The 1,153,433-nt window shown below is 31.0% G+C and overlaps 32 protein-coding genes, 2 long non-coding RNA genes and 1 pseudogene across 54 annotated transcripts; 22 read left to right on the plus strand and 13 right to left on the minus strand.

The window, feature by feature from the left end:
• Positions 1–6,033: 6,033 nt before the first annotated feature.
• LOC113396408 (uncharacterized) lies at positions 6,034–30,419 on the minus strand. Of its 3 annotated transcripts, none has more exons than XR_010309169.1 (4): positions 30,117–30,419; positions 15,791–15,968; positions 12,204–15,422; positions 6,034–12,042 (listed from the first exon to the last, which is right to left on the minus strand). It is a non-coding gene; the product is annotated as an uncharacterized LOC113396408 (long non-coding RNA). The 3 variants fall into 3 exon arrangements; XR_010309168.1 differs by having other exon boundaries at positions 6,034–6,506; positions 6,540–15,422; XR_003368745.2 differs by having other exon boundaries at positions 6,034–15,422.
• A 2,507-nt stretch (positions 30,420–32,926) lies between these two features.
• On the plus strand, positions 32,927–33,727 carry LOC113396405 (heat shock protein 68-like; annotated as a pseudogene).
• Positions 33,728–34,563: 836 nt separating this feature from the next.
• Positions 34,564–55,697, plus strand: LOC113396402 (ATP-binding cassette sub-family D member 3). 2 transcript variants are annotated; one of them, XR_010309155.1, is made up of 16 exons: positions 34,564–34,925; positions 35,304–35,555; positions 42,569–42,638; positions 43,241–43,338; positions 44,478–44,658; positions 45,016–45,085; positions 45,563–45,657; positions 46,340–46,457; positions 47,203–47,300; positions 47,929–48,118; positions 49,247–49,376; positions 49,578–49,752; positions 53,568–53,741; positions 53,923–54,027; positions 54,426–54,850; positions 54,886–55,697. XR_010309155.1 is itself a non-coding variant. In XM_026634324.2 (15 exons), exons 1-15 carry the CDS (start codon positions 34,819–34,821, stop codon positions 54,558–54,560), a joined length of 1,998 nt encoding a protein of 665 aa, XP_026490109.1. In that variant the 5' UTR covers positions 34,564–34,818; the 3' UTR covers positions 54,561–54,857. The 2 variants fall into 2 exon arrangements, 1 of the variants encoding a protein (XP_026490109.1); XM_026634324.2 differs by lacking the exon at positions 54,886–55,697 and having other exon boundaries at positions 54,426–54,857.
• Positions 55,698–57,684: 1,987 nt separating this feature from the next.
• LOC113396401 (midnolin homolog) lies at positions 57,685–63,538 on the plus strand. Its single transcript, XM_026634323.2, has 5 exons — positions 57,685–58,054; positions 58,185–58,272; positions 58,410–59,890; positions 60,454–60,541; positions 61,156–63,538. The coding sequence occupies exons 1-5, from the start codon at positions 57,855–57,857 to the stop codon at positions 61,579–61,581; spliced, it is 2,283 nt and encodes a 760-aa protein (XP_026490108.2). The 5' UTR covers positions 57,685–57,854; the 3' UTR covers positions 61,582–63,538.
• A 608-nt stretch (positions 63,539–64,146) lies between these two features.
• On the minus strand, positions 64,147–68,360 carry Sec61alpha (Sec61 alpha subunit). Its single transcript, XM_026634325.2, has 10 exons — positions 68,169–68,360; positions 67,960–68,027; positions 67,692–67,757; positions 67,014–67,224; positions 66,459–66,620; positions 66,253–66,348; positions 65,958–66,124; positions 65,328–65,468; positions 64,767–65,015; positions 64,147–64,606 (listed from the first exon to the last, which is right to left on the minus strand). The coding sequence occupies exons 1-10, from the start codon at positions 68,173–68,175 to the stop codon at positions 64,343–64,345; spliced, it is 1,431 nt and encodes a 476-aa protein (XP_026490110.1). The 5' UTR covers positions 68,176–68,360; the 3' UTR covers positions 64,147–64,342.
• A 350-nt stretch (positions 68,361–68,710) lies between these two features.
• Positions 68,711–72,926, plus strand: LOC113396400 (pre-rRNA-processing protein TSR1 homolog). The gene is made up of 8 exons (XM_026634322.2): positions 68,711–68,899; positions 68,977–69,247; positions 69,358–70,603; positions 70,688–70,954; positions 71,165–71,254; positions 71,327–71,434; positions 72,193–72,313; positions 72,732–72,926. Exons 1-8 carry the CDS (start codon positions 68,803–68,805, stop codon positions 72,887–72,889), a joined length of 2,358 nt encoding a protein of 785 aa, XP_026490107.2. The 5' UTR covers positions 68,711–68,802; the 3' UTR covers positions 72,890–72,926.
• A 1,073-nt stretch (positions 72,927–73,999) lies between these two features.
• LOC113396399 (dnaJ homolog dnj-5) lies at positions 74,000–80,339 on the minus strand. 2 transcript variants are annotated; one of them, XM_026634321.2, is made up of 9 exons: positions 78,609–80,339; positions 78,365–78,531; positions 78,052–78,169; positions 77,369–77,522; positions 76,820–76,944; positions 76,021–76,123; positions 75,494–75,595; positions 75,086–75,192; positions 74,000–74,755 (listed from the first exon to the last, which is right to left on the minus strand). In XM_026634321.2, the coding sequence occupies exons 1-9, from the start codon at positions 80,168–80,170 to the stop codon at positions 74,617–74,619; spliced, it is 2,577 nt and encodes an 858-aa protein (XP_026490106.2). In that variant the 5' UTR covers positions 80,171–80,339; the 3' UTR covers positions 74,000–74,616. The 2 variants fall into 2 exon arrangements, with proteins under 2 accessions (XP_026490106.2, XP_026490104.2); XM_026634319.2 differs by having other exon boundaries at positions 75,086–75,195.
• A 2,442-nt stretch (positions 80,340–82,781) lies between these two features.
• On the plus strand, positions 82,782–84,827 carry LOC113396391 (catalase-like). The gene is made up of 2 exons (XM_026634310.2): positions 82,782–82,856; positions 83,373–84,827. Exons 1-2 carry the CDS (start codon positions 82,782–82,784, stop codon positions 84,825–84,827), a joined length of 1,530 nt encoding a protein of 509 aa, XP_026490095.2.
• A 49,665-nt stretch (positions 84,828–134,492) lies between these two features.
• On the plus strand, positions 134,493–287,835 carry LOC113396341 (serine/threonine-protein kinase DDB_G0283821). Its single transcript, XM_026634240.2, has 9 exons — positions 134,493–134,891; positions 179,486–179,641; positions 223,698–223,893; positions 254,498–254,595; positions 259,997–260,157; positions 264,886–265,076; positions 284,109–284,336; positions 284,699–284,853; positions 285,086–287,835. The coding sequence occupies exons 2-9, from the start codon at positions 179,510–179,512 to the stop codon at positions 286,946–286,948; spliced, it is 3,024 nt and encodes a 1,007-aa protein (XP_026490025.2). The 5' UTR covers positions 134,493–134,891; positions 179,486–179,509; the 3' UTR covers positions 286,949–287,835.
• Positions 287,836–287,911: 76 nt separating this feature from the next.
• LOC113396342 (uncharacterized) lies at positions 287,912–288,815 on the minus strand. Its single transcript, XM_026634241.2, has 2 exons — positions 288,729–288,815; positions 287,912–288,650 (listed from the first exon to the last, which is right to left on the minus strand). Exons 1-2 carry the CDS (start codon positions 288,768–288,770, stop codon positions 287,979–287,981), a joined length of 714 nt encoding a protein of 237 aa, XP_026490026.2. The 5' UTR covers positions 288,771–288,815; the 3' UTR covers positions 287,912–287,978.
• Positions 288,816–289,198: 383 nt separating this feature from the next.
• On the plus strand, positions 289,199–308,930 carry LOC113396416 (phosphatidate cytidylyltransferase, photoreceptor-specific). 2 transcript variants are annotated; one of them, XR_010309152.1, is made up of 11 exons: positions 289,199–289,395; positions 289,477–289,601; positions 290,004–290,100; positions 291,608–291,784; positions 294,506–294,698; positions 302,475–302,641; positions 303,140–303,292; positions 304,240–304,368; positions 304,481–304,615; positions 305,276–308,008; positions 308,043–308,930. XR_010309152.1 is itself a non-coding variant. In XM_026634336.2 (10 exons), exons 1-10 carry the CDS (start codon positions 289,321–289,323, stop codon positions 305,366–305,368), a joined length of 1,344 nt encoding a protein of 447 aa, XP_026490121.1. In that variant the 5' UTR covers positions 289,199–289,320; the 3' UTR covers positions 305,369–308,930. The 2 variants fall into 2 exon arrangements, 1 of the variants encoding a protein (XP_026490121.1); XM_026634336.2 differs by having other exon boundaries at positions 305,276–308,930.
• A 7,474-nt stretch (positions 308,931–316,404) lies between these two features.
• Positions 316,405–350,163, plus strand: LOC113396368 (protein spaetzle 5). Of its 2 annotated transcripts, none has more exons than XM_026634283.2 (8): positions 316,405–316,660; positions 319,878–319,950; positions 344,827–344,969; positions 345,411–345,625; positions 347,495–347,810; positions 348,626–348,805; positions 348,942–349,002; positions 349,306–350,163. In XM_026634283.2, exons 2-8 carry the CDS (start codon positions 319,900–319,902, stop codon positions 349,396–349,398), a joined length of 1,059 nt encoding a protein of 352 aa, XP_026490068.2. In that variant the 5' UTR covers positions 316,405–316,660; positions 319,878–319,899; the 3' UTR covers positions 349,399–350,163. The 2 variants fall into 2 exon arrangements, with proteins under 2 accessions (XP_026490068.2, XP_026490067.2); XM_026634282.2 differs by having other exon boundaries at positions 316,583–316,660; positions 348,942–349,115; positions 349,306–350,159.
• A 5,640-nt stretch (positions 350,164–355,803) lies between these two features.
• Positions 355,804–451,118, plus strand: Tet (Ten-Eleven Translocation (TET) family protein). Of its 3 annotated transcripts, none has more exons than XM_026634254.2 (13): positions 355,804–355,986; positions 363,194–365,071; positions 369,063–369,218; positions 398,403–398,489; positions 428,283–428,300; positions 439,761–439,925; positions 441,894–441,963; positions 442,222–444,924; positions 445,018–445,157; positions 445,279–445,507; positions 445,601–445,879; positions 445,964–446,192; positions 446,318–451,118. In XM_026634254.2, exons 2-13 carry the CDS (start codon positions 363,929–363,931, stop codon positions 448,569–448,571), a joined length of 7,473 nt encoding a protein of 2,490 aa, XP_026490039.2. In that variant the 5' UTR covers positions 355,804–355,986; positions 363,194–363,928; the 3' UTR covers positions 448,572–451,118. The 3 variants fall into 3 exon arrangements, with proteins under 3 accessions (XP_026490039.2, XP_026490041.2, XP_026490042.2); XM_026634256.2 differs by having other exon boundaries at positions 369,078–369,218; XM_026634257.2 differs by lacking the exon at positions 398,403–398,489.
• A 1,543-nt stretch (positions 451,119–452,661) lies between these two features.
• On the minus strand, positions 452,662–474,130 carry LOC113396366 (all trans-polyprenyl-diphosphate synthase PDSS2). The gene is made up of 7 exons (XM_026634280.2): positions 473,585–474,130; positions 468,980–469,111; positions 468,383–468,571; positions 458,189–458,325; positions 453,778–453,938; positions 453,349–453,540; positions 452,662–452,836 (listed from the first exon to the last, which is right to left on the minus strand). The coding sequence occupies exons 1-7, from the start codon at positions 473,890–473,892 to the stop codon at positions 452,684–452,686; spliced, it is 1,272 nt and encodes a 423-aa protein (XP_026490065.2). The 5' UTR covers positions 473,893–474,130; the 3' UTR covers positions 452,662–452,683.
• A 946-nt stretch (positions 474,131–475,076) lies between these two features.
• Positions 475,077–518,797, plus strand: LOC113396355 (uncharacterized). Its single transcript, XM_026634258.2, has 43 exons — positions 475,077–475,311; positions 476,326–476,435; positions 477,631–477,761; positions 497,067–497,236; positions 498,489–498,574; positions 498,891–499,013; positions 499,102–499,211; positions 499,296–499,393; positions 499,860–500,111; positions 500,250–500,371; positions 500,834–500,956; positions 501,595–501,758; positions 501,957–502,085; positions 502,214–502,370; positions 502,862–503,039; positions 503,204–503,308; positions 503,605–503,868; positions 503,999–504,086; positions 504,450–504,569; positions 504,924–505,051; positions 505,846–505,970; positions 506,056–506,200; positions 506,408–506,616; positions 506,836–506,981; positions 507,339–507,448; positions 507,613–507,746; positions 507,862–508,047; positions 508,176–508,324; positions 508,570–508,706; positions 508,973–509,099; positions 509,272–509,420; positions 509,882–510,023; positions 510,135–510,368; positions 510,674–510,939; positions 511,282–511,418; positions 511,882–511,965; positions 512,073–512,263; positions 512,473–512,685; positions 512,995–513,120; positions 513,405–513,493; positions 513,586–513,756; positions 513,869–513,955; positions 515,946–518,797. The coding sequence occupies exons 2-43, from the start codon at positions 476,328–476,330 to the stop codon at positions 516,074–516,076; spliced, it is 6,144 nt and encodes a 2,047-aa protein (XP_026490043.2). The 5' UTR covers positions 475,077–475,311; positions 476,326–476,327; the 3' UTR covers positions 516,077–518,797.
• Positions 518,798–521,759: 2,962 nt separating this feature from the next.
• On the plus strand, positions 521,760–530,891 carry LOC113396358 (vitamin K-dependent gamma-carboxylase). The gene is made up of 9 exons (XM_026634264.2): positions 521,760–521,801; positions 521,878–522,042; positions 523,898–524,053; positions 524,461–524,626; positions 525,692–525,877; positions 527,606–527,769; positions 528,702–529,159; positions 529,886–530,384; positions 530,519–530,891. Exons 1-9 carry the CDS (start codon positions 521,777–521,779, stop codon positions 530,881–530,883), a joined length of 2,184 nt encoding a protein of 727 aa, XP_026490049.2. The 5' UTR covers positions 521,760–521,776; the 3' UTR covers positions 530,884–530,891.
• Positions 530,892–532,818: 1,927 nt separating this feature from the next.
• Baldspot (baldspot) lies at positions 532,819–572,332 on the plus strand. The gene is made up of 4 exons (XM_026634287.2): positions 532,819–533,431; positions 550,696–550,833; positions 566,198–566,419; positions 568,383–572,332. Exons 1-4 carry the CDS (start codon positions 533,241–533,243, stop codon positions 568,741–568,743), a joined length of 912 nt encoding a protein of 303 aa, XP_026490072.2. The 5' UTR covers positions 532,819–533,240; the 3' UTR covers positions 568,744–572,332.
• An 846-nt stretch (positions 572,333–573,178) lies between these two features.
• LOC113396375 (uracil phosphoribosyltransferase homolog) lies at positions 573,179–575,745 on the plus strand. The gene is made up of 4 exons (XM_026634292.2): positions 573,179–573,403; positions 573,681–573,873; positions 574,421–574,588; positions 575,159–575,745. Exons 1-4 carry the CDS (start codon positions 573,276–573,278, stop codon positions 575,339–575,341), a joined length of 672 nt encoding a protein of 223 aa, XP_026490077.1. The 5' UTR covers positions 573,179–573,275; the 3' UTR covers positions 575,342–575,745.
• An 820-nt stretch (positions 575,746–576,565) lies between these two features.
• Positions 576,566–727,735, minus strand: Lmpt (Limpet). 11 transcript variants are annotated; one of them, XM_026634272.2, is made up of 11 exons: positions 727,393–727,735; positions 665,406–665,491; positions 623,280–623,427; positions 622,460–622,676; positions 622,282–622,385; positions 621,952–622,095; positions 599,445–599,645; positions 597,171–597,345; positions 578,929–579,098; positions 578,396–578,582; positions 576,566–578,080 (listed from the first exon to the last, which is right to left on the minus strand). In XM_026634272.2, the coding sequence occupies exons 1-11, from the start codon at positions 727,438–727,440 to the stop codon at positions 577,923–577,925; spliced, it is 1,638 nt and encodes a 545-aa protein (XP_026490057.1). In that variant the 5' UTR covers positions 727,441–727,735; the 3' UTR covers positions 576,566–577,922. The 11 variants fall into 11 exon arrangements, with proteins under 11 accessions (XP_026490057.1, XP_064071143.1, XP_064071145.1 ...); XM_064215073.1 differs by lacking the exon at positions 727,393–727,735 and adding an exon at positions 665,566–666,174; XM_064215075.1 differs by lacking the exons at positions 665,406–665,491; positions 727,393–727,735 and adding exons at positions 642,605–642,851; positions 655,237–655,485.
• A 38,080-nt stretch (positions 727,736–765,815) lies between these two features.
• Positions 765,816–890,564, plus strand: LOC113396369 (uncharacterized). Its single transcript, XM_026634284.2, has 7 exons — positions 765,816–766,024; positions 838,964–839,230; positions 840,655–840,788; positions 882,845–882,923; positions 883,321–883,489; positions 888,263–888,613; positions 888,896–890,564. Exons 2-7 carry the CDS (start codon positions 839,158–839,160, stop codon positions 889,233–889,235), a joined length of 1,146 nt encoding a protein of 381 aa, XP_026490069.1. The 5' UTR covers positions 765,816–766,024; positions 838,964–839,157; the 3' UTR covers positions 889,236–890,564.
• An 8,904-nt stretch (positions 890,565–899,468) lies between these two features.
• Positions 899,469–907,166, plus strand: LOC113396381 (X-linked retinitis pigmentosa GTPase regulator-like). Of its 2 annotated transcripts, none has more exons than XM_064215245.1 (8): positions 899,469–899,709; positions 903,397–903,522; positions 903,921–904,076; positions 904,225–904,380; positions 904,582–904,734; positions 905,155–905,478; positions 905,600–906,723; positions 906,982–907,108. In XM_064215245.1, the coding sequence occupies exons 1-8, from the start codon at positions 899,691–899,693 to the stop codon at positions 907,000–907,002; spliced, it is 2,079 nt and encodes a 692-aa protein (XP_064071315.1). In that variant the 5' UTR covers positions 899,469–899,690; the 3' UTR covers positions 907,003–907,108. The 2 variants fall into 2 exon arrangements, with proteins under 2 accessions (XP_064071315.1, XP_026490083.2); XM_026634298.2 differs by having other exon boundaries at positions 899,478–899,709; positions 905,600–906,727; positions 906,982–907,166.
• Positions 907,167–907,924: 758 nt separating this feature from the next.
• Positions 907,925–909,888, minus strand: LOC113396393 (eukaryotic translation initiation factor 4E1-like). The gene is made up of 4 exons (XM_026634312.2): positions 909,737–909,888; positions 909,178–909,352; positions 908,538–908,622; positions 907,925–908,074 (listed from the first exon to the last, which is right to left on the minus strand). Exons 1-4 carry the CDS (start codon positions 909,814–909,816, stop codon positions 907,941–907,943), a joined length of 474 nt encoding a protein of 157 aa, XP_026490097.2. The 5' UTR covers positions 909,817–909,888; the 3' UTR covers positions 907,925–907,940.
• Positions 909,889–915,480: 5,592 nt separating this feature from the next.
• Positions 915,481–918,570, minus strand: LOC113396377 (eukaryotic translation initiation factor 4E1-like). The gene is made up of 5 exons (XM_026634293.2): positions 918,439–918,570; positions 917,969–918,147; positions 917,414–917,591; positions 916,698–916,785; positions 915,481–916,154 (listed from the first exon to the last, which is right to left on the minus strand). The coding sequence occupies exons 1-5, from the start codon at positions 918,466–918,468 to the stop codon at positions 915,997–915,999; spliced, it is 633 nt and encodes a 210-aa protein (XP_026490078.1). The 5' UTR covers positions 918,469–918,570; the 3' UTR covers positions 915,481–915,996.
• Positions 918,571–918,738: 168 nt separating this feature from the next.
• LOC113396370 (spermine synthase) lies at positions 918,739–925,182 on the plus strand. 2 transcript variants are annotated; one of them, XM_064215107.1, is made up of 7 exons: positions 918,739–919,148; positions 919,417–919,528; positions 920,403–920,525; positions 921,406–921,492; positions 922,556–922,713; positions 922,858–923,049; positions 923,285–925,182. In XM_064215107.1, exons 1-7 carry the CDS (start codon positions 918,867–918,869, stop codon positions 923,447–923,449), a joined length of 1,119 nt encoding a protein of 372 aa, XP_064071177.1. In that variant the 5' UTR covers positions 918,739–918,866; the 3' UTR covers positions 923,450–925,182. The 2 variants fall into 2 exon arrangements, with proteins under 2 accessions (XP_064071177.1, XP_026490071.1); XM_026634286.2 differs by lacking the exon at positions 919,417–919,528 and adding an exon at positions 920,063–920,171 and having other exon boundaries at positions 918,743–919,148.
• A 355-nt stretch (positions 925,183–925,537) lies between these two features.
• LOC113396378 (charged multivesicular body protein 1b) lies at positions 925,538–927,732 on the minus strand. The gene is made up of 4 exons (XM_026634294.2): positions 927,552–927,732; positions 927,074–927,318; positions 926,707–926,927; positions 925,538–926,350 (listed from the first exon to the last, which is right to left on the minus strand). The coding sequence occupies exons 1-4, from the start codon at positions 927,571–927,573 to the stop codon at positions 926,230–926,232; spliced, it is 609 nt and encodes a 202-aa protein (XP_026490079.1). The 5' UTR covers positions 927,574–927,732; the 3' UTR covers positions 925,538–926,229.
• Positions 927,733–928,001: 269 nt separating this feature from the next.
• On the plus strand, positions 928,002–933,296 carry LOC113396379 (akirin-like). Its single transcript, XM_026634295.2, has 5 exons — positions 928,002–928,429; positions 929,604–929,794; positions 931,136–931,261; positions 931,661–931,742; positions 932,126–933,296. Exons 1-5 carry the CDS (start codon positions 928,249–928,251, stop codon positions 932,134–932,136), a joined length of 591 nt encoding a protein of 196 aa, XP_026490080.1. The 5' UTR covers positions 928,002–928,248; the 3' UTR covers positions 932,137–933,296.
• A 912-nt stretch (positions 933,297–934,208) lies between these two features.
• Positions 934,209–936,596, plus strand: LOC113396374 (glucose-induced degradation protein 8 homolog). The gene is made up of 4 exons (XM_026634291.2): positions 934,209–934,470; positions 934,697–934,893; positions 935,704–935,901; positions 936,115–936,596. The coding sequence occupies exons 1-4, from the start codon at positions 934,338–934,340 to the stop codon at positions 936,289–936,291; spliced, it is 705 nt and encodes a 234-aa protein (XP_026490076.1). The 5' UTR covers positions 934,209–934,337; the 3' UTR covers positions 936,292–936,596.
• Positions 936,597–936,746: 150 nt separating this feature from the next.
• Positions 936,747–938,289, plus strand: LOC135193320 (uncharacterized). The gene is made up of 2 exons (XR_010309159.1): positions 936,747–937,332; positions 937,423–938,289. It is a non-coding gene; the product is annotated as an uncharacterized LOC135193320 (long non-coding RNA).
• On the minus strand, positions 938,279–939,977 carry LOC113396372 (nucleoporin Nup35). The gene is made up of 4 exons (XM_026634289.2): positions 939,615–939,977; positions 939,111–939,545; positions 938,839–939,016; positions 938,279–938,548 (listed from the first exon to the last, which is right to left on the minus strand). The coding sequence occupies exons 1-4, from the start codon at positions 939,778–939,780 to the stop codon at positions 938,440–938,442; spliced, it is 888 nt and encodes a 295-aa protein (XP_026490074.2). The 5' UTR covers positions 939,781–939,977; the 3' UTR covers positions 938,279–938,439.
• Positions 939,978–940,159: 182 nt separating this feature from the next.
• On the plus strand, positions 940,160–947,565 carry LOC113396357 (uncharacterized). The gene is made up of 10 exons (XM_026634263.2): positions 940,160–940,326; positions 940,539–940,753; positions 941,745–941,894; positions 942,463–942,551; positions 943,131–944,231; positions 944,620–944,891; positions 945,058–945,168; positions 945,599–945,686; positions 945,770–945,862; positions 945,942–947,565. The coding sequence occupies exons 1-10, from the start codon at positions 940,189–940,191 to the stop codon at positions 946,055–946,057; spliced, it is 2,373 nt and encodes a 790-aa protein (XP_026490048.1). The 5' UTR covers positions 940,160–940,188; the 3' UTR covers positions 946,058–947,565.
• A 2,121-nt stretch (positions 947,566–949,686) lies between these two features.
• Positions 949,687–950,635, minus strand: LOC113396380 (ubiquitin-like protein 4A). The gene is made up of 2 exons (XM_026634297.2): positions 950,448–950,635; positions 949,687–950,378 (listed from the first exon to the last, which is right to left on the minus strand). Exons 1-2 carry the CDS (start codon positions 950,493–950,495, stop codon positions 949,968–949,970), a joined length of 459 nt encoding a protein of 152 aa, XP_026490082.1. The 5' UTR covers positions 950,496–950,635; the 3' UTR covers positions 949,687–949,967.
• Positions 950,636–952,122: 1,487 nt separating this feature from the next.
• LOC113396360 (transcription factor RFX3) lies at positions 952,123–964,357 on the plus strand (the record flags this gene model as incomplete). The annotated part of the gene is made up of 15 exons (XM_064215140.1): positions 952,123–952,210; positions 953,975–954,063; positions 955,510–955,608; positions 955,980–956,067; positions 956,406–956,478; positions 959,684–959,758; positions 960,199–960,715; positions 961,048–961,217; positions 961,469–961,694; positions 961,768–961,959; positions 962,107–962,217; positions 962,293–962,465; positions 962,862–962,991; positions 963,237–963,370; positions 963,662–964,357. Coding segments are annotated over 14 exons (2,160 nt in total), but the record flags the coding sequence as incomplete, so codon positions are not given.
• A 5,732-nt stretch (positions 964,358–970,089) lies between these two features.
• On the minus strand, positions 970,090–980,510 carry LOC113396364 (interferon-related developmental regulator 1). Its single transcript, XM_026634278.2, has 9 exons — positions 980,220–980,510; positions 979,409–979,528; positions 977,346–977,593; positions 977,107–977,205; positions 976,884–976,991; positions 972,672–972,854; positions 972,287–972,484; positions 971,839–972,057; positions 970,090–971,365 (listed from the first exon to the last, which is right to left on the minus strand). Exons 1-9 carry the CDS (start codon positions 980,248–980,250, stop codon positions 971,279–971,281), a joined length of 1,293 nt encoding a protein of 430 aa, XP_026490063.1. The 5' UTR covers positions 980,251–980,510; the 3' UTR covers positions 970,090–971,278.
• Positions 980,511–983,041: 2,531 nt separating this feature from the next.
• Positions 983,042–983,931, minus strand: LOC113396373 (uncharacterized). Its single transcript, XM_026634290.2, has one exon. The coding sequence runs from the start codon at positions 983,879–983,881 to the stop codon at positions 983,102–983,104; it is 780 nt and encodes a 259-aa protein (XP_026490075.2). The 5' UTR covers positions 983,882–983,931; the 3' UTR covers positions 983,042–983,101.
• A 53,948-nt stretch (positions 983,932–1,037,879) lies between these two features.
• On the plus strand, positions 1,037,880–1,039,258 carry LOC113396365 (protein amnionless). The gene has a single exon (XM_026634279.2). It carries the CDS (start codon positions 1,037,956–1,037,958, stop codon positions 1,039,231–1,039,233), a length of 1,278 nt encoding a protein of 425 aa, XP_026490064.2. The 5' UTR covers positions 1,037,880–1,037,955; the 3' UTR covers positions 1,039,234–1,039,258.
• The last annotated feature ends 114,175 nt before the right edge of the window (positions 1,039,259–1,153,433 follow it).

Consider the following 1,153,433-nt stretch of genomic DNA (forward strand, 5'->3'; position numbering starts at 1 on the left):
ATATCATTTCTTCTTATAACTTAGGATAATATATTGTTGCCTAAGATCTGACTTGGCTTCTTATCACGAATGTCAAGTTTTGGATTTCTATCCATCCTCGAAGGTATGAAATTAAACTCAGGAAATATTCGTCTCTGATTTATTCCAAACTGAGGAGGTCCGATCGCTCCGACGGCTCGAATAAGCCTGTCGATACCAGTTTTTTTTTCCTGATTGATGTAGTGCTGTTGACCCTACTGGCCTTTACAGCGTCACCGGGCGTTCGGGCGAGTGCTAGACTCAGCCCTAAAGTTGAGCGCTGGGCTCGAGATTGACGTTTGTACTGAGGGTGTCTCCTATGAGATCGCACCTTGGCTCAGAACGTAGTCGGTGGGGCCGATACAGGCGAGCGTTCGGCCTTTTATAACAAAAATGGGTGGGGCACTATTCACTCAATGTAATAACTATTTATGGACAGTGAAATATTTCAAACTAATTTCACATCTCAAAATTCACTAAATATTATTAATTTAATATTCAAACAGTTTTAAATTATTAAAAATAATTAAAACAATAATTTTCGGGCACGGTGTTTTTCTTAAATAGTTTTCGTGATTTTCCTCCGACATATATATTAGTAGAGAAAACACATGAAACGAGATATGTTCAAACAAAAATGTACGAACAATCAATTTTCGTGACCCTTGTTAAGGTCAGTCGCGTAGGGTACACCCTACTATGTGTAGGTTTTGAGACATGTTTTAGGATGTCAATATAAGTTTATACAAAATTATATGCGTGAATAAGAGTGAGTGTACAAAGTTTCAGATCAGCTTTAAAATATTGCCAGCATTAAATATCTACATATTTAGTACCATTTGGGACCTTTGTTTAAATATTGAAAACAAAAAAAAAATATTTTAAAATGCCTAATCCTTATTATCAATATTATGTAATCAGTATCTTTTAATATCACCTTTCGTGTCAAATCAGAAATAGATATTTTTTTATCTGATCTCGATTGATTCAAAGCAATTAGGTCTTTTAAATTAAAACTAACGGTTTTTATGCATTTGGAACCAATCTTTCTGCAAGTGTGTAATATGTTGTGTTCATCCAATAATGTCGAATTTGCAGATTCACTTTTTGTTTCTTTATTAAAATCGAGATACAAGAATGCATATTTCCTTCTTACTTTATTTGTAAAGAAGTTCATATCTGCACATGATTCTTATATGTCAGCGCTATGTAACTTATCGATTTTTTTTCTAGTTCAAATATATACATATAACATTACAGACACGTTCATTTTGTTGTTATCATCAATATTTTTTTTAATTTCTTACCTTTTCAATATCTCCTCACGTTGCTTGTCCCCACTCTATTGTTTTACCATTGGCAGCTATCATCATTATAAATTTAAAATACTCATCATCAGAACTGCGTACATTTCTACTAAATACATAACCACGAACTACACCAAGCGCTTGTATGTAGAATGCACATGTATTCGAAATAATATTTGTATGTGTATTTTTGTATTTGAATGAAAATCTTCTTATAGAGCCATTTTCATAATCAATAAAGATATTTTCTGAATAAGTTTTATTTATTTTGTAAGCTTTTACTCCTATTATTATTAACTAATCCTTTCCTGTTTTCTATCAACGATTCTTAGTAAATATGAAGTCGTCGTTAATTGCTTCCGTAGGCTTTCTTTTTTTTAGTCTGATGAAATTTCTTTATCTTTAGCGTTATTATCTTGTCATTCAGATTTAATTTACTGTGAGCAGCTTTTAATTATTATCCTGAAAGAAATTCCAAACGTGTCGCAATGTATTCTATAGCGCGATATCTATGGTACAATTTTGCATAAATTAATTTTTAAATTTTGAAATAAATTTGTTTGATGATGTGGGATTTAGTATTTTCGAATCATATATACATATTCTCCATAATGTTCGACCATAGCGGAAGCTGCGAAGTCGAATAAAAGTTGTAATTTTACAGAATCAAATTCAGTAGTTTTAGAACAGCAATTTCAATTTCATACTTTTTTGTATGTTGAAAAGAAGCCAATATTTTTATAACTTCTTTACATCTCGTTTTTTTTACTTTGATTATCAAGTCCATCTTATTTATTTAACATATTGTTAGCATATCACATATATGCTAACAATATTTCCATTACTTCAGTTTGTTCTAATCGTCACAGCATTTTACTTTTGTTAATTTATTTATATATATGTATTTAACATAAAAAATTTTTTTTTTTCAATCACGTTATTGCGAGCGATAGTGAAATATATAATTGTTGGAGAATTATAATCAAACTTAAATTTATTTTGTCATCCTGATCTACTTAAATTATATAACCTTTACGAAATTCGTACTTTATTTGCCTTCTCATTCTTTTTTCATGTTTTGTCACATAGGTACAGTATAGTGAAGTTAGATCATTTTATAAGCAAAAGCATTGGAATTTATTAAAAACTTCCTTTTGTTCATCTAGAGCAGTAGTCCCCAAACTGATTTTTCTCGTGGACCACTTTCAAAATTTTACTGGTTTCGGTGGACCCCCTGCTGCTACATTTCTACCACATTCTTAAGAATAAAGTCGCCAAAAAATAAAAATAGTGTCGCTTCTGAGTTCTGTCCCTATATTCCGATAGGTAAAATAAAAACGAAAAATGGAACATTTTATAACACTTTATTTATTAAAAGAATAGAATTACAAGAAAAAATTAATAAGGTAATATAGATTCAGGTCATAATTTTAATTAATGGAAAGGATGTATTTGATGACGTGTCAGCAAACGATCAATGTTTGGCTTTATTTTTGTGAGCAATAACCGCAAATCCCTCTCTGTGATGTTTAATTTTCTCCTTTTTTTGTTAAGAGGTTTGTAACGGCACTAAAACTCCTTTCGACGAGGTATGACGAGAGAAAAGCTATTAAAAATTTCCTTGCGATTTCCCACAGTCCAGGAAATGTTTCGGGTATTTCTGCTTGCAGCCAAAATGTTTGGTAGCCTTTTCTAAATTTCACCTTCAGCTCCACATTATGGCTTAGCTCAAGCAGCAATTACAAGAGGTGTAATACAACATTGGCCACTTCCGTTTTATCAAATGGATTTATAATCCATGGTGGTATATCCATCGTCTGCATATCTTCAAACCTGGTTTTGAAGTCATCATGCAGGGCACTTAAATGTTGACTGTAGGTATGGATATCTGGATCTGGATATGAATGTTTTGCTTCATAAATTTCAATTTCCTTGTAACTGCAAGTTAATATCATTAAATTTTTTAAACAAATCTGTCAAATACGCAATGTCTGCTTTGAATTTGATCAAGTTTTCTTTTAAATCTGGATCTCTACTTTCTAGGAACTCTAATACGGAATCGAAAACAGAGTAAAATCTCGTTAAGCATCCACCTTTCGACAACGAGCGTACTTCAGTATGTAAGAGCAGTCATTGGAAGTCTTCATCATTTTCTTCGCACAATTGAGCAAATAAACGCGTATTCAATGCATTGCTTCTGATTTTGTTGAAAGCTTTTATTACAAAATGAAGAGATTGATTCAACCTGTCACTTAAATGTTTTGCCACAAGATAATGTGGATTACGCAATGAATAGCTATAAGTCCTGGTATAATTCTTTTGAGATGATTTATAAACCCACGATATCGCCCGACCATTGCAGGAGCTCCGTCTGTTGTCACTGAAATAATGTTTATAAATGAAATCGATTTTTCCGTAAAAAAAATTACTCAGGACATTAAATATTGATTCGCCCTTAGTGTCAGTCTCCAAAGTTCTGGCAAATAGCAATTCTTCGTGAATTTCTACCTCCATAATAAATCGGACATATGCCAATAATAATGCTTCATTACCGGGTAACGTTGACTCTTCCAGTTGTATAGAAAAATGAGTTTTTTGCAGATGATTGCACAAAAAACTTTCGATATCAGAGCTCATTTCATCAATGCGTCTTTGTACAGTATTGTTACTTAATGGAATTCTTTTTAGTACGTCAAATGGAGATTTGTGCAAAACAGTTTTTAAAACCTCTTCAACAGCGGGTAAAATTAATTTTTCTCCGATAGTGTTTGTTTTCCAAATTTTGCTATAAGTAATGAGATATTGTAAGATGCCCGCAAGCCATCATCGTTACTTTGAGATGTTGAAGCGAACATACTGTGCATGGTGCGTCTCTTTTCATATTTTTCCTTCAATGTTTGAAAATATTTTAAATCTTTACCTATTTTATCAGTATGACACCTTTTTAGATGATCTTCGAGCTTTAATGGTTTCATAGAGTCATTACTCAAAACTTTGTTGCATAATAGGCACATGGGCAATTGTTTGTCTGTCTCTGATGGAACAAAACCATATTTCAAATAATCGACGCTATATTGTCGACATTTTTTCTTTGCTGTAGCCATGTTTCGTGTCAGTTACCTTACCTGTAAAAAGTTTTAGTAACCAAGTTTTTTTCTGAATATAGGTATCACACCGCAGCCTTTGTCAGCACGCGGAAATAGAATTACGGCTTGTAAAGGTACCAACTAATAAACCGTGTATTTGCGTATTTTTTGTTTGCGGCTTCATTGTTTAAACGTGACAAACTGGCATCGAAGCTCAACCCCGCCCTTTTCCCGTCGCCCGCGCACCGCTCACTCTTTCCGAAAAGGAATAGTTTTGATAAAATAATTACTTCAAAATCAATTTAAAATGATTGTGAAATTACTGTTTTATAAAATTAGTAGTTATTTGCAAGAAAAATTAATTGCTCTGCAATATTGCTTATTCGGCCTATTTAGAGGTAGTGTTTCTCTCGTGAAAAAACAATTGAATATAACGTGCTGTTTGTCTTCAAATCGAAAGAGGACAATTAAAATATCTGTAAGTTACTAAGTTACCTATCTATACAAGCAGTTGTGATCAACCGACTAGTACACGTAAACAAAATACTTAAGTACTATAACAAAAAAAGTAGATACTTACTTTTCTCCGGCACTAGCAAACACTGATATAAATTTTCTCACACCTTTTTTTCGAAAAACCGGAAACAAATGAGTTTGCCTTTGGCATCAAGTATTTATAGTGGTGATCAAGTTCATGTCTGAACAAGCATTAAGCATTATCGGGCGGATAGCGCTTTGCAAGTCTGTACACGAAATTGTACGTAATATCGAATACGCAAGTTTGGACAAATAGTCGTTTGCCTTATTAAAATATTATCTGCTTAGTTAGGTACTTAAAACAAGGTAGGTAAGCCCTTACAAAAACTATGCTTACATTTTTGCTCTTTATTATCAAAAGCAGATAAATTTTCGTGGACACCATTAACATCTTATGGACCCCCATTTTTTATTCACGCCCCCAGCAAGTCTCCCGTGGAACCCTGGGGGTCCACCTGGACCACTTTGGGGAACACTGATCTAGAGGAACTAATCTTTGTACTTTTTCGATAGCAACAAAATAAACAGTAGGTAGATATAGCAGTACCATTTGCTATTACCATATTACTTTAAAACAATTTCAGTACGGAACATCAAATAGCTTCAATATAAATAGTTGTAAAAATAAATTGTTACAATTAATTAAAATATACATACGATTATTATTTTTTGCCGATAAAATATTTCTTTGCCATAATCTAGTAAAAATATCAGTTGAAGTGCCAAATGATTTTTGTAAAGATAATTCTGTAATAAGAGCTCTAATAAGAAAATTAAATACATGACCAGTCTTGTATTCAGAATGACTGGCCATTTCAAAATTTTTAATGTAGGTGCCTATTACTCAAAGGTACAAAATATAAACATTAAATTAAAATTGACAAAATACTTTTTAGTCATTCTAATGCACACGTTTATGGCTGGGTATTTCGAATTCAGAGGTGAAGAAACTACTTCAGTAAGATGCTGGCCAATTCGTTTTACAAGTTATAAAAAAAAATCAGGGTAAGGACAAGGGTAATAAAACAACAAGCAATCTTGAATTATATTTGTATCATACTTGGAAGTGAAATAAAACGACGAAATAGTTATATCTTTGAATTTATTTTCATTGTTTTATTCTTAATTTACATTTTTTAAATTTTGAAAATATCTACTACCGCTTCGGAAGGTGTTCTTCTGTGGAGAAGAAGCGGCGCAAGAAACTCCACAGGCATCACCATTTTTTTTAAATTGAATTTTAGCCAATTTTTGTATTGAATTATATATATTAATTTTGATGTTGATTTGGTAATATATAATTTTTAAAATACATATATATCTGCCTAGTTCGATAGTTGTGAAACATAACTTGATACTTAAAGACTAAAACCCCCTATATGTCATCGCCCGGTTTTTACGAATTAGTAAATTAACCTGAAAATTATTTGAAAAAATTAAGTTAATAGTTTAAGTAAGTACCTACTAACCTACCTATGTAGGTACTGCCTTAAATACATTTATCCTAAGTGGCAAGTTTTTTATGTCTACATTTCAATGGTAATTTTTGCTTGTATATCTGAAAAAATAGAACATAAATATTGCGAAAAACCATGTTATCAAACAATTACTATAAATTGTATTTTCGTTATAATAAATCTTAAGCTTATTTTTCGGTGACATGATACTTATATTTATATATTTATAATCTAAAGATTAAAGTAAATTATGTTTAATACTATTCATGTATATTATATTAATTTAAATATTAAGACCTAACACATATTAGGAACTTCTTGTTAATTATATTGAGGTAATAAGTAAATCTTAAATTATTGTATAAATTTATTGTGTTCATGATTTTTCAAAGCTGTAAAATAATATTAAAACTTACGATAGCCTGCGTTCACTGATACGAACTATTCAATCCACAGTACTTATTACTCAAGCATTCGAAAGAAAACAACCACCAATATGCTTCTAAATATCTACATACTTTGTATATAAACCCGCTACCAGCCAAATACTTTCATCGTTGTTTCATCAAATACCAAACTTACGTACCAATTAGGACGACACGAATATATTTCTCGCAGGCAAACATTTACTTCAAATGTTTTTCATTCGACTTTCTATCGCTAGATATTAATACCTGTTAAAAGATTAAGAAATCGTATTTTCATACCTAGTTAGTTTGAGATGATCATGGACCCTTGCGTACCAGAGTTAAGCAGAACCTAACGTTAATACTATCTCTTACGCTAAAACTAACAACACATACACACAGAACTTGCTACACAAAAATGATGTAGTGATGTTATTTACGCGTAGAAATGCAAAAATAAATTAAATACCTATTTAGATCGAAGTTGTCTAATTGAAAGCATCAGCGACGTTACGTCTATAATATGCGGCATGGCCAATACATACGATATTCCGAGACAGAATCTTACTGTCGGTCCATGAAACTGCGTCGATACATCGTTCTTATTACAGTAACTATTATAGCTAAGATAATAGACTAATTATTTAGGGTATAAGGCGTAAAATACAACTCACAGCCAATGCAAGTGAACCAACACACCGTCGACGTTTACTATCGTAGAATCGTTTTCTTTCTCCGTAGAATATCTATCTGCACGAATCTCTGAACTGCAAAAATTTCGAGGCACACGAAAAAAACATACTCAAATCTTTTTATATAGGTTGATGTGTAGTGTAGTTGAAAATAAACATGCGAGTGTCACAATAACTTCTACTATTGAGTCGTACAGTACAGTGGCTCCTACGGATTTTGCTTACGAGTGCAATCAGATTTTGGTTAGGCTAACAGGCTCGAATTTGTTGTCCTTCGTAGTGTATGCCGCTATCTGCCAGCGTGATAACTGCAAACAATAATTAAGGGACACAAGAAAACGACGTTAGAGGTAAAGGGTTAGAGATTTTAAGACTAGTTTAACTTTAGTCATGCTTCTAACACGTCATTGGCATCAACATATTCTACTTGGTGTCAGCAAACAATGTATTCATACCAATTTATAACCATTGAATTTAATTCGATGTCAGGAAATGATGTTTAGACTGGTGCGGAAATCTTCAACTGTAAAAAGATCAAAGAGCACGCAGAAAAGCAAACAAAAAGGCTTAGTGTTTAAAAGATTACAGTTATTAATGTAAATAATTTAAATACCTGATTTATAAGTTTTTTACTATGTCATATGACATTATTTTAAACATAACCGTATGTTTGTTCCGCCCGTTCTCTATATATATATATATATATAAACGACCTCGTATCTGGTAACTGTGAACATAAATATAAAAACACGAACTAAAGGTAAAATTTTACCTGCTACTTTGAAGTCAAAGTCCGTGCATGACTGCAGATTCAGGCCTCAATATTTTTCCTTTATATTGTACTATTATTAGCTTAAATTATGCCTTGTTAATTCTTTAAATTTAATTTAATCTCCTTCGGGAGTTACGTGGAACGTGACAAGGCGTCAGGAAAGAATCCGGAACTGCAAAAATGTACCGACACGAAAAAAAGCATAAGCATTTCTGCTTTGTTAGATAATGACAAATGAAAATCTTGGTTTGCTACCTATTCCGCTGCATGCGCCGTAAAGCTCAAATTGAAATAAAATACATATAAATAGGGCAAAAAATTTTTGGAGTAGGCTATATTCTATCATACCGTTTTCATTTGTTGCCTTTGTGCAAAATTAAATTTCGTAGCCCGCATTCCACTCGATCAGATTAATACGTTTAGGTTTTGTCGAGACCCTCAACTGTAAAAAGATACACGAAAAACGCAAAAACAAAGTTTATAATTTCCTAAGTAAATAATAGGAAGCATTTTATATATACAATCGACATAAAAATTATCGAAGTACAACCAAATAAGTCAAATGTGTTGTTATAAATCTGTTGAATTGAACTGATCACTAGCATTCCGAATGGATGTGTCTAAATAATGGTAAAAAAATATATGTAAAAACGTTATATTGTAAGCAGTGACCGCGTCGGCGTGAAGTGACGTCATCTAGCTTCTTTAAAATTAAAAATAATTATAAAAAATATAAATTTAGATGCTTATATGCAAAAAAAAGTTTCAAGAATCTTTAGTGATAGGAGAATAAAAAAAACTTTGAAATGTACATCATTATTTATGGATTATATGAATATTTCCTATTTGTTTAAATTTAAGTTAAATATGTATTCATATTGATTGCATCTATCGTTATGTATTGTCTCTGCAAGAAAGGACATTTGTTGTTAATCTTAAACAATTTTGTTCAGATTTACCTTTTAATGTTATAATAAAATATCCACCGATTAAACGCAAGCGAAGAATGTCTACTACCTGCAAAATAAGTTTGAGAAAAATATAATTATACGCAGACGCCGCTGGTTGGATCACCGAAACCACGACAGACGCCATAAAATCACGAACTGTAATAATATAAAAAAAGGCACAAGGGGAAAGTACATGTCCTTACTAACGCTAGCATAGTTTTTAATTTATTATAACAATATTCTTATTATATTAGTTACCTATATTTTTCTCGTTCGGTGTCGTATGTGTAGAGCTACATTATATTCGTATTATGTTACTCTGCCGATATCGAGCCTACGGAATCTTAGAAATTTAACTGAAATTAAAACGTTAAAACAAAACTCTCGGCATGTTAATTTCTCTCATTTTTATACATGTTTTGCTATTGTACGCATTTATACGTTTTTCATTTATATAACGTAAACCGTTATTTAATTAAACGCCGTCAAAAACAGGCAACTGCAAAAAAAGTTAAGAAAAAAAGTTTTTTACGTTCCTGGAATTATTATAAAAATAATTTCATTAATCTGTAAATAATAGTGGTTATAGTTTTCTAATATATTTTATTGCATCGAGTTTTAATGACGTTTTAACATTTATTATACTTAATTTATATGACTATATATAATTATCTGTAAGAAAAAATATTAATAACAGAAAAAGCATTCAAACTGAGAACTATTTAGATCTCACTAACACCAACTTTCCACATGAACTCAACTTTTCTCATTTCTCTATACTATAATTATTTTATGAATATAATTAACTTTTTGCAATATATTTATTTTAAACTTCCCAATTCAACTCACAACACATCACCACTGACACTTAGAACTAAAATTTATCTCATGATTACAAGTCTGCTTTAGTTACTTTTGTTAAATATTAACTGTAAATAGATTGCTAAAACCATTTCAAATAAACGTAACTTTTGTATTCATGCTTTCATTTTCACTATTCACAATTTTTTCACTAAAAAACAGAACTAATTTTACTAACAAACGGCAAACGAACACTTAACCACAACAAACGAAATAAGACAAACTTAATTTGGTTTTTCTTTTTTGCAGAGATTAATTACTTCTTGGGTCGTTAAGGCATTAATCCTACAAAAGCGTTTAAGCATAATATAATAAATTGAAGTGAATTCATTTTCAAGCGACAGCTCGTTCTCGCACTCGTGATCCTACTGTTCATTCTCCCAAAGCATATCCTGTGATACAGAGTAACATACTCGCTACACTGGAGTGTTAACTATTATATAACATATACAAAACATATCGACAACATATGCCAGGACTGAAAAAAGTGTTAATGGGTATAAACACTAATTTTGGACCTTACATCTTTACTATAAAGGGACGAATCACCACAGCAATAGTATTAAAAGAGTATCATAGTGACATTCCACAAATTATTAAAGCTCTATTAAAAATAAAAAGCATTTAATACAATGAGGGATAAAAGATCTTTAATATATTACATAAACACCGATGAGTAGCATTAAGATGAACAATAACTTAAGCACATATTTTCGCATTGTACTCATGAAAATCTTGCATTGCCTCTAGTAAACCCAACATCGATGTATGTGCCATATTATAAGAATAATAAAGTGACAACAAATTTTTAACTATCACACACCATCTAAACCTGCAAGAAATCGCGATTTCATATGACATATTCCATCTAGCTCCATGCTCATTCACATGTTAAAGTTAGCCACAAAGAATTGTTGGTGCATTTTATAAAGATCACAGAAAATTTTGTAATCAAAATGAACTGTGTCTACAAACATAAAAATCATTGAAATGCAAATAAAAGCATATCTATTTTTAAGAAGACTTGGACGATGCATGGAAGCAGCAACGGTTACTTTAGTTACATAGTAGAACCACTTTGGATAGTTAGCATATTGCGTTTTATCAAAATATCGTTTTATAATTGTTACACGGAACCACAAACAAACCACGTGACTCAAGCTTGGTGGGTATTTCCTGAGCTTACAGACGACTATAATGCGAAGAAACAAACTGGCATAATGATAAAATCGTGGATTCAAAAGCAATATGGTGCAGGAACAATCTTCTCCGTGTATAAATCCATTTATTCTAGTGTGTATTAATGTAATTTTTATTGCAATGTAGAAAATTTGCTCTTTCTAAATTTTCTATCGATTAGATTAGCTGAAAACAAAATATTAATGACCTAGTCGTGCTGTATTATGAAATTAAAATTTAAGAAATGTTAAAGAAAATTCTGTTTTGTAACGAGTAAAACAAGTACAATACCAAAAGAACCGTGTAACCGATACACAAACTGAAATAAAATTTATGATAATTGCATCAAAAAAAAAAATTTTTTTAATCACAACGTAATATATTATATAAAACCATTTCACATAAGTAAAGCGAGTATGTAAATTGTTATTAATACTGTGAGAGAAATAACGTTACATAAAAACATTGAAATAGGGCGCTAGTAGTGTATCGTTATTAATTTGTGACTTAATAAAAATTACATACCCGTATGGACACCGGTGACAATCATGATCCTAACTCTCAAAGGCGTGAAAAGCGTCGAATGTATATCTGCAGAAATGCACTAGTAATATCCAAGCCTTTCACACTCTTATAGCAACAATTTAACAAACAACTCGCGAATTGACTAGTCCAATCCCTCCTATAATATAAATCTCATGCTCAAATCCAAAGAAAATTGTTAATCACCACAAGTAATCCCAATTAAGCCTAGAACATTAAATATTATCCTTTCTCTGAAATAAATTACTTGAACAATGTATGTGGCGCTGATAAGCATAGTAAGGTGTGTACTACGTTTTCGATGTATCCACATGGATCGAAACGCAGGGAAGACGAATCACGTGATATATCGAACAAATAAAAATATATTTACAAGCAGATGCTAAAAACAAACCTTACTCATCAACCAAAGGTCATCCAAGTGCTATTCAGTGCAGTCAGCTGTGAATTGTGACTATCCCTAGTGTTAAACAATCTAGACCATGCTGTACCAATTTTAGTTTAAATAGTTAAATATAAAAAAGGTCAAGCCAATATCGCACTATATTATGCATTATTTTTAAATGTAATACGGTTTCAAGCCAAATAATATTCATTGTAATCTTGTAATGTTAAAATTATAATTTTGTGTTAACATTTGATTTTGTATAACATTCTTGTTACCAATATTGTTATTTATCTGGAATTAAAAAAGCTAAACGAAAAAAGGAAAGATAGTTGAGGAAGATAAAAAAAATATTAGTATATAATATATTACATAATACAAATATTTAATTTATGCAAGAAATATTCTTGTCATTCTCTTTCTCTTGGACTCACCTAAGGCGAAGTCATCATAAGTTCGATTTCTCATGTGGCCAATTCAATAAAATATCATGAGTATTTGTGTACTTGTAATTATAAAATTTGTAGTGATTATATCTGTTAGATTAAATAGTTTCTTCGGTTATTAAATATAAATATAGGCTTCGTTTATTAGGTATACGTTTCTTTTTAATTTGTTTTGATTTTTCTGATTTCTTTCCGTAGTAGAAATTGTTCTTAGTGTTTTAGTTTCCGTCATTTTCTTTTAAAACATCCGTTATTACGTTTTTGGTAAGTTTAACCTCTATTGCTATTTTAAGATCCTAAAATACTTCAACCAATTGCATAAGGTAAGTAAAATTGAGGGCCTCTAATGCTTCCTATTTTAAGGCTAATTGAAGATGTTAAGATACTTAAAGCATTCATTTAATGTAATCATGAAATCTATTCCAAAGTGGCATTAATACATGTCTTACAAAATGCTGTAAAAATGGAACGGTTGAGCTGTTCATTATATCTGATTTTTAATGTACATATATGTTATCTAATATCTCTCGATGTTAACGTCAGTATTACCCTTTCCATGATTATAGGGAAATTTCCTTATTTTCCTTTCTAATAGCGAATTACTTTTCTGCTGAGTAGAAATTAGTTGTTCAAAAATGTATATCTTAATGTAATTTTCCATGAACGAAATCCTACAAATATTCGTAGTTTAAAATCAGTGCATTATTTTTTCTGGATATTTTTATTGTAATCATTACCGATTTTATCAAGTCTCTTTCACTCATTGCGGTATTTTCTATACCTTTTCAAATTATTACTTTTATATAGATTTTAACTTGTATAACTTTTCTTCCGTATAAATATTTAAATAAAAACTCATTATCACTAATTAAACATTCCACTATGACACTAACTGCACACTTAAACGAGAATATCTTGCGATTTTTTCATCCTTTTGTTTTGAAGCTATTTTCAACGTAAATGTGACGTATGTTGAGTATTTATTTGAGTATTAAAAAACATTTTTGAATTTTTGAATCAACTCTGCTCTCTATTTCAATTACTTTTATCAATTAATTCAACCTTTTCAATATGGTCATGTCGCAGAATATTGATTATTTCTCTCTATTTTCTAAATCTTAGTAATCTTATCGAACATTATTCTTTTTAATTAAATAACAGTGAATAATTATCATTACATCTACCATCAACTCGTTTATCAAAATATCACTAAACTTAAAACTTTCACGTGGTACATATAATACTTTTCTTAAAAAAAACGTTATCACTATTACAACTGCACACAAAACTTCTCCCCACAATCCAAACTAATGAACACGCTACGAGTATCATCCGATTGTATAGCCTAATTCTTCTAGTAACTGTAAAGCTGATTATTATTGATATATTCTTCTCTAGTTTTTTATGTTTTTATTCTCTTATTCTGTTTTTGTTCAAGTATTCCCGTATCTTTCAAATTATTAATTATTGTTTTATATATATATATATATACATATGTATATGTGTTGAAATTCCTGATTTAATGTTACTTTGAATAGCACTTAACTCAATATATTTTAAGGTAGGAAAAGGGCTAAAAAGAAAAAAAGATTAGTTGCAAAAATAAAAAGAACTGTGTGACTGGTTTTGCTTTTATTAAATTTTTAACAATATTAGTTTAGTTTTTTAAATAGTTTGAAAATTAAGGTGTAATTTTTTTTATTCATATTATCTGATCTGACAAATTACATTTTTCGTATATTTTAACATCTTCACGTACATAAATCACCGATTACGAGTTTTAATGTTTTTTATCCCGTATTTTTTTATAAATATGACTTGATGTTATTTAAGATACTGAGCAATGACGATATTACATCACGTTAATCAAAGTGTACCTAAAATGTTTATTTCTTGTACGTAAAATTTACTAGATATCTTGTTGCACCTAGGTTTTTACATCTAAACACTACTATTAAACGAAATGATGAATACCGTTCAACGTGCCCACTTTGGTATAATAGACTCAACTAAAAATAATCTTATTTTGTTTTAACCTACCATCGTGTATTACACTATTTCAGGTATAATTCATCCTAAACGATGCCTAATAGGTGTTAGGTCACTGCGCATGAGTGCTTTAATTCTACGCTTTTTAAACTTGTTATGCGTTAGATATATACATATATACATACATAAGTATAAAAGGATGTGTCAATAACGAATGATTCATACTTAGTTTAGCATTAATAATTATCTTATATTGAAAAAATAATACATTTATTTATTGATTACTAAAATTTACCATTATTCTATCATATTATATATCATAAAACTAAGATAAAAGTAAGCTACATCTAGACAAAATCAACTGCTTAATGTGATGTTATAACGAACCTAAAAGTAATCTAAATACTAAATTAATAGTACGTCATCGCCCGATTTTATTTTAACGTTCGTATCTTAGTCTACTATATTTCGTGATAACTAACTTTAAACTCGTATCTAATAATTCATGTACGATTTTAATATTCTAAATATATTGAATTACGACCTAAAGATAAGATTTCTTATCTTCAGTTACAATAACAATATTAAATATAATATGTAAAAATACAAGCTTACTTTGTAATGTATAAATGTAATTGAATCTGTATGTATCCGAAACTTACAAATGTAACTATTTCAGCCAGTAACATCTAAACTCAAGTTGGAGTATAATGATCGTAACTAAGAGCTTTAGCTATCTCGTGGCTACCGTGATACATAGCGAACAAGCCTGCCTGTAGCTCCAACTAAACATCTGAAAATCAATTGACGACAACCATTACTGAAATCAGTCCTTATAACTATTTTATGTCAAGTGCTAGATGACTAAGATGTATGTGTTAGGACCGGCGGATCTGATCTAAACGGACTATACTTATTGTAAGAATAGTAGAACGTCTATTATTTCCAATTTTAGATTTCCGGTTACATTTAGTTTATCGTTACTCTTTTGTAATAATTCTTCAACTATAGTCATTTATTTTAGAATTGTTTGTAAAATCAGCAAATATATTATTTCGGAGAACATAGCTTAAAGACGTTTTCAGTTCCATTAATATAAAGGAGAATATCTAATGAGTAGTTATTTTTGAAAATGTTATCAAAGTCAAAATTTGTCAATACCTGCGTAACCAACTAGAAAGATCCCTAAACGGGGACGTTTCTACACCGATGACCGGACGTATTCCTTAGCGTTCGTACCGACGCGAGCCATATAAATACTTTTTGAATCTGCTAAAGTACTGGCCTAATGTAAGGGATGTAATCGACCTGCCATGATGTTCGACGAGTTAAACCGAGTCTGCAGAAGAAGCGTGGATAACGGTTAATAAATATCACAATAATCCTGAAATATAATAAAATCATAAAACATTAACTAAGTTTAAAATAATTCGTTATTCATATACAAACATATTTTAGTTGAATTTATAAGGTATTTTTAAAGTAACATACGAGTAAAAGCTTTAACGTACAGCAATTTTAGATAACATATATACTGCGTTGCCAAAATGAACTATTGATTTTATAATTGATTTTTTTTCAATTTTTGTATCGTGCTGCATGTACATTTTAAAATTTGAATGATAGTAAAATGACTAATTTTGTGTATGTTTGCTCTATTACAATTATTTGTTTATTAATTATACATCACTCAGTTATTATTGCTTCAAAAATTTACTAGCGCTTGTTATTGTTCTATTTAATTTGGATATTTTCGATGAATTTTGTTATGCATATATTTTATAAATTATTTGTTCTAGGAACCGCCACAATAGCCACGTTTAATATATGTTGTATTTTTAAACTCCCAATCTGTATATGTTAATTTTGATGCTTAATTTACCAAATGATTACGCATTTTACTTTATATAAAAAGCGATTTTTTTGTTAATGTAGATTGTATAAATAACACAGTTTCAGTTTAAGACTTTGGAGTTTTGATATATTATTTAAAGATAATTATTTATAAATATTCCAAATTGCTTCTACAAATGAACCTTATTTATTGTAGTAGGTAATTGTTTAGCGAAACAAATAATTATTTTATAAATATTTTAATTTTTCTTTTAAGATACCGATTATATTCTTATCCTGTAAGATTGAGATCCAATGATATTCATTATTTTATAAATTAAATATAATAGAACCTTTGCTTAACTTACATCTATATATTCCTTTATTAATATGACCCCGTCGAAAACTACTTTCCTTATGCCTGTATTTAATTACTTTTTTATAGATACATATTTTGATAAAACATTAAAACTTGTCATTTAATTTAATTTATGATATTTTCCATTGATTAATTGTAGTACGAAATTTGTATTTAAAATTATCAGAGCAACGCGTATCGATAAAATCATTATTCTTTTATATTGCACAAATAACATCTTGTCTTTTGAAGGTTAATGTAATATAAATAAACAGTAAGTCGTCATCCGCTTATTCAGCGCAAACATAACGTCATCAACAGCTTGCATACGATTGTGAAATACTGAAATTATTAGGTACCTACTTTAACGTTCGTGATAATGTATAAAAAAACATATGTTTCGACATACTATCCAAATTTCTTAGAGAAAGTATTTTTAAAATATGGTTTTGTAATTTATTTAATTCCCTTTCTTAATTTGATTCTTTAAATAAATGCGTTTCCAAATAAAATGTTACCATAATATGAAATAAAAACCATTTTAAATTATAATATAAATGCACTATAAAGATGCCACATAGCGTTCGAGGCGTGCACAAAGGTTTTATTAAACTATGTATTTGGATACGATAACATGCCAAATAATGATAATGTAACCTTATTATTGTCTTAAATCCCAATATTAATATTAAATCATCAATGACTTGTCTTATTGTTATAACTTGTTTTATAAATGTTATCACAATAATCATATTGATAATAACGATATACAAAATTGTCACAAATTACTATGTATTTTTTGCGTTTGCATTACTAATTTATGTTTTACAGAATTACCTTAATTTCCTATTTTGCGATTAACTGCAATTTGTTCTAGTGATATTTGTGTCATTATTATGCAAGTTCAAATATGTAGTACACTAGACTAACATTACTAAACTATATAAATAATACTATCGTTATTTATAAATTATATTTATATTCGAATACAATAAAAACTAAGTTTCGATTTCCTTATATTTTATAAAATATACAATTTCCTTTTATTTTTATACCTATAACATGAAAATATTGCAAGACCAGCTTTCTGTTGCAACTTATTTAGTCTAAATTTTCAGCATTTTGAACTCTGTTAACGTAATATCGCTTAATTAAAAATTTTGACTTCATATAATAAGCAATCGCTTAAAAAATATATGTACATATTTATACCATTATATTCATAGTGATTTTCTTGTAAAATTACGGTTTTTCTGTGTACTTATTGAACATATTTAAAATTTTATTATTTGTGTTCTGAGAACATATATTAGCAAACAAAATATTTTATTATCCGTCTAAAGTTAGACCTGTTCACCTCTTTTTATAAATATCATTAAAATTACTCTGAGTGTACCTACTTGGTTTCTATTAGTTGCAAATGTATATTTTAGGATACAATTTTAATGTGCAAAAGATGGACAATAGCCAATTTCAATCTCTATTTTAGTAATAAGTCTAGGTATTTTGATCACTTCATTTTGCCAGCGGCTCCTAATAATAAACGAAATACTAAAGAAGACCTAAGGTTCAATGAAAACTACCTTGTTTAGGGACGTGTGTATTTTATACCCTATATAAATTTGCGCATAAAATTTCAATAAAAAAAAAGTACTTGAAATTAGTTTTATATTATTATAAATTAAATTATATTAATAATATTTTATACTATTTTCTTAGGAATATACACACTATTTCACGCTCTAAGCAGATTTAGGACGGATTAAAAAAATAACATCACTTTAAATGTAGGTTATTTAATATTCAATGTTTTTAATCTAATGCTACTTAATATACTTAAAATACCTATACCCTATATATTTATATATATATAGAATAACTTTTATAAAAGTATTGCACATTCAAAATTAAGTCCTGCTTTCATTGAAAACGAGTCATATTTCCTATCCTGTAAGATATGCTTGTTTTTACCATTCAGATTCAATATTATTTTTCTTCTTTTATTCTAAACGACTATTATATTATTATGCTTTAAGATATTGTCTGTTACTGAGATTTGTTATGACACTCGTCTATACCTTTGAGATTTGTAAGACTTTATAAAAGTATTGGACATTCAAAATTAAGTCCTGCTTTCATTGAAAACGAGTCTTATTTCCCATCCTGTAAGATATGCTTGTTTTTACCATTCAGATTCAATATTATTTTTCTTCTTTTATTCTAAACGACTATTATATTATTATGCTTTAAGACATTGTCTGTTACTGAGATTTGTTAAGACACTTGTCTATACCTTTGAGATTTGTAAGACTTTATAAAAGTATTGGACATTCAAAATCAAGTCCTGCTTTCATTGAAAACGAGTCATATTCTTATCCTGTAAGATATGCTTGTTTTTACCATTCAGATTCAATATTATTTTTCTTATTTTATTCTAAACGACTATTATATTATTATGCTTTAAGATATTGTCTGTTACTGAGATTTGTCAAGACACTTGTCTATACCTTTGAGATTTGTAAGACTTTATAAAAGTATTGGACATTCAAAATTAAGTCCTGCTTTCATTCAAAACGAGTCATTCTTATCCTGTAAGATATGCTTGTTTTTACCACTCAGATTCAATATTATTTTTCTTCTTTTATTCTAAACGACTATTATATTATTATGCTTTAAGATATTGTCTGTTACTGAGATTTGTTAAGACACTTGTCTATACCTTTGAGATTTGTAAGACTTTATAAAAGTATTGGACATTCAAAATTAAGTCCTGCTTTCATTGAAAACGAGTCTTATTTCCCATCCTGTAAGATATGCTTGTTTTTACCATTCAGATTCAATATTATTTTTCTTATTTTATTCTAAACGACTATTATATTATTATGCTCTAAGATATTGTCTGTTACTGAGATTTGTTATGACACTCGTCTATACCTTTGAGATTTGTAAGACTTTATAAAAGTATTGGACATTCAAAATTAAGTCCTGCTTTCATTGAAAACGAGTCTTATTTCCTATCCTGTAAGATATGCTTGTTTTTACCATTCAGATTCAATATTATTTTTCTTCTTTTATTCTAAACGACTATTATATTATTATGCTTTAAGATATTGTCTGTTACTGAGATTTGTTATGACACTCGTCTATACCTTTGAGATTTGTAAGACTTTATAAAAGTATTGGACATTCAAAATTAAGTCCTGCTTTCATTGAAAACGAGTCTTATTTCCTATCCTGTAAGATATGCTTGTTTTTACCATTCAGATTCAATATTATTTTTCTTCTTTTATTCTAAACGACTATTATATTATTATGCTTTAAGATATTGTCTGTTACTGAGATTTGTTATGACACTCGTCTATACCTTTGAGATTTGTAAGACTTTATAAAAGTATTGGACATTCAAAATTAAGTCCTGCTTTCATTGAAAACGAGCCTTATTTCCTATCCTGTAAGATATGCTTGTTTTTACCATTCAGATTCAATATTATTTTTCTTCTTTTATTCTAAACGACTATTATATTATTATGCTTTAAGATATTGTCTGTTACTGAGATTTGTTATGACACTCGTCTATACCTTTGAGATTTGTAAGACTTTATAAAAGTATTGGACATTCAAAATCAAGTCCTGCTTTCATTGAAAACGAGTCATATTCTTATCCTGTAAGATATGCTTGTTTTTACCATTCAGATTCAATATTATTTTTCTTATTTTATTCTAAACGACTATTATATTATTATGCTTTAAGATATTGTCTGTTACTGAGATTTGTCAAGACACTTGTCTATACCTTTGAGATTTGTAAGACTTTATAAAAGTATTGGACATTCAAAATTAAGTCCTGCTTTCATTCAAAACGAGTCATTCTTATCCTGTAAGATATGCTTGTTTTTACCACTCAGATTCAATATTATTTTTCTTCTTTTATTCTAAACGACTATTATATTATTATGCTTTAAGATATTGTCTGTTACTGAGATTTGTTAAGACACTTGTCTATACCTTTGAGATTTGTAAGACTTTATAAAAGTATTGGACATTCAAAATTAAGTCCTGCTTTCATTGAAAACGAGTCTTATTTCCCATCCTGTAAGATATGCTTGTTTTTACCATTCAGATTCAATATTATTTTTCTTATTTTATTCTAAACGACTATTATATTATTATGCTCTAAGATATTGTCTGTTACTGAGATTTGTTATGACACTCGTCTATACCTTTGAGATTTGTAAGACTTTATAAAAGTATTGGACATTCAAAATTAAGTCCTGCTTTCATTGAAAACGAGTCTTATTTCCTATCCTGTAAGATATGCTTGTTTTTACCATTCAGATTCAATATTATTTTTCTTCTTTTATTCTAAACGACTATTATATTATTATGCTTTAAGATATTGTCTGTTACTGAGATTTGTTATGACACTCGTCTATACCTTTGAGATTTGTAAGACTTTATAAAAGTATTGGACATTCAAAATTAAGTCCTGCTTTCATTGAAAACGAGTCTTATTTCCTATCCTGTAAGATATGCTTGTTTTTACCATTCAGATTCAATATTATTTTTCTTCTTTTATTCTAAACGACTATTATATTATTATGCTTTAAGATATTGTCTGTTACTGAGATTTGTTATGACACTCGTCTATACCTTTGAGATTTGTAAGACTTTATAAAAGTATTGGACATTCAAAATTAAGTCCTGCTTTCATTGAAAACGAGCCTTATTTCCTATCCTGTAAGATATGCTTGTTTTTACCATTCAGATTCAATATTATTTTTCTTCTTTTATTCTAAACGACTATTATATTATTATGCTTTAAGATATTGTCTGTTACTGAGATTTGTTATGACACTCGTCTATACCTTTGAGATTTGTAAGACTTTATAAAAGTATTGGACATTCAAAATCAAGTCCTGCTTTCATTGAAAACGAGTCATATTCTTATCCTGTAAGATATGCTTGTTTTTACCATTCAGATTCAATATTATTTTTCTTATTTTATTCTAAACGACTATTATATTATTATGCTTTAAGATATTGTCTGTTACTGAGATTTGTTAAGACACTTGTCTATACCTTTGAGATTTGTAAGACTTTATAAAAGTATTGGACATTCAAAATTAAGTCCTGCTTTCATTGAAAACGAGTCTTATTTCCCATCCTGTAAGATATGCTTGTTTTTACCATTCAGATTCAATATTATTTTTCTTATTTTATTCTAAACGACTATTATATTATTATGCTCTAAGATATTGTCTGTTACTGAGATTTGTTATGACACTCGTCTATACCTTTGAGATTTGTAAGACTTTATAAAAGTATTGGACATTCAAAATTAAGTCCTGCTTTCATTGAAAACGAGTCTTATTTCCTATCCTGTAAGATATGCTTGTTTTTACCATTCAGATTCAATATTATTTTTCTTCTTTTATTCTAAACGACTATTATATTATTATGCTTTAAGATATTGTCTGTTACTGAGATTTGTTATGACACTCGTCTATACCTTTGAGATTTGTAAGACTTTATAAAAGTATTGGACATTCAAAATTAAGTCCTGCTTTCATTGAAAACGAGTCTTATTTCCTATCCTGTAAGATATGCTTGTTTTTACCATTCAGATTCAATATTATTTTTCTTCTTTTATTCTAAACGACTATTATATTATTATGCTTTAAGATATTGTCTGTTACTGAGATTTGTTATGCCACTCGTCTATACCTTTGAGATTTGTAAGACTTTATAAAAGTATTGGACATTCAAAATTAAGTCCTGCTTTCATTGAAAACGAGTCATTCTTATCCTGTAAGATATGCTTGTTTTTACCATTCAGATTCAATATTATTTTTCTTATTTTATTCTAAACGACTATTATATTATTATGCTTTAAGATATTGTCTGTTACTGAGATTTGTTAAGACACTTACTTGTCTATACCTTTGAGATTTGTAAGACTTTATAAAAGTATTGGACATTCAAAATTAAGTCCTGCTTTCATTGAAAACGAGTCTTATTTCCTATCCTGTAAGATATGCTTGTTTTTACCATTCAGATTCAATATTATTTTTCTTCTTTTATTCTAAACGACTATTATATTATTATGCTTTAAGATATTGTCTGTTACTGAGATTTGTCAAGACACTTGTCTATACCTTTGAGATTTGTAAGACTTTATAAAAGTATTGGACATTCAAAATTAAGTCCTGCTTTCATTGAAAACGAGTCTTATTTCCTATCCTGTAAGATATGCTTGTTTTTACCATTCAGATTCAATATTATTTTTCTTCTTTTATTCTAAACGACTATTATATTATTATGCTTTAAGATATTGTCTGTTACTGAGATTTGTTATGACACTCGTCTATACCTTTGAGATTTGTAAGACTTTATAAAAGTATTGGACATTCAAAATTAAGTCCTGCTTTCATTGAAAACGAGTCTTATTTCCTATCCTGTAAGATATGCTTGTTTTTACCATTCAGATTCAATATTATTTTTCTTCTTTTATTCTAAACGACTATTATATTATTATGCTTTAAGATATTGTCTGTTACTGAGATTTGTTATGACACTCGTCTATACCTTTGAGATTTGTAAGACTTTATAAAAGTATTGGACATTCAAAATTAAGTCCTGCTTTCATTGAAAACGAGTCATATTCTTATCCTGTAAGATATGCTTGTTTTTACCATTCAGATTCAATATTATTTTTCTTATTTTATTCTAAACGACTATTATATTATTATGCTTTAAGACATTGTCTGTTACTGAGATTTGTTAAGACACTTGTCTATATCTTTGAGATTTGTAAGACTTTATAAAAGTATTGGACATTCAAAATTAAGTCCTGCTTTCATTGAAAACGAGTCATATTCTTATCCTGTAAGATATGCTTGTTTTTACCACTCAGATTCAATATTATTTTTCTTCTTTTATTCTAAACGACTATTATATTATTATGCTTTAAGATATTCTGTTACTGAGATTTGTTAAGACACTTACTTGTCTATACCTTTGAGATTTGTAAGACTTTATAAAAGTATTGGACATTCAAAATTAAGTCCTGCTTTCATTGAAAACGAGTCTTATTTCCTATCCTGTAAGATATGCTTGTTTTTACCATTCAGATTCAATATTATTTTTCTTCTTTTATTCTAAACGACTATTATATTATTATGCTTTAAGATATTGTCTGTTACTGAGATTTGTTATGACACTCGTCTATACCTTTGAGATTTGTAAGACTTTATAAAAGTATTGGACATTCCAAATCAAGTCCTGCTTTCATTGAAAACGAGTCATATTCTTATCCTGTAAGATATGCTTGTTTTTACCATTCAGATTCAATATTATTTTTCTTATTTTATTCTAAACGACTATTATATTATTATGCTTTAAGATATTGTCTGTTACTGAGATTTGTCAAGACACTTGTCTATACCTTTGAGATTTGTAAGACTTTATAAAAGTATTGGACATTCAAAATTAAGTCCTGCTTTCATTGAAAACGAGTCTTATTTCCTATCCTGTAAGATATGCTTGTTTTTACCATTCAGATTCAATATTATTTTTCTTCTTTTATTCTAAACGACTATTATATTATTATGCTTTAAGATATTGTCTGTTACTGAGATTTGTTATGACACTCGTCTATACCTTTGAGATTTGTAAGACTTTATAAAAGTATTGGACATTCAAAATTAAGTCCTGCTTTCTTTGAAAACGAGTCTTATTTCCTATCCTGTAAGATATGCTTGTTTTTACCATTCAGATTCAATATTATTTTTCTTCTTTTATTCTAAACGACTATTATATTATTATGCTTTAAGATATTGTCTGTTACTGAGATTTGTTATGACACTCGTCTATACCTTTGAGATTTGTAAGACTTTATAAAAGTATTGGACATTCAAAATTAAGTCCTGCTTTCATTGAAAACGAGTCATATTCTTATCCTGTAAGATATGCTTGTTTTTACCACTCAGATTCAATATTATTTTTCTTCTTTTATTCTAAACGACTATTATATTATTATGCTTTAAGATATTCTGTTACTGAGATTTGTTAAGACACTTGTCTATACCTTTGAGATTTGTAAGACTTTATAAAAGTATTGGACATTCAAAATTAAGTCCTGCTTTCATTGAAAACGAGTCATATTCTTATCCTGTAAGATATGCTTGTTTTTACCATTCAGATTCAATATTATTTTTCTTATTTTATTCTAAACGACTATTATATTATTATGCTTTAAGATATTGTCTGTTACTGAGATTTGTTAAGACACTTGTCTATACCTTTGAGATTTGTAAGACTTTATAAAAGTGTTGGACATTCAAAATTAAGTCCTGCTTTCATTGAAAACGAGTCATATTTCCTATCCTGTAAGATATGCTTGTTTTTACCATTGAGATTCAATATTATTTTTCTTCTTTTATTCTAAACGACTATTATATTATTATGCTTTAAGATATTGTCTGTTACTGAGATTTGTTATGACACTCGTCTATACCTTTGAGATTTGTAAGACTTTATAAAAGTATTGGACATTCAAAATAAGTCCTGCTTTCATTGAAAACGAGTCATATTCTTATCCTGTAAGATATGCTTGTTTTCACCATTCAGATTCAATATTATTTTTCTTATTTTATTCTAAACGACTATTATATTATTATGCTTTAAGACATTGTCTGTTACTGAGATTTGTTAAGACACTTGTCTATACCTTTGAGATTTGTAAGACTTTATAAAAGTATTGGACATTCAAAATTAAGTCCTGCTTTCATTCAAAACGAGTCATATTCTTATCCTGTAAGATATGCTTGTTTTTACCACTCTGATTCAATATTATTTTTCTTCTTTTATTCTAAACGACTATTAAATTATTATGCTTTAAGATATTCTGTTACTGAGATTTGTTAAGACACTTGTCTATACCTTTGAGATTTGTAAGACTTTATAAAAGTATTGGACATTCAAAATTAAGTCCTGCTTTCATTGAAAACGAGTCATATTTCCTATCCTGTAAGATATGCTTGTTTTTACCATTGAGATTCAATATTATTTTTCTTCTTTTATTCTAAACGACTATTATATTATTATGCTTTAAGATATTGTCTGTTACTGAGATTTGTTATGACACTCGTCTATACCTTTGAGATTTGTAAGACTTTATAAAAGTATTGGACATTCAAAATTAAGTCCTGCTTTCATTGAAAACGAGTCATATTCTTATCCTGTAAGATATGCTTGTTTTTACCATTCAGATTCAATATTATTTTTCTTATTTTATTCTAAACGACTATTATATTATTATGCTTTAAGACATTGTCTGTTACTGAGATTTGTTAAGACACTTGTCTATACCTTTGAGATTTGTAAGACTTTATAAAAGTATTGGACATTCAAAATTAAGTCCTGCTTTCATTCAAAACGAGTCATATTCTTATCCTGTAAGATATGCTTGTTTTTACCACTCTGATTCAATATTATTTTTCTTCTTTTATTCTAAACGACTATTATATTATTATGCTTTAAGATATTCTGTTACTGAGATTTGTTAAGACACTTGTCTATACCTTTGAGATTTGTAAGACTTTATAAAAGTATTGGACATTCAAAATTAAGTCCTGCTTTCATTGAAAACGAGTCTTATTTCCTATCCTGTAAGATATGCTTGTTTTTACCATTCAGATTCAATATTATTTTTCTTATTTTATTCTAAACGACTATTATATTATTATGCTTTAAGACATTGTCTGTTACTGAGATTTGTTAAGACACTTGTCTATACCTTTGAGATTTGTAAGACTTTATAAAAGTATTGGACATTCAAAATTAAGTCCTGCTTTCATTCAAAACGAGTCATATTCTTATCCTGTAAGATATGCTTGTTTTTACCACTCTGATTCAATATTATTTTTCTTCTTTTATTCTAAACGACTATTATATTATTATGCTTTAAGATATTCTGTTACTGAGATTTGTTAAGACACTTGTCTATACCTTTGAGATTTGTAAGACTTTATAAAAGTATTGGACATTCAAAATTAAGTCCTGCTTTCATTGAAAACGAGTCATATTCTTATCTTGTAAGATATGGCTTGTTTATATCATTGTGATTTAATATTATTTTCTACTTTCATTGAAAAAGACAATTTATGTTACTATGCTGCAAGATATCGTAAGACACTTGTCTATAACTTTGAGATTTCTAAGACTGTCTATACCATTGCTATATAAAAAAATAAAAGATGACACGTGTCTTTAATACCATTGACATACTATTTTATTTAATACTTTCTTTGGAAAAGACTTAGGTATGTTATAATGCTGTAAGATATCGTCTATTACTTTGAGATTTGTAAGACACTGTCCATACCATTTAGATCCAATTTATTTGCTTACTTCACTGAAAACATCTATTATATTCTTAAAATATTAAACATATATTAGATTGAAGATATTTACTGATCAATACTTTACATTATTTTTTTTACTATTTTTCTAATATGATATACCACATTCGTTTTAATGAATAAATTTTGTTGAAAATCCATAGGTGTTTACCCTTGACTAGTAAAAATTTAATTAACTTTTTCCACTCAATAATTGTGTCGTATGGTATGATGTATTTTATCAATGTATATAAAATACCTAAATATATGTAATATAAAACTGAATGTGTTTGTTAGTTTAGTATTTAATCAAGTAATCATTAATCAATTCAATTCATGAAATCAAAAAAACCTTTGGATGTGCCAAAATGACAAATTATTTATCTTTTTTAATTCTTCCTAGTTTTTAGTTATTGTTATATTTAATGTTTGGTCATAATTATCAAAAACTGTATGCAGTAAAACCGTTTAAATCGTGAAAAGTTATGCACGGTCCTTCGAATAATAAATTATGTTTCCAAAAGGAATAAGTATTTTTTTATTTCACTTTAGTGACAATTGTTAATGAATAAGATCTATCTATTTAATTCTATCAGTAACAATTTTTAATCTACTTATCATATTCATATTGTGTAACCCGTTATTAGAATAATGCTACCTAATAGTTTGGATGCAGTCTAAATTTAAATTTATTTTAGTGTAGTCTTAACCTAACTGATTATTGAACTCTTTTGGGTACTTTTTTTACGTACTAAATATGAGCATTCTTCTTAGCATATCATCATTCCACATTAATTACCCCTTTTTTAATTTAATCATAAATAATCCAGTCGATATATGAACTATTAAACATTTTTTTTTTGTAAAAAAAAAAAGGTTGAATTGCCAACTTGCACTACTACAATTTCGTATTTTATAGTTTAAAGAAAAAATGTTGCTTTAATCGAGTGAATAAATTGAGTTAATTCATTTTCAATATTTTACCATTACATATTTTAGCAATTTATTTAATTTATGTGTTTTTAATATAAGTTAATTTTAATTCATTTACTCAAACACGCAGTGACTGATAAAAGATCTATTAATCTACAGTCGTGTCTTGAAAACATGATACATATTTTCTAAATTTAAAAATTTTCATTTTGACTATACAGAGAACAGAGTACTTCTGGAAGTGGGACCTTTGCATTATTAGCTATTTTTTATTATTATTTGTATATAGCCCTTAATGTTAAATAATTCTCATGTAAATAAATATAGTTACATTTTATAAATTGAGTAACGTATGTATGGTATACTTTTTATTACAAATTTTCCTCATTAATTTACGTTTTAAATTAACTTTAAAATTTCGAAATAAATATTTGAAGCCTATGTGGACAAACAAGTACATCAATCTATCAGACGTTATTTGTGGCTTCTTATCCTCTAATTTTTTCGACTACTTGTTTATATATTATTTTTCCTACATTTAAATTAAAAAAGCACCATAACCTAATTCGATGATAATTAAATGTAGTTTTCACTTATGATTAGTAGTTTTTATTAGAAAACAGTACCAATATTTCTGCTATATAAAATTATTAATCAAGATACTCGATACTATGCTTTTCAATTCCAGTTATTTGATCCTATTTTTATAAATTATTCGAAATTATCGTTTAAATATTCTAAGGTATCTTAACACAACCTACTGAAACTTTTTTAGCATTATTGTCAGATTTATAAATTTATTGTTGACCTGTTACTAAATTTACAACTTTTTTTTCTGATGGATGAGTTAATCTTATTGAATAGCGTCACTAAAATTATAGTGCAATTACTTCACATTAGTGTTACATATCGATAATCCACTATCGATAGACAATCGATAGTTAAGGTGTTAGCGATAGTCTATCGATAGTATTGACACGTGACAAGTATCGATAGCTTCCCATGAGCAATACTATCGATAGTATTGCAAAAACCATTACTTTTAATCTAAACCATCAATAGTCCAAAACTATCGATACTATCGATAGTATTGCCAAAATCTTATCGTATTGCTCACGGACAGCTATCAATACTATCGATAGTATTGATCAAAACGATACTATCGATATCCTGAATAATTTTCGAGATTCACTATCGATAACCAAACTATCGATAGTTCTGCAACGCTGCTTCACATGTGGCGAGGCGTATATGAACTACCAATGGCTTATTACTCGTAGTCGTTACTGAAAACCGATCGTTTATACTGGTGTACCTACAATTATTCGTTAAATATATGATACCGGCATTAAGTTATCGGTATGGGCTGTTTATGACGTTATATCTATATATTATATTACGTATAAGTAGGCAATTAGGTACATTTTTATTAAATTTCAAATATTTTTGTAAGCATTTTCTTACGATAGTAATAGATAAAATATTAATGATACTTGGTAAATACAATTCCTTACAATACAATACTTTTTTTTTTGTTGGCAGTCATCTAAAAGCCCGGTACCGTAGTACCGACTACCAACGCAGCTGTCGCGTAACACTACAGTATGTACGCAGTACAGCTGCTGTCTGAACCAATTATGATTTGAATCGTTAAAAAAAATATATGAACCAAGTTTCTAAATTATTACCAAATCTATATTTTTTTTACATTATTTACTTAAATGTGATTTCGTTAAGTCATATTTATTTTATATTAAAGAAATATTAAATATCAAAAATTTAGTAGTGATAAATTTTGTTGAGTGTTTACCCACATTGATGACATCATCAGAAATTAAATTTTCAAATACCGACTTTGTACAACGCGTTAAGGTCAAATTACGGCGCAATCACGTGTATTAAAAAATATATTTAGGTACTTCTAACTATAAACGTTCAAATAAAATAATAAAATCGGACCCACCTTACATCTTTATCCTTGTAACTTCCCTTGGATAGATAAGGACAATCAAGGATACGCAATCAACCGGGCGATGACTCGGCCATCTTAAGGACTCCTAACGAAACTTGCCACCTCTCATAGAAACTTCATATTCCAGAACATTTTATGGTAAATATAATAATCTTAGTGCTACATTTTACTTTAAGAATATCTTTAACCTAATACTAAATTATCCTAAAATTCATTACGATACAACAGAACCTCGCCACTACACTAATGGTAAAGGTATGGTGGGGCAATCTCGGATAAATCGCTTTTATACCAGACACTTGACACCCCACAGATATTATAAGGCGTACAAATGAAAGAGATATGTTGGAAGCTACGCTGTAACGTATAGGAAGTATACTCTTAAATTGGTAGCACTACCCTTCTAGAATTTTCTTTGTCCGAGCGAAAGAGATGCATATATAAGTATGAGTGACATAGACTGAGATTCTAGAATATTCCACTGCACCATATAGTCTAGGATATGACTTTATTTTGTTATTGTTATGCTTAAATACGATAACCAATATTGATACAAAGCATTCGCAATAAAATGTATTAAATTAAATCATATAGATATATGCTCTAAATGTATATTTCACAAATATTAATAGTATATAAAGGCCTCATATAATGTTATGATATAATAAGTAAATCTTTTTAGATTGTTGATAATTTGATATATATGTTTTTGTCGAACTATTTCTTAGTATATGTCTTTGTCTAATGTAATTTATTAAAATAAGAATTGATAACATAAAGTGCTTAAATATATACAAAAATAAATTAAAAATAGTTACTGTATAAATCTTGGCTGCGTGGATAGGTGGCAAGAATGCTAGCAGCATTTCGACGTTGAATCGCTATTCCGATCCTCTGGGCTAAAAACGAACCAGCCCTCCTGTCACCAGTGGAGGCAATAAGGCGAGGTGTTATGCTTTTAATGAAGCTTTTTGCACCATTACTCCAAGGGCCAAGTGTTTCGACAGTAAATGGGACAAAAAAGTAATTTGACATAAGACACGAATAGTGGTGGTATAATGTAATGTAATATTATTAACTTATAAGTAACTAAATTATAAATTTTTAAACGCTACTATCTCTGTACTTTTTTCAAATAGACAACTTTCTATCAATCACTTGTTCAATTTAATGATTTACTTAACTAAAAACGGTATCATTTAATTAGTATTGCCATTACAGTTGTTTGCATCTGTTAATTTTAATTGATTTGCCAACTGAAAATTACAAACATTTTTTATGAGATTTAAAAGATGATTATGGATTTCAGATATTTTTTTTACAATATTAAAAACAAAATATAAACAAAATTAATTTGATAAATTGTTAAAATATTCTCTATAGACTCTTAGACTATACACAACGGAAAAAAGAGACAAAAATATTTAGCTTGCGACGATCAATACCGACTCGGTTATTTGCGAGAAAGGTGGTGATAATAATGGCGCATATATTGTGTTACCAGCTTAATTAAAAAATATATTTTATACTAATTTAATATGTTTAATAATTTAATCATTTATGTATTACATTTATTACATTTTTCGATTGACGGTTTGATAACTTCGTAAAATAATGTTACCCAACTTTTTTTTTTAAGTTAGGCTAAATATTTGTACTTTATTTACATAAGAATTAATAACATCAAGGCATACAATTAAAAATTAAAAATAGTTACCGTACAAAATTCAAATCATGACCGCAAACGCAAATAATGGTTACAAGAATGCTAGCAGTATTTCCCTGTTGAATAGAATGTTGAAATTCAAAAGAATGAAAGAAGAGTCGTTCTTATTAATCTTATTGTAAAATATGTTATTATTGTTGTACTAAATAATATTTAAAATTACAAAATTGATATAATATTGAAAAGGTAACAAATTATTAGATTATATAATAGGTTAAGAATCATTTATTTATGTTTTCAATATTGTTACAATTTCCTAATATTATAAATATTAATTAATTGTTAAATATAAGTTATTTTGAATGAAGTTAATTTCTGCACATAGTAGTTCAGGGAAAAAATATTATATTTCTAACGAAGAAGGAAGGAAAGAGATACATTTTTAATGGCCTAATTAAATTAAGAATAATAATATCTTTAAAAAAATATATTATCTTTAAATATTTCACCAATAACTCCTTAAAACACACACTGGCATCATGTCATCAGGGAAACAATTTTAAAGATCTAAGCCGCAGCCGATAAAGCTGATGCAAACAAATGATGTATTCGTCTCTTATTTCAAATTATATCTTTCTTCGGTTTACAGATTAAACAATTTGATCTTGGAGTGATAAATTTGTATAGAAGTCATTTTTATTGACAATGCCTTAATGTAAAAAACTCTTACCTAATAACTTGTAATATTATTATTACTGGCAACACTTTACCCCTCCTATACCGTGTTGATCGATAGCGTTATTTCATTGCGGTAAATGTAGAATTATATATCCCTCTCATTCTTTCACATAGCCAGCACTTTATGATAAAAATATTTCTACACTGTTCTATTTAGTATTCGTGACATAATTGGTTAGCTGGTATTATGTTTCCAGAATGTTCTACTTTTACTTATCTGTCATTGGTTGAAATGGAATTTATGGAATCTGATTCGCTAGCTCGCCGGGCAAAAACAGCGCGGCAAATCATTGAATATTTGAAAGAAATAAAGAAAAGTGAAGAAGTGAACTCGGTGGTTTGTTCAAATATCTTAGTTATTTATTCAACTGCCTTTTATAAGTATAGTGATAACGAGATAATTAAACTAAACTACAAATGCCAGCCATTGGAAGTGATTTGGGAACAACATACTCTTGTGTTGCAGTTTGGCAACGTTGTAATAATCGCAAACGACCAAGGAAATCGAACTACTCCATCATATATTGCATTTACGGACACTGAACGGCTCATATGTGATGCAGCGAAGAGTCAAGTAGCGCTTAATCCCAATAACACAGTGTTTGTTGCAAAGAGTTTGATTGGACTCGAATATGAAGATCCAAAAATACAGCAGGATATGCAGGACTGGCCTTTCAAAGTTGTTGATGGCGATGGCAGTAAACCGAAAATTCAAATAGAATTCAAAGGAAAAATAATTAGCTCCAGAATAAATTGCCGCATAGTACTAAATAAAATAAAGGAAACAGCAGAGGCTCACTTAGGCTCGCCTGTTCGCGATGCTGTAGTCACCGTTCCGGCGTACTTCAATGACTCCTAACGCAAGGCAACAAAGAACACGGGCGCGATAGCTGGTCTGAACGTTTTGCGAATTAACCATGAGCCTACTGAGTTTAGATAAAAACCTCAAAGGTGAGCGAAATTTCTTGATATTCGATCTCGGCGGTGGTACATTCGACGTCTCCATTTTGACATTACATTGGAGGTGAAGATTTTGATAACCGGGTCGTAATTCATTGGGCAGATGAATTTAAACGAAAATAAAAAAAAGACATCCGTGGCAATTCACGAGCTCTTCGTCGGTTACGAGCTGTGGCTGAACGGGCGAAGTAGACATTGTCTTCGAGTACGGAAGCAATAATTGTAATCGATGCTCTTTGCGAAGGAATTGGTTTCTATACTAGAGTATCAAGATATATCTATTTCGCGGTACCAGTCGAAAAAGCACTAACAAATGCAAAAATGGACAAAAGTTCTATCCACCATGTTGTATTACTGAGAGGTTCTACTCGTATACCAAAAATACAAAGCATGTTTTAAAACATCTTCTGCGGCAAGAAACTAAACCTTTCCATTAATCTAGTTGAAGCTGTCGCTTACTACGCCGCAGTACAAGCTACTATTTTAAGCGGAGAACAATACAGTAAAATTCAAAAGGTCTTTTTGGTAGATATTGATCAAAATAAATGAATTTATTAAATATTTATACATTTATATTTATTTCTCAATATTTATATATTTTAATATCGTAAATGTATCCGTGTTTTTTAAATAAGATTACTAATAGTCATGCGTATTTAAGTAAAATAAGCCTAATTTATTATTTCAAAATTAATTAAAATCTACAAGAAAGAGATTTGACACCATAAACAACATTTCGATATTATAAAATTGCCTTGCCTTGCGGCTTGTTACATTATTTTTAAATTTAATAATAATAAACACAATTCATAGAACCGACAAAACAGGTAATTTTTAATCAACGGCTAAAATCGTTTATTTATAATATCAATTAGTGTCGCAAGTCTTTTAACGCCATCTTTCTATATACAGTATCGTAAATCTCAGATTAGAAGTTTATTTAGTATATTTGTCTAACTTTCAGAAGTTTACAAGAAATCATGTTTTTAATGTGGAATAAGCTTAATGAGAATCGGGTTACTAATTTTTAAACGTTACTGGTTGTGTCAGCTGTCAGTTCAATTGTCAGGTATCATAGCAATTTTTACTTTTGTAATTTGTATTTGTAATACCTATATTTTTTTCCAGTAGGTAACCATAAACCAGTTACATTTACAAGTTTATCGCGCACACTTGTCTAAAATCGTTTGGAAGAATGCAAGTCACATAATAACAGATAGAGCAACATTTTCATTCAATCACATATAAACGTATAATGTGTTATGAAGTGATGATATAATGTGCATAGTATAAAACTTTTAATATTGTTTTAATGCTAAGTTTTAAAAAATGGCCCCGAATTTAAGCAAATTTACCTCCAGAACTGATGTAAAAATTGGTATAGCCGCTTCTGCGGCATTAAGTGCATGGTTATTGAGAAATTTCTTAAAACCAAGGTAATTATAAATCGATAGTACTTTTCCATTCCATTATTAAATGTATATTATTATAATTCCTATTAGTAGATAATTACCATTTAATCAGTAAAAAAAGTATATAATTAATTTTTGTGATAGTTTTGAAGATGTATCTTTTGTAATGCAATTTAGTACTATATTTAGACTTAGATATAAAATTTTATTATTGCTGTGTTTGAGTAGCATAATTGAGAATGTAGTTAATATTGCTACGATTGCTTTGATTTTTAAATGTAATTGTACTTGAGATATATATTTTTTAAATATATAAAGAATATAAATATCTTAGAAATACCTATGATAATACTTTAGATATATTTCACATATTACTAAATCTATATACTTTATTTTTTACAGTGCTTCCAAAAATCTCAAACCTGGGCTCTCACCTGAAGAAAGAGTGCAATATATGATTAAAGATAAAGACAAAAAGGAGCCAAAAGCACAAGTAGATGCCAGATTTTTTGCTGAACTCAAAGTACTATGGGGTATAATGGTGCCAGGACTATGGACCAAGGAAAGTGGCTTCATGGTGTTAATAGCTCTTTCATTAATATCTAGAACACTCTGTGACCTGTGGCTTATTCAGCATACAACACTTGTAGAAGGGTAAGTATTATTTATCAAATTAATAATACCTTATATGTTATATGTGTTATGGGTACTGGTAATGATTTTTAGAAAATAAAATTTTATTTTTAACAAACTTATAAGAAAATATTTAATTATATTTCAATTTAAAGTATTAAAATATTAACAAAATATAATATAAAGTTTTATATTATAGTTTGCCTTTTATGTATCATAATGTAAAGGTTAAGTAAGTTAAATTTATTGCTCTATAATCTATGTTTTCACTGTAACAACAACATTTTAAATTGCTAATTTAAGTTCATATTGGTTCACAAATATTTCTATTGTATTCAAATTTATTAATTTATTTCGGGGTGGTGGGGTAACATTTTTGTGTAAAATTTTAATTTAAATTCTACATTACAAAAAAATTACTTATTAATAATTTAATTTGAGTTTGAGTAATGAAACATTGAGCAAGATGCCTTTGCACATTACTATTTGATAAATGAAACAACATGGATACCCAAAGAAGATATGTTACTTCTGATCTATGCTAATACAGTCAATCAAGTATGTTTTTTTTTATCAGATAATTTATATTAACAACCTCCTTTTTTTAAATAATTTGTCAAGTTTGTCAAGTTATGGTACCTCTTACTAAATTAAATATATTTAGTTGCAAAAGACATTATAAAGTTGCTCTGTCACAAAAAGTGAATAAATTTTGAATGTAATTATAACACTATATTGCTACCACAATCAAGAATTTTTGGACAGGAAATTGTTGGGCTTTTCATCATAATGAGCTACTCACGAAAAATTAGCTTGATAGTAATCAAGTGCAAAAATGGACCATGGATCCTGTACTAGAAGTGCAATGACATTACATTTAAAATTCTGCATTAAAATTAAAAACCCTGTGACTTGTGACTGAGATTGTGACTTGTTACTGCTTCTAACAACATACATATTTTAATTTGTGCCTAATTTTATGAGAAAAAAAAGGTTTTACCAAGAATCGAACCAAAAAAATCTTCAGCATTCAAATTAAATTGTGCAAATGATGGCGTAGTGGGAAAAATTGTCCTTTAATTTTCAGTCCAGCAATTGGAAAAGTCATAAAGTCCCTCGATAAAGTGTCAGTTCAATTTGGCATACAGCACTGGACAGGTACTTTAATTTATTTTTGGCCCTTTGTAGCTCTTTTCTGAATGCTCAATCGCTTGCAAAATAAAGGCAAGACTGCTTGACAGTAGTATAGATCCATTGACTCACGAAGGGGTGGGTAAAGATTTAGTTTCAATATAAATTAGTTATATGTTACTAAACTTCATACAAATAAAGTATATAGTATACATATGTGTATATATTTATGTAATTTTTTAAAGCTAAAGTAATGAATGTCTATAAATTGTAATCATGCTTTTATATTGGTATGTCTAACTATACTTGACTTAAATAAAATCATAGACTGTTTTTCATGTGCTGTATTCCATTCTATAAAACAGAGTGACATGGCTTTAGAAGAATTGAAATTCGAGAAAAAGAATTGTCTAAATGTAATTGTTGTCTTAATTTTTGAACATAAAAAAGAACACTATCAAATAGTATCAATAAGACTGATGTTACGTAGTTATATAGTCTGGGTATATATTAAACTTCATATATATTTACTGAGGTCTTGTTAAAAACTCAATAGGTATGTCCACAGTCTAATAAATTTGTAGACATGTACTTGTACGGGATAAGTACAAGATAACATTGCTTGTTAAGGTTAAAGCATAGATAATAAGTGAGTAGTACAAACTAGGTATGCCCAATTTAAAATTCTTTTTTATTTATATAAGTTTTTTTTTTTTTTTTCAAAATCTATTAATGAGTAAAACGTATTTTTTGTAATGCTTACCTGAAAAATAAAAATCAATATACATAAAACGTATACCAGTCAAGCTGCAGAGCTTTCGGAGGTTTAGTATAAAATATTATAATCTTTGACTATGACCTTAATGAAAGTGAATTTCAGGTTCTTGGCAATATATATATATATATATATATATACATACATATTCTACGAATTTATCGTCTTACAACACAATATATACAAGTAAATCTAATTTTTACTTGAACAAATTATTTTACAAAAATGTTGATGAAAGATTCCTAGTTGCCTACAGAATTTAATTTCGTACTGTAATACAAACTGTGTAAGGAAAATTACGACTAAATATCAATAACGTTTTTCCTTTACTTGTATCGATTTTATTTGTATTTAAAGGTCATATTAAATGGCGTGATTAATCAACTCACTACACATACACATTTTCTGCTATTTCACTTAAAAGTTAGTGATTTTGCCGATGCACATATCGATCTAAAAATGAATATCAATTACCCCTTTAGAGTTACGAAGGGTAATCCAGAAGGACTTACTCTATAAAATGATAAAGTTAATGATAGAGGGCTTGAAACTAAAAATAACTTTAAAAATAGATTTAAACGAATGTTTTCACTTTAAATAATTGACGTGAGCAAACAGGTTCTTCAAGTGTGCTAAATGTCATTGAATTTAAATATTATAGAAAGAACAATTCAAGCATTATCCCCTGTACAAGTTAGCTGGATCTTTTTGACAGATGTAAATTTTTCTGATCGACATAACTTTGCAATGACGACATATTATTTTATTAATTTAATGATTTTAAAAATTATAAAAAATATTAAAAAAATACATATAACACAAAAGTCCCTAAAGATTCAAGCGTTATCAGAAAAATTTAAGACATTTTATTGCTTCAAAGTAAAATTTAAATAGGAACACTGAAAATAATAGAAGCTTGTACAATGTTACATCGGTCGGACGGATGGGACACGAATAACAGGCAGTAACTGTTACAAATATCAAGTTATTGTTACGAACAGGGTCTTTTTGGTTGGGGTCTCATTAGCTGGTATAACTTTTTTTAGAAAAATTAGGTAAAAAAATAATATTGAAATCTAATTTGAATTACGCATTCCATCGTTCCAACGACTGGCCATATAAGCCGAACGTCGGGAACACTTGGGGTCAGTAGTGTGGAGCAAAGTCAAGAGGAAAGAAGAGGTTAAAAGAAGAAGTTAAGAGAAAGCAAGACTACCCATTCGTAACATTATTATTGTTGAATTTAAGTTTTTGTTTTTTTCGTCCAAAAATTCAATTGGGTAAAATAGACTTTCTGAATGAACAGATTGCTTGCTGGAGTGATTGAGTATTGTTTAGCAATCATACTTAAAATCGAGAATGAGTTACCAGCATATACAAAGTTTTATACTTAATAACATGAGAATGATTTATTTAATTCATTAATTCTCTTACAATAATCATAATCAATCAACAAATTTATTCTCTTCCCATAATCATAGAAAATAATAATAATAACAGTAATATATAAATGCTTGGTAAGTTTGAGACTACTATTATTATTTGATAACAAGTAAAATATTCTTTATATTCCTTTTTTTATGTAATAATAATAGCTATTCGTCGATTCGCTATAACAACTATTCACATCATCTCCAATTTTTACTTTATAACATTTAACTATAACAGTATCTAACGCATAATATTTTTTGAAGTCGAATTTGCAGTTTCTCAGTTCTTAGTTTTAATAAAATGAACTGCAAGATCTTTAGCTTTTCAATATAGATAATAATACATATGAATAAACTGCTTAGCTTAATTAAAATATTTTAATTTCTTGGGTGAATTAGATGAGTGGGACCAGGTGCATTTTATAAGATTGCGTCACAAAAACATTCGGTAAATCAGGTTTCCTCGAGCGAGAAATAATATATGGTCAGAAAAAATTAAACGTGTACTAAAATAATAATATAAAAGTTGGCGCTCAACTTATATTGAATATTGTTAGAATTATTTTACAAAATTATAAATTGCTTGCGTATGAAACATTTATAGCTTGCATTATAAAGTATTTAATGGAGCCTTTATTGTTGTTACTAAACATAAAAATAAGTTTTAACTATTTTAAATCTTAATCGAGCACATCGAATATCCATCCGAGTTTCCTGCTGCTTCCATTCATATCTGTTCTGCGCATGTCTCGACCAAAGTATCCCTCAAATTTTCGTTAAAATTAATAAAAGTCAAATGAACTTTGTATAAAATTACACATTCATTGCAGACACTAAGCGACCTACCAACACATTCGTTTCTATTACCATTTATATGTATTATTAGTTATTGCATTATAGTGTATTTGTAGAATAATATATCCTTGGGTATTGTGTTACTAATTGAATAATGTATATAATTTTATTCATCTATGTTATGTAATGCTATTAACGCATTGAGTTATTATTTTGTGATTAATAAGTTCCTCTACTAAGTCCACGGATTATTAATCTATATCTACTTTTATTCATAAAAAGCTGAAGACTATATAACTGTTTTTTTTTAATTTCCCTCGACGTTTAACGGTGTTATCGCAAGCATATTATATAAGGATACAATATGTGATGAATCACAATACAATGTCTAGATGTGTTACACGTCGTATTAGTCTCAGTAACATATTATGATGTCCTAAAACATAAAAACCTTTTATGGGTTAGTCCCACAAATTTCAAACCGGGACATCGATATCTGCAGCGGTATAAGCTAGCAACTACCACCAGACAATAAAATAGTCTGAGTATGAAAGTCTCTTTTATAGTTATACGAATTTCAATCGATCTCGCTTAACTAACTTTTATATACACTAACTAATATAGTATATTAAACTATCTACGTAAATTGCTTAACTTTAAATAGGTAGGATACTACTGTATCAAACAGTACATATTTGCGTATAAATTATAATTAAAAATGTAAATAACGTTCATAAATAAGACTGGACGCTCTTCCGATCTGATAATCATCATCGCCAGTGATCCAATATTTTAAATCAAGCTCAGGTCCGTTCATGTATGGAGCATTGTAGTCACCTATAGGAGGAGGAGGAGACTGAAGGCGCTAGGAGACTATCGGTGATGCGTCGCGGATACAATCCAAATTCCAGAGTTTGCAACATAAAGTAGCTTGCCTATCGGTCTTCTACAGGTTATTTTACGGAGAGTGTGTTCAGGCTCCTTCTAATACCTCCTTCACCTTTCTACCATAGGACAACCAAAAGCGGTGCGATCCTACTCTCCTACGTCATCGAGATTCCACCCATATGTACGAAGAGTTATGCTTATCTTTTATTATATTTGAAAATTTGGAATGTTCTTTCGGCGTCTGTGTTTCCTGAGACTTATAATCCGCATATATTCAAGGAAAAAGTGAATGGGCTTCTTCTATGCAAACGCGTTCCATACTTACTATCAGATATGACTGTAGTCAAGTGTAAGCCTGTCAAAACATACACGTATATAAACAACAAAAGATAGAAAAAACAAAGTCTTTGTTTTAATAATTTGTAACTCAAAGATACAAATAAAATAAATAGTTTAGTTTTGAACGATGATAATACAGTTTTTAGACATTAATGTAGATCCAAAGCTTTGAAATTCCACTACAGCTGTAGTGGAATTCTCATTCAACAAATGCGGTTAGGAAAGTTAGACTGACTGACATTGATACTACTCGAATACTATACTAGATAGTTTTCCCTTCGAGAGGATTATAATAATATGGACATTCTTATGGCATATACGTAAAATAACTATACGTATACTATATCCATGAAAATATTGATTAATTATATAAAATGATAAACAATGTATATACACGAGAGTATAGAAAAACTTGTAACGTCAAGTTTCCGTCTCCACCGAGTCATTTAATCGTTAATCGGGCAGTGTTCGCTATTATAATATATATTCTTTACTTGACCTTTGCCAATTAATAAATTTAAATCTAACGTTATTAAAAAAAGTGAACTGTAAGGCGCAATACTCGATAATATATCGATAATTGTTGGTTCAGAATTAAATAATAATTGAATTGTATTGCCCAAATAATTGAGTTATCGGAAAATAGTACCTACTGAGTTTTGCTGGTTCTACTAAAGTACATTCCGAACCGGTGGTAACTTTAAATACCAAATGATCTTGTAAAAGGACAATGCAAAAGCGTACAATCTCATTAAATAAAATAATTTCAATTTTGTTCTTTTTTCTTTGTAATGTTTTATTTATTTTATCTTTGAAGATATTTGATAAACTGTATAGATATTATTTATTTACTAAAAATGTTTACATAATAATCGGATTAGCTCATGATTGTATCTCCATTCAAATCGCAAAGTCCATTTGCAAAGATAAACATTAAACATATGTAAACCATAATGGACTTTGCTTTTCACGATACATAATGGACATGCACAACGCACATATTTAGAAACATATATAAGTAGTAAAAAAAATAAAAAATAACAGCCTGTTATGTCCAAAAAAGCCAAAAGCCTCGTCCACCTTTTTAAGAAGTTTTGGAGCTTATGCCAGCAGAGTGCTTCAATGTGTGTGTAGCAAGAGTAACAGATCTTGCGAGTTACAGTAATAATACTAGCGATTTTAGAAACGTATGTAGGAATAAGGAATGTAGCGTAGTATAGTTATATAATATAGTTAAATTTATTTGAGTAAAATCAATATATTTTTTTAATAAGTAAATCAATATGACGCAAGGCATAGAATACTCTTTGAAAAGAGTAATTGTTAAACAAAATAATAGACTGTAGAGTAAAAATCCAATAATAGTAGTCATAATTATAAAATAGCCTATATTTTGTATTATATCGATGTTTGTACGTTTGGTATAATTGTCTGTGAATGTTCGTCTTGTACATAGTTTGTCGGCGCTCCTCGATTAAATTTTAATTTCGAACCGTACACTAAGGAATATATTGACATCAAATGTCGTTTCCAAATTTAATGAATAAAGAACATTTTAATTTTGCTGTTGGTAACAATGATGTTTCATTTTAATAAATACAAATACTATTTTTACACAGCTATGTATAATTTGTGCGAATACTAAATAAAAAGTTTTAATTAATTAATTGTTTCAGGTCAATCATTACAATGAATCACAAGGAGTTCAGGCGATTGTTATTGATGTTCTTCACGGCGATGCCTTTGGTATGTTTTCAGTTCTATACTATAACGCAATATAGATTTGCGTTTCAAATAGACACGATTGCCTAATAGTTCAAATATTATATTGAATAAATTTTTCAATTCGACTGGGCCGTAACTGATAATTTTATATATGAGCTACAAATCTGTCTTGGTTATGCAAAAGTATAATAACAATAACAACAGTAAAGTAATAGATATTATTTTATTTCAAATAATAATACATAGGATAGTTTTGTATGTTTGGTTTTTTATTCCTGATTCAGGCAAATGTTTTTGTTATTAAACCAATTGAAATCTATTTCGCGATCACTTATTGGTTTATATCCATGGGCAGGGCTGTATAGTAATTAAATAAAAGTTTTATATTTTGTGAGGTATAGCTTATTATTTAAATATTGCAGATATACAAAACAAAGATATCATTGATATCTCAAAAGTAAAAAATATCTGATAAAATAGGTTGTTAATTGTATAACTAATTAAGCTACAAATAAAAAAAATACAGCGTACCTGGATAAAGTAATTTATTTACGAGTACTCATTCAACAAACAAGATCTCTAATCACATCTCACCTCGATGCTATATAAACTTTTTTTTTCAGATATCTTTAGTAAACAATGTCTTAAAGTGGAGCATAGGAGAAGTTAAATTAAGATTAAGAACTAATCTTTCCTTACATTTATATCAACAATATTTAAAGTAAGTATATTTATCATATTTCCTCCCGCCATGAGTAACCAACCAAGCACCAACCAATCGTGGTATCCAAGCTATTAAATCTATAGATTTTTTAGACATCTTCTATCTCTCTCTCTCTAGTGTGTTTTATTGTATTAGTGCATTTACTGCAGCTAAATCATGAGCGAGGGAAACATTATCATGGTCGATTTTCTTGTTTAACATCTCTGCCATGTTTTAGTTTTGCATTTTGTTAATGCATTTTGATAACATCGGTCTAGTTATTTGACATCGATTTTTCTTTATAAAAATATTTTTGATAATCATAATTCAGAAATTATTTGGCATAAATTCTAATAAATTTAAGTCGAATTCTAATTTTAACAAGTTTATTAATTAATACGCACAATAAATAAATGCCTTTTGCCCTGATGTATATACGTCGATTCAATGTTTATATATTATAGAGTAATCCTAGGTAATGAATAAAATAAAAAATAAAATTGTACATATTATTCACAACTGCGCCGTAATCGGGACGAATCTTTGTGCTCACATTTGGAAGCTGTAATAACTGGGCTTGCAGAGCTACAGTTATTCAATTGACCGAGTTGCAAAGATCGTTAAGTCATTAACTGACTCTTCATCATCTTAATTAAATATAATATTCATATTCATACATCATTTTACTACGTATAAAGTATTTTTTATATTTATGTACTCATTTACCACTAATATTCTGTTTCCGAAACCGGGAAGTAGTATCATCCAAAATTCTTGGTAAAATCTTTGCAAATAGCGGTTACTAAATTGAGCTCATGCCTTTTTTAAAATAATAATGATATTTGTGTAATTATAAAACTGTGTACAGACCTGACACTTAACTGATACACAGTATTCTTATACATATTACTGTGTAGTATTTCGATATACATATAGCCAATATAGACAACAGACGAAACAACTTAGATCCTTCAATTGATAGATAATTGATTGTGAATGACTCGCACAATGACAACGGCCACAGGCGAAGACAACTACCACCATAATATTACTCTTTTACCGAATGTAAATATGGAAGTAAATACACTGACAAAAATAAACTAATTAAATCTCCGGTTTAAAAATAATCACTGATTTGCTTATATTATTAATTTTAGAGGTTTCACATATTACCAAGTGACGAATCTAGACAACAGAATATCGAACGCAGACCAGTTGCTGACCACAGATATAGACAAATTCTGCGATACCGTTATAGATTTATATAGCAATATCAGCAAACCTCTACTAGACATCTCTATATATTTGTACAGATTGACTGTTAATTTGGGACCCTCGGTGAGTAAATATTGTAGATTTTGACTTATATTCGCTGAGTATTTTTTTCAATATTTATATTATGTTTATAGTTCATTTTAAGTTAAGGAAACCAGCATGTGTCAACGTTTTCCGGCAATTTTTTATGACTTCGGTCCATATAAATACATATATATTTAATTTATATATTTTTAATCTCGTAGACAAATTGAAGTTTCAGTAAATATTATAAAATATATGTCTAAGGCAGAATTGAAAATATCAAACCGATAAAGAAAAACATTAACGTCATATCAAAATAACGTACTTAACTTAACTTCATGATGTTAGTGGTGATACGTCAACAAAAACTCAAAAAAAAAAACATGTTTATTTCAGACACCAGGCATTATGATGATTTACCTGTTCTTCTCTGGTATATTTTTAACGTACCTCCGAAAACCCACAGGTGAATATTTTATAATAAATTACAAACAGCAGTCAGGATTTAATTTAATGCGATATTGATATTTCCATATTTTTTCCTTTTATTAAACAACAAGCAACAATTAATACACTATTGAAGCGCAATGGTTAGATAATAATTTATTAACATACAAACTACAACTGGCTGCTTTATATGATAGTGAAGATAATTAATTTGTATAAAGTGTATTTATTTTAAACATATTCATTAAGTAGATGCTGGAAAATATTTTATTTTTTATGAAACGTTTTTTATTAAAAGTTGATGTTATCGCGATTAAAAACTGACGACTTGAAACTAGATATATATTGCAACCTAGATATATATATATATATATATATATATACCTAAATTGGTATATATACTTGACCCATATGCCAGTATTATGGTATATGTGTACATGTGATCTAGTTTTAGTTCGTTCCCATCATAATTTTATATTTAATGTTAATTTTTCAGCTCGAATGACAGTTCAAGAACAAAAATTAGAAGGTGAATTCAGATATGTTAATTCAAGACTTATTACAAACTCTGAAGAAATTGCATTCTATCAAGTAAGTAGTTCTTAAACATCTTTGTGATTCACAGAGATGTTTTAGAACGCTGAATTAATTTTATTTTACATTATATCAGAAGATATTACTCTTTATCAACCAAAGGCTGCTAATACACATTTCTTAATTACGTATTATTAATCTTAATGAATAAAAATCACAATTACGAAATGTTTATTTTGAACATAGAATATAATAGCCGTTTTTGTATTCATATGACGCTTTTAGAAATAAAATACCATTTAAAATACATTAACGATGTTATGGTTTGTAATAAAATGTATATTTAATTTAATTCAAAAAACGACTGCCTCTTTGGTTTCGTTGGTATCGGTTACCGCGGATACCAACGAAACCAAAGAAGGTAGGAAAAAGGATAACAGGTAATTGAGTTTTTCCGTCGAATAATTCTCAGGAACGACTATTAATATTATTATTCCGGAATTTGGTACAATTTACACTTGTATAGTAAAGTCGTTGGTTCTGCGCCTGAACTCTTCCCGGTCGTGTCGTGGCATTACGAGGTCATGGCATTACGAGAGTGTGGGAATAAAGATTCCTACACTATAATATTTCCTGCTCTATTCGCTACTCGTATGAAACACTTTTATCATACAAACCTTTCGATAAGTCAAAGTCGATACCGAAGTTCGTATGTAACCTGTACATATTTTGTTCTCAGGGTAATCATCGCGAACAGCTAACGATACTCGCCAGCTTCTACAAGCTGACGAGGCATCTTCGCAACTTCCTTAACTTCAGAGTCGGAATGGGATTCGTTGACAATATTATTGCGAAGTGTGAGTAAAATTTTTCATTAGGTACTTGTAGTAACGTAACTTTCCACTGCTGGTCAAGGGCATCTTTTCTTGAAGATACGTCGTGGAGCTTATTCTTCCACACTGGTCGAATCCTGATCGGTGGACACAAATGCGGCACATTTCCATTATTCCATCACATGCAAGTTATGATTTAATAAAGTTACATGTTGCGCTGTTAGCAATGCCTTATCATTCCTTGTGAACATTGTGAAACAATTATTGTTGGAACATTAAATATGAATACGTACATACAACGACTGCCTTTCAGCTTTCCTAATTCAAACACGGATTTCCTCATTATATTTTCCTTCACCGCCGATCACGAGATCAAAACTCGTTGATAGTTGCCCGGATGAATAATTAAGATATTTACATACAGAGAAGCATTGTTTACTAGATCAATATTAGAGCTTCCTGGAATTCGGAACATAATGTGTTTTGTGCTCGGCTTTGAAGATTAACATTATGAGGAAAGCTGTACTTATGTGTCCGTATAATTGGTCCAATAGTGGGGCTGCTTTGGAATAAAACTCTGCTGTATAATATATAGTTATATTCTTAAAAATTTGAATGAATGTGTAATAACTTTAGTTATAATGTAACAATTCCGTTGGATTAATGTTATTTTTTAAAAACGCGTACGCCTTGGTAACCTTGAATAATTATTACCGTAATTAAATTTGGAATGAGTATTGTATATTATGATTTTTTTACTTGTTTACAGATATCGCCATCACAGTCGGTTTCTACGCAGTATCACGCCCGTTCTTCGTAGAAGACCACAATCTGTTAACGGCTGGCACTGAACAGGACCGATTCAGGGTATTTCATGAGACATAAATATACCGTACACTATATTATGCATTACGAGAAATCTTAGTTGACATATCTCTATTAAGAATACAACTATTCCATTCAACTACATATTCACTTGGATAATAACTCCGCGCTCAATCAAAAGACACTTTTTTTAAAGGTCCCCTTATAATGAATTTAAAACCAAATTTGTTTATTTTTCTTTTCGTCTTTTGTCTTACGTTTAATACATTAAAGTCCTCTAGTCGACTCTAACGACAACCATAAGCTGGCATTCTGTAGTAGGGAGGCCCTATTCTACAAAAATGAAACCTAATTTTATATAATTCGGCTGAGATGGCCCAGTGGTTAGAACACGTGCATCTCAATCGATAATTGTGGTTCGAATCCAAGCAAGCACCACTGAATTTCTACGTGCTCAATCTGGTGCTCGGCAATGAAGGAAAACATCGTGCGAAAACCTGCATCTAACTAATTTCAATGAAATTCTGCCACGTGTGTATCCATTGACCCGCATATGTGCAGCGTGGTAGAATCAGCTCCAAACCTTCGGCCCGAAGAGAGAAAAGGTCACAGCCCAGCAGAGGGATAGCAAGGGGTCGGTCCTTCAAGTTTGCGTTTCGATATCTCGCAGCACTACTACACATACGGGCGTATGCTGGTGAAGATGGCGGAGGGCATCGGGCGGCTGGTGCTGTCGGGCCGCGAGCTCAGCAAGCTGGCGGGGCTGACGGCGCGCGTGACGCAGCTGCGCCGCGTGCTGGCCGACATCAACCGCGGGAACTACACGCGCACCATGCTCGAGCGGCCGCCCGGGCACGACGGTGGGTACGGGCTCGATAGGGCTCCCCGAGCACGGCTCCCGGGCTCCTGGTCAGGGCGATAGACAGTTATTTGGTTTTTCTGTCGAAAAATTCTCTGTAGCAGCCAGCCTGGAAGTTGGAAGTGTGTACAGTCCCGTGCCTCGGATAGCACGTGTAGCCGTCGGTCCCGCGCCTGTACTCTTTCTGATCGTGTCGGATTTGCTGTCTCAGCGTATTATCAGAGTGACCTTGTGTTTGCTCACACTTGTTACCTATAATATGCCCTGCGTAGTTGGTTGCTCTCATGACATCGAGCGCCGTGACCGAAAATCGGCCTTACGACATTGCAATTGTGTCAACACAAACTCCTACTACTGGTCTGTACTGTTCCTCTGGGACCAACTTCAAATTCTTCTAAATAAGGCTGAAAATTTAAAAGTTTTTATTGCGTTCCTGTTTAAGAGGAAATTTAAAATAAAGGTATAAACAATTTAAAATTAATTAGTTTTCTTCAAATTTAGTTTTCTTAACTTTTATTTGCATATATTTTTTCTTCTTTCTCATATTATTTTTATACAATATTCTTAGTTGTTTTTATAAGTTCCTATTTGTAATTGTGAATAAATTGACTAGACGAGTCACATTCCCATATGAATGTAATCATAGTGGCAATAAAAGCATACATTTTGAAAAAAACAATCTTGAGGAAAATATTATATCTTCTTGCTTATGGCATATTGTTTCTTGACTTTCCTTGAATGTTTCTATTTTATTTTAAGAGACTGTATATATATGTAGATATAAAACATTGCGCCAAATAAATTTAATTCGCTAAAAGACATGAGTAAAAGCGAGGCACTTAAAATTTTAATAATACAATTTCAACATTATAAGGCGTTGCAAAATAAAATATAGTAATTGCTTCACCTTATAAATGTTGTTCAAACGAAATCCCCCTCGACAATGGTATGTCATCTTCTTTCAAATGTCCAACCACTGATGAGATAAAGAGAAATCGATGTTTAACAAAATTAAACTTTTACTATAAAAGTCCTTAAGGGCCTTACTTAGTGAGTATAAAACCTTCAAAGGTTTGAAAGAAGTCGCATTTACAACACGAACAGCTTGTTCATAAATGCCTTCGTGCAGGCGGCCCGCCGGCGCTGGCCCCCGGCGCCGGCCGCATCGTGTACCAGGACAAGATCATCCGCTTCGACCGAGTGCCGCTCGTGACGCCAAACGGGGACGTGCTCATCAAGGAGCTTAGCTTCGAAGTCAAGTGAGTCGAGCGGCCGACAATTAATTGTGCCGATTTTGTGCAAATGCCGATTTCATTTATAATAAGTGTATACATAGAAGAAACATTTTCAATCTAAAGAAATAACATTAACACACACATGTGTGAACAATTCATTTATGTAAATATGATTGACATCCTAAATATAAAAATAATATTCTTTAAAATAATACTATGTTGCAGATCTGGTATCAACGTGCTCGTATGTGGTCCGAACGGTTGTGGAAAATCTTCAATGTTCCGTATGTTAGGCGAGCTGTGGCCAATATTCGGAGGAACACTCACAAAGCCCCCGAAAGGGAAGCTGTTTTATGTCCCACAACGACCTTATATGACCCTCGGCACTTTTAGGGATCAAGTAAGTGAAGATTAATTTACCATACAGTGCATCCGAACCTTGTTTGTGTTAACTGTTAACCGAGAGTTAGTTTTCATGGTTTTCAAATTTTTGATCCTGTAACGTGATTTTTCTAATACAATATCTTTGCGCCGTATGCTCACTGCACTAGTCGCCAAACTACAACAAATATATATATATATCGGCGAGCCGGCAATATTGTTTGGTTTATCGGCGAGCCGGCAATATTGTTTGGTTCGGGGTCATCATCTTCATCATACATATTCACAAATAATACAACAAATCGATAGCTGGATTATCGTATATTGATTTTTACAATATTTCATTGGCCGCGACCACATCTGTCTTATCCTTCTTGACAACTGACATTTTATGTTTTTCTAACGTTCCAAAGAGTTATTGACTTCACTGGCCATCCAGAATCAAATCTCAAAACTTAGAGATTACAATCAAAGTATTTAATTATCTGACGCTGCGACACGGCCGTCCTGCGCCTCACACGTCCTCGTGTGGTATATCTGAAATAGAAATAATTTGAGGTACATATCCACTATCTCGGCCATACCTGACCAATGGGGTCAGTTACAATCATCGCTTAACCAGCGGCTTCGCTTAACCAGCGGCATCGCTTAACCAGCGGCTTCGCTTAACCAGCGGCATCGCTTAACCAGCGGCTTCGCTTAACCAGCGGCATCGCTTAACCAGCGGCATCGCTTAACCAGCGGCATCGCTTAACCAGCGGCATCGCTTAACCAGCGGCATCGCTTAACCAGCGGCATCGCTTAACCAGCGGCATCGCTTAACCAGCGGCATCGCTTAACCAGCGGCATCGCTTAACCAGCGGCATCGCTTAACCAGCGGCATCGCTTAACCAGCGGCATCGCTTAACCAGCGGCATCGCTTAACCAGCGGCATATGTACAGTCAGAGTAAGAAAACCTTCGTCAGTTTTCAAATTCATTCCTTTATCAAGTCATAAACTCTTATTACCTTTTGAATCTAAACAGACAACTGCATATAAAATTAAACTAACATAGTATGATAACTTGGTTCAAAATAGTGTTACATCTTTGGACTACGTCTAATGTCATATCAACATAAAAACTTTTTTTTATGTCCTAATTAGTCATTACAAGATTTAAATTAGATATGATATCTTCTACTGAATTGTCAAAGTCTGTCATTGTCATAAATTTCTTGCAATACTTGCAATCTTAGAAATAAAACTCTTGTAATATTATTCGGCCGCTATTTTAAGTGACGGTTAATGTAGTGACTTGACGTGTGATAAGTGGTTTCATCGGCACCGGGAAGTGATGGTGATTCCTTGGCCTGCAAAAGCAGCGGATATACCCTATCAAAAATCTATGGGGTTTGATGGTGCAGCGGTGGATAAATAATAACGATAGAACCAAAGCAGCTGTCGTAGAACATTGCCGAAGTGTCTGGGAGGACTTCAGAAGAACTGACATATGCTCTCGCCTTTTTGGATCAATGCGACAGCGACTACAAGCTGTGATTGATACGGATGGCGGATATACTCGATTTTTTAATAAAATAAATAAAATTGTTTAAATTAATAAATTTTACCATAATTACTATCTATTTTTACTATTTTATTTACTACTTCCGTCCTGCGGTTTCACCAGCGTTGCCAAAGATTTTATGTTTTCCCGGCATTAAAAGTATCCAATATGTTATTCCAGTACATATTCTATCTGTGTGCAAAATTTTGTCCAAATTCGTTTAGTAAATTTTACGTGAAATAATAACAAGCTCTCTCTTTTATAAGAGACAAGACAATGTCCTAATCTCTGATGTTACACGAGCATTCACGAAGGACTATGAGGTTTCGTGAAAAGTAAGTTTCGCGTAAATCTCTACGGGTTCAGTATTAGCACAACCAGACGGGGTGCCACAAACAAAGTAATCTTTAAATTGAGTTAAAATATGAATCAACTTAGATTTAAACTGCAAGGGAATGTCTGTAACGATATTCTTAAAATTAATATTACTAGATAATGCAATACATGCGTTAATAACTGAAGTTTTACACAATGTCACTATATCGAGAGTGACATGAATTTCTAATTCTTGAACTAACACTTCTTGTCCAATCATAATATCATGTAACAAAAACTGATCTGGTAAGACATGAAACAGAATATTAATAACGTTGTTATCAATATTAACTACGGTATTAATTTGCGAGGTACTATAAAAGCTAGCTTGCCCAATTACCGGTCATTCTACCCAAACTAGAAATTCATTCACCACAAAAATTCAATCATATTGTTTCCTTAATAAGTGAGCACTCTGTCCCTGAGTCAAAACAAAATGAATAGAGCTCACCGGAGTGTTCCAGGGTTCTGATGACGCAGACATCTACACGCCGATCTACCAGCTTGATAGTTGAGGAAGAGGCAGTTGAACCTGCATCCGTGTTGGTAGCTTGAGGATATCTCGATGCATAGTTTCCCGTGCCCCGGCAGTTGTAGCAAATTATGTCCGAAGCAGTCGTTTTCTAAGATGTTGTGGCCTTTTTTTATTTCTCCGTGAAGTGTCCCGGTAGGACGGTTACACTTCCTTCTTTTAGCAAGCTGTTGTAAAGATGGATGAGCGTTAAGGCAGCCGTCTCTGATGTATTATAGCGAGCGGTGAAAACCTCTGGGAAATCCTTCCATGTCATAACGGGGAAAGATACCCGGGGCAGCCAAGCCGATGCCTGTCCTTTCAAAACATTGCTGAGACCTATCATTAATGATGCTCCAGATAGCGGTTGATCAGCCATACATGTGTCTGCGGTTGATAACCAAGCACGTGCGTCTACACTTGTCTTCTCGGGATCAAACATAGGGAGATGCACACGACCGCTTGACTTCGATGCTTTCATAGCTTGAATTAGAGCAATAGAGTTTCGATTTTGCTGTTCCAATAACGATTTCCGTCTGTCTTCGTTACCATTCGTGGTAGGCTGCAGCTGGTGAGGTGGCTTACATCCCACTTCTGATATCGGCGAGCCGGCAATATTGTTTGGTTTATCGGCGAGCCGGCAATATTGTTTGGTTCGGGGTCATCATCTTCATCATACATATTCACAAATAATACAACAAATCGATAGCTGGATTATCGTATATTGATTTTTACAATATTTCATTGGCCGCGACCACATCTGTCTTATCCTTCTTGACAACTGACATTTTATGTTTTTCTAACGTTCCAAAGAGTTATTGACTTCACTGGCCATCCAGAATCAAATCTCAAAACTTAGAGATTACAATCAAAGTATTTAATTATCTGACGCTGCGACATATATATATTTTTAAGATATATCTTTTATAAATAGAAAGAGAAGTGTGTGAAATATATTATAATATACACAATATACTACTACTAAAACGCAATTTCTCAGTATTCATTTGTTCTGTTTACAACGCTAGAAAATTTGAGAAGCTAAGTTTAAAAAATGAGTAATTTTCTATCATATCGTGACTCCGATGAACACAATACTTATTTAAAAATAAATGCACGTTCCAGTCGATCATTTTAGCGCTCAGATTACATTAGTAATTTACCAAGTCTATACAGTTGACCTAACCTCACTAGTAACCTCAATGGGTAGTACCCACATGTATAATAAAGTAAATCAAAATCTAAATATTGTTTATTGAAGAATATAAGTGTATTATACAATTCATTATGCAAAAGTAAATTTAAAGCTACCACAGACTCGGAACGTAAATTATATGGAAAAAGATGCCCCGCCGCGAGCGTCGCTAAGCAGGCAGGTGCTGACTGGAAGCTCTCCGCCCGCAGGTGACCTACCCGCAGACGCGCGAGGAGATGTCGCGGCGCGGCCGCACGGACGCCGAGCTGCTGCGGTTCCTGGACATCGTGCAGCTCTCCTACCTCGTGCAGCGCGAAGGCGGCTGGGACGCCGTCGAGGACTGGATGGACGTGCTGTCGGGCGGGGAGAAGCAGCGGATAGCCGTGAGTGACCGGCTCCGGGGGCCCGGACCATAGCTACATATTATGTTATACGTACCTTAAAATATTTCTGGTACTTCATTATTAACTCCAGACTCCTTCACATTAAATTTTATTGGCAAAAAGTAGTTTGCCAATGTGGTCTCAATGGTATCTTTGGCAATGATATACTTTGCTAACGCAGATGGCGCGGCTGTTCTACCACGCGCCGCAGTTCGCGATCCTGGACGAGTGCACGAGCGCCGTGTCCGTCGACGTCGAGGGACAGATGTACCAGTACTGCAGAGAGGTAATGCGATGCTGCCCCCTTGATTTTTCTCTATCTATCTACTGGGTTTCTTTCTCTATCTATCTAAACTTATCTAATTATTTTAGTATAGTCTAGTAGCTCTTGTATCAGTTTTGTTTAAAAAATATACGTATCATTTTAAAATTAAGTTTGAGTAGATCAGTCGTGGGTTCAAATGTAAGCAAACTCTACTTTTATTTGTCGCTGGGCTCAATGGTATAGAAAACAATCATACGGAAACTGTATGTAATTAAAAGAGTTCTGTTACAACATTGTTTTGCCTGCAAATCGGTATACTTTAGATTAACTGAAATATTTTTTCTTGGCTGGAAGGAAGAATCCTAGTCTCTCGGCAAGGCGTCAACTAACATTACTACTATCAAATAAAATGTTTTCAGATGGGTATATCACTCTTTACCGTTTCACATCGGAAATCTTTATGGAAACATCATGACCACTACTTACAAATGGACGGACGTGGAGGTTACGTCTTCGAAGAGATCGACAATGAAACGACGGAATTCGGCTCTTGATCCGCCTTTTTGGATAAATAGAAACTTCTAGAAAAACCAGTAAAAGCTATATACCTATAATTTTACGGACAATATAATATAACAAGTTTAAGATCTAATACAATATTGTTAGTATTCAGATGTCTCCGATAGCTATTATTGATGTGGTTTGTATATTCCGATAACTTCATTGAATCACAATAATAGTAATTGTAATATTTTATACGCATCTAATGTGATCCTATATTCAAGCAAATATTATTATTATATTTAAGTATTTCATATACGTAATAGAAATACTAAAGTACCGTGTACTCTATACTTATGTATTGAATACATACATAAGTGTATTACTTATTGAACAAATACATATGTGTATTACTTAAGTAATAATACCTATATCTACAATTTATACAAAATGCCTTAAAATATAATTTATATTTTTTTGATATATAATTCAAAATATGTATAAATAAATACGTAATTTATCATATATCTAAAAGAGAAATATATTTATAAAACTTTCGTAACAAGTCCTACAGACGCGAAAATCTTTTAGGTTAAATAATTAAATGTAATATATTTAATTGCAATGTAATGTATTCATAACAAGTCCTTTGAAACATATTTTTTTAAATACCTTGAAATTCTAATTAAACTATTATTAGGAAGAATATTTTATTACGTATTATATTGTAATAGATTTTTTTTAATATTTTTAATTTGTGTTTATAATTGTCTGTATTAACTTAAGTATCATGTAGATTTTTTATACACTGTAACGACGTCATAATTAAGCGTTAATACTCGCCACAATATTTGCTCATTTTCTAAGAGTATATCGCGATAAAACTAATTTAATTTGAAACGGGACCAGATTCATTTGTTAGATTTTTATTAATATTTATTCATGCATAGAATCGAAATATTAACAAATAATAACATACTAAAAAAATATGTATGTTTCTAATTATTTTTTAAAATCCTAATAAAATAATTAGCATCTTGATAGTTCAAGCACTTTTCTTGTTCATATGGTATATATTCATTCCGATTCATAATAAGAAGTAATTTCAGATATTGCACAAAGTACAAATAAAAGCCTTTAAAGTAATATTACTATTACGAGCTAAAAATTTAATATCAGCAAAGTGTAATGTAAATCATCAATCATTTACCACCAAAAAGATCAATAAATAGATTCAAATAGTTAAATTTTTAACGATTTTATAGATATGTTTTTTCATTTCTCTATCAGAAAAAACTTTTAAATGTAGGTAGTATGCATATATATTGAAAATTTAATAAAAATTTACAATATTTATTATGATAATTATGTGACATAAATGATATGCTCTGGACCTTATTAATTTAAATTTAATAATTAAAATCTATGATTAGTAAATCACAAATATTTATATACAGTGGAATCCGTTTATAATGACATCGAATGGAATTGACAAATACGTCATAATAACCGGGCGTCATACAAAGCGTTTTGTAAAAATAAATATATATATAGTATATATATATACATATATATTTTGCACGTAATAAGTACATACGAAACATGTTTGTACTATATTGTTCATATTTTAATGTAAGTAATCTTTAATTTTTGTCTGCTTTTGATTTTTTATTTTTTTTTAATAACAGTTTCTAATACTATTGTGTATAGAAGACATAGCCATGGTCAAATTATCATTTTCAATATTGCTATGAACAAATTTGCAGACGACCTTTGAGTGACAATTACTTACTCAGATTAAAAACAATGAGCCAGGTGCCGAACGTCGCCGGGAACATTACCGAAGGTGTAAAGAATCATGTCGGTGACTATAACCGGACACAATTTATTAAAAATGGGTCATAATAAGCGAACTGTCACTATAAAGGAAGTCATTATATCCGACTTTTTTTACAAAGAATTTTATATGAGAACCAAATTTCATGGTGTACATACGTCACAATAAACGGTTGGTCAATATAGGCGGAGTCATTATAAGCGGATTCTACTGTAATTAATTAAAAATGTATATATTTTATATTAAAGTCGTTATAAGTAAATAATTCTTGTCTTTTAAATGTTTATAAAAAAAAGTGAAAATAATTTATAACCAATGTTGAATATAATTAATATTCATAATAAAAAAATGCTATTTATTATGAAATATATGTAATGTAACAAGTGAAAATATTATTCAATTGCACAGTACAAGCTATGATTTATTGAAATACTTTTATATGTACCTTCTAATTTAATTCCACAAGTTACCAGTAATTGAATGGTCATAAAATCTTGGTATAATTATATTGTATGTATATTTAATGTAATGTAATTCGTGGTATACACATCTTACATTTTATTATTATGGGTTATAAAAGTATATTTAAGAAGATTGCTGTGATAGATGTTTTTGTTTTTCTTATAAAACTGTCGGTGCTGGGTCAATAAAGAAGGTTGAGGATATATTATTGTTATTATTTTATTTTTTATCCCCAAAGAAATTTTATTATGTATTATGAAATGGTTTGCTTGATGTCAAATTCCTTAACAAAAGTGTGACTGCACAGCATTATTAACAATATAATATCTCACTGTATGGTGCATCATTTAGTATGTAAAAATATTGATTAAATTGCTTTTAAGTGTTTCTGACAAAATCCAATGGTTTTTTTTTGAATATTAATTTAGTTTAACAATTAAACATATCTTATGTAAATTTATTTTTTAATATTAAAATTATAATTATAAAAAAATAAGAGCAGTCGAACATATAATAAGGTCATGCTAAAAAGATCTAAAGTTAAATTATACTAGAAAACGCATATAGATAACTTATTTAATATTTTAAATTTCCCGCATAAAGCTTACTGACATTATCATTACCCTAAAGCAAAAAAATCTGACAGTTACGTTTCATTTAAGGTAATAACATCATGAAATGAAAAAAAAATTGTAGAAGATTTTTAGCTTTCGGCAATCGTTATTAGAATTTCGTGATTTAGTTATTAGATACGTGATACCGGAAATATTTAGTGAACGGTAAAGAGCTAAGAGGCAATTTAAAACAAATTAATTTACTAAAAAGGAACGTAAAGTGAACATCGCTTCGCATCAGCTGTTGAATAAAAAAAAATAACGGGAAATCGACGATGGAGATTGGTCACACCGACGGCCACATCAAATCTGGGGGTCTAGCGTGTGACCCTGTTATTTCTATCCTACAATAAAATAGCTGTGTAATCCTAGATAAGTTGTGCATTATTAAAAAAATAAAACAAATAAATTGCAGTGTAATTTATGTGTAAAATATGGAACGTGCAACAGGAACAGAAGTTTACGGGTGTGGCTCGCCCCATTCTACGGACATAACGCTAAATATACAAACGACAACGGGTGGTAGTTTCTCTATCAGTCTGAACGGTAAAAACACAGTGGAGCATCTGAAAAAGGTCGTTTCAAAGAAACTTAAAGTGTCAAAGGATAGAATATGTCTTCTGCATCGCGAAAGGTAAGTGCAGAGGCGTCAGACGCCAAACTTCTATTGTTAAACATAGGTATCACGGAAATAAGTTGCGTCGATATGATGACGCATCCGCGTCCTTTGACATGATTATTGATAAATGGTTTTGTCTTTACAGACAACTGAGAGATGGTACTCTACAAGAAAATGGTGTGCTTGATGGATCGCGAATAATTTTACTACCGAGTGTCGAGACGGGCCTTCTGGTGAGTACGTCACGCAATTTCGAAACTCCATTCAATGCCCCATGATAATCACGTGTTTCACAATAATGTAAAGCTAATCAATAACAGTTTATCATTTGTTAACATTGCGTTTATACTGTGTATCATTCGTTTTACAGAGTCAAAGACCTGAAAACTCGGTGATGCAAGCTTTGGAGTCCCTAAATGACGCACAAGTCAATGATTTTTTGAGTGGTAAATCTCCTCTTAATTTGACAATGAGATTGGGTGATCATATGATGTTAATCCAGTTACAGTTATCAACTTTAAACTCAAGTTCATCAAGTGGCTCTCGGACTTTAAGGACATCCACTCCAACAAAAAGTTCAACTATACGAACAAAGTGTGACTCTAGGGATACACCAAGCTCACATATTACACATCATAAATCCTCACATTGTGAAGAAACGGTACTTCACAGTGATAAGACTAAACAAGAAAATCAAATGACTATTTTACAAAAGCAAGATCTAGATATGTTACAAAATGCTTTTGACTTATACCGCACAATGGCTGAAGAAAAATATGCAGAGAAATCTACATTAAGTAAAGATAAAGACGATCAGATGGATACTTCAAATTGTACACTTTCAGATTTATCAGACACATCATTAGAAAATGAACAGTCTCCCATAAAATCTCTATCTAATTTGGTGTCTAGTCCAATTGATGCAACTACCTCTGAAAACAAAGATATGACTGTAGTAAATGCTGTAAAGAGTAGTTTAATAGACTTGTTATCAAGTAATAAACTACCTACAGATTCTGTTCCTTCTACGAGTGCCATGAGTGATAAAGTCTGTCCCACAGCTTCTCATACTTCAGATAGTTCCATCAGTGATGACAGCGACAACTTCACTGACCAAAGCTCATTCCTTGCTGAGAGCACAATCGATGAGTACCCAATGGAAAATTTGTTTAACAGTGCTGTAGACAAAGGATTGTTTGATGAACAGGATGAATCTATGATGGATAGAGAGATCTCTAATTTGGCAACCACAAGTCATGGATCACAGGAAACTTCAGGAACTTTGCCTTCATTTCAGAGTTTGAATGAACCATTAAAAAACAAACGCTTCCAATATTTACTTCATAAAACCTCAAAATTCAAACATCCCATCGGTCATAATAAACAGAAAGCTTTTATGCAGTCTGTTGTTAATAAACACAAGAAGAAGATTACACCAATGAGTAGTCAGTCTGATACAAGTTTTCCTCAGCCGTCAACTTCTAGAAATGAATCATATGTGACAAATACAAAAAAACCACTTCAATCTGGTGGTCAGATTGATGAGGTAACACCATCAACTTCTAAGCAAATATCCTTTAGGGCTCCAGATGCACCTAGAAAACCTCAGAGGGCATCTCCTACCCCACCTGTAGATACAAAAGCTCTTATAGAAGCATCAAAAAATTTGACTCAGAAATTGAAGAAGTTATCAAAGGAGGTATTGACCAATAAGGTTGATCTCAGAACAGCAGAAGAGTCAGTGCGCTCAAAGATAGGCCCTGGGGCTGTAATAGAATCCATGAAGCACCATGGGAAAGGAATATATTCAGGAACATTTTCGGGCACGCTGAATCCAGCTCTTCAAGATAGGTAAATATTTATTTTTTATTACTTATAGGTCATTTAAAAATAATCTTTTTTAAATATTACAATACTTTTAACCTCAACTTGAATATGAAAAAAAATTTATCTTAGGCATTATTCACATTAAAAAAAAATTACATCAAGTGATTTGTGAATAAAAGAAAACTTATAAGTGTGTCAGCAACAATATTATTTATATTGTCAATAGTTTTTTCTGCTGTGATAACAATATTAACTTTTACTATGTAAGTGTTTTTTGTATTTTATTTAAATTATGACAAGAATAAACATTTTTTACAAGTTACATTTTCTTAAATGATGTGCACATGTAATAAATTATGACTCTAGTCTCACAAGTTCTTATGTACATATCATCAAGTTATAAAATAGTGTTTTGTAAATAAATTACAATGCATTCTGAAAATATCCTAGTTATATTTGACTTTGAATATATTTACATTCACTATTAGAAATTTGCATTTGAATTTAAAAAAAAAATCTTTTAATCTATGCAATATATTAGTTTGCAATAATACTTGAATGTTACAATTGTTAATTGTTCTTTACAGATATGGACGACCGAAGAGGGACATCTCGACGATTATTCACATATTAAATGACTTATTATGTGCTGCACCACCCATTGCTTTATCACAGGTATGTTTTTGACAAATATAACATAAAAATTTTTTGTGCACACATTGTACAGATGTTGAAAATGGTTTGCTTGTTTGTAGTCACTGACCTAGTAAAATTTGGATACATATTGTATATGTACAGTTATTGAAAAGAGCCTATTGACTCAGACATGTGAATTGTGAATCTTAACCGAAGATTGCAGTTTTAAAAAGACAAGCACTAATTTAAAAAAAAAAACAGTTTTATATGCCCTTTTTGCTTATAGTTAAATTCTTTCTAACAAGGAAACTGTATATCAGATGAAATTCTGCCACATGTGGACTCATCGACTAGTTTTTTTTTAATTTATAATTTATGAACAGCAAATGGGCCACCCAATTTAATGTGACAACCCATATATATAAATTAAGAAATATTAATTATTCTTTATATCGACATTACGCCAAGACGTTGCCTATAATTAAACTGGCTCACTCACCCTTCAAACATTTATTATTTATTTTATTTATTTTTACCAACAGAATAGGTTACCAGCATGTGGTTGGTATCTATCCCTCTGTTAGCAGAAAGACTGGTGACTGTTACTTTACTATAAAATTAATTACCATGTTTTTTTTCTTTTTCGTTTTCAGAAAGAATCTAAACACTCCTGCTCGACTATAAATCTTGACGAAGCTAGAAAATGTCTTGGTTGCAGTCAACCTTCATGTTCTTACGGTCAGTGTGACGGCCACCTCCCTTCTACTTCAAGCAAAGGCTGTATATGTGACCACAAAACCTGTCAGTGCAATCGATTGGATCCCAATGTATGTATCTCTTGTGAAGGAAAATCGATACCAGGGGAAACATGCAAGAAATGCGACATGGCGAAAACATTAGCAATGGAAAATTCAAAAACTAAATGTAAGCTTGAACAACTTAGGCTGGTCATGCAACAAAAGAAGCAAAGACGCGAAGCGCGCAAGTTAAAAACCCTCCCTTACACCACTCCGTCTAAAGCTATAGCAGCAGCCGAAAAACAGGCTGTAATGCAGGAAGAAATAGAGACTGTTGCTTAACACCAAATAATATTATAATTGCAACTTGCTGTGGCTAGTGCGCTCTGGAACAGTAATTGTTATATTAAGTTACAGTTTTATTGTTATTTTAATTGCGGTAAATAAATTAGTTTTCAAATAAATCACCGAACGAGCCTGTTATAAATGGGTGACCTCAATATTGACAATGCTTTCATTGAGAGCTTGCAAAGAAAGTGTTTGTTCTATTGTTACCTATGCACTTTTAAAATTGTCAAATATTTTTTGTAGTACACATTGATCCCATCTATATAACAATAAAAAATATATTATAATAACTTGAAGATATTGCGCATTAGCAAGGTTGTTTAGCTTTATTGCGTGTTGCATTTGAAGGAGGGAAACCCTCGGATATATTCTAAAATACCATATTTAATAGTTGGATGAGTAGACATAAATTTTAAGCGCTATTACGCATGTACAAATGATTAAAAGAAAAATTAGCGAAATCCTAGTTGATAGTTAAATAATCGCGTAGGGTACTTGATTGATGTTGCCTGGTGCGGCTGAAATGGATTTTTGTTGTTATATTTTAGATTATATTTTATTATTTTATTGGGACAGTCAACTTTTAGACACTCTTGTACCTAGTTAATTTCTTTTCGAGATCGCTGTTGATTGATGTACCTTTTGGAATTTACTTTTTGATATTAAGAAGTTACTTTTCACTGTTGAAATGTGGGGTTTAAACTACACTCACGGAACATTACATTTTTTTTTTTAAACATTACACAAGTTTGACTCCATGTTTTATTAGAAAATAATTGGCACTGTTATCTTTAGTTATTTCTTTGTTTTTTTTTTCATTACTTTTCAAAATGTTGTTTTAATAAATGTTTTTTTTTCTCATTATAGCCATTTTTTTTTAGTTTCTTTTTGTTTTTACTAACTTGTAATTTACCTTCCAAATGATTAAGAACTAAAACACCAATCAATATTTATCGCAATAAAAACATATTCTTACAAGCCTATAAAATGATATATTAGTGTATACAAGCTTTGTACATAGATTTATTAATAGATAAAAAAATAGAAATGCTTACTGTTTTATTTCTGGTTTGTAAAAAGTACTTGAAAATTGTTTTCGCTAATGATAAAAATATAATTTTCCAAACATGTTGTTTACAGTTTCCTTGGTTTTGAATATTCTTTGGATGTCGGATATTTTACTGAAATAAAAGTTTGGGTGGAATTCGATCGAATAAATTGTAAAATATATTTTATAAATTGAAATGTTAATCTGATATTTCGTCAGTAACGGTATATTAAAATCGAGATGTGGTTTATTTACCGCTATATTTATCGGGTATTTTGTTAAGAGATCTATTTTAGTAAAACAGGGATATGAAACTATTCTTTAGGAATAGTTTGGAGATTGTTATATTTCAATATGATAAAATATGATGTGAGGTTACGTCTTAGTCTTCCGTGACAAATCTTATGTTGCAGTTGTACCTTGGCGAGGGACCAAGAGACAAGCTATATTGTTGTTCGATTCCAGGATTGTTAACAAAGCAATAAAAAGTTTCCTTACATTGCCGTTGAGTAACGCAAAGTGCCTATTGATGTGTAGTAAAATATACTTACCTATAAGTGTTGTGCCATATGGAGATTTAGGTTCATATTTAACAATTTTTACATGTGGCACTTACATTGTTCTTATTCCTTTGATTTGGTTCCAACTTTTTTGTAGTCTGGAACGCTAAGATCTCATGAAATATTTGTATATACATTTTATTTTTTTAAATGAAAGAAACCCTTTTAAAGTTGTAATACTTTCGTTACCATATTCCCATAATCTTTTTGAGTTATAATTAACGTTTTCCAACCTTGACATACATAACAGCTATAATTTAACAGGGTTAAAGTAAAAAAATCGTGAATTGTTTTGTCTTTGTATTTTGCATGTCTAGTAAAGAGAATAAAGTTAAATACTAAATTTAAATTGTTTTATTTTAAACCTTTTGAAAATAATATATTCATTTATGTTGCAAATCTCAAAGAAACAAATGACAAATGGCACTTACTGTATCGAGGAATTTGGCTTGTAAATAAAAACATTATATTACACAATTCGTTTAATTTTCTGACATGAAGTTTGGTAAACTGTATAATATAATACATCATACATAAATCAACAGGTATTGTAAACAATAATGATGAGTGGTCTCACTTATTATAATAATGATATGAATCATAGTCTTTAAAATATTCATAATTAACATATAATGGGAAACGTAACATATAGTAGAGCTTATTAAATTGTCTTAAAATGTAATCCAATACAAACATGTAAAGAAATTAAACTTTGTGAGATAGAACACATTACAATGTGGATTGATTGAAAAGTAGACTTTGCTTAAGTTAAACTGTAGATTATATAATAGTGGTACAATATTTGACATTCACTTGTAAGGAAATACAGTAACTACTATTACTAATTTTATGTATAATTTTTATGGATTATTGCACATCCTAGCACAAGAATTACAATAAAATATCGGCGTGAATTTCGATCTGTCTTAGGAAAAAAGAAAAGTCTGTAAATATCGTAAATTATTTTATTATATAAAGTTCATCTCATATAAATAGCACATAACCCACACACTCGCACGCACAAACGCAACGGCTAGAACATCGCGATAATATAAAAAAAAATACGAAAAACAAATTCGACGACACAATCACTCGTGGAGACCTAACAGTTACATTCTAGCCGCTTCGCCTGACATCAGACTGAGGCTTAGAATAGAAGTGTGCTCATGCCGCCCATTTCGGCTTGTTCTTTAACGAATATTTCGAAGTACTGGTAGATGATGGTGACGGCGAGTAAGATACCCGTGCCCGAGCCGATGGCTCCGAGGAAGTCTGCGAGGACTGAGAGAGCGCCGATGCAGAGACCTCCGAAGGCGGCCGCGGTGGGGATGTATCTGTTCAGTTCGTGGATCATCGAGTTGTCACGATGGCCGCGCATCACCATCTGTTGCTCTTTCAGTTGTTTTGCCACCTGATTAAAATAATAGGTTTTATAAATGTATTCCGATAAAATGTAAATACATTTCATTAATATACAAGGCAAAAAAATTACAGTTTTTAAAAACATGATCACGCTATGTAATTAATTATTTCGTACTCCATGAACTAAAAATTTTAAAAAATTTACTTACGTCCTTAGCCGAAGATCCAGACACATCAATCCACGTCTTGGAGAAGAAGGCACACGAGCCCAACATGAAGATAATGTAGAGGACGGCATGTAAGGGATCGTGGGCGATGTGTGCGAGAGACTCCGGCGGACTAAAGTAATAGCAAAGACCGCCGACAGGATAGGCCCGGGCAGGGCCGCCGCCACTGACATCAGCCCACACACCCAGGAGATTGACAAGGAAGTTACCACTAAATTTGACAGCCAACATCTGTAAAATAACAAAGATATTTATATGCTGATACACAAACTAGTCATTAAATATATATTATTCATTTTCAGATATATAATATAGAAATTAATATTGATAATGATAATTTATAAATTCGTAGTTTATGCAAATTAAATTAAAAAATAATAAAGTGGTCAAACCAAATTATTATTTTCTGAACAATTTTGAAATATTTATTCAAAGAAAAATAATGGTCAATGCAATTAATTACACTGATACAACTAATCTTAAAATTCAAATTTGTGATTAAGGCTGAGTATGATACACAAAAATAATTCAAACCAAAGTTACCTGAGATATAACATAAAGATTGGAGACCAATGCGGATTGCAGAATGATGGGAATGTTGGAGGTATAGAACAGTTTGATTGGGTAAGACGAGTACTGTCCGCGGTAGCGCGCCGACTTGATAGGTAGATCCACTCTGAAGCCCTGCAATAAATATAGGAATTAGTTAATGATTAATATTTACGATCATAAAGATAATATAAAAAAATAAGTAATATTTACATAACTAAACATTTGTGACTATACATATGTATGGATGTATATATAACATTTCAAACATAAGCATCTGCTATGCACATTTTAATTATAAATGTTTAATTTGATGCCTTTCACTTTTTTCTTTATACATTCTTCAAAAAAAAAACATGCACTAACATGTGTTCTAGATGTATATTAGTCAATTAATTTCCTATTTGAATAAGATGTTTTTTACATTTCATGTAAATATAAAATTGTCTATGGAAATTACCAAGAGATTATTTAATGTATATTACACAAATAAAATCAGTATGTTGAATATCAATTTAAAGAAACTCATTTTTTTTTGGTCACTTAATTTTCTGACAATGACTTTCTTTTTCACCTGATAGCACAATTTTTATTATTATATGTAAAAAAAGAACCAAAACATACCTGGAAGTATATAACTATAGCAAAGACCAGTACAGTAGCAAGCAAGTTCATGAGGTTGGGCAGATTTTGGCGGTAGAAGGCCTCGCGAAGAGCGCGCACTTTGTCTGGTCTTGTGGCGAGAAGATGGAAAAGCGCTATCACTGCACCTTCAAATTCTGTGCCGCGACCTATTTAGAAGAAATAGTAATGTACTTTATTGTTTTACTTCTGAATTGAATACTAATATTGTATACCACATTTCAAAAGAAACTAATAAAAAAATAGAATGAAGAAGACAGAAGGTTTATTTCCTCACCAGTATTGACGGTAGCAGGAGAGAAGGCTTTCCATACTATTGTTTCACAAATATTTGTGGCAATAAATAGAGAGATACCAGAACCTAAGCCATATCCTGAAACAATTATTATTATAAATTAACCCTTTGTTCTAACAATTATGTTCTCGTGACTAGTGACTCGAGTGTCCCATCTCAGAACAAAAAAGTGTTGCAAATATACAAACCTTTTTGCAACAGTTCATCAAGCAGTAAAACAATCAATCCAGCAACAAACAGCTGTATGATGATAAGGAGACACACTCCAGCCCCAATTTCACTGGGCTCTCCATACATGCCAGTCATTACATATACAATGGCTTGACCAACTGTTATCACCATTCCAAACACTGTAGGCAAGAAATGAAAACATATAATCAGAAATTATATTTTAAGCATTTTATTTATTCTAAGGATTATAAAAGAACTTTAGAAGCTTCTTTCATTAATTTTCTTTTACATTGCATGGTATATAGTAATTTATAAAAAAATCAAAAAGAGTTTGAAATATAAGACAAGTGAAATTTATATATATTTTTGGCATTTTGCCTGAATTATAAGTGTTAGAGGATATTGGCAAATTGCCTTTGAAATATATTGTATAGTATTATATCTCTATCAATACCATCTGTAACTTTCTCCATGAAAATATTTAAAACAAGTTATTATTTTTATATTATTACAACAAGAATTTTGTTCCATATGAACTGAAATTATGCAAATTTACTACTAATATATCTCACATTTTTGAGCTCCATTGAACAATGCTCTGTCTTTTGGAGTATCACCAACTTCAATGATTTTTGCTCCCGCTAGAAGTTGCATGATAAGACCTGATGTGACAATAGGAGAGATACCAAGTTCCATAAGTGTTCCTCTGTTAGAAGCAAGGATCACACGGATCCAGTAGAACGGGTCTGCACTGTCCGATGACATTATACCAAATAATGGGATCTAGAAAGAATTTTAATATTAGTAAATATGAAAAGAGTATAAAATTCTAATTGAGTGATTGTATACTGTTTAATAATTAATTGTGTGATTTTACGGTAAAATATAATTATACTTTCTATTAAGGATTATTGAAATGTTTGTGCCTTATTTTCATAATATAAATAACCATAGACTTGTTTATTAAAAGTTTCCAAGGGATGCATTCAGCCATTTTCTTAGGATTATATATGCATTATCTTTGATGCTTTCTTATTATTAATGTAAAACACATATTGATATTTACTTTCACTTTTTAAATGTGCTACAATTTTTGTTCATAATAATAATAATAATATATATATATAAGTTTTTTTACACATTGTTAATTGTCTGTAGTCTTTTAATGTCTATATATTGAATTGCCTATCCTCAATATAACATATGGAGAGCACTGTGCAGTAATATTGGCATAAACAGTATTTCCTTACCTGGCAGCATACTAAGAAAATAAATAGCGTAATAGCTGTCCATAATACTTTTTCCCTGAATTGAATCTGAAAAATATAATTCAGTAAATTGGTATATATATCTACAGTTATCTGATGACAATATAGGTTAGAATAATGTACTTTCACTTTAAGAATGGGAGCTTGTTTTACAATATGCTTAATTAGATTAGAAACAACATGATTAAAGCCTATATAGCAGATATAACTTAAAAATGAATGAAAAATATTAAAAAGTCGCCAAACTTACCTTTCTCTCCGGTTTTGCTATTTCAGGTAATATACTGCAAAACGGTTTAATTACTTCGAGGAATTTTACTGGAATATAAGAAATCTTAATTACTTTACGAGTTTATCACATTAATATTGAATTTAAAACACAATCTTCGGTCAAACTATGTGATACGTGTCTATAATATATATTCACTTATTTCAAGGATTAATATAAAGGATACTCACTCGCCATTATGATTTACTGTGATTTAACTATCCTAACTAAAATATCAACTGATCAATTCGAATGAAACCATTCAACTTTTGTTCAATAATAAGACTCCAACTAGACTTTTACAAAAATGAACCTGCGCAACGCCACCAACGAGCTATCCACAAATGACACGTCCACAACGTCATGTCACGTGACCTGTGATGTTGGCGTGTAAAATGTTGCCTTAGCATGTTTTTAACTACTTTACCAAAAATGCATAAATATCAATACCTAATTATAAAATTACTATTAAAATAGTATTTATTCTCATTGGTTCAATAAAATATTGTTAAAATAATTGTATTTATTAAGACCTTAAGTGTTACACTTATAAAGTATTTAATACTTTGATATTATATATTGCAAGAAATTTTGTACTGATAACCTATATATATTATAATCGTATATGTGTTTATCAGTTTTATAACTTTTTTAGTTTTAAAACAAAGTGTACAAAAACATCAAATAATAATTTGAGTCGGTTTATTGTTATGGTTGTCATTTGTCAGTAGTCACTGTCAATTTTTGAATCTTAAGGACCATGTGAGTTCTGAATTGTCACTGAATTAAATGTTTATCTTTTAGTTTTCAATTATACGATTAAAAATGCAACAAGCTCATCGTTCTGGAAACTTGAAACAGAGCAATAAAGTTCATAAATCTCGTCATAGATCAAAGCGGGGTATTTCAGCAGCAGTAAAAGGTCAGGTTAATAAAAAAAGGAAGCGCTTGCCTTTATGGTTTAATTAATATGATTTTTTATATTAAACAATATTACAGGTAAAGTGAATGTTAAAGAAATTGTCCGTCGAAATCGTCATATACTAAAAAAAGATGAAAGACGTCATCAAGCATTACAAATTCGTAAAAATAAACGCGAAGAAGTACTGTCAAAAAAACGTGCGCTTGGTGGAAATAGGAACCCTCCGTTCCTTGTGTGTGTCGTGCCGCTTAATGCGCAACTGGATGTGCAATCAGCATTAGTTATATTAAAGACATGTTCTGAAGGAGCTGTTGTTAGCCAGTCCTCAAATGGTATATTGCACATTGGGTAAGAATGAACAGATACCCTATTTTCACATGTTTTTATTGTGACAATTCTATATTATATTCATTCAAGTTTCCTTAAATTTATGCAAGTAATTCAATCATTCTTTTCAGTTTACCTAATTTCAAGCAACGCTTTTCATTTCTTTGTCCTGAGATAGATAATGAATTCAGTCTTCTTGATGCTTTAAAAATTGCCGACACAGTCTTGTTTGTTAGCTCTGCTCTCGATGAACCAGTTGATGACTGGGGAGAAAAAGCTTTAGCATTAGCTATGGCTCAAGGCATGCCCACTCCCATAGTAGTGGCTATGGATATTGAAGGAGTTCATCCTAAGAAAAGAACAAGTGAAAAGCAAAATGTACAGAAACTTGTATCAAAATGGTTACCAGAAGAAAAAATTATGCAGTTAGATAAGAATTCTGATGGTTTGAATGTACTACGTAGAATTGGTAACCAAAAAAGAAATATTATACATCATAGAGAAAAGAGACCTTACATGTTGGCTGAGGAAGTTGAGTATGCACCAGATGCAGAAGGTGATAGTGGAACATTAAAAATAAGTGGCTACTTACGTGGCATGCCTTTAAATGTAAATAGTTTGATTCATGTAACTGGTTTGGGGGATTTCCAAATGTCTCAAATTGATGGACTTGAGGACCCACATCCTTTAAATCTGAACAAGGAGAATACTAAATCAGATACAATGGATGCTGAAGTTACTAAGGTATCTGTATTACAAGTAGCCGATCCAAATAAGCAAGAGTCTTTAGTGTCAGAAAATATTCCAAATCTAATGGAAGCAGAGCAAACATGGCCAACTGATGAAGAAATCAAACAAGCTAATATTGATACTAAGAAAAAAGTAAAGAAAGTGCCGAAGGGTTGGTCAGACTATCAGGCAGCTTGGATTGTTGAGTCTGATGTCGAAGGTGATGGTTCTGAAGGAGACAGTGAAAACGAAGATGACGATGATGAGTTTATGTCATGTGAAGAAGATAATTCCGACCAAGAGGCAAATGAAGCTGATAATGATTTTGAATCTGTTACTGAATCTGAGGTTGGTCTGACTGATGAAAAATATGATGCTACAATCGACAGTTTTGAAGAACATGAAATGCTAAAAAAATTAGCTGCTGCTAGAGAAGACCAACAGTTTCCAGATGAAGTTGATACACCACAAGATGTACCAGCAAGAGAGAGATTTATGAGATACAGAGGTTTAGAATCATTTAGAACCTCAGCCTGGGATCCTAAAGAAAATCTTCCAGAGGATTATGCTAAAATATTTCAATTTGAAAATTATGATAGAACAAGGAGACGAGTTTTCAAAGAGCTTGAAGAAAGTCTTGTTAACATGGTAATAAAAAAAATCTTAAATTAAATAAATACTTATTATTATTCATTTAATTTAAACTAGTAATAAAAAAAACCTTGATTTCAGTATGGTTTCTACATAACAATTCATGTAAAAGGTGTGCGACAAGATTTGTGGAAAGCATTTACTGCTGCCAATCCTAATGCACCAATATCAGTGTTTGGTCTTCTGCCTCATGAACATAAAATGTCATTAATGAATGTAGTTTTAAAACGCACTGGAGTTAGTGATGAGCCAATAAAAAGTAAAGAGAGACTTATATTTCAAGTGGGATATAGAAGATTTATTGTCAATCCAATCTTCAGTCAACACACAAATGGAAGTAAACATAAGGTTTGACTAAACACATAATTTATATCAATTAAGTATTTTTAATAATTTGCTAAAAAATTTACAAATAATTACTTATTTTTATTAAGGTTATAGTTGTGATCGTGCCAAATATGAGGTCTCAAATCATTTAAACAATGCAAATTACAAAATTGTGTTGCCTTTTCTTTCCTTTTGATAAAATTACAAATATATAATCATTTTTGTTTTCAGTATGAGCGATTCTTCCAGCCCGGATCTACGTGTGTGGCAACATTTTATGCACCTATTCAATTTAGTCCATCAACAGTTTTATGTTTCAAAGTAATTATCACATTTAATACAATTTAATATCCTTGAATGAAATTTTAATAAAAAGCCAATTTTATTTAACAGGAAAAGAAAAATACAAAACTACAACTAGTTGCATCAGGTGTTCTATTATCATGTAATCCTGATAGACTTGTAATAAAGAGGATTGTTCTGTCTGGTCATCCATATAAGGTATGCTTTGTTAAGATCATTATAGCATTTAATAAATGTGACTGTGAGGCCATTCCATTTGTTGAATATATTTAATATACTGAGGCAGCCTTCATTATTATTGAGGCTTATATAATTAAAATTTTTAGCAGAATAATACCTAAATAAGTAAGGTACACTTATTTTTTATTTTTTTGGTCATGATCATTATGTAATTTGGTCATGTCAATGTCACGAAATTCTTATTACCTTTTATTGACCCAACCTACTATTTGAAACTCAGACCTTGTAATCTGCTGCATTATAAACCATATATGTATATCTTGGTTAAAGAGTATAACAAAATTCGACAGCTCATATTGCATCAATTAAATAAACTATATAAGCAAAACATCACATGAGTGGGATACTCATTGTCTTACTTTTTCATTTTCTAATACTAACCAGCAGTCACTATGTAACCGCTGAGAACTACTCTAAGCACTTATTAAAATAAATTAACTATTAGTAAATTATGAAACCTTGAAAAGGCAATTCAGTTTAAAACAAAACGCATGTGTAGAATTATTAAGGGTTTACATAAAATGTTTATATATCTCTTAACTGTACAAATAAACTGGTTGGCATAATTTTTTCCGACAACTTCAACAATCATTTCAGTTTTGTACTTTTTGATTTTTTTGGGTACACACGCGGTGGGAGGACTATTTTCTTATATCTAGTAATAAGCATTGGTCGTCAAAACTATACAACATTTTAAAATTGTATTTTAATAACAGGTTCACAAGAAATCAGCAGTTATAAGATTTATGTTCTTTAATAGAGATGATGTGGTTTACTTCAAACCTTGCAAGTTAAGAACTAAATATGGACGCACTGGTCACATTAAGGAACCTCTAGGTACGTTTTACATCACATTCAGTTACCAATTTAACAATAAGTTACCACTGGTTCGACTTGTTTTTAAGATATACATGACATGACCTGCTAAACTGTATGCATGATATGTATGTGTATAAAATATCTATGTGTATTTCGAGCAGATGTCACATGTAGCATATAAATGATATATGTCGACGAAATGAGTATGCTTGTCAAATAGGCAAGCTTTGAAGTTTTCGTTGTAACTAGAACAAGGAGTGAGGAGCATAGGATCATATGCTCAAAAACAAGTTTCAAAGTGTTATAAATTCCGCCAACAGAATTGTACATGTTATATTTAAGACAATATTCTTAACAACTTGTTGTTTTTGAATAAACAAAAATTTAACTCGACATATAATTTATATCATATAATAGGGTATATTAAATGTTTCAGGAACACATGGTCACATGAAATGTGTATTTGATGGTCAGCTGAAATCTCAAGATACAGTACTTCTAAACATGTACAAGCGCATGTTCCCTAAATGGAATTATGAAGACTGTATTGTCACTGACAGGGATTGGAAAGGAAGTGATGTTCTAATGGAATAACTTTCTGTATATAAATAAAGATGTATTATTATATAAATCTTGGACTTTGTTTTCACACTTAATTATTAAAATCACAATTTTAAAAACCTAAAACAAAATTACAATAATAAAGCATTATCACGACGCCTGGCGTTCGATGAGAGGAATTTATAATTTATTTCGAAATTGAAAGAATTTTTTTAATGTAGAAAACTTGAGACCACTACTTTAGTTACAATCGTATTCATATACTGAAATGTAACTGTTTACAATCAATACAAGGTTTGTATAAAAGGTATGTATTAAGAAAGAACAGATTTAGTTTCCACATCTTTACTGACACATGAAGCGCGAATGCCTACGCACAGTGAACAATAGGACAGCGATTCTCCTAGCTTAATTAACAATAATCTCTGGTAGGCAGTGGGGTGTAACCCTGCTTAACATCTACGTGTTATGTTACGTCGATATTTAATTGGCAAAAAATTAAGAATTAATCTTAATTATTTATCACACTGGAAAATATGAATCGATTTTCTAATAATTATATAATATTTTAAAACATCGGGGTTAAATTGATAAAATTTCAATTATATTGAAAATTCGAAAGGATACATTAATTATTTATTATAGGTATTTGGACTTATACAGATTTCTTAAAGTTTTGTGCCAACAAAATGATCGACTTTAATAATAGCATCATAAAAATCAATTCATATACAATAAACACTACAACACGTTATTTCAAAATTAATCATATTATTGATAATATTCGTTTTAATGACTTAGTATTTTAAAGAAAATATTAAAATAGCTTATAAAATTATTACAATATAATCTGTAGGATTTTCTGGAAATATTATTTAAAATAAGAATAATGTATCTTTTTATTATATGAATGCAAACATGATTGTACTACAAGTTTATTTTTTATCAGTGGAGAGATTGTCGTGTTAAATTTTACATACATTACTTCGGAATAATATTCGATGACTATTATTTAATATAAAAAAACAAACAAGAAATTCGAAACAAAACATTTTAATTTTTGTTGTTTTATTTGTTCATAACAACAATTCAATTTAAATTATTACAGTTTATTTATTATAATGTCAATTCCATACATTACTCCACATTAGTATCCTAAAATATGTAATTATATTAATAGCAATTGCCAAATGAATTGAAAATGTTTCGTTTAAAAGTATCGATAGAAGTGAATGCTATTTAATGTGCTATGAGAAAGTTAATTGGTGTTAATTTGCAAAATATTTAATAAATTGAAAATAAAAAAGTATTTAACTTTTTTGAGATATATTAATTTGTAAGCAAACTGCGATGACACGCTTTAAATTTTACTCACTAAGATCACCCAAAATTTAGAGACCTATATACATCGACTGCACACCAGGAAAAATAAATATGTACTTTATTTCTTTTAGATAAGTTTGAATATCGTTTAACAGTAATGCTTGTAAGTCTCTTAACTTCTGAGGTACGCATATCGTTTATCCATCTTCAAAGTGCCATTTATTTATATTAATGTAATCTGCTCTGTTTTATATGGTAGAATTTTACAGAATAATAATTATGTTTCATTTATTAAATATAATATATATTTATATCAAAGGCAAATTTTCACAGATAATATTACGACGGAGAGACAGACATGAAATGGCGCGAAATCATGCCCGTCGGTATGTTGGTTGGGTTTATTTTAAGTTCTTTAGAGGCAATTACAGATTATCTTAAACTTTAGGTTTTTTATTGCGTCGTTTTTTCGCATCCGCAGTTTCGGCGGGCGGCTGCTTGGAGCTCGCCGTGTTTGTTGAAACCCCAGACTTACTATACAGGTTGTTGAGAAATTCTTCCAGGTTAGGATCGTGACTGCAACAAGAATCATTAATTATAAATTGTGCCTATTTCTCATACGAAATTCTTTATAAAGTAGATTGAACCTATATCTATAAAAAGATCGCTGAGTATTTTTTATACATCAAATTTATTTAGTTATAGTCAGCGTGTTTTAGAGTTTTTGGCTAAACCTTATAGAGTATAATTTAACGTATAGCGTAGCCACAGCAACGTGGTCGGGTCGGTTGTAGTAGTAGTAGTAGTCGGAATAGTAGTAGCTTGCTGTTGAAATTCCCCTGTTGTAATAATTACTTAAAAAATAATGAAATAAGTAATATTTTTATATAAACATTATTTCTTTACCCGGTGGATGGTCGTTGGTTGATATCAGATGCGGCGGCTGCCTTGTTCCCGAGGACGATCCTGTACTGCACCACGTGGCAGTCTGGCCTCAGTTGTTTGAGGTTTTTCTTCTATTCACAGACAAATATATAAGGAGATGCAAAAACATAAGCGATTGTTTTTAATTTGATGCTTTAACACAAATTATAATTAGTATTGTTGATTATTATAAAGAAATGTTGGTAAAATTAAATAGACATTTTTTGATGTTAGAAGTTTTGAAAAGATAAATCATAAGGCTATGTTAATAGTTATTTTCCTTTTCTACTTTATTACACACATTATATTAAGTTAAGTATTAAAAACGAAAACTAAGAAATTAAAAAAAAAAGCTTAAAAACATAATAATGAGGGTAAGGTGTCCCAAACCTGACAACTGGCCCACTGTGTTATCTGATAGACTGCGCCGTCCATACAGGCGTAGTACATGACCAGGAGGCCCATCATACTCGATTCAGCCCAAATGTCGCCCTTAATACAGCAAAGTTAGAATCATTACCAATAAAAGTTACTTACTTAGTTTTTCGCATACCTTCTAGTGAAATTGCATTTGATTTAGGTATTTTATTACACTATGTACCTTTTAGTTTATTCATAATATCACAGATCCAACAATATAAAATAGGTTGGTAACAATATAATCTACTGGTTATACCTTAGTTTTCGCTTGAGTCATCATCAGTCAGCATAAACTTCATTAAGGAATGCATATAGTATAAGTACTTTTAATAATATTTCCTAAACGAAAAACGACTAATTTGGACATGTCCCTATTTACAGAGTTCTAGAATAATGTGTTATTTTTTTTTAAATATTTTAACATGTCCAGTGATGCGTGAAGCATAAAAGGCTATGAATTGTATGTAGGGGAGTGTGGTAGTATGCAAAACGCGCACCTCCTTGGCGGAGTGCCGGATCTTGCACTGCGCGCAGTACCGCGCGGCGTAGCACGGCCGCTCCGTCAGCACGCGCTTGTGGCGGCGCCCGCAGTTCGTGCATCTGTCGGAGTCGTGGGTTATTTTTATTTTTTTATAATAGACGGACGGACGGGCGAATGGGAAACCTGATGGTAAGTGGCCACCACCGCCCATAGACAGAGACAGATGCAGGCGCTGTAAGAAATGTTAACCATTCCTCAAATTGCCGCTGTGCTACCGATTTAGGGAGCTAAGAGGTTATGCCGTTTGTGCCTGGAGCAACTCTGGCTCACTCACACTTTAAGCATACTAATTATTAATATTGGTGAGAGAATATCTGAATATCTGGAGGCACCGAGATGGGCTTGCAAAAAGGCCTGCCACCAAGTAAATTAAGGGCTTAAATCTGAGTCAGCTATACTTGTACGGACATCTTTCGTTTTGAAAGGCGACCCAGTCAGACCCAGACACGAGGGACATAACATCTTAGAGCCCACAGGTGCGTTACATTGATACAGGTGCTATTTCTTAGTGTCTGTGGTTGGTGGTGATCACTCACCATCAGCTGGCCTATTGCTCGTCTGCCTTTCCATACTTCTACCTATTTATAATCAATTTAATATTCAAATTAAGGTCATCGTACACTAAAAATTACACCCACCCATCTCATATTATACAACTCACAGTTAACATAGTAAAAAGTATAAAGTCTTTTACAACATGAATAACGCCATATGATTCGACTAGTGAAAATGTATGACAATAAAGGCGGCGCTACCGGATGGTGTTGGCGGCGAACTCCATCTTGTCGTGCAGCTGCGCGAGCAGCACGCTGAACTCGCCCCACGCCGCCTCCGCGTGGCGCGACTCCTGCGCGCGCCGCTCGTACGCGTCGCGCCGCTCCTGCGCACACGCACCGCATGATGGTGCCGACTTATTGGGGTACACCTCCGGACTACTACGACGCATAAATGTAAGTACTAGCCCGGAGGCAGAACTTTGAAAGTATTTTTATTCCATTTTTTCGGTAGTGCCACATAGCAAATAGAGCGTTTGTAAGAATCAGGGAAAGTTCCTACACGCATGCACATGCTCACGTCTGCCCTTTGACATTTAATCACACACATTTAGATGAGATAAGTCACTTTCATAATTTTATATTCGATCACAATATCCATTATATAAAGTGAGACAAAAAACAAGTTACAATAGCAATTGTATAATATATAAAAACAATTGTTATATTTAACTATTTTCAGATATTATATAGTAAGTAGTAATTAATAACTCTTGTTTTCAAATTTTTAACTGATTAAGTTTATTATACCGGCTCTCCAATAAGATCGAAAGCATGTTGCAGTATTTTGAAGGCTTCTTCGGCACCTGGCTGCTGGTTCTTGTCTGGGTGGACGAGGAAAGCTTGTCTTCGGTAATAACGCTTTATCTCCTCATCTGTGCATGTCACACTTACTCCTAAGATGCTGAAAAGACAGAAAAATAATCAAGATATAAAATACTATATTTAAATATAACACCAATACTAAACAAAGTTCTATCATTTAAAAAATGTACAAAAAATGTTGCTATTTTTTTATTATTTGTTTGCGAAATATTGCTATTAATATTGCAAAATGTCTACATAGAACTAGATATTAATTTAAGTTTGATCTTTCTATTTTTTTCTCTACTATTAATTTGGCAGCTAATGAATATGATTGATTTTTAAAATTTTATAATGATAAATAATAACATGTTAACATTATTACATAGTAGCATACAACTATTACAATTTCTGTTTTAAATTGGAACTTAATTTTCACATATTATGACTTATAGCACATTTTGCACTAACAGTACAATATCCCAAATAGATGTAATATTTTAATGAGTTAAAGAAAAATTGTTTATATATGCAATTAGAACTCTGGTGATTATGATAAATGGATTGTTATTTTTGTCAAATATGTATAAAATAAGAAGGATCTGAAGCTTGTTTTTGATTAATCTTACCTGTATGGGTCCTTGCCTTTACAAGCCAACAAACGTTTCATTGCTTCCTCACCAGTTGCCGGCAGTGGTATGTTTGAATTCAATTTTGTTGCATCATTGCTGTTGTCCATTTCAGTTTCTATTCAAATATAATAACACCTAATATAAGATGTTTTACAAATATTTTAAGTTGATTTAATTGTTTTAATATAATTACACATAAGTCATACATATGTGTTAAATTACACAAAATTGTAATACTAAAAATAACAGTCTGTTACAGTTATGTGAGTAAAAGTAATTATAGAAAAAAAATAAAAAATAAGCATCATACCTTTTTTAAACCATTTCAGTTTTCTCCAGAAACCAAACTTGGTATGTCCAAATTTTCTGTCAATATACATTAAATATTTATTTTCCCCGAGTTTGGAGAGCCAATCTTTTCCACTACGCCACACTGCTTGAGAGCTCACATAAGTCTGAGTAAATACTGATGTACATCTGAAATATGGTATGTTAGTTTTAAATCAAATCAAATTTATTAATAATAATAGATCTTGTAATGGTTAACAACTCACAAGTCAAACGACAGATGGAGACTCATACGGCAGATATCCGAGAGCAAGTAGAAGAACCAAATAAGAGCCTTGCATGATGCTTCTCCCCAATGTTCCAGATAGTTCTGAACCAATCCCATATAACCAGGCTTGTTTCTCCTCAGTTTCGTCTGATTTCCTTTCTTTTTCTCCTGGACAGATTTCGAAATTTTATGGTGGCGAGGCTCTTTTTTCTTTTTTGTCTTGCCAGCTTCATTTTGTACATCTTGAAGTATGAACTGTGATTTTTCTTCATCTTCATCATCAAGGGCATAATCCTCTTCTTCAAAACTCTTTTCCATATTTTTAGGCTTGTCTTGCTTTCTTTCCTTCTTTGTTATCTTTTCTGTATCATTCTTTACAAACACAAAGTTACTTTCACTTTCCTGGTCAAAGCTTCCATTTTCTTCACCAGTTATGTCATCCAGTGATGACCACTTACGAGACATATTATTTCTCTTGTTCTTTGATTTTTTGTTGCTCTTTTGATGTTTTTCAATTTCATCAGTATTTATATCACCAGATTCACTACCAGAAGATATAGTACTTGTATGAGGTTTCTTCTCAGTTTTAAGTTTGCTCTCCTCATTAACATGTTTTATGTTTGTTGAATTTTTTTCAGATTTAAGATTTGGTTTATTTGGAGTTTTATTTTCTGTATTGCTCTGAGATTGAACCTTCTTTGTTGCATCTGGTTGAGTATTTTTTGTGTTTTTGGCTAACACATCCGAATAGCTTGGGCGCATTGGTTTTACTTCAGCGACTATACGTTTTTTATTACTTGTGTCAGCTAAAGGACCATTTTCATTTCTCTTAGGAGAATTATCCGGTTTTATCTGAGTCATTGACGGTTCCATGGTTGGATTGGTGTTTACAATTGTAGGTGCATCAGGGTGATTAAGAGGGTAATTTTGACCAAAGGGTGAATAAGTACCAGATGAGTTGGGTTCCCAATTTCCCAATACTTCTTTTAAAAAATTGGATGTGGGTATATTAGATGTCTGATTTACGTTTTCTTGGTTATATGAGCTAGGTTGTATAGTAGCTGTTGATGGCTGCATGTGAACATTGTTATTCACATGAAACTCTTGGTTCAGTGTAAAAAGATGTGAGGGTTGTGTTTGCAGAGGAACATCACAAAGGCTTTGGTTATGGTTGAACAATTCATATTGCCCCGACATCGGGAATATAAGTTGCTGGTTGTTTTCATCATAAAAGACTCTGACAACCTGTCCATTACCTAAATTTAACATAGCATTGCCATAATTTTGTCGATTTACGTTCGGCATAGTATTGTATGACATTTTATCGTCTTTATTTGAAGCGTTATCGCCTGTCTGCATGTTATAAGGTTTGTTAATATAAACATCATTAGCAAACTTCGATCTTCCGTACATGTTTTCGGGTATTACAGTAGCATTCGGTGGTAACTGTGCTTTCTTTAATTCATTTATACCACCAGGTGTACAATTCTCGCCGGTTTCCGCGTGATAGTTCCATGTATTGTCATTAAATCTTGGATCATCCTTTGGCGACCTTGCCATTATGAAGAAGATATAGCCAAGGAATGTTAATATATAGACACTGTGTTGATTGTTGTACTAAGGATTTAGCATTGTTCTATTTCATAAATAGATTTCAAAAAATAAAATACTTAAATAATTATGTGTATTTTATAGACTTTTGACACTGCTATTTACGGTGACACTTCGATTGGCTACGATACAGATTATGTAGGGAATATAGTATGAATTTAATAGAAGATAATAAAAGATAAATATTATTCATACTATATTATATCACAAACTATGGACTATAAAAACTAAATATCTATTCGTAGAAATTCAATAGAGTTTTCCTTTAATTTCATATAACGACGAGTCCACACTGGGGTCAAGCTGCTGGTCCGTGAATCACAAGCATTAGCGCTGAGCTTCGTGAGTATGAATTGCGAAATAATTAGAATGTTCACTGTTGTATCTACATACGGCGCGCCTGGCATGTATACATAGTTACTTTATGAGCATAATGTCTTACGGGATTTTACTTTTAGGTTAATGCAGCCATTATAAATATAATTTTAGCCCTGCAGAAGGAGGCTATTCACTATTGCGCTTATAGAGCAGAATCCTAAAAATCGTTCAATAGGCTGTTTCAAAAATAAATAATTTCTTATTGTAAACATACAATTCTGATAAAAAAAAATTTCCTCGTCGGTTATTCTCAGGTGTTGTTTTTCGAACCGGTAAAAAAATTTGAAAATAAATAAAATAGTGTAATGTTTCTAAGTATGTTGAATAAATATATTTGAATATTAATAAACGTAAAAATAATTCTAGTAATATTCTCTATGGAATTCTCATAGAGATGAATGGTGGGCCACCAGATTCGACGGACTTTTATTTTGAAAAATCGCCATCTTACTCAAAGGGATTTGGTTGGAAGACTCCGATCTCGATAGAGCCCAATCAGAACACATAGTAGCCACCACCATAACAGAGGCGAAGAAAGACTTGAGAGATAAGATCACCAGTCGGGCGGGAGCGGACACAGCGAAGATGATATAGCACCGGCTAAGGATCCAGAATCCCACAAAGACAAATAATAGTCCTTCAGGGACGCATTCTAAAACAATGAAGATTTCATCTACGACTTCTAATGCAGACAGATACTTATGTTACATAACTACTTGTATATTTAAGACGGTATATTTACCATGATTTTTATTTTTATTTGGTGGAGCTCGATATTTCGACATTATCTACGAATCTCTTGTTCAAGAGATAAAAAACATGGTAAATATCCCGTTTTAAACTACTTGTACTTGTAGTAATAAAAATATAAATAGTTAATTTAAAATCTTATATAGATACTTATATTGACAGATATTTAAGTATTGCATATGAATAGGTACTATATTATATATCCTAAAACTTAATTTTTTATGTTGCCTGGTCATAAAAACACACGCTATAAATAAAAAGCTATATATATATATATATATAAAATTAAAAAATAAAAAACCCAAGACGGGGACTACGTGTCTGTGGAGCTACAAATATAGCTATAGAAAAAAGACTCACAGTCAAACTACTACAAATAAACTAAACTTAACATTCAACAATTTTTGAAATAGAAAATAAAATATATTTGTCAAATCAAAATCTATATTTAACGTATATTTGTATAATGTATCCATATCTCCATATTTGTCTCTTAGTAAATGATGACTATTAATCATTGTTAATTGATGCTGTATATTAGACGTATTCAAATGGAGATATTTAAAAAAATCAACCAAAGCAAAATTGTATCACTTTATTTCATTCGCGAAAAAATAGATTTACTATTTATTTGTGTTTGGCAATCAACAATGTTTGCAATGAGGTAGTACCTACCTATTATCAAAAATTTTCGCTTCAATTGCCACAATAGATATTCAGTGTTGATAGATATTGTAACTCTTATATTTTGCGATCCCTAATTATTAACTAAGTGATTTCATTGTGTGCAATTTATATCAAGGTATCATAAAATATTTATAAAACATTCACTGATTTACAGATAAACTATACAAATTGAAAGTATGTAGCTTCAATATAAATTTTTTTGTTGACTATAATTCCTATGTTTTTTTGTTAACCTTGAGATTAAATATTAGTATTTGTTTCCCGATGTGATACAGATTTAAACCTTAGAAAAGCTTAAACTACTCTACCTATATCTCTAATAATATAAATTAATATTAAACGAACTGCAAACTCGTCTCTTTAGAATAACAGTATGGCAATTAGGTATTTGATTATATGAAAATTATAGGCATTTTATTGAGAATTAAGTAAAACCATATCGTGTACCAATATAATTACGAATGCGTTTAGAATATATATATTAATTGCTATGATATTATTTTAAATACTTTCAGATCAATGAAATCAATTGTGCCGCTATAAAAAAGTTTATTCTTACGTGTAAAACATTGACCAATTTTATTAAAGTTGACTAATGATTGCGGTGTCTGTGCAGTGCTAAACAAGGTCGCAATACTCAAAGCATTATAAAGACAGTGCTCTGCAGTAAAGTTGTTGTTGAAACACTTCTACATGATTGGTATATTGTGGGTCTTTGAAAATGTTAGTGTTTTTGTTATCTATTATGGTGGCAGCGGTCGCTGCAGATTTGAGAGATCCGGCAGCGCAACAAATTATTACATTTAAACAGAGAAACAAGGTAAGTTAAATAATCTTTACAGTTACTTCATGATCTGATAATGTTATTTAATAATAATTTTCATTTAAACAAAATATTATTAAGGATAATTATCAGTAGTGATTGAGGAAACACAGCAGAATATTAATTTCTATTTATAAATAAATCTAGCCTTTATATAATATTATACTTAAAATAATATTTGAAATAATCAATAGATTATATTTTGCCAATAAAATCTAAATTTGTCAGCTACATATAAAGTCTTAATAATGTAAAATATACGTTCATATCACTGAAATAAGATGAAATGGCGTTATAGTGAGGCTAAAGCAAAAACAATCATCAATATCATCGTTTCACTTACAAAAACATTTCTATCGTATGTATAATGTTAGGTATATATTCACATTTATAAATATATATGATATTCTTAAAGATAGATGATTCAATAAGTTCCTTAATTCCAAATTCGTTTATTATTATTTTTGAATAGATTATTTCTTAAATTTTTTCATATAGTTATTTTTCTTTCAGAGTCCTATTGGTATAATAACAACAAGTGCAGGAGCACCCGTTGAACACAGTGAGGCATTAAACACTTTAAATACAAGACTTATATTCAATGAATACTTCATGGACACTATGACTCATCTTGTTCGTGAAAGAATACCGGAACGATTAGTTCATGCAAAGGCCGGTGGGGCTTTTGGTTATTTCGAAGTAACACATGACATAACACATATCTGCAAAGCTAAATTATTTAGTAAAATAGGCAAGAAAACACCCGCAGCTGCAAGATTTTCACCTGTAGTTGTCGAAAGAGGCGGTAGTGATACATCACGCGATGCTAGAGGTTTTGCTGTGAAGTTTTATACGGAAGATGGAAACTTCGATATAGTCGGTTTCAACACACCTATGTATGTATACAACGACCCTCGTTTATTTTCTACATTCGTTCGCGCACAAAAGAAAAATCCAGCGACCAATCTTTTTGATGCCAACACCTTGTGGGACTTCCTTACTTTGCAACCCGAAAGCCTACACATGTTTTTGTTAGTTTTCGGAGATCGTGGTATACCCGATGGTTATCGTCATATGCCTGGTTTTGGAATTCATACTTATCAAGTTGAAAATGAACATGGTGACATCCATTTCGTAAGATTTCACTTTGTGCCTGATGCTGGTATCAAAAATTTAAGAGCCGTAGATGCTCAGAAAATAGGAGCAGAAGACCCTGATTATAATACGAGAGATTTGTATAAAGCTATAGGCAATGGTGATTTTCCAAGTTGGACAGTAAGTGTTCAAGTGCTAACTATCGAAGATATTAAAAAATCTGACTTTAACGTATTTGATGTCACAAACGTAATTCCTTTAGATGAATATCCTTTACACCCCGTTGGTAAATTTGTCCTGAATAAAAATGCGGTGAATTACTTCGCAGAAATAGAGCAATTAGCGTTTAGTCCAGCAAATCTAGTTCCTGGTATACTTGGAGGACCAGACAAAGTTTTTGAAGCAAGACGTTTAGCGTATCGGGATGCCCAGTATTACCGATTAGGTGCCAATTTCAACAGGATACCCGTAAACTGTCCTTTCAGAACAAAAACTTTTGTATACAATAGAGATGGTCGCCCTCCAGTTAAAGATAACGAGAAAGATATTCCCAACTATTTTCCTAACTCATTTAATGGTCCTGTTCCTTATATTGATAAGAAAAGAACAGAATTGATTGAAATTACAGAAAATGAACCAGATAATTTTAAACAAGCAACTGAATTGTATGTTAATGAGATGACGAGTGAGGAACGAACTAGGTTGGTTGAAAATGTTTTGTACAGTCTGGCACCAGCGACGGCACGTCTTAAAGAAAGAGCAGTAAAATTATTCTCAATAATTCATCCAGATTTGGGTTTCCGAATAGAGCAGGGACTACAAGCGAATACAACAAAAAGTGATGTATACAATGAATGGAATAATTGGAGTTAGATTTTTTTATAGCTTTATTTATTGTTATATTTTAATGAGACGACAAAGTAAATATTTAATTTAAAAGTTGTGAAAAAACATAGCATTTCGAGGCTGAGTAGTTGAGATGGATGAATAGAATAGAAAATGTTGATAAAGCATGTATATAATATAGTAATAAAGTTAAATTGAAGACTACAAATGTTTTCTCAAAAGTCAAAGTATTATATAGTCAATTATTCTAAACGCTTCACATAAAATAATAATGTTTTTTTTATTGTAATTAATTTTAAATCAGCGTAGAAATACTGAGAGTCAATTACATTTTCATACAGTTGTAATTTTTATTTAGCGTGGCGATAGCCTTGCTCTAGACCTATTAGATTTCGTAACAGAAATGCTGTAAAAAGTAAGTAGAGTAAGTCGGGTCAAACATAAATATTTTTTCGAAAACAAGTTATAAAAAAAATATGAAGTTTCCTTTTTGTTTATTATTCAACAAAGACATACATTTTATATTTATAGAATAAAGGCACTATCATACAAACACATAGATATGCAGATGTTTTTACTGTGTGAGTGGTGTTACGCTGAAAACAAAATTACATCTTGTATGAGATAACGTTACTATGAAATTGCTCTCTATAAAATGATTGGTATAATTTATATATATTCTTTGTTTTTGCGTCATAGTGTTGTTGTTGTTTAGAGGTATAGGATAAGAAATGTATTTGTCTCGCCCGCAGTTGAGCCTGTATTATATGCTGGTTACGTTTGGTATTATCGCACCAGCCAATAGTAGAAATGTTCGTCGTTAAAGTTGGGAAGCGATCCTTATTCGATAATATTTGATTCTTATTCGACATTAAGGGTTAATTTTTGGTACAGCCTGAATGTGGAATTATCACCTTTAACCTCGATATCGCCAACCTCGACCGTAACAGTTAGGTTAGTTAGCACAGATCTCTATGAGTTGGCAGTAACGTCCTTCAAGTCACGAATTGGCGGTTGCGAATAAAATACATTCAATTTTGATATGAGATTCTTATTGGTAATTTACGAGCTATTTAAAAAAAGTCAAAATAACTAAATGTGATTCTAGTTTATAATGTATTTTCTCAGAATGAAGGGAATCGAAGTCCGACACAATGTATTGTAGCGCAAGTTTACCGTAGTTTCTATAGAGGCCTCAACATCAATAGAATCTATCAACATCGTTATTCGATACTACGCTTCCGACACTAACTTTCACGCCCTGGACCATCGTAATTGATGGAAAAAGTCATTTTATTTGCTTGGTTTATAAGCATTGCATGAACTAAAACCACAACAACAAACATGTTGTGTGTTAATACTGCTATATTGGTTCGATCGGCATAATAATTAGCTGCCATTTTGAAAAAGAAACATGATGATAATACAATAATTGACCAGTAACAGTTATTATACGGAACATAAAATATGTACACATTTTGCAAATACTCTTAGAAAGTCAGGTTAGCGGTATATGGACTTTTTCGTTGTTGAAATATCCAAATTATGCAAGTACTGTTACAATTTACGCTATTTGATAATTTAATGTAACTGGTGGTATATTAGCCGCCAAATATCAAGTTTTTTTGCTATGTTTCGGTTTGAAAGGTGAGTTAGTATAAGTAGAGTTACTAGGTTATAACAATTTAGTTCTAACGGTTGGCGATGAATTTTAAGTATAATATGGTTTATTTTTCTATATAAGGTCAAATGGGATACCTGATTGTAAGCGGTCATCACCGTCCATGTACTGGCGCCGTATGAAAATTAAATTTGATCATTCCTTACATCTCCAATGCACCATCGACCTTGATAACTAAGTTATTATGCCCCTTGTGCCTGTTACGCTGGCTCATTCAGTCTTCAAACCGGAACACAACAATACAAAGTATTGTTGCTTGGCGGTAGAATATATGGTGAGACTGGTAGCCCGTCTGGGTAGGTACCACTCACTCATCAGATATTCTATCGCCAAACAGCAGTACTCAGTTTTGTTGTGTTCCGGTTTGAAGGGTGAGTGAGCCAGTGTAACTACAGGCACAAGGGACATAACATCTTAGCGCCATTGTCTATGGGCGGTAGTGACCACTTACCAATAAATACGTTGATGAAACTGCTCACCGTTGTACAATCCAATATTTTATTTTGCCACATAGAAAATTTACTGTATATTGTATTATAACAACTAAAATATTTTATAAAACTTTAGTCAAATTTATTATTTTTACGTGAAACCCCAAAAGATAACCTTTAGCCCGCAGCTGGGATTTAGCATCTTACTTACGCAAGATTTTAAAAATGATTATGGACGTTTTTCAGAGTTTCAATATTTTATAAGCATTTTTAAACTAGAATGGCGGAAGTCTACGCGATTGAACAGATCTACGAAAGATGACATAAGGCTTTAGAGTCTCTCTATAACTATTAATTGCGGTCTGATTAAGCCATTGATCATATTGACACCCATTCTAATTAGCTATCCAGGCGGATGTATCATGTTATCGAGGCTAAGAAGATTTTTATATAACTATTAGCGAAATACGCAACTAATTGAAGATACGCCCTGAGGTATCGTATATCAAATAGCGGTTCAACAGAACTACAATACACAATTTTAGAATGTTAAGATTTATAGCAAACGAAACATTAAATTCATCTATTTTATGTTATTTTTCTATTTTAATAATGAACAAGTAATTTTGTGAGTAAAGTCATTACAAAAAAATATATTATTCTCATTGCCTATACATTTTACACGATAAAGTTCTATATAAGTGACTTTGCCGTTAAAATACGTAAGGCGTAATGAAAGGTCTAAGATTATAGACTAATATAATATATATATATTTCCTTTTTTTCTCTTTTAATTTAACAAGATATGTAAACTTAACCATGAGTTCTTTTGAGCGATTTCGGCCACAGAGGCTTATTTTAAAGATGACTGGCCAAATATAAAATACATTTTAAAGTACACAGTTGCACTCTCTATTCCCTTACTCTCATGACTAATGGGATGGCAAATCCGACACGAGTGGTAAGAACTCAAGGGCAGGTCGCGGCTTTGGCGGTGTTTTCTGAGGAAAAGGAGGGTAGAACTTCCAGACTCGGAGTTACTACTGAGAATTTTGGGACAGAAAATTCCAATAACATTATATAAGCCTGATCTGTGATTTGAACCCAGGAGATTTGCGGCCTAACCACTAGTGACTAGACGAACGAGGTAATTATATTAGCAAAAATACACATTCACGTTATGTTAGGGAACATTTTTGTGTTGAATAATATATCACGAAAAGCTAAAATAATGTTATCATTCTAAAAGACACACATAAGCGTGCTTAGGTTACTATGCTCATATCAAAAAGGCCACTAGAGGACTATATTTTCGAGGTGTTTACGATATTTATAAATAGAGCTATTACTCAAAACGATATATTTTGATAATTGGATTATTTCTGTACTATAAATAAATATTCATATTAAACATATTATGTATTTGAAATAAACTACTTGATTTTCATAATGGCTACTATGAAAAAAGCTTCAAAAGAAAATGAACTAATAACAAGTAGGCAAGTAAACGGGCCACAGTCCGTAAAGTATCACTTTCGTATACTAGTAAAAAGGAATATTGCGACAATTTCCCATCGGCTTCTAGTGTTACACATATCGAATCCAGCTTTCTAGTGAAAACGGAGCGTTTGTGGTGGGTTGTGCAACGTACCGGAAGAGTAGGAGTACGGATAGACAAAAAACCTAATGGAGTAGAAAAAACATATGTTAGCCTGAGAATTTCAATATATCGAATTTATACAACATAATTTACATACCTATTTTATTTATACATATTTTTAGTTCGTTTTTTTTTCAATATTTATTTTCCAGTTGTAATAATACATAGACTAATAAAAAAAATGGTACACCTATAATATTCTTTGTTTGTTCATTTGACGAAAGTTTAAATTAGATATGTTTAATGTATAACCATAATACAACGAATATAACACGATACATAAATAAATACATATTTCTGTTTATTTTTCTGTCGGTACTAAATCTGTCTCGATATGAAGGGATCCGCAACAATTGTAACACATTGGGTACAACAATTTATGTGAAAATACGACGCCCTCCCATTAACAGTGGAGATGATATCTCATCTCATTGTTATATATTCGTAACTAATTGCCTTAACAAAGTGATTAAAAAGCTCGTTGTTATCAAATAGAATCGCGAAAACCTTAGAAACGTAAATTAATTTAATATGAAATATCTTCGTTCACCATATTACTCGAGTACATAATTCATATACATTTTTTAGTGGTTTCTCTCTGTCTCTCTTATGTAAAGATGCTTTTTCGCGAGTGAGACTTTTGTAATTTGTTTACGATGTATACCAATTTATTTAGAATAATTATAGTAATACTTTAACGAATACTTTGTATACAAACAAGTTTTAAATCAATGCGGAAAATTTAAAGGTATACCTATATAGCCATAGTTATTATATTTTTTAATACTCTTTTTTATTTAATTTATGTGAGGAAGCTCGATGTACAAATAGGCCACATGTCGGACAGCGATCACTTTTGCCCACACACGCTAACACTGATATAAATATAAATTAGTTCAAAGACAATCAGTGATGCTAAATAATTGCTAATAAAAAGTTGGTACTCATAGAATGTAGGAATTTTTTTATGATCCTTGACCCTAGCCGTGGAAAAAAATAATCACTACATTAGTACAATTCAATTACGTTACAAACTATAATTGATAACAATAATCTACAACCAAATTATTAATAAAAGAAACAGCTCTACAGAACGATGTATTAATTTAATATTTACCATCTGTACCAATATCATAAATGTAAATATGTGTATCTGTCTGTCTGTTGCTCTTTCTCGATCAAACCACTGAACCGAATTTAATTTAATTTAGTATGAAGCAAACTTGAACTCCAAAGAAGGATATAGGCTACTTTTTATGTTTAGCACCGAACGAAAAACCCCTAAAACGTGAGTGCAGCCGCGGGCAACCACTACTTTTCAATATACATCAATAACTAAGCAAAAATTTTGTACATTCTTTTGTTTTTATTTTTTATGGTTTGTATTATTTATTTTCTTATAGCGATTTCTTGCTATGCAATGGGCGGGCGGTGCTTTGTTTTGATTAATGTCAATTTGATGTGACGCGATTTGTTAATGGCTTTAAATAGCTACAGGGTGTTTATGGACGTGGTGATTAGATACATTCGTTTATGTTTTTAACTACTGACTGTGAGGTCTTTGTCGTAACAAGATAACATAGAGATTAGATACTTAAGAAATGAAATATGTAACGTTTAATACAAAGCTTTTTACGCTTCGAGGCATAAAAGGATAATTATAAAGTAATTCTAATAAATAGTAAGCTTTATTTATGGTACATGCATTACCATTATAGCACTTTCTTGTATATTAATCATGTTTACAAGCTACAGCCACTTACTCCTAAAATTGATAGCGCAAAAAACATGAAGAAGTCATATATAGTCACGAAACACCAAACTATTTCAGATAAATTAATGTCATGTATAAATATGAAAAATAATGTATATTTTTTTAGTTTTTTTAATGTTGTTAGGCCTCTAAAGTTTTTAAATGACATATTGTTGCGGCCAGCAATGCAGCTTCAGTGAGTCAAACAATCCCAGCCAATAGGACTACGTATGGTCAATCTTATCAGATTAATTATCATACGACGTTAGATGGCTCCTGTATAAAGCCTTGGCTTCGTCCCTTATATTCGGGGCCTATCGTCATCATTTAGCATAAACTATGTGAATGTGAAAATACCACAAAGTTTGTATAAAATGCTCATTAAATTTAGTAATACAGAGCTATGTTTAATTTTTTCATGTTATCAATAATGAGTTATTAATATCTAAAAAATATGTTTAAAAAAAGTTATCATACGTACATCAAAAGTTTACAAAAAAACACGAAGCAGTCACTTAAGATCGAACTAAAAGTAAAAAGGAAGAAGTAAGGAAGAACTAACGATATCCTATGTATATAGGATCAGGCTCCCTGATCTGTTGAGGCGTTTAAAAGTTATCGTCGAATAAAATAACTCACGATACATGAACCCTGAAAACATTCGAATCCCTTTTTCAGCAGCCGTTTAATGAGGTAACTATGATATTGATTAAAAAGTCTGAGTCTCTGAGTAGGCGGTGGTGACCACTAAACATTAGGTGGCCCATTTACCGGTCCGCCTACTTATAACTTAATTATAAAAAAATGATATTGTATTGTGCAATATCTTTGAGTTTGAGTTTTTTGTATAAGTCAAAGAAATGACTTATAAAAAAAATAGCATGAGTTTCATACTTAGTCTAAGCTTTATAGCTCATTTACACATGAACGATAGTGACGAGGCGAAGCGATGCGAACAGCGACACGAATGTGTAAATGGTAAACTCGTCAATCGCCATAGCTTGTTTTGTATACGTTGGGTGGTCTTTAGGTGCCGGTCAAAAGGGCGAGTGGCTGGGCCAATGTTATCAGTGATGCTCGTCTAATAGTACGTATATTTGAGAAAAGTGGGACGGAACTTTTTTTTAAAGAATTTTGTCCAAGAGTCTTAGATTTTTAAAGTACTTAATTTTAAATTATTTCGTAATATGCATTAAACTAATTATATAAAAGAACTTATCAATAAGTCATTAGTATCGGATAATTTTAATAACTCGAAAAGAAACGTGGTTGCTGCAAGTAGTCATCGTTCCTTATTGGTGGAGTATTTGATTTAGTCCCAATTAACAGATCGAGAATGAGTAAATTTATGTATGTCTACCCGAATGTTCGTCGCACTTTCATCGATTGGCGACGCAATAGCGTGCTCGCCTGTGTAAATGCGGTAATACATTGTAAACAAATGTTATTTTAATAAAATGATAGCGGCAACTGACAAGTCAGTGCTAGAGGTGAACAGTGAAAGGGCTATGGCACTCACGGTTATTCTACAACATAATACCTTTTATTTATTGTTTGCGAATAATTTGAAAGTGTTGCGATAACTTATGTTTAGTTAGATAAAGATAACGATGTTTGCATTTCTGCGACAAAATATATTTATTACTCACTTGAATTTTATGTGTCCGTACCTCGTTGTTTGCAAATTGTATTAATCTCATACATTAAATATATAGTTTGTTTCATAGTTGATGAAATTACGAAAAATAAATGATTAAACAACTACACCCAAAACATTATAACAAAGTTTGATGTTAATTTCATTTATCAGCTTACCCTATTGTCTCGAAGCCTTGTTAGACTTACAATTAAGAATATAATTCAATCGACTCTACAGAAAGCTTCGGTAATTGCCTTTTGAGGCATAGGAAAGTATACTTAAAACTCTGGGTTAGATATTTACATAGTTTTATTTAATAATAATAAAACATCATGTTTTATTCTTAGACTTCGTAGATACCTTATTCAATAATTTAATTCATCGTTTATTAATAGAATAAGATAGTACGATAATATATTAAAATATATTTAAATTATTTCAATATATTTAGTCATAGAAAAATATAATTTAGTATTAATTTGACAGCCTGTCAGTGTTGCTCCCGATATATAATACTCCTTCATAACCGAGCACGAGATTATAGATCTATACACACACGAAGGCGAGCCCTCTATATTAAAATTTACCTCATTACAAACGTCATTAGTACATAACAGTTCAGTCAGATATTTTTAAGCACTATCTTAGGGAGCTTTTAATCAATATTAAGTCTACTAGATAAATCTTTGATATTTAAAGACTCACACACATCTGTTACAATATATTTCAAATATTTTCCAACCCACATCAGCTTGGATTGTTTTAATGAACCATTTATATACAACGAGATCAGTTCGTGAATCTGTTGTTTAGCCACTAGTGCGCTTCCACGTGCCCCCCATGATGTGAGATAATGTAGTAAATGACATTGTTTATGGTTTTGTTACACTTATAACTGACCGTACGTAACGTATTTATAAATTTCGTAACAAACTTGCAGTCAGTAAGGACAAAACAGTTCACTACCTTTTTCTTTCTCTTTGTCTACCCTTTCTTTGCCTGGCAGCTATCAACGAGCTTAAGTCATTTAAGTCTTAATAATAAAAAAATGGAAACCTAACGCTATTTATGGTAGCATTTACAATAGTTTATAAAAGTTATTACGTTCGAATTACGACAAAATCACCTTCGCCCCTTAGAAGAGTTCAGATGATTTACAACCGGAGCACAGCTTGGCCACGGATACGTTATATCGACATGATTCAGCAGCTACTCCGATCCGTGCTGAAGACGGCCATCACAGTGGTTTTAGTGCGTTTCCACTGAGTCGATAAGAAAGAATGATACCTATATTTTATCTACCATATAACTATTCTCCAAACAAGTACATATTTATTCTTTTCTATATGCAAATTATTATATTATTACTTGTACTACTCTACCGGAATTTAATTAGTAAAAAATCTAATACAAATATAAAATATAGAGAAAATTGGTATAGAAAATTGGCGGCAACAATTTCTGTGATACATTTTAGATTATATTCACCTGTTTAAGCCCAACGTGCAATCGACTCATCACGAGGGCCGTTAAACCATTAATAGGTTAACGGTCGCCACGACCGCTGAAAGGACATGCTATTAAATCGGCTGTAAAACACAGCCTACGCACCAGTGATACGACAGTGTTGCAAACATTACGCAACAATCATATAATTCGTTGTTATTGCCAACGGACTTCAAGGATATTGACATTTCTAGATATTTTATCGAATACAGAAATAACTTAAGTTACCAATAAATGAATTTACATATTAAGATAATGTATATAATATTAAACATTAATTTAATGTATATTTCAATAAATTTATTTGAATTTATTTATTACTATACTAAATTATCTTACATTACATACAAGTACTTTTTAATTTTTAAAAAGCAAATTATAATTTACGAAAGTAAATGTTAATATGTTAACTGTTAAATTATCTTCACTTAACAAACTTTAACTCTAAGTTAACCATAATACATAAATTCTTATATCTCAACACATGTTCGCTTGTAACACGCTGATTGTTATCATAATCGCTAATTGTTTACATGAATTTAGTGCCCAATTCTAATTTTCTATTACCTTTTGCAACTAGTAATAAGTAACGCTAATTAAGCCAAACAATAACGTTTTCCAAAACAAAACAAAGGAGTTCGAAACGGTTTCACAGCCTTCCTGTTTAAATTCCGCAAGTCGCCTATCGCGTGAAAACAGACTCATTGAAAATTTAGTATTGTCATCCACTTAATGTTTTGCGCATTGGAAATATACATTATATATACGAGTATCTCTTATATAGGGATAATGTTTGCGCCGCACTTATTTACAATGCGCTTATTGACTAAGCTAATATTATGGTTATTATTCATTTTATAAACATTTTTATTTCAGCTCTTTCATTACCGCAGTGATCGCACGCTTCTTAAGTTTTTTCGCATTACGAGTTATAAAGTTTTTTAAGTTTACCCTCATTTTATAATGTGTTTTGAAAATGGAAGATTTAAATTCACCAATATTGTGTTCAAGTGGTATAGATGAAGAAGCGGTAGTAAATAGTTTTTGTGAACAACAAATGATTGTCAATATGGAAGTAAATGGGATAAATTCCAATGTATCAAGAATAGCGGAGAAGAGGCAGAGAGAAGATAGTGATGAAAATAGAAATGGAGATGGTGACTTTACAACAGTGCAAAGAAGACCAAAACGAGCTCATAGAAGACTATCTGACGCAGAAGATTCTTATGAAGTTTGTCTATCATCTAATCAAATCCTGCCTAAACAAATTGGAACGACCAAGTTATTAAGATCTTTAGAGTTTAAAAATATTATAAGAATTAAATATAAGGGCCCTTACAAAATTTTAATTACATTTAGTAATAAAAGTGATGCAGAGAAGATGTTAAATTGTCCTAAATTTACTAAACTGGAATATAAATGTTATTTAACAAATCAAGTGAACATTACATATGGCGTTGTCAAAAATGTAGATCTAGATATAGAAGAAAAAGAAATTCTAGAAATATTTGAGTGTGACGTAGAAATTCTTTCAATGATTAGACTAAGACGCTTAAATGAAAAAAATGAATGGGTTAATACCATACCAATAATACCGAGCTCTACAGTGCGTTTGACTTTTAAAAGTTCAACCTTGCCCTCGTATATACTAGGATACGGATGTAGGTTCAAGATTCATGATGAAAAAGGTTAACTCATCTAATTGTGACATTTGTGGTAAAGAAGAAGATATCCAACATTTTTTTGGTGGAATGTGTTCGGAATAGGGAAAAAAGACAAGAACTAGTGAGAAAGTTTAATTTAAGTTTAAGTGCTGTTGGAATTTTTCAAAGCATACTGGCTTCTCCTACGTCTGAAGCAGCCAGGATACTTTATAGTTTTAAATTTAAACAAGATGCAGTAATTTTATTAATATGTTACTCAACTCAGATTAGGGCACGATGGGACTGACATTTTCACCTGTGGAAAAAGTCCCTAAATAAAATTAGAAAAAAAAAAAAAAAAAATTCGTTTTTGATGGAATCAATATATTCATACTATATATATACACTATTACTTAAAGAATAGTTTTTATAGTATATATGTAGAACATGTTTGTTTTACATAAAAAATAAGAATGCACCAGTACAAGGCATAAGGATGGCAAGTGGTCTCCACCGCCCATAGAATTTACGCTGTAAGAAATAATAAACAATTGTTACGTAAGGTTTCCTGCCTACCACTAAATTGAAAGAGCATTATGAAAAGATATGAATTTTATCTTTTAAGTCGCACTTGAGAGGAAATGAGCTATTTTAATTATAGAAATAATGATTATCTGCTTGAAACGTTTTGCTAAGCCTTGCTCGACGCAGCTATATCCAGTAGTCAGGGTCTTATTAGCTTTTGTCAGGTTTGTTTAAAGAAATTCTTATCATAAAATGACCTTTATCCATATAGCTATAAAGGCGATTCGTTCTTATGAGCACGTGTTCATCCACTTTTACTCTCAAGGTAGTTTACACCACGAACGTGACAATAGGCCATTTGACCACATGTAGGGCTAAATAAGGCTACACACTTAAATATAAGGTCTGTTCTAGGAGAAAGTTGCGAGGCAATTTTGGTTAAATATGTTCTAGAATATAATTTATGTAGATTGTACATACAAACGAGGTATGCATATATATATATATATATATAATTAAAAAACATATACCATTTCATTTTTCTGAACCATACAAGGTGTATTAAATTGTTGCAAATTTCAAGAAACAACCGAACCTGAGGGCTGGTATAAGTTTGTATGTTAAAATATTATTTTATGTATTTGAGAGAAGGCGTTTGTATCTCCTGGAAATTCAAGAAGTTGGTTAATATTCAAAGGTTATTGTTTACGTGATGCGCGCCATCATCTGTAAACATACAGATGTATATTTTTATAGCAGTTAAATATTTTGATCATATGTGCAAATAATAATAATATATATAGTTTATTTCAGATCATAGAAATCTATAATTGGGTACATTGATAGTCATTTGTGAGTCTGATAGTCATATAATTATGGATTTCTGATAAAATATAGGCTACGTTACTTATGATAATTATATTTCTTCTTTAATAATAAATAACAAGTATTACTTAATTGCATACGAAACTTGAAAATAATATTATGTATTTCGAATAGCACTAATGCAACCCTTACTATCAAATCGCTTTTTGACGGGATAGAGTAGATTTCTCTACTCTATCCCGTCAAAAAGCGATTTGCAAAAGAATAGCTATAGTTCATCTCGTTATGAGCGCATCGTTTAGTTTAGTTACATTTTCAATTGTTATTTGATGTTTTGTCTTATTGTTATACACTGATAGTACTATTAGAATTAAACAACACAACATTAATGAGTGTGACGGTGTCGTGACTGGCTTTAGCGTGCCAAGTCTCTCTATAAGTGTCACATGTTACAGGTTAATGCAGCTAATTTAATGCATTGATTAAATACAGTGTTTATACAATAAAATCAAGGATAGGTCGTGTATATAAAGATTTCTATCTTTATAGACAGCTGTGAGTCGATTTGCACAAATTTGCTAATAAGTTATCGATTTAAATAAAACGTTTTATTGTCTATACAAATTTTAGTAATCTGTATATAAATTAAATAAATGTTACGTATTTACTTGAATCTATAAATCTGCATTGTATAACTAAAGATTTTATAAAGTTAAACAAGCTAATCATAGAAACTATAAGACTGATTTCATGTTTCTTTAATAAAATAGACCATTGGAGACATAAACTTTAAGCTATAAGAGTGATATATTTTACCCTTAAATTCGAAAGTAAGCTACTTCCTTTCCTATCCTTTCGTTTTTTTATTCGCTTCCCTTGACTTAAAATTAAATACCACATACATTTGTTTAAGATGAAACTGTTTGCTTTCTTTTCACCCGAGGATTTATTGTTGCAAAATAAGTTATTTTATTTTATGTTATACGTTCGTGCGCAAATAATACGAATGAAGTCTTGGAAAATATATATCAGTCAGAGAAGTCTCGCTAATATATATTTCAATTAGTGGCATAAGGAAGTAATTGAGTTCAAAACGCCAGACCGTGCCATGCCCAGGCGTGAATTGCCTATAAAATTATGCAAATATAGCAATTTTGCTATTGACGCGTTTAATATAGTGTAAATTTTAAGTGTGCGTTGGTCTTCCGCGTTATTAGCAGCGATGTCCGCAATCAACGATTGTTCATGATTTAATAGCCTTTTCTATGAACTTTAGATTGCTTCGATTAAAATATAAGAATGTATAATATAATATATAAAGATTATTTAAATATTTTATGTACCCATCATACGACTCGTCTGTAGTCCGGGTAATTCAGCAGCAGCATGGTTCTCAGCAAAAACAAATCTTAGTATTGCAAATTCATTATTTGCATTTTTTTTAAATATCGCTAACGCCTTTTTTTCATCTATAAATCGATTTTTATAGATTTTATAAATCACCGATTGATTTTGATGGTAATAGAATAAATAAATAGTTGTGTTTACACAACTTTTTTCCTTTATATATTGTAGTGCGAATACAAAATATTCTTATAATAAGTCTAATTGCTCCGCGTACACACGCACTCACGTCTGATCTGGATCTTAGATTAATTACAAGATAGCGAGGCGTTGTCGCTGACACAATACAACTTGGTTAGGTAACATATTGTAAGGCTCGTTATGTGTTGAGACTGTATGACCGGAAATAGTGACCAACTTATGTGTTTAAGCGATTTATTAATTTAAAAAAAAATCATATATGTACCAATTATCGAACCGTTGCTTAGGTTATCGATCTAAGCATTGATTTATCGCATTCGTTTTTTATCGTTGTTTGAGTTTTGAGGATTTTATATACCTTATACATCATGACAGTAAACAACGATTATATTTGTTCTTTAGTTTAATTGGCAGATTATTATTTCCCGTAGCTAACTTTCATTTTTATAATTCAGACCTTATTCTAGGTGAACCTCAAACCTTATCATTATAAATTGATTTCACGACTGCTTAACATCCTATGGCTGTTATGAACCTCATCAATACACTTCAGAGTACGTTTGTGTAGATAAGTGTATGAAGGTTAATGACAATAACATTTGTTTGCTCAATTTGCGAATGAATGATTTATCTGTGGGAACAATTTTCGAGAGACCACTCGACTTTATGATTTGTAATTATGTGTAGATGGTTATTATTATTTTGTAATTATCGAACTATAATAATTAAAAAAGCGTTCTTCATTTTCTATTATCGTGTATATATGAATCGGTGTAGTTCACGGAGAGTGTGTTACAGTCAGTTGCATGCCTGACGCCATCCCTTCTAATTTGATATGCTTTTGCTAGTGGACTGGTTCCGAACCACCGCGTGAGTGGTTAAGCTTACGCGGACGGACGGACTTTTTGTCTAATTTATTTTTTCCTTCTTAGATTTGCTTGAAGAAATCCATAGATTTCTTCACCTTAATAAGGCTGACTTTTATACTTGTACTATATGTTTTATTTTTGGTATATATAATAAAGTTAGTGTTATATATTATAATAACTATAGCATTGTCCCATAAATACATATACTTGTGATTTGAATTTTATCATAAATTGAGTGTCTATGGCGTTACTAAGACAGCGGGGCAGCAAATAAATTCATCATTTACAACCCAATTTGTGTTTGATTTTTCAGAGTAAAATTATGATTTTTGGAATCGAATTTTGAAAAAAATCCTTATAACTCGTTATCGACCGGTCATGTTCGTAAATACGATTGTAACCGATGCATTATATTTATTTTAAAATACTACTTCGTGTTCCATGATATTGTTTGATTCCTACATTGAAAAAAAAACGCTTTTCATAGTATTCTATTATATATAGTCTCCTTCCGACACTGACATTGTAACGAGGTGTGTAAAAGTTAATGACGTGTGTTCCACGTCATGTAACCTGAGTTGAACTTTTTCTAGGACCGCCTGATCTACCTTACCAAAACAAAAAGAAAATAAACTTAAAAAACAATTTTTCGACAGTTTTTGAAAGAAAATCTACCTCCATAAATAATCGGCTGTAATAGATTTTATTTTACTTTTAATTTATTCTATACACTTAGTAAGTAAACATTTATAAATAATATTTTCATATAGATATTTTTAGTCTTTTTTTTTGCAGTATAATAAATTTCGAGTCGAGGGTAAAATAAATATTAGTATCTATAAAATGCTTTCTTTAGTAACGTTCTTAATTTAAAAAAAAAAGGAATATCCAATGACAAGGAAATCTATTTCAATAATTATCATAAAATAGTTGAGTAATTATTTATTAATCAAATTAGTCAGTATTATATATTGATAATACAACAAATATGACCTACTTAACATTTAGGTTTGATAATTTGCGGTTTTAAGAAGCCAGATGTCATTGCAAATGTTTTTATATCATTCATCATGCAATACGTCACTTCATTCACTATCGCTCACCAAATCTTACCGTTCAAATCAATACTCATTGGTCAATACGGTCAGTGATGCCAACCGCTAAATTAGTAATGCGTCGTACCGAATTTCAGTGACATAACATTACTAAACGAGAGTGTAGATTGTAAAGTCGTTTTGTAGTCGGAGAGTTAGCAGGTAGTAGATGTTTAGTAAAATTTAGAATGACGTAAATATTAATATAATCTAAAACCATGTATCCAACATGAAAAAATATGAAATATTTTTATTATTACTACCAAGGTACACCAATCCTCCATAAAAATAGATCATACAAAATATAATAAATAAAAGGCTAACCAATTTGAAAATCTTTCTAAAAGGGTAAGTAAGGACTTCAATGATAAGATAAGCATCTACAAACTCATAAAAAACTTTTTTTTCATATTGATATTATTGTGTGCGTTACGTATAAAAATAATTCTATTTACGGTGCACAGCTATGTTACATATTACATGAAATACACTGACTCTTAGACTATTAAGTTAAATATCATTCGCACTTCCTCTAGTTCACGTAATGTAGTTCCCATACATGATACGATTGCTTTAGTTACGTTCAGGTAAATTGTTTTACTCAAGACAGTTAAGATCCGCTCCCATTAAATAATATTATATATAATTTCACAAGCCGAGTATTGGCAAATATTTGGTTAAAGTTTGATTATACAGGTTACCTAGATTTTTAATCAGGACCGGTTTGATAAAAAATAACAGATTTTAATTATTATGCTTTTGAATATAAAACCTTTATGCAATTAAAACAAAATTGATCCATACTAGTTTTGGAGGGTTTTAAGGAATAGCTATGTCCAATCGCAGGAACCTTATAAGTTATATATGTAACCGACATCAGCGAAGGCGTTTCGGCTTCACATGGGTACAATAGGGGTCTATATAGTTTTAGATAAAAAACATAATTATATGAATTATGTTTTTTTCGTCAGGTAATTTTTAAATTGATATACCAATTCATAAGAATTTTTTGATTTAAAAAAATAATATGTAATACATATTATGTGCCCACATTCATAAGTGCCAGGTGCTTTTTATTATAGTAACTTTTACATTTTACCTTTTTAGATGCAGATAGAAAGCATTTAAGTCTTTTTTGAGGTCGAAGGAGTCAATCGGATAGAGAACATAAGATCTTAAGTTTTCACTTCGTTAATTCAATGGTGAAGGTATAATTCTACTATTTTTATAGTTATAATTTTATTTTTAAATAAATTTTATGGAGTCTTTAGTATCACAATAAGAGTTAAAGGATAAATAACAAATTAATTCGTGTAATGATAGGTACGACGTTTATAATAGTAGAATTGCAACGCCTCAACATTATAATGTGGGGTTTGCACAAATATATGCAATCAAATATCTCTTAGAACAGGTAATCTATTTGCCCATTTATTAATTAATAATTATGATATCCTCTTGACCGATTTCAGTTTGGGCGACCATTTACAAGTACGACTAGACAACAACTACATAGGATATATTATAGTGCGTAAATGCGTGCGCAAACACAAGTCTTTATTCCTTCCTTCCTTCGTTCATTCATTCATTCATTCATTCATTTATTCTTGTATATTCAATACAGTACAATTTTATCTTTACTCTAAGAAATAATCTATGATTTTCTAGCTCAGTATGTAGTACTCCAAATATCAAACAATTTTCTAATAATAAAAGAAAATCAAACCAATCTCGCTTTCATTACTCTATAAATCTTAATTGACTTGCCTATAAATATATCTAATGCTCCTTATCTTATTGAAAGAAAACCATAATAAATTAACCAATAACAACCTTCTTCCGTCGGATGTTAAGCAGCCGGTAATCAAAGAATCTATTAGATGGCAGAGATGTAAAGTATAACACACACAGTTGTGTATAATTAATTTTATTTAGTATTTTATTTTAGTGTATAATATTAAACTTAATGGACTTTGGTTTTTATAAAAGTATTCGTTGATTATTGTATGAATACACGATTCAATGTACCTAAACGTTCCATTACCCATGTTATGTTTAAAAAAACCTTGCTTATAATAGCAAGGTTTTTTTAACTCTTAAATAATTATTGATTATAGTAACAATAAAACGTTAAATTAATTTGTATGAAAATATAAGTTTTTACATATATGTTTTTAGTTTTTTGTCTCGTGAACAAGACATTCGTAGATAATGACGTAATATCGAGCTCCACCAAATCAAAATAAAAAACATGGTAAATTTCCTGTTTCAAATAATTATTGTATGAAAATAATTAATTGAAATATAAAATCAATAAAAACATATCAAGTGTGTACTAGCCGTATATATTATTAAAAAAGTAAAAGTGAAACAATTATGTGCCTATCATTGAAATTGGTTCCCGAATCAACCAATTGACCTATCGCTTGTCCATAAATAATTATGGTGCATTAGATTAGATGTTCGTGTTACGATAACGGTCAATTGCCAAAGCTCTTTAAGTTATAAATACACTATACGATTAATATCGATCACTCATAGACAAAGCGTGTCGTTTATATTGACTGCTTATTAGGCAATATGTACGTGTGTTTAATGATTATCTGATTTAATAAAACTAGCTTACTAATTATAAACTTATCTAGATTTATTTAGTTTTCTGGTCGCAAAAATGGTTGTCAAACATAGTATCTCCTTATTACATTCCTTAAGGGCTGGCAACGCATCTGCAAGCTCAGCGATGTTTCAGATGTCCATGGGCGGTGGTAATCATCTTCAATTCAGACTCCTGCACGCTTGTCACATATTCCATAAAAAAAATGTTATGGAACACAACCAATTAAGAGTTTCATGCGACGTAAATGTACCAACGATCATGGGAACTAACTTGTAATTAAATTGGCTCACTCACCTTTCAACTAATCACAGCAATACATCGTATTTAGTTCTATAGGTAAAATAATTGATAAATGAGTTTTACCTATAAGCTTACCGGCGTGTAAAATATTATTGGTTTTGAATATCAGACAAAACTAACAATATAATATTATCTCTCTAACTGAGCTAAATTCACTTAAACAATAGCTTCCTCACGTTTAAAACGTTCGCGTGTTTCCGTACATTTAGCTGCATGTATTCGAGAAATCTGCTTTGGCTTATCGTCAGTATTCGGGTTAACAGCTATACGAAATTGTCGAAGGTGAAATTGAAACGAATTGCAACTATCTATTGGTTTGTATAATAGGATGAGAAGGTAACAATGTGGGTTAATTATATTGAATTTTGAATACTATTCAATATTTTGCTCTTTTTTATTGATAACCAGAAAGTTGTTTCATAAACATTTTTAGACTAAAAAAACTATAGTTATAAACAGTATTTAGGTTAAAAGACAATTTTATTAAAAAATATTCATTTTCAACAAAATAAACGTCGAATAGTATAATATAGTATTTGAATAGTTTTTGTTTTCGCTACGAATACACATCTTAATTATGAATAGTTTTGTTGAAAATTATGTTTAACGTATCAAAACTATTTAGAGAACATTTCCATCTGATTACAAAAATATGTATATAGTTGTATAACGTATTTGTTGTAATAAATTCGTCCATTAAGCAAAGCTTGATTTTACGGAAAAGAAATTTTAATATGCATATTTAATGGGACTTTCTTTAGAGGGAAAATTATATATTCAAAGGTGTGGTTTTCACACCATCAATAGAATAAACAAATAACAATTTCCCACAGTTAATATAATTTAGATTTTATAAATAACGTTTTCTGTTATTATATATCATAAAATTAGAAAATAGATCCCATTTCACTATAAATATGAATATTATTACTCAACAAATATATTTAGTTTTCTTGTTATGATTTTAAATTAATTATTATTATATAATGAATCATGTATTGTAATTTTGAAATAGTCCTACTTTGTAAGTCTACCGTTCATGTACTCGTTAACATTCCAATTATTTCTAATTGAATATTTTAATTTTAATGTTGATTTAAGAATGCAGGATAAATATTCGCCACATTTATAGAGTAAAAACACCTCATATGAGTTGAGCTGTCAAAATATAATTAAATAAGTTTAAAAAGATAAAATCCTGTATCACATATTACGTCTTCTAGATGTTCTTTTCCTGATTATTTTTTTAAAGTTTTGTCTATCCTGCATTTTTTCTAATTTCTACTTTTTGTCTGCCTGATATAATTACAGAATTTCAAACGTGAAAACATATCATTAATTAAAATAAGCCCATTATTTATTTGTATGAATAAAAAAAAAAAATTAACAATAAAAATCATCAATTAACAAAAAAAATTAACAATAATTAACAAAAAAAACAATGTTTTTTTAGTATAAACTGTTATAACGTTTTTGTACTAAATAATTGACTTATGATTATTATATATGTGCGAATGCAATTTTTGCAATACGGTGCTTGTATATAAATATATACCTACTTTTTGTATTTATATTATAGTTGTCTCGGTCGATGTTGCCTAACCTAAATCTATAATTATAAATATTATGCTGTAATGTTTAATATTGTAATTTAAAACACAAGTTCAGTAGTGAGATAGATAATAAATTAAGTTTTTATTTTTTACAGATTTTGTACCAACAAATATTTATAGAATTTAGATAGATTAGGAAGAATGAGGAAATTTTCGCTCAAGTAGTCGAGATGGCTTATAATTATTTAGTTATATTTCTCACCACGAAGTGACGTTACCAGTATATGTACATACATATAAGTAACTAATTCAGTTAGCCATTCAAATAACAGTTTAGCCTTTTTACTAAGCGTCGTCCTTTAATCAGTTGGATTTCCGACCATAAAATAATTTATACTCTTATCGTAGGAAGTTTAGGAAGCGCACGTAAAATAAGTATAGTATCCAATTATTGATTGAAGACAATGGTCTTATTAAAAGAGGAACTGATTTGCATTTTTTTTAAATGCATAAAAACGACAGTAATGTGCTAGATGCTTGTGTAACACAATATTAACATTTAACAAATTACTTAAACACTGCATTGATCTAAGATATGAGACATTCGTTTTAAAAATAATATGTAAACCGCGTTTGAATGATTTTATAGTGAATATTTGTATACAGTATGCAAATATTATGCATTATCAGTAGAATAGCCAGCTTATTTAATAATAAAAATCAGTCAGTTGGATTAATTATCTTGGATAAGCTGTAATTTTTTTTTTTTTTTATATTTGCGAATATTATATTATGAAATAAAACTGTTACAAAGGCTTTCATATATATATTTATTAAAAGGGTGCGACAGATCTACTTATATAAAGATGTGAGATTATTCATCGTTTACGAAAGCTAAGTCTCAGTAGCTATGCGTCGGTGTAAATTCTCGAAATACTGCAATTATGCATCTATTTGGATTGAAGCAACCATCTGCAAACAAGTCATCTGTACTGGAATCTACAGAATTTCCAATTTCTCAAACACTTATTGTACATTTCATTCTTGAACGAGAGACTTAAACTATGATTCATACGATGATCGTTAATGTAGGTTTATTTGTAACTATTGTAATCTTGTGAGCGCTAATTTAAAATGGATAAAATATTTAAAAAAAATAGAGTAATAGAATTATTCCTTGTTATGAGTTCGACACTGCGACACTACATGTTTTTCGATTTAATGCTACCCGGAACCGGGGCAGGTCGTTAGTTCAAAATAAATATTTCTTACCAAAATTAATAATATCAAAAATTTGTGTACAGATAGATTTTTAATACTGGCAAGTAATGGTTTGATTAAATCTAATGTAAGATTTGTGGAATTTGATGTAAAATCTAGAATTTTTAAGTATTATGTTTTTTTTTATGAGTATACTGTTTAATAAGATTACCGATACCTTGATTGTATTACTAAATAAATAGACAAATTATCTGGTAATATATATTAATCTTGTGTTCTACATAGTATGTTGATGGAAGTAATTACATTCGAAATTCGAATCCTACAAATATTATCACATCCCGATTTTCGTTTTTAACATAATTTAAGGATATTTATTATTTTGAATAATATGCTATAAATATGAGAATTAATGTTTTTTATTAATTTAAATTAAAATGTTGTTTTTTACTTCTTCTGTTGCAACTGTATTCATTTATAAGTACTAATTTATCTATTGTAAGTTGTAACTCTAAATGTTACATAACAATTTGTCGCACTGTCTGTTTACACAATAGTCGGTCGGTACATACTTTAAATAATTAAAACATGTATTGTTAGAAGTTAATTACGTCTCTAGTTACTGCCTTATAACGTAACTCGAAGTATTTGATGTATAAGATAATGGTTTTGACATGTCGCAGTTTTCTCGGAAGTTTAAATTAATTAAATCCGGATATAATTGGAGCGTATTAAAATTATTACTTAATTTAAATTAATGATTACTGGCATATCTATAATCGTGGTATCCCGATGTGATCAAATTGAAAATGAGAAGATCCGTCTAGAATTAAGATCTCACTCTCATATTGCCTGAATGGATCGATGGTGGTAATGGAAATTGAGTTTTAAGATGTGGAATGGAGATCCCGCACCAAAAAACCAAAATGGGGTAGTCGCTGGAGTACTATATTTTATATAAATCTCTTATACTTTTGCTATGTCCGATATACCATGGCGATAAATAAAATCTTTTTTGTCGTATATTTTTATTATTTAATAATATTTTTATCTATAAAATCAATATTCTGTTACAAAACGAACTTCAACTATAACTTCAAATCTGATATAAATGTATACATTAACAAACACTTTTTATATAAAATAGACATAAAATACTTATAAAATAAGAAAGTGTTGTTAGTAGAAAAACATGAATACAGTTTTCTCAATATAGCATTTTAAATGCAACAGAGTTACACTTGCACTAGCTTAGGTATAGAATATTATTGTGTTATTTTGATAGCATCGAGTGTCAATGTGAAAACAAAGTAATATAGCTAAAATACACGATAAATAATGTACTATACATATATATAAATATATATCCTTTCTTAATCGTTCAGTGAATTGAATAATGCTTCTGAAAGTCAGTCTTGACTTTTAATGTATATACTTAGTTGTTTGAAATGCTCATATTTGTGTGTACATTTTTCTAGGAAAAAGAAACACACTCCGGCTCATAATCTATCTTTGCAAAATTTTGAGTCGATTGTTTTCGAAGAAAGCAAACACCTGTAAACATCTTTTTTTTTTAATATGTTATAGGGATGTAGATTTGACTTTGAATTTGATATTTTTTTTCTCTCCGACTCTCTTAATTTTTTATTGACAACAAGGATTTTCGTAATTGGTATCGTTAAAGTAAACGCTATCTTTAAATCTCTCTGCATGTCTGACACCCCCTTACGTTTCCTGAAATGTAAAATTGTAATTAAAGGAACTATTTTTTATAATAATAGAAAATAATATTTCTTCTTAATTCGCTTCCCATCTATTCAAGGTATGATTTAAAATTAAGAATAAAACATTAATATCATTTTCAAATTTGCGATTTTATAAAAGTTATGTTACATACTTTTTTTACAAAATATAATAGTTTGCAGCGTCATTATATTTATCTATATTTGATTGCTATCAATAAACTAAACGAAATTGACATTTTAGTCTGAATTCAATTGTCGTTAAAACAAATTGTCGAGAAAGTGTTGCAATCTCGCCGACATGTTACGCGGAATGTTTATAATGGTCATAATAATTGCAAGCATACACATATTTATGTGTATGCTTGCAAAAATCACCCTTATATGCCATTGTTTTATATATCATTGTTGTGTGAATATATAAAACACTGAGACACAAACAATTACGTTGTTTGTAAAGGTTAGATATAAGCGATTAGTGTTCATACATTCGTCCATAATAACATTATCCGCATATTTGACGTTGAATTCGATTGCACCTATTTATAATTAAGGGTTAGTTATTTAATTAGAAAAAAACAAACAAATGAACATATTTGAAAGCAATTTTCAGATTTTAAACGAATAAATTTATTTCTTTGAAACAATTTTCTTATATGATATTTTTAATTTTTTGAATTAGCAATATTAGTGATATATCATAAAATATAAGGTTAAGATGATAAAAAATTAAAATTCTTAACTCTATATTCTTAATTCTATGATGCAAAATTATAATAATAAGAACATACGACAACGTAAAATATTACTTAGTAAGAGCTTTTACTTAACATGCAATGTTTGTTTGTAGTAAAATCCGGAAAATTTAATTGAACCACTAATCCTTATACTTCTCTTATATTCTCTTCAAGAGTAATTTTTTTTTTGTGTTGGTTCCTTTCTGAAACCAATGGGTTTTTACAGTACGCATGACCCGATTCTATTTCAAGGATTAGCTCCAGAAGAAGGACCTCCTCGACGGACAAACAGTATCAATCAATCAAGCATCAACCAATCGTAATTCACAGCTGGAGCCGAAAAGGAATATTTCTATATAAAAGCTTGTTTTAATAATATAATTTAATTTCGAGCTTGAAATCCCGATACTTTCGAGATAATCTCCCCCTTAACAATTTAGACAATCCAACACGTGCGTAGATTATAATAGTTATCCAAGCTTGTCATTAACAGAAAATGCTTTCTATGTCCATTCAATATGCTATATATTATCTCACATGTAGTCTTTATCGGTCGATTAAAACGAACGTTCATTAAAATTATATAACTCAAAGGTCCGACGTTGTTGTTTTAAATGGACAACGGTGATGAAACACTGTAACAATTTTTGAATTCGTTTCTATGTAATATATGCACATAGAGTAACAAAATAAATAAAATAAAAATATACATTTATTATATTTTATAATAAGCGAATTATAACAAAAAGTGTCTAAATATTTATGAGATAATCTCTCATTAAAAATTTTCAAAATTAAATTTACAATAAAATTAAAAAGTAACATGTAATATATTATTAAACTAGTTGCCGCCCGCGTCCTCGCTAACGTTTTAAGGCTTAAATAATTAAAGGGGGTTAGGCATAAAAAAGTAGTCATTTTGTTTTGTTCCTTAGTGTTCAAGTTTGCTTCATAACAAATTATATCAAATTCGGTTCAGTAGTTTAGCTATATAAGAGCAACATACAGACATACAGATTAAGTTTCGCTTTAATAATATTAGTAATATAATTTAATAAGTATAATAAAAATGTGTTTAAGTTATATTAATAATAAAATAAAGAAAGGTTTGTTAGACGTCGCATTAAAAATAATTGAAATTTTAATTGGTTGTGATTTGTAACAGTTACATGATACATTAATTGCTTTATCGAATTATATGTAATTTATTTAATATTCATTAGTGAATTGCGAATTAATTATTGAATACATTAGTATAAATATTCAATCGATATTAAAGGTATGCAATTTATATCAAAACAATAGTTTATATTTTGAGTATGTTTTCAATCATATTATTTGCAATAATACTAAGAAAACTCATTTTTTGTTGTCTAAAGTGGTTTCATACGTCTAGTGTGGTTTTCTTAGATTTATCTATTTTGGATGTTTTATGCCTATTTTTCGATTAAATTCTTAAGTTCCTATGGATGATGGATATTAAGAAAAACAAAAATGAACATTTTGGAAATTTCATATTGTTTATTTAAAGTAATTTGCCTGAGACAGAATCAATTTGCTAAATAAGTTTAATGATGATGATATCGTCCTGACAGATTCCGGCCACGACGGCCAGTCTTAAGGGTGACCATCCAACTACGCAGGACGTATTATAGTGTACAAGCGTGTGCGCAAAAACAGATGCCCTCTCTATTTTCTCACTCTTAAATTCGATGGGACGGCAAATACGACACGATTGGAAAGAGCTAAGGCGCAGGAACAACGGCATTGCGTGCTTTCTGAGGCACGGAAATTCCTATTTTTAACTTTCGGGCTCCCGTCTCCTACTGAGTTTTTTTTCGACCAAAAAATTCAATAACTTTTTATCGGCTCGACCTAGAATTTGAAATTCAAAAATCAGGCCCTGTGCCCTGGCAGTGTAAACGAGTTAATAGTGCTACTAACAAAATAAACTAATGAAATCATATATTTAATGTCAGCGTCAGCTCCTCGTTTCTTCAGATATCTTAAACTTTGACACTAAGGTCGTAAGCGAAAGGCGTCATCGCAACTGTCAATACTTGTCTCGAGGGGCTTTGCTCAACGGTGAACACTCAACACTTTGCTTTGAAGATACATTTGAGCGTGAGACTTAATTTCTGTATTTTTTTAAGCCTACCCATAGAAATTATATGACGTTTGTTGAGACTTATAAAATGTGGTCTTTTTGATTGATTACGCTATTATTTCTAAACCTATATTTCATCTAAATATATTGTGGTAGTTAAAACACTACTGTTATACAAATGAACGTTACTCATTTAATAGTCACTTTACTTTCAAAACACTGATGACACTATGATTTATATTTGTTAAATAGAATTATTAATTATTTTAATGTTTTTTAAATATCAATTTTACAACGTTACCTCGTGTACTTTGTTACGTAATATTTTAAAATGACTTTTCATATATCATGTTGAGTTGCATCGTTGCGACATTATGTTTGTTTAACCTGTCAGTAATGGTATTCTATTTAATTAAAGTTAAGTAAAGATTATTGCATAATACTAGTAGTTAAAACATTATCCAATATACATTGCTTGCATATTTTTAAATTGATAGCTCGCGGGTAAAAATAAAGAGTTGTATTATGTCATTGCAAATTGGTCTGCAATCAAGTAATTTATTTAGCACATTTCTATTCGACTCGCTTGTTATACTTCACTGTTGTAACATATCCAGTAAAAAATTCTCACCGAATTTATGCCAAGCAATTAGTACATCTCACTTATCAAAATATATTTAATTTGATTTTAATTTACATTTATTTATGTAATTTAAATAAGCGTAATAAAACAAATAACTATTCAAGATAATACGGTCACGCGTGTTTATGTAGTTGTTTTTATTCGATTTGTGGTATATTATGAAATTATAATTACGTTAATTAAGATTTTATGATGTATGTAGGTTCTGTACAGTACGACGCGCGACGCGGAATGTTCCGTAAATACGACCCTCTTACTTAATTAAACTAATTTTTAGTGTTGTGTGACCATATAGTTGCATCGTCCTTTTCTTGAGTTCCTCCTGTTGGCATCAAACACAAGAAAACAAAAAAACACCTGGAGGTTGCGTTTCCTTGCTTTTATCAGATTTGACACCTAATATAATAAAAGTAATCAAAACAAAATATTGTTTTAAGCCCATGCTTACATGTAAAAATAAAATTAACAGTAGAAAATCTAATCGGGTCAGTGAATCTAAGATATTATTTTAAACTTTCTTTTATGTAAATCGTTAATTTAGTAAATAAAATCATTCGCGATAAATTTGCAAGTGAAGTCGTGATCAAGTGCTTGTTATTGTAATAGAAATGTATCTTGAGTTAAGTGTTGCGTTAAATTGTTTTGCTGGAATATATCTTGTTATAACATTACACTATGTTAAATACCAACGATAGTGAGTGATTGTGATATATTGTAGAAATAGTGGGGTTTATAGGAGACAGACCGTTAGCCAACATGATTTAGTGCCTCTTAAACTAAATCGATTTAAACGTTATCGATGTTATCTATTCAATTTATTATGGATTTAATTTGTGACGACAAAACTACAAAGCATGTTTCGTTTAAAGCTATTAAAAAATGCATTATATCCGTAAGAGTAAGTATTTTCTTTTTTTTTTGTATATTATCTATTGCAACTTGCTGATTTATGCTAAATTAATAAAACTATTGCCATTTTGCTAGGTTTGAAGTCTTAATAGCAATAATATTTACTTTTTATTGTAGTTTAGTATTTCATTAATAATTTTATGTCAAAAACTTCCAATTAGCTATATTTATTTATATTTTAATGAAGTCTTCCAGTACATCTGAATTCTGAACACACTCAAATATAAAATTTAATTCCGGAATTGAACCGAATTACCAACGGAAAAATAATACAATTGATATATAGTTTCAACATAATTTCCTGATGAAATTAATCTATTAATTGCAATGGATTTTATTATGTGCAACGTTTTTCTTAGTTCTCATTGAAGTAATTAATAATTTATAAAACGCTTCTGATGTCTAGAAGAGAAACTAAGAGGAAGCGAAAATATATGCATTTATAATACTACATGTATGAGAAGAAACTTCATAATACCTTTTATAATGACACAATTTACTTTAAGGAGGTTAATGTTTTTTTCCGGTTTTATGATACTGTTCTGAAGTGATCTATATTTTTAACCGAGGTTACTTTTTGTCCGACTTACTTTCTACACATTTTAAAGTATTTCGACTATTTTGAATTTCAAATATTGTCAGCCGCTTTTGTGGACCTAACTTTAAAAATATAATTGCTGCAACTGATTTTAGAAAATTATGTTTCTGTCTGTACGTTAAGAAGAAGTAGAAAAACTAAACAGAGGATCAATCCGTAAAATAAAAAATAAAAAAATAGTAAGCTAAGAGCTCGTTAACAGCTTACTACTGGACTAAGGTTTCAGCTCCTTCTTGAGGTGAATTTTTTTAGGCTGCTTTAGTGCGGCTTGACACACATAAACACATGAACACGGGCACAAAATGAAATTACAAACAAATGCATTTGAAAACTCATATATCATATACTTGCTTAGGTATAAACTTGCATTTTCGGTTCATATTCACGTATTCTAACTAGTGGACAATCTCGTCTCATATGCGATTATTATGAATCAAAACAAAAAAAAACCCAAAAATACGATTCACTTTTTATTTAAAAAAGGTTTAAAGAAGAAGTGTTTATGAAATATATGCAAAGCTAGCAATAGTTCGTTGTCAGTTTTATAGTTTTATGTCTTTGAATCATCAGGAAAAAATGAAATAAAAGTGTATGTACGATTCAAGGAAACAAATTTCATCGCTGGAAATATTGAGTTTTGTTGATTATCCTGCAAATCAAAAATGTATCTCAAAGCTCAACGAAAGCTTCAAATTCAGATAGAATATACAATAAGTCATACCATCTGAGTCATAACAAGTTGTACCTAAGCGAAACGTAAATCCCAAAAGCAATTACTAATTTTTCTACTTGGAAAAACATTGAAATCGAACAAAAAAAGGCAATCTAACTTTTCGTACTTGTGCTATGACATACGAGTAAAGTCTATGACAGTGTAGGTTGTTATAAACAAAATTACATATAGAAGTGGGTATTCGTTTTATTCTCTCAGCTTTCACTTCATTTCTACGAATGAGTTATTTGTTATGAATCGATTAAACTAAATTTGAAGTTAAGAAGGCGTTACAAATATAATTATCAATTATTTATCACAAGTATTATAGAACGCCATGTCCAAGAATTAAATCGACGATATTACTAGAATTATTTTTCAGCAGTCTAACATCAATTTCAAGGTAATATTGTCAGTTTTTAAAATAGTTGCAGTTCTAGGGTCACGAGAGTAGTTTACTTGTTGCTGAAAACTGTGTTGTGTTGTGACGCGTGTATATTATTAGACAATAAAATCTTTACATCATTATTATTAGTGAGATCTTTCTCAACAGTATTTATAGTACAAAAGACGAGGGAAATGAAGCCCTACACATAAGTAAATGAGTTCTAATATCAGCTATATCTTTTGTGTCTTTGATACTCATAGGACGAGAGGCACGATTGCGTTCGCTATTCAACATTATCAAAGTAAAAATGAGATTTCCAATTGAATTTGACATCATACGTTAAGAATACGCAGGCATAATTGAATAAGCAATCAGATCGAATTCCGTGCATCACAAGAACATGAAATTAACAAATGCCACATAAATAGATTCGGTCCAGAGGTTTGGCAGTGTAACTATAACAAACAGAGTTACTTCCACATTTATATCAGTATAGATATTACATACTCAAACCTCCTCCAGAACTCACAGCATATTTTAACATAAATCTTATGTATAATGGTTTGTACTTTTTGTAGTGATACATAATAAACAAAACATTTCTTTATTCATTCAAGAGAATGTATGTGTATGTATGTATGTATAAAATAAAAGATAAACAAATTTAAGCCATTAATACTTTTTAATAAATTTAGGCATAACTATTAGTTCAAATTAAAGTTAAATTTTAGGCAAGTTTGAAGAATAATTGTGGCCGTATATAATGGTATACTCTGGCTTTTAGTGGTTATAAAATAATCTCGACAAAGATTTCTCGATTTTCTCCACTACAAATCTTTATACCGTAACTTTAAAGGCATTTTGCGAATATATAATTAATCAACTGACTTCGTAACTTCTAAGGCCTACGTAATTCACATATTAATGTGCATATGAAAACTGTGTCACACTGTAGTGTAACAATAGTGTGATGTATATACTATTTTTTTTGTTCCTTTTAACCAAAACGATTGATTTAGACTAAGTGCATTTTAATTATGCATTCGAATTCGTTTTAATGGTCCTTCGTAGAATGTAAGACATATCATATCTTGTGTACAAAAACCCGGCGAAAAATATTATATACATAGCTCATGATGATTATGATAATGAATATCATACTAATTGAAAAATTGTTATGACATAAATATAATTTAAATATTAAATGTTGTATCAACATAAAAGTAATATAAACTAACCCAAAGCTGATGAGTTACGATTGAGGGTAGAGGCCTTCTATTTCCTCTTTCCTCCTCCTATTAATTTATTAATAAATGAATTAATTTTAAAACGTATGCGCTTAAATCATGCAGTATAGAAAATATTTTTTAAGCTTTACGCTATCTAGTAGCAACGGTGTAAGCGAGAGTCCCAAAGAGTTATAGACTACAAACTAATGATCAGCCGATAGTTTGGTTTATACCCACTTGAGCAATTGGCGGAAGAAGCGGCATCAGATGAGGCCAATTTCTTAACTATTTTATTACTCTTGCGTTACAATTTGTTATTACTTTGAAACAATTTTAATACTTTATTAGTAAATTGTAAGACAGACAGTGCAAACACCTTCTGTTTCATATACAGAACGTCAAGCTAAATTTAAAGTACAAATGTGTTGCTTGGATCTTCAATAGCTTTAATCTGATTATTTATATTTGGTAACTTTATATTATACCATTTATCGTTAAGATAAGTTCAAATGTCTGTCTAACTATAATATAAAGTATAAATAAAATCGGCCAAATGCAAGTCGGGCTTCCGTACGAAGGGTTCCTTACCATTGACTAGGTACACACATTTATTGATATCGAGCAAAAAAGCAAAAAATGGCGTTTTTTGTTTGGGAGCCCCTCTTCCATGTTTATTTTATTTAGTTTTGTTCTTATAGCGGTAATAGAAAAACATAATTTGTGAAAATTTCATATGTTTAGCTATCGCGGTTCTAGAGATACAGCCTGGTGACGGACGGACAGCGAAGTCTTAGTAATAGGGTCCCGTTTTTACTCTTTGGGTACGGAACCCTAAAAATGGACAACATTACAATAAAACAAATTTTAGTACTATATTATGTTTGAGATTTCGAGGAAGAAGGTATATGAGGAGGTATGGAATATAAAGTATTTTAATAAGCACACGAAAAAATATACAGACAGTAACATATATAATGTACATCAATTTGAATAGACTTTTTTTATTATATTGAACAGGATGTTCTAGTAGAAAGTGATAGGCCGATTAGCAACATAAAATATCATAGGTTATATGAGCTCTACGTTAGAATACCTACCATCAGGTATAATAAAAAAAAACTTATTGTCTATTCTACTTTATTATCAACTATATATGTACTTGATTATTATACTATAAGTATTTAAAACGGGATATTTAGCATGTTTTTTTATTTTTATTTGGTGGAGCTCTATACTTCGACATTGACGAGACTCGTCTCGTGAACAAGACATTCGTAGATACTTATAGTAATAAATATAGCCATGTTCATTTAAAATTGATTATTATAATTCTGAATATAATAATTCTAAATATTCAAATAATATTTTATCATCTAAATTATTATTATTAATAATGTATTAATGTGACGGTAAAATACCGTTGCTTTTAAACAATGGCTACTTCTTAGGCCTCCAATGCGAAACTAATAGGAAAAAAAATGTTATTTCTTTCAAATAATGATTAATCGAATTGTCGCTCCCAGTTTTTTTCGGCTAGGTATATCATAATGAAAGGGGTCTTTGCCAATATATGTAAAGCCGCGGGCCTTAGTCAAATTATATAATGAGTTATTACTTTTAATACTCTGCTTTCATTTGACCCAGTGACTTTACATATGATTAATGCTATCACATTATATTCTGTACGTAACATCTCAATCTCATTAATATAACAGATATCACACGCACTCGTCATAATTCATAAAATATCTTGCTGTTTGTAATTCGCCTTTTACAATTTCAATTTATATTTTACACGTTACGTTACTTCGCTCAGGTATTATTTTATTTGCATAAATTAACAAACAACAAATGAGTAAATAGAAAAGTACATAAACATAAATATGTAACAAAAATTATAAACAATTCTTGTTATAACTTAAAAAAAAAACAATTGAATAGATTAAGCTCACGCTTAATTGGTTTTTCAGAAAATATGTCACAATAAAAACTACCAATCCGCCAACAAAAGCATTATAAAAAGCTTTAAAATTCGATCTAATCATTTTCACAATGCATAAACTCCAAATAATAATTATTAACAAAAACGAGTGATGATAGAAGAATCGAAGTAAAGGATCAAATAGCTTAGATATATATACATGACATAGACGGAACATAGTACTTAACAACATTTTTGTATAGAAAGGATAACTTTCTCTCCATTTCATTTTAATGCATACTATAAAATATTATTATTAATACATTTTATATATATACTTATAATATTTATTTTATATATACCAAATTAACTACGCATAAGTTTGTTTATTAGTTTCATGATCAATACGTGAAAGCAGTTAAATGTTTTACTACCTTATTTGTTTAGTCTATTTACGTAATAAGCTTAAGTTATAAAATGCTACTTCTTACTAAATTAAGGTTCTTAGTTAATAATTCATTATAAAATCACATCGAATTACATTTAGTAAACCGAATATTTATGATTGGCGTTAATACAACTGATGAGTGGCTCATAACGATTTAAGCTTGTGACGTTGTATTTTATAATTATTAATTAATAACGTCTCAATTTATTTGGTATCAAATTAGTTTTTAGTTTAATATTTCATAGACATGTTGATTTGTTATTTAGCCTTCAGCTCTCTCTATATTGCATCTCCATATAATTGCCTTCCCTTAAGCTTTTGCTTGCCTTCAAAAAACTCTTGATACATTATTTTTATATCACATTTTAACATAACAACACATTTTTTATTTTACAATTATTTAAACAATATTAAGTAATCAATAATTAATTTGTAAGTGTATTTATGTCACCGTCAAATCTTAGATTAATACTGTTAGATTGTAATCTATCGAAGTACGTTAAGTTAAATTTACTATAAAAAAAAACTAGTTTACATAAACTATCGAAATTTGAAACTATTTATTGTAAATTGAATGACCGTTATAAATATTATTATAATCTAACGTTATTTACAATTTTACTGTTATATATTTATGATATACATATATTGAATCGATATTAAGGGTCAATAAAGAATCGATTCTAGATTTTTATCCACAGATCTACATGTCTATGACTTTTTGGGCAGTTGTGTTTTAGGTTTATCTGTAATACATTTTGTAAAATCCCCAATTAATTAATTGTTTGTGAATAATATATAATATACAAAACAAAGTGACATCTAAAAGAGATTGTAATAAAATTATACATATCATACATACTACTACGATGTTCTCGGATCTAATTATCTCGATTCTTCCTCATCAATAATATTTAATGGCTATGAAGTGTCGAGCTTTTGAAAAACGCCTTACGATTAAATAGTACGTTTCCTTACGCCCTCGGCGTATTTAGCTGCTTATTTGAACCCAGCACTTCTATCATTTATTGATGTAATTGGTTTGTTGCTCTATACTTATAACAACTTTGTTCATAAAATGTTGTCTGTATGTGAGAATATAAAAACATCGTGAGGAATCCTGCATAAGTTGGGTGAGAATCTGTCATTCGTTTATCTTCCGCAATGGATCAGCGTGGTGGATAAAATCTGCCAGTGGAACATTTACACGCTTTTTTCAATTTTTCATTATTTTTACAGTGGATGCAGAGCATTCACTGGACTATTAACTCTCACTGAAATACCATCAGATATTTATAATTAATCTTATTTCATAAAAAAGTAAATTTTAAAATGTAAGCTCTTTTTACTTAAAAGAAACTCTAAGCGATTTCGCCTTTATTGCTGATTCTAATTTTAATTCATTAATAAAAACTGTTTGATCTATGAAACAAGAACACGAAAAAGACTATCGCTTATAAGAAGGAGCATTTATCACATATATTTATTACAATATTAAAATATGGTTAGTAAAAGAGTAATGAAGCTTAATATATGAATTATTTAAAGAAAAGAACAATGCCACAGGCTACTTCTAGTATTTAAATTGCCGCTAGGATTGGATTAGAAATCTGTAGAAAATTACTAAGAATCTACGATTTATGATAAATTACATTTGTGTATGTTTACGTAAAACTTTTAAGGTCCCACCTCACTGTCATGTGTGGACTAAATACCTATGTAAAGTATTGCTTCGTATTAAAAACGCGCACCTATTCGCATACAGCCAAAAATTATAATTCTTTGTCTAGCGTGTCAAACATAATTTACTTTTATAGGTATCCGTATGCTTTACGATCCTTTAAATAGGTTTCATTCCCATTTGACTTAATAATAATAATATAATGTCTGAATTAATTTTAAGAAAACTGTTATAATTATAACATGATCAGAGTCAGCTTGCGAATACATAGAACCTGTGCATCTTTAGTGGACTTACTTGATATATGCTGAAATGACTCTCGTATATGTTGTATTAAAGTAAACTCTAAATAATGATATATTTCAAAGAAATTGATTTTACGAGTATTTTGTTGAAAACCAAAAGCACTTCAATTCAGTTGTTTATTTTGTACAGAATTTGCTGTTAATTAATTATCCTACTTAATATAGAACGAATCTGAAGCCTCGGGATTGATATACGTCGGTTTTACATTTCCTTTTCCTTACACAATAATCACTCAACCGTGACATGTCCAATATTACCTTCCAACTTATTTTTGCTGCTAAAAATGAGTATCCCTTGCTTTGTCAACCTTAGTCAAGCGTAATAAAGTTTAAAATATAATGACAAAAAAATGTTTAATACCAAATACAGTCTTGTAGGGTCTAAAATAAAACGATATATTAGATTTGCGCGTGCGCATGCATCCAGTCTCATTCATCATCGTAATGTTGGTCATTAATGATTAAAAGTTATGTCATTGTCGGTGTTCTGGTGATAATAATAAGTATGGGATTCCTACGGTTAAATTTCACGCTGATCGCCTTAGGTATTTTTTTAAATAACGGGTATATTATGAATAAAAAAAAACGCAAAGAGTATTTTATCATGTCTAAATCATACGATTAAATTGCAATTCAAATAAAAAGTATTGTTCACTTTTTAATGATTACAATTATGTAATTGATATATTCTAAATTAAAAACAAATTAGTTGCCCTATCATGTATTTAAAAAGGTAAAATAAATCACACCATACATTTTAATACTAATTAAGAAACGTAAAGACATATTAATTTCATTTAACCATTATGTAATTATGTTTTCACTTAATTTGTTACAAGTAGGTTACGTTCATTTTTTGGTTTATAGATATTTACTAAATATGGTAAGTACTTATTTTGTTCATATATTGGAAAGACTAAATAAATAGCAATAGAATCAATGACATGAACATTAAAATACCACGATACTGCATATTTGAAAGTGCAGTAAAGCAATATTACGTTAATTATCTCAATCTCTTTCCTTCACAGTAGTCGACTAAAAATTATTGTAGACTTTAACTTAAGCAAACAAGCATAGCTTCCATTCAACCAGTTTATCCGTATCATTCAAACTTCTCACCTCGAAGTCCCATTCCAAAACCATTGATGCATGCTGCTAGAAAGAGATGGGTGTTGGAAAGAGATGGATTTATTTGCTCCGTTTTATAAGTTGAATGGATATGATTCTGAGAATAACCTGTTTAGTAGGAGACGACTCTAAAAAAAGTTTAGAAAATTTTTGTACTCGTCCTTTTACTTTTAAGGATCCCTTGTTCGCCTCTAAAATCTTGATTTTTGTACGATTATAGTGCACATTTCAAAGGTATTCATGAAAGACAAAAGAAATCTGAATAAATATGTAATACTAACCTAACATCAGTCTTTGAGAATAAATACGAATCAATACACACATATAATTAATAGACGTCAAAAAAACGTGCCATTATAATTTGTTGTTTCTCAAGTAGGGAAATTAATCATCTTTTTGTATAATTTTGAAATGTTAATAATATTATTTGATTTTAAAAGAACACGATATTGTGCTAGATTGTGTTCAGCATTACTAAAGGTTTGCGCAAAACTTCGGATCAACAATGGTCGAGTGATGTTGAATCGAAGCTCGGAAAGAGACTAACTAATAAATTGCGACAGAAAATAACTTAGTTACTGAAATATATTAGTAAAATCTAGTACGTTTTAATTTAGATTATTATTAGGAATAACCTTTTTACTTTAGTTTCGGCGGTATTTCCATCAAAATCAAATTTTCTTATTTAAATTGTTCAATTATTTAAACGCTTTAAATGTTATCAACAAAACATCAATTTTATTAAAAATATTTTTTATTTCTATAATAATATAAAAGTAAGGATGAAGAACAAAATATGAAGCTATTAATCTGTTTAATACGACAGTAATGTCGACGGCAGTGACTTTTTAATTTAGCTTACGTGTAATAATAGTATTAGTCTAGACGACAGCAGGGAATAAAGCAGAACTTCTTTCAGTGGCTATCTTGACTTAACTGGAAAATGATTTAAAATTAAAAGTAGTTCAATGAATGGAATGCTATGCGAAAGATCTGTACAAAATCTTATATTAAAGTGAGAAAACTTTTCTTATTCATAATTTTCAAATAAGTAATGTTGTCATTTAAATTTGGTACCATTTATCATTTATTCAAAGCTCGTATCGGTTTAATGAGGATATATATGAATTTTTTAAATTCAGAGGTATATTAACTTATAAATTAATTTTAACAATATTACAAGCTGAACGAGATCTATTTAATTAATCGTCCAAATAATTGAGAGTTTTAGTGTAATTGTTTCGTTAACTTTACCTTTAGTGATTAATTAATTTATTACGGAACCATGGCGCTATGCAAAGCCGTTTGGGTCGACACCACCCATGGGTCAGTTTTTCTATCGTTTAAAAAAACTATTTTGTATATTTGTGTTCCAGTTGGAAGGTGTGTTGGTTAATTTCTGCTCTCGGTATTTCTATGCAACGGGTATTAGATTTTTCAAAGTCAATATTTTAATCTTATATATGTATATATATATATATATATTCTGTATTCTGTGATCGTATTGAGTATGTGGCGGATGTCACTGTACTGCTCCTAAACTGCTATTTCGATGACTTATGTGTCCCTTGGTGGTTTTGATTGGACTGTTTTCACTGGTACGATTTTTCAATAAGTATAATTTAGAGGCATTCTGAATTAAGTATTTTAAATCTCATGGTTGGCGTGCATTGAAAGTGTTTTGTTCACAAAGATTGGTATTATATATTTTTATCTCAATAAGTATATATAAACAGAGGCGATTATTACCATCAGGTGGACTGTGGAGTTCTCAAGTTATAAAAGATAAATACCTTTTTTATTTTATATACGGTGCAAATGTCTATGGGCCACCTGATGGTAAGTGGTCTGACCACTGGGTGACAACTTACCATCAGGTGGCCCATTTGCCCATCCGGTTTTTTTATTAAAATGAATACGAAGATATTACCGATGTAAAACGCAGGGACATAGCGGCTTGTATTGTCTAATGACTGAAAACCTGTGAACGTTGTAAGGCATTCTGTAGTATCAGCATTACACCCGTGCGAAGTTGGAGCAGGTCGCTAGTTATATATATATAATAAAAAGGTAAGGGATAAATTATGAATTTTAAAATATTGGTTTAATAGTGTATAAAATCCCTTCTTCAGAAGTACTTCAGAAGGATATTTAAAAAACTGTATTTATAGTATTTATATGTACAAAACTAACTTGTACAGCGCGTGCGTAGAATATTTGACGAGACTCTAGTAAGTGTGATATTGTAATTAGATACTATTTTCACCTTTACTTTCCAGACACAAGATATCAGTAATTGATCCTATCATACAAATGAGTCTCAGATATCTGTTCGTTAAGTGAGAAATTGTAATAAATCAATCGAGTGTCATTTGACAGTACTCTAATTATTATTGCTCCAGTTCAACTCCTGCGCAATTAACGAGTTTTGTTTCTATATCTGTCATGGAAAGTGTTTCCAACTAAACAATTTTCTTACTTAATATTCATGCAATTATCTTTCTTAACTTTAAAGTAATATGACATATTTCACTGCACACCTTTTATAGCGTTACGGTACTATTTGTAAATTATTGTAGCTGTGATGATGATTCTTAACTCAGTTAGCTAAGGGTTATTTCGGCGTGTACAGTTGTTGTACTGTGTGGGTTCATTAATAGCAAAACGTAGGGCACATATGAAGGCAGGTTGTGTGAGCGATACCTGTTCGTTGTCAACATACACCCGACCTACTAAACCTGTTGGGTGGCATGAGTCATAGGGCGACCACGTATTTCTATTATTATTTATGTAATATTAAAAATTTATTACGATAATCTTTTGTTTTTGACTTTTGATCGATATTATTTTTAAATTAATATATGTAGTAATAGAGTAGCATAGAGATATACATATTAATAACAGTTATATTGTATATTTCTTAATCGTTATTATAGCATAGCATAGTCTTCATTAGCATATGTAAAAATAAAAAAAAGTATTTTTATTTTTAAAGGACCATGCATTAATAATGGCTCGTATAACACGACAAATGATAAAATTTGAAGTCATATTGAAACACGAGGTAATGTTCAAACGAGCTCTCTGCACGGTCCGTAATCAAATCGGGTACAGATTGATTAAGCCCTACGTTCGTTCATTCTGCCTGTTACCGTTAAATTGGACGAATGTTTTCGTAGCTCTGTAATATTTTACATTGAAATAGGATGTAATATTTAAAAATTTCCAAGTATCAATTATTATCAAAATTCGATAGAACTTTAAATCTAAAAGTAGTTTGATTTAATTCTTTAAACAATTGTAATTTGTATTATATCTGTTTTAAAGATTATTTTTTTTATTAACATGATCGAAAATAAAATCTTTTAATTAAATCATTGATTCTTTTTTCTAAACTATCGAGCGCAAAGAATTGTTTATTCCTTAATATTTTCAGAATTAACAATGTTATCTTTCGTAACATTTAATCTTTCATCCAGTATTCACGTGGACACCCTTACACGAATCAAGTGCAGGCGGTTCGCCTTGCCCGGACGTTTCGCTGCGCGTGCGCAAGTCAACACCAGACACTCCTTACCGTGCGTGTTGATTTGCTGCTGAATCGATCAATCGTCCAATGCTCTTAATTTCTAGACTCTCTCCGTTCAAGGCTGAATATCTTTTTAACTATTAGAACTAGTTAATTGAGGTGAATGCCGTTTTTCACTGTCAGTCGCTATTTTTTTATTTCCATAATCATTCTAATGCAATTGAAGATATACAAATACGCATTTTAAATGTTCTCATGTACAAAAATATAATTAAAAAACAAGCTTTTATTTTAATACTAAAACGAATAACACTTAGCATACTAAATTGTATATTATACCAACAACGATTTATATAAAATTTCAGCTCAATCGGATAGATGGGATTGGCTTTAAATTATGTTTCAAGATTTAACAGACTCTTACTAACGGGTAAAGTAACATAAAAATGTAATAGAATTTAAATTTTGCAAGCTAGTTAGTTCAACTTGGTTTATATTTAAAATAAAATATATATGATATTAGTATTTTTCTTAAATAATAATAATATGTCTTAAATGATTTTTATTGTTTTTTGGTTAACCGCGCAGGAACTGTTCTAGTGATGAACTCTTCATGTGTCTTACGCAAGCTCGGGTATATTTTCTGTTCCCTCAATCTCATCATCCGACGGAAGCACTACACGACTGGAGAGAGATCAGGCACATGATCAAGTGCTTCGTACTTATGTGTTTTCTGAGGCAAAAGAGTGTAACCTTGCCAATTTTCTAAATCTAGACTGCAAGTAACCGCATTAAATTGTTCTGTCAAAAAAACGTTTTGAAAGAACAATTTAATGCGGTTTATTTACCCAATCCAGGATTTACGGCCTTATAAGCTGCTAGACTAACGGCGCAGTCGGCGATTTATCCTAAAGAGTATAATAACATATAAGTAATTTGTATTTTTTTATCAAACTAGTTACTAACTTACTTAACTTTCAGGTAGTAGGGATTGCATAACTTTCGTTGCGAATTAATAGTCTGTTATGGTGACGGTCCTTTTTATATGTAGTTGCATTATTCCTTATACAGAGATCGAAATTTCTTCGATTTCTTAGTTTATTCCAATCAAGTCGAGATCACAGTTCCATAATAAAGTATAGGAACATATCAAATATTAATCTCGTTGAATTTTACTACTTCGATACAGAATATTATAATGATCTCCGGGCTATAATTTTCTAGGGAAGGAATCAATAGTGACATGGCTATCTACAGCGATGAATAACGGAGGGAAATTTATGTGACCCAAATGGGAATCGAAAGCGTTATATATGGTCGTTACAGTGACCTCGTGGAAATGTCTGTACACTGTTTCTATAATAAGAAAGTCCTATTCTGAAGAGGTTATCATCTCGTTGACGAGATTTTTCCAATTTCCTTTTATAGATCATTATTATTATTTGAACAATTTGCGTATTCGTGACTTATTTTGGTCCACGAACATATTTAAGAATAGGTTGTTGTCATGAAAAAAAAAATCGTAGTAGAATAAAATACTATGTTTCCTCTCAGAATATTTATCTTTGTACTTTATAAATGTACTGTTAATCTATAATTACACCAAATATTTGTCATAAAATTTATAACAGAGGGAAACATCTATAAGTTTTAATTTTAAAGTTTTTGTACAATTTCTTCGAAAATTAACGATCAAAATGAAACTTGTCATGTTAATGACCTCGGTTAATTTATATTAGGCAGTAGTTAACTTACATGAGGAGATTGCTGATTTGAAAAGGGGTTTTAAATTTTTGTGCAAAGACTTCGAGGTACACTTCCGTCGTTTTGTTAATAGTTTATTGTTCCTGAATTTTATTGGATTAGTAGTTTTTGGTTGAATTTTATTGCAATATATTGATTATAGCTTAATATATAATATTACTCAGAATATGATTTGCAGTCATCAAGTTAAGCTATTATGTTGCGTTTACATGTAAGTGCTAGTAAATAGCTTTTAACCTTTTATAAGTTATTTACGCTGTAATAAGACCTATTATATACATTAATATATGAATATGTATTTAGTAGCGCTGATAAAAGTCTATGGAATTTACTAAAATAATAAAACTTTTTTAATAATAAAAAAAAAGCAACAATTACGTAAAGAAAGTTCTGCGTACCTAAGCTTTTTTTTAATTGCGACATTTAATCAAATAAATAACTAGAATGCTAAATCTAAAATTCCAGAGGTATTTTAGTATAATTCAATGCACGGACAATGTAAATGATCGGAGCGCTCGATGCTACGACTAAGCTTAGCTAAGCTTTTGCTATTCATTACGGAACTCTGCTTTATATATTTTTTTATATTAAATTATTTAAAACTAATACTTAAGAAGGAGCTTGTTATTAAATTATTACTTACTACACAATGTACATTAATTTGTTTTTATTCACATATTCATCGTGTGGAACATACCTGCTTATGTAAGAAATTATGACGATGAGGATGAAATATATTTATATCGATATACGTATATTGCTAGAGTTAAATTAAATTACACTTATTTAAGATTAGTCACACAATATTTTTTATAAATTAGCATGACATCATCAAATCAATCATATAGATCATCATCATCACTTGATAGAATAATTACGTCACTATGGCCTAAAATAATTCGGAACTGTGATGCTAGGAATGTTAATGAGCTGTGCAGTTCTGGCCCACATCCGCCAGCGCAGCGTGGTATCAGTTTGGTGCGCTATGTCAGTTGACAAAGGTCAGGCTTCGGTCACGAGTTGAACCCGCGACCGATACTCATGGGAACAGTCTAGCCGTACCATCGGTCGCTTTTGGATTCATTGCGATTGTGTACTAATTCTTGAAGGAATTTTATATTTTCATTTATCATAGATTTTCATTGTTGCAATAAATAAAAATGCCTTTTAAAATAAGTAAATATAAACAAAGCATGGCGAAGCGACTATTCTCATGTTATCTAACGAGTGCGATTTGATTTTTATTTTCATACAAAGTATTTCAGTTGTTTATTCAGTCTTAATATCAGCAGTCAGATCATTTAATAAATTAAAATAAAATATTATTTTTGCAATTTAACCATTTTAGGTTACATTTACAGTTACAATCTTGGGTTGGTTCAATAACCAAATATTGTGTGAGCTTGCACAGTTCATAAGGAAGAAAATAATTCAGAGGAAATTATTTTATATAATTAACTTTGTCCAACCCAGATACGTTTATATATATAATATTTTTAAAAGATAACCAGTGGTTCTCGTTAAACGTTTTTCAATAATTTAATACAGTTTTAATATATTTAAAATAAATACGGACAAGTAGTAAGGGCAAGCAAGGTTGTACATTCAGACCAAAGGCGCCTCGCCCTTACTAATGTACTAGATTGTACCTGAATTATGACGTCTCTTGATATCGCTGTGAGGCGAAACTCGGATATTAAGCGAAAGTACCAACCATTGTTTTTGTGTCGGCGTAAATTCGTATCTAAATGGAGCATCGTATGTTGTATTCGAACCGGTTGCGAAGTGTGTATGAATAATGTCGTGCTGAAGGAAATGATGGCAAAATAGTCCTATTTTGCATATTGCTTTTGGTACTGTTCGATTCTAATCTCTGTCAGTGAATTTATGTAAATTTATTGGAACTTTGAGGGAATTTTGCAGTCAAGTGGTTTCGATTGGATACTTTCGACATAGTATATCCGCTGTCTTATTGGAAAACTATGGAACTGTCAAACTGCGATGATAATAACTTTGATACAGCATTGTTTCAAAAAATCAGTGATCTATCTAATACAGTTATGACAAAGTTTTAAAATGTTTTTTGTCCCCTATTTTTGAATTCCACCGAATGTCTCAAAATTTTCCCCGTGATCATGTAACATACACATTTACAAAGGAATGCGGAACTCTTCAGTATTTTCTCTTCAACCTTGCATGACCAAATTTGATCTTAATGAACGAAAATAATATACTGTAGGTGATTATAAGAAAAATAATTTACCGTATCATTTCGTTTTTCAACACTGTGTCAATAAGTGCTTTCAACAATTAACACACAAAGTTGAGTCTGGGAACCCGGTCCATTGTTTAGTAATCACAATTTCGTTTTTACTGGACAAGTTTTCGACACGCTGTCCGTTCCTCGTAACAGTGTGTCGCAAGCTAATTAGAGAAGTGATGTATATATTTTTTGCATATTGTTGTTGATAAAGATAATTTATTTAAATATGTCATCTATCTTGTGCTGTCAAAATTATGAGTCCTATTTATATCTACATAGGGACAGTACTGTATCTTTTTAAATAAATATTCTGTACGTGTGTAACTACTCATCCTAATCGTTTGGACCGTTTTCGATTTTTTTTTGGTTATGGATTTGGATAAAATACGGTGGCGCTGCGATCGAGAAAAAAATCTTATTTCAACCGGAAAAAATTGGGACGGACAGCTAGTATTATAGCTTAAAAGTTGGGGTTTGGGGGTAAATGGGTACAGTTGTTTTATTATTATCCATTCCTTATTTTATAAGCTGGGACACGAGGATGAATGAAAAAAACAATATGTCGCGCAAAACTTAATAGTTGTTACTCAATAGTGTTGTTATATTTTAATGTTTTTTGTTTTAAAACTGGCTTTCTTATTTTATCATGCGCACGGGCAAATGAGCCACGTGATGGTACGTGGTCATCACTACCCATAATCATTAGCGGTGGGTGGTATTTTACATAACCAATGCGCCACCGACCATGGGACCTAAGATGTTACGTTCCTTGTGCCTGTAGTTACACGGGTGAAGATGCCTCAAGGTCATGTCAAAGTATTTATGAAACATATAATTAATCAACAGATTTAAATGTAGGCGATATATTCCATTTATTTAAGTAAATGTAATAAAAACTCTTATTTCTGCTTTAAGTGTTCAACTTTCCTTGCTATAAGTTTTAACAGCAAGAGTTTTTCAAGCGTATATAATGTGGTCGGTAAATAAATTTATATTTAATAAACAAAACGTTATTACGTTATGATTGATTGATTATAATAATTATATCTTCAATGCAAAAAAAAATCGAGGTCACTTACCAAATTTATTACATAGCACTTCAGCTTTTAGCGTTAATTCATATTTTTTATTACTTTCAGGGTTATTCTTCAAAGCATGACGAAATTATGTATTAACTAGAGAGAGCCTGTGACTTCGTGGCCACATTAACATGTCGATAACTAACTGTCGTGTTGGTCATTAGCTAGCTTATACGACTGCAGATGTCATTGTCTAGAGTCAAGCCCCGTGTCTCAGTAGCAATTCAGTAGTAGGAATCCGGCAGGGATATACTCCTGTGCTTTGGAAGACAAGTAAAGCCTAGGTATCTAGCTAGTATCTCTTCATATGTATCAGATTGTCTTTGCCTCGAATAAAATAAGCGATGCAATAATTTTTGTGCACACACATGAGCACAGCACATCATTGAAGCTGCTGCTGCTGCAATTTATATTTGAGATTTGCCAGAGTGGTAGCCGAAATTAAGTCAGATGGATATTACAAAGATTTTTTTTAAATATGAATAAACATTAGATACTTGGAACTATATGATTTTAGTTTCGCTTTACACATACATACTTATTACAATTTTCACGTTTTCCAATATTTTAGTGTATGCCACAACTTTTTGAATATACTTTTATTTATCAATGAGATGCAAAGTATTTTATATGGTAAGTCGTAAGTATGTCTATCATTAGCAGTTTCTTTAAAATACATTCGATTCTTTCTCGTAATACGTATATAGACAGAGATACCAAAATGAAATATTTCGAATACTTCATTGCGATACTTAAAATATACCTACTTTTTAATTTAGTTGTTTGTAACGTACAGACAAATTATACTAACCATAATAATATATAGATATTGATTACTTTGAAGATAATTAAGATCGGAGGTAGTCATTGGTTTCGCATTAGGTTTGAATTAGCATTATGGCTTGCACTGAATATAAATGATGTTCGTTAGTATATACATTAATTTATAAAAATTGTGGTTTGTTTTTTTTTTCAAATTACGTAACCAACTTAATTAGAAATTTAATTTATATAAAAGAGGAGACTATAGTCCGTATGTTAAAATACACCACGGCAATAATACTTTGGACAATCGAATTCGCCGATACATAATATTTATTCTAAAGTATTCATTTAATATTTCATTAATTTGAATTTTTTTGGATGGCAACACTTTTTTTAGGTGTTGTCGAGATTACTTTTGGCTGTCCTAAATTTTTTTCTCTAGTAAAATACCGTCTCCGAAAATGCCGTGGACAATTCTTGAAAATGTCTGAAAATGACAAATGTCAGATCTGAAGCACACGTGAGATTTTTATTTATATATAAGTAAGGCGAGGAACAGCGTGTGAAAATAAACATTTAGTTTCAATATTTTTAACTCAAGCAGTAGTGTCCCACTTTTAATCATGGTTTTTTATTGTTTTTATTTATCCAATTATAATTGGATAAATATTGGAAGACTATATATGCGTGTGTCACGTATTTATATAATAACACAAATATTATATTGGAATATTAAGCTGTTTTTTTTTTTGGGAAAACATGTTTCATTTTAAGACATATCATGGATCTTAACCGATAAATAATAATTAATTATTACTCAATATTTTTATTTTTAATCTGTTGTAAACCTAAAGTTCGGCGATACCGCAATGACGTAGAATGTGTTAGCATAATCGTTCGGCGCATGTTCAGATAGAAGAAGACTGGGTGAAGGAATATCCTGACGATAATATTGGACACAGCGTTTGTATCCAAATATTTTATTGTGCTACACACACAGACGTATATTTAGTCTGTGATGCATGCATCATGCATGCATGATGAAGCACTGTAGAGCAAACAGAAATGTTTTATCCCCGTTTTAATCGTAAAAAGTTTACAAGCTACAAGGCTACAGGCGTTTAGTATGTAACATAATAGTTTTTATAATTCTTCATTTCACCAATAAAATTATATGGACATTTTAATTATATACGATTAATTTGAAATATAACACCGCTTAGTACGGCTTTGTACAGTGTCTATAAGCGATGGTAACCACTTACCATCAGGTGGAATATTTGCCTGTCCGTCGCTTTATAATAGATATGGAAAACAAGAAAATAAACGAATATTAACTTCAAGCTTTTTTGTCTATAATGTATATGATATGTATCTTTAATAAGTATGAAAATGCAATTTAACGCGGAATTCAGACACTTAGTCACGAATCCATTCTATCAAATGGAAATTGTGAAATGCCTACATAATTCATTTTAACTGTTATGGAATTGTTGCCATGTAAGTACTTTTCTCGGTACAAAGGTCTGGCTAATAAATGTGAGCCTCAGATCTGGATATAATAACCGCGTGATAAACATTCTGAGCAGCGAGCAGGACATTTAACGTCATTATTTATGTCAGTATTTTGTTATTTACACGAATTACTTTCAGGGATACCATCGGTTTATATTAAAACACGAAATTAGTTCGAGTGACTTTTTATTTTGGTGTTTATGTAGTATATTCAACAACATTTAAAATATTCTGCTTTATGTTCGCATGCTCCAAAACCTCTCCTCAAAAGGAGAGGAGGCCTTAGCCCAGCAGTGGGAAATTTACAGGCTGTTAATGTTGTTGTTTGTTGTTGTAACAACAACATTAACAGCCTGTAAATTTATGCCGATTTATTTATAAAAACAAATAATACAAGAGCCCGGATTTTGTTATTCGATGACGGAAGTTGGTGATCATAACATCATTTGTTTTAAGTGATTTCTTAAATAAGGAACGTATTGAGTGATTTATTTTATTGGAATTGTAAGCAATATGTTACAAAAAGTATCTAAAATAGCATGTTCCTTGAGCCTGTTATTATTGGCTCACTGCAAAACGAAATACAGTGGTACAAAGTGTCGCTGGTGGGCGTTACAATAATTGGTGAATGGATGGTCTGTCCCATCCAGATAACTTATCAGTGGGACGATATAATATAATTCTTCTTTCATTCTGCCTCTGGTTGTACTAAACAGATAAATATAACTAAAATATATATTTTTGATATATCTCCAAAATCGTTGTTCCAAAAGATATTTATATAGGAATAAATTATACACATTAAAAAAAAACATCTTTGACTTTTCAATCAAAGAAAACAATATATGATGTATACATAAAGAGTTTTATGGGAGCTAAGATCCTCAAAACTTTACAACGCCGGCACGATATCAAAGGCGACTTTTTATTTGTTCATAAAAACATTAAAACTAAGGTGATGGCAAAAAGACGTCATACATAGGTTAATCATACCGCAAAAACATCTAAATTTGTGTAATTTAACATTTGAGTGTATCAAAAAATGTAATCTTGTTAAAAATAAACACAAATAAATCGTTTAAATCTTTAAAAAGTTTTTGTTCATTTTACTTTAATTTAGAAAACTAAAAGTAATAAAAAAAGTAACCAGTATTTTTCTACGAAATTTAAATCTTGGTTAATTATTATGAAAATAGTGGGTCAAGTTTCATATAAAAACGATCGGAATATATATTGTTAATTTTTCTCTACTTTTTTGAGGCCACAAAACCTTAACAAAATATATCTATTTTAAAATGAGATCCAGAATGCAGTAATTAATTATTTGCAGATTTGTTTATAAAAATATTTATCATATCTGATATTTAAAAAAAATACCTCTACCAGCTTTCATAATAACATCCTTACCATTAACCTTTCTTTAAATAAGATTTCTGGATAAGTACGATTTAATTTCAAAGCATCAAGAAAATTGTGTAGGAACTATCCAAGATTCAGTTGTTTTACCTGTCGACAAGAGCTTTACATTACTGTGATCTGCAGTATTATTCTGTAAGAACTCGCTCGTGAAATATTGACAACAGACGTTTGGTGATACGCCAATTTGATCCTATGAATTTTATAATTGTTATAGTCAGTGGCATTCTGACAAATTACACTCGTGTTCGGCAGTGATTTTCTAGTTTCTTTTTATAGAATAGCTGTACTGGTATAAATGTTAAGTGAGGGAATCAGATTATTAGTAGGTGAAACTTGACTACTTAGATCTCACGGTTGGTAGAGCAAGGATAATGTAATATTTAGAGATGATGTTTAGGGAGGTCTTACAATGCGTGTCTATCATTATGTGACCATTGGGACGAGTGACCAGTAGGTCTATTTGTTCAATTTTCCTATCTATATACATAAAAAATAATGTTTGTATGTTTGTCCTCTACGCGTTCCTAAATTATTGATCCGTTACTTCCGTGTTACATCTAAAGCCCGTGAGCACTTCTCCACTCAAAAACAAGATTTTGTTTTGTATTTTTGTTCTTCAATAAAATAAATGTTTTAAGTAGTTCTATTCTATCCGTATGAGGCCGGGACAGTTAGGTAGTTATAAATAAAATTGCATTTTTAGGAAACCATTGCCAGCTCATTTAACTTTAATTGCATTTAATGCTATTTTATATTGATGATTTCAGTAGTAGCCTCTTACAATGCGGGTTATCAGCGGCTAAATGTTAATCGTGCGAACTACAGAGAAGGGACCGTGCGAATACTGGAACATTTCGTCAGACCTGTGTTCCGTACAATCAGACTCGCCGACGTTGTTCACTCATTCAATTCATTCTAAATATAGATGAAGTAGCCTTTTAGTGTGCAAGATAATAGCTTTAAATAGTTCAAGCTGATGTATTGGTGTAGATTTCTATAAGTAATGTCATTACTTTGAAGTATTTAGATACTTTCCTACAAATAAATTAATATTAAATACGAATAAGATTTACTATTCACATGAATAATTATTTTATACACCCGCGCTAAATATAATTTAGATTCATATTTCCAAAGTTACCAATAAAATTTCGAGTCAACTTAAGGTTTAATTGTATCAATACGTTGCGTTGGAATTTATACAAAATATTTTATTATTTTTATCAATATACTGTAACTATTAGAATCTACTCTACTGCATAAAGCCTTTAATTTTTTATAATTTGTTTGATAATACACCTCCTAGATTGTATTATTAAAACTTTTTTGATTGTATTCTGGGATTTCTGAAATATTACCAAGATTATTGTTATCCATTATTTCTGTAAGTTTCACGGTATTTCATCGCGTGCAACGAAAATTGCATTTTCAAAACAAATCAAAAAGTTTATGGAACGGCACTACGACGTAGAATAGTACGGACGCATTTATAGCAATAACATTATTACGGAAATTGTTCCTTTACTTTCAAAAATGTTTGAAAACAAAACAGTAACATGGTGCAATAACTATAAAAGTTCAGCGGCCCCATAAAGCGACTCGAAAGCCTTCCTAAGGGAATTGCCAGACGGCGCGAATAAAAAACCAATTTCATAAAACTATGCACCCAACTGCATGCAGGGTCCACAACAATAAATGAGCAAAAGCCAGAACCTGATGCTTAGTGCTAATGTTCCATCTCAATGACGTTCTACCACATTACAAAACTTTTCACGCTACATAGACTTGTTAATATAACGCATGAAAATACAATGATATAAAAAAGAGCAATGAATATCGTGTGATAACTTATATCGTACTACTTCTTGTCGTTGTAGTGGAATCTGCAAGTTCGTCACTCACACAGAAGCGTGTGTGACGTCGGAAGGCTTCGACTGCACACTCGTTAAAATTAACATCGCGTCAGTCTGCACCGAGCCGCCGTTCGTGTCGCACATGCCGCTCGACGCCGCGACGACGATCCTCCGATCGCGAAAAAAGTTTAACACACGAAACTTTCTTGAGACTTTCCTTTCAACCCGAACACTGTTGAAGTGGAACTGTCTGCTTTTGATGCAAACGTTGAGAGTGACCTTAGCTAAAAACCGGAATTCGGTATCCCCAAGAACGGGTTTAGAGCCCGGGCCCGTGGCAGGACATTCGTGAAGTGATAACTTGATTTTCAGTGCTGTGTTCAGTGTGGGTTACTGGATTTTTCTTTGCCGTTATACAGATCGATAAAGGAGGAGGACTGGTCTCTGCCTCTTAAGGTCGGCTACACATAACAGTGCTGTCAAACTTTTCCGTAAGTATGACGAAGTGTATAACATAGTTATGTTATTATTTTGTAACTGGTATTATTTTGTCGTTTTTTAAATACAGCATAAGTTATAAATAAAGAGATTTAATAAGAACATAAATATATATATAGCAATTAAACTCGCAATATTTAAAATTCGAATTTATTATATCCTAGTTTACTTCTTTTTTGACTTAATAGAATAACAATCCGTTATTTGATAAGTTATCAAAAAATACAGCTCTTATTTCAAGTTATATTAAACGTGCAGTCACCGATCATAAGTTATCAATCAATTTTAAAGAGAAAAATAACTTCAAGTTATAAATATATATTTGTTAAATAGAAGTCTACTTAAAAATATGTATTTATAAATGTAGTAAAAAACTGTATGATTACATAAATGTTAACAGTTTTAAAATTAAAATAAAAACCAAATGAATTTTTATCAATATCGTATACGAATTTTAACTGTTTATTGAAATCCACTATTTATTTTATATCCGGATAGACAGGTTCTTCATTAATTGTATGATTTTATGAATTGTTAAAGAGACTCAAATGAGGTTACATTTATTCGGACGTTTACGTAAAAACATTACAAGAAAACGTGAATATATTAAGTAGGATTAAACGTATAAAATCATCTAGAGTAAACGTATGAATTCATATTAATATTCGTATTGAACATTCACTAAAACTTCTTCGAAAATAATTGGTGTCTGAGATAAAAGTGGCGCAGTACTCAATTTACATATTTGGGAGATGGCCTCGACCGTGTCGCATTTCAATCGAAAGTGCCATGTGTCTATTGCAAATCTATTTGGAACCGGACAGATGTGCAAAAAGCGATCCATAAAATGACTTTTTAACGTTTTGTAACAATAAAAAAAGATCGCGCCGCTAACTTTATTCTTTTTTACTGTAAAGCAAAATTCGCTCTCGACACCAAGCGTAAGTAATGTGGTTTTAGTTTTTTTCGCTTAGAGAAATTATTTTTAACACTCACCAGTCGTCGTGAACTTTGCTTCATCCAATGGACCTCGGAGGTTTTTTTGTTAAATTTTGGTTTGGCCTCGATCACTACCTACGTATTTAATATCGGATTTGAGATTTCATTTCATAACTGTTCTGCCAAGTTGTCAGAGTTTTTTGTAATGTTGAGGGCACAGTTACAATTATCTCGGAGATATTTTTTTAATCGATTTTTATACTCTACATATACGTTTTTCCCTCAATCGATTTAACGGTATTATACTATAAACTACGGCAAAATCAATTTTTGTTCGACGAATTCTTATCTGATCCCTTATCAGATGTAAGGCTGAATTTACAACGAAAGCTTTATAAAGTAACAAAATAAGAATTCAACTAAAATTCTAAACCTAAACAAAATACTAATTGTATTGTCATATTATTTACTATATTGCAAATTATATAATTCAGCTTTGTGATATAAATGTCTCAAACTCATTAATTTTGATTAAATTTTGTACCTTCTTTAGTCGTGACATTGATAAAAAAAAGCCAGCCGTGCGTATTTTGCCAGGCTCATTGAATTACAAGACAAAAAACTATCCGTTACAATATCAAGGCATCTCCACGTGAATGAAGATTAAACTTCGCTTTATGAAGAATCAATAGAACCATCATTATTTTCATAAGATTATTGAAACTAATTGCTATTATTTATAATTACTAGATTAACCTCTCAATTGTTTTTCTCGACGTTTGTATAATATCACTTGATCTGATAAGTTACAACTATTAATGAAATTTAACGCAATTAGTAATTTATTTTATCGTACATAAAGCTTATTTACAAATGGATGTTGTATGCCGATCAACTCATTAAAAAGTTTTGTAAATACAGTTCTACTGCAACAGCTCATAAATGGTCCACTGTTGGACTTCAGTCGGGTTGGTGTGTCACAGAATTGTTACAAGTGGCTAAATTTCTTCCGTTACATGCTGGCTTCTCAGCGGTGCTAGCTTATAATTGAATCCGCGATCATCAGTTAAAATCTACATGTTCTACCCACTGGGTCAACTTGGGTCGATGTAAAGTATTTATATTTTTAATATTATTTTCTTTCTCCAAAACTAAGCAATTGGTGTAATTGTGATGCATCACGTTGCATAATGTGTTGTTTGGGTAAATGATCGTCTAAATGTGGGGCACACAAATGGCGTATCGACGAAATAGTGTAATGAAAAATAATTAAAGAAATGGAACTATATCATCCATTAAAAGTTAATAATAACTTCATTAATCTATGAAGCATTGCTCTATCATTTGTCGAAAATAAGTAACTGAGATTGATTGTTATTTACTTTAGCAGGTATCAAATATTAACGGTCACACGAGTAATTAGAAAGACATCAGACGAGAGACATCTATTGGACAAAGAAAAATAGGTTCTTTATATAGTTTATCAGAATTATAATTAGTAATACAACTTATTAAAGTTTTATATGTAGAATCTTTTGTTGATATTTAAATTTATTTTTATTTTTATTTGAAAGGAATTTTTTTTTGCTGTCCTCTTTACTCTCACACTAGAGAGTGCGATAGCAGTTCGAGAAATATATTTCATTTTAAATATAATTCGGGTGTCTTCGAGGCAAGCTAATTAGTAAGGAATTTCTAGGCAAGGAAAAGAAAAGAAATTATAGCATATCATATTAAGTTCCCTTTTGTTACTGTTACTTGGGTATTTTTATTATTAAATTATTGTGTAAATAAAAGAGTTAAGATCACAAATATTAGATGACACAAAAATGTATGCGTGAATTTGGCAATATCTGTCATTCTTAACATGTTACTGTTAAATCTTGTAACATTTAGATAACGATTGCAAATATTAATTTTGAGTGTGTATGTTATTAAAACTTGAATATTGCTTAATTCGTATAGCATGTAATTTTTGCATCCTTACTGGAACAGAAAAGCAGAAACCATTTGAAAATTATTGATAATAGTAGTCGACTTGCTTATTTTAAAATAATACCTCATGCATATATCTTAGGATTCCATAGTAACTACCTACTAGTAACTGTCTACTTAGTATTTACGTAGTACTCATCTAGTAACTACCGAGTACCTACCTTGTACCTACCTAGTGACTGCCTAGTGACTTTCTAGTACCTACTTAATGATTATCTAGCGACTACCCAGTACCCTATCTAGTGAACCTTGTGACTACCTCTCACCTGCTAATTAACTAGTGCCTTTACAGTTTTTTCAATATTTTATATAGATTTATTTTATATAAACACATATTTATGTAAACATATGTATATAAAAACATATTTATATAAACATAGAAAACTTATTGACTTAGAAAATAGTATTTAAAACACATTTTTTTCATAGGTCCACTTATTCATGAAAATAATTTATTTATGAGCTCTACTGTTTGATATTAATTTTCCTAAATATCGTTTAATAGAGAATGTAGGATTTAATGCTTAATACAAAACGCTTCATTTAATAATTTTAAACCACTAAACTCATTCCATTTAAAATATCTCTAAATTTCAATAAAGTATCTTGAGAAAAAATATCATTGTTTAATCATTATTTTTTAATGTATTCGTAACGGAAAATCTTTGCATAATTCGTAAATGTATTTCTTTTTTAATTTATAAAATAGGTACTTAATTTTTATATTGTGCTACATGTTATATGTAAAGACGTTACTTACCTACTTTTAATTAAATACCTAAACGATTGCATAATAGTTAATAAGAAAAACACTTCAAAATTAGGGCAATCGTTACGAAAACCAGACTAGATAACAAACAACAACATTGCAAGTGCACTTAACAGTACCTAATTGATAAGGTCATGAGCAAGAACAATGAAAGTACAGACCGAACACCGTTATTAAGACTAACGAAGTTTTGGTTTAATATCAAACATGCCTTTACCGAAAAATATGCAATAAATTTGTTACGCTATGAATTAAATTGTATTATACAATCGTAAAGGTAGGCGTATGCATAATGCATATCAAGGAGTTATGATATTTTACGTTTATTATTATAATTTGCATATAATATTTGTATTTAATTTTAATATTCAGAACAACCTTTTTAAATCAGTATTATTAAAACAAAACATCTTTGTGAATTCTTTTTTTTATAAAACAAAGATAAATATATTAGTCTTTCTGCTTTATACCTAAACCCAATTATCTCACTAGGTACAAGTACTTAAATAAAAAATAATTAGAATTTCATGCAATAATAAAACGACGATATCTGTCTATTTGCGCTGTCTAACAAGCGTAGTAATGTGATGCAATTGACAAATCACTAAAGCTTAGCATAATATTATGAGTTATACATGATCAGATCAAATAATGTTGGCCTTGTGCTTATTATTTACCTGCACTCATTGAGAAACGCCTGTCAACTTGACAGATCGCTACGTCATCGCCTTGACACATGTAAGTGCGAAAATTAACGTTTTTGTTTAATAATTTCGTGTTACTACTGGTTTGGTTACTTCATTTTTACCCTCTAAATAAAGTTCTAAAAGATAAACAATAAGATTCTTAAAATAGATTGAAGTATAGTCGTATGTTTTGTTTTATTATGACACATTACAAATTAACAATTTTATGTGTTTTGTTAGATGTTGATTTAAGTATCAGTAATGTTATTACATTTTAAATATACATATATCTATATATATTTTTATACTTAGAAGATTTTTTCGTTTTTTTTTTTTAATTTATTTGAAGTTTATCTAAGTATTTTATGGTTTTACAATTTTGAATAAATAACAGATTAAGAATAACTTCAATGTCATAGCATTAGGTAGGTATGGACATTAAAGCTGAATAAGAGGAAAATTGTTACAAAACCTGTTACATTATACTATATATACTTATACTGTTGCATTATGATCCTTCCATTAGTTGCATCATTTCATAAGGTTTTTGAAATATATTATTATAAATTTTAACGCAAAAATGATGTATAACTGAATCAAGATGTAACGTGACCTTTATCTTTATCGGATCTAGATTCGTAAATCGAACTAATCGAGTTTTTACTTAAAAACAAATCGCTACTAAACAAAAATATTATTAATACAACAAGTTTATTTATGTTAATATTGAGATAGAACATAATATTGAAGTATTCGTCTTATTTTCATCACTGGATGACTAATTCAACGCCTTAGTATGGCCGTGAATATATCGATGATAATGCTAATTATGAAGATGTTATTGCATAATAAAATATTTAACATTTGGCAAAAAATCTCATTAGCTGCCTGTATGCACACAAAGCTCTGAACTAATGAGATTTTTATTTAATTAGATAAGTATAATGTCAGGCGCTAATATTTTGTAAACTTTTTCGCCGACTTTAGAGACGAAGTTCAATTTGACTTTTTAAGTATTTATATTTGGGTTTGTTGCTCAATATCTTTGACACAGAACAGATTTCTTACCGCACTAAGAGGGCAAGTATAAAAGTAGTCACGTAGAGCATTTGTCACTAGTTGTGTGTATACCTAGAATGTGAGTGTCATAATAACTTTGGTAAAATATTTACCTTTTTACATAAAAGAAGCAATTTTGATAAACGTATAAATATATTCAGTGACATTTACTTAATAAGTTTTTATTAAATAGGTGGATAGAACACGTGTTCTAACCGAATGTCCGGGCAAGCTCCACAGAGTTTTTATATGTGAAGTATAATTTGTATTTGTAATTAATATTGTGTTCGTCTTTGAAGAAAAATATAGTGGAGAAACCTTCATTTATCGGTTGAAACTCCTCCATACTTGTATCCACGAATTATTACAAAAATAATTTGTTGTAATAACCGGGTAGAAAAGTTAACACTTTCACCAATTAAATAAAAATTTAGTAGATAAATATCTAGATTTCATATAATGGCCAATTCTTTAAAATAATGTTAGATATAGTATGAATATACATAATATGAAATGCACAATGAAAAGTAATCCCCGAAAAGAATAGTTTGTGAATAATTTGATTGAATTGATTGTACATATTACTACTTTAATATTTTAATTATGTAAAAAGTCATTTTGAGTAATCAGTGGTTTAATTGTTACAAAATTAAATACAGGTTGACATTTATTTCAGGAGATTTGGTTTAATTGATTTTGTAAAGCATGTAATTATCGATTACATATTATTTTGGCATTCATGTTATTTCTTAATATATATATATATATATAAATAGCAATGAAATCGAATGTGATTACTATATTATTTATGTGAAAATCGTGGCAACAGAATGTCGTAAACAAATGAGTTTTCTTAGATGCACTCGACGAGACTAAGATTTATAAAGAGCTTCATATGAAGTAGTGAAGCCTCCTTAGCACACAAGGAGGCTTCACTTTATATTAGCATTCGTGTTCATTTCAAATCTGTAATAATAATGACCTTTAAAAAGTTTCTTAAATATAGAAATGCAACTTGTGTATAATAAATAAACAATCTGTGATCAAGGTAATGATGTATATGCATTACCTTGATCACAGATAAATAACAATGTTTGGTTTTTACTTGTACGTATGTATATATCAAACTGTTGAAGTATATCTCGAATCGGTAAAGGCCACACAAGTTTGAATACGTCTTAATGCGGTACCAAAACTCAAACTCAAACTCAAAATTCCTTTATTCAACATAGAAGCATCACACTTACTTATTGATGGTCAAATTAAACACTACCACCGGTTCGGAAAAAGGAACACCCTGACCTGAAAAGAACCGACGTAAGAAACTCAGCGGGTCTTTAGCGAGTAACAGGAGTAACAAGTGTAATTTCAGTAGTTCGGGATGGCAAAATAAAATTATGTTTTACAATGGTGCTCCAATCTCTCTATATTTCTTTACAATCCCTCACAATCATCCAATTGTTTTCCTTATGACAGCTCAATCATTTTTAAAATAAGAAATAGTGTTACATGCCAGTATTCAATGTTATTCCATATAAAATAATATGAATTAAAGTTGTACAAATTATTGATCAATTAATTATAATAATAATTGTATATATTTATAATATGTAATAATAATGTGATATAATTAATGATATAATTAATTATGACATCCTATGACGTAGCACCGTATTGGAGGCTAGGGCTAGTCTCTAACACAAGATTGTATTTGTTCTTTGTACCAATGTTATGAGAATCACATTTTCCCATAAAAACATTAATATTTTTCCGTACATACAAAACATTACAGAATATATATTGAGAAGCAACAGTCAATATCTTAATTTCTTTAAATTTATACCTTAATGATTCCTTGGCTCCTAGGTTATAGATTGCGCGAATAGCCCTCTTCTGCAGCACAAATATAGTATGGTTAGCGGCTGCCTTACCCCAAAGCATAATACCGTAGGACATTATACTGTGAAAGTAACTGAAATATACTAGGCGAGCAGTATCAACATCGGTAAATAATCTAATTTTTTTGACCGCAAATGCCGCAGAACTCAGTCTACCCGCCAATCCGTTTATATGGGGGAGCCACTGTAACTTGGCATCAAGAGTAAGGCCCAGAAATTCAGTTGTTTCAATTGGATCCATCGATTCCCCATTTATAAGTACATCGGGTTTTACATTTTGTACGTTTGGTGTGCTAAATTTTACAATTTTAGTATTTTTATTATTCAGCCTAAGATTATTTACGCTAAACCAGTGTACTATATCAGCCATAGCATTGTTTACATCGTCATACTGTACCTGTTTCCTATTAATTTTAAAAACCAAAGAGGTATCATCAGCAAACAATACTATATCATGTTTGTTCCCAACAAGAAAGGGCAAGTCATTTATGTATATGAGGAATAGAAAAGGTCCAAGAATTGATCCTTGTGGGACCCCCATACCAACTAAGACCCCAGGAGACCTTGTCCCTTTGACATCAACCCTCTGAAATCTATTGTTAAGATAAGAAGTCAGAAGGTCGAGTGCACATTCTCTAATTCCATAGTGATATAGTTTCCTGATCAGAGTTTCATGTTGAACAGAATCAAGGGCTTTGGATAAGAAAATCCCTAAGGCATCCTGCGACTTCTCCTAGGCTTTTTATAAGTTCGATACCTGCGTCGGTAGTCGAGCGACCCCTCGTAAATCCAAATTGTTTTCTATGAAGCAGATTGTATCTATTGAAATATGCTAATAATTGATTTAGAATATTTTTTTTAAATATTTTGCTGAGGGTTGGTAGTATTGAGATTGGCCTATAGTTGTTAGGATCTGAAGAGCTACCAGATTTAAATATTGGAATGATTTTGCTATGTTTCATCAGGTCAGGAAATACACCATGTTGAACACAATCATTGAATATTATTGCAAGATAAGGTGCAATCACATCAATAATTGAATTAATCACCTTTACAGAAATACCCCATAGATCAGCAGTTTTCTTAATGTCTAATGACTTAAATGTACAAATTATGTCATTGGTGATTACAGGGGTAAAATTAAATTTTGATTTGCATTCTCGTACATTTTCTTTCATCAATGATTCGGCAACTGCTGGAGAAGAAATAAGTAACTTAGTTGTAGAAACTGGTATGTCAGCAAAAAATTGTTCAAAAACTGAAGCAACTTCCTGTTCACTATTTATGACTTTATTATTATAATTTAAGTTCAATTCGGAGCTGCGACTGCCACCTCTACCAGTTTCACGATTAATAATTTTCCAAGTCATTATTATTTTGTCATGTGCATTCTTAATTCTATTTTTATAGTTAAAGACTGCCAAAAAGCACACATTTCTAAATAATTTTGAATAGTTACTTACATAGTTTGCAAAAGTGGCACTGTGATTCTACGTCCTTTCATTATAAAGCTCGTACATTCGTTGCCTACTTTTATGAATTCCAATAGTAGCCCAATCATTGAATTTTAAGTTTTTTGTATTAACTGTTTTAGAAGTGAATATTGCATTAAACTTGTTTCTTATTAATTTAAATAGATTATTATACAAAACATTGGGATTATCACTAAAAGATAGGTGTGGGAGATTGGCCATAATATTACTTCTAAACTTCTCAATACGACTTGTGGTCAAAGGAACAAACATATTTTTTTCGGAATTGCTTATTTTTTTAACATGGAAATTAAATAAAGCTTGTTGTCCACAATGATCTGAATTTAGTTTATTAATAATAATTTTATTTTGTGGAATATGGGTAGCAAATATGTTATCTATGCAAGTTGCTGTGGAATCTGTTATTCTAGTTGGTTCTAAGAACAGATTTACCAGATTATATGAACTTAACAATGATCTGAATCTAATACTTGTGGTTGTATTATGCAGTAAATTTATATTAAAATTTCCACCAACAATAATTTTATAAGATAACTTTATTAGATACCAATTCTCATGGCCGCGGTACCATGAAATTTTTTGTACTACTTCCATCTTTCGCTACACCGCATCTTGTAATGTTTTAGTGAAACCGGTCTTTATCGTTTGGGAACGCAAAAATTACGAGTACAACTCTTGACAGTTTCACCCACTTTAAATTTTGCCACATAATTAATAAAAATTCAATTAATAATACTTGATAATTTGATTATTGAATCGGTAAATATATGTATAAAACTACTACTTTCTATAATCAATAACTATGAACGAAAGCTAAGCATGGGTTTTTATATTTTAAAGACCTTTATTTTATACTTTGCTATTTACCAATTTTGATTTCGAGCGGAACCCCTGTCAATTCTTATTACACAGTCTATTGAAATCGTATTAGTATGTGTAGTGGTTTGAAGATTTAAAAAAGTCAATTTTCATCACCATCTGTTTTAGTCGTTTGAGTGAGCGACAAGGCCGTCTAAACAATATCTACAGCTCAGCCCAGCCTAATCGTAACTTTGATTAGTAATTACAATCACTCGGCCTTTAGGGTGTAAATCGATAAACGATTCTTACCTAGAATCGGGCTCAGGGTGAAAAGAATATGGCCTTAATTTTCTTTTAATTACGAGCCGTAATGCCGCCGATTGTGAATGCATTTCCATTGTTTCATTGAAGTCTCACTGTGGGTCCAATTTTGTTCTGGTTTTGGACGGTAACTCAATTAGTACTTTCCTGGCCGACTTACTTGGGAATAAGGTCGTTTGAAACATATTATTTTCTGCAAACAATCTCTTGTACAGGTAAAAAACCTTTAAGGAAAAGGAAATGTTAACTTAAGTAATTTTACGACATTTATGGTAAATATATTCAAAGCATTTGTGATGTAGCGGCGTACGTTTTTGGTTATTTGATAAATGAGATAAGAGATAACGTAGGTATTTAAAGCATATGCCGCATGGACTTGTTGATCAAAGTATCCGAGCGCTGACTCATTTGTTAAGTTTATATTGTTGACCTTAAAGTAATGTAAAGTAAATTGAATAAAATTGTTATACTGAAATTTATATTAATATAAACAAATATAATAAGGAATTAAATTTAAGACGGTTAATGTAAAAACATCCAGGAATGGTCTTTGTTTATTTATATGAAATAAATTTAAGTTTACTGAAAATAACTTATGGTGAGATGAGTTTGCCCGAGGCTTTATTTGATTTCGACATTTAAACATGAGAATTGAGTGCTCCTGCGAATCTTTTGAATTACGAAGAATAGTTTCATTAAAATAAAATTAAATTTTATGTAATATTTCGATAAAAATTCAAACAAGATTTTTTATTTTTTTTTAAATATTTTCACACGTTTTAATTATTGTTAAAGAAATATACTCAGTGGTACAGCCATGGTCCTATGGAGCACAATATTTTTATAAATTTTCTTCGTTATTAATATTATGTGACGTATCTCACTGTGTCAATTACGAAATCGGCTAATTGCAGCTACGGTTACGTCACGTAATTTCAAAAATTGACCCAATAATGTTGTAAAGACATGAGCAAGGTCATTCATTGAAATCAAACTAATACAATACTTATTGTTTTCACTCAGTCTAGAACAGGCAACAATGGAGTGATCTTGATGTTAGGCAAAATTAATACGGCTATCAACGAGTAGGTATATAATACATTGATTTGCACCTACTACTAGTATTAAACTTCCTTATTGCATTAAATATAAGGATTAAAATTTTGTAAATACATATTTATCAAATGTTTGTTAGAACTTTTCACTTCATTTAAGTGTCGTGTCTTTTAAAAAAATTGAATATTACATATAATTATTTTTTTTTAATTGAGAACGTTTTGAACTTTGACTTATTCAAATTTCTATTAATTCATATCAATCTTATTTAATTTACCTATGACGAAAATAAATGGTTGTGATTTTGAATATTACAAAATATTACAATATTACTGTGTATGTTATGCGTATACTCTTTAAATTGATAAATTTTATTTTACTTATAATAAACATTTGTTATAAAACATGGCAACGGTTTAATTTTATAGATCCTAAACATAAAATGAAAACCAAAATAAAATATAAATTATTTATCTATAATTAAAAGGAAGCAAAAAACATTCTGTACGGAATGCTTAATAACTTCCCCTTTTTATTTATTTTATCCGGGCAGCGCCGCTAAGTTCTAGCATTAGTTAAGTCATCAGCAGACGTAACAGTTAAAAGAGAAAACAAATTTGTTTCACTTTCATTTCTCACTTGACGCGTTTTCAATATCAAGGTCATAAAGGAGGGTGACATTTAAGATAAGCAAATACTAATTGTTGCACATGAGTTCGTCTGAATTAATTTATTGAAGTAGGTTTAAAGGTAACATGGAATCGTTATTATGGAAAGGTTATATACATATTGACAAGTTTTTTTTGCGTTAGTTAAAAAAATGTTTTAACATAAAAAATTGCGAAATAAATAGCATTTGAAAGAGCACATAAGAATCGGCTATTACTTCGACGTCTTCGCATTACTTACTAACATTATAAACTTGCGTTTGTTTGTGTGTTTAATCTCTAAGACGATTACACCGTGGAATGAGCGAAAGAATAAATAATTTTAAAAAATACGCCATGTGAAGCAGGTGGATAATATCTAGTACACGTTATTATAATGCACAAAGTATAAGTCGCAGTCGTATTGAGTTTAATAATTGAAGTTACTTTCAATACATTGTCTTAAATATAATGAAACTATAATTTCATAATTAGACTGTAATATATTTTCTAATAATTAAAAGTACGATTCTTAATTATAAATTATGAACGATATATTGCATTTAGTATTCAAAAACATTCATATTCAATGGTAAATCTAATTAAATCTAGCATCCAGTCAAATGGCTAGATTACGTTGCTCGGAAAGCAATAACGACGCATTGTATCGAAATACACCATTAGTTCCGCTCGGCTTTGCTTTAACCAACTTTACAGCGGCCCTTTCAAATAAATAGCTTTCGCTGGAAAGATCGAATTGCAAACAATCCATTACGTTCTACTTTTATCTCTAATTTTATTATCTCATACAAATTATGCAATGTAAATTGAACCACTGTGGGAGACTAGTTTCGACCATTCATCAAATATATGACTTTGATATGAGGATACTACGGAATAAACTGATTCAGCGTGTCATTACCTTCTAAGCTGTTATTACGAGGCTGTGCTGTTTGTATTGATAATTGAATAGTAGGAGATACAGCGTGTACTAAAAGCTTTATAGAATTACTATTCAAGGAATATTTATCTTTAACGGAGTGATTTTATCGTCGAAATTTGTATGAATAATTCGATTTTTATAATTGTACTTATGACTTGATAATTCGTTGTAGAGCTGTTAATTTTCGATTATTCATTGCCCTGTATTGTGGTTGTTCATTTGCTTTCTTGTTCAATCGTAGTCCGGATTTATCTGTTTATGGAGAGAGATTTTGCTTAATGCGGTAGGTAAACTGAGATTAATATAAGTTATAGTTGTTATTGCAATTCGCAATGAATTAAAGTAACTTGTAAGTGGTGATAAATTATGTGTTTACTTTAAGATATTTAACCTCAAGTAATGTTTATAATCATTATTTACTTTACTTTATATATGCAAAACTTTGATAAATTAAATTTGATTTTTATTATAGATAAAATAGATAATAATAACAAAGTTGTTATGTAATGTTAGTTTAAAATGTTGTAGGATTAAAATAGAGATTATTTTATTTTAAAATTGAATATTATTACTTTTCTTTTTATATTTAAATTTCGAACGAATTCATTATTCATGAATATATTCACCATTCATTTTGACTAGGTCTACATTGTAGAGAGCGTTCTATGGTCCCTGAATTACGTATAGGTACTTATTTTATTATAACTTGTAATATAGTATATTATATATGCAAAAAAAAGATGATTAATAAATTCACTCTATTTATCTGCATAATACAGGTTCTATAGTGCGCCGCGTGGTTTTGATCATTTGTGAAACTGTTACTATAAGTAATGCTACCGGATAGATACACATAACTTTGCACGTTTCCATAAGAGTAAGAAAAGAGTTTAATAAGTATACTATTAATATTAGTACAACATACAAACAGTAACTGTTATTATTTTTTCATAAAGCATTTAAATATAACAATATTGATTATAAACTTTTTTGAACTGCACTGTAAGGGGTGAGTAGAAATTACCTGTGGTTACACTCCCTACTCCCCTTGAGAGCTAAGGCGTCTTTGGAACTACTTACAGCCTGCTTATTACCTTTGTAACTGACAGCTGTCAAGAGGAACCCAATACCTCTGTGGTCTGTGTATCCCAAACGGCAACACATTAGGGGAGTATTGCAATGAATAAACTATGTTTTGGCATAAAGATTTAAAATGATAATACCTTTTTAGAGGCTTTGTTTTCGTATTTACGAGTAAATGTATATGCATCTTATTTTAATCAGTACTAATAGACTATTTTACTGTAGTTAATTAAATGTCAAATGTTAGATAAAAATATAAATGCATTTAAGGAAAACAAACTGTTTTATCAAATATTTACATAGCTCTACGGTTAGCACATTTGGTCTGATTTATGATTTTATTTATGATGAGTAAGACATATTACTCCTATACCTGACCAATGATTACAGTAGAAACTCGTCAAATATAAGACTGTTTAAAATAAATATAAATCATAAAGTCGTTGAAAAATATTTAGCATACTTTGAGATGAAATACGCAAATGATTTGTGTAAAATTAATACTCAAAAATTATGAGCAAGAACGTTTAAAGTATCGGTAAGTTAACTAAGTAAGGCTTTACAGCTAACAGCTTAGATGTTGCAGGTACGATCCCCTTAGGCCTATTGTTTTACTCCGTCATATTACAACCGTAACGTTTAGTTTTGAGACGTCATAGATATATTGGTAACTTGTTCCCAAACCGAACAATTATTATGTTAATATAAATCAAAAGTACAAAATCTAAATATACTTTATTCATGTAGTCTCCTACAAGAATTTGAATTACTATTTTATTTAATAAAAAAAACATCGTACATAGGAATTGGTATGTTTAAAACATAATAAGAAAATCATTCCATAGAACAACCACACAAAGCTAGTTACTACTTACTACTAAAAATAATTCATAGTACGACTATAAAATAGTTTTAAACATTAGCCTTATATAAAACTAAAATAGTTAAACTAAGATTATCGTACAAAAATTTTATACTAAATAATATTTAATATTTAAAAAACTAGATATATTATAAATGAAAAATAATCGTTCGTTTTATGTAATACAGGCCTTCATAAGACTTTATTCACTCAAATATGTAATCTATTTAATTTTCTAATCTAACCTATAAACTACACCATATCTAATGAAGTATATAGATATAATAAATATCCAGAGATTTCAATAAACAAAGCTGACAGATAATAATCGTAAAATATTACGCAACGTCTTTCTGTATCATATCATCAATGTAACAATTTTTTATATAAACGTGGTTGTACCTGGTGTAATTGAGTAACAGTCGCAATAATATGTAATGGTCATAAAGAACGCACTCATGCTATTATACTAACAACGCGCCTCATCTCGTCTTCGAGGAGAACTCATTTTTTTTATGATGCAATTTGGTATGCAAATTGGTCACCTGATAGTAAGTGGTCACCGACGATTGGTATTGGTGTTGTAAGAAATATTACCATTCCTCACATAGGGAACTAAGAGGTCTGGTCCCTTATGCCTGTACATGCACTGGCTCACTCACCTTTCAAACTGGAACATAACAATACAAAGTAATGTTGTATGTACTATATGATCTAATTTGATATTCCAACGTCTTGCACAAAGCCATATCGCCAAGTATATTTTTAAGAATAATAATAATTTATTGTTTTTTAAAGTTATAAGCATTAAGTTCAATAAAGTTGTGTAAGACTTTTGGTATAGTTGGTTATAGTTAAGAAAAATTTTAATTTTTACAAAATAATTAAATACAATAAAACACTTGACTGAAACTTGTATAATATGAAAATTGGCTGACCAATGACTGTACAATTCTTACAAGCTAGAACTTATTTCTTTTCATTAATACCTGATACCTGCGGCCTTTTTTATATACATATTTAATTTAAAGTATAATTGAGTCATCAACATATTTTATTTAAATTTTTAATAAAAATGTTAATATGTTATTTAAAGTTATTTTACTTATGAGTCACCAGGATTTTGTTTATTTTTTCGATTATATCATATTAATTACTATTTCATATTATTGCTTTCCTCGAAATAAATTATTTACATATTGTCACGTACATTGTTGTTCTCAGAAGTAACTGTAAGGACTACTAAGAATATGTCTTAGAAAGCAATTTATGAATTTACTGAGAAACGATACTGAGATGCTGCATTTCAAATATTTTATTTAGGTGCTAGGTATAATTATGCATAATCATAATATTTATTTTTTAAGTGTGTTTTGTTTGAAAGGTAGGAAATTATACTAAAAGCGATAGATTTTTTAGATCCACTTATAATTTAATTAGTGTAGGATATGATGTATCATTTTAAGAGATTTTTATGAGCTATGAGGGAGTTCATTTAATTTTTATGAGACATTAGAATAGCTTAATCTTAATCTTGAATATTGTACGTTGTTATATTGAGATAACTGGATTTCAGGAGGGCAAAGCCGAAAAAATATAATGTTATTAATTTGTACATTTATTTTAAATCTTTATTATATAATCCGTACTGCGAAACTTATTCTACAACTTTTACTAATCTGATTAGAATGGTGACTTTTTCTATATTAACAAAATAACGTCTTTTATTAAGTAAATAAGTCTATATTTATCTATATTTTTGTAATAATCTTACACTACTGAAGTACTGAATATATTGATAAGTTAACTTATCATATCTTATCTCGGACTTTCTTTTTGATATAAATATTAAATTGAATGTTCATACATCGAACATTAATAAATTATCAATAATACTGTATTGAAATAGTTTAAAGTTTACAGTTGAAAGTTAAAAATTACTGCGACGATACTAGGAGCACTAAGTTATAATGAATTTACTTCTAGAAGCATTTCTTCGGACAGTAAGCTGTAGCTGTCCCGTTAATTTATATAATTATGTGTCGCTGTCGGTTGTCTACGTTACGAAACCCTTGATGTAATTTTCAGACTTAGGTGTGACTTGTGATTTGCAATAGGAAATTACGATATGCTTAAAATTTTACATATGCAGCAATTGCAACAAAAATATAATGAAATATTAATTTTTCATACGATATCTAGAAGTAATTAACGTAGTTAAATAATATTTTAATATAAAGTTATTTTGACATAATTTGTTTTAGATTATGTTATTGATACAGTATTTTACACCAAATTAAAACAGAATATAAGAACTCACATCGTATCTCTCTCATGAATTGTTGAAGGTAAACGGAGATTTAATGCGTGTTTCTTGTACATTTTTTATAATTACTATATACTATATGATCGTATTCTGAAAATGATATGAGAGATTGATTTTTATTGTATTATGAGATGATATTTAGTTTATGATAACATTTAGCATCTACAGTTTAACGCTGTACTAACTTTACAATCTCAAGTTTGGAGACTATCAAAGCTGAAGTATCGAAATCCTAAACTAAAAAAGTTACTGTCATCATTTACAAAACGTGGATTACCTTTTCTTTGGCAAATTAAGTTAATACGTTTAGGTTCTTCAATCAAGAATTTTGTAATTCGAACAATTTAGAAGCGCTTTTAATATTGAAATAAACCGCATTACATAAATTACAGCAGACTGCTAGAAGCGCGGTAGGCGTCCAAAGAGTAATATTTAAATTGTCAACACTGAAAGGACTAGCGAGTATTACGTTAAGTTATATTGAAAAACAATTGCTAACAAAATAACAAGCGTAACCTAGTATTAACGACTATCAGAATTTACAAGGTAACCATATTTTATGCAAACCAGTTTAGAGCTTGAAGCGAAATCAGTAAAGGGTTGTTTATATTGTTGACATAGAAATTAAGTACATTAAAAACATACTGGTATTAGAAGAGCTTCTGACGTCACATCTATTTTAAAATAATAGAATACACTTATGACGGTATAAAATCATTGGAAGCAAAATTTAATTCACCTTGTCATTTGTTAAAAATGATAAAAACTAATCTAACTTTCTGGTCCTTCTCGGTAGAATCTATAATCTATGGTGTTCATGGCAAAATTAGATAATATTTTTAAAATGACCTTTTTTGGAGAAAGATTTTTTTTTGACTTCTTTTGTGAAGTCGCCGTTAATTTAGACCGAGGCATATATCATCTTATTAAAAATGTCGCTTCTTTCACTGAGTGATTTTAAGTATAAATACAAATACAATGATAAAAACTAAAAAAATATGCAATCTACGAATTCACCAACGAACCTAGTTAACTTCAATAAACATTCGAGTTAGCTCATATTTCATACAAGCCAGCTCAAACAGCTGGAGGCGCGGTAAGCCTTAATAAAGCGCTGTCCAAACTGTCAACTGTAAAAACGAAATGCATCGCGAAACCACCGCATGCACAATGTCTAACGAGAAGGGCTTCGCGGCTTTCTGCGATATGCAAAGTCTAAAGGAAACGCTAATCTAGCCTGTGGCCTGAGTTAAAGGCATAATGTTCATAAGTTTGTTATACTGTGATCTGTAATGTTTATTATTAACTGACTTCAGACGGAGTTATTCAGGTCCGCATTTTTTTAACTTTTTTAGCTTGCGTTTCTATGACCTTTGTGAACTGTAGTTTTTTATTTAAGTGTTGAATTTTAAAACTATTTATTGTTCTTTCATTTGTTTATAAATGCGTTATAATATAATCTTATATTAATTATATGATTAGATAAAATTTTGCAGTGATGTCGGAAATAGAATTTATTTATAGATTCGTAATACATTATATTTATAGTAGCATTAAATTTAAACAATCTAAACACGATTTCACATTCAAATAATGGAAATAATAAATTTTCAACTGAACAAAACAATACCTTTGGCAAATTAATCGAACATACATATTAGAACAGTTAATTAAGATATGCACAAGATAGATAATTAATGTATCGATATTCACAAACATCCTTCTCAAATGCTTTATAACTTTCCAAATGACTACATTGTATACGACATTTGTTTTGCTTTTTGGACCACACGCCACTTACAGTGCTCTAGGCTTTGTTGATGTACTGTCCTCTTACTTTCACTGCAGTATCACTCAAATCTCCCTATCTCATTAGAATAGCGCTCCCGGCTATGAGTTTTAATCTCTGCTATCTGTTTTACACGAAATATTTATATTAATTAGTTAATAAATGCAGTCAAGGGCTTTCTCGAGTCGTTCTCGTAAGTAACGCACATAACTCGCTAAGCGACCAGCTCGAACTTGTACCGGCTTCGTTTATAGCATTAGATAGAAACTGAGTTAGTAGTCTTTATGTAAATTATGTGCCCGGTGCTTTATTTAAATATCTTTGTTAGCAGCCGCCTATCCTGTTTTTATGTAATAGATGTATTGAAAGCGAAATTTAATGAAAATGTATCTAAAAGATTAATTAATAGTAGTTTTCTCTTTAGCCTCAAACATAGTCGTAACAAGGCCTAGATTTGCAGGTTTCTTAAAAGGAGTGTGATTATGGCAACATTTTTTAACGTCAACACAAGATTTTTCTTATCTTGACATCAAATATTCGAGAATAAGTAGGTATCGCTTACGGATCAGGTTATGAAGATTTCTTTATTTAATGATTTAATACGAATTATAAAAACAAACAACTTACTTAAGAATTTCAGAATAAATAAATGTTTTTAATATTCATTGTCTACACAATAATTATTCTAATCGAAATCATATAGTCGCGTCTAATAATCTTTTAAATGTGTTAAAGTCACCACACACACACACCTTGAAAAAATGTTTGAACTGGTCACGAGGGTCACTTTTGTCATTACTTCCATGCGTGGTTAAGATCCTGTCATAATCACCATAAAAACACAAAAACATCACTCGTATTATTACGTCAACTCTTGACATTGCGACGAGAAATACCTTGAGATTTATACACGGAACTATATAAATATATGAATTATGAAGGTAATCACAAAATAATATTATAGATAAATAGTTCGTATTGGTGAAGGAATAAGGTTTATAATAATATAAATTTCCACGTAGATGTGTATTGGAAATATAAATATTGCAACATTTAAGTAAATATATAACTCTAAATCAATTTAGTCGAGGTCACAGCGATATGTGACTTGTCAATTCTATAATGAGGGTTTAACTAAGTAACGTACTGTAACGAGTCGGTTAACCTTGATTAAATGTGATTGAAACGCTTACAATTGTTTATTTTATCAAGATTTCGATGTTTTCTAACAACTGTTTCAGGCTCCTCATGTAAAGTACATATATATGTTGTTTTTGTATATTTAATATAAACCTGAAAAAATATTTTATTTGGTCAAATCAAAGACAACATTGGAATAACGATTAGATAAGTTAACAATTTGAACTTGCGACGTACTTCTTAGCTACTTAGCGTCAATAATTATCATTTACAATATAAAACTACATCAACGCATTTGCGACCCATTGCTGCAAGTCACTGATTAATTTATTGTAATTCTCTCATATCATTTGTATAGTTCCGGACCCTTGGACAAAGCAATAACTACAAAGAAAAATGTATTTAATTGTAAAGTTTTCAATCCGAAAATAAAATTTTACGTTCATTCATAAAATAGACAGTGAATGCCAATTCTGTTCCACTATGGCCGAAGTTTTGTTTTTACTTTGAATGTATAACCAAACATTTTCAAGGTTCTGAAATGGCCGTATTTAAGTTGTTGAAAGCTGACTTATTTGGTGATACCGTTGTTTTGCGACTATTATACATTTTTAACGTGCTGTTTTTGTTAATGTACTTGTTCTATAATGAATAAACCACGATCGCTTTGTTCGTTAATAAAAATGTTAAAATGAAGCACAATATTTATTTTAGTATTGTATTTCTTGCAATAAAAAAATGAAAATATAAAATAAAATCCCGTTAAAATTTGTAGAACGTTTGAAATAAAGGAACCATTAAGAATTTATAATATAAATAAGAGGCTTTAACAATTGAAATTACTTGTATCCATTTTTTATTTAAAATCTGAAAAATTCAATGACCAAGTTAGCAATGACACGTCTTAAAAAAATATACCTTATATGGCAGACACATTTTTTAATTAAATAATATTATTACACGATTACTTTAATTGTTTCCGCACGTAACGCTTGCTTTTAAGGGACGGCAAGGCTAAGGAGTGACGCCGTAATGCCATTTGACAATTATATTGTCCTGTCTGTTACGCTTGATTATCTGCGTAAGGTCTTGAAATAAACAGTTGGTATTCGTAATAATGTTTTTTTTGTATAAAATTAGTTTTGTTCAGTACATATTTTATTAATGTATTTTTTATTTTCAACTAAGAAATTCATATTACAAAATATAATTGCCAATCGTAAACTTTCAGAGCAGTCAGAAATGTTATTTCCCATTGAAATGAACAATGGTTGGTAATTGGCATATTCACATCTACGCCGGACCCCGTATTTGGTAAAGTCAAACATGGTTCGCTTGACCCTAGCATCGAACCCGGTACTTTACGACATGACCAATTTGGCATCTTTATTACGTATTTAGTTAGATGCATTATCTAATCCTTTGATTGTATAATTTAGACATTTTGACATGGAATGTAAAGCTGTACAATACTATAATTATTATAATTGATACTCGATTCTCTATGAGGATTATACCATTAGTATTTTTTTTATATAAAAATAAAACAATTAAGGTGGAATTCAATATATGGCTATACTTAACCCTCGAATAATATTTAAAAAAAATTTAGGAAATCCATTATCACATATATACGTTCATTATTTATGAAAATTGTTTTTCCAATTTTAAATCTTCATTCTACAAGTCTATCGTGTCAGAGCAACTTGAAAAATGTAATTTTCTATACATATTCAAAAAGGATTAAGCTGCGTGCAAGTATCTTTAATGTCGTAATACTGTCACAATCCACTTATTTACATAAAAAAAATATTTAGATAGATAACCTTAACAAATGTATTTAAAGCTAAATTAAAAATATCTGTATAAATTATAAATGAGTGGAATGGAAGAATAATACTTAATTCATAATACTTGTCATGATTCATCTATTGGTCCTTTATCGACCTTGCGGATATTGCACAACTTGTATTGACAATTTTATATTTGAACAGTATGTTTTTGTAAACCTAAATAAGTAAGTATCACAGTAATAATAATACTACAAAATCAAATGATAACTATTTAAAAATTCTTAATGCGACGATCGCTTACGCTTACGGATAAAGTATGAATGAACGAAAGATAAAATGGCAATTTATATCCTACAGTTGGCAGTTTATTGGCAGAGTTGATAAATCTACTATCCGTTGGTACACCTGCTCCTCTGGTTCTGTAACTATAAAAATGTAGTAGTAAAGTAACTTTTAGCTATTATTTGGTAAACTCGTTGCCTTGTGGCTAGTGATTTTTTGTTGGAAAATCATTAGGAACAGCTGAGTCTATTTGGCAGAGTTATGCTTAAGTTCCCGTTAGTCCAGAGCCTGGACTTATTCTCATCGAATTATGAGAGTGAGAGAATTGAGAGTGATTTTGTGATTGCGTATATACTTATGTCCTATTTTATCTTCTGCGCAGGTGGTAAGTCTCGCTTGCGAAATCATTGTAACGGAAGTCGGTCAGAAGGACATTATTATCAATATTATTAACCATTCGAGTTGCACCCGTAATTTATTAAGAAATTCCTATCGCCATGAGACGAACGCGACAAAATAACGACCGTGGTCCTTTTTAATCATATCTGACATTCTTGGAGAAACAGAAATTCCTTTTGGTACTTTATAAAATTATGAATATTTAATCTAAATTCAGTAGTAAGATTGCATATATAGATTAATTCACTCACGAAGCCGCGCCCCACCACCTTAAATTATCGACGTATTAATAAAATAAACTTGAACAAATATAACCTAATTTATATTTACTCTGAGTCGTCTCACGCACACTACGACGTCTTGTATACCACACTAATGCACGCAGATAATACATTTAACATGGAGGGGCGCGCCGTCGCGAGTGAATAGATCTATATCTAGTATAAACAAACGAAAGTAGGCAACACTTAGTGTGATAGATAAGTAATGTAGAGTCCGTGTGTAGGCATCCACGTTTTATCTTGATTAAAATCTGTAAAACTTGGCACCGATACAGAATAAGTTATGTATGTATTAATGTAGTTTAACAGGATTCTAAAACAAGTTTTAAAAATATCAATCGCGTATATGTGAATCTAATCCATGTAAATACGACACAGTAGAATAGAGCCAACCGATTTCAACTCATATGTTTTGTAAAATTCGACTAAAGGATTTTTTTAATAATTAAGTATTAATGTGTCTTATCCACTCGTATAGTGTTGGACAACCATGTACGGTAAACCAACCGCCAGCACAAGCGTTTTCAAAGCGTATTGGCCGTAGGCAGGTGGACTAAATTTACTGTTAAATGCTATTTTACATGCAGTGCTAGAAACGCAATGCGCCGACCCTAAGTTATTGGGATAGGGGGAAACTTATATAAAAACGTATGTATTAATGCAGATAAAATAACCTTAGTATAGGTAGATACTAATAGTAGTAATTATTATGTATTACTATAAAAAATATTAATATTGTAATTATTATTAAAAATCATAATTTAACGTTAAGTATGAATTAAGCAATAATAGTAAAAATAAATCATTTTATTAGTATAGAATAGTCAAAAATAGAACAAAAACAATACGGTAACAGGCAATATTGAAATTGTCTTTGGTTGTTTTATCAATAATGTCTCCCACGCTAGAAGCTTTCAATATAATAATTGGACTACATTATTTCAAAATAAATTATAATACAAACAGTAAACCACTTGCACATTTTATCAATATAAATAGGGGATTATAAGTATTTATTTAACTTATCTTTTATAATATAAAACAACGATCTTTATTAAGAAAAAAAAAACACATATAAACAAAATGACATTATTATGTGAGTCGGTATGTACAAGCACGGCTTCATTTGGTTATATTATATTGCTACTAAAAGATTATCCTCAAATGAAAATACATTATCGGGATAGACAATAGGCATAAACGCAGCCGCCGACCTTGACAGCAAACACCCATTTCTCATTTACGCTGTACACCCCGAAGCGATTGGTACAGGGATTATAATACCTTTATGCTAGAGGGTTACGATACGATCATCGTTTGGCTTTTATTATATTATATTATTAGCAACCAAAGAGGTTGTAAGGTGTAGTTTTATTTTTTCTGGTATACATTTCTGCCTTATGTTTTCATACTTATACATAATAAGAACATGTTTGCCAGTTACATGGTACATTTTGCTAGATTTGTTGAAGTTTATGTTGCGTAGTATACAGTATAGCCTATAATCTCCCTAAATAAAGGGACTATTTCATTATCGTCCTATTATTATCGCGTATAACCATTTAAACTTTTCAGCTTTATTGAATAAGTGTCGTTTTCGATTATATATACTATCAAACAACGACAACAACAACCTTTGTAATAGGAGTCTTTGATGCAAGTCGCCTATAAATCGTCATAAATTATACTTTGATAATATTTAGAATAAGTAGTGCAATAAGTTTCAAACCTTTTCATAACAAGATATAAAGCAATAGCTCAGCATTGAGACATTTGCTGTCTGCATTGTATTTTAAATATCAAGTACGCCTAGTTGGGGCCTATATAGTGGCTACGTTAGTTGAACATTGTTTTATAAATAAAGGATTAATGTGTTATCATGTCAAATTAAATATACGGCATTCTAACAGCCTGATGTATCGGAAGACAATAGTGATACAATGGAAGCCAATGTCATGCGCAAAGCAATTTGCATTATATTTTGTACGTCAAATTGTATCCGAAGTCATAACATTTGTTGCTTAATCCATCAAGACTCTTAGCCCGTATGAATAATTCAGACAATCCTAATATGTACGTCAATAAATATTTATCTCAAATTGTTTTGAATAAAGTTATATATTAAGTTCCGGTACGTTGAATGTTGTGTCAAGTGACGAGTAAATTCATTAATTATTTAGCATATTAATATCGCACGTTATTTCATAAACGAAAGATAAAAATGGGAACGAGTAGACTAAACTACACTCTTAACACAGTGATTATTAGTTAACGCTGATTTCACACGCTAAATCTTATTTTTAAGAAGATGTTTTAGATTAAAAAACTAAATCTAAAATCTGTAAACGCATATTTGACTAGTAATTGCAATAAATTACGATTTATGAAATTAAAGTATTACGCGATAAAAATTTGTAAAACATATATATTTTAAGTTTTTTTTATTATATACGTTGGCGGACGAGCATATGGAACGCCTAATGGTAAGTGGTCACGACCGCACATAGACAATAGCGCAGTAAGAAATATTAACCATTGCTTACATCACTAACCTAAGGAACTAAGATGTTATGTTCCTTGTGCCTGTAGTTACACTGGATCACTTCCCTTCAAACCGGAACACAACAATAGTGAGTATTGCTGTTTGGCGGTAGAAAATCTGATGAGTGGGTGGTAACTACTCAGACGGTCTTGCACAAAGCCCTACCACCGAGTAAAGTAAAGTAATAACGATGTCTCGTTATTACTCTACTTTTTATGTTTTAATATTGTGACTATCGTTTAAATTAAAAAGATAGATAACTCTTATAAGGAATTTTATTTACGGCTCCCGATGTCATATCACAAAGGAAATGTTCTTTAAATTGTTGTCATATAAGTAAAAAGTACGGCACGTATTATGATTCATGCTTTAACTGATCACACTACATCTAATTTAAAAAAAACATTAAATTAAAAATACTTGAATAAGTATATTTTTCTCTAAAATTTATTAAAAAAAAGACGAAGTTGAAAAAATATCAGACAGAATCAGACGAATAAAAAGCTAATAAATATGGTATTATGTACTTGAAAATATGATTAAACTTCTCTGGTAATATATACTCAACTTATATGCATAAAGGTCCAGACTTGTCCAGGTTGGGGTAAAAATTCCCATAAGCACCAAATTTAGGTGTCTGCTTGTTTAAAATTCAATACATATACCGGTAGTTTAAAGAGCAGTCGGGACCCTTAATGCTGGGGCTTTAAAGGGGCAATATCGCACCATCCGTGCGGTATAAAGACGCCGTCCGATTAGGGTTGCCAACTGTACATTTTCTTTTAGAGTTTCCTTTATTGAAAATTAAAAGTAAACAAAAAAATACAAATGAGAATATTTCACCGAATAAGGTTTTAATATTAGTGTTTTAAAACAAAAGAAACGTGATAGGGTAATATGTTTATAGTTGCTAGTTTTTGTTGTAACTAGCTACAGAATATAAGTATATATTTGCAGAGGAAATCAAACTCGCCAAACCTAATCACATCGGAATTCTAAATTCAAATTCCGTCTACATTCTTAACAGCCCTAATGCGGGTTGTGTGTGCGTTGCAGACGCGTTCGGATGCGATCGATACCCCCGTCTGCTCGAGTCTGCACTGCGGGCTGACCTTGTACACGCCGCATATAGAAGCAATAGAGACCCATTTTTTTAATCACTACAATTTTAATGGGACCCGTGCCTTTTAAATATGGTCAGACCATATGATACGATTAAAAAAAAAACCTGAGCATAAATTAACTTGTAGTTTACAAATTAAATCAAGATAATAAATAATTAAAATTATTTTAAAATTACTAGAATAACTAGGATGTATTCTCACGGACCCTGGCCTATAACGAACTGATTAAATGAAACGACGACAAGTGACAGGGGCGATTTTTATTTCATACGTCATTCTCAATAAAATATATCTAAATGAACATCACAAGTATTTGTATGTAACTTTTAAGCCGATAATAAAATTGTTTTTTTTGAAGTAGGTTCTTAAAGTATTTATTAATGTAAGTTTCATAAATATATACAGTTGAATTCACGCGGCCAATGCTGAAATGCACTGTGATATAACAACATTATTTTGGCACGCCGCCAAAGTAAAACAGGTAATATAGATTTTATTTCAATACTAAATAAAAAACACCATTGACAAAGTAAATTAAATGGATATTACGGAAAAAAAGGCAAGCAGCAATAGTCCAGTTACACGTAGTAGAGCTTCGCCGGAAGTCACTGCTTCAAATTCAGTAAATAATTAATGAGTTTTTTCTATTACTTTTTTATTATTCTTCTCGTGCGCTGAAATATAATATATTTTTGGTGTGAAATATTTACGAGTTTGATTTACTTGAAATATTTTTGGTAATAATAAGTGCACTTAGGAATCTGCTATTACATTTGAACTATTATAAAACTTTTGTTATGAATGAAACAGTAATTAGATGGAAAACGCTTACGATGTATAATGTTAAGCCCTCTTGAAATACAGGTCGTAAAGCTTGTTCTACATGGTAGAATTTTATTTATGCGTCTAGCCAGGTGCTCGGTGTTGCTACATTCCGATTGTACAAAATTAAACCCTAATTATTATTATCCGAGTCTATATTTAACCATGCTTTATCAATTATTTAAATAAATATTGTCCAGTGACATTTTAATCATAATTAGTATAAAGTTTAAAATGTTTGTATGGTTAGAGGAACAAAATATTTTATTGTATAAAAAAAATTTAGTACTTTGAAATTTACTTTCGAAATTTTGTCACAGAATTGAAAAAAATATATACCTAATTCTCTCTATTTTTTTTTAAATTAATCTTTATGATTATCTTTCTTTATCCCACTATTGGGCATACCAAGTATGATATGTTAACAAGTCATCTGTTACGGTCCTGCGTCAATCTGGTCCAGATTTGACCCACAACTTTGACAATGCCCAATCGCTAATGTCTCACGTTTATAATGTACATGTAGTTTATCATTTGTAGATTACTTTCAGATTTAATCATTTAAATACAATTTCATGAACAAGGTTAAACTTCTACAAGTGTATTAAATAAACAATTAAAAATATCTTATTATGTTTGTATGACCTAATAAAACAAAGCAATTAACTAAAGGTCAACCCAGACTTCTTCTAATTTTCATAAGTTTTATATTCAAATAAATTCGTAGTTTATGAAAAGGCAATAAATTGTGGGAAATGCATGCATGAGTTGTAAATCTTTTCAGATTATTAAATAAAATAACAGCAGTGGAGTATTTTATAGAATAATCTCGAAAAAACCGTAATATTCTCCCAAATGCTAAATAAAATAGTATTTGTTTAGCAGTTTTCATTGACGGCTTGTATATAAATATATAAAGGATTAGTGAATTTGCATGTAAGAGGCACTTATTAATTCTACTAAAAAAACCGTTATGGTGAGAGGGGTTAAATGGACCGTTATCGTGCCACCATCTTAAATTCCAATAAATACATAAAATACCTTCGAATGATGTCTTTAGATTTTAAAATAAAGATAACGTAGTTTATTGTAAAATTCTTTATACTGTCTCTGGTTTACGAGGAGTTCCGCAGTCCATATAGGTTAAGTACGACATAGCGAGATATGCAGAACAGATAACCATTACCTAGACTAGTTCTAGAACGGAGGTCACGTACAGGAAGCAGTAGATATACACTTGTCCAAATAAAGTGCATAGTAAAACCAGTGCGACGATAGAATGTATTCTTTTAATTATAAGAATGTTAAAAAAATATAATATCATCTACATTCAAAGAACTAATTTATTTCGACTTATGTAATATTAAATAATATATGTATATTATTGACAAAAGTACTAAAAGATGTTTAAAAATGCATTTTTTTGCCATAACCTTAAGATTATTCTTCAACTCAACATATACTTAGTTATAATTTAGTAACATACTTTACTTATTAATTAAAATAGTATGTTCTGTTATCTCTCCCGATAATATTATTATGAGTTTTTTGCACGTACATGTATAAATAGATTTGGGTTATATTAACAGAAAAACCAGGTAGCTAAATACTTACTAAAAAATATTTTTTATAGTTATCGAAAAAAATAACGCTGTAAGTACCTATCACGTAATCAGTCACGTAGAGAATCATTGTCTTAAATAGGTAAGCCTAGTAAAAAACAACTGTGACAAGTGTTTATGTAAAACAATAGAAGACGCGCGTCGCCGGCTCCGACGCGACCTTGGCGCGATTCTTTCGCGTGACTTATTTGACGCGACTAATCGTGCGCACGTCTGTATTAAGACTTACATATTATACACATTTGATAAAAAAAGTAAGATGCAAATCTTTACCAATGTTCGATAATAGATTGGTAGGAAAACTGTTTAAGTGTTGAGAAATCGTAAATTTTTAACTGTTTTGAAATATCAATTAGTCACGAGCGTTTATGTTTCATAAAAGCTTTATAGATTCTGATAGTTAAATTATAGGAAGGGAGAATTCCAGAATCCTTTCTAAACGCATATAAGAGTTTTTATATACTACAGACTTGGTATAATTTAATTATGTTTATGTAACATTTGTCATGGTTATAAATAATAATTCATCATCATTATATGCTTGTCCTTCTCCCATTTATTTAAAGTGCTTAAATTGCATGGAAAGACACAACGTGCGTCCGTGCAAGTAGCCAAAGAAATCGGAAATCTTAATCACGAGTCGGCTCCTGTACAAAAAAATACTGTTATGCAATATTATTACCAAATATTTTTACTACATAAATTCAGACGTTCCGCCGCTTCTCTGTAATCTACATATAATTTTAGTAATTACATTGTAAAAACGAAATTTTTCAGTGTTATATAAAATTCACGGTATGATATATAAGTTTTGATCGATAAATACTAATTTTATGATGAATTATAGTAGAAAAATAAGTTCTTGAATCTAGTTGACGGTGGGTGCTTACTATTGCTTAATCTCGTTAGCGTTGAACGAGCCATTGACGGTTTTTTAGTTTGCCAATACACTGCCAAATCTATATGATACCTTAACTTAATGATTTGATATTTTTATTATTATTTGGGTAAAATCACTTCAAGTATCTCTCCGAACACTCTTTTGAATCTCAACGCCGTTAATATAGTTATGTTTTTATTAATAAAGTACTTATTGATTAATTATATTATCACCTTTCCGCTCGTAAATAGTTTTATATAATATATTTCACAGTGATCAGCGGCGTTATACGTTATACGTTTGTATTCCCACGGCTCACATACATTCACTTTAAATAAAACGATGGATGTAATAAAATCTATTATATATTCAAAAATTCACAAGATAACGGTCACTACCGCTGCGGCGAGACAGTACGAATTTTAATTACCTGAGCGTTGCAAGCGGTGGTGCATTGAGTTTGGTATAATCTAAAACAAAATTGTTTATGTTGCTTTTAAATATATTTTTTTTATCGTAAGCTGAAGCGCTGGTCTTGAAGGTGTCATCGACTGTATAGTATACATGCATGTAAAAGATATGACTATCTTTACGTCAATCTTCTGTACTAATATGTGTATAGCTTCCCCTCTTAAACGACTGGACCGATTTTGATGAAGTTCTTCGAGTTTGTTTGAGTGGATCCTTGACTGGTTTAGATTGATCCTGGTAGCGCTCAGAACGTTTTCCACGTATTTAAAAAAAAAACATCCAGACGAAATATGTATGGCTATCTGGTAATAAGTACATATTTGCCATACTGTTCGTCGTCCTCAGTGATGCCATTTCTCATAAATATTAATAATAATTGATTCTTATTACTCGGAGAGTCGGATTCAAGCACAGTGAGGATTACAAAATAGCATCATTATACTCGAATTATTTATCGATATTTATTTTTATATGAATGTCTACTTTACGGCTTTAATAAAATAAAAGAAATCAAGCGGTAGATATTTAAATATTTTGTTACTTTAATTTACCTAAACTAGATTAAAAAAATACTTTGTCCGTTATTGCAAAATTTTTCTCAGAGCAGATGTTATCTCGTTTAATTTTTTGCTGTTAATTTTATTTTTTGCACTCTTAGTGTTAAAATATTTTTAAACTACTTCCAATAAATACTATACCAATCAACATAGGTAATTAAGATGAGTATAAATATAAACTAAGCAGTATTTATCAAGATTAATCGAGATAAGATCTCGCTTTCTTCTTTATGATCTACGTTTTTTTATCTACTCACCTTAGCTTAATAATAATATTTGATTATTATTAAAAAATACTCGAAATTGTGAACAGTTCCGCAAATATAACCGGTAGCAATAGGTATTAACGATAAGAAGTAAAGGTTCTGTCATCTCGCATTAATTAATCATTTCCTGTTCATGTTTTACAGATTTATAAACACATAACATTAATGTAATTGTTTTGTTTTAGTATTATAAGCGATACTTAAATGATAATTAAAATTGATTCATTTATTATATCCTTCGAACTACTGATTGATTTCATCGGCATGGCATAATATTTATATATTTACCACCATGTAATTTTCATTTCACTATTTTATTAAGAATATAATCGTAGTGCTTTAACTTTTAAAGTTAAACAGATTGCTTGAACGCCACTAAAATTTGAGAGACATTATATGATACATACTGATAGAACTTTTAACACATCTTTTATTATTGAATTTTAAACAACTTTACTATTATTTTAATACTATTAATAATAAAATTAATACAGAATTAATTTTCGGTGGTCTATATCTATATTATGAAGCGGTATTTGTTTTATGAAAGCGGTGGTTCTTGGAAAAGTCTCTTGTAATTAAACTAACTTTGATTATAATTAAACACTTGTAATGTTGTTTTACATGTTATGGATGTTTTATATTTTTTATTACTTATTTAGTATTTAAGCTTCAAAGAATTGGCTTTGAACCATTTAAAGTAATGTATAAAATAATCGTCTTTTTCAAATGTAAGCATGATCTTTAACACTGAATAAATGAATTTGTAAACATCTTAAGCTATTTAAATACGAAGACGTTTTAGTAATAATAACATTTTAATAGCCTCCATAAAATATATCGTAAAAACACTTTCTTACTAATTATAACGGTATTGTAATTCATACGAAAAATCTTATTTATGACAACGCGTTTAGCGTACGCATAAAAATTACCCAAGTTTTAGTAAGCGTGAAGCTGTTGTGTAAAATACCTACCAAAACTGCCACGGTCATTATACTCCTCAAAACTATTCTCAACTTTATGTTAGTCGTATTATGGCTAAATTTATCTTGTCCCTAAATTTAGTTTTCATTGGCAACAATCTGTATGCTAAACTAATAAAACGCGATAGTACGCAACGGTTGAACGCTAAATGTTGCTATTATTTTGTCATTTATTGTCCTTTTTATGACAAACAGTTATTGCTTTAGTGTTGTCAGCTTCAATACAGCGAATTTAGGGATAGAAAATGTATCTACTATAGAGATTTTAAATATTTTCACCTCTAACATTGCTTAGACTTTCAACAGATTAATACATGTAATATTATAACTTAGGTACTCGATATGCTTTGACCTACGGTTAAGTATTAAGTTATTCTTACTTCAAACAAAACCCAATTCTAGTATTTGTGAGTAAGCCAGAATTACAGACACATCATGTCATCTCATTTTTTTTTATCACTGGCGCTGTAAGCATGTGTTAATAATATTCTATCGGTGCCAAAGTTTATCGGCAGGGATTTCAGCCTGCCCTTCTTGTATTAAATGAAAATAAATATTTATTATATTTTTTATAACGAATGTATCACGATTTCATATAATGTTAACTATGATGTTGATTTATTATAACTTTTACCATAAAAATATATATGTTCTATGTCAAACTACTACTACACAAGTTTTTATCGATCAATAAAATCTTTACCGTGTTAAGTGTCTATAAAGCAATCGTGACTTGTTTATTTTCATAGGAAACCCGACTTCATCATTGCCTTCATAAACTATAATTCTATTGAAAAATATTCGTGTAAATAATATATCTTTATAATAATTAGTGCCAGTTTGCCAATAAGTTAAACTCTTAACTAACTAGCCTCCCTTAGGTACATATTTATATACTGTTTTTTTTACTGAACGTATCGGTATGAGAATATGACCAATCGACCCGGAATTGACCGGAGATGTTTACAGGCAATTTTTTTTGGATTCCATTTATCTTCCCCACTTTTTTCAAGGTAACGGCTAGTATTCCATATAAAATTGCATCATCGAATAGATTGAAATATTCGAAGAAATAAAACAGGTATGCCTACGGTTTTCGATCTGGATAGATCAGATGTTTGTCACAACAGCTATATTCATAACGTTACTCGCCCACGTTAATGTTTTGGAATTGGATCAATGGAGGCAATTTGAAACGGTTTAAATTATAATTTACATTAAAGCGAGTAATATTTGAGTTGGGATGAAATTAAATTTTAAATGATAAATGTTTTTTTAACCTCTTACATGGCGATTCTATAATCGATTGATAGACAAGAATTGAGATCAGGTATCACGTCTAGGAACATTTCCTTAAATAAAGAGACTAAAGGGAAAAACAAAGAGAGCCATATATTTAAGGAGTTTCACTTCCACCACGCGTAAAGCATTCTATTAATTTATTGTATATTTTTTCTCGGTTATGCTGAAATAGGACGATTTTGCATGACATGACATGTGTACTGAGGAAAATTACCTTATCTACATACATACATCTATACAAAATAATATATCTAAAATATTAATAGGGCCGATATAAATAAATTGAATAATAGCGAAATTGAAAATGTCTAATTATAAATTAACTTAGATTATTTACAATAATGGCCGGAGTAGGTAATAATAGTGATACGGGTTAGCATTACAATGTTCTAAGGCTTGCGAATTAATTTGTCTAGAGTAAAGTATTTTACCTGCATATATTTTATTCCTATAGAACGGGGTCTGTTCGTAATTTGATATATGATGATTTAAATGAAGCTCAGCATGACATGATAGTACATAGTGCGATATATTATTTATGTTAAGAACACATCTCTGTTCTAGCTGCAGCTTACTCGTGAATCTGAACCGAATATTTTCCGAATATCTTCAAATCATCCAAGTAGGAAAACATGTTGATGTTGATTTGTTATATATTTGTCATAGTTTCACCACAGGTTACCTCTTGAGGTAACTAGGTTAACTATGCCAGACATTTGTCTAAGAACCCGCAGTGGAACAACATAGTGAAATAAGCTCCAAATCTTTTCTTTACCAAGAAAAAGAAATAGAAGAAGTCTGATATTTACCTGTTGTGATTGTCAGTGTGTGTGTATGTTCTTATTTTAAAAATGCATTTATATATCAAAAGTCAACGGAAATGTAGTTAAAAATACGATAGTTCATGTTTGAATAACATCTACGGCCTTCGTGTTTTATAGATATTATAAAGATGATGCTTACGCAGCATTTGTGGGGCTTCTTATATAACAATATTTACTTTCATTACTTCAAACACACATCAATAAACCTAAATTCAGTGCCCATCGTCAATTATCTTTTTATCAATTTCATTTTTATTTATTTTGGTATCGAAAGTATGAATGTGGGAATGTGTGCCGAATAAGTTATTATTTACTAGAGATTTTGAGTGTTTCTTACGAAAATAAACTTCCATCAAGTATTCTTTTCCTTTAATACGGAATTTAAATTAAAGTAATTTCTTCTGTTTTGCAATAAGAACAAACCATTAATCATTTTTGTTATATGTAAAAAAAAAAAACCGCAAGTCTTGTACTATCGTTGTCAGCTAAATGACCTTTCTATGCCGTGGAATCCAAGTTAAATTGCAATCGTATAAATTTAGTGTGAAATTATGCTATTGTAATAATACCTATTATTTTGGCAGCGATTGTAATGTGATCAATTTAAATTAAACAATCAAACGATAAAAAGACAACGCCATTTCGTTGCTTAATTTCGATTTGTGTATTTATTACAATTTGCATTTGCAAGTAACTGAAATGGCATTTTAATATTCATTCAGTCTATACTGAATTATCACATTAAGAAATTTATTTTAATCTTTATGATTGAAATAAAAAAAAAACATAAAAAATAACCCAACATTTTCTATAGATACAAAAACATGGTCTCAAAAGATTAAATTTCCCAGTCATTGGATATGTTTATGTTTCATTTTTGGGCATAACGTGACATATAATGTTGCCGGTCCCGATTTCGTCGTTCTTGGTCAAGTAAAATAAAAATTTTAATATGATTCTCGATCGCTGCGCCAACAACGTGCCCAAAATAAACCAACCAGGTCCTTACTCAAGCCACATACATATTTTTTTTTTTAATTCGATCCGTCCAATTATGAGGAGTTCAATGACATGCACACCTACTACAGAAGTATATATATAAAGATATACGTTATCTGTGAGGCAACAATTCTGAACAACATTTGAGTTTGAATTTTACAACATTCCAGGTTAATATTGTCCTTTGCCTCAGGCATAAGTCACGGTTTACCGTTAAATCCGTAAAGAAATACATGGTGACGTTATCGAAAATAAAAAAATAAAAAGATTTTTCACTTATATCGCTAATCGCTTGTCGTTAGGCCTGTGTTGTAATATATACAGAAGTAACGATAATCGATTAGGTTTATAAAAAAGTTGTCGCTATGATCTCAATAAAGCAGTGCCGTTATATTTTTTAAAATATTAACGCTTAATAGGAAGGACCTGGAGTTCATTCGTATTTACGTATAAGTATATAATATCACATTTGCATTCACTGATGCAGCACACCGTTATGACTGAGTCTTTATTTGGCTGTAGGCTTTATAATATAATCCCTAAAGCCCGCGTAACTGACACTTCCGCTGCGCTTTATGTCAAGTTCAAAGGATTTACGCACGGTCAGTGTGATTCGTTCTTTTGTTGTATTACGATTTTTGTTTGAGTTAATTGTAGTTTAATGCTTGATATCATGGATATGTGAATACCTTGAGTATACTAAGATTACACAAATCTATTTTATTTATCTGTTATGCCTTGATAGGCATTATCGAGCTAAATATAATAGGTATATCGAAACCTCGCAAAGTAAATAAAATCAACGCATAGGAAATTGCAGCTTGAATGAAATTCGAATTACTTAATTTATTTGTTTTGTTACTTTATAGTTGCGTAATTATAATTTTATCTGCAGTTAGTAGGTGTTACCGTTGATAGCTAGGAACTATTTCGAGGAATCAATCTTAGAACTAACGGTGTGATTTTTGCTCGTATCGGCTTTTAGACCGCGTCAATTGATATTTAGAAATAACCCTTGAATGCTTTGGTTATATTGCTTTACTATTTTACTTCAAATAAAACGGATAAGACTTATATAAAAATAGACTTATAATATGAAGATTTTAGCCTTATGCGGTCTATATTTAATCGACAAAAATAACAAGTTTTATTACATTTGTTGGAGAGAACTAAGTTACTTGATAGTCCAATTCATTTATCATTGTCATAATTATTAGATTTATGATAGAGGCTTAAATAGGTCTGATAAATGCATTGATTGTGTTAACGGGTGGCCATCGCTCCCATGTATCATCCAATTTCTGTTATCATGACTAAGGTTAAGGTTATACGATTGTACGAGTGACCACGATACGATTTATGCTAGTCGTATTATTTGTGGTCAAATAAATTACGTACGCAATACAAACCTGCGCGCGCAAAAATAGCTCAGTGGCTTATTGTCATTGTGCCGCTGTCACGCTCGATCTCAACTTATCTCTGAATTCAGCAGCTTATCTCGCAAACCACTCGACACTTACTAAACGGTAAAGTGAAATATTTCACCTGGAAACGAATTGGTGCTTCCTGCTTCTGTTCGTGTCACAACTGTGCAAATCAGATACAGACACGACTAATGATTATTTTAAACGTTTAAGCGAGTTAACGAGTGTCAACATGGAATGGAATTTTTTAATTGGATTATCTTAATATTAGATACAATTGTGACAAAGGTCGTTTGTCTGATTGTTAATTCTCGATTAAACATTTATTTAATGATGTGTATAGATATAACAAAATTATCATTTAATAGTAACAGATCATTTTTAATAAATAGGTATTAAGGATCACTTAAGAAAAGCAAAATATTATTTTGAAATACTATATTATAAAATTATTATATTTTTTTGTTTCATTTTTTAGCACAATTGCAGCAAAAATATAACAGCAACCTACAAATTATTCAGTAGCTAATTTATCATAATAGGTGTTTCTGTAGGTAACAGTGCAATATAACCATTGATTAGTTAATCATTATTACAGGAAACATTAATTAGTTGTAAGATAAAGCTTAGAGACACATAGTCGGCTACGAAAACGATATTAGAAAAAGATGATAAACGCCACAATTTTAAGTTAAAATGAAACATCAGCGAAGGCTAGTATATTAATAGCAGTGGGTTATGGCTCACCTGATAAAATATAAATCGTAAATCTTTTAAGGCTTTAGTAATCAGACTTTCCCGTTCATTACTTTCTCTGTGCATCTTTATGGTATAGGCAATGCAAAAAGTGATGAAAGTTCTACCGTGTCTAGAAACTAGGCAACTGGGCACATTAACTTTATTGTATATTTATAATGTGGAAAACGAAAATAAATTAATGATTTATGGCGACCGGGCATAAGCGGGAAATCGATAAGTATATCACCTTTCTTGTCTATATTTGTAGAATATAAAAAGTCTTTAAAGGTAATTGGATCGTCTCGGTGAGAATTTTAAGTAAATATTTTTTTCTTGAGTGTGACCTAGAATATATCTACTACTCAAAAAAACACTAGAACGAAAAAGTGTTCGGAAGTTTTATGCTTATGAATATTAATAATATTAAATAACCTTAATAAATGAAATTGTTGTCAAAACCTACTTTAGGTATCGAGGTGTAGCTTTATGTTGCAGATGTCAATCTCTATTTGATGTATATGACATTTTAGTAACAGTCTGTAAATGTCCTACTGGTGGGCCTCCTCTTCCTTTGTGGAGAAGGTTTGGAGTTTATTCCATTATGCTGTATTAGTCACAAGCGGGTTTCCTCACGATATTTTTTAAATCACGTCAATATACCATAAAGGATAAACATATTTGATGTATATTGGGAAATAACACAGGTAGTAGCGGTAATCTATTACTTTACACATTAGTACAGATAACCGTACACGAGGTCTCGTAGATTTTTGACTGATTTTAAAAAATATATATATGAATATTCCTTTTTACTGCCGTTAGGGGTCGATTTGACGATCGTCCGAGGGGTAAGATTAAACCAGCGACTTTCACATCGCTAGGCGACACGTTAACGTTGAACTATTAAGCATTATATTATCTCGTATCTTAGTTGTTTAATCATTTAAGATAGGTTTAAAGTCTTGATTAGGAATTAGGGTCAGTGTTAATTGTATCATAAAGCTTACCAACTTCCTGAACGTCGACAATTTTCTAACACCTAATAAGCTATCGTTTCCTGAACGAAACGAGGGGACGATACAATCGGTGATGTAAAAACACTTCATTCGCAATGGTTACACAACACCAGAATCGGCGGTGATGCCGTTATAATGACCGACAATAGACAGCTCTGGTGTGGCACGGCCTTAATTCTCAAAATGGAGTACCGCAATTTACTATCGTAACGTACACGCGATGCCGAAAAATGATTCGCATTTGCATGTACTAGGATAATGGTGTAGCGCAAATTTAAATGAGCTGAGAAAGCCCAGTAGACAACATGTATCTTTTAAACGTGCAAGCACCGCTGAGTATTCGAGCATTTGATTCGAAGTTAAAAATCTCATGTGTCAGGCAGTGAAAGAAAACGTAGTGAGGAAACTTGCCTACGTCTTTACATATTCGGTCACTAGTCAGCTATGGAGGAACTGTTCAAAAACCCTTGATGAAGAGAAGAGGCTTTGCCCAGCAGTGGTAAATTTTGCGTGTCGAGTCTGTACACATTAAAATAGTATAATATGTGTCAAAAATAATAGTAGTATTAATATTAGGCAAATGAGAACCGCCTTTTGCAGAAGTCTTGACAACTTCTACTAGATTTAAGACATACATATACGCTGTGGTCGATTGAGTGTTACGCTTAAACGGCGGAAACCTTACACCCTCTGCGCCTTGTAATGTTAACGTTTCTTCCCGCAGTGATATAATAGGCGATAGTTGGGTGCGATGCAACCCATGATCACCAAAAAAAATGGTTATTATATTTAAAAAATATGTTCAAAAATAAGCTGACGTTTCCCGTAATATTAAGTAATACTACCCTACTAAATAAAAGGAAAGTAATTATGGAATAACTGTGTTTAGTATATAGTATTTGAAATCTGCTTCAAACACTTTACCCGATGATTTTCAGTTATATTAAATAAGGAGTTAAAATTATCAAAGCAATATAAAAAGTAACTATTTATTATTTCCTTGGTGGTATGGCTTTGTGCAAGTCCGTCGGGGTAGGTACCACCCTTTCATATTATATTTTACCGCCAAGCGATATTTAGTATTGTTGTATTGCGGTTTGAAGTGTGAGTTAGCCAGTATAACTACGGCACAAGCGCATTGGTTATGTAAGAAAATTTCCTACGGCAGCAGTGACCACTTACCATAAGGTAGCCCATTGGCCCGTTCGCCTACCGATGCCATAAAAATATATACGTTTGTGAATGGATGTCAGTAGGTATAATGTAACACTCGTGAGTAATTTGATTTCATGTTGCGGTAGAATATGATAGTAATACTTTTTATACGCGAAAGATTTACTGTTATATTAAATTAGGCTTTGCTTATATGTGTATACAGTTATGTATAATTTTTCGTTTTGGCCTACATAGTATATATACAGTTCTTTTATATTTGTATAGGCACAATACTTTAATGTATCGTTATCGCAATGAAATTATGGTTCTTAAAACATTTTGTGTTTATACGGCTTTTTTAGCATTTTGTTTTCTGATCTATATCATAATCTAGAAGAAACAAGAGCTTATACTACGCATCAATAATTTCCTGAATCCCAATAATAACCTGTTTCTTACGGATTGATTTTGTACGAATAATTATAAGTTTTTTTTCGATTTTTAAGTGAGAATAATTTCTATAATTACTAATGATATTGACAATATTTATGAAATATTGAATAGTATTGCATGTTAAATTTCAATTATTTTTGATGAATCTCATAAAATACTTAATATCGGAATATTGGTTAAAATTATAGTCATGAAGGTACTTTTTTTGTTCAAGTTATTAACTTGAAACTATCATAATATAATGTCTTCAATATTTCTAAGGTCATTAAGAGTAGTTAGAAACGTAGACGTGCCATTATCGAGTGAATGATTAGACTTGTAACTCAAAACAATTTCTACTAAAATAAGTGTTTTGAAGTCGGTTAAATAACCGATTACAAGAACCGAAGGTTCTATTTAATCTCAAATGTATGTGCGTTTTCTTTCAAAACTACTCGATTTATTCGTTCACTTATTAGAAGTTTTTGAACACAAATATTTATATCAATTTTTTATGAACATACTAATAGTAAACTTAATTAATTGATGAAGTCAATTCTTCTACAAAAAACTTAATAAAACGTCTTTTCATTTATAATTGAAATAAGTATTCATTATTTTTATTGATTTCTCGAGGAAAATTTCTTCTTTGGACTCATTGAAGTGTCATCTTACCCTTAAGCCCAAGTATCTATTAATAAAAACGTCATTATGTCTCCTATTGTTTTCAAGATCTATAATCCTAGGAATAATCCGAATGGGGAAGTATTAAGCGGTAACCATTTAAGATAAAGTCAACATTCCAATAAACCGCACTTACAAATAAATTCATTTGCGATTGTTTATTTTATAATTGGATCGTATCGGACCGTTCTATTCCGCGTTTAAGGAACCTTGAATCAGTATTTATAAGATTCATGTATTTTAGGAATGCTGCATATGGTTTATTGTTAGAAACTGGATTTCTTTAATGTTAAAAGTATTTTGTAGTGTTTATATTTGATATCGTAGAGCTACAAAATGTTGTAGGTGTCTACTAATTGGAAACTGTTATGTTAGTATAAAAATATCGTTTCTATTTTCGCTCACAAAAAATGTTGGACAAAAATTTTAATGTTTTACATAGGTTTTAAGGTGCACCTTGCTCTCTGGTTAAGAATTTCAAAATAAATTTCGAAAAAAAACAAATCAATTCTAATTATTGTCAAACCTCAAATTTATATTAAAAATATAGATATTACAATTTGGGTTTCCATTAATTATAATTAAACGAAAATGGATAAAATTGCACTTCACAGAATTGTGATCATCTTTGATTGACGGAAAAAGTTTTAGGACTATTTTGATGGTTAATTACGTTTAATAAAAATAACAAATTTTAGAATGTACAGAATTGTTCTCCGTTAATAATTTAATTTTGTAATAGTAAAGATAATTCTTTACAGCGGTATGCAAACTATCTTGATTCTGTTGACTAATAATGGTATGATAATAAAAATAGTTGCCGAAATGAGGTGCATTGTTTTTGTATCGAAATATGAATGTTATTGCGATAATCTAGAAATTGCATAAATGACTACAAAATTTACTCTCGAGTCTTAGCTCATTATGTGTCCTTAGGGCGGTGAAATTTAGCAACGAAATATTTAATTTGAATAATTTGATAATAAACGTGCATTTCTCCTTCAAGTAAAATCTCTTCCCTGCAAAGTAAATCAACAAAAGTTATGTAATACGATTCAGACAGCATTGTAATGGCGCGCTGTTAAGTTGTAGTGTCCACGGCATGAGCGTTTACCTTTTAACTTGTTTAAAAAAATCGAAGGAATGTCAATCTTATGGACCACATAAAAGGTCTATTTTTAACTGTAATAAAGTTCCAAAGGGATGAAAAGTGAGGTAAAGTTTCCGATTATGGAAATGCGTTCTCTAAGAGCTGTTAGTTGAGACACTGAAATTATGTCGCTTTATATAATTATTCGCCTTCCGCTATGATGTTTAATATGCAATTTAAAGTCCGTATTTGGCGTTATTAGGATAAGTTAACGTTTTCAATTATTTCCTTGTTTTCGAAATATGTAATTTGTTTAAATTAAAAATAATGAATTCAATCAATTTGAAATATCATGTATATCATTCATACTTTCCTTGTATTAAAATCGTTTGAAATTAATTAAAACAATAATATGTAATATATGATAATTTATCCATGAGATGTTGACGGAAATATTAAAGCAATTACTTCGTATTACTTAACATTGATATAGGTTTGTCAATCGCTAATTATGCGTTAGTACGCAACTATCATTTAGTGGAAGTGTAATTTTATGCAAACAAATGCGTGAAAGGACGCGGTATGGCTATTAGCTTGTGTCGCCTTGCTCTCAAACCGTCATGTCAAGGACTTCTGACAATTGTTTCGGGTTGTTCAGCATGTAAAAGATTTTATGGTTAGTAAACTTTTCACAGTTGCTTAAGGTTGTTTAAAATTTTATATTTGAAGGCGAGTAATTTATTATTGTAGTGTCGAACATGCGCTAGCTCTTAGCTTTTTAGTGTTTTACCTTACTTCAATGCAATCGATATCACTGTCACTATAGACAAATGGACTCTATTGTACGCACAATGGATTTTTGATACTTATCTTAAACTCTTGGCTTGAATAATATGTAATAGATTTGACATTTCAAATATTGTACAATGCTAAGATAAACATTATAAATACACAATGATATCATACAAGCTGACCGACTAGCTAAAACTGTAGTGCTCGTTTATTTTATTATTTTTTTCTTAAATTAGAAAATAGTCTTCAGTTTGATTGATCCGCAATTTTAATTTATATCTATAATTATATTTACGTTTATTAGTAGTTCGTTGTATATTGGGACGTAATTAACATCGAATGACGTAGAATTTATGTCATAAAGCAATAATAATGAAAAAGTCAATTTGTAAAATTTATGTCGTACCTCGATGATATATCGTAGTGATTACAATTACTGGGCAGTGCGTAAATAAACGCAGATTGCATACCAGAGGGTCTGTGCAAACTCATATATAATTGACGAATTCCCTTGTTGAAAAGACTAAAATGTAATCAGATGACATGATCAAATGATCAAAGATCGCCAATTTCCTTGGTTTGATTTTAAATCTCTAACATTTAATGCTTAAAAAGAGAATTCAAAAAAACTTATTGGACAACAACAGTTGCAGTTGAATTGAGTTTAGTTGTGTCTATTTTATTGAAATTCAAAGTTCGGAATGTGCAAAAAGTTTCGAGCGAAATAAATTGACGATTGATTTATCTGTTCCTATATGAATTATCTATGTGAAACGACACCGAAATCTTATTTAATTTGATGTCGATTGACAATATTAAAAATAATATAATTCGAATTTGCTTTAACCTCACTTAAGTGAGAATATTTCAGATCATTAGCTTCGGTAACTGCAGCCGTATAAGCTTGACTAGACCAACAAGACATATTGTTAATATATCATTTAAATGTGTCACAGAATATGTCTCATGTTGCTTAAACGTTACATAATCGTTGAGATGGAGAACAAATCGTGCCATATAGTTTATTGATTCAGGTGTTCCCGTAAACGAATGACAAATGAAATAATTTCTGCGTGTCCACCTCCGCCATTACGTAACCGGTCACACGACACGTCTTGTTTAGGAAATGTTGATATATAGCTGGAATTTATTTGTTAAATCTCCTTCGTCGTTATCTACCCCTGTTTAAATGAGATAACTGTAACAAATTGTTTTAATACATTAATATTTTTAGAGTACATAAAACTAGCACTAAGATTATATTAGTCCTATTTGGTAGACATATCTTATTAAATTTTAAAATGAAGACCTAAACTCTAATAGAATAGAAAAGCTAAACGTACCGCCGATTAATTGCATCTCTGTATTAAAGCAATTTAGTTTTGTCCATGCCTTGTTTAATGTTGCGTTAGCCGTTAAAGGTAAGAAAGTGCTTAGTTTCATCCAGTGTCCAGCGAAATCAATCAATCAATGCCTGTGTTCAACGCTGTATTACACAGCGAGCGTAAAGTTTGTATTGGGCTTGACAATAGTGGGAACAGTCATGTATCCGTACACCTCTGAGCTATCGGGTCTCCTATGCGATAAGAAGTAACAGACAAACAAATGTTTACTTGTTTATGTAATAGCGCAGATTCAACCGTTTCTATTACGTTATTGGGTAAGAAGGCTTAGCTAATTCAAACGGAGCAAGGGCTACAAACTAGTTGTGGATAAATAGCGGGAATTTATTGACTAAATGTATTTCGTCATTACGGTTTATCTTCTAAAATATAACTGGTATTGAACAGTGAAATTGAAATATAGACTAGGCTTTGATACAACTAGCTATAACTTATCAGATTAAGCTTAAATGTGATCGAAATCTGGAGGTGTTTTCATATAAATAGGCCAATTATATTGAAATATTACATCACTTTATTTACATATAAAGTACGTGTTAATAAAAAACTATTTTATGGTAGAGGTTTTGAGAAATTCAGTTAAGAAGTTGTCCCGTCGATTTATAATAAAATAACTTGGAAGAATAATAAGCGTTGTTCGTACTTCGTACTTTATAAATGTGAGGTGGTAGGTTTTTATTAAAATTGTATAAAAAATCATTACCTATAATTTTTTGTTTATTATTTTATAACTATGTTTTTGACTTTTCCATTTACAATAATCAGGTTGACTTTTCTTTTGAGATGGTGTCTTATTACTTACGAATGTAATCTTCTTCGGTGTCTGGTTAGGATTAATAACAAATGATAAACAGTTTGGAAATAACGTGATAATTAATTCTTTCTTTTTTTCACAGAGCATGCCGCCGCCCGCCTAAGGCATGAGTGTGCGCGGAGCGGGGGGGCAGCGCTGCCAACTTATCTTGCAGCGTTGCCTCGCGATCCACCTCACGAAGCCGGGCAACGCGCCAGATGACTTCTGGATGTACGATTCTGGTTATCTGCTGTTCCAGGTGAGCAATATTTTCATATACTTCTATCTGTGTTATATATAACTAAAAAATAACACCAAGTAATTTTAACGGCTTTATTAATATTAATCAATTTTATTAATTACATAATACTATTGAAATAATTCAATAGTCTCGTCATAGATGAGCTTTTGTTTTTCGAGGCGATTTTATATGTTTTTCGTGCTTTTTTGTGTAACTTTACGATAATTTGGATTACTTTGATTTAACAAAAAGTTTTATATCCATACAGCATCACAATCATACTTTTAGGGTTTTTGATTATTTGAAAGTTTTTGTATTGAAATTATTCAACTATAAATATGGCTAAATATAATATCTCAAATATAGATATGATAAAAATAGTGCGTGAGAATCTAGTTTATAATTTAATAATTGATAATTATCAATGTTTAATTTGAGAGTGTGTGAATTTGGTATAGGTTTGAATGAGATAGGATAACTATTTTTACAATAAAATGTAATTGCGTCCGGAGCACTTGCAAATTAATTATTATTTATTATAGATGAAATTGACGGTGATCTGATGAAAGTATAATTTCCTTTATACGATACATTATGTATTCGACGACGTCACAATAAAATATATATTACAATTATTTTTTATACATATATAAACACTTACAAAAAGTTAACAAGAATTCGACATGTTTGTTAAAAATATAAGCGAAAGGGAAAATAAAGTATTAATTTTATGACCGCTTTAAGCTATAAAAAGTACTTATGAACTGTTCGCTTCTATAATGTTTTATTACACTTTCGTTTTTCGATGCGTGAGAAATGACTGCGTTAACATTAATGTTTATTTGTGAGTAGCTTTAGATAATGCGATACATGAGTGAATAAACATTTCATATTTAGCACCTTGAACAAGTCACTTTTACATTCAACTTAAGCTTGAAAGTTATGGTTTTGAGTTATTTTTGTTTATAGGTTATTATATAAATAATAATAACAATGTACCAAAACAATATTATTTCTAAGATTAACATCAACGCATAAGATGTTATAATGTTGAAGTCAACAGACACTTTCCATAACCTTACCTTTAACTTTACGCTCTTTCCGAGGCACTAAACTCCATTGCCAATTCTGCTTCCTGCGCTGCGCACCTACTGAGAATTCCTTGACGGAAAAAACGAATAACTTTTTAACATCCGATCCGGCTTTCGAACCTCACAGCTAAGCATCTCCAGCTTTTTTAATTAGCCACTAAACCTATGACGCGTAGGTTCATAGTAATTAAATGATAAATAGTATTTGCATCTTCTATTTTTTTTCTTTATTTATGTTTTGTGGCTGAATTACAAGTTATGTATTGTTACCTGTAATAATGTGTCACTAATTATAGAATAAACGAAAATATTTTCTTTAATATATTTATGTATAAATAATTTTAGAATGTTTAATTTCAAACATCAATATGATATAAATATTCAAATATTTAAAATTTGAGTTAAAAGAAACATACAAAATTTAAAGATCATCAGTTGTTTATTTTATCGTTTGGTTTTAAATATTTAAATTTTGGCTACATTTTGTTACCTAAATGGAATGTTTTTTGCCATTTCCAGTGAAGTCATTGTTTTGGGGTCACAGCTGCCTCCAATTTCGTTCAACTAGACATTCATTGCAGCTGCATTTCCATGGATTCTGATTAGAACTAGATCTGCGTTCGTCAGTCTAATGAATGATTACATTCACAGATGCTATGTCTAGACATCTTAAATACAAATGTAAGGTGATTATATAGATTGATATTTCACTCAAAACTATCAGCGATTTCAAACTTTTATCTACCAACCGATTGCCTATGATAAAGCCTTTTTTTATACTTGTTTGAATAGATTTTTTGTCAATAACACTCGGTACATTTCGAACCGGTGTTCGCTTAAGGATTTATTAGTATTTGTATATACCATTAGACCAACGAGGCAAGTACTAACCGCGTATGTGAGGAATAAGACCAGTTCTTACATAAGAATCAGTTTTTTACCGTCTGATGAGGCTCATCTTTACTGAATATAATTTGTTCTTCAATTAAAATTCTTAATTCTATAATGTACATAATTATCTAACATAGACCAGATGTTTCCGTTTTAAATAATTATAATTAAAATGCTTTCAGTCAGTTAATGAGTGTAATGCAAACCATTAGACTAATCCAGACTAGTAACCGGTACATATGACTTAAATATATCACAAGTGCATCGGACTTGCATTATATATTGTGCTATTAATTTAAATCGAGCGAACTACATCGCTAATTTAGCTGTTAGTTTCATTTATGGACTTAGTATAAAGATGTAGCGGTTTGAAAATATTTTGTTTATGTTCTTAGTACCTAAAGAAGTAATATTAAATGGATATCCTTAAATACCGTGCAATTAATTGCCTGAATTCGTAAAAAAATTACATAATTACATAATGTGAAATTATGCGATTTATGTAACGTAGTCACTCAACACTTATTTATTTATACTTTATTGCAGAACAATTAAAAAAATATTTACACAATCAATTGTTAAATATACAAAGAGGCAGAGGATTAATGATATTATATTTTTAAAAAAATGTAAAAAGTATATATATTGGAAAGGGCACAATAAAAAAAATAAAAAACAATCAATACAAAAACGTCATTAAAAAAGTGGAAAAGGATAGTTTTATATCTTTGTAACTTTTAATAATTAATTAAAATATTTTAATAGTATTGTTATGCTTATGTATGTTATGTATGCTTACTGCAAGATAAAAAAAGGGTTTTCATATTACCTCGCTCGTTACTTAACTCAGATTTGAAGCCACAGAAGTATGTGTTGGAAATCTGAAACCGATTGGTCAGCGACAAAGTTCATGCATAATTATTAAATAAATATCAACCTTGTATCTGGTGCTGTAGAGTTCAATTTATTTAATTTATTCGAGTACGTTTGAGCAATGTGCGTGATTCGTTCGGAATTGAGAGCATTATAGATAATTCATGAATGATTTATCTGATAATGGATATTTGAGTCCGTTTATTGATTTTTATGTAAATTATGAGTTACATTCTAAAACCGTTTATGACAAACACATTTCCAAGAATGTGAATTCATACACGTATCCAATTAAGCTTTCCCGGATAATACATTTCCTTATTATTGCTGCCACAAATAAATGTTCATAATTATGTTATACTAGCTACCCAACCACACTTCGCACGAATAAGATTAGAGATTTATCACAATTATTGCACGAATGATAAAGAAACCAATGAAAGGAAATCAAAATATTCTTTACTCGAGTAGTCTCATAAAAGCACTAATGACGCAGCACACTACAATATTGATTCCAATTTGAAGCTGCTGACTATTTCGCAGTGTAGATTCTACCAAGAAAGACCAGTTAGAATGACTACGTTGGTATTATGAACTTAATTTAAAAAAAAACAAACGTAAATTATAGCTCTGTAATATTTGTATGACGATGGTGATTATTGTGAAAGATCATTATCAATTTTATAATAAGTCATAAGGAAATCGAAATAAACAGACATCTTCATCACTATTATTTTGATATCCGTTGGAGGTATAATAAGCATATACGCGATAGATCAGAGAAGAGAGAAGTTATCGATAACGTTAGGAATATAAGATACTTAATCTCCATATATCGCTTGAACATATAATAAAATATTTATTATATTTGCAGAAGCGTAATAAAATTAACCGAAGTTACGTGAGGCTACCATAGGAACTGAGAACGAGAAAGTACAACGCAGGTCACTTGCGGGCCCTTTATAAATCTTATACGTGCGTTGTAGCGCGTCATTGTTTCATTTTAGTATGGAGATATGTCAGCTAGATAAAATGAATGGCCGCTATCTTTGAGATTATGCGAGAATATTTTGTTAACTTTCATATTATTATGGAGAATATTGTATACGACAATGTTTCGCGCGAATAGAATCACTTTTATACTAAATATAATAATAAATTCATATAATTTTTCGGACGATTTACCTGAAATATATTTATTAATTCTTATTAAAGATTTTTTTTCTTCTTTTTATGCAGGTACGTTCACGGCAAGAATTAATAGTCGTATTATAAATAATTGCGTTTCGTCCTAAGCTGTATCACTCTATATCAAGTTTGATCGAATTTTAGCTGCTACAGTTTAATAAAAAATACGACTGTGTCTATCTACACAGTGTTGCGAACACAGGCATTACACGAACACCATCCTATATATGCCACAACAATAAATATAATGGAATATTTGGAAGGAAGATATTAAAAGTACGTCTACTTTTAGAACAATTTAAAGGAAAATATCTACCTTCATCGAAATTAGGCCCAGGGAATAAGGCTTTCTATAATTTTATTTTATCTTCTTATTCTGTTTTTATTTGCATATTATATATGTATAACTGTACGAGTGATTTATGATTGTCACTAAAAATTACATTAATTTCAAGTACTTACAAGTTAAAAATACGAATGTTCAAACATTACACGTACATTACATGTATTACATGTACAAAACATCCGTATCATATACTTCGATTTATTATCTGCAAATTGTAAAACAAATTTGAAAAGGCATTAATGTAAAAGTGATATCTACAAATAGAACAAAAATATAACAAAACGAAGCTGAATGGATCGTTATTTTCAATTCGCTTCAAACAATGGATCGCTCGGTCGCTTTTGTTTGTTCTGAGATTTCATCTGTCCAGCGTAGAGTCGCCAGATTCGACGTCAGCCTTTCGGACATTATCGCTATAAAATTAAATTTTTCGAATGTAATTATTAAAACGTGCTGTCGATGATTTACTTTTTGTTGTTATATTTTATATAGATTTAACTATTTATGAAATTACTAGGGGTTGGTCAACGGGTTGAGGAAGGACGGGATAGAGGTTCAGCCGTAAGGTGTAGGTATAAAAAGTAGCCTATGAAGTTCAAGCTACAATAAACCAAATTTCATCATATCCGTACAGCTTAGCCGTACCAGACAGACAGATAGAAGATTTACTTTCGCATTTAAAATATTGGTATCAAACACATTACTATTTGTGTTAATTATTAATATTTTGACGACATTTATGCTTATATTTCTAACACATTTTGTGTTAATGGATACAATTCACCATAAAGATTATATAATATATTTGTCTTATAATTTAGCCAAAAATGCATTATTATACTATTATATTAAAAGTAGCTTAATATTTAAAATAATATATTTATTTCAAAAATAATTTATTGTACTGAATATTTATTTATTTAGAAATAAATAAACTGGAATATTAGATTATTGAAACTAAATTGTAATACAAATATCGATGAATTTTCAACTTATAAGTACAGTTCGCACAATCTAAGTTTGCCGGCCTATATTTAAGCTCATGGAGACGTATTTCTGTGAAGCTATACGTCAGTAGGAAATAAACGAAAATCGACTATTTATATAATTGTAACCGAACAGCATGCGTATTTTCTGGTCAGGTATAAGTTATTTTGTTTCCAAAATTATGTTTATACATATAAATAATTTATTTATATATAATAATTTCTTTTAGATAAATAAGAATGCGCTTATTGTAAAATTAGCACAGAGCAGTGCCATAGTAACAATTAAATGTTACTTTTTTAGTTTTCGGTTCACAACTCACAGTATTAAATAATCGGGAAAGTCTTGTTTTCTCTCATTTTTATGCCGAGTCTAGTCTGACGCCTCGTAATTTCCTCTGCAGACGAATCCGGGACACTTATGAACGAAAATAGTATTATTGTAGAGGATTAAATTTCTATTGTGATATGAGATTGCGTTACGATGAAAACATTTAATAAAACTATTTATAATATTATCTGTTCGTGCCACGAAGCCATATAGCAATTTAACATATATATTTATTTATATTTCGTTTTTTTTTCATATAACAATCTAACAAAGTATCGGTACTTTAAACATTGGCGACGTATGGTATCCATTTCATATATTATTTTATTACGTTATTGTTAACGATTGCGTGATTATGAATTTGTAGATGTATAAGAGTTTCAAACCATGAAGGTTTAATATTACCATAATAGGGAAATATAAGATTGTTTGAGGTTGTCACGTTATGCTTAGATGTCTACACTTCTAACAACTGGAACACCGCGGAGGCCTCGACCACTTCCTCGAAGGTATCTTTATTACGTTACCGTTCTACATTCACTTGTTACAAAAATAATGTCATCTTTTTTATAAAAATTAAGTAATTGAATGTAAAATTACATTCAATTACTTAATTTTTTAGGCTATTATCAATGATAGCCACGATCTGGTCATGATTTATTCTAATTTTATTAGTATACTTTGTGATTAAATGCTCAGGATGCTTAAGTTTAAGTGATTATGTTAAGATAATGTTTTATTTTAAAAAAAAATATTTCGATTCGACACTAACGACTATTGGATATTTTGATTAAATATTTCTTAGTGCTCAAACTTGTAACTATTGAAGGTTTAAAGGCTTATGTTACGAATAAAACCTTAGTCGTCGTTGATTTTGAAGAAACGCTGCGTAAAGGCTATGAACAATCTGAGACATGTTTTATTTAGATTTTAGCTAAGTGCAACTGAATAGTTGCTGGTTTTTTAGTTTTTATGTATTTATCCCGAAAGTACAATGTGATAACTTTTTACATAAATTATATTTATTTTCTATATGAAAAATAAATGCTATACTTAAGTATTAATAATATTATATTAATATCACAAAATACATCAAGTCTAATTCTATTTATTAAAAAATCTTTTAATCCATAATATGTGATCAAAAAAAGCATTTAGTGGCGAGAAAGAAAAGTCATTTCCGCTATGTCCCACTTAAATTGAACTCTTAAAAGGGTTCCCAAAACATCACCTAGTTAATGGTTTATTTTTAAAGCATCCACAAAGTGGTGTTTATATTCATTTGTACCAGAAGTTACACAAATGTTTACTTTTCACTCGTAATAACTTAGCTTTGTTCTTTGACCGACAGTGTCATAAAAAACGATTGAAATTTTGAAATTTTCATGTCACAAATGTAATCTCGTTCACGGTTTTCGTTATAAAATAATTGCACCTTTATGTCAAGCTATTGTTGTTTATTTAAAAAAATATGTGATAATAATTAATATGATGTAAATGCGAATTTATTTTTGCAATGAAAATTGGATTTACAAAATTAGATTGTATATTATTTAAAAAGACATGCTGTAATATTGAAATTGTATTAGGTGGGCGTGGTTTAACGGAGCAGTGTGGATAATTGCTAAAGATTGTTCCATTGTAGAGGTAAAAACTATTTTAACAGTCCGTAAATGTCTCAAAATGTCCACCGCAAAGGCTTCCTAGGGATAAGATTTTCCTTATAAATACAAATTAATATTCAAATCGTTCAATCGATTTTAATTCAATTTTGTTTCACCATCTCAGCTCTATATAGATATATTTAATTAAAATGTCGTTTATCTTGAATCTTTTCACACGTATCCGGTAAAATGCCTTTCGTTTTCTAAGTAAAGTTTTTGTTCAATACAAAAAGCTTATATATACTGATCGTAATCTCCGTTTTCGATTCAAACTATTGTTAGTTAGAGTTTAATTTGTCATAGTTTAAAGTAACTCAGCCGTAGTTTATGTGTTATTGTGTATGAATTTAATTTTATGTTCTATACACTTTCATCGCATTTTTATAGATTCCAATAAAGAGCCGTGAGAAACTATCGCGTAAAAAATTCTATTACCATTTACTTTTAAACCTATGTACCTTTAGCCAAGGTTTTATGTACGAAATTATTAGTTTAATATTAAAATTAATCTTGTAAAATAAGAATTCAAAAGTGCTTGTAAGAGGTTAATTGAATAAAGTATATTTTGATGTTAAAAATATAATAAATTTATTAATATTATAATATTACAAGTTTTTAGTAGTAATGGAATAAATGGGTCAAACTATAAAGGGTCTTTACTATCCACTAAACCTTCATAATATTATGACACATACAACGCGCGTCGTACACATTTTTTTAATGAATTATTGCAGACAAAGAAAAGTCAATAAATTTAAAAGAAATTGGTTTTACATAAAGTTTTTTGTAAATGTCTTAAGAAAACTTTTTATTTATTGGCATTATCGTAGAACAATATTCTAGATTGGAACACAATTCTTGATAATTTGTTTCTGTACTTTGCGAATATATAAATATAAATGGTTTGATTCCAGGAAAAATTAATTGCTATGGGATATAGATTTTGTGTCATATAGGTTGAGAGACTGTCGAATGGGTTATCGAATAGTAAGTGGCCACCGCTGCCTAAAGACATTGTTAATTTAAGAAATATTAATACACCACCAATCATGGAAACGAAGATGTTATGTGCCTTATTAAGAATCACTGTTGAGAGGGTGGTACTAATCCCGACGGGCTTACACATAGCCCTACCAACACTTTATAAATTTATAATTACTTTGTAAACAATTTATAATTTACATCAAAATCCTGACCCCGGTATATGTTCTTCTATAAATTAAACATAATTGATGAATAAATTATCTTATTTCTAACAGCCGTTATAAATGATATGCAACATAAATAAAACACTATAATAAAGTGAAATACTTGTCAATTATATCGTATAATCACTTTCTCGTGGTCATTTTGCACATACGATGGATTATCTATAAATCTTGATCGTTAAATGATTGGCTTATGTAAGTGATGATATCTTGTAAGTGGGATGGTCATTACCGTACAGCCTGCAGCGGAATGACGTTTTAAGGGCTTTTGATTAACCGTATAAATCGTGGTCTTCAATTACTTGATGATATGTGGCGTATATAAAAGTGAGAAGTGCTTTTGAGTTCCGCGAAAATTATATACCTACATAGTAAAAAAGATAAATTTTACGATACATTCATAATATACGAAAGTGAATTTTTTAAGTATCTTTTAAGTCCTAATTGCAAATTGTAAGTCCTGCTACATTTCCTTGATAATAACACGTACTATATAACTATTCCTAACATAAGCAACCGATACAACTACGATGTTCTGTTCTGGTGCCCAAAGTTACATTGACTACATCGTCCTGATGTTTAGCGATAGAATAACTGCTTATTGGGTATTTATCAGAAGGTGATTGCACAAAGCGCTAATGCTGGTTGTAAATGTGTTTGTTTATTTATTTCGTCTCTTCAGATCTCCTGTCTTTAAATATTTCTAACAACAAAAAAAATAATACAAAAGTTGAAGCATATTATTTTATAGTCGATTTTGTTCGTTTAGAAACTACATTTTTTTATTATAAACACACTTGCATACTAAAGCTTTTATTGATTGCATAATTCGTTAATATCTTTAATTGTTTACATCGTAAAACTAATGTTAGGGCATTCAATACGTCTCACATAAATGTCTTTAGAATGCCATTTATCTTGATTCAATTAATTTAAAATAGAACTGCTCTATTCTACTGACGGATAGTTCATGTTTTGACCCGTGAGTTAATCTTTTAAACGCTCGGTTTATATTAATGTTCTTTTAATGTTATGTGTCTTAATTTTGTGCTTTTATGAACACAATTTTTTATAGTTCTCGGGTGATTAGTTCCATTTAATTGTATACCGTATGACTTTGAAATAAGAGCTATACATTTTTAACGATTTTGTAAACATTCTCTACCCTACAGTACACGTGTGTCAATTACATGGCTCGTTATCGTTTTAACTTCATTTAATTCTATTGATACGATAATAGAAATCGTAATATACGTTACGTAATAAGCCCTTTCTATTGGAGAATAGGTTAAGAAAACCAGTAGTTGTTTATATTGAAACTTTCCTTGGATCAATGCAATTTTATAAATGTATCAACGGAAGATACAATTGCAATTATTTCACAATGTCTGTTAAAGGATATCCTTCGCTATTCATAAACTATTTTTATTTTGCCTGACACAACTGGCTAAAGTATTTACGTGCTTCGTGAAAGCGATAGATCCTCCCACTCATTAGCTATTCTATCATCATCATCATCATCATCATTTAATCAATCGTTGTCCACTGGACATAGGAATTGGGAGAGCCTAAGGCAGTTTTGCTCGCTTCATAGCACTCTAAGCTGATTTAAAATTTGTGGAATCGTTCCATTGTTAGTGGCAAATTTGGGCATCGTATGTATGTAGTCACTGGTAAAATGCTTTGGTTAAATACTATTACCATACAGGAACCGAAATACAATGTGTATTCCTTTTCCTATTTGAAAGACATCTTAGTTCAAGATATATGTATGTAGTGTCAGATATAGTTAATACCAGCTAATTCTGCGGCTTTACCGGAGCGAAATTTATAAAACTTTACCTATAGGACACAAACCGTCTCCCCTAATTTCGACCTCTCAAAGGGTGAATTAAAAATATAGGAATCGAACTATATCTATATCAAAGTTAAAGCGTGAAGAGGTAACATAGTTAGTACGCATTTATATTAGTATAGATTTTATTTACTTTTTATGTATTTTAATGTTTACGGCTAATGGAGACTTCTGACTATCAAGTAGACCAATTGCTCATGTGTTAAAAAATCAGTAATCTAAAAGTAAGTTACACTTTTAGATAATTTTAAACGCAAATTTTTTTAAAGTGAAACCAAAATTATTGAAATATATAATAAATCTTGTAAATTTACATATATTTTTAAATAAATTGCATGTTCATTTCAAGCCAAATGAAAGTCCGGGAACTCGACAAAATATCTGATTATAAGATTTCAAGTTCATTGCCGCTATTACACTTTTCTCGGTAGTAATTACTGTCATTAGTCGTAATAATTGCGGCTCCACGGCTATTTGACAAAGAGCTTTCCTATAGTGAAGATTTAGTTAACAAAATAATACAAAACATAGATTTACTTAACAAAACAATAATAACATAGCGCCCAATAACACTTTGAAGACTTTTGAGTTTGACCTACTAAAAATATTGTTATATTATAGAAATAAAATGTACAATATTTATTAATGACCATGTATGTATATCCCCGGATATCGGTTGAAGTAACGGATAGCAACATTAAAAAGTTATTGGTAATAAATAAGCCAGCTGGAACCGAATTTTGATTAAGTGGGATTTATTATATTCAATATATTTTTTTATTAGAATAATGGTCTACGCAGTTTCCCCGCGATCTAGCGGCTCGTCAGGTGTTAACAATATAAATTTTTACTGTGGCTAATGGATAGCCAGTGTAAGCAGTCAAACAGCAGTACTCAGTATTGTTGTGTTCCGGTTTGAAGGCTAAGTGAGCCAGAGTAACTACAGGCAGAAGGGACGTAACAGGAATGGTTAATATTTCTTACAACGCCATTGTCTATGGTGACCACATACCATCAGGTGGCCCATTTGCTCGTCCGCCTACCGATATCATAATATATATATATATATATTACATACTATACATTTATTTATGCAGCAATCGTCAGACTGGTAATAAATATATCTTAATATAAGCTAAATTATTTCAAACAATCATTTATTATTTAGCTTTATGTGATATTATAATTTATAACACCATTTAAACAATTACGCAAACGTCGTTAGAATTATATGTATAAGTTTAATATGCCATATATTTCTTTGAAGGTGTATATATTCTAACTTTAATGTTAACTAATTAAAGTAACTTTGTTTATCTGTCTGTCTATAACTATTTTACTACCAAACCACTGAATCGAATTTGATGAGATTTGACATAAAGCAAGCTTTTTTATACATAAAATCTGACGATCAAAATCCTAAACTGCGAACGAAGCCGCTAGGGACGACTAGTATTTTCAAATCAAAAATCAAAATCAAAATACTCTTTATTGTACACCAGTAAACATATAGTTTAGACACGTTTAAGAAAGATGCACTAGAGGCGGCCTTATTGCTAAAACAGCGATCTCTTCTAGGCAACCTTAAGATCGAGGAAAGAAACAGAGATAAAAAGAAAAGAGAGAGAAAGAGGTAGGGGTGTACAAAGCAGCGGTGTCTTTTATATGTATTATTTTATTAATTATACTTTATTAAATAAACTTCCCATATAGTAAACGATATTGAAATTTTATTCTTATAACCAACACATTTTTAACAGAGTCTCTTAAACTACATGTCTACGAGAACTGAGAAATCTCATATGGACATTTAAAAACACCATTTAAATTATCTCGTGTAACACAAACATTGACTTGTGGTCGCGCAGGGAAATTATTTAATGGCATATTTCCGTATGTTCCATAATACCTATCGCATATCATAGTACTAAGAACGTCTAACACATGCCTTTCTAATAAGCATTTAATATTTCTTATTAATATGTTGATCTTAATAAGTAAGTCTCAAATACTATCATGTTTTATAAGCATTTTCGATAGAAACTCTATAAAAAGGAGTAACTGTGTAAGAATAATTTTAAGACGAAAACTATCAACAAATTTTGCAGTAAAATTGGCGTAACACTTGTACTCCGCGAAGTTAAATCGAGCGAAGGAAATTTGTGGAGCAAGTTTCTGGAGCCTACGCGCTTTCGATTCGACATTTGCTACCAATTTCACGTTGACTTTATTTTTCAATTTAAATGTTTAAAACATGTTAGCTTAGCTTTTATTATTCCAACATTTGATTTATTTTTTTTTAACTTCATACATACGAATATTTTAAAATATACAAAATGAAGCAATTCATGCCGTAAAGTATAGTGTATGAATAATAAAAAAAATAGTTGTATACTGCATATCGACGTCAAAATTATTTTTCGCATATTTTCCTGTAAATTCAGTGGTTACAATAACCCGAGATCGGGTTATTACTATGTTAAAAATCAACGCAATCGCTCTAGTGGAACAAACAGAGTTACTTTCGTACGTATAATGTATTCGTCAGACAAGCAGTGCTTACGCGCACATGTCGAAGGCACGTTACTTTTTCTCAGCCTCAAATTATTGAGGAGTTCAAATCCAAACAAGCATCAATGTGTGTTCAGTTAAATGGGCGTTATTCATTTATTGATTCATGCTTAGCGGTGAAGACACAAATTGCGAAACGTGCATGTATCGGATGAAATTCGGCCTCATGTACAACCGCCAACACAGTAGATCAGCAGCATATTGCAATAGGCTCCAAACAAACACTCAAAAAAAAAACAGGAAGTATTAACGCAACGGTGGGACAAATGCTAGTAATATACTGCTGCTTATTGAGTTTCTTATTTTTTCATTTCTAATACAGTAAATCTATATTATTAAATTATATTAAAGTAAGCTTCCAGTACGTTCACGTTTGCGTTATTATTCCTTACGATGCTTTATTCCTTTGACCAAAGATGAATGTGTATGAATTATAAATTACAGTAACACAATCGCTTCCGTAGGTTCATCACATACGATGTTTGACCTCTGAACCATTAGATCTTTAACCTGATACTACGACTAGTTATTACATGCATATCATGGGATCTATCATAAATTACAATTTGACAAACAAGAGAATTCTCTTTTATAAGTTTTTATTAAATAAACAAATTCAATTATTAAATATCATTGTTTTTTACGTATGATGGATGATGTTATAGTTTAAATATAATTTATACTTTATCTGATATATATTATTAAGCGTAAGGCAATTTGGTGTAAAATTAGTTTGGGATTTGGATCTGGATATGTATATAAATTATGAGATCTATAAGATAGTAAAAAAATATTAATTCCCCCTTAATGACTGGAGAGGATCAAGCGAAAAAGGTTTTATGTGTTTAATGAGTCACGAGAGTGTAGCACCTACTTCCTAATTCGGCGCTTTGTCGCCGATATGAAACGAGCCAGTCGACCAAACATATTTAACAAATAAGTAATAAGTAAAAGTTATTTAAAGGGACTTTAGTAACAATGAATCAATCGTGTAGATGCGGAAAAGAATGTAATAGTACAGTCATGCATAATTAATTATGTTAAATTCTTATCAATAACGTGAATAACACCGATAAATCTACTTTTGAAATATGAATGACAATCTAGATTTGACTGTATTGGTCCGCTTTACCTTATAAGGTCATCGTTATAATTTATTAACAGTTCCGGACTAAGGCGATAAAATCGTCTACTCTTATAATAAGTAATCACATTTCCGTACTGTAATAAAGACATAACTCTTACACTCAATTTTGAGTAAAAGGAAAAGTATTTAGAAAAAGTTATTGAGTCATTTTTAAATAAAAGTATGAGATTTATTTCCATAGAAAGGAACGCGACCGAATGGATCACCGGATGTGTTTTAGTCACCTTCGCCCGTAAAACTGGCATAAAAATATAAAGCACTCGTTTTTCAGTCAGTGTGCTGCCAACCTCTAAATTCTAACTATATCCTTAGTACTTCTAACCGGCTCTTTTATCCTTTAAATCAGAACACAGTGGTACTGAGAAATTATGTTTGATCATTGAATAATAATGGATCAGTGAGTTTTATCATCCCATACGAGCCTGCACAATAACATATATAATATCTTTAGTATATTTTAAAAATTCACTCGTCCTTAGACATTACTCGTCTCCTGTCTGTGCACGCATCAAGCGGAAACCACGGGATATTTCGAAACTCAATATGAAGGGAAGCTATTCCGGGAAATGAAAAAGTTCCCATAGAGTATTTAAAACACTTTATCCGTCCGTGGTCCGTATCGGTTGTATACTTATTTTATCGTGTATACTTGCATAACGTTACAAATTTGTTTGGAAAAATAAAAAAATGATTTGAAAACAAAACTTATTATTTTAAATTTATATTTGGTAAGCGTTAACCTGCGTTTATTGTCTGCGTTTTTAAAGAAATAATTAATATTTCTTATTCAGGTTTTACACTTGTATACCTTTGTATAATTCTCCTTTTTTGTCATGATGTTATTCATATAGACCAATGACCATTATTTATGTAATATGCATTTCATACAAGTATTATAAAATAACAAAAAACTGTTATTAGTATATAATATTATCATTGGCTGCTATGAATTGTATTTAAAACAACTGAAATTATTCTATTAAAAAATTCAAATGCTCAGTATTGTTTTTTAGTTCATCATAAATCTTAAACGTTGTAAAATATCCTCATAAACGAGTAATTAACATACGAAATAACAATAAACTTAGAATAACGGTACAGTGAAGCGATATTAGCAAAAATAGCAAAAAACATGTTCCATTGTTCAAGTACTGTTACACACGTTTGATGTAACAACTAACATGTTGTTCGTATTACGTGTACATAATAACTGCTGGAGGAGAGCTTTATTATGAAAAAGGTCAATTTTAATAATGCCTTTTTCGTTTGTCGAAAGTTCAATACACCCTGATTGCCATTATATGAATACTCCTTGAAATTATACTTCCGTTTATCAATAGTATAAATGTAAACAGTGTATTTGTTTGTCTTTCGTCCGTATTTATACTTAAACTGGTATCAACATTATTTTTTGTATAGTTGTAGTTAGTTTATGTAAAATTATCGAGCGAAGACGCAAGTAATTTTTCTGTGAAAGGATTGTCACAAATCGCGGAAATGTTGGCAGTGTTGCACTGCCCGTGGTTCAGAAAGCATGAGAAGCTATTTGTTGCATCTAATATACTGCCAAGTTCGGATTTCCGTTGATTCCGTCGTTGAGATTGTCCCAGCTGCCGAAATCAGTTTGGAGATAAATATTTTAACTTAATTATAAATAATTTATGTTTTATTCAAACATTATTATCATTCCAAAAGTTTTTGTTGAGAAACAATTTAAAATATCAATTTAAATAAATTATGACACTTAATATAGTCTTATAACCACTAAGTAACCAATAAACACCAAATTCGTAACAACATTTTTAACGTTGTTGCATTAAAATGATCATAAAATGCTTACCAAGCCTGACTCAGTTTTTTTAATTTTTCCTTAAAGATATGGCGCGCATTCTCTCAGATATTGTGTAACATGTAATAATAATCCTTCGAACCTTGCCACGATCTTCTTATCAACGCAATCGTTATTGTTATTATTTCCTCATTTGATATTGATGAATTCAACCAAATAAATAATTCATTATTTGGAGTAGACATATCGTAAGCTGACTACCTGGTCATAGTAAAAAATGTCATATTTAATTTGAATATTTCAAAGCATGATTCGAATAGCGAAAAATGTTTTTATTTCGTGTAACTTTAGTTTCAAGCTTGATCCTCACTATCGATATTTGCCTAAATCAGTATAATGGTCGCAAATAATCAAAAAATATCAGTAAATTGTAGCCATGAAATTTAATTCTACCGTTTTTATTTTGTATTTCAGCGTTGTAGTTTGATAATATCTCGTAGAAAGCATTACAGGTGGTCATTATTAAAAATGGCTTATGTTTGCAACAGATTCGCCATTTGTATATCTGTCTTTTTATTCTGGTAATACTCTATCTTGTATTCATAGTACAAATGTTTGTATTCCGCCTATTAACCTTATATTAATCATCAAAATGAAATGTAGCTACACAGAGCCTAAGAGTTTGGTCGTAGAATAGCTGCCAAGTTGGTTCTCTCCCAGACATGTTCACTGGGACATTACACCGAGTCACAGTGACTGAGACTTAGTAAATGAATTTATGCTATTTTAATAAGTAAACTTTGGATATTTGTAGCTTTTAAACTTTGAATATAGTGAATAGTAATCTGTTATTTTTATATGACGAGGAAAAGGTATAAGTGTGGTGTAATAAAATATTTTGCCTGTCATGAAAACTAAGTAGACAGTACCGAGATATATATATGTTTCATGTTGATACATAACGTTTGATTGGCTGCCTTATTGGTCTAGTGGCTAGTATGAAAATCCGATCCTGCAGATCCCGAGGTCCTGAGTTCGACCCCTTATTCGGGCCGATAAAATGTGATTGGATTACATATTTATTGTCAGATTACCAAGATCATTTACAAACAGTTACCAACCTTACGCTCTCCACTTTCGACACAATTTCTCTAAATCTTATTAAACAATAAGTCACAAATCATCATCATGTCATACGAAAGCGACTCTTATCATATAGGAGATAGAGAAGTAAATAGCATAAAGGAAACAACATATTAGAGTTTTTATTCTGAATTTCGTGGTTAAAACCAGCACGCAAATTCCGAAAGGTTGATTGATGATGATCATATTTGGCTTAAAACTGTAATTTACGAAGGATAAAACAAGTAGATATACCTTTATACTACAAAAAATATTAAGCTTGCCTTAAAACGACAAGTCAAACATAAGCTATATTAATATTATATATGTTAAAGTATATATTTATATGTCTGTATGTCTATCGGTCTGTCTGTAACGCTTTCACACCGAATCCACGAAACCTAACTTGATAAAAGTTGGTATGAACCAAGTTCGAAGCCTAAGGGAAGACATATTCTATATTTTTATACCAAAAACCTACGATAAATACTTAGATTGATTATTTTCGCACACTTGGTTACTTATTTCGTCGTGATAATTAAAGATTTAATATATTTAACTAAATAAACTAAGTTATACACGAGTGTTTATGAAGTAGGTGGACTATAAAAATATGCTTTGAAAGAGGTCTTTTTATTAAATTACTCTGTACATATGCGAACTATATTGAAATGAAAGAAACATATATGGTTAATTTAAGACTACACTGTGAAACATAAAATACGGTCTGTTGCCGACGGTTTCGCTCGCATGGAATTAATTATCCTTCCCGTGGGAACTGCTACGTTGAGTTTCATTCCACGTCTTATACCATTTATAATAGACAATTTTTATCCTACAATGCAGACACTTTTATGCGTATTATATTTTTTTATATTAGTGTTTGTAGAATATTTTTTCAATTAATATATTATATTTATACAAGTATATTAAGTTTATACTCGATTATGATATCAAGGACAGGGTTTTCATGTTTCGGTGGTGTTCTTATAATTTTATGTAGTGTTTATAGTATTGGCTTATGTAGACTCAAAATAAAAATAATAGATTTTCAAGATATTTTATATGTGTTTAAATGTTATGGATAACATTATTATATTATAAATGTATACGTATGTTATCAAAGTAAATGATGATGGCCTTCTTACCGATTTCGGGGACGGCGGCCAATCTCAAGGGAGACCAGCCAACTAAACAGGACATATTGTAGTGCAAAAGTGTGCACAAACACATGTGCACTCATAATCCGATGGGACCGCAAATTTGACACGAGTGGAATTAGTTTAAACGGGGGACCAACGGCGTTACATGCTTTACACACAGCACAGGAGTTTACACAGTTTCAATTTCTAGACTCCGGGTTATTACCGCGAATTTTTCGTTAGAAAAACCCAATCACATTTTATCGGCCCGAATAAGGATTCGAACTCAGGACCTCGGGATCTGCAGGATCGGATTTTCATACTAGCCACTAGACCAATAAGGCAGCCAATCAAACGATATGTATCAACATGAAACATACATATGTATATCTCGGTACTGTCTATCAATGCATGAAATATTTGCATAATGTAATCGATTCATTCATTTTGTTCTTAAATATCGTTGTTTCGTTCACAATCGTTCATTCATTTGAAAAAAATAGGTGCGAACAATCCAAATACTATAATTACTTAAAGATTTGATTGACGTGAGAATAGAATGCTATGAGTTATTCGGTCATTGAACTTTTCTTCATTTTATTGAAATTGATAACTGTAATTATGTATAGAATTGTAAAAGATCATCAAACATAAACTACTCATTTTTAATTCAATAAATAATTAATTTTAATATATTACGAGTATATCGGTTGAAAATGTGTAACAGTGACTGTGTGAAGTTTATAATCGAGGAGTTACTTAAATGTCTCTTGTTAAATATGTACGAGTATTACACAAAATAAAAATCGTAGTTAGTATTTATTTCTAAACAGAAATTGCTATTATTCTTATTACAGAAATATTGTTAATGTCCTTTTGTTTTATTGTAACTAGCATATAGATTTCGCACGAGAATTTTTTTAGTTTATTACGGAATTCTCATTTGGTATCGCTTAGCTGTAGCATAAGTTTTATAAGCGGTTTATTGTTATACGTCTACTTCCATAATGTTAATGAGATATAAAATATATCGGTTAATTATTATAATCAAAATAAAATGTTTTGTAAGGACTTGTATAAGCCAACAATTTCGAGTTTTATATCTATATTTGTGTATTTTATTATAAGGGTGCGTGTTTTACTATTAAAACCCAACATTAACCGTATAGCAAAAATGGTCATTAGATTCATTAAGATGTGTTGAAAGAACACGTTACTTCCAAATACAATTTTACATGTTACATAACCATCATTTTCCATAAGACGGACGGTGTCCGTAATGTGTTCATTTATAGCATAGTTGACTTTTTATAGTGGATGAATAAGCATTTACACAATTAAATGCAACCGAATGAAAAAAAGAATGCAATATGTATTAATAGAAGCTGAGATTCATAGAACAATACTGAATACTATTCGCACGCGGTTACTCACTTCATGAGAAATATCAACAATAAACGGCGTTCGTATTGTTTTTGTAACATTTAAGATTATCTTTTGATTACTAAATGCTCACAAAACATATGTGTATGTATAACTGTATATATGTATATAATATATACACTTGGTGGTAGGGGCTTTGTGCAAGGGCTTTCTGGACAAGTATCATCTGCTCATCATATATTCTACTTAGTGTTATTGTGTTCCGGTTTGAAGGTTCACAGAGTCAGTGTACACACATACACAAGGAACAAAATCTCCATCTAACATTGTTACCATGGTAGGTAACGTATTGTCGATATAAGGAATGGTTAAAATTGTTATGGGTAGTATTGTCGACATTTGACCGTCCGCCAACCGAATTCACTATATACTTCTAAACTTTAGATCCTTTAGCTTGTCAGTGTTGTTGGAATTTTCATATTAATTCTTAATTAAATTTTTGTATAAAATATATTCTGATAGTGGTTGTACATAGTCATATTACTCTTTATGCCGATGATCCTCGCCTATTTAACTCCGGGCTTTTGTATACATATGTATAACCTGAGATATGTCACAAAAAGTATCTAGAATTATATTTAACATATCACATTTTAAGCACCTGTCATCACTTAAAAGTTAAACTTAAAATAGTTTTACAATAAAGAGTCGTAAAATTTAGTTTTGACAATGGAATATTGCCTAACTTGAAGTACGCATTAATAGTTTAGTTAATATAAAATGTTAGCAAAAAAATAACTGAATCCAAATATTTAATAAAATACTCCAAATTGGATATTGTAATTGACGGAATTCTGAGGTAACAAATACTTTTAAAAAGTACAGTCGAATTGAAAACTCCTTCTATTGAAGTTATTTAAAATTTCATGATTAAAAACATAAATACCAATATTTTTTTCACAAAAGTTAGCAGATAAGATATTCTACCAAATAGTAGGACAAGTTACTCTTTTAAGGAGAAAAGCTTTTTCCCTAATAACCATTTAAAATTTCAACTAGATTCGGAATTTTAAATAAAACCCCATGTATGTATGTGTATGTACTTCCAAGAAATAATATTAGTATTATAACAAAATGTCTAACAATATTTATGTTTTTTGTTTACAGGTAATTTAATATTATATTGCGGCATTGTAAGCGTGAGTTTTTTATATTATACTATGAATAATTTATAAAACTATCGTAAAGTAATCTTATATTTAAACATTAAAATAAGTATTCAACTTTTATAGTAAACGTGTAAAAACCACGTACATGATTGGATAAAAATTAAATTGTAATTAAATTTCAAAATTATAATTTCCCTCTACGACCGGACACAGCGGCTCATATCAAAGATCGCAGAATACATTATAGTGCGCAAGTGTGTGTGTGTGCACTATCTATATACATTACGTTAGAACATGTCTCTCTTGTCAACACTCCTTGGTAATGGAATTAATATTTTAGAACGTATACTATCAAAATGTTTCTACTGCATAGATAAGGTTGTATACTAGTAAAAAGACTTTTTAATTAATTTAATTAGTTTACAACAATTATTATATTTAAAAGCGTTTAAGTAATTGAAAGAAATGTGAATCATTGCTATTCACCTTGTACTCCTTACAAAAAGTATCTTTTGTCAAAAATTATATAAAAAGTATCTCTATCGTTTATACCATTATTGCTTCACAATCATTGCAAGATATCGTAAGCTAATTGATGAATTGACATTGAATCTATACCATGTAGTAAAATACAATATTTTGTTAAAGCAATAAGGTACTATAACGTGATAACGTTCTCCAGACCGAGTTCGGTTATGGCGGCAATTCTCAAGGGAGTCTAGACAACTGCGCTGGACATATTATAGAGTATGAATGTTTGCGTAAACACAAGTGCAATATCTATTCCCTCAAGCTCTTAATTCGATGTGTTGGCGAATTCGAAACCACCGAAAAGAGTTCAGGTGAAGGATTAGTGGCTTTATTAGCTTTTCGAGGCGCGGAAATGAAACCACTGCCCACTTGCGTTGCTATTGACGATTTGTCGAAGGAAAAATCTACTACCTTTTTACTTATTGGTCTCAAAATGTTTGCCCATATTGAATTAGTGTATTAGACTGATTATATTTAATCGTATGATTAAAAAAGAACATTTTATTTGCTTTTCCTGAGGCGTATTTGGAAGTTAAATGTCTAAATTAAATATTTATCGCTAGCACGGTCAGCGACCTTTCGCCGTTGCATATTATCTGATCAAGGACAAACAACTTACACTACCTTTCTGTATATGGTTACCAAACGGCACACAGGCAGAAAATATCATCTCAGTCTTACCAAAATGTTACTGGATATTAATGCGTATCATAAGCAATTTAAGAATCAAAATAGAATCACAGAAATCTAATTTTATATCGAGTAACAAGACAACCTGTCGTATGTTTCGATACGGTATCAAAAATGTGATCGACATTTTAGTTCAAGACGAATTCATGACGTAAATATTTTTGTGTACGATAAAAAATGAATGGTTTTGATAATAATACGGGTAGCGTTAAATGTTATTTAGTGGTTACACTTTTTTATTGTAATTATTACGCAAATTATGTTTTTCACAGAAATTGTTTCGCTACTATTTTATTTAAAATTGTGTTATGTTACTTTTTTCTTTATTTATAACTGGTAATTTTATTACTATATTTAAAATAAGATTTCTAACAACATTTTATTAAAAAAAAATACTGTTTAACAATTGACAAGTATGACTGACAGACAGATAGAAGATCAGACGATTGACTGTGCCTTATCTCATTGTATTTTTTATTAAATGATAGTTCGGTCAGCTGATTAAATGTGTTCTAGACTTGAATGTTTCCTTGTAACGTTTAACCATTCCCTTAAGGATATTATTAGTTTCATATTCTATATCATTAAATCTAATACGTCATAATGCACCGAGGACAGGCCCGTGATAGAAAGCGCAGGGCGAGTCACGACACGCCGCGGGAAAATCGCGCTACAAATTGCAGAAGATAATTGCGTACTGTCGAGCGAACTGTGACATCATTAACTGTCTTTGTAATTTTAGAAGCGGAGCGTGGAAGCCTAATCATGTGTTCTGGACTTAGATGTAGACTGAATAACTTCTTGTTCCCATTTCACTTTTGGTCGTTAAAATCGCAGATTGAAAGTTTCAAAGAGCAGGCGGCAACTGTACCTAACGGTTTTGTGTATATTTAGATAATAAATGAATATATGTATTATTTTACATTGAGCAATTATTGTAAAACTATAATTAATCATATGGCACGATGTTGATTTAATCGCATTATTTGTTTCAAGCAATATATTCGCTTACAACGATCTCGCTATCGATTAAACATTCAACCTTGCCTCCTTTCTCAGACTAAAATAAAATACTAAGAACCGTGAAGTAACTTTTACAAGGCTCGCATTATGCATTAAAAAATCGATTCACTTGCATTCGGCAGATCGGTATCGATAAACAACTCGATATTGTGACTCGAGTGCTCAATGTTTCATTGTAGTTAAATCGTTTTATTTTTACTGCAACCTGTATGTAGAATACTAAAACTGATTCCTAAAATATTCTTGAATTAGTAGTTCTTAGATTTAATTCCTTGTTTATTTTAATAGCTTAAAATCTGTACAAAATAATACAGTTGTATAAAATTATTGAGTATACTATATTCTGCGAAAGTTTTAAAGTGCAAATTATTTCACAAGTTCGTTTTAAGTCAGAGGTTTTTATTATGTAAAACAGGTGCTAACTTACGTTACTCAAACTAAATATTAATAAACAAAAGCGGTTTCTCAATAGTGTTATAAAATATACATCACGCAGTTTTCTATATTAAATAATAAAACAATTTAAATAAAATTAAAAGCAATCCACGCCACATCCTCATTGCATGAATCTCATAATAAGTGCGCCTCGAGGTACATAAAAGGTTAATTTTGAAAGTGTACTGTTTGTTCTATGCGATATTATTACGTAAACGTAATTTTAAAGGTATTTTTAATCAGCGCTACCATCGTCCTAGCTTTCATTAAAGTTTGTCTTTTATGAGTTTGCCGTTAAGTTTTATATCCTGTTATAAAAGCATTAAATATTTGCGGTGCCTGGCTAAACCAATAATATATAAATAATGTTATCCTTCTGTTATAATTATATTTATAAATTATAAATTAGTATAGATAAACATACGCATAATGTATTGCGGTTGTTTTAGGTATAATGTGTTTTTTTTTAATGTATATATTCATATTGCCAGGGCTCACAACGTTTGAAACCGGCGATTTTATTTTTGACTGCATCGAACATATATGTATAATAGTCGTCGAGTACTATAATTACCTTTTTACAATAGCTTACGGTTTTTAATTATCTCCATCATATGACAATGAGATTATTCTACAATAAGAATTTAGCTTCTTTTTGTAACACTTAAGAACTTTTCTGGAGACATAGTTCACGCCTAACATGGTAATAACTATCTCCTAAATTCCATACATTTCATTGTAAATACTGCAGCGAATAAACGAACATACGGTGTGCGCGTTAGGAGTAAAAAGTAGCGTCTGTAAAAAGAGAGTTTTGAAAGGAGTAAGAGGATCTGTAAATGGCATAAAATATAACATATTTTTGGTTCAATTTTCCTGCGTTGCTCATGATTGATCGGTACTCGCATTTGAAGTACATTCAGATAGTCTGATCAGTCACAGTAGCATATTCTGTTTCACAGAATGTGGCCGTAGCTTAACAGCGTTTAACAGCTTAGTAGATAGGCCTCTCATATTGGGTCGAGGATATTGAGCGAGACATCCTCGATAAACATTAGTTCTGCTTGATTTACAGTTGGCAATAAAAGTTTGGGCATTTTTTCCTTGGAACGCTTCCAACTGTGCATAAACGGCTCGGTAGTTGGTTCCGTTGTTTATGTTATACATTAAAAACGAACTGCTATACTTTTAATATTACGTGTTGGTATTTGTATAAGTTATACCTATTAGGTTCTGAAAGTCTGTTGATATTATTAAACGTTGGCTAGCTTTGAAAAAAGTGTACAGCTCATAAACTAAAGCCACGCAAATATCACGTAGATCGGTGGTTCCATTGCTGCTTAGAAAGAAGGATAAATAATGCAAACAATCAATATACTTTCACAATTATTATACTCAGTCCAATGTAATACGAGGTTTATTCGTTAAGCATATTTTATAAAGAAACTAATCGTAAATTTAATTTCGTGAATAACAGACCCTTCCTATATTCGAATCCCTCCATTCACCTGTTTTGTTCAATTAAAAGTTTGAAGACGCACAACGACGGCACGTGCCGCCGCGCACCGCCGCGTGCTAGACGTTAACACGCTTCATTGTATTCGAGTTTAGCCTGTCCATGCGCCAGCCACTGATTTATGGAAATAATGAAGTTATTTTTTAAGCATATTTTTAATTAAAAGCTAAGTATAAAATGACATTAGAAACGTATAGGTTTAAATTTCAACCGTTATTCTATTTGGCATACTTACTTCTGTTATAGGCTGTACAACAATAATGGGGACTATTACGTTATTTAAATCAATATCGAATATACTAAATTTAGAATATAAGAAATTGTTAAAAATATTAAAGATACATAAAAGTTAATATAAATAGAAGTAATAATTTGATAATCCAATGTTTTAAATTCAGCTGCAATATTTTACCCCTCTAACTTGACTAAGAAAAATAAATAAAAGCTTCTAAAAAAGAGACATTCAATTTGCTTACTTATTCGCCCAAAATTTGTAACTCATTCAATTCACCGTGATAAGTATAGGGGCCAGTTCACAGAGCGTCTCGAGCCTCCCCTGTAAATAACTGATGCCTGACTTGTTAAATTCTAAAATAATCGCAAGGGAAGCGGCTTCTAATACCTTTTTCTCCTGCCAAAAAGGGTCAGGATCTTGATGGATTTATTCAAAATCAGTCATTTAAAAACTGTGATAAAATTGAAAATGACAAGATTTAATTGTTGGGGGAACCACTTCCAGTGTAGTTTTAATTATGTATATTCTTTATATATTTCTATGCATAGTAAGAATTTTACTTTTAATAACTGCGTTTGATTTCATTTTTAAAAGAGCTTATAAAGCTAAGAGTTAGCACATTTTTATTTATATTTGTGGTTTAAGTTATGTAGATACCAATTAATTATTAGTAGTAGATATTTTAGAAAATATACAATACATTTATATTTACTTCTGCGTTACAATATGTTGACAATAAAAAATTTTTGATAGTGAAGATAATCAGCGACGATGTAAATCACGAGAAGTAAGCCGATAATTCCTTGTTACCGACTCGCAGTGCTAATAATTTTTTTCGTTTTTTTCGTTTCTATCATAAAATTCCGTTTTTATTTTTTATATTTCCTATAAAAAAAAAAATATTTTAATCTTATGTTAAAAGAACATTACTAAATAAGGCTTATAAAGTTGACTTTGCAAGTATAACAACGGTGTTTTTTCAGTTGTTCTCGGTAGAATCTACATTCCTAGCCGACGAGAGCTTTAATTTCATCTCAATATTGTTATAAGATGATTCAACATTTTCTTTTATAATTGATGTTACTGGAACTATTACTGCATTGATTTTAGAAACAAGTTTCTTCGTGGGGAAACCGCCTTATTCATCGCCCTCTTAACGTGCGGGCCGCGTGCCTTACACGCCCTGCACGTCCCCTTGCAGTGGGTCCGATATCTCATGTAGGTCCACTAAATAACATTACCTTCCCTACCTGCTACTCTGGTTTATTCTCCATTTTAAAAAATGTTACAAATGATGGACTATTTAGCCATAAATGCAAGAAAATATCGAGCTGTAGATTGGATCTGTTAATGATTCCGAATTTTACTGTTTAATTATTTTATGGATAATTGTTGCGTGAGTTTAAGTATTGATGTATATACATATGTCATATTGTCTTTGATCTACAAAGTGAAAATATTGGACATTTATTTGTGGGAACGTTTAGTATATGTAACTTAAGGGTGTACTGGAATCTTGCCAAAATTGAGATCTACGCTCGTATGCCTCTTCTCTATAATTAGATAGGCTCCTCAAGTCAATTATTAGGCAGATCCTTACTGAAGGGTTATCTGACAAGTTAATCGAACTAAGCTCTGCCAATAAGCCAACCAACTAGTAGGTATCCTTAATTTGGAAGTTCTGTAAAATAAGAAATAAGTATGTAGTTAAATAATCGCCATAAACATTAGGATCGGTAAAAAATATGCGCACTTATATCATATTACGGATAAACTATAATTTTATAAATAGTAAAAAAAAATAAGCACAATATTTTGTTCCCAATACTTTGTATTGCTGGGTTTCGGTATGAACAGAGTGTGTAGCAGATACAGGCACAGTGATATATCACCTTAAAACCCATAGTCTATATATCCATTGATATTAAATGAGTTGCCATTTCCTCGTATGCCAAAAATAGCTGTAAAGAAAAATATTTTAATAAGTATCACACTAGAAGTCTAGAGCGACTAATACACGTACTCACGTGAAGGCTGGTTGCTTGATAATAATTAAACAATTCATATGATCTAAAACGCATTAGTAAAAGTTGATAAGTGAACCGGTTTCAATTCAATGGCAACATGACGTTTTTTGCTATATTTCTAATCGACAATATCAGTAAGTTTTTAACCACACGTGCAACTTTCTCGATTGATATAAATTAAAGTATAATTTTTCTTCAATCATTTTATCTAATAGGAAAAATAAATAAAATTATTTTAATTGCCGTTTCGTCAAACTTCCGTTTTTGCGTGTTTTTATTTTGTAAAGTTTATTAAATATTTAGTCATTTACTAGTAAAAGTTTTACGGTGATAAAATATTTTATTCACTTTTAATATTTCATTCGTATCATACGCCTTATTAAAAATGTAAATAAATACGATAAATGCATATTTTAAAATCAATACAGCCATTAAGTGTAAATATAGTTTCTAAATATAATTTATTTTCTTTACTTTTATAATAATCTAGAATATAATCCAAGTGTTATGATAGCATTTGGTATTTTTTTATACTGTAAAATTATTCTGTACAAAAGTGAATTTTATCAAGCGTTTATTTTGATGCCAACTTAATTTCATTAACCAATCACTAATTTAGTTGAAATTATAAGACACGTGTTCAGTAATTCGTAGTAAAAGTAGTCAAGAGGTTGTTTTCCTCGCTATCTTCAGATCGTTTATTATAAGATAAAATATTCTATAGAACCTGATTTATTTCCTCTATTAGATGCGAATATATAATATTGATTCCTTCAAACGAGCTGTCCGGTTGCGTCTTATATTAATTAGATTTTAATGCTAACAACATTATTATTTATATTAGTTATAAATTAATGTCATCCCTTCTGGTTATGATGTAAGAACGGATCTTTTAAACATTTTGTTTTTAAATAAAGTAATAACGTTTATAGTTCTTGTGACCTTTCATCCTACCTATGTAATAACATTTACTTAATATTATGAATACAAAATGTAAAGAAATAATAGTCATCTTTTAAAGACATAACTATTTTGTTTAATCATATGTATGTATATAAAAGCAAATTAGGGATCTCGTTCTGGCTGCAAAGCTGGCTTATTTCAAAAACACCTGAGGTTTTTGTAATTGAATTATTAACACAAACTATACACACGAAAATTCAGTGAAGCTTGCCTGGGCTTGAGCTCGCAATCATCGGTTAAGATACACGCATTATAACCACTGGACCATCTCGGCACACTGGACGTGCAAATTCATATTAATGTTTTGCTCAGATTTTCAATATTGGTTATGGCCGAATACTCTATATACTAAAGTACTTGTAATTTATGTATATTGACCGCAAGCTAACATCACACAATTTCACGTCGAAGACTTACAATGTTCTCTTATGACTGCTTTCTTAATATTTAAATAGCTACTGGCGTTCGAAGAAAACTAGTTTGATTTTATCCATACAGTTGTATGGTTTGAAAGAAAGTAAATCTGGTAACATTTGCATATATCAACTGACGTGTTGCTGACATTGAACCTACATACTATCTTATTCAATCGCAAGTGAGTTTACTTTACATTATATTGTGACTTGTTTGAATGTATATTTACTTATCTTAAAAGCAGAAGCATTGGGAAAGTCACTCTCGATAATTCTGAAAGATTTTTAAAGTTGTTTGCTATTTCTTTTAGATTTGGTGCATTATTGGTCATATATAAATTACATTGCGAAATTGTTTTTAAAATATGGATAGGATGCATGTGAGAATAGTTATTAAGGATACAAGTGACGTATGTATTTACGTGTTACGTTTTATAATCAAAAGAGAACCATCCGTCCGTTTATTTTGTATTTTTAACGGTAATACCTATTGAAAGTATTTCACTTTACAATTTTTTTATATTAGATTTCTATATAACGCTGTCGGTTTTTCGGAAACACGTTTGGTGCCTTATTTACATTACTAGATACTAACTAAATAAAATGGTGGATAACAATGTCTACTGAATTTCTTGCCGGTTCTTCTCGGTAGAATCTACTTTACGAACCGGTGATAAATTTACATTTAATTCAACTTTAATATGACGATTCCAAAGTGCTTACGTGAATTGCCTTATTGAATAAAGAATATTTTAAATTTTTTTATTCATTTAGTTTTTTTTATTTTAATAAATAAACCTGTGTTTTTGAAGTCAAAAGGAAGAGAAGACATATATTGAGTAAGACGTATCTACTTATAAAATTGGGAAGGGTACGGTGCATTAGTCTCGGTGTGTGTTTGACGTATAGTAGATCCCCCTCACGAATGACCAGCATATACTGAGCTCCGATTTCTTTCGGTAGCCTGATAGTGATAGGTCGGCGATTTATCATAGGTTCGTGAAATATAATATTAGTAAGCTTGTAAATCTAACAAATAATGATATTTTAGATTATTTACGACGCTATAAATTGCAGAAACATAGCATACTGAAATATTGTTAAATAAGTACAGCATTTCAATTGTAATTTTATTAGTTTACAATAATTATCGAAAATTTATATATTTACAATAATTGACCTTATAACTAATTTTTAAAATAATCGAATAGTTATTTACGATGAAATATTATGTTAGCTTATACGAAACTATCATAGTATTAATACCAAAGTAACTATATTACTATAAAAATGTATACAAATAATATAAAAGTAACTATGTCTGTATAAGTATGGAGGAAGCTTGATCTCCAAGGATGGACAAAGGCTTTTTTATGTTTAATACCTGATTACTACTTTTTTATGATATTCGTAGGCGGACGAGCAAATGGGCCTCCTGATGGTTAGTGGTCACCACCGCCGACAAAAGCCGCGGGCGACAACTCTGACACCATGTTTCTCTTACTTCTTTGTCATTTATGCCTTCATATGAATTAAATTTAGGCCCGAATATTTATTAAATATGATCATTAAAACGTCTATTGAATGTTGAACAAGCATTGAGAGCTCATTATATATTGGACCGTCAAGAAATGTGTACCAGCGACTCAAGTATGGCGATAGCATTAATCTGGCTATGACATTTGAATGTTTTTTCAAAAGATTAAGCTAAATAGGAGTTTATATACAATTTGATGTATGTGGTCACACATATATTTGTATAGGGCCCTATTGGGCTTAGAATAATGTATTCCGCGTATGAAGCGAGTGTATGAAGTGACTCGATATGTGATTATTTTTTACCACCACCACCACAATAAGTGCATACATTTTTGAGATAACTGACAATCTGTCAATGACTTCACTAAACAAATGTGTCATGCACTCTGTCAAAAAAGTATTTTGGAACTCATTTCGGTCCTTTAGTACGAGTTGGTGGATACTCATGAGCCAGAATTCCATTCCGGAAAATGCAAGTTTTCTAATCTTCTAACTACATGGGCAATTGAGCCATCTCCTAGAGACAATATTCAACTGTTGTAATCGAAATCAATGAACTATGAAGAATCAAGTTCGTTATGCAAATATGCGTTCGATGTAATAAATTTGGAATCGATATCATAATTTCCAATCAAGATCTTTACGATATCGTATATTTGCGAAGAGAACGAAGCACTCGAGAAATAGAAACATTCTTCTATACACATATAAGCTCACTACCTGTAACACAAATTATAACTATTTATAATTTATTTTTATTATTAATCTGGACTGCACAATAATAATGTCACCTTATAATAATTTATTGTCGCAGAAATAATTTGAATATCCAGCTCGAAGTATAATATTAAGTCATCATAAATTCCATACTGCAAATTATACGAACCAAGTCACGCGGCAAGCTACTTCTTAAATACTATTTCCGAAGGCAAAGATATTTTATTTCCTAGCCGGTCAAGATAGACGTGAAACTAAATTAATACGACTCGCGAGCTATTTAGAGAAATACCGCAAAATAAAAATATGTCGTATAGAAATAGATGCGTTGAGTAATTTTTCATGTTAGGAAGTGATTAATGATTTTGAGGTGCCGAAAAGTCTTTGGAATGATTTTTTTAGTCAATATTAAGACAGCATTAGCATTCAGTTTTTACATTCAAAAACTGGTTTAACTGCGATATCAATTTAAAGCTTACAAATATTTAAGAATCAGCCGTTACTACATACCTGTCCGTTGCTATAACTAAAATTAATATATTATATTGTCAAACTTACCAATTATTTTGAATAAATTTTTTGGCTTGTCCATATAAATCCAAAGTTCATGTAAGAAACCGCTTTAGGGGCAGATAATGTTGTTAGCTCCTCCTTGGACTGCCCTTAGCCCTGACTTATGTCGTTAGTTGCTGGCTACTAATCAATACTCCGAAATTCGTTAAGCCGCCCTGACGAATTTAATCTTTACTGCCTACAAAATAAGAAATAAAATTGCAAGCGTTTTTTTTTTTTTTACTTTTTCGTTTTAAAACGTCGAAAAGTTTTAGACATTGTGCTTTTTCACGAATACGTAGTCATACATCAAAATTTAGAGAAACTAAAACTAAGCTAAAGAGCTATAATTGGCTATCGATCGCATCTATTCGTTATCATCAATTTTTTACCAAATAACATGAATTAACTTTTTTCAGTGAATTATATTATTAAATAATAAGCTTTGAAGTTAAAGTCGTTTCTCATAAGAACGAAATTTTAACACACTATTGCGATCAGTTTGTGTCTACGTTTACTTTAGGTTTATAAGTTATATTCTTTGTCCACAACGCAATTATAAACATGTATACATTTATATGAGTTTCTAATCCGTTCTTAATTTTAATTTAATCATGTAAAATTACCTAAGAATAACCGTCTTAAATAAAATGTAATTTAGTTTGACTTTATTCAATCCCTTAGTTTATTATTTTAATCGTAATGACGCTATGAATTGATAATCGGCTTGTAGGTTTCGGTACGGATCAAAGTAGGTATAAAGCATACACCAGCACTTTCTAAGTAATCAGGAAACTCCAAATAAGGAATGGAAATGTATTGGCAATTGACAGAACTTACTGATAGTCGTTTTCAATTATTTTTAATGTGGTATTTTGTACTTTGTTTCCTGCATATTTATGTAATATCTTCGACTTGTCTTCTTTCAACATTAAGTATATTTAATTATCAAATAAATTTCGAACTTTATTTTCGAACTTAATACCAAAAGTTGAGATTGCTTTGAACCTTAATGTTTCCATTCATTCCATTCATCAAACCTTTTTTGCAATATTACGTCTTTCGATGTTTTGATTTATTGATATATATATTGATTGATATGTTTTTGATTGCATTAGATATTTATACTACCTTTAATATCACTTATTTAGCAACTTATTATGCAAATGTTCCGAATGCACCAGTGTCTTACTTTACACCGTAAAATTTTAAATATATAATATTGATTGCCAATAATTGTTCTTTTTACAACAATATTTGGGCATATTTTGAAGCTATTCATATTTCATGTTAAACAATAATGCAAAATTGTAATAAAACAGTTCTGTGACTTCCAAACTCGTTAATTACCTTCTCCGACATCGATATTTTAGTCAAAGGAAATAGATGTTCCTTAGGCTTAAAATAAACACTTACCTAATGACAACGAGTAAAAAGGAGGGATTTTGTCAAAGTACGTAACTGCTATAAGTTGATCGAAATAAATTACTAAGCGACGAATTGTTTCCCATTGCGGCACATACGTAATGTATGAAAAGTATTTAACGTGAGATTTTAAGCAAAGTGATTGATGAAATAACTCGAAGACGTAACAATCACGATCATAGCAAACGGTTCTGTTGCAAGGCAAATAATACTGAATAAAATAATATAATTATACAGAAATAATATTAACTGTTTAGATCGCATCAAAGTATATTATTTTTTATAAATAGAATAAATTTGTTTATCTTTTGTTTACAGCATGGCGTAGAACGTTATCACTATAAACATTATTATAAACGCATAATTAATAATTATAATTAGATATTACTAATTACTAATTAGAAAATTAGAATACGATAGTAATAATTTCCGTCTTAACTTTTATTACATACATCAGTATTTATAAATATTAATTTGAGAGATAAGATAATAAGTAGAACGTAAGTAGAAAATATAATTAAATAATTGTTCTTCAATACAAAAGAAACCAACATTGCCTACATAAAATAATCATCTAAGTGTTGTTATTTCAGGTTGACTTACTGCAGCAACTTCAAACTAGCTGTTATGATTATTGCAATAAACACAATTGAAGCAATCTCGTCCATAACGAGAGAGAACGCTTTGTATTCTGTAAGAATTACATTGAATAGTAATGTAATATGTGTTTAAATATTTTTGATATTTGATGAAGCTGTTCTTTGAAAGAAAAAATTATAATTTGTTTAATTTAAATGGAAGTTATAAGCTGCCTTCGAAATTTTGTAAGATTGTAATACGTGATTGTCTTTGTCTTGTGATATATAATAAATTGAGCTCTTATTTTGAATAGGGTTCTATTAATAAAAACGTTAGTTATTTATTGGTCTCGATACATCTAATTGCTTATAATTTTTGACTGACAGCTGGCCTTTTCTTCGTTAATTTATTTAAACATATTAATGATGGTAATGTCATAATAACCTTTGTTTTGTACAGCTATGACGAAAAAATAATTTAGCATGGTGATGAAATGAGCATAACGTAATAATTAATTACCTGTAAACCAAAATTCTGTCAAGCAATAAAATGAAATTGGCTGCCACTTTAATTTCCAACTCCATTGCACACGACATTTTAGTGTCTCGTGAACTTAAAACCAATAAAACTTGTCAATTCCATAGACAATCTTGGTCTATTCGAAGCAATAGATTACTGGAGTAATTCAGCGAGTCGGCGCCTTTCGACTGTTACTGTGACACATAGTCCTATTGGGGTGAATTGGAAAATTTATCTTTACGCCTCATTCGATTAAGCGATGCTCTTTGGATGAATGTTACAAATTAAACTGCATTTCACTTCCCATTTGTCTTAATAATTAGTAAATTACTCTGATAATATATACTCTTAGTTACTTGTGTATTTTAAGATATTTCTGAGGAATTATCAATTTTTGTACGAAATTACCTAGTTAGTCATTTGGCTATCGGAGATATAGGTGCGAGGATACGGTTTTTATTTATTTAAAACTTCGGAAAAATCTAAACTCTATAAATGTTAGCACTACAGATTATATTGTGTATTTCCTTGTAATGATCTTGGAAATTACAGATTGTACACAGACTACATAATAGTTACCTTGTAAGACAAGCGGATAGACATATAAAATATAATCTGTACCAAACGTGGGAGCTATTCCAAAGTAGTTCATACAATCAGACGGAAACATGAAAAATGTTATTGTGATATATGTAGAGAACCGTTTAAGAAACCATTATCGATGATACAATAGCTATGTAACGCCATATTCCGGTTAATGACCCACTTGTGGAAGCGGCTTTATTGCAAACGCATGCAAATGGATACTTAAATTTATTTTCTTATGTCAATTACCACAGATTAAATAACTACTTCTGTACAATTTTACTTTAAAAAAAGGCCACGTACAAAAGCGTTTGCTTTTGAGATAGTTTTATTTTGCCTCGTACAATTGTTATGTTGGGTTTTATTGAAATAACTTTACGTGTTTACATTTTCATAAAAAAATAATCTTATACCACGCAATTCACTTAACCCTTTTTTTAATTAATATATTTGTTTAATTACAGCTTAAAAAAGCATTCGTTTCGTTATTTACTGAATATCTTGTCGTCTCTTCTCGGTAGTATCTAAATTCCAAAATGATTATAGCTTTTTTAGGTGATTCAAAGGTGCTTGTTAAAACCTACTTGAATAACAACATATAGTACAATATATAATAATGTACATCGTCACAAACATTAAATTATTAAATTCTTTTCTTAGTTCTTAAAATGATAGTTTTATTTTTTAATAAAATTTTACAATAATAAATTGATGAGGTCCATAATATATTGCTGTGATTACGTAATACATTGTTTAAGTAACATTAAATGTCTGTAAGGGATTAAATTATCGTTGTTACGTGTTAAAAAATATGGTATGTCAATAGTTAATATAATAACGGGATGTTGTTTTTCTCATATTTTCCAGTATCAAGTATCTATATCGGTATACGTAACTACATTCTTATAATGTCGCCTTGTCCATACATGAGAAGAAAATTTATTATTTAATGATAGCAATATAAAATATCCTTCACAGTTTTTTGTTGAGATTGCATTTCTTCGAATGTCAAACATAGATTCTGCCAATCATTAGGAATTCCAGAAGATACGAATGGAATTTCAATATTGTAAAATTAAATACAATGTAAATTATGTTATAAGTAATATATTATGCAAATAGTTTTCATCGATAGGGTTTGTAGCTTATGTCATGGATACTTAAATTTATTTAGCAGCTTATGTCACCACGCTTCCTAAATATAATTAAAAGCTTAGAATAATATAAAACGATACTAAATTAATGATTATAGGTTTATTTTAACTACTTATACTACTACTACTGATACTAATTTATTTTAAGCATTGGTATTGACAAAATGTATTGTTACGTAGTTATAATATCAAACTCACATCACAAAATAATTTTCTTTAGAATATATAACTAATAATGTGTCACTTGACAATAATGATTCTTTTGTTCCAAATATTTATGAAACTATTACAAATTCATTTCAATATATTTCTGACCAAATTAAATCTTAATATAAGAAATTAAACAATTTAATTTTTACTAGCTGTTATTTATTTTCACCTGTCCCGTTGCCTCCAATCAAATCTTGCATGGTAAATTTGACTTGTCAGTGGCTGATTGAGCGCAAATTTGGCACATTCCTTTGGATCTCATGACAATGTACGATTACTTAATTGCCGCCATTTTAATCCAATATAGCGGCCACCGCAGAATGGTGTATTAGCGATAAAAAAGTATTTTATTAAACTAGCTTTCATTGTTGTTGTTGTTATTTAAAAAAAAAACAAAAAAATAATGCTCTTCCGATTGGAATTAAAAGCGATTTTTTTTTGTTTCGTTGATCTTTATAGTGTAAGATCATAAGCTTGTGTCTATACAAACAAATAAACATAGGACATTACACAGTTTTATGGTTAAGATATTTTGACAAGTTCTACACCCATTCATATAATTTCAATGAATCTACTTTCTCTCCATTCATGGTATTACTCCATTTTGTAATAGTTAATGTTTCGTATTGGTTCTCATTTTCACCGGATGCGTATGAGTTGCTACATATTATTTTATAGAGACGTACAACCTTGCATTGTGTAACTTATTTCTTTTTAATTTTCATTGCATTATTAAATGTTATTCCAAATTTTCAAAATTTTCAAACTTTAAAATGGAAACTCTTTCGATTTGTTGTTGAAATGTTAACTGTATGAATAAAAAAGTATTTTTTTTAAATATTTTTAATATGTGTTATAGTTTTAAGTTTTAATTTCGTTCCGTTTTTTCGAAGCAATAATATTTAATAACCTGTCACTACACACATCGTGTGGGTATAGCAGTAATGATTTTGTTTTCTTCGTGAGGCTGAGCCGAGCTGAATCTGAAACCAATTGAACGGCTTAAAATAACAATCACCTAAAACTTTAAGTTCAAAATTTATCGTAACTCATTGGTTCCCATAGCATACAATATCCTATTTCTTGCCTAAACAATGTTGTAATTGTATGCAAAACGCGCATGTATTGTTCAAATTTTCGCACGACGCAAAATATATTCCTGTTCACTTGCCCTTCAGACAGTCGGTTTATTTTATACAGGACTAAATTATTTTTACAATATTGATATTGTATATACATATCTCCTAAGATAGAAAGAAACAATCAATACTTGGAAATTATTTTTTATCATATGTATTTTAAACGGTAACTATAATATGCTACCGTTATAACTTATTAAATAAAACGCGCTATTTAGATTGACCGGTCAGAAATTAGCTACGATTGGCTGTGCAGATACAATACTTAGAAAAAAAAACGGGATTGCTGGCGTTAACATAGGCTATACGTAAATTTATTCTTCCTTAAATCCAAACAAATACTTTCTTAACTGTAAAACAAAACAAAAATGTTTAAATAACTTTAATCAAAATATAAATAAGGAAATTAAATAACGCCCACTAAATAGTTACTCTAAACCGATAAATCTTTATTAACGCAATGGTCAAAATTGAAGCAATAAAATGAAATCTCTGTGAGAGTACGCAATGATCAAGACTCATAAATCTCAATCATACTTCTAACCGCGACCAAGTATTCTAAATGTTAGTCATTTAGCTAACGCATCTCAATACTGGTGTTACATCTAACAAGGAGTAATCAATTGTTAGATTGCTATGTATTATAAAGAATATATATATTACTATCGCATCTATCTCGTTGACCGAGTAGCTTATAGGGTTGTAGATATCGAGGTTCTAAGTTAAAAGGAGCAGATAAACTATATTAAGTGATTCTGTCAAGGACTTAACCGTCGGGTATTTAAAAATTGGTATTGTCTATATTATTAATTACCGATAAAATTATGTGGGTCCGTTGAAACAGAAGCCGAACCCAATATCATTGATTTTTTTGCCATATTAGTGTATACTTATTACACAAATACTTATAATAATGTTAATGCTAAGAAGTGAAATAAATTTAAAAACAGGGATTAATCAAAATACTGCAAAGACACTATCAGCAAGCTGCTTCTAGTTACATACAAATTCAATTTACATATTCTTTGTTTCTTACATTTTATTATTAAATTGTATTTGTCTGAATTATTTTCAGAAAAATGAAATTATTCCATAAGATCTATACCTATATGATTTTATAACATCATCATGATGTTGATGAAATTTACTAATCGTAAATTTAAATCTATTCCGAAATCAAATAAAGACTAAAAAACAACACCAGTAGTCGTAATAGTTTTACTCGGTTTAAGTATTTTTATGTTTTCAAACATTTCACAACAGTTCTAAAAGGGCTGTAAATCTAACCTAGTGCCATTAAAAGTTCGGATAACTTCATCTCTGACTTTTTAAATGATGCGGATGTAATGCGACACTGAATTCCTTTTTGTCGACACGTGACTTCTATTTATACGGTTATATTCTGAAAATGACATGTACATATATACTAGCTGTCCCGCCCCGTTCTGGCTCCGCTTGGGTTAAGTATCAAGCTCCCAGTCAGCATGATTTCCTTGGACGTCTTCAATAATAATCATCATATTTCAGTCAATTTACACATTTTAATGAATATAATCATTTCTCATGAATAAATCCGTCCATCGGTGAACACCATATCAGTATGGGAATCCATTCGATAGTTTTTGGATTTATCGGTGTGGGGACTATGTTTTAGAATTATGTAGTGACAAAACTGGTATTTAAATTTATGTTGTTAGATTATAAATACTATACTAGTAATATTTAATATTATTGTTACAGTCAATGGACTATTTCATTTATTAAAAATAATAAATGTTATTACATCATAGTTTAGGAATACAATTTATCTTATAATATCTACTTTATATATTATATTCGAGACTTACTCTAGTAAGCTCGTCGCCGTCGTCGCTGATATGTCAAACACTGTCGAAACGTCGGGAAGAATAATAAAAAAAGCACGATCGTGGTCGAAACCCGACAATAAAATACATAAAAACAACGATGTGGTTCATTTACACCTGTTACATAATACGTATAGTTACGGCGTTTGATTACAATACAATTCGTCTAATTAAGCGTGTAACTCGGAAACGTAGATAAGTCGTTATCGTGTCTATCTTGGGAGTTTTTGAATTTTCACTACAGAAATAAACACAGCATTGTGTGCGTCACGCTCGGCAGCGATTCCCGTGTGAGTGGAATCCATCCCGGGTTTACTGTCATTAGTGTGTTATTGTTGCGAATTATAACCGCATACTTATTGTCACAAAGATAATACACCCGTTTTAAAAGGATGGGATACAATTTAAGTGTTTTTTTTCTATATGCTGCCTTACTATTGTTCAGTCAAGAATGAAATATATATATTTTGTTCTTATTGTTTTATCAGCCATTACTTTGCAATTATTCTTGTAAAATGTAAAAAAAAAAGCAATAATTTACCTCTTGTATAGACTTTATAATACATTATAACAAAAACTTATTATGTATGTATATTTGAACATTATAAATTACCTTATTATTGTGACTGTTTTTAGTAAACTCATTGAGCAAACCAAGTACCAATTCAAATGGGCTTTGTCTAACTTTTCCACATTTCGTTGCATATAGACTACGATAACGATTACGTGGCTTTAAAATTAAAATATATATTACATGAATATATATCTACCCTTGTAGACAATATCACCTCCCCTTGTAGACGTTATACTTTTTCATATGTCTATAACATATGTACGTTTATATGGCAAACTGACTCTATTACGAGCAGAGCAGAGCAATATCCACGCAAACGAAGCTTGAAACTGTTTATTTCCAAGATAGAAAAGCTAAATTATTCATTCTCGCTCTACACATAAACCAATCTTTGTTAAGTTATTGAGTTGTTCCTTGATTTAATATATCCGAAGTGCCAAGGAATGTCTATCGTATATTAAATTAGCTTGTTTGGCAGACACTGACTAATAAAATCTTGCGCATATCGTACCTGTATCTAGGGTGTGGTCTCGTAAAATCTCCTTTCCTGCCTAAACAAAATAATGTACTTGATTTGGTGGCTATAAAAGCATTCGTATAAGTAATTACGTCCCTAACTTTATGAGATCAGCGGTTTGATAAAAACATTATGTAACTAAAGTATTCCAAGTACTTCATATAAATCTTATGAATTGGTTAGTTTAGTAAAATGTTTTTTAGATTTTATTTATTTTTACTAAATATACGTTGACTTCCGAGAGATATTAATCGTTCCTTACATATCTGATACGCGTTTACCTTTGTGCTGATACCTTTTTGATCTAAAGAGTTATGTCACTAGTTACTGTGATCATACTTGCTTACTCTTACTTAAAGCCGGAATACAAGTATACTAAGTAGTGCTGGCTAGCGGTAGTATAAGTGTTAAGAGCTTGCACAAAGCCAACATACCAATAACCTAGTATAAGATCCAATTTTACAAAATTTCACAATTTAAAATTTTACATAACTATGTAGTATATAAATATACTATATATTTTATTAGCATAAGATAATGGCTTTGCAGTATGTTTAAATCTATTTACTTGTAATAATTGCAATTACTATAATTAAATGTTTTAATAAACGCTCGAATACTCCTCGAAAACTTAGTCGAACTTGAAGTAAGGAAAATTTTGCGGTACATTACGATCGTTATGTGAATGACCTTATGACCACACGTACCAACGTGAAATATCTTTATATGACATCATCTAAATTCGCGGTACTTGATCGCTAGATGACATCAAAAGTAACACACACCTACATGTAAAATAAAGCCTATAACATTTTACTTAAAACTATAAAGGATTTTCGCCTCTCTGTAATTTATTTTATAAACTATAATACCGTGAAAACTTAAATTCAAATGTATGAGCATACACGAGTTGCTCAAAAAACCCAAAACTTGTATCGTAACGTTTTATTAGCCTTGCAAGTTCTGGCTCCGCTTGAACGGATTTGTGTTAAAAATAACTTCAAAACTTTTTGCCTTGATTGATTAATTTGACAACAAGAGCTGTTTAGGGTTGTATTTGAAATTAATAATAAGATTTGTCAGTTTAATTTAACGCAATTTGATTTAATTACTTACGCATGAATTGTATTACCATTTAAATCGAGAACTTGACATTGATACTTCGAATTTCATATTTTGGTTGACTTGTTTGGTTTGAAAAAAGTATATTCTATCTGTGAACATATGGCGTCGACTATACTTGACTTTATAATAAAATTTGGTACTTAACACTGTATTTGTTATTAATTACGCCCCGTTAAAGTCCTACAGCTCAGCAAAGGCCTATCCTCTTGAGAACGCTTGGGGAGTTTATTACACCAAGACGATGTTGTGCAGGAGTCCAATTATTGACAATATTTACTACATAGGCTTTTATATAAACACAGGTGTTTTGTTTATTCTCACGTCTACGTAAATTTGCAAATCCAGTCTACAGCTTTAATATTTTACAGTTCGAAATGTATTCATATTAACTTTCCAATGAATATAAGAAAGAAGTTAATTGTTATTTCCGTTACATTCAAATATATTTTCCATAACCATTAATCTGCATGTTATGGTTGTTGAATCGATTTGCAACGTTAAACCATTGTAGTTTGAAACTGTGAAAATGATGTGCAATTTTATATCTTTACTTACTTACTTTAAATTTTATAGGAAAACGTTGAAGACACATCTTTTTGACCATGAAAAATGTTAAATTGTACTACTAAATGATCATATAATAAGGTAAAAACAATTACTATTCATATAATAATAAACGATGAGTGAAGAATTTCAAAGTCTGTGAGGGCAACATTTGTATTTTAAAAACTAAACATTTATGAAACAAAAAAATTATAATAATTTTGTCAAATGTTAAGTTGCACATGCTAATTTTATATACGTAGATACGCAAAATGCAAGTACCGTTGGTATACTTTGTCTGCCTTGTATTATATATATACAAAAACTTCTCCAATATCCGTTGCATTTTCTGGTTTAAGATTTATGTACCCCATGTACAGAATTTTTTCAGTTAGAAAACTTAAAAAAAACTACCTCATTTATTAATTTAAATTTATCATTTATTTTGCAAAGAGAAGAATTATAAATAAATTACTAAGAGAAGAATCATTCGCACAATGATGTTGTATCTTCTGAACTAATGACAATTGATATGAACGTCCATTGTCTCGTCAAATGGAAAATAGGGTACTCTATAAATTAAAGACAAACAATTACATTTTAAATTACAGTCTAAATTAAATTATTTAAGAACATTTGTACGAAGTAACATTTTTTAAATCGAATAAAAGTATAAATAACGGAGGAGATATAGTGGCTGACTACTGTGTAATTGAGTTGTTCAGCGGAGGTTCAGAATGAGCAATGTTTGTTGGGCAGTAACTGCCATTTGCTAAGTGCAGGGCGAAGTGCAAGTTACGAAACACGAAATGCCAAATGAATGGGTCAAGGCAAATCGCAAATATCGTGCACCGTTCCGACAGACAAGAGAAATGAACGGTCTCTTTCTTATGATCAGTTTTAGAATAAAGATTTAAATAATTCTTATATATTATATTTATTCTTATATCTTATATTCTTATATATATATAATATTTAAATAATAATTGATTTAAAAATTATTTAGCCGTTATTAAATTTTTGTTCTTATAATTCTTTTAAACCTTTTATTATTAAAATCTACGGTATATTGTATTTAATAACGATTTTTGCAAATAATTTTCAAGTTCTTACCTGCTAAGATTTTGTCCAAGATATGTTTTTAAATATAAACAAATATAATTTAGTAGTAGGTATAGTTTCAAGTAATCGTCCAATTTTCGAATATATCGGTATTAAATTGCGAAGCTTGCATCGGTATTTTCTTATTTAGGATAAATATGTATTGCAAAACTTTTAAATTCAAATGAAATAAATAAATCTTACGTCTTCATAGTATTAGTTACCATCTTTACAATATATAATCTATGATCCGTCACGGTTATTCGGCAGCATTTACCTTTTTATATCTTGATAACTTTGAAAAATCATAAGTTTTGTTTTCTTTTATTTATTATTGCAAATGTTGGCGATATTTTTATTTTATGTATCATGTTACATATAGCTATCAAAATACTTTAATTATACATATAAAATGTATAGCCATAAAGTTAATTAAAACTAAACAATATATGTACTGAACTTTAAAGGTATCCTTTGGAATATTAAAAAATATATATGTTATTGCTTTGTATTGAATATTATTAAATATTTCATATGTATCCGAATATTAATCATACTTTTGCAAGACATAATTAAACAAAATTTAGGAGACGTCAACTTAAAATTTAAATGGATATCATACTGTAAAAAAATTGCAAAGAAACTTGAACATTACAATCCCTAACTCGTATTGAAAGTTTGCTGAATTAGTTTCGTATTCGCTTTAACATGAGGAGACAACTCAACCTAGCTGTGTTACGTGCACTGTCTGTTGCTTGCTTATATGAAGTAACACATGTTCAAGTAACTGCTACACGTGTTAGTTTGTACCATGTGAATGGGTTACGCATCAATGAATACACTTCACACGTGACATTATGTCAGATAATACGCTATGCAAGCGTCTCCTACATTACGTATTGAACCAAAGCTCCTACATTACGTATTGAACCAAAGTAAATGTAAAAGGTTCCCAACGGTCCCAACGTCAAATTAGGTGCAAACATAACACAAAAATTATATGTGCATTATCTAAGAGTCAAGCTAGCTAGCTAGCTAGCTGAGTATAGCTAGGTAATCTAGATATTAAACAAAAAAAATCTTCCTTCTGCTGGCATTGGCCTCTTGGCTTGGTTTTCATTTCTCTATTGCTAATCACGATTATTTGTATAAACTCAGAATAAGAAGGTTTTTTTAATAAATAATTTATTCCAATATGATAATGATACAAGAACTTGAGTCTAAACTCGACGATTGTACACTTTAAGAGCATGCCATTTATTCATGCCATTATTCTTAAAGGTCTTAACAAATTTTCTTCATCTTATGTTTAAGTTACTTACATTATTATCTTCTTTTCAGAGTTTCCTGGCAGCTAACGCAAAATGTTGGTGGGCGGGAGCCCTCGCTGCAGCAACAGCAGAGCTGCGTTACGCCGGCTATGTGTCGCCAGGAGTGCTTCTAGTAGCGGGGGCTCCGCGCGCATTAGAGACCGTGAGAGGGGCCTACTCACGATCAGTATTGAAACCACCACCTACTTATCTTATTTGCGGACTTGGTAAGTCTTATTTAAAACTCATTATTGGTCATTTAATTAAATACTTTAGTTTCATCTACTCCAATTCACCAATATAAAGCATAAATATGCTTGATTCCTTCTACATACAGTGAACAATATATTATATATGTATGAAACTGTGTAAATGATCGATTAAACCGCGTTTGTCGTTATGTAGCTAGGGTTTGCCAAGGAGCAATGGATTTAATCCCCGTCGAACACTTGTTAAAAATTTGAAGAGGCTTTACATATTGTCGTGACAGTGATTTAGGGTTAAAATAGTGGTTTTGTAGAAAAAAAGAAAGTCAATTGTTTTTAACCCCTAAAACCTTTTCAAAATGGTAATGATGGCTTTAAATCTTGAATTTGTCTGAATGAGTTATGTATATCATTTAGCTTGGTCCATATAAATTGCATTTTTTGACTTGTGATATTATGGAAAACAGTATCCAATCAAACATTTATCTAATATTAAAACCTTATAAATTATTGCGATGAATAGATACAATTGCTTTAGCGAAAAAAAAAATTTACTCATTTTATACATTCTATATAAGTGTTACCGAATTTCTTAAAATTAAAGTGCCTAAAACAAATTTCTCACGGTTTCATTGTATTTGTGTGGTGTGTTCGCAATATTACAGTAGATATAAAGACAATAATAGTGTAATGGAGGCAGGCGAAGAAAACTCGTGCAATTGACGTTGGAGGCCGCGCAGAGCTCCCAAGTCAGCTCGTGACCACAATGGGTGCTCGCTCTGTCGCAACGGCGGGCTATTTAATAAAAAAATTAAAAATATAGTCGCAATTAAAACCCTATTAATATATATTACGAAAAATATATATGTAAGAATGTACTGTAAACTAGTTGAGGTCAAGTTCGACTACTCATATCTCCCAATATTCCCACGGCTCACAAACAAAGATAATAATTTACACATCGTGTTTTATCCTACGCGCAGGTCGGCCCATGGCCTTGCAAGGACAATCTTGAATCAAAACAATCTTGTTTTATTGATACAACAGTTTAGCATAACATAATGTTGTTGCTTAAAATTTGCATCCGACCAAAATATATCAACACTTGAGAAATTAAACGAACTGTTGCTTGCCGTAGCAAATCTTACCCTTATATTATGATTTATTTATTTGTATCGAAATAGATGGCCTATATTGATGCAGATTTGCATGTATACCATTTTTTGCACAAAGAATACAAATACCTAATACTTATTTGATACACTCTTTTAATTCAATATATTATGATAAACAAAAGTTTATCAAGTTTTATGAAACTCTTTTGAGTTAAGAAATTATCATAATAAGAAGTTTTGACTTCATTTCCTTGCCAACTTTAGTCGAACTCTTCAGCAGTTTTGGCAGAACTTGGGACTTAATATCGGGGCAATGGCCGACTACTAGTACGTTATAGTGTACATTGTGTTTAAGGCTGAAAGTTAACCTAAATTCAAAGTTGTTATTGCAAATTGAAAATCGTAAATCACCAACATTGACACGAGACGTACTCTGTAAACCACTTTGAGGTATTTGTTCAGCAAACAAAATTCTGAACATGGAAAAGAACAGTAAGGCTGCGTTTCCAGGTGTGAAACTTACGGTTAAGATATTCCTTTTTTCTTAAAGTCTGGCCTCATAATGAATGCTATATTTGATTATAATGCACAATATTAAAAAAAATATTTCAGAAGATATAAAAATCATAATATTCGTCTCAGTCTTGTAGTTCGCATAATTGTTAAAACTTCGCCAGTCATAATTGTTAAATCTTTATGAACAACTATTTATATTCAGGGCATTCTATTTTCTTTTCATGAGCAATAAATGCATATGAGTATCTGTTGCAAACATACATTATAAAAATCCGTGACAATTATTGTTTGTATTATCAAAATAAAGAGTGGAGTTATATTTTAAAATGTACAATGAAAACGTAGCTTAAAAGTTATATGAATGCTATGTAAAGGTTTTAACAAATGGTCTGGGGGAAACGACTCGTAACCGCGATGTTGTATTGTGTACTGGTACGAGTTTCCAAATAAATCTTGCTTCTAAGTTCATAACCTCGATGTCAGGTTAAGACTTCTATTACGATTGTAGACATTTTTCAAACCGTACTGAATTTTAAAATAGTTCTAAGTTTGCTAGCTGGTTCAGTATCCCGACTATTGAAATCAATCTTTAGCGATTGTTGCAACTCAAACACATTGCTTCGAATAAGCAATCGCACCAAGATTCTCTCCACTAAAGGCAATCTTGCTCGTTTCCGATCAGCTAATTTTTGATATTTAAATGATCTACTTGTATTATAAATTCTTAATGTGGAACGGAACTGCATAACTTTGAACTGGTTTTAAATATTTTTAAATTTACTTTCTTCGATGTTTAAGGGCCGGTTCGTGATGTTCTACATGAGCCCACAATGCGTATAATTAAGATATTTCAGTATTGGTGAAAGAAATCTTTATTTTTTCTTAAATTCAATGAAATGGAAAGGTTTTAAATTACACTCGATTTCATTCGTAGAAATTTTGCCAAGTGCACCTTGTGCCAGTATTTTATTTATTGGTACATCTTTATTGAATATTTTGGAGAATCATCTATCAAGTTGTCGTGAAGTTGAAAAGTTTAAAATATGAAGCGAGCAGTAATAAACTAAAGCAAAAAAAATGACATGAAGTTATTGTTGTGATTCACTACAACAAAGGACAGAATACTTAAAGCTAGCAGAGGATTTGATCACACTAAACTACTTAAAAATATATGCAATTAAAATAACATCACGCTGCTTCGCTTTTAAATGTGCAATTACCATCAGTTTCATATATTAAGGGATATAAATAATGAGGTCAGCCCCAAAAAATAATCGTTCCGTCCCTTCCATCTCAGCTCTAGCTAGCCGAGGTAGCAGCATATATTAATAAATAATATAATTCACAGTTATCTCTAATGTGTCAACTTAAACGTGGGCATGAATGAAATATATCATAATCAAAGCATTATTTCTTACTTTAGGCGACGGTATGTGCTATTCATGAGACTGTTACATCTCAGTTCGCTAACGTGATCGCCCACAATCGATTTATACTAGATACAATATTGGATTCAATTTATCTCGCGACAGATTAGAACGGTGAAGAACAGGTTCCATTCCAACCATCAGTATGCATAGTAGCTCAGCGGGAGCTACGAGCTATCCAAGGTCCAAAACATGACAAATATATTTATCCGATTACGGCATCTATACCTTAGATAATAAGGATTACTATACGTAATTCTCGGCCTTGTATTCAGCTTCCAGTATCGCGTGCGATGTGAACCTAAATAATTTTCATTTCATAACACTGTAGCACCTTTCTTCGGTTTCTATTTGAGATTTATGTTATGATTTTCGCTTGCAGCGAGTAAACAGAATGTGGCAAAATTTCTGCTTAATCTTTATTGAGTACTGAGATGGCTCTTGTAATGTAAATTATTATGAAATTTGGACTCAAAGTAATCAAATTTGAATTCCTCAGTCTGTTATAAGAAATTATATGTAAATTTATGTCTGATGAGTTATGGCGGCGCTCATTCATAATATGCCGTAAAACATAAACGTGGAACGCTTGTTTTTTATTAATTTATTTGTATAAATCGACATTGCGAATCAGTATTGAGTAATATGTATTTTTAAATACATATCATAGTCGAGCTTTTTAATATAGTATATTTAATTTTTTATATATTTTTATACAAGTAATAAATTCCAAACGTTCAACGTGTGTCGTAAGTGTCTTCAGTTATTTTATATATCAATTAATTATTAATCAATCAAAAATGATACCGATTTTGATATTATATTCCCTATGTCCGTGTCACTGATTTCAGTTGAGATAAATATAATCAATCCTCAAGCGATAACCTATGATAACATATGTCATATCGGAAATTGATCACTATTGTATTCACAATATCGTTTCAATGAGACATTAAAACAATACATAAGAAACACTCGCGCCTAATTGACTAGAACATGAAGTAAACGTAACTTATAAAGGAAAGTTTGTATAGCCTTTAATAGACTAAATAATAGACATCCTATTTAGTCTATTTACTGACAAACGCAACCTTTACTTTCAAGTAGTTTTAAAATAAAAACCGAATCAAATTTTAATAACAGTTTAGTCTGTCGTTCATTATGCAATAGCGAGATGGATAAAATTATTTTTGACTGAAATTATTTACACCCAAGATGAATAAGTTTCGTAAACGCATTCAGGAATACACATACAAACATAATATTCTCATAATAATCACAATTAGATCACCAAACCTCGTCAATTATTCAAAAAGCTATCTTTACCAATTTCTCAGCAGAGACATAAAATTTATGTTCTAGTAAAGAAGTTGTACTCCTTTGATGTTGCCGCTATTTTATATACTTAAATACCGTGCGCCCAAGATTCATTGCAGTTTGATACTTCACATTACAGTGCGTTGTTTGTCAAACCGACACTGCGTCCTCGAATAAAAGGGTTGTCGCTAAAGGCTAAAAATTAATGACAAACATTTTTATTATGTTTTAGATTTAAATATAATGCCTGGTGGTCTTTTTCTCTGAAAAATTGGTTTAAAATTTAATATTAATAAAATTAATTTAAATATATAACAGACAAATAGTAAAAGTATGAAACAAAACAAAATTATTGACTTTATAAAAAAATTTTTACCCTACTATTACTAGCCCTACTTATTTCATACCGACGCGGTACTTGGAGGTATAGGTATTATTCTCACGATTACACATAAAGTAACGTATGTTTGGTAGAGGAATGAGGCGAAGGCGTAAGACCATATGTGCTTATAATTCACTCTGAAGCTATGCATCGTGAGGTATCCTGCATGAGGTGAATGAAATTCTCCCATGAGTATCTGCCAACCCACATTGATGAATCGTGATGGAATAGCTTCAAGTCTTTGAGTCTTTAGCCCAGCACTCGGACGTTTACCGGCTGTTACTTAAGTGAGAACATGTTTAATTTTTCTTGCTATTAAAGAATTAACTTTTCAAAAAATAAGACCCCATTACAGAAATGTTATTATAAATTTAGATAACTGCATTATCGGCTTGTATTGTCAATTATGTAACTGTCAGATAGACTCCACAAAACTTTCACAAATAGGAAATTAAATACGCTCATTATAACTGTGACAATTTCTAGTCACAAGTAATTTGATACCTGGTAAATTTACCTGAATTATTTAACTAGTCTAGAGAATAGAGATTGTAAATAAAATAGTTTTCTTTGTAATATTGAAGCAAAAAAATATTAAAAAAGATATTTGTATATTTTTTTGTAGATTCTACTAAATAACCGTAAAACAAAAACAAAGGATTATAATTAAAAAACAGAAGATAATTAAGCTTATGATTTATACAAAATTCTCAATTTCATGCAATATTTAAACAATTATATTCTATAACACTTTATTAATACGTTTATGAAGACGCAGATCGTGTAGTTTTAGATCAAGTTACCATATTTTATTAAAAAATACAGTAATTTTACTCTAAATATATTAATAACCTTATGAAGACGAAAGCTAGGAATCCATATTGGAGCACATACAAAGCGGCTCAAACACATTACATAACACATCAACCATACAATAAATAGTCTTTGAGATGTTATCGTTATAATTAAAAATGTCTCTTAATATTTATGACAGTGCATTTATACCTTAAAAATAAATCCATTTCGTCGCCTAACGGTAAATCCATGAGGAGTGTAAGAAATAGCTGCTATTTGCATTGAGATTCCTGAACTGGAAACGGCTAAGGATGTACGAGTATCTGGCTTCTGGGAAATCTAAGCTTGTTTTAAAAATGTAAATTAGTTTTTATTTAAAATACATTCTTTGGCATATTTTTTATTATCATTGAATATGAATAATTGCTGCTGTTGCATCGTCATTATAATTAGAAGTTTTATATGAGAAACTCGAACAGAATTATTTATATGTCTCGAATAGACACAGACTGGAAATAGCAATAGTCAAGACTAAATTATATTTCAAGAAGTAAGAAAGACTTATTTCGAGACAGGCAGAATTCCATAAAGTACAAGTTTAAATAGGTTTAGATTAATTGTAATAATATATATAGTGGTTGTAAATAGTAGATTTAAGACATGCAAACAATGTTCCTAAAACCTTTTGTTTGTTTTTAATTGTGCTCAAACAACTACATATTGTTCAAAAGACGTCGTTAACACATCTTTAACTATGATTCTATTTATAAAAATAAGACTAAGTATTCAACAATCAATCATAGTTTCCTGTATAAGTCATAGATAACGACAAGACGATATCACTATAAAATATACGGTATAATTGACACTTTTATTGCTAGGTTTATCGATGGAAGCAATTACGGAAAATCATTTTGCTCCACTTGTATTGTATCACTTCTAAGATGCGGACATGACGTATGACTGTCTCCTTAACTTGGCAGAATTATTATTCAGCTCATAAAGATATATAACCTCTTGTATTTTCATTTGATTTTCAATATGAACATTAAAATAATTTTGGTGATGTTTCGCAAATAATATGGACTTAACATTTGATATTTTATAAAATTAACAGTTTAATTAATCGTCCTAAAATTTGTTATAAGATTAAACGAATACAGAGTTATTTATCTAATAAATGTAAAAAAAAAACATAATTACACAGTTTTAAGCGTTGATTACGAACGCTGGTATAAAATGAATAGGAAATGATACTGACATGGTATTAAAGTGGTGTAAAAAAGACAGTACATATAATATGACTACTCATCGGTGTCCCAAGTTAAAATTAGTTTTTGCTAATATCTTGAAATATTTTATTTTTGAACTACATAGATAAATATTTATCCACTTTACAGATTAATAAAATATAAATGAAATTAATCCTTTGTGTGAAAGAAAGCCATGAGAAATACTCCAATAATATAGCATATCCGTGTGATATAAAGATCTATCAGATTGAGAGACGTTCTAGAAACAATGACGTAGATTGCTATCTGTCGTGATAAACTGTGAATGGAAAATGTAGTTATGTTATCGAAAAGTAGTCTCGATTTATAAATCTTGGCGTGAGAATTGAATGAGGATAACCCTGGTTCCAGGCATTCGAATACGGAAGATCGGCCAACAGTATCCTGTTTATTTTCGAACGTGTCGGAAGGATTTCGATATAACTTATTATAGGTTTATATAGAGTTCTTTAACATATATAAGATGAAACCGGTATTGATATTTTAAATTATGTTGGAAGAACGACATCACAAAAAATCTTTATAGTTATAAATATTATAAATGCGAGCTTGTGTTTGTTGATCTGTCCTTCTTTCATACAAAGCAATAGCTTTAATACAACACTATTGTAATTAATTCCATATACATATATACCCAATTTATTTTATTATGTCAGTTCAAAGTAAATGTTGTTTATTTGTTTTCAAATAGGAATAGGTCTTATTAAGATTTTTTATATTTTTAGTAAAAGTGTGAATCATATTTCTCGCTGATAATCACGTAGCAAGGACTGATTTAAGATATGTTCAAATATTTTGCACGTTTGTTTGCGTAAATGTGTGACGCCGACATAACGGTTGAGTATGTGAAGTAGGAACTAGTTACTGGCAGATATCCTCATACGGCGGAAGCGTAAATCAAGTTAGGATGGCGTATAGCGTTTTATAAGCTACATAAGAAACTTGTACGTCAACAGTAAATACGTTATATATTAACTGTTGACGTATCCTTTTGCTTTTTTAAACTTCATTATAGGTTTATGTGTTAGAGTGTCAAGCCATTATAAGTTGAACGAAAGTTATATTTATTTACATCGTATTATTTATGAACTGTTTTATGTCATAGTCGCGTTTAATTAATACAAATTGTTGAATATTTGTTAACAGTATAAATAGTTAAAACAGGCCAAAGAACAATATCGATAACTCCGTGCTTGTCGATTGTTTAACTGAGAACAGTAAATGCGTTCCTATTACAGTAATAACTTAATAATAAGCATACTCGTAGTTAGCCTTGGTGGTGATATACGATGACATCGTGTGGGAAATTTATTAACTAAGGATTTATTACTATGAAACTGCACTATCAATATAATTAGTTGATTTGGTATTGTGAAGATAGTAAGGGTAATTTTGATGCGAATAGCAACTAAGAGTTGTAGAACCAATTCTGGACAAGCCTGTTTAACTTATTATAAAATTATAAAGCTATAAGCATGTTCTACAAAGAGTGTATAATACACTAAGATTAACGAACAGTAAATTTGAGAATTTCAATTAATTAAAAGTCCTTCAAAAATTCCACCTAGTACATATGTTGTTCAATGAAGTCATTTAGTTTAAAAAAAATAACATAAACAGATTTAGTAGCTATACAGACACCAAAACGTAAGGAAAAATATTGGGAACAAAAGAAATATGGCACTAAAAACTAAAATATATAAACAATATACGATGTGAAGCTTAACAGTAGATATCTTAGTTTCTGAGTCATTTCTACTGCTAATTTGTCTCATAGTCATGAATCTTGCTTCATTATGAAGCAAGATAAGTTTTTGATCAACTGTGTATGATACACAGTTGATCAAAAGAGCTTATAGTTTTATTATTTGTAGCATTCGATGCCCGATTAATTAGATCTGAATTTATATAAATGTCAAGAAAACGTGGCCTTTACGCGCGACTAATTTTTTGTGACAGTAGATGCACTTTTATTGTATTTGTGTGTACTCGGTGTGTTTTGATACTTGGCTTAGATTAACGTCTAGAAGCACAGCCATACACAACAACACAACATTACATTAAATTATGCACAGGGTATTCGTATGTATATATTAATTGTATTGTAACATAAAATTAAAAATTTAAGTAATTTTATTCAATTTATCGATTCAATTACAAAATATTTAATTTTATAAATAACGATTAACCCACAATTTAACATATAAAATGAAATTAGATCAAGTGTTTTGTTTATTTATATCATAAAAATCATATTAACATACGAACATAAAAAATATACTTAAAGTCGCTACATGCTTATTACTTTCACCGAGTAGTGACCTTCATGGACCTTGCGCGTTACTTGAGCGTGCGCCGAATCTTGCTCTACGAAATGGCACGGATTCACTATTTAATTGACCGCAACTTATATAATTTTTCTTGCAATAATATTATACAAATGATAACGGTATTATATAATGCTTATGCGCGGTTGATAGTCGCAATTATTAAATTATTATTTTAATTTAATTAAAAAAACTCAATCTTAGATAGATTTAGGTGCCGTTGTCCGACTTGTTATGTATCGTAACTAATTGAAGATTTACGAAAATAAATTACATTTTAATTTTTATTATAAGTGATATTTAATGTTGTTTACACCTTTAATGACGTATCATTTTGTATGTTACCCAACAGATATTAATTTTAAGTGCTTAGTGATATGTTGATGGTGTAACTTTTCCAATAAATAAATAAATAAATAAAAATCAGTTATATATATAATTTGGATAAAAGCTTTTTAAAGTAAGAAACTAGCAACCGTATGTCCCACTGTTGTTGATGTTGTTAGATACAGTCTCCTTTCCTTTTGAGAAAAAGTTATGTTCCGTAATGGATACACATGGCATAGAATTTCACAGGATGTTTTATTTTAACGCCAAGCGCGAAATGATTTATAAATACAAATTAAGCACATGAAAATTCTGAGGTGTTGCCTGGCTTTGAACCCACATTCCTATTTTGAGGCTATGATTCACGTGTTAAAACTTGTCGGCCTCTCGGTTCAGAACGCTTATTATTATAAGCCAATAAACTGTAATACTAGTGTAACAATTAACAAAAATATAAACGTATATATACAGATCCGAAGTAAAAACTTTTTTCGTCAAAAACGTTTCAGTGGTCAGAATAGTTATCTTCATGATTAAGTATTCTTTGACTTGTTATTAGATATTTTCACACAGTTCTGTAATGAATCGTGACAGCGCTTGACCCTGACGTGGTTTGATATGTTTTATGTCAAACCAGAATGACTGTATAAAACCAGTATATTATTAAGGTGTGCCAGGATCTCACGCTGTATAATGTCAAATCATTAGAATTCAACAATGGAATATAATAAATGCTATAAATAAAACGGGCGTTTTGTATTTAAACGTTCATCATATATTTTTTCCATTTAGCTACATGATTATTATCCGCTTGATGCGTCCAAACAGACATACAATAAGACAAGATAAAATATTCAAAAAAATGTATATAATATAAGTTTTTTGCGGTACTATTTTATATATGAGATTGACCATATTAATTTCATATACTTCCACGATGGCCTAAGTCATGAAATAAAAGTAACAGCCTTTATATGTTTGTACTATATTGTCTTCTGAGTCTTTGATATTAAGTAAAAATATTGTCAGTTAATAATCCACTCTCAATGATTAGGTGACTTCTAAAGAATTATAATCGATGAATCCGATTTTAAATCCGGCAAGCACATCTGAATTTTTATTCGATTAATTTGTGTTTATAATTCGTCTCGGGCTTGTTGGTGAAGGAAACTTCGTTAGAAAAATCTACTATGCATATCCTCCAAAACGCATTGGAGCAGCTTAGTGGAGTAAGCTAAACCAACCTTGTCCTTAAAAAGGAGAGTAGGTTTTAGCCCACCAGTACAGGCTGTTATTTTACTTTTACTCAAATGTTGATGTCATTCTCAAATAACATTCTTTTATATCATTAACGTTATCTATAACGCCGCTCAATCAATATCCGGTAAGGATTTCATAACGTATAAATTGATTATGCCCGTCATATGCCAACAAACCACCGTGTTAACAATAAATGACAGATTATATCAAACAAATATTATAAATCAATCATGCAGTAATTATTACTTAAGACATTCTTCACAAAACTGCATTTGACAAGGCTTAAAATATCATAACTATCAATACTATCGCCAGTTTGTAAATAACCAATCAGATGTTGTCATTTGTATTGTAAACTCATCAATCAAATCGATTCAAATAATATATATACAAAATAAAATTTTAAGGCTAAGCTATAAAGTATATTATTGTAAATCAAATTGGTTTGTTGAAAAAATCAGACATCCGCCGAAGTAGATGAGCGCCAGTCATTTTTATTATAACCACGATATCATCGGATCGTGACTTCTGGTCACAAACGCCTCCTTTGATCTTTGATGAGACTGTCGATCACTTTTTTGGAATTATATAGCGTGTATCGAAGTCATCAGCAAATATCAAAATATGTAATAAATTGAATCTTCAAAAGATACAGGCTGATTGTAATTTGAAGGTTACTCTTTTAAAAGTATTTAAATGTGACAAACGTCTTTTAATAATAAGAATATAAATCTTTAACAGCGGCAGCTTTGTGTACGTTCCATTCTCGAATACTTCGCTTGAGACGAACATAAACAAAAACATCCACAACGATGCCAAACCAAGGAGAAAAGAAATATAACATTGATTTGAGACAGGTTTTTGAAATCCTTATCTATTAAAACGAATATTATTTTTAAATTACAATAACGAAGAGAAAGCTCTCTCTTCCCAAAGCCATTTTCATATATGTTTAAGAAGAACTTTATATAAATTTAAAATAGGAAATGTAGCTTTGATTAATTTACATATTTTGAAACTATTAGATGTATTATTAGATGTATATATAACGATAGCCGAGATGGCCCAGTGGTTAGAACGCGTGCATCTTAACCGATGATTTCGGGTTCAAACCCAGGCAAGCACCACTGAATTTTCATGTGCTTAATTTGTGTTTATAATTCATCTCGTGCTCGGCGGTGAAGGAAAAAACCGTGAGGAAACCTGCATGTGACTAATTTCAACGAAATTCTGCCACATGTGTATTCCACCAACCCGCAATGGAGCAGCGTGGTGGAATATGCTCCAAGACCGTCTCCTCAAAGGGAGAGGGGGCGCTTAGCCTAGCAGTGGGAAATTTACAGGCTGTTAATGTAATGTAATGTAAAAATATGTATTATATATCTAGACTATTTCCACACAGGGAAAACTTATAAAATTGTTGTATTTATTGAGCGCAAGGAAATTACCTTTAAGGATAATAATCAAGAAACTATCGACATATTCAAAGTGCGAGCAAATTATCTGGCATAGTAACTCGTGCATCATACGACCTATTACATTATAACTGGGAACGAAATGTCATCCGGCATCACTCATCCGATTAGTATGATAATTTAAAATCACAACGACGTTGTCTAAAATTTCCTTCAAAGTTAGAGCCGATAGACATTAACGATAAAAGAACAAGTGACGCACGTCTCGAATGTATATAGCGAAAGTATTCATAATGAGTTGCACCTCCGGCTATAGACGCCATACGCCAACATCAGAACTCCAAATTGGCCCTAATTTGACACTCTTCCGTCTTAAATAAGAGCCATATAATTGTAAAGTCTCACTTATTCCTCTACTAACAAAGCAGAGTGTTGATCGAGGCGAGACCACACTATCAGAATTTGTACAACCGGTGCGCTAGAGTTCATTATCGTTTGTCTTAGGAAACAATTGTGCGTATGCAAGCGACTCCAGATCGATGTTGATTATTTCGTACTGACAAGCAAATTAGCCGATTCTTTTGTCCCGTTTGGACGTATTAGCTGTGATAGGTGATTGAAAGAGTCCAGATAAGGGGACCAGACGTGGTGTTCAATTAAACAGTTCATTTGATCTTATATGAATGGAATTACAAAGCGATATGGCCAGATTGTTATTCAATGTTAGTTAACTAGTGAAACTTTCTTTAATCGACAACACATTGTTGTAATAATTATTTTTGTTGACGATTACTTTCACATTAGAAATTATACTTTTTTTGTTAAATATTTATAATTTATGATGATTATATTCGTAATATAAATATATATTAAATTAGAGTCTCATTAAATAGTCTGCCAATACAGATGTAATTTCATATGCTTACAAACTGGTAATAATAGTAGTAACTTTAAATGTTGGTAAAGGTTTACTCGAAAACATTAGCCTGGTTTCACACAGCAACCATAATTAATAACTAGTGGTTTCCATAAAAGTCATATAAAGTGGGATGTCGTTACGACAGAATCACATACATATGACCTCAGATTTACACCCATTGAAAGTGATCACTGGCGAGAAAGTTACTATAATTGTACGAAATTCATTTGTACCTATATTAAGATACTCGGAATCTGATAATAATATGAAGCCCTTAACAGCTTTTTGGATATGGTTTTAATGGTAATTATGATATGATTAACAAAAATAATGACCCATTATAAAGCGCATAATGTACGAATTCAGAATACTTTTTAAAACATAAATTAATTTTAAATATTTTAGTACAATTACTTTTACAATAAGGATTAAGTAAAATGTTTTAGATCTATGTATAACATTTTTACATTATTATCATGAGTACTAATGGTTCCCTATGTTTAATTACAAATGTTTAATATATTTTGAACCGCAACCGAATATACAAGAATCTGTCAGGTGTGACAGGAAAAATATATAAAGTCCATGAAAGTTCTGAATATCTTCATATACAAAAGGAATGATCTTAAGTAATGAAACAAATTTATATTTTTAATCACAACTTTAATCGTTACTCAGCAAATGGTGCTGTAATTGATTTGAGACATTAAACGATTGTGATAGAAAGGAAAGACGAAACTAGAGCGATCAAAAGTAAGAATAGACCAAAAAGACGATACTGCACTTCCTTGAAAGATCAATATACTTTTAAGAAAGAGTGGTCATTGATCAAAGTTTCAAAACATATTTCTTAAAATTTAGTTTAGACTAAAATATATGTCATCAATATATCTGCTTTATTAAAATGTAAAGACACTAAAATTAATAGTATATAAGCTATTGTTATGTTATGTGTATTCGTGCAAAACTGTAACCTGTTATGACTTCATGTAGATAAATACAAAATTTATTTTTTACTTAAGCAGCGCAGCCGGAAAGACATCTTATTAACAACTGCGTATAATAGATTAAATAACTTCGTAACTTTATCGTTCGCTTTCCCTGTATTGCCTAGGCTTTTCCTGTCGCACAACTGGTAAGTATTTAAATGTTGTGGATGCAAATCGAGGAAATACGTTCTCATAGATTTTCACCAGTCAACGATTGTCACGACATTGGACAGTGATGTGACAGAATGGACATAACCGAGACATAACCAAACACGTATGCCGACAAAACTAACAAAGTTATATTTACGATTTCCTTTTAGTTGTGCCGTGCTAATTGCGACCTTATGTCAAACACTTTAAAAGTATTATTAATTAGATCAGATGCAAATTATATAAAGCAATCGTTAGAACAGTAGTTGACGAGCGTCGAATCGATCTTGATAGTTATCGATCTGACGTAGAGCCAGTCGTAATCGATATTTACGAAAGTGAATGTGAAATTCGATAGACTAAGAAAGCAAAGGTTAACCATTATGACGATGAAGATGCACGTGAGCTCCAACCTGCTATTAAATTACCCGATTTATTCGACTGTATCGATCATTAGGATGTAGAAACACTGCCAAATCTCACTAAAGCTTTCTCATGTAAACAAACGTCAAATAATCATATAGTAATATCACTTGGAAACTGTGTTTTATTCGTTAAAACTAGATTATTTTAGTGTTGTCAGTTCATTGAGATATTTTATGAGTGGTACAGTAGTTTGTCAGGTTCAAACAGGTTTACTTGAGGTTGACATCCGGACACCGTTAGCCGCTGTATCATTGACCTGTGCCTTTCTTTGTCTGGTCACATACGTAGCACAATTAACAGTTAACAATTGTATCCAATTTTCTATCTTTCGTATGAACTTACTCTTATGCTTTCTCTTAATTTTGCAGTAAAATTATCTTGCGGTACTTTTTTAGCCAAACCATACCAGTTAAACATGGTTAGTATTTGTTTATATTATAATTTATTGAGCATCTAAGAATGTTAAATTTATTTCACCTTTAACAAGATGATATACTTAGAAAAACTTGATTGTGAAATTGCAGTTGTTACTGTGAGCGTTGCTTGCAACGATTTCCTCACATTATGGGAACAGACAAGAGCTTCCAACCTGTCATTCCTTTGTTGGAAGTCAATTGAAGTATTTAGGTCTCGTAGTCTTTCACTGTTCAGTAAGCATAGAATCAAGCACCGTGGTCTTGTATTGTGTTACAACCGCAAACTGATATCTTTATCTGTTGTTAGTCCTCGATTGATACAAAGTTTCAGACATATGATATATAGGTCATTCGTGAGGGTCAAGGTTTTCTTTACAACTTCATTCAATATTTTGGTCAAGAGGTCGTGTTGCGTTGTAATGACCTGAAATATGTTTGATTAATTAAAAAAAAAATGAATACATACCGCTATTTAGATTATTTATCAATATTTTTCATTTATCAACGTCGATAACCTCATCAATAGCTAACAATAGATTGCCGATGTTTTAATTTTTCTCGTACGTTACATCTCCAATTTTACATGTGTTTGTATGTAAAACGATATTAGAAAGTATTTGGTGATTTCATTTTATTTAATATACTTTTGAATTTTATATTATATAAAAATCACTAATATTTATTGAACATTATTCAATATGATCTAGAATTATTTTCGTTTATAATGCCTTTACAGTGTTTTAGAGCTACAATAAAACGTACATTGACTTTGAATACTAATTATACATAGATAATGATGTAATGAGTCTCAAGCTTGGCATTGACTTTCATCAACCTGATTCCCAAAAAACTAGTCATATGCTCATTATTTGATCATAATTTGCGTTTAAATTGTCGCCGTTTCCGTTCGATGCTTACTTATATCATATGGTAAAATGATCGAGCGACTGTCAGAGATCTAACTGGTGGTCCGATTATAAATATAATTTATTATAATTGACAGCTGTATAACAAGTAGCCCTTTAATCTTGTCATAACAAATTAATTTCTCTTTAATTAAAAATTACTTCTCACGTTATAAATATATTATATACGTATACGATGTATTACGTATTATTTCCTAAACTATTTATTCGAATGAGTAGAAATTTTAGATAGTTGATGTTGAGTAAAGGTTTCTGGTATAGTACCATCAACGTACAATAATTGGCGTGTTTATGCGAGGAATGGATGCTTGAAAAGAATAACTTACATCTATTTTATTCATATCGATGTTGATATATTTGTATAAACACGTTGCAAAATACAGCCTGTTTGCTTTAACCAGAGAGCGTTAAAAAGTCTAATCCCACGTTGTTTTACCATAAGGAGTTTAAAATTAGCACGTTATTTCGCAATCTGCAACGAACTTTTTCATAGAATCGATATAAGTAAAACTTGCACACACTAATAAACCCACACATATAATAAACAGACCCCACGCACCTACATCCATATACTAAATTTTATCGAGTTTCCCAAAGTCGTTGAAGTAAAAATATAAAAAACAAATTTATCCTAACCGGTAATAAAATTTTGCACGGTATAATAAGCTTTTATCTAGTGTTAAGTAAATTAGTATCCCAATAATAATTTAATTAGTAACATTTGACGGTGTAATGAGTTTCATAAGAAATACGTTTAAATTATTTGCACTATAATATAATCATAGTCTTTTCAAAAGATTGATTGAATACAAGTTTGAAAAACAAACAATCAACATCTGAATTATACAGACCATATAATAGTTCAGCTTAATCAATAATACAAAAAGATGACCCAAAACACGTGATAGATGTCGATAACGCTATGTAGAAAGTAAGAGCGATAAAAAATAGGAAGAAATTTCTATTAAGTTAAAAGAAATGATAACGAATACATCGCTAACAATAGAATCAACCATCTCGCTCCAATTCCCATTGACAGTGATAGTTTCTAATCCTAAATCATAATGAGCATATCATATTCACACACTCGCGAAAACATTCCCCTTATTCCGTCCGCAATTACATTGTCTCATCGCTAATTAAGGGAAATATGCTATTAATACAGATGGAAGTGCTTGCTCTTACTCTTATTCGTTGTTATTTTTCTTATCAGTTCAACTACTATTTAAGACAATGATGCCTTTTCAATGTTACTGGTAAAGCTTTGGTTGTCAAAATAGATAATGTTCTATAATAATCCATCAGTATTTACTATCTCATTATTAACTCTGATTTTTTATCTTCGCTTTAATTGCGTATAATGGTTACTAAGTTAAATCTATCAATCACTTCACTGAGTTAAATAATAACGTTCAAGTTGACACGCGGAAAGAAACGTATTAATAGAATGTGGGAGTACGTACAGGAAATAAATAGAGATTTTGATAACTTGATTATGGATTGTACTTTCTACTATATCACGCTCATTGAACAGAAGATTTAATGAACAAAATAACACGTCAATTACGGCATAAAATTGCAATGTTTTAAAATTAATTTAATAACGTCAATACTTTATTTCGTTACGTTCTAGAGAGTTTAAGTTTAATTCAAAAAAGACGGAACCTATTGACTGTTCGGATTTGTTTTCTTCTGAACAATAAAAGGTATTTAGACGAATTTAATTTCATATTACAATACTTTTGTGATATCCATGATATTCATAATATTATTTATATTCAGGTGAAGTTTGAGTTTGACAACGAATCTCGAACATTAACCTTGTTGATAGAAGAAACGAAAGTAATCTCATTGTTGTTTCCGCGACCTGAGGTCAAAGATCTGTCACCGGCCATCTGTAAGGTCTCTTCACATTGGATCACGAATCGACATCACGATATAATTTCACGAAGCTCGTGTCACGGCGCGATCTCAAAACGATAGCGGCGGATCGCATTCAAATTGCCGTGAATAATTTGGAATTGGAACTAAAGGTTATCTATATTCAAGGACCGGCATCTTATGGTACGCATTTCAATGTTGTAAGTAATTACATCCTACGTTTTAAAATTAACTTTAGTGCAACGTTGAACCAATGATTTTATAATATATTTACTGCCCAATCGAGGCTATTTAAATGTCCAGTTTTGCAGCATTATGAAGTCAGTGAGACTAGAAATTCTTCAATTAATGGCAGCGTGAAGTAGAACACACCCACGGTCGCAATTAAACTACTATATTAGTATCTAAAAGTAAAAGTTTCTTGTGAACTTCCGTACATTAAAAGATTCTCAAGTAAAAAGTTGGTAACATGAACTTTTTTAATTCTTTTGCACGGTACTGTTTTTTTTTTGGTTCACACTCAAATCTAAGTTTGGGTCATTAATAAGTGGATTAACTTTCTTAAAAGACTTACATATGCAATCTTGTTTGTATAACCTCAATTAATGCTCTCATTGATTCGAAATGCAATACGCACTTGTATTTATATTTTTGCAATATTTTATTAAACTATAGCACTTATGTGTGGGTCAAATTTTGTAATTAATTTTAACCTAGTTCCACCCAACAGGTTAAACAAACACATTCGGTCTTAGTGACACTATAATCTTGTACAAATAGAAAATTGTATTAATTTCAGTACTTTTATTTAATAAATAATAATTTTCAAAAAATTATTTAAAATTTATTTCCGTATATTCAAACCAAATATATTTATGAGTAAATGCTAATGTAATTCAAAAGATTTATTTTTGTTATCAAATAGCAATGACTTAATTGGAACAAAGATCATCATATCTTTTAAATAGATTAATTTATATACTCTTTTGCTTTTTTCGTATTGTTTGTATTAAATTAAAGTTTTATATCAGACTCAAATTCAAATATCTTCATTCAAAATAGAACCTTACTTTCCTTACTGATTGTCAAAATCCTACAATCGGTTCGAAAAGAAACACATCAGACTAGAGAAGAGCCGGAAGAAGAAATTTAGCAGGATTTGTTATTGTCAAGAAGTGGGTTTACAATAATTATTTATTTATTTTTTAATCGGCTTGGAAGCGATTGTCTCATTCCCGAGGCGTGCTATCATCTATGAAGTCGATAATGTTATAATAACCTATAGAAATAAACAATCTGAGCAACGAAATAGTCTTATATCTATTTACATTGTTAGTGAATAAGCAACATCCGTGTTGTTAAAGATTGTGCGATGTTGGCGATAGGAATAATAATTTCCCAGTTAATCGATATTTGTTTAAAAACCACAATAGGAAAGTGTCGACAGCCATCTGCCGCGGGTAGAGAAACTTATTCTCATCTCATTAAACGCCTCCTGACCTTTGTCTAATTGCGAATTGTTTGTGAGGTGAAACTGAAGGTCGGTTTATGTAACAGGTTAATACTATTGAACTTTGTATTCTGTAACAATGTTTGTTAATGTGTTTTTGATGTAAGTTGTTTTCGATGTGGTATTACAGTTTTGTTGTCGATTCTTCAGTTGAAGCAATTCATTGCTAAAAAAATGAGAGAAAGCCTATACACATCAAAAACTGTACTTATTGGATCGTGTGTTATGCTAAAACATTTTATAATTAAACTTAAATTAAATTTTGTGTAATTTGTTAAATTAAAGTCTTTACTGCTTATGTCATGATAATTAATTATTAAACATTTGTTTCCTACCGCAATTATTCTCAACCTCTTTGGCCTCAGAGGAGACATAATGGCAGGATGAAATTAATTCCAATCTTTACTTAGTCATGATTTTTGCTACCGGAGAAGCATTGTTTGAGTAATCACAGCTAGATAAATGTGTATCATTAAAAGGCTTATCATCTAGTCGCTTAATGACGAAGTAAAATGACTCAAGAAATTAATAGTCAACGTTAAACAGACTTCACAGAATTATCTCTATACGAATAGCAGTCGTGTCGCAGCCTCTTCTTGCCTATATTGTTGACTTTACATACAAACTTTTGACGACTTAACACTCATAAAGGTAGTAAAAAACAGAACATTACTTACTTAACAATCAAAATAGAATTTATCGTTAAATAAGTCGTTTTAGTTTAAGTTTTTCTCGAGCATTTTGCTATCCCCAATAAGCATAAATTAAGTTTTAAAGGTTGATTTTAAGAAAATGGTTCTTTACAAACTGTGGAATTATATAAAAGTAGCGTAGCGTGTAACATTTTAAAGGTTCAAAGACATCACTTTTGTCCATTGTGTACCTATACGATAGCTGTAAGACTGAGAAAAGGAGTCATGAGGGGTTTTTCTTTGTGATTTATGAGTTAAATATTTTTAATTTTTTGATTATCTTGTAAAGAAGGTTTTATCATTATAAAAAATACACCTTAAAAAGTAAACAATTTAAACGCAATCTACATTAAAAGATGCATACGTTTAAGAGTTTTAAGAATGGAAATGTAGTGACTGACTTCCTTGTGTTTTGCACGCAGAGACGCCTAAAAGTGTTTCTTGAAAACTTGTCTGTCTCAAGCATGTGTTGTAAACTTGGTTTCTAAGTTGACATAAAAATGCGTTCCGTTTTTGTCACATGTCTCCGTTTAGTGAGAATAACATCGAATAAATTTTACATTACCGGTGTTTGTGACGATGTTTATTACCGATAATTGTATTTGATAGGTTTTAAATTCGCTTAAGAAGAATTTCGAATAAATAACATTTCATTTTAACATGCAGATACATATTGGCCTTTACATTTTGCAAGTCAAATCGGTTTTTTTAGAAATCATAACATGATATATACAATTATACATAAACGCATAAAAAAATAAAAGGGATGAATATGTTGGCGAATTTTAACATCTCATTGGTAAAAAACAAACTGGAAATCGAATCCTTATTATATACAATACACGTAAACATTTAGTACGGAAAACTAGGGACATATATATGCATGCATAAAAGCTTTTAATTAAATATACGTCTGGTTTAGTTAAAATAGAAAGTTGTAAAACATGCTATTAAGCCATTACTTTAATAAATATAAAACATATTTTAAAATAAAACATACACATAGTAATTCATGCATATTTATAATAAAATATTTGTTATTAATAACAAAAACATGTGGTTTCGAGTATAGAAATATTGACATCCCATCTCATAATCATCAGAACGCGGATGTCCTAAGACTTATGAGTGCCTTCAATATGAAAAATATAACGCACGTATTACTATTTGATACTGAACTAATTAATAAATATTATTTTTTCGTCACTAAATTCTATCCCAACTGCACTTCTATATTAGAAATGCTGCAATCGATATTTTAATAGATAAATTTTAAATTGATCGAAATCGTTTAAACATTTTCGAATTATTCATGCCCACTGGAGGGTAATAGAATCGTTTATCAGATGAAAGCGATTTACGTGATTATATTGAACCCGTTTCAATCGTTTTTTATAATTCTTTAAATGATACAAATCTATTATATCTAATTTCGACTCTATGCCTGTAACTATTAGAAAATTTTACGTAAAATGCGTTTATATTTAGTTGATAACAATTTAGAGCAAGCTTTATACGGCAATAGTTGGTGGTAGCGGTTTGTGCAAGCTCGTCTGGGTGGGTACCATTTACTCATCAGATATTCTACCACCTAACAACAATACTCAGTAGTGTTGTTCCTCTTATGGTATTAAAGGTGAGTGAGATAGTGTAACTACAGACTAATGCACATCGTTTCCAAGGTTGGTGGCGCATTGGTGTTTTAAGGAATAGGTAATATTTATTAATTATATACGGCGCTAATGTCTATAGGCGATTGTGACCCGTTACCTTCAGGCGGCTCCATATACCAGTCCGTTAATCTATTTGATAAAAAAAAAAGATACAGAGCAATTCTTGTGTACAAACATTGACGATGTAAATAGAGAATGTTTGTGGTATCGATTTTGAAAATATACTGTGTATCAATGTCAATGTCAATGCAGCGTAATTACGAGTATATGTCTACAAAATATTCATCATTAATTAATATAACTAATAGTTACGCCACAGCAAACAAAACGATTGATTCATTCAATTCACAATCACGAATCTAGTTAATTCGCGTAACTTTCAAGTGGGAATTCATATTAAAGGTTATGTAGTACGTTTGAATAAAAAAATATATTTATCGATATCGATAAAGTGTAGAAAAATATATAGTATATTTTTTTTTTCGTTCAAAATTTGATCGTCAGTCGTTACAATAATTTGTATTTGATAATTTTCAAGATACATTACGATACGATACGATATTTAATATATCTCCTAAATATTTAATTTTTACCTTTTTTCGGGTTAGTTGTCAAATATACTTGCAATAAAAATAATATTCAAATTGAAAACAAAACACTAAAATTCTGAAACTATATGAGTTATCCCATCACCATCAGAGTTAACGCTATTGAGGTTTGACGACAAAGACGTTCAAGCCGATATTGGCTACAACTGCACTCTCCATTCACTCACCTTCATAGCTCGACAGGATTGGAAAATTATGAGGAACAGAATCCCGACGAATTGGGAAAGGAAACCCGACGTTCGATTCAATAAAATTTGTACTCAGGACTTTATGACCTGTAACCGTACCTGTAATCTAAAATTCAATGTGGCAGTTATATAGTGATTGATTAATTTCTTAGGCTACAGGTCTCATCATTTGCAAGTATACGATATTAAGCACCCATTGAAACACAAATAGCATGGAATCAGCTCGAACGTCCATTACGAATTGCTAATAATTAACTTAGGTGTCAGCCGGCGCCTGGCGGAGTGCTAATGATTCAGTAGACAGGATAATGACATGTGCGGATTCAATTCGCCCACGATACAATGAAATATTTCTTTGTATATTCAATTAGGGTTTAACATTCTCCGTTTGAAATATTTTTGACAGTGGGATGATTCAGTTACCATCTTAAATGTTTTTTTTTTTAACTCTACTAACACTCGCGCAGAGTGAAAAATATAATGAACAAAATATTTTGTTATATAATGATTTTACAATGCTTAAAACGAATAATTTAAAAGCATTACTCCTGACATTTTCGTTTACAAATACTTCAACTTGTGGTTTTAATCCAATAAAAGTTGGTTCTATCAAGAATTTGTCGACTTAATGCACGCTAAAAGCTTTACCAGACAAAAATATCATTATATTATTATTGTACTACCCTTAATGTATTTTGAATAAAAGGCAAGTGCTTTTAAAATTAACAAATATGAATATGAAAGACCATAATTTTGTTTAGGCGGCTAGACATATCACGCAAACACATTTGTGAATTATTATTTAAAGGACCATTTACACCACGATATTGTTTAATGCGTACAAATATTATATTTACTGTAGAAATGTATATCTGATTATAAACTAAGGAGTTGAAAATATGACTAGAAGAGAAAAACAAGATTCGATCAAATGTGTGTGCAAAATAATTTATTAACTACCTAATAAACAATAACGTTTTAATCTTAGTAATAGAGAAAAATAATAAGATACGTTTATAGATTTTCAATAATGGATTTATTTTTTATTTACTTACATATTGTTCGAAATACAAAAAAAGGGATCATAAATAATATAAGGTTTTCTTATATTGAAAATGTGGAATATTGGACTGAGAAAGTAGTTTTTATTATTTATTATTACTTATTTTTTAAATTGGCATTCGAAACATATTATTTTACTCATATAAAAAATATATATATCGGAAAGAAACGCTCTCCAAGATCTCCTTTTGTATATAGAATACACTATATTTGAAAATGAGTCATGCTAAGTAACAAACGTCAACAATGTTAAGTTTGCAAAGTTCCCCGTTGAAAGACGTAAATTAAACGTTCAGTTATCGAGTGAAGTGTTGCGTGCACGCCAATACCTGAAGACGGATAATAGATTAAAGTTAAATTTTTATCAAACCAAGGAGTTAAGGATATGCATATTTTACTTTAAACACATATTACGATAAAGTTCTTCGGACTTTATGTTCTACTACAAATGATAGGATGATATATGCTAAAGCTTTTTGGCTTAGTGATCGTTCCCTGACATTAATCTTTAGCTTGTAAAAGAAAATCATTTATATATATTATGTAGTTTTAAGTGTGCTTTATACAAGGAATTAATATCTGTGATTCTATTTGTGATTTATATAACAGATAATTAAAAATAAAGATATAATGATCATAGATATTATAATACATAACACATTTAAACATTGTATATACTCTACATATCGTAAATTTATGTTTGATGGCTAAATATTAAAAAAAACAAAAACTTTTACGTATCTCTTAAATAATAAATATATAATAATTGAATAATAGAATTTCAAACATTATACAATCCTACATCTTTACACTTAAATAACTCTCTGTTTCAAGTCAAATTATAACCATAATTTTCCATAATATATTGCGACCCAAATACTGTAATAAATCAAGTTATTAAATCCGTTAATAAATAATGATTAAAAACTGATGTAGGTGTGTTATTAATTTTTCGTATTATCATCAAAATGACCAGCTTCGTGGACCTTGGCTTAAATCATGAATCTGGCACATCGCGAACTTGTAAATTTATCGTTAAATAAGTATGAAATTATTCTTGAGTTATTGAATTGATGCGTGAGAAGAATGGCCTTGAATAGTCAATAATTTATTCGAATTAAGCGAGATATTATGAAGAACTAGCAACAATTATTACAATAAAATGAACCTGTAAAAATTCTATAAAATAATCATTAATAACATTATTAATGCAATTTTTCGGCTTCATTTAAATGATAAATACTATTAATTATTACAAATGTATGCTAAAATATTAAAAATAGTAAAAATTAAGAAAGAGTTTATTTTCCAACATTTATTGTCTGGGTAGGTACTACCCACTCATCGTATATTCAACCACCAAGGAGCAATATTTAGTATTGTATATTCCGGTTTGAAGGTTGAGTAAGACAGTCTAACTACAGGCACAAGGGAAAACAAGGACAAGGGAGGCCCATTTGCAAGTTCGGAAAATTATAAACATAAATGAAAAAACCGTAATGGTTGTCTGTGGTTGAACTCGCTATTTTTAATTAATATTTCCGTATTCTAATCAGTGTGCTATCTCTGCTCACTTTTTACAGAAACACTATTAATTCATTACACATCGCTTGTAATGACGTAATTAACGTAGCAAATGTTACTGCAGATTGTCTCATCTTTCTACATGCACTTAACCGTAATAATGGACCGCAAACGGCATATGATTCTGTCTTTAAAACTACAAAATGAAAAAGAGTGGGTACGCATAAAATCTTATTTTTATCTTTTTTTGCCATCAGCTTGATCGTAAAGTTTGCTATTTACGATGCACACGGGACACCCACGTGTTGATGTAGAGAATTAAGAAATATGCGCATAAGGTGCAATTTAAAGTCATATTTAATGTAAGATATTATTTCTTTTCTTAGCTGCCATTTACGATATGAGTATAGCCCATGTTGCTAATTATTACATATCCATATGGCTATTGATCGACGTGATTTTTTAATGACCCAGTGTATTTATAATTTAAAAGGATAACAATCAAGTGTCTCTCTTAGAGAGAATATTAATCAATAAGTACCTCATATAATAGCCGTATAAAAACAAAGATATCTCTAGGTATTCTTAAATTATACAGAAACCGACAAAATAAAAATATATAAACAATTAAACATTCTCAAGTCTATTGATTCGTTAATTTATCTAGAACCTTTGAGTATTTGTCATAAGCAAAGATCGAAGCTCGTCATTATTAAAAATAATCGCAGAGGTAACTGCAACATTTTCTCGTAAAAACGTTGTTTTTTACGATTAATTTTTAATATATATATTTTTTTTTTATAAAATATGTCGAAAATGACAGCGCTTTTACCATAATTATTTTTACATTGATTTATTATAGACTCGAACAAGAATTTAAACGCTGTGATCATGAAATATTCGCAAAAGCGCAGGTATAATTTATCAACATTGTGTGGTGTTTGCCGCAACCTTCGATAATCCCACACATTCCATGTCCATAAACGAATATATTCGTTGAGCATTCGGCGTCTTTACACCCACATTGCTGTTAACTGCTTTTATTGAACTATCTCGAACAATTTGTTGCGTGGCTCCGAATTGTCGGAATTGTAATTATTATGATTATTTAAATTAAAACTTAGTATTTTTGGCATTTATGTTTACTTACTGTGTGTGTGGTTTCGGAATATACATACATACTAATATACATTAATTCCGGTAATATGAGTCATTTCTTTTATACCAGATTATATAGAACGCAATTAGGAAAAATAACATCACATCGAGATTATCATTGTTATACATCACCATCAGTAATCAAGTTAAAGATTTAGACATTTGTCACGATAGGCGCCCTCAGTTCAATCGAAAAATAAAGAATTTTATTTGTGCTTCTTTCTAATGTTATGGGATGTCATATTTTTAATACATATTGTGCAATATGATAGTGCATGGTGAGACTACCTGTAAGTAGTAGAACTTTTGCCTAGATTATTTTGATGTAATATTGTATCTACTGTTGATTGTCCTAATGAACATAAATAAATAAAAACTATAAACTAAATATCACGGATAGTTGTAAATAGTTTTAAAGTACATAACATAATTAATTGATTTTGGCATCGTCTTACTTAAACACTTTCCGACGCCGGCGACACTTGGCTCGGATCTAGTGCTCTTATAAGCCAGATTTAGGTTACCTGAGTACTGTTATGCAGTTCGTTATCAACCGGTTCAGAGGACCTTCAATTTTTGTTTTTATCTCTACGTAAGTATTTCTGATGGATATTCTTTTTTCTTATATGATTATATTTTATTATTTTTTGTGACTTTTAATACGGTTTACAAAACCTGTGTTTTCTTTTAAGGAAAGTTCATTTAACATGAATTTCCAAACAAATTTTAAATCATTACTTATTTGTATAATTTCATTAAATTCCATATATAGCACATAACAGACGAGTGGATGTTTTGACGACCTCCGTGGTCGAATAATGCGTACACCGGTTTTAATGGGTACGCCATTCCGAGGTCCCGGGTTCGATTTCCGGCCGAGTCGATGCAGAAAAAGTTCAATAGTTTTCTATGTTGTCTTGGGTCTGGGTATTTGTGGTACCGTCGTTACTTCTGATTTTTCATAACACAAGTGCTTTAGCTACATTGGGATCAGAGTGATATATGTGATGTTGTCCAATTTTAATTATATTATTTATTAACGATTTATACAAATGAATGTAGGAGTGTAGTGTTTAGTATTGTTGTTATAAATGTACCTTTTATGTAAACGCTTGTAGTAGTGTATCACACAAGACAAGAATTCGTTTCCTACTTTTACTCAAATCATTTTTTAATATGCCGATGCTGTCTTGAAAATCTATAATTTAATAAATTAGCTTAGACATAGTTGTCATATATGTAATATGTGTCCTATTTCCAAAAGAAGTCTACTCAGTTATTTCATATTTACTTTTCATGGCTTATATTTCGCAAACATAGCAGTATGGGATTGTTGTTTAGAAGTTAAACATAACGTTTATTTGCTTATTGCTATAGACTTTAAGTTTTAAAATATTGTACATAGTAATTGTTGATTTTTTTTAATTTAATTTACACATACACATAGGCACCTAATGGAAATTTACACAAATAACTGTTATTAATTAGGCCCTTTAAATACATCACTACTAAGCAAAGATCTCAGCGTAGTCGCTCAGATATAGAAGAAAACATGAAGCTGTGTCTATGACAATAATATTAAATAACCTTTAAAAAATTCAAATTAATATTTAAGCAAATTTGGTCCATGCTCTTTTGAACGTTATAAAAATATATAAACTATATTAGACCTTTATTTTGTAATACATATAGCTAACCTCATAACATAATGAGAACAGATGAAACCGCAGGCAAATACTAGTTTGAACAAGGAAATACAGTAATAATATGCCGTGAAACGCTAAGCAAAACATGTCGCTACGGACAATTTAAATACGCACAATGCCCAAAGCCTACGGTGAATGCGCTAATACTCGATAACTGATCCGTCTGACCGATTCGCCGCTTAATTTGCACAAGAAATGCTTGCACGTGTGTGCATACGATTTGAAATAAAGAGACCAGGAAGTACAAGATGATAATTATTTACTAGCTTGTATTTACATTTTTGTTTGCGGAAAATTTAATTTTTCTAGTTTTTTTTTATGATTAGGCGAACAGGAAAATGGGCCACCTGATGGTAAGTGATCACCACTGCCCATAGATATTAGGGCTGTAAAAATATTCTAAGATGTTATATACCTTGTCCCTGTAGTTACACTGGCTCACTCACCCTGCGAACCGGAACACAGTATTACTAAGTATTGCTGCTTGGCGGTGGAATATATGATGAGGTGGCCTATCCAAACCCTACCACCAAGTAAACGTCATTCAGTACTGTTCTTAAAACGGTCACTCTTTGAAAATTGTGAATTTCAATCGGTCAAAAAAATACAAATATTCTGTATTAATATTATTATAAACGCTTTTAATAGTCTCACTTATTTGCTCTGTAAATTTACATAATGGATATATAAATTATTCATAAGAGAATCAAAAGCAGGATTCGCCGAAATAAAGCGTCCAAACTGGTGTTATTATGACAATTATAAATATATTTCTTTAAATTTTAGCCGCTAGCATAATATTCTGATTATCAAACACAAAATTTATATTATTTAATTTTTTTGTGCAGCGTTTAATTAATGTGAAAAAAAAAGTATTCGTAAATTTAAAATCCTTTGTATAGCGTTAACTATCAAAAGCCGATTAATCTTTCCATGAAAAATATACGCATAAAATAAATGCAAATTACACATACGTGTGAGATGTGAACTACAAGCGAAAGTAATTAAATTAATAATTAAAATGTATGTATTTAATAAAGTCCTTTAAATTCTAATATGCAAAACATAAGTTATATGTTCTTAATGACGGATAATAAAGTAAAGGATTAACTGTTAAGTTTCTTACCAATTCAACTGGGGTGAATTTATATCTGAAGCGATGGTAATTATTTGTTTATTTTCTTGTAATATGGTGACTTAAATATGCTTGTAGTTCATTCGTAGAATATAGAAGTTTATAATATATAAATTTACGTATTTCCTAATCACAAAACATATTAATAGAAAAACCAGTCAACAATTATTAGGTTTCTACAAATTGAACATTCTGTAGGAAGGTAATATTTATGTTCTGAGTCACATGTGCTTAACCACGTAGTGAATTATTAAATAAACACATCTCTTAACAACATTATATTTATTTTATTACAAAAGTGAAGTCGCTACCGAGCTTATCTTGCGCCACCTTAACTTGGCAAGAGTCCAAAGCGGACTGGGAGTCCGCAGTGGCATTGTGAGCGCAATTTATGGACGCCCGCACTCCCGATCCCACAGAATATGAGCTGGTGGCGTTTGAACATGAATAGCTTAATGAAATCCATCCAATGTTTACAACCGTGCTATTCGATTTTATGATATGAAGAGGTTATGTCAATATGCTTGACATACCTATTTAGATTATTCACCGAAATTATATTTTAAACAAAGTTAAAAAGTATAGTCTAGACTATAAATTCAAAGTCGTTCTTGTGTTTCGTAAATATATTCAAAAATGTCCTTGAATAAAGTTTTATAAGCAACATTATGTTTCGCAAGATTAGCATATCCATAAAAGTGCTTTTCAAGCTCTTTTTTAATTATTGTCTAATGTTGACGGCTCTATAGTCATTATAAAACATTGTTATTAATAAAACACTTTTCTTAACTGTCGCTTATCTCTGTTTATTTAGAATTAAATTTATGAATTATACTTCAATATTAAATTTGCGTAAAAATATGAAATTTACTTCGAAATAGATCAGCTTCGATCTGTCTTCGAAATTTCAAGGAGATATATATTAACAATTTCGCCGCTTGAAATTACAATGTATGAGATACTTCGAGCAAAGAGATGATTAAGTGTTAACATCACTTAAATTTTGAATTAGTTTCAAGTATTCCAATATTTGAGTTTGGCTCCCGTTTAAAGCCCTTGAACATTCTAACTTCATTTGCAGATTAAATACTACGATAATACGTTTAATAAACTGAAATTCATAAACCAATATTAAGTATTTAAATGCTATCAATCTCGTCTTAGTTATCACTTATCAGTTTTCTGTTTTTTTCGATAAGTTAATACGATTATAAATGAGTTTAACAAATATAATCTAACTTGTATTTTATTATACTCTTAGTTGTCTCGCGCACTAAGAAATCTCGTAAGCACGATCGTCACTCACCCATACTAATGCATGCTTATATTCGTACATCGAGCGATTTTTCACTATATATATATATATATATATTTCTTTTTAACATACGATTGTTATTTTTTTGTGTCTCTTATCTTCAAAGACGTATTAACTAAAACTGCGGTTTTTATAATATAAACGAACAATTTGCATATCTTTGTTTTGTTGCAGGTGACATTGAGGACTGTATCGTGACGCCGGCGTACCAGGGGCAGTTCACGCCCTTACCGGAGGCGCTATGCGATTGCATTATGGACCTTACTTCGCAGGTAATTAAGGCTATACTAATAAGAAGCTAATTTTGTTCCGTATTAACAAAGCTTCAACTATTATTATATTGTTTAATTTATTTTAATGTTTATGACACAGTAGATTTTAATGCTTCGTAAAAAATTGCATACAATTATTTTGATGGTTTAATCATCATTGAAATAAATACAGAAGTTATTATAAATTTCGTATTTTAAAGCTGCTAACCTCTTTAATATATATAATTATGATATATCAAGGATAAGCCGATTACTAGTATATTTATAAATATGTAAAAATAATTAACCTGCATTAGAGAAGCATGAACCCGCTCCTCCCCGTAGTGGGACATTGTCAACTGTTACTTTTTTCTTCTTCATTAAAGGAGAAAAAAAGGATACCTTATATTTTTTTAAATTATTACAACTAACGTTTTTTTAATAAATCTCACTCACTGGTATTATGCCCCAGTGAACTTGTCTGGGAAAGATCCAACTTGGCAGCTATTCTGCAACTCAAACTCGCCCGGTAGTAGGACATTTTTGTGTTACTTTACTTTATTTAATATTAACCTCTGGTCGTGATTACAGAACACAGGACTCATATTCTCTCCGCATTCCAATAACTAAAGTGACCGTTTGCATATTAAGGACATTGATTTTAAATTCAACCATAACAGGATTTTTGAATTCCGATTCCGTTGAGCCACCTAATACCGGAATGACTCTTGGCCATGAAATGTGGAAAATAAAAATAACATTCCGGTTTCGAGTGTGCCAACCTGCCTCGCCGCATAACTTATGTTATGGTTCAAGTTATAAGTAAATTGCTCTTATTTATTTAATTATTTATATAATTTCATTCATACAAAATACATAGCCTTAAAATTAAACAATATAAGGGTTACTACAAGTTGTGTGCTCCTTCAATTATAGAAGACCACAGCATGCACTATTAAGCAAAAAATATTTAAATTCAATTAAGATAAAAGGTGAAAAAATTATACATAACAGTAAAAATCAAATATAAATTAGAAACTTAAAATTATGTTGTTTAATAACATAATATCGCATCAGCGATCGTGTCTGTATATAAAAAAATGGCATTTCGTGATACCAATGACTATATAAACAATAGAAAAGTCCAACTTTGTCTATTGTTCTGTGAATTATTCATTTTTATTAACTTAATTCAAAAATATATGTACCTTTTAATTGCTATCAATTTAATGTACATGGAATCGAAGTCGTCAGCAAATCAACACTTTCAATAAAAAATAAATATCTAGTCTTAGATCTTGTGATTTAGACCACACCATTTCAATCGTAGTCTTTTTCACGAAGCATCCCTAAATAACGATGCTGTGAGGTCAGCTTTTGTGCACGCCGTGTTTTATGGCCAGACGCAATTATAAACTGTACACATATCTGTACATATCCTATTATTAAAGATACATTCACATGTTTAAGAAAATCAATATAATCAATTTATATTGCATTAGTGAAGTAGTACATAACTATCTATACTTGATCTCACTTACATTTTATTTTACATTTCTCTGTGTTTTCACGTAAGCATTGTTTGCTGTGTAAATGAATAATACTCGACAATTCATAAACCATAATAATAAAAGATATTATTTATCTAAAAAACAACATTAACTTAAAAATATTTTTGTATAAAATTTATAAACAAGATAGCCCAATGGGTAGAACACATAGATCCTTCCACAAGATTTAAAATCCGTCCTAGGGCTATTGGTCTTTTATTGGTCACACGTGTTCATAACCACACACTTTGGTGGAATAAGCTCCAAGCATTCTCCTTAAAAGGAGTCCTTTCTCAGCTTTCGTACATTCCTTATTAGTTTCTTTATAGTAGAAGCTAATTTATGTGTGATAATAATACTAATCATACCAAATAGCCTACCTGTCCTACAAGCTAGCCACTTATCATATGTCATTTTTAATGAAAGTAATAAGTATTTTGACACTTATCACTTTCTCCGAATTGAGAGAAATAATTTTTAAACCGATAAATGTAAATATGCGATATTTTCGTTTCAAATATTTATTCATAAATAAGCTTATCATCGAAGTATTCTATTAGCCTTAATTTTATTTAACAAATGCCTGTACTAAAAATGCTTGTTAAATCCTTGAAAATTGTCGCTTACAATATTCAACCTCTGAAAGTCGGAAATAACTATTCGAATGCGGTTAACGATAACGGATTAATAAATAATTTATTTTGATCAAGCATACCGAGGCATAATTTTGTAAATTTGTCGAACCCTTTCGTAATCGAATACAATCATCGTCACAATAGAATGTCGTTAGCCGTCCGCAGGTCTCACTCTAAATACCAAATGTGGGCAGGAATTTTAAGCGAATTATACAACGTTTAGATTTTGCGATATCTGTTTTGATCGTTAGGAAATATGTGTCAATTAAAAACCTAGTTTTGTTCATATAGCGGATCAACAGTTTCTTTATTTTTTATGGAAATACTAATTGTTCTGCCTGGTTTTACCCACATTAAACACCAATACTTTGCCTGAGCGGGTCAAAGATTGATTTGATTTTGGATTAATTCTGCATAATTTTTCAGTAAATGCATAATGTGAAGGAAAAAGGTTTTTTAAATCAAACTAGATCGAGAGTAGAGTAGATCTTGTAAGTATCGCGTTCAGACAAACAAATTCCTTACCTATGTTCTCATAGATACGTTAAAAAATATATTTGCATGTTCATAGGATTTGTTATACTTATAAAATACATTCGTAAGAAATATCTTAATTGTAGACGCAGATTCATTTGTGATAAGGCATTGCGATTTATATTAGAAATAATAGATAATGTAAGTACATTTACAAATCTATTTTAGGATTTACAACACACGATTCCGATACGATGTTTCTTCACGCATAACCGCATAATGTAAAAGCCACTAATAAATTAACGTTTACATGGGCGGCTTACCAGGGCGAAGTAAATCACAGCCGGTTTGTCACTAACTAAGGCGGACAATTTAGGTGTTTTATTCAAATTAAATATGCAATCTATATGCAATCTTTGTCCACGCACCTTTCTCTGGAATTCGCCATGTCCTTATCGTGAGAATTGATTGTAACCTTTAGATTTATCAGTACTAATTACGTTAATTAATTCGTATGTGCTGTCGCTAGATATTATCCACTAGGAAATAATTGTAAAATATATACTAGGAAATAATTCTTCCTTATATTCTAAAAGTCTATACCTATATTAATAGAGAAAATAATTTTCAAACCAAATATAACAAATCTAGGTTTGCGTTATACTAATAAAGTAGCTAGGAGGAGGAAAACGAATTTTATATGAAACCGAAAAATACTTAATAAAAACCTTTATGAATGTGACTCATAATTACACACTCATCTTTAATTAAATTATATAATCGCAATTAAAATAATATAAATATAATAGTGTACTGTGTTGTTAATAATATTAAAATAATGAATTTCAAAAAATTAGCAAGTTAGGTATAAACGATTATATTTGCCATTGCAACGGAATATGATGATATCGAATATACTAATTCACAGTGTTAACGGGAACATCATTATATTATTGATCTATTAAGGCTTTCTTCGTAAATAGACGATTTGCTCTGTTCAAAGTCAACCAGCTGTTAACTATGTCGAGAATACAACCCAATTACTAGTAAGCTTAAGTTAAATGAAAATCGTAATGATTTTAAAATTAAATTTCTTATAACTGTGTTAAGCTGATAATTTAAGTATTAAATTATATGATCATGCGATATTACCAAAATTAATCATTTGCTATACTTACTTGCTTAGCGTTAATATAACACGTATCTTTTATCCCGTATGTTGCATTCTCAATAAACCTAGGTATTATGATAGAGATCAAGAAAAAATATAATATTAATAATGACTTAAAAATAAATTTATATTTAGAAATACAAAAAATATCTAATTGTTCAATTCAGCTTGCAACTGAACCAGTTTAATTGCTCAATGAACACTTACAATGACATGCACAAATACACATCTAACGCAATATCGTGAATTAATATCTGTCACAACTCGCATTCTTCTTGCAAAAGGTCGAAGCAACAATGACATAAAGAGATCAGTTTTAAGTGTATGCTAATATATGACTGTCATGTTAGTCTAATGATTCCACGGTCCTGGGTTCGAATACCGGGTCGGTATAGTAAAAAGTTATTGAATTTTCTGTTTCGATTCCTCCAATTCTCAGTAGCAGCCCGAAGTATCACATCATCCGCTATAAATAATATTCAATTTTATTCCTATTCAGTAAATAGTTTCTTTACTATGTAAAGGATAACATACTCATAAACATCGCTGGGCATTTAGCTATCATAGAAAGTAAAGAAAACGCATTCAATAGTCTTCCGTTTTCACTGACGTTAATTTTTGTATAAATAATCTTTTAATCCAAAATATAAGATTTGTCTATTGATGAATTGTTTTTTTTTTGACAGGATTATTATAGCAAACAAGTATGACCAAATTATATTTATATGTAATCATAACGAACTATTGAACACATCAAAGTTATCGTAATATAGTATATCCGGAATCGAATTTACATATAGATTATATCAAAGACTTTATCTTAAGTAATGTGTCAGTACGCATTTCTTAAATACTCTGAAGATCAATTCCTTTATCGTAGCGTCCAAGGTGATCCAGATAAGATTTCATTGATCGATGAAGACATTACAATAAAATCTTCTCAAGTGTTTTCTTAAAATAAATATTGGATTACGACGTCTGAACGTCAAATTTTATAAAGTGCGTAAATTCAAAATTACACTTTTTTTTTCAAAAAAACAAAGAGAATCTATTAATTTCAAAAGCTATCAGCATTGATGCACTAAGGTGAAAAGTGTAAAGTGAGGGTTGACATCCGTAAAAGTCTGAAAATTTTACGAATTTATTTTTATAATACACGGCGTCGACCCGAATGAAGTTTGCTTGTTAATTCCTTGCTCTACAAGATTATTTTTAAAAGGATAACTGATATCTTCTAATATGGCATTTCTCTTATACTATTAATATATATATATCAATACATATAAAATTTAAAGAAATCTAAAATGAAACTTTTATTTAAATATCACTTTTTTTTCGTTGACACTAAAATCTCAAAAAATCATGTGGGTGCAATTTATGTATCTATAATATTTACTTTCCATTTGACACTAATTTATATGCGATGGAGGATTTCTAGTTAAAAAAAAATCAAACGTTCTAGTGAGCACTGTTGTGAAACATTGATATAATTATTCTTTTATGTATTATTCTTCAAGAACTTCAAATACGTGACCGCTTTAAATAACGAAAAAAGAAATGTTTAGTTACTATTGTATGTTTTATTTTTGCAGGGGCAATCCGCTACATTAGAAAGTATAAGAACCTCGCTATCAGCAAAGTTTCCGTCTATGCAGACCCCATCACAAGAAGTGGTGTACGACACGCTAGCCCAGTTAATGCAAGAAAGAAAAATATACCAAACCTCGCGAGGATTCTTCATAGTAACACCAGAGTAAGTAAAAACATACGTAAATTTTTATGTCAATATGAATACCTATTATAAAGTGTTAACAGATAAATATTTCTGAAAACACTATTAATTTGCCGATTTGTAACGATCATATATACATATATAATATGATAAACGCACGGCTACTGAAAAAAGAAACAGTGGTAGAATTTATACGAACGACTTTAACGCAACGTTACTTGTAATTCAATTATCGGTTACGTACGTACTGAGTGTACTCTCTTTTACATCTATCACATCGCTATATCGATAAATAAAACCACCTTAAAAAGATAGCGAGTACCAAGATAAAAAGGGAAAAAGTAGAACAGTACTTAAGTAATAACAAAAAAAAGAGGGCGTCGTAGTAATATCTAACTTACATAAAAAACATATCTAACTTACCTTTACAGATTTGTTTTTGTTTTCTCATTCGTAAAAATAATGAATTCTCACAAACAGACGTTCTTTACGACCCAAAGAATCAGTATAAATAAAATGCATGAACTGAATGTAAAATCGATTTCTCACCAAACTAAGATATTTCTTTTCTCATGGACAACTAACGTTTAGTAATCCGATGATTCACCGTACCATTTTAGGATTTCGTCTGTATTTGCGCAAAACTGAACGCACGTTGCGTATGAATGAGCCGCAAGTTCGGCGCCAATCTGGACATGGCCATTCCAACATAGCTAAAATATTATATTCTAAGTATTAGAAATAAATACATTTTAAAATACAGACATTAACAGCCTATAAATTTTCCAATGCTGGGCTAAGGTCTCCTCTCCCTTTGAGAAGGTTTTGGACCATATTCCACCACGCTGCTCCAATGCTGCTTGGTGGATACACATGTGGCAGAATTTCGGTGAAATTAGGCATATGCAGGTTTCTTAATGTTTTCATTCACCGCCGAACACGAGATGAATAATTATAAAGACAAATTAAACAAATGAAAATTTAGTGGTGGGTTTGAACCCGCAATCATATGTTAAGATGTACGCATTCTAACCAATGGGCTGTCTCGGCTCTCAGTGCATACATAATGTAAGTTATTATAATACTAAAAGCTTAAAACATTCTTACATATAAAATGGAGATTAAGCAGTTAAAATATGTATATTTATTTTGTAAAGTAGTAGTAACAATAAACATCATATTAAAATGTCTCGTATAGTCTTGATCATATAACTAGAAAAACGACTTGTAATTTCAAATCATTATTTGAAAGCGATATTATCATATCTCATTTACACCTTGAATAACTTAGGTGCTTAGCTATTAAACGGTACAAAATCAAGATCCAAACTCGATAATCGTCAACATCAGTGTTAACACGATGGAACTGTACAGTAATTGGCGAGTGGGCGTATGCAAATGGATTCCAATACACGATTTGACTGTTTAATTGTTTATTAGGGAATTATTCAACACTTTCACGAAACGACGATTGATGTTTGACTATTATTTTAACAAAAGATCTTATTCTTTTATTTTAAAATGAATATATAATATACCTCATTCAAATAGGTTCCTAAAGAAATTTAAGGGGTTAAATTTATAAGATTAAATGTAAATCTACGTTTCTTAATAATATCTTATAAATTTAATTAGATGGAATAAAAAAATATTAACCAATGACATAACATCTGTGTATGAAATTCATATCATGCTCTGCAATTGGAAAGGGTGAGGTAAACTACACATGTCTGAAGAATTTTCAGCACGTCGTGGTGTATTAAATTTAAAATTCTTATTTGTCCAGCTGTGAAAGATATCTTCTACCAAGTGTACTTGTTATTACTTTTTTATAAGGATCAATTCATTTATAGTCGGTCAGTTACTTAAAACGAGCTCTATTTTAAATTAACAAGATTGTTTAAAATTCACAGTCTTATAATAACATCTATATTAATTTTTTTATTACTTTGAAGGGCAATTATTATACTTCAAAGTTAGAAATACTATTAGATAATTGTCACGGGGACAAAAAAAAATTGTTGGTTGAACAAGTATTTATTAAAAAAAATATTTTCTTGAAATAATTCCATTAAAAAAAATATTATAAATTACACAAAGAAAATCAGGGGTGTGGGCCGTTGACGGTATCTGGTCATGAAAGGTAAGGTACTAACTAAGTAAAGCATCAATACACAATGTAATGTATATCAACCATAATTGCTTAGCAGAATGTACTATTTTAATTGAGCATTTAAATAATTAGCTTTAATTATGAGTTGGCGTTCGTTTTGTTTCGAATTTAAAAAAAAATAAGCAGGATAGTGCAAACCCTGAACGCAGCGTCCAGAAATGAAATGAAACTGTTGTTTCAATGCAAGAACAAAAGCAGTGCAAAGCGGCAATCAACGACAGCAGCAGCAGCAGAAGCAGCAGACGCGGCGGAAGCAATACTGGATAAGCAGCAACACTGGATAAGCAGCAATTCCTCCACAAAACAGCAGCTCCAACTCAGCAAATCTCTTCATTCGAGTCCACCAAGCAATATTATTATACTTTATTATATATATATATATATATATACTTTGAAAATTATATTCCAATTATATATATATATATATATATAAACCACTCCCTGTGAACAAAACAACTTATTACCTATCTTGCGTAAGCACTAAGAAGGTCCTAAGAATGCCCCAGACACAGATACGAGCAAGAATAAATTATTTAAATTGAATAATAACTCAGAAGATTGAGGTTATTAAATTGGATATTTTGATAAGTGCCAAAATATGGGAAATTATTGCGTAATTTGCAATAATACGATATAGAAAAGCAAGAACTATATTTATATTAACGCAATCATGTCTTTAAACGATTTAAATCACCATAGGATTCGACTTAGGTCACCCAGTACATGGACAAGGTCTATGTTCAGTTTTTGAGTAAAATATGAGAAAATGAATAGAAATTATTACTGAGCCATGTAGGATATTGATTATCAAAGGTAATTAATGCATAAACTCACCTCAGGAGTGTTTAAATAAATGAAAATTCGGCAATACTTGTCAGATATTGCACGTGGCCGGTTTTTGTACAAAGACTGGAATTGAACGAAAAATTGATTAAATATCACTATAACCACAATTAATCTGCCTCGATTAAACGAATATAAATTGTTTTACTTACGGTTTAGTAACCTGAACCTGTCAAAAATGGAAACATATGATGATGACGTAGGTAACCCTCCGTTTATATATAATTCGTGTATAATCTGAAACGAATGTAAAAACCAATATACGAAATGTAGAAATAATATATTATGTATGGCATATAATAATATATGCCAATATTCTGGAATATTGCCAGATATATCGTGAGTATATTCACTGAATATACTCACGAAGAATAAATGATTTTATCGTTTTAAACTGACAAGCGTCGGTAGGTGACCGGTGCCTGCACTACGATAAAATGAACGACGTAGACAACGCAGTGCTGCCATCTCACAAAACGAACAGATAATAAATATAAAGACGATTACGATTCAAAAATCGAAGGTTTGTTTAATAACCGATAAATGATCATTACGATAAATACAATATTTTTATAAAATTAAAATATTGAAAAAAATAAATTTATAGGGTTACATAATATAGAAAGACAGAAATCCATTTAATAATCTTATAGTAAGTGTTCAATAATTTAGTATATTAAGTAAGATATTTTTTTCGGTTATTAGACACAAAGTTGAATAAAAATATGTATATCTTAATTATTTTAAGCATAGAATAAAACAGAGTAAGTACTTTAAATGTCAAGAAATAAGAATTAATCATTACCACACAATGTATTTACTATTTACATCTCTGCAAAATAAAAAATATCGTTAAAATTCATGTCATCTTTAACTAATATCAAGGGGATATAAGGTATTTTAAAAATTAACCAATTAAAATTGTTCAGTATAATTATTCAATACGATTTTACCCAACAGGATTGCAAAGATTAATTAAGTTCGCTTGAATGGATTAAAAAACCTTTACAATATTTACATCGTATTAGCCTACAATATTGTTAGAGCCAATGATGGATGACACGTGAAATAAGTTGGAGATAATTCAAAGAGTAAGGTCAAAACAATTTATAATCGGCATCAATATTATAACGTTACGTTTGATTCATTTATTATGATGTAAGAGAGATAAGAGAGCTTGTAAAGATTGGTCAATCCTTGTTTATTTTGTAAGAACAGGCGTATGTTTTATAAGAGTACGAAATTTCGCAATAAATTTTAAAATGATAAATGATAAATTTTAAAATGATAAATAAATGTATGTTGATAAATTATTTAATATTAATTAAGCGATTTTTTCGTACCATACTTATGTTTTGAAATATCATAGATCATTTTGTTTAAGTTTATATTGCATATATAATTAAAAAGACTTCAGTTTTTATTTTTATACTAGTAATATACTACTTAGGTACGTTCTCTGGGTAGGTACCACCCACTCAACATATTTTCTATCCCCATGCAGCAATTCGTAGCTTAATTTAAAAGAAGCTTGAATGATAAGTGAGCCAGAGTGACTGCAGGCATACTACAAAGGACGAAATCAGTTGTTATATCTGATTTCCTTTATTTGTTACATCTTCTTTACTTATAAAAATAATCAATTAAATAATTGAACCGTGAACAAAATCAACTTAATATTCATAATTAATGCTAAGATAAAAAATATAAAACTTTCACGTAACCATTGACAGGCGTCGTCGCTCCCGTTCGCGCTCCTCCTCCCGTCATCACTCAACCGAAGATGAATGCAGCTCTCCCCGTACAATCCTCATGTCAGATCAAGAAGCTCTTCACCAGCTGTACGGAGAAATAACCACCGTGCGAGATGGGGCAGTAACGCACCAATGTGTGCAGACCAACTTGGCTGATGTTATATGTGGAGGTAACGTATAAAAACCTAAATTAACTGTCAGAAATATATAGTATTTTATTTTAATCTTTCTTATAATATTAAGGACAAGCATATTAAATTAAATTTATAAGTGTTACGATTTTATGTCTTACTTAGGTTTATCTTAATCAAAACATATGTCAGGGTGCAACAGTATATAAAATATGAGCAAAGTGTCTAAAAAATGTTGTATGAGAAATGATAACTGCCAAAATTCATTTGTATAATATTGCCAAAAAACTTCACATGAACAGGCAATTCGAAATTAAATAGTTATTATAGGTCAAGGAAATTCAAGAGAGAAGTCAATAGTTAAGTCCACGAAATTGTGCCTGGCTGATCCACAAATCTCATAACTGCAAGGTACAGTATCCTGAAAAGCCTTCAGTGTTCTTGTCGATAAGACCTAAAATCCTCTACATCTGCTGAAACAAAACAAAATGTAGGACGGCCTGCAGTGCCCTGATTCACTGTCGCATTGCTTTGGGCTTCCACAATTTCCATTCGTAATTTATACTGCAAGGAAGTTTTAGATTGATCGCTGAAACAATCTTTATCGTGGACGGTCGCCATGCGAAACTAATAATCTCCAAAAAACTAAATTATTTCTATAATTTTTATGTAATATTTTAATTATTTTTGGGAGAATTAGAATTTATCGACTAATCTTATAAAGCTCTGAGCTAACTAATAAAAACAAATGAATTAATGGATACTATTTATAAAGATTGATGAAAAGGTCTGTTGACCTGTTAGTATTTATTTAGAAATTCTATCGCTCATTCTAACATATAAGAGTATATACAAAGATTACCGTAACATTGGCTATATTAAACGATAAACATTACTCCTAACCAGCGTAGATATACTACAGATATCGTATTAGGCAAGTCCTCTTCGATGTAAGATGAGCTTGTTCAAGCCAATTTAGCCATAACAGCATTGAACTTGAAGATGGTAATCGTATGCACGTATTTCTCTAGTTTTATAACAAGTTGCCTATTAGGGAATGTGGACCAGTATTCACCCGTTACTCTATCCTTATACGGAGGAAGGCACTGACATTGTATCTTTTTATGCTTATCAGTAAATAAGATAAAATTAGATTTTGCAATTCCATTTCAGTTGACTTTTGTATTTTAAATAATTGGATAGATACAAGGTTGTTGGACAGTTCTGTTTTTTTCTTTAATGGTTGGTATAATTGTCTAAGATCCTGTTTAGATCTAAGATTGTTCGTGTCTGTGGTACAGTACACAGTAATGGATTCATTACTGTTTATATTTCGAATATGTTTATATATTTTGTCTTTGACATCAAATATCAAATATCACATACACTTGTCTTTATGTAATAAAATTGGATAATATTTATGTATAATAATAATAATATTCATATATAAAAGTGCTTGTAACGTCCGTTCTGTGCATCTTTCTTTTAAACCATTCAAGTCACCTTATCTGCAAAACGATGTGTAAAACCCTATGTTTTTCTACATGCTCCTCAGAACAACTATTTGAGAGCCGTGCATTACTATTTTTTAGTTCTTATTGCTTTCTGTTAAAGGTGATAATTGCTTGTAACTATATATCTAGCCGTGTAAGATTGATTACAGTCGTTTCCTGTCCCATACGAACTGGCTTTCCACTGATCTCTTTACTTACATACTGGTTTTAAACGACAATTTAATCTTGCACTTGTATTAAGTCTTATTGCTGGAATATAAGGTTGTATTTTGTATATCTACGATTTAAGGAGAGTCCTTGTGTTAGATGTGTGTGGCCTTGGTAGGTACTAGCTATTAGTTCAGACGGATGAACTATTGTAGTGTAAGATTACATTCAATTGTTGTTATTAAAATTAAATAAGACATTACTAAATGCAGGTAACTGTGAGAGAGTGGTATGTGTTAGCATTAATATATATGTTGACAATATATTATGAAATACTATTATTATTTATAAATATTAGCTATACATACTATAAGTACATTAACACTTACACAGTAACTACTTTATACAATTAAACAAGGCAGCTTGTTCATTCAAAATATAATTCGATATTAGGGTACAAACGAAATATTTAATCTAATAGTGAAAAGATATCTCGATCAATTAATTAAAATCAAAGTTTCCGAAATAAATGTGAAGGTTTCTCTATTATGATACAAATAAAACATTTCAAAACAAAATTCTCACTTCAAAGCTTTTACCATTACAGCCGGCGCGTGAGTATGTCACCAGGGAACCGCTACTGTTATTCAGCGTGCCTTTGAAGATGGCTATCGCAGTTTATGCTTATCAATCATTTTCGGTCAACAATCAAAACTAATCGGACAATCTAACGGAGTAAATAATCGGATTTATTTTATTGTGATAGTTCCGTTGTATACATATTTCACAATTTACCGCTAAGTTTCCTAAACAAATTGGCGAAGTCACGAACTCGTGTGACCGCCACGACCTTTGACGTTCCGATACGGATATAGAACAATGTCACTAGGCAAATATATAGCTCATTAATGAACTAAAATGGTTAAATACTTTATAGCATTTAACTAAAGATAGAGTACAAAGGGCAGTTTGATTTGTACTAAATAGCTTATATGGCCATTAAACGGTTCTGACTAAGTTGGTTTTAGTGATTACCTATTTTTCATTAGGGTAGGTACAGACTTATTATCTATTATCTTACGATTGGGGATTTGAGGCTTTCTTTATCGTTTCATGTAATATTTTTTAATTTTCATTTTATACTAAATTTAATTGCCTTTTTCGACTTTTTTCATAACCTGACTGCTCCACGTGGATTTACTACTACTTGTACAATAGCGTAATGTTACATAAATTTTTAATTCGGTTTGTTCTGTGATTATCGTGTTCAATTATTATACATTATGAATAGTGATACTAGATAAAAAAAAGATTAACATGACAGTTTAGTTTATAATCCATAGCGCAATTCATTATTTGTTTTTGTTCGACGATTAGTAATCACAATCTCATCACGGTCCTGGAATTAATTTCTTAGTAGAAAAATTGTTTTCCCTTTAAATTGATTGAATATCATGAGCAGGGAAATCACCTGCAAGTGATCATCTCTAATGACATGTCATTACTGTCAAATTAAAGGTAACAGTGACAGCTATATGGAAAGTGAAGCTTCTTTCCTCACGTTAGTAGGTACTTTCCATACGAACGAGAAAACTTGAACGTGGCTTTTCGAGGGATTAAACCTTTAGTAGTTAGTACACATTAACAGAGGCTATTTTTATTTAAACTTAGAATATGATATTCATTAATTCACAGAGAAAGTTACGCCATCAAGTTAATGACAAACATTAAAGGAACTTAAAAACCTTTATTATATTTTATTCGTGCTTTACGAAAATAGCTGTTGTCTGGAATGTTTTTGTTATGAGTTATGCCATAATTTTTAAATAAAATATAACATAAATATTTTTTATTCAATGAGATTTGCGATTATGTATGCGTAATATTTTACTTGGTGGTAGGGCTTTGTGAGTGTCGTGAGTGAACCAGTAACCAGTAACTACAGGCACAAGGGACATAACATCTTAGTTCCCAAGGTTGGTGGCGCATTGGCGATGGTAACAGCGCCATTGTCTATGGGCGTTGGTAACCACTTACATCATCAGGTGGCCCATTTGCTCGTTCGCCAACCTATATCATTAAAAAAAAATGTATATTTAACGCATAATTATTATGTTTCAAAAAACAAACAAGCGAACAATAAGTTCTATTATATTATGTGTTAAGGTAACAAATAATAGCAATCGATAAGTGGGTCATAGAACGTGTAGCCTAAGTACTAGAAAGCAAGTGCTACTGTATATTTAATTTTGTTGTCAAGCTTTCACACAACCCGGATCATTGTTAGAAAAACACATGTTCATTACCAATTGTGTTTAGTTAATTTAAATAGTATCACCTTCGTGATTTCACTGTCATTTCATTGGTATTCTGATGGCGAGTACGTTTCTCGACTACTCTTAAAGATACAATTCATATATGTATATTCTTCAAATAAATTGTTCTCCCTATTGTTCCTCCTATCAATCGACCGAATGTCGTAGGTTTGATCTTCACTCTCTGGATTATCGTTGAATTGCTCAACTTCTTGCAAACTTGAATTTTATTTGGGGGAGAAATAGGAAAATATAGTCATTGTTAGTATTGTTCCTTTAAAAACATCCAAACAAAAAACTACATCCTTTTCTTCTAATAAATACGTCCTAATCAATAAAATTTTATATTTCCAATACAGTCAACGTTAAGACTTGTATAACGCGATGTCTGCAGATCTACACATTTCTGCCTCACGCGACCACTTTCTGGAACTAACTTTCGTCGACGGTTTTTCCGAACCGATACAACTTAGTAACCTTCAAGAAAAAGAGCGTACTCATATCTTAAAGGCTGACAACGCACCTGCAAGCCTTCGGATGTTGCAGATGTCCATGGCGGTTGTGGTCACTTTGCATCGTGTGAACCACCTGTGCCAAAAAAGTATATACATGCGTATGTACTACGAGTATGTTCATGTAAGTTATTCCACATACTTAGTTACCTTTATTTAATCTTTGTTTTGCGGTTTTTTTATGAGTAAACATAACGATCCATAATAAAAATTAAAAACATCCCTACTGGTAATTTTCTAATGCCTCAATATCCGTGGTAAACCACAAGTTTTCCTAAGTATTTTTAACGAATATATAATGTAAATGTCCGAGCGGTTTACGAAAGGATCTTATTTATAGATCGACATCGCATTGCTACGATATATATATTCAAAAGGTAGTGGATAAAAAAAAATATGATTGATAGAAATATCACGTAAATCAAACTCATAAATCTTTTAACGCCCTCTAAAATACACGATAAAAATCATTAACAATTAATATTCTTAGATATCGTCCGTAAAGTCTAGATTTTATCAATTTAATCCAGACTAATGGTATTCAGCTATTGGTGCAGTGATTACGTAACCACATGCAAGGCTTAGACGCAAAGGGTGATTTAAAAGGGGATTTATTACACTGGAGTACAGCAAACTTGAATAGTTTAATGTCATTATGTGAAGAATTGACTTGTTCCATAATTTTCGATTTTCATAGAGCTGTTTATTTCATACAATAACTTTATTATACAGTACTTTAAAATTACTTGTAAGTAATACAATAACAAAACTACTATTAGTTTAGTTAATAAGAATACGATATGTATATCTAAATAAATAATAGATTTGGTAATTATCATTTACCCGTCTCGAATTTTTGAAGAAGTTAGTATCGTTTATGAAAAAGCGACTTCATGTGTTTTTCAATGCACAAGATAAATTATTTGACTTCAAGAATATTACGTTTGTGATTTCCGGTGATTATATTTTCCTTTAATTACGTCATAAACATAAATTATTATTATTTTAGCTAATTTATTGAATAGAATCATCAAAAATACCAAAGCATAACATAATGCGTCTTTACTTAATATAATGTATATTTTATTAACAATATTATACAATTTTATGATTTTCATATTTGATTGCTATCTATTGACTTTTAAAATAAATAAAACTAAAAACATAATAATATAAATATAACATGTTAATAAATACAATAATGACTACTGAGTTATTGAGGCTAATAATAATTTATAATCGGCTTCATAATAAAATACAAATCAAACCCGCCCATTATGATACCATAAAACAAAAATGCCATCAAATTAGTCCAAAATTAAGGAACCGTAGAAAGTTATCGAAAGCAGAAGAAATAATTTGTAGCGATGACTAGGTGTTAAAAAATGTAGGACGTCTCTTTAATGTTGAATTTGATACACAATTTTCGATTCTATGTGAAAATATATCGCACTATAACCGCGTCACGATTTAATATTGTATACATACATGGCGAAAACAACAATATAAGTATCTCATCATTAAAATAATATGTTTTCTTTTTAATAATTACTTCTAATTATAATGACTTCATATCAATTGATGATCTTTAACACCTAAATCTATCGATGTAATGGAATCATTCAGCGTGAGTTTCACCATCTTTAAGATGTGTGATGAACTGGAAAATTAGTACACGAATACAGTAATTTTGTCCTATTTGGCTAGTATAACCAGGGTATCAAAATAAAAAAAGTCTGTCTTTTTACTAGAGTGTAAATATTATTTCTTCTCGTGTTTTTTAGTTTTATTTAAGCTATTATATTAATGATATGTCTCACTTTATATCAACATCTATTTGATATTCGACATTTAAAATTACATCAAAATAAACGGTCGAATTTAATATTAAATGTTTCTTGTTTAATAAATCAAAACAACTTTAATGATTACTAATATTTATGTTAATTTCTTTATTTTAGCTTGCAACGCGTTGCAATTAAGGTTTATGGTTCATTTCTCACGCCAGCAGTTTCAAATGTTAGTTGAATGATAACAACAATATAAAGAAGAATATTCTTCTACAAAAAGAATGTAATTGTTTTTATTACAATTGAAACAAAAAACTTTATTCGTTCTTCGGTCCCTCGATATTTTTTTAAGTTTTTATAACGTTCGAGATCGTAGATTCATTTTTTTTAAATAAAATTGATAAAAAATAAGTTTTTATGTCATCATTAACCTTAAGTTTATTAAATACTCCAATATTTTCCACTAACATCGTTTTTTTATCTGTAATTTTTAATTATGTTTACATATTTTTATCCAATCAAATAAGCATCATTAATGCATTTAATTTTTATTCGTAGAATTCAACCTCAATAGATTAAAGAAATTGAAATAGTTTATTCGACCTCAGATTATAAATCAAAATATTTTATTCGATTTAAGTTCTCGATTCGAGAAACATATATCCTTAGTAGTAAGTTGCGATTATCTATGCTTGGCGCCGAACCATATGTAGTAAAGAAATCTGACCTGAAATTCGAAGTCAGGACCCAGTGAACTAAACCAGTGACATGGTATTTGTGGGCATGTTGTATTAAAACAAGACTAGACCTAGTAGGGACTCTATGTTTTGTTTATGGTATAGTATCGCTCGTCTTTACTTCACGGTACACTAGTTTTATACAATGTTAGCTACTATCATTCATAGTTACAAATCTAAATAAATCATTTATAAATACATATTTAGTGATTACATTAAATATTTACAGAGGTTGTATATACATACCAATTCTAAATTTTAAATATGATTGTGAATAAAATATAAATCAAATGGCAGTCGGTACGAACAATATCACCTAATAATGGAAATAAATAATTATATTGTCAAAGTATTGTATATATATAATAAATAATTATACTGTTATATATTTGCAAGTTTAGAATTTCTACAACATTAAACAATGAACATATTAATAATAAAATGCAAAGTATTCCAGGATTTGCTCAATATATTAGTAGATTAAGGCAATACTTACACTCCACATTTTTTTTGTAACACTTTCTTTAAATATGCAGTGTGCTTATTAGATTTCGAATATATTTAATGTTATATGTAATTTGTTCAAAATATTATTACAATCATTGTCCACCTTTTCCTTAATATCAATGCTGATTTTCGAACGCAACCGCGAAGTACTTAATAATCTTAAATTGAAAATTTAGAAGTAACCTTGACAGTCAGAGGTTTTATAAACTCATTTTTGTTTAAATTGCATATATTTCGGTATTATTACCAACTTTATAAGATTCCAAAATTAATTCAGTCCAAAAATTAAATAACATATTTGTTTGTTAGACTAACAAAACAATTAAAACATACAAATTTATATGTTTCGAAATTATAGTGCTTTTACACCCAATGCTGAATTTAATAAGGCAGATTTTTGTTGAAAAAGATAAACAAAAAAACAATAATTTTATATAATAATAGGTACAGCATACTATTGTTTTTTACTATTATAATGAAAACCATCAACTGCCGTTTATATTAAACTAGCTTTTACCCGCGGCTTTGCCCGCGTAGAATATGAATATATTTACAAATTAACTTAAAATGTTACGTTAATGTAATACCTCTTTGAATACCACATTGGTGTGAATTTCAACCCTTAGGGTAGAATATCCAGAAACGCTTAAATGCGAATCAACTCATATTTAATCGGTAGCCCAAAAATAAAATTTCGACCTTCTAACTTCAAAATGATATACTAACTAACCTAACCTGAATACGAAATGTTAACAACTATTTTGCCCTTTAGGTCTAAAATATCAAGAAACGCTTAAATACGTATCTGTTCATTTTTAATCAGTAGCTCAAAAATAAAGTTTTATGCTTCTAACTTCAAAAATGACGGTCTTCCAAACTATCCTATATACGAAATGTCACACTCTATTTCTCCACTTTGGCGTAAAATATCCAGAAACGCTTAAATACGTATCAACTCATTTTAGTCGGTAGCCCGAAAATAAAATTTCATGCTTCTAATTTAAAAATGACGGACTTCCAGACTAACACCTGTATACGAAATGTGAACCCCTACATTTTCCCTTTAGGCGTAAAATATTAAGAAACGCTTAAATACGTATCTACTCATTTTTAACCAGTAACCCATAAATAAAGTTTCATGCTTCTAACTTAAAAAATGACGGATTTCCAGACTAACCTATATAAAAAATGTCCTACCCCTATTAAACCCCTTAGAGGTAGAATATCTAGAAACACTTAAATACGTATATAATCATTTTTAATCAGTATTCCAAAAATAAAGTTTCATATGTTTAGCTTAAAAAATGACGACTTCCATAAAAACTTACAACCCTCATTTCATCTCCTTATTGGTAGAATATCAAAAAACACTTAAATACGTATTTACTCATTTTTAATCAGTATCCCAAAAATAAAGTTTCATGTTTGTTACTTAAAAAATGGCTGACTCCCATAAAAACTTTCAACCCTTATTTTACCCCCTTAATGTTAGATTATCTAGAAACACTTAAATACGTATCTACTCATTTTTATTCAGTATCTCAAAAATAAAGTTTCATGTTTCTATCTTAAAAATGACGGACTTCTATACAAACTTTCAACCCTTATATCACCACCGTAGGGGTAGAATATGCAGAAACACTTAAATAAGTATCTACTCCTTTTTAATCAGTATCCCAAAAATAAAGTTTCATGTTTCTAACTTAAAGAAATCCATACGAACGTTCAACCCCTATTTCACCCATTTAGGGGTAGAATATCCAAAATTCCCTCCCGAGTGGGTGTCATGATATTATGTTATTTTATAAGTGTACAGCCTAAAATATAAGTTTTATGCTTCTAGTTCTATAAATTCTAAACATGACAATACTTTCAACAACTTACAACCTTTCATCCCCCTTTTCAACCCTTCACAGCACTTTTTCCAAATAAAAAGCCTATGTCCTTTCTCAGGCTCTAGACTATTTGTGTACCAAACTTCATTTAAATCGGTCCAGTAGTTTTGGCGTGAAAGCGAGACAGACAGTCAGACAGACAAAATTACTTTCGCATTTATAATATTAGTATGGAAGTATGGATTGTTATTTCAATCGCTAGAGAGCTCCGATAATAACCGCGTCCGATCGCTGCTAAATTCAAAATGCTACAGGGAGAACCGTGGCCTCCGACGCGCCTATAGCACGCTCCCGCCGCCCCGGCCGGCCGGTACCACCGCAAACGCTACGTTCCGCAATTTTTAAAACTGTAATATCTTCGAAAATATTCATTTAAATTACATGCTGTAAAGGGCCATATTGATCTATATTGAATGCACAATTTATTTAAGGTACCTAATTGGATAAGGATTATTGCTGTATAGGTTAAAATCGCTTCGAAAATTGTCCAATATTTGTGGTAAAAAATAATTGACAAAAAAATGTTATTGTGGGCTATCTTTAAGAGATAGACATATACCATCGCGGACTTTTTTGTAGACATTTTTGAGGTGTACAATTCTGTAGTACATTATTTTGATCTATCTAGTAGGGTTCAGCCAGCGTTTACAATGTAAGCGCAAAAAAATGTATAAATTTACGACATCACATTAGAAACTTTTAAAATTATCAGTGTTACTTAACTATATTGTCTATGTATTATATACAAAAACCTTCCTCTCGTATCACTCTATCTATTAAAAAAAACCGCATCAAAATCCGTTGCATAGTTTTAAAGATTTAAGCATAGACAGGAAAAGACAGTCAGCGGGAACAATTTTGTTTTATACTATATAGTGGATAACAAATAGGTACAACGCACACAGTTTTCACTCATTAGGAAATACAAACCGCTATGTCCCTGCGTTTTAAAACTGTAATATCTTCGAAAATATTCATTTAAATTATATGCTGTAAAGGGCCATATTGATCTATATTGAATGCACAATTTATTTAAGGTACCTAATTGGATAAGGATTAATGCTGTATAGGTTAAAATCGCTTCGAAAATTGGCCAATATTTGTGGTAAAAAATAAATGACAAAAAAATGTTATTGTGGGCTATCTTTAAGAGATAGACATATACTATCGCGGACTTTTTTGTAGACATTTTTGAGGTGTACAATTCTGTAGTACATTATTTTGATCTATCTAGTAGGGTTCAGCCAGCGTTTCCAATGTAAGCGCAAAAAAATGTATAAATTTACGACATCACATTAGAAACTTTTAAAATTATCAGTGTTACTTAAATATATTGTCTATGTATTATATACAAAAACCTTCCTCTCGAATCACTCTATCTATTAAAAACCGCATCAAAATCCATTGCGTAGTTTTAAAGATTTAAGCGTACAAAGGGACATAGGGACAGAGAAAGCGACTTTGTTTTATACTATGTAAAGATGCACAATTACATACCAACTAATGTAATTAGTGTAGATTTCACGTTCAAATTAAGACTACTGGTGCGGTCTTCCTCAATGAATCTACGTCAAACACATTCTTCTAAAAGAATGAAATATTTAACCAAATTGGAAACCGTCAACTAATTTTATAGTCCAGTGTAAGATGGCAGATCAAAGAGCAGGATGGGCATAATCCAATTTCCTGCTACTAGAGTTCACGTCATTATAACGAGATAGCTAAGATTAACCTAATATGTATGTTTTTAACCACTATGAGATTTTTCTTTCACAATACGATCAAACGGTCTCGTGATGTATGTTTATTGTTTATAGAAATTTATTATTTTCGTCATTAATTCTAATTATACAAAAATATTTAGTTTTTATTAAATGAAGAAAATCAGTACCATTTTGATAATTAATTATATTTTTACAATAAAAAACAAATGTTCAACTTGTTATTACCTTTTCAGAAACTTAATTACTTTTTAATATGTACAAGTGAGTTGAATGCTACTAGTTTATAAATGACTTACGAAATATATGTATTTTTAAGGTAAACTGTGATAAGTATTGTATAAAAAAATACTTATATTACTAAAATATAAGATTAATACTTTGAACAGGACATTTGTTTCCAATGATTAAGAACCTCATTAGTATAATCTAATGATATCACATGTTGGTCTTACTCAAATATTTATAATGCATTGATTAGCTTAGAAAATATTAGTTTCACAAAATATGTTCGTAGGTTTTTCTGAAGACGTAATGTTAATATATTTATACTTATGATTGGTTTTAACATTTTGTCGAAGTCCTGAGAAACTTTCAAAAATAAGGACGCATTTACTGTCTTGTAATATTCGTTTTGTTTAACGGAACATACTACGATAAATTCATTTCAAATATGTTAAAGTAAAAAACAATTATATTGTAGAAGATCATTCCTTGGCATTCGTTTAAGTAATTTCTAAGAATTTCGTTTTTCGTTGATTGTGTTCTATTGCAAGAAACGTGTAGAAAATATGAATGACGTATTACGCGTGTTGCACGCCTCAACAGTAACATGCATTCTATTAGAGTTAAAAATAATTGATACAGTATGATAGTTATGATTTAGTTTGTGTAGGTTAGTTTTAGATACGTCTTTTCAACTTACTTAAAATAAGAACGTCGTATGTGATCAGTTTATTTTGCTGTAGTTTATTAAAGAGTAATTTATAATTTAAACGGAAATTCTCAAGCGGTAAGTCTCTTAACGATACCTTCCTCTTACATAAAAAATTACGTAAATTATTTAAAAATGTTTTCATAGACAAGACAACATTTATGCATTCGTTAATGAGTACGTTATTTTAAATTGAACGGATGCGGCTCGAGAGCTCGTTAAGATGTGGGTCAGCTACTGCGGCGGCGAACTGCACTTATTTAAATGAAAACACGTGCGAATATCATATGGGTGTACACATATCGATTAATTCCTGAATATTTTTTTATAAATTTGTGGAAAGTAATAGTTTTATTAAGTGCGTTCGTGTGTAAGATTAACGGATGCAGAGTTAATAGTTAGTACTGATTTTTATTCACAAATATTAATTTTGAAATCGAATATGTTTCAAATTAAAATGATCATGCTCTTCTTAATAAATAAAGATTAACGTACGCTCTGCGTTCTTACACCATACATCCGATTATAATAAAAAACTGTAGGGAGTTGTCGTACGTTTGCGAAAATTCCTGGCCCAAAAATAGGTATTTTTTTGTATGTTGGTCCTTAAATATAAATGCCTTATACCATTCTAACCTTCCCAAGTCGGATTGTTTTATTTTATTCTACTTATTCATTAGCTTCTATGAAATAAAACATATAAAACAGTATTGCATGCATTAAAAATATTAGCATGTAGAGAAAGTACAAAAAAAACGAAAATAAAATTTCAAAATAGAACAAAAATTAACAGCAGATGTTAACTTGAAATTGATTCATATTTAAACAATTAAGACCTGTATTACTTGAATATAGAAATCATCATTGCATAAACCTTAACCACTTAAAATTGACAGATCCATTATATTAGAAAAGCAATGAGATACTAACAATATGTTAATGTGTTTGTTTGTAATGTTAACAGGCACTTAGCGATGTTGTGATTACAAGCAATCAGGCTCTAAGATATTTAAATATCTTATCAGACAGATCTAGTAAAATCAATAATCTATAAACTTACTATAGAAAATCAGAGGTATTACACCTTGCAGTCTTTACATCATATAAAAATGTATATGACGATAATAATTGACATTATATACCTTGACCTACCCGTCCCGGCTTCGCACGGATACAATAATGATCTATATAATAATTTTAGACTGAAGAACAATCTTTAAAAAAAAACTAATTTCTAGGCTACAAGTTTAAATTATCGACTTTTCTCTACTATCATATGTATGTATTCCGATTCACTTCCTCTTTTATCGATCTGTCTATTTATGAAAACCGCATTAAAATCCGTTTCGTAGTTAAAATATTTTTATAGGTTGTCAATCTCTCAATGCTAGTTGAATTATAGTCGAAAGATCATTTATTCAGCTTAAAAATCGGTTCAATTAAATTTACCATATGACACCTTCTATTAGTTAGTCAGATTTAAAAATTAAAAAAAAAAAAACATACTTAATGAATGCTGATTACGGGACTGCTATTAATCAGATAACGTTTTAATCATCCTTGCCGTAGTTAAGGATTTTGATATATAAAGAATAGTTTTCCAAAATTATGTTTTTATTATGTATATTATATTGTGTCGCAGACATATGCTATACCTACTGTGAATGACGCGTATTGGAAATGATTATTAAATGATGAAAAAATATTATGTTATGCGACAATACACATAAGAAAGATAACTTAATTTTAATCTTGTCAAATTACAAAACCACTTTTTAAAAAAATCGACGTCTTTATTGAAACTCATCATCCGTAATTCGAAATTAAATACACCATGACGCGAATCCATGCGAATATACTACTATACTATACTATACATTTTATTAATATAAGTGTGAGCCAGTGTAATCACAGGCACAAGGGACATAACATCTTAGTTCCCAAGGTTGGTGGCGCATTGTTGATGTAAGGAATGGTTAATATTTCTTACAACGCTTTTGTCTATGGGCGGTGGTGACCACTTACTATCAGGTGGCCCATAAGCTCGTCCGCCAACCAATGCCATAAAAAAAAAAAAATAATACCAATATTCAGATTAAGTAAACCCGTAATTCATATGCCTCTTCGTATATCATTCTACCTATGTTAAAATACATTAAAATTTAAATTTTAATGTATTATTAAATTATAATGTTGTTTAAACAACAAAACATAAATATAGTAAAAGATCAAATATGAACTCCGGTGGTGGCACGAGATTCAATAATAACTCTTACATTGGATTTATTTTCGAACATCCCGATATGCAACGAATCGGCAGCAGTGATTTTATGGTCTAATGTTTATTTTGAGTTCGATTTATCCAAGTGCATTCCGTTTAAATCCGAGATCGCGGAATGTGGATGGAAATGGCGTGACACCTACGCACTGGGTACATAATATTTTACTTTTCAATTATATCGAGGTGTTGCAACTTTCAATTACTCGAAATTTTTTTTAACTATTCCGTCATTAAAAAAAACAATATATGGAAGTTAATATATTGTTCAAGATTTCACTTTTAACGGTAGACACATTAATGTTTAAGTTATTTGTATCTGTATTAGTAATACTTATACGTTTACTGTACAATACTTGCTTATTAAATGTGCGTAGCGCCATTTCTAGTGTACTATCTGTTCTTATAAATGCAAGTACCTCCATACATATATTCTCTAGGTTATTCACCTTTCGATTCTTCCTCATACCATATTGAACGAAGGTCATGGCTTTCATACATTTATTTGCTTTTATAGTCATCTTAATAATTACTTGACATCCAAATAAAAATATCTTTGACTGTATTCGTTTTCTTAATGGGACCAATAAATGTATGTCCTTATATTTCACTTCATACTACTTATTTTTAAAATGTGCTTTGTTTAAAAAGAAAAAGTAACACCTAGGTTTCCATTAACTTTAATTCATGTAAAAGTCTATGCTCTAAGTTTCTTTTTCTGTTTTCTCTTCAATCCCACACACTGGGTATATATGTATCTCAAAGCACCTAATCACTCGTTGCTTTATGAAACGCAAAGGTGAGCTGTATGTTCCCATCGTCATTAAGCGAGCAAGTATTTACCTCTTATACACATAAAGTTTGTTTGGAAACAAAATTTAACTAGATAAAAGTCGAAAAGGTAGAAAAACGTTATGACGTACAATTATTTAAATAAATATTTAGTGCACAAAAAGAGTTAAACGAATCTAAGTTATATCCTGTATATATTATATATATATATTACGTATTGTTTATTAATTTTTCGTACTATCTTTGAAAACATCTTATAACACTTCAAATGAGACAAGAAGGTTAGATCTAGACTTTTCCTTTGTTTGTATTATCAAGGAGCACTAATGCAAATGTTATCTTTGAATGAAAATTTATGCATATAATATATTTATTTCAATTGCATACATTATGTATTTAATAAACAAAACTTTTATAAAACGACCAATTGACCATACTAAAATAACTTTTTCAATCATTTTAAATGTGTTATTTAAAAAAGAAGCTAAAGAACTTTTATGGACAAATATACATTCTACAATATGTTTCAGAACAATAAATAAAATCTAAGAAATAAATATTGAGTAAATAGCTATTCGTTTCACTTTATACATTATTATATATTTGTTAGGAGATAATCTTATACATGTCAATATTTATATTATATTATTATATACTTATAGATTATAAGAGCACTTAGCAGATAAGCAAGAGTTGCAACTTGTGCATTTAAGTTATTGAACACAACAATAAATAGGAACTCATGCAACACGTTCCTAAGTAATTGTCTTGATAAGATGTCTGTTAATATTAACATCTAGATGTAATTACTTTTAACTCTCCAATGTCTAGGGTTGCGTAATTATTTTAAATTTCATTATGAAGAAATATCGGTATTTTTTTTAAATAATGGAAATCGTGATATTTTTTAAATTTGAAATAATCTAAATTTAAACGTAAAAAAATAACTAATTTTACCTTCATCCAATCAGACTGATTATTCGACATATGTTTTAAATAACGAAAGTATATCTGTCTGTAGATGTTTATGGACTTTAACAACAAAACTATTGAACTGATTGTAATGCTATTTGAAAAAGATCTAACTTTGATCCTGAACAAAGCCTATGACTTACGGGATCTAAAGTAAAAATAAATTTAATACAGACATCGCCGGGAGCAAAATAAAAAGTATGATTGGACATGAATTAGTTAATCCAAACTTTAATTATGAACCAATATTATTCTTGGTAAGTTAGTATTTTAAACTAAGGTTAAAAACAAAACATAAAATAAAACTGAAGTTGAAATGGACTATTTCGTCTGGAATGCCAAACGCAACGTCAACAATGTCGAGACTCCCATTCGATAAAAACACTTCAAAACATTGTCGAGCGCTCTTATAAAGCCCTGAAATGGCGACTCGACAGACTGGAGTGCACACGACAACTTATTGATGGCGAAATAAACACCTCTATGTAAATATAGTATAGACTAAGCGTTTCTTCTAGTTTATTTAGTATAGCAACAATGTTTGCGTTTACGTACGTTCTTATTGTTGATACAGAAACATACGTATTTTCAGGCAAATCGCAAGAATTTAAAGTAGAGATTGAATTGCCTCTGAAATATTTGTTTATGTTTAAGCTTTAGCTAATACTATATCTTCATTATTTAAAAAAATATATTTCATAGGTACCATTTACTTGGTGGTAGGGCTTTGTGCAAGCCCATCTGGGTAGGTACCACCCACTCATCAGATATTCTACCGCCAAACAGCATTACTCAGTATTGCCGTGTTCCGGTTTGAAGGGTGAGTGAGCCAGTGTAACTACAGGCACAAGGGACGTAACATCTTAGTTCCCAAGGTTGGTGGCGCATTGGTGATGTAAGGAATGGTTAATATTTCTTACAACGCCATTGTCTATGGGCGGTGGTGACCACTTACCATCAGGTGGCCCATTTGCTCGTCCGCCTACCGATATATATTCTGGGCAACCTTTTGCAGACTCGATAAAATAATATTTAAAGAAGTTACAAAATCAATCACTCTGAGCTACAAACGAATGATTAATATACTAGATACGTATTGTGTTTATCTTTGGTTTTATTAAAGGCGTCATTTCTCAGTTAATCGAAACAATATAAAGCATTCAACTTACTTTTTATTTTCTTTGGAAGTGAGCAAGAATAGAGCTTGATGTTATTTTCTTCTTCAGCGGTAGGTTAAAATGGCGCGTGTGACATACCCGTCTATTTCTGTAAAGTGTAACGGAACGCAGGACGGTATTTTAATGGAGAGGGATTCCACTCAAGTGACGAGTCCCAGAGATGTTTACAGAGTTTGCAAATGAGCGTTAAATTAGCGAATGTTTGTATAGGACAAATGTTTGGTAAAGACTTGAGGACGAATTTTGAAAATACGCTATTTGATTTTATCGTGACTCAGGGAATATTAAGTAGGCATTCAGAGTACGTTGTGGACAAATTATAAGATTCAATATGATTACATAATACACACGCACAATGCGCTAAATTGTATAAGATATTTTATGATTATATAATATAAATAAATTAACACTACAGTCTCCACCCTTTCATTTTTTTTTTAGCAAAATATCAATGGTTCTTCTCTTCACGTGTTATTCTGTTGATACTAAAAAATAGAGTGCGAACACAGTGAAAACAGGTGCATTTTCAAAATGTGGTGGGATAGTGATCCAACCTGACCGGAAAGAGTACAGGCGCAGCGGCTTACGTGGGTTCCGGGAGACGAGAGTGTTAACAGTTCAAATATTTGGTTCTTTTCAGTACCAGTTTCTTGATAAAAAATCTAATTTAAGCTTTTTATTGACCTGACCTAGGCCTTCCACCTTAGACTTCGAACTTGTTATTTGTAACCTTAATATCTAGACAAACTAGACAAACGATACAGACAATAAACATTAACTACTGAATTAAAAATATTACCCACTAACTTGTAACAAAATCAATGTAACTTAATTTAGACATCAACATATTATAGATCGTTGAATACATGTGCGTCATTAATAAACTTAACAGTATATTTACACTTGCTTAAATTATGCGTCTACTAAATCCGTCGAAAGCATAAATAAAACATTTAGTATACAATACGTCGAATCGACTGTCAAGTTCAAGGGTGATTTATATGCACATCTGCGCCGATGTTCTTTGTGCGTCACATGCGCTCGCGCACCCGTTCATGCATCAGTGCACTTATTTAGGCATCTTTTGACAATTTTCGTGGATTTAATATATAAATTTGGACGTGGACTGAAACTGTAGGAAAAATAGTTAGATATACACTACATAGCGGGTATTGAAAACGCTTTCTTGACCACTTAATTTATATATGTGAATATATCTATGTACTATAAGTTTACATTACTTACCAATTATTGTTTAAGCATTATGACATATGTACAGTATATTTTAGTATTCATTGCAGGTACTTCGATATAACGGTTTTGTTGTGAGACGTGTTAATGTTCCAACTTTAATCAATAACCATATATATTGTTTCATACAAGTTTCCGTTTAACATGTTATGTTCATGTTATGAAATCCAATAAGTCTCAGCCTGACCATAAACCGCTTCACTTTATGGGAGATTTCCCCACCATGTAGCAGAACATAATGTTAAATATATCAACAAAGAAATTGTTTTATATAAATTACTACGAACCCAACACTGTTTGCGTAATATTTTTTTTTCCGATCGAATAAATATATCAGCTAAGTTTCAGAGTCAAACTTAGCATATTCAAATCCTTTGTTTGATTCTGAAACGTTGAAATAGGTTCCAGTGGAAAGTTATTGGATAACCTGGCATAATGTAAATAAAAAATATTGAAAGTTTACAGATACTCACTCGTTTAAAAAAAGAGTGGTTGCATTTATTTATTTTATATATTTTTCATTTTCAGGAAACCCCAACGACAAAATTATGTATGGTAGACCAAACAAAAGACGTAGCGCATCGTTCCCTGCACCACGCTCCCTTGATCGCCGCCACTCCCTGAGGATCTTCGGCTCCTCGAGCAAGTACTTGCAGCGATGCGCTTCCACACGCAGCTTGCACCATAAGCACGCTAACACGACAGATAGCTCGTCTTCTACCGACTACCCTCCAAGCGTAGAATCTGCGTCGCCTAGTAAGTAGAGTTTTCGTTGTTTTATGTTTTACACGACGTACTTCTATGGTGTGCAGCGCCTTCCGAAGCATCCAACTTAAACAAAAAGGTCATTGACAACACGACCTATAGATTAACTAATAGCTAGTCAACCATTATTATCCTTTTTGTCAGATATTACATTGATTTAGCTTGATTAGAACATTGCTACATAATTTATGATTAAGTAGTAGACCGCCAATTATTATTATTCCTATATCGAATTATTTAGCTTACCTATATATTGCAAAAAATATTATTGTTAGTTGAACTGTTTCTATTTATCTAATGTGCCTACACTTCGAATAAAAATCTATAACCGTCAATATTTATCGCATTCGCAGAAAAAGTGTCGTTGCTCTCCCGCTTATTCAGACGAAGCGGCCGCAGCAAGCAGACCCGCGCGATGAGCACCTTCTCTGCACAGTTCCCGCCCACTGAGTGGTTCAACTCCAAAGCGGTTCATCTACACTGTGTTGCTACGCAAACCGACTCTAAGGTAAATATCCATTTATTAAAATGTCAAAAACTTGCAATCCACTTAATTATTCGTTTAATATTTAATTTTACCGATTAAATAAACATTACCTAAACGTAAATAACTCAGCAAGTCGCCAAATAATATTTAAGTAGTTGTAAGTTTACGTACAAAAGAATACAACAAAAATTAACTTGATAAATTATAAAAATTTAATTCAATAAAATTTCATTGTATCATTATTTCATTTCAGGAGTCACTGCAGAGTCAAACATCTTTCGTATCATCGTACTATGACGGTTCGGAGATTAGCAATCGGTCGTCGACATTACCTAGAAGGCATAAAAGACATCTTTCCACTGAGTCCGGTCTAGCGACTTCCACACAATACGACCATTCACCTGTAAGACAGTCCAGTCCTAGTTCTGGGAGTCTACCAAGATCAACTTTAAGTAGAAGTTCAACCAATAAAACTATCTTAGATCATTTTGGATCACCTCAAAGAAACAGCGAACCGAAATTAAGAGATAGCCCCAATGGAAGTTTACGTCGTATGGATTACTCTGATAATGTTATGTCCACAAGTGGCCCTTCAAGTTTGGAGAGCACGATTAATCACCGAACGCCCAGAAAAGATTGTAAAAACGGACAAATAGACCTGAATTCATCCATGAAAAGAACCTACCAAACTAGTAGCAGCGGTCATTCCAGTTTAGAATCGCACATATCAGACCGCACACTGAAGCCTTCGCCTAGTCATAGTAATGGAGCGTCGGGTCTAAGTAGAGCGCAGTCACTCGTTAAAGTTCAAAGTCTGCAAAGTTCACCCAAAAGTTTACATAAGTATAGGACGAAACCTCCAATTGTCGGCGGTGAAACAATAAAAAACGGTAAAAGCGCCTCACCAAGGACTTCACCAAAAAACTGCCCAAGTACACCCAAAAAAACCGCAACCCCTCTGCATAACAAAACACTTGGAACAAAAGTTGAAAATCCAGCCACTGCAATGCTGGCTAGTTCGAATTCAAACAATTCTATAACACTTAAAGTCACAACCAATACAATGTCACAGAACGGTGGCACAAACACTAAAGTCTACGTCCAAAATTCACCTGTTCGATCTGTCATCACTTTTGAAAATGGAAAAGTTACCGAATCCAGTAGCGGAAGTAATATCTATATTATTAATGATGACAGACAGGTGGTATCGGTTTCGCAAAACGGTACAAATCAAACAGCAAATAATCCGAAGGAAACATCCTTTGACGTTTGCGTGGAAAAGAATAAACAAATTTACCAAGAATCGGAGCCTGTGAAAGTACAAGAAAATAAGTTTAATAAAAATTCGATTAATGACACGGGTATGAATAATAATCGAAAACTATCATTACAAATAGGCGGCGCGGCAAACAACAATAGTTTTATATACAAAAATCAATTAAATAATACGAACGAAGTAGTTTCTAATCCATCATCTCCGGCCATTCATAATAACATAAACAGCATGGAAACAAGCGCTAATAGTAACCCTTCGACGCCAACGAAAAGTTATGATAATGTACTTGGATCTTTAGGAAATCTGAGATATCAAAAAAACTCTTTGTCATCGACAAATACTGGAATTCATGCGAATATAAATTCGAATAGCGAACTAAAAAGCGTTGACCTGTTAAAAAAAGCTGCCGCTTTGCAAATGTTGAATGGTCTTCCAAATGTACATAACAGGATGAGCTCAGAGTCGATAGCGAATTTGTTAACGAAAGGTATCGATCAAAAACCGACGGTACTTGGCTCGGAACCGAACCTTGCACTGAAGAATTCAGAATTGATAAAAGATATTAATACTTCGACCGAGAAAATCAACTGTTTAGAGAACAAACAGAAACGATACAGCCTCAGCCAGGATGGGAAGAAAGATCATCAGGACTTTTATAATTTCCCTAGCCTAAGCGACTTGAGCTTTAATTTCACTAGTTTAGCTGCACAAAAGATTCTGAAAGGAGTCAGTATAAATAGCGTTGACACGTTGGTAGAATTAAACATGGCTGCCAACGGTTCGGAGAAGCAAAACAATCGTGATGTCGCTGCGGTATGCACAGACTTCGGACTTGTATAGTATATAGGCTTTGTTTATTTTGTTTAAATGTACAATAGTAGTTGTAATCAGTACACATTGTAAGCTAGTTAAAACTTATTTGTAACGACTTCATAACATACCTTAGGTACATGCTATATTTAGTTCAAACTTTGTACTCATTTGGGATTTTGTACTCGCAAATTATAAAATTGTCCTTTAGAAATCTCTTATGTATCCTTTTAACGATTTTTAGACTTAACTAACCTATCATCTACAAACATTAACTTAGAAATTTAATTCATTCAGTATTCATGAGATTATATTAACAATCAGTAAATTATTAGTTTGTAGTTCACTGAAATTAATATGACAATAAAAATTACTTCAAGAAAACAAATGTGGCCTAAAAATACCCATCCATAAGGAATTTAGTGCCTATATCAAGTATTATATTATAACCTATCACTTTTAAGAAGTAATGGTATTCTAAACTTTACTAGCCTTTAGCACCTATAATTGTTTACACTTCATTAATACTTATTGCATTTTCCACAAATCAGCACTTCTGTTTGTGCCATTGCATATTTTCCAGTGAAATAGTTGAGTACAAACTAGATTACCTACATCTCCATTTAAAACAGATTCCATCCAAAGGTGGGAATTTATAGGGATGTTATGTAAAGTGTATGTCATGTATAAGTGCCATAAATAAAACCATATTGTAATGAAATGAGAATCAGGCAATTAGTATGATTTTTGTGGATTGGTGACCATTATTTTTATTTGTCTACTGCACTGTAAGTGCAGTCGAAATAAAGGGTAATATTTATTCATTAGAGAATATAATCGGAGTCAATGCATATTAGTGTAAGTGTTCAGTAACGCCATTTGTAAAAAATGTATTAACAATATAAGTTGATGCTTTACTTTAATTGTTTCATTTAACCCTGTCCCATATTTAAATTAATGATATATATTATTCAGTTGTATTTTTAAACAAAATTTAGATAAAATAGAAAATTTTATTAAATGCATTTTAAGTAACAGATAAAAATAAAAATATCATATGCTAAGAACAAGTTATAGTACTATGCTCCATTACATCAGTGACTTGTGACGGTTCAGTCTCAGTTTGATTTTTAATAGAATTGAGCCAGTCATCTGTAGGATTAATTTTTTTTACTTCTATATCTGAACATTCACTTTTTTCTTCTAGGCTATTATCTAATGATTCAACTTGATAACTTTCTTTAAGATCTTCATCATTATTTTGAGTTACATTAACAGTGTTTATATTAGTATCTAAATCCCGAAATTTTCGTGAAACTTCCTCGGTTTGCACATTCACATAACACACACAATCTTCCGTTTCAGTTATTTGTTTTATAGCTGCCTCTTCAATAGCTTCTAATTCTTCCACATCCTCTTTCTCAGTTATTTCTTCAATTGTTTTATATGAATACATGTGATCGTCATTTGGACTGATATAATCTTCTAATATAAATGTACTATTATCAAAATGAAGTTTCTCGAAATCAATTACACCATACTTAGATATATAATCTAATAAAGTGGATTCATCGCTGTAGCATATTTTAATATTCTGAACACAATTCTTTTCTAAGTCTTTATTATCTTCGCATTGTTTTCGAATAACATCGAGTTGCCTTAATGTTTTTAGTTCTCTCGCTTTTAAGGTCGCGTATATATGGGCAAAAGATTTTCGCACTGTAGTCTTCAACTGAAAAACCAGTATACTTAAATTATGTTTTTAAAGAAAATCAAGGAACATTAAGCTGTTCATAGTTTATTTACTTACGTTTTCAATACTTTGTTCCAAATCATCGGAATCACTCGCCATATTTGTTGTTGTTATGATATTTTTTAGTCGCGATGGTGATGTCAAATTGACACAACGTAGATACGAGGCATTTAGCATGAAGCATAAAGTTTTTGGTAACTAATTTATTTTTATTAGCCTTGGGTTTGGGAAGTTTTAATGTTTAGTCATAAAAAATACCGTCGAGTTTTTTTTTCTTTTGAAATACGCATGAAAAATCAATGCAATATTTATTACACTGCTGGGGATTTTTTTACAATTCTTTTAAGATTAAAATTACTATGGCATGGTGAAAAACTAAACTAGGAACTACATTTTAATTTATTAAAATTTATTATTTTATGGTAGAATTATTATTTTAGATAAAAAAAAATCATAATAATATTTATTAATATTTTGTTTATATGACATTTGTTAAATAGCAACACTCAAATAAAAAAAAAACGATATATTGATTTTTCGTTTGACAACGGCTTCAAATGAAAAACATCGAACATAGTTTTTGTCCTAAAAGCTAAAATATTTATTTCTATTACCTGTAAAAGGTGTGTTGAAGTGTTTGTGCTTAACTATGAGTGAAATAAGGCATCGACGGGGTGATGGCGACGGCAACGAAAAAGTGGAAACGGCTGGAGAATCCGATCATGTATTAATAAAATTATTAGTTAAATTTTTATAAACCAGTTCCTTAACGTACTGTCAAATAATATTGGTGTTGGTTTCGTAGGTGGATTCCGAAGAGGAAAAGGTTTTAGAGGAGAAATACGTCGACGAATTGGCGAAATCATTACCTCAGGGTACTGATAAAACTCCAGAGATCCTCGACTCTGCTCTTTCTGGTCTTTCCTCGCGGTAAGGAAAAAAGTGATTTAATTTTATAGTAAAAAAAATAATATTTATATCATTCCGTTTTTTTAATTATCTACTTTATATAAAACTAGACTTAATAACATTATAATCACTTTAAATATAAAATTAATAATTCTTGAAACTATAAAATTATAGTTATTAGATGAATTGGATCAATTATTTAAAATTGAATTATAACTTATATATTTTTTTAGAACATTTCAATAACAAAACAGTTTAAAAACTAAACAATAAGTAAGCATAAAATAATTAACAAAAGTAATAAAATTACTGAACCATCAATATTTTTATACCTTTGATAACCTGCTGTTATAAACAAAATGAGAAATTTTTGAATTGTAGTTATTTTGCACAGTTTGCCTATAATACTAAAGTTTTATTTAGATGGAGAAACTGGGTGATTCGAGGTATCTTCACCTGGTTGATGATTGGTGGGTTTTGCTTGCTCATCTATGGAGGTCCGCTGGCTCTCATGATAACGGTAGGTTTCCTTTCATGTTGTAATGCTTAGTAGTATAAAATTCTCAATATATGAAAATTAAATATTCAATATAATTAAACTGTTTTTTTTTATTGATTGATGATATTAAAATAATTAAGAGTAAATAATTAAATATAAAAATAACATGCAGTTGTAAAATAAATTTAAATTATTATTTTATATGATATTGATTTTGTAATTTGTTTGTAGTGCAAGCAATATATAATACTAGAATTTGTTACAATTTGCTACTTTTATACAACCTTATAGAGTTTTGAATGATAATCCACTATGTGATTTACTGATGTGTTGAATATCTATTATATTCAAATAGATATAACCATTTTAATCATTTATAATGATTACGATAATAGTTTCCTGTCTCTTTAAATATTACTTTCATGATAAAAGAAGTTGTGAGTTCATTCTATATATATATGTTAGACAAGTGAAAAAAATAAAAATACCCAAACAATAAACAATTTTTTTATGAAAAACTAAAATGTTTATATGCAATGATGCAACTTATTATCGGACTCAATAAATTTTATCAAAGAATTGTTTGAATTCTGTCATACATTACAAAAATCTCTATATAAAACAATTGAAATTACATAGTGGTCATCGACTACATAATTTAAACAATGCCTTATAACAATGCATGAAAATCAAGTCAAGCACTTGATTAAATTAGTTAAAATTCCTGTAAATATACCTAAAAAAATAACAAGTTTTATTGTAATGGAACACATTTGATATATCAAAACTATATAAGTACAAAAAATATGTAAATAATACACCATACTTAAGTAGTATTGATCATACTTAGCATTAAATTTTTTTTTTGAATTTACAAACCCTTCAGTTTTCATGACAATGAAACTGCAGCAAATAAATGATTTGCAGCATAATAGAATATTATTATTTTAATATTGCATAAGTAACAATGTAATATTAATTGTGGTCATTATTTCTTTCATAACAGATGCTCCCAGGGAATGGATTTAAGTTGCAATATCCCTTGCTATAAATTGCACGATAATTAAATATAGTTGTATGCAATCATTTCTAGTGACGTCACTTATAGCAGCACTTCACGTAGCGTATCGTGGTTGCATCCATTTTCTGAATGTGCAGATGAACTATATAATTATATTTGTATTATTTGCGTGAATATGTTAAATAAGACAACTAGCAAACACTTTGGTTAGACATCAAAGGAAGCTTATATTTCCGTCGACTATCGAAATTCGGCTCCCTCGATAGCGTTGCGCTACAGTTGCGGTATATTGGAATACAGAGTAAATTGCGGGTTCCATGGTTGTATGTGTTTGCAATAGTTGCGAATACTCTGAATATTTTAACAAAGCGATATCGCTACGTATGCCCACTAAGCGAAGTCAAGTGCGGCTTTTTCTTATTAATTGGATAAAAAAGCCGAATGATTTAATTGAGTCTGTTTTTTTCTATTTTACTTTGATAATGACCTTATATGTACTCTCCAAAGGTACTCTGCGTGCAAGTGAAGTGTTTTGAAGAGATTATCAACATAGGCTACGCTGTTTACCGAGTTCACGGCCTGCCATGGTTCCGTTCCCTGTCGTGGTACTTTTTGTTGACGTCTAACTACTTCTTCTATGGGGAGAATCTCATCGATTACTTCGGCGTAGTGATCAATAGAACTGTAAGTAAATACAATTTTTCATTTCATTTAATCTAAACTAATCATATTTGTGTTAAGATTATATTTGGTCTTATTAGTTTATTTATAACGATCCTGACCCTGTACCTACTGTATATAAAAAAAGGATATTTATTAGGTTGAAGTAAATAATCACCATATATAACTTTGCTATAATAGTTAGTAACGAAATCATAAAGCGCAGATCGAAATGTTACTAACTAGATATTTAATCGATCACTTAGGTATAAATTATTACTATTAATTGTAAAGAAAATAATGTAATAAATAGGATTTCGAAACCTTGAAGATAAAGCCAACTAAAGCTGGGAATTTAATTAACACTTCGCACTATTATTGGATTTACACCTGCAGGTCAAAGGTCAAACACAATAATCTTGAAAATGGGGTTGCTTTCAATTTAAATACGATTGTGTTTGTGGGTCTGTAAGAAAGATATGTCAAGATAGTTTTTTTTTTAATTGTAAATAAGTAACCTAAATAATATTGTTACAGGATATTAAATTTTTTTTAGATATGTTACTTTTTAAAGGTACTCGCCAATAACACATGCGTACGACATCTTATGATATATTTCGCAATTTGAATTTTGACTGCTTGGTACTTTAAATTTACAACATAAGTTTTGGATATAGGTATGGGTTATTTAGACACGTGCCTCAAAAAGTATGCGAAATCATTTATTTGCGCCTCATTCTTCTGCGATTGTGTCGGAGTGTCATCTCGAGAATTTGAGATTGACCGCCGTTGATTCCCCTAAATTCGTTAACTCCATCTAAATAATAATCAATATTATAAAAGTTCCATTGAAATTTTACATTACTATATTGTCTTTTAATAATAATATACAGCTATTCAGTGTAAATTGAGTATTACAAAGTTGCTTGTTTTAACAGTAAAACTAACAGTAGTTTAATGGCGAATATCTTTTTTATGACCACTTCATTTATTACCATGACAAAGTTTCATGGTTATAGTTTATACTAACATTTTGTTTAAAGAGTTCCTATATTGCCTTTTTTTTTAAAGCTAAGTTATAACCCTTTATTGTATGGACATTAAATCTAGAATCTATTAATATATTTATTTAATGATTGGTTCGAATGTATTGTTTTTCTTTATTACGATGTACAAAGTCAATATAATACATGAAACAGGCCACAAACAATATCGATTATTTTTAAATGTATAATTATAATCTTTTTGTTAAAACATCTATATTTAGAACATTTAATATCTGATAGGTACATACACTACGATTTCAGGTCAATAAAATATGTTTTAATAAAATAAATATTTGATAACTTAAACAAATTAGCATGAAAAGTTATTGATTTTTCCTATACGCTGTTCAATCAAAAATTAATTATATCAAATAAAATTTAGGTTAAATATTCAATTATTCGTATAAAAACTACACTCGATAACCTTAACATAGGTAACGCGATAATGTTAATATATAACATTTCACCAGAGTTATTCAATATTATTTAATTCGGTAATGGATAATAAATGCTCTCAGGGGAAATCAAAGTTTTTTATCATCATGTAGTAAAGACTTGCTTATTTAACAAAAACACAAAATAATCTACATGCAAAGATTCAGTCGTTAATAAATTGTAGAATGCGATCTAGGTATTCTTTTGTTTATTAAAGATTATTTTGTACTTTTTGTGTGCTCGGGCAATAGATTTGAGCGATGCAGATATAACTTTTTTGGTCGACAAATATGATTGATTTTGTATTTAAAAATTGCAAATTCGAAATCATTCATATTTTTATCGTTTTATAATGAAAAGAACAAAACCATACGCATTTATTTGAAGTGCATTTTAAGTACCATACTTGATTGATGCATAGAAGTTTTGAATGTACGTTTTTTTAAATGTGTTAGTATACCTACATTAATACGAAATAATATTTTTTTTAATAATGGTTCAAAATTGCATCGTATTGCGTAGTCTCGGTAAGATAACGTCGTAACGTCGAATGTGTACTTCCTGACTTGCAATTTTGCAAGACCAATGGTTTGATATTTCTAATAAAAAAAAAAATAAAGTCATCATCTACCTGTAATATATGGCCTATTTATTTACTGTATCGGTTGTAGTATTGCTCGACTAAATACTATGAAAGAAAGCGTTTCGGCTACTTCTCTTATCTTATCTTTTAAAATAATCAGGTCGTAACAAATATCTCTTTGGTAGTAAGTGCAAGTAAAATGAGAGATTAACGCGACAATCGATTTATGGTTATTCTAGTAGACATTTAATACCATTGTGATTTCAATTATAAGATCATCAATTTACCAATAAACAATAATTAACGCATTTGTATTGATTAAATATTACGATTTGAGTCAACTATTTCGTGTATTTTTAAATTTCCATCTATAATATATCTATTTCCTATTTCGTGTAATTATGTAAGGTTCCACGACGATATTACAATTTGACAATCCAGTATAACTAATAAAATGTAATTTTATTTCAATGAATCCAATGATTTAGGATTAAATAGAGACATACACAATGTATTCGTAGATTGCGATTCAAATTTTTGTTATGAGCGATGCGGTGCCCTACGGTTATTTTAGTTCAAATACGTACAGTACAATAATATTTAGATTACTACATTTATATATAAACACTACTGTTTATGTAACCCACAATATGTGGTCTTGACGCAGAATATTTTTTCCAGGACTATCTCCATTTCTTGGTCACGTACCACCGATTCATCTCGTTTAGTCTCTACTGCGTCGGCTTCGTTTGGTTCGTGCTGTCTCTGGTCAAGCGTTATTACATGCGACAGTTCAGCCTCTTCGCTTGGACTCATGTGGCTCTGCTGATCGTCGTCACCCAGAGCTATTTGATTATACAGAATATCTTTGAAGGTAAGTGATATTAAGTGTTAAATTTATTTTGTTATATTATGATATTGTATAGATATAGTATGTATACTATACTTTTATATGTTATTCATTTACACATATTCAACTTTAGTATAAATTGTATAAGCTAAAAGCCGTAAAAAGTTACTCCTCCCTTGTGAGGCGTAGGGTGTTGATATAAGTTAAATAACATTTCTCTCTTGGACTTCTAAACGTGGATTGTTCTTTTTTTCAGATTAGAATGTTTGATCCAAAGATGAACGGGTTAACTTTTCAGTGTTATATGCTAGACTAGATAGATTAGCAATTTAAATATGATAGATACTGTTTTACAGGGTTAAATAATTTATTTTTAATTAAAAAAAACATTCAATTGTTATTTGTACTAAGCCCCCCTCAACTGCGGCGTCTAAAATATATTTATTGATGATAGGGTATCGCAGAGTGCTGCTAGTGTATACCTGCTAATATAATATGTATCTTGTGTACTGATGTGAAAATATTTTCATAAGTTCCATTGTAAAATTAAATACAATTGCTACAAATCGTTCGCCTGACCGTTTCGCTGTCGTATTGCGGCGTTTTAATTTCTAATTGTAAAACAAAAATGCACTGATTTCGCGACCTTAATTGGCTGAACTAAATCAATTCGTATGTATTTAAACTTTGATCTCTTTTGAAACTCGAACGAATAATAAATCGATATTCACTTCGTATCTCACTCGTGAAATATTGACAACGGACTTACTCGGTGAAATGACATTTCGATACGTGAATCCTAATGATTATTATAGTCAATGTCGCATATCACAGTTTGAAATTTTACGCTCGTGTTCTGCGGTGAGTTTCATAGGTCGCTCTACGAGTCGCATAGGTCGTAGACGACGTTTAATTTAAATCCTTATAATTATATACGTAAGATAATTAGACCGGCGGACGGCTCAGCGTAGGTTATAAGTCGATTTAAATGGAAGTTAATATTATCTTTCTTGGACATAGTATTTTTTGATATGATAACTTATATTGGGATACTTTTGTGTGATTAGAATTTGTTATACAATATTTTTAATAAATCTTATCTTATTGTTTTAGAATCCAAACTAATATTGTAAATGCGAAAGTATGTTTGTTTATGCGTTGATTTGTTAGGCTTTCACATCTTAATTACTCAACCGATTATCGTGATATGTTGCATTATTTTTGTCAAAAGTGTAGAGAAGAACATAGAACGTCTAATACCTGATCCAACGGGTAAAGCCGCTGTTGGAAACGAGTTAGTTTGCTGTCATTCGAGTTACGACGCGTGACAGTTAGCTTACATTGAGTATTCAAAAATACCTTTTTGTATACCAACTCAATTTAAGCTAAATCAAACATATACGATTATATACCTATAATCTATGTATATTACGTTTTATCTCAATATTGATGCAGAAAAATCGTTGTTGCTTTAAATATTACTGCAAAAGATAATGCTCGTGTTTTTTGGATAACCCCACTGGAAGCCGATTATATTAAATATGACCCAACAAAACGATACAGAATTTGTTATCAGTAAAGACGCTAAATAATCATCAAAAAGTCCCACCTCCCTCACAAACACACAAGTATCCGACACTATCTATAGATAATATTCAGACACATAGTCGCCGCGTGGACACTCTCAGGGACGGGAAACCGTTCAAACGCCGACAACTAGGTCAGATTGATATTGGCATTATAAGGTGAGGTGCACACTGTACACGTGAAGCTTCCTATATTAAACCTCATTTGTGCCATTTAAGACCTATAGCATCTCTTTAGTCATTATATGATTTAATCTATATAAAAACTAAACAACGAGAACGGAGAACTGCACAGCTGTGGGATATTTATGGGCTAAAACAAGATTATATTATCGTTTATCAGATGCTTATCGTTATGTTTACATATAAATCTCCTATGTATATGTAACTGAACAAGTCTTAACGGTTGGACCGATTTTGATAAAAAAAATGAGTGTATTTTAGTGTAGACATGGATAGCTTAGGCCATAGGTTGGTCGAATTGGCTCTGAAAGGTGGCGCTGCGATCGGAAAATAAATAAAACTATTATTTCGCACGGACTAAGACGGGATGGTTTTTATAAGTTTAATGATATGGCAAAACGATAATATAACACAGATTTGAGATTTTCATATATAAGTATCTGTTATTGCCAAGCAAACCATTTTCTTCTCTTTGTGATGACGTGTCGCAAATTTCTTTCGGTAAAAATAATATCAACACATAAACTAAATTGATATTATCGACAATCTTCCGATGCATTTAATGTGTTAAATCCAATTTATATTACACTAACATCCATTCCAAATTCCAAGTAATATAATTGGGTGATATTTGAACTGCCTTTAAAAGTAGCGTCCGAGCGAGTTCGTTTGTAGGTACGTTCGATGATTCGATCGATCTGAATCTAGATTTAGACTGGCTAGGTGTTTTTAAACTATCTTACTCTTGTCAAATTACTTTTTTGTCCCATTTGCTGTCGAAACACTTGGCCCTTGGAGTAATGGTGCAAAAAGCTTCATCAAAAGTATAACACCTCGCCTTATTGCCTCCACTGGTGACAGGATGGCTGGTTAGTTTTTAGCCCAGAGGATCGGAATTGCGATTCAACGGAGAAATGCTGCTAGCATTTTTGCTACCATTCCACGCGGCGGGTTATTATATTTAAGCACTTAATGTTATCAATTCTTATGTTAATAAATATATTAATCTCTAAAGTACAAAAAAAAAGAAAGAATAAAATCTTGAGCAAATACTATATATGAAGCACTATATTTTTTATTTGTCTTTTAATTTCAAAAATATTTTACTCGAGGAGGCCTATAAGATCTATAATTATCATTGAATCGTTATTATGTTCTTATTTTAAATTTAAAGCTACCATCGACTCTGGAGGATAGTCTATCAGGTCTAGATTCGACAGCCAGCTCAGTGATACGTTTTAGTTTTTCGCTTGTTAATTCGCTAATTAACTTACATCTGAATATTCATTAAAACATTGAAATTATTCCTTGTACATCAACGAATACATTGCTACGGTTTTTTATTATCTACTAACTTTTGCCCGACACTTCGTTTGAATATAAATTCTACTTAAACAAACGTCAGCGACGTTAATGTACTGCAATAATCGATGTAGAATTATATATACATACATGATACGTATATCGATTAGTGTTGTCTACTATCTGAATATGTTGATGTCATTGGTTTTCTATGGATATTAGAAAATAGAAATACTTTAATATATAGCATTAGTAGCTCCCTAAAACTATTAAATAGTGCTATAAATATATAAATATAAGAGCCGAGATGGCCCAGTGGTTAGAACGCGTGCATCTTAACCGATGATTTCGGGTTCAAACCCAGGCAGGCACCACTGAATTTTCATGTGCTTAATTTGTGTTTATAATTCATCTCGTGCTCGGCGGTGAAGGGAAAACATCGTGAGGAAACCTGCATGTGTCTAATTTCAACGAAATTCTGCCACATGTGTATTCCACTAACCCGCATTGGAGCAGCGTGGTGGAATATGCTCCATACCTTCTCCTCAAAGGGACAGGAGGCCTTAGCCCAGCAGTGGGAAATTTACAGGCTGATTATGTTATGTTTATGTTATAAATATATGTCTGAAATGCGTGGATTAAATAATATAAATATATATATTTTTATATTGTCGCTTGTTCGTTTTAATCGATGTAAGTAATTATTTAATGCAAACTTCACATAATATATATAAATCATGGTTTGTCAGTTAGTAATTAGATATTAATACGGATAAATAATTGAATTGGCGATTACATTGAATTGATTGAGTATTTATAATGATTTATAAGTAAAAATTGTATCAGTATTAGTTTTGTAAATCGTAATTTTAATTTCATTGTATGATCGTGAAACCAATGCTGGTTTTCAATATACGAATGATAAAATTACACTTAAATATCGTTTTTTTCGACTTCTATTCCAATAATAAAAAGCCATGAGGACTATACCAAAGAGGTTAAAATCGTATTTGTTTCTTTGACGATGTGAAGCAGGAAAATATTGGCGTATGTATATTAAATTACTTGTTTTTAATAAATGTTTATATGACTTAAACACTTTTATTTATATAAATACATATAGTATTTATATTATGTAAATGACTCATTGTATTACCTAAAAGGTTAAAACGCAAAATTTTTTTCTTATAATTTGCGGAACTCAACATTTAAATCTTTAATGACGGTGCAAAAGTCAATAAAGTATACAATGTATTTAAATAGCGTGTATAAGATTCAAATAAAGTACTAATAAGATAGAACGATGCTTATCAACTGATAAAATACACGTGTCGTAAGATTCTTAAGAATTAATTGTATATTTATTTGTAATTTTGTACTCATTGATTGATTGATTGATTGTTTGGGAATTCGAATGTGTTTGAAGACATCTAAACATATGTTTGGTATATCGTAATTTGTGGGAATAGGATTTTGTCTAGTGATTAATATAAATATGCAAGATTATAATTCTTTATTAGAGTACGGATAAAAAAAAACGTACGGCGTAAACTTCGCATATGGCAAGTGTTGAAATGCCTGACTCGGCATGTAGAAAGATATCAAAAATCTGTTAATTTTGACAGGACTTTAATAAGGATGGCTAGAGATCATACTTGTCTTGAAAACTAGCGTAATAATAAAGTAGATATTTGCCATAGTGATAAAAATATTTAATACTAATGAGTAAGGTCAAAACTGAGAAATTTTTAAATGATATATTGCGAATATGTACTACCAATAGATGCTTCCCAATCAAAACTTGGTATACACAATAATGGAATTAAGGTTCTAGTGATACCTTTTAAATAAACTTAGAAAATAAGCCAACCGTTATTTCCCATTTTTCTTACTATGGGAATTAATCTCACCGCACTCATGATTAACTCTCAGCATTGCGATGCGTATTTTCAAATATTCCATTACCTTAACAGCATTATTGACAGAAAACGCTTAAAAGGATGAAATGTGTAACGAACAAATTGAACTAACTGTAACGTTAATTTGTTACTGAGGATCATCCATAAAATATAGACTAACATTCAAAGTTATGGTATAGTTTAGGTAGAGTTACCGAACACAAGAAGCTAAGACTGGCTGCTAGCTGATAATGTATGATCGTCCGATACATACTATTATTCATATGAAAGATCCATATTACATGAATTAGTTGTTTTTGCGTCAATCCGGAAACATTATATAAACAAAAGTGTCTACTTTAAACGACATATCTATTGTTAAGCAGATAGTGTCGCGATATATTCTCACGCTGATAACATTCAATAAACAAGTCTCGATTACTGCTTAAGATATCTGTTATTAAACTAGATTGTAATAGATATTTCATAATAGAAACCGGCTTAATTTTAACGTATGTTGTTTGAAACACTGAAAATAATTTAGTGTTTGACATTGTAATATAGGAAGACTTTTAGGACTTGAATTGTAAAAAGGAAATTCTTTGATACTAATGAATTTTTAAATATTGAATAGAATATTAAATCTGCTTTTTTATTACTTATCTTAAAGTTGTATTTCAACAGTTTTGAAGACAGTCGTTATAATGGAACTTGAACCAAAAGAAATAAAATATTTACAGTACAGTCCGAATAGCTAAGCAGATCTTAATATTCCTAAAAGTAAAAAACAAAATATTCAATATATAATAAAAATTCATAATACGAAATTTAAAGATATAAATAACTACAATAATAAGTTCGATTCCAATTTTTATTATGTATTCTTAAAACCGGTTCCAAAATAGTTTTACACTAAAAAATTAATAAAGATAACATTTGTAGCAATATAAATTAATGTAATTGCCTAAACTTAAAAATAAATAAAATTTATCGTAACGTATCAAAAATGCTGTATCATTAAAATCTTGAAATATTACGTATTTCTTGTAAGTATCTAGCGCATGTCTAAGTGATGATGTAGCGATTTAAATTCGAACGTTCGGTGTGTATTATATTTCATACAAGACCGTTTCTCCGTAAACAATGGGTTATTCTTAGACGCCGTAGGATTTTATCCTCTCTGAAATAGTGTACGCACATTGCAGATATAATTGTTTCAGAAATCACTTTTTCGACTATCGCTATGACAAGTCTTTATTAAGCGTGTAAGCGATTTTTATCAAATAAAAACGAATGATGCAATTCATAATTGTGATTTTTAGATCGATTAATTATTAATATATAATCGATTTGTTTTTCTGAAAGAATATTCTAGTGTCGTTATAATCATTATAACAGTTAAAACTAAAAAATAAAAACGAAAACGTAATAAAACATTTTGTTTCCTTTTAATTGAATGAGCGATAAGATTGGAGTTGATTTTATTTCCCATTAGCTTTTAAATGTATTGTTTTTATGATTTTCCAACTTATATGAAGAACGTACGTTTGCACACGATCACTTTTGTTTCCTGTCGTGTTATTGAATTGAATGCCGACCTCATTCATGTGACAGTATCATTCATGGCTGTCATTGGCAAGTTGTAGCAGTTACCTACATGGAGCTCCGTAAGAACAGTTGCTTATTGAAAAGATGAATTACAATGTTTACACTGAATTATAATTAATCTAAACCATAAAAGAATAAAAATATGTACTGATGGACTCCCTAATTCTATTTAAGTCAGATGGTAGGCTTATTAAATAAGATTATAAGCTACGTAACTTCATTCATCGATTATAAAAAGCGCAGTAGTCTAGCAAACTATGGACAGATATTTATTTAGAGTAAAGCAGGGATATGCTTGTAGAAAACTACCTATGTTTGTATAAATATGTACGCACAGTTTGTCATTCATCATCAACAATTGATCGTAACGATGGTATTTAGTTTTAATGGTTAAACAAAATTATTTAAAAAAAATATTTCGCATATAGAATTTGTAGAAGAAATAAAATGACGTCCACTTACTTATATTATTGATTTATATTTCCATGGCTAGTGGCGAATCGACGGTGTAAAAAGAGGCTTAAATACTGTGTCTATTTATTTGGCCGAAGGTGACTGCCTGCCATCCTATGGCATAACACCATTAAAATTTTCTCGACTGTTTATCTTTGACCTCCCAACCGGTGACGTAAGCAAAACAGCAAAAGAACAATCACAAAAAAATCGGGTTAAGCTTCTGGTTGCCTGCTTACCTAATATATTTATAAAAAAAAAATTGATTTTATCATATGTATTTGTTTGGAGTAAATTGAAAAAGATATAATCACAATGAAAACCCAAGTTTTTATGATTTTGTTATTTATTACAAGTCATTATTAACTTAGTTTTTAAAAGACTACATAAATATCGTACTATAAGGTTATTAGCGACTTAATGTTGCGATGGAGTTATGCTTCATGAAATTTCATTAGGCAAGTAGGTATATTTGTAATTTAAAATTATTTAAATGACTATTGGTCAACACGAAACTGCATTGTATGCTAATCGTTTTATTATTTTTACCAATGTTATAAAATAAAGAATTTATTTGCATAGTGTATCTTTAAAATTTCATTCGAAAAATAAACCAGTAGGCTTGTAATTATTACTTTTGTCTGGAATATTCGGCTAATGTCCGGATTAAAACTTGCAATATTCGGTTAACTTGTTGTAACGACTAGGCCATCTCGGTTTAATTTAAGCCCAATGGTGTTTATTTTAATAACATACTTAAATTGTTTCAGGCTTAATCTGGTTCATAGTACCGGTTTCTATGATCATTTGCAACGATGTGATGGCCTACGTCTTCGGCTTCTTCTTCGGAAAAACGCCACTGATCAAACTTAGTCCGAAGAAGACATGGGAAGGCTTCATTGGCGGCGGCTTTTCAACCGTTTTATTTGGACTCGTGGTAAGTTGTTTGATTTTAGACTTAGCTGCCTTGTACAAACAGAAAGTATTTGTTATATGGGTCATTGTTGTAGCGAAGAAGCCATGCGTTACAAATTAGACCCGCAATAATTTTATAGGTAGGTCTATTTTTAGTAGCTCCACACATTTCGTACAGAGACAAGGTTATTTTATTCACTCGAATTTTATTTAGCAGCTAGTTAAATAAAGGATTATTACTTAAAATTTTATTATAAATTTATTTATAAGTATAAAATCGTTTGCTCTTTCGACACATAGCCTATACTGAGTCTAAAAAGCTAAAATTTGGAAAATGTTATACAGCAAGCATGCGCTAAAAAAGAAATGGAACATATAAAGTATTTTACCTGCGCGAAGTCGGTGCCGTCAGCTAGTATATATCTAAAAATACAAACATATACACACAAAGAATTTTTATGAATATGTTGTCACGGAGAAAATCTTGATACACTAAAATATAATTAAACATATTTTTCAGCTATCCTACATGATGTCCCAGTACCCGTACTTGGTGTGCCCGATTGAGTACTCCGAATCCTTGGGACGTATGACCATGGACTGCGAACCGTCTTCGCTCTTCCGCCTGCAGGACTACACTCCGCCACAGTTCTTGCAACCGGTCATGAAAGTAGTAAGTAATTAACACTAATGAGTTCGTGGTACTATTTACTCTTTACACATAATACAGATTTACTATAGAGTCGCCGCCATAGATCCCACTCTAACGGAGCTAACGTTTTGACGTACTGTCATTAATCATAGACAATTTTTCAAATGTTTACTAATTGTTATATTCCTAACAATATAAAACCGACTCGATTTCGGTACGATTATCTGTAGTCATCTTTAGTTAATCTTCCGCGAAACATGGAAACATCAAACATATTGCTTGTACCATAGGAGTAACGACCTCCGTGGTCGAGTAGTGTGTACACCGGTTTTTATGGGTACGCCACTCCCAGGTCCCGGGTTCGATTCCCGGCCGAGTCGATGTAGAAAAAGTTAATTAGTTTTCTATATTGTCTTGGGTCTGGATGTTTGTGGTACCGTCGCTACTTCTCATTTTCCATAACACAAGTGCTTTAGCTACTTACATTGGGATCAGAGTGATGTATGTGATGTTGTGCAATATTTATTTATTTATTTACTATTATTTAATCACTGCTGTTGGCTGAAAATGTGGTCTAATGATGCGAAGTCTAAGGCATTGACCGCTTCCCTTAAGGTGGACGATTTTGCACAATAATCTTCAAATCAAAATAAATGTTATTTGATGATAGGATTTTGTGTGTCGGGGTAGGTATCATTCACTCATTACTTTTTCTACCGCATAACAGCAATAATTAGTATCGTCTTGTACCGGTTTGAAGGGTAAGTGACCTAGTGTAACTACAGACACAAGGGACACAATATCGGAGTTCCTAACGACGTAAGGATGATTAATATTTCTTGCAGTGCGAATATCTATGGGTTGTGATGCCCATTAATTCACTCTTTTGCCAGTCTGCCAAACTATATAAATGTGTATGTTAAGTATAAGACAATTATTATTAATTCAATCTTAAACGCTATTTACAGTTGGGTCGCGAGAAATTCAACATGTACCCGTTCATGATTCACTCGCTGGCGCTCAGCATCTTCAGTTCGGTCATCGGGCCCTTCGGCGGATTCTTTGCTTCTGGATTCAAACGAGCTTTCAAGATCAAGGTCTAAATCAAAATTTGATATAATTGAATAATATACGATATCAATTTAATTATTAGTTCGAATAATGTATTTCTCGATACCATTGCATTTAAATTAATCTTAATTTTTCCAGGACTTTGGAGACGTGATCCCGGGCCACGGAGGCATCATGGATCGCTTCGACTGCCAGTTCCTAATGGCTACCTTCGTCAATGTGTACATCACTAGCTTCATCCGCACCGCTACGCCTCAGAAATTACTGCAACAGGTAACTATTACCAATAACTAGTTATATACACACCGCTCTAACCTAGCCTTTGACAATGCTTTATACAAGCTTGTCTGATGGCCACTACCCACTCTTCGCCTATTATATCGTCCAAGACCAATACTTTGTATTGCCGTGCTTTGGCTTGAAGGAGGAGTCAGCCAGTGTACAAGCGATCTGACATCTTGATATCGGACCGCTGAGATAATTTTTTCCTGATAGGTCAGCAATCCAAGTCAAGATGGAACTTTGAAGTAGTGAGGGATTATTTACTAACGAATAATAATGTTTAAGACTATAGTTATCGTATAGTATTAAATTAGATTTTAAATAAATATTAAAACAATATACTCCTTACCCTGCATTGGTGCAAGGCTATACAAACTGTACATTTTTGTACCCAACTGGCAGACGTTAGAAACGTATTCTCTCAGCGGCCGAACTGGCATATAACGACGGACAGACGGATTGAGGAGTGTTTAATATTTATTTCTGTGCCAATGCCTCTGGATGAAGCTAAGCTCTGACCACCAGTTCAATTTCCAATTCCAACTAGCTATATATTGTTATAAATTAGCTATAATTAATATATTTATATAATTATATATTTAAATAAATGTTAAAAACTTCTACTGACTGAAACGTTGCTTCTATTAAAAGGTTTACAATCTGAAGCCAGAACAACAATTGCAACTGTTCTATGCGCTGAAGGAGTCGCTGGAAAACAGGAATATACTGAACATGATACCCTAGAGCATTCTAGAGAAATTACGGTATATTAATTTCTATAATATTTTTTTTGACCGAAATTGTAAGTGCAGTTTCACACTTGACGGATATACGCGACTACTGTATGTAGTTAAATGAAACTACAGCAATTTTTAACTGCTTTTTTTTTATTTGTATACGCGATACATAGCACATTCACATGAGTTATTTTAGTACATATTTATATACAGCATTTTATAAAAGAAGTATAAGAAATATTTTTTTATAACTCGCAGCATTTTTGTGAAGTGTGATACTGCACTAAGGTATGACATATCCCCAACTGTTTGTTGAAACAGCATACATCTTATTCTAGTCTTTTTAATTTTGTACTCATTTACCTTTCATGCACTAATGACCACCAGAATTTATAACTACAAAGAAGATAATTTTTTTTCAACACTTAAAATGAAATATTTAATAATATGTACTTGACGTTTATAGGAAATCTTGAACTAACTTATATAGGGGCCATTCAAATTATCCCCAATTTCTATGGAAAAACTTTTCATTATATGATTTTCTCGTGTAATCATTAATTACCTTGTGGTTGTTATATATCACTTGTCTGGTACTTGCACTTTGTCCGTTGTTATCCAAACATAATAGTTAAATTAGTAGAAATATTTCATTCTATTAATCATCAATAAAATCTATAAAATTATTAATTATTGAAGTGATACATATTCCTCCCTTTTTCTTTGGTATTTAACTTTTTTTTTATTTTATTAGGCGAATCTTAATATTTTGTAAACGTCTTAAAGTATTACTTTCTGCTTTATACTTGAATGGTACCATATGTTAAAGATATAATTATAAATGATAAATGGTTGTATATATATATCCTGTTAAATCAATTTAATTACAAATTGTCCTTGTCAAAAATATTTTTTATCTGTGATGAAAACTAAATAAATTTCAAAAATAAAATAATTTTGCAACATTATATTCCTAATGCAAATATTAGAAAAACAATTGCATGTTGAATTATTCTGTCATGTAGTTATGCTGTTAGATTATATTATATTGGTTTATTATGAATATTTTTCAATTAAAATGAAATCCCTCATTCAGTTGGAACATTTCATCAACCGAACAGGGAACTTGCATTTCTTTCATTTAGACTGAATAACGACTGTTTTATCGTGTGCTAAATATTTTGTGACTTTATCCTTTTATTTCGAACTTTATAAAATCTATTTTTCTATAAATTTTACTTAAAATTGTCATTCGTAAAATTCATTCATTGATTTATTTGTAAGTTGTAACTCATATTCTGTGGTTATTTTTAATATAAAAAAAAATATTTACGGGTTCATATGGAGTATTTAATTATAGCATTATCTACCTTGTTGGTAAATATTTAAGACTTATATTCATCTGTTTTAACGTATGGATTTTATCAAGCGTGAACAGGACAGATTGCTGGGTGAATAGATGTCTTAAATGTTTTATTAATGAGGCATCTAAACGTATAAATTAATTATAGTAAATATTATAAATAATACAAAAAAACTTTCATAGGAATATTCTGTCGTTCAAGTTAAGATACATTCTGTATGACTATTCAAATATATTTAAAGGAAATATGTTCTCAATCGATTTCACTTATATACTAAAATTACAATTTTTAAACGTTTAAAATACGAAATGATTAGACCAGGGAACTAAATTATAATTTAGTGATGTGTTAGAAAATTTGTTTTATCGATATACATATATCGATAATTGATAAGCCATCATTTGATGAAATGCTCCTCTAGGCTGCATTTAATTGTGTAACGACAGTGGCCTGGTCTGATAGTGACGTTGATTTTTTTTTTTTTAATATTTAGAAATCGTTAAGTTTTTTGTGATTAATTTATGTGATTTTATGTTATGTTATGGTTACGTTGAATTTCTTGGTATTTGATTAAATAAATTCATTATAATTAGCTTTTAGCTTAGTTCAAATGTGAAAAAGAAATTATACTCATGCTTAGTTTAGAAATCACTGAGGGGGCTCACTTGAAATACAACGTCGTATTATTGATGTTTAAATATTAAACTTTATTTCAAAATCTTATTATACAATTGTTCAAAATAAAAATCAAAATAATTTAATTTACATTTATTTGTATATCGATTCTTAAATGTCGGTTTTATGCATTTCATATACAGTCTCTTAAAATTATCATATTTTACTGCAAACTAAATGCCACAGAATGTTTCTACGCAATAGCTGAACTATTGTTAATGTTCAGACGAGCGTGTAAGTTTTGAAAATAAACTTAAATTAAATATAATAAAAAAATCTTTATGATTTTTGTCGTGTACCTAAAGATTACTTTAAAGTATTCGAACTACCAAAAACATATTAATGTCGTATCCGTATATTGTTATACATTTATAAATGCCTTCAAATTTATTTGCCATAGGACAAACCATTGCAAATGTTTATGCAAAAGATTTATTTGATGTTAATATTAAATTATGTCGATTTGTTAGGGACAGCTCTAGGTAAAAGTTACAAATGAGAATTTTAAATTAAATTTACAAGCGATTCGGTTTTTAAAATATCTCAAATAACTACACTAAAACACTTTACCTTAAACATAAAATAACTATTATACGTAAAATTTTGCAGTGTCAGATACTCCTTACAAACAAAAAATATTAGGTATCAATATAAATTTAATATTTGGGTCTTATGACACTTAATAACCAATTATTTTGAGATTCGAAATTTGAAAAATTTACATTAGTCAAATGTAATATTTTTATTGATAAATATTTGCCTTTTGAATGAGTAGGCGTAGAATTATTGCATGATAATTTTAAATTAGTTTCGTTTTAAAAACATTCGTTTCTCATTTGTTACGTTTTACTAAAGCTTTTAAAATATATGTCATGTTAGTATTAAACTATTGATGTTCGTATTATAGTATCGTAACTGTCGTCCCAGATTAAGTAAATGTTAGAGATAATACTAAACCTCCACACTATAATTCGATGTTGATTGAAAATAATATTACATTTAAAAAAAAATAATAGAATGTAATAAGCTTCTGCTTGCTGTAATCGTTTATTCTATTTTGTTTTCCATTTTCAAAAATTATCGGTCGTATCATATTAGGTTAATTCATAAACATTATGTCTTCTATTTAGGGCTACTTAGAAGTTTAATTACGCTATTCAAATAAATTTCAAACTTGTCGTCTCAAAATCTACAATATTTCAATAATAGTTTAAAGATCTGATGCCTTAAACATTTTTCGATTTAGCAATTTTATTAATTGGTCAATTTTCTTTAAAGTATACTAATGTATAGAAAAGTTTTACGTAAATTTAAACGTATAATAATATTTCTGTGAATTGTATGTAATTTTTATTGAATTTAATATTGGTGTGAAAAAATGTTTAAAGTTAATAATATTTGCTCCAATCGAAAAATGTTTTCGTTCGTAAATATATACCTTAGAATTAGATATGTGTCTAATTATAGAGTTTATTTATTAATTGTGACTTATTTTATTAAAATAAATAAATAAATAAACATGATTCCTGATTTTCTTAGTTTTATTTTGTATATGTAAGGAATGGTTAAAATTTCTTACTGTTCCAATGTCTGTGGATGGTGGTAACCACTTAACATCAGGTGGTCAAATTGCACGTCCGCCTACCTATATAATATAATTTATTTTTTTTAAATATTTCAGGAATTTTCAATGAATCGCAACGTAATCCGTTAAGTTATTCTGAAGTCACTCTTAATTAACTTTATTTCTTAGCAAATTAAAATGTGAATATAAAACTACTAAGCAATTCCACCAATGCCAACAGAATACGGATCTACGGACATCAACCACATCTGATACAACAAAGAATATTTTGAACTATTCGCTATTTTAACGTCATTTCCGTAAGTAAATTACAAGTAGAGGTCACAACACAACAGAAAGTAATTGTGACCAAGGTCATCTAAAAGATTTTGGAACGATAAAGACGTTTGCGTCCAGATGTACATAGCTTATGTTATTGAAATGTATAACACTAGTTCCCTCAATGTTTAAATACTGTGGATATTATTTTGAAAACTTACTTAAATATATAATATTGTGTATAGCGATCAAACATTAAAATAATTATTATCATAGAACTCAAGACATAATGGTAAACAAGACTGTTATCCTGTACTTGCTATGGTTTACTCGATTATCGCTCGGTGATCCGTTGCTATATTGATAGCTAGATCAATAAACAGGCTACCTAACGCAATATTTTTCAAAACGGGTTTTAAGATGAGCACATTCAACTAAATCTACATTTTTTTGAATGAGTTCTCCAGTATTATAAATTAGAATAACATAATATTCAGGTCCTAATTAGCCTATCCGGGGCCGCAGGGTGCACAACAATGGATGTTTGAAAATAGAAATTAGAAAAAAAAAAAAAAAACTAAGTATGAGTCGAAAAAATTGAAAATAGAAAAACTGACTTCAACTCGCTAGACGGATAAAGGTAAATAATCAACAGTATATGTATACATCATCTGTGACAATATAAGATTATGCGTGACCTATTTTTTTTTAATTTCTCAATTACTCTACATTTTTGTTCTGTACATATTCTAAAATAGAGTCTTATTGTAAATACGGTACTGATACTATTACAAACTCAGTCAAGCACAAAATGCTTTTTGAAATATTAAAATAAAAATAGTCACGTTTCTAAAAGATAACTCTCCTAAAAAGCCTCCTATGCTCAAAATATAACTTCCTATACAAAATATAAAACCAAGTATCAAAAACCTAAAACCATTTAAAATCTGAAATTTCTCCCAAATAAACTCATAAAAATATTCTATGTATATACTTGATAATCACAACATTGCATAATATTTTATTTGTTGAGTTAGTTTGAAATGAATTGAAAAAATACAAAAATAATTATGTATTTATAACTTATTTAACGTATTCAGTGCATTTAATCAACATTTTTGTTACTCATGTTTAGTCGTGGTATGTAGTATGTGTCTATAATTAGGAGGTATTTCATTATCAAAGAATTCACTATGTAATATACTATAAAAACGCTGGCTAAATATAATGTAGATTCTAGACTGCGATTGCGATGTTAGCTAGTAATAAAATGCAGAAAATTAAACGACAATACTTAACTCAATCAAAATAATAAAAAGATACACCAAAGTATTATGAATATTAATTAAATTAAAAAATAATCATAGTATCAACTACACATAACAATCAAGTCGGAAGCGAGATCCGGCGGTCTAGTTTTTGTAGACCTAGTAACCAATCGCTTGCACGTTCCCACGCACCTTGCGTAACTCAATCTTATTCATGCGTCGAGGCGAACCTTTGCATACGAGACACGACACGACTTCATTATACCGACTCCATATAATAGAGTAACTATTTGTGCAAATGTTTTATTGAATTTCGTTGAATCTTAGCTTTCATATTTGCAAGTGTTTGGAAATACATATTAATTTTATTTATTATTATAATTAAAATATTTCAGCAGGACATTACGAATATGTGACCGACGTAACTAAGTCCTGACCAGGACCTAAATTGCGATTCCAATCTCACATCTGCTCATCACACATTCTACCGCCAAACAGCAACACTTTGTATTGTTGTATTCCAGTTTTAAGGGTGAGTGAAAAAGAGTAACTTCAGGCACAAGGGACAATACATCTTAGTTTTCAAGGTTGACGACGAATTCTTGATGTAAGGTTAATATGTATTTCTTACAGTGCCAATGATTATGGGGTATATTGCGACTTGTATGGTTTATTAAAAAATATGTTTACTGCCTCTTCAAATAAGTCAATATATAAATTAAATAATCATTGCCCACAGTTTTTTTTATTATAAAAGCAATGACAGGAAATGACAATCTTAAAGTCCCATTTATTGGCACATGTATGTGGCATTGGTAAGTGTTAAATCAAATGTTAAGCGATTGTAGCGTTAGGTTACCGTTTTAGTGTGCGAATTACGAGACATTTGAATCTTGTTTAGTTAAATTCTTGCGTATAGATCAGCTTTTACAAGAAGTTTTGAATGGTCATTTTATGTCCATTCCTTGTAAAATTACTGCTTACATAAAATATGTATTTCATAATATTGAACTAGGTTTTCATGATTACGACATTGTAAATAAGTCTAATTTATGGAGATTTTAATTGTATAAATGTTATATTTTTAACTTTTAGATGATTCAAATATTTTTCAGATCGTTATCTTGACCTAAGGCCATAGTAGTTTTTATTGACCATTAAAAATATGTTTTAAAAACGTTATATTTCAAACTTGTGTATTATTTCGCTTAATATTCTTTTTTCAATTATCAAAATAGACTAGTCTAACAATATATAATAGTAAAATTAATTTTTAATGTTTTATGGAATTCAATATTATTTTTTACTTAGAAAAATAATAATTTATGTTTTGAAGCTTTTTATGTTATGCCTTTTTGAATATTTACAATGTACATATTTAATGAACTTATCGTTATCTGTGTTCATAAAGATATATTTTATTGATATAATAAAATCATCAACAATATCAATGATATATATTTAATCCAAAACATATAGTACATGTTAAATTTTAGCAAAATTGAGAAATTTTGCATGTACAGCATATAACCACAGAGACAAATAATTATTTAAAAAAAATAGCCTGATTTTATTACAATAATAACTTCTACGACATAAATATACATTTAACTTAATTTGTAAGCTTTTTAAAAGACAAAATCAAAGGTGGCATGGAAACGCACACTACGGTGAGTTTTGTGCAGATGATACATTTATTATTCGCTTCACGTCGAAAACGATTGCAATTTGAATAAAAAGGGAAAGTAATTTAACTCCTTTTATAGAGACTCTTATTAGAACATGTAAAGAAATCAAATAACGCTTGAAGGAATAATAAGTAGCGGTAATATAAGCTTTGATCGTAAAAGTGATTTCCACTTTATATTATCACTGTTTTTGTTTATGACTAACCTTAAAAGAATATCTAATTTTTATTTAAATATCAGCAATTTTAGGCTGGGTTTGGAATCACCCCAAAAATTAAAACCTAGGATTCCACGCTTATACAGATGCTGAATATAAATAAACAAATAAAATTATCCCAATTGAATTTCATAAAAAAGTTAATTATTTGTATTACATAAATGTTGTTATTTGTTTTCAATTGGTAAACCGTTGATTCCGGTCCGTCAATCGACTTAATACGAACATTACATTACAAATTATTGGAGTATATTTATATTAATAAAGAGATTAAGTATATATATTTTACCAATAGTCATATAAAACGAGTAGACTAACTAGGTGCGAGATTAAAATATAATAACTAACAATAATAAAACAAAATTCTATAATTTTCGTCCGAGCCAGGATGAGTTTGACACGTCAGATAAAATCCACTGGGTCAGCTAAGTTCTATGAACATAATATGTACGTGCACAATAACATCGAGTAAGTAAAGAAAATTACTGTGTCAAGTTTCTGTAAGGCTGGTGCTTAAATGATGATGCAAAGTCTGCAAAGATTTGCCTAACATGTTAACAGATCGAAACAAATTAGGATAATGCCTTTGTTTAACGGTTTCACAATTCTCCTTGTTTTCCCAGTATTGCGACTGCGGATGTAACGTTGAATGGAATGTATTACTCAGCAGTTATCTCTAGATAAGAAAATTTGAGTTGTTTTTTATCTTTTACTATATGTAATGTTCATTTTAAATCGAACTATACGTGTTATATTTTATGATTTTTTTTTCAATTTTCAAGTTACAATTAATTTTTTAATTTACTTATAACAAAAAGAGCTATATAAAAGCCGAGCTTACCGTATTATAAATCTTTGTTCCAGTCATTATGAACACTTGTTGCAATAAAAACTATATAATAATAATTTTAATTACTTATAGTAAATATCAATAAATATTATGCCTATAGTGTCATAAAAATTGACTATAAAATATTTTTAGTGTATAAGCACAAACACTTATTCTTTATACATCACTAAAGATCTTGAGGTGCTGGGATTAAAATTAGTGGCATTTATTAAATTTATTAAGAGATTCTACCGCCATACAGCAATACTTTTATTACCCATACAGCAATACTTGGGTGTGAAGGGTGATTGAGTCAGTAGACTGACAGGCACAAGGGACATAACATCTTCGCTCCCAAGGTGGTGGTGGTGCATTGGCAATGTAAGGAATGTGTGCTATTAATACAAGAAATTAGAATAAACTTGTAACCTCTACTTTCCGTTTGCATACGGTACAGAGAACGTTTTTGGGCAATGGTATACGCATATATAATATACCAGGAATTGTAACCAATTTACCATTTAAAAATTTAAAAAGTTTGTTAAGGCTAAATTAATAAATAAATCTTAATATTCATTAAAAGAGTACTTTTTAGAAAAAAAACGCCTGGATTTAAGCTCGGTTTCCATCACAGGACACTAATTATTGTAAAAAAACAGCATTGTAAATCTGTTTATTTGAAAAGTGCAACTATGCGAGTTTCTTGCCATTTCTTCTCGCTGGAGACTGCTTTCCGAACGAAAATAAAAATAGTCGAATCAGTTGCGTTAGGAAGTTGGCTGTGTAACACTTCCGTGCCATTTCCTAGGCACGGGACTGTTACACCGCTCGTTCTTCTTCCACACAATCCACTATTTTGTGTAAATTAAATTAGCGTTATAAATATTTTTAACGCTATTAATTTTGTTTTATGATTTATTTTTAAATTATTCTCAATCTAAAGTGTTTATGCCGTCATTATCGGAGTTAGAGCAGACACAATCCGCATGTTTGGAAAAAAAATTTGAAAATTGAATTTTTTAAAAAATATTTATGTTTTATAAGTAAAATAAATACTGTTTGATAAGTTGAATAAAACGTTAACAATAAGGGGTTTTCGATACAATTTTACAAATCTAATATTTCTATAAAGACTAATTTATTAAAAAAAATGGGTAACCTAATATTAAACCTATTATTAAATCAATTGTTTATCAAATACTTATAAAAATTTCTTAATTGAAAAGTTGTCCGTTAAAATTATTTGTCAAACGATTATTATTTATAGAACCAGTAATTTGACTAAAGGTTATAAATATTATTCTTAATTTTTGCCAGAAGTTGCTTGTAATAGGCAAATTTGTCATTTGTTTTTTACGAAAGGTTACTTTGTCTACGAACATGATTTATAGGTAGAATAGATTTGTATATTAATGTTATTTGCTATTGGTTTTAACAATCCAAATCTTGCAGTACGTGAATTTCACTCTATCGTTCCATAGCGATAATGTTACAGAAAAATGTTCTTTAATTATCATCGTGATCAGTTCCTTTTCATTTTTCATAATAAATGCTAATAATGTGATTTCATTACATAATATGAATACATGCGCTTGTGTCTGTCATTTTCGTAGACATCCGACTGTTGACAACACGTCACGACCTTGCGAGTTTACGTAATGTAGCTTTTGCTTTGATGACCAAATAATGTGATAACTGATCGATAAAACCTGATTTGATGGCTCATTGACTTACTTCTTGATTTCTTGTTATGAAGTTTTTTTTTTCCTTTTTTAAGTATATATTGTATTTGTTTCCGTTATCTCACCACTTTGTGTTTTTTATTAATGTTCTCTGATAAAATGGAATGAAGGTAAAACCATTAATAATATTTTAATACAAACTAGTTTTTTAAGAATTATTAAAAAAATAATACAAATTTTTATCAAGGCCAAAATTATCCTGTATTAAGAAAACTATAAATATGTTAGAATACGATTCATAATACGCGTAATTTTTGCTATGATTCATCTCATGCTCGACGATGAAAGGAAACATCGTGAGGAAACCTGCACGTGTCGGGTAAAAGTCTGCCACATGAAAATGTGCCTCATGAAGCTGTGTGGAGGTGGTGTATGCTGGTGTTTAGTATAGTAAAATGCTATTTACTATATATATATATATGTATGTATATAGTATGCGAGTAGCATTCACTCGCGTACCCAATTTCAACGTAAATTAGCCAACTGCATAGGATATACATAGAAATATCGCATACATTTTTGGGCTAGCAAATTTACTTTTCTTTCTGTCATAATAAATCCGATGACACGATAATCCAGCAAGGCCAGGGAGCGATGAGGTGCAATCAAAGGTTTTACGAACTATCGTGGCATGGAACGTTAAACAACCTTCCATAAACTGGCTACTATTTTAAGAAAAATGCCTATCAACATATTATTTACCAAGGCTTTAAATCCATAAAGCTAGCTTACTGAAGCCTTTTATAAGCTAACCGCAATATCAAACATGCAACTTGTAAAAATCGAGATTATTTTTTTAACCAACACAAATTATTTTAAATATTAAAGGACAAGATTCGAGGACAATGAGACTAGTAGAGCTTTGTTCGTTAAGTAGGTTGATCCGCTCATGTCAGGTGTAGGCGCATGACGAGCTCTTCAAGTATGACAACTTAAATCTTAGTGTGACGTACGGACTACTGTCACACAAGTAAGTCTTACTTAATTATTTTTATAACATAAGCATGTTATAAAATTAATTTATTATAAAATTGGTTATCATGTACACGAAGTATTTTATAATATATTGATACAGATTATTATCTTGCTAATTTAAAGATACAAATAAAATTACAACCGCAAATCGAAAAAACAAAGTAACGGCATACTTAACGATACTAAGTATAATACAAAGAAGTATTTTTTTAAGTAGATTTTCTCGCAAACTAATAAATAAACTTAAAACATTTAAAAATTGCAGAAATCGCTATGAAAAGCAAATTATAGTTTAACAGAATTTCTGTATGAAAAATTTACGATAGCCTTGCTTTGGCAATAGATCATTCATACTTAATATATTAACATACAGCTCCATATACTTTCTCTCATGATTATGCGAGTCGGCGATTAGACGGCCGATCGGGCATCTAACTGCCAGATTGTCACTTGTCAGACGTCAGTACCGCACCAGCACGCGATCTGGTTGTACGTGTGCTTTGTGACTCGCTGTTAAAGAATTTACCCGCGAATGTAGATATGCACGATCGTAAACTCGCTGTGGGTAAATTTGACTTTGTACGATCGGTTTTGGACGTTTTCGATAATTGAAATATACTCATTTTTGCTTCTGTGTTAGTGCTGTGTTCAGACTCAGGGTTGGTGTTCACGCGTAGGCCAACGATATCCTTAAATAGGTAGGTTCTATATAGTTTTACCGTTATAAGTTTAATAACCAATTTATTTTGTTTAGAAAAAATCTTAACCACGATAGTTCAATTCATCAAAAGTTATACTTACTTTATGTGCGACGAAGTGTAATCTTTTATTTGTATAATCTCATTTCTTATAAAAAAAACGATTACACTCCATATTATACAAATAAACGTCAAAACATGTGTCAATATTTTTTATAATACAATATTTATCATAAATATATTAATATTTTATTAATTATATACTAATAAAATAGTGAATCAAAGATTGTTCCAAAGATCCGGCATAGATATGATTAATTTATATTTTCGTATGTTTTTATGACCCCGATAGAGAATCACACGGTAATTAACTGAATAGAGAATTCGCATCCGCGTGTATATAACTAAATGTAATGTGTAATTATATACTTGGCGAGAGCTGATGTAGTTTTAAGCCAAAATATAACTTGACTACTTGAAATATACTAACAACCTGTGCTACCGATTTTGTTATGACTAAGAGTTGAGCCAGTTGATTTATACCATTATATATGATATACGATTATCCCGATCTCTCAATCAAATCATGTGTTTATTAGGTGATTTCATATACATTTTGTACAATTTTACTTAATATTTTATTTGATAAAAATGTTGTTATATTTCTCTGGCATGATATTTCATAAGTAAATAAAATAAAAAAATATGAGAAATAATATGTATATTCATTTATACATTTAATTTAATTACACAAGTAAAGATCATAGAACATAATGCGCGTTGATGTCTTTTATAGGAGAAGTATCTCCAACTTAATAATATTCATTAAGATCTTTGAAACGTAGCTATTTTACCTGTCATGTGACTTTTTATTTCAAAATTATAGTACTTTAAAAAAATCTGTCTTTTAAAAGAATTTAATGGTTAATAGCTTAAGTAGAAAATGTATACGACATCATAAGCTTTTAAATTATCACCACTTATTCGCTTAGTAGCTGCTCAGAGAATTGTCTCTTGTTTTCGAAGATACCTTTAGCCATAACGTATTGCAATTGCAATCATTGCATGACCTATTGGTATTTGCTATTTACAATTATATAGAAGTCGACATTTGTTTAATTTATTGCCAACGTAATAATTTCGTCTTTCTCGTAACATTGTATTGTAAGTCTAATAAATAGAAACTGTAAAACTACGGCAACAAAAATTGACATTTAAATGGCAACATTTAAAGATTTAATCTATACTAAATAAGATTCGACTATTTTTCAAATATCACGTTGGATTGAGAAGATATGAATGAGGTAAATCGGAAAAGGTAGACGTGATTATTCTCATATTCGTTTAAATTTCTATAATCAGTGTAACTTGTTTATTATATTTTATTCTTAAGAATCTGTTCAGTTTTTTGCATAATAACTAAGTTACGTTAAAAAGCTTTAGTCTATCTATCGTGCCTAGATTCAACAATGAAGTTTTGTGGAATTGTTTTTGAATTGTAAAATTTGTACAGGAGTTTGTTGTGTGTTTTAGTCAAAAGTCAAAAACTTTTCTTGTAAATTAAATATTATAAATTATATAAATATTGTTTTTAATATTTTAAATAATTTTGTAGAATAACATCGTGGGAAATATAAGTATTGTTTGTTTAAATAGTTTATGGACTAGCGCCTTGCGAACTAAACCTATTGTTCGGACTTTATGATCCGAAATTATATTCGTTGAATTGTTTTAAACTTTTAATATTCACTAATTATGAGATTATATTTATTAAATTTATTTAATTATTAAATATTCATTAACTTGCATTTAATTATTCTGAAATAACTTCTGAATAAAACTACAAACGCCTAATTATAAAATATACATATAATATTCCTGTAAAAAAAATCATAATTGGGGCGGCAAGGATGTTACATAATTTATTAGATAATGATCGTTTTTTATAACGAGTCTTATGTGTAGCTTCTAAATGATAAGTATTATTAAATTGCTCGACCAAAATGGTTCGTTCACAGATCTAAATAGTAAACCCCCGTACCAAGCGAATACACACATATCTGTGTCATTAGTGAAAACTTTAAATAATTGTAACGTTTCCTTGTTAATTTAATTTATAAAGATTATTATTTGATATCGTTGAAGTTTCATTCAAATTATTTTTATACTAATTTTTTTTCACAATACGACACTTTTTCAATTTTATCATGTAAATATTTATAAAAGTATATGAATATATTTTTAGTATCACATAATGTATATTACGTTAGAAGTTAAATGGAATATAATAGGATTTCAAAACTGTCAATATTTGAAAAAACTTCGTGCTTATTTATACCTTTAGAAAATTGCTGGGCAGAGGTCGACTGGCCAGTTGAAGAATAGGCTTATTCTTCCATCTTCCTATATGGATAGAATTTGATTGACGACCTCCGTGGTCGAGTAGTGTGTACACCGGTTTTTATGGGTACGCCACTCCGAGGTTTCGGGTTCGACTCCTGGCCGAGTCAAAGTAGAAAAATTTCACTAGTTTTCTATGTTGCCTTGGGTCTGAGTGCTTGTGGTACCGTCGTTACTTCTGATTTTCCGTAATACAAGTGCTTTAGCTTTGGATCAGAGTAATGTATGTGATGTTGTCCAGTATATATTTATTATTATTAATTTTAATTTTAATTTCACGACTAATACAGAATGATGTATTCAGTTAAGATTTACTTGTTCTATTAACGGAATGATTACGTTTATTTAAAAATAATATATTTATGATCTTAGATGAGCAGATCATCTTATTATTAAACAGTGATAATTTTACGTTGGTCATGTAATAATTTGAAATATACCATGTTTGTAACCTTGACTTACATTACTATTACGATATATTATGCTTTAATAAAATAATACAGTAGCCTTAAAATAGCATGCTATAAAGGATTACAAATGTAGAGGTGATGTCGAAATACGTTTAATAGTGTAGGGCTCAGTGGAAGTTACGTCGTTAGATAACTTACAACTAGCTTTACTTCACTTATGTTTAGTATATCTCAAAGAAACAATGTCTAGACACAGACATAAGTAGTAATTACTAAGAAAAATCTTTGTAGAAGAACTTATAAATTTAATTTAATTGTACAACTTCTTTAATTCATAATTGAACCCTATATTTTTTCGTAAAAATCCTCCATTACACTGTGTTGTAAAAATTTAATTTTGATTTCAGATCAACTTTACGAGGCTGCGATATGGCGGTGAAGTTCAAAAGATTCACTCTTCATTTGAGAACATATTTAATGGTGAGTAAAATGGTATACGTTACGCAATCATGCAATTAATAAAAGGAGATAAGGTTTAATAAAAATAAAGTAAAATGGAAACCGTTTATAAGAACATTATTTAATCTTAAAAACGAAATTACGCAGTACCTACTAAAAAAACGGCAATATTAATGCTGCTATGTTGACGCCATAATATTTCTCGCGAACACATCGACGAAAACCGGAACAAACTTGTGTCTAAAATCAAGTCTTTATTAAACAAAGTTTTAACCTTAAAAAACATTTTGAACGTTAACCGTAAAAGGGTCCCCATTTGTCGTATCTACACGATTTAAGAACATTCCAATTCCAGCCACAGCTAGAATCGGAATATTTGGCGTGGATGTTTCGAACCTCGTTCGGATCCGCGGTAAATTGTAAGTTAAAGCCAAATTGGCGTTTATCATCGTGGGCTTATCGCCTAAAATTATACCTCTCACCTTTGGGTGGGAATTCCCAGTAACAGCTTCATACATTTGTCTCAGATGTCCATGGGCGGTGGTAGTCGCTTTCCATCAAGTCATCCTCCTTGTCGTTGCCACCTACAGCATAAAAAAAGCTTTTATCCAAAGCGAATATTTTTTCAATATATGAGAATGCGGTCACTTTAATTATAATTCTATTACGTATTACGTATATATCTATAAGATTTTTTGTTGTATGTCTGTACATTATGTTTTGTACGCAATTAAAAAAATTAAATCTACGTATTCAAGAAGGGTCTTACAAACACTTTTGAATATCAAAGTATAGGATTGTACACAATTTAATATTAGATACATTGTTTGTTTAATACATGATGTACCCCTCACCGATTTTAGTAACACCGGACATTCTCAATGGAGACTAGTCTAACAAAGATGATAATGAGATGGCCTTGTGGTTAGAACGCGTGCATCTTAACCGATGATATCGGGTTCAAACCCAGGCAAGCACCACTGAATTTTCATGTTCTTAATTTGTGTTTATAATTCATCTCGTGCTCGGCTGTGAAGGAAAACATCGTGAGGAAACCTGCATGTGTCTAATTTCAACGAAATTCTGCCACATGTGTATTCCACCAACCCGCATTGAAGCAGCGTGGTGGAATATGCTCCAAACCTTCTCCACAAAGGGAGAGGAAGCCTTAGCCCAGCAGTGGGAAATTTACCGGCTGCTAATGTAAAAAAAAAAAATGTAACAAACTGCGCAGGACACAGTACACAAGTGTGGGTACGAACCACAACACTCAATTCCCTTACTCTCATACTCCGATAGAACGGCAACCTTTAAACTTTATTATTTTATACAGGTTATATATTACATGACCGAAAGAACGCCTATTTGTATAAACTTCAGACAACATGATGACCGATTACTGTTTTAAAATACATATTATTATTTCGCGTCAATAAGTCCACTAATTCATTACTCATCGTTACATTACTTGCGTTGCGTCACACGACGCGCACTTGACACGAGACGCAATGGTTTATGGGTCAAAATTAACCGTTAGAAAGAGGTTGGTAGTTGAATACGTGAACATGTCTTGAGGCAATGTTGTTTGTTGATTTATTAGTGTATACTTCGCTTATTAAAATTAATTTCAAATATGCCGAAATATTATTACATTAATAAACTTTAATATTATATTAATATCAATATAAAAATATGCTTTTTTAAATAAGTAATAGTTTACTATCAAATATTATGTATCTTTAAAATAGTACGTAAAAAATATACGTTTCGGAAATAATTCGGACTAAGGCATTTTTAACGATGGAAAAAAAAATGTACTGTATGACTATAGCTTGTAAATTTGGTTAATTGTGAGCTAGACCTTGCATTCACTGACCACATACTAATATGATAAAGGTGACTGTTTGTATATTGCATAGGAATACATAAAACTTCACTTAGTATAAATGACATTTACATTTAAAATACTCAATCTAAAATTCATTATTGTTTCCTTTTTGCCAAATAGAGTTTTACAAATTCCTCAGGTTGATGATTTCGGGTTCAAACCCAGGCAGGCACCACTGAATTTCATGTGCTTAATTTGTGTTTATAATTCATCTCGTGCTCAACGGTGAAGTAAAACATCGTGAGGAAACCTGCATGTGTTTAATTTCAACGAAATTCTGCCACATGTGTATTCCACCAACCCGCATTGGAGCAGCGTGGTGGAATGCTCCAAACCTTCTCCTCAAAGGGAGAGGAGGCCTTAGCCCAGAAGTGGGAAAGTTACAGGCTGATAATGCTATAACAAATAAAACGTTAAATGGTCAATTACTATATAATTCATCTCACTTAGATTGTTCGAGTACGCCACTAATGATCACAAATTATCAAACGGTGATTCAATTTAATTCTTTGCTAATGGATTTAGATTTCGTCACTCGCACTTCGCTATACTCGTTGTGTTGTTCAATCAATTAATTAATTAGAAAGAGACATTTAAACGATTTGTTCAAAGTGTCTTTTTTATTATCAGAGATTAAAAAGAACGTTCTCTGTTTGTCGTATATGTTTGTATGTAATAACATTTTTATTCTAAATGACAGTATTTGACATAACATTTTACAGCCACAAGGGCATAACTTCGTAACTCCCAAGGTTGGTGACGGATTGGCGATCTAGGATATTTGCTTTATATTTCTTACAGCGTCAATGTCTATGGGCGATATGTATGGTGACCACTTCCCATCAGGTGATTAATCCACAATACGTTAATCTGACAAATAAATAAGAATTCCATTCCATATAATTTTGTTGTATAAGTATAGGTACCGGCTTTTAATTTGACAACCGTGTCATGTTTTTGTTCTGATTAATTTCATAGCCTTTTACTTCAAAAACCTTCAGATCATATTACAATTTGTTGCACCGAGTTAAAGTTTAAAGTGTGATACGTTACAGCGTGGCAAGTGAGTTTAATATAGGTGCGTAAATAATTGGTATTTACCTTTCAATTCTCGTGGACTATTAAAGTTTATCATAAATTATATTAATTAAAATGTCCCATTTAGGCCTAACAAAATATAAAGCACAACTTGTATGTTGTTCTTAAATGTATATTTGACTCTATATACAAATAAAAAAGAGAAAAATATATAGTCTAAACAAATAACATTACAAATGGTTTTCTAAAGATCTTTCATTCTTTCGTGTCCACCAAATAGACTCAGTGTGAGTTACTTTGTACGTAATCGTGTCCACTGACGCATTTAATTTTAAACAATTATGTTATAATCGAAATTCGGCATACCTCATCTCATGAAACAACGAAACTCGATTAAGCTCGTATTTACTTGTCCATTTGTCAAAGTCTAAATTTTGTGAATCTGGTGTACATTAAAATAATTGGAATTGTAATTGTAATACATAGTGCGATAACCCGAGTACACACAACAATTAATTAAAAAAATGTGTTCATTGCGAAAAGGTTCTATAATTACTTCTGTCTATAAAATTATTTAAATGCATATATATTATTTTCGGTCAAATTTGTTTAATTAGGCCTCGAGTCTTAAATTTCCTTTTCATGCAATCATAAGTATAATGATATAATATGTGCACATTCGCGTTAGGTTTTGCTGTGTAATAATTTAATTAATGTCCTTTATTGCGTTCAACGAATTCGAAGTTGATACGATTTTAAGATATTGATGGTAGTTATGGCTGTTTGCCTTAGATTTTTTTAGGTATGTAAATTAAAATGTATTTACCTATAAACAGGTAAAGGGTTTTTCTACTATTCATGAGAAGGTTTCGAACTTAAACTCGACCTTATATCATATTTAAAAATAATAAATATAAATATATTTTTTAATAACTCGTATTGAGAAAAATTAGGTATATATCAATCAATATATTATAGCAACAACATATATTTCTTTGAACCTTTCTTAATGACAGTTTCAGGGCCAAAAGTTAAACAATCTATATTTTGCATAGACGCAAACACGTTACATTAACTCATAAAGACTTATACACCAATTTAACATTTTAAATACAGTTTCCTATTAAGTATATATGTAATTTAGATAAACAAATTTAGTATTAACATATTATACATTCTTGTTAGTCGATATGAAGTCGTTTTGATAAACGGGTCTAATTAAAATGACACGTAAAGATTCCTGAGTAATTTTATATATTGTTTTTTACAATATTTAATTAAATTAAGTAAACTCACGTCATCATCAATTCAACTTCAAAATATTGTCTATACTTTATCAAATGTGATAATGTTGGAATAATTAGCACAGAAAAAAAACACGCTGAGAGAAAACATAATACTGTTTAATGTTGAAGATGTCGTCATAAATATGTTAATTATAGAACACTGGTGAAATATAATGGTTATAGTTTTGGCCATGATCTTGACACTGGTTCGCGAACAGGTTAAATTAGCACTGGTTTATATTAACGTCATATTAATTCAATTATCGTATCACATATCACATAATTATGTATACATATATACATATATTATACTAGTAATTGCTGCAGGCGTTTTGCTTGGAATTTAGATATAAACATTAAATGTTTGACTGTCCTTTGATAATGCAATTTTTTGTAAAGATAACGTTTATTATGTAATATACTTTTATGTAATACCTATGTTTTCTTTCTAAAGTCAGTAGTTCTTAAGGTTTTTAGTATTTTTATATTTACTAAAAATATCACGTTGAGGCTAATTATAGTTATTTGTCGGGCCGGGCCACGTCAGATCCTTGATAGAAGTGGTGTGTTGGTGGTGGTGCTCCTTTTTTGTTGTTCTAATATCTAAACCGCATCAGGCAGACAGCAGATAAAATAAAATGTAATTTTATATTATAATATTGTTGCGCAAGAGCAAATGAGTAACCTGCTGGCAAGTGGTCACCACCGCCCATAGACGCCCATATATTGCGCTTGTAAGATATATTGGACATTCCTTAGATCGCCAATGCGCCACCAACTTTAGGAAGTAAGATGTATGTCCCTCGTGCCTGTAGTTAAGCTGACACATAAAAATGTTGTATATTACTGATATTCAACCACCAAGATGGAATATCTGATGAGTGGGTGTAGTACCCAGACGAGCTTGCACAAAGCCCAACCACCAAGTAAATTTAATTAACTTAGATAAATTATTATATACAGGATTTAAACGGACTAAAAGTTAAATTATTTTGTAACAAGAATTTGGATAGAATATATATTACAATATACCAAATTCCGTTTTAGAGAGCAGTTAGCGTTCTTGACCGTGTTAGCAGTCGTGACCGAAGAGCGACACTGCACCCGCCCTTGTGCCGAGGCGCGCGACCTATTGTCTCCTAAAGGTCTAGCTTCTGAGAATGTCTACAGATTTCTATAGATTCTGCCAATGGAATGTCGGCAAGATTATCCTCATACCTTGTTCTTTGTCTAAAACTACAGGTCAAGCTAATATTAGTGAGTCCATAATACATATACAAAAATATACAACATTCATCCATCTATTGAAAAACAGAAATGTTATATTTTTATGTGTTTAGACAGTGTTATGAACAGCGCTTCGTTGTATCAATAATAATGTATTCATAACGTACAGAATGAGTTATGACTCTTATTATGCAAACTATGAGATTACCTTACTTTCAATTATATACACTTGTGACACGCACGCAAACACATAAAATATCAATACCAATAGTATTTCTCTCTGAACTTTCAATACCCTGGATTATAAAACGGCTTAATTTTTCATCAATAAAAACAATTTATTACGTCTTTGATATCGAAAATCCGATACCAAGGTGAATAATTTTAATGACAAATTCGGAAAGCAAACGTAAAGTTTTTGAATGTATATTGAACACATCAAACTCATTGTATATAAATCAATCAAGATATACTTTATTCAAGTAGGCTTTTACAAGTACTTTTGAATCATCATTTAACAAACTATTTTAAGTAAAGCTACCACCGGTTCGGAAAGTAAATTCTATCGAGAAGAACCGGCAAAAAACTCAGTACTACAGTACAGTTACTCTTTTTCAACATGTAAAAATACAGTAATGTTAGTTAAATTATATAATATGTATGTTATGTCTCCTGCCTGGAAGTCGACAAGCATTAACTCCACGCTTTATAAAATGTGTTTCAGGATGAGTTGAGTTCTAAACACAAATTAAGCACATGGAGATTCCATGGTAACACTGGGCTATCTCGGCATTCTGTGCAATAGAATTTATTAAAATATAATATTTTAACACAGTAGTCAATAGATATTTTTTTTATTTACATAATAATGTGTTGTAGTTTTGTTAAAATATTTTATTTGAGAGCTAAATTACGTATACGATTAAATGATTATTCTGATTTAAATATATATATATACACATATCTTCGTGTATAAAACGCGTAATAAATTGTGTTAGATAAACGAGTGTAATTTGAGACGGGTTTTATTTAATCGTAAAAATTATAAGATATCTTTTTATTCGTTTTTTTATAGTTAGAGAAAATTACCCATTTAATTGTAGTAAAAGCAATAGTGAAGTCAACAATACTAAAAATATATAAATATATATATAATTACTATATCTATAAAATGTTTAAAAGATATAACGTCATTAATTCCCTACGTGATTATGTTATAAAAAGTAAAAATTTTATTTTGTATTCTACTGATCACTAAAAAGAAACCTCGGCTTCTGTCGCAATAAATCTCTTCTAATTTATGTTTTGGAATTTCCGAAGATTTATGGTTTTATTTTCAACATGATTATGTATATTTTCCGTTTGGTAAAACATAGAAATTTTTATTTATAGCTATTTTGTGTTTGATTGATCATAGACACTTAGTAACTTATATTCGTATAAGTAACCTCAGAATAATCCAAACTATATTTATAATATAAAATATTCTTTACTGATAGTGAAGTTCGCGAGTGAAATAAAAGTTCAATATTACGAGTGCAACCTTGATTCATTTGCATAAATATTGTGTTGATTTGTAATAAATAACACATATTCAGCTGAATACAGTGATCAATAGATTTTGACCCAAAAATATCCAACCACAAGCTAAATCGTAAAACAGATACATCGTTTATTTGAACTGTTCATTATGTATATATGTATTTAATTACATATATACTATAATATTACATAAAGAATCTATCGATTTACAGTGTAAAGAAATAAGGTTAACTTTTAAAATAAATGTCTCGTAACCAAATATTGCGGGTATAAGTTATAGCAGGGAACATCTCGAGAATAGTTTTAAATTTGTGTTTATTATTCATTTCACCGGATGAAACAGAAAAAATTGTACCCAACAATCCGTATTGAAGCAGTGTGGCGTAACAAACGCCAAAGTTTCTCCTAAAAAGAATAGGAAGACTTTAAAGTATCGATATATGCAGATGAAAAGCAATGACGTATTCCAATCACAAATTTTTAGGGTAATAATGAGTATTTTATCCAAATCAAGGCATTATCCTTTTAATTAAAACAGTATATGAAATAATGTCTGGATGTGCTCACTATATCTATGAATTGTCTCTATCTAGCAATGTATTTAAATGAACATAAACAAATACCCGCTTACCATAAACTTAGTCATATAATATTCATATGTTCAAGAGTTCATATGTTTCTAACTGCATACCTAACTGCATGTTATCTTAACGAGATCTAGAAATCATTTAATATTAATAAGTACCTATTTAACCTAAGTTCATTGAAAATACCACTAAGAATTAAAAATCATAAATCATTTTTATTTAATTCATTTTATAGTTTCGTAGTTTTGTCGGATCATATTTCCCCAATGTCACGTAAGACGAAGAAGCCGCGACGTGATTGATCGGTGCGATCGAGTCCAATTAAATTTTAAAGATAAACAAATGAGGAAGTTTGTTTATTTTATTACGCAAATAAAAATGTTTGTAATGATATTTTGTCTACCTTCAAACATATATTTTTTGTTTTTTATGGCATAGCAAGGAGGACGAGCACATGGTCCACCTGATGATAAGTAGTCACCACGGCCCATGGACAATGACGCTGTAAGAAATATTAACCATTCCTTACATCGCCAGTGCGCCATCAACCTTGGGAACTAAGATGTTATGTCCCTTGTGCTTGTAGTGAGACTGGCTGACTCACCCTTCAAACCGGAACACAACAATACTGAGATTTTGTGTGTCATACCGTTGATTAAACAAATATTGCTGTTCATTTTTTTGATAAACGTACGTCTCTAATTTATCTATTCTAATCTTTGTCGCTTGGAATTGGAGTAATACTGTATATAATATTGTAAACATATTTTACAACCAAACGTACCTACTGCAGGAGGGTTGGTTCATTTTTCGCTCCGAGAAGAAACACGATTCAACTAAGATATTTTCGAGCTTACTTTCCACCTCTCACGCACTTAACACTGGTATTTCTTAATAAATATACTGATAAATTAATTTAATGTCGTCATCTATGTAAATATTATAAATTCTATTAAATCTTAAAAATATACATATAGTCAATAAAATAGATTTAACGATTATATCTAACTAGCTGTTACCCGCGGCTTCGCTCGCGTAGAATATTAATATATTAACAAATTAACTTAAAATATTACGTTAATGTAAAACCTCTTTGTGTATCACATTGGTGTGTATTACAGCCCTTAGGGTAGAATATCCAGAAACGCTTAAATGCGAATCAACTCATTTTTAATCGGTAGCACAAAAATAAAGATTCGTGTTTTTAACTTAAAAAATGACGGACTTCCATAAAATTTTTAAACCCTTATTTCACCCCCTTAGTGGTAGAATATCAAAAAACACTAAAATTCGTATCTACAAGATTTTAATCTTAAAAATCTACAAGATTTTAATTTTATCTTAAAAAATGACGGACTTCTATACAAACTTTTAACCCTTATTTCACCCCCTGAGGGGTAGAATATGCAGAATCACTTAAATAATGATCTACTCCTTTTTAATCAGTATCCCAAAAATAAAGTTTCATGTTTCTATCTTAAAAAATAACAGACTTCCATACAAACGTTCAACCCCTATTTCACCCCTTTAGGGATAGAATTTCCAAAATTCGTTCCTTAGTGGGTGTCATGATATGTTAGTTTTTAAGTGTACATATAAGTTTTATGCTTCTAGTTCTAAAAATAACAATACTTTCAACAACTTATAACCTTTCATCCCTCTTTTCAACCCTTTACAGTCCTTTTTTCCAAATAAAAAGTCTATGTCCTTTCTCAGGCTCTAGACTATTTGTGTACCAAATTTCATTTAAATCGGTCCTGTAGTTTTGGCGTGAAAGCGAGACAGACAGACAGAGTTACTTTCGCATTTATAATATTAGTATGGATTAATAAATTAAGTATTAATTTCTAGGAATACCTCAGAAATCTATCATATTACGTAAGCGTGAATTTAAATTAAAGAATATAAAAAACATTTGACTTAAGTAAAAAAATGTCAGTTATTCCCAATTTTTCAGTAATCATTTATATGTGATTTTGTCACCTGAGACCAAGGGATCAGCCATATAAGCTTCGAAGACCCGCGTTGTTCTATTACCTAAATAGTTTCTATTATAGGCCTCGTTTGGTCTGACCCCGCAATTTTAAGTCTGAGTCAGACATTGACACGAATAAGTCAAGCGGCGGTTGCAAGTCGATTTGTTGCTCATCGCCACCCGACCACAGGGCGCCGTCTTAGGCGCCACTAGTGTTGACACTAACGATATTCTATCTAAACTTACATATATTTGATTATATTAACTTTTAAACTTTAGTCTTTAGGTTACATAATTAATCTTAGACTTATATGTTAAAGTCTATCTCATGTTTTTGCACATCATGTAACTTTTATTGTGAACTTTGAATACTTATTGCATTGCATTTCACATCATTTTTCTATGTAATAATAAATGTTTCTGTAATACAATATAGCAATCCACCGATAAAAAAAAACTTCTAGGAGAAGATTATTAATACACAATTCCAATAAAACTTTTTGTAGAGATTATAGTAACAACAATTGGATTGAATGTGATGTCAGCTATACAGATATTCAATCCTAATTCGAGAAGTGGTAAATATTTCATAAATAGAATGCGTCTTGTACTTACAGCATAAACAAATCAAACGAAACTATGGTTTGTTTCGTTATTTAGAAAAAGTAAACTTTAAATGTTTATAAAAAAATGATACTTGGTGAAAGGGTTTAATGGAAGCCCGCCTGGGTATATATTCTTTACGATGTATAAATATATAACAAGTACTGTTTTGTTCCGGTTTGAAGAATTAGTGATTTAGTGTAACTTTCGGCACAAGGGACACATCTTAGTACACAAAGTTGATGGCGTATTTTCGTAGGGAATGGCAGAAGTGACCACTTACCATCAAGTGAGCCTTTTGTCTCTCCGCCTTAACATTGTGTTATATTATAAAAATATATAAGTACTAATGTATTTAAAATAATCCTTAAATAATTTTATGACAATTATCTGACAGTTTTGTTTCAAACATTGAGATATTTAAGAGTGGGGAGTTTTAATTGCGAATCTTAAATGATCTAAAACTGTTAAATACGGTTTAATGGCATAAAAATACGAATAGCTGATTGTGACATGTCAAGTGACTTGATATTAAAAAATCTTTATAAGAACAATATTTTATTGAGTCCTTGTACTTAAGCGTATTAAATTTAGTATTCTACTTTGTACTGTCACTAATACCGAACAATTTTAGCTTAATCATGAATAAGGAAATGGTTTTAAATTCAGCCGCAAATAAACACTCGTATTAAAAATATTTGTTAATTGATTCGACTTTAAAATGTGTATTAATTTAATGGTATTTTCCGTACTACTTGTATTCATTTGATATGTGTCATATTTATTATTTGTCGGATAAGCCGTTCACTGAATCCGTATTACCAATAGTCTAAAATGAGAAAAAAAATTATGCGTGCGGGCATGTCAATTGTATTATTGACATTTATATTTATATCTTTTTTTTTTTCATTTGAACACAATATATTAAACCTTTTTGTGTATTCAATTCACAACCTTTTAATATACAAAATTAATCACTGAGAAATGATTTACAAAATATGTTTTGTCAATTATTATTACTATAACAAATCTGGAATGATGATAGATAAAAACACGATTACAGGGTAAAATTTATAAGTAAAACGAAAAGAAAAAAAAAAAATTCAAGTCCGTAGTTTTTGTGTTAAGCAAATTACTTACTCCTTATCATAAAAACGTTTGTGTCTAAACTATCACTAAATACAATAATATTTTTTTATAGTATTGCATTTGGTCAGTGAGCTGCTGAATCAGGTGCGAATAATGACAGTGTGGTGTTAATGAACTCTGGAGTTTAGATACGGTTGTCTAAATGTGATACAAATAGAAATAAATATCTAAATCTTGCAACATATAGATCTTTTTTTATTCGTTTAAATAATAATTATGTATACTTTGATACGAGTCAAATATAAAAGTTTTCGTTAAACGTTTTAGCAGGCAGACATATACAGTCTTAAATGTTTAATCGTTTGCAAATAATTATTCACATTTAAGTTCATTATTAATGTTTTATCTATAACAAAAATGAGATCAAATTGAATCTACGAAATTTGCTGAGTAAGAAAAATTCGTTCGTTCGTAGATTCGTCAAATTTATTAAATTTTTCTTCAACTAAATTAGAAATTTGCCCTTAGTGCATCGACAGTGAACAACACCATAGTTTTTAAAACATACATGAGTCGTATGAAGTCGTACCTACTGCGCAACAGCCGAGTTAGTTTTTTTATTTTGTCGGTATGCGGACGGGCAAATGGGTCATCTGATGGTTAGTGGTCACCACTGCTCATGTTAGCATCTTGGGAACTGAGGTCACGTCCCTTGTGTTATTGGAAAACAACAATACTAAGTATTACTGCTTGGTGGTAGAATACTGAAGAATGAAACGTAAGTACTAAGATGGACTTGCAAAACGAACCCTTCTTCTTAACGGGAAAGGACTCCTTTTCCTAGAATATTTTCACGGTAATTGTAACGTATTATGTTTAGTTAAAATCATATAATCTTGTTACTAATCATATTTGTAGCTATATATTTTTAATGTTTTTTAGAACATTTTGTAATATATATGTATGTACATATATAAGGCAATATTCTAACTGATATTATTAGCACAGTCTTCCTCGAATATAATATCTTTCGTAATGTAAAAATTTGTAGAAATTTGGTTTTAAGTACGGCGCTATAACTATTAAATCTTAAACTACTTCCAATTGAATCGTTAAAATTACCTAACACTAGCACACTTAGTACAAATAAATTTACGGTGTATTTTGTAAAGAAGCATTGCGGCGCGTTGAAAACGCATTAACAGCCTGGCCACGGGACGTTCTCCGACGCGAAAATTCGCGCGGTGCGAACGGCGAAGCGTCTAACGACTAAAATAAACGTATGTATGTACTAATCATGCCACGCGCAACGGCGACCGGCGAAGCGAACGGCGAATTGTACCGAGCTAATCGCGCGGGCGACTTGCGGCGCGACGGGCAAGCAAAACAAAGCTATGAAGTACGGCGCAAGCCACGGATTCGGCGGTAGTCGCGGCGAATAGGTGCTGTGATGAAACGAATTTAGTTTGTTTCGCGGCGAAAAATGAATACTTAAACTTTTATTGCTGAAATACTAGCTAGACCACCTATTATAATACTCATTCTAGTATACTCGAAAAAAAATTCTGGATATATTCTGAAACTCTCGTATTTCTTGTGGAATTCCCCATCTATACCCCGATTCTTATTCAAATCATGTACTCCACAATCTCTTCCAAATATTAGGTCGTGAACCAAAAAAAGATTACTGTCTAAACAATATCGAGATAATTTCGATAAAGACATTTTGCCATCGGACATCCTTACTGGTCGCGGCGGCGAACGTCACTGTCCGTGGCCTGCAAACGGTGCCGCGCGAATTGTCGATTCGCCGTTCGCTTCGCCGTTCGCACCGCCGATCTCCGTGGCCAGGCCGTAATATATGTTTTAAGGCTACGATTGGTACTGCTAATGCTCTTTATTCTTGAGGATAAAAAAATATTTAAAAAAAAACGTGTTGTGCGTTATCTACAGTCTACATAAGAAAAACAAGATAAAGATCTTATTACAACTGTCATAGTTGTCATTGACATGATTATTATTATAATTAGCAAATGTAGTTATTTTAATTAGTCGTTATAAGCAATGTCTTGTCCAGTCACAAGGATTTCCTACTGGCCATTGTTATTGTAATCAGATGGACATGCAATCTGATATTGAACAAATCAAGCATCGTGATTAAACAGATATATATCTGTACGCACGATTTTGAAAGTAATTTCATGCTAATTAAAGCCAAAATGTCCACACCTTATTTATTGATTGTTCTGTTATGGAATTAAAAAAGGAATAGTGATTTTAACAAAATATAATAATATTACAAAGCTGAACAGTTTGTTTGTCTGAATGCGCTAATTTCAGGAGCTCAAACGTAGGTACGTTAACGGCATGTGGAGTTATTAGTATTACAACGCTGAGTGAGCTGAAGTCAATAGAATATATATTGCTACATATTATAAAAAATAAAAGATTAACGTTAAACATCTTTACTATTCGAAACTGTGTGACTCATCATATTAGCAGTATCAAATATTTGCAAATAATGAATATGCAGTTAACTACTGTGGTCTAATATTATGCATATGGAGCGAGGCTGTACCGCCGTGCGCGCAAGCGTTATGTTTCCTAATCTTCATAATATAAAATGAACCTCTAGTTTTTGAACGTTATTTAAGTTCCTAGGGTAAAAGGCTAAAATGCTTGTATAGAGACGGATTGAAGTAATTATAAATTGTGGATATAAAATATTTAAATTATTCGGAAGCAGATGTTCAATGCCATTTGATATACGTCTTTACAACGGAAAACGACCTGGGGAAAACTTGCATATCTGAGAGTTTACGAAGATTTGAAGCTAGAAGTTTGCAGAAGAAACTTCTAGCACCTTCGAACTGCACTATTTTATAAAAAAAAAATTGAAAGTACTTACGCAATCACCTCTTTACAATTCGGCGCGCCGCAACGCTTCTGTACAAAATACACCGTAAATTTATTTGTACTAAGTGTGCAAATTCTATTTAATTTTAACGAGTCAATTGGATGTAGTTTAAGATTGAATAGTTCTAGCGCCGTACTTATATATATATATATAAATTTTACAATATATAGTATAATATATTATTTGACAAAATAAAGTTTTCATTGCGATTGTACTTTATTTAATAAATCAACTCATAAATTTAAATTCTTAGAAAATATATTTCCTAAGAAAACTATATATATAAAGTTATTTTACCTTGTCATTACATACAGCTTTTATTATAAATATTTATTTTTATCTATTAAAATTCAACATATTCTACAATTAAAGGAATTATTAATATATATATATATATTCAATAATTAGTTTTCTTATTAATTACTTACTATATACAAACATATCCGCATTTTTTATGTTAAACCATATTTAATGTTTTTTATGTGTTCGAGAATTAATATAACATATTTAACAGCTTACAAAAGAAATCCAACTAGAATTATAAATATTACTATATTATGTTTTAGTAATAATATCGAATGTCCGTAGATAAACTGAACGGTGAAAAAGGTTATAGTTGCCTAACCTCTTTATAACATACGTACTAATACTAATATTGTTTGATTTTTTTCCGAATTCATATAGAAACTCCTCACGCGATTTATATAGAACATTCATAAAAAAATATAGTTTCGGAACGGATATAAGCTAAATACTATCTTCAATTGGGAAATATTTGTCGATACAACATATTTTGTCATGAAAGTCAAATTGTCGTTTAGCAGGGCGCTTTCCAAGCAAAACATTACGCTGCCAAAACGAAACGGATACTCGAAGTAAAACTCTTTACAAAAGTTTTATAAATATCAAAAATAGGATATTCTTATTCTGAACAGTGCTAATAATCTGTGTATATGTATTTGGGTTTCTTGGATATTATTAAACAAATGAAAATAATTGTATAGGAAAAGTATAACCAGCAATTGGACAATTAGTGAAAAGGCTCTATATTATTCTGTAGTGTATAAACAATTAATAGGATTTTTATATTTATTAATTAATTATTGATCATATTCTTATCATGGTCACCGTCACGCCTTGTTACTGACAAGGCTATATGACAGGGCAATGAATTCGCGGTACTGCTACGGAAGTTAACTTTTTGTAACATTAGAACTTACTTGTACAGTCATTTAGTAGCAATTAGCGATAAATATATAGTATATACAATAGAGTATCAACAATTGTAAGATCAAAGTTGTATTTTGACATAATAATAATATTAATTTAAATTTCGAATTATTCTAATTCGACATGTTCATATTTATTAACATACTTATTATAATATACTCAATACAATATTCAAGTGATTAAATGGCGTTTTATTATCTGCAACAAAACATAAAGTCAATTCCAAATGAGTGTAATAGTTTATGTCTTTAAACACTTCATGTTAGGCACGTGCTAGGAACGCAGGAGTCGATCACGATTATCCTTGTATTTCGATCACCGGCACCGCTGCTGTCACGAATTCATGTGGGTGTGGCTGCATAAATATTGGCCATTCTAACACGATTATAATACTACGCATAAATAAATTGACAGATCAAAGTTAAGGAATATCTGTATATCTAAGCCCCATTAAATGGGGCATAATACGTTCTATAGGTACATTTACTTCAACTTCAATTGATAATGAGAATTGATTGAAATGATTTATTTATTGTTGTTTGTATAGTTGAACGTGCTAATTCTCTGGAACCATCAGTCAGATTATAACAATTATTGTTGCATAAAATAGATCGTATATTATAATGTCTTAAAGGACATATATATTTACACTATTAATCTAAGGAATAGGTCAGTTATATGCAAACACTCGTTACCTATTATAAATATAAATATATATAAACGCTACGGGAAACCGTCATTTAAATAATAAATTAGATTACCAAACAATAGTCGTTGTATTCGCAAATGTAATTATTGAACATGTCTGTTGAAGTACTTGCTTTGATTTTACTAGACATTAAAAAAAAGTTTCGAAATTTTAGTGTACAAAGATGAAGTAAACAGTTCCCTAAATAAGTGATGATGGTGAGAAAGTGGTTTTAAATTTATTTGTCCTGGTAACCATTAACCCAGTTTACATACGGATGAACGTTTTGCACGGACTTTATTTTAATTTTTACAAACAAAGGCAAAATTACATTGTTTTTTTTCTAGAAGCTTATTTGACGTGGCTTAATGATTATAACACGTGAATTTTAGACTATATAGTTATATATATAATAAATAAAACATAAACATAATCAGCCTGTAAATTTCCCACTGCTGGGCTAAGGCCTCCTCTCCCGTTGAGGAGAAGGTATGGAGCATATTCCACCACGCTGCTCCAATGCGGGTTGGTGGAATACACATGTGGCAGAATTTCGTTGAGATTAGACACACGCAGGTTTCCTCACGATGTTTTCCTTCACCGCCGAGCACGAGATGAATTATAAACAAATTAAGCACATGTAAATTCAGTGGTGCCTGCCTGGGTTTGAACCCGAAATCATCGGTTAAGATGCACGCGTTCTAACCACTGGGCCATCTCGGCTCATATAGTATAGTAATAGGTTAGGCACGCACAACTGAATTTTCATATCCTTATTTATTTATATATATATATGGTTACAATAATTATGTTACAAATATTATTATATAAATAACGTTACAATATTCAAATGTCATGCTGTCTATACTTCTAAACTGTAATCTCTACGTATATGTATGTATAGGCGTGTATTGAATTTGTTACTTTCATTGTTTATTTAAACAACTGTATGTTTTCATATTGTCGACATTTAGCATTCAACTCGGACTTAGATCTTATCTTCAGTTGCGCAGTATTTGAGTTATCGTCGAGTTTAGTCTACTTTCCAAACAATGTACCAAAAAACTTTATGTAAATGCATAAAAATGTGACTGGTGACAAAAACAGAAGAAAATTTAAATCGATCTCTTAAGAGTATCACAAATTATACTGTATTTAAAAAAATAACACTATTTCTGGACACAATTGTAATGACTCGGTAGGCTAATTATTATAATTATAGTCAGAATTTTGGTTAGATCATCTTTTTGCTCCACGTCATTGTCGTTATAATTTCGTAAGGATTTAATCTCATTTTTGTGTGTGTACAAAAAGTTAAACTTAGATTTTTGACGTCAACAAAAGAAATATTTGTGTAAGATTAATATTTTTTGTTATTTAAACTGCGTAAAAAGGGAAATTACTTAATGTAATGTAGTGGACATTCATTATTCAATTGACCAACAAATACAACATATTTATCCTACCAAAAGACAAAGAGATTTCACATCAAACCTCCATAAAACATCAGCATGTACATCTATCTGTAAAAACCAAACCACCTGACACCCAGAATAAAATTCCATAATTAAAACCAATGATCTATAGAGAATCTAAGTCAGTTCATTATTCATTGCCTATTATAGTACTTGTATAATCTTTCTATAACAAAGGGGTCTGTGCGAACTTCTTACGTCATAATACATAACCAAACTTACATAACGACACCTTGCTACCGATTATTTCTTGTAATTAATAACGTGGTATTTTGTAATATAATGGTTTCCGACTGCAACGTAACTAGCGTATTTTCTTCGAAACAAATCTATTTTTATCTTTCTGTGGAAATTAATGTAATAAGGTTATAAGGAAGTTCAAACTATAACAAGTATTTAAGTATATACGGCGTATTGTTAGTTTCATTCAATGTATTTTAGGAGGATATATCTTTTTGATAATTTTTATATTAAACGTCATATCTATGTTATACCGGTGTTTGTTATTATTAATGTATTTGTATGTGTGTATGTTCGTTAATGTTATAATTAAAAATATTACAAAAACACATATAAAATGAGTTATATTATATTCTCTATACAGTAAACAATATGTCTTTATGAGTCTAACATATTAAATGGCAAACACCTTGACAGTGATAGCCAATGGTGAAGGTAAAATTATATTATATGCAAATTAGTGATATATTTTAAATGCCATTAAAATTAACATTAACATATAAATTATTTTTATATGGTTAACATTTTATATACTTTTTAGTTTTACTTTTACGCTAATTTTGTCATAAACAATATTATATTACTTTTGTTTAGATAGCAAACTAAAAGTTGTGAGTATTTATTAATCAATTAAAATATAAATATAATAAACTATTTCTTGCATTTTAAAACTTTGTAATAAATCATAAAATATAAAAAAAAAATTAAGTGTCATTATGACACACCACAGACAATATCGACAAATTTGATTTAAATAAAAGATAATATACGCTATTGTTGTCTGTACTTACGCGATTTGGCGAGGAAAACATGCATATGATATAAATTAGTACTTTTTATAGACTAAACAATGGAACTAGTGTTTTAATTTACTGGTTAGTTACTTAGGAGTTGAACTCCGCCTATGGAATTATTATACAGTTCATTCTGTTCATTGCGTCAAGGATAACTTTAACTTCCACTACTATCATAGGTACGCACAGATAATAAAAGTACTAAATATATTTTCGTTGAAATAAAATTAAGATGAGTATACAACATTCAGACAAAATTTGATTGTAACGTTTTTGGGATACGATTCCAACACAGTACGCAGTATAAACACACACATTGACATGCCTTAGGATTTTTCATAAACAATATGTTAATTTTATGTGAAGTTTGCAACGTAAAAATTCCACATACAACGAACTGAACAATATTTTAATATTGACCAAATTTATGTTTTAAAACGACTTAATACAAGCAAATATAGTATAGAGAAGATGGATTTAATATATGTATATCAGTTTTTGACTTTTGACGACTTGACGTAACTACCGTATTGGTCTATTGGTCTACTTAAAAGGTTCATAATTCCTTGCTAAGTCAAGGTAAGGTACAATAAAATATACTGTATTTTCTTTCAGGACTATATCAATAGAGCGTAGAATTCTGAAATAGGCAATTTTATATTCCCGCGCCTCGGAAGGCTAAAAGCTCCTTGATCCTCAACTTATCTCTTTGGTCAAATCGGATATCTGACCCATCATATTTTGGGACTTTGGTAATAAAGTACATAATAATATCTCCTACATTTTTGTTATGGACCGAAATTAGGCAACATTGACTGATATTCTTAAATCCTACGTATACAACAAAATGCATTTAATTCGTACCCACTATTTAACTAACGTATAAAATAAATAAAATAGAGTAATATCGCTCTTCAGAGTAGGATGTTAAGAGTCTTGTACGGGAAAGATAGCATTACATAATTTCGTTGCTCACTTGACAACTATACATAAATATGGCATTTTCGGACGCATGGTCTACAAACAAATTCGTCGAACTGTTTCTTACTTTGATAGATCCTCCAATAATTATCGTACAGAACATCTTAAAAATAATTTACACTTTTTTGTCTATCAAAGAACTAGTTGAAAACATATTGTGATAAATTTGTAGTCGATAATTATGAAATTTTTTGAGTACATGGTTTGTTATTTGGTAATGCGAAGAGCGTTTCAAGGCTTAAGGAGGAAAAACTATTCAAAATTCTCCATTTCATAACATTCATACGACTCGCCTGTGCTGTCCTACTTTGGTTCGGCAATTGCTTTGTTTTAAACGATATCGCATGCTTTGCGCTTACAAAACATATCCGAGTCTTAGTAGCGTTTTAGGATTATGGGTCACAATGAAATTTAGTTTATAAATATGATATATATTTTACAAAATATTTTATGTTTAATTCATATTTTCAATAATTACATTGTGGAATATGATAATGCATGGTGAGACTACCTGTAAGTAGTAGAACTTTTGCCTTGATAATTTTGAAATGTAATTTTTAATTCTTTATTTTGGATGTGATATTGTATCTACTGTTGGTTGTCCTAATGAAAATAAAATAATATGAATAACAAAATAAAGTAAAATATTCTTTAAGCTTTACGTGTTGAAATATGGATGAATTGTAAATAAATTACTTAAACTATAAGAGATTTAAATAACAAGCAACTACTAACAACCAGTGGTAGGGCTTTGTACAAGCACATCTGGGTAGGTAGTAAACATCTTAGTTCCCAAGGTTGGTGGCGCATAGGTGATGTAAGCAATGGTTAATATTTCTTACGTCAGGTGGCCCATATGCTCGTCCGCCAACCAATGCCATAAAAACAAAAAAAATTAGTAAATACCACATAATCTTATATTTTATCACTAAGAGCAATACTTAGGATTGTTGAGTTCTGGTTTGAGGAATGAGTGAGCCATAACCACTGGGAACTCACATCTCATTTCCCAAGATTGGCGATGTAAGGAATCGTTAAAATTTCTAAAGACCATCGTAGGCCATTTATCATTCCTACCTTTGCTATAAAATAAACTTTATTCTTAATTTAGTGACCTTATACGAAAGTAACTAGCTTGAAACTCCTATCCGTCCACATACTAACCTTCATGAGGTCTTGACATCAAATGCTTTGATGTGTCAATTTACTTTGACACTCCATTGTACTTTGGTTCAATAGTTAATGATATCACATGTGTCAACTATTGTTGTTGATTGATGTAATTATCTTCTATTGCATTAGCCTTGCCCGTATATTTATGACATGTCGACGTAATTTCAAAACCTTACAGTTCTCTCCTTTCATTTCTATTGTAGAACCGAGCGCAAATTATCTGGATAGATAAGATCAACAACACTAATTACGCTGACATACAACAATGATACGATTCTGTACGATCATATAATCTTGATATATTCACAGCTAAGTTATTAGCTCCGATGTTATCGGAATGGTAACTTGAAACAAATGCAAAAACCTAGAAGGCTCACTGCGAGGTCGTCTGAGTAAATATCGCCGAACGTCAACAATTTTGTATTACTGTATTTTGTTTTCCGGTTGTATGAACCAAAACGATTACAAGCCCAAAGTATGTAATAATTTATATTCATACATCGACATATCCTTTGGTGTGAAGGGAAGATTGTATTGTTTTATTCAGAGTGACTTGTAGTTTTTAAACTACTAAATGTTATTGTAGAGATCACCATCACACGAGATCATATGATTCGCGCGGGTGAAAAATAACTGTCAAGTAAAATGATATGACTGAAATATAATTTCTACTCTACAGCAATCAGAAACAATGCAGTCTTATTTTCTTATCATTTAAATGAATAATTTCTATCCGATAACCCAGTAAAAAAAATGGTTTCGGAGATTACTACATACAAACAAAAACATTTTACCTCTTTATAATATAATATTATAAAGATGTAAATATACAAAAAATACAAAAACAAAAGATTTATTATGTAACGAAATCCAATATTATTGATATTTTAAGCTGAGACACCTGTGTATATTTATATATGTAAATTAGCTTCGTTTTCAATACCTCACGTGACCTATTACTTCGGCCGGCTATACTTATTACACTGGTAATACAGTCGTTTACTTAGATTATTTTTATTCACTAAAACGGTACAATGATTCCGCATAATGTTCAATTATTTATTCGTTTCACACAAATGAAAGCGACGCTTACTAATCCGACTCGCCTCTTGAATGTTATATCGTTTCATACGTATTTCCCTGTTTACGAATGTAAGCAAAAACATCTCTTACACAAATCTATTACTCGCTTAGGAAATAAAATGTTAACTTTCTCTTAAAATTAGTTTTTTAGATTCGACGGTGTTGCCGTTGCAACAGGTTATGTATAATCAAGAATATGTTAAAAAATTTTTTAAATGAACATCTAAACTTGCCGTTATAATATTATTCTGATGTTGATTTGATAATCACAATCAGAATATGTAATAAACCGCGAAAGTAACTCTGTCTGCTCTTTCACGGCCAAGCCACGGAGTCGATTTGATGAAATTTGGTATGAAGGGGACTTGAACCTCAGGAAAGAACATAGGCAACTTTTTATGGCTAATCTCTAAAACGTAGGCGAAGCGGAGGGTAACAACTAGTGTTATATAATACGATAATCAAGTCGCTTGGTGGATAACTTAATTATAGTAAGTATGATGCTATACTTGGTTAACATAACCTTGTTTAAGTAATTGCATTGACATTAACCTAAAAATGCATTGCCAATCATTTATATACAATAATATCAATAAAAAAACAATAACACTAACAACGGAGTAAAATACTATAAATATATTTCTGAGACTAACGACCCGCCCCGGCTTCCCACAAGTGCAATTTATTATTAAAGAAAATATATACATATATAATATAATATTTAAATACATATATATATATATATATATAATATACAGAAAATATAATATGCTACAAATATAATAAAGGAATGCAAAAAAATAGAATTGGATCACTATTTCTAAAAAAACCATTAAATTATTACGACATTATAAGTAATTTAAATAAAGAAAAATATTTATGGAAATCTTTAACATAAGCTCACAATTTCCCACGACAAAGCAAATGTATCGAGAATTTAAACCGAACTTCAATACTAACGATGCATAAATGACAAAACTTAAACAATAACGAATTAGGTACGATGAATTCACTAAATATATTTTTTAAAGACTCTGTGTCAGATGAACTAGTCACTCAGCTTACGGTAGACAGCAAGTGGACCGCCGGCGCGTCTTTCTTACGTATATAAATTAAAAAAAAGTTTTTATATATTTTTTAAAGACCCTGTGTCAGATGAACTAGTCACTTAGCTTACGGTAGACACCAGGTGGACCGTCGGCGCGTCTTTCTTACGTATATAAATTAAAAAAAAAAAATTATGAACTAAAGATAATTGGAGCATGCCAAAAACATCTAGTCTGCCCTATCGTTCGAGTCCCACCCACGGGTTCGACACAAATGTCAATGTCGTCGTTACTCATCGTTGGAATCCGCAAAGAAATATTTGAGTAAGGTCTACTTAATAATTGTATAACATTTAAAGATCATTTGATATTGTTCACAATAATGGCTTGAACGCTTGATTTAAAAATATTAGCATTAGCATTAGCAGCCTGTAAATTTCCCACTGCTGGGCTAAAGGCCTCCTCTCCCTTTGAGGAGAAGGTTTGGAGCATATTCCACCACGCTGCTCCAATGCGGGTTGGCGGAATACACATATGGCAGAATTTCGTTGAAATTAGACACATGCAGGTTTCCTCACGATGTTTTCCTTCACCGCCGAACACGAGATGAATTATAAACACAAATTAAGCACATGAAAGTTCAGTGGTGCCTGCCTGGGTTTGAACCCGAAATCATCGGTTAAGATGCACGCGTTCTAACCACTGGGCCATCTCGGCTCTAATATAATATCTCGGATTTAATAATATATTTATTATAAATAAAACCTCTTTGGGTAGATAAGTTTAAATACGTAACATTTAAGTAAAACATTTCGCTCAATGGATTTGCACCATTTCTTATTTTATTTCACTTAAAATTGTATTCGTTGGTTTCCAAGCAGGATAAATGTATTTTTAATTTTATTTGGTAAAAAGATTGACTACTGAGTCTTATGTTGTTTTTTCTAGGTAGAATTTAAAAAATCGAAATCAAAATATACTTTATCCAAGAAGGCTTTAATAATATGCATTTTTACATCGTCATTATTCAGAATTGTCTTACGCGTTAAGCTACCGCTGAGGAATGTAGATTATACTATTTAATTAGTTATATTCAGGTGTCAGTAAAAACGAATTCCGATTTTAAAAAGTCTTTATCGTTTTAGTATCAAACTACTAGTTATCTCCTACATACCGACAGTATTCTAAATATGTAGTTACTATCAATCATACCCCAGACCTGTAAAAAGCTATTTGCATCGTTTGCATGGTTAGTATGGTTTTTGAGCTCTCCATTTCGTCATTCATATGTCTTGGAAAATTGACAATTACAAGAACGGTAAATGCATTTTGCCAAAACTAAAGTTTTCACGTAGCGTACTGTACTTGATTTCGTAGCCATCGAGATTGACCATTTCATCTGTAGTTTCTAGCTGAAACTTTTGAAGGATTAATTATTATTAATTTGTTTAGAATTTAATTCGTAATAATGATCTTCTAATTGCGGAACTATATTACTAAAATAAACAAAACGTTTGTCATAATATTAATAATAATTTATGTAAGAATTTATTGTATACGCAATTATTATATATACGCAATTATTACTATATACGCATATGTCTTATTAATGGGCAACACCTGGCTGACAGCCCATTTCGTATGTACATAATATCTATTTGTTAAGTTACTGGCACAGAGATCGTTAGCAGAACTTAATAAATAAATTACTGCGCTAACGGTAGTAATTGCTGTAATACCGTAATACGGTCAGTAAACAAAATAATTCTTGATATTTTTTTGTTGAAGTTTTTAAATTATACCTATGTTTTATATACGAGAATGTGTTCTCTGTAAAAATTGTTTTATATATTATAGCACATAAATATATCAACATTAAGTTATGTAAGCTTATCTTTTATATTATCAGATCATATTCACTGTAATCGAGTCATGATTTGAATACTGCTATATCACAAATGTACATGAAACGTATGATGACATTAACAAAAAAAAATAACATGAAAAGTTGATTTTGTATTTTAATTATTTACAGATAGTTTGGGCGGTAAGCGGTGGAGCGGGATACAATTGCCCGTATGGTCAGAACTGTGCGTTCGAGCCCGCTCCGCCAGGTCGTGCACCTGCATGCGCACAGCCGGGCCTGACGTACTGCTTACATCCAGATCCATACCCCGAGTGAGCACGATATTATTTATTTATTAATATTATCCTTATTATGCCCCTTGAGTACATTTTCGATCGGCAATGAGAAAACATAGAAATAATTTAACAAAAATTGCAGTCGACATCAAGTCTAGTTAGAATTATTATAAGGGTTAGTTTACCGTCATCATATAGGAGGTTAAACCACTTACTCGATCCACTGATGGATACTCGTAACGAAAAATCTTTCAGGCGGTTCTTACGAAACTCAAGAAGGCTCAACATATCATTATTATAATTATGTAATAAGGAAATACATTAAGAAAACAACCCTCGCTTTAAATTAAATTAGTGTTTGATGTCTGGACCAATGGGACGAATCCCATGCTGTTTTAGATACCCACAAAAATATTAGTTTTTTTTTTTACGTAAAATTGATAACTTTTTATGTATACGTCAATATTTATATTTCAGTAAAGTTATAAGAAAATTGGTCGAAGCTGGCCAATATGACATCCGAACTCTATTGTCCGACGAAAGTCGCGACGACTTTGAATCGAATAAAAAGACGAACTACCCGTACGGATATGGACCGAACTCGCTTCCACACGTGGACCAAATCTCGCTCGTTGATGATGACGTCTTTCACAAAGACTACAATACAAAGTTCCACTCGAAATTTAATCATGGTAAGGATACAAATTATTTTTATTTTTTTTATGTATTAGCTAGGCGGACGGACAAATGGACCACCTGGTGGTAAGTGGATACCACCGCCCCGACATTGACGCTGTAAGAAATAATAACTATTCCCTACCTAACACCAATGCGCCACCAACCTTGGGAACTAAGATGTTATGTCCCTTGTGCCTGTAGTTACACTGGCTTTCAAACTGAAACACAACAATACAAAGTATTGCTATTTGGCGGTAGAATATCTGATGAGAGGGTGGTACCTACCCAGACTAACTTACACAAAGCCCTGCCACTTAGTATTTAAATCAAAGGCTTCATTATATTTGAAAGACTATTTTATATTTTCTTGACGGATGGGATACCAGATGACCTTTATGATGGTTACCAAATTCGACTCCAAAAAAGTATCAAGTATTAATTCAATGTTTATATTATTTATATTATTATTCTAGGCATGACATTTTAATATACGTGTCAGTCCGTAAGGCGTACGTATATAAAATATTTATAATTACACTTTGCTCACTCACGTATTACACCAGGAATATTATTACCATATGTCAAAGAATTACTGCTTTAAGATACTAAGATGCATGACTTATATTTTAGGAATTATCGTTAAATGAAAACGACACGAAATGACACGAAAATCTGTGTCAAATGAAATTAAAATGATAATTTTTGGACAAAACATCGCTTAGCATATTCAATGATAAACATACTTTGTCTTTCTGTATTTCAGTTTAAAGTTTTCAGTTTAAGTGTGATAAATGATTAAGACGGTGTTATATTAGGCACAGATATAACGTTTTAGATACTATGATTGGTGGCAAATCAAAGTAGTAAGGGGTGGCTTATATATACTTCTTGCAGAGCCATTCATTATATGAGCACAAAAGTCAGAAGTTAATAAATTATTTATAACTAAAACAGTCAAATATTGAAATAAGTCGACAAATATATAATCATAAAATACATCTTTTGTGTGCACACTTATAAGTTAATACGAAGCACGCCATCCGTCACTGACACACGCTATTCTTAGAACTTTGTCGAGATTTTATATTTTAACGTGTATTAATGTGTATTTTCAATCATTTAAATTAAATTATAAACAATATACATAAAATTCCCTGGTCTCGGGGCACGAAAGTGTTTTTTTTTTTAATTTTATTTTTCTATTATCAATTTATTTATAACTTCACATTTCATTGTTTTTACAAATGTATCCTCTAAATGGTTGTAATGAAACAAAACAATTGAATATATTATTATTTAATTTTAAAACAGATTACGTTGACCGTACGAAAGTTAACTGTGTCATAGTCGACAGCGACGTCCGCCCAGATTTATAAAAGCATAATTCACTGTTTTAAGCACATTTTAACTATAAATTATTTATATTTATTTTAGTAAATATATTTTAGTGACATATATATATATACTTAATTATATATGTATGTTTACAGAGAATCGCACCCCTGTACTTTACAGTGATGCAAAAGTAACCCGTGTTAAAACTCCATTACAAAAAACACATCTAATCGTCGATGTTTCATGAAAGAACGACAAACTAACAAACACACTGTCGTATTGATGTTAGTGTATGTTTTTGATTAAGGCTAATAAGTTGATCGTAACTAATGACGCTATTAATTTCCGCCTGAAACCATTCGGTTTAGCATTGATTAGATATTTTTTAGTGACAAATTATTTATAACCAATCGACTTCAAAGACACTTAATTAGGCCTCTTTCGCTCTCCATATAAATTGAATAGTTTATAATGATGTATCTTACACCTTGATATATCAAACATTTTATATTACATTAAAATTATATATTTAAATTTCAATTTTTCAGATGTATATTCCGACAAAGCACCTTTACAACCTCCTTCATCAAACGACCCAACGCCATACAATATAAAAGCATACCAAGCTTCCAATTATTCCAAATTCGGATTCCAAGGGTACCACACGTCGCCGCCATCGTACTGGAACCCTACCATTAACCAGTATGATTATGATAATAGACGTCTACGACAGAACAGTGACGTACCTAACTTGAATGCGTACAATCCGAACTATTTCAACTCGCCTTTGTATCAAAACTATGAGGCAGATTGGCTCAAAGCGTCGAGTGGAGTGTCGCAGTATAATCCAAATGAATGGTGGAAGTAAGTAGCAAGGAGTTTATACATATATTGAGGTTGAGAAAAATATAATAAGTATTGATCAGGCTTACTAGAAATATATTCTCCTTTAATTGTTTGTTATTCTCTTCTAATGGTATTAAAACGAAAGTAACTCTGCCTGTCTTTCTCTCTGTTGTTCTTTCACCGTCAAACCTGAACCGAATAAAATGAAATTTAATATGAGGCAAGCTTGAACCCCAAGAAATGCCTTAGGTTACTTTTTTATCTCTAACGCCCGACGACCAAACATTTTAATAATATTGTATTATTGACATGATAATAATTAAACGAATCGGAGATGCAAATCTTCTTAATATATGTTTATTTGTGCGAATAAATAACTAAGAAATATTTCATTTAAAATTTGATATTAAAACATGTAAGAGAACTATTTTATAATGGTGTAAAATAATTTAAATGTATCTTATTAAAATTTTGCTCGATCTAAAGTTTGATATTTGGAGAGTAGAGTGTAATTTTTACGTTTTAAACGTTCTCGTATGTAACAACGAATAGCACTTACTCACGGCTTGATCACAATATTCTTATAACAAGTAATTTAAATATCGAATTTAGTGTTTTAAATTAACAAATTACAATCATTTCACAAGAGGAGATGCACACAGCCACGGATTTCGTTCTAAGATATTATAAATACTATTTTAAACTCGCTTTTTTAGGTTTAAAAAAAATATTCCTTACAGAGAAATAAATCTCAATAGAGTAGTTGTTATCGTGTTACAGTAACCATGATTAAATAATAAAATCATACACTTCTATTATGTTCCTATTATTAGATATATAGCACCGTCTCGTTCTGACTCTGACGTGACAATACAAAGATCCATCACATTTCCGACACGCACAACGACTCTCCGACACACGAGACGGAGACGCAATGCTGAATTGGTGGAGGCTGCAGCCAAGCGGACCCTAACAGGCGCTGAGGCTTTGAGGATAGCTCTAGGATTGGCGAAGTTAGTATTGTCAAATTGGATTTTTTTTTTATGTGTTTATTCTTAATGGATGTAAGAAAATCTAATCAGCGCACCTCGTATAATCTACAGAATTATTTAAACGCTGATATACTTATTATATTTTTATATTTTACAGCGAAGACGAATCAGCCGAGAGGCCAAGGCGTCAAGCAGCAAATACTGAGGAATTGTGCCGCGTACGTACACAATTTATCAATCCCCGCGCAGCCCTCAACAACAAAGGCAATTGGCGGTATGTCGTCAATATGCCAGACAATATGACACAACTTGTACGAGCTGAAATTTGCACGTAAGTTTAATCTTCTAAACAATTTACTCAAGACAAATATTAAAAGAAAAAGTGCTATCTATATCTTTTTCAAGGTACTAACAAGAGAGATGTAATGTACAGCGACATCTATTGTTTAATAGCAAATTTAATAAAACTGTTATTTATTTTTAAAAACTTCATGAAACTAATTAAACCTATTTTTCAAAAGATCAACAGAATGCAGTGGATTGTGTACGATACCTATTGGATACAGTTCCCGATGCGAGCAAAAGTATATTCAGAAGCGCTTGGTGGCTCTTGAATCGAGTGGACAGAATTTGTATACTGACGTTTTCTGGATACCAAGTTGTTGCCAATGTACAATAATAAATAATAATTAACATTATAATAATTTTAATAGACCGTTTGTGATTTAATTTTAAGAAATAAAACTTGTTCATTTACTTTTAGTTCTGCTATTCAAAAACAGATGGCGCTTTAAGCTTTTTAAAATAGACATGTATATTATGAGAATAATAATATTTTTGTTACAATACATTTTAAATAAAACTTATTAAGAATATTTTTGTCATAAATCTCTTATCGTTTTTACAATTAAATTTTATCCACTTTGACTTACGCAATGTCATGACATTATTGTAATATTTTTCAATTGCGTAAAAAGCATTCTGTAATGGGGTCGTGTGTTTCTATTAGGTGAGATTGAATTAGATTATCTTAGCATCCTAAAGGCAGAGTATTATGATTATGTATAAAAATAATAGATAAATAGAAATATTTAATCAAGTATTATGTGATTATGCGACTTGTAAATAGTAAGAATGGAAGTTACACGATGTTACCATTTTAATGATTTATAAATGTAAAACGATTTAAATTTAAGGTTTGTTTCAATCACTGCACAATGTTTTGTCAAGTAAAGTATAATGATAATTTAAAATATATAAATATGCTTACTGTATTGATCTCTGCGATGGATTCCGGGGCTTGCTTTTTTAATTAATAATAGGCATGTAATAAATTCATATAACAATGTTTGATTTTGTACTTTCGATACTTTTAGAGTACATTTATTTTGACATAGTATATATAGGCTAGTGGTGGCATATTGACATAGGCTTCTAATAAATAAAGTTAAAGGCATTACTTTATAATTGTCTATAAATTAAAGTATTATAGTAGCCTTTACCTATGTTATAACAATTTATATGTATTATCTATATGTAATGTTCATTTCATAACACAAATTAGAAACATAAAAATTAAATTTAAAACAGTTTAATAGCAACTCATAAATTTCTGAGCAAAATCTCTCCCGTTGAGGCAAACGAATTCGAAGCGAAATCTACCAAGCGACTCTACAACGAGTACAAATCTCTACGTAAGTCAGATATGTTCCGAATATTTATGCAGGTTTGCTCACAATGTTTTCCCTCAATTCTAAGCACAAAATGAATATTAACATTAGTGTATGAATAATATATAAATTAATGCATACATGGCTTTAATTCCACAACATGAGTAAAGCTCGATTTGGAGAGAAATTCCCTTTTGCCAAAATATTATAGTAATAAATTTTGTCCTTGTATTTATTATAAAACTTTTGATATATATAATAACTACCTAAAAATACATACTACCCAACTTTTTCCCGCGTTACATAAATATATATACAATATATTATCATATGTATGTCTTTTATTTGGACTAACAAATTATGTTGCGATTAACGGAATTAAGATCATTTTGCAATTTAAATAAATGTATTTCGCATTTTATTTATATGCTTCATATATTTCTAATTAAATTATTTCAAAATGAAAATAAATTGTGAATTTGTACTACATAAATAAAGCAAAGATTTTTATTAATTATTGAAGTTTTATTCTTGAAACCGATCATACTATGATAAAATGCATCTGTTACTAAAAGTTATATTCACGTAATAAAATTAAAAAGCTTTTAGAGATCTAGAATATGGGTGAGCGCAGTCAAGTATACGGTTTTCAAAATAAGATAGACTAAATTTGTAATAGATTTTTTATTTTATTTTAATAATTTAGTAAACTGGCTTTGAGGCCTAACAAAACTAGGCAAGTTGAATTTCGAAGAATATAAAAGATTTCAAAGCCCTTAATAATATAATAATGAAATGTGGAAAAAGTATAAAAGTGATAAAAATGTTAGTTCGATATTATTTCTCTTGACAGATGTCGAGTTAGTCAGCAGCTCGTGTACGCTTTTCGTATGAAGTTTAATATATATTTTCTATTCTAAGTGGAAAGTATACTCGACCCGAAAACGAATTATACATAATTAACGACACAATTTCTAAAATGTTTTATTAAGAACTGTAACTCGAAATCAGTGTCTGTTTAGGTCACAAGATTTACATAAGTATATTTTTCAATGCATAAATTAAAGTTAATTATTATTTAAACTCTTTTGACATAGATATCTAAATACTAGATACGACAAATATTTTTGTAATAAAATAGTCATTGAAATTTTCGTTCAGTCTGTATACGAACTCTAAAGACAGCACATTTTCCTTAGATTAAGTTAACAACAGTTATGGGGTGAAAATCCGCAGAGGGACAGCTCGCTTGGTCCCGAACCCCGGGGTTATCGGTCCTACCTTAACAAATTTTGTCTTGAACAAATTGTTTATTTAACAACAAAACGTTAACTAAATATTATGTATTTAATGCTATTTTGTGAAGTATGTTGTTAGCAATCACCTACGTAACAAGAAACTTTGAGGCGAACCATTTGATTGGTGTGTTGATAGTTCGTAAAGTTTTTACTCCTCGATTTGATAAAATGTTTTCACATTTTTATCGAGGAGTATTCAGTCCATATAATCATAATTAAAATCCATTTTAATTTTCTTAAAGTCTACTGATACGTCATCTGTGTATACGTCAAACCAAAAGTAATATTGAGCAATTCATGTCCAACAATTGTTACATAAATCCCGTTCAAATAAGACTGAGAGCACTCACAACGAGCGCCAAAACTCGCGCTTTTAAAATAAAAATCCAAGCAAAAAGTCGCTCGACACGCGTAAAAGTAAAAGAGGAAGCGGGGAAAAAATCAATGCTTGCGTTTTATGTTCTGTGCGTGTGACAGATCGGTTGTCATGGCGACTACGGCGGGGGAAATTGTTGGCGGGAAAAAAGGGCTTATGACTCGCTATAAAAACAAAATGGCGCCTGTGCATGCCGCGGAAAGTTGACGATCGCGATGCGTTCCATTATAAGCTTTTATTGTTTCGGTGGGTTTAGTGTGCGTCGTGCGAGCGGGAGAGAAGATAGGGTAAGGGAGCCGGTAATCGATATTACGCACTTTTGTAGCAATGAAATTGGCGCGGCACGATGCAAGAACGCGGCTTGCACGCATTGCAACCTTTTAATTTTTGATTTCGTTCCATTTTATTCGAGCACTTTCGTGTGAAATTTTTGATGGCATTTAGATACGATACTTTTGATAGTTTAAACATAATAATTATTTTAGAGTGCATTTAACAAATAAATATATGATAATTAAATATGTACTATCAAAGTTCATAATATTAATATTAAAATTTTTAAGTCGTAGCTTCATCGCTATCCATAAAAATGATTAATTTTTATCTGCTATAAAATATAAAATCGAAAAATATAAAATGATATAAAATCTGTATCTGCCATCGAAGTAGTTTTTTTTATGGAATGATAGATCGATTTGATTGTTTGATTTTGAAATGATTTATTTCAAGGAAACATGATTAAAATTCATACATATGTAAAGAAAACCTAAAAAATGTATTCATTAGCGCACATGACAAATTTATAAAATGATTTTTTTATAAAATAATGAAGGCAACCAATAGAAAATTACAAGATTCTATAATTTGTTTAAAGTAAATATTTAATTTCGTAAATATTACGCAGCAAGAAAAATGTAATCAATAATATTATTACACAGATGGCATAAACCCAGGAGGATGTAGAGTAATGATGTTAGGACAGTAAGTTATTATTGTGAAAATTCGATGAGTCACAAACGGGCGCGGTACAAACATAACAATAATTGCAAGCGAACTATATGAAAACTTTCTTGCACATTCATTTATATATATTATTTAAAATAGGTATATAGATTGGCAAATGTTAAGAGATTGCTACATTGACAGCAATTATCTATCGCCAAACAATATGTGAGTGGTACCTATCCCGACGAGCTTGCATCAAGCACTGCCAAGTAAATATATCTTTATGATACCTGGCTGCAATGCTTACTGCTAGCTTTCTTGTCGTGAACTTTAGCTTATGACAAAATATTAAATAAACCATTTGTTGCTGTCCGGGTGTTTTCAATGTAGTATTTCTAGAAACGGTGTGTAGCACACTAGCTTTTGATAAATGACTTTTTTAAAGGAAGCGTTCGTGTGTGTTGTCTTGAACTTTGCATCAAAGGTGAGCGAATATTTCAACTGCGTAACAGGGCATCGTCAGTCGTTGAAAAAGTGTAAAATTATAGAAGTCAAATCCATCATAGGATTACAAACATTGTCGTTACCATTTTATCGCCGTTGTTACCATTTGAATTATAAACTGTTGTACTTGAGTCTATTTAATAATCTGTTAAATTGATTTTATTGAACAAAGCTTTAGCCTAATACGTTAGTCAATTTGTGTGTCAAACGTTGTGCAGACTTTATGCTTAAGATTGTGCCAGTAGGGATTTTTCTATTACTTGTAATCAAGAATCATATGTATTTTATATAATTATAAATATATAAACCGAGCAAATATATAATATATAGCAAATGTATATTGATACCCAAAGTTTGTAATGTATTAATTTAACAAAATAGCGATTTAATTTTTATACTATCCTCAATGAACTGTGTAAATGTTATGTTGATCTAACATAAGCTATCACGATGCCGAATTTCGAAACATTATATCTATTTAATACAGAACAATAAATACACAAACTTTCAAATCAATTAGAAAAGTATATATTAGTAATAATAAAAGTATACTTTATACAAACGAGGTCTCGTTATAGCTTATATTGATTTAACATTAACAACCAAATTACAATATTAAGTTGGTGAATTATAAATGATTCTATAAAGTACCAGAAGCGGTCCCTGCGCATATCGAACGCACGACGAACCGTGCTTAGTATGACTTAAACTATAGCTTTAATTTTGTATATAAATATAGACCCTATTCTTATTTTATTAAGGTAATATTTCTATTGGAGGTGTCCTTCCATTGTGGGTCGCACATTTACGTCGCAATTTTAACGACAATGTTAGTAGTATTAAGTTACTATTTCAGAAGTAATGCGTTGTTATGCCAAACAAGATGTTTTGCATGGCTTTTAATATATTTTATATATTATAAATATAATTCCTATGTTCTTGTATATTATATAGAAAGTGTTATTAAATAAAATATTTTGCCTAAAATAATTTAAATTAGATTTTTTTATTCAAATGGTAATAATATTAATTTATTTAGTTTTGTCAAGTTACTTATTTTAGCACAGACTTAATAAGTTCACGTTCCTCTAAGTTATTTGTTTAGAAAATCGTAATATTGTTCTATACGAATATACGACATGTACTTCTAAATTATAATTACTGATAATTATCGGTCTGACAATAATGTTTCAGTTACTATATATGAAGTATGAATAAATAAGACAATTAATCATCCTTTACTTTATAACTTCCAAAATTATAAATCAAAAAGTGTGGACGTAAAGATAAATAACATAAGTATAAATAACGTAAATCAAATCAAAGATATTTATTTAATTATTACCTAACTCTCTAATTATCTCTGCAGCTGTGAAAAACTATCTTTAAGGTTTTTGATTTAGTTTAGAAACTTTCCATTTATATAAAATTGTGACTTACAAACACAATTGGGTTAAATGAACTGGACACTTTCAGTATTAATCTTCAAGACTTAAATATTAAGTAAAAACTTTAAAAAGTGACCCAGATTTAGTAAGTGTGTTTATTTGGGGATTTACGAAGTTTAGCAAGGTAAGCGAGGAGATAACGAGGGTGTATTAACTGGGTGAAGGGTTTCAGTTCGGAGCCTGTCAAGTGTCTCGCTAACAGGCCACGGGGCACCACGGATGATCGCGAGGGGACCAGCTTATAATATAGGTGAACACCATGCACTGGGGTTCAAACCCTATTTGCACCTTACGTCCTGAACGCAAAACAATCGGAAACAGCAACCTGTCGCGACATGGGGATTGTGGCACCCTCTTCGCGAAAATGACGATATAATTCCATTATGGAACATAAACATACTGAACAGGAAACGATATGGAAATGAGTGCTCGCATTGCGAAAACCCAATTTCTTATGAACGAAAAATGCGTGAACGCGAAACGCGCAAAAGCGATCGATAGTCGACGCGAAAGCTTGTAAGTAAACAGATCGAAGCGCAAACGTTCGGCTCCGAATCGAATCCCGCCAAATGCAGCGACAGCTGTGCGTAGCTCGTAGCGCGCGTAGCCGGCCGCTCCGCCGCGGCTGTAGAGGCGCCACCGGCCCTATTATTATTATTTGTAAACAAGCGTGTGCGGGCGCGCGCGGGGGAGCAGGGTGAAGGGTAGTCACGTGACCCGCCGCCATTGGTCACCGTCGCCGGCAGCTGCGTCGCCGCGCGCCAGTCCTCCGCTGACAGTCGACGCGAATGTACGCGCGTTATCCGCTCTCGCGCCCGCGACACGCGTACCTCTGACGCGATCGCGATCTGCATCCCTTTTTGTTTATTTTTCGCGAGCGTCCTTCGGGCCGTTTTGTGTTTCGGAGGCAGCGAGACGAAGAAAAAAAAGGAGGCGCGGATGGATCAAGCGACTGGAGAAGGTACCGCGGGTTACATACAAAAGTTTTGTGCGGGCTTTGGAGTTGTGGAAGTGTAGTTTGTAAAGTTGTTGTGGAAGCTTCTGGTTGTTTTTGTGGATATTTAGTTAGACTTAGAGGTACCGCGACGGCAGTGGAGCGTGAAGCGAGCTCCGGTGCCGGCTCGCGTGCTTCCGCCAAAGCTTTCGTTGTGCAACTTTTGTGAATCAATCCTCGTTTTCCTGCTACTGGTGTTTGACAGAGTGCTATTAGTATGTTAAAAATTTTAAAATAATAACGTTCACATTACAACATTTTACCTTTTAATTTTTTAAAGTTTGAAAGTGGAACTTTGTAATGAGCATGTGAAGTTTGTCTAAACTTTGTTGACACTGTCTGCTGCCAGGATCACGAGCAAATTGATGCGATGACGCATCAACATGTCATTGTTACTGCGCATCATTCGTAATTTAACCTTTAATTGTACAAAATAATGCAACAATTAAGTTATTCGAGACTCTACATTAAACTTTGAATTTTATATTGTGGTTTATATGCATTCTATTGAGGTAACATATATGATATTGCTTATGACGTAAACTCATCTAATATAATTATACATAAATATATTAAACTCAGTTAATAATGTTGTATTGCTTAAAGTAAATTATGCAAAAATTAAATGATACGAAGCAAATAAAATATTAATATATTTCTTACTAATATAATCATTTTATAAATTTCGTATACAACAATATTTTTTTACAAATTCAACAGATACCTTACAAGCCACAACTAATACTCGTTTGGTAGGATACTCTTTGTCACGAACTTTGACCATCTCCGCGACCGTTACTTTTCCAATAGACTGCAAATATTAAATAGATGGTATTATAAACCTACTGATCATTACTCCAATAGGAAAACTTAAACACTATCATCAATAGTTTATGTTTTTTTTTAAATTAACTTCAGTAAGTTTTAAAATCATTAAAATGATATAATACAATAAACATAAAATATATATTATGTCAGTTCATATTTTAATGAGTAACATTAGAATATATATTTTATATTATCAGTTATGAGAATGTATTATGAATATATTTCTTTTTATAGACATTTTTTAAAGTGAAGCTGTATAATAAAATGATGTAACCGCTCAATACATTAATTAAACCGCGAGTAAAATTTTAATTATTTTGTCATAATTTATATTAACGATAACAAACAAAGAGACAAGTATTCCCTCTTAATATTAATCCATTTATATCCATTCATATATAAGACATAATTATACTTATTATAGCTTAATAATTACTTTGTTCAGACGACTTTATTTCTTGTTACATAATGCATTTTTTGTATTCCGATAAAATGTAACTAATATTTAAATATTTGGTTACCACTTTTAACGAAACTTATTCTTGTATATTATAGTCAATAACACACGACACACCTTCTAAATGAAAAAAAAAACATTCAAGTGGGAATGATTAATACATAAATTAAATTACTACAAAATTTCGTCCTTAAAAATATTAGAAATTTCATTACCAACATCTCTATTTTTCATTGTTTTACATTATAAAAATAACAAATAATAACAAGATACCTTTAAGCCAATCTGGTTCCAATAAAAACGTAGATATAAACTATATATAATTCTGTTAGCTTTCCGCAGAAAGAATTTCGCTAAGCGTTCTGTGCAAATAATGGTTTTTATTTTTGATACTTAAATTTAACAAAAACTATTTAATTCCTTGGGCATTCTATTTATAACCATGATAATATTATATTTAATATTCTGAATAGCATTGTAATATTGAATATATATTTAGTAAAAATCCATACCAATCCAATATTTGCAGTAAATAAAAACAGAGTTTAGCCCATTTTATCAATCAATTTATGAGAAGGATATTATCGATTGCTAGTAATCAAGTAATACGGATATAGATATATTGTATAGATAATTTATAATAAGCATCAATCATTTCCTTCATTCTTATTTCATAAATAGTAATGTATACTGAATTTTACATATTAATATTTCATGTTTCTGGATTACTTTTAAACAATACACACAATACGATTTCGATATACTAAAACAATAAAGCTATTTTACATCATTTTAATAGGTACATTAACATTTTTAACGTTTTAAGTGCGTTTGACAAGTGAAATTAAATAAATTTTAATTTACCAATGTACGAATATACATATTTATCGTTTTTTACGTAGCACTAAATATACTCTAATCTAAACATGTTCGTGTGTATATGTAATCTTATCTATACTTCTGTTCTATTGAACCCGTTAACAGCTAACACGAAGATGGTCCCGGACGGTCACACGGAATAATCGAATAAATAATACGCCTTCCTCCCGTGAATGCGATAATGGCGAGTCAAGTTCAGTGCGACCAATGAAAACAAATAAACAAATTGGCCAATTTCGCCCGCTAACTGCCGATGCTGAGCGGTGCCTGGTTGTGCAACGCGAGCTTCCTTTCGATGTTAGCTGTGTTTACGTTTTCTATTTTCGAATTTCGAAAATATATTTTAAATTTAACATTCCGTAGAATGTATTGTCAATTGCTTATTACATTTTTATATATAAACCGACATTTTGTAATATGGTTCAGTGTTTACGTGCCATGGTAGATTAATGATTCAATTTCGACGAAAATTTATTTGTTTTAGTCATCCCAAATTTAAACTTGAAAGTAAAATCTAAATATTAAGATAGGAAAGATTATTAGCAAGCGATAGGATAAGATATTAAAAAGTTGACCGTTGAGGCGATTCTGACAGTCATATATCTTATTATAATTACTTTGACTTTTAAATACTAAAAAACTGCGAACATTAACAATAATATTTGTTTTTTTGTTATTCTAGTAATAGCTGTAATAATGCTAGATTAAGGCTTCTTCTCCTTTTGAGAAGAACATAAGTTCATTCCAACACTTTGCTAAAATTCCTTTATTCAAGAAACTGACAATAATTAATTGTTGAAGTAGCTTATCAATTATTTTTTAAATGCTTTCAAGTAAATATATATATAAAGTAAGTTATGAATTATATTAGAAAATGTATTATAGTACTATTATAAATATATATGTATTTTTATACTTGTTAAAAACGTAATATTGTCTTTGAAACAGCTATTCCACGAATATATGCATGTACCGATTGCTAAAGTATTGATAAATCGATTCATATTTTCTTAAGGATAATCCGTTTCTTATTGCTTCTAAGCAAACTAAGGGATTTCGGTTTTCATAAGACGAATAAAGCTATACCCGTTCAAACATCGGTATAGCCGGACAAAGTTTTGTGAGTAATTGTGAGGATATTTTATTTACAGACTTGAGTCTCGCCGGTGAATGCTCGGTCGCGTTGTATCACAAATCGCAGACCGATTTCTATTTTAGTGTTCATTCAATATTATTTAATAAAAATTGCATTAAATACTTGTCGCTTTGAGAATTTATCGTTTATAATTAATAAATAGCACACCTTGAAGGTTCGAATATATAAATTATTTCAAAATATGTTTATAATAGATACGGTCAGTCTGTGTCACAGTCGCTGGTTTCTTTTTAACTTTAACTTCAATTTCACTTATGGCAGGTGTAGACTTTTCTTAGATTGTATAACATTAAAAAAGTAAACAATTTCGAAAGGAAACAATACTAAATCATACATCCACAGTCATACATGTGTGACTTCCTTCAAACAATTTTGTCTCATAGGTGTAAGTACAAAAAATACTCAATTTCCGATGTCGCATCCGATAGTGGAGAAAGACGCATGCACAAAAAATCTTTACAAAACTATATCGACCAAATTTACATTACTTTTCAAATTCTGATTACGTCATTTAAAATACTTTAAGCCGCATAAAATAAGGTTCAAAGTTGTGCAATCAAAGCCGTGCGTATTATAATTTAAAGTTGTGAGGTATTAAGGCATAAGAAAAAGTGGTAGTGTGGGAAAGATTGTTGTAAAAAACGCCACATCTGCGTCTCTATTCAACTGGATTCGAGTGCCTCAATGGGATGGGACGGTAACTCTATATCGGGAGATTCTTCTTATCATTGTACTGTCTTTTAATCACGCACATCTTTTGTTTCGTGTTAAAATTAAACGTTTACGTCACGAGGTTTAGGTATTGAGATCGATGTATGCGGATCTGGACTTTGCGACATGTGTTTTCAATTTATACGCTTGCGACAAATTCCTTTTTTTTAAAAGATGTACTTTTAATTTTTAGGTAACGATTTGAAGTGTTCATTTTTTATTTAAATTACCCATATTAAAAACTAAATACATTTTAAAGTAGATAATAATATTCTGACCGTAACAAAATAGCAGAAAATAGGATACACAACAATAATCAGTATGATGTACGTATCCTGTGTATGTGGTTATTACACTTGATGATGGCGTGCGCAGGAGTGGTGTGAGAAACTGACTCGACGTAGATTATATATTGATATACAGGTCATAGACTCACAAGTATTATAACTTACTAAATATGTGATATTATTTTTGAAATTGCTGTACATTGATCACGAAGTGTTTGTTCAATGTTTTTAAATATAATTCTACATTATATTTTATGTGTATATTTAAATTAGGTTATTTTCCTTTGTTAAATGGAACTAGTAGTAAGTTCGCATTATCCATTGATATATCATATAGTTATCGATAGCTTTATCAGCAAAATGATCACTGTAACGGAGATATCAGTTTCCGGTGCAGGTATTATGCGCAGGCGCCGGATGTGATACTTTGTACGACACAGCCGGTAGTGTTATAAAAAATTGATCAAATAACAATCATTGAAACGAAATTATTTATAACTTTGTACTATCTTTGTACTATCTTATAAATTTAATGGCGTAAGTTACAAAATGTAGGATAAAAAAACTAAAAGTTGAGTACGCGTACATTAAACCATCTGAAAAACAATGGGTATTGCATTAACGCCTGTACATTTTCAACGGCGTCACAAACATGAAAATAGCGAGCGAACTTCAAGTTCAGCTTTCAAGATTCAAGGATTTCCGATCGTCATCTAAACATGCATCGCTCGTTGCGCCAGAACGCGTCAGGACAAAAAAGCGACAACATCCGACACTAAAAATAAGCCGTATAATTACAGCGCAAAGCTGAAAGCGCAATGCTTTCGCTGCAGCGGTTGTACGGTTGCCCTTGACAACCGAGACCCAGATACTATCGCGTTCCACGCACACACCCGCCCCACTCACTCGCACAAGGAAACTACAGACGAATCCTTGCACACACCGGTACATGTATCGCCGAATAACAACGCACTCACACTCGAGCAAGTTGCGTTCCGTTCCGACTGAGCTTTTTAATCTTTTTTTTCGACGAACGCTCTTTGTGCGCATCTACAAAGAGTTTCGCCTTGTGATTACTAGTCGGGACATTTTTATCGCACTTTTAAGGCTTGATGACGCAATGGTGTAGTAATTTTCTTTTGATTTTTTAAGAATTAATTGAATGCTAGTTTAGGCAAAAGAAAATTAATAGATTATTATTATTTATCATTAAGATAATGTTTATTGTATTGTTACTAATACATTATTCGATAACTGATTAATAGAAAAATAGTATGTAAAAAAACAAAATTCTTGATATAAAGTAATTTTAATGACCCCTTCGCGAATTCTCTGTTAGTTCCGAAAATGCTCAAGTGGCGTAAGTTGTCGCCGTAAAAAACTTTTCCATCCCCCAGGAAAATCAGTCGAGACTCGAGGGGCGAAGAAAAATTCGAAACAAGCATGTTGCAATTTAGCTTCTTTTTTGTAGGGTAAACAAAAGACTCCTTTGAAGTTCAATTAAGGAACTAAATAAAATACAAGAAATGTTAAATAACTATTTCTGTCGAATATTTTATTATATTTTGATGACCTGTTTGTAGCCTTTTATTGGTAATAAGATATCTTACTATTTTTTTATATAGAACATTGCAAATAATTTTACATTTCTGTGTGATTGAAAGGATTAAGTAATTAATCATTTAATTTTCGACCATTACATTTTATTTTATTAGTATTTTTTTTATTCATTTCTTATTTCAGTACATACTCATAACGAGTAAACCTTTAATAGATTATAGTATACCCAGTTAATTAAAATTATACGAATATTGTATCAGAGAGTATCGAATCAAAAACAATACATTTAAAAATAAAAACGTTCCGTATCGGCGAAAAGTCAGTTTTAAATTGAAACTTACGAAAATAGTTAGCTCAAAATAGTGGATCCGAAATAGAGTGTGGCACTACCATACCCTTCTATTAATAGTTTGTTTACAACCGCATCACGTGACGACACATCCCAATAGTTTGTGAAACCTTGAACGTACCAAATCTTTAGTAGGACCTATAATCGCAGCTGGACCAAGTATCCTAATAATAAATGATTCACTACAATCTTATATGAGAGAATGTACACTCATGACTTATTTAGTGCCAGCTGTTTTTTTTTTCAATTTAAAACGTCAAATTTACATAATAGTAACGTTTATAACATTTTATCTCAAGTCTGCGTTCATATATTTTTATATGGTTTTTTTAGGGAGCCAAAATGAACACATTCTATTCTAATTATATAAAATAACTTGAATATTTATATATATATGTCTTCTAAAATGGAAAAAAAATGAATAAAAATTAAACAAATTTTATAATATAAAAAAGCAGTTAACTATTATAATATAAAAATATTGCTAATGTACATATATAAGGTGATTTTTATTCTAAAAAGAAATCGTTACTGTTTCTTAGGAATTCATTTATTGAAAGAGATACACGTGATCAAGAAGATCTCCAAAAATGTACAATGCATTACAAAAAAATTAACTCTTTAAGACTGAGATGAAGACGGTAAATCCAAAAAATAGTAATTAACAAGCAGTCTATACACATCCACTCAGTATATACACCCGTTTGAAGACTGTTCATTGTGCTTATTATGTGAAATACAAATATAAAATTTAAGCCGTTATAAAAACTACAAGCCCCATGATTCGCGCCATCGATTTAGGCACGCTTCAAAACACCGCATGCGCATGCGCTCTCTCGTCAACGTAATAAATATATTATAAAAGTGTGTCGTATTTTTAAAGTAGTATAAATTATTTCTATTCCAAAAAGTATAAATATTAATATTTAGTTTTCTTTTATTAACAGATCAGCGCAGGCCGCACGGATAACAGCGGCCAGCCTCCGCCACATGAAGAAACAACAACAGAACTGAAGAACAAAATAAACCAAAAGCCACAAAAGCCTCAAAACCAAAGCCTCCAGTCATATCTTTCGTTTCAAAAAATAATATAAGCACTATTTTTTAAACCTTTTAACGATTAACTTTACGCAAATAGTATACGCTAACTCCCAAACAGTACAAATTAATTTAAGTCTGAAGTGATCGGTATTTACAATAAAAAGCCTTCAAGAAAAGTAAAAAGATATTCTATCAACGACCAGTATTTTAACGTTCCAAAATAAAATAGATCGTTAAACGAGTGCACAAAATATTTTATTAATAGTTAAAAATTAAAGAAATCAAAACAATTCCTTGAGCATTTTCTAAAAAATCAGCCAAAGATTTTATAAGCCGTAGATATAAGACTCAAATAAGCTAACTGCCTGTTGTTAAGGATTTTTTATATAATTTATTTCATAGTGAGAAAACGAAGATATTGTGATTAGTGTAGTGTCAACCGGTGTGCCGTATAATCGTAACGTAAGTGCTATTTAGTATAAAGAGGACATAACGAATCCACTTCAAAGAGTACAAATTATCAAGTTCCAGTTCAGTTCCGAGTGTTCAGTACAACGTATATAGACTTAGTAGAGGTTATTTTTTCTAACGATAGGAGTGTATAAGTGTGACGCGATGAGGTTGCGTCGAGTTAACACGTCATGAGCGAAACGCTCAGGAGCGAGGCGGGCGCGGATAGCGCGCACTTACCGCCCTTCTCAACCTTTGGCGACATGGCGGAGAACGAGCAAAGGATCCTCACCGCTGACACCCGGCTACTCGACCCGGGTTGGGAATACTACGAGAGGACTGGCGACACAGTCTCCGTGATCTCAAGCCAGCCACAATACCGCCCCTGGGAATCTATGCCTATCAGCGTGAACGCCAAGGACGCAATCCTACGGGCCGGTTTTGCGTCTCCTCTCGAATACCAATCGGTCACCCTTCAGCCAATAGCTAATAAGCTACCGTCCTTCCAAAGCCAATTTCAAACATTTCCAGAAACAACAGTGATACCAGAAACGGGGCTCCCAAGTGTGACACCAGTGCCAGTCACAACAAGCCCGACCCCAAGCGCGAGCCCTAGTCATTTAACCCAGCTCACGCAACTCACCACTCCGTCGTCACCTGCTCATTTAACTACATTAGCACAGGTGACTCCCCTATCCACAACTTTGACGACACTGTCACCAGTAAATGCCACAACATTCCATACTCTAACAGCCGTAAATGCACGGAGTTATCCCATCGTTCCAGCACCACTGCAGGCACGTGAATTGGGACCCGCCGGTCAAGCTTATATTGACGATCGGCATATACAATTATATCAGCCAAATATTGCAACAATAAATGCGTTTCCCACACAAAATGGCATTCTACATCAAAATGGAACGCTTCTTCACCAAAATGGAAGTTTAATTCAAAATATCCAAAGTCCTACAGTTGTACATGTCCTGAAAAATGAACCGTTCGACGTTAAAGCGCTTCAAGATAAGTACACACCTAATGGCTTACATCACAGTAACTTTCAAAATCCAATGTTATTAGACAATGGGTACGATAAGAAAACAAATGGCTTTGTAAGCGGCTCATCGCCAACACGATCAGATTTTCGGAAGAAAGAGCGACGGAAAATGAGAGCAAACAGCTCAGAGTCTGATGGATCAAACATGGAGGTAGGGTCAGAAAGTAGTGGACAAGTCGCTGCAGTGTCTTCTACCGCCGGCTTTAAGTCTCCCATGCACGGAGCCCCACCTATGAACACTGGACCAATGGAACTCGATGACATATCCAGTGAAAAGCAGGTGAGTGTCATAGTATTTTTAAATAATTGTGTATTATTATACATTTAGACAAACTTTTTAACTATTCTGGGTTTAGTTATACAAGATTAAAGTATTTATACCATACCAAAATGAGCTATATTCGTATTAATAGGGCAAATTTAAACACACGCCATAAAATCAGACAAGACAGCAAATCTCTCTTTTCGCGAATTGTAGAATTGCGTAAACAAGACGCCTGGGAATTGCGAAAAGCGAATATTCGACGAAAGATATGAGAATTCTCCGAATCTCATCCGACTACACGGCGGCATTGAAGAAACATATTCGAGAGACTTTGAAAAAGAGAAACTTTTCCAGTAATTCCACCTTTTATTATTCGAGGAACACTTTTTATTCTCAGTCCCGAGTTTCGGAATGGCCGAACTCTCTGTCTTCGCGGCTATAAATTTAATAGTTAGCCGATTCGCTTGCTCCTCCAATAAATTAACTTCCTCTCTCGTTTAAAACACAAATTAAAGCCTAGCGATTTACGCGTGTCCTGCTTGGAAAATTTTATGTTTTTATTGTATTTTATTGTAGAGATATATCTACACTTATAATAAAAATAGTATTTTTTTAATAATACTACATCTTTAGAATATATTATACCTATGTACTAACTAATATTACTATTAATGCGCGCAAAAACAATTCATCTTTTTTGCAACGATAACGTGCTGGCGAAATGTAGGTATTATATAAGTTAGAATACTAAGACTCACTAATTACCATCCGTTTTGTTATTGCAGTAGTAAACAAATCATAATAAAAAATAAACTAACCATCTAAGTTCAAGAAAAGGTCTAGACTAAGGCGACATTCCACCACAAATGTCAGCATTTCCTACTCTAACAGCGAACACCTTTGGTCGCGCGCAGCTGCTGCTCGCATCTATACTAAATTACGATGTTTTGCATCTTATTGGCCCTTCTAATTTAGTTTTTAAAACTTTTTTCTATTAACATAAATCTACAATTAGTTTCTATACGACGACGAAATTTTGTATTTTTTCAATTTTTTCATTAAATTGTTTGAAGTTAAAATAGTAATACGTTATTTAATTAGCGTACTTATTCGACACAGTTTTTTTAATAAAACAAGTTACTATTTTTATACTTTTCTATTCACGGAATGCGTTCCCTAGATGTCTTAAAACCAATTATTTCTTGTAAATAAAATCAAATTATTTAATAATCGAATTCAAAAACTGTACATTCCGATATTTACAAAACACTCGGAATAAACTTAATTCTTAATTTCAAAAAATTAAGTGTTCATTATAAATGTATAGGTATTAATTGTATTCGTAAATTGTACCAAATTATACTAAATTTAACACCAATTTACATAATATCTCAAATTAAATTCAAACATTATTCTGTGTTCTTGGTATTAAGATTTTTATCAAATAACTCATTTGTGTCACGCAAATATTGATAATAATAATAATTAATTATAACAGCATGATGAATGAAAGACCGTTAGCATTTGAGTATTAGTAAAATAAAATACTTATTATGGAGATGTATATTCAACTGGTTAAATAACAAAATCGAATATATTAAATAATGTTCTAAACGTTTTCAAAAGTAAAATAAAGTTGGTTCTTCCATTGTCTTATAATTAAAACATACCGCGTTATTAATTAAAGAAATCTGTAAGTGTGTTTTAAAATATTTCCATAATATAACAACCTCACAAATTACAAAATCAAAAATGGATTAATTCATTTCAAAACATCTGTATAAACAGTTCGCAAGGCTGGATACTTGTGTTACTGGGTGCTCCGAAAACTATAACACATATAAGGACTGGTATTATGATGCTGTATTTGATATTGGTATGCTAGTTAGAATTTCACCTTCCTCATCTTAGTAATTAAAATAAAATTATTGTTTATTTGAAACCTTTGAAACCACTAACTTATACAACCTTAGCGTTCAATAAAATAAAAGAAAATCAATACGTAATAGGCCCGTCAGACAGTTGGAGAATCAGCTGGATAAATTAAATCAGAGAAAAAATATATATCAATAAAAATAACCAGTGTTTCATAACTGCTAAACCCAAAATGTTATTAAATACTGCATTTATACGTATGTATAGATATACATATGTAACGATTGTTAGTTGAAAAAATCAATTAACAAAAATATTTAATACTAAGAACAAACATAAACGTAATTGAATAATATATTACAAACGAATATGAGAAATATAAGATCCACTAATGAAGTAAGGTCCCCAATAAATCTATATATTACGGATATATTATCATATTATATCGATTGTCTGATAAATAGACAACACATAGGACTAATAACCCTCTTTTCTGCCAAATATTGCGAAAGAGCTAGTCTTTATACTTCAGTAATAAAAACTATATTCCAATAGCAAATATTGTGGTGTAATTCATTAGACAAGTGAGTCAGGCCGGGAAAATCCAAAGTAAAGTTTCCTAGAAACAAACGAAACGGGGAAAGCTAAGGACGACGTAATAAGTTTAATTTATTTATTACCAGTGTAAACGTATAACCAATATTCTATTTATAATACACTTATAGTAAATTAAGGGATTTAATTAATAATATTTTTTCTTGAAAATACATTAATTTTATATTTCACTGAGTTTAATTCTTACATTATCCGTTGAGCTGATACATTAAAGTAATATTTTATACGTTAATTTTCTCATATACGGTCAAAATGATAATAAATTATGGTTTTATTGAGTTCAGAAATGCACATGGTAGCCTGCTAGGTGTTAACCATATTTAATTACACAGTCTATGTTTGATAAAAGGACATCTGTCGAACCGGAAAGCCATTAGAAAAATGTCAAGTATGAATAGTTTGCATTTTAAAGATTCCACGTATGTATTCTTAAGGTAAAATAAAAAATAAAAAAACTAATATTGCATGTACTAATATAAATCTGAAATTTATTTAAAAACAATATTTTAATCAAATTAAAACATATTCTGCGGTTCTGCGCTACTAACGCTGGGAATTAATGTGGTAAGCTCAGATACCGTTGGAAAAAAATATACATATATAGGGAACTTTGAATATTTAATTATTATTATTGTTGTTAGTTAATGTATAACAAAACGTCAGCTGTTTGTCCGTAACAATCGAAAGATACCGATCTCGATAGTGTTACACGAATAAAATGGCAGAGTTCGCATCACAGCTGTTATATTTATGGTTATAAGTTAATTCCGTCTTGTAACAGTGTTACTACATACATGATAAACGTTAAAATAAGATACTTAAATTATTTGTTTAACCGTTGCTCAAGGCACTAGTAGAATTACATGTATTTTATTGTATTGTTACAATATTTTATTTCGCTCGAGTACCTTTGCTTTAGAATAATAACAAAAATAAAATACGTAAAATAAATAAATAATTTACTTAATTGTCGGAATATTATATTATTATTTCAAAACAATACAGACATAATTGAATGTAAATATTTACAAAGATCGATATCAAAGTCGTTACGATTGAACGCAGGCGCATGACCCAGACCGTGAGACGAATCATTAAAGAGTTCAGTGTGCGCCGAAATTGTTGTCTGAACTATAATTGCAATGTTTTTGTTAATATGGGGGCAAACACGCAATAATTATTTGGAGTAACTTTTTTGTCTGATTTTATTCGTTGAAAATATAGGCTTTTATACTCCGTTTCTTTGTTACCATATTAGTATTTTAGGATATAGTCTCAACTCTTAATAATTACTAGCTCAAAAAATAACATATCTATTCAGTTAGCTGAAAGAGTAATATTATCCAGACCTTTTTCATGAAAAACAACCGTATTTAGGTTGTAAATTCAGATATTATTATTGAGTTACAACTTGGGAGTGGTGTTCCCAGAATTTGGTTATATTTGAAATTATCAAAAATAATATTTTTAATATGAATTTATCTCCACATAGACATACAAATTGACTCAATTCTAGTACTTTCCGTCACAGACTAAGAAGAAGAGGAAGCGTTGCGGCGAGTGTATCGGCTGTCAACGTAAGGACAACTGTGGCGACTGCGCACCATGTCGTAACGACAAGTCGCATCAGATATGTAAGCAGAGGAGGTGTGAGAAGTTGACGGAGAAGAAGGTAGGCATTATTCAATAAGTTCATAATATTCAATAAATACACGAGTCAAACGTGAAATACTTCTTTACTGCGTCAGAAACGTTTAATTTCGCAACGATATGTTATAGACATTTGATTCATTAAAAACTTATCTAAGACATTTGCTTAGTAAATTAAATAAATATTTCATTGTTCCGTAATCAATTACTCAACTACAATATAAAATTGAATAAATAAGGAATTCACTGACGTACTTTAATTCATTTATTATAATTGTTATAAGACATCGAAACTTGATTATTTTAAATGCCAAATATATAGGTATTTACAACAAAATCAATGACTAAAAAAATATTAGAATCGATTTGTGAATGACGCAAATACTTTGTATGACTTATTTACGAGGCGCCATTTGCATTAATTTATTCGTCTGCATAGATTATCGCCATCTTGTTTTGAATTGTCGGTTTCGCGGGCTTTGTAAAATGGCGGAAGCAATGTGTCTCAGTTTAAACCCTGAATATAACTTAGTTTTTGAGCGATGTACTTTAAATATTTATTTGAACAATATAATTTATCATTAATTTCACTGAAACTTGATTACTTAATGATTTAAATTTCTTTTATGTTTCCTTTCTGTGTCGTATTTTTATACCGTAGATGATTGTTGAGGAGAATATTTTGTAAATCGAAATTCAAAACAAAGACCAACGATTACCATAAAACTGTAATAAAAACAACTGCAAAGTTAATAACCCATGAAAAATCGTAGGCAATCTCATTTCGCATTATTTTTTTCTGAAATTGATACAGTGATAATAACAGAGTATGTAATACATATTTATGTTAGACATTTATTTTTCTTTTTTAAATATAGATTTTCATATATTATAAAACAAATAAATGAAAGAATACATCTTCTAATAAAACTTTAAATAAGGATAAAGCAATTGATTCGAATGACATTTTTTTAAAAAATTAATAGCATGTTATATGAAATCAAATATAATTGCCGCCGAATGTTACATTTTTAAATTATGGTACATTTTCTTATAACGTCTTACAAAATATCCTTTAGAAGAAATTGATTTCTGAATAAACTCTGATATTGTATCATTTTACTGACGAAAGTGGTTCGTAAATAAGATTGATGATATAATATTACGTCACAATTTTTATTATGACGTTCACGTAGAATGTAGTAGACAATATAGCTATCTAAATTTTTCTTAAGATCATAAAATACTTAAATGCTTAAAATACAATCAAGTAGTTAACCAAGTCGTATGTTTTATATTATAATTATTATATGTGTTACTATTCTATATGTTTGCCTTTAAGTACGTACAACCAAACGTATAATAAATGAACTTCAAGTCATTACAATTATAAACTTATACAGATCCAATAAAATTAAATTAAACAAGTTTTGTTTTATCCTATCATGGTCGTAAACCGATAGCACGGCAAGCCATCGACCAGTGATCAGGCACAATCTTTATGTGCTCTCCGAAGCACGGGGATTAAACACGGGCAAAATTATATCTCCGTACCGCCTCTGTAAATTCATTTTTAAACAACCCAATTAGTGTTTGACGCCTTGTTCCAAACTAAGTCGCAGTCGTTTAAGAATAATAATTCATTTTATTTAAAAAAAAGTACTATATAAACAAAAACTCTAATAGAAACGAAAATATTTTTAATAATTTTCTTAATTTTAATAATGTAGTTTTGTACAGCACATAAGTACTTATTATTCAGGTATCTCGTTATATTTCATGTAGAAACTAAAGCCTTAGAAGGAAACCAAGCCAACCGACATTGATTAAAATGAAGATACTTAGATTCGATTTTATGAAATCAATAAGATTTCCTTATACCTCTTTCGAACAAGAAACTATTTTAATAAAAAAATCTCAAAACGAATATAATAATTATTATGGACCAAATTCCGGGGATGAAGTTTCGGTGAAAACTTGAGAGAAGAAACCTACTTGACTTAATTTACGATTATAAGTTAAGGGCTGCAAAGTAAGTTAAACTTAGCAAATTAGTTTTATAACAACCGCCGTAAAGCTTAGCCAGGGAGGAAAGGGAGACATTCCCTTGTTCTCTATTGAATCACCTTTATTTAAAGCCTACTTTTAAAGTCATTATGGTAGAGTGCTTGACGTTTTTACTAGTGTTCTCATTAGACTGGAAGAATAGTATAAAATAGATCTAATATTTTTTTGTAATAAATTTCATTCAAATTCAGTCTGAAATCGGAAGTATTTTGTTGGATTTACGTGGACTTAAGGAAGAGCGGAGTACCTCAGTAGTGACAAACGATGGAAGTTGAGTTTTAGTTTGTAAAATTAACAAAACCAATGTATTCATTAATTAATGAAATAGCGCTAAATATTGAGCTGATATTTTTATTCTTATAAGTACTATAACTATTATTATTTGAACTCAACGCTTTAATGTTCATCCGCTGTGGTACATAAATTAAATTAAGTAAATTATTAATATCTAAGACCATGTTAATCCATCGGCGGCTACTAAATCAAACTTATCAAAATATGGTAGCGTAACATTTAAGAAACGTTGAAATAAATCTTATTTATACAACTCGTGACGTCCGTTACCGTTTTTTTAAGCAAACTCAGTAAAACCTTATGGTATTATTTATATTATGGTTCATATGTCGCCCATATTATCTGTGCGCACGAGCCGCGCGCAATGTGCGCGACAGCTGCGCGCGCGCTCCAATCAAAATCGTCTGCAAATGGAAACACCTCTAGGATCTTTATCATAGGCCGATCCTACCCATTGTCGGGCAAAGGTGCTTTTTGTTGGTGTTTTTGTATAAGGCAGCTGGTTACATTTGATTGTATTCGATTTAAATATAAAATTACCTTTTTATCAATAAGATTGTGATCAAAAATCTTAAGCGTAATAGTCTTAAAACTTACGTAAACATTATATAGTATTGACCTCTTTGTAATAAAAACGTTTTCATTTTATATATATACTTCAGTTGAAGTGCTATTTAGACGTAATTTAATAATTGTATTTCTTCGGTTTATGTTTTTAACTATATTTCAGATTTTATTTGCTACTATCCTTTGATTATAATTACTCTTTAATCTATGAAAATAGTTGAGTTCTAAGAAAATCGAAACAGACTAACTACGATCCATAATCGTATAGTTCTTCTTATAGAACGGAAATCAATAATAAAAATAGTAAAGTGCACTAAAATGTAGCAATGATAATTATACTTATTTACTCTTTTCCCCACGATACTTCACAAACAATACAGCAATAAACATTACTGAGAAACTTTGTTATAAATCCATTACTTTTATCGCGGATTTTAATAGCTTTTTTTTTGTTTTTGCGGATTATTCATACATTTAGTTTAATCGACGATTTTTTTTTATGTTTCAACCGAATTAATGGGACAGAATATCGTCGCGACATCTTGAAATTAAAACAAATTTATTACTTACTAAATGTATTTTTTCATGGTATATTTGAATTGCTTTACGTTAATAAGATAATGTCTAGTTATTTGTTATTTATGGCCATAATATTGCTAGAACAATAGTAATATACTCATGTTTTACGACTCTTTCGACTGGTATAATCAAAAACTACTAAACATAACCATAATTTATACTGTTAATATTGTTTTATTGTAATAATATCATAGTGAACGTAGGCGTTATTATTTCTTTACAATATCGTGTTGAATATTTTAAAATATAACAATTTCCCAGTAATAAACTTATTTAGCCTTATCCATAATATCTAACAACCTACGCACGTTTTCAGACGTGTAGTTTGAACTTCTTTAATTATTTCTTTCAACAGAATTGCAAATATGCATGCAATTTGCTTCATTTACGTATGAAATAACAATCAGACGTGTTTTAAAATTTATTATAAAAAGCCATAAATAATAGCTTCGAAAGCATTTCACAAGATAACACATCCATCTTTTTCTGGAGAAAGATTAATAAATATTTACATATACATATCAAATGAACTAATGAAAACATATACAAATATAGTGTGTTTTTTTTTCGGTTTGTGAGAGAATCACAAACAAACAATAAATTTATCTTTAATATTTAAAATATTAGAATAGATAAATTATATTATTATATTATAACATCATCTACTTGACAAACGTTAAATTATGTTGTCGACTTCGTTATAATTTATCGGCCATTTCACGAAAATTATCCAAACTTAAAATAATATGAAGCCTTTTTATTACTAAATAATAATAATATATTTTAGCAACATATGAATCCAAATTTAGTAATAAACAAACACAAAAATTACTATTACATATATTTTCCTATAAAATAAGAGATTTAATTTAAAAAAAAAAGCCATCTATACTAATAAGTCAGCGCTCGCAATTAAACCACGACGTTTTTCCCTCCAATTCGTATATCGGTAGCACAGATAACAAAATAATCTTCGAAAAAAAAAAATGCAATGTCGTCGAATCACATAAAAATCGATTATTAAACAGGGGTCTTGCCACGTGGGTGGACCCACGATATAACGGTTGTAGGTTACATCGTTTTTTTTTGGCACGCGCCAAGGGCCGGTGATTCATGGGCCGGCAGATGGTAGGGTTTTTATGCTATCAGCTGATGTAACGGGCAGATCGACGCGTTAATGATGCATCTTGCTTCGTGCATTGACGGATGGACTTGTAATCGATGTTACGTAATGTTAATTTTTTTTTAAATTTTTACTTATATATTTTTAGGCTACGACAAATTATTCGGTTTAATGTTAAGATATGTAGAAGTAATTTAAACAGTACCTATTTAATTTTATCATATTTTTAATTGAATTAATTGTGAATTCAAAAAAACTTTCTTATACCTTAACATTTAATAACTAAGGTATCGAACTTTAAAAACAAACCTTAAGAATATGTAGTATGTTTTTTTTTTATATGAACTGAATGTGTTTAATATGAATAATCTCACTCTCCTTGTATTGAAATCAAAGCAAGATGGAGACTTCATAAACTTGAACTAAATAGAAAGTACCATTGTCATTTTGTCATACAAACATAAAAAATATAATAGCCAAAGAAAAGTTGTACTCTTTCAAGCTGTCATGAAAGAAAGTTGTTACCGATGGGGATCCAAAATGGTCTGTTCTTTTTAAACCGGTTCCCCATATTAATAAATATTAAATACACAACATATTGTGAAGAATCCTAATAATCTCGGTAATTTTGAAAGAATAAAATTCTTCATCATTCTTAAAATTGCAAAAGGCTCACAAAACTCGGGTACGAAGCAACAAATCAATACTTTTTCCTAGCGAAGACTACCCCAATGCACGCAACTAATTCATATAGCCTAGACATAAATAACTCTATCTATACGACCTCTTTTCTACAACCAAACAGGTACGCACACAGGCATATATCTCGACCAATAGCGTTCCAGTTTCATAATATAGTTGCACTGAATGTACAAGTGTGCGTAAGTGCGTGAGGGGTGCGTTGATGCACCCCTACTACGCATACAACACTACACAAATGCCGCGTTTTTATTTATCATATTACAATTTTAAATCTTGTTTTATAATAAAAATTGATTAATATTACCAAGAGCTGACCAAATAGATTATTACATAGGTAGTAGCAGTAGTATTAGTTAGTTTAATTTATAACTGCATTTTTTAAATTATATGAGTAGAAAATGTTGTTTTATCTTAAGCTAGCATTTAATCTACTGGTATCGATATATTTTTTTTTAAATAATTTATTATTTTTAGTGCTACGTATGGATGAACACGACCTCTTGCCATTAGGTAAAGCGCTGAGAGTAAGCGGTGCGTTCAGACGCAATGCGGTGGTAAAATCGCGCGTGGCCACGCATACGCAGTTCCGCGCCCCGGGCTCTAACTATTCTAATGCCTGCCTCAAGTGCTTTTAACACATATTTAAAAAATATATATTTTCCCTTTTAAAGCAGGCGTGCTTGATTACTACGTTTGAACGTCGACGATATATGTTATGTTAACGATAAAGTTGAAAGTAATCCCCCTTGCTATTTATTATAGTAATATAGTAACTGCGCATAATATATTAAAATATTTAAACGTTGTCAACATTGCCTAGAATCTAGGCCCTAGATGAAAAGAATAAATAATTCACACTTCTCAATTTTTATTCCTAGATAAAGTGAAAAGAAAAAGTATTCTATTTTGCATATGAAAGCGTTAAATATAATTTAATAAGTCCATTCTAAACATCCCTTGGATCATGTCTGTAATTTCAATTCAACTATGTTCCCCTTTAAACGTATCTAAGACGTGACTCTCCAAAATTTCGGATAAAAACTTATCACCATACAAATCGGTACCCCACTTCGATACACTTAATTCGATAGAAATTGTCGCTGTTTATATAATTATTGGCATCGAAATTAATGGTATTTCCAATATAACGAGAACATTAAATATAGAACGTGTTCATTGCTGACGTTAACATTATTATAGCCTTTCTACGTCACCGTATTTCATGATTTAAAATATAATTACCATTTGAAATATTTATTTATATAAACGTATAAATAATTATAATTAAAAAATCCTAGGCTATTTTTTTATTCACTCAAAATATGTTGCAATTAAATATCACTAAACCAATCGATACAATAATGAACGAATTTATCTAATAGTATAATAAAGTAACAAATCGCCAAACTCTATCATTAAAAAGAATTACACTCATGACATCGTGGCAACATATGCAGCAGTCTATTTATAGAAAAACGTTTTGTTGTTTTAAATTAATATTTTTTACTTATGTGGAGTTCACCTTTCAATTATTGTTATACGATATTTGACATTATGAATTCGAATTAAGTCAATTATTCGGTGTAAATAGTTGTTGGTCAACCTAAATCAATCAAAATGTTGGTCAAGACAAAAACACAGATGCCTGTTATTTGTACAGTGTTTAATGATAAAGTGAAATCGCCTAAAAGCAATTATTAATGGCGATCTAGGCATAGCTCTACGCAAACTCTAATTCATCCAGTTCATTAGATTTCCCCACTGACACGCGTCGGGGGCATGCAGCGTGAACGCCTCACCCTACGATATCTAATTCTGTCCTTAGAATACCTACAATCTGTGGTGATAGCTGCTGTGGATTCTGATATTTATTTTAATATTAATATGTTTAAATATTTATAAAATGTTTATTTTCAATTATATGTACCCAATATATACCCAAAAAACTTTTTAGAAAAAGGGTCCTTTATTTCAGCCCTAGACATTATTCAATAAAACAATGGAATTAATAAAAAATAACATAAATAATTTATCTATCACCGTAAAAATCAATCATAAGATTAAAATAGGTCTCCTTCCATTGGTAAATGTAATGTAGTACAAAAAACCATAGTAGCAATAATACGATAATAAATAAATCATAAACAAATACATATAAATATAATATCGTACATAAATCAATCAACATGTCAAGCATTTTTATATGAAATTATTTATATACCTACGAGAATAAAAAAAACTGGGAACTAATATTATTGAAAGGCGAGTTCTGCTGCTCGACAAGCGGTACGGTAAGACATAAACACATTTCCCTTCAGGAAGTTAGTTGAGTATTTCTTTTCAGTGCTTATATACGGTTATGTACTAGTCGCCCCGCCCCATAGGGCGCTTGGAACGCCTAACCCACATCTGCTGACCTACGCCTCGATTTGTGTCATATGCGTTGATACAATACTGGATCAGCCTTGTTTATGAATGGCTAAAGATAATAACAGTAATCGAAATTTAACGAATAACAAATCGATTTATTTATTAAGTGTTCTATCAAATCTATGAGTAACGAACAGTCGACGTCATTAACATTTCACTGATAAGTAATAAATAAGCGGTAAACTTATTTTTAGAAATCATAAAGTATTTAATTATTTTTTCTTTTAAAATATTAGATACATAAAACATACATTATTTATAATTTCGATTTATATTCAGTTCAATGGATATGATTTGTTTTATAAAACGGATGCATTATTATTTATAGGGAAAAATCTGTTTAATATACTTATTAGTTGAACTGAGCTTCGCCCGTTGGGAATTTAGTTTGCGACGAAAATGCTTGAAGAACTTGTTTACAACCGTCTTTCCCAATATGACCCCAAGGTGAAAAAGTAGCCTATGTCCGTTTTTAGATTCAAGCTTGCTTCGTACCAAACATCAAAATAGATTTAGTGGTTTTTCCGTGACCTACAGACACGTGAACAGACAGACAGTTACTTTGACATTTTTAATGATTAAGCCATTGCTAGTTTTTATTTACTTTATTCATAATATATGATTTAACAAAAGTGGTGCTATATGATTATAAGGGCTGCCATATCCAGTGCGTCCGTGTGTTATTGCGTACGAGTATATTGATAAGGCAGTAAGAAGTAGTATAAACGATATTGCCTTAGGCGATCCAGGTAATGAGAGCAAAGGGGTTAAAGATAGTTTATTTACTATGTATAACTAAGCAATGCTTATATGCTGCCTGGAAGGCGTAGAGGGGGAACGCATAACCTAGTGAACGTACTGCCTACTTTACAAGAGCACATAGCAGAGGGGCGAACGGGGAAACGCAGAATTACATACAATTCTTACGTGAACAGCCTTTCATGTTTCAGCTCGTACACGCATTTCAAAGAATATACTATTTCCTCTAAATAAAAAGTCCCTACCGATGCTTGTTGACAGACACGCGTTTAATTAAAATATATATGAACAAGTATACAATTAATCGAATATAGTATTTTATATTTCTTCTATTAGAGGTCATTAACATTTATAAATTAAATGTAGAAACAAACTAAATCTAAATATTGGTTTTGTGGATAGAAAAATAGTTTATTTTGCTACATGATGTCCTTTGAATGAAAGTGTTCAAACACGTCTGTAGTAGCTATAATTTTTTCCCGTTTATTTACGTACGCTAGTGACTCATTGCTGTACTCATCGAACAATCAAAGCTAGGCTAACGACCTCCCGGCTTCAAGCCTTCCTACCCTTTCAGCATTCACCATTGACACTTGAACTCTCTATCCTCATAGCGATCCCTCTCGTTTATCCAATCTTCCAAGTCAAGGAAGGGCGCGGAGGGCCAGATAAGGCTGGTTAGGGTCTGCCAACTTGGTTATTGTGAGGCAACTGATAGGTGATTGCAGTTTTTATGCAGCGATGTAGGGTAAGGGAGAGGAGTACGCAATTGAGGTAAATAAAATACTCTAATGAAACCTGACGATGAAGTGCTAATTACTAAACGAGAGCCAATAATTTCGTATAATCGGATTAAATCTCGAGCATTTAAATTTTTTATTTCATAAAACGCACTTAATTTTACTGCAGTATATTTTCACCTGTTTTTAAAGATGGCTGTTATTTTGTCTGTAACATATTATAGATTTTCCCACAATTTTTTTAGGGACTCAATAATGGTCTACTATATAAAAAGAAAATATTCCGATAATTCTGTAAAGTTTTTAGGCGGAATTCGTTGCTAACTTGCAATCTAGAGTCAATTTGAATACGGAGACCATTACAAAGAAAGCATTAAACGGTCATTATGAAGACAAAAACTTGGATAAACCATTTGTATAATCCTGTGTTACTTGACTAATTCTTTATTATATATTTTTACATTTTCGGCGTCGCAAAGCCAGAATCACAGAACCGGAGCGTACTTCGCACCGATTAATGACAATTGAGAAGTGATAATCGTAATAACCTAACTACGTACCGTAACTGGATCCCGGCGGGAACAGTAAAGTATAATTTATGATTGAGCTCCGGTTCCGAGCGCTGCTTGCTTCCGCCGCACCTCGCTCAAACATTGTAACGCTATACGGAGACACCTTTATTTGATTTATACCATAGTTTTTACTTTTTTTCATTCATAAAAAGTCATGGGAATACGCGGCGACAACTTCCAAATATAAGTTATTTTAATATTAGGATTCCGTTGTATTTTCTTAAAACGATGAACCCAAAATATCTTCTATATTTTTTTCCTCCAATTGTAATATTAACAAGATAATTCTCACTTTTTTATAATTTAAATTATCTGTTATTGCAAAATAATCCCCTCAAAATTAGTCATGCGAGACTACAGACAATAAATTACTATGTTATAATATTAGACACAGTACAATATTACATTCGTTTTTCTCATCGGAACTTAAATAGCTAATTAAAAGCGGCATACAATAGTTACTTCAGACACGCATATCATTTGTGTGGCACCATATGTTGCACTTATTACAAAGTTATGACAACTATGTCATCAGGTAGTAATAAAATATAAAATTACTATGTAACAAGCGTTATTATCCTGTCCGGTTATTAGGGCTTACAACAGTTTTTGCGCAAGCAGTAAAAAAATATTTCAGAATAATATCTCTAGTCAATTAATAAATAATATATTTAAAAATAATTATACCTAATTATGTCCCATTATAGTAACAGGTAATTTGTATTTATATTAAAAAGCTCTCAATTCGTTGTATAAGCTATAAATAGCCGAGAAATAATGTTGTGCTGTATTATGTCTAACTATATTTTTATGAGTAAAAGCATATAATAAATGCCCATAAAATATTTTTCCGTTGCGCATCCTGGAAGCATTTTTTTCCCTAAAATCCTTTGATATCCGTTAACACATTCAAATCCGACGATGGAAAAAAGAATGAATGTAATGAAATAATATACATAATTATTCTATAAAAGTAAATGACATCAATGTAAAGTTTACATTTTTGGCGGTAAAATATTAAAAAATGAACATTCATATTTCATGGTACCTTCAACGAACGTTATAAAAAAATCTTTATTCAATTCTAACAAACGGGCTTGCATTTATTAATTTTTGACATAATGCCGCCATTTTGAATTGGAGCAGCTGTTGCATCGAGTTCGATGACCCGTTTTTTATGGTATATCCAGGTAGACACTTCTATGGTCGACCATAGAATTTTCAAACCTTATGTTGTTTTACATCAGCTTGACATTACAAAAATTAAAAAAAAATATATTTTTTTATAAGAATTAAAGACTTATTTAAAGGCGTTGTGATATAAAGATTTATTTTATTTTACATACATAATATTTACCCACTCACAGTACATAGATCAGTGTAAAGTTTATGCTTAAAAAATATAACAAGGAAATTAAAGACGAACAAATCAACGAATCGTTTATTTAAATGTTTTGAATACGTAAAATAAGAGGTACGGAACTTTAGTTTTTAAATTAATGAAGCTAAACATTTTTCATTTCATCAAAGAAAAAATAATTTTAGTTATCTATTAGTAATATTAATATAAGTTCAACATCATTAAATAAATCTTACGTTAAAGTCACTTCGAAAATAATATACTTCAACCTAATGGGGAAATTTAGTTATATATTTAGTAGAACAATATTAAGAAATCAAAGCAAATATACGAATTACTAGATTAAATAAAAAATAGGTTACTAGAACCATCGATTCGGAAAGCTAATAATATTGCGAAGAGTCGGCAATATACTTAGTAGCTACTCTTCTTCTCGCATGAAATAAATGATTTTTTATACTCTGAATAAATAACATTAATTAAAATATAGTGTATACTCACGACAGTTATATTCCTCTATCAGAAACATCCTAAAGGCAGTCAATCAAGCTCCGTGATTATATAAATAAATCGTATAGCTTGTGCTGCAGAAGAGAGCTATTCGCGCAATCTAAACCTAGGAGCCAAGGAATCATTAAGGTATAAATTTAAAGAAATTAAGATATTGACTGTTGCTTCTCAATATATATTCTGTAATGTTTTGTATGTACGGAAAAATATTAATGTTTTTATGAGAAAATGTGATTCTCATACCATTGGTACATGGAACAAACACAATCTTGTTACTCCTGTTACTCGACTGCATAGAGTCAGTAACTCTTTTGTGGGGCAATGTATACGCTTCTACAACAGGATCCCAGAAAGCGTTCAAAATGTTTCTGTTGCCAAATTTAAAAAAAATGTTAAGGAACGCTTGTGTGCTAAAGGTTACTATACAATTAGTGAGTTTATGTTTGATAGCACACCTTGGGAATGAAACGATCGCCTCCTGGCTGTTTCTATTCATATACAATTATGTATGTAATTAATTTGACAAAAAAAAAAAAAGACCCGCTGAGTTTCTTTCGCCGGCTCTTCTCAGGTCAGGGTGTTCCTTTTTCCGAACCGGTGGTAGTGTTTAATTTGACCATCAATAAGAAAGTGTAATGCTTCTATGTTGAATAAAGGAATTTGTGTTTGAGTTTGAGGATTCCACTAAAACTTTGCACATCCATAGATAATCAGTTCTTAAAAATAAACGATTTCTAAATACTTTTATAATATCTACTCCATTTAGTTGTTAAAATAAAAAAATCTATGAAACGTGTGGTAACAATATTTGTCAATAACTTAGTGTCTAATGTCGTCCACGTTACATAATTTCCAATAGCATTTGCCGGCTACATCTTTATAAGTTTATAATCATGAATTTACGTATCTGTTTACCTAAGTTTAATTCTATGGGCGACATTTGCTTTTGAGGTGTGCAGAAAATACTATTAATAATACCGATGAAGATAACGAATTACTATCCCAGAAATGTAAATAAGGAATAAATTTAATGATTCTATAAAAAGTATCACACATAAGTACATTCAAAACCAATAATTGCTTTACGTTTTATTTTATATTGGAGAAATTTTATTCACTATCTTAAGCCAAGAACCTCCTTACAATATCATATCACGTGAAGCATATTTCCCTTTCTTCTCATTTAAATATCGTCATTATTAAAGTTGCAGTAAAATTATTTGACAAATATAACTGTATATATAAGAAAACCTGTGTAAACAATACAAAATGTTAGAATAAAATGAAGGCCATGATTTATTTAAGACAAAAAAGATCTGACTGATTTAAAAATTATTGTTCATGCGATAAGTAACATTTTACACAGATAAGACAATCCTGTTAATTAACACAATCTATTGCCACTGTCCATCCATGTTACTGAAATCACTAAGACAGGGCACATCACAAATAATTATATAAGTTTCAGGTTGTAAGCAAATATTCATTTGTTTATCCGTAAAATGTAGTCAAAGTGTAGACGCAGCTTTATATATTAATTATTTAATCAATAAATGTTAAAATGATAGTGCTGTCACATATTCACACAGTGAGCACACTGCAGTCTTATCTATATCAAGCGTGCTGAAATGACGTTAAATTAATAGAAGTAATATTTCGTAACGTAAAAGTATATATATTAATGCTTTCTCTATGTTAATACAGTGACCATCAAAACAACGACACTAATGAATCTAATGCTATATTCTCATATAAAGTAGAAAATAGAAACATGTTTTCTAAATGAAATAACCTTTAGAAAACTAAATTACGCAAAGATATAACAGCATACATTATATAAATATTACATCTTACAATATAATTAGTGCTTAAAAAAATTGATTGCTAACTAAGAAAATCGATCAGGTGACCTTTCTGGTTGTCAGTCATCATAACCTTTCGTCGTGCGCACGCGCAGCTGCCCGTAGGAAGTAGGCACCATATGTCCGCCATGTCAGCTGCCTCCGCCGATGGATTTATCGTATTGTTCCATTTATCCGCGATAACATGCTTATACCGCCTTAAAAAATGTTAAATCAGTTGCTACGAGCTTTTTACGTACAATGTGCTCGCATAATTTATCAAAAAGGATTTTTTAGCATAAATATTTTAATAATTTTAGCATTATTAACACATTAACTTGTATACAATTTAAAAATCGAATATTTAATATAAATTTCAATGTTTGAGTTAGTGTTATTGATAGCTCATAACTATAATGCCTTTAAAGCTTAAGCAACTATATAAAATAACTCATATTTTAGCCATTAATGTTGATATTTCACAGTACTATAGAAATGCCAACAAATGCGCTCTTGTGACTAAAAACTCATAAATGTCAAGAAAACATAATTTAAGACCTAACTATCTAAACATTCATGGAACTCTCTCAATTAATTTTTTTTGTTCTATTTGTTTCAGGTAAGATTTTAATACATTTTCAGAATCAACATTGCGGGATGGCGTTCAACAATAAGGTAACGTTATATTAATTACAAAATAGTGGGTGACAGTCGACAGATTGATTTATTACGAATTATATAATACACTGTAAACATTTATCTTCTAATTTCAAAATATGTTATGATATACTTAAAAAAAAATACTTTTTTTATCTCACTCATCCCGACATTAATTTTTTTACTCGTTTAATTTTAAAAAAAATTGAAATCTGTATACCCGCATCGCCTCCATTGAAATCATTTGATTTCTATAGAACAAGAGGATAAGCCTGATAAAAATATGAATTTTAAATCTTTACTTTATTATGTAAAACCTCTATCATATGAACACAACTTATGCATTGATTATATAAAATTGTGGTTTGAACTTAATAGCATTTACGTCATTCATTCGCTCATCAATTAACAGTAAATATATATTCAATACATGATTAAATAAATAACTTTAAAAAACTTGATTAAAAGAAAAACACAATAATTACTATGATTCACGCTTCTGTGAAAAATAGAATCGACGTCAATTCTATAATCGAGTGAGTTACAAACAAATGGTAGGAATTCGGAAAGGTTGAATGAGTCATCGTGGGTAATGGGGGAGGAAAAGCGACGTTGCATTTATCCAATGTTAGCGCTACGCAAATTTTCCTTTTTTGATTTTAAACTATAGTATTTATACTCATGTTAATAGTTCGATATTTACAATTTCGACGTCGGTTATTGTATGCATTTAAGCATTGATGTTCTACCTATAGATATCAGTCGTTTTCAAATTTTACATATTTATTTAAAGACTACGATTGTAATACTATTTAAAAGAGATTTCATAGAAAAGTTATTGATTAAATAGAACATGTCTACTCTATTGAATAAAGCAATAAAAGTATTTTTTTAACTTTACCGATGTATAAATTTATTGTTTGATCCTACTATTAAAGTCGTAAGTAATACTCGTAGCCTTTAAGACAGCAGCCGAATACATTTTTTCTCAGGTTAGATAACAATACAAAAAAAAACATGCTCATATTGTTTCTTAAATTAAGTATTTAAACGTTTTAAATTTGAATTTTAATATGAGATATAACTATTTACGTTCTTAAAAAATCTCAGTGAAGTTATGATGCCAGCTGCAGCTATTAAATTAGCGAACAATTTATCAAGCATTGTATTCTTCACGATCGCGAATCGCAGCTTTCGTTGCGTAAGAATCGTCGAACAAAAGACAACTACCTGGTTCTTTATTTTTTCAAGCAACAAAGCAACTTTATGTGCTTAACTGTCAAATGTCAACATCGCTATACGTCTACATAATCTTTATTTATATCGCTATAAGACTTACTATCGCAAATCAACGTAGAACAGATGCAAGTATTAGCCGCAATGTCGTATTTAATAGATTATTATTATTCGGAAGAAAAGGAGAATCAATTCACAGATAACAATACATTCAGTCTTACTTTCTGTCATTGTCTTGGTTTTAGAATACAAAATAGTCATGAGAAAATTTGCGCTCAATATTTTACATTAAATCCTTACTAAAAAGATTCTACAAAACTTTAGTAGCATTCTATGTAAAAAATATTGCTTTATTAGTACCCTTTAAGATCTATAGAAAATAAATATATTTTCCTATTGGTAGCTCATAATAAGGCTCGTGCACACAAAAACAAAGCTCAAGTACTAAAACGCAAGATGGTGCGCGTCCGGCCTCTGCGCCACTTCCGCGGCCGCATCCGCTCGTAACTCGACTCCTGCGCAGCCTGCGACAACCTTAACCAATCGATTGAGCCGTGAAATGCAGACTTTCATTTGTTATGAAAAAAATATTTCAATTAAATATAAAAGAGAGGAAGTGGACACACCTAAAATGGATGTTCAGGTATTGTATATTAAGTACAAGTAATTAGACGGTGTACGAATTGTTTAAAATATTAAACACGTTATCTTGCATATAATATAATTTCAGTTAATTATATTCATTTTACATAATACCTCTATTAATAATAGTAACGGAAAGTAACCTTGTCTGTTACCTCTTCACGCTTAAGTCGCTGAACCGATTTAGATGATCGCTTCGTGTCGACTACTTTAAAAGAATAGATTATATAATGCATTACACAATGTTGAATTTATACTTTTCAATATTCATATCAGCCTTATAATTGTTAAAACGACTTAATTAATAAACACGACTAATATAAGTAAGTTATATAAAAAGAGGTTATCTTAATTATAAATCTTAAAAACTTTTCATAAGTGTTTAAATTATTTGAATGAAATAATAAAATAAAGAGCACCTAAAGTCTCAAAAATTAAATACAAACACACGGGGAAAACAGTGAACCCTTCTTTAAAATCAATTAAAATATTCTAAATTTGAATGCTGTCTAGTCGACACTTGATTTTGTAATACAACTTGCTTTACCGTTTTCGTTTAGATACTAGACGAATATTTTAGTATATTTGAATATAATACAGTATCAAAACTCTGGCGATCGGTTTTGTAAAATAGCAATATAAAAATGAATATAGTTTAAAAGTATATAAATTGATCGACCTTGTTACATAAAACAATCGTTGAATTCCGATCGACTCTATCCAAAACTCATTGTTATGGTGAATCCATTAAGATAAAACCAAGGCCTCTTACGAGCACAAAAAGTTAACACGTATTATAAATTGTTTGAATGTCATGTTCTGGGAAATTGTTTATTAAAAATGTAATTACTCATTGCTTTAATTATGTACGACATCACTAATACATTCTATTTTTTTTTTTTTGTAGACAAAGGGCAAGGTAAAATTGTATTATTCTGGCAAATAACACAAATTAATTAGGCTTATTTTAGATTATTATGGTGAAGATTTTTTTTTAATTAAATTCGCAAAAATCTTGTTATTTTTATACACAATTATTAACTTCGTAGACTCCTATTTAAAATAAAAAACGAAAAGTCATCGTAAACGTGAGACAAAAAAAAGGTTTTATTGAAAATAAATGATTGTTATACATATTATTTTTAATAATAAAAGTGTTCAGGAAATGTTTGTTCATTTTAGTAATGAATAATTTGTTTTGCCCTTTGCCTTCGAATTGTTCACCCAATCATAATAACGTTATGCAAATAATAACAAATTATTGTAATGTTATTTGTTTCTTTAATTATGGAAATTACTATTTTTATTTTAAAGTTTTCATATAAACTAATCTCATTTTAATTTTCATATAAATATATTAATATTTATATATAATTAAATCAGATCATCGCTTACTTAAACCTTTCATTAAGAGATTTAAGTTTTTGATAAAATATTACTTTCAATTTTAAATTTCGCGTACGGAATTATAAAACTTCGGAACGAACGAAAAGTATTCAACTCGCGTCCCTTTACAAGTCGATAGTCGTGAAAATGAGATAGCACTATCTGCTGCCTCTTTCTTACATTCAAGGATGACACTTCCGAGAATCGTCTGAGCTTTGAAGTGGGTGCGTATTCGAAACGCCTCACACACTATACCGTTAGTTTACTATATCTATTGTAATAATTTATTCGTATTTATATTTTTTCTGTGGAAATATTATTTATCAGAAGAAAAACATTAACAATACTTATAATTTTATTTAAATTTTCAGACATAGAATGAGATAGAGATTTGGCTTCAGTCACGATTAAAGGTAAAGCAATATCTTTGTCCATATTAGTGATAATATGGGTACATATAATTTTTGATATTTTATAATATTTACAACTCAGATGACTACATTAAAAATGAAAATGTCGGTTTCGGAACGAACTAGCCGTACCCACCCCCTTTCAAATGTCGATGAACGGGGAGGTGCGCCACGCGACGTTGCCAAAACGGAAAGTGAAATTTCGTCACACTCTCTCTCTCATTCACACACACAAGCACTCTGTCCGAAGTGGCGTTCGAATGTGTGCGTGTATGAGCATTTCGGCAAACGCGTGACTTCTGTGTGCGTTTTGTTTTGATGAATACTTGCGTTTGTGTGCATCAAATTCGTAAGAGCATTGCAATATACCTAGGACCCGACGCTTCCGTGTTCGATCGACTTCGTAGACGTCGACTTTGCGTAGGACAATTAAAGACATCGGAGCAAAATGAACTAAACCTTTCTTAATTATTTTATTTTTATTTTCTGCTTCTTCTAACGAGGATAGTTTTAATGATCAAACATTTGTTTTAACAAGATACACTGTCCAAGCTGTACAATCACAGCACAAAATGTTGAAAAACATTAATCGTAATACCCATTTACGTAAACAGCAAACAAAGCAATAATAATAAATTATCAAGAGTACAAAAATACGATACTAAATAAAATTAAGCTTTCAAGTCCAATCTGGGAGTCTAAAAATATTGCTCCAATTTCATTTAAACTTTATTTATCTTCTCACCTAAAGAATTTTCACCCGAATTCGGAAAAGAAACGATGTTATCCTGTTTCTACGAATAGAAATTTTTAAATCTGAAATAATATATAAAATATTGTTAGAGTAATATCCTTATACATTTAAATCGTATACAACAACAAATTCGTTCAAAAAGTAAAATTTAGCGTCAATCATAAACACCAAAACAATTTATTATCTGTGACATTTGACTGCGGCCATATTGTTGTCTTGACAGATAATTATTCCAGCGATAGTGAAATAAAGCTGTTAACCTTCGTACTGATTGCGTCGAGCTCACGGCTGGAGGCGCGAAAATCCGATAACTTTCGTGACCCCCCATCACCCCATACCCCTCCTCTTTAATGGCATAAAAAATCAATTTCCCGCCCAAATTACGCCGAGTCGACAAATTGCGCGTCTAGTCTATAATCAAGTATTTCGGTAACGTCTACGCTTATTCACGAAAACTATTTGTAAACGTTCGATTATTTGAAATAATATACTAAAAAAGATGTATTCACTCCATGTTTAAGTATATTTCTCACTAAGTAATCAATAGCCGCTGAACGCGATCCTAGTATAGTAGAAACAAAAATCTTTGGCATAAAGTTATGGATGCATTATAGTAAATCATCTATTGCTTAGGATCTATTTATTTTTAAATACTAAACGTAGTATAGTAGATTCACTTTCAATTCGACGTAAACAGCCAAATTCGTAAAACCGAATAAACACAATGCACCCACACCAACCCGCTCGTCCGTGTGACCTTGGTACGAGGGTGAAAGTCTCCCCTGCACGTGTCTTCCGCGTCTATTTCCAGCCTACATTGTAATGGCTACCTTAAATATTATTTTTGTTTTATCTATCTCTTCGGTTAAAATGTTTGCTTACAATTATTTATATAAATTAAACATATATATTTGATAGCTAAATAAAAAAAAACAATAAAGATAAATATTACAACCACAATTCAAAACCACAGATATATAGGTATATTTAGCTTTTTAATTTAGAACGGTCTTTATTAAATTATAAACTTAAAAATATATCTTTATTTAATTATATTCTTAATATGAAAATGAAAAAGGAATTAAAAATATTTTTACAATAATACTCTTGACAATGTCGCGAAACTCTGGTCCATTAATCATGAGGTTTAGGGTAAAAAATTTACAAATATCTCTAGTTTTTAGGAATATCGCGGCAAGCGAAGCATCAGATACATTTCACGTAAAATTCTATTTTCAAATTATATAAAGATTGTTTTTATTATACATTCATTTTTTTATTGTATATAAGACATGTAATAAGATTGTAATGGCACTAACTTATTTGGTTCTTCCGCATACATTTATTTTGTTTTTTTTTTATCTGTTGTACTGTACTGTTTCTGTGATGTTAATATCTGATCAGACTATTTTCGTTCCATCTACGTTTAAATTATTTACAATAAATATCTAATAAAATCGAAATTTTGAAAATAAGTTGAATGGAAAATTAAAAAAGCAACACAAATATAATCGTTGAGCTAAAATATATAATTACAAAAAATAAATAAGTCGACCGTAGCTCGTTGTTATATATTTTTTTTATTTTTTAAATTACTTATGTCTAATATATAGAACTTTTCTCAATAAATGGACTATTCTCAATCCAGAGTTTAGTGTTCCAAACAAACAAATTCAAAAACTTTAGAATATTTGTAAAGATAAAACTCTAGAAGAGAAAGTGCGTTTGTTGGTTTATTCTGATCGTCTTGATATTTTGCATAGAGTAAGAATAAATATAAAATAAAGTAATGGAAACCATTTCATTTTATTTCAAATTCTTTAAACTTATCTAAGCACATTTTCAAATAGAGATAGAAATTCTGAATTCAAATTACGTTGTAAAATTTACACAATGACATTAACTGCATTAAAAAAATCGAATCCAAATGCACGCTCGGATAAACGCACCTGCACTCCTGACCTTGAGTCCCAATAGATAACACAACATTAATCTCGATAACGTATCCAGACGCGCGCCAGACAGTCCGAAGGGACCGCAGATATCCGTCCGGAAATTCATAAGCCCAAGGGGATGGTAATGTCGTAAAGGAAAACATCGTAACGTAAACCTTTTTCTTCGTCGTGGTGACGTCATACGCCTTTTGGATTTAGCACTTGAACTATGAAAAAATCGAAAGAATCGGGGTATTTTCGAGACGACTTCTTGACAAAGGCAGTTATGAATTTTATGAACGACTAAATATTGCCAAATGAAATTGTCTTAAATAAATTCAACAGTTTTTACAATACTCTAGTCAAGTCAAGTTATTAAGCCAATATAATTTCTGTTTTACACTCATTTTAGTATTATAATTTGTCATTTCATTGTCAAATAATTCAATTTCATATTATGACCACCAAACAGCTTTATCTATCTAATAATTCAAAAACAGAAATGTGCTAATACTGTTATGTCTAAGATTTTCTAATGGTAAGAAGAAACTATTTGTAAGCCACAAATCGACTGTAACGTTGTAGGCGTGTCTGAACGTCTACGAAGCTGTCTACTTGACCGGGATTAAGGCCGTAACGTCCGGGATCGCTCGCGTAATCCCGGGACACCGTTCAGAGGTCAGGTTCAAGACCACATAACTTTATCCTTTCACTCGCGCATGTTATAAGATTTACTTTTGATTTGAATACAATTTTAAGACAACATTTTCAATAGTCTGACGTATATTAATTTTCTTAAGTTATTTTAAAAATAACTTCTTCTTGTAAAAGAAGAAAAGTAACCAAATAGTTTTTACTATTCGGCGAACTATATAAGTTGACTAATGATGACGAACTATATGAAAGATCTCGGAGACAGTAATCGTTGTTTTGCTATAAATTCAAATTATCTCGTAAAATGACGTCTTTAGAGTGCTTGTAAAGAAAAAAATTTAAATTTATTCATTTATTTTATGTAATTATTATTTTTAAAGTGGCAAACATTTATTCTCCTTTTAAGAACAAGGGGCAGGCTTTGAATCCACGTTGTGTGAAAGTTATTAAAATTTACAATAAGAAATAAAATTATTTCTTTGAATATAAGGGATCGTTTTAATGATAAATATTTCGTCAATACGTTTATCGGATTATATAAATAATATTTCAATTTTCAAGAGGAGAAGAAATTGTAAAAAAACGTCAGATTCAAAACAAATTTAAATTAAATATATCAAGTATAGGAAACTATACATTGATGATGATGAAATATAACAATTTGACCTATTCTTATTTCTTACAACCCAGTTTATTTATAATATAGGTTTTTTAGGTAGGCGGGCTTTTGGCCATCTGATGAATCTTGGGAACTAGAGGCTATAGTTGCCCTTGTGGCTATAGTTGCACTGGCTCACTCAGCTCTCCAACCTGAACACAACAATACATTGCTGATTGTAGAATATCGATCAGTGGATGTTACCTACCCAGAATTGCACAAACCTACCACCAAGCAGCTTCATTGTGTTGCTTTAGAGGTGCTAGAGAGAACTTTTATAATCAACTAAAGAATATTTTGTATTATACGATGAGTGACAGTGTGATTTAAAACTTGTGTATAATTAGAAATAATATCTAACTCATTAATCAAAATATAAATGAAGCAGAGTAAAATAGGGCTGTTGGAGGATTGGGAGGCGATTTTATCTAACAAAAGATTGTCTATCTGATAGAGGGTTCTTCTGATAAATTGTTTCTTTTGGAGGTAATATGATTTGAATCCTCTGGGAATGTGAATACATAAATAAATATGGTAAGTAAAATCCGTCAATTTTGTAATAATAATTATAAATTTTAACATATGATTAGTGTTTTTTGAATAAATTAGTTTTTAAAACCTTAAATTTTATATACGTTTTTAGACGAACGTAGCAATTTTAAGAAGATTAAATGTTTAGTTGTATTCTACCCTTTAAGTGTGTATTACGTATATTTTCAAATAAAATATAGTATTCACTGTGAATTATGTATTTTCTCGCTTCTCTTTTTGGCAAATGATATTTTATAATAAGATAGAGCAGGCCCAACGGATATAATATGTGGATCTTATAACCGTAGGTCGAGTTCAAATCTGGACAAATACCATTGACATTCCTTGAGTTTAATGTATATACTTTGTTTATAATTTTAACATCTCGTGCTCGAAAACCTCGCAAGGAAACTTATACGTATCAGATCCAGGCCCCACTTAAGCAGATCGGTGAAATAAGCTCAATTTACATACGATTATAAAATAGAAAATTGTACTGAAAACTCGAACAATACGAAATTTTTCAAAAGACACTTGAAATCTTGAAATGAAGATATAAATTCAAAACATTTATTTTCGTTCACATAAAGAGCTTTTTGCTATTATTCACGCTTAGCACTTCTTGTTTTGTGTGAAATCAGATATTATAAATAATAGTTGTTTTGTATGAAAGAATCCTTACATATTTTTATTAGTGTTTAGTCAAAATCAAAAAAGTACTTTGACAAAGAACCAGTAGTGCTAACACTAAAAAATATATTGTTTATTTTTATTATGAAAAATATTTCCAGGCTTTGCAGAGCAAGGAATTACTTTTTTTAACCCAATTACGCGTAAAACTTATGTTAGGAGCAACACTACCACAGGTTGGTTACCACAATAGCAATAGGGGTCAGGATCAAACATGCGATTTTCACATCACTAGGCGACCGTTAGGCTTAAAATATATTATATACATGCGGTAATATACTTAAAGTTAAAAATATACTATGCTTAGTTCTATGAAAAAGATAAATGGGTTTATTCGCTTTTAATAAATATACGAATATTAACTACAAGTTGTTTGCAGTAAGGACAATGTATCGATAGAACTTTTGAGACTCACTTAAACTAAAGTTAGCTTAAGCTTAGTCATTTAAGTCTGATTAACTATCAATAAACCTACTGTAAAAGGAGTTATAATTAATTTGTAGATTATATTAAAGATAATGGAAAAATAATATGAAGAGCGTTCTATTTATGAAATGAAGCCGTTTCATTTAAACGTTACATTTTGCGTTGCATAAAAATTCGACCTCAATGTAAAATCATGACACACAAAGATGTTTGATTTAAAAATAAATTAGAATATGAACCTATATTTTAAAAAAAAATAAGCTTCTTTATACAAAGTTCGTGTCTGTGCTGTCGACCGTAGAAGTATTATTTCGTCTGAAGCCAAAATTGGGTTCTACGGGCAGGTTATCCTTACCATAAATAAGCATTGCTATCAGAACTGAACCAACTTGTGAAACTTCAACTCCGTAGGACAAGAGAAGAGGCTCATATTCAGATTTTGCAATCTTAATATGAGCCTCTTAAATCTTGCGAATTCACCTAAACAAACTAACAAACAAAAATTGCATTCGATGAAAACATGTAGAAAAACTATCATTCTAATCATTAGATTTATATCTTTGACACGAGTTTTTCTATATACCTAGTCATTAGAAGAGCCCAATCCTGTTAAGAACTTAAGAATTGTAAAATTTGTCAAAGAATAAAAATAAAAATTCGTTTCTTTTTCATATATAATGTTTTATGTAAAACGGATCGTATTTGGATCGCTAGTATATGAACGAACACAAAATTACAAGTGTACTGTTAAATTTTTTCACAAAATTATTAGTGTGAACTAAATCATACTGTCATAATACCACTGACCTACAACGATCCTAGATAGGGACTCAGCTTTACCTATTGAGTCTAGATAGGTAATACTGTCGGTTTTAATTAAGAAAATTTACAGATATAACGATCATAACTTTTATAATATAATATAAATATACTTAATTGAAAGAATTATATTTACTAAACGCTCATATTACTGCGCCTGAATTTAAATTTAGTAACTCTAAAAAAGGTTTAAGGCATCCAATTCCGACATTATCCTTATCTAACATTTATATAAACTTTTACTTACATCCAGTTTTGGGAACTTTGATTAAAGGCAGATTAACAAATTTGTCTCAAATTGTATTATTGTAAAATAGTCATTGGTCGATGGCAGCCGATGACGTAATATGCGACCAATAGGCGTTCAGTATTTAATATGAATCGTAAATATGTCTATTCTTGTCACTTCAGCTAGCTTCGTAATTTTTTTGTGTAAGTTGAGTTAATAAATAGATTTTCCTTAAGGATAATCTATTTATTAACTAAAAGATTATTAATAATCCTTATATAACCTAAATTCTAGAATAATAAAATAAATCAAAAAAATATATAATAATTTATTCCACATAAAGGTTTATAAATTTCTAGACAAGACGAGTAATATTTTTGCTTTTTGTAGTAAATGCATTTGTTTTTACATCTATAATTAATGAACTCCTGAAACATTACAAAAAGATACTAAATTAATTCACGAACTTTTCATTCTGGAAAATCTTCGAAGTCCTTACAAGATCTTAAGGCCCGAAAATATTTTCTTTCAAATACAAAGAGGTCGAAGAAGGAAAACCGTTGGGTCTGACCCGAAATAAACCGGTCACAAATGTATCCACACGTGACCGAGGTCGGGGATGTCCTTGAACTTGGTAACATGTTCCAAAACAGCAATACTTGCACAAATTGAATAATTCTTAAAAAAATATTAAGAATCTTATGTCAATTGATTTGTCAAATTTAGGAATAGGTGTTATCTCCTGTAAATATTAGCTAAAAGCGAGCATTGCTATTTTATTTTTACTTTTCGGGATAGAAGTATCAATTGAAAATTTCAATATATTATTTCTATTTGGACTCTCAATGTTTATTACGGTTGGCTATAATTGCTTTGAAAAGTATTATTAAGCATATAATATATTTAAATTTTAAATCATATAATATTTCAATAAGAAAATTAGTTTATTATTTTACAGAAATATTATTGTAAAACGATTTGCATTGAATTATCTTAATGGACCTAATAACTATGTACGGCCTTATTTTGGTCCCAATTCACAAATATATTTAAGCCCTTCATTGTCTCTGCGAACTTTGCATAATAATCTTAATTTTATGTTTCATTCCGGTCCTAAAACGAAGTAAACACAACTTTGAGCTGCGGATGTTGCATGAGTCAGTCATTGGACACAATGTAACTGAATCACCAATGGCGGCGCTTTTCGCGCGAATTCCAAATATAAATAATCCTAACTCGTGATTGACATTCAAAAATATTTTCATTTTTTTTTAAACAGATGTTGCCAGGTTCAAAAAATGTTTTGTTTCTGCCTAATGGCTGTGTGTACGTAATGTGCGTCACAGCGCGGCATCATAACGTATCCGCCACTTGGCTCGGCGGAAGGCGGTTCAATTTGTTAAATTAAGCGCATTTGCTCGTTGCACAGATTCACTCGTGAGTGGATTATGAAGGATGTCAATGATTTTCGCGTATTGTTCCTTGTGAAGTATATGTTATGCCCGGGATGGACTAATCGCTGTCAATGCTAACGCGTGTACAAGCGAGTTAAATTGATATAGTATCTATGGAGCGTAATTTTACCAACGAACAGCTCAAATTAACATTCATACGTTTTCGATTCGCTAATTGTAATCCATAAATCTACAACTCTACGTTCACCATCGGAATTAACATTTATTTGTAATAATTATATAAATATAAAAATATTATGTCTATATGATATATTGATAGTTCTATGTCAAAATGTATTTACAAAATGAATTCATTTTACTTTATCTTTGAATATTTTTAAAAAAAGAATATTCCTCGCATCACTGCTGACGACGATGTCTACGTGACGCGCAACTACAGTGCGTACGCGACGATGATTGCGCTGAATTGAGCTTCCGTCGACAGGATAAAAAGTCCGGCCTCGCTAAACAATGGCCAATCTGACCGACTACTCCACTCCGTGTAATTGAACTGATTCAATCGTAATTTTTTTGATATTTGACCGGAAAAATTCTAAAATTGATCATAATGTCTACAAGCTATATTATTTTATAATTCCTAACATATATAATAATAATTTGTATTTCGTGATAAAAATATACGAACCAAAAAGTGTGATTTTAATATCAATATGTTTAATCGAATACTTAAACTTATTATTAAGAAAGAAATATGTTTTTTAAATGTCTAGAATATTTCGATAAATGAAACGATGCAATTTTAGGCTTGGATGAGTTTTAGCGGTAACATTGATACGACAAATCGCATTTGATATTGAAAATTTGCTGACTCTATACTTATTGCCTGAGGCAACCCTTCACACGTTGTAACTGATAACACGCTATGATTTTCTCTTTTGGAAATAATTTTATATAGCGACATTAGGCAATATATTATTTTTGTAAAACTGATATATTTTCTTTTAATGCCCAAAAAACTTGACTAATTTTATAAGTACGACTGTAATTAATAACAATTTTCTATAAACAACATAAAATATATTTTAATAATAAATAATATTCTAAAAATTTTATATCATTATAAATAAAATGCAAATATGAAATTTATAAACGTAAAAATATGCTAATAAAAACAGTTTTTGTAATAATACTTGATAACGGAGCATAATTTCTTAAAGTCGTATCGCCATCTGTCGGTGAGTAGCGGAACTAAGCATAACAAAATAATTTACCAACGGTTCGCAAAATGACGCATGGTCAAATAAAACAAAACACATTCCAATTAACCTCATTATTTTTACTGTACAGATTAACTTTAGAGATTATCTTGTCCTTTTATCTTTGGCGATACACAACACCTGCCGTTTTAACCGATTTTAAATAACTGCCTTTTCCATCCATCATGCTACAACAATAAAGCGAATCATTACTAAGAACGGCTTATAATTACACTTAAGTGACAGTAAAGACAAGAACTTTTATAATTATGAATGTATAAATAATTCTAACAAAAAATAATATAATTTTACCAATTATTTTTATTTTAAATCTTCTGTTTGCCATGTAATGTCTACCCTCTGACGTGTGAGTGATACTCATTGGTTAAATTGATGACACCTCAAAGTCCCGTTCCTTAAGTGTTCAGATCAATGGGGCAATCAGGGTTTGCGTGTCACGACCTGCCCCAACGAGCGGGCCCACGCATTACGCACATTCTCATTACTACGGTCACGTAAAATGTACGTATGTAGTAAAACGAGCTTTTAAGCTTCGATATCAACCATGATTTAAAAACACACATTAAAATAAATTATAATTATTTTACATACGTCTTTTGTAAAAATTCAATCAAGCTTTTAACAAAATCACAAAGATGTGATAAGTATTTTCCAAATTATTTTTTATTTCATTTTAGTAACATCAAAAGATCATTTTTGTACGATTTTATAATGAATTCAAACGTAATCAATAACTCGGTAGAAATTAGGTGCCTACATTTTATCAATTCTAATTAAGTTAACGATAACCGGTTATCTATGTGACGCAGCTGCGAACGTAACCGTCATACTTAAGGCGCGTGTTTATTCATTAAATCACATGTACAACGGATCATTCAATCATTCGGTCTGACCTGCTCACGATCATAATTACAAAACCTGCGATTTGAATGAGAATAGATAAAGCGAGAAGGAGAAATAAAAAGTGCGAGCGAGAAAGAAGTAGAACAAATGTCGTTCGCGTTCTAACACAAAATCAGGAGTAACGAACTAAAACGCCAGGTGTGAACCGATGCCATGTGCTCGGCAACAGAAACTATGTATATTTCTTTATACGTGTATTCGAGTATTTATTTTATCTAGCGATAAAGTTTTTAATAACTGACATTTGTTCAGTATTTTGTCTTCATAAGTTTCAAATACGATATAGGTTTGCGAGGTAATTTGGATGGTATTTTATTTATTTGCTTCTTTATGTTATCTTATAACGTTATTGTATTTTTTTTTCGTTTTTTCTTTTTAATACAGAGTTATTTGAGCAGACTATGTGAAAAATAATAACATTTCTAAAATAACATGGCTTTCTTACAATTACAGACCATGTAACTAATAATTTTACCCCATATTGCATACTTTGTTAGAACTTGTCAGAACAATAGCATTACTTAAAAATATATACTAAAAATAAATATTTTAGTTGAATGATATTTCTATTCTAAAGAAGAATAAGAATAAGAATAATATGAAAAAATATGTATGCAATATGTTCGTAATAAATATTATCTTGATGTGGCTAAGAACTATTGTAAATGAAAACTGTATCAACGCCATCTATCAAATATACCAGAAAACAACTTAAGTGATTCAAGAGCACTCAGCTTCAAACCGCCATCTAGTGTCTAATAGCGTTACTGGTACGAAAGCGTTGCCTACAGTTCTGGAAATAATAATACAGATGGCGCTGTTCAGTAAACTTAAACAGTTTTAGTTACGTTTAAATCATACTTATTTATGATTTTTACAAGACAATAATTATCTTCACTTACTAAAATCACTAATCTGTCGCCATCTAACCCATCCATTGCATGATTGTCTATTAATTTTCCCTTTATTTTGTGTTAACGTTCTATTATTTTAATTTTATTTGCTTTATGTTAAGTCTGTGGTGTGTCTGTGTTGTTGTAGCTTGTTTTGGCGCCGGACGGGACGTTGCAGACAGTGAAGAGCGAGTCGCGCCGAGGTCGCGGCAGAGGGCGCGCTTCAACAACACCCGTGAGTATTTTCTATTACTTTCATACCTTTTTTTCTTTTATTTTTTATTCCCTTCCTCACCATTAAACATAGAACTTTGTCACTAATTGTTATTATTAACACTTAAACATTCTAATACCAAGAAAATAACGCGTTTTTTTTTTTAATTTAATCTGCCTATATTTTAGTGTACGAATATATACGTCCTTAGTGTAAAATACTACCTATACGCTAGCTACGGTAAGCTACTTAATGAAACTTCATTAATTATTTACGTAATATCATTTTTTTTATTTTCTAATAATATATGCAAACATAAAATGCAATCTAGCCGTTAAACACGTAAAATTTTATAGCTAGAAAGTATTTTCTACGATGATTATAAAATTAGGTCTCAGCTGGATGCAAATCATCGAGGTCGTCGTTAAAGTCGGACAGTGATAAATCAGACAAAAACCGGGTCACTTTCGCTTTCAAACCCCGAATATAGGAATAAAGTGTAACCCGCGTGTCCGCAGAGGGAAACAAACGCCATTCACTAATATCAACATTTGCTATTTGACATTGGACAACTCTAAACGTTTATACGGAATACATTACTGCTTTTGTTTTATCTATCGGGATCCTCTCTATATTTTCCACGCAATGGATACATTTTCATGGAAGACATTGTTTGAATGGTCGGATTTTTCACAGCCTCTGGCCTGCCACCTGTAGTTCATTCAGAAAGCGGATTTTGAATTGCAAATTGTATTTCAATGAGTGAAATTTTTCTCATTGTCGAGCTTTGTCCTTGCGGTTTTCATGTCGGTCTTTCATTTTTACGGTTTTCTTTACGTCTAAAAATTTATTTGAATAATTTCGCTTTTGAACGGTAATTATGCACATAAAAGGATCGTTTTTTTTTCTAGTCAAACTTTTGACTATTTCGTTGACTTAAGTTTAAAAAATAAAATTATTTTGTATGGATCGCTATATAATTGAACTTTAAAACATTCAAAGATAATGAAATGTACCAGGGTAAGGTAGAAGATTAATCATGATTTAGAAACTGTCTCATTTGACTTATATAAAGTCTACTGACTGATTTCACGACCGCTGTTCTCAAAGGGGAATAGCTAACTGTGCATTTATTATAGTGACTAAGTATGAACGCGAATAAAGATGCACACGAGAGTTGTAATCTGGACGGACGGCAATACGTCAAAACTGAACGGACTTCAGACGGAATGGAGGTTCATCGAATTTTTAAAGACGTGTGCTCCGGATTGATTCTAAGAAATTATTGACTGATAAACCGATTATGTTTTTGATTGGTTCGACCCCTGGTAGGAAATCCTGTGTTTTTCTGGTAGGAAATTTCCAGTAGCCGCAATTGACTAGTCCCTATTGACAATACCACTGTGACCAAAATCATTCAGGAGCTCATCATCAACATGATTGTTTTACCTTCTCCAAATGTAACTTTATTATGAATTGTATATTTTAAAACACAATATATTATTATATACCCAAATGATTTAATTCTGAAAGTATAAATTTTACAAAGTAAATCATATTATTATATTATATCATTTTTTTAAAGTAATAAAAAACGTAACAAGATATAAATATAGTTGATTTTCAATGTGTCAAAGTCGTCACCTTTATCGTTCGTATTAAAACGAATATAAATCTCGACTTCTTTCCTAAAAGTTATCTTCAAACCGATATTTAAATATATAAAAACCCTAAGCTTTTATTGTCTCACTTAATTTTCTATTATTATAGATTATTACATATAGTTTGTATTATTAAGTTCAATTAAGTATTTAAACGCGAAACACGTATGCCTTATGTTATTCAAATCCATAGGGCGTGTTAATTTATTCATTAAGGCACAGCGAATAAGGTAGATCAGATTATATGCTATTTTGTGATTGTACATATATATTGGCTTATGTTATTTACGATCTGGTAGTCGATTGGCTACTATAGTAGAGCTACTACAAAATACCAATTAGCTAATGATACTCCTAATAAGTATCTTAAAATTTAAGTCCATTAGATAATACACAAAATAAAAGTATAAAAGTCCAGGGCAGACTATCAGTTAATGCACTTTTAATCAAATAATTTGTAAAAGGACGTCCGATACAAACGCGCCGATCTCTCTCAAGCCTTACTCAAAGCTTCGTATAGACGCTATCATGTGTCTCGTTTTGTATCCAGTATTGTATAACTGCAAGCCGCAGATTTGTGTAGAATTAGGATATTTAGTTTATACATTATTTTCTAGTAAAATAATTTCAGATTTGTATAATGTTAAATTATTTAATTTGTATACTATTTTTACATATTTAGGGCATTCATTATCTACTTGTGAACCTAAATTCAATACTAATTGTAGGTTAAATAATACCCGGTTGTTCAATTCACGTCTGAAGGTGTGTCGAACGTGTAGTAATTTTATAATTCAAATCCAAACGTCCTTAGAACTCTTGAGGACGGTTTTATAACAACTACAAGTAATACCTACTCCTGTATAGTAGATCAAATATCAATTTGAAATGTGTAGAGATACATATGAAATTGCTATTTTATACATAAAACACATCGTCTAGGTTGCAAAGAAAAATCATAGAAATCATATGTTGACTGAAAATATCGATCTTTACACGCACTAAAATTCGTCAATTTTAGTAAACTAATAACATAAAAAAGTACATTATTAGTTTTTCATGTTAAGCTGAAAAAAAACCTGGAAAACTTTGTTGATTTTCATGTAATAACAGCGCTTAGCGTATTATGCAAGGAGACTCGTAAACCCGAACCGAAGTTTCAACTGAAGAACAGAAAGCTTACAGCGTCCGCTTGACAAAAGTTCGCAAAGGCGTCAACGCTGAATGAGTTTGATGCAAAGAAAAAAATAAGTAGGTATAATAGGCATTGTCTGGTGTTAAAACAATTTTAAAGTGTTTAAACTTTTCTTTAAAAACCAAGATGTCGGCATTGAAAACTTTTTTTTAGTTTCTGATTCAAATCCAAGGAAGCACGTTCGAGATTTCATACTATTTTTATTTTCTGATCATTTTCCCACCATGTTAATGGAAGATATTTTAAATTACTCGAATAAAGTTTATATGTAGGAATATTATCAGTCAGCAATCGATAGTACTTAGCACAATTTTATCAGCAATAGAGAGTTCTATAAAAATGCTGATAAAATTTAAAATTTTTGTTAAATTACTCCTACTCAATAAAAGTGCGCAAACGTATGTTCATCTGGTATATATGTTGATGGATTAGCTAAATATATTTTTAAAGCAATTTTAATATATTCAAAACTCAAAAAAAAGTAAATCATCATCATATATAAAACCCGAGAAAGTTCCGTCGTAACTCATAAAGCCGTATTGTTTGTGTAAATACAAGAAAGCGATACGAGTTGCGTTTAGAATTCATTTGAAACGCCATGAGAACTAATTTATGTAAACCTAAGTAATTGTTGATATTGCAAAACTAAAGAGGTTAATTTTCATTTTTAAAGTAAATCAGCTTAAAAAAAAAGTTAACCTATTACTCTGCCTATTACCTTGATAGCGACAAGCTCGTCTCAGTATTTTATCCGCCACATGCTAGATTCTTGACGACATCCTCGACCACAGAGCGAAAGATAAATTTCAAACAGAAATGCACTCAAATTAATTCAGCGCTTACAGAGATTCGTAGATTAGTACTGGCATGTGCGAATCGAGCAAACCACAAATGGATTACAGTTTGCATATTCTATATATTTCAATCTTCAATCGTTATTTCAATATTGATAGTTAAAATTACAAATTAAAAGGATATAATTTTTTTTTACCTATATTATAGATAAATTTTACATGTAAGCTTATTAAATTGATTGATTTTTCGTGATGATATAACTTCGTTGAAGAAAACTTTTTTTTTTAATTCTCTAAAAAATATATTGTTGTACATTTATGTATTTTTCATAAATCGACTGGTCTAGAAAATCCAGTATATATCATATATATATAGAAAATTTATATTCATTATAATAAATTCAATTAGCTCAAATCAATTTATGCTTAGTAGGTACATACACTCTTTAAGTACAAGCGATTTTATTTCAGACGTCATAATCTGAGCACAATTGCTTTTAATATTAAACTTATAATAGGACCAACATTACATAACATTGCAAAGCTCACAAGGAAGTACAGAAATTGCATAATTAAGTTTATTTATCAAAACCAAATCCTTCAAACTACATATGCGATGCGAAACTAATACAAATTGTAATCCGAAGTTCAATTCGGAAATAAATTGAAATCCGACATAATGAAGACGGTGCGCATAAAGCCTGCAGACGTAGGTACTAATTTCGCGGAGGCCATCTTGCGGTTGCCATGGCAACCAGACTGCGCCCTCCCTACCCCCTCCCCCCAACGGTGCACTCTAAAAGCTAGACCGTGCTATGTCTAGGTACATGGAGATGGTGCCCGCCTGATTAGCCAATTCGGACGGCAACCGTCGATGCATTTTTAATGACATTTTCACTTTCCGTTAACACTGATTCTATTTTAAATTCTTATAAAAAAATACTAACTCACTGATAATTTAAATTGCACTACTTTAAGTTATAGTAGTAAAAGTTAATTTTTTTTAAAATTTATTATTTATATTTCGAACGTAATTAATATTATTATCAACTCTGTATAACGTCTATTATGCTTTCATTTCGGTAGTTGTTTTTCTTAATTAAGGAACTTCATTTTATATATACTTTAGTTAAGTAGGTCAGGCAATATGTAAATTAATTTATAAAACAACATTTACTTGAAACTTAATGGATCTCCAATTTTCATTATAGTTTTTGCTGCTAAAATACAATATAGTCATAATATATAAATATACACATTTTACAAAAAAAACAACATCAATTTAACGGGCACGTCAAATGATTCTATGTATAAATTTTAAAATAAATTATATTGTTACGCGAAGGGCAACATTGTTTTGCTGTATAATGTTGGATAATGTTTTTCAATTAATAATTTTCCTACCAAGGAATGCGTGGAAAATTTGAAAGTATCGCATCAAACTGAAATTTATATCCGAACCATTCTATCTCCTTCCTTCCCTACTTGTGACGCGAAAATCGCCGCTAGAGGCCGCCTTCGAATTATAAACTCGGACGAAATTTGCACAGAGCACTTTGTAATTGCAAATTTCGTTGTTTTACGCATGCGCTGCACCACGATCAATACGCGAAGACTTTTTTTTTTATATAGAAAACACAATTTACGCGCCAAAACATTTACTTTTTAAGTAAGGTTATTCTGTCTATGGAATTTCATGAAACGAGATTAGATATTTTTATTAAGGAAGAGACCTTTAAAATTTTCATTTTAATCATGAATGCGGGCCGAAGGAGGCGGCGGTGTGGGGTAAGGTGGCTCGCCCTCTGCTATAGGATAGTTACTCTAAACTATTGCCTGAAAGTTTCATTAATGCATTCTATTGCCTCGTTATGCATTTTCGGTGTCCCTTTGCCGTTTCAATAGTGTTCTAACTTTGATATAGTGATATTGTTTCGCTGATAAATTAATTTATAGATAAATGATTCATTGCTATATAAATATACAGAATGTTTAATTAGAACAAGAAAATGAAATGCTTATTATTCAATTAGTGTTTTACTAATAGTATTATATTTTTTTTAGTAGTATATTATAATTATAATTTCATTTTCTTTGTCATAGAAAACTTAGTAAAAAATATATGACAAATATGGCGAGTATTACGTATAATATACAAGATTATAAAACTAAAATTTAGAGTCGTTCATATAACGCAGGCATTCCTCGTATACATACCAAAGCTTAATTTCCGGATATTTGAAAATTTCATAACTTTTCAAACGGCCGATGTTATGAAGAGACGTTAAATATTTTATTTCATTCGCTGTCGAAATTGCTCTTTTGATTACAAAACAGAAACAAATGGTTAGGGAAAATCTCTCAATTGATTTCGTAAATATGTAATACGCTTGTTACCAGCGTTACCTCTTAACTTACTTGGTTTAATATAAAGTTTTCCCGCAAATTTCTCTTGCAATATACGAATTAATTTGTAACATATGATGGAGATTAAATTTGTTTTACAACAATTTGAACTACTTTTTTCCTAATCACTTGATTAAAAAAAAAATCAATTATACGTAGACTGAATTCACGGCAATTTTGAATACACAATATTATGCAACAGTTATTTCTTGTGAGGAATAAATCCTAATTCAAAGGCATACATAATTGACAACCAAAAAAAATTTAATTACAAAAAAAAGAAATACTAAAATCTCTTCCGTGCTGAGTTCCCTGTCAATTAAGTCAAGGCTGGCAACATTCGGAACTCAAAAAAAGTACTTTAAACAATGCCCTATTGTAACCCGTCTGGCACGCACACATACAAGTAGAAACAAAACACACATTGCATATGTTTTCGCCTGCATTCTCCTTTCGTATACCGTTATAGTTAAATAGACTCTATTTTAATGACAGCAAGTATTAAAATACTGTGAGGCTGTTACGCGTAGCCTTCCTAACGAGCCAATATGCTGATGCGACCGTCTGCCCGCTAAGAATGTTCCTTGTTCCTTACCCTATGAGTATACGAAAACCTTTGAATCCGAAAAATCCGATAGAACACGCTATTACTCTTGTGTGTCGACACGATATTCAAACGCCGGAATAAGCTTAATGTCCTGAATGAAGAACGGATATTTTTGTTATACTTATTACTTGATAAGAAAAGTGACTAGATTTTATTTAGACTTGCAAATGGGCTTCTCGTTGATCTCTCTTCTCTCGCCGTCAACTATATTATGGCCTGACCTTTCAGCTTGTAATCACACTGGTTCTCATGTCCCCTTTAAATCGGAACACAACAATCGGTAGAAACCCCCATAGGTTTTTATTCTATATTTGACCACTTTGCATTCGATGTGTCTTTTCTATAATTGGATTTACGTTATGTTAATGTGTTTACAATTCTGTTTTTATTACCAGACAACCTCTCAATCTAAATTTTAGCAAACACAGGACCTAAAAGTAGATTTGCGTGTCTATCAGCATACAGCGTGCTCTATAATTTGTATTATGTGTTCTATATTTTTTTTTATTTCTCATAAATTCTTGAACAATGGAATGCAATTTTTAATCTCAAAGGAGTTTTTACGCAAGGAGTTTGTTTAGCGATGAAAATTATGTTCTTATTACAAATCATAATTGATCAATTATAAGAAATTTTAAAATGTAATAAAATGAATAATTATGTTGTATAAATAAAGTTGATATATAACATGTTACGGGTTTATATAATGTGTTGAATTATAATTTTCGTTTAATGGTTATAGTACTACCGATATTTGCTACATACTGGGATCAGAACCTTATCCTCTTTTTTTATATTAGCAGCCTGTAAATTTCCCACTGCTGGGCTAAGGCCTCATCTCCCTCTGAGGAGAAGGTTTGGAACATATTCCACCACGCTGCTCCAGTGCGGGTTGGTGGAATACACATGTGGCAGAATTTCCTTGAAATTAGACACATGCAGGTTTCCTCACGATGTTTTCCTTCACCGCCGAGCACGAGATGAATTATAAACACAAATTAAGCACATGAAAAGTCAGTGGTGCCTGCCTGGGTTTGAACCCGAAATCATCGGTTAAGATGCACGCGTTCTAACAACTGGGCCATCTCGGCTCATCCTCTTTTACTTGAAGCAATTTAATTTAACTTATAAAATGTATAACGAATATATATTTTATACTTACATTATAGTCAAAGCAAATTAGCTTTGTATTAAACTTTATACATAATTAAATTAGTAAATTAAGTTTGATTAAAATAAACTCATATGTTACTAAACTTTGCGTACTTATAAAACTGTTCTTTCTGTATAAAACATACATGAATGTGTATTAATTACAAAATCTTACATACTACGTACAAAAAACTTATCAGTCCTAAACAATATTGTTTTAAAATATTCCAGTCATTAATAATATCTATGTAATGTACTTGCTTAGATCGAATTCGTAGTATTTTTTTGATAAACCAAGTTAAATAATTATAGTACAATATTTTTATTTCCAAATAGAATAGTCCTTCAAATAAATACAAACAAAAGTAACCCTAAATCCCGCAGCGGGATTTGCGGCGTCCCGCTAAACGGGACGCAGGAGGATACCATCAACAAGTGAAAATGAAAAAGTCTATTAACTGAATGAAATAAACTACGGTAAACGAATTAAATTACAATTAATTGCATATATTTAATATTACAGTTTAATTAACTCTACAACTTAATGTACAGTTATTTGTTATCAGAACCAAATTATTTATAACTAGAAAAATCTTGCAGACGTGGTCTCGTCTGTATAATATATCAATTATTTGTGGTAGATATTTGCAAGCCCGGTTAAGTACCACCCTCAAATCTACCGCTAAACAGCAACGTAGTATAATTGTGTTCCGGTTTGAAGGGTGAGTGATTTAGTAACTACACGCAATAGGACATAATATTATCTTAGTTTCAAAGGTTGCTCGGGTATTGGTGATTTGAGAAATTATTATTGTTTCTTACAGTACCAACGTCTATGGGCAGTGGTAACCACTTATCATCAGGTGGCCTATTTGCCAGCCCACCTACTTATTTGACATAAAAAAATACCATGCACTTTGTCACATATATAATAATCTGATACGGAGAAATAGACTTTACTATAATGAATTTCTCAGAGTATCAAATTGTAATTAGTTCAAGTTACTTAACTAAGAGGGAGTCCTTGAATACACTTTTGAATCATTAATAGGACGTATTTATTTTGCTAATAAATTTACAATACTACAAATTTTGCTAATAGTTTTATTGGTAATTATGTTTTAAAATAAATGAAATATACTAACTAATGTAATGAATGACAATAAATCATCAGTATTGAAGGTATGCGCAGGCGTTCAACTAAATAAAATGAGTGGAACTGGCTCAAAATTCAGTTACCAGATTTGACCGATACATATTGAAAAGTGAAATAAATAAAAGCTCGTCAAAAAACCATACGTCTATCTCATTTTGTTCATCAGAACTTTGTTTTATAAAATTCGATTTGAAAGAGGATCATTGATATCGCGACTGTTAAGGTTGAAGTGAGAAAGCATGAAACTCGGATAAACTTACATCGTATTCTAGAAACAAGAAAACCAAAACTTATTTACATATTAATATAAAACGGGATCGGTGAGAAAAAATATTCCAATTCAATCCGTAAAACTACACCCAAAACATCTGTCAAATAAACCCGCAAACAAACTCACAATCTATCTGGATATCAAGCCGCGGGATTTGCGGCGTCCCGCGAAAGGGGTCCGGGATAGCAACAAGTGAATCAACTTGAACCCGACACTAATAAGACACTAGTGACAAGCGCCAGAAGACCGTTTAGCCGTCGTCTCACCCTGCGGGATTATGACAAACGGAGTTGATTTATTATCTCTGGATAATACCGGGAGTGGTGTTCGAGGTTTTTAATAATTGATTCCGGTAGTACTTAACTACTGCTACTGCTAATGCAGCTAATAAAACTAATAAATATAGTAGGTATGTACATATGAAACAGGAACTAGGCAAAAATGTAGCATCTGTTAATCTTTTATTTAGGTTATACCTTTGGTAATGTAAACTATATTTAAAAAAGATGCAATATATGCAATGGTCCAAGTGCAAGGCGACACGTGGGACAATGTACTGGACGCAGCGTGGAAGAATCCGCGCAACAAGTGCCATAAATCGTGGTTCCGATAACAGTTGGTGTTCTGCGAACATTTTCAACGTGCGTGATCGAAATAAAAATACGTTTCTAGTGCAACTTCCCCTAGTGTTTCAAAAACATTGAATAACTATGAGATGAATTAAGTTGTTATTTTTAAACCGACATAGAAAGAAGGCTCTCTGTTGCTGTATGTTTGAACGCAGATCTTTTCAAGAAATACACGAACGATATGATTTTGCTTTCCCTATTAAAAATCGGTTTGATATATATTTTGTAATTTATCACGAAGAAAGGTTTTAGTACAAAATAAATTTGTTCTACATTGGATAATTAAAAATTATATATATATTCAAAAGTGTAACCGTAACCGGCTTTCAAATAGACAGCTTTTTATGTCTAATTATTTTCGTCAATACATAGTCATAATATTTAAATTATCTTTAGTTTGAAAACGTCATCAAAAACAAGTACTTACAGTTAAAAGGCATAATTAAACTTCGTAACTTATTTAAAACAGTTGGCATTGTAGTTTTATTACTCTCGTACTCAATGAAAATGGAATAAATATTTTAATTATTCGTATAATAAATAAGCCGATAAATTTTTCAGAGAGCTTTAAGGATTTCATAAATTAAATAAGCGAATAAATTATTATAAGCAACATTTTGATATTGTAATCGAATCTGAACTAAAATATAAATAAATACTTTTTTAAAATTAACTAAAACTAACTAGCACAGAATTTTCCCCAACTAAACAAAGATAAAACCAATTCTGAAAAGAATATGTTACCTAATCCAAGACTGGAGACAAATTTCATAACATAGAACTTAAATAATGATCAAGAGCAACTACTGAATTCCATACCGGGTCTCGGAACAATCCGCAGTAGTAGTTTTACTTACAATTTAATCTTGTAAAGTGACTATTTATAAATGCTTGAGTACTTTAAAAATATATATATTTATTGAAATTGGGGGCTCGACGTGATACTTTTTATTTATCAACCGACTTTAGTGTCAGTGATATTTTTTCAAAAGTTTGTTTTTTATTTGTGTCGTCACCTTATGTATCTAAATGCACTTGTTATGTAATTACATCTAATATTATTATTTATATAAGAAGTGTTACAATTACTTTTGTTGCCTCTCGAATTTGAAATCTGGAAGGGATGGGACAGTTTTTATAAAACATATACATCTATCAAATTTATACACTTCAGTTCGGGGAAGTAAAAAAGTCTTTAGTATTATTTCTTCGCCGAAGTGAAGCTTAAAATTAATTGTTACCAGCCCAAACGTGAACTTCGCTCGTACGTTCTTATAAGATTCTCGTATCACCCTCCACTGGGATACTATCAGAGTAAAAAAAAGTATACTATCTGGAAAACTATTGAAACCCAATCGCACACAAACTATCTATCTTAAAATTTCTCGTCTGTCTACTCAGATATTTAAATCGAAATTGTTTACTGCATATTTCTAATACACAAACAGTTTTATACAGATAGTGTTCCATCTAGTGTTCTATTTTACATATTCTATACAAGTAAAACGTTTTTATTTGATTTTTCTCTATATTATATAAATCGAAATTCAGTGTTATGCCCGATGAGATTTTTTTAAACGAAACCTGAGACTATACGTACCATGTACACAAAAATAACTTACCAGTTGTTGTAGATAATAAAATATACATTATGTATCACCACATGTATTATTCATGGGCGATGTCAATTTCCAGAAAGTTCCTCGTCGACATTTACATATTATCTAGTTCAAGAAAAAACTTATGTTTAATTTAAATACAGTATGTGAACTTTTTAAAACTCTATTTAAATAATAACACTAAGATCATATAGTTCACATTCTCACTCACTGTACTTGGAAAGTATATTTTTTATACGTATATTATTTTTTTCTAAACTTTATATAAAATTGCGTATACAGGGTCACATAGTTTTTCAATACAATATAATCCATATGCTTAGTGCGGCAAGGACGTGTCGTTGCACGGTATACTTTAAGAGGCTTAGCAGACGACTTTTAATATATCGTGGATTACTCGAGAACGCTCTAAAATCTGCTTTATAGCCAGATTATACTTCCACGCAGCCTATTTATACGTTTATAGCCATTTCGATATTTATTGTAAGTAAATTGCGTAACCGTTTATCACTTTAATTAAATTCAAGTTAAAAAGGTTATAATATTATTTTATAGCAATGATTCAGATATTTTATGAAACATTTTGCAGTGTATATAATGTATGATTTGAAGTAATGCTTAGGTCTCAAAATAAATGTGATATATAATGATCATATTTTATTTGTTATTACAATACATTGATTTAAAAATATACTAATGAATTGGTTACATAATTGAAAAAACATATTTAATTCAACCCAAAACAGCCGGTTCGAATTCGGGCATGTTCATTAAGTTTTCAAGTTAAATTGAAAGTGTTCAAGGCATGAAGAAAAACACGTGAAAAAACGTGTATAAGTATACAAAAACTCTTATATATTTATGTTAAGGCCTTTGCTTAACTGTAGGACTACAAAAGACTGTTATATATTTTTATAGTCATGTCCAAAGTGAGCCACACGATGACATGATACAGTGTCTACATCACAGTTAGCGTACATCAGACAAGCTTGTATAGCCTCCAACCGTTGACTTCTTCTTTAATAATAACAGGAAACAAAAGTAAACATGCTTACTCTACAATAAAAAATATTATAGCTATAAAAATCATTGCATTTGATAATGTGTACACCGATTCAAACATAATATTTTAAAAATGTTTCCGGTATGATAACAATAGTAAATTCGCAAGATAAAAAGGGGTTACGAAGTATATATTAGATTACTCTGAAATGCCTGTTATTATGAAAAATACTTCAACATAAATTCCTTAGACATTTGCCTTATTTTAGGCGTATAGCTTTTTCCGTGAGCGTTGAATTTAATTTACTGTTGAAATTGCTATCCCGAGGTATAGCGGCGCTGCAGTAAATTGAATTTAGCCGATAAAACTTCCATAAATACAAATTATTAGGCGCTTAGAATTATAAAAAGAATCTTAAAACTCTATATTAATATTTCTTCGAAATTTTGTTTTTCAAAGATCAGTCATTAGAAATACTAAATCACATACGACTGAAAAATAAAGAATAGTTAATCAGTTAAGTCGTTTTGAAAACGTTTTGAAAAAAAGCTTTGAATATTTCTAATCTGTGGCATCATTTTGAATATAGTTTTATTTTACGGTTAGTAGAAACACTGCCGTGTTTTTATATAATAATACCAGTTATAAAAAGTAATAGTTCAATAATAGTGACCACAGAGAATATAATGGACATTAATAAGGTATAGTGAATCACAAAATATCAATCCAGCAGCACCACCACGACCGATAAATCAACCTTGAACCGAGTTTGAACCGCGCTTGAACCAACAATTATCGACACTCGTAAATCACTAAAAGATATTTTAATTAAACATCCTCAATATATCAGATAGCGGGGAGAGGGCGGGGTGAGGGAGGAGAGGGGGAATTAATTTAATTTTAACTTGATAATATATCACCCGGCGTCTTCGCTAATAATGGAATTATGTTTGTACTTCCAGAATCCATTTGCATTCTTAATAGATTCGTTATGAGGAGAATGTTGGAATTTTGTTTTAAATATATAATTTTTTTATTATGCTATTATTAAATGTATTTTTTTAATATACATCTTGCCTCTTTGTTACTTCTTTGGTTAAATCAACAAATATTACAGCTTATTCCCATTTGCTTAATATAAAAATCATACATCGTGGTGACTAATATGTTGAAAAAAATTAAATCGCGAGCACTAAAATATAACCTACGGCGAAATATAAATGCTAAGGGTGTTTATATCATTTACGCATAAAAAAATAGTGTAAGGTTACGTAGTTGTTTCATTAAGAAGGTATGCGAGGTACCTCAGAGCCTAATTTAAGCGTAATGTATTTTCGTACTGTTGGTGGGCAGTCAGCAACGCCAGGTATTCCATTCAACCGACCAGACAATCCAAACTCCCTAGATTGCTATTCTAGACCCCACACACCCCACACCCTTGTGGGGGGAGTCTGCCCCCCTACGCTCGTATAGCGCTTAATTTCCGTATCGCATGGTCATTAATTTGTAAAATGATATGAAGGTATAAGATGACTAAATTTATTCATTTAGATTTTACGCATTTAGCTTATCTAACAAAATGTGTGAAGGAAAGGTAATTAAATTATAAACAAAATCATTTGTTCATTTTCAAATTCGTACATTAATAGAAGTAAAATTATGTATATATAAATATATAAAAGTAATTGTAGGGCGTTTACTATTCAGATAATAAGAGCATATCGGTATTTTGTTAACATTTGCGTTAAAGTCACGGCCATCAATTCTGAAGTCTATTAAAACTAAGCGTCGTATTAGATCTTCCAAGTATCAACAAAAAGGCGAGAAGTTGTTTATCTGTGCAAGTTTGGCGCCCTTTTTACCCGCGCACGAGACATGGCGAGACATGGCGGGTTGCTGTCACCCGCGCAGTGCTGCCAACTTTTAATTACGACCATTGTGAGCAAAAGTTTAACTCGACGACAAAAGAACTTTTTCTAATGAAACTTGGAACTCGTTATTTCCTAAGCGCTTGCCCGGTCTACCTATATTTATAAACGAAATTTAAATAAGGTTTGTTATAGTTTCTTTTTAATTTCTCAAGTGGTTATTTAAGTGCATATTCCCGAACGCAAATTGAGCTCGTTCTTGCTGTTTACACAGAAAACTGAGACACGGCCCTGCATAAATTGCAGAGCTCCACATAATTAAAAATCAACATTTACGTTCAATTCAATCTCTGCTATCTATAGCGCGTCTTTTTAGCCGTTATGTTATTTATATTTTTAAGAATGGCAATACTAAAGTACAATTACAAGCTCTCTTATTTATAAAGTAAGCCGTGGGATATATTAATCACGTGTCCAATAATTATATACAATAATGTATGAGTCATACAAATAAAGCATAAATTACGCACTGTAAGACTATCGATGATGGTATACAATTTGCGTAATATCTGTAATCGTTAGTAATCATCTGTAATCATAGTCGACCATGTTTGTTCGCAGCTATATTGCAGGTCGCATAATCAACTTATGTGCTCGATCATATTTAATATACTTGCATTCAGTTTTAATAATCAAAAGACATTACATAAAATTGTATTTAAACATTTGGTAGATATACTTTGAAAGTGGATAAAAATCACTTAAATAATTTGTTTTATAAATTATTCGACTCAGTTATATAATTTCAGAAAGGATAAGTGTACGAGAAAATGGGACAAATATAGGCATTGTTTTATGGCATTTCTTCTATAAGGAACTGTGTTGCTTAACACTTTCGAAGAACAAACATTATTTCCGAGCGATAAAGTGGAAACTTCTAACTTTAACAAATCTATTTGAAGCAGAAGAAACTGGCAAAGCAATAAAAGCGAAATAATAGTTATGGAAATAGTCTTTCATTTTCCACGAAAGAAAACTCCGCGAAACTACCGACAATATGAATGAAACTATAATATTAGAAAAGTTTCGTCCCGGGAAATGAGAAAACGTTGTACGAACTCGTTCGTCTAATACACGTAGTTATAAACTTGTTCAATATAATATCGAGTGGTATAGCGCCGTCTCACTCACACCCGCGCTCCTCAAACTGCCCTCATTTAATTGCATATTCAGCTGAATAATGCAACCACCACTGTCTATAGCCACACTACCCTAAACTCCAAGCACTGACATACGCTTCAAACGTGAATACATACAGCATATTAAACAATGTCACATTCCGCCTGGCCTTGAAATAAAAATAACTCGGTGAATGTTACTGAACGCACCCGTTTGACGAATGGCCAACAAAAGAGTAAATTTTAAAGTTATTGTATATGGCAACATCGCTTCATTGTAAATACATTTTATCTTGCGAATGCATTCCTCCGCCGCTATACGAGCAGATAATGTCGTATGAGATCGATTATTATAAATCGATTCATATTTCGTCCTGACAAATTATATTAAATATTGATTTCAAAGCCAATGTACTACATGATAAAGTAACGCAATAGTAAGAATGTATATATTTATATGTATGGACAGTATGCTTAGTTGGTATAGTCTGCGATTGTTATGATAATGCGAGCTGCAATAGACGGAGGAGCGATGAAATATCGGCCTCTTTTGCATAAGTACCGCGTAGACCGACCGGAACGCTTCTACGACCGCTACGGGCTACAACCGGAACTCGTAGCTCGTTAATTGTTCATTAAAACTGATTTCACCTACGAAACAAAATAATCTGTGAAATAATAATATGTAACGGAACAATATGATATAATTTTAGATATTCGTTTCGTCACGTACACATAATGAAATAATTTCTGTATTACCTTGATCAAAATTTAATTACCAACTAGGAGAGCTGAATCAATTAAATATATATTTTTACCAATAATAAAAACCTTCATATTAATGTTAAAATATACTTTTATACCAATTATTGGATAATACGATTTAACAGCAATTAATATTTTAATTAAATATACAATTTTCGTCAAAACGAATACAGATAACATTTTAAATTAATAAAATAATTTAAAAGAAACTTGTACGTAACATACGCTCTACTATAAGTCATGAGAATAACATAAGAACTAACATCTTACTAAAGTGTATATATAAAATACAAATCAAATCAAAATGCATTTATAGCTCTTACAAATTTGTTCAAATACATACACATATCATAATACTTAAGATTTTAGCTACATAATTATCCCTTGAGTATTTTCTTATTAAATATTAATAACTCAGATTAAGAATCTTGACTACAGCATTTACATGGTTTGATACTCTAACGATTCTCAAAGAATACTAGCAAACAGCCCAGGAAATATTACACGAAAAATGTGTTTGTATAAATTTAGATGCATTTCCTGTTCTCTTATACTCATAATCCGATAGAACAACTATCCGACGCAACCAGAAAGAGTTTCGATACAAGACAATGGCGTAACGTGCTTTTCGAGGCACGGAAGAGATTATCAACTTCTAGACTCCGGGATTCCAATATCTATTCACTCGCCCTGTCTAATGTTTAGAACTACAAATAAAATTATTAACTGAGTTAAACCAGTCTATATTAAATCACGAGTACCAAGTACTATAGACTGTATCTACTAAACCTAGTATTTTTTGATACACATAGACAATGATTGATTATCATAACATACAAAGTTTCGTCTTTATTATATTATTGTGATAAATATATAGGAAAACCTTATCAAAAGTAATTTTGTTTGTCGGGCTTATCACGGAGGAACTGGGAGAAGAAAACACATTCATTATACATATCAGATATTCGATAATTAACATGTTCGGGCGCTCGCCTCCCGATACATTTATTTATTAAAATATTTATATATTGGAAAATATAATTAAATAATAAGATATTTCTTCAGTATATTTAATAAAAAAAACAATATCGTTCCCAATATATGTGAAATAATTCTACAACTATTATCGTTGAAATTGTTGGTCTGTATATACTCGTATATTATATTGTTGTTACACAGTTATTGAGGTCTTCGAATATACAGAACCAGATGCTTTATCAATATAATTTAGGAAATTCTAAATTTAAATTTTAACTTCTGAATAATTTTGAAATATTATAATTACTTTTTACGGTTATATTTACGTTATTTCTGAATAATTGACAATATATAGATACATAATTAATAGAATAATTATGTCTTTGTGATTTTGACTTTTTGAAGAACCCTTAGTCGTCCTTTTATTTCTATATAAATAAGGAAACTCGTTAGCAAAAATCTAAATAGTTCAAAATCTATATACATATAAATCGAAATACCACTCACTGATTAATTACGAAATCTCAAAAACTATAACACCTTAAAACTTGAAATTTGGCAAGTATATACAAACTTATAGATGTAGTATATATGTAACTTATAGTTATAGATGTAGTATATATATATAAACTTATAGATGTAGACATCCGCTAAGAACGGATTTTATAAAACTCCACCCCTAAGCGGGTAAAACGGTGGTTGGAAGTTTGTGTTTTATAAATATCGTGCTGGTAAAGCCGCAGGTTCAGCTTGTAGTCAAATAGTAGATACTAAGTTAAATAAAAGTAAGAAATAAAAAAAAAATGAGAGTAAAGCCGTGTCCGTTAACTCGTCTAACTACGAGTATGTTCAAATTTACTTATATGTAATTAATTTTATTTAATTACAAACTATGCAAAAACTCATAATTTTTTTATAAATATTTGCTTACAATTCCTTAATGACTTTAACTTCTGACATATGGTATATAGTATGGTATGGTATGCTACATATTATACAATATATCGAACGCTATTGTAATATAGAGAATGTTCTAAGAAAATTATGGTCAAAGTATCTTCATTAATATTTGCTCAGTCCTGCTCAGCGGCGGCATCAATTAAAAACTTTTTAATTAAAAATCATACGTATGTTGTTTAACATTAATCTTCTTTTCAACTTTTATATTCAACGTTGTCGAGACTTTAATTTTGAGTAAAATTAATTAAACTTTATACTTCATAGTGGATATTAAGTACAAAATTGAGAACTTCGAATATGTTCGTTTAATGCTGTAATTGATGTAAGTGAATTATATTTATTTTGTTCATTAATAATATCTAAAAAAAATATTTATTTACTAATTCTAATATAAATCTATGTTTTATTTATTCATCAATGTAATATTTTTTATATTATTTTGTTTATAGTGCAAATAAATATAAAACATTGTGTTGTATTTGGTTGAAGGGAAGATTTCCTTATTCTTTCGAGTGATAAATAATAACGATCTCTAACAGCCCTCTTACGTCGATACAAATTTATATATTTCTTCTTAATGTTTTGTTCACGTAGCCTTGAGATAATCATTGGGCACAACTAATCCCATACTAGGTTACGACGCTTGTCTCACCTTGAATAAAAATATAATATAATGTTAATTATCTCATCGTAAACATAACCGAATAGAAAAATATACCTATATTTTTATATTCCAATGAATAAGCCACGATACAGAGATAGAAACTTTTATATATTCTTCCAACGTTTGAGAAAAAGAGATAAAATTATTGATACAGTGAGCGATACGTTTATATTATGAATACATTAGAAATATTCAATTGAAATTATTATGATTCAACTCCGTCGATTTGCTTTTCATTTTGTTGAGACCTTTAACATAACAATGGCCTATTGTAAATGATTTATGAGCTTAATTTTAGATGCCTTATAAGTAAAGTATTACATGTAAGATCATTCATGTTAAGATAAACTTAAAATAAAAAAATAAAGTAAACTTAAGGTCAAAAGGTAATTAACGATTAGAGTTCCTAAAATTGACACAAACTCTTTCAAATTCGAGAAGATTAAGAGTATTTTAATATAGACTATACAAAAAGCATTCTCTCTAAAAATTTTACAAAATAACATAACAAAATTATATTATAGCCGCCAATATATTTCAAAATACAGACTCATATTAAAAAATAAACAAGGTACAGACGGACATCAAAGCTCAACGTATCAAAAAAATCGTAATTTGTTTATCTGTGCGCGGCGGGGCGGGGGCGGCGCGCTCGCTCGTCACCGGCACAGTCACGTGCGACGCCGCCGGCCCACCACGCGCCTTACGTAACACCGACATCGATACCGTGTTGCACATCACTACTTCCCGCGCGAATTACATTTTGAATTTTCGAACGCGTGTGCTGTGTTTTTTTTTTATTTTGTGTCTGGATTTTCCGGCTGGTGACTCAAACCTGAGGTGCGTTGTTTTTTATTTATAGACGATTAAAATATTTGATAAAATGCAAAATATATACCTATTATTGTATTACTTAATTTATTTTATTTCAATTATTATTATAATAGAAAGGTCATTCAACCTCGCAACAAGTGACGGTGAATGTAGAGCGTTACCGTCTAGAGCCAATCTAAGATGGATAGTTAATGCTTGACCGCTTATCATTGTACAAATAAATGATTAATTTACTTAATTGACTAAAATATATAAAATTTTAAGTTCTATATAACTATCAATTTAATATGACCTCGGAATATGAATTATATTTTTAATAATTAAATTTTTCTTAAACTTTTTGTTCCCAATTCTCTAATACGTTTGCATATCACACATTTGTATTGACCTTCTAAATTGAGTTTTTCTGTATAAATTAAATACTATCCGTTAGTAAATATTCATTACTATTTAGATTTTTTTTACTTTATTTATGAATTGAACATACATATATATAATATATATGTATGTATGAGTGTTTAAATATACGTAGAAAATAAATCAACTGTTTAACTGTATTTGAAAAATTTAATAAAAGGAAAGCCTTCGTTGTGATTTCTTGTATCAAACGCGTATGTAGGTATAATCTAATTATTGTGTTCAATCTGCGTACAATGCTGCTTAATTTTTTTTTATATTCTTACATTATTTTTAAAATACTACGATCCAAACTATTACAATAATACAACATATTATTCTTTTATAATTGAGATATAATTACGGCAAACGTGTCGGTTTTTTGTATGTAGCTCAATATTTTGGAATAAAATTTATTCATCATCGTCATCATACATGGACACAGCTAAAACAAAAACCTAACGAGTGGAATTGATATATTTTAAGAAATGCGTTCCGTAGTTGTTGAACATTTTTCGAGTTAAATAAGTATATATTTTTTCTGATTCATTATTATCGGCTATCGTGATGGAAGTTGATATATATCTGTAAATAAAGATAGGACGACAACTGATAGCTTATCTAGCGACCCTGTTTCGTGGACCCGCCATATATTTGTTGAAAAAAAAATGTTTACCTCTTGAAAATATACGTATCTACTCGATGGAGACAAGCATCAACATTAAAAGTGATTATTCATATAGTTCTAGCCGCTGGCATTTATGAATTAAAAATAATACATAATGTTATAATCTGTAAACATATTCAAATCTCGATCAATCTGCTTCATAAGATTCAAAGATTCTATTTTTAAAATTAAACGCGTCACGTGTGGCACACACTAAGATGTCGGCGACTACATGAACGAAATATGTGGCATTAATTGTGCAATATTATAAAAACCAAGTGAAACATGTATTTTTGGTATAATATAAACAAGTGTCTTTCTTAAAAAAGGACGTATCTGTTTTATATGTCTAAAAAAAATATAAATAAATATAAATGTTACAGGAAATTATTTCGAATTAATTTCTGCCCATGTTGAAATGAAGATGTCGCTGGTCATGATGACGTTTTTATATTCGAAAAATCTCATCAACATGAAAGCTTTAAGCAAGTCTAGGCACACTGACAGACTTCCGTGTTTTTATTGATAGTGTAGATCGATTGCGTGTGAACTTACTCGTTTGTGCAGCACGCTGGTGACGTAGCCATGCTGTATCCACAAACACCCACATGCGTAGCGTGGCGAATAAAAATTTAGGTCACACTATGGCCTCGATTCATTGAGAGCCGATCGTTCGCGTGGTGTTTGATAGTGGTGTAAATAAAAACACGTGGCCACGCTTTGCACGCACGCGGAAAACCGTAGTAAGCATTTTACGTGTGAAATCTAAAACGCATACGACAAAAATTTATAATATTTCATTCCACTACCATCATGCAAATGATCGATTAACTTTTACCAAATTGCTAAAAGTAGTGTTTTTATCCCTAAAAGAAAAGTGAATTTACAAAATATATATAAAAAAAATCTTTTGTAAGTGCCATTTTTGCCTACCAAAGTAATTGAGCACTATGAGATCACAATTCCTTTAATATTTGCTATTGGTAATGAAATATATAGTTCATTATATTTTTGAAATTGTAATATCACTTCATCGCGATATTATAATTACCTAAAACATTAGCAAATAGTCAGTTTTATGAAAATAAATAAAATGTACCTTCTAGTTGAAACAAAATGAAAATAATACAATGTACTAAGCAATAAACAATTTTTAAATGTAACGTCCGAAACAACACTAGCAATCAAATTTCGTAGTAAAGCCGCTTCATGCATTTGAACTTGGCATAAAGAACTGGCCTGACCGTGACATAACACTAAAAGATCAAGAAGAATCCATTAAACTCGCGTTTGTAGAGCACATGAAATTTTTAATATTATAAAACAAAACAGACGGGCCAATGAGAGCGAGCAAAAAAGTGAAAATCAATAGCAGTGGACAGCGCTGACGGCAGACAGGATAATTGGAATACTCGGCGCGTGCTGAAAGCCGTAAATTTTCACTTTTGTATGCTTTTGTACACGTGAAACGGCACCCTGTTTGTTTACAACTTTAGAAACCTTATTGCCAGCTGTGATGTTTATGTTAGTTTGATGAAAATGCTCAATTATTTGTTTTTTTTTTTTGTACTGACACAGACAAAAACTGCAGTTTACCAAAAACAACAATAACATAAGGAAATAATAACTTAAACATGAATTATTTTATATTGACGACCCGCTTTTTGTATAGTCTCTACATTATAATTAATATTATAAATATATGGTAAAAACATCTGAACATAGCATATATAAGATTACTTATAATTAATTACTAGGCTTGGAAACCTTTGAGAATGCTATATATACCTTTATAATAAATACCTATGCTGTTGCAAAGTTTCTAGACAGCTAATTAGAAGTATTAACGTCTAGACGCATGATGCCTAAAAGATTGAGTCTGTTGCAATATACTAGTTGATTTATGAATTAACCAATAACTTACTAACTTTAGTGATAACCTCTAGTGACTTGTAAATATGCAGATTCCGAGGTGCTTGTTTTAAATCGTCGGTCTAGTCGATAAATAGTAATTGAAATTTTATCCAATTAACATAATTATCCACAGTAAAAACTGCACAAGTACGGACACTTAGGCAGTTGGCTATATTACAATGGCAAACAAGGGTGTAAGAGCTTTCCTTCTGCATCTGATCTCTCCGCCTTCGTATCGGTTTCTCCACGGTCATATCGAATTTGGACAATGAGCATATAGAGTATATCTGCGCACTATTATATCACCTGCGCAAGAATCTTCGAGATTGACAGCATACTTCATTCTTGCTTATAATATTATTTTAGTCCAGCTGTATAGTATTCACCTAAATGATCCCTTTTTTTACGTTAAATAAGTCTGTGAGGCGCGTCCAAGTATATGGCGTTTTCATTCAATTCAAGTCTTAAAACTTTATTTCTCTGCTAACACTTCAGAATGGAATTTTTCATACCCATATTACAACATTTATTTTCTATTAAATAATGAACACGACATATCCATAAAGCACCGTAATTTCATAGTCATCCATTACACGTATAGAGCTTTTACGACGAGCGTAAATTTTAATTCCGCGCGTTAACACGAGGGACGTAATTGACTTTACGAGTCATACCATCTAAAATTAGCTGGTCTCAGTATATTTAAGGTTATATCAAAAACCGTGGTTTTAAAATTCAATGCATAATTAATAAATTTATAATAAAGTCAAAAATATATTTAATATATATAATATTTTGTTTAATAAAAAAACAATGTGTATAGAGCCGAATTTTATAAACTTATTCATAACCAGCTAATAAGGGCGAAGTAATTTTTAAAAAGATTTTGATTGAGGTGAAAACGGAGCAATTTCTTACTTCTCCAAAAAAATTAAATATTTAATTTAACTATTAGGAATAAAATAAATATAATAAAATTTCTTTACTACAACCACCGATTTGTCATTACCCACAATGATTAAATACTACGTACAAACATTTTGGAGCGATTTCGTATTTTGTTAAAGTCCTTTAGACTTTAGACTTACTTACAATATTTTTTACGCATTTTCAATTTTACTTTCCGAGAATATTTATGCAATTTCTCCTTTTATGTAACAGTATTTCTCTTTCCGTCGTCAAAATTTCAGGTTTAACGGACTCTGGTTTATTGATCTCGGACTTGTTTTATACTTATTAGTGTTTGTATTATAAGTTGACATTCGCACGAGAGAAAATAAATAGAGCAATGATGAGTCTAAAGCAGTTTTTCAATTCTAGTGAAAAATCAGCACTTAGATACTCTCGCAGCTACTGCAAGCTTCTGACAATATTACAAATTCGGTTCACGTTGATATAACTTGGGCTGTCATCATAAATCTAAACATGAACCAATTGACAGATCACCATTAAAGTTGCCAGATAAATGTATGTTTTCAAGGGAAAGGTTTTTATACAATCCACTTCGTTGTAGCTCCCCGCTAGATGACGCTGTTCGACATCACCATACCACTCACATGATCGCCAAAACATTGGAATATATACAATGGCAATACAACAGCGTTTAATTACTTATCTCTATATTATATATTGTCGTATAAATAGTCTATTGTTTATTTAAATATTGATAACTTTGGCAGTTTTTGTATTGTTTATTATGCAATGAAATTAGTTTTGATAACTAAGTGTATCAACAAAACCTATTGTAGAACATTAAAAAATTGCGTCTGGATTCGGTTATTATGTGGGTCTTTTGCTTTCTCTCAAACTTTCTACTCAATAATGAAACAGCATTAGCATTATTGCGAAACAATGAGACAAAGACACTTTCTTTATATGAACAACAGTTCTTATTTAAAACATGACTGCATAATTTTATTATAATTTTTGGCATTAATGTATGTACACATAATTATGTAATCGACTTTAATATAAGTCTGTCGTTACCTCGTTTTGTAACTGCAAAGGCGTTTATATTAAATACGATAAATATAATTACCTAATAATGTAAAACCTATTATAAAAAAATTACTTTAGATCGTTTCCAAAAACAGACTTACAGATTTAATTACATTGAATAATATAATGTTATTTTCCTGTATTGAATATATTAAATGACATATTATTGACTTATATGTATAATTCTTAAGAATTAAAATGTTTAAAGGCGTTTTAAAACGAAATCATATCTGTAAGCGCGTTGCTCAGTGAGGCTAGACAGTGCGCCGCCGCGCTGTCACCCGCGGCTCATTTCATTCAAGCACGATAACGATTCGCGTTTGTTTACGTGTGGATTGCGATACGAGATAAACAAATACACGAGAATACACACGAAATTCTCATATTATTGAAATTTTGAACGTTTATTTTTTAAAGAAAGAATACTGAAAATTATTACCGAAGAGTATTTAATGCAATGTTGATTTAATTGCATGTGCACTCCCGTTTTTATATTACACTTACCTTATAATACCATGGACAACTAGTAACAAATATAAGAAAGAATGAGTTGTAACTGTTGATAAAAAAGAATAGTACTAGTTGTATACTAGTAAGTTTCGATAATAATTAAATGATAAAAACATATATGATGTAAAAGAAATTCGAAATTGTATAGGAAAAACTAAAACGTTAAACTACATAATGAATGACTACTGATATTTTGTCAAAATTTAAATTAGAATAGTAATCCACTAGAATCCACTCGAATAGTGGTGATAGACCCGCCCACCTAGACCGTGACGTACGTCGTACGTTGCGGTAGGTTAGAACATCGTGAATATTTTGAGGGGAGAATACACTTATAGATAAATGTGAACCAAACACAATATGATACATGTTCATAATATACTATTAAGAAGTCTCCATTATTACTTCGAAGACACATTTTTTTTTTAACAGTATCTGTATTCAAATTATAATTGTTTACCATATTTGAAGATGCCTTAGAATCTAAAATCCCTTAAGAAAAAATATTGGTAAAGTTCAAAGTCAAAGAGTTGTAAGCGAAGCTAAAAGTTTATTAACTCTTAACGCAAGCGTCAATAGAACCCTTAGAGAGCAGCAACTTCAAATAGCCAGAACGTTGAACTCGGCTAATTCAGGTGACGGGAAGGGTATTGAACTTCTAATAAAATGTAAAGTTTGTTTACAAACAAACCTAAATGCTTCCATTCAGTGGGCTGATCGTGAGCCCTCGGGATTGCATGGAGTCGGATCCCAGCGAATCCCGGCCTTGAACTTGTGCGTGACGATCCCGGGACGTTTACCTCCGCGTTTTGCGAAGAATCACCGACACCCGCATGGGACTGTGACTAATGCATGGACATAAATAATAGTTGAAGTCTTTTCACTGGAGACTATGAATTTATTTGAGTTCAAAAATAATTAAATATATATTACTTTCCTTACTGTGTGGTACTTTTTATAAATAAATACAACTAAATAACATATCATCTTTATCTAGCTGTAATCTATCTAATAACTATGCATTAAAATGTTATTAAAATTTAATGCAAATAAATCAATTCAATTTAATCGACTTTAATAATAAAGTATAATACGTAGACAACATTTTAACCTTATTACAATATTTCTTAAATGTTTTCAACTTTAGTTTTAATTTAACTGACTAAATACTAATTAACTTTCCAATGAAATTGTGCAACGCATTTAAAATCATTATAGTCTGGAATTAGAAATATGCGGATGTGTATATGTACAAGAGACGCGTAGACGTGCCGCAGACGCGACCATCATGAATATAGAGCGACTATATTCGTCTTTACTACAAGCTCTAAATATTCTACAAGTAATTACTACACTGGTAGAATGGATTCTATAATCTAAAATGCTTTTTACTTATTTATAAGCTCAATGTAAATATTTATTCTTACAATCGTATATAGAACGATCTTAAAATACTCCCTGTAAGTATTATGCATCTATTATACATTACTATTTTAATCAATCAATAAATATTTTGTAGGTAGTGCCGAAAACAGGCAGGAAGTCAGTAGTAACTCTTTCAAAATTAAAATACATGTCGTGTAAATTACACCCATCTTGTTATGTTCTACGCGAAATCCAGTGATAATTCATCTATATATTTTTACAGACATATAATCTGTCACAGATTTTCTTATGAGATTGTTTTTAGTAACAAATTAAAGCCTGCGTAGCGGCATCTCAAGTACATTGCAGTAATTTACTGAAAATAATTATTATAAAGATTCGCACTTAGTGTACCTTCGACTTCAAGATCCAGCAGGATAAGATTATATTTAATAAACAAAATAAAATTAACAATCCATAAGTGAACATTATATTCGTGATATATGTATAATACCGTTATTCAGTCGGTACGGGCCAGTCAATTATACATCTTTAACACCTCAAGATGCGCAGGTGTCAAAATACATTATAGTAGTAAATATAGTATATATATATATATATATATATATATATATATATATATATATATATATATATATATATATACATATATATAAATCGATTGAATTTAAACAAATCACACTAAAAAATAAATTATTATCCTATTCAAATATTAAAGTTTTTTCGTTAGTGCGTTATTATGCAATTTATAATTGGATTTTAGTAAATTAATGTAAATCACACAAATCCGGATCGCCAGTTAGAACCGGTTATCCGGATCAGTTGTAACACGTGTTTTATCGATATGCGACGTCACACCTGTTCGCGTCGTTAACACCAGTTCTACACTTGTTTGAATAATAGTTTATACGGTACGTGATGATAAATGAAACCGGACTATTATCCGGATATACAACGTAGACCGGGTCGCGGTAACTTTTCCAGTAGACGTTTTATCGATATTCATGTGCTTGCTATCTTGTTAGCTAAAAATATATTATATAATCTACGACTTAGATGTTATCGTTAATCACTGTGAGATATTATTCCGTCAGTTTAAATTTGAATTAATATTTGAGTTTTTTTAACAGCGACTGATAGAAGAGAATCATAATTCATTTCCATGTTTTGCTGCAAATTCAACCACCACTTATACTACTTAGCTAGCAAAGCTAAGAAATTAATATAAATATATAAAATGATTACTTTGTTTATAAATTATTCTATAGGTTTTTAATTTTCAATAGTTTATTGATATCACAATTATACGCATATCGTATACGTAAGTAAATCGTAATTTTATTTGGAATATCAGAAGATCGAACGCGATTATTTACAGGTTTTGATATCAACTTCCACTGTATTAATATTATAAAATGTTATATTACTTATTCTTAGCTACTATATATGTATAAAACATTGAATAAACGCATATTTACCCTTCAATTACACGGTACAGTCGACGAAGTTTATATGTATTATCACAATCAAATATAAAATAGTTTGATAGTGTAAATAGAACTGACCTACCTCGAGCGAAGTGGTTGATTATCAGGGCCGGGTCACTCCGCAGGGCGCTGACCTTTGCTTTCTTTAAACACTCTACAATTTTTATTTCTTTTATGCAATATATATTTAAGCTTGCAAGATTTTACCTCATATTATGATATACAAGTATTCCTCTATAAATTTGGAGAAAAACAAGGACATTTTACTCATTTTATTTCAACTTTAGTAAAATCATAATATGAAAATTTATGAACACTCAAAACAAAGGGTTAGAAAGTACTCTGAAAAATATTGTTATTAAGTTAAATATACTTACTATGTAAAGTCAATAACTAAAATTAATAAAATAGGTTATTCAAAAGTGGTCGTATATATTATTATTATATAATGTGTTTGAAAATTTGAAAATAAACTAATAAAGTTTTCTTGGCACTAACTCAAAAGGAACTAACCGCGTATAATTTATCTAGTTTCCGTCATCCACTCAGCCTGATCGTCAACTTATTCTGAACTTTTACTAAAATATATTAAATCAATTATTTAAATGAATATTCAACTTGTTATTTCTCAATATTTGTATATAAAACCTATTTAAATGGTTCGTATGAATTATTCTATCCAATACCCAATATTTATAACGTGTGACAATTAATGTTACACTTATGTTACACTTATAATTGATTTACAGTGAATAAATGTTAAAAATTATATTTATGTCAAGTATATTTATTTACTCAAGCTGTTTGATGTGTAAGGATCATTCAAAAAAACATACATAAACGGATATCCGTCACAGATAACAAAATCCCATCAATATAAAAAAAAAATCACTAGGAACTCTTTTTAAATGCGTGAATGTTACTTTTTTTTACACTCAGCAGTGATTTATGTGAATCAGTATACGAACTTGTATCAGTTCGACAACACTATATTTGAATATAGAATGTGAATGGTTACATTTTAAGACGCTAGTTATCTGAGGTCGATCGTTCACGGGTCGAGCGACGTCCCGCATTACCCGCATCTCGATCAATGCTTATCTTCGTTTTGATATCTACAGTATCGCCACACTATTCTAAATTCTGAAACTGTATAAAATAGTTAATGACAGAATATGTATCTGAAACAATCTATTCTATTAAAACATTGATTCTTTACAGCTAATTTCAAAACCTTACAAATGAATTAAACGTTTGCCTTGTTGGCTTCTGGGAAGGTTGTGTAGCTTAATTTTACTGGACAAATTAAGGTTAATTCTATATGCAAATATTTAAAACAAATTAGTATGTAACGAGAAATATTTTACCGTGTTATTAACTTGCTTTGGCCAATGTCTTTGAAGATGAAATTTTGAATATAGCCCAGGATTGGACGACAAAGATATAAAAAAATAATTTGAAAACGTGGTATAATCCTTTACGAACAATTATTTACTTAAGACAGTTAAGTTTAAGAATACCTTTGACAGTTTTTAATACTAAACAACTTTTAAATTATAAAATACTTTTATGTACTGGTGTGTGTGGAGTACTTACACGTGTTTGTAATATATTAATATAATATTCAAATTAATGTTTATGCTATTTATTATAAATTATTATTGTATGTATAAATTTATATGTGTACATAACTAATATAAATCTAATTGTTTGCAGGTCTTACAAGACATCAAGGTAAATATTGTAGATTTGCTGTTATCTTCTTTCTCGTTCTTTCTAATTCGTTTTAGCACAGCTTTATGTTTTTCCGTTGCATATTTCTTTGAAATTACTGCACGTCGCTCGAAAGTCATTTTGTAACTCTTATGACATATAGATATGAATTTTTTTTTTTAAAATCGCCTTAAAAAGCACTGAATGTCTTCATGTTATTGATATCTTAAAAACATTTCTATAACGCATGTACTGCACTGAACTAGATATAGCTGATTTTTAATATTTTTCTATGAAAACGGAGGTTTCGCTTGTAAAGTCTAAATATTTAGTTTTATATACTCGAGCGAGTTGCCTCAACTTTAAAAGTTGATGAATTCCTTGATTAACTTCTGTAAGAAAAAGTAAGAAAACTTTTTCACGAATCGACCTGTTAATGACTGGAAACTGAAGCAAAAACCATTCAGTAGTTTTAAGATTAGAACGAACAAATTAAAGATATTGTTTTGAAATATTAATTATCATTTAATATATCGTTTCGTTTGACCATGAGACGTCACAGTCAGTCTCATGCTTAAAATGACTATATAAAATAACTAAGACATATCACATCCGCGAAGGTTCGATACGACTGGGGGAAGGCAGTGGGGGGGCGGTCGATGGGTCGACGACCCCGGCCGTTTCCACCAACCCCCACCCACCACTTATTTATTTATTATTTCGTACCATATATATTGATGGAGGAGAGATAAAATTAAGAACAAATATTTTTGGTTCAAGTCTTAGTGTTGTTATAATATTATATAAGTCTGAAAATTTATTCAACTCATATCTAAATGCAAATATATATCTGCTATAATATATTTTGCAATTATTAGAAATAATAAAGAAATTGTAAGTACACTTAAATTCAAAAATATTATACACAAATAACAGAAAGCAGGCAGACATTGGGACGAATGCTCTTCGTTTTTTAATATATCGCCATGAATCTCTGTCTCGTCTGATAAATTATATTTTATCTTTAACAAGAGATATAATTATTGTTATTATTTACGCGTCGAATAGCTTACGTCGCCTTTTATTTTGATTGGTAGAGTAAAATATGATTGAAATTACATTCTGTAGGAAAACACTAATTAATATCGAAAAATTTAAATTAAAAATACAAGTAAAGCGTACACAAAATAAAATATTGAGATATTATTAAGCTCAAACCGTTTCCTCGACGTTTTTCATTATTAAGTATAAATCAATAAAAAAAATTAATTAACTTTGTCGATGGAAGAAAATTTCACGGATGCGTTAATCTATTAATTAATCAGGCCATTGCAACCGAACGTAACAAACGAAAGAGTTGCTGATAAAGAAGTATTATTTGTAGCTTTAAACGCGTTGAGGCACACGGGATATCGTACGAACTCATAACTGTACATAAAAACCTTAAAACGTATTCTGAATTCCATAATTCTTGGCCGTAGAGTCCAATTTTGTTGTTTTTTGACATATTTCCCATCTCTCTTAATCACATACGCCCGTCCCACTCATACGACAATCGTTCTATTTACAAAACATTCAAAGCGAGGTTGCCATTCTTGCGCTGCGCTTGGGCCGCTGACGTCACATTTTCCGTCCTTCTCTTCGAGAATCTCGTTGCTTCCCGGTTACACACTACTACGTGATTTAGTGATGGCCGACGGGAAAAAACCTAAAACAATGGATTTACATATAATATACCTAGAAAAAGACCCAGTCATCTTATGCTTTTTTTAAGCAAACATATAATGAACGTTACACTGAAACTAAATACTTATTTAAATGATTTACTTTATATTTATCCTTAACACTTGGAAATTATAAACAGCGTACCTATATTTTTAAACATTCAAACTTTCCTTAAATTATATCTTTCGCGAAACAATAGCCTCCAACGACTACAAATCTGTTACTATACTACGTTGTATATACACGTTGTATAAAATATTAAAAAATACAATGTTCATCCATTAATCGAAGAATATATTCCAGTGTTTCCTAGACTTTCATATAACTCTTGTACTCTATTGTTCAATAACTGGTGATTGTCGCTCAGGGCGCTCGAAGCGAAGCGAAATTTATACCCCTAAATACAAACTATACCTACGTACAAAATTTGCATCTTGTATGACACTTGTGTAACATATTCTCATACGATTACGAATTTTGTAGTGGCTTGATTTTATTTATGAACATGTAATTATTTCGTTATTATAACAAACGGTTTTGTAGCTTGAGTAATAATAATTTACTTCTTAACTGATTGCAGGTCTTGTTGTAATTATATGCATTTTTGAAAAGTTTTAAAGTAGGTATATTCCATCCATTTCTCCAGAGAGATAAGTGAATAAACATACATATAAAAGAATATCATAATATGCAGTTTTCCTCGCGATGTATTCTGTCGACGCCGACCAAAATATGAATTAATTATTATACATACTATACCTAATGTCAAATAAATGAAATTTGACATTGAAATTTTGGGCATGCAGACTACTATTTAAATACAATTCTAGAATAAGACTAGCTGACTCTTTAAATCTGATTACATTTTAGTTTTTAAATAATTTTTGTTTATATTTAATTTTAAATATACTTATTATTTTATTTTATTTCATTAACTACAAAATAATTATGACTTATGTACTTCCTAGTACCGATATAAATCACACAATGTGTTAATTGAGGTGAATACTTAGGGAACTAATTCCACCGGAAAGCTCTATATCAAATTTACTGATATAGAAGTCTTTGATATTGTTCCAATACAAGTCGTTTTCCTCATAAATATATTTACACTCAAAATAAATCGTAAACAAAATAAATAACACTTCTAAAATTAGAGGTGTTTCCCTTTAATTCATTCTACCCTTGTTTTCGATTAAACAATTTATAAAAATATACTTATTCAAGCACCGAGGCTTAATAAGATTAATTTCAACCTAATACTACTACCGACAAGAGACTCTCAAGTTACTGTTTTATCACCCATCGAATCTCTCCCAGGTCATAATTAAAAGTATTAGATTAATTATATTATAATTACAAGCAAATAAGGTCGTATATTTCAAACTCCAAATAAATATTGTATCTGTGGAATGGTACAGATATTTAAACATTGATCGATGAGTCAATATCCATATCAAAGTGACGCAGATGTTTGGATATGAGCAACGGATGTTTTAGTAATAACCAGCGAATTATTAACACTCGCTGCTGTAATCAAATATTATTTATTAAACATTATCACTATTGTTATTAAACTATAATGTCTTGAATGTCAGTTATTAAATAATGATATCGTTTAATAACACAAAATATCAATTGAATCCTTGTCATGGGAAATGTAGAGTCATATTAAAGTCTAGCATACAAAACTATAACTAAATAAAATGCAAATCATGATATTTCATCGTCACTTGTATTGCGAGAATTATATTGGTTACATAGTTAGCTTAAATAATCAAATACAGGATTTTTTTTCTTGTGAATGTTTACCATAACACCGACTTGCTCGTATTTCAAACAGAAAAAAGTAGAACCAAGTATTATCACGGCATATATTAACAAATCAGTGTGTGGTTGTCTCACCACATGAACTTGTACAAGGTCTTTCAAACCTGTGTACTGTTTTTAATAAGCTATACTCCACTGCACACCGTAGGTTAACTGTTGAAATAATTAAAGCAAAAAAATTAATTTTCTCCATTAAATTTGATGAATTATCTTATTTAAATTAATTGTTAATTAGATAGGAAGAGGGAGAAAGATAATAACAAGTGTAATGAAAATACGGTATGAAACACCTGCGCACCCAAGTGCAGCGAAAGCAATCACGACGCTGTATCCAATATAAAGCTACGGCTGCATCGGTGCAACCACCGAAACAACTACGATACTTAGAATTCCTTATATCGCATAGGTGTGGCCGTAGTATTACAGAAAATACCGCATCGTTCCGTTCCCCTTACTCGATCAGGTGTGTTCATACCTTTTTAATCCAGTTACATATATTACTAAAATTTACTAATAAATATGCCGACGTCCGATTAATCAATAATGGCTGATTTAGAAGACAAGAGACAAAACCTAAACAAACTAGTTTACTTTTTATAGAACATCATGAACAATGATATATGTATACGTCAAAATTGAATTGACTAGACTAAGAAAAGACGTTGAATACATTAAAAAAAAATCCTGATGAGTTATTACGAAGTGAACTATAATTATAAACTTAAATAAAATACGAACTCAAACTTTTTGCATGATATATTTATGTAAGGTTAATCGTGGGAACGGAATTATTAAACAGAAATCTAGAATTCAATACATGTCAAAATATTAAATAAATATGGTAGAAAATGATCTGGATCAACATTTTGACTATTCACCCTAACTGACAGAATAAGAGTATGTTAGAAATAAATATTTGTATAATTTTAACGTATATAATATTGATAGATAATATTACCATATTGTATTTTACATTTTTTCCAAAAAGAAACGCGTAAACCTACCAAACTATTAAAACTACGTAAACTAGTGAAATAGATTTTTCATTCGAAGAATATGATATTTTTTTAAACGGTAAAGTATTTATAAATTATGAAACTATCGGTATATTTATTCGATTAATATAAAAAAAAAATACTTTTCCACGTTGCGTGTCTCGGCCTATCTTAAAACTTAAAAGAGTGTAGACAGATATTAGTCATAATTGGATTAAAATTGACTCTGAGACCTATAACTATGTAACGTGCGGAAGCAATCAATTCAAGATCATAATAGACTCAACTAGGAAGGTTAAGGAGCCAATCGTAGCACAATACAAATAGCCTTCAAGTTATTTAAATGGTATCAATGAATGACGTAATTAAATATAAACGTTTCAATTTTATTTCATTAACTAGTAACTTTATTAGTTGTTTGTATGTATTTATATTGTATGTCTCTTTGAAATATAAAATTCTCATTTTTGACCACGTAGCTATAAAAGTGTTCACTGGAGTTAAAGTATGATAAAATACTTAGTTATGTATAAGACATAATATACTTTTATTTAATATTTCGCTTACAGTTTTCTAATTTGATAAATATATGATAATGAGAAACCAAGCAAGTGCTTGGATTTGGTACTCACTTGAGAAGCTTTAAAAATCCTAGTGAATCGTAATGTTTTTACTACCAAATTGGTTTTTTCTACATCGAATATTTAAACGAAATCACCTTGAACTATTTTCCTGGTATTAATATATATATATATACAAAAATCAAATTCTTCAAATAATTTTATTTCCTAATTGATTATTAAAATAAACGTTATTTATATTTACATATGTTAATGTCAGGTCTAATATTCCATTTCTATATATAATATATGAATATTTACCAAAATAAATATACCCGCGTCACTACGGCGATAACGAACATTATCTTTGTATAATACGCTTTAGATTTAAATTACTTACATGTTATAATTTAACATCAGATTTTTTGAAGTTTATTGTTTTGCGAATATAAATCAATATCTCATGACTGAATGAACACGTATGAGGTGCACTTACGCGAGTCTCCTAACTGACAAGAAATAAGAAAAAACCACGACAAAAGCAATTACTGAAACCGAATTTGCGTAAACAATTCCTAAGGGGGTTGAAAAAGGTGGCTTAAAAAGGTAAGTAATCCTTATGCTTAGCCCGGATTTCAAGGAAACCAACCATCATCATAAGCGAACGTGGTTCTGGGAGGTAGGAGTGGCCATGGAATTTCTTACTATAAGTCAATATAATAACATAAATAATTTGTAAGATTTGTTTATTAAATCGTTGAGAAAAAAAATTGTTTGAAATTTCAATCAACGCAATCCAACTACGGGTTCTAGATTGGTCTTATATACCTTCATCCATAAATGAGTTTATACTTCTATGTTTATCAATACCATTTGTAACGCTGTAAAATGATGATAATCTTCTATTATTATGCAGATCCACTCGAAATCATACACAAAGACTTGACCTCTTTTCTGTGTCTCTCTTCCCATAAACAATCTTCCATACAACTAACACAGTGTACGATTGTTAGAAAACCTACATACACACGGTATATCTTATGTAGTTATCTCTCTTATTCATTATACATGAGATAGAGATAGCATTACTTTAAAGATGGACTGTTTTCCATAACAATGGGCATTCAATTTTTCGTATGAAAACATTTTTTCTCTTAACATTTTCATACAATTAATAGGGAAACTTTGTTTTGTTTCTGAGTAATATCATTACACTTCAGAATCGAACACATGTTTTTTATGTACATTGTTAATCAACCATATAAAAGACGTAAGCTGGGTATGTATACCTTACTCAATAATATTTACAATTGAGTACAGGTAATAATAGTCTTTTTGAGATATGATATTAGTTATAAATCAGAATGCAGCTATATCACAATGTGGCGTTTTGTACAAGCACTCCCGCCTTGGGCAGGAATAAATATCGGCCAACGTGGTTACACACGTGTTCTGACCACGTACTCCCGAGTCACGTACGTAACGGCTGACTCATTTTGAACTTTATTTCAAAGGTATAACGTTCAAATCAGACTACAACTGTCACTATAGGTACATTATGTAGGTTACATTGCTTTATCATAGTTATTGGTGATAAGTCACTTTCATGGTTTATAAGAATAACGCCTTACTTTGTATGTAAATACGATAATTTTTTTCTTATCTTTATGCTTAGCTTTAAATCAGAATATGGTACGAATAGTAAACTGACAATATTTTCATTACTGTTAATTAGAACCAATCTGCAATCTCAGTTTGTATGAGACATGTACATATATTACAGAATTGATGCTCGTAACATATATAATTCGATTAAAATCACGCGAATATGTCATCACCATTATTACTGTAAGTGAAAGCGAAGAATCCTCTACCAATTTATAAACACATTAATTACAGAAGTAATTTAATTATATTCAATAATAGATTGTATAGGGAAAATGTAAATCAAAACGTATTTCGAAACATAAAACAAAGAAATCTACGCTCTGGTTCCTCGCCGCGCCAAACAAAACATGTAAATTTGCAAATGTCACATATAATATACGATTACGAGTAAAATAATAAATGTTTTGTTAACGTAACATGTGCTGTTACGTTATTAAATTGTATTTTCTTAGACGTAAAATGATTTTTGATTCTTTTTATGAGCTTTTACTTTAACTAAACTTTTAATATGCGTGGGTCAAATCTTGCAACTGATTTTAAATAAGTTTTACCTAATCGAACACACATAAATTTTGTACACACGTTGATCATTATTTTTTAACTAATGTACCTTTGATTATTGATGTTCTTTCACAATACTATATAGGTATTGTATAAATAGACTAGGCTAATGGCTAATTTTCTATTCCTTGATTTTGTCTTTACTACTAACGAATTTGTCAATCGATTTAAAGATTTTTAGGTTTTGAAGCTGTCCAACCATTTTACGTATATAAACATTTATTAAACTATGACGCTTTGTCCTTGAGTTTCGTTTCTTTTATTCATATTATTTCTTCTTTATTTTCTTTTTTTGAATCATTGCGTTTTCTCATTTAAATTTTATATCAAAACACGAAAAGCATCCGAACTACACATTAAACACACAAAGCGACGAATTCCACGCTAAAATCAACGTTTTCCATTTAAAACATTTGCGGAATAGCTGAATAATATTTTTGTAATGAGACCCGTTTATTGCCCGCGGCGCACTTTGCCTAAAATATGACCTTTCTCTGCCGCTATATTTACATATATTCGCAATTTCGAGCTTTTTACTATCCTGTTTTATCAAAGATCGTGGTGCGAGATTAGCATTTCCTCCAAACGCACCCATTTTAAATTTTTATCTGTTTAAAACGTGGTAGATGGTTCCAAAAAATTTATTTTTGGTTCATAAACTATATTAAATAATATCAGAACCTTCGAAGCGACACTTTTTATAAAGCTGTTTGAGTTCATCGTACAACAATAAAGATTTTATTAAATCCAGGTGTTCTATAATTACATTCGTTAAATAAAATATCTGTGCAATTCTCATAATAGGATATTAAAAAATGAACGTGCTCATGAGGCTTAATTGTGACTTTGTGTATCACTTTATAAGTTTATAGCACAATTTTCACTAAATAGAATCTGTGTAATATTTATACTGTAGAATTTATATGACTTTAATAAATAATGCACCAATTATCAAGTAAAAAATATATTTTTTCCTTGGGTTTAGATTTATCGCGTCCTATTTTCACTATGCTACGGTGCTTGTGATTAATTAGTTATTTTAGACGGAAACCATCGCTTCTGCTGATAACACTATCTAACGAGGCCGCAAGTGTACCTTCGCATGTTTGTTAAAAAATAGAAAATATGTTTAAATACATGTTTACAATATTATTTTATATGTCTCTTGACCGGTTTGTTTTCATTGTGTACTGTTGAGTAATTAGTTTGCCAACTAGCATAGGCTAATAATAACCAATCATACATCATTATAATGTATATGGACCGCAAATCGTGTTTTAAAAGCAAACAATACCTCGAAATTAATTCTTAAGTCACACAAAATTGTTTATTTACGCGTTTTGATACCATGCCAAAAAGATCAAAGTTACTGTGACCTTCGGCAGACCGGACCGCGATTTTCAATACACCTGCAGCTATATACAAGTCCATTTTATTTACAAAAATAGTATTTTGTGTTAAATAATATGTAAATAATATGTGGTTAAATATAAAGCGCTTTCGAAGTTGAGTTGTTATTATAATCTTATTTCAATTAAATTTACATTTCTATATTTTATTGAAAAAAAAACCCAACATAATGTTTCTAAAACAATGACAATTTTCATAATATTCTATAAATTTATCATAAAGGCAATTAAAATTAAAGCTAAAGGCGCTTACACAAAGTTACACAAAAGCAGAGTTTGCAGGGCAAGTTGTGGCTCAACAATGAGCTTTTGTTTGTTGTTAATGGACGGCCTTTGTCGCACAGGCCTAAATTTTGACTTATTGTTCGCGATGTGCATACACCTTTAGAGAAATATAATTTAAATTATAGTTTCGTATTAACAGTCCACGAAACGAATCTAAAGAGGCTCATGGCACTGTCAAACTACTTTTATAGCCAAAGTTAAAAACCTTTAACTAGTCAAATTAAAAATATATATATTAAAACTCACAAAAATGCAAAAATACTTCAAGTGAAATAAAAAAAAACCTCTCTCTGTAACACATGGTTTGTATTTTTTTTAATACAAATTATGATGATTTGTACGACGAAACATTCAAAAAGAAATTTGATATACAACATTTTATTACCAAATTATAATAAACGAAACTAAGATTTTCCGCTTTAATTGAATAATCTCGTCGAGCCCGATTATTAAGTATAATCCAATACTTACTCAAGAATAAAGTCAGTATTGTTGGAAATATGATAGCACAATGTAATGGAGCAATAATAATTTATAAACTAACATCTTCAACCATCAGCTGGTCTCGATCGCAATCGCTTTTAATGAACCGAAATAGACTTCTTTTTACGCTTCATGAATCTTTTATTCTCATTCTTCAGGTAAAATTTTATACTTGTCCTTTGTAATACTTTTATAGATCTTACCACCCAGAATATTTTTTTTACAAATTTGTATGAACAACATTGGGGCAAAAAACAGCGCTTAATCCTATGATTTATAATTATCGATATGAAATATGAAACTATATTAGACGAATGCATATGATATGAATGGTTTAAGTGGTCGTTTTACGGCAAATTAACAAAATATCACCTGAAATAATTATATATAAACAGTATCATCGAGGCCATAGAACAGTCAAATAAATTAATCATTCAACTGATACTATTAATTATTACCAAAAGCAACAGTTTATGGCGTAATATGGATAGTTCCAGAATTAATTCTTCGACGTTTAATAAATATCTGAACACATGCTAACAAAGCATGTTATAACTGCAACGATCCGAAACAGACTCTTAATCGTGTCACGGTGAATGAACACAATAACTGAAATAACCTAATATTATTCCAATCGCACTATTGTTTGAACACCATGTATATAATCAACACTCATTTCATCCTTATTCTATCATTACGTTACGGCTTTTCAAATTAAATTACTGTGTAACTATATTTTGGTTATAAGAAGTTGTCTTCTTTATTAATGGAATTTTGAACCTTAACTTTGTTGTGGAAATATATAATATGTATACCACATAACATTCAATATTTCCTACTTACTTAATTAATGACACTAAAATGTTTTTAACGTTCACGAATCGCAAGTACAAGCGCACAAAACGCAAGCATCATTTTCACAACTGCGTTACAAAGACACTAATATGAAACACATCTTGCTTGTTAATGCAGTCAAATGCAATCATGTAGTTACATAAATACACATATCGTAAACAATTCATAATAAGAATATATTGGAACAATAAAAAACAAATCGTACGAGTACCTATAACAGAAAATAGAGTCTCAAAAAGGCAATCGACACAAACATCTGTGGAAAGAGAAAAAAAATACATAATCTGTTTATGTCTTGAAAACACATGAAACTATTATGATCTTTTAACATCATAATAGTTTTAACAAAGTAAAGACATTTGATTGTTACTGGAAGAGAAAAAAAATAGAGATTAATTGTAGCATTTCCTTCACGCGTGTCTACATACTTTAAAGGATCGAAATAATGTAATAATCACCGCAAATTAGGGTCATTACATCTAGTAATATAAAATAATGACACACGACTTGTAATCTTCAATTTTCTATTTCCAATTTGATGTTACGAACGGGCGTGTATGGATCTCGGGTTGCTGGTCGGTCGGATGCACCAATCAGAGACCTGCTTTCAAAGAGAATAATCTCTAAAGAACGACATTGTTCAGTCTTTTATAACCTTTTTGAAGACGTAATTTAATAAATTTTTATTGGATTAGAATATAAATATGAATATGTATTATCATTTTTATTTTTAAAAATATCAATTTACTGCTGTTGAACATCAATCCGCATTATTGTTTTTTATTTTTATTATTAAATTAATAATCACACATGTATATAAATATTTGTAACCATTTCGTCGTGGGAAATAAAATTAGAACATTTTTTTCTAGTTACCGCTACCTTTAGTTCATTACTTTTCGTTTATAAAAGTATTATGTGCATAGCTTTCCTTTAAATGTAATTGTAGTTGCAAAGTTCAATGTTGACTCTTAAATGTATGTTTTAATTTGAATAAAGTTTTATTCTTAATGATGCTACTAACTATTACAAAAGTATTTTTATAACAGATATAGCAAACATATATTTACCTGTTTCCGCTGTTCTAACGTTAGCGCCTAATAATTGCAGAGCTACCGCGGTCGTAAGCCTTTGGGCGGAGGAGTATCATCAGCGGTCGGGTTGAGCCCTGGACTGCCAGCCGCCGCATCTCCGGGCCCTGCTGCGCCCGCTGCACCTAGCCCTGCACCAGCCACCACACCGGCCATGAAACAGGAACATCCAAGCCAACCCATGGTATGTTTGAAAATATAGCCAAATCAATATTAGCAAAGACAGTTTTTGTAATCGCCGAAAAATAAACCCTTTTCTGTTAAACAGACATGGTCCTTGCAAATAAATACTTAATATTTTATTTATTAATTAGAATTAGCTTAAAAGTTCCATCAAAATAACCAGAGTTTTGAACTTAAAATCTAATAAGCATTAATTCAAACATCTTAAAAGCAGCCGAAACAATATAATACATAAATTATCTATTCTTGGTGACGTTAAATCAAATTTCTTGTAGATGAAATATGCGAGGTCCCGTCAAAGAAGTTGTTTAATTTGTTTATCTTTACCCTATTACATTTTTCGACAATACAAAAACAACGTCAACCGCTTTTCATAATTATAATTCAGTTTAAGCAGTTTGTTTGTCCGCGAAATTCATTTTTACATGATTAAATTATTTCGAATTATTCTCCTAAATAATACTGACTATATGATATTTATATCCGATTATATATTTATATAATCTTGCGGATATAAATAAATATCGTAAAATTATTATGGTAATGTTTTTTCGCATATGCTATTATGCATTATGAAAAATTTAATCCATTCTCAATCCGATTGGAATTTAAAAGGGTAGATCCTATTTTTACAGAACGTTAAAAAAGCAACGAAAAATGTTCATTACCAAATCTCGTTTAAAAAAAAATAGAAATAAACATTGCTTCCATACATAATTAACATGACAAAAAAGTTTCAACAGTTGATTTGCACCGACGCTCAAACTTGAGCAATTCCGGGCACAGTCGCGCCCAATTTATCGTCCCCAATCGAAACTCGACGCATTTTATATCGTTTGCAAGTAGTTTTACAAGCGAACATATTTCCTGCACTTGTGAATATCGTTTATGCTCGATGCATGTTATTTAAAATATTGAAAATTCGACAATCTCAAACTAAGTCAACAACTAGATATCGCCTACGAGTGAAATAAAATTCTTTTAAATTGTGAATTTACATTATATAATAATATATTTAAATTGGTCATGTGATTATAAAAACAATAAAAACCACATTCATTAACGAAGCAAACAATTAAGTTCGTGTCGTGGCGGAACGTTCGTTAATGAAATTTCAACTTCGCAAAGCTCCTGTTTTGTAAAGAAATTAAAATCTTCAAAGTTCAACTGTTATAAAACCGACTAATGCTGTAACATGTTTGCTCGGCGCCTTTCCTTAATTTTGGAACTTAAGTTTTATATTTAATAGTATCTCTGAAGCATCTTTCTTTTTCATAAAATTCTATTTTGAGTAGCAACTTTTGGTTATGCAAAAGTAAAAATAACATACAATTTACTACCTTTACGACAAAGACTAAACGTCGTAGCATTAAATATACGAATTATGTTTTATAAGAATATTAAATACCCGTTCATATCAAAAGTTACCTTCAAAATGAGAATAAATTTTTCCTAAGAAAATTAAACTCCACTTATAAAAACTTATGTTAAGTTCTTTTCCTTCGCGAAAAACATCTCGCAATAGGTCACCGGTAGAATAAAAATTCAAATGGCTCGCTGTATGCTTTGCTTTTTTAATTTTATCGCTATTGACAAAACGAAGATATATTAACGATCTACCATAGCAAAATAAAATCAAAACAAAAAACATAGAGTTTGCTTAAAGTCCGATCGACACCTATCGATAAAAACACCATCTTATAATAAATAAAACTATTTTTATATAGCAATCGTTGTATTTGCCATTGGGCATAAATACATAGTTTGTCGACCTCGATGCGTGATTACGTTAGGGCAGTTCACAGGTAATTAGGTAAACAATGTCCGAGGTCCTCGCACGGCCTTGACCCACTACTAGCATATAGCGCCTCCAAGCCGATTGTTATGAGTTCGAATATAGATAAGTTTTTTTATAATAACACAATAATTCACACAACAGTATGAAACTTTAACATGATTTTTTTTGCAGGCTCCAATGCCATTTTATGCGGGGGACCCAAACAGATTCCCTACAGCCTGGCAAACAGATCCTTCACAAGGTACGTGTTAGTGTTTACTATTCATTAAAATTTTATTCGGGCAAATTAAACGTCGCTGCCTAAAGCCGTCTAAACTTAAAAATATTTTAACAAGGACGTATACTATACATAAACAATATAATTAACGCTGACAGCGGATTAGCTGACCGACATCGCTCTAATGAAGAGTGTTTTAATGACAAGATCTGTATTTGCAATTTTATTACTTACAACGTTCGTCAAATGTGAATTAAAATATGTTAAAATAAATTTTTGCAGGTTGGCAGAATCAATTTATACAGCAGCTTCCTACCCAGACTGGCCAAACGACCTTAGACTATCAAGGAAATCATACCCCTTACGCAACATCTCCTCATTACCAAGCCAACACCACGTACACCGTCCAAAACGTCGCTACTACGTTTGATGTCACAAACAATGCTTATTATCCAGCTGGAGTTCAAACTATTCCAGCACAAAGACCACCATCGAACCGTGGAGCATATACTCCCGTACCATCACCGCGAGCTCCACTTTATACGACAGAGTATCAACAACAATATGCACAACAGGCTTCTACTCCTGGAGTTACTACTGGCAATGATTCCAGGCCTGCTTCAGCTGCCTCTTATCAAAGTTCAGTGGCCACATCTGGTACCCCTGTCTATACGGTTAGTCAACAAAACTACGATCGAACCGAGTATACGGCAGATCATGCGGAAGAGTACAATAATGGAGAAAATGGCTCAGGTGATACGAATAATGAAGGAGAGAGACAAGAACAAAATGCCTCGAATGGACAGCATTCGGGAAACGCCGAGCCTGGATACCTGCAGGGGAGCAACGGTCCGCGAGCTTCACTCGATTGTAACGGGTATCCGGGCAACTATACTAGCGGGCAGTATACGGAAAATGGACAAGCGCAGAACCAAAACGATTGGCAGCAACGTCAATGGCAGCATAACCAAAGAATACAAAATCAACAACAATTGCAAAACCAACAACAATTACAAAATCAACAACAGTTACAAAATCAACAACAGATGCAAAATCAACAACAGCTGCAAAATCAACAATTGCAAAATCAACAGCAGATACAAAATCAACAACAAATACAAAGCCAACAACAAATACAAAGTCAACAACAAATACAAAGCCAACAACAAATACAAAGTCAACAACAGCTACAAAATCAACAACAGCTACAAAATCAACAACAGATACAAAACCAACAACAGATGCAAAATCAACAACATCAACAACAATTACAGAATCAACAACAGCTCCAAAGCCATCAACAAATGCAAAATCAACAACAAATTAATCAGATGCAAAGTCAACAGCAACAGATACAAAATCAAATTCAAAACCATCAAAACCAGCAAATTCAAAACCAACAAATGCAGCAACACAGACAAGAAGAAGCCGAACAGCAGATGTTCTCTCAATCAGACAGGGTCAACTTAAATTCTAGATTAAAAACAATGATATTAAATAAACAGAACCATATAAGGGATGGCACAAATACACCACCAGATAAAGGCGACCCCGGAGAGGGACCCCCTCGCGTTATCGATGATAGAAAAAGTGGGGTTACTGAAGATAGAAATAACACCGGTCATTTTTTATCGTATAGCCACCATCTCCGAGATAATTACCGTATAGGTGAACAGGGTATATCTGTCGCTGGTAATTATTCACAAAACACCCACGCTTATGGTTTGGGTGACTTCGGAGGTGGTGGCCACCACGTATGGGAGGGGGGGACAGAAGTCTCGAAAAGTTATGAAAAAAACAATTTGTCTAAGACTGTATCTAAAACATCTCAAAAATTACCGTCTTATACTGATATGAGACCACAGTATGGAGCATATACCAATATACCATATGACGCGCAAAAATATGCAGAAATGTACGGTAGTGATAGTAATGTAAGTTATAATCAACAAGATAGCAAAGATTTTCAATCAAAGATGCTTATTGGACCAGTATCCGACATTAATCAACAAAATTGCGCATCCTCGCGTGATGTAAACGCACAAAAGAGAGCTTATGATAGAGAGCCTTATGATCCTAAATTTAGACATCCAGTAGCACCTCTAATACCTAAATTAGAAATACCAGATAACTTCCAGTATTTCAAAGATCCAATAAAAATAGAACCTCAGAGACATTTGAATCAAAACGTATATTCAAAACCAAACGAAACGCTTGCGAATATTTCTTATAAAGAATATTCAAACAACATTTCTTCCAGACAAGGCCAAGTCACGGCTTTACCGCCAATATCAACAATAAAACATGAGAACTTTAACCAGAAACCTCAGATCTATCAGAACTTTCAGAATGGTCCTTATGAAAGAAAAAATAATAAAAATGACGTTTACGCACAAATCCCAAGAATACAAGAGAGTTTAGGTTTTCAGAAATATAATAGAAATTATGAAGCTAGACATGAAAAAGAATCGGATAATTCTGAACGGAGCACCCCTATTGATCCCAAACCACCTTATTATATAGAACAAATTAAATCAGAACATTCCCCACCTGGACACAAGATATATAAAAATTTAAACTACGGTCCACCTAGAAATGAACCATACATGTTTACAGGGGAAGGGGGACCAGTGTCTATTAGAAATGAAATAGGCTATGCTTGTTGTAGACAGGGATCTACCAAAAATCCTCCACCAGAACATTTAAGAGATGGAGCTTGTCCCGGCCTTCAAACTAAAGATGAAATTCTTGAAGACGATCCTGAAAATACTGATAAAACGGATTCTAAAAACCAATCTAAACCCGGCACTCCAGTGCCTGAATCAAATATCAAAAATACGAAGGAAAATCAATTCAATTATTCTAAGGAATATTTGGATAATTTGGAAAGGTTAAAAAATAATTCAAGGACGGAAGTACCAGATTGCAATTGCTTCCCAGCAGACAAAAATCCTCCAGAACCAGGCAGCTACTACACTCATTTAGGTAAACAGAATGTTGTAAATATTTTAAGGAATATATATAATAAATCTTTATTAATTGATTGCAAATGTTTTAACAGAAATGTTTACTTTACAGGAGCATCAGCATCTTTGTCCGAACTGAGAAAAGACCTTGAAGCACGTACAGGGCTATCTGGCAAAGAACTACGAATTGAAAAAATCTGCTATACTGGAAAAGAGGGCAAAACTGCCCAAGGTTGCCCTATGGCTAAGTGGGTGAGTGTATGGATCAAAACACACTTTTTATTATATTAATAATTGATTAGTATATAGTTCAAATTTTACCAAAATCAAACAATTTAACGGAATATAAATTATTTAAGTCTTTCAATTTCAGGTCATACGGCGCTCTAACTATACAGAAAAAGTATTAGTCGTCGTCAAATTTCGTAATGGCCACAAATGTGCTACATCATGGATAGTAGTGTGTTTAGTAGCCTGGGAAGGAATTCCACAATCCGAAGCTGACTTAGATTACACATTGTTATCTCATAAACTGAATAGATATGGTTTGCCAACAACACGTCGATGTGCGACAAACGAAAACAGAACATGTGCATGTCAAGGTAAGTATCTGATCAATAAGGATTTTTATAGCCTTATTTCAGAAAAGAAAAGATAAAAACAGTCGAAAAAATCATTTAATTTTTTTTTTTCAGGTCTTGATCCAGAAACATGCGGCGCATCCTATAGTTTCGGTTGCTCCTGGTCCATGTATTACAATGGATGCAAATACGCCCGTTCAAAAACTGTCCGCAAGTTCCGACTTTCGGTCAAAACTGAGGAGAGCGAGATTGAGGAGCGTATGCACGTTTTGGCAACACTTTTGAGCCCATTGTATATGAACCTTGCACCTAAATCATTTGATAATCAATGTCAGTTCGAGAAAGAAGCTTCAGATTGCCGATTAGGTTTCAAGCCTGGACGACCGTTTTCAGGTAGATTTCAATGTCCATATATGACCCATATTAGAGGACACAAATAAAAAGAAATTACAATAATATAACTTAATTCCATTTTAGGGGTAACAGCTTGCATAGATTTTTGTGCTCATGCGCATAGAGATCTACACAACATGAACAACGGTTGTACTGCCGTCGTGACCCTTGCCAAACATCGTGCACTTTCAAAACCTAACGACGAACAATTACATGTCCTTCCGCTATACGTTCTAGACACTACTGACGAGTTTGGTTCAAAGGATGCTCAGGAAGAAAAGATGAAAAGTGGGGCTCTAGAAGTCTTGGACAAGTGAGTGGTGATGTACACTTTTTTATTTTAATAATTGCATGATATACAACAAATATGTAATGAGGTATATATTTAAACCACCAAATTATAATACATAAAGCTTATGGATGAATTTTATGTTTTAGATATCCTATGGAAGTGCGGGTTCGATCGGTTCCTCTACAACCCTGTAGACGCCATGGTAAAAAAAGAAAAGATGATGAAAATTCAGATTCGAATAATTCGTCTACAAACACGCCTCAACAGAGTCCGGGTAATCAGAAAAAACCTCAATGTACAACACCTGCACCTAAGACTCCACAACCAAATGATGTCAGAAATAACGCCAGTCCGAGAAGCCAAAGCAGTGCTTCACCTAGAGCTAATACACCTGCCTTAAGTCAATCGAATAATTCGGCTTTTTCCAATAATTCTCATTATAATTCTGCCTTTGTTAATCCAAATATGCACGGTCTTAATCCCGGACTAATGAATGCAAGCTTAGGGAATCCTGCTTTACTTGATATGGCTACTATGATAGACAATTTCACTGATGCACAATTACAGAGCAACCAAATTTCTAGTACTGTGTTAGATTCACCATACAATCCTTACGATCAAAGTTACAATCTTCATAACCAGAGTACTATCTATAATCCGAATCATGTCCCTGCTTTAATGGAGAACAACAGTCAAAATTCAAATCCCAATCAATTACCGAGTTTTTCGCCTGCATTACAAAAACGAGATCAACAATTTAATACTCATAATTCAGGCCCAATGAATGCACCTCAACAGCAATGGCCTGATTTTGATAATACTGAAATATTTAACAATGTCGTTAAGGAAGACCCAGATTCGACCACAGCTCATTTGAATATGCCACCTAATAACTATAGTCCAGATTCAAATCGTAGTGATACAAACTCAGATCAAATCTACAAAAATAACACAGAGTCTGAAAAGCAACACATGATAAATGACATATCACAAAAAATACCTGAATTTGATATGCCTAACTCCCCAAGATTAACGGAGATTTCCCAAAAAACACATAGAACACCAGAATCGCCGGCATCTTCTCAAGAACTTAAATCGCCAAATAATGATACAATTACTAACCCCGAAATTCGAAAAAGTGTGTGGAAATCTCCTGATTCTAAAAACTGGGAAGCTAAATCTAAGGAACAAGTTAATGAAAATGAAAGTGCATTATTTCGAGTACCGAAAGCTAGGCCACCATCCCGGTCTCAATATCTTAACCCAAATGAAGGTATGGAAAATTCAACTTTTTTAAAACCATATCCACCATCTGATAGGCACCATGCAAACCAAGGATATGAACATAGAAGTATGCATGATATCAGAATGAATAATGTTGTTCCCCCAACGTCAGCAGTTCAATCTAATTATACTATTAGCCATGATGAAACGCAAAATACATCCTCAAATAAACCCGTGGCTGAATTCACGGGCAACAATTTCCATCCGATTAGTCAAAATTCTTATAGTAATCAAACTTCAATGCAAGGTTACGGCAATTATCCTCAAATGACAAACGCTTACCCATTTTCAACAAACCCATATGGACATTATAATCCGTATGAAAATTCCTACAACGATTATAACAGTCTAGCATATTACAATGCCGAAAAGTATAAAAGAGAAGAATTAATAAGAAATTCACATTGCTACAATTCTTATGGATACCAATATAATCCAAACTTCGCCGCCAACTTCTATCAAAATCCGAGTCCTAATTGGTGCCAATCTTCACCTAACTGGTGTTTATATCCTCCGCCCTTTTCTATTCCGTATCCGCCGGAACCACCTAAAGCGGAACCAATAGGAGAAGTTACAGGCTTATCAGATAATCTTGAATGTTTCAAAGACAGTCAAATGGGAGGTGTCGCTATAGCGTTAGGTCACGGAAGTGTATTATTCGAATGTGCAAAACACGAGATGCATTCCACCACGGCTGTCAAAAGTCCAAACCGAGTAAACCCGACACGTATATCATTAGTTTTCTATCAACACCGAAATTTAAATCGCCCTAAACATGGTCTCGAAGAATGGGAGGAAAAAATGAGGTTAAAAAAATTGGGATTGAATCCATCGACACCAAGTACACCCGGTCCCAATTCAAATTCAGCGTCACCTGCGACGACCCCTGGGCCCGATCAACGACAGATTACCACAGCAGAAAAATGGAAAAATAATGAGAACCTAATTCCAGGTGGATACAGTTCACTATCAGCATTAGTGGAAGCAACAAATGCTGCTAAGAAAAGTGGTCAGATTAGACTGAGGACGGACACACAAACAACAATGTCCTGGACCACTCTATTCCCTATGCACCCCTGCACTGTCACAGGTCCATACCAAGAGTCTGGTACTTGACGCAAGCCAGGCCCTTTAGGGCAGTGTTCTTCCAAAAGACGGAGTGAAATCCCTTCCGTAGCGATGTAAGGTTTAATATGCCTTTTGATCTAAGTCTTCTAGAGGAAAGTGCTTTCCACAATTGTTTTGTAGTTCCTGGATTTATAGAACTTAAGCTTTCAAACTTTCGATAAACTGGTCCACTGTTCCCATGAAATTCCTTTATTGCATTTACATTGGAATTGACTACCGTTATAACTTGTATTTTTCAATGTAAACCGAGTGAGTTTTTAATCAAAGATGTAATTTAAGTTTATATTTTAATAGTGTTTATCGCATTTCAGCTAGTCTTACGTTACTACGTTAGTATCTATGGTATTTCTTAGGCCGTAACTGTAGAATTATTTGTATATTAACGTATTTAGTTTTACCGGCGAATCGAAATTTTCGAATAAGTTTATATTTTTACATGCTATATGTAAAATAATGACATTAGCGTACGGTTTGTCTGCATATTTTGTCATTTTTAGTTAAACGCATAAGCAATTTGTTATGCGATGCAATGATCTCATGAAATACTAACCCTACAATTTATTCATTATAATCATTATTCAGAGCGAAAGTACAAAACAACACAATGAGGCTAACGCATAGCCCGCTGAGAAGGACGGACGCGTTTGACGATCGTTTTTATTTATATTTTTGTACCTTTATCTGTCTATTAGTTACTTTATTTAAATAATTTAATTATCATTCCTCTGCCTACCCGATTGTTTTGTTTTGGCATTTTGTTTTACGAATAAAATTATAAGATCATGGCAGCATGTGTTATAATAATACAAACGTAACGAGTGCTTTTATATTAGGTTAAGAGGTGTGTATTTTTAACTTTTAGAATATTTAACTTATTTATATTGTATTACGTGAATCATTATGAAATCATTTGCTTTGTATCAATTTAGTGTTATAGTAGGTATTAATATTTAATATATTTGCTTTACGATTTGACATTAAATTATGGGCAGTTGTTTTATGCATGTTTCAAGAGCCTTCTTTACTTTTTTTACTTGAGTGCCTGTGCGTCTGGCAAGCACCAGAAAAGAGAAATTCTTATATTTAAAACACATTTTCGAACCATTGAATGTGACCTTATTTGTGAATCGAGTGCGTATAGTAATGTTCTGCTAATTTAGCTATTATAAAAAAGTTATAATTACGTTCATACGTTAAAAAAGAAAGATTAATAAATTACATACATTTATAAGATAGAGTATTTGCGAAAAAAATCAGGCGCTTGGAAAGATTATAAAGTAGGCATATTATTGAAAATGAATAAAAACATACTGATGAATAGTTATTAATATATAATTAGATTAAGAAAAAGTTTGTTTTAAAGATTAAACTATTGATATAGTTTATATTTTTTACGTGTACGTATTTATTGAATGGTAAATTTATTGGAACGTGAAATTATTTATAGGTAAAGAAGTTTTGAGAACAAAACTTATAAAAACTAAGCAATAATAGGCATTGAAGTCTATGTACATTGTAATGTAGGAGTGATGAATATTAAATTAAATAACGAATGGTGCGATTTGTCGTCAGTCTTATGGAAATGCTTAAAGTTTTAGCTCTCACCAGAAATTGCCTAAATTTATTCTGATATTATTTTATCATTGGTTATAATGCCTGTAACTTGCCATTATTAATTTTATGTCAATGTTAACGTCCGTACGGTCACTTTAGATGCATTGTGTGACGAGACATATCAGAAGCAATCACATGAACTTATCACAAACTGTAACTTAAATTATTGTATCTGATGAAAGTGTAAAGGATGTAACTCAAACATTTTTGGTGCTGAGACCGTGTATAAAATCAAAATTAAAATTTTTGAAGTTGGAAATAAGTTTGAGTTAGATTTTGATATTAAATGCATTCGGATTATTGACATGACTTTGTTTACATGTAATTATAAAATAATAATTAAGCAAGTCGGATGTTTTATGATATTATGTCGTTTTATTTTTTATATCAGCAGTAGGTATCTGTATGAATGCATTGTTGGAAGGTTGTATAACTGTTTTCGTAGATATTAATCCTTGTGGACATTAATTTTTATAAGGTAAATCATTTAGGCCACACTAGAAACCTGTGATATACCATTAATTCACGAGTGCTTGACTGCTTGTTTGGTATGTGTCTTTCTTCAGTGTGTGAGTCGCCGACACGACGTTAAACTAAAAGTGAACGCAACAATGATTTTTTAGAATAGTAATAACGTGTGTCGTCGATTTTTTTAAAAGTAATAGATATGCAAAAACCAAAAACGACCAGTATTTTTAAATGTTGTAACCAAAAAGTTTTTTTTAAGATTGTACGATGCATAATGAGTTTACCGATGCGGATAGTTCTAAAGTGTATCCTAAACGCGAATTCTATGTTCGTTGCGTTTCAGTTACGACGAACTTATTTGTGTAATAATATTTTTTCTTCTGCCAAAACAAAAGAATGTGTCATGTAAATAGAACTACCATTATTTATTAATATAATAATTTAAAAAAGACACTCTGTTGTTTTATTTATTATACTTTAATTATTATAAAGTGCAATCCGATAAATATAATTGGCTTCTTATCAAACAGATTTGCATTTTATATCAAATGGATCGAGATATATCATACTCAATAAAATGAAATTTTGGCAACAAAACGAAGGGGCGTTAAGTTGATCCTTGAATGAATCTTTCAATTTTGTATTATTAGTAAATTATTGTAATCAATAAGAATCTCATACTTATAAAATAATATGTGGATAATATGCCTAAAATCTAAATCACTATAGTTATACTGTGTAACGAATAAAATAAAACCTTTTTTTTATGACGTATAAGTATTTGTGTGATTTCCGATTCCATATTTAGATTCCAATTTCAGTAGAAAAAATTTAATATATATCCATTTAAATCAATTTATATTTCCGTTTTATGGAGAGCGTCTGAAACAAATGAAATTACTTCCATTTCAAGTTTAGAGTGCTAAGCTGAAATTATCTAAGCTGTTATTTATTTCTTCCTTCTAAATTGTTCGCATGTATTGTATAATAAAGTAAAAACAAAGGTAGGTAATTTCGTTCGAATCGAGATATAAAACGGACAAAACGATCGACTTCTAGAGCTGTCTTTTTTTATCGCGTATCACACAAACACCTCTGAATATTTTGATATAATTTTATATCAATATTTAGTGTAGGTTTTAGCAAAGAAACGCGTGGAGAGGTCTGCTAGTTAAGTATATAAGAAATACGAGAGAAAAGGCATGTAATTTGAAAATATGTCTTAGATTTTTAAACATTCAATACAGTTGTGCAAAATGACTTCAAACGAGCTATTAGCCTACTTAAATAAAGTTTATTTTGAATTCGAAAAAAATTAAAATTTGATTTAAAATATAGTATTGTTAGGGATCGAGAAAAGGAATATTGAAAGATTAGTGTTGTTATATAGTTGTATTTTTGAGCAAAAGCTCCGAAATATAATAAAAACATACAAAATGTAAAAACTAAGTCAAATTTGGAATAATTTCTTAAATAATCTACATAACTAGCCATTTATAAAAACAATATTGAAATACATTTATCAAGAATATTTCATTTTATATAAAACTAAAAACATGTTAATAAATATTTAATATTCATTATTATCTTTTATGAAGTTCACTTGTAAAATACGCAAACTACTTGAATTTGTCTCTAAAATTTTTTTTTATATAAATAGATCATTTCTTGGTAACTTTGTTACAATACACAAGACATTAAAGCACATCAAATACATTTGAAATTACTTATAAATTCGATACCAAAATAAAACATAAATAAATACGAATACTGGGTTACTTTTTTTTGTACACCAAGAGTAGTTTAAAGAGGAATTATTTCTCTATTTACATTCAGCTGCGCTACAAACAAAGTTTGTTTAAAATATTAATTTAAGTACAAAAATGTTACTCATAAGTATGACTTAATTTTATACTTTATTCACTAAGCTACTTGCTTCTGTAATACTCTCAGAATGTTTTAAACAAAATAATAGTCCCCGGCGCATCCGGAGCAGGTGTCCGAGCACCGGCCCCGCGCTAGGCGTTCATGGCGACGATGATGTTGGCGAGCGCGGTGCGCGCGTCGCCGTACGGGAAGCAGTCGAGCACCTCGCGCGCGCGGCCGCTGTGCTCGCGCTGCAGCTGCCGCGTGCGCTGGATGCCGCCGCCCGACAGCACCGCCTCGTACAGCTGCGGCCGATGTGGGTCTTAGTAGAGGGCAAACCGGTGCGCCGAAAACATCGCAGGACAGATATGCAATGATCACCGAACATTTGACTCGGCCATAAGTACCAAACACAGGCGCAGGGCTCCGATAACTTTCTATAGGCCCGACCCAGGTTGGAATCTGTAGTCTTATATCTGGCCACTAGATTAACAAGACAATCAAAACATCTATCACGATGCATTTTGTTCCTACGAGTCGGATCCATCTTATCCTACTGTCATAGTAAATGGAACCTAGCAGGCTGATTTATCTTCGGCCTGTTAACAGGTGCAGAACAACGGCTTTTCATACTGCCCAAGGCGTGTAAATGTACCACTGCTAACCGCTAATTTCTTAATAAAATATAAGTTTTAATTTGTACGGGCTACCGGCCCGCGAGTTAAGGTTTAATTTGGTCTATAATGATATGAATATTGTAAATTAGTATACAATCATTTCATTTAGATAACTAATATTCTTAGGTCTCAAATCTTACCGCGTGATAATCGACATCATGTACGCTCTTCTTGCCGGCCTCTATGTACGAGTACAACTCGGGCCGAGCCTCCAAAGTGAAAGCTAGGGGAGCGCCAACTAACGAGAAGCTAGCTGGCTCGGGTCCTGTGAACGCTTCGAGATCCAAGAACGCCTGCCAAGCTAAAGCTAAATGACACCCGAAGAGATAGCCCTGAAAATTGGTAAACCATGTTTTTAATAATATTACTTTTAAGTGCGTTTTATTTATCTAAGTCTCTACTACTATTTTTTAAACAATACATAAATTACATTTGATTATTCGAGACGTATTATAGTATTTTTATTTCGCATATCTTAAAACGGGAAGAAATATAACACTCGAAATATTATAAATCAAAATTTAGTGCAATAAGTCACTTATTATTTGATTATAGGTTATTATCGATACCTGCGTCTGCAGCGCGGGCTTGTGTCCGGCGAGCTTGAGCGCCGCGGAGCAGCTCTTGCCGAGCAGGGCGCCGGCCGCCAGCACGTGCCGCGCGGCCCACTCGCGCCGCGCGCAGCCCTCCACGCCCGCCATGGGCAGCGGCGACAGGATGCAATCCCATTCTACAATTACCAATCGCTGGCCTTAGTAATACATATCCTGTATTTTTATCAATATTCAATCAATTTTTTGTTGTAGATTATTTCAAAGGTTACCTACTCTTGACTCTTTCCTACCTACTGGCCTACCGCGTTAGGCACGAGAAAGTAAATTCGCACGGACAGAAAATAAATATGTTAACTATTTATGATTTTTTTTTAAATTACAATTATACAATCTCAACTAGAAAATCAATATTATAATATTTTGCAGACGAGTTGACATATATTTCTATATGTATGTAAATTTTAGTTTAACAAAACTATAATAGCCAAATCCAATTCGGTGGGATATACTGCTTTTTTATATCACTAATTATTGTATGTAATCTGAAAATAAGTTCTCGATATCAATCACATTCTAATAATAATGTCATAATTAATAATCCATACCTCTTTATCTTGCTACCGACGTTATCGTGATATTAATGTTCAATTTTTTTTTAATATTAGGAGAGCATTCTATATCTAATAAATATTTAAATTTTCTATTTATTTATATGGGACAGCAATTCAACATGACATTCAAAGAGATCAGGTAGGACTAGGTGTTCTTCTACGCACTAAATAAAACACTGTCAAACTTCGATGTCTGGGCTACTTGTGAGTTTAATGACAAATAATTGTTCAGAATTTAGGTTCAGCATTTGAGTCTACAAACACCAAGCTTTATATAGCTTTTTTAAAATTGTAGATCCCAAATATAGTTGATGACAAATTATGAGGCCTAAATTGTTTCAAATATATCAGAGTGCGATTATTTCCGTAATCGGGTTTTAGTATTTTAAAAGTATCTTAGCCAGTATTTGCAAATGACGCTAAGCATCCAGAGTTCGAGACGATGTCATTATTATTACATTATAACGTCGCTTATTCGAGTAAATGCGTTTGTGATTTTCATCAATGTCTGCATTATGATTCGAAATGGTGAATTTATTTACTATTAAGGAGAAAATAAGTAGGTATGTAGGCTATAAGTATCGCCTCAAACCATAGAAACAAGGTAGATCACGTTTCATTGAAAATTGGTAGTTAAAATACCTCACCTTTGAATTACTTGATAATTTAAAAACTAATTTATTTATTAAGAAACAAATGAATCAGCAATACCAATTTATTTATATTTAGATACGTATTTCAATTACAGTATATTCAATTATTGCCGAGCCATAACAACAGTTTTAAGTACCTATTTGTAATCTTTAAACTACTAGTATCCATCATCACAAGACCATATAATATGATGCACTGCACTGATAATAATCTTACCATAAACTTATATTATAATTGCAAAAGTAACTATGTCTGTTACGCTTTCTTGGCTAAGCCACTGAACTGATTTTGACGAAATTTAGCACCGAGTAAACTAGACCCTAAGAAAAAATACCCTTTTTAATTCACTCGAAGTAGTAAAATTATGGATAAAGGTTTGAGTGTAATCATATTAGTTTGATCGTTTCACTGTACAACTTCACCAATTTACTTCAACAATTGTATGTTCACAATAACCGTTCCTTTACTTCCTAAAATACAAAAACTTTTTGATTTTGCAATTTCCTGTTATTTGAGTTTCAGTTTGGGGTCGAGTTAATAATAAAAATTAAAAGAAAATCTGTCAAGTTATATGTTTGTCATATGGTTTGTGGAAAAGTCTGTACGTGTCGCTGAAAAACAAAGTATCATTTAAATTGAACATATTGAGGTCATTGTAACAGTTTTAGAGGTCCGTTGCACTTAACAGATACCGGTTTGTACGCAAGCGAAAGGAGAGTCCTTTTAGGTCTTCATTTAAAAAAAAGTCACATTCGTTCGCCTTACACTCTTAAATAATGTTTATGTATGTATGCTACATCTAGAGATTGAAAATTTGTATCAAATGTATTGATTTATATTGTGAAATTTATTTCTGTTACTTTAACGTAACATGCTTAACTATTATTTTAATATTAATTTTTGCTTTATTATAAGACTTTAACGAAAAATATAATTGTTGGCAATAGGGTTGATAAAACTTTTTAATTTTAACTTTTTAATCCATCACAAATCATTACAATAATATTGTATCTTGCTATGGCTCTAAATTCAGACAGTACAGCTTTATGAAGGTTAAAAACTCGGGTCTGATTGATATTCAACTGAGCTATTAAAGATTCAATACAATTCAATACAATACCGCACTATGTAGTAGGATTCGATGATTATAATCTTTTGCATGTCCATAAATATTATAAGAAATTGTATACTAACATAAAATAAAAATATACACGCTTAATAGCCTTGTCAAAAGATCTAGCTTACCCGAACGATTATACTAATCCATACAATTACATAGATTTTAGTTGCTTAGTACAAGTATGACCGATGTGGGTACGTGCGTCGTGAACGCTTCACTTTGCCTGATGAATTCGATACCTTAACGTTATTTTAGGCGTTGAATTAATAGATTGGTTTATTTTAATTTTTTACTAAATGTTCAAAACATGAAGAATAAATAGGTACTTAAAACTGAACCAAAAATGTAAAGGATATATCTTCAAATTCAGTGTTTACTAAAATAATTATTGCGACCTCTTAAATTTATAGGTATCTAAAAAATTTTCTAATAATTACTTTACTATTTGACTATACGACTGTGTGCATCATACCTTAGATTAATCATCATTGTCTTTACGCCTAGCATATATCACAAATGACAAAGACTACAAATTCGTTCATACAGCAACGTAAGGAAACAGGTTCAATATGTTGTACTAGTAGCGTCACCGATACATTATGTATATCAACAGTGACCACTTCTATCTGATAGCATTATGAATTCAAATCACATGCGAATCGCCTGCGACTGGCACAATTCCTGACACACAATACAATTTCAACAAAATTAAGGTTATCGAAATTTGTTCCTTCGCTTAATTGCGTTCATTGTTTGGTACGTTGAACTATTTTGCAATAAATAGATGCTGGCTATAAGAAATATTTTACGGTTAGTAGTAGTATATTTACAGGACAATCAAGACAGACATTTGTAATACATAGTTACATAATTACTTGTCATATTGTTATACAAAAACTAAATAATTGAAACATTAAATGCAAAGTTTTTAATCGTTTTTTTATTAAAACAACGCATAGTAATATTGGGTTAAAATTTGATATTTATAAAATATATATTCATATGTATATTTTAATTCGCTTCAACTATCTTTTCTCAAACCCATCACAGTTATGTATATCTTTCATATTCAAAGACATTATAAATTAACGGTCCTACAAATCTCCTTTAGGTACTCCGTAATCGAACCCGTAATTGTACACGGTAATACGAGTAAGTATATCATATTAATAGAGAAAACTAGAGGATTACTTAAAGCGAGGTTACACAAAGAATTTGAAATCTATAGTAAAAACTAATATCATAAAAAATCATGTAATATATAACACACTTCCTTATGTTTCAATATATTTAATGAGATGGAATTAAGTAAGACACAAATAAGTATTGGTAACAAATTTTCTAGCAGCATTTCCTCGTTGCAACACAAAATAATATATGTAAGAAAATTTAATATTAATTTTCAAAAAAAAATTAACTTTAAAAAAAAACAATTAACTTTAATGATAAATGATTATCTGAAGAAATATAGAACGACGTCAATATTTATTAAAATCTATCAAAAAACCATACACGATATAATCAAGCTAGTATATCAAAAGAACATCACGTTCGCGTCTTTGACGGATGTGAGCAAAGTTCACTCATTAATTGTTATGCAAATACGATTAAAGTTAACCTATGTGCTCGCGAATGCAAACACACGAGACGTTGGCGTAGTTCACATTAATTTAGTACGCTGAAGATAACGAATACAAAGTTTTCTCATTAAGTTACTAAATTATTGTAAATCAATACATGACGCTACCTTTTCAACTACAAAGTTATTTGAATATCGCCTCAAAACTCTGTCTTTTCATGCCAAAATACTTTATTTTAGAAGCTGTCATCACGACTTTTTTTTAGGTTCCCTTTGGATTATACATCAGTCCGAGATTTTAACAAAAAAAACCAAACAAAACAAATTAAAAACCTGTTATAATAAAATACACTGCATAGTCTTTTATACTCATGTAATGATGGGTCATACTACTTGTACTGTATAAAATTAATTTAACGAAATTAAATCCGACAGACAACTGAAAGACATCATAAAACTTACCCGAAGCTGTTGTCCTCTGATCCTCAGGCAGAGGTCGTGAGGGCAGAGGATTATTTTGTTGATCCCGATCTCCAAGGAACTCTGCTTCCACTAGATCTCGCACTGCAGATGACATCAGCTCTACGAGCTCTTGATTCCTATTGGCCAACAAATAATCTTTACAATTTTCATATGATACCAGACCATCTACAGCATCGTCATGTTATATAAACGTGATGTCAAAATCAAAAATCTTCGAATAATTGTTACGAACACATTAAATAAACTACGATATTTTACCATGCATAAATGTGGTCATTATAAAGCTACAGGTCAGCATATTAATTCTGCATTTAATGGGTTCCAGCTCATTATATAGACATCATAATATTAGAATGAATAAATATATTGGAATAAGAAATCCGGTAGTGGAATGTAAAAGTGGGTTGTACGAAGATTGATCAACCGAGCCCTAACATTAAAGATTTCACAATGACTTAAAAAAACATTTCACATTCATTAGTGTCTTATATTTCAAGATAACCGAGGCATGGTTCTACTTTATGTTTTGTAGGTATGTAGTACTGTATAATCATATGTGATAAATAAAATTAATTGTCGATATTGGGCGATTGATTATAATGTAAATTTATAATTCTCTGAGATAGAAACAATTAATATGATCAAAGCTAACAAAAGACAACGTTTTAAAATATTTATAAAATATAAGTTATCCAAGCTATTTCATATATGGAATGATTATGATATAAGATATAATCGAGATCATTATAAAACTTATATAAGAAGAAAATCAAACCAGTTATTTGATACTATAAAAACAAATCAGAAAATGTATCAGATTAAAACAAGTTGCTACAAACGAAACATCAACACCACGTGACACACATATCCCATTTAATTCAAAAACGTGTTCACTCTTTATTTTTCCTATAAAATTTTAATATTACTAACCAATAAAAATTTAGTTTTATTAGAATTAAACGTTAAGTTATGTTGATTGTTATTTAGTTAAAATTAAATATATAATATATACTAGTATAGTATAATAATTAGAAATCATTTTATCATTTATAAGACTAAAATTATATATTCAGCCATAATATTTCTTCATTCATTGTGATTCGAAACAAATTAAACTACTAAATACTGGCGCAATCGTACAATAAGTGTAAAGTTTATTAAAAAAATCTCCTTTTTATTTAATAAAAAAATATCCACTAGTATTTTATAATTATACAATGGATTACATTTTAAAAGGAAAGAATTCGATACAGGAAGAATCAGCTTATATTTATGAAGTTTATGTCAGACTAGCGACCCGCTTCGGTAATTTATTAATAAAGAAATGATATGATATAAATACGATAAAAAAAATCAGGAAGAATCTAGTTTTATACCAATGAAAAAAAAAATATTGTCATCAGTTCCGGCGATAAGCCCCCATATTTTCCACCTTATACTTGTGTGTACAAACTAATTTTACCGCTTTATTATATCAGTACAGAACTCATCATCATCTACAATAATCGTTCTACCATAACGTAAATATATGTTATGTTGTGTTATGGTGTGTTTTCACTGAAACAGTCGGTAATATTATGTTGCAATTTGCACCAATGCAAATACTTCAGAAGAACATTCAACAATTATCTTTGGTAAAATAACAATACCAATGAATTGTACAGTATATTTGTTATCCGTTATCATAAATTAGCGCTACCTACCCACAGCTGCGTACGGTTACTGGAACCATTAAAAAAATCTTTCGGTTAAGTAAATTTAACTTAGCCGGCGTGGATGCGAAAGTAACTGGTTTGTGGACCGGTCTCGGGCCATACCAAACTTGTGATATGTGAAAAAGGTCGATTTTCCTTTTACAATAACAGTGCATGTCCGGTATGAAATGAGTTAAACGTAGAAGTTTTCCTAATTAATAAGAATAATTGCTCTAATTCTCCTATTAAAATGTATGGATCAATTCTTCAATTTGGATTTTAAAAACAATTTTAGACCATGTTCCATCCGATTGATTTTCTTCAAAATACCGCCAATTAAGAGTTTCTTTTTTTTAAATAAATTTATTTTCTGGTTTAATTAAGCATTTTTGTGATTTTTTTTTTGTTATTGCACATAGGGAATGGAAATTACAAGATATAAAAATACTCTCTAAGTCTTAATTTATTTAGTCAGCCATTCGAAATGCTCAACTGTATTGCTATACTTCGTTTAGCAACCGATTTCCTAACTTCATAGTAAATGTCGCCGCTGATGTCGTAAAATGAAGCTCTCATGGCCGTATTTCACTACGAACCATATGAATGAGCTATTATTCATTTGTATGGATAGAGATGGATTTTCAACATTATTATTAGTGTTAGATCGGCTATCAAACGGGTACTAGCACCGCAAGAAGTACAAAGATTGACTTTGACTATTTTTGTATTTTTGCGCCGCCAATAATGAGATTCAAGATGTAAGACTATTGTATAACTTGCTCACTCTATCTTTAAGGTGGATGCATCAACGCAATTTAGAAATATTTGCCATTAAAATAATACTTGAGCATAATTGATGATACGCGTGTAGGCGGGAATGCACAACATATTATATAATTTTTAAACATTCTTAATTTAACTTTGTTTACAAATGTAAGTTTTCTATATATGATACAAGAACTACAACATGCCCCGTTTAATAAAAATCGAACAGAGAAACAAAAAGTATATTTATTATTAAACTGTAAATTTAGTCTGTGTATCGAAATGAATGAGAATCAATCGAGTAAAAATTTATGAGGCCACACATAATGTTCAGTTTACAAATTATTTTGAAAACATTCTAAGAGTTATATCGAAATTAAACGGCCCCTAACGTATTGTGTCCACAAAACATTGACCTCTAGACCTACTCGTACTGCGCGTAAATGCCGTTACAGCAATACTCATAGTGCACCGTATATGCCTAGGACTTATTGAGATTACAGAAGGAAAACATCACGAGAAAATTTGCATGGGTTGGATTAATTTTGTTATAACACACATTTGCAAACGGACCCAAGTAAACCAAATAATAAGGCCGCATTTACATACTTTATAATTTACTTCATTTCTACAGTTCGTCTTTTGTATATTCTGTAAATAGTAAGCAATAACAAGGTGATAGATAAATAATACTCCTTAAATAAAAGAGAGACCATTGCTAGACAGGGAGGATATATAGCTTAAGTAGAGGGGAATATTGTTGACACGACTAATGTGTGTAACGAAAATGTGAGTCATCACCGTCTAAGATAAAAGATAATGGCGATTGTAGAATTTTCCTAGAATGGACGCACCACGATCAGGCCATAATATCGCTCATATAAAATGTTAACAGGAAAAACGCCATGTTCTAATTTGAAATGAGCAAGTCATGATGAAGTTATGTTTTTTAGTCGACGAATAAAATATATATATAATGATAATGATAAGTTCCTGTTTTTTATAACAATCCGTTAATGGAGTATGTATAAAAGCAAATATATCACTGACTCAACACTAGTTCTTTGGAACGATGAAACTTACTATGGTCCATAATTTTCTTCTATTTGAATAGTTACCCATTCATATCCCTGTGTATTTTGAACATCAAATCCAAATTAAAAAAATAATCTTAAATAAATTGGTATGTTTAAAAAATTTAAAAAAGAACACTTGTAAGTTGTAAGTAGTATATGTATATACTTTGAGCCAAATGTATAATTTTACAAACAACCTGCAATGAACTCAGTTACAGAATGGATTACCTGGACAAGACATTCCTTACAAACAATGTCGCATTTATCTTTGTAACTTGCATAGAAACGCGCTTTCAGGTAACAGTTAAAGTTTGTTTTCAATTCGAAAACTACATTGTTTGTAAAGTAATGCAGGCTTAGAATATAAAATTTGTATACTATTTAATTTAAAATCCGATATAGCCCAGTGAACACACGGATTATAAAAAAAATCGTTTTTTATGATCACAATACGACAATAAACCAGTGGGTTTTTATGTGCATATCTTGTGCTTATAAATCAAATCATACTAGGGATTGAGGTACCATATCGCGAAAAAACTTGTGGCAAATGTAGTCAGAATGATCTCCATAAAATGAAAGGAAAGGTTACTTCACTTTATACTCATATGGAATATGGCAAACGAAAGGCTCTTTTCGAATGTAAAAAAATCATAATTTCAAGGACGCATCAATTATCTCAAGCAATTTGATCATCCTATCGCGAACTCGTTACCTATTGACCTCACACCTCAAGCCGGTACACACCACAGACTCCGTTACATTCGCGTGTTAAGTACCTTACTGTCATTGACACATCACAATAATTGATAGTTCGGTATTCATGAAACAATTATGATTCATAAACGTAATTACGTCTATAAAATTATAAGAAAATCTCTGGTATTATCTCGAAGCGTGTACAATTATTTCGATAGGGAATTACAAATTAAGAAACCGGTAAGACGTTTCAAAACAATATTTATATTTAGAGGTAAATCTGATTCTTATTTTTTATCATAATTTTCGAGTTTTTTATCTTTGAAATTTCTAAAACTGTTTCAAATATTAAGCAGGTACTCGATATATTATATATCTGTGCATCCGTCGTAAGGATATCATATCCATGCGACGGATGCACAGATGCATAAAACTTGGAAAAACTAAACCTCAATTAAATGAAAACCAATTAGAAAAAGACTCAGCAAACTGAGATTAAGTAAATACAATAAATAATAATGCGTATTTTAGCCTAACGAAAATAATACAACAAAATCATTTTGTAAGACTGACCACCGCCCATCTTCAAGATATATTGAATATAGACTCTGTCTTTGACGTTTGTTCTCTACGTTGGCTACGTTAAGTCCATGTCAATAAAATATCAACGGAATACCCCAATCGGTATAACACGGGTTATAAATATTGAACATGTAACCGTGACTACACTGCTAAATTGAACAGCACACGGATGTTACATGATGTGTATGAGGAGGTAGTCATGCAGATAGCTTTCACTTGTTGTTACGTTTTGTACGCTTAAAGCGATAGGACAAGTGTAATGAACAGAAAGTAATTCATGCAAATTAAAATTTAATATTAATATGTGAACACAATTAAAAAGTTAAATCGTTCACAAAATAAATATTTCTGAGATACGCAAGTACCTTTACAATAATAATAATAATAAAGCCTTTATTTCTATAACCTTAATTTTCCATTATAATGCTAGTATTTGCTAGTAGTTTGTTAAATTTTAGTGTTTTCCTTATGTCTAAATGTTAGTAAAAGTTAGTTTTTGTTATTGATTATGGACCCCTCCTCGGGTGAAAGCTTCCTCCAGTCCTTTCCACTCATCTCTGTCTTTGCCGATATTTTTCCAGTCCTTTCCTATTAATTCCGTTAAGTCGTCTGCCCATCGTCTACTCGGTCTCCCTACCCTTATTTTGCCGATAGGTCCTTTCCACATTGTAGCATTTATTGTCCACCTGTTGTCTTTGTATCTCGATATGTGACCTGCCCACTGCCATTTCAATTTTAGAGCTTGTATGAGGGCGTCTGTTACCTTTGTTTTTTGTCTGATTGCTTTGCTCCGGATTTTTTGTATTTTCCTTATGTTTAGGATACTTCTCTCCATAGCTCTTTGTGTTTTTGTTATCATTTGTTTTGCTGTTGTTGTGAATATCCATGTTTGGCAGCCATAGAGTAGAGAAGGCAGTATACAGGTGTCTAATACCGTTTTCTTAAGGTTTATCGAGTAGTCTCCTTTTAGAATTTCTTTGAGTGACCAAAATTTCTTCCAGGCTATACTTGTTCTTCTTTCGATTTCATACTCATTGTGCGTTTTCGAAAATGACATTTGTATACCTAGGTAGATGTAGCTGTTGACATATTCTATATATTTTTCTTTTTCACTGATAGGCCTTTCTATGCTATTTGTCATAATTTTAGTTTTTGTAGCACTCATCTCTAAGCCAACTTTTGAGCTTGCTTGATGCAGAGAGCTGAGCATATCTTGTAATTCATTTGCTGTGTCAGACAATATAACTATGTCGTCCGCAAATCTGAGATGACTTAGATAGCTGTTGTTTATTTTTATGCCTCTAGTTTTCCAGTCTATATTTCGAAAGATCTCTTCGAGAACCGCAATAAACAATTTAGGTGACAGGGGGTCCCCCTGTCTGACTCCTCTTTTGATACTAATTGTATCCCCTCTCGATTCTAGTTTGACATTGCTTATGCTGTTGTTGTAAATGTATTTTATGATATTTATATATTTCTGATTTATGTTTAAATTTTTTAGTGCCTTCCATATAGAAATGTGGCTTATAGTGTCAAGTGCTTTGCTATAATCGATAAAACCTAAATAGAGTGGCTTTTTAAATTCTTCATATTTTTCCATAACTTGTTCCAGTGTCGGTATATGGTCTAGTGTACTAAACCCCGAGCGAAAGCCAGCTTGTTCGATTGGTTGGGCATTTTCAATCTCTTGTGTTATGCGTTGAAGAATTATAGATGAGAATATTTTATATATGTTTGCCAGTAAACTAATTGGTCTATAGTTGTTGATATCAAGAGGGTTTCCTTTTTTATATATTAGTATGATGTCTGACATACACCATTGGATTGGTACTCTTTCAGCTTTTAGTATGAGGTTGAATAATTCTGTGAGAGGTCTAAGTAAAACTAGTGCGCCAAGTCTCAAAGCTTCATTGGTTATCCCATCAGGACCCGGGCTTTTATCTGCGGTCCAATGGACTCTGTATTACGACAATAATTTGATTTGTTGTCTTCCTCTATGGTTTTATCTATGTTTTTGTAAAGTTCTTGGTAGAAAGTAGTTGCCTGTTGTATAATTTCTTGTCTTGTTTTAGTTTCTTTATGTTGGCTTTCTAGTTTTTGTATCCAATTTTTCCTTGAATTTAATTCTTTAAATGCTTTTTTTTTGTACTTCTGAATTTATTCAGATTTTCTGTTATTATCCTTTTCCTGCACATACTATAGTCTCTTTTGATCGCTTTGCTAGTTTTCTTATATAATTTTCTTAGTTCTTTCTTTATATTAACCTCTTTTTTCTTTATTACAGCTAGTTCACTGCGTTTGTTAATTAATGCTATTGTTTCTTCGCTGAAAATTTTGTGTCGTTTTTCTTTTTTAGGGTTGTTTTGGCTAGTTAGACTTTTTTTTTATAATTACTTCTAACGCATCATAGTAGGATTGTACATTTCTGATATCTACTGTTTCATTTTCTAAATTTAGTTTGAGATTTTCTGTATATTGTCTTATTTCTTCTTATGTTTTCGGGATGTTTGGTTGTGGTTTAAAATTTTTCCTACTTTTTATCAATTGACTCAATAGAATTGTCACTCTAAGTAGTCTATGGTCTGTTCGAAACTTTACATTATTTAGAACTTCATAATTTTGAACTATTTTTGGGGCGTTTGTCATAATGTAGTCAATTTCGTTTTTGACACTCTCGTCTGGTGATTTCAAAGTCCATCTTCTGCTTAGCCTTCTTTTGAAATAAGTGTTGATTATTGCTAATCTGTATTCAAATGCATATTATAATTTCCAATTTTTATACAATTTTTAGAATCTTTGTCTAGTTTTTGTGGTTTGCCTGGAGGGTTTTGGTTGTACTCTTCCACGGGGACCAGCCGGCTTGGAAAATGGGTTTTATTTGTTGATGTATATTTTTTAGTTTCTTGGATGTTTTCTAGGAGGGACTGGCCGGTTCGTTGTTATATATTTGTGCTGCTGGCTTGTGGGTTTGTTTCATTTTTATTATTATTGTTTGTTAGGTAGTTAGCTCGGTTTAACTACGCCTTCGGAAAAACTTGAAGACCTGTGTACTGATCAGCATGAATGTTTGAGTTCAATTCTGGAGAGTACCTTTGAAGGTATCTAAAATACGTATTTGAGAAAGTGAAAGGTTTTATTGATACTTGAAAGGTAGGTGGTTAAATCGGTCATCCGATGTTGGTCCGAGATTATTTCTGCCCATATATTTGAATGGTAAGCGGTATTGGCTGTTCCCAAAATTTAAAATTCACTGCACTACATACATACTAGAAAGCCGTTTTAACACTAAATCACTACTAATTGGCGCCACTGCCACCAGTCCTATGCTCTCTAATGACATTTTCAGATCGTCTGATAAGCCATATAGACTAAATTAAATTACAATTCGTTTATAATAATGATTTTATTGGATCATCCCAAACTTGCAGCTCGATAGTGAATTATTTCATTAATTTTGTTGCAAATTAACCACAAAATTTTGTGGATTTTTTTTTGTCATACGATCTGTCCATATACTATAGTTAGTGTAATATTTTCAACTTTTAAAACGAATGTAAAAAAAATGAAGGTAGGGAAGATGTCCGATTATTACCTGGTCCAGGTTTTGCTGCCAAAAACTACGAATTTGTATTACTACATTCTGGTTTCAGGGTAAGGGGGCCAAAGTCATTTAATTTATTACTAGCTGTTACCCGCGGCTTCGCTCGCGTAGAATATGAATATATTTACAAATTAACTTATAATATTAAGTTAATGTAAGACCTCTTTGTATACCACATTGGTAGAATATCCAAAAACACTTAAATACGTATTTAATCATTTTTAATCAGTATCCTAAAAATAATGTTTCATATTTTTAGCTTAAAAAATGACGACTTCCATAAAAACTTTTAACCCCTATTTCAGCCTATTAGTGGTAGAATATCAAAAAACATTTAAATACGTATCTACTGATTTTTAATCAGTATCCCAAAAATAAAGTTTCATGTTTCTATCTTAAAAAATGACGGACTTCTATACAAACTTTCAACCCTTATTTCACCCCCGTAGGGGTTGAATATATAACATATAATAAATACTTAAATACTCCTTTTTAATCAGTATCCCAAATGTAAAGTTTCACGTTTCTAATTTAAAAAATTACGGAGTTCCATACAAACGTTCAACCCCTATTTCACCCCTTTAGGGGTAGTTTTCCAAAATTCGCTCCTTAGTGGGTGTCATTATATGTTAGTTTATAAGTGTACAGCCTAAAATATAAGTTTTATGCTTCTAGTTCTAAAAATGACAATACTTTCAACAAATTATAACCTTTCATCCCCCTCTTCATCCCTTTACAGCACTTTTTTCCAAATAAAAAGTAGCCTATGTCCTTTCTCGGGCTTTAGACTATTTGTGTACTAAATTTCATTTAAATCGGTCCAGTAGTTTTAGCGTGAAAGCGAGACAGACAGACAGACAGAGTTACTTTCGCATTTATAATATTAGTATGGATAGTATAATATAGTATAATATAGTATATAGTATGGAAGTATGGATTAACACAAGGGCCAGCTTTCTATCTTCCTATTTGAATGAAATTTCTTAGATAGCCAATCATTATTGGCCGTGGTGACCTCTTGCCATCAGATGACTCAATTGTCCGTCTGTTTTCCTATGTTAAATTTAAACAAAAATACTTCATTAATTCCCACGGCACGAAGGGCTATCGAATGATCCGAAGATTGCGGAACGAAATAACCCATACTATCTTAATTTACTCACGATACATGTAGTTAATTATGTATGTATTCAAGAAATATTGTAAAAGTAACTCCATATACTGGACATGGACTTCCCACGTAAAGACGTTCACGCCGGGCTTACCCATTGCTCAAGGTGCGAAAATGTTTTTACCAAAACAATGGTCGAGTTTGCAAATTGGTTAAATTATATTAAGCTTTGTATAATTTGTCTTTCAATATTCAGAAGCGTCTTCTCGAAACTAAATCGTTATTTACTTTTTAACTAACTAAAACACAGTCGGTATATTCATAACAATATTTATGATTACCTAATCGTAATATTTTGTTCTCTAAGGAAATCTTTATTTAGGTATATACCATTTTTTGATTTATTACTTATGTTTTGTCATATTTTGTATATTAATAATCAATAGCAATAATTAAATATTTATATGGTGTCATCCTAATGCTCGGAAAATATTCATAATATAATATGAATAAGGCGCACGTTTAATTCTGACCTCTTGGTCTACTTTCGTAACCACATTTACGCAAGCCTTATTCTGAGATTAAAATAAAATAGGATTATAAATAATGAACTGAAAAATATATTAGTAAAAGGTTTATAGGTACCTCAGGTTCGCTAGCTCCGTACAGGAGTTGGCAAGTAGGTAGTCCCCGCTGAGCAAGGCGATCTTGTTCCCAAATAACATGTCGTCCGGCTCACCCGCCAACACCTGCCTCACGTTCATATTGACCAGACCCTTATGCACGAGATGAGACGTGCGGATCATTTCAGCCACTTCAGCCAGCGCCCGTTGACTGCACAGAAATACTTTTTTATAAAAAACGTAAGGACAACAATGTTATTTTTTAATCCATTAATTATATTATTTGCTTCCTTTATGTTATTTGCAGCTCAAAAACCTTGAACCTTTCTTAAACATACAAGACCCCGTCTTTGATGCTAGTATTCTTGGCACAATAAAACGCAAACATAATTTGTATATTAACTTGCAAAACGCACGTTCGAATGTTAGAAATATGATTTTCACAAACTGCGAGACTACGTAATCTATATATACATATATACTTACCATTAAATGAAAATCAATTTTAACAGCGACATAATGCACTCAACGTTCATTTCTTAATATTTATTTATAAAATAATATAACGTAACTGCACTCTCCAATATAAGAGTATTGGTAAATAAAAGTAAAAAAAAACCTATGTAGAACCCCAGCCGCTTTGTCTTGTTCCATATCCGGTATTTCAGGGCTGTGGCCTGCTGCCTTCGACACGAGTAACACAATGAGTCCCCAAGCTTGCATGTTGTTCTTTCCATTGTAAAGAAGATTCCTATAAACAAATGATTCAATCTCAATTATAAGAATATTCGTTTAAGAATGAATGTAATGGTATATTTTGTTGGGTGTACAACGAAAGAAAAAAATTACTTTTTCGTGGCTAACACGCGATGGTAACAAAAGTTTCTGCGATTTGTTATATAGCGAATTTCTTAACATTTGAAACAAATAGAAACACCAGCTATTCCGTACCAGCAAATTGAAACTATAGTAAGTATATTATAACGATCGGACAACAAAGGCATATCAGTTTCAATAATTATTAATAATTCAAAAACTATACGAATCTTCCTCATAATTGTAAGGAAGGTAAAACCCATATGTTATTATGTAGTAAAATGCTTCTTTAAATAAAAATACATCCAACAACATTATCGATTTATTCAAATATAGACACATTTCTTGTTTTGTCTGAATATAAACATAAAGTAGTCGATTAAATGTTTGTTGCAGCACGCAATGACGCTAAAAGAATAATAAAGTACTATGTTGGATTACGTTCTGTATACAACACTTTGCATAATACCTGGAATCGTATACTAAAATATTTATAAAAAAATATTAAAATATGTAAATTTAAATTAGTGCACTTATTGGCGTTCTGGTGTCAATATTATATTTGAATCAATAAATTGCAACGTATATTTGGTTACTGCTTGGTATGGTCGGCTTGGGCGTATTCGGTCAATTTTTGATCTTCAGGCAGAAATTCACATATTAACAGAAAATTTATAGTGTAATTATTACTAATGCTGAGCATATTATATTGCTAGTTAGAGAAAAAAAAATTTCGCTTTATATATTTAAAGAAATATAACAAAATATTCAAGGAAAGTAACATATGTAATACGTTCTAAGAAATCAATAACTGGCAACTTATTAAATTAAAATTAACAACTAGCTAAAACTACTAAATAACCGGTAACATAATCAACAATGACATAGTAAACAAATATTTGCAAACCAAAAATACTACTTTTGAAAATAGAATGACTTTTTGCTATTTTGCGATTTAGGCGCCAATTTTTGAACTTGCATTAATCTGGCTGAATATACAATTTGTTGCAATACTAATAAAAACAAATTTGACCTAAGACAAAGTTACACGTATTCATATTTTTCCAAGTAACTTCTTGGTATACAAATCTTATTTATTAAATAAAAATTAAAATTATGGTACAAGCCAGTAGTTCCCACTTATTTTTCTCGTGGACCACTTTCAAAATTTTATTGGTTTCGGTGGACACCCTGCTGCTACATTTCTACCACATTCTTAGTCGCCAAAAAATAAAAATTGTGTCGCTTCTGAGTTCTGTCCCTATATTCCGATAGGTAAAATAAAAACGAAAAATGGTACATTTTATAGCACTTTATTTATTAAAAGAATAGAATTACAAAAAAAAATTAATAAGATAATATAGGTTCAGGTCATAATTTTAATTAATGGGAAGGATGTATTTGATGGAGTGTCAGCAAACGATCAATGTTTGGCTTTATTTTTGTCAGCAATAACCGCAAATCCCCCCGCTCTATGATATTTAATTTGCTCCTTTTTCTTGTTAAGAGGTTTGTAACGACACTAAAACTCCTTTCGACAAGCTATGACGAGGGAAAAGCTATTAAAAATTTCCTTGCGATTTCCCACAGTCCAGGATAATTTTCGGGTATTTCTGCTTGCAGCCAAAATGTTTGGTAGCCTTTTCTAAATTTCACCTTCAGCTCCTCATTGGTGCTTAGCTTTAGCGTTTCATCAAATGGATTTATGATCCGTGATGGTATATCCATCGTCAGCATATCTTCAAACCTGATTTCGAAGTCATCATGCAGGGCACTTAAATGTTGACTGTAGGTATGGATATCCTCATCAATACATTCTACCTGCGACAAGTTTGGAAATTGAGAGAATTCGCGCCGACTAATGTTTTGCTTCATAAATTTCAATTTCCCAAGAAAAGCCGAAATTATCCCCTTTGTTTTTATTAAATTGAGGCTGTCACCTTGTAACTGCAAGTTAATATCATTAATTTTTTTAAACAAATCTGTCAAATACGCAATGTCTGCTTTGAATTTGATCAAGTTTTCTTTTAAATCTAGATCTCTACTTTCTAGGAACTCTAATACGGAATCGAAAACAGAGTAAAATCTCGTTAAGCATGCACCTTTCGACAACCAGCATACTTCAGTATGTAAGAGCAGACGTTGGAAGTCTTCATCATTTTCGTCGCACAATTGAGCAAATAAACGGGTATTCAATGCATTGCTTCTGATTTTGTTGACAGCTTTTATTACAAAAAGAAGAGATTGGTTCAACCTGTCACTTAAATGTTTTGCCACAAGATGTCGCTGGATTACGCAATTAATAGCTGTAAGTCCTGGTATAATTCTTTTGAGATGACTTATAAACCCACGATACCGCCCGACCATTGCAGGACCTCCGTCTGTTGCCACTGAAATAATGTTTGTAAGTGAAATCGATTTTTCCGTAAAAAAAATACTCAGGACATTAAATATTGATTCGCCTTTAGTGTGTCTCCAAAGTTCTGGCAAATAGCAATTCTTCGTGAATTTCTTCCTCCATAATAAATCGGACTATGCCAATAATGCTTCATTACCGGGTAACGTTGACTCGTCCAGTTGTATAGAAATGAGAGATGAGTTTTTTGCAGAAGATTGCACAAAAAACTTTCGATATCAGAGCTCATTTCATCAATGCGTCTTTGTACAGTATTGTTACTTAATGGAATTCTTTTTAGTACGTTAAATGGAGATTTGTGCAAAACAGTTTTTAAAACCTATTCAACAGCGGGTAAAATTATTTTTTCTTCTATAGTGTGCGGTTTACCAAATTTTGCTATAGGTAATGAAATATTGTAAGATGCCCGCAAGCCATCATCGTTACTTTGAGATGTTGAAGCGAACATACTGTGCATGGTGGGTCTCTCTTCATATTTTTCCTTCAATGTTTGAAAATATTTTAAATCTTTACCTATTTTATCAGTATGACACCTTTTTAGATGATCTTCGAGCTTTAATGGTTTCATAGAGTCATTACTCAAAACTTTGTTGCATAATAGGCACATGGGCAATTGTTTGTCTGCCTCTGATGGAACAAAACCATATTTCAAATGTTATTGGAATAGTTTTGATAAAATAATTACTTCAAAATCAATTTAAAATGATTGTGAAATTACTGTTTTATAAAATTAGTAGTTATTTGCAAGAAAAATTAATTGCTCTGCAATATTGCTTATTCGGCCTTTTTAGAGAGGTAGTGCTTCTCTCGTGAAAAAACAATTGAATATAACGTGCTGTGTTTGTCTTCAAATCTAAAGAGCACAATTAAAATATCTGTAAGTTACTAAGTTACCTATCTATACAAGCAGTTGTGATCAACCGACTAGTACACGTAAACCAAATACTTATGTACTATAACAAAAAAAAGGTAGGTACTTACTTTTCTCCGGCACTAGCAAACATTGATATAAATTTTCTCACACCTTTTTTTCGAAATTCCGGAAACAAATAAATGAGTTTACCTTTGGCATCAAGTATTTATAGTGGTGTTCAAGTTCATTTCTGAACAAGCATTAAGCATTGTCGGGCCGATAGCGCTTTGCAAGTCAGTACCCGAAATTGTACGTATTATCGAATACGCAAGTTTGGACAAGTAACAGTCGCTTGCCTTATTAAAATATTATCTTCTTAGTTAGGTACTTAAAACAATGTAGGTAGGCCCTTATAAAAACTATGCTTACATTTTTGCTCTTTTCTATCAAAAGCAGATAAATTTTCGTACACCCCCATTTTTTATTCACGCCTACGTAGACCCCCAGCAAGTCTCCCGTGGATCCCTGTGGGTCCACCTGGACCACTTTGGGAATCACTGGTACAAGCCAAAAAACGCGCGCAAAACTGTCATTGAAATATGATGCGACAAATCACGGCTAGCTAGTTTAGTATTTTTTTTGCTTTGAAATAATACTTTATAATCATAAACATTGTTAAAAAAAAAATTCTTAGAATTGTATTATGTGCATCATATTATATACCTGTATATTTATAAAGAAATTTACAGGTATACAATATAATGCATATATAAAAATAATTACTTTCAAATACAAATGAATAAGGTAAAAAATAATGTAACTTTTAAGATATATAACAGAGTTAAAGATGAGGGAAAACCAAACACAGTAAATTATTAATATCAGTAGGAAAATGTAAAATTATAATCCTATTTGAAACGAGTACCTAGTTTGAGGTACGATAGAAAGTCTGGTCGTGATGTACTGGCAAGTGAGACGTATTTTTCTAGGAGCATAAAACTTTATAGGACTATAACTGACTTTCAAAAGCATCGCTATTAAGCTTAATGGGTTGAATAAAAAATAGTTGTAATAAAAAAACATTTAACTATTGTCTATCATATTATGCATTTCTTAATGAAATCTTAACGTCTACTAACTTGGCTGTTTTCAATAGTGGATGATTACTTCCAACGAGTTTTCGTAAGTGTAAGGCAACGTTTGCTATTTCATCGCTAAGTACCCAGCGGAGGCTGAGGAAGGAGGTTGGGTAACCGACAATCTTCTCGGCCTCACTAACTGCTCTGTTCCAATCTGGTTTTGTATTCTGTTGTGCAACAGCACATCGCGTGCTGCTTGTGCTCACTTCCCGCCCTGCACAAGGTGCCAATTTCGAAAGCAGTGCACTTGAAGGGCGAACTTTCACGAAATCGCATTTGACCACACTCCTTAATCGGCTCAAACTCATTTTTCAGACACAAAACAAACCCAAAAAACACAAACGATTTCGCAAAATCAAATAATTACTTGAGTAAGTATTTTAAATTATTTATTTTATTGAAAATGATCAAAATACTTTATCATAATAGAATTACTTTTTTGGTATATTCAATACCAAAGTTAAATATTTATACAACTTTACTTTAACAGTTTCGACAATATTTCTAAGCGCGCTACTTTACAAACGTGTAAAACCTTTGCCGCTAAAATGTTTAACTGATAGGCAGTGATGAGGATTGGTCCATTGGCTGTTGAAGTGAATGAAATTTACACAATTTTATTTTGGTTGTTGCCATAATACAAATTATAACTTACAATAAAGACTGACATTCACGATATTATTATTTGTTATATCTAGATATCTTTAGACATTTTTGTCTACATAATAAAAAATAAACATATTGAAATCATTAATGCAATTTACATACATAACAATCTCGTGAATAATTTCAAAGGATATCAAAGCGCTTCTACTTCCTTATAAAAATAAGGTACTGGGTTATATCATAATATAATTTATATATTACGATTTTTAAAGACAAATTAAACTATATTGATATATTTAAATATTTAATCAACAACATTAACAGAAATGGAACAATTTCTTGTGCTAATGATAAAAGTCTAAACCTTAAGAAAATTACATAAATGTAGTGTATGAGTAGATAACTTATTGGAACGAAACTACTTTTGTAAAATATGTACTTTTGACGTTGCTAAAACTAAGAAGAATAGAAGAATTCAGCAAAAAAACATTTATTATTATTTCTGCAAATAAGTTTCATATTTCTATGTGGCAATCAATGTTTTTTGTTTTACAATACATATGTTCTTGTCTTGGTATTTAACATACATATTGAAAACAAAAAATAATAAATTAAATAATATTGCTTAGCCTTAAAATGCATGTTTTGTTCTTTTTTACTATTTTGTATTTCGACATTTTTGTAATTATTTGTTATATAAATATAAATAAAAAATATATATTTTTTTCGTATATAATTTTTAGTTATTAAAAGCCTTGAAGTACCAGCTGTAACTGTAAACATTATAACGTCGGTGTTTTTATTGTAAAAAATATTGTAATGGTAAAATAATTTTATATTATAGCAACACACACGTCTTTTTTGCTCATTCCATTTTGTTCTCATAGAACATTCACTCAGTGACTCATTCAATTTAGTCTATCGCGTACCACCGGCTGTTGTAGTCGACTGCAAAGGGTCACTACGAATCGCCGGCTTTTTAGTACCTCGGTTAAATTGACTGAATTGAACTATCGTGTTCCTGACTATAATACAGATATTTCCCGTGAAAGTACAATCTTTGCGTAGTGGTGGTACACACGATCATCACAGTTTCATATTTCAATAGAAATCACTTTGAGGTACAGTATACGCAGTACGGTGCAGTTTGCAATAATTTCTTTCTCCTTGATCAGGCAAATGAACAATCCACGTGTAGTGTATACGTGGTAACTTCATCTTTAACTACCAATAATTTAAAATTACGAAAAATGTATAATTAGACATTCCTTTACAAATAGCTAGTTGATCTCGTACCCTCTTGAAAGAGCATTTCTCAGGCGACTGTTACGTATTATTTTACAATAACAACTGCGTAGTTTTTTAATTATTAATTTATTAGAAAAATAACAAAATCAACATACATTCATATTAATAATAAATACCGTGCCTTGTAAAACAAAAAGCCCTTATGGTGTCTGAGAGCTTTGTTTTTCCTCAATTTTCAATTTCGGAATTTTAAGGTAAAATCCGTTTGTTTTTGTTTAATCTCTTAGATTTGTTAAACAAATAAGAGATCTCTAATAATAATAAAGCTATTGTATATACATTCTATTAATCATAAAAATTTAATGTTGTATGGAGTTTAAGAACAGTTTTAAGGAAATTATATTTAAAATAAGAAAATAATTGCCAATGAAAATAATAACCTCTTAGTTTCTACCTTTATGAGTATACTAGTGAGGAATTTAAGGAGATGTTCAATAAGTATTTTGGTTTGTAAAAAACAAACAACATGTTTTTACAAACCAAAATTACCTCAGCTTTATTTAACTGAAAACAATGTCTACCTAAAACAAATCATTATAAAAGTTGTAGAGTTGATCCCATATTCTAATAAACAAACAGTCTTGAACTGTGATATCAATGGTTTGTAGGCCAAGGTAACAATGTTTATATGTAGTGTTAACTTATCACTTCATAATACAAAAATAGATATCTTCATAACTGTGTTATATAGTTTTAAACTTAGACTTGGACCTCCATAAACTACCAACTTCTACAGCATATTTTTATACTACAGTTACCATTATTTGGCAAGGTTTTGCTCATTGATAATAGTAGCAAAGTTTATTCTAATAAACTATATGCATCAGGTATGGAGTGGGAAGGGCCGCCCAAGCAAGGCTTGTACGACCCCCAGAACGAGCACGAGGCATGCGGTGTTGGCTTTGTGGTTGCTATTGACGGCAAACGTTCTCATAAAGTAAGTAACTTGATTTGTTACATAATGCTAAGTTGACGGTGAAGTATGCAAAGATTTCCATAAAAAAGAACTTAACAAGTCACACCCTTTGAAATGAATATAATCTGTTCTCATGTGCCTAGTAATGGTTAATTAACAAGCTTTATTCTAATTTATTGAAGGTTGAAGTCAAATTCTTTAAATACTCCAAGATTTAAAGAATACTTTAATTAGTAATTAAATTATTATATTAGGTGATAATTTCATACTATAATGATTAATGAGCTGTTGTAAGAAATGTTAAATTTTTTAAAATTTTGTATTACCAAGCCTAAAATTAATCAGTTATTTTTTTCTGATTACGTGATCATTCTATAATAAAATCTATTCTACAACTATTATTTTCTTATTTCAATGACTTATCTATTAATTTATCTCATCATATATCTCTGTTGACTTGTAAAGAATTTAGGATAAATTAATTACCATTTTCTGATTAATGTTACATAGATTTAGGTATGTTCTTTGGGTTATTAACTTAGTTGAATAATATATGAGATTAATTATTTATTTTTTAGAGCATTGCTAATAAACATTTGCCAAATACTATAGACCATTAGATATGTGACCTAATAGTTCCTACATACATCATATTATTCCAACTGGTAATAAATTCAAAGGCAATATATTTTGCGTATAAAGATTTAGTTTCATGTACGATCTTCTAATTAGAGTCTAGTTCTAACGTTATGTTATTATCATGTGTATTTGACATTGAAATAACAACATTGGTGGCGTAGTGGCGACGACATACTGATAATGAAATATTAATACAAGTGGTCATAACGTCTCATATTTGTTATATTTAACCTGGATGACGTGTAACATGAACACAGTGCTTCTCACGTCCAAGGATACATATGTCATCTGGATTGGAATAGTTGTAAAATCCCAAATAACGTTCGTGTGATCATTTGGTCTATTTGCAAACTATTTATTATCATAGTTAAGAAAAAGTAATAAACAGTTAGCATTATGAAATAGTTACAGTTTATTTTTCATGAATCGTATTTATTGTCAAATATCTTTTATATATATATATTCTCCAAACAATGACCAAAATGTTTTATTTCCAATGTTTATATATTTTTATTACGAAGCATACAAGCGTACTCAGCTATGTAAAGAAACACCTTCAAACGTATTTTGTCTCCAGATCGTCCGCGATGCTGAAACTCTTGCAAAACGTATGGAGCATCGAGGCGCGTGCGCATGCGACAACGATACCGGAGACGGCGCTGGAGTTCTGACTGCCATCCCGCATCAATACTATTGCGCTCAGCTTAGGTAAGTACGATAAAATAATTATTCAATTGATATAAAACTATGATAAATTATATAAAGACGATTTAAAGCTATACTTTTACAAATATGTTTTAACGATCTTGAATTTCTTATAAAACTGAAATGAACACTCAAACGCGTAACGATTATATTAGCAAAAACTAATCGATTATTGATGGGGTAGAAAAACAAACATTTTGAATATAAGACCTTGAGATTTTTCATTTCACGCGATAATTCGTTCGTTGATTCGCATGAAAATCAAAAGCTAATCAAAAGTAAATTGTACTAATGGACGGATGTAGTTGATGTAAAACTCAAAACTCAGTGCACCAATCATATTGTGGTGTAAAAATTATATCTCATCTAAAAAACACTGGCCCATTGCCAAATAAAGGCAACAATGGGATCACTTTACTTGGCATTCTGCCATCGCTTGACGGAAATCGATTCGTCAGCTGCAATCTGAAGAAGGCATTGAATTGGATTAAAAGTCATGTCTTCTAACCATAGTGCCTTATAAGGTTTAAATAAATAGTGTTTTTTTATTAGTGATTTTTAATGGCATTTGATAGACTTCTTCTTACGTATTGAATGTGTAGTTGAATACGTCTATACTAATATTGTAAGTGCTAAAGTAACTGTCTGTTACCTCTTAAACCGCAGAACCGATTTAGATTAAATTTGGTATGGAGATAGTTTGAGTTTGGAAAGGACGTAGGCTACTTTTATTAATTCACCACTCGAGAGGGTAAAATCGTGGGAGACGGTGTGTGTGCAATATGGCAAAGTTTCATAAATATTACGCATGTTCAGCAAGAAACTTAATATAATTAATCCTTTAATTCGCCGTTGAAAAAAATACAAAATTACGTGTCATATAATCTTAATTGGCTATCTTTTTTAATTAACGGCTACAATCGTCAGCTCCTTATAAAATACATAATTATACGTTATGTATTTAGCCAGACCGGAGATTTGGGACGTCAAAATGGAGATCAGATCATATTTAACCTTTTTTTTTTAAAGAATCTTATATATTGTTTTATTTATTTAATTCGTTCATATTTGTTTTGATTTAATGAATTACATTAATACGAATGCTTATTATCATTGATTACAAAGTCTTAGAAATAAAACGACCGCACTTTGTAATACAATGCAAATAGTTCTTTGAGTATTATGAGATTTATAATATTTAATTTAATCAGTTGGTAATAAAACACGTTCAATATAATAAAACAATAATTTAATATTCCTACGATTCATGTATACGGTATTAGTGTCAGCTTCGCTGTTCTGTAATCAGATGATGTAGTTGTTACCCGTGGCTTGCGGTTTACCAAATGTATATTATATATGTAATTATCACGTGTATAAGCATTATGTTTTTTATATAAGTAAATAAATACTGAACCTATTTGTTTACAACATCTTTGTTATTCATTCAAATATCTTAATTCAATATAGAGAGGTATTATACTTTCTTATTTATATTAAAATTATAGACGCATTTGTATGGAAACGGGATAACTTTGTTTATTTAAAAAAAAATAGATCAACGAAGCGCAAGAGCTACATCTAGTTACATAACATAACATTATTTTTATTTGCGTTATGTTTTTGCCAACCGAATTATTTATAAAGTCACTATAAAATACCGTATTTGTGCAATGATTTTATACTTTTAGATAGTAATCATGACTTAGGGAAGCCTATCCAAAACTTGAACATTGACATACACTTTTTATATATTTTTAAAGCAACGTTAAAATAACAAAACACCATCATAACCTCAGTCTAGTTGACAGTAATTATAATCGGATGCTTGTAACGTTTAATAGATCCGCTCAGTTTTATCCGGTTCCCGTCGGAAAGAGTAGTTTTAAGAAGCGTTATCTGATAAACTAACAAACAAAACATTAATAATCAAGAACTTTTTGTACGTACGTACGTAATCATGTGGTGATTAACTACTGACAGTATATAACTGAAAATAGTTTAAAATAATCGAGTATATAAAGATGTTATGTAACGTAGCATTAAATGAATTTGGCTCAAAGGATTCCCTTGTTGTATTAATGTTAAAATGGATATTTTATGTAAAAGCAAATGAAACACTAATTATTTTATAATTACGAGTATAAAGTCAACTTTTTTATTCGTTAATCAAATATATTGTTTTACAATTTATAAAATTAAATCTACAGTCAAAGTGGACAGTATATGGTAAATAAATAAATGTAACTAAAATTTTAACCTACTATTTTTTAATTGAACACACTCTATGTGCTCAATATTCTATGTTAAGATCATCGATAGCCCACACACTGCTATCTTATCGTAATTACCTTTTAAGCACTAATAATAGCCTTTTAAGGGGGTAAAATTAATGCAAACAAATTAATCATGAGACTTAGGATTCCTGTAAACAAGTCGTGGTCCTTGAAAACAAGTATAGCTGATAATATTATATTTTAGACGGCTTATTAAGTACTGAGAAGGAAGTTTGATTTTATACGTAACGTAAAGTATTTTTTGCTAAAAATTGTCATTCTTTATTTTTGCGAAAACGTTTATTTTTAGTTGTGTAATCTATATCTCGTACTCTGTGTACGAATGTTTTGCATGTTAAATGACGCCTTGCTACACTTATTGTAAAAAGAGTGGTGTATTTGCATAGGAAATCACTTAATATATCACTTTTAAAATTTTGAAAACCGACTGAAGTGATTTGTGTTTCTTTAATGTATGTAATTATTATGTCAATAACACAAATAACCTTCTGAAATTACACAATCGTGTTTTGTATTGAGTTTCGGTTTGTTCTTACAGAATAGCTAGTGGTTATCTTGCAAATTCAGTACACTAAGTATTCTTTTATATATTACATAAGAATTGCTTTAAATATATTAATAGCCTGTTTGTTTCTTTACTGCAAATACGAATACAAAGTTGTATACGAATAAAATGGTCGCAAGAATAGGCTCGTAATGTTTGATCAAAGTTCAGTTCATGAAACTCGAATCGGAACACTCGCCCCTGCTCAATCAAAACGATTGTCGTCTGACCCGCTGTGTACCACTGTAAGTAGATAATAGCAATGGTAATAACGTATTGCGACTCGTAACTACGCAGTTGACTGATTAACCGACCGCTCTTCGTTTTGACTATGCAGTTGTATAAAAATATATGTTATATCTGTTTGATATTAAAAGACTTCGACGCCATTTAGTCATCCCTATTAAAAGTAAATATTTATTTTGAATGGAGGATGTTTTTATGTCATTCACTTATTATAATTAGCGACTAGGTGACGCTGCATCACATCAACTTCAATTCTGCTCAACTGATCGCTATGACAATTGATCTATGAGTACATACGATATTAAATTTACAAGTATTAGAAGTATTTTTTTGAGAATTCATTGGTAATAGCTAGTATCTAGTAGATAAGATAGATATGTGTCTAAACACGCGACAGCTTAGATATATATTTATTTTAAGCCGACACTTATTATTTTGGACGTAAGTATCTCAGACACGTGCAAGAAAATATGTTTTTGTATGAAAATTAATCAACCAATATGTGGATTGATTTTTATTATCACATTACGCAAACCGTGACTACATTCGTTATTTTAATGTTTAAGTAACTAATACCTTGGAAGTTTTCAAATCGAAATAATTTCCTCCCCATCTTTAATCAAAAAAAAAATTGATTTACCAGGTATGGCAAAAAATTGGTTTATAGTTGAAATGTTTACGTTTACTATATAACATTGAGAATATTTATTAGTAGTAGTAGTAGTAGTAAATAATTGTAAAATATGCTTTAGTATAAAATACATTTCCTGCCGAGTATTTCTAATATTGCTTGCTTATAATTCATTTGTAATCCCGTCCATATCGTGCTCGTTTAATTACCTGTTTCTCAGCCATTAATTGAGTTTGCATTTGCAATCTATACATTAATTGAAGGACGCATATTACGTATTTTAATAGTATTTATAAGTCCTTAGGGTATTCAATATAGTAAAAAAAACGTTTATTTAGCCGGTACCCGGTCCGCCTTCGCACGGGTGAAATTCTCATACTAAATAGACTACAAAATGTCTTTATATACAAAGTTCATAGCTTTTTGTTATTATACAATACAAACCGCTATGTCCCTGCGTTTTAAGTCTGTAATATCTTAGAGAATATTAATTTAAATTACATGCTGTAGAGGAACATATTGATTAATATTAAAAGCACAATGTATTTAAGGTACTTAATTGGATAAGGATTAATACTGTATTGCTTAAAATGTCTTCGAAAATAAGCCATTATTTCTCGTAAAAAGTAAAAGATAACAAATGGTTATTATGGGTTATCTCTGAGCGAGACATAAACCATCGCGGACTTTTTTGGAGACCTTTTTATGGTGTGCAATACTGTAGTACATGATTTTGTTTTTTCTCTTTTTCTTTGATTTATCTCGTAGGGTTAAGCCAGCGTTTGCAATGTAAGCTAAAAAAATGTGTTTATTTATGACATCACATTAGAAACATTTAAAATTATCAGTATTTCTCTACAATATCGTGCATGTATTATAAATATAAACCTTCCTCTTGAATCACTTTATCTATGTAAAAAAAAACAGACACGGATGTCTGTTTTTTTTTGCGTAATTTTAATGAGCTAAGCATACACAGGGACAGACAGACAGACAGCGGTAAGCGACATTGTTTCATACTATGTTATAAAACTATTTATGAATTTAAAAAAAACACTACTTTGATATTTAATTTAGATTAGTTGATGTTGAGTCGTTGTTTATTTAAGTTTCATCATAAACATAAAACATAAACATAATCAGCCTGTAAATTTCCCACTGCTGGGCTAAGGCCTCCTCTCCCGTTGAGGAGAAGGTATGGAGCATATTCCACCACGCTGCTCCAATGCGGGTTGGTGGAAGCAATGCGGGTTGGTGGAAAGTTTCATCGTCAACTGAAAACTCATGATATTCATATTCTAAATTCAGCTCACGAATGCTTATTCACGTATAATTGGATGATTGTACTTTCAACTAATATATCTTCACACTTACCCATTTCGTCCTTAAAAATGAAAACTCCATAGTATATTTTTATTAAGAATCAAACATTTTCATTCATTAAAAGTTACAAGTAAGAAGTAAGATATAAGTTATTCTATTGTGGATAGAGGAAAGGGACGAGCAAAGAAACGATGGATGGATTGTCTGAAAGACGTCTGAAATATTTGGCTGGAAAGAATGTTACTTGTGAGATGATGCCAAACAGAGAAGTATGGAAGAAGACATGCTGCGCCGACCCCAAATAAAATTGGGATACGGACAGGAGGATGATGATGAGGCATTCATTAAAAACGAATAACCTGATAAGTTAAATGTGTAGTCAAAATTGGCAAACATTTCATTATTTTATTATTGTTTTTATAAAATCTATTCTCATAATAGTATTTTTCAAAACATTTAAATGCTATAGTTCTATCGTATGTATTAACGTCTTGCTGCTACGGTTGCTATCAGCGACACCCGTAACAATATCATTCAAGGTCTGTTTCTCTAGATTTACAATACATATTACATACATATACAACTACATAGTATGTATGAAAATCTATTTGAATAGTTAATATACATATTTAACAACAATACGTATGATAATCTGGTTATTGCATAACGCGAAGGCGAAGAGTCATAGTAGTTCTTTCTTATCACCAGATATATTTTTTCAAACAAATGCAGGGTTCTTTTATATTTAACGAACAACGTTAAATGTAAAAGAGTTGTAATCAACGACAATGTTTCATTAATATAGACTACTTTGTACCCGTCTGGGTTGGTACCACCCACTCATCAGATACTCTACCGCCAAGTAACAGTACTCTGTATTGTTGTGTTCCGGTTAGAAGGGCGAGTGAGCTAGTGTACTCACAGGCCCAAGAGACATAACATCTTAGTTCCCAAGGTTGGTGGCGCATAGGTAATGTAAGGAATGGTTAATATTTCTTACAGCGCCTTTGTCTATGGGCAGTGGTGACCACTTACCAACAGGTGGCCAACCAATGCCATAAAAAAAACAAGCTATTAATGATAACGAGAGTACAAAAATAGTGTCTAAGATTTGTTCCATTTTAAGACGAACATCAGTTTTCAACATCAGAATGAACACTTCTTATATAATGAAATAAATACATTTAGGCATCTAAGAGCAGTGAAAATACACTTAATCTAAACAACTAAACGTTGTATAAAAAGACATCGATATGAATTAAATACAATAAAGACTAAATTGTCAGTATGTGAAGTAGATCGATAAATATTTGTTTAAACTTGTAATCTAAAAGATAAGTAAATTAACTTAAGATACTCCTAATCGTACTTATTATCACTAAGAGCAGTATTCACAGATAGTGTGAAGTGGGGGACGAGATGAAACGTAATCGACTACTCTAGATATTAACAGCTATACAATAGCCGGAACAAAATAATGTTCAATTGCCTATTTACAGTCGAAGATATGTATATTAACAAGTCAATACCATGCATTGTTAATACGAATGTCATTTATATAGTTGCACGTAGGACGTAGTCCCTGCGGAATCTTTCAGTAAATGTATTAGAATAGTAATTGTTTTGAATTATAAATTGTTATCTGGTAAGCATCGAGAATCTAATTTCAATACTATTTATTTATTATGATTTAATTATTCTTATATAAATACATCCATGAAATAGTTCAGAAAGGATGATTCGGTTCGTGATAGGATTATTTAAGAATATACATTACATATAACACAAAATCCAGAGACACGCGGCAAGTAAATTATTTGCCAAAGAATACAAATATCGTAAAAAGATAAGTCAAGCAGTTTCCATCATTCTCATTAATGGACATGTGTGCTTTATCGCCTTGTATATGTTATATGAAGAATAAAAGATAAGTTAACTAAAAAAAAATCGAAATCTTTATTCAAGTAGGTACATAAAGAAACTTTTGGATCGTCATGTTAAAATGTTCAATTAAATTCAAAGCTACTTTTATTAGATATTTTCCAAAAAATGTTGAAAACTTTTTATTAAGTACGTACGCTTACAAAGCATAAAACAATCCGATAAAATACAATGATCCCGAATCCGATAAAATAGAACATACAAGAGAGATTGTTGACAAGGCAACATCGATACAATACGAAAGCTGAGCCACGGATACACACACACCAAGCTTCTATTGATATTAGCATACACAATGGATTTGAAATATTGTAATGATGGATTCCTTATTTCTATGTTTGTTTTTGTATTCGTACATAACACTCCAATATTCAGGTTCAAACCGACTCGTGCCTACGATACGAGTGTGCAAACAATGTGATTTGTTGCTTCTCACATACTTTTGCGTTAGTGTTGTGTAAACTGGTTATGAACAGATTAATACTCGGTTGTATTATTTATTTACTGAACGTCAAGAACGTGTAATGCACGCATGTCACGTCAATAGTCTAATTTTAAAGCGGGTGGAACTGGAGCGCAGGCCGTAATATAAAATAATTTTAGAACGCAGTTCTTTTACGCGGGTTACAATAGCGTGAACTCGCAGAAATCGTCACGTAAGGATACCTTTCCTCCTCATACTAATTCTCGCTGTCTCTTTCTTAACGGTTTTATATATTATTATTTAACAATTTGTTTTTTTCTTTTAATTCACGCAGGATTTTTAATAATATTTTTGTTTTCTTTTCATTTAATTATTCTCAAAGATTACTTTAACATTTATATAATAAGTATAGTTAAGATATTTTATTTTGGAAATTAAATTCTACATTGTTAAATGAATTATTAATAGTCTTATCAAGTTTAGCTTAGAGCGTAAGAGCTTTAGTAAGGACCCGTTTAAAAAGGCACCTTATTCGATTCTTCGGTAATCGATCGTCAAACACAACGTAATACGCAAGGGATACAATATACTCCTTGGTTTAGCTCTATGAGTTCGTTCAGGAATTCATATACACACTTTGTTCTGGTGTAACTCGATTATACCGTCTTTGATCACAGATGAGAAATGTTTAGTTTCAAAACACAACAGAACGTGTACGTGTGTTTGTTTTGTTGAAACAATTTAAAGAGTTAGCGGAACTAGTCTAATTTCAATAACAAGGGACATATAATTAATAATAATTACTAGTATTCCTGTGTCATTTTAGTGTATCTATAAGATTAATTTGATCCTGAAATATATCAAGTCTGTATTACATGCTACATAATTATGAAATTGTTCATTTTTTAAAGTTAACTTTGATGTCGAATAAATCAAATTTTGCCAGTGTCCACGTTCATGAGCTTCTCAAAGATAAAAAAACGTACAAGTCCGAGTCGGTACTCGCCCAACGACGGTTCCGTACAAATTTAAAGGTGCATATTATAAAAAATGTGTCAGTTCATATTATCAAAAATCGTTTTTTATTTACTTTAATATCCTACACTATACATCATAAAATAATTAAAAACTTGTTTAAGCTTGTGTCAATGAACGCCCTTTCATACGATACGCTTACTTCGATTCTCAATTTGGACCGCCGCCTTTCCTGGCATAAAGACCCTATTTTTTAATGATTTCATTACAAATGTATAGTTTTCAAATTCTCCCCTATACCTACTTGTAGACGGTATTACTTGAAAAATTTCATAGTTGTATAATAGGATAACGGAAAATACCATATAAATTTTTTTTCTCTTCATTTTTTTGCGGCATAATCGGCCGTATTTTTTTTACGTTAATTTAGGAGTTAGATTTTTTTACAGCTTCAAGCGACTGTAGACATTAGTATTGTTTGTAGTAATGTTTTAATTGAAACTATCCCTCGTGCGCTCTCATCCCCACGCGTTTTCGAGATAAAACGTCTTGACAGACGGACGGAATAAAAGGTAATCGTATAAGGGTTCCGGTTCATTTCCTCTTGAGGTACGGAAACCTAAAAGGTAGACTTTGGTCAAATTACAATATTATTAGTCTGAAAAAAACTTTGTAGCTTATGAACTTATAAAAAGGTACCAAATGAAAGTGCATATTACTAGCATATGAATAGACAATAAAATGTATTCGGGTTTTAATTTAACCGACCTCCGACCTGTTTAGTTTTAAAACTAATTGTAAAAACACCGATATTAAAGCCTAATTTTATGGATTTTTCGGTCATGCGTAACGAAAACGACCCTGAACTATAATTTATTTATCATTATTTTAATAAACTCCATCTAACGTTTACGAAGATCGTTAAAGTAGATGCAATGACTTGTTCATATTATTGATCGTTTCATTACATTGTCACGGTCGGAAAACACAAATAGGTACTTTAGTTGTGCGATCTTTACCAGATTACATACAATTTCTTGTATACTAACATCGATAACGCATCGTTTTGAATACCACATTTATATGTTAGAGACTATAAAGCAGGATTTTCTTGTTATACTTTGTAGTAAGTTTTTATAATTATTACTAATTCGAAATGGTCGAAATGATCAAATAATAATTAGTAATTTACTAGTGACTATTTAATCAGTTACTATGTCCACAATCACAATTCTTATTATTCTATTGTTTCTTGGTTTGAACATCGTGCGACAATGGCAAATGTTGTCTACTCGTGCTCATGTACCAAATTGTAAAAGTGTAAGATAAGCTTCATTATCAAATATATATTATAAACATATTTTAACGGATGGTTAATTTTTATAGATTAATAAAAGAAGCTCTAATATAGAGCAATTTCATTTCTTTTATCTTGAACCATTTTTTAGATGAAAGCAAAGAGAAGCTAAGCTGGTACAAAATAACGAGTATAAACTCGCTAATCCTGAATTGATTCATATTAAGGCGTGGATACGTGTGAAGTGTCATATGAGTTATACAAAGCATTACATAATTTTTTCGAAAAAAAATTTAAAACAATTCGAAGTAGATACTTAATAGAAATAATGTCTGTTTTTGTAATTATTCCTTATTTCCTTTTTATTGACATAGTATAGTTAATAGTACAACACCAAGGGAACCGTTAGCTTTAAGAAATATGATGATTCAATTTCATTGCAAAATAGCTCTCATAATATTTTTACGTTATCGATACGCATAAACCGCGACGCAACCCCTCTGTCGCCAAATCCATCTGTGTGGAACGAGACGTTGTGCTCGACATTCATGTGCCCCTTCTTTCGCGAATAGCACATAGTGCACATGGTCATGGTAACAAGCAATCGAACAACGTCAAAGACCTTGCAAATATTAATACGTGTAATATACATAGTTTCAATGCAAAATATCTTAGGAATTTTGGGAGATTCATTACAAAACATTCCAAAATGTAGCGTCGTGCATGCACAGACTGCCTATCTGAAACTATAATATTTTATAAATGTAATGATTATGTAAAATATTTTATTATACAATTCTGATACAAATTCGTTCTTAATTTTAGATTATTACCGTCAATAAAATAAGTAACTTTGTGCATATAAATTACTCCTATCTACAGGAAAATATATAATTCCATAATCACGTTAACAGAAAATCATTTTTCCCGTTGTAATTTAGCATAATCGTCATCTATTAGCTTATATAGTACTAACATAATATGCATTTTATATACAAATGAGATCAGAGAAACAGCTGCGTTTTGTAATTTATGATTATTAGTGTAGGGAGCCGAGTAAAGATAATATATATAGATTAGAGATATTGCATGATAAGGACCAAGCTTACACGCGGGCGATTCGTGGGAGATCAGAGATAACCTTTTTTGGCCAATACACCTACTGTAGGTTAGGTAGGTAGGTACGGTCACGTTTATAGAGCCTGCTATGATTGTAAAAGAACACATTAATAATTATCATAATTTTACATGAATTGTTTAAATCTGTATAGTATGTCTATACAAATAATAATTACGTAGTTTTGAATATTGTAAACCCATCACTACAGTTTTTAAAGTCGATAATAGCGATGAACATTTTAATATATTTTAACTAGCCCGCTTCCATAATATTTATTTTTACTAAACAAATTAAAAACCGAGATGGCCCAGTGGTTAGAACGCGTGCAATTTAACCGATGATTTCGGGTTCAAACCCAGGCAGGCACCACTGAATTTGCATGTGCTTAATTTGTGTTTATAATTCATCTCGTGCTCGGCGGTGAAGGAAAACATCGTGAGGAAACCTGCATGTGTCTAATTTCAACGAAATTCTGCCACATGTGTATTCCACCAACCCGCATTGGAGCAGCGTGGTGGAATATGCTCCATACCTTCTCCTCAACGGGAGAGGAGGCCTTAGCCCAGCAGTGGGAAATTTACAGGCTGATTATGTTTATTTTTATGTAAATTATATTTATTCCATGACATGAGTGTAAATTACACTCGAATGTATGTGCCATTTATTTGCTAAGACACATCCAAACATTCTAATTTATCATAGTCTTAAGATATTATATGATTATTCACTAAGCTGCCGTAAACAGAATTACAATTAATAAATTTCAATCAATCAGCAATCATTCAATCAATACATTCTCGTATCTTATATCTTATCGCGCGTCGTCAATGTATTGATGGAATTACAACCTTTATTGCAAATAAATTATTACTTATCTCGTCTTGCGGTTATCGACAAACGTTATCCGCAGATGATGATTAAGATAACGTCAATAAACAAAAGATTTTCACATTGAACTTTGATGTGAAGATTATCACTATAATATGAAGAAATTAATTGTATTTAATAATTTACTGTTAATTTCGATTCATTCAACTGGTTTGTAGATTATTGTATATTTAAAGTCGTATGGATGGTACGTTGTTACTAACGTTACTCACGTTCATGTTTCCTAAATAAAGCCACTCTATATTTTATATTAACCGTACATAAGCCATAAAAATAAATAAACATATTTATATCTAATATATGTTATATATATTTTAAATAAATTATTATGTCTATATGTGTAAACACAATGTCATGTTTACATTGAATAAAATATACTGAGTACGGACAAGATAAGTCAGTTGTAACGTATATAATAAAACAAGGGTGCAATAAAGATAAATTTGTTACAAACACGAGGCATGCACGTGATTTCGATTCGTTATATAGACTAATGCAATCAAAGCCTAGGAGGTATCGCTCTTCATTAGGTTTTATGTGCGACGTTGTAAATTGGCTAATATTCAATTTAGTGTACATAGAATAAAAGTCATATGTAATATACAATTCGGAACACTGACAATTACGTCAATAAATAATTAGCACCCTAACAGCGTTGACGTTAAAAAGTAGGCATAATGATCTGTCATATCATCTAGCATTTGACGCTTTCATGACACAATGGATAGTATATTGTCTTTAATTTTTTTACGGTTCTCAGAATGCTAAAAATGTTATCAAGTACTCAGCCATTACATAAGGTACGAATAGAAGACTTATAATAATATAATATACAAGAAGACTATGAAATTGCATAAATGCATTGATTTAATTGAGTTTTAGATTGGTACACTTTCTTCGTTGGTATTTGCGACCCATACTGAAGTGTACCTACATGAATCATTGCACGTTATGCATCAGAGCCAAATCTTATCATGCTTACACTATGAAATATTACCGGCAAATGCCCGTGTGAGGAATTCATTCGTCCGCCAATGTGATGCCTACTTGTTATATGTGCACAAATTTTCGTCGTGTGTATCAAAATACATTTTTCATAATTTCAAAATACGTGTATAATTTTTACACTCATACATATATGGAATTTGGAAATCAAAATGTTGACTATGGACTTCAAAACGTACGACGTTTCGATGGATATTCAAGTTAAGGGTTTTATTTTAATACGATTTTAAAATGAGTCAAAAAACCAAACCACATAATTGATTTTATTAAAGCCCGTAAAAAATATGGAGACGAAATATAATATCATATTTTACTTTTTATCAATGGGTTCCTATGGGTTATTGAACTAACCTCGTATCAAATATGACATTCCCATACTTCATTATCAAACGAACGGGTGATATTCAATTTGAAAGAAAATTAGAAGTAGAGACGCATGGCTATAACATATGAAATAAGTACATTGTTTTTTAATATTTATATAAGTAGGTAAGTCATAAATGAGAAATACGAATAATATCAAAATTGGTTTGAGTCGAAATTTTATTATGAAATATATATCAAAATATGTCCACAGCTAATAGATTCAAATTTGAGTAAGTAATTGGAATTGCAAAGGTCAAAATTTTATTGTGACAATTATCCGACCATCCGTTTCGCAGTGAACGATTTTTTTTCGCTATACAAAAGTATTCAATAGAATGTTATATTGTCAAAGACGATTTAAATCTATATTAAATGGATTATTGAATAAGAATGAATAAATTATAGGACAAAATGTCTTCGCAGAGTTTTTTATTAATTTGTAATAGATAAAAAATATTATTATGTAATAGTTACCTTAGAAATCGGACACATACTATCGCGGAATTTTCTGGAGCTTGTTTAAGACCAACGATAGCCTTAAGTTTAACATCTTAAGATTTAACAATCGTTGGCTAGCACTTGTTAAACCTGGTGTCACCGTACATAATCAGTTTTTCTGACAAAACACTGCCATAGTTAGCCATTTTGTACAAATTATAAATACAAACCATCCACGTTTGTAGCTCTTTCTATTAGTGAAAACCGTATCATAATCCATTGAGTGGTTTAGAAGGAAAAAGCGGTGATACAGACAGAAACAGAGAGTGATTTTGTTGTATACTATTTAGTATTATCTAAATAATAAGCTTAAAAATAAGCTTATTGTATTCCTTTTTCATTAAATATACAATTCGCTTATGACTAATAGCAAGGGATTCTATTTTTTTTAACTTAAAATGACGGACGTGTTACTGGTCTATCTGATAAGTGGACACCATTGACATTATGAATTTTAACCATTCCTTGCATCGCTGATTCGCAACTACCCTTAGGAACTAAGATTCTATATATGTTAGATCTGTAGTAATACTAGCTTACTCACCCATCAAATCAGAACACAACTTTAACTTTAACAAAATTCTCTTTCCTCTTTTAAAACCTCATAGAAGTTGAATTTTGTTAGACGTCTTGTTTAAGCTACACGTATGTCATTCAGTCATTTTAAAATGTTCTTAAGTAGGTATTGGTATTGCTTTATTCAAAATTAAGGAGTTTTAAGCAAAGGACGCAGCTATTTAGCCTTTTATATTTTTCTGTAATTAGTTTTTTGTTACCGTCATTGTTTTGTATAATTATTATTAAATCGCTAATCATGTTTTTTATTATAAGTCAACTGCAGGCATTTTAACAGTTTATCGTTGAGGTCTTTGAACTATATAAATCACGTGAACGTAAAATGGAGAAATATTTATGTTAATTAAAACAAACCGTGTCTATTTGTGTGAATTGCTTTACTCAACTCTGACCTTTGGCTAAGATCGTCAGCTATTTCAGTACTTTATATCTGTCCACGACTCAACGGTATGTGGGTGTATGAAAACTGAATGGTGCTATAAATATTATACAACCTTAAAATAATATTCGTAAAAAAATACTTTCAATCTACTGTAATAGTAAGTGCAAGTATATAATATATAAAATTAGTTTTATATACTCTTCCTATTGACTTTTTATGTTTTTTTTTGTGTGTTTATATTTAGCTATACAATAGAGTGTCAATGAACTTAAAATATCGATTACCTTTTATATATTTTTTATTATATTTAACGTTTATCAATGTGCAATTAATAAACTACTTCAATATGTGATTATATAGTCATAATTCAACATCTAATGTTTTTAAATAAAATAGTATCTTATCAGTCTAAACAAGTTTTCATAAGTTATTAATTCGTTTACCGTCCACTAAGTTCAGCGGCCGCCGCGTACGGTAGCTGTAAATGTCCCGATTCGTCCGCCATATTGGCACCTCTCCAGCGCAGCATTCCTCGTGTCATAGTAAACGTAGATAGCACCATGTGCTCTACCATGTGATGATGGTCAGACTTAAAGACGAATGCTCTTGTCATAGTCAGTTGTCACGCTCTTGCTTTCCATTTAAAATAATTCTTAAAGCTTTGATTCTTGTATAATAATTACTATTAGAAATATAAGAAATTATGTTTGTAATGCTTACTTGGTCTGTTTAAAATTTAATTATAAGTAGAAATTATATTTCATATAACAGTAACCATTTGGAATTTAAACATTTTGATATATCAAAAGTTCCCATGGATAGGAAATTAAAGTAAATTTTTATTTTAATAATTATATGTATTGTATAAATATTTAAATGTTTGTTCGTTTGATAACGTTTTCAATACCATATCAATAGGGTAGAAATTGCTGTATTTTACTTACGATAATGTGAAATTACTACAGTATATAGCAATCTTATTTATATTTACTTATTTGTACATTTGATATTTACCGAATTCATTATCCGGTATGCGGGTTAGGGAATAGAGAATCAATTATCAGATCCGCCCAATATTGTGGGAGTAATCGGTCAATAACGTATATTAATTTTATGAAGGAAGTTGACGATACAGACGAAAATAATACTTTGATAGATAATTTGTTAAGGCCTTTAGCATCTCATTAGCTCGTACTACTTACACTTGTTAATATATTATATAAATATCTCTTTGACTTTACTCATGGACTTATCATGAATTTTATTTATATCATAAAAATTAAAGTAAGCAATCAGGTGATTATTTAAATCATGATATTATATGGAATATGGCAACACTAAATGCATAAACTAATATTGTATATACAGACATACTCATAAAACGATTTGAAAACCTCTAAAGAGTAACAAACTGAACCGAATCAAAGACCCAGGATTTTTGTAAGTGAAATTTGGAACTCGGAAAACCAAAAATCACAAAAAACTTAGTAGTCACTTTTTTATTCCAATTGAAGTACATTGATATTATAAACAATTAAATATTTAAGCCCTTCATGTAAAATAAAGAATGCCAACTTGACGCTTCTTATATCATCTAATTGTCAGTGGGAGAAAAATGAATGTGTACTTCGCCCATAGAAAGAAGACTAGACTCGTGAAGTCGGCTTTAGATATTTAACGTATTATATCTACCAGCATGGGAACCGCATTGACAAAGCACTCCTAAACGGGAAATAGTATTACATAATGTTTAACAATAATAAAGTGTAGGCCTGGAATTACAATCGTCTTTAAAATAAAAGCTTATCTGACGGATGAGTATGCAAAAAGTTGATCTTTTTTGGAAATTTCCTTCACAATCACTACAATTGACAAGACTAAAAGATTCGCTGCCTTTTTTATCCCACACATATTGATACACACACTGATAGCAATATACTTAATTTAGTTTTTTAAATATGCTATTGCTGTGTGGTTACTTAGTGGTAGGGCTTCGTGCAAGCCCGTTTGGGTACCATCTACTCATAATATTCTAACATAAATTCTACCGCTAAGCACCAACGCTTTGTATTGTTGTGTTTGGGTTAGAATGTTGAGTGAGCCAGTGTAACTAAATTGACAAGGGACATAATCACTTAGTTCTCAAGGTTGTTGTCGCATTGGAGATGTAAGGAATAATAAAAATTTCTCACTTAGAACCTGATTCGTGCTTGTACCTGTACCTGTTCTATCCCTCTTCGTGATTGGGCTTTGTATAAGTTCCAAATTGCCTGCACTATTTTAAATAGGCCGAAACAATAAAAGGTTTATTTGTAAATTTTATGTCAATTTTTTAACAAAGTCTGTAAAGTTTATAGGTTGTAAAGATCATTGTCTAAATCTTTTGTTGAAAGATCACCGAGTGGTTGTTGTACTTCAAATTATTTTACATTATACATTACGTAGGCAGCGTTTTGAACCATTTTATGAATAATAATATAAGACTAAAAATAATATAGTTATAAAATTATGTTCATGAATCATAATATTACACTACGGATACTGCATCTTAAGAAATTAGTCAATTTGTATTTACGACTGCAGACTGCGCAGTATTCTCTGAGATAAGACGCTAATAATTTCCGTGCAAATATTCGCATTCATAAGAATCTGATAACAATAGCCGTTCGTAGTTTGTCCGTCTTGTCAACTTAGAATTTATATTCTAAACAATCTATTCTAATACAAATATATTTATTAAGATTGCTTTTTTGTTACATCCTATCATTTCAAATCTAAAAGTCTTGATAGAAACTCAAAAAGGGAACCAAAATATTTAATGCATTGATTTTCAATTACGCTACAATCTTTCCTTCAATTTTAAAAGCGGGTAATATATGTAATTCGAATTTATATAATGCGGGTAGGCAAATATAATATAAGAGTTAATATTTATTTAATGTGGGTTTACGTTTTAACAGCTAGGAAAAGTCGGATTGTAACAAAAATGAAGTAATCGAAAAAGTCAGTATTACTTTTTGTGGTTTTGTGATCCTGCAATTTTGAAAGACGTCTATTGAAATTATGTAATATTTGTAAGCTTGTGCTTTAAAAAAAGGTGTCTTAAAATTAATTTATTGTCACAAATGTTTATTGAAGGCGTACATATTAAATAAGACATCTAAAAATACTGATCAAAATTGCAATCTGAAAAGCTACTTTTTTTCTATATTTTTACCTTTATTCATTTGATGTAAATGTAAGACTTATTCGGTCATTGTATGCCCCGCATAAGTATATGTCACTTGCAAGAACAGTGATAATGAGACAGTAAAATATCTTAACTATTATTAAATACTAATGTTTTATCACTATGAAGAAGCAGAAGAGGCGTACGTAAATTATTATAGTAAGACCTGCATTAAAATCCATCAACGGACGTGAAAAATGACAATTTAGGTAAATATTAATAAATATATTATAAAGGTCGCACCGTCTCGGCGAGGTTAATAACCGAAATTATCTTATATCACCTTAATATATTAAATAATGAGTTAATGCAGAGGTTACAGAACAATCCTACTCCTCGAAATTAGAGGCCGTTGTTCAGCAGTAATATCCCATTGCTGGACTGATGAATTATATGATTGATGTAATCCCATTACTTGATGTAAATTCAAAAATGAAGATTGATCAACTTCGCTCGGCAAAACAACAAATAACCTTTCATTATCTCCGTTGACGTCATAACTTCTGCGATGTTTTTTTCCATTGCGAGCAACTGCTGAGTTAATTTCTTTTTTCTTTATTGAATTTTAAAATAATTCCCTTTCCTAATAATGCCACTTGAGAATTTCTGCTAATTGATGAAAAATGCATTCGTTTCTTAACAAGCAAGATATATATTATATCAAATTACAAGTAACTAAAGGAGGTTAGATATGTATATATAAAAGTTCTTGATATTATGAATAATGCTTATATGTATAATTGCTATATATAAACTTTAATAGATAGAGATTGCAAATAATTCTTGATAATATTATATTTTGCCATCATATAATGCCGCGTAGCTAATACGGTAAACTATTGCGTAAATTTGTGATGTAATTTTAAAAGGCTATATTTTTATATCAAAATATAATTCTTAGTCTAGACTTTGTAATCATTTTTCTATTACGAGCTGTGTCACCTTGAAGACGAACCTGTGCGTGACATAGCAACTTATAAGTAGTTGGTGTCAATTGACGGCGTTCATGTAACACTGTGTAAATTTGTGTCTGATGTAGAAGATTGATGCGACATTGGTGCTTTTTGCTCGCTCGTATTGGTCAATAGCGCGCTGGTGTCAGCCGTGACGTCGGCCTGCGCGCGCATCTTCCATCTCACTAATGTTACTTTGACCTTTATCCGTATGGAAGACCTGCGCTGCTTTAAGACCTTAATACGTAATATTTCAGCTGAAAAAAGTTTAATATGTGGGATTAAAGGGTATAAAATGCATTACTTAAATATATGCATAGCGCTAAATCATTTTCGTAGGTTTTTCTTACATAGTAATTGCGAAATCATAATATTTCAGTATTGAAATATACCTTCATAAACTTGTTTTTTGTTTATCGGAATATGAAATTAATCTAATTAGAAATGTTATTTCACCAAATGCAAATGCAAAATAATAAACTTATTTATTTTTTAATTTAACAATATAAACAGCAATATTACGAAACACATTTTCAATTTGAGTGCTAACAATCTGCATATATGGTACATTTTAGTATTTGGTACTACATACACTTATGTACTTTTATTTCAGGAGCAGTCATCAAATCGACTTGCCACCGTTTGGTCATTATGCCACTGGCATTTTCTTCCTGGACAAATTACATCATCAAGACATTGAGAAGAAGTTCACCGAGCTCGCTGAGAGCCTTGGTTTGAGTGTGATTTGTTGGAGGACGGTACCAACTAACAACAACACCATTGGTAAGTCATACCTTGTTAAAAATATTTGTATTTTAAATGTTTAAAAAATAAAATAAAAAGGAGATTAATGTCTTCTAGATATTATTATTATTACAAATATCAATTTGTTCATTTTGCATTGAAATATTTTTACTGCAATAGATTCTAATCTTTTTTTTGTAGAAACGTCATATTTTGTTTGTGTTACTTAAATTAATTTGGAAAAAAATATGCTAAGGGCTACTTTCAGATATATATAATGTACTTAATTATCGAACACTTAAAACCTAGAGTGATTGAAAAAGATTAATATTCTGAACTGAAAGCAGCTCTTATAGACTTACTAAACAAATATCACTTTATATATCAATCAAACGTTTCGATCATCTTCATCGAACATTTGTCCAGCTTGTGCTGTGTTTGTACGGCAGTTTGCGATTTGCGACTATCATTCCAGGTCGTACACGTAGTACCTAAGTCGGTTGGGTCGTTAACGCGGCCGAGCGGTCTTGCGATGCTTGACCATACGGTTTGTTTAATTTAAAAATTTAAAGATTTTTGCTTGAGAAACTCACATGAGATCTATAACTCACTACCAATTACTGTTTATTTTAGATTTTGTTGTATGATATTGTGAGTTTATCTAGCATGATATCTTTATTTGGTAGATAAATGATTCATATGTACTTATGTACATAAGGTTGTATGTAAGTGCAAATGAATTGAATTATAGTTTATTTCTTATTGAGCTGACTTGTTCGGAATTTCATGGCTCGGAACGTACACATGTTTAATATTTATTTTATTAAATGAAAGTTATATTTTTGTTTTTGTTAAGTGTAGTCCGTACTGTGAAATAATGATTTTTGAACAACTTGAGATTATGTACTTCGTGTGATTTGTTAAAAACTACAAATAAACTTTATTTTAAAATCTCAAGTTTAATTTTGTTTTACGCTTCGATGGTAAAGTTCGTAAACTATCAATAAACCGTGTTCATAAATGCTGTTTCATAAAAGTAGATTAGTATCTTTGAGTTGAAATTAAAATGATGCATTTTATTTTACGAATACTTACGAAGCATTTATGAAATTTATTGTGTATTATATTTCAAAGTAACACCTACAATTGCCCATTTTCATTATTACCATCAGAGCGCAATGTATAATAAAACCTTTCATACTGTCATTTTAGTATACCCTTTTAGATTAAGGTTTATATTAGGGAAGACAAATGGATCAGTCAGTAATGGCCTTATTTGGCTCGCTTTCAGGTCAAGTGGCTCGTAACTCGGAGCCATATATGCGTCAAGTGTTTGTTACCGGAGATATCAGCGACGAAAACCAACTTGCACGCCAGGTAAGATTGAACATGGAAGCGAGACCTGTTTATCCGGATTATACGATTAGACATTACTACAATGTGTAGAAATGATTCGAGTATGAACTCGCAATCGTGAAGTGATATTGCGATTTCAAACTCCTTCATATGTTTTCACTAGGACCCAAAGCACTCTTGAAGCATTTTTTTCAGATCGTTGTGACGCGGACGGGCTCGGCGGATCGACGCTCGGCGTTGCAAACGTAAATTAAAACATACCCTATATACATTGCCCTTTCCTTTCGCGTATCGCGCTTTGGATAGTGTGTGGAATGGTATTTTATGGTGTTCGCAGATATTCGTGCTGCGTAAACGCGCGTCCCACGAGCTAGTGGTGCCAGGGGCTCGCTTCTACATCTGCAGTTTGTCTCTGAAGACTATTGTTTATAAAGGACTTCTCACTTCAAACCAATTATGGGTATGTAAATCAAGTAAAATAAGACCTATGAAAATATTTATGGAATATCCAGGAAAATATACAAATTTATTTTTATTTTTTATCACAGGAATACTTCAAGGATCTGACAAACCCTGCCTTCACTACATACCTAGCGTTAGTACATACGCGCTTTTCTACCAACACCTTCCCAAGCTGGGAACGTGCGCATCCTTTGAGGTAGACTATATAAATATTTTAATAATCGTTTATTAATATCGTTATATTGTCAATAATACCTACATACATGTGTTTTTTTTTCAGAGTGCTTGCCCACAATGGCGAAATAAATACATTACGAGGTAACGTGAACCTGATGAAAGCTCGCGAAGGTGTCATGAAGAGCGAGTTATTTGGTGATGGTATGTTTGTCTTCTATTTACTGTCATAACTATTCAATCTTACTATTAAATCACCTATTACATATAATAAAATTGGAGTGTCTGTTTGTAATATTAAAATAACCGCGTTTTACTAAATGCATATGTATACACGGTACATATACCTAAACAACATTTTTTACAATTTTTGTCTGTCTGTCTGTTTGTTCCGGCTAATCTCTGGAACGGCTGGACCGATTTTGACGGGACTTTAACTGGCAGATAGCTGACGTAATAAGGAGTAACTTAGGCTTAACTTACTTTTATTTTAGAACTATATGTAAAATAATAATAAAGTCACGCTTTTTTATTAAATTCAAACGCGCACGAAGTCGCAGGCACAGCTAGTTTAGTTTAGTTAGTAAAATAAATAGTAACAATAATATACGTATGTATGGTAAACAACAAATTAAAAATGTTGTATTAAATGATTAACATTTTATTTCAGATCTGAAGAAGCTATACCCAGTTGTGGAACCGAATCTATCCGATTCCGGCTCAGCAGATTGTGTTCTCGAATTCTTGCTACATTGCGGAAATAGGACGCTGCCGGAAGCGGTGATGACGATGGTACCTGAAGCTTGGCACAATGATCCTACTATGCCAAAAGAAAAGAGAGACTATTATCAGTGGGCGTCGTGTGCTATGGAACCCTGGGACGGACCTGCTCTAGTTTCATTTACTGATGGAAGATATATCGGTAAGCATAACACCAGCCACCCCTATCTGATTTTTATAGATTACAATAAGCGGTTTGTAAAAGCAGCCTTCTGTATTCCTTGCTAAATTTACGAAATAGCCATGAGAATATAAAATTCATTATTAAATTTTCTTACAGGTGCCATATTAGATAGAAATGGTTTGAGACCATCTCGTTTCTACGTAACAAATGAAAATATACTTGTGATGGCGTCCGAAGTTGGGGTTTATGATGTCGACCCAGAAAAAGTTATATTAAAGGTCAGCAAAGATATTATATATTATTAGATACTATTTTGGTGCTATTTAAAATTAAGTATTAACTACAGAATATCATATCATAAATTTGGTGTACATCAAATATTTTACATATCAATGGGTTATTAGTAGAAAAGCAACTGCTCCTTAATGTCAACACGCTCCCCCAGAGCGGGTTGGGTACTTATGTGGCAGAATTTCATTCAACACATGCAGTTTTACTCACGGCCGAGAACTAGATGAATTATATACGTAAATTAAGAACTCGAAAAGTGATGTGGTCCTTGCCTAGATTTCATCGTGAGTTCTTTGGTTTCACAGGGACATCGTGGCTTTTTATTCATGACTAAGTACTATTAAGCAATTTAATCAATCTCTAAAAATATAACATATATTCCTTTCCGTTCCTTTTACGGATACAATGTCTACGTTTCCTTCTTACCATAACTTTGCCTCCTTTTACAGAGTCGTCTAAAGCCCGGACGAATGTTACTAGTCGATACGCAAGAGAAGAAGATCATCGAAGACGTGGAGCTTAAGTTAAAGATCGCGCAAAGCCGCCCGCACTCGCAGTGGCTGCAGGAACAGGTGCCTTATGTTTATACAATTTACAGAAAACCAACCTGTATATACATAGTTTTATGGTAAATACTCAACACCTGTCAGAGTAGGGATTCTTGAACATATAATTAATTATAACGAACTGAGTATTTAACTAGAACTCAGTGACAATAAGCATAAAAAATTACATATGTTCATCAAAATTAAAGAAGAAATATCTATATTCATAATTCCTTCCTGTAGAGTGATAAGCTAAATATTATCATCTCTTTTCCATGCTGCATTATATGTTGGAATATATATCTATATTTGTAGATGGTGAGTTATATATGTATGAATTATATATTAAGTATATATACATTTTAAATAGACGTTAACTTTACCGGGACATAAATTTTACAGCTGGAATCGTGTCATTTCCCGCTTTTGAACATACTCAATTAAACCAAGCAGATACCGTCGCATTTTTGTGAAAGTACTATTCATGTTACAAGTTTTTCTATGTCGGTAACAAAAATAATGATGTTGACAATATTTCCTGTTAAATTTTTTTTTGTTTCTGTTATTAATACAAAATAAAAAGCCAAAACAACTTGTTTCAACTTTGTATCATCACACACAAACAATACAGAGAAATTAAAGTAAAAATACGTTATTATTTGCAGATAACGATGGAGGACATCCACAAGTCAATCTCCCCTCAAGTGGACGTCCAAAGCAACGGATACGATCACAGTGCCATCTCCGGGCTCGGCGACAAGCGGCTGGGCCTGTTCGGATACACCATTGAATCCATCAACATGTTATTGCTACCTATGATACAGAACAAGTAAGTGCACCGCGAAACTAATGTTCTTAATGAGAATAAGAAACCCTTAATATTTACCTTTTTCTCCATTAAATGGTGTCGGTTGGTATCACTCATTAATTTCTGACAACTATTTTTAATTTCTATAATTTTAGTAACAACAAAAAGTGTAAGTGTGCTATCAGTGCTACTGTGCTGACGTAAAACGTGCGTGTGCAGGAAGGAGGCCCTGGGCAGCATGGGCAACGACGCGCCGCTGGCGTGTCTGTCGCGCTTCCAGCCGCTCCCCTACGAATACTTCAAGCAGCTGTTCGCGCAAGTGACCAACCCGCCTATCGATCCTTTTCGGTAACTATTAATTACTCTTATCTACAATATTTTTTTATACAGCACACAAATGGTATCAGTAAATCTTATAATCACGCACAAAAGGACTAATCTGTGGCAGTAGGTTAACGTGTCTGTTCCTTTTCCAGCGAGAAGATCGTGATGTCCCTGCTGTGCCCGATCGGCCCCACCGCCAACATCCTGCAGCCGAGCGCTGATTTCGTACATCGCATATTTCTACCCCAGCCCATCCTCTCCCTACCTGATCTCGAGGCTCTAAAGCGGACTTCTCATCGAGGATGGAAGGTAGTATAATTAAAATATACGATTTTATAGAAACGTTTTTATAAGCTAAGACGTCTAATTTTACGTAGATAATAATGGTTTTTTAAATTTAGATTATAATTCTTATTATCGTCTCTCGTTGATAAAGTACTTAATAATTTTGAGACAAATTGTTAGCCGTAGTATACATTTAAAAAAATCTAAAAGTTTGTTTCCTGGAAGAAACTAGTTCTCTCGTTTAATGAAGAAATGTATTATATTCAAGTAAACTTAATTATAAAACATTTATGAATCGTCAATATTTCACCACCAATATTCTACCACCGTTTCGGAAAACAGCGGCAAGATACTCGCATAATTGCTCTTTTAAATTGAATCAGTCCTGCGTTGGAACCCGAACATAAATCCAGGCGTCTCCGTACAAAAATTGTTTATATTTTCCGATGGCAAATCGATTACATCTCCCGGTGCGTTATCATATACGCTAAAGGCTCGTGGCCTGGGTTCGGCAGACGCGGGTGCTGGACTGCACGTTCGCCATCGGCGCCGGGCCGCACGGGCTGGAGCCGGCGCTGACGCACATCGCGCACGCGGCGCTGGCGGCGGCGGCGGCGGGCTGCCAGCTGCTCGTGCTGTCCGACCGCGCCGCCGGGCCCGCGCGCGTGCCCGTCAGCTCGCTGCTGGCGCTCGGTATTGGCTCCTTTTTATCCAACCTGCAGTGTCGGCAGGCCGCTGCCTATAAACACTGGCTGTAACACTGACTGATAAGTCTGTAGTTCGTATTGAGATCGTAGTTACGTATATGAGTAACATATATATATTACTCTTTTCTTACCGTACCATATTATGTACAGGCGCCGTCCACCATCATTTGATCGAAACGCGTCAACGCATGAAAGTGGGAATCATAGTGGAAACTGCGGAAGCTCGAGAGGTACACCACATGTGCGTTTTACTTGGTAAGTACTTATACCTATTGTTTCAATTTCATATACGTTCTCCTAAAACAATTATGAATGTAATATTTTTTTACAAAATAATTGATGATTTTATTTAAAATAATAATGTAACGACAATGTAATGTCATGCAAAAGTGTATGAATTGATTATATGCTAATGGTGGAATTATATGATAATGTCTTATCCATATGTGTATGTGATCAACGGCTTTATTTAAACATACAAAATATAAAAATAAAAATAAAAAACCAAACAATGATGTGCATTTTCATGTCATAATATTTCCTTGTATCAGGCTACGGGGCTGACGCCATCTGTCCCTACCTGGCTTTCGAGCTAGCTTTTTCTCTGCGCAACGACAACCTGATCGACCAGAACCTAACCGACAATGACATATACTTGGCATACCAAAAAGCCATCGAGACCGGCCTCGCCAAGGTAATGGCCAAGATGGGGATCAGCATGCTGCAATCCTACAAGAGCGCACAGATTTTCGAGGCAGTCGGACTCAGTGAAGAGGTCATCGACAAGTGCTTTCGCGGCACGCAATCGAGGATCGGTAAGGGGAAACACAGATCGTAATCCATAATGCAATAAAAATAAAAATCGTACTGTATTTTAAAATTTTTGAGAAATGTGGTGTTTTTTTCTACACTTGATGGACAGTTTCAAATTGTCTTTATTTACAGGTGGCGTTAATTTTGAGATTATGTCTCAGGAAACGTTTGACAGGCATGCATTGACTTACGGTGACTGTCGCGATATGCTGGTCTTGAGGTATGAGCATGATGTATATAAATATGTAAATGAATACGATTATAGCCCTTTTAAATCAGCCGTTAAATGCGATTATGATTCCCAGATTTTTATTTCTATGCATGTATTTTTTTTTATATTAAATTATTTTTCCGTAACGTTGTCAATCAGGCCAGATAATGTGGCCAAATGAGTGGCCACCACTCCTCATAGACATTTGTTTTCAGAAATATGGGAGTTAAGGTGGTATGACCCTTGTGTCTAACAATACAATCCTACTATTACTGTTTGGTTTTGCTGTTTATAAAAAATAGTTTTTTTATCACAAGAATGTAATTGGTCGTCGTGTCGACGATCGAGGTAGTGATCGCTAGGGGTGTGCAGGAACCCGGGCAACTACCACTGGCGCGCGGGCGGCGAGAAGCACATCAACGACCCGCTGTCCATCGCCAACCTGCAGGAGGCCGCCGTCGGCAACAGCGCCTCCGCCTACGACCGCTTCAGGTGACTCCTCGCACGCCGCGCTTACGTCTACAGTAACACTCGCCGTTTCAGATTTATTCCTGATTTTATCCTTGTCCTTCCCTACCCCATTTATTTTGAACCTCTCCAAAAAAATTTTTATTCATCTGGCTAGTCATATCTTCGATTACTCAGTTTTCCTCTTATTATCATTCACCTTACATATCGTTCTTTTTTACACCTGTTTTTTGATGACTGTGCTGGTAAGACGTCATATATAGTTTGACATTTCATCCGTATCATGGGAGGAGTTAGCTTCAAAGTTATATATGTATTTATAATTAAAGAATGTTGAAGAGAATATACGTCCAAAGCAATGACGCTCCGTGTGCGCAGGGAGAGCGCGCTGGAGTCGGTGCGCGCGTGCACGCTGCGCGGGCAGCTGGAGCTCGTGAAGCTGGACGAGCCGCTGCCGCTGGCCGAGGTCGAGCCCGCCGCGGAGATCGTCAAGCGGTTTGCCACCGGTTCGCACGCCTTGTCATATGGGTTTCCGCTGTCACCGGCTAAATTTAATTAGGCTGATATTTGTTCACTCGATTAGTAGCTGAACTGAGACTGTATTTTATCTAAAAATATTTTTCTAGTCTATATTTAAGGTACACTCGTAATAACAATTTTTACCTATTATAGATTAGTAAAAAAAGGATAGGTTATTTGCGAAGCCGTATTCTTCGATTAATTGTTTATCCTTATTCGGATAATATTTTAGTTTTATTGGGTCTTTAATATAATGATTTCTATTGTCTTTTACGCGATGTTGAATGAAAATTTGAAAAGATATAACCTGATTCCAAATTAGGTGCATAAAAAAAAATCGTTCATTGCGAAGCGGATAGTCAGATAAATGTCTTTAACTATAAATTTTTGATATTGGCTGTTCAAACTATCTAAATCTATAGACCATGGGCAAACTTTTATCTGTGTTTCACTACAAAATTACAATTCAAACCGACATATATATATATAGCAAACTTATATATATTATTTAAATACAAATTAAATTATAATAACTCATAAAATAAATTCATATACTAATACTAACAACGGTCTATTAAACCGACATGCGAATTTAGCTTTCTCCAGATATAAAAATATTTTTTAATTTATATGCAATAATTAAACCTTTGAGCCACACATTTACTAGCAACCTATCATGCTAAATGTATTAAATTAATTGGATTTTCGACATTAACTTAACACTTTATGGGCATTTTGATATTGTACCATAAATTCCATTGAAAATTGTTTGATAATTCAGGTGCTATGTCTTTCGGCTCAATATCTCTGGAGGCGCACACAACGCTCGCGGTCGCCATGAATCGTGTGGGAGGAAAATCTAATACCGGAGAGGGCGGAGAAAACGCTGATCGGTATCTCAATCAGGTTCGTCAATATGTTTTTATTAAAAAAGAATGACCTTAACTGTCTGAAAAAAAGTTTCATTTATGATATCAATTTAACTCAACAGGATCCTGAATTCAACAAGCGTTCGGCCATAAAGCAAGTGGCATCCGGACGGTTCGGAGTGACCGCGTCCTATTTAGCGCACGCTGATGACTTACAAATCAAGATGGCGCAGGGAGCCAAACCCGGGGAGGGCGGAGAATTACCCGGTCAGTTATTATACTATTATTTGATATTCTGTTATTCATTGAAGAAAAAATATATTTATAAAATTTAAGGTAAATTGTAGTCACCCTGACCGTGTGTATGAGCTTATTTAATAATTTTAAAACATGTTTTTAATATTTCAACTCATTTATGAGAAATGACAATATCATTTGAGGATTTGATGGTCCTATATAACGTTATATACACAGGCTACAAGGTGACGGAGGAAATAGCGAAGACGCGGTGCTCCGTGGCGGGCGTGGGGCTGATCTCCCCGCCGCCGCACCACGACATCTACTCCATCGAGGACCTGGCCGAGCTCATCTACGACCTGAAGTGCGCCAACCCGCGCGCGCGCATCTCCGTCAAGCTCGTCTCCGAGGTCGGCGTGGGCGTCGTCGCCTCGGGCGTCGCCAAGGTACGCCTGCATATAGAAGGCGTAATATTTTCATTGGCCGAGCGTTTATTTTTTTACAAATGTCATCTTTACTACTCACTTCACTTTGTAATAATAGGTATATAATTTAATGTAATATACACGTATATATTTCAAATGTACGTACAGTTTAGTTTGTTATGAGTGAAGTCGTGGATCAGTTCGTATTAGCACGTTAGTATTATAGTATTATAACTCCAGGGCAAGGCGGAGCACATCGTGATCTCGGGGCACGACGGCGGCACGGGCGCCAGCTCGTGGACCGGCATCAAGAGCGCGGGGCTGCCGTGGGAGCTGGGCGTGGCCGAGACGCACCAGGTGCTCGTGCTCAACGACCTGCGGTCACGGTGAGCTACATCTGTATATGTCATATTATTGAAATATGTTAATTCAAATTGATCTATTATCAAAGATTCAAAGGGCTTTAGAAAACCTTATTGAATAAATTATAATTTAAGTTGTTGACACCTTAGCAGTATTTTATTTATTAAAAAACGGAGCAAATACACAAATTTATTACTGACAGTACTTTAAACAAATCATAAAGATTTAAATTTTTAAACTCAAGATAGCTTTTTAAGGACAGAACAGTAAAATCTTTGAGTGAGCAGTAAAGTTTGATTAAGAAACCGGCAAGTGTTGTTTCGCCACTTTAAAGGTTTTAAAGTCCAAGATTATTGAAAAATATATCTCCTTGTCTACAGAGTCGTGGTTCAAGCGGATGGACAGATTCGAACTGGTTTCGATGTGATGGTGGCGGCGCTGCTCGGTGCGGACGAGTTCGGCTTTAGTACTGCGCCCCTCATTGCATTAGGTATGTCTTATATTGTTTTTAATCAGCCAATAAAATTACTTGATAAAATGAGATATGGATTTTCATTTTCTATCTGGTTATTTGATTAACGTTTTATTTAATTTTAATCTGTAAATTGTTCTAATATTAATACCTTTTATTATAAATATTTAACGTTTTTTTAGGTTGTACAATGATGAGAAAATGTCACCTGAACACGTGTCCTGTGGGCATTGCGACGCAAGATCCCGTTCTTCGCAAGAAATTCGCCGGCAAGCCGGAACACGTCATCAACTATCTGTTCATGTTAGCGGAAGAGGTCGGTACATTTAAAACTGATTTTAATTTAAAAGGACATCGATGATAATGTTACCAAACCATGTTATACAATAAAATCAACTAATTAAATAAAAAATGTATACCGCTCGGTGCAGGTGCGCGTGCACATGTCGGAGGTGGGCGTGCGGCGCTTCGGGGAGCTGGTGGGCCGCACCGACCTGCTCAAAGTGCGCGAGCGCAACGACAACCCCAAGGCGCGCCTGCTCAACCTCGGGCTCATACTCAAAAACGCGCTGCACATGCGGCCCGGCGTCAACATCGTCGGGGGCTCCAAGCCGCAGGTACGGCCTATGCCATGCTGTGTGCTAACAATAGGTGGACTCGTTACTGTGATGTAATCATTAAACCTATGTTAATATATAATTATCGTTATCGAGACGCTGATTCTTTGATCATTTGCTATTCGCAGGACTTCCAATTAGAGAAACGTCTAGATAACCAGATAATCCAGCAGTGCAGCGGTATACTGGATGGCACTCAGCAGAAAATTGACATTGCCATGAAAATCACGAACGAAGACCGCGCCTTCACATCCACGCTTTCTTACCACATTGCCATGTAAGATTTAAATATATATCCATCTTCATTCATTTTAGTGTAAATAAAATTATTATTGAAAACGTATTGATATTATATTAAAAAGATTTAATATGTTAGTAAAATGTATCTGGTTCCGATCTCTCTATGGTCAAGACCAATAGACCAACATGTTTAAATTGTTTTCTAGTTTATATATGACGACAAACTTAATCAAAGGCTGAAAAGGTTATTTACCTTTTGCAAATTATTTATCTATGTTACAGGAAATTTGGCGAGGGTGGCTTGCCTGACGGTACATCAATAAATATTTCACTGACTGGTTCTGCGGGTCAGAGCTTTTGCGCTTTCCTCTCAAAGGGAATCACAGTTACACTCGAAGGCGACGCCAATGATTATGTCGGTGAGTTAACTGTTTTTAATGAAATTACGCTATTAATAACTGTTTCCTAACTATGAGAGAAGAATTTAACATTAAAAAGACTATTGAGTATTGAGAAATTCTCGACTCAATATCTGAGATTTGAACCTAGGTTATTTGTGTCCGCAGTCTTATTAGCTACGAAAACAGTGAGGCTATTGATAGTTGCTTTCAATATAATGTTATCTGAATGGGAGTAAGTTTATAAAAAAAAAAATATAGCAATTAAAGTACACGTCTTATTTCAGGAAAGGGTCTCTCCGGGGGCAAGGTCATAATTTATCCACCTAAGAATTCACCATTTGAGTCACATTTAAATGTGATCGTGGGCAATGTATGTCTCTACGGGGCTACCTCTGGAAGAGCTTACTTCAGGTATGTTTTTGCAAACGAAAAAATACATACACTTTACTCTGCTACTAATTTAAATAATTATTTGTAGTATTTTTGTTTTATTAAAGGTAATATTATATCATCATATTCCATTATCTATGGCTGTGACGTTGTTATGAGGGAGTGTCTAATACGGGAGCCCATTCGGGTGCAGGGGCATCGCGTCGGAGCGGTTCTGCGTGCGCAACTCGGGCTGCGTGGCGGTGGCGGAGGGCGCGGGCGACCACGCGTGCGAGTACATGACGGCCGGCGTCGTGCTCGTGCTCGGCCTCGTCGGCAGGAACTTCGCCGCCGGCATGAGCGGTGAGTGTCCGCCTCGGCGGCTTCTATCAATAAATATTCATCGAACCTGCGATCTCAACTCTTCATCATTACTCATTAGCAGCCTATAAATGTCCCACTGCTGGACTAAGGCCTCCTCTCCCTTTGAGGAGAAGGTTTGGAGCATATTCCACCACGCTGCTCCAATGCGGGTGAGTGGAATACACATGTGGCAGAATTTCGTTAAAATTAGACACATGCAGGTTTCCTCACGATGTTTTCTTTCACCGCCGAGCACGAAATAAATTATAAACACAAATTAAGCACATGAAAATTCAGTGGTGCCAGCCTGGGTTTGAACCCGAAATCATCGGTTAAGAAGCACGCGTTGTATCCACTGGGCCATCTCGGATCTCAACTCTTAGCAAGCTTTTATTCTCAAAAATATTTATTATTATTTTCACGATTCAACTTATCAATCTTTATTCGCCTCGTTTCTCCAGGTGGTGTCGCTTACGTGTACGATATCGACGGCTCATTCAAGAGTAAGTGCAACCCTGAAATGGTAGAGCTGTTGCCGTTAGAGAAAAAGGAGGATTTGGACGAAGTGCAAAAACTGTTGGAAGAATTTGTAGAATATACTGGGTAAGAATAGAATATTAAAATAATGTTTTTAATTTATATTGGTCGCTATCCATAAATATTATAAATTATATTAGTTAAAAATACATATATAAATGTATAATTCTTTTTTAGCTCGATAATTGCGAAGAATCTTCTCGAAACCTGGCCAGAACCAGCCAAAATGTTCGTCAAGGTATTCCCTTACGAGTACCAGCGAGCTCTGAAACAGATAGCTCTTAAGCAAGCCACGCCGAAACTCGAGAGTAATGGCAAGCCCGATGAGAATGGCGTCGTAGACATCGAGGAAGCAGTTCGGAATGTAGAGTTGGATAAGAAAAACCTCGAAAAGATTTTGGATAAGACCAGGTTAGACAGGTTTTCAGTTCTTTGTTGTTCAATTACCCAAATTATAGACCGAAGTGAGACCAACTGCCACATTCTGCTCCGTTGTACGTGCGTGGCGCCTAATCTAAGTACTTCGTTGCTACACCATTATTTTAAAAGTAAAACAATATTTCTATTTTACTCACAACTTTTATTTCTTGTTTTTTTTTAATAATAAATTCTTTCAACAACCATCAAGCACGATGTTACAATACGCAAGGCGTCACCTACAGGCCCGTTTTTAAGTTTTTAAAAGTAGTTGTAACGCGTTTACCGTCGGCGCGCAGGGGCTTCATCAAGTACCCGCGCGAGACGTCGCTGTACCGGCCGGCGGAGAAGCGGCTGAACGACTGGGACGAGATCTACAACCTGTCGGGCGTGCGGCGCGGGCTGCGCGTGCAGGCGGCGCGCTGCATGGAGTGCGGGGTGCCCTTCTGCCAGGGCGCGCACGGCTGCCCGCTCGGCAACATCATCCCCAAGTGGAACGACCTGGTGTACCGCGCCGACTGGCGGCAGGCGCTCGCCATGCTGCTGCAGACCAACAACTTCCCCGGTTCGTTTCACGTCCTCGTGCCCTCTGAGGGCCACTCACGAAAGAGATTATAAATAGCTTTTGCCTGAAAATTTTAGGTTTCGATACCACAAAAACATCAAATAAAATTATATACATTTGCTTAGTCGTATGCATAAACGAACTTTTTTAGTGGTTTTTTTAAAGAGCTCATTACTTACACCTGTTATTTTCTGAAAACTCCAATAGTGTAAGTGGACGGTTCCTACGAGGAGGCCGTCAAATTTATAATCACTAATACAAAAAGTACTATTTATGTCTACCTCCCATAGGCAACGATGTGTAAATAGAAGTTTCTCACAAAACTAATGACTTAATCCCCAGAGTTCACGGGGCGCGTGTGCCCGGCGCCGTGCGAGGGCGCGTGCGTGCTCGGCATCTCCGAGCCGCCCGTCACCATCAAGAACATCGAGTGCGCTATCATCGACCACGCCTTCGAGAGTGGCTGGATCAGCCCCGAGGTACGCCCACACTCTAACCTGGGGCCTGGCTAGCCAAATGTATCTAAACTGCGACTGTAAATACTTTCTGTCACCATTATGTATTCCTTATATATATTGACCTTGTAAATTTCCCACTGCTGGACTAAAGGCCTCCTCTTCCTTTGTGGAGAAGGTTTGGAGCATATTCCACCACGCTGCTCCAATGCGGGTTGGTGGAATAAACATGTGGCAGAATTTCGTTGAAATTAGACACATGCAGTTTTCCTTCAACGCCGAGCACGAGATGAATTATAAACACAAATTAAGCATATGAAAATTCAGTGGTGCCTGCCTGGGTTTGAACCCGCAATCATCGGTTAAGATGCACGCGTTCTAACCACTGGGCCATCTCGGCTCGTTTGATTATATAAAAGTATTTAAATGTGATTGTAAAATTATAATTGTATGAATAAAGGATTTGATGAATATTTATTTTTAACAGATTCCAGAGCATCGCAATGGAAAAACTGTCGCTATCGTCGGTTCGGGCCCGGCCGGGTTGGCTTGCGCTCATCAATTAAACAAGGTATAAACATAAACTAGAGACTAGTCTTTTCGGATAGCAAATTCTAAACGTGGACGGACACCGATATATTTTTAACAAATAAACACTAACTTTATTTTTGTTTATAGGCTGGATACGCGGTGACAGTATTCGAACGTAACGATCGTCCCGGTGGTTTGCTGCAATATGGAATTCCGAGTATGAAGCTGAGCAAGGAAGTCGTGGGTCGAAGGATCAAGCTGATGACTGCTGAGGGCATTTCGTTCAAATGTAACATCGATGTTGGAAAAGATATTTCTGCAGCCGAGCTGGCTAACGAGTGAGATACATTAATATTATGCATGTTCCATTTAAGAATTTTATTTTATTGGTGCCTAATTAGCGGTATACTAAGATTATTTAACCAGCAACATTTTTTTAAGTGACGACAATGTGAAATTAAACTGTTGTGTTCTGTTCCATGTTTTTTTTTTTTTTTCAAATATATTTTTATTTGGTACTCTACTAAAGACCCGATTCCGTGTCCAGATACGACGCTCTAGTCCTCTGCATGGGTGCAACGTGGCCGCGCGACCTGCCGCTGAAGGGTCGGCAGCTGGGCGGCATCCACTTCGCCATGGAGTTCCTCGAGGGCTGGCAGAAGCGCCAGGCCGGCCCCGCGCCCGGACACGCCGCCAAGGACGCGCCCGTGCTGTCCGCCAAGGACAAGGACGTGCTCATCATCGGCGGCGGCGACACCGGGTGCGTACGGCGCGCGCGGCCGACACGAGCACTAGTCTGCTAAGATATTTTATATTAGGCGAAATTATTGGAATTATAGCACACAAAAGTATACAGTTTTAATATTCTGCTATTCCTAATAAGATTTTTTGTTTTTGTATTTGGTTATTATATGATTTAAGTATAAGTTATGAAAGAGTTTTTGTTGTATGATGTCTATATTTTGTGATGATATTTACTTCTTAGTATTAACATAATCGACTCCAGTTTTATTACAATGTTTGACAAATGGCAATACTATTAATCAGGAAATATATTTTTTACTAATAGGTGTGACTGTATAGCGACAGCGCTTCGGCAAGGTGCCAAGTCCATCACGACATTCGAGATCCTCCCCGAGCCTAAGAAAACCAGAGGACAAGACAATCCGTGGCCACAGTGGCCCAGAGTGTTCAGGTATTTGCTTTATTTGTTATATAGAAAAGAAAAAAACATTTAAACAGAGTGTAACATACAATTGGCATGTAATTTAATGATTTTATAACTAAAGTAAAATTATTCGATTACTTTGAGAGGGAAAAGTTTAATATCAGATATATTAATTACTTAGTTTAAACGCAAACTTGTTACGTACGTGTTCGTTCCCAACACTGAATGTCTAATGATTATGATTTATGACCCGTGTCTGATAACAATATATTATTAAATGAGATATTTCATAATTTATTTCGGTGTAACAGGGTCGACTACGGTCACGAAGAAGTGAAGGTCAAGTTCGGCAATGACCCAAGGAAATTCTCCACGCTGACTAAGGAATTCCTCGATGACGGTATATATATATATATTACTAAAATGAATCGGTCACCTATATTCTGTAATCGTCGCCTGGAGGCGCTAACCATATCCGTTTCCTTTCGCGAGGCGCGGGCAACGTGTGCGGCGTGTCGGCGGCGCAGGTGGAGTGGGCGCGCGGCGCGGGCGGGCGCTGGGACATGCGCGAGCTGCCCGCCGAGCGCCGCGTGTTCGCCGCCGACCTCGTGCTGCTCGCCATGGGCTTCCTCGGCCCGGAGCGCTACGTCGCCTCGCAGCTCGGTACGCCCGGCCCGTCCCGCTTACAGATTATTTAAGCGCTTGACCAGTGAAATGGTTCCATTTTGATGTCAAATTATAACTCAATAACTATTTAAGTAACATATGTTCGCAGATCTCCCACTTGACGCGCGAAGCAACTTCGAAACATCGAAGGACAACATCTACAAGACTCCCATGAGCAACGTATTTGCTGCAGGAGGTATGGCAATACATAGTTAATGACATAAAATATTACTAACTTTTCCACTTAATATGTGCATTTAATGTTTGCACTTTTCAATTACATATAGAAAATTATTTAATAAATCCTTTATGAAGGAATTATTAAATAACTAGCTGTTACCCGCGGCTTTGCCCGCATAGAATATAAATATATTTACAAATTAACTAAAAATATTACGTTAATGTAATACCTCTTTGTATACCACATTGGTCTGAATTTCAGCCCTTAGGGTAGAATATCCAGAAACGCTTAAATGCGAATCAACTCATTTTTAATCGGTAGCCCAGAAATAAAATTTTATGCTTCTAACTTCAATATGACGGACTTCCAGACTAACCTGTATACGAAATGTCAAACTCTATTTCTCCCCTTAGGCGTAAAATATCCAGAAACACTTAAATACGTATGAACTCATTTTTAATCAGAGGCACAAAAATAAAATTTCATGTTTCTAACTTCAAAATGACGGACTTCCAGACTAACCTGTGTACGAAATGTCAACCCCTACTTTTTTCCTTTAGGCGTAAAATATTCAGAAACGCTTAAATATCGTATCTACTCATTTTTAATCAGTAGAAAAAAAAGTTTCATGCTTCTTACTTCAAAAATGACAGTCTTCCACACTATCCTATATACGAAATGTCACCCTATTTCCCTCCTTAGGCGTAAAATATTCAAAATCGTTTAAATACGTATCAACACATTTTTTAAATGGCATCCCATAAATAAAATTTCTAACTTCAAAAATGACGGACATCCAGACTAACCTGTATACGAAATGTCAACCCCTATTTCTCCCTTTAGGCGTAAAATATCCAGAAACGCTTAAATACGTATCTACTTCCATAAAAACTTTCATCCCTTATTTCACCCCCTCAGAGGTGGAATATCAAGAAAAGCTTAAATACGTATCTACTCATTTTTAATCAGTAGCCCATAATTAAAGTTTCATGCTACTAACACAAAAAAATGACGGACTTCCAGACTAATCTATATAAAAAATGTCAACCCCTATTAAACCCCTTAGAGGTAGAATATCTAGAAACACTTAAATACGTATTTAATCACTTTTAATCAGTACCCCACAAATAAAGTTTCATATTTTTAGCTTATAAAATGACGACTTCCATAAAAACTTTCAACCCTTATTTCAACCCTTAATAGTAAAATATTAAAAAAACACTTAAATACGTATTTACTCATTTTTAATCATTACCTAAAAATGAAGTTTCGTGTTTGCAACTTAAAAAATGACTGACTCCCATAAAAACTTTTAACCCTTATTTCACCCCCTTGGTAGTAGATTATCTAGAAACGCTTAAATACGTATCTACTAATTTTAGATCAGTATCCCAAAAATGAAGTTTCATGTTTCTATCTTAAAAATGATGGACTTCGATACAAACTTTCAACCTTCATTTCACCCCCGTAGGGGTAGAATATGCAGAAACACTTAAATAAGTATCTACTCCTTTTTAATCAGTATGCTAAAAATAAAGTTTCATGTTTCTAACTTAAAAAATTACGGACTTCCATACAAACGTTCATCTCCTATTTCACCCCTTTAGGGATAGAATTTCGTGGGTGTCATGATATGTTAGTTTATAAGTGTAGCCTAAGATATAAGTTTCGTGCTTCTAGTTCTAAAAACGACAATATTTTCAACAACTTACAACCTTTCATCCCCCTTTTCAACCCTTTACAGCACATAGCCTTTCCTTTCCCAGGCTCTAGACTATTTGTGTACCAAATTTCATTTAAATCGGTCCAGTAGTTTTGGCGTGAAAGCGAGACAGACAGACAGAGTTACTTTCGCATTTATAATATTAAATATGGATTTGAATCACTTCGTTCGGAATTTGTATAAATTGCATAAATGTTTAATGTATTTTTTAATCATGACTTAATGACCACATTTTGTATGACACAAGTGATGTTATAGTTATATAAACACAAACGTTTTCAGATTGTCGTCGTGGTCAGTCTTTAGTCGTATGGGCCATATCAGAAGGCCGACAGGCTGCCAGAGCCGTGGATATATATCTGTCAGGCAAGTCCTACCTTCCAGGTCCCGGCGGAGTTATTTCCAACAATTAAATAATCATCAGCCGACCAGGGATTTGACATATACATATATGTATAAATATAAGTTCAAAATCCTTTTTAAACTAAATTAAAATAGTTTAAAATTTAAATCAATGTTATTATGTTAACGATATAACTTTATTTGTTTGATTTAAAATTTATATTCATCCACATACAATAATAACATTGCCTATAAAGATATTTTGAAATAATCTTTTATAATATGTACAATTTCATTTGAAATACTATATTTATAATAGAAGTAATATTAGTACAGTAATAGTTCTAATCTTGTTCAAGTCCTTGTCAAGAGTAGCAATAATTAGAAAAAAAATATCTAAATATCAGTTTTAAATATTTGTTTACATTCTAATAATAACATTATATGTGAACTAGGTTTTCAAAAATATTTTTATTTAATAAATGAACTTTTTATGTCGTCGATCTAATCAAAAAATTGTATTTCTATTCTGGTACCTATATAAGCTTATCAGGATAGGTTAACCTTTATTTTCATTTTAAATACACCTAATTTTATTGTAATGAAATATTTTCAGTTATTTGTTACCAGTTACAAAAATATTTAGTTTGAAATATCTTGTTAAATTTACCGAAATTGAAAAAAATTTTATGATTAGTACGACGACTTTTATTCTATCCTCGATATTAAGTGAAACATGCTACAAATATAAAACCTCAATATTATTAAGATGAACGTTTACAAATTTTCTCATACATATTTCAAATATAAAACTGTTAAAAATGTTAATAATTTCAAAATTAAAAAAAGTTACGTCAGTGTTGTTATATACGTATAAATATTATTCACCACCATATATTAGTAACTAATTATGGAATTTTCTTACCGATTAATTTTATTCATAAATATATTATTAAAATATAATTAATAGTAGAATTTATTTGATTATTATTCTTATATTTATAATAAAAACATTCCGTTTTAGGACATTTTGATTTTAGATAAGATATCATATATCCGAAATGTCTTTGAAGGAATGATTGAAATGTTATCAATTAAACAAATTATATTAACAGTAATTCATAAAATATACTTTCATATAAAAATGAGTGATTGTAACTTGGTATAATTATTTTCTGCTTTATGAATTGTGTTACAATTATAAAATCAACCCTTTTTAATTTGTTACGCTTGAGTCGTCGTTGTGGATCTTGAGAGTGCGTGGCGTCATGTCACTACCAAATATACCTGTTTTTGCACATACACACATCCAGTTTCAGAAACGCTGATAAAAATTAGATTAACAAATTTTTGCTTTAATCGGAATGGTCATTGGTCGAACGAAGTCGACAAAGACGGACGTCCAATGAACGTTCGGTATTTCGTCAGAATCAATGTTTTCAATTATTTATGTTATAAAGTAAGCTAATTTATTTAGAATATGTGTCAAAACGAAACATGGGTTAAGATGCCAAGGACATAAATTAAATTAATTTTTAACAGTTGATCAGAACAATAACAATGTCCAAACTGTACAATTATTCTTTATATAGACTTTATTGAAAAGAATAAACTTTGTAACTTTTTTATGTTATGAACAAATTAAAATATAATGAATCGAAGTTGAATTAATTATTATGTAACTGTGATTTATATTTTGTTTTTTTTTTTAAGCTGATTTGTAACTTGTAACGTGTATCGTTACACTTGAAAAGTTCCTACGTGATCTATTTATTTAAACCTTCAAGTGTTATTTAAAATAAGAATCTTAGTACTATTGACTTTTTTAATAATAAAATAATCATTAACATATTTTTTCGAGTTTAATAGCAAGGTTATATACGGTTTGTCGTATCGAATTCTATTTTTGATTTTATTGTATTGAAATTGGCACTTGAAGAGTTCTTGTAACCTATTAATGAATAATTACTAAGTTAATTTATAATTTTATAAATAAACGTACAATGAATCCTAAGTTTGCTTTTAGTTTAGTATTAAAATTATTCATATTATTTTATCAAAAGGTATAGTAAAAATATTTTATGTCAAAACGATAATTAATACTATATCTACATATATATTATCATCATAGAAAAATATATTAGATATAATATGTTTTCCTCAAACTAATTTATAAAGCTATCTCAGTTTTACGGTGCATATAAAACCTAAAATAAGTGCAAATTATTAGATTGAATATTACAGCAGAACTTAATATAAATTATTTGCTTATTTTTATAGAATATTTTCATGTTCAAATTTCAACATACATTAACAGTATTCAAATATATGTGCTTTTATAAATCAATCTTTAATTTATTAAAACTAACATCAATTGTTTCTAAAATATTGTATTTCGTTACATTGTTATTTTATTAATAATAAAATTTAATAATTTATTTTATTTTTTTTCTTTTACCTATTTTTAATCATAGCTAATATATTACATAATGCATTGAAATGTTTAAAAATATTGAAGCTACGCAGCGCAATGCGACGAAAAGTGAAACCTTTTTGAGTCAGAAATGTTTTACCAAAACGTTACATAGAAACGTTTCATTTCAATTTAATCTTGCAATTCCACTTGCATCGTCCAAAAAAGTTTCACTTTCAAAAGTTAGATGTATGAGATTTGTTTATGTATGTAGTTCAAATTCGTTGAATATTATAATATCAATGACAATAATAAGTGTCTGTTGTAGGTAAATACTGTACTGTGTTGTAATGAAAGAATAGAGATTATTGCAGCAAAACATTTGAGTATTATTTACAAAGCATTGTTATTATTTATAATGTATAACTAATTGTAAGTGATAACCCTCGTCAAATGGGTATCAATACATATAATACTATACAGGCATTAAATATATATGCCGCTAAAAAGAAACTTAATGATAAATCTAAATTAATAAATGAGACAACTTTTTGTGTTTCTTAACCGACAACCGAACTAAACTACTAAACCAATAGGCATAATACTTATAATAGAAGACGCTGCGCGATATATTCGTTGATATTAAACCTTCAGTTAACCTAATCACGCATAGTTCTTACTACAGAAACCTTAAAAAACATACAAAGTTAATATCTATCCATACATACAAATACATTAGCAGCCTGTAAATTTCCCACTGCTGGGCTAAGGCCTTCTCTCCCTTTGAGGAGAAGGTTTGGAGCATATTCCACTACGCTGCTCCAATGCGGGTTGGTGGAATGCACATGTGGCAGAATTTCGATGAAATTAGACACATGCAGTTTTCCTTCAACGCCGAGCACGAGACGAATTATAAACACAAATTAAGCACATGAAAATTCACTGTTGCCTGCCTGTGTTTGAACCCGAAATCATTTTTAAAATTTAGTAAAGTTTTACCACTTTTTAAGATTGAAACAAAAGCGATCCCAGCAACTAAAGATCTATTTCTATACTTCCATCTTTAAGCAAGATATTGAAAAAATATATTTTAATGAATCTTCTAGTCTGGTATGGCTATTTTTCATAGCAATTGGGTTTTACGAGGGGTAGTTTTATAACAGATGCGGAATATCAATCAATACTGAAAAATATTTACAATGCATGTGAAAAATCACAGAAAGGTCAGGAAATCACAGTAATAAATATACAGGGTTATTGGTAATTCGACGTATACCCGTTAGGAGGTGATAGGGGTGACTATTTGCGATAATTTTAACCCCCATATGCATCACGCAAAAGTGAACCATTTTTGAGTTATCGCGTTTTTTAGATTTCGCCTGTCATCCGCAGAAGAATTCAAAATAAGAATTATGAACGCTTCAAATACAATGCGGAATAATTTGACTAGTTCGGTAGTTAAGTCACAATTTGAAAAAGAATGCGACTTTGCGTTCGCAATAGGGGAAGCACTTCGAGCAACAAAATATCTTGATTGTAACTTAGCTACTGAACTGTTTATGTATCTAAATTTTGTTTTAAATTTGTATTAAGTATGTAAATTAAGTAAATAAGTAAGTTTTTTACATTGGATATTATTTTAAATCAATTTTATGGGAATTTTAAAGAGCGACCTTTAGTACGAATTCGGTCATGTTCGAATACGAATTTCCACCAGCGTCCTTTCTGATCATTTTATTTCGGTTGCTTTGAAATAAATTCCTAGTTTTTATACATTTTCGGAAAGCTAAGTAAACGATTATGTTTTTAAAATAATCTGCAGAACAAATTTCATAATGTTTTTTATTTTTTTTTCAGGCATATTTGAGGAAAAAAAAAACAAATTGAAATAATATCGTTTTCCGTCTCGCATTTTTAAATTTGGACCAATAATTATTGTTTAAATATTGGAAAATATCCAGTGTTTAATCGTTTTTATAAATCAGAAGAAAAAAATAGATTTTAAATGATACTTTTTTTTAATACATTTTTGAAGTTGCATTTTTGACTTATTTTGAAAAAATCTAAAAAATTCGACAACTCAAAAATGGTTCACTTTTGCATTATGCATATGAGGGTTAAAATTATCGCAAATAGTTACCCCTATCACCTCCTAACGGGAAAACGTCGAATTACCAATAACCCTGTATAATAAATATATATGCTCAAAAAACAAAATATGTAGTTTTTACCCTACCCAATGTTAGAAAGCAAAATTAGAATATATCTTTAAACAGTGGCCGACTTGATGTAGCCGTGTTTTAGGAATAGGATTGGATTCGAAAATTCAGTGGAGTCCTCATTTATCGTCACTGACAGGAAGACTCAGCTCTGCAGCATATTCGGTTAGAAAAGTTAGACAGCTAACTGATATTTATACCGCTCGTCTAGAATATTTTGTTTTTTGTTCACAGTATTATGTCATATGGCATATTAATTTGTGGTAATGCTGCAGATATTGAATCTATAATTATTTAATAATGCATTTTATTCAACGCAAAATTATATAGACGATAAAAAAACGTAGAGATAATATATGTTGACATTCAGGCAGGATATATATATAGGTATATAATTGTATTGAACTAACATAATGTGTTTCAAATGTTAGAAAAGACCAACTATGAAGTTTACTATTCCTTGCATCGATTCTCTATCGATCTATATCATATTGAAATATGATCTTCATTTATAATAATAAAATAGTCTAAGCATGTCTGTGACTTTAAGTCGATAGCATAGAAATACGAGGGCCATGCCGTTTGCCATCACGGCATATGAGTCGGTCTTAATCCCAAGGCGCCCAATGAATGTTTTTCACCAAAAAAAAATATTTAGAAGAAAAAATGTTCATTAGCTTATTTTCGTTGTCATATTCGACCTACAGTTTATTGATATGCTTATAATTAAACTTTCATATAAAACGTATCCTTTGTCTATACGAAAATAAAATAATAAGTATTTTAGGAAAGCTATAAAGATAAAATATATTGCGTAAAAAATTATATTAAGTAAAATCCATATTCGACCGATTATAAGTAGAAGTGCAATTTTTCAATATTCTTGTTTTTCAATAATATTGAAATAAATTCATGAATAAGTAGTTATGGCAGTATTTTATATTGTCACACAAAACACAAATTTACTTTGACGGCAATAAGCAATCAATGAAATGGAAAACTCTCATTTCCATAGTCACCTATGTGTTCATACATAATTGCTATGACAAATTATTTTTGAGTTTAATATTCGAAATAAATATCTTAGTATATCCCTATTTTATCATCAGTCTTCGTTTTGTCTTCAGTGCAGACGAACCATGTGCAAAAACTTGTTCGTCCCGTGTAAGTAGAAATTTATGTGCAAACTTTTCTGACTTTTATAAGTATTTATTCTCTTATTAATTTTGGTAACATGCAGGTATAAAAATTAGGACATGGGCCGTATCCTTATACACAAGTTTAGATGGAAAATTTCAAGAACAATTCGATTTTCGTTTGAAAGAAGTGACTTTTAAAAAACTTACCGATTACTTACACAAGCCAGTGGACTCATCAAGTTTAGCAGTTACAAGGATTTTATTTGGTAAATTAAATAATATGTACTAGAATCATTCAACATTTCTGCTTATTAATGTTTTTAATATAATCTTGTACATTTTACTGGGACAGGACGTCACAATATGCATTAAGCTAATTTGAAGTAGGTATGTTAAATGTACATATATACATATGTATGTAAGTGGGTACCTATAATGTAAGTATGAATATAGTTTTGAAATTAAATCTATTTCAATTGGTCAGTCTACCTTTGTTACTTACCTTCAAAGCCGAGTATGTAAGGTGGGTGGACCATGGCAGGACACGCTCCTTCGAAGGCCAACTATTGAAAATTCGTAGTTATTGACATGTAAAGACATATTCCTTCTGCTATACACTAAGATGCATCAAAATCAAGGCCACAGGTGCAGCGGCAAGTCGCATGTGCTGCTATTGTGGCTGTGCGATCTCATGCTTCGTAGACTTTGTCGTCGACGTTACAATTGTTAATCGCGCGCACAGAAAAACAAAGGTTTTTAGTTTAATAACGTATTATTATCTCATATTTGTTACTGTAAATTATCGTATAAGGATATGTTTATGGTATTTCAGAAAAATAAAATAGTTTTGCCTTGATATAAGTTAAAATATTGGTAGTATTCTTCGAACAGTCGTTGGTTCCTTATAAGGCCAATCAAAAATTTGACGGTTGGCCTTGCTAGGGTACATGGGCCTTACAAGGAACTTCTACAAACCATATAACATATGAACAGTTACTTTTTATTTATAAATATGTACCGTTACAGTTAAAACAAAGTTTTATATTTAAAAGGTTTATTTTTTTTTAAGTCATATTGAATACTCTTTTTCAAAATTATTTTGACAAAACAATTAGAATAGGATTTATCACAGCGAATCAAACGTTTTGCAAAACTGGGTGTACCGCTTACGCCTAATACTTACCATAATTTATCAGGAAACAAGCTTTTTTATTTTGTAAGGGGTTTAAAATCAAGAACACTTTCAATATGTATGCACAAGAATGGCAGAATACAAATGGCTCAATATGTTTTTGGCTCGAAAGCCATCTATTTCAAAAAGAAAACCCCAGCTAATGAACCCAGCTAGAGCTCAAAAAATGAATAAGCCCATTGTAAAACAACATTTTGAAGAATCTCACTTCTTAAAAAAGTAATTGATAATAATTGTTAGTTTGGCCTTCTTAGGAACATATTGGCCTTACAAAGAACGGACCCATAAGACGGCCATTTTTGGTAAAAAAAAAAGTTTTAAATTTTATTATAAAACGCGTTAGCAAGTTATTTGATGTCAATATAATACTCATTACTACTATTTTTAAATAATTCCCATTAATATATTCTTAGTTATAGGATGATGTTTAACTAATGTTCGTTAAGTTTTTTATAGATGATAAAAACATATTGAGCATTTAATGTTTCGTTTAAGTGAAAGAGCTTATTGTGTAATTTTAGTAAAAGCAGATATATCAATTGTTACAATTATATTTTTAAGTCAAACGACTGATGTATAATATTGGCCTTGTTTGGAGCCGTGTTCCTTGCAAGGCCATTTGGAAGAGCTTAATAAAACTTAATTTTAATAAAAAGTGATTAAAGCTAGGGTAAAAAAAAGTGATTTATATTGTACACAATAACACAAAGTTTACTTAAAAATTGGATTCCTTCATTTATCCAGTCAATTAACGAATAAAAAGTGTTTACTCGTTAAGGTGGCCTTCCATGGTCCACCCACCTTATGTATATATATTTACTGTAACACCCAATGTAAATACTAATCTATCTTTAAAAAAAAATATTTTTATCTGCAACAACTCTATTAATCCAATTTTAAATGTTTATGATGAATTTATAACCTTGCAGGACTTGCAATGTTATTCGATATCCCAGATGAACGTGGAGGTGCAGTAATGGAAAAACGTTGGGGTGATCCGACGATGTGTCATTTTCCGCTCATTCATATCGTGAAAGCTATTCCGATGCCATTTATGGCAATAGTGTACGCTGCACTTTGGCTCGGTATGTAATTGAAATTATTTTATGAATTTTAACTCTCTGCTATGGTTTCGATTAGGCTAAGGCAGAATTTGTTTTTAAAGAAATAAACCGACTATTATTCATACATAAAACGCATCTTCTCAAATGACTATCAGATTATAGTAGATTGAAAAGTCGACCGCGTTACCAAAGATCAGATAGAATCTGTATACGGAGATTCCACATGTTGATTTCGGCTATAATTTAATCAACTCGTGTTCCGTAGAAAGTTTACCTATCTATTAGTAGCTCTATGGAATAAATTCCATACCTTCCATAACAGGAAAAGGTCATTTAGGTTCTATTTACAGTCTACTATGATATTTTTCTTTAGATTATTTTTGGTGAAAAGTACTACATATTAACACATTTAAGGAAAATCTTTTCAGGAGCTTTAGGCATAACATTAGGATACAAGTATCGCTTGAGTGCGACAATTTTCACATTTTGCTACTGGTACTTGTTTCTGATCGAAAAGAGCTACTGGAATAATCACAGCTACTTATTCGGCGTGGTCGCCTTACTGCTCGCCACGACTGAGGCCAACTGCTATTGGTATCGTAATTATGTGTTTATTTATTTGCCGTGAATCGCAATTACCTCTATGCGAATATAAATTGCAAATAAATCCTGTGTTGGTTTTTTTATTAATTTCACATGTTATTGTGAATTGCATTAAACGAATATTGTTTATATTACCAGTGACAATTTGAATAACATTTTATGCTTATTTAGTTTTAGCATCTATTTTAATTATTCATATCACTGCTATCAGGGTTCTGGCTAGTGAAAATGTTAACAATTCGTTCTCATTTTCAAATTATTCGGGGACAATTGATAATGTGCATTAATGACGACATTAAAGTTTTGCGGCCGGTCGGTCGTCTGAACAGCCCTTAGACCGATAACGTATTAATTCAGACCTCTATTTAATAAAATAAACACATAAAAACACACACACACACTTTAGCTTATGTTCACAATAATTATATATCGCAAGTTTAATATTTTCTTGTTTTTTTTAGTTTGAGAATTTACACTTTTTAGTGAACATTTATAGTATACGTAATATAATTCTTACATATTATAAATGTAAGGTTTTGTAACTACGAGGCGAGCGTAAAGGACACTCGACGTTATGTACCTATTGTCACTTATTTTTTGTTCAATATCATAATGACGTATTTAAGTTCGTTCACTGAATCATTCATCATTATTAAATATAACGATGAAATATTGCGAGTGTTTTGTATTTTAACAAAAACACGCTACTTATATGATTAAATAATAATTTATGATATTTTCTTGTCAACAACTGTAATAGCGTTGACATAGAATATTATTGACGTATTTGCACTACGTTTGTCTTAGGAAATGTATATAGAACGTATTTTAAATTAAATAAAAAATACGTAATACTAACATTTATGTTGTAACTAAAAACAATTAGGTTTCAAAAATTTTAAATTAATACATTCTTGATATAGGTACTTGAAATTATAAAATAACAATATGATGGTTTTTTATTAATAATTAACAGACGATTCTCTGAATGGTCAGCCTTGTAAATATATCGCTATACCAAAGTAATAAAACTAGTAAATACTTATTACATTTTAGGTCTTTAGATTCACACATGGGTATCTCTCGGAGGAAAGAAACAGTACCATATTGGAATTATTTTATTCTGAAATACCAGTTTTTCATTCTATACTTCATGGCGGGTTTGAAGAAAGGAACAGCAGAATGGTTGACTGGATATTCTGTGCAGAATCTTAGTGAGCATTGGGTTTTTAGCCCTTTCAAGTAAGTAAACTGTTTAAAATTAACTGTCTAATAAAAAAACACCAAGTTCGGATTTGTTGTAAATTAAACATAAATTAAAACACGAAAACATAAATTAATACGTAATAGAATGGAATAAAAAAACAACAATTTATATTTAATCAGAAATAAGTATCTACTTAACAGTAATCAATCAAGAAGACTTCAAAAATTTTAGTCGGTCTGGTTCCTCTTCTCTTTGCTTCTCTTGCTATCTGAAAAGTGTTAAATGTATAATCTCCTTTATATAATGTAGATCAAAGTAAATATATTTAAAATTGGTATCATTAACTTATTATACACAGGCTGTTATTTAACTGTACTTAATTATTTTTATTTACTACTTATTTTTACTGTTACTGTATTAAATTAATGAGTCGCTAATATAATTAGGCTTTATTACGTCTCACGGTTCAACCAAAAACATACAAAAGTATACGAATATATTTGAGAATATAACTAATTAAAAATGCATTAAATAATAAAGTAAAACCTTGAATACTTGAATACAACTTTAGACTTTTAAATTGTTTTAATTTCGGTGTTTTTTGTACTTTTTTAGATACAAAAAATACCAATTATTATTTATTCGATAGAAGTACCTAAACATTTTTTTAAACCAAATTCCTTAATAATTAACATTGAAATTCCGAAATGGCCTCTAGAATAAATGGTATTAATTATTATTGTTGTTTGTTTAGTTTCATATTTGCAGTATTATTTACACGAAACTTTAAAGCGAAGATTAAAAAATGATGAAAATTAAAAATAGCTATACGATCTACGACGATAGCGACCTCTGTTTAAATTTTCTTGCTTATTTTTTAGTATTAATATAATTTTTATTTATTCAACTTAATAACTCAAATAATTATTACCTAATTTAAATACCTAGATGAACAGTTGTTCGCAATACATGTAAGTAAGTTTTTTTTTTAATGCGTAGGTAGTCTTAAAATTATATATTAACTCAATAAAAAAACAAAAGGGAAACGTAGAAGTTGATCTTCCAAACCCCTAAAAGTTAATTATGTTTTCTAATAAATTCGTATACGAAAATACAAATACTTTGCGATATTATTCAGAAATAATGCGCCAAAATAAACTAGGCTCTTACTCTTTCGAATCGTAATTTTAGAAGATTATAGTAAATATGAGAGTAATGTAAATGCTGCTGAGAAAAACCGTTATAAAACTCAGATTTTTCCACCAATTAAAGAACATGGGTACGGTATAGCATTTAAATGACCTTAAATTTAAATATCCTGTTTGATTTTTTTTAATCTTCGTCAAGATTTAGTGACACAAAAAAAAGTAAAATTTAGTCCAAAAAAGTAAAATTTTATGTTGACCACTTAGCCCGCTTAGCAGTCAGCATTCCTACTAAGTTTTTTGAGAATAAAGTCCACATGTATGATGACGTACTTGTCCTATTTGCTTTGACTTGACATCATACTGGAATATTTTCATATTAAATAAACAAATATGTTAAGTTCATGTCATCTGCTGTAGTTATGTGTAGATGGCATGTTTATTACATTACATTTTCGAATATTAAAAATATTGTTAAACAATGCGTTGTCGTTTCACAAAAACACTTAACGAAGTGATTTGCTACGTTATAGGATAGCGACAATGAACGTTTATATTACGCATCCGAAATTTTTCACATGGTTTTAAGGAAATTGATAAAATTGTTTTATATTTCAGATTATTTCTTACAGTGGCTCAAACCGACTTCCTAATAGTACATTGGTTCGTTTTCGCATTCGACATAAGCGTGGCAATCTGGATGATGTGGTCTCGAACACGAAACGTGGCTATGATATTTTGCGCTCTCTTCCACCTCATGAACAGCAGACTGTTTAGAATAGGTTTGTGTCCTTGAACGTTCGTTTTTTACAGATAATGAGTTAGCTGTTCCGACTTCGTGCGGGTGAAATAAAAAAAATATTTCTATCTAAACCATTTAAGGAGCTTCTGAATATACACCAAAATTTCATCAAAATTGGTCCAACCATTTATGTGCGGAGTTCAGTTACATACACACGTACAAAAGATTTATAAAGATGTAAAGCTAATATATTTTTTTCATTTACGTACGTATTATATGTACCGTTAGTTTAAACCTAAAGGCCCCAAAATAAAAAGATATATGCTTTTTTATTCTATTGTTAACTACCTGTCATCATTACCTTGATAAGGATATGGGAAAGGATATCGTTTATGTATGTTAGTCATGGTGAAAAGGATTTCACTTTTACATTCTGCGTTCAGTCTGACTCCAACGTTGCCGATATGTATTTATCCGTAGGTATAACAAAATTTTGGACCCATTTTATATCAAATACACGAAAAGATTTTTTTAATGATTGTAGTATCCATATTTATTACTAACAAAATTGAAAAAATAATATAACATCAATTCAATTTATTTTTCACACGGTAATAATTCTTAATAATAACACATTGTTTTTGAGCGATCAGCACGCATCGCCTCAACGACCTCCTTTTTTATCTCGCTGGCAAATCGCTTTACGCGTTTCCCACGCGTGGAAGTGAGGTACCCAGGACGCCCAGTGCGCCCCAGACCACCGGAGAAACTTGGATTGGAGAGTTGGAGATTTAATGCTTATTTTAAAATTATTTCACATTTCATATTATATTATTAAAAAGAATCATCAATACTATCCACAAATACTGTACATTTACCTTACCTTGCAGTTTAAATTAATATTCCAATCTCTTAAGTTTAATAACAATAATGTTGAAGTTGTTTTACTATGACACAAAAATATTTTTTTAGGTATGTTTCCGTGGGTCTGCTTGGCAACGATGCCGTTGTTTTATTCGTTTGACTGGCCGAAAATTATAATGTGCTATGCGGAAAAACCTGTATCGAAAGTAAAAGGAGGAATTTGTAAATATCTAAACAAGTTTAAACGTCATACAACATCCGGCAGTAAGAGCAATGCTACAGTGATAACTAAAGTTTATGATAATAAACCTAAGGAACTTTTTGATAATGATAAAATTAACGAACGGAATGCCGAGGATTTGGAAGAAAAAATAGATAATCAAGAAGTAGGAGCTGAAGAAGAAAACACTTTCGAAACAAAAGACAATGAAATATTCGACGTTAAGAACAACTCGGCTAAATCATCTGAAGACGATGGTGATCGCCGGAAATATATTACATTTACATTTGTAGTATTTCACGTACTTTCCCAAGCATTTTTGCCATATTCCCATTTTATCACAAAGGTTAATATTTTTAATGTATTAGTATCACTGTTGAGTTATTGTCTTACTTAACTATTGATTATAAATACAAAGTCCTCGGCATAAACCTTACTTATAAATGGCCTTCTGATATAGTGTCAAATATAATGGAGTATACTTACAATCAAAGAGAATGAGTTTTAGAAATAGATAATTTTTACTACTTTTTACTAATTTGATATATTCCTAACAATTAATTGTACGTAAGGTGTAAAAACATATTTTACTTTTAAAAGTATGATCATATACTATGATGGCTTATAAAAATTAATAGGTACTTAAAGTTAAAAAATATTTAAACGATACACTTAGAACATGTTGTACAAAATTAAGTAAGTAATCAATAAATTAACTTACAATGACAAATGATTTATAAAATAAGGTAAGTATAAATACAGATAGCATGATGATGACGCGATGCAATTATTAATGACATTTACATTGCACGAGACCTTTACAAGTTGGGTCAATATATTCTTAAAACAAAGAGCAAATAAATATTTATATCGTAATTAATAGAAATACAAAAGTAAAAGTTCAAACTGTACAAAATTTAATATACGTCGACAGTTCTTGTCAAATATTCTCTACCCTAAGGTTTTTATCACAATCGTAAAACTGCACATCTATTACTTCGTATGTAATAAAGACTAAAATAATATTCATACGTTGTAATTTTTTACTTCATACAAATTTTACGCTTTTCAGGGTTATAACAATTGGACGAATGGGCTGTATGGTTATTCTTGGGATATGATGGTGCATACATGGGAAATTGAATCGGTTATTGTCAAAGTCGTTGATAATGAAAACAAGGAAGAGTTTTACGTTGACCCGTACATTTATTCCCCTAACGACAGATGGACAAGACATGGCGATATGGTACACCAATATGCCAGATGTTTAAAAGACAATTTATTAAAGAAATTTGTCCCAAACAAACGTTCAAGTCGTGGAAAGGTTATATCTAAAAATATTTCGATTTATGTTGATGTTTGGTGTTCCATGAATGGTAGATTTACGCAACGCATGTTTGATCCTAAAACGGATTTGTTGAATACATTTTGGTCTCCGTTTGAGCCGATATCCTATCTTATGCCTCTGCTCGATGAAGCGTTGCCTTGGAGAAGTCTATTACATGAAATTAAGGAAGACGTCCATTCTTGGAACAATTATAGTGATGTGACGTTTATCGCCGATTTCCCGGGTAATCTTTTTCAATCTTTTTTTTATAACATTTATAGTAACTTTACTATAACAATAATTAATCACAAATGTACAGTACATGGTTGTTTTTTTAATGGACTTAATAATTAATTACTTGAGTCGTTATATTTACAGATTATTACCAAGAAAAATTTATTCCAATGGAGTTAACGAATGTGACGATGACTATCTTAGAAGGAGTGGTGGCCTTTGAACCCGAGGTCAAAAAGTTTTTGCAAGGACAATCTTATAAACTCAACAAAGGTAACCGAGTCAAATTGGATTCTGGAACATTCCATAGAGTTCTTACTATAGAGACCAAACCAGCATTTTATATGTATACGTTTACTAATAGCTCGGAACCAAACATTGAAGATTCAAAGTTTAATCCAAAACTACCTGTCGGAGAAGAACTAACAAGACGCTTTAACAATATGATTAAATTTGCAAAAATAGTCGTATCAAACATAATCAGTATGTTTTTTCAACGTTGCCAATAAATGTTATATAATGTAATTAATTTCATCTATTTAAAGTATAATTATCTAACAACCCTCATTGGAGCAGCGTGGTGGAATATGTTCCTCAAAGGGAGAGGAGGCCTTAGCCCAGCAGTGGGAAATTTACAGGCTGTTAATGTAAATGTAAAAAAAGTATCAATTATAATTTTATTTATGGAAGTCTAATAAATTTTTAATAATTTTATTATCACATGACATGCTTACATGTATACTATACTTAATGTATACGAAAAAGCTATTCTGATAAATATGATTATAAACACCATTTATTATGGTTCTTAATTAATCACAAAGGTAAACTTACTTATTACCTTAAATACTCTAGATAAACCAATATAAGAGATCTTTATACATAAATTGGGTATATTAGCTATAAATTACGTGAACAAAAAAAAAACATTAAACGAAATGAAATATTTATTGCTAATAAATATTTATATATATAGGTGGTAATAGTTTTACACCTTGTTTATAGATATATAAAAACAACACCCAATAAGAACGCCTTCATTAAAAGTAAAACAATTCTGATACGCTCATGAAATTATATATTTTCACTCTCGCACTTTCTTCTTGCTCTATTTTTGTCGTCAGTATCAATTCCAACCGTTGTATTGTACACATTCAAGTGAGAGAGAAGTATAAATGGTGAAAATTATTAAATTGATAGCCAGGAAGAATAATAAGCGTGCTATCTTTGACAACACTATCAACAACTACTAAGTATTTGGAATGTGTCGACGTTTATACGGGAACCTGCTGTACTGAAACAACTTTTAATTTCCATTTAAAACAAACAAAAAATATTAGAGGCTTATCTACATTTTTCGTTACATTTTGCAAGTAAAAATGCATGGAGTACATGGTACCTATTTAGTAAAAGTTATCGGAACAATTTATTTAAACAAACTTCATCAACACACTTAAATTTAATGGAAACCTCGTAAACCTTCGTCTTTTACAAAATATATTGAGATTAGAGTGCAATAAAAGGTTTTTCATAAAAAAATATATATCAGTGTAAATAAATAAAAACAATAAATTACCTTTTGTATATAGATACGGCGAATCACAACCAACTTCATGTTATATACCCATTACCATTACCAACCAACCCATCCAAGGTATTCACTTTTTAATTCGTTATCAGACATATTTATTTCCAAAAATATAAGTATCGTCGTTTTTGTTCGTATCTTTTTTTTTAATGATCATCAATTCTCACACTTTTCGATTCTTTTCTTTTTAACGTCATACTGACGTTGCCAGCAGTACGATAAAAATAAATAAATCTTAATTAAACTTTTTGATGCATCGATATATATATCAGTAAAAAAAAACTTTAAAATGTATGATAAAAAAACTAAAATTGACTAATCTTATTTAATTGTCTTATAATTATAACTTCTTAAATTTTATAACCATAAATGTATTCGGTTTTTTTAACACGATTATTGTCATTCGTCAATGCTTCAAAATGTAAAATCATAATAGAAAAGTCTCTACATCTACTCAAATATTAATAAAATATATGAATACCGAAAAGTAGCTAGTGTATTCAAATTAAGAGAAAATATTCTATACCCAAAAATGTATACAATTCTTAATATTTGTGTGTTTCATATTGTATTAAACTAATGTTATCGAGATTTCTATAAAAGAAGGTATTAAAATATATTAAAAGTTAATAAAAAAATATATATTTGACTTTTTTTTATTAATAAAAATAAATAAGTTATTGTGAAGATAAATAATTTTAAGTAAATACTAAAAATTTAATAAAGAAAGTTCCTTAATACTTTAGTCCTTTAATTGATGTATCCTGTTTCGAAACGTGCTATGAAGCTGTCAAAAAGATAGAATTTACTTCTTGACAGTTGGTACATGTTACTTTGAAATTGGTAGTGTGACCGGTGGCGCGTTTGGTTGGCAGACATTCACGACAGACTAGATCACTGACTGATCAGTGTAATAAAATAGTGTCATGTGTGGCGTGACTATGGCAAGAAGTAAATGCTGACTTCATTCATCGTTTCGTCTTGGCGCTGTGACGAGTGAACTAAGTTCGGGCTGGGGCCGACGCCTCGTCACTGCGAATATATAATCAACGTTTTAACATTCCGGTACCATAACTAGAGTTAGTGTCTCGATGGCGATACGCCTTACCGCCCCCCAGGAAATATTGACATTTTAGCTATCTGTGATATAACAACACCTAAGTATCTTGTTAAAAGTTTTGAGGTTAATCCTTTACCGGTGATATCAGTGGAGGATTTTAAAAAATCTAGACGGTATTTTTTAACTCGGGTGATTTAGTTACGGACAATAACACAAACATGGAATCGTCTATGAGTTATAATTTGGATATCACGCCAAATTATTCATACATTTTCGAATTTGAGAACGAGTTTATTCACCAAAATTCCAGGAAATGGATGACTGAGAATTGGACCGTGGCTTTCTATTATGTTGGGATCTACATGGCGTTTATTTTCGGTGGTCAATATTACATGCAAAATCGTCCTAGGTATGTATTTTTTTAAATGTATGCATAAAATGATAATTAATTTGTTTAATTATGACTAACCTCTTTCGGCTCGAAATGAATCAATTTACTAAAAAAAATAGCATATTATGTATATTTAAAAATGCTTAATAAGACCTATACTTATTAGAAGTATTTATTAAAAATATATGTATATCGAATGTAATAGACATTCTAATAATTTCATATGAATATTTTCCATAAATGTGATATAATACTTTATATTATTTACATAAATATGTACATAATATAAAATATATGTATAAATACGATGTTTTTTTATATAACTGTTAATTCCTCATTCAATTTTTAAATAATTCGTATAAGATACTTTTACTGTTTATTGCGGTGCTAACTTTACTTTTACTTTGGAAAGTTATGTAGCTTACACCTTTGAAAAACCTTACTAATAAGATGTGGTATTATCACCTACTAAATGGTGAAAATAATGGTACAGAAACTATTTCAAACTCAATAAAATTATTTTCAACAACATTTTTCAATAAATTAATGTAATTGTTGAAACCTCTTATAGCCATAACTATGTCAACAGTTTCTACAGTTTGTAGTTTTCATGGGGTAAAAAAATATAGTTAAATTTATTTTTGATACCACAATAATTTATTATTAACATGGAATCTTAATAAAAAATTAATAATATTTTGTTTTTAAAAATATTGTAGATATTAAGCTTAAAAATTCAAAACAAGCATATATTGCAAAAAATAATTAATTTCTATTTAATAAATAAAAAATATTTGCAAAATCTCATGTTTTGAAACCATACATTATTATGTATGGTTTCTATTTGGTATATTTTATTAGGTGAATTAAGTATTCAAATTGTATCTTCTTTAGTTCACGATCATATTTTTATCTAGATATTATTATACAAGATCTATACCACAATAAATATAATGCATCACTGATAAAAAAAAATTAAATAAATGTCTTTAGACTTCCCTGAAAGGACTATATCAAATTATCCAGTCTTGTATATAATTATATCTTGCTAGTAAAAACTATTTATTAAAATATTATTTCGTCAACTTATTTTTCCTGATGATAAAATCTAACATGTATGCTATTAGCAGGGTTGGATAAAAAAAATCATGATAAAAAATATATAAATATAGGATTTGCTTTTAATCAAATTCTTAAACACTTAAGTCCTTTATTGTTAAGGAAATACAATATACTAAATTTTTACTTATTTTGATAATAAATTAAATTAATAATGATAATAGTTATTAATAAATAAAATTAATATTAAAATCAAAATATCTATCCTATAAAGAATTTATTTTAAACACAAGCTATTTATTTTTCATTTCTTAATGACATCATTTCTACTATAACTCAGAGCACAAAATTTAAGTTACATTTAATTGTGCGGAGAGGTTATACAGATTGCAATTATACATTTTGCACTATCAATAAATAATTCTTTTTTTTTTTTAAGTTAGCAGAGATTTCCTTTAATAATATACAATAATTACAGAATGGCTTAATAAAACGAAAATAAAATCTTAAAATTTTAATTCTATTAGAAAAAAAGGGCTTTTTTTTATAGTTTTTATTATACTATGACTAAAAACACACATTTGAATCATTTTTAACACTATATTTTATACTTGTTTTAAATTTCGAATTTTGGACAAGTGATTTAAATCATGTCACTCTGATACAATTATATAAATTTAATCTTATAATGTATATAAAAACTATATGAGTAAATTTACCAAAATCTTAATTTACATATTTTTTAATAATGTTAATAATGTGAAACAATCATTTTTCATTTTTTAAATGTCAGATGACAAAGGACACATGTTTCAGTTTTAATTTAAAAAAAAAAACAGATAAAAAATATTATTTTGGTCTGTTAAATTGATTGTAATTTCAATATGATTTTTGTTTTATAAATTAATATATATATTATATAAAAAGGTATATTGTAAACAAACATTACTCCCAACAGTTTTGCTTCAAAGTTATGTGACATATAAATTAACACTGTTAGTATTGATTTAAATCAATACAAGTATGTGTTGTAAGTGCGATGTTAGGAGATACTTAACAAAAAGAAAAATGATAAAAAAAAAACTAAAATTATCAAATTATATCTAAAATTTTTTTTTAAACATACCTCTTATTATATCAATATTATTATAAAAATAATCCTCCACAATTTATATTTAATATCAATTTTTTTATTAAGATTTCAAGATTACAAGCATTCTGAAATATATTTTTTTAATATTTATTTTATAAGTGAAACATTTGTCGTATAATTTTGTTGTTCACAAAAATTGTTATTGTAAGTAATTTATTAGCCATCGTGCGTAATACATTTTAAAAATAATGGTTTATTTTAGTAATTAATAGTCGCGTAACAACGTCATAAAATTTTTTCACATAACACTTTAAGTAAACGTAAAAAAACAATATTAGATTAGTAGTATTAGACTGGTAGAACAAAAAAAAATAATAATTGAAAAACTACACAATATACGTATTATTAGTTGTGATGAAGAATGTATAGGGCCAGAGTGATCTGCAGCAGATCTGCATTGTTATATAACCTTGCTCGGATGCAATCTTTCTCGTCTGTTTTTAAATATCAGTACGAGTCTCTTCGTAACCTTGTATCTGCTCATGATTCGAATTATACAATCTGTCTTCAGTTTTTAAACGTAATATTTTAGTTATCTTTCGCATCGGACGTATGTAATTCTTTTATTAATAATGCACTCATTATTTATGTTTAAAAATGTTCTTATCATACAAAAATGCGTATACATTAGTATTTATATAAAGATGATCTCTCCAGTTCCTTGTTCGTACCCTATCCGTCTAACAAGTGGTAATTACTAATTACGAGAGCCAAGCTAGCCCGGTAGATAGAAAAGTGGAAGAAATTCAGCCAAGTACCGCTGAGATTTCATGCGCTAATTTGTTTTCATGAATTATCTCGTGCTCGACGGAAGGTTAAGAAGTTAGTTTAGTGATGATTTTTTTAAACAAAAAATCTGCTTCGACATATTTATCCAGAGTAGAAAAGCATGGTGGCATAATCTCCAAACTTTCTCCTTAAGAGGAAAGGATCCCTCTATTCAGCTGTGTGAAACGGCCCGGACGTTTCTTTCTTGTGACTGTTTCTTTGACGTTTTCGAGCTTACAATCGATCATTTTTATAAACGACAAAATACTATAGGCTCATTTCTTTTAAATTATGTGAAGACAAATTTGGCATTGATTAGAAATACTTTTTTAATCATAAAACTTACGATTATGTATCTACAAAAGGATACATAATGTGCTATTGAAAGTTTCCGTAGGTGTTAGTAACATAAGATATATATTTTTTTAACAAACCGTGTAGTGTTTTAATTTATATTGTATTAGTCATGGTTGAGCCAACATTCGCCAAATTAACCTCCAAGTCGACCACCATACCCTTCAGACTACATTGACGTAATAAGATAAATATATATATAAAATATATAAGACACAATAAATACATTTAAATATACAAATAAAATAATTGTGTATATAATAAAACTGTAGTTTATAATTATGTTGAAGTTACTTGTTAAGTAAGACATATTATCTTTTATTAATAAATTGAAGCAAGTAAATTAACTATTAATAAATTCAATTTCCTTTACCAATAAAAATATAACATTATAAATTTGTGAAAGGTAAAATAATCTTTGTTAAACCGGACCATCGAGAATTAGACTAAGACGGACCGCAAAGGTAAACCTACTTTTTCACTAGAGCTTTAGTTTTGTTGACGGAGGTAGGTTTACTTTTACAGGTTTAAATAAATATTACCTCTGCTGTACAGTAGCGACAAAACTAATAATGTAATATAAATAATATAAATAAAACTAACATTATGCAAACTTTTATTATAATTACGTAAAATGGACAAAAAAACTTTTGTATTACAATCTAACTTAATAATTTGCTAACGATACCGCCATCAGCTTCATCGCTAAATCTTGACCCGAACTCACAAATACAGCCCGGCATGGACTGAATTCCGTCCTTGACTGCTTTTACTCCCACTAATTTACAATTGACGGCACTAGAACTATTATTATTGAATTAGGCTAGCTAGGGTACTCAGTACCTGATCTGTATGTTGTTGGATGACTATATCATTACACACTCTATAGTCCTATGTCAACCATATTATTTTCAATTTGTTTGTGTGTTATAACATTTTAAAATAACTGACTGACATAAATCGCACAGCTTAAGCCAGTATTGATAACACGATGAAATTAAGCACAGGAATTCCTTGTGAGAATTGTCAAAAATTATCTTCTAACGGGGATGAAAATTTGTATGGATGTTATAATTTTTTTTTAAATCTAGTTGTGAGACCATGATAAGTAAATAAACGACGTATTAGTGTTTTCCGATGAGATAGGTCATCGAGTACACAATTAGTTACATGCGGACTGTACTGACCGCGGAATTAACTTAAAGTTAACGTACTATATTAGAAAAAATATATCATAAAAATATGTGCTTCTCTTAAGAATTGCTTGCGAATAAACGTATAAAGTGAATCGTGTTATTTAAATTAGATTTTCTCACGGCTGCTTTAAAATGGACACAGCGATGCATGTATTCACACATTTTTTTAAAAGTAGTTTTGTTTTGAATTCTCCTTTGTTACCAATTTACCATTATCAACGTTGTTTTTATTTTATTTATTTAAATTACTTTAGACTTAACATAATAAATTATTCAGTATTATTTATGTAAAAAGAAATGACGTATTTGTGTTAGCGAAAATTAAGTTTCATCATTATACAGGTACATATATGTTATAATAAAAACGAAAATACAATAAATATAAGTTGACTAATTAAAAATTGTATGTATGTACTTTTAAAGTATATTTCTTTTATATATTACTTACATCTTTCCATAATAGTTAATTGTTATAACTTATATACTTATATTTATTAATATTTTTAAAATAATGTTATGCTCGTTATATAGTTTTATAACGTCGACGTCTCAAGTTCGGATTCACACGATTGTAACGATTTTTAGTATAATTATTATGTTTGTTCGTTATACGACGTAATATGATGTTGCGGTCAACCGTAATTTTAACAAAACAATTGGTAATTTTTTTTTTACGTCATACGTAAAATTTTCGTTCTTTAATATAACTTTAACTTCCTGACCTTTTCATATTACGTAAGTATAGAGCATTTAATTATCAGTTTTTTTTGCGAAATCAGTAACCAAAATGTTTTACATGTCGATTTATACACAATTATATCGATATTATATGGTAAATAAACAAATTTTATGTAAAACCAATTGCAATATTTTTATTAAAAGTTTCGTAAGCAGTCTTCTTGTTACGCTATCAATACGAATGACAATGATGTGTGCAAGCGATAAGATTTGATAACCACGTTTGATAAGCAGACAACCTCTTCACCTAGTTCATGGTAGATATTAAAAAAATGTTGTTTTTATTTTTGTATTGTAAGGATATTAGGTCTCTTGTATGTTTCCTAAGGTTAGATGACTAATGATGTTCAGTTTTAAACGTCTATTAAATTATTTAAATATGCCATTAAATACCAATTCAATACAGTTAGTTTGGACTTTGGGCAGATCCATTTATGTACAAACCCGTAACTATTTAATTATTTAACATTTATTTTTGCTAAATATATATTTTTTTGTATTGCCGTACTTGATAAGTTGATCCTATGTTTATAGGTAAGAATTCCACATATCCCAGTTCACGAAAACTGGCCCGGGTTAAGTTTCTAAAGGTTTCCATTGCGTGGCAAAAAAATGTCCAATGTTTGACGGTACAATGGCAGAGATGTGAGTGGTTTCTAATTCTTGCAGTATCAGATGATATTGGCGAATGTTAGTAAGGTCACCAACTGATGGCTAACATGGTAACACGTAGACTATATCACATTATGACTTAGTAATTTTCAGACATAATTGATCATGAATAACTGACATTGTCCATCACTATCTTGATTATCTTGTCGTTCGTTCGATAAGTAATAATGTTATAGATTATTATAAAAAATGCTAAAGATTGCGATCATTGTGACTCTTGTTTTATTGGACAACATATTATTGTACGAACGCGGAAATTACTGATTAGATTTTAAATCAGATGAATGATTAAAAAGTTGATTATCAAATATGACGTCGATTTAAGTTAAATATGATTAGAATACTTTGTAGAGATTTATTTTAATGTATATATTTCTAAGAGCCTGTTTCTGAACTGAATACTTAAATCCATGCTAACAATAGAGCTCAAAAGTCTAGATATAGCTTGCTCTACAAAACAACCTTCTATGTTTTTTTTTACCATTTTTATTCTTTTCTCCATCAGGACGAACACAACGAAAGTATATTTTTTAATCTTATTTGACGAAACGAACGAAACGAAGACTCGCAGAGAATATAATTTATACTTCTCTAATTTAGATAAATTAATCGTAGTAAACCCAAATTAAGAGGTATTATTCAAACCAGATGCCACTTTTGTTAATTAAGATTCTTTTTTTTTAGAAATAATTGAAGTATATTGAAATGATTCGCAGTACTGTCTGCATGAGCTAAATTTAATTCTATTGTGCTGTGTACAATAAGACTGTAATTGGACATAATCAGACAGATATCGTTTTACACTAACCTACGTATGTGGATGGAATACTATGTTTAGGACATATATAATCTACCTCCGGCTTGCCTTAAAACTAAATTACGAAAATAAAATTATAATACTAGACTGAGTTCAAAATTTTGTTTGAAATTCAGACTTATTTTAGTGAGGCTCAGGTGGTACTTTTATTAGTAATCATGTATTTGTGTTGGACTGTATGTAAATCCTACATATTATTAGAAATTCGAGAGTGAATTTGAATGTTACGTTTTTACGTCTTAATTACTCGAATGATCATCATATAATTTTGCATACACGTTGTCAGGGATACAGAGATAGACGTAAGGTACCTAACACTTTCCTCCTCCAACGCGACCTAATCGGAAACTGGCCAAAGTGATATAAAATCAGTTAAAAAAAAATTGCTTTATTTTAAATGATACAAAAATCTACTAGCATTGATATAATTATGGAGGAGAAGATCGCAAATTTTTACCCACATCTTTGATTATTTATTTCTCTAGATAGACTGAAAAAATAATAGCCAACAATTGACCACTACGTACACGCACACTAGTAAAGTAGTATCACTTTTGGCGAATGGCAAGCGTAGTTGTTACGCACACAAATTTAATAAAGTTGAACCATTTCTTTTAGTTCTTTTGTAGTGCGACACTCTTTAGATGTACAAACTATCTAAGACTCACGTATTAAAACAAAACGGACATCTGTTCCGGAAACGTGTTTATATTGATTATATTTAATGATTTAAATCAATATAATGTATTTTATTCTTGTTATCGTGTTACGTAAGGATGCGTGCTGTGCGAGAGATCAATTACATAAAATAGAGTAGTCATAATGCAATTAAGATCAGTTTACGCATTAATCGATTACGAACTGATATAGATAAGTGGGACAAATTTGCGCTAGCTTTGTGTTTCATTTTAATCGGTTTTGCATTTATACTGTAGATAACAATATTTATATGGAAATTGTTAAAACTTGACGTAGAAACCTATCGAAAAATGTTATATACGATATCTATAAGGATCCCAGTCCAAAAATCAAGATGATCAACATTTTTTGTTCTTTTTCAATTTCTTATACGAGTGTTGGAAAATGATAGTAAAATTAAATAAGGATGAATTAAGTTTAAATCAAGATTTGTCATGCGGATGATTCATTCAGATAACATTGTACTGATAAATAGTAATTAGGCGATATCCTCACATACCAATACATGAGGATTAGCGATTGTTGACAGTTTGATATCACGGTGATTCAAGACGATTGATTAATTGAAGTCATCCTGACCGATTTTGGTCGCGGCGCTTATTCTCAAACGAATTAACCAACTGCGCAGATTATATGATAGCGCACAGGCGTCTGTGTGTACTGACACAGATACACTACGTCGCTTCACTCTCATAGTCCTAACTCTTATGGAACGGCAATCTGACATGAACAGATATTAGCGGCATTTCAAACTGTACTTGCTTTTTAATGCATATTTTAATTTCCCAACTTTAGGCTGCTACTGATATTGTTTCAACAGAAATGTCCAATAATTTTAATTGATCCGACCTGGATTTGAACCCGGGAACACATGTTACGTATCCGCTCAAGCTAGCTACTAGAACAACGAGGCAGTTACCGAGATGCCGATAGACCTGTGATAAATAGCTCATGATAAGAGTTAAAAAGCGTGTTAAGTAATTGATATATTATTTTATCGCATGCCAGAGTTGAACGGCCGACCGTCACGGCTAGTGTCCAGGCGACCTTAGTGCTTTCTCAATGCTACAGTTCATATAATGTATAGAATTATTATAATGAACTTTTTGTTGACACTTAGTTTGAATATCAACTATCGATATAACTGTGTTATGGTAAATAAAAATACCTTTAATTTATAGCGGTATGTGATGATGAATTACACTAAATAATCTGTTAATAATTTAAACAGTATTTTGTATTATTTCTTGAGCTCGAAAAAAAATCTTCTCATTTTATTGTCCGTAATTAATTGTTTATTAACGTGATATTTATGAATCAGAAATGACCTTAAAGAGAACCATGAGACCGTAGACCTAAGAAAACTTCGACCGGTATGTATCGGTCGAAATCGGGAGTTACGGTCGTCGACATACTATCGTTACTTTTTCTTTTAAAGTCACTAGGAAAATTAATGTTGATTTTACTCAAAATAACATAATTATGTAAGAAATAAAGTAGAATCTTAATCATTATTATATAATAAGTTTATTACGTCATATAAATAAGAAAATTCCATTATAAAATTTCCATCGCCTGTTATTTGAGTAATTTAAAAGAATTATTTTTTAAGGCTCATTGTTATCTTAAAATAGATATATTACCAATATAACACAATTATTGGAAAGTTTCATATAAAATATATATTTAATTACTATTTAATTTATTTTGTTTTTTTTTAACCTTCAGCTGTAAGTAATGCTTAATTTATTCACTTCATGGTAATTCAATAAATATGCATTGAACTTAAACTGCCTCGTAGTGGCTAGCTTATTATATATACATATTTAATAATAGATATTTTAATATTTCATAGTTATGTATCTATATCCCCTTACTTACCCTTCAAACTGGACGGTATACATTTGTGTTTAAATTCTTTGAAAAAAAAAAGAGACAGCATTGTTCCGTTTTTGTATGAAAGATTGATTCATTCCTCGAACGGCAAGAATATTATACGACGTTTCCGCAGCTGTATGGAATTTTTTTAAATTGTTCTCTGCATGTAATTATTGCTTATGGAAACTCTAGCTTTGCTATATTTATTATTCGATAAATGTTATTTGATTGATGTAAGAATAAAAAATAAGTAAAGATTAAAAATTAAAAACAACGTTAGCACTTATAATATAAACTCGCACAAATATTATTATATTTGACTTGTTAGAATAACTTAATTAAGTTGAGACTGTCTTGATCGACACGTGTTTGGAAAATTGAAATATCTTAAACGAACTGGTTACTACTAGTTTTATAATTTTTTCTGAGAATTTCCGTAAATTTAGTCGATCGCAGTAATACGCTAATGTGGCAGTTATTATATCTTTGTAGTAGTACTTTTTGTATTCAATCTTTGATTTTTGTTTCTTTAATTTAATTAATTATTAATTTTATGGTTTGGCTTAGAATGAAAAATAAGTTGTCTTATTTTCATAAAGCACAATATTAAGTAATGGGTAACCTGCACAGGAACCAAACTTGTAAGCGTGCATGGGATACGGATTCAGCGAATCTTCCATTTCGTCCCACTTTCATTGCTCGTCATGTCTCAGTGTGTATGGCCCCAACGTTCCTGTTTTGCAGTATCGTAAGCAGTTAGTATTATACATACATTATACTTCGCTACCTACTCCTCAGTTTTTATTCAAGTGAGTCAATGTGCTGATGTAAACGTGATATTACGGAACTAAATGATCAAGCGATGCGGTGCGGTCTCTGGGAGTGCATTACTGACGATAAAAACAATTCGCAATAGAAAAAAGAAACTATTAAAAATCGTCAAGAAAAACTGTAGCAAAAGCGTACAGATAGGCGGACATTTTTAAATATAGAGTATATGCGAAACAGTACACAATTTAATTGCTAGAAAGTACAGAAGAAAAGACTATTTTATGTTCGCAATTAGTTTGTGATTGCCATTTTATTTATTATAACCGGTGGACGTAGGCTTGGTAGTTCGAACATTAAAACTTATAGTAATTTAAAATTTAATCAGCAAAGGTATTGGAATTTACAACAAGTAAATTATTGTGGAAAAGAATTAAGAAATTTGGAGTTACCTATCGCTAACAGTGCACGGTAATTGCAATATGACATTGATCACGTCCATCGATAGTATCGACCGTGAAACCGTTGAAAAGTAATTATCAGATAGTCTCGTTAAGTGTTTCGGCTTGTAGATCATCGTTAAATATGCTCCAATTTATTTGGTCGTCGATTGAACAAAATATGAAAACAAGACTGTAAGAACGGTTTGGTAGACAAGTGCGGCCTTGCCATCGTTATTTGAAATCATAAAATTGTTAACACACTAAGCGCTGATGATGGATTCTCTTATCAAAATAAATTTCCCTCAATCGTTTCGATACACACGGTTTGCTCTTTTCTCTTTCTCTCTTCCGGAAACTACATTGATATATGGGAACTTTTTCACCTAGGATAACAAAATTTAACTACTAACTGGTGATAAGTGTGCGAAAAGATATTTCGACCTGATATAGATATCAAACCGTGTAGGTAATCATTTTGATAACATCTCGAAGTACAATAGCAATCGGAATAGGTTTTCATCTTGCAGATAATCCACAATCCAGTGGCTTCTGGTTTATTGTACCTTGAATCAGTGCCAAGTTTGCTTTAACAATATATTTTTTGCTTCATTTTTATTAAGGCTATCCGATATTAATTTTAATATGAAAATACCCCGTATGTTGAAATAAATATATTATTATTTCTTTTTTTATTTTTGTTTATTATTATTTACTGTTATATTTAAGGGTGATATTAATAAATATAATTAATAGCTTATATGTATAAGACTGTAAGATAAAGGTATGCTAATGTTTTTTGTTCATTTGAAATTGAATAATAAAGATGTCATTGAACCACCGCATACCACGAGTCTCGAAAATACGCTCATAAAGTAACGCCCTAATAAGTTGATACAGAAATTATTAGTTTATATGTTCTAAATTACACGTATTTTATTTAATGTACTTTAGAAAAATCGTTCAAATATTGTTATTTCATTTAGTTTAGTTTATGTACTATTTGACAAATGTATTAAACAATGGAACAATTACAGTTTATGATTAGATTTCGGGTACGGCGAATATGCTCAAAGAGACTCCCCACTTGCGCAGGACATATTACTGTACACGTGTACGCAAACACACGTGGACTTTCATATGACTGCACATCTGACACAATCGGCATGACTTAAGGCGTAGGACAAACAGTTTCACGTGCCTTCCAAGGCACTAGAGCGTAAACACTGCAAACTTTCACACTCCGGGATGCTTCCGTGTATTTGTAGACAGAATAGCCCAATAACGTTTTATTGGCCGATCTGAGGATTGTCTGAGGACAATTACCAGCCTTAAATGCTAGCTACTAGATCAACGACGTACTAAAGTAAAGAATCGTGAAATTACACTGAAAGCACACAGATAAATGCTAAATCAAATCGCAAATTACCCTTAAAATATTTTTAAAAATCTAAAATGTGTTTAATGTTACTTTACTTGTCTTATTATTAATTAAATACATATTTTGTTTTATAAGTTTTTTAACTTCGATGTAAATTCATGAATAATACACCGATTCCATAAATTCCGTTACATTTATGTAAACAATTTAACGTTTGCACTCAAAATAAATTCAGTAACACTTGTGTTTATAGGTAATGCATAATGCATACCACTGAACATTACTATCTCGTGCCAATCCGACTCCTACAATATGACGTATCGAACTGAACTATTCTAAAATTAGTTTTGTATACAAACGTATGTGACAGAACAAACGTTTAATATACATGCGGCCTTACTTATGAACATTTTCAGCGGCTGTGTAGTTAATCAATGATTCTCTCTTTCTATCATAACTGTTTTCTCCTATGAATGAAGAAGAAACAGCATTGTTTAACTTATCATCCCCTACAACATGTGTATGTAAAGCGCTGATGATTCCAAATGTATGTATAATACTACTCTTTACCGCGCAATGAGTGACTGACCTTCGCAGCCATTTTAACTACTTTGGTTAAAAATTACCTTTAAAAGGAAAAGCTAATTCAACTAATTCAATTCAATTTGTTTATTGCTTTGAGGTTTAAATTATTTGTATGTACATAATGTTTAGCACATCAATCAACAGTCACATTTATATTTATTTTTTTTATAAATAATAATAAAAATATCATGACAAGAAGCTCAGCATAGTCACATAATTCATAAAAAATGCGTGCTCAATACTGAGGACATTGACATTTGACTTACTCGTTGGTCTAATGGATATATAAGGCCACAGATCCAGGGTTCAAATCCCTCGTCAGGGTGTTAAAAATACATTGTTTTTTTGTCAAAGAATTCAGAATGTAGAGTCTAGATACCTGAGAGTAGAGTCTGGGAGCACGTAAAATCATTGGTCTTACGCCTGATTACGGATTTGCTGTCCAATAGGATTATAAAAGTGAAGAAATAGAGAGTGCATCGCTGCTTGCGCCCAAACTTGTGCACTTTACTATGTCCTGCCAATGCAGTAATAGCCAATGGCTATAACTATTAATTAATTCGTTTCATGAAATGAACGAACAAATACGAATGTTCCCGATTATATTTTTGCTAAAAACATTCTGTAGATACATTATTAGAATGTATTCAAAACCAATATTTATTTATAACGATAGCTTGTAGTAAATGATTTGGTTTCTGTAAACTATTTATGTAAACATATATTTAAGTTATATGTATGTAACTACACCTTCGTTGATTATAAATTCGACTTTAAGAAATCTATTAGTAAAAACAAAGTCTATATTAAATTCGCAATATACGCCCAAACAATTTCTCGCAAAAAAGAATGTTATCATACAACGTAATATTGCTTAGTAAATAGGTTACTAGAAAAGAAACGAGAAAACAAATAAATCACTCAGATCAGCCGAGTCTTAAGTAATATAACAACGTCAGCTGTTTCGTAGGACAGAGGAGTCGACTGGGTCAATTGAATGGCTGGTATGTGACGAGTCGAGTTTCTCATAAAAACAAATCTTATATAACACTCATGCTGATTTCTATTAAGCATCAATTATTTTCGTTATTGATAAGGGTTTTTTACTTGAATATTAATTGAATAATTCTTTTTTCCATGGCTTATTGGCCGATCATACTATTATTTGTACTGCTATTGAAGTTACTGAGACTTGTAACGTTTTTAGGGCTACTCTAGTCAATCACGGATATATTTTAATAAAATATTATTTATGTACACTTTTCGCCTTTCTTGTTCATTCTTGGAAATCGTTACACATTTAATCAAAAATGCGGGATGAAAATGATATAGGCGATTGAATATGTCGTCATTAAATAATCAGCTTGTCTTGACAGGAACCTGTCTGAATTATTTATTTATAATCTTTTTTTTGTTACAATAGACAAGGTATTCTGTTAAACACTAGAATTCAAGTTTATTAGGTCCACAGCTTCCACTGTGTCGCATCTGGTTTTTCCACTTTCAACTGATTCATCGCGCCATTACGTAACACGTGTACGTTGCAAGTTATCTCAAGTAAGGTCAATGTTGACCTCGTTCCGTAATAATCTTGTATCCATTTAACATCACTTGTGTAACTTGATTTTTGATTGTTTCCAATTATTATTAAGTACAGGTGTACTTTATAAGTAAAAACTCCTTATTATTTATATCCATATTTATTTCCTTTTAAACTTAAAATACTCAATGTTTGTTTCAAATATATTTATTTAGTATATTCGGTTATTTTATACCATGACACGATACGTATTAATAATATTTTTTCAATCAATTTCATTTAAAATACTTTAGTTTTAGCATTCTTTGATTGAACCCTTGTAATTTATTATTACGATTTCATACATATTGTTGAATAAAAAATCATACATGCCATTAATTTTAATTTTCATGTTATTGTAAAACAATATGAATTCGATCTTCGGTTATGATACGTGTAGTTTGCAACAGGACAATTTCGGTTCACGTTTTTAAATTTGTCTTTCTTCCGTCCGTTCTCACACATATATTCTCCAAAATGATCTGCGTAAGTCGGAAGGTGACTCTTCGCTTTCATCTTATCCAGCATTCGAAGGCCGGAAGAATCGCTCCGACGACACCGTTGCACGTGTATCATTCCACACGAAGACGATCGCGCCTTCGCCCTATAATGTTCCTGCCCGACAGTTTTAGTGACCAAACGGGCGCACAGTAGACATCGCCATAGAGTCGCTATATAATAGTATATAATCGTCCTATGTCAACAAAACAGTATTGAGATATAACGTAGAATTATAATTATCAACTTATTAGTTTTAATCACGCTATTAATTATATCTAAGTCGTTAATTCCTTTTCACGACAAAGTAGGTGTCACAATTAAAAACTAATATGTAAGCAGGCATTACATAATATGTTAGTGTTAAATTGTTGATCAGACCTGTTAAGGTCAGGTTAAGTGTAGAAGATGAAAATAAATGATTAACTTAATGAATACTAACTACACGCCCAGAGTGAGTGAGTCGGGAGTTATCGAGCCAAGAGATCTATTCATACGTTTATATAATGCTAATAAACCTTACAGGTGATTTTCTTTCATGATTTTAATAAAATATCTGATAGTGCCATACTTGTCAAAATTGCAAAGTTTTATTGGCAATTGTTAAAAAAAGACAAGGCCTTATTCTTATGTTTTTTTTTTATTATTAAATCAATTGAACTATACTTGGTGTCAATTTGCAGAATTTTTAAACATACAAATTATTACTGGGACTAATTTATTAAAGTTCGAATTTATTCATGTTTATATATATGTATATATATATACATATATATATATATATGTATATATATATACATATATATATATATATATATATATATATATATATATATGTGTGTAATTACATATGTATCGTTATGCATAAGTAACATACAACACACACTATATACTGTCGCAGACTCTTCAGTCGGAATATAAGTTCTACAAATCTTTTATACAAAGTTTTCTTGTATAGGTTATAGTTTTGGCAGCGTTCGCGTGCAAAACGCTTCGACCGACAAATTTCTTTTCAACTCTGTTGATATAAAGCTGATTTATAAATATACAAAAATACATAATCATATGTCAATCGTAAGAGTATCAAAAAGTGAAAGTTTCACACCAATGGCTTAGTAATTTTAAATATTTACAACAAATTAATAAAAATACATACTTATTGCGACTTTTTAATAAAATAAACCTATTTTTATGAGCAAACCATGAGGTGAAATTTTCAAAAATGAATGTAAGTTTACTTAAATAGATATTTTGATTTTCGACATAATTATATTAAATAAATATTATATTTTATAGTAAATATAAGATAATAAGAAACCAAAAAAAATATTATGTAGTAATATCTCTCTTCCTTATTTCTCTTTCGTAACCGGTATGACGACGGTTAACTGCTACCTTAGTTATTAAGCTGAATATGTGTTGGCCTTCGTTACTTGTTTGTGTTCCGGTAAGATTACTTTTTATGATATAATTTATCAAGCAACTCAGTGTTGCTGACCAAGAAGCCTCCATCAGAGTCTTCAGGAGTATAATCGCTAATCGAACGACGACAAAGATTAATTTACTCATTTATATACAATTTTCTCAACAGAATAAAAATAATTTACGATCTTGTTTAATAAAATTTTGCAAAAACAAAAATTAACTGAAAATATTATATACCTGACAATCTGATGTATCTCAGTAGAGCTGTTAGGAGTATGTGTTTAATATTTAGTAACAAACTTTCAAAGGTTACTTTTAAACTATTTAAAACGTAGACTAATTTTTACCCCTAGAAGAGATGTAAGTATCTACGATAAATTTGATATGTTAGTGATAGTAACATTAAAAAATGCTTAATCAAGACTAGCAAATAATCATTTAAAACGCTATTGAAGTTTAACTTGCTACTTTTTCATTTATTATCTCACAAACTCCTTAACTGCAATAGTTTCAAGAAATCAAAAAATAACTAATTTATCTGTAAAATTTTTTGTTCTTTCATAGCTCCTTTTGTAGCTCTATCTCTCACGATTATTTAGAGAAAAATATATTTTTTCATCGTACATGAAGGTTGAATGTATTTAGTTGAAAAATGCTCTTTAGATTCGTATAAGTTATACCAATAATGCAGCCATTGAAAGCGTAGGATGCCAAAAATATAATAAATACAAGAAAACTTCGAGATTTGTAGATGCTTAAAATCTTACAGAAAAGTTCGCTACAGAATGTATCTTTTATAGATTTTATAAATTTGTTTTCTCTAAAACGTACTCGTAAAAGGGCATAATATTAACTAAGTTTAAAAAGTCCCGGCCCGACAATTACTGCATAAATTTAAATTGAAAACAGATGCTTTAATCCGTATTCAAAACAATGTTTCTCTCTGTATTATAATAAAAAAAATTATTAATGAAGACGGTTATCAATTTGGCTCATTTTTTTAGCTGACTTCAATCGGAAGCGGTTTATTAATCATAATTTAAAATCGAATTACTTAATTCATAAAAAGGGTTCATCAATTGCGTGATAAAGCGTGATAAAGCTTAATAAATCCGGAAAAGATATGAGGCATATCTATTCTATCGGTATCATTTTCATGTATCAAATATTTTAAATTTAATGGACTTGTGTGAACATCTGTATAGCAATACAGACTTTATTTTAAGTAACTATTTTTTTTTTTAAATAGCTATTAATCTTTCTTTTCCTTAGGTTCGAGTTGCGCCGTACTTTGATAGTATGGAACAGCGCGCTAGCGGCATTCAGTATCATGGGCGCTTGTCGGACCCTGCCCGAGTTCATCCATGTGCTGCGAAACCACGGGCTGTACCATTCCATTTGCGTGCCAAGGTGAGTGAGATCCAACGATTGCAATAAGTACTTATTATACTAAAGTAGTAATTAGTTTTGCACTAAACAAATACGTTTAATATAACAATGAATTCCATATTTTTTTAAATAGTATAAAAAAATGTTTTTTTATTATACAAATCTCTTATCAAATAGAAAGCAAATATATTACGTTAATATATTAAGTAAGCGTATCTTAGAATTTTTTTATTAGTTTGTTTTAGATTTTTCCCGTATAAAAAAGTGATTCGTTGAACGTTTTAGTATAACCGATATAAGATAAGCAAAGTAAAATAATAACTAGAATAAGAAATGGTACACTGACGATTTGCAGTCAAATTAATTTAAATAAAGCCAATCTGTGACTCGGATAAGTGTAACACAAAAGGCGTGACGTTTTCCTGTATGCCTGTAACAAATTGACGCTCCGGATCACGTAGGTATGCGCTACGCGTATTTGTGCGTGTCTATTGCTTTATTCACTAACCATCGTCGAGCGAAAGTTTACAAGTCGTTTTTATTTGAACAATATTAGCTCTTGTAATAAATATAATAGAGTCTTTATTATAAATTTTTGAAAATCGTATCACAAAAATACTACGAGCAATTATATAAATGTCATATTAAAATAAAAATATAAAAGGTGCCTGGCTGCGAGACTTAGTTTGCATATTATTAACTTTCCATTTAATAATTTTATATAAAAAAAAAGCAGCCGTATCAACGAAAACGGGTAATTATTACTCGTGATTTGCTTGTAGTTGATATGATTATTCATTCCCAATTAATAGAGAAGAGGTGAAAGAAATATTTATCATATATGATTATATTATATTCAAATACACATCTATACTTGGAAAAACATCTATATCTATCCAAAAAACGTTTAAGAATTATCTATTTTCAGCTTAAAAATCATAAAGCCAGCGTAAAAATCGAAAGAATATTAATACCCGGCAGCCTGTTAACGTAATTAATGAGTTTACTTGAATATTTAGTCTGTATAACAACCGCTGTACTTATAAACTTTATCAGTTTTTTATTTTCTTTATTTTTTTACAATTAGGTGTCGCCCACGTTTTAGGGGTTGGTCGTCAAGTCAGCTGTTAGGTATAAAAAGTAGCCTGTGTTCTTCCTTGTTGTTCTAACTTGCTTTTTTAAATTTCATCAAATACATTTCAGTGGTTTTGCCAAGAATGGAAATAGATGAAGTTAATATCGCATTCATAATATTAGTACGGATATGTAGATGAACGGGCAAATAGGCCACTCGATAGTGAGTGATCACCACCGTCTGTAGACCGTAGCGCAGTAAGCAACATAAACCATTCCTTATATAAACAATGCAACACCTATGTCGGGAAAATAGAAGTCATGTTCCTTGTGCCTGTAGTTACGCTGGCTAATTCCTTTAGACCGAAACACAACAATACTACGTAGTGGATTAACTAATCAGTAGGTTGTTCATACCCAGACTGTCTTGTAGTAAGTCTTGCCACCAATTAAACGTATGTTTAAATATGTTTATTCATCATTATACGTTAATAGAGTAATTAAATAAATTATATTAGAAGTCAATTGCATGTTTGTAATGCATTTATGTTAAATATGTGAATTTTAATTATAAAATCGTTTGGTATATTTTAATTCATTTTTGAACTGGATACTTACTAAAATAGTAGGAAAAAAAACAAATTAGTTAAATATTGATTCAATATTGACAGACAAAATATAAATATATTTTATTATTTTGAAAATCGTTTTTAAATTTGTAGTCGATTCGATTGTAGTTTTTTTTACAATTAACGCGTGTGTCGAAGAATCAATTTTATCGTTATAGTGTGAAAGAGTTGAGAAACAGGGATTCTTTTTTCTTGTTGACACCAAGCTGATTTAGCTGGCCCTTCGACACATCGGGTAATTTAAAAATATCTCAGACACACTTTTCTTGGTGGTAGAGCTTTGTGCAAGCTCGTCTGAGTAGGTACGACATAATCATCAGATATTATACCGCCAGTACTCAGTATTGTTGTGTTCCGGTTTGAAGTTTGAGTGAGCCAGTGTAACTACAGGCACAAGGGACATAACATCCTAGTTCCCAAGGTTGGTGGCGCATTGGCTATGTAAGGAATGGTTAATATTTCTCACAGTGTCATTGTCTATGGGCGGTGATGACCACTTACCATCAGGAGGTCCATATGCTCGTCCGCCAAACTGTACCATAAAAACACAACAGATAGAATTCAATTACAGATTTGTAGACGATTATTTGTAGAAATACTAATGTGTTATAATTAATTAAGGAGATTACATGAGCTAAATGCAAGTTCTTAATGCAAAAAAGTATATGATCCAATGCAGTAAACCAAATGAAAAAATATATGATAATCTTCAGGATACATGCTAGTTATTTGGTATTTTGAAAACATGATGTAATTAATTTGGTACGATAGAAAAAGATCACAAAGTTACCTCTAAAAAATCTTTTAACAAATAATAACTATACTTATATACATTCAATAATTCTGATATTTTGTCAGATTATTCTACAAGCAATATACTACTTTACCTCTGTGTCACTTTTTTAGTAAAATCAATAGATTTTTTTAAAATCAGATATTTTTATTTTCAAACAAAATGCGTACGCATGTGTGCGTAAACGCCGTGTACAGAGTACAGACATTGCCGGCCGAGGCTTGATGCTATACAGACGTGTCGATCTTTTCGCCGCATCATTACGTTACGAGATATTTTTTTGTAATTTTAATTGTAAATTCATTGTTTCATGTTTTCTTATAATAAATATTATTCTTTCTTGTAAATAAATATATTAAGTTAAAATAGTCTAGTAGTAATTAGGAATTTGTTTTTTATTATATTATTTGTTATAAATTTTAATTGTGTAAATATGGGAAATAAAGTGAAACGCGTGAGGAAAACTAAAAAACGTTTATATAAATTAAGCGCCGAACATACATATGAACGATATTAAAAGGTAAGAGTATTTTATTAGTAAACATATTTTTTTTTATAAATTATGAATATTGAAAACATCTATTAGAAAAAAATGTGCAATCAGTTCGCGTAGAATTAGATTTTTCGAATTATTCTTTAAATATTACGATAGAGTATTTAGTGAAAGTAAGGAAAAAATCAATTGAGAGTGACTACATTGGATCCCCATGAACTCGAAGCAATTTGATATTATTCTTTAAAAGTACTATGGGGCATATTTAGATACATATTTTTTAAATACTTACTTTTATAATTAATAAAAATATAATTACTATCATATATTTATTTTTTACAGAATAAAGAAAGTCGAACACGGAAGCTATTTATATTGCGTAAGAGTTTAATTTTATCGATTTTGTTTATAATAGGAATTAGAGTTATGTATGAACTAATTTTATAATAAAAAAAAAGTAAAGTAACAAAACAAAAATGTAATTGTTGTGAACCAGAGAACTAGAATATTTAGAAGTGTCATTTGTACGTAATTCAAAAATTTTAATTTTTTTGGAACGTCCACCATATTGGGTTAAATATGGCAGCAATTCATGAATCGGGCATTGTCATCGAGACTAAATATGTGTGCCAACTTTCAGCTCCATACCTTCAGTGGAAGTGGGTGTAATATTGATTGCAAGATTCTAGGACATATGTACATACATTCATACATACAAGGAAAATTAAATAAAAGATTTTAATAAAAAAATTAACATTTAATGTTATTTTTGTAGTACCAAATATAAATAAAATATTTTAAGTTTAATTAAATCAGTTTTATTTTATAATCATTTTCGAATAACAGTCAAAAGCAATACAAATAATTCTAATATCCTATCTATTTTTATGAGATTTATGATGGATCTTACTTCGCTCGGTTTGGCGCCATCTATAAAAATATTCGGGCGTAACCTCGTTACCTCGCCATTAGTTCACGGGCTTGCCGTTTTTGTCGCTTTTGTAAGTGCGTGCGATTCTCAAGGGCACTTAGCTCTTGTAGTCCTCTTAATAGGTATAGTCAATGTCGCAAACTACTTTCAGTCATTTCACGATTACTCGAGTTTGTTTCTAAAGAATTAATCGGCTTGATATTTGACATTTTTTTCCATTGATAACATTTTGAAACTTTAATTTTATTCTTCTAATGTAGGTAAATGGATTTTAAAAACGGTTCTTAAAATAATTACTATTTTAATTCGTGATTACGATTTCTTGTACTGAACTTTACAGCACAGGTCTTTGTATCTATTTAAATTACCTATTCTTCATTTTTCGACGCGATATGTTTAAACAATATCCTTTGGTTATTGCTTAATAATAAAATATATTCAGGTATTCTATACAGACTCGCATAAGTTTAAATGAAAATCTAAAAATGAAGTGATAAACAGTACAAGGAAATATTGCATTTTATTTTATGTTTACACTTAACATTACTAGTGAGTAAATTATGATGCTAACTAATAATCTAGTATAAACAAACAAATCAAATAAGGATGTGAATTGCTAATATTGCCTCAGTTACTATTCCAGTCGATTTGAAATGAAAACATTACTAAATTAAAATGCAATGTTAATATTTAGTGATGTTTAAATTTTAAGTACACATGAGTTTTTGTTTAACGTATTTATAATACAAAGAAAGAATGCCTTACTTATGTATATAAGGGTGTGTACATATCGCTACCTTAGAGCAACAGCGGGACATCTACAAAACATGCATATAATTAAAAATCAATGGAGTATTACACCAGGATATCTTTTCTATTCTGTTTCCTATTAGGGTTATTGGTAAACCCACTATTGCACTGAAATCTACATCTGCAATATACTTGAACACCACCATCATCTTAAAACACAAAAATGGAAGATGTCTCACTGTTGCTCTGAGATAGCGATATATGAATATTTATATACTAAAATATGTTGGAGTAAATCTATGTATATTTATGGTATGTCTATAAAACTTAAGTAAGCTTACACGCATTTTCTTTCCACTCGAAAATGTCTTTACGCACATCTCCAATTCCAATCGATATGTGGTCCTGGTGAAATGCCTGGTGTACGAATATGTGTAATATATCAATATATATTTTTTTATTTTTGTTCGAACTGTAGGTACACCTCATATATTAATTTCATGATTTTATCCAAAAGTTGGCTGTAAGAGATCGCTCTTACAACGATAACACTCTTAAAAAGTAACAGCCTGTTCACGTCCCACTGCTGGGCAAAGGCCGCCCTTTTGACGATTTATTTGTGCATTCTGTTTGTTTTTATTTCATTTCTGCTCTTAATGTTGAACAAAAATTATTCTATTCCATCTTATTACCGAGTAGTCACAGATATATAAATATATCATAAATTAATGATTATAAGTGAAATTTAAACTACATCAAATTAAACGATACCGTACAGCGATATGCTAGTTTATTTTTAAATAATTGCTGTTTCAGTTTACACAGACTGCTAGAACTTATTCGTAAAATTAATCAATCAAGAAACGCCTACATAACTGTACGAAAACATCCGAGATATTAAGTGTCCTAAAGTAGAAACTGGATGAAACAATTTTACATTAGCAAAAACATATATTCAATTAAATAAAATGAACGTATTTTCAGTAGTAGGCTCTCCTAAACTTATAAATCATGTACAATATTAACATGTTAATTATATAAGTAGTTATTGCACGTATTATTTTATTGGCTTTAGTCATTACGTACACTCGTTTGCTGAGGACTGTACCGAGAAAAAAATGTTACAGTACATACATATATTAATTATTCAAAGAAAAACATTGTCATGTTAAGGAAAGAAAAAATAATGTTCGATGTACGCTTAAACGAGTCGGTTATCGACCTGTATGAAGCGCTTTATACAAGTCGATTCTAGTCGTTCAATTGCTAAAACGATATAGGTTTTAATTGATTTTAATTAAATAAAAAAACACAAATAGATTCAATAAGGTTTTCATAATTTTTTTATTTAGTATTTTCCATTTATAATTGATCAATTAAAATTTCACGTGTAAGTTAAAAGAGAACCTCCTTAAATAGTCTCCATGAAAAATGTATTAGTTATTACATGCACGTATAAAAATATTTGAATAATTTTGTGATATTATTGTTAAACGATATCAATATAACATCGACGTGTTTATGATGATGTTAGTATGAGTGCCATTAGATATACAAAATAACATATCTAAATTTTCACAGCTCAATGGTTTTCGTATTCATATAGATTACTATTATCATCTATTTTTAATTTTACATACCCTGTATGACAAAACAACGAATACAAATTTTATATTTTTTTATCTTCCACCCTGAATTTATAGTATATATAATGTACTATAGTAATGCCCACTTTTGTGTATCAATTTTATCTTATATCGATGTTCTACGTTCACATTTGTTAACGCCACGACGTACCGAGCTAGATACATTACACGACCTCATTTTCATCGCGACCTATTTGTCATCGTTTCATCTAACTGCAACTGAATCATTGAAATCGACTGATTTTTCATCAAAATTCATTAATTTGAATTTGCTTAAAAAACATTTCCATGCTTTATTATTGAAAATGCTCTGTTAAATCGTGAATTGTCTCGATTCTAATTCTCGTTATAGCATACTGACTTACTGCCTTCATAGACAGCATACGAAGCATAATTTATCGCCTTGAATATTTTAATTTGACACATCATTTTGTTTGCAAATTTATTTATATATATTAGAGTTCATTTTATTAATGTACATTTTAATTACCCGACACTATTCTGATGCACGTTTTGTTCTCTAGTAATTGAGGTAACATTTAACCAAAATTATGTTAAGCTTGTACTTTGGAATTTTAGTTGTACCTCTGTTCCTTGTTATCAAGAAGTGGATATAACGTCCATATACAATATGCCCCGCGCAGAGCTCACAACCCTTGTGTGTCGGTATGCAGAGAAAATTGTCACAGGTCTATTCACTGTCACGCTGATTTTTGTCTCGTCCCGTACTGATTTGTTAGTCGACAAAAATAAGCCGAAGGTTGCCTTGGTGTTATCTAATTCAATAAGCTTTTAAATTTGTCTTTGTAACTTTTGTATTTGAAAACATTAATATGTTGTAAATTCACTTATATTTTATTTTAAGTTTTTTCGATATCTCTTACTTAAAATGGACTGCATCGAGCAAACGTCTCCATGCTCAAGGAGCTTAAAAGAGTAGATAACTTTTTCAATTTGTTCAATTGTGTATCCTTAAGGTAACATCGCTAAAAGGAAAAGTACCATTGAACAACTTGTGGTTCAAAGAGTGGAAGGAATACCCACGTGGTCGATACCCAAAAATGGACCAACCTTATCAGATCAGTAACTTACTCATTAATTACAGAGTGTCCTCATAACGCCACCGATAGGTAGTAGTAGGAATATCGCAAAAGCCGCAACAATTAACTCGTAATCACAACCACTACGTCAAGATTGAATGAATTAGAAAAAACCTGCTGAATAAAAAGGTTTTAATGCAACTCAAATAGGGCTACATAACGTATATTCACGCCTTAAATAAATAATTAAACTACACTACCTTAAATATAGGGATTTTACGTAATTTCTAGCATGTAAAAATAAATTAATTCAACGCGAATAACGTCAAAGATTTAACTTTAATGAATTCATGAATAAATGAATACCTATTTCATATCGTACTTAACACTAAGTAGTATTGTTGTGTTTCGGTATGGAGGATGAGTATCTGTGTAACTACAGACACGAGGGACATTAGTTCCTAAAGTTGGAGGCACATTGACAATGACGAGGATGGTTTTTTTTTACAGTGCCAATGTCTATGGGCAGGGGTGACCACTTAACATCAGCGGACTCATTTGCCAGTCTGCCTAGCTATTATGAATTTTAAAAAAATAAGAGAAGAGGGTGCGAAAATTTAATACTCAGCCAGTTTCTGGTTCGTCTCTTATCAAGACTTGACCCTCGCGAATCAAGAGAGGTTTGCGAAGGGCTCTTGTATTTTGTCTTTTAAGTTTCAGCGGCAGTTGAGTGGAAATATCGTTTGCGTCGCGATTTTATTTTTGCGGGTTTTGTCTTTGATAAAATACTGAGGTTGAATTTTAAAAAAAAATTTCAACATAATATTGCTTACATTAAATATTATCGTTCATAGTAATAAATATATATAAAACCTTTCCTGTGTGTTTACATTCTATGTACAAGGAAACATTTGATTAGAATAGGCGTGATCTTCATAAATGTATTAATAGTGAGGTTAATTAATGATTTTACTATTTCATAAACATTGTTTATACCATTAGATTTTTCATAATAATATTATTTAAGAATATTATTAGCTAATGTTATTCGTACAAAGTAAATCAAATAGTACAATAATTCATATCCGAACCACGGAATTTCCAATTACGCATTTGAGCTGTTGGGACCTTTACACCTGTTTCTTTTTTGTATTCGATACAAATATTATAATATATTTTTATTCAGTTTATTACTGAATATTGAAGGTTTTTTACATTGCTTATGTAAAGTGTAGACATGCAAGCGTACATAATATATTAATTAATTAATTTAAACTACTTAAATAAATTTCCGCATATTTACCTTAAATTTAAATAATAAAAACATATTTACATTTTGGACTTCACTATTGTTTGGACGTTTAACGCTCTATATTTTTCTATGTATATTGTTTTTTTTCACGTAAGTTTGAGAAAACCACTTTTTTTTCTTAAGATATTACTGATACAAACGGCGATGACTATCGAAATATAATGTTTGTGTATGAGCTCGTGAATATAATAATTAAAATTTTGTTAATAAATTAAAGAATAATATTGATTTAATTTCACCGTTTTAATTTGAATATAATTGGAAAAATAATCGTCTACCACACAAATGCAAGTTCAGTTATATTGAGAACGGATGTTGGTTTTGGCACTGGAATAGGAGATCTTCGATTCGCTTAAATAAACCCGTATTTCAATTATTTATTACCTAACCAAATTTCAATCACGATTTAGCTCACGTGAGTTTGAGTGGCCAATAAATTACCGTGGCCAAAAAGCAGTAGTAATTTTATATTTGTAATTGCATTAAAAGCATATATAGCTTATCTGGTTATTTTCATGCACTCACCAGAATAATAAACAAAATTGACATACCGATTGACGGAATAATTTGTAGAAAATATCAGAATGTAAGGAAATGCTAATTTGAAGCAAATAAAAAGATCAGTAAGATGCATAGTGTACATCAGTACCTAGTAGATTTCAGAAAGGTAGAACACTCAGTATTAGGCAAAGTTTTCAAGTCGACGCTGATTTTTAGTGTCTCTCGAGTACGTAACGTCCAGATGGTAGATACAATTACAATTGTTATTAAAAATACTGCGCCGTATACGAATTATTACGCGTATTTTCTGCAATATATGTATGCAATGCATATGAATTTTTAACCTAAATATATTCTGATCTAAATCGTCGCTATAGCGAGTTGTAATATAATTTGTCTACGTATTTTCACTTAATTGATACGTTTGGAAATTCAATTGTTCACAATCGAATTACTCATTACTTTTAAAATAATAATTAGTGTAGCATCCCCCGATAACGTACACGTGTTATCAATAACGTTGAGGAGAATATGTTTTATTCATGTGTATAAGTTAATCACTATACGTTAAAACATGTCAAATCCTTTCTTACATTTTTATGCATTATCATCACGCATTCACTTGAATTCCAATTTTTATACTGGATTAAAAATTTAATTAAAGTAGGTATTTTATTACGACGATTTTTTTAATTCCTGTAATTTTCATAGTGATTATTTTAAGTGACGTCTTAAGACGATCTGAGAGGCTCTTGAAAACCGTTATTAAATCTCTATTCATTCATAAAATCTGCGCCAAATGTGTTATTTACTTGAATAATTTACTAGTGATTTATGTGATTATTAGAAAAGAATTAAACTATAATTAAAAATAATAATTACGTTTCTCAATGTCAATAAAAATAAGTAAAATATTTTTATATAATAATCTGTAAGATACTTTTTTTTTTCAAAGTTCAAAAGATTATTATACATCCCGGGTTAAAACTCTTAGTTGTAAAATGATCAAAAGTTTATCATTATCGTCGAAGTGATACGATTGTCACATTTTTTTCATGGTCAATGACATTTTGCAATCTGTTAGAAAACATATGATATAATAATTGTTATGATATTTTAAATATATTTCCTTCAATATGTCATCTTATAAATTAATAACAAACTCAATGATATATATACCTACGAGCTGCTTTTCTTTTCATTAATATTAATTATTGCGCTTTCAAATAAATTAAACAATTAAGTAAGAAATATATTTATGACTTTTCTAATGTCATTCGAGATCTACAAATATCTCACCTTCATATTCAAAGTTTTTGCATATACATATATTATGGTTTTGATAGCGTTCGCCTGAACCGATAATTTTCTCTATTGCTAATTCGGTTCGGTTAAGCATATTTATAAAAAATAAGTATAAAAATATGCCATATATTAATCTACTTTATAGAACATTTTTACTGAAAATATAAACTGAAATAATGTAATAGTTCAGTCGGATTAATTTATTCTTACATCGGGGAAAACGAGCAAACAAAACTAACTTTAATTGTATCCATGTTTTAAATAATAAAAATACATCATAAATATAAAATAAACATAAATATGCAATACGAAATACCCATGATTATCTGTGTACCATTGTTAGCTTGTTTTTTAGATAAGTACATGAACTACACTTGCCTCGTATACTCATAATAAAGGTGGTAGGTAGCTTTTTTGTTACCGCGTAATCAAATGTATCTTATTAGACAAAAAAATAATAAAACATGAGAGCATCATTATTTTTAGCAAAAACTTTTGTAATTATTATATTATGTGTTCTGCTTTATAAATATTTTTGTATACACAACACCGTGAAGTAACAGGTACGTATTTATACGTCGTAGGAAAATTTTATACTTCGATTTTTTGCGGAAACCCTAGGAAAATTCGCCAAAACAATCTTACACATTTGATTTATTAACTCTGACTATATGGACTTTCCGGTCTTTCTCCTGGAGTGTTTTTTAAGAGTCTCATCCTCAGAGACATATACAAATATATACATGTATGTACGGTCTAAATCCATTGTCGAAGGAAATTAAAGATATTTGACATTTAAGAACCGTGACGGTTGAAATAATGCTTAGCGCTCAACTGTCTTAATGATAGCACTACACTTGATGAATCGTTTGTTGTAAGTGTTCCTGCCAGGTTTTGGGCATAAGACTAGATCTTTTTAGTGCAGTTCGTTTAGCAATGCTAGTTCTCTGTTTATGGACAATTATGTAGTTTTCTTTAAAACAAATTATTTTTTATGGTTTTATAAATGAAATTTATAAAATAATACTTTTATAAAATTACTTTCGTGTCTACTAATTTACTGCATATTAAATTTAAAACTAAAACCCGAATACTGGACAAGTCGCGCTCTGAATAATACGAAATAAGAAAAACATCTTAAACGAAATTCTTACCTTACAACTATTATTAATTCATTAATTAACATCTATTAAATCGTAGACAACTTATATATTCCAAATAACACATTGATACAGTGATGTTCAGAGGATTACTCACAAGCCTCGCAAGCATCCTGCCCTAAAAGCCCATATACATACATATAGTAATACCCTAAAATGTATTGCTAATTAAGCAATCGTTGGGCGAGGTAATCACATGAAATTTTATATTTAGTCTTTTTTCAAAGCTGCTTAAGAACTCGTCTGAATTACATACAGGCAAATCAATATGATTCACATGAAACCAAAGTCGCCCTTGGGGGTCAGATTATAAATAATTCCACGGGTTTACGTAAACGAGTAAATAAATCACTTGCGAGCTTGTGTAGTGCCGATCAAATATTTGTACAATTCAAAGCCACGTTCTACCCGTTGGACGTTTACAACTCTATTTTGTTAGCTCTCGAGTGTTCTCGTATTTTTCCTATTCTGATCTGCAACAATGTTAATAATAAAACATAATATTTACGTTGGTCACATCTATAATTGTTTTAATTGCGTTTGTCTATACGTTCTTCGTGTTGTTTTTTATATCGTACTATAATTAATACAAAAAGAAAAAACTTTAGTTATTATTCGTAATCTATACTATTGTTATGAATGCGAAAGTAACTGTGTTTACCTCTGCACGCTTAAACCAATCAACCAATTTTGGAAATGAAAATTGGTACGGAGATGGTTTGACTCCCGGGGAAGATTTGACATAGGCTAATTTTAATTCACCCGTCGAGGGGGTAAATGAGAGATGACAATTTGTGTGATATAGGTAATGTTTTCAGTTAGTAATGAATATATCTCAAATTATACAGATTTTTTAAATAAATGATTTTAGTATAAAGTTTTACCTGTTTAATTTATACAATAACAAAAAATTGTCATGATTATTATTATTTTTTTGGTTTTCTTAAAGATTGGTATCAAATGGCACAGTATCATATTCCAATCCCGTCTTAAATTATATGTTATTTTGAAAGTCAGGTGAAGTTGTAACTTTTACTAGGTAAAAACAAATTGCTGATAAAATATATACGCTATTAGTATTCCTTTCATGAACTATAAGGGCAAGTAGATTCGATCTAGCCCTAACAAACTAAACATTAAGACTTTCATTGCCGATCCTTTGGGAGAAAAAGTTAGTTAAATCTATTCCAAAGTCGAATAATCCGCTAAAGGTCGGATAAGTTGTTGTATTTTTGTTCTTGTTTTTATTTGTAGTTGTATCGTGTATTGTATTTATAATTTTTTTCGTTTTATGTAATACCGTATCCGATTGCTAAATCTTAACATTTTAATAGCTTTTCTGTTTTCTTCATAAATCTTCATACATAAACTCATAATTATATTAACGTAATACGGATGAAGACGGAATACTAAGTATTGCTGCTGGGCGATAGAATATATTATGATGTATGTATAGTGGGTGGTACCACCTACCCAGACGGTTTTGCAAAAAGCTCTACCATCAAGTACTTAATACGGTATCGCATACTACAATAGCAGAAAGTAGAACGGCCCAAATCTTCTATTACATTAATTGAAAAAAGTCTTCATCCCGATATCATTGTCTAATAGCCCCTTATCGATTGAACATTATTTCCAGAACGTGGAGACTACTCGGTCATGGTCAAAGTCAAATTGAGAATACAGATTCGTTTAAACATGCTCCTAAATGTATGCCAATATATTCGTATTTCATGAGGATTGCAAAGTTAAACTTTGCACTGAAAGCGGGAATGTGACGTATTTGTAGGTCATAGTTTTGGCAGCGTTCGGTAATCTCCTGACTGTATCGAGACATTAATCATATTTTGTAAACATACTTTTTTTCTAGTTATTTAAATATGAAATAACGTTTATAAAGAATATTTATAGTTTTGTCATTTTGTAAAGCTAGTTTTCTTGGGGTAAAAAATATTTAATTATTAAAATATGGAGGATGCCGAGATGGCCCAGTGGTTAGCACGCGTGCTTCTTAACCGATGATTTCGGGTTCAAACCCAGGCAAGCACCACTGAATTTCATGTGCTTAATTTGTGTTTATAATTCATCTCGTGCTCGGCGGTGAAGGAAAACTTCGTGAGGAAACCTGCATGTGTCTAATTTCAACGAAATTCTGCCACACGTGTATTCCACCAACCCGCATTGGAGCAGCGTGGTAGAATATGCTCCAAACCTTCTCCTCAAAGGGAGAGGAGGCCTTAGCCCAGCAGTGGGAAATTTACAGGCTGCTTGTGTGTCTAATGGAGGAATTTACGTATCCATATATTTCTATGAAATTTGATGTTTAACAAATATAATAACAGCAAAATATTTTTTTTACCAAAACAAGTACATTTGAAGTTAATTTAAATCTTCGTCAATAGCGCTTTGTGATCCGAAGCGTATTTTACTTTCATTCATCGCTGGTGTAAGTAAGCGCGTTAATTAATCGTCTTGCTTGATGTTGCCTGTTGAGTTTTTGTAGTTCCGTCGTTATGTAACACAACACTTTCTACCGTCTATTGGTCAGTCGGACGACGTTCGTTCACGTAATTTCTCGCGTAAATTTATGTATGTTTGACACATTTTCCTAGTCACTTTGAACGGAAAAACTTGTTATTGTCTTACATGTTCAATAAATTTCTTTAAATATAACTAGCACGTTTAGGGCTATCAGTAGCTTCTAAGTGCTACGCTTTAAATAAATCATCATAAATAAAACATGAGAAAAAAAGTCAAGTGTATTACGTCGAATGCGTTTAATCATCACGACTCACGCAAATTTAATAGTTATATTGTTTTCAAAGGATAAAAAAGTATATAATCTAGGTAATATGCAAGAGAAATCTTGGATACTTAAAATGCATTGTTGTATCCAATTATTTTACTGACGATGATCGGATCAATTTTAAATGGTACTATTAGATAAGAACTGTTTGTGTTTATGCTTATATAACTACTATGTAGGGCACTGACGTCCGTGGCAGTGACGGTGAAGTAGAAAACAAATTCTTAACATCATGAGGTATTCTTGCGTTAAGAGTACCTAAATGTAACGATACATAAAAGATTCGAATATAAGATTACGCTATTTATTCAAGAGCCAAACAATTTTAGACTCGACAGAAATAAAAGCATTTCTTTATAAAGTACGAGGTACTTAGTTGGTATGGTTGAAAGGCAAGTTCTGCGATATTTTTTCTGTGGAAATTCGCATAGTTCTTAAGTTTCGAGTTCCATTTAAAAACAATTTCTTCGTAACGTTCAAACTTTGTTATTTTATATTCGTCACTGTTATGCGGAAATAAAATGCTCTCATAGAATAAAATGTTTTTTTGTAGTTATGAATTCACAACGTAAAAGTTGCAGATTTTATGAATACAAAATGACAAGGATTCTATATTATCTGTATAAAGTGTAAGAAGTCAAACTTAAAGACTTTTATGCTATGTTACTCGACTGTATTTAGATTTAAAAAAATATAGATATATAAGGAATCTATTCCATTTTTATTGTAATAATTACGTTTATACAAACTAATTTTCTATTTTGCTCCGGCTTTGTTTATAGTAAGAAATACTAAGTAAACGTTTTTACAAAATCTCTGCATGTAAAAAGAATACCCTTTGTACACCGCCTGTAATAAATAAAATATATAGGAAATTCAATTTTATATTAAGAAAAGAATAAACTAAATATAGCATAAAATTGACTTTTTGCTTTATCTTTTCAGTTTTATAGAACAAGATAAAGTGTCCGGTTTCTGGACTTGGATGTTCGTTCTGTCCAAGCTGCCTGAGCTGGGCGACACGGTCTTCATTGTGCTACGTAAGAAGCCGCTCATCTTCCTCCACTGGTATCACCACATCACTGTACTGCTCTACACCTGGTTCTCCTTCACCGAGTATACGTCATCTGCGCGCTGGTTCGTCGTCATGAATTACTGCGTGCACAGGTAATGATGGTTTACTTACATTCAAGTCTTATTTTCTCATAGATTACTAGACATTGTATTGCATGATAAGCACACCGTGCTATGTAGTTCGGAACACGACGTATAACATAATACTCCGTTAATGTTATGTTTGATGTTTGATTACTATCTTTTATTTTTTGGATTAATATACAACCTTGATACCGTAAACAGAGGTGAAGCCGAGATTAGGTCTCATACGTGAATAGCGAAATAAACCCACGAGCAATGATTTCGAATATCATTCGCCCTCAGGGTGAGTTTTAAATTCATCGTAGAACGTGAAAGGGTCAGGTGATGTTGCTCTCGGAATAAACATTAACATTGATATCATTATCGGTTGCAAAATAAAGGATATTATGTAACATGTAAGCACGTTGATAAGAAAGAAAGTACAGCTCAACGTTGATTACTCTAGTTACTATATTAATTAACTCATTACATTTGGATAAAAATAATCTCTTCTGAATAACAATATATATGATCTGCACGATTGCCTTCATGCGATACAAATCCGTCTTTGTTAGGACGAAGGACAGCCTATAAATAATAGTTTAAACGATAAATTTTTAATGCTTGAATGAAAAGACCTTCTACAATGTCAAATGCATCAAAGTGTACAGTATTATATAATATCATAATTATTATAGACGTTACATAATGTTTTTTATGTACGGCATTTCAGTGAGTCGCTAAAGTACCTGCACCGTTTTAAAGTCGCCAGCTTAAATCTATTCACTGCTGAACTCTATTTTTCCGTCTCGTTTAGCTCGCTGAAAATTTTATACTTTTTTATGTTGAATTTCGGTTTGAATATGATTAGAATATTCATTTTTAATTATGCGTTATTAATTGCTGTGGCAATTATTTAAAATTATGTGAATTTTGAAATTGTATTATTTTAATACACATCCGTGGTAAAGCTATTGTTCTATGCGAAGTTTTTTAGTTTTTACAAAATAATATAATAAAAAAGTAATATATAAGAGATGAATAATTTGATATTGGTATCTACCAAGGTCATGTCAATATTAAACAACGTTACGACCACACCAATGTCTTCATTAAATTTTATAGCGTCATATTTTGTATGATTTAAAAATCTTTGATTATCTTTAAAGTAACATAAGTAAATTTACTTGGTAGTAGGGCTTTGTGCAAGCCCGTCTGGGTAGGTACCACCCACTCATCAGATATTCTACCGCCAAATAGCAGTATTCAGTATTGTTGTGTTCCGGTTTGAAGGGTGAGTTAGCCAGTGTATCTACAGGCACAAGGGACGTAACATCTTAACATCAGTTCCCAAGGTTGGTGGCGTAATGGTGATGTAAGGAATGGTTAATATTTCTTACAACGCCATTGTCAATGGGCGGTGGTGACCACTTACCATTAGGTGGCCCATTTGCTCGTCCGCCTACCGATATCATAAAAAAAACCGGTCAAAAATACTATCGTATTAAAAATCGTATCGTAAATTCATTAAAAATAACGAGAAATTAACAAAACGGTTAGGTACCGTAAGGAACTGATATGCAATAAATATGAAGTTATTTGATATAATTTTATTTAATCATATAAAGCCAATATTTGTTGTTATTTTAACCAAAATTTTTACGCACGAAAAATAAAATAAATGTCTATAATAAATATATATTTTTTCATGCAATGGTATGTCGTAATTATTTGAATTTTATTTATCAACAGCAAAAAATGACCTCGAATACTATCGATCTTATATTTTGAACCTTTATTTAACGCGAGATTTAGCGGACATTCACCTCACAGAGAGATCGTGTAAATTTTTAACGATTTTTGATAAATAAACATTACGTTAAGTAAGAATTATAAATATAAGTTGTATAAAGACCTTAAAAAAATAACTTTACCGATGTTATATGTAAAGTCATTGTAAATCCGTAATACGTAAATTTTTCTTCTTCCACAGTGTGATGTACTCGTACTACGCTCTCGTCAGTATGGGCAAATATCCACCGAAGATGCTAGCCATGACCATCACAGTGCTCCAGCTGACTCAGATGATAGTCGGCTGCGCAATCAACATCTGGGCTCACAACTACACCGCCACCGTGCCTCCCGACTCGTGCCATATCAGCCAAATTAACATCAAACTATCGATGGCAATGTACTTCTCCTACTTTGTTCTATTTTCTCAATTCTTCTACAAAGCCTACCTCTCCCCAAAACGCGGGAAGAAAGCCAAAACCGAACCCCTCCCAGAGGTCGCACCGACGAAGAAGGTCGAATACAACGGGTACCCGAGACAAAGAAACGGATTGGTACACTAGTCGTCTTGTCTTGTGATATGTAATTATTGTACAGGTTATCAGCGGCCACCGATTAAACAATTTCTCGATTTGAACGATGCAATCAGTAAACATACCTTTTGATAAAATCTTGTGCGTAGTAAATATGAATTAGATTAAAAGTTAAGGTGATTTTAGGATACATTAAGGAAAAACAATTTAAATCATCGTTTGAGACTGCTGAATTAGATCATAACCTCAACCATGGATTTCAGCTTTATTCATTTGTTTAATTTTGATTCTGAATGTATTGAACAAAAATCAAATCCAGACATCTTGTCGATGTTTGTGTTGGCTTTATACATTTCTTTGAATAAAATTCTAATTAAAAACAATGTGCGTGTCGAATGCGCGTGAGTCGGCTGAGCGTGACATTGGCCGCTTAGTGCCTTATTTCACTTAAATCAATGATGATACGATCGATTAAGCAACATATTATAAAAATAAACGTTTGTTACATATTTATAAATAATTAATTGCGAATTACATACGTGTGAACTAATGTTATGTGCTGTTTATAATTATTGTATTGGAACGATTACTCTTTTTATTGACAGCGTTATCTTCGTAAATATAATTAATACTACACATAAAACACCTAGCATTTATGTGATGCATGTTAATAAACGCGCAACATGATATATATCAATCACCACACGTGACTTGACATAGTTCATGAGATTTAACCTTTTGTATAATAATCGTATGTTGCAGCAATATTATTTCGCTGATTAATTTGTGTACAATTTCTATTTACTTAAACGTTATTTTCTATCGTTATATTTATTGTTTTCATGTTGTGAACTGTGTTATGTTGGACACGAAACGTGTGCAAAAGACGTTACTAATCATTAATTCGTTTATTTAAATCGTTTCTTGCGCAAGATTTGTATAAAAGCTGAATTCAGTTTGTATGTATTGTAATGTGGAGTAGCGTATCTACTGCATTTTGTACCAACTAACTTTAGGATGTGCAACTGTCTCGTAACAAAAGTGTTGGGTCTATTTAGTGACAATTTAATTAATAAGTAAAGGTTTTGATAATCTATTATTTTCAGCACAAGTTTATTAAATTTATAATAATCAGAAATTGTTTAAAATCGGTGCCGTTAGCTTAAGGCGAGCCGTCACGTGTTACATTCCATGCTAAGTTGTTTCCGCTGGTATGAGATTGGCTTAGATCTCTTATGCTTGGTGACGACTCGCCCTTGGCGCTTCGAGCTTTTGCTTCAGTTCTATGAGCACAGATAATACAGGAACCGTAAATCTTATATAAATATTTTATGAAATATTAATTTATTAACATATCATCAATAATTAATTCTTTTTCTATGTAGTCCAATTGTTATATAGTAAAATGTGTAGTTTAGCTTACAATGTTGTTAAAAAAGATTATTTAAGATTACACAAAATCACTCAATAGAGTTTTAATAAGAATAATACTTCATTAGTTGAATTAGATTGAAGTGCTGTTAAAAAGCTTTTTAAATTATAAATTGATAAAAAAAAAATAGTTGAAATTATATAAATTTTATAGTCCCATGTAAACTGTGGCATAGCGACCGAAGTAGAAGCGCGTAACTCCTTTGTTGTTATCGTATTTATTACTTAAAAAATAGTGATTTTTAATGTAATTTATTTGTAAAGGGTAGTCTTACGACCTGTACAGATAAGAATCGTGGGTTTTCAGCTTGATATGGCCAATGGTCGTGGTTTGTCCAGGAGGACCTCTCACCGTCTGCTGAAGCATTGAATAGTAGATTTTATAAATTATTTATCAAATCGGTTACATTGGTGATTGGTCTCGATGTTTTAGTTTTAAAACTTTGGTAACGCTTGTCAGACAAGTGCACAAAGTGTAATCTATAGATATAATTTCAGCTAGCGGATTAAGCGATATTAATGTTATATTGACGGTTACAGTACAGCTTGTTTTTTTTATATTAAATCAACTGCTTGACTAGTAAATAACATTTTGTAAGCTGGCATATTGTAAATAGAATGGTTAACGGGAAGTAATAAAAGTTATAGGTAAGCTAAATAATTCCTATACATGGCTCGTGACAATGTATCGCTCGATGTAATGTGCCCAATTATAATGTACAAAGTTTAGGTTATTTACCTAATAAGCCCCCTTTTCCGTGTGAAAATAACCTCGATAGTTAATACTTTATTTTAAAGTAGTATAATCGCGGATACAAAAGAATTTTAATGCGTTTTTGACATAAGGTCAAATTGGCGGGAATAAGGTTACCACAGACAAACGAATACCCTCGTTTTAATAACCCTATTTTAAATTTGTCTGTGACGATTCTGAATAGAAGAATAGGTATGTCGCAAAGACGACTACTATTTCGCAATTCATTTAAATTTTCGGTATTAGTACGGATATTTTATAGAAAATTTTGTCATTAATCAAATGACTCATAATGTACAAAACTGTTAAATGTAACTATAGTTATTTGAAGAATTCAATAGTTCAAAGAAACAGGTTCAAATGAAGCCATATTTGTGGAATGTAAGATTACGGAAACAACAGACGAATTGTTAATATACTAATTACAAAAATAAAAATCAACGTTATCTTCTTACAACATTTTAGGATGTTAGAAGTATTTGTCCGCTTGTAACATAACATTTTGCTACAAAGGTGTGCAGAATTAGTAGTGTGTAGATTCTAGGTCAAGGTCAATTCGACTAATAAATAGAAAATGTAAGAATAGTATTGGTAGTCAGTTGATTTTTTTATTTTGATAAATGCCCTTTACAGACTATACTGTTTCCAGATTAAATTCCTTTTTCACTAGGTACCTATATAAACTATCATTCAAATTTATGTCATTATTTTCATGAGGGAAATAACATATTCGCATTGGGTATTTTAGAAATGGGATTTCATATTATATTTATAATTTAAAATCGTTATAGGGAACTCCGTGATTTAATAGGTGTCTTTCTATTATTTTCAGAAAAATGTTAGGCGTGTAAATATTGGTCCTGAATAAAATTTGTAATACCTATTATGTGTATAATTAAAATAAGTTTTGGTTTTCACTACAAATTTCTTTTTTCTTAAAAGTTTTTCTTTTAAGTTAATTGTTTTTAACTCACCTCGCCTAGCGCTTATAAATAAATATATTTATTGGTACTGATTTTTCTTTCTGAATATAATATAATAATAACAATTGAAAAAATAATAACGAATGGGAATTCATTTAAAATATTTTTTTACCTTAAATCAGACATCTTGTTATTATTTTGAAATTCAAGTCAGAAGTACGAAACACAAATTTTTAAAATCAACACTTAGCATTTATTTATATTATTACTAATTTTCTTGTAACAAGGAAAGTATAAATCAGCCTAGCTAAAACGAATTAGCGATAACGGTTCCATATTTCAAGAAGATATTTTAAAATATATTTTTGCGAAAATGTTTTGTGATTACAATCAAAGTGGAACTGACGTATGTGTATGTACATACAGTCAGAGATAATGTAATTAAAAAAAGTGGAATTATTCTTGCAATAATTAATTTGTATTTCTGGGCAAATAAAGCATTCTTTAAATATATTTTGTTTCATTTTACTACCTTTAATAGTTAGGTGGAATGGCAACTGCCCAACAGGGTGGTACGTAGTTACCACCATAGAATATCCATTCCTAACATCGCCAATCTGCCACCAAGCATGGGAACTAAGACATTTCTTCAAACCTGAACATACCAATAAATTGGCTAGTATTTAGTGGTGAAATAAGCTGAGTGCGGACTTTTATGAAGTATGTCTTTTCAAATAAACTTAATTAAATTAATTTGTAATTTATCTTCATGGTTTCATTAAAATAAATAACCTCTGTAAACATAATATATAATTTCAACAGGATTAGACATTTGTGTCACGGTTTTACTACTTCAGCTTAAAATAGTATAATAAATGATTCAAACATAATGTGGCAACATGCCAAATAAGATTACATTGTTACAATCCCTTAAGAAATATAAAAATTACTAAATGCGTATATTTGTTTTTGTTGCAAAAGGAAATAAATCCAACTCAAAATACAAACGCTTGAAAATAAAAATTATACCAGTTGTATTGTTATGTAATATAATGTTACTTATATTTTATTTTTGAAAATAGTTTAGTATTTCTGAGATCAAGAATTCCCTAGTCATTAAAATATCCTTTAAAATAATTCCTTACATTTATTTAAATCAATAAAATCGTAGAAAAATCCTAAATATAAGACATTGGAAAAAGTAAAAACTGGCCTTAATTTGTAAAAAGGCAGTCTATCATATAAAATAAAGTGAAGAGAAGTTGAACAAGATGGTCAAACGCTCTTGATAATGTATGTCTTTCTTTATATTCCTATCAGATGTTGCCGTTTTCCGGTATTGTCATCTGTATGTCACATGTCAGTAAATTTCGTGACATTGACAGAAAGATTGCTGTAAAACCTCTTTGTTTATCGTAAATTTTATACACATTGCTATTAAATACGCACAAGAAATGGAATTAATTGATAATGATATTCGCCAATGGGATGCGAATGATGTAAAGGAGCAGTTTGGCGACAACCTGATGTTATTGCCTTCTAATGATAACATAAAGGAACTACAAACGATACTTCGAGACAAGTAAGGTTATAATACTTAAATAGGTTTCGTTGTATTGTCTTGTTTAATACTCATTTGACATTTTCCAATCCCCTTTTTCAATAGAATAATAGTGCAGTCTAACTTTTTTATTTTATGTTGAACAATTATGTTGAAATCATTGAGAAGGCTTTGTTTACATTAACGAATAGTATATAAATTTGTTTAATCAGTAATATGTAGCTGATTCTTTTTTTTCAATGTTATTTTAATAATAATTAGTTGTTTTATATTCAAGTAAAACTATTTTTATCATTAGGAATACATCTCGAAGTGATTTCAAGTTCTATGCTGATCGCCTGATTAGACTTGTTATTGAAGAGAGTTTGAATAAGTTACCATTCACGGATTGTGAAGTTATTACACCAACAGGAGCTTTATATAAGGGTTTAAAATATGGATCTGGAAATTGTGGGGTTTCTATTGTTAGATCGGGAGAGGCCATGGAGCAGGTGCGTACAGATGACATCTTAATAAATATATATTAAGATAGATTTGAAGAAAATATAACAGCTGATTTTGACAGAAAATCCAAAACATGCACAAATCAATCTTGTTAGACACCTCTGTATATTTGACACTATCATAGCAAATTAAATGTGATTACTAGATATTTTATTTTTACATGATTGGAAAACACTCCATATGTTGGTATTTTACTTATAATAAGTGGCTTAAACAACAATTTCCAGGTTTCTAACTCAAAAAATTACAAACTTCCATAAAAACTATCAGCCTCATTTTCACTCTTTTAGGTGATGATTTTAAAAATATTTATATATTTTGTGTTTAACCCTTAAAATAACTCTAAATATAAACAAATTCTATGCAATCATATCATCACCAATTCCATAAAAAGTCCTGTCTTCCATAAGAAATTCCATACAAAATCAAGGAAGAATATTTCAATGTTGAAATATAAAATAAAATGTATTAGGCCTATTTACTATCTGAATTTCGGACACAAGTTACTTATTTCTTAACTATTTTATGTTCAAGGGCTTGCGAGATTGTTGCCGATCCATACGCATAGGTAAAATTCTGGTAGAGAGTGACAATGACACTCATGAAGCACATGTTGTATATGCAAAATTCCCTGAAGATATTGCTCGAAGGCAGGTACTTTTAATGTACCCCATTATGTCTACTGGTAACACTGTCAAACAGGTATGTACATCTTGGGTTATGTTTATTGTACATAACATAACATAACAATGTTTATTGTATTTATTACAAATACAATTTAAGTGATATACTTTAATGGTATAATAAGAATTATTTTATTTTGTACTTCTCAGAGGCTGTGTTAACTAAACATATTTTTATATGTGGTTCAATTAAGATTTTACTGTACTATGTAAGAACAGTTAGACAGGTAGACAAATATACTAATACATGTTAATTTGGCTATTGTGAAAATGTGGCTATTGTGAAAACAATTGGATCCAATTTATTACTTTGTTATAAGTTCATATTAATATTGTTTCTGGCCTAAATAAGTATTGTCTTTGTGTTCCTACTTTAAATTTTATATTTATCTTTTCTTGTTTTAATCTGGTCTTCATTAAAATTATACATTTTTATAAAAATATTGTTTTATAATTTGTGATATATTTGCCTGCACCTATTTTTATAATTATAACTATTAACTTCTGGGATATTCATAATTTTATAAGTGAATATACATAATTTACATTACTTACATAGTGTATTAATGTAACACTTACATATTTGCAGGCAGTAAATGTGCTCACACAGCATGGTGTCAAAGAAGAGTGCATTATACTTTCCAATCTATTTTGTACTCCTGCAGCAGCACAGGCTGTAGTCGATTATGTACCAAAGATGAAAATACTCACCTCAGAACTACACCCAGTTGCTCCAAACCACTTTGGACAGAAATATTTCGGAACCGACTGATATGAGGACGACTTCGAGTGACTATTGTCTAATAATTATTTTTTTTGTAATTTGACGTGCACTCCTAGAGTTGCAGTTTAATACAGTTTAAGTTGAGCAACAATGTTTATATTGTTAATAAGAGATGCTTATAATTTATTTTATTATGTAATAGTAAACTGTCTCTTTATTTATAATTTTTTATTATTATTGTGATTTAGTTTCTATTCAGCGTTTTCACCTAAAATGAAATTAATTTATATAAAAGTGTATGGCTATAAATGTAAAGCTTGAATTATTTATCTTATTACAGATTTATTAATCTGTACATAAGATTATATTAAAGCATAGTTTAAGGACTTTACTTTGTATCAGAAATCTCTGTTAAGATGTAAAAACATAATAAAATAAGCCTATTTAAAATATGTTTGTGGTTTCCTGAATTATTGTAAAGAATAATTACAGATGATGTTCCAGAATATTTTACCAGGTACATAATATCGTTCTTATAATATAAGATCCCAGAAATAAAATTACCTTTTTTTATATTAATGAAACACTTTATGAAATAATTTTCAACAGAATGCAAATTTTGAATTAAAATCAAGAAACAATACATTTTGGGCATAAAATGCTTTAGAAATATTCAATGAAAAATGTACAAATTTCTTTCATTTTATTTATCTCGAATGAAAACGAACTTTGAAGTTCTTAGACGTTTACACGAATTAATAGAAATTACAGATTTGCTTTAATAATCCGCGCACGAACTGAATATGATATAGCGGTAACGTCAGCAAACTCGCATCTATGAATTATAAGTAGAGAACATGAATAGTCAATGAGAGGCTATAATTCTTGCAGTTTAACATACACACAAACACCTGTTTAGACATAATTGCTAAAATCTCATAAAGCTGGGCATGGCCAGAGTTGGATAGTTCCTTCGCTCGATAAATCTCTAATGCTGTCGGTGTCTATTACTCTTGGTATACTTTGACTGAGTTCCATCGTATTCTCATAACTCATAGCGCGTGGAGTTAAATCAGATTGTTGCCTTTTTAATTTCATTGCTTTTATGGTTAAGATCAACTGTTTTTATACTTTAAGTCTATTTAAGTAATAGTCTATATCTAGAAAGCAGATAAGGACATAACTTCACTTCAAAATAAAATATTATCCTTCACGATGATGATATTATGGATTGAACAGGGAAGGAGGAAAAATAAATAAGAAACAATAAAATTATTTCGATCATTTAATTCAGTTTCATAGTTTATACAATCTATTGATAGATACAAGAATTATTATTAGATCAGATCACACAACTAAGCAATTTCAAGGTGTATATTAATCATAAATTAATAATAATTTTATCAACATTTTAATAATTTATCCCTTAACGATTACCCTTACAAAGTGTTCCCTTGACATTTTTCGTGGTCGTTCCGCAACTGCGATCTCAAAACACAGATGTTATCCTCTTAAAATACAAATCTACGTCTAAAAAAATAGTTTATTATCATTTAAAAATAGATATAACATTCAATTACATTATTGTAACGAGTGGTTCCCATTAGAGAACAAAAATATTTTATTTTTTATTTTATTAGTAAAAACTAGACGACATAACGTCACTTAATAATTTAGTGTTAGGAAGCTATCGTCCGATGGAGAGTATGGCAGCACTACACGTTTCAAATCTCACAGTACGATCGACATCATTACATAAATGGTCGGCGATCCCTCTCATAAGTGCGTGCTCATAAATAAATACTTAAATATAGACATACATTACTTTGTAGGTAATTTTATTTATTACACTTATTATACTATGTTACGCAGTTTAAACAATGACAAGCACTTATTTGATAGTAACAATCATTTTAAAAAACGACTTATAAACACCTGGCAACACTAGGCGTTTTAAGTTTATGATGTCTTGGCATAGATAATAATGATTAAAACAAAAATATTTTGAAATTCACTTAGATATGTTATTAAGGCATCGTGTGAATTGCACTAGGTAAATTGACAAATATAAGTCATACCCAAGGGACTAATACAACAGCCAAAGCGAAATTATATGGCAATTAGCACAATTATATAATATACTGCTACTTATAAATATACATACTGGTTCCCAAAACGGCTGTTATTAGTAACAATAATTAAAACAAAATATATAAACACCTTAAGTAATAATCGAGTAAAAAAAGCGAAATTAGATATTTTATTTGTGCATTTACATATATATATTATTTTTTTGTGATTTTCTCGTTTTTGTATAAAAAATATCGTCAACAACTTGAAGTAACGAGTGACTATAGATTGACCTTACGAAATTTGGTTTCGTCGACAAGGTCGAAAAGTTGGTCGCTAGGTATTCCCTGCGTTCTGAACGCGCACCAGTCTCTCGCGTTTGCGACTATCGGTAGGATTGTCTTGTCGCTGCACAAGACCAAAAACTGTTTAGTCACGAGTCTCTCAAAGCGAAGCTGTTATGGCAATGTCCGTTAATATCCTTAGGAAACATCTGGTTGGGATTTATGTCCGAATAGTCATTAGTGAGAGAATGGAGGCGTTAGAGCAAGCTGTGTATTTACATGAGCTTCTGCTTCGCGCACTCCGGACAGATGATGTCCTGTCCGTCGACGATGAATCCCTTGCCGACGAGTGTGGTCTTGCACTGTGCGCAGATGAAGCAGCCGTTGTGCCAGTGACGGTCTTCGAACGAGATGAAGCGAGTGCCGCCGATACCTGCAAATTGACAGTTTAATGTGTAATTAACGTCGTGTCCGTAAGTTCCAGTTTCCAGAAGCCGCCTAAAAGAAAGTAATATGTTAAGTGGCACTTAGCGCATCGACAACATGGATGGTTGTGTTAAGCTAAATCAGCGAACAAGGATTGCTTGCCTAATCATTTTTCTTGTAGTATGAATTAATAATAAACTGTGTACCCAAAAAAATAGGACTTTCCTATTTTTTGGGTCTTCCTATTTTCTTACTTTTCTTCGTTTATTTTACAAATTAAAGAGTCAATACATTATTTTTTCTCAACAATTATATTTCTTACCAGTGATTGGCTTGGTGCATGAAGTGCAGCGCCTAGCGAACAGCTCTCCGAAGCATTCGGCGCAGTAGGGTTTCTCATCGCGAGACGTGAAGCGTTCTCCGGCGAGCGACGTGTTGCAGTTCGTGCATGTGAAGCACTCGCGATGCCAAGGCTCGTGTTTGTATGTCACACCACCTTGCGTTATGATCTGAAATTGTGTTGAATGTAAGTTGATATAAAAGTATAAAATTATACCTTAGGAATAAATGTATTTAATTTTGCTTTGATAATTTCATAAATTCAAAGGATGTGAAATATATGGTTAGTAAATTCATTTATTTGACCAGAGTTTTATTTGAAAAAATAATTAAATCCAACATTTGTTTTTAAAAGATTGGGTAGAAAAGTTCAAGTGTGGTGCAGCCCACGTATCTAGTTCAATATCATAAGAAGTTTAAATAATCCTAAGCGATTAGTATTAAAATTATATGGCTGATATATCTGCATATTGAGGACCGTTATTGGTTACTACACAATTTATAATTTAGTTATACCTTGTTACACTTGACGCAACGAGTAGCAAACTTGTCCTCGTAGCAGCCGGCGCAGTAGATTTCCTGCTCTCGTGGGATGAAGCTCTTGGTGCCGATCGGGTTCTTGCACACAACACAGCAGAAACACTTCTCGTGCCACTGCTTCGTCTTGTATTCCATCTTCTTGGTTCCTGCATAAAAAATAAATATATTTAAGTTTTGGAAGAAATAACAAATTGCTTTTCGCCTTGAATATCAACTTAACCTAGCTTAGCATCATGACGTTCTAGAAATCTACGTAGCCATAATTACAACATAGTATTGTATATTTATAGGTGTATGAACAATTCAAATTTTAAGTAATATCAAAATGAAGTAAATTTTAAAATAACTTTATTGATGGGATTATTATATCTCTAAAGGTTTTTTTGCCAAAATATTTTCTGCAGCAGCTCCAAGTTAAATAGCAATGTTATACTCCTATGGCCGTGATAACACATCTGCACACACAATACAGCTATCTGTACTCTCTGCGCACTAGATTTGTTTCCAGTACTGGAATGCCGACCCCTCATTTCTAGATAATGAGATCGAGAGAATTCTGAAGCTAAGTTTGCGTACTCACATTGGTGTAAGTACTATAATATCTTCTGCGCAGTTCACTATTTACCGAAACGGATGGCCGTCTCGGCCAAAATGACGTCACCTTAATAACCATAACGGTGTTATTTATATATAATTACTTAAATTACCACAAAAATTCCTATTATCTAAACTGTGATAAACAACGCGACTTAAATAATTAAAATATAAAATTCGGAGAAACGCAAGGTTTCCAATCATGAGTCTTGACCGCTACCGGTCAAGGACTCGGAAGATTGGAAGATATTCCATGAACCGTTTTGCATTTCTCGTAATAAAAACTAGCTCCGTAACTGGTAGTAGCGAACGGGTGTTGTTCAATATTGACGATGACGTGATAACATAATGAAGTAAATATTACATAAGCTGGGAACTTCAATATTTAGGAGTGGTTTTGATTTATTCGAATAAATAAATTGTTAGTTAATGGCATGCTCATCTTTGGCTTAGTATATAATTTAGAAACATCATTTTTTAATAAATATAAAATTGATTGGTTATTGGTTCTTTGGTGATTCGTTTTTTAATACGGAATTCTATCGGTTTTGATTCACAGGGTTTGACTTTATCGTAAATTGCATTGATAGCGTGAGACTCGGTTGATTCTGAATTTTATGTGTGTCCTTGAAAAGCTGGTACCAGGGTTGCATGTGGCATTAGAGTCAGGATATTAGGATGATGCACGCGACTTCATGCATCGTTCAAGGTTCATCGAACTGATTTTATTTCAGTTGAAGATAAAATAGTAATATAGAATAAATTAAAATAATAAGAAAAGTTATTTCCGATTTTATGCCTTTGTAAGTATTTATTACCTTATAAGTAAATGTTAGGCCATAACTGAATGATAGTTAATTAGACAAATGAGTAATATGGCTATAGAATAGATGGAAATAAATAAAATTGTAAGTTTATAGTCGATGTTATGATTTTGCTAGATTTCCGATACAGAACATCTGATAAGTAACAAAATGCTTTTCTTTTTTTTTATAAAAGAAAAAAAATACGCAATAATCTAACCTTATCATTAAAGGTATAAAAAGGTTCAACGACTTGAAGTTTCAATCATCATTATAACATAGATATTAAGTATAATGGGCAAAGTTAGGCGGACAAATTCACCAAGAATTCGGCGCGTCGCGTGACGACACTGACTTGTACGAGTATTTATTTACAACACGATACAAGAATAAAACATTTGTATTCGAATCAGATGACTTTCCTTACTATTCGTTTCTGTTAAAATTAGTTTTATCATAATCGTATCAGGTAATTCTACAGACAATTTCACTGTATAAATAATTAGTTTGATGTTTAGATTTTAGGTAGCTATTTCTACTTAAGCTAGTCGTGATCAAAGTACCTTAGGGTTATTTGAAATTGAAAAACCACTAGGCAAGCTGAAAAATTACTTTATATTTTCCTGCGATAATATATCAATAAACGCTTCGCATTCGAAGTTCGCAATAAACATAGGATAAGGGACAATCTTTTGATATATCACTAGAGCAATATTCTGTGCTACTAAAACGATAACATAGGTAATTTATATTTCTAATTCTAAATGAAGTAAAGATTTCGTTTTATTTAATATACATAGCTCGATCTTGGTCAGCTCTATAGCTGGCCATGGAATCGATGAACTGAACATTTGGTTTGCAAATTCCTACCGTCCATTTCTAAATCACCTACGCGTTATTACGCCTAATCGCGTCTACCTTGATCTAATTGCCTTATTCTATATAAAATAGACTAAATATTATACATAAGAGTCAGTAAATGTCCCAAAGCTGGGCAATAGCCTATTCTCCTCACGCGAAGAAGATTTGGAATTCATTCTATTACGATGTTTGCAAGCTTCCTCTCAATGTTTTACAGAGCATGAGATGAATAAATAATAAACTGCGCATAGAACTCAGCGTTGCTAGCCCAGGTTTGAACCCGCTATCATATACTGTAGAATATAGTGTATTTTTTTAAATATTTTTCTTAATTACATATTACAACTTCTCCATTGATGCAATTCATAAATCGCTTAATTTCTTTGAATTATTTTGCTATTTAACTTAAGCTGTATATTATTCAAATATTTTTAAAAAGAATACTAGTAGAATACTAGGTATATATAGAATGCTGTAATTCCTTCACACTAGAGATTAATATGCATTTAGATTGCTTTCCATAAAAGGCTGCAACAGATCTCGTAACCTCGTTTTAACGAGAAATTAGCATATATAGCTCATGTTCCTGCCTTAAGCAAACTAAATACTAATACTATTCTAAGGTTTTTAAACAAAGTTGTTTTTAAGTATTTTAAGATATATCAAAAATATCTCATATTCATCTTAGTATTACGTATAGTATTTACGTAAACAAAATATTACATAATACTCCACCTGGATCTCATATCAGAGAAGCTCATTCGAAATATGTATAATATGCATTTCCCTCAACTCAAAAGATTGTAGGAGAGTGACAGTTTACTCGGGCGTTCATTGGTTCGTTGTGTGTACGGGAACTTAATACCTTTGTGGTATATTCCTCTATTACAGCCTCACTTGACGACTTTCACTATTGTGAAAACTTTGAAACTAGCACGGTACTTTTACCGACTTTGTGATTCATTTCTCTCATTTCGGGATTTCGCTAAGGTATCATGTTACAATACATATATTTGTACCTAATAAATAGACTTTATAGAGTATACAGTATTTTAGTTGCTTATATTATTTCAGTAATGATGATGTCAATGATTTTTTCAGCAGTTTTACAATAACCCGTATAAAACAATGGATTTGTTTAAAATGACATATGTTGTATTTGTATTTCGAATGTAATATTTAAAAAAAAATGTTTAGTTTTTAAATGATTGGCAATATTGTATATACATATATATATAAAAAGTTGATAAAAAAAAATATAAACTAATAAACCTAGGACCAATACCTCTCGTGTAACTGATTGAAATCACTGGTGGATGAAAAAGGCAAGTTTCTGCGATAAGCAGTTGTAAACATTTTAATGGTACATTTGTTTGATTGTATAAGTGATTAGGTTTATCTGGGTATTTATGATCATGGAGTTGTTTATTCAAGGTATTTAGCTGTATTGGAATTTTATTCAAGTTTTCCACTACCTTGGTGTACATATATCCCATACACACACGCGGTATATATTTTATCTGGGTGAATTTTAATTTGTGAATGAGAGTTAGGTATTGTAATAACTCCGGAGTTTACTATAGACATCTAAATCTACTACCGGTTCAGAAATAAACACTTCAGACCTGAGGAGAACCGCAAAAAGGATCTGAGTGTCTCCGGTTTTTTTAATACGTTTGTTATTGTTTACAATGCAATTAAGTATTTATATTTGTATTTACGAGAGTCGATCTATGTATGCCAAGGGTGCTATCATCAACAAATTCCCTAGTTTTAAAATATCTTTTAAAACGCAAACGTTACTTAAGGATTTTACGATTGACCATTTTTAACATTTGCTGGGATTTAGTTGTAAAAGCGTACACATTGTCCTACAAAATTAGTAATTCAGATATCGGGTAACATACGTAACTAATTCATAAGCATAGCATAGCATAGCATAGCATATGCATAAGCATAAGAAAGCTTATGCTTGTTTCTGGTAATAGTAGTATGTACTTCAAGAAATGCAAATGCTTCGTTTCAATGATTTATCGATATCCCATGATGGCCCATTTGACCATAAACATGCTAATAAAAGTTATATTAGAATGATTAATTGCTACTATCTTGAAGTCAGGTGTGGATTTATATTTGAAGGTCGTTAACGGTCTGTGGGACGGGTGATGTCAGACAAGATCGTGTGGGAAGCTTTTGTACGAACCTCCAATTTAGGACTGTACACACATGCTCAATATCTCGTTTAAAGTATAAAATTATTTATGTGTGATATAAAGTTGATTCACAAGAAACATAATGTTTGAAAACATTATGTTTTGTATTTAGTTGATATGAGTGAAAGCGTACTGCTATTAACCAACTAGAACTAGCCTGAATTCTAGACTCTAGATTATACTTATGTTTTATATAATGTTTCTTTATAAATATTTACTAATTATACAAGCGTTTGGCGAAACAACAATATACATACATATATTCTAAGTTTCTATCTGGAATATAATCTTTGTATTTTATATTATTAATTTATTTTATCTTACTATACAATAGTTAGATGAAAGCATAGATTGGTGTTCGTGAGGCATACTATAGCTATAATTATCGATATCAAATCAGTTTTAGACAAAGTATGAAGCAATAACATTACACGTTAAATCACGATGTACCGAATTTAAAAACGTGACGGAGGTTAAGATTAATTTTTACGACGCATTAACGTCGTATTCAACGCTTATATATTTAAGTGCTAACGATAAAATGTAACACAAATATAACTCATGACTAATGTCAGTTAAAGAAGACTTTGTTTGTGACATGTTAGTATGGCATCAATCATGGCGGATTACCCACAGTTTACGTTGAAGGAAATTTAGAATTATTATAATTAAACAAAAATGTTTTTAATCATAGTTTAATGTTGAAAAGATGTTTTATGTTTTGAAATGAACTAAGTTGTTTAAACGTATTTAAAATTTTAATATTGATGAAATAATTTTGAATATATATATATTTTTATATTTATATTATACGATGGAAGAAGGCCATTTTATTAGTTGTTTGGCGGTAAAATCGACACGTGTGATGGTCACGTGTGGAAATATGTGATAAAATTGATTTGTAATGCATTGTTCTTTAATAACCGCTGAGACGAATTAAGAATTTTAATCAAGTATAATTTTTAAAATATCCACTCGTAATCGTTTTATTATAATTTTTAAATAAGTATAATTTGGTACAATTACTTATATGAGATTAAGAGAGTGAGGGAATAGGAAAGCACTTGTAATGGGCACATAGTATTGTGCACAAACTGAGTATAAAATATTTGCTCGCGCGCACTTTTCCAGTGCAAATAGCGGCAGTAGCCAGAAGAAATTTTACTACTTATCTGTATTTTTTTACAAAGGAACATTTCGTCTCACACATGTCATAGTATGTTTTTTAAGAAAACTTATTATGCATGTAATAGTTATCAGATTAACCACGAAACAATAGTAGGTAACTTTGTCATGTTAATGATAATTTCCTTTATTATTTTGAACGATTTTAGGTTAACTAGTTATGAATTGAGCACGGATTTGTGGTAAAACTATAAACTAATCAGTTCAGATAACACGAACATAATTACGGGACCACTGGAAGCTTTAAGTGGGTGAATTAGTAGAAAGCTACCGGAAAGTGAATCGGTAGTGTAGTACTGTGTACCGGTTCGTGCACTAAATATCTAAGCCTTGGATATTACTATATTTAATGAAATTAATAAATCGGAAACAATCAAAATCAAATGATTATTATTTGTTACATGTGTATGAAGATTTATTTTACCTAAGATTTACCGGAACTTGTTTTTTTAAATTAATATTTATAAGATAAGATATATAATAATTATAAATAATCTATTGTGTTTGACGATTTTTTATCGTTTCTGTGCTATACGTACCGTTCGAATTATAACAAACATTTTGATTTGATTTTGTAATTGATTTTATAAGTTTAAAAAAATATATGTAATACACATTTTCGTTAATTCATGAAAAATAATATTGAAAAGAACATGAGATCGTAACAAATATTTCAAACACCCTCTAGCTTCAATCTATCCATCTGTTACAAAAATGCGATCTCTTTAACTTCTAAAGGGATTGAAAGTAAGAACAAATAACACGACTGTGATGTTTCCTGGCAGAAAGTCGCATTACGAAGAGCATTTTTAACACAAATCAAGTTTATACACTTCCTAGATTTTCTCATTATTCTACCAAGGTTCGCGAGTAATAACTCTAAGATATATTATTATCGGACCAGTTTTTATATACATATTTTATTGTTATCTGACCTCCGCGATCCTTTATTGATGCATCAATAATTTATTCGTGGAATGGTCTTACTACGTAACGCATAGAATTATTTACACCTTTCTTCTGTTTCATTTATATGAAATAAAAATGGTAACTACTCCTATTTTACTCAGTTAGAAAAAAAAGTAATGAAAAGGTCAGTTCTCAGTTCGTCAAATTCAAGATCACGTTGCAGAAAATGTACTACACGTGTTGTTCTTACACCAATACGACGAATCTAACATATTGTGCTACAAATGCGTGTGAGTATACTTGAACACTTATCCTTTAAGCTAGATCTTAATATTACAGAGTATTTATATATTTATTACTGTAAAATACTCATCAAGGTATAACTCAACCCAGGCGGTCTTATTACATGTCCTGTTACCAGATATATATTTCTTTATAACGATGATTTATGGATGACATTAGATTTGATCAAGTTATATTCAATACTGTTTTCGGATCATAAATGGAGCAGGAAAACTGCACTGTTAATAAACAGGGCCAAGGGTTGAGACTAATCAAATATGATAAAACTATGAAGGTTGAGGTGAACCACGCGCCATATGTTTGCAATACCTTATATGCAGCACATTCGTCTTGCTGTCCATTCAACTGTCGACCTTATCGCGATCGAATTGGAGTTTAAGGAAATTATTTACGCATTACGTCATCATATTAATTATCTTATATACATCTGGCAGATTCCTATATATCACCTTCCAACTCGTATATGGTAGTAAAGTCGTATTCGTTGTAATGAAGTAAAAATATGTTGACATTATCGGAATTGTATAAGAATTTTTACGTCTCGATAAATAATTGGCCTAAAATATTCTGGGTCAATGTCAATCGTAAATTTGCAAGTAAAGTGCTTAATAAGATATTTACTAGTGGATTTGCTATTTAGTGTAAATAACTCAAGTGACAAAGTAACTGATAATTTACGGAAAAGATTTTTATAGAGTTTAGAAATAATTGATAAGTCTAAACAATGTAAACAATCCAATACGTACGGTAGAATAAATATAGATATAAAAATATTTTTTGTGTTCTAATTCGAAGGCCGGCAAGCAAATGACAAGTCTGTTCATAGACTCTTTGAATGACATTAGCTCTTCCTTATATATAAGACGGTGATAAATAGAGTAATAAAATAAGATATTTATTGTACTCATAATTTGATAAAATCCACGGATGTATGTGAATTTGTTTCAATCATTTTATTTATTAAACAAATATTTTTATTCGCATGTTATGCTAACAACTAACACAAAATAAATAACTGGATTATTATTATTTTTTTTTAAATTTTAATTCTTAATTCGAAATGGAATCAATTTGGAGACACCAATTAAGAATGCCTCGAGTTTCAAGCTTTAAATGTTTTTGAAAGTATACGTATATAATCAGTCATTTCACCAAGAGTTCATTGATAGTATTCACTTATATTACTACAAGGCGAATCATAAGGTATTTCGAAGGAATTTTATTTCCAATCCAATATAAATACTATAAACGAAATACAAACCTGACACGCGATTAGATGTGATTGACATTTAAGTAGGTAAGCTTTATTTCTTGGTATTATTATAGTAATAATTTTATGACATTTTTTTTATATTTAAAGTTAAACTGTTTTCAAATAAAACAAAAAAGAAACTAAGTTCGATTAAAGAGTTTATTTGTATTTTTCAATTTGAAATATTAATAAAAAATAGTCTCGTGAAGTCGCAAGAAACGGTAACACATCTTGAATTACAATTACAAATCGTTGACTTTCTCTAATAATCTAAATACGTGATCTTATGGTTTTTATTCAACTTTTATGGTATGTACTTTATTCTATCTATTTATACGATCGGTAAATACTGATATGAGAGAGGCGTTTTTGACAATCATAATCAGCCTGTAAATTTCCCACTGCTGGGCTAAGGCCTCCTCTACTGTTGAGGAGAAGGTATGGAGCATATTCCACCACGCTGCTCTAATGCGGGTTGGTGGAATACACATGTGGCAGAATTTCGTTGAAATTAGACACATGCAGGTTTCCTCACGATGTTTTCCTTCACCGCCGAGCACGAGATGAATTATAAACACAAATTAAGCACATGAAAATTCAGTGGTGCCTGCCTGGGTTTGAACCCGAAATCATCGGTTAAGATGCACGCGTTCTAACCACTGGGCCATCTCGGCTCTTTTTGACAATCTTTGAGCAACTATTATTTACAACGACTAGATCAACTTTACTATATTCATTTTAATATTAACTTTAATTAACTTATTTCATATTTAAATATGATATTACAACCCCTTAACCTCAGCTGGGATTTCGCTCTTAGAGTAAGCTGGATACACGTATGGAAACATTTCATCCATAATATTTATTAATCGAGCACAAGAGGAATTTAAAAAAAATTAAGGATTTAAATAATAAGTCCGCCCGGATATAAATCTTCGTAGTAATTTATATAACTTGCATGATATTTATTTTATTGGTTAATAAAATAATTGAACAAGTGGACGCTTATTGTGGCTTAAAGACGTAAAGAAATTAGCATAATAATAATCAGACCAATTTTGATAGCTTCCATAAAATACACATATATTTAATTTATGATATAATTTTTACTTATAATTTAGTATATACACATATACTAAATTATAAGTAAAAGTATTTAGATCGCAATTAATTTAATATTCTTACTTTACACAATGTTTCCATAAAACGCGTCTTCCGGGACGTTTCCGGATCATTCTGAATACAGGACTTCACATAATTTCTAGTCCATTTATTTTATACTGAAGCTGTTATTTGCGAAATTATATTTCAGCTGTGAAATATATTACATATATTTTTTACATTCTTTTTCCTTTGTTTTTTGTAAATTATACACTTTATAAAAGAGCCTTTGTTTTATTTTCAAGCATCAGTGAATTAAAACGAAACAATTTACAACTTTTTTAAGGTGGTCTTTGTATTTATGTCACTGTTTTATGAGTATTTATGTTTTTCATTTCGACTTGATCATTGTCGATTTATCTCTACTACCTTATACTAATATTATAAATGCAAAAGTAACTGTCTGTTTGTCTGTCTGTTGCTCTTTCACGGCCTAACAACTGGCTGACGACCAACTCATAAAACAAGAGCGAAGACTATTTCCTATATTTAGTTGTAACATTGTTATTGTTGACACTTGCTCGGTTTCTGCTACAAAAGATGGAGCGTGAGTCGAATTGGAAATTTTTATATTTCAAGAGGTGTTAAAACACTTACCTAGTAGGCCTTAGCTAGTAGATGTTGCTTAAAATAAAATCTTTCATAATCACTTATAGCATTTAAGATGCACTTGTATTCCACAGTTAAACCGTAGACGATGTTTTAGATCTGAAATAACTTTTATGATTTTTTTTATTGGTCATTCTACTCGTACTTCGTACTAGTGGAATAATAATTATTAAAAGTTAAATAAAACTAATGAATTTCATTTAAGATTCAAGTTTTAAACCGTCACAAACATTGTATGATTATATATTTGCGCAGTTACTCAAAAAGATAGTAGGTAACTGAATTAGTGTTTTATTTTAATAATAATTAAAATTATTTTAATGTTTAATTTTAATTTTATTTTTATTAAAATGTATAAATATATGAGTAGATTGAAAATGTACAGCCTAGTTGTTTATGTCATTTACATCTAATAAATGTAATAATTGATTATAAATTTTAATAATAAATCGATTATTATTCAGTATCAGTATTTATAAAACCAAAATCGAGGTGAAGGTCAAATATTGTGTGTATACTAATTAGCGTCAGCTCCATGTTTACTCAGTATATAGACAGTATAAATATACTAAAATGTTTCACCTTTATTGCTTTTAACATAAGGAATAAATTTACTAATAAAATCTTTAAAGAAATGCAAATGATTTAACACGTCGCGCCTTCGCTAAAGTATTTGTTGTATACAAAACAAATAATTAGTTATGATCGCATTTAAAAAAATAAACTTGCGAAAATATTTTTTTACGAACATTTTAAATATAATTTGGAATTAATAAATGAACTTAAAAATCAGCCTTCAACTGAATGTAAACACTAATTGAATGAAAGGAGAGGACTACATTCGATTACGCCCGAATGAATTAATGGGCGGATAAAATGGAAGCTATGGAGAAGTGTTAATTAATGTTCGGCGTTACTGTAAAATCATTGAAATTTCAAATGTTGAAAAAATATTTAATTTGATTGAGCGTACATACGTTCATTAGATTTAGTTTATATTATTTTAATTAATTATTCTTAACTGATAATATTAAAAAATGCATTAAATATAAAGTTAAGTGTAATTAATAACTTATTTTATGTATCTGCGTATTTTAAAGTTTTGCTATAACTATAAAATATAAAATATTTATAAGAGATAACCTGCAATTGTTTTCCTCGGATCGCCAAGCAAGCAGTGATCTTTCATGGCGCAACAAAACTTTTTGTTTTCCCGCTCAGCTGTTGCGTTCGGGAGGAACATCGACAATATGGCGACATCCTCATTGTTTTCCCGCGCCCTCCGTATCCTTTCCTGTCCTACCGTCTTTGTCGTCAAATGTAGACGCGACTTAAAGTCGTCACTTAACACGTCCGCCGACATGGCTTTTAACTTTTTTATTAAATAAAATAAAAAGAAATTTCGAAATTCCAAAAGAATAGAATTATAAAAAATGCAAAAGTTATATTTTAATTTTTTTTTTATTGTCGTCGCGCGGAAATTTTAACAGAGTGTTTATTCACGACAGCGGTGAGCAGGCTTCTCGGCTCGCGGTGCGGTACTGAACTGAGTGCCGTGTCGCGGCGTTCAAGTGAACGTGTAGGATGTAGGCTGTATATTGAACTTAATTGATCAAATATGATACCGTTTCGGATTCTTTAAAGAAACGGACAATGAGGAAGTAATAGAGTCATCTCGTTGATTAAGCCGTTGTGAAGATGCCGACATGAAAGTTTGCAATTGTCCTTAATTCTTCATTGACATCAAAATTTGTGCTCGCAGAATTTAGGTTAGTTTTGGTAAGGCAAGACTAGAGTGCAGCCAACAAATAAAATTTTAAATTTTGGCGCTATCACTTTTGTCTATTTTAAATTATATAATATTTTTATTTAAATGTTGTCAATTGTAAATTAGCACGGTATTTTAATAATAAGCAGTAGAAATATTCTCATTGTACTTTTATTTAATCATGTCGTAAGATCATATCGTAGATTTTTTATAGTTAAACATTGTGCTGAATTATTCTTAAGCGCTTGATTTCTAAAGTGCTCCATATAAAAAGTAAAGGGTGAAAAGTTAGGAAAAACTCTGTATTCAACGACTTGTTTAATCGTCTAGAGATGATCACGAAGTAAAGTAGCCCTTGTGACATGCAATTTAAAGTTTAAAATCTTTTAAATAATACTTGTTCCCGTAAATTACAGAGAGAAGAAGAAAGTAATGAGAATAGGTTAATGCGAAAAGTAAATATTACCTAGGCTGGGGTAAAAATTCCAAGTGCATTTGATGTGTATATATTATACACATTTGTATAAACATTAGTTACTATATATAATTTAAACATATTTTGTTAATATGTTTTTAAGATTGCTCGAAGAAACTTCAAGCGCTAATTATTATGACACAACTTAAAGTTAATAATTCTATGCATTTCATATGATTACTCATATACCTACGTTGCATGTACTAGATTGATGTCTAGGTAATGCCTAGGTGTCATTATAGTTATCTCGAATCAAATGATAAATTAACGGCACTGATGTTCTTGAGATGTAATATAATATGACGCCTTGTGAATGCACTAAAGGTCGTACATGTCAACTTGCCTACATTTCACCTCGCATATTAACTTAGGAATGTTTTATTAGGCATGATACTACCATATATATCATGTATATAAAATCCAGATGCATTATAGTCTAGGTATTTCTTCTATTTGATTTATATTTACTGTACTTCTCGTACAGTCATCACAATGACGGACACGAGAATATAAAATTAAAATTTTCAAATCAGTGGTAAGAAATTATTAATATTTTTATAGAATGAGTTAATTTTTGATTCGAAATAAAATAAAAACAATTTTGAAATAATTTAATAATAAGTTATCGCATTATGTAGTGAGTTCAAAATCCATTATATTGCGAATATATTATACATTAATTTGTATCAATATAAAAGTGTCATGTCTAACATTACAGTTACTTTTTTGTTTTGTTAAATATTAAAAAAAAAAAAAGCTAAAACATAAATGAAGATTAATTCTATAGTACATTTTCTACAAGAATATATTAAGTTTACATTCAAATTCAAATTGTTTTAGAACATCAAATTGCGTGAAAATTTATTACATATTAAACTGTCACATGAATATTCATAATATCACGTCAAAGTACTTCAATTTAATCGGTTTATTTAATCTATGCGGACGTTTACAGCACTAACGAGTGCTGACTGATTTAAAACGGTCGTATTTATTCAGCCGATGATTTTTCCTGCTTCAAAAACGTTTCAACGGTTCTTTATTATTTATATTAGTTTTTATTGGGATACAGTAAAATTTGATTCTGAAATATCATTTTATTTTCACAACAAAGTTTCTCAAAGTTGCTAAGGATATATAGTATTGTAGATTCAAAAGGTAATATGTCAATATCAAGTTTTTTATTTAAGGTTTGATATCGAGGTTGATAAATTTAAAAAAGTTGACGCGATTGTATATACAGACAAAAATTTAGTTATTAATATATAATGTCCGGTATATATTTAGGATGACATAGTTTATGACATAATATATAAACATACAACGGTGAGTCACAAGCAAGAAAACTGCTTTAAGAGAATTAATTGGTATAATTTGTACAAAAAAACGTGGCAGAATTTATTGGTTTATTATTTAAATAGACTTAAAAAAAAAAAGAGTAATGGTATGTCGAATTTAAATATTTTGTTTAGTAAAATACTTAAAGGTAGATTTAAAACAGGAAAATAATTTGATTTAAAGATCTTTGAGCTTTAAATGTTTTTGAACCGTGGTTAGTGAGATAAGGTTTTACAGTGATGTTTAACTTTTTTAGGGATACTATTTGGTCAATAAAATATCTTAACATTCGTAAGTAGTGCATTGAATACAGAGACTTATTACAAATATTCTATTCTATTTATACTTGCTACTCTACTTGTTCTACTACTCTTTTACCTATAAAATCTTTTTCTCGTTACCATTTTAATCGTGTGTTTTAAAGTCATTTCACGTGTTTAGTTTACTCAAATTTTGTCTCGGGTTTAAGTGTGTTTACTGAATTGAATGTATTTAAAGGTCATGAGTGTCTATTATTAGCTCGGTCTTTCTAACTGTCACTAAGTAGCAAGAGTTAAATATTTTTCGCTTGATACAGTTAGCGCCTAATAAATCAGAAGTGGCATTTTAAATACTTTATTTTTTTTTTTAAATCGATCGTTAATTGTATGTGTTTGCGTGTTTGTGTATGAAGCTAATATTTTTGAATATTTTCCTTTCTTAAGGATTTTGTTATTTAAAACACTAATGTTTATTTAAAAACACAAAAACAGTCACATCGAAAGTATTTCTAGTTTTTATGAAAAACTTTTTTTTATTCGTCAAAGCCATGCCTACCGACGTGCCTAATCATAACACAGCGACCTTTGCATCTAAAGCAGAAGAAATTGCCAAGTGCATCACGTACAGGAGTTATAACACGTTGGGTACCTACGTCAAGTGTTAATTAATTCCACGTAATTATTGGCGTAAGTTCTAATCATTAGGTACGTTATAAGTTGTATTTGTTTACAATTCAAAGAAGTAAAATGTTCAACCTATTTAATTGGAACTCTTATCATTCGAAACTTTAACTGTCTTTCGATTTTCCAATTAAGAATATAGAACAAGAACACTGTTCTTAAATTAAACCTTCTTAAATCTGTATAGTAAACATTAAAAATAAATCAAAAATTTAAACTTTATCACTTTTATTTGACCGAAAACATTCAATCGACAAATAGTTCTTAACGGTCAAAACAGTTTCAGAATTTCGCAAATCACGACACATCATAACGGTATTAAATCCTGGTCAGCAAAAAATACGAGTAAATATCGTTTGTCTGAAATAAGGTGGTTCACAATAGGTCGGACCGACACTTTTGTCGTACCGAAAAGTATATAATTATGTTTTTTAATACTATAGCACTGGTGTGATCCGATAATCGTCTACGACACATTGACCCCACGCTTTGCCACAGTTTTAATGTCGGCTCGGATATTGTTAGTGTTAAGTTTTGTATTGCGTCACCGATAAGTGTAGGCACGACTCAGATTGTGAAAAGCAAGCGCCGATAATCGGCCGATTTAAGTCCGCTCTAATATGAACAAGCTAAACACTTCTATATAATTTACACGCAAGAATTGTACTTGTTTATTTAAATAATTTTGGGCACAATCAAACAACAATCAACAAGGGAATTAAAATATGACATATCATGACATATCTTTGGACATTTGCGTGTATAGCATATGAAAAAATATACGTGAAGGCAGTATGGTTATAAACGTAGAAAGTAATGTTACTGCTCACAAACAATGTATTTATTATTTATATCTTTTTTTCGTGACACAGATCATTCATAGAGTATTTTATTTCAGATAATTTATCGATTCGATTCTCATACATTCCAATACCTAATTTATAATTACAAAAGGCGGACGATATTTTTGTCTGTGTTGGTTCAGAAATGAATACAATTGTATTGTGAATCATAAAATATGTTGCGGTCCCGTAAGATTAATGTTATTTTAAAGCGTGGGAGGTAATTGACGTTCCAGTTTAAAAAACACATTCATTATATATTCCTATTGTACGGGAGCTGATGCATAAATAATTGATAAGTAGTTTCATTATTTGAAAGTACAACCTATTAAAGCTTCCGTTTATATTTTTAAAACCGTAACTACTTAAGTATTTGAGTTAACTTAATGTTTGTTGGATACAAAATAAATAGATGTGTTAGAATATAATGGTGTCTTATTACAGCACTAACCGTTTATTTTATTTTATATGAGATGGTGTGACGTAATAGTGTGTATGTGTGTATGTCTGAGTGTGTGTAACGTAAACTTTATATTGCTACTAGGTATATAAAATATTGGTTTATTATATATTATTGGTAACCCCTTAAAGATTACAATAACAAGTGCTTTTTTGTTCATGAGATTCAATACATATTTAAAAGCATAATATTTGTTCTATTGCTTACATTTCTTAATGAGAATTTTATTAAAGGAGTTTTTATTCGAAGCTAAATAAAGATTGACAAGCGACATCCATATAAGTAGACGTATCAGAATCAATTCAATTTATTTTTTCAATCAGCACCCATGCATTAGTAAGGTATCGTTACAAGGCTCGTGATTGATCGTACAGTTCGATTTACGAGCTTCGAAGCGAATAGTGATATCGAATTAAGTGTTGGACGTGTGATGGAATTAATACAAAACGTCGATTAATTAATTACTGGTTTTAATTTCCAATTTTTGGGCATTGTCGTAAATAGCCTTTTTTATAAAATTTTAATGTTAACATTAATGTGCTTATGACCGATTTTGGCTAAATACGCCAATGTCAAAGAAGATTAGCCAGTTGCACAGAAGATAATTCAGTGAACAAGATTGAACATGCCCGAGTGCTTGAGTCTTAACTTCAGATTGTTACTGGAAGTGAAGTTGGCGCGTTCGGGATTTCATCCAATGTCCTCAGAATATACACATGTAGCATCCTAATACGCCAGCCAATATACCAAATTAATATGAGAATGTGAATATAGTGTTAAGTGTATTAAAAATGTATGAGTTATTCAGCCAAATACCAATACTATAAACAAGAGTTTCGCTCAATAATGAATGGAGCAATACCACAATCAAATAAATGTCTACTTTCAGCCATATTAATGTAACTCTCATATTAATGTTAATCTCTTGTTCAAAGTCGATTGCTGTACATTAACTGAATCCCGGTGAATGGTAGAAGGGAACTTATCAGTGCTCAGTATTTTTTTGTGAAATAAATTTGGCAAATGTTCATGATATAATATTCTATACATTATTATAATTGTTATTTATAAGATATAAAGGAACAAAGATGTTTCCCTATTGTGGTGGTAATACATAGTTTGAGAAATAATCTAATTTGTTATCAGAAGGTTTTCGTTAATTTTATTAAATAATTTAATATGCACGTAATTTTTACTTCCGAGGAATATATTAAAACTCAAAAGTCCTGTACTGAAGCGTCGAGGCTGCGGCAATGACAATGGCAGGTTTTTTTCTTAAATCACCTTACAGTGCCTTAAGTAGCAAGGGTATGACGCTGCCCTTATACGGGCTAGCAAGTTAACTGCACAGCGGTAACACACACGACTCTACTCTTTAACGAGCTTATAACCTTCTAAGACTTTAATTTATCATTAAAATTCAATAAAATTTAAAAAATATTTCGAGTAATTTTTTCGTATTCTTTTTCATTATTATTACGTATTTATACGATAATTGCCTGTATATTACTATAGGTAATTATCATCTGATTTGTAATTATTTTTGTAATTAAATACTTCGTTCCTTTTTTAAATATATTTAGTAAGATTGTATCTATTAGTTTTCATTGTCTGTGTGTCACAAAATATGAGTCAAATGATAGAAGCATATGTTTCACTAAGCCCTCCCGAGTGTAATTTAACTCTATATTCAATGATCGCGACATCACTCCTTTTATAGATGTAAATGATTTAATGCTGTCGTAAATAAAATGTTTACCGTGAGTACTTAATATATATACGTTTTATCGTTTCGCAGATACACTTACTCTTCGCCTATGTATGTCTGTCGTGTATCTTTTATAAAAAACTTAGCAAAACTTAACATAAAGATCCTTATTTAAGCCTTTTGAAAATCGTTAAGTTTTAGTGATTTCCAGCAGTTTCGTTTACATTTTGTTGTGATATTTTGTTACCACAACATATGATTACTTTTTCAACGAATTCTCATGTTTCTATAACAATAAACCTTCATTATATTATGTTAGGTAATTCCTTTCGTTGAAGCGAAATCCTTTAATTTGAGCAAGCTGTGTGAGGAGATGAAAGACCCCAATTAAACTCGGTTCCATTTAATATTTCCATGTCAGATCTTGTAACAAGGCGGATTTCACGAGAAACTATAAAAGATATGAACATTTTTTTTCAAATGAGACAAGTAAAGCTTCCATTCCTTCAACTATGAATACCAGTTGAATGTATATTTCGTACAGTGCTTAATGAAACTATGCCGCTTTTTTCGCTGTTTAAGTTTTTTCTTGATATATTGATTAATGAAGAAAAGTATCTAACTATCTGTAGTTTACAATAGAATTATGTGTTGCAATGACGACATACATATAAATAATTTATTTCGATTTTCCTCATATAATCAGCATCGAAAATCGAGGTAACATTTTCAAAATATATCAAAGATGTATGATCGGAAGTGACGAATTAAGGAAAATTATTAATGTAGAACTTACCAGCACGGAACACCTCGCCGCAGCCATCGCAGCGGCTGGCGAACTGGGCATCGTAGCAGTTACCGCAGTAGATCTTGTCAAGTTTGGAGCCGAACTGCTTGTCTACCAGCGACACGCGGCACTTGGCGCAGAGGAAGCAAGCTTCGTGCCAGTGCTTGTCTTTGTACGACAAGTCCTGAGGAACGAGATTAGATGTTAACAGTTTTATGATTTTACATCTCAAATCTAAAATTATTTTTATTTTATTGAAATTAAATACGTTGCTGTCCCAACTCAGTAATATTTGCAATGATAATTAAACTATTAATAGATATTAACATTTCTTGGAAAATTATTTTTGTATGGATGGATGGCAGTGGATGGTTGATGTAGTTCTTAACCATTGATCGCGGGTTCAAATTCGGGCAAGCACCACCGAGTTTTTATGAGTTTAAATAGTGTTTATAATTAATTTCGTGATCGACGCTGAAAAAAAATCGTAAAGGAACCTGCGTGTGTCAGGTGCAATTCTGCCATTTGTACATACCTATGTCTACCACCAGGTTGTACAAGAGCGTGATGAAATAAGCTCGTAACCTTCTTCTTAAGATATCATTAAAACTCTCAACGCATAATGATTATATAATTCATTAACAAGAATGTCTTACGTTATAAACCACTCTTAATTACTTAGCAAATAACATGGAAAATGTTAAAAGCATTGACAGTGGTGTCCATGGTTCAGAATGATTAATGAGTTGATTTGAAGTGATGTGCAAATATACAATTATTCTATAAATAAAAACATGGATTGAGTGGAAAAACCCACAAGAAACGATTAGGTTTGTGGACGAAGTTTAAAGATCACGGCGAAGATTAAGCCAAGTATTTTATAAAGGAAAAAAAAAATGACCAACAATTACGACCTAGTGATTTTAATCAGTGTCTATTAAATTTTTAATTATTTGTCTAAAAATTATTAAAACTATTTGGAATCTGATATCTGGTATACAAATACAAGTAAATGTTGTATTTACTGTAAATAATGGCATTCCGAGAGTTAAAGAAGAATTCCAGTAAATAAATAACTATATCTTATATTTCGTATTGAACATGTGTTTGATGTACAAAGTTTAACTTAACTAATAAGTAAACAAGTCTAAACAGAAACCACTCGGCAATTTACGAATGCATCCAATCTCAGAGTTTCAAAATAAAGCCCCTTCATTATGTGTTCTATTCTTGGCACCATCACGAGATCTATTACAGTAACTATGTTAAAACTAAACTAAATGTGATGTCAATAATATATGATGTTTATTTTAGCCGATTACGAAATGCTAAGTGGTGGCATCGTGCATAAATTTGAAAAGAGTCGGATCCACCCATGGTTTCTCAAGGTTGAAACTAAATGAAAACATTAGAATAATACTGTTTCCGACCCAAAAATAGTACGTGACCAGAGGCCAGTTTGTTTTCAAAGAATGATATCGAAATAGTCTCGACAAAAAATAACAAACAATTTCTATAAAATCTTTAACGATACACTAATATTTATTCTTTTGATGAAAATGTGACGTTTCCTTTTACTTCTCCAAAAACTTAAGCTTCTTAATGAACGAGATGTAAGAAAAGTATCGGTGTTACTGTGCAATCAAGACCCGTCATTTTCCTTTTGATCGTTAATTTTTTTCTCGTCATATCTCTACTGAGAGAGCTTCAAAGTAATTTGAATATTAGTACAATTATGATATTGCAGCTGTTTAGCTAACGGTAAAAGTCATTCGTCAGTTGTGATAAGCATATTATAGGTATACTCGATGTTGGCAACGATCGGCCTGGGGCCGTGTGCAGAGGTACGCCCGAAGAATCTGGGCCGACTGGAGTGACAAAACTAAATTTGATCGCCGTAACAAAGCTAAGCGATGCCACTGACTCTGATACCATTCTAATAATGGTATCATTTCGTACACCTATTTGATACGCATACGTTATCACATTTCTTTCATTTTCGTATTGGCACATACACTATGTTCAATGTAATGTATATGTTGATTATGTTATCTGTCATGTATATTTCTACCGCAATATATCTCTTTGTAGTCATATAATTTGTTATTGACAAACAGAACACTTTGATGCAAATCATTTACTAAGTTAAACGCAATTATTTTCAGCTAATTTTATATCGTGATTAGTTCAAAGATACAATTAAATAAGTCGCATTAGACAAAAATAGATATTGATGCCTTTAAATCACTTGTTAATAGAGGATTGATTTCTATTGCTGCAAACCTTAGAGTCGATGCCGATGATCTTGTTGCACTCCTCACAACCATTGGCAAAGACGCTCTCATAGCACTTGATGCAGTAGGGGTGCTCATCTCTGAGCACGTAGCGTTGTCCGGTGAGGGACTCATCACACTGCCAGCAGCAGAAGTGACCACTGTGCCAGTCCTTGTTCATCGCCTTGGTGTATTCGCCACTGAAAATAAGCTGTAAGCAATACAGGCGGTTAATATTGTAAATTTATGGCATAACTTAAAGTTTATATGTTGTAAAAAATAAGTATATTATGGTAACATGAGCTACGTGTATTATAAAAAATAAAAACCTAAATTGCAAAAAATATATTTATGAGGTAAACGTATTTCATACGACGCCATAATTTTTCGTATGTTAATAATATATGTTGCAAGATTTATTACGCAGGTTAGTTTAATATGTACCTTAAATTAGATAGGGTATGTGAGGGTGGCCAGTGTAATAAAAATGCATGGCTAATATCACTAAATAATAAACATCAGATATCAACACATGACACAGACACTGCGGTCACATCGCACTGCGCACGAGGGTCAAGGTTTGGCCACCACTACACATACCCATCATCGTTGGTGGTGGTGGTATTGGTCTGGTCAATTTCAGTGACAGTGACCTCGCCATCCTTGGATTCCCTACGCTTGGTGGATTTTTTGACCTTCCTGGTCTTCCTTTCGGTGGTGGTGTACTGGACTTGAACGTCAACGTCAGCCATGGTAAGAGACGGGGCTGATTTTGCAATAGAAACGATATCACCGAACGCGGTCGCGACCCGAATTCGAATGGCAAGCACCGGTGGGTGAATCGCAGGAATTATTCCAGAATGTTTAGCGCAAGCGCCGGTGGGGGGAGTTCAGGATTTAAATTTGGATGAGTGACGGAGAGGGCAGGTGCGCGGGCGGCGTTTCCAAACGTCCGGAGAATCGCATGTTTCCTTCGATAACCCGCCCGCGAACAGTTACCCCACATCTGTCGACATTTAAAGGGATTCACCGTTAGCTCGAGATGATTTGATGCGGAGCACTTGTAAAATATAGGCCGATCGGTTCTGAGCAATGGATATTGAAATGAAGCGTGAGCTTATCGTTTGGCTGAGATTCAGCGTCTGTTCGATTGTTTAACGATTAGTGATTTACATTCAATGGCCAATATAAATAAACATCGACCTAAATGAATTAAAGGCGATTATAGTCCATAATTTACAGGAATTTGACCCTGTCAGATATGAATTGACATGACAACCGGAGCTCTTTGCTTTTCATCGAGTCTCGAAGTTCGAAATTCGAACTGCGCCAAAAGCGTCATTAACAGTAGTCGCTCGACATTCTTCATAATGCAGTAGCAATTGTTTCTATAAAAATACTTAATAATTTAGTCTAATATATCTTTTTATAATCGTACATTGCCTAGTTTAATATAATGTTTTTAATAATAAAAAAAAAACTTACTTTATTTATAATTAATATACTCTTAATATTACGTAAGATACGTTACAAATAGCTACAGATAGCAAGAATTTGTAGATTGTAGAGAACTTCGAATCTCGATAACGAACGATTATAACAAATGACTTACTAAGAATATACAATATATTGCCAAAATATATATTATATTTTAGACTTGTATAAAAGAGTGTAATATAATCATGTTACGTGTATATGACATAAATTCCTAATTCCTGATATATACATATATTGAGATTAAGATCTGAGATGGCTCCGTAGTATAGCACAGGTGTATGTGCTGACCGTTGGGTGTTCAAACTATTAATTTTTCATCTGGTTAGATTGGATTTATAATTTATCTCGTTCTCGGCGGTGAAGTAAAACGTTAAAAGTAAGCCTTTATTTAAAATAAAACTGTAGAATAAGCTCCAATTCTCCTCCGGCATGAGAGAGGAGAAACACCACGACGCTCGGAATTTAACAAAAAGAGCGTAAATTTCTGGGATCGTGAATGCGTGAGCCGCCTCGCGTGTCCTATTTAAGATGGCCCTGAGGAGGACAACAGTCGGGTTGGCTTCGCGCTGCCGTATGCACTAGAAAGGAATATGAAAGAGCGAGATCACCTACGTCCCCTGATGATTTCCTCCCGAGCTATGCTCCGCCAACCGCGGGCAGGCTGTGCTGTGCAGCACGGGAAGGGACCGCAGATGCGTTACATCAACACGATCCTGCAGTATTTTTAATCCGTGTCTAAGACGGCTATCGCAGTTGTTTTAGTAGGTAAGAACCCCACATAAATCGCCTACCTCCCCCTGGGTCTTGTATAAAGGATTCTGCGTATTTTACTGGAGGTTTTCACTGCGGCTACCCAGTATTGCTACATTTTAACGTTGTTCCTATTATATCTTGGTTTAAACAGGAAAATAATTTCCAAATTTGGTTTTCTAGCTGTTACTGATTTCCAACATGCAAAGAATCTGGGATGCAGCAATACTTAGTATTGTTGCGACCCGGTTTGAAGGCTTAGTGAGCTAGTATGTATAATTAAAAGGGACATCAAAATTTAGCTCTCAAAGTTGATGTGCAGTCGCTATGTAAGGAATATTTGTCATATTTAATGAGATATAATAAAATGTTTAAATGTACACAAAGAGTATGTTGGAAAACCTTTACAATTTTTTTTAAATGTATAGACAGTTTTCAAACTATTAACTTTCTATTTTATTTTAAAAATGAAAAAAAAGTCACCTCGTGACCACGCTACATACAATTCTGTCAAAACGTCAAGCAAACTATGAGGCGTCATCGTGGTTAAAACCGATATATTCATAATTTTTTGATTATTCAAAGATGTAATAAAGTTAGGAAAAAGTGAATGATCTGGCGAGATATCGATGGAAATTGGAACCGTATGTATTTAATAATAGTTTAAAAGAAAAAGAAGCCTTGCTTAAAACTGTATTACGAGGTAGAGACTCGAGGCCTCAATGATTTCTATATTCCATATATATTCCATATATATGGAATGGATTAAACGTTAAGTATTCATGACATTTCGGACACATCTAATTATAATATATTACTTGAAAATGAATATCTGCCATCCCATCGCAAAACCATTGAAACTTCGGATGAAAGATAACTCAATAATTACGAATAATTAGTCGTAAATTATTCATACGAGTCAAACATCACACGTAAAAAAAAAAATTTAAAGCTCACAAAACGAAATTTGGAACCAAATCATTAAGAAAATTATAAATAGAAAAAAAATAAGAACCATACTGATACATAAGAACTGTAATATGTCAAAAATGTTAAACGCGTTGCATCTCTGTAATTAGTAAGTAATAGCTCAGATGTCAATTGTAATCGGACAATGAACAATCGGAGATCAACAATGTAATCGGAATATCATTAAATTTTTAATGTTTGAATTTTTTAATCTTGACGATCATTCAATATTTTCTAATGTGAGCATTTAGATTATAAAAGTATTGTGTTTTTTAATTGATACAAATTAGACTGTTACCTTTATAAGGAGCAAATTTTAAAAATAATACAATAATATCGATTATCGGTTAACAGTTAATTTATAATTCGTAGTCGTTAATTTAAGAACGGCCTTTTTCGTTTCCTGTGTTTCCTCAAACATCTCAGCCTTCGTTTTTGTCTAGACAGTACAGTCGATGTCTTAGCCGTTCTAGCGAGGTCTTGGTCAACGTTCATTCAATGGTTTATTTTTAATTTTCTTACGATGCGGCTTGAAAATTCGATGAAAACACCTGATCGTGGGAAGTACTTTTAACCGTTTGCTCTCAAACAAACAATACTTGTTAAACGATGTGATGATATAATAGTTAAGGAATTTAATCAATTCTATTTTAAATCCATTTTTTAGTATAATTTAAACTACTTCAAGTATAATTTTAAATCGTTTGTTATGTGATTTATATGAGTTACATATATTTAATACCAATAAAAATACACTAACTTTTATTGATTATTTGAATTTATTAAATATATTGTATATGTATTGCTTGGTTATTGTTGGGTTGATTCATAACCAAATGCAATTTATATTTCTTAAAATCCTATTTAAAACATAAACGGAAAGCATGCGTAAAGTTCATGAAAATACAATTCGCAAACCGACGATAAGTAATATTTTATCTGTGCATTCTTTACATCAATTTTAAAGATTGTATTTTCTTACAAAGAGGTTTTACTCATTTATTACAAAATAGTTATCTCATTTCAAAATGTAGGCAACTTTACATTAATAACATTATTCTCAAATACGTTTTGTCCCTATATGGCAGGTATTATTTAGGCGAAATATATTATAGAATTGTTGTTGCAACAACAAGATAGATATAGTTAGGTATTATTAAGAAATATTATTTTATAATAAATCACGACAATATATTTCATATTTTGGGTTTGTTTGTTTATTTCTCTTATATAGAAATGACAATTCATTTACGGCAGATTTAAATTTCAGTTTAAAGTAAATTACACATTATTTAATTATAAAGATTTTGTTTTGACACTTTGTATAATTAAATTAGTAAAATTAACCGCAATTATTCGTGCACTTTCGTTAAATTTGATGCTTACAATCACAATCTACAATTTCATGTGCCATTAATTACAAAATCACAGCATCATTCCACCATATTGTTATATTTCTGATGACGTCACTTAACCTTTTACATACGGGATTTGTACAAATGGAATAATGACTAATTTTATATATTTTTTAATATTTTATTTCGCAACATGTCACGAACATCTCTATTCGTCTGTCACAGATAACATAAAGAGGTAAATGTCTGGTAAGGGATTAAGAGTCTAGAATGTAAAATACGCAGAAACTGGGGCTTCACATTAGATGGTCGGTAAACAATTGTATGAATTGACGGATATGTTGTATAAATATAGTAAGCAGAACCTTGTGAACTAATGATCTTTCATGCCTATTAAGGAAAAACATTCGTTTAATTCTCTATTTTGAGCCTGCTAGTTGAAGGCCGTGCATATCTCAGATCTCTTTCAGTACACTCAAAAATATTTTAAACGTCAAGCCCAAAATAAATTGTAACAAATATAAAAACTTGGCGTTGTATGGATTTGAACCCGATCAGTTAACATCCACGTGTTCAAACAACTGAGACGTAGTCACTTGTAAACAATTTATTTATATATATGCAGAGTGCAACGAAAATAGCTTTCTTGAATTCATAAAACTCGACATAAATCAGTCAAGCAGTCTTCATTTATATTAATTTATCTTAATTTTTAAGGATTCCAAGAAATTGAAAAAGTCTCGTTTGCGACTTGACTATTGAGTTTGGCTTGGCGTTGTTTTCAGTGTTTAATTTTAGTCTGTGACGAATGTACACCCGGCTTGGGGCGAAAATAGATTAGAAAGGGGATTGGTAAATTCATTATGATGGAAAATAAATAGCATTAATAAAACTAATAACGATTAGGAACTGAGTAGCCTTTTGTGTCGTGTATACACTACGTAAATAATACATGATAATAGCTGAACAAAAAATATTATTTACAAACAATATCTACAAAATTGCTAATATATATTTATTATTTATACGAATAATAAAATTTACGAGATTTTCTTCAACTATCCAGAATATAACTGTATTTAACAGATGTATTGCATGTTTGTATTCATTGTCTGTATTTAATTATGATCTGCATTTATTATTTTTATACGAATATGACAACACATCGTGAAATGTAAAAATATAATATTATAAATAATGTTATTACTTTTAAGGTACCTAAAATTTTAATAACTAATTAGTGCCCGCGGTTTCGGCGGCGGTTGGTTGATAGGTAAAAAATGAAGCCTATTTCCATCTTTGGGATTCAAGCTTTCTTTGTTACCAAATATCATTTACTTCGGTTCAGTGGTTGGGCCGTGAAAGCGCAACAGAGAGATATTAGTATAACTTAAAATACAAATAAGATTCAGTGAACGTTATAGACTGAGGCGTCTTATAAATCATACTGTCCCAGGTTCTTGGACAAAGATAAACAAAGATTTAAGCTATTTTAGAAAGTAATAGAATTCAGCATGTCATTATCTCCATCAGGCCCTAGGCTCTTGTGACAAGAACTCTTAGAATAAAGACTGCATTGAATATATTTAATGTCAAATATACAATCAATATACAGTAAACTATTTCAAATATTTTAATTGTTTAAGAAATACATTATGTTGTTTCTTAAGATCGAATGCATTAAAATGTTTTAATATAACGTGTTCATAAACAAGACTACCAATTATTTGTGACGTTTACATTTAGCACTTTTCCCACTTCAATAATATGACCTCTTATTATAATTCTATTGTGTAATAAGTAATATTATACGCCAAGTCGAAATGATAAATTTGTTGGCAAGGGGTTTCCTGTCGTAAATGCATTATATTTTCTTCGTGATTAAATATAGTTTCTTGTGGTTACCAGAGTCGATTGTCTTCCATGTTACGACCGCTGTAATGTTATCTTTGAGTCGCTGCAGATATATTAAACTTGGTGTATGAAAGAGAACTTTAAATATAATGGTTTTTATTAGCTTGTGGTTTACAAGAACTTACACAAAATGTGTTGTGATATTTTGCTGAGTTTGTGGCTTTTTATGAAAATGTTTCAGTAAAATTAACTATGATACACATTTTTTTAAATATTTTTTTCAAAAATGATCTCATACGCTAATATAAAGGCAAACATTAATATGAAACTTTGAAATGTGTACTAAGTTAGCTACAAATTATTAGGTTCATTCGAATATTTGCCAACACATACAGTGTCTTTGATTTATGACTTTCTGAATTGAAATACTAATTAGGGATAATTTTGTATCAATATTATTATGAATTAATTACCATACCTATTAAATAAAATTTTTAGAAGCTATAAGTAAATATTAACTATAGTAAATTATATCATCCCGAATTACTATGAGGAGTGCCGTCAGAAGGTCGGTGTCAAATTATAAGCAAGTGGGTCGAGGTTTAGAGAGAGTATATTTTTGGATGTCTTATGTAAGCGCGACGTTTATTAGCCATTAAATTTGTATTTAAGAAGTTTGGGAGCTATGTCATCGACTTATAAGCTTAATAAGGACTTCACCGCTAACCAAAATATTTTCGGTTTATTGTCTTCTAAGTCAATTTAGTTGTATCCACTTGTTGAGTTCAGGTAATGTTTTCAGAAAAAAATATATGATCTGATTTTGTGTGTAATAATGTTGATATGATCCGATTTTATAGAAGTTTTACGAAAGGAGATTTTTCAAAGTCATTTCTATAACTTCCAAAAAATTATAGTAGAAATAATACTGCTGCGGCTTTCTATAACTTCATAAAAGATACAGTAAGACCATATTTATAAAAGATTTTAAGAGTATGCAAATATATTTATATTCTATATCTTATTGAATTTGAATTGACACGTTTCTATATAGGCAAAAATTCACACGTCTAAAAAACTATATTTCACAAGCCGCTTACATTTATAGTTTTGAAATCGAAACATTCATAGAAGCCATTCATAAAGCTCTTACAATCTGCTTATTCCCGTCTGAAAGGAAGGTGTTTACTCTAAATGGAATTATAAAAACAAACAAAAAGAGGGATTTTGAAACTTTAATATATTTCAATCAGTCATGCTCATTTAAAAGCAGTGGAGCGTTCGTGCTACGTTAAATAAGCGCCACTAATCTTGAATGTTACCCCAAAAATCAATGTCTTCCTCCTCCTCTTTTACCTCTGGCATTTCTTTCGCTTCGTCTCTTTCTTCAAATGAACTTAATTTGGGTATGTCTTTTAGTGGTTGCTTTTCGTCATTTAGTCTTTCATCGTCAAGTGTGTTGTCAACATTAGCTTCCATAATCGGGCTCTCGGTTCTCCTTTCCCTGGATTTTTCTCTCGATCGACTTCTGGAATAAGAACGCGGTGCTAAATTAGGAGCACTCCCAAAGCCACTGTAATTTTCATCCCTATTCATGTTTTTGAACTCGGCTTCTTCGAGTGAAGTAAATATTTTTAATTCTTCTTCGCGGGATGCTCGAGATTCTTTAGATGAATTTGAAGAAGAAGATGCTCGTTTTCTAAAAGATCTCCGCCTAAAACTGGGGTCGCTTCGTTGCAGAGGTCGGAACTTAATTCCATCAAGTGATCTTAAACAAATGTATTATACATGAGTAGGAATATAATACAAGTACAGTAATGAATCCATAGAAGGAAGTCGTGTTCTCGTATATTCGAGCATTTGTGAAGAGGATGCACAGATGAAATCAAACGGGTTGCTAAGTCACTACAGAACGTGATTTATGAGTATCTATGAATTGCGTGCAGTCGTCAATAATAATTAATATTAACCTTAAAAATTCTTCGCTGAATGGAACGTTGCCATTTTTATCGCTGCTGTATGGTTGGAATAGTATTTCTGGCAACGGCGATGGAGGGGGCGTTTTGGGTCTGTATTCCCATGTAAGCTTTTCTTTTTTAATTCCTTCATCTTCGTTTGGATCTGGAATATACACAGAAGTTGTAGGAGATCTGTTTTTCTGTCTCACGCTGAACGACTCCGATGTGTCTGATATAATTGTTTTCGTTTTCGTTGGATATTTGTCTATTCTATAATCACCATTAGCTTGTGATCCTTCTTCTATCGAATCTTGACCGAAGCTAGATATTTTAGTAGAAAATAAAATGGCAGTGGAATTTGGTTGCCGGTCATAGAAATTGACAGCCGCGGACTTCAGAATTCCATTTTTATCTTCAGTCAAGCATATGTAACCTTGACCGCATTCACTAGTCCAGTCTCGGGGCGGTAGCTTGTTTGCTGTCTTTTGGAGTAGTCGCGTGTAGTACTCGACGAGATCATTAAAGTCCGGATCCGTATTGGGAACTATTCCATTGAATATATGTTTCATGCACTCCAAAGCTTCATGAAAACCCACATAAGATATAAATACGGATAGTGACAGTCCCATTCTTCACCGGCCACTGTTTTAGGGGAAAGGGACAGGTTACAGATGAAGGGAATCGGGTGCAGCGATGTGACGCCGAGACAAGATATAACCAAACTGAAATTAAAATGCAGTACTTGCCAAACTTTGTGTCCACATTTAGATAACAGTTTGGCTTTGCGGCCAGGTATGATTACGTTGGACTAATGATCCAAGGTTGCACATGGTTTACCGTTTAGGCTATAAAAGCTGTTTAACGTTTGATTGATTCGCTTTACGTGATTAATGTAAAGCAGTTAAGTCATCTTATTAGAAGCATTTATTAGAAGATAGATGTAATCAATACAAAGCATACTATATATTATATAACTTATATAGATAACAACTAAGCTAAGTTATCTTATTATTTCAAAGTAATTTTCAAACATTTTAATAAACCTGGGCTAAATATCTTTATAATAAAATTGGTATTTTAACATTAACTCTTTAATTCCTTCAGTTGTTTTCAATTACACAGAGCGAAGAGATGTAGAACTTTTTATCCAATTTAAGAAGTAAGATGTTAGGAATTTATGGCAAAGCGTCTACAACTTGACATTGAAAAACTTGGCAAACTCAGAAAAGAGTAATTTAATTTGATACGCGAATCTGACATAACTTGTGAGTCATCGACCTCCTTCGGACAAAAAAATGAGAATTTTGCGCGCGTCTCAGTCCTGTAGTAATAAACGTTTGAACTTTTTTAAAAACAACGCAATGTTTTTTGACATATTGCCAACGATCATTTTATAGCTACTATTGGTTCCTTTATATTTTCAGAACATTAGACTAAAACAATGGTTTCTAGATTAATAATAAATTTATATTTACTAAAATAATAAATCGACTGCAGGTTTAATAAATCGACGATGATGGTTTGATAAGATGAATAAGGTTTGAAATAATAATTATAAAGAACTAACTTGTATAAGCACACGTTTCCAATGTAAAAAAGAAACAACAAAAACCCGATTCTGAACCATAACTTGGGCTAGTAATAATTCATAATATTGTAAAAATAAAATACTGATATAAACAGGTACAGTCATTTATTAATCTCGCATTGAGAATTCGGATGTTCTAATTGAGGGGTATGACGTGATAATGACGGAAAGGACGTGCTCTGTACTTCGATGCAATGTGTGGGTGACGCTTTCTCAGATAGATTTCGACACGGAAAATTTAATTTATTTAATTTACCTACCATTTAATAGCCTCACATCCAATAAAGCTAATTCATTTTTATCATACATTAAAAAATAATTAATTATAATATAGTAACAATGTACACTAATATTTATTTTAAAATCAGATAACAAATGACATGATTCCTAAATCGTATAAAACTCTAAAAATAACGTTTAATTAATACTCTTTTATGTAGTCAAATTTAGAGATCACACAATGTATTTTCATCCTCTTCCAAAATGATAAACGAAAACGAGACAGCAAGTCGTGAATCGAGTGCTGCGTGCAGTGAACGTGAATACCCCGAAAGTCGTGACCTTGCCTTTGGGATGGAGTGAAAGTTACGCGCTAGGCGGGCGGAGTAATCGGACACCCGTGACGTCACGGACGGGCCGTGCGCACCGTGGCCCGCTTTATGCAAGAACTAAACATCCACATTTGATTTATGATTCTTATCAACACAATAATGTACTCATAATTCCATCTCAGTCTATCAATTAGCAGCTTCAAAAGGAGTTATATGATCGAAATGTCTTATTAATAAATATGTATATTTGAACAAGTTTAGTGTACAAAATAATAGATTGTTAGACTATAATAAACGTTGAATGTATATTGATATATATTTTACTGAAAACATATTAACAAATATTTATAATTTCATTATTTTATCAAATAAGCGACTTTTTGATAAAGAATTAAAAACCCAGCAATATATAATAATAAGACCTAGAAAATGATTAGCCATAGGCATGTGATATTTTTCACGTTATAATGAATGGCATGGTATTTATTGTTTGCTTTTATTCAAATCTTAATGCGTACATGTATTTATATACTTCTATTTGATTACGTCAAACCTATTTGGTCAAATCAAATCAAATCAAAAATCTTTATTCAATATAGAAGTGTTTACACTTGCTTATTGATTGTCAAAAATCTACCACCGGTTCGGAATTTAGCACCTCGGACCTGAGAAGAACCGGCGAAAGAAACTCAGCGGGATATATTTTTTTTTTTCATTTTGCATGTACAATAATTGTTATATTTTAGTTATTTGAAACAGCCTGGAGGCGATCATTTCATTCCCAAGGTGTGCAGTCAACTAAAAAGTCATTAGTGTTGTAATATCCTTTAGCACACAAACGCTCTTTAACGATTCTTTTGAATTTTATAATTGAATAATTTTGAACGTTTTCTGGGATCCTGTTGTAAAAACGTATACATTGCCCCAAAAAAGAGTTACTAATCCTGTGTAATCGGGTACTTGGAGTAACAAGTTTATTCTTGTTCCTAGTGTTAATAGAATGTACGTCACAATTTCTGGGAAAATCGTTTATGTTTTTGCGTACATACATAACATTATCAAAAACAAATTGAGAAGCGACAGTCATTATTTTAATTTCTTTAAATTTATCTCTTAACGAATCTTTTGGGCCCAGGTTATAAATTGCACGAATAGCCCTCTTCTGCAGTACAAAAATAGTATTAATGTCAGCTGCATTACCCCAGAGTAGGATGCCATACGACATTATACTGTGGAAATAACTGAAGTACACAAGGCGAGCCGTATCCACATCAGTCAAAAGTCTAATTTTTTTTACCGCATAGGCTGCAGAGCTGAGTCTATTCGCCAACTTATTTATATGGGGGCCCCATTGGAGCTTAGAGTCTATTGTCATACCAAGGAACTCTGTTGATTCTAAAACATCTAATGCTTCCCCGTTTAAGCATACACTCGTTTTGACACATCTTACATTGGGAGTAGTGAATTTAATACATTTAGTCTTTTTACTATTTAACATTAAATTATTAACACTAAACCAATTTACTATTTCAGAGAGAGTATTGTTCACATCGTCATATATTGAAAGACGTCTTTTTATATGTCAATTTACCATTTAAATAATTTTAGATATAATGTTTAAAAAAATATATTTAAGCTTATAATTTTCGACGTAAAGTAAAGTACTGTATACTTTAAACTCGTTTCTTGAATTTTGAATAACAATAAAAATACAAAGTTCATCAAAGTCTTATTATTATATTTTGTATTACTTTAATTTTCTAAATCGTATCTCATTTTTTTGTTAATAAATCAGTTAAAGAAAATACATTTACGATTATTTGACATTAAAAGCTAGACTTATAACAGAAGAAGCTCGATCACAGAACTATTAATCTTTTAAACCGCATCAAAATTAATTCAACATTTGTGAATTCAGAAAACATTACATTGTTGAATATTTATTAGGTACTTGGTATTTAAAACTTTATAATTGAAGCTTCGTCACAATGTCAAAGTGATCTATTACTGGCCACTGAGACGTATGGCATGACAGTGTCCAGATTTTTATCGTTTAATCCGAGTTGGCGAGCGCGTGCGCAGATGTTATTCGATTTTTTAGCTTTGCGCTCCGTCTCAGTTAATTTACGTCCCTCCAATGATTCTTGTTAAAACTAAATTAAATAGATAATGAATTTCAATTTATACATGTACATATGTTGAAATTTCTTACAAAGTTTTATACATTAATTTTGTAATATTATAAATGTTTGGACATTTTTAAAAATGCTCGACTTACGACTGTCCGATTGGAATTGGGTGATTAAAAGAAAGCGAATATATACGAACGCATAATTAGAATATATAATAGTAGAATTAATTTGTAACCACCTATAATATAATATTAACCTATATGTCTATAGAATTGCAGTTAACGTGGTCTAGGTTTATAACGGTCGTCAGTCAAGAGATTGTGGTTTTCCTTTGAACCGTTTACTTAAATTTTACCTCGTATGAAATTTAAGCTATTCAATTAAGTTTATCGTGTGCCTGTACGATTACAAGATTTTAACTTGTTTTAGATGGTTAATACCACTGATACTCATTACGATATCTCTGAAATCATAGGTCCAATTGACTTTAGCATAGTTACTCATTTCGCAAAATAGACGAAGAAAGGATTTTAGGATTTTTTTATTTCCTTATGTGTAACGAGAAACTTTGAATGAATTTTAATCGTACGAAGTCGGGACGGACTACTAGTAGAGGATATATTTATATGTTGAAGCAATAAATATACATCTAGGTAAGCGCTGATTGTGGTGTTGGTTTCTCCGTGTAAGTAATTGAACTAATAAATATTTTGAAGTGACTCTTACAGCGACTTTTTAGCTTTATTGACAAAGAGTCTTACAATTTAAAAATATATGATATATCAACAGTAAATTATTTATTGAAGTTTAAATCACAATAGCTAACATTTTTCCTTATAAGAAAAACAATTAATTATTCTCAAAAATAACATGTAGCCCAACAACTGTTAAAACAACAAAATAACTTGGAATTGTAACATGTAACGTGACTGGGCTTCAGTTTCCATTTTAAAAAGTTGATACAAACAGTATGAATCAACGGCCTCATGAGACGGCCTTATACGAACATCTTTCGGTAATAGTATTAAATTAAAAGCATATTATAGTATAAAATATTTTTCACAAGTTTATGAACACGGGTTTAATTCCTGTATTATTTTTTTTAATTTAGTTAAGTTTTACCGCTTTCTAAACTAAACCTGTAAACCAAAGGATCGCTTTGGATTACAGTTTTGGAAAACTTACTGCGGTCTCTGAGTAAAATATCAATATTTTCATTACACTTTCGGTCGACTATATCGGTCTTAATGCTATTTTTATAATGTCATTTAGTAGGGGTAACTTGACAACTGTTGTGTGAAGACTACTTGATGATACGGTATCGTGACCGTTCTCGAATGATTCTAGCCGACTGTGCAGGACATTGTATATTATAATTATAAATGTGTGCGTTAACAAAAGTACTCCCATTGCCTGACCCTTTACATGTTACTGTACCCTGACCGAAAAGAGTTTTGTGGCATATTGTGTGGATTACCCATAAACAATTATAAAGATTATATAACAGTAAACAATTTAAGTTTACTGTTATATAATCAAAATATATAATATAATAAAAAAACATAAACTTCTATACTCGATGCTGCTGAGAAATTTTGACATCAACATCGATAAATTTGCTTGACATCCGGAGGATCTTAGCCTTCTAAGTTAGCCATAAGATAAACGAAACTTTCGGGGATTCTGAGAAATAATATATACGATATGTAGTAGAAACGCTATATACATATACGAAACGAAAAATGTTTCAACAAGTTACAATTTAAGGTTTTTTTTTCTATTGGGTGTGGTATGTCATATGTTTAAAATCTTTTTGCTTAAAGAGCCCATCTCTTTAAACATATTTTGAAAAGGATGGTATAGATTGGCGGACGAGCAAATGGGCCACCTAATGGTAAGTGGTCACCACCGCCTATAAACAATGGCGCAGTAAGAAATATTAATCATTCCGTACATCGCCACTAATCGCCAATGGTCCACCAACCTGAGGAACTAAGATGTTATGTCCTTTGTGTCTGTAGTTACATTGGCTCACTCATCCTTCAAACCAGAACACAACAATACTGAGTACTGTTGTTTGGCGGTAGAATATGTGATGAGTAGGTGGTACCTACCCAAACAGGCTTATACAAAGCACTACCATCAACCTAAGTTTGTTCGCCAACCTTTAACATTAGTATTTCGGGGTTCAAGATTCACATTTAAACTTAATTACACAAACGAGGAATCATTAATACTGCCTAATAATATTATAATTAATCAATCATGAAACGCTTAAACATCAATTGCATACAAAATTGCTTGTAATCACATGATTCTATATATTGATAGAAGCCAGTTAATTTTAATCCATTAACAAATATTTTCTAAATGAAGAATAAAGAAAAGCTAGTTTTTAAAAAGAGTATTTTTCTATCTTATATCTTTGAGCAATTTCATTTTCGTTTGAATTATTTGTCGAAAACTACCGCCATCTAGTGGTGAGTAGAGACACTTTTTTTTAGTAGAGTACATGTGAAGTTGTTTTCATTAAAAACCGTAAAACTTTTGCAAGCTGTTGTTCAGATAATATACGTATAAATATTTTTAATGATTTATTCAATCGTTTGTAACACATTAATATTGTTCAAGTATTATATTTTATAAAACGAATAAGGGAAGGGCGAGTAAGGGAACAAATATTTAATTGAAAAAGTTAAAGTAAGTATAAATTATGTATCCTGTCATAAAACAATGCTTGTTAATTGAAATAATATAAAACAAAAATAATTACATATGTTGAACGAATAAAATATACCTCATTAATTCACCAAAAAATAATTTAAGGCCAATACGTGTTATTTTTTAATTTCAAAAGTTGAGGAAATTTTAAGGAAAGGTAAAAACACATGCTCGTTTTATATGTCACTCACAATTTACTTTTTCAATTGCTCGTTTCCGAACGCACAAAACACAATCGCGGCAAAACTTCGCGCGCTGTTTTAAAATCGAATCGTTTCACAATGGCAAATCACTGTCGAACTTTTTTTGTTAAATCGTTGAATGCACTGGCTGGAAGAGACACGTCCTCGGTAGATGTCGAAAGAGTATTGAGTTCTCAGTTGGCGAACGCTGTACAGCTAAGAAGTGTTCGTTGTCGCGTGTGTGCGTCAATTATATTTATTACATCGAACTAGTGTCTATAAACAAGCTCGCACAACTTCAAAGAGATCGATCGCTATTTAGGGGATCGATGAAGGAATTCTTTGCTAGGCCGAAGTCGAACCTGTCGCCTCTTCCGCGATGTGTTGCGGAAAACGGATAAGCAAGAACAGTTTTCATAATTTTTATATACTTTATCTTTTTAGAATTCTCGTGCCTGTTTTAATGCAAATAAAGACTTAATTTACAGAATGCTTCAATTATTTTAATAATTTAACATCTTTAACAGAAAATAAAATTAAACGTTTATAATATGCGTTCATATACCATTAAAACTAGAGATGCGATCCTACTCGTTATGTAGTAATAATAATTCGTTTGAATCTCAAAGTAGGCCACCACTTCAGATACGCCCAAATAAACATACGTTGTATTAATTTATTGTTTTTAATTTTAACCATGATTACGAATTATTTATAAATACAAATAAAATATAAAATTAATAATACCTGTATCTTTTGTTGCTGAGTGCCTTAACTCCTGAGGCAAAGTAACAATTGACTTTAAAAAAAAGTAAACGTCAAAATATTAAAATGGCGGAAATATTCCGGAAAAGCGCGCGAATGTAGCAAACTACGCAATGGTTGCTGAATTACTGGTAAGGTGTGAACAATTCAGTACAGTACTGTTACTGCTCAAGTGTTATTTTTATTCCATAATCGAATACTGAACAAACATTATCGGATTCACGTTAAACTAAGGTTATTTTAAACTGAATATTATAATTAGAATTAGTAATGTTATGAATCATTGACACAATTAGGGATGGATTATGTAACAAGTTGTTCGTCACTGTTTCAGTTCGTAACTAGAGGTTTTGTTATTTTAAAGTACATAGGTACGATTGCGGTTTGATCGGATCATATTTAATATAATAAATCAACATCCAATCGTATTTATAGATACCTTCCGTAGATTGAATCGCTTTGAACAACTTAACATAACAATTTTTTTTTTAAATTCTATGACTATGAGATTATTTTTATTTTAAATAAAAACTTATTGCCAGTTTAAACACAACCAAGGAGTTTTAAATAAACTGAATTAAGTTCAGATGCTTCAAAGTATTGTAAATCAAAATAAGTGAGTCATGACAGGAAAACAATAATTATTAAAAGCTTAAAATAAATTCTTACTAAAACGCTATCAATTTATTATAAATCTAAACTTTCTAAAGCCATTGAACTTTAAAAGGTTCACGAAAGGATTTTTTTCCCATGTCAGTACGATAACCCCACTTGATTGTTATAAAGTTATTTCGAAAAGACAAGCATCAATTAAGATTTCGTGGAAATTAATTACATATATAGGTACGCTCGGATGATAAGTGTGTTTAATAAAACTATTACCGTACATAAACGGCTAATATTACTTTCTATATTGAATCGTTTTTTCTATACTTCCATATATATAATTGTCTGTCAGTTGAATTGTTGAACATTTCACAATCGTCTAGTCAGTCATTCGTGATTGATTAACAAACATCCAAAAATGCAAAATTGCATAACTAACTCGCTGTATTCTTCTTTAAGTGTTTAATTATATATATATTTTTATAGTTTTGATTCCTGTTGTATTTTTGGTCGTTTCTAGCAAGAACTCAAGCAAGAGTCAATTATTATTCTTTTATCAGTTTTCAGCATTATTGTTGTGTTATTTTATAATAATAATACATAAGAATCGTGGCTACAGATTTAACGACGTGCATTTATTTCAAAATATGCTCCCCACATGAATGAACAGCTGTTGCGCTGCATTAATATTGTCAACGGTAAAGCGTATTGCATGTCGTCAACTGAATATTATTTAAACATTTTGCCCTATATTATATTTTTTTAATTGTTAACGTTCAGAATTTTTTTTTCTGACCAATAATTTCCGTTGACATCTTAGTTAACAACGCATTTGAATAAAATAATATAAATTACATAAACGCACAAACCATAAAATTAGATGTATTCAGGAAACTTTACTAGCACCTTCTACAGCGTAGGTATTTTTATTTTATTAACTTAAATTGTATTGTACACCAGTAGAAAATAGTACAGAAAATGATTAGAACTAATTGATGTGTAGTAGAAGCGGCATTCTTATAGTTAATTAGGGATTTATTCTAGACAATCCAATCGAAAGAGACTTTAAAATAAAAGCAGAGAAACCAGTGCAGTTATAGATTTATATATAGATAGAAACAAACTGGTACTTATACGTTCTATTTTAAAAAAAAATCATTAGATTTTTCTGACGAATAATTCTCAGTAACATCTTGGAGTCTGGAAGTTGGAAGTGTGTACATTCCGTGCTTCGGAATCACGTAAAGTCCTGCGCCTGAATTTTTTCCGTTTCAGTGAGAGAATAGAGAGAGCATCTGTGTTTGCGCACACAAATGTTCACTATTGTATAGCTGGATCTCCTGTGAGATTTGCCTCGGTGGCCGTAATCAGTCAGGATGACATCATCATCATTATAAAAAAAATATAACTACCTAAAACTACAGCCAAAAAATCCAATATTCATTGAATTGTAAAAGTTATTTCAAATATACAAACTTTTATATTTAGTATTTTACCTGTTGCCGTTTTAATTCCCAGACGAATTTCAATGTAAACAATTGGTTTTGTCTAAGTTATCTGATAAAGAATTTAGTATCCGAGAAATAATTCCGTTACGGCGAAGCTTAGGAAATTATTGGTTAGCGTCAAACGATATGATTTGTTGGTATACTAAAATGTTTCGAACGTCGTAAATAAGGCTGTTATGTTTAATTTAGTGTTAAAATATGATCAGCAGATTGTTCGCGTAGAGGTTATCTGATTAAAGCAATAATATACTAAAGGCGATCTAACGAAGAGTGCCGAAAAAAAAAAACTGAAGAATAGTTTATTTTTTAATTACATTTTTGGTTTTAGGGAAGAATTTAATTATTGTTTTACAGTCAATATAACTACTAGTTCATTGATGACCTTAAAGCGCTCGATGGCAAGTCTGTTAGCTGTGATTTTAGATTTTGGTCAAGGCGCTAATGCGATAGCATAAGAACCGTTAGGTTATTTAAAGATTTTCAGATGAAAATAATGTTTTCAGAATAAAATCATAATAAACAAATCCTGAAGCAATACTGGATAAATGATTTGAATAAGAGATTCTTAGGGAGCAACCTCACGCGCCAAATATTTACAATGTCACTCACGTTCTATTTCATACCACGTACGAACGTGTCGATGAAAGATATCACCTTGATTTGTTCCTATTCTCACATCCGCGATCAGATCAATCGATACGATATTCGCTGTTAAGGTATTAGGAATTTGGCAGAAAACTTGTGTCTTTAAACATGTTGAAAGATATCTGACCTTTCGTGGACCTCGTTCTCATTAAGTTTATTCGGTTTAATTAGTCATAATAGTTTATCTATAAAAAAAAATATAGAATCTTCAAACGCAGCGTTAAGTTCTAGCCAAGTGAAACATTGGTCTGAAGAAGGTGGCAGAATCAGGGTGGAAGATGGAGAACCGGGAGTTTTGGCGCTTATTGGAAGAACGATATGATAATTAAGAAATGGAATTGAATAATAATAATGATTATAGTGTTAATTAGGTGGCAGTCGAGCTCATTCTGAGTGGTGGTGGTCAGATATGCACAAATTCATTTCATCCTCTAATGGGTTAAACAATGACATTTAACACGATATAAGTATGTAAATTACTTTTATATTTTTTATACATCTATAAGATATAGATATCTTTGTATAAAATACTCGCGAAATATAAACTTTAGTTATAATATCGTTTAAATTTTTTAAATATTTTTTTTTATCATCGTACCGTGAATTGTATAGTTAACCTGTTCAAAATTTATGCGAAATATTTATTATTTATAAACAAAATATACAATAAGTAGTCTTTTAAACCCTGTAGTCTAAATCCAGCTTAACCTATCGGGGTTAGTCATTGCTCGCGGCACAAATCCGTGACCACTTATAACTGTAATTTAATTTAGAATATAATAAAAGACAATGATAATTATATTAATATAAATGATAGACGACGTAATTATAATGAGAAGAACATATCATATATCTCGACAGTGGAACGATCATTTTTGAAGTTTATTATAACTTTATTAATGTGTTGAGAAATTAAGCTAAAAGTATCAACGTATAATAAAAGGAGATCTGTGAAGAAGGAATCAATTCAGTATATTTAACAAGTCAAGGGATAATATAGGTTTTATTTTTTTATTATCATAAGATAAAAATCGGCGAAGATAAAAAAATCGATATTATAAAATCTTTGTCCAGTATGTACTTAGTAATAATGATCATAGTAAAAGCAACATATGAAAATACTATACTCAATCAAGCTGAAGGCTTTGCCCTAAACTGTTATCATATAATATATATATAATCTATTTTTGAACAACGAGGAGAATAACTATATAAATGTAAGAAATATTTTTTGAGGATCTGTGCCTATAGCTAGAGGTGGTCTGATTTATTACAATTTAACTCATAAAGATACTAAACTAAACTCTTGTATTTATATTAGTTTGGATTTGTCTCATTCTGAAGCTTAACTTAGTATCAACTGGTAAATGTCAGTCAGACAGACGCTCCGGGCAGAAATAGCTGAGGTTATTTCGTAACATTTTATTTGGATACATAAATAATTAATTTTACGTATACAATATCGAAATAGAGTGTTTACTTCAAAACAACAAGTTAAATAGATGCTGTCAAATTCTTCCCGATGAATTATTTTGTGCATCCGTTTCTTAGTAGTTGTATTGATTTGCGGAATGGAAAATATATTATGTATATATGTTTACATGTTATTTATTTATTTTAAGCTTATTTTTTTATATATTGGATTTTATATGATTCTTGTCTGTAGTATTGTATCAAAGAGTGGCACGCAACGTGTTAGTCCGTGTGATGTACATTGTAGTATTTTTAAACTTTCGATGCACTTTAGAAGAAGACACATACCTAATATTGCATCTAATATGCGCTTGCAAATAAATAAATAAACACCCATAAAATATGATAACTAAATATTAAATAAATATTATAAAGTTAAAAAATTGTCATTCTTTTTTTTTGAATATTGTAATAATATCTGTCTGTTTGTCGTTCAAGTTAAAAATGAACTAATAATAAGGAACCAAACTTCACGCATTTTAACTAAAATATGCAGTCTCGCGTAATTAAACTAACGAAAAGTCTGTCTACATAAAGTATTTCTTTAAAAAAAAAAAACTACTAAAACGTGATTTCGATACATTTGTTCTTGGTAATATAATTGTGGTCAAAGACCATTTTAAGAAAATAATTCGGTTTTTAGGAAAAATATTTTAGTAAGTAATAATAGAACCACTTTTACTTTATATAATATAAACAAAACTCAAAATAAAAATAAATGTTATTAGATAAAGAATATTTATAGACGATTTTATAAAGGTATTTAAACAATACAAAGCCTGAAATAAGTAGGTATAAGTTGTTTTTTTTTTCAAAATATTTCATCAGTTGATAACATATTTTGGAATAACAAATTCGAAACTCGATCGTAAGATGACAGCACGTGCGATATTGCCTTAATTATAATATTTACAGTCGGGTCGAACATCGAGTTTCAAATGTTGTATTTTACAGAATAACTTTGCTAATTTTGTGAACACAGCCGTTAAGAAAGTGTCGTATACTCATTTCCAATGCATTGGCCGCATGGTAGCTTTATTATAATGATATTTCTATTTATATGTCTGGCATCTTTATACAATGAATCAAGAATACAAACGATGGGATAAATGCACATAATATTCTACTTATATTTGTAAATTGATTATATTGCGATATTTAATAGAAATTTTTTATATTTTGCTTATAGGTCATTCCGGTTACACACAGTAATACTAGGGGACAGGGTCAACTCTGTTTCTTTAACAAAAATCTAAGCTCAACAGATAGGTTTTTCAGTCTTATTCTTAAGAATTATAATTATTAAATTTTCTTTAAAATTAGTCGTTTGAGTAAACTGTAATTTTAAATATCCATTAATTTAAATTACACTATATTTAGTATTCCCGTGTTTAAATGGAATAATTACACTCTAAAAAGGGCAAGCAATGATCAATGATTCATCACTAATTGTCTCATCAATGAGTCACGTTCGTTACCTAAAGTAATTGGCAGTAAATCAATCATATGATCTCTTGGATATATTGGGATAGGTTTAAAAATTATATAATCTATACTTGCATATCTGAGGTATGCTTACAGTATATAATAATGGGTTTATTCTTTATTTTGGGATCAATAGTCATAATGTTGTAGTCGTGATGTTTTGTTTAAATGCAAGAATTTTGATAGTTTAGAACAAACCTGCGCCAGAATTCGGTAACATCAATATAATGTATATTTTATTAAAGTGAACGTAAATATTGTTACAATTTGTGGTTTAACCGCCTATTACAATTTATGAGTTTTCGTTTGACATTTGTGTTTTAATGCGCGTTAATCTGGTTTTATAGTTTGAAATAAATCATAATCTATGTACAGTTTACTAGTTAATAAAATTTATTTATAAACATTATCAAATAATAATGGTTTATAATAAAAATACTTATTACGAAATTTTACTTAAATATTTACAAAGACATACCTCATCACAAGCATGACACCTAGGCTTGAGGCGCTCTCCATAATGTCGAACACAGTAGAGACGACCGTCCAAAGCACAATAGGCAAGTTCGACGAGCAACTCGTCGCATTCAGAACACGTAAAGCATGCTGGATGAAATAAGGCCTGGAGAAAAAATATAATACTACCATTGGCGCTATCTAGCGGAGAATAGTAAAGTAAAATTTAAAATTACCAATGCCATCTATGTTAAATGATAGATACTAAATTTTTATTAGATGGCGCTGATTATTGCCTTAGTTTAATTGATGACGGTTTAATAATGGATTTAGATCGATTGGGTGAATTTACCTCTTCACTAATACGTGGTGCCTGAATTACAACATTGCCATTACGAATCGTCTTAGTACAACCCATACATTCGACGGAAGGACCGTGATGTTGACATGCAAGTCCTGTAACAGATATTCGTTTACTTAATTTGATATTGTAGCTATTGTACGACAGATGGCGCTGTAGAGTAACATACCAATATCTAACGCAATTTCGTTTCGTGCAGCTACGAAGTCTTCAAATTGTTTACGGTGGGTGTCGTCTATGTGCCTACAGTGTGCCAGCGATAAATCTTGCTTTGGAAGCTGCGTAGCTAAGGCTTTGGTCCGCCACGCACGCCACGCAGCGGGGCCAGTGGCGCCACCTACTGCGTTTGGTGTTCGTTCAGCCAAGGCTGTCCAATATAGTTCAGTCTGCAATGTTTAGTTTAAAAAAATAATTAACAATCTTATTTCTAAAAAAATAGTTTGTTTATTACATTAAATGAAAACCTTTTCTACACAATTACATACATCTTTTGTGAGTGCATATATTCGGTTTTACAAGAGCACCTAGAGAAAGTTCTAAAGCAGCTAATACTGTTAAAAAAAAAATATAAAGATTCGCTTCCCCGCGTTTATTATACAAATATGTATATTTAATTAGGTTTAACACCTGTATTTACATTGGCATTTATCTAGTTATAAATAAAGTATTATTAATATTATTAGCCATCTTGTTCAATCCATTCAAACGAGCATATAAGTCTAAACGAAAAATTATAGAATTCAAAGTTTAAAATAAGAAAAATGGAGCGTAGCTTTGTTTGTAAAAGTGGTTTTTAACTTCTTTTAAGTGTACTTTACTTCTTTTAACTTAATTGCGGTACTGGCGCCCGTAAATTAAAGGATGACGATAAAATTAATCCGTATTTGATTGATCATTGCTTTACGAGAACCGAATGTAACGTTGATTAGTATGTTTTTGGCTCAACTAATCGTCTTATTTTTTTTAATATAATGTTGGTGATTGGTCACCTGTTTAGCGGTGAGGCCGGGCGGACTGTTGTCATAGGAAATGTGCCCGCGAGACTCCCGCAAACCGAGCCGGTCGCGCACCGATCCAAGCTCTTCATGGTAAACGGAATGCTGGAGCCGATCACATCCACACGACTTGCAGGTTTTCCTGAAAAGATAATGAGACATTTGTAACCATGTTTAATCATTAATTTGTATCGAGATTTTCGAGCTTGAGGGCGAATGAAATAAAAATAAATATAGGAGGGACTGATATATGACATTGTTTTTTGCTCTTTTATTTACAATATACTTTATTCTTAACAATTTACTTATTTATATTATTATAATCATTTATTTATATATATTTTATAAAATATAACAGATGATTGATGATTTATTATGACATGATTTAATAATGATAACAATGTAAATCTTCAGTCGCCATTGTTTCATATAAAAATTTTACAAACCAGACAAAGAACTTTAGAATATTTAAAATACACTGTTGGTTTTACAAAAGTAAAGTAAAGCAAAGTAAAGTTAAAAAGGATATATATTATTTAATTATGTTACGAGTTACGACAATTTCATTTTAACATTTATATTGATAGCTGCCTGTCCTGAATTCGTCCGGGTGAAAAGGAATTTAATTTTACTTTTTTTTTTGTGATTTTTTTATTTATGATCGGTATAGTTAGATGGACGAGCAAATGGGTCGTTCCATATTGAAAAATTAGAACTACTTCTCTTGGCTACCTCTCTATGATAAGTTAATATGTATATAAAAACAATTAACGAAGTATACGCTAAATCTAATATTAGGTTAAATCCAAAAGTATTTGACCAAATATTTAAAGTTAGTAGTTAGCGAAAAAATATATTATATCAAGTATTGTCATGCGGCAGGCAGTCTGTAACAGTCTCCCAGATCATAGATTAAGGCGTGGATATACATGATATGGATTAAATTGAGTTTTTTTTTTTTTATGGCATTGGTTGGCGGTTGAGCATATGGGCCACCTGATGGTAAGTGGTCACCACCGCCCATAGACAAAGGCGTTGTAAGAAATATTAACCATTCCTTACATCACCTATGCGCCACCAACCTTATTATTTGAGTTGCATTGATTTATTTTTTATTGTTACCGAAAACAAGCTTTTTAATATTTTTAGTAGATCACATAAACAACAAATAGTTAATATTTAATATGAGATGTTTTTAATAATGTCATTATAATTATTAGTTGTAAAAGATACCAACGATATACAAAATCTGTGTTCTGAAGTTATTATTATCATGTACTTTTATTTATAAAACAATGTCATGACTGTCAAAGATATACTACGATTACATTTTTATGACGCTATTATCTCATTTTGTGTAACAAATGAATAAAATATAAAGAAACTTATTACTACTAATCTGTAAAATAACTTTTTAATGCATTAAAATAAACATTTTAATCAAACTAATATATATTAAAAAATATACAGCCAATTATTAAAAAAAAAAAAACCATGACTATTTGCAAATGATCTTAAATCTTTAAACAGTAAGTTCACAATAAATATTACATGTATAATATTCATATTTTTTTATAATATAATAATGATGTGTTCTAAATAAATAAGTTTACAATAAAGATACGCCTTAAACAAACTATTAAGTATTAGTATATGCCTTGTATTAAAAAAAAAACAATATTCACTCACGCAACCCTTTACTTCTATAAGAGGTAGTATCAGGCGACATATTGATATGCTAACAAAGCGTAACGGCTGCCATGATTGAATGAACACGGCGATGATAAGTGATTCTTTATACCTCTATCTACTTCATTTATAAATAGTGTTGTGACATATTAAAACTGATACTACTTTCAATATATGGTATCGATATGAGTGAACGTTTAGATGTAAGGAAAGAGTATATGTTTAATATGTATGTTTGATTAAAGTCGAATAAATATAAAATATTATATAGGTAGCTGGATTTGTTTGTCCAGACGCAGTGTTCCAAATCATGTATGATCATTCTTTTTCATTTCATATCATGATCAGTTTTATACATTTTCGCTTGCTTGAATATTATCTGGTTTTTTGTAAAGAAAATCCTTCATTAATAGAATACCTGCCTTTATTTTTTTGTAATATTTTATATTTAAAAAGGCAGAAAGCAAATGGGAAGCGTGATAATAAAAGGTCAGCCGTACCCTTACATACTAATAAAAGTAAAGTTAAAACCTCTTCTGACATCGTCAACGCCACTCTGACAATGGGGTCTAAGATGTAACTTTGTAGATGTCCCTAGTGCCTCCCTCTCTCAAACCGGAACACAGCAGAAATATTAATGCTTAACGGTAGAATAAATTAGGAATGAGTGGTACCCACTCAGGCGCGATTGCACAAATAATTATAAATATAAACCTAACAAAATCGCAATAATCCCATCCTTACTTTGCATGACCACCAACTGCAAATAAATCTTATCGTACGAGTCACACCTTCTTTAGTTAAAATCCTTTGAAACATGAAAACTTAAAGTAACTGTGCCAAGTCGAAAACAATCCGCGTATTTTATACGATAGATGAAAATATCTTCATTTTATATGATCTAAATTATATATTTTCATTTCTCAAAGAGCTTATCGATAATTTGCACATAAATAACAATTAAGGCGTTTTTGTTATTTTAATTGATCTTAAAAGCGTGAGCCATAAAATATTTAACGTATGGAATTTTTTTAACTTTGATGTGGTCAGAGGAAGCTCGATACAGCTCACAGGAAATGTAACGAGTAAACAATGATAGTGCTCGTATAGTATTGCATTTTTCAGTGGTACGTAATTATAATATGGAATGTTTACTATGAATGTATGTGTTAATTAATCTATAACTCATACAATTTGCAACTTTGACGTTATTCTGTAAACGATATGATAGCATTTTAAACGAATTTATTTTTTGGATAAAATGTATGTTGAGTTCCACTTAAATTCATTAAACAGTTTTTGTGTACATAAAATTTATAAAAAAACAGTTTCCGGCTCTTAGACGTTGGTGGCCATGATTTCTGTTTTTTTTTTTTTATTATTAATATGACCAAAGAAAACCCATACATAATATCTACAAAAATAAATCCCAAATAATGTTCTTATATATATAATTAGAAGTGTGTTTTTTAAAACAGTATAAAAAATCTATAAATTAAATTAGACTAAACGTAGACGCTCTAGAATTTTACTGATCGTTAAGACTAAATGATTAAAAGCTTTTTGCAACATCGGTTCGTTATAAATTAAATAAACTTCATTATTTATTACGTCAATTTCCTGCATAATATGTTTTAAGACGAAAAAAATGTACAGTAAGATATATTTTTTTACCAGTGTCGTGAATACGGGACGCAACTGACTCGCAATTTTTTATCAATATTAATAATCACTGTAATTTGGAACCAGTGATTTGTGACATCATATTTATGATGATATCCTTCAAAACATGTGTTATATGTTATTAAATATTAAAATATATTTAGGCTATACGAAAAATAATGAAAATCCTATTATTATAAAAGCATTGCATCGTTGTATTAGTATCAACACACGAAGGCTAATGCGATTTGTCAATCTGTGTTTTAGTGCCTTAAAATCGAGTAATACCGCAGGGGACATTGGCGATGCCCAATTGACTACAAGGCTTCATAGAATTTACCACAGTCTAGAAAGAGACGAAGCGACCATTCCGCCAAAATCTGTCTTTTGTAACATCATGTAATGAGTTAGTGACAAAGGCAATGAAATCTACCATTCGTCCGTTAATTTTGTTCTTGTCGCGTTGTTATCAATGCACTCGGGAACTGGAACTGCTTCGTGCTCATTATTCTGATAGTAATATCGAAAAAACGCTACCAAAGAACTCGAAAGAATACATTTTTAATATAAATCTAAATGCCATAAATTATTAAAAAATATTTTACAACGTTAAAGAAAGTTTTACAAAGTATCGTTAGTAATTAAAATTAATAGCACTCTTCTGCAACGTTTTAAAAATTATATCTATTTTTGATCTTGCAATAAATTTTACTGATGTATTCGCCGAGACTTGATTTACGCCTTACGTTAGGAAGTCAGCCAAGTGATAATATATATACCTATGAATGTTTTACCATTCGTGTATACGCATACTGTGGGTCTTCAAATCATTTCCTGTGTCATTCCGTATCATAAAGCTCCTCACAACCTCATATTTAAATTAATTTTGAGTACAACGAACGAAGAAACGAAAGAATTTGATCGATCTAAATATTAGATTATTTTTTTAAAATATATCGAATACTTTTTCATAAGGATGAACTGATGATGATGATAATTAATCCAACAATTTAATAGATAAATTAATTTCGTTTTTGTCCCATTTCCTGTCGAAACACTTGGTCCTTGGAGTGGTGCAAAAGGCTTCATTAAAAGTATAACACCTCGCCTTATTGCCTCCACTGGTGACAGGAGGGCTGGTTCGTTTTTAGCCCAGAGGATCGGAATGGCGATTCAACGGGGAAATGCTGCCAGTATTCTTGCCACCAATCCACGCGGCCAAGATTTATACAGTAACTATTTTTAATTCAATTTTGTATATATTTAAGGACTTAATGTTATCAATTCTTATGTTAATAATTTCTAAAAAAAAAATCCAACCTTATTGCTAATTTATATTATTAATGCTAACTGCTAATATACGAGCTTTAGTCTATGGATTCTGTCTCGCCCAAGTAATTACTTGGGTAATTAGCCTGACTATTTTCCTAGTATTTGACTGTAATATATCTGTAATTACCACGGCTCTAGGATGAAATAGTGCTTACGTCAAACGAGTAACAACAACCTTCTAGACCAAGGAGGCGTTGAATAATTTTAAACTGACAAAACGTGTGTATCTTCAGTCTGGTTTATAAATACACTTACCTGGCGCGCATCCGATCATAACGTCATCCTGACGATATTATATGATATTGTATGAAATGGGATGTTAGTATATACCTAGCTGAAAGTTACGTAATTAATTAAATTGTATTTTATTAAGTTACAAGCGATCGTAAAATTGTGTAAATAAATTATATTGAGGAAATTGAAAGTGATTTATGTGTTTTTTCTTTTTTATTTCTATCCGAAATTTAGGCAGCGGCTGCTTGGTGGTAAGTGGTCACCACCATGTTTATTGAATCAACATTTTATTTTCAAATAAATAATTTACACAAAAAAAAACAACTAAATTTTTATTAGTTAAATTATTTTTATTATTGAATATTTCAAAGTACCTGTTTATAAAGGGGCTTCATCGAACGATGTCACCCTTGCACTTTTATGACTTGCAATAGTCCACGTTCTCATTACGAACCTTACTTCAAGAATAACATATTCAATTCAACGACTCTTTATTTTTATTTATTAAGTATATTGCACTTAAGGTATAGAATAGATGACATTAGAGTACCAGAAAAACATTTGCTGACTGCCCGTCCCGTTATTATATATCGCTGTTATTTGTTTACGAATAATATACAAAGTAATTTTGTTACAGAATCCTATATTGTATACTAATCCCGGCGACCTATATATTTATCAAAGCTAAAACCGCTGGAGATTTTAATCCCATATAACGTTGTGTTCAGTCCGTAAACGATATTGACTTAAAATTGCGTTAGAATAAAATTCTCAATATCGATGTGGTATAAGCAATTAAATCTTTATGATTATGATGATGATTAGTGTTCATGCTTGATTGTATATGGTTTTAATATAATAAGTAAATATTTATTCAATTATCTTACATATCTGGTAGAAAACAATTTCATACATGATAATTAATGCCATATCCACAATAAACCAGGAAGATACCTTTAGGACTATAGTAAGTCCTATTCAAATTCATCTGGAAATAAATACTTTATATATAATTTTTATATAATACATTAAAAACGCACTCCATTTGAATTATAAGGATGTTAATGGACCGAACTATACCGAGGTCGCATGGTCCATACGATCATGTAATACACAGCCATACTCTTCGAAGAATATACTGCTTAATACCGCCAGGCTCGCTTTTCTAATAATTAAGATGTAACTTAATTATCGTTAAACCAGTTAAAACTTTAACAATTTCCATTAAAAACCTTTTTCTTAAACTAACAATGTTATACGTTACAAAACAATCAGAGCACGCCATTATGTTCGTCGAAGACGCCGCAGTGATATCATTTAATAAAAGAAAGTGCGCCGCGCCTATCTGTCCTTAACCCTTAGATCTAAAGGCGAACGGATACCAATAATAGGATATTTTTTTTATTTTTACCTAGAATCGTAGAACAACAGAAATTGACTTAATTGATCAATTAATTTCATATATTTTTTAATATGTTAATCTTGTATGCAATATAGGGTACGTTCGGTATGGAGGTGTTATAAGTTTAACGTGTATCTGTGTATCTGTCTGTGGCATCGTAGCTCCTATGTAGATGAATTGATTTTGATTTAGGGGTATTGTGGTTTTATTAAATTTTTTAATTTAAATTTTATTGCAACCATCATCTACTCAAGTTATTTTTTTTTTATTTATTAATCTAGCAAATAAAAAAAAAAATATCACTATATCGATTTGTTTATAATTTAAGATAATATAAATCTATGCTTAGATACAATCACTGGAGACAAAAGGAAAAAAAATAATAAAACAAAAGCAGAAAACATATCTCTATTTAATTATTATTAAAGATAAAATATCTGATTAATAAAATAACAAGACGCTCCCTAAAAACGTGGGATCGATATCGCAGCATCGATGTATCGCACAACAAAATATATTTCGTTCATGCGATAAATTCCACTTATTATTATTACGTATTAAATACTAATATTCGTCTATGGAGGCCGTGATGACGTTAAGTACCGGCAATGATTGTAGTTACATCTAGACTAAACTATTGTGTAATAATGTTTTGTAATACGGGTTTTAGAGCGTAACTTCATACTGTCTTTCTATTGTACGTATGAATGTCCATGAAATAAATAAGATATTAAGAATTAACCGGCTTGAACTATAAGACATAAAATTATTAAGAAATAAAAAATAATTGGCTTTTTTATTTATTTGAATGAGTCACTATGAGTCGAATGTAATTCTGATAAAAATGCCAATTATTAAATGTATTAAGAATATAAATATGGCTTAAACAAAAAATATCACTACAATTTAAAGCAGAGCCGAGAAAAACATTTTCAATGAAAATGGTTGGCGACTGAGGTTTTCAAATTAAAATTATGTTATTCAATGTAACAACTACAACATATCAAACAAGTCTTGCAAGACACTTGGTACCTTCTACTAAAATAAATGAAGAAAAATTTCAAGTAAATAAAGACCGGACGAAACCCGTTCACAATTAGCTGTCACTGTCATAAATTGATAGAATCCATAAATTGCGTTGTAAAGCATCGATACACGAATACCGGACGAGTAATAAAAGACGTAAACTCAATTATATATACATAATGTTTAAACTTGAATTTTTAATAATTTTTCGTCATTAATTTGTTAATTACCGAATTTTATTCTATCGTAGTTTACGGTTATTACTTGAATTTGAAGCATTAATTATATGCACAACTAGCCCGTGGCCGTGTCGACTTTGTACGGGTAAATATATAAAATTTATACAAAGGTTTCACGACCCATTCCACACCTCCTGTCTCAAAGTTTGTACACTCAAGAAGGGGGCTCTGGCAGTTGTGTACTCAGTAGTTTTTGCTATGCGTTAATAGTCAGTCAGGACAAATTAATTTATAGTTATGTTTTTTTAAGTATTTTTTTATAATAATCAATGTAATCCATTTTTATATTACAAATTTAATTAAATTTAGTAAACAGCTTTAATAGATATACGTGCATCAAATATATATCTTATTCTATGCCCTAAAATTATTAACAACGTTATCTGTGACATTTTAAATTGTAAACGATTACTTAACGCAATATTCTAAATATCAATTCCTAGTCAATTAACACCGACGGCTTAATCTTCCTAATTATATTTGTAAAAATATAGATGACAGTTATAGTTATTATTCAAACCAGAACAAAGCAAGTTAACATAAATTCTTAACTCCCATGGCATCTGTGATGCGCTCAATTGGTATGCGCGGAGACTATGCTGCGCCGGCGCCATCAGAAGGTTCAACGACTCCATGTACGTGGTTACTGATCATTTCTCTTAATCCTCGTCAACATTCGTCAACAATATTCTCTCATGTCTAACATATTTTGCTTCATGCCAACTTAGCCATTATTTGTTTATGTTAAAGATCTTAATCGTGTGCGCAATATTAAGTCTATCCCACCGTACAATCACATGCCACTAGATCTTATCCTTAGCATAATCTACGGAGAATGTAATTGATAGAATTCATTTGCATTACAAGCTGTACGGACACAATATTTATGAATAACGTCGTGATTAAAATCTGCATTTATATGGAAGCGTTCATTTGCATTTATCCATGCTATTAGTCGATTGCAGCATAGTTCTCTCAGGCCAAGAATTATCCATTTTATTTTGTATGATATATAAAATTTATAACATTTAACACAAGTCAACTAATATTTATTAAATAAAGCATTTTGATTCTTGCAATTAATTGTCGAGAAAGAATCCGAATACCTATTCATACTCTAAAATATCTTCTTTAGGTGTAAATAAAGTTCACAGTTCAATAATATTATAACAAAGCCCGAAGATGTTTTCTATATATAGTGTAAATACTATTACAGTGATACTATTTATTTAGGTACAGATCTTTCCGTAGTCATATTAACGAGAGTAAGCTCGACTATTTATAGACAAGTTTGTCGAGTGTTGGCATATTCACTACCCATACAAAATTATTGTTATTTTCATAAACAAGTATATACCAATATGTGCTTAAGTAACAGCCCATAAATGTCAAACTACTGGACTTAGGCCCCTGTTCCTCCTAAAGAGTAGCTTATCCACCACACCGCTCCACTACGCTCCGTTTAACATGAGCCGGAATATCTTCCGAAGCACGCAAGTTTTTTCGGTATGTTTTTCTTACTGAGTACGAGATGGATTTTGTAAATAAAATCAAGCAATTGAGATGAAGTATAAATAATAATACGTTAAGATTCGAGCCCGAGGTATTCTGTGCTCTACAGAAATTAAACATAATATTAAACAGAGTTAGTTACGACAATTTTAATTAACAATAAAACGAATCGTCTGCATTATGCACTGTCCTTAGAATGCATCTAATCCCACTTGCCCTACATTCGAGTCGCACATGACAGAACAAATCTTGTTATCCAGTCCACCGCGTTTCAATCGCTTTGTTCTCATTACAAGTTACGACGTTTGGCCTCGTGACATGGTCATAAAATATATTCCTGCTGTTTTGTTAATAGTTCAAGGTGATAGTTAAAATCCACGTGTGTTCATTTTATATTTTGAAAAACGACGTCACTATATATTCAGAAAGTTAATTGCACGTCGGCTTTATATACACTTTAAATTAGATCATAATGAAAATAGTTTTCCTTTTTGATGGTTTTATATAAATAAGTTGTAAGGTTTTATTTATAAAAATTGTCGGTAACTTTTGTTTGCGAATTTCGTCTACCAATAGTTTTTTATTACGTCGCTTGTGCCTCTAATTGAAATAACTCGCTCACAAACAAAGCTATGAAATCAATCAAAATCTAAATATATTTTAACAAAGTATTCGGAATTTAGAAACCAATACGATTTTTTTATTAAATGGAATTACATGATCATCTTTATTATAAAAAAAAATAAACATAATACTGTTATTATAATTATTATAGATTTAAATAAATTTTGCTTATTAAATTCAAATGGTAATTTTAGTCAGATAAAATTACCATCGCAGAAATTAAGCAAGATCTGTGAAGAAGCGTTTTTTCTCACAATATTCTTTAATTTGTGCAATAATTCCTACGAAAAAGCCTTGAGACGATCGTTTCATTCGTGGGAATTTATCGTCTATTCATTTAATTCTAAATAGTTTTAGAATTGTTTCTAATCCACATAGTGCACACAGTTTCTGGTCCCGGGTTTTATATACCTAAGCGCCTTTTAAGGAGATTGGATTTGCCGACTAAATTAAGTAAAGAAGGAAAGATCGTACGAGTAAGTGATAAAATCTTCATTTCCATATTCGGTGATACTGTACCCCTTATATTAGAAATTGCCAATATAAAATTAAATATCATTTGCGTGTTTTTTGTTTTAATTATCATAATAGAAGTAAGATTAGGAATATGTATTTCTAAACATAGAAACATAATTGTAAAGAGGACAACAATTTGCTTATATTGTTAATGTACTTTCATTCCAATATACTTAGTTGCGTAGGTCTACAGTCAGATACATTCTTAAATGTCATCTAAATTGTACCAAGGTATCCAAAGGAATTCACTTAAACGATGTATTTATAAAAATGTTGTTTTTCTGAAAATTTATAATACACTATATTCTACAAGGAGGATATAAAAATTAATTAAAAGTTTGCAGCGAGACTTGATAGTAGATAGTTCGAAGATAAAGGTTGCCTTGAATAATAATTACCGCCACTACTTAATGGCTTCTAATTAAGTTAATACTTTAAAGTGCAGTTGAAGATCCATTTCAAAAGTTTTTAATCGGTGCTTAGTATGAACCGGTACGAATTAACTAAGAATCTTTATTTTTATATAGGAGAAAAGTTAGCACAAAATTTTCCCGCCTTAATGGGAGCCCTCGATCTCTTTATTCATTACAATATATAATATGATAATTTTCTTATTCCAAATTTCGTACTCCCAATTTCATACACACAGATAATTATGGCAATAAATAACGATATTATAGATATAATCATCATCAAGATTATAAAAAAATCCAAAATAATTTGAATTAATATTTTTTACGCGAAATTGAATCTAGTATGATAAGTAGAACACAAATTGTTTTGTATTTATATTTATTTTTTAATTAGAAAACTTTTCTATACATAGATTTATACTAATCTTAATATAATTAATATTTCGTACGAAAAGACCATTTGGGCAGTTACCACCCATTCATCAGATCAGTCGTAAGATAACTCCAGTTTAAAGGTCGAGTGAGCCAGTGTAACTACAGGCACAAAGGACTTCTTAGTTCCCAAGGTTGGTAGCGCTTTCTTTATGAAAAATACCACAATTTTCCATACACTTGCGTACAAATAATCTCCTATTCAATTGGCTAGTGTCCTTTGAGAATAGTCACTGGGCCCAGAATTGGCCAAGATCCTACTAATTCATTATCGTCGATAACATTATTGTTTTACAAGTGATAGGACTAGTTTTACTCCCAAATTATTAGAGAAACTAGCGTACAAAGAAAATAGCTTATTTATTTTAACTAATCAATCAGTCATCAAAATAACATAAAAGTCTACAAATTATGTTTATTTTCCAACGATAAAACCGCAACCGCATTGGATCACATCCAAAAATACAACTTGCAAAAAAATCGTCACACATTTGGTTTGCAAAAGAAATAAATAAATATGGAAGATTTATTCTCTTTAACAAAACGTTGCAGTAATGATGATTATAAATTAAGAATAGATTTATGGCTGTTTGGTTTGGCTTGTGATTGCTGAGATCAGCTGTTGGCGTTGATTTGTGTGGATCCGGCTTTACTTATTGACATCGAATTATTTTAAACGATTGCCGAAGTTACGGTTGTGTGAAGATTATCTAGAGCGAAAGATTGCATATTTTTGTATTTGGATTCAAAAACTCAACCCAGAAACTCAAAACTTGAGCATGGACCACTTAACATGACACACTCAACACTGACCATAAATATTCAAGAAGTAAGAATTATTCCTTACAACGTTAATAAATAATGTGCACGTGCAAATCACGTGCACTTAGCCATTCTACTCGCTATAAGACTGGAATTCTTACCCTTAAAATTAAAACACAGCAACACAAGTTATTGCTGCGGTAGACTAGCTGATGTTGCATAGCTAGCAAAAAATACCACTGCTAGTATAAATTAGAGCTTTCAACACGTTTTAAAAAAGAAGTTTGTAACATTTTGAATTTTAACTAAAGGCAAAAACAAATATAATTGAATGTAATAGAGGTTACACACACTACGTTAAGGATTTTCTCAAACATTTCTTCTCGATCGCAGTACCTGACCTTCACATTAAATAATTATGCCAGAACTTTTCAATCATTCAATATTATTTAAACTAAACGTATTAAGAACCAATTGTTATGACATAGCTGTCGTGAACAGAATCATACAGAATTTATCTCAACTGTTTGCGTAATACGTAAAATATACTTAATAGATTTTAACCAGGCAACGATGACGTGAAGGTTAACGTTGTTCATATGTATGTTAAATTTAATAAAATAATGCCAAGAGCGATTCGAACACATGAAGGTTCCGTGTCATTGAAGAACAAGAAAAGTTTTAAGATTTGATACTGAAGTGAGTGGATACAAATGTTTATAATAATTTATCATTTTTATTGTTGAAGGACACTCGCGAGAAAAACAGACATGACTCGCAAAAGATGGATGTCACAGTAATTTGACAAAAAAAGCTGATTAGTTCTGTAGAAAATTCCGCATTAGTTACTTTTAGCAGTATTAAATTCCGGAATGTTATATTTCTTATTCATATGCAACATTATCATTTTATTTTTAACCTACATATGATATAAAATCGCTTGTCCTAACTATCCAATGGGGGGCAAAACCTTATATAAATTTTGTCTTTTCTGTAATTTATAATATTTCATTATTATTTGTATTTAAATTCAACAAAACAACAAACATATATTCATTTTAAAAAATATTGGTGTGACATTTGACAAAAACGCTGACGGGACTCTAAAAACTGCCGGTCAAGTTTTATTTTGAGACGTAGAAATAATTAATGTAAAGTGTAATGTTTTTGTTAATTAACATCGCACTATTCTGTGCGATTTCGGTTAATTGGAATCTATATTTTTACTAACACCCAAAACGATCGAAAATAAAAAGTTTATTTATGTTTATCTAAATAGAACAACCCGTATGCCTAAATACCAAGTTCGTGGACTCATTTCAATAATCTACTATGTCGCCTGACGTTTGCAAAATAACACTTTTTGTGTTTATAACGTTCAGTATAGCCACTCCAAGTAACTCGTATTTCACATATTTTGATGGAATTGGTATCCAATGTTCATCACAATCTACTCTAGTTTTTCATCGCAATATATCTAGTAAAAAAGCAGTTTATTCTATTTAAAATACTGTATTTCCTTAAACTACTTTATCAAAACGTGTTGCAATACACTGATAGCAGTATTATCTTCAAGTTTGAGCAGTATTGAGAAAATGTTAGAATTAAGATAGAAGTTGTTTAAAAATCGCCGACGGTGTTACTAGTAAAATCATGAGCATCTCGTCTTATAATTAAAAAAAAATTAACAATGACTCATACAACGAAGTATAGTGTCTCTGTTTTTATATTTGATAATAATTTTATTATTAAAAACAAAGATAGTTTTTATTAATGAGAGCCGTATGATCTATGATTTAATTTGTTAGCTTTTATGATTTTATATTATTAATTTAATAAAGAAATCTTAGGTACATAGACAGGTTAAGCAAAGGCGAGTGTCATTTTTAATGTACTCAACACTGTGTATAAAGCGTTAGTGGTTAATACAGTATCAATCAATGGCGCATGTTTCAAACCAATTTGGCAATGTTCCAAACATATGGCATGCCCCGTCTATGCTCTGTTTCTGAATCCACTCGCTCCTTTAATATTAAAAGTAAAATTTTCTATATAAAGATTATCCATTTGTTCTTATCAAAGTTTTATGGTAATGTGTTATTCATTTTATGGGTTAAGATATATTTTTTTAAACTAAGTCGTTGCGAATGCGAATGCTATATATCCTATCTAAACTATCATAACGGTGAGATTTTAAGTACTTATTAGGTACTTATAAGGAACTCAAATGACGTATTCATCATTCACACCTAAACAGCAATATTTTACTTAATGGCGTAAGAGTATATGATTTGTTGGCGATTTTTACGTAGACAGCAGATAAAATATATCTTGATGAATAAAATAAATGTAACAAAGACCGCGAGTCTTTCATCTTAAAATGAATCAAATTCAATTGAATGTTCCCGATTTAATTTTTCTTCGGTTTTAATTACCTAATTCTTTCAACCTTGATTTTTAACATTTCCATTAATTAAAAAGAATTGCCACCAAAACTGTTTCTCGTTCGTATTTCTTTTTTCATTTGACATCTTGATTTGATACAGGAATATTCGTTTTCATCATAAGATACAATAAATAATCATTACTACGAGTATAAAACCTTGTATAAAACATTAAAGTTTGACAAATGATAATTTCAACACGAAAATAGTAATATAGAACAGGTATTTCTCGAAGTTGTTCAGTTGAGACGTCATTTATAAGCTTCTGGTGACAGAGTTACAATTTTAATGATCTTAAAAATATCCAACCCAATAATATACGACCGTTGACACTTAATAACATAAAAAAAGGCAAAGAAAAACGTGGAAAGCGCGGGAAAGAGCAGCAACTGAGGCGTTTTAAAATCAATTATATAATATTATATGCTTAGATTTATTTAAGTGCATTGCATATATTTAGTAAAAATATTATTCTTAAATTAAAGCAAATAATTGAGTTATGCTATGAAATTGAATTACTTTTAATCTCCAGACAGAATGCTATAAAATTTCATAAAGTAACTAATCGGAACATAATTATAGTTAGTTATTGGTTACAATATTTATTTTCTTTCGTCTTGGCTTTTTTGTATCCAAACAATTTGACATGATTCAGTTTCAGTTTCTGAAACGCTAGTTAAATTCGGATGAACTAATGTCGTTTTAATCTGAACGCTCAATGGTCGCCTATAGTCGATATAGTCGTCATTGGTTATCATTATTGAGATAAAAGTTAAATTAGTTAATTTTACTTTGACCAGCGTTTCGGAAAATTAAGGTAGTTCGCTATAGTTTATGCCCATTAGAGTTAATCCCACTAAAGCTATAAGCTATATTAAGCTATAGAATAGGTATGTATCAGAATTTGTCCTGGAACAGAGATATTTGTCATTGTAAATTCTGACAAGTAGTAATTTTTTTCACAACCAAACAACGAGAATTTTCAAATTTTTCAATTTGAAATCTTTCAATCTTTCAAATTTTCATTCATTTGATGTGTCATGCTTATAAAAATAATTATTACAATGAGCTTGAAGCAATTGTTTTCTAAAAAACATTAAGTCAAAAAGAACCTATTTAGGTCACGTATGTCTATCTAATAATGCAATAAAAAAGCGAGGATATCAAATACTTTTCTTATTATTCTTATCTATTAAATGAAGTGCAAACAAAATTTAATTTTTTGCAGATACTAACTTCCTTTACTATAATTATAGATCAATAAGTTTAATTGAAATGTTCAAAAATCGTAGTTGCAAACGGAAGATCTTCAATGAAAACAATAATATCATAAAACAAACAAAATCCCTTTTATCTTTCAATAGTAGTGACGTTACATCCGGCACAATGAGATACGCGTGTATTTTAGGAACGATTCGAACCAATTGAACTATTCGCAAAAATACTGTATGAATACATTTTTTGAACGCAACTTACAGTAGAGTGAACTGATAGAAGTTGTCATGTAAGGAAAAAGCGTTATGTCCCCTTCAGGCGACGTTTCCTTCTCTTTCTCTCTGTCTATTGTCAAACAATTTTGTTATTTGTCATTTAATTATTCCCAAATATTGTTAATTTATTTCATTGTCTGTTTTAAAACATAATACAGTAATTTCGTTCCAAGCGAGTGTCTCACGAGACATCTTTTTTTTTATTATTTGATTTAATACATAATATGTTGTTATTAATTAGGTACAACATTTTTTACATGTTTTTGTTTCGTTTACATTTTCAGTGTAATTTAAGTATCTTTGGTCGTAAAGTTACAATCACATGTAAAGATGGATATTTTTCCCTTTCATCCGTTGAAAAACATGTTTATAAGAGAAGATTACATTAGAAAAAACAAAAACAACGTTGAATGAAGTCAGTTGAAGAAAAATTGTTTATTAATCAACTCATTCTTTCATGCATTGCTCATTCAATGCAATGTCCGCTATTGTCGAACTGCTGACGTATTAATAAAATACAGATACATTATAATTAGCAGATTAAATAATGTTTTTAGTTATATAAATATATATATTTAGGGTTGAGCATACCTAAAAATAAGTCATAGGAGTGAAGGAACAAGCTTTGCATGATTTTTTTAGTAAAAAAATATTTTAACAGATCCTTGATTACATTTTATAATAGTTATAATTATAAATATTACAATATAAAAATTCCTGAAAACAAATTTCTTAAGATGTTGCTACATTTATTGTTTATCGAATTTATAATTCCTTTTTTTTAAAGCACATCGATATTAATAATAAAAAAAGATTTTATTCTTATCATTAAAACTTTTTAAAAATTTATATAAATTTAGTACTCGAGACCAAGAAAATACAATATTTACCTACTACCTACGTATCCTATTTAAATGCCAATTTTTGATGTAGTAATTAATACTCCTATTATTAAATATATATGTATGTTACGTGATAATTTCTTGGCAAAGGATAGAACACGATTGACATACGAAGGTCGATAGACTACCATAAAGCTGACGGGTTTTAATAAAACCGAGACGCGTCATTCGGAAAGATCAAAAGTAGCAAATTTAATTATGAATCTATTGTATGTAAACTGCCATAACTTCAACTATATTACTACGAAGTTTACGTATAATGTATTCTTAGTTTTTATTACTTCGGTTTTTCATATGTATATCATATAAGAAAAAAATTATAAAAAGCGAAAAGCGATTCGAAGCGACAGCATGAGTTTTATATTCATACAACATTGTTTAGATTATACACATTTGAAAAGTATTTTTTTTGTCGTATTTATATATATTATGCAAGAAGAATGGTTTCGGACGATTCCAGATGCTTTAGATCCTTGACTCTGACCTTTGGCACGACGATCGACGTCTAATGGAACGAATAATGCCAAGCCCACCATAAGATTTACATTGCATCTATTTCAAAACTAACAATATTAACTACTGCATGTCAGAACTTCTACTGTGATATATCCTCATATGTATAAAACTGTATTAGGGCCATGTGTGCGACTGTTAAGACAAGAAAAATATATTAATTGGTGGTAGAGCGATTTGCAAGCCCGTCTTGGTAGGTACCACCCAATCGTCTTAAATTCTACCGCCAAGCTTAGTATTACAATAATAATCAAACAGATAATACTTAGTATTGATGTGTTCCAGAATGAAGGGTGAGTGAGTCAGTATAACGACAGGCACAAGCGGCAGAACATCTCAGTTCCTAAAGTTTTTTATGGCGTCAATGTCTATGGTCAGTGGTGATCACTTACCATCAAGTGGCATATTTACCCGTCATGTTATAATACATATATACAATGCTACGTGTAATATATTTATCAGCTTTTTAAGTCAAGCCCCGAAACGGTAAGATTCAAAAAGTCAATGACACAACTTATAATTTAGTAAAAATATCGTATAATTACAACTAAACTAATGTAGAGATCATTTAAACTTTTCTATCTGTCAAATCGATATCAATAGCATTTCGTTTTATCACAGTTTTTATAAATATTTCAAACGTTGTCGTCGTTTTAATGTATCATACGACATAATTTATTTACATTCCATTAACATTATAAATTTACAGCGAAGATAAAAAATATATCGCTTTACTACACATACTGCGTTCAAAGGAATGGAATATAAATTTATAGACCCCTGTTATTATCACATTGGCAACGCTATGAGAATAGAAAATCATCAACCAATGAATGTATTGTCGATTTTTTATTAGATTAATAGCTTACGATAACATCATATGATCCTTCTTATCTTGTTTCGGAGGATCTTAGTATTTGCTTTAGCTTTAAGATAACTGGAAATGAATTTATATGATGAATTTAATGATACAAAACGTAGAAGTCAGTTACGATCATGACAAATAAAATGCCACGACGATAATGAATTAATCATTACTATATTACTCATAAAATTATTCATGACGACGTTTGAACGTAATCTGTAAAAAATAACTCTAAAAATAAAGAACAAAAAGACGAAATCCAATAAAAAAGCAATGCGCAATCTGGATTTACAAATATTTAACTGAAATAATTACCAGAGCCTCATTACGCGGTTTGTTGAATTTTATGTTTCATGATTGTTTTTCATCTTATATCGTGGGCGACTTAAAAGTCGAGCGTGTACTGAACTTAATCAATTTTTCTGGAACTTTCCATTACTAATGCTTATTCGATTTTCAGAGTGATCATGGAAGATTTACACTTTATTTCTGTTCTGTATTTATGAAATAATCGAAACTGATTAAGTTAATTTACGGCTTACTTTTTAGGTTAATATAGTTATTCATTTTGTGTTTATTTATTTTAAACTTGTCTAAGCGTTATTATTTATCTGTCCGAATTAGAAAAATAATCGCCATTAGTTATTAATCTCAATAATCCTAAACCCAGTTATCATTGTTACACTTAAATCATATTGTGGTGGTTTCCTTAATTTTTTCCATTTAATTATTGTGACCAAGACCGCAAAATATTAACGCATGGAAAATTTCATTTGTAAAGTTATGTAAACAATACTGTGTACTGGTTTCCTCAATTTGATCGAAATGGGCGATGATGGCAACACTAAATGTTTTTGTGGGCATTAAACTTCGAATCGGTTGGTCGTAACTTTGTTAATGTGTGAGCAAATGAGCGACACGGCATTTGCTGATATTAAGGATCCCACATCGTAAACGAAAATTATATGATATTATTAAACATTGTGATATGCAATTTAAAATTGACTTTTAAATGCTCGGTATAAATTGCATTGCAAATGAATATTTTTGTAAATAATAAGTAAATTTGTATTTTGGTAAATGATAAGTTTCTAATATATATATAAATATATAAATAAATTTTCCTCGTTAGCCAAAAAAGTCGAATCGTTAATTTAATTTTATTAATTAGTAATTATTCTAGGTATACAAATTTCGAAGATGTCAATATATAAATTATATTTTGTGTAATATATTGGATGAATATATCCTGCTAAGCTTACCTTATGACCATCTCCAAAACATCTTCCCTCTCAAAAACTTTACAGTACAAGTGCAGGATCTTCAAGCATGTGTACTGCAGACCTGTCCAGGTCAGATCCGCTGACTTTAGGGCTTCATCCCAGGGGCAGTTATCGTGTCTCGACAGGCACAGCATGCCGTCGCGAGCACTTTCCGTAGGAGGCATTTAATCTTTGGTTTCGTTGAGATCTTTCAAGGAACTTTAGTTATTGTTCAGTCTTATAAGCGCTGTTACGTTTAAAACCACTTAAGAGATGATTCATAAAGGGAGACCGGTTTTGCTAGCGTCATTTAATATTAACAGATTGTAGCCATAGTTATTTAAATGTTTAGATTTTTGATTTGATTTTGATTACATGATTTCATGTAATTATCATTTGCTATGTCGTTTTTCATTCGAATGTATCTCTGACATTTACTATCTAAAATAAGAGTCAAATAAAGCGAGCACACGATTCCTATGTAAGTATTACTAATAGTAGGTATTCGTAGAATGTATTTCTAATTCAGTACCTATACAAGACGAACAATATAACCGTAAAGATTAATGTCATCTTAATGAGCTAAGCTAAACAATTAGTGTATGAATCGTCATACAAAAACATGTTTTCTACAAGCTTATCTTTATACGGTAACGAAGTCGTGGCAAGCTCCAGGACAATTGGTCAGACCTTCAACGGAACAGTGATTTTTATACTAGTGGAAAAAAATACTCGATAATCTCACTGTTAATCTGTTTACAGTTAGGACTGTTTTAGAAAATGTAATTATTTGTTGAATTAGTGGCTCTTTTTGAGCACTGAGTAAATAGTTTCGTAAGTTTATATCCCGATATTCTAATTGTAAATTAGATTTATTGCTAACGTATAACATTAATAGCCGAAAGTTTAAATTATTAATCTGTAATTGTTCATTATGCCGATAAAATTATAAGACATTTATAAGTATAGCCTATTTTAATCGATTACATAATTCCATACAGTGCTAAATTCCTATAATCGAATAATTGTATCGGAAACTTTTCCGATTAAGATCGAATAACTTATGAATTATTCAAAACAATAACAAGAGCAGTCGATTGAAATATTCTCGTTCCATTGAAAATTAAATAAATTCGCGGTGGCCTATATGCACTACTGCGTAAATAGTTCCGGTACTTTTTTGATTAATTTAAATGTATTATTTCGTATTTTTCTACATGCACATAGAAAAACCAAACTAAAACAAGGATTTTTTTTACATATTTAAAATATATTTAATGGTATATCAACAACACAGTTGTTGTTTTTAAGGTTTTTTATTTTAAGACGTATCTTTAATATGTTTTATATAAACAAAATAAATTATATCATATTTATAGGTCTTAATCATCTGCTACGAATACTATAACGACTTATAAGTCATAAGAAATAAGCGTATCAGAAAAACGACCAATAAGAACAGAGGTCGTGAGCGACAGACAATAATATAAGCTTGTCAGGAAGTTCCAATTTAAACAATTCGCTGTTGACAGCTATTGTTACTGAACTAAATAAAGATTGGTTTAGACATCTACAATAACAAGCCGCAACAAGTTTATACGAACAAGATACAATCATTCGGCGGAGAGATCAGTTGCTAGATTATTATAATTTAACATTTTAATTTTAATTAATACCTTTCTTATTATTTGTATTTAGAAACATGAATATTATTTTTGATAATAAAGAACTTTATTATTTTAAAAAAGGAACCTGTGTTATTTAGGCATATGCCTACAACACACAAGTAACAATTTAAAAAAAAAACATATTTAAGTTGCCATTGCAAAAAAAAGAATATTTATTGTTGACCTTCCCAAATGAAACCTTTAGTAATTTATCGACTTCTTTTATGGAGTCCTTTTTTTGCTAGTTACATTTAATATTAATTATTTCTATTTCTGTCCTAATGATATGATATCCATACACAGTATTCCCGCTTATAAGGATAATGTGATCTTTAAAAGGCATGTTGACATTTATACATGCTACTAGAGTATTAAATATGATTTCGTGTAATATCTCGACTATTACTAGTTGTTAAGTGTGCAAAGACATTATCTAAATTAACCCGTCAATTAATTGCCTGTGTGTCAATTATTAGCATCAAGTAAAAAACTATGCATCATTAAATACCGTTCAGATACATATAGCCTATTCCAATCAATTAAGGAATAAAAAAAAATAACATTATATTTACGTATTGCATGCGATTTGCTAATTGCTCTATTTTATTGTGCACTACTAACATTTCTTGATGAATATATATTTATTTAGAAGACAACACTATTCCACCAAACTAGTTATGTCCACTTTAATTTTACAAAATACAGATAACAGCTTCGTCGATGTTCAAACTGCCATTTTTTTACAAATCCATAATAAACATCGATATTTAAGCTATCAAACAAAGATACCGCTTCATTTCATTGTCGAATGTAATTTAGCTTTTTTCTCCTCGTGGTTAAAATAGACTATAGATGAGCGAAATAAGGTTAACAAGTACCATAAATTTAGAAAACAAAACATAAATGAGAAAAATATCTGGCTATTTTGATTCATATTCAGAGAGTCATAATCAAATAAAAACTATAATAACCATAAGAATTTGAGCCATCAATAGTCATTTTCTATATATTATTACTATAACCAGTACTTTATATGAGTAAAAGAAATAAAGGTACTTTTTAACTAAACCTAAAAAATAAACCTAAAACGAAAATATTTTTTTTCTCTTATAAATCAAATCAAAAACAGATGGACAATTGATGAGTACCTTTCTATATTCATAAATTATAATAGATATACGCGTTCTTAAAGATGAACAAAAGTAAATCTGGTTTACTAAAAAAAAAATATCTACGTTTATTATTACATCGCATTTTGAAATAAAAATGATTTAAGAGGTTTTTTTTTTATTTTATAAAGACTTATGACATATTGAAGTGTACATCAATTTTATTATGAAGTTATGATTAACTTAATCTTAAATTCATGACGACATTATTACGAGTTCAATAATTATTTCTGCACACCTTGGACGTGAAGCGGCATTGTATCCCTATATTGAAATCATTTTTAATCCTAGCTTTTAAGAGGTTCCAATGTCATTATAACCACGAATGCAAGTTGGTGATTGAGCACTACGTAAAAACTATTTACCTTCACGTATTCCGACATTTCACACTTAAACAATACATGCCAACGCAAATTGTCTCGAGCATTCCTCGATAAATAACGTAAATATCACATAACAACAACATAGTTTCCGCCCGTGGCTTCGTTCGCGTTTTATGGGGTATGGTGGTGTTATGTATCCTATGTCATTTTCTGTGTATTCAAAACTTGATATGATCGATTGTGTGTGTAAGGAAACGTATCAAAACACTCTTTTGAAATTATAATATTAAATATTGTTCGTAAGAATAAAGATTAAGAACACTCGTGATTCATTTATTCCTTAATTTGACAATAAAATCGGATTACCGATACACTATTAACTAGGTTTAATTTCTTTTCAAATAATAATTTCATATTAAGGTTAAAATCGCATACAATACTGTCTTCGATCGATTTTAACATTATCTTATTGTTCTTTAGTGTGTTACGACGACGGTATCTATGTCAAGTGAAGATGATTAGCGTAGCGTTGTATTTAGTACATGTGAGGTTTCAGTATGTAGTTGCACTAGAACTGTTGCAGACCTTGGAGATTAAAATCCTATTTCAAATCTTTACACTAAGAAATACTTAAAGTATATCTAGCAATGTTGCTAGCTGCTGTTAGCCAAGACTATTCCGGTGCTAAATATCTCTTAAAAGAACAAGAAATTCACTCTTATCACGTATAATATTTTACATTAAAACCTTCTCCGAAACCGCTGCATATTCTTAAGTCTTACCCTTAATATGATAAATAAAAAATATAAATGAGGACTCCACTGAAGTTTGGAATCCAATGCTATTCCCAAAAAAACCGTAGTATCGGCTACATCAAGACGGCCACCATTTAAAGATATATTATAATTTTGCTTTCCAACATTGGGGAGGGTAAAAACTACACATTTTATTTTTTGAGTATTCAAAACTAAATTATTTACTGTAAACCAATCGTGTATCTGTGATAATGCACCGTTCACATCGTCATAGTCAGTTTTTTTCCTGTCTACCTTAAAAATCAGTAAAGTATCGTCAACAAACAACACTATATCACAAATACCTTTAACATAAAAAGGAAGATCATTTATATATACTAGAAATAGAAAGGGACCCAAAATTGATCCTTGTGGAACACCTATTTTTAACGTAGATCCAGAAGACTACATGCCATTAATGAAAACTTGCTGGACTCTTTGACTTAAATATGAAGCAATGAGATCAAGAGATTAGTTATTAAAAATAGCTATTGAAAATTAATGTGTCATGGAAACAATCGAAATGAGACAATTGTTATTTATTAAGTATCTTCCTAATAAACGTTGTATTGAGCTCGTATATAATATATATGTCGCTTTGTCTTCTTCTTTCAAATGTCAAATTCTTGTTGACAGAAAGAGATAAAGCAGCGTGTCACGATTTCCCCGCTATACTAATAATTTTATTAGCAAAGCCGTTAAAGATTAGTAGGTATTTATAGAGCATGCAAAACACGTTAGTATAAATAATAGGTACCTATGTTAAAAACACTATTTAAACGTGTATTTAACTAATATTGTTTCCTTATGTATATAATTTAACGGTAAATAAATGATTAATTAGTAAATAATATTTGTTGTTTATTACAATAGTATTAATCCTTTTATTCCAATGAAAACTCTTATCGAAAGATCATTAGTTAAGCTTAAAATGTAAAAACATTAACATATTTTTACACAAATCATTTGAATTTTATTCACAAGCTATTATTCGTTTCATTTATAATGAATTGCTACGTATTATTTCATATCGAAATAAACTATTGTTGATTGTAAAAAAAAACATCATCTTGTATAAGAATATGATTTCTTATCGGTGATATTAATTGAACATGTTCGGATTGTAATCAGTTTAATTTACTTTAATAGTATTATTAACTATTCCAGTTTCGACTAAAGAGACAATGGTTGGATTGTGTTAAAGACGATATGGCTGGAAAGAATTTTACTTGTGAGATGACGTCAGACAGAGAACTATGGAAGAAGAAGACATGCTGCGCAAACCCCAAATGAATTGGGATAAGGGCAGGAGGATGATGATGATGATCCAGTTTTACTAATAAATTAGTTATACGCACCAGAGATTATATATAGAGTTAATGCTACAAGAAAAATTATATACTTTTCCTCCAGCTTCATACGCATATTAATAATTATTTCTTTACACGGAATGCTCGGTGATAAGATTTTGATAATTTATACACGTAAACCATTGCAATATAGTAACGACAACCTTTCAGCAATAACCAAGTAAAATGTTACATTTATTGTTATATTATTAAATGTTATAAGCTACATCATAGCATTAAATGAAATAAATCACATAATTGCACTTCTATTAAGAATTCTTTATCTGATGGGAATTATTCAGAATCACTGTTTATAATAAATTTTCAATAAATGTGCTTATTATATATGAATTATGTTTGTTATTTTAACAGCTGGGTATCCAAGAGATTAATTTTATCGTATCTTAATATTTTTTTACGGAAAAGGTTACGTTCCGTTTTGGTAAACAAACTGAAAGAAACAATTCGAATAGCATCGTATGCGTGTATTGTTTATAAACTGTTTATATATTTTTAGAATATATTTAAATTGAATAGTTCGACGTCCGATTTAAAGAAAATTATTTGTTAACTTTACAGAAATAAAATTATGTGAAGTTAATGTTTAAGTAACTGATATTTAGTTTAATGAGTACCAATACTAATTTATAATGTATACTAATATTAAAAATGCGAAAGGAACTCTGTCTATTTATCTGTTGATCATTCACGTCCATCACTGAGCTGAATTTGATGAAATTTCGTATGTAGCTTATAAGGCTTTTTATGCGTAACACCTGGCGACCAACTAAAACGAAGCCGGGGCGACAACTATATACTATATATGATTTTACTCTAAAGTTAAACTAAAATTAAAGAAAACTATTTGTTTAGAATATTCTATAACCTATTTCCTACTGGTTACCCATAATAATTTAGCAAATTTAATAAGTCATGCAAATGTTCTTCTCGTATAACAATTACGTATATTAAATTCAAAACCCAGATTTTCGTTTATTGTATCACGTCACACGTCAGTAATAAATAAAGGCGGGAACTGTTCGTTTTATATAATTAAATCGCGTTTATGGGCGCGTTGTGTATATTAGAACAATCAGAAAATAAAACTTTATGTCAGATCGGGAGGGGCGAACCTTGACCGCGGATTAGTATGTGATCGTGTGTATCTAATACTACGTGTTATAGTTCAAACTAACGATGTGATTGCATGTTTTATGCAATGGTATAATAATTCTTATACCACCGCATAGATAGTACATAAGTTAAGAAAAGTGCTTTTATTATATTTACATAAACATAATAACATAATCAGCCTGTAAATTTCCCACTGCTGGGCTAAGGCCTCCTCTCCCGTTGAGGAGAAGGTATGGAGCATATTCCACCACGCTGCTCCAATGCGGGTTGGTGGAATACACATGTGGCAGAATTTCGTTGAAATTACACACATGCAGGTTTCCTCACGATGTTTTCCTTCACCGCCGAGCACGAGATGAATTATAAACACAAATTAAGCACATGAAAATTCAGTGGTGCCTGCCTGGGTTTGAACCCGTAATCATCGGTTAAGATGCACGCGTTCTAACCACTGGGCCATCTCGGCTCATTATTATTATATTTAAAGAAAGTATTTTAAAAATTTTCAAAGTTGCGCGCGATTCCTGTTAGCAGTTGATCGGGTTAGTCTGGGAAATTTGTGTCTTTAGTTTATAGTTACAGTATGTCGGCTAAACTTTGCGCTTAACAAAACTTCGTTACAGAATATTATAATGTTATCGTATGTTGATTTTCAACTTAAAATTAGTGTAATTAGTTATACAGGTAAACCTGAGCAAAGAGGATATGTTATGTAAGAAACAGTTACCTATATTACATATGCATGTCATCATCTCAATTCCAGTTAATAGGACACGTGACCTTTAATCGAAGATACTGTGCTTAAATTCGAAAAAAGACATTGTTTTGTATGTAGTTAATTTGTGTCTATAAATCACTACGATTCGGCCGTGAAAAAAAATCGACGGATGAATCGAATGACATTCTGCAACATACACCTACATCCATGAAACCGCAGGACTAGCATAATAGAATAAGTATAAAACTTAGAGAAACCAAGCCTTCTCCTTAAAAGGAGAGGAGGCACAGACTCATCTTTGGGACATTTAAGGGAGTTAATGCCATTTTACTCAAATAACTTAAAAAAAATCCAGTTAATGATAATCTTGTATCTCGCAACATTATCTGCGTTATTAAAAATGTTAATTAAAATATCTGTTTAATTTAAGTTTTTTGGGTCATCTATAAAAAGTTAGTTACCTACATCTCCTTGTCAACTTGACGAGGTGCCTTCGGGCGCGCCAAAAGTAACGTCGCTTTGACATGTCAAATTAGTTTTTGCTTATGATGTTTGACAGCACAATAGCTTGTAGACAATACTTTTAATATCGACTCGTTTTTAAAGGAAACTCGACTGTATAACTTACACTTTACAGTTTAAATTGCAATAGTTACAAATACAAATAGCTAAATAATGGTTCTCAGAATATTTTTGGATTGAAGTTTTCAATGCTCATTAGCAGTCAAATTTATGTTGTGACTGATACTATTTGTTTGTAAGAACATTAGTGCAGTCAAATAAAAAAACGTTTCTGTCATTTCGTTTCTTTGCTCAAGCCTTTTAAAATATTAGGGACCGTTGGGATTCTTGTTTGATAGGGATTTTGAAGAGCATAATAATTATATCAGTTCAAAGGCATCGTTTCTAAAATTAAATTGTATAAAATAAATATTGGAAAGTTTGCATTGCAATGCTTCTTCTAAAGAGTCAAATTAAGTATGTACCGACGTACTTTATTAAGTCGTGAGAAGCACCTTACACATAAATACTACAACGTACTGTTAAATGTTGCAAATTGTATTCATTTTAGTACTTAATATTTTAAAACAATAAATATTTTAAAACAAAAAATATTTTAAAAGTAATTAAAACAAAGTCGTTATTAACTTAACTAAATATCGTTTCAGTAATAATATTTATGTCAAAATATCGAATTATACCTACATTTCTTACACAGGTTTCACTTCTTTACAAGTTTACACGATTCTAATATATTATATACACGAGAACAAAATTTTCGTTAATGTAAAAATAAATAATCGTTTCGTTTCGTCTTTTGTTATTAAACTGAAATATACGGTTAAAGAAATGTAATTTATATTCTGAAGTATTATTTTAAGGTAGAAACGAATAATATTAACAATTCATTTGTTTAGAAAGCTCTGCATGCAGTAATTTTGAAAATATAAATATTTTAAGCAGACGTTTCTTGCTATGTAAACAATTCCGTCATTGATCGGAACAAAGTTAAAATAAAAAATGAATCATCCCTATTTTTTTATATGATACTTACGAATGCATTACAGTGATTTACTATTTAATAAATAGTTCTTCGTCAATTCATTTTTTAGATGACAACACTGTACCTTAAAAACCTAAATTTGTGTGCTTTTGTACACAGAGTTTAGCGGCGTGGTACCGTTCTCTTTTTGGTATTATTTATGAAATTAAACTCAAGATCCCCACAACTTTTTTTTAATTTGTGACAGTGAACACAGTTACAGTATTCTAAATAACGAGTTTCTGAATTATATGAAAACAAATGATTCCCTATGTTCATAATAAATCAAAACGCAAATAAACATTTTACTATGTATAAACTAGGGAATCCTACATTTTATTCATAAAAAAAATGAGAGGTGTGCTTAGCAAGAAAATATTTAATAGGTTACATATTAATTTTATAACCTTATAACGTGAGAAAGTTGACTATTGATTTTATTCTGAACCATTTGTTTGTCAAACATGTGATTTGGGCAAAGTTCAGCCATTTTATACAACATTTTCAAATTATATATAAATTTTAATAATATACAAACTTTCTTTGTTTAGCACTTTTTATATTAGTGAAAACCGTATTAAAATCGGATGAGTAGTTTAGAAGAAATGAAATTGAAGATACAAAACAAAAATAAAACTACTTTGTTTTATACTATTTATAGACAGAGATTTTTTAAAAGGTTCCTCTTATTTTGACAATAAAGCTTTAACATAATACAGCAAAATACAAATAATAATTGTATCTTGAACCATTATTTGTATAAATTACTTGGAACGAAATGGCTATGTTGACTTTTCAACGTTAAATATTGACCTAGCATTGTAGGCAACAAACATGTCGTTAGTGTAATGACTGCGTCCAACGTGTCACGTAGATTTGTTCTACAGCAGTTAATTTTAAGCGTGACAATTAAATTAAGCTGTAACGCCTTAACATAAACACATATACCCAATATATCCCGTTTATATATGCTATAAGCTAAAAGACACCGTTTACACTGTACGTCTATTTTTATATGATATTCATAGCACAATTACATAAAACTGTTAACATTAAAAATGATAAATGCTGTAATTAATCGTATACTTTATGATATATTAGCTAATATATTACAGTCACATAATTTATTTAATAGTATTAGTATTGAAATAAGTTGCTGAAATAGCGAAATAATGATACATATCTAAAGTTAAGTGTTCTTGGTGTCTGGCATTTTTCCAGATAAATTTATGTTTAATATTAAGTTCGGACATACACGTTCTCTACAATCAGTATCAGGGTATATGATTTTATTATGTACAGTAAAAACTATTTTATTACGTTTTTTTTTTAAATAGAACACAGTGGCAGTCAAGGTACCAACTATTTCCAAACGTCTATTTAATAAGGCTTAAAAGTAATGAGTTATAGCCGACAATTCCAATTACTTCATTCTAATGAAAGTTTTCTAATTGTCACTAGGAAGTCTATTTTTTATAACTCCGCTGTAATATAAGTTATCTATGTTATTAATAGGATACGAATTCTTGAGCATTAACTTTTTAATTACTTTTAACATAAATTTTATTTTTATCTGGGATGAAGTGTCGTTGAAAAATGTTTTGCTATATTTATAAAAAAAATCACATTTTTAATTTAATTGTAAAATCAAACTTGTTATCGCCATATTGAATTTAAACTGTTCAGTGAATTTCGCGTCCAGAGTCAAATATACAGGTAGATGGAGTATTAAGCTTCGCAGTGTTCTTCTGATTCTACTAATGAGCAAAATAACCAATATAGATCAGCACAGAATAAATTATAGACCTAAGTACAGTTATACTGCTATGCTCTTGAAGAAAACTGCCCATTTAAATCCATAAACTGCGCCCAAAACCTAATTAAGTACTTATAGGTCGATATGACGAAAGGGTAAAGGTAAAGTTGTTTTTCCAAAGGACGCTGCGTAATGGAACGAAAGGGTGGTCCCTATATTTTTATAATATACTAAACGAAATGAGTATAATCCATAATTGCTATTCAAATGCAAAATAATAACTAGTATTTTTTTTCAGGTTTTAAGATATTTGAAATATCGCAATTAAATAAACATTTTGTAGGAATAACATGAGGCTTACGAACTAAGCAAATAAATATTTTAAATTAATAACAACGGTGAGAGAGTGAGAGGCTCAATGCTATAAAAAAGCTAATAGGATTGTTGGCGGCCTTAAATCTTAACTAGGGGCCTGACGAGACTTTAGAAGCAAGCCAGCCGCTGACACGACACAGTAATATAGACGTCCCATGACATCACATCACTGGTTTTAAAGACTTCCTGATTTAAATGCAAATTACGGTACAGCCGACGTATACAATACCTAATGTTCCTTCGAAAGTCTCTAAATAATATCCCCATCAAGCTACTGGATTTAATTATAAAATTAGTATTACCAGTACAATAAAATATTTTTTGTTACATCGCAAAAAATACTGTGTAACGTATAACCATACCGACTAAGATTTCCGTGTAAAATCAATTTTTTCACTTAATTTACATTTTTTTAATTTACAATTAAGAGAAAATTGTATGGTATCGTACCACAACTTTTGTTTTTATCAGAAAAAGTTAATAATAATTAGTTACTCGCGTCTTATAAAGTGCAATACTTATACCTATTTAACGTTATTTATTGTGTCACATTCTTAATTTTTTTTGTACGTATTTAATACAATATTGATCTCCCATATTTAAATCTTTGCGGAATGCACGTGGAATTTATGACCAAAAGAAGCTCGCGTCATGCTTCCGAAAACATGACTCAGAACCACTTACCTACGGTAAATTTAACTTTTTCCATAATTTAGTCAGCTGTTACCTACCTTTTCTACATTTTAATAAATACCTTTTTATGATAATTGATAAGATTACTGAAGTTGAATGATAATGAAATACAAGATTTAATAGTAATTTTTCTTTTTTTTTTTAACATATGCCTTACTCAATTGTATAACTCGTCAGAGCACAACGTAATGTTATCTAAACTATTTAAAGAAAAAAAAAACTATTTTTTTTATTTTCAAGAAGTATTTTGCTTCAGCAATGTAAGTAAAGTAATTATTTGAAAATTTTCATAGCTGATAATATGTAAATGTTTAATACATTATATTTTCTTAATTTTCGAAAACATTATTTATTACGTACGCGTATGTCATAATATTACCTACTTACGAAACCGCGATTATTTTAACGCAGAAGCGGTGAAACTTATTGGAGTCGTTTGTTTTTGTTTTAGGTACCTAATATCTAAAACAAAATAATTATAATTGTTCAATTCGTATTAATACATATGAATCTAATATTTTTGGTCTGTTACCATATTTTGTCTATCGTTTTTTTTTTTTATATAAGTGTTAAATAAATAAGCATGTAATTAAAAAAATATTCCGAATATATCCTACGGAATAGCTACATTCATTAACAAACATTTAATTTAATTTTTAACTTTATGATATATGTATTATAAACATAACCTACAAAATATTATTTTTGCACTTTTTTTATCTACTTGTCTTTTATTTACAATATAAGTTGTTTTCTTTTAATCGTTGCTGTTGACCTATCTGCAAATATATTAGGTAAAGTTTAATTTTAACTTAACTTTTTTATCAGTTTTTCAATATGAATTGCGATATTGATGTTAATAAATAATTTTAGATAAGTATTCAAGATTAAAGAACATATTTTTCTGGGGTACTAACCCAGTATATTTTTATTGTATGTAAATGCATGTATATAATTGTTTCTTAATAAATTAGTTTATTTTGCAAGAAACCTTTGCTTACGACCAATAAAAACGACTTTTACAAACTACATTTGCAAAGTAAGAAATAACTATGGCAAAATCTATTCATATTAGATAGATTACATTTAAATGCTATTATGAAAAACTTACTATTACATCCCATAAATATAATTACAAAAAAATATATAACTTCAGATATCTTCATTTGTTTGGAATAAAGATAAAAAGTATTTTCGTTGATAAAAATCGTACGTAAAATCAATTTTTTATCGGTCATCTCCTTCTTGAATATCACTATAATTCATTTAAAGCACTATCAATCATAACACTAAACAACATAACTGCCACTGTTTCGTAAAAAAAAAACACGATATTTTTAATTTGATTTTGACAGTTACTTTACGTTCGAAAATCGCGAAGAGACAAGCGCTCCAGCGACGCGTGCGTTCCGGCTTCCAAATGACAAATGCGCGTCAACCAGTTATTCGACGTTTGTTTACCTCCGCGGTTTGGCTCGCTCAAGTTCAAGGGATTACTAAAAGGAACGTGCGGAACGGCCAGTTGAGCATGACCTTTGATTATATGTTTGTGTATAGTCTATGCGCTCTGATTGCCAGGTGTGAGGGATCCAATGTTTTGGTGCGAATTACTTTTTGTAAACGTTGAAGTGCGATATGTATGAGTGTATATAAGTAATGGAGGGAAGACTAGGATGATGTCATCAGGAATTTACTTTTGATAACAGTAATCTACTTTGATAGCGAAGCAAAACAATACTGAGAAAAGGAAAGAATGTTTCTTTACACCTTAACTATTTCAAATATTGTCTATATACTTACTTAGTATTTTGTTTTATTATATTTTAATGCTTGCAACATTCTAATAATCGAAAAGCAAATATTATTTAATTATCTATGAAAGTATGTATAATTTATTAGTGTATTTACTTTAAATTATGATATTAATTATTAGGCTTTCATAAAAATCATAATAATAGTTTGAGGAATTAAGTTTACAAAAAATCTTTTGCGCCCTTAAAATAGTACCTAATTGCAATTCAAGGGGAATGAGGCTAGCATTCTTGTCACCATTCCACGCGGTGAAGATTTATAGAGTCGCTATTTTTAATTTTGGAGTCCTTAATGTAAATAATTATTGTTTTAAGGATAAATATATTTAATTTTTTCTAAACATTACTTTAATTTATATCTGTATTCGACTTTACACTAACTGCAATATGACAATTTATCGTATAATAACATACACAACGTATAATTTGGAAGAAACGTAATTAAAGAAATAAAAATTACGCCAAACTTTATAGTAATTCTTATTTTTTAAGCCAGTTTAACAATCTTTTATTATTAATCTTATGTTTGGTTTTTACTGTTTGGTCGTTTGATTTTATCAGCTTGGATACTTATACATGTATATTAGTTGCCAAAGGCAACCTCATGTTTTTGTAAAAAAAATGTAACATCAATTTTCAATTTATTGTTTAATATAAAAATTATCTGATAGCAAAATTTGGACGTTATCTTATCTTGCGTAGTAAGCGGAAAGGAGATATCTTCAAATAATGTTTACATTTATATAAAAGCGGGGTAAGTATATAATTTGGTGTAACCTTGCTTTTAGTTTTTCCAGTTTAAGATTTAAATTAGATCAAGTCTATTAAGTTTGTATGTAATACTCGAAACTAGGTAAGTTTGAATAGTGATGTCAAAAAAATACTTTCATAAACAAACGGTTCTGTCAACCTTTCTGATTTCTTGTTAGGTACCAAAAAATAATTATCAATGTTAAAATAAGGCAATTTGATAGGATACAACATTATTAAGCGTAATTAATATCTGATACCATTTTGTAGCTATTTTCAAATAGTTTATAAAAAATATCTAAGTACAATTTTTGTAGTATTTGTTAACTTCATATTTGGTTAAAAGTATATCCATCAGTGATCTATACATTATATTAAATATATTTGAAAAAGAAAACCGCTTATAACAATTAGTATTGACACATTATATTTTTAGTAGCGCCCTCTATTAATACAACGTAAAACTTCGTACACCATTCTAGATATTTTTGTCTGTAAAAATGCTACTATTCAATAATAGATGGCGTGATAATACAAACTATTTACTTTATATCATTAATCATTAAAATAACACAGTATATAATATTCAGATAATGTTATTACTATTTATTGTACTCTATAATGTATTATTACAACTAAACGATAATATTATTTCTTCCGAGTTTATAGCTAGCTTCCATAAATCATTTTAAAAGGTCTTATGTTGCAATGTTTTATTTATTACGAATACCAAGTTATACCTAACACTAATAAATTGATAAATAAAAAATAATATTGCTCACTTATCAGTGATACATTTTTACTGCTAATTGATTTGTTTATAATCAAAAGGAAGTTGAGCGATCCTTGTATGTGGCCTTTATATAGACTGCATAATTGAACGGATGCAAAACGTGAACATTATATTATGATCCAAGCTAAATACGTTCGAAGCAATGTATATTATTCAAAACTTGCCTATTATTGTAATTATAATTTACAGGAATAATAAAACTTTGTATGACATAATCATATTCTTTTTAAATATTAGATTCAGACAGATTTCATTATTTAATAAAATTACTTTTTCGTTTCATTGTTTATTTTGTTATTATTTTATTTTTAAACATGGAATAGTTGCATTTCACGTGACAACCCTATTCATAAATTAAGGCCAAGTTTTCAGACAAAGAGCACTTTGTTTAGCTCATCATGACTCATTTCACACTTTGTTTCATATTAAAACTTACTCATTAGAGACTAAAACATTGTTCTGAATATTTTCGATAAAAACTGTTTCCACAGTCTTGAAGCAATCAATTTTTAATATTTATTTCGAGGTTATGTGTGTTTAATGTTTAACGTTTTGTGGCTAGCTAAGATAGCTTTTTAACTTTACCTAAGGAGTGCAACAGTTATACCACGAACCTCAACCAATGTTGGTAACTTCGCTGTGTGTGTTACATACCTAGCCATTTTAATGAGTTGGTGCCGTTTAATCAGCGACCTGAATTACGATCAGCCGACACAACTACGGCTTATCACCAAGTGTACGAATTTCACCCGACACATGAGGTTCTTTGCGTACACGAAGCGCAAGGAAATATTGTCAAATTCCTAATTACACAATTTCTTAATAGAATTTGTGTTCTTATTGTATTAATGTTTCGAAAATGACCTAAAACAATAGAAGTCTAATATCTGGTATGAATCCGGTTGTTATCAGCAATTGAAATTAAATCTCCTTGCTTTATATGAGTAGGTATAACGTAATGGGGCCATCTGTTTGATGTAATTTGTCATTATGATTATAAATAGTTTTTATATCGATGATATCGATACAGTATAACACTTCGTTTGCGTGATAACGTTTTGTATTCTTTATATTTTTAAGTATAATACTTTATCATATTTTTATGGTATTGCTCAACGCCAGTTGAGCAGCTACTACCATCTCATTTACTTACTCGAACGATATTCTACCACAAACATCAATACTTCGCCGTGGTATGGTCCGGATTGAAGGGCGAATGATGCGTTGAAACTACGGGCACAAGGAACCAACATCTTAGTTCCCAAAGTTGGTGGCGCATTGACGATGTAACGGATGGTTCTTATTTCTTTCAGTGCCAATAAAAGGCCATTAGGTGCTCATTTGCCAGTCTACCTATTTTAAATTAATAAATAAAATAACTTGTTAAGACACAAAGGGGAATAAATCATAATATACTTTAATCCAGTAAGATCTTGCGAGGACTTTTAAATAGTAATTTTACATAAAATTCAAAGTTCCCATCGGTTTAGAATGCAGATTCTATTCAGAATAACCGGTAAGTAACTCAGTAGTAACTCTATTGCGGCATCTAATCGACACAATTATGGTTTCACATATTAAGCCAATCCATTGGCTTAATGTGTAACCTTCTGCATTATTTTTTTTATATTAGAGGCTATTCTTGTATTTAAGTAAATAATAACGATTTCTTTCTGACCGATTTCGGTCAAGATGTAAATTTTAATCGGAGAATAGCCAACTGCGTGCAAGCACAGGTGCATCCTCTATTCCCTCACACTCGTAATTGGATTAAACTGCCGACCGACACGACGTAATTCAAGCGTAGGACCAATCGTTTTAGATGCTTTATATTGGCCCAACCCGGGCTTTGAACTCGGTATGTGCAGCATAAAACAGTTAAATGAAAATTACTAATAAAACAAGCTACAAGGTCGCGCCCTGGTTCTTATCTACCAAAACCTTTAATTTTTTGCTCATCGAAAAGATAAACCAAATGACATAAAAAAATCGGTACAAAAAGCAATCCACTTAAGTCACGGGATTGAAGACTACTCTGAAATCTCGCTTATGTTGCTCGGAGTACGCAGAAATAAATTGATTAATATTCTCCGTCACATGAGAGCAATAAGTGTTCACTATTATTATTAAATGTTCCAGTTTCACTTAAATATATTTAATATTTATCGATCGCGTTGGAATCGTTGGGTACCGTACCTAAGTACATAATCTTCCCGGCATATCAAGCTTTCATCAATAAATAGCAGTAATAATAGTATCAATACATTTATTATTTTGTTACACGTTCAGATAATTATATGAAATGTAGATGTTGTTAATTATTGTTTATCTTGTCACTACCTCGCGTATCTCAACGCTTCGCTTATTTGTATTGTAACTTTTATCTAGATCCGACTATTTATTATGTGAAGAGCGATTATTGACTTAATATATTCAAAGAGATGGCTCAGTAGAACATGTGAACCTTCAGCAAATATTATAAAATATGTATCCATGTCACATATTGTCATTGAAAAGGAAGAAACGCTATATTGGTAGTTTTGAAAATTGAGATGTAAAGTAAACATTTGAAATCTTATATTCCAAAAATATTATTTTGGCGCTTGAGCTTTTCTTCCATTTTTCATTGATGATATGTATCCATCAAACCGCATTGGAACAGCGAGCTGAAATATCTTCTCCCCAAGGCTACTTTTCTTTTACTTTAAATCAGAAACAAACATTTGTTTAAAATTCATATCCGATGAAGTCATAAATAAGCATATATTTAAATACTTGTACAAATAGGTACGTTTATTTTCAGAGAAACTAAAATTATTAAACAATACGAAAAGAGTTTTTTTTCATTATTAACCAATAAAAAAACAACAGACAATTTGAACGGCTTGACAGATTTCAACAATATTTCATACAATAGGAGTTGACGAGGTTTAGAATAAATATTAGTTGTTTTATAGTTACAAAAACAATTGAATAAACATAAAAACAAATGAACTAATAACGTAAACACGGAGAATAATGATAATGACAATAATATTTTTTATTATTCTTAACTATCACGACCTTTCACACAAAGCTTAGGTGGAAAGAGGTTTTATATTGTTTTCATAACATTTTACTTTTAACTTAAACATTAAACGGTACGTAAACCGATCTATAAGGTTTTTAATAACTTTTATCGAAGTTTATTTAAATTACAATATAAATTAACTTACAACTCATGTTAAAAGTATGTATATCAAAAGTAAGGAATATTATTCAGTATACTTTCTTTAAAGGTTCTTTTTTTCGGTCTCTATAGAAGTGGGTCTCCCGCGAAACTTGTCGTTTAGGTATTCAAAAGATATTTAGGACACTCGTACTTTTTACTCTCTCTAAAATTAAATGTTAGTTAAATTGTAACAGTTTAGTAAATTGCAATCAAGAATCCTCTTTAATATTCCGTACATCTGGAGCTCTGAAATGAGACGCTAACCGATTTTTTATGTGCAGCTATCGTTCTATAATTGCTGGAACAAAAATCGACTTACGCTATTAATATATAAGATGCAGGAAATCTGAGGAGGGTCAGCTATAGTTTACATTACCAATTCGCTGACAACTGTCTAAATTATTTCGTCCCCTGTGTCTGCAATTACGCTCTATTTATAAATAATTATCCTCGTTGCGAGTTAAATGGCGTCCATTAGTAATGTACTCGTGGTACAGAGTCCATTATGCGATACAAAGTATATATATTTATATTTGATAACATTGTGTACAAGTGACGGCAATAACGGCACTTTGTATTTCATAGATTAAGCATATTTCTAATTGTGATTAATATTTATTGCAATAGGTCTAGCAGCTAGGTTTTAAGGTTGCATACCAGCGGCCCAAGTTTGAAATCCGTGGTCGGTCTTATAATGATTATTATGTTTTTCTGATGAGAAATTCTTAGTATCAACCTGAAGTTAGAAGTTCAAAGGGTTTCCTTGAACAGTCATGTGCTAGGAACAGCACCTTGGACTGGACTACAACAGGAAGGCAGTAAATCGGACCCCCGTACCTGTTCAAGTATTTGTGGCTTTTAAAATCTCTACGCAGATGCATTTACTTACTTTATATAGGTAATATAAGGCAAAACGTTAAAATAAAATCAGTATCATTTTCTAAAACATAATGTAAAGTGGCTTGAAAAACTATGAAATATATTTCATTATCTTAGACGAAAAGAATTCAGAGAGACTTTATCACAAAAATTTGATAAACAGGAAATCGAACGTATCGAATACAATCAATGGAAATACCCATAAAGATACCAAAATCAACTCAAATACTCGTATTATTTAAGAATAGCAATAAGGGTCAGTGGAATAGTTATGTAATGGCAAACACAAACGCGTAGATTACGTTCTAGTTCAAGTCAGATGGCACAAAAATCGAAACTCGATCAATCGATTCTTTACTCGAATACCTATTAGTGCAATGAGGTCAATCAAAACATATTACAAATATAAAAAAGTTTCCAATAAGATTGATTGATATTATATGTATTTCTTTCTAACATTATGATTTTGTACAACGGACCGTTTAAATAAAATATTTGCATAATCGTTGTCCATGATGGCGGCTAATGCTAATATAGATTATTTACTTTTTGCATTAACAATTATTATTTAGGGGCAACCTGCGAATATATTCTAATTGAATGAAAACATAGTAGGATTTCACGTTTTGTGAAAGACAACACGTCTCGACTCTATAACAGTATTAAATACGTGCTTTCAGAAATAATATTATTTAAGGAAAGTGAGCGATCTATCCCATTGGCAACAAGACATGAAGACGTGACGCGACGGTGTGAGGAAACTTGCACGTTGTGGATAAGAATCCGCCACCAAACCGATTTGTAGCAGCGTTTAGTGTAGCGAGAGGAGCCCTGTGCCCAGCAAGGGGACGTTAATAAACTGTGTAAGATATTATCTTTGCGGCTTTATACTATATAACAAAATATTTTTTTTAGTGATTAATTTAAATGAAAACGTGACATCAATTTTCTAGTAATTAATTTAAATCAAAACGATACGAACCGAAGGCCGATGAATTATAATTTATAATATTATACTTTTGCAAGTTTGCATGTTTGTGATTCATCCGATGGAAGGGCTTTGTTCAGGTCCGTCTGGACGTCAGGTCCGCTCATGAATTTATTCTTCCGCTACACATCAATACAGTATTGTATATATAATATAAGTAGGTACAGAGTATTGACGTGTTCCAATTTGTAGATTGAGTGAACCAGTGTAAACGAATTTGGAATATAGTATCATAGATTCCATAGTTGGCAGCGTAACGATATTATGAAGAATGGTTTATACTTTTTGCGATAAAAAAGTAAAGTAGCATATTGTTATATACCACAGCTGGGCTAAAACCTCCTTTTCTTTTGAATAGACGGCTAGGAGGGTTTTCCACCATTTAGTCATAGTGAACCACATGTGTCAGAATTTCAGCAGACGTGTCGCCTGAGCACAACTTAAGCACATTAATGTTCAGAAGTGATCTCACGGATTTGAACCTGCTATCTTAGGTAATTCTCGTGTCATTACCACTTGACCATATGGTCTCTTATGATAATGCTTTACTGGTTTTCACTTACTCGTCTGCTGTTCCTAACCAATTAAAAAAAAGGATTATCAAAATCTAATTCATAATACTTATTCCCCAACTAATCTAAAGACGTGAGTTATGTTATCAAATGTTACGATATTTAAAAGTCGTTCTAATTCAATTAACACAAACAAAAATTGTCTGCAGTTATGTTTGCATGAAATATGTTTTTAATACATTGTGCGGAATCATTTAGTTTTTGTAGTTTTTATTGTATTAGCACCTTCATAAACGCTTTCATGTCGACACCTAAATTTAAAACCCACGTCAGCTTTTTAAACAAACTTCAATTAAATTGAAGTAATCTTCGTGTTACGACGATTACTTTGTTTTAGCATCCTTAATATTTGAAATAATTTTAGAATTTTAGAGCAAGCAACAGAATAAAAAGTATAAAATAAATAAATACAGTATTGATGTTTTCAATATTAAAAGAATATAAAAAAATGTATTGTTTTAAAATGTGTTCAATAATATATTATTGAAAGTCTAAACGCTTTATGATAAGAAATATGTTATTGTTTTAATTAACTACATAATTTTATTCAATAACACATGCAGTTAAACTATTTAAATTATAAACAAATAAGGTTGAATCAAAGAGGTTTTATATTAATGCCAACAAAAAAGTAATAATTTTATTCTTGTCTCGTAATATAATAACATACTTAATAATAGCTTAAAAAATGAATGTTCCCTATAATCTTAAACAACTTTTATTATCGTTTTTTTTCATATAATGGAACTAATAATTAATTTAAAAAAATATGCTTTAACAGACAGTTCTAACGTTTCATGTTTTTTGTTAATTTATTTATAAAAGATTGTTTCGTAGTTTACTTACTCGTGATATACTTTATTCAAGGCTAGCTGTTTGAGTTTGTCGGCGCCATGTCGGAACTAATCATAAATTTAGGTATAATCTTGTATTTCATTTTATACTCTGTGAATCAGAAGTTAATCTTTATCCGTTTTATATCAAAACCCAAAATGACAGACCCATTAATTCTTAAATTTATTTATTCCTAAGGAAACATTTATATTCGAGATAGGCGTGAAGCCATTTTGTCTTTATACTTTTATGCAAAATTGAACACCAATAAGTTTTTCGTAATACAAATAAAATATTTGAAAATGCCTTATCGCTAAAAACTTATAATAATGTATAGTCTATTCCTTTGAATATTTCTATTGTCTTACTTTCATCTTTAGATCACATTGTTTCGAGTCAACAGACCAGTTTAACTCTTAATATTAGTGTAATAAAGTTACTGTTCGCTTGTAATGTTTTTCCTTGTAAAAATACTTTTTTTTTGTCGCACACCTCGTACAAATTACCAGACGTCACGAACAAAAATAACAATTTAAACATAAGACAACAACGTAGGTACTCATAATTGGGTAATAATACTGTAATTATGCAGTATGAATATAAATTGATCTAGAATTACAGACACTTTTTTTAAATATACATGTAACACGATCTCTTCATTTGGTATTCGCGCTGCCATATCGACATAGAATGAAATTTTAATCACAATAGAACATAATTTTGAGCAATGGACGCAGTCTTTATATCAATATCACTTCACCGTCACAATCTAAACACTAAAGTATTCATGTTTTCTCTTCCAAGGCAACTTTGGCACACGTTTGGCAATTCACATGAGGTCTAAAATTGTTATTGCTGTTCTTGCGTCGGACCGCATAGTTCCTTTCCCGTGACGGAAACTTCTGTATCTTCCTCTCTTGTACATCTTCTTTATCTTGTTTAATAACGCGACGGTATATTTCCGTCCACTCCAATTGTTTCAGTGACAGACACATATTTATCTATGACACGTCTGCTCGCAGTCAACACTCGATTGACAGTGAGTAATTGACGAATAAGCGAATAGCGAATTCGAAGCTTGTGATTACGACCTCACGATCAAGGCTGCAATATTTTTCTTCTGATCGACGATTGTTTATTATATATATTGCACGTTTATTTATTGTCAAGTTTGAGAAATCAATGAAAGAATTCAGATATGATATCAGTGACCCGGATGATGTCGGCGCAATTGTACGATAACGCGGCTCTGCCCATTACCGAGTCTTATTTGAGTTCATTGTGTATCTACTTGTTATGCTTGTTAAACTAATGAATAGGCCCATTAGGAACAATTTATATATTTGTATTTAGCTATTTCTTTGACAATAAAAGATTATTTAATTTATTTGTAACATAAGAGTTCTTATAACAAATTAGTATAAGTAAACCAAATAACTTACCTCCAAGAGTGTGATATGAATCCCGGACAAAGTTCCGGGCAGTTGTCGCAGGGTCTTCCCTCCGATACTTCTTTTATCCGAACACCCTGAGAACAAAGAAATTTACCATTAGAAAAAGGTCATAAGTATAATAAAAATAAAATACACGAAAACAATCTACCAATAATTTATTCAACGCTTCCATAGTACTGAGGCCGTTAAAGTTATCAGTTATATTTAAAATAATTTCCTCGTCGTCATCTTTATCATCGTAATCAATATCATTCACGTCCTTCGATTCGTCGTTTGAATCACATTCACTGTAACTATCTGAGGTTGTGTCATTGTCTCGTCTATTTCCAAATAATTTGAAAATTCCCTTCTTCTCGACCCATGATTCAGCTACACCCTCTTTGAAACTGTTTACTTTCTTGTGTTTCCTGTGAATTTTAAAAGGCACTTGTTTTAGCCTCGGATGGGTGAGGTAGGAAGGCTTAGGGAGATTTGTTATTTTATAGTTTTTTTCGTAATCTTCTTCAGTAACGCCACAGTGGTAGAGAAGATAATCCTTTCTTATCTGTTCCTTTCCTACTGGGTCTCTCCAATAAGTGACTTTCTCTCTGACGCCTAGGTAGTAGTCTAGTTCTCTTTCACCTAAATCATTATTGCTATCGTCATCATCGTCTTCATAACAGTTTCCAATCGATTTATTGTTATTATTTTGATATTCCTCTACTATTCTTGATAGCAGACTGTCCTTTTTTGCATTCTGCATTTTTTTTAAAAAGTTTGCATTAGTTGAAAGAAATTTTGTTGTTTTTCTATATACCGAGGCAACGGACTCTCGTCTACGTTTTAAGTTATACATCGTTCGTCTCTTAATTACGCTTTGACTGAAGAACAGCTTTACAAATTTTAAAATATGCGATCCTATCCAGTTCATTTCAATCTAGAAACATTTTTGACACTTTTAAATTTGTTTCCATATTATATTTTTTTTAAATATAATATAATACGATAAATGTCGTCTGAAAAAGTTCAGATTATACGGGACAGTTACACGATACAATGACAACGGGGAACTAGTTCGCTTTTACTGTTACCTACGATAGAATTGTAAGGGTGACGTGATAATGGTCACCTGCTTGTGGGCGTACGAGGTCTTTCTTGACCATTATACATTGAGCCTCAATCGTTGAGTTTCGTTTATTAACTATTCCTTTTATAGGAAAAAGAAGAGGTCATGCGTAAGTGGTGGGCATGGTGGTTGGATACACGAATGAGGGTGTGAACTCTTTACGATCATGCAAACAACGTAGCTAAATGTGTCCATCGTAAATGACTCGACAAATTGCAACACCCTTGGGATAAATAGCTTGTTAAATCCCCTTGTTAGTAATTTCAATCTGCTCCAAGGTGACTTACTTTATTGTGATTTGTAAGAACACGATGATTACTAAGTATGTAATTAGAGCCCAATCTCCAGGTAAAATAATTTAATAACAACAACTAATTAAAAAAAAATATTTGTTTACTCTGTGTTCAGTGCTGCCATCTATAAAATGTAAAATGTACTAATGTTGGAGTAATATGTTTGTAATGCAGCGACATCTATGGACCAGTAGCAATACTTTGTAACAAATTTTGTGTATGAACCTTACAATAACATCGTTAAATATATTCAGAACTAAAATTAGGTTTGGACTAATGTCCAATTTTATATTATTTACTTGTTTATTGCATTATTAAAATATGTGGCGATTTTACATACTGTGTTCTCCTTCTTTGGAAATACACATGATGAATGAAGAAATGAAAAATTCGTTACCCGAAGATTGACATTAATTGAACTGTGTCCTTAGAGACTGCAACAATGGAATTTTTGTTTACGATGCAAGTATTCATTTCTGAGTGAGTGAGAGTAAAATTCAATGTATATTTTCGTTTTTCATTGTTTCATTATATTAAAGAACCTTCCATCAATTTTATTTAACAAATTAATCTTTAAATGTCATGTAGTAGGTACTTGTATTAAGAAAATGTTAAGTAGATTCGAATAAATAAATAATAAGAAAATTATTTCAACAAGATCTATAGGTTTAGTTCTATGTGCTGGCTACGTTTGTATCTGATCTATGTATGTCTGGAATTTAATTTTTTTACAAATATAATGAGTGCAAACGTTATTTTTATGATATGTAAAGTCGAACTTAAGATTTAGTTACCCATATGTTCCTGATAGCTATTTCTCATAAAAATACAATTATAAGTGCTTATTTTAAATGGGAAAAAGTTGGAATTAAATATTAAAAAAGCAATCAAACTATCAACAGTAACATTTATTTTTGTATTTAAATTAGAGAAAATGATTTCGTATAACATCTTTCTTCTCGCTTTCCAGCAATCTGTGGGAGTGATTTCGTGTAATGAGAAGGAAGTGTGTAACAGGATCCAATCCGAGAAACCGCGCTATTGGATTTGACCAATGAGCGCGCGCGGAGCTAGCGCTGTCCGTCAGCTGAGCAGGTCGATGGTACCAAATTATTTTCCAAGATGATATAATGTTAATGTTGCTTATTACCAAGGTTAGATATAAGATTATTTTTTTTAAATAATATTCCAGTAATGTGTGTGTTCAAGTAATTACCTGTAATCTATTTTTAATGTCATACGTTTACGAGCTGGTGTTTTTTTTATATTTTCATTGAAATCTCCAGAGAGTAAGTCTAACTTAATTACTAAATATACTTTTTGCTCACAACTATTTAAAGAATTGTGACAATGAAAGTAGATAATAAGCACTAACTATAAATAGAATTGCCTTTGTGGATACCGCACTGTTATTCGGTTAGTTTCACTGTTCAAATTCGCTCTTCCTGTCTTCTGTAAGCGCTTCCAACACAGTCCAGTCTCTGTCACGTATTAGCATTTAGATGGTGTAATACCTTGTCTCACTTGTAGTGACTGACTCCACTGTTACGCTTGTGTTACAAGCGCAGACGGCAATTATTTGTAGACCAGGGACTCCGAGTCGAATCTAAGTCTTTATCATCGCCAGTAGATACAACTTTAAGGTGAGGTATTAAACTATTGAGGCCACCTTGAAATTGAACAAGTGCATTAATAATAAATCGCTTTTATTAAGTAAAAATCGATTAAACAGTGATATCATTGCCATATCAAAATACGGATCGTTTGTTTAAGTAATGAGTAACGTCTTTATGTTACTCGGTTTCCTTTGGAGGTAGAAACATATGTTTTCATTCATTACACTTTTACAAACAATATTACTCATTATTAAGGTGTCGTAATCTAATCGATATGGTTTAAGAGGTTATGTGAAGCGTTTTTTTGTTCATAATAATAGACCCTAAAGAATTCGTAATATTTTCTAAAATATACGCGTATTGTACTTACGTAGAATTATTAGGTTAATCGTTGAACGGTATTTTAAATTGATAAAACGAAATTAGTTTGAAACGTTGTGGATGACAATTATCGTGTCTTATTTTTAGCTTGATATCGTAAAAACTAAAATTGTGATATCCTCCTGACCGATTTCGGTCACGATTCTCGGCGGGTACTAACCTACCTACATAAATGCAGTGCGTAAATATGTGTTTAAACACGAAACACAGGTGCACTCTCCCTTTATAATCCGATGGGACAGCAATTCGGAAAGGGTTCGGGCGCCGGTACATCTAAGTTCCACCTATATTAGGAGCACTAGATTATATATCTGGAATTTGGCTCATATTAAATAAAGTTTTTGTCCAGCTGTAGACATCTTTCGGTGGGCATAAAAAATTATAGCAATCTTTTAGAACCGACCAGAATATTTATTCACGGTGGATATTAAAAATAGAGTTGTACAAAAAAATATATATTTAAAATTTATAACTACAGTCTTTCTTATCGGTTATTTCCAGTAAGGTCTACATTCGGAAATGGCAGTGCCTTTACTGATTTTTTTAATAATTTCGTATAATAATGTTTAATATTGTAAGAGCTTAGAAGAATAAAGTTTACTTTGATTCCGATTATATCGCCTAATATTACGTTTTCATTTTAAAACTATATTTACGTACTTTCCCCATTAATTATTTATTTATATTTATTTATTCTTGTTTTACTACACAAATTAATAATATGCACGAGGTAAGCGACACGCTACTGTAATATAATAATTTATTAATAGAACCGACCCCGTTACATTTTTATCATGTATTAGATACATGTTGACAGAGCTCAGTTTGTCAGTGGACAGAATCAAAGATCGTATATTTGAATACAAGCAAAAACCAAAGTTTTTAAATGCGTAACTGATAATCATACTGTTGTCTTGCTCGGCGATGAAGTATAACACCCTAAGGAAACCTACAAGTGTGGGGTGCAACTTGAGCTGCGTGGTAGAAGAAACTTCAAATATTTTTTTTTTACTTTATAACTCAGTTGGCAGAGCTCATTTAAATTGTTTAATAATATTTTATTATTGTTTCGTGGTTCTATTTAATCCCACTTGGTATTCTAATCTCTAGCAATACTTCGTATTTACCTGTACATCACTCGCACCCGTATATTTTGATGAAATGATCATATAACCCAGAATAAATCCTTAAATTTTATTTTAAATTTTTTTTTTTTTCATCAAATAAACATATTGCATGTGTGATGGAATGGAAAACAAAGACATTTTTTTGCATGCACATATTAAATTGATTCTTTAGTAATATTTTGTTATTGTGTCAGGGTGTTGTGTAATCCCGCCTGGGTTATTCTCATCAGAGATTCTACAACATTGACATAGATAATGTTTGTATTTCTATTGTTATATTTTAGTTTGAACTATATACAGAGTATTGCTGCGTGGTGGTAGATAACTGATAAGTGGTCAGTGAATGGTAGAAAGCACTACTATCGGTCATTTATTTAATTATTTTTTTTATTTTGATCGTAATGTGAAAACTCGATATCAATTAGATTTATAGCATTTTTATCCAGAATTCACAACGTAACTTAACCTTTAACTTAAAATTTTAATGATAACTTTACCTGATGGTTTTTTGGAAGCGCGTCTGGTTATGTACCACTTACTCATCAGATATATTGCCAAACAGCAATACAAGTTATGTTCCGGTTTAAATCTGAATGAGCCAGTGGAAAGGGAGCAAAAGACATGTTTTTCTAATTATTATTGTTAAATTTGAATTTGTTTATGAAAAAACAACAAAATAAGTAACATTTAGGGTGGCACTTCAATTAATTACTAATTAACAACTTTCTATAAACATTTCAACCTGTCTAAACAAGTTTTTACCACTGTTCAAAAACATTATTTTTTGTTAATAACTTTTTTTGCACTAAACAAAAAAGGTTGAAATTTTAATACAAGGTAAGTTATAATTATTTACACCTTTTGTCTAATTTTCAACCATCTAACATTTTTTTTCACAAAGTTATAAGCAAAAACGCTTTTCACCCTCTCAACCCCCTAACGTTCACCCCAGAGGGTTGTAAATTTTAATTTGTTATTATTTTAACGTCCGAAACCACATCATAATGACAACCACATATCAAAAAATCATAATGATACTAATTACTTGACCTTCACGGGCTTTATTGACTGGCCTAATATGCGCCCACTGAATAGCGTCGATAGATCATAATATGACGTCACTTTATATAATATGACGTATGACTACTGTAGATAATTTTACACTAAGCGCGTTATTATATAATTATAAAGCGTTTAGGACTTTATTGTAATTCGATTCTATCGAGGTAATTGGTGTCTATGTGTACGAGATCACGTGGTCCATTACGATACATAACTTATATAAGGACGATCTTTGTAACGATCGACAACCTTCAAGATGTAAATTTAAAAAAATATGTCACGTTTATCCTACTCAAACTTTCATTCAGTGTCCCCTTTTATTGTAAAATAATCTCGATTCCAAGAATCGTTTTATATTGGACTATCGGTTTTATATTTTGAATGAATTAATAAAATTATAATAGAATTTATCTGACGATGACTTCGAGTGACCAGTGTACTGCAGATTGATTGATACGTGTGTTACAGAATATCTTTCGCAGCATCCAGATTTATAATAATCTTAGTAATAACCGAATTAAAAACTTAATAAGAGTAACAGTCTGAACGGCTCACGTAGCGAAGTCTTTCTCTTCCCTCGACGAGAGGCTTATTACTAGAATTTTATCCGACACATCCAGGTTTCCTTACGATGAATTCCTCCACCGTATATCACGAGATATATTATGCATACAAAGCATATGAAAACTCGGTAGTTTTGGTCTGTTTGTCTATCGGTTTTAAATATTTGGTGTCTATATTTAGACTCTTATACATTAAACATGAATCTAAATAGCATCTATCTTTATGATGATGATGATTGGTGGTAGATGATGGTATAATAATAATACCAGAATGTATCGATCGTGGTAGATTTAATTGATGATAATACGCTTAAACAAATGTTCCTGCCGAGGAAATTAACTGAATGCAACAATAAAAAAACATTTTGCACTGATAACATTTATATAAAAATAACATAAATTATTATTACATTCAACTCGTAAAAATGAATTTAACATGAGTATAAAATTACCTAATAACTAGAGAAAATAAATGTCATAAATTTATTTCCAACTATTGCAAACTTCGCAAATACTATTTTTATTTGAAAATCGCATCAATAAAATGAAAAGGATGCGTCGTATAAAATTGAGTTTCTTTGACTTGTGAAACATATGGCTTCATGCTACCTACTTATTTCAAAATATTATTATCAATGTTAGAAATATGTTATATTGTTGTTGTAAATTTCTTTATTGCGTGCAAACGTTCATATAAAGAATAAATGTTAAAACTAAATAAAACCAAAAAATATGTGTTTACAGTGGACTTATGCCAATCCCTTCCAGCCAACCCTTGAGGAACAGAGAGGAGAACATGGAACATATGGGTTTATAGAAAATTACAGAAAAGTTGAATAGTGATATACTTTTTCGGTATTATGCAGACTCAGATCTTACCAAAAGATCGTAGAAAAAGTAGAATTTCATCTAAAATCTTGTTTATTTCGAACATTATATAAGAGCAACATTGTTTGTATATAGTGTTATAGATATCTAGGAAGGATTTAAAACTGAGTTAAAGATTTGAAATAACAATATGACATAGGCTAAGTTCGATCAGCTCCTGTGATAATAAAGTAAGATAGCACAGCACCAATAATTCGGTAAGCCATATGCACTTGACTGCATGATTAGCAGCCACTAATTGGTTGATTTAATTATCGGTAAACATAATAACGTCCAATGCCAGAAATTGCTAGACAGTAATCCTTTAACAGACCAAATATAGATTATTAAATGGAATACGTGGATCTTATCAAATCTGGATTTCAAGTGGCATTGTTGAGGTCCCAACATTTTCTGGCATCGAAAAAAAAAATTCACATTTTTGCCATTCATAATAAAAATCATCAGACAGAATACACCTAATTATATCCTACGCACAAAGGTATAGAAAAGGCATAGGTACACTCTTATAGACCCATAAAAAATAATCTGAGATGATCAATGGAAGGTCAAACTCAGAACAAATGGTTTACGTTATTTCTTAGGTACTAGACTTCAATGCCTAACTGCGAGCTATTACTAAGAATATCTACCACGGAACGTGGCTCATCGTGGCCCGCGGCTGACAGACAAGACTACAAGATTAGACATGAGTTATCCATTTATTTGTACTGGAGTAGAGTGGTGAATTGGTGGAAAAACATTTTTTTCTGCATCTGATTCTCTAACTAATATTTTTTCATTTCGATGAGATAATCATTTAACAACACTCGCTCATGAACACCCCACACACGCTTTTTACTAAAACATAGGCGTCATCGCCTTAAATAATGCCCTAATAGGTAGTATATGGATGCTTTACTGATTATTATATTTGATTGCATATGGTGGTGTGCCGTTTTAAAATAAGCTAAGCTTGGATGGAGGATGGAGGGACAAATAGGTCAACTGACGATAAGTAGGCACTGCTGACCATAGAGATCGGATTGGTTTGCTTGGACATGGAAATATTAGCCATTCTTTACATGCCCAATACGCCACCGACATTAGAAACTAAGATTTTATGTCTCTTGTGTCTATAGATACACTGGCTTACTCACTTCCTATCCGAACACAAGAATATTAAGACGTAGGCTTGCATAAAGAGGAATGTACATTATTACCTTAATAATACATTGCAAAGTAATTATATAAAGAAGTCGATTTATTTCTCTTTGTCGGTATGGTATTGATTTGAAACTTTTAAGTATGTAAGGTAACTAAAATTGAGTATCATTGACCCGATCTTATTATGGATCGCAGATGGATTGTTGAACTCTTCAATAGCTAATTGTACCCTCGTATTTGGGAGCATTTGATTTGTTAACTGAAGCGTGACAAGGAATCACTACAACTTTAATTTATATTACGTAGTAACTGTTTTTCTTCGTCAAACATAAATGTATTTTTTCTTCAGACAACGAAAGAATCGAACAATTTACTTTTACTTACTATATAAACACGATTCTTTATGACTATAATAAAGTAAACTAAATGAAATATAATTTAAATTTAATTTATTGTTTTCAAAAATAATCTTTTATATTTTTAAAATATTTGTCATCCACCAATTGAGCTTACAATTTCCTGTTTAAATGGAAACAGAGAACGTCAAATGGAGGTAAACTTGACCAAATCGTTTTATTGTTCTTATTAAACTTATGTTATTTTAGGTATAATAAATGTAAATTTCGTTGCGACAAAATAACAAACAAAGGTTATGATTAATAATTATTATTTAAATGAGGTCGACGCTTTAAAAATATTAATGTCAAGGTTATTAAGGATATATTTTATAAATTAATTTAAAAGATATTATTGTTGTATCAATATCTAAAGAGTTATTTTTGTTTTATTCTGTACTTATCTGATGTATGATTTACATAAGAACAGTTTTTTTTTTAAATAATAATATAATTAAACTTAAAAATAATATGTGTAATTTTATTCGTTGTAATTTTATTATTCACAGGATATCCAAACACGTTTCCATCTCCAAAGGATCGAAAAGCATGCAGCGAAATGAGACTGCATTGCAGCAAAGCCGAGTGACCAATATGTTGACGATATTACCTCTATAGCTCTTCAGTGAGTAGATTCAAAAATCAGACAGCAATGTCTTTTAAACTATTAAGCTAGTGTATCGAGTGCTCGAAACATATTGACAGCGCAAATATTCTTGAAAAGTTATTATGTTTTTAATCCTATATCTGGGCTATTTTTAATGTCATGAGAAGTTTGTTTTTTATTTTTTATTTTTAAAAGATTTTGGGGTCAGAGAATATTAATTATAAATGCTAAACTCTCGATCTGTTTGTTACTTCAGCGTGATATGAGTATGGGATTTAGATAAAAGTATAAAAATTTCAGTGTTTACGGGAAAAAACGAGATCTGCGTGAATAAATAATTTAACTCACATTCGCAGGACGTACTTAATAATATTCTGTATCATAAATTGTGATTTTATGGCATAAAATAAACGTACCTTGCCCTTAAAATTAAAAGACAAAGTCGATAAAAAAAAATATTAAATTGTAAATTGTAATACATGTGACTTATAAACGTAATACCTTCTTTGAAAAAGGAGCAATGGACATGTCTCGAAGTTATTTATAACATTATTAAATAAAATAAATAATAAAATAAATCTTATTTTTATATTCTTAATGAAAAAAAAAAGCTTGTTATGATATAAATATTATAGCAATCGTGTTTGAAGGTAATTCGAACTAAGTCCACTTATGGAATCTTGTAACACAATACTTTTCCGTAAGCCTTATTTGGCCAGACGACTAAGGCCGTTCGACCGGCTATTTGTGGGTGTATGACCTAACTGAACCTACTTAAGCCTATCTAGTACTTGTTTCTAATCTAAACGGCCTTTAGATTACTATGAAATGATTACTTAACTCCGTTGCTATGAAATTCCTTAGATGTTTCTATGTAATTTTAGGTTAGGTTAGGCAATATTTTCGTAAATATCAATATTTTTAAGATGTATGACATATGTTTCTTTTTATTGTAATATTTAATGGCTTAAAGATTTCGAGACATCGATTGTTTTACACCTTTATAAAAAATATAAATTAATAACCTGTCATATGTTCAAGTTACTATGTCATCGAATCATGCAAACCGACCCTACGATGTTAACAAACACATTACACAAAAGTTGTTACATAAGAGTTGTCTCTAAAAAAAAACAACTAATGCCTTTTTCATGACTGCACATGCGTTGTTACCTGTCAAATGCGTCGCCATCGTATTTGACAGGCTTACCTGCACAAAGCACGTGAACAGGTAAACCGTAGGTAAACCTCAGCGTGTATGTTGCAAAATTATTTAGGGATAACTGGAAATTTCTACTTTTATGAATATCTGAGTACGTTAATCTGTTGGCTTACCGTTACGCGTGTGGCTTTGTTTCAAAGTTATAAATTCACTTTCAGCATAATAATCTAACACTGAATAAATAACCCGCAATACAACTTAATTAAATAAAAAAAAATACTATACAAAGGGGTCGAATGAGTGCTAGAATATTTTAGATTGTATATTGTGGTAAATATTTGTATTCTAATGGTTAACATATAAAAAACATATTACAATAATACAACTAATAAGGTAATAATATGCGTAGTAGTAATTCTTTTAAAATAATAGTTCTTAAAATAGTAATTCTTTATAAACTACTAATTTGTTGTACAATATTGCACATTTTGTCCTATACAAACGCTCAACCAATATATGTTGGACGTCGAACGTGTGATATTTATATATTTTAATCACTCTTAATTACTTTTTAAATTAAGAACATGACTCCTTTGCGCAAAAAAATTAATTCTAGACCACCTACTCAGCAATTATTCTACTTCATTTAGTAAAACTTTGTATTGCTGTGTTTTTTCGAAGTTAACAAACCAAATTATAGGTTTCAATTTAACTTTGTATGAAACGTTTGAAAACTTGGTTAAAATGTTTATTTCAAAGACGTCTTGAACATTGATGCAGTTTATAAGTCCGTCAGTTTATGTATAAGTAAACTTATTTTTTGTGGTTTTGTAATATCCATTAACACTTACCTAAGTTCGTAAAAGTGCATTATCTAAAACGAGTCATTGATATGAGTCAAGAGAGCCTGCAGTAATTCCTTAACATAATTATTTAACAAACACACGTTTATTCCTAAGACTTAAGAAACATTTAACTTCATTAACCTAAAGTGAATAGGCAAGCACATAAACCTAGCGAAGAGGCAGGAATAAAACATGTGGAGAGGTCGCTATTGACCTAGAAAGTTATAACCTTCCGCGTTATAGGTTATGGCATATAAATACCATATGCCTTATATCTATTGTCATGCTCTCGTTGATTTTTTTGCTGATTAACATTTTATAAGGATATTTTTTCTACATTTTATTATTTTTTCAAATATCGGAAATATAAAATATATTATAAATCTAATTGATAATTTATAATTTATTCATAATCTGTGGTTCCTTAAGATATTTAGACGTTTTAAAGTATCAAACAATTATTCTTAAAAAAAAATATTTTTTATTGTTTATACTATTTAATTAGTCGATGTTGGTATTTGTAATAATCTTATTATATGTTACATTCGTTGAAAAGTTATAAAATAACACGACAAATACCATAAAATCTGAATATAAGGAATAGATTAATAATATTCAGATTTCAGACTTCAGCGGTATGCTGAATAATTTATACATAGAAATCAATTTCGATTAAAATTTTTACCGCAATTTTAAATTGGATTTTGCGAGCCAACAACGGTTTAGTTGCCAAATAGTGATACCCCTGTTGAGGGCCATAGATAAAACGTTTTTACAACTTATAAATTACCAGAGAGAATTGCTCGATGTGAATTTTATTGGCTGCTTTAAACATTATAAATTATTTTAAAAAAAGGGAATTTTAAAACAAGTAAATTATATTTAGCTTATTATACCTATACTTGGCAAATTTAAACTAATTTATTTATTTCTATTTGTCACTTTGTGTGTCATGTAAGTAATCCTAAATAAACAAATTACTCAGTTGAATTATTATTTGAACAAAATATTTGTATAAAGTGACCTAAATATAATTATTGTTATTCTAGCTACTCTTTAGACTTAATTTTTGACATTTATGTTATTAAAAGAAATATTGCAATATATTTTATGTTTTGCTATGAATTAAACGAAAATTACGTTCAACGTGAAAGTACATGTTTTTAAAAGACGAAGTCTTAGAATTTATTATGTTAGTAAATTAAATATAATATTTTCTTTCCATTAAATCGGAATTGCTTTTCAAAGGGGGGAGGGAGGGGAGTAACGCTGCAAGTTTCTGCACGACATTCGATACAATTTATACTGTAATTATTATTATTTATTTTTGTAGAAGAAAAATAATTTTAACATCTAACTGTCACAAAAATATATATAAAATACTCTTATACTCAATAAATAATATAAAATTAGAGGACTACCTTTATATTTTATTGGAATATGAACCTTATTTTAAGATGAATAGAAGCGATCTATATAACTAATATATGACAATGAATGACTAAGAGTAGTGCGGCCCGAGATCTCACCTTTCACTGTTATTTGCATTGCAAATGACATCATGATGTGTAATATCACGACTGACTTGCATTACGTTTGACTTGTTTATGGACACGTGTTTTATCTATAACTCTGTATGTAGTTGTTGCCATGGCTTGTCTAGGCGAGGATGAGAATTAATTCTGTTGGTACTTGGTGTATGGACGTAGTGCAAGCCTTTAATGGGTACTAACTTATTACATATATTAAAGTATCTAGAACCAAATATAAATTGTCTGATTACATTCTTATTATCTTCCTTGCCATTCCATTGTCTATGACGAAATATAAAATATATTTGTTGTGCTATTTCGAAAGGATTTTTATAGTATTATCTATTTATAACTCGTAAGAACACGTTCAATTGTTTAATTGTGTTTTACGTATCATAAGCATTTAGTTGCTAGAAATAATAAAAGTTTGTTACATATGCATTAAAGTGATATTTTCATGACAGCGCTTTTTTATTTTTAATTAAACATAAATTAATATTCATTTAAGAATTTATGAAAGTAATTCACAAATAAAAAAGTATAATGTGCTCAATTAAGAAGTATATATTTTAGTAACTGTAACTGGCTGACTTAAAACATTATGATTTTTTTTCATATACACAGATATAAATTCTAGATGCTAAAAAATCTAAGAACTTGTCAAATCTTGATTTCATTCAGTGCAGTCAATGAGATTAATTATTATTATTCTTGGATGCAATAAAAAGATCGGTCAAAATACATTTTTACATTTTACAAGCATTCGACATTAAATTCTAAACCTTTATTAATTTAAGAAGCATGACACTTACTTATTCATAAATTGGCTGCCGGTTCGGAAAGAAACATTTCGGACCCGACAAGAACCGGCAAAAGAAATTTAGATCTTTGCTCATACACAAAACAATACGCTATACAAGCCTATTTCAAAGTTATTTGGAATTGCATTAGACTTGTGACCTATTTCAATTAATCCCTCTCTATGCAACGATCCGTTTATAAATTGCATCAAATTAACAGTCATAATCAACTACGCTTAAAAGAAAGAAATATAATTATATACTACGAAAATGCAATAATAGTTGGCTTTCTTGCTCTCAGAATATAAATTTAATCTGGTAGCTTCTAGAATTGTTTTAACGTGATAAATCTACCGTAAAACAATTGTTAAAATGTATTTCACGTTCAAATTTAATCTTCTCAGATCAATATTTAAGCACTGCACTTCCTTGTTCATGGAAAAAACACTATAGCATCGGAAAAGAAACCTCGGAGAGAGGAATTTAAGAACGAATTTCTTAAATTCTTTTATAATATTAAATAAAGTAGTGGTAGCACTTTCTTTCTCAATCAAAACATATTGCGAATTCTGAGCGAAATATTCAAATATCGAATGAGCACATAAGCCTTCGGGGTTATGATAGTTAATACTGACTACCTTAGTACTAAGTAACTATGTCAATATTACATCGGAATCTCATAAACCTTCTTCAATGTAAGCCCAAGATAACGTCAGCATCTCAACGCTTGGGATGATATAATTAAAATTGTTTGTCGTCCGAAATTGAAGATCGTGATCTGTCAATAAGTAATTTTAGATTATCGTTTGTGCAGCGAAATGTTATTCAGATCAAAGTGCTATATTTGATTATTAGACCATAAGGTATTATATATTAGTAATAAGAATTGTCTCATCAGTTTCCTGGCTAACTTAACAAATCTCGAATGGGACCCATATAAAAAGTTTTTTTTTTCTGGCAGCAAGATTCTCAGTAGTAGTGGTTTACATTATCTCCCTCATTCTCTGCATGAACTCATTCCTGTCTTGGTGGAACAGACTTCTCGATGCATATGAGTACGAGGGAATAAATATTGTACTCGTGTCTGTGCTTACACTGCCTTATGATGTCATTTGGGCACATCACTAGTTTCCCTTGAGAATTTTTGCCCTCACAGAAATCAGTCAAGATTATATAATTTAGTATCGGTGCCTAGAATGACACATAGCTAAAGAGCGAAAGATAGCATAGATGGATAAAACCATCTCCAAAGGGTTTAATCTTAACTGATTTTATTATTAGGATTAATATTTCAAAATTTTTTATGTACCAAAAACTGATTTTTTTTTCCTATCTCTATATTTCATTGTTAAATTATTAAATATAATCTACAAGAAAATTTAGAATATATCTTGCTGCATAATAATTATCAACGTTATAAACAAAACATTTAAATTTTTTTTATTTTTTAATCAAAGAATTTAAAAAATTCAATCAGAAAGACGTCCCACGGGTGCTGTCCCGCTCGCAACTCTTTATATGAATTTGAAGTCGGTAAGATCAAGTTAAAAATTTTAACAAAAGATAAAAAGTATGAAATATAAATGGCAAACTGAATGAAGAATATTGTAGAGCAAATTGCCGTTAGTCGTTCTCCGCGATAATATTTTCAACGATGTTTCGTAAGTTTTCTTTAGAGTTTTACTAAAATGCAAAACATGTCTGTCTTAAGACTGGCGCTAACAAAGTAAACTCAAGCTTTTCTTACCTGAGCTGCATAAATTAATCAGGAATATTAAAATAAATAACATATATCTATTAATACATATATCTATATGCAACTTGTACTTGTCTCAACTAAGACATCTTACAAAGATACTACGAATGCACTCTGTATTTATGTAACAAATGGTTACGCCTTAAGCGTTCGTTTTGACAAATGAGTAAATAGAATTTTGTGACATCATCAGACATAATTGTAAGGAGGATAAGTATTACCATATTTTAAGTTTATTAAAAACGTTTGTTAATTTAGTGTACGACTGTATTATTAGACTATTTACTCGTTTTTTATTCTGCAACTGTAGGATATAAATCGTATTAGTAATAAATTAAATCTATATGGTTCTGGTCTGTCCATTGTAAATACAGTCGTAAGAGGTATACTCATATCCCCTTAGATCGTAATTCCGGTGCATTGACGATCTAAGGAATGGTTTGTAGGTGCTCTTTACAGTATTATTATTATTAGTGGAATTTAATTGTAACTATTTTAAGTTGTACTTACACATAATCAAACTTCCAATAAAATGTAGTAATGAGTTATTAATATATATTTGAAATACACATTTTTGGCGTTTGAATCTCTCCCAAGTGTCCTTAAAGACCTCTATTAGATATATATTATTAGGAGTTTAAATTTTTTTTTGTCGAAATGAGTACTTAACCTTTTACCCTTAGTACTGTAACAATATTTTATTTATACAAAGTATATATTACAAAAAATAGCAAGTAGAATTCGAACGATGGAAGCGCTTTATATATTGCAAATCTATCAACATAGTTTTCAGTTGAGTGAGTTTCTTAGAAAAACATAATACATGAAAAAGTATTATTCAATGCAAATTCCTTTAAAATAATAATAAAATATATATTACCTAGTGGTGGTTTGTGCAAGCTGACTTGGGTAGGTATCATTATCTATCGCCAAACAGCAATACTTGGTATTGTAGTGTTCCGTTTAAAAGTGTGAGTGAGTCATTGTAACTACAGGCACAAGGAAGGTAATATCTTGGTTCAAGGTCGATGACACATTGACGGTATAAGGGATGATTAATATTTCTTAGAGTCAATGAATTTGGGCGGTTGTAACCAATTCGTTAGTCTGCATACTTATTAAAAAAAATTGAAATGTAATATTCTAAAACAATTTCCTTTAAAATTACCAATAAAGTATTGCATAAATTACCGATACTTATTAAATTCTACAGTGCTGGATCATTTGTAAAAATTTACGCCTTTACCAAAGTTTACGTATGTTTATGTATACTTTAATGAATATTTTTTAATGTCCTGAGATGAAAAAATAACTATTTTTTTAATAATTCTTATCCATGGTTAATAATAATATGGAAAAATTTGAAATACATAAACAGAAACAGCATTATCAAAACCTTAAGGTTTTTGCAAATAAAAAACTACTTATGAAACTACACTTAATTATTTAATTTACAAACAGTACACAGTACCTCTTCATTACGCTTAAACGTATGAATATAGAATTATAGGTGCCAGTGTAACAAAGACCTATTAATTGAAATGCTGGACTCATGATTACGTGATTAGCCATTTTAATTCATAATATTGTCTCTAACGATAATGTATCGCATGTTCGTTACTTCCGATAAGGAATTGAAGCATGTCTGCAAACAAATTGATGGATACAATGCATAGAGTAATAAATTCAAGGCAGAAGTGACGCATCCAACGCATATACGTTGGAACCTCTATTTAATTTTATATCTTTAATTACTTAAGGCTCAATCTGTATAAGCTGTATTGTAGGTTTCTAGTATATTACATTTAATGTATTATATTTATATATTTCTTACAGCTTATGACCAATTTGCTCGTCCTTGTTTTTTTTTTTATAGTTGTAATGGAATAGGCGTTTGTCTTTCATCTCACCTGATGGAAAGTGTAGATGAAGACGAAGGTGGTACACGCCCATCCAAAAGAAACCTGTTCACTCTACTCTTAAAGGCTCCAGAGTTCAACTCATCAGAAAAATAGACCCAGGCAGGTCGTTCCATATTTTGGCGACTCTCGCCAAAAACGAGCTGTCAAACCGTTTAGTTCGAATTTTGGGTATGTCAACAACGTATGGATCAAACTTTTGCCTGCGCCTAGTAGTCCAATAAAGGAATGGAGATGGTCCTCCTACCTATATCATAAAGAAAGAGGAAGCCTTAGGGCAACTATCAAAACATTGTGATAATTTACGTATTATTTTTTGTCGTGAAAGTAATGTAAATTGAACCTCGATTTAAACTTGCATCTTCTGATAAAGGTGCGCAATTAATTTCTAATAAAATTTCTTTAACGAAAAGCATGCTATAAAAAACTTCAATGTTTTTGAAATGGTCCAGTAAAATTTTATTTTTTCTAATCAAGAATCAAGGTAGTTCCCAATTAAAACTACTTTGACAATTATCTTCATCTACTATTAGTATTATAACAAGGAGAGTAAATAAAAATCAGCTGTAAATGGTTTATTTGGAAGTGAATGGTGATCTATATCCACAAACATTGGCTTTAGGCAATGTTACACACATTATCAATGAACTACTGGCACTGGAGCTCAAACTATTATGACCCTTATGTATATGAGTACACTGGCTGGGTCAACCTATACTGTCCATCACGCGACTACAAAATTAATTTTATATCATGTTTCTATGTATCGAGCCGAGATGGCCCAGTGGTTAGAATGCGTGCATCTTAACCGATGATTTCGAGTTCAAACCCAGGCAGGCACCACTGAATTTTCATGTGCATAATTTGTGTTTATAATTCATCTCGTGCTCGGCGGTGAAGGAAAACATCGCGAGGAAACCTGCATGTGTCTAATTTCAACGAAATTCTGCCACATGTGTATTCCGCCAACCTGCATTGGAGCAGCGTGGTGGAATATGCTCCAAACCTTCTCTTCAAAGGGAGAGGAGACCTTTAGCCCAGCAGTGGAAAATTTACAGGCTGCTAATGAATGAAATTCTATGTACCGTGACTGGTGTGGGAGCCAATTTAATTCTATACCGATACAACTTTGTCTATTATTTACAAAAATAAACCTCATCTAAATCATAAATTGTAACTGAGGAACAATTCAGTAGAATTTATATATTACGATACATTTCAAATTCTACTCTGATGCAACTTCGAGTGAAACGCAATTGGGTCGTTGTGTTAGTAGAAAAGGGAAACCGCTAAACGGTAACGCTTACGTTCCGATTCGATTGCGACAATTTGTTTGTAGAATTGGCCCCCTGTTCCGTGCTGTACTAATAAAAGTCGTATCAAAACTAGACATCTGCTTTTATCAAATTGATGTCATGCATAATAAAGAACGAATTATGCAATTCGCGCGTCTAGCAACGTCTGGACATTTTGAAAGAGGATTTTCCCTACAATTTTATAATTCATTGCTCGACTCCATCTTATAATATTCATTAAACTTATGAAGTCATTCTTGAATTAATGTTTTTGTCTCGAGTTCTATTTTCATGTTAACTTTCTTTCAAATATTAATAATGGGTAGTTTCTGTTAATTTAAAAATCGAACATATAATTATATCAATAAATATGTTGTTAAAATTATTATATGAGTACTTATTCTTAATTGTTTTTCTCGTGAATGATTATCAGGGTCCAGGTAGAATTTATACGGCCAACGTTTCAATATTAGTAGAAAAGAAAATACATATCAAATGTTTAAGACATTTTTCATTGAATTAAAAAATATATATATCATTTAAATATCGAACTTTGCTTTTAGTTAGTTACGTTACAAGACCATTCCTTAAAGATTGTATTTTTAAATACACTTTCTATGATAGACTTTTTCAGATTTGTCTAAAAATTATTCGGTTTATATTCTTTGATAAAGTCTATATATTTATGTTGAAAGCTGAACGACGTATTTTATAAATGTATCAACATAACATGGCAATATTCGTTTCCTTGTCATGGTGAGTGCATTATTATTAGGGTTACCAAATTTTATAAATTACTCGGATTAATTTGGAATTACATCAATGTATTCAATTTTTAATGGATTATGTATAAATTCATGGTCCTTGCAGAATAAATAAACGTTGGTGCTTAGATTGGTTAGATCGTATTAAATACTGTATTGTATTTGAAAATTACGAGTTCATACTGAGTCTTATTTGTTACTGAGTAAGATAGGTCATATGTGTTGCTACTGCGCACTTAAGTACCTACGGAAGTACCTATTTTATACTTTACCTTCATCTTGGTAAATTATAAAAACTTACCAAGTGTTAACTGTGCGAAAAGAGGTAATTTATTTCGTAAATATAGATAGATTGTATCGGTAGTCCTATATCAAGCAGTGTAATGTTTATTTTCTAGCTTTCGCTTAGCCCGATTATGGTTTTTAAAATAATTGTTAAAGAGCGTCGGTCTGCAAAGAGATGTTACAAAACTAATTATTTCTTAGTTGACTGCACACCTTGGCAATGAGATGATCGGCTCCAGATTATTTCAAATAACGAAAATGAATGAATTATTGTATGAAAACAATAATTGTTAAATATGACATACAATAAAAATTAAAAGTTTCTTCCATCGGTTTATTTCAGGTTCGAGGTGTTTATTTCCGAACCAGTGATAGATAGATTCTATATTAAATAAAGATTTTTCACATTGACTTTGACCATATTATTCAATTTATGTTTTGTGATCTATAAAGTTTATTAACAATTACATTATCGTTTTGTAGAAAATTGCATGAAATTTGATAGAAATAAATTTTAAGAAAACAAACATAATAAGGCACAATAAAATCAGTTTAGCTGAAACACAAAAGATTTGAAGTTTGACATAAATGTGCAGCATTTGAATAAAAGAAAATAGTTTTTGATGTGAAATGTCTAATGCGACGGTCAGACCGACTGCATATAAAACATATAATACTAAAACGTTTGTTTTTCACAATTTGCTATGCGCAAAGTGAGTATGCGATTCTCTAATAATTTTGATGTTTCACATCCGCCAGTCATCCAGCGCCGGTTCAATGTTAATAAGGTTGTAGTTACCTGTGCTCCGCCAACCATCCATGGTCGGATTTCAATCTAAGATAATCTAAGGGATTTCTTAATGTTTGAGAGAATTATTTTAAAAATGCTTGTTACTAATACATGTGTTTATAAGTTAAAACCTGTTTTATTACCAGAAAATAGTTATTCCATAACTCTTCCGGTCACTCCGGATGTACGCCAACATTTGGCCATCCTAACTTTAACCCTACACGCCATTAGGCGCGTAATGGTAGGGATAATCTGACCTTTGACGTATGTAGTGTAAAATTATATTGATGTTGTCGCAATCTGTTTTGTCATGAATATCTCGTAGTATTATTGTAGTATAAAAAATAATAACAAATTGACCAATATTAAAAAAAACTAATGTTATAATTTTATCAATTGTAGTTTTTTTACAAAACTAGACTGCCATGCTCGTAATTTCATTTCCTTTTGCATACTCGAAATAACTAATAACTCGACAATAATTGTTATTATTATTAATCAATTAAAATTTAAGTAAGTAATATATTACAATATTGAGTGCTAATTGTTATTCAAACAAATAATTTTAAACAATAAAATAAAAATTATATCTTTCTTTAAGTTTGAAATAAAACCCGTTAAGTTTTTTGTATCGATATCGCTCGCACACAGCGATAGATTTTCAAGTTCCATGAAATAAAATAAAGCGCGTTTTGTTCGCTAATTGCAATGAATATAACGTTACGTCGTTAAAACTTTGACTTTGTGACTTTAATTTCATCAGTTTTTGTTGGACGCTCCGAAGTTTCATGTTTAGCTCACCATGAAAGGGTTTTGAATGTCATTTTTAGTAAATTATTATGAACAATAAACAAGATCTTGCTTGTATTACTATTCTACCCCCAAACTGCAACACAGTGTTGTTGTTTTAGTTTGAAGGACGTTTAAGTCAGTTTTCCTATTCCTAAGAATGAGTGTGTATTGCGTTTGAAAGGACGGTCAAGATTTTTTCATTTGCGTTGACATTTTTAATTTTTGTGATAAAAATCTGATCTTCGACGAAGTACAACGTAAACCTTATCGTAGAATTATAATATATTGTCTAATATCTATTAGAAAAATAAGCTATCTATAAAAATACCAGACGTTCTAATAAGAACAGAATAAAATAAAAAGTTGGATAAGTAACTTGAATGATGAATGAATGATAGTTATGGCCCTTAAAGTCTGTTCATAGTCCATAAACTCTATGGATTTTCCGCTTCGTTTTTATTTACATATATACGAATCTTCATTTGCGTTTGGGATCTGGAAGCAGGTTTTACTTTATTTCCTTAAATTGAAATTAGTAGATATCTATACTGTAAGGGAATAATATCTGAAAATAATGATCGAAATCTACTTTTTTTTTTGCAATAATAGAAAGATACATTATTCCTGTGTGCTATAGGATATAAATTATATGAATATCATATCATTTTCTCAATAAATTGTATCCATGCGAAGCCGGGGCGATTGCTAGTCGTATGATAGAGAAGTAAGCTTTGTTTGCTTATTTCTTCCGTATCTTTTAACCAGATTATTTTAAAGTCTTTATATTAAAATAGGTTTTGGGTACAGAACGAACATAGGGATAATAAACCTATTATTTGAGAAATAGAATATTAGGATTTTAGCCTTGCCGCTAAAAAATTAAATGTTTAAGTCGCAAGAAAATATTGACTGATAAGGCCTATTAATACATTAAGTGAATGTAAGATAATAAATAGATGAAAAAAAAATTGAGACAATATTCGTTAATTTTCATTTGAGTTAAATAATAATTCAATTATATTTAATTGTCTATGTTATTTGAACGTAAAACCGGAGATAGGTTTTCATTACATTTAATCTTGTGAAAGACATTTCACAAGAGGCTTCATGAATAAGGTATATTTTGAATTATTTTAGTTTTATGATGTACTACCAATGTGCTTTTGATCAAAACCAACACAAAAACAGATACAATCAATTAGTACGGCAATATATCTTAAATAGATATTGATCTTATTTGAAAAAGAGTGCCAGATATGCATAACTACAAATTTGTCCTATCAATAGTGTCACACAGTTTTAAAAATAATCACAAAGTAAATATAATATTAATTTTAAGTTTTTTTAAAAAAATTTTTTACATAAAATCAATTATTAATTAATTAAATGGACATAGCTAAATAAACAGCAACTATCAAATTCCCTATACTATAATTCTTGGTCACACCTCGAACGGGTGGCAACTCGTCTGGCGTGACAAAAATCGTTTAGTTAATTAACTAGAGGTGCGGCTAATTCTTCATCACACGAAATCCCATTTAACTCATACGGTGGAACCGTTAATGTTTTTTAATTAGAGTTAATGTGTAGTGTTAGTGTTAGCGGAAACGAATTGAGAAAAACGCTACCGCTTATTAGCCTTACGGTATTTTTCGTCTTTTGACTATAAATACGAGATAAATTAATTTTGTATATATATATATATGAATAGCGTTTTTTATTTTTAAATTAAAGATTGATTATCAAAGTGTTAGAAAAATGTTGCCAAACTTTGCTTACTTTTTTTTAAATTAGATAAGGCTTAAAATGGAATGACATTTATTATTCCAGATTGAGTGGGCTTTAATCACATGTAACAGTCACATTAGCGCAAATAATTGCTCGATTTTTTACACTAATGTGTGATCAAATAAAAAACAATCTTTAATATAAAAAATATATATATATTTGATAAATTTATTAAAATCAATATTTTCATCTATTAAGATTAAATGACTACGATACATTATATACTTTCTCATTACGACCCTCAGTAGCAGATCATAAATAAAAATGTTAATTAATATGGCTTAATGTTAAATAATATGGCTTAAAAATAAACAGGATGTATAATACGAATTTAAAGGGAGTGAAACTGCTCGTCATAACCGGTACCGTATAATATTTAATGAGGTATTTATAAAAGTAGAATCATATTGACGTTGACGTAATGTTTAATTAAATTAAACTAATATACGGTTAGCAGCTGAGTCATGCAATGATAAAAGTAAATTTGATGTATAGGTATATCAATATTTGATCTTGTTAAGAAAATTTTAAGTTAGTTTAGAGTCGTTGTTAATCGGCTAGAAGAACTGGTCTCTAAAGTATTTATTATTTTTTATAAAGTATGGAGTTCATATAGCCGAGATGGCCCAGTGGTTAGAACGCGTGCATCTTAACCGATGATTTTGGGTTCAAACTCAGGCAAGCACCAGATTTTCATGTGCTTAATTTGTTTTTATAATTCATCTCGTGCTCGGCGGTGAAGGAAAACATCGTGAGGAAAACTGCATGTATCTAATTTCAACGAAATTATGCCACATGTGTATGTGGTGGAATATGCTCCAAACCTCCTCCTCAATGGAAGAGGAGGCCTTAGCCCAGCAGTGAGAAATTTACAGGCTGTTAATGTAATTAATGGAGTTCATTACTTGGTCATTGACTATTGCTAAATCATCAAACCATACTATAACGAAATTGGATAACGCGCCACGACATGATGTGTCGATACCGGGAATATTTGAAATCTAAGTTCTGGATTATGAATATATTCCATTTACGATATTATATTATATCAATATTCGCCACTAGATTTACAAAGTGACTAGAGTTAAAACGAATCTACGATCATCAGGGCTGATCTTCGTATAAGACTCGATGCCTTGCGATGATTTATTGCCACTATATACGCTGTATATTTTAATAAAGGTAAATTAACCTTTTTCTTAAAAACAATATTGATAATATAATACCCATTTAAAATACAAGTAAAAATGTATGAAAAAATATTACTTCTGTTTGAATTCTCAACTCATTATCTAGACCAATTTATATTCGTCATTATTTTATACTATACCGGTACCATTAATATATGATATAAAAGTCCGACAAAAGTTCCGGTAGGCATGCGGGGCATGTGAAAATAAATATTAGTATACGGCACACAATAATGTAACATGCCACTGTGACTTTTAAAAATGTAATGAAATCGTAGGAGCTTAATTTACACTGTTTATTGAATGTAAAATATGCATCTTGATACTTAGACTTCTACAGGATTATTATCTGGGTATTACTGTAGAATAACTCACATAACATCTTACCGAGTTTCATTAAATTTAAGTAGCTTCAAATCAAGTACGCTTAAATAAACAAACGTGAAGTTTAAAAGAAGGTACAAAATTTGGGTTAACCTTTTTGTTACGAAAAATGTAACAGTCTTATTTTGTTTTATTAAATATTCAAGATCAAGAGATGTTTTAGATAAATATATTGATTCATCTTTAAACTCCCTTAACACCATATTTTTAAACTCCCTTATATCGGAAAGCATGTCAAGTTCTTGCTTCAACGCCTCATCTTTCTTCGTTCGCAGTTCATAAGATCATGATCCCATCTGATTATGAGAGGATAAGGGTATTGACTGTACACCTATGTTTAAGTACATACATGTGCATATCATCAAAGGAGATCCTTTAATTGAGTGGCCCTTGAAATAGACTACCGCGACTATAATCCGGCCAGGAGAACTTAATTCTAAGTAAAGATTCTATTATGATTTACTTTGGAAATTGAGAGGAATTAACATTAATCATTCTCCCTAAATGTTTTGTTGTTCGTTGTACCTTACGTAAATATTTAAAAGAAAGATTATGGTGTTGCTTGCAGGCGCTCTGGCGACAGGCATATGCTTAGCATTACGTGTCGGCGTTACACAAGCGACACGTCTCGAATATCAACATTATGCGAATTCAAAATAAAATAGGTGGTGAGACTCATCCCGGTTTTTATTATTACTACGTGATTCAACGAATCTAATGGTTCATGTCATGTAGCAATTATTATGTTATTATTATGACGCATGCTGATACTTTTGAACCTTGAATATTTTAAATAATGTGTTAAAATGTGACAAGAATACAGTATTTCTGCTATTAAAATAATTTATCTCACATTAATAATACACACTTATTAAACGTAATTTATTTTGTCATCATTCGGTTTAAGAAATATGTTTTGAATTACAAAACTATTATAAACAATGGCCTACAATATTAGGTACTATTTTACAAAGCTTTTCTTAAATTTATTCAATTGTTTTCAAATGGTCTGAGTAGATAGACGTTATTTCAAAACTATTTTTTTGTGTCAAATAATCTTTCAAACACGATTTTCGAGTCGCCGTCCCGTTTCCGATTTTGTTACATAAACAAATGAGTAAATATTTGTTCTTTTCTATTGGTTATATCAATTCCGATAGAGTTATAAGTTAGATATCTATACTAATATTACAAAGAGGTAAAATTTGTTTGTTTGTATGTCGGGATAAATTATTTTTTTACGATGTATGTTGGACGAGCAACTGGGCCACCTGATAATAAGCTGTCACCACCGCCCATAAACAATCGCGCTGTAAGATACAAATACCATCTCTTTCTGCCACCAACCTTGAGAACTAAGATGTTATGTCCCTTGGTCCTGTAGTAACACTGGCTCGCTTACCCTTAAAACCGGAACAGAACAATACTGAGAACTAGTTTTTGACGGTAGAATATCTGATGGTGGTACCTACCCAGAGAGGCTTGTAAAAAACCCTAGCACCAAATATAATGATCCAATTCTAAAACAAAATTTACTGGTAGAAGAAAAAGAAAACTTCGGTATTATTAAAATATCATCATCATTTAAATAAAAAACTCCTTATTAGGAGGTAACGCCACGCCGTTGTTAAGGCTAACTATTTTCATTTCTCAATCGATAGATTACTCGGAATTTATTCGGAAATATTATAATATTTCCGAATAAATTCCCGTGCAATGTTATACGATGTGCTGTTTGTACTTTGTAACTTGCGACGCATGTTGCGCCGTATGTAGGGCCAGGTCAGGGGGATAACAGAAATAAAAAAAAGAGCAGAAACACAAGTACTGTTGCAAATAAAATAAAAAATATATCTTTCATTAGCTTTGAAACCGTGGCCCGTGCTATTTGTCCGCCTAAAACGGTCTTCTCTATATCAGTTTATGATATAACTTTGATATTTTTATTTTATTTTAATAATTAATATATTTTTTTAATTAAAACTTTTCGGTTCGATGAGAGTGTCATTTTAAGGTCGAATTAGATTACAAATTTTCTTCATTTTACGTTTCTGACAAAGGTATAAGTTCTTTACCTGTTAAGTGTACTGAATCGCGTTGTAAGTATTTTTTAATTAATAAATTAATTGTTTTATGATAATCATGAAACTGAAGATCGTTTTTCTTGTTTGGAAATAAGTCCATTATATTATTTATTTAGTAAGTTTGCCATTTGGAGTTCACACTATTAACTAAGTATAATGCTTATTATAGTAATTATTATATTTAAATAATAAGCACTGATTTTGTCAGTTTCGCTCATAGTTATTCAATGTAATCCTAACTCTGCATATTTTTTGGATATTTCGCAAGAGATAATTTTTTATTTTTACATGGCTGTGATCTCACTTATGTTATTTTAACTCAGCTTTCTTACTTGATCATTTTAAGGTGAACAATTAGAAATAAAATTTCATACAACTTTAAAACTTATAGATAGATGTAAAATAAATGTACATTACGTACATTTATTTTAATACTATATGCACTTAGTATACTTATTTTAATCAGTGGCTTTAGTTTAATAACGTTAGTTCAGTACAGGTTTTAAACGCTTTTATTTTGTATTTTTAAGTATTCTTGAGTTAAACGCGTGAAAACATACAGGATCGTATTTTATGTTTACCCGACGGTACTTTGACTTAAAAGAAATTTAATTTTAAATTAGTAAATTTTATAATATAATTAGGCAGATGAGCAAATGGGCCACCTGATGGTTGGATAATTGGTCACCAACGCCCATAGAAGTTTGCGCCGTAAGAAATATTAATCATTTCTTAGATTGCCAATGCACCACCAACCTTGCAAGCTTAGATCATTACATCTCTGTGTGCCTTTGCCTTTAGTTACAAAACTCTCTCACTCTTCAAACTGGAATACAAAAATAGTTAATGTTACTGTTTGATAATAGAATATCAAATAAGTGGGTGGTATCTATCCAGATCGTACAAAGACTAAACTTCCAAATACCTTTGAGAATTTTTATAATAATTGATTGCGCTACAAAACTAAAAAGAAAAACTTAATAAAATATTTATATTTAAATAACATCTAAAGGGACATCTTAGAACAAAAGATGAATCCGTATAATTCAGCGCTGCAAAACGCAAGGCTCTGTAATGAAAATTACTCTACTGAGTGCCTTTGTACGTGCATTGACTAAACAGGGCGTAACTGTTTCAGATAAGGTTATAGCTTTATATAACCCTTACTTTTCATCGCAGTTAAACTTTAGTACTCAACATACAAATTGTACCAAGGCCGTTTCGTAGCGTAAGGTCAATGTCATAATTATTTAAAGTATTACTTAAAATCTCGGTATAAAGAATATGCGGGGAGTTTTATTGCGCTTTAGGGTAAATTGCAAACGGCTGGTGTGATGTGTGTATAAACTAATGTATAATTATTATAATGCATCATTGTGACATAGGTTTTATTAATTTATTATAGAATAGTATAGTAAGTTTTACTTGGTATGGTCTAGATAGATATCATCCACTACAACAGTATTGTAGTGTCTCATATCAATGGTGAGTGAGACAGTGTAACTATACCCACAAGGAACGTAACATCTTTGTTCCCGAGGTTGGTATTGCATTGCCGATGTAAGGCATTAATATTTCTAAGAGTGCCTGTCTATAGGCGGCGGTGGCCACTAACTATCAGGTCGCCCATTAGCCAGTGCCTACCCGTTAGAAAAAAAAGTGAATTTACATAGAAATTGCTACTGTAACAAGAACATTAACCCTTCTTTATAATGTCAACGCGCAGCCAACCATGGAATTGATATGTCCCTTGATCCTGTAATTAAACTGCGCACACTTCAAACTGAACTACACCAGTATAAAGTATTGCCATTTGGCGCTAGAGTAATTGGTGAGTGTGAAGTACCTAGTCCTATCCCGAACCTCACCCTTGTATAATAGCTATGAATTTAAATTTAAAAATCATATCCACAATCCCGGCACAGTGGAATTTGAATTGGTTATCGTGCCAAAGGTGCTCTACCGAATTAAGCTATGCATTTATTCGGGATAAAGCGATCGTAGCGGTTTGGGTTAGCAGAATATCATTCCAAATTTAAATATTTATATGTCATCCGTCATTTGTTATTGAAACAGATAATTAGTGATTGGAAAAGATTATCGCGCGTGTATATCATCAATTAATATATTATCGATAATGTTAAAATAAAAGGTCATAGAGAGCGCTAAAGCATAAAATTAAAGTAAAATTTGTGTACGAAACGTTTCATTTCGGTTTCGTTACTTACGGAAACGTTTTACTCAAATTAGACCTTGAAACTTTACTTTCGTCGCGCTCAAAGAAGTTTAAATTCAAAACTACATTTGAATCCGACCTACATATGTGACAAAAGTGTATCCACTGTTATTCAAAAACCATAAGTAGTTCAACCGAAATTCCCTTCGGTCAAGGTAGAATTATTAACCTTGAATAGTCAACCCATTAACCCCAACATATCTCGTATCATAAATGACACAATTAGATAAGGGAAACCACGTAAAATGTATGCGATAAGATAATACTTACGTCTTTTTTTAAGCTAGGTGTTAGAATTCCAAGACCAACTTATGTTTGATCGAATAGTATTTAGGACAATAATAATTGTATTGTTGGGGGAGTGCCCGTCAAAGTTCGTCTTGTCTTTACAAATATTGACTTGTTGTTGTGCATTTCGTTGAACGCTATTAATAATATAATATTATGCAAAAATATTTTGCATCGAAATACAATATCATTTATACCACACAGTCGACTAATAAAAAGGGATCGTGTATTGTGAAGGCGATAACAAGCTTACAATGACCTAAAAGTTTTATTGACAGCTATGCAAGTATTTTTGACACTTAATGTCAAATTTTATGTTATAATCCAATTTCTTAATTTTATATCGAATAAATTAATAATACACAACAGAAGGTTTATATTGCAATTAATGTCCGATTTAAATTATATGTAATATCTAAATTTTGCCATTTGTTTAAGCTTTTCCCATTTTTGCAAGTTACTGTATTTAATATACTTTTATGGTCGGGCATCTCCTTGACACCAACCCTAATAGAAATGCTTTTGCTATGCGGATGGTTGACTCGGCAGTTCATTTGACGGGAGCGTTTATTGACAGATATTTAATGGACTACTTTGCCGAAAACACATTATAACGGTGTAAAATTAAACATATTATAGAATACAGGCATTTAAAAATGCAACACTGATAATTATATTCCGTTAATATAAAAATTGTAAATGAATACAAATAAATTCGAACTGATATTAAACTAATTTTCTCTTGGGCACGCTTGTTAATGGAGACTTACCACAAATATCGTTCAGAAATAGTTTAAAAAAACTTATCTAAATCAATTTATTTTGTAACAGTATACTATTGTAAAGCGATATTCCATAGTTGTATGTGAGTGTTGCGGTTTATTTTTATATTATTTATAAAAGCAATTCCAAGGGTTACCAGTACTGAAGTTTGGTTTTTTGCTACTTTTTTCTGCCTTTGTTATTTCTAGATAAAAGTTTATTCAATGCCGATTGTGAATTCAAACTTGTAAAATAGAATATCGAGGTTAAATGTATAGATATGCATTGCTTTAAACGGGCTTTGTAAAGTATAATAATAATGTATTTTATACTTTATATTTATGACTATTTATTAATAAGACCAATTTTTATTTTATTTGCTATAATAATTTTTTTATTTATCCTTTTAAAAATAATATAAAGTTTAGTATTATATTACAAAGTATAATACGACAAATCTTCATTTTGCTTTTTACTACTTAGTTTATGCAATTTTAGAGGACGATAAGATAAAGTTGCACTTAAACTTGAACTAAAATTCACTTCTCAAGAAATAAAATTGGCGGAAGAAACTCTTTAAAGCTATCACAAGTTAAGGTATTAAAAAAGTTCGATGTAGAGTAGGATCATCGCTTGTTCGGAGCGTGACGTAATTCTTAGATTTGTCAGGCGTTATGAGCATTTTAAATCTAAAAACCCACGTAGTAGTTGCTAGTGAATTGGTTTCACCCGGGTTATGCAACTAACACCCCCGGCTAGTTAGTAATGCTGAAACGGGATGTGATTTCTGTTCGTTGATTGGATAATACTTTTCGGATCGTCATTATCATATTTGAGAATAGCTGTTGCTAGCGTTTTTCTTCGTTTATTTAGGGCATTTAAAAATATATATTTAATATTAAAATTGTTATAAGTAATTTTTGCTTTGCGATATTTTTATTGTACAAAATCGCTTTGTTAATTTAACAATATAGCAATAACAAAACTAAAATATTTAATTTTTCTAACGATATTAATTTCTATAGGTCAATAGAAATTAGGTCATCTATCTGCCTTTCATAACAACTGGTAACAGCTGCATTTCATTTTTATATTTTTTTATTTAACGACTTAATTTTATTAGTGTTATATGTTATAATTTACATAAGAATTAAATAGGTACATATATATTTTGATATTTGTTAATAACAACATAGTATATTGTTGTTAGCTTTCAGACGACAAGACAATGTTGAGTATTTTTAGGTCTTACAATTAACATACGATGTTCAATTGCTTTTTTCAATTATATAATGGGCAAGCAAGCAGGAGGCTCACCTGATGGAAAGTGACAACAGTGAAGATGGAATATCTGCAACTCCGGGGCTTGAAGGTGCGTTGCCGGTCTTTAATAAATTTGTACACTCTTTTATTGAAGGTTCCCAAGTTGTATCAGTTCGAAAAAACCGCCGGCTAAAGCTGGATACCCAGATTGATTTATGATTGTGCGAGGCAGAAAATGGTATAAATATCGCACTTTTGTGAATTTTCTGGCAACTAGGTGGTGTAGATGAAATTTCGAATTTTGACGCAATCTCCGAAGGTGAAATTGAGTAGCCGAGATTAATTAAAAAAAATCGGAACATTCCCCGTGAAAAATGCGGTACAAGATGCAGAGTGAATTGAAATACTTTTATTATAAGATTTATTTTTTTATAAAACGTCAACGATAAGTCAAAGAATTCTTCTAGGGGCATAATAAAATTATAAAGCCGTCGTACAATACAATACAATAATACATAATTTGTTATTGTAGGAAGGCAGACGTGCAAACACGCCAACTGATAGTAAATAATGAACACCAATGCCGCGTCAACATAAGATCTACGATGTTATATCCCTATCATTACATTGGTACACTCACCCTTCAAATCGGATCACAGACAATACAGAATATTGATGATTGGTGAAAGAATAATGATGGAGGCCTTCACTAAGCCCCATTGGTTAAAATTGTATTAAGTACATATGAAAAATAAGTTCCCGGTTTAGTTGACTCGTTGACCGCTCGAGCTGTCAAAAAATTTGAAGATGCTTCCTACCGTCGCAATACAAAGTCGGGGGAAAGTTCTAGTATAGAATGTTTTTATCTATGTTAATATATATTCATTAAATGGTAATAATTTCATGTTTATATTTCAAGTTATGTCACCATCCAACACGTTCGAGTGTGGGCGGACAATGATGACTTCACAGGCTCGGTTCAGCAAAAAGCCGCGTGGGTTCAGTGGTCGAAGGCCATTCTACAATTCCACTTCGTTGCGTATATTATATACGTCAAATGTGTTCTGGGAATTATTTAATTTGCCTGCTATTCAACTTCTGTTCATGTTATTATTTTATGATAATCAAAGAGAAAAGATTGAATGAACAAATACGATTATATAACAAGGAAATTTCATTATTAATTTGAAGGTTATTGGCAATCCGCTCTATTGGACTTTGTTTGTTTTATGGAACTCCATATTTCGATATATGTGCTGTTACGTTATGGCAGCAACATCCGGTCCATTATATTTCTGTTGTCACAGCGCAACGTTTTTTGATATACATATATCAAAAACTGAAGAATGAAACTCTAGAATTAAGCGTTACCAAAGCATATATGTATTTACAATTATAAAAAATAGCATGTACATGTTCTAATTCTATTTTCTTGTCCATAGAAGCTCTGGAGCCTATTTCACCAAACTGCTTCAGTTCGGCCTTGTGGATGCACACGTAGCAGGTTATTTGACGCATCCAGAATCCTACACAATGCTTTCCGCCTCTGTCGAGCACGAGATTAATTTTAAATAAATATTAAGCACATAGTATAAGATCCGAACTTAAGACGACCTTCACCGAGCTCATAATAGAATGAAACATATTTTATAACAAATTTAGTATATTAGAAAATATGTCAAGAAGGTGTTGTCTAAAAAATTCCTGGACTGACATTTTTGTTTTTAAATAAATCGTTTTAAATTAAATATTGCAACATCATGATAATTAGATTTTTTTTACCTTGACTTAAAGTATCAAAGATATAGTTCGTGCAGCCGTTGGGTTGCCTATTCTTTGCCTGGACAAACTACTCGGTTGTCAGGTATAAGCGGGTATGTCGATACCAGTTACCTTCACTTACTTGATAATAGAAAAAAATATATATATCAATATAAGCGTGTTTGCGTTGAGCGTTGACTTAGCCTTAGCTAATAAATTAAAGTATCAGAGAAATCAAATTAGACTGCTCTAATCAACTAAGTAAACTTCATTCAACTAAATAATGTAATTAATTTTTTTATTTATTTCCTTGAAATTGGTTTAATTAAATTTTGAATGTAATATAATAAGCCAATTGGTGCTATCGCTCACTTTGTAACCGATTCCGATATACTGGTCCAATCAGCCGTATGAATGTCGGTTTCGGTCTCCGAAAGCAATTCATAACGGCTGAGTGACTTATTGCGATAAACGCATCGGTCTCTATCGATGGATAAGCGCATCAAAATTTGAAATCATCTTACTCTATAGAAATTACTACGTAGAATTATTTCAATTATAAGTGTTTTTAGAGAGTGATTGATACTTTCGTTCATTCATTGATGTTATTTTTATCTAACGTACCTTGCTTATAAATTTAATGTTCTAAGCCCAAGTGTCAATTGTGTGTGTGTGTGTGTGCGGTTATTTAAGTATGGCGTTTTTTTTAAGCAAATAGGAATATTTTTGTTAAGAATTTTCTCTCAATTAAATATTAAACATGTTTCTATTTTGATATTCATCAACCCAAAATTATTTTCTTCTAGATATTAACGACAAATCCTCACTAACTTTTTAGTCAAAGGTTCGTTTTAAAATATCTTATACAGTAACACAAAACTAATAGTTATATTAAGAATTCATGAAATAATTTATTTTTAAACATGATAATGTTATTGAGATATACATTTAGGTCTTACTTTCGAACATACTAACCAAGATTTTCTATCGTTACATTAACATAACGGAAAAGACTTCAATGAGTTATATAGAGCAATTTAAAAAAAAATAGCTTAGGACTTCAATTATTATGCGATTTCTATTCGTCATGCCTTTATTATAACTACTTTTTGCTTTCAATGCCGACACAATTATGAACATCGATAAGTCATTGTATTCAATTTGTCCCCTACCATTAATTCTTAAGACTATTTAGAAAGATAGACGTTAAAATATAACATTAAACAAAATTTTATTTATTTGTAAGAACATTATATAGTTTTTTTTAAATGGTCAGATTAACATCGAAGTGGCGTTGTAGATCAAGCTTAATTTTAATTTAAAAAGGCTCTGTTGGATTGACAAGATTCACTTTGAAATTGAATGACACCTTACACCTATAATAAGCTATCAGTCAATGAACAGTTCTACAGATATATCTGTTTTGTAAGTTCCTCTTTAAGAAAAAGTATTACAGAACAAAGTTTCAAGTATCAAGAGTAGTATAGACATCGTAAGGTTTGACTAATGACACAAGTAAGACAGTAGAAAGTAAGACTTCGTTAACCATTAGTATCGTATTCCATAAAAGCTTTATGTTATCGGAACAGGTGTTGAATTGGCTTCAGTCGATAATTGTTAAGGGCTTTGTATGCTCAACGTGTTAGTGGACGTGTGACGATGTGGGTCACAATGGTTCGAACAACTATAATATTATAAAACTACAGCGGTGACTACTTTTTTAATTTAACCAACTTGTATTTAAGCAACAATACTTAGGTATTATTTTGTTCCGGTTTGAAGGGTGAGTGAGTCAGTGTAACTACAGGCACAAGGGACATCTCAGTTCCCAAGGTTAGGAGTATTGGCGTTCTAAGGAATGGTTATACATTTTTACGGAGCCAATGTCTACTGGCAGTGATCACCACTTACCATCAGGTGGCATATTTGCCAGCCAACCTAGCCAATTAGAAAAAAAAAATTAAGTAGTGTGTCTTTAAGGAGGGAGAAGATATTTGCTAAACAGTATTGATCAATCAATAATAATTCAATTGTCAAATAACATGACCTCATTAGGTAGATAAGGGACTTTCAGGTAGAAATGAATGTTTCACAAAATTGTACTCGTAAAAAGTTGAGAGGAATTTCTGCTTTGTAATTCGTTTTATCGACTTTGGTTTTGTATGATTTTTATGTTCATGTCCTATTTGTAAATAAATTGCTTCTGTAGCTGGAATGAAATTTTCTTACAAACAATTGCCTGTGAAAAACTTTTCCAGAAATTTTCTATTAGGTACTACTATAAGATTATATTTAGCACCGCATCGTATAAAATTAGTTCATATATTCCATTAAATTTCAGTGTGATATTTTAAAAACTCGCTAAAAATTTTAAAAAACAAATCCAAAATGTTTTATAAATAAACGGCAAAAAGATTCACAGTGAAAATAAAAACTCATCGTAGTCCGTGTGACTAAAAACACAAGCATTTTTATATTTTTCCGCTATAAAATAATGGTATAAAATTACGTTATATAATAAAATAAAAAACATCTTTAGTTAAAATATATCGATAAACAAATCTGTTTCAATAATGCAAATATCAGCAAGAAACTTTCTTTTGAAAAAATAATCTTTTTTTTGGAAAACAGGAGTAGTATCTGAATGAGCAATCTTTCCTGAGTTTAAAATACTAAAACTCGATTACGGAAAATATATGTAATATTACTATATACATGTAATTAACACATTTTTGTATACTAATTACACGAACGAAGACTTACTTGTCAAAACACGATGAGTAGTTTAAAAACAGCGCGCCCCTTATATCCAATCCCCATAAATATTGAGAATATGCGATCTCATTTCGATACTAATTATATATAATTATATATTATTAAACAACGACTATTGTTCCAATACTTTTTCTTGTTGCCTTTACTTTACTTCATATGTGCCAGAAAAGAAACAAAGCTTTAATGAAAAAAGCAAAATAATATTAACAATAACAACACTAGAAAATATTTACGTAATATTTACTGGCAATTAAAACCAAAATCTTATGTACCTAAGTACTTAATAGTCGACTTTATCAACCGTTTGAAGTTATAAAATAATTAAATCAATTTGATCAATAACATAAGGCCTTGTACACACAGGTACTTTCAAATCAACAATTCAAATGGAAATCTCAGAATACTAAAGTTATTGACATCTCAGTCGTATAGACGATAACAGAACGTCAAAGGTTAAACAATGATTCAACCTTAGCGAGAATTATTACTTCACATCTGCCAACAACAACGTAAGCTGAGCAAAATCGAAATACCATTTTGAATATTGATTTAAAATAATATCGACGTTCGACCAGTACTTAAAAAAATATGATAATATTTTAGTCATCAGAACATTTTCAGGAATTAAATTTGTATGATTATTATGTTATGTTATGTTTATGTTATGATTATTATTGTTATTTACATCCTACGCTATGCAAGTTTATCGAAAAATATATTCTCCTTTTCTCTAAAAATATATTAGAAACTAGATATCTAAAATAAATATAATCATTTTAAAGTCAACCAATATTCAATTTTAGCTTGCTAATATTTAGCAACCATCGTTAATACTGACCGATATTAAGGTTCTAATTGCATGAATGTTTTGGTAATGCTGGCTATTTTTATGCAATCGAAAGATTTGACCATTTAATATTTAAAAAAAAACTTCTAACGTTCTAGCAAAATGTGTGAATATTGCACAATGACTAGTCAATATATTCCACTTGATTGCGCTGTTTCGTTCAATATTTTTTTATTCATTTCTCGACTGTATCACTGTTGTGACTTGCATTTAACCGTATAACAATATCTACATCGAATTGTAATAGTAATTTCATTTTAAATAAACATTTATTTAACATAAAACAGTAGTACGGTATAAATCTTGCAAGTTAAAATGTAATCACATCGTCTTGCCGAATCAGAAGGACAAATGTAATGCTAATCTATTGCAGGTACCAGGAACGTCTTTACAGTTAAGTACATAGCATAATTATTCAACACAGATACTTAGTTTGAATAGTATACGTATTTTATCTCTAATATGAAAAATAAAATAAAAACTACGATGGAGTGATATGAGATTGCTTTGATAATCGTTGGCTTTATATAAATTCGCGAAGTCATATCGTAAAAACTCTAGAAAATTATTAGATGCCTATTAGTATGAAGACAATTATATCATATATTATATATATTAAAAAAATTGCAAGACCAATGCAGCCTGTCTACTGTCTATACATAAGTATATATATATAGAACAGTATAACATTTTAGAGTACTTGTTAAGTGACAGTATTCTAAAATGTTATATTGTTCTAGGTCGCCAAGAGGTCCCATAAATTTCGTTAACGTATTAAATCCATGCCTATTAGAGAAATATCATAATAAATGCATTTCATGAATTTTATTTTTAGTCTAAGATACGATATAAGAAATATCATCAGTTATTTAATTGCGATATATCAATATATATACATATTATCTTTACTAATATTATAAATGCAAAAGTGATTGTATGTACCTGGCAACATTTTCCAATTCCTGATGTAATATTATTTCGATTTGCATCAATAATAAATCGGGGATGTTGATAAAAAAAGTTACTTAAAGTTTATATTATTAAACAGTATTGGTCCGTGCTTTACGTAGGAACATATTATATTTATCACAAAAAAATAACAGATGAGGGTACACTGTTGACACTGTATTAATCCTTATCAATATGAATATGGGCAAATGGACCACCTGATGGCAAGTGGTCAAAACTGCCCGTACATATTGGCACCATAAGAAATTTTAAGCACTTCTTACATCGCCGATGTGATCCCCTAAGGTTTGTTAGCTCTTACTCGGGATTCATCTAAATATAATTGATACCTAGTTATCACATAATCAAGATAAAACAATTTATTTAATAAATTACTGGTGGTAGAGCTTTGCACCATCCACTCATCGTTTACTTATCATTTTTCTACCACTACAGCTGTATATACATAGTTCAAACCAAAATACCGCAACACAAATACAAACATTGAAATACCTTGTTGGAGAATCTGTGATGAGAATAACTCAGGCGGGTTTATATAATACTCTGACACAATAATAAAATATGACTAAAGAATTAACTCAATATATGCATGCAATATTTATATGAAAAGGTACAGGAACGCTTGTGTGCAAAAGATTATTACACAATTAGTGAGTTCATCAACTTGGAAATTCAGGGAATTAAACGATCCTGGCGATCTTTGTGATGTTGAATATATCGTTAACATATTGAATATAATCAAATTTTCAAATAAAAACCCGTTGAGTTTCTTTCGCCGGTTCTTCTGAAGGTAGTTTCTTTTCCGAACCAGTGGTTTTGTTTTATTTGAAAATCAAAAAGTAAATATGATGATTCTTTATTAAATAAAAGAATTTAATTTGATTCAATAAAAAAATGTAAAATCATAATAAACGAAAATGCAATTAAGGATTTATTCTGGGTTATATGATAATTTGTTCTCAATATGCGAGGGTCCGAGTGAGTTAACACGTAAATACGAAAGTACTGCTAGAGATTTAATTATGTTTCTATATTCAGATAAACACCTTCTGGTTTTAATTTTATAGATCACTCCATTGTTAAATTTTAATAGGACAGTTGGTAATCAAATACCAGTTCATTTGAATTTCGGATTGCGACGAGTCAATATTTATGCGACGAACAGTTGACGTAGTTCGAGGACACCGATAGTGCAAACACGTCCGTTCATATCCGGACTTCACACAACGCTTCATAATAATAGTTAATTTTCGTTAATCGTTACCAATCACGTATAGTGTAAATAGGTAGCAATTGACAACACTGCCTTCTCGAAAACCTCATTATTCTTAGTACAAAAACTGTTGTATAGATTAAACCAGGAAAAATGACTTTTGGAGTAATATCGCTCATATTTGACATGTATTTAGGGTTTTATTGACAACATTGTAAGCGGTAAATAATTATTAAATTTAGTGAGAACGAACTCAGGTTCAAGTAAAATAAGGTCATATGCACACAGCAGGTACACTCAGAAAAACATCTAAAAGAACATGCGTAGGTCGAACTGTGCGAATGCAAAAAAAATATAAATTTATTTCGTCCTCCTGAGTAATTTTAGTCACGGCGGCCATCCTTAAGAGGGATTAGTCTACGTGGGTCATATTATAGTGAAAAAGAGCGTGCGCAAACATTAATGCACTCTCAATATCGTCAGTCTTGAGGCACAGTTGTGTACACACATCCAACATCCAAACTCAGGGTTGCAGCTGAAATTTTTTCAACAGAAATCTTCAATATTGGCCGACTCGGAGAATGAATCCTCCTGGATTCAACTCTCTGGATCTGCAGACTTATAAGTTCGGGATCTGCAGTTAGTAAGCAACGAAACAGTTACATTTTACTAACTCCCAAAAGGAAAACTTAACGCGGCACACGAGTAAGACAATACAATGATTCATTTTTCAAAAAAAACCATTTGCTTTTATGTTAATTATAGAAACGTTTACATCAATAACAACCGAGAGATTTTAGTCTTGACGCAATAAGAGTTGACTTCAAAAAGCCAGCACTAATATATAGGGAGGGGTATTTTTTTTAAATTGGTAGATTGAACATGAATAGTTTAAGTTTTGATATATTCTTATTGTATACCTTGTCTTTTGTAAGAAGATTAAACGATGAATTCAGGACATATTGGCAGCTTAAGCGTAACGTAATTTATCCAGCCTCGTGTAGCCGGCTAAGCGAATTATTACGGGGCTACTGAACATGGCCACGGGGCAAAGAGATATAGAGAAGAAAATCATTAGATCCTACTAGCTCTAAAACTATCATATTATATATAAAAATTCAAAAGCTATTTACACAAGGACATCCTAAATAGTACCTTCGTAGTCGCAGGTTCTATCTAAGTTGGTGAATGTTTAAAAAACATATTTTCTGTAGTTTAGTCGCTTAGGATAATCTAGTTAAAAACCTTTGTGCAAAGAATTGGAAGATAATGCATCTTACTATTCTAGAGCCTTCGTAGACCGGCCTTGTTCCTCTTCAGATATGCTGTTATGAATTGAAGCGTTAATCAGCCTAAAAATGACTATACCAATACATAATCAAACAATAAACATACAGAAAAAAATTAGATTGCTGTTCGTTCCGTAATCATACAGTTATTTTGTTATAATTAGGTTAGTCAGGATAAAATCACACATGATCTCATAACAGATCGTACATCGTAACGTAGTTACTATTATTCTAGTTCATATCTATTTTTCTCTTATTATTGTCTTGTGACTGACTATCAAGATTATATTTGTGGGTGCTATCCGCGTCTGTTTTATCCGTGCAATATATATAAGGTAATCTTGTACGTACTATGTTGAAACATCAACAATAACCATCGATTAAATACTGAAATATGAGAGTATATTAAGTCCCTTACAAAAACTACGATAAATAATTTAATAAGATGTATATGTTACTTCTGCCCTATCCTGCATTGGTGTTTAAAATTTATGGTTACACTAGTTATGCGGTACTTAAATTTAATATGAATAAATAATTCCCTATTTTTTAATCTTTAGTGTATATAAGTATGTCATAATAATTTTATTTTAATAATGTTACGGTATAGAATAAATTTAACGTGCAAAACAAAATGCATATTTATAATCTTTTATTTGTAAATTGCAATGTTTGTTTGTCAGTAAGTTTGTTGAGGTCAAATCTTGAAAGCCGAATTAGAGTCGATTCCATTTATCTTACTAATCTGAAATTCTTCATGATCAAAACCGTAAGAAATTAGTCCAAAAGGCATTTTTATATGAAGTTTGATCGAATTCTACGCCATTGAAGGAACTCCTCAACGGTTAATAGTATGGACAGTTACCAGTTAAAAGTAAATATGTTATTATGATAACCCGGTCGAAGTTTTATCATGACTGCTCTCCTTTGGGTAGGCTCCTGAGTGAAGTCCTCAACAATTAATAGCACAGACACGAAATTTTATTATCTGCACTGAGGGGGTGAGTGTTCCTGACGAGGGAGTTCTTGTACAATTAACAGCACGGATGAGATATTTCGTATCTACTAAGTGTACATTCTAAGCACTACCATAACATAGCTACTGTACTCAGAGTTGGCATCTGTCGAGGGAACTGCTCAACGGTCAACTTTTATTATTCCAAACTATCTATAGAAAAGTCAGCAACGTTTTATATTTATCTTTTATAGGTATTAAGACCGTCCTTGGCCATGACTCTACATTTTTTTATTAAAAGGACCATCCGGTATAGCCTCCACGATGAGTGGTAGTCCATATTTCGTCTAAACCGATTTGGAATTTATACTAACAATTTTGGCATTTAAATATAATCAACAGCATTGGCGATATATTTACATGATTTTCAATGTTTTATCGAAAGATACCGAAAATACAGAAGCTATAAAATACAAAACGGTACTTATATCAATCCCTTTTCTATCCTAATTCTATTAAGTGCCTGTAGAAAATTTTGTTACGGACTTAATTGAAGGTCAAAATATATTTTGAGCGTATCGGAGCTAATCCAGTTCGTCGTAACCAGCTAAGTGTATTATCGAGCTAACTTCATACAAACCGAAGGTGCAAATGGCTTTTACATTGCGTGATGGAGTTATTAATCTTGTTGCTCTTTGTTACAGATACATTGCCTTTTCATCAGGAATAAAGTAATAGTCTGTGAACGTCTCATTGCTAGGCAAAGGTCTCCTGTTCCTATTGAGGAGAAGTTTTGGAGTTTACTCCACCACGCTGTACCAATTAGGCTCGGCGGATAGAAGTGGAATTTGGATTCTTATGCACTATGTGCAGATTTAACTTCACCGCCGAGCACAAGATGGCATTATAAACACAAATTAAGCACAATAATTCATTAGTGGTTACCCCAGGTTTGAACTCAGAATCAACGGTTAACATTCACGTCTTGACCAATGGGTCATCAAGTCTCTCAAGAAATATACTCATTGGTAACACTGAAGATCATAAAGGACGTATTGATGGAATGTTATTTTTCTTCAAAATAGCAGTAAAATCCCTAAGTTAGGGACGCAATGTTACACTTCCATGTCATTGATTCTGTAGCTGCACACAAAACACCTACTTGAATAAAGAATATTTCGATTTTTAGTTTTAGTAAAATGTCATTTCTATGTTACTGTTTCATACAGAAGCGTCAAATTATGTTTTTGAGTACAACTCCATTCTCAAAAATAATATTTAAAGAATTATTTACTTACTAGTTTACTTATATATACTTTGAAAAAACCCTATATATATATATATATATATATAGTAAATATATAGTATATAGTAAACCTTTCTGTAACTTCTTTAAATATGTTTTGATAATATTTATCGATAACTCATATTTATCGATAAATAATTGTTGAGTAAATAAAGATAAGATGCTGATAATTGTTATTATCACAATAAACATATGCAGAAATTGGGATTTTGATAAACTTTAAATATATTTGAAAATGATATCATGGGTATTACACGTATCATATTATTTCACCTGATGGCAGGGCTTTGTGCAAGCCCACCTTTGTTTGTACTTCCAATTCATTATATATTCTTTCGCAATAAACATTGTGTTCCGGCAGTGTGCTAGCGTTAGTGTTGATGGCGCATTGACGTTATAAGGGCTGTGTAATATCTGTTACAGTGCCGATATATATGTTTGGTTACCACTTCCATACAGGTGGCCCATTTTCTAGTTCGCCTATCTAAACAAAATAAAATAAAATATCTCTTCTACGTTTACGTCTTCCCTACGCGCAACAAAAAGTTTTTTTTTTATATAACAAAAGATCAAAAAATATATTCCAAATTGGTTTTATATTAAGTATAAGTTAAATTCCATAACCAGTATTATAAGAAATCAAACGTTATTCTCATTGTATGAAGTAAACAAAGCGAAACAAACAGAACGATTCTTAGAGATCCACAGTTCGTTTCCGCTCTAGAAAACAATAGCCGGTGATATCAAAGTTATTGTGTCATTAACATTCCTTAGGATTATTTCTACTAAATCAAATACGTTTGTATAAGTGAAGTATAAGAGTATAGTATACTAGTTATAACATTGCACGGGCCTAATCCACAGCCAAGCACAATACTTTCCGGTTTCCGGTTTCGGTTGTGGTGCTTGAGTAAATCTAATTTGAAGTATGAGTATAATGAGCAGAACTCCATAGAAACTGTGGCTTAAAGACGTTGTTTTTCCGTATCAATGATAATGGGCGAAAGCGACCGTGTACTATCGTGTGGTTTCCTAAAATGCTCTTGTATTATAAATGTGTCATATTTGGAATTAAAATGTTATTTTTTCAATAACTTCATAAATTTAAATCATTTGTAAAATTACATTAATAAAAAAAAACATATTATTCAATACAAGATTATATAGATGACCAAAAAAAGGGGATCTAATACTTGAACACTTCCAGGCAGAATATATTATAAACGTATATAATTATAATTAATTAACATGACTTTGTATTTTAAATGTTGGAAAAGAGCAACTATTGAGTTTCTTGCCGGTTCTTCTCGGTAGAATCTACATTGTGAACCTTACTAGCTTCACTTAATATAGCTTTGTAAAATGACGATTAAAAGTGCTTGTAAAAGCCTACTTAAATAAAGTATATTTTGATTTTTGACTCTGTGTCAAAACATCTAAATGAATTTTGTAAATTTATTTGGATATGTTCGACAGTTTGAGAGTCTGAAGTAAAATTTAGGTCTTTTGAATGTCATATTCGTAATCAGGGGGTCGAAATCCAGTATTCAATCATTCGGGAGCCTTTTCCACGTATTATACATTTGGGATTGTATGTATAAAATACATAAAAAAAGGATACTTAGAAGTATCAAATGATTATGGCATTCTTTATTGTGCAACTCGCTTAAAATTATATGTACAGTATATTGATTCTTGAAATCTTGTTTTTAGTAAATTCCCTTGGCTTTTTCGCCGATAATACAATGTAATGTAATGTTTGATGTACAAGGAAGGTAAATCTGTCAAAATTGCCTGTTAATGTAGTTTATGCTGATATTAATATGGTTTTCCTTTACTAATCTTATTTTATTCTAATTTGAGTTCAGTGACCGTTTGTTGACAGTATATTTACTTGTAGTGGGTATTATTTATATCAATGGCTTTAAAATATAAGTATGTTTTTATATCTACGCTGTCATGCAGTTGCAGTTGCAGACGCAGTTATTTCTTTAATAGCAAATGTCATAATATGACCAAAATAAAATAAAATAAATAATGGCAATAATAAAAGGGACATATCACGAGCATCTAACGTACTACCAAAATCCACGTGCTAGTAGTGTTTTATTGATACTGCAAATCCTACGATATGATTTTAAATATCTAATTAAAAATATCCCGCTGAGTTTCTTTCGCCGGTTCTTCTCAGGTCCGAGGTGCTAAATTCCGAACCGGTGGTAGATTTTTGACAATCAATAAGCAAGTGTAAACACTTCTATATTGAATAAAGATTTTTGATTTTGATTTTTTTTGATTTAAATGTCAAGTCGAGACAGACATTTATAAATATATAAATCTTAAATATTGATGTATATTTTTTCTGAATTTCTCAAAAGCAAGCCTCAGGAAGTTAGAATTGATACAAAGACATTGATCCTTTCCGGTCGTATCAGATTGCCCTGAATGACAGGGTCCTTTCGCACTATAAGATTGACGGGATAAATAGTGCTTATTTTAAAGCATGCACGTGGCCTATTGCCACGTGTATGCTTTATAATATACTAGCTGTTACCCGCGGTTTCGCTCGCGTAGAATATGAATATATTTACAAATTAACTTATAATATTAAGTTAGTGTAAGACCTCTTTGTATACCACATTGGTGTGTATTTCAGCCCTTAGGGTAGAATATCAACAAACGCTTAAATACGTATTTACTCATTTTTAATCAGTGAAACAAAAATAAAATGTCATGCTTTTAACTTAAAAAATGTCGGACTTTTATACAAACTTTCAACCCTTATTTCACTCCCGTAGGGGTAGAATATGCAGAAACACTTAAATAAGTATCTACTCCTTTTTAATCAGTATCCCAAAAATAGAGTTTCATGTTTCTAACTTAAATTAACTTAAAAATAACGGACTTCCATACAAACGTTCAACCCCTATTTCACCATGTGTCATGATATGTTAGTTTATAAGTGTACATATAAGTTTTATGCTTCTAGTTCTAAAAATAACAATACTTTCAACAACTTACAACCTTTCATCCCCCTTTTCAACCCTTTACAGCCCTTTTTTCCAAATAAAAAGCCTTTTTTTCCAAATAAAAAGCCTATGTCCTTTCTCAGGCTCTAGACTATTTGTGTACCAAATTTCATTGAAATCGGTCCAGTAGTTTTGGCGTGAAAGCGAGACAGACAGACAGACAGAGTTACTTTCACATTTATAATATTAGTATGGATTTTGCACAGGTCGTGTTTGAGATTCCTCACCAAAAACGTAATTAGACCAGAACATTTTTGAATATTATATCTTTCTTAAAATCTAGTATAGAAATTAGATTCCTAAAGAAGCAATGAGACTTGAAATTGTTTATTAAATTATTTCAAAGGAAATTATATACTAATGCTCGTATCAGTTAAGACTTTATAGATAATAATGTAAATATATATTTATCAATTAGCTTCTGTTATTTTTAAATTCTAAAAATGCTTTTGTCATTATACTGTTGCATACGTGCAATATACAATTTTATATAGGTAGACTAAAGAAGCGAGACTTTTTAATGAAAATTTCTATTGATTTGTAAGTCTTAAAAATATTTAAAATGTATTAAATAAAACTCTGATTAATATGATGTAAATAGAAATGTCAATATTCTTTGCATACATTTAAATTTATGCAACACAATATAATATTAGTTTTAGCTTAAGATGATGTGATTTAAGCTATTTTGAATATTTATACAAAAAAATGGTTATTAAGAAAACAACAAAAGTGTCACAACAGCTAAATATTGTGAAAAGGCGATGAATGATTATTTAGAAAGTTTAAAGCTTAAATAAAATTATAATTTAGAAAGGAAAAAGCTTGATCCTTGTAAATGATTAAATATGTTTTACAACCATATTTGTTTATCATAATCCAGTACAGCAACAACTATCTTATTACTTTAAATTAAAAATAATCTTCTAATTTGAATAAATATTAAATCTAAATATTTCAAATAATAACGTAAAATAAATATTTAAATATTATTTTGAAATTTTGTACAACTATATAGCAAGTAATTTTTAGTTGGATTTCATTGTTTTCTTAAAGTTAAACCTGCATTGCCACGAATACTTTACATTTTAGCTGAACTAATCCATCTTCCGTTTCATTTGTTTTGTAATATGAAACACGCGAGGTGTTTTTAATTCTTAAAAATATTTCGCAGCTAAAATATTTACGTCAGAATAGTTTAAAGTTTCTATGTTTGTTCATCAGCGGAAGTTTCTAAGAAACAAACACATCTTGGGACAGCTTAGCTCTTAACGTTCTTGCCAAGTTATTACGTAAGTGAGACAACGACCTTGTTGAAATTTTATATTTTATCTTCTAGTCTTGTCCAATGCATTAGCCAAGCATATGCCTAAGAGTTAGTCAACACCGTTTAGAGCGAGTCCGATTTTCTATGTCTAACGTAGGAAAGTTTTTATATAAGTATATTATATTTATATATTATTATAAAATTATTGATTGTGGATTTATGCTTTTATATTGTGTTTTATAGTGTAAACGAAGAAAAGTTAAATGATGCGTCAAAATGATTCTTTAGAGATTTAGGTTTAGTAACTTAAACTAAAACCTTCCCAAAAGTACATTTTTGGTGTTGTAATCTTTCTTCCTGGCGATATGTTTAGTATCTACAGACGTTACATGTTTCTTGTTGGCATGCTTATCGAGGAATGCGCGATCTAAGATCATCGTCATCCCTGAGAAAACCTACGAGCAGAGCACAGACACAATCCCGCAACTTCTTTGATCCGTGCCGAGGACGATCATGGTCCCCCAGGGGCCCGAGTATCTTTCTGAAGGTTTCCACAGAGTAAAAAAGTGGTGGCTTAATCGCTGATTCTGAAGTCTTATCTCCAGGTCGGGCCACTTAAAATTTATCACACTTTGATATCGAGAAATTCTTATCGGCGACAAAAAGTTAAAGTTTCAAAGTTACCAATGTTTATAGTCCCGTGCCTCACACCTGATTCCGGTCGTGTCAAATTTGCCATCCTATCGGATTGAGTGAGGGTATATAAAGTTCACTCGGGTTTAACCACGCACTTGTGTATTATACGTGTTGCAAGGTTGGCTCTGTATTTTCCTTGAGAATGGTGGCCGTGGCCAAAATCAGTCGTAAAGTTGTAATGATCATATCTACAAATGATTACAATATAATTGTTGAGGTTTTGTTATAAAATAATTTAAATATATAGTTTGATAAAAGTAAAAACTTTGGCACTCATTTGGTTTGTTTGACGTGTTTGTATATTTTACACGAACCCTTAGGACGTTGAGGTGTTACAAAGAAATTTTACAATGAAAACATTAAATATTTAAATATATTTATTACTCGAAAGTTAATATTGTTATGTTCATAATAATATGAAGCTGATAAAGTGAACTGTCAATACCTTTTCGGAGTACGGAGAATACATTATGAGTTGATATTGTTATCACTTACCCTTATCAAAGATTCATTATTCGATGGCAAGATAATACTAATACAATTCATTATATTTTACCGGCATGTTTATATCAATTATAATAATTCAGAGAACTACATTTTAATATTTTTAGAAAACGAATGACAATCAATTTAATATATTCGCAAGTATTGTATTATGAATATATATGAACAACATATACCTTAATATAATCTTTTATTTTTACGTATTTATATATTTTTATTTGTCATGCTATGCTAAAATGAAACTAATGGGGTCCGTGTGGATAAGATCGAAAATGTGAGGATTCATCTCCACTCTGAGGAACATTTCGCGAAAATCTTTCATAGCGGCTCTATAGAGGAAATTATAAAACGAAGGTTACTTCTAAATTTCAAGTTTCTGTATGTAGCCTAAGCTATAGGCTTTGCGTTCAGTTCACCTGAGCCTTGTATATATGTAGTTTCTTTTTTGAACAAATTCAGCTTCCCTAACGATGATTTTATTCGGCGCTGAATACAGAATGAATTGCAAACACAAATTTGGCTCCTGAAACGTTAATGAAACTCTCGGGTCCTGTTTGCTGAGCTTTCTTATCTCATGAATTGATTCTGCCGATTTATAATTTGTTTAGCGGCTTCGTCCATCTACGATTTAGTTCTTTCTTTTACCTAGTAAAGCTAAAACAATATCGTATTATTAATTTATCGGAATGTAATATTTAGGTGCCAATTATTTGAATATAAGTAAATAAATAAACTACCAAATAGTAGAACACAGTTAATAAAATTGGTTATTGACACTTATTTTGAAGTAAATGTATAAAGTATATCATTTTAAAAATTTCCGGATAAAAACTACACTTTACTTTATCAATATTACAAATATGGTAAAAACCATTCCATCTGCGCCACCTAGCGGATAATATTACCAGATCAGAAACTATCTCCACTATGCTCAGCTCGTAAATATGTGGTGATTCAGCGAGTCTGCATTCCAATTGCACCACAGTTGCCACGCGCCTCGTACCACGACGCTTGATAATGTCGTTGCATTTAAATTGCCAAATATCTTGTAAAAATGCTACGCCGGAATATATTCATCGTTCCTCCGACTATTATATTTTTAAAATGGTTTTCTACTAACATGTTATGTACTTTGATTTTTTTTCTCATAAAGTCTTATTCTTCCTTAATTACGTTAAGATTGTTTCTGTTTAATAATGAATATCGACATGACTAAAACATTTAAAAGCAGGATGATTGTTTTTTTTTTTAAATAAAATAAATTGTGACTTCAACGGTGGAATTACCTTAGCTATGAGAGACATTACATCTAAAAACATTAATAGATAGATAATAAATTTTGTTTTAAATTTAGAACAGTAATATTATATTTTCCTATAGGCCTGTAATATATGTAATGGGCTTTATAAAATAATAATAACTTAGCATTGTGGCTTAGCCTTAGCGTATGTAGTGCGTGGGTGGACTCTACCAGTTTAAGCGTTTCATATCCACAGCGTCCACTAAGCAAGACATCATGACACACATATGGACATCTACAACATACTACACGTCACGTTATCTTTTGTGGATTTATAAATTGAATGATTAATGTTATACAAAGTCAGTAGAGAATGCAATGTCAAAGACTTGGATTGATAATTAATTATCGAACAGAAAAACGTGCAATTTTAGAATTAAATCATTTAATTGGAATTATAATAGAGGTAAGTCTTACAAGCTGCCGCAACAATCTATTCTATCGCTAAACAGTTTTATTTCATATAGGATATTATTGTATCTGTATTCGTAGCGTTATTACAGGCACAAAAAATTGTAGATATTAATTTAGTTAATTTCCGTTAAACACAGTTTGATAGATATGAGGTTTTACAAAGTTCGAGCTTTGTGCAGACACATCTGAGTCGTCATTTGAAGTTATCATTCAGTGAGCCTTTTTAAGTGCATAAAATAATGATACCTATGTTGATTTGAAGTTGTGTAATGAAATTGAAGTTTAATTTAAAACAAATCATTTTTCTTTATTTAAATCATAAAATAAAGTCAGTAGGGTGATAATTGTATAATACAATAATAAGTTTTTTTATTAAAAGTAATTGTATATGATAAATATATTATATGTAATATTGTTTATATATGTGAATCTCATAAAAAATCCCTTTTATAAATGAAAAAGTGTATTTTTTGTAGTCCTTTTATCATGCAACAACGGATTGACTTATGACACAATTCCTAATTATTTTAACTTCGTAAAAATATTTATTATGTCTTATTGGAACATTTTAACCATTTTGAAAACGGTACGTAAATTGATGGGTGTCCAAAGTTTGACTCTATACATTTTTGTTTCCCCCTAAAGTCCAAATTGCGATAATTTGGAAGAATATCTGAATGTATAATATGTAAATGTTTCTATAGCATTGCATATCTCCAAGACAAATGACGATATCGACTTCAAATCAAATTCAACATTATTTACATTGAGTACTTAAGATAATTGTATTATAAATCAAATTAAAAATAGCTACTGTACAAATAATGATTGCTTCGAATACTGGCAAGATAACTAGCAGCTTTTCTCCGTTGAATTGCAATTCCGATTCTCTGGGTGAAAAATTAACCATCTCTCCTGTCATCAGTGTTGGAAATAACGGAGTTTTATATTATCTAGAAATATTCTTGCATTACTATTTCAAATTCCAAGTGTTTTTTTATACGCGATCGACACAGATATATAATTACAAATTATAGACGAATATTAGATATTTATTCGTTTAACTCACATAATTGATTTATTATATATGATGTATTAATTGTTTAAAAATATACAGCAACAGCTGTAAAATCTACAGCAAAATATGAGCCGAGATGGCCCAGTGGTTAGAACGCGTGCATCTTAACCGATGATTTCGAGTTCAAACCCAGGCAAGCACCACTGAATTTTCATGTGCTTAATTTGTGTTTTGATTCATTTCGTGCCCGGCGGTGAAGGAAAACATCGTGAGGAAACCTGCATATGTCTAATTTCAACGAAATTCTGCCACATGTGTATTCCACCAACCCACATTGGAGCAGCGTGGTGGAATATGCTCCAAACCTTCTCCTCAAGGGAGAGGAGGCCTTAGCCCAGCAGTGGGAAAATTATAGACTGTTAATGTAAATAAATGTAATACAGCAAATTTACTTTTTAATTTGATAGACTAGACTTTGGCAATTATTTTAGGTTTTTAATTGATATTGCAAAACGTTCATTTGCAAGTAAAAATATTTACTTTTAATATCGCAACAAAGCTTTCGAGAAACCTCTCGATATTTTCATAGTATTTTCTTAGTACAAGTTTTTTACTGTTATTTATGAATTCGAATAAAGTTCATTAGTAAAATATATATATTAATTTAAACGGTCCGTCATTCTTGTTAAATTAATACCTTTCACAATTGCATCGAAACGTGGTATTCCAAAGAAAACTGCGTTTGAAGTGTTCATTAGAAACAGAATTCATTTTGCGGCAACGGTTTTAATTAATGATTCTGTGAATATTTACTCGCTTCAGTGACCTTGGACGTTTAAAAGATCCAGAATTTATAGTGTTTAAATTGCTTAAAATTGTCAAATTTTTGACAGTTTCAGAATTTTGACAGTATTTATCATTTTGGTACTATTACGTTTTATTATCGCAGGTTATGAAATGACACCCATATACATATTGATCACTTTCAAAATAAAGTGATTACTTAACGCTAGATATAGTAACTAAAATTTGAATCAAGTGTGCTTAACATTTCTTTACTTCTATTTTGAAAATGACGGTTTTATAGATGTTATAGAAGCAGCTGCATCACTTTTTTTTTAATTAAAACTTACTGGCAACTCAATCTTCAAAAATACACACCAATAAAAACAATATTGATAAACTAGTGTTACAATTAAAGGGAATAAGTATATTTTATTTTGATTATGACCATCAGCATCGTTTTCTGCTGCTAATAAAAATAACATTAATTTTAAGCATTGTTTATGAGCTCATTAGCGAAGTTCCTGAAAATACTCTACATATAATAAATTATTGCTTTTTAAATGACAGCGTAAATGGCAATGCCAAGTTATTAAGCTACTGCAACACGTGGATTTAATATAAAATAAAACAAACGGTTGATGTCAAGTTGAAATACAGCCGTATTAAACATCGAAACCTTGAATGTGCACACGGCTTTACCTTGGACTCGCCTTTAAAACTCCAGAGCCGATTTTCGTAATTTCCATCGAAATCGTCACTGTAATATTCGCAACATATGAAAGTATTCATGAGCACTTTTATGCATTTGGATAACAGAAAAAATAGATGCATTTTGAGACTCGTAATATCACAGTAATTGCAATTAAATATTGAAGTCATATTGAAGGCCGCTAATTATGCAAGGACATGTCAAAAACTCCATAAATAGGATGATCAACTGTCGATACACAATGCGTAGATGTGTATTAAAATTTAAGTAAAACCTCTTCCGTAAATCTCGTATTGTTTTTCTGATTGTTTTGACACGTGGATGAAGTTTTATATTGATCTAATAATGAATGAAGAAGCCACTCCTAAAGAACTAAAAAGTTTTGTTACTTTGAATATAACTAATCTCGACTATCGAGCGAGTATCGTTCGGTTAAGTATAGAATAGAATGCTTGAAGTGTTGAAAATGTACTATTGTAATTTTTTTCAACTTACTTATCTACAAATAAAATACAAATTCCGTCCCGATAGACTTTACAATTAAAAAGCACTCAGCATCTGAATCGTCCAATTTCTGCAGACTTCATAACAATAACAATGTCTTGGGTTTAATATTTTCTTTATGAATCTATGAAAAAGTCCAGAGTGAAAACTTAAGATGTTACTCCCAATAAAAGATAGCTCAATTGGTTCAAAATAGATCACAACCAATCATCATCATCATGTTCATGTAAACATATTATCAATTAATTATAAATCGAATCGTCGTCGTCTCGCTAAACCGACAAATAAGTCGTCCGACTTATTTCTCGGTTTAGCGGCTAACTAATAATTGCGTCAATAGTCATGGTCTTAGGCTCAAGTCGCACCAAAACCGGACAATTGAAAGATTTTTTGTTATTTATTTAAAGAAAATTCCAAAAGCAGCCCAGCAGCAGCAGAATTAGGAAATTGGTAGTTTTTCTACTCCCGTGCAATGATCAGTCTCTGTTTAGAATGGCTGTCGTTGCTAATCATTAATCAGTCGGTAGTACATCAGCACCATGTTTAGAGGATAGAGCGAGTTTATCTTACTATTAAAAATAATTTAACTTTAAGAGGGATGGGAGTAAAAATTCAAGACCGAATATAATTTCAAATATTTAACGTTCAGTATAAAGCGTTTCTGATGCAAAATGAAGTTTCAGTTCCATCTTTATAGTAAAGAATGGGATTTTTGTTAAATTAAGTTAGATTTCCAGTACTTTTTGCTTAAGCGGTATGCTTTAGACTTTGTAAGCGTGAACGTTGAAAATAGTTTTTGACCATCGCATTCATATTATTGGAAAATATAATGTTTCTTCCAAAATGAGCTCGACCGATTAAAAAGGTTAAAAGAATAATCCGTATCAATAATATCGTTTCCATTTTTATTATATGAAACGTCCATTGGTGTGTTTGGGTGTAAAACTGACCCGTAAGATTTGACGGCAAACAATATACCGCTCCTCTCCACTCCCTGACGCATATAAAATATACTTATTTTATTAATGAAATGTTTTTTTATTGATTTTCTTCGATTATATATTCTTTCGATAAACAGCAATTTCAACGTGTCACATCTGTCGATCGTCTCGTGGGAGAAATATTTTTTTTAATATTTTAAGTGAAAACAAAACACGAAATCTGACGTAAACACGTTAGTTGTTTTATCTTACTTAATGATTACGAATAAATTATTTTTCTCATTTACCTTTTTAGGGGTTACGTATGCAGATATATATAATAAGAGTATGTTTCTATATATAAGCATTACTATATGTATTGCTTATATATTATATATAATTCTTAGTTATTTTGTTATTTAAGTATTGCGCACTATGCCCGATTTCTTTCTGCCTTAATCCTATATAGAGCTGTGCCTGGAAGAAATCACTGTAACTGATATTTGTCTTAACATACTTTATAATTTTCTAAATTGTATCCAATGAAGACAAAATAAATGAAAATAAAATTAACAGAACCAAGATATTTTGTGAGAAGTGCACTCCAATTGCAAAATGCCATGTACTCGTACATATTTTACATAATTGTACCATCTCCCAGAGGAACCTCGTTATTATTTAACAAATGAACAAAAAGTCATGCGACGTTTTTTTGTGAGGGCAATCCGAATTTGACATTTTTGTGAAAACTCTTAACGTTGGAATAAAAAAAGTTTTGATATATTTACTATATTTCGTATGTATCGGTAGCTTCCGTAAAATTACTACCAGTGATAAAAAGTAATATATGTTATATTGGCAAAAATTAAACTTTATTTATTTACTATGTATGTATAAACAGTTTATGTGTGATTACATTTAAAATATGTCTCATTTATATATATACGAATAAAATCGATCAAAAGCGTACTTTTTATATTTAAACTATTTTTTATATTTGAATATTAGTTTAATCGAAATACATTTAAAAATGTTTTTTTTTTAATTTGGAATATAGTATAGAATAATTTAAATTTCAATAATAAAATCTTATATCGTAAATGTATGCTTTATTTAAATATATTTATTTTTACGATCGTAGAAAACGTAATTATAGATTAATGTGCAAATTCTGAAAACCCAAAAGAAGTGTAATTGAGCACTTTTTCGCGGTCTCGAAGAAATAAAACTTCATTAAATGATAATGATATATATGACGTCATCAAGGCCCCTCGGTTAAGTTCATTTGAGGGAATGCGTTGATATTTTTCCTCCGAAGTAGATACTGCAAAAACAGGGTCTTTCAAGTTCGCATTAAGAGACAAATGCTACCTAACGACTGCTTCGAACAGTTCAGTGCAAAGTTTAAATAGGCAGATCAGAGTTTTCTTTTTAGCAGCTTATGTTTCTTCTTTTCTTAGAAAGATAATTCAAGTTGGATTTTAAAATAATACGGTTAAAATAACTTTTTTATGTAGTGAGTTAATACAATAATTATATCAACATTAAAAAATAAAAAATATATCAATTTTAATTAAGGACAAAGATGAAAAATGTTACCAAAAATTGAAAACCTATTCAAAAACATCTCCTTTTTAATACCTTTACTTTATACAAGAAATTATGTGTTATGTAGAGCTTAGAAGTTTAGTTTTTTTTTATTTACTCATTTAAGGCTATTTCTCGGATATATTTGTGAGTTTCGTCGTAAGCAAAACAAAATTAATCGCCAATATACACATGATTATAAATTCAAAATTAATTAACCCTCGTAACAGAATCAGTTTTACAAATTTGTATAACCATAAAACCGGCATTAATTTTAAAGCAGTACTAGTAAATCAATTCCCACCGGGAGGCGTTATTGGGGCTATTTACGCAAGCTTTGCTTCTACAAATTATGCTTCATAGTTCATTAGGCATATATTCGCGTGAACGCTCCCCGGCGAACCAAAGGATATTACCACGGCTTAATGCTAATTATGAAATGCTAATAACAGCCTTGAAAGGCCAGTTTTATTACCGCACCATACAGTATCGTGCGTTCTAAAAATAATTCACCTTTCTAAAATAGTCTATTTACATTTTCCTTACCATAAACGCGTTATTTAATGCGTTACGTTTGAAAATATATTATTTTCAATAACATCTACACGTAAGAGAAGTATTAAAGTCATTTCAATTTTTAACTTGAAATTTTTATTATTAATTATTATTAATAGTTGAAACATTACAAATATAAAAAATATTAATAGTAACGAATTAATATATTGTTGGCAAACATAACATTATTTTTTGTGATTCTAAAGATGTTAAATTTGGTATATTATGATTTCAGTTTAACCAATATAACTCGTACACTATATAAATATATTATTATTATTCTTGCATACAACTGTCGCGTCCAATAATACAATACCACTTTATAATAACAAAAATCAAACTTATTTCCATTTCCATTATTTAAACAAACAACATCTAGTTATTCATTTTAAATGTACGCAAAATATAATGTATGGAATATTTGAACTACTTATTAAGGTTAGTTTTAAACGAGGGAAATGAATGTTGCTTAATTATTTTGTAAAGAATCTCCTTATTTCGATTGAGATTATGATAATTTAAAAAATTAAATTAAAATGATTGTGCTTCAATGTCAGCATTATAATAATTACAGATACTCCTTTTAATAATTTTTCCCCTTAGTTAGAATATTAATATCAGTATAACAAAACGAGGACTTGTAAAATAGGAAGATCATATGATTGGTATATAAAATAATAATATAAGTCACGTACTGTACTTACTATTCTATATATAAATTGGAATGTATGTGCATCACATGCGAAGGACTAAAAAAAATTTCTATAATTGATTTTGTTAAATGATCTCTCGTTAGCCCGAAGTTCTTTTGTCTGAGAAAGATTCTTTTTGGACGGAAATAATTTAATATATTAGTTAATACTCTTTTCTATGGGATTTAAGTATTAAGCAAAAAATATTAAATTATTCTACTATAGTAACTTCAAAAGAAATTAAAGTCATGTACATTTTATAAAAAAAATTCAATGAATAGGCAATTTTTAATCAAAAGTCATATTGCATTCTTCCAATAGAAAAATAATAGTATTGAGATGACTGCATCCTATATTCAATCAACGGGTATTCGTAAAGGTAACTATTTTTATCTCTTATTAGGGTTCGAGGCATTGGCTTTGGATATCGGTGTATTTATGTTGTATCGATTTACGAGATATATCGACCATAAAGTACTCACACAGTATATTTTCTCTATTGAAATAAGTCAAATCTACTTCAAGAATAATAATAGTGTGGCTTTATAACTTCATTATAAATTTTACTTTGACTATAGTGACAATGACTATTAAATTTTTTTTTATATTTTATTAGTTCGATTCAAGTTCCAAATTCAAATTTATTATATTCAGTCGTGAGCTTTTAGCTTTGCGTATCATATTTGCTAAAACTATCTAGTCAGTTGAGTATTCGGTATCGTATAACAAAGCCATAAGTATCAATAGTCTGTGTACTATCGTTCGAGCCCTATCTGTTACCAATAACGACACGTCATATATTGTTCCACTATAAGTTTTATTAGCTTTATTGAAACGTTTTTAGTGTAACGTTAGAGTTCAGTATATTAATATGAGTGGTAATTGATATTAAGGTTTTTACTTTTTCGTAGAGATCAATATTCACATATAAAAATAAAAGAAAAATGTCTTTTGCAGTATCGAATATTACAATGATTCTTAATATTTTATTCTTACAAATATCTTCGTACAGCTTGTGGCTTTTCCTTAAACTCATTATAATAAATGCATTGCGTTGTATTTTTTAGTACTCAGTGTTAATAGAAAGTATGTTTATAATTAAGTTTAGTTAACTAAGAATATCATTTCAGGGTTTAAATTGTGTTAGGAAATTTATTCGACATATATTAGGAAACTATGCCTGTCTCTTATAATAATTGTATATTAAAATATGTATGAGAATTGAGCAGCAGTTGTTCAAAAACAGTTTTAAAGAAATTATGTCAAACGTTCAAAATACTCTAGTATCATAAAAAATCTAGTCTTGTTAGATTTAGTCTTACAATCACGTTCCTATAATAAAAGTGCAACAAAATTTTTGGCACAAACGAACAGCTTCGGGGGTTAAGCTACGGGTAAAGTGATGTTTTTATTAATTATTTATAACTCAATTTGTAAGTTATTGTAACATTTTTAAACGCCAAATATTAAGAACTGTCTTCGTTTTAGTTCCCCGGGTTAATTTATGTGTTTTTTAGAAGGATGGTTATGTATATTTATTTGCAAATATTTTCTTCACCTCGTATATGTTGAGGAGTTGTGGGATCTTATGCCGGCTTTATTGACTTCAAAAGCACGTGTTTGTAAACATTGACAATGCTAGCGGTCCGGACTTCTGGTAGAATTTTCCAGACAGAATATGCCAATAACTTTCACAAGCCCGATATCCTGTGATATTAAATTCCAGGATTTAATATGAGGACCTCGACCTTTAGATGCAACCTTATATAATATTAAATCAAAAAGGCAATTTATCGGTCGCACAACATTCTAATGAACACCTACAACGAGTAAAGTAATTAATTAAACAAGTATCGTGTCTTCTTCTTTTGGAAGAGTCGATTTTTGAGTTTATTTCAATATTAATATTCCAGACGAAATATTAGTTTAAACCATGAGCGCACATCACACGTGAACATGTAACGTACCTATCTACTTTCACAAGAATATCTCGCAACCAAATTATAGGGTCAGCATACCCAAATCAAAAATATATAAGGTACAGTCAACTGCAGAAAGTCATACGAATTGACTTTACTTTGAATTAATCGATCATCATCATCATTATTTATGTTAAATTTAAATGTCAAAATTGTTAACTGCGCATAAATAAAGTGTATTATGGAGCTTATAATTTGAATCATAATTTATAAGAGAAATAATGAGTACCATTTTTTGAGTCCGATTGTACAACGTGCTATATCTTTTTAATATACTAGCTAATCGCGCCGACTCCGAAAGGGTACAAATCAAGACTTAATGCCGAGATATTTTGATATTAAATTTAGCTAGAAATATAAACGCTATATTAAAATAATAATATTAAGTTAATAGCCATCATAAAATATATTTTAACCTAAATCACAAAATAAAAAAAAATTTGGTTTGCACCGAAAAAAATATTTAAAAAGGAAGGCATTTAATAGTCAGGAGGGCTATTTCATCGGTTTATTTGATTTTGACTTATTTCAATTTAGTGTTGTTTTTATTACTTATTTTTAAACATTTGTAGTTATTTTAACATGTTCTTGTGTCTTGTAAACGGTTTTTCTCTACTAACTAATAAGAAGCATTAGTTTCGCGTTAGCGTTCTTTAGAAAAACGCTCAATCGGACGATTTCCTCACTACATTAGCTACATTGACGTAATTACCTTCTCTCTCTAAGCTTAATTAGTTTCTCATTGAATATTCATTATTGAAATAATGTATGTGCATATTGAAAGTATGAGTTGCTATAGATTAGAAAATCAATGTGAATCGGAATAGTAGTTTTGGATCTGAGAGAAACTAATAAACAAATAAATCTGTCTATCTTCTGTTCATATTGTAATATGTATGTACATGCATAAAATAGAGGAGCAGTCTGTAGATGCCCTAATGCTGGGCCTCGTTTTCATTTGAAAATAAAGCTAAAAGTAAGGGGTATAAAGCGTACTCCACCAAGGTGCTCTAATGCTTGTTGGTGGTGGGTGGCGTGACAGATTTCCATCGGATACGTTTCCTTTCGTTCTTATTATTGTATACAAAAATTAGGCAAATGAAATTTCAGAGGTGCTTGTCTGGATTTGAAACCGCAATCTTCTGTCTATAATCACGTCTAACCACTGAGCAAGCTGGGCTTAAATACATAAGTTATTGATATTTTTTTATTTATTCAATGCAAAAGAAATGATTTATTCATAACATATAAGAACGCACACTAATTACGGTTCTGCATAACATTAATAAAAAAAAAAAAAACAATATTGTTTAAAGTATTTATGTGATAACTTTCCCAGGTCAAGGTTAATAAAAAAACATCGATAAATAAAAGATTGACTTAACATCTGACCTATTTCCATGCGGTGTATAAAAGGAGTAAATCAACATTCTAAATCAATATATGCTTATGATATTATATCAATTTATTGACAACTATGATTGTCATATTTATTCAAATATTCAGGTAAGTGGGTTAATATTCATTTAAATACAACAACCATTGACTGCCTCATTGAATTAGTAGACGCATCATGCATCAGACCCAAAAGTCTTGGATTCAGATCCTGGATCTAGTCTATATAAGGTTATTGGGAATTTATCTAAAAAAAATTTCAGTTGCAGCTTAGAACCTAGAATGATAATGTTGATAATGTTTACACTCATGCCTCTAAAATCCATGTATCCAGGAATTGAACTTTTTACGGTACTGTCGGATGTTATGAAGTAGGATAACGTAAAAAATGTCGTGGCAAAAAGTAAATGATATCCGGCAACATAGCTATATTTAAAATTTTGTATATGAATTAACGAAATTATATTCACGTCTGATAGATCAGTGTCAATTAATACTGGTAAGCTCATTATATGAATTTCAGAAAAGGTTAAACTAGATTGTAATGTAATTTAATTTCAGCAGCATCTACATTAACTCGATATACGAGTTTAGAGCAGTTTTCCAGCGAAAAATGACCCCTTCGTTCGTCGCTTACAATTTCCAGGGTATTGTCAAAAAACTAGCAAATTTTTTAACGTTGACGCTAACGAATTCTGTGACATAGTTGCTCTAAAAATGTATAATAAATGGTATCATTTATTTCGGTAGTCCGTTTATGTTGTATATATGGTGGGTTTAAAGAACTTTTTTTCCATAAAAACATTTCAATTCACTTAAATTGAGATTACATAATGTTTTTAATTTTTTATAAAAATACAAAACCGATATATGAAGTTTTTCTTGAACTTTTTCTTGAATCTGAATATTATAAAACCATGATTCAACTATTCGTAATAGTTAAACAGCGTAAATCGCTGATTTTATTTGGGATAGATTTAATTGAACGTCCCTTTTATTGTAAGAATTGATACATTTTATTTACTCTTGCAAATTAAATACATATTGCTTCTATATCAATCAATCATAAATTACATTTTCTACTTAACACAATGAAGATAAGATCAATAGATTAATAGATACTAATTATATTCAATTAATCTATATCGATTATAAATACGAAAAAACACGGCGCTTACTTTAGAACTAATTGAGTACCTAACGCTTACATAATGTATGAGGATAGGAAAATAATTAATTGCTTAGTGTTTACTATAAAAAATATTGTAAAAAGTCTTTCATACAACACAGAGATCATATTGAGAATTTGATAAAGAAACAAGAATATATCTTATAACCGGTTCGACACGACAAATTTCGCTTGGAATGAAGTTTTGACTAGTATTATTAAAGCGAGTATAGAAATTGTATTTTTTTTTCAATATCTATATTACGGATTTCCTCTTCAACATATTATAACCTATTAACAAAGTAAGTTATATATACATAAATATTAAAAAAATACATTATAAAATGAAAACTAGATAAATTATTTAACAACCGACAGTAATTAACTAATTCTGTAATACATTTTTATCTTTAACACGATTTCAAATATTGGTCTACAATAAAAATAAAATAAGAATTAATTATTTATTATCTTGGAATTAACTCTATTTTCATATCATAGTGGTTCGATAATAATTTTAGTTCATGTTGTAATACATATAAATATATAATATTTATTAATCAACATAATCAAAGAAAAGGTATTATATAAACTGTGCATAATTGAACATTATGACTCAGAAAATTATATTAAATTGGTCCCGAATGAGACGAAACAATTTAATTTAAGTCGCGAGAAACAGTTCGACGGCAAGTGGTTGGAATTGTTATAAAATAGTTACATGTTCATTTAAGGCAGATCGAGTGCTCAAAGTAAATAGTTTCCAATTAATTCCCGTAGTTTTATTCGTTTTCCAGTATAATTAGATACAATTGAAAAAGTTTGAACATGCTACCTGCACTCGGACTATGAGTATTGTAAGAGCTTAACTTTCTACAATAACAAGTTCAAATGCTCTACAATAATACCAATACTATACTAGTTTACGGTTGAAACAAATGATATATTTCACGCGGTCAAATCATCTTTGTTTTGTCCTGCTCACGTACACCATCTCACTCGCCATTAGCTTTGACAGTGACCGTCAAAGTTTTTTATTTTTTATTTCGGTATGGGTTTAGTCACATGTGCAACGTTTATTGTGAAGAAGGTACATGATTCTTACAATCATATGCTAATTAAAGTACGCAGTGGTGAAAACACTATCGGAGTTAGGAAACCTATAATATATTATGATGTATGTGTGTGTGTATGATATAATTTACTATAGGTAACTGACCGTCTCAGAAAAGGCGCTCTTTGGCCTCCTTGCTGGCGTCCCGTTCATCCTTCAGTTACTCTACAAAACGAATCAAAACAAAATCAGCCAATCGGGTCGCACAAAACTTTTTCACGGACACTTGTGGAGTTCACTGTCAAACTTGAACATCCGAGCGAATTCGCAAATTTAACATATATCCTCGAAGGATCATTGGCATTCGTAAAACAGGATAAAGTAAAGCGTTGGAACGCTGTTACACTTAATTTAATCGATGACTTCATGCAATTATTTGTTGGTAACTTATCGAAGAGTATTCGAGTGAAACCGGTCGTGAGCGCGCGCGGGCTCTTGCTCCGTTCGAATGAGACTGACTCGACTCGAGTTCGACGGTTCGTTTGCACTCGCTCCTCGGCCGGCTAGCGTTCCGGCTCACGCCATGCCTGCATTTTTTACACCGGACAATAGCCCAACATTTGGAGGTTATGTTTTGTAATGGTCCCTCACCCTAACTTTGGATTTGTCGCGCCCTTTTTTATAACATAGGTTTCTACTTACCGATAGGTCGTTAACATATCAACTTGATATATAGAGTACCGATTATCACATTGTTTACGTATAGCTTAAGCACGGAATGATTCACTTAAGATGTTTACATTTTATATTTAGGCAGTCGCCCGGTTAATCTTGCTGCGCCTGCGGCGGTGACGTCATCTCGCCTCGACATTTTATCTGGCAGATACAGGATCGCAATTACAGAGGATCTTGAACGTAATGTTATCGCAACCTTCTGAATAAACATTAATACGTACACTTACATTATCAACACGTTATCGCCGACGTAACTGATGAGATTAGCGAACCAGTTTAGATTAATGATTTTAAAATAAAAATAAGAGAAATTCCTAACTAAAATATTTTTTTTTATTGTTAAAAAATAAATTAGACATAATTTATTTCAAAATATTTCGTAACAACTACGAAAATGTCCGATCTACTAAGCATATTAATATTACTAAATAATATTTTTCATTCATTACATTGTATGTAAAATTTATAGGGCAGTGAAAATAGCAGTTCAATAAGGTGATTCCCAATGGAAATAGAGGCATGAAAGGATTCGCACGTAGCAATAATATTACATTCCACAGCGTATCACAATGTTAGAATAACGCTAGTTCCATTGTTATACTACTCTATATGTAGCATACGATATGTAGAGCTGAACAGCCATATGGACTGAACGACTCTACTGTAGAGAAATTTATCCGAATATAATACATATTTAAGTATCCCATAGGCACAATAAATGTTATTTATATCTTTTGTATGAAATACGACATTCATTCATAAATTATTTATAATCTAGGTTCAATTTCTTGATCTAATTTTTTCATAATTCAAGTAAAAAAAAAATCATATCATAGTAGGATTTTGAATCGTTATACATATTCATATGTCTATAACAATCAACTTCTTAATATTAAATTCTAAAAGCTTCAGTCGAGAAGAATCTGCAACAAAAATAGGTTACTCTTTTATAAGTAGGTAAGTATTAAAAAATAAAGAACTCACTTTCTATACACATCAATACCTTGTTAAGAATTTTCTTAACCTTGTCTAGTCGTACTTTATAAATCTACAAAGGAATTTTTGTCCTTTGTTTAATATTACAAATACTGGACTATTAATAACTTACATTTTTAAAACCATTATCAAAGTAATAGATTAAAAGTATCATATTAAATGAAGATGTTTTTATGTATAGAAGATTTTTTAAATTCTTTATTTAAAAAAAGCGAACTGGCCACCTGATGGTATGTGGTGACCACCACTCATAGACATTAGCTGTGTAAAAAATATTAATCGAAATAATTAATTAAACGTGTCGAATGCACCACCTTAGGAACTAAGATACACTGACTCTACCTTCAAATTGGAACACAACAAAACTTATTAGGTTTGAGTGGTTAGTACCTATCCAGGCGGGTTTGCATAAAGTCCTTCCACCAAGTAGGTTTTCTCCAACCATTTGACATGCAAGTAACAGATAAAGAAATAAAAAGAAGCAAATGTCGCAATAAACGCCTTTATGCAGTTTCCGTTGCGATTTACCATTTTAATTCCGTGGATATAGATCGTATTGCCATTTTAAAGAATGTATTGAAATAGAACATTTCAATGCACAATTTTTATTTTACAACATCTGTATTGAATATTAGTTTTGTTCTTCGTGCATTGAAATCCAGAACGAGGATTGTGGAAAGTACTTTATATCGTATAAAGAATGTATTTTTATTTTTTATCGCACACACACATACACGAATCGAGCAGAAAGGAATACCAAATAAAAATCATGTAATTCATTGGATTTCAAAAGAATAAATACTGAGTTTTCTTCCGTTCCTTCTGTGTGGTATCTTTATTCGTAACCTGTGGAAAGTTTTACATATAACTGACAAAAGGTACGTATAAAATGACAAATTGAAAGCCATGTAGGTGTCATTTTGACGAGATACATTTCAATTTGTAGTAGCGAGATCTTTCAGATAATTTATAGATATTTTAAAACTAAGGTAACCATGTGGATTTACGTGGTCATAACTAAAGATTGCACGTTTACCTAAATCCCGCTAAGTATCACTTTCAAGAGCTTAATTTGTATTTATAATTCACACCGCTGCGCAGTAGAGAACTATAGTAGAACTCTTAAGTTTATTTTTAAACGAAGAGAAAAGGTATTCTATAATGTGATATTTACGTCTTTAATTCCTACTTTTCGTAAAATATTTTTTTTTATATTCAATGATACTAAAACATTTTTTTATTTTTTTTATGATTACTTACGAAACCATTGGACAAATAATTTGTATAATAGTTTATTATTTGATGAGTTTATAAGAGATAATTGAAAAAATAAGCAATATAAATAAATAAGATTCAAGTGCCTATTTGGAATGTCAGAGTCAAGTAAAAATATATATTTATCAACTTATCGAAAAAAGTATCCAGAGTGATAGTACGTGTTTCAATTGAATTGAACTATACGACTCTACATACTAACTTTTACCGAACCTTCACGGCTCATACCTTATTTTTAAGAAAATAATAAATAGACCAGCCTGTCTAATCTATTGTCATAAATATATATTTTTATGGCACCGATGTAGTATGTATTAAAACGAACCGGCAAGAACTCTACATTATTTAAATGATATATTTTATTGAATATGTATACACATACATATATATAATTAAATATATATCATGTATAAAAATAAAATAAAAATAAATCACCACCCCGCGGATTTATCTATAATTTTATAGGAAATAAAATGACTTATTGAATGATGTTTGTGTAACATAAGCTTTGATTGGCAAATTATAATACTAGTTATAAATTTTGATAGCGTTTCTTTTTTGTTATTGTTTTAATCGTCGGCTTATTGCTATATATAAAGGCGTTTTAACTGTTTGTAAGTTGAATACAAAAGAGTGTTTTGCTAAGTGAAAAATGTAGTCCTGTACTAAAGAAGCTCGCGTCGTCTTTTCGTTACGAAATAAAAAGCTCTACAATTCGTACATCAAAAAAAGATATGAAAAACAGACGAGATTTACTAAAATGGGGTTATGTAACATTAAACGCATACACATATATATATATGTATATATATATATGCCAATAAAACACTATGTACACATATTTGCTATATATGCAATAAAAATTGCAATTTTTATTAATTTGAAATTGTATATAAATGACGGAAGCTTATAATTTTCTTACCAAAATATATATTTTTGTGGTGTAGGTAGGTGGACGGGCAAATAGGCCATATGATGGTTAATGGTCACCACCGCCCCTAGCACTTTAAATAATATTAACCATTCCTCAAAGCACCCATGTGCCCTGAATTTGGTAACTAAATATTATGCCCCTTGGCAGTATCTGACCCTTAAACCCGGAATACAAAAATACTAAGTATTGCTGTTTGCCGGGAAAAGATCTTATGAGTGATTGGTACCTATCCCAATCAGCTTGCAAAAACCCTTAGTAACCAAGAAAATATTTAATTTGTCAAGAGTAAAGTGTCCTTTTTAAAGAAAAATATTCTTTTGTAGTAATATGACACCTATAATCAAGTTCTTAAACAGCAAGATTTACGTTAAATAAAATTCTGTAAAACGACGATCTTGTAAAAGTCTACTTGAATGAAGTATATTTTGATATTTTCATATATATATTTTTTATTTTGCTTAATAAAATGTAAGATTTAAGAACATCGAATCAAAATATATAAATTGCAGTGCATTAAATAAATAGTGATTACTTAGAACATGGAGATGGATGATAGGAATGTCAAGTGAGTTGAGGGTAGGCCAATGTCACCTGGCGCCAGAAAACACACGATCTGAATGATAAGAAATTCACGTGTTTAGTGTGTCTAGCTTTATCTACAACACCGGACAATTGTATGTTTATACCGTTAGATTTTAATAATTTTAGCTACATAGAATGGCGCACTTTTAATTGTTTTATTATTGCGACTCAATAACAAGTTAATTATAAAAACGCTTGCCAGGTTTGCTTTTAAAGTTTACTTTAAATATTTCGTTTAAAGTAAACTTTTGAAATGTACAAACGTATACGTTTTATTGTAAAATGCTCCGTTCACAATTTTTCGACAGCTTACAATCTGTCTAAACCAACAGTCCTTGAAATTTTACGTTGTCGTATAACATATTCTCGAATGAAAAAAAAAAACTTAAATATTGTAATGAATGCTTAATGCCTTCTTATTTATAAGCTCGCTGGCTATCGTTTCAAAATTTAAATACAATTTAATGTATTTACATTAGTTATACACATTAAAATGTATATAATTTTTACTTTTCTTATAGACCAATTTATAGGTTTTTTAGTTTTCGTTGAATTAGGATTTTAGTCATACCTTAAAGTAGACATTTAATATGCTCCACCTGCATTCGAAGATGACTCTCAATCACGGTATTTACATTGTTGATTCATCGAAATAATAATAGGATGTGCCTAATGCTCGGGTTATTTTATAAATCGAAATCCGGGGCCAATGTCACTCACATCCTCAGGCACCACCTTATACGTGATATGTCACAAGTCAGTTAGTAAGAAGAAGAAGCCGATGACCAACTAACTATTTGACTCACTTGTTAATTTTTTTTGTACCTGTTTCTAATTATAATATATCAATACGCTCGATTAAGGACTATATATCATATTAAACGTAGTTAATATCTGATGATTTTATGAATAATATAATATATTATAAATGTCATAATTATGTTATTTAATGACTGGAGAACCAATTTTCTTTGCCAGTTCTATATTTTATGGTAGAATCTATTTTCTGAAGCAGTACTATTTTTATATTATTCAATACGTGACATATCCGTCAAATATTTAATTTAATCCTGTTTCATGGAGATTTAAAAGAGCTCGTAATACCCTAGTTGAATATATAAATTATAATATATTTAAATTTAAATATTGATCTGTGTTATTATATATGTCGGAAAACCACTTCGATCGTGCGGTGTTACATCTATATACATACGTTCATTAACAGCGCATTAACATTTTCCGCTCTTATGTCTAAGAAATTACACTAGCTCACTCATCTTCTCCACAATACTATGGTAACACTGACAAACAGGTAGCATCTACACGGTAGGTTTAGTTCTAAATGTTTTATTTTATTTGATATACAGCCAACTTTATTTCAAACGAGTAAACGAAGAAAGCCCGTTCCCAACTTTCACCTTCAGAACTAGTTTGAGCTTACAACTGAGCACTAAGATCTATTCGAAGTTTGAGTTAATGTACCGATCTAGATTTACAACTTTCTGACTCATAGAAAGTTTAGGTACATGTATAAAATAATGGGATTGTTATCTGCTAATTTCACATCTTATATCTTGTCAATAAGAATTAGAGGCTGCAAGAGTATTAATTAAACATTTGTGTACGTAACTGTTTCTTACCAATTTCTTCGTGTTTCTTGTATATCAGCATAAAGCATCGACGCTTTTCATGTATCGTAAATGAAAAAATAGCTGATTAAAATATATCCCGTTGCTGAGTTTCTTGATCGGTTCTTCGGAAAGCCTATGATAATGTTTTCGGCTTGGTCGTGAACTCTTGACGGTTAGTAATTAAATATTATAAGGTTTAAATATTGAAAAGTCTAAGTCTGTTTTACACACATAACAATTATTTACACTAAATATTAAATGAGATCAAAACTAAAAATAGCTATTATACAAATCCAATTCTATTTTATGTTTAATAAATTGTTGATCTTTATTTCAAATCTAACATTAAAATAAACATATTTCATATTCTTTACTATTGCTAAATAATATACTATCCGTTTTGCTATTCTCATTTTAAATGGAAATAAAATTTAAAAAGGAACATTTAAACAGTGAAATTTTTAAAAGGCGTCATGGACATGTCATGAAAGCTTTCTCTGCAATGGGCAGCCGGATTAAAAACTAGTCTAAAATTTAAATATTACGAACTTTTTGACTTTCTTCGCAACTTCCTTTTAGAGGATAATTTTTCAAATATCAAATATAGAAAAGAGCTCTTATATTCGCAAAGTTATGTGCTTCAATTAATTATTCTTACATTATGCGTCTTTGCAACAAATCAAAGTTCTCCTAACAGGTAATTTACACGTATTTGTAATTTGTCCTATGTATACTTTAAGTTTTGTGTCAAACGACATACGTACAATACATTAGTCGATGCAATTTTTAATATATTTTTTTATTTATTATAACATCTAGATGATAACTGGTTTAAAGCTGCTTTAAAAATATATTCTTAAATTAGTTTGAACTCTTGAATAGTTACTTGGTGAGTTATCATTTCATATTTATTATCTATGCAATTGTAATATATCAAAAATATATATAATTAGAAATATATTTAAGACGTATTCTGATTCATCTCTGATATTTTATACATATATTTATAACATCACCTTGCAGTAGGGCTTCGTGCAGGCCTGCCTGGGTAGGTAACAGTTCAGAGCAAACAATAATAGTCGTCTTTGCCCGTCCTCCTATATATACCATAAAAAATATGCTTCGTAAACACAACCGGTCATTTTCGCTTCTCTACCAGGTTTGTAGGGTTTTTAGAAACATAGTATGATTATTTTCTATATTAAAAAAAATCCTCAGACACCAAAATATTATTAAAACAGTATAGATTAATTGTTAATAAAAGTTAGTCGATGTTGCCATCTGTTTTCATAAATAGATAGAGCATTAAGTGACGAAAATACAAGTTAAAATATAACTAAATAAAAGTTATAAAAGCTTTTTATAGAGTTAAATACCGTTGAATCTAAATGAGAATTTGATACAACTATGTCTCTGGTGAAAAAATATTCGTGGGCAAAAACTTTTCTCTTGTTAAGGAAAGGCAAAACCGAGTTTATAAGTAAGTATTTTTTTGCAATACAGACAGGCTGCCTAAGCGTGGCTTACAGATTTTTTTGTATATGAATAGGCCAATAAGTTAATTTGGTTATTGATAGAAAAACCCAGAGCGGACCTTGGATTCGAAGCCTGAACCTTAACCCGTCAAGCTTAAAACTGAAGACCAGTAAGGCAAGTTTTGTAGCTAATTGTATGATAAATAATTTATTATAGACGCACAAATTAAGTTAACATTATTATTTTATATCTACTGGGCCATCATGACTCCTTTATTTATATTTTTCATTGTTTTCAATGTACTGAAAATAATGTTGCTAGCTTTTCTTATATTTTCATTATAAGTTAATAATATAACCAATTTGCTTTAGGGCTAACTAATTTATGAAATGAATGGCATTGAAATTATTTCACAATATTAATATCTTATTCTGGTTAGAAGATTTGATTAAACATTTCTTTTGTTTTATTAATGTAAAGTTTTGCATGTTGTGTTATTCAATTTATTTTAATTTATTTTTAGATACTCAAAATAACATTTGGAGTACTGTTCAAGATGTTAAGGATTTAAGAGAGGCAAAGTAGGTAAATTTATCATTCATAATGGGCTGTATCAATTTGAGCCGAGATGGCCCAGTGGTTAGAACGCGTACATCTTAACCGATGATTGCAGGTTCAAACCCAGGGAAGTACTCTCCCTGGGTACTTCCCTGGGTTTTCATGTGCTTAATTTTTTTTATAATTCATCTCGTGCTCGGCGGTGAAGAAAAACATCGCGAGGAAACCTGCATGTGTCTAATTCCAACGAAATTCTGCCACATGTGAATCCACCAACCAGCACTGGAACAGTATAGTGGAATATGCTCCTAACCTTCTCCTCAAAATGAGTAGTGGAGGCCTTAGCCCAGCAGTAAGAAATTTACACGCTGTACATGTTTTGTCGATTAATTTTGATACTTAATGCTTTTAGAAACAGTACACCGGACATAATAACTAATAATACTGTTATTAGCTATTGTGTTTGGTGTAATAACTTTGTTCACTGTTAATTAAATATTCTGGTAACTTGTACCTTAATCGGCGTCTCTACTTGGTGCGTTTGTTCCATGATTATGGGAACTTTCTTCGATAAATAACGTTAGTAAAATATAAAATCGTTTATCTTATAACGTTTTCAAAGGAATTAAAATAATTGTCTTTAGCAATTCACGACATTTTTAAGCAAGAAGGCAATTGAACTGTCTACCTATCTGTTACTCATAAACACTTCAGTGGTACAAGATATTGTCATCGCGGCTTTAGTACCAAAATTATAAAGTTCCGTGATCCTAATGTCCATACACATTGACGCTCTTACCAGTCAAACTAACGATACGATACATTTCCATTTTAAGTATTAGGACGGAGGATTAATAGTACAAAAATGTTTCTATAACTATCTACCCATCGAGGTTTCGCACGGATAGAGCTTTCCATTATTAGGTTCATAGAGCACCCGATCTTCTTATCTGCATTAACAACTAGGGCTGCCTTATTCTTTCCACTGTAAGCTATTATTGACTTTGATTTAGGTAATCAAAGACTGACTGCATTCTTAATGTCAGGTTATCGTTTGCAATCGAACTGTGTCCACTAAAAAACCTAGCTAGGTAATAATTCTGATAAAAGTAAGTACAGTAATTTTATAATTATTAATTATATTCACGAGTTCTGATCATTTGAGATTTAGGCGCCGAATAAGTTATATTGAGTCATCGTGTTGTGTTGCAAATTCTTAGAAAGACAGTCACCTGGCGCCATGGAATCAATCTGAATGACGAAGACACGATTTTATGCAGCACGTATTTGTAATTTGTTTATCGAATGTGTACATATTTTTTTCTTTTCAAAAATATTTATAAGCTGATGTCGAATCGGCTTTGCTTTAACTTTGCATACTAATATATATTTTTGATACATTTGATTGTCCATGCCTGTCAATCGGTGAATTAAAATTTCACATTTACAAAATTTATGATTTTCTAGACACAGTAGCATTCAAGGGGAACATTACTTTATATGACATTAACTTTTGATGGCATCTGTTGGCGGATGAGCAAATGGACCTTGACGCCGTATGAAATTTTAACCATTTCTTATGTCCCTTGTGCCTGTACTTATACTGGCATACTTACCTTTCAAACCGGAACACAACAATACTAATTATTGCTGCTGGGCGGTATAATATATGTTGGGAGGGTGGTATAAACTTAAACAGGTTTGCACAAAACACCAACGAGTATGTATGATTTGATTCTTAAATTTATAGGTTAGTTTTATTTATAAATGAACCCTCTGGCTTAGAACGTGGAACTTATTGAAGATCGACCAACAATTTTGATAGCCTTATATCATAAATTTGTGAGTTTGACTTTCTATTGTAAAAATTTAGTGTATAGCTTTATTAATATCTATAAAATGACACAGTGCTGCTATTCCAGATGACTAATAGCCAAAGATAGAACAAAATATGGTGGTACAGCTTTATGCTTTAGACAAGCCCGCCTGGGTACCAACCATTCATGAAACATTTTAACACCAAATATATTGTGCTATATGCTTGTATAATATATAATATATAACAAGTATATCACAAGTCCGGTAACTATAATTAACGAATTTTTAATATACATAAGTAACCGTTTTTGAGGTACGAATAACGAACAATAAAACTAGTTCCTTTAAGTTTTTACGTCACAATCCGAAGTTTGAAATTAGAACCTGACGAAATGTTTTTCATAAACGTTTCTCGAAAACAATTCTACTTCTTAAGTCTTAAGCAAAAATGAATATAATAACTGACCCACATGGGACTAGTCGGGCCTTACGGTTGACAGTGAATCGACAGTATCATTCTTTATTATATGAACGATATGAAAATCAGTAATAAATATCCAATAATACTTATTTTTAATTGTATAAAGTACAATACTGGGTACATTAATATACATTGAACCAATATCAGTAATACTTAACACTAATTTAACATTTTATTATGCACTAATACCAGCTGACATTAATTAGGCAATGAATTTTGTGATTTGTTTGTCTGCAGTGCATATGCGGTTAGGTTTGTTTTACCCGTCATAACGGAACAGTTTGATTTATTTTGTTTGATATGAGTTAGCTTTACCAAGTTGATAGTTTTTCAGAGTTAAATTAAATTGGTTTCAGTTTTTATTATGCTTTAAAATCAAACAGATGCAGTAAATCAATAGAATGTTACCAGGATAGGTTATATCAATAGGATGATTTGGTATTTGTAAATATGTATTTATATATTTTTTTTTGTTTCAGACTAATATGTACATACAAATAATTAATATTAGATTTAATTAACATATCACAATTCAAAAACAAAATAAAAATCAAGAATAGATATTATTTTATATTAGTAAAGAAATGAAACTTAGTCTAGGTTACTTTTAATCTCTGAGGAGGACGGTAACCGGGAGGATATCGCACTACTGTACGCAGTAGTGAGAACTGCGCGGGACCGAGATCACTTTTGCCTCTTTGGGAAAACTCCGCCGAGCCAAAAGTGGCCATCGCAGAAGTTTTAGTGATTAATAATCTAAAATAATCCGTCTCTGGGGTCAGAATAAATAATATTATTAATAATATATTCCCAGCACCTCCAGAGTAAACTGTCGACTTTGTATGCGATTATGCTGAGGATATCTATATATATAATGGTTTGATTTTCAGACAATAGTGATGCGTTCCGATGTCACATGCTTATAACTTTGTGTCTTTTATTTTTATTAAAATAGTTTTAATTATTTGTTTTGGTATCTTTTTATATGAGTTTATAATATTTTTTCCCTATAAACATAGATTATTTTGATCCTGTCTGTATTGTTCGGTTAAAATTACGTTTGCGAGACATCACTACGCATTCAATGTGCTATTAATTTTTAGTACAAATATTAAATAAATTTTAAATAGCCGTTCGATTCAACATTATTATTGATTAATGCATTCTTTTTTTTTAATAAATTGTTTCTAATAAAAAAAGGCCAGCAAAAAAGTTTTAATTAAATATTTTAAGCGAATTTTAATCGAATACATTAATTTTGTTTGACATGCCAATGTTTCGAACATTTCCAGTAATTGTTTTCGGACAGTCTGACAGGAATAATAACTGCTATACGCGGTTTAAAATCACATTTTTTTGGTTTTTTAAAGCAATCCTCCTATGTGTTATTTATTTTTTAAATAATAATTTTAGGAAGGGACTTTAGTGATCAACTACACCCATTACAACAACACCCATAGAAACTGGTTCTGCAAAATTTATTTCTCACGTCTTTCAATCTAAAATGTTTGTAATATGGATAGCAATGCAATAAATAACCCAGCCCCTTTTTTACCTTGAAAAACCCATTTACGCGTTTCCTCCTCATGGAGTGGGAGTATGTGGGACTCGCCATTGCATTGGTACCCACTGCGTCTCTTCAGGAGAGGTCACAGGACCGTTTCCGGCGTCATGACGCCTCAACGATGCACAAAGCCCTAGAAGTTAACATTATAATTGTCCGCGTCGAAGTCAAGACGGATAGCTAGTCCAGGCAAAATTAGTTCATAAGATTAATTCATTAGTTCCATTTTTAATAAACTTTCAGTTCTGAACAAAATACAATTTTCACTTTTCCCATTTCCTTAATATGCTCATAGAGTTAAGTGGGCTGTAGTTAAACGCTTACAGAACAATGAAGGTTGGCTTGTTTAATTTTATTCCGTACTACTTTCATCTCTTAAGCTAATGGCATGCAAATAGGGTGAATTGTAAGACAATGTACTATTGAAACGAACTTTGAAAATTATTTTTACAACAATTGTTATGAAATTTAGCTATCAAGCTTGTGTTGATAAAAAGCACGTTTTATTTACTACGTTTGTTTTGGTAAATTATAAAATGTTTATTTGTCCTTTTTTGTTACTTTATTTTATAAACGATCCTTTCTTTACAAGCTTGAGTTTCGATTCCATTGCAAGAAATAATAAACAAATACTTCTACGAAAACTCATATTAAACTGCATTACATTTATTTCATATGTCTGACAATTTAATACCACACAATGGTTACCCAATAATATGCTAATGCAATTTTAAAACTACGTACATAGTCCACTAACTTTTAAATAAAGTTACGGCTCAGGCAAGTTTTGAAGTGGTATGAATAAGATATTTAGTCTGGCAACACCATACCCTCCAAATTATTTAGTAATATTAATAAATATAACTATAAAAATATAAATAATCGTTCTATTCTATACCATTTATTACTATTTTATTTATTGTTTCATGTATTTATTTAGGTATCAAACTTTTAATTAGACTTAAAACTTAGTATTTCCACTCACTGATATTACGCAACAGTTATGGCGATTAAACTAATTATGAAATGTACCAGATCGATACGAAATGAGGTCTCCGTAATAAACTAAAACTACACATACGTGGCAGCGGAATAAGCTAATCGCATATGAAACTATTTTACACATACGGCTTTGCTCGCGTGTGAGTTGGGAGTTTTAGGTATTCCATGACATCGTTTATGATAATCGATTCAGTTAAGAAGTAAAAGCGTTACAAACAATTCAATTTATTTATCACGTATTTATATTATTAGCATAAGCGTAAGGCATATAACTCGGTAATAACAATTCATACTCGATATTTATCTTCCTGTCACAAACTATCCATATACAAAGTTATGTTTTGACCAGTTTAGGAATTTTAAGTGTGAAAGTAGACCTAGAAAACAACTATCACTTACATTCATGATATTAGTTATGATCATATCAAGAGCCAGTCTCAGTGAGTAGGAAGCCGATTATAACTCAGGATTGTGGTCTTAAGCCTAGGATTTATATTTGGGTTTTTCTAACTATTAATAAATGCTTGAAATTCATTTCTTGCTTTACAGTAAAAACTTCGTGTTGAAACTTACATACGTAAGTAGCTCTAAGATATTGGACCGCAATGAGACTGCAGAGTATTAAGCAAATTCTACTTCGTAAAAAACAGTAAGAGGCTTTGCCTAGAAGTAGTAAAGTGCAGCAATTTAGCATTTAAAATACTCAGTAAATATAGTATATTAAGAAATTGATATTTTTCTATGCAAGTGGTTATAAAATAAATAATAATACTTAAGCCACAATTTTTGAAATGTATATGATATTGTTTGTAAATGTATATGAAACAAAGAAAAAAATATTAAAGTATAAATAACCTATATTTAGAATAATACATAGATAAAAAAAATATATATATCAGTGTCAAAAACGTCTTTCAAGAAATACGACGAGCTGAAACTCCAGCGATGATCTGCTGATGTTTAGTAATTAAAAAAAATTAAATCGCACCACCTAACTAAAACTACAAAGCACGGGCAACTGTGAGCCCGTGGATGTAGTGTAACTAAAAATAAATTAGCTATCAAAACTATTGCTTATATAACATAAAACGAATATCGACTAAGCTGAGTTCAATTGTTGATTAATAACTTATGGCACTCTCTCCTCGACAATCTACATGCAATCAGAGCAAAGCGATTCTCTCGTAAGTGTTAAACACACTGCCTTCGAATAAAACTACGAGCAGAAAAACACGTATTTCCAATGTGGTTTATTTTTTCTTTTTAATAATATCATAGTTGAAATTTCTCTAATCACTTAAAGAAAATTAATTGTTTTATATTTATATCAAATATTATTTATAATCCATTAATGTGTTGTGTCGCTTAAAATACCAACAACAATTATTTTAGGAAAGGAAAAGAACCTCCTCGAGGTTCTTTCTCTACAGTCGTGTTACTGCCTAGTCAAAAAGTGTATTTTTTAGCATTTTACATATTAGGTATAATTTATTAACGAACGCACACGAACTTTTTGTACCAAGAACACGGTAATAGCAAGTAATGATATACATACATTGCAGAAGTAAAACTTTACGTCAAAAGTGGAAATGTTGCGCTCTAAATTGACCTTGAGAATTAATGAAAATGAATTTCAAAGTCGATTTTCAAATCCGATGAGAATCGGGCCATGGAAGTTTAACTTCAAATATGTAGGTTCGATTTTGCGACATAATATAAACCCCTGTGGCATTCCGAGCGTACGTACAATACATAGCACTAAATATAATTCTAGCTCTCGGTTAGATTGGAGCTTTCATCCAAGTTGTTTTGTCAAACGTCTATCACTGGAGGCTTTCTCTGAGGTAACAATATAACGAGCTGTTAAGAGAGTACAAATAGAAGCCTATACCCAAGTATAGACTTATGTGTATGTTATGTATGTTACTTATGTATATATTAATATAAACTTAGTTACCCGTAATTAATTTTACAGGATTCTACTGTCCTAAAACTACTAGGGCAAACGGGAACAAGTAGGACATCTGCTAAGCTAAGTACCCCACCGCCCATAAACATTGGCACTTCAAAAACTTTTAATCACTCTACATAAAAACTATAGCGTTGAAACTTTGTGACATTTATTCATCGTTTACCATTCTTAATATAATCATAATGATGAACTTCTTTGCTCTTTGCTACAAGCTGCTACTAAAAAATATTTAAAGAAACACGTAACAGCCTTTTTCGACTTATACTAAGATACGAACCCAGGATTCGAAATCGAAACCCTTATTAGCTACTACAACAACGAGGTAATTAAAATACTTGAATAAATCCATAACGTAATCTAACACTTCAAAATAGTTGTAACATCGCGACGTAGTCTTGTCGGATCGCGCGCACTGTGTGACAAGCATAAGTCGGTATAAGTTTTAATCTGTTTGTATACCGTTAGGTTGACCGCGGGAGTCCGGCGAGTGTGTTTTGTGCTGTTGCATTGTGCAGTAATTAAATGAAGCATTAATATTAACACTTAAACTTTCTAACATCTTAACATATAGAATAACGATATTTTGATATATTAACTTTCACTTTTATTTAACGCTTTTCCCGATGAGTGTGGTCTCTTCTCGTTTGTATGTCAAAATATAAAATTATTTAATTGATATTATTTCATTCAGTCCAAATGTCACTTTGAATACAACACTATAGATTTTCTTTATGCAATCGCGTCTTTTGATAAACTCGTACCTAAAGTTACGAATGATTTCTGAAATCTGCATTCTATCGAGACAGTACAGACACCGTTACTTTGCGGTTGTATACTTAATACGTACAAAACAACTTTATAAGGAATTCATTTCATTTCATCAAAACGGTAAGTAATGGAAATTACAATCAATTCATTCTTTAAGTTTCTGAGATTATCTCTTTCAATCTTACAAACTCAGCAGATTATTATATTAATATTTATAATAGATAATAGAATAAGAAAACAACTTTTATTTCTAAGAGTGATTGTTCTCTATTTGTTTTTAAATATAAATAAATAACCACAAACCAGAATAATAGAACAAAGGAATAATATTTTTAAAAGCTGTTTTTAATCAAAGAAAGATATTAATTCGTGATTATGAACGAAACCTTTTATTTCCATTGATGCTTGAATGAGCGTATTTTCAATAAACATTCGATTTAAAGTGATCAAATATAAACCTTACATACATACAGGATCTCGGAATCGGAAGCCTTTTAAGCTACTAGACTAACAATCCTCATCAGGGTCATCCGATGCACCATCACGTTCACATGTCATGTTCAAAATGATCCATGACAAATATTGTCAAGTTTCTAACTGCTAGCCTGTTACTGGAAATTGCCTGACATAATAACTCAATAACTTTTGTTGACTGGGAATTTTGGGATCACATTCGATCACATCGCTTATAAATATTAATAACGTACAAAGTAAATATTTAATTATTTTAATTCGACCTCAAAATGTAAACGTAAAAATAACATCACGCTTAAAAAGAACTTACATAATTTTGTGTTTTTGTTCATTTTGCACTATTTAGTAATTAAATTGAATATAATTTATGTTAACTGACCGTTGTATAACTTCTCAGTTGAACAGTTGATTATTAGTTTAACGAAGTTTTATTACACTAACAAAGTTAGTTGTTGGTTTTTGTAATTCTTATCTAGATATACGATGCAGCAAAAAACGTGCTTGATGACTTTAACGTGGTTATTGCGGCTCTCTCCGGTGTGAATGTGTTCGAATACTAATTTACTTTCCAAACACCTGTTGTGACCGCTACTCTGCTTGTGCGCTGACTATTATGCTTATTGACTTTGCTTTAGAGACGATTATACTCGATACACTTATAACTTTGTGTTAGACTATGTATCTGTTTTTTATTGTCGCCTCCAAATATCTATATATGTACTGATATAGTAAACTAACAGCATGTTAATGTTCCACTGATCCTAAGGCGTACTCTCTTTTATGAGAAAAATTTTTTTCAAGTCATTTCACGATGGTCCAATGCTGATTGTTAATATATATTTATATGTAGGTATAATACATTTTCGAGTATTCATTTAAAGCTTACATTTAGGCAATTTTAGATATAGCTTTGCATTTATTTGGCAACAAAATTATTTTGAATAGACTTGACGTCATTACCCCGATTACGAAAAAAAACTGGTTAAAAATTCAACCGGTAAATTGTACAGTAATTATTATCAAATTCGATATGGACACTTCTAATGCCGTCAACTTCTACCCGCAAACTTCAGTCTCGTGAACAAGACATTCGTAGATAATGTCTAAATATCGAGCTCCACCGAATAAAAATAGAAAACATGGTACATATCCCGTTTCAAGTACTTATAGTAATAAAAATAATCATGTTAATTTAAAATCTTATATATATTTAGGTATGTATTCGAGACATGTTTATTTGATAAAGGTTTTGTTTGAGTTTTTATAGACAGTGATAGAAGTGCATTGGCAAAGGCTATTCTAAACTTAACAATAGGCAGACTATTATGTGGCTGATTTGCTTTTTTTCAATTTCTATTGTTTTTTTTTTTTTTGTATTTGTCTCTGGTTCCCGAGGCGTTTATTCTTTGTGGGGTTACTTATTGTGCATGTCTTGTTTCTTGGTTTTTATACAAATGACGATAATACCATAGTCAATGTGGGCTCTTTCATATAATTTACAGCGATACTTAAAAGAAGAAACCTTTAATGCTATTAATGATTAGACAATAAAATAAATCTGGTTAAAACAATATTAGTTGCTAAATACTATTTCGTCAGAAAATATATTAATTTAACCCATTTTTGTTTTCAACGACCATACTTAATCACCTTATAAGTCAAATTGATTGTTTTTGTCGAATATTTTTAAAATTTATTTGAAAAAAAAAGACACTTTTCTGCAACCTCATCATAATGACGCGGTGATTATTTCGACAGCGTTTTAAGTTGATTAGCTTTTAAAGAACCTTTCGAGTTTAAATATGAATAAAACAGGCAAACAAACACACTTAAACGTTATAATATTAGAATAGATACTTTTGTAGTACAATAAAAAACGAAATGGAAAAAAAAAAATAGTGTTAAATGCACCATAAAAATACGAAGTAATGCGTGATATAAGAAAAAAAAACAATGACGCATTTGTAACATTACTTAGAATATAATAGGTTTGTTTTTTATTAACTCTTGATCCACGGTGTAATGTCTGTGGCCGCCGGCCGTCGACTAACAAAAACTAGGTGTAAATGACCACTCTGTTTCACCGCTTCGAATTTTTTCTATTATTTAATACAAAAACTAGACTGATTCACTATAGTATACCTATTTCTGAACGTTATCTGGAACTAATTTCAAATACCTAGTTTATAACGCGTGAATTTTATAAAGAATAATTTTAATGAATATGAAACTAAATTATTATATACGAAGAAGTCTAGACTAATAATTCTATAAAAAGTAGATATAGTATAGTTTTATTTAAAAAAATAAATGATGGACTATTGGTCAGATGAATTTTAAATAAAGAAAATTTTGGACCTGGTAATAACCCTCTTAATTTATACTTGATTAATTTATTTTCATTATATTTATTAATCTCATAATCATCGGTGAATAAAAACATCACAAAGGAACCGTTTGTTTCGGCAGAAAACCTGCCAAATTTGTACTGATCACTCGTGGATTGTGTAACCAATAAATAAGCCCAGATTGAACCTAAAACTGTCCGATGTTGTTTTATCCGCTGTTTTACCCAGACGTCACTTGTCATAACATTGCTGTTCGGACAAAACTAACTGATATGAGTATTACATATGGAGTTTGTAATACTTTAAAAGTTCTACAGAATACTTCACGACAAACATATCTTTATATTATGATAAGTAAAAAGAAACAGCTTTAAATTTTTTCTAAAACAAAATTCATGATTATAAATGTGTAGTTAGTCTTTTTCTTTAGATTGTTAACGACAAAATGTATGTTAATATTCACAAGTCATACGACGTTTTGTAGGTAAGTCGATAATTCACTTTTAAATTCAACGTAATATTTATTTTATAAATGTAAAAACTGGTCTCGATTTTCACGAACTAATTTATTTTTCAAGCCTCGAACATCGATATATCAACGTAAGTGTGACCGCATACAAATGAATTTCGATCATCCGACACTTCAGTGAGACAATATAAATATGAATTTACGCAAATATGCGCCCACACTAACCCCTCGCTGCGGATTGATTTATGTGCAGTTTTGATGTTGAATTTAAATTTATATCTCTTCATATTCTGTTGTTCCAACTTTCATATGAAACAGCTTGGCTTTATATCATGGCTGGTTGCCCAACAGCATGAAATCTATACATCTTATGTCATGTTATATCAAGTAATATATTGGTTCCGTCAAACACTTCGGTAGTGATATTGTCTGATTTATTGAATATTCTTCAACTTGATAGAGATAAAAATATTGGTAAGGAGTAAATCCGTGGCCAAATAAAAAAGAGGTCAAAATTAGTGAATTCGATAAATTATATAACATAAATATATATAATACATAAATTATATAACATGAACATAACATTATCCAGGATGAAAGTCACAGACTCTAAATATTCATAAAAGCCAATCGTGTAGCTGATCAAAGTGTTTTCAATGAATATTAGTAATTATTATTTGCGCTCATTTGTGCTATTTTTGTTATTAATTTTATAGGTATTGTTATGGAAATTTAAAAGAAACCAATTCATTAGAATCCAAAATCTTTATCAAAGAGTTATTTAGCTCTTTTTAGTTTTTTATTTATGTATGTATAACTCTTGTAAACGTTTTTATGTAGAAGTGATGTAGGTACCTCGTCCTTAATCTAAAGTAATTAGGATATATACATGAATATAATGTAAAATATAATATACTTATCTAAAGATATATAAACACTGTAACATGACGAATCAGTCATTTTATGAGCCTACTTGAATAAAGAGTTTTTAATTGTAAAGATCTATCTCAAGATATATATCTAAAGATAAAATGTTTAAACTTGCATTTTGTACTAAATTTAATTTCTGTACTAAATATCACCCACATTTCAGGGTTTTTTCACACCGTTGTTATTACGCGGGGCTTTGTATTCAAATATGAATATATTTTACTTTCCTGTCCGATTTGGAAAAAATTTGGAAAAAAAATGTACATACTAAAATATTTATTGTTTTGAGTCAACGATTTGTATTTACAATATTTTCCAAACAAGGTGTAAGTTTAAATAATTGATTATAATATTATATTATCTGACCGATGTCTTGTATCGCATTGGAAAGCGATCAGCCTCCTAGTGCAAAGTCAGCTTTCTTTACCTTACTTCCTCGTGAGAGCGCAGCGCTATCTTTTTTTTTAGTCTTAGCTTGAAGCTAATCAATTCCAACGAGTTATTGCAAAATGAACATCAACTCATTGTGGAAAAAAAGCATATCAATTGTCATATAAAAAGTGGCATATAAGAATATATATAAACAAATTTATATCTTTAAAGGACGTCACCTGGAAGGTTAATATTTGGTTGAACTCTGACTACAAATGGATCACATAATTTGTTCCTATGAAAGACAAGTAAATCAATCTCAGCGGTCTTTACCTACAAATAAGTATTCGACAGCCGGACAAAGCTTTCTGTTTACCAGTAATCTTTCATCGTTCATCTGGCTGTAATGTTCAATGATGTTCTATAATCGAACGTTACGTTGCTCTGAAAGCAACTCAAACTAAGTTCTAATGAGTTTCTCTTCAAATAAAGTTATTCATAGAGTGTATGCCAGGAGCAATACCAATAATACAATGTTCAAATTTATACACTAGGTAGGTTTTGAATGATTTCATTGAAATTCTCTAATATATATAAGGTGGTTTACACTATCGTATAAATATAGTCACGTGATATTCGTCTTTATGTTTGAGGCAAAATATATTTTGTTTTATTATGCTTACTTTCTCAGTATAGCAATTATCATATTTTGTAACCAATGAAATTTAAGCAATATTTAAGGACATTAATTCATCAAGCATCTCAAATATATACCTTTCCACGGGTTAGAACTCGACAATTTTTAAGTGAATACTTATACATACAAAATATATACTTTTGAATGTATTTAAAAATATTATACAACTATCATACAATAATGATTTGATTCGCCTAAATATTGATATAAATAAAACTACGTTCAGATAATCAGAACACGAGTAGTAATTTGAATCTCTACTCTCTCACTCCACGGACCAATCACCGTACTTCTGACTTCCAAGTACTAAACGATAGCTTAGTACTTGGAAGTCCCTAGAGTTTTCAACGACAAATTGTAGCGCAGTTACAAAACTTAAGGCACAACTCAAACACATTTACAAGAACATGTCAAGCGAAAATAACCGCGATGCAGAAACAGCTATAGAGTTATGATCACACTTATGCGACCAAGCTGAATGAATTAATTTGTATCTCCGCAAACATGTTGTTCATAACTTTGCTATATTTTTTTTTGGCTCGAAATGTTGTATTTATATGCAATATAAATGTGAGCTGCATTAGAAGTCGTAGATTTCAGACTCGGTATGTGCCGGATTCGGGATTCCTTAGCCGGTCTTGACTGTATTCGGCCAGTCTGTTTATAATAGAGTCATCTCTACTATGGGTTGCCATTTTTAAGTAACAATCCAGAATTACTTTGGTACTCGCCATTCATTTGCACCTCCTCACCAGTGTTCCTAACGCGGCACTTTCGTCGATAAAAAACACGAAGCCTTTCGTTTGACGCGACATTGTAACCACAACATTGGATACGCTATCGAGCAATGGTATTATATCCTATTTATCATCATTTTATATTATTATAAGTTTTCAAATCAATTAAGATTTAATACATTTAGTTATAAGAATTATTATTTATAGACGATGATAACGACGTTCCTCTGCACAAAATATAGACAGTCTGTGAAGTCTGCTGATCAGTAAAGAAATAAATAAATTAAACGTACATACGTGTAACATATGATGACATAATTATTGTATGTATTCATCAAACGGGTCAATATGTATGTGGTTGTGTGTGTGAAAGATTTTTTTAAAATGTTTAACAAGAACATGAAAGTCACTTCAATAATTTAAATTCAAATCGGTTGAAACTGCGAAGCGCAGCTTCTTATACATTATTACTACATAATAAATCTTCCTCGGAATGCGCTGCGTCTTCTAGTATAAATTTTTTGCCTAGGTTTATATCGATTTAGTGGATTTTTGTATTTAGACATTACAAAAGAATCCTCATGTGTTTTTATTTAAGTTCATAAATTAGAAACTAGTAATAAAAATGTTAAATTTGAGGACAAAAAGAAAATGGGAAACCATTAACATCTCACTCGTATCGTTACATAACGCAAGAATGGTCTCGCTAATGCTAACAGGTGCGGAATAAATCTGGTTGTTCAGGGGCGTTTTTTATCCTAATCTTTTTACTAAATAGGAAATTATATATTATATTTATGTTCATGATGATGATGATTCGGCCACAGCGGTCATTCGTAAGTTAGTCAAGCCTATCTGGGCAGGATAGATAATATAGTGATAATACAGTGCAACGACGAGTGAAGCCTATATTCACTCACTCTTGATTCCGACAGGGCGGGCAATCCAACGAAACTAAAAAATCAGGCGCACGATCAGCGTCACAAGAACAGCGAATGTCTCTCGGCTAGCATTAAAGCCTAGTCGAAATATGGTTTTAATAAAAAGTGACTTTGCTTATCAACATTGTGATCATCGCGAAATCTTGCATACACACTATCGAGTGTGGAGAAATACATAGGATTCTGATCTGATCACCCCCCCCCCCCCCCCCTCCCTAACGCACGGCCGAATCCATAGGTGGAAACTAGTGGTAAAAGAAAGGTAAATTGTTTTAATAATGAAAGTAATTCAGTGACGCAATTAACTTTTAATATACAAACAATGTTTAAGATATTTATTTAACGTTGGTTCGTTTAATTGCTTCTGTTCGACAAAATCTCTGATGTAAAAAAAAACATAATTGGATTCTGTTATGGTTAATTTATTGCAAAAATAAATTGTACATTTTCACTATAAAATTTAAAAATATATTTGAATTTTATACATAGGCACATTGAACATTATATATAAATTGATATAAATCTACTTCCATGTTTTAATTACAAAAAACATTACGTATACTAATAAACTGGGGTACCTCAGAATCTGTTCTCATTGCGACCTTGTTTCTGTTGAACATAAACGATCTTTTAAAACGTGGTATTATTAGCTACGCCGATGACAGCACCGTAATTGAAAGGTACGTGTCCAACTCGCGAGCTAGTCCAGAGGAAATACGGTCCTTGAGAGAGTCCATGATTAAATGGGTGAATGTGACATTGCAGTGGGTGTCCGATTGGGGTGACGCCAATCTTGTCCAGTTCAACCATTCCAAAATACAGGCGTGTCTTTTCTTCGCTAAAATGAGTAGCTTCGATTTAACACCCACTTTCGAAAGTGTATCCTTACCGATTACTAACCATCTAGGGCTTCTAGGTATTACCATCACCTCTAACCTCAACTTTGGCCAACAAATTGAGTCTATGGCACAAGCGGCGTCCAAGAAATTATCAATTCTTTCAAAGGATCGGCGGTACTTCAGCTCTGAACAGCTGCTTAATCTTTACACTGCCCAAGTTCAATCCCGCATGGAGCACTGCAGTCATCTCTTGGACGGTGCAACCAAATATCACTTGGAAGCTTTGGACTCAGTTGACCGAAAATCCCGTAGGTTAATTAACAACGAAAAGCTCTCAAATAGCAGACTACACACCCTTGAGCATCGTCGTCGAGTTGCCAGCTTATCGGTTTTTTATAGGATACACTTCGGAGAGTGCTCGAAGGCTCTTTTGGAACTGGTTGAGCCATCTCCATTCCTTTATCGGACTACTAGGCGCAGGCAAAAGTTTCATCCATACGTTGTTGACATACCCAAAATTCGAAGTAAACGGTTTAACAGCTCGTTTTTGGTGAGAGTTGCCAAAATTTGGAACGACCTGCCTGGGTCTATTTTTCCTGATGAGTTGAACTCTGGAGCCTTTAAGAGTAGAGTGAACAGGTGTCTTTTGGATGGGCGTGCACCACCTTCGTCTTCATCTACACTTTCCATCAGGTGAGATGGGAGACAAACGCCTATTCCAAAACAAAGATAAAAAAACATAACATAACATTTTCCTTACGTGACGATTTCTGCCAGTTGACTAGATAACTACAATACCGTAAGCCGCGTAACAGAATCTCGTTTCAGTAAATATAATATAATTTATACTGTCGATAAAGAGAGAAATATAAAATGAACCTTCTTTTATTCATGTACGAGTACATAATGCACGCATCTTGCGAAACTAGATGGGTTTTCATAAAACTTATCGTAGTAGTAGACAATTATAACATACATAAACAGCCTGTAAATTTCCCACTGCTGGGCTAAGGCCTCTTCTCCTGTTGAGGAGAAGGTATGGAGCATATTCCGCCACGCTGCTCCAATGCGGGTTGGTGGAATACACATGTGGCAGAATTTCGTTGAAATTAAACACATGCAGGTTTCCTCACGATGTTTTCCTTCACCGCCGAGCACGAGATGAATTATAAACAAATTAAGCACATGTAAATTCAGTGGTGCCTGCCTGGGTTTGAACCCGAAATCATCGGTTAAGATGCACGCGTTCTAACCACTGGGCCATCTCGGCTCAATTATAATCCTTGTACGAAATAAAGAAAACATTTATAAATAATTACTTATATCAGTAAAAATACCGATATCAAAGAAAGCATTATAACCTTGATATCGACAGCCCTGAACTCAAAAACTACTGCAAAACGACTGTAAGCTGAGTCATTACTCTTCTCTGTTGCATAAATACGATCAATTTAAGTCGCAAGTCATGTTGAATCAACGACGCGTTATTACACCGAGGTCAATATATACAAGAGGAACTCACGACTCTGTTGTGGGATATTCATGAGAACTTTGAAGTTTCGCCTTTCTTGAAATGTGTAATTGAGATTGATTCAGGTTCAAGTACGAGAAACGGAATACGATATTATACGTAGATACGAGTAGTGTACTTATGAGATTCATCTTTGATATTGTTCAAAGGATTAGTTTTATAACTAATCTAATTTGCTAAGCTGCGAAAGATTTGGTTTTTCTTTTAATTTGACTACGTGGGCCTCGCCTCAGCCTGCGACACTGTAGTACGTTGTCATCGATTCACGTCCAGTTTTAAAAATATGTTTGCTAAAACATTAATGACCAGTTCATGATTTGGATAAATTGGAAGGCGAATCGTCGCTTTTATTTCATGCAGGCTTCAAAATAAACAAAACAAACTAAGATTTTATATCCCTCTTGTTTACAGTTTAGTTACACTGGCTCACTCACCCTTCAAACCAGAACACATCAATAATGAGTGCTGTTGTTTAGCGTTAGAATATCTGATGAGTAGTTGGTAACTACCTAGATGGACTTGCACAAATCCAAGTAAACAAGATTTATAACAACAGAGAATTCAAAATTGTCTGTAGTTTATTTTGTTATCTAATATATGTTAATACTTATTTGAAACAACATGCAAAGCGATATAACCTTATTTGACGGAAACTATTTTTTGAAACAATTCAAAATATATTTATTACTAAGTACAAAAATATATTTGTATATTATTATTAAAATATGAGAAATAATAAAAAAATAAACTCTTTAATAACTAAGTATTAGTTTAACAATTTTTTTACAACGTTAGAGCTTATGATATTAGATGGAAGCGTATGTAAACGTATCTTATATATCTTTGTTTCGCGTCATTAGTCGTAGAGGTCTATGCAAATACGCCAGAAACGATTACTATATGAGAACATCATCCACTTCCTTGGTAATAGCATAATCAGATTAATTTCAGCTTGAAAGGCTTCAATGAATCCGATACGCGACATTACACATCGAAATGTCGCGTATCTTGTAAGTTGAAACTGTTTTGTTGTTTGAATATTTTCTTTTTTAGTCTATAAAATTTCGGGACAATGTTCACTATTTTAAATATATACTAATTTATCAATTATTATACCCTCGATTATACGTGCAAAGACAAAGTATGTCATAATACTACATACTAAGTATCGAAACCATAAAAACTAACCACCTACCATCAGGTGGCTTATTTGATTGTCTGCCTTACCAAAATATTTAATTAAATATTTTTGTATTTCTTACGGAGTTTGATATGGAAATAAGCCATTATGATAGTTTTTAGATTCCAGTCTATAGGAAAGTAATTGACGTATTAAAATAGAAAATCGACTTTTCGGGCACAGCACAAAATAATGCTGCAGCCATAACAATAACATGAATATTTTGTGTGTAAGATTTAATAGACCTTTCAAATATTTACGATTAACCTCGATCCATCATTTATTATTATTTCTTTAATACTGAAGTCACAGTAACCATTTATTTATGTTTAAATAAATAATCATTAAAAGTCGACTTGTTTAACATCCATAGTCAATTTTTATTAATATAGTTTCAGTACAGTTCATACCGTGTCATATCATTCAAAATGTTTGAAAGGTATTTGAACGCAACATGCGGTAAAATGACCAATAGGTATTAGCACGGTACGTGCGGATAGATTGATCTGATCGCTACTGATTCAATTTCAATAGTAATTGTTAAATCTCAATATCTAAAAAACTAAAATCGTGAAAAAAAAGTATCGAAAATAAACGTCTTTAAAGATAACGCAAAGTGCTGCAAAGAAGTGAAAAATCATTTTTGTCTTTTGTTAAATACGCTGAGATGGCTCAGTGGTACACACATTCATCTAAACCAAAGATTGTAGGCTCAAATCCAGGCTAATACTATTGTATTTTGATATGCTTAATTAGTAGTTCACTAATTCATTCTCAGCATTAAAGCCCAACCTGCATTGGAGCAACACGATGTAATATGCTACTAACCCTCTCAAACAGAGAGGAGGGTTTAGTCCTGTAGTGGAACATTTAAAAGCTGTTAATTAAATTGTACGTGTTATACAAAACTGAAGTCAGTGACGAGACCAATGAATATACTGCAATTTTTCAATATAAACAACTCAATTTACTAATCGCGTTATATAAGTATATGTAATAATAAAGTATGAAAAAAATATATACAAAATAGTATTGAATAATAAAGATAATAGCTTAGTGGTGGTTAAAACTACTCAACGGCTTCAAACTGTTTTATAACACGTATAAAATATCTTAATACAAAATATAATAGAGTTCCTTTTCACTCATTAGTGAAGTTTGTGTTATTAATTTTTAAAGTCGTTTTTATTTCTAATTTATATTACCATTAGTATCCGCTGAGTAAACTATTTTACTGTATTGTTTAGGTGCTATGCACTATCGTATAGCAACGTATGTTTATATTTTGGCACAAGAATGCTGTTCTTAGTAGATTAAGAATATTAAATGACAATGCAATTTAGAATCAATAATTAACAAAAGGATCTATCCTTTATCTATAATTTGTACACAAAGTAGGTGTACACTTTTGAAAACAGTTTAAACCAATTTAACTCACCTTACTCGTCTTTAAGTTTGTCCGCCAATCATTTTCATTATTATAAAGTCGCAAGCCTATCTGAGTGCTAATCTAAGACTGACCAATGTGGGGCAGGTTAGGCCTACTTTCTAGCAAACCACATCAGATGTAATGTAATATTGATCGTGCCAATGATGATACACTACATTATACATCATTCAAAAACAAATTACTACGTTTAATTCGCATAAATATTGGTTAACATTATAATGTTAAATGAAAATTGATATTAATAAAAACATTAATTGTAACAATGTTACCTTTGAACGAGTCGTATTTTTTATTTTATAATTTATTGGTATATGTATGTATAAACATTGTAAAACAATTTTTTTTATAAAATTTAAAAGATTATTTAAGGAGTTAGCGTTTGCGTTTGTTTTTGGAATGGAATGGAAGGTGAAAGATTTTTTTTAACTTATCATTACATGTTAATAAAGGTTATGTTGGGCTCAGGGAGTATTTTGCTTTAAAGGTAAGAAAAAATGAAATATTTTGGTTTAATATTGACTACATTTGATAAAAACATCGTGACCGTGAGGAAACCTGCATATGCCGGTTGGAATACTGCCACATGTGTATCCAGCAATCAGCATTGGAGCAGTGTGCTGGAATAAACTCTAAGCCCTCTCACCAATAGCAACAGAGTCTCGCTGCCAATAGAGCGATATTTTCTAGCTATTATTTTAAATTTTTAAACTATAATCAATTATAAAATGGAAATATAGAGAAGGTAACATATAAATGATATATACATGTATTCAATAGGCTTTAAGATATTGATAAATTCGTATTATGCATATTAAGTATCGTAGCTTTCGATAGATTGAAATTATCTTCACAACCTACTTAGAGACAAGTAACACCACTTCGTGGATAGTTAGCAATCGATAATACAGTTGCTGTCGGACTTTATCTGTTTCTCTAGCAAAATTACGATCTGTAATCAATTTATTATTAGCTATTTTATGTTTGAAGTGTTAAAAATTATGCTTAAATGTTTTTATCTATAAGTAACTTTCGATTTTGTTTGTATAATCATGATATGATGCTTGAAGTAATAATTCATTCCATTACAGTTAGTTAAGCTCCCAAGATTGATGGCCCATTGGTGATATAAGGAATGGTTTATATGTCTTACAGTGCCATAAGTCATTGTCTATGGGCGGTGGAGATCACTTAACACCTGGTGGCTCATCTGTCCGTCCACCTTCGTATACTATAAGTAAAATGTTTATCATGCCAGTTCTATGCGTAATTATCACTAGTTAAGTGAATGGAATCAACCAAAAACATCAATTAGTAACAAATGTTATTATTTATTCTGTCTTATATCTTAATAATAATTTTCTATAATCAAAGAGTATGTATCTCTTTGATTGTAGAAAAATATGAATTTGTTCTCGCCGATGTGTTTACTACTGACCCAGCGAATATTTTACAACTCAGCAACACTGCTGTGTTTCAGTTAAAGAGAAAATGTTATAACTTAAGTACAACGAACGGCACTGAATTGAAGATAAACCTAATATCAGGTAAGACCTAGAAACAACATTTTAACATTCACATTTTGTTTTATAAGCATAAAAAATATTAATATTTTGAAGAAAAAAAATCAAGATATTAATTTTATTTTATATATCTACGTGAACAAGATAAATACTGCCATCTAGTTAAAATTGTCGTAATGAGCAAGTGTAACGCCATCTAGTAGTGAGTAGGTAAAAGCGTTACTTCTCAATATTAATAATAGATGTCTCTACAGACTCAAAATTAAAAAGAACGTATATATTTAATTTAAAAATAGAATATTATTCTATCAAACCAATATAATATACCTAACTTAGTATGTAATGATTTAGACTACTATAGATTAAACAATTTAAAAAAAAACATAATAAAAAGCTGTAAATTAGTTGTGTTACGATTATACTAAATAAGCTTTTTTCTGTTCTACTGCAATCGTTATGATCTTCCTTACAAACAAAAAATAGCGGATAACAGATTGCACAGACCTGAATAAATAATATATAACAATTATGTATAGGTATGTCAGTACATACCAAATCACGCTTAATCGTGGTAATAACTGTACATCGAGCAAGCTGATTGTCAGACAAACTTGCAATGAATATTCATTTGTGTACTGAAATCCCAGCAATTGAAAAACGAACTGTAATTTTACAACAACACAAAAATGATACAAGAGGTCGTTAAAAAAAATGCATTTATTATGGATTTCTTCCTTTTAGCATTTTAGACCATTAGTACGATCTGATTACTCAATAATAATTTGAATTAAAAGAAACAGTCTATTTTAAAAACCTATTTTAAAGGTAAACCACTAATAAATATATTTATATTGATTTCCTTTCCTTTGTTTGAGAAGTATGACTACAATCTGTACCCAAATACTAACAACCAGCAAGCGAAATGTCACACACTTATGTTTTTATTTACAAAACAATTCCGTTTAAATTAAATATTTCTAACATTATGAATAAAGACTATTATATAAATGCTGTTTTAGGAAGTAGATACACATGCTTTGCATTGTGCTGCTGTGTTCCAGTTTGAATGATGATTGAGCCAGCGTATCTACAAGTACGAGGGACAATACATCTTAGATCCCGTTCTTGGCAGTGCGTTGGTAATGTATAGACTGATCATTTAATTCCTACAATGCTACATAGTTATGTTACCAATTAAACTGTCATCAGTCTGCTTTCCTATTATTCTAAAAATAGGGTAAAAAATAAAATAAATCCAATGGACTGAAGAAATATGATATTATAGAACTTCAACTTAATCGCACAATATGTTAATTATCTGAAAATATTGTTTACAAGCTTGCGCTCCGGTTTCGGCCGCGTGTTTGGTGAGGGATGGGTGGTTGGCGGCGGTTTAGATGGTAAGGTAAGGTAAATGGTAAGGTACATTGCTGATAAAACGTAATTCATATGCTATTCCAGATTATAATCCACCTTTTTCTTTACATTCTATTATGATAAAAGATTACCTCGGACCATAAACATTGGAACTGTAGGAAATATTGACCATTCGTTAGATCTCCAATGAACCACCAAGCTTGGTTATCAACTACCCAAGTAACTAAGATGTCATGTCTCTTGTGCCGGTAGTTGCACTGGCTAATACACCCTTCAAACCGGAACACAACAATAGTAAGTATTGCTATTTTGCGGTAGAATTTCTGATGAGCGGGAGACAGGACTAAATGATCTTCGAGGTTCCAATATTTTAGCCACTCCCAACAATAATTATTTACAATTAATCGTTTATCTGGATTTAGGTCGCTAATCTTACAAAATTAATTAACCCTAAATAATGATGTTAAATTTAAGTTTTAATACCGTATAACAATATTTTGTTGGTGGTTGCAAATTTTATTAATGTGTATTCCCAATTTAGCCATTATAAATGTCACAGTCAACTGGTTTTATTAGCCTTTCAATTAACAGCCTAGCCATTTTACTAAATGAAGTCGTTCAAACAGCTCCCTTAAAGACGTTGCCAATAAGTCTTCCGTTCATTGAATATGATAATTTGCTTTAAACTGCCTCTTAAAAAAAATAGTTTAGAGATCATCACTAATTGCCTGCGACATGTTACAGAAATTGACATTTATATGTAGATGGTGATATCAAAATCAATGTTTAATTAGTGTGTTAATATATTTGTATAAAATGTTTATGAAATATGATGTAAAACATAACATTTATTTATTTTCGGGAAATATACATTATAGTATAATACACAAACATTTGATACCAAAATATGTCTCACATAAGCCTAGTAATGGCAAATAGAGTTTTTTAAGGCTCCTGAGAACTTAAGCAGGTCGTTAAAGACATCTACATTACTTGTAACATTTATTATAATTGTCACATGCTCTTACCAAAAATAACATACATATGTACCTATTATTATTTAGACTGCTACTTTAAAACACAAATTACAGAATTGTGTGTCCAAAGTTCACGTGAAATTATGGTTATATTTATCCGCAAAATATAAAGTGCTTATTGTGCGAAAGGTGTTCGCGTTTGTCCGCACACAATAATAATAAGCAATTTAAGATAAACGATGCGAAACTGTTTATGGCTTTTAACAAAAAATGTAACGTGTAATCCTTGTCGACACCACACCGAGACACCGGGTCTAATAAAATAAATTTACGAATTTCGACATTACGTCATTCCGTTGACATTGGCCCGTTTTATTACGCGTGTAGCGAGTTGTGGCCCGATTAAAGCGAAATATGTTAATAGCGGATTTACATTTTTATGAACATGTAATTGTTTTATTTTATACATAAATAAAGAGTTAAAGTAAAAAAGCTGACATAACAGAGGATTCAAGGCTATCAATATCAAAATGTCATTGTATTATGTGAGGGTATTCTATGTTATCATAATCCAGTCGTCATACAGCTTTGCATACCAGTATGATAAGTAAGCCAAAATGATTATGTCATAAGAGGTGAGATGAGATTTCATAGACCGCAGCGCTTCGAATATATGACGTTGCTTGGATTTTGTTATAAGCTCTATATTTATAGGTTGTATAAAGTTGAGCAGTTCCCATCGTGTGCACTTTGTTAATGTGTCTGCCAACCTCTAGGAAAAAATAATTCTAAATGAGTCAGAAGCAGTACATGTTACAGAAACGAATTATATTTACATTATAAATGTATTTGTATCTTTGCTTGGTTTTAATTAAAACTTGAATCTCAAGTTATATTATTACTAAAATACTTTATTACTTAAAGTGAAAATATTAAATTATAAGTAATAGCAGTTATTTCATAAATAATTAATATTCTTAAGGACGTGGTAGATTTGGAAAGTGGCCGCCTACAAAATAGTCAGTTATAGTACAGGGATTAGCAAGAGGTGCGGGGTGGTTGATGGTCTCCTTCCGCAAGAGAGTTATGTCGCCGACCGCCGTGGAGTGGGAGCATAAGGAGAGTGCTCACCTGATGAAGAAAACCAATAAGGCATTGGAGTTATGGGCATCCACTAGGTATTGGAAGCCCGTAGAGGCGCGACATCCATCGGTAGAATGTGTAAGCGGTCTCTCAACGGCCGCCCAATAGACGGAGAGGATACCTCGAGCATAACCACGAGAAAGAAAGATAATCTTGTAGAATCAACTTCAAAACGTCAAATTTAAACCTGGAATAAAGTATTCTTTTCTGTTACACACACATATTTACAAATACTTTTCCATTTGCTAATTACCACGTACCATAAAAATGAACTTGTAACAGCTTTTAACTCCGCAATATACAAAAGTTACTAATATGACCAATTACTAGATTTTAATATTACGTTAAACACACATTAAGAAATAAATAAGGCATGTTATTTCATTCAATTTAATATAATAATTTAATTAGTTCAAAGAGTAACAACTGGGGTAACTTTGAGTTTAATTTTATATCGCAAATCACGACTTAAGAGTGAGTCAGTTTTGCATCATTTTTGCTTACTTCTTTAGGGTTTTTTTTGCATTTTCATTTTTTGCCATTTGCATTTTTTGCAGTAAAATTCGATCTTTAGCTACGCTTAAAGAAATTGAATTTAAAAAATCAATGCGACCTACGTGGTCGAGTACACCGGTTTTCATGAGTACGTCACTCCGAGGTCCCGGGTTCGATTCCGGGCCAGTCGATGTAGAAAAAGTTCATTAGTTTTCTATATTGTCTTGGGTCTGAGTGTTTATGATACCGTCGTCACTTCTGATTTACAAGTGCTATAGCTACTTACATTGGGATCAGAGTAATGTATGTGATGTTGTCTAATATTTAAAGCACGTCTTAATAACACAAAGCTGTTGACGTATAACGATAACAATAAGAAATCGTTAATTGCTAACAGTGAGACTCGACGATTATTTCTATCATTTGTAATCGTAATACATGTAATAGCGGAGACTTCAAAGGGCGTTGAAGTGCTTAGGAAGATCTGATGATATCATATTTATCTGTACTGTTGTACAGAACTGTGTGAGTTTATTTATTTTCTCTTATCACAAAAATTAAGCACCGATTTCAATTGAACATTCATATTTCTTTACCTTGTCTATTCATAGCTTATTTTCATTTAAATTATCAGAGCCTATATTACGCATTATTTAATATAAGAACAATAAAATATATTGTCCTCAATCGGTACTTTCTTTATTACTTAAACTCTGTTCCGCTTTGTTGAATGAACCAATGATTCAACAGGCTCATGCCACTTTAATCGACAAGTCACAGTTGATTGCACCCTGGCCGTGTTAGGGACTTGAACAATGCTTAAAGCATTGCCACTGTCAATGCCAGACGTTATCACTTAACATATTGATCTTCAATTTTTTATAGCTACGAACAATAACGCCTTACCACTTATATGTAACTCCCCTTTTTTATTTGTTGTTAGATGTAAAAAAAGTTTGCACACCACCAAGTGTAACAAAATCGAAAAAAAAAAAAAAAAAAACTAAATAGTAGTCAAATTCCTTCTTAAAGAAGTTTCGAAGTAATTCCACCTGTTTTGATTGTGGTTTAATAAATACACACATTGTAGAATAATATCTTACATAAGGTTCCACCACAATGTTTGTCCAGGCCTCTCAGTACACGATGAATTACAAACACAAATTATGCGTGAAAACTGTGGCGTTTGAGTGGCTTTACACCCGCGGTCTTGTAATACGTCAGTATTTTAATAGGTTATTCTGAAAGAATGTACAATAATAAAATACCCGTTTTGATACTCCCGATTTAAGCAATATGATTCATTTATTATCATAATCAGGATGTAGTTGGATCATATTTATCATATTTAAAGAGTAAGAATCAGGTTGTGTTGTAATCGAATTAAATCACAGAAATATACTTCTCACAGTTTCATACACGTATTAATAATATAAATTTTAATATACTAAAGTCAATTTATATCAATCTAAAATGAAACTTCATACTGTTGCAATTAAGATTAAAGTAGAATGAATAATATATTTAAAAAATATGTTTTGGTATTGATTACATTAAAGTGTCAATATTAGGTTTCAGCAGTCTTGTGATTTAGTAATTTGATTACATCGAAACTCGATAAATTATTTGTAACATTTTTATAGAGATTATTAAGCATCAAAGGCAGTTAGTTAATCGCTCGCTTGGATATAATATGGTTTTTTTTTAAATTATTAAAATAGTTTTTTTTTGCATATTATCGACGTCAACGGCATATAATATCTGGAAGTATAAATGTTTTGCATAGCTTACCATCACCATTATATTATAAAAAGGGTACCACCGACCATAGACATTAGTGCCGTAAGAAATTTAAATAACTCCTTACATCGCCAATGCGCAACTAACCTTGGTAACTAATTTTGTACACGACTGTGTATTTAGATAAAAAATGGTAAATATACTTTAGTGTGCCAGCAACTCATAACATATTACACCGTCAATCTGCTACATACTTTGGGATCGGAGATATTATTGTTCGACGTGTATCCTGTAATTGCACTGGTTCAAACTGGTACATAGCAGTACAAAGTGTTACTGATTGCTGGTGGAATAATTGGTGGGTGGGTGGTACCCACACAGACTGTCTGGGTGAGGATGACACGAATAAGCAAAAGAGACAGATACGAAAAAAAATAAAAAGAGACAAATACATTGTTTAATTTACAAAGGCGTACACGTAGTCTTATTTTATCTGACTTATGTCGAATGCATTAAATAATATAACATAGACGACAGTTTCCAAATACAACTATTCATTTCATTGTGAATTTGCGCGCTTTGGGGGTAAAACTGTCTCGTATGCCGTGACCGCAAACGGCATCACCCTCTCGTATGCCGTATTTGCCCTCTAACGTCGCTCTCTACTTATTTGTATATGCGTGGTGTTTTGTGTATATTATGTATTTCGTTGGTACATACTATTATAGCAATAAGTAAAAAAAATTAAAGATTATTTTAATAATAATATTATAATATAATAATAATTAATATTATTTTAACTTATTTTACTCCATATTTATTTATTGGACTTATTTTATTATAAATTTCAAATTTCAAAAACTATAAATTCCGATGTTTTATATCGCTTGCGTCATGAGCAGTGACGCAAAAATATACTCATTTACTTTTAAAATCAAAATACATAACTTTAAGTAATGTTTACACGTCAGTGTTATTTAATACAAAAATACGGAACCCTTTCCATACTTTACAAAAGTTTTAATGAGTTTTTAGTTTACGGAACCCTATATCAATGTGTCAAATAGTCGTCACTATTTTTGATTATGTTATTTATGAAATGTTTCATACCCACATATGAAACTGTCACAACTAACACATTTCAATTCAATTTATTCAGTTATGGCCCATTTAAATTATATAATGGATTTGATCAATTGTTTGTTGGACGGGTTATCCCATTAAATTGGTTAATTTAGAAAATAGTTCCACTCGATTGAGCGTTTTATTACATCTCATGTTACTTGAAGAGCAATATAATTTATATTTGTGTTCGATATTATAGAGTATTAACAATTTCGAGTTCGAATTGAATGGTGCGATATATTTTATTTTTGTTCTTTTGTGAAAATTACTTCGTTTAATAGTTTAAAAATATGTATTACAGGAAAATATATAAAGTGCAATGGGCCTCCTGGTTATTCGAAATATTAAATCCTGTTGTGTGTTTTACGCTAAGCGTATTTGAAATTGTTTTTTTGATTTTTTTTTTAATAAAAGTTATTGACCAATACGAATCTACCATTATTTTATTACAGTCTTTATAAATAATACAGAGTATGTTTAATATATGTATATTGATTTTAGCACAAATTTAAAGTGTCTTTTGTTATAATCGCAAACTGTTGTGAGTGTATGACTTACATGTCAAATTACAATATCTCTTTCTGATTCGATTATTAACAGTCTTTTCTGGTACTTTGACTGTTTTCCGTACCTAGCATTTATAATTGCGTTATATTTAAAATCATGTTTAATATTACTCGAGCCGCTTAATTTGTTCAAATAAAATACGCGTGAATATATTCAAGAGGTAAATATTTACGAGTTCTATGAAGCGCACATGTGTGACTGTGTCAAATCTCTAATCGTGATCGTAATGTTTTTAAACTTTATAATCAAAGTAATATTAAAGATTTTTCCTCCTTTTATATTTGTTGACAAAGGCTACCTATATAAACATATGTACTTTGATCTTGCTTATCTTATATCTATGCTGTGCAAAATTCATACATGATTTCAAAAATCAAATTAAATGTAATTTATTCGAGTAAACTTTACAATAAAGCATTTTTGAATCGTCAATATTTCAACTCTACCACCGTTTCGGAATCGCCTCCGGTGGCAAGAAACGGCAAGAATCTGTTAAATTACGATATATACATTGATTAGTATTTACACTTATTATTTAATCAGTCATAGGACTGATTGAGTGGAACCCGAGCCTAAATCTAGGCGTCTTTGTCTTGCCCAATAACGTTCTCTGTACCGTATGCAAGCGGAAGGCAGGGGTTACAAGTTTGTTTTTATTTCTTGTATTAATTAAACTATTATATATATACGCATATATAATAAGATTTTTTTACTATTATATTTACTACTATTATTATTTGTACATACTTCCGTATAAACATTATATTATCATAAATATATTGCGAAGAAGCTTATGCTGATGTCCTGATTATACTGAGAACTGATATCATAAAAAGTTACGAATGGTCTTTTTTACACGATAAATACAGTTTCAATGTCTGCGGCATTAGCCCATTACAACATTCCATATGATATAAGATTGAGAATTACTAAAATAAACTAGCCTAGCAGCAGACATAAGGTCTGTGAGTTTTCGAAGGGTTTTTATTATATAAGTAGCACTACTTACGTTTCCCTGCTAGGGCATACAAAAAGTGTCCTACTGTAGTTATACCGTAGACAACAAACTGAAGCCTTTATACCAAATGTATCCTGTACTGAACAAGATTTATACATCTATAATAATAACATTTACCATTACAGTAATTGAAAGAATGTGTTACTGATAGTACAACTCATTTTATTTCTTATAATAAATTATAAAATACATACTTTTAATTAAATAGCCAAGATCAAATAGAAGATTTTTCTCTTGAAAATTCTACTTCTCTCTAGAGTAACATTCCATACTACTAGTGTATATTTTATGTTTATATAATAACATTAATTTACAAAATATGATTCTTATTTATTAAATAACAAACTTGTATGTGTTTATATTTATATAATATATTAATCAATAATATGCGGGTACGAAATTATTAGTCAACTTCATGACTATGCCCATAGAGTTAGGCTTTGTGATGAGATGTATGTATGTATGAACAAATGTTTTGGTTTTTATTGATTTACGTCAAATCCTCTAGCCACTGTTTATTTTCCAATAAAATAAAACAACGTTATTCGGTAATCCGTATAAGCCGTAATAGATATCGTTTTATTGATAAAAAAATGTAAAGTACCTATATGTATGTTATGTTATATCAAATTTATCCCAAGACTAGGAGATTAAATTAACAAAAATGTGCGAATGTTTTGATGATTATGATATATATAGACTATGTAACATAACATTAAAAATGTCCAGTGGCTCTCAGACATTCGGTATATATGCGATTTTGTTGATCTTCGTTGGTTCTGAGGCGCACTCTTAATAAACATTACGTATAGTTGACATATCGCGCAAGTGTGCAAAATGAAGTGAAAAGCGATTATCTTTCACGACTCTTGCACGCATCTCGGTCAGTCGGTGCCTAGCTTTCGTAAGGGATACACGCGCGGCGATCGCGCTCCGTATAATACGATTAAACGATATTCCTGAATTAAAATTGCAAATTCTTGAATAAACATCGAATTATTTATGTGTTAAATATAAATAAGTAAATTGTGGGAAGTGTTTAAAAGAAATTTAGCGGACGCCACGTGATTGCAAGGTAAATACCGGTACGCCGGTAATCTTATCAAACGTTTTCGTATATGCAATGTTTTACATTAAGTATCAACGTTATAAATAAAAAATGTATACAGTTTTATTTTTAACGGATTAATAATAATATATTTTATTTTGTTAGAAATAGTTCTTGGATTTAGCACAAATTGACTATGAAATATGAGGAAAGAATTTGTTTTAAAGGATACACGTTTATAGAAAATAAAAATGTACTCTTTACAACAAACTATATCGATTTCGAATTTCTTTAAGCATTCTCTTATTAATAATCGAATTAAACATATAATCGTTTCGAAAAAAAAAAACACACAGACCTCGGATGAACTGACGAAAGAAATTCAGCGGGTGGCTTCTTTCTTTGTTTTGTCAAATATCATAATTGTTTCAAGATAAGAAAGAAATCGGCATAATTTCTCAGAAAATACTTTATATTTTTATGAACTTTCAGTGTACGTAGAAAATATGTATTGAGAAGGAACAGACAATAATTGCAATTTCTTAAGGATAAATGAATGTAGATTTTGATCATTACTGCCTGTTTTTTTTTTATTCTATAGAGGACACATAGATTACAATAAGAAACTGAAGCTAATGGAGACCAATATTAATATGATGTATATTTTAACCAAGAAACATTTCAAGTAAATTTTAAATACGTATTCAACATAAATCAGAGTACAGACATAAGGAACATAGCATCTCGGTTCCCAAGGTTGGTAGCGCCTTGGCGATGTAAGGAGTGGTTATCATTTCTAATGGTCTATAAGCAGTGGTGATCATTTACAATCAGGTGGCCAATTTGCACGTCCACTATACACATGCTATAAAAAAAAATGTGAACCTACTAAAATGCCTAAATATATTCTCAATACAGTTTTTTTACCTATATTGTTGAAACTTGCTTTTAAATTATTTTAATTACATTTTAATATATACAAATCCATAAAATAGAATCTTTAGCATATCTAAAATCAAACTCATTAGAATAAAGTATTTGTATTGCCAAAAAACAAGGACAATTCAAGGAACTAAAAAGCTCAGCTATCACGTATAAATTGACAAGACCATAAAATGGCTCAGAATAAAATATTCGTACATAATATAAAACAATCGTTATATTAAATACAAGGCAAGTTTTTCGTGTATTTTTGTGTTTAAAATTCACGTCGTACTCTAAAGCTTGGAAACAAACAACAAGTATTTAAATAACAAATGGATATGTAACGGTTATATTGTAAATAACTAATAACCCTTAAACGACATTGTTGAGCTAACTCTCCTTTTTGAGGAGAAGACTTGGAGGTTAATCCTATGAGGGATGATGGATACGCATGTAACAGATTTCACATATACGTTTCCCCATGATTGATTCTCCACCGGCGAACACGTGATCGTGATTAACCCGAATTTAGTACAGGAAAACTGATGCTTGAACCTGCAATCCCCGGCTTATGTTTTTAACAAAGTAGGAAAACTGACTGTTGCGTCACAGTATATTTACAACAATATTATGTATATTCACAGTAGCATTGATCACTTTGATAAAATCAGTGATAATCATTGTATGTGCACAAGAAGTAAGGATAAACTTAGAACGCCAAGTTTCCGACTCCGCAAAGTCAATAAATCGTTCTTGGGGCAAGGTATCCGCTTCTATAATAAAATTCCGCAGACATTTTTAACTTTGCCGTTTCATAGATTCAAGTCAATTGTAAAAAATACATTAGTAAAGAAGGCATATTATTCGATGCAGGAGTATATTGATGATAAAAAAGCGTGGAGTTAATGCTTGTTAACTCCAGGCAGGAGACATAACATACATATATAATTGTATTTAACTAACATGACTGTATTTTTAGATATTGAATAAGAGTAACTACTGAGTTTCTTGCCGGTTCTTCTCGGTAGAATCTACATTTCGAACCGGTGTTAGCTTTACTTTAAATAGTTTGTTAAATGACGATTCAAAAGTGCTTGTAAAAGCCTACTTGAATAAAGTATATTTTGATTTGATTTAGATTTAGATTTAGGTGTTCCAACAAAAGGGGTCATCGTCAGGTTATATTTATAACTATGAATCAATACTCATCAGCACAAATAAACTTAAACTAATATTATAAATACCAAAGTAGAATTAAAGATAGTAATGAAATTTGACATAGACCGTTTTTTTAGTAGCCGAATAACATCATATTAACCTAAATAAATAATATTATGCTGCTGGAGTTGCGGGAAACGGCTAGTGTAATATAATTGCTTAATTAAAATACGAAACAAAAATATTTTACAGCATATATGTTTATCGTATATTAATTTTGGCAGGTGACAAAAAATAAAAAGGAGATTCAAAAAGAGGTTCCAATATATTAAATAAAAAAAAAACAAAATGTCGAAAGCAAAGGTTGAAAGGATCTCTATTACTTCTTAAATTGGTCTCCACATTACTAACTAATACACATATATATTTAAATAGGAACTTGAATCATGATGACAATATACATAACTTGTGTATGTGCTCTATATAACGTAAGAGACTTAAGCTGCCCATCTATGGGAGTTCAGAATATAATATAATTCATAACTACATAAACATACTACTTTATTACTTGGTGGTAGGACTTTGTGCAAACCCGTCTGGGTAGGTACCACCCACTCATCAGATATTCTACCGCCAAATAACAGTACTCTGTATTGTTGTGTTCCGGTTAGAAGAAGAGTGAGCCAGTGTAATCACAGGCACAAGGGACATAACATCTTAGTTCCCAAGGTTGGTGGCGCATAGGTGATGAACGGAATGGTTAATATTTCTTACAGCGCCTTTGTCTATGGGCGGTGGTGGCCACTTACTATCAGGTGGCCCATATGCTCGTCCGCCAACCAATGCGATAAAAAAAATATTGTACCCGCGATGAGAGCAAAATCTCAAGGATGAATTTGAATGTAACGTAAATGAATGTGATGTAATGTAATATGATTTCTGATGTTATGTTATATATAAAAAAAAAAAACACAAAGATTTAGAAATAATAAAATTAAAATTCGATACAACTGCATATCTGTAGTTCATAAGAATTCAATTTATTCAAACAGCGCCATACAGTTCTGTGAATCGCGAAATCTTTCAACTATTGTAATGTCTGGATATTTGAGAGCCGCCTCGTAACTTCCAACTTCGGAACCAGTTTTCGTTGATAAATAAAACTTTGTATTGTTTATTTTTAACGATTTATTATCGAAGCGTTTATTTATATTTTCCGTTTTGTTGTATTTTAAATTTAGTTTGTGTTAATTTTAAAATGAGACTGACATTTGTCGCTTAAATAATATATTAATATTTTTTATTTCTCAATACCAAACCAATAAAACTGCATTCATAAATTTGAAGAATACATTTTTTTCTTTCGTCGCCTAATATAATTCAATGAACTATTTGTTAAGTTTATGAAGTTCTCTTTAAATATTAACTTTAAATAACGATTTGTGTAAAGTGAGACTGTCTTTATTTGCAAGGATTTTATTGAAAAACTTTCGTTCGTGGCTTCGCCTGTGTGAGGCGGTTATGGTCTGGTGTTAGATATCATATGTCCTTTTCTATGCTCCTGTCAACGTGTATGCAAAATTATATCTTTGTTTTCTTAAACTATACAAATTACATGTTTTTTATGGTTATATTGTCGAAATGTATATCTAATAGAAACCGCCCTATATAACATGTAATCTGCATCGCTGCATCGAAGCTGTTATCGCTAGTGAATAAATATATATAATCAAAAGTTACTGATATATGTATTTTTTTTAACAACAATTTCCGAAAGTCATTTTATCTTCCGTTTAACAAATCTGTAATTTTTCAACATACATGTCAGCGTGTACACCCACTCATTCGCATTTCGTTATCTTTACGACATGTACTTAGTCTACATTTTCAGGAATTCGTCAAGATGGGTGGCTTGGTATGCATTATATATGTTAATAAAATGATCCGTTCATATAAAAGCAACACTTTTACAACAGCAAGCACTCCTAGAAGTGCAACAGCAAGCACTTCTAGCGGTCTTAAAAGTTAAAGAAATTTATATTACAGCGATTTTTCAGCGCGACACTTTTGTCTTATCCTAAAAACGTATAACCGCCTTCATTTGTCATCATTTGTACAAAGAACGACTCTTTAAACGATTGATTGAACTTCTTCATGTCGAAGATTGAAGAGATACAACTCCGCCTTCAAATCACTATTCGCAGAACATTACCTTCATACATATGATTTATCCGACAAGCCACCACCAGATGGACTGAGTTCCGAGCATACTAATCTAGAGGAGAGGTTTTACCTAGCATTAGGTAATTTACAGACTGAATTTATTTTTATTTATAATATAATTTAAGAATCATTTTATATTCGTATATTATTATTTAATTTAAAATTTATTATTAAATGTTATTGACTTAAAGACTTTTATTGATAAAGTATGCCAAAACAATTTAAAGGTTTCTTTTTTTCAACCAAAAGTCAAATACATTTTGTATGCTGAATTAATTGCATAATACATACCACGCCTGCCGTCAATTGAATCAATTTATCGATGAAATATCAACCCATAAAGATTGTAATCAAAGATTGACTCGCCTACCAGTGCCGAAGTTATCGATAAAAATCAAGATTCGACTTGCAGGAGGCCAATAGTGCAATTTTTATCGATAATAATTATCTTATCAAAAAGATAAAAATATGGTTAAGATAAATTAAACATATCTATAATAACTAAAAATTTTGGAATCTTACTTTTAATGCAATTTTTTTAAGGTTATTGTAATAATGAAATAACCTTTCTACAATATGTTAAGCATGCCGTCTTCTATGGCAATTGTTTAAAAAATAGCCTCCCAAATCTGCCCAAACTAGAATAGAAAATTAAAGATGAATGTTTGATAGGAACGCGAGACCTTTTGACAAATCACGTTTAACAACGTTTCATTGTACAAATTAAATTCAGAATAAAAAAAAAATTAAATACAAATCCTATACTTTGAATTTCTAATACGGTATTCAATCTAACAAATCATGCAAAATCCTCGATTGTGTTGTCAGAATACAAATAAAGTGATAATAATAAATAGTATTTAAATAAATTAAACAGAAAATAACGAGATAAAATAATCATTTAAATCAATAGTAATAATTTTAAATGTCGAAAATTATTTGTAATATCAGATGAATACAATAATACCGAACGATAATCAAACAAACACGTAAAAAAAAATAAACAAATTAATTAGCGGAATATTTAACTTCACGCTTTATATAAAGCGCTCCTTTCCTAACGGCTTGTCATTTTATTAAGTATATTTTGATTAATGTATAACGATAAATAATTTTCTACCATTTTAATTACTAAGAAATTAATTTGATTAATAATGCTTACGTTATAAATTACCAGACGTTTTAAATTAAGTATACGATTCGTTCGCAACCCGTCATAATTTTGATAAGATGTTTTTTTAGTAAGTTTTACATTAGGTATGCTTTGCATTTATGCTCAAGTCAATTATAGAGAGTACTAGCTGCTACCCGCGGCTTCGCTCGCGTAGAATATGAATATATTTACAAATTAACTTATAATATTAAGTTAATGTAAGACCTCTTTGTATACCACATTGGTGTGTATTTCAGCCCTCAGGGTAGAATATCAAGAAACGCTTAAATTCGCGTTTCTTGATATTCTACCTTTATTTACGTTTTGTTTTTTCGGGGCTGCTATGTTTATTAATCTATCGGCTACTAAAGGCATGAGGGCGAGTCTAAAATATCTGTAATAAATTCTTCAGCGCAGCTAATAAGGTTTTTTATGTTTTTTTAAATACTGTTTCTCATTAATTTTACAGCAGCATCTCAATAGTCTAGAAGTATTTTCATTATTTCATATATTTTATGATCATCAGTTAAAAACGTTTTGCATTTCAAACAAACAGGTGTACTTTCTCTGCTGTCTGACTAAATATTACCTCGTCACATATCCTTTATTGCGAAAACTCAAGAAGATTTGTGTTTCCTCGCTTTTGTTCTTATAATTTAGTACATTTTTTGAGACTACAAATTATTACGAACCATTTGAATAGAATCGTATTTTATTTTTTAATTAAGGAAAGTTTTAAATATCATTTTACTTGAACTTGATATTTTTAATCTTTTAACAATTCAATTTGCTAGAAGAGTTTATTTATTGATGTAGTATCGCTATATACCTATAGAACCAAAATTATGTACGAGTGTAATCATTAAAAGTGTTTCTTACTATTGTTCGCTGCTTTTCGAAACAATATATTCAAAAACGCTTTATTCTAACTTACTTACTCGAATAAAATATATTTTTTATTTATAAAGACTAGATTGCCAGACAGTTACATCAATAATAGTTTCTGCGAAAAGTCATACGTTAAATTACGTTATTTATGTAAACGAGTCAATAAATAATGATAATAATTTAAAATACAGACAAATGAAAAGAAAACTAGTGATTTAACATCACTAGCCCTCTGATATCTGTCAGTGTGACCAAAAACATATATAAGCCGTATTTAGACGCGTTGAAAGCAAAAGCCTTTTATTTTCACTTTCGATGCATTAAAGATGCTTTCAGACTTACAACTGGTCTGACTTCTTAAAGAATCTCTAAATATAAACTTTGAGAGACCAAAAAGTAAGAATTCATTTTGTATTGAAACGGTTCTCAACAAGAACGCAGCTTTCGTTTTAAAACGGTTTTATTTCAAAGGATTTGTACGCGATATTGCTGATTGATGGATGTTCTGCAATGTTGAATATTTTCGTTGCACAAATTGAGGATTTTTAATAAAAAAATCCGTAGATATAGAATCACACGGCGCGGCGTTGCAAGCGAACGTCAGGTTATAATTACGTGAAGCTGAATATATTCAAATGAAAAACCATTCTTAATGTAATAAATTTAATTAAATGAATAATTCAATCGTAGATAATTAAATTAAATGTTATATTAATTATTTACTTTAATTAAAACAGCTTTGAACAGAGGCTGCTTGAAATGATTGCTGAAAACGATACGACTGCCTTTTCACGCTATTTATTTAATAAAATATCTACTTAACCTTACTTTTTTATTTTTGTGTCGATGTTTTCCTTTTGTGTATGAAAATCTCGCACTTATCTATCCAACAAACCACACTGTAGCAGCGTGGTCGATTATGCTCTAAATCTTGTTCTTAAGCGGATAGGTTTTTGTCAAGCAGTGGCACATCTACACATTGTTACTTTTTTACAACATTATATTGGAAACAGTATATAGGTCAATGAAATTTATTTCCATTAAGTCATTGCCAATCAATCCAACGTTCCTAGTTAAAATATATACTGCTAAGAAAATATACAAAAGGGTCTTTAATTATAACAAACATGTTCCTGAAAACTGTGATCGTAAATCATGATTCTTTGACGCGGGTCCAATCAGAATCGTTTTCAAGTCGTGTCGTAAGCGTGACATTGATTTATATTGGGGAGTCCATCCGTGACATAAATTAGCTACATCATTCAATAAATTCCTATTTACTCTTTTCATGATGTCAGAATTACACATAACCGAATGATCGGTTAGTTTGAAGAAACTAAGATTGTTATTGATGAAACTAATGTCGTTCATCATAGTTTGTTTAAATGATTTCATTTATCTTGAGAATGATCTGTATTGCATTACTTGTATATATTTATAGTCTATATCTACTTATGCGATATAACTATGTAATAGAATAGTTTTATTGCCATAAGCTTTATTGTACACTAAAAATTGACAATAAAAGTAAATATTTATTAGTAAAATATAAAAGTAGCCTTACCGCTGAGAGAGCGATCTTTTTCAGACAATATTAGGATAAAGACACAATACTGATCGATAAGGTGTGTACGGTATAGTTTAAAAAAAATAGAATATGTTATGACATAAATACATATTTATGCAATAACTATATTAATTCCATATAAAAAATATACGATATATAGCTTAACTAATATCGACACAAGTATTTATAACGCAAAACATTGCCCCTTTATTTCAAGTTTGTTTTAATAAACATTACTTGTTATTTGGAAATCGACGCTAAACCTTTTTTTTTTAATACTATCAGTCTATCTATGCGTGAGGCAAATAATGTATGGATTGGGGGGTCAGCGTGATATTATCATATGTCATATGATAACATATGTACGTATTATATTGTATAGTAGTCTGAATAGGTTTATTAAAACTATAAATCCAAACCTAGATGAATTGTCACCAATCTTTTGGATGTCACTGGCGACAAAACGTAAAATTAAAATTATGTTACTTGATTTGACCTACATTACACCAACAGGTGAAGTCAAATAAAAGCTACGTTAAATAAATCATACGTTTTCAATTAAATGGAAATTAATTTCTGTTTCTACAGATAATTACAAATAAGTCCATTACAAACATTACATTAGCAGCCTGTAAACTTCCCACTGCTGGGCTAAGGCCTCCTCTCCCTTCGAGGAGAAGATTTGGAGCATATTCCACCACGTTGCTCCAATGCGGGTTGGTGGAATACACATGTGGCAGAATTTCGTAGAAATTAGACACATGCAGGTTTCCTCACGATGTTTCCTTCACCGCCGAGCACAAGATGAATTATAAACCCAAATTAAGCACATGAAAATTCAGTGGTGCTTGCCTGGGTTTAAGCCCGAACTCATCGGTTAAGATGCACGCGTTCTAACCACTGGGCCATCTTGGCTCTCAAATAAATCCAATTAATATAAAATTAGATTAAATTCTACGCTTTTTACGTGGCCGAAATATGGTCTGAATTCGGACATCGGATGGTTGTATAGAGTGATCGAAATAAAATGTTCAATTGCCTCAATGTCCGTGTCAATGTAATTGATTTACGACATTGATATACTGTATCTCATACATTGAACCGTTTTTTATTTGAACATATAAGCGAATGACGCATTGACCATTAATTGAGATCGAGATGAAACGATAGGTACACTATGATTAGTGATTCACATGAAAAAGAGGAAAATACGTATGACACCCTTGTAAATAGACTAAGGGCAAGCGCAAACATGTCTTTTAAGCCGATTTTGGCGACAGCGGTAATTCTCGGGTGATACTTAGCCATCTGAGCAGGATACATTATACTTTACAAGTGTGTGCGCAAAAATAAGTCCTGTATTCCCTCTTTGTAAGACGGCAAATCTTACACAACCGGAAATCGTAACGACTGTTGCAATTTTTAATTAATGAAATTGAATCACATTTATAGGAGTAGAAATTGACTTTCACTGGAACGGTGAGTCAGGTTAAAGACAATGCAGCTAGTATTTACTTTAGTGCAAGCTTGCTCTCGACGCACAAATCAAGTGCGAAGCTATGCTTATATATGTACGATAATTTTATAGTATTATTTAGTTTTAATCGTTTTTCGTTTTTAATAATTGCGATTCAAATCTAAAAAATAATTAATACATAAACTGTGCTCTAACATATTTGGCATAGCTGGGTATTTTTAGTATTACCGTTTAAAAAAAGTTGGCTTAACATGCAAAAGAGATTTATACACACACTTGCTTGCTAGTATTCAATTTAAGAGGCCATTAGTGTATAATGAAGTTTATAAAAATTTAAAAACATTTTACAATAAAACACCAGTATAAGTGCAAATCTATAGTCAATAACTGGTTAAAACTGCTTCCTGATTATTTAATATGAAGAAATCAAAGGTTTTCTACAGAATTTAGATTTAGAAATAAGTGAGAGAAGCGATGAAAGTGTGGATGATGAGAGTTCATCGTTCAAAATTGTCTTTCTCTTACACACACACACACACATACAAATAACATACACACATACACATACCTGCCCACGCAAACATACAAGCATACACAAACAAATACACACACACAAACAATACACCTACATTCCTAAATACATTAAAAATCTGTATGCTCCAGGTTCTTTTAGACAAATATACGTAAAATAATCGTATTTATTTACTCATACATTTTTTTTTATTTCATAATAATAAGCCTCGCGAATGAAATGTACACTAAGAAGAGTGAAGTCTTTCGGCATTTCATGCTTTAAAAAATGACTCTTACCTACCCTATATACTATAAACTGTAGTGTATGAAATAATTTTATTTATTTATTCATTTATTCATGAAGTAAGATTATATCTCTAAATACTCTCTTTAGCAAAACAACCAAGCTTCTTTAAACAATTACCGTTAAAAAAAAAACACAAAGGAACTACAAAAACCTTAGGCCATTAACTCATAAGGTAATTCGAGCTAGTGATTGAACACGTCATATTTCACTGATACAAACGTTAAACTCTGGATCGAATTTCATCACGTGTCATCGAGTCGCCCTCTTCGTTACTGCATTATATAAAAACTATTGTAAACAATTTTCACCCTGGATACAGTTAGCCGCATATATAACTTAATCTTTCAAATAAATATATTATAGTGTGTAGAAGCACGGTGGCTATACAGACAGCCTCAAGAAATCCCCAACTCTAGGTTTTCACCGGAATAAGCTAATAAGTAATCATAAAAATATCTATAGAAGTATTTGTATATAAATATTTAACGGAATAAAATATATCGTAAATGTTCTTATCGACGGTCGTAATTTATAGTTAAGTGTACTTTGTTAGGGTGGGCGACACAAAAACTGGCATTAGTCGAAACGTCACATCAGACAGATGTCTGGTTTTTCTATCGATCGTAAATCCGAAGCGAGTCATTTATCGAACTTATTTGTGAATGGAGTTACGTTCGTACTATGAGCAGATGCAGTTGTATTGTGCTAATGATGTAATTTGTCGACAACTGATTTTATTGCCAGTTGTAAAAGAAAGGAATATTTTATTTCAACGTGTTTATTAATTTGCAGAATTTTATATCGTTATTAAGTCATAAATAATCTTTTAGAAATAAGAACCGTTAATTACGCAAACCTCTTTCTAACTCCATGCAAAATCAACATGTTTTACTGGTTTTAGTGCCTAAAAGATTATGTATAAAGTTTTGTGTGATTTTCATTTACGATTGTACAAAATTTCTAATATATTTCATTCAAGTAGACTCTTACAAACATCTCGGTAGTTATTATTGACAAAAAAATTAATGTTCAGTTAAAAAAAAAACAGAATTTAAATATAAAAAGAAATATATTTTGCCTCAGGGAGGGTTTGCGGAGTCGGAAACTGTTGTTGTAAATATATTTTATACAACTGTATGTAGTATTACTTCACTAAAAACTGCCCGAAGGGACTATCGAGCTTCAAGATTATGAATGCCTGGAGACCTCTTTCTTAGAAAGCGACACAGTTTAAATATTTGTAGCGCAAAATATACTATATAACAACATAATACTATAAAAATAAAATTTAATATATTTTATACTAAATCAAAATCGATTTTAAACTATACAATATTACATTTTGCTTACAAAACCTACCCTGACCTCAATTTGTTATTGATTTAAATTAAACGTCAGCTTCACTTCACTTTCACTTTAAAGACGGGTACAGATTAATGCAATTGCCATTTCACATCCAATATCGGTCACTCAATTAAACTCCTGCTCGCAACGCATCCTGTAAGCTGTAAATCAATTGCAGGCGTCTGCAAAACAATTCCTTTTTCATAATAAAACGCTAAAGACAATTGATCTTATGTGCTCTCACCTTTGTTTTAATCGAATTTATACCGTAAGTCTATATGACTAAGGATGATTCTTCTGGTATGTTATTAAAACAAAGTCTATAAAACTCGAGTGGTTAATAAAATTTAAGCACTCTTGATAGTTTAATGTTGTCTTGTCTTACTTATGGATTTCTGTGTTGCTGTTTGAACTATTGCATGGTATTTCAAATAACATAAGATGGGAGCTATCTACAACATTCGAATTAAATCCATCCGTAAAATATAATCCTATGGTTTGAATTTCCACATTTTAACAAATATATTTTTCAATTAAAGGCAATTTACTTTTCTATATTTAATTTTTTCCGTAACTTCGTAAAGTGATATTGTAATTATACGCTTATGTACTCATTCAGGCCCTATGTTATCTTTATGTTAAATTTTACTACGTTCGGTGCAACAGCTTAGTCGTGATGAGGTAACAAACAGACGAACAGAATTTCTTTTTCATAGATAATATGAGTAAGATTTTTGTCTTACTCACACTATCAATCAAATCTTGAAATTTTATTTTGATCCAATACCGCACATTTCTTTAGAAATTTATACTTCATGAGCCATGTTGACTTTATTTACTACCTTTGTCAATATAACGTAATTAGAACAATATAATTCAACGTAATTCTCTCATTCGAAATACTAAGGCTTTATATTTATAACCCTACCTCCAAAAATATACATGCGATGGGAAACAAACTTTAAGTAATCTTTGATACTTCTATATTAGGTTAACTCCGCAAACAGGATGCTTAGTTAGTGACCGCGTAACACCAAACTCGGCTAGTCTTCCATAAACAGTTATATTAACTTAAAAGACCGAAGAACAATAGTTAGATGTGTGGTCACGACTTCCACGATTGTGGCAGTTAAACATCAAAGATATGCAGACATGAAGTCGCTAGAGATAGGCATGTGCCATTTACGATTTCTGGAATCCACCCTATGTTATATTTTTTTAATGAATAAACAGACTTAATTCCAAGAAAATGTTTTATCAAACATTGTAATAATAGTGTTTTATTGCAAAACTTAGAACTTTACAATTTAAGTGTCTATATTAGAACATATCTTAAGATAAAATTATTTTATTACTATTTTTGAAATTGGAACGATGTTCAACAATGTTTCAATTTGAGTATGATTTATTTTTCTTTTTCTCGTTCAAATATATATTTCGTTATGATAAATGTTTGTATCAAAAAAAGGTTTCAACTGTGCGACATGTGGTGATTTTTTTTAATCGAGTATATATATATAAAGCGACTGACGAATTTGTCACCTAATGGTCACGAAATGATCACCAGGGGTCAAAGACGTAACACTTACCATGGGAACTAAGACGTTATGTCACTCGCTCTTCAAGAATACTTTTGAAATAAAATTTATTTTAAAAATTACGATGCATCACATCATACACTTGCAAACCTTGAATCATGATCAAGGAGCTCCACCTATTAGACGATGCATTCAAGTAACTCGAGCATTAAAATTGATAGAATGATTAAACTATTCGAACTGGTATTTTGATATTTGTTGTCCACAGTTTTATTGTGTTTTCAAAACGCATGTTAATATGCGAATATATTTATACATTTTATTATTACCGTAAATTAATTATAAAAGACGCGTGAAATCATCATTTATTTATAATCTTACTCACAGCATAGGTGGTATATCTTTGTATCTAAAGGCCAGGGCACGGTACACAGCTCCTTGTTTATCCAAGATAATATTATCTGTCCACGCTTCCGCGAAGGAAACGAGTCCTTTGGTTAAACAAACAAAGATATCGTCATTTGAATTAACAAGCATTCGGGGAAATCTTTTGATGTTTTTCAGAGGTTTTCTTTGAGATGTTTCGTGTGGTTGACATTCAAAAGATATTTTGGGGGCAGTGTAGGATGGAACTTTATTTATTTAAGTAAAGGTAACCAACAATAAAACAAGATAATTTATTGTTTATTATGTTTGGGCTCTTCTAATAATACATGATTATAACCTTAATATTTATTTTGAGATAATAACTTTTTAAATTTTCTATTAATGCCATAAAGACAAAAATGTTTCAATTATTGCACAGATCGTTTAACCTGCACAAATGTCAAAAGGTCAAAAATAAGCAATCGACTCTGAGGCCGATATTTATTTCGTTTATTTTCATCGTGTGTTTACGCAGACGTGAAACATCACGAAAAAAACATAATAAAGATTAAGCTACTAATCTTTCTTCTTCAACACAGAACAGACATTAATGTCAGTATATTTTTTTGGCTAATAATTAAGTTCGTCGTAATGTGGCCACTAGATAATGATACAAAAACAAAAACCCAATTTATCGTAGAATTTACTGACTTTGTTGAGTTACAAACTTGATTGCAATCAAGTATACGAGAGTGACACACAATAGCTCCACCGAGCAAGCACCAGGGAAACAGTTTAGAGATAGCTCTGACGTCTACAATCTTAAACATACTCGTAGTTGCAGCAACAGAGCAAAAACAGGATGGGAATTATTCAAAAATTATTTATGTAAAAGTTTTAGTAAACAATACATTTAGTCACTGATTTTTGTAATGACACAAAATATTTAAAGTTTAAAAGAATGTGTTATAAAATTACACAGAACGCAAACACTTTTAGATAAACGAGATCAATTTTAAATAGATTGTGTGTATTTAATATTTTTGATAAGCTTTTGGTCATCTTTCAAATACCATTGTTAATTACTTAAACAATAATCATGCCTGTTAAAATATTCGTGACTTATTTATAAAAAAAATAATATGATTGAACCCATAGAGATAATGTCAATTGTATTAAATATTGTTAATCAAAGTTCATAAATTTTCAATTGACCATAATATTAATGTGAAAATAAATCATTAATAGATAAGAACATCAAACAAAAACGAAAATACTATCGGCTTTTAAAAATCTGATATAGCTAACAGGAATTTCTCGCTTAAAATATTTTACATATCATTTGTTGCCGCCTTTAGTTACAAATTAGGTTATTTCCTACCCAGGTGTCAGCACGATTCCTTCCCTACTATTTTTGTTAACGCGATGTGTGTTAATGGAGCGACTTTCATCTTTACGGCATATTTGATACATTTAGCAATCTCGTTAATTAATCATATCAGCTTTAAATAGTTAGCCTAAAACCTAATTTCTTAAAATTTGCCCATTACACTAGACGATCATGTGTGTGAAGATTGATAATAAACAAATGAAACTACTAAACCATTGTACATAAAACTTATACCAAAAGGTGAGGTACGTTTTGGAGGAGGTTTTAGCAGTAGCTGCCCATCGCAGTTTTATATTAAGACTATTGAAAATTAAGTTTATGTTAAGACGCGATTAAAGTGAATTTTATGTTCTTGTAATTAATAAACGGGGGAGGAAAGTTATTTCGATATGAAATGTAATGCTGCAATCAGCATTTTTTTTTTATCTATTAAAGTATTTATGTGTTTTGCAAGTTTTTTCATTCTCAATTGGGTATTGTCGAAAGTATTATAATATACTCGTATTATATAAAAATTTAAAGTTTAAGGTCAAATAATTGTACCATATGGTAATTTGTAATTATTAATTCATTATTTTAATGTCGTCGAATATTTTTAACGACATGCACATTATAGATATCGGAGGCAGATAAAAGATGGCATCGATACCACATCAATAAATGCCAAGTTATCGTGACACTGACCTATACGTAGCTGGTTCATGTATGAACTTTTTAATATTTATGTCACCCTGGTACAAAATATTTTTAATTAAAGAAACATACTTCTCACAATTTATGCAAGATTGCGCAATTCCTACCCAATTTTCTACCGTCTGTTATAAATACTTCGAACGAAAGTGAGTGAGCCGGTGTGAGCACAAGGGACAAAGACGGCTATTATAGAATACTACATACAGTCGAAATACCTTTTTCATAAACTGCCTTTGAACATACATTTTATAGCCTATTGAGAGGTTTAGCGTATTACTTTTATCACGATTTGACATTTGAACAGAGAGACTGCAATTGGACCTCTGCAACTGTTTATAGAAGTTTCCGATCACTATCGAATGTTTATGATTAGAAGGATTTTGACTTTATAGTTCGAGTTTTATTAGCACTCCTTATTCGTATTGGATTATCATTCATCGGACTATGAGAAAAAATGCATCTGTATCTGACTATAATAAACTGACATAGAAAGGCATTGTCAAACAATTGTTTCAGATAATATATGACAGCATTATTAATATATTTCATATGAAAGAGTGAATTATGAAAATGTATTATAAGTCGGTGTTTGTTCTTGTCGTATGGAACCTCGGTAACATTTTATATTTACGCTTCCTTTCCCTTTTAAAATTATAATGGTATCATATAAAAAGATAAGCCTTCCGAAGCAACGAAGATGTTTTTATAAGTGTTAAGAAAGCAAAAACATCACTTATGAGATCACATGAATACGTTTTTAGATCAAATCGATAACTTCAGATAGTAAGTGAGTTCAGGCCGATATAGTTTTTTTTTTATTATTTATATTTTAATCAAACACAATCGAATGTTAAGAGCTCGTAAAATTTATATACGTATAATAAAAATAATTATGAACTTTTAATATTCACAAACAATTATGTGCTTAACCAAACTTTTTATAAGACATTCATGTAACACGGTAATTTTGTAGGCAAAATACGTTTCAGTGCTCACATTCAATGTTCTATTCTAGAAACTATCCTAACTTGTATAAAATGTAATAATCTTCAAATTACCCTGCTGAACAATGGCCTCCTTTACTTGGAGAAGTTTCTTGCGCAAATACTACGCTGGGCTGTTTTCTTTTTCAATACAGCTAATTTATTCGTTTACATATATATGTACATTAACAAAATTTGCACAGATGATCGTATCTCCATAACAGTTGCACGAAAGCTATTAAACGGACGACTGTATTTGGTAATCGGGTGCAAGTCTCAAGAACAAGTTGTAGGAGGTCACGACGGCATTGTTAACCGAAATGGTGTAGTTTATTACTCATATTCAATAAAGGATGCATCTTCAAGGCCGGGTGACATCAGTTTGGAATAACGTTTTAAGAAAGCTGATTGGTCTAATGTTTAATAGCTTGTGCGATGTCTTAGTTATCTCATTACAATAGTGGATCCTATGAAAAATAACAGTACGTATTATGTAAGAATGATACGTAGTTTCTTATTATTATTTTCAAGCTTTGCTTCACTTATATTACTCATAAATTTTTCGAAACAGTATGTTAATGTATCATACATGACTTCTTTACAAATGCTATCACATTAAAAAATAATAAGATAAACCAATTAAACACTCGTACACATTACCTATACGCACTGCAGATGCATTAATCTCCATCCTGAGCTTGTAATAATTGATTACGCATTATTAACTCTATATTGTATATCAATGAAACATAGACACAGAATATATTCTATTCATATATAAATTATGTGAAAACGGCAGCTTTATCAATAAAACAGCGATCTTTGGGTAGAGGAAAGAAAAAAGGGCTGTATAATATACATTTAATATAAATAGCATTACACGCGTATATTATATAGCAAAAAGTTATCGATTTTTACCATAATTAAATACAATGTATTGACGTTTATTTAATAAGACAAAATTACTATATAACGTAATTATAATTATATGGACATTAGTATTTTAAATTCTCTAGAAACTTATCGCTTGTACCATACAGCAACAGGGGCCGTGCTTTGAATGGTGTCAAACGATTTATGATAGCATACATCACGTAGATAACCACAAGAGGACTTTTATAGCGAAATATCACTTAAATATTTACGACTCTCTTAAAGGCACATATGAATTCTATACACTCGCATCTCGAAATTTTAAAAGTGCATATAAAAACTATTGACATGATAAAATACTGAAAATTAACTGCTTATTGAACTATTGAGATGGGCCAAGAATCTTTTCATTGTTTGTTCCATTAATATAATATATTTGTATATACTATATTACAATACTATTAAACTTAAGTACTTATTTCCACTTTAATTTTACTTCCAAAATTTCGATAATAGTTTCGTCGACGTTCAAAACGCCATTTTTTCGCAAATCCATGGTGAATATCACGGATAAATCAAGCTCTTACCAATGATGTCGCATCAATTTGCTATCAAATTTTGTTTATTTGGCATTTTTCTTGTTATGGTTGAAATGGAGTATAACTATGTATATTTGCTAGCGATTGTTACATTATGATAAAAATCTTAATTAAAACTAAATAAATTATTAAACAGGTTGATATGATGATCGATTACGTTCCCGGGTGCCCATCTCAAGGGAGACCAGCCAACTACTCCTGACGTAACATAGTGCACGTGTACATAAGAGCTCAAATACAGGTGCACCCTCTATTTCCTCAGCCTCACAATTCGATGTGAATAATCTGCTGCCTTATATCTGGCCACGACCAACGAGGCAGTAAATAAAATAATAATAACAACATGTACTATCATTGATTGCATCCAAATTACAATAAAATATGCACGTACATTATTATACTAAGCTGTGGAAGGTTTGCTTATGTGCGTGCGTAAATGCGTGCGTGTGTGTGTGTGTGTGTGTGTGTGTGTGTGTGTGTGTGTGTGTGTGTGTGTGTGTGTGTGTGTGTGTGCGTTTATTAATAAAAATTAGCAGAAATTATATTCACCACTACACAATATTTATGTTATATAAATATATATATTTACATTCCCTGACAATACAGTAACATAATCTTATCAAGTGGATATCGATTTTCAGATATCAAAGTTTGTGTTTTGGTACAGTATATCTGGAGTGAAATGAAATACAACGTAATATTAATTACGAATATTTTTGGCAACCTTTGCATAAACTAAATATGGGTATTTTTATTGTCAATGCAGTCATATAAAAGAATTCGCTTCTAAAAGTATTAGATATTGTACACAACTGTATGTGAACAGCGGCTATTGGCTATTTCTATTCATATTTAATATACGAATTTAATAAATTTGACAAAATAAAGACCCGCTGAGTTTCTTTCGCCGGTTCTTCCGGTTGTGTATAATTTGACTATTAATATATTGAATAAATGAATTTGAGTTAGAGATTGCTCTCTTAGCCCTTTTGGACAGCAATGCGAGTACTGTCTAACTCTGGTCTGCTGTTGAAATTTTTTATAAAAGGCAATAATTCTTTTAGATGTACTAATTAACTTTTAACTCGGGGCAACTCGAAGCGGCAGCGGGATAAGCTAACCACTAGATCACTAATAATATCAAGTTTACTCAGTTCAAATCCAAGTCAAATAATGTGATTATTAGTAAAGTAAACTTAGTACGTATTGGTAAACTTACATAAATAAGTATGCACATACAATGAAATACAGTATCACAAAACTGTAAATATTTCAATAATAACAATAATTTAAATATATATCGTATTTATTAACTATATGGTTTTGTGCATGGTATTCAAAGCGTAAAATGTCTCGTCGAATTTGAATCAAACTTAATTCTAAATAAATCCTTATGTACAATATATTTTCAGTTAGATAATGTAGCATTCAAACTGGCAATAGTTTAATTATATACAATATATATATAAGTTTGTGTGCGTTGATTTTTATTACCCAATCACGTTCGATTGGCTAGACGAATTTATTAATAAATATTATTTAATAACGAAGTCGAACATTGGTATTTTTTAAATGGCAACACCGATATATGTGCATTAATTAACATAATATAATGTAATGGACAAACACAAGTTAGTATTAACAGTTCCCAACATAACGACAGCGATTGGATACGAATTCCAAATTCTAAACGCTGACAAGTAAATCGTATTGAACATAGTCACTATTGTATGAGGAACCGTAACATTTTTATTTAACTGATTCTGAATAACAAACGATGCAACTGTGTCAATATATGCTTGCAGGCTTCGTACAGCTAGCTTCGAAGTGACACTTTTATTTTACCTTTATACATTATTACACGTTTATTAAATATTCGTGTTTTTCTGCCATCATTATATGATAATTTGATCTTTTGAAATGCTTTTATATTAATATAGTTTTAAGTGAAAATAACATATTTGCAGTATTTAATATTAAAAACCTAATTTCATTTTCGTTCACGTAAACATAAACACAATCGATACCATTGAAACCATCTATTCTTCGTCTTCGTTCATTGTACAATCTTTTAACTGCCTATTGACAGCTATAGCCGCAGTATCAAAAGCCTTGATTCAGAAAAACAAAAATAACTTAACAAAACAATTAACATATAAAACTATTTAATTATCAATTAACATTCGATTGTTCCGAGCTTCAAAGTAATTATGCATTAGGCTTTAATTGTAAAGTAAATAAAACAATTGACGTAAATCCTTGAAATAAAAACAAATATGATAAAGATACGTAATTAAAATAATATATCAATGTCCTACGCGTCGTCCCACGAACTCTGTCCTTTTAGCAAAGCATGGCTCGACACACCTTTTTAACATCTTTCAAGGAGATTAGCTCTGTTGAACTTATGACACAAAGGTTAATATTAGTCAAGCGTGAGATGTTTTGTAAGAAATATTCTTTACTTAAACATGTATGTATTGTATCTTTATACGTATATTTTCAGAAAGACGAATTTGTAGAATTATATATTAATTCAGAATTTAAATCAATTGTTATGAAGTAATCCGGTTTCAGTAGTTGGATATTTACAGATTGTTATTATAGTTAATTCGTTATTATGAAATCAAATACATTTATTTCGTTTTTTAGTGTTGAGCTACAGAACCCTAAATAACATAAAATGTGTGAATTAAAATGTGTCATCGACGAAGTTCTGTTTCCAAGCCTTAAGGTATTTTATACCAATTATCATCAGTCAAATTACATCAACATGTCGAAAATGATTCGATTGTCAGATTTAGCGCGGTGACACCATGTGACCATCAAAAAATGATTGCCGTTATAAATTACGACATATCCTTTAGTCTATTATTGCACAATTTACATAATATTTATATATATTACGAATGCCTGTCATTTTTAATATTAGATTGAATATTATGTATGCACAAGGTTTATTAACATATGTATAGTTCTATTAGAGACTACATATATGATCTACAAAACTGGAAAAAAAACGGCCATCTAATCTAAGTGGTATTTTTTTATTTTAAAATAAAGCGATCAAGTTAATCAAGCTTTAGGTCTGATATGTCAGTATTTTAAATATAAATACATAACATTTATGAAATATAACAATCAAAAGTGTAAACAATTTGCAATACAACAGCTGGTAGGCGGTACGCAGGCGGTCTGCTCGGACCCCTACTGCTATCAACTATAATTACCCTCCTAATAATACTTTCAATGCTCGCTGCAGTCACGTACCTACTTCGTTTTATAAAGGCGCTTATACTTTTTTCATGCAGCCTTGACAGATTTTTAATTGAAATTCGCTCGAGAATTTTACAATTTTAAGCGACTAATTAGTCCCTAAGCAACTACAGACGCTGATTTTCATTTCTCTTGTAATTTATAAAGAACTGGTTTTAGGTCTTTTTCATTTGTTATGTCTGTAGAATATCATGTTTCCGTATAACATAGCAAAGTATATAATGAATGAGAATATTTTTCATATCTTGAACGTAATCTGAGGAATTAAGTATCTCGTTAGTGTCTATTTTATACAATAAATATCTAATTTATTAAATTCTCAAACACATAATATGTTCTTTATTACATATATTGTTTTAATTCCTACGATAAGTATGCTTCATGGTTGTAGGTATATTTTAGTTATTCGCTATTTCGATTATAAGGTTGCGTATAGTATCATAATTAAACTTCTGTTAATTACGAATTTAAGTAACGGCTCTATTGTTTTGAGTAATTCGGAGGTCATGATATATTTCATACTTAATCATTTAATTGTTCCTCTAAACCATTACCGTGGAATTTCATCTTATCAACGTGACATCACTCGACCACTCGTCCGTCACCTAACGATTTATCAATGCTGTCATCGCTGAGCAAGATCAAACAGTGATATAAGTGACACAATTATTTCACCATAATAGTAAATTATAGCACGTTCTGACATGTCTAGGTAATCATGCCTATAACTAGGCACATTCGTTACTAAGACTACTGTTATATTATGATAAAAACTCTTCGGATGAAATGGAATGAGACGACAGTTTTGCTTATAATACTGTTTATGACAATGCAGATCTTAAATTAATTTACAGTTATATTAAATTTAGTTACAGTGGTTGATTTGTTCCATAACTAAACAATTATGCCGGCTAGACTCAGCGTTGGTCACTTGAGATAAAAGGATCGTTTGAAAAATCAATGAACTATAAAATAAAATAATTTATCTGATTTTAAAATTAATGTTTAGGCGCCACTGACGATTAAATGACTATATTTTGTAATAATTGAGTACACCGTTCGCCAGCCCGGTGTTAACTAAGTTTATTCATTTATATACAAATATAAATAAATAAAGAGGGTACATCACCAAATATCCAGTTACACGTGGATAATGCTAATTCTTAAGGGAATAGACATGCCATCCTTGGAATAGCAACAGCAGGTATCTGGACTCAACCAGGAAACTGCAGCCGTAATAAAAACCTCCTGTAATACGAAATATACAGGTTCAACAATTAAGCAAATAACCAAAGATAAATAAATACCTTGAACGAGGGATGTAAGCAGTAATTTACCTTTTGGAGGTTCAAAGTTCTGCTTACTTTAAATGACGATTTCAACTCCGGAGAAACATCAAATATCCAATGGATCAAAAATCACTGTAAATCCACAAATTAAACATGACTACGACTTTCTGAATTGCAAACTAACTCATTTAAGCAATAACAAGAATTAAAGACTTACAATTTTTTAAGGTCGGTAGAATCAATTTGTAAAAAGTTTTATCAGTCTTCAAAACTCCATTATTAATATATTATGAAAAAATATATGCTATTAAATCACTGAAGTAATAATAAATCAAATTAAAAAACTCAACTGTTAAGGTAACTCACCGATATATTCAGTATATCGAATTTGAAGTTTGAATTCGGTGTTAAACCGATGATATAAAAATGCAAAAAGAACGAAATCGAAAGTTCTCGAAACTTTGAAAGGTTGCGTGAGTGTGGCCAGTATCACCACAAAATTAAATAGGAAATACATCCATATTTAAATCAAAAAAATAATTATGGGATAATTATTTTATTTAATAAAAGCCAATTATAATAAGGCAAAATATATCAGTCAAAAAAAATTCCGACATTTTCAAACAAATACTAACCTTTATATTAGATGACAGATAATAAATTAATCTGAAACGATGCGAAATGATTTCCAAACAAATATAGCAAACTAATTAGATAATAAAATCCAATTGTAATAATTATTTCACTCAACCGATAAAATAAATGTAATTTATTTAATCATTTAAATTATAAAATGCCAAAATAAAGTATTGGGTTAGCAACACCAATATATGGGTAGTAGTGAATGTGCTAACGGCACGGATTTTAGCGAATTGACACTTTTGTGACGTTTTAGATAATTTAAAAAAGTTAAAATTATGAAATATTTTTTAATGTAACACTACCTAACAAAGTTAAAAAGAGCTTGTTTCGTTTAGGTGAGATTAATAAAGCGCAATGTTTACATTTTACGTGCAGTCTTTATAAAAGAATATGAAATTAATAGTAAAAGCAATGCTGTCGACCATTGAATATTTCCAAGTTAGCAGCTAGTCCTGAACGCAGAATCAAGTCATGCTTATCATCGAAAATCATGAAAAATTTCACAAACTAGGATAGGAAAAAAAAAGGAAATTAAATTTTTTTATGGAATTGGTTGGCGGACGATCATATGGGCCACCTGATAGTGAGTGGTCACCACCGCCCATAGACAAAGGCGCTGTAAGAAATATTAACCATTCTTTTCATCACCTATGCGCCACCAACCTTGGGAACTAAGATGTTATGTCCCTTGTGCCTGTGATTACACTGGCTCACCTTCTAACCGGAACACAACAATATAGAGTACTGTTATTTGGCGGTAGAATATCTGATGAGTGGGTGGTAACCTACCCAGACGGGCTTGCACAAAGCCCTACCACCAAGAATCTCAGTCCCACTTATATAATTAGCAAGATAATAACAAATGAAGTCAATGTAAATAATAATGTTACATCCGTTGATTAGGAAAACTGGTTTTAAATTAAGAAGCAAAGTTATAACAGAGAAAAAACGTTCTCAATAGACGTTCGATACTGCGGTCAGAGCTTACGAATAATTCTTTACCACGGCAATAGAAACCTATTTAAAAATATGAATAAAATAATTTGCTCGGTCATGTAGGTCGTACTTAGTAAAATATAATACAACGTAAAATCCAAACTTTGAATGTAAAGAAAATTATTATTAATTTACAAATATAAAATATTTTACAAAATTTTGCATATTATTTCGTATCTTATTTATATATATTTTTTAATATTTGTTTTACTAATAATCGGAAGCCCAATTTAATATAATATTACTATATACAAATAATGGAACGAGTCTGTCTTGACAGATTGATTTTAAATCGATTACCCATCGATTATATTTTATATCGAGTCAAAGAACTGGTTAAACTAGGTTGTGATAAATATTAATAAGCTTCATGTGACACTATCAATGATTGTTAAAAAGTTAACGGGCTTAATGGACAGTTTTTTACTTTTCATAATTGACACGCTACTACTGTATTTCATTACATTGGATAAAAAGTTAAAATCTCAATAAAACTGCATTAATAAGATCTCATAATAATTTCAATATCGATAAAAAATCGATTTAAATAATATATGACCCCACAAATGATGTACATGTACAATTTGACGCTATAAACATAACAAATACTTAGCACAATGTCGTCAGACCAGTACTTTATATTGATAAATCTTTGAAACCTTACTGTAATTTTAGTCGACATCTCAGCAGCCTACGTTGGACCCTGACCTAGAAAAGTTACGTCATGCGAGAGTGGACGTTAAGCCTACACACGGCTATCGAATCACAGCCTTTAATTCAGCTACTTCACTTCATCCAAATACTGCATACGCACACAAAAGTAATTACATAGAATACACCCTTATCAACGAAGCTTATCTAACTATGATCAGTTGTAAATTAATGAATTACATAATTTAAAAGAAATAATATTTAGTTATAAAATTTACATAATTATATCGGTATCAACAAATAGTGTGTGCAAAATTTTAGCTCATTCAGTAGGTTGATACTAAATAACCATTAAATTACCAGATCTACACGCAAACAAACAAAAATTAATAATAAAAGCTTGTTATGCAAGTGAAATTCATGATATTATATTATAATAAATTTCTCTCTTAATCCAACATATATTAATTGCTAAAAACAGTTAAGTCGTCGATAGCAAGACTCCTATAATTGCTAGTTTTGTTAGCTTTATCATACTCGCATATGAACTGGCCGACTGTAGGCTGTGCCATTAATTGAAATAAAGTTAAGTTATAGCGATTAGACGCCTATTATGAATACGTTAAGACTAATATTTTAATAATACTTCTTCACCTTGAAATTGCAATAGGAAATTATAATTTAAGTAGTATTTATTATAATAATATAGTGTTTATTATATAATAGCTTGAAATAGTATTTGTGTTTTGATTTGACTTATATACTGCAACTGATGCGTTTTTACACATAAAATGCGGCTATTTAGTACAGAACTTATAACCATGTATTATCTAACTTAAGTAGATTATCAATTAATTTAAAGTATATAAGATATTTTACTGGCACGGATGGTAAGTGGCCACTACACATAGACATTGGCAGCGAAATATATATTAATTTTTTGCGCCAATGCGCCATCAACCTTGAGAACTAAGAAATGATGTCCCTTGTTGGCTGTAGTGATACTAGCTCTCTCCTCCTTCAAAACGCATCACAATATAATCCATACTAAGTATTGATGTTTGGCGGTATTGAGGTTTGGAATGAGTGAGTGGTACCTACTAAGACGGGTACAAAACCCTACCAAGCGACATAGAATTTCTAAAAAAGGACAGCCAACCCTATCACCTTTCATCCAATGAATGGTTTGGTTATTTTTTTTATATAGATACAGAACCCTAAAAATATCTTAAAGTAACATGTGTAAACCAAGTAGGCAAACAAAACTATGCGCCAATAAGAACCTAGTAGTTGGACAAAACGCCAACCTTTACTGACGATTATCATCTAAGGTTCAGCTGTACCGTTTAGTAATCGTTTATCACGAGTAGAAGCTTAGAGTCGTGTTAAATGAAATAATCGAATACTAAAATCGATGTTAATAACGGTTCTCGAATAATTGTACCCTTTTTTAGTGTACCTTATTTTATTTAAACGATATTAGCATATGCAAATAATCGGTGTCATGTAGATTTTAAATATTTGGTTATCAATACTTACGCATGTTAGAAGCCCTCAAGTTTTAGAAAGCGTACTATTTGAACTGTAAGTAATATTTATTTTTTACGTATATTATATGGTTGGTTGTTGTGGTACCTACCAGCTCTAAAGAAAAAAAAACAAACAAATTACCTTGAACAAATAACTACAATAAAGCTACTATTTATAACAAATATTTAAAATCAGTAATTACTCATACTAAAATGACTTAACATTTATTTCAAACAATGTCTATTTTTAAAACTTCTTGTTAATTATTTCTGCCACTCAACGTAAAACGTAAAACAATTTGAACGATACCACTGAGTCATTGAGGATCTAACATTAATGAATTTAAAGTCTAGAAATATATATCTGTTGCGCACCAGTGCACACAAACTTGCGCACTATATTGAGCCTGTGCAATTGACAGATCTCCATTGGCAATGGTCGTCGTTACCGAAGTCGGTCAAGAGAAACAAACATTCATTGAACATATTATTAAATATAGCACACACTAAATTCGAAAAGATAAAGGTAAAAAAAGTTTTTGCAAATCCAAATATCACTCGAAGGATGCCAAACGATTTTCTTCTTTATAATTTGTCCACCTCTATCGGACTAGTACACTTGAGACTCTGAATCACTCTCCTTGATAACTCATTGTTTATGATTCTTGATAACCTCTACATAACAATAGGATATCATATATTTTCGAAGATACTCTGTATTCCATTCATAACATATTACATAATATACATTTACATCAATCTTATTCATGCTTCCAAGTATGACAATTAAAACAATTGAATACATTGAGCAATTGCATTTATTTGTTTAAAATTAATGAATATAAAGGAAGCTGTGACTTAACTGACATGAGTTGTTTGAATGAATCATTTGCATTAATTTTCCTCAATAACGATACAATTGTATCAATATGTAGACTAGCTGCTTGTCGTGGCTTTTAAAAATGGCTGGTTAAAATTTGCAAAGGCCCATTCTTTTACCATACATCATATCTTTGATCGGAAAACTCACGTGCACATGTTACCAACGTTTTTTTTTAACTTCTAACACGGATCACATTCGCGCCGATTCGCATGAATTCGATATTTAAACGATTTCGTGCGTGTCACTTAATCTATTGCTAGTTGTAAAAAATATTTTCGACAATGTGCCTTGAAATAGCGTTGCTACGCATTGAATTGAAATTTTCTAATTGGTTATTGTATATTTAGAGAAATCACACAGATTATTTAAAACAAAAATTAAGAGTAAGATGCTTACTGTATAGTGAGTACTTATTATATAAAAAAGTATCAAAATAATTTTCTGACGAAATTCTACATGATTAAGTATTTCACAACTATACGTACAGAAACATGAATTTCGTAGAATATACAATTGGTAAAGGACATCATATAACCGTTTTCCTGTTCTCTAGAAGCTAATATAAATGCATTAATCGTGTCACGTACATACATTTTTACAGTCATCTCAATATGCATAGTAAATCCAAGTTGCGGTAACGGGTCTACAAAACAGAATGACGTTATTATGCAAATATGCCAAGTAATTTTGTAAATAACCAAACTAGGCTATGTATTGTTTTGCAAGTGTGGTGTCTTCTACGGCGTTGATAAAGTATATTTCAAAAGATAATTATTCAATAGCCGAGTTAGTAATATTCAAACAGTATTATGCTTTCAATTTTTTTTTTATTAATTATTATTATTATAATAACACATATGATAATAATAATAAGAGCCGAGATGGCCCAGTGGTTAGAACGCGTGCATCTTAACCGATGATTTCGGGCTCAAACCCAGACAGGCACCACTGAATTTTCATGTGTTTAATTTGTGTTTATAATTCATCTCGTGCTCGGCGGTGTAGGAAAACATCGTGAGGAAACCTGCATGTGTCTAATTTCAACGAAATTCTGCCACATGTGTATTCCGCCAACCCGCATTGGAGCAGCGTGGTGGAATATGCTCCAAACCTTCTCCTCAAAGGGAGAGGAGGCCTTTAGCCCAGCAGTGGGAAATTTACAGGCTGCTAATGCAAAAAAAAAAAATATTATTATTATTATGATAACGCTTGAAGATTTTAAGAGCAGTGTAACAAATATGTAATCTACTAAAAGGATATTGGGAAAACTGTTATGAGCGTGAGAACGTGACAAAAAGTCTGGAATCTCAATATCAAACAATACTGAGATTCCAGACTTTTTGTCATGATATTGACAATCATGCAAATATCAATGTCAAATGAATTTCATGAAACGTCGTATGTATGATGTAACAAAAGTTGTCTGTATGACAATGTTACCACTTTGAACTTATATGAATGCATTATTGGAACCGCATTTGGAGTGACAGAATCCCTTTCTTTAATAAAGGAAGATAAAATTAGTACCTGATCACTTTCAGATTTAACATTCAAAATATGATTTTATTGTTTAATCAAATATAAGATTAAAACAACGCCTGTACATAACGTGGTTGTTAGATAACAAAGTCGTATTAATTTGTGTTACAATATTATACTTACAACAGTTCGTATTATAAGTTCGTGCATCTATATTCAGTGATTTATCATCATTTCATAATCAAGCCTAATGCTAAACAGTATGTCTACGTTAATGTTGTCAATTAGGTACTGTCGTCGACGTACCCATGAATATATCTGGAAAAAGGCCAATTCCGTGTAACAGTTAACTGCTTGTTTTCTACGTCTGCCCAGCAATTGATTCACGTATAACAGAGAACTCGGCACAACGCAGTAGGTACATTCGATTTATTTTTAGATACAAAATTGATATTTCACGTAATGTGATTTTTGCGAATATTGAAATATAACTTATTATTTTTTATTTGAAGGGATGTTTTTATTTATTATTTATTTTTTATTGACTAATGTATGTAATCAATTGTATTAGTAGATGATTCAAAATGAAATAATATTTATACAAAATATTCAGTTATAAAATATAATTTGCCAACCCTGAACCAAATGTTGTCATCGTGTAACCAAGAAGTATGCCTTAAGATACTCTGTAATTTAAAGTGTTTGCTGCAACAACGATTTACCATAAATAGCATACATTATCTCGACGTACAGAAATTACTTATATTTATTAATACTTATAACCACTTATATTATAATTTGCCTAACAGGTATAACAACTATTTTTATAAATATTTTAATATACTGATTGATATACTTTCAATATCTACAAACATAATCTATCAGCGATATTTTCATAAGCATGCACAACGAATTCAAATGTGATTCATAGACAGCCTGTTTTCCATACATTAATGAATCAGACCGCTCATTTGTATCGCTATATGCGCAAATTTGTCAACCTTAAAATATCAAAATACATCATGTGAAATATGAAATCATTTTTTTTTATTTTTTAGACAAAATGTTTAAACGTATTATGACATTTCCATAAACAATTTGTACATCGAGTCTTGACATTTAGTATAGCTCATAATTTTTGAAAAATTGATATAATAAACTCAAACTCTAAACTTTATCTGTTTTATTTATTAGTATATGTATTCGTATACATACAAAATAGCTCATCCTTGAAATTATATTTTATATTAACGGCTTATTTTATCTTACTTGAATTATTTAATTTTAGTTATTACGTTATTAAGTCGAAATGCATATACAATATTCAACAACAAATTACTGTTAAATTTGCATAAACGTATAATATAATTAGTATAACGTGTTTTAAAGTTCTATGTATATAAGCAGCAGAGAATTTGACCGATGATTCATATGTTTTTTTATATAAAATATGAAGTAGATAAAGTCATAAAATGTAGCGAACAGTAAAAAAATGCGCGTAAGCGTAACGTTGGCACGAATTTATTTAAAAATCTTCAGATAACTGTTATGTCTTCAGCTTTATCACTATTTAAAGTATTATCCGTGATAATTAAAGACTGTGTTCGGAAAATCTGGCCTTGGTTATTTAGAAATGATTATGATTATTACGTAAATCGGAGAACACCAAGAAAAGCGATAATTATTTTATCGTATCCTCTCGAAATATCTATATAATCTAGCCGATAGTCGCTAGCAAAGATCAATTTGTGGAAAGAAATTACTTTATAAAAATGAAAATGAAAATTTAAGCGAACGACGAAACAAAAGCACACAGAAAAAAGTTATTTTGGCTTCAACGTATACGATGATAATATGTACGATAGTCGATCTACATAATATATTTCGTACACTGTCGGCCCCGTAACAGAAATATGTATAGATTAGATTTTTCAATGTAGATAAAGACCTCAAAACTAACCTGATAAGAACTAGTATCAATGCCAAGGTTTACTTCTTGGATCTGCAAACAAATACAAATAAGTAAAATTGAAGTGTCTGACGGTGATTTTAAGATAACTTTTTTAAAGTTACTATAACAACAATCTTTTTTTGCAAGCTGTCAGTCTGTTTGTCCGGGGTAATCATAACGGCGGCTAAAAATTATAAAGCAAATAACTGAATTATGAGAAATATTCTTAGGGTATCATTTATTATTTAATCTATTTATTTCGCTTTTTTGTCGTAGACTACCGCTTCTATAATATAAAATTTAAATATTTTATAATTTCCGTCACCAACGAAACTACGGGTTTTGCTAGACATAAATCAAAATTGTTTAAGCGTTACATATCTTAAATATCATCATCATTGTTATTATATTTAAAATGCACATTTACATGATAATTCACTTTCAAAGAATATGTTATGCCATATTGTAAAACTATGAAAAATATTCACTCGTGATACATTAAAAACACACAAACGATTCTAGTTTTGAGGTAACCGTGACTGTTCTTGGAATCAGACAACTATATACAAATGTACAGGCACATTTATATAATACTAGCAAATTCACGGCTAACATCGCAATGCTTTTGTGTGAAACATTATCTAACACGACTTGCGCGCCAACGCTTCCTTAATGGTACTACGTTAGACACCTTTACTTTAACGCCAACATAACCTGTACAAAGTTTAAACTTCAGCGGATAAATTATATATAAAACTCGTAGGGGACACATTAAGAAACAATATATATATATATATATATATATATATGTGAATATTAATAAAAAGATAAAGAATACGACCACCGAATTGGTCTAGTTATACTGAAGACATAGATAAGAGAATATAAGCCCACCAAATGCATTGTCTTTTCCTTACGCGTTGACATAAAGATATTTTTTTTAAAAAACAACATACTTTACAATTAAAAACTTCAAACATTAAGGTATCATGACATTGGTTCTATTGACCAAAAAAGTGGATTTTGTATGAACTAAAAATCTTTCAAAACATTCAAGTAATTAAGGAATGTAAATGAGCATGAATTTGAATTTGAGTTATACTAGACTATGACCCGTCGTATCTACATAGATTCGAGGACTTAGCAGCAGGCTCCTGAACAATATGCCTTCAAACACCTAGCACATTACTATAATCACAAGTATTAAACATCATAGTAATACCCGCTTGAAGTGTTTTATAAATAAATACGACCTACATCGAGATGCATTTCGTAAGGCAATACAAGAAGACTTCCTATACGCTTGAGTAGTAATTCAATTATTATGTATTTAACAGAGCCGTGATTCGAAATTATGTCAAGTATATTCTGCCAAAATCTGCTGCAGGTACTTATAAATAGATCTATAGTCGATGGCCCGAGCCTTTTTAATGATCTGCAAAAAAATAGCTCAACGAACTTAAAAATCATGAAATAATTTGGAAATCTCGTTAAGTATATTCTATATTTCTTCTTATAGAAAACATTTGTATAGAAACATGATTTTTATAATAATTTATATCATTTGTAAAAAGTAATAACCATATTTTATAAATATTATAATAACAAAACAATTGTGAAAATGTCACTTCGGTCTATGACATTTAATACATATTACTTTTTCCAGCTCAGTGACTGTTGAATGAGATTTTGTTCATTGGAGTGTAATGAAGGGTTATTCTTATGCCATAGAGGTGTACAGTTATGTTCACATTCGTTAAAATTACCCTATAGAAGTGTATACTCAAGTTCATATACTCTTAGAATACAAAAAAAAACATTAACCGGGCATAACTTTTAGATTGCATTATTACTCATTCATGGAATATAATGCATTTAGTAGCATTAAATCCATGATTTTCATAGTCAACTCTTAATTATATTTATAGCGAGACGTATATCTGTGTGTATTTAGATTTAGTTACCGCAGATTGTTGCTACTTTTTATATTAATATTGTCTTACGGTAGCCTAAAATCCGTTTTAATACAATAATTTGCACGTATGGTACGACATAATTCACCAAAATGTATATTTTTAGTATCCTTGTGTAAGCCTGTTCAAAACATATAAGTCATAATAGTCGTACCTATAACGTTATTACGCCAAAAACCCTCTATGAATGCCCATATCTTGATAAAATATCGCAATAATATTATACTAATTGTAAAAACAAAGATACCGATTGTCAACACAGTCGTAAAACACTAATGTAATACAAAAGAAATTAAACCGGATTTTTTTATTTTAAGTTCACATATGGCTGGGTAAACGTGCTTATAAATTTCACGGTCAAAGTGAGCAATAAGCGTACGAGTAACCCAATAGCCGTTAAAATAACCACATCAATGTAATATGCTGTAAAATAATCGTTTACAGAGTAAATTACCCCAGTAAACAATCATATGATCAATCATGGTTATCTCGTCGTTTTGATGACTATGTGCGTGGTTTGAATGGACAATCGTCGCAATCCCCTGGTCGTTATCCAATGATTATTCGACACTCGTACGTGTTTATTCCTTTACATGATCGAGGTGCACAATGATTGGCATTTTGAATTATTTTTGACGGACAGAGCGAAACGTGTTTGCAAATCGAAGTGCTAGGTTGGCATACCAAGTGATCGTTAGACATAGATGATGAATAGGGTTTTTTGAAGACCTATTGTGTCAATCTTCCTTATTTCTGGGTACTAACTATAATTTCTTTAGTATAATAACGACAAGAATTAAAAAGTTGTATAATGACATTAAATATTCGTAAGTAACTCTGTCTATTATGCTTTAACGGATAAATTACTAAAATTAACTTGATGACTTTTGGTATGAAGCAAGTTTGAACCACAAGGAAGGATATACTTTTTAATATATAAAATCTACGACCATCATGACACACCAATCACGCGACACGGGCGAAAACTTGTTATCTTATATATGGCTATATAAAGTACAGCGAAGACCATAATGCATTTATAAATCTTAAAATAAACAACAAGCAAACAGAATAAGCTAAAAGACAAGTCATTGAAGCTAAATTTCCTTACGAGTTGAAATCTCATTCAGATAAGCGTTATACACATTACGTTTCCGTTCCGCGTTTAATATTAATGATAAGCACTTTAACCCATATACATTTTCTTAGCTGCATGCACGCAATATATCTAACATTTTCGAATATTGAGAGCCAAGATGGCCCAGTGGTTAAAACACGTGCACCTTAAGCGATGATTGCTAGTTCAAACCAAGGCAACCACTGAATTTTCATGTGCTTAATTTGTTTTTATACTTCATCTCGTGGTCGGCGGTGAAGGAAAACATCGTCAGGCAACCAACATGTGTCTAATTTCAATGAAATTCTGCCACATGTGTATCCACCAACCAACATTGGAGCAGCGTGGTAGAGTAGCCCCCAACCCTTTTCCTCAAAAGGGAGAGGACGCCTTAGCCCAGCAGTGATACCTTTATAGGCTGTCACTTTACTTTAACTTTACCATTTCGAATATTTAAAAAAAGAGTTTTAGTAATTGCATAGTAAATTAACAGTCCATAAATGACTCAACGCTGGCCTAAGGCATCAGAAGAAGGCTTAGAATTGATTCCACCATGCCTAACCAATGAGGGTTAGGTGATACAAATGCGGCAAAATTGCACCCAACACTTGCATTTTCCGTCACTGTGTTTATTCACCAACGAGCATAAAAATAATTATAAAAAACAAATTTAATATATTATCTCGTTGATTCTTGCTTTAATCTTCAATGCAGATTAACGTGTAACTACTGGGTCAGTGTGGTCAGTCTTAGCTCCTTTAAGGAATTGTATATTTACCTGGTAACTAATCCAAATCCAACTCCGTGAACTATAATAATTATTTTTTCTTACCGAATTCGGCCACGGTAGCAAGTTAGTTGGACAACGGCTTTATGTATTTTCAGAGGCATTCAATACTCCTGGCTGCTGCTGAGAATTTGAAACCCGATATTTTTTTTATTGGCTCGATCCAGTGCTCCAACCCAACACCTCGAGATATATAGCTAGCTAACAAAACAATGAGGCAGTCATATCGATCTCAGTAAATATTCATGATTCGACAATAATTTTACCAGTTTACAAAAGGATATATTGCAGAATATATGGATCGTATTTCATCATTAAGTCGTAAGCAAATTTTCGAAGTCATATGAGCAAGCAACATTAAAAGCTGTATATTCAAGGATCGCATTACGAAACACGGACGATCTCATGATAGCAGTGTACCGTTACTTTCCTTTAAGGGCACGGCCAGAATGTATATTGTTATTTTGTTGCTATGGCGCCTTGATATATTTCAGTAGAGACGACCGAGTTTGAGGTTATGCAATATGTATTACATAAGAGAAATTGGAACTATGTGCCTGTTTTATTAATGATTTCGACCGAGGATGGACCATTTATATTTTGAACTGTAGTTCAACCACATACAAAAGATCTATGTTTTTGCTTTACAGATACAATTCACTAATAAAATATAGACAATATAGAATATCGATTTCTATTCTCCTTGATTTAAACTATCGCATGCGGGATGAACGTTATAGTAGCAAATGCGAATGTTATACTGGCTCACTCAAAAGTTTATACATTTTTTTAAAAGTTTCGTCAACTTAGAATTACTGTTTAAGTTAATTAATATATCATTTCAATTCATAATTATTGCTCTCTAAGGTTCAGGTTAACGCTGTAATATCGTAAGAAACCCATTTTTAGGGACCCTATTACAAAAACTCCGCTGTCCGTCCCTCTGTTCGTCTGTCACCAGTTTTTATCACATGAACTGTGATAGTTAAAGTTATTTCTATTATCGCTATAACAACAAATACTAAAAAAAAGAATACAATAACATTTAAGGGGGCCCCCATATAAAAAAACGTGATTTTTTTCCCGTTTTTATAGATAATGGTACGGATCTCTTTGTAGACAAGTCTGACTCACACTTGACCTAACCGGCCAAGCCTTATCTATCTTTTGAGACTATTATTAGAAACGAATATAAATGAAAAGTTTAGGTATAAATATTCAAATAATATCACAAGAGATTAAAATACACAAAATATTAAAACAAAGCAATAAGACAAATTACTAGATTATTCTACATACTAGGGTGCATTCAAGACATTTATTCGCATTAAATTGGTTTCCTTTATGATCGAGTGTAATCGTTTAAAAGATCATCTCAAAATGATAACAGATCAAAGACCTCCGTTTTAAGCAATTTAGATACCGTTGCTAGTGATCCTTCGTATAATTAATCTCGAAGTATTATATCTAAGCGTCTTGTAATTCTAGCTCATTCACCATTAATATGTACCGTTGTCAAAAAGTAAAACATACACGAATTTCAACTTTATTTTCATTTATTTAAGGTTGTAATCGTATTACGTTTAGAAAACACAATTCGTAGTCCCGCCTCCAGACATAGTAAAATAAATGTTACGAATAATTCTTGCTATGTATAAGACTGCTATTGAACAAGCTATAGGCTAAAGTCCTGTAATGCGGGGGCGTTATGATTTACTGTATCTGTTAGGCTACTTCGTTTTGTATACTATTCATTTAACTATTAAATTACGAAAGCAGGACGTAACATTGTACGCTAAAATTTATCCATATATTAAGTAATTAAGCGACTTAATGGCTTTCGAAATTTCTGGTTCAAATATTGTTTTTTGTGATAATTTCAGTTTACGACATTGGATTTTATTTCTATTGGGGTATACCGTGACAACTACCGCTCTTTGTACATGGATATCCGAGTACGATATATGAAAAGCTCTATGAAAATAATTAATTAATACATATGTTTTCTCTTGTCAATTAGCCTCCTTTGAGAATATGATATATAAATAAATATATTTAAACAATCGATGGCTTCATCGCTTGAAATCAATATACCTAATTTTCCGTAAATTTGGTCCGCTGAAAAAGATTTTAACCCAAGACTTCGGACTTTGCAGCCTTATAAGCTAGTCACTAGACCAAAGAGGTAATCAGACCATAAATATATTGAAACTAAAACAACTTTATCTTTAATATAAAGAGAACAAGTCATGTATCACATAGCTGAAGGTTTACGTGTCAATTATAATTACAAAATACATTCATAGGAGTAATAATTGCCAGTGCTATGTATTAATTATTGTGTTCCTCATACCGCCTATCATTATCTTATTATGTGAATTAACATTTCTAATTGAGAACAAGTAGTTCGAAATTAGAGCCGAGGTGGCCTAGCCTAGAACACGTGGATCAGAGTCGAATGTTACATATACAAATCCGGACACTTCACGAGTTTTCATATGCTTCTATGACTGATATAACTTAATAGCAAATAATTTATTTCACGTTCAATGGTAAGACAAAAAAAAAGAGAAAAGCTCATGTAGCTTTTCTCTTTTTGTTGTTAGATTTAAATCTACCAAATATATAACTTATATAAACTTAACCAGAGATCAGTGGCGTAGTTTAATTGTAACATATAAGCCTTAGATTATTTACGACAAGGATTTGCAAATTTTCAAAATAATTGTTTTGTTGTAGTGTTAATTGTTTGCATCGTTGTAATTATTGTTCAAAATTTATCGGCAACGTGAAATCTCACGAAAATCGATTAAGTAATGCTAAAATAGTGTTTTATTAATTTCCTATCATTATTTAAAAAATACTAATATTATATGTATAACCAATATAACATACTTTATAAAACACCAAATTACGTAATTAAATACATTAATGTATAAATTATTTGAGACAGTACTTGGAAACATTACAAATATGAAAATATTAACAATGAATAAATAATTATAGTTTATCATACGCAATATAAACAAAAAAAACATGCTTGGTTGAATTAAGAGTAGAAAATATTATTCAAGTATAATTTTCGCAATCGCAATATGTTTTTTTAGTTCATTTAAAATATTATTTTTTGTTTTTATGTTGATTAAAGCGTGTCTTTTAAAGATTGTTTTAACCAAGTTTAATTTGATATAGTACTGTTTTCGAAAATGGAATGTTAATACATCAAATTTTAATGTATTTATTTATTCGTATGTGTATAGGTATACCCTAATATATACGTATAAATACATATTAATATGTCTCTTACAAGAATGGGGATGACAATACACGACACTGTCAAGTTTCAACCAGCAACATTACTAAGTAACCTGCAATGCTATTCTGAACCCCCTTCGCATATAACTCTTTATATGTTGTATACCGACTTACGATAGTCTATTCCTATACGCGTATCCGTCAAACATTATTGAAGTCAATGCTGCGTATCACTTTCTGACACTTCACGATCAGATTTTGCGGTGAGTTTCGAGTTTGTTCTTAAAGAACAACACTACTGGATTACATATCAATGACAAATAAAATAATTTTGATACTTGATCAACTAAAATTGCATTATGACATCAATTTCCGTGTCTGAAATATTAGTGTGCCTAAGATAGCAATGAGGACAAAGGCAACAATCAAACCGGCTTTCACATTTATTATATTAACGGGAATTGAATATTAATCAACATATTATACGACTAATATAATTTCAAAATTTTGTTTTCTTAAATAACCACCATTCCGCAATCGATCAACATGGTGGAATAAGCTCTAAAAGAAGTGGGACGCTTACAGGCTGTTCCTTTACATTACTTTATGTTATACTATTGTATGATTATAAAGTTTCAGTATATCAAGTTCAATGTGAAGTATAAATAATAATATTTTGTTGTATGCTCATTCATTGGCCAAGACCTCTTCAAAAAACCTTTAATTAAAAAAGCCGAGATAGAAATGTTATATAGATATATTATCATATAAATAATAATATGTTGCTTTATTTTCCACAGGTAATTGAATGGTGTTCCTGTTAAATTCAAATCAATTCATAAGGTAAAGTTTACGTAACACTGAATAGATTGGTTCATCTAAATTCTTTACCTGAGAAGCAATCATCATAAAGCGCCAAAAGTGCTTTAATTATAATTGCTTAAACATAAAATAAGCAATTTTTGTTTTAAATAGTCTAGTATTGCAAGTCTCTTTTAAAATATAGCTATTTAATATAAATACAAAATTTCAGCGTGAATTTGTAACGAAAAATTGTTGCTGTTTTAGTATATTAAAGACTAATGTCTTTTTGAAAAAAATCCATCCTTTTAATACAGTTAACTATCCTTTTAAGGCAAGATTTTAAATAAAAAAGTGTCTGAACGCAATTTAAGAAAATTCCATAACAAGCTTGCCCGCTCTTACGATATCCTTTGTACAGTCTGTTAATTTCGTGCTCAGAATATAATGCATTTTATCTCGGCAAGTGGGTCACTGGGGCTGCCTTCGTCACGAATTCACACACCTGTACGTGACCGGTTAAGAGCTAAGTGACTCCTAATTGACAGATTTTAAGTTACAAAAGAATCGGTTAAATTATCGATAAGATAATTTCATAGTAATTATAAATACATCAATTGACAGTCCGTTTAAGAAAACCTGTTTGGTTGTTGGGGATACAGAGTTAAATACAACACGAAAAGAAATAATAATCCAACTGTAAACTGAGGTAAGAAGTCTCTTACCGAAGCGATGGGATTATTATTGAAACCACACACGGTGTCCAGAGGCAGCACGGCATATACAATAAAGAGAATAATTAAAGAGGCAGCACGGCATATACAATAGAAAGAATTATTTTATTACAAAGTACGCAAATTTCAATACGATAACACGAGAATTGTCACATGTTCTTGAATATTGAAGATGTAGTCGGTCGTTGTATTTGTATTTGTTATTTATCACTTATTTAAATATAATAATATTCCTCATTTCCGTGTTTCAAATGTGTCTGTGCTAAATTTTGACGACTACCAATTGAAAAATTGAGGCGATGTTCGTGACTAATTTACTGTCACGTATATATAGTATTAATGATAATTGAGCTAATTACATAATTAGAAGGGAAAAATCCGTTAATTGAGCCGAAATTATAAATTCAATATTTTTATTACATTTGACCTTTGACCAGATAATATCATGACTTTGTATAAAATCTATTATTGTCCTCAACCAAATATATAATCAATTTAAGGATAAATTTAATTGGAAAGAAAGCAGAATTTTATTATAAAAAAAACTCGCTTAGATTTTTTTAACTATTAAGAGACAATGTATCAATAATTCGATCACTTAAGAGGTGTCCGAAATCGATTTTAATGTAAATGTATTACATATATCATTTACATGGCGATTATAATTTCTTTTTTATTCGAGTACAATTTTTCATTAATAATTTGTTTTTTAACTAATACTTACAATTAATTCAAACAAAACAAATATCTCGAAATATATAAAAATAATAAATTAAACAATAGTTTAATATTACAGTGTCAATAATTTTAATTGAATCATTTTATCGCAATAAAAGGTGGAAATGAAAAAAACGCTTGCAGAATACGAGGATCAGTTGGGAAAAAAATAACAATAATTCCATCTGTCATTTGTAATTCATGACTGATTAAATTTACTGATACCTGCATGAGCGTTTAATAGACACCTACTCTTTCGATATTATTTTTGAATTTGATTATAAAAACTTAAGAAGAAGAAAATATATTGTAATAAATCAAAATTTCATAGAAAACTCGATACGTCTAGAAAATCATTATTTACTTGATTCAATTTCCAACCGTTTATATGACCCAGTATGGGAGATTTATGGTTATCAATATTCATGCGGAGTTTGACAGGTTAATCCCTCAACTCCTTGCTAGTCAGATAAATGGTTGTAAACTGAAATTTAATTGTGAATACAATTGAATACAAATAATAGGGAGGCGATGTCAGCGGCTAAGTTACGAACCATTTCAAATTTATGTTTTCAAGCGATTTAGATTGAAAACATTAATATTATTGATGGTTAGTAACGTCTTAAAATATAGACAAGATTTTAAAATTAATTACTTCATATCTTATTTTAACATTAATCTTAAGCATTACAAAGGAAAACTTGTCTCTATAAGAGATTCCTTCCAGTATAAAGTTTGAGTAGTATGTAACTGTATTGATGTAGATACAGTCAGAATAATAAATTATTATATGCATGTATGCGTATATATTTTTTATACTTGAAAAAGTTACTTGTTAAATTTTTTATCATTTAATTTTTTATAAGATATTTTTGATAAGCGTAGCATTTGTTATTTCGCGCAACACATTAAAATATAGAAAATATAAATTAATGTATGACTCATGTCAAGCGGCAATAAAAGTAAAAATAAAAAAAATAGATTTAAATTCCATTTTCGAACCCGCATTGATTGCTTATAATGAGTACATTATTATTCAAAGCACATCTCAGCAATTATTCTAACGGTCGCAACTATTATTTAAGCTGTAGCTTGACTCACATGTGACACACGGGCCAATAGAAATTCTTTACGCGTATTTCCACGTCAATCTCGTGATTCCTAACCGAATCCGGGTTCACATTTTCTTTACGATGTTTATTATATCATTGCGTAAGAGCCAGTGTACAGATTTGTGTATCGATCCTTTTTCAAGAAGCCATTCAGAAGTCAAAAAGAGCCTAAGTGAAAATATTTTTGCCCACGTAAATAAAAGTAAAAAACAATCGAAAAGATCTTCTTCTACTGATATGACTTTAGGTGCAAAAAAAGTTTTACTTATGATAACAGATATACAACGTTTATTTAAGTTTAACAGTTAAGGTATTATGTTAAGTAAAAGTCAACGTACTTTGTACGTAACTGTCTGAGTCGATCCGGGCTTAATTATACATATTTATTTTATATGTTCGTTGCAGAGAACGTAATATGTATTTATTATTTTTTTACATAAACTAGATAAAATGATAACAATCATACACGTGAAAACAATGACTATTTCCGTAATATTAACATATATTATTTATTATTAGCAGTAACTTACAATACTCAGTATTCCTAAGTAACTCAAAAAACGAGTATGCTCAAGATTTAAATTACAAATTTAATTAAAAATATATATGTAACATATAAAAGAACTTTAAGTTAATTCATGTCTTTTTCTGTCATTATCTTGTGTTAACACCTCTGGCCATCTGAGTTTAAAATTCACTTTTACAAAGTACAATATATTAAGGTCTTCTTTCCCTCTAGATGGGTAAGTGGGCCTCAGATGTCTGATAAGCTATCAGCTATCCTAGATACAACGATAAGCAGATAGCAAACGCCTATTATATAAGTAGGTCAGAACTATGACTATCGCGTTTCATTATTTCCCTATTTACTGAAGTTATCTATGATTTTAATGCTGTGTGAAGAAATTTTCAATTGTTTTAAAATTCTAAAAATATATTATGGTAGCATTATACTTACTTATATGTCTTCTACTTGGCCGTGAAAGAGCAACAGAAAGAGTTAATTTCGCGTTCATAATATCAGTATAGATAGATTTCAGAAACAAAATAATAAAAAAACTTTGATTATTAAATGAATTAGGGACTCGGTTGTGCTAACTCACAATAGGCGACGGTGACTAATTACAAAATAAAATCTGGACTCATGCACTCTAGAACAAACATAAAAATACCAAATTTATATCTATCAGCTCGACCTTGACTGAAAAACATCCCAGACCAGATGTTGATAGTGATTATGAAATCAATACTGATGCAAATGTGCAATGTAATGAGTTAATATATCGTTTACACACGTCGGTTTTTTATTTTATTAAAGCAATCGATGTGTATGTAATGAATTCTACCAAAGGTTAAAAGTGCAAACATTACAATATTAAAAATAATTATTTATGATTTAATTCAGTATATATATCAAAATTATAATATTCATTGTACAAATAACGTCCGCGAAATGGTTGCAAACTTGTTAGCAGTATTTTTCCGTTATTCTGATTCTCGGGGCGAAAAATTAATCAGACCCCGTCCTAAGTGGAGGCAATAAGACGGAGTTTTGTCTCAGAATTTATAAATTATTAATCAACATATTCGATCTACCAATAATACTTAAACAAAAAAAAACTACTAAAAAATCATTAAATGAAATATATTTCGATTTTTTTAAAGACATAATTTATAATATTCTTATCAACTTTCTTATAAACGTTATTTGACAGATACTAGAACAGTAGGACATTCTAATAGTATTATAATTCTGCTCGTCTCTTAATTGTAAGCGCTAAATTGCATCAATGTTCAAATACTACATTGTGCTACTGAATTTATCAAATTATAAGGCATATTTGTAATAAAGTAGCAATCATAATTCGTATGCAAGTGATGTTAAGGACCACACTCAAATCTATATTTATAATTCATAAAGGGTACATCGGTAATACTTTCGGCATTGTCAAAAGAAATTATGATGGAGATGTAGTTTCGTGATAAATCAATCATTTCGGTTGCAACGTTTGAAAAACGGGCAAAATATGTATGAACGGTGAAGGTAAAATAAATAAAAATTGAAGCTCGTTCAACCTATTCCACATAGCAGAAATAATGCTTAGAAAATTTCTGATAATGTTTGATTCATACATTTAAAGTCCGTCAGTATGTTTTTTTTTAATAAGTGTATAAAATATCCATTATTTACTATATACATTGAAAATTATAAAATAATTTCGTTTGTTATTGAAATTAAGGCTTGCCAACTGCCAGTAAACACGTAATCTAAGCCAGTGAATCTAGATGAAATTAGACGCAGGATTTTCTTAAGTGACGTATGACGCGAAGAAAGAAGAAGGAAATATGATGATGGGGATGAAAATTTGGATTAAGGTTTGTTATTTATTTGGATTTTTGTTTGTAAATAAAAGTCAGTACGTTTATCGTTTTTGGAAATGCACCTTTCCGCGTAGAAAATAAAAGATGAAAGTTTAGACCTCAGTTTTATAATTAGAAACATTAACGTTCCGTAGTATTTAATTTTTTATGCGGAACGGACGACTATGAAATAAGTAGACCGAGGAAGTATACTAAAATCCTAATTCCAACTCGACAATTGTAATATGTACATAACTCCATTTCTGCTATTTTGCCGATGGGAAATCCTATCGGTCATACGGCTAGTGATTATTTACATACGTAATGAAATACATAAATAATGTATGGAAATTCATAATTCGTACATAGAATGTAAATTACCTTATTAACTAACTTTAGCAAAAGCACCAGGTGCGTGGGCGTGAATTAGGCGCCAATGCCATAAAATATGAACAATTTATTCAAACTTAAAAGAAATAACAATTCCATGAATTGGATTTAATTCCTTAACTCCATATTACGATTTTAATGCAAATCTTTAATGTAGTCATTTATATATATAAATTATAACATTATTTTACATTCTAACAAAAAATAAATGACAAAAAATACTTTTTGATTGTTCTTTAAAATCAACGAATCTCTTACTCGTGCAATAATAAGGTCGTTGACACAGAACAAAACAAAAGGTTACCATATAATTGTAATTTGATTCTAGTCTTAAGTAATATTAAATAATTTGAATAAAATAATGACGAATTTCTTTGCATAGCCATTCAAGCTAAGAAATAACTAAAATAATATCGTGCTATAAATAGTTGTGCATCTATCACTATCAAATAACCTGTATAACTCGTAGACTAAGAAATTGTAGTCTTAGTCATAAAAAAACGATAGAAAAATAACAAATAATGAAATCATAATTGTTATTATTTTCAAAGTGTAGTTTCGTTTTTGTATCATCTCATCTCATTCTTCAAACTATCAATCATTTTTGGAAAAATATATACATTTAATTTTAGTGTGTATAAAAAATACGTCTGATGCGTTCATTGTCCGGCACAATCTTCTTTAGTAATCTTTTAAGTAAGTAGAATAATAATTAACCTGAAATTAAATCAAAGTTTGAATATTGACTGGTTAATAAAGCGAAAGAATATCAGTTAGTTTAATTTTCTGGGATGAACAAAAACGAAACGAAATATTTGCACCGCTGTTTTTATCGTTTGTTTTGTTGGTACAATCAAAAGTCTGCAAAAATCGAAGCGTGTGAATTGATAATAACATTACATAACACGTTTCAAGCGTACAATTTGTATAATTGTCATAACCAATAATCATTTGATAATAAATTATAATCACAAGGTTTTAATAAAATAGAATATTGCAATGATAGTAAATAGCACTGAATTTGATATAAATATATCCAAATAGTGATAATAATAATAAAGTATTTATTTATTTATTTACTATCTTAATTTGATTAATTATTATCAGAGCTTAACGCTAATTGATATCGACTGTTATTTAATATTATCCGTCCGTAATTGATATATATTCATAGCATTTGATAAGCAATATAAATGCTTCTTTGCGATTTAATTGGGTCAAATGATATATATAGAAATTAATATAAATTTAATTGATAAACGAACACAGATTTAGGCTCCTACCTGTAGTATGTAATTCAATATGTATTGAATTGACGTTGGTCTAGTGGCTAGATATACAAGGCCGCTGATCCTGAGGTCCTGGGTTCAAACTCCAGTTCAGAACGAGATTAGGTTTTTATATCGAAAAATTTTCAGTGAATGTGTCTGGAAGTTGGATGTATGTACACTCCCATGCCTCTGAAAGCTCGTTAAGCCATTGCCCTTGCGCCTGAACTCTTTCCGGTATTTGCTGTTCCATCGAATAATGATGAGAGAGAAAAGAGAGTGCACCCATGTTTGTGCACACACTTGTGCACAATAATATGTCTTGCGCAGTTGGCTAGTCTCCCTTGAGATTGGCCGCCGCGGCCTAAATCGGTTAAGACAACATCACATTGATTGAATATGACAGTAGTTCTTTTTTAAGAACTTTATCTGTTGCTACCAATATTATAAATGTCAAGGTTTGGTTAGTTATGTTTGTTTGTTCGCTCTTAAGTGTCAAAGTTTTTGATGTGTTTGGTAATAATTTAAGAAATGAATGACCGAACAGATATAGGCCTGATCAAATATTTTTCGCCCATTAAAGAAAACGATACTTAGTCAATGAATACTGTACTATAATATTTCGAAAAGTTACTTTTTGTAATGATATTGAAGCAATCGTTGCCAGTCAAGGGCACAAAAAAAGAACTAGTTAATTCAAGTTCTTCAAATGAGTTAAACTTTTATTGAACTGGTCATCATTGTTTGCGCCGTAAAAAATTCAGATTTCATCTAATCGGCTGAGACCTTGATTTGACATTGATTGCAATTTCATAGTTACAAAAAAGAAAAGAAAACGAATAAAAAAAACATTTTCGCAGAATGATAGTGTATCAAACATTAAACATAAAAAAAATTAAATATCTTATAATTATAATTTAGGTCATATTTCGTAAGTACCTCGCTCATAAGCGCATCGTGATTAATTATAATACTTAAAAAACAACTAATAAAGATATTAAATGAAACTGCACTTGTTTTAATTAGTCATGCTCAAGATAAGATTTGTGTTCTGTTATTTTATTTACCCACAGATATAAATGAATGAATTCTTTTAAAAATATTTGCAACTAAAAAAATACATGACATAATGTTGAAGTTTTCGTAAACTTCTTTTTCCGCAACATACTTTATCTCTATATAGTATAAAAATTTCCAGATGTTGTATTGTTGTATAAATAGTAAAATATTAACTAAATATATTGATAGTTTGTGTCATTGTCAAAACGAAAACATGAAATTCACGCTTGTCAGACCAATGTTCTATACTTAAAATGAAACTGCGAAGCGTTGCGACTTATGTATTAACATTATACACTAAAACCTTCTCCGAAACGTGGTGCATCTTCTGGGAAAAGTTTAATATATATGTTCTTATTTTAATTTTTTTGCAGTAAGGTATTACAAAATACCTTACTGAAAGAACAATAAATGTCACTACATGGAAGGGCCCAACAGGCAAACGGTACAATAAAAATGATCGCAGGAACAACCTGGCTAATAACAGCAAAGAACAGACAAATGTAAAACCTTGGAGGAGGCCTTCACCTGATGTTTTATTATTTTTATTCCATGCAAACACAAAAAATTCCAAGAAGAAACACCTTACCTATGAAATCAAATTATTTTTTTGTATTTAGACAATTTCATTTTTTTTTTTACTTAAATATTCAAAAATTTATTTTTATATAACTTTAAAAAAAAGTAAAAACTTTATAACTGTAGATTTATGCATGGAATAAAAAGGCTTTTTATTTCGTTTATTATTACAAAATAATTGTTTCATTTATTTGTATAGATAAATATATTTTTACTGTTATTTAACCGATAAAAATTCAATTTAGATAGTTAGCTGTTTTGCGGCTAACGGGCATTCTCGCACCTCGGCAGATGCAATAATTTGCATGTATGTTGCAATTTGTTGTTAATACATAGGAATTACCCCAGCCATTCCTAGTACATTATAACATGTCTATGGGAGGGTTGTCGTTTTCAAGTTTTAAAAATCAGGGTAACACGTACAAAATCAGGGCATTACACATTCCGGTTTGGTATTATATTATAACAATATTAATAGATATTATTTTGTTTTAATTTTTTTGTTATCCTTTCGGTACCCGCAAAGTTCGCTCAAAAAAAGAATATAAACACGAATTACTATACCCAAACTCGCAACATAACTCAAACCATCAACTTAATTATTCTAGAGACTCTGTAGATCCCGTGTTTTTTATTTCATTATATATCCTGAAAAACATTGCGATCGGCAACCCTATCACCTACAAACATGACTATGACTAAGCAAACACTAAAGCATACACTTACGTTGCGTCATACCAAACTTCATCAAATTCAGTTTATTGGTTTAGTCATTAAAGCGTAACAGGCAGATAGACAGAGTTACTTTCGTATTTATAATATTGCAATAGATATACGAATATCGAAATTTGAATTTTGAAATGAAAAAAACTTGTAATATTCTAAGTTATTTAATTGATAACTTGCTTAAAAAACTGATAACGATTCATTAAATTTTATGTTACGATTAACATCACATTTTATTATGAATAACTTGCTAAAGAGAAAAACAGCAACTGAATTAACGCTGTGTCGGCGAAACAAAAGACAGTACTGTCATATCAATCTGCAGTGTTTTCACTATAAATTTCCGGAGCTTTCACCATTGTCCTAGTACAGCCACGCATATTCGTTATACATTACACTATAATTGCGTGCAACTAAGGGATAGAACACACTTGCGCGTTCAAAGCGAAAGCGAGATTATTTCGTCGTAGTCTCGCGGCCGCTTCGCTGTGGTCAAACTTTAAGATCGAACACGAAGCTAGATACGACGTAGTGAGTTGGTCTCACAGTTGTGGTTTCCGAGGATTGAATTCGGAACACACGATTGTACGATCAAAGCGTAGCGTGGACGCGAGATAACTAGACCGGCATAGTCACTTCGTTATAAACTCGTGATAGCATTATAGTAAAAGAGCTCACAAGATTCTTCTCAGTTGAAATGATCTATAAATTACAAAGAATACTGATAGGAATTTTGTTTTTATTGAATTATATATATAATTGAATTTCGCTTGTGTACGTGACTTTTTCTTTTTCTTAAAACCAACTCTCAAATATAAATCCATACTGATATGAAATATGTAACTAATTATCATCTTAATATTTTGTATAAGCCGGCTGGGTCACAAAGACCTTTAAGCGAAACATTCTGACAAGCACTCGCGGGTTATCATTACGATTTTGATTGAAATATCTGGCATTTCATATCGGTCCCGGGTTAAAAGCATAAATTAGCATTTTGTGCTTGACATGATTTATGATTGGATTCTTTGGAATTTTATTGTCTCTTCGAAATTGTTAGCAACCAGATATTACATTAAAATAGATAAAAGAAATCATATTTTCACAACTTACCCCACAAATTATGAGCATTTGAATATAAATACATTTGAAACTGAAGTGATCAAAATTATTTATAATATATAAATTAAACTAGCTAGGCATAGGTACTAATTGGGTAGCTTGACTAGGCTAGCTGACGTAATCATTGTTGTTTTATCAGTCCTCATCTCTCAAATCTCTTTTTTCGATTCCTGTGAGAAATACATTGGATATCAATGAATATTGAATAAACTCAAAGCCATGTAATCGTAATGATAGTATCATATTAAGTTGAATTGAGTTAAGCTCAATGAAATGAAGGCTAAATAATAATAATTCAACTGCATTTAATATTTAATTTACTATATAGGTATTTAACTACCGGAAAAGAGTAAATACTAAAATTCTTTCCCGCTTCTACACGGTAGAATCTGCATTTTGGAACAGTAGAAGCATTCTGTGAGAAGAAACTCGAAACTCACCACAGAAGACGAGGGTGACCTTTCAGTATTTTGATAAGCGACATTAAGTATAATAAGTATAAAAATTATAGGTAATACATATGAAAACGAAGTATCACCGTAAAGTGGTTTTTAAAATTTCACAATTGTTATACGAAGTGATATTTTACAGAATCACCCTGCAGTGGTAACTATATCCTACCTTAAGTTATTTTTTTTTCAATAGATACTGTTATTTATATTTTAATGTGTTCTAGTCTAGTAGTCACTAGATCATCAAGGATCAACAATACGATGTTAATCACACACGCTATAATTTAAAGACGTATCACCAAGTAATGACGTTGGCAATTGAAGTGATTTGTATTATTAATATAATTATTCCAATTTTAAATTCAAATATAAGTTCTTAATAAAGGCTCTTTATAATTCAGATGTTAACCGAAATCCAAATGACTATCCATACTCATGACTGTAATACTTATCGACCAAGTACTCGAGTATTAAGCCGAAGTATGAATACGGTTGTGTAAAACAAGTCGCCATTGTGCTATCTGGATCTGAGCACTGGGTATAAATTCAAACCTTTCACTGCAATTGCGCTTTGCCATTCGACTTATGTTCCGTATCGCATTCAACTAATCGATTCCTTGTTATTTATACTCCTCAGCTTGTGAAATATCATTTGTAGTGTATTGGATTGATAGACATTTTACATATGCACGTATGAGTATTCGAAAAAACAAAAGAAAATCAAAGAATATGTGTTATTTTTTTTACGTTTTCCCGTTTTCTAATAGGTTTTTCGGTTTGTATGTATATTTAATAAAATGGTCAACGAAAACATTCATAATTAAATAATATTACAAATTATTACTTAGTTAAAAATATTGGGTTGCGTTGATGAAGTAAATATATTTTTCCCAATGTTATAATAAAGTCTAGGACCTAGAAATATACATGCCACGTTTACACAGGGGAGTACAGGGTGGTGGCTGAGTGCATGACAGGATAAGAGAGCGTCATGCCGTTTGCTTTCACGAAAACTATACGAGACTTTGATTAATTAGACTCTACTACTCAACTTTACAAGCATTTTTAAATTTATTGTCATTGTCATTGTCATTACAAGATTAATTACAATTAAAAGGCTTCATATATATATCGCAGTTTTGGAATTAATTAGCTGAATTTCAACCCAGACGATCCTGCGAGAAACGCAATATTTACTCTTTTCCACATGTTTTCCACCAATACTAATTCCTAACTTGTTCAATTTGATTATACTTTATTGTTTTATTGAATAATATTCCGTACCATATGGCAAATGTAATAACATTTTTCGGGGACAACCGACTTCAATAATAAATTTAATACTTGTATTAAGTAAAGAGGGATTTAAATGTGTATAGTACACACATTTGTTTAATCCTTAAAACCGGTCAAGCGTGGTGTTATATTATGTAACGGTGAAAACACAACATAAACATGATCATTGCTTTGATTGCTGTTTGTCATTGAAGAGTTTCGTCTATCTCCAATGATCTTTATCAGGTCCATATATATAATATACTAAAAATTTCCCTGAAAAAATATCCATTTAGTAACAAAAACACCATTGAAATTGGATCAGCAGTTTAGGAGAAAATCGCGGACAAACTTACATACCTTTTTGAAATAGGTTAAAAATTGTTAATTGATTACAGAATCGAATACCTTACCTCAGTAAGGATCCATTGACTTTAGAAATCTGAACCGGAAAATTAAAGTAATGATGTAACAATTTATTTGCATTAATTTTTTTTTTTTTTTTAATTACATTTATTCGTACAGTTAACCATAATAAACTATTACATATCATGTCTTCGCAGATTCGGGTAGAATTTATAAAAGGAGGTCAATGGTCATTATTTGGTCTTGAATTTAATTTTATTTACAATTTAAATTGGTAATTAATCTCTTGTGTGCCGACATTTTACGCTGTACATTACTGTTAATGTCACATATTAAGGCCACTTTCAGAAATTAAATTTTACCTCTATTCGAGATACTGGGTGACGTCAATTGAAAATAAATCTGGATATTTACAAAATAGTTTATATATAAAAACTAGCTCTCCGGTCCGACTTTGTACGGCTAAAATTCATAGAAAGTTGCATTCGTATTTCCCTCTCCTTTAATTTGAAATTTCATAATAATATCTTAGTGAACGTCTACGTCAAGAAAATAATTAACTATGCTAAATTCAAGTCAATCGGATATCGAGTTTTGGAGATTTCGTGATGAGTGGTATATCGGTTATATATAATATAAATATCCGTATACAGATTAAGGAAAAAAAGAATATTATGATTATTATTTTATACAAGCAAAATAAAAGTTCCCATTATACACTACCTAATTACGTTCTTATACCAAAATCCTTTTTATTGACTCTTGTCTTAATTTTCCATTACGCTTTTATCCACGACGTAGTTGTATTTTTTACATTTTTCATTTTAGTCTTGCAAACTTTTAAATATTTTCTATTTTAGCACGTAGCATAATTGAAACCCTTTTATAAAATTGTGTCCGCCAAAACATTTTAATTTTCAAGCTACGACGGGTTTAATTATGGATACTTTAATAATAATCACAAATAAAAATTAAATAAAGACCAAAATTAAAAACATATTCTAAACTACAGTACAGAGAACCGTATTATATAACTAGCTTATTTAAAGTAAAATAGTTCTGTTGCAGTATAATTATCTCATGGCCTTCTCAGAATATTAAGTAACGTGTTTCACCAAACATTACTTTTATACATTCAATAAATTTTTCAATTCTAAAATAAAGAAAATAGCTCCATATCTCTCAATAAAAACTTCCCGGACGTAAGATCGATTCTGGTTAATTTTAATAAAATTCACGGGAAACATAATCGATGGGTTTATTTGATAATACTGACGCTAGAGAAATAAAACGCTTATAGTTTATTGACTTACTGAACTCATACGCATGTATTTGACTATTTCCTCTTATTTATTCAGATTTTTAAACGTTTATTTTTAAAATCTGAATATTTTTAAAATGAAAACGCATGTTACGAGTAGTCAGCCACAATATAGCAACAGTAAACTGATAAATGGACCCTTTACCCAAGTATAATAGTTATGAAATAGAATGTTGATACATTTTATACGTATCAACATTCTACTAAAATCGTTAGCCGCCTTGGCGTCAAAGTCAACTTAATACAACATAAAGAAACTCAATTACAATCATAGTAATTAGAGCCTCCAGTCAGTCCGTCCATTTCATCGGACGGCGACTGTTTGGATTAATACCAGTGTATTCTCTACTCTTAACTGAAAAGAGATCACATCAACTTTCTGACTCTGAACTGTTACTGGACATATCGGCTCGACTCGAGATTCCAACCTCATGATCTGCAGACGAACTGTTTACTAGATCAATACGTTAGTTGAGAATATAAACTTATTCATGTATGTGTAAATTTAAAGATTGAAATCAATATTGCACAAAATTACAATATAAATAGCTTGTCTATAATAAGTGTTTGAGTTAGATAAATATTAGCACATACTCGTATGAGATTCAAATATTGACATTGAAATGAAGTTGAATGTCTCAAAGCTACTTGTATTAAATTCAAGGCCAATGCTGATAAGAAATTAGAATTGAAAATTACGTATCTCATGTCAACCGGAAAACCCGTTGAATTTATTGAATTATAAAACGCCTTATGGCATCAGTAAAGCGCCACCAACCACACCTTCGTATATTAGTTCTGTTATAATGATGTTGTTTTAAATAGAACATTATTTAATGTTGTATTAACATCCATTGTTTCTAATTTCACTGCATTCAAGTGAATGATTTTTTTAGAATGAACGATGTTAAATAGTAAAATTTCAAGTTCGAGATTGAATGTAAAGTTTTGTCTTCATAGCACACGGTTTTTTATATGTTTTCATGCAAATGGTTTCGACAGAAGTTCATGATGTGTTACATGTCATAACCCGTATGACATGGAGAATAATGTTTTACTTTTTATCAAACTAGTATTATAATAATAGCACTTTTTTATTTTGAATTTGATATTTTAACTCTTCTTTTATAAGCATATTTTATATACATATTTATTTCATTTTTTTTCTTTTATACGGCCATTTTTAATACAATGTTTTGGAAAATACGAATAAATAAATGAGCACTATCCGTCTTTATAAAATGCAATGCTCAGGTCGACCGATGGCCGGTCGTTGCAGTGATAGTTGTAAAGGGATACTGCGTATTCGATCTTGGTTTCGATATTTCGTGTCAAATATTCCTGTAGGACTAACAGGACTTTGCTGCAGCTGTTTGGATATTAGTATTTCTGTTGTGCGCATTTCTGGACCCCCAATACATGTTTCTTGATGAGTGTGTTGTAAAACCGATAATAAACAAAATAAAGAAATAAATAAAAACATTTAAAATATATTGATAATCTCTGTAATAGTAAACCGAAATAAAATTATTTTTTAAACGGTTCTATCCATATTTTACACAAGATATATTGAAGGCGACACCCGCTTTCTCGGAAATCAGGCCGCGGCCAATTTAAATCGGTCAAGAGATAAATACATCAATGAATTAATTTATACTTATTATATTTCGCTACCAGAATAACCATAATTTACAGGTACCGATTTAATCACGAAAAAATAATCTTTATTACCCAAAAAATAAGAATGTGAATCGATAAATTGGATCTTGTTTAGATTTTTAGAAGCTTAATAGTTTTATTTTCTCTTGGCAATGAGGAAGTTTTTATTGAATTGTTTAAGTGTAGTAATATTTCACATGTTATGCGTGTAAACTTTACCTTGGTTTCACTAATATAAGTATAAAAGATATAAAAATCGAAAGGTTTCCAATCTTGCGTACACTTTTCAGCAGTTTACATAATATATATATATAACATTTAAATATAAGATTTTATAAAATAGTTAGACCGGGACGGAGTATTTATTAAAACCGATTCAAACGTCGAGAACGTACAAACGTGATGTGATAATAAAATAATTAAATCAAAATATTTTTAAACGAACCTAATACGTGGTATTACAATATATCCATAAAATAATATGAAATAGCAAAACTTACAGATAATCGTAAAAATATAAATCTTCAATGTGAAGGAAGAAACTGACGATATAGATTATGATATGTAAATTTACCATAAGTTTATTCAAACCTTAACATCATTTCACTAGATATCGATCTTCACATATATTTAGATTCTCGGAATTCCACCACTCACTCTTAAATACAATTTAGTCGATTATTAAATCAAAAAATTAATAAATCAGTTAAATAATTTGCGTGATATATATTTAAGTTAAACGTTATTTTATGACTTAATAATTTAGGATGTCAGTAGATAATTCATTAAAGTAAAATAAAATTCAACCCACCCAGAAAACCTTGGAACAGAAAAATGTTAATAAAAGATTCGTTTACAATTTGCAAACCGAAAATAGTACGGTGCAAAAATATTGCACAGGTGTTGATGAACACGACTGAAAAATTACTTCGATTCTTTTTTATTTAGATATCTGCTCGGGCTTCGCTTCTGCACTCTCAAATTGCTTTACTCTGACTTCATTGCTTTCTATAAAACGTAAAAGATTACATTCATTCTTTGCGACGTAAGTGTAATCTAATATATATATATATATAGATTTATTTTAAACTTAGAATATATTTTAAACTCAGTTCAGTATTACAAAAATCACGAAATTAATTAGTAAAATAGAAATATGTCTGACAATTTCACTGACTTTAAACTTTAATTTGCAAAAGTACAAACTATATTCAATCTTTGGACTATTTTTATAATTCGCAAGACTATTTTCACGAAAAATCGAATAGCTTTATTTTATTTTTAGTGAACCAAAATCGCTGCATCTTATTAACATTATCGGTATATTTCAATGAATACCAAAAAATAACTTCAACAAGATTATTGTTAGTGCTTGACTTATGTAAACGAAGTACTTCAAAGACGATTTAATACCAGAATTAATGTTTACATAGTACGCCTATCTTCCAACTTTCTTGATATAAAATCCAATAACGTATTCGACATCGGTAGCCCTATTAGCTTGACCTTTACGGCTATAAAATATTTAAAAAAACATTAGAAATATATAAAACAATCCGACAAAAATGATAAGTAAATAATACTTATATCAGTTAATGCCTTATTCCCAATTCTAGGTAAAAAAAAAATCCATTGCAAGAAATGTAATATGTAAATTATTTGATTTTTGCTGCTATAATTAAATTGACACTAACCCTTTCCACGTTTTCAATACTACAATGTTTCTACGTCGTGATTAAATATTTGGTGACTATCATTGATCCGCGACTGATCGAAATGAATGACATCACACACTATTTAGTGTATATATATATGGGTGTGTTATCGAATTCAAATTTTAAATGCATTTATCACATTTGTCTCAGAAAAGATTTAAATGTTCAGATATAATAAATTAATCTTGTAAGGTATTTAATTCCACATTTTAAGAATTTAAATGCCAAGTTTGCATAACATTTAGGAGCGATGTTGAAGTTTTTTTTTTAATTTAGATCACAGCTTCCTAAGCAGTTGATAAATATCAGATAATCGACAAAACAAAAAAATCAATCGCTGAATCGTTTTGAAAAGACTTCATTGATAGCCTATGACGTCACCAGAAATATTATACACAATGTCATTTACTTCTCTACTGGTACATGGAATAGCGACACGCCTGAATTGTACAATGTAAGTCACGTAACCACAAGAGACACATTGTCCGCGCCATAACATTGACTATGTCAGTATATGTCATAAAGAAGTTCTAAACTTCACAAGTGGTATATTCGTTTCGAAATTGCGCAACGTTTTTGCATTCCTCGCTTTGTTCGCCAAGTAACAAACAAACGCTCTATTTATTTGGTAACTTTTTACGATTTCTTTAAGAGATACATAAATTAGAGTACCTTGAGATTCTTTCATAGGCTTTTAAGACCGCTAATTAATTTCATTGGCGTCTATTCGCGCGTCGTAAAATTTGCGAGAGAGGGAGATGACGGTCCGGCGGTATTGTTTGATCATTTACGACCACGACGAACAATCAGCGGGACAAGGTTACAATTTTTAAGACTTATTTTAATATATTACTGAATTCAAGGCCGTAAATATGAGAGTAAACATGTGGTAATAAATTCAGTGCTCAAAACAACACTAACAAAATGTTGTACGACCAAGCATCGATTTTATTTGTATTATGATGTGAATAGTTTGTCAGTATAATTACAGGGACTATAGATAACAATCCTTGATTATAAGAATACACTCAAGGTACCTAGGTCACTTAAGCAAATATTAATATATATGTATATAATTCATATGACATATTAAAATCATAGGAATGCAACAAATTGAAATAAAATTGTGATTATTATTCATATAAAATATAGTTAAAGTTTAAGTAATTACTATACAAATATTTAAAGCACTACATAAAAACGTCAAGTTATTATAAGTTACATAATATTTTAACAAGAGTGTTAAATAATATCAAATACCCTCATTGTATACTGATACACAATAAGATTATATATTTTTTTATATTTATAAAAACTTCAACAATCACTTATCTAAAAAAGTGGTACCATTATATCAATTGTAAACGTATTGATTTCTTTTTTTTATATTGTCTCAATAAACATAAAAAGAACGACTTGCTATACTCTCGACTTCGCTCGCCGGTTTTATTTGGAGTTAGAAATGGATAACTTTCGACACGTACATACATTTTAAGTCTTGAGTAAACATTATAACTTTTAATTAAGATACGATCTACTAACTTTACTTCGTAATAATTAGTGTAAGAATATATTATATAGAATTATGTATAAACGCCCTTGCCTAAACGTCTTATTTTTTTAATGATAGAATTTTAAATATTAGAAATTACTTGTAGTTTATTAAATTGTGATTTCTATTTTTTTTTTTTGTTTATGCTGGAAGCGTGGGTGGATTACGAAAACTTTAATCGTTATATATTCAAAATACAACATTATTTTTACAATAGCAATTCGAATTAGCTATCGAATGTTACTAAACAAGAAAAGAATCTTAAGATCAATGCTGTTACCTATTGTGTTAATGCTGGCTAATTGATAAATTCACATCTCTTGTTAAAAAAAAACCGAATGTACAGACAATGTTCTGAAACGGTTTTATTATATTAAATATTTAACAAGCAACAAATGACATCTTTTTACGAGTATCGTTTTTCTATAACTTCTATTTTACTTGTTATCGTTTTTTATCGATAGTTAATGTTAAATTATATTATTTTATCTATTTATATATTTCCATTGTGAGTGTATGACTTTTTAAATTCACAACACTATATTGCGAATACAGTATGGTGCTAAAAAAAAACTGAAATTACTTTAAACCCTTTTCATTAAGAATTTAGATTTTGTATGATTGCATGTGTCTCTTATTCTCTTTTTGGAATAAGCTTGCCTTTTATAATAAGTTGTCTTTGATATTTTATTTAATATAAATTAAATTAAACAAAACGTTTTTAACAGATTGGTCGGTTAAAACGTACGTATCTTTTATCGAGGCTGTATCCATATTTTATCTATTTTATTTTCTCTTTATGTATCTTAAAATGGGAACTTAAAATAAAACTTTAAGAATTAAACTGGAATATTTATAAATATACAGGAAATTTTAAAACAACGGCCCTTATTGCAGTTGCTATTTCAAATACAATTTACCGATTGTTTTCTATAAATATAATTTTTGTATTAGATATAAGTCTCAAGGCATCATTTTCCTTTCCATTACTTGTAATCCACAATAATTGTCTGGGTTGATGAATGACAAAATTCAACAAGTCGACGTTGATCGTTGTTCACAATTGCTATATTGCGAGCGTTTTATATTTTCGGGACGTTACCTCATCCGTCCTAGAAATAATATTTCTGCTTTAATAATATATGGCGACTATAAACTAGAACTATTAATGTTTAGGTTGCATCAGATTATAATAGCAATGCGACCTATACTCTAAAATCAGATAATAAATTTTGATACTATAATTTTAGGATGCGTTATATACTGTTTTATTACAAATTCCCGAGACGTTGTCACACAAACGACGTAATTAAAAATTGTATTGCATGTTGAAAACGTTCTACCAAAAACACAACATTACACGTGGAGTGTTTTCTATTAAATAAAATATATGTAATAATAACATATTGCTATCCCTTTCTAAGGATATTTTTATTATATTTAAACGATAGCTAATTTAAATCAATGTTACAACTTCAAGGAAACAGGATTTCTGACATTTATATACAAATAATTTGACCTTTACAATTCAACTACAAGTATTTCATTACAATTGTTCATAGAATGTTCATAATTAACACGTGTGCGAGAAGTTCCTAATTAACCGTATTTAATTTTATTCGTAAATCAAATGTACTTCATTTACTTGTATAATCTTATATATAATACGAATTAAGAACAGACAGTCAAGATAGACGACTTAATCGACCATTGGATGATTGATATTTGACATGAATCAATTATCATATTATAATCAAATAATATTCCTTGATATGAAATATTATATTTATACGGAAATTTCATTCTTTTGTGTATATTTTAAATGCTTATATGCGAATAATATAATGTCAGTGTCAGAAATAATATAAAAAAAAACACGTAAACAATTAATTTGATTTGAAAATAATATATTACGTAGGTTTCAAAACTAACATAAACATACTATTTGTGTTACTAAATAAATTACTCAGACACAACTCGTGGTGTTAAAGTATTTAATTGCGTGAAATACACATTTAGTTATGTATAAACGTTTTATAAATTTTATACAAAACGTGTCATACTGTTTCACTTTTAATGGTATTACGACATTAATCAGAATAATTATGATATATCATTTTTGCAAATGAATTAATCAGACATTGATATGACAAGTATAGGTCCATTACTCGGCTATGGTTTGCAATTTCAATTATTATATTTGACATATTTTAACTAACTGAAACATAGACAAATATAGACTATAGATTGAGGTACCTTATGTCTATGATTATACTATATGACACATTGCTCATTTCTATACTTAGCCATACCTCACGATTGTAGAGTTTTGTGTTAAATCAAATGTAATTATGTCTCCTATCGGATAGACAGTGCCTTACTCGACTGCCTAGCTATAAGGTCGCATATCCTGGGTCAAACCCTAGATCGAGCCATTAAAGAATGATTTTCAAGGACCATTTTGACAAACATTTCGGTCGAGTCAGATTTGACATTCAATTGGATTATTGTGTGTGTGCTCGCCCTAACCGAAATCGGTTGGAACTTGGAAGGACACCGTGATCAATAGCCCCAAAAATAATTGCAATTTTATCAACAAGAATCAGAAAAGAATGAAAAATAATTGAATAATATTATATTTTGTTGCAATAATATTATCTGATATATTTTCAAGTATTGCATTCTAGCAGTAGATATTTGTAGCCAAAGCCCAGTGATTGTATCTTTAACCTTGTAGGCGTAAATTTATTTTTTATAATTGAATCTATCTACGATACAGTTTATATACAAGTATTCTGCACATTATCAAAGTGTTTGAAAATCTCACCTGTTTTTTATATATCGTATCTTATCTGTACGAATTTTCGTATAGAGATGTTTATCGTACGTATGCAAATGTAGGAAGCTACTCAAGGTCGCTTGTCTGCTGTTGTAATTGAAAGAAATGTACAAGTGGATAGTTACTGGTAGTGTGACCCTGCTTTTGATCATTTAAGTACAGTGTTCATTCAATAAATATTAAGAACTCTTGAAATTCTTGCTGAAATTTAGAAGTGTTAATATTTATGTTTTTAACATACATATATACATATTTACATTTTTTTTTGTTAAGTAAACGACTTATATAATCTTCTCCTTAACTGATAAAAAATACGGTTTAACCTGCTGATTTTTAAAACAATAAATATTTAAAAAAAAATCATTTATAACGACATTCATATTTATGATTAAAAATAGAAAACAGTTTTTTTCAGATCGATATTTTACATATAATTTAAAAAAACTAAATTATAAAAAATACATTATTCTCGTAATGATATAAGAAATCGATAAATCCTAGTCTTTCATAGTACTCAGTTCAATATTTCTTGTGTTTTATTGTTATTTTAATGATATTCAAATCCGTTAAATACTTTTATCCGCAAATTTATATAAAAATGGCTACAATCCGATTCGATCAATGGCAGTAGCTCTACACATGGCGCCTGTTCGCTATAAATTAATTTGTTTTTATTGTAACGCGACCCATTTGTGAAACATCTCATTGAACGGTATTGATAAATAAATTGTTTGTATTCTGGGAGGTCTTTTAATTTCGTCACCTGTCACTTAACTTGTCATCGTCAATAAAGAACGAACAATTCAATTTCAAATAATACAATTTTAGTTGATGGAATACAAGCTTCTCTTATAACATTGTAAGTCGTCTCTAGGTTTACAAAAATGATTTCTAATATACGAGTATATACGTGTAATGCTTAATAGTACCAGTAGCAGTCTTGAATTAATTATGCATTGACAACAATTACATTTCGATTTTCGCTGACGATATGGCATGTACCTATAATTTTTATTTGTGTAATTTAAAAAAATGTCTTACAACGTTCACAGTTTTTCAGTCGTTAGACAATACAAACCGCTATGTCCCTGCGTTTTAAATCTGTAACATCTTCGAAAACATTCATTTAAATTACATGCTTTAAACGGCCATATTTGATTTATATTAAATATACAATGTATTTAAGGTACTTAATTGCATAAGGATTAATGCTGTTTTGCTTAAAATCGCTTCGAAAATGAGCCATTATGTCTTGTAAAAAGTAAAGGATAAAATATGGTTTTTGTGGGTTATCCCTAAGAAATAGACATTTACCATAGCTCACTTTTTTGATGACCTTTATAAGATGTACAATACTGTAGTACATTATTTTGATCTATCTCGTTGGGATCAGCCAGCGTTTGCAATGTAAGCGCAAAAAAATGGTTTATTTACGACAGCACTTCAGAAACCTCTAAAATTATCAGTTGTGTCTATACTATATTGTGCATGTATTATACATATAAACCTTCCTCTTGAATCAATATATCTATTATAAAAAATCGCATCAAAATCCGTTGTGTAATTTTAAAGATCTAAACATACATAGGGACATACAGCTTGTTTTATACTATGTAATAATAATGTTGATGATGAAGAGATTCGTTTTTCTATTTTTTTTTAATTCAGTAGTGTCTTCACCTTTTCAATTATCAAATAAATTGATTATGCAAAAGTCATATATAACCTTCTATTGTTAAATTGGTATCAACCGGTTATTAAGAATATTAAATACGAGAAGTCTCGTCTACTCCTCTATTTTGAGATTTGACCGCGATATAAATCAGTCTTATAAGCATCAGTTTAACGTGCACACATCTACATTACTAAAATATTCACAAACGAAAATCACCCAAGCTACATACAAAACACATTCAATAAAGAATAATATCGTGTGCCTTATTCCTAGGAATCCGCAAAAAAAAGTTTCGTAGATTAGTACAATGAAATAATACGCGTAACAGCCTTGAACTGAAAGATACAAGAATAATAGTTTATTTTTAAATCATCTTATATGTAAACATAAAAATAGATAAATATTATAAAATAAGCTTTAGGCTATCTGAAATAATATTTCTCTCGTGGTAATATTTATATGCGAATCATCATTACATAATTTCTCATGGGATGAGGCGCACATGGTAACATTTGTTTTACAGATAATTGAAAAATGTATACATAAAAATTTTCTATGTGATATTTTTTAATATCATTTTTTAATATAATTTCAATGAGGTATTTTTTAATATAATTTATAACATAATCTATCAATACAATTATGTATAATATTTGTTTAAAAAATATATTTCAATATTTCTATGTATTGATTTTCATACTAATAAAGTTGAACACAAAAAACATTTTAAACCTAACCTAACCTGATCTAACTTATTTTAGGGGTTTTGTTCTAATCCTCTTAGATTAAGTGTCGGGATTGGAACACCAAACGACGACGATTGGGAACAAAAAAGCCTTCATAACTAATATAGGCGGCCCTAATACCAATTAGCTTTTTTAAACTATGTTCTAATATTCGTATTTAACAACTAGTTTAGTAGATTATGACAATATTGCATGCCCTTATCCTTCACGCTTATTTATATTATAAACCGCGAACTGGAATAAATTATGTTACCGCAATAAGTAAAGTTTATCGACCGAATACGAAAATCTTCGACAAAAAATACCTTATCTTGTGCCATTGACCTTGATGCGGTAACCGGGACGAAAGTAGGTACTGCATTAATATTAATATTTTATTACGTGACTTTATAATAAAAGCTCCATACTTAACACGCGATTTCAATTATTTCGAATCAATATATCTGCTTTTAATGACTACCGGCCTTACTTAAAAATGTTTATAAGGCTGTTTAGGCAAACATTGTTTTGTCTCTTTCTTTCAATAATGATTTTACATTCAAAAGAAACACACAAAGTATTTTTTATCCATTAACAAAATGTATAGAATGTTATTTATCCATATATTTAATTATATTTGTATACAATAGTTTGTGAAAGACTTACGTCATTATATATTTGAAGTGCGATTACAATAAAAAAAATATATATACTCCTGTAACACGACGCTTTAAAAGTACTTATAAGAAACTGCATGTATAAGGAATGTTTTCTTTCTTTGTATTTATCCTTTGAAATATTTTCTTTTTTTTAAACACATTTTAATCCCGTAAAAAAAGATAAATAAATAATTACTTATTAATCGTTCATATCATGCATAACCAATTAATCAACAAAATGAGATATTTAATTAATTTATATTAATTATATATCATGAATATGAAATTATATCTATCTGTTTCTGTATCTGGCGCTGCGGTGGGACCGTTGCACATAGGCTCTCCAGGAAAAGTAATTCTCGCGTAGCAGAGGTGTACTTGTTAATAATTACAATTTATATAATATATTATATTTTATTCATAAAAAAAATAATAAATCTTATTGACGTTTTTTTCAAAATCATATCGAAATTTGTAATCCTCAAACATTAAAAGTAGACGTAAAACGATATTTTTAGCGGTTACTTACCATTGCCTCTATAATTTGGCGTATGAGTAAGATATGATAATCAAATACTAGATTTGACACCTCGGATGAACGTAATGTAACTATTTAATGTGATATGTTCCATGATTAGAATATTATGCAGATTCTAAATTTGAAATTTAAATTCAATTCCAGTCACAATAATTTTTTCATTGCCATTTAATTTGGCTTTAATTTAGATTTGGCGATACTTTTAGACACAAATTTATTATTTATATATAAGAGTTGTAAAGGCTTTTCGCAATTTGAGAAGATTTGAATTCATAAAACTTTATTAAAGAAATACTTTCGTACGAAAACATCTTTGCTTTTTTTTAAATATATTGTAATAGCTTGCCTGATCTAGAAACAATGATCTCATCAAATTCAGCCATTATTATTACCAATTCTTTCAATATACAAACCAGACAAATCAATTAATTCCCCAGATCGTTTCCATCTCTTTGAAGAGCCGCTCGTGCATACGTTAGATACATACGAGTAATTTTAATTCTTACGTACATATAATATAAAAACTATTTTGGGATCAATGCTTGCGTCATATGTGGGCAGTTATAATGGTCGAGTTCCACGGAACTATTTTGTTTTGTTTATTGTTGCTGTTGCTATCAACATCTAAAACTGCTCAACTAATATAATTTAGAATTGAAATTTTAACTTCACGGATAGTGATTTATATTCCTTCCATTTATGAACTCCTTTTTATTCTAATAAATTTTTACAAAGGAGGCACCAGCTTTTATTTAGCAATACTATCAATGCCTTTTTTGAAGTAAATTCTAATAAATCTAATAATAAAAACAACTAAATACTATTTTTTTCCAATTAAGCGTACATATTGTATTTTAATTTGGTAAGATAGCACAAGTTGTCATGATCGAACCTGAGACTTCCACATTACGAGGCGCCACATTATTTATTGATCTAGTGAAGCTTGAAAACGCTGTGCCGCTTGTAACTATTTTTGAATACTAATTTATTTTACATATTATTCTATTGAGAATAATTATTTAGAGCGTATTTCATAACAATATAAATTTGTCAAAAGGAAGATTACTAGACTAGATTATACCTACTTCTACTTAGAATGTTTGAAAGTTTAGGAACTAGTTTATATATCTCCCAATACTAAGAAATATAAAATTTTTGTTTAGTTAATTTTTTTTTTCATAACCAAAAAACATCTAGAGGCGCACAATTGAATATGGGATCACACACAGATACTATACGCAATATATACGCAAGGAACATAATTTGTCAAGACGGGTTATTCAAATTTCTTCTTCACCATATAAACTCCTTCGTCGTCGTTTTGTTTATAGTTTTGTTAAAAATTCAACATACCGTATAATGAACTCTACTTTAAGTACACGTTAAGAATGGCAAACAAAAGCAAAATAAATCTACCATACATTTCCTGCGTTTGGTGGTCACGAAGCGAAAAATTTCTCTTCCGTCCTTGTTTCTTTTTAGCTTACAACAATACGGTTACTTGTAAACTTTAATGGGGGTTCGAATGTTGATTGAGTCTTAAATGTAACGGTTGATGGCCTTTTGATGGGGAAGTGAAATATTGATCTGTGTTTTATAAAAAAAATATTCTTAAAAAAAATAGCTATAAATACAATAGTTTTTATTTTATCTCTGGTATTATATTATTGGTAGTATTTTTTAATGAATTCACTAATATGCCAAATATAATATTCATTTCCTCTCTTACTACAGTGAATACAGAAGCATGTTATGTAGATTATACAAATCGGGATATATTCTAGACATATTTTATTACGAACCTGCACTGTCGAAAAAACGCATGATATTATTTTCGTAACACTTATAAATCATATACCGGATGCATTTCTTCTCTTGCAATTTAAAATTGATTGATAATTGATTTATTATTAGAAAAATTGTACTTTGTAATTACACCATGTGAACTTAGCCTTGTTACTAAAATATATTATTGCATAGAAAATACTAAAGTGATCATAATAATATTACCTCAAGATTATTAATTAACTCTGTAATTACTTACATTTCTAAAACTCACATACATTATTATTGAATAGATTTTTAAATATAACCACCGAAATAAAAACACATAAACCCAAAAGTTGGTACGTAACGTAAATTAGGTAGGTATATCCACCGGAGAATCTGCGGCATTTTGATCGAAAACATTAAACTTTATCAAATTTATTTTTGTACACGCTTTTTTGTTCCTTATCGAAACGAAGTAGGTGTTAAAATTGCGTGTACTAAATTGAATTTAAATTGTTTTCGTCATGTCGCATTTATCTTAACGGGTCCAATTTATCTCGTCCCAGAACTACACTCATTGCATTTTCAAAGAATGCACATCACTCGTTTATTCCAACTGGCCGCCTGAGGTGAAAGCGATATCAATTTATTTCGGATTGTTTCTGTGCGTCTGTCATTTTAGCGGTGACATGATTAATTTTAATCAATTTATTAAGTAGAAATTTAGTTGATAATTATTGTAAATTTTATCTAGTTTCATTTTTTTAATTAGACTTTAAATAAATTAGCAAAACAGCTTTTGATTTATTGTGAAGTAAAAGTTGTTATATTTCTAGAGATAGATAATAAGATTATTTTTTATTTAACACCGACACCACATGTGTGTGTGTCAAATTTTTCATCTGATTTTGAAACTATAGTTACTCTGTATTTTAATTTGTCCAAATTAGCCGTCAAATAAAAGCATTTTTTTTTAATACTGAATGTATTAAAAAAAATCTACTACAATTTATTTATGTAATAACCAAAAAATAGCCATTATACTTTATTTCTGTCAAATCTAATATTGAAATTGTAGATAAAATAATTAATATTATATCTAAAAATTATTAAAATAAAAACATGCAACTTAAACGCTATTAAAATAAGTATTTAATTGAATTAGCTAGATAAGTCAGCTTACAATGTTAGAGATAATAAAAGGCAATTGGCGTCATCTAACTGAGCCTGTTTGTAGCAATCTAACTATTGAATTATGATAAATGTATACGAGATATAATCGCTAATAATGAGCAGTATATAAAAATATCTTATAAATTATACATTAGAGTATCGACTTCAGCTACGAGCTGAACGGTGACGTAATGTACAAACAAACCTTTATTACAAGTACAGAGTATAGAAGGCGCGGCTGTTTTTTTTTATAGTGAAGACCCTTTTTTGTAATTAATAACTGACAAAACTACTAAATCAATATACATAATACTTATACCAGAACATGCAGCGTGTATCGGTTTTTTAGTGGGTATTCCGGTGAGCTGGGGCGCACCAGGCGTTTTCATCACTGCACCGGCGAGTCCCACATACCGGTAACGCATAAGAGCGATTTTCAAGCGAAAATAAAACACGTGTATCGGAGAAGGTTTTATAATATTATATATATATAACTGCGCTCTACAGTTTCACCCGCTTTAAGTCTAGACTACTAACGTGACAAATTTGATTTTCATTACCTTGCTTTATATAAATCTCTTTATAGGTATATAAATTATCTGTTAAACTTATTTAAAAAATTAATATTTGGCACAGTATTTTAAGGTTAATATTGTTGGATGAATGAAGAAGATGAAGAATTTTTATACTTATATAAATACAAGCAATTTCTGAGAAATCAAATCCTGCCAAGATCGTTCGACTCGGATTGTGATTAACGAAAGATGAACGAGATAATAACACCATAAGTCTCTGAATCTAATTTACTCTACACGTGGATGTAACACAATTTATGACACCAACTAAAATTAAACATTACGATAATACGATGAGCCCTTGAATGTCGACAAATATCCGCTTTATATTTAACGACTAGATACCTGGTCTGGTTTGCACTGGTTAAGAAAATAATATGATGTATATATAATTTAACTTTCTTTACAATTCATTAATTAGTTCCGAAGATTACCTTCTACATACAAACAAGCAAATTTTACCTCTTTATAGTATTAAGTAGTACAGATTCAAATACAGAATAAACATCGATCCTAGTAACAAGAACAAACTATTCATAAATTAAGCTTTAAATTTGGTAGTTACACAAGGGGAGTTGTTATTTCTTGCTTATCTTTTGACTATAATACGTGAGCTGACTTGAAGATTTTATAGCAAGAGAGTCGGATGTCGGTACGGTTACATTAAATATATTTTTAAATATAACATCTTATCAATAAATAATATTTATAAAATTTAATTTGTAATATTTTTATATGAAAATATTCATTGCAGATTCTTGTTCTGTTTGTATAATACCCTTCATTGAAAAATATTAGAGATTAATTATTATTGTAGATAAATGTTAACATTAAGTAAACCTACGATGAAAGTTTACGTTTCGTACATGATTAAGTTGATAAACATATTATAAGGCTATATAAGTTTCAGATAAAAAAAATGGTTGAACATTTATGTAAGTCTTTTGCTGTTATTTTAATAATCTCATATTTTTTTTTCCTTATAATTTACTTTCCGTGTTATTGTATCCAAAAATTTAATTAAGAGTATTCATTGTGTAATAAATAACTTTATATTTTGCTTCGAATGAAATGTTTTTAATCTATATCTACGAGTTTGCCTGAAGGCGATCTTATCTTTTATGGATTATTTTGTTAGAGGACTAATTTTAAGACAGCTTATTTTGGGTTTGTTTACAAATTAATCCGCATCCTAAGACTATACAAGTTCTCGGTCTATAAAACATGCTCATTGCCCACATGCCGAGATCATAACAAGCGCATCTCTTCGTGATCGCTCGAGTGTTCCTAATCTCAAGTGTCTGAACGCGATGCATTTCAAGTACATCCCTGCACGTAGTTCTATCTTAGCATGGAAATATAAATCTAATAACCATTGTATCAAGTACTCAATTTCTGTAACGAACAAAGAGTGCTTTGCAAATTTCTATATACCTCGCAGATGCAGGATATTTTATTCCAATATTATAAGGGAATAAAGCTCATAGTGCTACAACAATTGATTTTAAAGATTAAATGTAGGAACTCAAAATGATTCGGATTTAACTTAGTTGGATGTGTCATGGCAAGCTGAGTAATGAAATTTCACGCTAATGAGCATTTCACGTACACACAATTTTAAACGGATAACAATATTTTCTAGTCATCATTACTAATTTGTTCAATTTTCTACATTTATTCCTAATGACTAATTTCCGTAGCAGATACAAACAGTTCCTTATTGAATTTTAATCCAACATTAACGCTTGTTAGTTACCAGTTGTAACCCAAAATAAGTTACGATTAATAATCATAGACTAATTATAGTTTAAAAAGCAAAGTAACTGCTTGTTATTGTGTCGCTGCTGGGCTAATTCTTCCCGCATCTTCAGAAAACTTAAAACGTATTCTACCGTGTTGCTCCAATGTAGGTTGGTGGTCTCACGTGGGAAATATTTTTCATTCGACAAATGCAAATATTCTCACAATGCCTTTATTACCTACATGAATTATAATTACAAATAAGGTAAGCAAAATTTAAGTTTTTCTGGTCTGGATTTGAACCTGCAATCATCGGTTAAGATTCACGTGTTTACACCGCTGAGCCATCTCTTCTCTCGCACTTTCTGTCAGAGCCAATTACCCACAGCTTCAATTTTTAACTCGAAAAATTAATCATTTTCTCCTTTAATTGTTTAATTATATCTAACTCTGCTAGAATATAACCAAAAAATTAATTTTGATGAGTGTGTAACAGTCACGCTATAAACACGCTAACATGGAATTTTGACGCGTATCAATTTCACTATATCTGCAATTAAATTCTCAGTTGTTTATAAGATTTTATGTTCAATGGTTTGTGCAAAAATAATATTCGCGTGAGTGTTGATATTCTTTATAAAACTAATTCAATTCGCAGCCATAAACTAAGTCGTTGTTTTGGTTCATACTATAATATACGTATTACTTCGTCAATAAGCATAAATTAAATAATTTAATAACAAATATGACCATTGTGTTAGATCTCGGTCTAACATGTCAAAAGAAAGTAAAAAAATAGTCGATGACTGACCGAACCAGAATTGAACGCGTGACTGACTGCGGTCACTGGATCGCGTTGCAAGCTCATCTAGTCTGGCGCTAAGGGTTGACCGCACCTGGTCTATTTATTTACACTACGTTACTTGAACTACAGAGTAGAAATATCAGTTTATTAATCTATTGCTACTGGTATTGATAAATCTTCTTTCATCCTATTCTGACTTTGTAATTCTACATTCAACATCGAATTCCGTAAATATACTATTTTTCTAATATCAGTTAATTCAGTAGGCAAAGTTACTCCTTACCAAATTATTCTCAAGTATAAAGAAGGAAGACAAATAGGAGATATCTGTGCAAACACAGAGGCATTCTGTAAAAGAATTGGACATCTGTCAGACACGATTCGAAAGAGTTCAGGCGAAGAGCCAATAAGTTTACATGCTTACCTCTGTAAGCATTTAAACTCACTGACTGCGTGGAGTATAAGTATAACATTGGCAATTTCTACTGAGAATTTTTTCATAGAATAATAAATACTTTTCACTGGTCTGAGCTGAAATTTTGAAACCGTACCTCTGTATCTGTAGCATAATAATCCACTAGACCAACGAGACTAGCTAGCGAGCTAGTACGCAGGTAATCGTATGTAACTAGTGAATGTGCAGATCAAATAATTACAATTGTTTGACTTAAGCATTTAAATAAATCTAATAAACTTTTTCTACTAATGATTAAACTAAAAAAATAAAAAATATAAATAAATATATGTATAAAAATTAAACAATGACATTATAATGTACAATTTCCCAATTTTTAGTCGTTGTGAAGAACAATGACGGATCTACTATGCTGTTTTTATATCATTTAGAAAAAAACTGAGCATTTAAAATATTTATCAATGGAATGGTTTTATTTATTTCTCCGTAGAAACATAAACACACGTAAAAGTAATTCTTTACGACAGTAAAGCCTTTGTTTATTTATTGTATTATTGTACATTTGAACTAATAATAGTTTGGTTTCATCACTGAATCACAAGTATTCTTAATAAAAAAAAGAGGTGATGTTTTTTTAGTAATGCCTGACTGTAACCACCAACCAATATACGTAAAACTTATACAAAAAGATGCAGTGCGCTTTGCAAGAGGTTTTAATATATGTTACATGTCAAACAACGTCTGCCAACGATTTCGATTGTTAGATATAAATTAAATTATTCACTTCCAGACATCATCAGCTTTAAATTACACGCGCATTAAGCATTTTCAAATTGTTCATAATCAATTTGCTTTAGATGTCGACACGCGAATATCGTAACTTCTTTAAAAATCCGCGATACATTTAAGATCTAAACTAAGTGTCAAAATTAATGGGTTTTCATTCAAATTTTAAATTTAAACTACGTAATTGATTAGATAATTTGTGAATCAACTACTCTAATAGCTATTTTAAAGCGATACTTCAAGAGTGCTCTAATAATCTTCATGAAACGTATGCTACGTTAAGAAATAGCCTTAAGAAGTAGTCCAACTTTAAGGAATACAGCGCGATACGCATATACCCTTAAAATTTACCATTCGTAAAACCCTTAGGACCAACATTAATATTAACTTAAACATAAGTTTAACGAGATATAAGTAGCCGAACTATCATGAATGTCTCTATGAATTTTGAAGATGTTGTCAACTTCTGTATGATCGAAGATGCATCGACTTACTCTATATTTACTTATGGTATATTGATTTAAAAAAAAATATCCTTTATTTTGATTTGTGCAAAATAATTAAAATCTTGTTGATGATCATAATTATAAAGTTATAATAAGCTGAATAAAAGGAGGACTACTTTACAGCACAACACATTTTCTTAATTAAGTACAAGTACCGTCTGCAAAAAAAATGTATTTTTAAGCTTAATTAGAGAAGTTAATAAAAATATTACAACTAACTCGTATTATACAGTTAAACTTCGATTCTTCTTTCGATCGTATATATTTATAATGAATATTGATGAACAACAAACACAACAATGATATTCTATCGCTCATTGTCATTCTGTACAATGCACATATCATTGAATCATAAAACATTTATGATAACATTTCACTAAGTTTATAGATATATAAACATATATAAAAACCTTCATTTGAAGCTCGAGACAAGTGGGTTCACTGGCAATTGTTAGCTACAGTAATAAATTGGAATCTAGACTATCGAATATCTCGGACGGTAAGCTCAAAGCTTGGAGGAAATTGAAATTTCAAGCACGGCTGCTACTGAGTCAAGCATGAGAAACATATATAGCTGAAAGTACTATAATGGTCATCGATTCATATGAACTATAGTGAATATTCCTTTCAACGATAAAGAATAATTATTTGTTATTATATCGTTAAAGTCCTATGAATAAATTCTACTTCAATATTTTTATTATTCACGTTCGAAAGTACATCACATATGGTTTATTAATTATAAGCCTTTATATTTAATTGTGTTTAAATACATATTTGAATGGTTTATAATAACAGTATTGTTGTAACTGAAATATCCACACTTTAGGTGGGTTCGCCGTGTTGCTGAGTTTTGAAACGCCCCAAAAAAATCTGTATTTTTTTTCACGGAACTGAGGTACACGTATGTATCCAGAACAATACGTAATTCTATTTGCAGAAACAATAAACGTTATAATCTACATACCGAAGCGCAATAATCGTGTTTATGATCGACGTTAAGACACTTTTACGGTCTAAATCTAGATTTCTCTTCATGGCTAGACTTTCTAAACTAACCTAAATACGCGGACGGAAATTATTGTTTGTAACTGCTTTTAAATTAAAACTTCTTAGAAACTATAACTCATGTAATCACGAGGAGCAGTTGATAGGTGCTAGTTGTAGTAGTAGAGACGTCATAAAAGGCCCGTAACACGCTGTTTGTATTACACTTTTGACACTGTCGTTTGTTGTTTATTAATGTATAAGACGATTCCTCTTTATTCGAATATGGGGGAAAGATATTTAAGGAGGACAACATTACGCTGGTTCATAACCAATTGAAATTGAATAGATACTCGTATAAAAAACAAATCTATGTTAGTATTTCAGGCATTGTCTTTCAGACGTATTGCCGCATAAACCGTAAAAACGATGTCAACAAAAGATTAAATATAATATTAAAAAAATAAGAGAAGTCTTACAAGAGCGACGCAAAGCTGTAACATTTCACGAAAGGACAAATTTTTATGCCGCGTCGGCTCAACGGACGCTTATGAATCAATGAAAAACAAAAATAAATTTAAAATTTCTTCTAAATCGTTCACTCTTGCCAGAGTGATCATGATTATGTATTTGATTCATGCGACGCTTGCCTTGAAATACAATGTATAATAAAAAAAAATACAAAGAAAACTGTAAATTATATCTAGTTTATATGTATATGTATTTTTTATTTGTTTCAGATTATCCTGCACCGATTCAACAATAGTTCATCACTATCCAAATTTTACTTCTCATTTTAATAATATTCTTTTGCAACTTTCTTCAGTACAAAAAATATGACTTGATTCAATCATAAACTTAGTGTTGCATTTAAGAATAGTGTGAAGTTCAGTGTCAGGTTATATTGTTAGTGAAAATTGTGCCAATATTCAAAATGGAAGCATTAGAAAGGAGGGGCAAAACGATCGCCATCGGCGCGATATTGTTCATCGTGTTTTGGTCCCAATGTAAGTATTGCATGAAAATCTAATAAAATTAGAATGTATGTCTTACTAGTTTTTGCCTGCGACTTCGCTCGCGTTTTAGAGTCTAACCCTATGAGTCCTTCCATAGGGTTTAAGCTTGCTTCATACCAAATTGATCAAACTCAGTTCCCAATGAACTGAGTTTGATCAATTTGGTAATTTATAATATTAATATAGATGTATGTGGACGATGGTATATCTGTTGACTTTGTGTGATTCATAACCATGAGAGTTGACATATATATGAATATACGTTTTGGTAAAAGGTTCTAATACTATCCACTTTGGAATGACTCAACACAAGATGGCACAGCTCATCAATTTATATACCGTTCAACCGATCGTCGTGGCGATTTCGTTATAAACACAGACAGGACGTCCACTGAGTTTTGCTAGTAACATAAAAAATGCTTTAAGACTCTTTTAAAATCACGTAAAAAGATTTATATAACAAATATAAGTTTGGCACTATTGAAAATAGTTCATAATAAATATATTTTCTATGGATTACTTCACTGCGAACAATCTTAAAACGAACTAAATATTAATATTGATAAAAAATTAAAACAATTTAACACTCTAACAACTAACCATTATAAAAAAGAAAGGCTACACTCAAACTCAAACTCAAATTCCTTTATTCAATATAGAAGCATTACACTTACTTATTGATGGTCAAATTAAACACTACCACTCAAAATAGGCCTTCAGATTACCCACGTCTTCAGGACTTACAAAATCCGTCATAATACTAGTTTATTGTTTTGTTTATGACTTAAACTTAGATCACTAAAGATGTTTAGCGAGTCTAGAACCGTGGAAATAGTTAAATGTCAACTAATATCTATTGTGTACTACTGTATGGCCTTACTGTTACTTGTTTGAGGAATTCTACTATAGCCTGACAATTGTTTCTTAGAATAATAATTATTTTAATATAGTATAGTCATATAACATCAAATCAAACGAATACAGAAGCACAAAAACGTTTCCTTTTTATATTTCATATAAATCTATAATGAAATGTAAACAAAATTGGCTCAAAGCGGTAAAAAATAGAATCTATCAAGAAAATAGTCTGTATATTTTAAGATTAAGAAAACATCGCAATTATAAATCAGCACGATTTTTTTATTATATGTTTCTTACTAATTTTCCTATTACACTACACATACACACACATTTTAACAACTTTAGTTTGCTATAAAAAGTGTGATAATCTAGAGTCATTAAGGGCACAGGCCTTAAGCCTCTATTTTACAGTTATACAGCTAACTAAATGCTTTTACGATTAAGCTGTGTACCTAATACCATGTTCATATAAACTGTTCATAATTTTAATTAAAAAGATAAAAAAATCATTTTAACATAATTTTAAATAAATTAATTTTAATCAAATATTATAGGCAAAGGTGTGGAAGGCAAGAACAACACAAAGATGTCGTACGTGTGTCCGCCCCAGTTCATTCGGCTTGGACACAGCTGTTATTTCTTCAGTGAGAACAAAGCCACGTGGCAGACTGCACTCTTCTCTTGTAAGGTATGTCACAACCGTTCTTCAAGTGTAACGAGTAATTATTAAAATAAAAAAAAGAAACGCACAATGATTAAATAAGTAAAGAAATTATATAATCTGTATTGACAAACTGCGACACACACGTACATATATAATCAACTATGTACATATCAAAAACAATGTCGATGAGATCATTTTATTACATCGCGTAATAAAAATAATAATTGTGTAAATCAATATTATAACTTAGTGGTAAGGCTTGATGCAAGCCGGTCTGGGTAGCATCCATTCATCAAACCATTTTCCAGTCTGAATAGATATTTTAAAAATATATATTCATACATAAAATACAACAGTAAAATAATATAACTATGGTTATTTTATTGAATTAATAGTTATTTACTTATATAGAGTTGTGCAAACATTTGTACCGTATATGGAGTCCATTGGTCATATATAAAAACTCATTTGCAAAGTTGTTTAATAAAATGTTACCACAATTTGTATTTAAAACAGCATTCCTAAGCCAGTAAGAAATTATAGCAATCGATAAGTTTACGACAAACGAGTAAAAATGCAAATATCAAATAATAATAATAAAATTATTATTGTGTAATACAAACAAAAAAATATATTTTTTTTATATTATGTACTTTACATATTTCTATCATTAATTATCATAAGATAGAAATCAAAATATTTGAAGCATGACTTCAACATGACTCGAGAAAACGGAATGCTATGAATATCACTACAAATTATGAAACAAAGCCCCCTGCCGCTTATGTCTGTCTGTCTAAACGCGATAAAGCAAAAAGTACCAAATGGCTTACATTCGGATTTCACGGAAAATTCACAAGGGCAGGTTAAAGTGTATAATTCTTCAGAGTTTACGATGATTTTTGAAGATGCTGGAAGAAATCACGCTGGCTGGGAGCTTTTCTGGCGTGCGCCACGTAAGCCGATAGAGCTATATGTAGTACGATTTAAATATTTTATGTAAGCCCTTATTCAGGTCCCTAATTTAATAAAATACATTGTCCACAACGTTACAACAAATGCCAATGTATGGCCATCTGTAGACAACGGCCTCCACTGTTGTCACTATTGAAATTACCTAATTTACATTTACGTGTTATTAAAAAATAATGTAAGATATTTAACACCATTAGTAACATAACAAAGTAAATATATTTTGAAATAATTACGTTCAAGGTCTCTTTATTAATTAATTAAGTTTAACTACCAACGTGATTAAAATTTATTGCGAGCACCATCAAATGATTCGTCCTTAACATCTCGGACCCAATAGGCTTATAACAAGATCACTTACTGGTTCAATAAGCCAGCTGTTGAATGAGCCCTATAAGATCTAAAACCCTATAATAATAGGCTCAAAAGCAAAAGTAATAAAAACATTATAAATATAAACTATTTAATTTAACTGCCTAATGTATTTATTTAACATTTATACTTATGATATTTTGTATAACATTTTATTAACTTCTTACATTGCACCTGTAGAATTATAAATGTCAAAATTAGTTTTGAAGATAAATTTAATTTTTCAGAAAAAAACTACCTAATACGAGTACGTATAAGACTATTTATATCAAGGTAACAAAATTGAATTATAAAAAGTAAATTTTACGTATTGATTGGTATTATGTCATTTTTATTCTAAGCGTTTAAAACATAGAAGCAAATATATCTTTAATAGTAGCTAGTGCCAGCGAGGAAACACATATTATTTTTGTAAGAAACTTTGTATTGTGTAAAAATGAACGAATGAACTAACAAGCGCTAAGCAATTCGTCCTTTCAGAAGATTGCGTAATAAACAATATTTTCATAAACTATTTGTATAATATTTTAAACATAATTGAATTAGCTCATACCTTTCGTACCTTTCTTTTAACACGTAGGTACATAATATTTTGATATTTATTCTAAACTAGCAGTTACCCGCGGCTTTGCTCGCGTAGAATATGAATATATTTACAAATTAACTTAAAATATTACGTTAATGCAAGACCTCTTTGTATACTACATTGGTGTGTATTTCAGTCCTTAGAGTAGAATATCCAGAAACGCTTAAATGCGAATCAACTCATTTTTAATCGGTAGCCCATAAAATAAATTTCATGCTTCTAACTTAAAAAATAACGGTCTTCCAGACTATCCTACATAGGAAATGTCACCCCTATTTCCCTCCTTAGGCGTCAAATATCCGGAATCGTTTAAATACGTGTCAACTTAATCGGTATCCCAAAAATAAAATTTCATGCTTCTAACTTTAAAAATGACGGACTTCCAAATCTGTTTACGAAATGTCAAACCCTATTTCTCCCCTTAGGCGTAAAATATCCAGAAACGCTTAAAGAGGTATCTACTCACTTTTAATCAATATTGCAAAAAAAAATTTTCATGTTTTTAATTTAAAAAATGACGGACTTCCATAAAAAGTTTCATCCCTTATTTCACCCCCTCAGAAGTAGTATATCAAGAAACACTTAAATACGTACATATCTACCCATTTTTAATCAGTAGCCCAAAAATAAAGTTTCATGTTTCTAACTTAAAAAATTACGGACTTCCATACAAACGTTCAACCCCTATTTCACCCCTTTAGGGGTAGAATTTCCAAAATTCCCTCCTTAGTGGGTGTCATGATATGTTAGTTTATTAGTATAAAGCCTAAAATATAAGTTTTATGCTTCTAGTTCTAAAAATGTCAATACTTTCAAAAACTTACAACCTTCCCCCTTTTCAACGCTTTACAGCACTTTTTTCCAAATAAAAAGTAGCCTATGCCCTTTCTCAGGCTCTAGACAATTTGTGTACCAAATTTCATTTAAATCGGTCCAGTAGTTTTGGCGTGAAAGCGAGACAGACAGACAGACTGGCAGACAGACAGACAGACAGACAGAGTTACTTTCGCATTTATAATATTATAGAGTATATGGATAATATACATACCATTAGGTTTCTTAATAAAATCCATTACAGTTTTAAGTTTTTTAACTTTATAAAAAACTTTTTATTGTTTTGACTTTATTGATAACAAATTAAATATATATTTTTTTTGTAATAGAGTGGTTAAACGATGTTACATCAGTCAAAAATTTAAGATAATAAGTTATTTGCCCAAAAATTGCGTATGAAATCAAGATGAGTAGCCAGTGCGTTACATATAAATATCGATACTTTCTGATACATACTTAAGCCAGGGGTGTAGCAGACAGCGTTAATGATGATACAAAAATATACACTTGTCATTTGTACTTATTTATATTGCATTGGTAACGTTGGGCACGAACCTCTTTTCCTGTTCTAACCACTAGGCCACCACGGCACTTTATATTTACGTAACAAACAAAATATTTTCTATCAAAATGATACCTTATTAAAATATTATTAATGTATTTCCTTTTTGCGTAAATCAAACTGCTGAACATATACATATTATGAGTATGTAACCAATCAACGCGAAATTGTCCGTAGATAGCTACAGGTTATTTTTTAAATTCCGTCGATCGTTCTCACGTTTTTTGTATGCCCAGCAAAGCAGATAGGTAAGAGCCAGTATTTCGTATATAGCATATATATATATATGGTTAACAGCATATTACTGAATCGATACTTTACAATAAATTAAAAAAAAAAAAATTAAGAGTCGTTGGGCTTAGTAAAGAAGCTCACACTAATATACGTCCCGACTAAAACCGACGACGACTCAATTTACTAGACGACTTTACAGCACAAATCCTTTCAACATTTCCGATGAAATCTCCGTATGATTTATATTAAAATCAACCATACTTAAGGCAAGAACATAATGTCCTAAGTCCTTTTGATAGGAAGCAGCATATCATCTTATTTTCGGGTACGAGTTTAATCTCGGCAACAGTATTAACCCGATCATCTTCATCTCTGAAGCTGAGCGCTGATATGTTTATTTAGGACAACATTGCCTTTAAATTTTCTTAAGTGGACTCAACTTTAGAGTTTGACTAAATATGGGAAAATACTATTCATATTAATACATCTTATAATTCCGTTCAAAATATATACCTACATAATATGATTACTATCATTTCCTGAATGATGTGGTAAACTAGATATCTCTTATTAATATTCTAAAAACGAAAGTTGAAAAGCTTTAAAAAGATCACAAAGTTGGAATAAATAATAATATATTTAATAATAACAGTCGATAAAATTGCCAAATGTACAATTCTAATAAATAATAAAAACAAACTTTATGTTTTGTAAAATACTTTAAAAAGGATATAGATATTAATAACAAACTTTTTAGATGAGCCTCCTTTTTGAAACAAAATATGAAGGCTTCCTTATGATGTTTCCTTCACCGCCAAGCAAGTGATGAATTACACATCTTCGGTAAAAATCCGCTTGTGTTATCCACGGGGCCATCTAGTCTATTTCTAATCTAATTAACTTTCCGATTTGTGTAGATTTAATCCGATATTTAAGGAATGTATTCAATTACAATATATTATAGTTCTTTGAAAATATTATAATTATCTTATATAAAATATTTATAAATATCTAGATTATTAATTCAATGCCAATTTGAAAATATTTTTATATAGAAATAAAACTATCCTAACTATGCTACACTTGTTTCGTCCAAGGTTCTTTGTATAAGCACTGATGAAATATCGATAAACGGTCATGTCAAATAGCTCAATCTTTATTATTTAATAACGATACGATGGTTTAAGTGCACTACTTCGAGGTATTTCGTGAAACAAAAATAAGTAACACGTCACTTATGATTTAAGACCAATAAAAATAAAAAATAATTAATTATCACTGTAAAAATAATCTATTATATAAAATTATATTTTTCTAATTCATATATAATTTTAAATCACATTTTTATTTAATGTTATTAAAAAGTCGTATCCATTACGCTCATTGAAATTATAAGAACCGTTTGTTACAATCGCAATGACGTCATAAAATATGTAAACACTTCTTAAGAAGTCTCCAATTTATACGACCTCGCATCGGTCTATTGAAAGATTTTTCAAATAGTTTAAAATAAATAGACCACCATCGTCGTGCGTGGGCTTTGCTACGTGCGATCCGCATTACTAGCTTGTTTATTTGATCTCTCGTGACCGGTTTACACCCTTAAGCCTAAATATTTCTAATTCAGATTCGATATCATTTTATAATACGAGATATTTCTATAACTTTTAAAATAGTTTAACTATCAATACCCAAATAATGTTTATCTTACATTCGTTTTTGAATGGTTATTAAAAATAGCTACGATATGATATAGACGGCAACTAAAACTGTTACTATGTTATTCCAAAGACACGATACACGTGTTCTGAAGAATTCATCTCGTGGCATAGATTAAACATTACGATTCTAACCATATGCTATGTTTTGTTATAATGTCGTAAATCAATACTGACCTATAAATACATTAATATTAAGGCGATATACTAGCTACAAGGAATTTACAACAATATATAATAGACCTTAAAATACTTTCTCGTGTATGAAGTGACGACGATGTGACTGCACTCTGATTCTGATTCTGATCTGATTTTAGAAAAAAGAAAAACCAGACACACCAACTTTTTACGACTTTCAAATAGTGACCTAATGGTAAGTGGTCACCACCGCCCATAGACGAATGTTAGAAATATTAACCATTCCGTACATCGCCAATTCGTAACCAACCTTGTGCCTGTAGTTACACTGACTCAATCACCATTCAAACCGGAACACAACAATAGTGAGAACTGTTGTTTGGCGATAGAATATTTGATGAGTGGGTGGTACCTACCCAGAAAGGCTTGCATAAAGCCTTGTAAAGTTTCGTTTTTTTTTTCTCTTATACATGAGGTAAATAAAAATGTATTTTTTTTTTTAATTATTTAACTTACTCGACATGCAATATTCCTCTGTCTATTAGTTTCTTGACAACAGAGCTAGACGCGACGGATATTTCAACTATAATATGTAAACGAAATCCACAGAAGAAATTATTAGATAATAAAATTATAGTCGGATGCAGTTTTATTGAATAACTTGAACTACAATAGTGTTAACAAACGCGACAACACACTACGGACAGACCGACAAGATAATAAATTTACACCTCTGAACTTCTCCATGACATAAACATCATGAAAGTCGAAGCAGATAAATCTCTTTGATAGGTGTTTGTTTATTATAGAATATATTTATCATGTTATATAAAGCAATCATCATCAAAGGACATTCTAAAAAAAAATATATATATTGCAAAACATTAGTTTTTTTAAACATGCCAAGTCGAAATATCTCGTTTAAGAAATACGGACACACTCGAGCTATCAAAAAAATATATCTTGTTAATTATTTAGTGTTAATGTAAAATAATCAGGTGTATTCAATGTGTATATTTTATTAAAAATAAAATAAAAACGTACTTGAAAAATAACGAGTAAATAATGAAAACGATCTAACACAAGTAAAACTGGCTGGTAGCGTAGGCGGTGAAATTCGAGCCGTGATGTCAATCGATCCATCGATAAAACTCAATACATAAACTTATTGACTCTAATGCGGGCTTAATATATAAGATTTATTTTCATAATATTGAGTCCATTATATTTACAAGATAAGACGATTAGCGCGACAATAATCATATTTATTTTTCTTGTCGTTGCCAACTATTTGCACCACATATTGGGTTTGAGTACCAACCAACCAAACCAGTATACGTAACCAGTATACGACATTTTAAAACTAAATATTATGTGACACCTATTTTAGCTAAAATAATAACTATTGTATGGAGATTTAATATATCTTCTTTTCTTCAATATATTTTTTACATAAAACTTATACTAATTTGGACGTAGTAAAGAAAAGCCAAATAATAACATAGTAAGTATATAAGAAAAACTACTGATAAAATATTTAAAACTAAATTTTAAAAATTACAATTTACAACGCTACATGAAACGTTCTAAAGTTTAATTGAAAGAATTTGATCATAGCCAATTTATGTAAAGGCATCATAGATAGCCTATACATAAATACAACATTCAATGTTTTTAGGGATTACTTTATTGTATTCAAGAAATAAATAATTCAATGTATCGTTAGCTACAAAGTATACTCGAAGAGCTAAAATATTAAATGGTTATTTCCTCCATGAACATTATTGATTTTAAAGAAATTTTATGAGTTCAATCAATATGAAATATAAAAAAACACTTCACATATAAATCAATCTGTATATATCAGTATAGAAATAGCTATTATGAAAAGAGTATTATATTAATCAAATTGAATTTGGGGGGGATAACATATTTCAAATGAAATCACTTTTTTTTCTGGGCTGTGATATCTTAATCAAAGGTCGCGGCCCTATGTATACGATATATATTTGCGAATTATAATCCGAGCAAGCTCCTTAGAGTTAAATAAGTTAACGGATCAAATTTTGCTACTTATGTCAAACAACAGTGAAGGAGCATGCTGGAATAAAATCAAACCTTGTCATTATATGAAAAATAGGTCACGTAAATACTATAATAAATACTTTTATTTGAGTGACTGCAATCCTCAGTCTAATGACTAGCATATAAGTCAGCCTAATAAAAGTTATTGGATGTCGGTCGAACAATTCTCAGTGTTAGCCCGAAGTCTGGAAGTTGGAAGCGAATTCTGTCCTGTGTCACCTGGAATATAATTTACTCCTGTTTTTGCGCATACTTGTGCAAACACTTGTGAACTATTATACAATGGTTGCCGTGACCAAATTCGGTCATAAAGATATCACCTACACATTTAAAGACAAGAGATGTCTATTACCTGTTTCAAAAATCCTTACTTCAATGTACATAACGTTTTAATTCCTCAGTTCACAGAGGAATCTCATATTTCAGACATTAATCATTGAAAATTGACCCTGAAAAACATGATTCTTAACTATCGTCAACTAACCAAAGGTACATGTTCTAATTACAGTGGTCTTATTACGATAAAAATCTGGTTTACCGACCCACAAACAACAGGAAACGTCGTAAACTTTTATCGATATCCCAAATTATGCCGCGCCAAATGCCTCGATGATTCCAGGTATGTCGTGTTGGTAAAGTCAGGGTTGCCAATCTAATTTTTGTAATAATATAGAGATACGAGTCCAAATCATGTTTTCACTAAGAAAAATGTACAATAATATCGAGGACGGTACAAGCTTAATTTAATGTTGTTGTGCTACAATTATATTAACACGATTCGTAATTTATTTTAACATTTGACAATCAAATTAATGTTTCTGCCGCAATGTTACTACTTCTGAGAATAAAATGGATAAATACCAAGTGATAATATGCTGTTCAGGAATGTTATATTTAAGTCGAAAATAATTTTGTAATCTATAAATCTTCTTTTAATCTATATCCGGTAATTTGGGAACCCTGAACGCAGCTGAATTTGCGTCACATTGCTGGAGGCGATTACGAAAACCGCCGTCACTGATCACACAGATTCGTCACGGTTATTCGAGAATCGTGTGGGCTGGATCACGTGGCAATGAACCTACGATGAATGAAATTTCAAACTCGGCTAAATAAAAATTCTACTTTTTTATTGCTAAAATAATATTGGTATCCTGATGGTAATGATAGTCATTACTATAAAATTTAAAGAAACATGAAATTATCAATGGCTTGGAATGAAGATTCTACCAATCATTGAAACAACTTATGTACTTAATCATAAAACCATTAAAAGTACGGCATTCTATTATCAGCCAATCGTTACTGAAACGAACAACTCATTTCCACTGGTTATTTTTATGTAAAATATTTAACTTAAGTACCTACTTTTTATTCTTTTCAGAAATAACTTTTCATTTGTTTGTTTTATTTAAACTCTATATATCTAAAAAGAGCAAGATATTCATTAGAAAGTTTCGTGAGACGATAGTAATAAAAAAATCTAGTAATGTTCACATAATTAATTTTCCTTAGGAGAATAAAAATCACACGTCAATTATAAATACTTTATTCGTTGAATTTATCCGTATATTTTATATAAAACTATGTTTGCAAACACGATACAATACATAATCAACAGCAATAGATTTACTAAATGAAATATATTTTACGAAACCTCATTATAAAGTTGTTACTATATTTTCTCTGCAGAATAATAATTCAATACCGAGAAAAGAGCAAGAAAGAATAGCTCAACCACAAACGAAAATGTTTTCTATAATATTTGCCAACCACCCGTTGTAGTAGTATAGTAGTATTTAACCAACCACCGGAATGCTTCAATTTTTTCCTACCAAATATACTAATGTTCTAACAATAATGACTAAAACTAAAAACAGCATATATTTGATGCGTCAAGGAAAATATGATATTAATAGTCAATAGGTATATTTAAACGCATGCCTAATTATTATTTGTCCTAACACAAAAATAGTATATTAATGCTAATTTTATACTAAAACAATCTTTTGTTTTCTAATGTTTGTCAAATGATCTTTTTCGACAAAAACGTTCAACGATCTAACGTGACAAAAATGTTATTCTGCAAACATTTTGTTTTATAAAAGATCAGTAGACAATTTGTATGCAGATGAAAATAAGATTTTAAATTATACCGGAAGTGACCAGTGTTTTATTGTCTTAATCTAAAAAAAAAATAAAGTATTTTTCGTATGAAGTCATTATTTTTCTGTGTAAGCATTGTTTTTGTTCGTTAAAACAGGGTTCTGTTTGTAACTAAGAAATCAAATAATGACTAATTAATTTTTCTATTATTTAATCATTTATATTCAAAGTCATAGAAGACAATTACTTATTAATAAAATTAAAATCGTAATATTTCTTGGTAGTCACAAAAACGACAGTGAAATAAAATTATTAATGCATATTCTATATATATCGAATATTTTAATTATACACAAATACTCAGAAACCGAGTGAAAGTGAACATGACAAGTGACAAGTGATACCTGTCACATCTGCAAAACCATCACGGATGAGATTAAGTATTTAAAACATTTTTAAATTGATGGGATTAACCTCGTTAACGCAAATCATAATTAAAATTACTGGAATATCATAAAATATTAATACTATATAAATTATTAAAAAAAACTATTATCAAATTAAAATCTTTATACAATATAGAATAAATTACCTCACTTATTGTTTGTTTAGAAACGAATATTTTAATCCTGAAAATCTGAAAAAGAGTCTGCGAAAGAAAAATAAACAGCTTATAGTTTTTTAGCAAAATTGTTTTACTTACTGTAATCGTTTATTATTTGATAAAGCCTGGTGATCTTCCAATTGCCAAAGCAGAATTATATAAGCGAGGAACAAAAATGGACCAACAATATATACCTAAAGAGATCGGATACGTTTAGATCAACCATTTAAATTTATTTGCGAATAACGAAAGCGATCAGACCTGTACCCTAAACTTTCCATATAAATAGTATTAAACAAAATGTATTCTTATTATAACAAAATCAACACGAACGTAATTCATAACAATGTATGTACAATTATTATATCATTTCTGTAACTGTGCAAGTTACTCACGTACGACCTTCAATTGTAATTGCAATATATAGAATTCATAGTATTTTAGAGTACGAGTATCGGTATTAGTAACGGGCATAGATCAATGAACATTAGAAACGGATATGTGACAAAATAATATTCCACATGCATATGAAACTCAAAACACATATAAGTACAATACAAAGTACATTAAATATAAGAATGGACATTTTATTATTTTTTTAATCATTAAGAAATATTAACATATGTTATTCAATAAAGCTTAGATTGTATTGAAGGTTTATATTATATTTATGTCTAAATAGTGATTACATATAACACATACGGAATAAAGAGACGATGATAAACTGATCGTATTAGAAGGTTTGTTCAATCCTAACTAAATATTTTAATACTATTATTTGTTATTGACATCTATAAGAGTACCGCTGTTTTGTTGAACGAAAATCACTAAAAACCGCTGAATATTAAAACATGTTTGTGCCATTCAACATATTTCTGAGAAGGTATATGTCTTAAATATACATAGTATAATACAAAGTATCTTCCAGCCGTCTGTAGGCTAAGATCTTTTAAACTACGCAACGGATTTAATGCGGTTCTCACCAATAAACAGAATGATCAAGAGAAAGATTTGTATATATAATAAATACATGCATTTATAATTGAGATAAGCGATAATATCAGTCGGAAAAAATAAGAATTTTTCTTTTTATGTTGTATATATATGTACCCTTGTACTCCAGTGAAGCCGGGATGGGTAGCTAGTATTATTATACAAGATAATTCAGCTTATAACGTCGCCACGGCAATATAGCTGGGTCTAGTACAGCGAAGCCGCAGACTAAAACCATTGATTTACAAAATAATCTAAGACGATAATCTTATGCTTTCTACTTGAATATTCAATAATTGGGCTATTTATGTCATTGCCAAACATCTAGCCCTGTTCTGTGGTGGCATGTTGTATGTTACCGGGCGATGAACATATTAATAGTTCCACGAAAACCGCTTTTGATACGTGATCGATGTTTTTTAAACTAAATGCACTTGCCACACTTGTAAATAAATCGTTTTTAAAATTGTAGCTTCACTCTATATCATTCTATTGGTCTACAACATTCGCTGCTCCGTTCCAATTGTTATTCTAATCGTGAAGGACAAACGAAACAAAGATATTTTCGCATTAATAATATTAGTAAATTGATAGATATCACGGATATAATATCGACTAACCGAATATTGTCAGTTAAAATCGACTACCCGAAAAGTGCCAGCACATAAATGACCTACTGCTGCAGAAAGACCTTGTCCCCTTTTGGAGTGAAAACTTCATAGCGGGGTAGTGGATATGCACGCACGTTGCTAAACTTCACCCGATACACGCAGGTTTCCTATGAATGTCTTCCTCCACAATCGAACACGAATTTTATTCACGTGGGAAACTCAATGGTGTGCGCCCGGATTTGAATTCAAACCCTTCGCTTAAGATCTACGGTTTCCGTCCGTTGCCCATTTCGGATTAACCAACACAATTATATGTTGTATATTTTAACAAATTATTATCTGTAGATCTCCGTTAATAACTCGCACTTACAATAGTAATTTTGTTTAAAATTACAAAAATGTTAAAATGACCTAAATTTGCATGGGACCATAATAAAAATAGTTCAAGGTCAAAAGAAAAACTCATTAAGTCACATCAAAGCGATTGGAGTCAATTTAAAGTCAACCATGATAATCGAGCCCTAACATCATCATCATTATTTTGATCACCTGATGATGTCATGCGAACAATGGTGTAATAAAATGCACCGATGAACGGAGGAAATTGTTACAAATTGTATATATGTGTGTACATGCCCTGACTCACTCGAAACGTGCGAGAAGACTGCAAATATTACGAGTGTATTTGCTTAATTATTTCGACCATTATTTTATTCATTATATAATCTTGCTCTCTGGCTTTCTGACAAAGTTACAAAATGTTTTAAACATAAACTATTTACCTGTTGGTTAATCAATTATTTTAGACCGATTATATTTTCGATTTCTTTTTTTTATAATTTCTCACCCTCTCGGTATATTTCATATTAAATAAGATATGTATTCCATGATTTTTTTTATCAACTTTTGTTGTTTTTAATGAACATTATCGTTGTTAAATTATTCTATCTATATATATACGTATTAGTTAATATTATCGTAATACATTTTAACCCTAAACTTCAGTATGTTCTTCAAACAAATGAATCTAAAATATCAAAAACTTTAACAACTGATGATTTAACATAAATTATACCATTAACAGATATTAACAAGATATTGAAACGTTAAGGTCACAATTGCTTGCGCAGATGTAGTACACAAACATAACCTACTTGCATTAATACTGGATATAAACTGTAAATATGACGATAAAACACATCACAACTGTAATTGGATACACGATATATGATCAGTAAAGGAATTAATATTCATAAAATCATATTGTAAAGCCAAGTAATGCTTGTATAACCGGCAGCTTGTAGTTATCATGAGCTAGGGTAATGTGACCAGTGTATAATTTTGAACATTACAAGGAAATATAATTAAAAGTTTTTTATTTGATCAGATCATTAAGATGATTCACTTAGATGATTAAAATCATTGTTTCAAATGTTCCAAATGATATACCATAATTCCACGCGAACATGATTTATTCGTATAAGCAGTCTTATTTAAAGTTGCCCAGATTAAAAATATATTTAATATGTGTAATGTTCATCATAGAAAAAGTAAATATTACTAATATAGTTATATTGTTATTTCCCCAACACCGTGTTAGGCTTGTCACCTGATTACGCATAACAAATGATTACAGCTGTTTTATAACAATTATATTAATTCTTATAACTTATAACAAAATTTAGTTATTTATAAAAATTTTGAAAAACAGCATTATCCAATTTTGTCAGATAATAATAATTATTGAACCCATATTTAATATAAAACACTTTTTTATTTTCATTAATATAAAAGCTGTAGACATTGCTTAAAGTTAAATTAAAGCTAAAGTTGCTTAAAAGTATGCTTGAGTACCGCTTACGTGCGATTTTTTCATAAAAGTAATGTTTATCTTTCATCAAAATTATACACACAGTTAGTCATATCCTGAGTCGATATTATACTAAGTTGCGGATACAAATATTTTAGTTTTATTCCAAGATATTTGACTCAGCATTACAAGAATACAATTCTAATTACAATTCTGTTAATGAAATTGTATTGCATGCTATAAATACTTGTGTCATCTGAGAGAACGGGTTTTTTTTCTGGGACAGAGCAGACGCTTCCACAATACAAAGCAACTATTTAGTATCAGATAGCAATTACGTGCTTAGTTTTTTATCTTAATGTTACTATCGTATTAAATAATGCATTATGGCTGTGTAACACTTTATGAGAAATAAAGCGTCTGATGGGACGTGATTGACATGTGCATAACTAATGACCCTGACATTGCTAATGTTCATGGAAGTATCCACTTACCAACAGGTGGTCCATTTGCTCGGTTGTCCTACTATCGTCCGACAAAAATTTAATACTGATATCACATTTAAAATTGTGATAACATTATTGTTGTATTAGTAAACATGCGAATATGCAGGCGCCATCTATTTTCTAATAAAACTTTACAAACTACGACCAAAGAATAATATTGACATAACATCACACATGAATACACTATCCTTGGGTAATAAAAAACCTACACAGGCACGATTCGATTTTATTATCCTATAAACGGTACAATCCGTTATCTTAAATACATATAGTTAAAATCTATCGAATGGTATATTATTCTCTCGTTTTAAATCGTTGATAGAGTACGTTTATCTCTTTCTCGCAAAAGAATCCGGCATTTTCAATATTAGCCCAGCAACGTTGGCAAGCCGTACATTGGTCAATAAAATTAATTGGTGATTATTTTCGTATATGAGGTCAAGTGCTTCCAATAATTCTACAACTGTCTCTTGAGATGATTGACTCTTATTAGATCGTCCTTCTCATGTTACGCTACAAATTATATTAGTATAGTATTGTTCCCACACGATAGCTAACTCGTAGTTTTACGTACTATAAGAACTTTATACTGTTTTCAACTCACCAGAGGCAGATTTTTAAGCTAGCTGAGTAGGTTTGAGTTACATAATCAGCCTGTAAATTTCCCACTGCTGGGCTAAGGCCTCCTCTCCCGTTGAGGAGAAGGTATGGAGCATATTCCACCACGCTGCTCCAATGCGGGTTGGTGGAATACACATGTGGCAGAATTTCGTTGAAATTAGACACATGCAGGTTTCCTCACGATGTTTTCCTTCACCGCCGAGCACCAGATGAATTATAAACAAATTAAGCACATCTAAATTCAGTGGTGCCTGCCTGGGTTTGAACCCGAAATCATCGGTTAAGATGCACGCGTTCTAACCACTGGGCCATCTCGGCTCATTACCACCAGGTTTGAGTTATTACCAGTATATTTCAGGGGCAAATTTAAATTTCACCATTTTTTTTAATGTTTGTAATAACTCAGTTTGCACGTACATTAAAAATGTCTACGGCTTTCTCGTGTCTTGATGTATGATTGAATGAAGAATTGAGAAACTCTTTCTAATCACTTAAACTCATTGTTTTTTTTATATTTTGAAAATCATTTAATTATATAAATTTTAAATATCAATAATCAATTGTGCTGGAACGTGAATTAAATCAAAAATACTTTTTATTCAATTAGGCATATGCGCCTACTTGAAAGAGCTTTTAAATCGTCATGTCGTCAGTATTGCAATTAATGTAAATGTACTATCCATTCGGAATGTAGACGCCAAGATACCCAAAAGGTTCTCTTTTGCAACGATTGATATAGTTCATTTTATTTTGGTCCTCGGCGATTATTTCCTCGAACTATAAAATTGAAAAAAAATTAATAACCTGTATTTGGAAAATGCATTACATACCGTGTATTTTCTTCTTAATTTATTTCGGTTAAAAATATTTTGATGTCATTACAAAATTAAAAAACAATTGAATATAAATTATTCACTAATTATTCAATATTTTCTAAGCTGTTGTAAGGATCCATTATGAATGACATCACTGAATATCATTGTACAATATATTAGCTTATTTTAAAATAATTTATAACATTTTAAAATGGCTATTCGTTTCCTTGTAACAAATAAACTCACCTTCACATTCAAAATATAAAATAATTATGACAGTAACGATTAATTTGTAATGTAAAAACTAGAACGTGTTCATGAAACTTATAATAAGTAATTACATACGTATGTATAAATTCTACATAGTATTCCACAGTTTACTGCGTACTGTGTATTTAAAGTACCAATGTGTACAACAACCACGTCTAATTTTAAAGAAAACAACACAACTGAAATGCATCGCTGACGCATCTCAGCCCTGCACTGAAATAGTTACGATCTCAGAACTTGTACAAGAATGGACGCGTTTGTAAAATGTCGACATGGTGATTATTTCGTGCGCAGTGGCTTGTCACTTATTTCGTTAAAATAAAACATAGGTATATGAATGTCATTATTTTATTGCTTGGAGCGATTATCCGCGCAATTTGAACAATTTATAAAATTTTAATACTAACTGAACCAAGTGTAGGAATTTGGGAAGGGAGATCTGGATGTGTGGGCTATTGTGCAGGTTTAAAGAATAATTAAGCTAGTATAAATGCAGATTAAAATAATATATTGTTTCGGATCCAACGCTACGACGTAAGAAACATTTTTAACAGTTCCTATATGTATTTGCGAATGTGAATTAAAAAAAAAAACTATAACGAATCCTAAGATACCAGCATTGTCAGAGTGCATAGCTAATATCCCTGGCGCTACTAATGTTCACGGCCACTTACCGTACGGTGGCCCATTTTCTCGTCTGTCTCCCTTTCCTTTCCATGTAAATATCTCTAGCTGTCAGTAAAATTGTACATATGGTTCACCCACTTTGAATGTTACCGACAAAAAATCATAATTCCAACATGTAAGAGAATACATATTTCTAAAATATAGGGAGTTATAAACAATCGCCTCCCCTTTTTATGTAACTCAAAAATAGCCGTATTAATTTATTTCGAAATGATAGATACCATAATATATTATAAATGGTACATGTGTAATGTTTATATATATCATAATTATGTATACATTTACTAAACATTATTCGGTTCTTTTCATAATTTTTACTAGTTCCGACTGTAATCAGATCATTATAGAGCCTGTATTGACCCTGACATTATAAAAAACGAATAAAATACAAATACGACACAACATTCATATGACACTATAAATATTCATGAGAATTGAATACAGCGCTATCTAAAACATTTCAATCGTAACCTTTAATAACGCATGAACTTGCGCTAATTATAGACAGTTACAAGAGCTTTATTGGTATTATCTTAACGGTCTGTTTCTACTATTAATAGATCAATAGCTAGGCTAGTAACAGAGCTGTACATATTCAGCGGTATGTTCCAACTAATAACTGTTCATCATCACGGTCTTTCAATGTTTTAATAATAAATTTCAGCTGATAAATTGCTGCTCTAAGCTTTACGTTACTTGTTAATACCTTCTAATTAATATTTACACGTTGTATAATGACACGAGCTATAAGGCATCTAATGATAATGTATTAGCTCTTTTTAATTGTCGTTGACGTGTAACATTCAGCCAAGCAGATGCCAACTTGGTATGGTTTGTATTATTCATTCGCGCTGTATGTGTTAATGTGTTTAAAAACTACACAATTGTCTTGGTGCACGCTCATGTCATTTTCTTCATATTAAACATATGAAGACAATGATCAACAAAAACTGACAACAAATGTGCTAAAAGATTCCACTCTACAAAAATAATGACACGTCAGAGAAATAAACACAAGCTATTTAGTATATTACAAAATTGGTTTTCTTTTCCCATTTGTTTTGCTGAGTAACAACGTCTCGTATTCCATCCATTGTTTTTGTTTTTCTCGTACAGTCCTTTGAAGATCAAGGCAAAGAAATGTTAGCTAAATTTAACTCATTCTAATCACACAGTAACTTAAATACGTAACCGTAAAGTAAAAAGATACACACAAAAGGCAACCACTAATAAAAAGAATTAAAAAGAATGTTCAAAGTTCTTTGTAAACAAAATAACATCAACAACTCTCTTTTGTGAATTAAGTTTAGTTATAGTTATTAGTTAACTGTTACCATGTGGTGAGGACATTGTACAAACACGTCTAATAAGATTCTTTTTCCGTTTTTCTGCGGATAAAAATCGATAATTTATATTGCTAATATCTAGCTTAAAAGGCGATTGATGTCACTGTAAATATCAATTAATTGAATCATTTTTACTTCTTACCCAATAGTATGAATATATAATATTATTTATTACTATTGAACATATAAAGTACATTAAATTTATAATTAGATAAGATCCTATAGAGTGAAAAGTTTATTTTGCATTCAAATGTATTCCTCCGCCCCTTGAACTGCATCACTATTTAGTCTGTCTTGTGTATTGTCTTTAACCTTTTTTAAAGAACGGGCTATCTAACGTAAGCTTTTTTACCAACTGATTGGTATATTTTGAGATTATCGCGTTCAAATAACTAATATATATATACATATATAGATAATAAAAAACTAACGACTGAGAAGATTAGTGAACCCTGATCGTAAGTAGTCACCTCAATCACTAAACATTGCCTTCTTAAGAGGCATAAGCCATTTCGTGCATCGTTAAAGCGAAATGCTGCAATAATACTCATTCATGCCCTATAAGGGTTTATAGTGATTAAAAGAAAAGAATCTATAGTCTTGGAGAAGAATAAACCACCAATAATAGTTATGGAAGCACTGGAAATATTCCTCTTGGAAATATTTCTCTTGAATTGCATATCTATTATTATTATTCGACCATTACTCAATAGCACGTAACATTGCCGACTGTCTCGGATGTAAATAATCTTCGCACATCGGAAAATATACAAACAAATATGTTTTGTCTAAAACTCAAGCTGAAGCGTTTTTTTTTTTATTTTTTTCTCTAAAATATTTAAATTGGCAATAAAAAGTGTTGTTACATCTATATTATCAAAAAAAAAACCGAAAAAATATACTTCGTCATTATTTGAATTTAAATAAATAAAAAAATGAAAGTAAATAAAAGTAAATAAATAAAACATCGCCAAATAAATAATTATTGCATCTTATTACATAGTGTTTAAAAACCATTATTAGCTTATTTGCTTAAGACTTGGGGAAGTCTTGTTCCTAGAAAATACGCGTGAGATGCCAGCGATCAGGATGAGCGATGATATTGGCACTCCAGTATATAAAGATGAAAACTGACAGTGCATTTGGATATGTAGCTTCAGTAGCAAACATAGTTATATTTAAATGTAACATTTAAATGGATGACGTATAATCGTCAATTATCCACATATTTATTTTTTTAAAGTCAAACATTATATCGAATGTAAAACTGCGAAACCTTAACCACTGACTTATTATAGTCATAGGTTGTGTTGTAATACAGCTTGGTAGGTATCGAGAGATATAGCGCGAGATAGTGCAGCATGTTGCTATGTATTAGTAAAGGATTACCTTAATTATAATACGCTTCATATTCGTAGTACGAAATAGTTAACCGGTTTACGACCTATTTGGCACGCTGTAGAAAGTGACGTGGATTAACAGACTACGTATGAGGTCAAGTTTATTTATGAGAAAACTGGTTTCATAATCAATATCTACCGCATTAGTTAAATCATCTTTGTAATAAATCTGACCTCTGACAAAATATTGTATATTAAAATACTACTACGTAAGCCTACTGCGTACAGTCATATATCTAACTAGCTTTACTTATCAATTTGTTTTGGTATAAAATTATTAAAAACTACTACTAAAAAAATAAACGTATATTTGAACCTATAAAATTGTTTTATTCTACAAATAGTATGTTCCATTTTCAATGTAAATATTGTCTAAATGAAATTATAAATGATACTAAGAAATCCTTCTATTCATTCCCAATACGGAATCCCATTAGTAGAATACTAGTAAAATTAATTACTCTAGGAATCGGTTCGTTTCATGCGTGTGTTTTATTTAAACCCAATAAACTATTTGTTCTCGTTTATTTGTACTTAAAATACCCTGACTGTATTATTTAATTCTTATTTTTAAAGAATTTATTAAAGAAAATTGCTACAATAAATATCAAAATTATACTAAAGGAATTTTATATTTTATTCTTTAAAAACTTGCAAAAACAAGATTTGCGATCGATCAAGTTAATCAGTAACACGAAAAACTTATCGTAAAAATTTAATGTTATCAATTTCAATCAAAGTTAAATTCAGTTAATTTCCAATTCAGACATTACGAGAATTCGTCGAGTTCTAAAAAACGATAAATTAATATGTTTTCCATCTGCGAAGGAAGTTATCTGACGGGTAATAAATTAATTTATCAGTAAATTGGGTACGCAACGTTGACGTCTCATAATTGACATGTGATCATAATCTGTGAACTTGTCCGGAGTCTGCGCGTCTCATTACGCTTTCACACTTGATGTGTGAACAAATTACATTTAATTAATGACTATAGTGTATTTAAAGCGTCTTATTTTTACCTTCTGTCATTTTTCGTCTCCCTTTTTTGTCACGCGTTTAAAATGTTACGCATGATGAATCCACAATTTTGGTAACTTAATTTATGTCAAAGATGTTAAACTTTACATCAGTCTTTGATTTGTCTACCTCGTTGGCAAGATACATCTATATGGGTCATATTCAAGAAAATTGTAATTTTAGTACTGTCGTAATGTCCAACAGCGATTTTTATTATATTAAGACTCAACTGCCATTTTTTTAAATTTTAACCTAATATATGCTTATTTGTGCCTAATAAAAAAAAATTAAACATCTGATAAAGCTGATTAATGTATATTAAAAAAGACAAAACAGGCATTGCATAAATACTGTTTCATACAAGTAATCAATGTCCACATTATTGGTGGTAATTCTATAAAATATATATTAACAAAATGATTACGTTAAAATTCAAAATATTTGTTTTTTCTAATAAGTACTCTTTTATTAATTGTAAAAAAATGCTAAATAAATAAGAAAATTCTAATACAGTTAGTCAAATTTAATTAATGATTGCGTGTCCTGATTTTACTCATATCTGTTATTCTTCCCAGTTACGGATTTCTGAAATTTTTTGAATGGTAATAAATAAAATGATTATAATAGCTTCAATAGCCAACAAATGGTCAAACTAAATGACGAAACAATTAATGTTCGGTCATTTTGTTCACGGAGATACGAGTGGTTGTATTGAACAGGGAATATTAGACATTTTTAAGTTACATATGGAAGTGGGATTTTTAAAATATCGGTAAGTGTATTTCGTGTTGTATTTCTCGTGCTTAATTATATGCATTTTGTGACGTTTGGTTAAAATATAAAGATATTCGTTTAGTATGAGAATTAGCATAACAATCGATACTTTTTTAGTTTAGACACATGCAATTAATTCATGTATGTTATTAAATCTGTCACGTTTTTCTGTTATGTGACTGATACGAACGATTAAGGCTTGTTCACATTGGTCTCGTGTACGAATTAAAAGAAATATATTATTAATAATTTTATATTACTTCTACATCTTTCATATAACATATTACAATTGTATTTTTTATTACGTACATGTATTATTAGCAAGTTATTCAATTACGTTACTAGTTTTAAATAAACAAGTACTTGTCATTATATTCACAAAATTGATTGTTTGATTTTAGGAAATATATAAATAACTACTTGAAAATTTCACCAACCAGGTACAAATGAAGAATAATAAAGAAAATCGTCGAGTATATAAAAAGAAATACTATAGAACTAAATGTTCTGAAAAGCTTTTATGCTGTTCAACTCCAAATTTCTCAAATATTATGAGTCTGTTTAAATGAATATGCAACTGTGGTATGATTGATTTTTAGTGCAATTGAATAATATGACCGATTATTAGCTTTTTTTATTTACCTACTAACTCATTGGATATAGATTTAACATTAGGTTGGGCCTATGTCCAGCAGTGAGTGTTCGACCGAGGTCTGATATCATAATATCAGACCACTGATATAAATTTTAAAATTCTAATTTTATTTATTTAGGGTTGCTATTTAGAATTGCCCTAATATTTCCTTTCTGTTACGTTTCTGATACAAAAAAAAATATTTTCCTGTCTGTTTCATATCCGTAACTTACAATTTTTTTGAATATGACCCATATATAGATAAGCCGCACATCCCGAGGTTCAAACCCCAAATCGAACTAATCAAAAGTTATTGTTATTGTTTATGTATCGAAATATTCTCATATTATAAATATTAGCAACCCGGAGAATGGAAGTTGGAAGTGTATACACTCCCGTACGGCAGGCGCATAAAGCTGTTGATTGATTGATTGATTGATGTTGGTACTGCACCTGAACGGAACGGATTACGAGAGTTGTGGAATAGAGAGTGCATCTGTATTTGCACACAAACTTGAGCACTATAATATATCCTGCGTAGAAGGCTGGTCTCACTTTTTAATCACTAGGGCATGAACATCATCATCATTATATATTATATACAATTTATATACAACGCGTCGCAGTAATAAAACAGATGTATAAAATATTGTTGCATGTTATATATATAAAATCAGAAACTTTCTTGTAAAATGCATACTGCTACAATGCAATGTACATAGGTACATCTGTTTTAATATATATAGAATCGTTTCATCAAGACTTTTGCTTAAAAGAAGTATGAACCGTCAGTCCGCGATTTGTTGATATGCAGAGCCAATATGAAATTTATTAAAAGAAACTGCTATACTTTAATTAGGAGAAGAAGAAGTTTAGAACCTTAGAAGTTTTGTAAAAACTATAATAAAAAATAAATTCCAAAAATATTTGAACTAGCCTTGATCTTCGTTTGCTAATATGAGAGACCTGTAAAAGTATTGATTATTTTAATTATCATTAAATTTAGAAAAACAATTAAATTAATAATAATGCATTGCAAAAGTGAGATCATTGGAATGAATCGAACAGTCAAATATTGGATCAAATATTCTTACTAAGTGTAACTTGTTGTGTTTCTTCTATTTGTGAACGCTAGGCAAGAGAACTAGAAAAATGATATCTCGTCCATTGAGGCTCTATACTATATAATTGCACTCAGACCTCAAAAAGCGAAGCTGTTGATCTTGAGTATCAGGCATATGAAACAGACAAGAACAAAACCATGGAAATCCAAAACATAAAGCACCATACGATACACTTTAATTGGTGGTAGAGATTTGTGCAAGCCCGTCTGGGTAGGTACCACCCATTCTACAATCTTGGTATTGTTGTGTAACGGTTTAAATGGTAACTGAGCCAGTGTAACTACAGGCACAAGGGTCATAACATCTTAGTTCCCAAGGTTGGTGGCGTATTGGCAAAGTAAGGGATGGTTAATATTTCTAACGGCGCGTGGTGACCACTTAACATCAGGTGGCCTATTACATAAAATATTTATTACAATACAGACACATACGGTAAGATAAAACTATACACAAAAAGTGCAATATCTTCCAGACAACCTTTAAGTACAGGAATTGAAGTTAAATAAAGCTAGAGATATAGCTAGTCCAGAGATGTACAAATGTTCATATAAATACAACAATATTATATTAATCATACGAATACTACTTACCCGTTTAACTATATACATTATACATAGTCAGTTTATTAATAAAATATATACATAAACTTATACATAAATTACATAATTAAATAACACCCACAAGAAACGTTACGTAACTCAACACTGACGCATCGTAAATTTCGTTCGTAATGAAACCGTAAATCACTTCTTTCGCTAATGTATTGTTGACTGGATTAGAAAATATGTCACAACATGTCTACCGAAGACATTCCTAAGCTTTTATAATGGTATTGCATGATTATTTTAATTTACAAGAATAAAAAATATCATAATAATAAAGTTTGCAGAGCATTCATGATTTGCTCAATTCTTGTCTTCTTTTTGTACAATTGAGTACACGGTACACCCACTCATCATATATTCCACCGACAAGTAGCAATACTTAAAATTTATGTCTTTCGGATTCGAAGGATTGTAAGCCATTGTAACTTCAGGCACAAGGAAGATATAACATCTCAGTTCCGAAGGTCGGACAGTCTATCTATTTTATAGGAAAAGAAACATTTACAAAATATTCAAAATTAGCGTATAATTAAACATACAGTGAAAGTAAATTTATTCATTTGTTTTGCTTTCACATTAATACTAGAAGCTGTCTCTGTGACACTTGTACAGATTTAACCTATCCAGTTTTTTGTCTGAAAAATACAACTTTTTATACCGTCTATAATCATATATGTATATTAGTGAAACCACGAGCAGCAGCTTATAACGGCATAGTAATATTTGATGTTACGTATATTATAATATTTTGTAACTAGCTAATGCTTTGCTATGCGTTGCAATACCTCTTTAAATTTTATTTTTGAAAAGTATAGAATTCAAAACCTCACGTAATAAGTTGCAATATCGACAGTCCTATGTTAGTCGCAAAAACATTATTTTAACTCAGCCCGATGAATGGTTAAGGAAAACAAGCATACGAATCAATGAAAGAAAGATTATTTGATGATGTCCTGATCGATTTTGGCCACGTCGGCCTTTCTCAAAGGAGACTAGGCAACTGCGCAGTGCATAATTATGTGGTCTCTTACTTCCTTCACCCTCATAATCGGATGCGATAGCAAAACCGAAAACCGGAAAGAGTTTAGGTGCAAGAGCAACTGTTTTATATTTTTTTCGACTTACGATTTATTTTCGATTAACTTCCTTACTCTAAGCTCTTCATTAGTTTGGCAGAAAAACCCAATAACTTGATTTATTTGCTTGAACAGAGTTTTGATCCCAGAACTTTGGTGCAAATCCCAAATTACTTGGCCTTACTAGCCTAAGCTAGTTCCAGACCAATGAAGCATAATATGTAATTCATTGTAACATAATAATTTATAAATGTGACCTATAGGCGAAGAGGAAATTCGAAAAGTGATTAAATATACAAAATAGAGAGATACCAGATATGATATGAAGCAAGGAAGATACTTTCTATAAACCCACATTGCACTGACCCGATAAATAAAATAATAGCAGGTGATGATGATCATGATACGTATCTTAGCTTAGCTTCGTAGCTTCTTAGCTTATATTCGAGACATCGCCACTTCGACAATCAGCTGTAACTTGCACCAAACTGTGTTGGTGTTTTGTTCGACCATGATCTTGATCTCGTTCATCGATTACATTGTCAGTGGCACTCGTGCGCCGATAGATCGGCGTTTGCGTCTGTATCCTTATCAATTTAGTAACTTAATAATGTTATAAGATTTCAGCATTATTTTACAATTTTATTAATCAACCATTTAAGAAGCAGATCACTTTTTCTCTTTAATTATTTTTGTGTTTTTTTTTTCCACTTTATACTTTTGCCGCTGTTATATTGACATTTAAAAAGCTAGTCGTTTGTAATCTAATTAAAACATCTTAGAAAAACTAGCAATATAATTAGAAAAACTAAAGATAGCATTTTTTGTGATATCTTTTAATTTTTGACCACAATTTAAATTAGAAATATTTTTGTAAGAAACTTTTATCGACAACTTAAGATTACAGTTTTTTTCTTTTACCCACTTTGCATAATTGCGAAGTTATAGGGAAAAAACTTAGAGACAGTGATATCGATCACGATATTATCTAATGACCTTTTGGTAAAAGTCAATGCCATTTTCACCCGGCCTGACTGCGAACGGGTTCACTTGAGGATTTATCTCGCAATATATGTACCTCAAACTTTATACAGTAGGTTTTAAAAGCAGTCATACATTTTTTTCCTATTTAGCCCCACGTTTGAACAAGGTTGTAACTGCATGATCGCGAGGTGGTAAAACTTTGATAAAATGGTATAAAAATGACAACCCTTATGTCGATCAAAGTATATATTACTTTAGACATTTATAAGGCGTTATGAAAAACCAAATTTAATTATAAAATATATTTCAATTTTGCCTTTGAATTAAACTTTAAACCATATTCTAGTAGTAGGTATGACAATCGCCCAAGGGGACTTTCGCGTTACTGTTGAGCTATTGAGGCTAATATTCAAAATTTAAATTTCGTTGATATGCTATTATGATTCTTGGCCCCTTTAATTATTGTATCCAATTTCGCATGTCAATGGATGTCGTTTTACACATTTCAGTTTCAAATTTGTTCTTACAAAATAACGTTACCGCTTAGAATAACAATTGCGGTTTGATGGACATGTGTCACCCTGAGCATGTCTTTATCATCGTTACAAAAGCGTCTAGCTTTGTAAGCTGAGATTATAATTTCATATTGAATTCTATATTTAAACATTCGCGCTTTATTTATATCAGGATGTTCTAATCTCTGTCTTTACCGAGTAATTATATACGAAAAAATAATACATTATTGCATACAAGCTCTCTTTAAATAAACATATTAATATTTAGAAACGATCAGAAATATAATGGTTCCGTATTATGATTGAATAGAAAAACATTTGGTACCACTATACACTCAATAATACGTTCCAGGAATCTTAGTGTAATATTAATATCTAATTACACCTATACGGAAAACGCCCTATCAATTTATTTATGTTATAAATAAGTTCGTCTAAGTGGGTTTGCTTAACACACGCCAGCGCCGGTGCTAAGCACCCGCAGAATGATCAATCAACCACTTATCAACACTTCCTCCAGGCAATCTTGAGATGGTTTCGAGTTTTTGTATGCTATATGTGGTCGTTGACTTGCATTTGCAATTTAAAATGTAATTCTAATGATAACATCATAAGAAATTATTAAAGGACAAATATTTTCCCAGTATTAAACTTATCAATCTAATTTACCCTTTTTTTGCTTGACTGTCCGGAGTTTTTATCATTTAAGCATCTTAGTTCCGTAAAAAGTAAAAAACTTATTTGTTGCTAAAAGCTGATAATTTAGTGTAATAAAAACCATCCACTATTAAAGAAATTAAATATAAGGCAAATACCATGAAACAAAAATGTTTACTATAACTTTAAAGTTCACAGATATGGTTATAGATACGTTGGAGATATAACGAATTGTTAATAGTTCTTATAGCGTCAATGTTTAAAGGCGATGGTGACCACTTACAATCAGATGCCCATTTGGAAGTCCTCCTACAATAATTATAATTAAGAAAATAAAAATAAACTCATTCCTCTGTCCATAAGAGCATTTAATTAATCGGAACAGAATTTTGTATTTCTATTATATCTCGTGATTACTCATAGCTGGAATATGAAGTTATTTGTTTCACAATACAGATCATTCCAATGATGAGTGAAGTATGCAATCATGTCGCATGAACAAAGAGTAACTCAATCAGCTAGTGCATGCAGTCTCATTAAACCCTCATCACTCAACCCGACGAAGTAATGACTGGGAACATCGCTAATTGACTGACGTACTTTACTGTGTATTCATATCATTGGTTTACTTCGTCATGATTTTTATAATACAAAATCTCTTGGAGGTATCACTCATCATATATTCTACCGCCAAACAGCAGTACTCAGTATTGTTGTGATCCGGTTTGAAGGGTGAGTGGGAGATTGTAACGAAACTAACCGCAAAACCCGAACGTGAAAGACACGATGTGAGCTCCTAAAGAATAGCTCTTCTGAACACACCTTTCGAAGCGAAGGTTGAGCAATCACAAATATCCTGATGATAATTATAATTTTGTTTTAAAAAATGTTTTGTTAAATCATTAAAAAAAAAATAATGTATCTATTATAAGTATAGTATTTATTATATAAGCTACCCGTGACAACCATAGAGAGACACAACACATATAATCGTACATATAATAATATGATGCATTTTATTTCTTAATTAAAATGTATCATAATATTAATATACTTATATATTTTTAAAAGTAATAAATATATATTAATGATGCATAAAACAGATATCTACTTTACTTCATTTCAATATTTGTCTAGCGCCAAAATATGCAATATTCATCTAATTTATTATGCCTACTAAATTAACATAATAGCATTTTGTTGATAATAACGATAAATCATATTTAAATGTATATTAAAATGTATGTTGGTTTTTTAAGTTATTTAGTTCTACAAATTAGTAATAAATTTGACATAACACATGTTTTTACATAAGTTTTTTTAACATCTCTAAACTTTATAAAGATACACTTGATTAAATTAAAAACGTCAATAATATGTATACTATGTGTTAAATTATACAAAAAATTGAGAACAGTTACCAGACACACATAATGGTAACTCAATTGGTACCTCTGTCCATAAATATCTTTACTGTAAGAAATATTAACTATGCCATAGCTTGCGTATAAATTATTCTTAAGGCGTCAAACACAAAGCTTCGACTTTTCGAATGCATTACGCGGATTTTCGTCGAAAAGGTGCTGTTATCGCCTCCAAATGATCCGTAGACCAGAGCATGTCTAGAGATAGATGTCATTGATATTTGTATTAATAAGTAAATAAAATAAAGTTGTCAACTTTATTTTAGTCTTTTAGCAAATATTATTAAATACCATTATATTCATAAAAACGATTTACTTTTAATAAAATAAATGACCAGCAATGGCGACACGTGTAAAATTACTTCACAAGTCAATTAAACTCTTTCAGAATAAACCACTGTTTTGTCGCATCACATATGCGACAACGTTATTTTTCTATTCATAACTCAAAGTAATGTGTCAAATAAATAAACAGTAATACTGAAGGGCAACACGTTAAGAACGGTGACGTCACGGCTGACATCACAAGCACAACTCACAGCGGTTTGTGTTAGAAATGTTTAATTAATTCTCAACGAACACAATGTCAATATCGTATGGTATAAGTTAAAAAACTCACAAACAATTATTTTACAATTAGTATTATTTATATTAAAACTGAATAGTATATTGATAAACATGTAATGTGTAATAAATTGTTATAAACAACACTCATAACTCCAGGTTCATATATTACAATACTCTTGTTCTCATTTATGTTTAAAAATACATCAATCATATTAAACACAATCCACTGCTGTTGATATTAAAAATAATTGTTAGTTTAAAACAAACATGTTATTTAATTGTTAAAATAGAATGTTTATTTATATAAAAGTTTATCTAACGATATTGTAAATATAATAGCTTTAGACTTGTACCGAACCTTAACCCACATTTCCATGCGACGAAAAGGCGCCGAGCTTGACGCCATATCTGTTTAAGAAAAATATGTATGACTAGTTTAAATGTTAAATAGCTTGACACTGAGGTGGTAATTAAACGGTGGCAGGCCCTGACTATTAAAATCATTCATGGAATTCCGAGTCTATTGCCTTAATTATAGGTTACACTGTATTGAATTATTACTCGTTTGATGACGACCTAATGAATGTCGGCTTTTATCTTAGTTTCTGCCTTTAGTCACCGGAACTCGGACGGTTGTTACCATTTACTAAATTACAAAAAATATATTACTCTGTACAGCACAATTCTGTGTTTTGCTTGGATGTTCACTCAGTATAACGTTCGTTCTAAGTTTAGAAATTGCATTGAAATTGATTTCCTCCTACCTTAATGAAAGAGTTTTGAAGGTTGTTGTTAACGGTGCAAAATCTAATGGCGCTCTGGTACAGATGGTTGTATCCCAGGGTTAAATTTTTGGAACCTCTCGTGTTCTTAATATATGTAAATGATTTACCTTATTTTGTAAATAAGACTTGCGACATTGTACCGTTTGCAGATGATACATCCCTAATTTTGAAACCCGACAGAAAAAAAAACAACAATGACGTTGTAAGCAGTGCTCTGTCGCGGGTTCTTGGTTGGTTTAACATAAAGAATTTGGTACTAAATGGAAAAAAGACTAAATGTATTTTGTTTTCCCTGACATTAGTACTGCTAGACTAGTTTATTTTAGTAATTTTCATAGTTTTATGTTATATGGAATGTTGTTATGGGGTAATGCAGCAGATATTGAAATAGTATTTATTCTGCAGAGAAGAGCTATCCGAACTATTTACAATATTAGCCCTATCGACATCATTACGCGAAAAATTTAAAGATATAGGTGTATTAACGGTTGCTTCACAATATATTTATGATAATATAATGTTTATACAGAAGAATATACAAAATTAAAATAATACTTTTTTAAAAAAACGCCTGGATATAGGCTCGGATTCCATCACAGGACAGTTATTATTGTAAAACAGCATTGTAAATCTGTTTATTTGAAAAGAGCAACTATGCTTTTTTAATTACTTGGTGGTAGGGCTTTGTGCAAGCCCGTCTGGGTAGGTACCACCCACTCATCAGATATTCTACCGCCAAATAACAGTACTCTGTATTGTTGTGTTCCGGTTAGAAGGGTGAGTGAGCCAGTCTAATCACAGGCACAAGGGACATAACATCTTAGTTCCCAATGTTGGTGGCGCATAGGTGATGTAAGGAATAGTTAATATTTCTTACAGCGCCTTTGTCTATGGGCGGTGGTGACCATTTACCATCAGGTGGCCCATATGCTCGTCCGCCAATCAATGCCATAAAAAAAAAAAAATGCTAGTTTCTTGCAGTTTCTTCTGGCTGGAAGCTGGTTTCCGAAACGGTGGTAGTATTTTGATATCGACGATTCAAAAACGCTTAATTGTGAAGTTATCTTGAATAAAATTGATTTGATTAGAATAATCCGAAGTTTTTTACTTTACACATAAAATTATTATAGTAATAAGTTGCACGTTATAGATTCGAGAAGTCCTATCATAATTATATAAACAAATCTGCTTACAAACGCCACAGCAATACTTACTTATATCTGTTATCAGTATTATAATGTAATTGACAGTGAATAAAACGTCAGTCACTTGGGCGCTACGCAAATTCATTGTCTAACCGGTTCACAGTATTAAGCAACAATTATTTACTCAAAAGGTCGATGAACTGATCTCAAATCACCTTTGTTTAGCTCCGAGAACGTTTTTTTATAATTAATGTAATAGACACGTAGAGGATAACTTCAAACATGGAGCATCTACTTAATTTACCACAAGCGAAACTTGAATTTTAAACATAAATAGAAACAGTTTAAAATGCAAGTTGTATTTCATGGATTCATAATATTAAATAAATATATTTTATGATATGAAGACAAACTGTTTTGTATTTATCGATTCAAAATTATTTATAAAAAAAATATTGCTTTAATTTTATAAAAATAACTAAATATATTTAATATTGATCGATAATAGTAATTGCTGAGTTTCTTACCTATTCTTCGGAGAATTTTATTCCAAACATATTGTATTGAACTCATATAACTGGCTTCAAGAATTTAACTTTAAAGTAGGTAACTAGATTCTCAACAAAAAAAATTATGTTCAATAACGATCTGTATGCCACAAAAAATATACAAAACCATATTAATACACACAGATTTTCTTATTGAAGAAGTTCTTTAAAAAATTCTCAAATAGTTGTAATAATAAAAAATACTTTTAGTCGCTTTCTTACAAGATAATATATATTAAGCCATATTTCAATATTACAATTTATTCTAGCATTTCGGATGAAGGAGAATTTGACAAACATTGTCATCACTTTATTATTAGTGATGAAAATACACCGGCGACGCCAATTGGCACGGAAGTACATATATATCTTGACGAAAAATACATTAAGGTATTTACTTTTTTCCTCGCTATTTACTTACGATAAATATCAAATCAAATAGAAACCAACAAACAAGATACAAGCTTTATGTAAATTAACGAAATTAGTTAAGAAATATGAAGTAAAATCATCATCATCATCATCAGCCCGCATTCGTCCACTGCTGAACATAGGCCTCTCCAAATGCACGCCACTGTGGTCTTTCTTCGGCAACTCGCATCCAGCTCCTGCCAGCCGTCTTGAGCAAATCGTCACTCCACCATGCCTGAGTACGTCCTACACTACGTTTGCCGAGACGCGGTCTCCACTTTAGAACACGTTTTCCCCAATGGTTATCGGTTCTACGACAAATATGGCCGGCTCACTGCCACTTCAGCTTACTAATCCGGTGGGCTATGTCGATGACTTTGGTTCTCTGACGCATCACCTCATTTCTGATGCGATCCCTCAGAGAGACTCCATAGTACGCTGAGCGACTTTAACCCGGTGGACCAGCTTTGTCGTGAGTGTCCACGTTTCGGCTCCGTATGTCATGACAGCTTATAGACGTGGCTCATTAGGGATATGGGTCGATAGTTCTTCAGCAGGGTCTTGTCTCCCTTTTTGAAGAACAGGACGACCACACTCCTACTCCAAGTCTCCGGAGTTCTCCCTTCGAAGAAGACAGAGTTATAAAGCTTCTGGAGCTCCCTCAGTACGGGTTCACCTCCTGCTTTCAATAGCTCTGTTGTAACGCCGTCCTCTCCAGGGGCTTTTCCATTTTTAAGCTGTTTAAGAGCAATCTCGATTTCGCCAATACTGACTTCTGGCAGGTCTTCGGTGAAATGGCGTTTTAATGTAGTTTAGAAAATATCATGTTTTTGTCATACGAACTAATGTGATAACTTATTAAATTGTAACTTACCACCTTTTCTAAGCGAAAATTTTATCTTTTTAATGCTTTTCAAAATAGGCTTTGTTCTTGGACTGCTATAAAAATATCTTAGAGATATTACTCAATAGGTTATAGTAAATCGCAGCTGATGAATGGTCTAGTATTTGAGTTTCTATCATTTATTTATCTATTAGTATTAGTCTAGTCTAGACTTCTAGTATTATCTTTCCGTGAAAAATTAAAAACTTATTTGAAAATATGTAATTCGTGAAAATATTTTCGAGCGCGAAGACCAAAGATTACAAGCCGCGGCGATAAAAATTGTGCACATAATAATCGTAAGGAGCGTACATTCGTTGGATGCTCTCCAAGCTCCGTACGAATTGCACTGCAGTTTCAGAATAAGTTTCACCATTAATTCCAATAAGCTTACATTCTGAACAATCCTGTTCCGCACAAGATAGAAAAATCTTCTATACTTAACTCCGAGCGTATTCTTGGCTGACTGGTAATATGATGTCGGACGAAATCTTGTTAAAAGTGCTCAGTTTCAGTTCGAAACAAATTTAATATTATTTGATTCTTCAACTCTTTGAAACATGAAATATAAAACCTGACCTAATTTTTGTATGATTGTAAAATGTATTCGATAAAAAAAATGTTATTTGTATTTAACAAGAAATTCTCAAGTGTCTGTCCAGTTAAGGACGTATATAGTTTAAAAACTGTCAGTCAAGCTTTCAATCATATAGTTACGGTTTTTCACCAGAATATGGGGCAGCTAAAGAGATTAATGCATTCATCCTGTTCGTACTTGACACCTAAATGCCTCGATGGTATTGGCAAATTTATGAAGGTGAAGATTTAAATCCCAGTTAGAGCCAATAAAAAGGTATTGTAGTTTTCTGTTCAGAACTTTTCAGTGACAGACGGGAGAATAAAAATTACTTATCAACAAATTGTGTTCAAATTATACAAATAGTTATCTATTAAATATTAACTTTATTCTATAGAAGTCTTCACGGGAATTTTAAAACCGAGAGATTCATCTCTCCTCTCATTAGAAAGGATTAGGAGATACATAATCATTTATCATTGTTCCACATTTACGCGCTCATAAATTATTTCGTGGACTATTCGTTACCGTTGCCCAAGATCTACTTTCGCTTGGGAAATAATGGTAGTATCTTTTTTATATTATAGCTACCATATTCTATCGGATGAAAATTATTTTGGACATTTTAATTTAAAATTAAAAAGCTCAAAATTTTTCATCAAAATAAATAAATCGTAAACTTTTAATTTGGAGAATAAACCACTATCTAGTACTAATACTAGTACTACTAGGTAGTAGTAGTATCTAGGTAGTATCTAGGATATACACAATACTAGCTGTTACCCACGGCTTCGCTCGCGTAGAATATGAATATGTTTACAAATTAACTTATAATATTAATTTAATGTAAGATCTCTTTGTATACCACATTGGTCTGTATTTCAGCCCCTAAGGTAGAATATCCAGAAACGCTTAAATGCTAATCAACTCATTTTTAATCGGTAGCCAAAAAATAAAGTTTCGAGCTTCTAACTTCAAAAATGACGGACTTCCAGACTAACCTGATGCGGAATGTTAACCCAATTTCCCTCCTTAGGCATACAATATCCAGAAACGTTTAAATACGTATCAACTCATTTTTAATCGGTATCCCAGACATAAAGTTTCATGCTTCTAACGTCAAAAATGACGGACTTCCAGACTAACCTGAATACGAAATGTTAACCCAATTTTCCTCCTTAGGCATACAATATCCAGAAACGTTTAAATACGTATCAACGAATTTTTAATCGGTAGGCCAAAAATAAAATTTCGTGCTTCTAACTTTAAAAATGACGGACTTCCAGACTAACCTGTATACGAAATGTCACCTCCTATTTATTCCTTTAGGCTTAAAATATCAAGAAACGCTTAAATACGTATCTACAAATTTTTAATCAGTATCTCAAAAAAAAAAATTTACGTTTTTAACTTAAAAAATGATTGACTCTCATAAAAACTTTCAATCCTTATTTTACCCCTTAGTGGTAGATTATCTAGAAACGCTTAAATACGTATTTACTCATTTTTTATCAGTATCCCAAGAATAAAGTTCATGTTTCTATCTTCAAAAATGACGGACTTCCATACAAACGTTCAACCCCTATTTCACTCTTTTAGGGGTAGAATTTCCAAAACTCGCTCCTTAGTGGGTGTCATGATATGTTAGTTTATAAGTGTACATATAAGTTTTATGCTTCTAGTTCTAAAAATAACAATACTTTCAACAACTTACAACATTTCATCCCCCTTATCAACCCTTTACAGCCCTTTTTTCCAAATAAAAAGTAGCCTATGTCCTATCTCAGGCTCTAGACTATTTGTGTACCAAATTTCATTAAAATCGGTCCAGTAGTTTTGGCGTGATAGCGAGACAGACAGACAGACAGAGTTACTTTCGCATTTATAATATTAGTATGGAAGTATGGATAATGTAAAGAAAAGAACGTATTATAAAATATTTGTTTTATACGAGCAGTACTGGAATAACTATAATTAAAACAAATCACAATAAACACACACAAATTACAATACGCGCAGTTTATGTCGGTCTTTTGTGTTGGCCGGTCTGAAGTTACACTCTCCAAGACGTACAATAATATACGTCAAACAAGCAAATATTATTAAGACTTTTTCAAGCTTTAAAAATACTTTAAGTAGGGCCTGGCAACCCTATCTTCTCAACCAAATAGTGATTAATTAATTCACGACCAACTTAGATAGCGCCTTCATTCTTGTATATATCACTCACCTTGCTAATTATAATATTTTTTAAAAACTAATAGCAAGTTTTAGAGCATTCTTATTTTTCAGTCTAATTGATTGTTAAGCTTTTAATAGCTAGTGAGTAAGCACAAAAATAAATGGACCGTGGGAAATAATCCGTTACCGTCGAAATAATCGTAAATTTTTTTTTTATTATGGAACATAAGTTCGTTTTTAAATTTTATATTCATTAATAAATTGCATAATTCCTCACATGCCTCGAGGTTCTTCATTTGAATAACCACATATAGACATTGAAATGGCCGAAATGTCGCTTTCCACTAAAAAAGTTACATTAGTTTTTTCAATAAAAACTGATTTATAGCTTAACATTATATAAAGCAATTAAAACTGCAATAAACTCTTCGGAAGAGGGCCTCAATACTAAATTACTCAATCATTTTAACTCTCGATTTTTTGCTATTTTCCCTTTTTATTTGATTGCTTGTGACCTTATAACAGACATTTCATTGAGCGAGTAATTGTCGTTTCAGATGTTATGAATGAAATCAACACAAACAAGCCTATACAATTTACGGACCATCGTACATGTAATATTACAACCGCTATATATTTATGAGGTAAATGCTTCCCCTTCTTGACTGCACCGTTAGCTAAAATTAGATTATAGTTATTTAATGACATGCTACAGATAAGTAACGAATAATCGCCCACACATTTTGTTACTCGCGGTTTACTTTATTTTTAACGTTAGTAGTGATAAAAGTTAAGAGAGAACAAATTTATTGGACACATCTAACGATAAAATAAAAATGCTTAGCGTGAAATACAAGCTCGTAAACTTAAACTGTGACTGCAAAATATAACTCATCTCACTGTTAGTGATGCTCGGCCAAGGTCTTCAAAGTGAATTAATCATGAACGTATTGTAAATATTGGTTTATTTTTGGTGGTATGTGAAAGTCCTATCTACCACCCCCTCATCAAATATTCTATCGCCAAACAGTAATACATGTTCCGGTTTGAAGGATAAGTGAAGCAGTACAACTACAGGCGTAAGATAGAACATCTTAGTTACCAAGTTGGTGGCGGATTGGTGATAAGAGGAATGATAAATATTTCTGACAAAACCAATGTTTATGGGTAGTGGTGATCAATTACCATCAGGGTGCTGTCTGATGTTGGTCACCACTGCTAGTTCTGCCGGTCTGCTCGCTTATAACAAAAAAAATACATCCTTGTCAATTGCTATTGCAGTATGGAAGTTATGTATCATGCATCATCAGAAAATAGCAATATAACTTATTATAGTTTTAGTTATTTATTTAGTTATATAGATATTTTTTTTTCATAATTGTTTTAAACTATATTTTTTTAATAATTGTTTTAAACTAAATATCTCAAATGTTTTAAATATTTTTATAAGAATTTATTTAATTATTCATAGACAATATAGATGTCGTTCTAAACGAAATAAACGATGAAACTGTCCACTCCCTGAGGTTTACCAAAAAATATTATTTACTGATATCTTATTGATAATCTTGATATCTTTCTCTAACTTTCAACAAAATAACAGTGTATGACTAATATACACTTGGAACGTCTTAGCTACAAAATTATATATTTGGTATAGAGTTATAGCCAAAGATATCATTGAACCCATATCGAATCGGAATGCTGAAGAAAACTCCAGACACTGCAGACGAAATGCTCATAAATTGTAGACATTAAGACGTCTTCAGTGCACACAGCATTATACACGACGATGAACATATGAATCTAGAGATTGCAAAAAGCTAAAAGCGTATTGCATTTTTTCTAAGCTTATAAATAGAAAATGAATCGAGAGAATTATCGACTGTACACTAAAGTGATTCATGATTCATCAGGTCAAGAACAATCCAGGATGCATTTGGATTCCATTGCTTCCATTTACAATCTAAATATATTGGATTAGAAAAGGAAATCAAGACTTCTATTTTGTTCAAGATTATAAATGATTTTAAATTTGAGTTAGCTTAGTGGCCAACGAGACAGTTATTTTTTTCATTTGAAAATAGAACTCGAAAAATTATAAATTGTCTGTCCTTATCAATAAGGCATCTTCAAATGATTATGAATTTCATTTTGATTTAGTTCCATTGGCTAAGCCGGAGATGAATGTTTTACGACATAACTAGATCAGTTACAACGCGGCCTTCGTTTGAATTGGCTCGAAATATAACCTTTAAAATTCATAACTGATGTTTTCTTGCACCAGCTGTTACATAGATTGTTTACGCTACAAGACTGCCAAGTTTCTTCGTGAATTTAAAATAAACGAGTGAACAGAGCAGGTGGTGGCGATCATCGTCAAATCGCGAACAATGAACAATCGGTACACATCAAACTATATTGAACTTAGCGATCGTATTCATAAATTTGCTAGTACTTACACTGCTTAAGAAAAACGCTTTTACTTATTAAATTAATTACGATTTTTAAAAGCAAATTGATATTATATGTATTGTAATTTAATTGTAATTAACAGTACCTCGAAGTGTTCTTATTTTCGATAAGTTGCAAAGTGACTTTTTAATCGTCTTGTTAATTTCACTTTTAGCAAAATTATCATCGATTAATCGGCTTTGGTTTCGGCTTCGGCAAAAAATCGAACTTCGATTGGACACCTTTATAGCTTTGAGCGTCGTGCGGCATGGCTTGAGAAAAATTAAAAAAAGCATATTGAATTGTTTCACTGGAAGACGTTTGCCTGTTTATAAAATATATCAGTAATATTATGAATACGAAATTAAGTCTGTTTGTTACCTCATCGCAAGTACACAACTGATCCGATCGTTTTCATTAGATGTGAAGGACAGGATATCCTAAGCACCGGACATGGATAAATTGCTTTCATAGTTTTCAGGTGTTAATAGAATATAATACTTAATATGTGCAACAAAGTTAATCTCATAGAAACATATAAAACAGTTTTTTGCTTTGACAAACATTTAGTAAAAAAAACTATTCAAACCTTAATTAAGTCATTTATAATTTATTACATAAAAATATATATTTATTATAAACTAACCTACTTTCTTATCTCGAAAGTAAGTCAATAATGAAGGCCTTCGTGCATTTCTAAGAAGGGCTTATCAACGCCCATCAAAATAATCAATTGTTAACGATAATGTCGATAATGCCTAGATCTTCTAGAGATTATCTAGATATTATATAATATTCTAGATATTAAGATTATCCAAATATTATTTTAAAACTAAGATCTGATTAAAGTTCCAAATTTTTCATACTAAATATTTACTAACTACTCCACGCGGTTTCACCTGCGATGTACGTTACTGCTTTCTTTTTAAATAAAGTTTTAATATTGCAATAGACGTCGAAATATGCGGAACTAAGAATGTCTCATTTATTAGAATGGTGTAAAATACAAAATCATAAATTTCTTATTAACATAATGCTAGTACAATTATAAACAACTTAAACACATAAAATTATATAGATAGTTATATAGATAAGCTACGTTACTCCGGAAAAGCAAGTTGTGTTGTCACCAGTCACGGCATCGGCATAACCTTAGAAAATGTTCTGCTTACTATGATCTAAGTTTAAATATACACCGGCTGAGCCGTCACCAGAATACAGAAATCCAAGCAGTTTAGTAACACTAGCTCTAGCCGGTTATTTTCGCCTTTTAAAACCCAGTTGTCACGGATTTTATCATTTATGCTCCATACATATGTATATGTATGCATGTATAATTTTTTTATAAAATATAGTGATGATGTGTTTTATGTCGAATATGATCTTATCGTGTAAAGTGTGTCGTGAATAAAGTGTGACACCATTTTTCTTATTTACAACGCATGGAAATAGTGCCATGATTCATGAACTATGTTCAAAATATGTATCATCAAATCTAGGTTCATCAAAATTAGGTTAACAAAATAAACGTAAAGTATACAGTTTATTTAAAAAAGGTCATATATCAATAGATTACTCATTACTATAAAACCGACTACATGATAGTGAAAAACTTGTAACATATCAAATACGCAGTTGTAAATAAAACAGAAAACAAATTATAAATAAAAGCAAAACATAATATTTTAAACATATTTTCTCAATTTAAAAGAAACCATTACCTTTTAAGAGGTTTGCCATTGATTGTCACTAGTAAAAGCTTGTAAATACTACAACACACTATATTACCTCGAATCTCGTAACGAAACCTTAATCGCAGTATGTTAGAGTTTAAAATCCAACAAAGATTTTACCAGACTTAGCGACACGATGTTTTTTGTTCCAAGAATACTTATAATTGAGTTGTCAGCGGCGTATTGAAACAAAGAAGTGCTTTAGAAATGGTCAATATTAACTCCAGTGATGGCGAAGTGGGACAATTGCCAATGACGGGAGGATCTGATGACATCATGATCGGAGCAAGAGGTCGATTTAAATGAGACAAATGCTAATGATATTCAAAACGAACTGATGAGGCCGCACTAATATTTTTTTTGTGTTCGATAAATTCGTCGGATAAATCCGGGAAGAATTATTTCATAGAATATATATGGGGATATTCTAATTACAAACAACACACTGAGTCACGGAGCATATGTAACTAAGCTTAAACTATTGTATGAATGAGAACAAAATAGCAATACATAGATAAATACTACCGAGGCATGAAATTAATGTTCGTTGCTTTTGAAGAAGATTCACAAGATTAATTTGTTAATAACGAGTAGAATATATGTGTATATAATCAGTAAATTTCCCATCGATTCTTCTCTGTATTTAATTTAAATTCTGATAAGTAAAATGACGATTCTGTTTGTAAATACTTACACAAAAAATAATAAAGTTTCATTGTAATAAAACAATTGAGGTTCTATTATGTTTAAATCTGCGACCAAGATGTTTGTCGACAATGGTATATAGAAAATGACATGACAATATGTCATTTGTTCGATAAACATGTAACGGGAAATAGACTCGGTAAAAAATGATGCGAGTCACATACGTGAAGTGACCTCCACTATCTGATCGATTTGTAGGGACTGTTTACAACCACAAATGAAATAAATGATGACAATTAAAATAAATGTCATTGTTATCATACAATGGTGACAATATCTAATTTCTCATTCATAAATTAGCTAAGAATAATCTCTATTTCTGATTAACTAATAATAAAAAATGTAAACGATGGCAAGACCTTTATATTTCATTGCAACTATCCTAAAAAACGGGTAGAGAAATTAAATATTTTTCTAATAATCCTAAATTTCATAGGAATAGATTTTAAATTAACCACCAGTTCGAATGTAGAATCTATCGAGAGTCGGAATGAAACAGTAGTTACCTTCCGACTGTAGAAATTCAATTATAATCAAGGAATTTTTACGACGAAAAAAAACTGAGAATATGAAATTAGAATAAATTAGATTATTCACGTGAAATGTTCACATAATAATCTTTGAAATATCAGATAGATTAAATGATAAATAATAATTGTCAAATCTACTACTTCATACATATACTTATGTATATACAGAACTATTAATATACCTACAACTAATGTATATTAATAGTTTTATAGTTTCGTTAAATTGGTACGTTGTCGATGTAAAAGTGGTCATAAAATCGATACATGATATATATATATATATATATATATATATATATATATATTCTATTAGCAAAAAACTACATTAAGCATTAAAATATACGCTATCAAAAACAAATTTGATGTTACCATAAAAAGACGTATTACAATTTTAAATTATCATAATAGAGTAAGAATATCGTTAAACCGCAGGTGAAAATGAAACAGGAAACACCTAAATAACTTAAACTTTGTAAATTCTCAAAACCGCCATGTTTTGTCTTCAAGCAATATTGTTATTCAATGGCCGTTAAAACATGTTTCGATGTCTGTGTTAGTTTCACTAGTTATTGTTACAAAGTTTCTCTCGCAACGGGAATGACCCGCCCATCGTAAATCAGATAGCACAAATGTTGTTAGTCGAACTATTTGTATGAAGAAAGCTTTATTTATCATCTATCTATTTATAAATATTCGTCCCGATTCTACTGTCACATTAAGTACAATTGATTTCATTTATAACTATATGAACTAACCTGAAAAATTAAACCACATAATACGAGCATGTTCGAAGAACCTTTTGTAAATAAATGTTTTTTAAAAGTTTACATGCTTAGAGTTAAGTTTTGCATAATATGTATTGTAAATGTGTGTGTCTATTCTTTCACGCAACAACTGACCAACAAATTGACTTTGATTTTAGCATAAAGATATGTGCTGGAAAACTGTTCGGTAGAAAGCTTCGGAGAAAAATCTATTTTAAATTAGTTATATAATAAAAATAAATATAGAATAATCTCTGGGAATCTGTTTTCTTTATAATTTAAAGAATTTTATGTAGGTCGCCTTGTTCATCATCAGTCACTCTGATCAAACATTTTGACATTTCAAGGTGTAAAGACGACGAATAGCAGCGATTAGGTTAAAAATAAACCATACTATTTTTTTCGTATGTTTTAAGGTTTTATTTGAAAGAATTAACCTTTAGAAATAATAGTATAGAGTTCCTAAAATCATATTTTTATTTTCATTCATCATTTGTAAAAACGTATTTACGACAATATAGTTACAAAAATCAATTAAAGGAGAATTTGAAGTGATGATGAAATATAAGGAAATTTTCAAATAGTATGCTCTCATGTAAAGTAAACTTAAATCGTCAATCCTAACAATAATGGTGCTAGCGCATTGTTAATCCGTATTTCCGATATATATTATAATAAAAGTATGATTAAACTTTATGTTTCTTTCCGTTTTAGGACCGAGATAGCAGTCTATCTGTACCGGCCCGATGGGAAGACAGAAACTTAAGAAACTACCTCAATAAACCAGATGTTGGTGAGTAATCAGATTTAACTTCAACTTGCTAAATACCTGCAGGGTTACAGACATCTGTCAGCCAGCAAATTATTTTTTAATCAACAAATTACTTATATTACATTTCCTTAAGCTTATTAAATACTAGGTTTCATTCGAAGGGATCCAAAAAATTTAAACATAAAACGTCTAAATTGTCTCTCTAGTACAAATCACTGGTAACATCTCTTGTTAAATATTACTTTTACAATTCCCAGTACGAAATACACGAAGAAAAAAAAATATTCCACACACGTTTGTAAAAGACATTAAATTATGTACCTAATATCCGACAATGTGAAAATCCATGACAATATTTTTCTGCCTAAATATGATACTATATTAAATATCTATATTATTTATGGTATTTGATTTTCAGAAAAGGCCAGTCGTTGGATCGGCGGTATCTATGACTACGGATCGCGAGCATGGAAGTGGGGTGGCGAGCTTCGACAGATGCACTATCAATCTTTCTCCAAAATGAAGAAATTGTCTCCCGAAGAGCTACAGTGGCACTGTATAGCCATGACTCCTGAGTTGCTGTATAGGTAACGTCTTTAATTATAAAGTATCATATGAGTTACTGGTATTTAAAACCACAAACTTATAAATAGAACTTTCCAATAGATTCAAATCGTTTTGGTTATACAACTAAATATGGAGCAATACGTTTATGAAGTGAATGAAAAACAAAAACACGAGGCAATTAATTCATTGTTATTGCTCATTTAAATCCATAATTATTTAAGTGATGCGAAATATTTATTTTGCAATCGATTACGATTATTAAATTTTATCTCATCATAATATCATTCATTATAATCCCCATAAAATATATGGAGCTTATAAATGTTTTTTAAGATGAACGTAAAAATAAATCACCATGGAATGGAAAATGGTTTACGGTTTTTTATAGATATGACGTTTAATGTAAAAATAATTCTAAGAAATACTAAAGTTTATGATTTTTAACCGAAAGTTTTAGTACGAATACGTGAATTTCGTGATTAAAATGACTGCACTTTATTTTAAAAATATATGATGTGTCTTTAGAATCATAATTCCATACTGGTTTATAACTCACATGATTTATAGCGCATTCTATACTTTTATTTCTGATTCAACCTACTTACAAAATGAACATTTTATTATAAGTCAACATTTCAAAACTCTATAAAATGAGTATGGTTTTAACGAATAATTTTATTTTTTACATATATAACTTCCACAAAAGTTTGTTACGGAATAAATATAAATGAACATGGTCTATATCAGAAGCAGTTATTCCTCGCTCGCGCGGTAATCTAACTTATTTCCTGACTCAAAAGTGAGCACGAGCGACTAAAGTAAACCTCCTTTTTTAACAATCGAATCGTTTGACACGAATCTTTGATAAAGTTTTTAATATTACAAACAGTATGGCTTAAAGTCGGTTTGGTATGAATTCATTTATATTTAATTGTATACAATAAATACATTCGTCTAGCAAAACCATTTGTATTCCTGTTTAATAAACAGTTCAATTTAAAAAAAAAAAACATTATACCGAATTCTATTGTTTATTTTTACTTTGTCTATACTTTCTAAGTGAAGCAACAGCATGTGGGATACATACGTATGTATCGTACATGCTGTTGCCGAAATAATCTTCGCCCCGAGGGACTAGACAAAGTGCATTCGACAATTTATGTTGATGCGATTTCGAACTTCGCTTTCATCCAAATTAATCGTCTGTCAATTGGTCGAAGGACAATGACATGGAAATTGAGCGTTTGACAATTAAGCTATAATATTGTCGACATCATTTTCAATGGTCAAGAGTTCATTTTTTTATTAGAATAATTTTGATGTTTTCTAAAAATTATAAATCTGTCGACCCTCTTAAAGTTTACCCGCTGTTTGAATAACTATTGCTATTTAACAAATAATAAAGTTAAGAGGATGCGATCCGACCCTTTATGAATAGTAAGCATAATATTCCGAGTTTTAATGAAACCACAAACTGCAATAAAATTCTCAAAGTAATTTTCCATTGATTAGTCAAAGATGTATTATATATTTAAAAATATTTTTGTTTATTGGATATAAATGTCATGTAATAAACATACGAACTGTACATAATGCACGTAAGTCGTCGATAACTTACGTACGAAACTATCTATGATCAAAATAGCATTAACTCTGGACAAATGTCCATTTCGTGACTAAAATAAGCGAGGGGGAATGGTCAGAAGTATAAGTAGATTAAGCACGATGACACATCGTATCCAGCCCCAAACTGAGTACAATCCAATAACAGCAAGACTTTGGAATATTACGTATTTTCTATATATTATTCAGAGCCGTCTCTTATTATTTCGAGTAGAATCGATTGAATTGTTCATATTTAATATATATACGGAATCAGGAGTATGCGAAGTATTTTTTTAATATTTTATTATTTCATATTTATGACAAAGTAAAAAACGACATAGAAGCAATTCTTTTAAAACTTTACCCTGGTTATAGAATTCAGAAAAAGTTGTACTTCAGGATTCCAAGAACCAGCAAAAGAAACATAGTACGATATTGTTTTTTTTTTTATTTATTATGTGAAAAAATATTTTACGCCGACTCTCTTTAATTGTACCGTTGAAAATATTAAAATAAAACGATCGATTAACATTTATTGTTAAACAAAGAACGTTTATACGAAAACGATATAAAATTTTACGATTCCATCGTGTTGAAACAGCGCAGGGCTATTGTGAGCTCTTAATACCACAGATGTTATTGTTACACTTATCCAAGGATTGTATTCATTCGAAGCGGATTCAAGGGTCCTAATGAAGTTTAGGGACGTTAGCGCTTTGTGAATGAGACGTTACTTTGAAAGTATGTATGTATTTAAATATAATTCGACTCTCGGCAATACCTCTCGATATAAGTAGTATGTTGTATGTTTATGTTAATTAGTAGTTACGTATGTTATGTTGAAGTTAAGAAATATGAAAAAGTCAGTTTTAAAGAATGTTTCACTTATTGTCTGTGTAATATTATTTATTTATGCAAACCACTGTCTCAGATCAATTTCTCGGAACCACACATTCTTTCAAGATAAAATATTAAAATCCAATTAGTGAACGTGAATCCTCTGTCTATTTGTAATAGATATTATTTTTAAAACTGGCCTTGTGTCGGTAGTAATATTAGTTTTTAGAATATTATTAATTTTCAAATTTAAAATGACAGAACTTCGAATATCTAAAATGAAATACAACATCTATTTATTGTTCTCAGAATTCTTAAAAGTGGTTGTAAATTAAACATGTTATTATCGTTCTAAAGACTCAGATTTCTAATTTAGATCCGAAGCTATAAGGATGTCCGCCCACTGGAGTTAGACATATCGCGCTGTACTGAGCTATATATCGCTTGATCCATTCTAATTGGATCTGTAAATCATTTATTGAGTATTTACGATGTGTTCTTTGCCATTGTGAAAAAATGTACTTATTCTATTTATTATTTGAGAAAGAACAAAATAAACTATTCATTATTGACATTACCTATAAGTTGAACGTAAAAACACAAATTCAAAGAAAACATAATATCGAATCGCTGCCTGTTTTGGTTACCACATAATACAAAACTATAAATATACAATAATAACATTAAAATAAAGTTACACAAACGTTTAATAGAATCTCAAATATGAGATATATCAATGTAACAAAAACCATTGTGGCATATTGTTAGAAGTATATTTAACTACCTGTTAGTAAAAGCAGTAAAACTGACAATTGGATGTTAATATAAATGTATATATAACTAGTTGGCTTCGCTTGCGTTTTAGTCATCAGGTGCTACGTAAAAAATTAGCCAATGGCCGTGGAATTTTTGAAAAATGTACATTAGCCTAGCTAGCCTTGGTTGCGCTATATTAAAAAACATATTCTGTGGAAAGATAGCTTAAATGAACAATAAACAATCATATGACGAACATGCTTGATGGATCGTTACTTAGAAGTGTAAATTAAATGTCAAACCATTTGACCTACACTTCAATTCGCATTCATAGCGAACAGATGTGTGTTCACGTCACCTTTGTCAATTGTTTGATTATACGTGACGTTGCTCCTAAAACAATCTTACAACTTATGTAGACCTTTACTCTTAATAGTATTTCTGAATGTAATTTCAATTACGTTTCATTTTGACTCTGTACTTACATCGACATTATTTCATTTAATATTTATAGCTTTTTATAGGATCTTTGAACTATTCTTAACATTACTTCAAAGCCTACCAAGAACTCAAAATGAAAAATATAAAATTATACAATTACTTGTATTTTTTAACTGCCATATCGAAAACCTTCATACATGCAAATCAAATTTCAAAGAATAAGTAACTTACAAAAGCTAATTATTCATACGTCAAGTTCAATAAATAATGATGAAAAATGCATTACATCGAAATTCGGCTTATGCATTTCATTGTCTTCGCTCATTTTTTGCGACATGCATTCATATGCAAGACGGTGCGTGGCATTCAAATCGTCGGCATTTATAAGAAATGCATGGCGCATGCGCCGCCTCAAGCTCGTAATACACCGTTCCTTCTAATTTACTCTAAACATTACGTGACAGTAATAAACTATTCATCTAATGGGTACGAAGTTCTTATAGAACGACATTGAGACGACAATTAAATACCATGTAATGGTGACTTCAATATACTGATACTATACTATACTATACTATACTATACTATACTATACTATACTATATTATACTATATTATACTATACTATACTATACTATACTCTATATAATATATGCGAAAGTAACTCGATCAGTCTCTTACGGTTTAAGTAGCTAAACCAAATTTGATTAAATTTGATACGAAGCAAGCTTGACCTCGAAATACCATACCATAGGCTCCATAGGCTACTTTTGGAGAGTTATATGCAATTTCTTCAATTTAGAAGATGAGTAAGTATAAATGTTTACGTAGGCTATTAAAAAGTTATATGTATGTACATAGAATATTATTAATGCGAAAGATGAAAAACTAAAATAATTAAATATATCAGCAACAGTATTGGATAAGTGAATCCAAAATCCACCACGCTGGCCCAGTGCTGGTTGAAGGCAAGACATAACTTCGGAAAATCGGAAGTGCGTGTCGTGGAATAGGCTTTTTATAGTTGCATTCCATGGCAATGGATTTTCGTGACAAATTAAAATACACGTGCATAAATCCACTAGTTTACAATGGTTATAATAATAATTATAATACATTTCTGAAGTTATATTTGAACTATACATTTTTTTAAGGTGGGCACCACGCAACTGTTTTGAGCCCCGCCAATTCATCTGTCAGACGAAACTGAAGAAAGTTCCTAAATCGAAACTGAAAGAACTCCGAAGACGATACCAGAGGATGGGGAAAATTAACGAAATAACTGCACCGAGCGTGAGCAGGGAAGTCGACGACCCGAGGACCAATGACGTCACCAGTAACCCAGTGCTAAGTCCCAAGTCTTACGATCTCCATCCTAACCCACTTCGACGAGGAACAAAGAACCCGATTCGCAACAATCCGAAAGCTTACGACCTACGACCTAATGAACTAAGGAAGAGATCTAGACCCACCGCGCAGAGACGCCTTACAAGACCATTCCCGGGGTACGCATTGACTAAATAAATACTAAAGAATATACTAAATTACTCTAAGGCCATCTCACTCACACGTTTAACTTTTCACCATTACATATCGATTTTTAAAGTCCTTTTAGAAACTTGTTTGTAAATATTGCAAACATTGTTTTCTTATTTCTTGTTTTCATTTTTAAGCAAAAAATAATCTAAAATTTCAGGATCAGTTAATGACGCTAAGAATCATTATCTCCCTTAGCACTAATGAGACTATTACCCTTCGTATTATAATTGATTTAATTTACATTACAGATACCAATGGAACCGTCACGATCCGGAGGGCTCTTACAAGTATAACGCTGACATCCTGCAATCCGGGCGAACTGGTCTCAGCCCGCAGCAGATCAAAGTGCACCTCTCCCGCCTGCAACACCTGCGCGACAGGCAGGTTGCACGACGCAGGCGCATGCGCAATAGAGACGACTGGCTTGTCAACGAATCACAACCGGCCATAGTACGAGCACATGCGAAAACATACACATTAGACAACAACATCAGCGCCTTGCATCCCAAAACGATTGTTGAAGAATTCGACATGATGCCGCCGCCAGCGCCGGTCGTGCTCCCGCGACCGACCCGCGGTATTTGGTAATCGGTATCCCTCAGATTTGTTTCCGAATGAGATTCAGCAAGTATTCCTTAAGTTCCTCTCACTCCAAACTTTCGCGCTTCGAAAACCTAAATTTCTTTTAGCACTTACGCAAGCTGCTTTTTGGCTTTATTCCGTTGTAACTTTTTATATTATTAAAAAGACTACAACATTTTCTATTAGTTTTAAGTCTTCAAATTACTCGCTTACTTACGCACTTTTTCGCCTTTTTTGTTATTATTTGTATAAATAGTCTTGTTTTAATCGATAAAGACTACGTGTGTCATTTTTCCACAATACCCACCCGATGCGCAAAGAATCTTCTTTATGACTTATGTTATTTACGCAAGTATTTATTTTTTTATAAAATATTTTATTATAATAAGTACCTACTTCAAAGTGAAGTTTCGAGTGAACATTTTATTTACTATAAATCGTGTGTACTAAGTCTTAGGCTGTCGAAGTATAAGTTAAGATGAATGGCTTTTTAGACTATCTATGAGAATGGATGCAGCTCTATGTTAGACTTCTGACGTAACGATAATGTAGTCTCATTGGCGTTTTGCTTTTTTTTAAACTTTTTTACTTCTATTTGTTAAAATTATATAACACACTAAACATTATTTTTTTCGGAATTGTAATCAAAATGATGTAGAGTAACGACCTAGTCAGTAAGATAATTCAAAAACGTAAGCATTTAAGATAAAAACAGCTTTTAACACAAAGTTAAAAAAAATATTGGTTCAAATAATTCAAATTAAAGTAAATATTTAATATACATGAAAAAAACATATTTTAAATTTTATTAAATAATATCGCTAACATTCTCATTGCTTTAAGTGTATTTATATAATGTTATAACAATCATATATGTGTCGTACTTTATATTGGCATTTTACTGTGAAATAATATTAATGAAATAAGTATTAATTTAATTATACGTTCCACTCTGTATATTTTTAAGGTTTATGTAACGAAGGTGTAACTACTTGTAATGCCAATATTTTAGTCCTCGCATTTATAAAATAATTATTTGACAAGTGTAAATTATAATCCCGAATTTTGTCATGAATACAATTTGTTAAAGTTAGTTCTTAAAAAAGACTTCATTCATTTTTTGTTTTAAAAAAGTAACTTCGTTACAAAATAGATTTTCTTTTTTTAATTTTTGTGAGATTGCAATTATTGTACTGTAAAACCCTAGTGATAATGTTAGTATAGATAATTTATCTAGATTTTCATGAAAAACACAATTTCTTTTTAAATATATCGTCTCTTAATAAATAAATTGAATACGCACTTGTCATTTTAATGTTATATAAAGAAATTTAACTAGTCCATACAATTATATAGATTACATATTTAAAAAAATAGTATTAGTCTTTCTCCACATTTTAAATTATTACTAATTCTCAAGTTTCAAGTTTAAACAACTTTAGGTAATTAAATTCCAAGAACAAGTGACAAATTCGTATTCATAGGACAACACTGTTTTGGATAAATTTTAAAACTTTCATTATAGTTTTAAGAAAAATAATAAAAATAAAACATCTAAAGTATGCATGTTGTTGGTTTTATTTATATTTTAAAAATTTAAAGCGCCATCTAGTGGCAAGTAGCCTTACCACGTTAATGATAAGTAAACCACCCAAATAATAAATATAATTTACTCATATTATAAAACGTAATGATTCCGTTAAAAACATTAGTGATAGTTATGTTTATGAAGAAAAATTTAAAAAAGGTTGTAAAAAAAAAAGTCCACATGTAATAAACTAGATGTCTCTAATAATATAGAATGAAAATCTTACATTCTTCAAATGTACTTTTTAAGGTCTCATGAACAACGCCAACGTATGAACACAAAATAGGCACACAGAACTCAGTAATGGCCATTGTCGGCATTTCTACTTTCGCGCAGGATTAGAATTGAATATTACAAATATGCAACCAAATATAATTATTTCAGTTAAGCCAAATATTAATTTGCAATAATGACTAATAAATTTATTTCAAAGTCATTTATCAGGTACATTAATGTAGCGATTACACCATATTTAAACTATATCTAATATATTTTAGATTACCTCAGCTCATAATATTATAATCAGATATAGTCTTATAATATTGTGTTATTTTGTTTTCCATACGTTTTGCCTCCGGATACAAAATCAATTTCAAACAGGTATTAATACTTTCATATTTTTTTTGTTTATAATTTCCTGACGGACATAGGTTATTACAATCGACATATTTAAACATCGCTTATTATGGCCATGTAGACTAAGCGAAATATATTTACTGAAGCCTAGCTCAGCGAACGTTAGAAAAACCTTAACAAATACACTAAAATTTGTATGTACCTGTATAATTATCACTATTGAGTTCTTAGTCTTGTTTAGTTAGTATGTACACCATATACTGATTATTACTATAGAGCAACCAAGAATATATCTCACTTTAACATAGCCTACTGGCGTACTGTCAACTATTATATAAACTCATACATCAATATTATATAACAATACAATCTAATCAAACTATATTGTTATATAATATTATTTGATTAGAACTTTGACCATTTTACGATAATAAAAATAGTAGTTTTAGCAAATATGTTATATTCTTAACAGATCATTAAGCTTGAAGAAGTAAAAATTATACACACAACACACACAAACTTCCGCATCAATGATATTAGTGTATAAATAAAAAATAACTTTATTATAGAAAATTGTAATTTGTATTATAAACGATATTTGGTGTAGTATTTCCATTTACAAGGACAACTATATTTACGGCACATGGCACGATACACGTGAATATGCTACATATAGTTATAGCATATTGTAGTAAATCAGCCCTTACTCAAATCAATGTCGGCTTTATTTTATATTTGACCTTGTGATTTATAAATAGTCACTGTGACACAAACATTTGAACTGAACGCAATCTTTGAAACTGGAGTCGATGGTTGCTTTATGGGTATCCAGAAGATCGTTTTACCTTTGCTACAACTGGTACCTAATTATGTACTTCTGACTACTTTCGGTCACATCAGATAGTCAAGGAGACTAGCCAACGGGATGTTTAATAAAAACAAGTGTGTACTCCAACGCAGGTGCAATAGCCTGTTTATCATAATCAGATGAGACGGCAAATTTAACACGACTAGAAAGAGTACAGGCACATGAACAGCAGCTTTACATACTTTTACAAGCTAGGGATTGTACACACATTCAACTGCTATTTACAAACTTAAATTATATTTTTTGGAAAGAATCTACTCGCAATCTAAGGTATTCAAATCACAAAGCAATATAATGAGTATCTACGTCAGCTTTTACATATATTTTATGAATCGAAAGGTGATAATGATGCTAGTCATACATAGGTATATATACATGGTACATGTTATTTATGCAAAGGTATCGAATCAACGGGAAACTTTTTTTATACGACTATTGAGAGATAATTCTTGATCATTTCTTATCTCCAAAAAGACACATAACCGTGAATGGTATATTGTGTTGATATGTAAACCATGGATGTCGTCATGTAAATACCCTGTGTCTTAAATGTTCTCATAATTGTCATCGATGCTCTTCAACAGCCGCCCTGGACCGACATCCTGTACTGATGCCAGTTATACTACCTAGTACTGCATGAGCCGTACAATAAAATTACCGCTCCCTGTCAGTCGCCAGATCCTCTTTAGTTACTCACAGGACGTATAATGTACAACGTGTATTAATTTAAAATGTTACCTTAATTATGATTGTAATTATTCTTTGGGAAAAGAAACGTGTATTAGAGTTCACTCGTGTAAAATAAAACATGCAGAAAAATAATGACTTAGTAACATATGTACTACATAGATAAATTTTATATAAGCTGGCTTTTATAGCGAAAAGTTTAATAATTGTACAAAATTATTAGGTAGGTAAGGTTGTTCGTGGTGATTAGAACACAACTCAAAAATAAAAAGTTTTTATATTTTATTAAATCTTTAAATCGAGCTGAAAATATCCATTACAAACAATAAAGTTCGATGACCTTTGTTGAAATAGTTTGACCGCAGTTCCAGATGCCACGATACCGTTACTATGGTAATCGCGTGCAAACAATCAACAATCATTGAAAAAAAACAATTGTTTAAAGTAAATGAAGCTTTATTTCTACGGTAATACAGATTTTACCAACATTCAGTATAACCGCTACTAAGCATATAAAACTAAAATTTGAATGATATTGTTCGTAGAAAAATAAACTTTATATCGCTGTCGTTAAAACGTAACTAGGGAATAATGTAAATCATGCACATATTCTGGTAATAAAACATTGTAATTGAAATTAAATGTCTATGTATAATGTAACCCGAAGCTGGTACTGCTAACCTTAGCAATAATGAACGTTTCGACACTCTATTTCTATTTTAGAGTCTATATTTCTATTAAGAGTTGTTTTTGTATTATTATAATAAATAGTATAACATATCTTTTAATAATACATAGCCTTCTTGCGTATCAATCAAATCACATATATTTGTATGATACAACAGAAAATTACTTTTTAACTTGTTAGACATATTCCTAACAGTTTTCAGGTGAAAGTTCACCCAACCATAATGATTTAAAAAATTTTATACCCTATAAATTTAATTTTACTATTACACTATAAAATTACCTATAAAATTTTAATTATTAAAATAAATATATACAAGGCCAGACTAAGCTTAATTAGAAAGGCAACAGCCTTGATATATGATTAAAAATGTTAAAAGTTAATTAAATAACTACGTAAATTATTCAGAAAATAAATTTAACGTAAACTACTAATTTTGACAAAATTCAAAGAACAAGCAAAATTTACATTAACAACAAGGGCTAAATAGAGTGACTCCTGAATTATCATAAGAAGAACCATATATATAAATATCTATACTTGTGACTAAGATGGTACATAATCAGCCTGTAAATTTCCCACTGCTGGGCTAAGGCCTCCTCTCCCGTTGAGGAGAAGGTATGGAGCATATTCCACCACGCTGCTCCAATGCGGGTTGGTGGAATACACATGTGGCAGAATTTCGTTGAAATTAGACACATGCAGGTTTCCTCACGATGTTTTCCTTCACCGCCGAGCACGAGATGAATTATAAACAAATTAAGCACATGTAAATTCAGTGGTGCCTGCCTGGGTTTGAACCCGAAATCATCGGTTAAGATGCACGCGTTCTAACCACTGGGCCATCTCGGCAAGATGGTACGAACTTAATAAATGTATATCGTTTGTTAAAAAAACCGGCCAAGTATGAGAACAACTCGCGCAAGAAAGAACTTCCGTACCACTATCTATAAAAACGGGAAAAAAATGATGTCCGTTGTATGTGAGCTCCCTTAAATATTTATTTTATTCTGTGTTTTAGGATTTGTTGCTATAGCGGCAATAGAAATAAATCATCTGTGCAAGTGTCTAACTATCACGGTTCATGAGATACAGCCTCGTGACAGACGGACTGACGGACGGATGGACGAACAGCGAAATCTTAGTAATAGTCTTAACCTTTGGGTACGGAACCCTAAAAACATTAATAAATCATAAAAACATAATATATTACTCAACAAAAGATTATATAGATGATAAAAAAAGCGTAAAGTTAGCAATCGTTGACCTTCAGGCAGGATTAGGATTATTATATAAATTTATATGGCATGGGTTGACATAAGTTTTTGTTTTTAAAATTTTTGAAAAGAGTTTCGGAGAACTCTTGAATTTCTTGTCGGGTTTTCTCAGTAAAATTTACATTCCATACCGGTAATAGTTTTACATTTCATACAATTCTGTGAAATGACGATTCAAAAGTCCCCGTAAAAGCCACCTTCAATAAAGTATATTTTGATTTCGATTATTTGAGTATACATAATAAACAAATTGATATCGATATTATAATGATACCTGAGAATGTCGGTATCGCTATTCCTGGATGGACACATATTTTCTTATTTCTTATGATATAGGGAGGCGGACGAGCAAATGGGCCACCTGATGGTAATTGATCACCTCTGCCCATAGACATGGATACTTTAAGAAATATTAAACATTTAAACTAAGATGTTATGTCCCTTGTGTTACACTGGGTACCCATCAAGCCTGAACCTGAACACAATATTAACAATGATGCTATTACAAATGGCCCGAACTGATCTTTTTTGAAGAAAATACAAACAATATGTTATAAATCAAAACATCAAATCCTAATCTTTTTTAAAATCCCACGTCATATTTTAAGAAATTTCTAAGCAATATACCAAGCTACCACTAAATGCGAAAAGCGATTATGTTTTTTATAACTAGATTAAAATAATTGAGATTAAATAATTATACAACGGATGACCTTAAATGTAGGGTAAAGCAATAAATAGGTCATATATACAGAGCAATTACCAGCGATTAGCTTTACCTCTGACAAACTAACGCGTGTAAACTTTCACTAAGACGCGTATACTTGTGTTAGCAAAGATTTTCTACCTAAAGGTTATAAAATAATAATCCTATAATTCAGTTATTAATGAAATTGAATAACAGAGAGAAAGTATAATAATATTATATCATAAATGGTTTTCGGTGTGAGAACAATGAAAAGATTAGTCACCAGTACACAAAAAAAAAATTATTGAGCACATGTGGACTCTCTATTCGCTTACTTACCATTTTTAGTTGAGTTAAGACGTTAAGACGTTAGAAGACGCTTCTATTATTAGTCCTAAGTACTTAACCTATACTCTATTCGAACCAAAAGAGGACAAAAGCTTAATAAACAACATTTGTAATCGAATTGACGCAATATCATTGGTCGAGAGCTTGAATAATCGATGATATTCATTACGGATTTTCGAAAAAATTGCTGTTTGAATACCTTTGATCAAAGTTTGATCGAAGGATTAAACTATTATAAGTAAAGTTAAAGTGAAAAAGTGTTGTATTATAAATAGAGATATATGTATATATAATCAACTGTTAGTAATGCCACTTCGATTGGAAAAGACTATATGCATTTTTAGGAAGACGGAAATATGATAAGTCAATTGTTATCTTTTCTTGTAATCTGTTGCGTTAAACTTATATTTAATTACAAATTTCCCCAAATATTCTTTATATCTTTATTTTTTATAATTAAGTCTTTAATAACTACTTAATATGAGTCACAATGCGTTTCAGTACCCATGTATTTTATACAGTATTGTATTTCAGACTATGTAAATAAAAATTATAAATAAAAACGTTTTAACTAAAATATACTATAGTTATATAAAATACTAATAACTATAAATGTTTTTATCATAGAACTAAAAAATAATAATAATTGAACTTAATCCTTCGTACAACACAAAAGTATAATTTCTGTTTTATGCATATTACAATAATATATCGTAAATACGATAAAGATCTCGCGTGACGTTTATGACTACAGGATTACTTCAATTTACTATATTCTATCAAATGTTTCAGTTTTTGCTATTTCTATGTGAAAATAAAAATGGTACTTATTTCAGTAGAAAAACAAGTGAGCTGTAATATTATTTTATGCATTAATCATAATGTCTCTCTAACCCAAGAGTAACTTCGAACATTTCAGGGTTGAAGACGAGAAGTGTGAACTGTTCGATAGTATCAAATCATTTCCCACTGCTTGTCATTGCCAGAATAACTGAACCAATGTGATAGTGATTATATAATTATCATTGTTTTTTAACATACACAAAATCTAAATATACCTTATTCAAGTAGGTTTTTTTTACAAGCACTTTTGAATCGTCATTCAAACTATATTAAGTAAAGCTACCACCGGTTCGGAATGTAGATTCTACCGAGAAGTGGCAAGAAATTTAAGGCGTATCAACCATAATTAAATAACATATTCACGAAACCAAGGTTCTCTCTAATGGCAACGATATCCACAAAAACACTGTGTTCCTTTGTTTCATTTACACAGAAACCACGAACATGCAGAGAGTTACATATTCCAAAAGCTTAAACGTATCTTCTAGTGGAGGTGTGGCTATTGGTTCGCCAACAAAGCGAAACCTCATTATCGAAACAGAGAGGAATATCACCTCGCCACAGTAGTTTGTGGTTTTTTACTTGGTGGTAGGGTTTTTTGCAAGCCTATTTGGGTAGGTACTGTAGTACACTCACACATGAGTGTGTACACTCATCATATATTCTACCGCACGGCAGCAATACTTAGTAATATTGTGTTCTGGTTTTAAGGACGAGTGAGCCAGTGCAACTACAGACACAGGGGACGTAACATCTTAGCTCCCAAGGTAGGTATTAGGTAACGCAATGGCAATGTAAGGAATGGTTAATATTTCTTACAGCGCTAATGTCTATGTGATACAAAAAAAGACGCAAATGCTCCTTGATTAGCCTCTTAAAATGTCATGCTCGACAAATGTTAGCGCTACGCTACGTAGCGCGTAGCAAAGCGTAAGACTAATAGTTAAACTTGCTCGCGATCACAACATATAATATATAGTGATTTAAAGTTTCTTAATCTGTGTAAACGTGGACGTCCTCAAATCATCTCTATAACATGATCAAGATATACATTTGCGATTTCATGATTGCGATACGATTTTACTTGTTCACACTAAAAAATAATATATATGTAAAATATGCAACCTATTCTATCAAAGCTGCGATGAAATTTTTAGTTCATTGATATTTCATTGATCGTTCATTTTTCACGCAAAAGCCCTAATTAGGTATTCCTGAGATATTTCATACGACTATAGAAACAACAGTTGCATATAAGAAAATCTTATGCAAATATATAATAAAATAATATTTGCATAAGATTTTCGTAAATTCAACGAAATATTTTAATTTATAAACAAATTAATAATTACTATTACTATCTATAAAAACATACCTGCCACATAATAACGAACAATAATAATGAAACCATTATGTTTTATTGCTAAATATACCTATAGAACCTACAAATTACATGAATTAAATTATAAACATTTTTTATACGATACACGATTAAAAAAAATTGTCGGCTTAGGCTATTTAAGAAAATTTAACTCCAATTTGTGTACGGTTGATTTATATATTTTAGTAATCCGTTAACGGTGGCAATGACCTTCAATAATGCCCTTTTTTAGAAACTACTAAATCTTGAATCTTTTTATTGTATCTTTCTTTTTACTCCAGCCATATATGTTCGTAGTACTCCATAACATTTTTAACTGGGATTTAATTTATAATTTGAATTAATAAATTGATGAGTATATAAATAATACGACGAATGTATATAACCTACCATTACCTACCTGACCCAAAACTATGACATCAACACAACTAATTAGCTAAGCAAAACTTTGAATTGAACATAAATGCCATATTTCAATCGATATATATTTATTGGTATCATCCGTTACACATCGTGACAGCAATCGCGAACTAATGGTTCGGGTCAAGGCTTATAACGTAATCGAAGTGAATGACTGGAAAATGGTACAGATTTAATGTTATTAAAAATCTTATATTTAATCATTCTTGTTGTCGAGAGATTTATTTTCATTTATAATACGAAGGCGAACTGAAAAACAGACCAAATTTTTAAACAACCAAATATTAAGCATTCCTTACATCGAATGCACCTCCAAGGGAAGCGGTGAAATTATATCTCATTAGTCAATATTATACTGACTCACCCTTCAAAGTGAAACACGACAATGCAAAGTAATGTTGTTTATTGCTAGAGTACATGATTGGAGAGCTGTTACCTACAAAACCATACCGCTAAGTAAAAAATGTGCATTCTGTGACAATTAAGTACATCATCGTGGAATTTTTAGTTTTAAGTATAAATTATAACTTAAGCCATAACATAAAGTTAAGTCTTTATCGATAGCAGTGACATTATTACTTTTTAAAATACTGTAGAAAGCAAATACACAATACGTTGGTAATTAGAGCCATTTATAAAACAGTAGCTGTAGTGTGAGCAAATAGAATTAACGACTACACGAAGAAAATAACTAACTTCAATGTATGGTTTTTCGCGACATTTATTTTAGAAATTACAGTATTACTAATAAGAATTCATTTAATTTAAAAATGCTTTGAGCGCTTACTTCCGAATGGACTACACTTCAAAATAATGTTAATAATATAACTACATATACATATAAAAGTTATTCCAAGTTGCGAGTATATCAATAAGTATGTACGTATGACGTTGATGACCTGAAACTACTAATGTTGTCCAATTACAAATGAAACTCATAAATAACATTGTAAGCTTTTCTCGCAACCCTATTTCCATATACCACCACTAGTGGTGTGCGGCACGTGGCCAGTGGTCAGTAGTCGCGTCGCGGACCGGTCGATCCGTGGACATGTACACCTAGTGAGCTGCCGACACGGAGTACCTCTTCTGACGCCATGACTGAGGATATTCCAGGTTATTCTTTTTTTTTTGTTAATTGTCACAGATAGAATATTTAGATTTTTTTTAAATTTCATGCTAAAAAGTGTTTTGATTAAATCTAAGTTATAAGCCGAATGGATGAATGAGGAATATATATATTTTTCAAATTATTTATGAAACGATTAATTATTTTTCTATTTTACCTGATATGGCCCTTACAAAGTAAAATGGAAATGTTTTCTAATGATATTTATAGTTTCCTCAACTGGTAATTACTATTGATTTTTTTCTAGGAAATAGGGCCGTGTTTTGTAAACAAATTATTTTTAATGCATTTTTTTTTGTATTTGAAAATTGCCTATCCGTGTATTTCATAGGCTTATGGCGTTTCATTTTCTGTTTTCTAAATTGTTTTAAAATTATTGAGCCGGTGTTAGCTTCATGTTTTAACAAATTTGTAATTTGCAAATTTAAAAGTTTTCACAATAACCTACTCATATGACCTACCAAATTTATAACAATTTGATTGTTAATATTTATACTAAATCAAATATGATCGTCTTAAATAACGTGATATAAAATGAAAAATAAAGAAATATTTCGTGCCACTACGCTTTACCTTTAGAAGAACTGTTTTAAAAAATATTTCTTGTAATTACTACATATTAAGTTATTTTTCGCCAGCGTTTTCATATACGGTAATGTTTTCTTTTGGGAAACTTTTATATTAAAATCTTTAAAAATATGGAAAATATACTTAACTTTACTCGAGTGAATGTTAGTAGGTATATTTTATTAGCGGAATCATGTTTTATCCATATAGCATGGAAACATGCAATTTAACATTATAAGCTACAGTATTGTAATTCTAAATACTATAAGTATGTATTTCCATTAATTGTGAATGTACAATATTATTTTACGACCTTTTTCTTTTGTGGGTTGTTCATTCGTTTATACAAGTCTCAAATAACAATCAAATATTATTTTATATGCAAAAACAACCGCTTGAATACGTGATACAATTGTTTGGAAAAAATATATCACTATATTTATTTTACATACTATTGTATATTAAGTAAGACAAAACATAAATTACACAACTGTCCGGCACGCAAGACATCCGTACCGAGATACATACGCAAATATATTATATGCAGTATTTACGTACATTATTAAATAGCAAAGATGAGAAGACATTAACTTTGAGCATATGTAAAACGAATTAAAGAAACTACACTTAAACAATAACAGCGGAAACAAGTTCATGAAAAATAACAGTAGGTATATAATTATAAAAAATACATTTTAGTATTTTAGATACCAAATAATCTTATTATTACTACATAAATTGCCTGCGTTAACCTTGAGAAATATATTATGATTATAGATTACACAGAGCAAAGATATAATCTAGCTACTAATTTGTATACCAAACATATCTAGCTACCAAAATTTTAAATTGGGTGTCAAGTGTGGCAGATGCCTAACACTCAATATATGCAACGGCTACGTCTTACCAGTAGACAATGAATGTACTCTGTTATTTATGGCTTGTGGGTTCGCTTTAATTTATTAACGTTTATCTACTATGTTCACAGGAGTGAGTTCACACTTCGTATAATCGATTGCAGCTAAATGTAAAAAAAATCTTGAAACAAAAAATATCTTTATTTATACCTTCCGAACAACATTGTATAGCTACAAACATGCAACTTACGAGTATGTGTATGTATATTATTAAAATATGTTGCACTTACGTTTTACTGACGTGGTGGTTAGGTTCATGCAAAACCTACATTACTGTGTCAGGGTTTTTATTTTTATTTTATGGTAAAACAATAATGCATTTTAAAAATATACAATTAAAAAAATCACATTTTACACATCTTTTATAGGAAAAATATTACATTAAATCCACATAACCTTTCAATTAACCACAGTAGATGTAAAGATTAAATACTTTTTGGGTATAGGACGATCCTTTTCTTTAAATATATTATATATGTATACATACAAAGTAGATACATCTAGATTAAAATAAATTAAGTACGTTTTTAGTTTAAGTAGATGAAGAGTTTTCTTACTTTTTCTAACCAACCTACATACATATGTATCAAACAGAATAAACTACATATGTTTTTTTATGACTAATCTTTTTTTTTCAAACGTGCATTAATCAGGTCGAATATCCGGCTATTTGGACTCATAACTAACCGAATATTCCATAATCCGATACCCAACTCCTCACGAATTTACTTCAGAGGTATCATTGTCTCAACGAATAGGTAAGGTTGGCAAAAAGATTTAATCCATACATGAACAAAATATTGCAAGGCTTAAGTTTATTCCGAATATTTTATACATAATATTTTAAATTTTAATAAATAGGTATGTATATTTATATTACACGTATATGTTAAACTGCGAGTCATAGTTCATAACTTATAGCTCACGCGAGCATAGGTTTGTTAATTCAGAACAAAAGAAAGCAAAATTTCGGGCTCGATACCGATCTCTGGCTTCAGTATGAGTAGTCAGGCAAGGTCAAGGATAGGAAGTAACGGCCCAGCTAATGGACTTAGGCTTAAGCAGTCCTCTAAGGTTCTAAGTAGAAAATTATTTATTTTACTTAGAAACGCTGTATTGTTATTAACAACTGTGTTCTTAGAAAAAAAATGGGTTATGTTATTTTAATCGTTCCTTGATGTTCTAAGATTCTTCGATATCCTAACGAACATTGACTGTTGAGAGCAAATACCTTTAAATTTTGACAACCATACAGTTGAACTAAATTTCTTACTTAAATTGTTTATATTAACTATATGCCAATAGTTTTTGCGATGCTTTTTTTTATACAATGTTTCACAATGGGTTGCTCTCTATTTTTTTTTATCCATGTCCAACATTGAATAGTACTTGTAAACCAATATTTTTTTTAATTTCATTTTGTTAGTTTTACTTTTATACTCATATAACAGTGATTAGACCATTTGCGTAGGTATTTTATCGGAAGGTTTAATTATGGTAATTTTATAAAGAAAAGAGTAAGGACGTCATGCGAAAGGTTAAAAAGTCAATGGCAAAATAAAACTTACTTTCATGGGGCGGTGATTTATGATTCGGCCAAAACTATAATAGAAACGAAAACGATGATTATCACGTGAAAATATATTTTAGTTATACTAATTTATTTCTACTTTAGAGAATACATTATATGATTACATTTAAACATTTAATTATATAAGAACATAAATATTATATAGTACCGAATATAATGGAAAGTGAGAACGAATTTAGCGACAATTTCTCAATTTTTTTTTGGACTGACCTGGCAACTATTACTATGGTACTAAATTAATCATGACTATAAATGCTAATGATGAGGCTAAAACATCTTATATGTGATCTTATATTCATTTTAATTAATTTAAATAAGGGAAAGTTTTGTCATACTAACATTTTTTTTATTATTCAAAAAGTTTGTTATTTTAGCTAAGCATATATTTTTCTTTCGTACTTAATTAAGCCCAGTAGTATAACTTCCGCATACCTTATAATACCAGACTTAATATGTAGGTGCATATAATCATCGGCCTATATACTATATACGCTGACAAAAGTAAGTAGTAGAATTCTACTGCTTCGCAAAAATGAACCTCTTATTTTATATTAGAGTAACAGGCGTTAGTCTAATATATATCTTTGTTTGCATTTCAGAAACCGGAGCTGTTTTCACATTCGGCAAATCTCACTTCGCCGACAATGAGCCGAGCCACTTCTTCATTAAGAACGACCCTATAGTTGCCATATCGTGCGGTGACGAGCACAGTGCTGTCATATGTCGTTAGTCTTTTGATAATCAAATTTATAGCCTATTTTTTTTTTTTATTTATTTCTAAAAATATAGCAGCCGGTCGAATTGTACGTGATGATGGTTAGTGGTAATCCCTATATGTAAAAAGCATAAGTAAATAAAGTTCAAGGATATTTTATGCCCATATTATTCCAGCAACGTAAAACACGTCCTTAAATCTGCAATCAAACAAATCAAATTAATGGCTGCAGAATAACTGATGGTGATTGAGATAGTGGTTCAGTAGACAAGGTCATGTTATATTTAATTATAATATATCGGCGGTTTTACTAAATTATTTCATGAAATCGTTATTTTATCGTTTATCTTAGACATATTAAAAGAGCTATTAGGATACAAATTAACTACAATTTTCTTTTTTTTGTAGAAAATGGTCGTGTTTTCGTTTTCGGCGCAAATGCTTGGGGTCAGCTAGGCTTAGGCCACAAAGACGAAGTGACGCGGCCCAGCTGTATCAAATGGCTTAAACCTCATCGAGCTATATTCGTAGCCTGTGGGAGGGCACATACAATTTTCGTCACAGGTTTGAAGTTAATTCATTATTTTGAGTTGATATTATTGACTTTAACTTTTTTCCTAATATATTTCGTGAAAATAATAACAAAACCTGGTGAATGACTACTCAATATAAATATTTTTATTTATCTATAATAATTGAAATTTGATTACAGATTCCAACACTATTTACTCTGTCGGTTGCAACGACGAAGGGCAGCTTGGCACAGGAGACATGGAGCACCACAGCGTACCACAGTCTGTGAATTTGGAAATTGCTCAACCTATCAAGCAAGTTTCTGCAGGAAGCAATCACACAGCGTTACTTACTGGTAACGACCAAACACACTTAATCACTTGAGCAAGAATTTATAATTATCACAAATATACAACTTAAACTTATTTGTTGTATATTTGCATATGTTTATAAGCAATTCATGTTATGTTTGTAGGTTTATTTAATATTTTAATACACAGGTATAACATACAAGTGAAACTCTAAACCATAAGTACTATTTTATTTCTAAACCTAGACGACGGTCGCGTTTTCGTCTGCGGTTCGAATTCGGAAGGTCAGCTCGGGCTGGGCGAGGACGCTCGCTCGTGCGTCTCCTTTACCGAGCTTAAATTTATGGAGAAGATCGCATTCGTCGAATGTGGATATTATCATACTGTATTCATTACGGGTGAGTCCTTACATCGTGCATATATTTAAAAGTGTTATATAAGCAGTATTATATCGTAAGTATAAATAACAAGTAAATAAACTTTGTTACTTCAGTATTCACACTAATGAAGAAAGATATAATAACAGTGACAATTATACTTCAGACAATCTAAGATTTAATTTTTAGAAAAACTTTTTGTCGGACAAATTATATGATTACAGGTTACGCACAGTAATGCTTAGTTCTTTTCTTTTCGCTTGTGCAATGATCAAATCTGGACTGATACAATACAGACTTATACTCCCTATCATTAACCACCCTTATGTTTAACATTGATAATATTTTTTTTATTGTAAATTCAATTAAGCTGCCAAGAATAGCACAGTAGTACGGACTGCTTTATTTATACTTCATTTAAGTTTGCTTTGATGTTTTCAGCCAAAGGCGCAGTATTTATAACCGGTGACAATGAAAACCAAAAATTAGGTATTCCTAATATGCCTACAACGGTCTATGTTCCGCAAGTTTTACCACTGGAAACTGAAATAAAAAGTGCATGCTCTGGCGCCAATCATACATTTCTTTTATCCATGGACGAGACAAAAATTCTCGCATTTGGATCAAATGAAAAAGGTCAATTGGGTATGCCCATGAATGTGGAGAACGTAACAGAACCAACTGAAATTAACATGGAACAAATGTTTGATGGGTATCAATTAAAACTTGTGGCTTGCGGCGCTATGCATACCGCTTTCGTTACAGGTAAGAATAAATTTTATACATACACGGACATTTAAAAAAAATTACTTCTTATGTTTTGAATAATAAAGTATTAATTATTGTAAAAATAAAAAAAACTCAATATTTTCGAAACACTTTATAGATAATGGCTTACTTTATACTTGCGGAGAGTCACGGCACAATAAATTGTGTTTGGAGGAAGTCGACGACGCAAATAATTCAAACGAAGCACTTCCTAATCAATACGCAGCAAAGCGGGTCACCGCTATGAATGGATTTATAGTAGACAATGTCGCTTGCGGCGGCTGTCACACATTACTTACCGCCGTTAAAGGTTCTAACGCAGACTTCACTAACAACGATTTCAGTATAATCAGTGAGGAAAACAGACATATTTCTTTAACTGAACTACCTCCATTACAAAAAGTTCCAACAATGAATAAGACAGATGAACACACGAAGGACGATATAACAAATTCAAATACAAATATAAAAAATAGTAAAGAACAAATAAACGGAAACGGTAATGAGGAAACAGGATCAATCAACTCATTAGAAGCAAATGTTAGCGATTCTCATATTGTAAATATAAATGACCTTGAAACGGATAATGGGAGCATTCATGGCATAAAAAATTTAACCAACGATGGAGATGTTTCAAAAATTGAAATAGAAAAAGAAGTTGAGAATGTTTTAGAAACAGTAAACACAGAAATTAAAACAGGAGAGGATAAAATAGATATTATGAAACATGTGGTATATGAGACAATTCACACAAAGGCAGAAGTAGTTGAGGAAGTGTTAAAGAAAGCCATTGACATAAAATCTCCTGGTTTTCATTGCGACGAGAAAAAGGTTTTAGAGCTCCCCGATAAAATGACAGAAATCACTAACTCACCACCACCAAAAACGCCTATAATACAAGATTTGTTAGATATTCCGGATATATCGCAAATGAGTCCAAATTTAAGTAAGCATAGTGATGACGGACAGAAAAGTGAAACGGGACAGTCTGAAAATGAAACTATACCTTGTGGCTCTGATAAATCAAGTCCTCAAATGGGTAAAACTAAAACTCAAGCCGTAATGCCGATAGTAAGAAGTGAAGACTACATTGATTCACACGAAGATCCAATTCATTGCGAGGACTCGGACGTAGTAGTCAATAAAATAGAAGAGAAAGGTCGATTCGCACGCATATTTCAATCGATTAAGGATAAAGAGAATTCCTGCATGGGTAAAGGAAAGGTTATTGAAGAAAAAGTTGTAGGTATTTATCATAGGATATATTCATTTTTCAAAAACACTTTACCCAGCAGTGGGGTTTTACATAATTTTACTCCTTATTAACTGTGATAAATAATTGAACTATTCACTTTTATAACAAACTTAGACGTTCATTATAAATATCACAAAACTAAAAAAAAATAACATCAGTTGTTTTTTTTTTTATTTTACATTTGAATACCTTACGCTTAGCCTTACGAATAGCAATATAGTTAACATTTTGATAATTTTTTTTAGAAAATGTCCACAAAGGAATAGATACTGCGGAAGAAACAGTGCACAAGATAGAGGAGAGAGTTGAGACGGAAATTCGAAACCAAACTAATTCACGAACATGCACAATTTTATAAGCACTTTAGTGTAGTCAGTGTTTGTCTTCTTAAATGTTTAACAAAAATAAAAATTTTTATTCTTACAACTATATATAAATTTTTTTTTCAACAAAAAAAAGGAAATACAAATAATAATAGATGCTTATCTATTAAAATTAACGTATTTAATTTATATACGTAATATTAAAATAAAATACTATATACTATAATTCGGAACTGCGAATTAGTGAAAAATATTAGTAATAATAGTAATATATAATTAGTGAATAGTATTCACTAAATCCGAATAGATAAATAATGTTAGTTTAGTACTCACAGTGCAAGAAACCTTGTTTGACCTTTAATAATATTTAATTCGATTCATTATAAATATCTATATATGTCAAATACTGTAACATGTTTTAAAATAGGAAAAGATTACAAGACCCCAAAATAGGGTAATCTATTTTTACGTAGGAGAAATCCAAGACATAACAGGTTACTCGAATTTTAAAGCGTCATTATTAATTATTACCAACTTGTCGTAAAATTAGAACTATATTGTTTCAATGTTGTGTTATAATTTGGCCACCCCAACTACTTACTCGTCTTGTTTACAGCCCAAATGTACCCAAAGAGTTAATATTAATTTAATAACTACTGATGATGATTTCATGTGATGATTTTGAATTTATAATTGATTCACATCGGAAAGAAACGAATAAAAACTCTACAAAATTGTATATTACTTTATACTAATCATTAATATTTATTTTTTTAATTTTATGACAACCGCTTCCCATAAATCAAAAGACTAATAAGGGCTTTAATACTTATTTTTCATTTATAAGTATGTGTGAATATTGTCATAAAATTTTACATAGGTTAAAAAGTGAACAAGTTTTTATTAGTATTATGTGCGTGAAAGTAAATTTTGTTTTGGATGCCCAAACTAACTTTTAATTTTCTTCCAATTTCCTCAACAGCTTCTTTGTTTCTCGAATCAGATACCCAGATTCCTAAAAGTTACGATTATTACTTATTTTATTGAATTAATTTACAAGTTTCGATGGTTTACTTAATATTCCTATTACTTTCGGAGAGTCAGAGAAGCAAAAAATCTGATACGTAAAATCAAAAAAGTAATTGCAAAAAAAGGCCACAGAGATTAGGAATATAAAATGTTTTTTTTATTTTAAAAATGACCATTCGTCGCTATTGTTCGTAGATATTTAAAAATATGTCCTCAGCTTTCTTCATATCAAATTATGTTAAAATCAGTTCAGTAGTTTAGCAGAGATTAGGTACGTAATAGATAGTTACTTTCATGTTCAATTATATCAAGGTAATGCATTAAATATTTGTATTAAAAAATACAGTCCAAATACAAGTAAAATATTATTAAAAAATCCAAAAAAAATGTACGATAAAATCTTTAATTGTATAAAAGAAATTATAATAGTTTGTAAATAGGGATATTACCTATTTTACTCTTCTGACGTATACTCACAACTGTTCCGCAAATAGCGTCGGTATTCTCAAAGTTATTACCAATCAAAAGAAGTACCTAAAACCAATATACATCATAAATTTATACCAAGATATTGATGATTTGATAATGAGCCTATTTATTTAATGAGTCTATATTTGATAAATAGCCTAATAATTTGGTGATGTAGGTAGATATAAAAAGAATTAAAAAATGACATTACAAGTGAATCACAGCATTTATTTAGTTATAACAATATAAAGTTCAAAATGAAATATAAAATAACCTAAGTGTTATTACATATACTAAAAACCAAACAAACGAACATTCTAGAAGCAATAATTGTCATCGCATTTATAATAAAGAGTAATTTAAAAGTTAGTCAAATTTTTGTCCACGTCAAATGTATAAAAAGCAAGTTAATATTTCACAGCTAGGCTGATGCTGCCAATTAAAAACCCAGTATATCCTTAATTGAAGACGAACCCAGCCTTGTGATATCCCCAAACTTAAACTAAAGCAGTACAATAGAAAATTATTTACTTGGTATATGGTCACCACAAATCACCATCACCACAAAGAAAATGGCTATACATATTTAAAATAAATAAATAAAATTTAAAACATACTTACCACATACAACCACACAGAGTCAAGATCTGAGTTTTGTCTTCTTTCAAAATATGTCACCCACCGGCCACCGAATTTGTTGGCCTTGTCTTCCCACATAGGACGAATATCGTTCTTGAATATAGCGTATTCTTGCCCAAGATCGAGTTCAGTAGGACATTTCATATGATGATACAAACTGTTACAAAACACACTAATTTATCAATACGAGAGGGTTTTTATTTCTGATTTATGTTTACTGTGTAGAAAATATTTAGTGATAACTTTAAAAAAATCATAATTTTATTAATAATATTATTATTTGCCTATAATCTTAATAACATAAAAAAGTTTTAAAAAATCACGTATAGTTTACGAATTCAATAATAATTGTTACCTGTACAGGTATTTAATAATGAGATTGAAATTAAAATCAATCCTAAATAGTAAAGCAAAACCATCACATCTTCTCTTAAGGTCAAAAAGTGTAGCCTATAATCATACAAATCACAACTGATTTAGCTAATTTAACGGTTAATAAATTGTCACATTATATTCTATCAATAAAAGTTTCAAATCTTACCACCAATAATCTTCAACTGTTTCAAACGTAGTCAGTTTTATAAGATTTTGTTCCCAGACAGACTTTTTATTGGTAAACATCCAGAAACTCCAACTATTATTTAAAGGGTGTTTTATTCCTTTTACCACATCGTTATTTTTCTCAGAATCATAATTGACGATGACCTGAAATTATAAATCAAATTATAGTATATATAATTGAAGGTATTATTTAAGGTAATTTTTGAAAGAAAAATCTATAGCCAAGGAAAAAATGTAGCCAATCGTTCCCTATCTATCCTTGGTCCTGCCAATTGGTCCTGTATACGTCGAATCGGCGCATGAATGCCGAAAACTATATGACTTAAATATATGGAATATAAATTCCATATAATCAATTATTCTTCAATTGCTATAATCAGTTTATAAGTATATCAATTCTGAATCACGCTAAGCTACTTAAATAGCAAAACATGAATGTGTATAATGTGTTTATATATGTACGTTACGATACCACTTCGACCGAACCGCAACTGGATCGTAGTGTTAGTAGCATATGAAAACGGAAAAACCGCAACAATTTCGTTTCGATGATATAGATAAAATAAGAATTTGTTAGCAGAATTGTTGTCCTTGGTATGTTTTCAATGTTGTGGAAAAATCCCTTTAAGGTCATTTGGTCAAGAAAATGCACTTCTAAATGCATATTAAAAATAATTTCAATGATTTTATGACACAGAATTTTGCTAATGCTTTATATAATTATAAGCCTTTTTAGGATGTTCACGATTGAAGAAAATGTAAGCGATAGAAAAAAATGCCAAACTTTTTTAAAAGTCATCAGATTTTAAAAACACTTTAAAACTTGTTTTTTATATTGTCGAAATAATATTATCTATCAATACTTCTTATTTCTAATTGTACCATAGAGATATAAAAAAAAAAAAACATGTTAATCACAATTTTTTAGCTAGATAATAAGCGCAATATAAACAATTCTGTTTGTACGTGCAAAACTGGATTAGCAAAATAGTAAAATTGAAGTAATATAAGATGGATGAAATGAGATCTCTGATTTACTTTATTTATCTTTTATCCACTTTATACGTTTATCATTTATCCATGAAACACGACGCGACGGTTACGCGAAGAAAAGATTAAAATGTTACTGGCCAATTGACTTGTCACTCGCAACTTCGAAGTGTGTAGCTTGCGAAGTCGAAATCTTGTTGTATTCTGATTTAGACAGCTAAACATTTTACCAATATAGACAGCTAAAAAATTTTCACTTCATTTCGTTAGTTCAGGGAATCAAGAAGGAAAAATCAAGGAAGAGTTTGTTTTTATTATAATTCAATGGTGATCAAATCTATTATTTTCAAATTAATTTTATGTAATAACTGCCCCTTTCTTACTTTTTCGGATACTGACGGAGTGTGAGTGTTATAGGCCTCCTATATCTATTTTTTAACAAACATAAAGACTAAATTTTGTAAAAAAAAAAATAAGCAGAAAATTTTATGCCAGGTAACAAAATACATATAAATTCATCATTCATTCATATATTTAGTAGCTTGGGAAATAATTTAGGAAGAGTACGAAAAATCAAAATAAAAATTGAAAATTGATTACGGCTTGTTTATAAGGAAGTACGCCTCAACATTAAATACAATATTTAAAAAAAAAGTGAAATTCATGAAATTTTTAAGAAAGAAAACAGAAAAAGAAATAAATTATAGTTAAAATGCGTGACAGAAAATAAAAAAATAAATAGAAATAATTGGATAAATAAATTGAAAAAATGACGCAGTTTTTTTAAGTAATCATCGTTTACCAAAATGTACGTGCATGAGTGATTATTACAATGATCGACCAAAGTTAACGTTACTCAGTTCGAGAATATCGAAACGGCGAACTAAATAAGTATCTTATTACTGTAATAACACCGTAACCAGCATAGATCTACCACCCGTCTATGTCTGCGTATGATAGTAGGATCCCCGAGGTATATATCGTGAAACCACACATATTTCACAATGTCATATATCGTGACACCAGGACGCCCACCGTGGGGAAGTTCATCCGCCATCTCCCACTCACGATGTTCGCTCGAGCGGACAAGTGTATGCCCCCACGGTATAGCACCGCTGCATGCTCGACCAGCAGAAGAGCGTCATCTGCCTCGGTAACTCCGACTATTGCCTGACATATGCTCCGTGGCACACATCGATGGCAGCTTCGATTGGATGATGACAATCACCGAACTTGACTAACTACCTGGATAAAACAACCACCCGAATATGACGACCAAAATGGAAAAGACAACCGCTGAGCTATTTAGGCCTTAACTCTAACAGGTCAAATTTAATTAACACAGTAAGACATCCTCGATGCCCGTACCAACTAGGCCTAGGCATGTAGGAAAACTCTTAACTCTTTATTTACAGTATTTATTAACTACTGTTATACACTGATTTTGATGATTATTGATGATCAACTTTTTTATAAATACCTATATAATATTTGTAATTATGTAATAATGCTGTAATTGTTAACAAAAATTTATGATATGATTATCAATTTCATTCATTTTAATTGCTTTCGTCAAAAAGTGGGGGGGTATGTGGGACTCGTCGGTGCCCTGGACGCCAGGTGCGCCCCGGTACACCGGAATACCCACTAAAAAAACGTGCGGTACTAACTCCTCTTCGGTTGGCGCCACGGAATCGCTTTCGCACGCTACAGTGACGCCCCGACAATTAATGAGCTTAATTACCTACGTAACTGCTTTACTATGCTTTTAACAAAATCCATCAAAATAAATCTTTTATCGCAACAGGCCATATAGTAACATGGGAATAATTATACTGATTAAAATCCAACGGATGCTATGTTTTAAAAAAAATACAGTATGTATAAAAAATATATTACATAATTCGTTACATCATAAATTCTATGATACTCTAAATTACAGAGTTAGCAGCACTGGCCATGACGTCTGTCAGTTGGTTAAGCCTTATAAAATGATAACTATTGTCTGTTACCTCAACCGTACCGATCAATCTCTTTCGTGTCTTCTCCATCCTACGTGACATTGGCGAAATAATCTGTGCCCTGTCGGCACAACTAAAAGCCATTAAACTAAGAATTAAATTGAATTGAATGATAACTATTGACACACTCATAAAACGATATAATATAAACTGTAATAATACTTTGATACACTAGGCTGCCCGATATTATATTTCGACACAGCAAAAAAAATATATAAAACATACGAGAACTGAAACAGAAGATTTTCAAATGAAACATAAATAGCGTTCGTGTGCGTACGCGCCTGAAAAGTTATTTTTCGGCGTAATTAAAAAAGTTTTGAATGGATTGCAAACAGTTAATTACCCACACAAATTTAAATATTTAAAATTGAAATCTGTAACAAAATAACCATTATAAAACAAGATACGTGTAAATTTCTATATTTCTTGCAACTTGCCATTTAATTGCGGCACTAGATTGCGCGCGCATCATAAAATTTCACTATCATTATTCTTCCATAACGCGCCAAATGAAGTAAAACTTCAAAAATTCATCGTATGTTCCTAATTAGTGTCGAACGACTTTACATTTTATTTCACTGTACTGAATAGTTTTGATAATATGTTAAAAGTAATAGGTAAATAGAAAAAAAAATCAACAGTTTACGACGGTAAAATATTCGTTACTTTGTATAATACACTTTGATTTGTTACAACCAATTTTAATTAAAAAAATATATTTATTTAAAACTTTATTTAACGCAACATTGTTACAGGTTATATGTAGATTGTAGTTATAAATACAATTCTTACCTTTTTTTCTCGTTTACTCATATTTGCACCTTTGTATAATTCGTAGTGATTATATACCCTTTGCTTTTGAAAGTAACTACAAATGACTACTACTACTAATTTAGCTAACCTAATACTTTATACTAACTACTACCTTTGTGATTGACAATTGATACAATAGTATAATAGACTAGCGTATTACTATATTTAACAACAACCATTTAACAATAATATTTAAAGGGATATCCCATTCATGACATTCAACATGTGTTGCAATATTAGAAATGTATATCGAGTAATAACATTGAAAGTATTATTATTTAAAGTATTATATTAAATTACTAACAGTATTTAAAACGGGATATTTACCATTGTTCACGAGATCTCGTGAACAAGACATTCGTAGATAATGTCGAAATATCGAGCTCCACCAAATAAAAATAAAAAACATGGTAAATATCCCGTTTTAAATACTGTTAGTAATAAAAATAACCATGTTAATTTAAAATCTTATTATATAAAATTGTTATTAATACTTCATAAAATTAATCGGTATTTTTGAATTTTCTAAAAATAGCTTTATTTATAATTTTCATCTTTGTTTTATTTATATTTTTTGTACAATTTATTCACTATTTAATTTCTCATAGGCGCAAAAATTTTAAGATTAGCATTTTTCATAAATATCACAATATTTAGTTTTTTTTTTCGATTGAATCTTATAGAATTGAGTGAATGAGATTGATCATGTCTCATCTTTTAATATTTTAAATAAAGTCTTAGCTAAGTAGATAATATAAATATTTATGTAGGATGTACAACTTTGACTTTTTATTCTTCTCGAAACAAAATTAGACGGGATGCAAGTTTTGTTTTATTTCCACATCCAGCTACTTAAGAGGGCGTTCAAGTATTACGTAACGCAATTTGGTGGGGGAGGGGGTGTCTCGTAAAACGTTACGATGCGTTACAGGGGCGGGAGGGGGTCTTTCTTACAACAGGTTACGTAACTTTTTTTTTTAAATAAAAAATTAGGGAATCAAAGCTCCCAAATTGGCAACCATTTTCATTTACGTTTCACGGGGAATCCCTCGATTGAACAAAAATGATTCATTTTTGTCCAACCTGTGGAATCTATTTCACATCTCACAAGAGCATTCAAATGCACTGTCATTACGTGCATGGCAAGACTGTCTGCCATGACCATTGTGAAACTAGAGTACAGCCGCAGCGCCTTGCTACCAGAGCGGCGAATGAGCTTCTCTGCATTGTGCATCGTTATGAAACATCGTCTGAGGATACTGACTGGCTCGACGAAGACGAATTTGATGCAAGTGGCTTAACAATTCCAGAACCGTCTACGTCTGCACGCCAGGTGAGTGATGAAAGAATCTGAGTGGCTAGCAAACCCGTGGGCAGAGGAACAGTAATTTCATTCGGATTGTTTTTATAGACCTACTTAGATACTTGGTTAATAGTTGATTATTTTTTAATTTTGTTAAGAATACGATTTTATTTCGAGTAAAATGTTTAATTTAGTTTTGTGGACCAAAAATCTCTTGTTTTATTTAGTATTATTACCGCAGTCAATTAAAAATATACCAAAGATAATAACTAAAACATAACTTTTTGCGACTTTAGGGTAAAAATGGTCACTTAAGTGTTACGTAACGTTTAGAGGGTACAGAAAAACGTTACGTTGCGTTACAAGGGGAGGAGGGGGAGTCAAAAATCTGCAAAAATTGCCTTACGTAATACTTGAACGCTCCCTAACTTCAATGGAGATTTATTTGCCTTTTTCGAGCGAAAGACTGATTGGTGGATGAAAAACTTTACTCTAAAAACAATTGCTATGGTTATGCATTAAAAAAAATAATACGCTTAAAAAAAATTGCAAGTTAAAACTAATTGGACAAAATACGTCAAATAAAACTCAAACTTATTTTAGTAATTTTTATATGAAATACCATAAATATTTCTTCACAGACAGACACAAACAACAATTTTAAAATGATGTATGTTACCATATGTTAGACAGATTATAAAGTGCAACAATTCACTGCCTTGATAACTATAGGTGCTGGTTAAATAAAAAATATGAAGTAAAACTCAGTGGATCTTCGGATACAAATATTGATATTAGTTTTGTATGAATACATACTTACATCTATGTGACCTCAACAAACATACTTAAGCACAGCTTCAGTACAAACTTCAGACTTCCATTTTACTTTAGCATTGAATTCATCATGAGAGTGTAAAAATAAACTCTCTTAAGATAAACATGAAACGTCAACGTAAATACTACTTCTGTTAAATAAAAACTTTTATTCTAATGCAATGACAGAGTGCAGTATGTATTACAACTTTATTACTAGCTACAAAACCAGCCAATAAAATCTGTTTCAGTTATGCTGTCTGCCATTGCATTTTGTATACAAATAATTTATAGTGACTAAACAGTGTAAAGATTCTTGGTAGCGGAACTGTGCTTGACCATGGTGTCTCTATGAAGTTGGAAGCCAATAACTCCGTGAATACCGAGTTGATCTTTAAGTTTTCTTCCAATTTCTAGATTAGCTTGTTGCTTAGAAGTGTCTGCAGTCCAAATAGCTGTTTTTGGATGGAAAAAAATGTTATACATATAAATTATATACATACTACTTAAAAATTAAAGTTGTTTTATGAAACCTATAATTTTTTTATATAATCAAGATCTTTTTGAAATACAGACAAACAAAATTTTTTTCTGCACTATTTCTTTATCTTTGTTTACATTTTCTGTAAGTAAGATTTTGTACAAAAATATTGTTGTGTAATATTTATTCAACAGGTTATATCTGTAAGGGACCCCCCTTACACCTCACCACAATCCTGTAATGTAACAATCTAAAATTTGATTTAAAGCATTATGCTAGACTACATCACTGACTGACGGGCATTTGCCTATAATTAATAGATCATACAGATTTTGAGCATTTGTCTTAGTCATACAATTTGAATCATTGCTTGGTTAATTTTTTCTCACCTGAACTGAACTCTAATTCAATCTGTTACAATATAGGAAAATTCTCCCAGTGAGGATCAATCATCCTAATATAGTCTTTATATAAAAAATATTGGTATTACTAAATTATTACATTTAATTACTCTTACCTATTTTGTCAAACTTTGGCCTGACATTTACAACTGCACCACAAATTTCTTCCGCATGCTCAAAATTTTCACCAATTAATAGAAGAACCTTTATTAAACCAAAATTAATATACGATCAATTTGATAAAATGAATATAACCAAACAAGCCAAACATAATAAGTAAAATAGTTAAATTATAATACAATAGGTTTATCAATAACATAAACCAAGTAGTTCAAGGTTCAATTAAGAAAGTAAAGACACTTCTCTATGGCAAGATATACATACTCAAAATATCTTTAAAAAGGAAACCTGTATAATAACATATTCACATATCTTTCTGATCAACCACACCAAATTGAAAACACAAATATAATTGCAGTGAAAACAATACTTACTACTACTAACTACTAATACTTGGTACTTGCCAAGATTTAACACAGGTAAATTTAGTTTAAGATGTTATTTATTTGTACAAATCCAATAGTAATTTTATTAGAAAAGATACACTTATTTTTATTTAAGTTGATTATGTTCACAAACGTTAATAACTATTACAACCATCTTTAGGGCTTCACGAGAATACTTTATATGCCGATGCTGTTATGTCACCTAGCTTTAATTTATTTCCTTTTTCCAATACTCAATTTTTTTTAGAAATTATAAATTTATATTGGTATGAAAACCTAGAAATAGCTACTAAGCATAATTAGTTAATACTGTATCAAATACTTACAACATCTAACCAAAATCGATCCAAATCTGAGTTACGTTGTTTCTTCTCCAGGCTTATCAACCATCGGCCACCCATTTTGTTCGCATCATCTTCCCACATAGGACGAATGCCTTGTTTGAACACAGCATAATCATGACCCTGACGGAGTTCTGAGGGTAATTTTATGTGGTGGTACAGTCTATAAAAAGAAAACCAGTAAGAATATACATCAAATCAGAAAAAAAGTACTTTCAAATTCATGATTCTCTATTCTATGTAATATACAAACTATAGAGAATTATAAGTTTATATTATCATTATTTTAAAAATGTTATGTGAGTAGTATCTTACTTAAAACTTAAGTAAATTAACATAGACCAATATAAATTAATAAAATAATATTAAATAACTATAAATTATTGATAAATCATTATTACTATCACTTTCTTGTTATACCTATTTGGTATAAAAAAACTTTATCATTTAATATGTTCATAATTTAATTAATAACAAATCTTTATCATTTTATTAACACTAAAGAACACAACACATTTATAATAAGAACAAATTTGTTACCTCCAGAAATCTTCCACTGTATCAAATGTTGTTAACTCAATCTGGTTCTCTTCCCATGATTTCGTTCTGTCATTGTCATAGAACCAAAGACTCCAGGTGTTTTGGAGAGGATGTTTAATCAAGAACTCGGGAGGAACCTCTGCAGTACTGTTAGTTTTACAATCAGCGCCTGCTGAACCCTTGAATACACAAGTCATTTTTTTTTACAAAACCTAACCTATAACACTATCTTAGACAATAAATTATTTTATGCACTAATTAACTACTGTATATATAACATTGAATTATAACTAAAAACACGGAAACCGATTAATTATTATATGTTCTGCAAACAGGAACTTATGTTATAGTGAAAGTTTAATAAAGCCACATCAGCAAAGTTGGACAAGTTTATTGAATGTACGCGTAAAGTATAGATGTAAAAGAGGGTATATATTAAAATATATCCTTAAAATATAATTTATATCTACCTCAACGTCTTCAGCATTGTTCCCAGCCATGTCACAAAAATCTTTCCCAGTTCTCAATTTTTTTTAAAAGACAAAATACAGTGTTGCTCGTTACAAGTTTCGTAAACTGTACAGATTAAACATAACAAAAAATATTCATGTACCATAAATAATTACTTAATCATACTAAATAATGTTTTTAGTGATACGTAATTAAAATAATAATTGAATAAAGTTTTCGTTTTTATAATATACGAAAATTGTTTATACTATACTTTCTTATTTATGTCATTAAATCTTTTGTCTATTATTTTTGAAGTAAGCAAATCAATGAAAAGCGTTGAATAAGTCAACTTGACTTCACTGCAAACTTCTTATCATAGCTTTTTGCCGGTCTCCGTCCAATTTCTAATAAATAACGAAAAGTATAATTCCAAGATAATACAAATATGTCAGTTCAAACTATTTTGTTGGATTTTTCTATGGATCCTGCTCGTTTAGGTGATGAAAGTGGACAAAAAGCTGTATTTAGCCAGTTGGAAACTGTGCTTAAGGATTATGTACCTAATCTGATCTTAGCTGCTGATATTAAAATAGACGGTGGATCATTAAAACTCTTAACTGGAAAGAAGGGTACAACTGTGTCCGTGAGATTGTTTGATCGTGGTCTTGTCACGGTGAATATTGAATATTATAAAGAGGACAACGTGGAACCATTAATCAGTTTCAAGGTTAGCTCAATTCGCTTAAAATAGAATCGTTACACTTCCGCTATGTGATCATTTGATTTATATTAAATTTAGATATCCCCTTTTTAAAGTATTATACGATTGATTTTAAATTAAAATGTTTTAAATTTTTTAGATTTATTCTTTAATTAATTGAAAAAAAAATCTTGAATTAAATTGTGTCAATATTATCTATACCATAATCTTTGCAAATAAAACAATGCAGAATTATCAAAAAAGAATTAAGGTTGAGCGTGTCATCTTGTTTTAGTGTTCAAAGCTAATGGAAAGTTCAGTACGAATTTCTTTGGAGTGTGACAGACTAAAGCTTATGCCAACAATCAAAAGGGGTTATAAATATGATGTTTATTTAACCAGCTCAGGTTGGCATAAACAAAGACTTAAATTTCAAAGGTTTTAGTCCTAAGCACTTAGTTTTGACCTACATACCCACTTAAGCTTACATAGTATACAAATGTTATTTATTCAGATGAGACAAATTAGGCATTTAAAGGCACCAACATAGTGTATATATATGTATTATAAAATTATTTTTAATGGTAAAAGTTCATATTTTTTTATCTTAAATTAATTTTAGACACATGCAGAATTAACATTGTTATCAAAACAGCTTTTCAAACAATAAAATGCATTAATATTTAAATTCTTAAATACACATTCACATAGAGTTGTTTTTTTCGAATATTACACTAGTAAATACACTTTGTCTCATTATTTTTGCATGAGTGTTCATTTACTAACATTGTAATATTAGTTTTGAATACCTAGGAATCTTCCAGTAATCTGTGAAGACGCTCAACCTTACATTCTCTTAGTTTATACCCATAAATGTATAATGTATAATAAGTTTATGCATGATACCTTTGTTTTAATTTTTTCTTTTTTTATTTTGATAGTCGGCGAAAGTCTTGGAAAGTCAGCTGAAAAAGTACATCACAGTCTTAAAATCTCAAGCATTCCCCACGATAAAACGATGCCTATTCGGCAGATATTTCCCTACATCAGGTATGTCAATTTTCTTACTATAAATATTAATTAACATTCCTTATAAATAAAATAAAAAATTAACAGACAAATTAACTAAATTTTAATGATTTATGAATTATTTATATTTTATTAAAATAATTGAATTTTAACATAACTTTATGTAAATATTTGTAGTTTTCCATATTTGTAGTGAGCATGTTCTTAGAGTGTTTCTATTATTATTTTATAGTAAAATAAAAATAATTTCAGACGAAAGATTGCTTGAATATGACATTGATGGTGTTTTGTTTGATGAACAATCGTCATTCCAGAAGATCCAAATTGTACACTCCAAGTCTTTTGGTAATATGCTGGTGCTAGATGATTTACAAAGTAAGTAAAATGAATTGACCTAGTTACCTAAACATATTTCGAAGGCTTTTAATTTATGGTTGATATTTTATTGAATTTGTGATGTAGTACTTAAAGAAATAATTATTTTCTATGGCAGCTACTCAACAATCTCAACAGCAATAGTTAACAATCGTATTTTTTTCCGGTGCGATGGTGTAATGTCATATTATATCTGGTGAAAGCTATTGTGTTTTACTTGTCAGTTCTTCTCGGCTAAATGTACATTCTAAACCTGTATTAGTTTTACATTTATCTCGTAAATGACAATATAAAAGTGCTTGTATAGTATATATCTGTTCACTCACGAAGCGCGTACCTCCACGTTTACTATCGGCGATCATTAATAAATAAAACGTAATTTGGTGCAACTATGGGGCAGTGCAAGGTTTTAGTAGGTTTAAAAAAATAGAACGTATTTAAAATACTATATTTTTTATTCTATGTATGTATAATACAAAATTAAAGCAGATAAATCAGGCTCAGCTTAATGTAAACATTAAAATAATACTAAAAATCTCAAATAAATATGCAATACACATTTAGACTTTATAGACCATAAAATCTAAATGTGTACCTATTGCTTATTATAATAATACTTAAATTAGCGTTTCAAATATAACAGCATAACCTGCAACCAAATAATACGCAATTAATAATAAATATATATTCCTACCTTCTATGCAAAGAATATTTTAAAACATCATTTATAGATTTTCTATTATGGTCGAGTTTCGCGAGCGTTGCGTTTGAAATGGGAGCTTCCGTTTAATTAGTTATTTATTAATTAGCAGCATGAAATTTTGCCACATTTAAATGAACCATGTAACATCGATTATGTTTTTAATATATTTTTTTACAGATATTTCAGAGGCTGATCTTATTTATACTGAAACATTGATGCAAAGAGGCAAAGAAAGCTACGAAGGAAAGGAAATCGTAATCTTAGGTAAAATAAGTTTTATAAAAAATCAACGAGTACCAACTCGTTGAAAATCAAATTATCGGTAGGACTTGCCCAGAGAATATATTTAATGTGTGGATATGTGGTGGTTCCACTCATCACATATTCTAGCACCGAACATAACATCTTAATTCCCAAGGTTGATGGCATATTAGCAACGTAAAGAATTAATATTTCCTACAGTGCTAATGAAAATGGGTCGTGGTTACCACTTACTGTCTATTTTACATACAATAACTTCATTATTTTTTTTATCTGAATTTAGGCGTTTTGTATATCATAAAACACTCTCGAATGTTTTTCTAACCCTAAACGTAATGTCTTCCATGTAACGAGGTTTTAAAGCCTACATTTAGTATATAACAGATAACATTTAGTAGCAGATTGTAAATAATACCACAGCTGAGCTTAAGCTTCGCTCATTTTAAGTAAAACATGTACTGAACTCTTACTCCAAATGTTGACCAATTCTACATATACAAGTATGACACTAATCTGTTTGCAATAATCAATAGTCCCATATTAACCAATAGTAGATGAGGCTATTTCAGATCTGATACTTTTCCGAGTCAATGAAAATAGTTTAAATTTTTGGCCTTGGGCCTTGATTTGTATAGTCCTGGTCCAAATAATACGTAATGTGTAGCATTTTCTATACGTAATTATCATTATGTATATTTAACAAGTTTAAAATAAACTGATTAAAATAATCATCATTATACAAATATATTAACGTAAAAATATCTCCTTTATCTCTTCCCGTTTATTTAAAAAATATATATATGAATTTTCGATATTAATGTACAGATATATACCGTATTCGGACAGTATGTTCCGAAATAAAATAATAATCCGAGCTCATTTCACAAATGAATATCCCTTATGATTTTATAATTTGGTTCAAAAGGTTCGATTTAAAAAGGCACGCGAATATATTGTAATTTTGTACATGCAGAAATATCTCATACAAAAAAACTGAATAAAAACCAAGTAAGGTTTAGGCAAGGTTATTTTACTTCTGTTTATTGTTACTTATATTTTTTGATAGGGGGCGGCGATGGGGCCCTCCTGTACGAGCTTCTGAAAGAGAACCCAAAGTATGTTTGGATGTTGGAAATAGACGAGCTTGTTATGAAAGCTTGTAACAAACACCTCAAGTCGATCTGTGGAGATGTGTTGGAGAGAAGAAAGGGATCCAATTTTGAGGTAGACATTTGTTTTATGAAATACGTAATCTAATGTATTACTTATATAACTAATAATGTATAAATAAATTATTTTGAAAAGTGCCAAATTATCTATGCAATTGCAGTAGAATTAGATTATTTATAATTTTCAATGTTTGTCCAGATAATTGTAGAAGATTGCATGTTGACCGTGAAGAAGTTCACAAGCGAGAATAAAAAGGTTGACTACGTGTTCGGTGACCTTACCGACATACCGATATCAGAGTCCGCGTGCGGAGAGCTGTGGGAGTTCATGATGAACATCCTGCGGGCCTCCTTCGACATACTGCGACCCACTGGCAAGTTTATGACACACGTGAGTGACATGCCATACATACATATGCTACTGTGCCCTGTCTCGACGCTCAGAAAATTTTCATAGTGAAAAAACCCTGTTACATAATGTTATGCACATTATTTTTAAGACATTTCATAACATTATGTAAACTCGTGTAGTGTCATATCTGCGAAACATCCAATTCAAAGCAAATTAAAATTACTCATATATGTATAAACCTGCCACTGAAATAATGTAATGACTTCGTTTTCAGGGAAATGGAGCGACGTCGCCCGAGTCGCTAAAGCTATACGAACAGGTATTGGTTAAAATGAAGCCGGCGGTGACGTTTTCGAAATGTAAGGCATTCGTGCCCTCCTTCTTGGAAGACTGGATCTTTTACCAAATAGCTTTTAAAAATCAAAATGGCGACGATTAATGACCAAAGAATTATATTGTTAAACTAAGCTACGTCATAAGTTCCAAATGTTCGACCTAGTTGTCCCTTCGTGATAATATAATAGTTAAGCACTTTTATTCTACTAACTAATAATTTCAACCCGTAACACAGTTGAGGGTGTGATTTCTTCAAATAGACTAGGAATCGAGGGATTAAATAAATTAAATTAATAATAATTTTAATCACACAAACGTTACGAACCCGAATACGGAATATATGCATGCCCAAAAAATCAACACAATACTTTTTCATTAGCTTGTGTTTCGAATGCTTATCTCTTTAAGACTCCTAACTACCCTAATTGCAGTAATATAAACTGTTTTAATGTTTAACTGTCTTCAGATTGATTTTCGAACAACATTTTTTCTTTTTTGTTTTACAAACAAAAAAGCATTTTGTTGCAGACCGTTCAAAAGAACTAAAAATTCTATCTACAAATGTTCCGTAGTCGGTTTAATAAATAAGGCTAGTGCCTCCCATGTCGATAATAGTTTACATAGTCAAAACTTTATAGGCATTAACTGGCAACACTGTCAATTTCGAATTTTATATTGATCGAGTTTAGCACTTTCAGTATCGTATGTACAAAGTATGATCCGAAACAGTGGTTTCAAATGTAACCCTTACTAAGTTGTAAGTTTCGATAAATATTCGAAGTATTTATATTTAGACGGGTATTAGTTTATGATGTAATCAATATTGATTCTACAAAAACAGCAATGGGACAGTCTTATGTCAAAACAATATGATTTCAATTAAATTGAAATCACAAAAAAAAAACTCGTCGCGATATGATAAATAATTGCTATCGTATTACCATAAGAAACATTCACAAACTATTCACGGGCAACGACATGAAATTTAAGTTTTATTTGATTTAGCACAATAACAATTAAAATAGTACACAATATACATTTACTTCCGTTGTTTAATTATTTATACTTTTGATCTGTCATTGTACACTAAATTATTTTTAAAATGGTTTTAACGAATTAAATCTGCATAAATTTTTCAAAGAAAAAACTTTTTACTCGAGAGGAACTAGTTGAGACAAATACCAGTGTCTCATGGAAAAAGGACAAAATGAAACCACGTTATTTATGGATGTTCCCTTATAATGTAATCCGTGGAAGGCTATATTTATACGATGCGAATTATCATGACCCTCGACCGTTCCATTCCATACATGGCCACTTGGTTCATTCAGATGAATTAAAACGTGTAGTAAATAGAATTCACATTTCAATATTTTCGGGTTGTGTAACTGCAACCTCACAATGTATTATCCATTGTAAGAACGTTTGTCTCGATAGTAATTGTATTCGCTATTAATATTTATCAATTTCTGCTATTAATATAGTGAATATTTAAAGTCGACTGCCGAAGTTTGAAACCAATATCCTGGAGTTGATATTTTTTAATATGACTGGATTTATTTTCTAAGTGAAGTTGATAAAAACTTGAATAGTCTAGGATTTGGGAATTTATCCAAAAAGTTAGATGATCACATTCATTTATATCATTCGGTCGTTCTTATTCAGAATAATTGTTGGTTATTATTATTGACTATTAACTTTCGTACAACACGCTGTTAATTTAGTGACTAGTTTTGTTTTTGAATTATTTTTAGTGCACCATTCAAGTTACTGTTAGGCCATGTATCTATTGTTTGTGCTTGTTTCTTTGTTTTATGAATAAAGTATTTGAATTAATTTTGCCTTTTATTTTCTTTACTATGATGTGATTCAAAATTACAACAGTAAATAATAGTTTTATTAATTTACAATGAATATTTCATTTGATGGTAAATCAATACAGTCAGCAGCATAAAAACCTCAATGTCAAATATTATGTTGTAACGATTATGGCGATTGGTCAAATAGTGCAAGTCTGTTGACCAAATACACCAATGACTCTTTTAAATTTTATAAAATTGAGTATTTATTATGTGTATTCTTTTATATCACAATACATTATCAATAAGTAGCCCAAAAAGAAATGAGCACTTTTGCAGTCTGTAGTTGCTTTGAATGGTGAATGGGTATTATATATGTATATATAATAACTATTGGACAATTGTTTAATACATAGAAAAGAGCTATAACATATTTAAATATATTTATTTTACATTATATATACTTAATAAAAAATAATGGAACATATCAATACAACTTATAAAGTTAAGATTTCCATTTTTAAAGCCAAATATAATATTGTGTTTATTCAAAATATAGACATTCTTAATCTTCTTTGTCTGCTACAAATTTAGTGAAAACAAAATATGATGAAAAATGTTATATATAATTATGAAAAAAAAAAAAAAGAAACAATTTTGATTGACATTTGGCTTAAAAAAAGGACTGGACTGGCTAAAAAGAAAAATTGTTATAATAATATTTACAATGCAATAATAGAGGCTGTGAATATTTAGCTTATAATATATATTTTTTAATGAAATTCATACTTCAAGTTGGAATTTTAAATTAAATTTGATTTTAAATAAAATAACAAAATAAAAATGTATATGCATGGCAGGGATTCGTATCTGCAGCCCCATGGACCAACATCTTTGGATTTACAAAACCCTTTTATGTGAGCTATGAGCCCCTCATCCTTTTTAATGAATACAGTACATTAGAAAATGTTTTAATATAAACAGCCCCTAATAATATTTCTTTGCATAATATATAATGTTTTTTTTTTTTATAAATAGTCTTAACACCAGCAATAAAAACTTATAAATACTGTACATCACTTAGTTATTCAGCTTGTCTCAGTCTTGCAAGTCTTTGAGTGAGTTCATCTTGTTCCTGAGACACTGTTGCAGTACCCACTGAGGCACTTGGTACTCCAGATGGTAGCTCCATGTTTAGTTCCAAACTAAAAACATAATTATTATATTTTTTTCCATTTAAAATTATTTCAAATAAGTATAAATAATAATTTATCTCTGCATGTAGTGCTTTCAGGTGTAAATTGTCTTGACCTAATCATTCAAACTCAAAGAGATATTAGGCGTTATCAATATTGCCAGCTGTTGATTATTGGCTTATAAATAATATGACAAATAATTGTTAGCACAGAAATATTTTTGCACAATAATATGTAATAACATCAATTGTGGTAACTATTCGAGATGATCTGAATCAACCTATTTCTATTCTCATCAAAATAAATAGAATATGAATATATGACAACGAGACTTTAATATTAAATGTATAAGGTTTATAACATACCCGGCCTCATCAGCAACCTGTTGTAAGAGGTTATCAACATCACCCTGTGGGACAGTTGTCGTAGTAGTTTGTGACATTGTGTTCTCCATATAAGATGATTGGACATCTAAATCTTCGAACTGACTTTCAAATTTATCCATTAGATTAGATATTTTCTCGAGATTCATTGATTTCATTGCTGCATCCATTGCCTTAACTACACCAGCCATTGAAGTTGTTACCTGGAGTTAATAACTGGTTTTTAATTTTATCACACTATTAATTAAACCTTTATGTAATAATAAGGTAGAAAAGCTATTAAATATTTATTAACAAACTTAAATTATTTTATTCATAAAAATAAATATAATATTACTAAAAGTCACACCTTTCTTGTTGTGAGAGCAGTCTGGACTCTACTAGACACAGCATCGACTCTTGCTGACATACGTAAGTAATTAATGGCCTGATTTTTCTGTCGTATTGCATTCTCAGCATGAATACGTGCAACTTCCATGTTCCCTTTCTGAATAGCCTTTTTTGCTTTCTCTTTTTCTAGTTTTTCCTCTTTTTCACATTTTTTGGAATTTCTCTCTAATTCTTTCACAGCAAATTTTAAATTGAACAGATGCTCTGAGAACTTTTGTTGAGGAATATAAGAGTATACATTAGATCATCATGTACCTAAGTTACAATTAATTACCATAAATACTTGTGCTTACCAACAATCAAAACTTACCCCAGATGACAAATAATAAAAAGTTGGGAGGAAGATATGTTTATTATTTAGCACCAAATGGTTCATATTAAATATACACATACTGACTTGATTTTTTTTTTACATTATTATAAAATAAAAAGGATACTCTCCATCGCAGACGATGACATTTCGTTACCCAGTTTGACGGCTTATTTATAACAATTAACAAAAACACACAGGCTTAAGCCTTTCTTATTATAAATTATAATGTAATATTAAAAACAAAATGAAATGCAATCAAGATGAGTCACAGTTCGCAATAATCATGAATTATGAAAGAACAACAATATGATATGAAATCGTAAAATGTCAATGTCATTCAAACTTTCAATGTAAAAAAAGCTAAAATTACAATCAATTAATAAAATCGTTAATGATAATATTATCACTTTCAAAATTATCATTTAATTGATTGAATACAAGAAATTATAATATTATTATATTATATAATCAAATATTTATTGAAATTGCTTGTACGAGTATCCGTATAGATAAACATTACCTGGGTTAGCATTGTCAAGTTGGTACACCTTGAACCAACGATACTGTCAAAATTAACAAACAGCAGAAAAGTCATTCGAGTCTGATTTTGGATTTGGAACGGAGAGATTGGAGTTGTGTCGAATAATCTGAAATTTTTACAGAAATCTTTTTAGTTATTAATTTATTAAAACCCATTTTTAAATTTTAGTGTTATGTTTTGTTAGTCTGTAATATTATTTCTAAATTTTGGTTGGTTTATTATAAGCAAAATATTAGTTATATCGAATCGGTAAAGGACGTTCTTTGGGCGTAAAAAGAAAATGGCGTGTGCTACACTCAAAAGAAATTTGGACTGGGAGTCATCAGCGCAGCTGCCATCAAAGAGACGAAGATGTGCTTTAATTGCTGCAAGCTCGAGTACAAGTCCTGGAATAAAAATGTCGGACACCAAAAGTTCTGTATTTGGAGAGACCGTTAGTGCACCTGTAAAATTGACCCCAGGTTTGTTTATTTTTGTATAACTATGTGGTTCAACAAAGAAGTTATAAATCAAACCTTGATTACTATAATGCGCTAAGTATTGTTTTGTTCTAAATGTAGTTATTAGTCAGCTGTATGATTTATCGCCATTGTTTTTTTTTTTTGATATCGTGAATATTATTTTTATCATGCGAGAAAGGGACAGGTGATGCGCTATGACCGTTGGGCGTATTGGCTTTGTTGTTTTTTTTTTCTATTTTACAACAAAAAAAAATCAACGAAGACCAAGCAAGTTACATTTTGATTTCTTTATTGCAACTTTAGGAGTGCAAGAGACAGTAAAGTTTTTGTATTGCATTTTGTTATAACCGCGTCCACTATGCGTGGAAGATCGCATATTATCGCTGAACTGCAATTAATCTGAATCTCTATTGTAAGCAATAATTATAATATCATTATTTTGCATTTATTTTTTGGCCTACGTTTTTGTTTATTATGTGATTGTTCTATTTAGTATAATGAGAAAAGTTTTTAACATCTTAACAAACCTTAAGAAATGTCTTTTTTAACAAAATATTTCTAGAGGGACATATTTAAAAAACGATCTTGTCATCGATTTTATTTATTCCTAAACTTATTATTACTCAATTATAAACCACAATGTTCAATAGCTAACTCAGTTCTTTGTGTGCAAATTTAATTGTAACTTAATTTAAATAATTTACTATTAAATCACTTTTTCAATGAAAAAATTGTGAACATCATCATTTTTTTTTTTTAATGAAATACAACTATTATTTAAACGGAGAACAAAAATAAATAAATCACTCATCTAGATGCACATTTTAAACCTTTTTGTAATATATTTAATTAGGATATAAAATATTTTATGGCTTTATCAATTAAGATGTTGCTCAATTTGGCTTTCTTGTACGTTATTCCTTCTGACATTCTTGTATACTCTGTGACTGAGTATAAATTAAAATTAAACTAGTACCAATTAATCTCCTCATCTCTTGTCCATCTTACATGGCATTATAAAAAAAGTCTACCATTAGCACAACTAAAACCCATGTAATACGCAATGAGTGGCATTAATAAAATAAAAAAAATGATAAGATCATTTTGTTTGTAACTGAGTGCTTGTAAAATTAACTCATTTTTTTTTATCATTGTAAAAACAATAATCTTCCAGAGCGTATGGCCCAAGAGATCTATGATGAGATCAAACGGCTTCACCGACGCCGGCAGTTGCGGTTCGCGTCAGGCGTTGCTGCATCGTGCTCGTCGTCCAGTGGTAGCGAGGGCGATGCATCGCCGCCCCATCACTCGCACGCTACTCAAGGACAGAAGATGCATCACAGGGCATTGTTCACTTTCAAACAGGTATCATCCTAGTTACTGAACTCAAAACAGATTTCTGGATGGCGAGTCCTACAAACCTATCTGAGTAATTACTGTTACTGGGTGACATTATGTACACCAGGTATTCTACAGTCAAGCACTCATTTTGGGTTAGATTTAGTAAAAGTCATCACGATTTTGGAGAAACAAAGTGTTGTATATGTTAGAGGTTTGGTCCCTGATTACAACAATACCACTCGCATCGTGCGAAACTGCACCATTCTCGAGAAAATTAAGAAAAACTATCATAACCTATATACGCGGAAATATGGCAAATAAATCGTAATATCATATACCTGTAAGAGCAGGATAAGTAACTATTTTGTTTAAGTTCGACAAGGATGCAATATACATAAGATGCTTGTCATATGTCAAAACTCTAAATAAATGTATCAAATATCATGAATGTCACATTTTTCATATTTAAATATGTTGTTAATTGTTTCTTTTTAACTCGCATAATTCGAATGAGTGCTTATTTTGTTTGTTGTGATTTATTTTGATGATTTTGCTAGAAAGCTTACATTTATACACTTGATTGTATAAAATTGATACAAAACCGACTCTGTTAACTCTAGACTCAATATGGTCTTGTTGGTCTTACCCCTAGAGTGTTTTTTTAAGAAACCGAAGGAGGGGAAGTTGCTGCTCATCCCGTAGCGCCGAAGGCCACTTAATTTCGAAATTGTTGATAGATAGCCTGATTTGAGGTTAGAATTATAAGATTAGTTTTTGCCAATATCTCAGGAATGGAGCAAATTCGCATGATGGGAATGGTACCAGTGGATAGGGAGAATACCCATAGCCTCCCCCACAGCTCCTCTACCTCCTGCTCCTGCACCCAATTACTAAACAGCAACCCTCTTCTGTAAACAATTCAATAGCCGAAATCTTTATTCAATATAAGTAGATTTTTGACAGTCAATAAGCAAGTTTAAAAGCTTCAATTCAATACCATTAAACTAAGAATTGAATTGAAGAACTAAACTTGCTTTTTTTATTGATTGTCAAAACGTCTACTGGTTTGAAAAATCAACACCTCAGGCCTGTGAAGAAAAACTGGTGAAAGAAACTCAGTAGAATTTTTTTATTAGAAGTAGCTTGGGAATAATTTCGCCATTCCCAGGGTGGGCAATCATCTAAAATCTTTTTATGTTCATTGTTATATGAATATAGAGGTTAATCAAATGAAAACTATAAAATATTATGGAACATTGACCTACATTACAGAATACTATTGAATCAATAAATGTTTCAATAGCTTTCCGTATTGAATTACTATGCCCTTTTCTAACCACATTATTTTGCAAATAATTTGCACAGGTGCGTATCATTTGCGAGCGCATGCTTCGCGAACAGGAGGCTGCCTTGCGTGCAGAGTATGATTCTGTTCTAAGCAACAAACTCGCTGAGCAGTATGAGGCTTTTGTGCGTTTCAACATTGATCAGGTAAAATATCAGCGTAGGCTAGAAAATTATATCATTTAAAGTTGCAAAACTACACCTATTATATAAGTCTATGAGGATACATTCAATGTATACCAATGTTCAATGTGCCATTATAAGTTTGAATGACTTCCTAACTAAAATTATTAATGTAAAAGTACTGTCTTTTCATGTGCTTTATGTTTATAACTTATCTCAAATGAAATGATGATGTAATTCTGTCACTTATATCAGACAACTTTTATTAAAACAAGGAGGTATAAGCATAAGCCTTCTACAAATGAGAGGAGAAGAGGCCTTTGCCCAGCAGAGTAACCTTTATAGGTTTTTAATTTATACCTTATATATATATATAAATTAGTATATACACACACCGTAATAAATATTTTGAATATTTTACAGGTACAGCGTCGACCTCCTCCTAACACATGCATGCCTCTTGGAATGGATGCTGAGCATATGCATCAGGATCTTGTACCCAGCTGTAAGTCTCATTCAATACCAACTATATTTTTGCATACAAAAACATATTTAAAAATAAGTATGATTAAAATTTATGTTTGTTATAATAGTTGTTTATGATTGAGAGTTGTTAATTATGATTCAAAAATAAATAAATTCTTATTGAAATATTTAAAAAGGGTTAGTGATTAAAATTTATGCTAAATCAAAGCTAGGCAAGTACCATTGACCCCTAGATAGCCCCAGGCTCGTTGGCAGGTGACACCCCCTAATTGTGCTTTGAAAAAATTGAATTTGGTGGACAAAGCTCCAAAACCAGTTTACTGTCATATAACCTTAGATGACATAAATGTTCTCAAATTGTTTACCATGTAGTATGATAGTTAAACAATCATTTTGTTCCAGATCTGTCCTAATAACAAAAGAAGGTGGCTTGCAGCATTACACTGCAAAATATCAAGACAAACATATTTTGGTATATGTGAATATTATATGCGGGAAAAATATAGAGTATCCTAATGATGGATATGTACATTGTGAGTGGAATTTAACTGTGACCAATATTGGGAAACATTGCTTGTTACATGTCCATACAGTATTAAATATTCCTTACAGTTGTTATATAAAGGTTAGCCAATATATTCATATTGTTAGGTTTTCTACAATACCTATTTTCCCAAAATATCCACAATATTGACACAGATAAATTCCATGGAATGGTCATGCCACATAAACATAAATTAGCTTATAACGCTTAGTTAAGATTTGCTGCATAATTGTGTTCATAGACTGAGAGGATTCACGGGGTTTGTATGAGGTGACATGGCTGTAACTATGAGGATTCGTTTGACCATACTAATAACTGGTTCGTTTGGTATGCAGCCACGATGGAACCAAATAAAAACTGATTATGTTTTCTAATATGACAGATACTATAGATAGACTAGTATATCTAATAACACAAATAAATTCACACAGAGTGCCTGTTAAGAATCATTCTCATGTGTTGATTGCGAATTAGTTAGCCATAATTTTGATTTGTTTAATTATTTTTACTTTACTTTTAGCGTTGTCGAAATATAGTTGTAGTATATAAATTATAATTTTTATTTCTTTTGTCAAATCCTGCTGTGTTTAGGTAACACAGGATGTATTTTGACAAAATGTCCTTGTATCAGACTATTTGATAATAATCTTTCCTTTACTCTTACAATAGTGTATCTAAATATATGAAATTAGTTCTCATATAGAAATTTTTCGAAAAATAATCTTATTACTGATACAAAAGGGCTAATTAGATAGTTAGTTTTATTTAATTTTTTAAGTTATTTTTTTCTCACTTATGTATTGTGCATTCACAATTACTTATTGAGTTCTCTTTTTGAGCACCATTGGGCTTTCATTTAATAAATTGAGTTAATATTTTTTATTGAATATGAACAGGATATAATTTGTTACCATGCATTTTTCAATAAAAAAATTAGGATAGGTCTTTTTTAAATTGTATTATCAGCTCATTATTAGTAGGTTATTGGCGTTTAAGAACTGAAAATAAATTAGCTAAACACCACTATAATTGATTTTTAATTAAACCTATGCTTTAATTTTCGGATACTAGGATTCTAACTGCATCACTTAATAAAAACAAATCTTTAACAGTTATATTTATAATATGCTTTCTTGGTTTTGATTTCAAAATTAAATAATTAATAAAAGTATGTTGTTTGTGTAACTCAACATACAATACATAGTCTAAGAAACGTAAAAAATATAATGCCAACAATTTTCATTATAATGTAATTAAAACAAAACTGATATCTAAGACTTTCATTTCCATATAATAACTGACTTGATTTTTCTTCCCTGCCTATAAAAGGAAAATGGTACGAAATGAAAATTAATTTATAAAGAACCAGAGGCTACAAAAAAAATACAATTTTCTAATTATTTGGTTGATATTTCAGGTGCTTACTCCTTTTTTTAATGATAAAAAAATATCCAAAAGTATCTTTTTTCCTCGTTCGTCATTCACGTAAAAACAACGTAACGATAATATTAGACTAGACATACCGTTTAACTTCAGGGGAAAAGTAATATGAGTAACAAGACGTTTGGAGTAGACCAAAAAAACTAATTTTTGGATTCCATTGATACTTATCCCATTTTCTTTCAATGTCCAGTATTACATTTTAAAAAAGTGGGCATTAAATTATAAGAAAAAAGCGGTTAACAATTTGCTTCTTATTCCCCTTTAGTTAAGCGTAATGAAACTATTTGGAATTGATGCAACAATAGAATCGTCTTTGCGACCTTTGAGCAGTTGAGGTTGTTATGTATACTTTTAAACTTTAGTTTATGTTTTAAATTATTTTTATATAAAGAAAATATTATGAAATAAAAACAACTTGATTTTCGTAGAAAATGCTTGTAGCTAAGGTAATGTATAATATTCCGTTTTTAGTTGGCAATGTTTAAATTTTGACAAGTTTGACATTGACAATTACATTGTCATCTTCTGAGTCGATTTCTAAATTGTGTCTTTTTGTGTATTCATAATTTCATACGAACCACTGTAAGATATTCCCAGTTTTCCAACATTAGCTTATAAAACCTAAAAATGAGCTTTGAAACATCAACGAACAACGGTAATAATAGACCCGAACGGAGATACTATGATCGTTCTAAATGTGATGATCTTCATATATCGAGAACGGATATGAATATGTTGATAATGAATTATTTAGTTACAGGTACATTCTATTGTTTTAATGTTTATAATAAATCAAAAAAATCTGAATGCTTCTGACCCGAAAAATAATATTTACCTATATAATTATGTTGTCTAACAAATAGAACTTTTCAGTAAAGAGGGCAGTGTACTTTTGATATATATATTTTAGTTATGTCCGTTTTATTAAATGTAATTTATCCAAGTTTAAAAAAAAAAACAAATTTAAAATGTACTTTAACCTACAGAAGGTTTCAAGGAGGCAGCTTTGAAATTTCAACAAGAGGCAGGCCTACAAGAACCAGCATTGTGTAGCTCACTAGATGAACGTATCATGATCAGAGAGGCAGTCCAAAATGGACGTATCCCTGAAGCCATTTCAATGGTTAATGCCCTACATCCAGAATTGTTGGACAATGACAGATACTTGTACTTTCATTTACAGGTAAGATTTCTTGCTAAGGAACAGGAATATTACTGAGCGACACAAATTTAATAGTTAACCCTTAACCAACTAACCACCTATTTCTGTCCATTAATCACCTACTTCTGGAATCTCCAAGTTAAATACTTCAAATATATAAGATATTTCTTGTCTATATTTATAGCCTCTTATAATATAAATTACAATATCATCTCATGATATTCTTATAAAATAAAAATGTTGCATAAGAAGCACAAAATTTCAACTAATTTGTATCAATTCTACTAAATTGAAGACAATAACTACACAATGAAAGAATAACATTATAATCAACCTTCAACCAAATTGCAAATGGAATTTGCTTTATGATATTGTGCTACTTTGTGTACAGATGAAGGATTAACAATTGTCAGTTTGCACAACATCTGCAGTCAAATTAAGTTCCTAACCACTACAATCCCAGTATCATCCACATCCAATATATTTGGCTGAATTTTTGATTTTGTGTTTTTGTTTTAATTATTTATAGTAAAAAAAATACAAAATTAAATGAGAACGAAAAAAATCACACAATCACTTAGATGCTGTCACAGAGACCTGTAGCCGAATATTTTTACTTACCCAGGCCAGATGCGTGAATAAGCATAAACAAGATTTTGTTTATATATTTAGAAAAGTTATCTAGATACACAATATCTCACGACACGCATGCAACTCGAAAATATACACTCAGAGACTGGTGGTGGTTGGTTTAACCCTTAAGGGTTAACACACAACTTTTTTAATTATAAATAACACATTGATAAAAAATAATACATTGCATTGTTGTAGCAATTGCAATTGCTGGAATTAATTCGAGGAGGACGGGCAGAGGAAGCCCTTGCCTTCGCAAGTGCCACATTAGCAGAAGCTGGAGCAAATGACCGTAATGCTCTCACTGAGCTAGAGAGATCTCTTGCTTTGTTAGCTTTCCCAGACCCTCACACTTCACCATTTGCTGACCTGTTGCTACCCTCTCATAGTCAAAAGGTTTGTGAACAGTTAAAAATTTTATTGATCATTAATAATTATGTCATCAGAAATATCTATTTAGGTAGAAAAGGGAATTGTTTTTTTTATGAATGACCTAATAATACATTCAGCATCAGTTTTATGTCTGAAATTAAATAAGAAATAACTAAAATTGATAACATTATCTGAACTAATTAATGCCAATCAGTTTATAATGTTTCTTTTGCACAGATTGCAAGTGAACTTAATGCAGCAATACTTAAGATGGAGAACCAAGAATACACCAACCCAAAGTTGTGCAGTCTTTTACGGATGATACTCTGGTCCCAGAGTGAACTTGACAAACATGGTGTTAAGTACCCAAAAATGACAGACCTTGCGAATGCTACTATAGAACAGCCAAAATGAAATAAGTTTCGAAAGAAGAGTAATATGTTTAGGTGTGATTGAAAAACTCTTTCAAATTCAAATGTATGACAAATAAATTTATATCTTTTTTAGAATATAAATCTTTCTGTCTTCTAGACTAGATCATTGAGAAAGAGTATTCAACATGAAGAAAGTGTATTTTGTTAGCAAAGATTAAATTATAAAATTAACTAAATGTGATTGTACATTGTAAATAATTAACATTTCACAAGCAACCTTAAAAATAATTAGCTATGACATCTATTTCAAATTTAATTTGTCTTGGTAATTATTTTTAAATACACAAGTAATAGGTACATATAATTTTTTTTTTATTTCAATGTTTGACAATTTTTTCTCCACATATTGTTTCATTTTTTTTTTTGTATTTGGTTTAATTGAAGGTAGATAACTGGTAGAAGCTCAGCTAATCATCTAATGACTTTCTCTTTTCAACTTAAAATTATCTAAATTTATAATTCTAAATAAAATATGTAAAATAATAAGGATAGCTAGATTTAAAAAGTCATTTATTAATCTCTCAGGTGTAAGACATTTTAATTGTTAGTGTTTTCGTGAATGTTGGAAGATATTTTAAAAGCAGTCTTAAATATTTCAAATTAAACTAAAAAAACTATTATTAATTAATTTACCAGGAGTAAGTAAGTAATCTAGAAAAAAGTAATCAGTCACATTGCAGTTACAGGTAAAAGGTATATTAGCTTTGATTATTTTTTTTATCTAGAGAGAGCAATAAGTTTCGATCGCAATAATCAAGACAATTAATATATATTTAGTTAAACCGAATATCATTTAAGAAGTTTTAATCAATTTAGTTACATTTTTTATCCAATATGATCTATAGCCTCAATGGATAACTGGATTCAATCATTTTGTGATAATAATAAAAATTTTGTTCAATAAGGTAATCTATTATCAATCTCGGCTCGGGAATGTAAAGCTAATATCTGCAGTGTTTGCTGTTTTGCTATTATAATTAAGTAATCTAGATTAAATTAGTTTACAAGGAAAGTGGTAAAGGTCAGCTTAAGTTCCAAAACACTACGCACTTGTGCAAAAAAAACGTAAGGGTAACGTAAAGTAATAAGCGTGGGCTAAATTTCTAATAAGTGTCAAATTTATTACAACAAAATATTTTATAATGACTTAAATTAACAGTCACTTGGGAATTTATTAGTACAAAAACTACCTTTGAGTTAAATTTACAAATTATTTAATGCATTCTTCCGTTATGGAAAAAATAATTTATAATTTAATTACTGATGATAAATATTACTCAAAATATTTTTAATCATCCTCCAAAATCTTTACCAAAAGTATATTTGCAGGACCTAGTCAGAGTTTAGAAACTAATTATTGCTTGATATTCGTTCGACATGTACAAATACGGAAGCTCTTTCTAGGTAAATAAATTAATGAAGCTTTTAATATTCAATAATATATCTTACAATCGTAGACAAAAAAATCTTTTGAACTTTGATAAATTTATAAGTAATATTTTACTAATATTTAATTCCAAATATCACTGTCTTCTAACAGTCAATAGCTATGGTAGTCAACAATTCAATATATTTATATATATTACCAATGTGAATGATGAATGAGCCAGTTTTGTGTGAATTTCTAATATTTTGTACAATGCCAATAATTGTCTGAACAAAGTTGATTGTGAATTAATATTGCTTGTGTATTACATACAAACTTAATTATACTTTTATTTTGTTTAGACTTCATAATAAGGAAGTTTCAAAACCTCTAGAATTTAATTAATTTCACAATAGAAATATGTAGTTTAGACTTCGACTTTTCAATAGTACACTTAGTAACTCAAGATTGTTGTACTGTCTTTATTCAAACCATAGGTTTTTTTATAAAATATTTTTTATTACCAAATACATTAAATAAATCAGACAGGTAAAATTTAGATTTAAGGATTTTATATTTAAAGTATAGAATTAAACATAACTTATGAAGTAATTACATGATATTTTATTTGTCTTCAATTGCCCTAATAAAACATAGTAATTGTTTATATACATATAGATTCAGTCATTTGTACATCAATTACATTTCATTCCATTTCCAGGTATAAAACAAATTATTCAAAGGTCTGTAGTATAGTGTTTGTCACCAGCCAAGTACATAATCTAATGCTTTTGATATGAGACCAGTGGACCTCTGAGGTACTGGAGCTGATGGAATCGGTGTAGGACAAAGTGATCTTGCTGTAGTTTGCCTGAAACAAAATTTTAATTGTAGAGATAGAGAGATATATTTAACAAGTTACCTAGAAATACCTGTATTCTTAGGTACTAAATGAAATAACCATTATAATATCAGTTTTGTAATAATATCATCACCATCGTCAGCTCATGTTAGTCCACAGCTGGACATAGGTCTTGGCAAACAGTGCCATATATCTAGGTGGGGAAATGACAATCATAAGACAGCAAGAAGGGTATAGAAGAGAAGAGCTGACGTTTGAGCTGTGGTGAGTAATATAATTTCTATAGAATCACAAAATACCTTTCTGTAAAAGTCCCTGGGCTAGCAACATTTATGCGAGGAGGTTCTCTACACTCCACTACACCAACCATGACACCAGGTAGCACTTGTCTTCCATTGAGGGCCATGGCCCTCTCCTTTTCAGCTCTAGTAGCATATCTAACATGAGCCCAATTACCTTGTGTGGGATATTGTTTATCTAAAATGTAAAAACATTTAAAAATTATTATTACATAAGCACTAAAAAGACAGCATATTAAAAAGTATATGATTAACATAGTAAAATGTGTTACCCAGTATGGCACCACAATTACTGAATCTTGCTAAAACTGTGTTTGCAGCATTAGGAGGAAAACCAAACACAGTTATCCAGTACTCGTCCTGCTCCTGGCAGCCGTCTTGCCACTGGTTTGTCAAAGACTGGTTATTCACAGATATATTATTAACATATGAATTCTGCATCATTGAGTTATTATTCCCATACCCTATGAAACTATTTTCTTGAAAAAGCGATTTGTTAGCCGAAGGCTCATTGCTTTTAATTGTATCAAATAAGTCTTCTATTGGTGGTCCATTTGCTTTGTTAGAATATGAAATATTAGGTGATGTTGGTATATTGGCAAATAAATTTTGTTGCTGGTTATAAAGAGCCTGTTGATGAATTGACATATTCTGCCTGTACATTTTCTGATCTGGTGTTGACGTTTGTGTCGGGCTTGCAGGTGTACCTGTGAATAAGCTCCTTATTATAACGGAAAATAATTAGTTAATTTTTTTTCTATAATTGTAATACTCACCAAAAGCTAGACTACGACCTTTTGTAGGGGATAAGCTATTTGGTCGAGGTGATAAGCTTGACAAAGGTGGAGGGTTTATTTCTCCTAATAAAAACGGCGGTAAATAGCCCACGTTTGGACTTCCAGAAGGAGAATGAGTAGGACTCCCTAAAGTCATTGGTTCCATTTTTAGTAATTATAAGTATCCACTTAACACAAATACGAAATTCAATTGTATATAATATTTGTAATTATAACCAAAATACGAGCAGGCCTTGTTTAAGCCAAATTCATCTAGGTATAATGAATATATTATCAATACCAAACCATCATGAGACAAAATTTGACAAGATCCGTTACGACTTACGATATACTGTCAAAATTAAACTTTATTCCAAAATAAAACTCGGATACGCAAAACGCAATTTACTCTACGGATATTGTTATCCGTTGATTGTAAAATAATATCGTAAAGCATTGATTTCATTATCTGTGATCATAAAAAAATATTAGTTAGGCCATAGCTAGGCATCATACTTTTGTAAATATTGGTAACATTGATTAAATTGTCAAAACAGCAGTCAAACAAACGAATATGGATTCTTCTGTGGCTGAAGAATCTGAAAATTTTGTAGCTTTTAGTAAAAATGAATACAGCAAAACAAACTGTAATACTCCAACGAATATCTCACCTAGTGATAATAATATAGTGCATAAGTTATTTAATAGAGAGGTAAGTTTGAAATAACTTCCAAATCTGACTATCTTTCTATTTTTGTTTTTACACGATAATAAATAAAATAAAACCACTGTTAAATTCAAATATTTTACAATACAGAAATGTTTTCTTTCCTATTAACAATATAGTCACTTCGCCTTTACTTATGTTATTCATTATTTTTAATAATTTTATTTAGTCACCTTAAAGAAAACTGTTTTTTACAGATATTTGGTAGCACCTCAAAAAAACCAAATGAGAAGTCAAAAAGAGTATTTGACAAAATTCCTCCCCGGTTACGGTTTTGTCTCATGGACATAGTACCTATCCAGTACTTAAGAGAACATGTATTTATGGGCTTCTCACAGTGTGGGCAGTTCCTGCTTAGTTTTACTTATAGTTGTAACACCCAAGTATATTTTCGGGAAAGCTCAAAGTTTACGTAAGTATTCAGTAGACTGGCTAATATATTGTCAAACCAAAATCAATGATAGAAGTATTTATTAACATTACAGCATAATTTTTTTGAGTCTTTAATTTTACTTTAAAAAACATTATATTAAAAAGTACATAGCAATAGTTACTTTATTATTGGTTTATTTTGTCCTTATTAAATTTAAATAGGGAGTAAAATAGGTTTATTATATAAAATGATGTTTGTTTTAATTAACTCATTAACCATACTTGCATTGAAAAATTAATTATTTATACCTAAAACAGATTAATTTACTATATTTTTTACCTAGCATAAAAATATAATTATATGGATTAATATTAATATTGCTGATTAAAACTTAAAGATACTTGATTAATTTTAACTTTAAAGATCCCAAGAAATTATTCTTATCACTAAATTATATCTCCAGTAATTTCAGATAAACATGTAGTTTTCTACTATAATCATAGAATTAAATGATCATAAATAGAATTATTTAAACAAAAAAACCTTTAAGTAATAAAATTGATTCATAAAATAAATTTTAATGTGGCTATACAAATTTTTCTCATAAGTTTTTATTAGTAAAATAAATTGTTATTTAATAATAATTTTCATAGATGTGAAAAATACTCAAGTATATTTAATTTCTGATAAACTAAAATTTACAACTTAAGTTTATATGTAAATGTTTTCAAATATTTAAATATTGCAAATGATGAAATAGATACCTTTTAAAGTTGTGAGATCTTATTAATAATAATTATACATAATTTTGTGAATTAAATTATAAAGGATACAAGATAATATTCTATAAATATTCAATTCTTAGGAAAGTGTATATAAATTATTTTAAGAATTGAATATATATAATTAGTTATATAAATTAATATATAAATTATGTAATTAGTTTTAGTATAAAAGGCAATGCGAAAGAGAGCAGTGCGAAAATAATTGTACTAGTCTATTTGACTAAAAATATTTTGATTTTATATAGGCTGCATTTCCTATCATGGGTGCCGGGTCGCATAGTTCGTCCAGTGCACAGTATTCCTCTTTTCGGCGATGACTGTGTCGACAGTAAAGTGACCATATCAATGGCACAATGGAAACACAATCCTGGAGTCCTTGTGGTGTATGGTATCGCGTAAGTATATGACAGTAATTGTCTTATTTAAAGTAATAGAACTTTTACATTTATAATTAATTAGTGTTCCGTTCATTGCTTACATGCGAAATTTAAAATAAAAGAGGAAGAAAATAAATTGAGAATGCTATTAAGTACAAACTTAATAGAAAATCTATTAATAGGAAATATTTGTCTACCACAATGACTCTGAAATACAAACTACTACTAGAACTAATCGTCGCCTGCGATGTAGAGGTTGACTTCAAGTGTTAGGTATAATAAAGTAGCCTATCAGCCTTGAGATTTAAGCTTGCTTAATACGAAATTTCATCAAATTCGGTTCAGTGTAACATACAGGCAAACAGAATTACTTCGGCATTTATAATATTAATATAGATTAGTTTGAGCAGCTTGGTACCCGAGTGTAGATGAAGAACTATTGTGGTTGCTTTTTTTCATATGCCTTTTAAATAATAGCTACATGCTACTCATGTAAACATTGTATAAGGTATTTGTTTCCATTAAAGAATGTTTTTAACTTATCAAAGAATTGATTAAGCAAATTGTGTTTGTAAAATCTTTGTAGAGATTCCTGCTCTGAACGATCCTACCTCAGTGTTGTTGGAGTACCACGATTAGGATGTAGACAGTGTTCAGCTATTTCGAGAGATGAAGGTAGGTAAAGTTTGAGTTACTAAGGTCCTCCAAGTTTGTACCATATTCCAATGGAAAAAAGAGAAGATAAACAAACCCTAGATTTACAACTTCCAAGCTATAAGCTAAAAGGCCCTACTATATTATGCCCTGAAAACTTGACTTGACTTAACCTTTATTTATTTCCTCTTAACTACGTATGTTCACTTTAATTTTTCTTCCAAAGATCTGATACAAACTTCGTTAACATTCAATACGCCATCTTTTTCGAATCCAGATCGAATATCATTGATTATTTAAGATCGCTACCAATAAATTCATGTCAATTCTATTGCAAAGTTGTTTGTTTATCTTTACTCCTGTCATTGGAAACGACTATAGACATAGCATTAATATTTTATTAAAGATTTAAACACAAAGGCACGCCCTATACGTTAAAACGATTCATTTTTATTGAAATAAATATAACGAATATATTCTAATTTGTATTTTTTTGCCGTCTTTACACTTCATCGCGTATTAATTACACGCCTTTAATAATTAAACGTTTAAAGGCTTGCCTGCCTGAGTGTATATGTCTATATGAGATAATTTTTTCAGATGATCTAAATTGGAGTAAACGCTGTTTGGAACATAGCTTTGCGATACACACAAGATTCTTTTGTACGTCCGATTCCAGTATGTACGAACCAGTCGTCCAGCTAGCTTACTCGAACCAAATTATAATTTATACAGATTTCATCCACATATTAGAAATAGATTTCGTTAAACCAGATCAAGATAGAATTGAAGTGCCAGAGGAAAACAAATTCTCATTAGATAGGGATGAATTAAATTCAATATACACTAATCCAAGTACACCAGCGTCGGACGTATCCGCCGCCTTCCAGTCGCCTAAATATCAGAACAATGTTGTCCAAAACATTTTAGCTGACTTTTCAGATTTTGAAGTCGAACCTTATCAAATGTCTAGACCTGTTCAACTGCCAGATGTTATGGGACAGGAGTTATGTATTCAAGCATCGTCCATATCTCACAACTTAATGGAAGAGTGGGAAGGCCCTTCCCCATCTATTAGAACATTAATCAGTCCACCGCTAAGATCGCCGAGGCGCAGGCCAGCGGAAAGTATGTCCAGGTTTAACGAAACGCATAGAATAATAGCTGAAAAAACTTACGAATTTGTAGAAGAAGCGGAAACCAAATGTGAGAAGCTGAGTATGTTTAGGAAGCGACGCTTAGCCGATAAGAAGTATGAATTTTCTGAAGATAATAATGAAAACATCGTTCCTTTTAGAGTGTTAAGGAGTAATAGGAAATATTACACAGGGTCCACCAGTAAAAGTCAATCGAAGCGGGCGAAATCTCCGCCCGTGGAGAGCGTAATTCTTAGAGCTCATAATCAGATCAGTAGACCTCCCTCGCCGACATCTAGCTTAGATCTAAAAAATCCAGGACTAACATCACTCGAATCAGATAGAAATAGTGAGTCTGAGTACAGAGTCATGGAGATGTTGGACGACGGCTCCCTTAAAACTGTATCGGTGCACGACAACACTTCAAAAACCTTATCAGACTGTCCGGTTAGCCCTCAAGACCCATATTTAGTGCATTCGGGAAACTCCAAATGTAGTAAATTCTTCACGCGGTATTTTCTAGAAAGTGACGATGAGATAACATCCGTCATCACTGATTCGGAAGGTACGTTCTATTTTGTTTAATTTCGTATATATATATATTTTATTGTTAGGAAGTATATTATTTAATTTTTGAAATTTTTGTTACTATTTATTGTTTGGAACGCCTGTCGTGTGAAGCCATTTCAAGATTTTTAATCAATTAAAAACTGATTAAAAATCAAATACATGAAAAACATTCCAAAATTATTTTACTTTATAAAACGAAAATGTTACAAACGTTAAGCAATTTATTTGGTAAAAGTAACCAAGAGTCACCACAGAGTCACATTTTCCCATTATGCCCTTGCATTGATTACGATCGGCGACCCTCGTCGACCCAGAGCCCGCGACATCCATACCAAATACCAAAGCTCAGCGCCCACTAACGTGCACGCTCGCAACGCTCGCAGACGACTGCATGTCGGGCTACCACGTGGCGCTGCCGCTGAGCGGCGAGGGCGCGGGGCAGGCGCTGCAGGGGCTGTGCGCGGGCGCGTGGGAGCGCGTGCGCGGCGCGCCCGGCCGCGCGCTGCGCGCCACGCAGCGCTCGCTCGACACCGAGCTGCTGTGCAACGAGGTCTGCGGCCGCCTCTGCCGCCTCGGCGGGAAGCACTTCATCTACTGCTTCGACTGGGGCTGCCACGTCATCGACGTGTGCCAGTCGAGCGGCTGTCTGTCCGGGGTGAGTGCCACTGAATATCTACTCACGTCCGCAAGTGACACTGATCAGCGAGGACTCTGAGGGAATCGACTGACAGGTTGAGTTGAGGCGGCAGTGAACATGATTCGTATGGTTATTAAAGACTAAATGGTACGGTACCGCTAAGTAACCCCGATCGTGTCGGCAGCTGTGCGCGATGTGGCTGTGGGCGAGCGAGGACACGGCGCAGCTGCAGTGCGACGCCTGCAAAGACGCGTCGGCCGGCTGCCTGCAGCACCGCCAGCAGTACGCGGCGCAGGTTCGTACTCGAGCCTACATACGCGCGCGGTTTGCGAAACTATCACTTACAATAACATTTAGGCACTGATCGAGGCGAAATCAATTACGAGTTGTGCCAAACGATTGTAAAAAGATTAATTGATTTTCCTTGTTACAATTAATATGTGAATTTATATCATGTACAGTTAGCAGTGCTTCCTATATAGGGTACTGAATATATACTACAAATCACTACAAAAAGCCACTCATTAAGTGATACATGTATTTACTGAAGTACCAGCGAAAATCATAATCTTTAAATGCTGAGAAATAGTTAGATAATTTTTGTAAGTTCAAGATTTTCATATGATTAATATTAACGAATACACATTTAAGTTTTCGCTAACATTTTATTATTATTTAAATTTTAAATAAATAAAATTTAAAAAAAAATAACTCGATCGTTTCAGTGTCTTTTTGTATGGGACCTCGTAACCGGAGTTTACAGGACCGAAAGGGTGGCCATGACGGAGGATTCCAGCCAAGAAGGCACTAGAGGTAACGAGCACAATTAATATAACAGTGATGTCTTGCGGACATTGCAGTCTTCGTATCAGTAATTAACACCCCGGTCGCCGCAGTGTCGGGCGCCGAGCGCGCGCGCGAGCTGGCGCGCCGTCTGGGCGCCGAGAGCGCGCCGGCCGCCGACAACCGCCTGCTCACCACGCTCACCGGTACGCGCGGCGGGTGATGATTGACTCGTTTCAAACATTTTGTCCCGCGGAGTGTGACCCCAGTCCTTTGTAATTTCAGGTAAATCGTTAAAAAGACTGACGGATGTGGATAACTGCGTAGAGATCACGAAGAACCATCCCGACAGTTCCGAATCGGAGTCGGAGTCGTCGGAGGAGGACAGCGATTATGACTGATTTTGTACCACCTCATGAACTATTTTATTAATTAAATCCGTGTACATACCTAGTAGTCGTCTCTATCGTTCGAGCCGACCGTTCCGTGGCTACTTCTTGAGTTTTAAAACTTATGAAGACAAATTAACGATGTTAAATAAAAAAAAATCACAACTTAGATATATTTGGTAAACTGAAATGTTACTGTTTTTGTGTACGGAACCACTCGATATTGTAATGTAAAGTTCGTCCGCTGAAAGAATGCGTGCCCGGTCATCGGGCACAGTGTTTTTTTTGTCTCAAAAACAAATTACAACATATTTATATTGTAAATGTATATAATGACATAGTTGGTTATGATATTATTCGTTAGTAAGACAAATAAATAAAAACAAAATTATTATATTTCATCAAGTACTCACCGCATTCTCTCAACGGCCGGACCAGAGCTTCGGTGAACGCACATATTATTTTCATGCGTATAGCACTTAAAGTTAACTGATTAAAAAATGTATGTTCCATTTAAAATGAAGTATTAATAAATTTAATAACTTTTAAAAATGTTACCATTCATACTGAGACAAAACAAATTTTAATTGTATCTGTATTACTAGGAGCTGGTTTACATCAGGTCGGACTGACTGATATTAACCGTCCGGAATAATATGAGAGATGGTTATTGGTAGAGATGTATTAGCAACATTCGAATTATCGTATTTGGTAAAACTATCGGCCACGACTAGCGTTCACTGATAACCTATCGGATCCGATATTATTAGTCCAGATTTTTGTATATTGCCAGCGACAAAATGTAGAGACGACACGTCACGAGCCGACGCCATAACTCTCGGTCTGACGTAATGTGAGCCAACTCCATTGTTTCTAGTCTACTGCTTTCTATTTTATTATATATATTTAATAATGAAGAATTTTAACAGTTTTTTGTAAATGAAAAATTAATTCACGTGTCATTGATATTAAAATGTATTTACTTTAAACTGAACTCTTGTGTCGAATGTTTAAAACATATTTTATAAATATTAATAAAAACTATATATGTATCCTCAAGTAAAATTATAATGACATTTAAGTACATATTTCTCACATAGTTGTCATAAGTGTAATAAGGTGAGGACATTTCAAAAGAATTGAACAAATTATCGCCCTATTTATATGTTTTCAATGTTTCTCTTTTTAATTTGCAACAGCGAACAAATGCACTCGTGGATATTAGACGATCGCTATGTTAATCACGATTATTGAAGAATCGATTAGAATATATTATGACGAATTTATATTATTGAACAAAACTAATATTAGTCTTGTTAAATTAACTTGTTTGATATGTGATATAAATCTCATAATGGAAGGGAATGAAATCTAGTAAGGGAAATGATCACTGTTTTAGTTTTATTGGGACAAAATAAAAAAGCAAGAGTGATATTCGGAATGAGAATTCCGTATTTAAAGTTATCTCTTACCGATTTGCTTGCATTCGTCAAACATTCGGGGCATACGTTATTAAGTCACCAATCACATAATCAGACCCATTCGACGCATGCTATTTGACCTATTTATTGTATATTTGAGCTGTTTGACCCTGTTTACCGACCATTTCCAAACATGTATATGGTTAAGGTCGGACGAGCGTGTTACTTAAATCAAGTTTACTTTTTTTTAACAAATTTAGGTGACGCAACCCATAAATGTGAAGTAGCTGATCTCTAAAGAGTATTCTTCTTCACACATTGTCGTCCCAGTATCGAAGTGAGTGAACAATATTGGATCGAGCTATTCAAACCATACCATTACGCAGTAATAGTCTTCTGGATGGCAGGTATATTCTTATTTTTGACATATTCTTCTAACAGATTTGGTGGTGACTGTTATTTATGGAACTTTCTATAGGTATTTATATTATTACGTCAGGTAACTTTGTCTACGCAAATAACAGAATAAGTCTATCATCCATCCGCGTTGTTTGCGCTTTTGGCTTCTAAATCTCGAACAGTATGTCGATATTGATTTCCACTGTGAATAATTGCATCCTTGAAAACTCGCAAGATGTGAAAATGGTAATTTTCATATAAGTATTTACATTTTGCGAGCGTTATTAATACCCGGCATAATCGCTTCTTATCAATTTGACTTAAACAACAACGATAATATAATGACAAAAAAAAATAATATGCGAATGTACAAATATTATTAAGGTTTATTTTATGTTATTAAAGTAGATTTGGAAATTATATTTTACTCATTTTAATTTGTATTGATCTTTTGAAATGGACTCGGTTAAAATACATTCATTTGTTGTTCTGTAAACACAAATTCAATGAATAGCTTTGATTGTTTCATGTGTGTTTAAAATGTATAGGTTGTAAAGGTAGTTTGTGAATAATGATAGTGATCCATATTTACTAAATTCTTGCTGCCGTTTTTAAGCTCCGCACATATTTTCATGTGTGAGGTATAAAAACGAAAGCAAAGTTGTGTATAACCGAACAGCACTATTATAGATTTTACAAAGGACGATTTCTACGGTAACCGTATATATATGAACATGAATAAGTTTAAAAAAATTGTAAATCATATATAGGTTCTTATTCCGATGATAGCTCATTGTAATGGTTGTGATAGAGTGGAAGTTAGGATTCGTTTTTAAGGAAAGTGCCTATTTTTTTTATTTCTCTCTATGCAGACGACAACCACCACAGCGAATCTGGTATCCGGTATTAATATTTATATTAATTATAATTACGTATATTTTATAGTCTGTACATTCTTCCACTGTATGAATACGTAACTTAGATAGAAATTTAAATTGTATATATATTTTTTAGATGGTTAATTTGAATAAACAATTTTTATATTCGAAATAAATTGTCAATGTCTAGTTTTATTAAAAAGTGAATTCGAGTTTACGAATTTTTGTCTAAATATAAGTATACTACTTCACTTTAATCACAAGGACTATGCTAGAGTATCACAAAGGTATGTTGCATTTAATTCAGTAGTACTCTTGTGTGAGACTACATCGAACTTGCCATCAAAATGTACTTTAGCTAGATATGAAAAGCATGTAATTAATAAACAAGAAAAAGTATAAAACTCTATTATTTATTCACACCAAAATCCAAGTATTCACAACCAAAATTTTAATCTATTATATCCAAACACTTATGTTCTTCAATAGAACTTACAACACAAGATGTATTTAAAACCTAAATAACATTCTTACTTATCTTAAACATTTAAATGTAAATCTGTCATTTAAATATACACAAAGTACATAGAACCCTTATTTATGTAGACAGTGAAATTGTCATAAAATTACAATGTTTTTTTTTTTTTAAAGAAAAGCACATTCATTTCCTTTTCTGAAATATATTATGAATTCATGCCAGATTTGAATATTTCACTGTTGTTCCATTACCATGACTTAAGGACTTCCTAAAAATAAGCTTAAATATTTAATCATACTTAAGACACTATCTTGTATTCCATGAATATCTTATAAACATTACTAACTTTTGCTATATTTTTATAAATACACTATATACTTAATGAATCTTTTATTAAATTTAATTATTTTAATAAGAATTTGAATTTGTCACACAAGTGCTAGAGTGGTAAATAAGATTAACAGTTTTTTTTAAATAAAGAATTCATTTATTAATTAATAAGTTTAAATTATTTCAACTATCAACTGAAAAGCCAAAAATATTTTCCTTTGGTTATATGAATTATATATATAATGCAATTATAAAAACTTCCTATCCAGCAAATCATTTAAATATGAATTTAAACATTTTGTGCTAGATATTAAAAACAAATGAACAACACAAAATATTGTACAGTTATTGGATCACTATATTCTGTAGTTATATAGTAGCCGATTAAGCAATTCCAACAATTGATTAGTGTTTGGTCACAATCCAAATGCATCTTCACATTCAGTATCTTGATCCTGTTCAATGGCAGGGCGAGGATGTCCACATTCTTCTAGCATACAATCAAGACTTAACCTCTCAATATCATCCCAAGATAATTTATTGAATTTTTCCTCAACAACTTTTAACAAGCGATTTGCTGCATTTCTGGCTTCTGTTTCTGTCATGCCATGTTTTTTAAAATATTTTGTAGATACTTCTAGAAGTCCTTGAGTCTTCTTTACGATTAGATTTAATTTAGTGCCATTTTTGATTGATGGATATGATTCAATGATTTGATCATCTGCAAGAGTTCGACCTAAAAGTAGGAGTTTCTGTTCTGCTATAGGTATTTTCAGCTTCATAGCAATGTGGTGTTTAATATCTAATATCTTTGTTGTTGGCTTCACCTAAAATAAATACGTTTAATTTAATATTTAGACATGATATGACAGTAAGTTTGTAAATAGTTAACAAACCTGTAAATTACATTCCCCTCCTTGTAACTGCTTTATAATAATATTCATGATTATTGAATCCTTAATGATTTCTTTATACTTTAATTAAATAATAGAACATAGAATATTATAAAATTTTACGTAGTTTAAATATAATTATTATAGTTTATAACACATGACATTATTTTGACACTTCGTCATTTTTTTCTGAACTTACAGATAAAATAAAATCAATGTTACTTATCTCGGTAGTATGTACAAACAAATTAAGTTTAATTATAAGTACCTGTTTCACTGCTTACTTGTTATTGAAATTGTAGAACCTAAGCATTATAACTATATAACATTAAACTAAAATATGTATATTTTGTAAATAAGACTCAAACAGCTATTTTGTCAAAATATTTTATTTTTAAAAACTTATTTATGCTCTAAAATACAGTTCACATAAACACAAGGAAATACATAATATAATCAGTTGTTAGAATAACATAATAGCAATAAATGTAATAACAATCCCTTGTTGATTTTAGAAATTATTTTCAATATAATATTCAGTGATTGTATTTTTTTAATGTATAAAACTGATTGTCTGAAAAGAGTAGAATCTACATTCTACAGTCCAAGCCAGTGGTAGCTTTGAATTTAATTGAATAACGATTCAAAAGTGCCTACTTGTAAACTTTTAATGACGACAAATAAATATATATATCTTTATTTGTTCTTAATTTATTTTTGATTTTATGATAAATTTTACGATTATGAATGTTATTTAAATTTTACTTTTGTTTTAAAATATGTCGTATATATTTTAAAACAAATCTCAAATTTGACAATTGGTCTTTTATATGCGCCTTGAACAGCAATAAAAGGTTTAGAACTTTCTTCTATTTCATTTCTTTTGGTTATTTACTTAATTTATCGGAACGGTTTACAAAGTATTTCCAACATTATTTAACCTTTAATTTCTGATTTGTTCTAAAAAAGAATGGCTATTGGCCATCGAGATTTATAAGCCATATTATTTATGAAATAAAAAAGTACTATTACAGATAATGACGTGCTTGTCGCTATTATTTATAAATAAATAAAATTAATTACCAAGGTGATAGTTAAATACTTGCTATTCAAATAAAGTTTGCTTAGTTATCATTAACCAGTAATCAAAATTAATTTTATAAGCATGAGCCAACAAGATAAAAACACTAAAGAAGAGTTTAATTTATATGGCAGTGCAAAAGTCTTATCTGTCTATGTATGCGAAATTCAAGGTATTTAAATTATATTTTTGTACAAAATATAATTCTACTAAATATTTATGTCTATAAATATAATATTCAAAGTATATGATTTAAGAACATTGGTAGAAGAATTAACTTCTAAAAAAATGTACTTATGAGATTAACTTTTCAATATTTTAATCTTTAAATTAGATAGTATTTACACAAAAAAAAAAAACACTTAATGATTTCTATTATTTGAATTAAAAATGTATTTATGTAACAAAAGGCTTTCAAAGACAGTTTTAAAAAAAGCGCCCTCTATTACTTAATAAGAAATATTGTCATTGACTTTTGGATAGGTTTTGCCCGGACGGATCCGTAGCCAAGGAAACGGGTGTAGCTACAACAACACTGTGCGAGTTACATAAAATTTTGTTGAAACCTAAGAAACTATTAATTTACCTTAATTTATAAATAGGGTTTTCACAAATATTTTCATAAAGGTGATTATAGCAAATACTGCGAGTGATGAGTTTTTTGACAGATTAGAATGGCTGGCAGGTGGGTTTCATATTATTAATATTATTTTAATTATAATAGAAATTGAATTTATTTAAAGTTACTATCGGAAATGGCGCGCTGAAGAGACTTACTGTTGGCGCTTACAAAGTCGGAACTGGCTTAAAACGTTCCCCTTATTCCTGTACCTTATCACGTCGAAAAACCAATCGCCTATCAATTTTATCACAGTGGTCGGGATAGGAGGGTGCCCGGTGCCTGGTACGACCACCCACTCATTTACCTCCCAAAACTCGAATGACATTGTCTCCCTAGTCCCTAATGTTATTGAAGTCTAGTAACTTCTAACAAGAATAAATATATCTACTATATTTGGTCAGCTGATAGCTATTACAAACACTTTCAATTGAGCAGGCTGTAGGCATATCAGTAGTTATATTCTGCTTATTAAATAATGACATTAAAAAATATGTATATTCATATACATATTAAAAAATTAAACCAATGTAAATTAAATAAACTGTAAAACTTTTTCAAATACTTCACATAAATTGAAATAGATACTTAATATAGTTGCTAAATACAATAGAATAACAAAAACTTTTCTATTACAAATAATAAAATAACACTCATAACATACAATAATCTAGTTAGAGCACAACACATAACTAATATAACTGCCAATTTATCTATAAATGGGGTAATATTGTGCAGCCATGCATATCACACAAATGGCAGGTGATGTCAACCATGCATGACACACCTGCACACCCCCACTGCCTGTATCACAAAGCTAACACATCAACTAGCTCAAGCCAAACAAAAAGACAAAACTGTGCTATCTGTACCTTAGAAACGGTTGTTTGATCAATATGAAACATTGAATGTCAGTGGATAGTTGTTATAATGTGCTACTCGGGTGCAAGTGTGCTTCGGTTTCATGTTATTTAAATTAATTTGTGTAAAATGTCCGAGATGGGATTTGAGAACGTGTTTTACCTGGAGAGTGAGTATAGACTAGTGGGACGAGTGAAGGTGCGGAGGGATGGTGTTGCCAGGTTACACCCCAGATACTCCGCACCGGAGCTTGAAACAGATCAATAACATCTCTATCACCTTGGAGAGTATTATGCAAGAATTTGCAAATACATATATTTTATAAAATGACTTAATAATTTGCTTGTCATGGAAGCATTTAACATTAATATTCAATGAAATTATTTTATATATGATTGCTTGAAAACATTTATATGGATTTTAGTTTTTAAGATTGTTCATTTTCGATTTATATTGTAGATGTTTTTTTTTTTCAATTAATTAGACAAATGATTGAAGGGGGAGCTTAAACATAATGAATGCATTTTAATACAGGTATCAGTAGAGGGTCTTATAATTTCAATCATGCAATTAGTGAGGATTAGGGAGAATGCACGGATTGAATTTCTGACTTAATGATGTTTTTTTTTTAAATAGAGATTGTTTGTATGTTGTTTACTTAATATTTCCAATTTTTATAATTCAATATCTTTTTTATTAAAAAAAAGATAAAGCATTGTAATGATCATTCATGTTTTCAAAAGAATAATAGTGCATTGTTAAAAAACAATAATAATTCAAAAACAGAAAATTAAATAAAACTGTTATAAAATAAATAAAAAAAAATTTAAACAATAAAAATTAAGACACTATTAGAACATGGATTTTTCATCACAGTATAATTTCGTTTTTTCTCTTTGTCTCTCTTTATTTCGAATACAATCTCCTATCTTTGTCTCTGAAATATATCGCTTGTGTTTAATTTTACAGACTTTGAGTGCGCGGGCGACGAGGTGCTGGTGGAGTCGTCTCCGCCCGCCTCGCCCGACATGGCGGCGAGACTAGCGGCACCCTCACAGGTCCATACTTTATTGGGTTACGGTTTTTATAAAAATGTTTTTCGAGTTGTAATACATTTTAGAATTTCAACAATGTTATTCTAGTGACTTTGAGATTTTTGTTTTAGTATCATTAATATTGCTAGAAGAATCAAGATGTTAAAACAAAGTATTTTTTTCGGGTAGAAAGGAGAGCATCATATGAATGCGTTCAATGGAAGATATATAATTGCATTTTAATACTTATTAAGTCAAACCATTACCAAAATAACTCTTTTTATCTGTTACCCCATCACGATCGACCGACTGCAAGTATTGTGGCTACGTCGTATCTGGTTAAGATATATAAATTGCAGGAAAGATAGACTGGAGTTATTCTTGCATTTACCATTTCAGATTACTCAGACTGACTATGATTTAACTACGAATATACCGTAAATGGCAATTTTATTCTAATGATGGTTTTGGGACGCTAGAAGATTTTCCTATCAACAGGAAGTGTCAAGAAGCTATTTAGTGTTAAAATAAACGATAACAAATCGAAACGTCCATTGAAAATCTTTTGTCACTTGATTTAATCTGATATGATTTTGTTTTGTGCAAAGAGCAGTTACGCATAATATTAGGCAGAAAGTTAAAGAGTTACTTAATAAAGTATCTACCTGAAATAACTACAGACTATATTGGTAATGCTGTAGTCTATTCATTGGGTGCTAACAAGGCTGCTAAATAGGTAGACACAGTTAAAAAGAAGTTCAGACCAGCCTTACAACATCCATTCCGGTAGGAAATGTCCTTGAAATGTCAGAAGAATAAACATAAATAATTTCGTCAATCGTGGCATTCATCCAATTAACTTATCGATAAGATGATTATTATGAATGTTAATCGACCGAAATAAAAATAACTTTTAGCAGCGTGAACTCGGCTTTTTAACAGCGAGTTCACCATGTTAGAGACGTAGGCTCGCCATCACCATTCCGAAATAAACAGACAAAGAATATATTTGGAAACGACCATCCACTCTGCCTATAGAAAATCTTTGGGTCGTTCTTAATACTGACAAAGTTTTAATCCAAAGCCAAAGAGAAATCATATAACAGCCGTTGACGTTTTGCAGAATGGAAATCAAGAACAATCTTTAAAAATAAACATTTCATTTTTTTTCGGTCTATTTCTACTACACTTAAAATAAAAAATAATTCAAGATTTCTTTGACAATTTTCACAGGAAACGCTCCATATTTCACATATGCTGCTTCAAGTAGTTTTGATTGACGCCATGTTTTCTATTTTTACTTCTTGATATATACTTTAATAAAAATATGCCCTACCAAGTTATCATATAGTTTTCATCCTATTTCATCCATAACGTGATACAAATTACCATGCCAAGTAAAGCTTATTGTAACAAGCCCTGTGACACGTGAACATACATTTTAATATAAGACGTCATGATTGCATCCAGGGTGCCGGTGCGGGCGGTACTTCTCCCAGCGACGTGCGTGAGCTAATCGTCATACCGGAACTGCCCAACGCCATACACTTACAGCATGCTATTCAACAAGTGAGTTTTGTCACATTTGTACAATCTTAGACCGTATATATAGTAAGTATTCGCTTACAGACATATGACAGCATATAGAATAAAGGCTCATAATGGGTGTATCGACTGCCTGTTTGGTCTAGTGGCAGCTTAAGCTGCAAATCCCGATTTCCTGGGTTGCAACCCCGTGTCCGACTACAAAAATGATATTTCTCTCAACAAATTCATGATAAGAGAATTATTATATGAGATTTTTCTTCTAACTCTAAAAAGTTAGAAGTAAAATTATTCCTACTGATGTGTCAGACTTTAAGTTAAGTTCGTTAAGTACACATAGTCAGGAGAACATTGCTATTATTTGCTTAGTAACTTTTCTAAATTGTGGTTCCCAGGTATCGAGCACTGTGGTGGATGTGAACGGCGACAGTTCCGGCCACTCTAGTCCCACCACAGAGGCTCAGCACACCTACATCGTCACTAGTACGTACTCGATTAGTTAGGCATGATGTTTTTTTATGTTGATAGACACTTAGAATGGTAGTTATTTTTTTACTGTAGTTTCTAAAGATTTTAATAGTGATATGTAATGTTACGTGAAATCCCACTGTGTTTTAACCAAAAGTATCGTTTTTTTTATATAATTTGTCTTTAGTAGGAAGAAGGTTGAGACGATCCAACCCCTGACGACTTCTCATGAACGTGACTCAGCGATTTATATATGTAGTCTCTTAATAATTATTATACAGCATGTTATTTGTAGCTTTAGTGTTGTTTTATTTGCACATTATTATTTTTTTATTTCCGTATCGTACGCACAGTCGAGAACGCATGGGACCAAGACTCGCTGCACATCAAGTCTGAGACGCAGAGTGATGAGGAAGTGATGAGCAAGTGTTTTTTATTTATTTTTTTTCATGCTTTTTGCTTTATATAATTGCACGCAATTTTATTTTCTATAATATTTATAATAAAGTATAGGTTGGTAACAATGAAAAGACTAAACAATTGCTGAAATCTATTTTGTATTTTCAATATTGTTGGTACTTACTTTGGTTTTTAACGTTACTGCTTAATTTTTTTAGCAAAACATCTAATAAAAATTTACTTACCATAACATCGAAGCCCACATTCGAAGTCAATACTACGATATTGTTCGGTATATTAAATAAAAAATATTAATAAATAAATAAATAAAAATACACGTTAATTTTGCTTTATATCTATACTAATTCTCGAACACCAACCGCACTTGTATCTCGAGAAACCTTTGGTGGACTGTCAAAACAAACGAGACTACCCTCTGACATTCAATATCGCAATCTGATGATCACCCACCTGTCAAACTGATACCGTATTAAATACACCCTTCATTACACTATTACACTTGCAAATTAAAAATGCCCTTATGATTACGGCGATAGATTTCAGTATCAATTAAATGTTACAAAAGATGAAAAAAATATATCTTAATAATAGGTAATTGTGAGTGCCCCTCTGGATTATCTACCTGAGCGGTCACCGTAAATGCAGTGATAGGGTGATTTGGATTTATATTCATTGTTAATACTTGCTTGGTTACCTTTGATGTGACGCCTTCCATTATGTGTCTCCGTCTCGCGCGAGCTCTTTTGTACGTGTCTATGTATTTGCGTCGGATTTATTATGTTATATACATATTTTTTTTTTAATGTACTTGGAGTTACGTTTTATGAATTTCTCATCTCGTTTGAATTTTTTTATCTCTTTTGTAGCTTTCGGTAATTCTTAAATAGCTTGTTAAATGAATTACCTTTAGGTGACAGTTCTATATCGAAAAATGTATATTATATTTACGTTAGGAGGAAAAAATAAACTATTGATTTTCCAAGTAATCGTTCATTAAAATATAACATATTATTTTGAAGCGAATTCGACATAAAATAATTTTATTTTATAATCATCTATGACAAAAAAATTAGATATTTTATGTACATAAATATATAATGACAATAATTAAATACTAAATAAATGAGTTGTAATAAAAATATCGTTCAAATCAAGTTTATCATTTATGTAATTAATTTAATTGAAATTGTTTTAATATTCAGTTGTATAATATGAGTCATACATGAAGTCAAAGGGCTTCTGAAAATATTACTGGGTGATGGGAGGCTTCGCTCTGGTACAATAAGTGTATATATGTAACTTTTAGATTAAAGCACAAAAAATAAATAAAAAAATATTTTTTCTTTCTCCTATAATATGCATGTATTGTACATCTACACGTTCATCTTGAAATACTCTGTTTATTGATGAAAATCTCATTAAAATCCGTTGCTTAGTTTAAAAGATCTAATCGTACAGACGGCGGCAACGACTTCGTTTAATAGTATGTAAAGATTACTTAGTATTATATGTTCGTGATTATTTCTTGTCATCGACACCAATAGTACAAACTTGATTATAAAAATGAAATTTTCGTGTGTGTATGTAGATACATAGTTAACTTTAGATATAAAAATGGGATCGATTTTACGGTCGAAGTACTGTATGTCAAAATGTAAAAAGTGTTCATTAGAAGGTATCAACGTCGGCTTAACAAATCAATTAGTGAAACATCGCCGGTGTTCAGCCAATAAAAGCGTATTAAGGGGAAAGTTTGCAATTATATCGCTAACATATTCTACAATGGGCGTGTACAGGTGGGGTGGTGTTTGATTTGATGCGACGAAAAACGAGATGGAAAATGAATTACAGACGTGTTGCACAGCGATAGCAGAACTATAAAGTTATTTTTTTAGTTTGGATATATTCCTCTTTAACGCGAGTTTTAATTAATAAATTATGATGTAATTTCAACTATTATCGAGGATACTATATTTAAAAAGCGACGAATTTATTTTACGAAAGAGCGAGATTTAGACAGAAAGAAAGTTTTTAATGAATCTAAGATCTCTTAGAATACAATCTAATCTAATCTTTAAATTAATGTAATGAAAACGCTTGCCGTATCTGTTTTATTTTTATCTAAATCACCGTTTCTTGCATTGCAATCTGTAACATTCAAGCCTAAAAATGTTGTTGTTATATGTGTGTATAATATATTACTGGGAATTTTGCATAGTATTACTACCATTACTAATTGTAAATAAGTTGCCTTCAAAATAAGACACCTATGTCGCAATACTCATTATTCCACGTGGAATATTGTTTAGCTTCACTTTCAAAGACAACAAGTGTTCGTGCTGTTTGGTGTGCGTTTTTAAACACGCTATAGAACGCTATATACCGAAGACCGCGTTTACATCATTCTACAAATTTACGATTTCCATTGCAGATACTATTCGTTAAAAGGTAATGGGTATATGTTTAATTAACAAAAAAAAACGAAAACAAGTCCTTCAAGTCTACACCGATACGAATCTGTTTATTTAACGAACATCACTATAAAACAACAAGTTTTAAAATTTGCAATCTAAAAATAGAAATAAATGAATATTTAGTCGATAAAAAGCCAATCATCCGTCGTGTGCCGCGTACTTTATCCGTCTACGAACACGTCCCTCTCGCTCGGTCGGGACGCGGCGCTCCGCGGAGTTGCCCGGGAGACGTCCAGCGGCATGGAGGTGCCTCGTTACCGCGCGTACTACCCGTGTGAGTTCCAAGCTATGCTGCAGCCGCTTCAGTTCAGCATCGAACGTGAGACGCGTTTGTTTTCATGTTTTGCGCTTATCATTGTCTTAGGGATCGATTCGAGGACGCTGGAAGACGTTTGCGTCACGGGGCGCCTTGGAAAATTACCGTCGGTTTAATTTAGGGTTTACTTACTTTGACAATTCCCTTTTAATTATATTAAATATTGAGCGACTACAGTTTATACTGTATACGTAGGATTTAATTTTAATAAAAATTATGTTTACGTACCAAACGGTTATTTTGCTTTTTAACTCATCTTCGCTCTAGCTCTTAGACATCTTCGTTGCCTAACATTTAATTCGTTTGTTTATAACGAATCGTAAAACTGTCTTCGTACTAACAAAGCAAAGGTGAAAACAAAATTTAAGGCATTGTGAAAAATTACTAATATGATTTACCCTTGATTCTCAGGTGAGGGCAGTAACGGAGTCAACTATCATGTGCAATATGTGGAGCCGCAAGAAATATACACCCAGACGGGCCATCAGACACATATGTAAGTTATTTTTGGATGTAGATAGTTTTTTATACTCAGTTACACCTTATTGAGAGGCGAATTCTATGCCAGATTTGCTAAGTCAGTAGGACATTAATAGTGTAACAAATAAAACAATTTACAAGTTTTTATACACAAAATTTTGTGTCTATGCTCTTGATATTTAAGCTGAGTTCCTTCGTCTGGAACCAAACTTAGAAATGATTATTATTCGAATTGAACCAACATTTACAGTTTCAACTCCGTAGGATTGGAGGAAATGAGGAGGAGGAGGAAAAACTCAGCTTACAAAGATTTAAACAAACTAACAAATATTGCAAGTGTAAGAATAGCTCGTTAAAGACCAGACTGTCACAGGTCATTGACAATGAAAGTTAGATAAATTGATTAAGTTTCCCGATCGGTAGTCTTCCTTTTGACGGTAACATCTTCGGTCGCAGGGAAACCCTCCGCACGTACCCGGTGTACAACGTGACCAGCGTGGGAGGCGTGGGCGGCGTGGGCGGCGTGGGCGGCGTGGGCGGCGTGGGCGGCGTGGGCGGCGTGGGCGAGGCGGGCGCCGTGACCGCCGTGACGGCCGTGACGGCGCCGCCCGACGACTGGAGCGCGGAGTTCACGTTCGCGGCCGAGCAGCCCGCGTCCCCCGCGCCGCCCGCGCGCATGCCGCCCGCCACGGTGCAGTGGCTGCTGGAGCACTACGAGACGGCCGAGGGCGTGTCGCTGCCGCGCTCCACGCTGTACGCGCACTACCTGCGCCACTGCTCCGCGCACCGCCTGGAGCCCGTCAACGCCGCCTCCTTCGGCAAGCTCATCCGCTCCGTGTTCGTGGGCCTGCGCACGCGCCGCCTGGGCACGCGCGGGAACTCCAAGTACCACTACTACGGCATCCGCGCCAAGCCGTCCGCGCAGCGGGACCTGCCCGCCGCGCTGCCCAAGCCCGACCTGGAGGAGGACCAGGTGACGGCAGCATCTCAGATCACTCTCATTCTGTGTTACAAAAGATTTTTTTATAACATGGGTTGGCGGACAATCAAATGACCACTTGTTGGTCATTTGCTCCAATGTCAATAGACATTAACACTCTGAGAAATTTTAGCCACTCCTTACTTTGTACTGGCTCACTCATCCTTCAAACCTTAACATAACATAAGAGGGACTTACCCAGACGGTTCTAGGTTTTGGATCACCAAAATCTAGACTGACTTTTAATACAAGTCTGTATATCTGTAGTCACAAAGAAATAATAATAATATATTATAATAATCTAGAATAAAATATTTATTCATCAGCCCGAGCCGAGGGAACGCGATATCGATCAAAACCCAGTAGGCCTGGGTGGGATAGCTCATCGTCAGTACCTGGGATCTGTCAGCGCTCCCGAGCCTCCGGAGCTCACTATTGAGGATTTGCCGGAAGATATAACACAGGAGGCGTTGCAGCAGCTGAGGGAACAACATAGGTAATATCAGACACTGTCGGTTAATCGCAGACGTCTTTTCAGTTATTGTCGAAGGCGCCTAAAAAATTTATTAACAAATAGTATGTCTCGTTCGGTTTTTGCAGATTGTATTCAAAATAAATAATAATAATAAATACTTAGCACGAAACTTTTGATGAAATCTTCATTGGTCTTAGTTTTCGAAATGTTGTAAGGGGCTATATTGAATGTAGAAATGCAATGTAACTTGACAAATACACCAAACCTCGCAGACAGCACGGCGTCGAGTTCCTGGAGGCGGTGGCGGCGCTGGACACGGGCGCCGTGGAGCGCTGCCGGCGCGCCTTCTGGCGGCGGGCCGGGCGCGCGGGGCTGCGGCTCACGGCGCGCCGCGACGTGTGCGGCTGGCTGCGGCGGGCCGAGCTGCGCCTGCACCAGCGCGCCGTCGATCTGCTGCTGCCCGACGTGCTACGGCCCATCCCCTCGCAGCTCACGCAGGTACGCATCGTCCTCGGTCGCCCCGGGCCGCCCCTCGGCCGATCTTAGGCTGACAGCAGTGTCGATTCCGTAGGCTATCCGCAACTTCGCCAAGAGCCTGGAGAGCGCGCTGGCGGCGGGCTCGAGCGGCGCCCCCGCGCTGGCCGCGCGCGCACAGAGCTCGGCCGCGGCGGCGCTGGCGGCCGCCCTGCGTCGGTACACGTCGCTCAACCATTTGGCGCAGGCCGCACGCGCCGTGCTCAACAACCAGCATCAGATACAGCAGGTATCGTGTGCGAGCACCTGAGCAATTTTATGTCACCTTAAATTATCTATATTGTGTGTAACTCTCTCCGGTTGGGTACGATCGACTCCAGAAATACTTTGCACTACCGTAGATAAGACGATATATAAAATGATTATGCATATATAGATGCTGTCGGATTTGAACCGTGTAGACTTCCGTGTGGTCCGCGAGCAAGCCGCCTGGGCCTGCGCCTGCGGCAGCGCGTCCACCGCGCACCGCCTCGAGGCCGACTTCAAGGTGCGGTAGCGTCTCGTCCTCGCGCGTCGAAACTCGCCGTCGTTACGCCGCTCACACTGACCCGTGCTGCTGCAGGCGCGGCTGGGCCGGGGCGCGCCGCTGGAGGCGTGGGCGTCGTGGCTGGACGGCTGCGTGCGCGCCGCGCTGGCGCCGCACGAGCGCCGCGCCGACTACACGCCGCGCGCGCGCCGCCTGCTGCTCGACTGGTCCTTCTACTCCTCGCTCGTGATACGCGAGCTCACGCTCCGGTGCGCGCCGCCACTCACTCACACGCTCACGTATGCGCACCATTCGCACACGCACGCGCACACGCACATACACGCACGCGTCGTCGCACGTGAAGCTAGCGCACGGAGACATGCATCGATCGGGCATTTTGTCATTATGATATTATTTTTGCGAATTGACGTATGCTTTTGCCCATTTAACGCAATGAGACGATCTAAATGCTCACGACATCCACGTTCACTCACACTCACGTGCTACCAACTCGTGCCTGATCATTATACATAGAAAACTTAGTTTGAATATGGCTCGCGACTCACTAGTATCTCACTGTCTAATTTCTGATGGGGCTACAATTGTTTCATTCGAAATAATAAAATCTGCATGAGTGTAATAGAATGCGCGTGTGGTGTCCGCAGGTCGGCTGCGTCGTTCGGCTCGTTCCACCTGATCCGACTGCTGTACGACGAGTATGTGAGCTTCCTCATCGAGCGGCGCGTGGCCGAGCACCGCCGCGAGCCGCCCATCGCCGTCATGCAGCGCGCCATGGTACCGTCCCCACACCGCACCCACACCGTCCCCACACCGCCCCCACACCGCAACCACACCCTCTCCACTCTGAGACTACACTCGTGCTGCACTCTAAGATTTCTAACGTGCAAATTGACATGTAATATTCATTACTGAAAATATCACTTGTGTATGTTATGTATACGATATGTGTAGGCCGTTAGAAATACGAGAAACATGAACAAAATGTAACGCGATGCGTAATTATATTTTTCATGTATCAGGATGATGACGAGGAACTTCCCGAGGAACCGGAGCGCCCTGCGGAGGAGGAGGACGGAGAGCCAGAGTGGGAGTGGGAGGACGAGGATGATGAGCCGCCTGACGCCAAACGACCGAAGATTGACGAGTAGCGTTGGTATGTATTTCTGTTACACGTGCATTTATATGCAGATTTGGAAATTTTGAGTTAAATAAATACAAACGTACAGTTTATTTAGTAAATACACAAGGGAGTAGAGCGGCGTCGGAGAGAAGGCGTAACATAAGGGTCTCATATATATCTCAGTGTAGCTTTTGTGTATTATTTCAGTGTATTATTTTATATTGTAAATAAATAATGCAATCAAAACTATAACTCTGCCGCCTCGCCAACCGCCAACAGCGAGGCTCTACCACTACTTAAATTTATGTTGTTTTCATTTTTCAGGTTGTCTGAGTGTAATTTGCTCATTCAGGAATTGGAACTTAAGTGAAGTGATTTACTCGTGGAATGTATATGCTAACAATTTATTCAGAAGTAATCAACTAAACAGACGAGAACTCAGTTATATCTGATTTTGTGTGATTGAAATTGTTTTACAATACAATTATCAGATATAATATAATTAACCATAATTGTTATAAAGAACTGAAAGTATTTTTGCATTTAAAACAACAAAGAATACCCTAACGTCTAGTCATATTTTCGTTATATGTACATGTACATTAAAAAGCTCAATTCACTTGTAAATATGATGTATTTAGATCACTATACATGCATGCTTGTTTAGAAGTCTTGTAACTTCATTATAAGTGATTCAACTTGGCTCGATGGTCCTGTAGCCAACTTAGAACGCTGCATATCCAGGTCTCACGGCTTGATCCTTGGGTCAGTAAGAGATATCGGGTTTTTCTGTCAATAAAGTTGGTTGTGATACATATACGTGTCCCGGAAAACTTGTAAAGTCGTTGGTGATACGCCTGATCTCTTGACATACTGTCGTTCCATTGGACTTAGGCAGGGAGACAGAGAGTACTTGTGTTTGTGGCACTTGTGTTATTATTATAATATCTCTCGCTCAAATGGCACAGTCTCTGAGTCTTTCTCTGTGTCTCTTTTTATCTGCCATAATTCGGTCATCGCCCATATGACTTATATAAGTTATACTTATATAAGTTATTTCTTATATTCTTATCATAAGGAATAAAAATAAATAAATAAAACATTATGGTTTATATTATGAAGTTACAAGATTAAAAATTAAGGTTAATGTTTTATGTTTTAATTGTGTTTACATAAATATATACGGAATATTAGGAACTAACTGTCTATAAGCCATTGAAGCGTAATATGCGCGAACTTCGGGAGTCATTATTTAAGCAAAAGTAATTAATAAAATCAGAAGATGTCCATGTAAATACACGTAGCTTATTTATGTTTCATATTAGATTATGTAAATGGTTTGGAACTTAAAGAATTATAAATGTCTATTTAAAAAAAAAGTTTTATTAAGTATACGCTATAATCATCTATAATAAAGATTGTAATTATTAAGTAACATTGTCATTAAATAAGTTCCGAATACATGTAGCTTTTTACCAAAGATAATGATGATTTATAAATCACTCATATTTAATCTGTTTCGAACAAGTTCGAAATTTAAATTTAAGTTCGAATAAGATATTAAAATTATCTCTTAAATTTACGTTGATAATTAATTTTAGAGTATTGCTGAAAAATTCGTGGAGCTTAATTTTTGTATGCGTTTTTAATTTACTATAGATATCGTCTCGGTGTTGCAAGATTATCAGGGTAAATAAAATATTTTTTTACGAACATATCGCTTTGATAGTTTTTCGGTGATTAGAAGCTATAAAAATTGTAGCTTTATTTATTATTTACAACAAAAACCTAATATTAATAGATAGCCGTTTTAAAGACAGCAGCTTTGAATAAGTCTGCATTATATCTAGAATGATAAGTAAAATAATTTAAGATTCAGAAGTGTGTACAAGTGTATTTGAAAATATTTTTATTTGATTAGTTAATTTAAAACGGATTATAACATAAATAGGACTATTAATAGTAGTTGATTTCCAATCACGCTTATATTATTTAAAGAGTTTTAGTTGCACACTAGTAATTAAAATTTTAAGAAACATAATATATATTGAAATATGTACGTAATACGATTATAATTGTAGCAGTATATTCTTTGTATATAATAATATCAATATATTTTCTGAGAATTGTCTCAAAATAAATATAAAAACACGTTTGAATGAAAAATATCTTATATTTGTGTAAGATTCACATTAAAATGCTACCTTCAGTACTAAGTCATTTATATTCTGTAATGTATAACAACTTTGTATATAATTAATGTATTAATCGATTGACGTGGTAATTATACAAAAAAAGGGAAAATTGTCTATGGTTCCATAAACAAAATCGCACTGTATATGTAGCTGTCTATGGTAAGTGTCAATCACTTTTATATCATGTAGAGGTTAAAATATGGACCCTTTAACATATCACAATAAATCTGTCATTTTTCCGTAGTTGTCAATCGAATGCCAAAACGGTGTAATAAATAATGATATAAATATTGATGTTTGCTGTAAACGATATGTATGTAATTATATAATAAAGTGTTATACGTAATTAGTATCAAGGTATGTGTATAGTATACATACTTAAACATTTATACCTGCCGAGGAGGCTATGTATCATGGAGAGAAAACCATTTTTTTTTTTAAATATCTTGTTTGTTACAGCATGCTTACTGGAACTCTTTTGTGCAAGATTTTTAATTGTAGTCAATAAATTTTAATTGAATATCTGCCAAGCTTAAAGAGTTTGAATTAATACAATCAGAAAAGTGTTGTATTTTTGTAAAAATGACATCGAAGAAGGTATTTTCGTGTCATACTGGCGCTTCTATTGTGAAACCCGATAAGTGATGTATGAAATATATTTATACGCAGCCTCCTTTTATCTCATGCACATTCCTTCTATATAAAACATGTATGATAACACGTCAATAATATATCCGTGTATATTTTTATATTCGACTGCCTTTGTTGTTGCCTTATCTTTATATCCGGTCGCCGGCAGACGGCGGATTCTTACGGTTGTGTTTCAGGGCAAATAATTGTTACTGACGTTGTGAGTATTAATGTTACCGCGAATCTAAACATTCAGTAAATATTAATTTTTTTTTTTTAACTGAATTTAGATTTTCTGCAACAGTATAATCATGTAAGATAATTAAAAAACTACGTGTGTGTAACGTGTTGTTGCCTGTTCTATAAAGGCGGCTACTATGTGTGTAAATGTCATTATAATTGTTCCAAAATTGATTTCCATCAAAGTTACAGATGAAAAAAAACAGTATTTCTTTTTGTAAGTAAAGCTTTACAAGCTCCAGTACACCTATTAAGCGTAGTTATAGATCAAGTAGCATTTTGTTAAAGCGATAATGCAAAGAACAGAGCTAGTAGACTAAAAGTAGACCATACGCGAACGTTTGCAGGTTTCATATTTTGTCATACCATTGTTAAATGTGATAAATGTCGTAACATTGATATATAAATAATGTAAATGTTATTATCTGCTATTGATATTGATATGTGACTAAATTTAAATGATTTTACTGTTGCAGTAAAATACTTTAACTATAAAATGTAGTACTTCAATGTAAATATTTAAGTCTAATAATTTAAAGCTTCGAAAAACAAAAACTATATATATGTTTGCCTTATTACTAGTTAGTGCTGGGTCATTCCTGATTTTACGTAAAACGAAACGAACCAGTTTTTTACATTCACAAAACAGTTCTTTGAAATGGTTATTAAAAAAACCGGTTTGTTTCCATGGGTTCGAGAACTTACTATACTTACGATACTTTACTGAAATATATTCAACACTGGAGTCATATTATATAATTTTAAAAATAGTCGACTTTATAATTTACTTGGATTAATTGTCCGTTTTGCTCCGTGCATATTTGCATTTAAAAAAAAAGTTAAGAAATATTTTTAAATTATTTGTAATTTCAACTATTACGGCTGAGGATTATTATATTATAATAATATTAATAAGCAGTCAATACTAAATCTGTAATAAAAAATAATAAGCGTATTAGGAGCCTACGAAAAAAAGTGTTTTTTTGTTTCGTAATTTTTATTTATTCTTCTACAAACAAATTTGTATTGTATTTCTTTAGGAATAATATCCATTGTAGCATATTGGTTACTTCAAATCCAAAGTAGTTTCTTATAACCAGTTTAATATTCATACAATAGTAATCCTTACGGCGATCAAAATAGATTGTTTAGTCAGTTACACGTGATCGAAAATGGTTCGCGCAGCAGTATCGACAAAATGGTTTTTCGATTTAGTTCATTCTTCTACAACCAAATTTGTATTGTATTTCTTCAGGAATAAGATTCATTGTAGCATATTCGTTACTTCAAATCCAAAGTAGTTTCTTATAACTGGTTTAATATTCATACAATAATAGTCCTTACGATCATCAAAATAGAGTGTTTAGTCAGTTACACGTGATCGAAAACGTTTCGCGAAGTAATACCAAAACGACGGCCGCCGGTGCCGAGTGTCTGTTTCTGAAAAAAACTCCCAGCACTATTACTAGTGCATTTAGTCCTTCTATACGATGACAATATGTGACGGTTCAGTGAAATGAAAATACGAAATCAGGATCACCTGTGCCTACAAAATTAGAAAAAAAAAATAGCTCTATGGGTAATAATGCCTTAATTACAGTTATTTTTGGCCGTTAATCATCGAGAATGTTTATTTATTTCAGAATCGCACTAGACTTAGATGTATGTTTACTGCGTATAAGTTACTACACGTATGGAGTACGCAAATTAAATGTTACTATATCAATATTACATATTAATAGTATAGATGTAACCATTATGTGTCATGTCTAAGGTAAATGTAATGAGTGTCTTGATATTTGAAGACGAACTGTAGCTAATACTCTCTTATCTTATTACGTACAATAGAAGCGTTGTGTACAAAATGGCCGCTTGTGATTATCTGCCACATATTTCCTTTTTCAATATAAGATAAATTAGTATTATGTTGAAATAATATTTTAATTGTTTGTATTAATTTTAAATTTAATAATAAATCATTTTGTCAGGTTGTGATCGAAATGATTTATTAGCTACAGTTGGTCGTCTGAAATGAGCTTAACTTTTTTACAAAGCTAGGTAATGTCTATTGATTTGTTTCAAGATCAGATGTTTAATTTGTGCAACGAATGAGGTGGACCACGCTCACTTTGCTTACAATTTTTGAAATTAGCTAAAAGCTAAATATATACATAATCCATTTCAATGTGGTACTAGATATTATTATTCATTTTCAAATGTAGTTTTTGTTTAAATGTTACGTTCGAAAATATGATTGCGTTAAGAGCGTGGATCCGAGGCATGTGACTGTTAGTCTGTAAGCATCTTCTTGTATTTTATTGTTGTATATCATTCAAGCGCTGAGATGTAAGCGGAAGACGGTATCATGTATTGTCTGAAAATAAAGCTAGTCATGTGTTTAAAATTATTTAGTTTCTTACCCAGCTACTTCATCCTTTAATAGAACGTTATTTTATTATGTGTGACTATTTAGTGCGTAATCCAGAAACCGGATATAGCCTACGAGAAGACGGATTTCGGTTAAACAACTTTGACATTGAATCGAGATCCTGAATAATTAATGGTATTTATTAAGGATTCGTTAAAAATAGCGTTTTGAATGCCAATGAAGTTACAATCGGAGGCAAAATTAAAATGGAGTTCTTAAGCATTGACTTATACGTATACTACTAGACGCGTCGTCTGGTACTGAGATTTTGCGCACGAAGTTACGGTCAATCATCCAGTTTCCAAAACTCATTTAGTTGAATGCGAGCAAGCAAGAGGAGCCTACAGTTGTTAAAAATAGAGATTAATTTGTATTCGCAATAAATTTGGACATTTTTTGTTCAGTGGATCTAAAACGATATTTTTATTATTTACATACGCGGTTTCTTAACATGATTTCATAATTATTTATGGTAAATAACTAACTTATTTCGTATTTTCTTGTAATCAAATTATTTTCCGTAAATTACATGCATGACAGACATCTTGATATGCCACTTCGTTTACTCTTTACTAGATTTATCTAAGAGACAGCAGTGCTACTGATATGCTCACATAGATCAAAGAATATACTATAATCAGGTATGTGAAAGCGGAAAAAAAAAATTAATTTCAACAACTGCTGTTAAAATTAGGATTTTTACAAAAATGCCCAATTGAATTCTTCGATACTGTAAAAATATTCTCAGAGAACAATAAAGATTTTTGATGGCATTTTTCAAGTACTTTAGATCAATTTCTGTTTTTTTCTAGGTTCTAACCTTGATCTGTTATGTTAATTAAATGTTGTTATAATTATTGTCTAATCTACTTAAAATACTTAATATAATTACAATTATAACCATTATGGAATCAAATAAGTTCACTATAATACTCTCAGAGGCAAACGAAAAAGATAAAAACTATTGACACATCTAAATGATCCTCTCGGCTAATTAACCTCCCGCTTACTTTCCCTTTTCCGTCACTGTGACATAATTTATATTTTGCAACAGCTTGTTTAGTAGTACACATTTAAGACAATGTATTTAAGTGGAATTGTTATTAGTAGGAAATATGCATATCCTTTTTTTACTCTTTGTTCGTTTGTAATAAGTTTTATTTAATAATTTGGTTCTCGTTTAATAACTTTTAAACATGTTTGTGAAGTGAAACATTATGTCAAACAAGTCAAAAGGATTGTTAAATAAAACAAATTGGTATTCTCATTATAAATATTATTTCAACATTCCGTGTACTAATTAGCCTAGTTAGTGTACATATTCGGCCGCAGGTAACAAAATACAAAATAATATTTACAGAGAAATTTCGTAAAAGTATATGAACTGTACTGTTAACCGTAACTCATAAAAATATACAAACACAGTACAAATCATATTAGAAATATCAATTATATCAACCGAAATAAAACATACTCCCTTACTCCAAACTTGATAAAGATTAAAGAAATTATTAATACAACCAGGAATACTAGCAATTTGACTAATCAATAACATCTGTCGATATAATATTAATAAATATAACAGTTAAAAATAAAGATTAATTAAATATAATTGAAATATCTAATGGCAGCTTGCGGAGTTAGTTCGGAATGCCGACCAATTTACCAAGTTCAGGAGTAAGTTATCAAGTTTTTATACAAACTAGTTTAACTAAAAATCACATAAATAAAATATATGACGATACATGTCATTGGGTATACAATTTACTTATTAAAACTGTAGTCTTTAAGAACAGCGAGCAAATTCTGTGAGAAACAGGTTCGACACACGATAATTTGTTGTCATGCGATACTAAAATACAACACAGAATTATTGTATTAGAAAGGAGTCATAAACATCAAAAATTTTCATATTGATTTCGTCATCGTGTATCGTTTTTGTTTCCTACAGAATTGCCGTTTTGGGAGTATAGTAGAAGTGGCACAGGTTTTGTTTTAAGTAAAATAAGATGTTGAAATTATGTAATAAAACTCTTTATCATAATATGTTGACATTTATATTTTACACTATTTACAATAATCTGGGTTTTATTGGTGTATGCATGTTTAATGCCACTTCTAGTATACTCTGTGTTCTGTGTTATGATCATTCTATTATCCTAATGATCATTCTATTCCATTACCATAAAATAAGACATTGTAAATAATTAGAGCAATGGGATATGTTCAGTGTGCACAATTTAAAGGTGAAACGAATTGCAGGCCTCAAACTCGGTTCCAACATTGTTTTCAAACAATACCAACGGGAATTTTCTTTGGTACTTTATTTTAAGCTAACAATCTAATGCTAGCGTAAAACTAAGCTCGAATCTAATGCTGAGTTTGTGAACGTCGGAACCGGCCATATTGTTTTTCTAGAGATTCCGTGGCTAAAATATTTTATTATTCTCAAAGGGCGAATGCGGCCGAGCGCTTGTCTCTGCTCTTGTTCCTCGCCACGGTGCGCGCTTTACACGCCGCAGTATTTTGAAGATGCTGAAAAATTAATTAAACTCATTATTTTTACGATTATTACTAATACTAATTGAGTACATGTTAGATATATTTATTAACAAAGATGCAGAAAAGTTAAATAAACGTTTCTTCTGCCTTTGACACATCGCCAAAGTGTAACATTGTCTATCATGCAAGAGCATTTTTAATTAAACAGCTGTTTTTTTATAAAATAAAGGTGCCAAAGTATAAGTTTTTGAAAATAATTCTTCTGAGGGTTCAATAAGGGTTAGACAATTAAAATGTACACAGAAGTCATTTTCGTAATTTTTAAAGTTCGGTACGGAAGTCAGTTAGTCCGTAGTCTTCACTCGTTTACCCGAAACTATCTCCTAGTCGCGATCAAAGACTATAAAAGACATGCATCCATACATATGCGTGTAAGTGATACAGTTGAGAAAAGTCGGATAGTTCGTAAGCTATATCTAGCATATAATATATGTGTGGTCAGTCACCCGCTGCAGCTTGTTGAGCTTGCGCAGCGCGACGGGCGGCGCGTCGTGCGGCGGCTCGAGGTCGAGCGCGCTGCGCAGCGCGGCGCAGTGCGGCGTGAGCGCCACGAGCCCGGCGCCCAGCGCGCCCGCCAGCGCGCCGTACGCCACGCGCGCGCCCCACGTGTTCAGCGACAGCGCCTCGCCGCCCACGCGCACGCGCTCGCTGCCCACGCTGCCGTCCTGCGAGCGATGGACGTTGAGAATTACACATCACTATTGATGTAACTTAAACTTGTCGCCGGTTTTCAACGCCGTTACTACCAATAACTAGCAAGGAACTCGAAACTGTTCTATTCATATTTTTCTAAATATGTATACAATGAGATAATCTTAAAATTATAATATATCATAGTCTCGCTACATTCGATCGATCGCTCGTACAGTTGAACGTGATGTGTGGTGTCCTCACCTCGAAGTACTTGAGGATGTCCCTGAAGGTGGCGCGCTGCAGCTTGCGGTCTCGCTTGGCGCGGTACTTGTGCGAGTCCCGCGCGAGTTGCTCGAGGCGCGGCAGCACGTCCTGCTCCTCGGGCCAGTCGTATTCGTCGTCGTCTCCGCTCACGCGCTCGTGCGCGATGGCCAGGGCGCCGCCCGCCGCCAAACGCACCTGGGAATTAACAGACGCGTTTACTGACAGATGCCACTAGATCTTATAATTGTAAGTCGTCGTTCGAGAGGAAATTGCTGTAGTAAATGATAGCTGCAGTCTCTGCCTGTTTGTTTTAAACAGCTCGTCGCGTAAGGGTAAACGCTTTAGACCACGAGGTACATTACGATTGCTGATAAAGGCATACCTCGAGGCTGCAAGCGTCGAGCAGCTCAGCGAGTCGCTGGAAGGAGGGCTGTCGGTCGGCGAGCAGAGCTCTAGCGTGCGCGGGCTCGGCGAGCAGCAGCAGCAGCGCCCAGCCGTCCAGCGCCGCGGCGTGCCACGCGCCCTCCTCCACGGCCGCGCCCGACACCTTCACGCTGCCGTCTCCCTGCAAGGACCCGCTACGTTACTTCCTCTCGCTCACTTTATTTCAATGACATACGCCGATTTTATAATATACTTACGAAAAATAAATGACAATTTTATAATAACTTGTTTAGCAATAGGAGAAAATTAGATGAATGACCGCTAAAATTACAAAATATTATATATTATAATTGAAATTAAAAGTAGTAACGTCGCAAGTAACGTTAAGAGGACAGTCCTTGCGGAACGCCTAAATAGCGCTTACTATTTTCGAAATATCTTAAAACTGGAGCATTGATTATGAATAAAAAAATACATTCAGTATCTCAATAGATATATCTCAAGTTTCACCGCGTGATATTTATAAAATTTGTATCAATAACCTGGTAAATTAATCGTCAACATCACTCCAAACACTGAAATCGACCTTTTCTATTAACATTTTTTAAGCTATTTAGCGGCTAGTTTATACATGTATTTTTGGTTAAATGGGGACACAAAAGTGTAAACAATAAGTTCACCGTGTTCAATTTCTATTATATCTCACAATATTATAGTAATTTTTATTTAAATATTGCTTACTTTTTGGCATTCGGCGTCCATACATTTTAGTATGGAGAAAATAATTTGACGGTTTTGACTTATTATTCGACATCGCTGTCAATAAATTTTCAGTCCCTCCCCAGAGCCCAAGGTGAGAGCACGTCAATTTTTATTTCGAGCCGACTCTTATAATTTCGCAAAACGTCTACGCACACATAGACAAGTTAGCATAAGGGTGGGGCGCGAGTGTCGTGGGACGCAATTGTTAATTTTTACTTTTCAAGAAACCAGATGAACTCAGTAAGTAAGTATTACTAACCGGTTATTGTTTTCCTCATCTTTGCTTCTATCTATTTAATTTCTATCTATTTCAGAATTAAATGGGAAAACGTAAAGAAAATTATCGAACACATAAAAAAATAAAGGAATAATTAAAAAATAAACAGTATGTAACAATTAAAAAAAAAATCTGTGAAAATTTTAATTGTCTAGATTCATGACATACAGCCTGGTGACCGACAGACGTACGGACAGACAGAGGGACGGACAGTGGAGTCTTAATAATAAGGTCGCGTTTTTACCCATAAGGTATGAAACCTTAGAAACACTACTTACCAATTTTTTAAGTAAATTTTTTACCTTAGCTTAGTTCGTAATTGTAAGTAGAATTGTTATGTTTTTTACAAAATGGTGATGATTGATTAATATTAACATTGTTTAATTTGAGTTTCAATTGTTATATTTGTGAAACTAATTTAGATTTTGTATATGTATAGTTGTATTTTAATTTTGTGTAAAGGCATCGGGTGCATTCGGACAGTTAGACAGGGGGTATATTCGTACGCGTACGAATGTGCCCCCTTAAATTTCATTAACCACCAGTATATCAAAATTATTTTTTATGAAATAAAATGCATAAAAACATATCTTCCTATAACACCAGAAGTCGTAAGACAATAATAATAGTAATTCATAGGAATCTGAAGGATCGTTGTATTATCAAAGAATGTACAACGATGCCATACAAAATTATTGTAAACATCTCATATATACTGATTGTAAAGTTTAGAATAATCAAAAAGTAAACGAAGGATGAACGATTTTATTTTTGTTATTTTTCTCAGGAAAGATTTATCGACCATTAGTCACGTCACATATTATTAAGTTAGTTCTTTAATAAATAAATATTTTTGTAATAATTAATAAAAATTTAACGATTTTAATTGGCTTTTTAATTACCCTATATGAATCTACCCCATGGCGTACGAAAGTACCCCATTTATTTTACATTTACAACAGTGAGTATTCCTACTTTATTAAAAACATCCCGAAGAGAGTCTCTAGCTCCAAGATTATAAATAGACCGGTTTGCTCTCTTTTGTAAAATAAAAACAGATTCAATATCTGCAGCATTACCCCAAAGTAATATGCCATATGAAATAATACTGTGAAAATAACCAAAATATACTAGACTAGCGGTACCAATATTAGTTAGTTGTCTAACTTTTCTAACCGCGTATGCTGCGGAGCTGAGTCTTCCTGTCAGAGACGATAAATGAGGACTCCACTGAAGTTTGGAATCCAATGCTATTCCCAAAAAAAAACCGTAGTATTGGCTACATCAAGACGGCCACCATTTAAAGATATATTATAATTTTGCTTTCTAAAATTTAGTAGGGTAAAAACTACACATTTTGTTTTTTGAGTATTCAAAACTAAATTATTTACTGTAAACCAATCGTGTATCTGTGATAATGCACCGTTCACATCGTCATAGTCAGTTTTTCCTGTCTACCTTAAAAATCAGTGAAGTATCGTCAACAAACAACATTATATCACAAATACCTTTAACATAAAAAGGAAGATCATTTATATATACTAGAAATAGAAAGGGACCCAAAATTGATCCTTGTGGAACACTCATTTTTAACGTAGATCCAGAAAACTTTATGCCATTAATGAAAACTTGCTGGACTCTTTGACTTAAATATGAAGCAATGAGATCAAGAGCTTTACCTTTAATACCGTAGTATTTGAGCTTATAAAGAAGCGTCTCGTGTTCTACACAATCAAATGCTTTAGATAAATCACAGAATACTCCAATAGCATTCTGTGATTTTTGTCAAGCATCGTAAATATGTTTAAGAAGTGCTATTCTCGCATCAGTTGTCGAGCGACCTCTTGTAAAATCGAATTGCTCACTATGAAAAATAGTATTTGTACCGAAATGGACTAGAAGTTGATTTAAAATATTTTTTTCGAATATTTTACTTAAAAATAGAATATTGAAAAAAATTATATTTAACTCCGTTATTTATGTTTAAAAATTTAAGAAGTGATTATTTAATGTGTCTTTACTTTAATTTAATTCGGTATATCTACCAACCTTAAAATATCAAGAAAATAATTATTATTATTTAGTTAGACGAAAGCAGTTGAAACAATAAAACTCATAATGAATATTTGGCATCTTAATGCACTCTGACCGCACCCTATGCTAACAAATAATTTATAATTGCGTTTGCGAGTGACAACCTTATAGCTAATACATTACTCGTAATTAAATGTATTTTTATAAATCCTACGTTATGAACGCGCAATGAAAATTTAATTTATTCGTTACACCGAAAACAAGCAACTAATTATCTCCGGGGATGCGTACGATACACTGCACAATGCAACTGTATTATTGAAAAGTACCTATGTGTGTGTTCTAAAATAAATTCTCACGCTTACAAACTACGCTCTTAAACAATATTTTATTTCGTAATAAATTTAAAATGCCGATCACTTTTCGTTGTATGATAAATAATAAGGTATAAACAATAACATAAAATAGATAAATACATAAATCAGGTACTATTAAACTTCGACGCTGACATTGAAAATATATATCAGCGACGGGTCGATGCCTTTTGATATTATTGGCCGAGCCGATGACCTTGACTCTTGATTTTAAAAAGATATGTGTTCCGTATTGTTTAACATAATTAGTATCTACTGACCGCGCTCCGTTTTTATACCTAGTTGTTTCATTTCCTTGTTTGTGTTATTATTTTTCAAAAAGTTTATAGATTATGAATAATATTAGCTAATTATAGTAGGAACGTTTGATGACGCAGTCTTCAATAAGATTTAATCTTCTATTATATATAATTTTTTACCTTTGTAAAGTTATTTTCAACTTAATATTATAAGTGAACAAACCAAACAACTATATTATTGTTAATAATTTTTCATTGCTCACACATAATAGTGAATTTTTGTAAGGTTGTTTAAGCTCAATCAACAGCCCCGGGTTTCGTGGCTTGAAATTATGCTATTAAGTTGAGAGGCGATAAAATCAGCACCATCTTTAGTGAAGCAATATATAAACAAACAAATTTATTACCACAATTATAATGTTAGTTGCAACCTCTGATGTAAATAAAATCATTATTTCATATTATCAATTTAAAAATATATTAGTTATATCTGTTTCTGAAAATTAAATGGTAGATAAACATACCTTAAGATAACTGCCGCTGAAGATAGTTTCATACATGCGCATGATCTCAAGCACCTCTGTAAGATCTTCCTCTAACAGATAGCACAGCACCGCTAATGATGAGCAGCACTGCAGAAAAATCAAAAGTGACATTGACATTCAAATATTGTTCTTAGGAAATTTGTGCTAATTTTAAAATTATACATTATTTTGGTAAATAACTTATTTTGGAGAATGTCCTTACCTCAGTGCGTGTGTCAAGTGAAGCCGATTTGTCGATAGCTGCAGCCGCAAGAGCCGGACGTACTTCTGATAGAAATTCTTCAGTACCCTCTTCACCAATCTAAAAATAAGTATTTTGACTGGATGCATTTTTACCAACTATATTTATAAAAAATAGATTCTTACTTACTAAGAACAAGTAAAGATCTTATGAACATTGTAAAGCTGTTATAACCATGTCATCACTAGAACGTTACACACCTGCAGGGCCAGTATGGGCACGACGGCCGCCGCCGCGCGGCGCTCGCCGTCGCGGCCGCGGCGCAGCGCCTTGGTGACGTGCTCGGCCAGGGTGACGCGCTGGCCGCTGAGCAGGTGCGCGAGGTGGCGGCGCTGCAGCGCGTTGCGCAGCGCCACGAGGGCCGCGGCGCGCGCTGCGTTGGCTCTCGCGCTCAACGCGTCGATTATCTCTAAGACCTTTTCTTCCAACTTCTCTTGGATCTCGTTTTCTAAAATAGAAGGACATTATGATATTCAAAATTGAAATAATTTTTCTGTCAATTTGCATAGTAACAATTTGATGAAGTTGCAAATGTATACAAAATGCATTTGTATACGTTCGATTTTTTAATCAGTTCGGATATAAAATTTCTCCATAAAACTGATAAGCTTGATTGAAACTGACGTTGCATGGCTTGTTAAATTTTATTACTTTGTTTAAAAAACAATATTACGTACATCATTTCTATGTTGCAATTAGGTAGTATATCATATATGTTATGATATTTTACGAGCAATGCTTTATCTTATCAAAGTTAATATTATTTATACATTATTTAACGTTTTTTAACTATTTTTATAATTGCACATAACTAGCTTGAACTAGCTCCTGGGTAATTTAATATGATTTCTCATGTGAGGAGACAATTATTTTAAACTTGTGGCCAATCTTAGAGTCACTATGCAACATCAATCTACAATGTTTAATGACGAACTGTTTCTATGTAAGAAATCAAATGAAAAAATTTAAAAATTGACAATAGTGTTAACAAACAGGTGTGTTGGATTATTCATATAAATATGAAATATTTGTGTATATGGTACAATTACCATTCCATAATAACCTAGGGTTAGCCACAGCAGAGTATTTATACTTATTAGTATATTTTTAGCTTTTAGGTTTGTGGTTGATAATTTAACAGATCTTGGCAACCTTCATACCAATTCATTTAAACATTTGCATAAATATGTATTTAAGACTTAATGTAAGATATATACTAGCACTTTATGAAAAAATGTTGTTAAAGTTGTATTGTTTCATTGACTTTTATCATAACAATATATAAACACTAATTGAAACTTTATTAATTTTTAAGGCAAGTAGCTACTAACTGAAGCTGTAAAGCCATAAACTAAATATGTGTAATTATTTAGTACAAGAGGTAAAGAATCAGAAACAAGTCAATCATTCTCAGCTGTTTGTGTGTATGACTAATCAAACACAAAGAAAATTATTATTGTTGCTACAATCTATATTATATAGATTATAATGATTCACCTTATAATCACAAAAACATTGAAATAGCAAAATTATATAAGTACAGATTGCATATATAATTGTGTGTGAAACTGATAATAATTCTTTAAATTCTCAATTTTTAACAATTTCAAGTAATTGGACATTATTTGTGAAGCGCTTTAAGCTTTATACCTCGGAATCCAGGGCCAGTCAATGAATCTTTATCAAAATTTTGGATATGTGTTTTTAATAGTATATAGAAAAAGGTTAAAAAAATAAATTTGGCCGATCTCATTTTTTTTTATTATAAATTATCCATAGTTTTCCTTTAATTATATTAGTTTAAAGTAATATTTTCAGAAGGAAAACTTGATCTTGGGTCTCAAGGGAATGCTGGTATAAAGGTGATAATATATATAGGAGACAATAATTTTTAAATTTTTTTAAATTTCGTTATTTTTGCGAAAATCTTAGAAATTAACATTAAAGTTACTATGTAAACATAATTTATTAAATATAAAATTGAAATCTTTCCTATAACCATTTTATTCCGCCTTCCACCTCTTACTTTCGGTCAATTTTTCTTTTTTAACTTTTTAATTTAAGCTATTAATAATGCAAAAAAACACTCATTACACAGATTCATTGACTGGCCCTCTACTATATCTATTTATTAATTTTACGAATAGCTTGTTAAATATTGTAAAAGGTAACTTTATTCTTATATATTTAATAATATATACATATTTTTTAACTGTTGTCTGGTGTTTGGATGGGTAACCCTTATAGTAGTAAACATACATACCAGCATCATCATGATTGCTTCTGAGGTCCGATGCACCTGAGGTCTCCGAATAGTTGTCATTGGTTATATCAATACCAGCATCTTCATCTGACGAGTAAGGGACTTCTGTTCTCCTGTGTTCTGAAAGAGAATTTTATCCATTTTTTATCCAGTTTATGAAAAGATTTAAAGTATATTTTCGCACTATATTATTTTGAACTTGTTCAGTATTCATTGAACCTTCATCAATCAAATTGTAATAGCAACAATAACAATATTGAACTCGAAAAGTCAATATTTATTTGTTTTATATTGTTGTATAAATATTTTTATAAATTAATTTTGAATTTTGCAAATTATTATGAAAATTTTGTTTGAACAATAAATCATAAGGAAATGATCATATAGTACTTGTTTAGTAAATAAAAATAATTACCTAACACGTACTAACAATATTTTATTATATAATTTTAAGATAATTAGCTTCAAGGTCAAACAATTTAATTATTTGATAAAAAAAATATCGACTATGCACGTTAAAAGGTTACTCGCATGTGGGGCATTTGTTATGAAATCGTGAAAGTTTATTACATTCTAACGCTTGTGAAATAGGGAAGTTATTAGGTTCTATTTCGAAATTATTGCAAGCATATGGTCTAAAAGAGATTTATCGCTAATCTGAGCGGGCTAATGTACGTTGACTTGTCATGAATGTAAACGGAGACTGTGAACACAAGGTCGCCGCGTGATATCATTCTTGGCAAATTCCAAACCCAGCATTGATTTAACGTATTACACCAATCCTCATTGTAGAAACCATATAAAAACATACCGTATTTTCCTTTTTTCTTTCCTTTAGGCATGGTGATAGTGATTTCTGACGAACTGCTAATGGAAAAATTAAATATATTCACTAGTTAATTAACTACGTTTCACACTTGATCAAGACGGAGAAAAGTATAATATATCAGTTCTTATAGAACAATTTGGGCACCAAATATAAAATAAAACTAAAATTTCAGAAAAACTTTTTAACATGTTTAACCGTGTATCATGCACACACGACTCCGCTTATTTGCGCAATGGCGTCTGACAGCTTGTCATATAAAGGGGCGCATTAGCAGGGGTTTTTCCACCATTTTGTCCGCCATTTTGAATGGTGTTAACATATAAGTATTGTAAAACAACCTACTTTTTTTTTTAATGATTATAATTACTTGTATAATTTGATTACTTATTGACTGTTATCCACTATGTTCCACTGTTATTCATAAAAAAATATTAGCATGCAATGAAAGGAAGATGCAAGAAAGGCTAGGAACATACGTTAGGGAATAGTGTATATAATGTTTAAACATTTTTTTTAGTAACTGGCAACATTACATTACTATTTATGAACGTGGTGCAATATTTCGTAATATCTATTCAAAGAAAAGGGATCGTGTATTTTTTCACATTTACACAATGTTTTGTAAATAAGAATACTTTTGTTTAAGAATAATATTAAGCAACTTTTCCAAATTTCATGGATTAAAGTTACTTAATAATTAATGGAATTTTGCTATATAAATTATTTCATAATTTTTAATAACAGGTACAACTACTTTATTGTTATATTTAATATTATTACATTCACATGGTCTCCGGTTTTACTATAGTTAAATGTCCTTATCGGGATCACCTCGTATGGCGGAACATAAGTAACTATGTATGTAGATGTAAAGTGTTAAAGATTCAAGCTACAGTAAGGCTTCTCGCCACGACCGGTAGGCTATTTAGATACTTAATTAGTTACTTACTAAACACAACTGTATAGCCGCAACCTAATTAAAGTTGGGTTAAAATATCGCGTAAATAGCATTACTTTACATACAAAGTATTATTGTGCCCTTCATATTAAAAAAATATAGTGTGGATTAATAAGGTGAAATATTATATATAATAAGTCACTAATATTAACAACATTTCCTGAAACTGGACGCGTATTAAATTCAAAGTAGCAAATCCATGTTACGAATTTCATGAATTTATAAAAAACTTAGTAACTTCTATTGCTCTGTGGGGCTATTACGGTTAGAGCATAGCAACTGTAGCTATCAAATATTTGTTACGGATTGATGAATGTTGCAGTCAATAATTTAATTCTATGGAGTATTATGTTACTGCATAGGTCCACAATACTGATTTTTTTTTATTTGATTTGTTTTGATTTGGTATCAATACGCAACAAATATTTGATAGCAACAGTTGCTATGCTCTAAGTTCTAACCATAATAGTCCCACTGAGCGATACGAACCAATGATCTACAGCTACGCTAGCCGCGAAAAAGAAAAAAAGGATTTGTCAATAAAAATAAACTACTAAATAAAAAAAATAATACGAATATTATGGAAGTTTTATTCTGATAAAAAATCTTTTTTTTAGAGGAGATTAAGTCATGTAATTATTAATTATTTTGTTATGATAAATTTAATGCTGGATTAGTCACCGATAATTTTTCGTCAATGATTAGTTATATAATATGTATATTATGGCGTCATTTTTGATTATATTATTTAAGTATTTAAAAGAACATAAAATTCACACTTATTACGTCAAATTTTAACGCGGATGAAATTGCGGAGTAGGTACAGCTACTTTTGTGAATATATTATACTTATGTAGCACCACACTTCCTTTAAACTTATACTAAAACCTTCATCGAAACGAGCTGCATCTTCTGACGTACCTCTTATGTATTATTGGCTAACTGTAAAACATTGTATTTTTTCATTTTGGAATAATAAAATATTTTTTAAGTATAAAGTAATAAAAGTCTGCGTAAATTAGGTAGTATATTTAATTGAATTCAGCATTTAACAGACAAAAAATTGACACACCATTTTTCAATAAAATGTAATTACAAAAATGGAATGTGAAATCACATCAGTTCAGCTCACCTACATTTTTCCCACAATTTTATGGTTGTATTTCCTTTATTATATATTTTATATCCTTTATTATAGACAAACAACACTAATGACAATTTAATTTGAATTCAAGTAATAATGTTTTGTGGTTCAATTTGTCTCTTGGCAAAATTATAGAGGCAGACAGAAATACATTCGGAAATCAAATCTTTACATAATAAGATCTAAGCATAAAAAGCTTACAGGTCTGATTACAGCTTTTTGTCAAGCTTTATTAGAGAAATAACTTGTGACATAATTATGTTTAATATAATATAGTTTACACAAATTATTATCTACAAACAACCTAACATATAAAAATAATACAAGAATTCAGGTATAAATTGAACAGTTAACCTTTGTCTGTTGAAAGAAAACAATAATCACTAAAAATATTAAAATCGGTGATAAAGTAACACAGTTTTTACAAAATTAACAACGGTGTGAAGAGATAAATATATACTTTGAACATATATAAAATTGTTTGTAAAGTATAATAGCGTACTATAATAAATATATATCAAATGATTTTTGAATATGGACATACATAAATGTAAGCAAATTCCAAAATTAAGCATGATTTGTCATGAGGACTAAGGTTTATCCAATTAATAAACTCATAAAAACATGAATAGATTTTTTTAATTTTATTAATTTGAATACACATATCTCATAATACTTATATATATTTAAAATGAAAAATATTTTACAACTGTATTATATTTAAGGAACCATTTATTTTTGGACATCAAATCTCATAGGTAACTATTTCACAACTTTAATAAATAATATATATAAACTACACATACTAACAAAATTTGAATATATTTTCAAAGTGTTGGCCTCATTCCTCTGCTCTTGTGGCCTTTCGTCATTTCCAATACTATTCTTCCAGCGGGCTTTTTCTTGATTAGAGCCATATAGTTTACCAAATTTGAACTCAGCACACTGAACTGTCACCATTGGCGGAATACCTAGGAAAATTAAACGAGAACTCTTCCTCTTTAATGTCGTGGAACCTCTCATTTCTTCTAGCTCGCGTCCGTTGAGGTACCAACGGAGTTCTGTGTCGGGATCACCTCGGCAGTAGGCACGCATGTCATCGCCTTCTCCGAACTCTTCACCCAAGCCTTCCAGTAAAGGTTTTCTATGTTCATGTCCGTGAACTTCCATGTATGCTTTACGCGTTGCGAACTTGTACGGCGTAACATCTCGCTCAATATCGCACCTGTATAACCCAGTGGCTTCTTCTGTAAGGGCTCCGAGTTTGAGACGACAAGCCGTCGGTCCACAGGCTATAAGTTCGACCCTCCCGATACCGAGGACAGGGAAAGACCTCGTACTTGGTGCGCGACCAGGTTTGTAGCGGAAAAATTCGTTTGGCTCCTTAAACCAGTTTAGTAGAGTGAAGTTGGCGTCGTATCGACACTCTATTTCGACTTCTTCTTGTCCAGGAGGTACAACTTCGGGTACTAAAAGGTGGGTTATGTTAAATGTTCGCGCTTCGATAGAGCTCGTAAGAAGAAAGAGCGTCAACACCAGCATGGTGTCGGGACGCGCGCGCGCACCAAACTGTTCCCTCCCGATCTGACGCGTCCTTAATTAAACAGTTTATTAAACTCCAACACTTAACCGTTCAACGGATCCCTTTGGATTAAAGGGAATTTTTTTCATCATTTGTAATTGATAGACAAACGTATAATTGGGTTTTTGCTAGGGGTGGTATTAAATTTGGGCGGATATCTCCTAAGCAATTAGTAATGGAATTACTACAGCTGTCATAACTAAAAAGATAAATATTTAATTAGCTTTTATTGCGGTTTTTCTATTAAGCGTAATAATATAAAAGAATATACATATACACACTGCAATTTATATCAATATTATGCAAGTAAGTAGATAAATATAATAAAATGTAGTAAATAAGTATAATTTGAGTAAATGGTATCGCATAAAAGAAAAATAAATTGTGACTTTTTTTTCATTTAAAATAATATTTTATAATACAGTGTACAAAGTCATCAGCAGTTGTGGGTTTAAGGTGCCGGCTCCTTGTGAAAATTACTCATGAAATGTGTCATCAATTTCGCGAGCTAGATTGATCTAATCTGCTCTTAAGCGCCTGCTTTGTAGCTACGACTGATATAATACTTCCTCTCACTGATTTTTATCAAACAACCTTCAGAATATTTGTTTGCTATTATTAAAGAATGTCATAATATTTTGATGATAAGAAGTTAGATCATAGATCTAATATCTAGCAGAAAATATACACAAGGTTTTTTTTATATGATAAGTGGCAAACGAGCAGGAGGGTCACCTGATGGTGACTACCACCGCCCATGGACATCTACAACGCCGGGCTGTGTTGCCGGCCTTTAAGGAAGGAGTACGCTATATTCTTGAATGTTTCCATGTCGTATCGGGTCGGAAAACCACCGGCGAAAGCTGGTTACTCAGAGTGGTTGTGCCAGGCAGAAAATGACTTAAAAATTGCGCTGTTGTGGATTTTCGGACATCTAGGTGGTGCGGGTGAAACTTAAAATTTTGTCGAGATGTCGGATAAAATCCGACACTTAGAACTTTCTTCATGGTCGAATATGGGATAATCATAAATAAGGCACATGAAAATTCAGTGATATTTGCTTAGACGAACCGCTTTAATCGTCGGTTAAGGTACGTTGATAAAATAGATCAGCGTGGCGGAATAAGTTTGAAATCTTTTCTACACGTCTGCCCAAAAATGGAACGTTATGTTTTCAGGGTTCATGTATGTGAGTTTATTTACTTGAAAATACTTTAATTTAAACTTTTAAACGCCTGATATCGTTACAAATCCTTACATTATATCCCGAGGCTAAACATAAATAAATTAATTAATTCAGGGCATTTCTGTTTTTTCATATATGAGGAATTAGATGTTAGAGTACCTAGTAAACATATAACTCTTTTCAATATATTACATAATATATTCCCAGGTATAAAGGTATATTTGTTTTTTATAAACAATAAACAAACGGTTTGTATTCTATGATAGTGGTATAATTTCATTAGGTAATAGCATGAGATGAGTAGCATGATTCAACGTTACTACAAAATAGTATGACTAAGATAATCAAAGCGATTATGTACTATCAATAGAGTTTACTTGCCGAGCTGCCGAGTATGCAGCGATCATACAAACGCAATCAAATCATAAGGTATTTTTTAGTTAAGCTAAGTTCAATGTTAACGTTTAGTTTTTAAATATAGGTTGAGAGTGTAAAAAATGTTACATTGGGGTAAATTTTCTCTAATAAACTCGTAAAACATATATTTAAACATTTATTTAATTACAAATAATGAATAGATTAATGTATTCACTAGTTGTAGTTAGATATAATTGGTAGGTACTTCCTAAATGTTGTTTTCTTCAAAGTTCGCTGTATCTTGGTTGTCGTGGTTAGGTTGGGGTCACACTAGCCGTTTCTCGAGTGGCCCACGCGTCTCGGAAACAAGGCATTACAATTTTATTAGCAGTAATCTTCTTAAGTGTTATCAGTCTAATTGAATAATGCATCGCTATAGTGACTGTTGCTTTATTATAATAAAACGAGTATCTAGCGCGCGGTTTTGCATCTGATTAATATAAGCAGTTTGACTAATAAGCAATTTTATAATTTACTTTAATTTATATGTTTAAGTGAAATAAGTTGAGTTGATTACCCAAGAAAGCAAAATAAATAAAAGTGTTAAGTTTATATAATAATTTTATTTGCAATGGAAAATATAGTCGTTGATATTTTTGAAATAAGTGTTGCTATAGGTTGCGTTTAATTACACCATGACAAATGAAAAAAAACAATGCGTCCACTAAGCACTGACCCTTCAATTCGCAACACAGTAGGTACATGCCACGGTAAAAACTTTATGCGTCGAAAGCATTTCACTCATATTTGACCTTGAATTTTTTTTCCATCGTGGCCAACGAAATTTCACTTTAAGAATATACCTTTAAAATATTCAATAAATTACAAACAGACATCCTTGCGCTACTGTTAATGTATAAGTTTATAAGATGCAGTGGCTTTAGACGTTATTACAGGATATACTAATTCGAGTATCTAGATTCAAGTGGCCCTTGAATTAATTTTAATGATACTTTTTGATGTAATACAATACGTATACACTTATTATGATTAATTTATTATGCAATGTATCGTTTACAAAATGCAGCCGCAACATTTTTCGTGATCATCAGAGTCGTGATTCATTATGAATTTAAGATTCAGCGAATTGTTAATGTACCCAATAAAATCTTATACGTCCATATTGGCAACAGCATCAAATTAATGCAGAATATTTCTTTTTTTTTAATTTTAATTATTACTGAAATTTATAATAAATATACAATTGTAGTCTTTGATAATAATTAACAAATTATTACCTTCGCAGCGGTAACAAAATGGTAGTAAATTATCTAGCTTTTAATTAACAAATTGACGCTTATATGCGGGAACTATAATTATTTCCTATGGTCTTGTAATTGAATTAATGGGTGTGATTTGTCATGGACTAAAATTATATAATTTATTTATAACAAACATTTTGTGAAGACTGCCATCTACCGTCTAATATTAGCAGTAAGAGTACCAATTTAATTCAAGAACAATTAATACCAGATGATATATAAAGATGGCGCTGTTTTGTAAATGTGCTTTGTATTAAATTTTGTGATAACAATTTAATTCTCATAGTTTTTGTTGTTTAAACGAAGTTCCCCGGGAAAGAACCTCTGAATTTTCATGTACTTTATTTTTGTTTATAATTTATCTCAATATCAATGTCCAATTGCTGAGTAAATGCCCACTCTTTTTTAAATGATAAGGTTCCATCACGCTACTATAATGCCCTTTGTTGGATATATGTATACGACTTTTCAAAATGTTATCCGACACATGAACCGGATTCCACACGAATTATGCACTATAAATACGAATAAGGCACATAAAAAATTGTACACGAGTCAGAAATTGAACCTGCGAACTTCCGTTGATTAACACGTTCTATTCACTAGACTGTCTCGACTCAAATGTGATTTCCATTAAAACATATTGCCTTCTAGGTGTGTAAGGAACACCGCCCATTTCAGCTGTTTATCTTAATTGTTCAAGTAACCCAAATTGTACAAAATAAAAATAATTTCGCTGCTTCGCTATGCACATCAAGCGTACACAGTAATATATATATGAATTTGCATGGTTCGACAAAAAAATCTACCCTTTTTTATGGGTAACGCCACTACATTAAAGCTCTCCAATCACCAGCTACTATACAAAGAAAGGAAACCTTAAAAAAAATAACAGAAGAAAAAGTAAAATCTCTTCGGTTTCGTAAAATCACAATTTATTTATATTTCAAATTACAATATTACCATATGAATGTGTTTATTAAATAACAAATTGGCATCAAAAAAGCTCGGTGTGCTCAGCAAGGCAAGACAGTATTTCACGTGGGCCCATCGTCTAAGACTCTACAAGGCACAAATTCGGCCACACATGGAGTACTGCTCTCACCTCTGGGCGGGTGCTCCCCAGTACCAGCTCCTTCCATTCGACCGTATCCAACGTACAGCGGCTCGAATTATCGACGATCAAGCCCTTTCCGATCTGCTTGATCCTTTGGCTTTGCGTAGAGATGTTGGATCGCTCTGCATCTTCTACAGAATTTATCACGGGGAATGTTCCGATGAATTGTTCGGATTAATCCCGGCTGCTGAATTTCACCTTCGGACATCTCGCCAAAATTCAAAATATCACCCACACCACCTAGATGTCCGAAAATCCACAACAGCGCGATTTTTAAGACATTTTCTGCCTCGCACAACCACTCTGTGGAACCAGCTTTCGCCGGCGGTTTTTCCGAACCGATACGACTTGGGAACCTTCAAGAAAAGAGCGTACTCTTTCCTGAAAGGCCGGCAACGCACCTGCAAGCCCCCCGGTGTTGCAGATGTCCATGGGCGGTGGTAGTCCCTTTCCATCAGGTGAGCCTCCTGCTCGTTTGCCACCTCTAACATAAAAAAAAAAAAAAACTTATTTATAATTTAAATAATAAGAAACGGTAAACTTACCTAACGTTATATAAACAAAAAAAAAACATTTATGGTTGACGTTGTTGACAGTTTATTGTATTTTCTGTGTAAATAATTGTGAGGGAACGGTACAATAAATGTAAGATAATTCAATTTCAAGTTGGTAGCCGCATTACATTCTCGTTAGTCAGTTGTGTTGTCAATTTGTGCGATTTATACGGTACACTACGCCCCCACACGCGACTCCGCTCAACATCTTCTAACTCATATGAGTGAATCAATATGAAGCGCTTATTTATCTGTCTTGATTCACATATATTACTGTTATAATATAATTTATACATATTTGTATTTATTAAACGTTACTTGTTAGTCTGCACAGAGTAGTTAATTTTTATTGGTTGACTATAATTGTCACAGTTTTGTTAAGAGTATTTATTTGTTATTCTTGAATACTCGCGTTTTGGGGTTGGTCGTTAGGTTAGCCTAAGGGCATAAAAAAACCTATGTTTTTCCTTGGATTTCGAGTTTGCTTCATAACAAATTTCATCAAATTCGGTTCAGTCATTTGGCTGTGAAAGAGTTAGACAAACAGAGTTACTTTCATATTTACAATATTAGTATAGATTATGTTATAAGTATTGTTATACGTGTTTATTTTTATAAAACTACAGCTACTAATTGTAGGCAATCATTGTTTCTCTTTAAAAACATAATTTGTTAATGAATCTGAGAGAATTATTCATATTGTAGAATTTAATTACAAAATTATTAACACGTAATTCTATTCACGACAGCTTGATGGTCCGAGTATAAGTATTTTTTAATTAAGCAAATCCACTTCTCGCCCTCCACATTTTGATTTCATCTCTCGTCTCTCGCATACGGGCTCCAATTTAGGGGAATGGTCAAATAAAGTAAAAACTGATACTGGACTACCCACCATTGCTAAATGTATTAAATAACAGAAATACGAAATAATCTTATAGATTGTTTCCGGCATCGAACATTTTAATCTGACTATTCGAGACTATTCTAAATATTCAAATATTCCGAAATACGCTCGGATTACGAGCAACTCAGTCAACTATTTAACTGATCGTTCTCTTCAGTAAAGCTACACGAAGTTTGAGGCACGGCATCTGCAATCAGACAGGTATCTCATGGTAACATTCCGTTTCTTGGTAGAATTTATATAAATACTTAATGAATTGGGATTCTGTATAGCCGTTAAAACGAAGAGTTATCGCTGCAAAGTATGAATTTTGTAATTACTTTATTTATCAGGAACAAAACCTTATGTACGACTATCCCAGTATTCTCATTTTATTTCTCTTTATGCTTTATCTGCATCATTTTTGCCATTTATAACAATACATTAATAACTACGTCTTTTCTATAAAATATAAACTTTCACTCTAGTAAGGCCTTCGATAGGCATTTTCCTTGATGATAGGACTTTGTGCAGTCCAGTCTGGGTCTACAATGCAATTTTTAAAATATTTTATCGCTTAACGGCAATACTTTATATATTTTATTGCGGTTTGATACAGCCAATTTAATTACAGTCTTATAGGAGATAACATCCATGACTTAACACATTTATATATATATATTATACCTTTGAAACCTGAGCTTTCTGAAAGCGAAGAAGTCATAAATCAGAATGGATTATCCATGTGTCTCGCGATCGCTTTATTAAAACCGCCGCCTCAAAACCCGTAATATTGAATTCTCGTAGACAATTGCTTAAACCACATACCACTGATATTTCAGCTTAGCTTATTAAATCTATGATTAAATAAGAGAGCTTATAATTGCATATTTATACGTACCTACTTATAGTGTTGCAGTGACTGAATGTTCATGTGAACGTACATCTTTTTTCTATTGGTCTCCAGGGCCATTCTGTTTTCCGGTATAAATAATCACGATATTAATTCGAGACAAAAGGTTTCGCTATGCGGTTTTTCATTAAAAACCATGCAGAGGGTCCGCCTGCCAACTTTCATATTTTATATTGAAGGTAATGTCCACGGCAATTAATTTTTTCTTTAAATATTTCAATGTAGCTGTGCCTGGTGGTTTAATGTTAAATTTATAAAAAAATAAACAAGTGGTGAAGGTTTTCGTATTTAAGTAGCTGTGCTTTGTTGTTTTACGCGATTTAAATTCAGACTATTGACGACACAAGCATGAATTTCATGTTATATACTGTTTCATAACATAACATGTTTAATATTTCTCATTAAAACTTTACATATTGATATCAACTATATTTAGTTTTTAAACTTTTATCACCAATTTTCCCCTTCTATGAATTTTCAAAACGCTAAAAAAACTAGACTTTACTAATAAACAGATGCCTAAACTACGAACCAAGGGGGTAAAATCGAGGATACACAGATAGTGTGTCGTAACAAATGAGGATGTATGGGCAATGAAGGTTAGCAAAAAACTTTAATATTAAAAAAAAAAGGTTTTTTTTTAATAATAATTTCGATATATTCGGGATATTAACATAGTAACAATATATAGTAATAGTATAGGTTTTTAATACTTACCGGGAATTGCGATTAGAGTAGGTATTATAATGGTGATATTATAACGACGATAGAATATTATTCATTAAGTGGTTAGACATGAAAAAAGCAGACGCGTGTGCTTATGTACGCGCAGAAGTTCTACTTCTTCGGACTAATTAAAAATGTGAGCGCGCATAATAAAAATATACTCTAATATTTCGTGCAAAATATACAGATATAACGTAAAAATAACGCCCAGCGGATTTAAATCATCGAAAGAGATAGTTATTGAAATAATTTATAATTAAAGAAAACCAATAAATAAATATGGAGTAAAATAAATTAAAAATAGACTTTCACAAGACAGTTACTAGTTATAACGAAATTCTCTTCAATAACCAAAACACCGTGCTATGGAACATTTTGCACCGTAACATAAAATATCGGATACGCGACCAAAAAAAAAAAAAATTGTCACGTTTGATTTTAGTGTCTTACGAATTTACATGTATTAGATATTCGTACACGATCCAGAGACACGGTGACGTCTGTGTCGTTAGTTGGAAAGGACCACCAAGACCGACACGCGATGTGTCGTGACGCACGCGAAGTGTGGAATAGAGACGCATTTCCATTGAGAAGTGATAATAGAACTTGGTCGCTATTTCGCGAGTTTCAATAAGATATGATGTTGTTATTAATGATTTGGCTGTCTCTGATAGGTCCTTGATGTTTGTAGTAGATGAGACTTAACAAAATTGTAGGTCTTTAATAACAATTTAATAAAAATAACAATGTAAATTCAACGTTACATATGTAGTATTTAGCATAAATGTAATTAACTCTAGAAAAAGAGTACGTGAAACTATGATTTGTTATTTGTTAATCAAAATTATTGAAAAAAAAAAAAAATTAAAGATAACACAGTTATTGCATATAACATCGAGCTTCATATATTACATTTTTAGTTTATTAATATCATCGAAAAGTTTTACTATAAAAATTCGAACAAGTACATCATTGCTTACAATCAAAATTAAAATTAAAAAAGCATTTTTGAACTTGTTCTTCTTTTAAATAATCACTGTCAAGTCAAACGACATTAGGATGTGTACAGATAAGAGTAAAATCTATAACTGACGACATTCAGTTTAAATATTGTAAATTAAGATTTATTAGAGATATTTTATAATAATATATCAAAATTTTGTTGCAATTGACAAGGAATCCGATTGCGGCTTTTCCGAAATTACGTTACAAATTGTATTCTCTTTTTAACTGATCATCGCATTCCACTATTTCAATTACGATAATTTGGCTATCGCTTTTGCTTCGTTCGATTGTGTTGCCACACCATTTTTTTTGGTTTCTTAGTATTATATTAATTTGCTTTGTATAATGTTGTCAATTATCATAAGTTATTGTATAAAAAAACTATAATTTTTAAGTGGTTTTAAAGATTGTATAAAATTTTGCAGGTTTTCTAAGCTTGCCTTTATTTTGTTGGATACCAAGTTAGCCCATATAAATGGAAATGACGAGGGCTACGAAGAATGTCGTTTTTATAATGTTTTTCAATTTACCTCGCTATGGCGGTCGTTGCGAACTTGCCCGTTTCGAACTAACTGCACTCATGTTTATTGCAACATTAGAAAAAAAATTGAAAATTTTGTTTGTAAGCTTACAAAAGATCGAACTAATAGAACAGCTTGCATAAAAAAACAAGCATACATTTAATATTTTTGTTAATAAGTTGTGTGTTATTGTGTTGTTTTAATTGCAGAGCTTTTATTTAAATTACATTGGCACTTCTGCGTATTGTAAAGAAATAAATTACGTATCTCAGTACTTTAATTTTACATTTAATTGAAATAATAATTTACTTTTATTTAAATATTTATAATTCAACAATGAAACACATTGTATTATATTATTATAAGAAAATAAATACTATATAAATATATAACACATTTTTACGGTTAACTTTTAACCTACATAGGTAACTTATAAACTACAAGACACTAGACATTTTTCCATACAAGTATTTTTAGTGTAACGAAAAGGTAAAGTTTTTCTACGTCGAGTATGACAGCGAGCCCCGTGTTCATACAAGCTCATCTGGGATGAGTTTGTTGGACTTCCCTACATGTGTGAAGTGCTACGAAATAACTCAATGAACAGAATTGCTCTGGATGTGACTTCACATGCAGATTGAAGCGTTTCAAAGAAGTAAGTTTGTTTTATGTGCTTTTTGTTTATTTCAGGATAATATTTAAAAGCAAATATTTAGGTTTATTCATATATGTATTATATTGTCACATTTATATAGAAGTTCCATACAATATTGGAATATAAATGTTCAAGTTTTTTTACTACTTTATTAGAATAACATATAGTCACGTAATACAATTTTTTTTCAGGACAAATTTCATAAGTGTAATATAATTGACGGCCCCTAGACCAGTTTCTAAGGCCGCAGATCCACAGATCGTGGATTAAAACCCCGGCTCAGTCAATTTTCAAAGGAAGTCCGGAGTTTGGCAGTTGGAAGTGTGTGCATTCCCGTACCTCGGAGAGCACGTACAGCCGTCTACGCCTGACCTCTATTCGGTTTTGTCAGAATTTCCGTCCAATCGTATTAAGAGATTTAGGGAACTACATATGTTTGCGCGTATAGTAGTGTACAATAATTATTGTACACTATATAATATGTCCTGCGTACTCGACTAGTTTCTCTGATGATTGGCCGATATGTGTCAAGAGGACACCAGCATCAACATATCGTCATACACATCTATTTATTTACTTCTATTTAACTTTTTTTTATTGAATAACTTTATTGTAAACATTATAATGAGTTATGATTATTTTATTTCATAGGCATATCTAGTGAAACTAACTAATTCCCTGCGGTCCCGCACGGGATGAGTTCAGTGAAACTTGGCCGACTATTTGTAATTTTAAAGTAGAGAGTTACACACAGCTTTTATGAGTTTTGTTGCCGACTCCAAACAGTGCGGTCTGAATAGCGATTATGCGTTAGGAGCCCATCAGTCAAAACTTTGTTGTACGTACTTTAATGATTCTGGAATTTTAGTCAATGTTCCAGCGTACTCGCGGGGTATAAACCTATTAGTATAAGGCATGATTCCATCAAGGTAAAAAAGACGATACAAGTGTAGATTTCGTATTTGGCGGTGTGCGTGCAGGGTATCTTTTTGAATCTTAATTCCAAACCAGTGGTAGTATTATTTATTTTATTGGCTTTATAGTAATATACCGATCTCTATAAATGTACATAATGACAAAAATCGCACTATCAAATTTAATTTCAAGTCTCACAACGCAAATAAGAGCTGAAGATCGTATCCAGTAAACTGTAAACATCCCGTGGAGCGGATATCCGGTCTGCCTTTCCCTGCTACAATTAATCTTTCAGCTTTCTTCCGGTGCGAAATTGTTTGCCAGGGTATAGTTGCGGTTTACACTAAATGTTGAAATTATTATCTCTTCGTCTCCTGGTTTATGTCTATTATTGATAAGCAATTTATAATGGAAATATTATAATTATAATTTTGTCACGTTCTACAAAAAAGTTACTCATTACTTTTTTCCGACCTGATATATTTTAATATATTTATAATTGTCATTTTACTTACTACTTACTTACTTACTTCAAAATAACGCACCAATATTTACTCTGTGAATATATTTAATGAATAAAAATGATAATACCTTTTTTTTCGGTATGTATCCTTTTTTATTTTGAATTATTTACTGAAACGAAATATTTCCTTGACATAGTTCATATGGATTTGATACTTTTACTTTTTTTGTTTCTTAATGCAAGTTAGTTAATTAAAAATATACAACTAAATACTTACCGCATTCACTTATATATATTTTGGTTTTGGTTTCTCTAATAATTTTGCTATATGATTTATTATTTGTTAAGTTTTTAAATGAATTTGTTTAAGTATTTATAAGCTCAAATAATTTGAAAATTGATTTTTGGTTATTATTTGAAATTAAATATACCTATTTGTTCGGTAAGTTATATAATGATATAGAATATAATCTGTAGTTACATAAGCTTTTAATTATAATAAGTTACAACATTTGGGAACGATAGATATATTTTGTTTTAAATTTCGCTCTCCGAAGATAAGCATACTTACGACTTACGAATGACAAGTCCACTTACTCAAGCAAATAAATTCGTACATTCGTCCTTATTAATTCAAAGCATTTATAATCCTCATTCAGTATCAATAATAATACCCTTGTCTCCCCAGCGACAGTGGACTGATCACTTTTCCCTATCCTCCCCCAATTTCCCATCATTAATTTTTTGCCTCCCTTGCAAACGTTTCCGTTTGATATTCGATTGTCCAATCAAAGTAGATGACGGTCATTCATTCAACCTTGAGAAATATTATAAAAGACAATACACGCGCTTCTAGATTATTTTAAATAAAGTACGACATGGAAGCGCATGCGCCAAAGGTAAGAACAAATTACGTAAAAGCCGCCATCTCTTAAATACTATAGGAAATGTTTGTATGTGCTCCTGCAACTATTATCTCCATTATTAATTAATTTTAGTCAAGTTTATCGAGCAAATTGAATTCAAAATCCCTAATAGAACGTGATATATAATAACGCATGATGTATTTGCACATAAGTAATAATCGTTTTGTATCAGATAAAATTATCAATTAGAAAAGTAAGCGGCATTCTATGGCGGTATAGCAATTTATTAAATAAACGACACATTTATTTTCTATTTCAAAATGGTGTATAGCATAGCTATGTCGTGTCAGTTTGGCAGCGCCGGCGGCGTCAGAGACGGGCTTTTGGAAAAATATCGGCTGTAACGTCAGGCAGCCGTCGCGCGCAAACTACGTGCTTCAGATGTGGCGACACACGGGCAAAAACTTTCAATAACTACGAAATATATTTATAATTGAAATATACACTATAATTTGTTTTGAAAATATTTATGATGAAATGTTTTAAGAGTATGTGTAAATTTAACTAAAATAATGTGGCCGTCACGGGACGCTTCATATATGTGAAACAGCGAGATAGTTATTTTTTTTAATAAAATTTTAATCAAAAGTATCCAATAAATGAATGTAATAAAATAAATTACAAACATAGAGTTTCGTATGTAAAAGAATAAATATATTTTTGCTACGAGTGCAGTACCCACTCACTCGGAGGAGCAACGGTGTCAATAGTATACGCACCATACTCAGAAGGGTGTAGAGAGCGGCGGCGGCGGAATGACGGGATTGACGGCATACGATAGCGTCATGGAGTTTGCCTTCACGGCATACTTTGATATATTTTGTTTTACATCAAAATAGCTTCGTAATTTTTCACATCATACAAAAATATATTACGTATGACGAAAAATTAAATAACAAGATGAAAAAGATCCGTTTAAGAAACTGTTTCATACTTCTGTTTTAGTTAAATTTTATTATTTTTTTTTTTAGTTAAATGTTTTAGTTAAATTAATTTAATTAGGTTGGCTCATAGCTCTAAAACTAAGCCTTGTAGTTCAAAGAGGTACTGCCAGTGTCCAATGCCACAAAATCTTTTGGACGGCGTTATTTTCAAAGTTTTTTGTAAAATGCTGTTAAGTTAAAAGAATAAGATTAAATATTGAATAACAAACCACTTTACAAAATATGCTTTTAATATATAGTCTAATCTCTAATCTTTAAAGGCACATCAAATGCACCCAGAGCGATCTTTATCCGTAAAATAAGTAAGTAAAGTCAATTTTAGATAACCGTGTGTATAGCTCTTCCAGCGCAGCGTAGCAAGCATCGGTCCAGCGGACGTTTTGACAAGCCCGTTTTTCACTCCTTCTAGTAGGTGAACTTTCATAAATACATATTTAGCCCACCTGCTGCTTGGTGTTATGGGTAATGTCGACACTCTTAAGGAAAATTAACTACGACTTTCGAGATAAAATACGGATATGGTGTAAGAGGGCTATTTATAAGAAATTGCTACTAGGCGAATTGAAGCTACCACGATATTATACCAATCAAGCTTCTATAATATTAGAAGCTATCTATTGATGAGTCCGTCAAAGATTTTTGATATTTCTATGTTATGTCTTGAAAATAAGCTTGTTTTTTATAACGGATGAATTATGCGGAAATGAAATAAAACAAACGCATTAATTTTGTTTCTAATATTAATGTTTGCTTAAATTTATTATTGAAAGAAATGTTGTGAGATCATCACTTCCTCTCCAAGGAGTTATATCAGAACATGTTGATAATATATAGAAAAATACATTATATAAAACCAACCATACAAAAATAACCGTTGGTTGCGAGTGTTTACAAAATAACTTGAGGGGCGTGTTTTATTTGTTTTTTAAATTATAACATGAAGACTAAATTGGTCTAAATTCATGATATTCTATTAAATCTAAGATGTTATGATTCTCCCACTAACTCAGAGTGATCAAGTCGGAACATAACGATACAAAAGCACCAACGTTTAGCAGTAGAATAAATAATGCACCCAGAACCCATGCAGTTTTTCAACAGTCCAATATAAATAAATAATTATACTTTTAGTACAAAGATATCAATAGAAATTTAAAAAAGTAAAACATATACCTATATTCCCATGAGATGAAAATGTACGCATAAGGGAGATCAAGCGACTAGTGATGTACGACAGTGAATGACAATTCTAACAGATAGTAGGTACGTTGGTACTATCCGATAGTTATCGGGTAGCGTCGCCTGCGTCCAGCTTAACGCCCTTGCGCTGAATTTACGACACTGCATGGCTTTTAAACGTTTTGTACGGATTGCGGAGGTTTTATTCTTGTCCAAACAATGTTTGATACGAGCAGAAAATGCCAAACTTTCAATTGGTCTTTATAAAGATTAAACTCTACCGAAACACTGTATACACTATATTTATTTTGCAAAATAAGTAAAGATATTATGTGGTTTTTGTGGTTTGTTTATAATTTGCGTAACCATACACATATGAATTAAGTAATTGTAAAGATTGAGTTTGAACTTTGTGTGAAATCGAGTTTTATGGCTTAGTGATTTACATGACATAATTATTATTATCAATATGTATATATCTATACTAATATATAAAGCGGAAGAGTTTGTTTGTTTGTTTGTTTAAACGCGCTAATCTCAGGAACTACTGGTCCGATTTGAAAAATTCTTTTTTTGTTGAATAGTCCATTTATAGAGGAAGGCTTTAGGCTATATAACATTACGCTGCGACCAATAGGAGCGCAGCGACAGTGAGAAATGTTGCAAAAACGGGGAAAATTATTCACATTTATGGACTTTCGATGCGTGCGCAACATAAACGTTTTAAGTTACTCAAAAAATGTGTATGAAAGATATATTCCTCTTTTAATAATAAAAAAAAAGTCCGTGACACTATATGTCTATTTGTTAAGAGTGTGCTAGCAGGCGGGGCGCGGCGGCGGCTGAGGGGGAGGCGGGTCAGCCCCGCCGCCGCGCTCGCCACTCTCACCCGCGGGTGTAGTTCTGCGAAGTAGCAATGCACATAACGACTTAAAAAAATTAACATTCTTAATAGTTAAATTATTTATCAAAATTAGGTTTTGTTATCAGCTTATTTGCTCATTATTTTTTATCGTTTAAAATCGATTACATTTAAATCATAATCTGCTGTAGTTTTAACTTACGATATAAGATAAAATTTCAATGAACATTCCTTCGTACTTTGCAAGTAAACAATTCAAACGTTTCACGGTATAAATAAGGTATAAAAATTACATTACACACGTAAAAAAGTTCAAAATGGCGAGCGATACTTTCACCGATGCAGATTAATCATCACTGAGAAAATAAATTATGCAAATAAGCAAATAGGTGAATATCGATTAAAATGACTACACAAATAAATTAGTAGTTCAATATTTCAAGTAAATTCTATTACGTTCAAGCATATTCAACACGGTTGTACTATAATCACCTTATGGAATAATAACACCAAAGGAGAAACAATCTAAACTTCTTATTGTTCGGTTTGTTTATCTTATTACGTTTAAGTTAATATTGTTTGTTTTCAACCGACTTCAAAAAGGAGGAGGTTATCAATTCGTCTGTATTTTTTTGTTTTTTATATGTTTGTTACCTCATAACTTTTCACTGGATTTTGATAATTTTTTTTTGTTTGAAAGGTAGTGCTTCCCGTGGGGTCCCATTTTAATTTTATCCTGTTACGATGATGGTATCCCTATGAAAACGATATAAGTCTTAAATGTGCATTATGTATGTGCGCGATAAATAGGTGAATAACTCAAAATTGTGCCAACCAATTTTAATGATCCTTTTTTTATTATAAAGGACAATAATTTTATCTATAATATATTATCGTAATAACTTTGCTGACTTTTAAATAGTCTAAATATTTTTAATTTCATTTTACATAGTTTAAATCTAAAAAATATTGTAATCATTGTTTGTTATTCATAGGTTTGTGTTAAGTTAGATTTAAAGTGGGTAGGTACATACTTATCTCCCTGCGTGGAAACACAGAACGTACCTACATATTGGTAAGTAGAATAAGTTACTTGATTATTAAGTTGTAGAATAATAAGCAATTATTTTTTACTTTTTAGAGCATATTATTTTTTTTCTCTTTTGAAGTCGGTTTTTTTTTTTGTCAAAATTTTTGTTTATTAGAAGTGGTTGTCATCTGCATAATTATTCTGATTTGGTTAGGTTTTTGTTTATTAAAACATATATGGTTTTTTTATTACGATAAAATATCGAAATAAAAAAAAAAATTAAATAACCTTTATAATACTTTTTTTTTTCAATACAGATTTCATTATATTATCGGGTACTTAATTATTTACCATATGTTTGTTTTTATTGATTACAAGATACGTTTTGGTTTAAATTTAATACCTACATTTTTTTTATCTTTTTCGTCACTATAATGCCTAGAAAAAGAACTAACCTTTCTCGGCAGACTGCTAATGCAAAGCGTCTGCGGCTTTTGCGTAGCAATGAAACAACTGAAGACAATACGCAGAGGTTAGCTAATCAAAGAACGGTCAGTGAACAACATCGTGCTAGGGAATCGAGCGTTGAACGTTCACAGAGGTTAGCCTTACAAAATTTCCGAACTTCGGTGAATCGACAACGGGAATCAAATCATCCTTATATTTTGCCAGCCATCTTACCCCTTATAGTTATGGAATAAATTTCGCAATGATTTATGTGAAGATATATTAAACAGAATGCGTAATGAAAATCAGGATATAACATTAACCTATACTGATAACGTATACAATGATAGACTTATCTTAATTGAAGATAAAATTCATGAAATTTCAGATAAATCATTGACTGATTTTGGGCTTCCTGCATCAAAAAGGAATAATTCACATAATAATTTAGATCCTTTAGAAGTAGCACTACGGAAGCCGTATGATGTAAATGAATTAAATGAGTATATTACTGAAAATGAACCAAAATTAGTTAATGACCAGGTGACGGCGTACAATCGTGTTATGTGCAGTATTCGTTTTAACGAAGGAAAAATATTTTTTTTGGATGCTCCAGGTGGAACTGGAAAGCCTTTTATTACTAATTTCATATTAGCAAAAGTAAGGTCTCAGGGAAAAATAGCCTTGGCAGTTGCGTCGTCAGGAATTGCGGCAACTTTATTAGCAGGTGGACGCACAGCTCATTCCACTTTTAAACTGCCTCTAACTGTTTCTTTACAAAAAGATAGCGTGTGCTCTATTCGCAAAAATGGCCCTCTGGGTAAAGTTTTACAAGACGTTTCTTTAATTATCTGGGACGAATGTACCATGATCCATAGAGCTCATGTAGAGGCTCTAGATAGAACTCTCAGAGATATTAGAAGTTGTGATAAAATTATGGGTGGGATTACCATTATGTTTTCTGGGGATTTTCGACAAACTTTACCGGTAATTTTAAGAGGAACTAGAGCAGACATTGTAAGGTCTTGCCTTAAAAGTTCACCGTTATGGAAATTTGTCCATACCTTAAAACTATCTACGAATATGAGAGCACATTTGGGGGGAGGAAGTACAAATTTTCCTTCAAAGTTACTTTTAATAGGAGATGGAAAAGTACCTCATTCTGAAAATAAAATTGAAATTGATCGCGATTTAGGAGAAAAAGTGACTAGCATAGAGGATTTAATATCAAAAGTTTACCCTAATATCGTCGAAATAGAAAATAAAGATTACCAATGGATGTGTCAAAGGGCAATATTGGCGGCGAGAAATAGTAGCGTTGACGAAATTAACGACCTAATTTTAACCAAACTTCCAGGCGATATAACTACCTACACATCTATTGATAATGTAATGGATCAAGAAGATGCAGCCATTACCCACAAGAGTTTCTCAATTCTTTAAACCCGAGCGGCCTTCCACCACATTCCCTGAAGTTAAAAATAGGTGCTGCGATAATTTTCCCGCCTTCAAGTAAAATTCCTTCGCAATAACGTGATCGTTGCAACAGTTTTGAATGGTCCGGCAGTTGGTCAAACAGTGCTTATACCTCGCATCCCAATGATTCCGAATGATTTACCTTTTAATTTTAAAAGAATTCAATTTCCCATTAAGTTATCTTTTGCCGTAACCATTAATAAATCACAGGGCCAAACATTTAAACACGTAGGAATCTATTTACGTCAAGACTGCTTTTCACACGGCCAACTATATGTCGCGTTGTCAAGATCGGGTTGCGGGCAAAATCAGTATGTTCTTCTACCACAAGAAAAAAAAACTAAAAATATAATCTACGCTGAAGTACTGTAAAACATATTATTAAATCTTATTGACGATTATAATAACAAAAACCAACGTGAGCAATCAAACGATAATCATGATAGTGTTTCCGACAACTACGCGAACGAAGTCGCGGGCACAGCTAGTATATATATATGTCGCAACACTGACATCGAAATGTCATTGGAACGCTAGCGCCCACTGTCGGCGCTCGACGGAGTCAACGATTCACCGGCTGAGCGGCGCAGTCGACACTTCTCGAACAGCAGCCGGCCAGTGCGGTCGAATATTGAAACCGACGCGCGTTCCAACTAAGATAATTTAAACAATAAACGAGTTTATTGGTTTACTGTGTTTCGTTGCGCTAACACTACCCATCGACGCCCAGTGCTTGAAACTTAAGTATGGACCATACCGCTGAAACTGAGGCTCATCATCCGTCATATATATATATATATGTATGTATGTATATATATCTGTACGCGTTGGTCAACGAAGTCCTAAACGGTTGAATCGATTTTGGAGCAACGTTTTAGAGAATTGACAGAAGAGTGTAGGTATTAAATAATTGGAGTATTAAAATATCGTTTGATCATCAGTCTGGTTTCACTTTCCATAATTTCTGATATAGTTACTAAATAAAAGTTTATTGTATATAAATTGTTGAGATTTAATTTATATGCAAGAGTCATATGAAATTAATGTCCAATTTATCTTTCTAGTACTTCTTTAATCACATACAACCTAAATATAAACAATAATGTAACATTTAATGAGTGAAACCGCACGGAACAGCTAGTAAAGTATATTTGATTAAATTGACATTGTGGTGTCCTTTCAAACAATACAAATCTGTGGCCTAAAAGGCATATAGTACATTTTTTAAAATATGTAACAATTTGGAACCTGCCTAATCCATTAAAAATAAATAAATTTGTTCGTTCTAAAACGGCGTAACTAACATTACTAATACCAAACATATTACACAAAAAGGTTAATGTTATATAAAACAATCAATATTTGTTCTCTGTTTAAATTCTGATTACCAAAAGTAATCATTGATATTGGGCCCTTTTAGCACCAGGCCACATAAATATAATTTATATTGTTATTATAAGTTCATACAATCTTCAGACAGCTCGGTATCAACTCCTGTTTCTCATTAGCGTACAACTCGCTCGAGTAACTCGCTGGGCGAGTTTTAACTTCAGTATTTACACTTAATAACAGCTAAAGTGTCTCCAGGCGGCTCTTTATCGTACGGTTGAAATGCATTCAAGAAGTTTGTAACTTGCATTTACTCTATGTTAAGTTGTTATTGAGTCTCTTAACGAGCTGAAAACGTCAGCTTTTACGTTAAATGTAAAGTAATATTGATGTGAGAAATGTCCATTCTTTAATATTCGTTCTAGTTTGCGACTTTGTTTGAAAATAGGGTTGATTTGACTGTAACACAATTCTCATAAATAAATACGATTATATCCAATATCAATTTTGAATGGAGAGATGTTTCTGAGCTACATTTTATTCTTATGAGGAATACAGCATGTATTTATCCAAGTGTGAAAATTAAATTGTCATGAAAATTATTTAAATTGACTACCTACTTAAATGAATACATACCTAAAGTAGAGCTTTTCATAAATCATAAAGAAATACATGATCGTGAAGTGTCTGTAAGTGGTATGTGATATTGACCATAATTAATATATATAATATATATATATATATGTACTAATACTATAAATGCGAAAGTAACTCATTCTATCTGTCTGTCTGTATGTGCCTTACTCTTTCACGGCCAAAACACTGATCCGAACTTGATGAAATTTTTTATAATGCAAGCTAGATCGCCAAGAAAAGGCTACTTTTTTATACCCTCAAACCTACGATCCTCTTTAAACTAAATTCCAAATTACGTATCGTAAAAGTACCCGTCAAGCCCAGTATTGAATAATTGTAAGATGCAAGAACAATGCTTAGAGACAACCCTACCTGTATCACAATTTGCTAGCTGTGGGTTTTATCCTGGCTGTCAAATCATGATAAGGTATATCTTTTGGACGTTAATCTAATTTTATAGTCTGTAAACTAGCTTAAGTAACATGGATTTTAGTTATATTATGTTCATAAATATAATGACATTCTGAAAGTTTGCTAAGTACTTAGCGGTCCGGCCTCTAAGAGTGTTTATTGATGTTGTAGCATATACTCTCATTTTATTTTTTATAAAATTATATAATTTAAAATAAGCCTCCACGATAGGAAGGTTACCGATATTTTGGATATTTAATGTCATATCGTTTATACTCAACTTTATATATAAGCTACGGACGATTCCGCGTCGATTGGTCATAGTCTGATACTGTTCAGCAGTTTTAACGTTATTGTCGTTTTCGTGTGCGTTTTTTATGTTGGTCTTTGTTGTGGTTGTTTGGTATAAAAGATAAGCCTATCATTCCTTGGAATTCAAACATGCTTTCACACTAAATTTTATCAAATTCAGTTCAGTGGTTTGACGGTGAAAAAGAGAGAGACAAAGTTTTATAATATTAGTATAGATTTGAAAGTATATTTATGATTCGAAAGGGAAACGCGGGAAACAAGAGAAGAATTATAAAAAAGAAAAAAGGAGAGAAGCAAAAGCGATGATTCCGCGTGAACAATTTGCGGCGCATAAATACAAAATAATTTAATAAATCATACCGTCGTTTGGTGTGCGGAAATCAGTTTAGATAAATTATTAGTACATTATGTATTAAATTTTAAACAAGGAACAACTCTTACAACTTATAACTGGCAACACCACGACACATTTTAACACAGTCCACTTTTTTATTTGTAATATTCATTTTCTATTGTAATCATTTGAATGTGAAACAAATTATAAGTTTAACGAGTTATTCAATAAACATAACATTTCATTTGTTTTATCATACAAATAATTAAAGATTTCATAATTTGGTATAAATCACGTGTTATGCTTTTCAAAATCTTCATTTGGAAATGTGCATTGCAATTTTCTCAGCAATAAAAGCTACGTTTAGTGCCAAACACGTACAGGAGTTACAGAGTCATGCGGTCACGTTCCTTTGTATCAGAAGTAATTTATTTCTGTACGGTGGCCAGAGTGGACAACATTCAATAAAGTATGACCATTGTACACTAAATTGTAAGATTTATTTTATACAATTCCTTTATGAAAACTTATCTTGTTGATTTGAGAGTCATTCGGCTGTGAGTTATGTTGGATAAGTAATTTTATTCGTCTGAAAATAAATAATATGTTGAATCAAACAAATGAAACCTATTTAAGCTAATATTTAGTATATATAGATTTAGAGTACTAAATAGTTAAATATATGCATAGTATCATATAAATTGTTTACAATATATCAAATTATGATATATTTATCGTGTTGAAAAATTGTATCTTCGATGCAATAATATATTTTTTATCTATAATATCTTCAATAATTTTTATCTCATAAATCTAACTTCAAATAAAAATAAAACTAATTTTGAAGTATATATGTCTATATATCGGTTAATAGATAAAGGAAATTGATGAAAATTGTGTGAACGTTTTGTTGTAGAGGGATGGTTGTTTTAGTGAAATATTTCCTTAATGATTGCGCAATTTAATAAGTAAGTATATTTAATGTTTTATGCTTAGTATCATCTGTAAATAGAAAAAAGCCTTTTTAATTGTCAGTCTTTATACAAAGTGTCAACAGTTTTAAGTTTTAACTGTCAGATTTATAAAATACCAGGTTACCCGTATATATTATTTTTGACATACTTCAGTAAGTACTATCCTTTGTATTAAATTAATTATTAATTCTGTAAATAATATACACCTGGTTCTGTACCCAGGTGTATATTATTTACAGTGAGTGAGAGGTACTATATATTTTAGAAAAAACTTATACAAAATGGTTCCTTCAAAAATAAAGACGGCTGTTACATCAACACCCTTAATGCTGTTGTTCATCAAGTTCCTGTGTTGTAAATATCAATTTGTAAGTCATATCTCGTGCTGTACATCGCGTGTTTGGTTTAAGTTATTGTTAGAAAGCCTTCCCGTAATATCTAGGTGTTGTATAATAGATCATTCACTCGGTAGGCGTGAGTTATGGAGCGCCGAAGGCTCGCATGTGCTTCTGTGCTAGAAGGCAGTCAGGTCACTTCATTATATTTGTTCGTAGGATATTATGCTCGCGGCGAAGTTTTACACAGTTGTTGTCGTTTATAGAAATCGCATTTTGGATTAACGATATGAATTATTTGAAGATTCGAGAGAGCTATTAAAATAAAGGAATTTGTAAGTTACTAAGATACAAATAAATAATTATGTTATAAGGTACTACAAAGGTAGATCTTTTTTTTCGACTACTGTAAGCTTCTATGTGCTTGAAACACTAAATTGTTAATACTTTTAATAAGTTTCAAATTAAATTTAACTTAACTATATATTTTTTGAGTTTATGACTTTATGTTCAATAGATTAAACCTATTATTATTATTAGCATTTGTTTTTTAAGAAAAAAAAATATTGAAATTTAACATCGAATAATTAGTCCTGTAATTTATCGGATTAAGTAATAATGCGTAAGATTAATTATTTATTTACGATAAATAAATAAAAAAAACTCTCTTTTTGAATTATATTATCGTAATTGAAAATTAGTTTGTAATATTTGCGATATCAGAATGAACTAGTTTATAGTATAGTTTGCATGTGCAGTTCTACTAAACTTATTGCGAGGACACAATATATGAGGCGAGAAAACGGCGCAACATCGCGTGCCCGCTATGAAATATTATGAACAGATAGACAGTTTATTCCTTCCAAAAAACCTCAGAAAAGGAAACGAGAATTCCTTAGATAAGAACAAAATATGGAGCAGTGAAGCGGAGAGCTCGTATTATTGTTTCGTACACGTCTATTCAAGTTGAAAGGACGGAATCAGTTTTGCTAAATTGTTTGAAAATATCCTTTGATTCTAATATTTTCCTTGCGTGGTAAGAAAAATATATATTTTTTTATTTGTGAGAATTAAGAGGATACATTGTTGTCGAACATATTTTTCAGTTGCAGTTTCAGTAGTTATGTAACCGTTTCGTTATTTCAAAACTAGAAAGAAAATGTCTAAAGCATAAAATCATCTTAAATAATTGTAAAATCTAAAAATAAATGGGCTAATAGCAGCTTACCACGGTTTGGAACTTACTCCACGCTGCTCCAATGGTTTGTGGACAAAAATGTCTAAGTGCTATTAATTTTAAAAATAGTATTTACCAGAGCCATGAAATGAGTCGGCAAAGGCAATTTATTTGCTTCAGTGGCACTGCAAGAACATACGGTTATACAAAGAACAAATGTTGTACAGTAGAATATTTGACGTGTAGTAAAATATTATTACGATATAGGTATATTAAGTCTATATTAGGGTGACAGTTGTGAATAAATTAAGCGAGTTTCATCCGTACAATGTTATCATGAACTCTGAGAAGTTAGAGTCTGTTGCAGATCTTAAAGTTGTTAAGATATCATCTCCGCAAATATTTGAATGTTTTAATTTATTCGTGTCATGTTTGAGTTCGTGAAACACATATTTGAGTTTCGTTTATTTATTTCCTTTTACATTCCATTAATCTTAGACAAATAAATCAAATCAAGAGTTATCCGTTTAATTTGAGTTTTGTCGTATTTAAATATTTTAACAACAATTTTTGAGTGATTTTATGTTATTATGAAGGAGTTATTTTTTTAAATATTGATTGCAATGTAATTATTGTTTAACTAGATATTTTACTAATAACTTAACGGAACTGTTCACGGAGTTAACAGTAATGGTACCATTAAAATGTTTTCATAATCATATTAGATAAATATAACTATTGTTGTTTTTTCTGATTTATGTTTTATACACATTTTCAAATATCGAACTCCTCATGTGAAGTGGAACGAATTCCAATAATTCCCGATCCGTAATATTTCTTAACATACGCAAGCTTTGCGTAAAGTTTCCGTACATGGAAGTTGGAAACAAACACGGGAATACTTCGGAATTTTCCAACTCTCGAGATTTATTACCGGCTCCACTCCGTAACGTAATTTATGAGAATTTCGTGTCATCGTATATTTTAAAATCCATTGCGATTTATTTGAATTTTTCGCTCAAAGTTTAATTACTTTGTTTTATGTATTTATCATATTGATGACAGATTTCAATTATGTTTATTAATTATAATGATTATGTATTACGTTGTGTTGTTTATCAAACAATTTGAACCACGAGTATGTTCTATCTGCGATCGCAGCGTCAACTAGCAAACGTATTTTTATAAATTTAAAATGTAATTAAAAAGTTAAAGATTAGTTTAGTCTGTGTAAAAAGAATGAAAGAATATTTCTAGTCTGTGTAGGATAAGATAGAATAGGAAAGTGTATGCAACGTGCGGGAAATTCTGAGCCGTTTGTAAATAAATTTTAAACGAACATGAGGGCACAAAAAGACCCTTGTTTGCTTTGCTAATTGAATTCATTGTAGCTGCTTAAACGATATTTAAGCTGACTATCCACGTGGTAAATAGTACTATAACAAATAATAGTAAGTTTGTAAAAACTTATACGATACGATTATGAAAAAAATATATAAAATTCTCATTAAAATGATTTTAATGATTAAAATGGAAACTATGACATTAAACAATTAAATAGCTTTAATTATTATCTCTATCTAACCCTTCCGTAACCAGTTAATTCAAGGTAATAATCTCTTAGATCATAATATAATACCTAACTATTTTAACCAATCATGTTTTAGGTGTCCGTATAATATGTATAGATTGTATGTCAAACCTAAACTAGCAAATACGATAAAGTTGTAAAAAAATACATGTACAAGTAAAAAATATATTTCCATATGGCCAATTACAAGATAGTATTGATTTGCGTGCCAAATATTATTAGAAGCCATCTATTTAAGAATCCAAATTTTAATGTTTATTTATTAGTTAGTTTGTCCTAGCAGTGGTTAGCAAGGTTAAGCGATGTTTAAAGTGGTCCGCACGCGTGCATATATTACGTCGAAATTAAATCGTTTTTTGGACAAATCTCGATGGATAATGGATTGCTGGGGATATGTTACAATTGCAAGCCACCCTGTGTTATCATAATAAATCTCATTAATGTAATATTGACACTGTACGACGAGCTTAAATTATTTTATTATAGTTTATTTTCACTTTACTACAATATTTTAACCAAATTTGAATCTACGAATATAAGTCATGGACAAATTTTGGTCTATGTTACTTAAATCAATTTATTTGTTTCTCATTTATGCAATACTTAAATGTAAACTAATATTAAATAAAATAAAGTTATGAAATAAATATAACTACTTGATATATTCTTGCTAAGCCCACTTCTAATTTTCTTTAATAATAAATTGCACCTAGGAAAAGCTGAGTGGGTTGCTAGTATATATTCGTTCTATCTTTTCGTAATATAAATACTTACCTTAAATCTAAATCCTTAACTTTCAGATAATCATTGGGAGTTGACATAACGTATTACATAACCTACATATATAATTGTATTTAACTAACATGACTGTATTTTTATATACTGAAAATGAGTAACTACTGAGTTTCTTGCCGGTTATTCTCGGTAGAATCTACATTTGGAACCGGTGGTAGCTTTACTTTAAATAGTTTGTTAAATGACGATTCAAAATGCTTGTAAAAGCCTACTTGAATAAAGTACATATATTTTGATTTTGATTTTTGACTAATAATAATAATAATGTAATATATATGTTTGGAAGCTGTAGTGGAATACAGCTTACATTCCAATACAGTTACAAAATATCCATCTCGAATTTTAATTATTTATGGACATCAAATGTCTCATAAAACGTCGTCGTTTCCGCTGTAAGCATTGAAATCCCTTCCGCAAACTTGTAACATAAAGTAAACAAGTACAATTCTCTTCAAAAATGCTCTGCTTTTATTTTTTTATGTGTCTTTTCTTACAGTTGCGTAAAAGTTTAAATGAAAAAGGTCCACCCGCATATTGACCCAGTTATATTTGACTTGCGATTTCTTATGGAGTTTTGTTTATCTGTCACGAAGTTTTATATTGCAAAGTTGTTTGGAGTTATTATTGTTTGTTTCGTCTTCACAAAACTTTTTTTAGCAATTAAACTTATAAACAGAATAAATACATTAATCGTTTAAGCGATCTCTTTCAGACTATATAAATTCAGCTGACCGCATTTCGGTAAGTCTAAAGGACTAGCTAGCTGCACAGCAATAGCTCATTACAGGACCCAAATGTGCACACATGAATACAGTGTTATGTCTTCTTTCCCATAATTTGATCAAACAACAAAGCAGATACCATTGAAATGAGTTAAGAAGCAGGTCTAACGGTTTTATGTGGATTATAGGCATTGCCAACTCCCAAGTCCACTAAGTTTCTATTGGCGCTACTCGAGGATTGAACTCTATGTGGCTTGAATACTGTCGTCTTAAAAACTGGCCACTAGACCAACGAGATAGTTATTCTAATACAAACTATAGAACAGAAGTTAATAGGAGTTTATATTGAATTGCATTTTACCATTCACATTTTTAGTAGGTAGGATTTTAATTTCCATTTTGTCCATATCAAATTAAATTAAATTTACACAAGCAACACAAGAGTATATCAACATATTCCTGTGCTGTTTGCCGTCTAAGCCGTCTAAAACAAATTTGCTTACCATCTTTGTTGATGGAATTAGGTATTTCCGGAAACTTTCGTCACCAAAGTGTATTGACAAAGTAAAAGTTGCCTTTTCCTTTTATGGAGACGTAGTTTTTATACTTTTAATTTACTGTCGTCACCTACGAAACACAAGGCACGTGGTCATTAGATAATCATCATAGCAATAGATGTACGAGAATAAGAACATTTTATAATCTATTGATAAAAGATAAGTCGTAAGGTTTATTTTACGAGAAAAGATTTTTATTTTATCAACGTCTATTATAAAACGTCTCAAATCTTTTCATCTTCCTAAAGATGAACTACGGCCGCATTGCAGAACACGTTAAACGGTGGAATGTAAATTAATTTCTTTCAATGTTATTAAAGGTTAACATAATAATATTAAAAATTAGTTAATATTATATTATATGTGTCATGTTTTAAGATCCCATCGAGTTTTAATTCCAGGTCAGGACAGTTAAAAGTAATTGGGTTCTCCAAGAAACTTTCAGTAGCAACCCGGGGTTTGTTTATACCCGTGCTCAATCAGCACGTTAAGCCATAGTCAAGCAAAGGAACTGTGTTCGGCCGTGTAGCATTGGCGTCTCATCGGATTATGAGAGTCAGGGAATAGTCGGTGCGTTTGCACATGCACTGGAGTTTTTTTTACTTAAAATACTAAATTAAGACATACATGGAAATGCTTGATAATAATTAGTATAATTTAAATTTCACAAGTACAGCAGATTGTTATTGGCAAAAGAGTAAATTGAAATGGAAAAATGTGTTTCGTGATGGCGTCACAGGATGGAGTCAGGTTCGATTACCGGTTGTGAAGACTTTCCGCTCGTTTGCATCATTAATGCGTCCCACATTATTAGGAATAAACTCGTATTTTTGAAGAGATAGAAATATTTATTGAAGATAGGCTTAACAAGGAGTATTGTATATTGAAATTATTGCATAGTTTAATCTTGTTAAAAATTTGAAATAAAGAAAAAATACGTCCTGACTGATTTTAGCCACGGCGGCCAATCTGAATATAGACCTTCCTACGCAAAACATAATCTTATAATCTGATGAGACGGCAAGTCTAACACGATCGGAACGAGTTCAGGCGCAGGACCACGTGCTTTCTGAGGAACGGGAGTTTAAATACTTTCAGCTTCTAGACTTGTTGTTACTGAAAAGATTTCGATAGAAAAACCCAAACTTTTTATCAGTCCAACCTGGGGCTTGAATCCAGGACCTCGGTTTCTGCTGTATGCTGCTTTAAAGTAGAGTACTTTTATATAGGATAGCTACTTCGTACGAAATTAATTTAACGATTCATATTGCGATTCATAAAAACATATTTTTGACATGAAATAGCAACGTAGGTAAACAGATAATAAGTATCATTTTAAAAAATATGTGACTAATATAAGCTATTATAATGCGCATGTGAGGGGGGGAGGGGGGTCGCAGGTGTCAGGTGATACGACCCTATGTCCTTTACTAAACTTCTGACAATTTGTATGCAAATATTAATGATGATCGGATGAATAGTTAAGATCTGAAAACGTAACAAGCAACTAAATAAACAAACTCACTCACACGTTTAAAATATTAGTAAGTAGATATAAAACGCTCATAAATTTCTTAAATTTCATGTAGAACCAATTTTAATATTTGGAAATGTGTTAAAAAATATTCTGAAACAGCGAGAGACGCACATACAGTAGTTTATGAGCTTAATGTAAGCGTGGGTCAAATCTAGCAACTGATTTTGATCTGAATTAAATTTCTCACCCACTTATAGGACCTGAAATTTTTAAAACATTTTTAGTTATGGTGACAATAGGTGTTACCTACGTTTTGTTTGTTTAAAATATTAAATTAGATCTTGTTTTAATAGGTTTTTTTTTTATATATCTTATTGTTAGGTCGATATTTAACTAGGTAAATCATTGTGAAATATTATTTTTATCTAATGTCGTTTTTATCTTGACAGAAATATATAAAACAAAAGTGGGTCACGGGAGAAATATCGCCGTGTAATGTGTAAAGGGAAATTATATATTTCTCGTCAGCCCTCTCGTGTTATACATATGTACTATTTTTTCACTTAATATCTTAACAAATATAACATAATAGCATTAGTAAACTCTTGACATAACTGTTTGTATATTGAATGGGTAATGAGTTGTATAATAATAAAATGTGTCTGTTTGTGAGTTGGTTTTTCCACACTACCAACTCCTAATTAGACGTCCTTAGACAATAGAGTTTTTATGATACTAAACAAATGAACTAAAATACATAAGAAATCACGTGAAACTATCCATTCTGTTTTTGTTAAAGTGGTTTTCACATACACATAGGTACAGATTAATAAGACGTAATTTTTTTGAAGTGAGATGGCCCAATGTATAAATCACTTCGACTAAACATCGCGAGTATATGCTTGTTGTATCAAATCATATCAAATCAAATCAAATCAAATGAAAATATACTTTATTTAAGTAGGCTTTTACAAGCACTTTTGAATCGTCATTTAACAAACTATTTAAAGTAAAGCTACCACCGGTTCGGAATGTAGATTCTACCGAGAAGAACCGGCAAGAAACTCAGTACTCTTTTTGAACATCTAAAAATACAGTCATGTTAGTTAAATAGAATTATATATGTATGTTGTCTCCTGCCTGGAATTCGTGTTGAACAATTCAATTAAGAATCATTAGGAAATTTACAGATTTTGTATGAAATTCTGATATTTCGGAATTTAGCGATGCGCTGATGTAACATTTTCTCAAACCTTTTCTGTATCAGAAGAGTCTTTGTCCAGCAGTGGGAATTTACGGGCTGTTACCATTACACTTTTATATTTGTTATTATATCTTATTAAATATATATATTTTATTCCTTTTATTTGTTTTTATTCGTAAATTACAATAATTTATTTGAAAGACATTTAATACTCAGTAAATCGAATTTATGTCGTTGGAGAAAGCGTTGGTCGAGAAAGTTCTAATCGTATAGATGTCCCGAGGGATCTGAATTGATCGAATTTCAGCGCTTTTCCGATTATTGTAAGTCGATTCGAAAAAGTTTTTAATTGAATACTTTATCTCAGGGCGAGATGGAAATGAAAATATATTGTTTTTTAAAAGGAATTGTTAGCACGAATTTTATTTTGGTGATAATAAGTAGTAGTCATGATAATATATAGATATCTGCTTTTAAAATGAAAAATATTTTGTTAAACTAAATTAATATAGGTATTCTTATTATTAAGAATTTAAATACTTCAAATATTGAAATAATAGAAAAACCTACCACAAATTATATAAACATGTCACCTACTCATCAAGTATAAAAATACAAAGAAAGACAAAGCGACCCGACGAATTACTCCTTCTATATCCAACCGGTCGCATATAAACTGCCTTAAACAGCTCCTTAGAAACCTTTTACACTGTGTACAACGTATCACACAACTTCCCACTTAATCGACTATTCTGAAAAATAAACTCTAACACATTATAATAAGGCAGATTATTCTGAAACATGTAACGGCCCGGTGCCTAGCGTACACTCTACATCATAAAATATACATTTCGGGTTAAGTCAGAAGGGACAGCGGCATGAAAACAGGGCCTTTGAATATGTATGGGGAGTCTACGGATAGAACAAGATGTCTTGGTGGCAGTCATAAATGAACCTTGACGAAGATAGCCAAAATATTTCTGAGTATGTATATTGTTGAATAATTTTTTCAATAATAATATTATTTTTCAATAATAATTGATCTTTTGGTGTATATATGAATATAGTATAGTATATTATAAATGAGGTCACGAGAACCATGGGAATATAATTTTAAAATGTCTTTTATGATATAATTGATCGAATCTCAGTGGTTTAGAAGTGTTTAAATAATTTCAAAGCAGTTGGCAGTATTTTATATTTGTTTTTATGAGTTTTATTTTTGAATAAAATATGAACATATAAAGCGCCAACGCAGCGTTTCAGCATTCACGAAAGTAGTTATGTTAAAAAAAAAGACTAATACATTTTTTAAATTTATTTATATGCTATGCCTATGTGTCCGGCGATCAAAGTAGTTTAGTAGTACAAGTTTCTGCGTAGTAGAGAACACAAAGTTTTATAAATGATTTTAATAAAATTAAATAAAAAATATGGAAGCGTTGTTTGGAGAATCAATAGGTTATTCAAAATTAGATATTACCCCATTTTTGTCAAGAATACATTGCATAACTTATCTAATTATTTTCGAAATTAATTATTAATATTAATTAGAATAACATATGATTTACTTACATTGGTAAAAACGGAATAAGCTTTTTAAAATAAGAAAAAAATTAACATAAAATAATCCTCTAAGCACAACAAAAGATAAAATATTTTCCAAGAAATCCGTGATATCCGTGTAATTTTTCCAGCAGGGTGACTTTTAAATGAATTAGATTTGCAGCAAATCAAATAAAGCATCGTCCAATGGACTCATTAAGTGAATTAACCGACCTAATTATTCTTTTTGAACGAAACAAGGGTCTCTACTTGAAATGGGTACGAAATTTTCATTGTTACCAAAATATAGACAGAAAATAAAAATTCTATAACTTTTACGCTTTGTGTTTTACGAAACCGTGTCGAGCTGAAGAGATATTTAGACATCTGTGACGTACAACTCTTAGTATTTGGACAGGGTTTTGGTTAATTGGTTTCCTCTTGTTTATTTATTATGATGGCTTTTCATTACAAGACAAAAAGATCAAGATCATTATTAATATGTAAATTAAATTTACAGAGAGATAACAAAAAATAAAAAGCCAATAATATTTATTGGTCTGATACGTATATCTGCAGCTTTATAAGCTAGCTACTAGACAAACAAGGCAGTTACGGGTTATTTCAGTATTAAAGGAGCAATAGAACTGTGGAATCCAATAATAATAAGTGAAATAAAATCAGGTACTACTTTTTGTTAGACCTTTGCAATCGTATCGTTTGTAGTCGATATTAACATCATATTTTGGACCAAATAAACATCACATCAAAATTATGTAATATATAAACACCCTGTATTAGTACTGACACTAAAAACTGCAATAATATCAAAATTGATAGTTCCGTATTTATGAGTTCTGTAGTATTTTCATGATATTCAAAATAAAATATACCTTTGCATAATTATAAGTTTAGTGTTTTGCCAAAATATTAATTTAGTTGTCTAGATGGAGCTTCGGAGGACTCAATCGAATATGTCGAAAAATTCGGCCGACTGTTGGTTATAAGCTTGTCCCAGTCACTCAGTGCCGAAACTGACAATATAACGCCTGTGTGACAAAATATTAGTAACTTGTAAATGGCAATTTGCATTATAAAAATGTACAGGAATAACAACGGCCGATTGAAAACAAAAAATATATAGATACGTGTATGATTTCTTCCGTTAGAAGTTTGTAAAGTACTACTACATTCATTCATATTTTATTGCATAATTTTATGAAAACGGCAATAACATAATTCAATAAATTAACGAATATTCATTATTTTGAATTATCTTGTCCTACTTATGTATTAGACTGTATTGACTAATTAATACATGTAACATTTTTTTAAATATACTATGTTGAAGTAAATTGGATACCATAATGAATAAGCTATAAAACATTGCAAAACAATGAAAATATGTAACGAAAATAATTAATTAGCACGCCCGGCGCCAATCAATTTTTTTAACAACAGATAATAAATCGTAAAAATTAAACGTCCGACACACGCACGAGCCGGAACGTTACCCTTGACAATACAGTGAAGCCATAACGCATTTTATTATTTTTATCCTGGACATTTTATATTCATAAATGATTGTTTTAGGCCCATTATGCACTGACAAAAATATTGATTATAATCGATTGAGTTTTGATATTTGAAAGTTGGTTAAGTATAAATGTTATGAAGATAAAAAAAAAATTTATATATTACTATTATATTAATATAATACTATTATAAATATAAATAATACTATTTTTTTGTTTTATATAATAAATTTAATGTTATTGATAAGTGTAAACTAATGACTAGACAAAAGACCTCATTTTTATAAATTATTTATTAGTCATACATATACATACAGTAGTGACTAAATAGTTATTGTTTTAAAAAATATATATAACATTTTTATTTCCGTTCAAACCTCACTAGTATGTTTGATATTGTGTGTTCAGAGCCTAATCGAATCGTTCCCGACGGGATACAGGATAAATACAGATAAAATACAATAGTGACATTTGTAATTGGAATATTAATGTCCTCTAACAAACAAACTGAGTGATTTAAACTTATTTTTGTCTGTTTAAAATTTAAATAGTTTATTTTAATCTTACGATATATAATATTGAAATATATTTCATCTCTATTGTAACTTATAACAGCCAAAAGGCGTAGTAAGTAAAAAGTTTTGGATACTTCTTAAATCTGTGTTTGCGTTAGCCCACTTACAAATGATTACGACAACAATTTGCCCTTATTAAAATTAATAAAAAAAAAAAAATACATCCGACGACATCCTTCTAGTGATCTTTCATCAAAATTTAGTATTTTACAATATTATTTTGCACCTTACTTTTTTCTCTATAAATATTATCAGTTATTAACAAATAATAATGGGAGTTACTTCTGAAACATGAGCCATTTACGAGTTTTATTACAGCAATAGGTATTGGATAGCGTTTGCTGGACAAACTTTTGCTATCAAATCACCCTAGAACCGTTAGTTCACAAGAATCACTATGAGCAATGGTCGCTTCGTTATTCGGATGAAGTTTTGATTAGATTGCCGTAATTTGCGGACGACGGGAGTAAATATAAGGTAAATAATGAGAAATGCTGTAAAACCTTTTACCTATTTTATATAAAATAATGTGCAATTAAGGATAAGTAAGGACAACTTAAAAATTCAACAAGTATAAAAGTAGTATATCGGTAAAAAAGTAGTATATACCCCATTTTAATAAATAAATGATATCAACTTTAGAATTTAACATTGTCAGTAAGCCCTCTTTTTTCACACAAAGAGGTTTTATATTTAGGATAATGGAGAGTTATCATTTCAATCGTTACTGATACAAATACGAAAAATACCAATAGAACTAATTCGATTTATTTAAATGAACCTCAGTGAATAAAATATTCAGGAACGTGTTTATTGTTTGTATCCTAAGATTTGTTCTAAACTTTATTATACGTTTCAAACATTCCATCCCAAAGAAATATCCACAACTTTATTGAATAACTATGACTCCATAATATTTGTACACGGAACACCATTTACAAAGTGCTGTTTATACAGATAATAAAACATTTCAGTTACCAAATACCTCGCTTACAATTGCTGTTCACAATTTCGTAACGACTAGGAGTACGAGAAAAGCAATTTATCCGACAATAGTAGGATAACTCATTCCACACCCGCAGGCAATTGTACGAGGTTGAACATTTGTTACGGCTTTTTACTTCGGAAATTAGGCAACTTTTGTAAAACGTCTATCTTACATCTGTATAAGTTGATTTGTTTTTGATTGCAAATTATACAATGCGAAATTAGACGTCGTATAAATTAATTATTCGATCTCTAATGCCACGGCCGCGGGCGATTACGACGTAACTGGAATACCAAATTTGTTAATTAAATTATCTCTTCGCTGGCGAGTTTGTGATGAAGATAAAAATTGTATTGGATTTATTTTTATGAATCCAGTCGTTACTGTAATATTGATTATGTAAATTGATTTATGACTTATTTCTTAACTATAATAATTGCTTGTTGTAATTGACACAGATTTGTCAAGTACAACCTACTTACTGATATTCATTATTTCGTTATTTATTAATAAAATTAATAATAAAATTAATAATTCCACTGCATAAGTCAAAAAAATAAATGTCAAAATGGTCAAAACTAAATTTGACAGGAAATACAGTCAAAAGTACTCTTTAGTTTTTGTTTTTTATGTAGTAGCAATTGGTCTTCCTGATGATGAGTGGGCGCCACCATTGATATTGTAAGAAATTTTAACCAACCCCCTCTTTATTATTACATCTCCAATGAATCACAGATCTTGGGAACTAAAATATTCTGTCTATTATACCTGTCGTTATACTGGCTCGCTCACCCACCAACACAACAATTGCGGTTAATGATTTAATTACTGATTAAGTTAGATTGCTGGTTAGGTATGAGGAATGGATACCAACCTACCGATATAGGCCACCATCCGCAGGATAGATTAGTTTTATTTTTGAAAGCATGTGGAGAGGAGCACAGGACCCAGAGGACCGTGCATTTTAAGCATTAAGGTGGCAAACTCACAGAAATAAACCTAACGTTTCAACGTCTATTCTGTGCTTATGTTTTAACAAATACACATTAGTCACAATCTCATAATATACTGATGGTAAATTATTTTCATTCAGTACGGTGCTCGTCTATATAAATAAAAAAAAACTTTTGATTACACCATACAGGGCTACTGGTAGATCTCTTCAATTCCAAGGCTATAAACGTTACGACAATGATCCAGTGCGATGACTAAGTTAGTATAATTGGATGAATGAGGTTTTCCTGACTAAATGTCGGTTACTGCGGTCAAATTTGGTTCAAAGATTAGCCAGCAGAAGATATTGTAATACATATTTTCTGAAGGACAAGGTTACAAAGAACATCGTAACTTTTATTAGTTCTACCAAGGTTTTAAACCTTATAAATCAGCCATATACATAAAAAGATAGACTATTTAGACTACGAACGGTTGTATTAGTACATAGAAAACGATAAAGTATCAAATAAATGAATTAATAAAAAGGTCGTACGGTTTACGATGCTTTAAAACCATTTGCTTTATTTAAGACTACATTACATATTTTTGGTCAGCTTTCCCTATTAGGATGGAAGTCCAAAAAGTTAATCCTCAGTCTACAGCACATAAATACGTTTCTGTCCACTGAACCTCATGTCGCGTCACTCCGTATTACGTCACACCATGACGTCATTAGTCACCGCCGCCCCATCACTTACGGGCAATATTTTATAGCAAAAAGTACGGACTTTTATAAGACGCTTTTTCCTCTCCGGAGCGCGATATCTTTCAATTTTTAGGTTAAAATGTTAAATGGTCGCTATAAATCTTGAGAATTTATTCCATATTTATATTAGAGCTGGAAGATTGTATTATATATAAATATAATATCTTAACTTTGTGATTATTTTATATTTGAATAAGGATAAAACAAGAAAGTTTTAAATTTAAATATACTGCGTCTAACAGGTTAATTTATTAAATATTTCAGGGATTTATTAAGTGTACTAATCAATTAATTACTTACTTTTTACTGTTGTTCTGTATTTGTATTTTTATAAGAATAACAATTTGAAACCAATTTATTTATAATCTATATCAATTTTGATCGGAGCGCTTCACTCTGAACATGGGAGGTTCTAGTTGTACCGAATCCTCTTGTATTCAAACGAATAAATGAAATAAAGACTATTGTACTGGCGCGAGACAATGCCATAAATCCTTAATATGACGTATCGTTCTTTCAAATTATATTTACATAATAATCCTTATACAATGGCTTTAAATATTGTAACAGTCATCTTACTTTCAAAATACATTACAAATTAAAACGCTCCCTATATCAACGATATAGGGATTATAATTCAAATTTTGTATTCTTATGATCGGAATGTCCAATTAACAGTAAAGGTTCATATCTCTGAAACATCTCTCGTCATCACACTAAGGGTGGTCGAAATAAATAGATAGATATATTTTAAGACCAAACAGGTCAAGACAAAGTTATACATAGCAATTGGTGATTCGTTTATAGAACAGACTGCTAATCAAAATATGTAAGTAACAGCATAGTAATAATTATAGTAAACATAAGTATTCGTTCATTTGATTGAGAGATGTTTATTTAAATATAAAATAATTCCACAAACGCCATCGACATTGAAACATCTTTATTTTCAAACCTTTAAAAGTTTTAAATACAATGTTATCGAATACGTTTTGTTTAAGGTCTCACACCTCACCAAACCGATAAAGGATGTTTAAAGCGATGCTTAAAGTTGCCATTGCACTGTCGCTTGTCTTTTCTTTCGCCGGTTTTGGTTCCGAGGTGTTTGTTTCCGAACCGGTGGAAGATTTTCGACAACTGATAAACAAGTAACATTTCTATAATTAAAATTAAATAAAGATTTTTGATTATTGATCGAGCCAAATTAGGACTTCTAATATTAAATAGTATTTTTCACTTTACTTAGTAAACGAACTGTAGATGTCTCATCCCCTCTGCTGTCAATGCGCTGTTCCTGTGGATGAGAAATATATTATTGAAATAATTTATGATAAAAGAAAAACAATAAATAATATGGCCTAAAATAAATAATAACATTAAATTTATCCCAAGGCAATTCAATAGACTTTTCTAATAAAAAAATTGTTTAGCGATTATTTTCGTAGACTCCCCTGCCAATATTTTAGTTTTGGTCAACTTTTAACAGACAATAAATTGTCAAAACAGCGTTTACCGTCGAAATCAATCAAAATGTTATAAATTTTTATTATTTATTATAAAAGTTTGGTTTTCATCACGAAATAGAGCCCTGAGCAATAATAAACTTTTAAGACTTCATTAACTGATGTTTAATGATGTTCCTCACAATACCAGAGCTTTGAAACTTAATAAATTTAAGAAATTGCGACATTATTAAGCAATTTAGTTTGCTTCGTGCGCTGTCCTTCCTCGATGGCGGGAATTACAGCTATGCATACATAACTAGACAAATTCAGGGGTTCCAAACTGTTGTGGTTTTGAAAATTTTCAAGGTTTTTTTCGGATACATATATTACAATAAATAATAGATTATAATAAAAAAACATTTATAGTAAAAACATTTTGGATAATAATAAAAAAAAAAAAAAAATCCAAAATGTTTCATTGAAATATTTGATTTTCGTCGTTCGTCTGGTTATAAGTTTTTATCATCTGCGTCGTCTGAGTCTCATCTCATTACCTCGCGCCTTTGTTTATATTCACTACGATACGTGTATTACCTAAGAAAATATTAAACTGCTGTTTTTTCGCAAATTTTATTTCGAAATTTCTATTATTATTAACACTTAGACAGATTAGACGAGACGACTAAGGCGATAATAACCGTTCTATACTATCTATACATATTCATCGATATATTATATTGCAAGCTAATAGGAGTATTACGACTGTATTAAAAAGTAAAATTGAAATATAGTATGTTGTGTTGCTTTAGGTTATAGGCGGAGGATGAGCTGATCATGGTTATCGTACGTATGTGTGGGCAATTAATAAAACTATTACACTAATGTCTAATCCTTTTTCACAATAAATTAAATTAAATACCTAGATAGCGAATTGCCGCTGACATAATGAAAAATACACTTTTTTCACAGACATGCCATTAATTTTAAAAGTTAACTATAGACAACAATCAAGCAAATAAAGTAACTAACGAAATAATGCGGCAGTTTGCATTGAATGCGGCATATTAATATATAGACTAGCTGTAGTCAAAACATGACAAAAGATACGTTTCATACACATTAAATAATGATTGTTATATTTTAATTGACGTCTAGCGAAGCGGTCAACATATATTTTTACGGTATTAGCGCAAGCGCGTCCGTTGTTAAAAAGGCGGCAATATTAAAATTGCGGGTACATTATATGAATATGGCTATGCAACAAGGATCATTGCCCGCATTGACATTGCTGTTAAAAGAATTAATTGATGGTGCATCTTTAGCGAAAACCACAATTGTGTTCAATTACAACGATGGATGAAGTACAAACAAGGCTTAAGGGGAAAACTAATAAAATAATATGAATTCTCAAAGAATGAATTATTACGAGCATTACTGTAATAGAATCCATAACAACAATGTTTTTGCGCTCCTTTATTACTGATAACACTATTACTTCATAGAGATAATTAAATTATATTTGTACAATTGTATTATATTTGTTGACAAACTATTAAAAGGTTCACCAACCCTGTCATAGTGCAGCTAGCCAGAGAATTCGCAGTGGACGTGGATGGAGCGCAAGCATTAGTCTAATGTTCAGCACTTTAGGTCGAAAATGGCGTGACACAGAGCTATGTTAACGCGTTCACTTTGTACAGTGGCCTGTGACACATTGACAGGTGATTATGACCGTTATAGACTTGTTAGAGAATACACTGTCGAGAGCGTTGCAAATTTATTAAATCTGTTGGACCTATTTACAATTGTTGATTACTAATCAAATCGTTTTAAGTTCGCTTATATATACAAACACTAAATCAAGTATTAGTTAACGATATTTTTGGTCTTATTATTATTTATATAAGAATTATTGTTATTGGTAGTAATTTTTCTATCTTCCTCCATTGACAATCATTCACGAAACCCAATCCAATATATCAGATTCATGTAACAGATGTTGAGTAATAAATGATGCCAAGTTCAATATACGATAAACTATATAAATCATTAATATTCCTTTAATTAGGAATACTTTTTATTTTTATGATAAACTAAATAATGTATTCAATAATATCCATCCTCAATCACTACATATAATAACAATTGTTTTAAAATAAACGCGTTATAATTTTTTGTTCGCAAGTATTAATAGTTTAATAGTATTAATAGTAATTAGTAGTTGTATTTTGGACTTGAAGTTATAGATATGTTTAATGAGATATAAAAATTAGATATATCAGGCTCGAGATAGTATTCAGACACATATTATATTTCGTCTTAAATGTAATAGGTTACAATTTTTTACACGCATATACACAAAAATACAATTTATAGTAAACTTACAAAGAACTTGGCAACGAACTACCGCGCAGTCAAGGGATCTTTGATTGATTAAGCCCGAACACAACAATGGGGATCTATCCTTAATTGTGTGAGGATTCTCTTTGTTTTTCGGCTAATAAGATATCTCATTTCATTGAGCGAATACAATATAGATACGAAGAAAATATCCCCTATCTACTACCCTGGAGAATGTAGTAAAGTAAAAGTAGTTTACAGAGAGGTTTCATTATAATAAATGGAATATATATTATATCGTTTATTATTATTATCGTTAAAGTGCTAATATTAATAATTAAAAACATTTACACAAATTACTTCTTTATATAAGTCAGGTAAAATAATAATGAAATTAAAATTAATTTGAATAGCATAATTAATTCGGGCCGCCTAGAATTTTATAATATTTTAAGTTGCCTGGCTGGGTTTGCTAATTTTCTTGTTTGGTGTTTGACTAACATTTAGACTGACAGGTCCCATTTCAAACCAATAAAAAATATTAAGTTTGCCCATCGAGAAATTCTCGGTAGCAGGCTGGAGCTAGGTTTTTGGCGATGATACAATCCAGTGTCTCGACATAAAGTCAAAACACATAAAGTCGTGGGCCTTGCAACTGAAGTGTTATTATAAAACTTTAATTGCAATCAGTTTCGATCGCTGTTTCGGCTTGTTGGTATTGGAAGCTGTTAAGGTGTCAGTTTTGCGATGTTTTATTACTACATTTTGTTGCAATCATAACTTGGTAACAACACGATTCTATCGATAAAATAGGTTTGTATGAAAAAAAGGGATAACGTTTAGCTATTGGTTTTAATGAGTTTCAAACAAAGATAATGTGAAAAAGTTAATTGTTAGCCGTTACACATTTTTAAGTTTTATGTAATTATACAACATTTTAATTTTAAAACTTTTTCGGGTAACCCTTTATTCAAATTTAGTTCACATAGCGTCTTATTGACAGAATTCAGAAAGTAAATATTAACATACTACCTATTTATCGATTGCAACCAGTTTCTAGCAGCAAATATTTGGTAGTTACAGTTGTATTGGAGGTTCCGTAATCGTTCCGCGGATAACAGCACGACCGAATAGAGATAAAAGAGAGTGCCACTCTGTTTGACGTACTTGTATAATATAAATCTTCTACGCAATTGGTTATTTCTTGGGGTAAGCAGCCGTAGGAATGTGAACTTAAGTCACTGTTTAATATGATGATCAACACTTTTGGACAGTGAGTACTTAGTATTATTCCTTTTTGATTTATTATTTTGTCTACTTGACAATAGAAAATAAACCGTACATGCACGTATGTAGGTTAGAACACGTTCAAACTTAAGCAAGCACCACAGTATTTTCATATTCTGTAGTGAAGGAAAATATCGAGAGGAAACTTGCATGAACCGGCGGAAAACACTGCCACATGTATATCTACCAACCAGCAATGGAGCAGCGTGCTGGAACTAGCCTCAAACCTTCTCAAAAGTAGTGCAGCCATTAGCCCAGAAGTGGGACATTTAAAATGGCTGTTACTCTTTTTACTCATAACGTATTACAAATATTCAATTTCATGCATCAAATGTATGCCAAATTGTTGTTTTATGTAGGGAAAATAAAACGTATTCCTTTACAAATTGTTCGGGGCTTATTTTGTTTATGAGTACTGAACACTCGTGAAAAACTACACATCGTATGTAAAGGGTTATTTTTCCAAGTGATACTTACAGTACCTTTTTGTACCGTACGCGTTCAATTTCCACGCACGTATTGCTGATAAGGTAAAATGGACTTTAACAAATTCCTATATGATTCTAATTTGAGTGTAAACTTTTCTTTTGTGAAAATGAAAATATTAAAGTTTCGTGTGTGAAAAGATGATAGCTGCGGAAATGAGGCGAGTGTGATGAAGTAGGCGTCTTGAACTACGCAGGTTCTTTGGTATGGTGTGATAGTTTGCGTTATTTTTATTTGGTAACATATTTTCAGGTCATAAATAATCTAAAATATAGAACATGTAAGAATCGTGTTTTCATACTGTTCAGAGCAAATCAGTGTAATTTGTTTACTTTACAAAATCGTACGCAGTATTCTTAAGGCTTTTCAGAATTTTTTATTCTTATATAGGAAGTAAATGTCTTCTAGATTAGTACTATTGCTATGAAAATACTTTTACTAACGAAACAACTTCGATAAATTTAAATAAGTATTCGATATTTTTGAATATAATTATTATTAACTATAATAACTAGCTGCTCATGCCGACTTCGTAAGGTTTTTTATCTCGTGGCATTTTTTAATCATAGAGGTATAAATATTTAATAAAATATACAACATATTAAGATACATCCCGTCTTTAATACTTTCGTATAATTAAGAGACTACAAAATTAATTCTGAAACCTAAATAAAACTGACGTCAAAAATATTCAAGACTAAAATATAATATTTTTCAGAGCTGACTTTAAAAACCATATCATCATCATAATCATATCATTCATATCTAAATAGGTTGACCGTACTTTGATTAATTAGTTCTATATTAAGGAACTTATATGATTGACATACCCATAATAACTCCATCTCCACATTTGTACTGTGTGTTTTTAAGGAGTTCCATTATTTACCTTTGTGCTTGACCATAGTTAGACATATGTAGATCACAGATGGCCATAAACCTAATAATGCTCTAATTACTGCCTAGAAATCAACAAATACTAAGTCTGGACTAAAAGACTAAAATTGGAGTGCTTGTGACGCCGAGGGCCCAGCTAGTCTTTAATATAATCTTGTATTTGTTAAAAATAACTGAATAATAAATAACATATTATATTTCCTACGTGATATCGAGGCGTTCCCTGGAGTGTCTTTGAATTACAACGTCCAATACGAACGAAATTAGAAATGGATTATCTTGTGACTTAACAAAATCTAATGCAAAATAATATTTAACATTTTAATTATTAATAAATGAGTCCGTTAAAAATAATACATAACCTTAATTAAACTACCAGTTGATTTATTAGTAAGTTAAATAAAGTCATGTTTTTTTATGACGAGTAAATTAAAGTAAGGCATAACTTGAGGCTACTGGAAATATTCAAACAATGTAGCCGTTGTCTTTCATTGTGATTCAAAAATCAGCCTCAGGAAATTGGCTCCCAGTTTTTGCTCCACTCGCTCTAATTCACGTCGATTCTTTTACTAATTGGTTCGTGTGAAAAGTTAGTGTTTCATGATATTAAGGATTACTGGAAGTGTCCTGACCGATAAATTAATTGTTTTAATAGTTCTTTTTTGGCATAAAATGGGTTCATAGTTGTACCCGGAAAATTATTGTCAAATTTTCAATTCTTATCTGAAACATAATTTATAAAAGTGCCCCTTATAGTAAGCAATTTAAAAATAAACAATGATGTGACAGCAAATTTTCGACGTAGGCTATGCTTTACTTAGCCTTTTGTATATTAAAATTTCTCAATAGTTATATATGATAATAATTAAGTAATTATAATAATGTAATGAAAATGTACAAAAACCATATCTTTTCTTATATTAGACGACTAATACAGAAATTTTCAAAATTCATTTCCCAAGAGGGTAAAAAGAGGGATGAAAGTTTGTTCAGAAACTGTTATTTATTTAATGTTATATGTATATATAGAAGTAAGCCGAGATTCATCTCGTGCTCGGCGGTGAAGGAAAACATCGTGAGGAAACCTGCATGTGTCTAATTTCAACGAAATTCTGCCACATGTGTATTCCACCAACCCGCATTGGAGCAGCGTGGTGGAATATGCTCCATACCTTATCCTCAACGGGAGAGGAGGCCTTAGTCCAGCAGTGGGAAATTTACAGGCTGATTATGTTTATGTTTATTATGTAAGTAAGTAATAATATACAATATACATATTTATGCTTTTTTGAAAATTCAGTTCATGCTCGGGTAAAATAAGGGGTTAGTTAAAATTGTTTTAAGCATGAATGTTAGACATTTATTAAATCGATATTTATTTCATTTGAAAAGTAAAATATATTAATACAGCGTTTAAAAATCATAGTCTAAGAGGGTTTACATAGGATGAACGTTTGAGTGGATATTCGTCATTTATTTATGCAAACGTGAAATATTAAGGCATCTGAAATATTATATAAATATATTGTTATTTTAAAAATTATGTGACCCTTTTTTAAATCACTTTTCTAATATTTATTTATTTTTGGTGACAGTTTTACATATATATCATGGGTTATCTCATTGGTTGTGGCTTTTATCATTATATAAATGTTACATTTCTAATAATTTACTACTTTTTTAGGAAGATGTCACTCCATTAAACTTGGAACCCCACTAAAGTATTCTTTACCATAATTATACTAACGTCTCTTCTAGTCATTCTATTACAACCTGAACGAAAAGAATAAACGCAAATAACCAAAGTGACACTTGTGCCACTAGAATTAAGAATTCTTTCACTTTGCAAGTATAATTTATTGGCTGAGGGTTAATTGGAAAATCGACGTGACACGACATCTAATTCGAGAGGCGACGTACCCTCAGTTAAAAACTCGTTGGGAAATGACTTCATTGATTACTTAGGACTCAGAGTATTAATAGTTTGTTATGTAAACTACTTAGCTTAAATAAAATTAACATTGCAAAAACTGCGACTTTCGGACGTTGAAAGCCATTCGGAATATCAGTTAAAGAAAGTAATGTAAAAAATCCTCCCTGGCCCATCGGCTATCCTGATGTGCCAATTAAAATAAGTGCGTGATTAAATTTTACTTGGGGGAAGTGATTTGTGCAAGGATGTGTACCAATCAAGCAGCAATGCTTAGTATTGCTGTGTTTCAGTTAGAAGGGTGAGGAAGTCATTGTAATTACAGGCACAAGAGACATAACAACATAGATTCAAATGTTGGTGGCGCATTGGTGATGTAAGGAATGGTTAAAATTTCTTACCACGCCAATGTATGGGAACTGGTGACCCTTTACTATCAGGTCAATCGAGTTTCTTGTCGGTTTTTCTCGGTAGAATCTACATTCCGAAATTGTTGCATATAATGATTTATTGTATAAATACGTTTAAAAGTCTGCTTGGATGAAATATCTTAAAATGTTTATTATAACGCTTTCTTTTTTTAAGCACTTAAAGTATATTTTGATTTTATATTAGCGCTTAAACTAGGTGTAACAGTACAAGTACATTTTATACACTTGACGAGGACCTATGGTTTGGAAGGCTGGTTGATGTTTATAGTTACTGCTCATTTCCTTAGGGTCGTACCATGAATTGATATAGCCTTCCTCTATAAATAGGCTATCAAATGCAAAATTTACAATTCGGACTGTTAGCTTCTGATATTAGCGCGTTTTGCGCTATAAACTCTCCCACAATAAAATACAAAGTATTGACTTAGATACCTTTATACGTATAATGTTATGAGAAACCATATACATACAAAATGTTCGTTCTAGCTATTATTGTGCTTTCATTGACATACATTGTTTAATCTAATGTTATAAATTATTAATGACCGTGCGACTAGATGACGTATGATACAGTTAAATCATATGCCAAAAATTTTAGCGATCAAATCGACTGCCATTATTAATTTAATATAAAAATAACTTCAATTACGGAGTGAATAAAATAAATTCCCATTGCAAATAAGTTTTCCATTCAATTCACTGAATACATGGACTTGATTTTTTAAGGATAACAGCACCTGTCGAAAAAACGTAGCCTAAAATCCCTCGATAAAGGCATCGAAGGCACTTCAACGTATTAAAAGATTGTGGACGAAATCTTAGCGCCCTGAGTGTGAGCGAACAATGAAATAGGTAGGCCATTCTTTATCCAAGACCGATATAAATAAGGCTACCTACACCTAACTTTCCCTTTGTAAATAAAGTCAATCTAAATTGGTCTCTCCTCCCCAAGAGTTAAAGACCCTTCAAAATCATTATTCTAATTGCTTTTTCATACAAGACTCAAACGGTTTACTCTTTCGAGTGTCATCCACTTTTTCGAGTGAAAACGTGGAAATTAAATTATTTTCCCTCATTGTGGATGGTTTTGACGAGATTAATTTGAGATAATGGTCCCTTTTCGAGTTTCTTCTTTGAGATTTAATTTTTTTTCTAGCTTTTATTTTCAAAAGAAATCTGTTGGGATTTTTTACAAAGAGCTCGTAAATTGGTTAATTTGTTACTATTATTTTGACTTCTTAAAATTAATCTAAACATCATTTAAGAATATTGATGTCTCATTATTAGAACCGAACTATATCGGTGATGCTGCATCGGTGATGCTGCATCGGTGATGCTGCAACATCTTGTTAATGCCGATCCCAGTGCTTGTAATATACAAATGCGTTCATTTTGGATAAATATCTCCTTTCAAAACCTTACGAAGATAATAGAATAAAATTGCGTTAAATACGGTCCTTGATAGTATTCATAATGTTATTTATATTTTTTCGTGAATTAATCACAATTTACTGTCAATAATTTCTCGGTAGCTACTCGGAGCTGTACTTAAATAGTGTTAGGTCGGTGTACTTCGTCTGAACACTCCCGTTGGATAACGAGAAAGAGACAGAGTTGTGAGGGCTAGAAAAAAAAGTGCACCTGGGTGTGTATGATGTATGATTGTATATGTATTGGATTTACTAATTCTATATACCTGTGTGAAATTCAATCGTAAATCGTAATAATTACAATCACTCGCTGACTTAATTCTTAAGCTTGACCTTCACGCCTGAAGTAGAAGTTACGACGTACTTTAAAATATAATGGAAATAAAACTTACAGAAACATTATTTCCCTTTATTTATTAGCACATTTTATAAATCTACGTTTGAACGAGAATTTGAGTTCACTTAAGTTAAGAATACTTGTAACTGACCCAGAGAATCGTCTAATTAATAGATGATCTTTAATCTTTTGCTTTTTGGTAAGAGCATGTGACAATTATAATAAATGTAAATCTGTTTAAGTTCTTAGGAACTTTAGGATCGGTTATTTTTTTGTTTTGTTAGACTTTTAATAAATTTTTAAAAAACGTATCTAATATTATATTTTGTTATTATCTTTTAATTAGTTGTTCTTATTAGATTCACTCTGTTGTAATGTAGCACTGAAAAATTCGTTGGCTTATGCGACATTTATTTTTGTATCAAATTTTGGTGTATTATACTATGCTGCTTGTGTCCCGAATATAAATAAATATTAGGTATAGTTGTCCTCTTAGTAGTAAGCGTTGTGTAGATATTTTGTAATTAAACGTAAGAATACTTTTAGAACTGAAGTCAGGTAAGGTTATAAAAGTATACCGGATCAACGAGGCCAGCTATATAGTAGTCAAATATAGGAATAAACAGCCATTACATTTGGACAATATTTGCCCAAGTTAATGAGATATTATTATAATTTATTATAGGAACGCAATCAAGTAAATGGGTCACCTGATCGTAAGCTAAAATATGTAATATTAGTCGAGTAAGATATATTATTACCTATTTCTGATGCCGTCATTTCGAATGAGCCACCGTTAGGAAATATGATGTTTTGTCCGAAATATCAATAAATACTCTAGCTAAAACATACTTCGTAACAAATGTATAATACGTTTGCCAGTATGACCATATTATAATAACCGATGAGAGCATAATCCCACCACCATATGGCAGCGGTTCCATTTGCCCAAAGATATGGCGAAGAGTTAGTATAAAATATGATTTCAATTTTCATACTCCACGGACTGCGGGCGGTCCCTATTTATACATAACCGGACGCGTTAACAAGTAACTAGTGACAAGACAACTATAAATTAACTTACATATAAACACGTTGTATAGCGACCCGCTAATAGTGGACATGAGTATTAAATTATTTCGCCCCACGCCGCGCGCGATTTTATAATGAGACTTTAGTGATGTTCCTGTTTTATTTTTTTAATAATTTCTATTTTATTTAATATTATTATTTGTTTTGAAATGTTATTTTTTAAAATAAGGTTTTTGTTTTTTCTTTCCTCAATTATTTGGTAGATATATTTTTATTTAAATGAAATATAAGATATAATAATAGTTTGTGTTATTTTCAGTTAATTGTAAATAAGCATATCTTATTCATTAAAATGAATTATGTGTCAATCGAAATAATAAAGGCAGTGCTATATTGCAATTGTCAATTTAAATAAGCGAATCTAATTTATTTAGTTAGTTTAGCCAAAAAGGTCAAGAGACAATTTTTTTGTAATATTCAAATATCGATTTATTATTTCGAACTTTTTTAAGCTTTTACCATTGCGGAAGGAGTCCTTTTCGTAGTTCGATCTTTTATATTATTGTCTGTCTCAATAAAAGGTACAAGATGGATACGGAATTAACATTTCTTATCAGTGATAATCATTGTTTCCGACTCCGCAAAGTCAATAAATCATTCTCGGGGCAAGGTATGCGCTTCTATAATAAAATTCCGCAGACATTTTTAACTTTTCCGTTTCATAGATTCAAGTCATTTGAAAAAAATACATTGGTAAAGAAGGCATATTATTCGATACTAAATTATATTGATGATAAAAAACGGTGGAGTTAATGCTTGTTGACTTCCAGGCAGGAGACATAACATACTTATATAATTGTATTTAACTAAAATGACTGTATTTTTAGATGTTGAAAAAGAGTAACTACTGAGTTTCTTGCCGGTTCTTCTCGGTAGAATCTACATTCCAAACCGGTGGTAGCTTTACTTTCCGTTTGCATACGGTACAGAGAACGTTTTTGGGCAATGGTATACGCATATATAATAAGATACCGGGAAATGTAACCAATTTACCATTTACGAAATTTAAAACGTTTATTAAGACTAAATTAATAAATAAGTCTTATTATTCATTAAATAAGTACTTTTTAGAAAAAAACGCCTGGATTTAGGCTCGGGTTCCATCACGGGACACTATTTTTTGTAAGAAAAACAGCATTGTAAATCTGTTTATTTGAAAAGAGCAATTATGCGAGTTTCTTGCCGTTTCTTCTCGCTGGAGGCTGCTTTCCGAAACGGTGGTAGTTTTTTAATATCGACGATTCAAAAACGCTTCGTAGTGAAGTTTACTTGAATAAAATTGATTTGATTTGAAAACTAGAATTTGTTGAGATGCAATAACAGGCGTTTTGATACGATTTAAACTATATTACAATATTAATTTAGTCTAATTTTAGAATTAGAGTTAAAGATTTGAATCCAACCGTAACCTTTAACGTAGCAGTTCATTGCATTGATACAGCGCAATTTAGTTGTCTTTAGATTTTTATTATGTATTTATTAAAACCTTATTACCAAAAAGTAATATCGATACATTACGTCTCGTCACTAGCGCGGTCTGAGTCAATACAAAGAGTGCTATTAAATTATACCATCCCCATGTGGTACGCAGTTGAATCAAATGCAGCGCAATACATCAAAATTCTTGCTTTAAACTGATGGGATACTATATATTTGTATAAGGCTTTGAATACAAAGATTGAGAAACTTCACATGAAGGTTTACGAGGTATACAGGCGGTTATTATTTTCAACCTAACCCTACTCAATATTTACCCAAGTCATGTTTTTGCTTATAACCAAGACCTCTAGGTAGGAGGTGCATGTACGTTGCAGTTCTTACATTTCTTTGCTTCGTTTGACGATATCCTCCTGACCGATTTGACCGGCCCCATTCTCAAGCGACACTGGTTAGCGATAATATATACATATATATATAACAATTGCTATTACGAGTATAGTGCTATAAAGCGTTAATTACGATTTTTTTACGATTTTCATTATTGTAAAATATTACAGTTCACTATTTTAATAAAATAATATATTTTATGAAAATGGATTTAAAAATTAAAAGGTTTTTCAAATTATGATACAAGGGTTTATAAATGAATTACGTAAGTGTGTACTCAGTACGAGTAACGACTGGATGATTTGTTATGATCACCTCGACTGTGCTCAGCGGGCGGTCGAAACTGCATCAACTTTGATCTGAATTCAAAGAATATTAAACTTTAATTACTTTTAAATAAAGTGTAATTTAGTGTAACATTAAAATTGCCAAATTTGCAAAACAAACAAAACTAAACATTATTGCTGTAACAATTAAGGAAGAGATAATGAAATTGTATTAATCCTACGACTTTAAACCTTATAGTGTAACTTTTATGGTTGGTTTTTTATTGATGGGTTAAATGCAAAATTAAATGCTAGACAGTAACATCTTCGTAATATTTTCCATGTTAAGACAAGTGATAATAATTTATTTTGCTCGTAGCACAAATCCTCTTTTTTTTCCGTTGTTCATGTAACACTTTCGTATTAAATATGCTAATGTTGTATTTGCTATTTAAGTATGGAATAGTAGTTTCCTTGTGTATTCATTAATTATTGTGCCGTCTTACAGCAAGTATATTATCTATATTATTTTTTATAAAAGAAAAACAAAAGCCAGAATGTGTGATCTCGGTGGGAGAGGGCACGGGTATGGCTCCATGACAGATGTAGATTTCGTCAAGACAATTTCATTCAACGTCGCCGCTGAGTACGGAAAATTCGAAATGAAAATTAGTATTTATATATTTTTAAAATACTATATTGCATTAAGTTTAATGCATTGAAGAGTTAATTATTGTCCATGGTATGATTTTGACGTACAACGTACTTTCTTTCTCGTGTGGTCTGTTTGCTAATCTGCCCTTTTCCTGTGTTATTTATAATTGATTTAAATTATAATTTCATAAGTCGTGTAATTATTTTCATATATCTAACAATATTTTTTTAGTGTATATATTGTTTAATTTATAACAATATTTTAATGCTACTAAACGAATATATCTTTACGTGGAAGTGACGTCAAATGATATAAACCTACTGGTTTATACAAGGAAAAAGCCATCAAATCAATACCTTAACGGCGTACTGTCCGTCTGCGCCTTCTAATAAATTATTTCTTTGTCGGCCGCTTCATTATACTGTACAATCTGTACATTATACAATGTGTTCGATTTTAACCTCTTGAATATTCTAGTTGCATTGTTTTCAATTTTTGATTTGTTTCTTTTTCATTTTCGTATAATATAATTTTAAATGTGATCGTAGTTGGTCTATACTTTTTTTTATAAATTTTACGCTAAATTGGAAGGGAAAATTGTAAAGTATTAGTAATTTCAGGAAAACTGGTATGGGTGGTTATTTAAAAAAATACAAATTGATTCAATGAACAAGCATTTATATTTTATACGTAGTTCTGTGATTATTTTTTCACATCATTGTAAATGTGTAGAACGCGCTTATAATATTTCATACATAGATATACACAGTTTAAGTCATATCACACAAAGATTATATTGTCAGATAAAAATATATTCATAAATAATGAAGTAGTAATAAAACTATTCTTTAGAAAATATTCCCATTCAAACGAATTCATTGGAACACCAATTAAACATGTGATTTGTATGAGATGAAAGAAAACGTTATAAATTAATTCCCATGTAATAGCCAATTAGGATGTTGACGATTCAGATTAGGTGTTTTATTGGTAGTCACAAATATTTTGCACTTTGCCCAGGTGAGGTACAGAAACAGCTCCATCACTTTTTATTTTGGTTTCACAGCTTGTCGGACGGTCGTATGAGCTACCCGATAGTTCGTGGTCAATACTGCATATAGACATGCCGCTGTAGAAAATATTGAATATTCCTTAATTCAAGATTGCCCCATTAACCATGTAAGGCACTAAGTAATTATGTCCCTTATGCCTTCTTAGTAACACTAGTTGACTCACCATCCAAGTCGGAACACAATAAAAATGGGAATTAAGATATTATATATGTTATGCTTGTAGTTACACTGGCACACTCACCGTTTAAGCTGTACTACGAGCTGTGTTTGGCGGAAGAATATCTGTTGTGCGAGTGGAATCTACCCAGACGGGCCTTCACAAAGCCCTACTTAGTAAATTAATTTATAATTATAAATAATTCAATAATAATTATTAAATTAAAATATATACTTGCCACTCTCCATTAATAAGAAATAAACATTTGGGCAAAAAGTTGACCTATTGCGAGAGCGAATAAAATCATGAGATTAATTTGTTATTATGCCCATAGGGTCGATATTTCACCATAATTCGATGTATAACCCAAAAAATAGTCAAAATACACGAAATTGATTTGTAAGTTTGACATAACGTGTTGTGATTCTCATTTTGTACGCATATCTAATATGAATGTATTATTCAATTTAATATGTAAAACATATTATGTATTCTCTAAACAAAACTCATACTCATGTGCGTTAGGCTTAAAAAAGGTACAAAGTTTTGTCATTAAGTGTTAATACATATTTAGATATCTTAGAGTTCTTTAGAATTCTATAATATTTTAAAAGTTATTGTTGTTTATTTGTACTGAGTACTATGTTCCTATACATAATATGTAATCAGCTATTTTATTGAGAGTTGAGATGACTAAAATAAAATTTAACTCATCGTATGAGAAGCTTTCTTCTTTAAGAAGAAAATTCTTTGCCCAAACCCACTTTCCAGTTCAGCCGGGGTCGGGTCTCCTTGTAACTCTGATTCCTGTTCTGGCTTGTCTGTTTACTTAGATTCTCTTTCTGGGCCTCCGTTTTGCAAGTTTGTTGCAATTTGAAAAACTAGAAACAATTGGGAATATTTTTTTACAGGGATTATGTGTGTAATATAGCAGCAATGTGTGCGTTTATATCAATTTGTATATTTGATAGGGCTGTTCGATTTATATGAGTTGTACTAATGTTGGCTTTTAGCGTGAACATAAAATTTATAACGTACATTTTCATTAAGCCTCGGCTGATAAAAGCTTATTGTTAAAATGCTCGTAAAATTTAAATCCCTCGAGGTAGGATTTGTCGGAATGTGAATATCAGTTTTCCATAGTTGTTTTTTTAACTCTGCTCATTGCTCTGACGGTTCGATGAATGTATTTATATATAAAATTTAATCCAGTATGGGTTTTCTGTTATTCCAATTTTAAGAGTGTGTTATCCGTAACATACCTAGATTTTTAAAAATAAAAATGATATTTTTTAACTTCTTTTCAGATAATTTTGTACCAAACGCATATATTAATTGAATATATAATATTATATATAAAAATATTAAGAATGACACAAAAATGTGAGGCTTCATCGTAAGAATGTAACCATTAGTATATCGCTATGTTTAAAAGACAACTATTAAATCTGATGATGACAGCCCAAACAACTTTACCAAGCTTAACCAAACATTTAACCGCATGCGGTAAACCAGCGTAACAATTCCAATAAGGCTTCTTGGCACCCCACTCGCAATACCCAAATTGTCCCCCAAAATATCCCCATGGCAATTTTATGTCACCGTAAAAGCTGTACGCTCACGTTATCTACCCATCTACCATACTGTACGTTTCAGCGAGCTTGTTACGATTACTGAAGTATAGTGAGTTGTGTACATACGGAGTGCAATACTTTTAATTAACAGGGCGATTTTATTATATAAAACCAATAGGTTTTTATTTTAAATTGATCATCTCACTTATATTGGAATAGTTTTGAGGAAACTAACCAAACTTCGCGTAAACGAATCTCGAATCTCATGTTTGCAAAAATTTCGTACAGGCATTCAAAAAATGTAAACAGTTAATATAATGACACTATATAAAATTATTTTAATTTAAGATTGCGAAGTGAATACTGACGTTGGATGTTACGTTCCGTTTCGAAAGAGAATTTGACCCGTATATTTCATTTTGAGGCTTTTCCAGCAATAAAATTTGCATAACTACGCTCCCTGGCACGGCTGCAGTCTCTTATTAAATTTCAGCCCCTCCGAAAGTCATTAATGGTTTGTACTTAACCACCTAGCGCTACCATGATAAATCATAAGGCATCAAGCGATCGCGTCTTGAAAGGTCCTGCTGACTTTTATTACGCATTCAAGATCGAGGTAAGCTAGGGATCGAGCAAGCAACGTAGTTCGGATTATGGATAATCTTTTGTTTATTTTCATTTTTCAGATACTATGTGTCTAAATATCGAGGAGAATTAGTGACACATTTAGAACGAAGAGTGAGTTATTAGCACGGTCTAATATCGTTTATAGTTTTTAGAATTTATTGCTTTTATTCTTTCTTATTGTTTCTTACAACGAAGTGTAATTAAATACATTATTACAATACGTGTAGATATCCGTAACCCGATTAAAACTTATGTTTTGTTTATTCACGATCGCTATGACTAAGATTCTCTTGGTTTAGAATAACACCAATCGATGTTTAGATCGATGCATGTAATTAAGGCTCCACCCACCGCGTGCGTTTAAAATTGATAGTCCGTGTCAATGTGAAATGGAACGCAGATAACAAACGGGCAGACATCATTTCATATCCAATTACAATCGGCTCACGAATTAACTATTCATTAACCAACCATTCGATCATTGCGCATATTCAAGTATGTATTCGACTACGTTTTTTATTATTTTAAATTATATTTCAATTTCTCTTAGTGCGAAAGTGACATGGTTACCTAATACGAGCTTCAATTTGCCGAATAATTTTAAGGATGGCAAACTACCTTGTTCAAAACAAACAGTTATATTCCCAGAAAGTCTTGCTAACGCGATCCAAATAGAGTCTGGTACATCAGTGGGCGGATTTGTATTACCACTGGAAGGAGAACTGATTTTAGCTGAAGGCTTAATTGAACTTGGACCTTTTGCAGATGTAAATTGTACGAGTGAAAGCAACTCGTATTATACGGAGAAGTCTATCTCACTTTGGGCTCAACCAGATGTGTGGACCTCGACTAAATTTAATAAGGCAACTCCAGATGCTGAAAGGGTTCCTTGTTTTGATGATGTAGCTGAATTTCCAAGCAATACTGATTTTACAGTTATTTTACCAGATGAGACTCAGAGAATTCAAGGAATCAAAATAAATGGTGAAAATTTGGATACAGTGCAATTTAAAGATTACGTCACAAAACAGTCAGATCAAACTCAGCAGTTTGTTCTGAATAAAAACGAAGACACTGGAATTGTTATAGGACGAGGTCATTGCACGTCACTGGCAGGATGTCCATGTCAAAATAATATTTTGTCAATTGATTGCTCAGCAAAATTTTGCCCTATACCTTCCTGTATTAATCCTGTTCAACCTATTGGACATTGTTGTAAGATATGCGGAGGCATTATAGCTTTTGATATCGATCGAAGTTTTGATATAACAACATTTAAAGAGCAAGTGGGAAGAACGATCGATAGTTTTGGAGAAAACAGTTTGATTTATCACGTTGGAAGACTTCCACCAAATAAAGTGCAGCTCGTTGTCGTCGACAAGAATGAATATAGTGGAACTAGTGCTGAAGTCGTTAATACTATTGCTTATAACATGGAGAAACACATAGTTCATCAGATGCAGATTAGTGGGAGCCCTCTTTACAGATCAGGCCTGGGAGGAAAGATATTTGTGTCAATGTTTTTTACAGTCATTTTAGTAATGGTCGGTATATACATTTACTATTATAGATTACCAGAAATTAGATTCCCATTTATAGGGCGAAGTCACCCCAGCTTTTTTTCAAGGTTTGATCGTAGAACTGAGAGTGTGGTTTCTTTGACTAGAAGAGATTCAGTTGCACCAATAGGATCTAGCATAGGTACTGCCTTTAGGAATCCGTTATATGACTCAAAAAGGAAGAATTTAATTGAAGAGTCAGTTATGGAGGAATAGGAATGGTATTAAATTTTTAATCATATTTTTATTTTTATTGTATCGAATCATTGTTTGAAAGCTAAACTTAATAAGGCTAAAGTTTAAGCAACGTAATACAGAAAAGTCATCATGGAAATGGATCCGACTGATAAAAGTTTTAAGTAAACATTTTAAACAAACCGAGAGCAAAGTTTGGACAAACAGCACAGAAGTTGGAAACTCAACAATATATATGGAATATCAATAAAGCCGAGGAGAAATTTGATCCAGCTTAGTCCAATATTGAGGCACTGCCCTTTGTGTCTTTGCCTTTTCTCTGCTAAATGTGATCTCAATCAATAGTATTGGGTTTCTTCAAAACAGCTCAAAAGACGGGACTGTCATGAGAGTCGTTAATCATGTCTCTTTAATGCTAGTACGACGAAAGAGAGTGCAAAAGCATTTCTTACGTTTATACATGCGTTTATCTTTATCAACCGACAATCTCAAATCATTAATCAAACATTTAGTTCATGTGGCTATCTAATTATTGCATGATACATTAATTACATAATCGTGTAACTGTCAGAAAATATATGTTTCGTAGAAAACAGTTTTTATAAAAAATCAAAAAGTTTTTATTTATTATAGCACATTTCTAAGGTTGGGACTCTCTAGTGAGTATAATACTAGTGTCAGAGCTATGATGCTTAATGTGTGGAAATCTCAAATATATGCTATATAATTATGTTATATTATTTTAATAAAGTAAGACTATTTTTTGATGTTAAATGATAGATTTAATGCATAGTATTTTATCAGCGCACTCTAAACATACGAACGTTCAATCCATTTCAACATGGAACAAAACGCGTACTCACGATCAGGCATTGTCGCTTGCCCATTGTTTTTGTGAAGACTGATTTATGTCTCTTCCCGCGTTACGCGAAACGTCAACGACACCTACGATGACGTTCAGACGTTCAGTAATGACGCTAGACAGCTGTATCTGGTGACGCGTATTTTTAGCTCAATCCCTATGTGAGGTTTTTAGTTTATCTTTATTTATCACTTGTCATTGGTTTGCTGATTATTTAAATATATTTAAAGATAATTTACATTTGTGTCACATTGATATTAAAGGTCACATCAAATATATTTTAAAACACTTCGAAAAATATTGTAAGTATTAACGTACTAATGTTAATTATAAATACAACCTGAATATACTAATGGTACTTGTTTGTTGTAAACAACGATCTTCTTTAGATCATCTTCAATAAAATATTTATGAGTGTTAAATGAGCTTAATTTTATTTGAATTCATCTTATTCCTATAAAAACAATTATAACTATTTCATTGCGTATATTTTATATATAGAGCAGATAAACTTTAGAATTTATTAATGAATTTATCATTAATATAACTTTCTGTTAGTCGCATAAGCCACTAAATGTTAGTAGCTATAAAATATTAGCCATAAAACTATTTCAAGTATCGAGCCCTTGGGCGTTTATCATAGCCGGCTAAGTCAGGCGCAACGATGCCTGCACTCGAGTATTATAAATTTAAATGTACGTTGCGATTGCTAGCGATGATTTAAATAACAAATAAGAAAAAAACAATGTTTTATCATCAAAAGTTAAATGAATAAAAATAAATGATTAAAACTGTTACTAGTCTTAATTAATATAAATTATTACTTGTATGTTTATCCTCTATGCCTTGCTAAACCATTCGTCCGATTGTTTGTCACACGTAGAATACTACATACAATTCTTATTCTATACATCTATACTTCATATTACATTTATGGCTGGCCCGTTTTTCGTAGACTTTTTACCGATAACAGCGATCACTGAACTTCCTTTTCGTGAAACTAGATCGCTGTTCAGATATTGTTTTATGTAAGATTTTGACTATTATGTTATATTTATATTTTTATTATTATTTCTTGTTTTATCTAAGCACGTTGCAGGCGTTATTTTACTACAGTCTAGTTTTTATACTAACTATTGACGATAGTACAATAAGTGAACTCACATTCACATACGACGAATACTTCGTACATTCGCTTATTTTTAAAAGGCATTCATCAACCGTTCCTAATCCTATCCACCAATGATTTAAAAAAAAAAAAAAAATATATATATATATTTATTTTAAATAACATATAGTGTTGACTATAATAATTGTGTGAAAGAGTCTATATTATCCAGAGCTGGGAAACTTATTGGAGGCAAAGAGCTATAGTTACGTTGTATTTTATTTGTAATTTTATCAGTATTGCAACGTAGTCTTATAAAAATAAATAGTCATAGGAAAAATATAGTAAGAATGAATGCAGGCTAATAGAAATATTTTTTAATTGCATGGAAATAATTAATTACAGTAATCATAATTGTTATTATGATAAAAGTAATTTCTTCTTTTTTTTCCACTACTGTGAGATTCCCCCAAAAATTTTAACATTCACAATTTAAAGTTGTAATAAAATACACAATGTAAATTAAACAAGGTGAAGTTGCCCATTTCGAGCGTCTTAACACTTAATTGATGGTTTAGCTAACAGAATTGTCATGTATCTTACATGTCAACTTGTGCGCGCACATCATAAAAAAATGCTATTATCATTTTTTTAAAATGATGAAAAGAATGAAAAAGAACACCAAAAGAAGTATAACTTCAATGAGTAATTGATTAACGTGTAATCCGTTATGAATACGATGATTGATTCATAAGATATTTTGTCACTAAATTTATTCCTCGCTCACTAGCACCACGCCCGAATTTAGACATTTGTCACGGCGGGCGCGTGTACGTCTCGAGCGCGTCGACTTGCACTTTACGACGCCATAAACCGATGGAGCTCCTATGACATTTTCTATGTTTTTGCACTTTTTTCATATTAACTCATAACTTTTAAAACATAAATGATTTATACCTATGCTAACAATTTTATCGGCGAAATTATGAAACGACTAATTTCTATCTACGGTTTTAAATATAAATAAATATATTGGACAACATCACATACATTACTCTGATCCCAATGTAAGTAGCTAAAGCACTTGTGTTATGGAAATCAGAAATAACGACGGCACCACAAACACCCAGACCCAAGACAACATAGAAAACTAATGAACTTTTTCTACATCGACTCGGCCGGGGATCGAACCCGGGACCTCGGAGTGGCGTACCCATGGTGTACCCACTACTCGACCACGGAGGTCGTCAAAATAATTTAAAAAAAAATTTGCTCCATTTTTTCCCTATAAACCAGTAGTATCTATCACATTCCAGCCTTTAAACTCAGAAAAGGCAATCACGTCGATGGTTGTTTTACTCTACTTCTTCACTATTACGTACAGTATTGTAGAGTAGTATCGTTATGGTATCTAAGAAGAACAATACAACACACAAACTTTTGCATCGCATGTATATAAAATTAATAGCAATACCTCAAGGTTAACTTGTATTATTACAGTTGTTAACAAATTGTTATCTACTAGACATCCTCGAAGCGTTCAAGAATCGATAAATCGGCTAAGATTTGATACAAATCTTTTCTGACGTTCGTATTACCAGCAACATTTCGGTTACAATGTTAGTATTATTGAATCCCCAACAAAAGTCGACTGAGCAAATCAAATCAGTGCTCTGACACCAATCTATTTAGCGTTCCGCCGTCCCGTATTTCAAAACTATTTACCAGAGGGCCGTAATTCGATTACGAAGATCTTATTTCGTGATTCGAGAATAATTCTAAAACGTATTCGGGTTTTGAGAATAGGGAACATGAATGCTGAGAGAATGCTGGGGTGATTTTTCTTGAATTGAAGTGCCCGGATTGAAGCATTGTGCGAGCTCTGTGGAAGATAAATTATTCGTTTAGAGCCATTAGCAGTTAAGAAGGCTTTGTTAGTTCCTCTATGGATTCTTGATTTCTTAATCTTTTGAAGTGTTTTTAGTTTTAATTTATTTTTCAAGAAATAAAAATCGGGTATTATCAAATGATTTTTATAAATAATTCGAAGCGTGTTGGTTGTTGTGAAATATATTAGATCGCAATTTTAGTAAAGTGTTCAAACAAGGCTTTTAATATAATCTATTTTAAACGATCCGCCTCGTAACATAATTCGTGCATTAGATCAGCAGTTTCCTTACAATGTAGCTATGTAGAACAACTCCTGTGGCTAATCAAGCGCCGGCCGTCGACAGTGTAAGCGCTAAGCATGCCTTTTTCGGGTACTAAACGTACATTAGGCGTCTATTGTGCTCCGTTTAATAAGGCTAGTGCGCTTTCCACTAGCCTTATATGGAGCCGTCGCACAAACGAGGTTAATTCACACGATCTATCCCGGCACAGATGATCTTTTGTTTCGAAAGTAGCGACTTATGTTTGCTGTAGCTTCATTTGGAATGTTTTTATGTACACAATTATATAATTCGAATTTAAGGCTCGTTTAGAGTAACATAAAATCATGTTTTATGTTGTCACAAGCTAAACCTGTGGCTTTACACGCGCATAATTTATAAAACTTTACCTATAGCATACAAACCGTCGCCCCCCCATATTACCCCTCGTTGGGTGAATTAATAAAAGTAGCCTTTGTCCATGCCCGGAATTCAAACTATCTCCATACTAAATTTCATCTGAATCGGTTTAGCGGTTTAAGCGTGTAGAGTTACTTTCGCATTTATAATATTAGTATATATATGTTATTAAAATGATACAGATAATTTAGACCTAATATGAAAGTACATAATTTATCGAGTTTAATTAAATCACAATCAGATACGAGAAAAATTAAATTAAGAATGATTAAGTCACAACGGCCGAGAGTTCTGGAAAAAATAAATTGTTCTAAATTAAAACTGCTATTGACATTAGCACCTCGACTCTAATTTGTAGTACTATCTCTTTATACGGATATTTAACGCTTTGATATGCAATATTTTTATTTGTTGTAATAACACTACATTTTCTTACTTCCGTTTGCTTACAGCTTAAGTGTTTAGTAGTGTTAGAACTCGCGCGAGGAAATTGATTGGTTGTAAACACGCGACATCGACGCCTTAAAACTGTAACAATGTTGAGATTGTAACGTTACTCTGGTCTTACTATGTTGCCAGTAACAGCAACAGCTTCGCGAGTTGATCGTGTAACATGATTTAACTGCCTGATTACTTCCTTAACCGTAGATTGGCAGCGATAAAAGGTAAGAGAACTGAATCGTTATACGATAACACTTCAAGACAAACTATTTAAACAATGGCTGGCTCTATGTTGATGAAAATGAATTTTCGCTAAACACGATTGAAATTATCTCTTCGATTGATAAAACAGTTGAAGGTTCTATATGTTTGTGTAAACACTATTTTAATGAACATTGAAATTGGTACTTTCTTTATTTAACTTTAAATAATATATTTAGTATTAGTCATACAGAAAAACGAAAAGTGTACAATATTTGTTTAAGTATCACTCGAACGTCCATCAGACCGTTAAAACGCTCGATACTTTAGTTTCCTACAATGGAAAACATCCCTCGTTTTTCACGGCGCCGCTTAAACTTAAGCCTCGACAGATGTTCGAGTGTGCTCGCGTCGAGGGCTCTCTGCGGTCGCTCGACGCGTTCGACACTCCCTGATTATATATTGTGCGACTGTGGCACGATTTGGAAATAGCGTTGTGCGTTAATAAGGTACCACGTACGTCGCCTTAAAGAGACGGCAATTAAATATAAAATCTATGTTAGTATGTGCTATTCTAATTTCACTTAGGGTACCTCTAATGCCGGTGATTTATCGAGAAATTGTAAACATGTCGCGGAATGTTAGATAAATGACCTGTTGTTGATTCATTTATTTACAAATACATTCCGAATAGCTTCTCTTCTAAAACCATAATTGATACTTATAAAGCGTAAATAATGTAAATTATAACGTATAAAATATTCTATGCAATTGAAAATGGGTCTAGCGATTAGTTATAAATATTAAATGCCTTAATATTTAGATTATAGCGCCATACGGTGACGCCTCTGGGCTTACCAGATATTATAGTGTTTAGAAATTCATAAACAGTCCTTACACGACCAGCACATACTAAGTTTTTCATGGTTACTTAGAGTCATAAAATATTGAATGGTTATTATAATATTGTAGATTATTTAAGACCTCTTTTGATACAAAATGCTCATGTTTTTTTTATAAAAGCTTTGAATACAAACGTAATACTTTAAGTTATTATTAACCTCGTTGATGCAGTGGTTCACTTATAACACGGTAAGTTTCGAGGTCCTAGTTCATACCCTGGATCAAGCATATAAAAAAGTTATGGGAGTTTTTATCAATAAATTCTCAGTATCGTGGAGTTTGGAATTTGACAGTTTTTATACTTCTGTTTTTCAGAGAATGCCTTTGGCCCTCATTTTTCCACGTGGAATGTATAAATTCCATTCAAAATATATACATTATATTTTATTTAATTAAAATGACATTCCTAAAGTTTTCGTTGGTTGATGTGTTCTTCTTACCTATGATATATTTCCCTTTATTATAATATCCTTAACTTAATAATAGACTATGCTGAAGCAAGAGTCCATTTTAGAGTTAATTTTGATTTGAATATATTTTTAACAGAGTTATAAATTAAAAAAGTAAAGCAGTTTATATCAAAGTTTCTAAAAACAGCTCCTTAGACCCGATATGTATAGGTGTACGTAATCTGTACGAACATTAAATGAAATTGTAAATAACCGCATTAACACGATACAGGCTGTTAGCACTAAAAGCATTTTATTTATAGACGAAGTTCCAAAGGTTGCAGCTGCCCAAATAAATCTGGAGGAAGGTCCGCAGTCATAGAGGTAGGTAATAAACGTGAGCTCTTTGGTTAGCAATAAAAATAAATTAGCCGGAGTTCAGTATCATTGGCTGTAAATAAGAAACATTGTTTACCTGTAACTAGGGGTCCATAATGATAGAACTTTGTTTTCGTATAATTATACGTATTAGCGTGATATAAAGTTCAGTACGTTTTGATGTAGGAGTAACTACACAGTTTCTTACGGTTCTTATCGGTAATTCATAGTAGTAAGCATAAATATATAAATAAATTAAAAAGTAATAATATTCGCGTTAATTCTGCAGAACGAAAGAGCGAAACAAGTCACTGATTGATTGATAAAACTACAACAATATAATCGTAGTCTATCTACGACTATATTGTTCCAACTTACAAGTGATTTTCTTTTGTAAGAAGAAACTCGAAACTCACCGCAGAACACGAGCGTGAAATATGCGAAACAAGTCGTTGATTGATTGATAAAACTATAACAATATAATCGTAGGTTATCTACGACTATACTGTTCGGCTGTGCAAGTACAGAAGGATCTGTAAGAAGAAACTCGAAACTCACCGCAGAACACGAGCGTTAAATATGCGACATTCACTATAATCTTATATATTAATAGCGTAAGCCGATTTTTGTCCCAGTGATTATGGGACGACAGCTGCACGTAAAATATCGGTTATGGTCTCATTTTAAAGAGCTCCAGTCAGAAAAATAAATATAATTCTTGATTGCAATTTACTAAATTGTTACGATTTAACAAAGAATTAATTTCAGAGAGTGGAAAAAAGTTACTGGCCGGTTAGCGAGCGGATACGGCTGTATAAGAAAAAACAAATGAAAAACGTAAACAAAATTAAGGTAAATCGTTATCGAAAAACTCCAATTCTAACTGAACTAATAAATTATATTTGACATAAAAAAAATCATTTAAAAGAAGGTGTAATCATTTTGGCGCCAATTGTGGATGAGTGACTTGCAGTTTACAATGAAATGAAATCAAAGCAAAACCTGTCATAGGTTTAGAAATTCCTAAAAATCTTTTGAATAAACGCGTAAAGTTTCGCGGGAGATCCACTAGTCATTCTAAAGATTGAAGGATACACGTATCAATACGCTGTTTCTGTGTATGTCGGTTGTAAACATTTCACGAGTGAAATACGAAGTGCATTCTTACAGAATCGTTTTGATTTAATAATAATTAATAATGCACGTTAAAAGACAATTAACTTGTGGATAGATCACATATTGATTATATGTATGTTAAATATTAATTAATATTTTAAAATTAGAAAATTTGACGCCACAACTATTGGACGTATAATGGTTACATTACATTACATTAGCAGCCTGTGAATTTCCCACTGCTGGGCTAAGGCCGCCTCTCCCATTGAGGAGAAGGTTTGGACTATATTCCACCACGCTGCTCCAATGCGGGTTGGTGGAATAAACATGTGGCAGAATTTCGTTGAAATTAGACACATGCAGGTTTCCTTACGATGTTTTCCTTCACCGCCGAGCACGAGATGAAGATGAGATTATAAACACAAATTAAGCACATGAAAATTCAGTGGTGGCCTACCTGGGTTTGAACCCGAAATCCGAGCCGAGATGGCCCAATGGTTACAACGCGTGCATCTTAACCGATGATTTCGGGTATAATGGTTACTGTAACTTATTTACAAGTGTCAATGTTCAATATTTACTTCAAGTTAGGTTAAAACATATGATGATTATGTTTCATTCGATTGTAGATGAAATACAAATTTAAAAAAAAAGATGTATGTTTATCCTTGCCCTAACCTACTAATTTTAAACACATTTTATTGCACCTGTGCGTTCGAAAATTGATGCGCAGTAATTTAATTTCCAAGTCCAAGAAAAATAACAGAGTTAAAAAAAATAAAAGATGAATATTAAATAATATATATAACTTACGACTTGTTATTGTCTTCTGTTTCAAAACGATGTGTGATAAAGTACCAAAATTATAAAAATTATGTGTTAAATAAATAATTAGGCGGTGATAAATAGGATGAAATATTTCTTGAGTCCTGTGAGTTCTATTATAATTTTATAACAAGCACAAGCGGTGTTTATTAAATAAAATGGCGTCAGAAGTAATTAAATCTTCATTAGAACATTCAATTAAAATTAATGCAGGGAAATAGAACAGTGAGCGACCGCAAATAGCCTAATGCAGACACAGAAGAGAAAATACAACAAAAATGTCATAAATGTTTACCACGTACGTCTTTATATCCATTAAAACATTCAAAAAATATTTTAATGGATCTCTTATTTGCATACAATTACCAACAAGAGCGTTGATGAGATTTTGGTAATCAATAGATGAGCTTAAAATTATGGTTAACCTTAAAAAAATACAAGAAATATAGTCCTACTATCTTTAAATATGATTTCTTAGATTTTTTTTTTTATTCTTTATCACATTCTTCATTTAAAACTTTTTATAAATGATGAGCACTTCAAAAAGTTTTTAATACGATTCATTCCTTATCGAATTTAGTATTAAATTTCACAAATGTATTTTAACGATTGGATCATTTCTTACATTCAAATGTAATTCTCCGTTTTATTTACTAGCATGATTAAGTATTTTACTTTCCGTAAAAATGATGATTTAACAATTAAAATGAAAGAAGTAGTTTATTGTAACTTTCACGTTATCTGTTGATTGTTTTTATGACATTTCTGATTTGATGTTCTTTGGATTTTAAGGGTGTAATGTGACCAGAGTGAATACGGTTGTTAAGCAACCAAGGGCGCCGGAGTCGTTAAATAAATTAGGTATCATTATAACGAAACGCATGCGGTTTGTCTAATAAATAAGAAGGGTTCATGTAAACATAATGTGTTATAATTATGTACCAAAATTTGTTAACAAATTTTAGAGAAAATGATTTAATTGGTATACATGTCTTGTATTTGTGATGTAAAATTATTTTCATATGTAGAAAGGCCGCTCTCTATTCTGTATACGTGACAGACTTGATAGATTGCAAAAGAAACGTTTCTTTTCTGACATCAAGTGCGACCTTGAAATTTGACCTTTGTTGTTTCTTTAAAAATGAAATATAACAACGTCGGACTATGAGAATTTTAAAGAAGAAAGGTCACAAGTGTGTACTATATCCATATCTCTCGGTCCAGTGCAGTGCTCTATTTACTAACGATGCAAACCTGGCGTAGAGGCTAATTACAGTTGGTATGAACAATGTCGTACCTTGCAACGTGGCATGTTACGATGTCCTGAAGTTAATTTTTACAATGCGCAACGTTTATAAACTGCACGACGTTGCAAAGTTACACTACGTTACAAGGTGCTACGTCACGATGTCGTATCGTACATGCATTTGGTGGAATTGGAACTTTAGTATGCAAATTTATATTTAGGGGTAAAAACCGTTATAATATGACAGTTTATAAAAGACTTTATCAATAAACCAAACGCTATAGGTTATTGTTATGTCCACTCCGGTTACAAGTTTACATTTGAAGTTTAACTACTTCGTTGAACTCCGTCGAGGGCTAGTAAAAGTTAGCTTTTCCCGTCAAGAAATTCTTAATGAAACTGAAGTTAGCAAGCTACCAACTGTAATCCTACCTCAGAAAGCATGAAGCCGTTGGTTCTATGTCTGATCTTTTTCCGAAAAATAGGGATTGCTGTTAAACTGTAATATTATCTTTGCATTTGGCAAGTTTTTGAGATTGACTTCTGTGACAGTTTGGTAATGAGTTCATTTTTATTACCTAGGGAGAAAATCTGGAATAATAACAAAAAAAAGTTTATCTATACATATAATAAAATTGGGAGTGTCTGTTTGTAATATTAAAATAAACGCTTTTTTTTTACATTTTTTTGTGTCTGTCTGTCTGTTTGTTCCGGCTAATCTCTGGAACGGCTGGACCGATTTTGACGGGACTTTCACTGGCAGATAGCTGATGTAGTAAGGAATAACTTAGGCTTATATTAGAATTATATATAAAATAATGATAAAGTCATGCTGCAATGTCCAGTACCACGCGCAGCCAATACTGTTATTGTTAAATTCAAACGCGCACGAAGTCGCGAGCACAGCTAGTGATAAAATAAGTATGGTTATACCTTTAAATTCAATGACTGTACAGTTTCATTTCCTGCTTCAAATTTAATATTTTGGAGAACGTTATAAAAGGCTCTGTCTAAATTGGGTAACAGGTTTGATACGCTGCCACGATCATTATGTTAAGATTCAGTGTAAATCAATTACTAGTTGACCGGATTTGGATTTGGATAAGAGTGTCTGTTGTAGTTTATAATACATATTAGACATTTTCCATACTATTCTCATTGTGGAACGTAATTTATTATGGTCACTTATGAAAAGTTTTTTTTTTAATATGTTAAATAAACAAGAGCAAAGTTTACATGTCATAGCAATCGTAACTTTTCACGCGTTAAAGAAAATTTAATTCAGAATAATTAGTAATTCAGATTAATAAAAAAAATGTAATGATGTTCGAAGGTATAAACATTTGCTACGAGTAAGTTAACATGTATATTAACTTAACAGTAATATCTATAAATAATTAAATCGTAACTTTATTTTATATAATTTAAATTGTATAATCAACATTATGCTACATACCGGGTTGTTGCCTCAACGTGTGACAAAATATGCAGGTTTCCTCGCGATATTTTCATCCACCGCAGCGAACGAGACAAAGTGTAAACACAAATATGTGACACAAATGCAAATTATTCTGTCTGCATAATTAATCAGGCCGAGGATATGAGAGAAACATTTTATGAAAGAGACAAATCTGGCCTTCGATACAGATGCTAAAAACAAAGTAAATTCTCAATTTTCAATGTGTGTATAATAGTTTTTTTTTGGGCATAACCATGTCTATGTAAATTTTTATCTTAGTAAATAGTATCATATCTTCTTCGTAAATAAAATGATATTCTAGAATTAAACGTAACTTGGCGGAATAACGTTCAAAACAGACGTTGAGTTTCTAGAAAATGGGCATATTTGTGTTAGTGGCGATAAGGTGTTCAGAATAGTTCTGTAGCTTCTTATTAATTTTAACTATTAATAACTTTAGCGGTAACATGGAATAGAATGAGAAATCATCGTAATACCATACTGGGAATCTTCTCATTTTGGTGCGTACTTTTACTCGTAATTTTCAATAATAGATCCGGTCAGAGGATCAAATTATCAATAACGTTTTGATTGGTATGACGAATGTAATTCCTATGTGGAACATAACTAGCATTCGCTCGGGACTATGTCGGATACATCATATTCACAATCATAGGAGGAGATTATATTATATATGATTTTGAATTATTAAAAAAAAATAAAGTGATTTGCTTGTTTTTTCTGGACGTATAATTTAGGCCTTTGATACATTTAAAAAAAAAGTATAGTAGCTTTTTATGTCTAACTTATATCGCGTGTTTCGCTTACATACATTGACAACGTATGTTTTATGTGTATCTCATTTCTACCAATGTTTTGTAATAATACTTTTTAATCTACAGAATGCTGGATTTTTGGTTAGTTATTTGATTCATTTTATTTCATGCTTTGTTAATTATTAGTTTTAATCGAAATAAATTTTATAAAGTTGAACATTTTATTCAAAAGCGAAGGAAGCTGAGCGCCGTTGCAATGATCGAAGAGTAACCGATACTGTGATTATACTAAACTTTAATAGCGAGTTTCGCGACCGCTCGAGCTGGGAAGGAATCCAAAATTTAACAAATGCCTAAAGGAGGCCAGGGTTCGCGTTTATATTTAATATGCATCAAAAATAATTAAATATGTTTTGAGCAAAATACATAGATATTTTAATTTAAGAACTTCTATTTATAATTTTTATTTGTGGATTGGACATTCGCAAAAGTGTAGATAGTTCGGGTGTCTATTTTAGAAGTATTTAAATATGTACGCTTATGTTTTTACGTCAATACTTCTATAACTTTTCTTATGTTGAGATCAAATAATGAGACACGCTTCAAAGTAATCTTATATTTTATGTAACATCTAATTATGTTTATTGTTTTTCATTTGAAATCGTTGCCCTGTTTAAGTTGACCGAATTACAAATATCTTATAACTAAGTGTATTATTTTCTATGAATAGCCACTTTATACATCGTGATTGATAGAGAGAGAAAGAGAGAGAAAGAGAGATTAAATTATGAAATAAAAAGGTTTTCTAATTATATAATTTTGAGATAAGATCCGCGCGTGTTTACATGTACTTCGGAATATAAGTAAAGGTGCTTTAGAATAATATGTTCTAAGTCGGCAACCCTATCAAAGTTGGCTTATTACATCGGAAGAATTTTAACGAGACGCTAACTTGTTTATAAATTGAATTTCTCAACGGCAACAGCCGGGTGGCGGCATAGATTAACTTTAAAAGTTCGATCAATTCTTCAGGAAATTGTTGTTGTAATTTTTTTAGGGTACCGTAATTGGCTCGTGCGAGATTATTTGTATTATTTTTACAACAATGCGGGCGGGATTGGAAAATTCAGAACTCAATTTAAGAAATTAAACTCACGAAATTTGACTAAATTCCAATTGTTTATATCGACTTACGAAAAAAAATTGAATAAAATAACTTTGGAATTATTTGTAATCTTATTATGTTTATTTTATGTTGGTATTGTAAGAAATATTAATATTGAGGTCTTTGTTTGTCCACAAAATGCATTGAAGCATATTATTATCAAATGTTCGAAATATTTCTGGAAAATATATGATTTTATATGATGGTGTAGTTTTCACTACTTATCTTTTTTCCCATGCTGCATAAACGATAGGTGTGTACTATGAGTGCTACTAATCTTGCAACTGAATTGAAAAACTAGTTCCATCCAACTTCTACCCATTTTAGAACACGGTTTAAAAAAAATATTTTTATGTATCTTCATAATTATAAGATAGATAGTTTTTTTTTAATGATTTGATATAGTTTCGTTAGTTTAATGTATTTGAAGTATATTTTCCTAATCAACAATATTGATCATGATAGTATGATTAAATACATATCTATACTAATATGGAACGCATATACTAAACATAAATTTTAATTTCAGGTAAAGATCACTTTATATTATATACTTACACTATTATACACTTTATATATTATATAGTATAATAGAAATAATAAGAAAACAAAAACAATAAAAATATAACATAAATCACCTTCATATAAGCGCATTAAAAATTATGTCATGACGCAGGTACGACAAGAATGGCAAATGGTTCACGTGATAGTAGTTAGTCACCACTGTCCATAGGCAATTGCGCGTAAGAATGTTTAACAGATCCTTAAATCTCCAATGCGTCACCAACCTTGGGAACTAAGATGTCCTTTGCTCCTGTAGTTTACACTAGAACATCCTCAAAACCAGAACACAACGATACTAAGTAATACCTACCGAGACTTTCTAGGCCTACTACCTAATAAGCAAAAGGTGTAAGGTAAATATTTACGTACGGACTTAACGGTAACATTATGACTGCGTATTGAAATTGTTGTCGTAAAACATAGTACAAGCGATAAACTATCTATCGCTAATGAATAAATCTTAAGTGAATCTGATCAACTTAAGGTCCTTATTGACGCCACTGTGACTCGTAAAGTAATATTTTATTGCGCGTAAACAGTAAAAGAGGAACATTCAAGTTATTCTCCAATTGTAACGAACAGTATCAGTAGGGTGACCAGCTTTTAGCTTTATGTTTTATTTTTTAAATGGTAGTAGGTATAGTTAATATGGTATGTATAATTTTAAAAGGATAATTCCCTTTTTAAATATGTTCTTAGATAGCTTTGTATTTTAAAAATATTTCATAGCATTTACTCATTAAAATTACGATAAAAATATTGGAAATTAAATTCACGAATTCTATGAGATACATTTGCTTTGTTTGATTAGTTTCATATTATTTTTTATGTTAGATAACCCTTTCTCAGAATAAATACGGATTCATAAATAAAAGAAAAGTATTGACCAGTAACTCTCTCTGTTGAGTTAAAAACTTCTGTCTTTTTGAAGAGATAATTTGGAGATTACTACGTTTACGATAACGTTGTTCCAATGCGGATTGGTGTGTCAGATTTTCATTCGCAAATGCAGGTTTTCTTACGACGGTTACCTTAACCGTCGAGCACGAGATACATTATAATATAAATTAAGAATATGAAAAATCAGTAGGTACGTCTCTACTGGCATCGACTGTCAAATATGGATGGTCAAATCTTTTTATTTTCTTAAAATTAAAATGGATATTTAATTTCAACGACTTAGTAATTATTATTTTGTGGAGAAACACTTGAGATATTTTTTGTACGTCCTGACATCATAGCTGATTATAAATAGCAATAAAATTCTTTAATATAACTGTGACATAACACTTAACATCGTCATGGACACCCTAACTGATGGAGCATAAATTGATTCGTAACGTCGGATTTAATGTCGAACTACGTAAATACGAGTATTGACTGCTCTATGAATATTTTATTGGCATATTATTCTTATACCCAATTCTTTTATATCGTCTAGTTTCAATGATATGATATTTTATTGTTCTTACATAAAATGATACGATCATTTGCTTAGAAGTGCTATTATGGATTTGTTATTGGCTTTTCTATTTCTTTATAGAATTGAGTTATTTAATATAGATTTTTAATGTCGTAGAGTTGATATTTCCTAATGGATCTAAACGAAAAACGTGGACTCGAATTAAATCAGTGTCTTTAATTTATGTGTATAATTATTATTCTTTTAACGTCAATACTTTGAGCCAATTACGGGATTCATGTAACAACGTATAATATGATTGTAATTTTTTTTCACATCAATTGTTTATGTAAATTGTATTGCAATACGACTAACTGTTAATAACCATACAAATACAATTAATTACATTATTCAAATCCCCATTGATAATTCTTCAAAGCATACAAATAAGAAACTGGCTGAAAAAAAACATAAATACACCCATCGAATGTCAAATCGATTTTGAAATTCCCGTCTTTTATATAAAGGCTTTGATCAGGAGAAGGATATTTAAAAGGTGGTTTACTATATAAGATTTTAAATTAACATGGTTATTTTTATTACTAACAATATTTAAAACGGGATATCTACCATGTTTTTTTATTTTTATTTGGTGGTTTACTAGTTTAATTACTCAAATCAATTAGAAAATTCTCTCTGGATAGAGATATTAACCGGTAACTAATGAAAGGAATTTATTATTAACAATATAGTGACCAGAATTCATGAATGAGATGCGAAAAATACGTTTAATGCTTGCATTATAGGATGCCAATTATTTATGTTAGTTTTGAAAGCTCAGTTCTGTGAAGTCAATTGAAAATTCTTATCTGTAATAGAAAAAGTCTTTGTCCAGTAAAATGATATAAACCAGCCGTATATTAACTCCATTGCTATTTGCAGACTTTACCTTAGAACTTATACACGGACATCCGCCGTCCATCAGAACGGTCTACCCGTTAATTTAGTCGCATTAGATATACGCAATTTATGATAATTGGCTCTTTGGCCGCATTTCCATAACTTCGTGATTACCGTAACTTACTACTAAGCTTACTGTAAATATCGTCACAGCTGTAATCGTGAACTACTTAGCATGTGGTTCTTCTCTATATATATCTTGTCATTGTAACTTTATTTATGTTTAAAAAAATGTTGTATATTTTAAATACAGCTTTTGACCGACTGCCTCGTTGGTCTAGTGGCTATAAGACCACAGATTAGATTTGGGTTTAAGCCCCAGGTCAAGCCGATAAAAATTTATTTGATTTTTATGTTATAAAATAACTCAGTAACAGTCCGGTGTCTAGAAGTTGGAAGTGTGTACATTCCCGTGCCTTGGAAAGCACGTAAAGCTGTAGGTCCACCTGAATTCTTTTCGGTCGTGTCGGATTTGCTGTCTCATCGTATTATGATAAGAGGGAGGGGATAGAGTGTACCTGTATTTGTGTACATTTGTGCACTATAATATGTCCTGAGTAGTTGAATGTTCTATAATTTAGAAAAATATCCCAGTAGAGAAAAACTACTCGTTAAAATATTTTAGTTGAAGCACTCAACTTTTTAAATGTCTATGTTGCGAGTGACCATGTTTATGCGCTATAGGTCGTAAACGACTTTTTTCCGACGTATTTTTACATTTTGGGGTATAATCAAAGTCAAACCCGATAAAACTGATCTTACTTAATTTAGAATAAAAAAATATTAATTTAAATGCGAAAAAAATATCAATTAAAAATAGATTTTTTTTCGTTATATTCATTAAACTCATTTGTGCTTTAAAAAACTTTTAACATTAAAGCGTAAAGCGCTTAATATTGAACAAAATTTCACATGTATAAAGTCACGGTCTAGAAGGCATGGAGCTTGAAGTGTTTGATAGATCGTCCGTACATCTCAAGTGCGCTTAGTACTCCCCAGCGAAAAATTTAACTCGGTGATGGATCGGGTGAAATTTTCTACGACATTAATTTTAAAACATTCCACCAAAGTATCGTTAGGATTGAATAAAATATCTTTGAAAGATATTCCTTTTTGTTTATATAATTATAAATATATCGGAATTTTGATATTTTCTTTTATTTTACATTGTGCTCTTAAATAATATACATTATATTCCTGTGGTAGAAGAATAAATAAACTTTAGCACATTTCATGCGATTTGCTAACAGCTCTGCTATATCATGCACTACACCACTTCTTGATTAATATGTCTTTATTAATAACTAGCTAAATTTGTGCCTTTACCCACGGAAAACTTATAACACTTCTTTATTACCGTATTTTACCCCCTCAAGGGGTGAATTAAAAATATATCTTGTCTCGGAACACAAACTATCTTCATACCAAAAATTTAATCTAAATCGGTTCATCGTTTTAAGCGTGAAGAGGTAATATAGCTATAGGATAACTTTTTTTATTTTTATGACATAGGTAGGCGGAGGAGAAAATAGGCCACCTGATGTTAAGTGGTCATCACCGCCAATAGATAATGGTGCTGTAAGAAATATTAACCATTCCTTACATCGCCAATGCCAATGTCTTAAAAATCCACAACAGTGCGATTTTTAAGATATTTTCTGCCTCGCACAACCACTCTGTGGAACCAGCTTTCGCCGGCGGTTTTTCCGAACCTATACGACTTGGGAACCTTCAAGAAAAGTTCGTACTCTTTCCTGATAGGCCGGCAACGCACCTGCAAACCCCCCGGTGTTGCAGATGTCCATGGGCGGTTGTAGTCACTTTCCATCAGATGAGCCTCCTGCTCCTTTGCCACCTCTAATATAAAAATACCAACTTTGGAAACTAAGATGTTATATTCCTTGTGACTGTAGTTACACTGGTTCACTCACCATTCAAACCGAACGCAACAATACTGCTGTTTAGTGGTAGAGTATATGATGAGTGAGTGGTACTTAACCAGACGGGCTAGTATAAAATCTATTCATTCACTTTATAATGACATTATACCGGCAAGTGTATAATGTCATTATAAAGTGAATGAATAGATTGTGGAAAGTGAGTTAGAAGTGATATCTTGTCTGTAATTATGTTACTTCGTAAATTTGATTATTTCGCACATACATTCATATATAATAAACTTTAATAATTATTTACAATTTTATATTTATAATAAGTGTATTAATTTATCATCATACATTTATTGGTTATGCCATAAATAAATTGTTAAGTTTATTTTTAATTTCATGATGGTAACTATGAATATGTCTTGTGATGTCGTTTGTTTATCGAAACATGCAGGCTCATTCAAATAGTCTAAAAGGAGGCACGTGCCTTTGGCGTATCATTTCTATTACTAGGACACAGACAACACGTCTGTGAAGACACGATTATCGGTAGAAAAAAGCTATCAATAATAAGACTTTATAGAAAATGGTGTGTCCATTTTTGTGTTCAAATTTTGGTCAAAATCAAGAAAACTATTTAGAGGAAGCGCCCATGCGACGGGACTCAGAACTTTTTCACATTTATGTACTCGTAAATCTGCCAACTTAATTAACATATATTATGAGTTTATATTAAAATAACGTACAATACGATATGACAATACAGTAACTGAACGTAAATACGGCTCAAGTGTTCCTCTCTTTTAATGACAAGGTCTGACGCTTACCCCAAGACACTGTTCCACAGGGAGTCAGTTCATATTGTAGAATATTGCCCCTCTGGGTATGTACCACCCACTCATCATATATTCTACCGCGAAACAGCAATAATTAGTATTGTTGTGATCAGGTTTGAATGATAAGTTAGCCAGTGTATCTACTGGCACAAGGGACATAATATCTCAGTTCAGGCTGGCGGCGTATTGGCAATGTAAGGAATGGTTACATTTTTTTGAAGTGTGGACATTTACCATCAGGTGGCCCAATTGTCCGTCCGCCTACAATTGCTTTATAAAAAAAATCGATATGAGCTATTAACAAAAATTAAGCACGTTTCAATTCAGTGGATCACATATTAACTTAGATTTCCAAACGCAATATTACGATCGGTCTTTTGTGCACTGAGCGTTTTGAGCTCTTCTATATCAGATCATTATAATTAATTGTACATTGTAGCTCTGTGATGAAACTGGTGCGTCTTAATCTATTCCAACGAGATTAATGATAGCTTGATAAATTATGCGCGGGTAATGGGGTGTCCCGATAAAGATGCATCCATGCGTTGTAATGAACACGTCAAAGTGAGCGTTCCTTAATACAAAGGAAAAGTCAATTTATAATGGTGACTAAAAAATCAAAGTCAAATTAAAATTTAAGCTGATGTCAAATTTAAATGAGACCAAACCGGAAGCATATTTTTAGAGGTATTAAACATAAGTAAAATACCTGCAAATGGATGACTTCCTCGTTTTAAGTCGGTTAAACAAACAAAAAACAACACTTAAAAACCAGATTTTTTTTTAATAATCTTTTCTTTAATAAATGATATGACAAGGTTTTATTTGTAATATTTTCATCGCTTTACAATTACATACATTTAATTGCATAATTTTAGAAGAAAAATATATATAGAATTAAAATATATTGGTTGATTTTTGATTTTTTATTATTAGATTGGTATAAAATATCGTCATGTATAATTTAAAAACTAATAAATAACGTCCGTCATTTAATGTAAAGGAAACAATGGTGAAATATTAAAAAGAGTACAGTATAAATAAAACTCATTCTTCAATACAACGCTCGATCGGTTTCTATTTAAAAGTATGAACTTTTTCCAGTGAATTCCTTTTCAAGCTTCATTGTTGCTCTCCAGTATAAATTGTTTTCTATAAATATACAATAATATTGAGGGAAAATATAAAATATTGTACCTGTTTCGTGTTGTGATCGTCATTTTATTATAAATAAGTATAACCGTTGTAACATTTCTTGACATATTTCTGATACAAACAATACTTCTATTTATGTATATATTTCCATAAACCCGCATGGGAGCAGCGTGGTGGAATATGCTCCAAATCTTCTCCTCAAGGGAGAGGAGGTCTTTGCCCAGAAGTGGGGAATTGACAGGCTGCTAATGTAATGTAAAAATGTATATATATTTATTTAAAATCGTTTTAACATATCATATACTAAATAATACAAACAATCAGACTTCGTAAGATATGTATTAATATAAATGTAAACGAATTAATTATATTTTATAATTATGTAATATATCAAAAAAGGAAGCAGTTAATTAATGATTATATTAATTTAAAAGAAATTGTAAATAAAGTTTGTTTAAAGCTGGTTTTGTGTCTTTTCATTTTTGGAATATATTCAGAAAGTGTATTTTAAAAAAGTGAGTTTTTAGGTTTTTGTTTAGAAGGTCAACCTGGATCGTGGAATATGTCAAATATTGATTCTATTATATTTAGCACGTATGCGGTTAATATGAGGATAGATGTCCGAAACAAACTATCATGAATTGAGCCGTAGAGATACATCATACGAATAATTATGATTTATAACTTAAATTTGGTAAAGATAAATACTATTGAATAAAACAAAAATACATAAAAGACTGTGTTCCTAAGATTGCATTACGTTGATTAAACATGAACGAATAGGTAGATTTTTATGCTGCAGTCCAAAAACAATGGCTTTTTTCAGTTTCTAGTCACAGAGTTGCGGTACGCGTCAACAATTTTTGGAATAAATTGCCCATACGAACTTACTAATTCATCAAGAAAAAAAGGGAACTAATTGTATTTCTTTTCCCTTTCTATTGTTTAATATGTGGGCGAACTGGCAAATCGGTGACCTAAGGGTAAGTGGTCACCAACGCTTTAAAAAAAAAGATGTCTCTTGTGCCTATAGTTACACTGTCTCACTCACCCTTCAAACCGGAACACAATAATACCAAGTACTGCTGCTTGGTTGCAGAATATCTGATGAGTGGATGATACCTACCCAGACGGGTTTACATAAAGCCCTACTTACCACCATGTAGGATGAGTGAATCCTTCGAAATTGAAAACAACATTACTAATAATTTGGATTCAGAATATCCGATGAGTAGGTGGATGACTTACCGGGAACCAACTAAAACCCCTCAGTATTCAGTAGTATTACTTTATTTTTATGAAATTTAGCACTTTAAGTTTTATTTATTTATAAAATTATGTTTTAAAATATTTTGCTTTGTTGCTTGCTATGTTTTATTATAAAGTGTTTTTTTTTAATAATGAACTATGAAATCATTTTAAATTCCAATTTTTATATTTATATGTTTAGATTTCAAGTGCCACGTATTTTATCCAATAAAACCTCCTTTCTTTCATTAAGAAGGGCTAGGAATAGCTTCGAAATTAAAAACCATAATTTATTTTTATCGTCGGGTTTTCCCCGTAGCTCGGGGAATAGAGCTACTTCTTTGATCTGTATTTAATTGTCGAGAGGAAGTGGGTAGAGCGATTTAGGAACATAATCTAATTCGGTTAATCTCTGGTCGTATTTAGAGTTTGTTTACCGGATTAGCAAGATACATCTCACTGGAGAAGTTGCGATAGGCAGGTCATCTATACAATTACGCTAAGTGCTTGTAAAATGTTACGGCTTAACTCAAAAACAAAGGGTACATACATATATTGCTTATATTACTGATTTACTTGAATAGTTATAATTTCTCAATGAAATGATGAGCTATTTCCTTCGAACATGACTAATAATTGTTTCTATTCAATATCAATAACTTTTGCTAATTTTAGGTATAATTTTGATCAAATCTTATTAAAAAACATGCAGCAAATATATCTAAACAATGTTCTCATTTTATTATTACTCAATTACTGAGGTAAAACAGCATTGAGGGATCCGGTTTCCGAAGCATAAATAAATGTATCATATTAAATGTTTGAAAAGGTGTACGTTAATTGGACGAGTAGTTTGCGAGAAATGCAGTATCAATTCTTGTTTATTATGGTTATATTGTACCTATATCTAAAATAAAATAAAATACTCGTGTCGATACGACTTGACTCCGGAGACACTGACGAGGCCACTCTGGCCAATCTCTACTGTAAATTCGAAAAAAAAAAATCAAAATCAAAATATACCTTATTCAAGTAGGCTTTTACCTGTACTGTTTAATCGTAATTTTACAAACTATATTAAGTGAAGTTACCTACGGTTTGGAATGTAGGTTCTACCGAGAAGAACCGGCAAGAAACTCATTTTCAACTTTTAAAATACAAAGTTATGTTAGCCCAATACAATTGTATATATACATAATATATTCTGCCTGGAAGTATTAGCTCAACGCCTTTCTATCATACATATAATCCTGTATTGAATAATATGCTTTTTTTATTAATGTATTTTTTACAAATGATTTAAGTTTATGAATACACAAAAAATTATACATACAGTATATTACGTAAAATTTAATCTTTCTGTATGATTTAAAAGTTGCAATGGTTAGATGGTTATCGTCATATTACAGTGGCTGACTTGGGCCCATGTTGAAAATGTTTAATGTAACATTAATCATTTTAAAAGAAATTTAATTAAACGCTAAAAAGTACCAATTTCAGTTTTGAAGTTAACGCACGCGTGCATGTTACGTTTATAAAAAGGATAAAATAATCACTCATTCATTGGAAATTGAAAATGATTCACGGTATTTTTGAGAACCCTCCGTAATGTAATTAAAATGTTTTTAGAAGTCCCTTCGCGATAAAAACGCAAGTTATATCTTTTTTAACAACAAAAGGGGTTGGTCGCTGACTAAACAGTCATTAGTGATTACAGCTGCGAATAATGTCTCCCATTTAAAAATACAGCACCGTGTCCGGCGTCAGTTGATTATTACAAACATAACTGTAGCTTTAACTCCGATCGAAGTAGGAATAACGATAAACAAACCTTAGATTTACATAATATCCCATGATTGCTAATAGCTCTGGTATATTATGCACTACAAACAATTCTTGATTAATATATCATTATTCGGTTACAAGACGTGAATCTTAAACGATGATTGTGAGTTTTTACCTGGGGCAAACATGTGCCTTATCTGTATTCATAATTCATCTCGTGCTCAGCGGTGAAGAAAACATCGTGAAGAAACCTGCACGTGATAGAAGAGAATCTGCCACGTGTATCCACCACCGAGTAAGCTCCAAGCCTTCTCCTAAAATGGGAGAGAAGTCCTTGGTCAGTAGGACATCAACGGGTTGTTACTTTTACATTTTTTTAATTTCTTTTATTTATAATCCAATATTCTTCCACTTAAAACCACTTGTTAAATCAACTTGTTCAGTTCAAATTGAAGTCGGACATTTTTTAATTAATCCATAATAATTATAATGAAATATAAATGGTAGAATATTCAAAATATTTACTAATAATATAAAGTCATTTCAATATCAACGTATACTTTTGTGATTGGAATAGACTTATATAACATAATATTTTATTCATTTTAAATTGTATATTTTTTCTGTTATTTAGCACCCTCTCATTATATATTCTATCGCGAAAAGGCAATACTAAGTATTATAGTGTTCTGGTTTGAAGGGTGAGTCAGCCAGTATAACAGGCACAAAGGACATAACATCTTAGTTTCTAAGATTAGTGGCGCATTGGTGATATGAAGAATAATTAATATTTCTTACAGTACCAACGTCTATGAGCAGTGGTGACTAATTATCATCCAGTTCTCCCATTTGCCATGACAAAAAAACATTAAGCTGTCATAGCTATTCCTGATTGGATCTGAAATAGTAACAGAATGACTACAAAACATATATATGGTGTAATTATCGATTTTACTTAAGTCTACAAAAAACCTTCGATTCCACACATCGAAAACGCATTGCAAAAATGATATCAATTGGTAATCGATAACCCCCTTTTTAATATATCCACCAGAGAATCGGAATACTCGACTCTTGGCCGTTTTATTACATTTATTATCTGTATCGAAATTCGAAAATTCGTTGATGACAATAATGACAATGTGATATATGTTTACGAATATTTTACATAAAGATTTTACGTATTGTTTACGATCATTTTTTTACGATCGCCACGCGCACGTGTGTGTTCATGAGTATGTAGATCACGACATATTCTCAACGGAACATCATTCGTCATTCGACACTAGCTTCTTCAACCGAAATAATGCGTTGTTTTAAGATAAAGGTTTATAGCGATAAAATTATTAATATTTTTTTATTTTTTTATCATCGTAGTATCGTTATAGTTTAATCTTACAGTCTACTTAATTCAGCAGTCTAATCAGGCTCTGTGCTATCCTGTCTAGATATGACCCACCTACTTATCAGATATTCAAAGACAAAACAGCAATACTTAGTGCTATTATGTGCCAATTTAAAGAGTAAGTGAGTCAGCTTGACTACGGTCTAAGCTACAAGTTTAACTTTATAAGTTTTGTATATATTAATTTTTGACAGGCTTTGAATTGTACCAAATTCGAAAGGACATAATATCGTAAATTCTCTCATAAAAAGTCAGTGTGAATATTCTTACAGTTCGTAAATTTTATGACGTTTCGCGTCTCAACATTTACAAGTATTCATACCTACAATCATATAAAGTTTATGTCAAAGTGTAACCCTGGAGCTACGCTGAATGATTTTACGGTATCCGTTGACATACGCGCAGTTATAAAGAGTGGGTACTATGTTAAATGTGCGTATATATATGCTGACTACGTACTGTGTCTTGGGTGTTAGTAATACAAATAATTAAAAAGCATAACTATTTTTCCTTTCAAAACGAGCGCTTTACTTGAGTATTCTTGAAGTTTAATGTAAATTCAATGACTAAAATATAATTGGTGACGTTAGAAAAGGCGGCAAATTTTTGTTTTTAATTTATCAGTAAAGGAAAACATCTTGAGGAAATGTGAAAGAGGGCCTTAACACAGAGTAGTCGCATATTTAAAGTAGGTTCCTTCTTTTTTCCAATCAATCTATCGAGGTAAACGGAATGAAAATTCCCAAAGTAGTTCCTAAGATACTTATAGAAAACCGTCGAGGTGGACTTTAATAATATATTTTGATAACGTTCATATTTGTCTGTTATTTTATTTAAAAAACATATACGTAAGAAAATTTTGATATAAGTATCCGAAGTAACAGAATGATCACCAAATAGCGGCATTCAAACAAGAATATAACACAGTCCCCTACTATAAACACCGCTAAGCGGACAAACGAGTAAAATAAAAATCGTCGTTTTCAACGAATAAGCGTTACCATAAAAAAGGTTTTCAGTGAGCAAGTGAATCATAATTTATGAATTCCGGTGTCCGACCGGAGCTAGGGACGGAGATTTACGCGGGGTCATTGTGTCGGTTCTCGGGCTAGGCATTGCCACAGACTTGGTGACTGGATTGAATAGAAGTGACTGTTGAATTGATTTATAATTGTTATGACAATGCAAAAAATGACAAACTGTATAAATGCTAGTACTTAGATTTATGTTTTATTGGTGTACTGGTTATTTTATAAGGCTGTATATTCGAGGGTCTGGGTTCAAGTAAGCCAATAAAAGTTATTATTTATTATTATTAGTTATCTGCTCGGAAATTATACTCCGTAGCAGCTAGGAAACAATTTACATGCTAAAGAAAAGAGACTTACTTGATACCTCACTATAAAATCTATTAAATGTTCTTTATAGTATTTATTATTTAGTTGGCAAGTTCTTGAAATTGGCCTTCGTGGCTTCATTCACCAGACTTGATATAATTTCATTAAAATATTATTATTAATGATCACAGTGAACATTCAAATAAAATATTGCTGTACATTTTATGGGTATTGCTAATAAAACAAAATAAGAACTTATTAAATAATTTATAGTAATTAGTAACCTTACTTATATTAGAATTACTATGTAGTATTATGCTAATGTGTTTTAATAAATAATTAAATAATCATCGAAATTACCAAAACAATATTTCCAATTACCTTAACACATTTTCATTGGATGTTTCTCAGTAGTACAGCCCAGATGTCAGTTTATCAAGAGAATCATTAAATAAATATTTTTATGATTCTTTAAGATAAAAAGAAGTGTAAAACTTGACGCATCTCACCATTCGAGTCTCTCTGGTTCACCGTCGTTAATGAAACATAAGGGGTGCGCATCCCTTGTATCCCTCGTATCTGCTCATCCTCGGGTTTAGGAGAAAATATAGATATACTTGCTAATCGTTCCCTGGGTTAGTATTGTTGAAATTTGACTTTTATTACGTAGAATACAAGTCACATTATCGAAAGATTTCAAAGACAACGCTGCTTTAAATATCTTAAGGGATAAAAATACCAAGGTTGTGTTTCATATTATAAGTATGAATGTGATATAAAAGAAAATGCTTTACTTAGTTATTAATACATTCTAACTTCTTACCATAGTCTGTTATATAACAATTAATTATATAAATTAATAAATAAATTATACATACATATGTGTAATGGTATATATTAATTGCTTGCTGCTTAGAATCATAATATTTTTATAAATTGTACGCGAGCTTCTGTAAAAATGTTGTAATAATTATGTCAGGTTTAATTCCAACGGAATCTAAGCGTCCTACTCTTGGACTCTTATTTCATCGGTCAGATAGAATAATTCAGAGCTTAATACACCGGACTGTTTTAATATTGATAATTTATTTACACACACATGTAGGTTTCCTCGCTATATTTTTGACTGACAAACGTTAGTCTGCTTACACTACTCCAATGCAGGTTGGTGGATAGTCATGCAAGTTTCCTCACGATGATGATTTTCCTTCACCATCGAGGACGAGATGAATTATAAACATTAAGCATATGAATATTCTGTGGTTATTATAAGGTATATTATCTCTATAATATGTTTTCGTTTCGTTTATATTTTTTTACAATAAGTAGACGAATTGGTAAGTAGGCTTCTGAAAAAAGTGATCAGCACCGTTTAAAAATGTTGCCTCTGTACGAAATATTATCCAGTCCTTACATCACCAACCTTGGGAACTAAGAAGTTACGTCCCTTGTGTCTGTAATTACATTGGCTTACTTACCCTTTAAATCGGGACACGAAAATGCTAAGAATTGCTGTGTAGCGTTAGAATAATTGATGATTACGTACCCAAATACACAAAGCACCATCACCACGTAAAACGTAACTAGACAAATCGCAATAAATTTTAATACAAACGTATATCGAACGCGCTATCGTGGAGAAGACATCTCCAATGACCACTACGCCAGACGTTTGGTTTATACTCGTACATAGTATATTATTTACAGTAAGTGCGGAAGCGACGTCTGAGCGACATGAGCCAGTACAATAGGCTGCTTGAAATGACAGGCCATTTTGTTCCGCGACATATTCTAGACGTTTCCTTAACGTGTCTGTACAGATTTCGGCATTTAATTTATCAAAAAATTGTTGCATTGTATACATTATATATGAATTATTTTAGAGACATGGCATTAGTTACAATTTATTTAGTATTATATATAGAAATTTGTTAAAGAAAAAAGGAATATTATTAAAAAATAATCTAATCAAATCTCTTTTGTGTTATGTGATCATTATATTTGTAGTATATCAGCTCGTTATCAATAAGTTCAGACATATTATCTGTGCACGATAGGAGGAGAGTATTCGCTTAAAAGAAAAACGGTAGTCAAAAAAAAAAACCTAACCTTTTTGCTAAAGATTTAAATTAAAATGAATCTTCAAAAATGACCAGAAGAATACAATTTTGTCCATTGTATATATGTAATTATAGTAACATAATATAGCAGCATAGAAAAAAAGTAGTATTATCACTAGAATCGCGTCCGAATAATCTTTGGGTAGAGAACATGACATTATAAAAATAATAAAATGAATCAATAAAAATACTATCAATACATACAAATAATTATATATACATATGTTCAATTACTTACATATAATACAAACTAAATATAAATGTAGTGATACATTGCGTAAATTTTAATGCTAAAAAATTTACAGAAATAGTGCTTTTATGGAGAAATATTCAGTACAAAAGGAAGAAACAACTAAACTATTAGTAACATCAGGTATTATTAAATTAAATCCTAAAACAAAATATCCAAATATTATTTCAAATATGAACGTGTCCTTCGTTCAAAGGTAAAAGCACTTGTCGTTCTACAATAGAGGGGTCTTCATACCACAAAAGAAGTCTTCGCTTCCGATACCGGCCTACGTGTACGCCGTACGGTAGTCGAATTCCTACATCTCTTTTAATATATAAGACATAGATGTCATAATTGATTGACATTATTATAAATGCCTGTTGCTCACTATACATAAATATATATACATAATTATGTATTGCTCTTTGTTCGTCTTAAGATCCAACTAATAGGGACGATATTTAAAAAACAAAACGTACCTGGAATGGTTGATCGCGGTTAGCCTTATATATATATTTTTTAGCTAAGATAAATTAATTTTAATTTATTTATACATTTGATTTTTATTTAATATATTTTATTTACGCAAAAGAAAATACTATGAAGTCGACTAATGGTGCAATCGTTTGTAATATAGGTTAATAATATATTTTAACAAATTTTGTTTTGTAATTTATACAATTTAAGCTTGTTTATGATAACAAACCAGCTGCCACTTACAGTTTTATTTACTCGACTCAATTCGCAAGGGTCGAGAAGCACTAGTCTTTATTAAAATAACGTGAATTTCGTATTCAGCGAATGCATATTTAAACAGATGCTGCCCGGAGGTTTCGTTCGTAAAAAACGTACGTGCCGTCAAAACGGATTTTCTGTAGAGCGAGAACTAGATGGTTATTTGTAGCCAGTTGTAGCGTTAGTCTTGATATTTGTTCATATTATTATAATATGAACGTAAATGTACAACTTTTATGAATGTAAAGTCGGGCTCCATTACTATAGACATATGTTAAGTGTAATTTAATGTATATGTTTATATGTATATGTATACGTACAAGTATATCTATGGCATTTTATTTTTTTCAAATAACGTCGACGTTATGCCGTGGCGGTATTCTAATTCGCTATTTTAATTACTGTGTGAGTGTGAGTTTCGAGTTTGTCCTCATAGAAAAGCTCGAGAGTTGTAAAAACGTCGTAAAGAATAAAATCGATGCTTTCTTCTATTTTTATTTACAAGAATGTAAATTTCACGTTTGTCGCATCAATAGTTTATATTAAAATCGGGTGAAACTATGAACTATAATAATATTATATACTTAAACCACCTCTGAAACGTCATCATCTGGTATACGTTTTTATGTATTGTATTAGTATTTTTTTTATATAAACTACTTAATCATTTATGTAAATTAGATAGAAAATCTAGTCTATCTAAAACTTCTTTTTGGTAAAACCATTTTTTTGGGTTACAAATACTGCTATTACCTGCTTTATATGCTAGTAATTCGACCAGCAAGTGTGTAAAATGACCATGTAAGCAACTGTTTTGTGACTTATGAAAAAAATATCTTTTCATCTACGAGAAACCCTGAAAGGACTGTTCTTGAAGTACAGATTCATTCATATCGAGTTCATTCGGATCGGTAAGTTTGATTAATTTATAAAAAATATACGTATAAAAGTACAATTATGTATTTATTTCTTATTAAATGATAGAAATATGTTATGCTCGTTTATTATATTAAAAAAACTATATCCCTTATTTTCATATAAAGAAACGTAGCAGACATGAGCTCTTAGTTTGTATAAATACCGTAATTTCATAAGGTATTTTGAGAATATTAACACTAACTTTACTTGGAATTTCACTTTATATAGTATAGAACGGCTAAATTAATTCAATTTAACCGAGTAATCCTCTGAGAACTCGTGTAAGCCGGCTAAGATGCTAGCCGTGTTAGCCGAGCACACGTACCACGGCATTGATGTTTGGATTCGCTCGCTTACTAACGTGTTACGTCGAGTCGGTTCAATCTTGACTTTGTTTTTTCATTGATTTATTATTCATTACATAACTTCATATACGACACCTTTACATGGATAAGGGATAAATTGTTACTTCTATGAGATAAAGCTGATTAGGGATAGATAAAATAAATACATATGTATTTATATGTATAAACGGTTCGCAAAATTATACGAATAGGTAGTAATATTTTATAATAAATATCTATAAAAAACTGCAGGTGAGATATACAAATATTAACATCAACAGCTGTCGATTTATTTTCCAACGTTTTTGTTTACTAATTTTTTTATTCAGTTATTAATAATAAAGCGGCAAACGAGTCTGATATAAACTTCTATTGAAAATGCTTCATTGAATTTATAAAATATTTTTTGTATATTTCCATTGAATTATTTTTGTTAAGCGATGTGATGTATTAATTTTGTAATATCAAGCAACGTAGGGATATACATATTTAAAATCGATGTAAACGTATCGTATTATACGGGTAAATATTTGGCAACAGCGAGATATTATGGAACAGATTGTTATGTATTGTTAAAATTAAAAGCTCCACAAACAATTCTCTAAATATAAAAAAAAACAAAACATTTTAGGAACATGTCTATAATTAATTTATAAAAATAGACGTTTTAGTTCATTAAGTCGCCTTGTTTAGTTTCTTAAACTACGAGTGTATCTTATTACTATAAGTATTCAACTTCATACATACAAATATACTCATATATATTATTCGTGTTCAGTGTTTTCAGTGCAAACACACTGTGAAGTGGTTCAGAGCAGTTAGAACGGAATGTTGGCGTGAAATGTGGACTCTCGTGTGGACAGAGAAACTTGAATCTAGTTTAGTACTAATGAAAGTTACCGGCTAACGTGAGCCGTGAGAGCTAGGATTAGTCTACATGTGGAATAGTATTCTAATCAGACTAATACATCTTCCTTATTGCAATTAAATGAGAATGGACGCTTTGATTACAACTGGTTTCATAAAGTAAAATATTCTTAAGCATCTTCGCACACATTTGTGTCTGGAAGACAAAAATAAATTCATAGATAAATTAAAGACTACGATGTGGGTAAGCAAGTTGATTAGCCCTATGTGGAGTTCCGTAGGACAAAACACGAGACAAGGCGTGATGTCGGGGGGTAATGTATAATCCTGATAGGCCGTTTGGTCGATGGTAACACATCTCGGGAATAAAATGATCGCCAGTAGGAGTTACAAATAAAAACATTCTATTTGAAAACTAAATTCGTCGATAAAATTATTAGTCCTTAATTTTTTACTTTTGAGGTATTTCTTTTCAAAGCCGTGAGCGATTTTTGGCTTTATGCTTCTTTATTGAATAAATTATCTAAAAGTATTTGTTTTTGTTTAGAATTTTATGGCCATATACCTGTGGTGTACGTACGTAGAACTGATTTTAAAATATTAACTAAAATACTTTATTCATATAGATTGCGTTTTTTTGACCATCACAGGCAAAAATGAAATTTAATTGTAACTTTGTGTCATATAATTATTTGAGAATGTACACCAGGTCTTAATGAGATAGTGGTAGTTTACCTCAGTAGTTGCTGAAGGCAGTTCCTAACTATCAAGTTCTTTCCGCTGTAACTTGCACGTTGCGGGCAGTTGCTAACACTTAGCCGTTTAGTTGTTTCTACATCAAGTGATAAATAAAATTATATGAAAAGATTTCTGGTGTTTTTATCAAAGATAAATTTTAGAAAAGTTGAGGCAGTTGGATTGGTTGCGTTAACTCGTACAGCCATACAAATTTCTAAACAAACTTTTGAACTAGGAGCGAAGCTAATAGAGGAAAATGAAAATTTAGAGCATTTCAGAGCGAGTTTCCCACAAGAGCGTCAAGTTTTGAACAATTTAAAAGTAGAAATCGAAGTGAACGTCTGTCCGAAGTTGTTCGAAGCTGTGGTTTGGACTTGTTCAAGAAAACGGACTTTTAAAGTCATCCTCGTATTCGTATTGGTTGGTTTGATAATGCATGTTACAATATTTCGGAGTTAAAGCTTCGTAGAGACAAATCCTTTTGTTTCGCTAAAGCCTCTTTATGACTAAGTTTTGAAGTACTTTGTGCCTCATCTGTGAAATTACGAGCATGAATGTTATATAAAATGTCATGTAAACATATAAAAGTTACAATTATCAATATCAAAATATATGTAATTATACTTAACATAGAATAAGTTTACATGATCATTCAATTACTAATATATTTATTATTATATATTTATTTTCTCAATTATAAATAAATAAATATTGGACAACATCACATACATTACTCTGATCCCAATGTAAGTAGCTAAAGCATTTGTGTTATGGAAAATCAGAAGTAACGACGGTACCACAAATACCCAGACTCGGCCGGGAATCGAACCCGGGACCTCGGAGTGGCGTACCCATGAAAACCGGTGTACACACTACTCGACCACAGAGGTCGTCATTATAGTCATCATATACACATATTACATACATTAAATAAATTAAGGGAGATATAAAATATAAAACTATAAAACTTTTGTAACAGAAACTCTACTGATTCGGAATGGAAATTCATGAAGTTACGCAAAAGTTATTCCAATTTACTTATTTAAATTAATATTATTATTCAATAGTTATAAAATAGATAAAAAACGTTTTGAAAAGTTTGGAAATGTTGAGCAAAGCCAACCAATACGGTTAAATTTTTTTCTACGGCTGCGTATATTAAAACTATAAAACATTTATAGTTTCCTTGAATATTCATGTTACTGGCAAAGTTGATTACGGGAAAATAGGTCACAACCCAAAATACATTTAGGCGATAATTGCTTGCTCCATAAAGCGAATCACACATATATGAGTAATGAGCATCAAAGGAACGTCTTAATTAATGCTAACAAACTCATTAACTGCGGCGAAAGCGAAGTTTCAAATTTATACGTTTATTATTGTGAAAGCTTTTGCATTATGTACGATGGCACTTAGAATATAAGCGCAAAGGATTTTAGTTTGTAATTCATCACATTAAGGGCTGTTATTGCACTGGTAATTATAATAGATGATGAAATCTTGGTGGATGATATTAGTTTATTGGGAACTGTAATATAGACCAGTGAGTTACTGTTTTCAGATTAATTGCTATATTTAATAAGTTTTTCAAAGTAGTATTAAAGAAGACTGTTTAAAATGTGAGGAATGTTTCCGTTGAAATTATCAGTTACCCACTCCTGATAATATCACCTTTAATGCTGTTAAAATTTTATTTACGTTATATAAATATAGTACAGAAACCAACTGCTTTATTAGTCTTTTGATTTAAAATTGTGTTTACATTTGTCACGCGGTTAGAACGCGTGAATCATAGCTAATGATTGCAGGTTATACCCAGGAAGCATTACTGAATTTCTATGTGGTTATTTTGAAACCTGCATATGTTTAATTGCAATGAAAATCTGCCACATGTGTATCCATCAACCCGCATTGGTGCAGCGTGGTGGAATGAAAACCTTAAAAACCTTCAATAACTAAACCTGCTCCACAATGGAAGCAGATACCTTATTTATTTTTTATAATAAGTTTACAGATTACAGATTTCAATGTATATATATATAAAATAAACTCTCTACGGTCGTGTCGGTATCATATGAGAGTGTACCTTTGATAACGAACAATACTATTGAGTCTCTCCTGTGAGTACTTGCGCACTCTTCTTCATTGACATTAACTACCATAGAATCTCGGTTATCATGACCATTATTAGATAAGTATTTTATATCAAATAATTCTCCACAACTTGTCCTATGTTAGAATGGTCCTTATAATGCAATGATTAATAAAATATATGTTGTTATACTTATAATTAACGTAATAACTAGGTACATGTCTTATCTATCAAGGAAATGAAATTTTAGTCGCCACACTCACTTACAAGGTCTCTTCCCTTTGATGTTCTTCCGAAATCATTATTGATTCATACGATTTGCGATTGCAAGTTTTAGGTACGTCCACTTTAGAGTATTTTATTAGCATCTAAATTGACAATTCATCTCATGAGAATCTGATAAGATAATTATATAAGATATTATACTAAATAATTGTTTGTTTGAAATTAATAGATCTTAACCAACCCTCGTTTTGGCACGTCTAAATGGGTATCGCCTATTCATAAGTTATTTTACTGTCAAATATGTTGTCTATTCTCTGGTATAATAATATTCATGCATTCTAGTTTGTAGACAAATAAAATAGTAATGAAAATATAACCCTTGACTTATACAAGACTACTGTTGAGTAACAGAAATAACGTTCAAACTGCACCCTAATATGGGCCCAACTTTCTCCATGACAATAATTTTGTACATGTATCTTTTGAGTATAAATAATAATGTTTTCGTCGATTCCGCCTGGCTGGTCTAATAGCCCGTGTCGCCGTAAATCGCGGGAGGGTGATCTGGTGACGTCACGGGGGAGGCAGTAGAAACATTGAGCGCAGGAAGTGATACATACCCCATGTCTAGTAGTCATTTATATGGAATTAACAAGCTGTTCTCCGTTATTCTGGTCGCCTTTTTATTATTTCCATTAAGTCCGTAATTTATTCGTCTATGACTTTGTACAGGTTATCATGTTGAAATTGCATCACTGTTAGTTCGTCGATTTCATCCTGATAAGGTAACATAAGGTAGGCAAAGTCACGCTGGTATTTTAATTTTAATGTGATGATTTTATACCAGTAAGTATTTAATCCCAGTTCTGGTAAGACTCATGAGTGTGGATTAGAAGTCTTCATATTATATTCAAGTGCAATAAAACTATTTTGCTGAAAATGTCATATCGCATCAGATCATTGAACATAAAAAAAATATTTTCTATATTTAATAAAAAAACACTATTAATAATTTCGTCACGTGCAATCGATTAAATAATATATTTTTAAGCGAGAATTTTATTGAAATATATGCAAGCAGTAATGGTTTCAATTATTTTAACAATAACGCTCATATTTCCATACGAATTCTGATTAATAGGCTTTACAAGCGAATTTATACTAGTCTTGCTAACTGAACAGACAAGATGTAGTGACTTAGCCTCGCCTTAGCGGTCTAAGCTTATTAGGGTCTAGCCCACTTGACATTCAGTCTCCGGTATCCGTGTAATCGAGTATTGTGTTACGAGAACCGTACATCGGTTAAATATAAAAATTGATACGCTATTTGCAGTTTGTAATTCAAGTAGATTAGTAAATAATATAATTGATCTTCTAATGCTTACAAAAACGAATGACATCCACATACGATAATTTTACAATAAACGTTTCAGAAACTATTCAGGTGATAATCATCTTATTCAGCAAACATATCGATTTATAAAGTATCATTTGACAAACATCTCATTTACAAATGCTTTACTTTTACTTTGCTTTACTTTTTCAAGTGCGTTGAATGTGTACGTTTAGTTTATAACAATATAACTGTGACCTAACAAATATTGGGTACGATATAATTTTTATGAGTATTTTTCAAGTAAATTATTTTTAAAATGGACATTTACTATAAATAAGAAAATGTGATTGATAATTTTACCAAAAATGGTTTACAAAGTGAAAAATTATTTCTTATAAAATGTCAAACAAGATTTAAACAGAGCAACTAGAATGGATTCATTAAAAAAGGTTATCATACGTACCACGAGTGTCTTTCGTCGAAAAGGCAAGAAAAAAGACTTTTCCCCTATATATTTGTTCACTTTATTTATCGAGGAATACTCGACATGTCGGTAACAGTCGCCGAAATCTGAGACATGTCAAGTATTTCTCGATAAATAACGTGAGTGAAATCAATAGGAATAGTTCGTAAAAAACTCAAGGTAATTTGTACACGAGGTAGAAGTGACAACGATTTACGTGAGAATTTATTAATAAAACGTTGCACTCAAACTTCTGAGCTTCTTTAAGTACTTTAATAATATAATCTACACGGGGAATGAAACGAACAACTCCAGGCTATTTGGATAGCATATATTTTTTTAGGCAATAGACATGAGTACATAAGAGGAAGTTTGAAAGTGGCACCGGTAACCGAGAAGCTATCTGGAAACCGGCTGTCTTGGTATGGGCATGTTATGCGGAGGAATGAGGACCATGTTGTGAGAAAGGTTTTGAAAATGGATGTGGATGGATATAGAGGTAGGGGAAGACCCAAGAAACGATGGATAGATTGTGTGAAAGACGATATGGTTAGAAAGAATGTTACTAGTGAGATGACGTCCGACAGAGAAGTATGGAAGAAGAAGACATGCTGCGCCGACCCCAAGTAAAATTGGGATAAGGGCAGGAGGATGAGACGGACAAATGAGCCACCTGATGGTAAATAATAACCTCCGCCCATTGACATTTGCGCAGTTAGAAATTTTAAGCATTCCTTACAACTTCAATGCGCTATCAACCTTTAGAAAGTAGTTAGTCTTTCGTGCTTATATTCACTCTGGCTCATTCGACCTTCAAATCACACACAAAAATACTACGTATTGCTTGCTGCTTGAGCTTGTCTTACATACCTAAATGGGCTTGCGCAAGCACTAACTAAAATGGACTACTAACACTAAAGGAAAAAGATCCGTTAGGGTATTCTATTTCCGAACCAATCGTAGTTTTTCCTTTAAATGCCAATAAGTTTGTGTAATATTCTTACATTGAATGAATAAATTTAGATTTGAATATCAAGAGAACTTCTGCCCGCAACTTCGCCCACGTTATTAGCAAGGGTATAAACTGTCTATTCATGCAAATTCGTTCAATTTTTTTGCCTAATTATATCACAAAACATCTAAGAATAAAAACCTTTACGTTTATAGTATACTAGTAGGATATTTGAATACTATTAACATATTATTTCAAGGTACTTAAAACGCGCATACATTCGCAGTTTTATAAAATAAATCTATTATATTGAGCCTCATTGCACATTCCAAGGTTTCAGTCACTCGAATACAATGAGAGGGTCGTTTTGTTCACTAGATAACTGCAGATATATTTTTCGTTAAATATATATGATATTTAATTTTAGCTCCTAATGTTTTAAGAATAAGGTATATATTAAAATTTTTGATTGTTATATATCGTTTTTATAATTACGCATACGTTTTCACCCTTGTTTTTAAATCTGTACGATGGACACGCGTCCGTAGTGCTCGTAATTTATGACGTCACGGGCTATTAAGGCAATGGGATCTACTCGCTAATACGTTTACGATTGTGCAATTGTCATATACGTTTTCGGTATTTAAAAGCATGCAATTAAAGCGGCAACTTATTTCATTTATTTATATTTGATTATAAATTAAGAGGAAATATGTTTAGGAGGGTATTAAGGTTGAGTTATTTCTGCTAACGGGTTGCGATTCATAAAAAAATAACTTGTAAAATAATTCGTATGATTTCATTATGTGAAACTGTATCCAATAAATGTATTAGTATGCTACTTTTTTAATCTGTGTCATGTTGAATGTAATAGATTTTGGTAATCAAAATTAATCTATACTGAAATAATATTTTAGGAGATATTATTGTGGGCATAAAATTCTTTGAATCCTGCTGTATTGTAACTTTTGTACATATGTATATGTATTACAAGAGCCGTGATGACTCAATGTTCAGAGCCGGTAAATCTCAACCAATTACTGCGAGATATCAAATGATGATAATTTAATTCATCATTCACATATATAAAAATCATCGTCGTTTATATATCTATTCTCTACCCTCCAAACTTACTAACCCATGCACTTAAACAAAGGCTGTCAAAGATTTCCCTCCGTCATTGCCGGCATCAGTCACTTTAACTTTACCCGTGACACGCCAAAGACCCTCACTTCTCGCATGCCATTTCCCCCGTAAAAGAATGCACTATGCAGGGATATTAAACTCAAATCATGCGAGGGTTACACTTAGGGAAGGTTTCAATGCAGCTTGAAGAGACGAAAAAGATTTCTTTACATAAAATGGCGAATACGGATCACTTAACAGCGGTGGATTAAAATTTCCCGATGGTCTATTGTTTGTGAAATAATATACCCGCGTTTTCATTGAGATCTTAAAACGTTGTAATGGTTCCGTATAAAAATTATCTTTGCTTTGTAGTTTGATAATTAAAACTGTTTTATAATGTATGATTTTTTTTTATAAAAGATACAATTATGTAAATGAATTCAAAAGTGTTTACTCGTATAATGATGATATAACGATGTTTTTCTATGGTTAAGTAATCACCACCGTCCATATATATTTGCACTGTAATAAATATTAACCATTACACGGCCAATACGTTATCGACCCTGAGAATTAAGAAATTATGTCCTTTGTGCCTCAAGTAACAGTGGTTCACTCACCATTAAAAAGGAACATAACAAGACTATGTACTGCTGAATAACGGTACAAAAACCAAGTACGCCAGTAAAGTAACGTCAAATGAAATAGAAAATTGGTCAAAAACAATTGACACTAACATTTATAAATAGTATCAATAATAAGTTATCGAAAACCTAATAGTCGATTGAACTTGAAGCTCTTCGTATCCGCAAATCTTAACTTCATACCAACTTGTATACTATGTCTCTTAAATGCAACAAACTTCCTGTCCGGTGGCTGGTGAGTGCAGCTAATGACCGGGGGTGTCCACTAAGGGCTTCTGTCATCGCTAGGGGAGATTGAAATGCTACTAAATGTTTGTTATAAAGCTGATCGACCACTACTTATATTACGAAGATGATACAGCGTTACTTATGCAACGTAAAAAAAAAAATCTTATAAATAATGTTGCATTACTTTTTATAATTTAACGTTTTTCCGACTGACTTGCGAAGTGTCATAATGTGAATGATATTATTGATATTTATGTGAATTAAATTAAGCTTATAAACTGTAGATTAAATTTAAGGTTACAACAATTCTGTAAGCACTGGAATTAAATTGATAGATATGAGCACTGATGTAATGAATGTTAACATTATTTTCTTGTGAACCTCACTTCGATTTCGAGTTACTTATTTATATATGTAGGATATGAAACTATGTCGTGCTACGTGTTAGTGGAAGACTAGATTAAACGTTAGGGAAATGACAATAAGATTCTGAATTGGTTCAATTTAAACCTTTTTTATTATTTGTTTTGACTGTGGTTAAGAAATTGCTTCTAGCTTAAGCGCAATTTGATAACGTTATGAAATGTTAACGAAATTGAAGTATTGAAATAACTATAAACAGTGAAAATATTTTTTATTACTGATATTAAGCAGGCTAAGAGACATATTCACATACAATGGCTATGCAAATATATTCTATGAATTGTCAACTATGCTCTTTAATATTGACTTCGAGTTATCTGTGTCTGTCTATCTGTTGCCACGGCCAAGACACTAAACCAAATTTGATGAAATTTGGTATTAAACAAGTTGAACTCTAAAGAAAGATAGGCTGTGCATAGGCATAAGCTTTCTAATAGGAGTTCTTAGGTGCTGAATTTAGTACATAGAAACAAAATGTATTATGAGTCACGTTATTGTATGATTATCGTATACATAGTAATTTAAAATATACGGTAAGTATGTTTAGAACGCTTTTTTTTGTTTTATTGATATATTGTTATGGTCGAAATAAAAAAAAAAAAACGCCAGTCAAAAATAACTTTTCGACAATAGATCATAGATATTTATAAATTTAAATATCTTTATTGAAAAGCACAAACTCCGTTGAAATCTAATATAAAGTCCAGAATCCTGTAAATCTCTGGTTATAACTTATTTATAACTCAAACTCGCTAGTGGTTGCCGTGAAAGCCTTATATCATTCTGAATCCTTTGGAACTTCGCTTTCGCTATAAAGGATGAATTTTCATTTTAAAAATTGTTGGTACAAAGGACGTGGAACGGATACGAGGATTCTGTGATGATATGATGAAAGTTTTATATTTATTTCATAACGGTAATATTAATTTATCAATCATATTTTTTAGATAATTACATTTATAAACAATGCGTTTACATAACATTAGTAATATTTCTATTGTTGTATATTAGTAATTTTGAAAAAAAAAATGGAATATTGTTATTATTTGAAATTGGAATCGAATAATAAACTTCCACATCGCTAGTTTCTTCTTTTGGTAACACTAAGTTTTTATGTTACAACAACAGGAGCTTCTATTCAGAATAGTTCAAAAAAATTGCAATCCAGTATGAAAAATACTTTTTCGTTAAAAAATAATAATAAATAAAGCATGCTTTTAAATACAAGCTACCATTTAGTTAACGTTAGTTGGTTTCCATAAGGGATATTTAAATTTAATTGTGCAGAGTTGATTATGTAAATTCTATTGCGAATACAACTAGCTACTGAGTTTTTTGCCGGTTTTTATAGGTAGAATTTACATTCCTAAAAGCTAGTATCGTTACTATTTATTCCTGTGGAATATACAGTCTTAAGTACTAGAAGGAGCGCGATCAAATGAGGTATATTTTGAGTTTGATTATTTTGATATGCTTGATCTTAAACACAATAACATATTACATTCGAAGCAATAAACCAAATTCATATTAGCAAATTTAGCATAGCTATAAAACCGATCATATCTGGATACCGCAACGTCTGGAGCGCAGTCGTGTTGCCGCATCAAATTGCAGTCGCGTCCGACGCTAGCCTACATTCCCGTTGCAAGGATAGATATTGTGTTGCTGGATATGTCTAAGGCAAATTCGTGAACAGGTGTATAAAATATTAATAAATGCAAATGTACCACTCGAGGGGAATAATTTACTAAAAATATATTTTATATTTGAAATTATTCATGCATTGCACTCCGAACCAAGTAGAAAAAGAGAAATTGGCAATTTTAATGCGTCTTTACTGTGTCGGAATTTATTCTAATACTAAGCAAGAATCAAGAAATGTATATCATTTGCATCACTAAACTGTTTTTCTGCCATTGCAGTATTGAGACTTTATAAAGAAATCCTTAGACCTGCTGGGTATAGGCTGGCTTTATAGGCGTCCCGAATTCCAGGGCCTGCCTATAAAAGCCATTGGGTTCTCTATCAAGAATTTCTCAGAAATAGTACGTATATAGTCAAAGCACCTGATCTTTCTTCGGTTTTATCAGATTGTGAAATCTTAATATGATAACAAAATGGATTAAATACTACTTACGAATATTACAGTTAACAGCTACATATAAGAGTATATAATAGGAGCTATCTAACCATAAAATGTAATTCACCCATGCGATATCTGTGTGTCTATAATATTTCGGTAACGTGATTTAGCAGTTAGGTAGAGCAAATATCGAGTTTTTTAGCGTGGTTCTGTAACCAAATAGGTACAAAATTTAAGCTGCTTTTGTACACTCAAAACTTCATACAATCTACGTACAACGCCGCATCTAGCTCAATCCGTTTTTTTATCCTTAATCTATACAAATACTTGTATAAGCTACAACCTGCCTGACCCAGATTTTTTATTTCACTAGAGAGAATGAAATTGCTCGTAGTGGGCTCTCGGTATATTTTTTATTTTTACACGAAAACACTTTTTATTTCCATATTACAGTCAACGGAACCCGCTGCGGGGAATGATATGCGCTGACGGCGAGTATTATTTTATGCTGATGGAATGGCCTTTTTACTTGTATTCGGGAATATATTTTTTATTCTACACCTCCCTTTCATTTTATTTACGAACTATCTTTTTCATTACAAATTATATTAAGTGTTTTTTTTTTGTTGATCACCTTATAGATTTCAGTTTTATTAATCCTATCAAACGTTTTCACGTTTTAACTACTCAACTTAACATCATGAAATTTTGCGTACAATTTGTCGAGGGTACAAAAGAGGGCATAGGATGCCTAGCACCTGATCTGTCTGATGTCCTCAGACGCGGAAAGTGGTGTAATTTTATTCTTGTATAGTATACACCTGTGTTCGACATGTACAATGTATATTATATTGCTACGTTTATAATGATTACCTTCTTTCATTACGATCGAATATGCTTTTTGAATTGGTATTTTAAATATACTTTAAATTTCGCAACTGATGTTGTGGTGTAAACGTGTCCGTCAATAATTCAATACCAATTCTTCGTATTAATTTAATGAAAAAAAAAAAGAAACCTAAAAATTGTCTTTGTGAAAAACTTTTAATTCAAGCGCAGCGATTCAAAACGTTGTACCTAAATTCGATTGCTTTCACTTTCATTGCGTTCAAGACGCTTCACTTATAAGAATAGATATGAGAAAGACATCTTATATAACTAATAATATCTAGCAAACAGTATTGGAATCGTAATATCTGTATCGAGTGTGATAGTCGACAAGCCGTCTCGTATGGCTGCCAATTTGATGCATTGCACTCTCGGCGGACATCCGGCAACGGCATCCGTTTGATATTGTATACCTAGTATCTACAAATTCGTGTCTTTTGTGTACAATTGTTCATTTCGAATGTCACAGTGATCACTGTAACTTGGTTTTAAATTGTTGGTAGTTAAGATCGATTCTTGTTTACGTTTTTTCTACTTTTTGTGTAAATTTCAAAGCGATCTTCTTTATTATAATTATAGGTATGTAGAGGTAGGTAGAGGTACTGTCTATGTTGGACTATTTAAGGTATAAAAAATACAATTGTATCGGAGAGAAAAATAACGAAAATTATTTATTCAACAAACTATACATAAAAAAGTAGCACCATTGTTCTATAAATTGGATAGCACAAAGAAAATATTGTTTGTATAGAGAAACATTATTATAATATAAAATATAATTCCAAACAATACGAATATTCAATATATGATGTCAATTGGCCGTTCGTCATAACATCTGTGACACAACTGTGATTTCCAGTTGTAAAATATATCGCTTCCGCGCACTGCTTGCTTCGAGATACAAAGTCAGATTTGAATCGAATATAGCATCTACACTTTGTGGTTGACTATGACACATTGTTTATGGGTTAACTTATATTTTGCACTAAATGAATATTTATATTTAAACTTTTGCGTTCAAGAGCATTCAGAAATCAGGTAACATACCACAACACATGAACTAACATATAAATTACGTCGTATATCCGCCATATATACATAGCTGTAAATATTTTAGACACAAGGCAATTCTAAATTAAATCTATTATATTATTAATATTTACTGCATGTATTATATGACTCCTCTTGTTCGATGACGAGCTGCAAATCTAAATGAAAGCTAACTTAACATAAGATATTATAGTTAACAAAGCTGTGACCAAAAACACAGGTGCACTCTTTATTTTTTATATCGGTTTGAGACCAAGACCTAGGGCGTTACAGCCTTATAATATAGTCATTAGACGAAAGAAGCAGTGAAATTCTACTAGGATATCATATACTTTTAACATGTTGTTTATGCAAGCATGATGAATATTATTGTAGTTAGCAGTTGGTATCAAATTTAATTTGTAATTGACATAATAGTCACGTAATCAAAGTTTCTTAACATGTTATTTAGTTTATGTTTTAATGCAATAATACTATTTATTAACACTTGTATCTTAGCTGATATAATGTATGTACCCTTTAAACTGTTTTATATGCTATGTCCATCGATCTTATAACGCAGGAAGCTCCCAAGACGCTTCAGGTACCAGCCGTCTGTGTTGTGGTACTGCGTATACATAAATATTTTTCCAACAAATAAACTCTTCCTATCGAAAAAAGGTACGATTAGTTTAGTATTTATTTTTCTAGACTACTACTAAATTTTACTTGATTATTTACTATAAAAAAGTACTAAATGCAGCGACTTAGATGGCTTTAATGAAAGTATTATACACACTAAAATATCCTCGTGTAAAATACCTACTCATATTTTTCATATATACTTGCAACAATTTTGTCTTTTTCAGTACTTTTACGTAAATTAATGTTCTCAATTCCACTAAATGGAGTCGACGTAAGCTGAAATACCTGCATTACGTATTTCAGTTTTCGTATATACATATATCTATTATATATCATATTCATATGTAGTGTTGAATAATACTTAACAGGTAAATTATTGATACCAGTAGTAACCTCTATTTTTGTACAGCTATTCTATAAGAAAAAACTCGCAACTCACCGCTGGACATGAGCGTATATCAGAATATGATTATGACATTAAGTGTAATTAATATAAAATTTATAGAATAAACGGATATAAGCTATTATATTAACATTTCACGAGTGAGATATGAAGCAAATTCTCACAGAATCGCACTGTTGTCATCTAAATATAATAAAATACAAAATATTATAATATCACAAAACCTTCTTCCTTGCACTAATTACTAGTCAGACTATATAAATAATGTAAATCTTTATAATCTTTGTCAATAGGTTATTTTTATTTATCATTAATCTATAAGTATAATTCTTAGGTCGAGATTGTAAAACTTTAGTTGTAATTAATAGAAAACTACTCGGTCTCTTAAGGCTGCAGTAATAAATCAATCGTCTGGGCGAGGTTTTATCCGCAAGATTTTCCGACCACTCGGATATAGCTGTGTTTTTATACCGTCTGAATCTGAGATGGACGAGTTAAGAAATAGTGAAGCGGTCTCAATATTAATTACCGTCTATTACTTTAATCTGTAAAAATATCAAACATTCTACATTTTTTGAAGTTGAACTTTTAAAATCAAAGAATACATATAATTCTAAAGAGGATTACATAAAATAATGTTATCGATTATTCTTACTCTATATCGAAGACAATAAAGGCCGGGATGAATTTTACACAACACAGACCTGTTTTTTTTTTCGTGGACGTACAACTGTGCCATTTTATGATAAGGGATTCCATCGCCCGTAGACATTAGCGCTGTCAGAAATATTAACCACTTCCTTCATAGTGAAATATCTACCGGAAATCGATAGTAGAATCGCGTTGTCGCGTTTTATAAAATAAATATTAAAGGAGCCATTTTTTTTAGAAAATCGCACATTTGATTTACTTTTAGTAAATTATTCGTTTACATTATCTTAGATTTACCAGAATGGAATTGTGTGTTGACAGTTGACTGAATTGGCTTGTCAATCATGGTTATTTTGTTCGTTCCAGTAAATGCCTATTTTATTCGCTTTGTGACGTGTGTAGGTAAAAAAATCTAAGCTTCTAAAACGACTTGATATTTCAATTACTTCCGAAATCGAAAGCAATTTGCACCAGTTGTAAAGACTTTGAAAACACAAATATAAAATAAATTCAAGAAAACTTTGCCATCTCTCAAATTTTATTAATTTCTTTTTTTTTTAATTTTTTTATGAAGCATAAATTTGGGCTAGCTAACATCGAATATTCTCTAAGCATTTATTATATTTTATGAAGTACCTAATGACGATGAGAATATTGTACTTGAATTATTGAATTCTTTCTTGTATATTAATCTATAAAAATCTTATGTATTAACATTTCCTGATATATTTTTCCTCTCAAATTGTTATTCAATTTTAAACGGATTACCAAAGCAGTAAAAAAGTGACTTCCATCACATAGTTTGGGACGGTATGTCCGCGTTAGTGGAATAAATCGAGTCCTTGGGTCTGAATGCCGCGCATGCCTCCGCCCAAACCCTGAAATATTACTGGCGCAGGTATTCGACGCTTTTAGATGACCTTGGAATCTTTTGTCTCTTACAAAAATATTAAATTGAATATCGATCAAAAATTGTCTATGTTATAAGTGATTGTTAAAGTAGGTTTCTATGTCATACTTTGATATATGTATTTAACCGTAATTGTTGAAATATGTTAACCAATGATTGCGAGTTCAAACCCAGGCAAGCGCTACTGAATTTTCATGTGCTTAATTTGTGTTTATAATTTATGTCGTAATAGGAAGAGAAACAACAGAAGTAAACCTGCATATGTCTAATTTCAATGTAATTATTGCATTTAGCAAACCCCATAGGTGCGGCGTAGCAATAAGCTCCAAACGTTGTCCTCACTTGGTGCGGAGACCTTAGTATTGAGACATACAGGCTGTTACTTAGATACTTTTTTAATTATCCGTCAAAAACAATGAATACACATAATTATAGCTCTCACTAATACTTTCAAATGATATGAAAAAGACTCCAAATTGTTATATAATTTCAGTTTTAATAAAGTTCGAGTTTCTCTACTCGTGTATAGGTAGATGTTTGCTTATTTACATAGATGTAATAAAATGCCCGTAAAAGTCCAACAGTTTTGTTGTTCCACCAGTGGACCATCGCGACTCATAAAGAATTAATTCTAAATGTTGAGATATTGAAGTCTTTAGGTTTCATACTTTTATGCCTTAAGTTCTGAGTTCTTAAGATCTTCTAAATTGATTAAATAACACTTGAAAATGAATTTTATTTTTTCTTCTCAAGGAAATTATTGTCTGTAGGTAGATACGAACAAAATGACTTTTGGAATCCTTATATGAAGTGAATAAATTACGATTGAAAAATGCAAAGGCGTTCTTGTCAATTAATTAAACAAGGAAAGGGCTTGCCCTAAATAATATAAAGGTCGTTAGGGATGAGTGCACCCGAAGCGTCATTATCCTTGGTCGTTGGGGTGAGGAGTGATTGCCAGCGGCAAAAGACTACACATTGAAAATATAAAAATTAATTCAGACGAAATCGACTTTTTAAACATTAATAGATTACTATAAAATTTAAATGTTTGTCTATTCAAAAGAAGTAAATAAATCATTAAAATTCACGATTTTTGTGATGTCTAATGATGTGATGTTGCGTATAATATAATGTATGGCATATAAGGTATATAATCTGTACTGTAACTATTTCCGCGAGGAATCAATAATTTGAAATGCTATGTTCTGATTACACAGGTGACTAGTGGGCTTGATATTGCATTTACATTTTAAGAAAACTATTATTCTTGGAGATAGGTTCTTGTGAATGCCGTTATAAAGAATGGTTACATTTCTAACAGCGTAATTGCACATCCACCAATAACCATAAAAACTGATAAAATGCATTCAATAATTAAATTGATTTTTCGTCAGACCTTACTAGTTTCATAATATTTACGAAATATTTTTTTAATTTTAAAAACTAATCTACTAGATAATCCGTAAATTATTGACTGCCGGTCAATAGTTCGGTCAATTTTAATATACTAAAACGATTTTGCGTATCATTCTTTTGTCAATAATCCGCTATCACTACGGCGCCTTGACGAAGGATAGACGGGTATTTCTTTTATTTTTAGGCGAAGTAATTAGAATAGAAGGTCTTCTCAAAGGGTGAGGGTTTGAAGAAAGTAAAAATCACGATTGAGATATAATTAAGAGACATTAAGAAACATTACAAGTTTATTACGATATAAAAAAATATTAAATTTTGTATTTTTTTATATTTTATATTTAAAATTTACCTCGTTTAACGCCGCTCCAAAACCAGTCTGAATTTAACAGATTGAAAACATTTTGACACTTTTATATAATAAATATTTTTTATTAATTATGAGAGGTAAAAATAATTAGGATGATCAATACCGAGCTAATCATTCTATTCTTCTATATAACGCTGATACATCGCAGCAAAAGCTCCACGTGCATCAATTTGTTCAAACATCCTGAAATATCTCTACTTCATCATCAAGTTCAAGTTCTATGTGGTCGCAGACATTTTTATAGATGTTTTAGAAATTCATTTCAGTTATAATTTTGTTAAGATTTACTTGTTAACCTCGACGGCCTATTTTTACTCTGCTGTAATTGACAAAATAAACTATATCTTATAATAATATATCATTTGTGATAATATATCTTAAAAACTATGTAACTTATTATAATGTTAAGGCATAAATCGGATTCATAGTTTCTTTTAATTCGAAAACATGCAAAATATTTATATAATATATTATACAGTAAACATTAATTTTGAATTAGACATTTCAGTATAAATAACAAAGTATTTTCAGTATAAATAATAAAGTTATATATTTAGGTTTTTTAGATTTTAGCCCTAATTGGTTAAATAGGAAGGCAGATGAATGAATTAGGAAACTCAATGTATTATTTAATCTTAAGTTTTGAAGATATAATAGTGTGTAAATTTATTTATTTAGGTAAGTTTTAAAGGTAACGGGATTTTAAGGGTTCAGTCATCTTCACCATAAAGTGATCTACGCACATATTGACTCGTGTTTGCCGGTGCTTGTACTCGCGTTCTTCCATATTGATCTTCGAGTTGAGTTTGTTCCGGAATCTAACAGCGTGCTGGGACGATTATTTATTATACTTAGATAAATTACTTTTTATGAGAGTTTAAACAAATCGCTCTACTTTAAATATAATAGCAATACTTTAATGAGAGAATTGTATCTATCAACTTCATTATTTTCTAAATATCTGCACTTTTAAAGGCTGCAGATTCTGGAGGCTCAGGTTCAAAAACCGAGTCAGGCCACTTAACATTTATTACAAGTTCTTATCATATGTTAAGCTAGGTGTTAGTAATTTTGCAGGATTACATTTGGAATGCATGTATTGAATTTGGTTCGGTCTGATCTATTCGGGTGCAAGTGCGGACCACGAGAGTGTGAAATAAGTATAAAATGAAATAGAACATCAAATTTTTATTCGAAACATAACTTTCATAAATAATATTGTTATTGGTCGAATTGGAGGTATCTTTACATTTAATTTATAAGATAAATAGCGACTATTCAAAAGTGTTTGAATTTAATAAAATATATCCTGATTTGAGTATGTGAAAACATTTCAGTTGGCAAATATTTCCTGCCCTAACGCTTATCTCATGCGTAGTTGGTTTGTCCTTGAGACTGCCGTTGCTAGAAATCTATCAGATCTGATTTTGCTATATAACTATGTACTTAAATTAAAAGTAAGAAATGAGGAAAGTTCTTATTAGATTTGGTGTATTGTCTGACCGAATGCTTGTCCAAATCCAGACCATTGAAGTGTGTTCAATTTTATACTAACTATATTTCTTGGGATCAACAGTGAGAAAATCATAATGAAATATGGCCGTGTAGGAGTATCAGGAATACTCCTACACGTAATTATCTGCTAATCCGCAACAAAATTAGGGTATAATTTGCCAACACGATACAGCCCAGCTCAGGGATTTGGGATTTCCTTAAAATCCCATGCTCAAATAGACTCCATACTATTCGAACAAAATAAAATATAGCAAGCATCTGTTTGTATCCCAAAGGTATCCAAAAAATGTACAAAGTTACCCCAAATAAACATAGGTAGTTTGGTTTAGGCTTTAAGAAAAATAAGCAGGACAAAAAATAAATTTATTCGGTTGAAAAAGGAAAGGAAAGCCCACTCCTGGCAAGTAACAAAGGAAAGTTCTTAGTGTATCGAGAGGAAACTTTAAATGGAAGATTATGAAATGCTTTAAGAACAAAAATATATGTAAATTTTAAATGCAAAGTTTTGCGCAAGTGGGCCCTAATAATATGCTAATCGGTTTACAAACAGTACTTAAGAACATTTAGAGTCGCTGAAACGTTTTCAAATCATCGGATTTGTTCAAAGTTGCGAAAAGTTACTGAACTTTCTACTCGCAGTTGTTATTATTGAAGCAAGCACGTGATCTTTGTACTATTTCAAAATATTATTTTAACGACTCTTTTTTTTACGACATTGGTTGGTGGACGAGCATATGGGCCACCTGATGGTAAGTGGTCACTACCGCCCATAGACAAAGGCACTGTAAGAAATATTAACCATTCCTTACATCACCTATGCGCCACCAATCTTGGGAACTAAGATGCCCTCAGAAGACACGGAGTAGATACTGCTGGTTTTTTAGTGGATTTTTTGGCGCAGTCGTGGTGAGAAAATCCCACAAATCATACACCACTTCGTGTAAGTAACCCCACGACGCGAAAATGCATTTTTCCGACGAAATGCCCATATAACGTCTTAATAAGTTAATATATTTGTTTTATAAAGTAGTTATCAAATATTATGTGTTTATTTTGTATGGTTGTACCTCACTCATATGAAAACAGCTTACTATTTATAAGTACTTACCTTTTTTATTACTTTTGTGGTTTTTTTATTGTCTTATAAAAATCTCCTTAACGTAATTATGAAATATTAATTTTAAGTTTCAGCTTTAAGTGCACATTGGAGAAAAACTCTTTATTTACTTTTTTTCTAAAATATATACCTAATTCATTTCATTGCATTTAAGGTGTAACGAGTGGTTTACACTTAGTGTTGAAGGTAACCTTCAATTTCTTCTTAAAGCAAATTTGCAAACAAGGTTGCAAGGTAAGGTTGTAGATTCCATGCATCCGTTCTATAGAATTGAAGTAAGTGTGTATCTTAGGATTATGAGGGAAAATTGAATCAATCTCCATGAGTGTGAATAATTTTATGCAAGGTCACCTAAACCGCAAAGTATCTCTTATATTCAAGATTATGTCAATCAATTACTAGTGAAGGAAGGTCGTTATCATCCAATAACCCACCTGGTTGACGCCAGCGTTCTGTGCCCACTCGCCTGACAAATTGTCTCGTGATAAACTCGGTGTAGGTGACGATAGGATTATTCAGGATATGTAGAAAATTTTGGTTTTATATATGAATGGTTTATACGCTCCATGATGCGCAATAACGATTGAAATATTTTTTATAAAATAAAAATAGGTTATAAATTTATGTAGTTTATACACTAGAACTAGAATAACATATCATTACCTACAGAAATGTTAATTTTGTTTTTGTGGTGATATGTTTTTTTTTTCTATTTAAAACCAAATTGAAAATGAGTCATTTTTAAGAATGAAGCAAACGATAAACTGCAATACTTATACTTTATATATAGTTTCAAGCTGACAAGGAAGAGGCCGAAAGAGGAAAATACTAAAGCCAGCAAGCTGCCAAAATATTCGTCTATAGTAACAAATTATATATTTGTGTAGTGTACAGATAAAACATTTTAAACTTAAAGCTATAGGGCAAAAATATCTACGCGATATAATACCCTCTTAGTTGCCAATGGACTGGTTAATTTTTGGTTAATAGTTTCGGAAATGCTATCACCGAGGAAATATTCCTAGTTTCTTGCCGACATTCCATGCGGTCATGATTCCTGCAGTAGTATGTACTAATTTAGACTACTACATAATTGGTCAGTTTAATATTTCTTATGTAAGTAAATGATAATTTAGCTGATAAAAAATTGCTGGAAAAAAAACTTATTGCAAATTGAACAATGAAACGAGTTTTAGATTAATCTCGCTGACCTAAATTTAAAATAAATGAAAATACTGCTGCTATTTTGTTCCCCGCATTTCAAGTGAACGCCAACTTTGGTCCATTTTTAGTAAAGCGAACTTTGACCGCCTGATTCTTCCACCCCACTGACTCCCTTTATAAGGACCAAATTGAAAACAAGGTAAAAAGGACCTTATCTCCCAAGTAATACAGAACTTCGATCGAACTACAGAACCTTTTGTAGAAACTTGTTCCTGTTAGGTATATGTGACGTCACTGGCTGTATTCTTTTGTTAGTTGGTAATGTAATGTGACGTCAGAGCATTGTGGTATTATATTGGAGACATGATCCCTAATGAATGCTATTGATTTCTTAGTTGCTTAAAAGTGTTAATATTCTCGTAGTATACATACATAGAAGACGACTACAGTAACACAGTAACAGCCTGTATATTCCCCACTGCTGGGCTTAGGCCTCTTTTCCCTTTGGGGAGAGGGCTCGGAGCATATGTCACCACGCTGCACCAATGCGGTTTGGTGGATACACATGTGGTAGAATGTCGTTGAAATTAGACACATGCAGGTTTCCTCACGATGTTTTCCTCCACCGCCAAGCGCGAGATGAATTATAAACACAAATTAAGTACATGAAAATTCAGTCGTGCTAGCCTGGGTTTGAACCCGCAATCATCGGTTAAGATGCACGCGTTCTAACCACTGGGCCATCTCGGCTCTAGAGCTAAGACTACTGAAAGCATTGAAATAAGACTTTGTTAAAGTAATTGTAATCCATGTTACATTCGCCTATGTCTTTCGATTATAAAAATACTATTTATTTTTTAATTATTTTCGTTCGTGTATTAAAATTAGTGGAGGAACATATATAATACAAATAAGATATAGTTATTGTGTTATTATATCCACATCGGTTGGCAAATCTCGAAGGACAAAATCAACTTACAATTTGTGGGAAACCTGAACATCATAAGTTACCTACAATTCACAATGTAATAGTCTGCTAAATACAAGCGCTCTTTGCTTTGTTGCGGGACATTTGCGGTCTATCACTCTGTAAATATACAAAGTTGGCGAACTTACAGTGGCGTAATAATATTATTGAACAGTGACAAATATTGTTTAAGCACGAAGGTAAAAGGGTAGTTCTCTAAAAAGTGTTATAATTAAAATAAAATAATTATTGTACATAATTATTTAAACGCAAATCCGTTTAAATAATTATGTAGAAGATAAGTGGGGTTTGGTGTTTGAAATGAGCTTTTTATGCTTATGTAACACAGGTTCAATATATATCATCACACAGAAATATAATGATAAATTAATTTAGTAAAAAAAAATTATAAATTCTGACTAAATCAGAATTTAATAAGTATTATCTTCTAATAACTCATTTTTATATTAATCCGTTATAAGCAAAACGGATTACACGATTAACCCAAAAGATATTCTAAGAACAACAGATTCAATACTAATTCTTCCCTGAGCTATTCAGCTCTATCATAAAATGTCATGGACATAATTAACACGATTTAATCTTTGCCAATTAATAAAGATCATGAAGTTGATTTAGGATTGAATATCGGATATAAGGAAAGAATTATCACATATTATATTTTTTAAGCTCATACAACTGTCAGTTACTACAAATACGTTGTGGTATATTATTCCTTATATTTTTTATTCTTACATGTATTTCTCGTATCTATTAGAAAAGAGATTTTTTTTTAATTGTTTAAAATAAATAAATATTTATAGGTAAATATAAAAATCGTAATTACCTTTAATTTACGTAAAGCTATGTTGCTTTTAAACTATTGTACTAATTAATTTATTTGAATGTTGTATGTAGTTTTTTAAATTAAATATTCAGAAAATATAATATTGTCAAAGTAAAGAAAGAAAAATACAGTATTTCGCGTGTGTGTGTGTGTGTGTGAGAGAGAGAGAGAGAGAGATTACCCAAACTAATAAATAAGATAATCATGTAACACATGTAGTGTTATATGTTACTTGCATTGTACATGTATACTTCTTTCAATCTTGCTGTATATTATTTAAAGCAAGAACAAAAGGCTGTTTTTTAAATTGCTGTATGTAATTACATCTTTTCAGTATCCATATGACATTTCCATTATTAACATTTAGAACTTTTGGATTGTAACCATATTCCAAAGGTTAATTACTTTTGGAATGTGGTTCAAAAATAAAATTGTGAATATGCCGTTTCATTAACGAGTCTATTCAACATTTATCTAAATATTTTTTTGTTGACATTACTGTTTCGAAATAAATTTCTTATGGAAAATATATGAGCTCAAGGTCCACCAACTAGTGAGTTGAAATTCGTTGATTTGATTCCGACGTTTGACCGAATTGAGTCATTATTGTATCCATTTCTATAATATTTTACAATTAGTTATGTTGTAGCGATTTGAGAGCATTATGTGGATTATTGAAATGCAAAATATTGAATGGATTTAGATGAAATTCGTCATATTAACGCCAAATATAATGAATATACTTGATTTGTAGAGTATAAGGTATTCCATTAAAAGAAAAAATATCATTTAGCTATGAGAAGAGATGAGGATGAAGGCATCGTGACTTTAGTGTTGTCACAAAATGCGTTACGCATTAATATTGAAATCAATATAAGAAAATTTTAAATTAATATTTAAGAATATACCATGAGGCGACCGACTAACGCTGAAAATAATTCTGTCTGTAGCCGTATGTACATATGGCTTTATGTCGAACAATCAGAAATAATTCTAAAGAGAAATGAATAAATTTATTTAAATAGAAAAATAATTGTAACTCAATTATAAACTCGCAATCGGAACTAAATACCAGGTTTAGTTTCATTGGGATCCACGTTTCTTTGATTAAAAATTTTCCACGATAAAAATGCGTTCTATTTGAAAAAAGAATAAAACATAAATATAGGGTCGCTAGTGAAACATAATTAAATTTCACTCAAAAATATGTCTTTGTCGTTAAACGTTTACTATGTAAAGTCCTTATAGCTGCGTTCAAAGTGATCACGTTGGTATGCGATGTGCGTTTGCATTGAGCTAGTAACTCGATCAAGTGTCTTGAAGTTTTGTATTTAATACGTGACAAATAATGGGGATGTTATAAGTTACTTTGTACAAATGTCAGTGTTCATTACAAACTTGTAAAGTAATAGCTAAGAAATTAAGATGTTGTGAATTATGAAGTGTCCAAGAATGATATTTTTATAATGTTTGTTAATAGTTATCAAACAAAAAAAAAAACAATAGAAAATCGGTTGACTAATAGAAAGGCAAAGATACTGAACTGTTCCGTCTTTGCCTATATGGGTGTATTGATTATACACAAAATATTCTAATTTATTTATTAAATATTTAAATTGAAATTTAGATATGATTTTTTTCGATTCAAATGTACTTTTACGGACCCACTACAATTAAAACACGTTCGAATGCTTTCCTACTATGTGCATTTAGTGCTCGATGAAAGCGATATAAAATTTAAATTTGGAATTTAATTTCGCCATTTGAATGCGAGGAAGGTGTTTTTGATGTCACCTAGAGACATTTGGCGAAAATAATAAAACCGAAATACCGTTTAAAATTAAACTTTTATAACCAGTAATTCAATTTATTGTATATTTTTTTTATTGCACTGGTTTTTTATTTGAAACACGACAAAATTTTATAAATGATAGTTACTCTACTATGCTACACTAATCTATAAAGCGAGTTTGTTTTATTAAAATTAAAAAAATATACATAAAATGTTTTATTTTAATTTTTGCAATTTTATTGTTAAATGCTAAATAAAATATAATTAACTTTATTAAGTACCTCATAAAATTCTGTTAATTCTACGACGTTAGACAAATAACAGGTAGCTGTGGGCGTTATAAAGGACCCTTTTCGAAAGCCACAGGCACAAAAACCTCGTTTAACAGTCGAAAAATGAAAAACAATTCCAATTTGGCGCGTCAACCGTTTGAATTCGGAACGAGAGGCGGTGAGGCGTGCGACGCGTCGAGGCGGACGCCTATACCAGAGGTATGCGGGTCGTGAGAAGACAAATTTAGATGTGGTACTTTTAAGTTAGAGCTACCCACTAGTGCGAATTCGCAGAAATATGTGCAAAAAGATTATTTATCAGTTTTTATTCACACACAAATCAAGCATTAATGATTTGAAAGATTTTGTTCACATTTTTCTATAAGGTTGCTACAAACATGACTTCGACCTTAGTTTCATTTCATTCTAAATGTCATTAGGATTTGTCTTTATTACGTGTAAATACTAATTCGGGTACTACATATCATAAATATTTAAGTACTCGAGTAAACAAACAGTTTAATTACGATACATAATATAATTCATTATACATATATCGCATTTTAAATTTCAAATTAACCTTGTTGTAATCATTCATATATTCCGTAGGAACATCATAAATACCGCATAACATTTTTCCTAGCACTGTGTTCACACCCGCTTGACGTCGACACCGCATCGCTTGTCACTTATCTGACGCACCCCCGCCCGTGCTTTTCTCAAACAGAAGCTCAGACTGTGCCCCGTGCGACTGCAATGGTTATTAGCAGCGTACCAAACTTCTTATATGTTAGATCTTGGGGTGTATTTCGTAGACATGCCTTTGTTGTTTGTATAGGTAACTATCAATTTACGTAACTTTGAAAATGTTGTCAGATTTAATTACAAACTATTTGTTGTTTATGTGGACTGATTTCGAAAAATGAAAGATATTTTTTTATATTTTTTTTATCTGTCGCACTCAATTTTCTCTATCCATCCATCCTTTTATTCCGATTACCTTTTTCTGATGTCATTATTCATCCTTATAGTTTCACGAGGTTTGGGTATAAAATGACGGGTATTAGATTCCGTCTTAAAAATTGAGCCTTCTCAGACATTGAAATTATAAATCAGTTTAGGGCGTTGTCGATGGGTTGAGCGTTTTTGCTCATAACAGTGTAACACGTTTTATTAAGGTCTGGTACCTTAATAAAATATATATACGGTGTTTTTACTTACTTGAAAATACGTTGAACTTCTCGTTCATTCAAGTCTTAATTCATCATATTTTTAGTATTTAATGAACAACAATTCAGAGACTATTGCATAATGTTTATTTTTACTACTAATATGTAATAGTCAGTTTATAATACAAGGGACTATAAATACAGAAGCTTAAATAAAAGATGTGTTATTGTATAATTCATTATGAAGATTTACTTCGTTATTTTTCTCACGGCTGATAATATAACAGACGAATCGTTCGGCGGTCATAATAAAACGATTCCCGCCTACCGAAGCTATCAGAAACATGTGTATACCTGACATTCCTAGCAATGGGACTGGTTCATTAATTTTTATTAGCGCAGCTCCAATACGACATACAAAGATTGACGTTATTTGAAACGTTTGCATTATACTACGATTTTATTTAATAGAATAATATTTTTATTTTGTTCATAATTTAAAAAAATATACCAATTTTTTTTTTGATCAGGAATAATTTAAAAAAAATTTAAACACTTTAGAAAATAAAAGCAGTAAGATACATCCACACCGTCAAGTCCGTTATGTTCGGAATAACAATCCATTGGTTCGGGTTTTGAACCCAGGACCTCGCGATAATTAACGAGGATATAATTAGCATTCATTGATCAAATAATAAAAATATATTGAGTTTATTTATGGATTAATTCTCATTAACAGCCCGAAGTCTTGAAGCAATTGTCAGTATTTCGATTGCTGTGCCTCGGACGTAAAGCCGTTGGTCCTATCGGATTAACCGTCCCATCCGTTTATGAGAGCGAAGGAATAAAGAGACTGTACTTGATTTCACACACACACACCAGTATATTATAATGTCACGTAGTTAGTTTTGTACCACGAAATCAGTCGAGAGGACAACATACAAACAAAATGATAATCATAAGTGTAAGAATCTCTTTGAATATTTTAATATCACCATACTAAAAACACTTTGAATTAAAAATCTTCACCGTACAATTTCGAAATCAGGGCGAGAAGCTAGGCTTTAATAAAATTTAAGAGCACTCTCCTAGGTAAAAGACACAATAAATCTGATATTAAATCTTTCATTACCGTGCTCTGCTCTGTCCGACAATGGACAAAGCTATTAGCACGCACTATATCGAATTACGTGGTCATGTTACAGGCCGTGCATAACATTTTACGAGTGCTCTGATAGTCGAATCAAATTCAAGCAATCTTTGTTGCTCCTTTACGTCACTCTTATTTAATACTATCCTCTTGCTAGATCTGCCCATTCATTGGTTGGGTTTAGGTAAATTTCATTCATTGCGTTTTTAAAATTTTCTTCTTGCTTTATTTTATGTTGTACTGTGTAAAGTTCATATTTGCAAGTGTTACCTGGGCAAAGACCGTTTCTAAACTGAGACGCAGTTTCATATGTGAGTCAGAATTTCTTCCGAAACATGAAGTTTTTTTTACAAGATACGCCTTCACTGCAAGTATAAAATTGGTTCTAAAAGCTAAGCACATTAAATCTTACGGTTGCTTACCCATTTGATACCCCGAACATCGGTTAACTTGTCAATGCACCATCTACGAGTATCTAGGCTCCTTTACGTATAATTTGTTCAGTTTTGTTTTGATATTTTTATTAGACATATGGATAAAGCCATTGTATCATATATTGCGTCAATATTGTATGCAATATCTTGTATTGCGATTGAGCTAATAAAGCAGGAACATAATACAGAAATCTGTTTACAAAGCTATATCGGACAGGGAAGGGGTTTCCGATGGAATTAATAATGCATATTCAGAAGGCACTATTGAATGCCTCGTTCTATCAATAGTTGAAGAGGGATACTAACGGTTATGTGGATCTTAGAACTGTGAATGTAGTGGAAGTGGTACATTAGATTTAATTGTAGGAGAAATAAATTAAATCATAATATTTCGCATAAAATTTTATCATGTTTAGGAACGGGCTGTGATTGATATACTTTCCCACAGACTCAAATATAAAAGAAAGTATATTAAAAATAAAAGCACAGTTCAAGTATGTCTTTTATGTTAGTTGCAAGGGCAATTATAAACAAGAAATAAGGTAACAGTAGTAATCACTCGTATATTAGCAAATTAAATTATTAATACCTACAAACGTTTACCTGGCAAATCTTCAATGTTACCCATTGATATTGCAATACAAGGGGAATTGCTAATATGTTAACAGACTCGAAGGAACCTGTACTCCTGATGATTAAAAACTCATATTGTAGCGCTTCTGAAAAACCTCAGGAGACAAATCATTTCACAACCAGCATGCGCGTGGAAAGACGACATTTAAATTTTTCATTCTTAGATAATCTTGCGAGACTATGTACGTTCAAGATACTAAGTGTAAAAAAATTTTAATATATTTACACTTCCAGTTAATGGAAATCGATCGAAAAGTGTTATAGGCTGTACATTCAATTATATAACTAGAACATTTGTCCATAGTTTGAAATAAATTATTGTTTGCCCAAATTAGTTATATTTGTAAAAACGAGGTTTTTTCATTAGATTACTGAGACTCAGAATTAGAAGTTTTTTCAATATCAAAACATCATAATATATAATATACATGATGGATGACTTATTACGTACATACCGTAGGAAGATTTTAATTAAAGATATATAAAGAAAAAGTTGCAGGAAACAACAAGCGATAATTATAGTAACGGCATCAGTAAATTAATCGATTCTCTGTTCATTCTTAATCCAATAAGAAATTATTGTTTTACGACTTCGATTAACGACATAAAATCGATTATGTTGTTGAAATTTCAATTATGTTTTATATTTTCATTTCCATCTCATATTGTCCACGGAGAGGATTTAGATATAATCGTAAAGCTTAATACGAAAGACATAATAAATGAACTGAAATCTGAAATTTCATATAACTACTGGTCGAAGTTGGTTGAAGTTTTCGCGAAAAATGCCGCTCAGTCTTTTATCAATGAGATTAAGAATAATAAACTTCCAACTCCAGTGACTGAGTAAGTATCACTTGAATAAAAATTGCAATTTACTTGGTGGTAGGGATTTGTCCAAGACCCTTTGGGCAGGGACTACCATCCCACTTTTTCTATCGTAAAACAGCATTATTTGGTAATTTGGTGTTCCTGGTGAAGGGTGAGCGAGAGAGTGTAATTATTGACGTAAGAGACATATGTGACGCTTCTTGTTTTCTAAGGTTGGTGGCGTTTCTGCGATGTAAGAAATGTTTAATATTTCTTACAGCGCAAATATCTGTGAGCGATGGTACTCATTAGATCGCTAATACGAATATTGTTTATAAAAAAATATCATTTTTTTATATATTGCACATCCATCTTGATTGAAACATACATTATATAATTTTGGTGCTTGGGAATAGGAGGTACATTTAATTTTAAATTTAAAAAAGCGTTACGGTTTCTTAGAACCAATAGTCAATTGTAGTATAGTACTGTTTTTTAAGTCAATGTTAGGTACATATCAATGTATGTATTTTGAAGTTTTGTACGGACTGAAATTCAGTAGACAAGGATTATTCCCTATATCGAATCATGCATCTAATAAGGCATTTATATTTGTAATTTTGTTTTTCAGATTAATAAACGAGCAGAAAATTGGTCGAGTTAATCCGCTATATGCTAAAAATACTTTACTAAGCGAAGAAAAAGCATACAAGCTTTTGAAGGAACCTGCGCCAGATGGTGATGCTCCGGGCTGGCATTCCGTCGAACTAAGTGATGAAGAAGACTTACCTAAAAAGAACAAAGGCATACCCTTATATGGATTGACTAAAATCAACGGAATTTATGTAAGAAGACTATTAGGTCTTCTCATTTAGAAAATAAGCCAAATAAAAAATAAAAAACGGATATGAGAGTATTTTATTATTTTGGGAATTTAAGCCGTCGATGTTCACAAATCATAATATATTATTTATGATTTGTAAACATACTCCAAGAGTTCAATTAATTTGTATAGGCTAATCTACACTTTGAATGAAGCTATATGTAAATTTCAAAGTTTTAAATTCATTAGTTTTAATCACCATTTAGTTTTTTGCAGACGTATAAAAAGCAAATACAACTTCAAATATTTCTTTATGCATAAATGTAGTTCCATAAAAACTAACGTAATGCAGCTATTCACGTAATAATATGATATCTACCATTATAATCGACAGTGCGTCTGAAATCGAGAGGAAATCCGCGGAGATGGTCGTTGCTATAAATCACAGACTGTATGAATTATTGATGCCCGTCGCACAATGCTGGGAGCGGGATATTAGATGATAAATAAACGCCATGACGCTTGCCAGTGAAGCCTCTAAGAATAGAATGGATACTCGGAACGTTATGAAGGCTTGGCCATTCATACTTGAAGACGTTTCATAGCTATCGGAGAATTTGTGGCCAAATAAATTTTCAGAAAGTATAAAGATGTTTTTCAAATTAAAGATTACTTAATTATTTACATATCTCATATATTTTACATTAATTACATTAAACAATCATGATTAAGAAATTATTTTTGACTCTTGAAGATTTTTTTTATTGTATCTGTATCCAATTTTTTTTCTAATACATAAAATGCTTACTGCCCAATGCTGAATTTCATATTATGAAGTTTACCTATTAATGCGTTATCTTTATTACAGTAAATTTTATAGTTGTAACATGTTGAGTCGAACTGAACAATAACTAAGTAATGGACACTTTGTTTAAAAGAATGTGATCTTAATTTTTTCTAGAGCCTGCTGGGCCTATGAACTCGTATATATTGCCTTCGTATGAGGTGAAAATTTGAAGCGTATTACGCCAAGTATTTCATTTAACGCATGCAGGTTTCCTCGCGATAATTTCATTACTCGCCGAGCTCGAGATGAATTATAAACATAAATTAAGCACAAGAAAGCTCATGATGGTTGCACCTGTTCGAATCTCGTTAAGATTCGGTTAAGATTTTCGCGTTCTAGCTGCAGAAACAACTCGGCTCTTTAATAAGTGATTAAACCATTTAGTAATTAAATAACGGACTAGGGACATATCCGTTAAATTTTTGCCATGTAACCGGACACTATGAGAACTTATCGCTATCAACAGTGGTCTGTGCAAATCCATTTGGTAATTATCTGCGCTATACCCGCGTTAATGCCTTTGTGATCGGCTTCAGTTCTCCATAATTCTGCTACGCAGATTGGCGGTTTGTAAATATTTCATAGGATAATTGATTCGACTGTGATTACCTTTCGGCGTGTGTGTGTGTTTGATAATTTTTTTAAAAGTTATATAAATTGTATTAAATAATTGATGAAGATGATATTTGAAATGCAAATGATTCATCATTTAGGTATTTTATGACATTTTTAATATATTACACAATATAGGTTAAAAGGTATTATTCATAATATAAAACGGTGCGAGGAATACTACAGGATAAAATATGGACAAGCTTTCAAAATTTTAAAAGCTCTCTCTATATTTTATGTTATGACATACTACCTACGTAGATGTATATGGATACAGCCTAAAATAATGAATATTATGGTTATGATTAGTTGGCTATTAAGAATGGCACATTCGTCCATATATAGATGAAGGGAATTTACATTTCTAAATTGATGTTTTTAAAGCTAAAAAATATAAATAAATGGGGCGTCATAATATTTTGTAAAATTCTGGCTATATGTTTGAATATTATAATTATAATTAAGATTGATTAAAATGAGTCATTTATATTTTTATACTTTTCATTTATTTTGTAAAACGACGATCTAAAGTGATTGTTAGATCGTGTTTAAATAAAGGAAAAGTTGTGTTTCGTGCTCATTAGTGTAATATTTATGTATTGTTAGAATAACATACAACAGTAAAGAATTAAATCATGATAACAATCAAATAGTTCTATTTCTAAATTAGTAACATTTTTGACCTGACTGGGTTCCTTGTAATCCCCTGTCACTCATACTTATTCCGGAAGACGTTCTAAGTGGATTAGGGGTATTAGTGTCGGATCAATAGTATGCCGTACCCTCGCTACCGGTTCTTTCCTACTGGATTTTACATAGCGTTACACGTTGAGCACAGTTTACTTGTGGTGTTTGAATAAAAATGCTTCGTATTTTATATGTACAATTATTATTCCTCCAAAATAAAAAGTTAGTTATAAGTTTATCGCATGTTCTTTTACAATTATTTTAAATTTGACCTGGATATTGTATTTTATATTGATATTGTACAAAGCCAATATGTATGCAAATTTTGGAAGTCGATATCAAATGTTGAAAACTCATATAATACTAGCTGAAACTGCGGCTTTACCTGCGCGGAATTTATTAAACACAAACTTCCAAACCCCGCTTTACCCCTCTTGGGGTGGAGTTTCGTAAAATCTGTTTTTAGTGGATGTCTACATCCTAAAAAGAATCTACCTGACAAATTTTAAGTTTATAGGTGTTGCTTCTGAGATTTCGTGATTAATCAGTGAGTGGTATTTCGCTTATATATACAGCGTTATTGGTAATTCGACGTATTCCCGCTAGGAGGTGATAGGGGTGACTATTTGCGATTATTTTAACCCCCATATGCATAATGCTAAAGTAAACCATTTTTGAGTTATCACGTTTTTTAGATTTTTTCAAAATAAGTCAAAATTGCAACTTCAAAAATTTATTAAAAAAAAAAGTTTCGATTAAAATCTACTTTTTTCTTCTAATAATAAATGAATAATAATGAATGAAACGAATAAAATGGAATTTCAATTATTACTAGTTAATCGCTTGAGTTTATGCTTTTAAGTTTGTTTCTACAAGCAAACAAACAATACTAAGTATTTTTTTACTTACCCAAACAGGCTTGTGCAAAGATCTATCACCAAGTGTTTAAATAAAAACCAGTTATTATTAGAATCTAAAAATGCTTTAAAATATGCAGGCTTACTAATGTTTCAATCATTGTTTAATATAAGTTCAACGTGCAGCTATCATTAAAATAAATACAAATCTCCGCGCGGATCAAAATTTAATTAACACCGAAGATTAATAATTATTATTAACTACAAGCGTTCACAACTTAATTATTCGTAATTTATTGTTGTTTATAAATATTGTATGTTGTCGTCTGTGGCCCCTGATAAAAAATATAACATTTTTTTTATGATATCGGTAGGCGGACGAGCAAATGGGCCACCTGATGGTAAGTGGTCACCACCGCCCATAGGCAATGGCGCTGTAAGAAATATTAACCATTCCTTACATCACCAATGCGCCACTAACCTCGGGAACTAAGATGTTATGTCCCTTGTGCCTGTAGTTACACTGTGTATGTTCAAATTCGTTTTTGATCCTATTTTGATTGCAATTAAAATATCAATACAACTTTGAAAAGTAATCATTCAATTTTTTTGTATCGATTTTTTTAAAGACACTTCTCGTTATTATTTTTTTATTAATTGCGTATAAGGAGGACCTGACTCTCTCTTGTTTTACTATGCTTAATTGATAATAATCTATCTACTTACAGTATTTAAAGAACAATGAGTTATTACTCGTAGTACATTCAAGTTGTAATTATGACTGGTTAATAACAAAAAGCTACGACGAGATCGAACTACTCGTTCGTAGGAAGTAAGCAATATTTTGTATGTATAAAGCAACACACACTACATGCGCATCAAAGATTCATACACACACACACACGCCTCACACAAACACACACGCACTTTGTAATAATTATTAATTTTAGTTACCTTTACTTTTATTTATTTTATTTTTTCTCCTTAACTTTATTTATATTAATTAAAAGTTTGTTTATTCTTTAGTTGCTTATATAACACATGGTGTTGTGGAAGAGTGGGTCCCTCTGATACGATTATGTATCATGCTCACTAGAGAGACCCAACCTTAAATATTCTATGTGTACTGTGGTAAAGAATAAAAAAAATGACTATCGGTTTATTGCATTGATTGAATTAAAAAAAAAATTATGGATAAAATTAAATAATATTAATTAATAAAGGGGGATCAGATTTTGGTACTCGCCGGGGCCACTAACGCCTGTTGCGCCCCAGCACACCATAATACCCACTAAAAAAACCAGCGTTACCCACTCCGTCTCTTCTGTGGGGCATCACGGCATCGCTGCCTATAAATATGCCAACTTTAATAAACAATATTTTGATTTTTGTTTTATTTTATATTAATTTAACTCGAAACAGAAATAAACAAAATAAATAAGTTTGAACATCGTTCAACACCCCTGTTATCGAGTTTAAAACCGTGTTCAAACAAACGGACTGAGATCAGAACAAACTTCATTAAACACCAATACATACATAGATTTAACAGACGGACTCACAGCGGGAGCTTTAAAAAAAGTAAACGCGGAAAAATAACGAAAAACGTTCAGAAATCTGAGGAAGATAAGCAGAATAGAAACCAGAAACTGGTTTGAAGTTTGGAAACTAGAAACCTCATTGGATGAGGCATTTTAATTTAAATTTAAATTAAGACTATATGCATTATAGAAAAATTATACGCTCTTAACATTGCTGGTGCATTATCAGATTTAATTTTGATTTAATAGAGTCTATTATCTGTAACAGAGATATTTTAATTATGTTTTCAATTGTAGATTATTCAATCACACTACAAATATAAATATATTCAATCATGCTTCGAGTATTATGTTATTTAACGTTCTTCCAGTTACAAAGTATTTTAACAACCTTTGTTTTTCTTTAGTACCTTTGTAAAATATTCAATATATCGATATATTTTATTTATAAATATTGAAAAAAAAAGAAAACATATCTAATCAATGTAAATGTTATATTAAAACTTTACAATATGTTAATTCATAATAACAAACGTAACAATGATTTTACTGTAGGTAAAGCAATGACGATCTGTAAATAAGCCAAATTATACTTATTTGCTTAGCAATTTCATGATTCATCGCAGTCCGCCGCAGGGGACAGAAACTGTAGAAGAACGACCTATTTTAAATTTTCCTCTAAATCCATAGCAAAAGCGTATTTTTATAGCAAACACTCAGATTTCCAATATTGGAATGTTTGTGCCATCGCGTCTGCTTTCAAGACTAGATTAAGTTTTCAAATTCCCACATGGAAGAAGCATGGAGAAATATCAAATAACTTAGCTAACACGAAAATAAATTCTCACTTGTCTAGCTAAAGGATATCTATATGAAAAAATACTTTCAGCTTTTTTATGAAATCATTTTGACGCCTTTGTTTAAGTAATTTATTGAATGTTAGAAATATAAAGAGTTAAAATCTTATTTTTATAATTTTTCGATCCATTCCATTCATTTCTACTACCAAACGGCATTGTAGTATAGTATTGTTGTATTCCGGTTTCAAAGGTGACGGAGCCAGATTAACTACAGGCACAAGGGACATAATATCTTAGCTTCGCAGAACTGTGGCGAATTGGCGATGTACGGATTTTTTATAGAGCCAATGTCCACGGACCGGTAGCAATGGGCGTTTATTATAAAAACAATATGTACTTATACGATATTTTATAACAAAAACCTACACAAGCCTTTTGCTTGTCTTGGGAAGAACCACTACTTCTAGAAAACCTCCTCATGTTTTTGACCTTATTCCACCAAGCTTCTTCAATACAGGTTGATGAATTCTCATGTGGATGTGGATATAGAATTTCATCACATTTACGCTTCTTACTGATGTACGATTTTTACCGGCGAGAAAGGCGTGTTGGTTACTCGGGCTTAAACCCACTATCTTTCATTACAATGTATATCCATCGAATAAACTAGTAAATTCAATTAACGTATAATGTATAATTAATTTTTGTATCGCGAGCTTTGACCGTGCCCGTAAACGTAGGCAAAAAATCCATATTATATGGTAACTATAGCGGCAACGGATGACAACGTTGTCAGATAGACATGTCAACTGCGCTAACGTATAACAATGCGTAATCCGGCACGACTGCTAAATAATTAATACCTTCATGAATAATCCAGTTCATTATGCAACTACAATGTCGTCCAGAATTTAGGTGCACTCTGAAATGTCCTAATTCCCATTCCAATCCGAATCTGTCGCGCAACGTGACACGAATCGCACGATTGCCTTTTATCGTGTAACAACCGGTCGGAACCAGTTAAAACCGGTTATAGCAGGAATAAAGTGGTTTTTAAGAAATTGCCCAACTTTCGTATGCCGCTCATTCTCTTACGGAGGCTTTGACGGAACTTTTATCCGGGTCATTGCTATCGAAACTTATAGCTCGTGAATAAATTTTAACAGGTCATATATTGTATGACCAATTTGCCATACTATACTCAAATTAACTATCTATGTTAATGAGCGTATTTTTAGTACAGGTGATGTGTTTTTTTTAATAAAATGATGAACATTTAGTTCAGAAACGTTCTAGAGAAATCTAAATGAGGTTTATGTTCTTCAAAAGCAACGTTGCGCGTAGTAACTTTCAAACGGATCCAAATAAGTTTGGTCATGACGTACTCGTTTCCAGCAAACGCAATACTTGATGTGAAATAGGAAAATACGATTTCTTTAAGAAGTATTTTTGTTAAAACTTCTTGTTATTTTCATATTACAATAAGTTTAAAAGAACAGAATAGATATCCCGATTCCTCGTTCTGTCTCGTTAGTGTACCAAAGTTTTAACTCCGTTGGTGTCCTGGGTAACATAAATACGCGAAATGAATCCCGCTGCGGCATGGCATAGTTATTACCATAAATTTACGAGCGCGAAGATCTATTTGTTCGGTTGCATTCGTTTTAAAAGCCTTCATGTTATTTATGCACATTTTTGTCTAGCCCTCGTAATAGGTTTTACGTGTAGGCCTTTATTGCACATATGTGAGCTACCGATTGTAATAAATTTTTGCTCTTCGTTTAAATTGTTCTTCCTAATATGGTGGCGCTAAAAATTTTACATTAATGTGCTGATATGTACGAAGATGGATAAGTATGTATGAACTTTTTAATAGATCTGATAATGATGCAGGTAAGCAAAGCTAAGGAATTTGAATATGTTTTACTTGTTTGGGCTTGCACAAATACATTAATTTTCCTAAGGTTAGCATTGGCAATGTAAGGAATGCTTAAAAATTCTTAGTACCAATGTCTAAAGGCGTTGGGGACTACTTATCATCAGGTATATCATCACGCCTGACTATTATCAATGAAATAATTATAATATAGTCATTGTAGATACAGGAAACATTACTTAGACTTTATATTTGTAAGAAAATTGAATGAAGTTTCTTTTGTAGTTTTTAAATTATCAATCAGTTAATTATTAAGGTGCAGAACATTCCCATTGAGAGTATAGAATATACTCGATGAAAGAAATATTCATATATAGAATATCACAACGGCAAGCGATTGCCTAACAACCTGGACGCTCTAAGCCCCAATTATTTCTAACTAGAAGGTAGTTGGAGGATAGATCGTCCACTGAGTTGCGTGGTCAGCTTTCATAGAAAGTATTGCAGAAGAAAAACGACCTAATAAGCGTATACAATATGCTCTTATTCCTGACGATGTCTTATAAAATGCGTTGTAAATTCATTGATTAAATAAGGGTCACCAGAGAGATTACACAATATTTTACAAATTTCTATCTTTTAGAAAGATATTCTATCGATATCTATAATCCATTAGTTTCCGTGTCTCGTGTGATTGTGATCTCAAGTTATTTAATTTTTTTTTAATTTATTTAGTACTGATTAAATTGCATATAATCAATATTTATACATATTTTAATTAGCAGAAATAATTTACTACTGAATTCCGTGTCAGTTCTAGGTAGATTATTATTCATTTGCAATTGAAGGTGGCTTCAAATTTAATTAAAACGAACAATTTGTTAAATTTAATATATTTAAAATAATTAAATCATAACAGTAATTTTAAATGTAGTCAAAAATATTTTTAATTTAATTTCAAAGTAAAATCTGTTACAATTATATTCTCTCTGTTGAAATAAGAGCCGTTCTTTCTAACGCTGAATTGTACGCGTCGACGTTTTTAAATTACAAGGGTTTTTCTTTCCACTTCCATTTAATTTACTTCCTCTGTTAAAAACAGCTGTTTCTAAATAAAGCTTGTTTAGATGAAAATAATTTTAAGCAAAGGTCATTCTCTACAATTTCTAGTTCACTTTTTTTTATAAATAATTCTTTAATATAATTGATTCTTTTAATCTTATCTAATTATTAAAATATAATAAATATAATTTATAAATTAAACTATTTTGTGGATCTAGCTTGTATCTTATATATAATTATCATTATCATTAATTATTATTATCATATTATCTTAAATGATCAGGTTCAGATACATAGTCTTGGCTTGAAAAATGTTATTGGGATTTTCAGTAGCCGCCCAACTTCGGAAACATGTATTGCGATTCAGCAAAAACCACGTTAGGATTAGAAACAGTTCATATCTGAACTCATTTCGACACGACCTTGAATCTAAAAATATTTGGTATCGCGTAATTATAAATATTTATTTTATAATTTAAAATAATTTCTAGCGCAAAATCAGACACATTTTATTAATATCTGTCTGAACATAGATTACCTTTGCGTGAAATTTTGTAAAAAAAAAAAAGTATAAATGTTTAATATGTCAAGCAATATAATTAAATTTTTTTAGATCTTCATTGACAACGAATTATTACTAATTTGTAACTGCAAGATAAATATGATTTAATTTGCTTTATGATTAATGAATGATTGAAAAGTAAAATTTACTTACTCATGTATACTTACGTTAGGAAAAGCTCTCTTTCCGAGTGATAATATCATGTCAAGGTAGCTTTATTTGGTCTGATGACATGTTTTGAATAGATCACATAGATTTACAGTTTTCACTAGAGCCTTCCGCCACATTTTATCAACTTTTAATTTGACGCATAAAGTCGAGGTTAGTTTCAGTTTTTGAATTTCGAAAGAGTTCCAGAATGCCAATTAATGTCAAATAATACAGTTCTCACTGAAAAATAGTTCATATTATTTACAATCTCACAAAGTGGCGCTAGTATAGATTTAATTCGAGTTTCTGAATACCAAATAGAGATTTCATTACAAATTCCACACGTGAAATCGAAGTACGGGTTACAGAATCACCTAGCTGTTGTTTCTGCGCCTGATTTATTTCTAGTCCAATCTCGCCATCCCATCGCTCTGTGGGATTAAGAGAATAATAAGTTTGCTACCATTGTTTGCGCATACATTTGAACACAATACAATACAATGTCTTACGCACGTGGTTAAAATCTTTGTTATTTTATTCGAATCATTATTATAATAGTTTAATTCATAATTTATAAAAAAAACTTACTCGTGAGATTTTAGTATGTATTTATCGCCAGTAACAAATATCGCTCTATTAAATTTGTAAATATTGTTTAAGAAAATGGTTGTCACATGCGTAGGCGCATCACAAGATGTAACTTCATTCAGTCTGACAACGCCCACGTAGAATAATTCCACTTTGGAACCTATTGTTATTAACATGTTAATATTTCTTCGAGGGCGGTGACAATGAGACAATTTAATGAAAGTCTTGATGAGTTCATGCTGTGAGAGGAATGTTGTTCGCGATATGGTGTGACAACTTGAAATATTTATTATGGAAGATGCAGCCTCTTGGACTCAAAACTCGTAAGTATTGAAGTGAAACTTCTTTAGGTTAGATGGACGTAAAGTTTCAAGGTCAAATTTTAGTATATTATAACTGTAAGTTTTAATTTTACTAAGGAATGTAGTTTGATAATATAATATAATAATAAAATTATATTATACATAAAATGAATAACGTAGATTATAATAGTTTACCAGAATAAAGAACACAATATGAATTCATTATTTAAGTGTCGAACGTCGTCGAAAAAACAGTTAATTGCACTTAGAATTGTTTTAAAAACTTACTACGTAAATATTGCTTAGCCATTTAAAATATTTTTTAAAAATGTACAGATTCATTGTCTCAATTTCATTTAAATGCAAATATAATAATAAAAATATGAAAAAATGTAAAAAAATACTATTGTACAAAATCGACAGACTACATTTTACCAATTATATAAATGACAAAATATCCTGCAAGAAAGAAACGTAACTTCAATCCCGTAGAGTACTATTCGTAGCAATTAGATAAAGTAGACTGTAGGAAAAGCCACACTGAAAAGTTATTTTCAGGCCAATTTTATAGTGAGCTCGGATACCAGTAAAAAGAGTAATAGAGATTCGATCAACGCGAGACATTTCGATACCATTTTTAGTATAAACTTTAAATTACTGCAAACTGGAAATCCTCTGAAAGTTTAATAGCATCCACCATACTGCCACTATGAAATAACATTCACTGTCTACCACGACTCAACAAGATGTATATCAAACTTACTACGATATTTAATTTTTTATTTCCATTGCTAACTTTGTTCTTCGTTTGGTTACATTGACGTAAATAACCAGCAATGTATTGAATATCATGAAGTGTTATTATTTTTAGATAGATGTGTATAGTACGTTGTGATATTTGTTCGCAGTTCATTCAATCAATCGCCCGAGTGAATGTTGATTGGTAAATAGATGCGTGTATCGTGGTATATATTTTTAGCAAGCGCTGCCTGTTCGACGGGACTTAACAATGTGTCAACAACAGTGAAATTTTGTTTTCCCGGCTTATGGATATTCGGCTCGACAGTTTTCATGTATGGGTGACTTGCATAATAAAAAAATAATCAAGTAAATCGTTATTAAAATTTGAATATGATTTTTTGAAGTCTAGCAGCAATCGCTACTTTAGATTGAGTTTATTGCTATAATAAATTCATCAGACATTTTGGAATTATCATCATCATTCTCCTCTAATATATTAAATATTTACAATAATAATTATATTGTAATATTATGAAGTCTAGAATTAAATATTGGGTATTAACTAACAAGGGTACAATTTGCGACCTTCTTAATGGGGATGTTGAATAATTATAATAAATCGCAAACGGCCTAAGCTTATCTGTCAAAATCTAAAAAAATATATGTAAGATGAAGATGGAATGAATAAGAGAATAAAAAAAGCTGTGAAATATATCGCGCTCTCTTGAACTCTCGCTTTATTACAACTAGCGGATCGTACGCCAAACTTCTCGTTTATTCAACAGATTTTTACAAATTTCCAAACCTATGACAGGTTCTTTTAATTTAAAATCATTGTAAACTGATGACGTCTGCTTTACATTTGTTTTTTTTTCTTATACAGCCAAAGCGCCTTTCTCTACCTGGCCAGTAACTTTTCCGCTTTCTAAAATTAATTATTTGTTTAATCATAACAATTTAATTAATTGCAATCAAGAATCCTCTTTATTTTTCTGCACACCTACGGTTAGCGTCCTTCAAAATGAGACTATAACCGATACACGCGTACGATTTTATGTGCAGCTATCGTCCCGTAATCACTGGGTTAAAATGCACCATCAACCTTGGAAACTAAGATATTATGTTCCTAGTGCATGTAGTATATATATATATTGCTGCTTGGCGGCAGAATATCTGATGAGTGGGTGTTACCTTCCCAGAAGGGCTAGCTCAAAGCATTTCTACAAAGTGAATTTATTAAAATATTGTAGAAAATATAATGAAATAATTCAATAAATTATATTCTCTTCGACTTCTTGATGTCTTAGGAAATCCTCGACAAAATGTTTCGAATAATGACGTCAACAAATCACGCCCTAAGCCTTTCCCAGCGATGATATGACGAAAATAATAACCGGATATTGTTGCGAAGTACCAGAATGTACGATCATATAAAAAATCCACAAAGGGTAAGGGTCGTTTGATGTTCAAATAGAGCGATTTTCAATTTCTATCGTATTCCTTTGCCAACATTGTACCGTACGATCTCTTTCTGAATACATTATATAATCTTTACTAATATTACGGACGAAACAGTCCCATGTATGATCAAATTTTATATAAGTCCTACTAAGTGATACTAAGTGATACTATAGTATTTAAAAAAAATCAGTCAGTTAGTTTCATTTTCGAAGGGATTATGTAATTGTCCTATCTCCATAAGTAACTGTACTAACTCATACAAAAGTTTTAGCATAACATAGCATCTCGAATTTTACTTCATAACCCAATTAAAACTATTCTGACATAAAAAATTACAAGGACAAGGACCCTTAATTTAATAAAAAAAAGTACATTGCTCAATATTTAAAAAAAAAGTAAAAAAAAATAAAACGATATTGAAATCATTAATTCTTCAGTATAATGTTGGATTCAAAGCTTCGGTGGAGCCTCCATTTGTGAACTCTAGCAGGTATCAACTCAGCTCTGAGAAAGTTAGGCAATAGACTGATATTGTGACTGATAGAAACAGTTGTCTTAGTTATTTCCATATTATTAAAAATAAAAAAAAGTACCAAAATGCTCAGGCATACATAAGTTTTCTTCATTAAGTTTATAATGCATTTTTCAATTAAAATATGCATTTTTGATAAAATTTGGCACTGTATTTAGAAGAGACAGAGTCGGTACCGCTGATTTTTATTGGATATTGCAGTATGGTACGTCTCGCCAGGCGATCTAGGCATCAACGCGTATGGGGGAAATGTGCAAGAGTGTTTTTCCAACGAGGTAAAATTAAAAAGAATGGTTACATAATCTATGTTCCATACGTTTTATCTTTATTGCTCAGAGAAAGTCGTTTGAAAAAGTCACGCTTTTCTTTTTATAAGGTATTAATAAAACACGATGAATAGAATTTTGCCATGGATGTGGAATAGTTTGTGCTAGAATGAATAAAATATATACTGTACATATATGTATAAACGTATTCCAACAATATACGATTTTCAAAACTTTGTCGGAGGAGTCTGATCAGCTTGCGTTAGAGTTTCAGCGGTACTCTTTGATGCTGTGCTTTTTGAGTCTTTCCTCATCAAATATTTGTGGATAAGACATTACATTATAAAAAGTAAATTTATTTTCAAGATGAAAATGTTTCTATGCTTATGTGTCTGTGTGCACTAGTTTCTATGACTCCTGGAAAGCACCGTGTACTATTGTATACATCAACCCCATATATTAAACCGTTATTGTCCCCCCGCGGAGGGCGGTACAATGGTTCGGTTATTGGCATTCCACTGCGACGATGCGACTATTGTGAGTGAGCTAATGACAAATCGCTGAATCTGGACGCAAACGGTCCAATGCCTTTGCATTTGCTGTATTGATTACAAGCTTTCTGATCTTGACACTGTGACAACATTGGAATTATTGATCAAATGTTTGTATGCCCTAGTAGATCGTTTCAATTGACATTTAAATAATCCTTTAAAAATAAGCATTTGTGCACAACAACAGTCATCTGACTTTTTTATAGGATAGGATGATAGAAAAATATCCTAAATAAAATATAAGTTGTTATTTATCCATTGGTAAGTCCCCTAAAACCGATTTATTAGTAGTATTCTCTTCATACTGTTGGGATAGACAGACAAAGGTATTGAATGTGTTGTAGACTCCTTCTCCTGTTGGAAAACTCTGAGGATATATCAGCCACTCATGCTATTTTATCCTTAAATATTAATACTTTGTGCTTTTAGTGGTTTAAAGAGGTAGTGAGTAGTCCCTTTACAAGGGACAACACACAAACAACAACGAAGTAACAACACTTTGTTACTGTCCCCTGTATAGTATGTACAAACATCAAATGACAGCTCTTTTAATGGTTACACTACCGAAATATTTTATTTTCAATCATAAACATGAAAAAAATCACATCAGAATTCTTCAAACATACGTATATCATTGGTTATCAAAGGATAATAAAAGGCGAACAAAACATTTAATGACAGGATTCCGGTTTTATAGAGTTTTTGTAACGGCTTATCATATCTGCTATAAAAAAATTTAATGGGAGAGACCGGCGGGTTGTTTAATGGCCCTCAGCTGTTTATATTGTTGACCGAGAGCTTAAGAACGCTTGGCAAGTGGTTTACGTGCAGGCAGGTTATATTTACTCAATATTAAAAGGCAAAGGCAAGTGGGTCACTTACAATAAGCGGTCGAAGTTACCCGTACCGAAACTATTATTTTATTACAAATAATAGGTAGGCGGAAATGGGTCACCTGATGGTAAGTGGTGATCACCGAAATTGACATTAGCACTGTGAGAAACATTTATCACTCCTTACATCGCCAATGCTCCAACTTGTGAACTAAGATTTTATATCCTTTGGGTCTGTAATTATAGTGGTTCTCTCGATTTGCGAACCGGAACACAACAATACTATGTAACTATTATTTGATGACCTCCATGGTCGAGTACTGTGTACACCAGTTTTCATGGATACCGTGATCCCGGGTTTAATTCCCGGCCAAGTCGATATAGAAAAAGTTCATTAGTTATCTATGTTGTCTTGGGTCTGGGTGTTTGTGGTACCGTCGTTACATCTGTTTTTCCATAACGCAAGTGCTTTAGCTACTTACATTGGGATCAGAGTAATGTATGTGATGATATCTAATATTTAAGATTTTAAATTAACATGGTTATTTTTATTACTAACAGTATTTAAAACGGGATATTTTCGTGAACAAGACATTCGTAGATAATGTCGAAATATCGAGCTCCACCAAATAAAAATAAAAAACATGTTAAATATCGCGTTTTAAATACTGTTAGTAATATCTAGTATGTATTTATTATTTATTTATATATATAATAATAGTTAACTATTGACTAAGTATTGCTGTTTAGCAGTAAAATAATAGATGGGCGAAGTAAACTACTACTGATTAAAATATTCCCGCCAATAAATGTTGTGTTATAACCTGACAATGCTGTCATATTAATTGGAATGATAACGCAACCTGACTAATAAAAGAGAGCACATGACATAGTGTCTGAAATGTATGTATATTTTATGTATTTAAGTAGAGCAGTGTTTAATTAAAAACTGAATAAATATACACCTCGTCAGTTTAGTGGTGAGATAATAATTACACGATACAATTGTAGATGGTACTGTTCGAGTCTCGGGTTGGGTCAAGAAAACTATTTAGGTTTTGCCGATGAAGATTCTGAACCATAGGCGGGGCATAGATTGGAAAGTTTGCAGGCCTTCGTAACATACGTAAATTATTGCGTTCTATGTGTCTAGGGCATTCTTTGAATCCCGGGAATCCCTCTATCTATGTGCCGCATTTTTTCATCAAAATAGTTTTTAATCCTGTAAAAACAGTTCTGTTTAAGGATAATTAATATCAGGACGACTGATTCTGTCAACATATTGTTATAATAAAACGGCACGTGACCAGTTGGATCACCCAATTCACCCTTTAAGTCATATTATAGCAAACTAACTATTGTTGATTGGCGGTGTAATAATGATTGGGTTTTCGCAAGATGTCATAAATTTCTACCAACTAAAAATATTTTAATATTATATAGTATTTTGAAACAACAATGACTTTTACTTAGTAAGACCATATACTATAATAAGTATAACCACATAATGTCTGGCGTTGCTCTAATGGCAATTAAAATATCAAATGGCAGAATTAGTCTATCTATCAAAATGTTATTTAATGAAACAAATATATATATAAATAGGCGCTCATGTTCTTTAAATGACTTACTTTAAAATGAATAATATTTTAATTATATATTTGTATTTTCATTAGTTAGTTGCATTTAATTAACGCTTAATAATTAGTTTAATTAAATATAAACTAATTTGATATATTATAATAAGATTCTAATGGGTAGAATGAAAGAAGTGTTCTAATTACTGAGTAGGATGTTATCGTAATGAAATAATGTTATTTAAAGAGTACTACAGCTTGTGTCGTGTAATTTTTATTATAAATGTTCTATGGTTATAACATAACGAGATAAATTATGGTCATTTTGTAATAAATAATTTTTCCCTGATCATTTTTCATAGGCCATGTGGTTAGCACATGGAGCTCACGCTATATAGTAATTGCTACGGTCGTTCTGCACTTAATGCATTGCGAAACAATGTTATACGCCCTATTTTTATTGATATATGGATGAGAAAATAACGTTGAGTTCGTATTCGTTGATTTTCATACGGGATTAATGAAGGTTTAAATATATTATCGTAATATTAGTGTAATGTTATTATTTGACATGATTAACCAGTATACTCTTGCCGGAATCTCCATACCAAACCGATGGTAGATTGATATTTAATACAACACAACGATTAAGTGCTGTGAATTCCTATAAAAGTCTACCTGAATAAAAATATTCCACAATAAGATAACTTATAAATAGTATAAACAAAACTTCGAAACGAAATCGATTTTGATGGTGATGAGACAGTCATGATTCCGCGTACTCGCATCAATCGACTCACTCATAAAAATCAATTGCCCACATTTTCAGTTTCTGCGAGTACAGGAACCGTTAGTATTTCAATAGCCACCTGACTTAATCTAAAGATCAGCGGATTCATCGTTATTTTATGCACCCCAAAGATTTTATTTCTTCTATAAGGAAACGCAAAGTGCTTTAGTTCCGTTTTAATAAGAAAACAGGTAGAGTTTTTGTACGAGTTTTTTTGTATTCAACTGTTTTGTTACGGAGTATTGTTGTTTGGTGGATATAAATATCTTGACGGACTGTTCTAGTTCAGGACGGACGTTTGGTATTGAGAAGCGGTTTTTGACCTTTTTCTCTTTCATTTTACCCATTTTATTGTTGATTTAACGTGACGCATTTATGTGATAAAAAATAAGTGCCTTGGAAGATCCGAAATAAGTTTTGCTATATAGTACATATCTATTAAGTGGCTCATAGTGAAATAAATTACTACCGTTTGATAATAACGAAATGGCAAGATATTAAATTGTCATTAAAAATCCCGTGTGAATTAAAACATAAGCAAAAATAGGTTTAAATAATATTATTTAAAACCGTATAGATATCGAAAGAGATAAAGAGAAAGGGAGGGAAACGTCAACTGGAGCATGACGTTTTTTCCATATGTGACAATTTCTGCCAGTTCATCTATTCTAGGCCGCGTAAAAGAACTTAGTTCATAAAACTACAGATACGTAATATTTAAACCATTGCATTGATTTATATTAATTGTCCTTAACGAAAGGTGTTTTGAGACATTTATATTAGGTGAAAAGCATCTATAATAATTCGAAATCTCGTATTATAAATTAATCAAATACTTAATGTTACGAATAATTGTTGAATTGTAAAGAAATGCATGCCTACGGTACTTCTTGTTATATGTAACGACCAACTGTTTCTCAAAGCGCACATATTAATTTAAAGTTTAAAATCTTTGCCCTAAATATTTTTCAAGAATGTTCACATGACTGGTTTTTGTGCGAACGCAAAGCTGATCTTAGTGTGATCATCACATTGTAGAGTGCTCACTGCGGAGCATGTCACATAGCACGCCCCGGGAACGTGAAAGTTATTATTGTTATTAGACCAGTTACAGAAGCGCAGATCGATATAATTTAACGACTATAATAAATAAAACTGACACATATAAAACAGTTAAAAAGGAATACAGAAAGCAGTAATTGTACTACATTTAATGCTAATTTTCAGAGTATACTTAATAGACTGTCTTGCTTAGTTGCTTCTATATAATTTGACAATTATGATTACTAGAGCCCAAACCAGGATGAGAGTTGCTAAGGCAATAAATTGAACCTTATAGCTTACATGCATAAAGTCGAAGTTGAATCGAAGGATGTCTTTGATATAATTAATGTACATGCATTAGTATAATATTTGAGCTATATCATGTATTACTAATTTGATTTGTTACGCGAACATAAATTGTAATTACAATCATAATCACCGGAGGTATTTACAAACACAACTAATTAAAATAATTGTTACAGTTTGAGTACTTGCGAGTGTCACGTTCTAAGGCTTTAGTTTTAATAAAATTTCGCATAGAAATTTACCGATATTTATTTAATTTTAAAATATTTTACCGCGTTATACCTTATCACATCACGAAACGAGGCAGGAGCAATTACGTTTAAACGTATGGTTACGGTTAAGGTTACGGTGTACATGGGAGAAACCGTGCGAAGGAGCCATCTTAGTATACCTTTACTTTAGTAAATTTAGTGAAGTATAATAACACTCAGTAAACTATATTTATATGTATGAACTGTAACTTACAAATTGTTGATTGAATGAAAACATCATTAATCATACTAATCCGACCACCATATTAGTTACCTAAATTGATAAAAATTGGACATCATTGAGTAAAATTATATCAATAGATCATTGTTATGTGTAATTGTATAGATTAAATACTTGCTATTTAATACAATAATATGTTTGATTATACAGAATTTATTACTGTATAATGTTACATATTTGTTCATTCTTCATTAAACTGTTTACCCTAATCAGGGAATAACAAAATTATCTCATAAGTATCCCACAGGAACTAATAAAGTATCCTGTTTAATTAGAAAATTTATGTACATCGCATTTATTAAGATTAAATGTTACTAACTCCAAAATAATTTAATCAAATCTTCTATAACCCGCTAGTTAATATAGTATTTAGTGTTATTTGAAAAAAAAAACAACACTCTAATTTTGAATTGAGTTATGTGCAAAGTGCATGCCGGACTAAATAGGAACTACAATTTTTTTTTCTACTGCGTTTTAAAATTCGAACAAGATCGATATATAAAACGGCTTTTAAACAATGATACTACGCGCTCTGCTTAATAACGTTCTACTTAAAGCGCACATGAAAAAATATTCCGTCAATTTACGTATGCAATTTACTGGCTTTAGCAAATAATTGAATTGAAGCGCATTTATTACGTCATTCAATACAGCCATCGCAATTCAATAGCCCTTATCATATATTTTCGCTCAAATGGACTCTAGGAACCTATTTACCAAATGATAGGATAACTATCCATAGAATATATGACGCGATGTAAAGCGAATCGTTTAATTTTTTTTCCTATTAACTTCGGATTAGCAAGTTTGGTTCTGCTTGATATATAGATGGACTATATATTGAAACAGGTTGAGCATAAATTGCACGATAAAAAAAAATTTTCTTAACTTAACCATTCAATATTTGTATACTATTTGAAACAATGGTTTTAAATGCAATATCCTTGTTTATTATAGAAAAATATTGGAGCTGTATAGAAGTGATGCTATATGTAAATCTTCATATTTTTAGTGGATAGTTGAAATGGTAACGCACGCCAGATGCACGCCCGATGCAATCTCTTCTCTTTGAGGACACGTTATCGAAAATTTAATATATCAACGTAAATTTGAATTTCACGGTTCAGTCAGTCACCCTATTGTATCTTATACTAAATAAAATTATACCAAACTGTTAAAGATTATTGAAAATTAATTCGAAATTTGTAAATAATCTTGAAAGTTGCGCATGCAGCAGAATGTGAATCGCTTTATTGGGAAATCGTCTATTGTTGCCTGCCAATTAAACTCAGTGTTCCCGTGTACGCTTTGGAGAATTTCTGAATACGATGCATTCAATTGGTTCGATTTTCAAACGACTAATCGCGGATTCAAGTCTACGAAACTCATTTTACGATTAAATATGTTAATGTTTAAGTGATTGATTTTGTCCAGGACTATATTAAAGAACCGCTATGTAAGTAATGTACCGAAAATTCCAAAGAAAAATAATTTTATCCGTCTCATGTTTCTAAACGGTGATCGAAGCCAGCTTAACTAATTCGACCTTGATCTAAATAATCATTGATAAGTAACAGTCGATGACGCTGTTAATGAGTCAAATTATTACCTAGTCTGATAAATATAAACTGTGCTGTCTATCAAATCTGAAATTGTTTGGTCTTGATTCAATTTTGAAACTATCCATATATTTATTAGAATACAAACAAATATTAAGGTCATCGGAAGCTACATAAGACCGGTCGTTGTGGCGAGCTTTGGGGGAGGCCTATGTCCGGCACTGCACGTTCTACGGCTGAAATGATGAATTATTAATAGGCTTATCTTAAAAGAATTGTGAATTCAGATTAATGTTATCATCACATAATTTTTAAGACATTAAATGATATTAGGACAACTGCACGTGCTGGATGAAAATTTTCCACTACTATGTGAATGTATATTACGTTTACGTATCACTGGAACAGTGCTTTGGAAAATATCCAAGACTTCAGAAGCCTTTTCCTTTAAAGGATTAAAGGATTTTGGCCAATAAAGGAACATGTAGGTACTGGCAGTTGCGTCAATAGTTTAAATAAACTACGATAATTACAACTAAAAACGAACCAATGGATTCATATTGACATTTATATATTATCTCGCGTTATGTTATTACGGGATACTCCTTGTTGACTTCCAGGGGGGATGTATTATATACATAGGTATATTATTTGTATTTAATTAACATGACTTCGTATTTGTAAATGTTTAAAAAGAGTAACTACTGAGCTTCCTACCGGTTCTTCTCGGTAGAATCTGCATTCCGAACCGGTAGCTTCACTTAATATAGTTTCTTATGTAACGATTCAAAAGTGCTCGTAAAAGCCTACTTGAATAAAGTGTATTTTTTAAATTTTGATCTCACAAATACAATTGAAATCAATTTGATGTATGCATTTATATCTTCTCGTATCTGGCGTAGCTTTAATATATACACGCAAAAAAACATTTAGTTAATTACTGAATTGCAATGGTTGTATATGCAGATGCTTAAAATTAAAATGATTAGGTAATTTTAAAACCTTTCAGTCTCCTATCTTGCCCTGGACATTCATTACGCTAATGGATTGCATAGGGACACAGTAAAGCTTTTGAAATGTTAATTTTTTAAAAGGATCCGTACATTTATTAACATCTCTATAAACATATGAACGGATCGAAGGGTTTAAACACATTGGCTATTCTACTATTATAATTAAATATTCTTTACGTAATTTGATTGTAAGTTTTTACTTTCCGCTGCTATGCATTACTGAGTCTTAGGTTAACGGGCACTTAATCTAATAGACGCTAAGTAGGTACTAAGGACTTTTGTACGTATATAATTTTAGAGTCCGTGTTCATGTAACTTTAAGAATTAGCTTATAAAATTTAACTTGTTTTGTTTTAACTGAAATCAACTGAAAACTTTATTTCCTATTTTTTCACTCTTACACTTACACTACACACACACACACACACACACACACACACAAAAAACACACATGCACACAAGAAGTTTGTTTAAAAGGGAATTTTGACCTGAACAGGAAAAAAAATGTGTAACGATTAAAACAAAACAAATTCAGCCTAATTATTATTGATTATTCTTTTTAATCTTATTTTATCGCAAGTGTAGAATAAGGGTATACATAAAACGTTTATATAGAAATTTATATAACTGTATTGGTTTACGCGACGCCAGTCTATCCAATCTTCAAATTTATCGTCATATTTCAGCTAATTTATATAAAACCAAAATGTATACACTGATCTACACTACCTTTGAGTTTATCGCGTTCAGACAGATAGCCCGACAATAAGACGCGTCGGGAGTACTTTGTTTTGAACGTAGTACTAACTCGTAAAAATATACAAAAAAGTTTTTTATTAATTTCTTATTATAGGCAACCTGTCTATCTGTTTGAGAGAATAACTAATAAATTCATAAATTTTAATTGCTGAAATACTCGAATGTTTACTAAGAATATAATTAAAAACACCGATATTAAACAAATTTAAATTTAGTTAATATTTTAGTGTTTCTCTGAGACTGTGGTTACGGACAGATGCCAATAACAAGTGTGAAACATCTTCTAATACAACACATACTCCACAGTTGGGAGTGTCACTTTTCCTCTTGCCTAAACTTGCCTAGTGGCATGTGTCTAGATCTAACTCTAAATGCTGTAACTAACTTACTTCTATTAACAACCATTACAACTACTTAGAAACCACGGTATCCGAGGAGGCTAGGATTGGAAAGTTATTTGTGGTGACGTCACTAGACCGGGTTATCTTTCAGTCTAATAAATATTATTTAGTTGCCTACGCCAAGTCGAGCCAAGCGGAGCGTAAGGGCACTACCTACCTTTTCTCGAAGCGCTCCGTCATTTTTTTTGAACTCTTATACCAGATAAACAAAATTCTCGGGTCAATAGCGGACTTATTAAACTTATAAAGTTTCAATTGCATAGCTTTTATACTTCAAAAATCTCCTTTTTTCACTTAATCACTTGTGAACATCAAATTTCTAAGGGTATTTTCTAATGTTTATAAATAATAAAAAAACACCCAAAAAAACAGAACGCAGAAAACAAAAAAAATATGTTACAAGCAACTTACGAAAAGGAATGAAATCCTGCCAAATTTATTATATATTTTATTTTGCAAGATTATGTTCGCAATATTTTAATATTATGCCTTGAATTATAAATCTTAACGACATATTGGTATAGATTATAATTTCGTAAAGATGATTGCATCAAGGAAATAAATCCTTTAAAAGAAATCCCATATCGAATCCTTCTCGACTTACTGTAACAGTCTAGCTCCTTCGGGAAATCCAACGCATCGATTTCCGGACTTAAATGTCAATATACTTTCAATCCATATCAAATACATTATTTGAAGAATACCCAGTGCGAGTTATGTATGGTATGGTTAAGTATGGTAGAAGAACATGGAAATATTCGATTAATTTAGAACTAGTGACGGAAAGTCGAGATGACTTTTCAGATAGAGCGTTTGGATCTTGATCGACTGCTTACATCAAGGTAGCATCACTAAATTACTTCGAGAAGTTATCGTAGGAAAGTTGTTCTGTATTTTTGTACTTTTATAAACATTCCATCATTATTTAATTGAATAAAAGCTGAATTGTAAACAATTGCTTAAAAAGTCTCTATTATTACCTAATTTAAATAAAGACAATTTATAGCAAAACTTCGCTTATAAAGAGATTAAAATTGCTCAAACATTTCTATACTATGCAGGTGAAAGTTGGCGACGTAAATTACGAGTCGCAATAAAAGCATTGTTGCGGGACGCCCCGTCGTCCCGTCGTCCCGTTCACAATGTACACGTATTTCCCGGGACCTTTTTGAAACTGTTAGTGTAATTTATTACTGAATTTGAATTAAGTACATGGAAATATCTATACTATTCGAATTTCAAATGCCGTAACGTTTAACTCATGTTCACACTCGGAAATATTTTCTGACACCATTGAATGTACATTCAGTTCAATAATCGTTTATGTTTTTTTCTACGTTTTGTTTTCTTTTCGTTTACATGCGTTCCTTCATAAACTTTATTTGGTTGGCTAGTAGACAGGTATTCAGTGGTGGAATAAATATATAAAAAAAATTAAGAACATATTAAGGTAATCATAAAAAACTGCTTAAGGGCGCTGCAAATAACTCGAGGCGACCGGATGTCTAAGGCCCGCGGCGGGCAAACGGATATAAAAACTTGAAGTTCTACTATAAGATGTTAATGCATCATGTGCCTTACTTGGTTACGTAACTTAATACGTAAGCTTGACATACTTAGCTAATATTTGTGTCACATGTTTAATGAATAAAGGATGAGCTATAGGCGATGCGTACTGGGTGCAAAAAGTTCATATAAAATAATGCCCAGCAATCTATATCAGAAACGATATTTTTTTACAAAACAATTATTTATCTTTAATAGGAATATGGCTTTTAAACAAAAGGACACTGATACTTTTATTTTCGAAGAAAAATATGAAAATTTTCGCAGATAATATACATTTTTTATTCTTGTACATTTTACGGTTGAATACTGGTTAGTTCTCGGTTTGCAAATAAGTATTGTTGAATACGAAACAACACATTTATACACTTTTATTCTTTTGTTACGTTCCATAGTAATATTGAAAATTAATCTTTTCGCTAGGTAATAACCAGACATGTTGTTTTATTAACATTATTTTCAACGAAAGGATAATTACGTAATTTAAAACAAACATTTAATACAGTGCAGAGCCGTTATCTTAAGAATTTGTGTTTTGCTTTTCGGGACTAACTTAATGCTTTCTGGTCGTGTTTATCTGTCTGTGAATAGTAATTATTTATTTATACTACAAAGGTAGACGGGGTAAAGGACATTCAATTGCAAGTACATTTGGACTTAATAGCCCAATACGGTGTTAAAAATAAAATAAAAATAATAAGATGTGATGTCTAGCTTTTGATTTCTTAGACTTTAAATAAGAATATTATTACAAACTATTATTGGTATTTCGCTGTCAAATAATGATTGCAGGACTTATGGACCTAATTTGACAGAGTTCCATGACTAGCGACATAGATAACATCAGTACAGTAGGTATTCTACATATCTTGTGATAATATAATGTACCATCTCTCTTAAGTAACCTCTGACAAATCGGCAAAAACTAAGAAATTAAAACGATGTGGATGTGGGTGGAACTGAAACAAGACACAGAATATAGACTTTACCGAATAAAATAGTTATATAACTCAAATACTAAATCGTACATTATAATGTAAAAGGTACGCAAAATAAACGCTGCGGTAAGATATTGTATTTGAAAATCTATTTCCCTTTGAGCGCTGGCTAAACGGTTTTGAATTTTTTCGCTACAAGAATATTACGCAATGGAGCGATTTTACCCAAACATTATCATAACAAAAACGTTCAGTAATAGCTTCGACACGAGTTACGTTTATTCGTGTAACGACACGATAAACCGTTTACACGAAATCGTGACGAAATATGACGTCATCACTTTAATATAAAACAGTTTGCTTCTAATATGTATACAAACTGTCAATTTCCATATCGTTATTTCATTTTTATTCTGGTCACAGAAAATTACAACTAAAAATATAAAAATATGTTTAGTTTAATTGTTAAAATGGAATATTCTACAGTGGCTCATTGATTTGCCTTAAGTTATTGCTATATCTTTCTAATGTCGGAGGTTTTTTACCTTTACCTTTCCGAATTATTTTATAAAACAAATGTAATTAAACTCTTCAGGATGGCTGAATATTATTTTCTTTACGCGTGCTTTTAATTAGTCTCAAATTAAACTATATTCAAATTAAAGCCAGTTATCTAAAGTTCTTAGGCCTCTTGTGAAAAATAAGTCATCCTTTGAACACCTCTCGTCTTTTCTCACCTCACCTGTGCCAGGAGGTTTAATGACCTGAAAAAGAAGTATTGGCTAGATGCGGCATGTGAAGAACATGGTGCAATTTGTGCAATGTTTATTTGTTGACTCTGATTGGCTAACTGATGACGATCTTGTCCAACTATTTTAGAGATTGTGTTTAAGATAAATATCACCGATATCGTCATGGTATAATTTAAACGCGTTTTTATTTCGTTCGAAATCGGATAATACAAAACAATACAAACCCTCAAAACAAAAGTACTGTATTGATTTTGTCTCATCTGACGTTCAATTTTGAGTGCCTTTGTGTATTTTGAATATTCCAATCTTTATTTCTTTAGTCTTTCACGTGATTGCACACGAAAATTATTCGTAAATAATTCATGTTTTCGTAAAGACTTTTATTTTATGGAAGACTTGGTTTTTAATTTCTCGGTGCGATTTTGACAATGTTTTCATGAAACATTTTTTTTAGTTTAAATAAATTCTCATATTTTATATAAGACCTTGAATTAACGCACGGGTACTAATAGTTTAAATCAAATATTATAGAAGCAATTAGTGCGTTGCTCTATATAATATTTTTTATATAATTATATGGTGCCTTCAGAAATCGAGCAGCGTTCACGGATATACTAGGGGACAAGTGGAACAACATGCTATGGCACATGCCTTCCACAACTACAGTCTATTCCTATCTAAAAAGGAATAAAAAAAACCTTATATATACGTATTCTATGGAATTTGCTAATAACTCAGCTGTATTGTATACTGATAAAAGTTATTTATTTATTTATTTATAATACAACACTATTCCACGTAACTACTTATAACCACTTTAAATTTACTTTCAAAGTTTCGATAACAGCTTCGTCGATATTCAAAACGCCAATTTTCCGCAAATCCATAATGAATATCATAAAATATTCAAGATTTCGACCAATTCGACGTCAATCGATGAAAGATGTTGTTTATTTGGCTTTTATCCTCTTGTGGTTGGGATTGCCTATACGTGAAATATGCCCGAGACAAATGCCACGGAACATTTTGGCCACACTGGTCAGTATTTACAGAAATGTCACCGATGAGGTTCTGGCGATTGGTATACATACTTATTCGGGAAGTGATGAAAGGTTACGGGACATATTGGGAGGTACACTGCGTACACGACTGCACCCGGTGATAAATGGCATGACAGGTTGCGGGACACTGTGCAGCGTTGCAGCGTCACGTAGATTGAGTGTTGCGCGTGATGTTGCGGGTCAAAATGTCCCCTAGTATATTTGTCGCTTAAGTTACACATCGAATGAACAGAAAATAATATTTTTGGCCTCGATAAATATTTAAGTCATGATTGGATCTTTCCGTATGTTAATAAGGATTTTATTTCGTTTAAATTATAGCATTTAGTAGATCCTACAAAAAGTAAAATACCATAGAATTGTAGTCAAGAATCGTCACTCTACGTAGGTACATAAACAAACATAACAATATTGCAACTCAAATAAAGTTAAGAAATATTCATATAAATTTAAAAAAGTTTGTTTGTTGATTTGAGACAAGAATATTACCAAATTTGATCATTGTGTCGTTTGTTTAATAAGAATTAGTACAATATTTTTCTGTGTTATTTTTAGTACCGTGAGCTGGGTTTGAGACTGTATCAATATTGGTGGCAATCGGTATGATGGAATCTTTTGCCATCACATTTGGATGGGCAGGATTCTGGCACCACTATCTACTCCATATACCGTTCTATACTTTATAATTCTTTGCTATATATTATTATAATAAGAATAATAAACTTATTTTAATAAAGAAACAATGTTTTCATTTATTGGCTTTCGTAATTATAAATTCGGCCATTTTTTTTATATTTTTCAATATGTAACATTTATTATATCAACTGGACTGGAGGACTTAATTGAAATTGCATTTCAACGACGTGTGCGACAAGATCATGATATCTACAATAGCTAATTTTTAAATTTTTGATTTGTTTAATATTAAATATATATATATATATATATATATATATATATTATTATTTAATTTTTTAATATTTGTTTTTATATTTAAGTTTTCAATGTAAATAATGCTTATGTAAATTAATTCGGGATATTCTCGTACCTGTCTTAACCTTAATTGGTGTAAACCATTGTAATAATATATATATATATATATATGTATGTTACTTGAATGTCAAATGAAACAATCAGTGAAAATCTTAATAAAAAATACTCTATAGTTTTTACGTGTAGCGTAGCAATAGTAAAGAATGTTTAGTCTCCCGTGCCTCGAAATTCATGTAAAGCTGTTTGCCCTGCGCCTGAATATTCTACGGTCACGTTGGATTGTCGCCCTTTCGGATCATGAGATTCACAAACACAGTTGCACCCTTTATTCCCTATAAAGAGTGCAGCTGTGTTTGTGAGTCTCATGACAAAACGAATGATGTACAAATTCGAGCACCGTAATATCTCGTGTATAGTTCGGTTAGTCTGTTAAGAATGGCAGCTATGCCCGAAATTCCTCAGTCATCGTAACCTATATATAGAAGATTTATATTTATAATAACTGACCGACTGCCTCGTTGGTCTAGTAGCTAAATATAAGGCTACAGATCCCGAGGTTCTGGGTTCAAATCTCAGACCGGGTTGATCGAAAGTTATTTGGTTTTTCCTTTGGTCTTGTGACTGAACTCTTTCCGCTAGTGACGGCTTTACCGTCCCATCCGTGACTGAAATCGGTCAGGCCGACATCACACCATCATCATATACATATATAATATATCAAACACATATATACATCATCAATAAACTTCATATTACTTCATAACACGTGAAACAATTTTTGATTCTTATATTATCAGGTATATCGATTTCAATGTTATTAATATAATATTAATTATTAAAATGTTTCAAAATTGTCTTACTATCAGATTGTAAATTATGACACGGTTGAAATGTGTAATTATTATACAGTTTAAACAAACATGATATTAAATTTCGAATAGCATTTGTATAACTTTATTATTCATTGCAATGCAGTCGTTAAACAGCGATCAGAATCAATAAACTGGACCAATTATTTTGCTACGCAGTGTAATACAAGCAAAAACATGAAAACATTTGTTGACCCGTTGCTCGTAAAGTACACTGGTCGGTCAGAGTACCGGAGCGTACATGTCGGTGCAAATAAAACTGCGCACCGTGGTTAGTTAAAATTTCACGAGAGAGCCCACGGTTTCCGCCAAATTGTTATTCGTCCGTTACTTCCATGGCTTTTTTGGAATTGTAATTAGAAGCGTTTTTGAATGGGAAATCAAAGGTAGTATTGGTTTAGGTTGTCCATTGTTTTTTTGAATTTATCAGTGTCTATGACGTTTGTGAAGTCACGAATTTTAACGGTTTGAAGGTATTATTTTGTTTTGTTGTATCGATATTTAATAAACGTGAGTTTGGAGAGTTGTATATTTCAATTGCCTTGTTTTGTAATTTTAAATCTCATAAATATTGCCGGTAGTAGTTCTGCTACAACACAACATCCTGATGTTAATACTGGATGATGATGATTCAAAGGAATTTTATTCAAATAATTTCCAAATGGAATCTACAAGTTAGTGTTATAGAATAAAAAAATAAAACATAGCAAAAACAAATAACCTTGATCTATTATATGGCGCTTATCTAACTCAAAGACTGAGTTCTACTATTCAAAGAGACAATAGCGTCCTGTGCAACACTCTGTTCGATGTACGTACTTTTGACCGATTTAAAAATATTCACCTCAGATATGTTTATTATTAATTTCTGCGAGGTACTGATAAGATTCAATGGCTAACTTATTTGCTATTAGAAGGCTACGAATAACGAACAGTAGGGTTAACTATCCAGCGTTTAACCAAAAAACGCGGTAATGATAAACGTAATTTTTAAGATAAAATAACCGGCTTTGTATATATTTTTGTATTAGTAAAGTAGTATTAGGTCTATAATACAAATAATATATTAAAACCATGACAAAATTAAAATTACAACTAACAAAAATTACATTTGACATTTTGACTTGACGATATCTTGTATTTCTTATCTTTTCCTGTCTTCCTAGCTCGGGGACAATTGGATTCACTAAATTAGTTTCATTATCGCCGGCTCGCAGGTGCAGGGACTGAAATGCGACGTTCCAAAGACGTTTACCTTCGAATTTGTTGGCAAGGATCGCTAATGAATTACGGAACAATCACATTAGCGTCTCAAACTTCAATCTTCTATTGAATTTTCTGATGATATTGGAATTGTTCGCGTTACTTGTAAAGTACATTTATGTGTGAGGCTTGAAGTACTAATTTTAATATTTGATATTATTTCAGGTGAGTTTAAAAATAGTTTAAGCTTACGTCAAAAATAACCTTATTCTAAAAGTTACTTCATAAAAGCTTTGTAAGCGTTAGTTGAAACATAGTATTCATATTGTAAAAAATAAAAAAAAGTTGTTATGGCTTTGTGCAAACACAACGGGCGGGTAGGTACCACCTACATACTATAGCAAAACGGCAATATATAGTATTTTTTGTTCCGGTTTGAATAGCGAGTGAGTCAGTATAACTACAGGCGCTTTTTTCTTGAAGGTTTCCAAATCGTATCGGTTCGGAAATACCGTCGGCGAAAGATGGTTTTCGGACGTGATCTACGAATGTGAAATTCGGTAGCTGGAATTAATCCAAACAATTCCCAGAGAAAAATGGCAAAAAGGAGAGAAGATGCAGAGTGAAGCCCATAGGAAGGAAACTTTTTGAAGGTATTAACGTTCGTTAAACTGAATGCTAATACCATCTCTTGGCCTCGACTGTTTCCTCCCATCTATGCGTTAGGTAAATTAGAAGATCACCGACTGAGTGACCACGACGAAAACCGTACTAGCGGTCGGTAATCAGCTAGTGCTCCTCTAGGTGCCGCAGGACTTAGCAGTTAATAATGAACTTTATTATCTTGGAACAAGGAGGTGGTGGCTATAGGCCTATAATTGGAGGGGTCTGAGCGGTTGCCTCTTTTGGGGTCGAGTGCAATAAAGCAGTCTGACAGGAGTTCAGGACGATGCTTTATGCGTGGGATTGCTGGAAAAGATACGTTAAAACCGGTGCCATCCCGGGAGCACATGTCATGTAGAGGATATCTGGGTCTCAATATAAGAAAGAGCAAGACCGGCTACGCAGTCTCGGGGTAAAGGTAACCGTTCACCTTAATACCGTTTACCGTTTAGTCAAGTCAGAGTTGAACCCCCTTATGTTGCAGAAATTCACAACGAGATTAGATGGTGTTACCTTATGATGCCTGCTCCACTTGCCACGAACAGTGCCGAGCGCAAAAAATACCAATTTTATTTATCAACTGCAAAAACTTTCCAAAATATAAGCAAACTAGCAGAAATAATATCAATATGTTATTAAAGTATATTTTCACTACATAATTTACTTATTATCATAATCACATTAAATTCCAAATTTGCTCATTACACGGACCGGGGACAAAATTACCTGACAATTACAGGAAAGATTTTAAATTAATTTCTGGCGCAAAATCAACGGTATTATCAGGTTGGGATGAATTATCAGAGCACACTTCAATGATATCGTGTAAATTAAATGACATTTAACGTGTGGTACAAGAAGAAATCCACCTATACGTGTAATAAGATATGTAGCCCGAATTTATGAGGCATTGCCTACCTACCACCTAGGTAAGGCTTTTTGCAAGAACGCAACAAATTTGAAAAGTGAATCAGCTAGTGTAACAGCATGTTTTATATTTCTTAAAGCATTAATTTCTATATGCGGCGTTGATCAGGTATATCTATAATAGAAAAAAAACATTTTTTTTCAATATACTTACAAATATTACTCGCTGCCTTATGGAATTTTCTGTATTTTTAAAGGTTTTTACTTAACTATTCATATTCGTATGTGTTAAATGTTAAAACGGAATTATTAAACTTACTGTCACCTAACTGATTGAGCTAACAATGTATTGTTTTATTCGTACATAAAATATTATTTTAAAACTATGTTTTGACATAAATTTTTATTAAGTTATAAAAAAAGCGTAAAATAAAGCTACCTACCTACCCAACTTTTAATGTGGTTTGCTGTCAGGCGGAAGTCGAAAATGTATTCCTGCATGTACTGCTGCACAAATGCAATTAAATTGAGTATGAGCAAGGAAATTACGATATGAACTCAGTAATAGTCATTGTAATTAACGATTTACATATCTACATATATACGGAAAACGCTATCAGCGTTTTAATTGCACTAGACACCAAACGTAATGCCAGTACAAACGAAATTAAATGCACCGACAAAATCCAACAATGGCCATATAATTAGACGGCATAATATACTGAGAACGGAACGAGAGCTCTTCATATCTCATTTCACCTGAATCCTGAAGAATTTAGCATTGTTATTCGTAATTAATATCATAAAGGCGAAATGTGGGACATTTCGTTAATTGAATTCAGTGGATTAATTTTCAAAAGCATTCATTATAAGAGTGCTTATATAAAGTCACTTAGTTTTTGACTACTCAGCCCTCGCGCGGATGCAATTAATTTTACTGATGTACTGGCTTTGTGCAAGTGCGTCTCGGTTGGTATTAACTATTATGTCATTATTTATTCAAACGTTAAACATAAAATATTATTGCGTTATGTGTTTCTGTTTAAAGTATTAATTAGTAAATAGATTATAGTTTATAATTATTATTATTTATATACGTATTGTTCTGACGATTAGTTTAGGAGATTAAGAACTCAGTACCTGCTTATTTTAATTTAAAATAGATATACCAAAATCGAAGACGTATAAAAGATATTTAGTATTGTTATATATGTTACTGGTTAAATTCCAGCCATTGCTATGACCACGACCAATTAAAACTAAAAAGGTAATACCTTTTTACTTTCCAAAGATAAAATAATAGATATAAGGAAATGGAATTATGAATTTAGAAGTAAACTTTAACTAAGCAAGAACTGGGTAATAAAGTATTGTTTTTGGAACGAAGTTCTTTTGCGCGGCTTTTTACAGTAGAATGAATTAGCAGGAATCAGCGTAATGCCAGCGACTCTTCCCTCTCATTCTTTTTCTCTTTGTCTCTTTCTAGTATATACGGTTTTATATATCACTATTTTAACTGTTTTTGTATTTTTTTTTCATTGTTGTTTTAAATCCCGAGGGATTTTTAGTAACAATTTTATTTCTTGACATTTAATCATTCTCCAATTTTGTTAATTTATTTCAGTGTATTTGTTATTTAATTTAAAATATATAACTTCGATCTAAATGGGTGTGCCATGACACATTTCTTTTTTTTTTAAATTTCATTGTAAATGATCACATATGGTTTTGTAGAAGAAATTAATGTTGGTTTCGATAAAAAAGTAATGTATAAAGCAAATTCAATCTCAGACGAGATTAAGCATAATATTAATAATTATTATATAGAACACAAAATAAAATAATTTTGCGCATTCATTTAATAACATAAAAATAATAAGGTTGAATAAATAAAAATCATTTATTTTTAAATCCTGACTTGGTATACATAAAATAATTTGAATATTTTTTTATGATTTACGCAATTTTTCAAACAAAAACAAAACGCCACATCAGAAACTAAAAAATAAACACTGATACGGCGACTAAAACTGCAAATCTATGAATTTTTCACTAGAATTCAGCGACTATTGTTCCTGTACGTGTTTTTTTCAACTTGCAGAGGATTTATGGATGTATAAACTAATTCAATACAAACGTTGAGGATATCGTAAAGGTTTTCATTTTATTTTTACGTAAGCTGATATGAAATATAATCCTATAAATTCTATTTGGAATTTATTTAAAAGGGATTGGGAGCAGAGTGCAAACCAATAGCAAAGGCTTACGTTTTGTTAATCAATACTTTTTAAATAAAAATGTTCGTAACTCATATGCACTCCCATTCCATTCAATTTCATTCGACATTTAAAAAGTTAATTAAAATAGAATTATTTGAAATAAGAACACGCATTACGCGCTTTTCCATATACTGGTTTCTCGTAATGCTACTTAGCATGAAGACTAAAATATCCTTGCGCTTCTACCAATAGGATTACAAGGATAAGTATACTTTCAACATTCTACTGGACTATTACGTACGTTTGATTAATATTCTTTATAAATAATACCATGGATATTGTAGTATTGACGCTTATCAGCCTAATAATCTGAATTTAAAGCGGATGAAATTGTGGACAGCAGGCACTTATATAGTAATATGATGTACTAAAACCTTCTCCCAAACGCGATGCATCTTCTGCTATAAGTTTGTATGGTTCAGTAGTATTTTAAGGCAGGTACTACAAATATATATTATCTGAAGGGGCGCATCTAATATTATCGCAGACCAAGCTCCTGATGTGTCATTCCGGTTAGTAGTGGCTACATTCACGCTTTCAGAACGCGTAACATAGCATGCTCCGCGGTGAGAGCTCCACGTGGTAAGCATAGATAATCGTGCGATGACAAAGCATTGCGAATACCGCTTAGAGCAGTTGCGATTGAGTACATTTGAAGCACTAATATAGTAGCACAGTAGTAGCTTCGAATCTAAGATACACACAATTTAATAGCATAAGCATTATTAAGTAAAAAAATAAGCATAGGATGTAATTTTAAATAAGTATACTAAATGCTTATAAGAGGACCATTTAAATAAATAATGTATTGTTTTATTTTTAAATTAATACTTTGATATAAAGACCGTGTACTCATATAGGGACATAATGGACCCGTTTAAAAAATAACAAAAATTTTATTATAAAATTTACAAAATATAAATTCAAGCACCTAAGCTATCTATTAAAATGCAAATAGTCTTTAAGCCTTTGAAAATTGTCACGTTCCTGAGCTACAGAATATGATGACGAAATATCACAATTAGTCGTACTTTTGTAATGATTCTTACATAAATAATACAATTTAATTCAGCGCTATCATTAAAGTTGCCGCAGCCCTCGCCCACGGCCGGGTAAGTTATGCAGAGTATTTTGCTTCTCTGCTTCACAGTGGCCTTTCGACTCATAAGAGTCAGTAATTAATTGGAAATAAAAAAGATCGAATCGATTAAGATTTAAGTGTTCTATACCATTGACCACCTCCGTTTTTGTCATAGTACCTCATTAGCTATTTAAGTCACTTCGGTATTAAATGTCTGGGCTACCAACCACTCATATATTCTACTGCCTATCAGCAATACTTTGTTTTGTTGTGTTGCAGGCACAAGGGACAGAACATCTCAGTTCCTAAGGCTGGCCCATTGACGATGTAAGGAATGGTTAAAATTTCTCACGCTGCCAATATCTATAGGCAGTGATCACCATATGCCCGTTCACCTACCTAAGCCATTAAAAAACCTCCGTTTTCTGAAATTTTAGTCACAAACAAATAAGCTAATTGAGTTTAACCTGAACGCTCATTGGTCGGTTATTGCGTTATCAGCTGCCACCGACCAATGACCAATCAAATTAATACTCAGTAACGTTTCAAAAGGGGAAATTTTCGACGTTGTTGTCTACTGTAACTTTGCTCGGTAATATGAAAAAAAAAAATTAATGATCAGAAAGAAAAAAATGCCCATAACTGAAAAACCTGCAGTAAAAGGTTTTCTTCATTTGATGTTACACGATAGGAGATGGAAAAACCACTTATATAAAACAATGTTACGTTCCCTTATTTAAGTAGTAATCCTTGTGTTACTTAAGACATTGAGAATAAAGTGTTACGAGTAATTTCAGACATTTTACCCGAAGAGTAAAGGTCCGGCTACACGGGCCAACTAGTTTGAAGTATAAATATATTCTTTGGCAATTCCTCAAAGCTTCGAATTAACGCTAATGTATAACTATTAAGAAAAGGAATCGTATTAACCAATATTTATCATTATATTAGTAAGTATTCATTGCTATTTTATCAATAATTAAATAACAAAGTATAATGTTCTACGGACTAGGTTATTGGAGGCTAAACGCAGCATTATTAAGCTATAAAACAATAATTCATCATATCATCGGATAGTTTTACTACTGTTCCGTATAATTTAAGTTATATTGTAAATTACGTACTAAGCCTGCTCTATACGAGGTCTTCGAAGTGGTTCTTGAGCGTGTAGCCGGGCTTTAAGGCAGGAGATGTCATATTTCACGACAATCTTTCACGCTGACGCGCTGTCAGTTTCTCGTGAAGTGACGACGTGAATACGGTATATTGTGGTAAGAATAAATGGTTGCTTTAAAAAAGCGTCAAGGTTTTTCAGGGTGGTTATATTAATACATAAATCTTTATAAATAAGACACATGTAATATAATATTATAAATATAATACAATTTAGTTAATTAAATAAATACATGGAATTTATAGGATAAAATAAAGATGTGAAATATTTTTTTTGGTTTGTTTTTTTTTTTAATATTACCACGAGTATTTCGACGAGTATTCTTATAAATCTGCAGTGTTTTTTTTTCTTGTTTTTTCTATCCCGTTAGAAATGCCTCATTATATGACGCATTACGTGTAATGCGAATTATACACTAAATGATAAACCGGTCTTGTTTTTATATTATGAAATGTTAATATAAAGAAGGATTTCAACGCTTAGAGACATACATTAATGAAAACACGAACTTAACTTCGATTTAGGAGCCTCGGAACAATTATGATATTCTTAAATTTCAAGATTGTAGCCAATGAGTAAGCTGTAAACACGAAGTAGGTAGATATATGTATTTTGAAGCAGATTTTTTCTTTGATACTATTTGAGATGAACAATTCCTAATATATATAAGTTATTTTTATATTACAGGGTGCGGAAGCCATGGATGTTCTCACTTAATTTAGATATAATCAACAAATTCTCAACGAAATAATGTCCAGGGAATACATGTTATATACATACAGACACGGCGAGGTACTTTAAAATAATGAACGAGGAGACTTTCTTTCCTAACTAATTGCCTTACTATAAAAACGAATATACATTAAGCTTGCATGTACCAGGAGATGCAGCGCCTTTCGGAAAAGTTTTTGTCTATTTTAGTGTACAAATAAATAGACTTGTCAAACGTGAATTTCATGACCTTCATTACATAGTATAAAACAAAGTCGCTTACCTGTCTGTACCTATGTCTGTAGATCTTTAATATTACTCAACGGATTTTGATGCGATTTTTTATAATATATAGATTGATTCAAGAGGAAGGTTTATATGAATAAATGTATGGACAATATAGAAGAGAAACACTGATCATTTTAGAGGTTTCTGAATACAGCATAAGTTCTTATCGAATTAAGTACCTTAAATACATTGTGAATTGAATATAGATTAATATGTCTCTTTACAGCATGTAATTTAAATAAATATCTTCCAATATATTAGAGATTTAAAACGCAGGCACATCGCGGTTTCTAATATCTATTGGCTGAAAAACTGTGAACATTGTAAGACATTCTGTAGTATATTTAGTATCAGCATTGCACAGGGTAGCTAGTGTTTATAATAAATATAAATACAGTATTAAATTGTGTATAAAGTATTTGAAATTGAGAATTTAAATTCCACGTGACACCTATTCACAAGACTTTCCTGTTTTCTTAGAGCATAACGCATTTCTTTCATGGCTTCACCGTGTACACGATGTTAGCCTTATACAAGATGAAGCGATCTTTCTTAATCCTTCTTTTAGGTCGCTCCATTTTAATTTCGAGCGTACGGTCTAGGTAATACAGTTCTTTTTTGTAATTATCAAAATTCTTGACTGTTTATGCCTACATGTCCTAGTTAAGTTTTAATAAGGCGACGCGCAAGTCGTACAAATAGGTTCATATTAAGTCGGTCATTGCAGGTAACTCTCGACCTAATTCGTGGATTTACTCCACGAAATTACTTTTACTATTTCATTATAAAAAATCATTGTTTTTAGCATAGCCTTATAGTGGATGTTGATTTGAATTATTGTTGACTTAATTCTTCTTCTTCTGCGTGGAATTGATTAATCCCAGCTTTTGCCAGGGTTTGCCTTCCGACGAAGCCTAATCCACTTTGTACGATCTTTAGCGTCATCCTGTGTAAGTATATGTATTATTAGTGTATATTGTTAACTTAATTGTGTTTGATAATGTTATTGTTAAATATCATGGAATTACTATTATTTTGTTTCTAAGCTTACATTTTGCTTAAATTTTTCACTGCTGCACAAATACCCTTCCATAGTTTAAGGAGAATATTTCCACGGCTAAAAAATGACGTATATTTATATCATGTCTCTAAGGCTTATGTGGTGCTTTTGAACGGAATGAAAGAAAATCACAGTTTCACGTCAGATATTATTACGTGTAATTTTTTAAATTTTCAATCAACGAATGCTAACATGATGCTTTTCAATTATCTTTTAATAATACTACTACTACTAATAATCCTTCAATCAGATGTTAAATTACTTATAATAATTGTTTTGATGTTAATATTTCACTTCACAAATGTTTTGTTTTATATTTATTGTTCTGGTTGAATATTTAGTTAGATCAGTTTTAAAATATTTGTGCGTTGAATTAAATGATTAAGCATATAGAGTATAATTCTTGTATATTTATCCCGGAATAAATCCCTATATTGCCTTTTACGGTGTATCTCTTAATTTTACCGAAACAATTTACTCAAAGGCATATTTTATCTTTACTAAACGAATTTCGGGAAAACAAAATGTGACAAATATTCGTGATCCTTCCGGAATTCGCTTTATAAACAGGCCTCTGTACAAATTAAAGGCGCCATCCCTTTCCGATTCCGTTACGGAACCCATTTACGTAAAATTTCACCAAATTTATTAGGATTCCTCAAATAATTCCGTCGGTCAATAATATTTTGGTAAGAATTCTGGAAGTTTTCTTCAAACAACCTGTGTACGTACTTCTATATTTGGAATTTGACCTAAATTTTGAATGAAAATTAAATTTGAACTGGGTTGAAAGTACTTGAATTTTTTTACTAGACTCACTGTGGCATACGAGTTGAGTTTTGGTCCAGTGGATAGAATATATATAAATCCTTGAATCAGAGCATTACGTGTTTTCCTTCAAAATATATTTATATGAAAGTAAAATAAAATATTTATTTTGTACTCACTAGGTTTTACAAAATTGTGAATTTGTTTTTGTATATTAAAATTATATATATATATTTTAATGCCTCCTTGTCATTTTTCAGTTAATAAAAGTATTAAAGTTAACCCATAAAGTGCCTCTATTATTATATTTACTTGATAATAGGGCTTTGTGGAAGCCCTTTTGGGTTGAAAGTATCCTACTCATCATAATATATTCTGACGTCAAACAATACTCAGTATTGTTGAGTTCCGATTTGAAGGGTGAGTGCGCAAGTGTAGCTACAGACACAAGGGACACTAATCTTTTAGTTTCCAAGGTTGGTGGTGCATAGTTGTTGTAAGGAATGGTTAATATTTCTACCGGATCTAAGTTCTATGGGCGTCAAAATAATGTAGCAATATTTACTTTGAAAAATTTGCACATGCTTTATGGCATATTTGATTTTGTGCCGAATTATTTGTTGTAAGCCAGTGATAATATATCGTCATCAACGATGTGTCATCATTTGTGTTTCAACTGTCAACTTTAAATAGTATTGATGTACCATTAACAGACCACATATATGTACAAAAAATAAGAAAGGACCCAAAATTGTTTCCTGCAGAACACCCATCCAACGGCCATAATGTTTAAGCTTATATAAAAGAGCTCACCTATAAAAGTGCATCACACAATCAAATTCTTTAGAAGTTAGCAGAATATGCCAATATAATTCTGTAATACAGACCATGTATCAATTGAGCTTTTCTGTACGAAAAAAACTCATTGGCGATCACAATCGTGAATGTGACATCAAAATAGCGTATTGTAAGTCGGTTTTCAACATTTCACAAATAATATTATTTATTATATAATAATATTTATTAAGTCAAAAATGAGATAGACTAATAAATTTTTTTATGTTTGTTTACATATATTTTTAAGAACTTATTCTTTAGTCGTATCAAAGAAACTAAAATATTCTAGTGAACGGTATACATAATATTTAATATTCTGTTCAAATTACAACTAGGATACTCCAGCAGTACGCTCGATAGAGAGTAGAGAGAGCTAGCATGTAATTAATGAGTCTCTGCAAATAACATTCACTCTTACGAACGTATTTGACAAGGTAAAATTTTGAATGTTAAATATGTCAAAGCTTTTATGTCAGTTTTCAGTAATACACATTACAGGAGTTTTATAACATTTGCTCCCGATGTATATCGAAAATTTATGAAATCTTGTAAATTCTTATTTTATTAAGTCGTAAGTTTTGATTAAAATTATTTAAATCTAGCAAATTAGTTTTGATTAGTTAAAATATATTAACGCATATTCGGCACGAAAAGGCGTTTGTCTAAAGCACAGAATCAGGTAATGATCATGTTTATTCTTGATGCTATAAGAAAATTAGAATTTTGATCGCAACTATTAGAAAAATCATTTTTTTAAATTTATTCACTTTCAAGTGCGTTACAGCCTATTAACTATGCCTATTAGCTATGCGTTAATAGGCAGCGAGTAATATTTAAATATTTAGTAGATTTTAAAAATGAAGTATTAAGACATAAAATTGAAGTACGTAAAAAACTTTTCAAAAGTGTTCCGAAAGTAACACCATAAAATTTTAATGAATTGGGTCCATAAGCCAAGATAAAATACCGATAAAAGTGATCGGGATATAAAATTGGACAATAAAGGATTTCTTCTCATTTTAAGGCCTCGATTATAACTTTTTTGAGAGTTCAAGGAAGCAGATTATTTTTAATCAAACGAAATGGACTTTGTCATTTTCTTTGTCAAATTTTAATATATTTTCGATAAATCATTCATCATTAATAGGATAAAAATTTAACTAATAAATAAGTTGTAATCAGTAGCGCATCAAAGAAACTGCTAGATAATTTTTATGGACCATTAACAGGGCAGAGGAAACAGCTGGCAGGTTATAATTTTCTGTAAAAGGAAAAAAAATAAAAATGTGTATGTTAAAAGCACGTTTGAAAAATTCCTTATCTCGTTTTCCTCGTTTTCGAGATTGTATGATTAAAGAATAAAGGGGAAAAAAATGTTTAAGCTCCATATCAATTTTCATTATCATTTAATTCTCCAAAATCTCTCAACTTAGTATATTACTGGCATAAAACAAAAATATGCAATAAAGCCTTTTTATTTCAACGTTAATGAGTTCCTCAGTTACTGGACCGACCGAGCTGACGGGGATTTGAGATACTTCTACTAAGTATTGTCGATGATATTTTGATTAATTTTTTTCCCGTATCATCTCGTATGACCTTAAGTTTTCATAGTGATTATTGTGACTGATCGTTTGAATTTCTATTTTCTAGTTAATTAGTGATCCTTTGTTTTGCGCTGCTTTCGTTCGAGTACTGAGTGAGCCCAGGTAATTACACTCACAACATCCATGTATAAAATCTTACTATTACAAATATATCAATTTTAATAAATGGCGAGCCCAGATGGCCCAGTGGTTAGAACACGTGCATCTTAACCGATGATTTCGGGCTCAAACCCAGGCAGGTACCACTGAATTTTCAATTACTTAATTTGTGTTTATAATTCATCTCGTGCTCGGCGGTGAAGGAAAACATCGTGAGGAAACCTGCATTTGTCTAATTTCAACGAAATTCTGCCACATGTGTATTCCACCAACCCGCATTGGAGCAGCGTGGTGGGATATGCTCCAAACCTTCTCCTCAAAGGGAGAGGAGGCCTTAGCCCAGCAGTGGGAAATTTACAGGCTGCTAATGTATTAAACGGTACAGAGATCATACGACCATTGATCACAATATCTGTAAGCGTATAGGCGTGCTTATAACAATGCTTATTGGTAAAGAATTTTAAATCAAATAGTTAGTGGTTAAAAAACGCTGTTTTCCTTTTTGAAACTGTATTTGAAAATGTATTTCCTTACTAAAATATAAACCATTTTTTAAAGAAGATTATCGTAGTGAGTATAGTAAGTAGGGGCTAGTAAAAATTGCAACGTTGCTTGATGGTCTAGTCATTTTGCTCTTATTCCGAAGGTGATTTTGCAGAGGAATTAATAACTGCTTTCGAGATTGATAAGAAGTGAAAGTTGTTTTAATGATGGAGGAGTTTGCACAGTCTTGAGGGGGATAATTATGCACATCATCTTAATTACGATACGCTTCGATGGAGTTTGGACTTACTTTGAAAATATTAAGGGGTGTACGAGTAATAACACCACCGAAGTAACCGTGTCTTAATAAAAATATTGATACACCATCCTTGACACTTAAGAAGATTTATAACAACCACATTTATTTTTATTGAATTCAAATAAAAATAAACAATGTACATTTGTTGATTACTTTTAACGAATAGAATTGATCGTAAGGAATTTTGAATATGATCTTATTAAATTTCGAGATTTAAAGAATGTACAGGAAACGTAAATTTAACGCTGATGGAGTCAACATTTTAAGGAATTAAGTAAATTTTATCCAACTTAGTGGTAATTAAGTATTGTGTCATAATGGTTTATGAGAAAGTGCATAAGTGTATCTTTTCCGCAACAACGCACATAAGTGTGTTGTTGCAGAAAGGATATTATTGAGCTTAAGCTCAATAATATTCTTCCCGAAGATGACTGGTGTTTGGTATTGGCGGCTATGGTCAAAACTCTTTATGAAAATATAACAAAATATTTAAAATAAGTGTTATGCAAAAGTATATTTCTCTTCTATCGAAGACATAGACTGAATAAGCTTTCGAAAATTCTGATATTTTAAGTGTTAAAATAAAGTTTATTTTCAAGAAATTAAAAAAAAACCAGTAGTCATTATATATAACAACAATATATAAGAGAAAAATAACAATTATAACTTCTTTATAGCAACAGTAACAAACTTTACTGAGACGTTTATATAGCATGATTCGTATCATTCGCACTCTAACGTACAAGGTTGAGGGAGTAGCGAGTGCGTTTGCATTTGCGTACACTCACGTGCCATTACATCTCCTGCGACAGTTTCTCTGCGGTCTGGTCGCCGTAGCTGAATTCAGGAGATCATCATGATCATCATCGTCATGACATTAATACATAGCAGATAGAAGATACGTTTATAATATCTTCAATATTGACGACCTCCGTGGTCGAGTAGTGTGTACACCGGTTTTCATGGGTATGCCACTCCGAGGTCCCGGGTTCGGTTCCCGGCCGAGTCGATGTAGAAAAAGTTCATTCGTTTTTTTTTTATGGCATTGGTTGGCGGACGAGTATATGGGTCACCTGATGGTAAGTGGTCACCACCTCCCATAGAAAAAGGCGCTGTAAGAAATATTAACCATTCCTTACATCACCTATGCGCCACCAACCTTGGGAACTAAGATGTAATGTCCCTTGTGCCTGTAATTACACTAACTCACTCACCCCTCTAACCGGAACATAACAATACAGAATACTGTTATTTGGCAGTAGAATATCAGATAAGTGGGTGGTACTTACCCAGACGGGCTTGCACAAAGCCCTACCACCAAGTATTTTCTATGTTGTCTTGGGTCTGTGTTTTTGTGGTACCGTCGTTACTTCTGATTTTCCATAACACAAGTGCTTTAGCTACTTGCATTGGGATCAGAGTAATGTATGTGATGTTGTCCAATATTTATAAAAAAAAATATATTCGAAGTCCACATATATCAGTTCAAGCCACAACTCGCACAAAATAAATTTAGTAACTTTATTTTATTAGTGAGCAACAATGTCTGATAACCGCAGAACCATAACTTTCCGAAGATTACATGTACACTGCAAGCTAACGCAACAAAAACACCCAACAACAAAGGCTTGTGGTACAATACCGCAACGAAAGGAATCATTTCAAATTTATTTCTTACTTTGTTTTCTGTATTGGTTCTTTGTGATCGCCGTAAGTACACTTCACCGAACCAAATGCTTGTAATGGATCATTAAAATTCACTTTCAAATCTACTTTTAGATATTTTATCACTGTTGGCCCGTGTTTAGAAACATGTGATTACTTTCGTTTTAGTATTTAGAAAGACTTAAATTGAAGGTATTTATAATATTTAAAATGACTGATTCTATGCGGCTTTATCCACAGATGGTAAATTACATCTAATAAAAGAACCAAGAACTAAAAAGTAAGATAAATTACCGGTGAGTCCCACATAACCCCCCCCCCCCCCCACTTTATGCGGGGAAAACGCGTAACGGGTTATTTCAGTGAGACCAAGAACAAAAAAGACTGATTGCACTTACCGACAGCATGGTGAGCGAATGCGAAGAATTGGAACACAAATTACTATATTTTGTGAGTGAGTCTTGGAAAGTAAAACTTGAGTAATAACTATAATTATTCAATACAAACATGAAGATAATATATTTTTTTTCCTGTCAGCCTAACCTAACTGGAGTTTGCCAGTTATTATGCCTAGTTTGAGTACAAATAGCCGGAAAAAAATTAAACAAAGCTATAAAGTCTATACACCTGTGTATGTGGCCGAAGACCGACAAACGAAAGGGAATTTATTGCTGTGTTCCAATTAAATAATAATAAGGTGTTGGATAAAGTAAAATAACCTGCCTGTAATGTTTGTACATGTCCCAATGCTGGGCTCTTTTCCCTTTTGAGGAGACGGTTTGTAGTCTGCTCGAACTCGCTGTTTCAAAGTGGGTTGGTGGATACACATGTGGCAGAATTTCATTGAAATTAGACACATGCAGATCTTTACCATTTCTTCCAGTCGTCCCTTTAATTCTTAAGACTTCTACTTCATGATCAGATTCAGACTTCAATCATATAAATAAAGAGTTAATAAACACACGTAAAATCGTAATCCTATTTCATTTACATATCTGTCGTCTAAAATGTTTTAAGACCAAACTAATAAACAAGATGTTGTATAAACTAGAAAATACGTGTTTCAAAACATTTTAACTGTATGGAGTGTTTTGTTTAAATTTAGGGGATAGAACGTGACCTGAAGGCTCCTGAAGGGGACGACTTACGAGCTAAGTTTCTAACGTTCAAAATATATACTCGAGTTGGGATCTTGGAATCACGGCGTAATGGGTACGTCGCAAGTTGGAACAAGTCCGCCAGTTGGTTGTGATTTGTTGGGGTCATGTGTGACGTTTTAAGGTTATGGAGTAATATAATAGGCCGAGTATAAGGGGATATTGAAGTAGGGAGTGAATTGTAAATATATTAACAGAAGTGATTTGTAGTATTCCATGAAATAATAGAAATGTTAGCTGACTATAGAAGGTGGGCGATATAGAAGCGGTCTCAGCTCAAAGGTACTTTTGAGTAGAGTACTTAAAATTGATTATAGCGCTGAAAAATTTACAAATGGTGCAGTCCAAATCATATCTGTGAAATAAATACACCAAAAAGTTACACTAAGTATGTAAATAATAAGCACACATTAATGGATGTATAGAAGATTTAGAATTACAGTCTGTACATCTGTAAGTAAAACTAAAACTAAACTGATAAACAAAATTTACCTCTCTATAATATTAGTACGATATCAAACTAGAAGTACCGTTAAATGAAATACCAAAAATCAATAAAATTACCATTGATATTCAATAGATTTTTTTATAACAATTTGTCAAATTAAATAGGAACAAATCATCTTGAAATTTATCCACTTTAGAATTCAAGTCTCGAGCGATTCCGATCGAACGAACAATCGCATATAAAATGCACTGAATCACGGCTCGTTTGGAATTGGGCATAAATAAATTATATCCATGTTAAACATGCGCTTTCAAAGTTTTCCCTACTATGACATAAAGGCTAGTACAGATAAACAAATGATTATAACATTTGTAATAATTGTAGACATTTTTATAGAAAAATATATATACTATCGGGCTGAAGGTGAAACTTCATTAAAAAGCTTCCATAAGCAATTTTGAATGAGCAGAATTTAATTAAATTTAACTACAGCCCTTTCGGAAAGTTTATTGTGGATTGTACTAAAAATAATTAAAATAAAACCTCAAATTTTGTAACTGCATATGTATATCAACTATAAATAGTTGAATGCATAAATAAATGTATGAAAATTAAAAGTCACTAAGACACTAAATCCATTTTTTTACTATTTTCATAATTTTCCATAGAATAATATGACCTATCTATTAAAATTTTAATAATATAAAATAAAAATGTATTACTTATTAAACGTGTCAGTAAGATTTTATTATAAAATCAAATTCCAGCTGCGCTATGTAGGAACTCAGGAACTCATCGTGAAATGCTGAAAGCTGACTCACCAACGCTATTCGGTTTTTTGATAGCTTAGTGCTGTAATTATTATAGTCGTTGTTCCATATCGTCTCCTGTCAATTGAAAATCATGTTTAGTGGCGAGTTTTGAGTTTGTTTTGGTACAATTACTTTATTTAGCTTGCTTTAGAATATTCCTGGTTGTTAAGTTTTTTTTGATGTTCGTTTCGTTTAAGTAGCGGATTAAAGTAGAATTTCAAGTTCGCATCATTAGCACCGTTTTTATAGGTTGCATTTGTGACACAATATCTTTTTATTTTTGACCCGAGATTTTTTATCATATTAGTAGAAGGAAAGGAGAAAGATGACCCAGAGGGTACATCAAAACTAAAAATAATCTAAACCTTAGAGAAAGTGCCGAATTTTAATGCTTAATGTTTTTAAAATATATCTCGAGCTCGATGTTGGAGAAAGGTCATAAGTCGGATAGAGTTGAATAAAATTCAGTTACATCTATCAGATAGGAAGCTCAAAACCTTTTCCATATAAGGAGAGGCAGCCTTAACCCAGCCGTATGAGATTAAAGGACTGTTACTTTAGTAGCAAGAATACAGATGAGGAAATCGGTATTGAGCGAACTGTTCATAAATATAGGCAGTGAGAATATTAGCCAACCTTACATTAGCAGAGCTGTTATCCGTGGGATCTATGTTGTTAAGTTCCTTGTAACTGTAATCACTGTGCTAGACTCGACAGACTTACCGTGAGTATAGTGCAGTACAGTATAGTGGCTTAATAAAATATATGATGAGTGGATGTTATCTATTTAACTACAGAACACGGAGTTCTCATAATATGGTAAGATATTTAAATAAAACTGTTTTTTTTTATATTTTACGCGATATGTAGTGATTGTGAACCGATTTCATTTTTATCAAATGGGCTATACTTGAGAGTTCCACTTATATTTGAAGAGAAGAAAATATCACTTGTTTCAATTTAACAGCATAGTTGTAATATATATATTTAATATACGAACTAGAGTTATATTTTAACCCTAATAGCCTTGACTGCGTCACCACGCTAGAGAGTGAATAAAGATAATCAAACCTGAAGTCCGAAATAGGTCGGGATAGTTAATGTTTCTAACATTTCCAATGTCTGGATGGGTCTTAGTGATAACCCTCTATTATCTATATATATATATATATATATATATGTATATGATATTTTTGCATCTATACATTTTATAAACAGAATAAACGATTAAAAAATATAGATCGATGGATTTGTGGTTGTTGTAAATGATTTCCAAAAGTAAAACTACTTAATAAACATACTCAGTTTTTAATCGGAGATGAACATCAAAAAATTATATACAAAAAATATAATATTGCTTATAAATTTACTTAACCATCAGTGCGAACTAAGCTTAAATATAAAATCGAAATAGTGTTCAAACTTCGAGGCAAGGAAGCAGAGACATTTAGATAAACTCCGATGTTAATTTATTGTTCACACGCCATTAATTCCGCCATAACTGAGTTGCAACAGTAACATAACTCATGGAAATGCATAGTAATGTCTTCCTAGACGCTGTTTGTTTCAAAGGATGTCTTGGCTTGTAATTTAGGCTGTGTGGACATAAAAGTAAGTCTAATGTTTGAAAATTTAAAACACTATATGAATGCGAGAGTATGTTGGTTTCGGTAAATACGAGATTTGATTCTTATAATGTAAAATATTATCAAAATAATAGTAGAGATCGATGTATTAGAAAGGCTGCCTTTGCACGTTTTAAGTCTGCTGTTATAATGCTATTTCGTTTATCTGCTATAATGATAGTCAGCGTCAAAACTTATAAACATGCATTTCCACTTCAAATTATGACAGAATGACATTTATTCACTTTTACTGCGTAATATTAAATCAAATCAAATCAAAATATACTTGATTCAAGTAGGCTTTTACAAGCACTTTTGAATCGTCATTTAACAAACTATTTAAATTAAGTTACCACCGTTTCGGAATGTAGATTCTACCGAGAAGAACCGGCATGAAACTCAGTAGTTACTCCTTTTTGAACATCTAAAAATAGAGTCATGTTAGTTAAATACAATTATATACATATGTATGTTATGTCTCCTGCCTGGAAGTCAACAAGCATTAACTTCACGCTTTTTTATCATAAATATAATCTTGTATCGAATAATATGCCTTCTTTACCAATGTATTTTTTACAGATGATTTGAATCTATGAAAAATTTATAAGTTGTGAGTTCCATTTTGCACACCTGTTTTATCACTAAGAATATAATTAGCTCTCAGTGACCCTTTGTAGATTGCTTTTCCAGATTATCCAAAACCTACACTTGCGTACTAAGTGTACTGACTTCACTTATGGGCGTTTAAGAAAATCTAAATACACAAATACGCCTATTTTAGAAAAATATTTTAAAACTAAAATATATTTTTTTATCACTTATCACACGTTTTAACTACATAAAAGGGGGGGGGGGACATTTGGCTGTACTATATAGCTCTAGTATATATTAGAACATCATTTGATAAACATTTATTCGTTTTTCAATTGTTGTTTTCGTAATTTTCACTGGCATTACTGTATCTAAGACAGTATCAAGATGAAGTATCCTACTTAACCCGAATTAATATAACTCTAAAAGCCTTTGAAAACTCTTAATTAAGACTTTCGCGGATTGCCCGAACAATAAAACAAGTTTCGAGCGATGAAGTTACAATTTCTTCGAGTTTACGTCGATTTATAACTGAGAGGAAAAGTTTCGTAACAATGGGATAAAATTGATGGGGCATTTTGTTCGAAACCGAAAGGTGAAGACAGTGGGCGTTGGACGTTTAAATTAATTATGATAGACTTAATGGATTTCGACTGAAATACGTTTCATAAATTAATTTATGAAAATAGCTTTGTACGTAATTTCGCCGTAGTATATAATTGTTCACGGCATTCAATATACTTATGTATATATTATGTTGTGTTCAGAATTCCCAACTGTTGTCTAAAAAGTCAAATTAATTTTGAAATGTGACAGATAAGTTACCTCCTCGTGGTGCATTGACGTGGTTCAATGCTGGTTACAATTAGTATTTACTTTTCAGAGTACTTGTTGGCCTTGTTTAACGATAAACATAACGTTGGTACCATACGGATTGCTTCTGCTACTAATAGAATGGCCTGTATGACCAGTTTTGGCAAACGTTGAAATAAGCAAGGATTAGCTCATTTGACGCTGCCAAGTGTCAGTGGGTGATGCAACCGTCCTGTAGCATGCAACCCCAGGCATTGATTTGTATTGAACATATCTCGCGGCTAAAGCGAGTGGCAGAAACTTTATGAATACTCCAAATGATCCCAATATATTATAGAGGTTTGTATCGCCTAAATAATCATTTATGTGTAACCCTGGTTGGGATAATGTTAAAAGATTGATTGGTCGTATCTGACTTTATTAAATACAAAACTAATGTGTCAAAAATAAGACGTACAAAAAACATTGTAAGTTACAATTCTTATTTACTATCAAGTAGACTTTTCAGAAAGTATCCATATACCTTAATCTCCAAACACATTAATTATTTGGATAAACATGGCAACATAACACCATAACAATATTAACATGACTCAGAGCTAGATACGTTCCATACTAGATTATTAACTAAAAGCAAAACAATGTCACGCCGTTGGACCACTTCGTGCATGAAATAAGCCTGAATTTTCGTGTGTTTCCTTAGCGGGATCGCGACGGTAAAGGATTTTGCTTAAGACTTATCATAAATATGGAAATTCATGCTAAGAGAGTATGTGTTCTTACAATATTTACCTCGAATTTGTAATTTAAGCTTGACATTTCGGAGAACGTGACAACTATTTGAGTATTATATTTATAATACTCAAATCCCGAGCTAGGATATGGATGGAAATGGAGTTCAAATCAGGACACGGGTCAATAATTTTTCACGATTTTAATTTGAGTTTTTAACACATCTTACGCTCGGCCTTGAAATCATAGAGAACCCCCTTCATGGCTTCAATGAAATTACATCGCGTACGTAATTCGCAGTGGAGTGGTGTTTCGTCCTCTGTGACTACAATAAAACAGGATATTACATATTATGTGGGATAGTTTTGTTCACGACTATTCCAAGCTCCGATCTAAAATTTGCCGTACACATATATAATTTGGAATTAATAATTAATCGATTGACATCTAATCAACTTTATTAACATCGTCGGTAAATTTTCGAACGTTGCGGTAATTTTATTACGTCGAATTGATTTCAATGAACTGCGATACGGTGTATTAATACGAAAATCAATATGCTGCGGTTCAGCGCTATTTAGCCGACAATGATTTATTTCGTATGATTAATATCATCATTTATCATACGTCTAAATGTTATCAACGTTTATTTCGTTATTTACTATTGAAGTTTTTACTACTTATAATTTTATATATTTTTTTCATGAATATAAGAAATGACGAAGGGGAAATCGTTGATGTATAAACAAGTATTTTCTATTGCCGATGTGCTGGAATTTAAGATATTACACTGATCAATTCAGTTCTAAAACTGAAATTAAAAATGAAAATAACATTGAATATAAACGAGTAGGAATTTATTGTGCCAATAAGGTAAACATTACCTAATCTCGAAGTTCTAAGAAGTTGGCTAATTTTCGCTACATCCGTGGCAGGTGTGCCAAGAATAGTCGATGAGTGCCAAACTGGCAAACTAGGCCAGCGGGAACATTTAATTAATTTTTAATTGATCAGGAAACTTCGATGGCGTATTATTCTGATCACTGTGGCAATTTATATTATGATTTTATAGTTTGATTTTAATATAATAACTTTGCTACTTATTGATTTTTGTATTCCTAGTTTTAGTTAGTCCCGATTTATGTGAACACTAACTAAATAATTTATTAAGAAAGAAGAAGTTACTACTGACTAAGTATTTTTGATCAAAGATGCGGTACTGTCTAAAAGCTAACTTTCAAATAAGATTGCTATCGCAATCATGTTTACATTGATAATGGTTCTAATTGCAAAACTACGGAAACGAGTAATATATTACTAGTGACATTACTCGGTATGAGACACACCATAAACTTTAATTGCCAAATAAACTGTAATGTGCTTACTATTGTATTTATTATTCAATAATTTAGCTCACATTTACGAGGTGAATGTCGTACGATTTAATTCTTACAAAACTCGCTTCAAATAGCTATTAATCTCATAATGGAAGTGGATATTATTACCAACAGAAACGTTTGGATAAACGTTTCTGTTTTATTCACATAAATATACTATTAAATTTGATTAGCATTTGAAAAGCCAATCGGTAAAAAATAAAAAAAATATAAGTACATATTACCTAATAACCTGGCTAAATGCTCCAATGAGAGGTTATTTTATAAATTTAGGATTTTTTTTTTTAAAAAGGATGCGAGTTTATATTCAGTACCAGAAAGATTACGCAAATTAAATGTGAAGTGATATTTTATAGACCGTTCACGTGATAGGTACCTTTTCACTGGAAGGATATTCTTGGCTCCATTCCAAGCAGGGCACTGCGCTATGCTAACTGATTACAACCGTCCGTTGGCAGAAATACATTAAATATTGAGTGAGAAAAAGTCAGTTTGACGATCAAAACTTATAGATTATCATTTAAAGAATTATGGATAAAAATGCCCAAGTAAAAATAATAGGTATTACAATAATTTGAGTCGTTGAGGATAAAAAGGAAAAAGTTGTCCGAGGATCCATTATTCTGATAAGATTGCGAGAACGAAACTACTACCAAGATTTTTTGCTGTTGACAGTTTTTCTCTGTTGTAGGTGCTTCCATGGTAGTTGCTTCCATTTAATTAAATTCTCTTAAATGACGATTCACAGGTGCCTTTAAGAGCCTATTTGAATCATATTGTTTGGTTTTCATGTAATGATAGTAACAGAAACTTAGCGGAGGCTGTTATGTACGACTGCATCAGAATACTTTTACTTAGCGTAGGGGTCTGGGTAAATACCTCCCACTCATAATATATTCTACCGTAAAATAGCAATAATTAGTATTTTTGTGTTCCACTTTGAAGTGTGAATGATTTTGGCGAACTATAGGCACAAGTGACATAACATCTTAGTTCCCCAGCTTGCGCATTTACCATGTACAAAATGGGTAATATCTCTTACGGCGCCAATGACTATGGGAAGTTGCGACCACCTAACATCAGGTGGGCATAAGCCCATCTACCCGTATATTAAAAATAAAATTTTGCATTTAAGAACAGTTTAAGATACTAAATTATAAAGATAGACATAAAATCAATCTGTTAAAAAACTATATGTTGAAAATCTATCTGTGAAAAGTCAAAATCTGACTTTTCTCCATACTTAAAAGCTTATATCGCGAATATAAGAACTAGTGCCGAATTAAAAAGAAAAAAATGCAAACTTAAATTTATTATTCGCCGAATTTAAAATGTAACTTATTTCGCTTAAGTCTGTTCATTTTCTCGTGTAAACTTAAAGCGACACCGTTAATCTCGGTGCAAGTATTCCTTGCATTTAAATAGTTCTAAAATTTTCTGCAGTGTTCTAAGAAGATAAACAAGCTATTCCGATAGGTGGTAAGCAACAGAGAAAATATATATGAGGGCATTACGTAGATGACGATCGAGAAAGTTCAGCTAAAATCTTCGCAACAATGCATTGAAATTACTTTTACTTGTTTTATATATTTCATTTAAATAGCCAGCTTGGGCTTACTAAAATTATTAGCTATATATTCTTTGTATAACATAATTATAATTAGTGTTCGTAACGTTGATATTCGACCATAATTATTATAGAAAAATTGTTTCTAGATTTGATATATAAATTATAATTCCTCCACAGACATGCTGCCCGTGGCGTTATTATATGATATATAATATACTAATATTATAAATGAGAAAGTAACTATGTTTGGCTGTTACTCACAGCCAAACGACTGAGCCGAATTTGATATGAAGGCAGTTTGAACCCTGAGGTAGGAAGGCTTATACGTCCAGCCTAATATCTCACAACCAAACCCTAAAACGCAAGTGGAGTTGCGGGCGACAACTATTTATTTGTAATTTTAATTATTTTATTTTAGGGTCCCTGCATGTTAATGTTAGACAGCATCACAATCTCAATATTTGGATTGATTGATTACCTATAAGACTTTTGTCATAAAATAAGTAGTTATATCAATATTCACATTTTTTTTTATGAATAGTTCTTAAAATTCAATAGAGGTTTTAAATTATTCAACGAAGAGTTTTATACGAGTAAAGAAATGCTACGAGAAGTCGCCACAATCCAATTGAACTACCTTAATTTAAAACTACTTCGAACGTCTTCGTATTCATCGTATAACCATTCTTAAGCTCTCAAAGACTAAACGAAGTGACTCATTTAACAATGCAATTAAAAGTTGGTTGATCGAAAAATTAAGTTATCTTTAAATGTATTATCGAGTTTTACGTTGAATCGAATTTAAATAACAAGTATTCAAAAGTGATATAATTAATTAATCGTATTTACTGTCTCGAGTTGTATTATTTTAAAAGTTAATGACAGTTTCGTATAATTAATCGTATTCTTTTCACTTGAGGACGAGGTATAGGGTTAATTCCAACACGCTGCTCTAATGCGGGTTGGTGGTTAAAAGTGTGGCAGAATTAAATCCGATGTATGTGGTTTTCCTTCACTTCAAGCTAGAAGAA

The sequence above is a fragment of the Vanessa tameamea genome, chromosome 6 (assembly GCF_037043105.1).
Source record: "Vanessa tameamea isolate UH-Manoa-2023 chromosome 6, ilVanTame1 primary haplotype, whole genome shotgun sequence".
Taxonomy (NCBI): domain Eukaryota; kingdom Metazoa; phylum Arthropoda; class Insecta; order Lepidoptera; family Nymphalidae; genus Vanessa; species Vanessa tameamea.

Bases quoted from the DNA above. Each gene is read 5' to 3' on its own strand.
- Lmpt (XM_064215073.1), bottom strand. From the start codon at position 666,159: ATGCAGAATGCAAAAAAGGACAGTCTGCTATCAAGAATAGTAGAGGAA. The intron at 665,492-665,565 runs GTAGATTGTTTT...CTTTGTTCTCAG, and splicing joins AAGCGTTGAATAAATTATTG to GGTGTTCGGATAAAAGAAGT. The intron at 597,346-599,444 runs GTTTGCAGCAAT...CTCGTTCCTCAG, and splicing joins TCATCGGCATCGACTCTAAG to GACTTGTCGTACAAAGACAA.
- LOC113396381 (XM_026634298.2), top strand. The intron at 904,381-904,581 runs GTAACGACCAAA...TTCTAAACCTAG, and splicing joins TCACACAGCGTTACTTACTG to ACGACGGTCGCGTTTTCGTC. The intron at 905,479-905,599 runs GTAAGAATAAAT...AACACTTTATAG, and splicing joins GCATACCGCTTTCGTTACAG to ATAATGGCTTACTTTATACT.
- LOC113396393 (XM_026634312.2), bottom strand. From the start codon at position 909,816: ATGTTTACCAATAAAAAGTCTGTCTGGGAACAAAATCTTATAAAACTG. The intron at 909,353-909,736 runs GTAAGATTTGAA...GTTTTGTAACAG, and splicing joins ACAGTTGAAGATTATTGGTG to TTTGTATCATCATATGAAAT. The intron at 908,075-908,537 runs GTAATATCCCTA...CGTAACTTTTAG, and splicing joins ACGTCAGAAGAGTAAAATAG to GAATCTGGGTATCTGATTCG.
- LOC113396378 (XM_026634294.2), bottom strand. From the start codon at position 927,573: ATGTCATCGTCTGCGATGGAGA. The intron at 926,928-927,073 runs GTGTGACTTTTA...TATTAACTCCAG, and splicing joins CTGCTCTCACAACAAGAAAG to GTAACAACTTCAATGGCTGG. The intron at 926,351-926,706 runs GTATGTTATAAA...TTATGTTTTTAG, and splicing joins CAGGTTGCTGATGAGGCCGG to TTTGGAACTAAACATGGAGC.
- LOC113396391 (XM_026634310.2), top strand. From the start codon at position 82,782: ATGGTGGCAGCGGTCGCTGCAGATTTGAGAGATCCGGCAGCGCAACAA. The intron at 82,857-83,372 runs GTAAGTTAAATA...TTTTTCTTTCAG, and splicing joins CATTTAAACAGAGAAACAAG to AGTCCTATTGGTATAATAAC.
- LOC113396341 (XM_026634240.2), top strand. From the start codon at position 179,510: ATGAGTGTGCGCGGAGCGGGGGGGCAGCGCTGCCAACTTATCTTGCAG. The intron at 265,077-284,108 runs GTAACGTATAAA...TTTCATTTTCAG, and splicing joins GGCTGATGTTATATGTGGAG to GAAACCCCAACGACAAAATT. The intron at 284,337-284,698 runs GTAAGTAGAGTT...TCGCATTCGCAG, and splicing joins CGTAGAATCTGCGTCGCCTA to AAAAAGTGTCGTTGCTCTCC.
- LOC113396379 (XM_026634295.2), top strand. From the start codon at position 928,249: ATGGCGTGTGCTACACTCAAAAGAAATTTGGACTGGGAGTCATCAGCG. The intron at 928,430-929,603 runs GTTTGTTTATTT...ATAATCTTCCAG, and splicing joins ACCTGTAAAATTGACCCCAG to AGCGTATGGCCCAAGAGATC. The intron at 929,795-931,135 runs GTATCATCCTAG...TAATTTGCACAG, and splicing joins CATTGTTCACTTTCAAACAG to GTGCGTATCATTTGCGAGCG.
- LOC113396370 (XM_064215107.1), top strand. From the start codon at position 918,867: ATGTCAGTTCAAACTATTTTGTTGGATTTTTCTATGGATCCTGCTCGT. The intron at 919,529-920,402 runs GTTGGCATAAAC...AAATAATTTCAG, and splicing joins TGTTTATTTAACCAGCTCAG to ACGAAAGATTGCTTGAATAT. The intron at 921,493-922,555 runs GTAAAATAAGTT...ATTTTTTGATAG, and splicing joins AAAGGAAATCGTAATCTTAG to GGGGCGGCGATGGGGCCCTC.
- LOC113396368 (XM_026634282.2), top strand. From the start codon at position 319,900: ATGGCGGTGAAGTTCAAAAGATTCACTCTTCATTTGAGAACATATTTA. The intron at 319,951-344,826 runs GTGAGTAAAATG...AATTATTTACAG, and splicing joins ATTTGAGAACATATTTAATG to ATAGTTTGGGCGGTAAGCGG. The intron at 349,116-349,305 runs GTAAGTTTAATC...ATTTTTCAAAAG, and splicing joins GTACGAGCTGAAATTTGCAC to ATCAACAGAATGCAGTGGAT.
- Tet (XM_026634254.2), top strand. From the start codon at position 363,929: ATGAGCGAAACGCTCAGGAGCGAGGCGGGCGCGGATAGCGCGCACTTA. The intron at 369,219-398,402 runs GTAGGCATTATT...GTGTTGTTGTAG, and splicing joins AGAAGTTGACGGAGAAGAAG to CTTGTTTTGGCGCCGGACGG. The intron at 441,964-442,221 runs GTACGTGTTAGT...AAATTTTTGCAG, and splicing joins GCAAACAGATCCTTCACAAG to GTTGGCAGAATCAATTTATA.
- Baldspot (XM_026634287.2), top strand. From the start codon at position 533,241: ATGGAATCGTCTATGAGTTATAATTTGGATATCACGCCAAATTATTCA. The intron at 533,432-550,695 runs GTATGTATTTTT...TCTTTTCCTTAG, and splicing joins TACATGCAAAATCGTCCTAG to GTTCGAGTTGCGCCGTACTT. The intron at 550,834-566,197 runs GTGAGTGAGATC...TTATCTTTTCAG, and splicing joins CATTCCATTTGCGTGCCAAG to TTTTATAGAACAAGATAAAG.
- LOC113396357 (XM_026634263.2), top strand. From the start codon at position 940,189: ATGGATTCTTCTGTGGCTGAAGAATCTGAAAATTTTGTAGCTTTTAGT. The intron at 945,687-945,769 runs GTAACGAGCACA...CGGTCGCCGCAG, and splicing joins CAGCCAAGAAGGCACTAGAG to TGTCGGGCGCCGAGCGCGCG. The intron at 945,863-945,941 runs GTACGCGCGGCG...TTGTAATTTCAG, and splicing joins CCTGCTCACCACGCTCACCG to GTAAATCGTTAAAAAGACTG.
- LOC113396416 (XM_026634336.2), top strand. From the start codon at position 289,321: ATGAGTGAAATAAGGCATCGACGGGGTGATGGCGACGGCAACGAAAAA. The intron at 291,785-294,505 runs GTAAGTAAATAC...TATTTTTTCCAG, and splicing joins GCGTAGTGATCAATAGAACT to GACTATCTCCATTTCTTGGT. The intron at 304,616-305,275 runs GTAACTATTACC...TTCTATTAAAAG, and splicing joins CTCAGAAATTACTGCAACAG to GTTTACAATCTGAAGCCAGA.
- LOC113396373 (XM_026634290.2), bottom strand. From the start codon at position 983,881: ATGCTGGTGTTGACGCTCTTTCTTCTTACGAGCTCTATCGAAGCGCGA.
- LOC113396364 (XM_026634278.2), bottom strand. From the start codon at position 980,250: ATGCCTAAAGGAAAGAAAAAAGGAAAATACG. The intron at 972,855-976,883 runs GTATGTTTATCT...GGGTCCTTGCAG, and splicing joins TCAGCGGCAGTTATCTTAAG to GGAGACGGCAGCGTGAAGGT. The intron at 972,485-972,671 runs GTATGCCTTTAT...GTTAATTCCCAG, and splicing joins TCGACGCTTGCAGCCTCGAG to GTGCGTTTGGCGGCGGGCGG.
- LOC113396358 (XM_026634264.2), top strand. From the start codon at position 521,777: ATGTGCAAAAACTTGTTCGTCCCGT. The intron at 529,160-529,885 runs GTTAATATTTTT...TACGCTTTTCAG, and splicing joins ATTCCCATTTTATCACAAAG to GGTTATAACAATTGGACGAA. The intron at 530,385-530,518 runs GTAATCTTTTTC...TTATATTTACAG, and splicing joins GTTTATCGCCGATTTCCCGG to ATTATTACCAAGAAAAATTT.
- LOC113396401 (XM_026634323.2), top strand. From the start codon at position 57,855: ATGGAACGTGCAACAGGAACAGAAGTTTACGGGTGTGGCTCGCCCCAT. The intron at 58,055-58,184 runs GTAAGTGCAGAG...TTGTCTTTACAG, and splicing joins TGTCTTCTGCATCGCGAAAG to ACAACTGAGAGATGGTACTC. The intron at 58,273-58,409 runs GTGAGTACGTCA...TTCGTTTTACAG, and splicing joins GTGTCGAGACGGGCCTTCTG to AGTCAAAGACCTGAAAACTC.
- LOC113396366 (XM_026634280.2), bottom strand. From the start codon at position 473,892: ATGAGTTTGAGCCGATTAAGGAGTGTGGTCAAATGCGATTTCGTGAAA. The intron at 469,112-473,584 runs GTTAGTAGACGT...ATTTGTTTATAG, and splicing joins CCACTATTGAAAACAGCCAA to GAATCTTCTTTACAATGGAA. The intron at 458,326-468,382 runs GTACCTATAAAC...GTTGGCCAATAG, and splicing joins ACGGAGCTAGCGAACCTGAG to GAATCAAGAGCTCGTAGAGC.
- LOC113396377 (XM_026634293.2), bottom strand. From the start codon at position 918,468: ATGGCTGGGAACAATGCTGAAGACGTTGAG. The intron at 917,592-917,968 runs GTAACAAATTTG...TTCTTTTTATAG, and splicing joins ACAGTGGAAGATTTCTGGAG to ACTGTACCACCACATAAAAT. The intron at 916,786-917,413 runs GTAAGTATTTGA...GGTTTAATAAAG, and splicing joins ATCGATTTTGGTTAGATGTT to GTTCTTCTATTAATTGGTGA.
- LOC113396365 (XM_026634279.2), top strand. From the start codon at position 1,037,956: ATGTATTCGACTACGTTTTTTATTATTTTAAATTATATTTCAATTTCT.
- LOC113396380 (XM_026634297.2), bottom strand. From the start codon at position 950,495: ATGAATATTATTATAAAGCAGTTACAAGGAGGGGAATGTAATTTACAG. The intron at 950,379-950,447 runs GTTTGTTAACTA...TATTTATTTTAG, and splicing joins GAGGGGAATGTAATTTACAG to GTGAAGCCAACAACAAAGAT.
- LOC113396399 (XM_026634319.2), bottom strand. From the start codon at position 80,170: ATGGCAAGGTCGCCAAAGGATGATCCAAGATTTAATGACAATACATGG. The intron at 78,532-78,608 runs GTGAGTTGTTAA...ACCATATTTCAG, and splicing joins CTCCATCTGTCGTTTGACTT to ATGTACATCAGTATTTACTC. The intron at 75,596-76,020 runs GTGCGCGTTTTG...TGCTGTATTAAG, and splicing joins TCCGGCACTCCGCCAAGGAG to GGCGACATTTGGGCTGAATC.
- LOC113396400 (XM_026634322.2), top strand. From the start codon at position 68,803: ATGCAACAAGCTCATCGTTCTGGAAACTTGAAACAGAGCAATAAAGTT. The intron at 70,955-71,164 runs GTTTGACTAAAC...TTTTGTTTTCAG, and splicing joins CAAATGGAAGTAAACATAAG to TATGAGCGATTCTTCCAGCC. The intron at 71,435-72,192 runs GTATGCTTTGTT...TTTTAATAACAG, and splicing joins TGTCTGGTCATCCATATAAG to GTTCACAAGAAATCAGCAGT.
- LOC113396342 (XM_026634241.2), bottom strand. From the start codon at position 288,770: ATGGCGAGTGATTCCGATGATTTGGAACAAAGTATTGAAAAC. The intron at 288,651-288,728 runs GTAAGTAAATAA...CTGGTTTTTCAG, and splicing joins TGGAACAAAGTATTGAAAAC to TTGAAGACTACAGTGCGAAA.
- LOC113396355 (XM_026634258.2), top strand. From the start codon at position 476,328: ATGGAGTGGGAAGGGCCGCCCAAGCAAGGCTTGTACGACCCCCAGAAC. The intron at 500,957-501,594 runs GTGCCTTATGTT...TATTATTTGCAG, and splicing joins CGCAGTGGCTGCAGGAACAG to ATAACGATGGAGGACATCCA. The intron at 511,966-512,072 runs GTATAAACATAA...TTTTGTTTATAG, and splicing joins GCGCTCATCAATTAAACAAG to GCTGGATACGCGGTGACAGT.
- LOC113396369 (XM_026634284.2), top strand. From the start codon at position 839,158: ATGGAAGCATTAGAAAGGAGGGGCAAAACGATCGCCATCGGCGCGATA. The intron at 839,231-840,654 runs GTAAGTATTGCA...CAAATATTATAG, and splicing joins CATCGTGTTTTGGTCCCAAT to GCAAAGGTGTGGAAGGCAAG. The intron at 882,924-883,320 runs GTGAGTAATCAG...TTTGATTTTCAG, and splicing joins CCTCAATAAACCAGATGTTG to AAAAGGCCAGTCGTTGGATC.
- LOC113396372 (XM_026634289.2), bottom strand. From the start codon at position 939,780: ATGGAACCAATGACTTTAGGGAGTCCTACTCATTCTCCTTCTGGAAGT. The intron at 939,546-939,614 runs GTGAGTATTACA...GCTTATTCACAG, and splicing joins AGGTCGTAGTCTAGCTTTTG to GTACACCTGCAAGCCCGACA. The intron at 939,017-939,110 runs GTAACACATTTT...TTTACATTTTAG, and splicing joins TAATTGTGGTGCCATACTGG to ATAAACAATATCCCACACAA.
- LOC113396375 (XM_026634292.2), top strand. From the start codon at position 573,276: ATGGAATTAATTGATAATGATATTCGCCAATGGGATGCGAATGATGTA. The intron at 573,874-574,420 runs GTGCGTACAGAT...TTTATGTTCAAG, and splicing joins CGGGAGAGGCCATGGAGCAG to GGCTTGCGAGATTGTTGCCG. The intron at 574,589-575,158 runs GTATGTACATCT...ACATATTTGCAG, and splicing joins CTGGTAACACTGTCAAACAG to GCAGTAAATGTGCTCACACA.
- Sec61alpha (XM_026634325.2), bottom strand. The intron at 65,469-65,957 runs GTATGTTTTGGT...TATTTATTGCAG, and splicing joins CTATAGTTATATACTTCCAG to GGCTTCAGAGTGGATCTACC. The intron at 65,016-65,327 runs GTAACTTTGGTT...GTTATTTTACAG, and splicing joins ATCTTTATGTTATATCTCAG to ATGTTGGCTGTCAAATTTAG.
- LOC113396374 (XM_026634291.2), top strand. From the start codon at position 934,338: ATGAGCTTTGAAACATCAACGAACAACGGTAATAATAGACCCGAACGG. The intron at 934,471-934,696 runs GTACATTCTATT...TTTAACCTACAG, and splicing joins AATGAATTATTTAGTTACAG to AAGGTTTCAAGGAGGCAGCT. The intron at 935,902-936,114 runs GTTTGTGAACAG...TCTTTTGCACAG, and splicing joins TACCCTCTCATAGTCAAAAG to ATTGCAAGTGAACTTAATGC.
- LOC113396402 (XM_026634324.2), top strand. From the start codon at position 34,819: ATGGCCCCGAATTTAAGCAAATTTACCTCCAGAACTGATGTAAAAATT. The intron at 34,926-35,303 runs GTAATTATAAAT...TATTTTTTACAG, and splicing joins AGAAATTTCTTAAAACCAAG to TGCTTCCAAAAATCTCAAAC. The intron at 44,659-45,015 runs GTGAGTAAATAT...TGTTTATTTCAG, and splicing joins CTGTTAATTTGGGACCCTCG to ACACCAGGCATTATGATGAT.